Genomic DNA, 1,153,433 nt, shown 5'->3' with positions numbered 1-1,153,433 from the left:
GATTTGGGAGTATGTTTTATTTGAAATATCTATGTTTGTGGCTAATATCAGCCCTGCATTAGCAGCATCTGTGCATGGAAATAAATAGAAATGCAATTCTCTAAGTATCCCTGCACTTTCCTGATGAAAATAGTCCATGGAAACAGAGAATTCAATTAACACGAGGCAAATATTAAATGGCAAAATTAGCTTTGAAGGACCCGGTTGAGTGGAGTTTATACCACGGACTGTTTGTTATGATCTTAGGCCTCCAAACAGATAGGAAATGGGAAAAAGCAACCAAACATGGTGATTTCCCCAGCTCTGATAGATACTGCATTGCCCTGGGATGGCGTAAATGTTCCAAGGAAGCATCATCACCTTCTTATCATTCTGTAGTCCTACTGGGAGCGAGCCATTAGGGTCTCCTCAGTCACTCATGGTGCTGTGGTCTCCATTCAACTGCAGAAGAGCAGTCAGGCAGTGTGCCCATCCCTTCCTCCTTGTCCCTTGCCCTTATTTCCTCACCTCCTTCATCTATTTCCTCTTCCTCCCTCGATTCCTCCTTTCCTTTCTTTTCTTCTCTCTTTCCAAGTAGGAAACAAATCTTAGTGTTCCGGTCTCCCAGAGGAGACCGAATCTCAATAGTGGCAAAGAATTGTACTCGCTCGCTCTCTTTCTTTCTCTCTCCTTCATTTATCAGCATTCTGAGGGAATCCATATCTCCTTCAATAAATCAATCTATTCACAGAATGAATGTGGGGGTTATGTGCTGGATAGGGTTGGTATGAGTATATGAGTCTGTGTGGATCTGTGTGTGTGTGTGTGTGTATATATATATATATATATATATATATATATATATATATATATGAGTTTGTATATATATATGTATATATATGTGTGTGATTATATATGGATGTATATATATGTGTGTGTGAGTAGGAATGCACATTTGCAGGTAGATATTAGTATGTCTGAGTGTATACATTGTATGTAGATAGATGGTCCATGTGTGTGTTTGTGGAAGGGGTGGAAGAATTGTGTGCATATGCATATGGTTGGTTTGAGTATATGTGTAAGAGGGTATGTGTGTGTGATTTGTAGGTGTGGATCTGAGCATATGATAAATTGGGTGTGATGTGTGGGTGGATATGGGTGTGAGTTTGCATGTGTATACGTGTGTGCTTGTGTGAATTCTTTGGCCAGTTGGGTAGAGGGGATGTAGAAGGTTGGCTGAGGAACAGGAAAGGCTAGGAGTGAGTTTTCTTAGGCCCCTGTAAGACTTCACAGTTGTCACCATCCCCCCTTGATAGAGAGAGGTCAAGTATTACAGTCCTGAGTGGCAAGAACAGAGCAACCCATTTCTGGGCATCAGCAGTCAGTCCTGATACTCTGTTATCTGTCAAAAGAGACGTAGTTTCACAGTAGAGACAGAGCTAGACTGCCTAGACTTCTTTTTTGGCACCATTTTAAAAGCATCCTCAGTTGTGTTCCATTATTCCCTTTGGAAAGCATTCCATACCAAGGCCCCAAGAATGCTGAATTTCCCCCACCCCCATGAGACAAGAGTTGGTTGGTAGACAACTTCAGGGTTGGCACTTGTCAAACGTCTCCTCTACCAGGATAATGATCAGATTTCAGGGGCTGCAGCTGTTCATAACCCACCCTACCTGCCCATGGCATCAACAAGCATGGGGCAGACCCAGAGCCCTAAGTATGTGCCAGTCACTATTCAGATATTTCTAAAGCACTTACTATGAGTTGAATAATCTATAGTCTTAGAAATTGAGCCAATAAGACATGACCAAGTGGGAAGACAAGATTGTAAATAAGGAAAGTGTCCTACAGTGAGTCCAGGGTTCAGTTTGCTCTCAACATCTAAAGGAGTAGGTAGGGAACAGATAGATAGTTAAAGTGCATCTCTTGCATGCAATTGGTCCTAGTTCAATCTCCAGGTGGTCTTCTAAGCATTGCAGAGCATAGCCTGAATAAGAGTCTTGGAGGGGGTCCTCTGGAGTGCCTGAGCACCATTTGTGGTGCCCCCTGCACACACATACAAACACACACACAAATGGGTATAATAACACCAAAACCAGTCTGTGCTCTGCCACACCTGAGCAAAATCACAGAATTCTAGAAACTCTTACCTAAACCCCAGATATGACAAATGATTCCACTTCAGAATAAGTCCTGCTCAGAGGCACATGGTTAAGTCTAGAATGTAGGGAGGAATATGACTTCCATAACTACACACCACATTCACTTTCCCTTTGTGTCACAGTGATTCCCACCAAGAAAAGTCCAAGGACCAAATTCAGGCTTCATCTCCTGCCTCTGGGCTCCCCTAGCCCCTGGTCCACATAGCATGGTCACTACCAAGTTTCCTGTGTCTACTATGTATCTGTTTAACATCTCATACCCACAGGCTCCTCACCTCCAAACCTTGCTATGACATTGGAAACAGCATTTTAATGGTCCTCCTTTCCTCCCTTTCCTGTCTGAGATGTTTCTTGACCATGTGGGGTGCTCACACATCAGAGAGAAGGGCTTCATTGATAGAGATGTATAATCAGAGGAACATTTTAGCTGTGATAATGTGAGGGACCTAATATTCTCTGTTCTTAGGATGAAGATATTACTCTTTAATTCCATTACCTATGTACATGGAACTAGATGGGACATTTAGGGCAATGCTATCTGCATTTTGAAGCAATCATTTAAAAAAGGTATTTATTGAGTGCTGATAAAATACCTAAAAACATGACATGAATCACTGCATTTCATCTCAGTCCTCCAATCAATGCTTTTGTTTGCTGTGTTTCATCCTTATATTACAGAGGATTTCTGAGGTCCAGAGAGGTTCAGTGATTTATATAAAGTTACCCACCTTGCAAGCAATGGAGCCCAGAATACAAACACAGCAGTGTGCCTCCCACATACCTATTCCATTCACTGTTGTTATTGTCTTTATTCCCATTAGCGCACTTTGTTCACTTAACATTAGATATTGTCCAATAATGGTGTCATTTGTAGCAGCTGATCTCAGAGCTCTGTCTGCTGGCCCCAGACTCATGGCTCTGTTTACACTATTACCAAGTCCAACTGGCCATCCATTATCCACAGTGTTGCTTATAATTGAAATGGTGCCTGATCCATGCAAACAGCCAGCCCAATGGGTGAGGGTGGATTGGATGTTGCCACCACTCCCTTGAAACTAATACATCCAACTTCCTCTTTTCCTTGATAGGAGGCAAAGATACCATCCTGTTCAGTGACCCCACTCTTCCCACTCTACAAAGATCCAGATCCCCACTCCTGAAGTTTGCTGAGCTGTCCACTGAAAAGAAAGCAAATCTCAAGGATGGTAAGGTCAACTGGATTTCTCCATCTTTGTTGGGCCCAGAGCAATGAAAACAGGCTGTTTCTTTTCCACCAGCTTCCTACACCTTTGGATCATTACTTATGTTTCCTTGTGTACTTACCTCAGATCATCTTTTTCCAAGTTTCCAATAGAGAAACTCACCACCACTTCCCAATTGCACAACATTCTGCTTGGTGGCATAGAGGTTAAAGTTGAGGGCTCAGAGTTGATATATTTGAGTTCATAGTCTAGTTGCAGGTCAAACCGATGGCAAGAACTTGGTTCAGCAATCTCAGTATTTTTTTTACCTGTTAATGGTATGAAATGATGATGCCAATTTTAGGGGAATTGTGTTTTAATGCTTGCCTTGTGATAAATAGTTTGGGAATTAGCTAAATGGGGGAAGGAAGCTTCCAATTCTACCAATACACTTTATGGAGACAGAATGTTTCAAGAAGATGCCAAATGGTGTAGCCATTTGATCTTTATATGGCAGTCTTATTTTTTTTGTTTGGGGGGCACCCCAGTGATGCCCAGGGTTCATCCCTGACTATGCACTCAGGAACTACTCTTGGTGATGTTTGGGGGTGATTAGTTGGAATGTTAGGGATTAAGCCAGGTTGAGTGCATGCAAGCAAATGCTATACCAACTGTACTATTTCTTTAGCCTTGTCTATCTTAATTTATTTATTTATTTTGGGGGTTTTGGGCCACACGAGATGGCACTCGGGGGTTACTCCTGGCTATCTGCTCAGAAATAGCTCCTGGCAGGCACAGGAGACCATATGGGATGCCGGGATTCAAACCAACCACCTTAGGTCCTGGGTCGGCTGCTTGCAAGGCAAATGCCACTGTGCTATCTTTCTGGTCCCATCAATCTTATTTTAATTGGTTACTTCCTCCATCTAAGATGACCTCCAATGACTATTCTCAATATTGGTGCCCTTGAGTAATCCTTCCCATATTGTAGCAATGTGTGTGACTTGCAGGAGTAAAATTTATCTTGCTGTATCTATCTTGGATTATTCTCTCTAGTGAAAGCAAGCTGCCATGTTGGGAGGATACTTTGCCTACTGTTCACAGAGTGTGGAGCAGAGACCTCTAGCCATACATCCCACAAGGAAGGCATCTCAGGAGTAGACACTCCATCCCCAGTCACTGCATCCAATGTCACTGATTTTGGTTTTCATTACGTGACAACATCATGAGAAACCATTAGCTAGAACTATATAACCAAACTCATTCCGTCTCCTAAATTTTAAGCTTTCATATATTCATTTTTCATGTTCAGGTAATTTTTATATAACAATAACAGAAAATACACCCAGCCCTCAGATGTCAAGATTTATCACCTGAACATCTACACTTTTATATATTCTCTTGCGTGGAGTCAAGTCTTCCACTATCCTCACCTTGGTGAAAATAGCCCACAATATTTTCCCCATCTATAGAACTATGGCCTGACATTTCCCAAACAACACTTTCCCACCTAGTAGTTTACATACTTCTCCAGTATAACCTCATCCACTTTTCCTACTACTGCCCTATTTGTCATCTTCTAAACCACTTGAGACTCAAACTTTGGAGTTACTATCATCTATTTTCAACTTTCCTTCCACATCTACAGTTCACCTGTGCTCCTGCCACCTCCAAATTGATTCAGGTTCTCTTCACATTTTTCCACAAAGCATCTGTTCTGGTGTTCTTGCCTCCTTACTTTAATCCTGTTTTTGGCCTACTGCTTCTAGAACTCTGCTTTCTGTTAGTGTATGCCCTTGGTCTAAGATCCCAAGTCCTTCCCCACAATCTCCACTTAAAATGTTAATGCTGAAACCTGGCTCAGCCTACTTATCTGTATATTATCTTTTATAAGAACTGTACTTTCAGCAAACTGAACTCACCAGATGTGTCCATCAGCTATTATGATGTGATAAACTACTCCCCAAATTATAGTTTAGAGCAGCAATATATATAATATACCATACGTATTTGGGTTAGACAGGCAGTTCTGCTCATCTGAATTGGGTTCAGCAAGGCTCAATCATGCATCTGAACAGCTGTGTATCAAAGCCTGTTCAAACCACTCATAGCAGTGCATAGAATGGTAAGAACAGAACCAAGACAATTCTGGCTTTCAATATAAAGATTGTTCAGGCATTTTGCAGTGAGATTCCTGGAGAGCATTCCTGGTGAGTTTTACATGGGGCCAGAGGCAAGGTTGGTCTTTCCCACCAGCAGTATGCAACTCCGTGCTAGGCTGGCCTGTAACAGATGATGGCCACTGTGTAATCTGGAAGCTAGTTTGGCTGGTCATTGTCCTGTGTGGCGTGTGGCGTCTGGTGTCCACACAGATTTTTGAAGTCCTCTGCCAGCTCTGGGCTCACTGAGACCATGGGTGAGGCAGAGCCTGCTAAGTTGTAAAAGAGCATGAGGCTGGCTTAATTTTCACAAGGGTAGCATAAGTAATGGCCTGATTCAAAATGATAGCTTCCAGAGTTCCATCATTAGCTCCCATTGTTCCAACCTCTTCCTTCGCCAGCCCGGGTGGGAACAAGGAAGCATTTATAGCGTAGCTGTCAGCGGCTGGGATGGCCTCATCACCATTGCATCTCTGATTAATTCCAATTGAAAGCAGCTCACACTCAAGAGGACAAAGCCCATCAGCGCCCCCGTTAACAAAAGAAGCCACATGTCCCTTTTGGACCTATGCTGGCTAGGGTGGGGGTAGCGTGCTCTTATTTAGGAGACCAGCGATTTTTTTTTCACCAGAGAGCTACTGTTTCTTCACCATTTAGAGGGAACATTTTTTTTTCTTTCTTTCCACACAGTTTGTCATGCATTTTTATCAGCTGATTGCCTCATCATTTTTGATATGTGTATTGTTGGTAAATTAATAGTAAGTATTAATGACGCTAATTCTGTTTGCTCAAACAGACAGAATAATTACTATTATTTGTAATGACACTTTCCAACTCTTGGCTTGTTTCGAAATCTTTTATGAAAATGGCATAGCTGTGTGACTGTTTTCAAATTCCTACAGTTGAGAGAAAATGGTCTAGGATTACAGGGTTGAAGGAAGATTTGGTTTCTATGGCAAGGAACCAGAGATCAGAGGTATAATTCAGTAGTCTAAGCATTTTCAACAACTTATATCTCCTGATAGTAAGTTGATCATACTTTTTTATATAATTTCTGAATAAACAAAAGAAAACAGTTCTATAGTTCTGTCCTATAATCCAATCTTAGAACTTGGTTCCTATATCTTTCTCATCCTGAGGTTTTGAAAACCTACCCTTTCTCAGAAAGAAATCCCTAATAAAGTCAAATAATAAAACGTCAACCTTGCCCATCCTCTTATTAAAGAGGTATCATGGCATTGGCATAATGCACTACAAAATGATTTTATCCAAGGATGTAAATAACAGTATCCTGTGTATAGTACTAGAGTGCAAAATAAAATATCATAATCAACCTCACAACATACACCCTGTACCTAGATTCTTCTAAAGATGGGGAAATTATCAAAAAAGCATATGAATGATCAGAGGTTAAAAAGGAGAAATTTTGGTTCTGGGGAGTTAAATGAGCACTTATTTGTTTTGTTTTGTTTTGTTTTTTGTTTGGGGTATGCACAGCAGCTCTCAGGGTCTACTCCTGATTCTGCAGTCAGGGATCATTTGTGGTGGTGCTCAATGAACCATAAGTACTGGGTTAGCCATGTGCAAAATATGGGCCTTATCTTTGTACTATCTCTCTCACCCTGCCGCAATTATTTTAAGAAAAGGAAACAAAGGAAAGACACTTCTTCAGGCATGGGAAGTAGGAGCCTAAGGGAGAAGATCCAATGAGAAAAATTTAATTTTTAATCAGAGAAACCCAACAAAACTGAGTAATTTATTCATGTGCCCCACCCCACCCCCAAAAAAGAAAACTAACCTTCTATACCTTAATTGCCACAAAGAACACTGGGAATGGAAAAGGACAGATAGATCAGTTGTGGAGACTACCTAGAAGATACACTGTAAGACCAAGATAGGCAGGGCTAAGCACTAGCTTCTCCATTGGAGAGATGAAACAAGTAAGCTTCCTCCCCTGAATGAGAAAAAGACTGGCCTTTATTGGAGAATTTTGCCTATAAATATCTCCTTCAGAAGCAATCCATTTTAAACCTTCAGGATACATGAAATAAGCCTTTTAACAGATAACATATTTGGGTGCAGTGGGTTTTTGTACCTCTACAATGAAGAACTTAGGTACATACTAGATTCTTCCATGTAGTTTGGAGCAAGTGTAGTCTATGGTGTCTACATAATAATGCAATCATCTAAGGACACATTTCTCTGAGTGTGGTCTGCTGTTAAGAGACCCCTCACCACAATGATGACAGCAGAGTTGGCTCCCCTCCAAGTTTAAAAGTCCTCCTTGGTAATCTCTGAGGTTTGCCATTTTAAAAATGATTCATACATTTGGACATGAGCATAATGTCATCAAAAGAAATGGCACGAGGCCAAAGTGACCAAAAGTCCCCCATGTAATTTAGACCACCCTCACTTAAATGTAAATTAAGGGAGAGAAGATTAACCTGACCTGCAGTAAAAACACCACAAATGGTTTAGGGGTTAGGTTGTTGCAGGTAAGGTTAATTAATTTTTCAGGAGGCCTAGAATATAGTATTAAGTGTCCTGGAAGAAGTAATTTCATAAGAGTAATTTCCAGATGGAGTTTATTCATCTCACGTTGGTGCAAAATTTAGCTGCAGAAAGGACTATAATTTACTCCTTCCGCACTCAGCTGAAAACGTGCTCATTTTGCCTCAGTATGTCTCGTGTCCCCTGTACAACCACTACAAAAATGTTCATTGTTAGTTTGAAAATGTGATTGCTTTTGGATGTAGCTAAACATTAGAAACCTCTTTTTCATAAATTTTGGGGGAAAGTGCCATTTTAAGAACAGTTACGGTTGCAGCCAGAAACAAATACCATAAATTCCTGGATTGCATTCATTTATTAATACAGGGTGTTTCAATAGATGTGCTAATGTATTAATTTATTCATATATTCATGTGTATATCCTTAGATTCAAATATTTAATAAGCTATTTATTGATTTCCCCCCTCTGGATCACATGGTCAAGGTTTAAAAAATTGTCCCTGTGAGGTTGAATATTTCAGGTGGTTTTTATAAGCTACTTAGGCATGAGTTACAATTTAAAGAATAAATTATAGTAAGCGCAAATTATAGTAAGCACTAAGTTTCCTTAGAGGCCCAGAGACAAGAATTTAGGTTACTAAGGAAATGAGGAAGATGGGCCTTCTGGAGAAGGTGGAGGAAGAGTGCTCTCTTGAAGCTGATTCCCTGCAAATTTAAAGGATGGTGGTCCTAGTATTAATCACCAGCTGAGTAAATCCCAGGAGGCAGGACTGGGATTCTGGGAAGGTATCCATTTATCTGGACTGAAGATACTGGAAGAGAGGAGTTAAGACATCAATAGACTGATGAGTATTGGTTTTTCTTGGAGGTCATGCATGATGGGCTCAGGACTTGAGCTTTGTTCCCAAAACAATGGCAGTCTTTAAAAGTTTATAGCTGGATACCACTCCTAGGAATATACCCTAGGAACACAAAAATACAATACAAAAACCCCTTCCTTACACCTATATTCATTGCAGCACTATTTACCATAGCAAGACTCTGGAAACAACCAAGATACCCTTCAACAGACGAATAACTAAAGAAACTGTGGTACATATACACAATGGAATATTATGCAGCCGTCAGGAGAGATGAAGTCATAAATTTTTTTTATACATGGATGTACATGAATCTATTATGCTGAGTGAAATAAGTCAGAGAGAAAGAGAAAGATGGAGAATGGTCTCACTCATCTATGGGTTTTAAGAAAAATGAAAGACATTTCTCAACAATTTTCAGAGACAAAAGAGAGGAGGGCTGGATGTTACAGCCGACCTCATGAATCTCACCACAAAGAGTGATGAATTTAGTTAGAGAAATAACCACTTTGCAAACTATCCTAACAATGAGAATATATGAGGGAAGTGGAAAGCCTGTCTAGAGTACAGGTAGGGGCCGGGAGGGGAGGAGGGATATTTGAGTCATTGGTGATGGGAATGTTGCACTGGTGATGGGGGGGGGTGTCATCTGATATGACTGAAACCCAACCACGATCATGTTTATAACCAAGGTGTTTAAATAAAAACTATTATAAAAAAAGTTTATAGCTGGAATGGGTCAATGTAGGTGCTAAGGTGCTTCTCTAATGGTCATGAGCATCTGAATCTCATTGAAATGCAAATTCTGAACTAGTAGTGGGCTAGAAAGGTATGAAGGTCCTGTAGATTGAGTAGCTCCTTGGAAATGCCCTACATGCTGATCATGGAACCCTACTTTGAACAATAAACTTATGGGCAGGTCCCATACCCAACAAGTTAGTTTAGAGCAGGAAGCAATGAGAAGCTGCAGAATGGAACTAGCATCTGTTATCCCCAGCTGAACAAACCTGAATAGTTGTTTATAAAAAGCAGGAATTATCTTACTCATTTATACATTCATGAATTTTATTGTAACCCCAGAAACAGTCTTCTTTTTCAGGGCCAGTATTTTGTGAGGTCAGTGAGCTATTAGCAAAGTAATTCATAGTTGTTCAGGACTAAATACAAGCTTTAGAAAGTATCAAGTAGACCAGGGTTCAACTCTTGTCCCTGGGCTTTTGTCTATCAGCAGCATAAAACAAAACAAAACAAAACAAAACGGCTAAGGAGAAATGAAGTACTTGTTTGAGAAAGGAGATGAGAGCTTGTAGAAGAACTAGAGGTGGGAGGTAGAGAGGGGTGTCAGGGACCCTCAGAACCCTCCCCAGGGTTGCAGTCAGTCCATGATCACACACCCAACTTCTGTCTGCAGTCATTGTTCTCTTCCTTCATTGAGCTCCTTGTTCATGTCCGTGTAGCTCTTGGTCCACTTGGTCCACTCCACCTCACTGACCATTCACCTTCCTTTTCATTGTTGCTGTTGTGACTGAGGGTCCCACACTTGATTGCATTAATCATATATTTAGTTGCAGAGTTTGACTGGGAGTTTCATACTTTGTTTTCCATTCCCGTATAATTCTTTTTATATAAAGATATAAAAGTGTGTTCACATAGCTTACAATAATGCTAGTTTTTATACTTTAGGCATACAACTGACTGCATCACCAAAGAGCTTCTATACCTCCCCCACTGTCTCTGCATCTCTTTTCCACTCTCTCTCCCCTTCCGACCTTCATTGCCACCCTTTGCTTAGTAAGCTCAGCACTGTTATTAGAGTCTTCTCAGACTCTAACTGCTTCCGTTACCTTTTGTCTTTTTGCTTGCTTTATTTCTTACATTCCACGTGTAAGTGGGTTCTTCCCATATTTGTCTTTTCCCTGCTGGCTTATTTCACTTAACATGACCCTTCTCATACTCTATGTTATATCAAAATGCAATAATTCAGTTTCATCAGAGCTGAGTAGTATCCCACTGTGTATGGATAAAGATAATTTCTTTACCTACTTATCTTTGGTTATCTGGGTCGCTTCCATATCTTGGAACATAACATACATAACATAACATATATAACACTACAATGATCATGTGTTCAATGTATATACAATATTGTATATTGTATTGTATATTGTATGTGTTCATAGATTAGTGGGATTGTTTTGTGTGTGTGTGTATGTGTGTGTTCTTGGGATAAATACCAAAAAAGAAGATAGCTGAGGCATATGCTAGTTCTAATTTCAATTATTTTAGGACTCTCCATATGGTTTTCCATAGTGTAACTCTAATGACAGTTCCACTGACTGTGAGTGGGAACTCCTTTGCCCCTGTATTCCCACCAGCACTTATTATTTTTAGACCTTTATTATGTGCTATTCTTAACTGTGTGATTTTATTTACCATTGTTAGACTGTGCATTTCCTAGATAATTCATGATGATAAACACTTTTTTCTATGCCCATTAGCCACCTGTTTGTCTTCTTTAAAGAAGTATCTCTTGAGCTCTTCCCATTTTGAGCTTGGGTTGTCTGTTTTTCTGTTTGTATTTCATTTTGTGAGTGCTTTATAAATCTTAAATATGAGTCCTTTTATCAGATGCATATTGCATAAATATTTTCTCCCATTTAGTAGAGTTTCACCCTCAAGGATTGAAGTTAGGAGTTGTTCTGTGCTGTCATGCTTGCATGCTCTTTGGTTATGGTATGTTGGCATTTACACACATCATGGTGGCTCTGGGAGATCCAAACAGAAAAAGTCCTAGGATTGCACTCAGTAATGTGGAGTAGATGTGGAGTGGCATCAGGAATTAAATGAAGGTCTTTCCATGCTTGCAAGGTGACATTCTGCCACTGCCTACCCCTCAGCCCAAAATATGAATGGGTTCCAGTACCAGGAATTTCATTGTGATATATTCTAATATTCTGAGCAAGAACACTAGCACATAGCACACTGTGGTCATATGGACATATGTTGTCATATCTACAATTAGAGTTATTGGGCTGGCTGGGACCCCGTTTCATGAGACAGCACAAAGCTGCTCATCACTAACCCCAAAAGAAATCACAATTCAAAATTTTAAGTACAGTTTCAAGTACTGAATGAATATTGCTTTCATGCTGCCATAAAACCAATTAATCACCAAGTCAAACCAGAGTAAGTCTGGGGCCATCTACAGTTTCATTTCCATTTTATGGTCCAACTGATCTCTAATTTAATCTCTACACTAATATTTCATTTCTCCTGCAGTTTCTCGGAGTGATTACCAGGACTAAGACACTTTTCTGTTGCTTCAAATTATAAAAAAAAAACTCGATTCACTAAATGAATACTCAAGAGCAGAGATATTTAGATAGATGCTCATTTCATATACTATTCTTTTTCCCCCTTTCCTCACATACTATTATTAATAAATTTGTTCATACCTTGTATTAAAATTTTAGTGACTCACATATTATTACACTTGTTGAAATTCTAGACTGCTATTAATATTATATCTTCTTATATTTAAGTTTATATATCCTTAGATATGTATATATATGCTTCCAGATATATAGTATCTTTAAAGTATATAAATAACCCTTTCAAATTAATAGTTTTATTGCTAATAGCTCATTAGTACAGTTGCTAATTGGACTAATGATCTAATTGTTATGGTTACCTTGCACCACTCTCATGTGCTAGGTTTATGTGGTAGTTTGTACTAACTCCTTGAATGCTTACCTGCTATTGGCTCAGTTCATGGCATGAAAGTCACAATCAGCTTCAAGGAGAAATGTCTAAAGTGTGTCCAGAGAGGGCCTCAGAAACCCAGGCCATGGTTGACAAGAGTCTGCATTTTGAAAGGAGAAGAATGGAAAAAGGCAAGAGAAATCTCTGTATATCTTAGCTTCGCTACAGTAAATTTAAATGCCATAGATTTGGTAACTTAAACAACATAAAACTTTTCATCACTATTCTAGAGATTGAGAAAGCCAAAAACCAAGAGCTGGTAGATTGAGTGTTAGGGAAAAGCCCTTTCCTAATTGAGGTCACCATCTTACACAGAAGGGAGAGAATACTCATGTCCCTTCCTCTAAGAAGACCAATTAATTCTGCTGTGGAGACCCCCCAATCCTCATCACTTCACTGAGCCTCATTACGTTCCTTAGGCTTTGCCTTCAAGTGCAACCATATTATGGATTAGAACTTCAACATAGGAATGGGGAAAATAACAATTCAGTCTATAGCACTGTATGTCCATTGTACCTAGAGATTGATACAAATAAAATATACCAATATGGCTTCAAGTTCTGTGGCTCATGCTATCAGAAGTAGCATACAAATGGCCAACAGGAGGTCTTTGCAGCACAGCTAAGGTTCTACTACCTTGGATGGAGGAGATTATCTTCAGAGGAAATGCCAGGCCATCCAAGAAGAGGTGTGTGCGGTGGGGGAGAATGAAATCCATGTGGTAACTGGGAACCTGGTCTATATCTGACAAAAGAGGTTGGGTCATAAATATAGATTTGGGGTTCGGTACTCATGCCATAAAATTAGCTGAAACCACAGATTACTTTTCCTCACAGTTCTAGAAGCTGAAAAATCCAAGATTCAAGTGCTGTTAGATTCAGTGTTAGGAGGAAAGGAAGATCATCATATAACTAAGTGAGAAGCACAGGTGATGCCAATTCAGAGAGGCCAGAAGATTTTTTCAAACAGCTGCATAGTGTTCCACTGTGTAGATGTACCAGTTTCTTTTTTCACTCATTCGTTCTTGGGCACTTGTATTAATTCTGGCTTTTGTGAATAGTGCTGCAATGAACATAGGCTGGCAGAGGGCTTTTCTGCGTAGTATTTCTGAAACCCTAGGGTATATCCTCAGGGCATTTTTCTGTAGATATTTCTGTCTCCGAGGTCCTTGATTGTGGCTGGACAGGGATTGGGGGTCAGGAGGAAAAGGGATATGGGGCTGACTTGGAACCACAGCTGTGACACTGTCTTCTTTGTTTTTAGGGGAGCTTCCCAACCAAGAAGGAGATGAAGGCCTAGCAGTCTCCGAGGCATTGGCAGTGCTGGAGGATGCTGAGAGGTCGGCTGGACTCTCCCCAAGAGATCTGAACCCTGGGACCCAAGGACAGCTACCTTCTGAGACAGAAGCAGCAAGAAGGCCCACTGGGGAAGTTGTGAAATTGGCTGAGGACCAGGCAAGGGCAGATTCAGAAGATGTGAGAAGCGAGAATCCCATAGAGGGTCTGGGGACCGAGATGGAATCACCACCCCCAGGTCCGGTGCCCAAAGGGGAGCTTCCTGAATCTGGATAAGGTATCTTGGAGTTCAGCCAATCCGCATTGGAAGCTTTACCCCTCCCCACGTGGGGAGATGGGAAGGAGACTCCAGAAGATGGAGGGGCTCTTCGAGCACTTAATGGGGAGGAAGAAGTGGCCAAAACTCCAAAGAATTCGACTCTAAACAGCTCACCAACATCGCCTTCTCCTCCCACACCTCCTCCCACAATCAGCAAGTAAGAAATACATGCATCGTATTGCAGACTGTGACTATTGTGACCATGCCAGCATTGCCTAGCTGAGGAAACCAGGGTCCCGGGGCTTCTCCATGTCATCTTGTTCTGCAGAAGACTAGTCTGTGTACAGGATCAGGCATGGAATTTTTGGCACCAGATGGCTGAGTTTTGGCATCAGCTTCTCTGACAGCATTTGTTTTATTCCTGATCAGATGTTTTTTAGAGGTACTGAATGTTAGTGATGAAAATTACGAGACAAGCTCAAAATGGGGGATGAGGGAATCTTAAGACCTATCCTTGCTTTGTCATAGTTTGTCAGCCAGTGTGCAAGGTGTCATGAAACAAAAAGGATCTCAGGGTCCCACCGCTTACCGTCATTATATCAGAGCCCCCAGAACTGTTCAGTGGGAAGTGACTGGCACAGCAGAGACCGGCAAGCTGAGAGTGGCTGAGCCAATTTATAAGGTGGGGTTCAGGCTCAGTCCACAGCCCCTCAAACCTCCCGGGAGTCGAGTTTTGTATCCTGTGACTCTGGATCTGGGATCTGGAGTGAAAATACGAGTGGAGGGGCAGGATTCCAGTGCTGTGGATGAGTTTCATCTGAGATGAGAGCGGGTCCTGGGAAAGCCAGCCCTGCCTGGTCTCAGTCTGGGCTGTCTCTAGTAAATCTGCACTTGGAGGATGTAGTTGCCTGAAACCTCCTAAAACACACACACACACACACACACACACACACACACAGACACACACACATATACACACATGCACACACACATGCACACACACACGCACACACACATGCGTGCACGTGTGTGTACCCTTTTGTCCTCCACTGGCTCTCTGCTTCCAGAACCCAGACATGGACTCAAGGGCCTGGGGTGGAAAGAGAGAGTGAGGAAAGTGGTAAGAACAAGGGCTTGGGGTGAGAAAAGAAAAGAAAACTGATGAACCAGCCTGTGTTGGGGGAACTAAATAGAGAGTAGAGGAGAGGGACAGCCAGCCCTAACTACCTGTGAGATAGATGAGCTTTTTCAAAGCAGCATCTGGTACTGCAGAAAATTGAGGGCCCTTGGGGCTGGAGCAGTGGTGCAAGCAATAGAGCGTTTGCCTTGCATGCGCTAACCTAGGATGGACTACGGTTCAATCCCCCGGCGTCCCATATGGTCCACCAAGCTAGGAGAGAGCGCATAGCCAGGAGTAACCCTTGAGCGTCACTGTATGTGGCCAAAAATAAAAAGAAAATCCAGGGTCCATCCAGCATTCAACCTAAGAGCTGTGCTCAGTTCCTCTATCTAGAAAAGCATAAAACCAGTCCCCAAAGCCCCCAGAAACCTCTCAGATCCAGGGCTGCTCTTGAGAGAGATGTTCCCACCAGAAATAGAGAGTCACATCTGAGGTGGTAGGGGCAGAAGTCTACCAGCCCTGTAGGCCAGCCCTGCATACAGGGGCGCCCTGCCCTGAAGTTTCCTACTGGGGTCCACCTCCAATCCCAGGCTTTGTGCCATCTCTCTTTGAAAAAAAGGCCACCCGACCCCCAGGAGGCCCAATTCTTTCCCAGATGCATACCCCAAGTGCACCCCAGCTGCGAATGGAGGGCCACACCCAGTCAGGGCACATGGCACCTGGGATCTGCTCATATCCCTCAACCCCTTTCCTCCAGACTCCAGTGCCTCGTTTATGCTTCACTTCTTCCAACCTCTCTCTTCGCGAGCACCCCCTCCCCATCCCGCACCTACCCACCCCACTTCCACAGCTGCAGGCCTTCTCTGGCCAGCAGCTCCAGAAATAAATTTCCTGTTGCACGAGGCCTTAACTGTCTGCAAATGTTCAGCCCCATTGCATAGGCTGCCGCCGCCACCACAGGAAAACGCAGCCAGATTTAATACAATCATAATAAAAAGGAAAGTCTCTCCCGGCAGAAGCTCCGGGTTTGACACACAGCTTGGCCAGGTGCACATCTTTAGGGCCATTCATCTCTCTCTCTCTGGAACGCAGGGCTTCTACTCAACTTCAGCACATTCCATCACGGGCAGAAAGCTGCCAAGAATGGCCAAGAATTTGGGCTCCAGAGCTTGGGGATGGGTGTCCCAGGGGGACCACACTGTGTGTGCTGTCAGCCAGAGCAGAGTCAGATTAGATAGAATGGGCGCAATGAGCTGATCCTATTTATTACATGTGTGGACTTGATGGTAACCTCCAAATATGTCTGGGACACTGTCCCAGTCCCATGTGGCACTGTTCTGCAGCCATTAAAGAGAATTTGGACAATGCTTGTGGTTGTCTTTTGTCACTGGCAGAGTCACTGTGAATGACTGCAGTATTCCTATGCCTCCACCACCAGGCAGCCCTGCCCCAATAACAGTTCTCTCAGTGACAATTCAAGATACCTGGTAGGGAGGTTAATGGTGTTGTATCTGAAGAACTCCAGAATTAGAGCATTCCAAATGAACCAGCATTTCTGGTTTGTTCAAGAAAGTTAGCAAGGGTGAGCTCAGTGTCTAGCCTTCTTGTTGTCAGTCCCACCTACTTTATGTCAACTCCTCACTCATGCTAACAAGATGGATGCAGTGGCTCCAGATATCACCTGTCCACCTCGTGTTTAAAGGCAGAAAGACATTACTCTCTGTGAATGAGAGTATGTGTGGGCACATTGCAAGAATGGCAAACCATGTCAATTCCCTGCCACATGCCTATGTGATCATGTTATAAACCTCTGTTCAACCAGTCCCTGGCATGGCAAGTGGTTTAGGGTCATCATACTTACCTTCTGATGAGGGTCCCTGGATGTAAACCCACTAGTAGTTTTCAACTTTTTAGTACCTAAAGATCAGTAGTTAATAACTACCAATAGTTAATGACCATAGTGCAGATCTGTAGTTTTCAGCATATCCAAAGCTGAGGACCAGCACTTTTCCACAGATCAGTGCTTTCAAACCACCAGTGTAGCTGCTATGTGGCTGGGGCCATATTCTTGGTGGACAACCAGGGAACTTCTGTGGACCAACATATAGGCAGAAGGACAGAGATTGAGGAGGATAGATCTCAAGACTAAGTTATGCCTGGGAAGTGTTAAAGACTTGGGAGGAGATATGGCCTCTGAATTCCACTCGTCTGTTAAATTTTTCATTGTTTTCCCCTAAAGCACTAAAATGTGATGTCACTGAAAAGATAGCTGCTAGGTAGAGGGACCGTGGTGATCTTTGTCAAGAAAAATGCCATCTTAGGTTTGAAGAGATAATACAGTAGGGTGCTTGCTTGCCTTGCACATGGCTAACCTGGGGCTCAGTCCCTAGCATTCTATATGGTCTCGCCAGCCCCACTAGGAGTAATTCCTGAGTGCAGAACCAGAAGTAACCATTGAGTGCTGCTGGGTATGGCCTAAAATGGGAGGGAGGGAGGGAAGGAAGGAAGGAAGGAAGGAAGGAAGGAAGGAAGGAAGGAAGGAAGGAAGGAAGGAAGGAAGGAAGGAAGGAAGGAAGGGAGGGAGGGAGGGAGGGAGGGAGGGAGGGAGGGAGGGAGGGAGGGAGAGAGGGAGGGAGGGAGGGAGGGAGGGAGAGAGGGAGGGAGGGAGTGAGGGAGGGAGAGAGAGAGGGAGGGAAGGAGAGGGAGGGAGAATTCTCTCCTCGTCCCTGGATCCTATCTCAGTCCTATTTCCCACCTTTGTTTACCTCCTCAAGTGTGCCTGTGCATTTTTCCAGCTTGTTTTCCAGCAAAATGCAGAAGAGTCTGGATGAATGAAATCGAGCTGACAGGTCTCTTAATGAAAGCTTGTTTGCACACTCTGCATTTCTGGGGAGCACCGGGTAACTGAGAGCCTTTGGAAGTGTGCTTTTACATATGAGTGTTTGTCTTGCTTTTAATTAAGGCCTGGGGAAATAGATTGGGTTTTGTCAACCAGGCATTTCTCATCCCTAACTCCTTCTCTCACCTTGCCTTCTCCACCTCCAGCATCCCTCTCTTCCCCGCTTTCCCTTCTCCCCTTCCCTTGGCACAGTCACTTAGGAAGCTTCTGGAGCTGCAGCTCAGAGACCTGTGATGGCATTTGGTTAATCCCCTGCTGGAACTTCTCCACCTTGGCATTCTTCAGCAAGCTCAATGAGTTCCCCCCTCTTTGTTCCTCTTCTGTGCCCTCCCTCCCCAGCACCCTGCCACCACCACTACTGTGAAGGGAGGTTCTAGCACTAAGGAACATGCTCTGCTATCAGAAACTCACCCATTGGACAGCATTTTTCGACCTGGGGTTTGACTGTAGCAGTTGAGCCTCTGTAATATAAAAGTTCCATCTTGGGGGGCCAGAGCAATAGCACAGTGGCAAGGCATTTGCCTTGCATGCAGCCAACACAGGACAAACCCCCGCTGAAATCTCAGCATCCCGTATGGTCCCCCAAGTCTGCCAGGAGCAACTTCTGAGCACAAAGCCATGAGTAAGCCCTGAGCAATGCCGGGTGTGGCACCCCCCCCCAAAAAAAAAGTTCCATCTTGGGGCCAGAGGGATAGTGCAGTGGTAGGGCATTTAGTGGTTGTCCCCGATGTCCTATATGGTCCCGCAAGCTAGGAGCGATTTCTGAGTGCATAGCCAGGAGTAACCCCTGAGTGTCACTGAGTGTGGCCCAAAAAAACAAAAATAAATAAATAAATAAATAAATTTTTATCTCCTCTTTAAGAATTTTTAGACCAATGAACTACTCACTTGTAGTACTTTTCACTATTTAAAAAGATAGTAGTGTATGGGGCCAGAGCGGTGGCGCAAGTGGTAGGGCATTTGCCTTGCACACGACTAACCTAGGACAGACCTCGGGTTCAATTCCCTGGCATCCCATATGGTTCCTCAAACCAAGAGCGATTTCTGAGCACATATCCAGGAGTAACCCCTGAGCATCACTGAGTGTGGCCCAAAAACAAAAACAAAAACAAAACAAGACAGTTGTGTGCCTCTAGCTTTGTGGTTTCTCTGTCTGGATCTTAGGAATTAAAAAAAAATAAACAGGGTTATTTTTTTGGTTCCATCTCTCCCTGCAGTCCTAGGGGTTGTTTAATATCGTACTTCTCTTTGAAAAGGATCTCCATTTGAGCACCTTCTTTCTCCCGCCCTCTTCCTTCATTTGCAAAGCTTCCTTTTGGAATAATTTTCCTTCTTGATAATATTGAGGATGCCTTCACATTGCTCTGTGGAGATTTCAAAAAGACAAAGGATTGGGGCCAAAGTGATAGCACAGTGGTAGGGTGTTTGCCTTGCACATGGCTGACTCAGGACATACCTGGGTTCAATCCCTGGCTTCCCATATGGTCCCCCAAGCCAGGAGCGATTTCTGAAATCATAGCCAGAAGTAACCCCTTAGTGTCAGCAGGTTTAGTCCAAAAACAAGCAAAAACAGGGGCCAGAGAGATAGCATGGAAGTAAGGTGTTTGCCTTTCATGCAGAAGATCATTGGTTCAAATCCTAGCATCCCATATGGTACCCCCTGCCTGCCAGGAGCGATTTCTGAGTGTGGAGCCAGGAGTAACCCCTGAGCACTGCCAGGTGTGACCCAAAAACCAACAAATAAACCGGGCGGTGGCGCTGGAGGTAAGGTGCCTGCCTTACCTGCGCTAGCCTAGGAGACGGACCGCGGTTCGATCCCATATGGTCCCCCAAGCCAGGAGCGACTTCTGAGCGCATAGCCAGGAGTAACCCCTGAGCGTCACCGGGTGTGGCCCAAAAACCAAAAAAATAAATAAATAAATAAATATATAGATTAAAAAAAAACAAGCAAAAACAAACAAATAAGGACAAAGGATTTCCCTCAACTCACTACTTTAATGTATTTCTTTTATTTCTTTTTTTATTTTTATTTACTTTTTCCCCAGCTATCTTTCTGAAAAGAGAAAAATTTGAATATCAAAAATGATGGAGTCCACCTAATTAGAAATGAGAAGCAGACAAAATAAGGGCCCTTTTGATATTATAGGTGCTTGTGAAAGCCAAGCCAAGCATGCTGTTATGGCATGAAGATGATTTAAAATGATGCCAGAAGCTAGCACATTTGGATAGCAAATAGGGTGCTTGCCTTGCAAGTGACAAACCCATATTCAATCCCTAGAGCCCCAAATGTTCCCTCAAGGACAGCCAAATGTGACCCCAAGAAGCAAAAACAAAAATTAAGTTAAATTAAAATGTTGACACCAGTGCTACCTAAACCACATTCAAGTGTGAGCCACTGGTGGTACATGCCAGCATCTGTGTGTTCAAATGAAAGCTTTCAGGCTGCGGATGGTTCAAAACAATTGTAGAGCAACAGTCTTGCATTTGTGATGTTCATTTGAGGCATCATTTATTGATACTGCACACACCAAAAAATAATAATATAATAAAATAAAAGCAAAGTAAAACTACAGATATACTGACTCCAAGGAAAATTGGCATAATATTGGCAAGTGTGAGTTTCAGGAATCTATGTGAGCTCAAGAATAAAGGGTTGAAAATTTTACCTGGGGTCGATGATAATAGCCTTGTAAATAAAAAAAAAAAACAATTGTCTTAAAAAAAATCAAAGGTACACCAGCTGCTATTTTTTAGTTAACAAAAAGGGGGGAGTGACTTGTATTCATTTGCAGACGTTGCTTTATTGCATTCTATAGTCACCCTGTAACTTTATCTTTTTTGTTACCTGAAATTAAAATGCAGTAATTTTCCTGATAGGGATGATTAATTATCTTTATTACTTGCGTCATTTTCCCTCCTCTCTCCGCCCTCACTACAGGCTAAGCTCGGGCTGAGCAAAGCTTAGAGCAGCTTATCAATTGCAATCTGTCATTTCCAAGTATTAGATCATACAGTAGTCATGAAAAATATGAAGAATGTAAAGATTGGATATATCCTGTCAACAAAGAAGCCAGATCTAAAATCAGTTGGTTTACTTCCTCCAGTCTTCAAGTTGACCCCAGCCCTTGCTGATTTGCTCTATTTTCTTACATTTTTAGTATATGTGTGTGTGTGCTGCCTAGAAAAAAAATACACTGCACTTCTGAGAAAAAGCTTATCCTAAACATCTAAAGATAGCATTTCTAATTATTGTCTACATTGTGTTTAAACTGTGCAAACTTGAGCATTATTCTCACTTTACCAGCTGTGTCTAGGTAAAGTCATTATATCAGATGCTTCTAATCTTCCAAAAAGAAATCCAAACAAGTGTGTGTGTAAGTCTGGTGACAAATGCGAACCCTGTGAGTCAAAGAGGCAAACTGATTAGCAAGCTGTCTGAGAAGTCAAAACAGCACGTAGAAGAAGATGAACAACACAAATCTGTAAGATGAGGGACACTAAAATAGAATTCGGGGCTAAGTGAGGGTCAATAGATAGGTTTGGTGGCTCATGGGAAGTCATGTGCCAAGAGCCAGATGCTCAACTGTCTACCCACGATCCTTCGTTTTAGAGACTCTCCCCAAAAAGAACTGGCCTCACAGCTATCATCTCATCTCATCTCAATGGATGCAGAAAAAGGAACAAAATCTTTTTTGAACTGAAATCCTCTCATAACATTACACTAACTACTGACACTAGTCTGATGCAATCCACCACTATTTTTCTATGATTGGCCATGATTCTCTTTTTAACTTGACTGATTGATTGATTGGTTTCTGGGCCACACCCAGCGGTGCTCAGGGGTCACTCCTGGCTCTGAATTCAGAAATCTCCTCAAGCAGGCTGGGGGACCATATGGGATGCTGGGAATCAAACTGGATCCCTCCCTGGTCAGCCACATGCAAGGCAAATGCCCCACTGCTGTGCTATCTCTCCGGTTCCTGGCCATGATTCTTAAGTAGATGCTGATGTGATCTAGGTGGGTTCTGTGTTAAAGTGGAATTGTGTACTACAACCTTCCCCACCGTCCCAGGGAAGCATCTTATTTGACAAGTGAGATAAGGGGTAATCACATAGCTTCCAACTGTGGCAGAGTTGAGGTTCCCGCCTTCCCCCATTGCACTGGAGCAATTCTTGCCCATACAGTGACCAGAAGGGCCAGAGTTCTTCAATGCAGTCCTCTTCAACCTTATTGACTGCAGCTACACAGATCACAGGCCTCCATAGACACATGTGAAAAAAGATGGAAAATATTGATCTGTGAACCTGTATGCAAGACAGTGGCCAGACTGTGGTGGAAAGTGTTGAAAAGCACTGTTTTAGAGTTTCCTCTCTGAGCTTCTGGTCTGGATGACATAGAATATGAATCTTCCCATTTCATTCTAGTGAAAGCTTGGAGAAGAAATAGAGTGCAATTTCTAGGAGCATCCCCTTTAGTTTAGGGGCAGAGAAATGTTAAGCATGGAAGGTACTGCAGTCTCTAAATGTATACCCCCACAAAATTTATACGTTGAAATCCTCACCCCAAGGGTGGTCTGGAGAGGTGAAGTCTAGGGCAGCTAGTGAAGTCTTCAGAAATGAGATTGGGACCGTTTTCCATGTGAGATCATGGCAAATCGGCAGGCTGGTGTCCCCCAAGAACGCATTTACCTGACCGTAAAGATCCCTCTGGAAGGTTGAGAAACTTGCATCATCAATATTTTAGCCAGTGTGTGGTATGCTGTGATTCCAACCTGTCAGAGGTAAGACAGTTCCATCCCTGACATCCCAAGCTCTCCCCGCTCCTAACACCACTGGATGTGGTTTTGAAAGGGCCTTCCAGCCCTATAGGGGTAGTCCTGGGGGGGGGGGGGGTGTTAGCACCATATCTTCATGTCTTCACATTCAACCAGAGCCAGGATGGCTATAAATTTCAGGAATTGACCTCATAGCCCTCTAAATAATACTTATAAGGACTTTCCCTTTCTCTATCCCTGGGACTCTTGAGAAAACAAGAGATTAAAAAATAACTGGACTCCTTAAAAATAAGCCTCCACTGGGCCCAGTAGGCAGGGCACTTGCCTCATATGCAATCAATCCAGGTTTGATCCCCAGCACCACGGATCTTTCCCCCAAACTCCACCAGGAATTATCACTGAACACAGACAGAAGTAATCCCTGATCACACCCAGCTGTGGCCTCTGCCTCCTATAAGGCCCCGGTTAAACCTCTGATCTGGGCAGCAGAAGCTGAGATTGGGCATCTGGCATTTCATTCTTCCCCATCTTATGTCTCTTCCACTGGAGCCTCATTTTCACTACTTTTAATTTCAGGAAGAGGCAGGAACATTTGAGAGTGGGCTATTTAAGGACTCCAATTGCTCATTTGCTCGGCACTGACCCACACAGTTCAAGTTCAAGTTAATATTTCAAACCAGTTGGTGGAGCAAAGTCACCAGGCACTCGCCTTTCTTTCCAGTTGTCACTTGGGTTCAAGGAAGAATTTTAAAATAAGAAGTTAGTCCCTGGGAGTGGCAAAAATAACCATTGGGAAGGGTTTCTGGCTGAGGTTCAGGCTGACTCACCTCCTTAGAGTCTGCAAAGCAGGGAAGCTGGAGCCTGAATAACCATGAACCTCTGTCTCCTCTGGGAGGTGAATCTCCATCTCCTCCAGAGGGCCCAAGGGTACTGGAAGTGCTTTGACTCAGAACTGAAGGTAAAGACTCAAGACGGGGGTTGTCTCAGTGTAGGTCACGATTTTCCAGAAAGACTGAACACACTCCCAACATTCCAACTAATTTCCTTTTTTTGATGCTGCTAGGAATTGAACACAGTAACTCAGACCTACTGAGAGCACCACATCCTACCTAGGTCCCCTTAAGCCATGATCAAATCAGCCTGTCTTTGGAGCCTACATCAACAGCTCCTGTGTCCAGAAGTCAGGCTGAAGGGCCTTTTCTGAGTTGGGGAGGAGACCAGGAAACTCAAATCCCAGTGCCCTGTCTTGCTGCCCTGGATGATGAGTACAGGTGAGAAAACTCAGGGGTATTGGCCCATCCACCAGCAAGTGGCTTAGCATGGCACTGATGGGCAGCTCTGCCAATCCACTCCTTTCTTCCTCATTGGATTTGCACAGATATGCCAGAAGTGTATCACTTTATTTCCTCTTGACTAGGGACCACAGCTTTGAGACCACACTTGGCATTGTTCAGGGCTTTTTCCTGTCTCTATGTTCAAGGAGAACTATTTTAGGGGGTGGGTCATAATCAGTGATGCTCAGGAATTATTCCTGACTCTGGGCTCAGAAATCACTCCTGGCGGGCTCTGGGGAACATATGAGATGCCGGAGATCAAATCTGGGTTGGCTGTGTGCAAGGCAGATGCCCTACCTGCTGTGATATTGCTCTGTATGTTTTTTTCTTTTCTTTTTTCTTTTTTAGGTTTTGGGAACACACATGGCAATGTTTCCAATTATGTTGGCTTTGAAATCAATCACTCCAGTGCTATTAATCAGCTCCCATCTCACTCAGTACATGTGCCTTGTTACTCATTGGTCAGAAATATCTTTGGATGTAGTACCTTGGATTGATGTTTAGACCACCTAATCCACCTCTGGGTGTGGCCTGTTCCTTTCTAATAAATTCTTTGGATATCAGGAAAATGGTCCCTTGTGTGTCCAGACTTCCCACTGAGCTTCCTGCTTCTTAGGAGCTGAAGCAAATTCCTGAACTCATTTCTCCCTCGTGTATGTGTGTGTGTGTGTGTGTGTGTGTGTGTGTGTGTGTGTGTGTGTTATTTTCTACATCGATGTTTGCTTCCAGGCCCACGTCTCTCCAGTGTCCTGACTTTGAAAGCTGAGGCCTAATTCTAGCACAATTCTAAAGGGCTCAAGAGTACATGTGGGATGCTGAGGATTGAACCTGGGTCAGCTGTGTGCTAAGCCCCGATAGGGGCTGTACTAGTTCTCCAGCCCAATCAGAAATCACTCTTGACAGAATTCAGGGGACCATTCACAGTGCAGGGAACTAAACCCTGACCAGCTGTGTGCAAGGCGAGTGTCCTACCCACTGTTCTCTCTCCTGTTCCCCAGAAAAGCTGAATAATTCCCGTTGGAACACAGAGGCCAGCAGAGTTGGGGAGAGGGAGAGGAGCGGGGAATTCCATGCTACCAGGATTCCAGAAACATCTCTTCATTTCCAAAACCTTCCTAAGCATGACAACGAACAAAAAACGTCACCGAGACCTGGGTGTGGTACTGACTCATGATGGATTTAATGTGCCAAATAATCTCACACCCCCCACTCCAAGTGTGGGGAGAAGAGCAAGAAACCACTGGTGGTCGGAGTGGTGGTGGTGGCGTTTAAGGGGGACAGAGGACAGGGGGGGCATGGGTCTGCACTGGGGCTCTTAGTTGTTGTCAAGGTGTTGAAGGGAGCCCTGGACCCAGCCATGGGGGTGCCAGAGAGGTTCCAAGGCTCAGAGAGAGAAGGCAGGCCATTGAGAGGCTCCCTAAGGGAATGGGCCATAAAGGGTAGGGGGAGAGGATGGTCTGAGCATAGAGGGAAGGAGGCGCTGCCCCCATCTCCCCTACCTGCCCGCTGGCTCAGGGGCTCTTACATTGGCTCCTTTGCGCCTTGGACCGCTGGCGCTCTGCATGTTCCTGGGCCCGACGTGCCCAGAGCTCACGGCCGCACACGGTGATGGTGCAACAGGCCAGCCGGCGCCCCGCATTGCCATGCTTGAGGCTGCCCTCGTTGCCACCCCGGCCTAGGTCATCTTCGCCTTCGTGGACCACCATGGAGCGGCCCAGGATGGAGTGCGGCCCGGAGAGCTGTGCGGGGAGCCGGGGGCGGTGCACAGAGAGGCGGCCGTTGCGCACGACGAAGTTGCCAAAGTCCCCAGGGTGTCGGGGATGCGGCACGGCCAGCGGGTTGTAGTGGCCCTGGGCGGCCTCGCAACCCTTGCTCACGTCCCCAAGCTGGTGCACATGGATAGCGCGGGTGGAGCTGTTGGGGGGCACAGGGAAGCCCTCCAGGTCGAAGAAGGCCTCCAGGTGGCCACCGGGCCAGGGCAAGCTCTGTCGCAGCAACACAAGCCCGGAGACGCGCGGCTGCGAGGTGTCCAGCGTGGCCGACGGCTGCACCGCGCAGCAGGCGTACAGAGGTGGCTCAGCGTCCTGGCTCCACTCCCCGCAGCACTGCCTCATCTCCCGGCGCATCTCCATCACCTGGGCGTGCACATCACGGAGCAGCTCCAAGGTGCTGTTGGTTTCCAGCCCCGCTGCCATCTTGGCATGCAGTATCAGGTAGCCCCCCAGCAGCAGCAGCCACAGCGGCAGCATAGTCGGCTGCAGATGATCACCTGAGGGCAACCGGGGTCAGCAAAAAAGTTTAGTCTCTCCACCCACCTGACAATCTGGGGACCCCCCCCGACATTCGTGTACACCTACCCTGGCCACCAGCTTGTCCCCCCACTCCAGGCGTTCTTTCCCTGGGCTCCTGCTTCTATGAACCATAGCTGGGTTCTGAGCTCATAATCAGGATTCTTCTGCGCCCGGAATCTCAGCAAAGTTTAGTCACTCTATCCACCAATCTGGGGACCCCCTGACATTCGTGCATACCTACCCTGGCCACCAGCTTGTCCCCCCACTCCAGGTGTTCTTTTCTTGGGCTCTTGCTCTTATGAATCATAGCTGGGCTCTGATCTCATAATCAGAATTCTTCTGCGCCCTCAATCTATCTTTAGGCTTTTGTTTTACGAGAGCCTGGATGGAGCTAGTTGGGAATTCTAGACTCGAACCCTCTCCTGGTCTCTCTATCCCCCTTATCCTGCGCCTTCTTTTCCTGAAGTCATCCTCATCCTCATCATCAGCATTGCTGGGAAGAGGTGAGGGATCTCTCTTGGAGGCCCACTTTTCTGTCTATGCTTTTCAGGTTGGAAGACAGAAGCTGGGTTTTTTGTTTGTTTGTTTGTTCGTTTGGTTTTTGTTTGGGAGGCCACGCCCAGTGATGCTATGTGCTCAGAAATCTCTCCTGGCTTGGGGGGGGGCATATGGGACCCTGGGGGATCCAACTGTGGTCAGTCCTAGGCTGGCACAGGCAAGGCAGATGCCTTACAGCTTGCACCACCATTCAGGCCCCAGAAGCTTGAGCTTCTGGATCGGTGTTACCAGCACCCAGGCCACACCTGGGCCTGTACCTGGTAATAGTCAACGACGTTTAAGGTGTGATTGTGGAATTAGGCACTTTCTGGGAGACAGACCTGTCAGCAAATCCTCCTGAGTTATGGAGTGATAAAGGATGGAGCTAGTATTAGCTCCCTCAGGGAACTCCGGGAAGGCATCCCGAAAGAAATGGCTTTTCTTGTGCACAAGAAAGAGAATTAGCCCAGACAAAGGTGATCCGAACTCCAAGCAGAACGAATTCAGGGTGCTTGTGTCTATCAGGGTTCCTTCTTGCCGATATCATTCTGATGCCCAGAAAGGGGAAGCCACTGAACTCTGCTGGAACTCAGATGCCAGCACCCCTATCTGCCTGTCTTCTGTGCTGTGTTCCATTTTCACCTGATTTCATCCTGTGTGTGGCTCATCTGCGGACGGCTTGCCTTCCCTGGAGCCTTCATTGGAGGTGAGCTTACAAGCCCAGAAAGGGTGGCCAGAGGAGCATGGCTGCTCCACTTCGATTCTCGCCGTGCACAGCATTTAGCCAATAAATATAACCACAACACATAGAAAAACCCACAATACAAGTGTGACAATGGGGAAACAACACAGGCCAGCGCCAGACATAGAGAATGAATATGGCAACTCTGATGACATGAACATGACCAACCAGCTAGTCTCTCAGATAAGGATTTTAGAGTCGCAATATGGAAAATGTTCAAAGAACTCAAAGAAAGTATAGAAGAGAACACTAATAAGACTCAAGAGAATATGAGGATAGAAATCAGAAAACTCCAAACTGAAATTTCAGGTCAAATAACAGGTCTGAAAAACTCAGTAAATGAATTGAAGAAAAACATGGTTGAGCTTTCCCATGGGTTAACAGCAGATGAGGATAGAATTAGTACACTGGAAGATGAGATGAATAACAACTCCATACAGCAGAAGAAATTGGAAAAAAGCCTTAAAGCAAATGATCAAACAATGGAAAAGTTACTCAAACAATGGGAACAGATGAAAATAGAAGTCTATGATAAGCTAAACAGAAACAACTCAAGAATCATTGGAGCCCCAGAGACTCAGGAAGAAAATTTCCAGGAAGAATCAACAGTCAAGAACATCATTAAAGAGAAACTACCAGAGCTAAAGAATACATGCGATCAAATCCTGCATGCCTGAAGAGTAACAACTAAAAGAGACCCCCCCCCAAAAAAAAACCCAAGACACATCCTAGTCACAATGATGAATCCCACAGATAGAGACAGAATTCTGAAAACAGCAAGATCGAAAAGAGAAATTACATTCAAGGGAACATCCTTGAGATTTACTGCAGACCTGTCACTGGAAACACTCAAGGCCAGAAGGCAGTGGTGGGACATAATGACAAAACTCAATAAAATAAATGCTTTGCCTAGAATACTGCACCCAGCAAAACTCACTTTCAGGTTTGAAGGAACAATACATGGTTTCACAGACAAACAGCAGCTCAGAAACTTTACAGACTCAAAATCATTCTTAAACGGAAAACTGAATGGCCTACTTTAAGACAAGACTGACTAACAGACACACCAAACTTCAATATAAAGATGGCACTAACTCACAGGACAATTCTTTCTCTCAATGTCAATGGACTAAATGCACCAGTTAAGAGACACAGAGTGGCTAAATGGATCAAAAAACTCAATCCAACCTTCTGTTGCCTACAAGAAATGCACCTGAATAGTCAGAACAAACATAGACTAAAAATAAAAGGCTGGAGGAAAATCATCCAAGCAAACAACACCCATAAAAAAAGCTAGAGTGGCCATATTAATATCAGATGATGCCAACTTTATACCCAGGAGAGTTATAAGAGACAAAGATGGACATTTTGTATTAATCAAGGGATATGTACAGCAGGAAGAAATCACTCTCCAAAACATATATACACCGAATGAGGGTCCAGCAAAATATTTAATACAATTGTTGACAAATCTGAAAAATAATATCAATAACAACACAATAATTGTGGGAGACCTCAACACGGCATTGTCAACACTTGACAGGTCAACCAGACTGAAACCCAACAAGAATATACTAGACCTGAAAAGAGAAATGGAAGAAAGAGGCCTAGTCGATATATACAGGACACTCCACCCCCAGAAGCCTCGATACACATTCTTCTCTAATGTATATGGGGCATTCTCCAGGACAGACTACATGCTAGCACATAAAACATACCTCCATAATATCAAGAGGATAGAAATTTTGCAGGCTACCTTCACTGATCACAAGGCTCTGAAATTATATGTGAACTACAAAGGGACACAGAAGAAAAACTTTAATACCTGGAAGTTAAACAGCCTCATACTGAATAACCAGTGGGTCCAAGATGAAATCAAAGAGGAAATCAAAACCTTCCTAGAAACAAATGACAATGGAGACACAAACTATCAGAACCTATGGGACACATCAAAAGCAGTTCTAAGAGAAAAATTTATAGCTTTGCAAACACACATCAGGAAAGAAGAAGGGGCAGACCTGAATAGCTTAATGACGCAGCTCATAGAATTAGAAAGTACTCAACAAAAGGACCCAAAAATAGGGAGACAGAAGGAAATAACAAAGCTGAGAGCAGAAATTAATGAAGTGGAAACCCCCAAAAAAACAATCCAAAAGATAAACGAAAGCATAAGTTAGTTCTTTGAAAAAAATAAAAAGATTGATAGACCACTGGCAAAACTAACAAAGAGAGAGAAAAACTTGATAAGTTGTATTAGGAATGAAAAAGGAGAGATCACTACTGATATGATAGAGATCCAAAAGGTAATCAGAAACTACTTTGAGAAACTCTATGCCACTAAAAATGAAAACCTGGAAGAAATGGATAAATTTTGGACTCTTATAATCTTCCACGGTTGAATGAAGAGGATGTAGCATATCTAAACACACCCATCACTATTGAGGAAATTAAGACAGTAATCAAATGTCTGCCCGAAAAACAAAAGTCCAGGCCCAGATGGATTTACTAATGAATTCTTTCAAACCTTTCAAGAGGAACTTTTACCAATCCTGGCAAGACTCTCATGAAATTGTAAAAACAGGAACACTTCCAAATAGCTTTTATGAAGCCAACATCACCTTGATACCTAAACCAGACAGAGATGCTATGAAAAAAGAAAATTACAGACCAATATCGCTGATGAATACTGATGCAAAGATCCTCAACAAAATCCTGGCAAATAGGATTCTATGCCTCATTAAGAAGATCATCCACTATGATCAAGTAGGTTTCATCCCAGGAATGCAAGGGTGGTTTAACATCCATAAATCTATCAACATAATACACAACATCAATAACAAGAAAAATAAAAATCACATGATCATATCAATAGACGCAGAGAAAGCATTTGATAAAGTCCAACACCCATTCTTGATCAAAACTCTCAGCAAGATGGGAATGGAAGGAAACTTTCTCAATATAGTGAAGGCCATCTACCACAAGCCAGAGGCAAATATTGTCCTCAATGGAGAAAAAGTGAAAGCCTTTCCTCTAAATTCTGGCACAAGACAAGGCTGTCCTCTCTCACCACTCCTAGTCAACATAGCATTGGAAGTACTCGCTATAGCGATTAGGCAAGAAAAGGATATCAAGGGAATCCAAATAGGAAAGGAAGAAGTCAAACTCTCGCTGTTTGCAGATGACATGATACTCTACCTAGAAAACCCTAAAGTCTCTATGAAAAAGCTTCTAGAAACAATAGACTCATATAGCAAGGTGGCAGGTTACAAAATTAACACACAAAAATCAATGGCCTTTCTATACAAAAATAGCAATAAGGAAGAAATGGACATTAAGAAAACAATCCCATTCACAATAGTGCCACACAAACTCAAATATCTTGGAATCAACTTTACTAAAAATGTGAAGGACCTACACAAAGAAAGCTATAAAACTCTGCTACAAGAAATAAGAGAGGACACACAGAAATGGAAGCACATACCCTGCTCATGGATTGGCAGGATTAACATCATTAAAATGGCAATACTCCTCAAAGCATTGTACAGATTTAATGCGATCTCTCTAAAGATACCCATGACATTCTTCAAAGAAGTGGATCAGGCACTTTTGAAATTCATTTGGAACAATAAACACCCTAGAATAGCTAAAGCAATCATTGGGAAAAAGAATATGGGAGGAATTACTTTCCCCAACTTTAAACTGTACTACAAAGCAATAGTTATCAAAACAGCATGGTATTGGAATAAGGACAGGCCCTCAGATCAGTGGAATAGGCTTGAATACTCAGAGAATGTTCCCCAGACATACAATCACCTAATTTTTGATAAAGGAGCAAGAAATCCTAAATGGAGCAAAGAAAGCCTCTTCAACAAGTGGTGTTGGCACAACTGGCTAGCCACTTGCAAAAAATTGAACTTAGACCCCCAGCTAACATCATGTACGAAGGTTAAATCCAAATGGATGAAAGACCTCGATATCAGACCCGAAACCATAAGATATATAGAACAACACGTAGGTAAAACACTCCAGGGCATTGAGACTAAAGGCATCTTCAAGGAGGAAAGTGCACTCTCCAAGCAAGTGAAAGCAGAGATTAACAGATGGGAATATAGTAATCTGAGAAGCTTCTGCACCTCAAAAGGAATAGTGCCCCGGATACAAGAGCCCCCCACTGAGTTGGAGAAACTATTCACCCAATACCCATCAGATAAGGGGCTAATTTCCAAATTATACAAGACATTGACAGAACTTTACAAGAAAAAAAATCTAATTCCATCAAAAAATGGGGAGAAGAAATGGATAGACACTTTGAGAAAGAAGAAATACAAATGGCCAAAAGACACATGAAAAAATGCTCCACATCACTAATCATCAGGGAGATGCAAATCAAAACTACTATGATGTACCACTCACACCCAGAGATTGGCACACATCACAAAGAATGAGAACAAGCAGTGTTGGCGGGGATGTGGAGAGAAAGAAACTCTTATCCACTGCTGGTGGGAACGCCATCTAGTTCAACCTTTATGGAAAGCAATATGGAGATTCCTCCAAAAACTGGAAATCGAGCTCCCATACGACCCAGCTATACCACTCCTAGGAATATACCCTAGGAACACAAAAATACAATACAAAAATCTCTTCCTTACACCTATATTCATTGCAGCACTATTTACCATAGCAAGACTCTGGAAACAGCCAAGATACCCTTCAACAGATGAATGGCTAAAGAAACTGTGGTACATATAGACAATGGAATATTATGCAGCCGTCAGGAGAGATGAAGTCATGAAATTTTCCTGTAGTGGATGTACATGGAATCTATTATGCTGAGTGAAATATGTCAGAGAGAGAGAAAGAGGCAGAATGGTCTCACTCATCTATGGGTTTTAATAAAAATGAAAGGCATTCTTGCAATAATAACTTTCAGACACAAAAGAGAAAAGAGCTGGAAGTTACAGCTCACCTCATGAAGCTCATCGCAAACAGGGATGAGTTTAGTTAGAGAAATAACTACATTTTGAACTATCCTAATAATGAGAATGTACGAGGAAAATAGAAAGCCTGTCTGGAGTACAGGCAGGGGTTGGGTGGGGAGGAGGGAGATTTGGAACATTGGTGATGGGAATGTTGCACTGGTGATGGGTAGTGTTCTTTATATGACTGAAACCCAAACACAATCATTGTTTAAATAAAAAATTAAAAAAATTAAAAATAAAAAAATAAAATAAATAAAGAAAGAGAATTTGGAGTTCTACAGACAAAGTGAGAAAATCTGTTTCATTGTAATGGTTTTGTATTTATTTTCATTTGGGGGCTCTACCCAGCAGTGCTCAGGATTACTCCTTTCTCTGTGTTCAGAGATCAGTCTGTGTGGTGCTTAGGGTAGTCTGTATGGTGCAAGAGAGTGAACCCGTGTTAGCCACAATCAAAGCAAGCATCTTAACCATGTGCTGTCTCTTTGGTCCTGGAAGGCCCATTTCATCTGGGAGGCCCAATGCAATGTAAATGCAGGAGATGGAAGATTATTGTCTGTCTGGGGAAAGGGGAGATTTTGGTGTGCCTGATTCTTGTCTGTGTCACCAAGAAGGAAGTAGAGTCTCAAGAGGAAACATTGGTCCAGGAAGAAAGGAGTGGGATGGCCCTACTAAGGAATATAGATATTCTATGTGAGGGTGAGGAATGTTACTAGTGCCAGTGATGATATACAGGCAGAGAACCGAACAGTGAGAAGGTTGTAGTGCATTAAATCTGGCTGGAGAAAGGACATGGATTGGAATTTAGGGATGAAGAAGGGGTAGAAAACAGGAATAAACTAAGGGGAGATTAAGACATAAAAGCAGAAACATGTGAAGGAGGGACTCAGGGCAGAAATCTAATCCAGAAATTGGAAAGCTTGGACCCTGGCAGCAGCAGCCAATATGGTGGGCTCGCGGGCCATCTTGGACTAGCCTGGCTGCAGGGAGAAGAAGCAGTTGAAAATGGCTGAGGTCTCAGCTGAAGAAAAAAAATGGCTGAAACTAGTGATGGGTCCTGAGAGAAGGGATGGTAAGTTTAGCAGAGCTCTCAGGGCAAGAAGCAAGGATATTGCACGCCTGGCGAGTGGGGTGTGTGTGTGTGTGTGTCTACAGTGGCACTGGGAAGAAGCAAAGCGACTAAAAGTGACTAAAAGGGGCCTTCCTGTGGGCTGCACATAAGAGTCTTGCTCTCAACACTTAGATTCCCAGAGGACAAACAATAGCAAAGTGGGTAGGGCATTTACCTATATACTGCTGACCTGGGTTCAATCATCAGCATATGGTGCTTTGAAACTGTCAGGAGTAATTTCTGAGCACAGAGCCAGGAGTAAACTCAAATGTAGACCAAAAGCCAACAACAACAACAACAACAACCAAAAAATAAATAAATAAACCCTCAGTTTCCCAGAAGGTACCCATCCACTGGGCATAAATAGGCCGATTCATTGAGTCTACCCATGTGTTTGTTACTTTAAGGGGATTTGGGACCACAAACAGCTGTGCTCAAGCCTTATTCCTGGCTCTGTGCTCAGAAATAACTCCTAGAAAACTTGGAAAATAGTGTGGGATGCTGGGGATCGAACCCAGGTGGTTGAGTGCAAGGTAAACACCCTACCCACTGTGCTATCTCTCCGGCCCCTAGTTTTGTTACTTTTATTTGGTAATGGGAGGTACACCAGCAGTGCTCAGGTGTGTGTTCTGACTCTGATCTCAGGGATCACTCCTGGTGGGTCCAGGGGGTGTTGTTGTAAGGAGTTCTGGGAATCAAGCCTGTGTTGGCAAAGTGCAAGACAGACTCCCTACCCTCTATACAATTTCTCCAGCCACAAAGTTTGTTGATTTTAAACTCTTTCAAGATTCTGGGACTAAGCCAGGAATCTGAGTCAGACTAAAATTCCAGTCCCAATTTCAACTGTCACATCATGGAGAATTACTACCTCTCTGTTGATCCCTTTTAAAATAAGGACCTAGGAGCCTCAGAGATAGTATACTATATAGAGTGTATGCCTTAAACATCATAGGCTCAGGTTTATTTCCCAGCATCCCATATGGACCCCAAAACCTGAGGTGATTACTGAGTGCAAAGACAGGTGTAACCCCTGAGTACCACTAAGTATGGCCTAAAAACCAAATAAGTAAATAAAATAAAATAAAATAAAATAAGGGCCTGGAATACGTCTCAGGGTTGCAATGAAAGTTAAATAAGATCTTGTGCATCAAGCAAGTCCCGCCTTTATTAGTCTGCCCAAAGGAACTGTGACAGGTTTTAAGTGGGGGTCATGGATTGGAGGTTTGTCCAGGACACTTTCCAAGGCCTTTGCCTTGGAAACTTCCAATGTGGGGTCATATTATGACTCTTAGGTTGAGTTAGTCTGTTTCCCTGAAGTATAACAGGAAGTCAATAGAGATTAGGGATTGAAGGATGGGCTATGAAGCTCATCCCTGCCATGAGGCTTCATTACAGGCCTGCTCTGCCTGAAGCTTTTGGAGCAAAACAATAGAATCAATCGGGAGCCCAAAAATGAGCCAGCTCCAGCTTCCTTCTGCTCCCCAGCATTCCCAATTCCCAAGAGGGGTAACCATTCTCACCTTTGATGCTTAGAGTGAGGTTGGCGACCATCATCAAATAGTTAATATTTATGGGCTATGTGTGCCAGGCAAGTGATCAATCCTTGATATGGTTTAATTCTCATCTCAAGAACTTTACAGGGTACTATGATTATCCCCATTCTAAAGCCAGGAAACTGGGACACAGAGAGGCAATGTCTCCTGAGGTCATGCCTGCAGATTCAGTTAAAGACAAGATTTGATTTTGAATTGCATGATTGGCTACAGGCTCAAAGTTTAGGCACCACACAGGAGTGTCTAGGATAGAATGTATATGTGTGTGTGTGTGTGTGTGAGAGAGAGAGAGAGAGAGAGAGAGAGAGAGAGAGAGAGAGAGATGGGGAGGATCCCCCCAAAAAATGGCATTGATGTGGCATAGCATTTCTACATTGCAACTCCTAAAGTGATGACCTCAAAAACCGGCTCCACACTTCCCTCCAGGCACTCTTGTCCAATCCATCTGTAGATGGGAAAACTCCTCCCAGAAAATGCAGCCAATCAGCCTGGGAGTGAACCAGGTCGCCTTTAAATTGTGTGGGTGATAATTCACATCTAAGGGATGTTTTTCTCTTAAAAGAAGACTATTCTAAATGTGTGTGTGTGTGTGTGTGAGAGAGAGAGAGAGAGAGAGAGAGAGAGAGTGTGTGTGAGTGAGTGAGTAAGAGTGAGAGTGAGAGAGAGAAAGAGAGAGAGAGAGACAGAGAGAGAGAGAGACAGAGAGAGAGAGAGAGAACACTCAGAGTTGAGTGCAAGCTTTGCATGCAGAAGACCTGAGTGGATCCTGGCTCATGACACCACATGGTCCCAGAGAATTGCCTAAAATCTGAGCTAGAAGTAGCCCCAAGCATCGCTATGTTGCATCCACTCACCCCCCCCCACCCCAGAACAAAATTCTTCCTCCACCCAGCCCAGCAGACCTCTTCGTCCAAAATCTTCCCCCTTCTCTTTCTAGAAGCCAACCTGGACACAGCTCTTCTCATTGGAGCAGGAATCACCAAGACAGTTTTGGAGGACAGTTATTAAAAGAGGCAAATGATCTGGTGCACCTGGGTCTTCTTAGACCATCCAGGGAACATCTTGACTCGCTTCTAGAGTTCCTATCTGTGAGCTTGAGCCAACTAGGCTCTCCCCTTTCTGCAGTCCCAAGCAGGTGGCATTTCCTGAGCTCATCCAGCTTCGCCCATCTTTGCAGCACCCAACAAACAAAAAAGAAAACAATTTTCTCCCAATCCTCTCCCCTCATGCCCACCCTCACCCTGTTAGAGCAACCAGACTATCAGAAAGTTGAGTTTTATCTTTAGATCGCCAGATCAGTTCCCAGAAAGTGGTCTTAGGGGTCCCCTCCTGCTTTCAAGTGAAGTTCAGCTTAGCACTCACCTTTACAGCCCTGTTGTGAAGTGAAATGGGGAGTCACACCCAGTGGATCTCAGGCACTGGGGTGGACTCCCAGAGAAACTGGACTATTTAAACCATCAGGGGGTGTGGTCAGTGGGCCAGGCTGTCTCTTCTCAAATTGCCTCATATCATCCAGCTTGGCCCCCCTCCTTTGCCCTCCCAGCTTCCAGCTTTTCGGGCCAAATATTTCATTTCATGACCTCAACGGTCCCTGCAGACGTAGCCCATGACCTTCTGCGCGCAGCAGGGGAGTGAAAAGTCGCCAGAAAATTGCCTCCTTGGACAGGCACACAATGGCCTCTTTCTTGAGAGGCCTTCAGCTCACCCCGATTTCCTCAGACATTGAACTGACTTTGGCCGGTCCTGTCTGTGATGGAAATGGGCCTTGTGTGCAGTCACTAGTTTCCTCAGACATGCCTTTGGGAGGTGACAGACAGATGAGGAAAGGGCTGCAGAGTCCCCCTCAATGACAAGCTTCCATTTCCCTCCTTTCCTTGCTCATCTGTAAAATGGATTCATAGTGCCAACCCAGATCATGGCTCCAAGTGGCCCTCATAGAGTTTCCAGGCATGACTGTTGTCACTTTGTTATGAAAGGTTCAAACAAGTCTTTGAAGCTTTAACTTTGGCAGTACCATAAATCTCCCAGCACCCCTCCCCAATGTCCTCACCTTTGACACAATCTTTTCTGGGTCCCAAAAGTGCTTTCCCAAAATGGCAGCTTTACTTTCCCACATGGGAAGCAGCCACTTGCTTGCCAACTCTCCTGGCCCTGGTCTACCTTTAACTGTTGTTCAGTAGGGTGCCCAGAAATACAGAACCCCCTGCCTTCTGCAGGGTCCTTCAGCTCTGGAGGGAGTGTCAGCAGGCCTCTGGAATGCAAAATGGAGTGTGTTGCTGAGGAGAGAGGGACCAGTCCAAGAAGCCCTGAACACACATTTTCGGGGCAGGAAAATATCTGAACCTAGACCCCTGAGACCTGTGGGTGAGGTGTGAGGTTCAGAGCCCAATTCCAGGCTGACCCCACACACTGAGTGTGGCAGAGCTGCTGCCTTTGCTGGCCCTGGTGGCATGACTAGGTTTGGTCCCTACATGCCGCAGATAACAGGGGAAACCCTAGGAGATGTCACAACTGAGTATATGAGCAACCCAATCACTGCAGAAATAATACAGTAGAGAAAGAAAAAAATAAATAGAAAAATATTATCTTAATTGGTCATTGCACTAGAGAGAGAGCTCAGTGGTCCTTCTACTTACTTTGCACATAGGAAACTCCAAATTCAATTCCTGGCACCATATGGACCACCAAACACTTCAAGGAGTGACCCCCAAGCACTAGCACTGCTGGTGTAGTCCTTAAACAAGACAGTCCAGAAACCTGGTTATTCCAGAAAGCTTGTGTGTGTGTGTGGGGGGGGGGGGAATTACTTTTGTCAGGAAAACATGCAATTTAAGTTTTGTTCAGGAGTTGAGGGCCAGAAGGACTGGCTCAAGATATGAGGCTCACCACAAAGAGTGGTGAGTACAGTTAGAGAAATAACTGCACTGAGAAATATAATAATGTTAGTGAGTGAGGGATGTAGAAAGCCTGTCTTGAATACAGGCAGGGGGTGGGAGGGAAGAGAAGGGGTAATTCATGATGGGAAGGTTGCATAGGTGAAGGGAGGTGTTCTTGTTATGATTGAAAACCAACTACAATTATGTTTGCAATCACGGTGTTTAAATAAAGAAATTATTTTAAAAAAAAAAGTTTTGTGGAACTCTGATGCCAGCACCTCTATCTGACTGTCTCCTGTGCTGTGCTGCATTCTCGGCCTGATTTCATCCTGTGTATGGCTTCATCTGCAGACAGCTAGCCTTACCTGGATGTGAGTTGATACGCCCAGAAAAGGAGGAGCCAGACGCACATCATTTAGCCAATGAATACAACCACAACACATAGAAAAACCCACAATACAAGTGTGACAACGGGGAAACAACGCAGGCCAGCACCAGACATAGAGAATGAAGATGGCAACTCTGATGACTGGAACATGGCCAACCAACTAGTCAGTCTCTCAGATAAGGAGTTTAGAGTCGCAATATGGAAGATGTTCAAAGAACTCAAAGAGTATAGAAGAGAACACTAATAATAATCAAGAGAATATGAAGATAGAAATCAGAAAACTCCAAACTGAAATTTCAGGTCAAATAACAGGTCTGAAAAACTCAATAGATGAATTGAAGAAAAAAATGGATGAGCTTTACCACAGGTTAACAGCAGCTTAGGAAAGAATTAGTACACTGGAAGATGAGATGAATAACAACTCCATACAGCAGAAGAAATTGGGAAAAAATCCTTAAAGCAAATGAACAAACAATGGAAAAATTACTCAAACAATGGGAACAGATGAAAATAGAAGTCTATGATAAGCACAACAGAAACAACTTAAGAATCATTGGAGTCCCAGAGACCGAGGAAGAAAATTTCCAGGAAGAATCAACGGTCAATAACATCATTAAAAGGAAACTACCAGAGCTAAAGAATACATGCGATCAAATCCTGCATGCCCGAAGAGTACCAACTAAAAGAGACCCCAGAAAAAAAAAACACCAAAATACATCCTAGTCACTGTGACAAATCCCACAGATAGAGACAGAATAATGAAAGCAGCAAGATCGAAAAGAGAAATTACATTCAAGGGACATTCTTGAGATTTACCGCAGACCTGTCACCAGAAATACTCAAGGCCAGAAGGCAATGGTGGAACATAGTGACAAAACTCAATGAAATAAATGCTTCGCCTAGAATACTGCACCCAGCAAGATTCCCTTTCAGGTGTGAAGGAGGTATACATGGTTTCACAGACAAACAAAACAGCTCAGAAACTTTACAGACTCAAAACCAGTCTTAAAAGAAAAACTGAACAGCCTACTTTAAGACAAGATTGAAAAACAGACTCACTAAACTTCAATAGAAAGATGGCACTAAATCCCAGGACAATTCATTCTCTCAATGTCAATGGACTAAATGCATGAGTTAAGAGACACAGAGTGGCTAAATGGATCAAAAAACTCAATCCAACCTTCTGCTGCCTATAAGAAACGCACCTGAAGAGTCAGAACAAACATAGACTCAAAATAAAAGGCTGGAGGAAAATCATCCAAGCAAACAACACCCATAAAAAAGCTGGAGTGGCCATACTAATATCAGATGATGCAAACTATACTCAGAAAAGTTATAAGGGACAAAGATGGATGTTTTGTATTAATCAAGAGATATGTACAACAGGAAGATTACTCCCCTAAACATATATGCACCAAATGAGGGGCCAGCAAAATATTTAATACAATTGTTGACAAATCTGAAAAATAATATCAATAACAACACAATAATTGTGGGAGACCTCAACATGGCATTGTCAACAATTGATAGGTCAACCAGACTGAAACCCAACATGAATATACTTGACCTCAAAAGTGAAATGGAATAAAGAAGCCTAGTAGATATATATAAAACACTCCACCCCCAGAAACCTGGATACACATTCTTCTCTAATGTACATGGGACATTCTCCAGGATAGACTATATACTAGCACATAAAACATACCTCCATATCAAGAGGATAGAAATTATGCAGGTTACCTTCACTGACCACAAGGCCATGAAATTATATGTGAACTACAAAGGGACACAGAAGAAAAACTTTAATACCTGGAAGTTAAACAGCCTAATACTGAATAATCATTGGGTCCAAGATGAAATCAAAGAGGAAATTAAAATCTTCCTGGAAACAAATGACAATAGAGACACAAACTATCAGAACCTATGGGACACAACAAAAGCTGTACTGAGAGGAAAATTTATAGCTTTGCAAGCACACATCAGGAAAGAAAAAGGGGCATACCTGAATAGCTTAATGACGCAGCTCATAGAATTAGAAAGTACTCAACTAAAGGAACCAAAAATAGGGAGACAGAAATCAATGAAGTGGAAACCTGAAAAACAATCCAAAAAATCAACGAAAGCAGAAGTTGGTTCTTTGAAAAGATAAACAAGAGTGATAGACCACTTGCAAAACTAAAATAGAAAGAGAGAGAGAGAAACTTGTTAACTCGTATTAGGAATGAAAAGGGAGAGATTCATAGGGTAATCAGAAACTACTTTGAGAAACTCTATGCCACTAAAAATGAGAACCTGGAAGAAATGGATAAATTCTGGACTCATAATCTTCCACGGTTGAATGAAGAGGATGTAGCATATCTAATCACCCCCATCACTATTGAGGAAATTAAGACAGTAATCAAATGTCTGCTCAAAAACAAAAGCCCAGGCCCAAGTGGATTCACTAATGAATTCTTTCAAACCTTTTCAGAGGAACTACTACCATTCCTGGCAAGACTCTTTCATGAAATTGAAAAAACAAGAACACTTCCAAATAGCTTTTATGAAGCCAACATCACCTTAATACCTAAACCGGACAGAGATGCTACAAAAAAAGAAAATTACAGACCAATATTACTGATGAACACAGATGCAAAGATCCTCAACATAGGATTCAATGCCTCATTAAGAAGATCTTCCGGCCCGGGGAGATAGCACAGTGGCGTTTGCCTTGCAAGCAGCCGATCCAAGACCAAAGGTGGTTGGTTCGAATCCCGGTGTCCCATATGGTCCCCCATGCCTGCCAGGAGCTATTTCTGAGCAGACAGCCAGGAATAACCCCTGAGCACCGCCGGGTGTGCCCCCCCCCCCAAAAAAAAGAAGATCTTCCACTACGATCAAGTAGGTTTCATCACAGGAATGAAAGGATGGTTTAACATTCGTAAATCTATCAACATAATACACAACATCAACAACAAGAAAAATAAAAATCACATGATCATATCAATAGATGCAGAGAAAACATTTGATAAGGTCTAACACCCATTCTTGATCAAAACTCTCAGCAAGATGGGAATGGATGGAACCTTTCTCAATATAGTTAAGGCCATATACCACAAGCCAGTGGCAAATATTATCCTCAATGGAGAAAAACTAAGAGCTTTCTCTCTAAATTCTGGCACAAGACAAGGCTGTCCTGTCTCACCACTCCTATTCAACATAGCACTGGAAGTACTTGCTATAGTGATTAGGCAAGAAAAAGATATCAAGGGAATCCAAATAGGAAAGAAAGAAGTCAAGCTCTCGCTGTTTGCAGATGACATGATACTCTACTTAGAAAACCCTAAAGTCTCTACCAAAAAGCTTCTAGAAACAATAAACTCATATAGCAAGGTGGCAAAATTAACACACAAAAATCAATGGCCTTTCTATACACTAATAGTAATAAGGAAGAAATGGACATTAAGAAAATAACCCCACTCACAATAGTGCCACACAAACTCAAATATCTTGGAATCAACTTGAAGGACCTACACAAAGAAAACTATAAAACTCTGCTACAAGAAATAAGAGAGGACATGCAGAAATGGAAACACATACCCTGTTCATGAATTTACTGGATTGACATCATCAAAATGGCAATAATCCCCAAAGCATTGTACAGATTTAATGTGATCCCTCTAGATACCCATGACATTCTTCAAAGAGGTAGATCATGCACTTTTGAAATTCATTTGGAACAATAAACACCCTAGAATAGCTAAAGCAATCATTGGGAAAAAGTATACAGGAGGAATTACTTTCCCCAACTTTAATCTTTACTACAAAGCAATAGCTATCAAAACAGCATGGTATTGGAATAAAGGCAGGCCCTCAGATCAGTGGAATAGGCTTGAATACTCAGAAAATGTTCCCCAGACATACAATCACCTAATTTTTGATAAAGGAGCAGGAAATCCTAAATGGAGCAGGGAAAGCCTCTTCAACAAGTGGTGTTGGCACAACTGGCTAGCCACTTGCAAAAAAATTGAACTTAGACCCCCCAGCTAACATCATGTATGAAGGTAAAATCCAAATGGATGAAAGACCTCGATATGAGACCCGAAACCATAATATATATAGAACAACACGTAGGCAAAACACTCCAGGACATTGAGACTAAAGGCATCTTCAAGGAGGAAACTGCACTCTCCAAGTAAGTGAAAGCAGAGATTAACAGATAGAAATATATTAAGCTGAGCATCTTCTGCACCTCAAAGGAAATAGTGCCCAAGATACAAGAGCCCCCCACTGAGTGGGAGAAACTATTCACCCAATACCCATCAGATAAGGGGATAATCTCCAAAATATACAAGGCACTGACAGAACTTTACAAGAATAAAACATCTAATCCCATCAAAAACTGGGGAGAAGATATGGACAGACACTTTAACAAAGAAGAAATACAAATGGCCTAAAGGCACATGAAAAAATGCTCCAATCACTAATCATCAGGGAGATGCAAATCAAAACAACTATGAGGTACCACCTCACACCCCAGAGATTGATACACATCACAAAGAATGAGAACAAGCAGTGTTGGCGGGGATGTGGAGAGAAAGGAACTCTTATCCACTGCTGGTGGGAATGCCGTCTAGTTCAACCTTTATGGAAAGCGATGTGGAGATTCCTCCAAAAACTGGAAATCAAGCATCCATACGATCCTGCTATACCACTCCTAGGAATATACCCTAGGAACACAAAAATACAATACAAAAATCCCTTCCTTACACCTATATTCATTGCAGCACTATTTACCATAGCAAGACTCTGGAAACAACCAAGATACCCTTCAACAGACGAATGGTTAAAGAAACAGTGGTATATATAGACAATGGAATATTATGCAGCTGTCAGGAGAGATGACGTCATGAAATTTTCCTATACATGGATGTACACAGAATCTATTATGCTGAGTGAAATAAGTCAGAGAGAGAGAGAAAAACGCAGAATGGTCTCACTCATCTATGGGTTTTAAGAAAAATGAAAGACATTCCTGAAATAATAATTTTCATACAGAAAAGAGAATAGAGCTGGAAGTTACAGCTCACCTCATGAAGCTCACCACAAACAGGGATGACTTTAGTTAGAGAAATAACTACATTTTGAACTATTTTAATAATGCAAATGTATGAGGGAAATAGAAAGCCTGTCTAGAGTACAGGCGGGGTTTGGGTGGGGAGGAGGGAGATTTGGGACATTGGTGATGGGAATCTTGCACTGGTGATGGGTGGTGTTCTTTACATGACTGAAACCCAAACACAATCATGTATGTAATCAAGGTGTTTAAATAAAAAATATATAATATATAAATATATATATTTTTCCAAAACAGTCATTCTGGGGGGCTAGACTAATAGTATAGTGGGTAGGGCACATATCTTGCACACACCCAATCTGGGTTTTGGGGTTTTATTTTTGGTTTTTTTAAGGTTTTTTTTTGGGGGGGGGTCACACCCGGCAGCACTCAGGGGCTACTCCTGGCTCTATGCTCAGAAATCACCCCTGGCAGGCACAGGGGACCATATGGGATGCTGGGAGTCGAACCACTGTTCTGCATGAAAGGCAAACGCCTTACCTCCATGCTATCTCTCCGACCCCCCTGGGTTTGTTTTTTAGCATGGCATTTCTTGCATCCCATATGGTCCCCTGATCCTTATCAGGCATGAATTCTGAGCTCAGTGCCAGGAGTAACCTCTGAGGACTGCCAGTTGTGCCCCCAAACAAACAAAAAATAAAAAACAAACTGGATAATCATTCTAGAAGCTAGAATGTGCTGGGCACAGTCCCCAGCCTGCCTTAGACTCAGAGAATTCAGGTAGTGTGGGTGCTACCCTGGCCCCACCACCTACACTCTGCATTCTGTCCTGTGGTTTAGTTAGTCTGAGATAAATGACCTTACAGAGGTTAGGTATCCCCACTGCCTTCTTCCAGTCCCCCATGCTCTATTTTTTCATTGTGGAGCCTTTCTCCAGTTTCAAAAATTAGTGTGTTCGCTCAGTTCTCTCTAGAAGCATGGGAGTTGGGTCACACCCAGAAGCACTCAGGGGTTACACCTGGCAGACTCAGGAGACCATATGGGATTGCCAGAGATCAAACCCAAGTCAATCACATGCAAGGCAAAAGACCTACCTACTGTATGATCACGCTGGCCCCAAACTCAGTTCCTGCAACAGTAAGTCTGTACATTCATAACTACTGTATCAGTGGAATCATCTTGGCTTTCCCTAATTTTCTTTCTTTGCTTTGTTTTGTTTGGGGGGCTATGCCAATAGTGCTTAGGGGTTACTCCTGGCTCTCTGTTCAGAAATTACTCCTGACAGATTGGGGTGTGTGTGTGGCCACAAAGAATGCCAGAGATCCAACCCAGGTGGGCCACGTGCAAGGCAAAAGCCCTACCCACTATACTATAGCTCTGGCCTCTCTGATTTTCTCCATTTTAAAGCCTCTGAAGTTCTAGATCAGGACCTGATCTTTTTTCCAAATGTAAACATGAGTGATTCCAGATTTTGTGGTGCAGTTGCTTTTGAATAAATATTGGAGTTCTACTTAATACCAGAAGCTTTTTTCTGCACCAGCATTTTTGTAACTCCCACAATGATATGATCCTGTATGGGGATGCAATGCACATTTAAGAGTCAAGGGGGAGTGTTCTTTTTATGACTGAAACCCAACTACTAACATGTTTGTAATCATGGTGCTTAAATAAATATATTATTTCAAAAAAAATGTCAAGGTCTGAGTTAGTGTTTATCATCTGCAATTACTTCCATTCCCATGGAATACTAGGGAAAATTTGCTCTGTCACATCCTGATATTGGCAATGTCCATTCATCTTTCCTGTGTTAAGAGCACCCCAATTTCCAGCTTAGAAACAAAAGCAGTTTCAGTGCATACAAATGGTATTGAATGCATACACCCTAAAGTAGGGGAAGACTTGTGGCAATGCATTTGTTCAAAGGATGCTCTGTTCTGTGCCAGTGAATAAGAAGCAATGGCACTTTTTCTCAATCTCAGAGGATGTACCTATGAAAAGAAAGGTATATTCTCTCCTCCTCCACTGGACTTGAAACAAGAGGAGGAAGATTGAAATTACTGTAGATACTTGGCCTCCACTATGAGAGAACCTATTTAAGAATATATTCAAGGTATAGGGGAGTCAAATAAAAGTGGAGTCAAATATGGACTTCCTGATATTTTTTCGATTCCCTGAATCTAGCCATACTAAAGCTCTATCTTCGTGACGTGAGTCAATACTTTCTCATTTACTTAATTTTTTTAGGATGGGCTTTCTGGACTTTAAATTAAACATTTTGTAAAACATATCACTATATAGTATTTTACTTAATGCTTTGCAATACGTTGTGAGATGGATATTAATTTGCCACTCTGTATATAAGGAAATGAGGTTTTCAGAAACAATAATGGACCCAAAAATGAAATGCTGGCAAATAACAGAGTCTAGGTTTAAACTCAAGATTCACTGAGTCCATCACTGGGCCCCTTAATCAAAACATTTCTTGTCTCTCAACCAAAAAGAGAGATCAAAGAAATATCAAAAACATTATCACGAGTACCTAAGTATTGCATTTATCTCTGTAACATCAGTTACTTTTCTCAAGCATGTCCTGGGTCATTATTTTTCTCATTCTTTTACAATATTTTTTTCTCTTTGGAAAAATATTAATAAATTAATAATTAATAAAATCTTCCTATTTATGCTATGTAAGGAAAGATTAGCATTTAGAAATCTACTTGTAACATAAAATAACCAGTTTGTGGGGCCAGAAAACACAGTAGCAAGATGTTGGCCTTGCATGCGGCTAGGAGGGACCCAGTTCGATTCCTGGCATCCCATATGGTCCCCCAGCCTTCCAGGGGCTATATCTGAGTGCAGAGCCAGGAGTAACCCCTGAGCACTGCTGGGTGTGGCCCAGCAACCAATCAATCAATTAATCAATAACTAAAGTTTAAAAAAAATGAATAACCAGTTTGTGAGCCTGGGACCTGTATAGACTAAAAAAAAAAAAAAAAAAGAAACTATTCTTTTTTGGTGGAGAGGGTCATACTCAGTAAACTATGCTAAAGCTTACTCCTTCCTCTGTGCTCAAGGATCATTCCTCGAAGTATTAAGAAGACCATAGAGATTGAAACCAGATCAACTAACAGCAAGACAGGAACCTTGCCTGCTATATTATCTCTCTGCAAATATACCCCTTCTTTAAGTATTTCTGGACCATAACTGGTGTTCATAGATCACTTGGTTCTCAGGGAATCCTTCTGAGGTTCTGGGATCAAACTGATTCTGAACACATGTTCACAGATGTTGATATAAAATACATTTGGGGGTTTTGTGGTCACCCTAGCAGTGCTCAGAGCTTCTCCTATCTTTGTGCCCAGAATTCTTTTCTAGTAAGGCTCAAGGGACTTTATGGGATCCCATGGATAGAACCCAGGTCATGTGAGTGCAAGGCAAACACCCTATTCATTGCACTATCTCTCTGACCTTAATAAATATTTCTTTAAAAAAAAAAAAAAAACAAGCAGGGACCAGAGAAAGAGCATAGTGGTTGGGTGTTTGCCTTGCATGCAGATGACCCAGGACAGACCCAGGTTCAGTTCCCAGCATTCCAAATGGTCCTTCTGAGCCTGCCAGAAGCAATTTCTGAACTCAGCACCAGGAGTAACTCCTGAGCACCGCTTCTGCCACCACCACCGGGCATGGCCCAAAACCAAACCAAAACAAACAACAATAATCAAGCAAGTGCTATAAAGAAATAGCACTTGATGCTTTTAAATGTGCCCCATCTGTGTAACAAAGAACAGAGACATTTGTGCTTTTGAAGAGCAAGAATACTCATTCTAAAAACCCCTTTATTTTTATTGTATTCAGAACGCCAATAAAATTAAATTTCACCAAGAAATAATGTGGTTATCAGAAAGCAAAACATTTTTAAAAGCATCTTACCTGAAAGTCTTAACTTCAGGTTACATCCCTAAAAATCTAGCTTCTTTGTGGCAACAGTTTATCCAAAGTATTTTTAAAAAACACCTGAGAAAATTCAAGTGTGACTTATCCACCCGGAATCTTCCAGAAAGTCCCTGGAAAGTGGAGCTTTGAAGCCAAACATGTTTCGCTACTCCAAACATGCCTAGTTAATACGTAGTAAATCTACTGGCCGGTAGATAGAGGAAAAGAAGCATTACTCTTTATTGCTGGTAATAAAATGATAATGCCTAACATTGATTAAGGATTTTGGTGTGTCAGGCAATTGTTAAGTAATTTCTGTGTTCCTTGCCATTCGTATTAGAAGTGCTGTTTATGGAGAGATAGCACAGCGGCGTTTGCCTTGCAAGCAGCCGATACAGGACCAAAGGTGGTTGGTTCGAATCCCGGTGTCCCATAGGGTCCCCCGTGCCTGCCAGGAGCTATTTCTGAGCAGATAGCCAGGAGTAACCCCTGAGTGTGGCCAGGTGTGGCCCAAACCCCCCCCCCAAAAAAAAAAAAAAGATGAAGTGCTGTTCTTTAGAAAAGAAGAGAGATTGCACTCTGTGTCCATAACCCATTGGGAGAGTTTATTTTTCATTATTATGTGCCACTCTTCCATCCAACATTGGCACAATGTGGGTGAAGCAGACAGCCATGAAAACCATTCAGTTCAGTAGGAACTTCTCACTAGACTTGCTAGATTTTCTGCTGTGTTTCAATGTCTCTAGGCTTGGCTACCAATAGAAAATAAAATATGACAATACTCTTGTTTGCTACAATGTAGATCACTAGAAGGCTCATAAATTATGATGACAATCTAATACCTTTATAGCCATATTGCAAAAGGTGTTTATAAGTTTCTTCTAAAATTAAATATATGTGTAAAATATAATAATCACATTCCTAGTCTTTACTTGGATACAATGACAATTCATTCCTATGCATATACTTAAAACTCTTTGTAATAAAGTATTATTCAAGAAGTTTTATTGAAAATACCGTAAAAGCAGGAGGAAATAAGGGAGCTACCAAGACCAAACAGTTGTAAGACCACTAAGTAGCAAGTTAGACACAGAGGAGACCACGTGTTCTTGCAGCCCCGGGGGTGAGAGAGGAAGATATGGGAGGTAGGATGGGAACAGAGGTGTAGGGAGAACAATTCGGTGATGGGAATCCCCCTGATATTAAGTTAACATGTACCTAAAATATTATTGTCAACAATGTGTAAGCCACTATGCTCAAAATAAAAATTATATTATTAAATAAAAAAAAGAAGTGTAACATGCAGCATTTCCCAATAACTCTTTGTAGAATATCTATCAGTTGTCTTTCTCTTGTCTTAATGACATTTAGATAATAAATGCAAAAAAGATAAATAAACAATTCCTACAATGTTTCATGTAAAAAAAAAAGAAATACCATAAAAGTCCATTGGCAAATAAGTAAATCATGTGGATCATACTCCCACATGCGAGAACTATTCAAAATATGGAGGAATAAACTAATGGTATATGTGACATTTTGGATAAACCTCAATAATATTTTTCTGAATTCTGAGTGTAAGAAGTCACTCATACAATAGTACCTGGTGTATGCTTTTACTTACATGAAGTTCTAGAACAAATGAGTTGATCTGTAGAAATCAGAACAGTGGCTCCTAGGGACCAAGGTGCAATATTAGGTGTGGCTTAGCATTAGTCGCAAAGGGGCGTAAGAATTCTTTCTTGGATCCTGGGTTCTATGTCTTATCTGTGGGATGCTGACACAGGGTTTACATTTGTCACAGATCATGCTTTTTATTGCATGTACGTTGTACCTCAATCGATTTCAAAAGTGGAGACATTTGTAAATATTAGCAGAGTAATAAGGGAGAGAGTCATTGGGCTGACATTACTGAGGATAAGCTCAAGTTCAAATTATTTTACTAGGCAAGATTATCCCAATATTATTTTGTGTGATAGGTCACTGCTGATCATTAATATTCAGTCTTGAGACAGAGATAATATAGGAGATAAAACATTTGTCTCGCATGCAACTGAGTTTGATTCAGTCCCAGATACCCCAAGTGGTACCTGAAGCCAAGCCAGGAGTAAAGCCTTGAGCACAGCCAAACCATAAACCACACCTCTGGAGAAAAAATTAGTCTTACTGGAGCCATTGGATGTGGCTCAGTGATAGAGGGCCTGATTATTTGTGTAAGACCACATGTTTGAACTCTGGGTCTGCCAGAGCTATCCTCAATGCCACAAGTGAGGGTATGACACCTGGCACAATTAAATTAAGTATAACCCTTATGTACTTCATCAATAAATTGAAAGGAAAAAGAAATGAATTAACTAAGAAATGTCAATCTTGCAGAGTTTAAGGTCATGAGAATGAGAGCTTTCTAGGTAACAGATAAAGCATTCTCACTCCTAGTTGGGTAACTCTCTTGAAAAGTCAAACAAGCTGGGAGAATCTGCCACACACTCTCTCCACTGGGGTCTGTGTAAGCAAGGTGGCCACACTATTCTGGACCTTGGGCTCACCAATCAGCACACTTCTCACAGTGTTTGCCCAAAATGAGCCTTGGATCAATGATGGTATCAAGATTCAACTGCATAGGCCTCAAAACAAACAAACAAAACCAACAAGGCTCTTGGCAGATGGTAACAGTAGCAAGCACATTCCCATGTTGTTATCTGTTTCCTAAGGATGATTTATGTTAGAAATTGGGCTACACTGGGGCCGGAGAGATAGCATGGAGGTAAGGCGATTGCCTTGCATGCAGAAGGACAGTGGTTCAAATTCCCGCATCCCATATGGTCTCTGAGCCTGTCAGGAGTAATTTCTGAGCATAGAGCCAGGAGGAACCCCTGGGCACTGCCGGGTGTGACACCAAAAAACAAAAAACAAAAAAAGAAATTGGGCTACACATAACGTTACACATAACACTATCAAGATAAAAATGAGATGGCAGTGAGTAGATAATAAATTTGTTTTTCTTTTACCAGTGATTGTTTCTTCTTATTTTATATTGTTTTCTTTTATTGGTTTGGGGTCACATATGAAAGTGCTAAGGACTTACTCTCAGCTCTGTTTAGAAGTTACTCCTAGCAGGACTTGGGGGCCCATATGTGGTGCTATGGATCAAATCTGTGTCAAATGCATGCAAGGCAAGCCCCCTACCTGCTCTGGCCCTATATATCCTCTTTATAGCTCAAGAGACTGGTACATTTTGATTCTATAGTAAGTTGCAAGTACAATACTACCCAAGCTTTAGCCAAAAAAAAATTGAGAATATTGTTGGTTCATATAGCTGAAAATTCAAATATCTATTCTATTTCAATAGCTTCACAACCCCTAGTAATTTCAACAGAAATCCCAGTCTTCTAGGACCTATTTAGATCACATTTTCTTATCTAAAGAAGATATTGCATTGAGAGGGTTGGAACACAATATAGTCATGAGTAAACTATCATAGCCAGGAGTGGGGGCAGTGTCACTGGACCATCATGGGGAGAAGAAGGAAGACAGCACCCCGAAGAAAAATGCAGATGACACTCTATCTTGTCCTAGTTCTCTACAGCACTACAAATTCTTCTGCCTTCTGTGTGCATGTAGAAGCTACAATGGATCATGCACAAGTAGATTAGTGTTATGAGAGAAATAAACACTGGTGAAGCTGCCTACACATCATGTGAGTATCTGTCATTCAGTCTTTGCATCTATTCCCTATTGAAGTACTAGTTCTTAAAATGCCTAAGAACATTAGCTCCACAACAAAAAGAAATAAAAGGACTATTTTTAATAAGCATCCATGACTTCATCTTATTATTAAATAGACTATGTAAACTTCATTTAAGCAGAATTTGGGTTTACTTTAGTGTAATATTTTGAACAAAGAAGGTAGCTTCTTTAGGAGGAATAATTTTTATTGTCAATTATTCCATTTTGATGGACAGGTTATTTGGTTCCTTGGACCACTTTAATTATTTTCTGTTATAAGACTGGTCAAATAAAATGAATGAATTGGGCCATTTACTTAGAAGTTATAAATGAACATAGCAGAATGGACAAGAAAACAAACCCTCCTTTTTCTAAACAGTAGCCAGAAAGGGTTCAAACAAATGTTAGCATTAGGCTGATAAAACAAATACATCATTTCGTACTTGGGGGATTTCCACCTTCTGCAAAGATCTTCTGTAAATTGTGTGTTATGAACTCCTTTTCTCTGGTTTCCTCAGATTTATGACCCCTGATTTAATTTCCAACATGTGTGCTGTTTGTTCCAATATGAAGCTGAACCTAATAAGACTTAAGGTACTATAAAAAGTTCTGACTAATCTAGTCGAACTAGCACATGAATTCTCTAAGATGTTGAAGCAGAGAGATAGAGTAATTTAGTTCAGGAGGCTGTGAGGGCCTTTCTTATCATATGCTTCCAACTCTATTATCTGTTATTTAAGTTAAGAGTTTCTTTTCGGGGCCAGAGAGATAGAATGGAGATAGAAGGTTTGCCTTGCATACAAAAGGATGGTGGTTCGAATCCCAGAATCCCATATGGTCCCCCGAGCCTGCCAGGAGCAATTTCTGAGTATAGAGCCAGGAGTAACCCCTGAGTGCTGTCAGTTGTGATTCCCCCCCCCCACCAAAAAAGAGGTTTTTTTTTTTCAATAATATGGTAATAATATCCAGAGACAATAGAGATGCTGGCCAGGAGGATCAATCCATGATGGGAACTTCACCAGAAAGAGTAGTGAAATCAATTAAGATAGAGAAGAGTCCACTATGACAAAGATACTTGGAACTGATCACTCTGGACAAAAAACTGGGTGCTTAAAGATATAAAGTAATATTTATGGTACCCTTAATTAACAATAGTGCAAATCACACTGTCAAAATGGAAAAGTAAAAGTGAGAGCAAGAGAGAGGAGTAAAATGCCTGCCCAAAGACAGGGTGTCTGTATGTGGGAGGGGAACTGGGGACAGTGGTGGCAGAAATGTGCACTGGTAAAGGGTGTTATACATACTATGAATAAAATTCAATTATGAACAATTTTGTATCCATAGTGCTTAAATAAAGTAATTACAAAATAGTTTTTCACCTTGATATCAGACCTGAAATTATAAGGTAGATAGAAGAAAATGTAGGCAAACGCCCCATGATATTGAGACTAAAGGTATTTTTAAGGGGGAAACACTACTGTTCAAACAAGTGGAAGCAGAGATAAACAAATAGAACTACATTAAACTGAGAAGCTCCTGCACCTCAAAGGAAACAGTGACTAGATACAAAGACCACCCACAGAATGGGAGAAACTATTCACCCAAAACCCATCATATAAGGGGCTAATATCTAAGATATACAAGGTACTGACAGAACTTAACAAGAAATAAACATCTAACCCCATAAAAATGAGAAGAATAAACAGACATTTCCTCAAAGATGAAATACAGATAGCCAAAAGGCACATGAAAAAATTGCCCACATCATTAATCATCAGGGAGATGCAAATCAAAACTACAGTGAGGTACCCACACCACAGAGATTGGCACACAATCACAAAGAACAAGAACAATCAATGTTGGTGAGAATGTGGAAAGAAAGGAACTCTCATTCACTGCTGGTGGAAATGCTGTCTTGTTCAGCCTGTATGAAAAAAAAATGAATATTTCTCAAAAAAAAAAAAACCCTAGAAATTGAGCACCCATATGATCCAGCAATACCACTTCTAGGGATATATCTTAGGACCACAAAACACAATACAGCTATGCCCTCCACATTCCTATGTTTGTAGCAACACTTTTTACAATAGACAACCCATAAGACAGACAACAGATGAATGGCTAAAGAAATTGTGGTATGGGGCCGGAGAGATAGCATGGAGATAAGGCATTTGCCTTGCAGACAGAAGGTTGGTGGTTTGAATCCTGGCATCCCATATGATCCCCTGAGCCTGTCAGGAGCAATTTCTGAGCATAGAGCCAGGAATAATCCCTGAGTGCTGCCAGGTGTGACCCCCCCCCATGAAAAACCAAAAACCAAAAACCAAAAAACAAACAAAAAAAACCAAAACTGTGGTATATCTACATAATAGAATACTACACAGCTGGTAGAAAAATGAAATCACAAAATTTGTCAATACATAGATGGATATGGAGACTTATGTTAAGTAAAATAAGTCAGATGGGAAAAGATAAGCACAGAATAGTCTCACTCATCTGTGGGATTTAAAATAAGTAAAAGACAGTATAGTAATAATACCCAGAGACAAAGATGAGGGCCGAAGGACCAACCCAAGATATGAAGCTATCCACAAAGAATGGTAAATGCAATTAGAGAAATAACTACACTAACAACTACCAAGACAATGATAGAGAGAGAATTACAATGTCTCTCTCGAAGACAGGCAAGGAATGGGGAGGAGGAAAATGGGGGACATTAGTGGCAGGAAAGTTGCACTGGTGAAAGGGGGATGTACATTTTATGGCTGATACCCAGTTATGAACATGTTTGTAACCATGGTGCTTAAATAAATTATTTTTTTCAAAAATAGTTTCTTTTCTCACATTTGTACTCTAAACTTAAAAGATTACCATAGTTTTTGAGGAAATGCCTATGATTTAAACCATGTCTCACTAAGAATGTTTTCTCCTTTGCTTTCCTTGTACCAAAACTCAGACTGCAATTTCCAGTGGGATCAAAGATAACTTCCCAGTAATGCAATTCTTTGGCCAAGAATAACAGAAAACATTGTTTTTGAAAAAACTGCTTAAACACTTAGGCATTCCCTAGAATAAAATGTTCAAAGCTAGGAGCTGGAGATACAGTACAGCAGGTAGGACATTTGCCTTGCAAGTGGCTGGCCCAAGTTCAATCCCCAACACCTCATATGATCCCTTGAGCCCTGCCAGGAGTGATTCCTGAGTACAAGTGTAATCCCTCAGCACTAAAGGGTGTAGGTCCACTAAAAAAAATTAATAAAATATCCAGAACTCACAGAGTGTCTCCATTGTACCTGCCATCAGGGCGATTACCCCCATCTTTCCATCCATCATCAGCAGCATCACCTCCCAGTACATGTGTGTTACCTTTAACACCTCCTTCAGATGTGGCACCTCATTTCAGGCAGGAAGAAGGTGATGGAAGTAACAACACCCTATTTCCCAGATGACTTCACTTTACATTTCATGACCACAGATATATTACAGGGTAACCCTAGATTCATGGGAAACTGACAGAGTCAGTGTTCTTAACTGAATATATTGCTACCCTAACAAAATGGAATTTTCTTTTTTAAAAAGGAAGGGGAAATGTTTATTAGGTAGGCAATGAGCAATATCAGCCATAGTAGCTCAGATATTTATCTTTAATTCTTTAAGGAACTAGGGGGAGTTCTTTAATTTGGAATTGATAAAAGACAGCAAGAAGATTAACTGAGAAATACCGGGCTCATTTTTTGGAGTTAACTGCTTACTGTCAACATAAGCATGAATAAAGAGATAGCAAACTACAAACTACAAACAACTATAATAACGGCTTGTATATTCCTTATCAGTAAGGGGCGATTTAAATCTTAACCTGAAGCAGCTAAGGAAAATGTTCTTCCAGATCTTTTTTATTTCTCATCAAACTAGTTCTGCTCTATTTAAAGATCTTTGGGTCCTACAATAATATGTATTTATTTTCTTCAAGCAGAACTGGCAGATAAATTCTGCACAGTGCCTGTTCTAGACACACATCCACCCATCCATTAATTTACCCATCAGTCATCCATCCATCCATCCATTCATCCAATCATCACTCTGTTCCATACCCATCCATTCATCCAATCATCACTCTGTTCCATACCCATCCATTCATCCAATCATCACTCTGTTCCATACCCATCCATTCATCCAATCATCACTCTGTTCCATACCCATCCATTCATCCAATCATCACTCTGTTCCATACCCATCCATTCATCCAATCATCACTCTGTTCCATACCCATCCATTCATCCAATCATCACTTTGTTCCATACCCATCCATTCACCTATCCAATCATCCATACATCCCTCATTTGTACATACACCCATAATTCATCTATCCATCTCTCATCTATCTATCTCCTCATCGTTTTATCCAAATTTTCTAAATTCAACATAGATTTTAAAAAAATCTTGTTGACAATACTTCCAAAAGTTTTGCTTTGTTACTGCTAAGGCTACTACACAAGTCTGTGTAAATATTATTTTCAAATGTGCTCTCAAGATGTTTTTCTTTTTAAACTTCACTCCAGCAGAGTTACATGGCTATTTTCTGCCTCTCTCTTTTCTGAGCAAGTTCCAATTTTCACTGTAGAATTGGAAGCAGGTTTTTTTTTGTCTGCCCTCACTTTTGACAGGAACAAAAAAACTTACAAGTTGAGAATCACTTGAAAAAAATCTCTTTAGAGAGCTCTTATGGACTCTGAAACTTAGAGCTTCCCAGAATAACATCATTAAGCAACAAGTCTCACCTCTCACCCCATCATCACTCCCTGGGGTTTAGGTTATTAATCCCATGAGAGTAGACAAGTGTTTTTGTTTAACACAAGAAGTAGTAAATAAGAGAAAGAAACTTAATTTTATCTCTCCCTTTGACAAGAAATATGCAGTCTCATCTTTAAAATCTTAGCAAATATAATTATTTTGCCAAGTCATGAAATGTTGACTTAAAAACAGACAGCAACAGAATAAAGTGTCAATTCCAGAACAGGATCTGTGTTGTAGGTCCAAGGTGTGTTGTTTCAGGACAGAATAAATGGGAGTTTTATTCCATTTTTTCTTCCATTCCTACTTAGGTATAATAATTTACAATACTCTTAATAATATAGTCTCAGGCATACACTGTTCCAACACGAGATCTCATTCTAGAGTGTCAGTATCCTCAACCAATGCTACAGGTTTCAACTCACACCCACCCAACCTTCTTGTTATTTTGCAAGACAACTTTTAGGGTCTGTTACCAATAACAAATGGTTATTTCTTTACTATAGTTCTTTTTATTCCAGGCCATTCTTTATCTGTCTGTCTCCTTTGGACTTCAGTTAGCATAATGCCCTCTAGTTCCATGCTGCATCAAGTTGCATGATTCTATCTTTTCTTTTAACTATTAGTATTCCATTGTGCATAAACAGGAGTTTTTAAAGGATTATGAAAGTGACTAGGGGGCTGGAGCGGTGGCACAAGCGATAAGGCATTTTCTTTGTACATGCTAACCTAGGACAGACTATGGGTAGATTCCCTGGCATCCTGTATGGTCTTCCAAGCCAGGAGCAATTTCTGAGTGCATAGCCAAGAGTAACCCCTGAACTGTGCCTCCCCCCAAAAAAGAAAATGAATAGGACCAAGCAACAGTATAGCAGCTAGGGAGTTTGTCTTGCAATTGTCTACCCATCATCAATCCATGAATCTGCCAGGAGTAATTCTTCTTCTTCTTCTTTTTTTTTTTTTTTTTTTTTTTTGGTTTTTGGGCCACACCCGGCAGTGCTCAGGGGTTACTCCTGGCTGTCTGCTCAGAAACAGCTCCTGGCAGGCACGGGGGACCATATGGGACACCGGGATTTGAACCAACCACCTTTGGTCCTGGATCGGCTGCTTGCAAGGCAAATGCCGCTGTGCTATCTCTCCGGGCCCAGGAGTAATTCTTGAGTACAAAGCCAGGAATAACCCTTGAGCAACACTGGGTATACGAATTTAAAAAAAGAAAGGAAAGAAAGGAAAGGAAAGAAAGAAAGAAAGAAAGAAAGAAAGAAAGAAAGAAAAAGAAAGAAAGAAAGAAAGAAAGAAAGAAAGAAAGAAGAAAGAAAGAAAGAAAGAAAGAAGAAAAAAAAAAGAAAGAAAGAAAGAAAGAAAGAAGAAAGAAAGAAAAAGAAAGAAGAAAGAAAGAAAGAAAGAAAGAAAGAAAGAAAGAAAAGAAAGAAGAAAGAAAGAAAGAAAGAAAGAAAGAAAAAGAAAGAGAAAGAAGAAAAGAAAGAGAAAGAAAGAAAGAAAGAAAGAAAGAAAGAAAGAAAGAAAGAAAGAAAAGTGAAAGAACGAAGAAAGAAAAGAGAAAGAAAAAGAAGGAAGAAAAGGAGGGAAGAAAAGGAGGGAGGAGGAAAAGAGGTAGGAAGGGAGTGAGGCAGGGAAGAGGGAGAAAGAGAGAATATGGAAGTAAGGAAGGAAGGAGGGAGGAAAGGGAGGAAGGAAGAAGGGAGTGAGGGAGGAAAGGGAGGGAGGAAGGAGGGAAGGAGGGAGGAAGGAAGGAAAGAGATGAGGGAGGGAAGAAGGGAGGGAGGGAGGGAAGGAGGGAGGAAAAAGGGAAAGAAGAAAAAACACGTGTTCCAGGTGTGATTTCTGAGTGAGGAAGGAAGGAAGGAAGGAAGGAAGGAAGGAAGGAAGGAAGGAAGGAAGGAAGGAAGGAAGGAAGGAAGGAAGGAAGGAAGGAAGGAAGGAAGGAAGGAGGAAAGGAAGGAAGGAAGGAAGGAAGGAAGGAAGGAAGGAAGGAAGGAAGGAAGGAAGGAAGGAAGGAAGGAAGGAAGGAAGGAAGGAAGATCCAACTAAATTCAGGTAATTTGAAAATTTTGGAATAGTTGTCAGGAGGCTTTGATCAGTTGCAAAGAAGGTCATTTTCTAACAATTGGCAAAATGCTCTTCTCATATCTTTCCTAAATATAAATGGGAAAGAATAGTGTTGTCATTCTTTGGTATCATCAATAAGTAGAAATCAGCAAGTAGATAGTCTTTTGTATGTGAGTCAGGCTGATGTGTAGAATCTTATTATTCTAGATAAAGCTAAGATGGGTTCTCACTCAAAATAGATCCCAATGAGGAGATAGCTTCCATGATATTCCATGAATATATGTAAATGCATGTATTTTTTTTTCAAAGCCAGAGGAGTAATCTTCCAAGTGTAGATTTGGTCTACCAGGGGTAGATAGTACATCACAAGGAAGAAGCAGAGAGGTGGTGTTTGGATTATTTATTACCTTTTGTAATCTGTGGATTGATAGATTGGCATTAACTGAGGTTGGACTGGCAGTTCCTCACTGGCTTTGTTTATGCTTTTACCTTTATTGCAGTTAGTTGAACTGACACTGGGGCATCTAAGACTCACTGTGCTCTTTTGCATGATGACATTCTATGTGAAGACTCATTCTGAAAGTCCCTTTAAAGTGGTCTCATTCTACAGCAGAGACTCTGGGACTTCTTACCTGTTGGGTCAGGATCTGGCAAAAGGCCTTGACATCTGGATTCAGAAGTCCCCAAACATCTCCTCCAAATCCCATTGCTTAAAGCAACTGTAGGCCAAACCCAGACGACCTAACTGAGGATAGTTAGGGATTTTATCACCTAGTATGGCACAAAGAGGCACTGTGTCATAAAGAAGGCATCAAACAAAACTCTTTCTAGTTGATCTCAAGCCAGCACCATTATTCTCCCAACAGATTCACATGTAGGAGTCAACCCTGGAATATGAAATAGCATTGAGTAGGAACTTGGAGTCAGACTCAAAGACATTCAAGAAAACATTCATTTCCACTGGATAAGTTCCACAGATGTTTTTTAGCAATCCTTTCCACAAAATGAAAATAATCCTGTTTTATAGAATCTGAAAGAAAAAAAAAAAAAACATAGGGAAATGGCCTCATTTTTGCTATGGCCAAAGAGTCCTCCTGACACCTGTAAGATTGCCTTATTTAAGCAAAATGTGTTGATTATTTTTAGCATAACTTAAGCCCCAGGAGACTAATGAGGTGTTAACAGTGTGTGTTAATTATGTGATTTTTTGTTGTCTTCATTAAAGTTAAGATTTTCAATCCTATTTGCCACCCAAATCCCTGAGGACCCCCATTACTCTTCTGACCCTGACATCTTTGAGTTCCCTGCCGTTCACACAATCATGTAAACATATTTTGTTTCCCCTGCAGAGAATCAGATGAGTATACCATACACATTCAGAAGACCTTGGATACCCTCCTTCCCATTTTGATTCATTTTTAATCTCCATTATTTTGTGGTTAGATCTGACTGTAAGCTCCCTCAGCACAGGAAGCTAGCGACATTAACTCATTTTTTATCAATTCAAGCTGACTGTCCTTCAACTCCACAAAAACTGCCAGAAAAGCTGAAAACCAGGAAGAAGGAGAAACTTAAAAAATCAGCTTTCATTGCTTTTCGCAGCATTTTAATTAACCAAGGAATTGTGTTGCATATACACGACTCTGATTATTTTAAACTTCTGCAATATATGCTATACCTCTGTCCCGAATGACAATACATCCCATCCAGAATAACCTTTTCTCAGGAAGAGATAATCACCTATCCCAGACTCATTTGAAGCAGCAATCAACATCCCTTTCATGACTTTGTCTGCATCGCTGATGTTCTGAAGAAACTTTATTTGGCAACGGTGTTTGTGAGAGGCCTTATTGCAAGTCCAGGGGGTAATGGAGTTCAGGGTTTCAGCTGAGGGTGTCTTAATGATGGCCTCATCAGGGTGTATGAAGTTGTAATGAAAATAGCAGGTGAATCTGACTGGCAAATAGCACATTACGAGTCTTCCTAGTAATTAGAGTTGTCTAAAAATGGAATGGCTGTCACATGAGGTGGGCAGCTCCCTGTCAAAGAATCAGGAATGTTGAAGCAAGGGTTGCTTGTAAGGTGGATTTAGACTCAATAATCCTTTGGGCCTCATAACTTTTGTCAATATTCTATGGCTGTTCCAACCTCATACATGAGTCTTGAATTGTGCCAGCTGCGGTTGGCAGTCAACTCCAGGACCGAGTATGATATAGTAGAAAGTCAGCAGTCCTGGGTCCCAATTCCTGCTCTGATTCTTACTAGAACTATGTGACTTGGAGCAAGTGATTAAATTCTCTGAGCTCTGTAAAGTTAGGATTGTGATATGTTGCTTCTAGGGCTGTTATAAGAGGTAGAAATAATACTTTTAAAATATGAGGCTCAAGGTAAGCACTCAATAAATCACAGCTCTAGTTACCCTTAGGAGTATAATTCTCTTTCTTTTTTCCAGTTTTTATTGCGGCACCGGGACACACAATAGTGTTAGTGAGTGTTTCATGCATATAATATCCCAAAGTCTTCTCCACCAGCAGAGTGCACCCTTCCCTATGCCAATGTCCTATGGCCCTATTCTGTCCATTCCCTTCCTCCAAGGAATGCTCAGATCTTTAGACTAGCTCTCAGGTTCTGTTGCCTTTGGTCATTTTTTACTCCCTTACTCTGTGTCCCTGATTTTCTGCCTGTCTCCATGCAGCACAAACAAATTAACTTCAGATTGCTTGTTATAACACAAGGCAAATAGAATTATCAAAATGTAGATCAACAAGGGTCTACTTGAAATGATTGTTATATCTCTCTATGGTGTTACTAAAGTCAGTGTCTAAGGATTTACTGGGCTGTGGTTGGTGCTAGTTGAGTATTCTGCTTTAATGTTTAGACTCACCCAGCTGGGTAGCTTTTATTATATAACTTTCCTACTAGATTTCCTGTGATATTACTGGGCCGATGCCACTATAAAAATTTGAGGAGTTGCACAGCTGCTTGTGGCCACGTGGTCCAGGATTTATAGATCTGAAACAAATTTGGTGGCTTGGCAGTTTGATAAGGTTAGGTCTTGGAGCTGGGCCATTTTTGTTGGAGGGTTTAAGGCATAGCATTAGGCTGCTGTGATTCATGCAGAAAGAAGAATTTATCCCCAACTATTATGAGAATTCCACAGAGATATCAGTCCAAACCAAACTACTTGTGAAGTATTGGCAGCCATTACATTCTTTTGGAGCTTAGTAGAAGAGCTGGACCATTTTGCTGTAAGGAAATGGCAGGTATACACCATAGTTTCTTTATCCACTCATCTGTTCTTGGACACTTGTGTTGTTTCCAGATCTTGGCTATTGTGAATAGTGCTGCAATGTTCCTATTTTTTTTTCTTCAAGATAATGGTTTGGAGACCTTGCCAAGAAAAAAAAAAAAAGGAATTACTGAGTTGTGTTAAAGCTCAATTCTTAGTTTGGTAAAATATGTTTTCTTTTCTTTTTTTTTTTGAGAGAGAGAGAGAGAGGAAAAAGGGAGAGAGGGAGAGGGGAAAGCAGAGAGAAGGAAGAGGAAGAGGGAGGGAGAGAGCAGGAGAGAGGGAAGGAGAAAAGAGGAGAGGAAGAGGGAGGGAGAGAGAAAAAGAAGCTGAAATGTGTTTTCTTTTCTTTTCTTTTCTTTTTTTCTTTTTTTTTTTTTTTTTTTTTGGTTTTTGGGCCACACCCGGCGTTGCTCAGGGGTTACTCCTGGCTGTCTGCTCAGAAATAGCTCCTGGCAGGCACGGGGGACCGTATGGGACACCGGAATTCGAACCAACCACCTTTGGTCCTGGATCGGCTGCTTGCAAGGCAAACACCGCTGTGCTATCTCTCCGGGCCCCGAAATGTGTTTTCTTAACAACAACAAATAGCAAATATACCCATCGGAAAAAATGGACAGCCATTTTCTTAAATAAGACATAAAAATGGCCAATAAGTATTTGGAAAATTGCTCCTCGTAACTTATAATCAGAAAATTGTTAATCTAAGCCACAATGAGATATTATCTTACCCTAATTAGATAAGCATACATTTTTTTTTGTTTCTTTTTGTGTCACTTCTGGCTGTACTCCGAAGTCATTTCTGGCTTTGTGCTCAGAAGTCACTCCTGGCAGGCTCAGGGGACCATATGGGATGCTGAGAACTGGGGTCTGTTGTGTGTTGGCTGCATGCAAGGCAAAATGCCTTACCACTGTGCTATCGCTCAAGATAGGCATACATTTTTTTTTAAAGTACAAACATACGACTGCCACCACAGAATGAACAAGGCTACTGTCAACACCTTTAACCAGGAGGGAATTTATTTTTCAGAGAAGGTTTTTTTAAAAAGTGAATTCATGGTGTGGGTGCACCATGCACAGAACTGCGTCCTGATTACCACAGCATCATTGCCTCTTCCCAGAGCATTTCACCCAAGACCCCACAGCAGGAGCTGCAGTAGCCACTGTCAAATCCACTCAGACATGAGGTCATCACCACTGAGAACCTGCCAGCGAATCTGCAAAGTGATGAATAGAAAGGAATTATCTGACCCACATCCACAGCTACAGCAGGGAAACCACAGCCTACCTTCACAGCTTCGCAAGGAAGAGATGCAAGCCAAGCCGCTAAAACTCAAGGGTACACTAATCTACAGGATGAAAACTCCAGATCACTCTGGAGAGGGGAGTGAACTGAGTCCCTGTCTTAACAAAGCTCTGGCAGCCACATTCCCAATCCTTAGTTTCAACCAGACCAACCATGCAAATGGCCCAACTTCATTGCTTCACAACTAATCTCTTCAGAGACATTCAACCAACAAAACTTCCAGGCACTTGGATTTCCCAGATGAAAATACTAAAATCTTCTCAGAGTGAGGGGCTGAAAATCTCTTCCCCAACCCTCAGAAGCTCCACAGTCACACCCACATCCCACACTCACATCATTATAAGCAACAACTCAACTTTAGAGCTTCGCCATTAATATTGGAAGAGATGAAAGCCAAGGCAAGCTGCTAAAACTCATTCTACAGTAAAACTACAGTATAGCCACACTACACCTCCAAATTCCACAATACCAACAGTCCAGTAAGAGCACACCAAACTAGATGGGAAGGTAGCATAGAAGCCAATTGATTTTCATTAATAACAAAAATAATAATAGAAAGCTCAATTAGCAGCAATTAGGTTAGTAACCCCAGACAATGACTTTAATGACCCCATTCTGAAATATAATAATTTTCACAAATTTTATTTTACTGAAGTATTTTTGACAATTTCATTAACCATTTTATTGTAAGAGGCAATATAAAATAAATTATTTTGTGCTTGCTAAAGGGGCATACTTGGGGAAGGAATTGAAGACAATGGTGGAGGAAAAGTCAAACTGGGATTGGTATTGGAATATTGAATGCCTGACACAATTATTTTAGGAACAACTTTGTACAACACAGTGTTTAAATAAAGGGGAAGAAATCTGCAAACAACTATCTGTTATAGATTGGGAGAAAAAAGAACTTTCCTCTATTGTTGGTGGGAAAGTCAACTGACTCAGCCACTTCAGAGAACAATAGTCTAATTCACTTATTTTCCATAAATTTTTTTATTTTAATTATTTAAGCATAAGAGTTGGTTACAAACATGCTCGTTATTGTATTTCAGCCATAAAATGCACAGCCCCTTCACCAGTGCAACTTTCCCACCACCAATAAAAGTTTTTATTAAAATAAATTTAGAGAAGCATAAGAGAAGAGAGAAATACATGTTAAGAAGAAAACAATGATTTTTTTTCAGAGTGGAAAAAGGAGAGAAGAGAGAGTGAAAGTAAAAAAGAGTTAAAGGAGTTAAAAGTAAGGGATCCCTTATTTTTATTTTAATGTACTCTTCAATGAAATAATAGAATCTTGATGCATAAAAAACCAGAAGGGCTTATAAAATACTAGGAAAAGATAATAGTTGGCTGAATTCACTGCAAAAAAATGATACATTTTCATGTTTAGCCACCAGTAAAAGGTTATGAGGAGTCCATAGCACTGTCCCCTATGTGGGAAATACATTAACACTGACCAATAGAGCATTGAACACACCCTATATTATCTTATTTCTTGATTTCTTTGTCATATCAACTGAAAAGCTAGATCTTGCTTCCCAAAGTTCTATTTTTTGATTTGTATTTGTTTATTTTGTTTTTTTGAGACTCACTTGATGGTGTTCAGGGCCTACTCCTGGCTTTTCTCAGTTATCACTCCTTGCCATGCTCTATGGACCAGATAAGGGTATCAGAGATTGAATCTGGGTTGGCCATGTGCAAGGCAGATACCCTAATTGCTATACTATCATCTTCTTTTACAAGGAGAAAACTGAGGTTCAAAGAGGTGATGGAAATAACCCAAAGACATGTAGCCATCCCTAAACAGCCTCACTCACTCTGCCAAATATACTGCTGCAGCTTCCAATCACAGAAAAGATAAATCCAGCCAATCAGCTGCCTCTGGAACAGACTTCCAGAGGCTATGGGTAATGGAGCCTAGTGAGGTCAATCTAGTCACTGGAAAGCTAGTATTTGAAAAGTGAACCAGAACCTGTCTCTCTAGCTTCTAAATTGTGATATGCCACCAATTCATTCATGAGCTTTATATAGGTGATGATTGTATCAGTAAGACCTTCATTGTTCAATTGGTTCAAAAATTGGAATCACATAAAGATATAAATGGAAAGAGACCCTTGATCTTAGTCAAGCAAATACCAAGTTCTCCTCCTGGACCATGAGTTTAACTGTTTCACAATTTTTATTTTATGTTTTAATTGAGGTGAAATGTCTATATAGCCATCTTTGTGGGTTTTTTGTTTGTTGGTTGGTTTGTTTTGAGAGGCCATACTTGGAAGTTTTCAAGTGTTTACTCCTGGCTCAGGGATCACTCTTGATGATGCTCAGGGGAATATATGTAGTGCTGACTATTGAACAGGGATCAGCCATTTGCAAGGCAAGCACTTAAACCCCTGTACTATCCCTCTGGTCCTCCTATAGGCATTTAGTGTAATCATATGCAATCACTGCCTTTCTCTGGTTTCAAATTTTTTTCATTGCTTTAGAAAACAAATTTACTAATGAAATAATCCCACATCTGCTTTCCAACTCTATACATGTTCCTATTCTGAATGTGTCATAAAAGTAAATTCACTCTTTAATCTTTTTCTCTTTCACTATGTGAATGTTTAAAAAGTTTATTCAATGATAGTACCAGTCTTGCATTATGTTTTTATGACCAAATAACATCCCAGCATACATATATTACCACAATTTGTGGATTTATTTGTTGATTGGGACTTGATATATATTCGCTTTTGTGAAAAATACTGCTATAAACATTTATGTACACACTTTTGTGCATAGACATAGGTTTCTATTCCATTTTCCTAGTATTGTAATTAGTGGGTCAGATAGTGATTCCATGTTTAAATAGTAGGACATTTTTATATCCCAAATATTGAGAAATCAAAAATATTTTAAACATGTATTTTCCTATTTTCACACTTGTGAATGCATGCTAGCTTCTGACTCATTGTATTATACCATGCCATATTAGCCTGACAATGGATTCTGGATATCTTTCCAGTGATAGGATAGTTGGTGTATGTTTGACAATCATCTCTTGTGGGGAGGGAGTGCCCTGGCTGGTAGCATTTATTCACTACTAAGCATAACTTCCACCTGAACAATTTCAAGAACTATGAGAACACTATAGAGTTTGAAGAGATAATAATAAAACCGGCCCTACTGAATTTAACTAAGGCATCTTCAGTAAATCTTCAGTAAATGTGGACTGGGTCAGTCCACATCAGAGTATGAAGAGTGGCTCATTCTGTTCTATGAATGTCATATCATCTTAAGATTAATAATAATTTTTAACCAGTTATTCTTGGTTGACACTTAGGGTTTTATCCAGCCTTTACCTCCACCAAAAAGGTTGAATGGATAAATTTGTGTGCACAGCCCTTTACTCATGTGTGAATATAGAAGATGCATGGTTCCATCACTTACTATGACTCATGATGGGACAATTTTTTTTCAAGGATAAATATATTCCTTCATTGGAAAGTTACAGTTGTTAGGAAGAATTCTTTGCAGAGGAATGATCTGTTTCTGTCCCAGTTTCCTGCAAGTAAAATGGATGCAAATTAACTAGTCACTTGCAGACATCAAAGGATTCATATAAAACTTTGAAATAAAATGGAAAAACATGTGTTTCGTCTTAGAGATAGGAATTAGTGTAGCCATCAATGGTTCACAGGGGTGACCCTAACAAGCTGCCACAAGAAGATAGGTGCGAAAAACATCCATTCTTGGGACACGGTGAGTCATTGTGTCTCATAAAGATGAGATTGGCTAAAAAGAAAACCAATGTATGCACCAGGAAATAGGATAGTTGAAATGGTGGAATCTAGTTTTTACATAGTTTTGGAACAAGAAACTTTTATACAATGTTTCCTAAGTATGATTATACTTTAGAATCATCTGGGAAATGCTGAAAGAAAGACTCCATATCAAGCCACAGCCCAGACTAGTAAGATTCAACTATAGTTAAAGTCTACTAGTAATTCCACTGTTCAAGGTTAAAAAGAGAATATATGAAGGGAAGAAAATTAGTATAAGATGGGAATAATTTTTTATTAGGCAGGAATGTCAAAAGACAATGAACTAGTGAGATGTGTGTATGTGTAAAGAGACTTATTTTAAAGAATTGGCACATGTGGTTATAGAGGTGAAAGTTCCAATATCTACAGAATGGGTTTAATTCTGAGAGAGTCATTCAGTTGGATTCTAATGGCATCACCTACAGAATTCCCTTTTGTTTAAAGGAAGCCAATCGTTAGTCAAGCCTTTGACTGATGAGGCCTACTCAGACTAGTCAGGTCAATCTGTTTAAGTCAAAGTCCATATATTTAACTGCACATCTAGCTTGAAGATTCTTTTTTTTTAAATTAATTAATTTAAAGAAAATGTATTACATAGTTGGCATAATTGATTATAATACATTTGTTTCAGAATGACAGAAAACAAAGTTTTGTTGTTGGTTTTTTTGTTTGTTTTGGGGTTTGTTTTTGTTTGGTTTTTGTTTGGTTTGGTTTTGGGGCCACATCCGGTGATACTCAGGGGTTACTCCTGGTTATGTGCTCAGAAATCGCTCTTGGCTTGGGGGACCATATGGGATGCCGGGGGATCAAACTTCAGTCCTTCCTAGGTTCATGCATGCAAGGCAAATGCCCTACTGCTTGTGCCATTGCTCCTGTCCCCAGAAAACGAAGTTATTAAAAAAATAGAAAGAAAATACAAAAACTAAAAAGAAAAATAAAATAAAAGAAAGAAAAGTTCATTAGCAAGTATTTTCATGAACGTTATTATATCTCCAATAAAGCCATTTTTATAATAGCAGAGGGCTTAATAAGCTCTTTTTTTTTAAGCTAGGGGATACAAATAACTTGAAGACTCTTATAGAAACATCTCAAATAATGTTGGACCATATATCTGAGCTCTCTAGTCAATCAAGTTTACAGATCAAATTAGCCATCACTGAAGAGTGGTAACTTTTTATATAACTGAAACCCAACTACAAACATGTTTATAATCATGGTGCTTAAATAAAGATATTAATTAAAAAATAAAATCTTGGGATAATAAAAACAAATTAGCTATCACAACTGATGATTCTCAAAAACTTCATCTTTGGGCATTAAATGCAGTAATTTAATGGTAAATTGAAGTTGTATTTCTCTTCTTTGCTTTTAAACAGATCCGTAAATGCCTTAGCTGCTCCCCCAAAAGAAAACATTTACTGATGACTTGTAAGCCCTACTCTTAGAGTCCATGTATTACAATTAAGAGTTAATAAATAGTATTTTGTTTTATCACCTTAGAACTGTATATCTTTATTTGAAGATTACTCTCAATTGTGTTTGTCAAAAGGAATTAGAGTTAGCTCTGCAAGAAAATTTGGCTTTAAAAGGTAGATTGTAAGCTATGAATATATTCCTTTAAGAATGTCTGGTTTTTCTTTCTGCTCTTGAAAGTACCGCAGTATCAAATATAGTATTAAGAAAGATTAGTGTGGAGAGTTCAATTGGTCTCAACAGAAATGAATCATGTTTTACTGAGAAAGTCAGAGACAACCTAATTATCCCCTCTCTCCTTTATAAAAAGGATGTAGAGCCTGGATGTGGCACCAACAATGAGGGTTCCTTCCTTCCATAACTTATTGGGAGTTTAGCTTAAAATTCCATTTTTCTAAGCAACTGTCCTTTGGGTTATCTAAATTTCCCAGTGTTTGAATTCAAGAAGTAGATGAGAAATTGAAAGCTTTGATCCTATGTTCTCCCCTCCACCCTTACTCCTGATACACACGTTCTCCACATTCAAGTTCCCTCCCATTTCAGTGTGTAAAGTTAAGTCCAGTCAGATGATCCAGGCCTTGGAGTCAGTACAGGGAAGATAAGGACTCATTCTGAGCCTCTCACAGCAGCTATATGAGATGCTCTGATTCCCACAAACCTTGGATTTTGCCTGGAGCCACTTTTAACCCATGGAACCAGTTGACTGGTAAAGCCAGAATGACTGTGAGTCATCAGGAAATTGAGTCAGCCTCGTTGATTTAGAGTAGAAAGGTGTGGGCTGACTTTGTGGGGACCCTGAATGGGTTCCTGTGGTCATAAAAATAGTCTCATTTTTCCAGATAAATTTAACTAGTATTTATGTAGGCCTAGAAACTGAAAAGCTCAAATTAAAAATAAGCCAAAAAAAAAAGTTTGATTTTGTAGCAACCAAGTTCACAAAGCTTATAAATCTGCAAGGGCGTGGATTGGGTTATCACTGCAGATATTAAGCTTATAACCACTACACAAACCATATTCCTTGTGGGGAACTGGAATATTTTTAAAAATCTTTTAATTATTGGCATATTTCAAAATGAATCAGGGCTATGATGCTCATAAGTTAAGCTTAAGACCTGTATTGAGTTTCCTATGAAGCCCAGGCTAAAAATAAGAAGTTTCAAGGAGAATATTTTGGCAGGATGCTTTTCTTCACTAATTATCAGGTGAAGTCTGAAGAGGCATCCTTGGCCACAGCACTGGTGTTCTCAAGTTCTTTAGTTTCCTTGTTCCTGCTATCATCGTTCTCACACAATTATTTAACATAAGCAAACACAGTGCAATGTTCACTAACAGCTTCAAGTTTTCATGTAACCTTCATTTGCCTCATTCTCTAGTCTCTTTTCTAATAGTCTTTCAGTTGTGGAACTTTATTTGCATGGATCTGGTTTTCTCTTCTGATCTTTTCAAGTCACTTTCCTCAGTGGTACATCTTTCTGCCTTCTATCCTTGAAATCTATCATTTGAGTGAGAAAATGAGTCCTGATTTACTAGCCAGTATGATGAAGTGAGCCATTTAAACAACAGTATGAGAAAAAAGTATTCTTGTATATTTTATGGAATCTCTTTAGCAGCCCATGTAAAGTAGACTCTTTCCTTAAATTATAAATTCTTGAGGACAGGGATCAGATCTGTAGCAACCCTTCTTTCAACTCTTTGCCTTACGTCTTATTGCAGACACATTAGAATTTTGCAGAATTGGTTTATAACTTTAAAGTGTTCCCTCAAAACATAATTTTCATTTTGTACTTGGTTCATCCCAATGGGATAAACTTTCCTTTTTCCTTACCATCCAAGTTTACCCCATTGCAACACTATACCATTTCCATTTTCACATGTGATAAGAAGTGAGCCAGTTTCATCCTCAAAATAGTACCCATCTTCCATCTTAAAGAATTTAAATAAAATTTTATTTTGAATATATACCTCAGGAAAAATTACTAATGTCTTTCAAACATTCTTTCTGAGTCTTCACAGATGGCAATTTCATATTATGAATGGGGCTTGGATGAATTCAATATTATATATAAACAAGTTAACAGAATTAAGACATTTTATGGGAACATTGTGCTACCCACCTAAAACATAAAAATAATTAAACAACCAAGAACATTTATTGCTAGAAGTAAAGATTTACTCCATAAATTATGGTCTATATGTCAGAAGAACTCTAGTTGACAGCTTTAAGATGTGAAGGACCTATACAAAGAAAACTATAAAGCCCTGCTCCAAGAAATAAGAGAGGACACACAGAAATGGAAACACATACCCTGCTCATGGATTGCCAGGATTAACATCATTAAAATGGCAATACTCCCCAAAGCATTATACAGATTTAATGTGATCCCCTTAAAAATATCCATGACATTTTTCAAAGAAGTAGATCAAACACTTATGAAGTTCATCTGGAACAATAAACACCCTCGAATAGCTAAAGCACTCCTAGGGAAAAGGAAAATGGGAGGCATTATTTTCCCCAACTTTAAACTGTACTACAAAGCAATAGTTATCAAAACAGCATGGTATTGGAATAAAGACAGACCTTCCGATCAGTGGAATAGGCTTGAGTTCTCAGACATTGTCACCCAGACATACAATTACCTAATTTTTGACAAAGGAGCAAGAAATCCTAAGTGGAGCAGGGAAAACCTCTTGAATAAGTGGTGCTGGCAGAACTGGTTAGCCACTTGCAAAAAAGCAAACATAGACCCCCATTTAACATTATGTATGAAGGTAAAATCTAAATAGATTAAAGACCTTGATATCAGACCTGATACCATAAGATATATAGAACAACACGTCGGTAAAACATTCCATGACATTGAGACTAAAGGCATCTTCAAGGAGGAAACTGCACTTTCCAAACAAGTGGAAGCAGAGATCAACAGATGGGAATACATTAAACTGAGAAGCTTCTGAACCTCAAAAGAAATAGTGCCCAGGATACAAGAGTCACCCACAAAGTGGGAGAAACTATTCACCCAACACCCATCATATAAGGGGCTAATATCCAAAATATACAGGGCACTGACAGAACTTTACAAGAAAAAAACATCTGATCCCATCAAAAAATGGGAAGAAGAAATGAACAGACTCTTTGATAAAAAAGAAATACAAATGGCCAAAAGGCACATGAAAAAATGCTCCTTGTCACTAATCAGGGAGATGCAAATCAAAACAACGATGAGATACCACCTCACACCACAGAGATTGGCACACATCACAAAAAATGAGAACAATCAATGCTGGCGGGGATGTGGAGAGAAAGGAACTCTTATCCACTGCTGGTGGGAATGCCATCTAGTCCAACCTCTATAGAAAGCGATATGGAGATTCCTTCAAAATCTGGAAATTGAGCTCCCATTCGACCCAGCTATTCCACTTCTAGGGATATACCCTAAGAACACAAGAACACAATACAAAAACCCCTTCCTCACACCTATATTTATTGTAGCACTATTCACAATAGCCAGGCTCTGGAAACAACCAAGATGCCCTTCAACAGATGAATGGCTAAAGAAACTGTGGTACATATACACAATGGAATATTATGCAGCTGTCAGGAGAGATAAAGTCATGAAATTTTCCTATACATGGATGTACATGGAATCTATTATGCTGAGTGAAATAAGTCAGAGGGAGAGAGAGAAGCAGAATAGTCTCACTCATCTATGGGTTTTAAGAAAAATAGAAGTCATTTTTGCAACAATCCTCAGAGACAATGAGAGGAGGGCTAGAACTTTCAGCTCACTTTATGAAGCTCACCACAAAGAGTGGTGAGTGCAGTTATAGAAATAACTACACAGAGAACTACCATAATTATGTGAATGAATGAGGGAACTAGAAAGCCTGTCTAGAGTACAGGTGGGAGTGGGATGGGATGGAGGGAGATTTGGGACATTGGTGGTGGGAATGTTGTGCTGATGAAGGGGGTGTTCTTTACATGACTGAAACCTAATCTCAATCATATATATAATCAAGATGTTTAAATGAAGAAAAAATAGTTTCAAAAAAAAGTTCTTCTATTGGTCCATTTTTACTACCATAATCCTTTGAACAGAATTCAAGAACATTCTGCTTGGACAGGCTTGTACCATTTTTTAACTTAATAATTTGATACATTCCTCCTAATATTTAATGATCAGTCAAAATTTGTTTTAATAGAGTGTATGAAACTTCTTTGAGAGGCCTTGTTCTTCCTACTAAGAAGTCAACACCTTTGAGAGCTTCTCTTCCCAGTTCTAAATTATAGCTAAATGTCACTTAATAATATGAAAACATTACAAGAAATGTCATTGGATGATTCATTGTGTGAACATCATAGAGATAAATTATGCAAACTAAAATTATGTAAACTCACCCATATGCCTTATCTCCAACCCCAGGTGAACGAGTTTGAATCAGGGTCACACATGAAATCATCCAGACTAGGTTCAGGATGAAACACATGTTGTCTGACAGTCTTTTACCTCATATATCCAGCAAGCTTCCAGCCAGAACTGTTTTTATTGAGTACAGAGCTCAGCCCCAGGTGGGGCAGTAAGGGCACACACAGTAAGACTCAGTAATAGCTCAAATTATTCTGAGCTTGTTCCACCCAGGTTTACATATAAAACAATCTTTGTTGTTTACAAAGTTGTAAACAAATAGATACAAAGAAACTAGGAACACTCTTTGTTTTAGGTAAAATAAGGTATAATCTAACAAGTTAATATAGCCTACCATGCCCCTAGGTTAGATGTTGTAGCCTATTGGTACCTCCCTCATATACATGGTCTTATATAGGCTAAACATTAAGCCATGCATTACTATAGAGAGTTCTAGAAATATAATTTAAAAAGCCCATAAATCGCTGAAGTCAGTATACCTCCTTCATACACCACACACACACATGCACACACACGCACACGCACACACACACACACACACACACACACACACACACACACACACACACACACACCCCAAGCTGCCTCCAGCCAGACTTCTTAAAATTTCTCTACACTCCCAAATCCAGGTTAACACAAAATCTTGGCTACTTGAGGTGTAAAGTATTTGACAATACAAAACCGAGCTTAGAAAACAAAAACATAAAATCACTTCAAATTATGCTGCATGTGCTTTTTTCTTATCTTTTCACCTTTCCTTACTACTATAAGAGAAAAGTTATGTTTTCCATCTGTCCATTCCTTGTATACATGCAAGCCTAAATTCTGCCTTTGGTACTTAGTCTTAAAGAATGTAATGTGTTATATGGCAGTTTTTAAAAATAACTTCAAATTCTTTGTCATTCAACTCTTTGAGAGGCAGTACCTAAATCCCCTTGCCCAGATCTGGAAATGACTGAGTAACCAGGTTGTTGCCAACTTTATACAGCAGAAGCGATTCTGTGGCAACATTCAAAACTGGGTCAAAAAAGGGCTATGTGGTATTTGCCAGGTTCTTGGGGGATGTTAGCTCTCGGGGAACCTAGCACCTTGAAATCAGGCCAAGTGTCCTGAGTCTGACATGCTGAAAGGCCTGCAGGTAGGCATTGATGGACAGCACAGCTGAGCTCACAGCTGACAGTCAGACAGTCAGCATCAACTTCACTGTACGACCGAGCCATCTTGGATCTCCAGCCCTGTCATCAGATGTTTGCAGTCCCAGCTGACATCCTACTGCAACTGCATGAATAACCACAAATGAGAACTGCTCAAATGGGCCCTTTTTAAATTTCTGATGGACAAAATTATGAACAAAATAAAATGGTTGGTTAAAGCCACTGTTTTGAGGCAATTTTCCACACAGCAATAGTAACCAAAAATAAATGTTGAGTGCCTAGAAGTGAGAGATTACTATGATGAAAAACTAAATTTGGTGGCATTGACTTTGACAGTGGGCAATGAAAAAGAGATAGAAGGACCTTGCTGAGCAAGTTAACAAGAGCTTAAAAAATGTAAAGAAGGAACCAGAGCAAAAGCACAGCAAGTAGAATGTTTGCCTTGCGCTCTGCTGACCTGGATTCAATCCATGACATAGCATATGGTCCCCTGAGCCTGCTAGGAATAATTTCTGAGTGCAGAGCCAGAAGTGACCCCTGAGCACTGCTGGGTGTGGTCCCAAAACAAAAAACATGAGGAAAATGTTATGAGAAGCTGAAGGAAAGAAGAAGATTGTTAAACAATGGTGGAAAGTATAATAAAACCATCTGCTGTGGTGAGGAGGAAAGTAGAAAATGCATTCATTGAACTCTGATCTAAGAAAACTTAGAGGCTGAGTGCTTAAGATGCACCTGGCTTCTTCAAGCCATTATTAAATAAGAACAGACAGATAAACAGAGATAAACTGAAAACCCATCTACTCAGTGATCAAATGGAATTTGGAAGAACTACAAAGGGATAAAGAGAATATTTTTTCACCCAGCAAAGGGTTTTAAAGTATGAAAAAGACCATGGGGAAAAGATTTTCAGGAGAATGTGGTCATAGAATAAAAATGAAGCCAGAGAGATGACTAAAAAACACTTCTTAAAATATTTCAGAAAATTCAAAGTTTTATTTCATAGGCACTGCCAGCCTGATTAAAAAAAAAACACTTAAAGATCTTAAGGTTGGGGCCGGCGCTGTGGCGCTAGAGGTAAGGTGTCTGCCTTGCCAGCGCTAGCCTAGGACGGACCGCAGTTTGATTCCCCCGGCGTCCCATATGGTCCCCAAGCCAGGAGCGACTTCTAAGCACATAGCCAGGAGTAACCCCTGAGAGTTACTGGGTGTGGCTCAAAAAAAAAAAAAAAAAAGATCTTAAGGACATGATTAATCACGAATCCTACCTCTTAAGTATCTAGAATCCTAAAAAGATTGCCTTAGTCTTTTAGGAAGTCTAAGATGGAAGAAAGGACCTGTCTCAAAGATTCCTGGTGAGTTCTGTCTAATAAAAATAATCTACAATAAGATTAATAAAAAAAAAAACCTACAAAACTTCATGAGAATTATGTTGGCAGAAGCAATATCATATTGAATTAAAAAGGAGAGAAGAATGAACTGAAAGAAGATCTTTGGATCCCCCAATTTTGGTGAGAAATAACAAAGAATGAGTTACTTAGCTTTAATTACAAGCTATTTATTATGGATGAGGAAGGATAACTCAGAGGGAAGAACCAAGAACCCAGTCATGGAATTTAAGATCAAGGGAGAGCAATTCTTAAGAAACCACCTGAAACCCTAATCGAGAACTACTGTCTAGCTCAGTTTTCTAAGATCTAATAACTACCCATAATTTCCTAGCCTTCTCTTTTGAAACTAAGGTCTTTATTGTGGATCTTCTATCCCTTACCTTCTTCAGTTTACAACTAGATCTGAATGAGATAAATTGCCTTATCCTGAAATAGATGACATTTTGGAAGGGTTTTTTTTAAGTGTTTTGGGAGATAAAAAAGAAGTGTGTTATCTTTTCTTTACCACAGACCATTTGGGTATTTATAACATTATTTACTGGCAGTGCAATACAGGTAGATGAGCTGTGATGAAAGCCTATGTGTCTGTGCCATCATGTATCAGAACCAGAGCACATGACTTCAGAGGTCTCATATGAAAAAAGGCTGAACATTTTCTACTCGAATTAGAGTAAGAAGACAGATAATTTTTAAATAAAATATATTATTGATACTACAGAATATAAAAAAATTATGCAACAACTGTGAATAATCATAGGCTAAAAAAACAGATATTCAAGAAAACATGGATAAATTTCTGCTTGCCAAGACAAACATGAAGAACTATAAAATATTAACAAATCCGTAAGTAAAGAAGTTGAGAACATAATTTCAAAAAAATTTTCCCAACTTGGGGCTAGAGAGATAGCACAGCATGTAGGCATGTATTTTGGATATTTTGCATGCAACCAATATAGTTTTCATCCCCAGCATGGTCCTCCACACACAGCCAGGAATGACCCCTGAGGGCAGACCAAAAGTAACCCCTGAGTACTACCAAGTGTGGTCCAAAACAACAACAAGAACAAAAATCTGCAAACAAAGAAAAGCTTAGGCCGTAATAATTTTACTGGTAGATTCTGCTATACACATTAAATAAGAAGTAATGCTAATCTTTCACAACTCTTCTGAAATTTTAAAGAGGAAAAGTACTTGAGCATTTGAAGTTCTGGAACTGATTTTTAAAGGGGGTGTTTATATGGAGGCTTCTCCATGCTAACAAGCAATCTTCAGAAACCAGCAGCATCTTCTTGAATTCAGCTTAATTCTAACATTATCTACCCAAAAATATCATCAAATTTCCTATCTCAAAGTCTCCAAATTGCTTTCCACTTTACAAACTGGCCATAAGTCCAAATTGCTCATAGGCCTCTATTTAAGCATCTATGGAAATACCTGCAACCCCCTTCTTAGACTTCAGGTTCTTATTGCAAGTGCAGATTGTCACCTGTGTTTCTGACCCCTAGTTATATATCTGAAGTTTCTAGGACAGCATCCTCACACTTGATTTATTTGCTAGAACCTTGTATAGAAGTAATTTATAAAACCCCTTTCCAGGCTGCCTGAGTAGCCTTTATTAGGATAAACAAAGACCACCCCCAAGGGGAGGGGAAAAAGCCAAATGAGGAGGCAATGGGGAAACATATTTTTAACAGGAAAACCAAAGGAGTCATTTGAGGAATATCTAAATAGAAGGCAATATAAGGACCAATCCAAAGGCCTCTACCAACCCTCATTGAATAATCAGTGCATAAAGGACACTACAGGATGCATAAAAGATATGAATCAAACATCAGGTTAAAGGGACATATAGGATAAAATGTGGGAAAAATACAGAGCTTTCATACCCTCTATAGATAAGATCTTCCAAAATATCCAAGGGTTTGCCAGTCTAGAAACCTTTTACAATGCCCTCCTCTTAATTTTTTTTTTTTGCTTTGAGTGGGGTGGTGAGGATATCTTCTAAATAATGCTCAGGAGACCATCTAACAATTTTTATCCAACCAGACTATTGGTTCAATATGAGGGTCCAAGGATGCAGTGCTATTTAGGCCCTGCAGCATATGTGGCCTTTCAATACCTCCAAATTTCATAGTTATAGCCCAGTAGGAATACAGCAATTTGATGGGAAGTTTATGTAAAAGACTACCAGCTAAATGAGAGAAAATAACACAGAAGATTCAAATAACTATTTCAGCAAATACTCCATGACTTTAATAACATTGTAACATATAACAATGATCATAAGTTAATTTTATTGATCTATTTTTCTGATAATTCCTTGTGGCAGCAACTAATACAAAGTAAATTATTGTTTGTGCCTGCTAAGGGGACAGGTTTGGAGGATAGGTCTGAAAAGCCACCAAAATAATGAGCTTTGCAGCCAAGTGTGTTGACACCACAGCTAATGTGTGCAACAAGCTCAGAGATGCATGTACCATCTTATTATTTTCAGAAATAATCTTCACTACAAAGGGAATTATTAGTGCAAGGGTAATTTAATGTTTTATTGTATGTTGTAATAAGAAACATAAACTATTGTTTGCCTGCTACTGGGACTGCTACTGCTATTCGTGGATCAATGGGAAACTGTGGACATCGTTGGAAGAAAGACCACAGTGGAGATAGAATTGTTGTTGGAACCCTGAATGTCTGAACCAACTTATTATGAACAACTTTGCAAATGAGGGTGTTTAAATAAAGCTTCACAAAACAAGTTTTCAAAGAAGAATAACTAGGTAAAAATATAAGTGCTTTCATTACTTCAAATTCTGTGGAATTACCTTCCTAAAATATATCAATTTACCAGATTTATGAGTCTAGCAGTTTTATTACAACTTCACCAACCTGGTACTAGTATTGTAACTTTAAAATGCATTTTAAAACATCACAACTTCAAAACCTATACTTGTATATCTATTGAAAAGTCTTATTATCCTGATCCCAAAACTCCATAGTAGTGACTGTAGAACCCTTCCCACTGGGTTTAATTCCATCTTATCTGTCTGATGCTTTCTTTTTTTTTACATGACACAGTTCTTCTCTTGTACTCCAGTCATTCTAAGAAATTACCCAAGGAGAATATTAGCAACCTGGATTAAATCTTTATTACGTTATTGCTTCTATGTCTCTCAAAAGTAGCCTGATTATATGGAATTCTGTTATACCTATAGATTGATACAATTAACATTGAAAGTTTACAATATTTATGTTATTTTACTTCCTCTCAACGACCTTAAAAATAGATATTAGTTGGGGCCGGAGAAATAGCATGAAGGAAGTGCGTTTGCCTTGTATGCAGAAGGACGGTGGTTCAAATCCCGGCATCCCATATGGTCCCCCGAGGTTGCCAGGAGCAATTTCTGAGCATAAAGCCAGGAGTAACCCCTGAGTGCTGCCGGGTGTGACCCAAAACAAAACAAAAAAAATAGATATTAGTCTTCATTTTCAGATGTGGATACTAGATATCAGAGACATTAAGACCCAAGCTATATAACATATAAATGATAGGGACAAGATTCAAATCCATAATTAGGGAAATTTCACTAGGCAACCTCATCTCTACTGCATATGTATTGTGTGTTTCCCTTCTTTTCAATCTAGATTGATTAGAAATAAACTGAAAAATAGTGGAAAATTCCCAATCAACTTTTTCAAATATTGATTACTCTTTTCCAACTATGTCTTGGTTCATATATTTAAGCAATCTCAATGTATGAGTCAATTTCTAAGATATAAACACAACTAGATCTTTTTATTTCAGTGGCACTAGCATACATTTTGATATGTTCATTAAAAATTAATTCCAGAAAATAAAAGTACATATAATTATATAAGTATATAAACATCTTTTCTGAAAAATTTATCCACTGCTTTAAGAAAGGTTACTGAACCCCAGCTAAAGAGTGGTCTCTGGACCGGTTTCAACATTCTGAGGATCTGTTTGAACACCTATATAGTCAAAAACTCTGGGTCAGAAAGAGAACCACATGATAGTATGTTTGAAGCTGGGGGTGTCAGAACATAGAAACACATCACAGCAAAACTATCGATTCCATGGGTACAGTTATTCCCTGAACAAACACACTAAGCAAAGGGTGTGAGAAAATTAAAGTCTAGTCCATGTTCTACTCTCTACATAGTTCACCTATAGGGCTACACATGCCCAGCATGAAGTATTTTTCTAATGTGCCCAAAGGTGTTGGATAAATTGACTATATTCCTGTTTTTTCCTCCTGTAATTTTCAGATAAACTTTGTTACAGAAGTAACATTTAATTGTATTATGAAGTCCCAGGTGTGCATCATTGAAACCCACTGTATATGTGGGTACTATAGTAAATTAAATTCACTGTGAGGAATGAGTAAATCTGGAAAAAAAACGAGACAACTGTATAGAGAACTGGACTTTACATGCTTTTAAATGGTTAAATAGAGTGGGTTGCTACATCCAGTTTCAATGTAGTCCACACAGTTCTCACAACGTCTTCTATGTGTTCCCATTTGCCTTGATTTACAGCTCATGGGTTATTTTTCATTCCATCTAACTGACAGTTGCAGAGCCCTTTCTCTTCAAATTCCCACCCTTTCCTCCAGGTTCAATGTTAGCTTTTCACATGTCAACAGTTTGATCTCTTTTCTAAGGTTTGATTAGTTTATCTTCTAGTTTTCTGAACTTTGGCACATTGTTTCACAGATTTTCTTTAAACACTCTTAAACAGCACTAAGCAAGTAAATGCTCATGACAAGCATATTTTGTTTATACATATAATATATGTGCTGTGTGAAGTTCAATAGAGGAAGTTAATACTTACTATTACTACTACTGCAACTGATGCTAAAGTTGCTAGGTTTTAAAATATAAGCAAATAAAATATTTAATAAACACCTGGGACAAGTCACAATCATCAGCACCAACCTGCCACTCATCAAGTCTTTATAGCTTTACATGAATATCATTGGAATTCACGATGAGACAGTCTTTTGCAGGAATTATGAGTTGAAAAGTCATTTTCAGATTGTCTTTGGGAAAATAGATTTAATTGTCTCATATAGAATTAAAATGTCTCTATTGGATATATTTTATAGAATAAAAAGTTGAATGTAGCTTTAGTCCATTGATCTTATATCTGTCACTGAAGAGAGAATACATTTAAGCATCTTTCATAGGTCAGTCCTGTATGTTTCTTTGTTTTGTGTTGGGACTTCAGCTGGATGTTCTTATGATTTACTCCTTGCTCTGCACTCAGGAATTACTCATTGTTAGGTTCAGAGAACCATAAAGGGTACCAGAAATCAAACCCAGGTTGGCTATAAGCAAGGCAAGTGTCCTACTCTCGATACAATTTCTCCATTCCAATTCTGCATGAAAAAAAAATGAGTATCATACCTTCCCTTCTCTATTTATACCTCCTTCCCACACCCATACAAAAATGCTCACTATTTCTTCACACTGGTAGTTAAAGTCAGTGTGCCATTTTAATCATTCTCCTTGGAATGTGTTCTTTTTAGTCTATCATGCAAAATGCTTGATACTAATCTAAAGAGATAACCTTGAGAGCTCTAAGAAGCATAAGATAGTAGACTATTGCTCCCTGTTCATCATGATATGTCTCTATTATTACTCTTAATAACATAGATTGCTTACTTAGCACCCTCAGCCTTATTCTCACTCCCAATCAATCAAAACTCCAAATTTTCATGCATGTTGATAATAAGTATTGACAAACTTTTGGTTTTCAGTAGACTTTTTACTACAATGGGGCTTTCTCCCACCATGCTGCTCCTGCAAAAATGACTAATGGTAGCCAAGTTTCTCTTTGTCACATTATTGGGCTCAGTCCCAATCCTGTGTCATATATCCCCAAACAGCCTTAATAACTACTGCTGCCTGTTTATTTTTTTAACCAAAAAAAAAAAAAACTTGAAAATTTGATTTTTAACAAAAGCAACAGAAAAAAACTACTATCTATGAAGAAATCTGGTGACAATGATTTCTTATTATTACTACGACTCCCATCCCAGATGGTTCTCCAGATGAAATGAATAAAAATTAGATCTTTTTTGTAGCTGGTGACAGGTGCATACTTGGCCTCTCCAGTGGGATCTCATCAGGCACACAACACACCATCCTGCTCAGGAGCATCCTACAGGCACAAGTGTATTGTAGCAATCCCGAAAACTGTTAAATGAACAATTGATCTCTTATCTAGAGTCTTTAGAGATTCCCTTCTGCACATCCTTTAAAAAACTAGATCAGTCAGATATATATATATATATATATATATATATATATATATATATATATATATATATTTGCAAGCAACTGAAATAGACTCTGGCTAACTTAAGCAAGAAAACCATATTTTGGTTCAACATAGGGTCTTTCCAGAATTGGTGAAAGGCTAAATTAGAACCAGGTTCTACACACGATAGTTTCAAGGAGAGGAAATAAGTAAAGAGTCCACATGATGGGAATATCATGTGGTTAAGTTGAATAAAGTACACTTTTATTTTCTGTTTTTATTTTAATCATTCCCATCAACTTTAAAAATTGAATAAAGAAATTGATAACTGTGTATCTACTGGATAAAACATGATGGGACCAAACTGGAGAGATAGAGTAGGGGGAAAAACTTTGCTTGAGACTAACTTGTGTTCAATTCATGTCACTACAGGATAGTCCTCTGAGAAGCTCAAGGAGTGATCCCTGAACACAGAGCAGAAGTAGAGATGAATTAGCCCCAGATATGGTACAAACACACATGGAAAATAGCTTGACCTCTGACCAACAGTAGAAGTAAAGCAGTTCTCAATGGAGAGGTAATAGCATACAATTATATGGAAGAGGAAAAAATTTCAGAATGGCAGAGAGAGGAGCTCAGCAAATTGTCCCCCTCCCAATCCTCAACCAAAAAGAGAAAAAGATCTACAAAACTGGCCAATATATTTTTAATAAACAAAAGCTTTGAGACACTGGGACCTGATCAAAACCATGCAAAGAGAGAAGAGAGAGCAAGTGAGAGAGGGAGTGAAAGAAGTATTCATTCAAGAACACCATGGTGAAGACAGATGGGCTCCTAGAAAGGCTTAGCCAGAGGCAGTCCCCAACCTCCTTGAATTCCTTGAATTCAGTAAATCAATCAGTGCAAACTTTCTTTCTTTCAGAAAAGGCTGACTTGTTTTGGACTGAAGCATGGAAAAAGTCCCATGTCCCAGATATAATGGGATTGAGTAGTGATTGCATCTGTAAACAAATGGAGAAGATCAATGTCACGGTTAATCTGACGTTATAGTATTGGTTAGGACAAGCATAGGTTGGAAGCATAGCCCGAGATTTGACAGGGATATCTAGGGAGCTAAAGATGTAACTGGCCCTGGAGAAGCTCCAATATATCCCTAGATATATGGCAACTCAAGGTTGCACACATGCTAAAAGCTGGGCTGAAAAAGCTAGAGAAGATTCTAAGTCCTTTACATATTCCTGAATGAATGAATGAATGTGAGACCTGTGTCTCTGGAAGAAAAAAACACACACAAATAGAAGGTAAGAGCAGAGGCCAGTTTGTAAACTATCTGCACTTTAAATGTATTCCGATCCACACAGAGACCCATCTGCAAAGAGTAGTAACATTACTGACTTTGTGTGTTTGAGCGCAACCTCTGATCAATTAGTAAGCTATTTCCATAACTTGAATCCAGGAGAAAGGGTAAAAAGTCGAGCTTAGAAATAAAAGCAAGAACAAAAGAGAAAACTTTGTAAAGACATTCAGTATGTGACATTAGCTGTCACATACTGAAGTAAAGTGATAGTTTACAGAATAAGACCAGGCAAGTCAATAAGAAAAAGCAATGAAAATAATTCCAGAGACGAAAAGAAAATTCAATGTTGTTATAATATGTTACAGAAAATTTAGGTTCCAATAAAATATGACAAAACATTTAAGAAGCAAGAAAATAGAAAAAACCCAGAGTAAAATTAATTAATATAAACTAATATAATGTAATATAATTATGACAATAATAATATAATATGATATAATAGAACTCTCTAGGCTGAGAAATGTAACCAAAAAAACTGAAAGCAGCTAATAAAAATATGCTCTAAAACTAAGAGAAAATTAAAATTTAAAAAAGGTATGATCGACAGAGCCTTATCAAATTGAACTTATCAATAAGCCTATAAATGATGCTTTCTAAAGAAATAAAGTGGAAAACAGAATTGACAGGAAAAAAAGGCAAGATGAAATTTTTTTCAATAGTAGCATAGTTCACTGGTAGGTTTAACATCATATTTGAGAAAGCATAATAATGAAGCAGTGAAGTTAATAGAAATTAATCATCTAAAGTCTACAAAGAGAAGAAGGCTAATGACTTCACTGAAGGCAAGAGAATTTCAAAATAGAGAAGTGCAGGTAAGGAAGAAGTACAGAAATACTTGGAGAAATGATGGTCAGACATTTTTCAAATTTGATGATAGATGTTAATCACAGATTCAAAAAGTTCTATGACTTCAATGGATTACAAATATAATTAGATCTATACCTAAATACATCAAATATAAGCAGTTAAAACATACTGGCAAGTTTGATAGCAGCAAGAGAAGAATAAAATTAAAATGCTGTAAGAACTAATTCTAGGTCTAAAGAAGTAATTCAACAGGTTTGTATAGATTTTATACCTCTTGGTGTCCGCCCCCATGCCCCACCCCAAGCAGAGCAGGAGCAACCTCTAGTACCAATAAGCACCATTAAGTGAGAAAAAAAATCAAATAAGCAAAAGAGTTAAGTCCTTCTGAGAAGTGATGGTCACCAGAAGCCTGAAAGAATATTAAATGTGTTAGGAGGAAAGATTAATCCAATCCCAAACAACTAAATTAGGATCAGCAACAGAAATAAAATAGGAAAATTCTCTGCCATTTGCAAATTAAATATTATTCTTTAAATTAACCAAGCTTTTTTGAATGAGTAAAACTGGAAAAAGAAATATATCAAAATGTATGGGATTGATCTAAGGGAAAAGGTACAGATTCAAATGCCTTATTTTAGAGCCAGAGTGATAGTACAGCAGGTAGGATTCTTGTCTTATATGTGGCTAACCCAGGTTCAATCTCAGAACCTCATATAGTTCCTTGTAAATGAAAAGGAAGGAAGGAAGGAAGGAAGGAAGGAAGGAAGGAAGGAAGGAAGGAAGGAAGGAAGGAAGGAAGGAAGGAAGGAAGGAAGGAAGGAAGGAAGGAAGGAAGGAAGGAAGGAAGGAGAAAGGGAGTGAGTTAAGGAGAAAGGGAGTGAGGGAGGGAGAGAGTAGTAAAGAGCAATCAAAGCCCAAAACAAAAAATAGAAAGTAATAAAAATAATAATGGGTGATAATAAAAGAGAAAATAAAATAACTAAAAAATCAATGGCATAAAGTATTTTCCCTGAAAAGATTAATAAAATTAAGTTTTCAGCTAGAGAGAGCAAGAAAAAAGGGAAAATATAATGATAAAAAATAAGTTCTAGAATAATTTAAGAAATAATTATAAAATTATAAAAGGTTGGTATGAACAATATTATGGCAAAATTAAGTAGTTTAAATAAAATTTAAATTCTTAGAATATAAATTATTAAAATTAACTCAAGAATAATAAAATATTAATAATCTATTAAAATAGATTTAGCAATTAAAAGTATTTACACCAATAAACTCTTTCACACTTAGGTGCCTTTATTAATGATTTATATCAAATATTTTTAATAAATGACTAAGTCATTCAGAAATATAAGGATTTCTAAATCTTTCTATAAAGCCAGCATAATCTTGATGCCCAAGTCAGACAAAGCTACTGCAATAAAATAACATGACAAACTAATATCCCATGCATATAGAAGCAAAATCCTCCAAAAAAATTAGCCAAACAAGTCAAGAACTAGAAAGATAATTATGGAACATTTAGGATTTATCTCTTAGTACGAGGTATACTTAACATCTTTACACTAATTAATGTATAGACCTAGGCTAATATAATAAAGAACAAAGACCACATGACTATCCAACAGATACAGAAAAGTGCTTTAAAAATTCAACAAGCATTCACCAAAAAAAAAATTATTTTAAACACTATAAATAGAGGGGCCAGAGCAGTGGCACAAGTGGTAGGGTATTTGCCGTGCACGCGCTAACCTAGGACTGATTATGGTTTAATCCCCTGCATCCTATATGGTCCTCCAAGCCAGGAGCTATTCATGAGTGCATACTAGGAGCTACCCCTGAGTGTCATAAAATGTGGCCCAAAAAGAAAAACTATAAAAATCAAAGGAACTTACCGAGGTCATTAAAGAAATCTATAAAAAATATTTCCACCTAATGAAGCAAGGAAAGCCTCTTCAACAAGTGATGTTGACACAACTGGTTAGCCACTTGCAAACAATTGAACTTAGACCCCCAGCTAATATAATGTACGAAGGTAAAATTCAAATGGATTAAAGACCTTGATATCAGATCTGATACCAGAAGGTATATAGAGCAACATGTAGGTAAAACACTCCATGACATTGAGACTAAAGGTATCTTTAAGGAGGAAACTGCACTCTTCAAACAAGTGAAAGCAGAAATTAACAGATGGGAATATATTAAGCTGAGAAGCTTCTGCACCTCAAAGGAAATAGTTCCCAGGATACAAGAGCTGCCCACTGAGTGGGAGAAACTATTCACCCAATATCCATCAGATAAGGGGATAATATCCAAAATATACAAGGCACTGACAGAACTTTACAGGAAAAAAACATCTAATCCCATCAGAAAATGGGGAGAAGAAATGAACAGACAATTTGACAAAAAAAAAAAATGCAAATTGCCAAAAGACACATGAAAAAATGTTCCACATCACTAATCATCAGGGAGATGCAAATCAAAACAACTATGAGGTACCATCTCATACCACAGAGATTGGCATACATCACAAAGAATGAGAACAAGCAGTGCTGGCAGGGATGTGGAGAGGAAGGAATTTTTTTTTTTTGCTTTGCCACACCATTTTTATTTCCCATAAGTTAGTGAAAAAATTGTTATCTGTATAAAAAGATAGCTGACAAGGTAAATATTGTAGTTATACCTTGACAATTTTTTAAGTTTAATATTCTTTTTTTAAATTTCTTTATTTAAACAAATTTATTACATACATGATTGTGTTTGGGTTTCAGTCATGTAAAGAACAACACCCATCACCAGTGCAACATTCCCATCACCAATGTCCCAAATCTCCCTCCTCCCCACCCAAACCCCGCCTGTACTCTAGACAGGCTTTCTATTTCCCTCGTACATTCTCATTATTAGGATAGTTCAAAATGTAGTTATTTCTCTAACTAAACTCATCCCTGCTTGTGGTGAGCTTCATGAGGTGAGCTGTTACTTCCAGCTCTTTTCCTTTCGTGTCTGAAAGTTGTTATTGCAAGAATGTCTTCCATTTTCTTAAAACCCATAGATGAGTGGGACCATTCTGCTGACTTATTTCACTCAGCATAATAGATTCCATGTACATCCATGTATAGGAAAAGTTCATGACTTCATCTCTCCTGACAGCTGCATAATATTCCATTGTGTATATGTACCACAGTTTCTTTAGCCATTCATACCCTGTTGAAGGGTATCTTGGCTGTTTCCAGAGTCTTGCTATGGTAAATAGTGCTGCAATGAATTTAGGTGTAAGGAAGGGATTTTTGTATTGTATTTTTGTGTTCCTAGGGTATATCCCTAGTAGTGGTATAGCTGGGTCGTATGGGAGCTCGATTTCCAGTTTTTGGAGGAATCTCCATATTGCTTTCCATAAAGGTTGAACTAGACGGCATTCCCACCAGCAGTGGATAAGAGTTCCTGAGAAAGGAACTAGGGATATACCCTAGGAACACAAAAATACAATACAAAAATCCCTTCCTTACACCTATATTCATTGCAGCACTATTTACCATAGCAAGACTCTGGAAACAACCAAGATGCTCTTCAACAGAAAAAGAAGAGAGGAAATGCTTTCAAGTGAAGAAGAGAGAGATTTCAGTGTTTCCTTCTGTGAGACTGTTGGCCTGAGAAATTGGAGATAGAGTAACAAAGCAGAAACTCAAAGACAGAAGTCAAGTACATATAGAAATTTTATCAAGAGAGATGAAGTCATGAAATTTTCCTATACATGGATATACATGAAATCTATTATGCTGAGTGAAATAAGTCAGAGAGAGAGAGAAGGACACAGAATAGTCTCACTCATCTATGGGTTTTAAGAAAAATAAAAGATATTCTTGCAATAATTTTCAGAGACAAGAAAAGGAGGGCTGGAAGTTCCAACTCACTTCAGGAAGCCCACCACAAAGAGTGATGAGTGCAGTTAGAGAAATAACTACATTGAGAGTAATCATAACAATGTGAATAAATGAGGGAAGTAGACGGCCTGTCTAGAGTACAGGCAGGGGTTGGGTGGGGAGGAGGGAGATTTGGGACATTGGGGATAGGAATGTTGCACTGGTGAAGGGGGATGTTCTGAAATCCAACTATAATCATGTTAATAAAGATATTAACTTAAAAAAAGAAAAAAAAATTCCACCTAAGTATCATACTAAATGATGAAAGATCTAATGTTCTCTCTCTAGATCAATAACAAAGAAATCATACTATCAACTCACTTTCTACTTAAAATTGTCAAAAATATAAAAAAATTTAATATGAAGCATAAGCAATCCAAAATATAAACTATCTAAACCATAGGGGGAAAGTAAAATACTCTTTATTTGAAGACTGCTTGATTCCACATGATGAAAAATCCTAAGGAGTCCCTGTAATAACTTTTTTAAAACTGCCAACATTAAATAGAGTTCATTAATGTCACAGGAGAACAGCATCAATATATACATATCAATTGTAAATCTATGCAGTAGTTAACTAACTATTCATGAAATAAAATGAAGAAGACAATTTTACTTACAATGGCATCCAAAAAGGTAAAATATTTAGAAGTAGTTTGCCAATGTCGTGCAAGACCTGTGCACGTCAAATATCAAATACATTACTGAAACAAAGTATGTGAAAGACCTTAACAGGTGACTTAACACATTCCAATCTACAGATATTGATAAATCAACTAGTTCGATTTTAATCTGTTAGTTCAAAAATAATCTCTTGAAAATCCACAGCCCTCTGCCAAAAATTGATAGGCCAACCCTAGAATATGTAAAGATCAAAACTCTTAGAGCAGGGCCTGAGAATAGGCAGGGAATAAGGCACTTGTCTTGTCCAAAGCCAATTCTAATTGAATTCTACCATCTTATTTGGCTCCCTGGCTACCACCAGCACAGAGCCAGGAGTAAACCACGAGCACATTCAAATCTGTGCTCCAAAACTTCCACCCTAAGAATAAAAATAAAATGATTTAAAGAAAAGATCATTAAAAGTGATGAACTAATAAAATGATTTAAAAGTCAGGAACACCCAAAATGATGTAGACAAAAAAAAAATGCAAGGTAACTTTTACTTTAAAACTAAATTATTAAGACAATGAGAACATAGCACATATATTTAAATTAAATGGAATCAAGTCTAGATATAAACACATATTTGTGGTCAATTGATTTTTGAGGAAGATGCCAACACAGTTCAAGGGGGAAAGAATCGTCTTTTCAATAAATGGACTGGGGAAATTGAATATCCATATGCAAAAGAAATTAATTTAGACCCTTTCTTCATATTAAGCTACCAAAAAAATGGATGAGGATGTAAATTTAAAATTTCTATAATGAAGTATAAGAATAAATCCCTATGACTATGGACTTGACGTAGTTCTTAGATATAAAATGCATGATTCATAAAAAAATTAATAAATTGGACTTCATCAAAATTAACAATTCAATGCTTCAAAAGACATCAATCAGAAATAAAGAAGCAAAAAAATAGACTAGGAAAAAATATTCGCAAATTTCACAGCTGATAAAAGTCTTGTCCAGAATAAATAGCAGAAGAAAGGAGATGACGGCTCATTTTAAAAACAAGCGAAGAATTTGAACAGATATATCACCAAAGGAGATACACGAATCACTGAGAAGCACATGAAAAATGTTCAGCATCATGTGCCCTCAGTCTTAACGCATTAACCATAAGCTTTAAGGCAAATTAACAGCCACAATAAGACTTCACACTGATTAGAATAGCTATACTCAAAAAGAGATGCAAAACTAACAAAGACTATGTGGAGGAATGAAACCTTTCACATATTACTGGCAGGAACAGAAAACAATTACAGCTAATCCGGAACCCAGTTTCTGGAACCCATTTTCACAGTGCCTTTCTAAATTGCTTCATCACTACCCCCACTTTCTTTATTATATTGTTATGCTGACCAGGGCTTGCACACTTGATGCTTGCACACTTAGTTGCAAGGTACAGAGATTGCATGCATTCTGTTGGAACTGGTGGCAGAAACCTCACAGCAAGTCCCACTGGGACCTTGCTAGCATGTGGAGCAATGGTAAAGTTCTAATTCTCAGCATCAGGCCTGCAAAGCTCTGCTACTGAGTTACATCCCATGGACTACTGTAGCAGTTTCTTAGAAAGGTAATTTAAAATTCTTATACACTTTAAGGTGCTATTCCCAACAATCTACCCAAATAAACTACATCCAAACAAAAAGTCTGTGTGAATGTTCATAACAGTATTATTCATATTAGACAAATATTGGAAACACCTAGAAAGTTCTTCCACTATCAACACTGAGTGTTGATAAATACATTGTCCTGCAAATATAATGGAATACTTTTCTGCATAAAGAAAAAAAAAAAAACAAAAGAAATGAGTTATTGATGTAAGCTTGATATATAAATAAAGCTCTGTGTTTGAGCACCCAGGTTGTTTTTCTCTGCAGATTTAAGACTTATTCTCAGAATAGTCTTATGAAAACTCAAAATAAAACACATATGATTGTTTTTGAATATTTGAAATGGAGCTGTAGAGAGAGTACAAGGGGCAAGGTTCTTGCCTTGCATCTGTTCAACCTGGATTTGATGCCTGGTACCCCATATAGTCCCCTGAATCTGCCAGGAATAAGTAATAAGTGTAAGTACTGCTGGGTGTGGCAGGAAAAAAGAAAAAGAAAGAAGAAAGGATGAAAGGAAGAAGAAAGGAAGAAAGAAAGAAAGAAAGAAAGAAAGAAAGAAAGAAAGAAAGAAGAAAAGAAAGAAAGAAAGAAAGAAAGAAAGAAAGAAAGAAAAGAAAGAAAGAAAGAAAGAAAGAAAAGAAAAGAAGAGAGAGAGAGAGAAGAGAGAAGAGAGAGAGAAAGAAAGAAAGAAGAAAGAAAGAAAGAAAAGAAAGAAGAAAGAAAGAAAAGAAAGAAAGAAAAAAAAGAAAAGAAAGAAAGAAAGAAAGAAAGAAAGAAAGAGAGAAGAGAGAGAGAAAGAAAGAAAGAAAGAAAGAAAGAAAGAAAAGAAAGAAAGAAAGAAAGAAAGAAAGAAAGAAAGAGAGAGAGAGAGAGAGAGAGAAAGAAAGAAAGAAAGAAAGAAAGAAAGAAAGAAAGAAAGAAAGAAGAAAAGAAAGAGAAAGAAAAGAAAGAAAAGAAAGAAAGAAAGAAGAAAGAAAAGAAAGAAAGAAGAAAGAGAAAGAAGAAAGAAAGAAAAAGAGAAAGAAAGAAAGAAAGAGAAAAAAGAAAGAAAGAAAGAAAGAAAAAGAAAAAGAAAGAAGAAAGAAAGAAAGAAAGAAAGAAAGAAAAAGAAAGAAAGAAAGAAAGAAAGAAAGAAAGGAAAAGAAAAGAAAAAAAGAAAACAGTTGCAGTAGCAGACTATTTCGGCCACTTCAACTTCCTGCTTTACATTCCCACTAAACCTTATCTGCAAGCAGTAGATAAAATAAGGCCTGGCTCAAAAAGACCACAAGCTGCAGCTGTCTTTCCGTGCTCTTTAACCTAGAGACCTGCTTGCTTTGCTATTGAATATTGAGACAAAAGCTACCTCTTTCTTCTCACTCCATCTCAGAAGACCCCTAGCTCTCCTCCTCTTCTAATTGGTGTTGCTACATGATATTCTGAACACAACTCCCTTTTCACTGCCATCCATCCTCAACAACAACCCCTCAAAGCTTGAAGTGAGTGACCACTATTCTTTTCCTTGATCAGCCCTGAAAGCTTTTGAACCCCCAATAGCACCTCAATATGAATGAAGCTTGAAAACTTTATGCAAAAGTGAAAGAAGGCAGCCATAAAAGATGATCTCTCCTGTGGTTTTATTTGTGTAAAATGTTCCGAAAAGGTCAATGTATAGAGACAGAATTAGATATTTGCCGGAGGTGGGCTTGTGGGGAGATTGAGTTCAAATAATATGACATGACAGAAATGTGAGATTGTGGTGATGGTTGCAAATCTAAATTTACTAAGCATCATTAAATTGTCCATTTGCAACAGATGAAATTCGTCATCTCTAAATTAGGTTTCATTAGGTTGGTTTCAACTTATCTGTATTTGAGTGCAGATTCCATAAGAAAGGAAAATTTGTATTAGGTATCAAAACAGCAAAGTCCAGAGCTCCTTGCTTTCCTGACTGTTGCTGACTTCCGTGTAGAGTAGAGAAGAATGATTGAGAACAACTGTGTTAATCATTCTTATTGTTCAGCCAAGTTCTCTTGTTTTCTAGGCACCTGTCCTCATTGTACTTCTGGCCAGACACTTGTGAGTAGAAGTGAGGTAGGCTCACTTGTAGGCTGAGGATTTGCCAGTGGAAGGACATATGAAAATTTCCCTTTTCTCTCCTGATAACTGGTCATGTTCCACAGGACTGAAATCAGCAGCTCCCTGTGATCCTATAACTAACACGAAGGCTCAGCTCAAACCTTCCTATGTTATAACCTGAGATTTGGGGCTGGTTTATCCCCACAGCATAATTTAGCCTCTCCTGACTCAGACGAAGCCAAACTGAAACCCAGTATTTTTCCATTTGAATCTCCGTGGTATCAATGGACCCTAATGATGATTGCACCATTTTATTTAATCAACTACTAGGTGTCATATGGTATGCAAGGAGCTTGATATATTTTGAATTCTCAAAGCATCACTTCCAAACAGAAATTACTTTTCTCATTTGACCTGCGAAAAATAATAATAAAAAAAAAAACACCAAACCGCTGCCAGTTGCAGCAATGTGAATGAGGTGATATAAGCCTATCACTTGCTAATATGAAACTCATTTCCTCACTTATTCAACAAATATTTGCTGTTGTCTATTGCCTGCTGATCATAAATGCTGAGCACCAGGATTCAAAAGAGTGAGAAGGACAAACAGATTGCCTTGTCCTGGGATGCTTATGTTCCAAAATCACCTCTATGCCTCTATCCTATACTAGAGAGATTGATTCAGATTATGTAGAAAGGAATCAGTATTCCTTAAAAATCTCTCAGGTGATACACTTACGGTGTGAATCACTACTTCGGATTCTAGAAGATCCATACACACCTTTACTATCCAGTCTCAGCATGTGACTTTTCTTCTGTCCAATTAGACAGAATTGGACTTTTCTTCTGTCTTACTGGATCAAAGCCATTATCCTGGGTGCCAACGATCTTCTCACTTTCTATAACAAGAATGCCATAATCATCAGTTTCTTCAACCACCTAACCTCCCCCCACTTTTTTATCTGGCAGGGAGTCTGTATTATCATAGAATATTTGTGTTAAACAAGCCTTTAAATAAAACTTTCTAACAAAGCTATCTTTGTCCTCCTTGAATCTCATGCCCGAGTCATATCTTTGAAACTCTTAGACTCTAAAGAACCTGGTTTGAAAAGTACAGGTACGACTCTACATCTTTATTTCATAGGCAGAGCAACAGATGATCCAAGGAAAAAAAAAAGTAATTTTCCCAAAGTCCCACATTTTCCTGGAAGCAGAAATGGAAGCAGGAACCTACATTTCCCACATTCTGTCTATTGCTCTTGTAGTCACAACATGGGACCTCTAAGGTTATCTCAATGATAAGGCTAGTAGCAATATGCAAAATAGATTTTTAGAATAGCCAAAAAAAAGGTCTTATGTTCTTCAGCTAATCAACGAATATCAGAAATGTGTCCTACAGAAAGAAGTGGTAACATTGAGGTCTGATGAATGAGCTAACAATAAGATGGTCAAGAGAATTGGGCAGCATTTCACTTGAAAGATGCAACATATCAAAGTTCCTGAGGCATAAGAGTGAGTGATCACTTGGCAGAGTTGAATCTGATCAGAGGACAAAGGATATAAAATGCTGTTCAGTGCTTCTCCTCCCAGAGAAATTGTGTTCTCTCTTTAATACCTATTTTGTAATCTCCCCTCTCAAACCTCTCTAAGTAAATTTTTTCAAATAAAAACTGTTGCTTTACAAAAATAGAAAAATAGAAAGAGGGAGGTGAGGTTAAAATGACAGCCGGAGGGGCCGGGCGGTGGCGCTGGAGGTAAGGTGCCTGCCTTACCTGCACTAGCCTAGGACGGACCGCGGTTCGATCCCCCGGCATCCCATATGGTCCCCCAAGCCAGGAGCGACTTCTGAGCGCATAGCCAGGAGTAACCCCTGAGCGTCACCGGGTGTGGCCCATAAAACAAGAAAAAAAAAAAAGAAAAAAATGACAGCCGGAGGTCCAATCGTGTATGAATGGCAAGGAATGTCAGCTTGCACTTTGTCCTAATGGCCACAAAAATGAGCTGGGAGAATTATACATGTAGAACATCATTCAGAATGTTATAAGAACAGTTTTCAATAGACATGATACTGAAATATGTGATGCTGATGTGATAAGCTATTGTGGTAACACACAAGAGGAAGAACATCCAGGAAGTAGTAATTGTTAGGTAAACTGGAAGTCCATTAGGAGGCCATTATTAAAGATTGGTTAATGATAGTGTTGGTTTGAGAAGAAAAGAAATACAAAGGATAGCAACTGAGTTTCTCCCTTGGGTGGAAGTGATTTCATTTACTAAAAAATAAATAAATAAATAACAATAAGAAGCGTGGCGGAAGGAACTGTTTGAGCAGGGAAGACATGAGCTCAATCTATTTCTCAGATGTCCTTGTCAGCATGTATCAGAAAACTCCATTCCAAATAGTTGAAACACTAAGGAAACATGTCTATCTCATACCACACAAATTTTGGAATAAGGAAAATTCTTGAGCATGCTGATTGAGAAACTCACCAAACTCATGAAAACCCCAGATTTTTTCCAACTCTGCACTCTTGGTCTTACTTGGCCTGGGAACGCCCCAGTAGTAAGATTGCACAGCAGGCACTATCGTGCTTTCAAGAAATAGGCTTAGAGCTTGGGGATTGCTGTAACTAAGTGATCATTAAATCAATGAGTGATTTAAGACAATAGAAGTTTATTATCTCAGTTCTGCAATGTTGAGTTCAAAGCCAAGGTGAAGGTTTCCAAGAGTTTTGATAATTTGCTCCTTGCCTTTTGATTAGTTTCTGATGTTGCAAAATCTTTAGTAGGCCTTAGTTTTCAGTAGAGGCATTCCAATCTCTTCCTATACAATTACTTGGTCTTCTCTTTGTATCTGTGTTTTTCTCATTATACCAGTCCTATTGATTAAGGAAAAAAAAATCTTACTATGGTTTGCCAACATCTTAATTACTTATGTTTACATAAACCCATTCCTAAATAAAATAGAATCCTGAGATACCATTGTTTTGACCCTTCAACTAAAGACTTAAAATTTAAGTAAAAGTAAAAGAATTATTCTGCATAACTGCTTCAGATTGAAAAATGAACATTTTTTTCCTTACCTTCAGACATCAGTTCTTCATGAATCTTGAACCTGTTGATCTTCATACTAGAACTTACACCATTTGTTCTTCTGGTTTCTAAGTTTATTAGACTTATCTGGATCATCAGCTTGTCAAATCACTGTGCAAAGTTTAGCAACATGCCAGCCTTCATAATTAAAATGTCAATACCCTATCATAAATCTCTTTACACATTTTACACAGTTGTTTACTATACAACAATGTTTGTTCATTAATATATAATACATCTATGTACATAATTCCATCCATATATAATAACTTTTGCCTATTTGTCCTTCCATCTTATTGGTTCTCTGGAGAATACCAATACAAGCCACAGTACTTCTTTCTTCTTTTTTGAAGTTAAAAAGCCTTATTTGGAAGCTCTATTCCCATTGGCTAAATTGGGAGGATGAAATTGTCATGATTAACTGAGACCAATCTGAATTTGTCTCATTGGCTTAGAGAGCTGTAGAGACTGGAACAAAATTTAAATTCTTTCTATATGATAGAAGGATAAAGGTTCACCAGTGTTATATATTGCAGCAAGAGTTACAGCTAGAAACATTTTGGTTAGCCCCAGGCAGACAATTGCTGGTGCGCTGGAGTTCACTAGAAACTGGGGGCCCTAGGTCAAGACTCTAGAGAAGAAAAATTTCTGGTTCAAGAAAATTGCCTTGTATTGGGTCTAGAATGTATCCTAGCAAATGGGCCTCTAGACTCTTCAAGTGACAACTGGCAGGGAATATTCTTGCTTGGAAATAGAAAGGTGCTAACTAAAGGAATAGCTTACCATCTAATCTTTTTTTTTTTTTTTTTTTTTTTTTTTTTTTTTGGTTTTTGGGCCACACCCTGTGAGGCTCAGGGGTTACTCCTGGCTATGCGCTCAGAAGTTGCTCCTGGCTTCTTGGGGGAGCGTATGGGACGCCAGGGGATCGAACCGCGGTCCGTCCTAGGTTAGCGCAGGCAAGGCAGGCACCTTACCTCCAGCGCCACCGCCCGGCCCCACCATCTAATCTTAAGAGGAATTTATTTCCTCTGCTGTGGCAATGGAGATATTTCTAAATATTGCCCACTGGAGTCATTCCTACAACTCATTGTTATTGTTAAGGAAGAAAATGGCAGTCCCCAAGTGGAGAGAGCCTGTGCTAAGCTAAGCCCACTAAGATTTAATACCTAACCTGATTTTGCTTTCAACATCCTCCAGGAATATGTTCTAAATTAGTCTGTATGGAATTTTCTGGCCAGCACCAAGGAAGTAAGATTATATTCTTCAAAGGAAGATGACTTCATCTTGTCAAATCTTTTGTTGCTCCCTATACGTAGATTATCTAAGGCTGATAGTATTTCCTCTTCCCTTAGTTTACCCTCTTCTGCCTATAAAATCCTTTTATTTTCTGTACAGATTTTCAAAGCTCTCTTCTATTTGCAAGATGAGATGATGCCAATTCAAGATTCTTGAGTTGTTAAATCAAAATGATTAGATCTTTCAAATCAATTTGATAGAATTTTTGTGGTGTCTCATCTTCCAATGAAGCCAGCAATGTAGAGGGAGGCTGTGCACATCTGTTAGCATGGAAAAAAGAGTCCATCTCTTCAGATTTGGTGCAGTGAAGGAACAGAAACCACTAATTCTGTCCCTCAAGCTGTTTTCTCTCTACTTTGGCACCCAAATATAAGGCCTTAATTAATATTTCTCTCATGTAAAAAGAGTATCCTACATACTTTCTGAACAGAATATCTAATACATATCTGAACCTTTACTTTTCTCCGCAACATATTAAGACATATTTTTCTTCCTATTTTAGAGGAGGAGATGGAAGCTTATAGATATACCCTAAACTTATTCAAGTTTAGATGAAGAGACCAGAGCAAAGGATAGAGCAGGGGTTAAGGTACTAGCCTGGCATTCAATCCCCAACACTACTTATGGTCCCCTGAACCCCAAGTAAGCCTTGAAGATGACCAGTTATCTCCCCCCCCCATAAAAAGATGTATGACAGCAGTGAGACTTTTGCTTGTTTTTATCTAACACCAAAACCTGGGTTCTTTACCATAACACATGAGCCAAATAACACCTAATGGAGTATAAAAGAAAGAAATGTTTGTGGGTGGGCAAGCTATAAAGAGCAAAGGTTTCCTGAAAGGAGAACAGTTTAAGGAAGTTCACCTTGAATGATGAATAGATTATTATTATTATTATAGGCCTTCTTTCTTTTTTTCTTTCTTTCTTTTTTTCCAAGCCAGACAATGATACACACAGCAGGAGACAATGAATCTCCCAAGGTCAGGCTACAAGTCATTAGCCAAGCTTGATCTGTCACTCAATGTTCTGAATTCTCACCTCACTGAATTTAGCAGTTGAAGTGGAGCTGAGGAAGTCAGCTTCCTTCACTGAGGAAGTCTGGAATAAAACTCCTACCTGCAATATTTCGGATATCCTCCTTTCTCCCCAACATCTGCCCCACCCTCTCTCTCTCTCCTCTCTTCTCTCTTTTCTCTCTCTTCTCTCCTTCTCCTCTCTCTTCTCTCTCTCTCCCTCTTCTCTCTCTCCCTCTGTCTCTGTCTCTGTGTCTCTGTCTCTGTGTCTCTGTCTCTGTCTCTCTCTGTCTCTGTCTCTCTCTGTCTGTCTGTCTCTCTCTCTCTCTTTTTTTCCACCACAACCCTCCCGAATTCATTCCGCTGATCCATAAACCATCCCAGGAAATGCCAGGATGTGAACACCATATTGGCCATGAGGGACTCAGTCAACTTCTTTGCCTTCTGGCTGTTCTAAACAAACAAAGGGCAGTGCACACGTTATTAGTAAATACCAAGGCTTAGTTTATTGTATAAAACTTCAATCCAACAAATAAATGAGCCATCAAGTTTGAATTTATGTAGCATTCAAAATACATTAAAGCCATTTGACCATGACAAAGGCCTTTCCTGCTTTGAATGATGAAGGCAGCGCTGCAAATACCCTTGGATGAGACATTAAGCAAGGCCCTTTCACTTTGTCTCTAAGGGGAGGAAGGCAGGGGGGTTGGGGGGCCGCTGTCAAGGTGGAAGGCAAAGGGTCTGGCATTCTTTTCAAGAATTCTCAGGAGGGAAATCCCATTCATTGTCTAAGAAGGTTTATGAACACTAAACAGTCACTGCACCAGGGGTCTTCCAGCTGACATCTCCAACTTCTTACTCCCTCTGACATTGTTCCAAGGAGACATCCAAAAACATGTGAGATCTCTTGAAGAATTACAGAAGCCCATTGCCTGAGTTTCCAGCTCCTGAGCGGGACTGTGTCAGAGTCCTTTCCCCGCTGATGAAGGAATGGTAATAATCCATGGAAAGAAAATGATGAAAAAACGAGTAGCACCAGACAGAATGCCTGGTTTTCTCTGCTCCATAAAAGGCATACAAATTTCCATTGAAGGTTAGTAGTTCCGCCCTACCTTCTCATTATTTTTTTCTGCTTTTTCTACTGGCAAAGAGAAGGTTCTTCTCTCTGTGGGCATTTCTGCTTTTGTGCAGAGCTCTTGGGGTCTGCAACTGTTGGAGAAATGATTGGGCTTGACTCATTGGAATGAATTCCATCTGCTTGAGGAGTCAGCCTTCACAGAAATAGTTTAGACACCTAGAGAGGCTAGGGAAAACTATTTGCTGTGGTCTTCTTCCCAATGTACCCTAGTTGTCCCATAAATGAAACTAATCAGACAACCTTAAATAAGCAGATCTTTCTCCTTCTGAAGATAGGGCTTTCTCAATTCTGGGAGGATAATGGGTCCATCTTCCCTTCTAACAACAGCATGCAAAGAAACCTTCAAAAAAACATTCAAAAAATTAAAAAGGTAGAGGTTAATAGGACTGAGTGGGGAGGGGAGAAAGGACACATTTATTAAGCAAAATGATTGGACAGCCACCATGATTGGTCTAGTGTTGGTTGCTGAGTTACAATGATGCGTGAGATACAGCCCTGCTCTCTAGGGCACATAAATGGGCATGCCCAGTAATATATTTGCTCTAGCTAGAAGCTGTGACCAACTAACTAACTGTGCTTTGCACAGTCCAGTTCCACTTCCTTTGTTTCAGGGCCTTTGGGGTTAGAACTGATTGGTGGGAATAAGAGTTCCAGGGTCATTTTTAGTGTCTCTTTCTTTCACCTGCAGAGCTCTGGGTCATTACCTCCTCCATTTTAGCTTGAGGTGATTGATCTCAGAGGCTAGACCATCAGGTACAATCCCATACAATTTCTCCTCGACAAGGAGTATTAGCGAGCCAAAAAAAAAAATAGCTGAGGATTTGAAGAGGACAAAGAAGACAAGTAGACCAAAAAGAATAAATCTGGTTTTTGGTCTTCAGATGTCTGAACTTTTGTGTAAGAGCTAGATTAATTCCTAACGAGTTCTAAATTACTGTGCTAAACTCTGAATTTCATTTAACCATCTCAACCACCCTGAGAAACTTCACTTCCCCATGAAGGAAAAAATTCACTTTCCTTGCTCTCTTGCTCAAGAAGTAAAAGCTCTGAGCAAAATGTTCATCACTGGGAAAGCAACTTGGGTTAAACTCATATGAAACTCACTTCTCACCACACTCTCAAATGGTCCAGTGCTACTGAATCCTAACTCTTTTTACTTTGAACTTCACATGAAGTTATGATCTTTTGAGAAATAGTCTTCAGGATTAAAGTCTGAATGAGATCGTGTCTATAAAACAGATAGTACAATATCTGGGACCTAATAGATATAAAACTTTTGATACTACTTCTTCTGTCTTGGCAGGAGTTCAGTTCAAAGAACAAAATTTAGCTCTGTCAGAGGCATCAGAGGGAAACCAGTCAGAAAGCTAACCTCTCCACTAAGCAACAGATATCTAGATTGTATGTCCAACCGTCCATCCATCCAACCAGCCAGCCAGTCAACCAGAGAAATATCTAAACAGATCCCTGGAACTAAGGAAAATTAATGAGCTAAACACATAAAATCCTGATCTTTTGAAACTCATAGATAGAGGTATAGAACAAACTCAACACCAAAATAAGTAAATATACCTTGACAAGTTGAGAGAAGCATCATAGATATGTCATAAATTTGGTGGGCTACAAAAACAGTTGAGGAGAAACTCTATCAAGAAAGACCTCTTGGGGCTGGAGAGATAGCACCACAGTAGGGCATTTGCCTTGCATGTAGCCACCTAAGAAGGATCTGGTTTGATTCCCGCCATCCCATATGCTACACCAGCCTGCCAGGGGCAATTTTTGAGTGCAGAGCCAGGAGTAATTCCTGAGAGCCACTGGGTGCGACCCAAAAACTAATAAATCAATCAATAAAGTTAAAAAAGTTTAAAAGAAAGATGCAGCTGTCAGGAGAGGTGAAGTCATGAAATTTTCCTACACATGGATGTACATGGAATCTATTATGCTGAGTGAAATAAGTCAGAGAGAGAGAGAAAAACGCAGAATGGTCTCACTCATCTATGGGTCTTAAGAAAAATGAAAGACATTCTTGCAGTAATAATTTTCAGACACAAAAGAGAGAAGGGCTGGAAGTTACAGCTCACCTCATGAAGCTCACCACAAACAGGAATGAGTTTAGTTAGAGAAATAACTACATTTTGAACTATCCTAATAATGAGAATGTACGAGGGAAATAGAAAGCCTGTCTAGAGTACAGGCGGGGGTTGGGTGGGGAGGAGGGAGATTTGGGACATGGGTGATGGGAATGTTGCACTGGTGATGGGTGTTGTTCTTTACATGACTGAAACCCAAACACAATCATGTATGTAATCAAGATGTTTAAATAAAATATATAAAAAATACAAAAATTAAAAGAAAAATCTCTCTAGAAAGGTAAGCTTTAAAATCACTTTGAAGGACTGGAAGAGATGGGTGGTACCAACAGATGTCCCCTTAGGATTGCCTTGTAAATCTTGTTGGCACAATGTTTAACTACAGGCCCTCCCCAACATGAGAGTGAATGTTGTTAAATGGTTCTTCCTGTAATGATGCAAACACTGGTCATAACACAGATCCCAGGATAAGGATTGAAGACTAGAAATTTACAAACCAAAATTACCATTGTAAGGACTGATGAGTTATACAAATTTTTTCATGAGTTGCTTTGAATAGAGGAATTGGTTGTGGATCAGGAGAAGCTTGTCGACAAAGGCCACCCAGTCAACTTCAGAAACACTGTTTTCCAAAGTCCCCAAAAGAAGCACTATTGCTATTTACATTTTAATGTAAATCAAGTTGCCTTCAACCAACAAGGCTGTGTAAACTGTGTTTAATGTCAGGTTTATATTAATATTTGCATTAACAAGATTGATCGTTTACATAACAATGCATACGTAAAGTCTGGGCTAGATTTGGGTTTACACACATTTGCATAATGTTTACAGATTGATTGATTATACAAACTGTGCATAAATCCAAGTAAACTGCTAGTTGTTTGTTTGGTTTTTTCTATTGGGGCTTGGTAGCCTATATCTTAATAAATGGTCTGAGCTGAACCTAAGTCCTCTATTTTAACCTTCACAGAAGATTTAATAGTTCTGAAAAGTAATTTTCGCCAAAAAAAGGAGTGAGATGAAATCATTGGGGCTATTTTTTCCTTTAATCTCTCGCACTGAGTGGGAAGAAGGAGGACACGGGCTTTAAACTATGCTCTAATAGAGATAAAATCAGGCCGTAGGCAGCAAGCCTAGATCTAAGGCTCTTTCTGCCTGAGCCCTTGCTGAGGGTTTTCCTAGGTTTGGCAGTGGCCTTGGCAGCTCCGCTGAAGCTCTGCATATCCAGAGAAGCCAGGTGGAGAGCTCTGACACTTTTAGAGCCTTCATTGGACTGAAGAATGATCTGGATTCTTAGCCTCCAAGGTCAAGCAGAACAATAAAGCATTGAAAGGAGCAGAAGTAGGGCCAGAGAGATTGCAGAAAAGTCATTTGTGTGAGTTGCATCTTTGGGACCTGAGTCCCTCTACCTCAGTATGGAAGGTGATAGCCCTGAGTGTGTGATCTGGGAATCACCCATTGGGGTCTATCATTAAACTATCAGGTTCGGGGCCAGAGAGATAGCATGGAGGTAGGCGTTTACTTTGCATTCAGAAGGACAATGATTCGAATCCCAGCATCTCATATAGACCCCCAAGCCTGCCAAGGAGCAATTTCTAAGCATAGAGCCAGGAGTGACCCCTGAGCGCTGTTGGGTGTGACTCAAAACAAACACACACACACACACACACACACACAAATCTATCAGGTTCAATTAGCTGAATCAATATGATTGCCCTCAGGCTCCCTGAGTATACATCTCTGACCACACCAGACACCACACACACACACACACACACACACACACACACACAGCAGAAGAACAGTGCAATACAGAAATGAAAAGTATCCATAATTTTTTAGGGTTCTTTTCTTTTTTAAAAAAATTTTATTGATTGATTGATTGATCGGTTTCTGGGCCACACCCAGCTGTGCGCAGGGGTTATTCCTGGCTCTGCACTCAGAAATCGTCCTCAGAAGGCTGGGGGGGTCATATAGGATGCCGGGATTTGAACTGGGTTCCTCCAGGGTCAGCAGTATGAAAGGCAAATACCCTACCACTGTGCTATCTCTCCGGCCCAGGTTTTTTTTCTTTCATGGTCATCTGGGAGTTTTGGTCTACATGTGTTTGCCCACAGACCACAGGGTCATCTGGACACAGTCTACACAGATCCCTGTACAACTTTTCTCTCCATTCCCATTGATTTTCGTCTTACAGAGGGACTCCTCCATAGTGCCAAGCAAGTCTCTGAAAATGATGAACTCATTGAAGACCCACCAAATGAAAATGAGCCAGATAGAGGAAGAGATACACCATCCCCACTGGCCTGGGGACAGAAAAAGAAGAGAGGGAATGCTTTCGAGTGAAGAAGAGAGAGATTTCAGTGTTTGCTTCTGTGAGACTGTTGGCCTGAGAAATTGGAGATAGAGTAACAAAGCAGAAACTCAAAGACAGAAGTCAAGTACATATAGAAATTTTATCATAATAAAGTTGACACAAAAAACAGTGGAAAAGAGAAGTATTTCTCTGCAAATAATACTGACATATGATGTGAGGTAGGAATTTGATTTGAACTATATAGAAAGAGGTACTTTTCAGATAAAGACCTAAATGTGAAAGGTAACAGAGGGTTTTTAACATAGACTTCTTGGTTATCTGAGTAAACCTATAGGTTCCTTAGAACAAAATTTTGAGTAAACCTATAGGTTCCTTAGAACAAAATTTTGAACTGTACAAATTAAGCTAGGTAGTATTACCAAGGAAATCATATCCATTAAAAAAAGTACATACTAAAATGAAGTAATGTGTTTATTAGCATCAATATTAATTAATTTTATCTAAAAGCTAGTAGAAAATCTAATAGCTAGCAATTTTGAAATAGTAACAAATATAGTCATTTTGCTATCTGTAACAAATGAAAGTAAGTTAAAATATTCTTTGAAAAAATTGGAGGGGTAGATTTGGAGCTATATTCAGCAGTGCTCAAAGCTTATCCTGGCAGAACTTGGGGATCATATTCAGGGCCAATAATAGAACTTTGTTCTATTATTCTATGTGTATCTATGTGGCCCTTCTTTGAATAATTTGAATATTTATTTTGATGACAGAATCAGAAGTCTTTTAACAGTCCTATGATTTGTTTCACATATTTATAATAGAAAGAAAAACTAATTATTCATGAAGGTTAGTAAAAAAATACATATATATATATATACATATATGAATATTTTTCTCTTAGTTCTCTAAACCTCTTGAATTCTAGGGGTTAATAATCTCTAATTTAAACACTCCTCCTACAAACCTGATAGAAATGAAAGAAATTATTTTTACATGCTTAAGACCAGAAAGATCCTCTAAAAGAGTGGTCCCAACACACAAATAATTTGTTAATTTGGCTACATTAATATTCAGACATTTTGTTCAGTGAAGCTCACTAGACTATTACAAAGGAACAGAGTCAGCAAAATGTTCTGCAATCTCCAAAATCAACAAAGGAGTTGACATCCAAAGCAATCAAATTTCCGTACATGGATAAAGAAAAAAGATCCAGTTAAAGGTGGATGAAGCTAAAGAGACAGTTCACAGAAGGTAGATAAAAGTATACATGTACTTTTTTTCTGGTATGTCAGGGTCGCTGGTCAGACAGCGGGCCACAGATCCTCAGGACTGAACACTGGGTCCAGGAAACTGGGACCTCCCGCGCCAGGCGGGTCTTCATGGCTGGCCCTGGCAACCCGGGCCCTGGGGGGCAGGCAGAGGAGGGAAACCCCTCCCCTATGTATATTAAACCCCCTGTTTTGTTTGCTAGTAATATTATTTTTCAAAACCGCGTGGGCGCATATACTTTTTAAAGCATTATCCAAAAACGTTCCTGATCCTAGACTGTTCCTAGGAATAGAATCAGGATGCCCAAGATTTTGATAAAACACTCAAATTGACCTTTATTGTCTAGTCTTTTATGTATTGCCTCTCCTCTCACCCCTGTGTCTCTCCTTCCTCCTCATACCCAAACCCTGAACCATTATCTTCCCCTTATTCAACCCTCCTTATCCTCAGTTCCTAATTGGGTAGACACCAAGACTGACCTTCTGCTCCAACACCACCATCCAGCTCCTCATTGAAAGACACACTCTCGGTCCCCAGCTCATGCCTCTACAAATAACTACAACCAACATGCCTGTTGACCCATGCTTGGTGGCCCCTCATGCCCCCATCAAACTATGGACTGTTGCATGATACCGGAATCAGCTTCAGCAAAACCCCTAGTTCAAGGACAATATAGAGTTCTGTAATGGCCAAAACATGTCTCAAACTCAACTATCACCTGTTGTCTTCAAATACCCTTGTTTTCTTTCTTTTTTTTTCTTTTTAAAACATAAAAGGGTCACATGTATCTCTTTTGTATATCTCAGATGTATTCCCTTAACATCTATAACTCTTTTCGAATATTCTCATAGAGTGACAATTTTGCCCACTAGTTTAGTTATTTGATTGTTTGATTTTCCCCCTGTGAGTTCTGTTTTATAAGCAATACTGGTATAAGAGTATCTCTGTATAGATTTCACATTTATACCAAGTTACGGGAAATGTTGGACTTAATTCTTCGGCCCCCAGATGCACCAACAATATCTTGTGGCATATCTTCTCTTTTGCATAGGGACATTAAAATGGGAAAATAATACATATGCAAACAAGTTCTTATCTAATAGAGATGGGAACACAAATTTGGTAATGTAATTAGGCCTTTTACCCTGAACATTGGCATAATGATTTGGCTCAGGCCTCAGAAGAATGGGCATCGCCCACACACACCTGAACAATGGATACCATCTATGGAAACAACCACAATTGTCTTTGACATTACCAGGATCCAAGCCTCTACCAGAGAAGACCTACCACTGCTTTGGCATTGACTTACTCCAAAGAGTGCTCCCAACACCCAGGCAACTCAGCAACAGTCTGCATGCAGGGCAGATCGCTCCGCATTTAATGATATGCTGAAACTAGAGGATGCTCCACATCAGCCTGACATCGATGAAAGAAATGCACAGAATCCAGAGTCTTTAAATATGAGTCTGATACCAACAATAGCTAAAGTGTGAAAAAGTTTCACCGGGACCTTGAGAATGACTGGAGTTGGATAAACTGGTATGCCTGGAACCCAGAGTCTGTCTTATGCCAATAAACTTCTGGGGTGAGGCCTTTTTGTTTGTTTTTTTTTTTGTTTTTGTTTTTTTTGTTTTTTTTGTTTTTTTTTTTTTGGTTTTTCGGGCCACACCCGTTAGATGCTCAGGGGTTACTCCTGGCTACGCGCTCAGAAATTGCCCCTGGCTTGGGGGGACCATATGGGACGCCGGGGGATCGAACCGTGGTCCTTTCCTTGGCTAGCGCTTGCAAGGCAGACACCTTACCTCTAGCACCACCTCGCCGGCCCCAGAGGCCTTTTTGTAATCAGGTCAAGGATTTTTTTTTCCATTTTCTCCATTTTTCTGGACCTATGCAAACACCTTTACTATATTTTTTTACTCTTATCCTTTAAGGAAAAAAATACAACTTACTGAACTTAAAAACAAATTACTGTAGTAGAATGCCTGTCTCGAATACAGGCAGGGGATGGGAAGGGGGAAGGGGGTAATGTTGCACTGGTGAAGGGGGGTGTACTGGTTATGACTGTAACCCAAATAGGATCATGTTACTTAAATAAAAAAATATATTTAAAATAAAAAGTATACATGTATATACATATAAATATATATTTACCTATAAACTTGAGTATATCATAAGTTTATGAGGGACACTGACTTTCACTAGTAATAATCAGAAAAATGTAAAAAAAAAAAAGAAAATGTAAAACATCAATGATATGATTTTGATCAGCCCTCTTCCCATAAATAGAAATCTTGTTACTCCTTGTCAAAAATATGATAAATAGAAACCAGCCTGTACTGTTGATAGAACATAGAATTTTAGAATCATTATGAGAATATCTAGTGGTGCTAAAATCAAGGAGCATACATATTTTATAACTCAGTCCTACCATCCTAAATCTATAAACAGTACTCTGGTATTATGTTCCTTAAAAGTTCACACCTGAGCATCTTCTATCTCAGCATTGTTAGTGGTGGTATATTGTGGAGGTAGCTTGATATATAAAAGTTGATGATGCATGTTAATGAATGTGCATCTGGACGCATCTACTACCATAAGGTGTGAAAAACAATGCATAAAATATAATCCAGGGGCTGGAGATATAATACAGCAGATAGGTAGTGCATGTTCTGCATGTGACCAACCCTGGTTCAATCCCAGTACTGATGACACAGCACAAAGCCAGGAGCACCAGAAGTGTGGCCCAGAAACCAACAGAAAAAAAAAAAAGTCTGGTTTGATGTGATCCATAGTCCAGTGCTTACTAACCCCTATAATATTTATAATATCTCACTTTTAATATATATAGCAACCCATCAAAAATTATTACATTAGATTAAAAAAAGCATCTAATGTGTTGAGCAAGGCACCATTTATGTTTATTTGTTAGCCAAGCATGATTTGAAAAAAATGATTTAATGATCTATGTTATAATAAGAGATGCTATACTAGGTTATAAATCAGAAAGTACCAATATAGTCAGTGGTAGAAAAATTATTAAGCAAATTGTATAAATTCAAATAACAGATTATGACCACTTAAATATTATGGACGTCCTTAATAACATAAAAATATTTATGATATAGTTCACTTGAAAATCGGGATACAAGTATAGAATATAAGATATTAACCCTGATTTTTACAAGCAAATAGATAAGACAGAAAGAAAGAAATCTAAATAGAAAGCTTTGGGTAGATGAAATTATGATGATCTTTAGTTTCTTCTAAATATTTGACTTTTCCATAAACCCTATAGCAGATCTACATTGTTTAACATAAAAATATTTTTTCTAAGGAATTTTAAGAGATGGCATCCCCAAGACAACCTGAATACTATTTTTTTGTGTGTGTCAAGGAGTAATAACTGAAAAGATGAACAACTGAAAAGATTTTTTTTAAGCAACATCCTTCTGATTTAAATGGGTAACAACACCAGTAACTTTAACCTTTCTGTTGAACAAAACAAGTACTTAATAATAGACAATGTCTCACAAAATATTGAATTAGCCTTGGGAACTATTATTGTTCCCATGATGTTCTAGAGATTATATCAGTTAATCTTTCCCATAGCTTCAAAGATAAGCGCCGTTAACATCATCATTTTTATTCCTATTTTATGTATAAGGGAACAGACGTTAATCTGTTGAACACTTTGTTCAAACTCAATATCTGGAGAGCAGTGGCTGCCATATTTTGCCATGTTTTGAGGAAATCAAGTCCTTTCAACCAATTTACTCTTAAAAGTAACTTCTGGAAGCCTGGTGTTTCCTTTAGTTGCACTGTTGGTTTCAAGCAGTACTTAACTATTACTCTGGTATTATGTTCCTTGAACATTCACACTTCAGCATCTTCTATTTCAGCATTGTTAGTGGTGGTAAGTAGTGGAGGTAGCTTGATATAAATGTGGACATACAATATAGTCCAGGGGACTGGAGATATAGTACAGCAGATAGAAAATGCAAGTTCTGCACGTGACAGGCAGTTCCCTGCAGCATCTCTATTTATTACTTGAAACTTTAGAAACTCTCTTTAGTTAGTTCCCATTTAATTCTGATCTCTGGAGTCCTCCAGTTTCTTAAAAGAGCTTCCAAATGGCCCAGTGATAGCTCTTCTGGGAATAATGCCTCAGAGTCCCAAAAATACAATGCTACAAAGGCATCTGTTCATTGGAAATAACCAGAATCTGAAGGAAAAAAAACACAAGTGGTCAATAACAGATGAGTGAATAAAGAAACAATGGTACATCTACACAATGGAATACTATGTAGCCATTAGGAAACATGAAGTCATGAAACTTGTTTATAAGCATGGAGATCATCATGTGAGTGGAGAGGGACAGATATAAAATGATTATAGTCATTTGTAGGATTAAAAAAATAACATAGTGTGAAAACAATACTTACAGGTAATAAAAATGGAGACCAGGATGACCAATCCACAGTAGAAAGCTTGTCACAATTGGAATAAGGGAGAGTGTAAAATTAGGACAGAGCAGGGACCATATTTCCAAAGAACTGGTGCTGAAAGAGGTAAAGATATGTTTGATACCCTTTTAGTAATAGTATTGCTAACCAATTCTGTGCCTATAAGAGGAGAAGGAGAGAGAGAGAGAGAGAGAGAGAGAGAGAGAGAGAGAGAGAGAGAGAGAGAGAGAGAGAGAGAGAAGAAAGTATTTGCCATAGAGGCAGACTTGGGGGGGCGCTAAGGGAAAGTGGGGACATTAGTGAACACTGGTGAAGGGATGTTGTTGATACATTGTATGACTAAAACTCAACCATTAACAACTTTCTAATTGCATGTCTCATGCTAATTCAATTGTTAAACATTATTTTTAGGGACTGGAGAGATAGCATAGCGAATAAGGAGCTTGTCTTGCATGCAGCCAACCTGGGTTCAATTCTCAGCATCCCGTATGATCCACCAAGCTGCCAGGAGTGATTCCTGAGCTCAGAGTCAGGTGTAAACTCTTAGCCCTCCCAGCTGTGGCCCTCCCAGAAAAATATTTTTTAAATAATTTCGACCTTTTGACTCAGAATTCTGCACCTTCTATTTTTTCCTGTGATGTTCAAGGAGTTGTAGAGGGACTTTTTTGACTCTCAAGAACTCTGTGAGAGGGGCTGGAGCAGTAGCGCAAGCGGTAGGGCGTTTGCCTTGCATGTGCTAACCTAGGACGGACCTCTGTTCGATCCCTGACATCCCATATGATCCTCCAAGCCAGGAGCGATCTCTGAGCTCATAGCCAAGAGTAGCCCCTGAGAGTCACCGGGTATGGCTGAAAAACAAAAACAACAACAATAACAACAAAAAGAACTCTGAGGATTTCCACATTCCTTCAGATACCAGCACACTGATAATTTTGTTGATCCAAAATGCCCAGTTTGCTCTTACCTTGAAGCAGTCATGCCTGCTATCTCCTCAACCTGTAAAGACTATGCCCCCAGCAAATCTCCACTGATTGATTCCTCATCATTCATGTCTTGGCTCTGATGGTATCACCCTCTAAAAATTCTCCATGATATCCTGATTTAATATATTCCCCGCAACTCCCTGGCCCAGCATGTGCCATTTCTCTCCTGTGGCTTGATTAATTTTTTTCTTCATAGTGCTTCACACCATCCATAACCATCTCATTAATTTTTAAATGCATGTTGTTTATGTTTCCCTTTAGAAACTTAGTTTTATATGGACAAAAACGCTGTTTGGCTCCTCATTCTAGGTACCTGTTCCTGGCACCTAGGAAGTCCTCATAAAGATTTGTTGAGCAAATTATCCCACTTAATCTTCCCAACAACCCAGAAAACAGGTCTTGCACTGCAGTGAAGGGAGTTCGGGCTCCTAGAAGCTAAACAATGTATTTATCACATCAACTAAAACCAGGAGTAGTGCAGAGCTGGGGGTTTATCTAAACCCTATTGTTTAATTTCTTCCTACTCATCCTATTGATGAGGAGGGATTCTCTCCCCAGGAAAGTGAGTACATAATACTTGAAGCTGGAAAATGGGTACTATTTTATTAGTTAAAAAGACTCACAAATCTGAAAGGACACTATGCCTTGCAGGATCACAAGGAGGCTGTACCTGGAAATAGAATAAACCACTAGGGACTCTGGGAGGCAGGTTTTATAGTATCTTCTGTTGTTATAATACTTCTGTAGGCTAGTCAAGAATCGAAAGGTTGAGGGATAAGCAAGTAGTCCTGCTGTAGTTCATAAAGAGGGTTATTTGACTAGAAGACCATAAAGTAGTGATTAGCCCATGTAAGGCTTTGTCAATTTTGCTATATATTTAACAGTTTATGTTATAGGATCTTAATTTTAGGTCTTACTTCTTATTAAAAATTGTCACAGTAGGACACTATTTAAGAGATGAAATCTTTTAGGATAGTACAGAGAGATCCTACAGAAGGTCAGGAACCTGCCTTGCATGTAGTTGACCCTTGCATGTAGCCAGCCCTAGTTTAATCCCCAGCATCATACATGTTCTAATAACCACAAAAATTTCTTCTAAGCATGGAGTCAAGAATATCCCCTAAGCACCAATGGGAGTGCTCCCCACCCCTCCTCACAAAAATGAAATCCTGCCATTGCAATAAGGTAGATGGACTTATAGGATATTATGCTTGGTGAAATAAGTCAAGAATGACAAGGTCCCTACAATTTTTCACTCAATAATAGTTAGAGAAAACAAACGGGCATGTATGAAATAATAAGCTTTCAGGCTGTAAGACTAATTTCAGGCTGTAGAAGAGGTGAGCAAATCAGATAAAAAAAAAATCTCTCATATTGGGGCCAGGACAGTGGTGGGGTATTTGCCTTGCATGCAGCCGATCCAGGGCAGACCATAGTTTGATCCCTAGCATCCCATATGGTCCTTGAGCCAGGAGCAATTTCTAATCACATAGCCAGGAGTAACCTGAGTGTCACAGGGTGTGGCCCAAAAAAGCAAAAGAAAATCTATATTAAAATATCTTTTATATTTGGAATATAAAGACACTGTATAGGTATAAAAAATGCCTGAATGTAAAATCACCCTATATGCCATATTTCCAACCCCGGGGGTGAATGAGTATGAATCAGGGTCACAAATGAAATAATCCAAATCAGGCTGAGGATGAAACACATGTAGTCTGGCAATCTTCAATCTCGTATGGAGCCTTAGCTCCATACCTGCCAGAATTATCATTTTTATTAAGTATAAGTACCATTCTCAAGTGGGTCAGTAAGGACAGAGTAAGGGCAGGTAGTTCAGGCTATCCTGAGTCAGTCCCACCCAGGTTTACATGTAAAACAATCTCTGTGTGGAGGTAAGACCAAGTTATAAAAAAAAGAAATAGATACAAAGGAACCAGGGATGATCTTTGTTTTATATGAAACAAAGTTGTAAACAGATACAAAGAAATCAGGGATGATCTTTGTTTTGGGTAAAATATTATGTAACATAACACCCAAAGGCACCAGAAATGGAGAAGCTATCTTCAGTAGGAAGTTAATTACTGGGAAGAATTGTGGGAAAGTGGAGGACACTGGGACAATGGCAGAGGGAACTGACGCTCCATAGGAGCATGAGGGAACTGAGGCTCCGTAGGAGCATGTAGTGATAGATTATGTAATGTGTAAAATCCTACCACCAGCAGTATTATAAAACAGGTTGTATAAACTAAAAAACCAAGTCTATGATATAATAAAGGCTAACATAAAACTTTTATTATTTTTTAATATATTTACTTAAGCACTATGATTACAAACATGTTTGTAGTTGGATTTTAGTTCTAAAATAAACACTCCCCTTCACCAGTAGGAACATGGAACTTTCAGAGTGAACTTAATGCAGCCTAAAAATATACTGTTTTAATGATTAAACTCAAAACTTAGATATTGTTATATGCATAATTATATCAATCGTAAAAATTAAAAAATTTAAACCCTGTTGCTGATTGAAGAGAAAACAAAAGGATTGGCTGATAACAAGGAGATGAAGTGGAAGTTGCCATTGAATAAGGTAATCTAAAATTAAAGTGGTTCTACCAACCCTGGAGGGAAATGCTAGTCCTTTCCAAAGCACTTCACAGTCTTCAGAAAGTCCTTTCTTATTTCAAGAGTAATGAAAATTTGGCAAGGCTGGTCTTTCTTGGAAGAACCTCAAGGGCAATATTATAGAGCATCTAAGCTCAGAAGATGATGGACATTGGCAAGCTTGAGTTCTGGAGCCTGTTCAACATTTAACCATAATACCAATGGGCCTTGGTACTGTGATTTTTAAACTCCCATAAAAATCAAACTTTATGGATGGGCTAAACATGATATCATCTTGAAGGTGGGCTTTATTTTGTGCAAAGAGCATAGATACAATGTTCCAACTATAGGCAGCTGACCCAGGAGTTCTCTGGAGCTGTTATGGCCTCAAACATAAACTTATTGAAAAGAACAGAAAGCATGTCATTGACTAAGTCATAGAACTTTTGTTGACATTTCAGATGTTCAGTTGGGTCAAAAATCAAGATTATTTTCAATAAGTGGGATGAAGAAGTGTTGGCAGGTTGTTGTTTTTTTTTATGTGTAGGTGTGTTGTCATTGTCTCTTATTTTTTGCCTTTGGTTTTTTGAGGTTGAATTATTTGTGTACTTTTATAAGCACACAAAGGAAAAGGAGGTAGGAGTCAAGGTTGACTTAACTCGGGCTTTTTTCTTACATGAATCACTTGCTCAAATGTCTCTTATATGCTTTCCCTGATCTTGCCATTGTGCTTATATATGTGTATCTTTCCTCTACATTTGGTAGTTTGTTCTCTATCCTTCCCCCTCCTTTATCATCCATCCACTTTACAGCTGATCCTAGTTATCCTGCTGATGTCACTTCCTCAGAGAAATGTGTACTTGATTCAATTCTGCATTTCCTTTCTGTAATCTGCAAACCCCTGTGTTCAGAGATTGCTCCCAGGGCTGAAAACAGTGGCCTCCCTACCCTGATAAGACCGGACAGGAGCAAGACTTTGACAGTGGCTAAAGGATCAGACCTATCAACTCCTCGTTCTCTCTCAGGATTGTTCTCTCCATCCATCTTGCTATAATACCAGCCTAAATTACTCCCATTCACTCTGGCCCCATTCTGCACTCACTCCTTAGAGGCTCCAGCTCAAGTCTCCCCACACCCACTAAGTGTGTCCCGAAGAAGAAAGGCCGCATCATCAGATCAGGGATGTTCTACCAAAACCATTCCTCCACCCTACTCTTTCTCCACAGACTATTTCACATTTAATTCTAGGCTGTGATCCACATGCCCAGGATCCTGTGTTTCTAATATTCCATCCATGAGTCCATTTCAAGCCTGCATAGGACACTTTCCAGCTTATTCTTTGAAGACAGAGCCATGGCCAGTATAGACATCATTAGATCTCAAGTAAGGTTATGAAGCAGCTGATTGGGTATCAGTTATGGAAGAAGCTCTAGACTGGAGAAGTAAATCTACCAGATGTGGTAGAAATAGACAATAAGAGGTAAAGAATTTTTAGCAAGCTGGGCTTGTTAGGGGCTCTTCCTGCATTGAACCTTCATGGACTCCTTACTACCTTCAGAAAAACTATTCAAACTCTTGAGCATGAGACACAGTTGTGTCCCAATAAAATTTTATTTACAAAAACAAATAGGGGCCATATTTTGCCTGTTTGTCAAACCCTAATATCACTGATTATTAGTAGGCAAATTCTTATCAGAGGGACTAAGGGGATGACTCAAAGGACTCAAGTATATACTTTTCTCTTCATATACCTATTGAATGTTTTTATGCTGACAAACTGCCTTAATATTTTTGTCAACTTAAAGAATCTGGGGCCCGGAGAGATAGCACAGCGGCGTTTGCCTTGCAAGCAGCCGATCCAGGACCAAAGGTGGTTGGTTCGAATCCTGGTGTCCCATATGGTCCCCCATGCCTGCCAGGAGCTATTTCTGAGCAGACAGCCAGGAGTAACCCCTGAGTGTGGCCAGGTGTGGCCCAAAAACCAAAAAAAAAAAAAAAAGAATCTGGGAAGTCAGGCTGGGAGAAGCAATGTTATATTGAATAAATGAACAGCCTCTGAGCTCACTAATGGTAGCAAAGTCTACCTTAAACCTTGGAAAATTCTGGTGTCTGTCTCCGTATATGTTTGACTTATTCTCCATGACATATCACCGCTGAACAGATGGAAATTGCCAACCACTGAGACAGGGTATGGGGGCAAATGTGTAACAATGTTTTTCTTCCTGAGATCAGAAGGTCAGTTAGGGTGCATGACCCTGGGTCTTCCAAGTGTCACCAATGCAACTCTAAAGGCTTCTGAGAAAAGAGGTGATCCAATACTCCCCAGCTGAGCAGAATCCTGCATGCTAGGGTCCTGGAATTGAACCACTATCCAGACTGGCTGAGAATGACCAATAGGACACCTAGGCTGTCTGAGTACCTCTTAAAAGCATATCTCCTCCCCCGCCCCCAAAATATATAGTCTTTGTTTTGATTTGGTGTTGAGGGGTGCCAAACTTGACAGTGATCCAAGGTAACTTCTGGCTCTGCATTCAGGAATCATTACTGGCTAGTTTGGGGGATCATATGGGATGCTGGAATCTAACTATGTTGGCTGCATGCAAGTTAAGTGTGTTTATGTTGTACTATCACTCTAGACTCCAAAATAGTCTTTTATCTACACCCTTCACGATTGCTTTATTTTCATTTTTCTAATACTAGGGCATATAATCAAAGAGAAGATTGAAAAATATATAGGGGGATTATAGTATAGAAAATGAAGATATGCCACAGGAAATTATTTTGAAAATAATATAAAGCACAAGTGCACATTAGCCATCATAGTGCCAGTCACGTGAACAAGCTAAAACCCCTTAATAAATTGTGGGTATTAGGCAACTGGTGTATTCCAGAATTACATGTATGGCTTCTTGATCTTTGCAAAAATCTTGCAGAAAAGGAACTAGACACTCTTCCACTTACTGATGAGGAAGAAATGAGATCTAGGGGGTTAATTGAAAGGTTACCCACCTGATCTAAGGCAGAATGAATAGCAATCAGTAGAACCTAAACAGATAAAAGAAAAGAAAGAAAAATTAGGAAAGAAAAGAAAGAAGAAAGGAAGAGAAAGAAAGAAAGAAAGAAAGAAGAAAAGAAAGAAAGAAAGAAAGAGAGAGAGAGAGAGAAGAAAAGAAGAAAGAAAAGAAAGAAAGAGAAGAAAGAAAGAAAGAAGAAAGAAAGAAAGAAGAAAGAAAGAAAGAAAGAAAGAAAGAAAGAAGAAAGAGAAAGAAAGAAAGAAAGAAGAAAGAAAGAAAGAAAGAAAGAAAGAAAGAAAGAAAGAAAAGAAAGAAAGAAAGAAGAAGAAAGAAAGAAAGAAAGAAGAAAGAAAGAAAGAAAGAAAGAAAGAAGAAGAAAGAAAGAAAGAAAGAAAGAAAGAGAAAGAAAAAGAAAAAGAAAAAGAAAGAAAGAAAGAAAGAAAAGAAGAAAGAAAGAAAGAAAGAAAGAAAAGAAAGAAGAAGAAAGAAAGAAAGAAAGAAAGAAAGAAAGAAAGAAAGAAAGAAAGAAAGAAGAAAGAAAGAAAGAAGAAGAAAGAAAGAAAGAAACAAAGAAAGAAAGAAAGAAAGAAAGAAGAAAGAAAAAGAAAGAAAGAAAGAAAAAAAAGAAAGAAAAGAAAAAGAAAAAAAGAAGAAAGAAAGAAGAAGAAGAAGAGGAAGAAAAAAGAAGAAAGAAGAAGAAGAAAAAGAAGAGAAGAAAAGAAAGAAAGAAAGAAGAAAGAAAGAAAGAAAGAAAAGAAAGAAAAGAAAGAAAGAAAGAAAGAAAGGAAGGAAAAGAGAAAGAAAAGGAAAGAAAGTAAGAGAGAGAAAAAGAAAGAAAGAAAGACAGAGAATGAAAGAAAGACAAAAAGAAAAGAGAGAAAGAAAGATAGAAAAGGAAGAAAGAAAGAAAGAAAAGAAAGAAGAAAAAGAAAGAAAGAAAGAAAGAAAGAAAGAAAGAAAAAAGCTAGAGAAAGAGAAAGAAAAAGAACAGGAAAGGGGTAGAGGGAGGAAGGGGAAGGAAGGAGGAAGGAAGGGAGGGAGGAAGGAAGGGAGGGAGGAAGGAAAGAAGAAGCCTACACTGTGTGAAAGGTGTAAATAATGGGCGGATGATGTAAATAATAAATGGATGGATGGATAACTGCTGCAAGCAGATGGGCCCCTGGTTGGTCATGACAGGAGGGCAGGACCGAGGCCCAGGGCCCCGGTTCCCCTGCGGCTGCCCCGTGCAGGTGAGCATCTGGAGCCAGAGCATCTTCTCCGGAGGAGCCCGCCTTCCCCCGGGCAGGCGCCCAGCTTTCACTCAGAAACCAGGCACACTTACTCACGGGGCCCTCTGCCAGCGGTGGAGGGCTGGCCCACTGCGCACAGGATTTCCTGAGTCACACGGCAGCCCTCCAGAACTTTCTGGGCCTAGGGGAGGTGCGAGCAGCCGGTGCCACTTGAACACCGAGTCCCCTGCGTGGAGGAGGCCAGATTTAGCAATCTGTCACACACAGCCCGCCTCGTGGTGACACCGGGCTCCGAGAGGCAGGCAGAAAAGCATCTGTCGGCCTGCCGTGCAGACAGGGATTAGAGAGGATGGGGGAGGATAATTATGGCATTTGCTCTCCTCTAAAGTGCGTGTCAGGAGGAAAGGATTAAGCTAATTGAAGAAATCTCCAGCACTTACGTCAAAGGTGGCTGCAGAGCGATTGCTTTATCTTGCATCTCACCTGCTTTGGAGAGCCCACTCGAGGAGGCCTACCCACACCCGACTTTGTCCCCAGCAACTCTTTTCAGAAATAGTTTGAGTTGGCGTTAGCCACTCTGCAAAGGATGGAAGGCGGGGGAGCTAAAAATAAGAGCATGTGAAGGAGGCCTTCTCCCCGCCCCCCCCCCCTAGTTCTTTTAACTTCCAAAGCTCCCATCAAAATGCCCCAGGGAAAGTTGGCGTGTGTGTGTGTGTGTGTGTGTGTGTGTGTGTGTGTGTGTGTGTGTGTGTGTGTGTGTGTGTGTGTGTGTGTGTGTGTGTGTGTGTGTGTTGAGAATCACAGCAGAGCCTGTGTGTACTGCCACGAGCAGGATGCAGCTCACTCTCTTTCACTCTTCCAACACTGGTTGACATCTCAAAAGCCAGGCTGCCCGCAAAGACAAGTCCAGCTTTCAGGATCCTTGCTCTGCCCATGTACCTTAAGTGCCAACCACTTCCCAGTCCAGAACAAGTATGAAAGGGAGCGAGTGGTGGTGCCCTGTCACACAAAGGGCATTGGGTTTTCACAGGATAGGACCAGGTGACAGATTGGAGGGTCTTTTCGGTGATGACTTTGGAAAAGCACCAAACAGAAAGGTTTCCTTTGATTTGAGAAATTACACATAGGGACACATAAATAGCATAGAACAAATAGACTATTGTTTCCCAACAAATAAAATAGAGCCAGTTGTCTAATTTTGTGTGAAGTATTTAAAAATCTCTCTCTTACATATATATGAGAGAGGGAGGGAGGGAGGAAGAGAGAGAGGAAAGAGAGAGAGAGAAGAAGAAGAAGAGGAGGAGGAGGAGAAAGGGGAGGGGGAGGAGGAGGAAGAGATGGAGGAGAAAATGGGTTATAAGGAATTGTTGAAGCAGTTGTGGGGGTTGGCAAAACCCAAATTCAGGGCTGGCTGTGAGACAGGAGACTCCAGCTGGATTGAACATTGTAGGCTTGAGACTGCAGGCAATCCAGAGACAGAATTCCTTCATCTCTGGGTCTCAGCCTTTCCTCTTTAGACTTTAATGATGGGTTGTCTGATATCCAGCGCCATTCTGGAGGTTTTCTGGCCTTACTCTGAGTCCACAAGCTTAAATGTCCATGCCATCCTAAACATCTCTTCACAAGCAATATCTGGCAGTGGACAGAGCAAGTGCAGGGGTCTTTTAGATCAGAGACCAGCACTTCAACGTAGGTGCTTGGCACCTGGAATCTCTTAAAGAGGTAGAACTAAATCCTTGAAATCCCTTCTATTGCAAACTCATGAAAATCAATGATAAAGGGGAATCAAATATTAAAATTTAAATATACCATCATGTAGCTATAGTTTCTCTTGCTTCAGGGAAACCTCACCTAAGCAAATAAAAACATAATTTTATAGGGATGGACAAATAGAAAAGGGGCTAAAGAACTTGCTTGGCAAATGGATGACTCTGATTCAGTCCCCAACACTGCATATGGTCCCCAGAGTTGCACGAGGAATGATCCCTGAATGCTTAGCCAATAGTAAATCCTGAGCACTACCCAGTATTGTCCCCAGGCTAAAAAAAATGTAATTATAAAATTTAAAGATAAATAAAAAAATTAAAAGCATAGAGTTGGAGGGGCATTTATCTTGCATGTGGCCAACCCTGAATGGACTCCAGTTTGATTCCTAGCATCCCATATGGTCCCCTGAGCCTGCCCGGAGCGATCTCTGAGCACAGAGCCAGGTGTGTGACTCAGTGCCACTGGGTGTGACACAAAAACCAAAATAAAAAATAAAGCATAGTGTTGGGGAGATAACTTGAGGGGAGGACCTGAGCACATGCTTGGCACCTGGGAAATTTGAACTCTATACCTAGCACTGAATGGTCCACTGAGCACCACTAAAAGTGATACCCCCAGAACCCAGCCCCTGAGCACCACCAGGTATGGCCCCAAAACAAAGACATCAACCAAAGCCAAACAGAAGACACAATATTAACAAAAACCTGCAATTAAAATTACCTCCCATCCTGAAGCCTCCCCAGGACCACTAAGACACAGGTGTGCTGGGTCTCCCCACATTCAGCAACTGTTCTAGGTTTTAGAGCATTGGCCCCTCTATGAGTCTGACAGTTGGTGTTTCACAACTTCCTTAGCTGCAACCCATAATAAACTTATTTGTCTTACCCACTGCACACAGGAGCAGTGAATGTCCAGGGAAGCAAGTGCTAAGAAGGGCTTTTCAAGAGAGCTGCTTATTCTGGACAAAAATTAGGTGCTGAAAGGAGATAAATAATATATATATGATACTTCTTTTTTTTTTTTTTTTTTTTTAAGATTATTTTTTTTTCTCTTTATTTGGATATTTTGATTACATAAATGATTGTGATAAGGTTTCAGTCCTATAAAGATCACCCCTCTTCACCAGTGCAACATTCCCGCCACCAAAGTCCCAAATCTCCCTCCATCCCACCCCACCCCCACCTGTACTCCAGACAGGCTTTCCAGTTCCCTCATTCATTCACTTGATTATGGTAGTTCTCAGTGTAGTTATTTCTATAACTGTGCTCATCACTCTTGTGGTGAGCTTCATGGATAATAACATTGCAAATCACAGTGTATGAAAGGAAAAAACTGAAGGGAGAGAGAGAGAGAGAGAGAGAGAGAGAGAGAGAGAGAGAGAGAGAGAGAGAGAAGAAAAATGTCTGCCATAGAGGCAGGCAGGGGAAAGGGTGGGAGGGAAACTGGGGACATTGGTGGCAGAAAATGTGTACTGCTGAAGAGTGACATACATTGTAGGACTGAAACTCAATCATGAACAACTTTGTGACTGAATAAAAGAAGTCTGACCCTGGGGTCGGAGAGAAAGCATGGAGGTAAGGCATTTGCCTTGCATGCAGAAGGACGGAGGTCAAATCCAGGCATTCCATATGGTCCCCTGAGCCTGCCAGGAGCAATTTCTGAGCATAGAGCCAGGAGTAACTCCTGAACGCTGCCAGGTGTGACCCAAAAACAAACAAACAAAAAAAAAAAAAAAAAAAAAAAGGTACCACCTCACACCACAGAGATTGGCACACATCACAAAGAATGAGAACAAACAGTGTTGGCGGGGATGTGGAGAGAAAGGAACTCTTATCCACTGCTGATGGGAATGCCGTCTAGTTCAACCTTTATGGAAAGTGATATGGAGATTCCTCCAAAAACTGGAAATCGAGCACCCATACGATCCTGCTATACCACTCCTAGGAATAAACCCTAGGAACACAAAAATACAATACAAAATTCCCTTCCTTACACCTATATTCATTGCAATACTATTTACCATAGCAAGACTGGAAACAATCAAGATGCTCTTCAACAGACGAATGGCTAAAGAAACTGTGGTACATATACACAATGGAATATTATGCAGCTGTCAGGAGAGATGAAGTCATGAAATTTTTCTACACACGATGTACATGGAATCTATTATGCTGAGTTAAATAAGTCAGAGAGAGAGAGAGAAACACAAAATGGTCTCACTCATCTACGGGTTTTAAGAAAAATGAAAGACATTCTTGCAATAATAATTTTCAGACACAAAAGAGAAAAGAGCTGGAAGTTACAGCTCACCTCATGAAGCTCACTACAAACAGGGATGAGTTCAGAGAAATAACTACAATTTGAACTATCCTAATAATGAGAATGTACGAGGGAAATAGAAAGCCTGTCTAGAGTACAGGCGGGGTTTGGGTGGGGAGGAGGGAGATTTGGGACATTGGTGATGGGAATGTTGCACTGGTGATGGGTGGTGTTCTTTACATGACTGAAACCCAAACACAATCATGTATGTAATCAAGGTGTTTAAATAAAATAAAAAAAAATAAAAGAAGTCTGACCAACTGAAGCTCCAAGTGTGATGGTGATGGGAATGTTGCACTGGTGATGGGTGGTGTTCTTTACATGACTGAAACCCAAACACAATCATGTATGTAATCAAGGTGTTTAAATAAAATAAAAAAAAATAAAAGAAGTCTGACCAACTGAAGCTCCAACTTGTCATTGGCTTCAAGATAGCAGATGAAATGAAGAAAGATAAGGTATCGTTAATGGCTCATAAGATAAAGAAAGAAAGAAAGAAAGAAAGAAAGAAAGAAAGAAAGAAACGAAGGAACGAAGCCAGGAAGGAAGGACGGAAGGAAGGAAGGAAGGAAGGAAGGAAGGAAGGAAGGAAGGAAGGAAGGAAGGAAGGAAGGAAGGAAGGAAGGAAGGAAGGAAGGAAGGAAGGAAGGAAGGAAGGAAGGAAGGAAGGAAGGAAGGAAGGAAGGAAGATAGCTGCTTAGTGTGCTAAGACCTGAGCATAAGGAATGCTGTATTCTGGTCTGTAAATGTCCAGTTACCTGTACAAAAGCAATAAAAGACAAGGCTTCTTGGTCACAAGTTTGACCTCCTTCTAACATCTTCACTGACATAATCATTAATGTTTTCCATTAAAATTAATATCTTTGCCTTTGGGGGATTTAGAATGACTTTTTAGATGTGATTTTTGTGAGCAAGTGGTTGAAACATTAACCTTTTTGTCTCTCTCTTATACAATAAATGCTTGCTGCAATTGGGCCCAAAGCAGTTTAGTACCTTTATGAAGGATTCCAAGCACCAGTAAGAAATTCTGGCTTTGTATCAGTCATGCCTTAGACAGACATTTCTGGGTCTTTCTCATGTGTCAGGCATTGTATGAGCCCAGAGTTGGCACGGGTTATGTGTATGCTAAACACTGGCTATGCGTTATTTGTTCCTTTCCTGAAATAATGACACTTGAGAAAAAAGAAAGAGAAGATCGGCACTTAAAAAATAGAGATAGGACTGAGCCCACATTCCTTCAAACCTCTGTGGACTCTGCAGAGGTCTCTGGCCTGCAGTTCAACATTAGTTCAATATCCCAGTGATGTCCGGGCACCAGCAGCTCAGATGGGATGAGGAAATCATTCTTTGGAAAACTTCATTCATCATCAAAGGAAATTGTCCTGTGTTGCCTTTCAGAACACTTCACACTTCACTGGGAAGCTATAAAAACAATTACCAGCTCATTAGTAAAGGTTATTATTTTTTTTTAATAAAAAGCTTCTCTTCCAGAATGACCTTCTAGGTGGAAAGAGTGAGCACTTTAGATTTAAAAGAAAATCCCATCTGAGGTGTTCTGCCTCTTCCAAGCCTCATTTTCCTTAATCCTATTCTGAACCCAGGACTCACTGCCCACTACCCCCACCCTACTGGCACTTGGTAAATATTGAGTCAATACAATTTCTTCCTCTTCCTGGCTCTTATGTTTGTAGGCAAAGGCATAAATGGATGAGGCACAAAGGATCCAAATGGACCCTGGATGCATGCGACTAGATCAGCATGTGCTGCAGTAACCACCACAGCAAGTTCATTTCTCATTCACATCCCCATGGTTTAACCAATGGCGCAATTACCCATAGCCACTCAGAAATCTGACCAACAGAAGTTCCATCTTGTCTCTGGCTCCAAAATGGCAGATGGAATGAAGAAACATAAGGTACCATATGATGGCTCATAAAAATTTTTGTCTGGAATTGATTCCACTTACATTTCTTTGACTAAAGCAAATTATGTGCCACACCTGAGATCAGCAGGATGTGAATATGGAAACTGCCAGGTAATAAGGACAGAAAATATAGAAAGACCAAGCACAAAATCTTGGACCAACCCAAGTTCCAAACATCTTTAAAAGTAGAGGGGGAGAGGCCAGAGCTATATATAGCATAGCAGGTAAAGTGTTTGCCTTGCTCACAGCTGACCTGGGTTCAATCCCCATCATCCTATATGGTCCCCAAGCCTGCCAGGAGTAATTTCTTTTTTATCCTCATTTTTTAATTTGTTTATCTTTATTTATGTACCATGGTTACAAGCATGATTGTAGTTGGGTTTTATTTATAAACAGAACACCACCCTTCACCAGTACAACATTCCCATTACCAATGCCTTCACTCCCTCCTTCCCACCCCCTGCCTGTATTTGAAACACACATTCTACTTCTCTCACTCATTAACATTTTCATAATAGTTGTTAGTGTAGTTATTTCCCTAACTGCATTCACCACTCTTTGTGGTGAGCTTCATATTGTGAACCGGTCCTTACAGCCCTCATCTCCAAAAGAAATTTCTGAGTGAAGAACCAGGAGTAACTCCTGAATGCTAGTTGGTTTGACCCAAACCAAATAAACAAAAAAGTGTTTAAAAATTGGGTGGCACAAATGTCATCACCATGTTTGCATTTGGTCAGCTCCGTAGACTCACTCTACTCTCAAAAAAGACATGAATGAAGTCATGAAAAATCATGGATACACCAGTTTCATGGCGCAGAAGAGGATGAGCCAAGACTTTGCCAGACCAAAGCCTTGCCAACCACACCTACCACCCACAACTGCCCCTTTGCCAATGCCCCAGGTTCATCCTGTAATCACTGATCTCTGCAAAGAAGCCTCACTAACCAGTATTCCAAGTATGTCAGTAGTGTGGCTGATATGATTAGGACTTTGTCAGAGGGAGTGAGCACCTTCCCGCACCCCATCCTGCCTTCTCAGACTTCCAAAAGGCCTGGTAGCCTCAAAATCATGTCCCACAAATGCTGAAATATAAGTTATAGAGCTTGTAGTTCCTAGACAACTCCCAATTTTCCCATACAAATTTTTCATCTACCTAATGTTCAGAAGCAAAACAAAAAAATTGTGAAAGATCAATTCACACCAAATAGTTTTGTAAACCTTCTGACAATAATTTAATGTCCTCGTTGAAAGATACAATAATGTTCAAATATTTCTTCTTTGCTGTATTATAAAAAATATTTTTTATCACTTACCTCTAAACAGGCAATATAAAATACATTATTTTGTACCTGCAAAGGGACAGGTTGGGAATGAATGGAATTTGGAAACAATGGTGGAGGGAATTTTACATTGGTTATGGGATTAGTGTTGTAACAAGGAATGTTGAAAACAAATGTACAATGAGAAAATATGTAAAATTTAGTCTTTAAGTAAAGTAATTTATAATTGATAAAAGCTTGGGCAGGAATCTGGCAAAAGTTTAGATTTTCAATGTAAATTGCACTGTCACTCAAACTTAAATCATATTTTCTAGCCAATACGTTCCTTTAAACACTCAATAATTTAGTTACTATCTTCAATAGGCCAGGCATTATAGGCCAGGTGCCAGAGCTCAAACTCAAATTGGGCACATTCAAAGCAAGTATCTATTGTACTATTTCTCCAACCTCTAAATCAGTTTTGTAGTGGCAAGGATAACAATATTCATAAATACAATAGCTAACACATTTCTCCCATTTCACTTCTCCTAAACTAACACTGCTTCTTCTGGCTGGAGCTCAGACCCTAAGAAGTGCCCCCAGACTGTTGATGTTGCAGAGACTTACAGGGCACAAAGTGGGTAAGAATAGCTTTCACCAGTCCCTCAATCTGGTAAGGTCTCAGCCTTCCTGTGCATTTCCACTTATCTAGAACATTCTATTTATTCTGTTATCCCACTATATAGATATCTCAGCCATGATTAGTAGCAAATCTTATTAGAATAAGTTAATGGAAATGTGGGGAGGGTAGATAACTTTCAGTTACTGAGTGTCCCCACTGGGTATGCCACTTACACTCCTCCTATCACTAACATTCATAGAGGGCTCGTGAAGTAGATACCTCCATTTTATAGAAAAGAAAACAAACTTATGGGGCAGGAGAGATAGCATGGAAGTAAGGCATTTGCCTTGCATGCAGAAGGTCAGTGGTTCGAATCCCGGCATTCCATAGGGTCCCCTCAGCCTGCCAGGAGCAATTTCTGAGTGTAGAGCCAGGAGTAACCCTTGAGTGCTGCCTGGTGTGATCCAAAAACAAACAAACAAACAAAAAACAAACTTAGAGGTGGAGATAATTAGCTCTAAGTTACATTGTCAGTGTCTACCTTTAGGCTAGTTTTTTTTTATCGGTAATCTAGAATGTCCACAAATATTATGTTATCTGTGCTAAATTGCACCTAGTGGACCAAGCATACACTTTCTTCCTGTCTTGTCTTAGGGGCATTCATTGGCATCAAAAGTTTGATCCAGGGTCTAGAGAGAACTTACATAGGTAATATGGTCTCCTTCCAGGAGTGATTCCTGAGTAAAGAGCCAGGAGTAACACCTGAACCTTACTTGTTGTGATCTAAAAGAAAAAAATGTGATCCTACATATGGATCTCACAATATATAAGGTCATTGGTTACTTACTGAGCTCAGATTTAATTTCAGAAATATGCTCACACTTTTGCATACATTATGCATCATGATATCATTTTGTATTCAATACATTATGCACATATCATGTAATATCTATGAGGTGGATCATTCTGATCCCCATTTTTTGCATTAGAAAACAGAGGCTTTGTTTTCATTTACATTTTCATCCATTGTCTCAATTCACCTTCATTAACCCCCATTTATTTATTTTCCAATAAGCCTACAGGCTACCTTTCCTCTCTCCCACACTCACCAAATAAATTTTACACAGGGAACTTTTCTTTTTCCATTTCAGAACCCTTTTGATGACTGAAGAAAAATTATATAAAAGAAAAATTATAGAATCTCTTCCCAATAAAATGTATGTGGTCATCAAAACATATGATCATCAAATTATAAAATGGAAAAAAATGTATGCAATAATCTTGTCACATTAGAAATGTAATTATATATCTATGCTCAGTCATTTAAAAATACTCATGTCTTGTGGGATATAAAAAAAACAAGAAATATTATGGTAATAATACCAACAAACAATAGAGACCAAAGTCAGCCCAGGGTAGAAAGCTTGCTACAAAGAGCAGTGAGTGTAGCTAGAGTAGAAAAGTGCCTACTAGGATAATGATAATTGGAACTGATCACCCTGAACAAGAAGTAGACACTGAAAGTGGAGAACCTTACAGGCAAGACACCCCACCATTAACAATAGTGGAAACCACAGTGTCTAAAAGGGGAGTGTGTGTGTGTGTGTGTGTGAGAGAGAGAGAGAGAGAAAGAGAGATAGAGAGAGAGAGAGAGAGAGAGAGAGAGAAGCAATTTTCCTGCCCTAGAGCAAGCCAAGGGTGGGAGTGAGGGAGAGAAACAGAAGATATCATGACAGGAAGGTTGCACTGGTAAAGAGTAGTGTACATTGTATGACTGAACCCCAACAATGAACAATTTTGTGACCACAGAGCTTAAATAATGCAATAAAAAATACTCATGTCTTACTTTTATTCAATATTCAAGAAACTAATTTCAAGAATAAAAAAAATGTTCTATAAAATAAAAATCAGAGGTCAGGGCCATAGTGCAGAAGAAGGTAGGACACTTGCTTTGAACATGGCCATCCCAGGTTTGATCTCCAGCACAAAACCAGGGGTAATAATCTCTAAGTACTGCCAGATGTGCCCTTCAAATAAGTTAATCTTAAATATGCTCATAAGTAAAGTTCCTTATGCCAAGGAGCACCAGTGTTCTCCAAAACAAAAATAAAAATTCTTATTTTTGTAGGGTAAGTAATAAAATAATTAAAGTAGATTAAATTCTAAGAAAGTCCTCCAGGAAATCTAAAGGTAGATTTACCAATTTCCCAGTGTCAGACTATTGAGTCCACAATTCAGTGAACCTTCCTCCTTGTGGTCATCTGAAAATTTCCTGAGTTCTAAATGACACACAACAGAACAACCTGCATTTATAAATTCAGCCTAAAGTTTTTTTCTGGGGAGAGAAGGGACTATTATGACAATGATAGTTGGAAATGATCTCTCTGGACAAGAACTGGGTACTGAAAGACAGCAAAGTGATATGCATAATGCCCTTTGAGTAACAATATTGCAAACCACAATGTTTATAAGGAAAAAAATGAAAGAGAGAGAGAAAGAGAGGTATGTCTGCCCTAGGAGCAGATAGGATGGGAGGGGGAGAATGGAAGAGAAAATGGGAACATTGGTGATGGGAAATGTGCACTGGTGAAGGTATGGATGCTGGAATTGTATGACTGAAACAATCATGAACAACTTCGTAATTGTGTACTTCACAATAATTCAATCAAAAATTATTAATTAAAAATTAACAATAACCCAAAATGATAACTAAAACTAGCTCTTTTTCTAGTTCTAAAGCCAAACTAGCATCTGGGTAATGACAAAAATTAATATTCAAAATGTTCAAATAAGTCACATAATACAATAAAATATGTTTTATATGTATGTATCATATGTATGCATGTATCATATTATATTTTTTGTATGTGCAAAACCATAGTTTGATTTCTGGCGCCACAGAGCCACCCAAGCAGCAAGCCAGGAACTCTGTCAGGGGGACCCAAAAATCAAAAATAATAATAGACTACTCCAAATACAAACACATGAAAAAAAGTTTAATATGACTTAGAGGGGAAATTTCCATAAAACTACCATGGGAGGGGGCTTGAGTGATAGCACAGTGAGTAAGACACTAATTGCCTTGTGCATGGCTGACCTGGATTTGATCCCCAGCATCCCATATGATTCCTGAATCCACCAGGAGTAATTTCTAAGTGCAACTCCAGGAGTAATCACAGAGCACCACAGAGCATGCCCCCAAACAGATCAAAAACTAAACAAAAAAACTACCATAAGATGTCATCTTACACCAGTAAAAGTAGTCTATCTCAAAGTGAGTGGAAACAAGAACTATTATCATAACTAAGGAAATAAAGGAAGGTCTGATGGTTGAGGGTTAAAGATTGGTATATCCACTATGGAAAATATTGTTTTCCCTTTAAAAAATGGAATCCTGAAAAGCTTATGAAGGGACTAGAGATACATTAGGTTTGTGCTTGCCTTGCATATGGCTAACCTGGGTTCAACTCTCCATCACTGCATATGTCTAGAGTGCTATGAAAAGTGATCCTCCCCCCCACCAAAAAAAAGAAAAGTGATCCCCAAGTTCAGAGCCAGGACTCAACCCTGATCATCTCTGGGTGTGCCTCCCAATTGTAAATGGAAATTTCATATGATCCAGCAATATCTCTCTTAGCTATTTCTCTAAAGAATATAAAACCCTCAATCAAAAAGACATTTGTGCCCTTGTTTATAGTAGCATTATTCACAATAGCCAAAGCATGAAATCAACCTAATTCCTAGCAATTGATTAGTAGATATCCTTTGGGACAAAATGAATGAATCTTAAGGTGATTAAGAGAGTGAAATAGGAAGTAAAATGACAATAATTGGATAGCTCATGCATGTGTAGAATATGAATAAAGCCCAAAGCCTGGTTTTAAAAAAAAAGCAAGTCTAACTGAATGAAAACTATGGTGGTTTAGGGCATAAACTAAGTAGTTAGATAACAGGGTAAAAAAGAGGGTAGGAGTTAGGAGCAAAGAAGTCTTTGATGGTAGGAAGGTATTGAAAGTTTTATGATGGGGTGAAAACAATTGCACAGAGATAGAGAATGAAGTTAAACCCCTGAAATTCCAAAATATCGTGACCCAATATAAAATGGATAAAAACAATAAAAATTTTAAATCCTGGTTTTACTATTTTCTCCCTCTTTAAAATCCTGATTTTGCTATTTTCTGTCTCTAAGACCTTTATTGAATTGATTATTCTCTCCAAACATCAATAGTCCTACCTGAAAAAATTGAGTGCAATCTTTACCTCCAATTTGACTGAGCACTGGAAAATGATTAAAGCGGATATTGTGTTTAGAGGTGACCAGAGAATGTCTGAAGATATAAGAGTAGTTTGAATCACAAGATCAAACTTGTTTCTGCCCCCAGGATCAGGAAGTGCCTCTTTTTTGTTTGTTTTTTGTTTTTTTGGGGGGGGGCCACACCCGGCGGTTCTCAGGGGTTACTCCTGGCTGTCTGTCTGCTCAGAAATAGCTCCTGACAGGCACAGAGGACCATATAGGATACCGGGATTCAAACCAACCACCTTTGGTCCTGGATCAGCTGCTTGCAAGGCAAACACCGCTGTGCTATCTCTCCGGGCCCAGGAAGTGCCTCCTTTTCCCAAGAAATGAACTTAACGGGATGGTGGGTGATGTACACAACTAGTTTGTTTAGTCTACCATCCTGCTTTTTCATAGTATCTGTTTCCTACCTGAAAAAAATCTGTTTCCTTCTGGAGTGGGCAAGCACTAGGGGTCACCCTAGTAAAAGTAGAAACAAGAATAATTCAGAGTCTAAAGCCAATTGGATTGGCACTTCCAACCTCTTTGCAGTAGAGAAAATCAGTCATGGAGTATGAGAAAAACCTATAAGGAGCCAAAACACAAGGACTTTCCATACTTTAGGGTCGCCTGTGCAGCCATCAGTGATCTCATAGCTGGCTATTGATTCAATACAATATCACTCTGCTTCCTGGCTTCCAACTGAGTCATTGTTTAAGTGACAGGGGCATGAAGAATAGTGAGCACGCCAATATTCAGTAGGTCCATGAAGAGCAGGGGCTGGGATATATTACATGGCCCACTGAAGTATAGTGCACCCTCGAAGTATAGTGCCAAGTGGCAATTTCCTATTTTATTTTTTCCTAGCTTACCCTCTACATCTAAAAAAAAAAAAAAAAACCTAGTCTGTTTTAATTTTATTCTTTCCTTGGCCTATTTTTGCTTGCCCTGTAATCTATTCTGTTCTTTCCTGGTTACATTTTTGATTGTACAGATTATATTTTAAAAGACCTAAACTATCTTGCCCAGGGAACTATCCCAACATTTCTCACAGTTGAGTGCACTAGCCCATCCTGGACCTATCTATCCCTCTTTAGGTGCAGCAAAGTTCAGGAGAGCTGCGAAGGACCCCAAAAGCAAGCATTGCAACTACCCAAAAAAAAAGTGTGCCACCCTCTAGCAAGCTCCCCAATCCAGGTAGGTACGACCCCCATCATTGGTCATTGCACCATCTACAGTAGCAGCAAAGGGAAGAAGGAGAGGGAGAAGGAAGGGAACCATTTTGATTTAATTAAATTTCCATTGCCTCTTGTGTTTCTGAAAGGATGAATGAGAACTGGTTTGCCAGAGCAATTTTGGATAGGGCACAAAGACCAAGGGAAAAGATCTTGAATTATAAAGTGGCTGGGTTTAGAGATGCCCTATGGAGTTGCCATGGAAAAAAACAGTCCCGCCTGACTTTCCACTGTTATCCACTTCCCCTCAATTCACTCTTCTGATAAGCAGCATCTAGATGTCGGTGCTTCCCAGTTATAATTGCTTGTTGCTGATTCTCCAAGCAGCCACGACAGAGATATTTTTCAAAAATCTGGCTACTTTGATATCAGCGGTGACTTGGGCCCAGCGGAGAAGGTTGCTTCCGATTGCCAAATTGCACAAATGCCCTCTTGAGCTTCCAAAAATACCTCTTTGCTGAAGAGTTCTTTGCCTCAGAGAGGAAGGTGATGGGTCGAAACAGCCACTGAGTAGAAGGCAGCAGGCATTAGTCACACAAGGGAGACATTGCAGATACAGTTTAAGAGCCACTGCAAGAATGGGACTCTGTGCTGTCTGGGGGCATTTTTGTGCTTGCAGACATATCTTGGGATCTTTAAAGGAACGGGTGCACTGCCAGCTCGTCAATTAATCAACACTCTCAAGGTCACTGGGGATGTTATGGAGTGGGTTGGGCATCGGGGGCCTGGAGGAACTGGCTTTAATTAAAGGATTTGTGCAGTAATGGAGTCCTCAAATCCTTTGAGCAATGTTGCATGAACTGGGCCTTTCAATCCCTGCATGCATTTCCCATGGCTGCAAACGCGCGACAAATATCCTGACCAAGCATTCTGGGGGAGGGTGTTGTTGGCCCAGTAAACAACCCCAGTGAAGGACACACAGATGAGAAACAGGCCCAGTCCAGGAAAATGTGCTCTACAAGAGTATTCAGCATCCAGAGTCGTGCAAAAGTATAGTACAGTGCGTAGTGCACTTGGCCTTACACACAGTCAAACCCGTGGGATCACTGACATCCCATATGATTTCCTGTGCGCCATCAGGAGTAATTCCTAAATGAAGAGCCAGGAGTAACCCCTGATTCATAGGTGTGGCCCCAAACCAGAAAGAGATGAGAGAGGGGAGAGGGGGGGGGAGGGAGAGGGAGGGAGGGAGGGAGGGAGGAAGGGAGAGGGAGGGAGAGAGGAAGGAAGGGAGGGAGGGGAGAGAGAGAGAGAGAGAGAGAGAGAGAGAGAGAGAGAGAGAGAGAGAGAGAGAGAGAGAGAGAGAGAGAATTCATCCCCCAAACTCTCATCCTGAAGTTTGGGTGAAATCATTTCTATTTCAAACACGTGTTTTGTGGATGTGGATGGATGGGGTTTGGCATTACCTGCACTGACTCACTCAACATCTCTGATGTCTGAATTTTTAGTAAGGATTTGGCTGGGTTCATAGACATCAGAGAGACTTCTGATTTGTGTGTCCCCCTACAAAGGCAACTGCTGGATGAATTTTTGCCCTTAAATGTATTTCATGTGCAGAATATTCTGTGACTTATTTGGTTTGGTTTGCAGGTCTCATAAATAGTGTCCAGGACTTATTCCTGGCTCTGTACTCTGGGATCACTCCCAGCAGTGCTCAGCTCAGGGAACATATGTGTTATCTGGGATAAAATCTGGGTGATCTACATGCAAGCAAGTGCCCTACCCACTGCACTATCTCTCCTGTTCATGTGCAGAATATTTTTATATGATGTCTAGGCTTATGAAAAAATCAGTTCTGTTTGGGTGCTCTCCATGAGCACTCCAAACATACTTCATCTATTTGGTTCTTGAAGGTTTGGGATTTATTCTCTCGGGGTTTTTTTCCCCCTTTTTTTCTAAAAATGTCTCATCCTTCTCTCATTTGTTACATGTGACATTTGCACATGCAAACCTACCATATTTGACTACGTGTTTCTGTTTTCAGGTACTAAACCAAAAAATCAACTGGAAGTCCTGCCAATTTCTGGACAGAATGAAGAGTTCCACAGTGATCTCCAGTTTAGCAGCTGATCAAGTCTCTCTGCCAGAAAACTCAAAACCCAATAAATCAGGTCACCAAATAATGTTACTTGATTCAGCATCATCTCCTAATCAGGTTGAGAAAAAATCATTCACTACTGAGACCAATATCTGTGAGACATTTGCCTGCTCTCACCATGACTGCATAGGCTTTCTCTGACCTCTCTACATTCCGAAGTATGCACATGTTCAATAGACCGACATGCCTCAATTGTCCCTACCAGAATGAGTGTGTGTATGTGTGTGAAAATGCATGCATGAGCAAGTATGTGTGTGCATGACAATGCAGGGGTATGAGAGAGCCTATGTGAGTACGCCAGTGTGTGTAGATGTGTGTAAGTGCATTTTGTACCTATATGCATGAATCTGTGAGTATGTGTCTGTATCTATGAGTATGTGTGTATGATTGTGTCTGTGTGCGCATGACTGCATGTGTGTGAGTATGCAAGTCTGAGTATGATTTCTTGTGCAAGAGTCTGAGTGTACATATGTGTATAGCCTGTATACTATCTTACTATCTAGGTTTGGTGTCTTCTTTTTTTTATTAATATCTTTAATTAAGCACCATGATTACAAACATGTCTGCAGTTGGGTTTCAGTTACAAAAAAGAACACCCTCCTTCACCAGTGCAACATTCCCACCACCAATGCCCCTCATCTCCCTTCTCCCCCACCCCTACCTGTATTTGAGATAGGCTCTCTACTTCTCTCACTCACTATGATTGTCATGATAGTTGTTAGTGTATTGTCTTCTTTTGACTGAGCTGTCAGCATACCCTTTCAGGCACCCATAAAACAGAACTGAAAACAGCAAATTCAAAAATGAATAAATGAAAGAATGTAACTCGTGATTGTTTGGTATTAGATGTGTTGAAGAGGGGCCAAAGCGGTGTTGCAAGCAGTAAGGCATCTGCCTTGCCTGCACTAGCCTAGGACGGACCGCAGTTCAATACCCCGGATCCCCATATGGTCCCCCAAGCCAGGAACAATTTCTGAGCTCATAGCCAGGAGTAACCCCCGAGCATCACTGGGTGTGGCCCAAAAATAATTTTTAAAAAAGTGTTAGAGAGTCTTTAAGAATTTTTTTCTGGGGGCCCGGAGAGATAGCACAGCGGCGTTTGCCTTGCAAGCAGCCGATCCAGGACCAAAGGTGGTTGGTTCGAATCCCGGTGTCCCATATGGTCCCCCGTGCCTGCCAGGAGCTATTTCTGAGCAGACAGCCAGGAGTAACCCCTGAGCACCGCCAGGTGTGGCCCAAAAACCAAAAAAAAAAAAAAAAAAGAAAAAGAAAAGAATTTCTTTCTGGGGCCAGAGAGATAGCATGGAGGTAAGGCATTTGCCTTTCATGCAGAAGGACGGTGGTTTGAATCCCGGCATCCCATATGGTCCCCCGTGCCTGCCAGGGGCGATTTCTGAGCATAGAGCCAGGCATAACCCCTGAGCAATGCTAGGTGTGACCCAAAAACCAAAAAAAAATTTTTTTTATTTTTGTTTTGGGACCAGATATATCTTATAGGAATTAACACTTGTTTAAGCATAAAATTGGGGGGGGGGATTATATGTCATTTAGCTTAAAATCAAGGTTTCCAAGAACTGACTCATGACATCACAAGGCCTTACACTATTATCATCTGGCTTTCAAAATTACTTCCAAGAAACTAACCTTTAGTCATCAGTTTAGAGCTAAAATATTTCTCAGTTCTGAAATCTCAGTTCTGAAAGCCTAAGATCTGGACTCAGAACAGTTGTGTTCTGGTGCAAGAAAATTTTTCTGGCTAAAGTCTCTTTTCTCTCATACAACATAAGGACACTAACACTACATACAGAAGCTGACCCATGACCAATTTTAACCTTGACTACTTTTCTCTCCACATACAGTCAAACTGGGCTTCAACATATGAGGTGGGGAAGGGTGGAGGAAGATTAAATAGTTCATAGCAATATATGCCCAATTTTTTTTCACTTTTCATTCTTGTTGCTGGAAACACTATCATACAGATTGGAATTTTATTTCATTTATATATTATTTATTTATTTGGTTTGTTCTTGAGAGGATAATCAGAGATTATTCCTGGATCTGCATTCATAAATCACTTCTAGCATGCTCAGGAGTTGATATGGGATGTCGGGGACCAAACCCAGATCTGCCATATGCAATGCAATCATTCTACCTACAATACTATCATTCTGGCTTTTCATTCATTTTCTTAACATATATTTTTAAAATAATTTTTATTGAGACCAATGTGAGTTACAAGTCTTTCACAGTATGTTTAAGGTACATAGTGACAGTGAGTTGGGGAAGTTCCCACCACCAGTGTTAACCTCCCTTCAACATAGTTCGAGGCATGTCTCCCATATCTCCACCCAGAGCCCCCGGAATGCTGTAACAGATTCCTTTTGTGTATAGCTTATTGAAGTTTGGGTCCCTTGATTCTATTGTCATTGACTTAGGGTTGGATATTTAGGTCTGATCATTTTAGTTCATGAGACTGCTTGCCGCTGATACCATTCATCTTTTTCTCTATTTATGAGGCTCAATATTATGATTCAAGTTCTATGATTCTGTTTAAAAGAAAAAAAATAATACATTGGGAGGGGCCGAGAGATAGCGTGGAGGTCCAGCGTTTGCCTTACATACAGAAGGATAGTGGTTCAAACCCCGGCATCCCATATGGTCCCCCGAGCCTGCCAGGAGTGATTTCTTTTTTTTTTTTTTTTTTTTTTTTTTTGGTTTTTGGGCCACACCCGGTAACACTCAGGGGTTACTCCTGGCTATGCGCTCAGAAGTCGCTCCTGGCTTGGGGGACCATATGGGACGCCGGGGGATCGAACCGCTGTCCGTCCTAGGCTAGCGCAGGCAAGGCAGGCACCTTACCTCTAGCGCCACCGCCCGGCCCAGGAGTGATTTCTGAGCATAGAGCCAGGAGTAACCCCTGAGCGCTGCCGGATGTGACCCAAAAACCAAAAAAAAAAAAAAAAATACATTGGGAGGAGCAAGAATTATAGCTAGAAGCTATAATTATAAATTTAAAAGAAGGAAAGAAAAAGTAAAAACAAAAAAAATGAAGGGGGGATTGGTGTGGCAAGTTTTTTGTTTTAGTTTGCTTGTTTTGATTTTATTTTGCATAGGCACAGCAAGTATTGGGGAAATTAGAAAGAAAATTTTCTTGGTCTAAGATACAGGGTTTCTCCCTTGAAGCATACTGTCATCTAATGGGATCTACTATAGGCTCTGGCCATAACATATATTTTTATTTAACAAATTTTTGGTACTTCCCTTTCCTCATGACTCAGCTCATGTTCTCTTTTAGCTCTAGTTCTTTCATTCTTCTAAGGATGTGGAGTTTTATTTTGTTTATTTTGAGTGATTTGGCACCTCAGGGCCCAAGCAGAAAATCATTTGGGGGCCCTTGTAGTAGCCAGCAGTCAAGTTGAACAAGAATTTCTATCAGAGGCCCTGAGCCTCCTTGACACTATTTGGAAGCCCCCTTACACACACACACACACACACACACACACACACACACACACACACACACAATAAACTACATAAGTAAAGATTAGTGTAATGAAGATGGAAACAGTTCAATGAGCTGAAGCACAAGCTTTGCATGTTGGAGGGTCAGTGTCAAGCCCTCACACCACATGGCCCCTTGAACATTGCCAGGGGTGACTCCAGAGGCCCAAGTTAAGAATTGCACCTCTAGAAACCTGATAGTACAGCAATAGCGTTTGCCTTGCATGCTGTTGATCTGGGAGACACTGGGTTTGATCCCGGCATCTGACATGATCCCCAGCCTGCCAGGGGTGATTTCTGAGTGCAGAGCCAGGAATAACCCCTGAGCACCACTGGGTGTGGCCCAAAACCAATCAATCGATCAATAAATAAATAAAGTTAAAAATTTTTAATAGAATATTACTACTAGGTGTAGCCCCTAAACAAACGGATTGGTGATATATCAAGGAAAATATTATTAGATATATTTGCTTGTTAGTTTTGGGTTTATTTATTTAGCTGGTGTTAGAGGCATTTGACTTGACAAACCCTATAAAACTAAAGTCAGCCTGATACTAAATAGTTGGTAATGAAAGAGAGAGAGTGAGAGAGAGAGGCTTTTATAATTTATTTTTAAAAGAAAATTTACTCCAAGAAAATGTACTAAGAACTACTAATTAGATTTTTAATCAATCATTAATCCAATAACTGGTCATTTTACTTATATATTTGACTAGTAACTATATTCTTCTGTCTTATGCGTGTTTACATGAAATCTTTTATCAGCTTTGTTGATTTTGCCTCAATATCCCCTTTATTTTTATTTTCTTCATCTTTCTTCCTCTTCTTAGATGAAATCATCACCTGCTTTTTCAAAACACACTGTTTAGATCAACTCTATAGGGATCTGAGCAATAGTACAGCAGGTAGGGCATTTGCCTGGCAAATTGCTGACCTGTATTTGATCCCTGGTATCCTATATGGTCGGTCCCCTGAGCAATGCCAGGATTAATTCCTGAGTGCAAAGCCAGAAGGAAGCCCTGAGCACTTCCGGGTTTGGCACAAAAACAAAAATAAATCAGCTCTGTAGAGGTTATGGAGGCCAAGAAATAGAACATTTTTCAAGTATAGAAGGAAAATAAATGTCAGCTTAGAATTCTATATACAATGAAAATAGCCTTCAGGAATAAAAAAGAAATTAAGGCATCCCCAGATGAAATAGGAATTGCTACTTGTGGGTATACCCAAGAAAAGGGTGACTAAAGGAAGTTCTCTGAATAGAAAGGAAATGATAAAAGGAGCACACACAAAACATCAAAAGGAAGTAAGAACACAGTAAGAACAAAATTATGGGTAAGTGCAATAGAAAACCTTTCCTTAAATTGATTTAAGGTTTTTATGCAAAAATAATGATAAAAAAATCTAAAGTGGATCTCAATGCTTGTAGAGAAAAGATTGAAGGCAATCATTTTAATATTAGAGAATGGGATATAGAGTAGTAAAGAAAATGAAGAACTTGCTTTGCAGGTAGCTGTATTGGTTGCAATCCTTTCTTGAATCCCCAGGATGGCATATGATACCACCACTGATTCCGTAAGACCATTAAGAGTCATTCCTGAGCACAGAGCCAGGACTAGTCTTTAGCACTGCTGATTGTGACCTCAAAACCCCCAAATAATAATAATAATAATAATAATAATAATAATAGAGAATGGTAGAACTACATTAATTAATGCTAAATTTCTCTATGCTTCATTCAAATGATTAAAAGCTGCCACTAGTGAATTTGGTAAACTATATGTATATAAGCAAATGTGTATGTGTGTATTTATGTATGTATACATAATGTAACACCTTAAAACAACTGCTAATAAGCTACATAAAATGACACACTCAAAATATAGATAGGATGGGGCCAGAGAGATAGCATGGAGGTAAGGCATTTGCCTTGCATGCAGAAGGTCAGTGGTGTGATTCCTAGCGTCCCATATGGTCCCCCGAGCCTGCCAGGAGTGATTTCTGAGAGTAGAACCAGGAGTAACCCTGAGCACTGACTGCCTGGTGTGACCCAAAAACCATATATATATATATATATATATATATATATATATATATATTATATATATATATATATATATATATATATATATATATATATATATAGGTAGGTAGGTAGGTAGGAACTGTAGAGGTATTCAACAGTGGTGAGGCATTACCTTTGCACTCAGCCAACCCCAGTTTGATCCTGGTAACCCAATATAATCCTGAGCATTTCTAGGAGTGATTCCTCAGCACAGAACCAGAATTAAACCCTAAAAGCAGCTTGGTGTGACCTAGAAGCCATATGTATTTGTACATGTAGTTCAGCTCCTATGTAAAACAGTATAAAAAATTTCCAGAAATGTAAGAACTGAGTTACCATATTGCCCAGCAATCTTACTTCTGTGTATCTACTCTCAAGGGGAAAACACTCATTCAAAAGGACAGTGTACACCATAATTCGTTGCAGAACTTAGCACAATAGTTAGGCTATGGAATCACCTGAGTGTACCATGACAAATAAGTAGTTCTAAACATATGGTACATATGCATAATGTAATACTATGTAGTTGCATGAGACAATAGAATTGTGCAATTCACTGCAATTTAGATGGAACTGACATAATATTAAATGAAGTCAGAAAAAAGAGGACAAACACAAGATGATCTCACTTATCTGTGGTATATAGAATAGTAAGAGGAGGGAATGTAAGGTAGTAAAGGGGACCACCCTTGAATCAGATCACCCTTATTTAAATATAAGAAGGAGAAGAGTGGGAAAAGAAAGAAATCAGAGAGAAGATGAGTCAGTAGGAAAACAACAGGAGCAAGAGCAAAGGAATCAGGTGCATCTTTGGGATAGAGGTGATATTTATCTACATAACCAAACCATAGATCCAACAAAACTTAAAACAGAAGATCCAAACTACAACCATCAAACTAAAAATGTGTCTGAGAAAAATAGCCTAGCTCCACAACTAAAGTCAAATAACATGAACAGCTAAATCCTCAAGGCAAGATTGGACTACAGGATTAAAAACTCTGGAACTTTTTTTTCAGAAGAGATTGGATCAAAACCCTGAGTACCAGGGGCCGGAGAGATAGCATGGAGGCAGGGTGTTTGCCTTGCATGCAGAAGGACGGTGGCTTGAATCCCTGCATTCCATATGGTCTCCCGAGACTGCCAGGAATGATTTCTGAGCAGAAAGCCAGAAGTAACCCCTGAGCACTACTGGGTGTGACCCAAAAACAAACAAACAAACAAACAAAACAGCCCTGAGTGCCACTGGGCATGGCACCCCCAAAAAAATGCTGAACAATCTGACATTCAGCTGCATACAAAAAACACATCTAAATAGTCAGTACAAACATAGACGCAAAATCAAAGGTTGGAGGGCAATCATCCAAGCAAACAGCTCCCTTAAAGATAGCTGGAATGCACATATTAATATCATATAACACAAACTTTAGGCTAAGAAAAGTTATAAGTAAAAAAGATGGACATTTCATAATAATCAAAAGGTATATACAAAAGGAAGAAATCACACTCCTAAACATATATGCACCCAATGAGGTTCTGGCAAAATATTTTTTAAAAATTATTGACAAATTAAAAGAAGACATCAATAACAACACAACAATAATGGGAGACCTCAACACCACTCTGTCACCCCTTGATAAGTTAACCAGATGAAACTTAACAATAATATAATAGCTCTAAATGAAGAAGTGGAAAAAAATAGACTAGTAGATATATAGGGTACTCCATCCACAGAAAACTGGATATACATTTTTCTCCAATGCATATGGTTCATTCTCCAGGATAGACCACGTGCTGGTCCATAAAACATACCTATATAAAATCAAGAGGAAAAAATAAAATAAAATAAAATAAAATAAAGAGGATAGAAATTGTTCGGCCTACTTTCTCAAATCACAATGCATTGAAATTTTGAGGTGAACTAAAAAGGGATGCAGAAGAAAAACTTTAAAAACTTGAAATTAAACAGCTCAATACTGAACAACCAGTGGTTAGAGATAAAATCAAAGAGGAAATCAAAAGATTCCTAGAAACAAATGCAAATAAAAATACAAATTATCAGAATTTGTGGGACACTGCAAAAGTGGTATTAAGAGGAAAACTTATACTTTTGCAAGCAAACATCAGGAAGGAAGAAAGCACCTATATAAATAACTTAACACTGCTTATAAAATTAGAAAATGATCAACAAAAGGAACCAAAAATAGGTAGTCAGAAGAAAAAAACAAAGATTAGAGCAGAAATCAATGAAGTGAAAATCCAAAAAACAAACCAAAAGATCGACGAAAGCAAAAGTTGCTTCTTTGAAAAAAAAAAAAAAACAAGATTGATAAACCACCAGAAAAACTCACAAAGAAACAGAGAGAGAAACTTAATAAACCAGAAATGAAAAGGGAAGTTCACTACAGATAATACAGAGATTCAATGGGTAATCAGAAACTACTCTGAGAAACTGTGCCACAAAACATGAGAACCTGGAAGAAATGGATAAATTCTTGGACTCTAAGCTCCCATGATTAAACCAGGATGTTCTACCATGTATAAGCAGACCCATCACTATTGGGGAAATTTAAATGGTAATTAAAAGTCTTCCCAAAAACAAAAGCCCATGCCCAGCTGGATTTACTAATGAATTCTTTCAAACCTTTCAAGAGAAACTACTACCAATTCTTTTCAGGCTCTTTCAGAAAATTGAAGAAACAGAAACACTCCCAAATAATTTTTATGAAGCAAACATCACCCTGATACCAAAACCAGAGATGCTGAAGAAAAAAAAAACTACTATTTTAAAGAGAAAGGAAGGAAGGAAGGAAGGAAGGAAGGAAGGAAGGAAGGAAGGAAGGAAGGAAGGAAGGAAGGAAGGAAGGAAGGAAGGAAGGAAGGAAGGAAGGAAGGAAGAAGAAGAAAGGAAGAAGGAAAGAAAGAAAGAAAGAAAGAAAAAAGAAAGAAAGAAAGAAAGAAAGAAAGAAAGAAGAAAGAGAAAGAAAGAAGAAAGAAAGAAAGAAAAAGAAAGAAAGAAAGAAAGAAAAAAGAAAGAAAGAAAGAAAGAAAGAAAGAAGGAACCTTGAATGTGTTGATGAGTATTAATTAATATTTAAGTGGTGGGTTGATGAAGTAACACTACAAGTATAATGAAATGGATATTGTGGTAAACCAGTTTATCTCATTAAAAAAATAACTGGAAGGAAAACCTTACCAGGGACTTTGGGGAGAGGACCCAAAAGGACAAAGTCCATGCTTTGAACCTCTGGTCTCACATGTTCCTTGAGCACCATTGGGTGAAGTCCCCAAACACCCCATATCCATAAAAAAAAATGGCCTGGAGTCAGAGTGATGGCACAGTGGGTAAGGTGCTTGCACAATGCCAACCAGATCTTGATCTCTGGCACCATATATGACCCCTCAAGCCTACCTGGAGTGATTTGACTGCAGAGCCAGGAGTAAAACCTGAGTACTGTGTGCTGTGGGGCCCCTCAAAAAATATTTTTAAGAAAAAAAGAAGCCTGTTTTTATAATATGCAGGAAAGAAGACTGAGTGATCTATATTGATGCCAACTCGAGAAACTGAATAACAAAAAGACTAAGAATTGCCATTAGGATGTAAAAGCAAAGAAGTATTTAGTGACCTTCACAAGACCATCATCAGTACAGTCGAAGCTGTCTCCTTCTTTACCTCTTTCCTCACACGGCATCCTTTTCAAAACATTAAATCAAAACTCCTGAATGGCTTCTTATTTTTCTTGGCAGGAAAGTCAAGCCCTTAAAAAGATTTACAAGTTGAAACTTAAAATGGGCCTGTTATATTGGCAGGCTGGGGGAGGGGGTAGGTGATGGTATGGGTTTACTTGGGGAACATGAGTGGAGGGAGGTAGATACTGGTAGTGAGATTGGCCCTGATACATTGGAATTCTGAAACCCAACTATGAAGGACTTCGTAAATAACAATTCAATAATGTTAAAATAAAATAAATTTACAAGTCTTCATGAGCAGACTTTCTTACTTCTGTCCTTAGCCATTTTACTCCTGTTCCCTTTCTTCTCTCAGCTCCAAACCCACTGCCCTTTTCCTCTTCATCCCCCACACTTACTTCTTCCTATTTTGACACTGGGACCAGTACCTGTCTTATTCTCTACCTGGGACAATATTCTCCCACGTGTCATGGCTCATTTTAGCCCTTCCTTCCACTCCTTGCATTAAATGTCATGTACTCTGTGCATAGTGCCTTGAATACTTCAACCAGGAACTTCTGGTTCTTGCTACTAAAACAATGCTTGACACAGAGCATGCTCTGATTAGCATTTGCTCAAGGAATAAACGCATAGATAAATGAAGGGAGAAAATTCTAGTTTGCTTTATACTGAAAAGTAAGTAATGGTAGCAGTAATAATAGTACTGTTGACTTCTGTGAAGACCTTGTCATAAGCATTGAAGTCATTAAATCATGAAACATTTTTGGCAATACTATAAAATATATTCTGTTAGCATCACCACTTAATAGATGAAGGTTCAGAAGTTTTAAGTAACTTGTTAACACGCAGCTAAAAAGTAGTAGTGTACACTTATGGCAAGAAAGCTATTTCAATAGACTGAGCTTATGCTTTGCATGTAGAAGACCCAGGTTTAATCTCAGGCACTTTAATCTCCTGAGCACTGCCAGGAGAACCCCTTAATGCAGATTCGGGAGTATACCATACACACTGCCAAAAATAGTAGTGGATTAATACTTGCACCTAGACAAAGTTTAGAACTCAGATTCTTGCTCACATTTTTATCTAAAGGAAAGTGTTGTGTTGAATTTATTATCTAAAAAAAAATGGTTTGTGTTGAATTTATTCTAAAAAAAAGAAGAAATAGTACCCCAAATCATATATATATATATATATAGCACAGTTAAATGTTATGAAATGTATTTCAAACTCTAGAAAAGGTCATTGCACAAATCTAAGATGACTATATACTATATATAACTTATATATAACTTAGTAAATTCAAAATACAAAAAAAAGTTCTTTTTCTTTTTTGCTTTGTTTTGTGGTCACACCTGGTGGTTTGACTTTCTCCTTGCTCTGCAAATCAGGGATAACTCCTGGAAGGGTTTAGAGGACCATACAGGGTCTGGGGATAAAATCTAGATTAACTATATATAAGGCAAGTGCTCTATTTAAAGTACTATAGATCTGCTCCAAGCAGAATTTTTTTAATGAGACATAAGTTAGGAATTTAACTTGTGAAAACAACATAAAACCACAATTTGTAAAGTTTAACATGAAGCTAGATTATTATTAAAAAACTATATATCAATGAATATTACAGCCAAACACCAAGGTGCAATTATCCTGTGTGTTTGATCTTAGTTTTTATTCTGAGTTTTATGACTTCTTTTCTAATTCATTGTGCCAACACATGTAAATTTTCCACTGTAAAAGCAACTGCCAATTTGGACTCAAAAAATTACTGATAAACCAAAATTGAAATAAAATTTTTTTCAAGCAGCCATGGAAAGGCAAGAGAAATAAAATAAAGGAACAATAAATAGTACATAATCAGATCAAAATTAAAACAACCGATCAAGACTTAAGATATTAACAATTAAATAAATATAATTGTCCTAAAAAGAGTGATTCAAAGTGCCATGGATTAGGTGGTAAAATATATATTTATTTATATATTTTATATATTTATTTTTATATTTTATATATTTATTTTTATATTTTATAAATAAATTTTATAAAATTTATAAAAGACATAAAAGACAGAAGCTAATTCTCTCAGAATTCTGAATGTGTCAGATGGTCTCTTTTGAGACATCTCTCCTTGGCCTAACCTCTTTGTGTCATTTCTTTCTGGGTTTTGTTGTTTTGTTTTGCTTTGTTTTTTGGGGGGGCCACCTCTGGCTGCACTCAGGGGTTACTTCTGACTCTGAGCTTAGAAATAGCTCCTGGGGTCGGGGCTGGGCGGTGGCGCTAGAGGTAGGGTGCCTGCCTTGCTTGCGCTAGCCTACGACGGACCGCGGTTCGATCCCCGGGCATCCCATATGGTCCCCCAAGCCAGGAGTGACTTCTGAGCGCATAGTCAGGAGTAAACCCCTGAGCGTCACCGGGTGTGGCCCAAAAACCAAAAAAAAAAAAAAAGAAAGAAAGAAAGAAAGAAATAGCTCCTGGCAGTCTTCGGAACCACATGGGATGCTGGGAATCGAACCCAGGTCTGTCCCTACTGCTGTGTGCTATTGCTCAGCCCCTCTTTGCACCATTTTACATGATCCTTCCTCAACAGGAAATTGCGCTAACCTCCTTCCTGAATCGGGAAACCAGTCAGACTGGATTAGGGCCCACTTTAATGACTTTATTTTACTTTTATTATCACATCAAAGAACCTGCCTTCAAATATAATTACATTTTGAGGTACTAAGTGAATTCTGTGAGAATTCAATATGTGAATTCTGGAGAGGCACAAGCACAACAACTGGGAAACCAAACAAACATGTTTCTAAAAACTCCATGTGATCAAGGAAGCCTCAAAAAGAATTTTTTAAAAATACATTGAATGCACAAAAATGAAAACACATCAAAATCTAAGGTACAGATCTAAAATATTTCTAAGAGGAAAATTAATAGAACTAAATGTTTAACTTAGAGCAGAGAAAGAAATCTCCAGTGAATCAAGACCTTATGCTTCTACTTCAAGAAATTAAAAAAAAAAAAAAGAAAAGAAAGAAAACAGTTGGGGCTAGAACATTTATATATAAAACTCAACTATCCATAATTTTATAAATCACAGTTCTTTAAGAGAAAAGATACAACTGCAGAATCAAAAAATTAATTAATATATCATAGAAGTCAATAAAATAAAAATAATAAAATAGAAAAAATCAGTCTAAAGTAAAAGCTTTTTTGTGTAAAAGGAGTCAATAAAGTAATAGATCTCTAAGCATAATTGAACAAAAATTGAAATGAAGATATAAATAAATATAAAATGAAATATTGGTATAGCTACTATAAAAACCTATATAGCACAAAAGACACAAGGAGACTATTAGAATACATGTTCTGTACACAAAAGTTTAATATTTTTAGAAAAGTGCAGAAAGAAATTCAATAAAAACAGTCTGAAGTCTTTTCAAAGCGCAAAGGGTGCTATCATCAATTAGGTATCTTCTAGTCTAAAGAATACAAAATTTTTGGCTTGAATATTATATCTTATTCAAAAATTAGTTCAAAATGGATCATAGACATTATTAAAGTGTAGTAATATGAAACTTTTAACAGATCATATGATAGCATTTTGGAACCTAAGATTAGTAGTAGAGATTCTTAATTTTGATACCCAAAGCATAATCCATAAAAAAAAAAGTGATGCTAAATAGCACTTTATCTCCATAAAAGTTAAGAGGATTAAATAGCAAGCTACTGAGAAGAAAAAATTGTATTCCACATATTTGACTGGTATCTTATTTCTAGAATTTCAAAAGAGCAATTGAAAGACAACATTTTGAAAACATAGAATTTGATTTAAAAATGGTAGGAAGAATTACTTAAACACACATTTTACTATGAGCCTCTATGAATAATAATAAGTAATGCAGAAGGTATTCAATAGCATTAGCTATTAATGAAATCTAAGTTAATAGAACAATGAGAAGCTATTATATACCTGTTAGGAAAACTAATATAATAAGTGACAATATCAAATGCTAGGGATGATGCAGAGAAGCAAACTCTCATGCATTGTGATAGACATGGAAATGGTGCTTCTGCTCTGAAAAAATAACTTGATGTTTTCTTTTAAAAATCTTAACACATATTTTTATAATCCAACAATTCTACTTTTAAACAGTTACTACAGAAATATAAAAACTTATTTCTGCTTCAAGCTTATTTTTGATTGTTTACAATACTGCTGCTTATAAAAGCCCCAAAATGAAGACTATAAAAAATAATGATCAATATATGAATGGTTAAAACTCTATTTTATGTACATGTATATATATATATATATACCATAAAATACTATCCATCAGTGAAAAAAAACAAAGCATTATTACTATTTGCAACAACAAAGATGGATCACAAGAACATTGTGCCTAATGAAAATAAACTGTTTAAAAAGAACACATTGCCTAACTCTCCAAAGCATTATACAGATTTAATGCAAACCCTCTAGTCTAAGGATACCCAGGACATTGTTTAAAGAAGTGGATCAAACACTCTTGAAATTCATTTGGAACAATAAATGCCCATGAACAGCTAAAGCAACTCTTAGTGAGGAAAATGATGGGAGGCATCATTTCCCCAATTTTAAATTGTAATGCAAAGCAATAGTCATTAAAACAGCATAGTATTGGAATAAAGACAGACCCACCAGTCACTGGAATATACTTGAATCCTTAAAGAATGATCCCCAGACATACAACCAATTAATCTTTGATAAAAGGGCAAGAAATGCAAAAAATGGAGCAAGGAAAGCCTCTTCAGCAAGTGGTGTTGGGACAACTGGTCTGCCACATGCAAAAAAAAGTAAACTCAGACCTCTAACACCATGCACAAAGATCAAATCAAAATGGATTGAATGCCTTGATATCAGACCTAAAACTAAAATGTATATAGAAGAAAATGTAGGCAAAATACTCCATGACATTGAAACTAAAAGCATCAAGGAAGAAACACCACTGTCCAAACAAGTGGAAGCAGAGATAATCAAATGCAACTACATTAAACTGAGAAGTTTCTGTACTTCAAAGGAAACAATGACCAGGGTACAAAGGCCACCCACCACATAATGGGAGAAACTATGCACCCAATGTGCATCAGATAAAGGGCTAATATCTAAGAACACATTGCCTGGTACTATTTATTTAAATATTCTCAACATGACAAAATAATAGAAATGAAAAAGTTTAGTCATTGCTCAGGGCTGGGTATTGCAGGATGGGTGGGCAATGGGGAAAATTATTGGATGAGTTTGGTATTTTGGGTTTGGTGATGGCTACATGACTCAAAACATGTAAAAGACCTAGATCTTTAACAGCACAATTACCCATGTAAAATTTTTATTTTCACTATGATTCTTTAAAATGTTCCAATTATATAACTGACACAACTACAAACATGTTTGTAATCACAGTGCTTAAATAAAGATATTATTTTTTAAATAAATAAATAAAATAAAATGTTCCGATTATAGAAAGTTTGGTGACAATGTCTCTATAGTATCTTGCAACATTCTCTCTAGGTATGAAATGAATTAAATAGAAAGTTTCAACTTTTTTTTTCATAGATGACCATTTCACAAATGCAAATGGTATATTAGAGAGTGAGTTTGAAAACATGATTCCCCAAGTCACAGATTGGATCAGAAGAGAAATTGGCAGCCACCAACATGAACCCTTAAATAGTTTGCATCCATCTTGGACAGCGGAGGGTTGGAGAACAAAGGAATGTGGGAAGAGATGGAGAGAAGAAAATCGGAAAAAAGAAAAAATAAACATTTTCTTGTGGAGCACTCTGATTGTCACTTTAAAGATATATGTCTGTGGTCCAGTTGAAAAGGAGGCTGGAAAGCCACTTCAGGGTTATTTTTAGCTGCTTTGGCAAAAAGGCAGTCTTTGTACTACATCTTTCAACACTTACAAATTCTCCAATTCAATAGAAAAATGTGTCCAGATGCTGAGAAGCAAACACATGGCCCTTGTTCATCCCAAACCTGAATAAAACCATTTGGCTGGATCTACCCTAAGCCCCTCCACTACTGCATCTTCCATCCTCCACATGGAATCTTTAGTTTACCTCTCTCTCTCTCTCTCTCTCTTCTTCTCTCTCTTCTCTCTCTCTCCTCTCTCTCTCTCTCTTCTCCTCTTCTCTCTCTCTCTCTCTCTCTCTCTCTCTCCTCCCCACCCCAAATCCAAAATCCAAAGCAAGGATTGTTCCTTAACTGAGCACATGGACTATTTGATTTGGTTCCTGTTGGCTATGCCACACCCTCTTCACTCTTTTCATTGTCATACACCTTCTGCACTCTGGCTACCTGCCCTGTTCTGGCCTGGCCTTTCATTTACCAGTACTGCCCAATCACCACTAGGGTGGTCCAGGATATCCCTGGCATGGCAGAGTTCAAGAAGTATCCTTGGTTCCTTGCATGGATTCTCCAACTCAATTGGTCATCCATCACCAAGAGGGCCTGCTTGGGCTCTGGATCACCACTTGGGAGTTCAGTCTCACAAAAGATGGTGATGTAGAATAATATCCCTCTTCAAAGCTTCCCACATTTCTTTTCTTGGCTTAATTTTTTTCTTCTGTCTGAGAAATCCTCTGCCTCTGTGCTACATCCCTGCCTCTCCAATCTGTGGGAAATTGCCTCCCTCCCTAAAAGTAACCCCAAATTTGAGCTAGCCCCCTAGGCAAAACAGTTCTGGTCTTTTATAGTATAATACTGGGAAAGAAAAATTATCCCAGGGAAGAAGAGAATAAAATAGTTTAGGGTCTTTTAGGCATAGAGGCCAACCTGAGCAAGAATAGAAGAAAAAGTCATCATGACTTTATATTTGAGAGGTGACTGTTGATTGTATAAAATAGCCCAGATACCACTCTTCATGTACCCATTGAATGTTGATGTGCTCACTAAAGGTCCAGAATATCTTTGTCGCTAAACTATGGCTCATTTATTGGGAGCCAGGTGAAGTTGTCATGATATATTGACTAAATAGCCAAGTTGTGAATTCATTCATTGCTATCCAGGAGACCTGAAAGCTGGTCCTCAAACTTTTTAAACAGGGGCCAGTTTACTGTCATTCAGATCGTTGGCGGGCCGGACTATAGTAAAAACAAAAACTATGAACAAATTCCTCTGCACACTGCATCTATCTTATTTTGAAGTGAAGAAACAAAACAGGAACAAATAAAATATGTGACCCGCGGGCCATAGTTTGAAGACCCCTGTGACAGTCCTTGTAGGCTTGTCTCATTCTCTGTGACATACCTCTGCAGTAGCATAGTTGAAGGTGCTGATGTGATTGGCTTTTGACACCAAGCTGCTCCTTGATACATGTATCGTATTTTCCAGCATATAAGATTATTGGGCGTAATAAGATGACTCCTACTTTTTCTGTAAAAATATAGGGTTTGGGGAGGAAAGGGAGAACTGGGAGGAGCCGGCCAGATAAACTGGCTTTGGTTCTCTCTGATCTGGGAGATCAGCTTTTCTCAGGTATGGGGTTAGGGGACACCCCATGCCAGAGGCCTTCTCCCTATCTTGGGGGTGTGCTGGGAGGCCTGGCAGGCCCCAAGCTATCCCCCTATTTCTCCCCTGGACTCCAGGCCTTCCCTGGGTGCCGGCTCAGGTGGACTCTATAGTGGTCCTCAGGCTTTCCCCTTTGCTTTCCCTCCTCTAAGGGGAGGAGGGTGGGTCGATGCAGAACTGGTGTATGTTGGGACATTCACTGGTAATTTTTTTCCTTATTGGTCTCCATTTTAAAAACTGCGCAGGGGCTAGAGCCACTGCGCATACCTTATATATTGAAAAGAAAAATGAGACTATAGACTCTCAGGCTGGGAAGAGACCATACTCTTTTCCTACTTGTTTACTCTCAGCGGCCTCTTGGCCTCTTCCTTCCTTCATTGTGTAACAGTGGTTGCTACCATACTAGGTTTCTGATTATTCCTCACTCATTATTCCCTACATGGAACTGTGGGGAGTCATTTTACAGACTCCAGAAGGCTACAGGGGTGTCCAGGATTTAGCACCCTTCTTCCAACCATTTCTAATGACATAAAAGGGACATGCATATCTCCTTTGAATATTGTAGATATATTCCCTCAACTGCTATAGCTATTATTGAATATCCCCTTAAATGGTGTTAATTGTCTCCACTGTCTTGTCAGATCTTTTTTTTTTCCCCCACTTTTTATCTTTTCTTCTCTTTGTGAACTGTTCAATAAGAAATTTTAGTGAAAGAGTCCCTGTTTAATGTTTATGTTTGAACCAAGTCACGGGGATTGTTGGACTTGTTCTTGCGGCCCACATATGCGCTGATAACGCCACATGGCATTATTCCTTGTTTGCATAGGCACATTAAAATGTAAAATACTGTACATACAAATAAGTTTTCATCTAATAGAGATAGGAACACACAAATCATGTAGTGCAATGGGACCTTACACCCTAAAACATTGACATAATGACCTGGCACAGGCCTCAGAAGAATGGGCGGTCTCCATTCACCCCAGAACCAGGAAAGCCATCTATGAAACATCCAAAGTTGTCTATAACATCACCTGGAAGCAACCCTCTACCAGGGAAGACCCTACTGCTGCTCTGACATCGATCTACTCAAAAGAGTCTTCCCTTAACACTGAGAAGACTTAACAACAACAATGACCTGCTTACTGAACAGGGCTTTCTTCATTGCCCTTTAATTGTGAGTGGTAATTAGAGGACGCTCCACATCATCCTGACTTCAATGTAGGATATACAGATTCCAGGATCTTCAATACAGAACCATTATACCAACAACAGAGACTGTGTGAAAAATAAAACTAGTGGCACTACAGACAATGACCTGGATTGGACAAACTAGTTTGCCTGGAGCCTAGAGTTGGTCTTATGCCAGGAAACTTCAGGGGTAGGGTCTCCTTGTATTTAGGCCAAGGCTTTTCTTTCCCATGTCCCCCATATATTGGTGAGCCTATGCAAACGATAATTGCCACTCTAACACCGTTTTTACTATGCTCCTTTGACTCTAAACCAAAAAAAAACCTACTTAAACTTTTGAGGTTAACTTAAACTAATATGCATGTGCATGGAAATGTAAAAAACTACTATGCCTTCAAGTTTAAGGGGTTACATAAATTTTATGGCTTTAGAGTGCTTGGTGTACAGCTAAGAAATTTCATAATGTACTACAATCTGGGGACTTGAGGGACAAAGTAATTGTGCATGGGTTCGGTTTTATTTTTCTTAATGTTCTTTGACTCTAAGTTCAAAATTAAGGTGTCAGCAGGAGGATTTCTTCTGAGAACTCTGTTTTTGGGTGATTGTCCTTTCACTGTAACTTTACCTTGTCCTCTTTCTTTGCTTCATTGTTCACATAATTAAAAATAAATTAAAAAAATTTAAAACAATACAATACCTGGAAGTAAGAGCTAATAAAATTTCTCCAGAAAAATAAAAAATACATATAGGGTTTGGGCTATATTCTCCATATAAGACTACCTCTCTTTTAATGCACACCAAATGGAAATTAAAAAACGTAAGAAAAAGAGTAGAACCCTCAAAGGTTAACAGTATATGTTTAATAAAGCTAGACCTCGGAGTGCTACAATCATTTTACATTTGTCGTTTGTAATGAGTGACTGTGATTTTTTTAAATTGTGATCTACATTGAGAGCAGGGAAAGGGGGCTCCTCCAAGAGCAGCTGGCTGGGGTACAGTGATTAATAGAAAAGCTAGAGGGAGGGGCCGGGCAGTGGCGCAAGAGGTAAGGTGCCTGCCTTGCCTGCGCTAGCCTTGGACGACCACAGTTCGATCCCCCCGGCGTCCCATATGGTCCCCCAACGCCAGGAGCAACTTCTGAGCGCATAGCCAGGAGTAACCCCTGAGCGTTACCGGGTGTGGCCCAAAAACCAAAAAAAAAAAAAAAAAAAAGAATAGCTAGAGGGAGACCAACCACCTCCTCTGTGTCCCATAAAAGCTGAGCAGAGGACTGAGCACCGGAAAGCCGCATACCATTGATGACACCTGGCAGCTGAACGGGATGCAACGCTCAGTAACTCGGCTCCTCTGTGTGCCCTGAAAGATGAATCAGGACAAGCAGAGGACTGAATGGTGATGCCTGGCAGCTGGATGTCGGTAAGAGGGGAGTGGATCACTGGTCTCATAAAGCTGGAATAAGTTTCAGCATGTCTTATACCAGCATATAAGATGACTCCCGACTTTTAAGAAGTTTTCCAAGGGTTAAAAAAGTCTTATACACCAGAAAATATGGTATATTTCATTTAGAACTATTGGCCCTGAGAACTTGAGAGGGCCAACCAGTGACCATTCAGTTCCACTGCAGCCAGTTCCAAAGAGAAGCCTGAGACAAAAGGAGGTGCTCAGCTAGGAGCTGCTGCAGGAATGAGCCTCCAAAATGCATTCACCCTCTCTCCAGCGTCTCCTGATGAGATCTAGAGCAAAGCAGACAGCTCGACTGGATGAGTTGACCCTGTTCTCACCTCCTTACTCAAGTCCATTGCACAGAAGAGAGGAAAAGTGAGGGCAAACACAGAACTGCCTTTCCCAGCAGAAGAGCCTGGCAGGAGATTGTGGCTGTGCTCCGTGAACTCGGCAGCACCCACTGCTGCAGAGACTGCTGGAGAATGCTCTTTCCATGACCTGCAATCTTGAACTTCATGCCTGTGTCCAAAACAGCCCCTGCTGCCTGCCAGAATTCAAAAACAATTGTTTTTGTTTGGTTGTTTTTTTCCACCCTCCATCATTTTAAGTTGGTCACATGAGAAATGTGCCTTGCATTGGCTGGTTTTTTTAAGTGGGCAGAATATGCTTCCTGAGACTGCTGCTTGGCTTATCTGAGCAAATGTGATCAAATTACCCTCCCCTGGAAATTGCAGCCTAAATAGGAAATGCTGACAACTTCTAACCTGAGCCCTGCAAAAGGCATTAATAAAATATCTAAAATAAAAGAAATACAGTAAAATAAAAAAAAGGAGAGAGAGAGAGAGAGAGAGAGAGAGAGAGAGAAGAGAGAGAGAGAGAGAGAGAGAGAGAGAGAGAGAAGGGCTGAGGTGTGGATTTCCTTTGCCCAACAGTCCCAAATAGCTCTCTGGCTTTCTGTGACCAGCAGGAAGGAAAGGCTGAGAAGACAATGGGAAAGCCTTACTGACCTTGGCATAGCATTGTATTTAGCCTGCATTGTTCTAGGCAGCAATACTGGCTCTCAATTGAGATCTGGTCATGAGAGAGGTGCCAGGGAGTCCCCATCATCACCTGGGGTATTGGTGGGAACTAGTCACATATGTCTGTGTCTCTCAGGTTAGGAGACAGAGGATTTATCATAGTACTGACTTATTGCATGTATAAAGTGGTGTTTCTTCTTTGATATTTTATTTTATTTATTAATAAATAAATTCTTTAATTGAATCACCATGAGACACAAAGTTTTAAATTTCGGTGATACAAAGTCCAACACCCTTAACCAATGCACGTTTCCTACCACCAATGTCCCCAGTTTCCCTGCTGCCATTCCCGCTGCACTCTCTTCTGCCTGCTTCTGTGACAATTATTTTTCACATTGAAATGTATTTTTGAAAGAGGCCTGCCAGGTGTTTAATAGGCAAGGAAACCAACACAAGCACATATGAGTCATTCATATCTAGAGTTCCAACTTTCCGATTCTTAATGTGATACTCATGCTACCAAAATCATGTTTGAGAGTTGAAATAATAATGATCATAAGAGTAATGATGACTGACATTTGAGCACTCATCCTGTAACAGGTGCTCCTGTAGGTATTTAAATGCACATTATCCCATCCTATGAGGTAATTACTGTCATGATCTCCACCAGCATCCTCCAACTGATTTCCACCTGCAGACCAGTGTCTATCCATGGACTGGCAATTACCATCGAGGTAATAGACCAGTAGTTTTCAACCTTTCTACATTTACAGACTGGTATTGATCCAAGAAGAATGTTGATCTACATAACATAGGTGAAGAAACTAAAAACCAGAGAAGTCAAGTATCTTGCCCAGCTATCAAGGAGCAGAACTTGCAATCCCTGATTCAAATCTTACCAAGTTCAACATTAAGAGAAAGAAGGTCAACTGATAGTTCAATGGTTAGATACTTGCCTTACATGCAGCCAAGGGTTAAGTCTGGCTTAATCCTCAGTATTGCACATGATCCCCCAAGTACTGCCAAAGATGAACCCTAATTACAAAGCCAGGAGTAAGTCTGAGTACCATCAGGTGTGGCCCATAAATGAGAAAGAACTGATTTTTTTTGTTTTTGAATTATTCATTTCCTTAGTTTAAAAGTGACCTAAGGAGCTTCGTTAGCACAGTAGGGAGTGTGTGAGTCTCATCAGAGTGATATAATTACATGATTTAAAAAATTAAGGGATATTCAATCAAAACACTCTACCAGCAAAAATTTGAAAAGATACACAAAAACATAGTACGGAGTAGATGATAAACATTTATAAATGCAAAGATACAAAGCGAGGAGTGCACTAGCATCAGAACTATGGAAAAGCAGCGTTGGACAGTCAAAAAACTAGAAGGAGACACACAAAAACAATGTCAGTTGTGTTGGGTGTGGAGGAGTGTATTTTTTGTGTTCTCTTTCTCTAAACTTTGGGTTGTTTTTTTTTTCAATTGAAAGAAATCTGAAACACTTCCCCCCAAACATAGCTTGACTTATTGCTTTGAATCTGTGGCATTTGGGGAAGCGCAGAGGAAAAATGGTGCTATAAATAGCAAGAAAGGTAGAAGCAGCTCATGTTTTTCATTTTTATTGCATCAAAACTTCAAGGAATTTGTCTTGATTATACTAGTGAAAACTTGTCCCCACTGCCTCCCCAAAAGAGAGAGAGAGAGAAACATAAAAGTAAGACATGGAAGGGAAAGGAGGGAGAGAGAGAGAGCAGAGATAGAGAGACAGACAGAGAGACAGACAGAGCAAAAGACAGAGAGACATGGAGAGAGTGAGGAGGTGAGATGCACTTTGTTGCCCAACAGAATCATAAATTTTATTGCTTTGTTTGGGAACTACTTAACAAATCCACAAACACTGATCTTGCTGGGTAATTAAAACAGTGTAAATGTCACTATTCTAATCTTTGACATTTGGTTTGGGTCCTGGCAGGGCACAATGAATTATAGACAAAGAATATCCCTGTTGCCAAGCACATGTGTTAATAATCCTGGCACAAAGCTTTAATATTCCTCTAGACATTTTGGGGGGGGGGAGCCCTGCAGAGCTAGATCTATGCTGTTCCTTCGGCACTTCATCACACACTGCCTTAGATACCTCTCCAATTCTTGCTTGGTATTGTCAACGTATTTCTCTGGAATCGTTTAAATGTCTTTGCATGGGAATTTGAATTGTCTAGAGATATTGTTCTCAAAGGCACTAGTTGAATTCCACTTCTTTGTTGAACAACAACTACAGCAGAAAATAGCAGATTTTAATAATAATAATAATAAGTTAAATGCTATCATTTATTGATCATTTACTATGAACTAAGCATTGTGTTGTTTTGTGCTTACCCAGCACTGAATCATTAAATGAGAAGCAGAAGCAGAGGGACTACCAGCTCAACCCCAAAATTCCAGCCTGAATCCCTACCCACTAGTTACTACTCATATATCATTGACAAGTGCTCTAAGACTCATTCTTAGAAGAATGATGGGGGGGGGGGGTCAGAGAAATAATATCTTCCCTCTTAGAGTCATTACACCATCAAATAATGATATACCGAGTGCTTGCACATAGTAGGGTCTCCATTGAGTTCATTTCATCATTATTATTAGTCAATTTTTATTATTTTTATGAATCAACCCCTTTTATACAGCTTCTCTCTTTCAACACTGGGATCACCTCTCTCTTCCCTGATTGCCAAGTTCCCTGAGTTTTCTCTTTTCTCCCACCTTCACATTCAATCATCCATCTTGCCAACTCTACTTCCAGATGAACAATCTTTTCACTGGATTTCATCTGGATTGGGTCAGGAACTGGCCTCCACCATCTGTGATGTACTCAGCAATGAGCAAAGTCATGGAGCCCTCATCTGGAATAACAGTGAAATCTACATTAGAGAGTGGGGTGAGAAGAAAATCAAATAATTCATAGAAAGTCCTTTAAACAATAACTAGATGTAGGAAACTCCAGCCATGCTATTGATTAATGGTATTTATATTTTTTGTTATAACTACAGACCCCATGGGACAAGCTACATCTATTTTGATATCCAAAATGACACTGAATGTTGTAAGTGAGTTTCTCTGCCTTATCTCTTCCCTTTCAATCTCTTCCACACACAACAACCAAGATAACTCAAGAGGCTCTTATGAACATATAAATAAGACTATAGTCCCTGCTATGGCGCTTCCAATGACTTCCTATTACCATTAGATAAAAATTCAAACTCTCATCTATGACCCTGCTTTCACTGACCCGCAATGCGGACAGGTCCCTGTTTACTGTAACTCAGGGACATCAGTCGGTGTTTGACTCTCCTAAATGAGCCAAACGTTCAGCCTGTCCCCAGGTCCTTGGCACTGCTGTTCCTGGAAACTCCAATCTATTTTTTGGGGGGTCACACCCAGCAGCGCTCAGGGAATTACTCCTGGCTCTCATGCTCAGAAAATCACCCCTGACAGGCAAAGGGGACCATATGGGATGCTGGATTTCGAACCACCATCCTTCTGCATGAAATGCAAATGGCCTTACTTCCATGTTATCTCTACCAGCCCCTGGAAACACTCCTTTCTATTTGCTTGCTTCCACTTGAGAAATGTACTCTCTTCTTCCCTGATTTCCTTATTCTACCTAGAGTTGTTCTTCTTCCTGGTTAATTTTTTCATTCTTTCTCTCTCTTTCCTTTCCCATTCTTTCTCTTTTTCTTACTTTCTTCTCTTCCTTTCATTCTTTCTCTTCCTTTATTCCTCTCTCTTTCTCCCTGTCCCCTCCTCAGACCTCTCCCTCTTCCCCTTATCTGTCCTCTGTCCTCCATAGCCATGACTGATAACCTATTTGTTTGCTGGCATGTCTATTTAGCAATTTAGTTCTCTTGCAGAAGATCCAGATAAGGACACAGGATAAAGCACTTTGGCTTCACCTGGAAGAGTCCAACCCTGGAAGCCAGACCAGTTGGGTTGTTTGGGGGATTTTTATTCATGTGGTTATTTGTGGGAGCTGTAATGATGAAGCTGGATTTCTTTTATGCCAACACAGATTCCAAGGTTTATGTCCTAAGAGAGAGGGCCAGGAGTTTTTGGAAGTGCTCTTTTCCTTTATAAGACATTGCCTTGAATATTCAAAATTCTCACTTGTACCATTGTCAGAGGCTTGTCCTGATTCATGGGTCTTAGAGGTATAGACTTCTCCCACAGGAGTTCCCATGTCATAATATAAAAGAAGGAGGAAGATATATGTGCATATGTAAATGACATGCACATATATACACACACATTGGAGTATTATTTATTCTTTTTAAAGAAAGAAACTTTGCCATTGCAGCAATAGGATGGATATTATATTTTGGTGAAACAATCTAGATGCATAAATACAAATACTATATGATCTCATAGGTGAAATCTTACAAAGTGAAACTCAAAAAAGAGAAGTAAACAAGCTTCAGGAAGGGAGAGAGGAAGGAATATTAAGGTAGCTCATAGAGGGTCCAGAATTTCAAATTCAGCATGAAGAATAAGTTCTGGGCATCTACTATACAGCATATTACCTATTGCTAGAAATTCCATGCCATCTTTTAACACTTTGCAAAGAAGCTAGGTCTTAAGTTAAACAGTATCAACACATACACACTACAGAAAAAGAAGATCACAGAAGGACATGAGTATGATTCTAAAGTTTGTGATTTCACGGATGTACACTTATCCTTAAATTCACCAAGTTTTCTACATAAAACAATTTTCAAAACTGTATGCCTGGGGACAGAAATATAGTAGAGTGGGTAAGGCTCTTTTTTACCTTTCTTGTTATTAACTTGTGTTCAGTCTCCAGTTCTTTATATGGTTCTCCAATTTCTGCCAGAAGCAATCCCTTAGCACAGAGCCAGGAGTAAGCTCCGAGCACTCCAGATGTGACCAAAAGCCAAAATCAAAATAAACAAATAAAAAAACTATTCATAGCATTGCCTGTTTGTACTGTTTGCAGTATTGTTTAACATGAAATAAAATGTAAATTAAAACTTTCACAAGAAGAAGAACCAGGCAGAGACAGTTCAAGGAGCTGAGTATAAGCTTTGCAGGCAGGGGGACTTGGTTCCTTCCACCTAAGGCACCCCCAAGGTATCATAGCACTGCAAAGATCAATCCCTAAAAGCCAAGCCAAAAGCAAACTAGAACACCACCAAGTTCCCTGAAAACAGCAGCCTAGCCATGGTCCCACTAGCCCAGAGTTGAGTCCCATACAACTTGAGAAGACTCATTTCTTAAATCAAGGAGGGAAATGCTCTCTAGAAGGCACTTCTAGATATTTCCCCCATTTTACATATGAGAAAACAGACACTGGGATAAGTAAAAAACTAGTCCTGATACAAATAGCTGTTAGTACACTTTTAAGGGTGTGGGAATCCTACATAGTGCTGCAGGACAGTGGAAGAGGCCATAAGGCACGGGGGGGGGGGGTGGGTGTGTGTGTGGAGGAAATCAGGGCCTCCCACATGTGCTCTCTCCTTCAGCTCTCTCCCTCATCCTTCCAACATTTCATACTCTATTGTCTCCCTACCATTGAACACTAAATAAATGAAGGAAAAATTAAAGACCTCATTGTTATTGAACAGTTCCTACCTAGGGAAATTATCCCTCTCATCCCTGATCCTTGATTACTATTCATATTCTATCTACTCTTCCATTTTTTTATTCACGGGTTTTTCATTGCTTGAGATTTTAGGGCTGATGGTGAACACGGCTTTGTACTGAACACTATTTTTCAAAGGGGCCCAATGTATGGTTCTCAGATACCTAAGACTTCATTCCACCTGCAGGTGAAAAGCCCTGGCATGGTTAGACACCGCTCTCAATGGACTACCCATCACGGACTGTCTTATGAAGCAGACTTCACAGGAGGAAAGTATCTAAGGACTTTCTGTATTGTCTTTGCATAAAGGCAGTTCTTTCCCTGGGGGCCAGCTTCTCTGGTCTTAGCTAAGGAGGGAGGAGTGTCCGGGTCATGGTTCAGAGGAAGAGCGCCACCTGCCGATGACCTGCTCCATCTCCAACATCACTGACACTGGCCTCCTTCATTTTTCAAAGGCTGGGCGAAAATCTTCCCAAGCAGAACAGGTCACTTGGTTTTAACCTCTAGCTCTCCTATTGGAAAACCACAGATCTGATACAGATCAGAGCATCCTAAATATAGAGCAGGCTAGTGTGGGTCTGTGAAGTAAACTGGTAACTCAGGTGGGAAAAGATTCTTTGCAAAAAAAAAAAAAAAACCTAGCTGGCCTTTTTTCTGCCAAGCCTCAATGCTGAATGTTACTTTCTTACAGGGAATGCTCCTATATAACGTAATTAACATCACTTCAGCCAAACATTAAGGAGTTTATTATTTCCTGTAAGTACCTTCGCTTCTATTTTCATGTGTTGCTGAGAAATTCTAATTTATAACAGAAGGCAAAAAAGATCGACCTCAAATAGTTTGTTTCCACTAGACTTATAGCTACAGAAAGCCATGGCAACTTGACTAAATAGTTCATATGGTGTAAGTACATTTATATAAAGTTCTAGAATAGGCAATTTTAATATAGTCATCAAAATTAGAACAGAGTCATCTGAGGTGAGGGGTAGGAAGGGGTTAGGTATAAAGAGACACAAAGGACGTTCTGTGGTATTAAAAATTGCTGTGCCTTGATAAAATTTGTGTTACTCAATTATACTTCTTTGTTAAATCTATTGGACGGAGCAGATAAATTTATGCATTTTCAAGAAAACAAAATAAAATTTGCTTTGCGTGCAGCCTATCTGGGGACAGACCTGGGTTCCATTCCCCCGCACTCCATATGGTTCCCTAAACTTGCCAGGAGCAATTTCAGAGCACAGAGCCAGGAGTAAACCCCCGAGTGCCACCAGGTGTGGCCCCAAAACCAAACCAAATAAAAAAATCAATAAATTTGTGCATGTTGAGGGCTAGAGCAATAGTGTAATATATTGAGTGCTTGCATTGCATGCAGCCAACCTAGGTTCAATCCTGGCATCCCAAATGGTTTCCAAGCACCACTAGGGAACCACTGAGCAGTGCTGCGTGTGGCACAAAAACAAAACAAAAATAAAATTGTGTATTTCAGATGACAGGAGCACTCAATGAGCTTGTAAAAATTTTTTTGCGTGTAGTAGGCCAGTTTTAATCCTCAGGATTATTCATAGCCCAGTATTACTAGGAGTGATCCCTAAACACCACCAAAATACAAATATTACACACATACACACACACACACACACACACACACACCAAATAAGGGATTGTGTATTTTTCTTATGTAAATTTTACCTGGAAAAGAAAAAATGTTAATGAATACAGAACATTAATTAAAAAAAAAGGTGCATGCTGAAATAGATTTTAAGAAATTAGATATTGAATTTGCTGATTGGTTACTTTGAAATGATCTAACATGGAATGATGGGTGCCTAGACACTAGATTGACATGTGATAGAGAAAATGAGGAAGAATGCCAATAATAGTAGGATGAAGGTGCTAGATAAGAGTTCACCCTATAATTTTTTTACCTTCCTAGACATTTGAAATTTTCCATAATTTATAAAAAGGAAACTGCAAAAGGAATGAGAACCATCGTAGACATAGCATATGTAGCCACTTTCCAGTACAAATTACAAGAAAGCATCCAGGTAGGATTGAGAGACACTAACTCAGCAATCTCCTCTTAGTAAGGTGAACATGATGTAGAATTAGATAGCAACTAATTTTTTACATGAAAAAATAGGTGAAACTCTCAGATGTCTCTACACATCCTTGAAAGGGTGGTTTTTTTGTTTTTGGTTTTAACCCAAATTAAAGCCAGTGGAACCAACAAAGAGCCTTTCTGCAAATTTCTGAGTAGCAAAAATATTTTGAAGGGGGTTTGGGTCACACCCACTAAGAAATCACTCCTGGCAGGCTCAGGGAACCATATGGAATTCTGGGGATTGAACCTAGATCCACTGCTTGCAAGGCAAATGCCCTACCAGCTATGCTATAGCTCCAGTCCCCAACAAAAATATTTTTGAGCAATGCATGGGACCCTGCCCTTCCACAAACCCAACACTGTTCTAATTTTTCTCTTGTTTTTTCCCTGACACCTCCCCCGACCCCATTTTAGTTTGTGTCTCTAGAAAGTAGCAGCACCAAAAGAAAAAAGCTCATTTAGGAGCATCAATGATGCTTTTTGAGCCCCTCCAATGAATTAAGTGAAGATGAGCCAGAAGTCTATGAATTAAATTTCCCCTCAAGTGCTGTTGGAATTCAATAAATAAATTAAATGCTTGTGGATTTAAAAACGAAAGGCCAAGCATGCTGGAGGCAAGTTGTATTTGACATTCGCAGTAACAGATTCTGAAGAGGAAGCATATGCAACATGCGTACTTACAGGGTATCATGAGGCCCTAGGTCACTGCTCTGCCTGACTCTGTGTGTGTGTGGGGGGTGGGGTGGGGAGTTGTAACATCTTGATGATGCAGAAAAATTCAATGAAACTTTCCAGGTTCTTCTTAAGAGTCATGACTGTTAGCTTCAGCTCAGTCCTCAACCCAGAAAGCTGTGTTTGCTGTGAATCTAGTTTTTCCCAGAGCTACCATCTACCTCTTGGAAAAGTTGGTCTACAGATCTAGAGCTCACCTGTGGAAGGGTCTGGCAATAGGTCCCACGAAGCTGAGGGATTCATGGTGTTTTTTTCCTTCTGATGTAAGTGCTCTCCCACTGGATATATAAATGTAAGTGTAGCACCGCTAAATGTTCTACAGTATAGTTATGCCATAGTTTTCTTAACTTTTTCCCTAAGGGTCTTTAACCTCTTCTCAACTTTTATTCATCTTTTCTTATGACCAGAAATCCCAGATTGTGGAATATAGCCTAAACAAAGAATTCTGATATGTGGCCAAAGTTGTGTTTATGAGGTTGCTCCCTATGATGTTAATCAAGATAGTCAAAAATCTCAGGTAATATGTATCCAGTAATAGGGAACTGCCCAAGTAACTGCTGCAGAGAAAGTATGAGTTAGACACACGGCTTAGACATTCAAGAACTTTAGCATCTTGAGCTAAAATATGGATGACTGAGTCAGTTTCCTCAGCTATGAGATAAACATTATTGTATTACTTTATGCTTCTGGTTGAAATGAAACAATAATGGTAAAGCCTTTCTGAAGAGTTTGATCTCTGTAAGTACTTAACTACTAGCATCAAAATTATGATTATACACACGTATATTTACACATATGTATTTAGGTCGATTATACATACAGAACAATTATGCATTTATTAAAATTACGTTGCTGTAAGAATGTTTAATAGTATGGAAAATGCTCAAAGAAGCAAAAGAACTAGTATCAAACTGAACATAAAAGATAATTCAATTTCAATAAACAAACATTTTGTACTTCTTAAAAAGTGAAAGATCCCATCAAATAGTATTGATGGTTACATTATTCCTTTTAGATAACATTTATTTATTTTAATAGAGATAGAGATGAATATAAAGAGCAAAAAGAGTCCCATTATTTTATTGCTCAGAAAATTCTATTGACATTTGACAAAGAGTAACATATAAATAAGGAAAGAAATTTGAAGACATAAAAAAAAGTACAAAATTATTAGTGGAACTTCCATCTGTTTATACCCCCATTCATTTCCCTGTAATGAGAAATGCTGTGAAGAGTTTCCTTTAATAGGAAAAAAGAAAGTAGTATCTCATGGGTCTATATTGTTCTTTAAATGTCTACTCAATTGTGTCTACATTCTGTTCTAGAAAGACTATTAATTTTAAATTGCTTTAACAGAGTTGAAGAGAGTATAGAGTTGACAGGCTTTGCTCATGGCCAAGACAGGATACAATACCCTACACCACATATCATAACACCAAGAATGATTCTTAAGCACAAAACAAAAGCCTTGAGCTTTCTGGGGTGGAGGGAAATGGGGAAATACTGATGGTGGAGAAAAATTATACTGGTGAAGAGTGGTGTTCATTTGATGACTGAAAGCCACTACAAACATTTTGCAGCCACAGTGTTTAAATAAAGAAATTATTATTTTAAATACAAATAAACAAATAAATTGTTTTACATATGATATTATTTATTCATTATGTGATTTTCTTAGTTGTCATAAAGTTTGAGTTACTTCATAATAAATATAATAATTCTTAAGACTCCACTAAGCACTTTTGCTTACAAATTGAAAATTGCTGTTATTGATGGCTCATACCAAGTTATTCCTACATCTGTCACTATGCTAAATGTTACATGCTTTCTATATGCTATTTGATTCTCATGACAGTTTTAAAAAATAGATACTTATAATATCTCCATCTTATAAATGAGGAATCAGATAGTAAGTGGCAGTCAGGAGTTAGACACATATTTCTTTTTTTTTTGTTTGTTTGTTTTGGGTTTTTCGGCCACACCCATTTGATGCTCAGAGATTACTCCTGGCTAAGTGCTCAGAAATTGCCCCTGGCTTGGGGGGAACCATATGGGATGCCGGAGGATCGAACCGCTGTTCTTCCTTGGCTAGCACTTGCAAGGCAGACACCTTACCTCTAGTGCCACCTCACCAGCCCCTAGACACATATTTCTTATTTTAAATGTACATTCATTCTATTTTGCTGTTGTTGCAAATGTTTTCTTTGTTTTTTTTTTGTTTTTTTTTATGTTTTAATAATTACTTTATTTAAGCACTGTGGTTACAAAGTTGTTTATGATTGAATTTCTATCATCTAATGTACACTACCCTTCACCAGTGCACTTTCCCCTCACCAGTGCCTCAGTTTCTCTCCCACCCACCCACTCCCACCTGCCTCTGTTGCAGGCATTTTACTTCTTTCCCTCTCCCATTCTCACTTTTCTCATTTGGACACTGTGGTTTGCACTATCATTAATGAAGGGGTACCATGCAAGTCACTTTATCCCCTTTCAGCACCCAGTTATTGTTCAGGGTTCACAAACTACTTTTTCTTCCTTCAAAATTAGCCCTGTACAGAGAACAAAACAAGAACAAAGAATACTTATGGCTAGACATATTGGAGACCTTGCCTGGGTTAAAGAATCATTATTGAATAAACCAGAATAACCAATCTGAACCATTCCACTGCCACAGAATGCAGAGAAAGAAAACATAAAAATAAAATGAAAGAAATTAAAGGATGGATAGGGAGCACTGGAGAAAAAGTATTGTAAGAACAGTCTAAATACCTATTCCTTTACTGATTCCCTTCTCTTTAAGAATAATGATGAAGTAATGGTGAAGGAATGAATGATTCAGCATTTTTACTGCTGTTCCAAAAAATTGTACAAATAACAAACTTAGCCAGCATGCTGAAATATTAGATAAGGACAGAATATTCAACTAGTTTAAGTAGTACTGCAGGAGAAGCAAAAGAAAATGTTATTCACAAAGAAACAAAATCTAATAAATAATAGAAATCAAGCTCCAATGAAATGTGAAAGATCGTTATAAGGAAAATATCACAAGGAAAAATAGAATATCTGTAGTGCATTTGTTTTGTAAGCAGCCAACCTGGGTATGGTCCGGGTACCACATATGGTACCGTGAGCCCTACCAGGAGTGATCCCTAAACTCACGGCCAGTATTAAACCCTGAGCATCATTGACTGTGGCTCAAAACTGAAAACTATTATAGAAATAAAGATACCATTTAGCTCCAGACACAATCTAACCCTGAAAGCCTCATTTAGCAAACTTCACCCCCTGTCCATGATTAAGTGCCTAGAAATCGGAAAACCTTCCCACTCTGAGGCGCCAGGCCATTTTTTAAACATATTTTTTCTTTCCTTTTCTTATTTTTTTTTAATTTTTTTTTATTTAAACACCTTGATTACATACATGATTGTGTTTGGGTTTCAGTCATAAAAGGAACACCACCCATCACCAGTGCAACATTCCCATCACCCAAGTCCCAAATCTCCCCTCCTCCCCACCCAACCCCTGCCTGTACCCTAAACAGGCTCTACATTTCCCTCATACATTCTCAATATTAGGACAGTTCAAAATGTAGTTATTTCTCTAACTAAACTCATCACTCTTTGTGGTGAGCTTCCTGAGGTGAGCTGAAACTTCCAGCTCTTTTCTCTTTTGTGTCTGAAAATTATTATTACAAGGGTGTCTTTCATTTTTCTTAAAACCCATAGATGAGTGAGACCATTCTGCGTTTTTCTCTCTCTCTCTGACTTATTTCACTCAGCATAATAGATTCCATGTTTTCTTTGTTTTTTAAATCTTTATTTAAGCACCATGATTACAAGCCTGTTTGTAGTTGGGTTTCAGTCATAAACAAAATACCAATGCAACATTCCCATCACCAATGTCCCCCTTTTCCCTCACCCCTGTCTGTATTTGCGATAGGCATTCTACTTCTCTCACTCTTTAACATTGTCATGCTAGTTGTTAGTGTAGTTATTTCCCTAACAGCATTCACCACTCTTTATGGTGAACTTCAAATTGTGAACTGGTCCTTCTGGCCCTTCCAGCCCTATTGTCTCTGGGCCTTATTACAATAATGTCTTAAATTTTTCTTAAAACCCATAGATGAGTGAGACTATTCTGTGTCTATATCTCTCCCTCTGACTTATTTCACTCAACGTAATAGATTTCATGTACATCCATTTATAGAAAAATTTCATGATTTCATCTCTCCAGAAGGCTGCATAATATTCCATTGTGTATATGTACCACAGTTTCTTTAGTCATTCATCTGCTGAAGGGCATCTTGGTTGTTTACAGAATCTGGCTATTGTAAATGGCACTGCCATGAATATAGGTGTGAGGAAAGGATTTTTGTATTGTATTTTGTGTTCCTAGGGTATATCCTTAGGAGTGGTATAGCTGGATCATATGGGAGCTCAATTTTCAGATTTTTAGGAAACTCCATATTGTTTTCCACATAGGCTGGACTAGACTGAATTCCCACCAGCAGTGCATAAGAGTTTCTTCCTCGCCACATCCCCACCAGCACTGATTGTTCTTGTTCTTTGTGATGTGTGCCAGTCTTTGTGGTGTGAGATGGTACCTCATTGTAGTTTTGATTTGCATCTCTCTGATGATTAATGATTTGGAGCATTTTTTCATGTATCTTTTGGCCATTTGTATTTCTTCTTTTGTTTTTGTTTGTTTGTTTTTGGTTTTTTGGGCCACACCCGGTGGTGCTCAGGGTTACTCCTGGCTATCTGCTCAGAAATAGCTCCTGGCAGGCACGGGGGACCATATAGGACGCCGGGATTCGAACCAACCACCTTAGGTCCTGGATCGGCTGTTTGCAGGCAAATGCAGCTGTGCTATCTTTCCGGCCCCTGTATTTCTTATTTGAGAAAGTGTCTGTTCATTTCTTCTCCCCATTTTTTAATAGGACTATATGTTTTTTTTTCTTATTAAGTTCTGTCAGTATATTTTTTATATTTTTATATTAGTCCCTTGTCTGATGGGTATTGGATGAATAGTTTCTCCCATTCTGTGGGTGGTTTTTGTATCTTAGGCACTATTTCCTTTGAGGTGCAAAAGCTTCTCAGTTTAATGTAGTCCTGTTTGTTTATCTCTGTTCCACTTCTTTGGAGAATGCTGTTTCCTCCTTGAAGATGCCTTTGTCTCAATGTCATATAGTGTTTTACCCACGTGTTGTTCTATATATCTTATGGTTTCAGGCCTAATATCAAGGTTTTTAATCCATTTGGATTTGATCTCTGTGCATGGTGTTAGATGGGGGTCTGAGTTCACTTCTTTGCAAGTGGCTAACCAGTGTGCCAACACCACTTGTTGAAGAGGCTTTCCTTGCTCCATTTTGGATTTCTTGCCCCTTTATCAAAGATTAGTTAAATAAATTGTTTTAACCATCACTTCCAATCTATGCCAACCCTGAACATACTCACTAGTTTGGTACTTTTTTTCTTCTTGAACCCCATCCAAAGCCTCATAATACTGCATCCTCAGACATACACATGGCAACTTCCCTTTTGATATAAGTGCTCTCCCACTAGACATGCAAATTAACTGTAGAACAATATTCTATAGTGTGACTTTCTTAAATATTTCCCCTAAGGATACTTAACCTCATTTCTATTTTATTTATCATATTTATTGCAAGAATAAAACATTGATTTCAAATGCCCTTTTCAAAGAAGCTTATATACATATATGTTTATACGATTCTATATAAGTATAATTGGAGAGGGTATTTTGGACATACTGATGATGCTCAGAGGCTATTTCTGGCTCTGCAATTGATGTTCAGATACACATTTAGATGTCAGGGATCTGTCTGGGGTCAGTTGAAAGCAAGGCAATGTGATGTTGAAAACAAAAAACTCAAAATTCAAAATAACTTTTTTTAGATATCAAATGAATGACTTTTCTTGGTGGTTTGTAATGTTTATCCCATTCTGGCCCTTTTGATTGAATCTGGACCTTGTAATATCACCCACTGAAATTTAAAAAAATGTGGGATGTCATAGAAACTGCTCCAAGTTACCTTAGTTTCAACTATTTACCATGATGTGTCTTTTCTCTACACACATTTCTTCTCCCTGGTCTTCTCTGAGGCCATAACGCAGTTTCTTCTCCTTCAAGCTAGGAAATAAGCAACCCTGCTTTGACTTATTGAAACCAAAGTTGTTTAGCCTAATCCTCAAATGTGTGGCACCAGTTTCATGGTTTGCCTTGCAAATCATCACAGGTCTTTTGTCACTGCACAAGTCTCTACAGTCTTCAATCAGTTTCCTGGCTGCCTACCACCTAACTAATAGGAATGAGTGACAAGTGGCAAGAAAAATGATCTTAACCACTCTGAAAATGAAAATTGTGTTATGCGGCAGCAAATCACTGGAAAGCAAAAAATTTAATTCCATATGAGCATTTTTGTTTAGAAAAGAACTCCAGGGGGCTGGAGACATAGTAGTGGGGTTAAAAAGAATGTCTCACAGGCAATAGGCCTGGCTCCATTCATTACCAAATAGTCCCCTAAAGAAGGGAGCCCTGGAGGGCCACAAATTACCACTATGATGGCCTGGCTAATCACTGGCATTGCCACATCTAAGATACTCCACCACCAGCAGCCTGATTGGCCAAGACATGCAGGAAGACCCCAGAAAAAGAATTCCAGGCATAATTACTGCTCATGGAGCCAACTAGAAATGCAGAAACCTGCTCAGATTTTAAGAAGGTCATATTTCCCAAGTATCCATAAGGTGAGGTTTTGTGTAAGTTTTAAGTTTTAAGCCATTAGTTCTAAACTGGTAGGGTGCGGATTTTCCTCCCTCTATGCACATTGGCAATGATACAAGGAGACATTGGAATGACACTAGCCAGGCAGAGATACTTGGTCTCTGCTGGGAGAAGCCAGGAATCTGCAGCATAGAAGAGGCAGCCCTAGTAAGGAATTGTTTAGCCTCAGCACCAAATCACATCACAGACCACCAGGAAAAAATAGAGAAAGGAGTCTTACAAGAGAGTTTAATAATCCAATCTAATCAACAAAGTCAATGACTGCCTGGCAAAATTATGCAATTGCCTGATGAACAACCATAGACCTCCTATTCTACCTTTTCCTGGCTGATAGTCTGCATGCCTCATTTTGTCCCTGATCCATCATGGCATATGGGTACATGAATATGGTGACATGTGATGTGTCCTTAGTTCAGAGTGAACTTGACATATTATATAAGGAATGCCTGGAGATGGAACTACGACTCTGAGGCTCGGTACAGTAGCTAGGCTGAGTTTAGGGTTCTCTTCCTGAAGAAGGAGGACCAATGTGTTCCTGCACAGAAGAAATAGTGTGGGGCTTATTTGGTGGCTAGAAAGCAGTAGAGATAGCAAAATCTAGACTGGATAAGGTTTTTAGTGTCCGTTCCAGGTGTTTGTGCCTTCAGGCTGCCTGACCATTAATAAAATGGAAAAGGATGTTAAGCTTAGCACTTACTAGCCACTTGGCCAGCCCTCCTTTCCACTCCCATCTTCCCCAGAAGGTTGCAAAGGAAACTTGGAAACCAGGGGTGAAGAGATCAAAGCCACACTGGGAAGATAGCTGTATCCCCAAAACCTTACCCTGTGCAGAGCTGCATGCTGATGGGAACCATTGATAGTGCTTCCTGAGCAAGAAATAGTCTTCTCTATACTCATTGCTGATGACTACTTGTTACAGCAGCTAGCATGACTTGAACAGTGCAGAAGGTAACCTAGTCTTGCTAAGCCTGATACACAGCCCTATTACCTTAGGATAGCCCATCTCATATGTGTCCATCAACACTGTGTAATCAACATGCAAGGGAACCTGGGGCACCCTAATAATGGCACCCTGGTCCATTGTCTTTCACTTTCAGTAAACTTTCTTCTCCCCACCACCATGTCTCTGTTCACTGCTGGAATCCCCCAAACCGCACTTGCCTGAGTCTATTCTTAGCTAAATAATTATCAGAAGAAAAAATAGACTTAAAACCTTGAATAGCAACAAATAGCATCTAATAGTCAATATATTAGCCTCCAAAATATTTTAGTGATCTGTTGCAAATGTCTCTGTATTATAGATGCAACCTGATCCTAAAGCTCAGACTAACATATTCACATGTGAGTTAGGTCTGAACATAAGGAAATTTCTAAAGCCATGTTTACACAAATGTAATCATTGATAAACTAGTGTTTGTTGACTGTGATTTTTTTTTTTGATTTTTGGGTCACACCCAGCAGTGCTCAGGGGTTAATTCTGGCTCTATGCTCAGAAATTGCTCCTGGCAGGCTCAGGGGACTATATAGAATGCTGGGATTTGAACCACCATCCTTCTGCGTGCAAGGCAAACACTCTACCTCCATGCTATCTCTCCGGCCCCTGGACTGTGATTTTTCAAAGTTATCATTATGGACTAATATTTATCTAAAGTAAATTCTTTATCAATTCTATGAAACAAATGAAAATCATTTTCCTTAACTTTATTAGCACTATATTCCTTAAACAAAAATGAGAGAAAGAAAGACAGTACAGGGGTTAAGATTATTTACTTTATGACTGCAAATCCTAGTTTGATTCCTGGCACCAGTTGGTTCTCAAAGCACTTTCAGGGTGTCCAACACCCCACTTCTAATAGAAATAAAAGAAAAAGAAAAATGATGGTACTAATTATATCAGCACTAAGAAATTAGCAAAAGTCAAATGATCATTTTACATCAGAAGATAGAAAGCAAAATAACAGTTGTAGAACATTTTAGTGCTACTACATGCTTTCACATGATGATCATCTAAATTAAACAATTAGTTCCTGTTCTCAGATCTTTTGGAAGATCCTACATCACTCATAACAGCAATAGGGGGCATGAATAGTGTGTTTTGTAGGCACTGTTTTTATCAACCTGTGTGAATTATTTCGTTTATTCAATATCTAAAAATATTTGTTTAGAACCAAAATATGTCTTGGACATTTTTTTTAATTTAAAGAAAATGCATCACGTAGTTGACATAGGTGATTAGAATACATTTGTTTCCAGATAAATACAAGCAAAGTTATTCAATAATAAATGGGAATAATAAAATAAATAAAATGAAAGAAAAGAGGAAATTTTTTTTAAAAAAGTACAATAGTAAGCTCACTTGTGAAGGTTTTTGTATCACCAATGAAGTCACTAATAAATGGCAGAAGCTCTTGTTATTATATCTCCAGTCTGTTCAATTGGGCTGTTCCTTTAGGAATAACAGCATCAAACAAATTAAGTTGTCCAGAAATTCATGATACTACAAATTTTAGGGTCATATTCTTAGCTGCAGGCCTCCTGGAAGAAGGCCCAATTCGAATATGGTGACTGCATTTGTGAGAGTGTTTATAACTGCCAGGATTTCCCAGAAAAAGAAAGATTCAAGGGAGGGGTGCCTGCACTTGTTCTAAAAAAAAGCCCTGGTGATGTCAGTCCAACAACTGTTGCCTCGGAGTGTGGTAAGATCATCATCCCCAAAGGGGACCGTAGAGGGTCAGTGATGAGACAGCCACCGGGGAAATGGTGATTCTGGGTGATGTAGTTAGCAAGCATGGCTTCCACAGAGTGGGGGCCTGGACCACCCTCTCCTCATGAGATGGCCAGCTTTGTGCTACATGGGCCAGTGTAGCCATAATCTTTCACAGCTCCATTTATATCTTGTTTGAAAAAAGAGTGACTCTATAAAGGTGGCCCGATCCAAACATGGCAACTGTGTTTTGACCTGGACTTCTTGTATAAATGAAAATCCTCTACCCTCCAGAGTTTTCTATTCTGGGGATCTAGATATTTGGATTTTACTTTTCTTTAAACCCTTTAGAAAGCTAAGTATATTCTCTGAGGATTCCCAGTGGATAAAGGGGAACATGTTACTATAGGACCCAAATATTTATGGCACAAATCACTGGCAGACAACACTGATGCCTCACCTAGGCACATTTATCACCAAGGAGCCAGACTGTCACCTTCACCTTATTACAGGGAATCTTTTTTTTTTGGGGGGGGGGCCCACACCTGGCGGTGCTCAGGGGTTACTCCTGGCTGTCTGCTCAGAAATAGCTCCTATTACAGGGAATCTTGTGTGCTCACAGATCTTCTGTCCTCTCCTTTGTGGAGAAAATATAGCCACAATCCACAAGTTGAAGTGATTACCTGGAAGATGAGGAGGCAGGGAGGATTTTGCAAAGGTTGAAACCTGTTCAATGTGTGTATAAAATTGATCTTGAAGACATACCCAATGAACATATTCAAAACTGAATTGTGATATTAATTAATCATAAGCGTGGCCTTGAGAACAGGTTCTGGGCTGAATATCTATGACCTTCCGAACTCCAAAACCTGAATATTCTAACCTTTGAATAAAAATGATAGTAGCTGGGGGCCCAGAGTGATAGCACAGAGGTAGGGCATTTGCCTTGAATACAGCTGACCCAGGACGGACCTCAGTTTGATCCCCAGAGTCCCATATGTTCCCCCTAGCCAGGAGAGATTTCTGAGCGCATAGCCAGGAGTAACCCCTGAGCATCATCGGATGTGACCCAAAAACCAAAAAAAAGAAAAAAAAAAAGATAGTAGCTAGGAACTGTGGGTAAAGGTTTACTGGCTTAGTGGCTTTCCCCATGGCAAGGCTGTAGAAGGCTGGAGAAAGAAGGTGGCTGGTCAGGGAAGACGAGTATATCACCTTCCAGGGTCCAGAGAATCCTTTGTGGCAAAGGTGATTTTCTGTCCCCAGAGAATATTTGATTTGGGTAGAATCACAGAGGCCTATAACCAACCTAACAGCTCCAACAGCTCATTCATTTTTGAAGGGCTCAGAGGAGTTGAAGCTGTAAGACACCACAGACTTAGAAGATGAAACTTTGAGAACAAAAACGAATAGGGAATAGGAACTGGAGTCATAGTACAGTGGGGAGTCATAGTACAGATTCAATCTATATGGAACCCTCGGGCACATATGGCTCCCTGATATGGACCCCTGAACCTTATCAGGAGTTAATTCCTAAGCACAGAGGCCAGGAGTAAGACCTGAGCACCATTCGGAGGACCCGGTCCTCAAAAAACAAAAACAAAAACAAACCAGAAAATAACTCAAATATGTTACCACTTGAGAAAAGAAAGATTTGTCTTTTTTGTAAAATTTCTCAAGGCCTTTTCAAACCTCGAGTGAACTTTTTGTGCAGGCATTTGCTGCTTTTGCCTGTATCCTCCATGCACCAAGCTCCTGTCTGTGCAGTGAGAACTCAATATGCTTGTGGGATTGGATCAAATGGTCCTAAATGGATGCTTAAAGAGAAGGAGGTTTGGGAGCAGGGTGGTTTCTAAAAAGCAGATTTTTTTCATTATTAGGATAATGATAACTTTCAGGCTAACCTCCATCATCTGCTGCAATAAACAGTTGTTTTGATTACAATAAAATGCTTTTTTGTAACATTTTCTAATTTTACTCCTCTCTTTTAGGGAGGAGGTAGTCTTTGGGCAATATCTTCAGTATTGACAGGAGACGGTAAGGATGTCTTCTCTTTCTGCCTAACTAATAAGTTGTCAAAACAAAGGGACCGGTATTTGCAAAGGCATCTTGTAAACTGTAAAGCCCTGGATAAGCAGTCTACTCCTACTTTGATTTCCCTTCTTTCTAGCATTCATTAAACATGATTTTCTATGGAAAATGCCCTTAGAACTTTACCTCCACCATCTCATTTGGCTTCATGAAAATCCTCCTCTTAACTGTAACTTGAAAATAATGAAACCCAGGCTTAGGCAGGTGCTGGGGCAGGCCAAGAACACCCCAGCAGGGAACAACAAAAGTAGGATTGAATCTAAAGCTTGATTGATTCCCAAGCTTCTCTTCTCTCTTCTCCTCTTCCTTGTTTTTCTCCTCCCCATTCTATTTTCCTCTATTCTCCTATTTTTAGAGGGATGGGAGTTTGGGAACTCCCACCTTGCAGTACTTGAGGTTATACCCCACTCTCTACTGGAGGATTGTTCCCAGCAACTGTGCTGTGGAATTTATCAAAGTTATCCACATGCACACAAACACCTTAACCCCTGTACTGTCTCTCCAGCCTCCAGTTATACTTTTCTTTCTCTTCCTTCTCTTTCCTATCACAAGTTGGGGGTGGGGAACGCAAAAAGAAGAAAGCAGAGGAAGACATTGTTTATATTCTTCTAACTAGTCTCCCACATCATTGCATTTAGAACCCTAATTTTGCTAAGATATGAGACAACCTGACCCTCAGAGGAAGATAAGTTTCCTTGCCAACTCCATTTAGTTGAATTAACTCTAACCCAATTATAGTAATTTCATGTCCTATCCAATTTTTTTTTAACTTAAACCATTGTCATTTACAAAGTCCTTCATAGTTGGGTTTCAGGCATACAATGGGCATATGACATAATTATAGCCAATATGACTTTGGAAGGTGAGGCTTATTAAAAAACATATGGATAGGGGCCAGAGAGATAGCACAGAGGCATTTGCCTTGCAAGCAGCCGTCCCAGGACCAAAGGTGGTTGGATCAAATCCCGGCCTGGTCCCCATGCCTGCCAGGAGCTATTTCTCAGCAGATAGCCAGGAGTAACCCCTGAGAACTGCCAGGTGTGGCCCAAAAACCATATATGTGTGTGTATACATATATATATACATATATATACATATATATGCATAGTCATTGGGACATAAAGATATGATGCCTAGAACTAGGACAGCCAGTCTGTTGTGACGAGGAGAATTGGCCTGAACCATGGCAGTCATGGTGCTGTGATGAGGAGAATTGATCTGATAGAAAGTGTAGGAAGAAAAGAGCTGATGACTTAACCATAGGCTGCAAGAATAACTCTAGGTTTCTCCTCAGGCATTTCATCAGTCCTTTAATATTTAAAGTGGTTTAAAGTCGTTTTTCTTTCTGTTGTGCATCTAATTCACATCCTCTCTGTTTCTTCCTTCATGCACTATTGCTCTTTAAAGTGTTGAGAAATGCTATCAAGAAACCTAATTACATAAGTGTGACTCTTTCCACTTTTGAAACTGCACAAAGTGACAACATAGAAACCAAGAGCTGGAGACTGTTCAGGGCTTGAATGGGACATGAAGATGCCCCAAAGCCTATTTTAGACTAGGCCCATACCTTATATTGCACCAATCTTCTCTGTGACAGAGTAGGTGGGAGCTGAGAGATAACTCAGTATAAGAGCACATGCCTAACATAGGCAAAGCCCTGAGCTTGATCCCCAGAAACCTCACAACACCCTTAGAACTGCTAAGTGGTCCCTTACTGCCACTGCCTTATCCCTATTCCTTGTATACACCCCCAAAAGTTGCTACTTGAATAAGTGCCTTGAGGTGTTGATTCTCTTCCTCATGATGAATCAGAAATCGAGAAGATGGTTGGTTTTAAGGAAGACCTCAGACATCTGTTATACAGAGAAGGCCATGAGGCTGGGAAAAGGAAATACTTGTTCACAATTCCATGAGTCAGTAGCAGGAGTCTGTATGTCCAGTTTTGGGGTTCCAAATTGAGGGTTTCTGTGTGATTCAAAGATGCCATGGCCATTTGAGATTCTTGATCCCAGATTGCTAAGCATTTCCCATATTGTCCCTAAATAAGATATTCAGAATATCTAATTGGGATAAGATTCAATTTAAGAAATGGTCGAGGAGGGGCTAGAGAGTTAGTACAGTGGGTAGGACACTTGCTTTGCTCATGGCTGACCCAGATTCAATACCCAGCACCCTGTAAGGTTCTGTGAGACAACCTGGAGTGGTCCCCAAGCAAAGAAGCAGAAGTAAGCCCTGAGCACTGCTGGGTGTACCTTCTCCCCCCAAAAAAGTAGTGTAATGGAAATCAAGGATGAGGCAAGGGAAAGTGAATGTGAGAGGAAAAAAAGAAGAAAGGAAAAAGAAAGAAAGAAGAAAGAAAGAAAGAAAGAAAGAAAGAAAAGAAAGAAAGAAAGAAGAAAGGAAGAGGAAGAGGAAGGAAGGAAGGAAGGAAGGAAGGAAGGAAGGAAGGAAGGAAGGAAGGAAGGAAGGAAGGAAGGAAGGAAGGAAGGAAGGAAGGAAGGAAGGAAGGAAGGAAGGAAGGAAGGAAGGAAGGAAGGAAGGAAGGAAGGAAGGAAGGAAGGAAGGAAGGAAGGAAGGAAGGAAGGAAGGAAGGAAGGAAGGAAGGAAGGAAGGAAGGAAGGAAGGAAGAAAAAGAGGAATCACTGTCCTACTGACTTTCTGATTTCCTACTACTGGACTTGCTGGTCACACCAGCTGTGTTTCCCAAAGCTCATCACCCACCCGGCCTGCCACCGACAAATTGCATTGATTTACAAAACAGACAAGTCTGCAATTGCCTGAGTACATTTAATCTTTTCAAATTAAGCCAACTTCACATTCGGCATACCATATGGAATTCTTCAGGGTGTTTATAAACACAGTTACACTTAAGCCCTCGTCCACTCTGCTCAAACAGTAGCAGAAGTAGTACAGGGAGCCAAAAACATACGAATGGAAGGGACAATCTGCCACCAGGCCAAATCATTTCAGAGGTGGAAAAGACTTCAGACATCATCCTGGCTAAAGGCTGGGCCCACAAAGCCCCTGGGCTGAATCAGCACACAGAAGTGCTGAATTTGGCTGGCTTTGTGTTTCTGAACATATCCATGCCAACATTTAAGAATTGGGAGATTTCACATCAAAATACAGACTTTCTACATCATTTTTTTTAATCAAAATATGGCCACACTTAGTCTTCCATAGGCAAGAATTGGGACCCAGAGTGATATAACAGCAGCTAGAGTGTTTACCTTGTTTGCAGCTGACCTGGGCTTAGTCCATTATACCCCATATGGTCCTCTGAGCCCTCCAGGAGTAATCCCTGAGATGGAGCCAGGCGTAAACCCTGAGCACTGTGGCCTAAAAACAAAACCAAACAAAAAGGAGTAACTACTTCCTACTAAGATTAACCTTTCCCATGAGCCACAATTCTCATTACGTTCTATTATCCTTTTACCTGCATCTTTCATTATCAATACTCGACCTCTGTAGACTTTTGCATTTTCTCTCCTTATCCAAGTTCAAATCTGAGTCTCAGAACCCAACACAATATGAGTGATGCAGCTAGAATCTGAAAGCAGGTGAGGTAACTCATGATGGAAGGGTTTGGGAAATATTAGGAGGCTTAGATAGGTCATGATTATGTAGGGTCATGATCCCCAAACCTGAAAATTTCCAAGTATTTAGCTTTGAACTTCTTCATTCCATAAAGTTGAAAAGCGGTGTGAAAAGAGGAACTCAAACCAATTTTATGTATATTTTTGAGAGCCTGGGAGACCACGGGTGAATTTAGGATTAAATAAGAAGATATTTGATCTGTGGCCCTTTGGCCTCTTGCAAACTTCATTAATCCATGTAACAAACATTACTGATCTTTAATGAGTAAATATTTTTGTTGTTGTTTTGGTTTGGTTTTTGGTTTTTGGATCACTGCCATGAAGGGTTACTCCTGGTTCTACACTCAGAAATTACTCCTGGAAGAGGGTCATATGAGATTCTGGGGATAGAACTCAGGCAGGCTGCATGCAAGGCAAATGCCCTACCCACTGTGCTATCTCTCCAACCCCAAAAATGGTAAACCTTGATCCTAATTTTAGGGAAGCAACTAGACCAGCATGGGGGGGGGGGGGGAATGACTCTAATTTCATGACTTCACATAGCTCTCTCATCTCCATTTCTTCTGGATAGATCTGTAAAAGTTTGTTCATCATATGGTTAAATAGCAATAGAAATATTGATCTCTGGTTTCTGATAGACTTTTGATACTGGAGTAATTTTCTAAGTGATAAGAGCTCTAGAAATCTTCTGGTGTTTGGGGTAAGTCTAATAGTTTAACTTTGATCTCCATTTCTAGCAAAGGGCCTCTGAAAACCTTGTTCATTTCTTTTTTTTGGAGGGGTGGGGGGACACACCTGGTGACGCCCAGAGGTTAATCTTGGCTATGAGTTCAGAAATCGCTCCTGGCTTGGGGGACCATATGGGACCTGGGGATCAAACCGAGATCCTTCTTGGTCCAGTCGCGTACAAGGCAAATGGTCTACTGCTGTGCCATCACTCCAGCCTTAACCTTGTTCATTACTAAATATAGAAAATTGTTTTGTTCTGATGAAGCAATTGTGGGTCTGAAGAAAGGCTGGTCACTGGGAAGACCAAGTCCTAACCAGAAACTTGGGATCTTCAGACCCATTTTTTTAAAAAGGAAATTCGTGATCCGTTGGGTCTAGAAAGTTTATGAAAATGTTAGTAATCTGAGGTTTGGAGAGCTTTCTAGTGAACAGGTAGAAATGCCAAAAGAGGCATGGGGGGGGGGGACGAGTACTTCACACCCTTTTCACACTTCTCTTCCATCTGAATTTCCTCTGCATCTTTTCTTTTCTCTTTTAACATTAAATTAGTAAAAGTAAGTATATAGGTTTTTTTCTGTGCTCTAGGAGTCACTGTAGTGAGTAAAAGAAATTAAAAGAGAGAAAGAAATGAGATGATCCAATATATTGCCAGGCAAAAACATGGGTAGCAGGGGGATCTACTACTTGAGGTTGGTATCTCAAAGGAAACAATACCGTGTACCATGTACAGTAGCATGGAAGGAGCATTTAATCTCTGCAGTCTGATGCTGTCTCCACATAGACAAGAGTCAGACATGAGCTAAATTGTGGTATACAGTTGGTGTCAACTAATTGCTAGGTGCTTCAGATGTTACAGAAGCAAAGTGCTCCATGAAAGGAGACAGACACACAGAAGACAGAACTAGGGCTTCCTTTATTATATATACACATATATATTTATATATATATATATTTTTACACATTCAGATAATGAAGTAGACTTACAATCTTGAGTCTGACCCTGTCATTTCTCTGCCTGAACAACGTGTTTCCCATCTAAACTTTAATCTTCACAATCATTGAAAGTGATTAAATTCCCAGAAAAAAAGATCTTATCTACATAATGCTGAAAATGTTCCTTGAAAGGTCCAGCTCATGACATGAATCTCACCACAAAGAGTGGTGAATGCAGTTAGAGAAATAACTACACTGAGAACTATCATAACAATGTGAATGAATGAGGGAAGTAGAAAGCCTGTCTAGAGTACAGGCCGGTGTTGGGTGGGGAGGAGGGAGATTTGGGACATTGGTGATGGGAATGTTGCACTGGTGAAGGGGAATGTTCTTTACATGACTGAAACCCAACTACAACCATATTTGTTTTTGTTTTTTGGTTTTTTTATTGTTAAATTATCTTTATTTAAACACCGTGATTACAAATATGATTGTAGTTGTATGATTACAGTCATGTAAAGAACACCCCCCCTTCACCACTGCAAGATTCCCACCACCAATTTCCCAGATCTCCCTCCTCCCCACCCCACCCACACCTGTACTCAAGACAGGCTTTCTACTTCCCTCTACAACCATATTTGTAATCAAGGTGTTAAAATAAAGACATTAATTTAAAAAAAAAAAAGAAAAGAAAAGAAACACCCCCACAAACCAAAAAAGAAAAAAAAGAAAATGCTCCTTGAACAAAGTATTTAATCATTAGTGAATTTATTAGTTTCTTTTTTTTTCTTTTCTTTTTGGTTTTTGGGCTATTCCTAGGAATGCTCAGAGATTACTCTTGGCTCTGCATTCAGGAATCACTCATGGAGTAATTCAGAGGACTATGTATGATGAGATGCCAGGGATCAAACCTAAGTCAGCCATGTATAAGGCAAGTGTCCTATCCACCAAACTATTGCTCTGGTCCCAGTTCTTCTTTTACAATGTTTCCCCCCCCCCCCTTTTCTGTAACTCATTTCCTTCCCCTTGTTCTCTAGCATTCCATTTCTCTCTTTTTAGTTTGGTGCAGACATTCTTTTATATTTTGAGATCTCCAAATATTTTCTGGCAGCATGTCACTGCTGATGGGCAGCCCTCATAATAAAAAGTGCCCATAATAAAGAGCCCTTATAATAAAAAGTGTCGTTCAAATAAACCCTTGTGGCCTTGGCTCTCATAAGCAGTGAATTGTTTATGCTACTTCTTTGAAGGACAGAAAATTACTAAGGAGTGAATCCTTAATTATCAGTCTCTTATTTGCAAGGAGTATCTTGGTTGATAGTTGTACTCTGAGGACACACACACACACACACACACACACACACACACACACACATTTCTTCTGGGCCCTGAGCATTCCCAATTCCAGAGTAAAACAAAGGACTATGAGCCAGAAAAATCTCAGCTTTTAATCCCAGGACAGATGCTTGTTCCCCTGTTGGCCATAGGCAAATTACCTCCCCCTCACTTTCCCCACTAGCAATGCAGAAATCAATTATTTCCTTGCCTCACTTGAGGGCTGAGAGACTTAATTAAGCTTTTGGAAGATGGTTGTTAGTTACCCTAATTCTCTCTGTAAACTAACAATCCTTTGCCTTCCTATTCATGCCACCCCACCTTTTCATAACCGAGTCCCCTTTTCCTAAAGTCAGAATGTAAGATGTCTCTTCTTTCTCACTGATTGACTTCTATAAAGGGTTCTTAACGATATTATTAACACTTTCTCAGAAAAGTGCAGTCTGGGGAAATCCTGACAGTGATACACATCTGGAGCTATTTTAAGTCTCCAGGGAGACCAGTTCCTTGCAGGCGGAAGTGTAATCTTTGTCTTTGAAAAGAAGAGAAAGGTCTTGGTTCCTCTGGTCTTAGAAGTGCTCTCCAGAGATTTGTGAATTAGTTTTATGGTGGTTTGAAGGAAGAGTTCTTTCTTGGGTCTGGATCAACAATAGACAGGTGGTAGTGTGCTTGCCTTGCATGCAGCAGATCTGGATTAGATCCATGGCATCACATATATTTCCCCTTCAGGGGTGATCCCCAAGAACAGAAGCAGGAGAAAACTCTGAGCATCCCTAAGTATACCCCAAAAACAAAACAAAAAATGAATGGTCACTCTAGACAAGAACTGAGTAGTGAAAAGTGATAAAGTTGTAGGCAAGATACTCCTTCAGTAACAATATTGCAATCCACAGTGTCTAAAAGGAAAAAGAGTGAGTGAGAGAGACAGAGAGACAGAGAGAGAGTGAGAGAAAGAGAGACAGAGACAGAGACAGAGAGAAAGAGAGGGGGGCCATTGGTGATGGTAAATGTGTACAGGTAAAGTGATGGGTGTTGGCCATTATATAAAACTCAATAATAAACAAATTTTGGTGATTCAATCAAAGTTTTTTTGGGATTTTTGGGCCACATCTGGTGGCACTCAGGGGTTACTCCTGATTCTGCACTCAGAAATCACACCTGGTTCAGGGGACCATATGGGATGCTGGAGATCAAACCCACATCCGTCCTAAGTCAGCCTTGTGTGATGCAAATGCCCTACCACTATGATTTTTTTTTAAATAAGGGGCATTTGCCTTGCATGTGGCTGACCTAAATATGATTCCCAGTACCTCATATAGTTCTCCCAGGCCTGTCAGGAATGATTCCTGAGTGCAGAGCCAGGAGTAAGCCCTGTTCATTGTTGAGTATGTCCCAAAAGCAAACAAAAAGAAAGAAAAAAAAATGAGTTCTTCTTTACAAAGCCAAGAATCCTCAGACATGGGTTCAAATTCTAGCTCCCACACTATCCAACTAATGCACCTTAAACATTTGCTTAAATTGACATGGTCTCTTTTCTGTGAAACAGCAATAAGAAAGTCTCTTTCACAGTTTGTCATAAAAGGAAGTGCAGTTCGATGAGTTTTTTGTCTTCCTATTCCCTGTTAGAGATATGCACATCTGGTCAATTTCCACACCTAGATTATTCTAAGCCTCTTGAGGGCAGGGATTGCTCAAGTGTATCCAGCCCTTCTCAAGAAGGGTTCCACAAGAGATTTACACTCCATGGAAAATTCTAGTAGCAACTATTATCCCAATTCTCCCAAGGATGATATATAACTAGTACCATTTTAGATTCAAAAGCGAAAAGTTAATTCATTACCTACAATGGATGCCTTAGGACCTTAGGGTTTAATTCTTTCCTACAACCTGTTTCACACAAGCCAGTTACTCTGATCATCATAAAAGATAAACTGCAAACTTCCAGTGATTTCAGATAATAGAAGTTTATGTCTGATGGGTATTTCAATTTGGCAAGAGTGAAATAATTTAGTGATTCCAAGTTCTCTGTGCATATTTGCAAAAAGGGAAAAAGAGAGAAGGAGAGAAGCTTTGGGCACATTTTATTAGCCAGAATATGGTGCCCAGTCACTCCAACCACCAAAGAGATAGGGAAATGCAGTCAGGGAAAAGAAAAAAATGGTTATGGGGTCTCTGCAACAGGCAAATAAAAACTCCCTGGTGTTTAGGCTCCTATGTAGCTTCATACTCCATTCAACAAATGTCGATTCTATGAATGCATGAGTCATTAATGTATAAATCTAGCAATGTTCACACCCTGATTTTTCCTGTTGCCCTGTGATCCATTTTCCCTAAACCCTTTCTTCCAGCCAGTTACTACAGTAAAGCTCTGATAAATTGATCTGCAGGATTGAACAGGGTTTGGAAAAACAATTTGGCCTTACATCCCTAAGCCTTGGATTTGAATCTCAATGGAATTAGTTACCAGCTGTATGACTGGGGGCCAGTCATATTTATCATTACAGATAGATATTACATACTTTTTATTGATCATAAAAACTGGTTTTGGCAAAAATATTGCATGTTCATTGTTTATGGTAGAAGCCATTGTTTTGGGCATAAGTATAAACTATAGGCTTTCTTGCTTATAGTGTAAACAGTAATTTGGGGCCCATAGCATAGATTTTTAGAAGATGACAGGACTTAATAAAAATTATTTGACTTTGGAAAGCACCATTCATAGGTCAACACTGTTGATAGTCAACCTTGCTAAGTTATTACCTGGACTCCAGGCATTTCTTCTCAACAAGCTTTTAAAATATTATAACACATTCTCAAAGACTTACAGTGATGAAATGGCAATCATTTCCTCACTTTCTGTGTTTCGGCATCCTCGAAATTCCATTTGGGACCAGAAATAGTACAATGGGTAAGACATTTGCTTTATCCCACATATAGTACCCAAGCCCTTCTAGGAGTGATCCCTGACCATCATTGCACATAGTCCCACACTAAAAAAAATTGGGTGATCAATTATTTCCAAAAAGTCTATTGATGGAGAACCTGAGTACAGGGAAACTGTATAAATTTGTACTGTTGGGGGCCTCTTGGATAATGAGGATCTGTAAACTTTAGCTGGTAAGTCAGCCAGACTAAATCAATCAAGAGCCAAGAAAGGAAGAAAAGAGAGAGATGCAGGGAGGGAGAAAGACAGGGAGGGAGAAAGCTGTCAGGCCTCCCCCACATCTGTTATGTAGGCCTCTGGCAAACATAAGTGAACATTTACTCACACCCAAAAGGATCATTTCCTCCCAAAGGAAGGACTCTGGTGAATTGGAAAAATACACTAAAGAAAGAAGTAATTCAAAGTTTGCAAACTGTTCCAAAGGACAAAAAGAAAAAGCCTTTTTTATTTGCACAGTTACTAATCTAACTATTCCCCCCTCCTTAGAGCAGCATTTGAAGGACAAGCTGCTGTCATCACTTTACCTCTGAGGAAGGGAGAGGAAGTGATAGTACAGGAGGAAAAAAAGCTGACTTAGAGGTCAATAGAACTAACTGGCTGTGGCTTCTGCTCTGCCATTTAGTTTGAGTAAAAGCTCTCTCTGAGTTTAGGTAGATAATAATATCTAGGTCAGACTTGTTGCAGAAACTGGCCGTAATAATAGGAACACAGCCTACCTCCCACACAGGAACCATTCCAAGAGTGAAAGTGCTGTGATTCCAACCAAGGCAGCTCTCTCCCTTACTGATGGTTCTGTCTGAGTGATCTCCCCTAGGGTGACACAAATATTCTTCTGGACAACTAAGAAACTTCCAAAGAGCCTTGAATAGATACAAACAAATATTCAAAGATTGGCAAAGATCCAAACAATCTTGAATATCACCTGAAATGGGATGCAGAGAATAGGGGAAAGAGAGTCTTTCCAGACTATCTCACCTAGAATAAACCCTCTTGGTGACATTATAATTGGATAAGGTCATGTGTGTTAGGTTGCACCTTATTTTACCCAAAACAAAGATTATCCCTGATTTCTTTGTATCTATTTGTTTACAACTTGGATGCACTCAAAACAAAGATTGTCTTATATGTAAACCTGGGTAGGACAGGCTGAGCTATCTGCCCATACTATGTCCTCACTATGTTCTCACTGCCCCACCTGGAGGTGGTCTCTGTACTCATTAAAAACAGTTCTGGCAGAAAACTTTCAGGAAATATAAGGTAGAAAACTGCCAGACTATATGTGTTTCACCTTCAGCCTGGTTTGGATTATTTCATGTGAGACCCTAACTCAGACTTGTTCACATGGGGTTAGAGATACAGCACATGAGGTGATTTTACACATATGTATGTAGATTTTTTTTTTTAATCAAAACCTATACACCAAGATGCTAGGATGCAACTCCATAGGAGGCTCCCATCTTGCAGGCAAGTTTGATCCCTAGCAGACCCTAGAGTGATGGCTGACTCCACAAATATACCACTTCTGATCAACCAAGTGGGTGCTTTACTGCCCTTGCAGACAGACAGCCCTAAAACTAAGTGTCCTAAAACCGAGCGGTGAAATCAACTATTGACATCTTCTCTTTCTGTCTCTCTCTGTCTCTATTTCTCTCTGATTCTCTCTGTGTGTCTCTGTCTCTTTCACACACACACACACACACACACACACACACACACACACACACACACACACACACACACACGCCAGACAACAAAAGCACCAATAAAGGGAAAAGAGGAGAGGAAATACTAATCTAATAAACAGACAGACAAATTCATCCACTGGTTTAGAGTAACTGTGACACTTGCCCATGGGGCTTCCACATAAACCACTACCCATAATAGTCCTGGGGCTCAAGAAAGGGTTATTGGGAGGCAGGATGGAAAGGAAGCAAGGTGGGAGGCCTAGATGAGACTTCAGTTTCCCAGGATCCCTTTAGCATTTCACAGAGAGAGCCTCATCCTGGCATGAAGTGAATCTGAACCCTGCCATTCCATCTGGGGAGAGACACAGAGACATGGGCGGAAAGGAGGAGCAGGGACAGAGATGGTGCTACTGTCAGTGGAGCACCTGAATCCTGGTATACTTGTGGTTTAATGGCAAATCCTCCCGCCCCTGCCTGCCCATGAAGAAGCTATTTGCAGGCTGGCATCACGCCCTAGGAGCCCCATCCATCTTGCTTTCATCAAGGGTTGCGAGGCGAAGGCGGGAAATACCTCTCAAGACCAGGCATGAATCTTGCCGTAAACAAGCTTTGCTCTGCCCTGGTGTGTAGGTTTTAACCTTTCATCATACCCCAGGGTGGCCAGGAATGCTGAAGCCACGCGCTGTAAACCTTCCATGCAAGGCTGGGGGAATCCAGCCAAGGAAAATAAACACATAAAGAACCCCCAAAAGCCTTTCTGAGTCTTCACTCCTAAAAAAGAATAAAAGGAAGCCAAATATATATATTCTGAAATTGGGAATCCCTCTTTCCCTGCTCTCCTTTCTTTTCACCACCGCCCCTTTCTCTCAGCAAGATCAAATTACAAACTTAGGGGTGGAGTGAAGCCAGTTATTTTTAAGGACCTACTGTGTGCCAGACATGCAGAATGGGAGCATGTATTTTCATGTCCTAGTATCTAGTTTTCTAAACTATAGGCTGCATGCCCATATGAGATTGCATGGCTGAATGTGAACAAGAAAAAAAAAAAAGCAATCGTTAAAAGGTTTTCTATTTTGGGCCACATTTACACCCGTCTCTGTGCTCAGAAATCACTCCTGGCAGTGCAAGTATGTTTGGGTTTTTTTTTTTTGTTTTTGTTTTTTGTTTTTGTTTGTTTTGGGGTTACACCCGGCAGCGCTCAGGGGTTACTCCTGGCTCTACACTCTGAATCCTAGTCAGTGGTGTGTAAGACTAGTGTCTTACCTGCTCTGCTATCTTTCAGGCCCCACTGAAAGATTTATGAAAACAGAGCAACCAAAACTGAATTCAAACTCGATGTTGTAGTGAATCCAAGCTGTTTCTGGAGGAACTGTTGCCGGGTAAAGGGTGAAAAACAGTAGAAGAAGCTCTGGATTATTTCACTGGACTATCCTTGACAGGCCACTTAGCAGTCAGCTGTTCCCTCACTGTCCTACTTCGCCAGACATGCTACTTATGACTTTGAATTTCTTTTAAACGGTGGGATGTTTTCTATATCTGCACATGCTCTTGTCCCCCTTAATATCAAAAGAAATGATCAGAGGTGTCCACAAGGACACAACAATGAAACTGATGGCTGCAGCATTGTTGGTGATGACCCCCCCTCAAATTATAACTGAAATGTTCAGGACAGGGAGTTGGTCTGAAAAAATGATAGACTACCCATGCGGTGAAATGCACATAGATATGGTTATTATTTCTCGATTGCTATGGAAACATGTTGCTGTTTATTATTAAGAGGAAGAAAATGGCTTTCAATCAGTATGTAAAATACTATTTTGCCAAATAAAAACACTGGCAGATATAGACATATAAAAAAAAAAAACCCAGAGGAATGCAAGAAAAAATTTTAAGGTTTATCTTGGAACAGTGGCTTTGTAGGAAATTTTTATCTTCTTTAGCTTCTCTGTACTTTTAAGTATTTTTCGACAATGAACTTGAATCTCAAGCAATTTGTTTTAATGTTTTTCTTTTTTAGGAGTTATTTTCAGAATGAATAGAAAGCTTTTTTCTAAAACATTTCGCTGGAAGGCCCATAATTTGGAAACTTCTCTTTTCCTTTTTAACCACTATTGAAAGGAGAAATAAAAATCCTAGCCAAATACTGACATTTGGCCAATATTGTTTCTTTTTATAATTACATTGTCAATTGCTGATTAAAATGTAAGCTCCTAAAAACAGAAAACATGTCCTTTTTCCCTCTTTAATCCATGTCCCTTTGTGGTGTGCAATGAATATTCATGGTTATTTTATTTTTTTCCCTTTATTCCTTTGGCATTTTGGTTTGTTTTTCCTATTTTACACCAGAAGCATATTTATTTGGAGCTTTATAAATTCTACTTTGTAAAAAAAGAAAAAAGGTTTAGACAGGACCTAACTTTTTTTTTCCTATAAGAGTAGGGTTTATTGAGTGAAATATTGGTGTAAGCAAATAAGACGGGAAGGGTATTTTGAATCTACTTCAGAAAATACTTTGAACTTTTTACAGCATCCTTTTGTGCCCAGTTAATTAATGGACTGATTATAAATGATTATAATCCATTGAGTTGATTTGGCAGAATTTCTTTCTGGCAGTCCTGTTCTCCATTAGTTTGTGTTATTTGTCAGTATAAAAAAAAATCACACATCTGCTTTGCCTTATGAATAGCACAGATATTTACTTATTCAGATCCTGTTTGATAATCTGGGCAGATTCTTCTACATTTCTAATTTTTTGGAACACTATATCCAAAACATTCCTCTCTAATGTAAAACTATGCTCTTCAAAAGGTGTGATTCTTAGCAACATGCACGTCAAGATGACAATGGAATGTAATCTCACATTAGTGTGAATGACATTGATCAAACATGAATGTAAACAATCAGTTTGGGCAGAGATCTGACATGATTGGATCCTTCATTTACCAGTGGTGGGACTGACTTCTTGTTCAGCCTCTACAGAGAACAATATGGAGATTTCCCTCAAAGAGTAAGAATAGGGCTTCTTTATAACTCAATGACTCCACTGGCATTTACCCTTATAACACAAAGCATTACTTTGAAGAGATATATGCACACTTACATTCATTTTTCTTTTATTCTTTTTTTTTTTTTTTTGAGGGCACATCCAGTAGCACTCAGGGTTTATTTCTGGCTCTGTGCTCAGAAATCACTCCTGGCAGGCTCAGGGGATTGTATGGGATGCTGGGGATTGAACCCAGGTCAGCTTCATGCAGGGCAAATGTCGTACCCTCTGTACTATCACTCCAGTCCACACTTACATTTTTTGCAGCACTGAGTATAATAGTCAGGGTATAGAAGCAGCCCAAATGTTTAACAAGAGATGAGTTGATAAAGACATTGTATTATAGATACACCATGGGATATGATGCAGCCATAAGAAGTTGAAACGATAGTTCGCTGCAAATTAGACAAAACTAGAGAGTAGCCTGTAATGTAAAAATAAGTCAGAAAGAGATAGACAAATATTAGATGATCTCACTAATCTGCAGTATATAGACAAGGGTGTCAAAGATGTCAAATAAATGTTGGCTTACAATTGGCCTGGGTTACAGAACTGAAAAGAGTGAGTGAAGTTGGAAGGTGATAGAATCTGAATTTAACATAAGGACATTGTTCTAGAATTTTGGGTATTTTGGTGGTAATGATGTGAGGTAACTATTCAAAACCATAAGCATTAACATTTTTGTAAGCATGGAACACAAATATCAGATTTTATTTAATTACTTTGCCAAGAAGGTTGGATAGGGGGTTGGAAGAGACACTGAAGTAGACACTGATGATGGGCATGGAATGGAACAATATTTCAATATTGGAATACTGGAATATACAAAACTTCCTGACACTTTACTATGAACAGTATTGTCACAGTTCCTAAATAAAATTGGAAATTAAAAAAATTTTAAAAGGGTCTCCTTGGTTAACTTAATCAAGCTTAGAACACAGGGTGTGAATTAAAGTGTAATTCCTGTTTGTTGAACACAATATAATGTAAATGTCATGAAATCATCTAAAATGAAATCTCAGAGTCAAGAAACAATGCAATAGGCTGAAATACATGCTGTGTTGATTCAATCCTCAACCCTGCATGGTCCCGCAAGAACTGCCAGGAACAATACATGAGCACTGCAGAGAGTAGTTCAGAAACCAGCAAACAAGTAAATAAAACTCCTTGTCCCAAGTCTCCTGGCCCAGGGACCCTCTCATTGTTTCTGTTTGGATCTAAATCCTGATTTTGTCTCTAATAAGACAGCCTCAGTTTCTGTGGCCACTTGGTATTAAAATACTAATGTGGTAAGAGTCATTCACTTTGCCCGTTTTGCAAAACAAGCGGTTGGACTTGTCTTGTTTGTTTTGTTTATTTGCTATGTCCTAATTTGTTTGCCAAGAACAAATGCTTTCACAGTCACCAAGTTGGCAGCATGCCCACCAGGTAATTGTTTCCTTCACTAAATCAAACAGGTATGAAGGGTAGAAGGAATTTACCTTATGGGGTCAGAGTGATAGTACAACAGGGAAAGCACTTGCTTTGCATGCATCTGACCAGGGCTCAATTCCTGGCACCCTCTATGGTTCCCCCACCCCCACCCCAAGCCCTGCCAGAAGTGATTCCTGAATACAAAACCAAAAGTAAGCCATGAGCACCTCTGGGTATACCCCAAAAAATGACAGAAAACAAACACACAAACAAAAATATACAAGAATTGACCTTTAGAATATATGGAATGAAAAACAATCCCTGGAAAGTTCAATAAAGTAACTAGGAATGTACTTAAAGTTAAAAGGCCAGAGGTTCTTAAATAACATTCACTGTTGTTTTATTAGAATATTGGGGGGGGAAATAATCTCAACTGACTTTGAGGGAAAAAATAATCTCAACTGACTTTGAGTGAAATCAAAGACCTGCTTTCAATATTTTTTAATCTTTATTTTTTCACCATGTTTGTAATTGGGTTTTAGTAATTTAAAAAAAGAGCACACCCCCCCTTCACCAGTACAACATTCCACCACCAATGCCCTCCATCTCCTTCCTCCCCCACCCCTTGCCTGTATTTGAGACAGGCATTCTCTTTCTCTCACTCACTAACATTGTCATGATAGTTGTCAGTGTAGTTATTTCTCTAACTGAACTCACTACTCTTTGTGGTAAGCTTCATATTGTGGGTCAGATCTTCCAGACCTCATATCTATCGTCTCTGTGTATTATTACAATAATGTCTTTATTTTTTTAAAACTCATAGATGAGTGAGACTATTCTGTGTCTATATCTGTCCCTTTGACTTTTTCACTCAGCATACTAGTTTCTATATCCATCCAGGCATATAAAAATTTCATGATTTCATTTTTCTGATGGCTGCATAGTATTCCATTGTGTATATGTACCACAGTTTCTTTAGCCACTCATCTGTTGTTGGGCATGACAATAATCCCCAAAGCTTTGTACAGATTTAATGCAATTTCTCTAAGGATACCCATGACATTCTTCAAAGAAGTGGATCAAACACTCCTGAAATTCATTTGGAACAATAAATACCCATGAATAGCTAAAGCAACCCTTAGGAAAAAGAAGATTGAAGGCATCACTTTCCCCAACTTGAAACTGTATTTCAAAGCAATAGTCATTAATACTTGCTTTTATTTTACTTAAAGTTGTCAATTAAAAAAAAAACTGACTTAAAAAAATGAGCCGTGTTAAATGAAGGCTTACTGTAATCATAAGTAAATAAAATTAGGGCCATAGACACAGTACAGCAGGTTGGTACATGCTTTGCATGCTACTAAATTGGGTTTGATACCCTAGTACCTTCATTAGATCCCCTGAATCTGCCAGGAGTAATCATCTCTCTGTAGAGAGCCAGGTGAAGCCCTGAGCACCAGCCAGGTGTGGTCCAAAAACAAAAACAAGAAAAATAAGTAAAATTAATTTCTGGTTTGTCAATCTCTCTGGCCATATCTTAAGTGCTTGATAACCAAGTTTGGGTAGTGGTGACCACACTAGAGAGTACAGGTGGACATTTTCATTACTGCAGAAACTTCTTTGATAAGTCCAATAGAGTCTTCTAGAGTCTAATAGACCAAAATTGCAAAATCATCTATTTGAGGACTTTGAGACACTATCTTTACAATATAGAGCTAGGTGCAAAAAACTATAGTTCAAACAACATAGCACCAACTATTCTGGTTACCATTATTGTGGAACAAGTTACCACAGAACTTTCTTAGTTCTTTGAGAGCAGCAGTAAAAAGCATCTTATCAGCTCCCCTGTTCTGGGGGCTGAACTAAGAGAGGTAGTTTAGTGCTGGGCCTGCTGAAGTTGTTAATGGTGTCTGTTGATATCACTGTTGACTCGGACCCCAGCGGAGGCCTGTCCCAGCAGGGAATAGCTCTTTGGAAGTAATACCTCTATGGTAGTTCAAACCTCTATAGCCTGGAAATTGACTTATGGTACTTGGAAGACCTTACTTTCCCATTCCAGAGAGAAAACCCATCCCAGAGAGTCCTTCCCCCCCCACCCCAACATTTCTCTCCCTTTGGCAAGAAGTAAAAGTCTCTGGCTTCCAAGTGTCTAAAATAAAAGCATGATTTCAAAGGAAACCTGATCCAAGAAAAACAGCACAATAGTTAAATAATAATTGAGTCATGTCTAGCAAGCACTCGCTGCAGGTTTACGATGTTCTGTAATCTCCCAGTTATGATGAACTTAAGTGATATTTTGAGAAGTCTGCAACAAGTGTAGGTGCTATGAAAAGAACCTGTGATTTCAGCTGATGATAAATTGAACTATAAAAACTACTGTGGTTTAGTTACCTACGTTCATATTTAAAAGGCATGTTAAATTTTGGGGGAAGTCTACTAAAAATCAAGGGGGAGTATTTTTCTCTCTAGAAATGGTGGATCCCCCTCCTTGTACTTTCTTGGGGAGCTCCAGCAATAATGGTTTGAAGGCCTGATCTAGAAGTTGGAGGTTCTGAATTTAGGAAGTGCCAGGGGAAGAGACAAGCTGTCTACAAGGTGGACACAAGTAGGCAGAGGGCAGGGAGGGGAAAACAGGTTTAACTTTACAGGTCAAGAAAGTGGAAAGAAAGGAGTCAGTTCTGGAAGGACAGGAAACTGAAGGAAAAAAAAGATCACAGGCAGAGATGTAAGTTAAAACATTCCCCACCATGCATATCCCTTCTAGCTAGCAGAGCCCAGAGAATTTTTGGTCCCCCTCCCCTGCCTTGCAGTTCTGTCTCCTTAGTTTTTGCCTCTACAGCTCCAGCCAATATAAGGAAATGATTTATTGCTGCCAGTCTGGGAGGTACTTCTATTTGTCTGCCACTCTCGACTTCTTCCCAGAGCAGACAAGTTGAGTCGTTGCCACAGCACTTCCCTGCTTTCCTTGAATTGATGGATCCAGCCTGGGGGGGCTGGAGTGAACTAATTAACGATAGCCCTGTCCTTAGGGCCTACATTCTAAATCCAGTGGAGAGCAAAAACAAGGACATTCTATAGTAGTATCTCTCGTATTGCTTCCAAATCTGGGGTAAAGGGAACGGCTTAGCTGTGACCTTCCTCCTTCTCTCTGCCTCCACCCACATCCACATCCCACTTGGCTGAAGCTGCAAGACTGAATGTAAAGAACAGACACATTTATTCATTGTTGCTGCCTGGCACTAAACTAGAGGAGGCAGATGGATGGAAAAGGAGAGCTGGAGATCAGGCCAAAACACAGACATATAAACACATCCAGAGGCACACAAACATAAACACACCCATGATGTGCATACACTCAAAGACACATGGGCACACATTTGCAGATACTCATGCAAACTCACTTAAACAATGAGAAAGACAGCACACACACAAATAAATAACCACAAACACATCCAGTTACACATAAACACAGACACACAAAACGAAAGCACACAGTTGCATGCATACATAAGAACATGCATGCACAAACACACACAGATGCATGGATACACATACAAATATATAAACACTGAGAAATGCCACACAGATACAAACACACACACAGACATGCAAAGACAAGTATAAACATAAACATACATACCTGTGTACAGGCTCATATGCAAGTGCACATAAACACTGAAAAATACTACACAGGGACACCATAAAGCACGCATACTCCAAGCAGATACAAAAGCACATATACCATTTGTGTTCATCAGTTCGTTCCCTCCCATGGAGAAGCATGACCCAACACTGTCCCTCAACAACCAGGAAGGTGCTGCCACTCCAAGGGCAAGGCTGAGGCCTGTGCCACAGGAGGTACCAGAAAAAAAAGTTCTAATGGAATTGAAGATTGGAGAAGGGCCCCCCCTGCAAATTCACTTTTGAACCAGTCCTACCCAGGGTAATTGGTAACAATTATCATTTTTTATGCAGTTACCATTCTTAAAAAAGAAGTGAAGGATGCAGAAGGTCCTTTCCCTGACAAAGACTAGATGAAAGCTTTCATGTAAAATCTTTTTGTTTGTCTGTTTGCTTTGTTTTGTTTTGGAGTCAGGATTACTCCTGGCTCTGCACTCAGAAACCTCTCCTGGCAGGATCAGGGGACCTTATATGATGCCGGGTATCAAACCCAGGTCTGTCTCAGGTCAGCTGCATGCAAGGTAAACACTCTACTACTGTGCTACCACTCCAGGCTCTAAAATCCTACTTAATCCTCATAACAACCTATGTTGGAAGAGGTAGCTTCTAAAATGATTTTTTGTTTGTTGTTGTTGTTGTTGTTTGACTGATAGTCCATTCAAAGGGTTGGAGCAATAACAGAGCAGGGAAGGCATCTGCTTTGCAGTTGATTGATTCAGTGTCCAGCACAGTCTATGATCCTTGAGTCTTGTCAGGAGTGTGATCCATGAACACATAGCCAGTGAGTAAGCTCTGAGCACAGCCAGGTATAGCCCCCAAAGAAAACCTAGAAACAAAACCAAAACAACAATGCAGTCTTTTGAGAACATTTAACCTAATAATTGCCTTCTTCTCAGAGAAGGTCCCTTGAGATTTACAGAAGTCTGGGCTTTAGAAATTCGCCCAGACACAGAGCTGACAAGGGAAGCATATGGAACTTAACTTGGGTTCAACTCAGAACCCATTGCCTGGAAATGATCCTGCACAATCAATTGGGGTGTCCTGTTAAGAGCCTAGAGGATTTTGGGACTCTTGATATGGTATAGCAACAATCCACATCTTTCTTTCAGGTCTGTGTCAGAAATCTTGGTAAGTACCTACCTGATGACTGTGGTATTAAAATTGTTGTATGTAACAAGAAGCCATTATTAATACTCTAGTAAGCATAGCACCTCAATAAAGATCAAATTATTTTTAAAGAAAAATTCAAGACTCAGAACCAAAATTAAAAAAAAAAGCTGGATGTTGAAATTTGTAAAGGAAAAATCACTAAAGCTTTGGCTGGAAATATTTATTTATGCCATTAGTGGAAAACCAATGCTTTTAAAAGCTGTAGTTAATGTACAAATTCAATCCAGAAAATGAAGGTGCATTCATTATAGGCTCATAAAACTAGTTCTTTTTAAAGAATGTTTTAAAGACTCATTGTGCTATACAATTTGTTGGGTGAGAAAAGAAAATTCCCAGAGTGAAACAGCCAATCAAGACCCTGGAAAAACCTTGCCAAATTCATCCATGAGGCCTTGACGTCATAAAATAAAAGTAGATGTCCATGAGACATAATTCCCAAACTGTTGGAGACAGTATCCTGTCAGTAGGATCAATTTTTCTGTCTTCTGTCTTTTATGCAGCCTTTACCTAAGGCTGCCCATCTGCTGATTTTGCTGTAAGCTGTTTGGACTAACAGGAAAGGTATTTCACAGCTGTAAGGAGATTTTTTCTTTGAAGCCAAAGAGAAAGTGAACACCCCCAATGCTAACTCCCAGATCTAGTACCACTCCCTTAGCTTCTTTCCGGAGTTAATAGCTACCTTCAAAAACCTGCCCCCTTCACAAACTGATGTTAGCCCAGAGTAAGCGGCTGCAGATCCCACTTTGGGAGACATAAGGTCTCCATCCCTTCTGAATATTTTACTGCCCTTTGTTCTAAAAACCTTCCCACCAAAAGGTATGATTGACATGTCCTTTTTCCTGCCCATTTCTCCTCCTCTATTATAAGAGTTGCTGAGACCCAATAAAGGTGCTCTGGACCATGAACTCTTCGCCTGGGGTCTTCTTTACTAACCTCTCTCAAGATTTTTTACAGGTGTGGTTGTTCTTTTAACTCAGCAAAATAAGAGTGCGGAAGTCCAAGAGCCTCCAAGCCGTTTCCCCGCTGGCCGGGCCCCTCCGGGGGACTCTAGGACCCCGCACCAAACCTCTGATGGTCATGATAAAAAAAATGAATGCAAGAGCTCAGATATTGACATGTTAATATAACTCTTAAAGCACATAAATTAAAGTAGCAAATTAAAATGTTAAGTCAATGGGGCCGGAGAGATAGCATGGAGGTAAGGCATTTGCCTTTCATGCAGAAGGACGGTGGTTCAAGTCCTGGCATCCCATATGGTCCCCTGTGCCTGCCAAGGGCAATTTCTGAGCATAGAGCCAGGAGTAACCCCTGAGCACTGCCGGGTGTGATCCAGAAACCAAAAAAAGAAAAAAAGAGAAAATGTTAAGTCAAAAGGACTAAAATACTAGAATCTGGCAAAGGACACAGCAAAAGGGGCTGCCTAGTTTGGAGATGAATATGCAAGTTTGAAGATCAAAAGACCCATGCGTAGAGCACCCAGCTGCAAATAAAAGATGAGCTGAAATTTAGCTCTAAGTTTTGTAGTCTCATAAGGGAAAAAGGAAGTATCACTAACAAAATTCAACATGGTAATATAAAGTGGTGTCTTAGAACCATACACTATAGTAGTATCCTGATTCAGAGATGCCACCAAATCAAAGAGCACAGGATATTTTGGATGCAATTTGAGCTTAGCTGGAGTGCACAGATCTTTTTCTAGGGAAGGGCATGAAGGTGATGGCCATTTCATCCCTCAAAGGTCTGTCCCAAGACTTTGAAGAATTCTTCCACTCAACAAACAAGTGGTTTACTCTGTAGTAGAAAGCTACTAGTAAGGGGCCCCATAAAGGCTTCTCCTTTAGCAACTGTGAATACTGCCTACATGCACCCCTAGGCTGTCAGCTCACCTTAGGAACCACCAAGGAGAGAGGAGCAACCTAAAAGTCTGAGCAGTATAGGGAATATCTAAATTTGGAGAAATTCTGAAAGGAACTTGGTCCCAAATGCCCTTTCTGGGTTTGGGGAGATAGTTCAGTAGAACGGGCTGGAGCACATCCTACTCATGTTCAGTCCTAGACACCATATGGTCCCCTGAGCACTCTGTCAAAGGTAGCTCCTGATCCAGAAACAAAGCAAACCAAAAAAAAAACAAAAAAACACCAAGTGCCCCCATAGAGTTGTCTGGGGCCTCCTTGGAGGGTACATTATCCATCTGTGTATCCTTCTGTTCCATCTTACTTCCTCCTTTGTAGCAAGTCAGCCCCTGAAGAGGTTGACTGATGGAGGGATGGAGGATGAGGTCTTTCTCTTCCAGCTCGGAGCACGCGTCTGCCACCCTGTCTAGCCGACGATTCTGAGGTGAAACGGCGGGTAAACAGCTCGCAGACAGTCAGCTCGTGGAAATATTTGCTTTATTCGGTGGACAAGACTGAAGTCCAAAGACTCAGCTTCAATTCCAGCCAAAAAGCCCTGGCCTTCCACAGACCCTTGTTTTTATTCCCCAGAATCAGGTACCACCCAATGGTGGGATCAGATACCAACCAATGGTGGAAGCAGAATCAGGTACAACCCTAGGGTGGGGGCAGAATGCCAGGTCACACCCTAGGGTAGGGCACAATCACCATTCAGTTTAGGGTGAGTAACATAGTAATCCCCTAAAATATTTACATACACAACACTCCTTTTTCATTTCACAGGAATTTCATGCAAGAGCCCTATACCTATTGAACTCAACTAGATTACCTTCATCTCAGAGCAAACTTAATAAGGCAAAAAAAAAAAAAATGGATAAAGGTCTTCCAGCTATACAGGATACTGAGTGGGAGAGGCAAGGGAAAGATGCTCTGGTATCCTAGTGTTCAACCAGGAGCCTCCACTATCTGTATGATTCTTATTCTTCTTCCTGCTGTGAGTCTAGATTCTTGGATTCTTGTCTGTTTGCCTGTCTCTGTGTCTCTGTGCCTGTCTCTCTCCTTCTCTCCAAAAATTAATTTTTGACTAATTTTCTCCCATTTAAAATGAGACATAGACTAACTGGTTAGTGAGCTCTACAATTATGATGCTTTGAACATCTTCACACATAGTCGTGTTCTTTTAAATCTCCCAACTGATTTCAGAGAGTGCCAATTTATGCAAATGCAAACCAAAGGACATTGCAATATACGATTTATTTTTTTTCAATGCACTATATTTTAGTAAATACATTGACGTCACCATCATTGAGGAACATTCAATGAGAGCCTGCCAGATGCATCGCATCGCACTGGAAAAATCAGCAATTGTTGAGATGTTGACATGTTTAAATTTGGCTCATCTTACATGAAGCAAATGAGAGTGCATAACTCAGATTGGGAATTACATTCATGCAACATGGCTGTTGTTTCTTCTTCCTTCTCTTCATTCAAGCTGCCAGGTGGTGTGGATCCAATTATTCCAGAATGCAGGCAGCCTGTGTTTCTGCAGATGAATATAACACTGGGTGCAGACTTTTGCTTCCATTAGTGCCACTAACAGTGGTGTAATCTACTCCCACAATAACCCCCTAACCATCCGTGCTCAGCCAGGAGGGTGCCTCCTGCAACATTCTCAAGCACGCTTCAAGAGTTTCTTGCATAAACTATTATTAATACCTCTCACTTCTTTTCTTAAAATCTTAGAAATGTGCATTTTACTTTAAGTTTAAAATTAAAATGAATTGGGTCAGAGAGATAATACAAGGATTTAGGTACTTGCCTTGCACACAGATGATCCCAGTTTGATCCCTGGTACAACAACTTGTTCCCTGAGCATGACCACAAGTGATACCTAAGAACCAGGAGTAAGACCTGAGCATCATATGGGTCATCCCTCTCCCAACTCCATATAAAGATAAAAATAAAATGTGAACTCTATAAAATAAAACAATAGTAAGAATAATTACCAGGAAACTAGAAAACAGTGATTGAACTTTCTGTTTGAAGAGTCCCTGAGATGGTGATAATATTTTATTGAACATGTTCTGCTAACATATCTAATCCTCACAACAGTGTTTCCATTTTCAGAGACAATAAAACTGAGCCCCGGAGAGAAAAGTACCTTGCCAAAGGGTACCCAACAGTAACAGGAGATATGAGGTTCTACCTGGGAAGTTAGAGTTACAAAAACCGAGCTTCTAACTGAAATCTCACTACAAACATGTTTGTAATCATGGTGCATAAATAAAGATATTAATTAAAAAGGAAAAAATGCTTTCATTATAGAATTAACTTATTGTTAAGAACATCCAGTAAATCTTTCCATGACTGGGCTCAAGAGATAGTACAGCAGTAGGGCGTTTGCCTTGCACGAGGCTGACCCAGGACCGACCTGGGTTCAATTCCTGGCATCCCAGATGGTCCCCTGAGCCTGCCAGGAGCAATTTCTGAGCAGAGAGCCAGGAGGAACCCCTGAGCACTACCAGGTGTGGCCCAAATTTCAAAAATCTTTACATGACTGCTCACAAAAAAAAAAAGCAGTTCTTTGTTTATTTTGAAACAGAATTTAGCCCAAATAACAAGCCAAGAAACATGAAATATCTATATTTTTATTCACTCTTGTTAAATATCCCATACAGTATTATTTGGTCTGATATTTGTTCTTTCACTAGTATATATAATATATATATAATATTATGTATTATGTATATCTAATTCTAGAGGTGTATGAAGACTAGAGAGTAAATTTGATATGTTAAAAAGAAAAAACCCAAGCTTCCCTCTTTGGACATAGTCAAGTCATTATCTTGGTTGACTTAACATCCACATTTTAAAAACAGGGATTAAGAACATATCTTTATCATAGGGTGATATTGAAATGACAAGAACAAATGTCAGAGACATTTTATATCTTCGCCAGGCTCATAGTAGATGCTCGGGTACCACTAGTGAGATTCTCCCAAGGAAATAAATGCATCTTCTCAATTTCTCACCATGAGAACTGATTTGGGAGCCTAGCTTCTGACAAGCACAGAACTTCAGTCCTACTTATCCAACCAGTATTCTATCTAATTCTGAAAGAACAGTGACTGCTGTCCAGCTCTGAGCACACATTTCAAGGGCTCTACTTGTGTGGCTTCTAGTGCATTTATTCACCAGGAAGTTATGCTGATGCCTACTTTCAAGGTACAGAAGAGAAAAATGTTTTGAGCAGAAGCCCAAATATAGTTCCTTTCAATGCTGTGTTTCTGTCCTTATATTTTGCTGGTGAGAATGGGAAAAAATAGAATATATGTATGTATATGTGGAGAACAATTTGGTAATTTCTATCAAAATTGTAATCATGTACCCCTTGACCCAGTGGTTCTTCTAAAAGAAGTTATGCAAGTGCTTGAGAGTCACTTCAGCAATATTTAACTAAACATGGAAAATAGAAAAGTATCCAGATGTCCATACATTATAGCTATATCTATACAAGAAAAATCAATGCTGCCAATAAAAGAACAAAAGCACTCTCTATGCTGATGAAGGACAATCAATAAGATATATAACCAAGTATAAAATCAATATGCAGAATAGTTACCATTCATGTGAAAAATGAACATATATACATATACATATTATTCCTTCAGATTGGTCTAACAAAAATTATCATAGACTGGGTGGCTCATAAACAGAAATTTATTTCTCACAGGGCTGAAAGCTGAGAGGTCCATAATCTTACAACAGATTTAGCATCTGGTGAGAGTCCTATTCCTGGCCCACACCTATCATTTTGCTGGAAAGATAAAAGGGTTCTACAGGGTCACTTTTGTCGGAGGTCATCAAACCAGCAGTGCTTGGGGGTTATTCCTGGCTCAGTATTCAAGAGTGACCCCTGGAAATGTTCAAGGGAATATCTGTGCTACTGGGGATTGGGCCAGGATTGGCTGTAAGCAAGGCAAGTATCTACCTCTTATATTACATCTGGGGTCACTATCATATAATGGTGCTAATATCATTCATGACTACTTGCAAATGAAGTCACCTCCTCCAAATACTGTCCCCTTAGGATCTTAGTTTGATTCAAATTGGAGGGATATAAACATTCAATGGGTATATGTCACATGTAATTTATAATATGTATATACAATAGGTAATTTGTGTGCCATCACATATCACTAATATGTGTGATAATAGGGTCATATAAATATTGCATAGTATTCTATTTATTGCCTGTCTGTAGATATTATATTCATGAGTATAATTTTTCTCCCAGAATCAAGTTGTGGTGGGTTGTTTTGTTTTGTTTTTGTTTGGGATCACCCAGCAGCACTCGGGGGTTACTCCTGGCTCTACAGCCAGAAATCACTCTTAGCAGGCTAGAGGACTATAGGGGCTGCTGGGAATTGATCACAAGTTTGTCCTGGGTTGGCCACATGCAAGGCAAATTCCCTTCCACTGTGCTATATCTCCAGCCCCAAGAATCAAGAAAATATAATAGAAGGTGAAATAAGGAAGAAAAGGCAAGAGAGAGGTCTTCAATAAGGGGCAGTAATGAACAACTATAGTAAAAAGGATGTGGGGCATTCTGGAAATCAGGGAAGACATGAGCTCAAAGTTAGGTCATCTGAGTTTGAGAAGACAGAGTAGCTGGCCACCTCCTTTCCATTGGCTTTGGATGTGGACTAATTCCAGAAAATTTTGTTCTAGAACCTTTCTGGCATGCCAACAGTGCTCCCAAAGCCAGGAGAGAAGACTGGGTGTTGAGTGTGTGCAGCTGAGGCAGTGGGTGGCATAGCAGAACATAAATGGGGTCTGCTCATACATGTACAGACATGGTCTTGACCTTCTCTTCTCCCCCTCCAGTTAATTAGTTCCTAAGAGTGTACCTCACTTTCTGCAAAAGTGACAGTTATTTTACTTTTTGGTTTTTGAGTCTCTAACCTAGTAATGCTCAGCAGTTACTGCTGGCTCTGCACTCAAGAATTAGTCCTGACAGTGCTCAGGGGACCACATAGGATGCTGGGGATTGAATCTTGGTGGGCTATGTGTAAGGCAAGTGACATACCTGTTGTGCTATAGCTCCAGTTCTGGATTTTATTAGTTTGTTATCTATCTACCCCTGATAAACAGGTTCCATGAGAGCAATGTGCTGTCCTCAGTGTTTTCCCAACATAGAGTATCAGTAAGTGTCTGTCACTTAAAAAGATGGATGACTCGGGGCTAAAGTGGTGGCGCAAGTGGTAAGGTGTCTGCCTTGCACGTGCTAACCTAGGATGGGCCACGGTTCGATCCCCAAGCATTCCATATAGTCTCCCAAACCAGAAGTGATTTCTGATCACATAGCCAGGAGTAATCCATGAGCGTCACTGGGTGTGGCCCAAAAAAAAATGGAAAAAAAAAAAAAAGGATGACCCAATGAATAAATGTTTTAAAGGGTGGGAAAAGGAAGAGAGGAAACAACCCAAATTATGGTAAGAGGGAAAAGAGAAAAGATGAGGCAGGGATCAAGGTTGAGGAACATGAGAGGAGGGATAATAGGCACTGAGAATAGCTTTGACTGGTCAGAGCTGAAATGTCACAATAATTCTTCTCCCCAAAGGAGCTGGTACATATTCCCATTTACCCCATCACCTTCTGCTAGCCACCTCCCAAAATCTGCAGTAGTACCACAATTTTCAGGTTGAACGTGGCAGCACTAAACTCAACACGTTTGAGATGAGAATAGAAAATAGACTTTGGGTCCCATATTACCCAATGTCTGCATTATTCACTGTTTTTGCAAACATGCCAAGGAGAGGTGCAAGAAAGAAGTGTTGGTTTCATCACAATAAAGTCAATTTTGGGGGGGCCAGAAGCATGGCTGCCTTTATTCACATTTCAGCAATGTAATACCCATTCTCTCCAACCTAGGAGCCTCAAATTGTTCTTTGCTCAATATATGTTGAGCTCAATTTCTCAACTAAGGAATGCCCCCACCCTTCAAAAGAATGGTCAGAGCGAAACAAGAAGTCTTAATTCTCTAGTACATTCTGCTTAGCCCCAAGGCAGCTGAATACCCAAAGGCCATTGGCCTTTCTCCTGGGTCCCAGGATGAACACTTCAATTCATCTCCAGTCTGGAACCAATCCCACAGGATTCACAAGCCTAATGCAGAATTCCTAAGGGAATCTAGTTTAGATGTCAAAACTCCAGTCAAGCTACAGACCTGAACAAAGCAAAAGAATCAAATTTGGTTTATCACTGAGTTGGGCATTATTGGTTAAGTCCCATCATCATGATAATGAGTGATTGATTCCACAGTAATTAGCAACTTTTATGCAAAACTAGGCATGAGTTTTCATAATGACTCTTCGCCTGCTAGAACTATGGATCTGAGCAAGTTAGCCTTTGCGCCTCAATATCCTCGTTTACAAAACAAAGGCAATGTAGAATTAACCTTAATCTTGTAGTGTGGATTGAGTAAGATTTATAGAGTGTTTAGGATCATACCTGGCTTAGAGGAAACATTCTACAAATCAAAGGTCACAATTGCACATACTGAAACTGAGGCATCCCATATGTCAGTCAAGCACCATCAGGAATAATTCCCAAGAGCAGAGCCCTGAGCATCACTGAATGTGGATTCACCTATCCACCAAAAAAATGTTTTACATATTCTTTTTTATATATATTTTATATATAAAATCTTTATTTAAGCACCATGATTACAAGCATGATTGTAGTTGGGTTTCAGACATAAACAGAACACCCTTCTTGACCAGTGTAACATTCCCACCACCAATGCCCCTCCTTCCTCCTTCCCAGCCCTTGCCTGTATTTGAGACAGGCATTCTATTTCTCTCACTCATTAAGATTGCCATGATGAGTTTAGTTAGGGAAATAACTACATTTTGAACTGTCCTAATAACGAGAATGTATGAGGAAAATGGAGAGCCTGTCTAGAGTACAGGCGGGGGTCGGGTGGGGAGAAGGGAGACTTGGGACATTGGTGATGGGAATGTTGCACTGGTGATGGGTGGTGTTCTTTACATGACTGAAACCCAAACACAATCATGTATGTAATTAAGGTGTTTAAATAAATAAAAAAAAAAGATTGCCATGATAGTTAATTTTATATATTTTTTTTTTTTTTTTTTTTTTGGTTTTTGGTTTTTGGGCCACACTCGGCGGTGCTCAGAGGTTACTCCTGGCTCTCTGCTCAGAAATAGGTCCTGGCAGGCACGGGGGACCATATGGGACACCACCTTTGGTCCTGGATTGGCTGCTTGCAAGGCAAACGCCGCTGTGCTATCTCTCCGGGCCCAATTTTATATATTCTTAATGCAATTATTTCTATTGCGAATAATTCCCAGGTGCTAAATAGGGGATTCCATTTTGAAAAAAATAATTTCACTTACATCTTTTCTTTAAAACCATATGTACTTACTGATTGTAGGCCAATGGATAGAACTAGAGAGTAGTGCATCACAGCATATGTAATAGAAAAGCTAACTCCCACTGGTCCATAGTTAGTGGGAGAAGGGGATTGGAAGGGAAGAGTATTTTGATCCATGGGAGAGGGGAGGGGTATACTGTTGATGAGTGGTGGTGTTGGAATTATGTAAATGGAAAATCACAGAACTAAAATCAATTAAAAGTAATTTTTAAAGAAAAGCTGATTCCCAGGGGTTAAATCAGAAGGGGGGGGGGCGGAGAGATAGCATGGAGGTAAGGCGTTTGCCTTTCATGCAGTCATCGGTTCGAATCCCAGCATCCCATATGGTCCCCCGAGCCTGCCAGGAGTGATTCTCAGCATAGAGTCAGGAGTAACCCCTGAGTGCTGCTGGGTGTGACCCAAAACCCCCCCAAAAAAAACCAGAATGGATTTCATTGTTCTCATGCCAGTAGATGTCTGAATGCCACCAGGAATTCATGGGTGTCTCTAATACTTGGTGGTTGGTCCGCATAATTTTAAAATAACTGCTATACATCCAGTTATAGCATTTGTGTTCCAGGAAAAAAAAAGGGGGGGTGGCATAGAGATAGAGTACAGAAAGCAGGGCACTTGTCCTGCATGTGCCCTTGCATGACTGGATTTTATTCCAGGCACCCATCTAGTTCCCCAAACCCAAATAAGAGTGATACTGGGTGGAGGGTTAGAAGCAAGCTCTGAGCAGTGTCACGTGGAAAAAAGTGGAAAAATAAAGAGGTAAACAAAAATCTCTCCTGGCAAGACTTTATGTGGAAAAGGTCTAGTTTAGCTTAAAGGTCAATTTTTCTTAACCACACCTTGCTCTAAGTTTAGTTAGGAAATTGAGCCTTTTGTTAAGGCTCAGTTGGAAGGGATTAAATATACCAACCCCTTTGAAGCTAGAGTACCTCAGTATAACACAGACTCTTCCAGACAACCCTTCCAGCTTCCCTCCCTGCAGTAGTTTGTGATTGCAATTGCTGCCACTTGTGGTGCCTGCTTCTGTTGTTACTCCAAGCTGAGTTGGGAGCCATAATTTTGAAATAGGTTCTTTTTTTTTTTTAATAAAAAGCACGTGTTTATATTTTAAAATACACATTTTCTATCATATCTCATTACATCAAAAAGTGTAGATCAAAGTTTTTTCACTCATTTAAAATGCAGTAAAATATCTCCATACAGATTCATCACAATTGTTCATGTATCTATAATTCTTTGTCAATACATTTAGTATAGTTCAAATTATACTTAAAATCTTATATAACACATATTACATATACATCATACAATACCATAACAGGCAAAACAAATAAAAGCTAGGATAGACTCATTAGAATAATTAATAAATGTGATTTTTTCAATTGAAATAGGTTCTTAAATTCATCCCTTTTGCTCACCATCTTTCTCAAACCTTGGCAGAACTAATTTCTTTATGCCCCACCCTCTTCAGAGATTTTTTTTCTCATTCTCTTATTTTTTGATTGTTATCATTATAGTTTAGATTATTTAGATTACATGTTTACAATGGTATTTATGTTTATGGTTTTTCTTTTTTTTGTTTTGTTTTTTTTGTTTGTTTGTTTTTGGGCCACACTCGGCGGTGCTCAGGGGTTACTCCTGGCTGTCTACTCAGAAATAGCTCCTGGCAGGCACGGGGGACCATATGGGACACCGGGATTCGAACCAACCACCTTTGGTCCTGGATCGGCTGCTTGCAAGGCAAACGCCACTGTGCTATCTCTCCGGGCCTGTTTATGGTTTTTCTTAGAGAGAGAGAGCTACTGCCATCCACCACCATCCAAGAGCGTCAGGCCTGCCATAACTATCCTTAAATCACCTCTTTTCACCTCTCTTCCCTTGCATTATTTCAATCTATAACCTCCACTGCTGGTAATTTGAGTTTTGTACTCCAAGACCAAGCATTTGATACTCTCTATTTCCTTGTTTTGTTTCTCTACATACCACAGGTGAGTGAAATTATCTGGTATTTGTCCTTCCTCTGACTAATTTTGCCTACCATGATGTCCTCCTCTTCATCAAAGTGACGTAAACTCAAGGTTTCATCTATTCTCTATAGCTGCATAGTATTTCACTAGGTAGATACACCACCATCTGACTTCTTTATCCACTCATCTGACACTGTACATTTTACTTGTTTTCATTTTCTGGTTAATGTACTAATGACAATATTATTGTATGAATTTATCTTTTTAATTAATCTTATCTTTTTATTAATAAATTTGTTGATTTGCATTTATTCATTATCTTTTTATTAATGCATTTATGGGAGAATGTTGCAAGTCAGCCCCTGAAGAGGTTGACTGATGAAGGGATGGAGGATGAGGTCTTTCCCCTTTAGCTCGAAGCACGCATCTGCTACCCTGTCTAGCCGACGGTTCTGAGGTGAAACGGCGGGTAAACAGCTCGCAGACAGTCAGGCTTGGGGAAATATTAACTTTATTCGGTGGACAAGACTGAAGTCCAAAGCCTCAGCATCAGTTCCTACCAAATAGCCTCTCGCCTTCCACAGACCCTTGCTTATATACCCCAGAATCAGGTACCACCCAAGGATGGGATCAGATACCACCCAATGGTGGAAGCAGAATCAGGTACCACCCTAGGGTGGGGGCAGAATGCCAGGTCACACCCTAGGGAAGGGCACAATCACCTATCAGGGTATGGTCAGTAACATAATAATCCCCTAAAATATTTACATACACAACAATTCCCCCATTTGTTTTTAGTAAACAAACAATATTGTCTACAATTATTAAAGGAAAAACTAGTCAATAATAAAAGAGTGGCTGTTTGCATACGTGCATCACAGGAAAATGTAAAGAAAAACTTCTAACCTAAACACAGGGTGTCTAAAACCAGAAACATGTATCAAGGAATCAACTACAAGCTCCTGAGAAGATAAATCTAAGACGTACATAGATCCTTCGAAGAGATGCCAGAAAGGTTGTGTAGCAGGCAATAAGAAGCACCTTTTCTTTATTTGTTGTTGTTGTTGTTGGTTTTTGGGTCACACCTGGCAGTGCTCAGGAGTTATTCCTGGCTCCACGCTCAGAAATTGCTCCTGGCAGATACCGGCATTAGAACCAATGACCTTCTGCATGAAAGGCAAACCTCCATGCTATCTCTCCGGCCCCATTTTCATTCAAGTCCAGGTAGACCAGAAAGCCCATCTTTGAGGTCATTGAATTAGGCCCTTATTTTGGAGGAAGAAGCATATCTCCCCTGCACAGTGGGGGACACTGCAATGATGATCAATAGGCTTCTGAACTTATGTTGCAAGTCAGCCTCTGAAGAGGTTGACTGATGGAGGGATGGAGGATGAAGATGCCCAGAAATGGAGTCATATGGAAGCTCTGTTCTTTTCTGAACAGAAAAGAGGATCCTCTAGGAAAATAAGATTCTCATCTTGGGCAGAGCAATATACATTAGGGTCAAACTTAATATACTTAATATACTTCATGCTGCAAAGTTTCTGATCGACCTCTTAAATTGTTTTAAAATTAATTTTTTTAACTTGTTGGGGCAGAGGTGGCTAGTGTGTTTGCCTTACACACAACCAACCTGGGTTTGTTCTGTAGCGTCCCACATTGTCCCCTGAACCACACCAGGAGTAATTACTAACTGCAGAGCTAGGAATAAGCCCTGAGTACTTCCAGGTGTCGCCAAATAAATATATTTTAATTGGTTAATCCATCTTTTAACTTGATTGATTGATTGATTGATTTGGGGGCCACACCCAGCGGTGCTCATGGGTCACTTCTGGCTCTGTACTCAGAAAAGCCCCTGGCAGACGGGGCTTTCCACATGGAATGCTGGGAATCAAACCGCGTCCCTCCTGGGTTGACAGCATGCAAGGCAAACACCTTACCACTGTGCTATCTCTCCAGCCCCTTGTTAATCCTTTTATGCAATGCTCAGGAGGCTCAGAACTGCTCCTGGAAATTCTTGGTCAACCTGGCTGATGTTTTCTATGCAAGGGATTGATGATGTACCCGGTCTGGGCCCTGCAGTGCCAGGGACCACCAGGACCACACCCCGTGATGCTCAGGTGCCTCTAGGGACCTACCTAGTGATGCTCAGGGTCTGGGCTGCATCATAGAAGTAGCTCTGACTGTGCCCGTCATGTCCTAGTGTGGCCTTGGATAATGCTGGGAAATATCCTTTTCCCCTTACTCCATTTGTCCTATTTTTCCTTTTGATGGACCTTGATAGTTTCATACCATTTTTCAAGGCCAGCTATTGAAGTTCCAGGAGGTGACCTCTATTTACTACAATAAAATTAGTGATTTATAGAAAGTCAGAATTCTGCAATCCCCCAAACTCCCCTTTTATCCCTAACTACTGTGTCAACAAAGCACCCAGCATCCAGTATGGTTCAAAGGTTTGAATTGTGCAGCAAAATAAATCATTTTTAAAATCCCAATAGTAATGTATGGTGTGAACATTCTTAACTTGAATTGAGCAAGGAGGAAGAGAGCAGTGCAGCCAACCTTGGCTTTAGTATATTACTCAAGTTGATGTGGGGCAGAGAAGATTGGATATTTAATGTCAATGATAGCGTGCAAGGGGGTGAAAAATTCCAAGTTCCACTAGAAAATAAGAAGGTAAAATTTAGGTCCCATAAGCCCTAGCCTATTTTTTCCCTCCACCCCTACCCTCAATGACATTCTTCCTGTTTTCTTATCATCCATGTATCTCTCTCTGTCTCTCTCTCTCCTCCCTCCTACCTACTAATCTATTTTTGCATCCACTAACAAGGACCTAAAAATTTTTAGGAGGACCCTAATTGAGGTTCAGGTTTGGCATTCTAATATATGCAGAATGCTGGCCCCAAGCTTGCTTTATTCAAGCACATTTGAACATCATCTCATTTAAGCCTAAATCTCTACAGTATGTGGAGCTGCCCATGCAAATATTTTTGCCCATGAAGCAAAATGCAAGGTTTGCTTCCTTTGGGTATATGTACACATATAAGACAGTGTGCATCACCAGAATAATCTGAAGTCATGAAGGGAATTTGTCTGTCCATTAGCTAGAGGCAGAGTTTTGAGGGTATGTATATCTTCCCACTTGCAGCCAACTTAATTTGTTTTGAACTAGGCTACACAAACATGCAGGGAAGGGTATTGAGGTGCCAAACTTTATTTTTTATTTTATTTAATTTTATTTATTTATTTATTTATTTTTGGTTTTTGGGTCACACCAGGCAGCGCTCAGGAGTTACTCCTGGCTCTATGCTGAGAAATCACTCCTGGCAGGCTCAGGGGACCATATGGGATGCCGGGATTCAAACCACCAACCTTCTGCATGCAAGGCAAGTGCCTTACATCCATGCTATTTTTCCAGCCCTACAAAACTGGTGCCAAACTTTTAAAGACATTCTGGCTTCAACATACCCATCATACAGAAAAGAGAACTATTGCTAATATCAATAATTAACTTTTCTAGAAAAGTTAACAATTTACCTTTTCTCTTTTTTTTATTTCCTGGTTTGGGGGCCACACAAGGTCATGCTCAGAATTTACTCCTATATCTGTGCTTAGGGATCATTTTTTGCAGGGCTTAAAAGACCCTGTGGGTTGCCAGGAATTAAACCCAGGTCAGCCTTAATCAAGGCAAGCTCCCTACCCACTCTACTGTCAATCCATCCCCAGAAATTTATCCCATCTCAAATTCAATTTGCACCAGGTCCCTGCCCCCTCACCCTCTATCTTTAGTTCTTGTGAAAAGTTGAGGAAGCATCTGTGAGATTTGTGAGGAACCCAACAGTTGCTTATTCAAAAGCACTTAAGGGCCAGAACGATAGCACAGTGGTAAGGCATTTGCCTTGTATGCCACTAATTTAAGACAGACAGACCTAGGTTCAATCCCTGACATCCTGTATGGTCCCCTGCGTCTGCTAGGAGCAATTTTTGAGTATAGAGCCAGGAGTAGCCTCTAAGTGTAGCCAGATGTGGCCAAAAACAAACGAAAAAAAGAACTTGAACATCACCGTGTTCAGACTTAAATCTCTATAATGTGTGGAGCTGTGCATACAGCTTTTCTAGCATGAAGCAAAAGTCAAGGTTTGGAAATTATGAATATCTACGGTCACACTTTTTTTGTTTTGTTTTGCTTTGTTTTTGGACCACACCTGGTGACGCTCAGGGGTTACTCCTGGCTATGCACTCAGAAATTGCTCCTGGCTTGAGGGACCATCTGAGATGCTGGGGGATCAAACCACCATCTGTCCTAGGTTAGTACTTGCAAAGCAAATGCCCTACCACTTGTGCCACCACTCCGGCCTCACACTTCTTTTTCCTTTTTTCTTTTTCTTTTCTTTTTTTTCTTTATTTTTATTTTTTCTTTATTTATTTATTTATTTTTTGCTTTTTGGGCCACACCTAGTGATGCTCAGTGATTTCTCCTGGCTCTGCACTCAGAAATCGCTCCTAGCTTGGAGGATAATATGAGATGCCAGGGGATCAAACCAGTCTGTCCAATCTGTCGTAGGTTATCGCGTGCAAGGCAAACATTCTACCGCTTGGCCACTGCTTCAGCTCCATACAGTCACACTTTTAAGCAGAAGAATATAGGGTTGAGACCAACTGTGCAGAAGTTGCCTAGATGGTTGCTGAATAAGAAAAGCCTTGGAGAGCCATTAGAAGATGCTCCTTCTGCATCCTAAAAATCTGTGACTTCCAAGCAGGATGTAGAAAATACAGAGAAAACAAAAGAGTTTTTCTGGGATCTGCCCAACCCACCATGATCACTGTTACTGTTTTACAACAAGCCAAAGAAACACTTTTTATCTGTGAACTAAGCAATGGACAGTCTCAGGAGGCAAACATATTTAAAGGAAGTGGCAAAACTTTGTTGAGGGTGAAGTGCGAACCAAACAGTCGTATGAACATTGAGTAGAAATAAAAAATGATCAGACTTAAACACCAAATCCAAAGCCAATGACAATAGAATCGATATCCAATCTACAACAAGCTAGACACAGAGGGGACCACTTATACTAACAGCCAGGGGAGAGGGGGCAAAGGAAGGGCGATATGGGATGCATGCTGGGAACAGGGGTGGAAGGAGAACCAAAGTGGTAGTGAGAATGCCCCTGATTCAATGTCACTATATATCTAAAGTATTACTGTGAAAGATTTGTAATTCACTTTGGTCAAAATAAAAATTATTTTAAAAAATTACTTAAAAAAAAAAAAGAATAGGTACACTGGTGTTATTCTCAGGACCGCCCTCATATATGTCTATCTTCTCTATTTACCTTCGAAGAAGTATTTTTCTAGTGCAAGCACTTTAGTTAAGTTTCCATGCCCAGAAGATGCTGGAGAAAGGTGCTTATAATCTGGAGAAGAGAATATGAAGTTTGTACATTGGGTTTTTTTTTGGGGGGGTTGTTGGGGGACCACACCCTGGAGAGCTCAGAGGTTACTCCTGGCTCTGTGCTCAGAAATCGCTCCTGGTAGGCTCAGGGAACCATATGGATGCCAGGGATAAAACCCTTGTCTACACAGGTTGGGCATGTGCAAGGCAAAAGCCCTACCACTGTGCTATCGCTCCTCCCCTATACATTGCTTTTGACTTGTTCAAACCAGAAGCCAATGTAAAGACTTATTTTATAGTTGTAAATTTCTATTAAAATATTTTCAGGGCCAAACTATACCACAGTGGGTAGGGTGCTTGTTTTGTATGTCGCTGACCAGGGTCTTTATCCCCAGCCTCCCACATGGTCCCCTTAGCTCACCAAGAGTGATTCCTGAGTGCAGAGCCAGGAGTATTTGATCACCACCAAATGTGGCCCCAAATCAAAAAATATATATTTGTTTTCTTTCTCCTCTCTTATAAAGGAAAGTAGTGGGAACACACTGTGTGTAAAACCATTAGGAAGAAGAGCAATAAGCTTCCAGGCCTTGGAACTCCAAAAGTGAATTGTGGTAGCAGCAGTTTTTGTCAATAGCTAATGCTGCAGAACAAAGAAGAACTTCTCAGCAATGTGCCTGCAGGTCTTTGATGGGGTTCTGGGGAACTGAGCAGGCTCACGCATGTAACGGAGGTCATCCAGTTGTCAGAAGATCTAGGCTCCTCTTGACTGGCCAACTGGGGCAACTAGACATTGCAGCAGGTTTTTCCAGGCATGCTCATGGCAGTTGAGAAGGGTGTGAGAATGCCAGCAGAGACTTCGGAGTTCTTGAGTTCAAGCTCTTGCCTGTGCAATGTCTGTTAAAATCCCAGCTGTCAAATACAGTCCCACGTTAGGTCAGAATCAGAGTGTGAGGGCATGTGACATGACCCAGCAGCATGCATAAAGGGAAAGAGGAAAACCAGGGCAAGAAGTGCAATGCAGCTGCACAGCTGTCCCATGTAACCAAGCATCCCTTTACAGTTCATAGTTAAGCTGATCCAAGCAACATCTTTGCATACAGCAAACATCTCCTTTTCTCTGCCCTGGGAAAGACAGAACAGCTGCAGAAAGTCCAGCAAAAACAAAGACTTCTGAGAGGAGGGAGAACAACCCAGTATTTACTGACAATGCTCTATTCATAATCCACATTTAATTCAGAACTCAAAAGAATGTATTTACAATCTGCCAGGTTTTAATATCCCACCCTAAAGTAGCATCTCTGCAGCAGTAGAAATATCGAGCATGCTGCCTCTTTCCAAAGCAGGGTTCTGGGCGTGCAAGGTAAACAAAAGGTAATGAAATAGCAAATGGTGAAGTGTCAAGTTGTTGGAAGGTGTGCAGTAGGATGCTACGGGGACACGGTTTCACTCTGGGCTCATTTAACATCTTCATTAATGATCTGAAAGAGGGAATAAACAGCACATTCATTATCATCACAAGTGGAGCTAAATTGGGATTTGTGCCTACACCCAAGGAAGGGACTCTGAACGAATCAGGCAAAAATGTCAACCATGTTGAGAGAAGCCAACAGAAGAGCAGAAAAGTACCTCGCTCATAATAGGTACTTGTAATATGTGCAAGTGAAGACGCCAACAAAGAAGCTATCTGTAACAATATAAGGTGTCCACAAATGTGCCAAGGGAAGAGGGGGAGTTTTGCATCAAGAACACACAGAGAAAGAAAGAAAGAAAGAAAGAAAGAAAAGAGAAGAAAGAAAGAAGAAAAGAAAGAAAAAGAAAGAAAGAAAGAAAGAAAGAAGAAAGAAAGAAAGAAAGAAAGAAGAAAGAAAGAAAGAAAAAGAAAGAAAGAAAGAAAGAAAGAAGAAAGAAAGAAAGAAAGAAAGAAAGAAAGAAAGAAAGAAAGAAAGAAAGAAGAAGAAAGAAAGTAAGAAAGAAAGAAAGAAAGAAAGAAAGAAAGAAAAAAGAAGAAAGAAAGAAAGAAAGAAAGAAAGAAAAGAAAGAAAGAAGAAAGAAAGAAAGAAAGAAAGAAAGAAAGAAAGAAAGAGAAAGAAAGAAAAAAAGAAAGAAAGAAAGAAAGAAAGAAAGAAGAAAGAGAGAAAGGAAGAAGGAAAATAAAGAAGGGAAAGGAAGAAGGAAAAAAAGAAAGAAAAAACCAATACAATCAAATGGGGCAGTTGAGTTTGCCCCATCTTCCCCTCTGGGACCCATATGCCATGGGATACAGGAGGCCAAAGACCATACAACCTTTTCTCCATTTAGATTTTATGGCCTATGTCCTACGTACTCATGTATTTTTGGTACAACATGCTCCTTCATTCTAAACTGGGTACTTTTTTTAGTGTTCAGTTGAAGAAGCCATCTATAGGCTTTATTTTCTAGGTAAGTAAAAAGTTTGGAGATTTATATTTGGATATGTGCTCATTGTTCTTCCAAACATTGTTTTCTGTACATGATTCATTATTTTCTGCACATTACTGTATACCTCTGTCATTTGCCCTTATTGAGACTTGAGGGCATTAAACCACATAGTCTGTGTTTCATAGGTGATTTAAGGGACTTCCAAAGGTAATTATTTCAGGAATGTGTTTTGTCCTATACCATGACTTTGAAACAAAACTCCATTGTATTGGGTTTCTCCTCTAAAATCACTCTATGTTTCAGACCATTTCTGTACATGTTCTAATTATTAAATAATTGTATTTGTTTTGCCTAATGCTTATTATGTGAATACTGAAGGTCATGACTTTGACTTTTGCAATTGCAAGCATCTATAGAGGCAACACAAGGTCAAATTGAAGCTAAGATAAATAGAGAAACTTGGTAGGTTAAAAACCAGTCCTAGTCCCAAAGGTATCCAGAGGTGTTCTGGTTAATGATGCTTGACTTCTTCTAATATTTTCTTCCTGAAATTATTTTATTTGTGCTTAGTCAAATGAAACTTGTTTCTTTACAATCAAACAATTCCTTAATAATGCAATAAACTTAAGAATCCATCCCATTTTAAACAGTCTATACATTGATTCTCGATTCTAATGCTAATATTGATGGTGGGAATCAATCTTATCAATGCTATTAAGGACATAAAAAAACATTATTTTAAGTAATCCTCCTCTTGGACTCATCTAGCGATTACTAAAAATTGACTCTAACTTTGATGACTAAGTTGTGAAAACATGGCTTCAGAGAGAATTTTTTCGGCTAATCTAAGGTGACATTAAAAGTTTTCTCATAATACAGATGAAAATAAAAAGGTAATTTAAAAGAATGTTGATGTTAGTATAGCAGATAGAACACTTGCCTGGCATGCAGTCAACCCAGAATCAATCTCTAATTCTTCATATGGTCCACTGAGCCCTTTCTTATTATTTTGTTTTTGTTTTTGTTTTGGGGTCACACCCGGCAGCGCTCAGGGGTTACTCCTGGCTCTGCTCTCAGAAATTGCTCCTGGCAGGCTTGGGGGATCATATGGGATGCTGGGATTCAAACCATCATTCTTCCTGAATCGGCTGCATGCAAGGTAAATGCCCTACCACTGTGCTATCTCTCCGGCCCTACTGAGTCCTTTCATGTGTGATTCCTGAGCACGGAGCCAGGAGTAAGCCCAGATCATACTAGTATGAAAAGAAAAAAGAAAGAGGATATTTTTGTTGTTTTTCTTCCATTTTTATAAATAAATTCTTTAATTAAATCACCATGAGATAGATGGTTACAAGTTGTTTCTGTTTGAGTTTCAGTATACAATGTCCAAGACCCTTCACCTCATTGTTGTTTTGATTCACATCTCCCTAATGATTAATGATGTGGAGATTTTTCATGTGCCTTTTGACCATCTTGTATTTCTTCTGTGAGGAAATATCTGTTCATCTCTTTACCCATTTTTGAGTGGGGTTAGAAGTTTTTCTTTTCTTTTTAATCCCTGCCAGTGCTTTATATATCTTATTCTTATCAAATAGATATGGGGTAAATAGTTTCTTCCATTCCATGGGCAATCTTTCTATCCTAGTTATTGTTTCCTTTGAGGTCCAGAAGCTTTTTAGTTTAATGTAGTCCCCAAAATGGATTTTGTAATCCACAAAGTTTGAATGTCTACACACAAAAATTCCTTCCTTGAGAATCATAATATTCATTCCTTTCAACCTGAGTTTTAGAGAAATGCATTAAAAGTTACCTAAATCAGCATTTTGCAAACTGATTTAATTATTGAACCTTTATTTTATTTTTTGGTTTTTGGGCCACACCAAGCAGTGCTCAGGAGTTACTCCTGGCTCTACACTCTGAAATCATTCCTGGCAGGCTCAGGGACCATATGGGATGCTGAGATTTGAACCATCGACCTTCTGCATGCAAGGCAAATGCCTTACCTCCATGATATCTCTCCAGCCCCTGAACCTTTATTTTCATTGACCCAACCAAACCTGAAACTCAGTATTCCATAAAAAAAATTTTTAGAAGTAAACATTAAATGTCTTATTAAGAAATATGTATGTCAAGGCACTGACAGAACTTTAGAAGAAAAAAAATCTAAGCCCATCAAAAAATGGGAGAAGAAATGGACAGACACTTTGACAAAGAGAAATACAAATGGCCAAAAGACACATGAAAAGGGGCCAGAGAGATAGCATGGGGTAAGGCGTTTGCCTTTCATGCAGGAGGTCATCGGTTCAAATCCGGTGCCCATATGGTCCCCCGTGCCTGCCAGGAGCAATTCTTTTTTTTTTTTTTTTTTTTTCAGGAGCAATTTCTGAGTCTGGAGCCAGGAATAACCCTGAGCACTGCGGGTGTGACCACAAAAAAAAAAAAAAAAAGACACATGAAAAAATGCTCCACATCACTAATCACCAGGGAGATGCAAATCAAAACAACTATGAGGTACCACCTCACACCACAGAGATTGGCACACATCACAAAGAATGAGAACAAACAGTGTTGGCGGGGATGTGGAAAGAAAGGATCTTTATCCACTGCTGGTGGGAATGCCATCTAGTTCAACCTTTATGGAAAGCGATATGGAGATTCCTCCAAAAACTGGAAATCGAGCTCCCATACGATCCAGCTATACCACTCCTAGAAATATACCCTAGGAAACAAAAATACAATACAAAAATCCTTTCTTACACTATATTCATTTGCAGCACTATTTACCATAGCAAGACTCTGGAAATAAGCCAAGATGCCCTTCAACAGACGAATGGCTAAAGAAACTGGGTACATATACACAGTGAAATATTATGCAGCTGTCAGGAGAGATGAAGTCATGAAATTTTCCTATACATGGATGTACAGGGAATCTATTATGCTGAGTGAAATAAGCAGAGAGAGAGAGAGAGATGAGAGAGAGAGAGAGAGAAACGCAGAATGGACTCACTCATCTATGGGTTTTAAGAAAAATGAAAGACATTCTTGCAATAATAATTTTTAGACACAAAAGAGAGAAGGGCTGGAAGTTACAACTCACCTCATGAAACTACCACAAACAGGAATGATTTTTGTTAGAGAAATAACTACATTTTGAACTATCCTAATAATGAGAATGTATGAAGGAATAGAAAGCATGTCTAGAGAAACAGGTGGGGGTCGGGGTGGGGAGGAGGGAGACTTGGGACATTGGGTGATGGGAATGTTGCACTAGTGATGGGTGGTGTTCTTTACATGAAACCCAAACAACACAATCATGTATGTAATCAAGGTTTTAAGTATAAAGATATATTTTAAAAAAGAAAGATGTATGTATTACATATTACAGATATACATAATATGCTACTTGCATGAATGGCCTTGTCCAGGAGATCTGAAAAGCAAAAGCATCTTCCCTCCAAGTTCCCATATTGCCTGAAAGTTCTATCATTTCCCCTCCTTTAAGGAGTTTGGGTTTTTTGTTTTTTGTTTTTTGTTTTTGTTTTTTTTTTTTGTGGACAAAGTGAATTACAAACCTTTCACAGTAATATTTAAGGCTCATAGTAGTAATGAATGAGGGGTATTCCCACCACCAGTGTTGTCCTCCCGCCACTCCTGTTCCCAGAATGCTCCCCTCTTCCCCCTTCTCTACCCCCATAATGCTTGTGCAGCTTCCCCCCTTGAACAGCTTGATGTAGATTGGGTATCATTTCTGTTGTCATTGACTTTGGATTTGTGTTCAAGTCTGATCATTTTTTATTTCCACCAAAATGACATATGACTGTCTGGTCTTGGTGTACCATCCATTTTTTATGGATATGGATATGGAATTGGGGGTTAGGCATTACCATATTAGTCATCTGGATAAAATATTTCATTAGCTAGCTAAACATTAGTGATAATTTGCTTATCTGAATAGCTACTTATCACCATATTTTTTATTGTTTTTTTTTGTTTTGTTTTGGGTCACACCCGGCGGTGCTCAGGGGTTACTCCTGGCTGTCTGCTCAGAAATAGCTCCTGGCAGGCACGGGGGACCATATGGGACACCGGGATTCGAACCAACCACCTTTGGTCCTGGATTGGCTGCTTGCAAGGCAAACACTGCTGTGCTATCTCTCCGGGCCCCATCACCATATATTTTGAGTAGAGATTGGTTCCAGAGGAATGATCTTTGTAGGAGAATGAGGAGAGGTAACTACAGTCTGGGACATTGGTCTGGTTTGCACAACATTTTCATGGATATGGTTCTCAGTCTTTGTTCCACCAAAGATCTTTAACTGCTCCTCCATGTGTGTAATTTATTAAGTTGTTTCTTTATTGTTTGCTTGCAATATTATATAATTTCAATTTTTTGCTTTAGACCTGAATTCATACATTAACTCATACATGAATATTATGTATATTCACTTTCACACACAACACCAAAATTCTAGCACCTTTCAGCCACTAAAGCATCCATCTGTTCTTCATTTTTGCCACCTAGTCTATCTTCAATTTGGGGGTGGGCCACACCTGGTGATTCTCAGGAGTTACTCCTGGCTACACGCTCAGAAATTGTTCCTGGCTCAGGGGGCCATATGGATGCCAGGGATACAACCAAGGTTCATCCTGGGTCAGCCATATGCAAGGCAAACATCTAACCACTGTGCTATCTCTCTGGCCCCTATATTCATATTTTTAAATGATGCTATCTCTTAATAAACCACCTCTATAATGGCAGTTGTAGCTTTATTGTCATCAATATTTTTTACCTACCCCTTATATTTTTCTTCTGAGAATATGTCTTACTTCAACTATGAGATTCTAGAAATGGTTTTCCTGGTCTTCAAAAGCCCACCTTTCTGGACCTAGAGTTACCGTATTTTTCATAACATAAGATGTACTATTTCTCCCCCCAAATATGGGGGAAAATGTTTGTGCATCTTATGGAGGGAATGCTACCTGGAGCTGAAGTCTGAATGCAGGGGAAGAGAGCAGATACTAACCACTTGACATCTGCAGTGTGACACTCCCTTTATTGTGCAGACATACCACATAGTACAAGCAATCAGGTTAACACATTTTCATCATCACATATAGAGCTTTTGTTTAAGACTAATTGATCACTGCTGCGACTTTTTTTTATATTAACAAAAAAGTATTTTAAAATATGATTTTAGTTTCTGATGTAAAAAATAGTTAGGAAAATGTGTTTAACCAGCTGTGGACCAGCATATTATAAATATACTTTGTCCTCACAGACTGGTTGTTCCCAGCTGCTGTCTCCTGACAGCGTCTTGAGTTGCACCATTTGCTTTAGTTTTGTTTTGGTTTTAGTTCTTGTTTTTCTCATCTAAAAACTATGTGTGTCTTATGGTCAGGTGCATCTTATAGAGCAAAAAATACAGTAAATCTAAATGGGCACCTGGGCCAGACTGGGAGATAACCTTCCTGGGATTTTTGAGATTTATATCAGAATTATCCAGTCTCAATTCCCTTCAGCAAGATTCAAGGACAACAGTGGGACATATATTAAAAGAAAGGAAAGTAGGTTGTGGGGTTGGAAGCAACCATATTTCCAGCCACATGGAGGAATCTGGCTTTTGATTTGGGACAATATAATTTTTTTTATTGGGTGGGTGTTGGGAGGAGGTTATTCTGTGCATTGCAAGAGGTTCAGTAGACTCCTTGGTTGCTAACATTAGATACCACTAGCAGATGTCCCCAGTTAATTCCAAATGTGAAGGAAGGGGCTTGTCACTCTCCCATTCTCCAATCCCAATCTGACAACAGCCTGGTGATAAGGTTCCAGTTCCTGCTACTGACCCTATCCCCTAGGCTCAGTACACCTCAGATATCCTGTGGATTCATTCCATGAACCCATTTCATCCCTCGTCCTCTTCGCCCCCAAGCAGGCTGAAGTGTAATTCCTCTAGCTGCACAGAAGGATACTGTCCTCATCTATAATTTCTATTTGGATTTTTGACAAACTGAAAATAACTTACTTCCTTGATCTCCCCCTTCCCCTCTTCTCTCCCCTAAATGCATTATTACCTCCAAAGGCCCCTATGATTCAGCATTCCTTACCTTGTACTAGAGTGCAAGGTTTCAACATGAATGAAGACAGGGAGTGAAAATGATGCCACAGAAACTGAATAGACAGACCACAGGTATGGCTCCCTCTGCTCTCCAGCAAGCTGCCAGAGTAGGTTTATTAAAAGGTAATTTTTTTTCAGAGAGATATAAGAGATTTGCAGAAAGAATAGAGTTTGTTTTCTTCTATGGTGAGCTTAAGCTAAGCAAAAATTAAAATGTAGAAAAGATGAAGAGCTGATAATTTCATGTCCAAGAAAGACTCTCTACAGGGAATCTCTTGGAATCACTGAAGCCATGGCCAGTGCCTATTGTGGTTCAGCAGTCATCCTTCCAGTCCTACCAGCTCAGAGGTATCACCCACACTTCACCTTCTTGAATCACAAGCCCTCAACTTCTTCAGTATGAACACCACATCTGGCCTGGGATTGAACTCGTTTACCCAGCTGTGTCCTTACCCTAGTGCACTCTTAAGATTATTATAGATAGAGCTTTCATGGAACCTTAAAGATCTTTGAATAATAAAGCTAAGGGCCTGGAAAGAGGCGAGTAGGACAGAAAGCACCAGGATTGGTCAAGGTACTAGTAGATTATAAAAACAGTGGCCGGAAAGTTAGCCCAGTGATAGGACGTTTGCCTTTCCCTTGCACGTGGCCAACCCAGGAAACAGTGGTTTGATTCCCAGCATACTACATAGTCCCCCGAGCCTGACAGGAGAGATTTCTTTTTTTCTTTTTTAATATAAAAATCTTTATTTAAGCACCATAATTACAAACATGATTGTATTTCAAACATGATTGTAGTTGATTTTCAGTCATAAACAGAAGACTGTCCTTCACTGTTACCTCATTCCCCATTCTTCCTGTAACCTTACTTGCTAATAAGACCTGCCCATTTCTGGGAGGGGCCTTTGGTAAGTAACAAAAGGTTTGGCCCGAAGAGGAGGAAAAAATTTGGAGAGAGGATTGGGGAGGAGACAGCTAGGGAGAAGCAGCAGGAGGAGAGATGGCTGAAATACAAGGTATAATGCAGGGCTGATGAGATACAGCGTAAAAGGTTATGAGAGAAGCCACACGTTGGCCAGGCCATGAATAAAAATGCTATCTCCTGAAACCTGTCTGTGGATGATTTCCTCGATGGTATCCTGAACCTGCAGACCCGACAGCTGGAGGGAGTTGGAGACACGTGGTCCTGGACTGGAGGAGAAAGACCTCTCATCCCTCCATCACCATCCACCACCATCCAGCCCATCCAAGGGCTGTTATGCAACACTTCACCAGTGCATCATTCCCATCACTAGTGCCCCTCCTTCATCCTTCCCAACCCCTGCTGTATTTGAGAAGGAGATTCTTTTTATTTTATTATTATTATATTATTATTATTATTATTATATTATTATTAATTTTTCTTTCCAGCCCCAAGAAGAGAGATTTCTTTTTTTAATAATAATTTTTATTGTGACCAAAGAGTGAATAACAAATCTTTCACAGTAATATTTTTTTTTTTTTTTGGTTTTTGGGCCACACCCTGTGACGCTCAGGGGTTACTCCTGGCTATGTGCTCAGAAGTTGCTCCTCGGCTTCTTGGGGGACCATATGGGACACCGGGGGATCGAACCGCGGGTCCGTCCTAGGCTAGCGCAGGCAAGGCAGGCACCTTACCTCCAGTGCCACCGCCCGGGGCCCCTCTTTCACAGTATTATTTAAGTTACATAGTAACAATGAATCTGGGCCATTCCCACCACCAGGGTTGCCCTCCCTCCACTCCTTTTTTCTATAATGTGTCCCATATCTCTCCTTTTGCCCCCTGAGGGAGTGCTAGTATAACTGTTTCCCTCTGTGGATAGCTTGTAGATAAGGTATCGATTCTGCTGTTGACTTTAGGTTTGATGTTTTAAGTCTGATCACTTTTTAATTCCACCTCAATGGTCATACAGCTGTTTGGTCCTGGACCATTCATTGTTATTTTCCCCCTCAATTCATGAGGTAGAATAAGATGATTCAAGTTTGTGTCTGGTTCTGCTGGAAGAACACGAAAGGGAAAAAAAACGAAAGGAAAGGAAAAGCCCAACAGTGTAAAAAAAAAAAAACATAGCAGCTACCAAAAATATAAAAAGCACCCAGCAGCAAAATAATCACCAATAATAACCACAAGAGTGAAAAAGAAAGAAAAAACAAAGTAAAAAATGAAAAAGAAGAAAAAAAAGAAGTGCTGGTGTGACAAGGTTTGTGCTCCCCCACCCCACCACCCTTTTTTCTACATAGGCACAGTAAGTATTGGGGGAAGTAAAAAAAGGGAATTCCCTTAGCCTAAGAGATTCAGGGTTTCTCCACCTTTGAAGCACACTGCAATGGGAAATAACTACTGGCTCCATACATGGTTCATTACCACACCCTAAAGTCTTTTTTGTGGGTGCCAGAAAACTTTCTGCTCAGTTGTGGATTGATAAAATCAAGCCTCTCGGGGCCGGAGAGTTAGCATGGAGGTAAGGCGTTTGCCTTTCAATGCAGGAGGTCATCAGTTCGAATCCCGGGCGCCCCAATATGGTCCTCTGTGCCTGCCATGAGCAATTTCTGAGCGTGGAGCCAGAAACAACCCCTGAGCACTGCCGGGTTGTGACCCAAAAAAACCACAAAAAAAAAAAAAAAAAAAAATCAAGCCTCTCGGGGCCGGAGAGAGTAGCATGGAGGTAAGGCATTTGCCTTTCAGGCAGGAGGTCATTGGGCTTCGAATCCCGGCGCCACCATATGGTCCCTCGTGCCTGCCAGGAGCAATTTCTGAGCCTGGAGCCAGGAATAACCCCTGAGCACTGCCGGGTGTGACCCCCAAAAAAATAAATAAATAAAATAAAATCAAAATAAAATAAAATCAAGCCTCTGTAGCTAAAGATCTTGGTATTTTGCACAGGGTCATAGGACAAGGTCTAGGATAAAGCAGAACTTATCCTGAGACCAATAAAAAAAAAAAAAAAAAAAAAAAACCATACCCTAGAACTTGTACAAAAATCAGATCTCTAATTACAGAGGTTCAACTTTGACAACAGAGACTGAGCAGAAACTTTTGGAAACGTAATAAAGACTCTATCCTAGGCTTTGGTCTAGGATCTGAACAAAAACCAAGACCACTTATTACAGAAGACTGATTACAACATTGATGGTGGAACAGAACTTCTAGAACCATACAGAGAGGAAAGATTTCTGAATGAAGAGCCAGGAGTAACCCCTGAGTGCCACCGGGTGTGACCCAAAAAGAGGAAAACACACACACACACACACACACACACACACACACAGTAGAACAATTCCAAACAGTTGGATGACTTAATGCTATCCTGAACTCCTGGGTATGTTGTTGGCAATACACTTAGAACCTGATTCTTCAGGAATTCCGGGGATGCTGCTTAGCAATTGGCTTGCATCGGAGCAAAAGCTGAGCTGAGCTGAGCTGAGGCGTTCCTGCTTTTGGGCCGATAGGAGCTTTTTGCCGCTTTTTTCCTCCGGACAGCACTTAGCAAGCCAGTTTTCGGCCACAGCTTTTTTGCAGAGGGATTTTGGATGTTCAAAGTTCAAAGTTATTTAAACTAAAGTTAAATAAATAACGATGGGGCTGGATGGCGATGGATTTCTTTTTGCCATCCCAGGCCACGTGGCTCAGCAACCCCATGCAGCCAGCGAGTTCCAGGCCCAGGTGAAACGCGAAATCACTCACTCACAGGCAGGCTTCAAAAAGAATCATCTTTATTTAGGCCCTAGCCACCACATGTGTGTGGCCTACTCATAACCTTTCAAGCATACAGCCATCCTAGGCTTGCCCTGCGTCTTATCCTCTTTCAGCCATCTCCCTCAGAGAGCCCAGCAGGGCCAAAAGGCAAAAGCCCCCTAATCCCCTGGCTTCCCGGGTTTATCTACTATTCCAAGACCCCTCCCAGGAATGGGCCGGGTCTTGCAATTAAAGTCACACCTATTATCCGGTTCCCAAGAACCCCACCCAGAAATGGGTGGGTCTCAAATAAGTACCCTACACCAGGGACCTGTTTCTGGACAAAGCTGTTTCCAGTTAGACTAGTAGCTCTGGGTCCTGACTGGTTGCTGCATGTTGCAGCTAATATCCCTGAAATCTGGAAGAAAGAAAGAGGAAGCTGTCACTGATTTTCCAATTGCACTTTGGATTGATCCTGCAGTGTTACTTATACTTGATGGATGAATTTATTCTCGAAGCATTTTTTGTCTTGCTCTGGAGATAAGATGAAGGCAGCCTTATTTCCTGCCAATGCTCTCCCCGTCCTAGCAGAAGAGAAGATGTGCATGCATGACAGGTCTCAGAGCAAATACTGATGGTGATGGTTCTCTTCCTGGGGGCTGCCAGGGGCCTGTTGATGAGATACCTTCCTTTACCTCTGGAGGACCTTGTGGGTCCTGTATTTTCCCTGAAGCCGGAATGCATTGACATGAGCACTGGAGCTCTCTGATTTCAGTCCTCCCTGTGCTGCACAGAGGCTGGTAGCTATTCAACTTTCCTTCTACTATGCAAGAAGCAAATCTATCACCTTAAATACCTATAGGCTTTACTAAGACCCACAGGGCCACCAATCGCATATGTATCACAGGGTCATCGCAGATCAAACAAAGCTTTTTGACTAAATGAGAAGATTTGGCGTTCCTTAGATTAGTTTTTTGTGTGTTTTAAGAGCCACACCCATGAGTCACTCCTGGCTCTACACTCAAGAATCATTTCTGGCAGGCTCAGGGGAGGACTCTATAGGAGCCAGGGAATTGAACCCATGTTGGCCAATGTGCAAAGCAAATGCCCTAACTGCTGTACTATCATTCAACTCCTTTTGAATTAGTTTTCTTTCTTTTTATTTTTTTTTTCCATTTAGGCACACAGGGTAGAGAAGTTCTAGTATTTCTCTGAAATTCAACTCATGTCAGATCAAAGAGAAACAAAACCAATCTTTTGAAGCTGCTTTCTTGGAGATGGCAAAGAATAGGGCTATGTATGGTTAATGGTGGGCTGTGGTGACTTGGTTAAAATATAAGAACTCTAGCCGGTGAGGGTGGCACTAGAGGTAAGGTGTGTCTGCCTTGCAAGCGTTAGCCAAGGAAGGACTGCGGTTCGATCCCCTGGCATCCCATATGGTCCCCCCAAGCCAGGGGCAATTTCTGAGTGCTTAGCCAGGAGTAACCCCTGAGCAGCAAATGGTGGTGTGGCCCAAAACAAAACAAAACAAAACAAAAAAAAAATATATATATATGAACTCCAAAATGACTCTCATCAATAATTTCTCCTCTTTCATCTCTATTTATCCTCCTATAGAACATTTTGTCCCCTCTGCCATTAAAAGCTGACCATTAAGCAGGGATCCCATGCTCAAGCAACAGTCAACTATTAACTGCTAAGGGCTTAACAGCTCCCAGTAGGTATTTTGCATTTTAATAGCAAATTATTGAAGACAAAAACCTTTTTAGAATACAACGAACAAAAGTCCAGAGTTAGAAGGTCTCGAGGTAGATACTGGGGTGGGGTGTGTGTGTGTGTGGTGTGTGTGTGTGTGTGTGTGTGTGTGTGTGTGTGTGTGTGTAATTGGTCCAGATTTTAACTGGCTTATTTTGTCCTCTTCACCAAGTGACACCAATTGTTCTTCAATCGTGGGTGGTTGTCCTCTTTCACCTCTTTTACAAAACACATTAGCTTTCGGTTTTGTGTGGGAGATCCTCAGAGAGAAGTCTGTCCTTTATTTTATGAAAATTTTCATGAGCTAGCCTTCTTATAGAAATCTAACCCTAGAAAATGGGGTGGCTGAGTTGGAGGCAGTAGTCAGGGAGACAATTGCTTAAGTTAAATGCCACAAAGGGATAATGGCTGGTTAGAACAGGCAAGAGTTGGGGTGATCTCTGCTAAAATGAAAATATTTAAAAAAATAGGAAAAACAAATGGGGAATTTGGGATTAGCTTGTGATTGTATTTTTATGTAAACCTGGTGATAAGTTCTAGGGACACAAAAGATCAAAGAAAGGACATAGGGTTTGTAGATGCCTTGGATTTGATCCCCAGTATCACAAGCACACACACACACATCACACACACACACACACACATACACACATACACACATACACAAAAGGCAATGGACTTTTTGAATAAGAATGTCTAATGTGGGACCGGAGAGATAGCATGAGGGTAAAGCATTTGCCTTGCATGCAGAAGGACAGTGGTGTGAATCCCGGCATCTCATATGATCCCCCGAGTCTGCCAAGAAGCAATTTCTGAGCATAGAGCCAGGAATAACCCCCTGAGCGCCACTGGGTGTGACCCAACAAAGAAACAACAAAAAAAAAAGAATATCAAATGTTTAATTTAATTTTTTTTACCCAATGCCCTCCCCAACCCCCGCCAGCCCCTAATGTTTTAATTTTAGATTGGAGTGTATAAGTATGCAAGCGTGTGCATAATTATGCTATATTGAGTTGAAAGGAACATCTCATATCTTTAAAATTTTTGATGAAAGTGTGTTATGCTTGTGGACACATGGAATCTTAGGGAAATTTATGTGTTTGAGTGAAATAAACACTGCAGGTCAACCTGAAACAGATCCTCCTGTGAAGTGTATTGTTTACTCAGGTCACTGCACAATGGGCAACCATTTTGTGATTGTGGTTTGTGAGGCACACAGCCTCTGAAGCCAAAGCCTACATGATGACAAGAATGAAAATGAGGGGCCCGGGCGGTGGCGCTAAAGGTAAGGTGCCTGCCTTGCTGCGGCAAGCCTTGGACGGACCGCGGTTCAATCCCCAGGTGTCCCATATGTGGTCCCGCAAGCCAGGAGCAACTTCTGAGCACATAGCCAGGAGTAACCCCTGAGCGTTACCGGGTGTGGCCCAAAAAAACAAAAAAACCAAACAAAAAAAAAAAAGAATGAAATTGATGGGATGAATGGGGCCTGGGAAGGGTGGCACTAGAGGTAAGGTGTCTGCCTTGCAAGCGCTAGCCAAGGAAAGGACCACAGTTCGATCCCCCCGGTGTCCCATATGGTCCCCCCAAGCCATGGGCGATTTCTGAGCACATAGCCAGGAGTAACCCCTGAGCGTCAAACGGGTGTGGCCCAAAAACCAAAAAGAAAAAAAAAAAGAATGAAAATGAGGGGGCTATGTAAATTCTAGATCTATTAAAGATAGAACAGTGTGGGGACAGAGAGATAGCATGAAGGTAGGGCATTTGCCTTGCATACAGAAGGACAGTGGTTCGAATTCCGGCATCCCATATGGTCCCCCGAGCCTGCCAGGAGCGATTTTCTGAGCATAGAGCCAGAAGTGACCCCTGATGCTGCCGGGTGTGACCCAAAAACCAAAAAGAAAAAAAAAAAAAGATAGAACAGTGTGTAAAGCATTTATTTGCCTTGCATGTTATCAACTGGGTTCAATCCTTGACACCCCGTCTGGTCTCCCTGAGAACTCCAGGAATGATCCCTGAGCACAGAGCCAGGAATAAACCTAAGTATTGCTGAGTGTGGTCTTAAAAAAATACAAAAAGAATAAAACTGAAGACTGGAGATAGCTCATAAGATTGAGTGCATGCTTCATATGCAGGAGCCCCTAGTGGTTATCCCCCTAAACCACAACTCCCGCTCCCAAAAAGCACCAGCAGGAGAAATCTTCATGCGGTAATGCCAGGACCTCATACCCCAGCACTGCCAGGTATGTCCCCCAAAACCAAAAAAACAACAGTATCACCAATGAAATTGAGGGGTCCAGGATGTCATGTGTGACTCAAATGTACAACACATACAGCACACACCTGGCAGGTGTGAGGTCTGGTTTCTATCCCTGATCACACACACACACACACACACACATACACACACACACACACACAAACCACAACACACACACTATGGAAAGAAGCAACAAATTCCAAAAAAAGACCATTATATTTGCACGGAGATGAAGAATCAAATGGAAGCTCAAATTAGAAGCCAGAGGTGGGACCAGAGTGATGGTACAGTGGTAGGGTGTTTGCCTTGCACGTGGCAGACTCAGAATGGACCCGGGTTCGATTCCCAGCATCCCATATGGTCTCCCAATTCTGCCAGGAGCAATTTCTGAATGCAAAGTCCCAATTCTGCCAGGAGCAATTTCTGAATGTAGAGCCACAAAATAGCTCCGGAGTGCAGTGGGGTGTGGCCCTCCCCACCCCAAAAATGCCAGAGGTGAGGTGACTAGAAGAACTTTAAAGTCACATAGTTAGGGAAGAGTTGGCCAGCAAAAATAAGACAGGAACTTTGTTTCTTTCTTTATCTCCTAAAGGACATAATGACACAGACAATAAGAAACTGATGCAGTCATTTGTGGTTAGGACAATTACCTAACCCTTCTCCAATCTAGCTTTCCTCCTCAATCCTACTGTGTGTGTTCCACATATTCTGGATACCCTAATGCATATGTGGAAAGCACAAGTTTCTTTTCCAGGAAAATGGAATGCCAGATCCCATCACTCTGATCTTGGATAGAAGACACAAAAAAAAAATACACTAGAGCCATTGGGCATAGAGGACTCCCAGCAGTATCCCTAGAGAGATAGTGTTGGGGGCTAGTTTCAGTAAGAGGAGCAAGGATATGCATATTTGTCTAAGGAAACTTCTGCATTCAGACAAAGTCATAGTAAAAGGGAATTTTTTTCTCCAAAGAGGGCAAAACCACTACTCATAAGATCATAAGTGCTGTTTGGAAGCATCAGCCAGACCAGAGAGAAGGGGAAAAGTGCATAAATAATGCTCCCAAAAAATGCAGCCATAATACAAACATTGATCTAGATTCTATACAGAACTCCGAAAAAATCTGCAATGCCACAGAAAACATAGCTGACCAGGTCAGCCTCAGTTGTACATTTTCAGTTGCTCACCACCAATCTTATTGTAATTTAATGAATGTAAGGTCTATGAGGTCATGTACTTTTCTGCATGTGTGATTCTTAATTTTGAAATAATTTCAAACATAAAAATTGTAACTATAAAGGAGAGTGCATGAGAAACCATTATTAACTGTACTATAAACCACAAAATATCAATCAGTTAAAAAGAAAAAGGTAGGATTTTAAATACTTAAAAGAAGCCAGTGGGCCCGGAGAGATGGCACAGCGGCGTTTGCCTTACAAGCAGCCGATCCAGGACCAAAGGTGGTTGGTTCGAATCCCGGTGTCCTATATGGTCCCCCGTGCCTGCTAGGAGCTATTTCTGAGCAGACAGTCAGGAGTAACCCCTGAGCACCTCAGGGTGTGACCCCCCCCCAAAAAAAGAAGCCAGAGAGATGGTGCAGCACATACAGTGCTTGCTTTGCATGCAACCAACCTAGGATCTATCCCCAGAGACCCCCAAGTACTGCCAGAAGAAATTCCTGAATGAAAAGCCAGAAAAAAACCCTAAATATTGCCAGGTAGGGCCCCAAAACAACAAAACAAAAACCAAAAATCTTAAAACCACATAATAGAGAAAGTAGCTTGCTACCTTCTCACTAAAATGATCTATAATTGGAATTTTACCCATGTATTTTAATGTACACCTTTCCCCTCATATATAAGATGTCATTAATTGTTACAAATCACTTAGTCATACTTTACAATATATGGCACTTTTTCTGAATCTGAATCTTCTACATCTAATATAAATCTTCTAGTAATTTCACTGTGTATTTCCTAAAAATTGAATACTCTCCTAAATAAATACAGCACAGTTATTATTCTCAGTGACGTCCATTCGTGCTGCTCTCCCCTTAGTCTACCTATTATTACCATTGACTTATCAATTTTATACATTTTATTCAGTTCATAACACCACCATTGCCCCTTAATTAGCCTGTTTTCCCCAGATTCTATTGATGAGAACATTTCCAATCAGATTCTTGGTTTCCTAATGATATGCTTTCATAGTTTTGGTTTCTTTTGTTTAATGGGCCACACCCTGGTTCACAAGGCTTATGCCTGGTAGTGCTTTGGAGACTATTTAGTGGCCAGGGTGCAACCAGATCTGGCATATGCAAATCAACTGTCTTAATTCCAGTACTATCTTTTTGGTGCCTGAATTTGTGGGATTTTGAACATTTTCTTGTTCCCTAGCATTTTTTTTGAAAATGTCCCAACTTCTTTCACTTACCCTCAGAAGAGCTATTTGTATATTTTTCTCATTGTTGTATTTATGAATCATGCCTAATGTATAATCAGTTTCTCAATAAATAAATACACGTTGATTATGTGAGTATGATTCATAATCTAAATCTCTTCAAAAACTAAGATATCTCTGCTGAGCAAATCTTCAATATTAAAAGTTCCCATGACCAAAGTCTGAAAATATTTAAACCCTACAACTTATGTTATTTTTATTTCAGAAATCAATCTTAAAGAAAAGAATTTGAGATCAATATAAAATTGTATTATATAAAGATGTAAATATAGTATGGTGATTTTTGTGGGAGATGATTGTATAAAATATAGTATATTTCAGATGATAAAGTAGCCATAAATACCTAGATTTCCAAAGAGTTGTTAATAATAATATAAAACATTTTTGCTCTGATAGTAAGGGGAAGCAACAAGATTGTAAAAGGAAATATATAGCCTATATAAAATACACAAAAATGTGCAAACAGGAAACCAAAACTAGAGATTGAAAAAATTTAATAAGAAGTTACCTTTATGTGTAGGTATCAGACAGAACTATACACAAAAATTATGTACTTTTCTATTGCTTTTACACTATCTTCTGTTTGTTTTGGGGGCCTCACTTGGTGTTGCTCAGGGATTTATTCTGGATTCACACTGGGATCAATCACTCTTGGCAGGATTCAGGGGACCACATGAGATGCTGGACATAGAACCCAAATTCTCTCCATGCAAGGCAAGTGGCCCTTACTCATTGTACTTTCACCCTGGAACCCATCTTTTACTGTCTTTATGAATCCAATTTTTTTCTATAAAAGACTATAATAGTCCTGCATTTATTTTGCAACTTAAGAAAATAATTTATTTTCAACCTGTTTCTTCTCCCTCCATTCTGCTCTCCTGCTCTCCGCTGCCTCTCCTTCTCCTCATAACCCCTTCCCCCCGCCCTCACCTATGACCTAAAAAAAAAAATAATAATTTATTCATTATCTTATTTGGGGCTATACTTGGTGCTCAGAGATTATTCCTGACTATGTGCTCAGATGCCAGGAATTGAGGCAAGGGTCAGCCAAGTGCAAAGCAGGAGTCCTTACTGCTCTGGACTACTGCTGGACACACACAAAAAATTATTTTAATTTTTTATTGAGATCTTTGTGAATTACAAGTCTTTCATAGTTGTATTTCAGGTATATAGTAACAATGAATTAGGGGCCATTTCTACCACCAGTGTTGACCTCACCTTCATCAGAATTCCCCACATGCATTTCATACCTCCACCCTTAGCTGCCTGGTCTACTATTGTAACAGGTCCATTTTGGTGTTTAGTTCATTATAGTTTGGGTCTCTCAATTCTACTGTCATTGACTTTGGCTTGGATATTTAGATCTGACCATTATTATTATTATTGTTTTCACCTCAATGCTCCTGAGACCACTTGGCCCCTGGGTTCCATTCATTTTAAATAATTTTTAAAGAAAAAAAATGGCAGGGGCCAGAGTGATAACACAGTAGCAAGGCATTTTCCTTGCATGCAGCTGACCCGGGACAGACCTGGGTTCAATTCCCGGCATCCCATATGGTCCCCCGGACCTACAAGGAGTGATTTCTTAGTGCAGAGACAGAGTAACCCCTGAGTGCCACCAGGTGTAGGCCCAAAAAAAAAAACAAAAACAAAAAACAAAAAAAAAAAAAGAAAAGAAAAAGAAGAAGAAGAAGAAGAAGAAGAAGAAGAAGAAGAAGAAGAAGAAGAAGAAGAAGAAAAGAAAAGAAAAGAAAAGAAAGAAGAGAGAAACAAAGTTAGTGTGCATGATATCAATAACTCTGTTCCTATTTACTTTCTGGCTAGCTGGTACAGAACCTGTCCCAGCAGTGAGAAAAGACTGAAATAGATTAAACTCTTAGAATAATTTTTATTTAAGCCAGATTCTATACATCAAACAGTACCTGAGCCTCTGTCAATGCCCTGCCTATCTTCCAGGAGGGTATCTTATTTTGTTTTCTTACCAAAAGAAGACTTTGAGAGTACTTCAGTGCAGGTATCTTCATTGACAAAGAAAAACTAAACAAAGATGTGTGCTCACAAGGAGGTAGAGAGTAATCTGGGGCTTAGTTCCTGGAAGAAGCCTCAGAGGAGTTTTTATAAAATGTGCCAGGGATTTCTTTCATGGTAGAATTGGGGCCACTGAGCAAGGATTTGATCAGTCAACTGCCATTCAACCTTTGGTTGAGGGGTGCCCTTGGGGTCTTAACACAGACACTCACAGGCTGCAAAACACAAGCTGTCTGCAAGTTGGGGAGCAAGACCTTGATAGCACTAGAGAAAACTTCCAGTAAAAGGGTAGAGAGTATGCAAGGGTGAGAAATTGGCAGAATATGAGAAATGCCCTTTATAGCAGGAGTATACCACCTACAATTCCCAGTATGAAGCAAGTCTGGGCATCAAATCACAGAGGGCAGTATAGTATCTGCTTCCACTTCACTCCACATGAGAAAGTTGTCCACATCTTGATTAAAATCTGGGGCCGGAGAGATAGCATGAAGGTAAGGCGTTTGCCTTGCATGCAGAGGGATGGAGGTTCGAATCCCAGAATCCCATATGGTCTCCCAAGCCTGCCAGGAGCGATTTCTGAGCATAGAGCCAGGAGGAACCCCTGAGTGCTGCCTGGTGTGACCCAAAAACCAAACAATAAAATAATAAAATAAAATAAAATAAAATAAAATAAAATAAAATAAAATAAAATCAGGATTCTAAGGAGCCAAAAGAAGCTCAATATTGTGAAGTACATGATGTGTTATGCCAGAGCCCTGGGTTCAAATTGTGGCACTCCACTGAGTCAGAAGTAGCCCTTAAAGACCACTAGGTATGGTTCAAAAGAAAAATAAAAAAAATCTTGTCTTTACTTAATACTTCTATTACTGTCTTAATTATACTCTAATTTATATTAAGGAAGCTTAAGTAATTCTTTATGCCTCTGTTTCTTCATTCTTAAAATGGGAACAGTAATAGTCCCTGAAGTAGATTGCAAAACTAGCTCTAGGGACTAAAGAGACAGTACAGCAGATAAGGTGCTTGCCTTGCCTGCAGCCTTCCTGGGAATAATCCAAGGCACTCCTGAGCAACCAGAAGTGATCACTGAGTATAGAGCCAGGAGTAATCCCTGACCACTACAGGATGGAAGGAGGAGGATGAGGAAGAGAAGAAGAAGATGGAGAGGAAAGTGAAGGAGGAGGAGGCAGAGAAGAAAGAAAAGGAAAAATAATAAAGAAGAGGAAAAGGAACAGGAAGAAGATAAAAGAAAGAAGAAAGAGGAAAAGAAGAATGAGGAAGAAGATGATGATGAAGGAGGAGGAGTGGGGAGGAGGAAAAGAGAAAGGAGAAAGAAGCAGAAGAAAAGCAGTGGAAGAAGAAGAGGGAAAATGAAGAAGAGGAGGCAGAATATAAGGAGGAGGAGGAGGGGCCCAGATGGATAGCACAGCGGCGTTTGCCTTGCAAGCAGCCGATCCAGGACCAAAGGTGGAGGTTCAAATCCCGGTGTCCCCATATGGTCCCCCCGTGGCCTGCCAGGAGCTATTTCTAAGCAGACAGCCAGGAGTAACTCCTGAGCTCCGCAGGGTGTGGCCCAAAAACCAAAACCAAAACAAACCAAAAAAAGGAGGAGGAGAAGTAGAAGAAGAAGAAGAAGAAGAAGAAGAAGAAGAAGGAAGAGGAGGAGGAGCAGGATTGGGAGAAGGAGGAGGGGGAGGAGGAGGAACAGGAGGGGGAGGAGAGGGGGAGGGAAGGAGAGAGGGGATGGAGGGAGGGAGGAAGGAAGGAAGGAAGTGAAGGAAGGAAGGAAGGAAGGAAGGAAGGAAGGAAGGAAGAAGGAAGGAAGGAAGGAAGGAAGGAAGGAAGGAAGGGAAGGAAGGGGAAGGAAGGAAGGAAGGAAGGAAGGAAGGAAGGAAGGAAGGAAGGAATAGGAAGGAAGGAAGGAAGGAAGGAAGGAAGGAAGGAAGGGGAAAACTTTGGCTACAATTCTTATATCCCTTTCTAGTATTAGGACTCTTTCCATTTAACTTGCAGGCTCCTCTCATCAAGAACGAAGTCTGTTCTCCAGTCCCCTGAATCTAGGTTACTCTTGTAAAGTTGTTTTGACCAAGTGGCAACTGCAACAAAATTGACCAAGTGCCAGTTTCTGATCTCAGCCTCTGGAGGTTGGTATATTTTTCACAGGCTCTTCTTGGAATCCTGCCTCTGTCATAAGTAGTAAGCTGAGCTCTCCTGCTGGAAAGAGAGACCTAGAGAAATGGATATCAATTGTTTCACAGGAACCCTTTAGAACCAGAAGCTTCCAGCCACCCAGAAATACTGAAGAAGCCAGAGAAGGTGTCTCTGTCAATAGGCAGCCACCCCCCAAGCCCAAGCTCCTGGTAGTCCATGCACAGACGTGTTAGAGAAAAGAACATTGTCTGATGCCATTTCTTTTATTGATTCTTACTCAGCATTATTGTGGGTACTAGCTCACCAATTATGAGCTATTTCACAGAGGAGTGAAATAACAGAGAAATACCTGCAGATTTCATCACAGTAGGCCAGGACATGGCACCTTCTCTAGACGCAAGTTAACTGTGATTGTCTTAGAACCCATTACAATTTCATTGTGTGCATCTTTTCACATCATGTATAAAAATATCAGATTCATCTACACAACTCAGAGATCCTATTCCACACCAATGACATATTTTCCTATAATCAGGAAGTGGTCCCTCAAGAAACTGACAAATTAGTAGGAGGAATCAATGGTAGGCACTAGACAGAGCAAACATCCAAAAGAACTAGACCCAGAACTGTGTATAAAGCAGGAGGCCCAAAAACCATAAAAACAAGTAAAATCCAGCATTAGTCCCAGGGTCATGTTTTGTGGATCACAGGATAGATCCAGGCTGGGCTGGTCATCCTATCTAGCCAGGGACAGCCCAGGGAATGACAGGCTGATTTGGCAGTTTGATGGCCGGGCCTCTGTGCGCATGCTTGCAAATACTCTCCGCCTCCAGAGACAATTGTCACGTGCAGCAAAACTAATTAGAGCAATCCGGTGCTCTGGCCTCGGTGGCCTATTAAGATGTTGGAATCCACTGAAGCCAAAAAGATAAAAATAAGGACAAATTAGAGCCTCTAACAAATGTTTATTTTGTTTTATGACCAAGTTTTCCTAGGGGGACTTTTTGTTTGAGAAAAAGGCCAGGTAAAAAAATGAGAATAGTTCTACCACACCTGGTGCAGAACCGGGAGCCTACTGAAGATTCTTTCAGGGAACAGCAGGCTGCAGAAGCAAACTCCAACGGCGACCCAGCGACTGAGCCTGGACAGCGGCTTAGCATAGGACTCTGACAAATTTCATCTTAATTCCGTGGCTTCGACAGCCTCTCAACTTAGGTCAAGTCCCAGGCAAAACCAGTGTATTTTTATTAGAGGCGGGGAGAGGCGATAGGAGAGCTTCGTGCCTTTTGGCTTGGGTTCTTTTTGCAACTTCATCTGCCCGTCACCAATGGGACCTTGACCTTGTTATTTAATTTTTCTGCATCTCAATTCACTCACCTGTAAATTAAAGAAAACATGAAGTCACCTTGCTGAGGCCGATCTGTAGACTCCAGAAAAGATGTGTAATAACTAGCTTTGACTGGCAGGCATGCAGGGGCAGGGATTAGCCTAGTGCCAAGACATTGTGCCCAAGAGCAATCGAGATGCCCTGAGTTCACATTCCAAATCTGCCATGTGCTGGCAATCCTGTGGCTCTGTACTCCTGATGGTTCTTGGGAGACTTAGGGTGTAGGGATTCGACCCCAAGGCAAGAGGTTGAACCCGCTGATGCTCTGGCCCCATCAGTCCTGACTTCTCTGTGCCTGCAGAGGCGAGAAAGTTACGACCAGCTCATAAGGGAGCCATGAGGGATGAAATGAGTTTGTAATTGTAAAGCACAGTGGCTGGTACATAGCAGGCTTCTCCGTCAGCGCATAGCTTTATTGTTATTCAAAGTGAATTATTAGCAAGAAAATCTCTGGTGGCCAGAGACCTCCTAATCATCTCACTTTGGTCCAGATATCAGCTGCAGTACATTAGCTCCTACGGCGCAAAAATGGCCAGCGTGGATGAAGCACATCATCATTCCGGCGAGTCCCCATTCTGGTTTCTAAGCAGAGAAGCACAATTCAATTTTATCGGCAGCTGGGCTGCTAATTAAGAAGAAGCCCTTAATTACAACACCTGACATCCAAGTCCTGTCCCTTGCTCGCTCCGCCTTGTATTTCCCTGCTCTCACTCTCTCTAGCGGCCGTTTCTCTGCTTTTTATTTATTTTCACTGGAGAGGATGCGTCAGCTGTTAGAGACCCAAAGCCTGAAACTGGTCCCAAGTCCTAGAGTCGCATCTCTCTGCCTAAAGATAGAACAGGGCTCAATTCTCTATGCAGATGGGGGGTTTGAAAGGGAAGGACAAATAGATATGGGGAAGCCAGGGAAAATCTGGGGAAATCAAGGAAATGGATTGGAAGAAAGTATCAAGCAAGTGGAAACTTATAAATGTTTTTTACATATATGAAATTGTCATATGCTTGTACATAGGCTAAAGAGATAGGGACAGGAGGCAAGGCAAATTTGCCTTGTATGTAGCCAAGCCTGGCTTGAAAACCCAGCACACCACATATGGTCAGGCTCCACACCCCCAAGCATGGCCAAGAGTGACCCTGGACACAGAGCAGGAGTAAGCCCTGGGCACTGCTGGACGTAGCTTCTCAAAACAACAAAATAAATTAATACATGTACACAGCTATTTCTAATGGCTTTATTCACCATGACCCAATCCTGGAAACAACCCAAATGTCTTTCAGCTAGTGATGGACAAACTGTGGTCAGTGCCTACAATGGAATACTGTTCTGGAAAAATCGAAAACAAACCAGGCCATCCAAGTGCAATATGAAAACATCACAAATACCTTTGCTGTGTGAAGGAAGCCAGCCTCAAAGCACAGATATTTAGTTATAATTTCATTCATAGCAACTCTCAGGAAGGGGGTAAAAAAATAGGATTATAGAAAGAATATTGGTGATTGACAGGACCTGGGAATTGAAAGAGGAAAGGGGGATGGTTATCAAGAACCCTAAGGAATTTGGGGGAAAATTAAAATATTCTATACCCTGGCTTTAGTGGTAATTGTACAACACATGAAATTTGTTCAAATTCCTAGACCCACACCCAGAAAAAAGGAAGCTTTCTGCATGTCAGTGATACCATCAGTAAAACCTAGCAAAATATAGTAGCATTGACATAATAAAATATTTCTTTTTTCCAAGTCAAATTGATCTTCTGGGAAGAATCACATAGGAATTCCATGTGATTAAACATGGAAACCCACATTTGCCATGTGAGATGATACCTAGGAGGAGATATGTGTGTTTCAGAGTCTCAAGGATGCTGGGGCTAGAGAAATAAGACAGTGGGTAGGGTGTTTACCTTGCCTACAGCTGACCCAGGTTACACCCCCAGTACCCCATGTGGTCTCCCAAGTCCACCACTAGTGATTCCTGAGCAAAGATCCAAACACATCAGGTGTGTCCCAAAAACAAAAACGAAACCAACGAAGAAACATAGTCTGGAGAACTGGAGACAGATTTGTTTTATCCAGTTGGTTCACATCTGGCCTCAATGCATAATGATGTCCAACACACAGAAGCCAGTTCTGTGAAATCAGGGCAGAACTGAGCATAAGTAAATGTCAGGTGGACTTCCCAGAAGAATAGTTTTGTCTGAGTTAAAATATAAAAAGCTCTTGGCAAAAATATTTAGCTTTTCTCCTGTAAGAATAGTAAAACCTTCATCCTGAATGGGCTAAATATCTGGTGGCATATTTAGAAAACCATGATTCCTTAGCTTAGGCAAAACTGAGGGACCATGGTTGGGGAAAAACAGCAAAACCTTGAAATAGGATCTCTGGGAATGGAACTCAAGGACAATAGCATGTCTTAGAACACTGGGATATTTGACTGAGGACTTGTAGGGAAAAAAGTCCATAACATTGAGCCAGTTTTGCCTTATTTGTTTGTTTGTTTGTTTGTTTGTTGGGGGGACACCTGTTAATGGTCAGGTCTTACTCCTGGCTCTCCCCTCAGGAGACTTTCAAGAGACTATATGATATGGCATGCTGGGGATCAAACTCAGTCACATGCAAGGCAAGAGCCTTACCCATTGGACTATCTCTCCAGCCTCCAGCTTTGTTTTGCTTTTGTAAGAAGAGATTCTGAGAGGAGCTAGAGTAATAATATAGCTGGTAGAGCACTTACCTTGCACACAATCTAACTGGGTTCAGTTTCAATCCCCAGCATTCCCTGAGCACTTCCAGGAGTGATTCTGAATGTAGAGCCAGAAGTAAACCCTGAGCATCATCAGGTGTAGGCCTCCTTCAATAAAGAGGGGCCCCTGAGAGAGAAGAACTGGGACTAGGAATCACTGAGTAAGCAAGCAAGTGGGACACACTTAGGTAAAGAGACTTCTCACACAGCTGCTGTCCCTGGCCACAGAAATTAGTCTTAGAGCCTAGGAGGATCAGAGGAGGCTGCTGTTGCCCCCAAGACTGGAGGGGAGAGAGAGAGAGAGAGAGAGAGAGAGAGAGAGAGAGAGAGAGAGAGAGAGAGAGAGAGAGAGAGAGAGAGAGAGCACTCAGAGCAAAGCAGGGAGCAGCATCTAAGCAACTGAACTTCAGTTCAGTACAGCCCAGTCAGTACTGCTAGAGAAATGTTTACTGGCAGTGGCTGGCAGGAAGGTGAGCTCCAAATGCAGAGAATGCCAGCACTTTCAGTTAAGGACACTGCTTCCCAAACCACCCAGGCTACCCCCCCTCCCATCCTGAGGTTGCCATGAGGTTGTCTGAAGTTGCCATGAGTAAACAGTCAGTGTCCCCCCATTTGGTTGTGTCAACTTAGAGACTTAGACTTTTTTTTTATGGTGCCAGGTCTATCTTTTGTTTGTTTGTTTGTTTGTTTGTTTGTTTTTGGGTCACACCCAGCAGTGCTCAGGGGTTACTCTTAGCTCCACACTCAGAAATCTCCCCTGGCAGGCACGGAGGAGGACCATATGGAATGCCGGGATTTGAACCACCATCCTTCTGCATGTATATCAAACAATTTACCTCCATGCTATCTCTCTGGCCCCAAGACTTAGACTTTTTGAAGGACACCCCCTTCCCCTCCATAGAAGCAGATCAAAGCACAAGAATAACTGGGCCATTAGGAGAACAGTGGGCGCTGGTGAAGGGATGGGTGATGGAACATTGTACGCCTGAAATTCAATCATGAATAATTTGGTTGCAGCAATAGCCTAGCGGGTAGGGTGCTTGCCTTGCACTCGGCTGACCCAGATTCTATCCCCAGCATTCCATATGGTCCCCTGAGCCTACCAGGAGTAATTCCTGAGCACAGAGTCAGAAGTAACTCCTGAGCACCGCCAGGTGTGGCCCAAAAATAAAAATAAAAAAAAAAGAAAGAAAGAAATAAAAGAAAAGAAAAGATATAAAAGAAACATGGTACAGAACAGAAGCCAGATATGACACTCCTCCTGAACTCTCCCAGAACTCTCCACCAGCAGCAGGAGCCCTAGAGTTGGCAGAGAAACAACAGGATTTGGTATCTGCCGAAGCATCTACCTTCAATCTATCCATTCTCTAACCACCCAGGACCTAGAATGCTAGGCAGAGATTTGGTATGTGAATACATGACTAACAAAACCTGGACAGAGCAGAACCTGCAGAATGATGCCAGCCAAAAGAGGTAGGCAGCCTGTTCTACACCTACTAGGACCCACAAGAAAAATGTGGGCCCGGAGAGATAGCACAGCGGCGTTTGCCTTGCAAGCAGCCGATCCAGGACCAAAGGTGGTTGGTTCGAATCCCGGTGTCCCAGATGGTCCCCCGTGCCTGCCAGGAGCTATTTCTGAGCAGACAGCCAGGAGTAACCCCTGAGCACCGCCGGGTGTGGCCCAAAAACCAAAAAAAAAAAAAAAAGGGCCGGGCGGTGGCGCTGGAGGTAAGGTGCCTGCCTTGCCTGCGCTAGCCTAGGACGGACCACGGTTCGATCCCCCGGCATCCCATATGGTCCCCCAAGAAGCCAGGAGCAACTTCTGAGCGCATAGCCAGAAGTAACCCCTGAGCGTCACAGGGTGTGGCCCAAAAACCAAAAAAAAAAAAAAAAAAGAAAGAAAGAAAAAAGAAAAATGTAATAGAAGCTTCATAGACTAAATAACAAAAAAAAAAAAACTTAGAGATTAAGTAGAGCCACTAGCTCTTACCCACTTTATTGTCTCAAATGGGAATAGTCTGAGGTAAGTGGAAGTGGTGATTTCCAAATTTAGTTCAGACAGAGGTGGTGGATGCAGAACAGAGCAGATAAAACAATGATGAGGCAAACTAATAAGGGATTAGCAAATGGCTCAAGTTAGGGAGGCTAGTTTCTAGCCTCTCTACTTGGATTCTACTGAAACTGTCCCTGCAAAGTCAACAGGTTGGCAAACTTCAGGCAATTTATTGAATTATTTGAATCTTTTTTTAAATTTTTTATTTTGATACCATACACAACAGTGCTCAAAGGTTACTAATTTTGGCTCAATGCCTGAGGAATCATGAAGTGCTGAAATCAAGTTTGGGCCTCCAGCATGTAAAGCATTTGCTCTAGCATTTTTACTCTCTGGCCCAAATTTAAGAAATGCCTGTATTGGAGTACAACAGGGAGGGCATTGTGCCTTGCATGCACCCTACATAGTTTCAATACCCAATACCAAATAAGGTCCTCCCACATCCAGTCAGGAATAAGCTCTGAGAACATAAGCACCAAGTCAGGAGTAAACCCTGAGCATCGGCAGGGTATAGTCCCCCAAAAAAGTACCTCTTAGTGGGGCTGAGATTTAACTCATGTCTTGAATCTGAGTAAACAGACTTAGATCACCTGCTGGTGAGTAGAAGGCTGAGTTCCGTCCCCAGGCACAGACCTTCTGTGTTCCAAATGTTATAATCCCAAAACAAAAACAAATAGAGCAACCTATTAAAATATATTCTATGGGCCAGAGTGACAGTACAGCAGGTATGGCATTTGCCTTGTATGCAGCTGACCCAGGTTCTATCCATGGCAACCACTAAGGTCCTCCAAGTCCACTAGGAATAATCCCTGAGTGCAGAACCAGGATTAACCATTGAGTATCATCAGAATAACAACAACAACAACAACAACAACAAACCATGTTCTATATACTGAAAACTATAAAATGCTGATTTTAAAAAGTCAAATGAAAATCTAAATAAATTGAGGGCATGGAGTGATAGCACAGCAGCAGGACTTTTGCTTTGCATGCAGCCAAGCCAGAACAGACTTGAGTTCTCTTCCTGGAATCCCATATGGTCCCTTGAGCCTGCCAGGTGCGATTTCTGAGTGCAGAGCCAGGAGTAACCCTTGAGTGCCACTGGGTGTGGCCCCAAAACAAACAAAAACAACCGAAATAAATTGAGAAAATTTTTCCTTCTAAATGAATTAAAGATATCCTTTCCAAACTGATATATAGCTTTATTTATTGTAAGTCCTGTCAAAAATCATGGTAAGACTTTTGGTAAGTATAAACCAGATAATTGCAAAAGTTATATAGAAAGGCAAGGTAAAAAGAAAAAAAGAAGAAAGAAAGAAAGAAAGAAAGAAAGAAAGAAAGAAAGAAAGAAAGAAAGAAAGAAAGAAAGAAAGAAAGAAAGAAAGAAAGAAAGAAAGAAAGAAAGAAAGGAAGGAAGGAAGGAAGGAAGAAAGAAAAAAGAAAGAAAGAAAGAAAGAAAGAAAGAAAGAAAGAAAGAAAAGAAAGAAAGAAAGAAAGAAAGAAAGAAAGAAAGAAAGAAAGAAAGAAGAAAGAAGGAAGGAAGAAGGAAGGAAGGAAGAAGGAAGGAAGGAAGGAAGGAAGGAAGGAAGGAAGGAAGGACGGAAGGAAGGAAGGAAGGAAGGAAGGAAGGAAGGAAGAAGGAAGGAAGAAAGAAAGAAAGAAAGAAAGAAAGAAAGAAAGAAAGAAAGAAAGAAAGAAAGAAAGAAAGAAAGAAAGAAAGAAAGAAAGAAAGAAAGAAAGAAAGAAAGAAAGAAAGAAAGAAAGAAAGAAAGAAAGAAAGAAAGAAAGGTAAGGTAAAGTACACAATCTCAAAGAGAATGAAATGCTAAAAATTGATCCTCTCAAGTTCAAGACTTCTTATAAACTTACGATAATCAGGAGTGAGGGGTATTGACAGAAAGATAAAATCATAACACAGTGGAACTACCTGAGTACAAAACTTATTTTTTATAAAGGTCAAATATAATTCAATAGAAGAAAAATAGTCTTTGCAATAAATGGAGCTAAAGCAATTGGTTACCCACAGGAGGGGGAAGAGTGAAAGGTAACTTAATCTTACACCTTATGTAAAAACTAACTCAAAATGGAAACAGAAATAAATGCAAATGTTAAACGTTTAAAGGACAATCAAAGAACTGCTGCCCCACCAATGGCCCACTTCTCCACTCATCTCTATAGAGTCCCCAAGCCACCAAACACTCCAGGATGCTGGTTTTGTCGCTGACATCAAAAGGGACCGTTTGGACCCAGACTAGGCAGCTTCCTCCTATCTCTGGACTTCCAGAGGTCCCTGGCAACAACATCCATGAAACGAAGCTTTGCACAATGCAGCCAGCACCATAGACTCATCTAGCTTTTGAAAGAGAGGCAGGAAATACTCACAAACAACTGCTGTCATTATGAGCTCATAGGCCCAGCTCCACAGATCTTCAAAATCCTGGTCCACACCGCTACTTATGTGGCCATGCAATAGCTCCATAATTTTAATGTAACTTCCCAATAGGAATCCACTAAATTAGATGTGAAATTACCATAGAAGCCACATAAGCTCAATAAATAAAACCAACAACAGAATATTTAACTAGCAATAAATAGCTTAGTAAAGCTTCAAAAAAAAATAATAAAGACAATATATATAAAAAAAAAATCCCCAGGACCTAGTGAAGAGTTCTTATAAAACCAAATAAATATAAAAAAGAAAAAAATGCGTAAATCAGACGTCATCAATTAGAAGCTTTGCACTGTTAAAAAGATAAAAATGCAGTTAACATTGGAGAAAATAAAAAGGTTTTGTTTGCAAAGTATCTAAAAAAAGTCAATATTATGAAAACAAATGATTCAAGAAGGAAATGTGCAAAAAACATAAAGAGGCATTTTAACAAGAGGATATACAAGTAGCAAGTAAGCACATGATTAGATATTCAGCATCACTAGTCATTGGGGAAATGCAAATTAATAGTACAATGAGATAGTATTACACTCTTGTCACAACAGCTAAATGAGTAATAATACTGTATTCATTACCTAGAACTGCTGTAAGAAATACCACAATCTGGTTGACTAAATCTTAAGCTTATATTTCATTTTGGAGGCTAGAAGCCTAAGAGCAAGGTGTTCATGGGACTGGCATTATTTTTGACTCTTCTCCTTGGCTAATAAATGGTTCAGTTCTCTGGGCATATTTTTCCCTGGATGTGTCTATGTCTTAAACTCCTATTCTTTTTATTTCTTTTCCTTTCTTTTTTTGTTTTTTTTTTGTTTGTTTGTTTGTTTGTTTTGTTTTGTTTTGTTTTGGGGCTATACTGAGCAGCACTCAGAGGTTACTCCTAGCACTTCTCTCAGAAATCATTCTTGGCAGGCTCTGAGGATCATTATGGGATACTGGAGATTGAACTCGGTATTGGCTGCCTACAAGGTAAAACCCTTACCTGTTGTGCTATCACTCCAGTCCTAAACTCTTATTCTTACAACGACACCAGCCATACCAATTTATGAACCATTCCAATAAGCCCCTTTAACTTTAATTAGTTCTTTAACGACCCTACCTTCATCATGCAATGTGCAACATGCATGGATGTTGCATGTTAAGTGGCATGATACAGCAAGTTAGAAACAAAGGCGCAAAGGTAATATAATGAGATAACTGATCCACACAACTGAATTTGAGGGGAAGATGGTGAGAGGGAGGGTTATTGGGGTCCTTCAGAGAGGGAGAAAAGTACTGCTGATGAGTGTGGGGTTGGAACTATGTGCATGAGAAACCATTATTATGGAATTGTAAATCAGAAAAAATCTCAATAAAATAATAATGAATCAAAATAAATAAGAAATAGGGCCCAGAGAGAGAGAGCACAGTGGCGTTTGCCTTGCAAGCAGCCAATCCAGGACCAAAGGTGGTTGGTTCGAATCCCCGTGTCCCATATGTCCCCCCCCCCCCACACCCCCCCCCGTGCCTGCCAGGAGCTATTTCTGAGCAGACAGCCAGGAGTAAACCCCTGAGCAACGCCTGGTGTGGCCCAAAAAACAAAAAACAAAAAATAAATAAATAAATAAGAAATAAAATAAAGACCATGTCTCCAAACACTGTTATAAGCTTATTTACAAGGATTAAGGCTCTGAGATATGAGTTTGGGGAAGGGGTACACAGCTAAACCAGTAACAAATCTCAATTGCTAATCAAAATCAAAGATTATAGGTAATATTGTAGGTGGGAAAACAAAATGGCATGGTCACTTAGTCACTAACAAAACTAGTTTGGTAGTTTTGTAAGAACTGAAAACACACTTCTTTGTTTTATTTTACATGTTTTTTTTTGGAGGGAGCATCTCAAGCCGTACTCAGAGAACCTTCAACCTCTTCCCTGTGATTCTTAGCCAACTGACAAAACAGTTCAATAAGGGGACCTGAGGATGCAGTGCTGCTGGCAGCCTATGATGTGAGATTACCCAGGCAACTATATTGGGTGCCCTCCAGGATGGCATCCAGTGATATTCAGAGGACCATGTGATGCCAGGTATTGAACCTAGAACTCTTGAATGCAAAGCCTGCTTCATTACTTCAGCCCATTAGTTATCTTGCCAATCCCCCCCCAGATGTTTTTAATATTAATCATGAAAGTACTTTTATGATTAAAAGTAAAAGAGAGTAAAAATTAAATATTGAATCTCATACTTTTCTCCTCTCAATCCCATTTCTGGAAATAACTGTAGCAAGTCAGCCCCTGAAGAGGTTGACTGATGGTGGGATGGAGGATGAGGCCTTTTTCTTCCAGCTCGAAGCACGCGTCTGCCACCCTGTCTAGCCCACGGTTCTGAGGTGAAACGTCGGGTAAACAGCTCGCAGACAGTCAGGCTCATGGAAATATTCGCTTTATTCGGAGGACAAAACTGAAGTCCAAAGACTCAGCTTCCGTTCCAGCCAAAAAGCCCTGGCCTTCCACAGACAGACTCTTGTTTTTATCCACCAGAATCAGGTACCACCCAATGGTGGGATCAGATACCAACCAATGGTGGAAGCACAATCAGGTACTACCCTAGGGTGGGGGCAGAATGCCAGATCACACCCTAGGGTAGGGCACAATCACCAATCAGTTTAGGGTGAGTAACATAGTAATCCCCTAAAATATTTACATACACAACAATAACCATGCCAAAAAAATTGAGTGCCTTTCTACTTATTTTTACATAAACATATGCTATATATATACTTAAAAAGAACAAATGAAATCATATTTATTTTTACTAATCTTTTCAATGAACGGTATAAGAGACATCCTCAGATTCTTAGAGGTTTCCAGCTAAACTTCATAGAGATCCATTGTATAATTTTATCACAATCTAATCTATTTCCTATTGAAAGACATTTAAATTGTATCTAGCATTTGTTTCAAGCAATAACATAACAATAAAAATCCCTAAACAAATTTTTCTATTAAATTATTCTAATTTAAAAATTTTATTAATGTTGTCAAACTGCCTTCCCAATTATTGTATGTAGTTTTCACTTTCGCCTATTATTTGGGAATATCCATTTTTTATTCTGTGGCTAGCCCTCTTTGTCATCAATTTTCTGAAAAACAATTGCCAATTTGATAGGTGAAAAATAGAATCTCGTTGAGTTATTTTGCTACTTTTATTATCTTTTTATAGATGTATAAGCCATTAACTGCTCTCCTATGAATTGTTATGCCCGTCTTTGCCTATTTTTCTATTGTATCATTAACCTTTTCCATGTGAATTACTATAAGCTCCTTACATATTAAAGAGATTAGTCAGCCGTGTATCATTGTAAGATAATTTGGGGGTTATGTTCGGTATTTTGATTTTGTCTGTGGATGGCTTTTGTTTATAGTTTATTTTTGTGCTGGTTGGAAGTTGCAGGATTAAAAAAAAAATACTTAAGGAGGGACCAAGGATGTATCTCAGCAGTAGAGGATACGTGAAGGCCTGTGTTCCATTCTGAACACACAACAACAAAATTGCTTGATCAAATGTTGCCTCTTTTGCTGTTGTTATGACAGAGTATCACACATTTGGTTGTGGTGCAGCGTACTACCTTCAAAATCACACTTGGCAAAACAACACTACCAGGAATGTTTGTGTGTGTGTGTGTGTGTGTGTGTGTGTGTGTGTGTGTGTGGTTTTTGGGTCACACCAGAAGTTATTCCTGGCTCCACGCGCAGAAATTGCTCCTGGCAGGCACGGGGGACCATATGGGACACCAGGATTTGAACTGATGACCTCCAGCATGAAAGGCAAACGCCTTACCTCCATGCTATCTCTCCGGCCCCACTACCAGGAATTTCTTAATCTCCTGTCCTGCTCAGATAGATCTTTCCTATTCAGCAGTCCATATTTTCTCCCCAGTTTGACTTTTTTTGGTTATTGCTATGACATTTCTTTGAGACATAAGCCTCATGAATTTTCCTCTGGTAAAACAAGTGATAGAGAGATTCTAATGAATCTTGTTAAATAAATTTCTGTTTTGTATAACACACTTTATTGACTAGGGCAGCATTCCATCACTTTTTTTTGAGGATCTAACTTTCTCAGATTAGAATATTCCAAAATTTATTTCTAAATGTCCCACTCTACTCATGTAATGTAATCTTTTTGTTTTCACATTAGGCTTAGCATGCTCATTACTATAGATTAATAAAACTTTTAACCAGTGAATTGAACTGTTTTTCCTATACTATTTCTTTTCTTTTTTTTTTTTTTTTTTTGGTTTTTGGGCCACACCCAGCGATGCTCAGGGGTTACTCCTGGCTGTCTGCTCAGAAATAGCTCCTGGCAGGCACGGAGGACCATATGGAACACCGGGATTCAAACCAACCACCTTTGGTCCTGGATCGGCTGCTTGCAAGGCAAACGCCGCTGTGCTATCTCTCCGGGCCCAGCTGTACTATTTCTTAAACTGAAATTTTTTATGGTTTATCTCTTTCATTTGGTTTTCTAGATTTACTTTTAAATAATTTGGTTTTTTTTTTTGTTTGTTTGTTTGTTTGTTTGGTTGGTTGGTTTTTGGTTTTTGGGTTACACCCAGTGGCCCTCATGGTTACGCCTGGCTCTATGCTCAGAAATCGCTCCTGGCAGGCTCGGGGGACCATAGGGATGCTGGGATTCAACCATTGACCTTCTGCATGAAAGGCAAATGCCTTACCTCCATGCTATCTCTCCGGCCCCTAATTTGTTAATTTTTAGAGATCACATCCAGCTGTACTTAAGACTTACTCCTAGCTATGGACTCAGGGATCATTCCTGAAGGGCCTTGGGGGATCATATAGAGACTGAACCCAGGTGAGCAAGGCAAGTGCCCTGCTTGTTGTGCTATTTCTCTAGCCCCTGATTTAGCTTTATAGTCTACATAGCATTATGCTGAATCTAGAAATCAGTTTCAGGAAAATGGGTATTTTTATTGTTTATGTAATGACACATCATTTTAAATTATAGAGAATAAGAACAGAATTCCACCAATATGTTATCTTATTGAACAACAGTTTTTGTTTTAAGTTACATATCTTTAGACCTTGAGAATGGAGTTTTTTATTATAACTCTACAATTATTATTTATAAGTTACATATCTTTAGACCTTGAGAATGGAGTTTTTTATTATAACTCTACAATTATTATTTATGTGGACTAATTCATTTTTGTTTTGTTTTGGGGCCACACCTAGAGATACTTAGGAGCCATGCCAGGCTTATGTTTCCCTCATGCAAATCATTTGTTCCAGCTCTTTCTGCTGTCTCTCCAGTCTCAAACAAATTCATTTTAATGTGAACTGACCCACCACATGCACCATACAACATATTAGACAACAAAAAGGTAAACAAGCAAAATCATAGTCCTTACTCTGGCATTTTATCAGGCAATCATTTCTGGTAGGAAGGACAAGCATAAACATAATTGAAAAATATTATACTAACTATAAAGCCAAGGGTATTAAAAATATTATACACTATAAGATCTTTAAGGAAGAGTTTACATTATTTCAGAATCATTGGGGAGCTTCTAAGACATAATATGTCAACAAGATTTTGAGGAAAGGAGGTCTTAACAAATATAAGTATTGACAATTCATGTAACTGCTAGAATGCAATGTTACTCAAAAATATTTTGGGACCCAGGGCCAGAGCAATAGCACAGTGGTAAGGCATTTGCCTTGAATGCAGTCAATCCAGGATGGACCTTGGTTCGATCCCCAGGGTCTCATATGGTCCTTCAAGCCAGGAGTGATTTCTGAGAGCATATCCAGGAGTAATCCCTGAGCATCAAAGGGTGTACCCCCAAAAGCAAAAAAAAAGAAAAAAAATGGTGGGGGGGGGGCAGATAGCTCAAAAGTTTGGAGTCTACGATTTGCATATAGAAGACCTGGCTTCCATCCCCAATACCACATGGTCTCCCACATACCACCAAGATTGACCCCCAAACACTGAGCTGGGAGCTCTTCCTCACTACCATCAAGTGTAGCCCCAAAACTATATGTTTAATATAAAGCAATCAAAATTTAAAAAAAAAAGCCAAATGAAATGAAAATTAGTGAATGAAAACAAATATAGAAATATACATTCAGGGGCCGGAGAGGTAGCACAGCGGTAGAACATTTGCCTTGCATGTGGCTGACTTAGGACTGACCCGAGTTTGATTCCCAGTATCCCAAGTCTCCGAAGCCTGCCAGGAGCAATTTTTGAGCACAGAGCCAGGAGGAACCCTAAGAGAGCCATTGGGTGTGCCACACACACACCCAAATAGAAACCAGAAATAAACATTAAAAGCAAATATCATATTTGGTAGTAAATTCTTTTTATCTTTTCATTTTCTTTTCTTTTCTTTCCTTTTTTTTTGGCTTTTGGACTACACCTGGTGATGCTCAGGGGTTAGCTCTGTGCTCAGGAATCTTGGCAGGCTCAAGAGATAATTTGGGATGCCGGGGATCAAACTTGGGTCAGCTATGTGCAAGGCAAATGCCCTACCCACTGTGCTATTGCTCTGGCCCCGGGAGTAAATTTTTTAAACACTTGGACATGAAATTTTATTGTGTGTGGATACAAATACTTTGTCTGTCAGCTTTATTAATTTTTATAGAAGTTCAAAATGACAGTGAAATCTGTCATTTCCTGTTTAATTTCTCCTATTGTTTCAATCTTTCCGAAACTACTCCTCTCTACAAAAATCTGGTAAATGGGGTCCCATTTTGGTCATCACATTGCAATAATCACATGGAATTGTCGAACAACATCTAGAAATGATGAGAAAGGAAAAATGGGTTTCCATTTTTTTCATAAGTAAAAATTAAAATAGAACAGTTCAAAAACAGAGCATGTGCATTGTCTCCAAGAATAATACAGAGGATGATGAGCCGTGATGTTCCATGTCCAGTAATTTTCATTAAGAGAAAGTGAGTTTACAGCAAGCAAAAAAGTTTGGGGCAAGCACAAAGGGAAACTTATTTACTATCAGAGTGATGAATAATGGAAAGGATTGTAGAATAAAAGGCAAGTCTTTATTCCCATGGGTTTTCCCAGTATTAGAAACCATTCATTCCAATGGTTCACAATCTGGAGCTCTTATCTGATATGTGGGGGAAGCTCAGGGAAAGAGATAGGACTGTTAGGAATAAGACAAGGCCTAGGGTCTGTAGGTTACCATAAAGATAAGGAAGAACTGGTTAATCCAGTTGACAGATGGGGTGCGGATAAGTAGAGTGCTGGCTCAGATGATATCTCAAGATCTCCTTAGTATTGGCTAATAGTACTATTTAGAGGGCAAATGGGTAAATCACTTTCTTAAAAAATAATAATTTTGTTCACAGCTTAGTGATTTTGTGATCTATATTATGCGTTCTTGTCTGGCCTTGAACGAATGGTTTCACAAGTAAACACTTTTTTTCTCTTCAAATACAACAGAGTCAGAAAATTTCATCAAAAGAGGCTCAAAAGCATCAAGAAAATTTTAAAAAAATTATTTAAGGAGGGGGAATAAAGCATGTTTTTCTGTTGTTGGGAAATGCTATGCTTGTCAAAAAGTTAGATAAAAATAGTTTAGCACATTCTGAAACTCCGAAATTAACCAAATTTATTTTCATAGGGCAGGCATATTTAGTATATATAAATCTAGGATCAAAATCTGGTCTTCAGTGGCTTTGAAAACAGACATAAAAATGCCTATTTTACATTTTTAAATGTCTTTAATTGACTAGCAGAATCATGATAAAGGGAGTTAACCATTTTTTCAGCTGCATAAGATTTTCAATGAGTTTCCTAAGGATGTGGGTGGATATCTTTAAGACTGAGCCGATTAGTTTGAAGGAAATGTGGTGTCAAGCATTAGAGCTCATTTTTTTTTATTATCAGTTTTTGTACAATTCATTTCCTCTCTGAATTTCATGGCAAATGTATAAAATATCTTGGTCAATGCCTGTTCTATTCAAGGGCTGGAGCTAGAGATATAAGAGAAAGGCCAGCTGTTAGCCAAGCCCCACCTCACAGAAATAGACTGTATTGATGAACTAACTAGTTTCAAAGACCAGTTGTAAGTGAGCAAACAGTAGAAACACCATCAATTTCTCTTTTACTCTCCTTGGCTTTAGTTCTGACAATCCTCAAAAAGGATATAATCCTCATGTATTATATGTTTAACGTTTAATGTATTTTATGTTTAATGTTTAACATTGTTGCAGTTGAAGAACTGGCTTCCACCCCAAAAGAATGTAGGGACTCTAGATGGTCTATGTAAAGTGGAAGAAGAGAGCTGGTAGCCTCGAAAAGGGATTTTATTACTTCTCTCTCAACTCATTTTCTTGAACCCAGGAAATGTCTGGGAAATTTAGCACTGATACAAGTCTGCTATGAGCATTTAAATTGAATGGTACAGACTTCATATCTCACCAACCCAACCATAAAGTTGTCAAACTACCCTGGGTCCCACTTGCTTTGTCTAAATGGAAAATAATCCCAATTTCTCTGGGATCTATGGAAACCAGGTTATTGCAAGGAATTACACTTTTACAGGAGAGTCAGTCCTAAATCTTACCTTCCCTTACAGGAAAGAATTTCAGGAGAATAGTGAAATAAAATTAGTTTACTGTGTGTGTGTGTGTGTGTGTGTGTGTGTGTGTGTGTGTGTGTGTGTGTGTGTGTAAAGAGATAGTACAGTAGGTAGGGTGCTTGCTTACCTACCTGGATGAAGCTGACTTGCGTTCGATTCCTGGTACCTCATAAGGCCAAGAGCAGGCATAAGCCTTGAACACTCCATATTGTTCCTTGAGTTTTCCAAGAATGCAGAACCAGGAGTAAACCCTGAAAAACACCAAGTATGCACTCCTGCTCTGCAAAAAAAAAAAAAATAGAGGGCTGGAGTGATAGCACAGCAGGTAGGGCATTTGTCTTGCATATGGCCAATCCAGGTTTGAAAGAAAGAAAGAAAGAAAGAAAGAAAGAAAGAAAGAAAGAAAGAAAGAAAGAAAGAAAGAAAGAAAGAAAGAAAGAAAGAAAGAAAGAAAGAAAGAAAGAAAGAAAGAAAGAAAGGAAGGAAGGAAGGAAGGAAGGAAGGAAGGAAGGAAGGAAGGAAGGAAGGAAGGAAGGAAGGAAGGAAGGAAGGAAGGAAGGAAGGAAGGAAGGAAGGAAGGAAGGAAGGAAGGAAGGAAGGAAGGAAGGAAGGAAGGAAGGAAGGAAGGAAGGAAGGAAGGAAGGAAGGAAGGAAGGAGGAATAGAGCAATAGCACAGTGGAAAGTAGGGTGCTTGCCTTGAACGGGGCTGACGGGGATTTGATCCCAGACATCTCATACAGTTCCCCAAGCACTGTCAGGAATGACGCCTGAATTCTGAACCAGGAGTAACCCTGAACTTCACTGGATGTGGCCCAAAATCCAAGAAGAAAAAAGGAAAGAAGAAAAGATACTCAAGTGATCACAGGCTTCTCCAGAGTGGAAAAGCTCACAGTGGCTTTTGGGGTAAGGCTATCTATCATCTATCCTCTAGATATCAATGTACCTATCCTCTATCTATCTATCATCTATCTATCTATCTATCTATCTATCTATCTATCTATCTATCTATCTATCTCATCTATCATCTATCTATTCATTCTCATAATTATATATATTCTCATTATATATGTATATATATATATTCTCATAACTCCTTTATGTGTCTTAAATTTTTTGTTTGTTTGTTTTTTGGTCACACCCGGCAGTGCTCAGGGATTACTCCTGGCTCTATGCTCAGAAATCGCTCCTTGCAGGCTCAAGAGATCATATGGGATGCAGGGATTCAAACCACCGTCCTTCTGCATGCAAGGCAAACACTTCACCTTCATCTATCTCTCCGCTATCTCTCCAGCCCCGTGTCCTGAATTCTTTGAACAAGCAGGAGTTAATAAAATTTCTCTGCCCCCCCAAACACACACACACACACACACACACACACACACACACACACACACACACCTGTGGCCGGCAGGGAAGCATTGACCTTCTTGAGTTACTACTGCATTCTTTGTTCCTGCATTTCTGGTGCCTTGCCTCTAGCTTCTAGACCTGGAATTCTGCATCACAAAAGTTTTCCAGTCTCCCGAAGTGGATCTTTTTGTCTAAAAGACTTTCATGCATTTGGGGGTAATTTAGTTTCCAGACTGTTGTTTTTTTTCCAAGTATATCATAACCTACCTCACCTCCCAATTTTTTTGCTTGCAACAATACTAAAATCAGTTGGTGGAGAAGAAAGAACACCAGGTCCTCAGGAAAGATTCCTCTACCCCTGGAAATAAATGTTATTTGATCAGTTTACTTTCAAATTTTACAAAAAATTTACAGTGAAGTCACAGAAATTCTTTCATTTATTTTATTAGTAGTTTGATATAATTTATAGTTTGGTTTAGTTTAGTTTATAGTGGCCATATCCGGCAGCACTCAGTCAGTGCTCAGAACTGGTTCTGTGCTCAGAAATCGTTCCTGGCAGGCTGGGATACTTTATGGGATGGTGGGAATCGAACCCAGGTCCAACCTGTTGGCCACATGCTAGGTGGCCCTACTACAGGGCTATCTCTCTGGCCCGGAATTCACGGAAATTCTTTAAACTACTGACACCAATCACTTCCCGACTGGATTCTTTTTGTTTGTTTTGGGTCACACCTGGAGCACTCAGGGATTACCCTGACACTGTGCTCAGGCAGGGGCTGGAGAGATAGCATAGAGGTAGGGTGTTTGCCTTGCATTCAGGACTGTGGTTCAAATCCCAGCAACCCACGTGGTCTCCCAAGCCTGCCAGGAGCAATTTCTGAGCGTAGAGCCAGGAGTAACCCCTGAGCACTGCTGGATATGACCACCCCCCCAAAAAAAAAGCAAAAACAAGGGACCAGAGAGATAGCATGGAGGTAAGGCATTTGCCTTTCATGCAGAAGGACGGTGGTTCGAATTCCAGCATCCCATATGGCCCCCTGTGCCTGCCAGGGGCGATTTCTGAGCCTAGAGCCAGGAGTAACCCCTGAGCACTGTCAAGTGTGACCCAAAAACCAAAATCAAAACCAAAAACAAACAAAAAATAATCACTCCAGGCAGACTTAGGGGAACTGGTTGCAAATGGCTTAGGGGGGCTGTGCTATATTGCTCAGGCCCCTAGATTCTTCACTCCTTCTGAACCATTACACATTTTTATTCTCATGTATTTTCCCAATTTGTCTTTTTTTTTTTTTTTGGTTTTTGGGCCACACCCAGCGGTGCTCAGGGGTTACTCCTGGCTGTCTGCTCAGAAATAGCTCCTGGCAGGCACAGAGGGCCATATGGGACACTGGGATTCAAACCAACCACCTTTGGTCCTGGATCAGCTGCTTGCAAGGCAAACGCCGCTGTGCTATCTCTCCGGGCCCGGGAGTGAGATTTTTTGAGAGAACAAGTCCACCATCTTCTCAGAGTACTAGTACTTGAATAAACTCAATTTGTTGTTGTTGTTGTTGTTGTTATTCTTGTTCCTCCACATACTAAGCTTCATCTTTCTATTGGCTCTGATTGGAGAATATCAGAATTTGGGTTCCATAACTCAAGTCGGCAGATTCTCTTAGATTCAGAGAGATGGAATTACACCAAGAAATTTCTAGTTCTCTGAAATCAAGGAGAAACAAACCAAAAACAGAGGTGCCAAGAGGTTCCAGGGTGAAAGTCATGTGTCTTTCATGTTCTATGGAAACCAGAATGACTGGAGGGAAAGGCGAACAGGAGATGAAACCAAGAGTTTTCAGGGAGTGGAACTGTGTAGTCCTTGGGCTTTAATAGAAATAAAATGGAGGGGCCAGAGCAGTGCCATATGGGATGGCAGGGATCAAATCTGGCTTGTCTGTGTGCAAGAAAAGTGCTGTACAGGCTCTATTATTGCTTTGGCCTTTAAGGCCTTGAAACAGTATTGAGAATAGATGATTAGTAAAGATGCAAGGAAAGATGCAGAGAGTCTAGTTATCTTAGATGATAAAGGATGGTGGGTCCAGGCCAAACAAAGCAGTGGAAATGAGGACTGGTCAGTTTTGAATATCTTCTGAAAGTAGAATGAACAGGATAGAGTCTGAGAGAAAAGAGAAAACTCAAAGGTGACCCACACATCGTCTTGCTTGAGAAACTGGTTAGATGAGATTGTCTCTACCAGAGATGGAGAAAGCTGCAGACAGGGTAGATTGGGAGGAATTGGGGAGGAGAGCGAGTCATACATCCATTCTGGAGATTATAGGTTTGAGTTTCCAATTAAACATTCAAGAGATGTTAATAACTAGAGTTGGCAGTATATAATAGGGGGTTTTGGTATGTATGCCATATTTATAGGTTAGATAAAGATTACAACAACAGGGGACCGGTTTGTTAGCACAGCGAGAGAGCATTTGCCTTGCATGTGGCCAACCCAGGTTCTATCCCCTGGCATCCCATATGGTACCCAGAGCCTGCCAGGACTTATTTCTGATCGCACAGCCAGGAGTCACCACTGAGTACTGCAGGACATGATGGGAAAAAAAGGAGATTAAGCCACAATTTAAAAAAATAAAGTTTACAACATGGGAGAAAGAAAAAAGGGGAGGAAAAGGGGCCGGATCGGTGGCGCAAGGGGTAAGGTATCTGCCTTGCCCGCGCTAGCCTAGGACAGACCTTGGTTCAATCTCCCCAGCGTCCTATATGGTCCCCCAAGCCAGGAGCGATTTCTGAGCCCATAGCCATGAGTAACCCCTGAGCATCATCAGGTGTGGCCCAGAAACCAAAAAAAGGGGAGTATTGTATCAATTGATAAAAGTGGAAAGCCAAGTGATCAATTCAAATTATGCCTCAAAGGATTCCATAAACTTTAAATTCTTGTTTATATAAACATATCTAACAAAAGAATTCTTAGCAGATTAGAAATATAAAATATATATATATATATATGCTTAAGGGAAAAAAGAAAACTTCAAGACATCATGAAAGATTTGTTCTGTAGATGGAAGATGCAATATATGTATTTTCCTTTGTTTGCTCTGCTTAATATTCCTCAAATTACAAAGCAATACAGCCTTATTATGACAAGTGAAATAGCACACTGACGCGTAAAGGAAAGTTAATTATTATTTCATCCCCATCTCAATCCCCTTTGAGGTAACAAATGTTAACAACGTGACATTAATCCCTTCACATTGCTTTCATGGCTCATTCAGTATTACAAGCATTTATGCAGCTTAGTCATAACAGTTTGTTTGTGGAGACTTTGTTTTGACAAAAATCAAGCCATATCTTCAGCATTATTAGCTTTTTAAAATTTAACAACAAATCATGTACATCCTGCAAACATTAGAATCCACTCTAGTGCTTTTTATATGTAAATATGTTATGTGTATACATATGCAATATATAGTATAACTAACTATACATTATATATTCTAGTATTTTATATAGTTAGAATGAAAGTAAAAGTGCTTCAGTTAATCAGAAAGAAGGAATAGTTGGCTTAAAAGATCACCACTGTTCAGGTCTTATCAAATAAATAGATATAACAAAACAAAAAAAAAAAGGGTCTGGAGAGATAGCACAGCAGCGTTTGCCTTGCAAGCAGCTGATCCAGGATCAAAGGTGGTTGGTTCGAATCCCGGTGTCCCATATGGTCCCCCATGCCTGCCAGGAGCTATTTCTGAGCAGACAGCAGACAGCTAGGAGTAACCCCTGAGCACCGCAGGGTGTGGCCCAAAAACAAAAACAAAAACAAAACAAAAACAAAAAACAACAACAAAAAAAAAACAGCAAAAATCACACAAATAGGGCCAGAGAGATAGCACAGAGGTATGGCATTTGCCTTACACACAACCAACCTGGGAAGGACCAGGGTTTGATTTTCACATCCCGTATGGTCCCCGAGCCTGCCAGAAGCAATTTCTGAGCACAGAGCTAGGAGTAACCCCTGAACACCACCAGGTGTACCCCCCCCCAAAAAAAGCCCCCACAATAGATTTTCTATGTCACTTTTTAAAAAGAATATTTGACAAGAAATTGAATATAAACCTGAGTAAAAGTAAATGTCATTATTATATGTCATATATGTGTGTTCTTACATAGTGCCACATGGGCTTGGAAATGGTCAGGGGTTACTCCTTGCTCTGCACTCAGAAATTACTACTGGCTGGCTTGGGAGCCAGATGGGATGCCAGGGATTGAACACATGTCAGCTGAGAACAAAACAAATATTCTACCCATTGTACTATAGCTCAAGCCGCTGTTTATTTTATTTTTATTACGTATATCCCTAAGTGTACAGTAACTGGATGGGAGAATGTGTGGATTCTTTATTTTAATAGATGCTGCTAACCATGTTTTCCTCTAAGAAGGCAATAAAGCTATTTATATTTTCCATAAGCAACACATGATATTACAATAGATAGCACTCTTTTTAATTTTTGCCAACCTGATGAATGGAGAGAATCATCTCATTATTATTTTAATTTGCAGCTCCCTAGCTACTGGTAAGTTTTTGTACCTTTTAATATGTTTATTAGTCAGTTTGATTTGCTATTCTGTGAATTGCCTGTTTATACCTTTTGCCCTTTTTGAAATGTTAAGGGTTATCTTTTTCTCCTTAGAAAGGAATTTGCAAGAATTATGTCAATAATTTGTTGTTTCTAAGAAACATAAACCATTTATCTGTTATCTACATTTCACATATTTTCTCAGTGAATCGGTGACTCTTGATTTTGTTTGTGGTGCCTCTCACCATATAAATATTTTCAATTTCTATATAATCTAAATATCTTTAACACTTTCAAGACTTGGGTTTTTTTGCTTAAAAGTGTTCTCTCATGTCTGCATTTGCATGTAGTCACCAAAAAATTCAAAGATTTATTGTTATATTTAAGCTTTTAATCCACTTGGAATTCACTTTTGGATTTGTTGTGAAATTGAGATACAAGTTCATTTTGTTCTAGATGGATAGCCAGTTATGCCAGCACTATTTATTTAGTAAACCATTCTTTCCCACAAAATTGAAATACTACCTGTGTCACACATTAAATTATGATATATACTAGATCTATTTTTGGATCTGCTTTTCTGTTTCACTGATTTGTTTACTCTTTTGTCTATACTGTGTTGGTTGTATTACAGTGATTTTACTACAATGTCTTTTCATCAAAGGCAAGTCATTCATTATTTATCTTCTTCATAGTTTTCTTTGTTACTCAGGCATTATGTATTTCCATATGGATTTTAAAATAAGTTTATCCAACTCCCTCTATCATCCTCTCCATAAACAAAATTGTTGGAATATTAAAAATGAAATTGTGGTATATTTATTTAATGGGATAACTTATATTTTAATCTGAAACATTTCAACATTTCTTTTGGTTATAATGAAAGAAATATCACATCTTAAAAAATGACAATGTCTCAGCCATCATTAACATATTATAAATCACAAAATCAATAAATCATTTCTTTAAATTTTTACCTACTTATTTTTGTTTTAGGGTCATACCTGAAGATGCTCAGGGGTTACTCCTGGCACTGCACTCAGGAATCATTCCTGGCAGGACTGGGGGAAAGCATATGGAATGTCAGGGTCTGGGTTGGTCACATGTAAGCAAGTGCCCTACTCACTGAGCTATCATTCAAGCCTCTTAATCAATAAAAATTTAATTTGACAATGTCTATATGTTATATGTTACCCATTTTTAATTTTTAATTCTGTTCTTTGTTTTGGGGCCACATCTGATAATGCTAAGTAATTACTCCTGGCAAACTCAGGGGACAATATGGGTGCCAAGATTTGAACTTGGGTCAGCTTTGCAAAGTCGTGTCCTATCCGCTATACTATTGCACTAGCTCTTTACCATTTTTTTTATAATAATTTATGTCATTTGTTAAACTTCTGAGCAAAATTAGACCATCAGTTATAGTTGGTGATATAGTTCTCTTCTTCCTTTTTTAAAAATTAAAAAATAATATTTTGTTGTTTTTTGGGGAGCCACACTCAGACATGCTTGGGGATTATGGATGACTATTCAGAGATATCATTCCGGGTGGACTTAGGTAATACACGGGATCAAATCTCAGTCTCATGGAAGACATATGTCCTATGTTTTGTACCATTGCTTTGAAGCCTCAAATAGTCCTCTTAATGTCCCCATTGAGTCTTGTTTTGCTTTGTTTCTCAGAGAGTTTAAAGACCGCTCTCAGTGATAAGTAGTCAACTGGGACTGTGATTCAGATCTAGGGGCTGAGCATGAAGTACTGCTTGCACCCTACTATGCTGCTGAAGCTCTGCAATAATAGAGATCCTCAGAGCCACCCAGCATGTGCCTTCCCCTCTGTACTGTCTCCCTGGTTCCTGAGTTTCATTTTGTTTGGTTGCAAATCATTGATTTGGACATAACAGCTGGTCTGTGCTGGTCTGCAGGTCTAAAATGATTTAGGATCTCTGCCTTTATCCATTTGATTTGCATCTGGGACTCTAGGTTCCATCTTCTTTGCTTTTTTTTTGTTTTGTTTTGTTTTTTTGGCCACACCGGGCGTTGCTCAGGGGTTTACTCCTGGCTGTCTGCTCAGAAATAGCTCCTGGCAGGCACAGGGGACCATATGGGACACGGGGATTCAAAGCAACCACCTTTGGTCCTGGATTGACTGCTTGCAAGGCAACACCACTGTTCTATTTCTCCAGGTCCTTTTTTTGCTTTTTTTTTTTTTTTAGGTTCCATCTTCTTCAATTTAAATAGGTTCTCTGTGTCACTGTATCACTAATCTGATTCTGTTTCTTTTCTAACATGATTTTGTTTGTTTGTTTGTTTGTGGGCCACACCCAGTGGTGCTCAAAGGTTACTTATGGCTTTGCACTCATAAATCACTCCTGGTGCCCAAAGAGGATGCTGGGAATCAAACCCTGGTCAGCTGCTTGCAAGGCAAATGCCCTCCCTACCTGTTGTGCTCATTGCTCCAGGCCCTCTTTTCTAACATGATTTTTAAAGACATTTTAGTAAACTGGTTTTTATTATTCACATGAGAGAAAAAGGAAGTCAAATAGGCAGGAAAATGTTAAAATAAAAAGAGAAATGCAGGGCCAGAGCTATAGCATAGTGGGTTGGGCATCTGCCTTTCAAGCCATTGACCTGAATTTGATCCCTGGCAACCCTATATGGTCCTTCAAGCCCAGCAGGAGTCATTTCTGAGCGCCTAGCCAGTAATAACACAGAGCACTGCTAAGTGTGGTACCATAACTAAAGCAAAACTAAAAACAAGAAGAGAAATACAGGTTGACTTTCTCTACAGGATCTTGAAGTATAAAGAATCTCTACCATAGATATGACTTGATATGTCAAAACAACAGAACTTATATTGGAAATGTATTTTTGGTAGGGGGATATATTTTTAGGTCAAAATTACTAGAAAAAATTTTATGCAACAGTTTTCAGGAAATGGACCATGGGGACACAGAGAAGCAGGATGGCCAGGCTAGTGGCCTGGAGAGTTTCAGTAGCTCCACCAGAAAGGAGAATCCACAAGGTGGTTCCAATGGCCTGAGGCTCTTTCAGGAGGTGAAGACTACAGTTTGTGGTGCTGATCTGAGAGAAGAGACAGAAGAGTGCTCTTAAGAGTGGGGTATTCTGGAGAGTTCAGCTCAGTATTCATAAGTACTTGGTTGGTTTAACTTGCACTGCTGCAACAGAATGTCATAGTCTGGCTATCTTAACAAATAAAGTTTTATTTGTTTGTTCTCACAATTCACAGCCTGGAAGTCTAATATCAAGGGTGTCAGATCTGGTTCTAGGCTATACCTTCTTATTTTGGTTGTTTTGGGTCACACCCTGTGGCGCTCAGTGATTACTCCTGGCTCTGTACTCAGAAATCGCTCCTGGCAGGCTCGGGGGATCATCTGGGATGTTGGGGATTAAACTGGGTTCCTCCAGGGTAGGCTGCATGCAAGGCAAATGCCCTACCGCCTTGCTATCACTCGGACCCCTGGCTATAACCTCTTTTGTCATTCCTTGATGTCTAGATCTCTGTTGGTGGGATAGGAGGTGGAAGGATAGAGTGAGAGGGAGGAGGAGGGAAAGAAAGGAGGCTTAGGTGGTGGTGAGGAAAAGGAAAGAAAACACCTCTTCCTCTTTTTGGGGAGTTTCAAGGGAGTTTTGAGCCACTCATAGTGGTAATACTCAGGATCACTCCTGGCTTGACTACATGCAAAGCATCTGCTTTAAAAAAAAATAAAAGTGGGCCCGGAGAGATAGCACAGCAGCGTTTGCCTTGCAAGCAGCCGATCCAGGACCAAAGGTGGTTGGTTCGAATCCCGGTGTCCCATATGGTCCCCCGTGCCTGCCAGGAGCTATTTCTGAGCAGACAGCCAGGAGTAACCCCTGAGCACCACCGGGTGTGACCAAAAAGAAAAAATATAAAAAATAAAAAAATAAAAGTGTTCTGGGCTGGAGAGATTGCACAGCGGTAGGGCATTTGCCTTGCAACAGCTGATTCAAACAGAAGGTGGTTTGAATCCTGGCATCCCATAATGTCCCTCGAGCCTGCCAGAAGCGACTTATGAGAGCACAGAGCCAGAAGTAACCTCTGAGCCCAGCCAGGTGTGACCCCAAAACAAACAAAAAAAAAGTGTTCTAACTCTTTGGCTCCCCCCCATCCATAGTATAAGGACATAGTTTATTATTCTGAACAATTCCATCATGAGGACAACATCCTAAAAACTTCAAGTAACCCCATTACCTCTCAAAGGCCTCATTTTCAAATCCTATCCCAGTGGGTGTTAAGGTTTCACTGTGTGAATTAGAGGTGGGGAAGTGGACTGAGTTGGTTCTTAATGATGTGTCTAAGAAAACTAATGAAGTGAAAGAAAAGCATCTGAGTGATTCGAGCAGAACAATCCCCACATCTAGCCCTAGGCTAAAGACTGTTCTGGACTCAACTAACAAAGCTTAAAGACAAGCTTTGAATGGATCAAATTGCTCCCAGTAACTAAATTATGTTTTAGAACAAAGCTTAAAAATATTTAAAGGAACAAAGAACTGTACAAGACACAATTCAAAGTATTTACTGTACACTAAAAATTTATCAGGCACTCAGAGAAATAAAATAACTCACAATGATGAGCAAACGCAGTTGACAAAACAGAGTCAGAAATAACAAAGAAGATAAAATTATTAGATGATGGCATCAAAAAAAATACAATCTTACTCATGATGGTAGAGGAAAGCATGAGCATATCATAGAGAGGCAGTAAAAAACCTGACCTAGGCCCAGGTTTGATCCTCAGCACACATGGGATTCTGAGCACCACTGTATGTAACCTAGAATCACATACCTAATAAGTTCTATGCCATGAGCTGTGCCAAGAATAGACTTGAGGGGCCGGAGGGGTGCAGCTACAGGTTAGGCATCTGCCTTGCAAGCGCTAGCCTAGGAGGGTCCGCGGTTTGATCCCCTAGCGTCCCATATGGTCCCCCCCAAGCCAGGAGCCATTTCTGAGCGCATAGCCAGGAGTAACCTCTGAGCATCAAAAGGGTGTGGCCCAAAACAAACAAACAAACAAACAAAAAACCAAAAGAATAGACTTGAGTAGAATGTGACCATTGTAACTACATGTCTCTTCATTCAGTGGGCTTTATGTTTCCATTATATCTGCTTTGCAGGTGTCCATTCTGCAATCTCATATAGTTCAGTGTTGTCTGGAACTAGAAACATGGTGCTACCCTTAGCTTTATTATTGTTGTGATTATTTTTTTGTTTGTTTTGGTTTTTGGGCCACACCTGTTGACGCTCAGGGGTTACTCCTGGCTATGCGCTCAGAAGTTGCTCCTGGCTTGGGGGACCATATGGGACACCGGGGGATCGAACCGCGGTCCGTCCAAGGCTAGCGCAGGCAAGGCAGGCACCTTACCTCTTGCGCCACCGCCCGGCCCCATTGTTGTGATTATTATTGGATCTCTTCAATAAGTGTTCTCGAACCGCCTGGCAGAAAGATCCCCCATAGAGCAACTCATTGGGGGGTCCCTGTGACATAACTAGAGATTCTCCTTTTTTTCCCAAAGCTTCAGAGACATCACTACAGAGATAGGGAAGGATGAAATGAAGAGGGGCATAGTCCCCATAATCAATGGTTACTCTCAGGCTTGACTCTGGGCCTTTCCTCCCTCAAAAGACCTTTAGTTTAGGGAGATTATTTTATCTATCAACTTAAGAACACCTTTAATTTGCCTACCTGGTCTCCTGAGCAACACTATATGTTAGCCTTGGTGCCCCTGGAAATCACTGCTTAAGATTCTCTGCCCCACACAAGTCCCCCAATAAATGAGAGCTAGAAAAGTCCTACATAAAAGTTCTTTTTTTTATGTTAAACATCTTGATTACAAACTATGATTGTGATTAGGTTTCAGTCATGTAAAGAACACCCCCCTTTACCACTGCAACATTCCCACCACCAATGTCCCAAATCTCCCTCCATCCCACCCCCACCCCCACCTGTACTCTAAACAGGCTTTCCAGTTCCCACATTTCATTCACATGGTTATGGTAGTTCACAGTGTAGTATATTTCTATAACTGCACTCGACACTCTTTTGTGTGAGCTTCATGAAGTGAGTTGAAAGTTCTAGCCCTCCTCTCATTGTCCTCAGAATTTTTGCAAAAATGACTTTTATTTTTCTTTAAAATAAATGAGTGAGACTATTCTGCGTCTCTTTCTCCCTCTGACTTGTTTCACTCAGCATGATAGATTCCATGTACATCCATGTATAGGAAAATTCCATGACTTCATCTCTCCTGACAGCTGCATAATATTCCGTTGTGTATATGTACCACAGTTTCTTTAGCCATTCGTCTGTTGAAGGGCATCTTGGTTGTTTCCAGAGCTTGGCTATTGTGAATAGTGCTGCCATAAATATAGGTGTGTGGAAGGGATTTTTGTATTGTATTCTTAAGGGCATCTTGGTTGTTTCCAGAGCTTGGCTATTGTGAATAGTGCTGCAATAAATATAGGTGTGAGGAAGGGATTTTTGTATTGTATTCTTGTGTTCCTAGGGTATATCCCTAGGAGTGGAATAGCTGGGTCAAATGGGAGCTCAATTTTCAGTTTTTGGAGGAATCTCCATATCGCTTTCCATAGAGGTTGGACTAGACGGCATTCCCACCAGCAGTGGATAAGAGTTCCTTTCTCTCCACATCCCCACCAGCACTGATTGTTCTCATTCTTTGTGATGTGTGCCAATCTCTGTGGTGTGAGATGGTATCTCATCATTGTTTTGATTTGCATCTCCCTGATGATTAGTGATGTGGAGCATTTTTTCATGTGTCTTTTGGTCATTTGTATTTCTTCTTTGTCAGTTCTTCTTTGTCTGTTCATTTCTTCTCCCCATTTTTTGATGGGATTAGATGTCTTTTCTTGTAAAGTTCTGTCAGTGCCCTGTATATTTTGGAAATTAGCCCCTTATCTGATGGGTATTGGGTGAATAGTTTCTCCCACTCAGTGGGTGGCTCTTGTATTCTGGGCAATATTTCTTTAGAGGTGCAGAAGCTTCTCAGCTTAATGTATTCCCATCTGTTTACCTCTGCTTCCACTTGTTTGGAAAATGCAGTTTCTTCCTTGAAGATGCCTTTATTCTCAATGTCATGGAGTGTTTTACTTACGTGTTGTTCTATATACCTTATGGTATCAGGTCTGATATCAAGGTCTTTAATCCATTTGGATTTTACCTTCGTACATGGTGTTAACTGGGGGTCTATGTTCATTTTATTGCAAGTGGCTAACCAGTTCTGCCAGCACCACTTGTTCAAGAGGTTTTTCCCTGCTCTACTTAGGATTTCTTGCTCCTTTTACAATTAGATAATTGTATGTCTGGGGGACAATGTCTGAGAACTCAAGCCTATTCCACTGATCTAAAGGTCTGTCTTTATTCCAATACCATGCTGTTTTGATAATTATTGCTTTGTAGTACAGTTTAAGGTTGGGGAAAGTAATGCCTCCCATTTTCCTTTTTCCTAGGAGTGCTTTAGCTATTCGAGGGTGTTTATTGTTCCAGATGAACTTCATAATTGTTTGATCCACTTCTTTGCAGAATGTCATGGGTATTTTTAAGGGGATCGCATTAAATCTGTATAAAGCTTTGGGGAGTACTGCCATTTTAATGATGTTAATCCTGCCAATCCATGATCAGGGTATGTGTTTCTATTTCCGTGTGTCCTCTCTTATTTCCTGGAGCAGGGCTTTATAGTTTTCTTTGTATAGGTCCTTCACATCTTTGGTCAAGTTGACTCCAAGATATTTGAGTTTGTGTGGCACTAATGTGAATGGTATTGCCTTCTTGACTTTCTTTTTCTTCCCTATCATTATTGGTGTATAAAAAGGCCATTGATTTCTGTGTTAATTTTGTAGCCTGCCACCTTGCTATATGAGTCTATTGTTTCTAGAAGCTTTTTGGTAGAGTCTTTAGGGTTTTCTAAGTAGAGTATCATATCATCTGCAAACAATGAGAGCTTGACTAACTTCTAACCCCACCCAAAAATGGGTAGAAGAGATTAACAGATATTTCCTCACAGAAGAAATACAGATGATCAAAAGCCACATGAAAAAATCTCCACATCATTAATCTTTAGGGAGATGTGAATCAAAACAATCTGAAAGATCAACGAAAGCAGAAGTTGGTTCTTTGAAAAAATAAACAAGATTGATAGACCATTGGTAAAATTCACAAAGAAAGAGAGAGAGAGAGAGAGAAACCTGATAACCCGTATTAGAAATGAAAAGGGGGGAAGCTGGAGAGATAGCACAGTGGCGTTTGCCTTGCAAACAGCCGATCCAGGATCTAAGGTGGTTGGTTCGAATCCCAGTGTCCCATATGTTCCCCCGATGCCTGCCAGGAGCTATTTCTGAGCAGCCAGCCAGGAGTAACCCCTGAGCACCCACCGGGTTGTGACCCAAAAACCAAAAAAAAAAAAAAAAAAGAAAAAAAGAAATGAAAAGGGGAAGATCACGACAGATATTTCAGAGATCCAAAGGGTAATCAGAGTCTATTTTGAGAAACTTTATGCTACTAAACATGAGAACCTAGAAGAAATGGATAAATTCCTAGACACTTATAACCTTCCCGCATTTAAGTAAGGAGGATGTAGCATATCTAAACACCCCCCATCACTATGGAGGAAATTTAAACTGTAATCAAACATCTGCCTAAAAAGAAAAGCCCAGGCCCAGATGGATTTACTAATGAATTCTTTCAAACCTTTCAAGAGGAGTTACTACCAATTCTAGCCAGGCTCTTCCATGAAATTGAAAAAAATGGGAACTCTCCCAAACAGCTTTTATGAAGCCAACATTACCTTGATACCAAAACCAGACAGAGATGCTGCCAAAAAAGAAAATTGCATACCAATATCCCTGATGAATGCAGATGCAAAGATCTTCAACAAAATCCTGGCAAATAGGATTCAATGCGTCATCAAGAAGATCATACACACACACACACATACACACACACAAAAGAAGATCATACACTATGACCAAGTAGGTTTCATCCCAGGAATGCAAGGATAGTTTAACATCTGTAAATTTATCAACATAATACAAAACATCAATAACAACAACATCAACAACATGAAAAATAAAACTCACATGACAATAGACGCAGAGAAAGCATTTGATAAGGTCCAACACCCATTCTTGATCAAAACTCTCAGTAAGATGGGAATGAAAGGAATCTTTCTCAATCTAGTTGAAGCCATCTACCACAAGCCAATGGCAAATATTATCCTCAATGGAGAAAGACTAAAAGCCTTTCCTCTAAATTCTGGTACAAGACAAGGCTGTTCGCTCTCACCACTCCTCTTCAACATAGTACTGGAAGTGCTTGCTATAGCGATCAGGCAAGAAAAAGATATCAAGGGAATCCACATAGGACAGGAAGAAGTTAAGCTCTCACTGTTTGCAGATGACATGATACTCTACTTAGAAAACCCTAAAGACTCCACCAAAAAGCTTCTAGAAACAATAGATGCATATAGTAAGGTGGCAGGCTACAAAATTAATACACAGAAATCAGTGGCCTTTTTATACACCAATAATGATAGGGAAGAGATGGACGTTAAGAAGGCAATCCCTACATAAAACTTCTAATTATTTGGGTTTCAAATGTTGTTCCTGAGACATTCCTAAACCCCATTGTTTATGTTTATCTTTTCCCTGGTAGCGTTCTTCCATCTGGCTATCCTTCTTCTATGTCTCTGGTTCTGCCCCCCTGCATGTATCCCCGTGCCTCTTGTCCTATACAAGCATTGTTGAAATGGAGTAAAGTGTCTTTGGTCATCAGCCTGGGACCCATTCTTTCCCAGTCATCAGCTGGGGGTTATATACTCAATCTCAAACACACCAGAAGGACAGAAATTGACCCTTGCTTGCTGACTAGGTTGACTCTATTATAATGCAAGCTTAGTGGGTGGAGGGAATCAACACATTACTGGAACCTAAACAGAACCTCTATCAAGCCCACGGAGCAGAGATTCTTTTGTTTTGGGTTTTTGAGAGGTAAAACCCAGTGGTGCTCAGTAGTTATTTCTGACTTTGCATTCAAGGATTGCTCCTGACGGTGCTTGGGGAACCATATGGAGTGCCAGGGATCAAACACCCTATCTGCTGTACTATTTCTCCAGCCCCAAGAAAGCAAGAATTCTTGCAGTAGGTCCTAATCTTTATTAAGAATCCACTTAAAAAGGTGTCTAAAAGATCAAGAAAGTGTGACTGCTGGAAGTCCCTGCCTTTTAGGAGTCTGTACCAGTATTGCCCCAACTCAACTGGGGTCTCTACAAGGAAAGGGGAGAGAAAGTGGGTATGCCCAAAGCCAGAGCATCTATTTGATTCATTTTTATCCTTGTTACAGTATCTACCAGTATCAGCAGTAGACCTGTGTGGTCATCAGAGAATGCCTGACTATTGCATATAAACAAACCAGACTACGCACAGGGAAAAGCCAGTACTCTATTACTCACCAGCTTAACCCTTTTTCACCGGGGTTAGACAGTATATAAGAACACAATTTTGCATTGTTTCTTTATCTCATTTTATAATTCACACTAAGTGATGCTTAGGGATTACTTATTCCTGACTCTGTGCTCAGGGAATCACTCCTGGCAGGCTCAGGGGATCATATAGAGAGTGCCAGGGATTGAACTGGGGTTATCTGAATGCAAGGCAAGCACCTTACCCGCTATACTATCTTGTTGGCCCCCCGAGTTCAGTTCATCTTTCACTTTGTATAATGTCTCTGCTCCCCTGGAAAGGCTTGTTCATCACTCAACCCCATTCCCACGAGTTTTTTCCACTCCTACTGCTCTTCTGAGACAGCTCCCATCAGGATCACTTAGGCTTTTAGCATCCCTAAGCCAACAGCCTCTATCTTTCCCATCACTTCTGTAGGAGTTTTCTGTTGCTGTAGTAACAAATTACTGCACACTTAGAACCTTAAAGCAATAAGAATCTATTCTTTTATAGTCCTGGATGACAGGGACAAGTGAAATTGTCAGCAGGACTCTATTCCTTCCTTCGGAGTCTAGGGGAGACTCTGTTTCCTTAGCTTATTCAAGTTATTTACAACATTCTGTTTTTTTGTAGACTGTTTCATTGCTTACACTTAGCTAAGGGTCATTTCCAGTTTCTGGAGGACACACTTATTCCTTTGCTTGTGACCCTTTCTTCTTCCATTTTCAAGCCAGCAAAAAGCAGGCTAAATCCCTATCTTGTTTTAATCTCTTCTGACTCCTCTCCCATGGCATCAATCTATTTTGTGTTATCGCTTCCATTTTTAGTTTCTGTGCTGCCAAAGTGAGCGCTATCACTTTCATTTCTAAAGACCTCTGGGATCACATGGGGCCTGTCAGCATAATCCAAAATAATCTTCCTGTCTTAAAGTCTGTAAACTCAATTCCATTTGCAAACTATCTATTGTCGCATAATGTGACATATCCAGGTGAAATACCAGGAGACAAAGCTCATTGAGTCAAAAATGTTGTCTACAATATAGGATTTGTTAGAAACATGACACGGTTTCTTCTTTTTTAAAAACAAAATTTTTATTGAGACCATTGTGAATTACAAGACCTTTGTAGTTGGATTTCAAACATAGTGACAGTGAATTAGGGCCATTCCCACCACCAATGTTGACCTCCTTTACCAAAGTTTCTAGAATGCATCTCGTACCTCCACTCAGCCTCCTACCTGCCAGTGTAACAGGTTCATTTTAAGTTTAGATTGTTATAGTTTGGGTCTCTTGATTATATTATTGTTGTCTTTGGCTTGGGTATTTAGTTCTGACTTTTTTTTTCTCTCCACCAATGCACCTGAGACCACTTGGCCCCTAGCCCCATCATCTCTCTCTATATTCTTTATTTTCCTTCAATTTGTAGAAAAATGCATAAGTATGAGGTCTCAAGGTTCTATGAAAAAGGTAGGAGCCCCTATCTAGAAGATACAAATAGAATTTAATAAAAGCAGGGTGGCATTTTTTTTTTTTTTTGCATAGGTGCAGAAAATGTTGGGAAAGTTATAAATGAAGTACCCTTGGCCTAAAAACAAAACAAAACATAACGAAACAGGGTGTCTTTATCCATGAAGTATCTTGTCATAAGACTGACTACAGTTCTCTGGGCCTACTAATTGTCTAACCCCAGTTCTCACGTTTCCTTCTTAATCCATTTACTTTTCTTGATTTTAAGGATCTGTTTTGGGGTGTTGTTGTTGTTGTTGTTTTGGTTTTGGGCCACATCTTGTGGCACTCAAGGATTACTCCTGGCTCTGTGATCAGAAATCACTTCTGGAAGGCTGTGGGGAGCAAATGGGTTGCCAGGTATCAAACCCAGGTCCGTTCCAGATTGGCTGGGTGCAAGATACTGCTGTGCTATCTCTCTGGCCCCAACAACTTGGTTTTGATGGCTGATTCTTTTGTTTGCTTTGGTTTGGTTTTAAAGCCACACCCAGTGGTGCGCAAAGATTACTTTCTACTATTTGCTCACAGAATCACTCTTGACAGGTTCAGGAGGCCAGGGATAAACCTCTGGTCAGTTGCATGCAAGGCAAGCATCTGAACTGCTGTACTATCACTCTGGCCCCAGTGATGGCTGGCTCTTCCGTTATCTGTGTTGGATGGTGGTGGATGATTTTTGCTTCTGTCATCTGTGTTGGTGATGGTGGTTGCTTTTGTTTTTTACTGCATTTACAGTCAAGTGAAAGAACACAAGGACACCTGAGTCTAGCTCTTTTTATAATTAATATTCTATGTTTTATTAAACATTTTATATACATAGAGTTATATTACAATATTTTGTTTATTAATGAAGATATCTAGTATCTATAATATATTTTTAAATATTCTCTTTTTTTGTTGTTGTTGGTTTGGGTCACACCCAACAGAGCTCAGGAGTTACTCCTGGCTCTAACCTCAGAAATGGCTTCTGGCAGGCTCTGGGGACCATTTGAGATGCTGGGATTCAAACCACCATTTTTCTGCACACAAGACATAAGCCTTACCTCCATGCTATCTCTCCGGCCCCCCAAATATACTCTTTCTTTGGATAAAATTTATTTGTAGTTTATAGCCCTCTTTAGATTTTTCCATTACTTTTTCTAATTTTAATTTGTGTGTGTGTGTGTGTGTGTGTGTGTGTGTGTGTGTGTGTGTGTTTGGCCCACACCCGATGGTGCTCAGGGTTTACTCCTGGCTGGCTGACCAGAAATAGCTCCTGGCAGGCATGGCGGACCATATGGGACACCAGGATTCGAATCAACCACCTTTGGTCCTGGATCAGCTGCTTGCAAGGCAAACGCCGTTGTGCTATCTCTCCGGGCCCTAATTTTAATTTTTTTTATCTAAACACCAGGGTTGCTCAATATGTTTAACAAGGTTGTTCGTACTACAGTTCTTTTCTTTCCACAGATAAAATTGTTCATAATTGAACAATAGTCATGCAATGTATAAAAACCTTCATCAGTATGTATTTCCTTCTACCAAAGTCAAGTTTCCCCCTCACCCTCCCTGAAGCCCTCTATCCTCCCACCCTGCCCTCCCCCACTCCAGGCATTTAATGTCACTCTTATCTCTCTTTTTTTCTTTGACATTGTGGTTTGTACCACTGCTAATGAAGGGGTGTCATGAATGTCCCTTATTCATATTAGACCCTTCTTTACTCTTAACTGTACTCTCTGCTCTTTGTGGCAAGCTTCCTACCATAAACTGGTCCTCCTAATCCTTATCTCTTTTGTCCCTAGATATTATCCCCCACAAAGTTTAGTTCTTACTCTACTTCTCTGTAAGGATGAAGAGATCTCACCCAGTTCCTTGCTTATAAATAACATCTCTAAGTCCCAATGAATGTCTCCCAAATTAAGTACTAGTCACATGTTCATTTACATTTTTGATAGCTCTCATTTGGATATTTTTTTAAAAAAGCATTTCAAATTTAGTATGACAAAAATTAGAACTTTCTATTTATTTCACCCAATCCACTCAGCACAATCCTCCCGTAAAATCAAAGATCCAACAATTTACCCATTTGGCCAGAAATCTCATATTCTTTGCCCTTCTTTCTGCTCTCAAGACCTCTGCTGAGACAATTCATTAGCATGTCTTTTAGACTTTTGTCTATTTGTTATCAACATTTCCTACATTTGTCTTGTTCCTTTGGTTCATCTAGCATGATGTCATTGATTTACTGAACCTTGTGATGCCCTGCAGGATGTCCAGCTGGTCCATGTCTCTTCAGATTATGTTATGATAAAGGACCGAAGAGTTCACATAGCTCAGGCAATGGCCATTGGCTATTCCAAAAGAATGTGAATTGTTTCTGATCGTCCTTTTGATAAGAGTAGAAAAAGAGTCGATTTGCTGTTTCGTTGGTCACATACTCCATACCTAAATTCACATTAATCTGCTCTAACCAAGATAACACCTGTACTGCAGCTACAATTGAAGATCCTATTTGGATAGATGGATAGTTCTCTCTTAAGGCTTTGTCTGGAAGTTTAGAAGTCAGTTGGGTGAAATAAACAGAGGTCTGAGACAGGACCCCCCTTTGACAGATATTACAGGGGGTCGGGTACCCTAGACAGTAGGTAGGGCCTGGTCCAAATCCCACTTTTGTATACCGGTGTCTGTGCTAAAATGTTTACCTTGCTAAATGAAAACTTTAAGGAACCTCTACACTGATCATTATATCTGTATTATATCTATAAAAGATATCATTATATCTTTTATCATTTAGGTCCTTCAGAAAGTCAACCATTTGTACTTGGTTGGGGATGGGGAGGGCAGGGGTGGACTAGACCATACCCAACAGTGCTCAGGGCTTAATCCTGACTCTGTGTTCAAGGATCACTCCTGATAGGGCTTGGGGCACCATATGTGGTGCTAGGGATCAAACTGGGTTGGTCACTTGTAAGGTTTATTCACTATACTACTTCTCCAGCCCCTATACATTTTTTCTTTTTATCTGTTTTGTTCTTGCTTGCTTTCTTGTATATATTGGAGCCATATGCAGCTGTGTTCAGGGCTTACTCCTGACACTGTACTCTACTGGGCTTGCAGGGGGTCTATATGGGGTGCTGGGGAATAAATCTGGGTTGTACACGTGTAAGTCAAGTGCCTTACCCACTGTACTATATCCTCAACTCCTGCATTTTCTTCTCCCTCCCTCCCTCCCTCCCTCCCTCCTTTCCTCCCTTCTTCCCTCCTTCCTTCCTTCCTTCCTTCCTTCCTTCCTTCCTTCCTTCCTTCCTTCCTTCCTTCCTTCCTTCCTTCCTTCCTTCCTTCCTTCCTTCCTTCCTTCCTTCCTTCCTTCTTTCTTCCTTTCATATTACTTATTAATTATTAAGTCCTAGTGGTGTGGATGGTGGTGAGGCCTTTCTCAGCTCGGCCTGGCTGGCACCTGCAGCCCCTTCAACCAGTGGTCTGTAGGTGACAGCGAAAAAATGATCCACAGGCAGTCAGATAAAGTTTCAGGAGACATTCAGTTTTATTACAAGGCCCTACTCTAAGCTAAGTCGCTTCTTTCTTCCTCCTCTGCCTCCATCCTGTGTCCCATCTCTCTCCTTGCTGCGTCACCTCTCCCATCCCCCCAGGCAACCCCTTAATTACCAACCACAAACCCCCCAAGCTGTGGGAGGGTCTCACCATCCAGGTGAGATAGGCAGGAGGTTGGAGGGAGGGGTAACATTTTCTTTCTCTCTTTCACTTTCTCTTTTTTTTTTTTTTTTTTTTTTGAGGGGGGTCACATCCAGCAGCGCTCAGGGATTACTCCTGGCTCTGTGCTCAGAAATCGCTCCTGGCAGGCACGGGGGACCATATGGGATGCAAGAATTTGAACAACAGTCCTTTTGCATGTAAGGCAAACACCTTACCTCCATGCTATGTCTCCGGCTCTTTCTCTCTCTCTCTCTCTCACTCTCTCTCTCTCTCTCTCTCTCACTCTCTCTCTCTCTCTTTTCTTTCTTTCTCTCTCTTTCTCTCTCTTTCTCTCTTCTTTCTTCTTTCTTCTTTCTTTCTTTCTTTCTTTTTCTTTCTTTCTTTCTTTTTCTTTCTTTCTTTTTCTTTCTTTCTTTCTTTTTCTTTCTTTCTTTCTCTTTCTTTCTTTCTTTCTTTCTTTCTTTCTTTCTTTCTTTCTTTCTTTCTTTCTTTCTTTCTTTCTTTCTTTCTTTCTTTCTTTCTTTCTTTCTTTCTTTCTTTCTTTCTTTCTTTCTTTCTTTCTTTCTTTCTTTCTTTCTTTCTTTCTTTCTTTCTTTCTTTCTTTCTTTCTTTCTTTCTTTCTTTCTTCTTTCTTTCTTTCTCAATGCATAAGTCCTAGACTCAGGCACCATATGCTCTCCCAAGAACCCCCAGGAATCATCATTTGCACAAAGCTGGGAATAGCCTCTGACCACTGACAAGTGTAGTCTGGAAATAAAACAAACAAAATAAGTGCATACATACAAATATATAATACAATGTAGCCATTTTAGAGTTGACCACTTCATCATTTTAAATACATTTATTTTATTGTGTTAACTATCTATTAACATCCATTTCTAAAATGTTATCTTTTTTTCCAGACCAAAATTGTGTACCATTACACAATAAATACCCTCCCTTGCCCCAAACCATCCCCTGGGGACCAACATTCTATTTCTGATCTCTATGAAGATAACCACTCCAGATGCTTCATCATCTAAGTGGACTCATATGGTATTATCTTTTATGTCTGGTTGTCACTCAGCATTGCTCTTTTTTTTTTTTTAAATATATGGAACGCTTCACGAATTTGCGTGTCATCCTTGCGCAAGGGCCATGATAATCTTCTCTGTATCGTTCCAATTTTAGTATATGTGCTGCGAAGCGAGCACGCATTGCTCAATTTTTATAAAAGTCAAATAATACTTCATTACATATGTATATGTATATATCATTTTTTTTTAAAAAACACATTCATCAGTCAATAGGTATGTAGTTTATTCTGTCTTTTGCTTGTTTGTTTTCTATTTCTGGGCCACAGCCAGCTGTCCTCAGGGATCACTTCTGGCAGGGCTCAGGGAATGAAAATGGTGCCAAGGAATTAAACCCAGGTTGGCTGCATGAAAGACAAACACACTACCCACTATACTAATTCTGTTTCCACTTATGAACTCTTGTTGAATAAAGCTCTTACGACCATGAGTATACAGATGTGTGCCCAAGTCACTGCTTTTAGTTCTTTTGAGTGTATACACAGTAGTGAAATTGCTTAATTAAACAGTAACTCTAAGTTTATGGGGCCGGAAAGATAGAACAGTGAGTAGAGAGTTTGCCTTGCACTCGGCCAACCAGGCTTCAATCCTCAGTATCCCAATATGGTACCCGAGTCTGGCAGGAGTGATTTCTGACCACAGAGCCAGGAGTAATCCCTGAGCACCATGGTCCAAAACAAACAAACAAAAAAAGTCTCTAATTTTACTTTTATGAAGTCACCATACGTTATCCTATAATGATGGCACTGTTTTACATTCTCAGCAGCAATATAAAAGGCTCCAATTTCTTTACATCCTTGCTGGCATATGCTTTATTCTGTTTGATACTGTTTTGGGCCCTACTCAGCAGTACTCAGGTACTACTTCTAATAATTCTGGGGGTATCCTGAGATGCTGGAAATCCAGAGTGGGGACCCAGTAAGTCTTTTGAGCCATGTGCCTGGCCCTGTAGCTGTCTTCATAATAGCCATATTAAAGAGCATAGTAATAGTTTCATATTATGATTTTGATCAGCTTTTTCCTGATCATTAGAAATGTCAAGTATTGCTTCATGTGCATATTGGGCATCTACTTATCTTTGAAGAAATATCTATTTATATCCTTCATCCATATCTTAACAGTTTGTTGTTTGTTGCTTTTTTTTCTCATTTCCCTAAGTTGATGTTGTAATTATTCTCTCTGTTATTTTCATTTTGTTTTCAATCTCTTTTTTTTTGCCTTCTCTATGTCATTGAGTATTTCTTATGATTCTATTTTATCTCTTAAAATATTTATTTCCCCTCCAAAAAAATCATAGTGTTCTTGGGGTTTTGAATGCACATTTTTCTCTTAGCTAAGTCTTCCAGGAACAAGGTAGAGGTGATAGTTAAGTCCTACCTTGACTAACAGGACCTGACGTCAACAGCAGGCTCAGGGATCTTAGCTGATCTAGCTAGAAGTGGGGCTCTGTTTAATGTTTACTGAAGCTGCAGGCACTGGAGATTTTAGATCCCACTGGTATTCTGGTTTGGTCTTCCTTGTTGACTATGGGCTTCCCTAGAGACTCACTCCCGTTTAGACTTTACATCTTGCAAAATTTTTTTCCTTGTAATTTCTCTTCTTAGATAGTAACTTTATTGGTGAGTGGTAAAGAATGGGAAAGGGGAAAATTTATAATCTTTTTATTTTATTTTATTTTTTTTTTTTTGGATTTTTGGGCCTCACCCAGCGGTGCTTAGGGGTTACTCCTGGCTGTCTGCTCAGAAATAGCTCCTGGCAGGCATGGGGGACCATATGGGACACCAGGATTCGAACCAACCATCTTAGGTCCTGGATCGGCTGCTTGCAAGGCAAACACCGCTGTGCTATCTCTCCAGGCCTGAAAATTTATAATCTTATACTGTAGCTCAGTCCTTTAATGGACCCATGTTCCTGAACTGTAACCTTCAGAAGTGTTTCTTAGCTTTAAAACAAAAAATTTTATGGACCAGAGTGAGATAGTACAGCAGGTAGAGAGTTTTTGTCTGCATGTGGTGGCTGACCAGGGTTCAATTCTTGGTACTTCATTTGGTCCCCTGAACCTGTCAGGAGTGAGCTTTGAGTGTAGAACCAGGAGTAAATTCTGAGCACTGCCAGGTATGGCCCCAAACAAACCAAAACAAAAATGGTGGTGGTGGTGGGATAGTACAGTAGATAAGGCACTTGTTTTGCACACTCCCTACCTGGCTTTTATTCCCAGAATCCCATTATGGTCCCTAGTAGTGATTTCATGATTCCTGAGTATAGAGCTAGGAGTAACTCCTAAGCATAACCAGATATGCCTCCCCACCCAATAAAATATTTTGGGGGGGGGCTTTCGAGCCACATCCGTTTGATGCTCAGGTGTTATTCCTGGCTAAGCGCTCAGAAATTGCCCCTGGCTTGGGGGGACCATATGGGACGCCGGGGGATCGAACCGCTGTCCTTCCTTGGCTAGCGCTTACAAGGCAGACACCTTACCTCTAGCTTCACCTTGCAGGCCCCCCAATAAAAAAAATTTTTTGGGCCACACCCTGTGGTGCTCAGGGGTTATTCCTGGCTGTCTGCTCAGAAATAGCTCCTGGCAAGCACGGGGGACCATATGGGACACCGGGATTCGAACCAACCACCTTTGGTCCTGGATCGGCTGCTTGCAAGGCAAACGCCACTATGCTATCTCTCCGGGCTCCCCAATAAAATATTTTTAAAGAATTCTTTTAAGACTAGCAAGGAGGGTAGGATGGGTTTGGTGTGGGAGAAATGCCTCTCCCCTTGTAGGACAAAGCTCTAGTCAAATAATGGAGACATTAATATATTAAAGGCTTTAGAAGGAGGATTGGACACACTCAGTGGTGCTCAGAGTTTACTCCTGGCTCTATGATCAGGGATCACTCCTGATGGGCTTAAAAGACTATATGTAGTGCTGAGAATTGAATTCCTGTTGGCTGCATGAAAGGGAAGTGACCTACCTATAGAGTACTATCGATCTGGCCCTATTATATTACCCTTTATATAATATTATTAGAGAATTTTCTGGACAAATTCCATAATGATTCTTCTACACTTGTTTTTGCTGGATCTACAAAAGAATCTTTCTTGGCTCTTTCTTGTAAAAATTCAGCAGAATTCCTGGAGGTGAAACCACAAAATCGTAGGCTGTCCCTGAAAGATGAAAACCCACAGGAATCACTCCAGAGTCCACACTCAGTCTATTGCAATTTATTAGAAATAGTTCTATAAGGATTCTTGGGGGCTGAAGAGCTAGCACAGTGGTAGGGCATTGCCCTTGCATGCAGAAGGATGGTGGTTCTAATCTCGGCATCCCATATGGTCCTCCTAGCCTACCAGGGGAGATTTCTAAGCAGAGAGCCAGGAGGAACTCCTGAGAGATGCCGGGTGTGGCCCAAAACAAAACAAAACAAAACAAAAAAATTGTTAATAAAGGACTGGAGAGTTAGCATGGAAGTAGAGCGTTTGCCTTGCATGCAGAAAGACGGTGGTTCGAATCCTGGCATCCCATATGGTCCCCCCAAGCCTGCCAGAAGCGATTTCTGAGTGCAGAGAGCCAGGAGTAACCCCTGATTGTTGGCAGGTGTGACGCAAAAAAACAAAAATGAAAAAATAAAAAAAATAATAATTCTTTAACCATTTCTAGCTCCATGGGCTTTTTTCCCGGCATCAGATCTGTGCTGTGGTCTTTGTCCATCTCTTTGATTTATTTCACAGTCTCAATCTTCTAATGGTTCAAAAGAAAGCAGTGGTGTTCAGTGTATACAACAGTTTCCCTTAAGAATAGAGTGATAACATCTATGCTCTTTCAAAGACAACATGGAAATACTCCCAGGGTGTCTTTTATTTAGTATCTTGGCTGGGACTGCAGGTGGTACATAAGCTTCAACTTAATAAAGCAAGAATTCTACATGGTTAATCACACAGTCTACCAAAGGTAGCAAGAGTCTTTCTTTTAGTGGTGTAGAGACATGACAGGGGAGTAGGATAACTGAGAATAGTAAAACTGGGGACACCTTAAAAATGCAATGTTGGGCCGGAGAGATAGCATGGAGGTAAGGCGTTTGCCTTTCATGCAAAAGGTCATCAGTTCGAATCCCGGCGTCCCATATGGTCCCCCTTGCTTGCCAGGAGCAATTTCTGAGCATGGAGCCAGGAGTAACCCCTGAGCATTGCCGGGTGAGACCCAAAAACCAAAAAAAAAAAAAAAAAAAAAAATGCAATGAGCAGGGCCTAAGCCAATCCTCCACCAAAGCCTTTTTTTCTATTCCATCTCTATTATGGGGCCTGTGGTGACAATCTCAACTTCTTATCAGTTCCAGTCCAGACTCTGTATTCAGTTGTCCTCAAAGTGTTGAGCTATTCACTTGTCCCTAGCACATGGCTAAGTAAATGTTACATATCACTCTTGGTAGGACTTGGGAGATCATTATTGTGTATATTTTCTTTGATGGTACAGGGGAGAGATTCTGCCTTCACCAGTGTCTTCCACATCCATACACAGGCTCAAGTTCTGAAATTGTACAAGGGTTTGTGACTTTTCACTGGGAGAACTTTTCAACCTCTGTATCATCTTATTTTAGATTACTGGCTTAGACTGGTCAGATGGTGGAGGAAACACTTCACTGGAAGCCCACCCAGTTTGCCCTTGGTACTTCCTTTGTTCTATTCATAGTTCCTAGAACCTCTAGGTCAAGTGACTCAGTTACCTTTCACTTCCACTCTTACCTTATAAGAGGAGGTTGGTCTCCACTTGGTTTCTGATGTTTCTTCTCTACTGTGTCACTTCTAGGTAAGTGAATCCTACCATTTCCACTGACCTCAGTGCATTTCTGAAATGTCATTTTTTTCCCTTTTGGCCTTGGACTATCCAGAGACCCTTCACTGAGTTTCTGAGTGATGCCGATGCCTTGCTCACAAGAAAATTTCTTATTGATTTGGTAAATGATGTATCCTCCAAACTCTCCAGGGACATATATTCATCTGTTGGGCTTTCCAACATTTAAGAGACATCTTCTCTCCAGCAGATCTACTTTTAGGAGTCATTTAATGCCCTGTCACATTGCTAAGCACAGCAGTTCTGGCATTTCTGCCTAAGTTTGTATACTGTTGCACCATCACTTTTCTATGCAGTTAGATGATAGTCTGAATGTGCTCAGGATATAGCCTAGAGTTCATTTCTTCCTTTTTTCCTCTTTTTCCTCCTCCTCCTTCTCTTCCTTCTTCTCCTCCTCCTCCTCCTTCTCCTCCTCCTCCTCCTCACTTCCTCCTCCTTCTCCTCCTCCTCCTCCTCCTCCTCCTTCTTCTTCTTCTTCTGTTGTTGTTTTTGGATAGGGCCACATTAGGTGGTGTGCTCAGGCTTACTCCTATTTTTTTCTTTGTTGGGGGAGGCACACCCAGTGGCACTCAGGGGTTTCTCCTGGTTCTGCACTCAGAAATCACTCCTGGCAGGTTCAGGAACCATATGCTATGCCAGGAATTGAACCAGGGTCTGTCCTGTGCTGGCCACATGCAAGGCAAATTTCCTATCACGTTGGCACAGGCTTACTCCTGTCTCTGAACTCAGGAATCATTTCTAGTGCACTCAGGAGACTATATGTGCTACCAGGAAGTGAATTTGCGTTAACCAAGTGCAAAGTAAGAGTCCTACCCACTATACAATGACTCTGGCCTCATAGCCTGTGGTTCTTATTTGAAGGCTAAATCCTGTGTAAAGGGTAATTCCAAATTGACAAATTATCCCATATATAACTTTATTTTATTTTATTTTATTTTATTTTTGGCAGGTTTCTGGGCCAACGATGCTCAGGGTTTATTCTCAGCACTGTGCTCAGGAGTCACACTCAGTGGTGCTCAGGGATCAAACTAAACTTCACTAGACAGATGCTCTAACTCCTGTACTCTCTGGCCCATCTAACTACATTGTGCTGAGAATATGAGATAGCACAGTGGTAGGGCCTTAGCCTTGCATGTTGCCGACCCAGGTTTAATCCCCAATGTTTTAAATGGTCCCCTGAGCCTGCCAGGATTGATTTCTGAGTACAGAGCCAAGAGTATCCCCTGAGCACCACTGGGTGTAGCCCAAAACACCCCCCCCCAAAAAAAAAAACAGAATTGGGGCCAGAGAGAGAGCACAGTGTTAGAGAGTTTGCCTTGCATGTAGCTGAGCCACGACGAACAGGGGTTCAAATCCCGGCATCCCACATATGTTCCCCTGAGCATTCCAGGGACTATTTCTGAGTGCAGAGCCAGGAGCAACCCCTAGTCATTGCCAGGTGTGACTCAAAAAACAACAACAACAACAAAAATAATTGAGCCAGCACCATTCTTCTGGTTCTTGATGGTACCAAGAGGCTAGGGCCTATAGCTTCTTTGGAGTAGGGTTGCTTTCTTTATATTATCAAGCCTCACCTTACTTTGGACTATCACTGGTCAGCAGTGATCCTCAGGGAAGTGGGAGGATACCTTGAAGGAAGTAACTTCTATGGTAGAGGATCCCAGTTCATTTGTTAAATCACTCAATGTCTCTTGGAAATCTACCCTCTTTAAGAGAACAAAAAGAACCCCTCTCAATTGCACCTGAAGTTACTTTTGACCCCTGAATCATATAGCAGTTTATCTCCACATTCACCTGGGCAAGAGTCTGTGTGTGTGTGTGTGTGTGTGTGTGTGTGTGTGTGTGTGTGTGTGTGTGTGTGTGTGTGTGTGTGTGTGTATGTGTGTGGTGGTGGTGGTGGTGGTGGTGGTGGTGCTTTCTAAACCTGAGTAAGAACCATTCATTGTACAGTAGGTGGGGGCTTGCTTTGAAGGCAGCCAAACCAGGTATGTCTCAAGTACCACAATGTGGTCCCCTGGTCCCCTGAACCTGTCAGGAGTGATCCTTGAGGACAGAGTCAGGAGTAAGTCCTGAGCACAAGTAGGTGTGGCCTTTCAAAATAACAAAACAAACAAGAAAATAAATTACCCCCCCCCAAAAAAAACAAACAAACCAGGCCAGAACCATAGCAGGTAAGGCATTTGCTTTAAATGGCCAACCTGGTTTTGATCCTAGGTATCCCAGATGGTCTCCAGAGTTTTTCAGGAGTAATTTCTGAGCACAGAGCTAGGAATAAAGCCTGAGTGCCATTGGATGTGGCCCGAAATTCAAACAAGAACAACAAACTCCCCCAAACTAAAAAGTCCAACCTGATTTAAACCCTGTGCATGTTTCAAATGATATAAATAGCTTTGGTTTCTGTTTGTTTGGATTTGGGGCCACACCCACCTCAGTGCTTGGGTGTTGTTGCTATAGAGATCAGGAGATAACTGGATTGGACCTGATCCCTACATGCCAAGCTCAGCCTGTAGTGTTATTTCCCACTCTCGCCTGGTTGATGTTGATGACATGATTTATGATGGGGGCTGGTTAAGCCAGAAAGGCCAACTGGATTAAAAGGATGAAACTTTGAACCATAGGATCTCAGTCCAACCTCCTGACCTCTAGGGAGCAAGCCGACCTGAAGACTAAACTAAGACTAAATTCAGTCATCAAGCTGAAGACTCAATTAAGACTAAATTCAGTCATGGAGGTCAAGGATTCAATTGACTACTGATGCGTAATGAAACCTTGTGAGAACTTAGGATACTGTGGCTCAGTGGTGCTTGCTGATTTGTGAATAACGGGTAGTGTGTTCTAATTCTAGAAGGAGTGGCACAGAAGTTCTGTGTTGAGGATATTCACAGATCTCACCTCATGTGTGAGATCATGAGATTGGCCCTGGTTGGCACCTTTTGGAATAAACTTACTCTTAAGGATAAGTTTCCTGAGTTCTATGGATCATGTTGGTAGATTTTTGAATCTGAGGGGCTTATAGGAAAGCTTGTGTTCATAGCCAGTTGGTTAGAGGTGCAGATGGCTGGAGGAATCCCCTGAATATGTGGATTGCACCTGGAAAGAGTGGCTTTTTGGGGGGCTCTGCCTTTACTTTGTGGGGTCTGAGTGATTCTGGGAATGACTAGTTGCCAAATCACATGATAATACAGAAATGCCATCTTAAGACCATCAGCTCATTCTATATAGGGCGATCAGAACTTCTGAAGCTCACCATTGTCCCAAGTGAGGGAGTGGGACCAAGTAGTTATACCCCTACAAGATATTTCTGCTGCTTTTGTGCAGCTCTCCCCAGCCACATGAATTTTGAAGAGAGCTGCGTGTTGCTGGCTGCATTTCCCTGGTAAGTCATAGAGCCCCCTGCACTTGGCAAGTATTTTTGTTACTGAGAGAGGGAACCTGGTGATTAAAAGCAATACTAAAGATGCTTTCAAATTTGTAAGCATTTTTCAATAAAAAAGAATTCAAAGAGGGAGATGAGTGTGTTGATATGGCAAATCCTCATGAGTGATGGTATCATTTTCCTATTTAAAGCTTTTTGATGTCTTCGTATTGCTCTTGGGAAGGATGGAGTGTTAACATTCTCAGCAGAACTCTGCTGGCTCTGCCTCAGAAGGCTCCTCCTGAAAGTGTTGGATCATATCTCATGTGTGCATTCATGTTTTCTCTGAGTACAAATTGCACCAGACTTTTTTTTATTTGAAGCACTTTATTGTAAAGCACTCTGATTTACAATACTGTTAATGATAGGGTTTCATGCATACATTCTTACACTATATGCCCTCTGCCAGAGTACCCATACACCTAATTTTTTTGATGTCATGGGGACTTTGCACAGCCTGTTTCCTCTGGCTGCTGTGCTTTCTTCTCTCTGTGTTTAACTGTTCTGGGTTTTGTTTATGTATTGTTAAAAGGCCCCTTTCTAATAGAAGTCTTCTTTATCCAACTTTCTTCATCAATGCCATTTGCTGTGTGTTCTTACAGTATCTTCCCTCTTAATAAGGCTTTTTTGCACTTGTCACAACTGTAAAAACATTTAGCTGTGTGTGTAAGATAATGGAGAACATATGCAATGATAGACTTTATACATAGCCTAGATATGGAGGAGGCTATACCACTAAGGTTTGAGTACTTAAACACTATGATATTTGCATGAGAAGAAATAGCCCCAGGATGCCTTTCCTAGAATGTATTTCATCCTTAAGAAACACAAACTGATAGCAATTTCTGTGTGTAGATGTTTGATGCCAGTCCCTCTCCCTGTAGTAAATCTCACCAAGGCAAGAAACAGGGCTATTTTGTTCTTTCTTCTTTATACCATTCCTGCCCCATACTTGACATGATGGGCAGGTAGGCAGAAACTTTAAGTATTGTCTGAGTTAATAGGAAATGAAGTTGCAGGGATGGAAAATAATGATATTGTGTAGTGGTTAATTCAAATCCTCCAAATACTGACATGTCTCAAGTATTGTGGAAGTAAATTTTTTCTTCATAGACAATAAAGAAATTTTATTTTATTGATTAATATTGAATTGTTCAGTCTAAGGGACCTTCTTGTCAATATTCAAACTCCTAGACAAATAATGGAGAATAAGAATATCTATTTATCAGCAACAACAGAGCAGGCATGGAAGCAAAGAGTATGATAAATCCTAGCATTGTCATTCTGGCCACAATACTTTTTGTGTCAGTATTCTTGCCAGAAAATCAAACCTAACTCCTATCACTAGACCCAAATAGTTTAAAATGTATGCAGGAGTGTCTGGAATCCAGTAAGTGCTTTATCTGTGTTTGCATTATCATTATTATTTACTTATTCTGGGTGGGAGACATCTTGACTTGACATCTGGCGCTGGTTAGCTGCATAAGACATTCCCTTGAAGTGAATAAATTCACATCCTCCAAAGAACAGGCTGCAGGGTTGTCTTGTAGACAGAGAATCAGAGTGAAGGAAATATTGTGGCAACATTTCTAGGAAGCAGTCTGAGGCCTGATAAATGGCTCTTTTTTTTTTTTTTTCCCTATGAACTGTTCAGTCAGAAAATCTCGAAGAGGGGCCAGAGAGAGGAGCACAGCAGTAGAGCATTTGCCTTGCATGCGGCAAACCCGGGAGGGACCTGGTTCGATTCTCGGCATCTCATATGGCTCCCCAACCTGCCAGGGGTAATTTCTGAGTGCAGAGCCAGGAGTGGCCCCTGAGCACCACTGGATGTGGCCCAAGAACCAACTAGTCTATAAATAAATAAAGTTTAAAAAAATCTCAAAGATATCATGACCCAGAACTCTGCCTCTTCTCCCAGGAAGTGTAGATCTCTTGGGTTATTTGGCCTTTGTTTCCCTGACTGTAGATTCTAGAGATCCGTATCCTACAGGAAATTATACTTTTCTTCAGTCATTCATAGTGTAACACAGTTTATTAAGCTACAATTTTCTTATATACATATGTCCAGAAAAAAAGTTGCATAGCCTAGATTTCAGTTTCCTCCATTACCAAGTCTCATTGACATGGATGAGAGTGAGATCCTCTGAGTATGGAACACTTACATGGAACTCTACACTTCCCTCATAATTACTCCAAAAGCTTAGAATACTTAATGCATAGTAGTCTTCAGCTGGAAACCTGTGAGCCTGGGACTGAATTAGTCAGACTGAAATCTGGGTTTTGTTCCTGACTTTGACTTGAAATGGATTTAGTGTAAATCAGGCGATAATTGCAGAGCTCTAGTTTCCTCACAGAAGAGAAAATTGGCTAGAAACTTTTCTCCTGGTTTATAACCCAATTATTATGCATTATATAACTGGAAAAAGTTAATTATTTTGCACCTTTTTGGCTGAAAGTTGGACTGAACAACTTTTGTTCTTGTTTTATTTTCATTTGGAGCCATACCCGGGCAGTGCTCAAAGGGACCATATGGGATGATGGGTATCAAACTCAGGTAGACCTGTGCAAGGCAAAGCATCTTACCCACTGTACTATCTCCCAGGCCCCTGGACTGAGTATCTTACATGTAAACATACTTACTTTCCTAAATATGTACTTTAAGTATAACATTAATTGTTCTTGTTCTTTGTCATGTGTGCCAGCCTCTGTGGCATGAAATGGTACCACATTGTTCTTTTGATTTGCACCTCCCTGATGAAGAAAGATATGGAGCATGTACCTTTTGGTCATCAGTATTTCTTCATTGAGGAAGTATCTGGTCATGATGTCTGGCACACAAAGAACAAGAACTACCAGTGCTGGCAGGGATGAGCAGTTCTGGAAAACAATATGGAGATTCCTCAAAAAGCAAGAAGTTGAGCTCCCATATGATCCAGCGATGCCACTTCTAAGAATATACTCTAGGAACACAAAAACACAATACAAAAATGTCCTCTACACGCCTATGTTCATTGCTGCTCTATTTATAATAGTAAAAATCTGGAAACAACTCAAATGTTTGAGAGCAGATGAGTGGCTAAAGAAACTGTGGCACATATACACAATGCAATACTATGCAACCGTCAGAAAAAATGAAGTCATGAAATTTTATTATCCATGGAAGGACATGGAAACTATTATGTGAGTAAAATGAGTCAGAGGGAGAGAGATTGACACAGAATAGTCTCACTCATCTGTGGGATTTAAGAAAAATAAGAGACAGTATGATAATAATACCCAGAGACAATAGAGATGAGGACTGGGAGGACTGACCCACTGACTTACCACAAAGATTGGTGAGTGGTGTTAGAGAAATAACTACACAAACAACTAGCATGACAATGGTAGTGAGTGAGAGAAATAGAATGCCCATCTGGAAAACAGGCAGGGGTTGGAGAAGAGAGAGATGGGAACATTAATGGTGGGAAGGTTGCACTGGTGAAGGGGGGTGTTCACACCTGGCAGCGCTCAGGGGTTACTCCTGGCTTGATGCTCAGAAATCGCCCCTGGCATGAACAGGGGACCATATGGGATGCCGGGATTCGAACCACCATCCTTCTGCATGAAAGGCAAATGCCTTACCTCCATGCTATCTCTCCGGCCCCTGGTGTTCTTTTTTTTTTTCTTTCCTTTTTTTTAATGACTGAAACCCAACTACAAACATGTTTGTAACGACGGTGCTTAAATAAAGATATGAAAAAGAAATATGTGGCTCCCCATGAGGGATCCATTGGGAAATGTCACGATGTTCGGAGCACTCGATGTCCTGCAGATGAAGGAGGAGGATGTCTTCAAATTCCTTACTGGGGCACTCACTTAGGTGACACTAACCTGGACTTCCAGATGAAACAGGACATCTACAAAAGAAAAAGTGATTTATATCATACATTTGAAGAGAATTTGGGAGAAGCTTCTGCTGGCAGCTCATGCCATTGTTGCCACTGAAAACATAGCTGATGTCAGTGTGATCTCATCAGGAATCCTGGCCAGGGAGCTGTGCTGAAGTTTGCTGCTGCCACTGGAGCCACTCTGATCGCTGGCTGGTTCATGTCTGGAACTTTCATTAAACAAAACCAGGCAGCTTTCCGGAAGCCAAGATTTTTGGTGGTTATTGATCCCAGGGCCAACCACAGCCCCTCACAGAGGCATCTTGTGTTAATTTGCCTACAATTGCTCTGTGTAACACAAACTTTCCTCTGTGCTATATGGACATTGCCATCCCTTGCATTGGAGCTCGATGGATCTTAAGGGAGTTCACTCTGTGGGTCTCAGGTGGTAGATGCTGGCCCAGGAAGTTCCGCAAATATGAGGCACCATCTCATGAGAATATCCATGGAAGGTCATGCCTGATCTCTACTTCTACAGAGATCCTGAGGAGATTGAAAAGGAAGAGCAAGCTGCTGCAGAGAAGGCTATGACCAAGGAGAAATTTCAGGGCAAATGGACTGCTCCAGCCTCTGAATTTGATGCTACTCAGCCTGAGGTTGCAGACAGGTCTGAAGGGTGCAGTGCCCTACTTTAGTAGTTTCCTACTGAAGATTGGGGTGTGAGCTCAGCCTGCCACAGGAGACTAGTCTGCAGCTCCCACTGCACAGGTCACTGAATGGGAAGGAACTACCACTGTATGGTCTTAAGCTATTCTTTCTAGGCTAAAATGGGAATGGAAATCAGGTTGATAAAGGAGTTTCTAAAAGTAAAAAAGAAAGAAAGAAACATGTGGACAAAATAAAAACATGTTGTAAGTTTGGCAGAAACTTACAGAAAAATAATAAGTACTATATTAAAACTGTATTAACTTAAACAATAACATTTTTTGGTGTGTATTTGTTTTTGGCCACACCCAGTGGTACTGGCTGTGCACTCAGGAGTCACTCCTGGAAGGGCTTGGGGACCATATGGGATGCCAGGGATCAGACCCAGGTCAGCCATGTGCAAGGCAAGCACTCTACTTCTTTTGTACAATGGTTCTGCCTTCTTGAATTCCTCTTATTTATTTTCCTTTTTGGGCCACACCCGGTGACACTCAGGTGACACTCTGGCTATGCGCTCAGAAATTGCTCCTGGCTTGGGGGACCATATGAGATGCCTGGGGATTGAACCGTGATCTGTCCTAGGTTAGCATGTGCAAGGCAGACACCCTACCACTTGCGCCACTGCACTGGTCCCTTAATTTATTGTATAAAGACACCATAATTGACAGTAGTTCAAGGTTGATTTTCAGGCATACAATGTCCCAACTCCAATCCTCTCACCAGTGTTAAGTCCCTCCACCAGAGTCCCAAGGTTCTTTCCTACTATCCAGCAATTGAATTTCTGAGTATTTGATTAGATCTTAAGTATGGTTTTCTAGAGCATCCATACAGTCATTTCATAAACTAGACATAATTTGGCTTGGATTGATGCATTTATTTTTCTCTTGTGTATTTCCTCTGGGAATAAATACAATGGAGCAAGCAGACTGTTTTCATGGGGGAAAAAAGACACTAGAGTTATCTTATTTCATCACTTTGCTGCAGGCTGAAGGCTGTGCTCTCAACTTCCATCTTTTAAAAAAAAAAACTAATATCTTTATTTAAGCACCATGATTACAAACATGTTTGTATGTATTTCATGTATGAATTTCAGTCATAAAAAAGTACATACCCTCCCTTCACCACTGCAGTCTTCCCAATGCCTCCATCTTCCTCATCACCCCCTTCCCTTGCCTGTATTCTAGACAGACGTTCAATTTTTCTCACTCACTATCATTGTCATGATGGTTGTTGGTGTAGTTATTTCTCTAACTGCACTCACCACTCTTTGTGGTAAGCTTCATATCATGGGCCAGTCTTTCCAGCCCTCATCTCTATTGTCTCTGGGTATTATTACCATACTGTCTTTTATTTTTCTTAAATCCCACAGATCAGTGAGACTATTCAGTGTCTATGTCTCTCCCTCTTATTTCACTCAGCATAGTAATTTCCATGTCCATCCATGGAACCTCCATTACTTTTGGAGTCCACACTATGGCACCTACTGTGCAGGATCAGTGTAATAATGATGGGAGAAGTTATGGTGGGAGGAGTTAGTGTAATGATTAGGGTAGTTTGTTGTGCACCTGCCTGACCTGATTTTGAAGCCCAGCACTGCATAGTGTCCTAGGAAAATCTCCAGGGGTGATTCCTGAGCACAGGGCCAAGAGTAAGCTGTGAGCACTTCTTGGTAATGCCCCGTACAAGACCAAAAAGGTAGAGTTAGTGTTGTAGAAGTACATAATGAAGTACATCACAAGGCTACATGCTTCCCACATTATCAGAAAGTAAAAATATTTGAGAGGCTGGAGCAATAGCACAGCAGGTAGGGCATTTGCCTTGCATGAGACCATGCTGTTTAAAATCCCCAGCATCACAGCTAGAGGGCATTTGCCTTGCACACAGCCTTCCCATGTTTTTAAGACTCAGGTTTTTATTTTTAGGAAATTGATGAAGCTTGTAAGAGAATAAAGCATGAGGTTGATTTGAGCCCTGAGGTTGGTGACATTAAAATCATTCCATTGTACTCTACACTTTCACCTCAGCAGCAACAACAGTTTTTTGAGTCACCACCTCCAAAGAAACAGAATGGAGCAATTGGAAGAAAGATAGCATCAAAATGTTCTTAAACATTTTATTAATGATGAAAGAATTGTCTATGCTCTCTCAAACATGTGAATTATACAGTGCCTTGTTAGAAAAGATTTTAAAAATAGACTAAAAAATGCATAGTTCGATGGAGTTACTCTTCTGACTTAAACTTTGCATACTGCTTTCCACTCCCCTAAGAATCTCTCCTCAGAGAGATAGGTAGGTTTGGTGATAGTAGAAGCCGAACTGAACTACCAAGACTGGGCTCAGGAAAGGAGGGACTATGACAGGGGTGATAGATGCAAGTGGGCACTAGTGGAGATGTGGTTTTGTAAGGTTATGTGCATGGAAGCCTAGCATTAACAGTATTTTAGTGACCAGAGCAATAGCACAGCGGTAGGTTGTTTGCCTTGCACGCAGCTGAGCTGGGTTCGATTCCCAGCATCCCATATGGTTGGTTTCCTGAGCCTACCAGCAGTGATTTTTGAGCGCAGAGCCTCGAGCCTTGAGCTTGCCGGGTGTGGCCCAAAAACCAAAAATAAAATAAAATAAAATAGAAAGAGAATAGAGAATTAAAAAATAAAGTGGGGAAAAAAGAAGGGGAGAGGGGGCCAGAGAGATAGCATAGAGGTAAGGCATTTGTCTTGCATGCAGAAGGTCGGTGGTTTGAATCCTGGCACCCCATATGGTCCCCTGAGCCTACCAGGAGCGATTACTGAGCATAGAGCCAGCAGTAGAGCCAGTAGTAACTACTGAGTGCTGCTGGGTGTGACCCCAATACAAACAAACAAAAGAAGGGGAGAGAGTTCATTAGCAGTTAGTTCTATTTGTGAAAATTGTTGTATCAGCATTAAAGTCGTTAATACAATAAAAAAATAGAAAGAGAATAGGGAATTAAAAAATAAAGTGGCAAAAAGGAGAGTTCATTAGCAGTTAGTTCTATTTGTAAAAATCGTTGTATCACCAATAAAATCGTTGATACAATAAAAAATAGAGAATTAAAAAATAAAGGGGAGAGATCATTAGTAGTTCGCTCATTTGTGAAAATTATTGCACCCCCAATAAATAAATAAATAAATAAATAAATAAAAAAAGAAAAGAAAAATAATAGTGGGGCCAGAGAAATAGCACAGCGGCGTTGCCTTGCAAGCAGCCGATCTAGCACCTAAGGTGGTTGGTTCGAATCCCAGCGTCCCATATGGGCCCCCCCCTCCCCCCGCCACCCGTGCGTGCCGGGAGCTATTTCTGAGCATAGAGCCAGGAGTAACCCCTGAACGCCGCCGGGTGTGGCCCAACCCCCCCCCAAAAGAATAATAATACTAAAAAAAGAATAAAAAATATTAAAAAAATAAATAAAGGGGCCGGGCGGTGGCGCTAAAGGTAAGGTGCCTGCCTTGCCTGCGCTAGCCTCGGACGGACCACGGTTCGATCCCCCGGCGTCCCATATGGTCCCCCAAGCCAGGAGCGACTTCTGAGCGCATAGCCAGGAGTAACCCCTGAGCGTCACCGGGTGTGGCCCAAAAAAACCAAAACAAAAAAAAAAAAAATAAAAAAAAAAAATAAAAAGTAAGAAATAAAATAAAAAAGAAATAAAAGTAAATAATAATAGAATAATAAATAAAAACGAATAAAATAAAAAATAAATCAAAAGAAAAAATAATAGAATAAAAAAATAAATAAGAATAAATAAAATAAAAATAAATAAAAAGGGGCCCGTAGAGATAGCACAGCGGCGTTTGCCTTGCAAGCAGCCAATCCAGGACCAAAGGTGGTTGGTTCGAATCCCGGTATCCCATATGGTCCCCCGTGCCTGCCAGGAGCTATTTCTGAGCAGACAGCCAGGAGTAACCCCTGAGCACCGCCGAGTGTGGCCCAAAAACCAATAAATAAATAAATAAATAAATAAATAAATAAATGAATGAAAAGAAAATAATAGAATAAATAAAAATAATAATAAATAAAATAAAAATAAATGAAAAGAAAATAATAATAGAAGAATAAAAAATAAGTAAGAATAAATAAAATAAAAATAAATAAAAAGAAAATAGAATAAAAATAAATAAGAATAAATAAAATAGGGGCCGGGCGGTGGCGCTTGAGGTAAGGTGCCTGCCTTGCCTGCGCTAGCCTAGGACGGACCGCGGTTCAATCCCCCGGTGTCCCATATGGTCCCCTAAGAAGCCAGGAGCAACTTCTGAGCGCATAGCCAGGAGTAACCCCTGAGCGTCACCGGGTGTGGCCCAAAAACCAAAAAAAAAAAAAAAAAAAAAAAAAAGAATAAATAAAATAGAAATAAAAAAAAAGAAAAAAAAAATAATAGAAGAATAAATACAAATAAATAAAAAGTAAGAATAAATAAAAAAATAAAGAAAAATAAAATAAAGAAAGAAAGAGAAAAGAAAAAGAAAAAAAAAAGAAAGAGCAGGCCCAGGAGCAGCAGCAGCAACAGGAGAAAGTAGGTGGAGGCAGAAAGGGGGCGTGGCCAGGGGGAGCGGCGGTGGGCGTGGCCTCACCTTCCCGCCCGCCGCGGCCTGCGTGCGTGCGTGCGTACGCGCGTGCGCGCGCAACCGGACGTCGGCACGCCGCGGCAGGAAGCGCGCGCAGGCCCAGGGCCTCTTCGCGCCGCCATTTTAGCTCCGCGCCGCGCCGCGTCCGGAGAGAGAGAGCGAGCGAGCGAGCGAGGGAGAGAGGGAGGCTGAAGCGGTGGCGGGCGGGAGCTGATCGGCCGGCTCCTCCTCCGCTCGTGGTCCTTGGGCTTCTCCCTGCAGCGCCGCGCGTCCCGAGCGAGAGCCAGAGCGAGCGAGCGAGCGCCCGAAGATGTCGAAGCGGCACCGGCTGGACCTGGGGGAGGACTACCCGTCGGGCAAGAAGCGCGCGGGGGCCGAGGGGTGAGCGAGCGGCGGGCGGGCGGGCGGGCGGGCGCGGCTGCTTTTGTTCGCGCGCCGGGCCGGGCCGGGCCGGAATGAACCGGAATGAACCGGCCCGAGGCGCCCGGCACCGACCGCCCGCCCGCCCGACCGCGTGGCCCGGCGAGGCCTAGCCCGGAGCGGCGGCGGGGACGGGCCAGGCGCCTCCAAGGGCACCGGCCTAGGCGTGCACGGGGAGCGCGTGGCTCCCCGCGTGCTGCGGCGGGGCGGGGCGGGGCGCGGGGCGGCCCGGCCCGGCCTGGTGAATTTCGGGGTGCAGCCGCCGAGGCCTACTCCAAACCACACAAACACAAACACACACACACACACACTCTTGAGAGCAACTTCCTTCCGCCCTCCCGCCATCGCATGCATGTTGGATGCATGGGTTTGGGGGGTACATCCCCCCCCTCCCAGCTCGACTTCGGGCACCTCTCTCTCTCTTTCTCGGCCTATTCAGAAATTCAGAGCAACTTCCTTCTGCTCTCCCGCCAGCGCCTGGATATGGATTGGATGCATTTTGGGGAGACACCCCTCCTCCACCCCCCCCCCCCCGCCCAGCTCGACTTTGGGCCCCTCTCTCGATCTTGGGGGGACCCCAGCTCGACTTCGGGCACCTTGCTCTCTCCTCTCTTGGCTTTGGGGAACTCCCAGCTCGGCTTTGGGCACCTATCTCTGGATTTTGGGGGACCCCCCCAGCTCGACTTTGGACACCCCCACTCTCTCTCCCCCCCTCTCCCCAGAGAGAGTGAGGAAGTCGAGCTTGGCCCCCCAGGTGGCCCCTGAACTCTCTTTTCTTTTCTTTTTTTTCTTGTTTTTGGAATTTTGGGGTCACACCAAAAATCACCAGGAGGAGGTTCCTCCTGGCTCTGCACTCAGAAATTACCCCTGGCAGGCACAAGGAAGGAACTCTATGGGATGCCTGGATTTGAACCACCACTAGCTAGCTAGCTAGTTAGCTCTCTCTCTGGCACTTGAACTTTCTTTTCATTTATTTAGTTAGTTACTTCTTTAGCCCCACCCCCATCCTTTCTTGGCCTTCTTGGGTTCTAACTTTTGGGGATGGACTAGAAGTCCGCACTTTGATTTTTTTTTTTTTAAATTTTCATGGGGGGGGTTGGTTGATGATGCAAGAACAACACAGTCCAGCCCCAGGGGAAATGAGCTGGTTTTTGAGATGCTTGGCCGCCTTGGGTTCTACCTTTTGCGAGGGACCGCCAAAAAGACCCCTGCTTTCAACTTTTTTTGAATTTCCATGGGGAGGTTGGTTGATGATCCAATAACAACATCACAGTCGAGCCCCAGATTCTTGAGTTGCTTTTGGACCAGGCTCTCGATTGTTTGCAGATGCTTTTCCAGGCGGAGGGATGCCATGGCACAGATGGTCTCTGGTCTAGCCATGCCACCACCCAGGTGCTTTTCTAGTTCTGCTTCTTTCTTAAAGCCTTCCTGCCGGAGACTTTGATATTTTAGGCAGGCACTAGAAGCCCGCCAAGTCCCAACACTTTGCAGGAGTCGCTATCACTTGGCGTGCCACGTGTGTGTGCCTGCCCCCGCGCCCAGAAGCTAGCTGCTCCCCCTTTCTTTGTGCTTCGAGTTTTGTTCCCGCAAAACTCCTTTGTTTGGCTTCCCTCTCATGAGGATTACTGTGGAGTGTCTGTCTGCGGGATAGTGGAAGGGAGGGAGGCTATAGCTGAAGAGAATATCGAATATGGGCAAGTAATAGGTGCTGTTTAGTCTCGAAGCTATTTGTGTTTATATCACTAGGTAGTGGGTTTATTTTTTTTTCCCTCTGAGGCTCTCCTGTAAACCCGCTTGTACCCAGCAAAACAGTTTTTTGCATGTTTTGAGTTGCTGGCCACAAATTTCCTTAGAGCTGGAAGTGACTTAAAAAAATATGATCAGCACCACTTGGAGGGTGAGAAATGGAGATTTAGAGACTTGTCAGTCTTAAATACTTCTACTGGCTCTAGATCCTGAGCAAGCGTTTAATTTTTCAGTTTTCGGCTCCTTTTACTTTTTTTTTTTTTTTTTTTTACAGCACACAGACTGTAGGATTTTTTGGATATGTTTATTTTTATTTTTAGCTACTCTCAGCTGTGCTCATGGCTTACTATTGGCTCTATGCTGAGGGATCCCTTCCGGCCAAATAGGGGGCATTTGGGGTGTGGAGGATCAACTCAAGTTGGCCCTGTGCGAGGCAAGCGCCGTATTGGCAGTACTATCATTCAGTCCTTGACTGGCATACTGTAGTTTTAAGAGTCGCTTCATGTTGGACCCCAGTTTTATCCTTGCATCCCGTTTGGTCTTCTAGGAGTAACCCCTGAAAAACAAGTGCAACACACACACTGTGTCACTACACAGTCAGTTACTTTGTTTTAACATCGTTTATCATGAATTGGTAAAATAGTAACACAAAGTTCTTGATTCCTGTGAAGTAAAAGTAAGTGTGTTGTTATCCGGGCTAAGATGGGAGGGAGTCTCTCACAATAGTTGAGTAGCACTGTATGCCCGTTTGTGCAGTATGTGCAGTATGTAAACACTTTTCTTGGGGTTAAGTGGCTCAGTGAGATAAAAATATCATTAAGAAAAATGTGGCTTCCAAAATATATGGTGATCACGTTGGGCATTAAGTGACATGTGCCTGTAGGTAGACTCTGGAATAAAATACAAATTTTTATAGTTGGGAGGAGAGTTTTTCTCTACTCATTTCTTCTAGCTTACTTGATTGTCATTTTATTTAGAGTTAATTTTTTAGTACTGTTTTTTAATGCCTTTTTTTCCCTATTTGATCATCTCAAAACACTTGTTGACTGACTGCATTGTAATCTGTAGTTAAAAGTTCTTTTTATGGGACCAGAGAAATACATCTGAAAAGCCACTGTCCTGAGTTTCTTTCCTGCACACTCTGTATGGACTGGGGTGTGGCCCAAAAGCCAAAGTTCGTTTTTTATTAAAAACTTACTTTTGGGGGCCCAGACTGATAGCACAGCTTGTAGAACATTTGTCTTGCATGTAACTGACTTTGGTTTGATCCCCAGCGATTTATATGGTCCCCAACCCTGTCAGAAGTAGTACTTTCTTTCTTTCTTTTTTTTTTTTTTTGTTTGTTTGTTTTGTTTTTGTTTTTGCTTTTGGGCCACACCCAGTAACGCTCAGGGGTTACTCCTGGCTATGTGCTCAGAAGTTGCTCCTGGCTTGGGGGACCATATGGGACACCTGGGGATCGAACCGCGGTCCGTCCAAGGCCAGTGCAGGCAAGGCAGGCACCTTACCTTTAGCGCCACCGCCCGGCCCCAGAAGTAGTACTTTCTGAGTGAAAGCCAGGACTAGTGCCTGAGCGCTGCTTAGTGTGGCCCAAAAAATGGGGTGGGGGGCACCCTACTTTTGGGTACTTTTTATCTACAAGGTTAGACTTGTCAGTACTGTATACTTTACTGTCATAGAACGCTTTTTAATTTTAAGTGGGAAGAAAATGAAATGGGAAATTTTACTTAGTTTACCAACCTTGCACTACTCCAGGCCTACTTTAATTTGGAGGTCCGTTGAGAAATTGGTCAATACTGGATTCCGTTCCAGTCCCTTTCCCCTCATTGCGCAGCATTCTCTTTGTGCAAGGACTACATGATAACATTTTGAAGTCCGGGGAACATTTTTGATCATAAAGGTGTTTTCTACTTTGATAGTTCCAATAAACTTTCTGATAAGAGCTTTTTCTGTTACCTGAGAAAGTGAAAACAGTGGATCAGTAATGCAGTAACAAGTAGAGTGGTGGTTTTCAACCTTTTTATACTATGGAATGATGAAAAAATACTTAGCATAGAGAAGGCTATATTTATAGTATCACCACTTGATTTAGGTATATACATTAGTGACAGCTTTTTACACATTGGTAGTAAGAAGTCATAGATAAAAAGTACACGGTGTGTGGAAGGTATCCTAGGTGTGTTTTGCATATGCACAACATGTTTTCACTGGTTTTGTGATGTCAGTATGAGAGGTTATTTGCTCTTGGGGACTCAATCTTAAACCAAGCTATAAAGAAGTAGAAAAGAGGGCCAGAGAGAAAGCATGGTGGTAAGGCATTTGCCTTGCATGCAGTTCAAATGCATGGTGGTTCAAATCCCGGCATCCCATATGGTCCCCTGAGCATTGCCAGGTGTGACCCAAAAAAACAAAACAAAAAAACCCAAAAACAAACAAACAAAAAAAGAAGTAGAAAAGAATTCCTGAAATCTTAACCCCACTTTAATTTGTTTTGGGGGTTTGGGGTCACACCCAGCTATATTCCTGGTCCTGCACTTAGGAATCATTCCTGACAGTGCTGGGGGGACCATATGGGATGGCCAGAATCAAACCTGGGTCAGCTGTGTGCAAGCAAGGCAAAGCATCCTGCCATCCCTCCACCTCATTTGTTGAACCATTCTTGATGACATTTCCCAGATCTGTCATATTTACTACCAGTATATAGCTAAACACGTTGAGCACATAACCTGTTTAAACACAACACACACCCTGTTTTCATTAATACCCTAGACCCTGAAACAGCACACCCTGTTTTAATCCCCTAAACACACAGAGCTCACACCTTACTACTTCTTTTTTTTTTTTTTTTTTTGGTTTTTGGGCCACACCCAGCGTTGCTCAGGGGTTACTCCTGGCTGTCTGCTCAGAAATAGCTCCTGGCAGGCACGGGGAACCTTATGGGACACCGATTTGAACCAACCACCTTTGGTCCTGGATCAGCTGCTTGCAAGGCAAACGCCACTGTGCTATCTCTCCGGGCCCACCTTACTTCTTCTAACCATTTCCTTCTAAAATAAAGAAATTTACCCTCCAAGTTGCTTGTGAATGGTTTTTAGTAAGTTCTCTACTTGGAATCCGACTAAGTAGCAACAGCTACATCATGGGCTCTGTTATTATTATTATTATTATTATTATTATTATTATTATTATTATTATTATTATTATTATTATTTGGATTTTGGGCCACACCGGTGATGCTCAGGGGCTACTCCTGGCTATGTGCTCAGAAATCCCCTTGGCGTGGGGGATGGAACCATGGTCCGTCCTAGGTTAGTGTTTGCAAGGCAGACGCCCTACCGCTTGCACCACTGTTCCAGCCCCTGTGTTATGTTTTTTTTACTTAGTTCTTATTTACGTCTGAGAAATGGTGTTCTAAATTACAGAATAGAGGAGCTGGAGAAATATTCAAGAGCTGGAGTGCCATGCATGTGTTGCATATTTTAGGCCTAGAGTTGGAGCCCAGGTGTCATAATCCCCTTCATGATCAGTCTGCATAGCTTTTGTTTGCAAAGAATGGTTCCCAGACCTCTGAGCACTATTGGGGAAGGGCTCCCCCAAATTAGAGAATAGATTCAGATTATTTTATATTTTATTGGCAGCATAGTGTTTAACTTACGAAAGGTAGTCATAACAGTCAACTTTCTGTTTTTCAGTCTTTGTTATTTTTAAATTAAAAGTGTGAATTAGCTTCTTTTTTTTTTTTTTTTTTTTGGTTTTTGGTTTTTGGGTCACACCCGGCAGCGCCCAGGGGTTACTCCTGGCTTCATGCTCAGAAATCGCTCCTGGCAGGCTCGGGGGACCATATGGGACGCTGGGATTCGAACCGATGACTGCATGAAAGGCAAACGCCTTACCCTCCATGCTATCTCTCCGGCCCCGTGAATTAGCATCTTTATGTGTACAGGTTTCCATATATGTTCTTATACATATCCTGGTGGAATTACCAGGTTAAATCAATAAAGTAGTCCATATTTAAAATATTCTTCTGATTTGGGGCCAGAGAGGTAGCACAGTGATGGGGCGTTTGCCTTAGATGCAGAAGGATAGTGGTTCGAATCCTGGTATCCCATATGGTCCCCCCAGCCTACCAGGAGCAATTTCAGAGCATAGGGCCAGGAGTAACCCCTGAGTGCTACCGGATGTGACCCAAGAAAACAAAAATAAAATAAAATATTCTGATTTGATGGTCAGTTGACACCTTTATATTTTAATTAAATAATTTTTTATTTTAGCTTTTGGGCCACACGTGGCAGTGCTCAAGTGTAGCTTCTGGCTCTGCTCAGTCACTTCTGGCAGGCTCAGGGAACATATGGGATGCCAGGGATGGAATCCAGGTTCATTCTGGTCAGCCCTATGCAAGGCAAACGCCCTCTCACTCTGGCTCCAAATTATTTAATTAAATTGCCGAGAGATCCAGTTAAAAAATTGGTTGTTTTCAGTCAGGCAGTGTTCCAGCACCCATCCCTTTGACAGTGCACAGTGCACATCCCTCCCTATTTGTCTTCCCCCATTTCACTCCTTCCCTCCCTCCCTGTTTCCTCTCCTGCATTGTAGTTTGCAGCGTTTACTAAATGGACATCATGCATATCGCTACCTTCTTTCAGCATCTTGTTCTTGTCTAGAGTGATCATTTCCAAATATTGTTTGAGTGTTCCTTTCTCTGCCCTAACTGTATTCCCCACCTCTTTGTGGTAAGCTTCCTTCCTATCATCGACTAGTCCTCCTTTCCCTCATCTGTTTTTGGGTATTGTTAACATACAATTGGTTTTAATAGTAAGAATGTTTATTGGGCATTTACTATAGTCCAGACAGGTACTAATACTAACTCACATAATTGTAAGTAATTGCAATACATACTTAATTTACAAAATCTTAGTGTCCACAAGCCTTGAGGAAAGAAAGAACTGAAATTACATAGTTAGCTTAATATCTTTTTAATTCCCCTGTTGTTTTTTGTTTGTTTGTTTTGCTGGGTTTACACCCAGAAATGCTCAGGAATTACTCCGGGTGGGACTGGGGTGGGGACATGCAGGATGCTGAAGATTGATCCTGGGTGGGCTAGGCTGAAAGCAGGGTAGTGTTCTACCTGCTGTACCATCTCTCTGGTCCCTGATTTCTTAAAATCTCTATGCTAGATCTTAGCTTTTAAGTTTTTTTTGTTTTTTTTTTTGGTTTTTGGGCCACACCCGGTAATGCTCAGGGGTTACTCCTGGCTATGTGCTCAGAAGTTGCTCCTGGCTTGGGGGACCATATGGGACACCGGGGGATCGAACCGCGGTCCGTCCAAGGCTAGCGCAGGCAAGGCAGGCACCTTACCTTTAGCGCCACCGCCCGGCCCCGTGCTTTTAAGTTTTAATGGTTCTTCAGAAGTAGAACATTGGCATGGGAAAAGGGAAAAATCACATTGTGTGTGAAAAGTGATTAAAAAAAGTGTCAGTATAACGTGTTATGTATGACCTCCTTAACTAAATTTTCTATTAATAGATTATATTTCATCTTGTCCTTAATCTATCCAGCTGACCATTTCTGTTACTCAGAAGCCAGCTGATAGACTCTTTGTTGCTGATAATTGAAGATGGAAATGTGCTGGGTATTCGTGAATGGATCAGAAAAAATAATTGTCCTTTGTCATAGTTCCATTTTGCTTCACTATTCCTTTTGAAGTAAAGTAGTTTTATTTAGAGAAATAGGAAGGAAAGAGAAGGGCGGGGGAAGATCTCAAGTTGAGATGCTGACAAATCCTGAATGCATCATAAAGTAAAAGAAAGGACTACATCTCAGATGCAGGTATATCTCCAAGCCTACTTCATTCACTATTTCAGTCTGGGTTCATAAGCCTGTGACAGGTTTAAAGTAAACTGGATTAGTAAAATGAACATGCATGGATTATTTGAATCATTTTATTAAGGGTTTCCTTTAATATAACTGGAAGTAGATAGTAGAATTGACCTAAACAATGTAGGCATTTGCATAATTTTGCCTTTTTTTTTTTTTAAGAAAAAATGTGTATATTAGTTAAATATTTTAATTAGTGGGGTTTTTGTTTTTTGTGCCATACCTGGAGGTGTGCTCACAGGTCCATACAGTGTGCTAGAGATTAAACCCAGCTTGACCTCATGCAGGGCAAACTACTTACCTTTTGTATATACTCTAGATTTCTTTTCTTTTAAGAGCATTTTTTTTTGGAGGACCAGAATGGGATGCCCTGAAATCAAACCCGTGTTGGCTGCATACGAGACAAATGTCCTACCCGCAGTGCTATCACTCTAGTCCTATTCAGGGCTATTTTAAACAACAAAAGCCAAAACAGGTTTTAATTTTTCTGATAAAGTAATACAGTAGATTTATTGAATACATTGTGAACATGCTGGCAGGAAGCATGACAAGCTCACCTGCAGGTTTTATTTTCTTTTTCTGCCAGTGCAGGCAAGTGAGGGGAATCCCATACCACATGGTGTTCAGGGGACCTTGCGTGCCATTGAATCCAGGCCTCCAACATGAAAGGCTGTGTACACTAGCTAATCCTTTGACTTATCACCTCCAGTTCTGTTTGCTGTAAAATGAGGTGAAATTTTGTCAGTAAAGTACTGAGTTTTTGGACATGATTTCAGTGTAGAAAAATACCTTTATGTAAAACATGGGGATTTAGGGGAAAGATTGATTCCTTTCGTTCCCTTGATTTAGCCATATCCTTAATTTTAACTTTTTGAGTTAGAAGGGGATTTTAGTTGCAGAACACATGAGTTGGGTTAATCTCAGCTGTTGGCTAACAAATTGCAAGAGGCAGTATGCAGAATCGAAAGCATTAAGGGAGGGAAACTGCTTATGTGAGATGTGGAGAACCTTGATTATACTCTTATTCTCTGAACCATAACTCATTTGAGGTTGGGGGGGTGTTATTTGGTGACGCTCAGGGGTTACTCCTGCTATGCACTCAGAAATCACTCCTGGCCTGGGGGACCATATGGGACTCCGGGGATCAAACCGTGAACCATCCTAGGCTAGCACATGCAAGGCAGATAGATGACTTACGGCTTGCGCCACCGCTCCGGCCTTCATTTGTGTTTTTATATCAGTGTATGTGGTTATGACTCTAATGTTGCCGTGAAACCTTTTGCTTGCAATTCAGAATTTTGAATTCTAAATTTTTGTTTTTAGGAAGGATCGAGATCGTGACCGGGATCGTGAAGATCGATCTAAAGATCGAGACCGAGAGCGGGATAGAGGAGATAGAGAGCGGGAAAGGGAGAAAGAAAAAGAGAAGGAATTGAGAGCCTCTACTAATGCTATGCTTATCAGTGCTGGATTACCACCTTTAAAGGCTTCCCATTCAGCTCATTCTGCCCACTCAGCGCATTCAGCACATTCGGCACATTCTGCTCATCCTGGACATGCCGGACATGCTGGACACACATCACTTCCACAGTGCATTAATCCATTCACCAACTTGCCCCATACGCCTCGATATTACGATATTCTAAAGAAAAGGCTTCAACTTCCGGTTTGGGAATACAAGGATAGGTTTACAGATATCCTGGTTAGACATCAGTCGTTTGTACTGGTTGGTGAGACTGGGTCCGGTAAAACAACACAGGTGAGTTACTATATGTCATAGTATGTAATTTATGAAAGCCCAATTTTGTATATTTGGTCCTAATGTTCACCATTGTCTTTCTGGTACATCTTTTGAATAGCCCTTTTGATGTTTATTTGTACGTTTTGGTGACTTGGGAATACTGGTGGAAGTACTTATTTTCCCTGAATTCATAGGGGTAAATAGTGCTGTTTATTAAGTTTGACCGAGTGATGCTTGTTTTATCCACTAGCATTTGGGGTGGTAAATATGGATTTAGGGGTACAAGATAGAGAGAACTTGAACCATTGGTGAGGTCTTGCTTTTGACTTTTTTATATGGAATGGGAATACTGGGCTGTAGTGCATGCTCTTTTTTTTTTTTTTTTTTTTTGGTTTTGTTTTGGTTTTTGGGTCACACCTGCCAGCGCTCAGGGTTTACTTCTGGCTCTGTGCTCAGAAATCGCTCCTGGCAGGCTCAGGGACAATATGGGATGCTGGGATTAGAACCACCGACCTTTTGCGTGCAAGGCAAACACCTTACCTCCATGCTATCTCTCCGGCCCCTGGAGTGCATGCTTTGTGTGCTAGAGGCCCTGTTAAATCTCTGGCACCACTGAACTAGGAGTAGCCCCTGGTTGCAACAAAGTGTGACTCAAAGTCCAAAACTTAGGGGAGGGGAAATGGGATACTAAAAGTACAATAAAGTAAAATCTTGACCCACTCCTCCCACACTAGATAACACTTTTTCCTAGCGAAACATCATTGTTCCTTGTTACTAATGTTTGTTAGTAGGCTCACCAGAATATTTTTCAAATACAGATGGGCATATTTACTGGATCCAGTGATCCAGTGCGGTGGCACTTAGAGCCATGTAACTCTTTGTGGGAAATATAGAACTTTACTTCCACAAGTATGCTCAATGAGCTTAACTGGAGAAACTTCTAGAGTTAATGCAGATAGTAAAATCTAAAAATTGGTGGGTAATAGGTTTTTTTTTTTAAATTTAAATTTACATTTTCTTGCTATAAATTAGGTTGACTATATTACCAGTCTTGAGCTTGAGCCTAGAGACTTAAAATACCAGAGCGATGTTATGTCTGAGGATAAAGTTCTAAGCACTGAAGTGCATATTTTGCATGCTGGAGCCCCAAATTCCATAATAAGCTCCACAGCCCTGGAGTGGCCCAGGACCCCCTACCTACTACCTCCAGATGATAGAAGTGGCAGATCCTGGTTATTGTAGAATCTTTAGAAAAAGTGGGGAAGTATTGACTGATGACTCAGAATAAATAATATTTCATACTGGCCTATTTAAGCTGATTTGTTTGTGATACATACTCAGTAACCTATATAAGCTACATATTATAGTTTATTTTCTGAAATTAAATATAAGCCATAGCTATCCCTTTGAGAATTTCAGGATACATTTTGAAGGCTACAGTAGCAACCAGAGTAGCAAGCTTGTTTTAATGTCAACCACCTTTTACTGAGAGGAAGGCTTACTGTTGATGTTAGTAACTGAAATGCTTGCTTTATTAATGTCAATAGTTTTTTTAAATATTTCAGTTGATTTGTCCAGTTGCCAAAAGTATTAACAGTGTCCATCTAATTAACAATTGGGTAAATGTCAGGCACTTACATTTTATTACTGCTTTGTAAGGAAATTAGTTTATTTCATAGTTGAGCAAAATGAAGCTTATGTTTAGTGATTATCCTGGGTTATATATCTTAAATGAATCGAGGTGAACTCAGTATTTAAAACATTGGAGTCATAGGTAAATTTGTTTGATACTACTATTCTAAGGCCTTACATCCACTTCATTTCAGTATTAATTTAGTGTTGAGCTTGTATTTTGAGTCAGTTGAAGAGCTGTCTTGTTTTTTAATCCTTTGTTTGTTTGTTTGTTTATTTTTGTTTTTGGGCCACACCCGGTGTTGCTCAGGAGTTACTCCTGGCTGTCTGCTCAGAAATAGCTCCTGGCAGGCACGGGGGACCATATGGGACACCGGGATTCGAACCAACCACCTTTGGTCCTGGATTGGCTGCTTGCAAGGCAAACGCCGCTGTGCTATCTCTCCGGGCCCTTATTTATTTATTTATTTTTTAAAGATGCGTAAGATTTGGATACATATAGGATTCTTTGGTCATTGAGAGCGTTTTGGAGGGGAACCTAAAGAGTTAATAGTGAATAGTTTCCAGTTGCTCTTTTTCTTCTGGTAGAGTCAGATTAAACTTTGACTCCAGATCATTAATAATTAGCCATTATTTGCCTATATTTTTGTCTCATTAGGAATACAATTCTAGTCCCATAATGTAGAAACTTGAGCTATTGTTCAAGATTCGATAAAGACATTTTACGCGGCAATTTGTTATGTTTAATATGTTATATATATGTGTGTGTGTGTGTGTGTGTATATATATATATATATATATATATATATATATATATATAAAAGAAACTGAAGCTAATTTTATCAAAAAATGAAATGAGAAACACCAGTTTTAGAGAAAAAGCATTGCCTGATCTAGACAGTATTGGGTATTGGTGCATGTCACCTGAGATTGAGCTGGATGGGCTTAAATATGTTTTAATAATTGAGGAGTGATCTGGACTTTATTGAAGGAAAGGAGGGGCAAACTCAGAGCTTGCTATAGGCGTAGTTCTGCCTCTGCACTCAGGGATGAGTCCTATTGGGGTTTAGGGGACCATCCATATTAAATATCTGGAATCTTGAGACACCCATACGAAAAGGGAAACCCAGGTTGTTATATATTCTATTGCTCTGGTTCCTTTTACGCAAAGTCCTCTCTAGTGAGAATATTGATGACAAGTTGGGTGTTAGTAAACTATTCATTATTCAGGTGATCCACTTAGGAATGACATTAGCGTATTTTAGATAGAAGTCAGGAGAATTAAAACAACATTTGAAGTGTTAGGAAATTGTTTTCAAATAGTGGAAGAGAAGCAGCTGAAAGAAAGAAGTTCCTTTAGGGCCAAAGAGTTAAGTAGGATGTTTGCCTTGAAAGCGGCCGACTCAGGACCAATGGTGGTTCGAATTCCGCCATCTCATATGGTTCCCATGCCTGCCAGGAGTAACCCCGAGTGTCGCCGGGTGTGGCCCAAAAACAACAAAAAAAAGAAAAGTTACTTTAGAATGATAGTAATAAGCCAGTGCATCATATCTCAGGACCTATTTTTATTAAAGCTTTTCTTAAAAATGAATAGATGAATTGACTGGATTTTTTTCTCCAAAATTTTGGGAGCTCTTGAATTCCCTGATGTCAAAGATTCTGAGATATTCTTGATATACAACAACCAAAACAAAAATACTGATATACTTGGCGCTAAGAGAACACAGCTTTTCTCTGAAGGATTAGAGGTGTTTTTTCCCCCTCAGTTGGGCAACAAGATTGGTGCTGGGGATCAAAGGACTCCTGCATGCAGAGCATATTTTTCGAGCTATTGTTCTAGCTGCAAGATACAGTTTTTACTTACAGAAATAATGTATTAATGTAATGGGTTTAAGTTTTTAACTATTAGAGTCTATTAGTTTGGCATTTTGGTTGTTGTAAGTATAAAGAGAACTGAATTCAAGTAAAACTGAATTGAATTTGCACAAAATGTAAATTTTTTTATTAGTGTATTGGAGTATTTCGTTGGCATGAGTTTAAAAAGTGAAACAATTCTTTCATTGAGAATTTTGATTTTTATTGACTGCCACTGTTTTGGTTTCCATACCAGCAGTATCCTGAGGGCTATTTCTAGTGGTATTGGGGACCAGCTTGACCATATCTGATGGCCCTTGAGGGATTCTGCCATTCCACAGATGAATTGTGGGCCCTTGCTCACATATTTAGGAAGCTTGGGGCATAAAACTAAGACTTTGAGTTTTATTATTATTTTTATTTTGGTTTAGATTTTGAGTTATAATTGATTGGTACATTTTAAAATTATTTATTTGCTCTTTTGAAGTACTTTTTTTGTCTGAGAGTGGCTAAAATGAAGACATTTATATAAAGTTTTCTTAAACTCACTTTGCCTTTTTGGATTTGTTTGGTTACATCTAGCCTTTTGAGTTCTCTTTTGGCTCTGTGTCTGGGATTACTCCTCAGGCCCAGATACGGTGTGAACAGAACCAAGGTTGGGTATATACAAGTCTTACCTGCTCGAGAAGGCCACTTAAACTTTGGTTTATGGAACCTTTTTCAATTTTATTCTCTTTCTTTTTATAAAAATCCTATTATATTCCTGAAACGGCACAAAACTTGATCTCTTGAGATATTTTTCACTGACAATGCTTATCCCCAAAGTATTGAAAAATAAAAAAATAGTTGTAACAGTCAGTGCTCTTTATTAGCTATTGTTGTACACAGCCTGTGTCCAAAACAAAAAGCATATATTTATATACTATATGTAAACTATATAGCCGTAGGAAAATGCTTAGTGATGAGATAGTTTATGTTGTACAAGGTTTTCAGGGCAACCCCAGTGAACTGAATGGACTAAGGAATATTATATATGATATACCAGTATTATGTGGCCCTTAATGGCTAGGAGAGTTCACATTGTTTTTTGAATTAGAGGGGTGGTTGAGTGGTATGCATGCACATGTATATGCATTTTATTTCATTTTATTGGAATGAGATTTTAAAAACTTGTTGATGCAAACAGAATAGAATTGATTTAGATATGAAATTATTTGCTAGATTCCCCAGTGGTGTGTGGAGTACATGCGATCATTACCAGGACCCAAGAGAGGAGTTGCCTGTACCCAACCCAGGAGAGTGGCTGCAATGAGTGTGGCTCAGAGAGTTGCTGATGAAATGGATGTTATGTTGGGCCAGGAAGTTGGTTACTCCATTCGATTTGAAGACTGCAGCAGTGCGAAAACCATTCTAAAGTAAGTACTACCTTTGAAAATGAGAACTTCTTGTTGCTGCTTTGCAAGGAGGGCTTTGCCATGGACCTTCCGATCATCCATTATTAGACTAGTCCTAAGTGGTAGAACCTAGAATAGAAAGGATGGCATGACCCTCTTTTCTCTGGGTCATGTTCTGAGTGGGGTTTCTTCACTCTGGCAATGTTCAGGGGACTGTACATTATGGATCAATTCTACTTTGTGTCTGTTGCCTGCACACAAAACATGCACTGCGCCTATTGAGTACTCTCTCTCTGGCACTTGATTTTTCCTCTTTCTGTGCAGGTAATTGATCCTAGGGCAAACACATAAGAGGCATGAGCTCTACACTGAGCCACATTTCACGTCTGCCAAAGATCACTTAAGTAATAATATTTATATAACATAAAGATGACAGTTCATGGTATAAGATGTATTGGTCTGAGAGGGTTTTTAATGTTACACAATTATACTATGCATATACTGTGAGCTGTAGATGACTTGAAGTATATAATAATTTTGAGTATCCTCAAAGTTCTCCTTTCCATAATAGCAGTGGTACACAGTGACTTCGCTTAAGTCATGAAAAATGGTTTTTGCCTGATGGCATTTTCCTGGAAAATTAACAGCTTTTGTTGCATCTCTTTTATTTTGTACGAATGTGGCCTTTTGGGTCAAATTTTAGCGATTGCTGGGTGAGGGGAGTTTTCTGGAAAGTGCTTTGAGGACCATGTATGTAGTACCAGGGATGGAGGAACAGGGACAGCTGTATGCAAGCCATATTTTATTTCCAGTATTGTCTGGTCCATATTTACAAATTTCTTTGTGACAATGACAGATTTAGAACCAAATATTAGATTAAAGATATGACCTTTGATGGCAGAGACAAACTGTTAGGAGGGAATTCCACTTCAGATTATTTTGGGCAAGTACTCAGGGCTTCCTCCTGGCTCGAGCTCAAGGATCATTCCTGACTTGGCTAAAGAAATCATTTGGTGGGGTGGAAGTTGAACCCAGTGTGACTGACTGCCTGCAAGGCAGGCTTCCTACCCACTGAACTATTCCTCTAGTCTCCTTCAAACGTGTATGCAGGGGTCTCAAACTCGTGGGCTGTTTGCGGCCCTCCGTACAACATTTTGTGGCCCTGCCCTAGAGGAATCTTTTTGTTTTGTTTTAGTTGTTTGGGTCATGCCCCCCAATGTTCAAGGCTTACTACTGACTCTGCACTCAAGGATCACCCCAACTTTGTCTCCTGCGGCCCCCAGGTAAATTGAGTTTGAGACCCCTGGATAGACAAGGCGGATATTAAGGGCTATTATACAGCTATGGTTAGTTTTGTTTGAGCCATAAGCTGGTCTTTTCTGTGCACGTAGAATTTGAACAGGTTCTTCAGATACTGTGATCTGTAAATATGTAAAAATGTATTTTCTCAACTATAAGGTTTCTGAACTTACAATTTTTGAGGTGAGTTTGTTTTTTGGGCCACACCGAGTGGCACTCAGGTTACTCCTGGCTCAGCTCAGAAATCATTCCTGCCATGCTCCAGAGACCATAGGGGATGCCATGATTGAGCTAGGGAGACCAGAATTTGGAGATTTAAGATTTAAGATTTGTAAGTTACTATGCAGAAAAGATTAAAGTGTAAGTAATATGAAATGGTAGGCTTTCAAATATTTTTTTGTGAAAGATTTTGGTTCGGTAAATAGGGAGAGGCAAACTTTCAAATCTAGAGACCATTCTGTACACCAGAATCATACATGTTTATGCCATTAGATAGTTATTTTAAAATAACTTTGCATTGTGATATGTGGTGTGGATTCAACTGAACTTTAAGAAGTATTACAGATCGGTTTTTTAAAAATATTTTATTGATTGATTGATTCATTCATTAATTGGTTTTTGGGCCAAACCCAGCGGTTCTCGGGTTAGTCCTGGCTTCCCCTGGAAGGCTGGGGAATCATATGGGATGCCAGGAATCAAACGGGTGGGTCCGTATTCAAGGCAAACGCCTTATTACTGTGCTGTCTTGCTATTTCTCCCACCCCTACAGATAGGGGTTTTTTTTTTTAGACTTGGAATATACCTTAAGTCAAAAATTTTTTGGCGGGGTTGGGGGGAACATCCAGTGATGCTCAGGGGTTACTCCCAGCTATGTGCTCAGAAATAGCTCCTGACTTGGGGGACCATATGGGACACTGGGGGATCGAACCGCAGTTCCTCCTAGGTCAGCATATGCAAGGCAAATGCCCTACTGTTTGAGTCATCGCTCCAGCCCTTCTTAAGTCAAATTAAATAGTGCAGGTCCATTGGTAATTTTGACTAGTAGGACTATTTGCAGTTACTATATATAATTTACCTGATCATCTGTATCACCTCAGAACTTGAAACAAGAATCCATCTATTAAAAACAGTTAAACATAATGAGGACCAGTCACATCACAGCTAGTTGTATAAGAAGGTGAAGAATATATCAGAGAAGCACACTCCTTTTAAAAGAGGAGCGTGTCTTTATATTCATTGTGTATCCAGATGCCATCTTTAATTTTTACCAGAGACATAGTAAAGAAACTTGATTTCTGGAGATTGGGCCAGACAGACAAAATTTAACCATGTCTTTCAAAGACTCTTGGCTCACTGTTGACCTTAAGTTTTTTTGTTGATAAATAAGATTGTTGCAGAGCTTTAACTGAAGTACCTTTAATTTATGTAGATCCAAAGATTATTTTTCAGTGTTTGGGATATAGATCCTAGCTGAATTCTAGGTCTAATATTAAACAATTTTCAGAGGCTTCCATTGAAGTATAATTATTACACACTTGGCTAGACAGACTATAAATAGACTAGGTCCAGGAGAGGTTAGTTGTATAAACTGCTGCAAAATGATGGTATGGCTTTTTGTTTTGTGTTTTGATTTGCATGAGGTGTTTCTTCCCCCTCTTTTAAGTATTTAATTTGCAATATGCTTGTTCCTTTTGCTATCTTGGAATAGAAGGAAAAAAGGAGTGAAGAAAGTAAAGTAAGAAAATTAAGGTAAAAAAGTAAAGATGAAATAAGAAAAAAAGGAATAAAGAAATTATGAAAGCTTGTCAGTTTCTGAGGAGTCTGAAATATTTTAAATTCATTTTAATGTAATGAAGAGGTTAGATTCTGCAGTGGATTTTAAGAAACACTTTAGAATTAGAATATTTTGAATTCCCATGGGAGTTTCTAATCATTTTTTGAAATAAGAGTTTGGTAGTCTTGTATTTGGGGAAAACAATATTCGAAGTTGCTTTCAATTTGCTAGCAGATTTCATGCTTCCTCAATTATTCTTTGATCTGCAAAATGGGATTTAGGGTGGCAAATAAGTTATGCTTCACCATCCTTTTTACTAGTACATGAGTACCTGTGTCTGGCAGGACCAGTTATAGTAGCAAAAAGTAAATCTGGTTTCTGTTCCCATAAACAAATAAAAGCCAGCAATGTAAAAATCTTACTGTGATTAGGCTTTTGAAAGCGATGAGAGGAATTTATATCAAAGTATGATTAGAATATTTAGTTTAGATTAGAGCAGAGTGGATGGACTCAGCCAAGGTCTGGTTTGCTTGAGTAAGGGTTGGGATACAGAAGTAGTTTTTTTACTGGGTCACTGGGACAGCATTTTAAAAAAGAAATGCATTGGGGCCTGAGAGATAGCATGGAGGCAAGGCGTTTGCCTTTCATGTAGGACTGTGGTTTGAATCCCTGCATCCCAGATGGTCCCCAATGACCGTGTTTGCCAGGAGCGATTTCTGAGCGTAGAGCCAGGAGTGACCCCTGTGGGTTGTGCCTCAAAAACCAAAGGAAAAAAAAAAAGAAATGCATTCTGGAAAATAGTCATTTGAGAAGCACTCTAGGCTGAATATTATTGTTTTTAATTTCTCTTCATGTAAGGGACACATCTAGCATTGCTCATGGTTAATTCTGGTGGAGCTCAGGGTACCATTATAGACAATGGGGGTGTGGTGGACCCAGATTGGCTGTGTGCAAGGCCAAGTGTCTTATTGCTGTACTCAGCTTTCAGCTCCTGTGTATTGTCTTGAAGTATTCAGCTGACTTGTGTATGTTGACATTTTTGTGATACGTCACTTTTGAAATATTACAGGCCTCTTTAAGACAGTATAGATAATTATGGAGTGGGATTGGATCTGGGCTGGCTTCCTGCTGTACTATATCTTCAGCTCCTGAATCTTCATATATTGAAAAGGGAATTTTTTTTATAGAATGGTCTCTTCTGGATTTGATAAAGTGTCTCTTGTTGGAGAAGGAATAGTAACAGTAATTTATTTATTTATTTATTTTAATCAGAGTCCTTTGCTTTTGGGTATCTGACCCATTTAATTTTGAAATCTGTAATAAGAATAAAGATTCACCCTGGGGTCATTCTTTGAAACACAGTGTTGTAGCTCTTAATGACCACTGATGTGTTTGTTCTAGAAGATTGTTCTGTCCTGAAATGTTACGTTAGTTTAGGACAAGCCTGCTAGATAATTGGAAAAGTTGGACATAGGGTGTAGTTGAAATCTATAATTGAGTAGCAGTGAGAAATGAAGAGCTTTTGGATTCAGGAATAGCTGCAGGTAGGTAGTTTGCCTTGTATTGTATATTGTCAGCCCAGGTTTGATTCCTGAGCACCATTGCTGTGATGATCCCCGTGCCTCCTCCCTCCAAAAAAGAACTTTGGGTTTTAAAGCATGTTAAAGCCCATGAAGGAAAATTTTGAACTAGTCAAAGGTCAGTGACAGTCTTCCAAAGGTAGTATACTAGTACAGAGGATGAAAGTGAACTCAGCATGCATGCAATGCTACAGAAAGGGGCTGTGGTAGAAAACTTGAGAAGAGAGTCAAAAGTCAAAAGGAAATAGATATAGAGCCACAGAGACAGTAGGATCTTGGTGTTTGTATTGTGTCCTTGATTAACTACTTCCTCGTTGTTATTTTAACTGTAACTCCTCCCAGTGTCGATTTTTTTTTTGGTGATGGCACTGCTAACAGCTACTCATAGTTCTGAGATCAATTGCTTTATAATTTGTATATATATCTCACAGACTAATTCATAATTCCTATCTACTTTTTTTTTTGGTTTTTGGGCCACACCCTGTGACGCTCAGGGGTTACTCCTGGCTATGCGCTCAGAAGTTGCTTCTGGCTTCTTGGGGGACCATATGGGACGCCGGGGATCGAACCGCGGTCCGTCCTAGGCTAGCGCAGGCAAGGCAGGCACCTTACCTCCAGCGCCACCGCCCGGCCCCTCCTATCTACTCTTGCCACTACCGACAATGTTGGTATATTTACCCTTTAAGAAAATACAGACTTTTGGGGCCCGAGAGATAGCACAGCGATAGGGCGTTTGCCTTGCATGCAGCTAACCCAGGAGGGACCCATTTCAATTACCAGGCTTCCCATATGGTGACCCCTGTGCACCTCTGTGTGTGGCCCAAAACCCAATCAATAAATAAAGTTAAAGAAAACACTGACTTTTATTACTAATTAAGTCAGTTTATTTTTCTTATATTTTTGGTTTTGGGACCATACCTGACAGTGCTCTGGTAGGCTCTGGGACCATACAGGATGTTGTGGATTGATTGAACCCAACTTAGCTTCATGCAAGGCAAGTGCACTGAAACTATTCTTTTAAAGTTAAGTTTGAGCAGGAACAAAAAGTGGTAGGTAGGACATTTTCCTTATATACATCTGACCTGAGTTATATCCCTGGCATCTACTTATGGTCCCCTGAGCACTGCTTAGTATGACCCCCTCTCCCAAATGTTCTTTTTTTTTTTTTGTACATAGAAATTACTGTTATTAACCTAAACTTAGAATTCTTCTGGCTATTGTTAATTCATGGAAAACTAATTTTCTAAATATCTGCATATTTGATAACATTTTTGTATTTGTACCAAGAAATTCTAAGGTATTAGAAGATTCCATTTGATTGTGCATTTTAGTGTCCCATAAATTCTGTTGTGAGGATAGTAGGCACAGCAGCATAGTTGGCTGTCTCTTTCAGAACTTGTGAAGAACAGTACATTGTGAAAAAGTGTAGCTGCCCCCTTTATCTTTGCTAATTTCTTAGGTTTGGGAATTATTTTTGTTTCTACTTTGCTTGATGGTTTAGTTAGTTCTGATGGTGTTCATCGTTTATTTCTGGCTCTGTGCTTAAGGGTCACTCCTGGAGGGCTCATCACTGGGTTGCGATCTATTTGTAAGGTAAATGCCCTCCTTGCTGTACTATTACTCCAACCCCATTCTTTTTTTTGTTTTGTTTTGTTTTGTTTTGGGGCCACACCCAGGGGTTACTCCTGGCTGTCTGCTCAGAAATAGCTCCTGACAGGCACCGGGGATTCGAACTAACCACCTTTGGTCCTGGATTGGCTGCTTGCAAGGCAAACGCTGCTGTGCTATCTCTCCGGGGCGGGGGGGGGGGGTTAGAATATTAGTTAGTCCCCTGGGTTAGCTGCATGCAAGGCAAACGCCCTATCGCTGTGCTATTTCTCGGGCCCCAAAAGTCTGTATTTTCTTAAAGGGTAAATATACCAACATTGTCGGTAGTGGCAAGAGTAGATAGGATGGGCCGGGTGGTGGCGCTGGAGGTAAGGTGCCTGCCTTGCCTGCGCTAGCCTAGGACGGACCGCGGTTCGATCCCCCAGCATCCCATATGGTCCCCCAATTAGGGGGTTAGAATCTTAGAATAGATTCATCCTTATTAAAAAGAGGCAAATAATAGTTCTGTTCATCTAATTTACAATATGATCTTCCCTGTGCAGCATGTTTTCCTTTCCCAGAAAAATTTGTAAAAGGATGCTTATTTATACTAGCTTTTTGCCCTTTTCGGGGGCGGCACACTTTTGGTGCTCAGGTTACTCCTTGGCTTTGCATTCAGGAATCAATCTCAAATCAAACCCTAGTTGGCCACTTAATACTATTGAGATGTTGAAAGCTTGAAGAAAACAAACAAACAAAGAAAAGACCAAAATGATGTTGGATTTTTAAAATGAATTTTAAAGATATTTTCAAATTAGTCTCAGACTCATCAATTTCCTGGTCTTTTTCCTATTTTAATTACCTGAAATAGGGATGAGTTCTAAAAGTCAGTGAAGGTCTTAATATATAGGCTTGTGGTACTTCGGTGCTTATATTGCCTGGGAAGGTTTGAGTTTGATCATGTAGTACATACTGTCATTTTAAATAAAGTATGTGCTTTGTTGGAACTATATGTGATACATTTGCCATTTAAAATGGTTTCAAAAAGCTGTGTTGAATCGACTGCTTGAACACCTAGCCAGCAGGGTGTAAACTTGATAGAATGTAAGCAGATAGTAATGCTTGTTGGTAGAGTGAAGCGATTTTTGTCCTTACAAAGCAACAGAAGAACTTTGTTGAATCTAATAAGGAAGTTAACCTGTAAGTAGAGAAATATATTGTTGTTTTACTGAGATATTATGTGCCTATCATATCAGCAATACTATCTGAAGGCAGGAGACATTACCAAATGTCTTCAAATAAATTAAAAAATGTTTCAGTGTAGCTGATTTATGCACTGTTAAGGCACTGAGTCATAGTTTAATTGGTACTTTTTTTCATGTTCCTAAGGATATTATCGTATAGGTAATATCTGTTCTAGAAATGTGATTGTGTCTACTGAAAAAGTAATAAATAAGCAAAAATACATAAAGATGAATTTGCCCAAAGTCTTGCTAAATTTAGACTTAAGATCAGAAAGATGATACTTTTCTGTTGTACACTTATTTGTACTTAAGTTAACCGAATTGCTCTAACAGATGACAGTATAAAAATGGCACGTTGGTTCTTCAAAAAAAAAATACAGTCAAAAAAGTGATGTGAAATTATGACTTTAAATTTTATGTGGCTCTTTATATCTATAAATGCAATGTTCATATTTAACTGAATGAGCATTGTCTGCATTTGCAGGCCAACCTCTGTTTTTGTTCAGGTGCCATATCTCCATAGTTTATATCAGTGACAGTAGCACTCAGTGTTGCACAGATGGCGGGCCTATGCATCCATTTTGCAAATTTGATCGCATGTATTCCATATTAGGTGTCTTTTCTTTGTTTTGGGGCCACACCCAGCAATGCTCTGGTTGAGCCTGGCTCTGCACTTGGAACTATCTGGCAGTGCTTGAGAGAATCACATATAATGCCAGGGATTGAGTCCTGTTTGATCACATTGGCTCCAACTATCTTCCCTAGTAAATCTTTTTTTGGGGGAGGGGTCAAACCTAGCAGCGCTGGCGGGGGTGGGGGGGGGTGGGGGTAGGGTTTTACTCTTGGCTCTCTACTCAGAAGTAGCTCCTGGCAGGCTTGGGGGACTGTATGGGATGCTGGGACTCTAACCACTGCCCTATTGCACGCAAGACAAATGCCCTACCTCCAGGCTATCTCTCCGGCCCTTTTCTAGTTTAATCTTACTTGGTTTTATTCTCATTTGAGTGTACTGATAAACAAATCCTTTACTGTCATTTACCTTTTCTCCTTGTCATATATAAGCATTTCTTAGAGTGCTAAATGTATCCCTCACTTCCGAAATTATAATTCGTTGTACCACACCAGGTAGTTCTCAAATTTTGTTCTTGGCACAGTGGTTTCCCAGCCCTAATTGGGAGTCACACACCAAGCATGCAATCCTTTGAGATATCCTTTGAGATCCTTTTGATGTCTTTTGAGATATCTTCTACCCCATGTATACTTATTGTGCTTCTTATAGCCCTACGTTAAGTGGGGAGAATTATTAAGACCATGAATCAGATGTTTTCAGGCTTACTTGGCTTCATGCTCCCACTTCCAGAAAAATAACCTAGCACTTTCCCTTAACTCGACTTTCTTCGGTTAGGGTATGCTGCTTTAAAGAAATGTACAATTGCCTGTGGAACATAATGATATGAGACAGCTTTAAGTGGTTTCTTCTAGTTTTGCAGATCGAATGAATAATTGAATGAATACTTGTATTTTGTAAATTTCCTTTAAAAAAGTTGTGAGGGGGGCCGGCACAGTGGTAGGGCATTTGCCTTGCACACAGCTGACCCAGGACAGATCTCATTCGATCCCCTAGCGTCCTATATGGTCCCTCAAGCCAGGAGCGATTTCTGAGTAACACCTGAGCATCACTGGGTGTGTCCCAAAAACAAAAAGTCGTGAGTACTTGTCCATAGCGGACTTATTTCACTTTCCTTAGTATCTTACTATTGACTCATACTAGCAAGACTTAATGCTGTATAGCTTGTTTGCTACATATTCAGTTTTTCTTAATGCTAATTTTGCAGTTGATTATGAAACAATACAGTACATTTGGTTTATTCAAATTTAATTTTGACTTAAGTGATGTCACTGAGTTTCATTTTTATGTTATGAAGTTCTGTTTTACCTGCTCTAAATAAACATTCACCAGCATGTACTTTGTAAATACAGATATATGACTGATGGGATGTTACTTCGTGAAGCTATGAATGATCCACTCCTGGAGCGTTATGGTGTAATAATTCTTGATGAGGCTCATGAAAGAACTTTGGCTACAGATATTCTCATGGGTGTCTTGAAGGAAGTTGTAAGGCAGAGATCAGATCTAAAGGTGAAGTAATTTTTTCTTTATTTATAGTACCTAAGATGTCTGATGTGTATATATATATATACATATTATTAAAAATGGCAATTCTGATTAATTTTTGCCAACTGTTTAAAACAAAGATAAAGGAGCCAACCAATAAATATGTAGTGGTTTCTCTTTTTTTTTCTTACATACTGTTGTGTCTTGATCTTGGGACTTTTAAGTATATTGAATAAAGTACTTTAAACCAAAATATTTTCCTACATTCTTTAGATTTTGGGTTACACCTTGTTGTGCTCAGAGGTTCCCCCTGGCTCTGCACTCAGGAATCACTACGGGCAGGCTAAGGGGTTCCATATGAGATACCTGGGATGGAACCCAGGTTGGCCTTATGCAAAAGCAAATGGTCCATTGTGTCATCCCTCTGGTTCCATCTTTTTTTTGTTTGTTTTTGGGCCACACCTGGCGGTGTTCAGGTGTTACTCCTGGCTGTCTGCTCAGAAATAGCTCCTGGCAGGCACGGAGGGGGGGCGGGGAACGGGAAGGGACGGGATGGGACCATATGGGACACCAGGATTCGAACCAACCACCTTTAGTCCTGGATCGGCTACTTGCAAGACAAACACCGCTGTGCTATCTCTCCGGGCCCCTCCATCTTTTTTTTTTTAAAAAAAAGCTTTTGTCTTTTTTTGTCTTTCTGGCTCTGTGCTCAGGGAATGTTTTCCTGTTGGAAAGTGCCTTACTTCAGTAACTGCATTCTCTCCAGCCTCCTCTAGTTCATCTAGTTTTTTTTCATGGTGTTTTTGTAACTATGAAAGGAATTCTTAATTTTTGGTGCTGGAAATGGAAAAATATAAACCCAGGACAAACCTCTCTCTAGAAGTGTATTTTATTACCTAGTATGTTCATTTTATTTTTATTTTTATTTTTACAGTAATATTGTGATAAGGACAAAACTGACTGGTTTTGTTGTATTTGTTTTGATGGTGATGGTTTTGTATTTTGGGTCCACACCTAGTGATGCTCAGGGTTTAATCCTAACTGTACTCAGAATTGCTCCTGGAGGAGCTCAGGGGACCATATGGGACTGGGAGTCAAGCATGATTTGCCTGTTTACAAGGCAAACGCCCCATAATACAATCACTGTGCTATGTCTACGGCCCCTAACTGGATACTTTCTGAAATTTTGTGGAGTCTCCCTTTTTGCATTGTTTATTGTCCATCAGAATTCACATTAAATTCTTAATTTGATATTTGTGTTTTAAAGGGAGTATATGCAGGTCTTGTATGGTTTTGCTTGAAAAATAATTGTTTTTAAGTTATATTTGAAGAACTTCTGAAATATTGAGTGCTTGAAATTTGTGTACTTTTTTTGTTTGTTTTTGGTTTTTGGGCCACACCCGGCGTTGCTCAGGGGTTATTCCTGGCTATCTACTCAGAAATGGCTCCTGGCAGGCACGGGGGACCCTATGGGACGCCGGGATTCGAACCAACCACCTTAGGTCCTGGATCGGCTGCTTGCAAGGCAAACGCCGCTGTGCTATCTCTCCGGCCCCGAAATTTGTGTACTTTTGAAATACTTTTGAAGTATTGTAAAATTTGAATTACTGGGATTTAGTTTATTTAGGGGCGCACAAAGCATTACTTCTGTCTGGTTCGGGTATTATATGGAATACCAGAGATTGAACCTGCATTGCCCTTATACAAGGAAAAATTGTCCTGCCTGCTGGATTATCATTCCAGCCCATTTTTTAAATTTACGATTTGTACGAAGAGTTTTAGGCAGCTTTATCTCACACACATATTATACATAATAGTAAACATTGTACTTGTATTTAAGAGTACATATGAACTCATGATGACAGTCAATAATGTAATGCTTTCTCTTTAGGTTATAGTTATGAGTGCTACTCTGGATGCAGGAAAATTTCAGATTTACTTCGATAATTGTCCTCTGTTAACTATTCCTGGACGTACACATCCTGTTGAGATCTTTTATACTCCTGAACCAGAGAGAGATTATCTTGAAGCAGCAATTCGAACAGTGATCCAGATCCACATGTGTGAAGAGGAGGAGGGTGATCTACTTCTCTTCTTAACTGGTCAAGAGGTATTGTATTACTATTTGCTTGCTTTGTCTAGTTTTAAGTTATGGAATTTGGTGTAAGGTACCACTCTTACTCCAGTGTTTTTTAAAAAGGGTTTCAGATCATATTTGTTTATGACATTTTTAGTGCTTTTTTTTTTAATAATCCTGAGAGCCTTTTTATGTTATTACAGTTTGTGTTCTAGTTATCTTAATTAAAATAAGACTTTTATGGTCTTCTGATTATAGTCTCATCTTTGAAGAGCTGGCATGTTGGTATGCAGTTTTTTTTTTTTTTGGTTTTGGGGCCACACCCGGCGATGCTCTGGGGTTACTCCTGGCTGTCTGCTCAGAAATAGCTCCTGGCAGGCACGGGGGACCATATGGGACACCGGGATTTGAACCAACCACCTTTGGTCCTGCATTGGCTGCTTGCAAGGCAAAAGCCGCTGTGCTATCTCTCCGGGTCCGGTATGCAGTTTTTTTGATGCATAAAATTAATTATTTGTTTGTTTTTGTTTTTGAGTCACACCCAGCAGCACTCGGGCTTCTCCTGGGTCTATGCTCAGAAATCACCCCTGGCAGGCTCGGGGAATCATATGGGATGCCTGGATTCGAACCACCATCCTTCTGCATGCAAGGCAAACAGCTTACCGCTGTGCTATCTCTCCGACCAGATGCATACATTGAAATTGCAGTTGCTATATAACCTGGTCATCAAGAGTCTTGGGTGTTTGAGTGAGCTGAGGTAATTTAGGTATCTACTCCCAGTCATGCTTATTTATGTTTGTACTCAGTGAAGATTGGAAGGAATCAATGATGTACCTTGATAGAAATTTTCCCTGTTTTTTGGTATGGAGCTATAATACAGCAAGTAGGAAGGTTGCTGTGCTTGCAGCCAACTTGAGTTTGATCCCCAGTTGCTAGGTATGGCCATAATCAAAACAAAAATTGTCCAGATACACAGTAGGTGAAAACATCCAAATTACCAGTAGATGATGAGATTTTTTTAGATGTGCTTTGAAATTGATATGTTAGTGGCAAAGGAAGTATAAGAAGTTACCTAACAAGTAGTTTTGGGTATGTCCCTCTCATTAAGGAGCTCTCAACATCATTAGGGTACCAGTGCTTTACACAAAAACATTTTAAAGAAGACAAACATAGAAGAGCAACATAAAAGTTTCTTGAGGACCAGAAAGACTAAGACCCAAAAAAAGGGATTACTGAGCACAAAATACTTAATCATCTTAACATACTCTTTTTTTTTTTTTTTTTTTTTTTTTTTTTGGTTTTTGGGTCACACCCGGCTGTGCTCAGGGGTTACTCCTGGCTATCTGCTCAGAAATAGCTCCTGGCAGGCATGGGGGACCATATGGGACACCGGGATTCGAACCAATCACCTTATTAGGTCCTGGATCGCCTGCTTGCAAGGCAAACGCCGCTGAGCTATCTCTCTGGGCCCTTAACATACTCTTAATACCCTTTGTAGTAACGTGTGGAGAGCATATGATGTATCCATAGTAATAGTGTAATAGTTTTAGGAAGCATTTTACTAACCAAAAGGAAGTCTGAAGCTCTGGACCAAGTCTCCATCATAGTTCCAATACCAGAATTGTCAGCTTGATGATACGGTGGTAGTATCAACAGTATATCCTTACTCTATTAGAAATGCGACTAATGAAAGATAGTACTAAAAGTACACTTAGCATAATTTCTGTTAAAGACTATTCTTGGGATCGGGAGAGAGAGAGTGGTAGGGCGTTTGCCTTTCATGTGGCCGACCCAGAACAGACTTGGGTTCGATTCCTGGCATCCTCTGTAGTTCCCCGAGCCTGGCAGGCGTGATTTCTGAGTGTAGAGCCAGGAGTAACCCCAGAGAGCCGTCATTGTGCCTCTCCCATTGCTATTCTTGCCATTTTTACATAAAACATGCATCATGTAGAGATGCTATATAAATGCAAACCCTAAAATTATTTGTGTGTGTTTACCATAAAATACCTGACTTTTGCTCCAGAACACTTTTGGTTAAAGGTTGGGCTATGTATTGCTTGCCAACGGGAGGATGATCTGTGAAAGCAGGCACTTGGCCCTGTTTTACACTTCCTGAAGCAGGTGAAGTTTCAAAATAAAATATAGAAATCTGTGTTTAGAACAGACTTAAGACAGGTTTTTATGTTCTCTTCTAAGAGTTTGTTGCTCCAGAGATGTTTAGCCAATATAATGTCCATAGCACATCAGTAAAAACAAACCCTAAGCAGCGTTGTGGAAATTAGCCTACTATGCTAATATCAAAATGAAACCTACAGTGTACCTACCAGCCTGAACTAGCCACAAGGAACAAACTAGATTCTTTGTGATTGACCTCTTTTTATTTGGTGACCTCAGCCTGCTGGCTGTGTGCTCAACTCACTTCTGGCAGGCTCTGGGAATCATATGGGACAATGAAAATAAGACTCAGGCCAGTTAGCTGCTGTATTATCTCTCTGGCCTGAATAATTTTTCCTAATCTTTCTGCTTTGCTAATGTTTTATTGTTGTCCTCCATTGACCTTATTTTCTTTTTTGTTAAGTTAGATTTTTTTAAAACATTATAGGCTGACGAATGCCTTGCTTTAATTATACTGTGGCATTTTAGAATGTTTATTAGCATTTTTGATCTGTACCCATTAAAGTAAAAATCTCCCATAGATGTGAAAACCAAAAGGAAAGAAAACGCTTGCATATTTTTTTAGCTGTAGCTTGGTGTGGTTTGGAGTCAGGAGTTAACGGGATTTTGCTTTATTTATTGGTTCCTGAAATTGAACCCAGAGCTTCACCATACAGGGAGCTTTAACCCTGGTCAGAATCATGCTTGGGAATGTGAGAAGGACTTGTATTCAGTTTTATAAATTTAATACCACTGGGAAAATTTTAAGAATGCCAAGTGGGGGCTGGAGAGATAGCATGGTGGTAAGGCAATTTGCCTTGCGTGCAGAAGGACAGTGGTTCAAATCCCAGCATCCTATATGGTCCCCCGAACCTGCCAGGAGTAACCCCCTGAGCGCTGCCATAAAAAAACAAACAAAAAAGAATACCAAATGCTTTTTAAATTGCATATAAATAGTAAAACAACTACTGTTGAGTGATGATGATGCCATTGATAGTTTTGGCCATTTTATATCTAATTTCACTTTAAAGTGCATAGTGTTTTTAGTCTTTGTTTATTTGGGTTGGTGGTCTGTTTGGAGCATGTGCTCTACCCCTGTGTGCAATTTCCCAATCTTCTTAGTATGTCTTCTTGAGTGATTTTTAAATAACCATAGCACTAAAAATACCAAGTATATTAGAATTATATCAGAAATAGCAGAAGGCCTTTTGTGCACCTTACAGGCTTTTATATGTATTAACTTGTTTTGCTTAGGGACCACACCTAGCGATGCTCTGGTTACTTCCTGAATATTCACTCTGGGATTGCTCCTCACTATGGGGGACCATATAGGATGCCGGGGATCAAGCCTCTGTCTCCCAATTGCAAGGCAAATGCCTTATCTCCACTGTACTATAGGGTTTTTTGTTGTTGTTGTTGTTGTTGTTGTTTTTTGTTTTTGAGTCACACCCAGCAGCGCTCAGGGGCTCCTCCTGGCTCTACGATCAGAAATCAATCCTGGCAGGCTCGGGGGACCATATGGGATGCCAGGATTCGAACCACTATCCTTCTGCATGCAAGGCATACACCTTACCTCCATGTTCTCTCCAGCCCCCTGTACTATCATTTTTGTCCCTATCTTAGTTAATGGTGCAGTTGATATTTTAGCAGCTTTATCCTATAGCTGAGGGCAAAAATAGTTTACACCCACATAATTTTTTAGTGCAATGAATATGTGCAATGCTTATAATATGCAATGATTGTATTCAAGACACAATTTACTTTTAGTACTGTATTTTAGAAAAGAGGCTGTTGTACAAATCATGCTTTTACTTGACTTAGAATTAGCAAGAAATTAGCCAGAGAGAAGTTGAGGGAATGCTGACTTTCTCTGATAACACTGTAAATTTTTTTTTTTTTTTTTGCTCTTTAGTATTATTGTTTGCCATACATTCAGTTTTGATCTTTATTTTTCCAAGATGACAAAACAAAGTTATTATTAAAAACAGGTAGAAAATAGGAAGAAAAGTCTACGGCCATACCATCCTGAATGCACCTGATCTCGGAAGCTAAGCAGGGTTGGGCCTGATTAGTACTTGGATGAGAGACCGCCTGGGAATACCGGGTGCTGTAGGCTTTTTTAAAAAAAAAAAAAGAAAAGAAAAGAAAGAAAATAGGAAGAAAAACAAAAAATGGAAGAGAAAGGAAAGAAAACATTCAGTAGCAAGTATATTTGTGAAAATTATTGCATCACCAATGAGCTCATTAAAGCAAAAACAGAAGGTTTAGTAAGCTCTTAAGAAATACAGTAAAATAAAGGGGTGAGAGTGGTAATTGTTGCTGTTTGCGTAGGCCCAGCAAAATATGGGGAAAATAGAAAGCCTTGGCCTAAATACAAAGAGACCTTACTCCTAAAGTATTCTCGCATAAGACCAACGCTGTGGGCCGGGCGGTGGCGCTAAAGGTAAGGTGCCTGTCTTGCCTGCGCTAGCCTTGGACGGACCGCGGTTCGATCCCCTGGCGTCCCATATGGTCCCCCAAGCCAGGAGCAACTTCTGAGCACATAGCCAGGAGTAACCCCTGAGCGTTACCGGGTGTGGCCCAACCCCCCCCCCCAAAAAAAAAAAAAAGACCAACTCTGGACTCCAGGCATACTCGATTGTCCTACCCCTGAGTCATTCTCTGTGATCCCTGTAGAATTTTTTTTTTTCCTGCACAAACACTTGTTGGTGTCAGGTTTCTATAGTTAAGAGATCGTGGTTTCTGTGCATATCCTACTTGGAAGTCAGGATGATGTTACAGCCACATAATTTTTAAGTATATACTAGATAGAGCTACTATCATCATTCATCTCTATATAACTAAGTGTGAGAGTTGGGGACAGTTTTTTCCAGGGAGAAAGAAGTACAAAGTTCTACTAGTTACACTAGTTCTTTTTTTTTTTTTTTTTTTAATTGTTTTTGAGCCATACCCCGTGACACTCAGGGATAACTCCTGGCTATGCGCTCAGAAATCACTTCTGGCTTGGGAGGACTATATGGGATGCTGGAGATCGAACCCAGCTTCGTCCTAGGTCAGCAGTGTATAAGGCAAATACCCTACCTGTGCTATCACGCTACTCTACATATACTACTACACTAGCTCTACATATACATAGGGACTACATTTTACAATAGTTCTAATGGTTCCTTCTGAACCATAACCCTGATCACAGAGTACCCTAACCACCACTTGGTGTGGCTCCGAAACCAAAGGAAAGAAAATTTGTGACACTAAAGTCTTAAAGCAATACTAGTGTTGCTGATAATATCTTTGAAACACTCAATAAGTTTAGCTCTTTTTTTTTTTTTTTTTTTTTTTTTTTTTGGGTCACACCTGCAGGCCTTAGGGTGACTCTGGCTCTACATGCAGAAATTGCTTCTGGCAGGCTAGGGGGACCATATGGGATGCTGGGACTTGAACCATCGTCCTTCTGCATGCAAGGCAGACAGATGTCTTATCTCCATGCTACCTCTCCGGCCCCTAGCCTCCTATTTTTAAGTGGGTTTCAAACCAATTTACTTAAATATATTTATGTCAACTTACAGACCTGAAGCACCTGAAAATGTTATCTCCTTTTCTATTGATAATTATTTTTACAGGGTGGTGTAATGCTGAAGAATAGCAGTTTTGTAGTCTTTCAACTGACTGTATAACGTGTATAACGTATGTTTGATAAAGTTTGGGGAAAATTGTGAATTTTCAAATGGACTATTTTAGGGGCTGAAGCAGTAGCTTTGCATGCTTTGCATGCTCCTCACCCTCATCCCCAGCATTCTATATGGTCCTCCAGCCATCAGGTGTGATTCCTGAACACAGAGCCAGGAGTAACCATTGAGTGTCACTGGGTGTGATCCCCAAAATTAGAATTTTGAACCTTATTTGTATGAAAAAGTAATGATTTATTTTTTCATTCTTTAAAGTTTTTTTTTTTTGTTTGTTTGTTTCCTAGCAAATTGGCTACCCTAGTCCCTAGCACAGCTGCGAATCATGGTTTCTAGCATCCTTTTGCTGGCCATGACGTGGACCATACCGGCAGCGTTTAGGGGTTACTCCTTGCAGGCTCTGGAGACCATATAGAATGCTGGGGATCGGACTTTGGTTGGCTGTGTGCAAAGCAAATACCTAACCTCTGCTATAGATCTAACCCCAAGATCTACTTCTTTAAATATCTGAAATCTTGGTATTTGGTTATTTCTGAAGCTTTACTTTCGGGTAACTCAAATAAAAGTAAAAAAAAAAAAAACCCAGTATACTGTGTATTGGCATGAATTTTATTTATTTATTTATTTATTTATTTATTTATTTATTTATTTATTGGCCACACCCGGCGGTGCTCAGGGGTTACTCCTGGCTGTCTGCTCAGAAATAGCTCCTGGCAGGCACGGGGGACCATATGGGACACTGGGATTCGAACCAACCACCTTAGGTCCTGGATCGGCTGCTTGCAAGGCAAACGCCACTGTGCTATCTCTCTGGGCCCATGAATTTTATTTTTAAAACATTTAGACGCTATTTTAATTTTGTATTTGCATACCAGCAGGGGGCGTTGTAATGTAGTTACAGGCCTGATTCTCTCCCCCTCAAAGCATTTATTTCTTTTGTTCTATTTTTCCAATCAATATGATTCTTTTATTTCTTGTAAAAATTGTGCATCAAAGGGAATTGTTAATACATGGGGTTCTTGCCAGTAATTTTCTTAGTGAAAAGTTTCAGTAATATGCTAGTATGTTTGAAATAGATGGTAAGAAATTTAACTTTGTATTGTGTGGTGTGAAAACATGCAGGTTGAAATAATTTCAAGAAAAATGATTTCATCTGTTAAAAGTTACAGAATTAATAAACCTTTGATAAAGAATAACGAGAAAGGATCTTCATTAAGTACTTTGGGGGCCGTACCCAGTGATGCTCAGGTGTTACTCCTGGCTGGCTATGTGCTCAGAAATTGCTTCTGACTTGGGAACCATATGGGAGTTGGGGATTGAACCGCGGTCTGTCCTATGTCAGCTGAATACAAAGCATACTGCCCTTCCTCTGCACCTATTGTATTTGTTTTTATGTGTAGGGACTGAAGCATTCAAGAGATGCTTGACCACTGAGCTATATCCTTTTCTCCTAGAATTGTTTCTTGCTTTTTGTAATTAGACCAGCTTCCAAGTTATTTATTTTGTATACTTTCAAAATTTGACTGAAATAAATTGAAGTGTTCTTTTACCTCTCCTTAGGGCCTCCATCTACCTGTCATGCATACACTCTCAGTCTTCATTATGTACTTTCTCCCTTTCCCAATTGAATTAAATTCATTGTAATAGTTTGTTAGGGAAATTTCTGAGGATTCTCTTCATAATTTGCTAGCCTATTTCTTACTTTCTGTGTTGATACTATAAAGGTGTTTGTTCTCATTATGCCTAATGAAGCAAATCTTCCATATAATTTCATTAGTGATATGTGACACTAAATTCTTAATTGGCTTGTTTAACATATCTAGCATATCAACTTTTTTTTAGGTTGTGGAAATTCTGAGTGTGGTTAAATTTCAGTTTTAGTATAATTTGTTGAGGACTAATTAGGACACCAAGTTCTAAGAAAAGGAGCATGGGATGCAAATAAGAAAATTAGGTGTTTACTTGAGAAAATACTTTATTTTTTTTAAATTTTTAAATTGTTGGGGCTGGAAAAAATGATTGTACAGTGGGTAATGCAGATGGCCAACCTAGATTTGACCCCAAGACTCATAGGCTCCTTGATCATTGCCAGGTATGGTTCCAAATTGAATTGAAAAGAAAAGACACGGAACTAGAATTTTGAAGAAATACTTTGTAATGCTCTATTGTGTATTTTTTATTTTTTAGGAAATTGATGAAGCCTGTAAGAGAATAAAGCGCGAGGTTGATGATTTGGGCCCTGAAGTTGGTGACATTAAAATCATTCCATTGTACTCTACACTTCCACCTCAGCAGCAACAACGAATTTTTGAGCCACCACCTCCAAAAAAACAGAATGGAGCAATCGGAAGAAAGGTAGCATCTAAATGTTCTTAAACATTTTAATAATGCTGAAAGAATTGTCTATGGTTCCTCAAACATGTGAATTATATATAAGGTACTTAGTTAGAGATTTTAAAAGTAAAGTAAAAAATGCATAGCTCGATGGAGTTTACTCTGACTTGAAATTTTGCATTTGCGTTCCCCTATGAATTTCTCCTGATCAAGGAGGTAGGTTTGGTGATTCTAGAAGATGAACTGAACTTCTATCAAGACTGGGCTCATGAAAGGAGGGACTATGACAGTGGTGATAGGTCAAAGTGGGCCCAAGTGGAGGATGTAGTTTTGAAACGTTAATGTGCATAAAAGCCTATTAACCATATTGTAGGGGCCGAAGTGATGGCCAGTGGTAGAGCGTTTGCCTTGCCACGCACATAGCTGCGTTCTATTTCCTGAATCCCATATGGTTTCCCAAGCCTGCCAGGAGTGATTTCTGAGTTCAGTGTTAGGAGTAACCTTAACCGCTGGGTGGCCCAATCCCCCACCCCCCAATATCCTGTATTGTAAATCACAGTGCCTAAATAAAATAAATTTAAATTAATTTAAATTTTTTTTTATCACACCTGGTGGCGCTCAGGGTTTACTCCTGCTTCTGTGCTCAGTAGTCACTCTTGGCAGCTCAGGGGACCATATGGGATGCTGGGTTTCGAACCGGGGTTAGTCCTGTATTGGTTGTGTACAAGGCAAACGCCCTATCGCTGTGCTATTGCTCCGGCCCCAAATTTAATTTTTTTTGTTTTTTTTTTTGGGGGGGTCACACTTGGCCAGCACTCAGGAGTTACTCTTGGCACTACGCTTAGAAATCACTCCTGGTAGGCACAGGGGACCATATGGGATGCCAGGATTCGAACCACCATTCTTTTACATGCAAGGCCTTGCCTCCATGCTGTCTCTCTGCCCTAATTTTTTTTTAAACATGATGCCTAAGTGCTGGTGTCCGTCATTAATCACCTGCCAGTACTTGAATTCTTAGGCTTTACTAAACTATTTTTTAATATACCTAATCAAATGTCTTATTTAGAGGTGTGAAATGATTATACACAGACCTCTTCCCAACAAACAATAGTAGAATTATGCTGTCTGAGTGTGTGGCTTTTCGAGGACCAGTACTAGATTCTTTTGGGGCCAATGAATTTGTTTGCTAGCCCAGGGAGAGAGATGAGAGGTTTTCCAACCCTGTTTGTAGATACTGTTGAGATTTAGAGACTTTAAACTTTAGTTTGAAATAGCTTTGCGCACCCCCCCCCCCCCTTTTTTTAAGAGATAGGGAAGTCTAATGGAATTTTCGAAAACAATGTTATTTGAAAATGACTGCAATAGTGGAGTCAGATGAACTTTTTTGTGCATTAGCCATTTCTTGTGACTAGAGATGCTATAAAAATTCTTAATCTCAGTATTAATGGTTTTCATTTTAAATATAGTCCTAAATAAAAAAATTATCATCATGGGAGTGAAAGAGGATTTTCATGGAATAAGCTTGGTGTATACAAGGTATTAACAAGTCTAAATCAAACTAGGCTTCATCAAAGCTGTTATAGATTTATTTCTGTAGGTAAAATGTTACCCAAAATTTACTCGTTTACCTTAAATACCATGGTTACAATGTTGCTCATAATTTAGTTTTTATTAACGGGTAGAAAGTTCATGATTGAGTTTGAATCATACAATGTCTAACACCTATCACCAGAGCATATTTCCCACCACCAATGTTCTCAGGTTTTCCCCTGCTTTCTCTGCTTTTTCCTGCTGCCTGCTTCTTTCTCTTAATCGCTCTCTTCTTTCCTCTCCCTCCATTATTTCTAAGTTACTGGTTTGGAATATTGTTAATGAGGTAATAATAATGATCTCCTTTCAGCATCCAATTCTTTTTTTTTTTTTTTTTTTTTTTTTTTTTTTTTGGCTTTGGGTCACACCCAGCGGTGCTCAGGGGTTACTCCTGGCTGTCTGCTCAGAAATAGCTCCTGGCAGGAACTGGGGACCATATGGGACATATGGGATTCGAACCAACCACCTTAGTTAGGTTCTGGATCAGCTGCTTGCAAGGCAAACACCGCTGTGCTATCTCTCTGGACCCAGCATCCAATTCTTGTCCAGAGTAATGATTTCCAATTATCATTGTCATAGTGATCCCTTCTGTACCTTAACTGCACTCACCATTCTTTGTGGGAAACTTCCTATCATGGATGATCCTCCTGGCCTTCATCTCTCTTGTCTCTGGATACTGTGCTATACTTTTTATGTTTAATCCCACAAATGATACACTCCTTAAAAAAAAAATTTGGGATCTATTGCTTTTTAATGAAAGGCCAACAAGTCTTAAAGCTTTTGGAGGGACTGTACTTTTGTTAATGAAAACAATTTATAAGGATTTTTAAGCATAATGTGGTTAATTATTTCTGTATGTGCTGTGTACAAAGTTAAAAGAACCAGTCATTTATCAAATTTGAAGTCCTTACTGAATGGGGCTTGCAGCAGTAGCCTAGTGTATAAAATTGATAGAAATACCAGCTTTTTGAGTTTTTCTTGGAGTAGTAAGTATGATTTAAAAGCTGGGGCTGGAGTGGTGACGCAAGCAGTAGGACGTTTGCCTTGCATGCAGCTAACCCTAGAAAGGACCTTGATTCGATCCCCGGCATCCCATATGGTCCCCCAAAACAGGAGTAACCCTTGAGTGTCACTGGGTGTGGCCCAAAAACTAAAGCAAAAAAAGTTTGACTTTTGCTTCATTATTTTGAACTTGAGAGTAGGGCACTAGATTGATACTTGATTATTTGGATTATTATTATGTGTAATAGCTATGTTTTGTACGCTTTGTAGTTTTTAAGCTTGATTAGGTTTTACTGTAGCAATATAAAGTGGCACTTTAAACATTGATATATTACTATTTCATCCTCCAGAGGAATTTTCTCATGGGCCCTTTTACTTTACATATGTTTATTAATTTTAATTTACTGTTGAGTCCAATTGACATAGAATAAGACATCCATGTTTGACTTGATATTTTTTTTACTCATTTGGAAAAGAATGGATTCATCAAAATGATCATTTCACTTTTGAGTTCTTTTCTTTGCTCTGTTAAAAATAATAGGTGCTCGGGGCCGGGCGGTGGCGCTAAAGGTAAGGTGCCTGCCTTGCCTGCGCTAGCCTTGGACAGACCGCGGTTCGATCCCCCGGTGTCCCATATGGTCCCCCAAGCCAGGGGCAACTTCTGAGCGCATAGCCAGGAATAACCCCTGAGCATTACCGGGTGTGGCCCAAAAGCCAAAAAAAAAAAAAAAAAACAAAAAAACAAAAAATAATAGGTGCTAGAAATTTCTTTAGTTTTCCCATCGCCACCCCCACTTTCAGGCGCGATTTGGGTGCTCACCATTCCTGGTGGTACTTGCAGGACTCATCTGGTGCCTTGGCTTGAACCCTGGTTAGCTGTGGATAGGCAAGCACCTTACTCACTTACATAACTCTTTGGTCCCTGGGAATTTTTTTTATGGCCTGTTGCCTATTGTGTTCTTAAATTTAAGTACATAGAGGTTATTGTCTTTCTAGAAAGAGCCACTCCACAACAATTGGATATTTGTAGGATGATGAAACATTGAAGTCCTGTGGCATATATTAAGCTTGGGATCTCCTGGGTTTTAAAATTCAGCATCAAAATACCATATCTTTATTCATTGGTGTTGCTGAGAGTACACTTTTAGCTCCTGCCATGATTTTTCTTCATGTGAGAGGTTGAGAAAAGCACGGCTGTAGCCACCCTTATGTTTTGTGTATGTTTCCATTTCCTCCTGTCCTCTTTTAATATATTAGTATTTAATCCTCCAGAGCAGGGGTCCTCAAACTTTTTAAACAGGGGGCCAGTTCACTGTCCCTCAGACCATTGGAGGGTCTGACTATAGTAAAAACAAAACTTAGGAACGAATTCTTATGCACACTGCATATATCTTATTTTGCAATGAAGAAACTAAACAGATATAAATACAATAGGTGGCCCACGGGCCATAGTTTGAGGACCACTGCTCCAGAGAAATTTCTCATGGGCCCTTGTACTTTATATATGTTTATTAATTTTAATTTACTGTTGAGTACAATTGACATAGAATAAGGCATCCATGTTTGACTTTTTTTTAAACTCATTTGAAAAAGAATGGATTAATCAAGAATGGATTTCTTTATTTTACTTTATTTAATTTTGGTTATTGGGCCATACCTGGTGACACTCAGTGATTACTCCTGGCTATGTGCTTAGAAATCGCTCCAGGCTTGGGGGTCCATATGGGATGCGCCTGGGAATAGAAATGAGGTTCATCCTAGACTAGCATGCTCAAGGCCTTACTGCTTGCACTACCACTCTGGCCCCTTTGTTCCTTCATTTATTCGGCTTTTGGTCACACCTGGCAGCGCCCAGGGGTTACTCCTGGCTCTACGCTCAGAAATCATTCCTGGCAGGCTCGGGGACCTTATGGGATGCCGGATTTGAACCACTGCTAGGCAAACGCCCTACCTCCACACTATCTCTCCGGCCCATGTTTATTTTAAAATTATATATATATATATATATATATTTTTTTTTTTTTTTTTTTTTTTGGTTTTTGGTTTTTGGGTCACACCCAGCGGTGCTCAGGGGTTACTCCTGGCTGTCTGCTCAGAAAGAGCTCCTGGCAGGCACGGGGGACCATAAGGGACACCGGGATTCGAACCAACCACCTTAGGTCCTGGATCGGCTGCTTGCAAGACAAACACCGCTGTACTATCTCTCCGGGCCCTTAAAATAATATTTTTAAGCACCATAATTGCAAACATTTTGTGGCTGGGTTTCAGTCATAAATAAAGAACATCCCCTCCTTTACCAGTGCAACCTTCCCACCACAATGACCCCCATCTCTTACACTCCCTGCCTATATTAAGACAGGCGTTCTATTTTTCTGACTGCACTCACCACTCTTTGTGGTAAGGCATATCTTGGCCTGTCTTTTCAGCCCTATTTTCTATTGTCTCTGGATATTATTTCAATAATGTCCTTTCTTTCTTTCTTTCTTTCTTTCTTTCTTTCTTTCTTTCTTTCTTTCTTTCTTTCTTTCTTTCTTTCTTTCTTTCTTTCTTTCTTTCTTTCTTTCTTTCTTTCTTTCTTTCTTTCTTTCTTTCTTTCTTTCTTTCTTTCTTTCTTTCTTTCTTCTCTCTCTCTCTCTCTTTCTCTCTCTCTCTTTCTTTCTTTCTTTCTTTCTTTCTTTCTTTCTTTCTTTCTTTCTTTCTTTCTTTCTTTCTTTCTTTCTTTCTTTCTTTCTTTCTTTCTTTCTTTCTTTCTTTCTTTCTTTCTTTCTTTCTTTCTTCTTTCTTTTTCTTTCTTCCTTTCTTTTTCTTTCTTTCTCTCTCTTTCTTTCCTTTCTTTCATTCTTTCTTTCATTCTTTCTCTCTTTCTTTCCCTCCCTCCCTCCCTCCCTCCCTTCCTTCCTTTTTTTGTTTTTTGGGTCACACCCAGCGGTGCTCAGGGGTTACTCCTGGCTGTCTGCTCAGAAAGAGCTCCTGGCAGGCACGGGGGACCATAAGGGACACCGGGATTCGAACCAGCCACCTTAGGTCCTGGATCGGCTGCTTGCAAGACAAACACCGCTGTACTATCTCTCCGGGCCCTTAAAATAATATTTTTAAGCACCATAATTGCAAACATTTTGTGGCTGGGTTTCAGTCATAAATAAAGAACATCCCCTCCTTTACCAGTGCAACCTTCCCACCACAATGACCCCCATCTCTTACACTCCCTGCCTATATTAAGACAGGCGTTCTATTTTTCTGACTGCACTCACCACTCTTTGTGGTAAGGCATATCTTGGCCTGTCTTTTCAGCCCTATTTTCTATTGTCTCTGGATATTATTTCAATAATGTCCTTTCTTTCTTTCTTTCTTTCTTTCTTTCTTTCTTTCTTTCTTTCTTTCTTTCTTTCTTTCTTTCTTTCTTTCTTTCTTTCTTTCTTTCTTTCTTTCTTTCTTTCTTTCTTTCTTTCTTTCTTTCTCTCTTTCTTTCTCTCTCTCTCTCTCTTTCTTTCTTTCTTTCTTTTTCTTTCTTCCTCTTTCTTTCTTTTTCTTTCTTTCTCTCTCTTTCTTTCCTTTCTTTCATTCTTTCATTCTTTCTCTCTTTCTTTCCCTCCCTCCCTCCCTCCCTTCCTTCCTTTTTTTGTTTTTTGGGCCACACCCAGCGGTGCTCAGGGGTTACTCCTGGCTGTCTGCTCAGAAATAGCTCCTGGCAGGCACGGGGGACCATATGGGACACCGGGATTCGAACCAACCACCTTTGGTCCTGGATCGGCTGCTTGCAAGGCAAATGCCGCTGTGCTATCTCTCCGGACCCATCCTTTTTTCTTAAGATAAATATGACCACCATTAGATGAACTGAGAGATTGGCCAGACTTCATTGTCATTGGTTCATCCTCATTAAGAGTGAAAAATCTTGGTAAGCCAGCATTCTTAGGGAAACAATAACTTGTACAGAAGGAGTGGACTCTTTGTGGCAAAAACAATTCTTGTTGAATTTGTTATTTATTTTGAACCACAACCAGTGGTTCTCAGGAACCACATCTACCCCTGTACTCTGCTGCAGGCAGGTCTTGGGACCTCATGTGCTATCAGGAATCGAAGGAGGGCCACTTTCATGCAAGGCAAGTGCTCTTGCTCACTGAACTATTGCTTTTCTTCCAGTCATGAACTAATTTTTAGTGTGGCATAAGAATAGTTCCTGGAAAGAGGTATTAGTATTCATTGAAAACAGTGAGGTAGCAGGACCAGAGCAATAAATAAAGCACTTCATGTCGGGTGTTTATTTTAAAATAATGGACTAGAGACCAAAGGGTGGTCTTAAGTCATAAGTCGTTATCAGTAGGAATTGTATGATATTCTAAGAGTTTATGATTTAATTGTGGCAGAGCTTTCAAAATAGCCTTTTGGCTTTTAAGTGCAAACTTGATTTACAATGTTTTATGGGGCCAGAGCAATTATTTGTAGAACACTTATCTTGACCTGGGTTGACCTGGGTTCCATTCCCAGAATACCCTATGGTCCCCCTAGTCCCATCAGGAGTGATCACTGAATACAGCAGGGTATGCCTCCCCCCCTTCCCCAAGTATTATGGGCATTCCTTTTACAAATAGTTCTGGGTTCCTTTATTGTGACTTTTTTGTTTTGATTTTGGGGCCATGCCCCAATTGTGCTCAGGAGCTACTCCTGTCCGAGCGCAGAAATCACTCCTGGCAGGCTCAGGGGACCTTACTGAATGCAGTTTGTCCCAGGTCAGGTCAGCCCTTTGCAAGAAAAATGCCTCCAGTTGTGCTAACTCTCTGGCCCCTATTGTGAACTTTTTGTTTTGTTTAGTTTTGTTTTTGGGCCACACCTGGCAGTGCTCAGGGGTTACTCCTGGCTGTCTGCTCAGAAATAGCTCCTCAAAGCTATGATAGCTTTGTATATGTGTAAAAACTTATCAATCCCTTCTATGATTCTTTTGACTGATAATTGATGTTTTATAGACTGATGGTATTAAAATTCTATTAACTTTCTTTCATTTTTTTTTAATATGGAACACTTCATGAATTTGCGTGTCATCCTTGCGAAGGGGCCATGCTAATCTTCTCTGTATCGTTCCAATTTTAGTATATGTGCTGCCGAAGCGAGCACAACTTTCTTTCATTTTGTTCATACAACTAGCTTGACATCCTGTAACTTTTATAGTTTGTTAATTAAAATGGCCTTTAGAGTATACATTGCTCAATAAAGAGAAATGATCCTTGTGGAGTTGGTTCTATCAGTGGTCCTCAAACTTTTAAACAGGGGGCCAGTTCACTGTCCCTCAGACCGTTGAAGGACCGGACTATAGTGAAAATAAAAACTATGAACAAATTCCTATGCACACTGCATATCTTATTTTGAAGTGAAGAAACAAAATGGGAACAAATACAATATGTGGCCCGCGGGCCGTAGGTTGAAGACCCCTGGTAGATAGAGACTTTATGATCCACTATTGAAGATAGCTTACTTAGTGTGATATAGCCAGGCCATTTAAAGAAGTAAGTTTAAGGAATTAAGACCTTACTGAATTGGAGGCCCCCAAAGTGTCCTCTGGTGGCTAAAGATTGTCAAACTAGTTTAACTTAGATACTATTGTATTCAAATAGGATTTAGTAGTGTCTTAAGAACTCTGGATTTTGCTTTGAAGGAGAATTATCCAGGTAAATGAGTGATTGAATTCTGTTAGGCATCTTGAAAAAGGAGATTGTTTTGCTTGTTTTCTGATTTTGAGTCACACCCAGCTATGTTTTGGGATCTTCAAGCCTGGGCTTGCTCCCTACCTGATGTTCTGTTGCTCCACCTCAGTGGAGGAAATGCTTACCTAATACTATTTGTTTTTTTGTTTTGTTTTTGGGCTACACCCGGCGGTGCTCAGGGGTTACTCCTGGCTGTCTGCTCAGAAATAGCTCCAGGCAGGCACGGGGGACCATATGGGACACCAGGATTCGAACCAACCACCTTAGGTCCTGGATTGGCTGCTTGCAAGGCAAACACCGCTGTGCTATCTCTCTGGGTCCCTAATACTATTTTTGAAAGTATATACAAAAGTGGGCCAGAGTAGTGGTGCTAGCAGTAAGGCTCCTCTGCCTTGCAAACGCTAACCTAGGACTGACCTGGTTCGACAGTGGTTTGGTCTCCCAGCTTCCCGTATGGTCCCCCAAACCAGGAGGGTTTTCTGAGCGTCACCGGGTGTGGCCCAAAACCCCCCCCAAAAAAAAACAACTCCAAAATAAAAAATTTATTTGCCAGAGAGATAGTACAACTGTAGGGTGTTTGCCTTGCATTGTACCCAGGACCAATGGTGATTCGAATCCCTGCATCCCATGTGGCCCCCCATGCCTGCCAGGAGCGATTTTTGAGCAGTGCCGGGTTTGGCCCAAAGACCAAAAAGTAAAGTAAATACAAAATCGAGACTGACATCATGGTTTTTTTTTTTTTTTTTTTTTTTTTTTTTTTTTTTTTTTTACCATAGGGTGTTTAGTTTATATTTTTATGATTGTTCCTTAACTAGCGAGGTTTGAATCTTTCTAAGGCATCTTCCATTTTCCCCCGAACATTAACGTTAAGAACAGTACCTTTCGTTTACTTTTGTCGTGTATTTGACAGAATTGGAGATAGTTTGCATTCTGATCTTTTTGAATAAGATTCTGTTCTGCTTACACCTAGGATACTAGCTGACTCAATGGCTGAGGTCCCAAGCCAAGTACAAAGTGTTTTAGCATTTTATTTATTTATTTATCCTTTTACCCTGCATGATGAATGGTGTTTTATTTAACTTTACCTGGTGGTATTCTGGTTCAACTTTGTACGTATGTATTTTTTCCCTTATGTTCCAAGCTTACCTTTTAATATCCAGGACACCATTTTTTCTTAGGGTCATAGGCTCTTAAGTAATGCTGATTCCATTTGTTAAGTAGATATTGCTGAAAAATAATGTCACTTGGAAGGTTTTTAGAGGGTAGGAAGCATTTTGTGTCAAAGTAGAAACCTCAACTCCCACATGCAAAGCATATGCTCCTTGGAATTCTCCTCCCAGCCTTACCTGAGTCTTTGTTAGCGAGCTTACTGTTTAGTATTTGAAAAAGCCTTAGAACCATGATTCTCTTTATTTTTTAAAAACAAACCAAAAAAAAAAAAAAAAGAAACAAAACAACTGGTGGCTGGAGTGGTGGTGCAAGCCAAAAGGTGTTTGCCTTGCACTCACTGACCTAGGACAGACTCAGTTCCGTCCCCAGGTGTCCCATATGATCCCCCCAAGCTAGGAGCGATTTCCCGTGTGTCACTGGGTGTGGCCCAACCCCCCCCCAAAAAAAAAAACCCCAAACCTGATGTTATATTGTCAATTTCATGTATTCCTTTTAATGTCAACAGTTACTGAAAACTAGATTCAGTAAAAAAAAAAAGAAAGAAACCTTGCTTGTTTACCTCTCCCTGCTCCATATCAAACCCAGGGCTTCATTTCTCTATTTGAGCTATCTTGTTGCTTTGAACATAAAGTCAAGTAATACTTGTTTCTTTGTTTTTATACCATACCCAGAAATGCCAGGATTTACTCTTGCCTCTGCACTTAGGATCACTCTTGTAGGCCCAAAGAACCTATGGGGTGTTGGGGATCAATTCCATGTTAGTCATGTGCAAGGCAAGCACCCCTACCTGCTGAACTATGGTGCCAGAATTGCTATTATTTTAGCTTTAAGTAGTACAGAGCATTCATATGTAAATACTCTAACATAGTATTTCCCAAAGTAGGTGACAACTACTATCACAGATAAATTTTGGGGAGAGAAATGGGGGTGGTGGCTTCTGTTACAATTTGGCAATGCTTCCAGTTTGTGGCTTTAAAGAAGGTAGATTTCTGTAATTCGTAACCTTATCTCCCAAGTCACTACAAAGAGGTAGCCATATAGATTCGGGAATCTGTACCTAAACATTACAGTCAAAATTTGATTAATCCTTAATAACTGCTTTTTGTCCAGCTGCCTAGTAATGGGTAATCTGTGTCCGTGAGATTGAGGGCCTGGATTTGAGATTGCATACTTGATAAAATATGTCACAGTTTGAGACACATTCCTTCTACCTTCCATTTGTTTAAAGCGATCTATTTGACAGTAGTTACCTGCAGTACTGCATGGGTTTGGATTTATGGCATTGCCGTCCCCCTGGGCCTCTCGTGTCCCATGCCATAGCAAGCTGTGGGCCTGAACCATTGCCTGGCTCTAGCTAGTGGGCTGTGTGCACTGAAGCGGGTCACACAGTGCAAAAAAGAAAGGCTTTCTTTAGCAATAGTGTCTGATGTAGGAAAATAGGCATGTCTAATGTTTAGAGGTGTGGGTATTAACCATTTCAGGGAGCCATTCTATAAAGAACCTTTTAGCACTTTAACCACCGTTTTATTTTATGGTATCCTATTTGAGTAATCAAAATTAGTATGATTCAGGGATGTCTTATAGAAATGATTTAAGTAAATTGCTGTGATGAGCTAAGGGAAATTTTGAATTCTTAAATATCTTTAAACTATTGGCCATTGAAAGAATGATTAGTTTTGAAATTAGTGAAGTGGTGAATGGCTGATAGTTTTAATTTTGTGACTTAATTTGCATACTGTTATTTATTAACAGGTGGTGGTGTCAACTAATATTGCAGAAACTTCTTTGACAATTGATGGTGTGGTATTTGTGATTGATCCTGGATTTGCAAAGCAAAAGGTATCTTTCAGTATACTGTTTGAATGGAACTACTGTCTATTTAATGATTGAAATTTACTTGTTAGAATTACTTTTGTTTATTCCCAAACTTTTGCACTAGATAATGAATCTTTATGTTTCAGTTGCCTCATATCTACATACTGGTTTACTCGTAGGGTTTTTGAGTGGGGCTTAAGATGAGAAGTGTATGGGGTCGGGAAGGTGGCGCTAGAGGTAAGGTGCCTGCCTTGCAAGCGCTAGCATAGGATGGAACGCGGTTCGATCCCCCGGTGTCCCATATGGTCCTGCCAAGCCAGGGGCGATTTCTGAGCGCATAGCCAGGAGTAACCCCTGAGCATCAAACAGGTGTGGCCCCCCCCCAAAAAAAAACAAAAAAAAATTAAAAAGATGAGAAGTGTTTTTTTTTAATATATATTTCAATTTTACACAAAGAGTACCCACACTCCTCCCTACCCTCTCCCCTCACATTAATGTGGGGGATTCATTCCCCTAAGAGAAGTGTTCTGTGTTCCTATGTAGTGATGATTGATGCATGTGATTATTTGTATGTTCATTGAAGCCATATTTAGCCAAGTATAGCTAATCCCAATAGATCTGTCCTCTTAGCAACCGACTTAAGAACTTTAAAATTATGTTTCATGCATATTTGGGGGGGTCACACTGGGTGTTGCTCAGGGGCCACTCTTGGCTCTGTTCAGAAATCATTACTGGTAGGCTTAGGAGTCCATCTGAGATGGCAGGAATCGAACTGGGGTTCGTCCTGGATTGGATGCGTGCAAGGCAAATACCTTACCCCTGTGCTATCATAGTGTTGTATTAAATATTATAATCCTTTCAGTGCATTGATGGGTGGATGGAGGATGATAGTGAGGCCTTTCTCTGCCTATTCCTGCAGCCCCTTCGGCCTGGCAGGTCTGTAGGTATCAGGGTAACGGCAAAGAAATGACCCACAGTAGTCAGATGAAGTTTTAGGAGACATCCTGTTTTATTACAAGGCCCTAACCACCATGTGCATATCTCTCACATGAGCTTTAAATTAAACAGCCTCTCCGCACCCAACCTGTGTCTCTTCTTTACCTGTTGTGTCTCCCTTGCTGAAGCTTTCCTTTCCCTTTCCCCCAGGCCACTCTAATTACCAACCATGGACCCCTCCCAGCGATGGGGGGAGGGTCTAACTTTACAGGTGAGATAGGCAGGAAGTTGGGTGAAGAGTAAAGCATGTTGATTGAAGAACTTGTCCGTATTTAGCGGCAGTGCTAAATACCAATTAACTTGTACCTAAAGTAGTGAATGCTTAACAATTTGGGTTTTGTTTTGAGCAAATTTTTGTTCTTTTGGGATTATAGCTCCTGCATTGTGTTCAGGAGGCCAAGAGTCTCACTGTTGATTCTTAGCTAATAGCCTATACTTCAAGCAAGGCAGGGGCTCAAGGATATGATGCTGCCTAAACTCTGGTTTCTGGGGATTCTTGATCCAGGCCACCCGAGAGGTACTGGGGGCCTCTAAGGTCAAATCAATCAGTGCTCAGTGTCGAGAAGTCAGACTTAGGCTGGATACATGCTAGGCATGTGCCTTCACCATCCTATTTTCCAGTTCCTTAGATAGTTTTGTGTTGATATCGCCTGGCTTCTAATTTAGTTCTTTCTCTGTTGTTCCCCCTCTCCCTATCTTTTGATTTATTTATTTATTTATTGGGTGGGAGTCATACCCAGCCAGTACTCAGGGGGTTACTACTGGCTCTGCACTCAGAAGTTGCTCCTGGCAGGCTCAGGGGACCATATGGAATGCTGGGAATCAACTAAGGTCTTTCCCGGGTTGGCATCATGCAAGGCAAACGCCCTGCTGCTGTGCTATCTCTCAGAGCCCCCCCCCCCCCCCCCCGACTTTGAAGTTATTGGAGTGTCAAAGAGACTCTTTCAGTGCAAGAGCTAAAGCTAATATGTCCAGAACTCTTGAAATCAAGGCAGGGTTATACACATGCACTACCGACCCTCTAGCACTGCGGCCTCCTACCACTGACAGGTTCTTTGGTACTCCACACTGCTGTACCAAGAAATGTTGGAAGAACTCTCATTTGTCAGAAAGATTTAGAGAATTCTTTATGCGTGGCAGTCAAACTGGAAGTGCTTAACTTCTGAACTGTGTTAAAAATATTTTTCTTAGGGCTGGAGATACGGTTTAGCAGGTAGCTAGCTTAATTGCATTCGTGCCTGATCCAGGTTTGATCTCCACTATCCCTAAAGTTCCCAAGCCTTGCCAAGAGATAACCCTTGAACAAAGAACCAGAAGAAGGTCTGAGCACCACCGGTTGTGACCCCAAAATAACAAAGACATTTTTGGGGAGCCCTACATCCAGTGATACTTGGGCTACTCCTGATTCTTCACTCTGGAATTAGTTCTAGTGATGCTTGCAGAACCATCTGGAATTCCAAAGATTACCCACCAGGTTGGCCTGATGCAAGGCAAACATAATTGCCTGCTGTATTGTTGCTCTTGTCCCCGGAAATACATTTCTGAATGTCAACATTAAACATCAGGTGTTGAAATTGATTTGTTCTTTTCAAGCAAGGGCCCTCAGCACAGCATCCAATACATAAGCTATAATAGAGTTTATAGAACTTAGATTCTTAGAGGAGTAAAGGTGATGTGAGCTTTCTCTGTTAAATAAGGGCTTGAGGTTTTTTCCCCCTTCTTTACAATGATGGAGTCTGAAATACCTTAAATGTTAAAAGCATGAGGAGCTCTTTGTGGCAGAATTGATCAATAGTGCTGATCAGTGCTACTTTATCTGGCTATCAGCCATGAGTTTGGGTATGTCTTTTAGGTCGTACTTTGGGCTTGTAGCTCAAGAATGAATCATTTGTTGTTTCTATTCCGATAGGTTTACAATCCTCGAATCAGAGTTGAATCTCTTTTGGTGACAGCAATTAGTAAAGCTTCAGCTCAGCAAAGGGCGGGTCGAGCTGGACGTACCAGACCTGGAAAATGCTTTCGGCTTTACACAGAGAAAGCTTACAAAACAGAAATGCAGGTATGGGGTTTTATGATATCTTTTCCTGATTTGAGAAGTAGCTGGTAAATAGTACTGAGTAAATGGTTCATTTATTTCATCTTTTGCTATCAGAAAGGCTCCTTAGTTTTTTCCTAAAAAAAGTTTTAACATATATTGACCTAAATACCTTTGTTACAATACCACAGGTCATTGTGGACACCAGCAGTAAGATAGTTTTATCTTTATGAAATAATTACCCCAGAAGTGTCTTTAATAAGATTTTGAGCATTTTTCTCTCCCACATTCATGGAAGTAATACCAGAGTCTGAATAGTTTAGGAGGGGAGAATTGGCATGCTTTGTTTACTGGCATCAAGAGGATTAAGGAATGTTTAACAAAATAATTCTTTGTGTGTTTTTTTTTGTTTTTTTGTTTTGTTTTGTTTTGTTTTGTTTTTTTTTGCTAGGATAACACCTATCCTGAGATTCTGCGTTCTAATTTAGGATCAGTTGTGTTACAGTTGAAGAAACTTGGTATTGATGATTTGGTGCATTTTGATTTTATGGATCCACCAGGTATGGCTTTTCTAGGAATTCTCTGAGTAAACCCTTTAAGCAAAATTTGCTTTTGTGTATTACACATTGTACCTTTACCTTCCAAATGTATTATGTCAAGACAAGTTTTTATGGGGCCGGGAAGGTGGCGCTAGAGGTAAGGTGTCTGCCTTACAAGCGCTAGCGTAGGACTGACCGCGGTTCGATCCCCCGGCGTCCCATATGGTCTCCCCAAGCCAGGGGCGATTTCTGAGCTCATAGCCAGGAGTAACCCCTGAGCGTCAAACGGGTGTGGCCCCCCCCCCCAAAAAAAGACACGTTTTTATGTTAGTATTAAAATTAAGGGGTGGCAGTTAAGTGAGCAAAAAAAAAAATAAACAAATTATTCTGGAAATTTTTATACTGGCATAAAAATACAGATTTCTTTTGGGGGAGAGCTTATCTGGCAGTGTACAGGTTTTGCTCCTGGCTCTTTGTTCAGAGATCACTTCTGGTGGGACTTGGGGGACCACATGAGGTGTCAGGGATCAAAGTCAGGTCAACCAGTGCAAGGCAAGCACCCCATTCACTGTTAAAAATTTTTTGTTTTAGAGTGAGAATGACCTGTGAGGGGCTAAAAAGGCTTCATGCTTTGCCAGGAATGACTCCTGAACACTGTGTGGCCTACACTTGTATTTATCTTCCTCCTCCAGAAGTAGTTTATATGCACATGTTAAGTTTCTTAATTTACTTAGGAAGACAGTTTTAAATAGTGTATAGGAAAAAATGCCATTTTATGGTTCATTATTTGCTAGGTCATTGTAATTGAATTTGATGACAGCTTGGTCCTCTTTAGAATGAAAAATGAAATTGTTTGTAACAGTTCGTGTCTTACCACATTTTTGCTTGCTGAAGGCAGTTTGTCTAAAAGATTTTGCCTTTTCTCTTAGCTCCTGAAACTTTGATGAGAGCTCTAGAACTTTTGAATTACCTGGCTGCTTTAAATGATGATGGAGATCTGACGGAATTGGGATCCATGATGGCAGAGTTTCCTCTCGATCCACAGCTCGCTAAAATGGTTATTGCAAGTTGTGACTACAACTGTTCTAATGAGGTCCTATCTATTACTGCTATGTTGTCAGGTAATAGAGGGAAAGAAATGAAGAAAAGCCCAGCTTTTCAAAGTTTGGGTGGACATCACTTTTGGTTTTGCTTTGTAATGGTAGTTAGTATGATAATGGGTTTTATAGATAGATTTCAGGAACTCTTGTACATAGTTCATCATAATGCTGTAGCAGTTACTTAAAATATAGTAGTAACATTGGCTCTCTTGAGTGCAAATAAAATTTATGAGAATATGTCTGAACATGGTGGTAACTGAATTCTTTGGTAGGTTTTTCAGTTATGCTAAAGTAAGGGAAGAACTTGGTTTTAGTACTACTAAGCACTCTTAAGTGAGCCCATGACAAATCAAAATTCACTTAAAGTGAGCCTTATAACATGTATTTCAATGCAAACATGAATATTAAATTTAGTATTAAGTAAATAGAGTGGTAATGTGCAACTTTAAGCTTCAAGTCTAATCTGAATCATTTCTTAACTTACAATGGCAGAAAAATGATAGAATAACTAAAATTGCTAATCTTTGGATTTTAGAACTTTAAATTGACTAAATAGTGCTATTATTAGTAGCATCAAAAACAATCCACTACTTGGAAATTAGGCTTCAGAAGAGGAAATATTAACACATAAATGTAAATGATAGAAGATCATGAGATTTTATTGACAAAATACAATACTGGGAAGAGCTGATTTTCAGTTGCAGAGCGGTTTTGTTGATGTTTAAATTTTGTGCCTCATATTCTAAATTTTAAATAGAATTACGGGATACTTAAAATACAAAAAAATTGGCTTAGTTTAGATGTATAGCTTATTTTAATGGTGTGATTTTTTTTTTTTATTTAAGAACTAGTTAAAATGCTTTTTTGCAGAGTTATGACTGATCAGACTCAGAGCAGATGGGCAGGGCAGTATTGAATCATTTAATTAAATTGTAGTCTCTCTTGCGGAGGTGGTGGTAGGTTGTTGTCTGCCTTCTATGCTGTTTTTGCTAGATTCTCCCAGTTCTAGCTATTCAAAGACTTAAAGTATTTAGAGAATGTTTGGAGCAAGAATCATCAGCTTGTATATTATTTGCCCAGTTTTGGTTTCTCCAGATTCTCTTTTTCAAGGATACTATGTAGTTATTCTTTGAATTTAGGATATTCTGTTAATTTTGGTGCAGTTGAAATCTTCAGACTACATTGCTTCTAATGGGTGTTGTACAAAACATAGGTTTAACTCTTAGTTGTTATAGTCCATCAGGCAAAGAATATGTGGGGAATAATTTTAAAATAAAAGATGAGAAAGAAGTCATGGAGTAATGGATCTTGCTGAGCATCTGAGAAACAGGTTTTTTTGTTTTTTCACTTAAGTAGTTTCTGAAGATTACAGGTCCTGATATAGTGTGAAATCAGGGACCTTGTTGAGGGCTACTTCTTTTCAGTGTAAACACTTGGTAGTTCACCTTAACTTAAGGTTAACTCACACATTTCTGCACATTTATGAATTACCTTGCTTCAGTTATTTAAGCAAGACTTCTCATACTGTGATCGTGTTTTACTGTCTCTAGTTTCTTTGGCAATTTTAATGGGTAATTGTATGGGAAAATAATGATACTGTATTTGATCTTATTGTCAATTCCCATTTTTTCAAGTTATAATTTCTATTTTTTAATGACAAAGTTTTAAGAGCTTGAATGATGTGTTGACAAAAGTCCCAACCTGTTAAGTATTTATTTTCATACTGCTTTTTTATGACTATGGAATTGGTAAAGTGAATTAAGGAAAGTTGTATTTCAAAAACTGGAGTACACGCTTTGTAACTACTAAGTTTATGTGACTTGAGGCTCTAATAGCAAACACTGTAGATACCAATTTGATGACCCATGAAATGACTGTTTCAGACTAATTGTCAACCTTTTAACGTGTGGGACTTCTATATATTAATGATTTCATTAAAGTACTGGAAAACTAGGTTGGGTGTTCCCAGCCTTTTTGAATTTTCTTAATTCAAAGGCGCTTTAACCTTCCACCACTGCTGCCTCAGCAAAACCCAAGATTTCATGATACTATGTTTACATCTGTTTCTGCTCACCGGTGCTAATAGTGATACCCACCAGTTGGTGATAGCCACAGCACTAGGGAAACAATTGTCGTAAAAAGGCATCAGTAAGATGGGTTTGAATGTTGTTTTTTAGCCCTACGCTAGACAAATAATAGCTTAAGTGCGTAGCCATTCACAATTTAGTGGATGATCTTTTGAAAAATCCCATTACCTAAAAAGCTGTTGACACCATAATTCTGGTTATTGGTAGAGCTATCAGCACTGGTTTTGGAACTTAAGTTGAGCTTTCTAGTGTCTTGATGGCCTCAGAAGAGCTGTTTTTGATGCCTACTTTTTAGATCTAGTTAAAATAATCAGGTGCTCTGTAGCTTTGAAACCCTCTTGTCTTACAGATGTGGTTAGGTGTTGATGTACCAAATCAAGGTAGTAAACAGTCCAAGATGCAGTTGGAGGCCATCCTGCCCTGCCCTATGCTCTGTGAACTGACCTAGCTAGGCCTTGTTCCTCTATCTGTGAATGCGTGACTCATCGATATGGGCGTTTGTGTTGGGCCCATACCAACCTTGTTTAGTCCCACAGTGTTTTGTTCGCCCCACGGAGGCCAAGAAAGCTGCAGATGAGGCCAAGATGAGATTTGCCCACATAGATGGAGATCATCTGACACTGCTGAATGTGTACCACGCTTTTAAACAAAGTAAGTGTAACTTAGATTGAAGGCACTCTTTTGTCTAGGTGTCACTTGCAGCATATAAGATGTTTCTTCTTCTCACTTTCATTTATTATCTGTGACAACTTCACATTAGAAACCCAGAGGTACTTTAGATAAAACTCCTGACTAGCATTTAAAATAGAAATTGCCTATCTTGTTCAGAGTTGTTCGCTTTTTAAAAAGGAAAGAGCACCTGTTCTAGAAACCTAGAAAATGACAGCAGCATTACAAAGTGAAATAGTTGTATGCAATCTTATAGCATAGTTTATACAGTTATTACAAACTAGTTGCATGCCCCCTTTCTATTTATTTGTTTGTTTGTTTTTGGATCACACCCGGTGCCGCTCAGGGTTACTCTGGCTCTGTGCTCAGAAATTGCTCCTGCCAGGCACGGGGGACCAAACTTGAAGCCTGTTAGAGTACAGCAGATAGGGCACTGCCTTGCACTATCCTGGGTTTGATCCCGTCATCTCATGGTCCCCCGAGCACTGCCAAGAGTATAGCTGAATAACAGAGCCACAAAGTACTGAAATCCAGGCTTTTCTGAGTTTGAACCTTTCACTGAATCATCCTCCACGTCACTGAGTTTCCTGATCTCTCACCCCAAAATAAATAAATAAATAAATAAATAAATAAATAAATAAATAAAACAGGTAATACTAAAAATGTGAAGTAAATAATCTGTAAACTTGTAGTTCAAAAGCTGCTTTGTTGGGAGAGATGCTATTTCTCACCTATAAAATTGGCAAATACCTAAGAAAGATATTCTTGGCTATCTAGGGGATTTAATGGAATCTGTTATATTAGAGGTAGAAATATAATAGAGTGGTTTTTATGTTGTCAGAAAACAATAGAAAAATATGAGAAAAAAAACCAGCCTCCTCTAGACTGTTCATTAATCTGTGTATGCTAGATTCATAGGATAGAATAACATTCTTATAATCATGTTCTTAGGATATTTCGTGGTGCGAGAGTGTTTCATATATTTGTAAATGAGGAAGCCTGGCAATAATGAAGTTACTGTCAAATGCTCTTGGAATGCAACATTTTTAGAGTTAAATGAGAAGAAATGTTGATGAGAGCCAAAAAAAAATAGAAACATTTGAGTTCCTACTACTTGGTAGTTTAACTTGTTGCAGGATAGGTAATCAAAGGCTCATAGCTCCACATTATTATTCTTTACCAAAAATAGGGGCTTGAGTCTGGTTTCTGCCAATAAATTATTTTCTAACTTAGAATGCTGATACTTAAATCCAGCCTGTCTTTGTGTGTGTGTGTGTGTGTGTGTGTGTTTTTTTTTTTTTTTGGTTTTTGGTTTTTGGGCCACACCCGGTAATGCTCAGGGGTTACTCCTGGCTGTGTGCTCAGAAGTTGCTCCTGGCTTGGGGGACCATATGAGACACCGGGGGATCGAACCATGGTCCATCCAAGGCTAGCGCAGGCAAGGCAGGCACCTTATCTTTAGCGCCACCGCCCAGCCCTGTCTTTGTGTTTTTAACCATTTTTATATTGCATTTGAAAAAATAGCATTTTTAGGATATTAATAAGTAACTTTCTTAGAGATAGGTTGATATATAGTAAAGCTAATTTTTTGGGGGGGGGGCCACACCTGCCGTTGCTCAAGGGTTACTCCTGGCTGCTCAGAAATAAGTAAAGCTAAAATTTAATGTTTGCATAAGTGATTGATCTATATAGCACCCTTAATTTTTCTCAGTATATAACTTAGTAATCTTTTTTTGTTTAGTTTGTTTTTGGTTTTGGTTTTTGGGTCACACCAGGCAGTGCTCAGGGGTTACTCCTGGCTCTATGCTCAGAAATCGCTCCTGGCAGGCTTGGGGACCATATGGGATGCCGGGATTCGAACCACTGACCTTCTGCATGAAAGGCAAACGCCTTACCTCCATGCTATCTCTCCAGCCCCAATTTAGTAATCTTAAGAGTAGTTTACTTTGTTGTGAGTAATACAGTGTTGTTTTATTTCAGCTTCATACCTTTCCCATTTATCAAATTATTTGTCACTAATTTTGTAAGTAAGGTGATAGATTTATCTTGACAATGTAAAATTGCTATTGTTTTGATGACACCATTTCTCATATAGTTAATGGATATTTTGACATTTTGCATATTCTGTTGTTTAAAACTGAATATAATGATGTACTTTACAATTGGTAGAATCCTTGAAGCAAGGGAAAATGCATGGAAAATTGTTGGTCATAGTATCAATTTGACTATTAAGAATTTTAGATATCTGGGGCTGGAAAGATAGCACAGCATGGTTTTGCCTTGAAAGCAGCCAATCTAGGACGGTATCCTGGCATCTCATACGGGGCTCCTGAGCATGCCAGGAGCAATTTCTGAGCACAGAGCCAGGAGTAACCCCTGAGTACCTTTGGGTGTGACCCAAAAACAAAAAAACAAATTTTTTTTTAGATGTCTTTACCTTCGTTTCAGTTACTTGGGCTTTTATTGAAGGATTTTTGGAGCTAATAAACAGTTTTTCTATTATGACTATCATGAAATTGTTTTATGTAAAGTTTTGCTATAGTTTTGAGTTCTTTATTAAAAGAACATTATTTGGAAACATGTCAGGAATCCATCAGTGTGCAGATTTCTTTAATAATGTGTAGAATAAAATTGTTTAAAGTGCTTAGTCATAGTAGGGGTTCCACAAACTCTTAAACTATAGTTAATACTTTAGACTTTTTTGACCATGACTTACAGAAGTGAGTCATAATAACTTTTTTGGGGGTGCTTTAGCTAGGTAAAATGAAAGAGAAAGTATGTAATAATTGATCCTTTTTTCTGTGTGCATTATTTTATTAGCTTATTACATGCCATTAATGTAAAACTTTGTTTTTTATGATTTTGAAACTATACTTGATAATCCTAATGGAAAACCTTTTTCTTTGAAAATAATAAAATTGTGTCCTTTTATCAAATGTTTTTAGTCTACTCTTGTTGATTGATTGTTGGAAATAGGGTAGATGTCATGGATAAAGTGTAATCTATTATATTGAAAATTAGTTTATTCAAGATCATTTTATTTAATAACAAAAATACCTAGTGCTGTTTCTGAATTGCACTGTGAACTTCTTGAAAGCTCAATACATTTTGATCAATTTAAAGAATGTTTTTAGGTAAATATTCCTTTTGATTACTTTTTAAAATAATTTTTCTTTTTAATTTGATAGTATGTTTATTTGGAGACTCACATCTTTCTCCCCTCCTAATTTTGTAGATCATGAATCCGTTCAGTGGTGTTATGACAACTTCATTAATTACCGATCCCTGATGTCTGCAGACAATGTACGCCAGCAGCTATCTCGAATTATGGATAGATTTAATTTGCCTCGTCGAAGTACTGATTTTACAAGCAGGGACTATTACATTAATATAAGAAAAGCTTTGGTTACTGGTTATTTTATGCAGGTATGTGGGTGTTATGTATTGCGCTGCATAATTAAATGTTTATCTGAGATAGTTTGTAATCCAGAGTTTTGAATCCACTTAGAGCTAAAACTGATCAAGAATGCTTGTTGTGGGACCAGAGAGAAAGCACAGTGTAGGGCGTTTGCCTTGTATGCATCAAACACAGGACAGACCCTGGTTCAATTCCCATCATCTCTTATGGTTTCCTGAGCCTGCCAGGTTCGATTTCTGAGCACAGAGCCAGGAGTAACCCCATAGCGCCTCCGGGTGTTATACAAAAGCAAACAAGAATGTTGAAAATTTTGGTCTTAAATGATGACATCCATATTCTAAATACTACACTTGATCTTAGCCAAAAGGCCGAGAAGCGATGCCATATTCTAAATAAAGTGATATATATTGAGAAATTTTACTTCTTGGGTATAGGATGTAGTTCAAATGGCTAGAGTGCATAAAAGCTCTAAATTGTATCCTGAGTTATCACATAGTCCTGTGATTAAGTAATGCCAAAGGACTCAAAATTTTTTTAATGGGCCAGAACCATAACACAGCAGGTAGGGTGCTCCTTGCTTGTGGCCAACCTGGGTTTGTTCCCTGAATTCCTATATGGTCCCCTCAGCACCACTGGATACGGCCTTAAAAAATTGTTTCTAATACGTAATTTACTATCAGCAAACTTAGCAATCTATTTGTAGAAATCAGGTTTTTTTTTTTTTTTAATTACTTTATACCAAATGTTTTTGTTTGTATGTCCTTTTTTTTGGTCCCAGTTTCTTGTGTGGTGTAATTCTGCCAGGCTCTTATTTTCCCATAATATTTATTTACGGTTTCTGGGTTGTATGTACTCTGCTTTTGACATGTTTACAGATTTGCAGAGATTGACAAAATATTTTGTAATTTTGACTGTCTTAATTTAAGGGGTTTCTTTATAACATTTCTGAAAGAGTGCTGCTGGGTTTATGCAATGTACAGATCATGTTCAAATTTAAGATGGAAATTTCAAAATTCATTATATAAATGACTATATGTCATGTGCAGTCCTGGGGAATGATTATGACATTCATAATAAAAAACTTTCAGCTACAAAAACATCTACTAGTATTAAGTATCACTGTAGGATAAACTTACTAAAGTAAAGCTTGCTAGGTTGCTATAGAATACATTAACTTTAGGAAATTTAAAGTAGAAAAATTAATGACATTTCACACCTTTTCATTTGCTTTAGTATGTTAGTAATAGATGGGTGTCACCAATTGATTGACTAGATAAAAGTTAGTATTTGTGGGCACCTTTTGTTTTTAGGTTTTGTTTGTGTTGGGGCCACACCGGCGATGCTCAGTGGTTACTCCTGGCTCTGTCTTCAAACTCTCTCCTGGCAGGCTCAGGGGACCAGATCATATGTGATGCCGGGAATCAGACCCAGGTTCATTCTGGGTCGCCGCATGCAAGGCAAACACCCTATTGCTAGGCTCTCTTCAGCCCTTTTGGGGTTAACTTTTGCTTCTCATTGTAGCTTGCTCTACTTTTATAAAATAAACTTTTCTACTAAATTGTTCATCATCTACATTGTGATGTCCAGTGCTGAAGAATCCACCCTAGATAGCTTAAGCCATGAAGAACCAGCCTAGACTATTAGACTGTGGTGGCATAATAGTTTCTATTTAAATTAATCTGCCTTCCTTTTATAGTATGACTGCAACCATACACCAGTGAGACTTGTCTTTGTTCTAATAAGACTTTATTTGTAGAGCCCAAAATTCTAATTTCATCATCAAATGGTCTCCTGTTTCAGCCAAGATGTACAAACCATTCTTGGCAACAGAGCTTACAAAACAGGCAGCAAGTTGGGTTTGATCTGCATTAGTTTATTTTTGTCGCAAGGTATAGTTTTGTATAAAATAAATTTTTTTTTTTTTTTGTGGTTTTTGGGTCACACCCGGCAGCGCTCAGGGGCTATTCCTGGCTCCATGCTCAGAAATCGCTCCTGGCAGGCACGGGGGACCATATGGGACGCCGGGATTCGAACCGATGACCTTCTGCATGAAAGGCAAACGCCTTACCTCCATGCTATCTCTCCGGCCCCGTATAAAATAATTTTTAAGTTGAGGCCTGCCTCTGATGATAAATTACCTATGTAACTTTATTTAACACTTTTGTAATTGTTGCCTCAAACATTGCTTTCATAAACTAATGGATTTGGTTTCAGGTGGCACATCTAGAACGAACGGGGCATTATTTAACTGTGAAGGATAACCAGGTGGTTCAGTTGCATCCCTCTACCGTTCTTGATCATAAGCCTGAATGGGTGCTTTATAATGAGTTTGTTCTTACAACAAAGAATTACATACGGACATGTACAGATATCAAGCCGGAGTGGTAAGTAACACTCTTTCTTTGGGTATTTTGTTTGTTTGTTTGTTTTTTGGCTAGCATTTTGATCCAAAGGGAATCTGACCTGATAAGTGATCAATCATTTGTATATGTTAGTATAATAAACAGGGTTTGGTGGTAAATGTAAAGTTGCGGTTGTGATTGGGTTGGAGCAGTAGGGTGTTTGTTTCGTATGCAGCCAACCGGGTTTGATCCCCAACATCTCAAGCCTGCCAGGAGTAACTTTTGAGAACAGAGCACCATGTAAACCCTGAGCACTGCCTGGTATGGCCCAAAAACCAAACCAAAATAAATAGTTATTAATTAAATAACATCAAGTTTTGTTGGTGCTGTTTCCTTACTCCTAGTGCCAGAAGCCAGTTTTCCTTTATATTTTATCTGTAGCATTCAAGTTAGCCTCAAATATTATTTGTATATTTGTCCTTTATAAGTAAGCGTAACTGTCTTTATGTATCTTGGTATATTAGCTCTACAAAATGTTACAGGAATTGTTTTTCAAGCGGTATTCTCTGTGGGGGTAGGGAGTATAATTTAGTCTATAACTGATAAGAGACGACACATGAGCAAAGACTGGGGGGGAGTAAAAGCACTTTTTAAAATTGATGTCACATTTTATATTGTGAGGCTTCTTTTCTAAACTGATAAGATTTTTGACACTTAAATGGTATATAAGTCATTACCATTTTATCATCAGTGCTCTTGAGGAAAAATGTGTGACTAAATGTTAAAAAAGATAACAGTCAAGTGTATTTTTTTGAGGTACAGAATTCTATTTCTAGTTGTTAAAACTTTGAAAATGAGAATAACTGATCATGAATACTAAGATGCTTCTTACATTGACTTCTTATGTATGCTTCTTACATTAACTTACCTTCAAGTGCTTGGTCAAAATAGTACCCTAGAGTGAAGAATTAATAATCTTACTGACATTTATCGCATTGATAACTTTTATGGTTAATAATTTTAAAATAATTTGAAATAATATTGCCTATTCTCTGCAGTTTCAGTATTTGAAATGTTAATTTCTTAATTTTTTACCATCTCCCCCACTTCCTGGACAGGTTGGTGAAAATTGCCCCACAATATTATGACATGAGCAATTTCCCACAGTGTGAAGCAAAGAGACAATTGGACCGCATCATTGCCAAACTTCAATCCAAGGAATATTCACAGTACTGAGTTCAATGCTTAGATCTGAAGTTATTCAGAGGACAGCTTTAAAAGATGAATGAACTCAAAAGTTCAAGTTGTGCTCTTCACATTGGTTCAATAATGGCCTTTATTTGAAAGCTTTTTAATTTTTCTTTACAGTAAATATTCCATTCTGATTTCATAAATTAAACATTTATGCCTCCCTTTTGTGTTGACACTGTAGCTTATACTGGAAAAGTCGATCAATGTTTTGCAGTTTATTGAAAGTAGTTCTATATATAACAATGTTATAAGCATTTCTTTAGAAATGGTTGAAAATGCTTCTAAAATGTGATTATCGACCATGGTATGCATGATCGTTGTAATTGTTGACATTCCTTTTAGAAGTTGTGAAATGTTACAACTTGTGCTTATGTAGACACAATCTTCTGTCTCAGTACAGAGGCACTGACTTCAATAAAGTCTATTTATACTAATTTCGGCCAAAGCACTTTGATATCTTTCTTCTATTATCTCTAAGTATGACTTCTTCTCTTCCCGTGTGGGCTTTTAAAAAATTGTAATTATGCTATGATTACATATTTAACATCTTTCCACAAGGACTACTCCATAGATAAAGTAGTCATTAAAGCAATACTTTAAACAGCCTAGCTTAGCACTTTGTTAGGTTAATCAGGATGTAATCTGATGGGATAAAGTGTGTAGCCTTTATTTGAAGTTGGGTCCCAAAAGACCTAATACTGAAAGGATAGCATTCTTTTTCATCTTTTAAGTTCATTTCATAAGGCTGTTAATTTATTATATTCTTAGCATTTTTGGGGGGCAATCTTGTTATAAAAATGTTCTTTGCACTCTAGCCTTTGAAACATTTGTTTGTATTAAATAGGGTTAGGGATGTTGGCAATCTCAGCCAGTTTTGCTAACTTCTTGGTATGGGATGCTTTATACAAAGCTTACAAATTATATTATAGTGTGGCGTGTTAAGATTGAAGTTGGCTTTCCATTTTCTGTAATTGACAAGTTAAAATCATTTTAAGCACACATAAAATGTTTGGTATGGCCCATCAGACTAATAAATGCATTCCTTTCACTTGAAGACTAAATACTCATTAATGTCTGACTTCTATTTCTTTCTTTAAAAGTATTTCAATGTTAAAGATAATAGTTTGAATTTAAATACACTTCAAAACGTGTTTCTCCAATATGATTTATTTGAGTTAATTAGGAATATATGTGATATGTAGGCATTTCTTGTTATTAAATAACTTTCAAGAGTTAATGTTTTTACTAATTGCCTGATTTTGTTTCCATCAGCTAATTTACAAGCTGAAAAATTTTAGGTTACTTGGAAATTGTTTGAAAACTTATCCGAGGGGCCAGAGCAATAGCACAGCAGTAGGTCATTTGCTTTGCATGTGGCCTATCTAGGGCAGACCTTGGTTCGATCCCAGGCATCCCATATGATCTCCAGAGCCAGGAGCGATTTCTGAGTACATAGCCAGGAGTAACCCCCAAGCTTCAGAGGGTGTGTCCCAAAAAGGGGAAAAAACTTTACAATAACTATTTGCAACATCTAGATTTTTTTAAAGGTTATGTTAAATAAGCTAGTAGTTATAACATGCTTTCTGCTAAAAAGGCAACTATTGCATAAGGTATTAATTATCTTGCCTCTTGTAATTGTTGCAACTGTTGGGAGTGACTGGTTTTCATTTTATTTGGGATAATTTGCTTGTGCCTTTTTTTTCCTTCATTCTTGGACTGGAAGTACCTCTGGATTGGTCCCTATTCTCCACCCTTAATGGTGGTCTTTTTCTTCCCAATAAAGACCTTCTCAAGAAGAAGCTGCTGTGGTTTCTTTTTCTACAACTAGTCTATCTGCCTGCTGGTATCTTTAACTGTTGTGTGGAAAACTTGTGGTGGAAGTTTTCTGAACCTGTTTTTGTTTTCAATCTTGTGGATTATTTCCCGGGTCGCCTTTTGCTTCCAGATCTGCGTTCAGGATTGGGACATGAGTCTTTCACTTCACAAGTATTGCAAATCACTTGTGTGTCTTTATGATCTGGACATTTTACCTTCAAGTAGATTTCAAATTGCTCAAACTTTTAGCTTATTGAAATCTTAAGATCGGGCATGTTTTTCGTCAAGGTCAAGTTAAGGATAATATAGAGGATAAAATGGCACTTGGGTACTTCTAGGAATAGTGAGTGTATTCTTTGTATTTGACATTTGAATACAAAAGTGGCTAGTTTCCCTGGTTCACATCGTTCCTACTATTGGATGAATCCTGTATTTCAGTTTCAACAAGAAAATTTAGTACCTTTATATAAATGGACTAAATAAACCTACAGAAAACTGGGTGTCTGCCTTGTACAAAGAAGCACCCTCTCGACCCGGAACTAAGTCTTCTGCCCCGGGTCACCGGCAGTGCTCAGGAATTACTTCTGGCTCTATGCTCAGAAATCGCTCCTGGCAGGCTCAGGGGATCATATGGGTTGCTGGGATTCGAACCACTGTCCTTCTGCATGCAAGGCAACCACCTTACCTCCATGCTATCTCTCTGGCCCCTCGTTTTTTTTTTTTGTTTGTTTTATTTAATGCAAGAAAAGTTTTATGCTCAAGTATTTAATAGAGCTTCAGGTTATAGGGTTGCTACAGACACTTGAGATTCTGTTCAAAATAATTATATGGCCATCTCTTGAGACTTGAAAGGAAATTCATTGCTTTTGAAAGCATCTTTTTTATCTGTTAGAGTGGAAATCTTTCTGTGTAACAAACTTCTCTAACGCTCCCTTATAAGTCAAGTAGGCTGTCAGTTCAGTTGTATAATATCAGATATTTGAGAGGTCACTCACTGTTACTCTCTTCCAGTTGAATTGTCTGACAACGGCTCTTGTTCAACAGTTTAGAAATAGGCAGAACATTCCTGATACTTTCACATGTTATCTGTATTGCAATTCATTCTAAGGTAGTTTCCAGGGAACTAGACATATCATCACAAGTGTTAATAGTTTCAGCCTTTCATTCAACATGTCTTGCTATAAGTTTGAATAATCTGTGGATGGGTGAGTTAGCATAGTGTGTACTTGTATTACACGCAGTTAATACCAAGTTCCATCCCCATCACCTCGTGTTCCTGTGGACCCACTCCTAGGGATCTCTGAGCATCACCAAATGTGGTTTAACCCCCTACTCTTTAAGTAAATGTGAAACATCAAATTGTTACTTGGTGTGTGTTGGGTATGACTAAAGAAGAAAAACCCACCATAGACCTTGTGCTCTGGTAATCTCTGGAGACCTTCCCACATGTTGAGATGTTCATTTGGTGACATGTTTTTAAATTAGTGTATGAAATCTGATTCTTAATAATTCCTAATGGGATACTTACCAGAATTCATATAGTAAGAAACATACATGTTATTCCCCCCCCCCCCCCGCACCCCACACATTACTTTCAAATGCATTTGTAATCAATATTGAATTTGAAAGTACTGAAATTCATCAAGTTGGCATGTTTTGAGATATGACGAGGCAGGTTGATTTAGGTTTTCTAGTTTAAGTGGGATGGATATCTACGTAGTTTCAGTCATTGTCAATAGTTTCCTTATTACTATTCCCGAATATAAGTGATACAGTAGCATTAATGGAAGTATCTTCCTGTTGTAGACACAACTGTTTATTGAGATCTTGTTGCAGTAACTTTAATTGCTTTTAATGGTATAGGTTAGCTAGATAATGGGATTTCTGTTGTTTTTCTCAATGTTTTCATTTTCATGGTGTTTGATCTTAACTGAAAAGACTTTCTCTAGATTTAGTCCAGACTTTGGGTTAAACATACTTGGATAACTTTTTTTTAAGTGGGAATTTTTTTTTTTTAATAATAAAGTTTTTTTTTCAATTCCTTGATTGGGCTCATGGGAGGGGGGGCTATTTGGAGTGTTGAACTCAAGCTGACGGCATGCAAGGCAAGCACCTTACTGCTGTACTCCCCTGCCCCAATTGTGCATTTCATTGTTTCATTAAGTACCACCCACTCTTAAATATATTGTGTGAAGCTATAAAGAGATTTTAAATCTAAAATGTTTTGTAAGTATTGAAGGAAAGTCTGAGTTGGGAGTGACTGAGAAGGATAATTGAATGAGGTATGGACTGAGGTAAACTTTCCTGGACTCTAGCCAATTGTTGCCCTCCCAAAATTCCTTCAAATAAAAATGGAAATTTAAAATTCCTTAAGATTAAGGTGTTTACATTTTCCCCCTTGGTTCTTAAAGATTCTAGGTAGCCATTTGCAATGTTAAGCTATTGGATGATTATTGACAGTATAATTCAACCTCAGCTGTACATTAAGATTTTAACGAGCACTATAGATATTAACATTTCAGGCCAAATATCTTGTGTTAGAGAAGGTTTTCCTTTAATTATGGTGAGTAGTATACAATAATTTTCACTTTCTAAGATTTGCAGTTTGATTAAATTGTATAAGTATGTTATGTAATCCCCAGCTATTGCTGCTCTGGTTCTCCATTGTTTCTTAATCCCACTCTAAGTGTTTAATGATGTCCTTTTGGCTTTACCTTTTCCAGAACATTGCAAATGAAATACTTTTGTGTAGTGTGCTGTGTCTGGTTCTTCTCATTGGTTCTAATGAACCATAATGGTCATATTGTCGGGGTGGAGGGATTTAGAGCAATTAACCTTGCATGTGGCCAATGTCTCTTCAATCTCTGCCACCCCTTCTACATCCCTGAACACCACTGGGTATAGCCCCAAGCAAAAGATTTATTGCTGTTACTTTACAGCAAATTGTTTATAATAGCATAAATGAAATATCTGTAAGTATGAATGAAAGTGATTATGGTGCCATTCTTGTTTGAAGCATTCACCTGTTGCTAGATTATCAGCTTCTGGCTGATAAGAGTAAAGCTATTTGCGTACAGGTCTCTGTGTGGGTGAAGATTCTTTTTGGGTAAATCACTAGCAAGCAGATTTTGAGGTTGTGTAAGGACACATGTGAGAAATAGTTTTTTTTCCTAGAGCTTTGCTATTTTTTAACTTACACTCCAGCGTTGCTTCAACCAATAGAATTTTCTTCATCAATTTTTACTTTTGCCATTTTGTTGTCTGGTTTTTACCTTATTTATTCACATTATCGCCAGCAGCTTATCTTTATTTGTGTTGAACATAGTATTTGCCTGTTTGTCATTCTTAGGGATAGAAGTGACTTCATACTTTGTAATTAGTTGTACTGTTGAGTTTTAAGATCTCTTTGGGATGGTGATTTTAAGTGGAGGTGGGCATCAAATACAGGACTTTAGAGCCACATTCTCCACTTGAATTTGAGATTACTCTTTACTCATTTTGACCTTAGAGAGGTTTAAGTAAATGTCTTCCGAGTCTATTTTGACTGGGAGGGCTGTTCAGAAAGCAGAAATGTTAAATATTAGTAACGTAATTTAGTGATTTGTGTTTATGTTTGTGACCAGATTTGATGGTGTGTTGAGGGGGGAAAGCAAGGTGTCCAGATTGGACCAAACATAATATCTATTCTTGTAGGGGAAAAGAATATGAATTTAAAATATCAACTAAAGCATATGAGAATTAGGTATGAGCTGTGAAGAACTTTGAATGCTAGGTTAGTTTGAGTAACTGTTGGGAAATAGTTATAACGATGAGGGCACATGCTTGGCGTGTACTGGCTTTGATTTAATTCAGGGCTTAAGCACTTAACGACATCTTGGTTGGTTTAAGAATTACTGCTGGCACCTGCTTCTAAATACTATCTCAGTTCAGTCAGAGGCTACTAAATTTTAATGGATGGGATGACATTTTTATTTACAAAGTTGTTTACAGTAGGATTTCCCTTCCAGTCTCCCAGGTTTCCTCCCACCCACTAATTATCTGAATACTTAAATTTTTTTAATTAAAAATTGTAATTTGGGCCCCATGCTTTCAGTAGTGTTGGGTCTGGTGGCTTTTAGGTGTGTGTGTGTGTGTATACACACATGCCTCATTTACACTGCAAATGATTTCCATGGTCCCTATAGTAATTTCAGACGTTTTGAAGATTTTCTTTGTCCAGAAGTGACCACCATCTTGAAATATTTGTAAGCAACACTAGAGGGTTGGATAGTACAGCAGGTGCTTGCTTTGGGTGTTGCTAAATCAAGTTCGATGCTTGGTATTCTGTATGGTCTCAAAACAAAATCAGTTTGAAGTGGTAGGACAGTGACTAGAGCGCTGCCTTGCACTTGGCACACCCAGGTTCGATTCCCAGCAATCCCATATGGTCTCCCAAGAATTGTTAGAAGTAACTTTAGAATTCAGAGCCAGGAGCAACCCCCGAGCACAGCCAGGTGTGGCCCCAAAATGATAAATCAGTGTGCTATGTAGACTTGGATACAGGTAAAACTAGAAGAGGGGTAATGCACCTGAAAAGGCCTCTTCTGAGATGAGAAGGATGTCTTCTTATTGATATGTGTTGTGAGGTGGAACAACTTCAGGCTTAGAAAGGGGAATAATGTATGAAAGATTTGGCAAGTGGTGTAGATCATGCATGGGGTGGGATGATGGTACCTTCATACATCATGAATATGTTTTAGATCCTATTAGGAATTTGATTGTTGGTTCAGTCTCCTGGATTAACCTGTGATCACAAACCTAGAACTGAAAAACAGAAGAGGAAAACTGACCGAGGTTGAATATGGTTCTAGGAGTCATGGAGAAAAGTGATAATTTCTTTAAGCTCCTGCCATTTAAAAAATCCGTTAGGCAAAGCAGATGTTCTCTTTATATCGAAAGTTAAATGCATCCTTGTATTTAGATTTGGATGGCAACTTAATGCCCATAAATTTATTTTGTATCAGTGAGTATTCCTATGCTTGGCACTTCTGGTTTTGGTTAGTTGACTTACTGGACACATTTTGAGCTCAAATGTGATAATGTCTTTCCTGAGAGGCTTCATTTCAGTTCATAGATCTGTTCATGTGAAAAATGGTTGCTTAGTTGAAAGAAATGTTGATTTAAGCCCAATCTAAGACATCATCAAAGTGAAATGAAGCGTGCTATTAATTGTGACTTACTTAATGCGATTAATAAATGTAGATGTGTTTTAATGCTTACAGAGATGTATGTGGTTTAGATTATATAATGACAGAATTGCAAAGAATTTAGTATTCAAAGCACAGGATCACTTGAGCAGTGCTAAATCATAAAGATTTCCATTTATCTTATTTTCTTTATTAAAGGAATTACAAGTGCTCAGCTTCATATCGGTATGTCTTTTTTCTTTTTCCCATCTTTCTTCCAAAGTTTCAGTGCCCACTACTACCCAAAAGACCCTCTATTATTTTTCCTCTTGTTTCCCTCCTAGAACCACCATAGATTTTAAAGCCAGTTTGTTTTACTTATATTTGACATGAGTGGAATCATCTGGTAGTGTCTCTTGTGTCCTTATTTTCTTTAACATAATTATCTCAAAAATTTTTTCATTTTGTTAAGAGGGAAACATTTAATTTTTTCAGGAGTTATAAACTTGTGCCTTAAATTGTAAAAGAACTGGTATATTTTTTTTTTTTTTTTGGTTTTTGGGTTACACCCGGCGTTGCTCAGGGGTTACTCCTGGCTGTCTGCTCAGAAATAGCTCCTGGCAGGCACGGGGGACCATATGAGACACCGGGATTTGAACCAACCACCTTTGGTCCTGGATCGGCTGCTTGCAAGGCAAACGCCGCTGTGCTATCTCTCCGGGCCCAGAATTGGTAGAATTTAATTACTGTCTACAGTGGTGAGTTTGACGTTGCTTTAGGGTGTTTGTATTTTACTATCCTGCGATTACAGAAATATACTAAAGGTTTGTAAAGTATTAAAAATTCTTAAAGCTCTATGACTCTTGTGCGATCATTATTTCCTAAGGTTAATTAATGGTTTTACAGTTTAAAGTATACTTTACATTACATTTTATTTTGTTATTGTGTACCTTTTTTTTTACATGGGGGACTGAACTATTGAGTTTAAAAGTTTTTTTTTAAGCTGTGAATGTCTGAATCTGTTCTTTCCTCCCCCATACTTAATTACCTCTGAACCAAAAATTTCTACAGAAGGTGCTAACTGCTTTAAAGTTATCTCCATAAAGTATTACAATGTATTTTTGTTTGTCAGGGGGTAAATGGAGTCTTTGAAGCCCACATTTCTCCCTGGTTTTGTTTTATTACCACAGAGAAATGTAATACTGGATATCTTCATATCTAAAGGGCTTTTCAATGATGCAGTATATAGCTCTTGGACAATTTGTCAGGTTTCTACCCAAGATCTAGATAATCCAGACCAAAGGCAATGCATGTGATCAGGCATGGTAAAGGAAAGAAGGCAGCTAACTTGTAAAGCACCTTACAGGATGCCTTCAGAGTGACCGGGATTAGAATGGAATCTCAGAACTCTACGGTAAATGCATTATATCTTGCACACCCCACCTCCTCCACCCTGAAGTAAGGTCCAAAGTCATGCAGCTCTTGGTCAGCAAAAGAATTTTCACCACGCTCTCTCGTTAAGATCTCCTTGGGCTACTTTACTAATCTCTCCAAGCTGGTTTTTGTTTTGGCCATTCTGATCATGATAAAGTTTCTTTCAAATCTTTCCCTTCATTGAATGGTTTTGAAATTCAGAACACAATTCACTTTAGCATGCCACTTGTGTGAGCATGGTAGGCACTGTTTCTTTTTCTGATTTCATGCTCCCAATAAAGTTTTGGAAAGGAGAGTGAGCTGATCTCCCTCTCCTCCCACCCAATGACTCTTTATAAATACAATCTTTGTCTTGTTTGTTTTTAGGATTATGCTCAGCTATTCTCAAGGTCTGTTCCAGGGACTGCTTCTGGCACTGTTCATTAGGGCCATATATGGTGCCCAGGGATCTAGCTTCTTCCCCCTGACTTGGTGCCACTATGTGCCTCTTATTTTCTCCTTAGAATCTGAGCAAGGATGTTTGCCTCTTTAAGGGCAAGCTCTCAGGACACCTATCACTATTCTTAGTTCCTGGCTTTAGGCTTGGTGTAGGAGCTTTTCAGCTGGGCTTCCTTCTTTCCTACCCTCTTCCCCAGCTCCAGGTTTATTTGTGGCCTTAGAAGTCTCTTTTGTAACTTAACTGGTCTGGAAATCAGATCTGTGAGCAGACAGAAATACAATGGTATGAGCTTTCTAGAAATACACTGGGTTTTAAATCCCAGTTCTGTTCTTCCCATGCTGAGAGTCGATCTGCCTAACTGACTTCTTTTACTTGTAGTTGCTTATACTTTGGCCAAAAGTTGGCACAAGGTTCACTGATCTCTGGTCAGGGATAGCTTTACCTATTCTGTCTTTCCAACAGGGGTCCATAATAGTGACAGTTTGTACTTGAACACAACTATATTATTTCATTTGAAGTCTTTGAATCCCTACATATTCTCAAGACTTGTCAGATCACCTGGAAGGAGATCTCCCTATGTAATTGTCTACCTAGCTATGATTATTATTGAGATGGAAGCCACTAAATGCTTTTCTTTCACAATAAGTTGCTAGGTTTTGCTTGTAGGAAAGGACCCAGGAAAATGTATTTAAGAGTCATTTTCCTGAGTAATCAACCGTCTGCTATGGATTGACTGGAGTATGTGTGACAGTTTTTGTTCATGTGTTGTGATCCGCTTTATAAGTAGCTACATGCACTAAAAGGCTTCAGTTTATTTCCAGGGAAAGTCCATCTTTTTGTCTTACTTTAGGGGTTTTTTTGGGGGGTGGGGGGTGGGGGGCACATGTGGCATCACTCCAGGGCTACTTCTGTCTGCTCAGAAGTCACTTATGGCAGGCTTGGGGAACCCTATGAGATGCCAGGAATCAAACCCAGGTCTGTGCATGCAAAGCAAACACCCTTCCTGCTGTTACACTGCTCCTGACCTGGCTTACTTTTTATAAGGAGGCAGGGTAAATCAGGAGCCACTGTTAAGAATTAGAGTTTTGCAAATTCTGACTTAGTGGTTTGTTTTCCTCTGTATCCTTGCCCCTCACCACCCGAGAAGGTAGTCTAGAAAACATTTTTATTATTAATGCTGAGTGGAAAGTACATTTCCACTCTGATATTTGTTGCTATTATGACTGAATATTTCCATGGTTTGCTGGTAGTGGTCTTTAGGTTACAGAGAATTTTTGTACTGGTACTTTTTTGGTAAATTGTATAAAGTTGGGTTTTTTTGTTTGTTTGGTTTTTGAGTCACACCTGGAGGCACTCGGGTTACTCCTGGCAGGCATAGGGGGTGCTGGAGATCGAACCCTGGTCTCCTGCATGCAAGACAACTTCACTGTGCTATCACTGTCCCCCAAGTTGGGGTTTCTTTTTGAAAAATACAACTTCGAAAAAGGTGACTAAGTAGCAGGCTAAGCCTTCCCACCAAATACCCACAACCTACTCTTCTGAGTCATTTAGTTTTCAAATACGGTGTCACAGATATGACTTTATTGTTAAACGGTTTTGTATTAACGCATTTGAGATAAGTCCTTAGTCCTGAGGAAATGCTGAGTTCCGGTGCCAGGGGTTAAAAGGAGCAGAGTGGCAGATAGTGAAATAGTGCCAATTTTTCAGTGGCTGATGGAGTAGTTGCCCTTTGACAACTTTCCGAGAGAAGTCGTTTTAATTACGTTGCCTCATTTAGATGAGCTTTTGGGATCCACAGTCAAATGTGTGGGTGTTGTGGCTAAAGTATTTCAATTGTATTAGGCCCAAAATTTCTTGGGCAGTCTCTCCTTGTGTGTGTACATGCAGAATAGTAAAGCATTTGTGACTTCACTATAACAAATTGGAAATTTGCAGGTACATTATTGATGGTGATGACTACCTTGTGTCACTCACTACTGCCAACCCTTACCCCCACAAAGAAGTCACTTGAAAACGATTCTGATTTGTAATTTTTCAGTCATGTTATTTAGAAGACACCTTTCCTGTTGTATGAAGGCTCTAGTTAGTATCCGGGCTATAACATTCATGCTTCTAGTCTCATTCCTTTTTGCGGCATAAACAATAAACATTTAGATCGCTAAGCATTTACCAGGACACTCAGAAAAAGACTGCAGCTATTTGAGCTAATTTTTGCATGCTTTGTCAATTCAAATTTTCTACTAGGTTGAAAATCTACTTTGGTTTGCAGTGGTGATGGGTTTTATCCTCTGATGATTCAACCTTTTCGGTTTTTCAAAGAGGAGTTTTAACCTTAGCAGTCAGACAGCACTTTAAAATTCGAAGCAAGAATTTGACTCTTTGGCTCTTAAAATGATACTGTGTGTTTTGTTTCTGTGGAATGGGAGGGCCAAATGGATAGTTAGTTTCTATTGCAATTGGAACAGCTGTCATAAAATCAGAGAAAGTGCTGGAAGAGACCTCAGAAGTCTTGTATTCGAAGCCATCATTTTCGAAGAAAAGCAAGACCCTGAGAAAACCAGATTCTCTTCAAGGTCATCATTCCCTTTAGTTTGTTTCCTTCCAGGCAGGCCTTTGTCGACCCATGCTGTTACTTGTCCAGTGACTTTCGGTTAAAATTCTCATTTATTGCTTGTTCTAAGTAAACAGGAACTATACCAGTAGCATTAAAAGAACTTGATGTGTAGTAAACCAAAACTTGACGTTCTTGGAGCTAGAGTGATAGTGCAGCAGGTAGGGAGGGTATTTGGATTGCATGAGACCACCTGGATTTGATCCCAGTAGTCCATAGGATCCCACATGCATTAATCCAGGAATGATTTCTGAGTGCAGACTGGGAGAAACCCCAGGTGTGCTCACCCCTCAAAAACAAAGAAAAAAAAAACAAAATTTAGAGTTGTTTTTTTTTTCCTTAACGATTTCACTGGAGCAAATTTTAGCCAAACGCAGCCTAGTTCCTCCTAGTGATTTGATTAGTATCTCATAAGATGAACCTCAAGATGTAGTTTTTGAGTTTTCATTAAATTTGCAGATAATGCAAATGATGCCTTGATGAAGGCAAATATTAAACGGAAAAAAAGCATATTTCCTATTTAGACTTGGCAATTTTTTTTGGTGGGGGGGCATTAATATGCACAAAATCAAGCCTTTGCAACCACTTTGCCAAGGAAAGTGATGTGCTCTAGGGTTATATAAGCTTCCTGAGGTCAGGATAGTGGAAAAGCTGAGGATGGCTGAGAATGTTGGGGAGGAGACCTGACACCCATTAAACTCTCCAGCAGTTACATATTGGAAACTCATTTTGACACTCTCTAACCCGGGCAGACCTACAAACATAACTGTCAGACACTGCCACTTCATGCACTTTTTTTGAAGGTTCAGACTTCACCCCCTCCTAAGCCTCCTGTTACTGTCTTGATGTCTTTGTTAAGGCATACCAGGTCACATCCTTACTTGAATGGAACTTCTGCTCTAATATATACTGCTCTTCATTTAAAACAAAAAGCTTCCTATGAGATGGATTGGTAGTATGAGTAGGGCTCTTGTGCATGCAGCCGTCCCAGATTAGCATCCTAGACTCAATTTATATGGTACCCCCCCCCCCCCCAGCACAGCTTGGAGTAGCCCCCAATTTTTTCGTTTTGTTTTTTTTGATTTTTGATTTGGAGTAATAGGTTATTAATTAATCCTGACTCTTTGCTCAGGATTTACTCCTGTCTATGTTGGGGGACCAGGAATTTAACCAGGGTTGAATGTGTGCAAGGCAAATACCCTATCCACTGTACTATCTAATCGTAAAATAAATATTTTTTGTTTGGGGGCCAAATATAGCAGTGCTCCTGGCTTTGTAAACTCAGGTATCACTCCTAGTGTTGCTCGGGGGACCATATAAGATGCCCAGGATTGAACTGGGTCAGCCACATGTAAGGCAATTTCCCTACTTCTGTGTTTATTGCTCCGGCCTTCAAGACAGGAATGTTTTGTTTGTTTTGATTTGGGACCACATCCAGCAGCGTTCTGGTTAGTTGTGGCTCTGCACTCAGAAATCACTCCTGGTAGGCATGGGAGGACCATATTCAATGCTGGGGGATCAAATCTGGTCCCGAGATGGCTGCATGCAAAGCAAATGCCATACTGCTGTGCTATTGCTCCGACCCAAGATAGCAATTTTTAAAACTTCTTGTCATATTTGTGTTTTCAGGTGTTTCATTTACCATGAACTAACTTTGCAGTCACAATCCCCAGGTATAGACGTTGACCATGTAATCTTTAAATCATGAGAAAGGATTGCGGTCACATCACTGCCATCCAATGAATTATTTGTCTAGATGGAGAAAGGATAAATATTTATTGATGTCATCAGATAAGTGAGCGTTTAGTGAGCTCCCCCCAGCACACACATATTGACATACTTGGGCCATACTTTAGCAATTCTCACGAGTTCTGATGGCATAATTAGGTGGGGTTCATAAACCATCTCTGTTTATTTTCTGTCCCCTGAAGCCAGCAGTCAGGCCTGGAAATCTAAACACTTGCTCCCAGGATTCTCAACTTGCCGCTTCCCTTTTACTGTCCAAGACCTATATCTCTTCAGTTACATCTTCCCTATTTTTCCTCACAGTCCTGTTCATACCTTTCCACATCCCTGCAGCCTGTTTTCGTGTGTGTGTGTGTGTGTGTGTGTGTGTGTGTGTGTGTGTGTAAAACAGGTAAAGCCACTTGTCAGTTCTGTTAATCAGTTTTGAGGAGGGAAGAAAGGCCTGTCACTGCCAGGAGGCCCTGAATACCAGGTGGGTAAAGACAGTCTGTACTGTAGATTTATAATCCAATAAACAAGGTTTTGAATCTACTACCTAATAGATAGCCATTCTTTGTTCAATGATTAAAGTGTCCCCAATTGAATTGAGCTTTTGAAATCTTTCTGTTAGAGAAATGTTAATTGCAGTTGAGGAAAAAAATAATTTAAATAGGGTTCAGGGCCAGAGAAAGAGTACCGGTAGTAAGGTGTCTAACCCCATTTCATTTCCCAGCACTGTAAATCGTTCCGTGAGCCACAGACTTGAGGAGTAATCACTGAGCACAGAGAGAAGGTAGCCCCTGAGCACTGCTGGGTCTGGTTCCAAGACAGAATGAAACAAAATCAAATCATGATTTGTTAAGTTGAATTGGGAATACCACTATTTCATGAAGAGCCATAGCTTCGGTAAAGCTGTATCCAGCACTTGAACAAGGGCATTAGATTTCAGCCCCTGTTTCCCCAGCCCTTGCCTCTGCATATTCTCTATGTTGGCTTTGTTTTGTATTTTGGGTTATCTTGTCACACCCAGGAGAGCTCAGGTTACTCATGGCAGTGCTCAGGGGATCTCTGTGTTGGCCTTGTATTCAAACCCCAACAGTGTTGGTGACGGCAACAATGATTTCAACTTGGTTGCCTTCTGTCTCAGCTGCAAGGACATGGAAGGCTCTTCCTGGGAACCCTGGCCACTGCATCATCTAGGATGTGCACCCACCTCTGAGTCAAACCCAGTGACCAAGTGGATGGCAATCCATGGGCTATCAGATCTGGTCCTCCCCTTCATTGGATATAGGGTGGGGTGGTGAACCCAACATGACTCATGTGGTCTCTGCGAGTGGAAGAGAGGAGCTTTTGGGGGAAATAAAGGATACTGCCACCTCAAAGCTGCAGTTAGTCTGTAAGCTGGCAGTTGGGGCCCACAGCACCTTTTTATGTGTCTATAAAATGAAGACAACAGTTATAACACCTAGTATAAAGCAATATATTGATGACTCAGAAAACAGTGCCACCAGGAGCACTGCAGCCTCCAAAGAGCACCACTACATAAACACCAATATTCCACCACCTTACTGAAGATGTTTGGTGGTGGTGTAGAAGCTCACCAGTGCACCCCTTCTTCAGATTCCTCATTTGCCTTACCAGATTACCACCTGGATATATGGGTCTGTTGATTTGCAGTTTAATTTTCTGCACATGCCATGATCTGAAATATGCCATCATTTACCTTTCTGTTCAGTTTAACAGTCAGAAGAACCTGAGGATGCTTGCAGAGCAGAATCCTAAGAGAACCATCTCACTTATGGGTGGTGGTAAACTGACTCATACCAAAGCCAAGAGCCATTTTCTTTGTATTGACTTATGATTGAATTTTAGGCATTCAATGTTGAAGCATCCACCCCTTCACCAATGTCCACTTTTTCCCCCCCACTAATGTTCCCTTCCTCACCCCATCCTGCCTCTCTGGCAGGCACTTTTTCCTCTCCACCATTTCCTAATTTATTTTTCTAACTTATACCTCCTCACCTTGACCCCAGCCGCAGGCTTCCTACTGAAGACTAATTCTCCTTAGTTTCTATTGCCTTTGGGCATTTGATATTCTGAATATATCAAATATATCTGGCGAACCTATGGCACCCGTGCAAGCGGTGGCATGCGAAGGCCTTGCAGCTGGCATGCGGGAAGGTCTGCAATTAAGATATATGGCGCATACCGCTTAGTTTTTAGATACTAAAATCTCATTATTGAGGCTTAATTGACTTGCTGGCACTTTTGAGGAAATTCTTTGGTTTTGTGCGGCAGTTTGGGCACTCGGGCTCAAAAAGGTTAGCCATCACTGCCCTATGACATCTTTCTATTTCACATCTGAGAGATCATTGAGTCTATTCCTCTCCCACTGACTGATTTCACTCAGTATGATACTCAACATATTCATCCTTATGGCTGCATATTGCATGACTTCTTTCTTTTCTCCACAACAGAGTAGTTTTTCATGTGTAGATGTACCAGTTTATCGAGTTCTCTGTCCTTGGGCACCCGGGTTGTTTCCAGATTTGGGCTATTGTGAATAGTGCTACAGTGAACATGGGAGTACTGATTGTCTTCTGCATTGTGCTTTTGGCCCCTCGGCAGCGCTCGGGGTTACTCATGGCTCTGTGCTCAGAAATTGCTCCTGGCAGGCATGGGGGAACATATGGGGACCCTGGGATTCGAACCACTTTCCTTCCTAGATTGGCTGCATGCAAAACAAACACCATACTGCTGTTCTATCTCTCCGGCCTCCCTTGGGGTATATTTCCAGGAGTGGAATTGCTGGGTTATATAGAACAATTTCTATTTTCTAGAATAATGTCCATGCTGTCTTCCCCCATAACCCCCTAAAAAAAAAGTCATTTTCTTTTGGCAACTACATGTACTCAGTCAGCTAAGGCATTGAGGAAAACAGGAACTATTTCCTGCTTGTTCTTCATAGTCTTGATAATGTTGATTATGACGCGGAGTCTAAAAATACAGCACAAATATATATGCCCTGAGGTGGGTCCTCTTGGTGTCCTTTGCCAGAGCATAGTGCATGGACAAGCTGATGTTAATGGGTCTGGGGGGAAAAGATGGCTCTGGACAGGAATAAATGGCTTGGAGCATTTCCTAGGCCCTGGGCCCTGTCAGCAAACTTGATGGAGGGAGAGTAGGAGTGGGTTGTCAATAATCCTACCACCACATTATTTGTGAATATTACGATTGGGGGCCAGAAATACTACTGGTTTCTCCTGGCCATGAGGTAGCCAAGGACCTCCGGATGGGGTGGGGAGCAAAGGAGCAAATGGGTTCATCTTTACAGTGGTAAAGTAGTTCCCAAAGCCTGAGCAAATGCAGCCTTCATATCTGTGGCTTCCTGTTTGCTTAAGAAAGTGTAGAAGTGGGGCCAGCAAGATGGCGCTAGAGGTAAGATGTCTGCCTTGCAAGCGCTAGCCAAGGAAGGACTGCGGTATGGTCCCCCAAGCCAGGGGCAATTTATGAGCACTTAGCCAGGAGTAACCCGAGTGTCAAACGAGTGTGGCCCGAAATTCTCCCCCCCCCCAAAAAAAAAGTGTAGAAGTGGCCCTTGGTGGAGTAAGTGGACACTGGTGAAGGGATGGGTGCTCGAAAGTCGTATAATAGAAACTCAACCATGACCAACTTTATAGCTTTGTATCTCATGGTGATTCAATAAATTAAAAATAAAGTAAAAACTTGGTTGGTCCTTCCAAAATATTAGAGTGATAGTATAGGCAGCAAGGTACTTGCCTTACATGTGGCCAAGTGGGATTAGATACCTAATTACACATATGGTCCCTCAAGCCGACGAGGAGTAAACCTCAAGACAAAATAAAAATTAGTATAGAAAGCAAAACCCGAGAGCATTCGGTGATATGGAAGAAATGTTGATTTTTAAATCCAGAGAGATAGCACAGTAGAGAGGCTACTTGCCTTGCACACAGCCAACTTAGGTTCCATTCCAGGCATCCATATGGTTCCCTGAGCCTGCCAGGAGTGATTTCTGAGTGCAGAGCCAGGATTAACTCCTGAGCACTACCAAGGCTGGCCCACAACAAAACTACAACAACAACTAAGGAATGTTGACTTTAAACTGAGTTCCTGCAGAGAATATAGTTGTGTTTCCTTAACATACATCCAATAGCAGGCAACAAGTTGTTCAGTCAAGTCTGTGGAAGAAAAGTAATTCTCAACAAGTCCTCTTTAAGAGCAATGTGGCTAGGAAAATGTAGGTCTGTGAAATGGTTGTGTGTGCATGTGAGCACATACATGTTCTAACAGGAAAAAATCAACATGTTTCTATATACACAAAGAACATTTAAATACATGTGTGCAATGTGGGATGGTTGTTAAGAGCCAGAACACACACCAGGGATATGGCTCCGTGGCAGGGCACTTGTGTGTGAATGTGTGAGGCCCTGGGTTTGATTCTTGGCACAACCAAAGACAGATAACACATGGCATCTCTGAGGGCTATGGGAGAACTCTGCACCCTTCCCACCCTTTTGTCTTCTTGCTGCTCTGATGACCAGAACCATAAACACACCAGGACATTGTGCTTGCACATTATTTTTTGGGGCTTTGGGGTCATACCCAGTGGTACTCAGAGCTTTGTGCTTAGGGATCACTTCTGGTGGGGACTGGCGAGACCAAATGTGGTGCCAGGGAGAGCCTCATACAAGCCAAATGCCCTACCTGCTGTACTGTCACTTTGTCAATATTTTTATTTTATTGGTTACCTAATTGGCAGTGGGAATTACTGGATCAGGTGGAAGATGGGAGTCACATCTTGCTTTCCAAACTGGCTGTACCATCATACATTCTGAATAACAGGGCAGAGGGGTTCTTTTTCTCTACACCATTGACAACACTTGTTTGTTTTTATGTGAGTCATTCAGAGATGTAAGGTGGTACCTTGCCTTGTGATAGGATTATACATTGCACCAATGGATTTCCTCTGCCTGCTGGGATACTAGGAATTGAACTACAGTTGGCTGTCTGCAGAGCAAATGCTCTACCTACTGTGCTATCGGGCTCCCCTTTTCTGTTTTGATTGGCATTGCCCTGGTGGTTCATGGTGTCAAGCGCTTTTTAATGCATATATTGACCATTTTCATTGTCTACTTTGAGAAAATGTCCTGCCACATCCTTTGCCTATTTCTAAATTGGATATTTTGGCTATTGGGGCCTGGGGAGGTTAGACTTTTTTTTTTTCTGTTTAATTCTAGGTTATTTATAGTTAGATGATTAACCCATGTGGTTTATGAGTATTTTCTCCTATTTCAGTGGAACAGAATAGAGTCCAGAATAAACCCACTCCTATAGAGTCAATTGATTTTTGAGAAAGGTGCCAAGAAGACAAAATGGGCAAGGACAGCTTTCTAAAGATGTAGATATCTGCGAAACCAGATATCTACATTCAGAAGAAGGAAAATGTATCTCCATCTGACACCACTCACAAAAATAACTCGAAATGGATCAAAGCTTTAAATATAAGACCTGAAACCATTATACTCCTAGAAGAAAACACAGGGGAAAGTATCCTTGACATCGGTCGTGGCAATGAGTTCTTGAACAAGACACCAAAAGCACAAACAAAAACTAAAATAAACATGTGGGACTACATTAAACTAAAGAGTTTCTGCACAGCAAAGGAAACAATCAATACATTGAAAAGATAGCCTGTGCTTTTAAACAAAAGAAGATGCTGCTTGAAAAACACCGAGAAACTGTTTAAAAATCAAAGTGACATTTTCTTCCCAGTAAATCACAGCAGGATTCTCTCCCTGGTGCTTCCTGGATGTTCCTTGCAGAGTGGGATTTGCTAGACAATTGATCCACCCAAAGAGGAATGACAGTCTCTAGACTGAACAACCTAGAAGTCATAGGAAGAAGTGACACTACTTTGACATTTGACAGTAGGCACACATGGAAATAGATATATGTGTATGCAGTCATCGACTGACCAAACAGTTGATTATGTATGTAAAGATATTTATATAGGGGCTGAAGCAATAATAGCACAGCAGTAGGGTGTTTGCCTTGCATGCGGCCAATCCAGGACCTACTCAGGTTTGATTCCTGGCATCCCATATGGTCCCCAGAGTCTGCCAGGAGGGATTTCTGAATGCAGAGCCAGGGGTAACCCCTGGGCACCACCAGGTGTGCCCCCCCCCCAAAAAAAAGATATTTATATGCTTATGTTTGGTTTTGGACCACACACGGTAATGCTCAGAGGTCACTCCTCCCTCTGTACATATAAATCACTTCAGTGCTGGGGGATCTTATGGGATGTCGGGATCAAACTCAGGTCAACCGTACCAAGGCAAATATCCTACCCACTGTCCTACCTTTCTAGTTTCTGTTGATTATGTTTGTAGCCAATATTAACAGTGTACTACCTTCTACCTTCTAGAAGAACAGGAGACTCTTAATAGAAGCCCATTCCTTGCATGATCATGTTGCACAAAATAATCAGCCAGGCTGTAGGTAATATTAAGCCTGCAGTACTATCTAGAGAAGATGATGGAATTCTATCTATTACAACAATATATTCAAAATGGCAGAACTCATTGGCTCAGACCCTTCAATAATTTCAATTCTTTGTTCTTGGGCCACACCCAGTGGACTTACTCCTGGCTCTTCATTCAGAAATCACTCCTGGTAGGCTCAGGGTACCACATGGGATGCCACAGGAATAGAACCAAGGTCCTTCCTGAGTCAGTCGCATGCAAGGCAAATGCCCTACCACTGCGTTATCACTTTGGTCCCCAATGGTCTCAATTCCTGCTGCTTCTCAGAGGACATTCCACTAGCAGCCCCGTGACACCTGAGCACAAACTCATGCTACAAGTTAATTATTTGCAATAAGAATATCCATCTCAGGGCCCGGAGAGATAGCACAGCAGCGTTTGCCTTGCAAGCAGCCGATCCAGGACCTAAGGTGGTTGGTTCGAATCCCGGTGTCCCATATGATCCCCCATGCCTGCCAGGAGCTATTTCTGAGCAGACAGCCAGGAGTAACCCCTGAGCACCGCCGGGTGTGACCCAAAAACCCAAACCTCCCCTCCTCAAAAAAAAGAATATCCATCTCTTTAGCTCAATTTCTTCTTGGTCAACTTTCCACATTCTGTCCATAGAACTTATTGAGCTTAATTTTCTCCCTTTCAAGCTAAACCCTCCCCCTTTTCCTTTACTTTTCCTTCTAGATATAAAATAAGTAGGCACCACAAAATCATTGTAGCCAAAATTATGTGTATGAAACCATAGTAAAAGGATTCAAAAGTGGCTGGATAGTGAGCAAACATAGTCTCTGAACCCTCTTATTACCTCCACTGGACTAAACCCAGTGAAGAGACAGTTACCCTTCACTTATTTTGAACAATGTGCAGAAGAGTTTGGGTACAACGCTTTGATTGAGACTTGAGAAAATTAGGGTTCAATGTCTCCCTCTACCTCTTAGGAGCTTTGTGATCTCGGACTAACTAACTTGATGTCTAAGTCTGTTTTCTCACCTGTAAACTGTGGAATAAAAGTATAGGATAAGATACTGCTGAGTTTGATATAGGATACTTAGCTCTATACTTTGCACATGAACTTTGGTTATTCTTTTTTATTTGTTTTCTTTTGGGGCCACACTGGATAGCACCCAATGATTATTCCTGGCAGGTTCAGGGAAACGTGAGATACTGAGGATTGAACCTGGGTTGGCAAACACCCTATAATTGTGCTGTCACTCTGGTCCCCAGAACTATGGCTATTCTTTTGGTGATGTTACCTAATCGTCTCCACATGATGGTTATAGTAAGATTCCTCCAAGGCTAGAGCATTTGGACTTTCTCCCAACACTGCATGGCTCTCTGAACATCATTAGAACCGACAACTAAGGATAGCATTGGATTAGCTTCTGAATATCACCGAATATGGCCCAGAAATGATTAAAAGGGGAAAAAAAAAAAAAAAAGACTGGAGGGCCAGAAAGAGTACAGTTGGTAAGGTCCTTGCCTTGTACGCAACTGATTCTGGTTCGATCCCCATAAGCCAGGGAATCCATAAGGGATCCCTGAGGACTGCCAGGAGTGACTCCTGAGTACAGAACCAGGAGTAACCCTTGAGCATTACTGGGTGTGGACTCAAAACAAAAACAGAATCAGGGTTGGAGCAACAGTGAGTAGGGCGCTCGCATGTGGCCAACCCAATTTCGATTCTTGGATTCCCAGAATGTCCCCAGAGCTCAGAGCCTACCAGGAATGTGTCCTGAGCACACTGCCAGGTGCCTCCCCCAAACAAACCAACAAAACAAAATAAGATTGACTGGTTAATCACTGCCATGACCTCACCCCCCAACCATCAACTTCTCTTTTCCAAGTAAATGTGTGTCGGTTAGGATCTGATCTCTTGGTCTGCATCTTCCCCCCATAACTAATTCCATCCCCTGTGCAACTCCACTCTGGCACAAAACTGGGCTCCCCAAACCCTCTGAATGTCCTCACAAATCTGTCTACTCTTTGCCAATCTCATTTTCCTTTCCCTTCTCCCAGCCTTCCTCTCACCCCAGGCAGCTGAAATCCTGACTTACGCCTCTCTAGCCTGCCTTGTGAGTGTTTGCACCAGCTCTGAATGTTAAAAAACCCAGGGCATTGTGTTGTCTTTTCTGATTTCCTCCCTAAATAAGCTTAGAAATGTGAGAGCTAGATAATATTCTAAATGCATCTCTTTTAATGAATACTATTTAAAAATCATTGGGGAAAGGGGAAGTGGTTTGGGCCACATCCAGTGGTATCTGGGGGCTATTCCTAACTCCACTGGCTATCCAGTGCATTTAGGGGCTATTAAGGGCTATTCCTAACTTGGTGCTGGGTATTGAGTCACAGATCCAACCAAGGATGGCAACATGCGAGACCAGCATCTTAATTTCTGACTTCCCTCTCCTCAATTCCTTAATGTGTTGACTGGTCCCCTGCTTTCTTCCTCATCTTCCAGCTCTTCATCCTCCTTTGCTCCCTCTCAGCACCCCCACCTATAGTAGTTTTTTTATCCTTAAGATTTAGGGGATGGGGCCAGAGAGGGCACAGTGGTAGGGCGTTTACCTTACATGCGGCCAACCCAGGAGGGACCATTTTGATTCTTGGCATCTCATATGGTCCCCCAGCCTGCTGGGGACGATTTCTGAGTGCAGAGCCAGGAGTAACCCCTGAGCACCGCTGAATGTGGCCCCCAAGCCAACCAATCAAATCAATAAATAAAATTTATAAAAAGTTAGGGGCTAGTGGGCCCGTAGAGATAGCACAGCAGCGTTTGCCTTGCAAGCAGCCGATCCAGGACCAAAGGTGGTTGGTTCAAATCCCGGTGTCCCATATGGTCCCCCGTGCCTGCCAGGAGCTATTTCTGAGCAGACAGTCAGGAGTAACCCCTGAGCACTGCCGGGTGTGGCCCAAAAACCAAAAAAAAAAAAAAAAGTTAGGGGCTGGAGAGATAGCATAGCGGTAGGGCGTTTTCCTTGCACGCAGCCGATCTGGGACCAATAGTGGTTCCATTCCTGACATCCCATATGGTCCCCTAAGCCTGCCAGGGGCGATTTCTGAGAACATAGCTAGGACTCACCTCTGAACATTGCTGGGTGTGATCCAACATCCCCCCCCCCCAATAAAAACCCAAATAAAAAACAAGAGTTACGAAAAACCTTTTCTATGCATTCTCATTTAGTCCTCAGTAACTTAATGGGACCTAATTTTCTCATAGAAGGTTAACTAACTACATGGCTCCCAATTACAGAGCCAGGAAGGTACCAAGTGTGGGTGATTCCATAGGTCTTACCCCCTCTTAGCCACCTATTGAGACATCTAGTCCATCTGCACATCCCCGCCTCATCCATCATCTACCCATCATCCATCCATAATTCCCACTGGCAGCACTTGTGATTCGGCCTGAAGCTCTGCACTTAGATCCTTGGTATGCAAGAGAAGCCAAGACTCCTTAAGGGAACAAATAAAACAATATTGCAATACAACCTGTTAACTAAGAAAGCAAAGGGAACTCAGCAACCCAGTGCAGAGGGGGGAAACAAGGAAGGGTCGTATTTCTCAATTGCATCGGTAGTGCCTGATAAATATTAATTATTCGTTGATTAATTTGGTTCTGTTTGCTCCCCAGGAAAAGCATCTGCTGTCAGAATGAAATAAGCATGTGGGGAAATAAAGTTGGTAAACTCGCCTGCACTTACAAATGTCAGGGAATGTGCTTGTGGTTACCGACAGGTGAAACACCTGAAGCAAAGCCCTGTGTGTGGTAGGGGCTGGAGCCACCAGGGCCCACGCATGCTGTTATTAAGGACAAAGACAAGGGTATAGTTGGTATGCGAGCATGGCCAATTTAAAGGGGAAAACAAGGACTAATTTTGAGGTTTCCCCTCCCTTTATGAAGCCTTAGCAGCCCTATGACTGAAACCAAAGGGAGAGAATATTTTCATGCAAATTACTTATTGCTGAGTTTCTCTTTTAGGCCAGAATCAAGGCTGTGTTCTCTCCCACCCAAACACTTTTTGTTTGTTTTGGGGCCTCACCCGGTGACACTCAGGTTACTCCTGGCTATTCTCTCAGAAATAGCTCCTGGCTTGGGGAACCAGATGGGATGCTGGGGGAACAAACCCCAGTCCATCCTAGGTCAGCCGTTGCCACCGCTTCGGCTCCCTACCCACACACTCTTGCCATTCATCCTAACCTTCGTCCCACTTGTTTCCTTTACACATTCCTGTGGATTCTTCCCCTGGGTGTTCTACTCATGAAAGATATCGGAGACAGATGAAACTGAGTTTCTGTGTGATTGGGAGTGGGAGAGTGTTTTAATTTGCCCAAGACCCAATCTTAATGCTCCCATCTGTATAGTTAAATATTGACCTTACAGAGAAAGACTCTTGGGAAGCAGAAGCAAAAGAATACAAAAGCATCTACTTGTGTTTTGTGCAAGTTTTAGAGTAGTGGGTCAATATAATTGTAGACCAGAGAGGTAGCACTGAACTTGCAGGTGGCTGGTTTCAGTTCGACTTCCCAGCATCATATATTGTTCTCACAGCACTATAAGAGGTGACTTCTGAGTCCAGAGCCAAGAATAATGGCTTAAGTACCACTGGGTGTGGCCCCAAAAACCTAAAAATTAAATTGTGTTTTAGTTAGCATTGACTTCTTTTGTTTGTTTTGGGGCCACATCTGGCTGCACTCAGGGGATTACTTATGGCTCTTTGCTCAGAAATCACTCTTGGCAGGCTCAAGAGACCATATGGGATGTTGGGGATTGAACCCAGATCCCTCCTGGGTCAGCAGCATGCAAGGCCAATGCCCTACCATTGTGCTATCTCTCTGGCCCAGCATTGACTTTTTAAGACACTTATGTCCTCATACCACCCGTGACACTCACTACATGTGTGTGAAGTTCAGTCGAAACATGGTGCAGGAAGTACCAACAGCAGTGGCACAATGGGAATAGGATTTCTGGGAGAACATATCTGGATGGATCTTGGGTGCTCCCTGGTCAGCTGACATGGGCCCCTAGAACTGGAGGACCACATGACTGCCAAGATGCGGGCAATGCAGGGAGATAATGCAACTAAGGTTCTTGTCCTACCTGCTAGACACCACCAGGTTTTAGCCCTGATATCCCATTTGGTTCCAGGAGCTGCACCAGAACTGAACCCTGAGCACAGAGCCAAGAGTAAGCCCTGAGCAGTGTTGATGTAAATTAACACAAAAGAAATGATAGCACAGTGGTAGGGCATTTGCCTTGCACAAGGCCAACCTGGGACGAACAGTGTTTCAAATCCTGGCATCCCATATGGTACCCCAAGCCTGGCAGGAGTGATTTCTGAGCACAGAGTCAGGAGTAACCCCTCAGCACTGCCAGATGTGCCTTCCCCCAAAATGGTAAGGTTCCAAGAATGTTCCAGAACAATCTTTCGTGACAAGAGCTGGTCTACGTCTTAAGATCAGGCCCCCCACCAATTTTACTGTCCAGGGGAAGGCCACACAGGGCTCCCTAATAGCAGGAGGCGTCTCGGAGGACTTACATCTATCTTTAACCCACCGGTAAGAATTAAGTTTTGTGCTTTCTCTGATGTGCTGCCTGAAGCATGAAGTCAGTGCAAGCTGCCAGGCTCCAAGACTGCTGACCGCGGGGCCCCCCCAAGGTCAGTCCTGCAAGCTGGTCCAGCTGCAGCGCGGCAGCTGGTTCTGTCCTTGTCTCCACCGGCCTCTCACTGAACTGGAGAGCACAGACTTCACATCCAGGCCTCGCCATCTGTCCCCGTGACTCTGCTGTTCCAAGCCAGCCTAGCATGCTGGTGAGCTGGGCAGCTTGATGCAGGGTGCGTGTTAGGATTTTTGTCCTCCCTGGGCTGTGTGACAGTGTTTGGTGGCCATCTTTTCTCCTGTAGATTTGAACGGCATTTGTTCGGATTGCGGGCTGCCTTTGCAATTTCTGAGCACTTTGGCTTATATATATATATATATATATATATGTATATATGTATATATATATGTATGTATATATGTATATATATGTATGTATATATGTATGTATATACATACATATATACATATATATATATATTTTCCCCTAATGCAAACTTTCTGTAAGAATCTTGTTGGGAGGCTGGAGAGATAGCATGGAGGTAAGGCGTTTGCCTTGCATGCAGAAGGACGGTGGTTCGAATCCTGGCATTCTATATGGTCCCCCGAGCCTGCCAGGAGTGATTTCTGAGCACTGCCGGGGTGTGACCCAAAAACCAAAATATATATATGCTGGGACACTTCCCTTTCTATTTTTTCTGCCCCTGCCATATCTGCGTTGACTCCACTCCAGTGTGTAAAGTCCCAGGAGTTCTTTTTATTTTTTTAACTTTATTTATTTGGGGGGGTGGGGTCACACCTGGGAGCACTCAGAGGCCACTTCAGGTTCTGCACTCAGAAATTGCTCCTGACAGGCTGGGGCCCATATGGGATACCGGGTCCCTCCTGGGTCGGCTGCATGCAGGGCAAAAGCCCTACTGATGTGCTATCTTTCCACCCACCCCACCCATCCCTGTAGTTCTTTACTCTCTTTATAGCCCTTATTTGCCTCAAGCCTGCATTTCTCAAAGTGAACATAAATAAGTGTTCTCTGCAGAAAGGGGCACTCCTGGCTGTGCTTTGGGGAGTCTGGTGGTGCTAGGGAGTAAGCCCAGGTCCCCCACAAGAGAAGTATGCACTCCAGTTCTGCCAACAGGCTTCCTTCCTGCTGAACTTCTCAGAACCTTTAAAAATAAAATAGGCATATTCTGTATTTTAGAGAGAGCAGTTTCTCATGTCATAGTTTTGGGGGACTTAGACCCTTTTGTTTTGGAAAGCAGCTTTCTGGATTGAGGGTTTGGGGGCTAACCTTGAACTAAACTGTTCCTCAACAGGAGGACAGGGGAGATGCAGGCTGCCCACCATGTGGGTTGTGTCCCATCTCTGCTGTCTGCACACTATCCAGTCCAGTTTAGAGTTGTCTCCTGGGATCCCAGCAACAGCCCAGGACAGACAGTTTCTCCTCTGGGCTTTGTGATTCGGGCCAGGTTTGTCTCGGAGGTAACACAGCCTCTGAGCTGTGGTGAGAGGCAGGGAGGTGCAGGCAGACATGGACTGGAGTGGAGAGCCAGGGGTCCTGCACGCAGCTCTAGGCCAACCACCTCCCCAAACAATGAATGAGCACACTCGCCCCCTAGTGGCCTTTCTGGGTTTGCCACCTGAGTGGACTTAATGGCGTCTCTGAATAGTTGACTCCATTCCAACTCTTCCCAGACTATTCTGGGCAATTCGTGTGAGGTCAATGAGTCACGGATTTAGAGATTGGAGAACGGGGCCTGTGGTTCTTTCCTCGGAAAGAGATGAAGGTGCCATGTGACTGACACTTGCTGCTTTGAGATGGAGACAAGGGATGGGGACCCCTCCCACCTGACCCTTGTGTGGGTAGAGGATGAGGAGCCAAGATCTTTTTATCCCCTCGATCACCTGCACTTCCTTTTTGGGGTTTTTATATCTTTTTATATTTATATGCTCCAGATGTTCTTTGGAAGTCTGGATCACTCTTATACAATCGGTGATTGAAGATAATCTTTATTTTTTTATTTGTTTTTATGGAGGGTGCACACCTGGTAATGCTCAAGGATTACTCCTGGCTCTCTGCTCAGAAATCACTTCTGGCAGGCTCAGGGGACATATGGGATGGCGGGGATTGACCCGGGGGTTGATCAGGTGGAAGGCAAATGCTTTACCCACTATACTATCTCTCTGCCCCAATTCAAGATAATCTGGAATATCTAAAAGCCTTGGTAGATAGTGACAACAGAAGCACGGGGGACCAGGTGGGTGCCAGGGAACCAAACTCAGGTTGCCTACATGCAAGGCAAAGAGCCCTACTCACTGTACTATTGCTCTGATCCCTGGTTTTGACTTCTTAATAAATGATAAAATCTGGGGCTGAAGAGATAGTACAGCAGCCAAGGCATTTGCCTCGCATGTGGCCAACCCAGGTTCAATTCCTGGCATCCTATGTGCTCCCCCCCCCCCCCAGACATCACTACATCACTAGGAGTGATTCCTGAACAAAGAGCCAAGAGTAACCCCTGACCATTGCCAGGTGTGATCCAAACACACACACACACACACACACACACACACACACACACACACAGTCCCCAAGGTGGGGGGAGAGAAAGGATGAAATTTAAAAGAGCAAGTTTTTCAAAGAAGGAAGAAACTTGGTTACTAGCAGTCTGAAGGGCAGACATGTTGAGGAAAAACAAGCAAACAAAAAATCCACCATCCAGCGCGGTGAAAATCAACACTGTATTCGTGACACATGTGACGGGCCTGCCTGTGAGCCGGGAAATGTGAGAGGGAGCTTGCCCATCTTCCAGAGTAAATGAAGCATAGAAGTTCATTAGGACTATAAAGAAGTGTTAAAAGAGGAAGCCGGGCCCGAAGAGCATCAATGGGTTGTAACATCCACAATGCCAGGCAGGTGCAAATTGGAAGCCGAGGATGTGAAGGCACATCTGAGGAATACATTTACAAAAATATCAGATAAATAATAAATTATTAAATATGTTAAAAGCTAAAAGGATCTTTGTGTCTGCGAGGCTCTTAAATTCAAGAGGAGGAGAAAAAAAATAAAATAAAGGCCGGATTGGTCTGGTCGAAGGGGGTGAAGGAAAAGGAATGGAGCCACACTGGCTGGCTTAGATTTTTCTTGCAAAGACACAGGCCAACACCCCAGACAGTGCTTTCACCGGAGATCATTAAGGCCCAAGCCACACACCTGAGTCCTGGGGGAAATGAGAGAACAAGCTCAAAACAGCAGGATGTTGGAGAGCTGGGCGTGTCCTATTCTATACCCAGAAGATGCAGGCCCGGTTGGGGACCACACCCCCCCCAAGCCTGTACCTGGAGGTCTGTGCCCACCTAGGCTGCCCTGTACCTCCCAGGGGCACCTCCAGCCCCTCTGAACTATCTGCAAACTGCAGGTTTGTGAAGACATATCAGTCTCCCTTGCAATGAATGCAAGTTTCTGCAGCGCCTCTGCCTTCTCTCCAGTCTGGCTTTTTATCCCCCTTCACAGTTCCTAGCTAGAAAAGTGTGTATGAGCACAGGTTTCAGGGCCCGTCTCAGCTCAGGGGGTGTCTGGAGCAGCCACTCAACTGCCTATTAGCAAAGTACAATTTTGGAGGTGGGGCCACACCTGGTGACGCTCAGGGGTTAGTTACTCCTGGCAATGCACTCAGAAATCGATCCTGGCTTGGGGGACCATATGGGACGCCAGAGATTGAACCACCGAGGTTCGTCCTAGGTCAACCGTGTGCGAGGCAAATGCCCTACCACTGCACCACCGCTCTGGCCCTAGAAAAGTAGAATTTGCAATGGTAGAACTGGCAGAATCGCCTGGTACCTGTGGTTGAAGCCTGGTCTGCCCTGGTGGAAGGGACCATGGCAGGGGCCACTCAGCTTGCCCTGTGTGGTGTGCCCCCAAGCATGTGCACATCATTTGTTTACTTCATCCCTTGTGCTGTCCTAAGAGACTGTTTTCACGGCACTCTCAGGCTGGGTGATTCATGTTGGCCAAAGTGGCACTCACTCCAGTCCCTGTGCCTGATATGCAAGCTGTGGTCCGTTCTCTGACTTGATGCTGCAACCACACTGAGAGTGGCTGTGGCTATAACAGGTGTCATGGGAGAGAATTGCAGAGCACATGAGCACTGGATATGGGGAAAAAGTGCCTTCCCTGGGAAGAGTGAACCAGGGGAAAAATAGAAGGGGGATGGTACTCACAACAGGCACAGCAAAAGGAGAGGTACCGAGCTTGCTGCCTACCTGGCTCGCGACCTTGACCTGGCTTCTCAACTGCTCAGAACCTCAATCTGTTCAGCTGCTGAGTGCAGAGAGCAGGAGGCAGGAGAATGAAGGTGCAGGACAGATCTCATCACTGTTCTGTGCAGATCCTACTCAGTGTCTGGTGTGCACAAAGGTTTTTTTCTAGCCTTTAGATTGTCTTGGATACAGCTGCATGAGGAAGAGCTCCCCCAAGAGCCGCTCCCTCCACAGTGACATCCTGAACTGGCCAGGGGTGGTCTGGGCTGGGGTGGCCCCTCTCACAGTTCATCATAGTAAACACATTCCAGGACTAGCCAAACGTGGAGTCTCAGAAGTTTGGCCTGGTGGGAAGAAAATCATTGAGTGATATGCTAAGTATTACCCAATTCTTCAATTTGTTTCCTTCTTTTTTGGGGGTGGGGGCCACACCTGGTGTCACTCCGGAGTTACTCCTGGCTATGTGCTCAGAAATCATTCATGGCTTGGGGGATCAGATGGGGTGCTTGGGATCGAACCCACATTCATCCTGGGTCAACTGCGTGCAAGGCAAACGCCCTACTAATGTGCTATTGCTTCAGCCCTTTTCTTTTTAATTAGTGGGGATTGAGAAAGGGGGTTGATCACACATAGCAAGGCCCTGACATCCTCCAAGGGCTAGGTCCCCTACCTGGTGTTTCTATTTTATCAACTCAGCAGTCCAGCCCCAGCATGTCACAAACCCATGTGGCAAACAAAGTGCCTGAGATTCAGAAGAAAGCACCGTGAGGACAGAGCCATCCTGGCCTCGCCCAGCCTCTTTTTCTTGCTTCGAATTCTCCTTGCTCTTCTCATGCCATGTACCATTTCTTGCTCCATTTTAATGAAACTCATACAGGCCAATGACACTGATCAACCCTCGTGTCCTGGCTTCTCAGGAAGCTTTTGCTCCACAAAAAGAAGAGCTTTCTTTAAACATTGTCTCCTCCTAGTCAATGGGACCTTGCTTCCATTCTTTTTTTTGGGGGGGCGGGGGGGGGGTTGGGCCACACCTGGTGGCACTCAGGGATTACTCCTGGCTCTGCACTCAGAAATCGCGCCTGGCAGGCTCAGAGAACCATATAGGATGCCAGAAATCAAACTAGGGTTCGTCCCAAGGTTGGCCACATGCAAGGCTTTGCAACCATGCTATTGCTCCAGCCCTCTTGCCTCCAGTCTTACCTCTCCAATAGTTTTCCTTAACTGATCACTGCATGTTAGGCATCCCCTTACAGGACACCATCAGCTCAAACCTCAGATTCTCCTGTACCCAAGCTGCCTTGCCTGTACTGTTGCATGACCCAGAAAAGAAAAAGCTCCCTGCAGTCATGTTGGTCTTCGTTCTGCACTGAGGCCAGCACACATCCTGCTTGTGGGGGTGTCCAGGGCTGTGTGCCTTGGCGAGTGGCTGGGAGCACAGAGATGAGGCTGCCAGGAGGCTCCTAGAAAATCCCCTAGTGTCTGCCGGTCTTTTGGGAACCCAAGTTTCACTTTCCTCATTTGTGAAATGGACTAACTCAACCCAATAGTGACTGGCATGGATATGGTGTGTAGAGGTGAGCAATAATGTGTCTTTAAGTGAAGGAAGAAGGATGCAGGCTCTAGATTGCAGTTGTGTTTATGAGGTGGAGGTGCCAGGTCTTGAGTCTAGACCCTCCTAGGTATACAGCATATCTTTAGTGAGCTTCCAGCCACCTTGGGCACAGAATTCAGAAGCAAAAGATCCCTCTGATCAGACTCCCTAACAGCTGGGAACTTGGGCCAGTGACATGTTCTGAGCTTTAGTGGCCTCATCAGTGCCTGGGCAAGATGGCAGACAGTTGATGTGTGTATTTGTGTGTGTGTGTGTGTGTGTGTGTGTGTGTGTGTGTGAGGGGGTGGGGGTGCCTGACACCTGGAAAAAGCCTCATAAAGACTGAGTTTGGGAGATTGTTCCCGTAACAAAAGCCCCATGGTTGGGATAGTCTCTTAGGCACAACATTTTAGGTCTTTTTAGAATATAATCTGGGAAAGCAAATAATAGAGCCAGAAAAAGAATAGAATAAGTTTAGGATATTTTATTTATTTATTTATTTATTTATTTATTTATTTATTTATTTATATATTTGCTTTTGGGGCTACACCCACCAATGCTCAGGGGTTACTCCTGGCTCTGCTTTCAGAAATAACTCCTGGCAGGCTCTGGGGACCTTATGTGATGCAGGCAATTGAACCTGGACTGGCCACTTGCAAAGCCCTATCCACTGTGCTATCTATCACTCCAGCTTCTAGGATCTTTTAGATGTAGAGGGCAAGAATAGAATAGGAAACTGTCACTTTACACTTGAAAGGTGCCAGCTGATTGGCTGTGTGAAACCCCCCACCTCCTCTCTTCATGCACCCACTGGATGCTGACCTGCTCATTAGTGGTCCTTAATGCCGCTGTCCATTTAAACAGTGACTCATATTGGGAGCCAGGGTGAGGGAGCGATACTGTATTGAGTGAATGGCCACTGTGAGCTCACGAAGGTCTGCCCAGGTGACCCAAAGCTTGGACAGCCCCTGTGTGTTTGTTTGTCTCATTTTGCTCTACTGGCTTGGAGGTCGAAGGTGCCATCCAATTGGCTTTAGACAGCTAAGCTTTTGTTATTACTGATGTGACTATGGTTTGCAGTGCTAAGGTCTTTGTAGCAAGTAGAAGGAACTAAAAGATTGCAGGGTGGAGTGAGTGATGATTCCATTATTTAGAAATATATGTCTAATATAAATGAAAATAAATAGGCCAAAATGTCATGGCATCTGTCTGGTAGATATGTTTGTTTCTTATTTTATTTTGCCTTTTCTTAAGGTTGGAGATACAATATGTGGGGGTGCTTAAGGGGAAGAATGGAGGTTAACATATTTGCCTTACATGTGGCTGTCCCTGCTGGATTCCTGCCACTACATGTGGTTCCCCATGTACTACCAGGCGTGATTCCTTGAGTGTGAAGTCGGGAGTGAGCCCTGAGCACTGCCCCATGTGGCCCAACTCCCTCAATGTATCTCTCTTTGTCTCTTGTTTTTTCCTTCTGCTCCACTTCCTTCTTTCCCTATTTGCATTTTTTTTTTTTGAGAAAAGGGATCGTACCTGTCTATACTTAGGGGTTACAGCTGACTCTGCACTCAGGAATTACACCTGTGGTGCTTGGAAGATCATATGGGATGCCGTGGATCAAAACTGGATTGGCTGCATACAAGGCAAGCACCCTACCCAAAGTATTATCTCTCCGGGCCCCTTTTATTTTCATTTTTATTATTATTTATTTTTTTAATATGGAACGCTTCACGGATTTGCATGTCATCCTTGCGCAGGGGCCGTGTTAATCTTCTCTGTATTGTTCCAATTTTAGTATATGTGCTGCCGAAGCGAGCACCCCTTTTATTTTTAATATAATTTTTATAATACTGTCATTTACTAAGTTGTTCATAATACAGTTATTTCAGACATTAAATATTCAAATACTGGGGCCGGAGAGATAGCATGGAGGTAAGGCGTTTGCCTTTAATGCAGAAGGTCATCGGTTCGAATCCCGGCGTCCCATATGGTCCCCCGTGCCTGCCGGGAGCAATTTCTGAGCATGGAGCCAGGAGTGGCCCCTGAGCACTGCCGGGTGTGACCCAAAAACCACAAAAAAAAAAAAAAAAATTCAAATACTAATTCCACTACAAGTGTGACCTGCCCTTTACCAGTGTCCCTAATCTCCCACCCACCACCCATTCCTGTCCAATTTCAGGTACAAATTTATTTCATATTGTTTGTTTCAACACAAAGGCAAGTGGAATTATCAAAACTTTGATCACCAAGAGTCCATTTGAAATGATTGTTCTATGTCTTCATGATGTTACTAAAGTCAGTGTGTAAGGATTACTGAGCTGTGATTGGTGATAGTTGTGCCTTCTGTGTAGATTTCTATGTAACTTTCTCATCATATTTCCTATGTTACTACTGGCCTGACACTACTATAAAATATTGAGGTGTTGTGTGGTTCAGGATGTAAAGATCTGAACAAAATTTGGTAGCTTGAAAATTTTATAAATTTAAGTCTCGGAGCTGGGTCGAGGGTGGTGGGTGTAGGGGGTGGCATTGGGCTACTGTAGTGCATGCAAAAAGGGAAATCTGCCCACCTCTCCTCTGAAAAATGCCACAGAAGTATCGGCTAGAACTAGACTACCTGGGAAATCTCAGAGGTCATTCTTTTCTTTTCTCTCTTTCCTTTTTATAATAAAAAAATATCACATTATATTGAAACTATGAAAATGGACCATGGCTACAGTCCTGAAAAGCCTTTATAACGTATCAGCCATTACACTTGGTCCCTGGGAAGCTTTGCCCAATTTACTCCACTTGGCCAACCTACACTTCAGGTGCTACAGGTCACAGAGAAGGAATCCAGATAGGTCATGGTACATGGCCAAGAGGGCCTAGTGCCAAGGAGCCAGGCTAGTGCAACTCTGACCTCTGACGTCTTCAGTGAGACTCCAAACTTAGCTCTCCAGTGACAGCTCTGAGAGAGAGGTTTGAAGAAAAACAGACGCTTGTTGGGATCCACGGACATGATGCAGGGGCTTATCAGTGGAGTATCGGCAGCTCTACCCTATATCCCTTTTCAAATAGCAGACTGTAAATAGGATATTTTTGTTATTTGAAGAAAAACAAATACTGCAGGCTTCATAACCACAGGCCCTTTAGATTTGCTTAAATGTGGCTCAGGGCGGCCTGATTTAAGGGACTTTCACTAGAACTGCAAAGGTAAATTTTCCTGGCCTGTGGGTGTTTATATATGATGATGGAATGCAAACAAGCGTTGTTTGGCCCAGAAAGCAGAACCGGAGAAAACTTCATCGAGGTATTTAATTATACAGGGCAGAGTGGAAATGGTCTCTCTGTTTCCTTGCAGGCCCATGGTTAGGAGCCCACATTAAATCAAAAGGCACTCCAGCGTGTAGGAAGGAACCAGAACATAGCATTTAGCAGAAGTTTTCTGCATTTCAGGTTGTGTTTTTCACTGCAAAAGGCTGTTTGCATGCTGTAATTCATGGGTGTAACAATATATGGGGTTGAATAAAATGACTGGGGTGCCTGAATGTATATACACACACAGACAAAACACACATGTGCATTCTTCAAGGTTTGTGTAAGAAAAGTGATCTATTATGGTAATTTGGCATTTAATTTTGTGCAAGTGGAAGGATGGGAAGGGAACAATTTCCCCAAAATCTGTTTATAGATTTGTTGCACTATCACATAAGCTCAAGGTATTGGGCTGGAGTTCTTTGCTTCTGTCATTTATTTTTTATTTTTATGAAATATCAAGGATTTTTTTTTTTTTTACCAGTGTTAGAGCCAAGGCAGGGAACTAGAAAGATAAATGATTTAATTCAGGCTGTCAGGTTCTGTTTGTTTGGAAGCAAGGATTCACGAGGAGAAAAGCACATTAATTGAGGTCTCAAGGTGGTAGTAGAACACACTTTCTTTATTACTGTTTTCTGTATAGGGGGACTGCTTCCCCCTCCTTTTTTTCCCTCTAAGTTTATTTGGTCTTGTTCAGTCCACTTCTATTGAGTGGGTCCTGTGCTACGTGGGAGAAGATCAAAGTGATGAGGGCTGGCTCATGGGAAATGAGCCATAGGAAGAGACGTCAGCAGGAGATTCCTGGGTTTATTACAAAGGGCTCTTTCCTCAAAGGTCAGACCTTGACAGGCTTTGAAAAGACTTTAATGGAAGACCATCTCTCTAACCAAAATTCAACCCTAAAGTTGGGTCAATCCAATGGGCAACGCAACACAGCAGTCATGCACCCAAGGAAGAAGAGAGCAAACTAGCTGAGGGGTCATCTCAATAGAGTTAAAAATAGAATAAGAAACTGTCAAGGCTTCGCTCTATACTTTAAGGGTGCCTGCGATGGACTATATGAACTATCCCAATCCTCTACTTTTCCTGTACCCATCTGAATTTTGATGCACTCACCAATTTCTGTCAACTGAAAGAACACTCACGTATTGAGAACCAGGGTGAGGGGCCATAATATATTGAATAGATACATTCAGAAAATGAATGGAATAAGTAGTCTTTGCTAGGTTGAAAGGATGGGAAAAGCTTGCCAGGTACATGACAGCAATAGAAGTCAAATTGTTCCAAACTATGTGTGTGTGGGGTGTATAGAACTGAGGGAAACAGCAGGGGGCAAGGTATGTGAAGTGAGCCTGGAGGGATATATGGTAGAAATATAACCAGGAGGCTTTGGGAGCTTTTTGTTTTGTTTTGTTTTGTTTTGAGGGGTACACCCTGTGGTGCTCAGGGCTTACTCTTGTGTTCAAGGATGTCTCCTGTGGTGTTTGAGAAATATATGTGATATGGGGAATCAAACTAGTGGTAACTATATGCAAGGCAGCACTTTAACCATTGTGCTAACTCTCTGTTCCCTGAGGCTTTTTGACCACATGGGTGGGGACAGTGAATTGGGGGAATTATAAGGGGCACTTAAAGAATTTGTTTTTTGTTAGTTTGTTTTTCGGGCCACATCTAGCAGCACTGAGGGGTTACTCCTGGCTTTGCACTCAGAAATCACTCCTGGTGGGCTCAGGGATTGAACCCAGTCAGCCACAAGCAAGGCAAATGCTCTACCCACTGTGCTATGGCTCCCGACCATGAATTTCGATTTTTATCTAAATCACAGGAAAAGCCAGGAAATCTATGCTGTGGAAAGAGTATTCTTTTGAGGGTCAAGAAGGGTAGGCAGAAACCTAGAATGGATGCAGAAAGATCTGCGAGCAGAGAAGCAAGAAAGCAGAGAGGGAGAGGAAGAGGAAAGAAATGAAAGTATGTTGGGCGAGCTTCCTTGGAGATGGGGGCTTATGGGAAGGAGATGTCAGAATGTTTCTGTCTACAGAACAATGCAAACTTTCACCTCCGTGCCTTCTGCAAACAAGCAGATAATGTATTAGCATCTACCCTTAGCAGTTATCTGGCATTTCCATCAGCCATGGTTTGAGGGTACCAGGCTTCACTGGTCATCTCGACTTTGAGATTCTCTGTGGTAGCCCATGCCAGAGCCCAATCATACTAACCAGTGTGATAGGTGATCATATTTGGAGTCCAGCATTCACTCTTCTTGAATAGTTAGTTGGAAGCTGCTCTGTGGCACATATTGGAGCGTGGCTGCTCGTATCCTTTGCCACACCTTTTTTTGGGGGGAGGGGGTTTGGACCACACCCAGTGATGCTCATGGGTTACTTCTAGCTATGCGCTCAGAAATCGCTCCTGGCTTAGGGGACTATATGGGACGCCAGGGGATTGAACCACAGTCTGTCCTGGGTCACTCGGGTGCAAGGCAAATGCCCTACAGCTGCGCCATCGCTCTGGCCCCTTTGCAACACCTTCTAATGAACTCTGTGGTACTCATAGGCCAGAAAGTTAGAGAATACATTTCCCAGACTTTTTTGCAGGCCAAGTTGTGCATATGGGCCAAGAACTCTTCTATGGCCAATCTTGTTAGACTGACATGCAGAGCGAGTGATGTTTAGAGGTGCTAAAGGCAGGAGAGCAAATGTTCAAACCAAGGAAATGGTGCAGATTTTGGGGTCTAGTTTTAACGTTGGACAGTTTCTAGTTTAACGTTGGCTGCTTTGTTCCTGTTTGTATATTCAAATCCAATGTCCTCGCCTCCTTTGGTGCATATAAGCAAGACCCTCTAATTACCTTATTATTAATAATATTATTACTATTAGTCTTTATTATTCTACATTTATTGTTTTGTTTTTTGTTTTTGTTTTTGTTTTTGGGCCACACCTGGTAACACTCAGGGGTTACTCCTGGCTATGCGCTCAGAAGTTGCTCCTGGCTTGGGGGACCATATGGGACACGGGGGATCGAACCTCGGTCCATCCAAGGCTAACGCAGGCAAGGCAGGCACCTTACCTCTAGAGCCACCGCCCAGCCTTATTGTTATTTCTTTTTTCATTTTCCTTCTTTTCTCCCTTCCACCTGTCCTCCCTCCTTTCTTCTCTCTTTCCCTCCTTCATTCCTCTTTCTTTCTTTCTTTCTTTCTTTCTTTCTTTCTTTCTTTCTTTCTTTCTTTCTTTCTTTCTTTCTTTCTTTCTTTCTTTCTTTCTTTCTTTCTTTCTTTCTTTCTTTCTTTCTCTCTCTCTCTCTTTCTTTCTTTTTTTCTTTCTTCCCTCCCCCTACTTCTTTCCCCCTCCCTCCATTCTTTCCTTCTTTCCTTCCTCCTCCTCCCCTCTTTTTCTCCCTCCCTCCAGGAAGTGGTGAGTGCTATTTTTGTCACTTGCATCCATGTGTTTTAACTATAATTGGGAGTGTCCATTAATAGCTCTTTACTGGCTTATTTTTAAAAGGCAATAACCAAAGGTCTCAAAACCTTATCATTTTTTTTCACTTTCTGTCACTTCCACTCGTGTATTTTTTCAAAGTAACCATTATTATGGGGCTCTCTTTATGATTTGATAGAAGAGATAATTCAGATAAAGCAAGGATACATTCGGTCTATTGTTCCCTCCAACACATTGGGGACTCTCTCTAGATAGAATGAGACTCCAAGTGGGGTATGAGCAAAGAGGAGACTTGAGACTTGGAGCTTGCTCAAGGGTATGTGCTGAGTAAATCTGCACAGAGGAACCTGGGCTGCAGTACCCTGTGGAACAATGGTGACTGGGATTTCAGTGCAGCCTCCACAGTCGTTAGATGTGTCACTTTAGCTTGGCCACATTATCTCCCTTCTGTTAATTAGACTCAAGTGGACAAATAATTAAAAAGTTGTTTGTTGGGTGTGCTCTTAGAAAGTTCAAGGTGGTGTCTTGCTTCAGGTTGGGCTGGATCCAGTAGCTCAACAGATCCCAGTCCGGAACACTGTGGAGCTTCCTTTCCAGCTGCCTTTCTGCTGGATAAGGGTCGCTCTCAGCAGTTGGACTCCTTGTCTTGGGAGTAACATACCCTGGGAGGGTTTCAGGCTTATACCTTTCAGCTCTGCTCTCCTGGCAGAGAAGGGAAACATTTTGCCCTACGCTTCAGAGGAAGATCTGATGTTGTGCTTTTAGCGGGTCATTGTGGCTCATCTGTGCAGCCCATGGAGTAAGCAAGTCAGACAAATGAGATGTGGGGGTGGAGCTGGTGCGCTCAGGGGTTGTTTCTAGAAGCAGAAACCAAGACAAACAACAGATGTCACATCTTACTTTCCTAGGCCATGTTCTCTGGGGGAAAAGCTGGACACTTTCTCACTTTGGGGAAATAAGATGAGTAGCACTAAGGTAGTAGATAATCTTGGTGCCTCATGCATTGCCCCACAACTATTACCACTTCCACATCCTGCACCCCAGAGGCCAGCATCAACCTCCATGTTCCTTTGCCTGAGGACTTACTCTGGCTGTCAGATACCTCATCTCTTGCTCCATATTTGTCACAAGGTGCATGTGCTAGGGGTTAACAAGCCCCTTAGCAGCCTTTAGCGGAGGAGTTGGAGGGCCCAAAACATCCGACTCACTTGTCTCTGGAATATGTGAAGTTGAAAGACACATTCACCTACTCCTCCCAGATTAATATGAAGAAGTGCTCTGTCATGCTCTCTCTGCATCTTTTTCTCACATCTCTGTCTACCTTCCTTGCAAATAAACAACTAGGACTCTAATTCTTGTTTCAGAGAAGCCCAAAATGAGAGAGAAAGACTGCCATAGGCCTATAAAACCCATAGGTTTTATCTCATGTCTTCTGGCAGATTCCAAGCATCCGATGCATGTTTGCTGTTATAGCCCTAGGATTTGGAACTTCATTTTCTGCCTTCGATTCTTTTTGCATCAACTGCTCCACCCTTCTGCTTGCCTTTGTCTTAACTGTGCTTTTCCCAGGCTACCATCTTCTTTCATCTTGCCATTTCTTCTGTCCTCTCAACTCTTAATTGTCTCACTTCTTAATTTTAATATTTCCCTAGGGTCATTATAAGTTTGATAAGCGGATGTTAACTTTCAAACCATTACAAAGAAAAATTTGCCACAGGAAAAAAAAGAAAAGAAACAGACTGAACAGCCCTGGAAGACTGCAACCTTCTTGAAGGCAGGAATAATAATGGTTTTTACTTTGCCTAGAATGAACACATATGCTTGTGAATTCAGAGGGCTTTAAAAAAAAAAGACAAATTAGCAGGCTTCCTTTTAATAAAAGAAGGGGACTAAATGAAATCTTCTTCCCCTGTACATTACATCTGCTTCCCATCTGCAGTTTTAGCTAAAATGATCATTTAAAAAAGAAACCCACATCCACAACAATTTGGCCTCTGGCATCTGCAGAGTGAAGCAGCCATTCGCTAAATGATACCCTAGTGGTATGAGAGTGTTAATGCACCTCGTTTATAAACAAGGAAAACACCCTGGCATCATCTGGACTATTAACCAATTTCCAATATGAGATTAATGCAAACTTATTTCTTGGGGGAAAGTGTTTATAAATAAATATGGATCCTCTCATTAGTTGAAAGATAGCAATTCAACAAATCACACATTTTCAATATGGCAAATCATGACTTAGCAGTAACAGGAATGTATGCATGCATATATGTATACATACATACTTATACATATGTGTATATACAGACACATATACTTATATGTGTGTACATGTTTATATGTGTATGTATGCATATGTTGTATACATACATATGTGTAAATATACATAGAGAGAGAAGAAGGTTTGTTTTATCTTGAAAAGAGCAACCATGATAAATTTGTAAATCAAAAGCTTTCTGTCTAGGGGCTTTAGTTTTCAGACTTCTGAAGACCACACAGAAAGGAACTGGCAAGGTGGCTGTGGTGATCTTTTCTCAATGAGCTTGAGACACTCAAAGCTTCCCCAGGGGCCTGTCTCCATCTGTTCTGGGCCCCAGGGGGGCGGAGTGTGGTGGTTTGTTTTTATGTTGTTGGGAACTAGCAAACAAGCCTCCATGTTACTGTGCTAATGCCAGATGAGAAAACCTCCCAAGGAATAATTCTTTCAGGGGTAAGAACTGCCACAGAAGAGGGGAAAGCTGGGCAAAGTGGGAGACATTTTGTCAGATCTCTATCCAGGTGGCCCTCTTTGGACCTTCACTGTCTAAAAAGGAATGAGCTGGGGATTTGAGGGGAGCCGACTGTGGCGGGAGGCCAGACTTCATTTAGACAAATGCTCCCCTGTTGGTTGTTCAAAGGAGAATTTTTCCACCTGTTCTTGCTTCTCACTCCCTGGATGCCTTTGCAGGCTCTGGACCCCAAGCACCCATTTTCCTTTAGTGTTTGGAAGCAGGAAAGATTAGCTGTTGTGGGCCAGAGGCCCAGCTCTGCTACTCATGAACTCTGGGTGGAATGATGAATCTGGAGTTTTCCCAAGCCTCAGTTTCCTTATCTATAAAGCCCAAATGTGTATTAGCTTTCTAATCGGATCCCTGTGCCCAATGGAAGAGTCAATGAACACACAAGCAGCATTAATGAGCATAGGTACAAATATATTTACCATCAATCTGACTATTTGGAAAGCAAGATCATTCACTGTTCTGTGGGGAATATGAAACTTCTGGGAGAATTGAGGTTGGACAAAAATATGGAAGAACCAACTTGTCAGGGTTAAAAGGTTTGGGTTCAATTCTTTTTTGTTGTTGTGCTGGGAGGGTGGGGAGCAGCAGGTTGGGCTACATTCTGTGAAACTCAGGGGCTATTCTTGATTCTGTGCTGGCATTGACCTCTGGTGGTGCTTAGGGGACCATAGATGGTGACAGGGATTTGAATCAGAATGTGCAGTAGGTCAATGTCTTCCATCACTATTTCTTGATTCAGTTCTTATGACTTTATAGCTGGGTTGGATAAGTTATTGAACATCTCTGAGCCTCTTTCCATGTCTCTGAAAGTGGTATTAAGTCCTGACTCTTCAAAGATTGTCATGGGGAATAAACTCATTCAGCAAAGAGGGAAGGGGATAGAAGGCACAAAAGTCACCGCCTTTGGTCTAGAAGAGAAACCTGAGATGAGATTTGGATGCCATGGCCCTGGCAGGTACAGAATGCCAACTAGAGTTACAATAAACATGAAAAGTACCATGCAAAGTCAATTTCTACAGTATGTTACATTCATATTGCTCAAGACAAGCAACCTTAGAAACTCCAGCTGTTGCGCCTAATTTTACGTCTGCCAATCCCTTTGCATTGAATGTTCTAGGGCAGTGGTCGGCAACCTTTTTTTTCAACTGAGCCAAATCTCACCAAAACCACGATTGAAATTTATTTTGAGAGCCACACAGAGCGCGCACTGACAGAGGCTAGGAGCAGAGTCCTGGCTTCTGGAGCTGCTGCCCGGCACACAGAAGAGCCAAATTAAAAGTGTAAAGAGCCACATGTGGCTCGCGAGCCTCAGGTTGCCGACCACTGTTCTAGGGGGTTCTGTAGGGGAATTCTAAAGGGGATACCATGAAGGATGTTTGCCTCTTTTCCTAGATTGGAGATCCAAGGAACAATGAAGGGAATGATGGAGAGGCCCCTCTCTTCAATGTTGGCTAGATCAGCACCAGTTTTGATGACTGAATAGAATTTCTGTGGGTCTAATCCTTTTATCTATCTATCATCTATCTACCTACCTACCTGCCTACCTACCTACCTACCTACCTACCTATCTATCTATCTATCTATCTATCTATCTATCTATCTATCTATCTATCTATCTATCTATCTATATCTATCTATCTATCTATCTATCTATCTATCTATCTATCTATCTATCTATCATCTATCATCTATCTATCTATCGTCCATCCATCCATCTATTATATATGTTTATTTTGGGGGCCAAACTCAGCAGTGCTCAGGGATTACTCCTGGCTCTTCACTCAGACATCACTTCTGACAAGGTCAGCAGACCATATGGGACGTAGGGATCAAATCCGAGTTGGCTATGTGCAAGGCAAGTGCCCTACCTGCTATAGTATTACCTTGGTTCCCCAAACTATTATATATTTGTAACCTAATTATTCAGCATGATTTGCGTCTGAAATTAATGTATTAAATTTCATCTCTCAATTTTTTCTGACTTCTTATCCTTAAAGAAAAAAATTCCCTCTCCATTTTTTATTAAAATCCATAGTGGCTAATATGGCTAGGGACCACTGTTTTGAAGTACCATTTTTCACAAACAGAGCAAAGAGGAGGGTGACCTATTTTTTGAAAAGATGATTTGACATATCTTTGAAAAATAAGTCAATCTCTGAGAAAGAAAACAGGTATTTAGCCAGCAATCTAATATATTTCCTTAGTCTCTCTTCGGGAGCCGAGCTATTTGCAAGAAAACAGAAGCTGGGGTTCTGGAGAGATCCTTTTCTCTTGCTTATTTCCCCTCTGAAACGATGAGTCGATGTTTGTGACATCACTGGGTTGCTGTGGAAATGTTTATTTCACAGAGGATTTCGACCTCAAGTGGGGAATTTACCAGAGGAAGTGTGAACTCTTGGAAAAACACAATTGGTCTAAACAAAAAAAGGGGCAGCATTTGGAAAAATAGTCAGGGAGAAAACAATATCAGTTGCCTATAACAGGTTGTTTCGAGTTTTCCTGTGAGAACTCACATGCTTGTCAGTGCATCTTACAGAGAGGTTGATATTTTTTTAAAATCTCAATTTTACTTACTATAAATATCTGTCTAAAGCATTGAGGGGGGGGAGGAAGAGAGAAAAGGGGGAAGAGCTAACATGCTTTTTTTTTTCAGAAATAAACTTTGAGCTACTCAATTATTAAGAATGAGAGAGGTTTAGAGCTAAAATGTCACATAAAATGTTTACCTTTTTATAACGTGCCATGGATATAAGAGAATGACTATGGAAACAACTGTGACTCCAAAGGCCTGAGTTTTGGTGCCGAAGCTACAAAATCCTTAAACACAACAACAAACAACAAAACAACAACAAACCAGTTAAATCAGCCTAGCAAAGGAGAGGCGAGGTGCTCGCTCTTCCTGCTGGGGCAGTGTTGTCCCCCCAAATCCACTTTTCAGTGCGCCCAGCCTCTCCTAGTGGGATGTGGCGTCGACTTAGCTTAACTCTGGCCAGTGGGTTTGCATCTGGGATGGAAAGAGGCGGCGGAGGGCGTGTGTTTGTGCGCGCGCGTGTGCATGTTCGTGTGTGTGTGTGTGTGTGTGTGTGTGTGTGTGTGTGTGTGTGTGTCTGCGCGCGCTCACGGGGTTGGCTAGGCTTGGCTTGGGAAGGATTTGGGGGGTCAGAGTGTGTGTGTGTGTGTGTGTGTGTGTGTGTGTCTGTGTGTGTGTGTGTGTCTGTGTGTGTGTGTGGTGGGGGAGACACCGGCAAAGAAAGAAAACCCGAGCAAAAGCAACTGGATGAAAATACTCTTTCCCCACAGCTGCAAGACGGGGGGTGGTGGTCTTGGCATGGAAAAAGCAATTTTAGGAATTGAAAAAAAAAAATAAAATAAAATTCCTCCAAGAGGGGAAGGAGGGAAGAAGAAAGCTGGCCAGGAGGAGGGTGCGGGCGTTGCGAGGGGGGTGAAGGGTATCCCGGTGTGTGTCCCCACGGGCATCTCTTTCCACTTGGCCGCCTCGGGGGCTGCCCATTCACTCCGGCGGGGCGGGCACTCCCAGACCCCGCTGCATCCGCGCCCCCTTGGCATCCCGGGCCAGGGCATCCCGGGCACCGGTGCGGTGCGGGGACGCGTGCGGGTGGCCTCCCCCGGGGCCGAGGCCGTGGCAAAGGTCTGGCGACGGCTTGATTTAGTGGCCGGGGCTGTAGTACAAGCTGTCCCCGGCTGGCAGCCGGAGGAGCCGGCGGAGTCAGCGCGCCCACGTGATGGCCGGCTTGGGTAAGCTCTCCAAACAGACGCGCACGCACATACATACGCGCATGCACACACACACACACACACACACACACACACACACACACAGGCTCGTGCACGCCTCCCACGCGCGCACACACACACACGCACGCACGCATCCTTGGCGCGCGCCCGCCTCTCTCTCTCCCTCTCCATCTCTGCGCCTCCCCTGCGCGCTCGCTCGCTCTTTGCGCGCTCTCCCTGCGGTGTCGCCCGCGCGCTCTCCACCGCACGCGCGCGCACACACACACACACACACACGCACACACACACACGCGCAGCCGGCACAGGCGGCACAGGCGGCGCAGGCGGCGGCTGCCCAAGTCAGAAGGAGCATCTTCCAGGTACCGGCGGCGTTGGCACAGGCGGCGGCGGCGGCGGCGGCCCCAGCTAGCAGCACCCCCTTGCCCTACCCAAGAAGCCCCGGAGGACCCGGAGCAGCGCCCAGAGTTGCCCATTCCCTTAGCCATTCCCTCTCTCCTCCCCCAAAACCTCCCCTTTTTAATTTAATTTAATTTAATTCAATTATATTTTTTTTAATCCTTCGCCTTCCAGTGGGTCGTGCATTTTGGTTAACAGAATTTGCGGAGCTCGCTCCCCGGTGTGCGTGCTTTTATTTTATTTTATTTTATTTCTTTTTTTTTTTTTTTTTTTCTTCTTTCTCCCTCCCTCTCTCCCTCTTGCCTCCCCGATTTTATTTGCATCCAGAGCATGGCGGGCTGCGGGCTGTCGGAAGACACCTTCTCTTCCTTCTTTTACAACTACGGCTCTTCCTCGTGGGAAACCCCTTCCAGCCAGGTAAGGAAGGAAGGGAGGAAGGAAAGGGGTGCTATGCTCGCGGAGGCCCCCCGTGGGGGTGACCCCCCGCCGCGTGCTTACTTGGAGAGAGAGAGAGAGAGAGAGAGAGAGAGAGAGAGAGAGAGAGAGAGAGAGAGAGAGAGAGAGAGAGAGAGAGAGAGAGAGAGAGAGAGAGAATAGGGGGGAGATGGGGTGGGGGGTGGGAATGCCAAGTGGGTGGCAAGTGGGTCTGGGGTCGTCCTGGCTGGGTCGGTGCCAAAGGAGGAGAGGAGAGGGAGAAGCCACCCATCTCCCTTCCAGCCCCTTATCCCAGCGCCAGCTCTCCAGCTAGGATCCAGGGTCTCTGGCGTCCCCTTTGCGCGCGATCTGTCATCCACACCTTTCCCCCTCCACCTCCCCAGCTCGGCGGGAGCCTGAGAAACGAGGTAGGAGCCCCGGAACGTCCCCCCCAACAACTCCCGGCCAAAGCTTGGGAACTCGAGCGCAACCTTCTCCAAGTCGCGGCGGGCGCCGCGCCCCTGGGCACCGCGAGCCCCGCGCCTGGGGCTGCGGAGCTGCCAGTCAGTCCCCCCAGCCAACGCTTTGGTCGCCCCCCGTCTCTCTATTCCTCCTCGGGGAGTACCCCCCCCCAAGCTACCTCTTTCCCTAAAATGGCTGCAAATCCCCGGAGGAAGCGGTCCCTGACCCCGAGAGACTGGGGGGAGAGTGGGTGTGCAGAGTGGAGGCTGGGGTCCCCCTGACCCCAAGCGCCCTCCGAACACACGTTTGTTTAACTTTGATGACTATGCAATGCAGTCCCGGCTGCATCGAGCGGGGCCCCCCACCCCACCCCAACCCACCCCACCCCACCCCGCCGGCCTCTTTCTTAGGTGTGCACGTCGGTGTGACTGTGATTGGGGGTGATGGGAGAACTGGGGGTGCTGGAGGAGCTGACGCCGGAAGAAAAAGGGGGGCGTGGAAGGCGGATGGATGGGTGTTAGTGGGACCACTGGCGACCTGGCGTGTGTTCAAGCAGGGTCTAAGGGTGGAAATAAAAAAAAAGCTATTCTGGGAGCCGGAGCGAGAAATGAGAGAAAAATGTTGCCTTTTAATTAAATAACGGTGTAGTCTGCTGCCCCCACTGCTTGTTGGGTGAAAAAGTCTGTCTACAGGCTTCTGTCGCCTCCAAAACTACACTGGCAAGTGGAAAAAAAAAACCCCAAAAACTGGAGTCCAGGGAGGAGGCGTGAATGTGTGTGTGTGTGTGTGTGTGTGTGTGTGTGCGCGTGCTTGGGCATGCATGTGTGTGTGTGTGTGTGTGTGTGTCTGTGTGTCCACACTGGGCAAAGTTGGGGGGTCCCGAGGCGAGGAGAAGGAGCACACGGTTGACAGGCTGCACGACTCGACTCAGTCGGTGGGCGGTCCGGGGCGTGCGGGATTCCCAAACCCGGCCGCGCGCTCTCGGCGGCGCGGGGAGCGGCCGGCGGGGTTTGGGGTGTCGAGGAAAACGCACCTCGTCGGCTCGGTCGCCCGGCGGGGTTGCCAGCTGCCAATTCGCCGGCCCTGGCACGCTTCCTCCCGGACCCCGAGCGCTGCGCTCGCTCCGGTCCGACTTGCCGGGCACCCACCACTTTCCAACGTGCCCCCGGTGGTACCCCTTCTCTACCCGGGTTCGAGCAACAAAAATGGCCCAAATAGTAGTAGCCGGGGCGGGCTGGCCAGGACTCACCCCGGCGGTGCCATCCAGGCGGCCGGGAGAGGCGCTGCCCGCGCTGCAGCCGCAAGCAGCGGGAGATGCCAGGCGGCGAGCTCCGGCCACCGGACCGGCCGCCCAGGCGGATGGGTGGGTGGCTGGGGGTTATAGGGTTCGGAAGCGCTTCGCCGCGGTTCTGGCTGGAGCTAGGGGGTGGTCGAGGTGCGTGAAGGGGATACGTGGCTCGAGGCGAAAGGGGAGGCACCCCCCGCCCCGCTGTGAGCAGAAACTTGGGCAGGTAGGCAGGCGCGGGAGTTGGGGAGCTCTGCGCTCCGGTTGGCTCTTGGAGGCGCTTTCTCCAAGCTGGCCTGCCTGGGCTGGAGGGTCCCCGGGTGTGTGTGGGGGTCCCGCAGGGCTCCTCGACTCCCGCTGGGGTTTGCAGAGCGTAAGGGGGGAGTTCAGGCTCGGTGATTGGGGGGGGGGGAACTCTGGCTCTCCAGGAGCGGGCGTTCGCGCGCCTCTGTGTGTGTGTGTGTGTGTGTGTGTGTGTGTGTGTGTGTGCGTGCGCGCGCGCGTGCATGCGTGAATATGTGATTGCTCAGGAGGACTCCACATACCAACCCAGCTCGCCTCTGACGACCAAGACCGGCTGGAAAAGGCTGGCAACTATCCACCTAGCTAGCCACAGGGCAGAGCGCACGCAGGGCCAACCTAGCCGGGATGGGATTCTGTCTCCCTCTGCAGCCACGCCGCCCCCAAGGCCCCACCCCAGCCACCCCATGAGTCCACGGCGTCCAGATTTAAGTTTCCAAGCGCCTAGGTCCTAGATGTACCCCGGGACCACGCAACTAGGAGGCACACTTGCATCTCCGGCAACGGGGAGTGCGAGAAAGAGGTGCCCGAGCTGGAAGCCACACAGCGGCACAGCGACGCGCGGGGTTGGCGGCTCCCTCCTTAGCTTCAGAGGCAGGAAACAAGTCGTGGGAGAGCCCGGCCAAGACGAAGGAGTCCATTCTGCAAGATAGTGAAGCACTGGGGTGCCCAGTCCCCGGGGAAAAGCCGAGGCGGCGGGTGGGTGCTAAGGTGCAGCTCGGGAGTCAAGTCACTGGCCTGAGAAGCCAGCTTGTGTGTGTGCGTGGGGAGTGGGGGCTTGGGGTGGGCGCGTGGCATCGCATCCCCGGGTAAAGTTGTTCAAGTTGAGCTGGAAAGGCAGAGGCAGGGAGCATTCTCATAGCAAGGGGGAGCCGTGCGACCAGCCGAGGACCGGTTTGTGCATCTGTGGGTACAGCAAGCAGCCGGGCGATGCGCGCCAGAGGATGGATAGGAGGAGGATGCTTAGCTCGCAGGCCGGGATTGGTGGCGCGCCACCCTGGGCGCCGGGGAATGGTAGGGTGGGGGCCAAGGGAGATGCTTAGAAATATTGATTTTCTTCTTCCAGTGGTGCGGTCTGAACTTTAAGATAAAGTAGGGAAACCAATGAGAGCGGTACATCATTAGAGGATGCCCTCAGGATAGCCCAGCATCTCAGTGGCAGAGGCGATGTTGTGTGTGTGTGTGTGTGTGTGTGTGTGTGTGTGTGTGTGTGTGTGTGTGTGTGTGTGTCCCAGCGCAGCCTTGTTTGTCTTCCCTGGTTCAAAGAAGAAGAATATAGAATATATGCAGGTGAACCTCGTTTTCTTACCGAGATCCAGTTTGCATCCTCAGCCCACGGAGTAGGGGGCAGATGACTGAGAAAAACGCGCTCCTAAATGTTCTCACGTTTAGGATAGTCATGTCCATAGGCGATAGACTTTCAATGTCTTCTTGGACGCTAGGGCAGGGTTTGCTGGGGGAAAGGGGGGCGAGCCAAATTGGAAAGAGTGCGACTTATTCATGATTTTTGTTTTGACCTGAATTGCTGCCAAACCAGCAGACAAATCCTCTGTTCTCTAAAAATAGCAACTGCTCTTCAAATATAATTTGTTTACTCTACCTCAATTAAAAATAAAACCCTCTTCCTAGTGTTATAAAGTGCTTATGAAGGGAAGGGTTGATAGTACTATAAAAAATCAAGCTTTTTATTTCTAGATCAATATGATGTGCTTTCAACATCTAATACCATGTAAAAGGAGCCTTTTTACAACATCAATAGCAGGTAGGCATGTCTCCCTGAGAAACTCTTTTCCTGGAATCACAGGCATTTTGATTACTTTCATTTTCACAAGAAACATGATTATGACACCTCTGGTTATAAACAAGCAAGTGAAAGAAATAATGAAGATTGGGGGGGTTCTTTCTACATAGATCTAGAAATTTGGAACAATCGGGGCACTTATTCATGACTGAACTGAAAAAAAAAACAAAGAGCGCAGCTACTATCCATCATGGACTGGGAGATTTTTAATTATTTTGGGGGGGCATTTAATTCTTCAAGTTGAGGTGGGAGGGTGTCACAGGGGATGGGGTTCATTTGGGGGTCAGGATGAGTGTGAGAACCCAGTGCATTGTTACAACCCAAATTGCATATGTTAACATTTGGACATCAGCAAAAATTTTCATGTTCTGTCTAGTAGATTTGGGAGATATTTTACACCCGTTTGTCAAACATGCAAAATATACCATAGTGAGAATGGGTGTGTGTGTGTGTGTGTGTGTGTGTGTGTGTGTGTGTGTGTGTGTGTGTGTGCAGAAGCAAATGCTTAGGCTGAATTTATTTCTTCATAAGAATGAAAACCCCAATTAAAGCGTATATGTGAAATGCCTCTGATTTGGCTGAGTGCAGTTGCCAACAGACCATTTTTTAATTTACAGTTTCACGCCTAGGGATGGCAGTAGGCATCAGCGTCCCAAACCCAGCTGTAGCTCGGAATATTGTGCTTTTTCAACCTGCAAGGTTAGAAGGCACTCCCAGAGTTGCTTCTGTTTCCCCGGCTCCATCACGCTGCAGACCAGGCAGTGGTCATGGCCGCAGGCAGCCTGGAGCAGGGTCACCTTAATAGTTGTCACTTTGTTGCCCCAAATAGAAGCAGGCCAGGTCTGTATGATATTGAATCAATCAACTGAAAGTGAAAAATGGGGCCAATTAGCTGAACTCCTTGGTTGTCCATGAGGCTAGATATCTCACTTTATTTACCCGATTGACCAGATCTGGATGGTTTCAGCCTGTATTTGTTTAAAAGACCTTTCCACTTGAAGGGATTAGGCCTTTCTCCACCCCCTTTGATTTTCCACATTGCCTCCCCCTTACATTTGCCAGACTAGAAATATAAAATGGCATTCCTTGCTGAGGATCCACACAGTCTCTTCTCAGAATAGACCAGGGCTGTTTTGAATTCAGCCCCGGACTAACCAAAGTCTAGGGCTGAATTCAAAACAGCCCTGGCCTATTCTGGTTTAATTCTTTCTACTCTATCTTTTCAAGCAGGGTAGTGATTCCAATGCAGTACCATTAATGGATGTGGGTAAGTTGAAAGCTTGAGCTGGCCGCCTTTGAAATATATATGTGTATATATATATATTTTTTTTATATATTATTTTTTGGAACTTAGCTTTTCTTCTATGAATATAGATAGCCATAGCAGAAAACAGACCACAAAGAAATAGTTCTTTTTCATCCAATCTAAGTACTATAAAAAAATTATAAGGGACAAAGTAATAGTACAGTAAGTAAGCTGCTTGCTTTGCACACTGCCACACTGCCAACCCTGGTTCAGTCCCCAGCATCCCCCCATATGGTCTCCCCAGCACTGCTTCACACACACACACACACACACACACACACACACACACACACACACACACACACACACACACAAAGAATTCTGAATCTTTCCTCTCTTTTCTGAGTGGTTTACAATTCTGATAGTGGTGATACACTTTGAATCTATGTCGATGAGCCAAGATTTGGGAATGTATTCTACTTGGAAAAGTTGTCAGAAAACCAATATCTTAAACTCTGAAAATATAAACTGTGCTTCTATACATTTTAAACATTTTTATTTTTTGAGGATGTAGGTATAAAGTACAAAAATAGTTTTTAGCTGTATTTCAGTATACTTAACCTTCAATATGTTTCAGAAACCTATCTATAAATCCATTTTGCCTTACCCTCAATTTTCCAACACTGGGTTTCTCCTAGGTAGCTAGAAAAGTGGAAAAGGCTTATAAGGGCCAGAGAGATTGTATAGTGGTTAAGGTTTTTACCTTGTATGCAGCCAACCTGGGTTTGATTCTTGGTAACCCATATGATCCTAAGCACCACCAGGAGTGATTCCTGAGTTCAGAGCCAGTACACACCCTGAGCTCTGTCAGGTATGGCCCTAGTCCCTCCCCTCCCCAAATTTATAACTACTTGGTTTTATTGTGGGTCTTCCAGTAAGGCTAGATTTTTTAAGGAATAACTTGGAAATATTGTTTGCTTTTATTTGGACGGGGTGGGCCACATATAGGTTACCCCTAACTCTGCTTTCAGGAATCACTCCTGGCAGGCTTGGGGTACCATATGAGATGCCAGGGATCGAACCTTTGTCAGCTGCATGCAAGGCAAACATCCTACTGCTGTGTCATTACTCCAGCTCCTGTTTCCTTTTCTAATTTCTATATTCTATATTCTAATTTCTATATCTTTATTTAAGCACATTGATTAGAGACATAATTGTAGTTGGGTTTCAGTCATATAAAGAACACATTCCTTCACTCATGCCTTTTTGTTTTACTTGATAAAGCTTTTATCAAATTTTTATAAAGCAGCACTCAGGGGTTACTCCTGGCTCTACGCTCAGAAATAGCTCCTGAGAGGCTCGGGGGACCATATGGGATGCTGGGATTCGAACCAGCATCCTTCTGCATGCAAGGCAGATGCCCTACCTCCATGCTATCTCTCTGGACCCTTTATAAAGCTTTTATCAAAATTTTCCAATTTTAAAAGTCTAAAATTTGGAATCAAGGAACAGTGAAATAGCAATCAATTGATTTATGCTGTTCCAAACCCTTCAAGTATGTCTGAGGTAGGTACTTTTATTGTTCTTTTCATTTTTAAAGATGAGGAAAATAAGGCATTGAGAGTTAACTGCCCAAAGACCTAAGTATTAGTTAGGAACAAATGAGGCTAACCAGAAGAGCAGAGCCCAGGATGCCAGCTAACACTCCCTCTCCCCTCCTCAATGTTTCTGCACAATGGAGACATATCAGGCACAGAGATGCACATTTGTAGCAAGTTTGTGATGGTGTCATTCATTTGTCAACTTCATGACATAGCAGGATCTTCTTGGCCCATTTATCTTTCTACTTTTTTAAAGAAAGATGACAGATATGGTTCTCTTTGGAAAAAATATTGGTGGGAAGAGTTCAATTTGAGGCAAATCAACTATACAACTGTAACTACCTAATGTTTTAATTTTCCTTCTGCCTAATGTGAGTTTGCCATTCTCTTGGGTTAGACCAGTGGATCTCGTCTGAGAGATAGTAGACAGAGTATTTAGATTGCCAGTTTCTTGATCCAACAATTGTCATATTGAGAAGATGACATTGCAAACGTGTATGTCAGGATCAGTATTAAAATGCTTTATGAGAGTAGTAGAATTTCAAGATACATGAATGCAATAATTTTTTAAATGTCCAGTGCATTAGAACCCTATCATATACATACCTATGCATACATACTATGAATTATATCATAACTTTGTTGCCTTTGGTAGCATTTTGATGCATCTGAGTGAACAAAGTGGCATTTGGTAGGTTAATCAAAGTTAAACAAGTTACTAGAAGTCTCTTCCATTCCTTTCTACCTTGGAGCCCACATAGATTGTTTTATGATGCTTGAACTCACTCATTTTATCAGTGAATCCATATCCTCTTGAGTTTGTATCATAGATGTTTGCAGTTTCCTTTGAAATATCCCCGTTTCAACCCGACTGTGTTATAACAGGTGTCTCCTGTACCAAAGCACGCCCCTAACATTTATGTCCATCACGAACTAATGCCTTTTAGTGTTGCTGCCCTGGTATTGTGCTCTCCCAAAATATAGTTGTGAGAAGGGGAGGGAAAACATTAAATGTCAGTAGTTTCAGCAAGACAGTGTCTAGGAAGAGGGCAACGCTGTCTCTCATGGTTTCCACGTTCCTGCGGCCCTGGCGAAAATGTAAAAGTGCAGGCTTTGCAGCAGAATGAGAATGGGGTCATCTCCCCTTTGTAGTCATCATCAAGGAAGCAGAACTTCCTTCCAGAGAGACCATAGGAAATCAATGATCACACTTTGCCAGTGAAGAGGTAAATGTGGACAGCAGACTGCATGAAATAAAAGGGCAGCAGAAAAGTGATTTACTCTCGAAGGCAGTGTGACTTTTTTTGGACTCCTTTCAAAGAATTCACAATTTTGGATAGCCTGATTATATTTAAATGTTTCTTGGAGGTTGCATTTTACCCCTCCCCCTTTTTATTTGTATAAAATAGATAACAAAAATGGCGAAGATGCTTCTAGCTCTTAGGACCTTTTTTTTTCTTTTCTTTTTTTTTTCTTTAAGGGAGCTATTTTGTTCCCCAGCTGAGTGTCTGGAGTGTGGTCTTGGGCTCCCCTCCCCCTACCTTTTAAAATAAAAAATGAACGTGATTGATGAAAAATGACTGGCTTTCTGTTTGTTTATTGCATAGATGCCCTGATGCAGAGGGGGGAAGCTGGCACTGGGGTGGGGTGGTGGGAGATGGCTTGCTTAGCCTCATGCTGCTGAGGGAAGCCAAAGTGGAGGGAGGTTGGTGGGGAGAGAAGCTGACTCCCCCTGTAAAGGGAAATGTAGGCGGGGAAGCTTAATGAAATGTGGAAAGCAGGTGTGCTGTTCTAATCGTCTCCCCCTCTTTAGCATGTACTTCTGATTGCTTTGTGAGCACATCTTCTTGTAGCTTTGCAATAGAGAACCATGGGAATAGCCAAGGGGCAGAGTGAAAGTCTTGCTTCTATCTGGCAGGTGAAGCACCCCCCAGAATCTCTTGCCTGCCAGACCGTTAGAAAGTGGGTCTGTAGTTTAACCCCAGAATCGAAGAAGTCAAAGAGACACAAAGGAAAAGACAGAAAACTTGAACCAACCATCCTTTAACCATCCTTGGCTCCCAATTTATTATTTCCAGTAGCAATTGAGTCCCTAATGTTAACAATGAGTGATCAGGATTCTGTAGTTTCATTTACGGCATAAATTAGCATGTTGTTTTCGGTTACAGCTTTTGAATGAGGAATTATAATGTATAATTTGCTGAAAATAGATGTTATCATCTCTTAGGATGAGAACAACCACATAAACTTGAACAAATGATAAAAATGGAATCAATTACATTTCAAATGGAAGTAGTTTACAAACCTCCAAATACAAAGTGGCAGTAGTAGCTGGTTATTGTAACAAATAATTAGTTTTTTTAAACAACATTTATTGAATTCCATTGACAATTTGGTAATTGTTCACAGGCGACTCTAGCCCTCCCTCTTGGAGAACAAAATGTGGCTTGGGAGGCCGGCATTTTTATAAACTGCAGTTGGCCTCATGATTTAGCTTTGCAACCAGAATGTATATTTATTTGAGTCTGTAACCCATTCTGATTATTACAAAACGTCACACTTTGTTCACAAAGTGATGCCACCAAGCCTTGTTGGTGGCATAAGGAAAGAACCAAGTGCTGATGATTCACAATGTTTTAAGGTTTCAAAGAAAGAAAAAAAGCAGGGCCGGAGCAGTAGCATAACACAGCGGGCAGTGCATTTTCTTTGCACACAGCCAACCTAGGTTCAAATCTTGGCATTCCACATGGTCCCTCAAGCCTGTCAGGATTGATTTCTGAGTGCAGAGCCTGGGTAACTTCTGAGCGCTGCCGGTGTGGCCCCCAAACAAACAAACAAACAAAAGAAAAAGAAAAGAAGCAAATAGTCAAAATGGCTGAATACATGTTTTGGGGGAGCATTTGAAATGATTGGTTAAATAGGAATTAGAGCTTTCCTTTGGCAAGAATGAATTTTTCCCTACTACCTTCCTCCTTTGACTTCCCATAGGCTTCTGATTTTTTATTATTTATTTTTAATTAAAAAATTTTGGAGCATAGGTTGGGCCACACCCTAGAGGTGTGCAAGTCTTACTCCTGGCTTTGTGCTCAGGGATCCCATCTGGTGGTGCTCAGAGGACCATATGCAATGTCAGGATCTGACAAGGATTGGCTGTATATAAGGCATATTCCTTAACCCCTTCTCTCTTAACTTTACTCTCCAGACCAATTCTTTTTTGTTTGTTTGGTTGGTTTTGTTTTGTTTTGGGTCACACCGGGCAGCGCTCAGGAGTTACTCTTGGCTCTACACTCAGAAATTGCTCCTGGCAGGCTCAGGGGGCCATATGGGATGTTGAGTTTCAAACCACTGTCCTCTTGCATGCAAGGCAAACACCCTACCTCCATGCTATCTCTCTGGCCCCTCCAACCCAATTCTTGTTTCTATACATGTCATTCTGGCTCTATTTAAGAAGTTTTTTTTTTTTTTTTTTTTGTTTTGTTTTGTTTGTTTTGTTTTTGTGGGAGCTAACTAGGGAAAGAGCGTTAGATAAATGGCTAAATTTTCATAGAACACCATTATATGTGTCAAGTTATTTATTGTTCTTTGTACCATTTCTCAGGATGGTGAGGACAATTCTGCAGTGTCAGTTTTGAAAATGGGAATTTGGAGGATAAATGAATCCTGCATTCATTTACGCCTCGGTTGGCTTACCATTAGGTTGACTAGACCCCTTAATTTTTAAAAGGAAAAATTGTGAATTATATGCTTAATAAATTCAGAGAGGATAAAGAAGGAAAAGTGGGAATCTGAGGCCTTTTACTTTTAATTTTATTTATTTTGGGGGACTCTACTCCATGCTGAGTAGATCATTTATTTTTGATTATTTCTCAAAGATTAATCTATTTCTTTAAAGTTAATATGCAAAGAAATATGTTCCACATCACTTTATTTTTAGATCCCACGATTTTGTCTGAAACAAATCAGTGGTGCATTATAAACACACAAGAATGGATCTAATGACAGGAGTCAGGCTGCACAGATGCTAAAAAAGATGCTTCATGTGAAGTCGAGGGAGCTGCAGGAGGGAACGGAAAAAAAATCTCTAGAAGTTGGAGGGCTTGTGAGGTGAACACTACAGGGACTTTTCACCCATTGGATTTGTGCCTGCATGGTTTGGAGCAGAAGGGACCCCATTTGCTCCTCTGAAAGTAGGACAGATGGAGAGCCACGACCAAGGACAGTGGGTAGGACTAAACAAAGCAGACCATAGGCCTGGAGACACCTTTGGTATTGACTAAAAAAGGACCAATTGAATCTTACAAGTCAATCATCCAAAATTTACAGAGCAGGCCTCTGCTGCTATGACCATTAAACAAAGTCCCTGGCACATAATAGATTCTTAGTCATTTATAAGGTGTCAGTAATAATAGATGCATGTATTAGAACATTCTCAAGACCTAGTCTCCTAAAATGTTTTATCTGAATGATCCAACTGGACATGAAAGAACTCTCTGATGGGCACTGTCAATAGAAGTCCTATTTTATTTCTCACAAGTAAGGGAATGTAGATTCAGAGGGGTAAAGTGACTTCCCAAGATCATGGAGCTGGTAAATGATAACAACTAGAATTGGTATCAAATGGATCTGGCTTCTAAGCCCATGTTTCTAACCACCATACTAGGCTTCCTTCACAGGAATTAACCAATCATGGTTGATAGACGTGTCAAAAAATAATAGAACATGCTGCCTTTTAGCTAGGATGTGGGTTAGATGTGGGGGTTCAACTTTGGCAGACAGAGAATGTAAGAAAATGTTTTATCTCCTCAGGAAATGGACCTATCAGGGTGCTATAGTCCTATGGATAAATGTGGGGGTTTGTGCATGCACATAAACCCACATACACAAAGCGAATGTTCCTTTTGGCTGGAAGAGCACTATAAGATTTTGCAAAGCCTTTGACCTGGGTTTTGAAAGGTAGGAGGATTTGGACAGGTGAAAGGGAAGGAGGAAATGGAGTAAAAGGAGACACATAGAGGAATTTGTGAAGAAGTTGAAAAGCATGTTCTTGCCTTCAAGAAGCTTTTAGTAAGAGAGATAAAAATTATACATAGATCCTAGTATATACATCCCTTTGTATCAATGGCCATATAAATACATATACTGTCCATAGATATTATTAGTGTTCTTCATTTGTAGTTCCTTCTGCCTTTGGGAAGATTATGTCTCCTATCTCTATATATTTATCATCTATCATCTATCAGTCTGTCTGTCTGTCTGTCTGTCTGTCTGTCTGTCTAGGTTGAACCACACCTGGCAATTTTTAGTAGTTATTCTGGTTCTACACTCAGGAATTACTTCTGGTGATGTGGGGGATGTGCCCTACCCTCTGTCCCATCTCTCCAACTCTTCTCCCTTTTTTCCCTTGTCTTTTTTTTTTTTTTTTTTTGGTGGGTTGGGTCAAAACCAGTAGTGCTCAGTGACTGTTACCACTCTGTGCTGAACGGTGCTCAGGGAGCCATAAATGGCATCAGGAATCAAACAAGTTCATTTCATGTGAAGCAAGTGCCATAAACACTGAACTACCAGACATATCCTTCTTTTCCATTTGTTTTCTTTCCCCACCTTTCTTCCCTTTTCTCTTTCGTCTTCAACTTCATTACCAGACATCTCCTTTCTCTTAATCCTCTTCATTTTCCTTTTTCTTTCTCTTCCTCTTTTTAAATGGTGTGAAGTGCTAATAAAGAAATTAAGAGAAAGAATATATAGAGAAGAGCAGGGGAGAAGGTTCAGGATCTGCCTTATTCCTTATTTAAAATCTAGAAATGGATAAAAATGACAGAATTCAAAGGCTGAGTGACAGATCTCAGATTCTAACCAACAACCACCTCCCTCACTTTTTGTTTTTTGTATTTGGGCCACATCTGGCAGTGCTCAGGGATTAATCCTAGCTCTGCACTCAAGAATCACTTCTTTTTTTTTTTTTTTGGTTTTTGGTTTTTGGTTTTTGGGCCACACCCAGCGGTGCTCAGGGGTTACTCCTTTCTGTCTGCTCAGAAATAGCTCCTGGCAGGCACGGGGGACCATATGGGACACCAGGATTCGAACCAACCACCTTTGGCCCTGAATCGGCTGCTTGCAAGGCAAACGCCGCTGTGCTATCTCTCCAGGCCCAAGAATCACTTCTGATGTGCCTGGGCAACCACATTAGATGCTGGGGATTGAACCTGGACTGGCTGCATGCAAGGCAAGCGCCCCACTCATTGTTCTATTGCTCTGCCCTCTCCCTCTCTTTTAAAGAAAGAGAAGTCAGCAGAGTTGGGATCATCTGAGTCACTAATCTGAGCTGTAAGAAATTGCTTTTCACCCTGCTGTTATTTCACAAACCAGGGAAAAACATTCAAACTCAGTTGAAAGTGAGATTTTTGCAGTATTTAAAATGTTCTCTATTGACAGTGGTAAGAGAATTGTTTAGTAAATCAAAGTTTTATTTTGGGTTTTATTGCACTTCAATATTTGGATTTTATTGCACTACTAATGTTTCTCCGGTTTAAAATGGGTCACCCAAGCTAGAGACTGGTATCATATCTGAAGTAGGAAGCAGAGAGGGACACAATAAGGTCCATGCCATGAAACTAATGAATCCCTTTTTTTAGTGTGTGAAATTCAATAGAAAGCTCTTCTTTCTCTTTTCTTTCTTTCTTTCTTTCTTTCTTTCTTTCTTTCTTTCTTTCTTTCTTTCTTTCTTTCTTTCTTTCTTTCTTTCTTTCTTTCTTTCTTTCTTTCTTTCTTTCTTCTTTCTTTCTTTTCTTTTCCTTTCTTTCTTTCTCTTTTCTTTCTTTTTCTTTCCTTTCTTTCTTCTTTCCTTCTTTCCTTTCTTTTCTTTCTTCTTTCCTTTCCTTTCCTTTCTTTCCTTCTCCTTCCTTCTTCTTTCCTTTCCTTTCCTTCCTTTCCTTTCCTTTTTTCCTTTCCTTTCCTTTCCTTTCCTTTCCTTTCCTTTCCTTTCCTTTCCTTTCCTTTCCTTTCCTTTCCTTTCCTTTCCTTTCCTTTCCTTTTCTTTCCCTTCCTCTTCCCCTTCCCCTTCCCCTTCCCTTCCTTTCCTTCCCTTTTTCCTTCTCTTCCTTCCCTTCCCCTTCCTTCCTTTCCCCTTTCCCTTCCTTACTCTTTCCTTTCCTTTCCCTTTCATCTCTTCCTTTCCTTTCCTTTCCTTTCCTTATCCTTTCTTTCCTTTCCTTTCCTTTCCTTTTTCCGTTTCCTTTTCCTTTTCCTTTCGGTTTTTTGGGTACACCCGGCAGCGCTCAGGGGTTACTTCTGGCTCCTATGTTCAGAAATCGCTCCGGGCCAGGCTCAGGGACGATATGGGACGCTGGGATTCGAACCACCACCTTCTGCATGCAAGGCAAATGCCTTACCTTCATGCTATCTCTCCAGGCCCCTGCCAGGAGTAATTTCTGAGTGTAGAGCTGGGAATAACCCCTGAGCACTGCGTATGTGGCCCAAAAACAAACAAAAATTTTCCTCCAATTAAACTGATCTTCAGACCGTGCTAGCAATCAATGCATTGATTGATTCCCTTGGGTCCATGGATTAAATTAGATACTGGGTCAATTTGGAAAAAAATTGCTCCTGATCAGCTCTTTTACTGTAACTATGTCTAATCAAATGTGATGCCATTTTGGGGCGAGCGTGTAAACTGTAAAATGCTCTTAGTCATGATTACTGTGGTAGAAGGGGAAAGTGTGTCTTCTGAAAATAAGAAACTTATTTGTATTATAATAGCATTGAGTTTAGACCAGAAATAAAGTAAATGTGAAATATAATGTGCAGTTGACTCAGCTGATTATTTTTAAAATGCTTGTTTACAGTGAATATTAAGCACTTGGATTGTGAGGCCGAGCTCAGAACAAGAACTCGATCTCGATGAGAATCTCTGCGTCTTCTGTAGCTGATTCTATCAAGTGACCTGTCAGAACAGCCCAGATAAGCCTTGACTGAGGTCACGCTAGGCTAATGAGTCTTTCCCCAAGCAAGCCTTAGTAGTTTAAATTAAGTAATTAGAGAGTGTTCTGTGACAGAAGAGTCCTTAAAAATACCTGGATATTCCTCTTTTTAGGAGTATTTGGGAAAAGTCCTCATCCTACATTTGAGCACCTATAGAATTGAAGACTTTTGATGATGTTTTTCCTGAATGCTAGTTACTGTCATTCTTCTCTAAGTCTTTATTTTATTTTATTTTATTTTGGTGGGGGGGAGCTCATATCCTGCGGTGCTCAGGAGTTACTCCTGACTCTGCATTCAGAAATTCCTCCTGGCAGGCTCAGAGGAATTCGAATCTGCCAGGATTCGAATCGGGTTCATCCTGTGTTGACTGCATGGTTGGCAAATGCCTTACCACTTTGCTATTGCTCCGGCCTCTCTTCTGTAACTCTTGTATTTAGAAAACCCATTAGCTGTGGTTTTCTTGAAGCTCATTTGTAAATGTTTTTGCACAACATTAAACAGGGTAGGTCATGGAATAGGTATTAATAAAGAAAATCTTTATTGATAATTTGTAAAGAGAAAGTAATAACCTTTCAATTAATCTGTGAATTAAAAAATAAGATCTCCCAGAGAGATAGCACAGTGGCATTTGCCTTGCAAGCAGCTGATCCAGGACCAAAGGTGGTTGGTTCGAGTCCCGGTGTCCCATATGGTCCCCCATGCCTGCCAGGAGCTATTTCTGAGCAGACAGCCAGGAGTAACCCCTAAGCACCGCTGGGTGTGGCCCCCCCCAAAAAAAAAAAGATCAGTCCTGGTTTCAAAAAGTGTCTGAGCATGGAAGACAGATGTTCATTTCCCAATGGGTATGTATTAGAGATTCTCTCCTCAAAATTAGAACCGCTGCCTCCTTGTCCTACATTTTCAAGTACAGAGTGCATTTTCTTTCTTCGTTATTATTTTTAGGGGATGGGGGGCAGGCCTGGTAGTGCTCAAGGTCTACTCCTGGCTTTGTGCTCAGGGAATTGTATGTAATACTGAGGCCCAAAGCTGGGCTCCACTGTGCAAAACATGTGGTCAGCTCATTGCACCATTTCTCTTAATACATTTTTCCTTTCCATTTATTTTGCTACTTAAGATAAACATAGTCTAAATTTTAATTTTTCTAAAGGACTCTTTTATCATACAACAGAAAACTTGATAAAAGCATATAGTTGATTTTTCTTATGAATGTGATAGATTTAAAAGTGTTTTTAATTGATTTAGTTCTGTAATTTATAGTATTGTTTTTTGGGCCACTCCCAGTAAAGCTCAGGGGTTACTCTTGGCTATGCGCTCAGAAATCGCTCCTGGCTTGGGGAATCATATAAGACACTGGGAATTGAACCCAGGTCTGTCCTGGGTCAGCCATATGTAGGACAAATGCCCTACCTCTGTGCTATCACTCTGGCCCCTGATTTATAGTGTTGTTAATGATGGTCAGCCATACACATAATTCCAGAATATGGAACAGTTTAATTTGAAATATTTTTCTTAGGGAAGTCCAGAAAAAAATGCACATAATGTAAGCATCTAAGAATAATAATAGGCATTATTATTATTGTTATATCATATATCATATTATAATTTTATTGTTATATTAATGATATCATATAATATATTATTATTATTATTAGTGTTTTTTTGAGCCACTGTGGCAATACTCAGAGCTTACTCTTGGCTCTGAGCTCAGAGATCACTCCTGGCAGTGCTCAGAGGAGTCATCTGTGATGTTGGGACAGAACCAGGGTCCGCCACATGCAAGACAAACACCTTACTTACTGTATCATTTCTTTGTTGCAACAGGTACTATTTTAATATCCATCTTTCCAGTCTTTGTGAAAGACCTATTTGTTTTATTTAAAAGTTGGTTTTACATCTATAAATTTTTCAACCTGGTTTAACCTAATTAACATTTCTGATAAACAATTTGTAACCATTCCTATCTTGATGCCTTCTAGTGCCTTTGTATTATTGCTCCATTCAGTGGTTGTAGAGCCACCTACTTAGGCATAATTTCAAAATATTGGATATTTTCATTGTAGCAATTATTCCTAGGCCAATTGCATACTATGATTATATGTTAAAAGTAAAACTCAATAGTAGAATTTCTGGGTTGAAGAGCACACAAATGTTAAGACTTTTGAGCTGTTCATCTCTCAGTAAAGGTGCACCAATGTATATACTCTTGGTTTTACATGTCAGGGTACCAATGGAGGCTCTTGTGGATTGAATCTTCACTGTACTTTCCTTGCTCATCGGAGAACTTCCAAAATAAACCTTTTAAATGATCCTCTCAGTTAAAAGATCATGATTGCAACAATGATGACCTTTTTCATCTTTAGTTGTTGCACATTTTTTTGGACCCAAAGTGTGGGTTGGATGGTCTAAGCAAAGAGTTTATATATATCAAGAGTTTAACTTTGCTTATTTGATACATGATTATTTCTCTTCTCAGGACCTGTCTCTATAAATTTCTATCTGTTTACATCTATTGAGGTCTACAGAGAGAGAGAGAAAAAAAAATCTTATTTCACTCGGTGAACTACTTAAACTTTAAAACAAGGAATCAGCCTCGAATTTAAGCGTTATCTCTTGACATTCCTGAGATAATTCCAGGGGAAGAGGAACACTAGCTAATACTCATGCATCATTGCTGTTGGTTTGGTCAGAACCCAGACATTATCAATCTTAGAACTATCTGTGAAAATAAAACCTCTTTACAAAAGTAATAGTGATTAAATCCCACAATACAGGACGTTTGTTCTTTTTTTCTCTCTGCCTGGCCCCATCTCCTTTCTCACTTAACATCCTTCGAGCCCTTTCAGCAGTGCCTGTGGATCCTTTAACAACAAAGTAATTTCCCCAGGTCTTAAAACTGCTTCTTCCCCAAGAAAAATGCATTGATGGAGGGATCAGTACCTAGTTAGTAATCCATGTTCCTTAGGTCCAGAGGAACTGTGATCATGTTGTTTTCAATATATTACTTTTCCCACTATCATGATAATGATCCCGGTAACCCTGGGTGAAAGGCCCCTAACTCCCCTTGATCCTTCTCTCTCGACCTTAGCATCACCTGTACTTCCTCTTGTCCCTTGAGGGCTCTAATACCTGCTCACATCATCCTTTTTATCCCAACTGCTACCTCCATGGTGATCATTAGAGTCTGTGCCGAGAAAAATGACATACCCCAGTGGCTTAGCTTTAGAGTTGCAGAACAACTGTGCTCCACCTCAGTAGCCCAATTTATTACCCAGACCCAGCCAGGATGATTATAGCCTCATAACCTTTTTGTTCCCTCATTCATTAACTTCCAAGAGCTCTGTTCCCTGTATTGCTTGTACCTTTTCCTTTTTTCAACACTCAAGCTCTTTTAACCTTCCTTCCTTCCTTCCTTCTTCCTTCCTTCTCCTTCCTTCCTTCCTTTCTTCTCCTTCCTTCCTTCTTCATTTTTTTCCTTCTTTCTTTTTCTTCTCCTTCCTTCTTCCTTTCTTCCTTCTCCTTCCTTCCTTCCTTCCTTCTTCCTTCCTTCCTTCTTCTTCTCCTTCCTTCTTCTTCTCCTTCCTTCCTTCTTCTCCTTCCTTCCTTCTCCTTCCTTTCTTCCTTCTCCTCCTCCTTCTCCTCCTTCTCCTTCTCCTCCTCCTCCTCCTTCTCCTCCTCCTCCTCTTCCTCCTTCTCCTCCTCCTTCTTCTCCTCCTCCTCCTCCTCCTCCTCCTCCTCCTCCTCCTCCTCCTCCTCCTCCTCCTCCTCCTCCTTCTTCTTCTTCTTCTTCTTCTTCTTCTTCTTCTTCTTCTTCTTCTTCTTCTTCTTCTTCTTCTTCTTCTTCTTCTTCTTCTTCTTCTTCTTCCTTCTTCCATTCTTCCTTCTTCTTCCTTTCATACTTTCTGCTTTCACCCTTCCTCCCTCTTTTCTTTTTTCCTCTATATCAGAATCCAAATCACAGGCCCTTAATCTCTTGCATTTTTATCTGTTCACAAAATTACCCTTTTGGGTTTGTCAAACCAGCTGCCCTCTGCTCCCCCATGCACCTTTTTAACTTGTTGTTGGAGAACACAGTCATGCCAAGAACTCAGCCACTATTAATTTTCTGTCCGTGAACTCAGTGCTATTCAGCAAACCATTAAGCTCATTGACTGATCATATTTGCAACTGTAAATACATCTTGTTATCCTCATTCCATTGCCCACCACTGGGCCCTTTCCAGGTAGGATTCATAGTGGGCCAATGTGAATTCCCTCAACTTCTTGTCTCACATGTAAAAGTCTCTGTCTTCCTATGTCCAGATGTTCTTACTCCTTTGCGATATGTTCTATCTTCTCTCATCCTTCCCTTTGATCCACAACTTAAGGATTTTACAGTTCCATAAATTCAGAACTATTGAACCTATCCCATCTTAAAAAAATTCCTATAAGTATCTTTTACCTCTATTTAAATGGATATATTTTGAAGGGGGGGTTGGGTCACACCCAATAACACTGCTCAGGAGTTACTCCTGGCTCTGTGCTCAGAAATTACTCCTGGCAGGCTTGGGGAACCATATAGAATGCAGGGGATTGAATCAGGTTGACCGAATGCAAGGTAGTGCTCTACTCCCTGTACTATCACTCGGGCCTCTTAAGTGGATATATTTAAAGACTGTGATTTCATCTTTTACTGCTCCTTAGAGGATGCCTCTTTCCCCTTTTGTAGAATGGGATGAGAGGCCAAGAGGATGCTGGGAACTAAATACATAAAGGCGCAAAAGCCACTTCACTATGAGATGGTTTCCATACCTCAACAGATTCCTGGAGCACAGAGGAGATCATATAGGCCTAGCTGCCAAGTTCAGCAAGGAATTAGAGACACTCATTATTTCCACGCCCTCTCCTCCCATTCACTTTGAATGTTCTTTAATAAAATTTCACCACTTTGCTAAAACTATTCTGGCAATGACTTCATAATTCATAAATGCTGGGAACTCATTTAAATTTTTTAAAGATATTTCTATGACTTTGAATCTGTTAGGAAATTCCTTTGGCTTCTGTGACATTATATTTTTTCTTCTCCTTGATGGACTCCCTGGTCTTGCCTGATCTTAAATATGATGTTTCTAGGGCCTCAATTTGAATTACCTATTTTATCACTATTTTTTGTTTTTCCTGTTATTTTTTTCTGGGCCACACCCAGAGATGTTTAGGTATTATACCTGAGTCTGCTCTCAAGGATTACTTCTAGTGGTGCTCGAGGGAAAATATGGTATACTGGGATCCGACCCAGGTCAGCCTCATGTAAGGCAAGAACAGTACCTGCTGTGTTATCTCTCCAGCCCTTGATCACTATTCGTGATCTCTAGTAGTAAGCTACTCAGGCATGAAAATCAGCTTCATGATTGTCTTTTGGATTTCTATTTCCAGATAAATTTCTCTCCTGAGCTTCAGAACTAATTAACCAACTGGGTACTTGACAAGCTCTATTGATATTTCAAGTCCAATATATCCAAGAATTCTTCATCCTGATCTGTTGCTCTTGAATTTCTTATCTGGGCTAAAGATAACAATATTCACCTTCCATGCCAGTTAACTCTTGCAGCATATCAAACTGTCCACAAGCTTCATATCAATATCCACTTATAGAAGTATATAATTATATGGGTCAAGAATATGGCCATATATTAACTGGGTTATCTCTTCTGCTGAATTTAACTGAGTTCTCTTAAATGTCCGAAGTAACTAATGATTCACTTTACTTTTATATTTATCTGTCAGGTGACTTTGGACGTGGGTTTCACTGATCAATATATTCATCACCCAGCAGGTTATCTCTGGGTCCTTCATACAGTAATGATCACAACATTATCAATCAGGGTAAGGAAGTACCAAGATCTCTTGAGGTCTAAACATGGAATTCCTAAAATAGCACTTCTTTTTCATTCTATCACAAAAGCAAGTTGCAATGCTAGACCAGATTTAGGGAGAAAAGGCATCTATTCTATCTCACTATGGGATATGCTTCTAGGCCATATCACAAGATATGCATATATGTGGCAAAGGTGGGATTTGGTGATAGTGTGTAGCTGGGAAGTAACTATATTTTATAATTCATAATATCCACAACTCTAATAAAATTTGTTTTTCTCCCTTCTATAGGTCATCAAAAGAAGTTGAGATTTTCTGTATGACAACATTCATTTTTGTTAATTTGTTTGTTTTGGGGCCACACCAGGTAGCGCTCAGGGGTTATTCTTAGATTTGCACTTAGAAATCACTCCTGGCCAGCTCTGGGGACCATATGGGATGCTGGGGATTGAACCCTGGTTTGCCCCAAATTGGCTGCATACAAGGCAAATATTCTACCACTGTGCTATAGCCCCGGCCATAATATAATAACATTCTTCTATGTTCTTATCTTCAATCACTGGTCTCCATCAATCTTAATAAGCTTAAGCTCTGAAATAGTTTGCTAGAGTCACAGAGTAAACAATAGAAATCTATTTAATTATAGCTATAGAAGTTCAAGATATCATTGGGATTAATTGGTTTATTATTAATTTTTTGTTACATAATTGGCTGTGCTCAGGGTTATCTTGGCTCTGGGCTCAGGGATAATTCCTGATAAAGACTCAGGTGATCATATATGGTGTGGGGGTTAAAAGTGGGTCTATTTCTTACAAGGCAGATGACTCATGCACTGTACTATCTCTCTAGCACAAGTTGTTGAGAGTTAAAAGAGAAGATTTTATTCTAAACATCTCTTCTTGGCTTGTAGATGATATCTTAGTCATTTTATATAATATCTAAGTGCATTTAATTTTTCTATTTATATTCTAAGACCTATTATACTATCCTTATGTTATCTCAGTTACTTCATCTAAGATTGACTCCAAATGCAGTTATATTCTGTTATACTAATTTTAGGATTTCAATGTAAATGTTTTGTTGTGTGTGTATAGGATACAACTTAACAACATCCACTCATGATATTTTACCTTATGAAAAGTTATTACTATAGATTATAATATAAATTAGTGTATATAATGTAATACAGGATTACTCTATATATTCCAAGGTATTATTATAGTGGCAAGGTTGAAATTTCAGACCTTTTACTAGGGATTGTAATGCCAAGAGATACTTTTTTTTTCAAGAGATACTTTTTGTTTGTTTGTTTTGGGCCACACCTACCATGCTCAGGCCTTACTCCTGGGTCTATACCCAGGGATCATTCCTGGTGGTGCTTAAAATACCAGGTAGGGTGCTGGGAGTCATATCTGGTTTGGACACATGTAAAGCAAGCCCATTATTCTCTGTACTATTGTTCTTATCCCAAGATATATATATATATATATATATATATATATATATATATATATTTCCATCACCTAAGTGACTACATGACTAGACTATAAGTTTTACATGTTGTCTTTGCATCGCCAGCACACTAAGTAGTAAATCCCTAGAAAATAGTGGTTTATTGGAATTAATGACTTGTTTTTTGTAGACAAAAAAGTAAGCAGAGTTAACTCTAAGGAGATTGTTTTCAGGGACACAATGCTTTCAAGATATATAATTTAGAAAAGAGTGGTGAATGTAATGGACTAGTGCCTTTTGATGATCAAGAAACAACATGAGAATATTCTTGCTCTTTCCTCTTCCACATCAATTTACAACTAGTGCACAAGAATGAGAGGAATATGTTTGATTGACTAGAGCTCTTATTTTTTCTGTTTTGGGCCACACCTGATGGTGCTCAGGGGTTACTCCCGGCTTTATATTTGGGAATTAACTCCCGGAGGTGCTCAGGGGATCAAATGGGTGCTGGGGATTGAATCGGGGTAGGCTGCATGCAAGCCAAATGCTTTGCCCACTGTACTATCACTTTGGCCCAGACTAGAACTTATTTTTTTTTTAATATTTTTTATTTAAACACCTTGGTTACAAACATGATTGTGGTTGGGTTTCAGTCATATAAGATGACACCCCGATTAGAACTTCTTAAACTCACCTATGTAATCAATATGTTTGACTTAAATGACTGCAATGTTAGATATTTCTGAAATGATCTGTACTAGGGATTTTCATAGAATCAGAAAAAAATAGGATGTGCTTATAAATAGAGAGAAGGTGAGAAGAGAGTTTTAAGTCACTGGTACATGCAATTGTAGAGACCTGCCAGGTAAGTCCCACCCATCCAAACATTCATGGTAGGTTGGCAGGCTGGAGATATAGGAAGAAATTGCCTTCCAAGTCCTAAGACATTTCTGCTGGCAGGATTATCGCTCAGAGTGGGGTGGGGGATATGATAGTCAGTGTATGTTCTATTGAGGCTTTTGACCATTCAGTGAGGTCCACCCACATTATGGAATGTAATCTGCTTTAGTCAAAGCCACCAATTTAAATGTCACTCTCATCCCCCAAACTCTTTCACAGAAATATCGAGAATAATATTTCATCAAATATCTGGGTCATCATGTCCCAGCCAAGCAGACACCTAAAATTAACCATTACACAGTCCAACCTTCTGGCCCTGCGAGGCATTAAGTGATAGAATGCAATGACCATAAGTAAGCATAAACATTAGGCTAAAATAAATAAGGAACAAATCTATAAATATGGAGAAAGATGTTTGTTAAAAAGTTTAAAGTCTTGCCTGATTTAGACATTTTCCAGCATTAAAATAAACTCGTTTGGGGCTGGTATGATAGTATAACATGTAGGACTCTTGCCTTGCATGTGTCTGGCCCAAGTTTGATACCTGCCACTTCATTATGATCCCCCGAGCCACCAAGAGAGATTCCTGAGTGCAGAGTTCAGGAGTAAACTCTGAGTGTCACTGGATATGACCCCCAAACAGCAATCCGAATTTCAGTTATAATAATTATGTTATTTTTCAGTATGACTTTTTATGCGAGGATAGCAACTATGGCCAGCTTTGAGTGTTTTAGAAAACTTAAAAAACTTGTAGTTAATGGTGAACTTATTTCCAGACAGTACCACAAATATAGATGTAGCATTCATTTTTATGCAAATATGAAATCAAAGTTTATGGTCTATGCCAGGGAGAGCTATAACAGATTAAACAAAATAATGAAAATCAAAGAGTGGTTTGATTGGGAACTAAGCTGGAGTGTTGATTATCAAAACTTAGTCTTTTTTTTTTTTCCGATGACTCTTAGATCTATTTGGGATTCTAATCAAATACCCTGCAGTTTCTTGTCTTAGAGCAAACACAACAGTGTTATGAAAAGAAATAATTGTTTTCTTAGACGGTTTTAGGATTCTGAGAAAGTCTTCATAACAGAAGAGGCCTTTGTAACTGGCCTTTTGAAGAGCAAAAACTGACATGAAACCACATATCTATTAAACCCCCAAACATTAATAAGGACATGAAATTTGAAGGAAGCTCTTTTTATTCCCTCCTTCAAATCTCCAAACAATCTAACGATGAAATACTGTCTTCAAAAATGTCTGTAGGCATCTGGCCCAGACTTCATAAGCAATGTTTATAAAATCAAGAAAGAAAAGTTACTTGTAATGATGAATTCAACACAGTGGTTATTAATATTGTCATGGTTTATACTAGTGAGTATACTCCAGGCTTTAGTTTTATCTGCTGTTGCATGGCAGGGACACATCTGACCATCTTAATATTTTTCTTTCTGGGTAGGTTTGAATAAGACTTTTATTAAGGTTTTAAAGTTTTGACCTCTTTACTGCTTCCCCCGGTTTTCAAATGTTTGTTTGTGGGCGGATGGTGCCTCTGACTTCTCCTTTTAAGCCAGACTTCTTTCTTTGGTTCCAGAGGACTAAATGTGGGGGCATTGTCATTTTTTATGTCCCACTTTGTCCTGTTCCTCTCTCTGCATTCCCTAAATCAGCAATTGGCACACCTTCTCTCCAGTCACCTGTGCAGAGTCCTTTTTATGCACCTGCCTTGCCAGGTTGAGGGGAGCTTGGGAGACAAGAGAAGGTCAGTATCCTGTCGACAGTGAGTGGAGAAGGCCTTGGCCCTGTCTGTCTTGTTTCTCCCAGGCCTGGCGTAGAGCCAGTTAGACATAAAAATGAATATATGCTGAAAGAAAAAACAAAGTTTGGACTCGTCCAAATTGCAATCTAGCTCTAGAGAAATTCTAGAAGGAAATCCAAGCGTTGTGTGGAAGTGACAGTCTGGTATTTTACAACTCACTCTAAAAGTCACTATGAACCAGCAGGTTTTTGCCCTGCAAAATGGGCATTATGACAAATACCTTAGGAGCACAACTATTTGAAAATGAAAAGAGAAATCCATGTGGAAAGTTTAGGGTGATGTGTGGCAGGTAGGAAGCCATCAACAGTAATGAAGTTTGGAAAGAAACAAAAGGAGTATATGGGGCCGGAGAGATAGCATGGAGGTAAGGCGTTTGCCTTTAATGCAGTTCAAATCCCGCCATTCCATATGGTCCCCCGTGCCTGCCAGGAGCAATTTCTGAGCATGGAGCCAGGAATAACCCCTGAGCACTGCCGGGTGTGACCCAAAAACCACACACACACACACACACACACACACACACACACACACACACACACACTCAAAGGAGTATATGAATAGATGCTTTGTAAGAAATAGTTTTGGGGTAACCTGTTCACCCCATTTTTCTCTGTCCCTTATGGATTAGTTTCCATAGTCAATTTTATTGATGTGGTAGATTTCGATACAATATTTTCTAAGGAGAAAAGTATGTCTTCCCTTCTTGGGAATCAAAACCAGTTAGGTCTAGAACTGGGGTCCTCAAACTTTTTAAACAGGGGCCAGTTCACTGTCCCTCAGACCATTGGAGGGTCTGACTAAAGTAAAAACAAAACTTACGAACGAATTCTTATGCACACTGCATATATCTTATTTTGCAATGAAGAAACAAAACAGATACAAATACAATATGTGGCCCGTGGGCCACAGTTTGAGGACCACTGGTCTAGAAGGTCTGTTGTCTATTTGAGATTTTTTTTTCTTTTGTTTTTGGGTCCCACCCGGCGGTGCTCAGGGGTCACTCCTGGCTGTCTGCTCAGAAATAGCTCCTGGCAGGCACGGGGGACCATGTGGGACACCAGGATTCGAACCAACCACCTTTGGTCCTGGATCGGCTGCTTGCAAGGCAAATGCCGTTGTGCTATCTCTCCGGGCCCATCTATTTGAGATTTTAATAGACCCCCCCCCTTCCTAGATTTGCAAACAAAATGAGAAAAAATGGCTCATTTATTTCCAGGGAATAAAAACAGGTAATACCAAAATAAAATGAGAAGGTAAAAATTCTGGAATAACTTGATTCTTCAAAAAATACAATCCAATTATAGGAAACAGGTAATATCCAGTTCATTTTTGGTTGACCTATAATAAATGCAGATTGCCTCAGTATTTAACATAGAGTGGTATTTCCAAACCAAATGGTGACTATTATTTCTACTATCAGTGGGAAAAAGTAATGCTAAATAGAAATTAGTACTTTGGACTTACAAATCAGAAAAAAAATCTTTTGAGGAAAGCTACCAGAAAAATGGTAAGTTCAGTCAACAGTGTTTCTGGGAATGTGATCATGCTCTAGGCACTATTTTAGAGCCTGGATATGTAGCAGTGAGCAAGCAAGAAAGAGTCTAGCTTTGGTAGAATTTATGATCTAGGAGGTGGAGACAGAACAGAAACAACGAAATTAATTCTAGGCACAGGATAATATCTGAAGGTGATAAATGGGTGATGTTAAAGAGGATTATGTGATGTAATGAATAATGACAGTGTGTGTATGTGTGTGTGTGTGTTTTGGAGTAATCTAAGGCATTGTACTGGGGAGTCATGTTGTAATATGTAGGGGGCAGTTTCTGGTTGATGGGCAGAATATTCTCATCTGAATGAGGGGAGGTGGCTGGACAGATAGCTAAGAAACAAGCACTCAGATCTATGAGATTGCAGGTGTTATGAAGAATTGAGTTACACAGGAATTTACTGGAGGTTTTTAAGCAAGGTAGGGACATGGCCCAAGTTATGTTTTCAAAAGAACTCTGACCATTTTGATGAGATTAGTAGTGAACAGAAATGTAGATGAGGGGAAGGATTAAACATTGGAGGCTCTTGCATAAAACAGACTGCTATGGTTAAAAACTACAGATGGAGTTACTGAAAAGTTGCCTCTGCTAGTCGGCATTGTAAAGACATCTGGGTGTTGAGAGGTGAAAGTACAAAGCTGAAGTGGACTCCTCCAATGTTAGATAGAACCTGAACCCTCCTAGACCAACATACAGCCTTCTAGTGAGATATTTGCAAAATGTTGATTTGATCCACTCAGCTATACAGAAAAAGAACTTTGCCTGCATTGAAGGAAAAAAAAATAAAGACAAATCAGCATGATAAAAGTTAAGTAGCAGGTTAGGGCAGTTGTCCATAGGCTTTATAATGGGAGGGAATTTAATGGTAAAAGGAATAGTAAAACTATACTGGAGGACACACTCTTTGACCCCTCTGGCAATTTTAGAAAGAAGGTCTTAAACTCTTAAATGAGCAGACCTCAATTTTGTGGCTACTGTAAAGAATGATCACTCGGCTTGAATAATGGCTTGATGCTGGGGGCATAAGACATTGCTTTAGCTGTTGGGGGACAGAGCATCTTGTAGAGGGGTCCTGCCAGTGTTTGCTTCTTTGCTTTGTAAGGAACACAACCTTCTACACACACACACACACACACACACACACACACACACACACACGCAGAGTTCATATCTTGCTTCTCAACCCTCTACACACATACACACACACACACATACACACACACACACACACAGTTCATATCTTGCCTCTCCTCTCCACTGCACACAGAGCAGAACTGAGGAAGAAACCAAAGAAAGACACATCCACAAGACATTTGTTGGGTAGCAGCTGTATGTTGCAGATTCATGCATCATGGTCTTCAAGGTTGAAAGCCAGGCCATGAGTCAGATGAAACAGATCTTGTAGCTTCTTTGTGAGGACAAAGGCTAGCTTCCTGGTCAGTCCTGAGTGTCCTTTCTCCGTGACTCATTTGACCAATGTGGGCTGTGGGTCCAAATAAGGTTGTGGGTCCTGACTGCATCAACCCTTCTCAGCCACAGTGTGTATCTCTCAGCTCCTAGCTCCTCACACCCTCCAAAGCTCCCAGAGCTCCTGACTTCAGTCAGGAAGGCTTCAGTGTTCAAGAACCAAATTTTGCCCTAGATTCACCTCCCTTGTTCTGGATTCTAAAGTTGGCTTGGGATCATTTGATTCCTTCTTGCCCCTCTTGGGGTAATGGGCTGCACATGGATGGACGCATCCAATGTAGCTATTTTGTGAAGAACCCCTGGCTATTTTCTCTACAATGCAGAGATGAGAATGTTTTCCAGTCATGCTGTGAAGAAGGCCCGGTCAAGCTGGGTGTCCTGTCTGTGGAAAACTGGGGTTGTCTCATGGAAGAGTTGGGGGTTGGGATGGAATGTCAGTGGTCAAATAAAAGATACTTCTAGCCTTGAGGAATTGCTTTCAAAGGGTGTTTTCCATGTAGTGGTCAGATCTTCACTTACAAAGTTAGACTAAATTGGGAAATTCTCTATAGTAAATTCCAGGTGTTCCAGCTGTCTTAGTGACCATGAAGGCCAGAACAGAGAACCATGTGTAGGACACTTATAAACAAGACAGTTTTCTTTCATAATTCTGGGTGTCTCAGATTAGTGTTGGGCTATGGTGAGAGCCCTCTTCTGAGTTAAAGATTTCTCATTGTACTCTCAGAAGCCTGAAAATGAATTCTCTCTCTCTCTCTCTCTCTCTCTCTCTCTCTCTCTCTCTCTCTCTTTCTCTCTCTCTCTCTCTCCCTCCCTCCTTTCCTCCCTCCCTCCTCCACCTTTAGAAGTGAGACCATTGATTTAAACATGGAGGCTGTGCCTAACCACACTCTGTCTCCTCTCTTGATGTCATCACATAGGGGATTACATTTCCACTAAGAATGTGAGTTTACATAAACAGTCGATCCATAACATCATCTTGACTATTCTGAGAGCATCATGCCCTCCATGCTGGCAATTCAGGGCTTTTCCTAAACCCTTCTCTGTATTTTTATTTTGTTAAAAGTGTTTTTGTCTCTTTGGTCTCCTTGAGGGAATTAAAACCTATAGAAAACTCATAACTCAAAAGGGAAGAACTCATAACTAGATTTTAAAAAGGGACTAAAGAATGGGAGAGATATTTCTCCAAGGAAAACATGCAAATGGCCAACGGGCCTAGGAAAGAAAGATGGAATCACTATTCATCAGGGGAATGCAAATGAGAAGTACAATGAGAGATCACCTCACTCTTGGGCTATTCTAAAAAAGAAAGAGAAAAATAACAACAAGACAGCCAGGGTTGTTAGGGGTGTGGAGAAATTGAGATGTACTTTTCCTGGTTTTGGGATATATCAGGCTGGGTGATGGGATCACTATAGATAGAACACTATCTATATAGATATATCTATCTATCTATCTATAGCTAATAGGTCACTTTTTGACCATTGTCTCCATCTGCTCTCTGAATATTGTATTAGAACACTGTAGCCTGAGAGACTCCAATGCAGTCATTAATTTCTCAATTATAGAGATCTGGGGTGTGTGCAGATAAAAGCACCTACCTGCTGATTTTGGGTTTGATGAGAGCCACTTATTGCTTCCTGGATGTCCATCATGTTTGTGAGTCCTACATGGTCAAGTGGTGTGAAGTGATGTGATGTGAGGTTCAGGGGCCTCAGTCTAAGGTCTCCAAGCCTATTCATTACTATAGTGATGCAGTCACTTCTAAAAGCCAATCTCCTCGTTTGTCACATTGTGGATCAGGATCACAACATTGGGGGTTTTTCATTTTTAATCTTGAAGGGATGAATCATAAACATTCATAACAATATGGACTGAGTCATTGCGATGATGTTAAACAAATACCTTTTTGTTGGTCATGCTCTTTGGATTTACAGAATATTTTTTTTTTTTTTGTTTTTCGGGCTACACCCGTTAGATGCTCAGGGGTTACTCCTGGCTACGTGCTCAGAAATTGCCCCTGGCTTGGGGGGACCATATGGGACGCCGGGGGATTGAACCGTGGTCCTTTCCTTGGCTAGCGCTTGTAAGGCAGACACCTTACCTCTAGCGCCACCTCGCCGGCCCCTGGATTTACAGAATATTTTTACCCAAGATGGGCAAACCTTTATTGCAGTATAAACCCAGAATGTATATGGGTAAGATATTACAATAGATTTTATTCCACCCCTTCATGACACCCTACTAGTTTTGATGACTTTAGAAGAAATAAAGATTTATTCCTTAGGTAACCTCTGAAAAGTTTGAAGTTCAAGGCTTCACCAGTTATGAGTATATGTCTTGAGAGCTGAGGAAAAATGAAATCTTAGGTAGGTAAGTAATTATAATTTCATAATAATAAAGCTCACCACTAATGGAGCAGCATTCTCCAATTCTAGGGAACACTTAAGTCCAGTCTCAGTCTCAAACTCTTTTTCTATTTTTTTTTTGTTTTGGGGCCACACCTAATGATACTTAGGAGTTACTCCTGACTCTACTCAGAAATCACTCCTGGAAGCTCAGGGGAAAATACCGGATGCCATGGATTGAACCTGGGCTGTCTACGTGTAAGGCAAACTCCTTACCTGTTCTGCTATTCCTCTGTCCCCATGGGGCCAACCTCTTGACTGTGCTATCAGAATAAGCAAAAAAGGAACTGTGAAAATACTACTTTAGAGCAGCACAGACCTACTGACACATGGTGAAAGAGTGAACAGTCAGAGAAAGAGGATTATATGAGTGAATCTTTACGACATAATGATGATCTTCCTTAAGATCTTACTTAAGGGGTCGAAATGGTGGCACAAGCAGTAGGGTGTTTGCCTTGCATGCACTAACCTAGGAGGGACTGTGGCTCGATTCCCTGGTGTCCCATATGGTCTCCCAAGCCAGGAGCAATTTCTGAGCTCGTAGCCAGGAGTAACCCCTGAGCATTACCCGGTGTGCCCCCCACCAAAAAAAAAAAAAAGATCTTATTTAAGACAAATTTGACAGCAGAGGATTTGGTCCTATGAGACTTGAGAAGAGGGCTTTACCTTTGAGGTTAGTTTGGTTAGAGGGGACACCCTCACAGGGCCTATCAGTTGAGGATGATCTGAGGGAACTATTTTCATGGGAAGCCCTGTTCTGTAGCAGCAAGTTGTCTATTGGTTGCCTATTGAAGTTGACTTTCTCTTTCTACCACAGGCTCAGTTTCCTGCTGCCACTGCAGATATGTGGGGGTCACTGTCAGCTGAGTAATTTTTCCCCAACAAGTTAGGGCAGTGATTTCTTTTTTTTTTTGTTTGTTTTTGTTTTTGTTTTTGGGCCACACCCGGCAGTGCTCAGGGGTTACTCCTGGCTGTCTGCTCAGAAATAGCTCCTGGCAGGCACGGGGGACCATATGGGACACCGGGATTCGAACCAACCACCTGGATTTGAACCAACCAAGTCCTGGATTGGCTGCTTGCAAGGCAAATGCCACTGTGCTATCTCTCCGGGCCCAGGGGCAGTGATTTCTAAGTAAACTGATTGACATCTAGTTCACTTTCCACTTTCCCCACAGAGCTAAGCAACTGAAATGAACATTTTTGTCCTGTTCTGTGTTTTGTATGAGATGCCCATTTCATTTTCCAGTTTCTATAGTTTTATATTTTATATTTATTCAACACTATAGGAAGTCTTACTGGAGACTAAAAATGACTCTCAAAATGGATTTACCTCTTTGCCACAGCTTTTGTTTACCCATTTTTCTCTCTTTCTCTCTTTTTAAAAAATAAAACTATTGGGGCCGGAGCTATAGTGCAGCAGTAGGGCATTTGCCTTGCATGCGGCTGACCCAGGACAGACCTGGGTTCAATCTCCAGCATCCCATATGGTCCCCGAGCTAGGAGCTAGCCAAGAGTAACCCCTGAGCGCTGCAGGATGTGACCTCCCCCAAACGAAACAAAACAAAGTGAAACTATTTAAATACTGTAGTTTACATGGTTGTTCATAATACAATTTTTTCACAGTTACAAAGTTGTTTATGATTTTCGGTTATACAATGTACAACACCCCTTATCAGTACACATTTCCCACCATTAATGTCTCCAATTTCTCTCCTGCTGGCCTCTTGACAGACATTTCTCTCTCTCTCTCTCTCTCTCTCTCTCTCTCTCTCTCTCTCTCTCTCTCTCTCTCTCTCTCTCTCTCTCTTCCCTCCCTTTTTAGACACTGTGGGTTGCAATATTGTTCCTGAAGGGTTATCATGCATGTCACTTAATCTCTTTTCAGCACCAAGTTCTTGTCCAGTGTTCATCCTTTCATCCCTTTTCTGCTTGGATAAATGTGGTAGATTCTTCACAGAGTCACCTGACAGCAAAGTTTGTCAAGTGTAAATCGGACTTATTGTCAGCCTTGTCGAGCAATCGTTTGTGAGCAATCCTTTGTCCCATTGCTTTTGGTAATTTCACCCATCTTGGTACAGCCCTTTGCAACCAGTGTGGTGTTGCTGGTACATCTGGGTTCATCTCTTTCTCACCCTTCTCCCAGTGCAGAGCTATTCCTAGGAACTCAATTCAGTATCATCTGTTATCCCCTAGCTTTAGCTCTTACTCGTCACCTACCTAGCCCTTCCTTTCCAACTCTTAAGGATTCTATAATTTGTAGCCCATTATGAAAAAACAATGTACATTTTTTGAGACTGAAATAATGACTCTAACGCTGAAGGAAGAGAGGTAAAGAATGTACGTAATAATGAACATTATTTGACCAACCAGACAAATATATAATTTGTGGAGGTTAAAAAAAGCATATTAATAACTTCATGAGGTTAACCAATTTAGGACTCAATTAGAAATGTGATCCCAGGAACTACATACAAATTATTATAATTATGGTGACAGGAAATGGCACTCGTAGGAAATGGTAAGAGGCAGAAATTTAAAAAGGGGGGATATATTATTTAAGAGTCAGGCAGCTTGTCTTTGAGGCCCTAAGAGTTGAATTGGGAAAATTAAAGATCTTGGATCATAAAACTACCGGCAGAATGGAGTACTAAGATAATCCGTTCCGAAGAAAGCCGTTCACCATCATAATTGGAAATACAGGCTTGTGGTTACTTAATAGAAGTGAACATTTAATCATGTGAAGGCCACTGAGTGCCATAGATTTAACATACCATCTCTAGCATATTTTGTAACTTGGACAATTAATTCCACACCTGTACTGTCCCATATCCAGCTTTATAAAACATGTCCTCCCCATAAAAATAAATGCATGTGGCAAACAGCCCTCTCTCTTGTTTGCCAAAAAAACAGATTACTATCATGAAAAATGAGTTATCACCTGCTGTCAACAAGCGGATCACCCAAGTTAAGATTATTATCCTTTGCTGTCATTATCACCCATAGGAAAGCGGTTCTGTAGGAACACAGAAATGAAATGGATGATCTTGAATTTATCTGGGGTTCCTATTAGACCTCCTTGAACTGCGATTTGTATCTTGTAAAATTATGAATTAAACAATGCATGCAGTTCCACTTATTATTTTTTTTTTAAAGAAAACCGCCTCTTTAAATGAAGTTTTTTTTTCCTGTACTCCTAAAGGTTTTTGATTAACTCTGCATCCCATGAACCTTTTCATGTTGTCGCCTACTGACATTTTTTTTCTGAATTTTTAGAACTATAATACAAGATAAAAACACACTCGAAGGTGAAACAGTGAGAAACAGATCACGCAAATATTTAGTTTACTCTCCTGTCTTTATTTTCCCCTTTTTGCTTATGTAATTGATGTTTCCTTTTTGTTTTGTTTTTTTAAATCCTCTAAAGTCTGTCTCAGTTAACTTTGATTTCCACGATTCTCTTTTATTTAATTAAACTTTTTGAGGATTTTTTTCCACTTCATTGAAATGAAACACGACGAAGGAGAGAGCGAATATAAACATCTTTGCATAACCGATACGTTGAAAAATGCATGACCACTTAAATGTCACAACTCGGCGAAGCATTTCTTTTTCATTCTAGTGCAACTGCATTTTAAGGACAAGCCGAATTTTGCATTCATAGCTTGGCTGCAATCAGGTAGCTCGGGACTAAGGAATCTCTCCCTTATTAGCCTGCTGTTGAGATCTCCAAGAACGTTCTCTCTCCTTCCTTCCCTCCTTCCTTTCTTTGGCAAGTGGCCAAGGCCCAGGGAATGACAGATGAGAGGTCAGCCTTGGGCTGAGGCAGCAAAGTCCACAGTCAGGGTGACCGTCCCTCCTCCTACTTCCTGTGCCTCCAGGGTCTGTTTCTAGTGAGGCTCCCCATCTGGCAGGTCCAGCAATCCTCAGGAATTAATTTCCTTCAGGGTGGTGGACCTCTTTCCTGACCAGACTGCTCATTTACTTGCAGCCAGGCTGCAGTACCTTCGTCTCCCAAGAATGAGGTAAGGTCTGATTCAAATGTTCTACCAAGCTCCCACGGGCAGAAAGGGGCCGAGGAATACAAATCTCGAAGGGAAACGAAAGGACATGGCAACAATTAGGTTATTACAAGACCAACTAAATCAGAGGTAGGAGAGGATTGTAAGGACAGGGGAAGAAGTGGGTCACTAAATGTTTTCTGAAGTGCCCAGTAACAGTCGAGACACACATATCTGATAACAGGAAACAGGCAAAGCAGAGGAACCAAGTACATAGGAACTATGACATCCTTGCCAGTTTGCTGCAGGCCCCACCATCCCATAATGCCTCTCCAACGAGTGAGGACTGGTTCTAAGGAACAATGCATTATGGATCATTTTAATCTTAATATGGATTTCAATTAGGTTTAGCTCAGTGCCCCCAAAGTCACTTGTCTGGGTGTCTAGGGAATGGGGGCACTGCATTATAGATGCCAATGCCTCTCTGAAAGATGTGATTACTTTTTAGCCCCTTCCCATTGATGACATATAGAAAAGCATGTAGTGTGCTGAGTTATGATTTTTCATCAGAAGCAGAAGTGAGCGTGCATGTTGTGTGTAAGTCACAGAGTTTTAAATGTTTTTTTTTTAACTTTTTGCTTATATTTATTTTTGATTAATTAATTAATTAATTGATTATTGGGCCGCACCCAGCAGTGCCCAGAAGTTACTCTGGGATCTGCACTCAGAAACCACCCCTGGCATGCTGGGGGACCATATGAGTACTGGGAATCGAACTGGGTCCCTCTCGGGTCTGCCGCATGCAAGGCAAACACTCTACCGCTGTGCTATCTCTCTGGCCCAGAGTTTTAAATGTTGACAGTCAAATGCAAACTTTAAATTCATGAACACCATCAAATAAACATACCCATTAGAGGGAGAGAGAGAGAGAGGAAGATAATTGGGACTAGTGGTCTGTGAACTCTGGCCTGTGCACTCCATGATCTAGCTGGTTTTCACTTCAACTCAACCCTCCCAGATGGCTTTTACTTTTCTGTTTCACAGGAAGTAAAGGAAACTGACAAGAACTTGGAAGAAAATTGAATTCAGCAAATCTCTCCTGGTACCTCTTAGGTGCCAAATGCTCTATTGTTCCCTGCTGGGAAGACGTAAGAGTTCCTGGTCTGACGAGGCTTCTGGTCTTACTCAGGGTACTGGAAGAATGTATGCTAGTCAAGCACTACTGCAATATCTAGATAACAGACCATAGCAGCATCCCAGGTCTCCTATGATGGATTAATTATCAAAGGAATTGCCTAGATAATCATTGTTCTAAGAATGCCTAGGAGGAAGAGAAACCTCACTTGGGGTTCCTAGAGTGAGAAACTCAAGTAGGAATGAGAAGATCAGTACTATTTTTTCAAAACAGGTTGATGAGGAGGAAAGAAGGTTGGAGTATGAAACTGAGGATCTACTGCTTTTGGGGAAGGATTTGAGGGGAAAAGTTTCCTTGGAGACTGGCAAGTGTGGGCTTTGACCCAGTGGGTTAGATTTGTTACCTGCCCATAATTGGATAGTAAATTTATGGCTGATCCACACCTATTGTCTTGAAGTCTAGTTTTCTGAGCGAGCCATTTAATTGAGTTCTAACCTGAATCTTTATGGCTTAGAAGTTTGTAGCAGGAGCCTCTGCAGAGGGACGAAGAATTCTAGTCTGCTGGTTAGGAGCTAGTTAATGTTGCAGAATTGCCCCCATTTTCTTTTGGAAATCAGTGATCGCATTGAATGGTGACTATATTCCCTAGGTAGGAGGGCTTGCCCAATTTCAGTTCCATACTTATAAAAACTCTTTGGGGCCTGTCTGAATGTTGTCTAGTCTTGAACCTGGAAGAAGTCATGAAGAGAATAGGAAGTAATTACAGCAAATGCAGAGAATGAAAGAGAACATACACAGTATATGCAATTGCAAAAGGCTTGCAGTAAGAGCCTTAGCTACTCTGGTGAGTGGAGATTTCCACGCTTGATTTTGCCTTGTTCTATTGAACTCACTCAAATATCATTCTTCATTTAGAACAGACGAAGATGGTTCTGCCATGCCCTTTGCATCTAAGTCCTGTCTTAGTTTATTGAGCTTAGCTCTAGGTATTGAACATTCCATAACTGAATCTGTTCTGTCAAGGGACAAGAAGAATGGATAAGACCAAGAGTTTGGGGGAGGGATTGGAGATGTGGGAAGACAGTGTTCTAAGCCAGTTGTTTGCAAAGTTTGGAGCATTTACTAGGTTGCCAAAAGCACTGGACAATGGGAAAGAAGATAGTAAAATATCTATGCCTTTTTATTTTGATTTTTTTTGGTTCCTCTTCTTTTAAATTTTGGGCCACACCCAGTGATGCTCAGGGGTAAATCCTGACTGTGTACTCATGAATTACTCAGGGTGATGCTTGGGGGGACCATTAGGATGTCAGGGATCTTATCTGAATCAGTCACATGCAAGGCATGCAAGTGCCCTATCTCTGTACTTTCTCTCCAGTTCCATATACCTTTTAATTTTATACCTCAGTCTTCGAGTTCTGTTTTAGCTAACATGTTATTTATATAATTTATTTTGGGTTGGAGAGATGGTATATAGGTGGTCAGGCCCTTGCCTCTTGGGTCCAATCTAAGAACTGTATTTGATCCTTTGACCACTACCAGGGTCTCTTGAGCACAGAGCGAGGAATAGTCCCTGAGGTTCACTGGGTCCTTCCCCCCTCAAAGAAATCATTTCTTCATTAGAAGTAATTGATGATTAAGTTATATGCTGTTAGATTGTAAGTAAAAAGAAAACATTCTGAGGGTATTTGTTACTTTGTTTTTTCATTTTACTCATGAACTGAAGGCATTAAAAAAGTTGAAGAGCACTGTTGTGGACAGTTAGTCTCAACCCTGAGCATTTTTGTATTTCACAGAAAAGACCTCAACTTGCCATGTTAGACACAAGCAGCCTTGCTTTCCCAAGAAGAGGTTCTAACCACTCACAGATGATCTGATGATCTGAAATGTGTCATTTATGACAGATCTTGAAGCCATAAACATCGCCGAGGTATTTTTGACAGGACATTTTTATCATTATAGCTTCAAAACACACCACAAACAGAAACAATAATTTCATTAGTAGCTAAAAATTGTAACAATGGTGTTGAATATAAATTTCACTGCCTTGGTGATTCTAAAACATGGATGATGAATAACAAATTGCAGCAGTATCATTGGGAATAAATTTTATTGCCATGAGTAACACACAAGTGGGAGGATTGATGGAGACTAAAATTTGGGGTGATTGTTTTCAGGCATTGTTGGTGGGAGAAGCTGTCCCTCTCTGTCCAGTGTTGTATCTTCAACATTTATGTCAGGAAGAAAATCACTACTCCACAAGGATGGGATAATCCTTCACTCACTCCAGCCCTGACTCATCCATTCCTTACTCATTCTTTCATTCTATCTTGGTGCTTAACACACTGACATTGGCACTGTAATTTGTGTTAACTCAACCACCTTCAAGTGTGAGCCACTGATGGTACATGTGGCATCCATGTTAAACCAAAAGCATAATCCTTTCATTTCTTTTGTCCCTATATCAAACCCATTCTCCATTGTTCTTGCTTCTACCCGTGAATCAATTCCTTCCTGTCCATCTTCTCTGTGTCCTGACAATTCAAATCCTGGAACACAGGATCCTCTGATGAGATCTGCCACCCTTGTGCTCCTTCTAACCAGTTTATTACCCATATCAGAGTGAGCATTGGGTGGGGGGGGGGTGTCAAAGAAGTAACACTGCATGCAGAAACCCAGGTATGAACCCTGGCACTCTGTGGTCCCCAAAGCACTGTTGGGATGTTAACAGCACAGATGTGGTCTCTTTTTTTTTTTTTTTTTTTTTTTTGGTTTTTTGGTTTTGGTTTTTGGGCCACACCCTGTGACGCTCCTGGCTATGCGCTCAGAAGTTGCTCCTGGCTTCTTGGGGGACCATATGGGACGCCGGGGGATCGAACCGCGGTCCGTCCTAGGCTAGCGCAGGCAAGGCAGGCACCTTACCTCCAGCGCCACCGCCCGGCCCCCAGATGTGGTCTCTTGATCAATAAAGCAGCAAACTTTGCCATCCAGTACTCAGATCATCCACTCTGGGTAAGACCCTCCTGTGGCTTTCCTTTTGCTTAGATCCCCTGCATCCCATATGGTCCCCCAAGCCAGGAGCGATTTCTGAGCACAAAGTCAGGAGTAACCCTTGAGCATCATCGGGTATGGCCTCCAAAACAAAAAACCAACAAAAACATGTGTTTCTTTTACTTATTTAAACTAAACTCTTTCCTATGGTTTTCATAATTGTATAGGGCAGCCAACTTGATTTCCTGCTGTTCTCGCTCTAGGTTAGTATGAGTCTCATGATTTTCTTTTGGGATGTGGGGGTTTGGGGCCACATTTGTTGGCACTTGGGGGCTACACTATTTGACTCTGTAATTGAGGGTTTCTTGTGGGAATCTCAGGGTCCATATTTGATCTTGAGATCAATACTATATGCAGAGCTTTAAGGCCTTCCGTATGCCTCTTAAGAGTAGGTACTCAGGCCTTTAAGCAATATCTCCAGACGGCCCCCTTCTAAGTCTTACATGCTGCTAAGGACTAAGTTGTAAGCCCTGAATTTCCATATTGAAGTCCTGAATCCACAATGTGATGGCATTTGAAGGTGGAGGTCTTGGGGAGAGGTAATTGTGCTTCGATGGGGCCATGATGCTTAGTTCCTCATGATGGAATTTTCATCTTATAAGAAGATATACCATAAAGGTTAGGGACATGGCTCCGTGACAGAGCATTCACCTTTTACACTTAAAGTCCTGGGTTTGAGCTCTAGCATTGGAAAAAAAAAAAAGAAAACCAAAAACCAACTACAACAATAATAATAATAAAAAAAAAAAACTAACAGAAACCCTCCGCCCAACAAATCAGAAAACAAACCAAAAATAAAAGAAAAAAGGGCAAAGTCTGCGTCTCTCTTTGCCCCCCCCCCCTCTCTCTCTCTCTCTCTCTCTCTCTCTCACACACACACACACACACACACACACACCCATAAGACACATACAGCAACAGCTTCTTATAGCCACAAAGAGAACTCTCACCAGGAATGAATTGCTCAGTGCCTTTGATCTTGAACTTCTTAGCCCCCAGAAATAAATACCTGTTGCTTAAACAACCCATTCAGTGGCATTTTGTTATGCATGCCTGAGTTAAGACTAGAGATCCAACGCTTGCCAGCCCTGGGGCAAACCTGTTCCTTCAGCTCTGACCTTGCTCAAGTCTAACTTTGAGCTTTAAATTCCTTCCTCCCTCAATCCTCCAGGCCCCTCTAGCTAAAAGCAGCCACTCAAACCCCTTGTCTATGGTCCTTCTCCACAGATCTGTGGCCTCCACTGCTCCAGGAAAAGCAGTCCACACAGACACAAGATTCATGTGATGGCCCTGTATTGTCTCCTTTCACAGACCTTATTCCAGCATGACATTATAATTTCTCATGTTTATTATCTGTTGCTTGCCTAAACACAAGCCCAGCATATGAAGAAAAGGAGAATCTTGTGACTTGCTGGCCAGCAGTTCTACAGCCAAGCAGGGAAGACTAAATAATCCCATCATGGTGAATACAGAACCCATGTACTGCCATTGCTCTGCTGTGCTCTCCACAAAGTAAACCAGACAGATCTTTCTCCCTGGGCTGACTCTGAGGTGGCAAATAGGTGTCAACGTGTCTGCCACCTCTGCTCACCTGTGAGGATTGCACAAAGCTATGCAGAACCACAGCTGAGTCTGAGATGAGGGGAAAATCATCATACATCCGTCTCTGTGGAGAACGTTGCCATTTTGCTCACCATCAACTTACTTTCTGTTAACTTTGGAGCATGCCTTAAAATATTGTCTGGATGACTAGATTTTGGTGCCCTTTCAAGTGCCTGGACCTCATAACCTGAATCATGGCCCTGGGAGGAACATGTTATTGATCCAGAATTGAGATATAAACCCTAAATAATGAATCAGAGGACTCATTTTGGCACCGTGGAAAAGATGAGTGATTCATAACGTGGGCATTGGGTACATGCAAGCTAGTTGCCTCTCCTAGTGAACTGACAGGCAAGAAGAGTAGAAGTGGGCAGCTGGGACATTTTATCCAGTTGCTTTTTAACTATTTAGCTTTGTGTGAGGCCTGGGAAGAAACACTAACCAAATGGTGAAAAGAGCAGGGCCTGAGAGTCTTATGGCCTTGGATTCAAATCCTGATTTTTTTTTACCAACTTATTAGCTTTGTGGTTTGGGACAAGTGATTTATCTTCTTTGAGATTCAGTATTCTCAATTAGTAAAATGGAGATTTAAAAAAGCATCTCTTGTGGCTGGAGAGATAGGATGGGAGGTTAAGAAAGAATATAAAGCATTTGCCTGGCCAATTATCAACATTGGTCTATTCCCAGCACCTCATATGGTGCTCTGAGCATGAGTAACCCTTGAGTATAGAGCCAAGAGTAGCCCCTAAGCAAGCACTGCAGGGCATGCCTCCTACCAGTTTATTTATTGGGTGGTTGTGAACATTAAATACGATTATTGATTCATTCCACATGTATTGCTGAAGCACCCACAATGTGTCAGCTATGTGCTTGGCACTGAAGTGAGAGGCGAGGAAAAGAAGCCAGGATTTACCTTGACGCCTTGCAGTGAGTAGTCTGGAGTGGGGGAGGTGGACATTAATCTTAGTAGAGTCCTTATCCATAGTTTCACATTCCATGGGCTAAGTTACCTTCAATCACTGATCTGCAGCTATTACGTGTAATAAGATACTTTGAAAGAGAGAGAGAGAGAATGAAAACATATAACTTTTATTGTAGTCGATTGTTATAATCGTTCTCTTTTATTGTTATGGTTACATTTTTACTGAGCTTAATTCATCATACTTATATTTATAAAGTTATTGTTTTTTATCAAAGGTGTGTATGTAATGAAAACAAAACCCAGTAGATACAGGAATACCCCAGAGACATGAAGGATTTGGCAGATGTTCGCAAGTAAGGAGAGGACTGCAAATAACTTGAATTCTTTTGTTTTTTTTTGTTTTTTTTTTTTTTTTTTGGTGCATAGAAAAATCAGTTTGTACTATAGTCATAAGTGTGTGATAGTGTTAGATCTCCAGAACTTTTCATACCATAATTAAAGAAAACATCACTGCTAAAAAACAATTGTCAGTGTCTGAGTTGCTGGAAGAATGACACTGATAGATTTGCTTAGTGTAGGGTTGCCTTAAACCTTTATGTTGTGATCCAGAAGTATGGTTTGTGAAGTCCAAAAAAGCAGAGCACAACAAAACAAGATATGACTGTGTAGGGTTTGTTCTATCTGTGCCTTTAGGCCTCCACTCTTGGAATACAGCCTCTGTGCTAGTGGATAATCATTGTACTTAAGCTAAAATAGGTTAGTTGCATGTATCAGAGAGAATAAGGCTGGGCAACAGTAATGATCTAGGCAATCATTGAAGAACAAAAAGGCATCCATGTATAGCAAGTAGAAAGAGGTGCAAGAGGAGGAAAGAGCTTATATAAAGATCCAGTGTGGAGGTGACTGGCCTGACACGAAAGTGCCAGTTAGAGGCTATAGAGCAGCACACTGATTAGTCCATTTGATGTTGTCACTGGTACCATTTTCAGCCACTGTTCTGGGTCCTGGGTCATACAAGAAGGCTGGATCTGGAAGACTCTCTGACCTACTTATGCCAAAACAGTTCTGTCTGTTCTTTCTGCATCTAGATGTGACAACGTGTTCTCAGAGAAGCTTCTAGTAGGAGCAAACTGAATAAAGAAAGAGAAGAGCTAACCCCCAAAGAGTCAATCTGAGAATGGATAGTGAATAAACAAGAAAGGGAAGTCCTGTGTCACCTACTATCTTTCTTTGGGGGGAAAAGAGATGATTTTCTTTTCTTTTTTTTTTTTTTTTAACATAACTGTCTGTGGAGGAAGTCCAGGTGGCTCTCATGCATTCACTTGGTCCATCTTACCCTAGAGTACTGAGTTGAGGAAGGGAAACAGTGCTTTTTAGCTGATCAGATGCTGGGCTGTCAGGAGAAGGGCATCATTTAGGTGAGAACACCCACTAACCACAGCGATGAGTGTGACAAGTCGCTTGAAAAATCACAAGATAGGGAAATGTGTGTCTCTGTGTCACTGCACATTGTGAGGTAGGCAAAGTGCCTTCCCCCATAAGTTACTAAACAGGTTGAATCTACCCCCCCCCCCCCCAGTCTTGTGCTTTATTAAGTCACAATTTGACTCAGGGAGTAAGTTTGCAGGCTCTTCCTTGAGATAAATTTGTCACCCATGTGCCATTTGTGGCATATGATCGGGCATGGAAACTTCCCTGGGGTCCAGCAGCAAGATAAAGATTTTCAAGGCCTTTTGCTCTCGAACCAGTGACCCAGAGGTGAGAAATTCTATATTCCATTATGACTCCCTCAACCCTCCTGGGCACCCTGAGATAGAGCTTTCACCGAATCCTGCACGCAACAATGATCTGCATTAGCGATCTTGGGCTGAAAGAGAATCCTCCACGCAAACCCAGCAAACACGCGATGCCAGTTTAGCAATTAACAGCTCTGCCTTTCCTGAGGGGGACTGTCTAAAGCTTTAGCATTGCCACAACAGCTCAAAATCCCCTAAGAAGTGTGGGGAGTTCAAAGCACCCCTTCACTCATCATCTGTTGTTTATGCCTCTCAGTAGCTTGAATTTTTATTTTTTTGTACTTTTTGGGAGCGGTGGGGGTGGCAGGAGGGAAGAGGGAGCCGTTCCCTTCGTGCTCTGCTAGAGATCAGAGGGATCCAAAGACATTCCAGGCGATTTGGAGGTTGGACAATATTTTGATAGAGGGGGTGATGGGAAAAGCAATCAACAGGTTTTCCTTCTCATCCAGGGTCTTCTGTGGGTGGGAAAAGGCAGTCATTATGAAGGCAAGTGAGGCTTGGTGTCATTTTGTTAATAAAGGCTTTATAAGAACCAGGAGAACACCATCTGGTCCTGGGGCTCTGCCAGGTTGAGGAGACTTTAATAGCTTCTTGAGTTTCAGCAGTAAAAATTGGGCTATCCAGGGAGCAGAACATGTGCTCAGGAATGGTGAGGAGTGAGAGCTTATTGAAAATGTGTTGATGGTCTAAGATAACCCTGTGCAGTGGCAAGGGGGGAGAGGTAGCCTGGGTGATTGGAACGGTGGCTTAGAAAGGAATTATCTAGGGCTGAAACTTTGCAGTTCAGTTACTCCTTTGTTGGTCATCTGGGAATCAACAAGAGCCTGTCCAATCACTTTATAGGCAAGAAATACCCATAGAAAGGTGCATTTATTTATTTATTTACTTATTTATTTATGCTCTGGTACTGTTCCTGGCTCTTTGTTTCTGGGGTGGTTATTGTGATGCTGGGGATCATGTGGGGCCAGTTGCATGCCAGGCAAACACTTTAAACCCTGTATGGTTACTCTCGAAGCCCCAAAGGAGTGATATTAAGGTAAGGCTATATATGTCTTTTAAAATTTTGATTTTATTTAATTTTGTTATTTTTATACATGTCTCTTTTACAGATAATGGTAATTGGTTAAAGGACATGTGGAATTTCTGAAGTCTGTGAAACTTGTAGCCCAACTAAAGCCCAGTGACTTATTTCATGAAGTGAACTGTCAAGGAGTTGACAGTCGCCCTCCAGAGAATCACTGTCCCCTGCCCCTCATGGAGCAGAGGAAGATATTTATTCATGGTATTGAAACTTTTTAAATTAAGCTATCCAGAAGCAACCTCCTGAGAAGGAAACGAACATGTACAGGGCTCCTGGTTAAAAATGTAGCCATAGATGAAGACAATTAGTATTGAGGAAAAAGTCAGATTAGCAAGGTAAGAAACTGAAATATTTATATAAAAAAGGTAAAAATATGTCATTAGCCGTGACCCCCAATGGATAGATCTCCATGTAATTATGAAGTCAGCTAGAAAAGGCAAATTTCTCCTTGGTGCTATCTCTGAGGCATTTTTGGCAGAAGCATTTTTCCCCTATGGGGGAGTAATTTAAATAGAAGCTGAAGGAAGTAAATTGTTCTTACTCTGTAGGTTAAAAAAAAGTAACTCCCACTAGGTAAGGAGACTAGTTGGACAGAGAACACTGCCTAAAATTTAGTTCAGTAGGATTCTTCTGGAAGAAGATTGACTTGTGGAGGCAGCATGGTGGAGGACTCTAGGAATAGTCTCTTAGGCAGGTTGTCCTATTTGAACCCTACCAGGAGCTATTGAGATCAGAGTGATCTTATAATGCAATCTTGAAGCCAGAAACTCATAGAGGTATAATGATATACTCAGGATGAGAACCTGGATGGAAGAGCAGGATTAAAATGGGAAGTAAAATTATTCCTATTGATGACAAGAACAGCGTTCTTCTTAGCCAGTGTTCAGTAGATCACACTGGACCTGTAAGGTGAGTCTATTCTATGCTAATCTACTTTTTTTTTTTTTTTTTTTACCTAATATCATCTGTCCTTTAAGAAGATGGCTAAAAGGAATCTTATGACTGTGTGATGGATACCAGTGTGAAGTTAGGGTTCCCAGCTTTGGTTCAGTTTTTTGTGTTTTTTGAAATCTCTGTTTTCTACTAGATAATTGCCTTTATCATTTGACACGAGCTGGTTCTCATCAAATGGGGCATATGCAGAGTCTTGCCATATTTTTCAAAAGTTAAAAAAATTCTATCACGTGGATCTTGCATAATTCTGAAACTTCAGCCCATATCTCTCCTTTTTTTCTAACACAAAGTGCTTCTTGAATTAAGCTTCTTCTACAATTTCAATGGTGTCCTCTCTAAACGTATATGTAGAAATCCTAAGAAAACCCCACCGTGTTCTGTCACCCTTTCAATAATGTGGGGACATGGCTAAAATGTGCTATATATGAATTGGAAACAGCTGTTGCCAAACACTAAAGTTGATGATAACTTTACTTTAAACTTTCCAAATTTCAGGACTGTAAGAAATTAATTTTTTGTTGTTTATAAACACCCCAGCATATAATATTCTATTATAAAACCCCCGGTAGGGGCTGGCGAGGTGGCGCTAGAGGTAAGGTGTCTGCCTTGCAAGCGCTAGCCAAGGAAGGACCGTGGTTCGATCCCCCAGCGTCCCATATGGTCCCCCCAAGCCAGGGGCAATTTCTGAGTGCTTAGCCAGGAGTGACCCCTGAGCATCAAATGGGTGTGGCCCAAAAAACCAAAAAAAAAATAACAAAAAAACAAAACAAAACAAAAAAACCCTGGTAGACTGAAATAGCCTCTCTGCTTGTACACTGGATTCCTAAATTCCTTCCCCTTTTCTGCTATCTTTTCCTCTTGTTGTTTTTTCTTTTTCTTTAATTTTTTTATTTTATTTCTCTAAGTCTACTTGTGATATCTGAATGCTTGCATCTTTTTTTTCTCCCAAATTAACCTCTTGTCATTTCTTTTGTTCTCTTACCCTTACCTCCATTTTCTTTGAAGTCGTAATAATTTAGATTTTTATCTCTCAATACTTGATTGAAATGACTCTTGCTAAGGTTACCAATGATCTAATATTTAAAACAAATGACATCTTTTCAGCCTTTCTTCTTGATTATGTTAAGTAATTAATATTGACAACTCCCATATTTGGAAATACTTTTACTTCCTTGGCTTGTATTCTTTTACTTATTTTCTTACATTGATTGAGTCTTGCTATGTGCGATGGATATTATTCTAGTTTCTGGACATAGGACATTGTGTCATATTCTAATGGAGGAGGCATGAGATAACTAAATATGCAATTACTGCATTGTAATATGTCAGGTGTGATGAGCCCATAAAGCATCTTTACTAATGGTCACTTCTCTCTTCTGATGCTTTTGATAGTGACTCAGGTTCATGCCTACTGCAACTTGATGTTCCCAGGGCACCTGGCTGTTTTCTTTAATTTCTTATAATAATAAGTTAGGGGTCTCACCCATCCCAGCCTTTAAGAATCATGCCTCCAATAATTAACTCTTTAACTGAATTTTTTTTACCTAGATTATGTCTTCTAAAATTTGGGTGCCTCTCCCCAGCCATTTATAGAAAATTTCCATTAGGACTGTCCTCTAATGACTTCAGGTTTATCGACCATCTATCACCTAAATCAGTTTTACTTTCTATGTCCTCTATCTCAGGCAATATTGACTTTATCTCATCAGTTCTCCATCTAGAAACTTTCTCTCCTCTCCACCAAATTAAGTCAAAAAGAATATGTGTTTCTATTGCTTAAAGGCTCCAGAACATTGTCCTATTTTCATTGTCAGCTTCATTACTTGAGTCCAGACTCATGCCATGTTTTTTGTAGATTCTAAACTTCTGGCTGGATTCCCTACCTCCAGGGCTTTCAACTCTGTTCATCTCTCATCTGGTTGCTGAAGCAATAATATTAATTATACCTGATTTTATTTTAAACTTAAAAGTCAAATATAAATAGAGCAACATGACGAGAGAGAGAGAGAGAGAGAGAGAGAGAGCAACATGGGCACAACCTTTGGCTCTAGATTATGGAGATGAAAAAGGTCAGGGAAGGAGAGAAATGAAGGGGGAGTAAAATGAGGTGAGTAGGAGGTTAAAGAGAACAAGGGTCAGGGCACTGGCTGTGCTGAAATGTTGTACATGTATATATCTGAACCATAGAGCTGACGCTACTATATAATGACCCAAACTACAGTAATAAAATTGTAGTGTGCCCATCCAGGAGGCTGACTTGAGGATGTTAGGGTACTTGGGGGGCACTGGTGGGAGGGAAGTTGATACTGGTGGTGGGATTACTGGTGTTGAAACATTGATTGTCTGAAACACTGTTATAGACATTTTTGTAAATCATGGTGCCCCAGTAAAAACAAACCACACTCTCTTGACTACTAGTGGCCTATTACAGGGTTATAAAAGTTGTAGGATACAATTGATTCATGTCTCATGAAATTATTTTAGGGTATTCGCATCACTCAAAACTACAAACTAGAAAAACAAACTAGACTTTCCTGTAGAAAGAGCTGTTTTTTTACATGTTTGTTCCTATTGTAAATAGGTGTGTGGAAACACTAGCCATCATGAAGATGTATGTCTTATAGCAGGAGCACTAGAAAAGTTGAAAAAAGAAAGTCCTTGCTTCTACAAGATAATCTAAATCTTTTTTCATTGTTAATGAGATGAGATCTCAGTTTTCTTCCTTCATAGTTTCTCTCCACCACCTTTATTCCCTTTTTTGGGGCATATCCATTGGTACTTAGGAGATATTCCAGTTTGGTGCTTGGGGATCTTTCAGTGCTGGAGATTGAGCTCAGGACTTCTGCATGTACAGTATGTGCTCCAGCTTCTGAACTATCTCCTCATTAAGTTCTGAAAAAGGCTCCTTCTAGCAATGGTCTTCAAACTACGGCCCTCGGGCCACATATTGTATTTATTCCCATTTTGTTTCTTCACTTCTAAATAAGATATATGCAGTGTGCATAGAAATTAGTTCATAATTTTTGTTTTTACTATAATCTGGCTCTCCAACAGTCTGAAGGACAGTGAACTGGCCCCCTGTTTAAAAAGTTTGAGGACCCCTGTAATCTAAGGAAACTCTCTTTAAGTCAAAAGTAGGAAGAAATATCACTGTCACTAGGCAGTGTGGACTCTCCATGCCATGTCTTTGTTTAGACCAGTGTTTCTCAAAGTGGGGGAATCTCATCCTTCAAGGGAAGATTAGAATTATCCTGAGGGGTTTAGCAGCATCAGGTACAATTGAGGCATACTCTTCACTTGTTCACTTAAAGAAAATTAGTTTTCAGGGGGTACATGTGTGATACTTTTCTGAAATGAAGGTGATAGACCAAATAAATTTGGAGGCCTCAGGTTAAACCAATTTCTGAGAGAAAAAGAGCATGTCTTCCCATTTTCCTTATCTCCGTTTTAATTTCACTTCTCTAGGAGGGATGCTTAGTCTTTTCCTCTATGGGAGACCCCAAAACTTCCTGTTCTTCTTGGCTTCTTTAGATGTGATTTAGCTGTAATATGCCTTAATTCTCTCAATTGGTCATAATTCATCTTTGTATCTGGATTTTAACAAGGACTCTAGTATGTGAAAGAACCTAGGATATGTGGGAAATGTGTGTGTTGTGTGTGTGTTTGTGTGTGTGTGTGATTGTATACCTGTGGTGTGCATTTAACTTTTTGGGTGATTATACATATGTGTGTGTGTATACACACACACACACACACACACACACACACACACAATTCACTTCTAAATCACCCAACTACTTTAGTTTATCACTTAGGCCCATGACTTTCAGGCCAGGCATTGATGTAGGCTGTACTCTGCCACTATTCTAGGTTCTGAAGATGGGAATTTACAGTGCAATTCCATGTTTATTTTGTCACATGTCAGTGTGTGTCCTTGGGTTGGGTCTCTCATGACTTTCTGAAGTCAATGGCTGCTGGTTTTGATTCTAATGTCAGTTATGCTCAGACCTCATAGAGCAGGGCATATCCATTTGCAAAAAGTCCTAAAACAAGTCATTTTTAGAACAAAGGAAAAGTAAGATATCACCATGCAGACCTGACTTTGGCTTGCACTCACTATAAGTGAGTGTGTGTGGGGGGGTATTTTTGTGACTTTTTTGTTTGTTTTTGGGCAACACCCAACAGTACTCAGGAGTTACTCCTAGATGCGACTCAGTAATTACTGTTGGTAGGCTTGGGTGACCATGCTGGGGATCAACCCCGGGTTGATCATGTGCAAAGTAAGCTTTCTACCCACTGTGTTCTGCTCCAGGTCTGTTTCCATGAAATTTACTCTACTCCCTCTTATGTCATTTTTTTTTTTTTTTTTGGTTTTTGGGTCACACCCGGCAGTGCTCAGGGGTTATTCCTGGCTCCAGGCTCAGAAATTGCTCCTGGCAGGCACGGGGGACCATATGGGGCGCCGGGATTTGAACCGATGACCTCCTGCATGAAAGGCAAATGCCTTACCTCCATGCTATCTCTCCGGCCCCTCTTATGTCATTTTTACTCCTCAACTACATGTGAATATTTTTGAGTTGACTGTAAAATGCAGGTCTGCCAGTTCCATGGAACAAGGCCAAATAATGTTCCCACAGTGTCTGTCACCAGAACCCTTGGCCCTGGGACTGGACAAACACATGGTCTCACCTTTGCAATCACCTGGTAGTCTTGGATAAAGTCAGTTTAATTCCATTCTGTGATAGTTCCCCCTAATTGTGTTGATTGAAAGGTTGGCTAAGCTTTTTTGGAAACTGTGACACACTCTCCAGAGGCAGCATTCTAAGACCAAGAAAAAGTGAGTAGAATAAGAGAGAAGGAATGCACATGGGAAAGAAAGGGAAAGAAAATGGGAGGAGATGGGTCATAATGGGAAGGGAGCATTGGGTGTTTTCTGGTTCTTCTGTATAGTATATTCATCTTCCTCCCCCAGGATAAGGGATAGCTTTCTGTAAGATGAATTCCATAGAGGTACTAGAGGCACACCTATCCTACACAGTTAGTTGTTTATTGATAACATAATTGATTATCAATAGTGGAATATTCAAGAAATTAATATTGACATCCAATCCCAGATATTAATAGTGCCATATCAACCTTGGCACTATTTATATTTGAATTGGATACTTTTTTGTTTTTTTTTTGTGTGTGGGAGGACTTCCTGTTCCCATTCCTACCTTTATTCGTATTCAATAATTACTTTCTTTTATTATTCCAAAGTTATGGAAATATAAGAGATACTCCCAGGGTGTGTGTGTGTGTGTGTGTGTGTGTGTGTGTGTGTGTGTGTGTGTGTGTGTAAACCACCTTCAGTAAGAGCCACTGCTCTAGGCAGGCATTGTTCATACTTCTTTGGCTTTTTTAGCTGATGCAACTCCCAAGGTATGTGGCAAATCTTCACTGGCATTGTGAACCTTGAATTTTGGCACTCAGCAAAACTATCTCAAATCTTTAAAAGATAGCTGACTTTGGGGGCCAAGTTTGTAGGTCAAGTAGTAGAGCACATACCTGATGTGAGTTTGATCCCCAGTGCTTCAAGGCTTCTGAACATTCTGGGAATAGCATTTATTTAAGATGAAAAGAAAAAACAAAAACAGAAACAAAAACCTTACTGACTTTAACCTTCTTCAGAAAAGATTCGGCTAAAGACCAGATTAGTGATATTATGTTCCAAATAGACTGAGAGAGAAGGAGAGAGCTCAACCTAAGCAAAGTTGAGAAAAGAGAGTCTTGCATTTATTTATTGAGTTTATTTTCAGCTTGTGATCACGGGGTGAGTATGTGACCCAAAGAAACCAGAGAGGTATGTTGAACTAGATCTAGCTTAACTAGATCGTTGGAGTCGATGAAGATGTGAGTGGTTCTCCATGTTTTCTGACTTTTGTTTTTAAACATCTGAACAAAAATCTCTTTCTTTAGCTGGTATTGCTTCATCTGTTTTCTAGGAAAAGCCCATTTTTGTTTTTGTTTTTGGACCACTCCTTGTGATGCTCAGGAGTTACTCCTAGCTCTACACTCAGGAATTACTCTTGGTGGTATTCAGGGGGATCATATGGGATATCAGGGATTGAATCAGGGTCAGCTGCATGCAAGGAAAATACCTTACTAACTGTATTAACTATTTGGCCCCTGTACCTATTTTCTGTGCTCTTCTCACAACATAACTGTCTTCCCAGGACTACTTTGAAGTAGTCTAGCTCTCTGGGCTACTTTGAAGACTGATTTTTTTTTTTTTTGCATGGCATGCCCAGCCATGCTCAGAGGTTACTCTTGGCTCGGCAGGCTTAGGGGACCATATGGGATGCTGAGGATCGAACCTGGGTTAATCACAAGCAAGACAAACACTGCTTATTGTGTGTGGTTGCTCCAGTTCATAGAACTAATAATTCCTTAAAAATGATCAAGGCACTGTGGTTTATAAACTGTTACTAGCAGATTTTTATACATAAATTATTCCCTTCATCCAAGTTTCTGCTTCCATGCATCACTGTCCTGGTATTCTTACTCATTCACCCTCCTTGTGATAAGCTTCCTATTGGAGACAAATTCTCAGTTTCTGTTGCTTTTGGACATATGCTATTCCACTGTTCTGCTTCTGACATCTCACATATGAGAGAAGCCATTCTGTGTCTGTCCTCTGCTTCTGACTGAATTCACTTAGTATGATATTCTCCAGCTCCATCCATGTGGCAGAAAATGGCATAGCTTTATTTTTCCTTATAGCCATATAGTATTCCAGTGTGTATATGAACCATAGTTTCTTGATTCAGTTATCTGTTGTTGGGTTGTTTTCAGAAAAAATACTTATCTTCTACCGGTGAGAATGGCACTCATCCAAAATTAAAACCAACATAAACCAAAACTAGAACAATCTGTTATAGTTTGGTGGGGATATGGTGAAAAAAGAACTCTCATTCACTGCTGGTGAAATGCTATCTGGTAAAAATCAATATGGAGCTTTCTCAAAAAGTAATCGTTGAGCTATCAGCCAACCCAGTGATCCCACTTCTGGGTATCTACCCCCAGGATACAAATATTCATTCAAAAGATTATGTGGCACTACTCATAATAGTTGATTCTTAGTAAAGCAGTGAAAGTCTTTTTGCAAGCCATGAGATCAAATCTCTGAGGTTTTTGATGTAGTATCACTTATAGATAGTACAGTTTCTTCCACATTGCCCAGAGACTCATAATCAAAGATCATCTTATATGAAATAACTGAATGAAATAGAAAAATGATAAAGAAGAAAACATTTAAAAAATTGAGGGTGGGTGGTGATACCCTAGTGGTACTCATCAAGCTTGGGACCAGTTCTGGCGATAGATGGCCAACAAGACCAATGGTTTAGTCCTAAGGCCTGAGGATATGATGCTATCAGAGGCCTGTACCGCTGGGAATTACCAAGGTATCCCTGGAAGAAAAAGAAATTACGTTACTAAGCATGAGATGTGTCAGCTTTTCATCATTATACATGAACATTTGAATGTACCACATTAAGTTCAACTTTGAAAATCCAAGTCTATCTGTCACTGTAAATTCACCCCTTTTATCTGATTTGCCTAACCTTTCCCTTCTGGTAGCCACTAATTTTCTTTATAGTACAGAAGTCATTATTTTATTTAGTATTTAGTTTATACATTTGCATTTTGTTTCACAGTCTATGACCTGTCAGTGAAATCTCCTGCTATCTGATCTTCATGTCCATGCATATTATTGCAAATGGCAGTCAAGATTTATTTTTTTTTTCTTAGGTTTTTGAGGAGAGAGGATTTGGGGCTACACTTGGTGGTGCTCATCAAGGCTTTACTCCTAGTTCTGTTCACAAGAAACACTTTTTGCAAGGAACACTTCAGACCACATATGGTGCCAGGACCCAACCAGACAAGTTCCCCTTTGCAATATAATTCCCTGTACTGTCTCTCTAACCTCTAGGGTTTTATTTTAACTTTTTGTTTTGTTTTGTTTTTGGGCTACATCTGGCAGTGCTCAGGGATTACTCCTGACTCTGTGCTAAAAAATCACTCCTGGCAGGCTTGGGGGACCATATGGGATGCTGGAATTTGAACCATCGTTGGTCCTGGGTTGGCTGCTTGCAAGGCAAACGCCCTTCCACTGTGCTATCTCTCCAGCCCCGTAGTTTAACATTTTATATACTTAATTTATTTTGAGGTGTTTGGGACATGCCTGGAATAGTCAGGCTCTATTCTATCCCTGGTGCTGCTGGAGAGACCTTGTGGGGTTCTGGAGATTGATTTGGGGTTGGCAAATGCCTTAATACTCAATATCTCTCCAGCTCTTTATTTTATTGTATTAATGTAAATATGCATTTTATATTTAATCTTTTGGTCATGGTGGGCATTTGGGTCATACCTGATTCTGTTTAGGGATCATTCTGTGCTCAGGAATTACTTCTGATGGTGCTTAGGGGATCATAGCAGTTCTGAGAATTGAATGGGAGTCAGCTGTGTGTAAGGCACACACCTCTAGACCATCTCCCTAGCTTCTCGTTTTATAGTAGACAGTAAAAACGCATAAATAGGTTTGTAATAATAATTGAAACTTGAGAAACATTTCCTTTATGCTAGAGAGTAGGCCTGTCCAGCAAAGCTCATCACTGTCGCCTTGTTTTCTTTTTCTTTGAATTATTCAGTTCCTTCTGCATCACTCGTTTGACCCATAAAATGGGTCTATCACCATATCTAATAGAAGGGCTATTAATAGAAGGGCTATTAAGATCCTTTCACGTTTTCTGACTGAGTCTGAGAACTGGACAAAACGCCTCCCTTCTGCACTATCTCACTGTGATGGAAACATTCAATGGCTTCACAGTCACCTACTTTTGTTTTCCATAGCATCAGTCAGGGTATTTATCTTTTCAGTATGGCACCATTACCCAAAAGTACGTATTTCTTCAGATCATTATAAAATTCCTGGTGTGATAACACTGGAGAGGAAAAAAATTCATGCATGCAAGCCAGCCTGGAACCGTTTGGGCATTTATGGCATCATTGCATTGCTTATTTCTCAGCTACGCATCTGCAATGCGCCGTAGACCATACTTAAAACCATAATGTATGGTTTTAAGGTCACTGCCGGTTATTATCTGACCGGTAATGACCACAGAAGTATACATTATGACTATTAGAGGCTATTTTTGTACTATTTTCAGTTTTCCTTTTTATTGAGTAGCTGTAACACCCTCACAGTTTTACAGAGTTGGATTACAGTAGCTGAAATTCTCAGTAATTTCACCGGGTTTTTTTTTTTTGGGGGGGGGGCAAGTTTTCAGTGAGCTGCTGCTTTGGCCCAGAGGCTGTCATGGGGAGTGATGTTTATTTGAAATTTTTTTTTATTGTGAAATAGCACTTGGGACTTCCCACCCGTAGAGTCACATTTTTTTTTTCTCCTTCTTTTAAATTAAGGATTTAAATAAGGTCTGAGGAGGAGTTGCATTTGTTTGTTTTCTTTACCCTTTCTGTACAATTCATTATTATGTCTTAGGAATAAGCCCAATGTCCATATATATAGTCTGAAATCATAGAGCATTCTGTTATGGCTGTGCCTCTTTTATAAGAAGGAATAGGAATAGAATCCAAAGTTATCGGATGGTGCCTCTCCAGAGTTGTCATTTTAAATCATACTTATGATTGCATAACTGATCTGACTGAGAAAATAGTAGTGTTGGAGTCTGAATTAGTAAGATCTTTATTTTTCTATTGTATGCATTTCCTTTCTGATGTATTTACTGTTAGAGAAATTACCACAGGGCTGAACTTTTTTTTTTTTTTTTTGGCATGTAAAAGTTCATTATTGTGTTGTTAGCTTAAGTCAACTTTCATTTTCTATGGCTATTCAAATAATTATTCAGAAAGTAATACAAGGGGAAGGCCCTGGAAACTCGGTACCGTGACAATTTGATCTCTCCCTGGAAGCACACAAGTGATATGAAAGATTTTATTCAGCTGAACAGTTGGATATAAAGGTCTTAATAATGAAACCTCATTTTGACAGCCTTTACAGTTGGACAGCAAGCTTCATTATATTTGCTATGTTGATTTATTCTTGTTACTTCTTTTTTTTTTTTTACATATGTATGCATGCAATGTAACAATTTCATCTGCATCTCTTTTTCCTGTCATGATGTCGCTTTATGAAGGGAAATATTAACATTTTTAATGGGAATTTCTATGTGGGGATGAGAAACAATGGACTAACATTAATTATTATATTTGTCTACAGTAGAGACGAATCTCTACTATATATCCTTGTCTATTTATGTAACTGTCTAATGGTGGATAAATTATACCCTCATTGCCGCAGTAAATTAAATAATAATAATAATAATCCAAGCTAGAGAAGCAATTTTATAAATCTATAGTTCTACCAAAATATTTCAGGAGGTGATGAAGTTTTCCCAGGACTTTGTTATCATGTCATACATAAAACCTGTGTTAATAAGTATGATTGTAGTTCAGTTACTGAGATAATAATTATGAACTGTGATATTTTAAGGTAGATTTTACAGCTGATTCTTATAGCTTTGTCTTCTCTAAGATATATCAGATAGGTAGGATGATATGCTCCCTGGTATGATTCTTTGCAGAACTGGAACATTTTTGTTTGTTGCCTTTTGGAGGCTGCCAAAACAATGTCTTTTCTACTCTTAGATATGTAATCCCAAGAAGCTTTGAATCAGTGTGTTAATTGGAAAGTGATACTGTAATTATATGCACAATCAGGGAAATTTTGAATCCAGATTATTTACTTGCTCTCAGGAAATTAATCTGTAGAGGTCAGATATTAGATTGCTGGTTTATTAAGTGGAACCCCCCGTTGTTACAAAGTGCAGCCTGGTTCTGCCCTGCACTGAGCATTCTCCTAGATGTTTCCAGCAGGTGTCAACGCCTGAGCCTCCAGTACTTATTGATCCAGATTCAAGCAGTTCATTAATCTAAGCACACATTATATAGATTTTTCAATGTAATTTTGAAAGGGTTGAAAAACTATATTGAATGATGAGAGATGATACTCAAATGATGCTTTTTATAGCACATCTCCCTTGAGATTGTGCTTTCTAACTGGGGTAGATACTGGAACACGGGGGGATATGGCTGCTTCTGGATTTAACATTTTCTTCCAGACCCTAATTACCAGGTAGTTACTTCAACATTCTGCCAATGTAGGTCCTTTAGAGTTTGTCTGGTTGTTTTTTATCCCTCTATTTCTAATTTTTGTAATCATAGAGAATCTCTCTCTCTCTCTCTCTCTCTCTCTCTCTCTCTCTCTCTCTCTCTCTCTCTCTCTCTCTCTCTCTCTCTCCAGATGCCCAAATAAAAATAATTCAGTTATAGAGGTAGGAAGATTTTAAAATAAGAACTCACACAAGAAACAGAACAGTTTTGGTGGGTTTTGTCTTTGTTATGGTTATAGTCAATTTTTCTTTCTTGAAGATTTTTATTTTCCCTGAAGAGGTTATACCAGTATCAGGTTGTTTCAAATAATATGTTATTATGCTTTATACTATACAAAGTGACTTTAAGTTCTGGAAGGAGGTGAGGAATCATAATTGCATGACTTTTAACCCCCACCATAATTGCTCCCACTTTGTAATCTCTAGTGGAGCCCGAATACTGTTTTGTCCAGACAGGCTTGCTTATAAGCAGAGCTAGGTTGCAGTTGAATCTTCCTTGGCAGGATATACAGGTCAGTTTCTCTCTTTTGAAAAATGTCTTTCCAGCCTTTATTAAAACTGGTTGAGGTAGCTATCTTAGCCACACTCAAACTCATATACAAATGACTGACCCAGGTTTATTGCTTAAGTGAAAATGGAGCAACTTGGCACTAACAATTCACAGAAAGAGAAGACATAAAAAAGTGAAAAGAGCCATGGATTCTCACTTCCTATCTCCACAATGTGTCTCATACTTCTTGATCTGTATAACCTATCAACCCAACTGAGAGAGTTTTCTTGGAACAGAAGTATTAGCTTGGTTTTATTCTGCCAGTATAAAAGAAACTTGTGTTTTTGCTGGAACTTATAGTCTCCTTGGATCTCATTTGGAGCAACTGGCAGTTTCAGCCTTTCTTTTAGCTAAGACCTTCAAGTACTTCCAGTGGTGAGTACTGGAAAGAAGGACAACATATGCCAGGATATGGAGGCAGCCAGGTCAGCAGCTTGTCATTAGAGACATGAGACCAGAATCTAGAAGTGTCTAGAAAGAGAGGCCAGACATTTAGTCTGGACTGGGGGTGGACAGCTTTATCATGGACCTGATAATAAAATTGAATTTATTATACATATATAACTATACAAACACATTTATGATAGACAGAGAGATTATACTATTTTCAGGCCTGCTGCTTAAAAAACGTCTAGAAAGGTTCAATAGGATAGGAACATAATAGAGGCTGTATTTAAAAAAATTAAAAAAAAAACAAAAAACACCAAGGTGTCTATATCTTCTCATCTGAGTGAATTGCTTTGAGATGCTACAATTCTGCTGACCTGTTGGATTAAAATGCTATCATGCTTAAGGATGCTTAACTAGTGGGGTGCAATTATGCTTACTCAGACTTTTGCAGCTGATTAAAGTTTTATTTCCAGAGCCTACCCATTGTTTCAGAAGTAATTTGTGCATGATTATGGAAGTTACTGTGTTACCTATTTATGCTAACTTGAACATATTCTGTACTAAAGTATTGAGTTGAGTTATTAAAATGCATTTGCCTTATAAATCCACATTCTCTATAAGAGCAGATGTTTTTTTTTTTCCCCTTTTATTTTGGAGAACATGATCAAATGCAAACTGGTGCATTTCACTCACCAATACCTCGTTTGGGTGTAGGTGGGTCTGAATTAATAAGGGAAGACTTACTGGAAGAAGCCGATCTTATTCCAGATCTTAGGCATGAGAACAAAGAATGAAAAGTCTCAGCAGCTCCAGGCATGAAAAGAGGTTAATAAAAAAAATCTGAAATTGGAGGACCTTGCCAGCTTTAGGCTTTATTGTACCATATATTCATTTTGTCCAGAAATATCTCTGTCATGGGGACTTTAAAAATTCTATCTTTTTCCTTTCACTGTGCTAGATGAGTGATACTTTAGGTCAGAGATCAACTAACTTCTTTTCATTTCTGTTTGTGACAGACCAAAGAGTAAATATTGTTGCTTTGTGAGCCATCTGATCTCTAACTCCTTAACTCTCTTGCAGCTGCAGGAAAGTGGCCATAGGCAGTCCATAAATGTGTAGTTGTGATCACATCCCAATAAAACTTTATTTATAAAAAAAGACAGTGGATTAGGTTTGGCTTTTGGGCCACAGCTTGTTGTTTTCTGAGATAGGTCATTATTTCTTGAACCTCAGTCCTTTCCATAGACTGTCCTGATATTGCTTAATTCGATTAGCATCTACACCATTGTTTACTTACGAACTTTCCCTTCTATTGATTTACCTTAAAAACCACTAAATTGAATTGAAAAGAAATTCTATATCACTACCATAAATGGGAAAGTAATATTATGTGTTATTAAAAACAAATCTTCAAAAATAAATAAAATGAAAACAGAGCAGGTTTAGAGAGACAACACAAAGGGTTGAATGTGGGCTATGCATGCCAGCACCTTGTGATATTGCATGGTCCCCTGAGCCATGTCAGGAGTGATCCCTTAACATAAAACTAGAAGGGATCCCTGAGTACCAACAGGTTATGGTTCAAACTCATGCATCCCACTAAAAAGGAAGAGAAAGCATGGCAATACAATCCTATAATATTAGATGATGTGTGCTATGTTTTGGAAACCACTGGCCTAGGTTGTCAGTGTAGCAAACAATAAACTTAGAATTGACAACACAGATTGGATAGGTTTTTACTTAGATGCTTTTAAAAGATTGTAGACAGGTAGAGGTCATGTTGGAGGTGGTATGAGAAACCCCAAAGAAGAGAGACTATTGTATAGAACTCAGGTCATATCTTAAGAGATTTTGAGCTGGGGTAGCTGGATCAAATACAATAAATTTTAAAAATATATGAATTTCATGAAATAATACATTTTTTTAGGATAAGTTTGTCCAGATATTGTCAGACAATATCTGAAATCTATTATTCAGCTGAAATTTAACATTGACTGAAAGTCTTAGTTTTTTCCCCCCAAATTTGACAATCCTACCTTGATCTCAAAGAAATGGGTCATTGTAAGAACAAGCAAGTGATGGGGTAGTAGGGGGTCCTTAGGGGTGTGGAAAATAGCAAGAAAACAGCCACTAAACCTACTTAAAATGCAGACCGTGATAGGTCTCACCAGGGCACAGGAAGTTGGCCTGACCAGGAAGTCTGCATCAGAAATTAAGGCAAGTTCTTATGACTTGGAGTCTCAGCCAGGAATTTGTCCACGACCCATTTCTGCACCAGAAAACTGCTGGTGGGTTATAAAGAAAGGCATGTGTGATAGGATAGAAAATCATCTTTCAAAGACCTTTCCCATTAGCCTATTTATGTAGCCATAGCGTGCTTTCAATGCACTGGAAAAATAATCAAAGGAGAATTTAGAACTGTTCTCGGATTGTCAGTTTTTCATCTAAAAATGTTAATGTACATTAAACTTTTAATTAAAAAAAGCATATTCCATCACAAACTATTTTTAATATGGAATATTTAGCAGCGGTGCACACATTCTGTTCAGAACTCCAGCATGCTATTAACCAGAATAATTTGGGTTTAAAATGCACTGAATGAGGTTGCGTTTCCCCAGGTTCAGACCCAAACAAATAGCATGATTTTAAACTGCTATTCCTTCCATGGACAGGTATGTTTTTTGGTGTTCTGTATGGTATAAAGTTGCAGTTCAGTTGTGAGTTTCTGATGGCATTAATGGAAAGGGGCTTTGTGCAAAAGAGAAAAGGGTAATAATCTCATTGGGAATCCTTCACACCTGTTTCTTCGTTTCTTTTCTTTTTGTCTATTAAAAGAATTTTATCTCTTTCATTGCAGGCTTGGAAACTTTAAAGGCCACAACATGGTCTGGATTTAGGCCAAATATTTGGGCAAGTTGGTGATTTTGTATGAGGATGCATTTGGACATGAAAATCTAATGCTGGCAGGCATTTTCTATTTTCTTGTCTCTTCCCGGTGATTTGGATGTGATTATAATCAGGAAAGAGTTCGAATATGATAGGACCCTGGTGGTTCCTAATTTTAAGCCATCATACGCGGCAGCCACTTTTGTTTCTCTCTTGAAAGGCTCTAAGCGACTGCGGCTAGAAATGGCTTTTTTTCTCAACGACGGGAGAGGAGGGCACGACTAGCTCACCTGGCCACTAGGTGGCGCTGCAGCCACAAGGAAATGTGGTTCCAGTTACATAGTTTGGCTGTGGCTTTAAGGAAGGCTGGAATGGGAGAGGCTGGCCTTGATATCTCTTCTGGCCCTTCTGGCTTGAAGATCCCTTTGGATTCTATTGCAGACATTGTGTGTCTTGGGATGCTGTTGAAAAGGGAAGATGATGGATATTTTCTGTGTTTGCCTCACACACACACAAACACACACACAGATGAAGATTTGTTGGGGGATTGGTGTTGGCTGTAGAGTAGGAAGTGAAAGCTGTCAAAAACACATCCTTGGTGTATGAGTCAGCTGGTAGGTTCTAACTAACCAACATGGCCTTTGTGGGGGGGGGACTTCATGTCCTTCGCTTCCGTTTCTCCACTGGTTGGGGCCATAGGGGTGTCTTTCAGTAGAGACGAGCAATTTTCTGGTTGACAAGAAGCCTTGCTGCTTCTCTCTTCAGGCAGGTCTTCTTTTTCCATTGTTTTCTTTGTATCTAGCCAAGAGGAAAAAAGTATCCTTGTTCCAAAGAATATTTTTGCCTTTCTCCTTTCAATATGAATCTATGTCTTCAAAACTCACATACCCCCTATGGTCACCCCAAAGAAGAAAAGATACCGAGTAAGAATCTAGTAGGCATGCCAAAGAGTGAAAACGGAGTGAGAGTCAACCCACATCACTCTTGAAACAAAAGAACTCCGGTATATTTCCTAAGTAGTGAAAGATGTGGTGCTTATCCAAACTGAAGTTGGCCTAATGAAATAAAAGGTGTGATCAGATGCTTCTCATGGCAATTCCATGTCCTGCCCCAGTGCCAAACTGCAAAAGCCCAAGGCTGTCATGGTTGCAGGCTGCAGAGACCCTATGCTGCCATGGCTTGGTGCTGCAAGGCTCTAAGGGGCCAATGGGGCCCAGCAGCTAGGTGGAGCTTTATGCCCACCCTGGGATGCCAACACGTAGCGACTGCCCATCCGGAACTGAGAGAGAGAAGAGAGAAAGAGAAACCAAATATACTTTTTATTCCTCCTGGAGTTTGAGGCCTGCTGCCACCACATGAGTTGACTAGAGAGGCCCTGGTACAAGAAAGAAAGAGAAAGGGATAGATACAAAGAAAGCAGCATCTTACCAACGTTTTATCTCTGACCACCATCCCCCAGGGCTCTGCTCTGGTCACTATCCTGCCCCCCACACATAGGTCCACATTTTTCCTATTATACCTGGCCTGATAAGGTTGATGTCCAGGGACATGTCCAGATTCAACTGTCATTACAGTGGGGGTATCCAAGGGGCATATTTAGGTCCAATTGCCATTACATCAACACCAAACCTGGAATAAAACTTCAATAAACTTTTGTTCAACTAGTAGATATGTTCCATAGGATGGAAAACATTCCATGGTGTTGAGAAAAAAATATAGTCATCTTTTGGTTGAATGTAAGAAGAGCATTATATTTGGACGATCCTTTACAGATTGTAAAGTATCTGTGTGTAGTTTATTCAGTCAACTTTAGTCCTGGGCCTGTGTGGATGGCGTGATTCATTGAGCTTCATAAAATGAGGAGGCTGGAGCTTAGACCCTTTTACTCTGTACCAAATACAGCATATATGGGCTACATCCAATGATGTTTAGGTGATAACTTTTGACTGAGCTCAGGAATTATTCTTCTATTTCTTTTTTATTTTTGGCTATACCTGTCATTATTCCTGGCTCTGTGCTCAGAAATCACTCCTGGAAGGCTTGAGGGACAACTTGGGATGCCATGGATCAAACACAGGTCCATCCCAAGTCAGCCATGTGCAAGGCAAACGTCCTACCACTGTGTTATTGCTCTGTCCCCGAACCCTGAAATTACTCTTGGTGATGTTCAATGGACCCTATGGAGATCAAACTGAGGATCAAACTCAAATTGGCCATGTGCAAGGTAAGTACCTAACTTTCTGTACTCTTTCCAACCCTGATTTTTATAAATTAAACTTCTGTATAACAAATGCTTATTATTATTATTACCATGTATATATGATAAATGTTTCTCCAGAAAGTCTTAAATAGGTAGCCTAAAGGAGGAGGCTCAAGTCAGAGCCATGTTGGGGCCATTTTATTCAAAAAATACATGTGCTAGAAAAATTTTACCTAAAAAGAAAATTTGAACTAGATATATAGAAAAACATTTATGTCACCTATATATCTGTGCATATATGTTTGAAAAAGGAGAGTTCATGTATGCTTTTAAAAACTATTCAATTCAATTAAGAACTCTCCTTTCTATCCTTTTATTGCTATTGTTACTGCAGGGGTTGCAGAGATTTGGTTGTTGCAAACTCTGCAATGGTTCTGGGGTCACTAAAGACTGGGTCACATTTGACTTGGGGTGATGCTGGCAATTGACCTCTTGGCCCCCTGACTGGGCTCAATCACTGAGTCACATTCCTGGGAGCAGATTCTTGCAATTAGTTCGTGAAAGTTGTACACATTGTTATATGTCCATAAATTCTTTATGATTTTTAATGGCTGCAAAGTGATCTGCTATACGAACATGCTGTAATTTATTTAACGGATCCTTTCTTGTTGGGCATTTGGGTGTTTTCCAAAATTTTACCATAATCAAGCAATAGTCTGAGGAATTTGCTTGAATAGAGACTTTTGTGCAATGAGTCCCAACCTGTCATTTTATACACGAGTCTACTGAGACCTTGGAGCTTCTGAAAAGTATCTGAGAGCAAAATGTGGACCAGACTTGAGGTCTCCAAGGCTGACTAGCTCTTTCCTGGTACCATGGTGACTGGTCGCTCCCTGGGGTCAAGGAAGAGGTTCACAAACTCTGCTTTTGCCATTCAGCAGCAGAGCTAAATAGAAAGAATAGACAAGTGAACAAAGAGAAGGTGATTTCAACTGCTTTGAAACAGAGCTATGCCTCGAAACCCTTCTCTCCTTGTAATTTGTATCCTTAGTTTCCTTTCTAATTCTCTGACCCGTCCTTCCCTCTTTCTCCCAGCTATCATTTGTCAATAGAACTCTAATTTCTATCTTCAAATATTTGGTCTCCTCATTCCCTAGCTTATGGCTTCACCTTCATTTATAGACAAATCACATCCTAGTCTGAAAGTCCACTTTCAGTTGTTTCTTTATTGAGCTGTTCTATCCATCCATCCTACCAACTCTTAGAATACTGTATTCCTGGAATCAGAATTTTGAATAAAGCTGATCATCCCTTTACATGAGGACCCTAAAGAATCTTGACTATCTTTCACCCCTACCTTGCCCACCCCACTTTACCTTTGTCTAATCCTCTTATTGTGCCCCATCCTAACTGTTCTCCTTCTGGCTCATTACCTCTCTCCGCCTTCCCTCTACCTCTGCCTTAATTCTGACGCACATTACCTCTGGCCTAGACCATTGCAGTGGCCTCTCACACGGTCCTGCTGTTTCTCTCCCTTGCCAATTCATCTTGCCCAGGGCTTGGCAAATGCATTCTTTGAGGTCATTGCTCTGATCCACATTGTCTACTGAATAGGTTCCAAAACTGTTAGCCTGGCTTTCAGGATGCTCCCTGAATTACCTTTCTAGCCTAGTTAATGAATCCTCTTTCTCAAGTGTAGGCATTGTACTTCAGTCAAATTATTACACAGCTGATCATTTGTTCTGAGTCTCAATCAGCCCTGTACCTGGACCTTAGTTGCTAGCTCTGTGAGCCTTTGAGATCTTGGGAACAAGAATGCCTCCTCTCCTGGGGATGGAGAGATAAGTACAGTGAAAAAGGACCTTGCCTTGCATGGCCCAACCCGGGTGTTCTGTCTGGGTTTTATACCTTTCTCAAACCTCTGCAGCTTGTTCTTTCTCCCTCATGCCAGAGTCTCAGAAGATCAGTGTTGAGTAAACAAATTTAAATAATTCGGGATTTAAGAAATTTTTACCTGCATTTATCAGAAATACAACCACAGTGTGAGAGTTGATTTTCAGGACTCAGTGTCTTTAGAGTAAAGCAAGCTTTATATGTATTCATAATAACTGCTACTGATCAAGCTGCCTCCTTGCTCAATGTTCTGGCAACACGTATGAATGAGATTCAAAAATAGCTGGTTAGGAGGCCAGAGCAATAGTAGAGCATGTAGGGCATTTGCCTTGCTTTTAGCTGAATCTAGTTCAATTCCTGACAATTCAGATGGTCCCCTAAGCACTGCCAAGAGTGATCCCTGAGTCTAGAACCAGGAATATGCCCTGAGCACGTCTGAGTGTGGGTTGTTCATTTCTCCCCCAAAAAGAAAACCCAACACACTAAACCAAATACAGGAAATAACTGGTCAGAAGGTCAGTGACGATGTATGAAAAGGTCTACTTTGTGAGACTACTTCTCTGTCCTTAAAATATACTCTGCCCCATTACCTCTAGCAGAAAGGTCATAGGACTGAAGCCAGACATTTAGCTTCTGTTTCTTATAAACTGTGTAATCCTGAGGAACTTTTCTCATTTGTAACATAGAGGTGTCTAATAGATTACTTAAAAATTGAATTTGGTTATCAGTAACAGACATTTTGATAGTGAGTTGAAAAAATGACTTTTTTTTTTCTTTCATAAATTGAAGTGTATAGAAATTCCACAACTGTACTGTCATCAAGTTTTCCTTTTGGTGTATTGGCTTCTTCTGCAAGATAGTCCAATTCACCAAGATGGCTGCTGGTGTGTCAGCCAACAATTGCATATTCTCAATGAGGAGAAAGGGTCTAGGTCTAACCCCATCTAGATGCATATGTTCCTTTAAACAATTTTAGGGGCCAAAGAGATAGCACAGCGGTAGGGTGTTTGCCTTGCTCTCAGCCAAATTAGGATGGATGGCAGTTTGATTCCCAGCATCCCATATGGTCCCCCAAGCCTGCCAGGAATGATTTATGAGCACAGAGCCAAGAGTAAACCCTGTGTGCCATTGGGTGTGACCCGCTCAAAAACAAACAAACAAACAAAAGCCTCCCAAAAAGCTACAAAACAGTTTTAAAGATTTACCCTCAACAACTTTGGATCTAGTGTAATGTTTGATGATGCCACCTACATGGATCAAAATTCACAAAGATTCTAAAAAAGTACCTGTGTTTGGTGCTTTGTATGCAGGAAACCTGGACTCAATGTCTAGTATTGCATGATATCCTGAATACTGCAAGGAATGACCCCTATGTAACATGCTGGGAGGAGATACCTTTGGGTATATCTACTCCCCCCACTGCCTCTCCCAAAGTACCTATGCTTGCATTTCACTTCAGTCAAATCGGAATCTCTTATTGGGACTCAATATTTGTAAATGATTCCAAGGAATCTAATTGCACAGCTAAAGTTGAGGGTCACTGAGCTAGGCTGACCAAAGATGTGATAACCAAGATGGAACTCTCAATGGGAGATTGTTGCCTTTAGGCATGTCTCGGGCAAATGCACAGGTATAATAACCCAAAGTATAGCTCATCACTTATCTTTTATTTATTATTATTATTATTATTATTATTTTTGGTTTTTTGGGTCACACCCGGCGGTGTTCAGGGGTTACTCCTGGCTGTCTGCTCAGAAATAGCTCCTGGCAGGCACGGGGGACCTTATGGGACACCGGGATTCGAACCAACCAACTTTGGTCCTGGATCAGCTGCTTGCAAGGCAAACGCCACTGTGTTATCTCTCCGGGCCCTCATTACTTATTTTTAAGGTGACTAAACTGCACATATCGTTATGTGCCACTGCTACTGGCTAGGAGAAAAAGGTTAATTGTTTAAGTTTATAAGTTTCCTTCCATTCTTAATTAAACTTTTGGGCTGGATGAGATGAGATAAATGTACCTGAAATCACCTTATAAATTGTATTTTTTTTTTTTTTGGGTCACATCCAGTGGTGCTCGGGGTTACTCCTGGCTCTGTGCTCAGAATTGCTCCTGGCAGGCATGGGGACCATATGGGATGCTGGGATTCAAACCACCATCTGTCCTGGTTCGGCTGTGTGCAAGGCAAACGCCCTACCACTGTGCTATCTCTCTGGCCTCCCTAAATTGTAATGTTTTTCTTTTATTTTTTGGGGGGAATTTTTGGTCATATCTGGCAGCACTCAGGGGTTACTCCTGGCTCTACGCTCAGAAATCTCCCCTGGCAGGCACAGGAGACCATATGGGATGCCGAGATTCGAACCACCATCTTTCTGCATGCAAGGCAAACACCCTACCTCCATGCTATTCCTCCGGCTCCTTATATTGTAATGTTCTGAAAATAATCTGATAATCATCCACCAATGATGAGGAGCCTAGTTTGGTTTTTACTTAGCCCATGCTGGATTAGTTTATTACCTCTAGGTTGTTTTCTTAAAAAATGCTATTTGGGTGACTGGTGTGTTATGATAATTTCAGTGTGAGCTATGATCTCTGTTGTTGTTGGGTTTGGGCCATACCCGAGGTGCTCTGGATTTACTCCTGGCTCTGTGCTCAGGGACTGATCATTCCTGGCACACCTGGGGGGAAATTTATGGGATGCTGGGAATCAACCTGGGTTGACTGTGAGCAAGACCAATGTCTTATCTACTGTCCTATAGCTCCAGCACCCTGAACTCTGATACCATCCTCCTGGCTTCCAGGTCTAGCTCCTTTTAGCCTGGTCATTTGACTTTGCTAAATCTCTCCAGAGTTTTGCTTCTATTATTTATCTTTAAAAAGGTTGTTACAGGGGCAGGAGAGATAGCACAGTGGTAAGGCGTTTGCCTTGCAAGTAGCTGATTCAGACTGTGGTTCAAATCCCGGCATCCTATATGGTCCCCCATGCCTGGCAGGAGCGACTTCTGAGCACAGAGCCAGGAGTAACCCCTGAGTGCCACCAGGTGTGATTCAAAAACAAAAACAAAAACAAAACAAAACAAAACAAAAGGTTGTTACAAGGATTAAAGAAATTAAGGCCTGGAAAGGATTTAATCTGGGGACTAGTTTATAGGACTGGTTCAGTAATTGGCCATTTATACTATTCATAAAATACTTTTGGGGGTGCTAGAAGAAGTTGGTCTTTTCTACTTTCCTAGAATCTAAATGTCAGGTGTCTCCTTTTCCTACCCAGCCTCCCAGTAGCTCTAGAAAGATGAAATTGGAGAGTCAAAATGTCCTTCCATATCCAAATGGCGTTGGTCCCAGTTGACTCTCAGCAGGGGTTTGGGCTAAAGTACTAGTAGGGATCTCAGTTAGCTGAAGAAACTAATGGCCAGAATGAAATTCACTATTTCAGTGATTTGATCCACAGGCTTGATGGGAGTTTGTGCATTTAAAATAATCTTTGCCTGTGGCGATCTTGACTCAGATTCTTCCTTCTGGCCACTGCACTCTTGGAATAATCTCCCTTTCCAGTCCCTTAGTTACTCACTTGTAAACTCTCTTCCTGGGGCTGCTCTTCTAATCTTACCTTCCCTACGTTTTGCAAGAGTCTTGTCTTCCTTTATTCATTCTGCATTGCTTTTTATCTTCTTACCTTTCCTCCTGCTGAGTGTAAACAAACCTCAAGGAAGGAGGGAGAAAAAAAAAAAAAGGCAGCCAGGCAGGATGTTGCTTGAAGGCAGGAGAGGGGAACCTGCCTAAATTTCAGAGACAGGACCTGAGAGTGGGCAGTAAAAAAGGCAACTCTTTCCAGCAGGTGCATTGCCGCCTAGATCACTTTAAGATTATCTCGACAAAGTGGAGTGAGTTCCCTGGGGATGAGACTGCAAAAGGAAATGGACATTCGGATATAAGTTTGTGGCTAGAGAACCCGTGCAAAGTCTAAGTTGTCTTCATGGACGCCATACTTTAAATTGCTTTTTTGATTCTTGTGGAAATTGGCAAATTTCTTTCACACAGGCCAGAAAACACAAGGGTGCAGGTTGTATAATATCCCTGTGGGAACTATTCAGCTCTGTCAATAGACTTTGTTGTTTTAAGACTCTGTGCTTTAAACTTGGTTTAAATCAAACCAAGTTTTGGTTTAAGGACTTTAAAATCTCTTGGGAATCTAAATGTGATTGATTTAGAATCACATTTGAGAATATATTTCATGTCCTAATATTCTTTGTTTTATGTTTTTGAGTCATACCTGGCAATGCTTAGGGGTTAATCCTGGCTTTGCACTCAGAAATCACTTATAGTGGTGCTCAGGGGACCATATGGGACATGTGGATTGAACTTAGGTCAGCTATGTGCCAGGTGAGCACACTACCTGCTGTACTATCACTCTCATCCCAATATTTATTTTTTTTTTGCTTTTACCATCCTTTAAAAGATGTTAAAACCATTCATAGCTCACAGATTATAGGACAAACAGATAGCAGGTGAGATTTGGTTCCTGGAGTTAATATTTTGGAGTCTTAGATTATGAGAAATGGACAGTTAGGTAGAAGGCTTTGGCTCCATGCTCTTCCTTCAGAGTCTAGACTCAGTTTCCTTATTTAAAAATATCAGGTCAGTTGAGATCGCAGCTCAGTGATCGAGCACTTGTTTTATAGGCACGATATCCTGGGTTCAAGTCCTGTAATACAAAAGAAATTCAAGGATTAGAGAAATAATATAAATATGTAGGGTGATTCAGGTTTGATCCCTGATACCCTATATGGTCCTCTGAGTCCCATCAGGAGTGATGTAAATGTAAAGACGGAGAAAGCCCTGAGCATTACTGAATGTAACCCCAATACCAAAAACAAGCAAACAAAAAAAAAGGAAAGAAAAAATGAGGTTAAATAATAACGAAGTTTAAGAGAGGAGAAGGTATGACACTATAGGAACTCTTTTTCATTATTGATGAGAATGTAAAATGTCAGTGCTCTTTGATGAGCAAGTTCAGTGTGGTTTCTTATAAACCTCAACTAGTCTTAGCATGATCCAACATGATCCTTGGGTGGATTTGTGTTTTCACATAAGCTTATATAGAGATACTTATAACAACTTTCATTATAATTGCCTCCAAACTTGATTGACAATCAGAATGCCACTCAGCAAGTAAATGGGTAAATAAACTATGGGCTATCAAGATCAGACAATGGAGTATAATTTAGTCCAAAAAATAATAACCATCAACAATATGAGCATTTCAGACAAAATAAAAAGACATGGAGAAATCTTCACTGCATAAGAGTAGGCACTAAGGTAAAAGTTGCAATATGAAATGTTGCATGTTCTATATGCTTCTCACTGTATGTACAGAAAACACAGAGTTTTATGCTTTGAGAACAGCATAGAGATATGTGGTTAAAATGGGAGGGAGAGATATTGGCTCACTAAGGATTTTAGGGCAGAGAAATTATTTTGTACGATACAATGATGATAGATACATGAATATACATTAACCCAACTTCATGGAATGTACAACAGCAAGAGTGACCCCTAATGAAACTATGGATTTTTAATTTAATGTATTTGTGACATTAATGACTTGTTAGCCTCTTTGGCACTGGATGGGAGAGTAATAAGCTATCTGCTGTAGACGCATTTTCATTGGGCCCTCTAGGAGCTGTAGATAGAACTGTCCTAAACAAGAAGCAAAGTGGTTAACCTTTTATTGAAAACATGCATGGTTATCTGGTTCAAACCTCATTTCTGATGTTTCAGGTGATGAGTGCATATCTCTTTAAGATTCCCCCATCTCCCCAACCTTATAAACCATAAGTAGTTTCATGTCCTATATTTGAGCCAGGCCATTTCCAGTGCACCCTTCAGAGAGCAGAAGTTCTGCACAGTCCTTGAATATGATGAGCTAAAATTACAGAAATCTAAAGGTCCTTCTTCAGGGAAGCAGATGGTCAATAGTGATATAATATAGACAGGGCCTTGAGATTAAGTGATATCTTTTTTTTTTTTGAGCTCACAACAATAATAGCTATACTTCTACAGCTCTTATTTGTGTGCAATGCCCCTTTAACTATTGAAAAATTGAACAAGCTTGTCAGGAAGAAAACCTTTTGCACCCAAGACAGTGCAGATCAGAGATGTGGAAGAGTAGAGTCAAAGACTCCCAGCTGGAGGGAGGTGGAGCTAGGACTTAAATTTGAGCCTTGATTCTAGGTTTCAACTTGATTAGCTTTTTCACAGAGAAAGACATCCTGGGGCTGAGCAGGTAATAATGAACTTATCTATACTGCACATTTAAAGCTTATCTGGGAGGCCAATGACATAGAATAACCTAACATCCAATATGTTTTTCCTTGAGGTCTTAAAAGTTTTTCTTGATAAATCTAGAGCTCTTAAAAAGACTTTTGAAAACAGTTTGGAAATATTGAAGAGTAGAGAGAAGAGCATAATGACTCCCAGTGATCCAGTTTCTCAGTTTTAAACAATTAGCAACACATGGGCAAGCTTGTTTCAACTGTACCCCCTGCCTCAACTGGATTAATTTGAAAATCCCACATACCATATCATGTCTTCTGTAAATACTTAAAGATATGCCTCCCAGAGATAAAGTTGTCTGATTAACTTTTTTTTTTCCTCTCACAACAAACCACTTCCAAACTGTGGTTTCAAAAAATAGTTTCTTGTTCTTTCCTATGGTCTGTCTAAGAACTGCTGGGCGGTTTCATTGTGTGTGTGTGGGTGTCTCACAGGCAATCAGACTGAAGTTGGGGTTCTAGTCATCTAGAGAAAGGAGTCGGCTAGTTGGTTATGCAGCGTGTGCATTCAGAACACTTAAGGGCAACTCTGAAGTAGCCATTGACACTTCAGTTCCTAGAGATCTTCTGTCCATGTGGCCTATGGTTCTTCCGGCACCGCCATTAAATTCCAAGAGAGAATGTCTCAAGAGCAGGTGTTCTGAAACACTGAGACAGAAGCTGGAAAGCTCCTTTTGAACCAGTCTCAGAGCTTACAACCCCTTCTATCACAATCTGTAGGAGAAGGGCAAAATAGGACCATCTCACTGAAGGGAAATTAGATGAAATCATGCAGTGGTCAACTAAGCAGCTAATTGAGACCAATTCCTAAATGTCAGAAATATCCAGTTAAATGGTTTCAGTTTTAAATATAAACTTTTTCATTAGGGTTCTTCAAGGGAGGATCACAGTGAGGCCAATATTTATTTATACTTTGAATCTAAGATTTCTGTCTCTGATATTTGAACTTTATAGAAGCAGGTGATTGGGCCTATTGGTTTCTTGTTGACTTTTGTCTAGATCTCACTGCTTGCATCCCTGACATTTCTCTACTCTTCATTTCTCTCCTGTAAACTCTTAGAGCCAGACACTTGATTAGTGCCATGATGTGGTAGTCACATTTCATAGATGGTGATGTGCAGTTCTTTTTGCTCTCCATCAAGAGGCGCACACTCTGTCCCTCCTCAGTGATGTTAAAATTGACTTGTGGCTCAGAGCTCCTTACTCCAATCGAGTCTTTGTAGAAAATATGTTTCAATAGTTGCCTCCAATTTCTGTGTTCAGAAAGTGGATGATTCTATATTTATACATCTGGGTCTGCATTTATTGTGGGCTAACCATGTGCCAACCATCTTCTTAGACATGTTGCAAGAATAAAAAGATTTATTTCCCATAACAACATTGAAGAAGAGGTCTGATCATTTTTTCAAGGAAACAAAGAAATACCACCCCTGTACTTCTAGACAACCTGGTTTATTTGATTCTCTTTTACAAAAGGGGTTCATTATAATTTGCAGGATTCCTTGGGGGCAGGAAACCAATTTAGGCTCACAAAAAAGGAAACTAGTTAACTGGTAGACAAAATATTGCTTATAAAAATGCCATCAGGTTCTAGGAACAGATGATTGGATCAAGAAACTATGGTACACCTACACAATGGAATACTACACAGCCATTAAGAAAAATGAAGTCATGAAATTTGCTTATACATGGATAGATATGGAGAGTATTTTGTAGAGTGAAATGAGTCAAGGGAGAAGGATAAACATAGAATGATCACACTCATTTTTGAGATATAAAAAAAGATAATATGGTAACAATATCCAGAGACAACCGAGATAAGGGCCAGGTGGACCATTGCATGGTAGGAAGCTTGTCACAAATAGTTGGGGAGTACAGTTAGGCAGAGAAGGTACCATTATGACAATAATAGTTGGAACTGATCAATCTGGATAAGAACGAGGTGCTGAAAGGAGGTAAAGTGATATGTATTATACCCCTTCAGTAACTATATTGAAAACTAAAGTGTCTAAAAGGAAAAAAGAAAGAGAAAAGAAACTCTATCATAGAGGCAAGCATGGGGGGAAGTCAGGAGAGCAACTGGGACTATTTGTGGCAGTAAATGTGCACTGGTGAAAGATGTTGTACATCGTGTGACTGAAACTCAATCATGAACAACTTTGTAACTATAACAAAACCCAACTGTTTATGGGAAAAAATAGCTATCGGGGCTAGAGAGATAGTAACAGGGGCGAGGCACTGGCATTGTATCTGGCTATATTTGGTTGAGCACATAGTTGGGAGTAGTCTTCGAGCTATCCGTGGTGTGGTTCTTCCCTTAACAAATAAACGAAAAAAAGAAAGAAAAAGGAAAATGCAGAGTCATCAGGGAGAATCCAGAAGTATGAGGCAAATTTTGCCCCAGTTTCCCAAATATGCTGACTGATTTCACCATGACCCTTTCTGTGGGTTGGACTTTGCATCGTTTGTCATGTGATGAGGTCAGGGGGCGTGGCCTGGCATCTCTGCCAAGCAGGCAGAACTCATGTCCTCTTCTCACATTTGTGCAGCTTCCTTTACCCAGACACCGGGTGCCGGCAGGAGGCTCAGAAATGACAATTTTATTTTTAAGAAAATATTTTCAAATGCAATTTGCAGTTTATACATGAAGAGTAATGAGCAAAACGGATGCAGCTGTCTTTTAAATTAACCCTGCCGTGCCACCCTGGTTTGCTTTCCCACCGAAGTGATAATGTAGGCAGCTTTTCATCAGAACTTTGAAGCCCTCCAGAGCTTTCCAGAGAAAGAGAGAATAGAGTTGGACTCCAAAGTCTTGCATGCCTAGTGGGACCTGGTAGCCACAGCTGCCATAGTCGAAGGGGGGAAAAAGGCTGGAAAGAAAGGAAATACAGGAAGAGCACAGCAAGATGATTTCTCCTCGGAAATACAAAGCCAGGGCCAGAGAGCAGATACTTGGGGTGCTGTTTGGTAGTAAGGATGCTTGTGTTTCTCTGGGGGACAAGTCCTGGCATCTCTTGAGCTAGGAAGTGCTAGTTAGGTGACATGTAGTCAGTGCATGATGGCAGGAGTTGATTCAGTGCTCCCTTGGACTATTAAAGTGCTTTTCTGCCTTCTCCAGGCAGCTGCTTCTGCTTAGATGGAAGCTGGCAGGAGACAGCTCTGTTCAACCTGCAGGTCTTTGGAGACCCTGAACCATTACCTGTGGTCATGTGTGTACCAACCATAATGGTCTCTGGACTTTCAGACATTCCATGTAGACAAAGCCAATTGGTTAATAGCACTGGAAAGGGAGAGACCAGTTCTGATCTTCAGGAAGCAATATCTTAGCATTCCTAGGATTTTTTGTTTCGTTATTTGGAAGACAGCAAGTCATTAATTTGATTTCTATTTTATTTTGTTTTTTGTCCTTGGGCCACACCCAGTTGTGCTCAGTGGTTACTCCTGGCTCTGCACTCAGGAATCACTCGTAGGAGGCTCAGGAGACCATATGCAATGCCAGGGATTGAACCTGAGTTGGCTGCATACAAGGCAAGTAACCTATCTATTGTACTATCTCTCTGGCTCTGGACACCAAATTATTTACGTCAGATATTTTTCTCCCCCAACACATAAACACACACACATAAACACAGTAGCATGGGCATACACAAACACACGATCCATCACTCTGAACATGTGCATTGTTGCTGTTTCTGGCTCAAGGAAGGAGGCTACCTCTAGCTGTAACTCCAGGACAGAGAGCTCCAAGGAATCTCCAGGCTCTGATAGAGGATCCCTCAGGGTTCTGGAATGACTCTGATTAGCTGTTGTCTTCTTTGGGCAGGATAGTTGTAGCTGTCATATGGGACATCCATGTAAACTGGAACATATTTGCCAGTCAAAATGAGGGTCTTTTATACTGACCAAGTAGTTGCCTCATTGGTATTGTGATGACATTTTGTATTGAAGCCTTGGGATAGTTGCTTATTTCCAAAAACATTGTTTTGTAGCTGCCATCTTTCCTGCAAAGGGCCCTTCAGCAGCATTTCCTTGCCTATGTCTTATGACTTAGGAATAGTGCTCTATGCTCTCTATGGGATCAGCAGAGAGGAACATGGAGGAAGAAGAAAAGTGGGTAAAGAAGGTAGAAAGGGAAGTGGTGAGGAAGAACATGGAAGAAAAAAAGAAGGTGAAAAGGCAGGGAGTGATTTCAGGAAGAAGGAAGGAAGGAAGAAAGGAAGGATAAGAGAAAGGAAGGAAAGAGGAAAATGAGGGAGAGGAGGGAAAAGAAAAGACGTGGAGAAGTCCTCTCATAACCCTCAGTTGATGGGGCAGTTGATTCAAGCTGAGCTGAACTTATCAGTGTTGCAAGGTTTGCTTTTCCTCTTAGGCTTCTTAAGTTCGGGGACTTGGCTTCTTTGATTGATGGGAGGCCTCCATTTCCATCGCTGGCCGGTGGTGTAAAGTGCCAGGTGGGGCAGAATTCCCAGTCATGATGTAATGAGAGCCTCTACCTCACTCTTGTATGTCATTTGTACAAGTGGAATATCATGGGAGCTGGGCTAGATTGATGTCCCATCCCAGAATAGCACTGATTATAGAACAGATTTGCCATATACAGAGCCATTTTTAATTCACAGCCTACCACAGCTGCCAGCCTGCAGAGATAATTCCTGCTAGCAGAATAGCTCTAGATTATTATAGGGAAATCAACTTTGCATAAAATCAGTCTCTTCTCTCTTTCTTCTCTCCCTCACCCTCCCTCCATTTTCCCTCTTTCTCCCCCTCTCGTTCTCTTTTGACCTTTCTCCCTTTTTTTCCTCTTTCCTCTAAGTTACTATACAGATACTGTGGACTCCTTTTGTTGTATGAATTTTGGAATTTGGAAGTAAAAATACATTTAGGTTTTTTTGTGACAAATGCTATGGAACATTTTTTTTTAGACAAATGGAAAGATCCTGAGAATTAATAGTCAGTTTGGTGCTTCACATTCCGTTTTTTTTGTTTGTTTTCGGGTCACGCCTAGCAATGGCTAGAGTTTACTCCTGACTTTGTGCTCAAGGTTTACTCCTGGAAGACTCAGGGGACCATAAGGGATGCTGGGAATCAAACCTAGATTGGTCATGTGCATTGCACATGTAATCTGCTAGACTATCTCTCTAGTCCCAATTCTTTGTTTTTGATGAGCTATTTAGTCCAAAACTTTTTTCCTTTTGCCATAATTGGTGGCCCTCAGGGGATATTCCTGGTTCTGCACTCAGGAATCAATCCTGGCTGGCTCAGGGGACCATATGGGATGCTGGGGATTGAACCTGGGTCAGTCGCTTGCAAGGCAAACCCTCTCCCCACTGTGCTATCACTCTGTTTCCAAGTCCAAACATTTTTGATTTTTCTTAATTCTGCTTTGCTTCAGCCAATCTTTATGATGAATGCAGATTCTGTACTCTTGAAAGCTTATTTTGCTGGATTTATAAAAAAAAATCACAAATGAAATAAGGCAGACATCACTTGAGCCATTTTATAGATGAGGAAACAGGTCCCAAGACCTTCGAATGACATTTGCAGGTTCACATCACAAGTAAGCAAGGTATTGAGAGCCGGAACTCTGGTGTTCAGAGATGTGTGCAGTACTGGGCTGTCATCCAGGAGAGAAAAGTTAGCTGATCGATGACAGGTATTTGTCTGGCCAAACCTTTTAAATGACGTGGAAAAACCTGAAGGTTTTAGTCACTCTACTTAAGCTTTCCAAAGGAGGGACTTTTGGCTTCTGAAAAAAAAATAGCCCAAATCTGGCAATGCCAAGCCTGTATTCAACCAAAATGATGTGCTCCAAGCAGATGTGGGCAGGGAGCACTCCTATACTCAAAGCCGGTCATCTGAATGAGCAGCTTTTGAGAGGAGACAAAGAGAAGAGAGAGAGAGAGAGAGGAGGGAGGAGAGAAGAGAGGAGAGAAAAAAGAGAGTGAGAGCTGCAGTATTGGAACTACAGTCTCAACTAGTTTTAAAAATAATGTTTTCCATCACATCTTTTTTTTTGAGGGGGGGCACACCTGGTGACGCTCAGGGGTTACTCCTGGCTATGCGCTCAGAAATCGCACCTGGCTTGGGGGACTATATGGGACACCGGGGGATCAAACCCCACGGTCCATCCTAGGTTAGCACGTGCAAGGCAAACGCCCTATTGCTAGTGCCACGGCTCCAGCCCTTCACCTCACTTTTTCAGCTTTAAAAAAGAAAAATATTGTCCTCTGCAGGCCCCTGGTCCTGATGATTCAGGATTTGGAAACGCGAGAGATGTTTTACTTTGCAAGCCACTCTAGGCTAATTATCTTTCTTATGTTCTTCAAGAAGGCATTGGTGGCTAATATCTTATTTAATTGCTATCTGTTTTCGGATCTGGAAGTTACAAGCTAGATGGATCGCCCAGGAATCAGCAAACAGCACTAGAAACAAGCAGCCTGGGAGGTACCTGGCTGAAGAGCGGCAGCAACTTCTCCAGCCCCCTCTAGCACAGCTCTTTCCTGCCAGTAGCTTTTCAATCCAGCAGGGTAGGTAGAGGTGACAATCTGGTGAGTTTTGCCTGGGGTGAAAGGTCTCTTTGTCTTTGGTGGGTGCTGGGGGCTCCCAGAGGCAGAGCTGTTTCCATTGGGGGTGGCACTCAGGGACGTGAGAAGGATGTGCAGGGCTTGGGGCCTCCCCACCGGCTTCCACTCCTTGCTCCCAGGACCCCTCCTTCGAACTCCCCAATCCCCCAATCCTTTCGGGCAAGGTAGGGACGGCCCCAGAGTCTCAGCCTTGGCTCTGAGGCTGGCATGGGGGGGGGGGGGTGTCCAGACAGTTCCATTCCTCTAGGCCTTCTCAGGCCTCCCTGCTCTCCTTTCCCGTCCCTGCCTGTTGTCAGGGTCCGCGTGCCCTCCAAGAAGCACAAAAGAGGGGCCCAAGATTCCTGGCAGGGGCTGGGACAGGAACCCCGATCTGGTCCGGAGAGGCCCAGTGCCTGCCCATCAGAACACTGCGCCCGCCTCACCCTGCCAGCCCTGGCCGCCCGCACTCTCCTTGCCATTGGGATTAAAGCCTATTTGCACCTGCAAAAAAGAAAGAAAGAAAGAAAAAGAAAGAAAGAAAGAAAGAAAGAAAGAAAGAAAGAAAGAAAGAAAGAAGGAAGGAAGGAAGGAAAGAAGGAAGGAAGGAAGGAAGGAAGGAGAAAGGAAGAAAGGAAGAAAGAAAGAAAGAAAGAAAGAAGAAGGAAGGAAGGAAGGAAGGAAGGAAAGGAAGGAAGGAGGAAGGAAGGAAGGAAGAAAGAAAGAAAGAAAGAAAAAGAAAGAAAGAAAGAAAGAAAAAGAAAGAAAGATGAAAGAAAGAAAGAAAGAAAGAGAGAAAGAAAGAAAGAAAGAAAGAAAGAAAGAAAGAGAGAGAGAGAGGAAGGAAGGAATGAAGGAAGGAAGGAAAGAAAGAAAGAAAGAAAGAAAGAAGAAAGAAAGAAAGAAAGAAAGAAAGAAAGAAAGAAAGAAAGAAAGAAAGAAAGAAAGAAAGAAGAAAGAAAGAAAAGAAAGAAAAGAAAGAAAGGTCGCTTTGTAGAATCTCCTTTGCCTAATGATGATCCTGTGCCTGCCAGTCTGGGGACTTTTTTTTTTTAAGATGGGGCTGGGAAGAGGATGACAAGGGCACTGTATGGTTTGTTGAATTGGAGCAGGAGCCTGCAGGCCTTCAGATTGTCCTATTTCTTCTCTGTGCTTGAAGTTTCCCTTAAGGACTGCTGTTTGGGGTAAGATGTCAATTCTGGATTAAAACTAGCCATCAGCCTTTCTCAGTGCAGAGTTTGCAAAAAAAAAAAAATCACTCAGACACCTTCTCTCATTCCATCTTAGCCCTGTGAGGTTGGAGAGCAGTACTAACTCTTTTTGAAGAGAAAAGCGAAAGAGTCTGCACCCAAGAGCTAGGCACAGCCGCATTTGAGTCCACTGCAGTGCAGTAGGCAGAGGATAACAACTTCTTTAAATTTTCTTTTTTCTCCCCCCGCATCAAGAGGAGTGAAAGTTTACAGAGTAGTTGTAATTAGAAAACTTATTTTCTGGCTGGAGTGATGGCACAGTGGTAGGGCGCTTGCCTTGCATGCAGCGGATCCAGGACGGACTGCAATTTGATCCCCCGGCATCCCATATGGCCCACCAAGCCAGGAGCGATTTCTGAGTGCATAGCCAGGAGTAACCCCTGAGTGTCACTGGGTGTGGCCTAAAAGTAAAATTAAAGGAAAAAATAAAAAGAAAACTTATTTTCATTTCTTCATCCATCACCCCAAATGCTACAAATATTTATTCAACCCCATCTGGAGACTCATACAATATGTTAAGTTCTGGAGGACTACATCAGTATCCCCAGTTCCAGTCCTCATTGCACTTTCAACCCAGCACTGAGTATAGTTTGGAAAACATAGTCTTTAATATGTGGTTGTTGCTCCACAAGGTTGGTATAATGTGGTGTAGTGGGTACAGAAGAAGAGAGGAGCTCAGATTTGTGGATTCTCTGGCACACAAGATGTTGATTAGTGAATTCTCTCCACTATAGGGCCTCAAAATTATAAACCTGGATCATGGCCACCTGAGCCATCATATCTCAATCATCCTCTCTGTTCTTTACTGTTGTAGAAGAGCTTAGTCAGGTGATATAATATTAGTCAACTGGTGGCATAATTCCCTTGATAAGAGCACTATTCCCATTCACAAGTGCCATACCCCCATGACCTAATCACTCCCCAAAGCCCTTGCTTTTTTAAACATTTTTTTAACATTGGTGCTGGGGATTCAGTACAAGGCCTTTCCACATGCATGGCAAGTGCTCTACCACTGAGTAACATCCTGATTCTCAGTAATAGCTTAAATATAATTTAGCATTTCAATGTATTAATTTTCCCTATCTTTATGTACCAACCCCCATAAGAAAGCTTCTATTTTTCCTATTTTTAAACCTGGGGATTGGGGCATTAAGAAATGATCTGGTCCTTGCTGGAATTCTGACCCAGGTAGACAGACAACAGAGATCTAACCTATGCTTTTAACCATTCCGCCATCTTCTTCCTTCACATGGTGGGATAACGGGATCAGTGTTGGAAGGTCTATTGGGAGAGGTAGGAAGAGCAATTGGTATCAATAAAATTATAATCAGCCTGATAAAATTACATTTTAAAATGAAGCATTTTAATTTTTTTAAATATGTTTTTAGATACTTTACAGGTTTTATTAATTAAGCTTCAAAGGCATGCTCAGGAAGTTTGGGGGGCAACTCCCAGTGATCTTCAGCCTAGGGCCTGATATTGGGGCCCAAATGGTTCTGGATAGGCCACTAGTACTTCATTTTAGGGCTAAATAATTTTCAGTGAGAGGAAAAGCAATAGTTCAGTGAAGTTACTTATATATGTATATTTTCAGCCCAAATTTCCAATTATGGCAATATGGCAGGTAGACCAGGATACTCTGATTAATTTTCCTACTCAAATAAGTGGACATGCAAGTTAAAATATAACGGTTATTTTTGAATGATTATCTCCAAGAAAGTGAGTATAGTTTCCAGGAATGAAAATAAAGAGGATGTAGGCAGGCATTCCATGTGGTTAAGCATAAGTTGAGGGTATGCCTTGCAATGATTCCTGAGAGTAGAAACTTAGTGTTTGGTGTTTTGATTGCTCTCCTGGGAACCAGAAACTGGGGTTGGAAAGTTGAAACTAGGACCCTAAAGTAAAACCATGACTTTAAAGGGACTATTATCTTCATGAAAAAAGCATCTGGAAAAAAATGACCCTCTTTTTGGTCAAAAGAGGAATCTTTGTCTTAGTATTTAATGGTGTGTGTGTGTGTGTGTGTGTGTGTGTGTGTGTGTGTGTGTGTGTATGATCTCCTTCAGATTCAGTGTGGGAAGGGATTATATATGGGGAGGCATTCTGGGAGATACTGCTTATTGGGAATCTAGTTATCATATGAAGAGTAATTTTGAGAATAGGTGCCTCGACACTTCTCTGGGATCTGTGCTCAGAGGTTACTCTTGGAGGTGTCTGGGGACCACATGCAGCAGTGCCAGGAAGTATAGTATGGTTAATCATATGGAAGGCAAGGGCCCTATTATTTTTATTGTTTTAGCATTTAAAAATTTTTATGTAAGACAATTATTTTGTTACAAGTTCATCCACATGATTTTCTATGTGTGTAATTCTGCTATTATGGCTTGCTAACTTTTTTTTAGTTCTCTTAGTTCCATTTGCATGAATTCTCTCATCTTTTTGTTTTCTTTACTTCTGGCTCTGCACTCAGAAATTATTCCTGGGGGTCGGTGAGGTGGCGCTAGAGGTAAAGTGTCTGCCTTGCAAGCGCTAGCCAAGCAAGGACCACCATTCGATCCCCCGGCGTCCCATTTGGTCCTCCCAAGCCAGGGGCAATTTCTGAGCGCTTAGCCAGGAGTAACCCCTAAGCATCAAACGGTGTGGCCCGAAAAACCAAAAAAAAAAAAAGTAATCATTCCTGGCAGTTTTGTGGATGCTGGGGATAGAAGCAGGATCCATCCTGGGTTGGCCGTGTACAAGACAAATGCCCCACCACTATGCTATCACTCCGGCCCTATGTTCTTTTATTTTTTGAGTATACTCAGATGCCTCTTAGTCACTCTCATCAGCATTATAATGAATTTTACAATACTCTTAGTTAGTTAAGATTATATCATATATATATATATATATATATTTTTTTTTTTTTTTTAGTTTTTGGGTAACACCCGGTGGTGCTCGGGGGTTACTCCTGGCTGTCTGCTCAGAAATAGCTCCTGGCAGGCACGGGGGACTATATGGGACACCGGGATTTGAACCAACCACCTTTGGTCCTGGATTGGCTGCTTGCAAGGCAAACGCCGCTGTGCTATCTCTCCGGGCCCAGATTATATCATATTTTAATTTACTTTTCTTTGGTTACTAATGTGGATTGACATTTTATTCCATTGTTTGTTAGCTATTTCTTTATATCTTTTCTGAACTTTTTATCCAATTCCCACATACATGGAATAATCATTTGTTTTTCTTAACTGTTTACTAATAACTTTATATTAGGTTATTGACCCTTTATCATGTGAATTGACTAAGCACAAATAATGCTTTGAGAATCTTGGGATAGATGATATGAGTGGCATTTTCATCAATGTAGTAAAGAACTTTCTTCATATGTCAAGGGGCCAAAGATCTGTACAAATCCCATTTTCAATGAACTGACTTCTGCAGTGTTTCAGTTGCAAATAGAGTATCTCCTATGATGGTATTAGAAAAATTATGGGAAAGAATATCCTGGAAAGACTTACATTGAGTTTGTTTTAAAAATGAGCTATGGGAATCAAGGCAAGTTCTTTTAGGTCACTAGACTATTGCTAGAGTTTTCAAATCTTATTGTCAAATCTCAGAAGAAAAATAAAAGATACATTAGGATAGGAATTCTCTCAATATAGAACAGGGTTATAATACCACCTGTCTGCTCTAGATGCTTTGTTACCACTTGTAAGCAATAACAATTTTACACCTTTACACTACGTATGTTGCCACAATCCACCACTGCCCAAGTACTTATTATCATCTCAATACTATCCCATTGGCCCCCTCAATCTTTTCAACACCACCCATCCACTCTGGCAACCTAAAATTCTGTGACCAGACTCTCCTCATTCTTTTCAGTAGATATTATTTCTTTCTTTCTTTGATTCCTTTTTTTTTCCGGGTGGGTGGGGGCACACCTGGCAGTGCTCAGCCATTACTCCTGGCTCTATACTCAGAAAGCACTCCTGGTGAACTTGGGGGACCATCTAGGGTGCTGGAGATAGAACCCAGGTCAGACACAAGGAAGGCAAACACCCTACCCACTGTGCTATCGCTCTGGCCCCTCTTTGATTCTTGATACATCTTTTAAGAGTTTACCAAAAGGCATGACTTCATCTTTTCATAGAGCTGCATAATAATCTATTATGTATAAGTTCCATGTTAAAAATTTTAATTTATACAATGTAATTTAAAATGTTGTTTATAATAGGGTTTCAGGCACACTCCAGTAACCCCAATATGTGTCCTCATTTTTCCACTAATGACCTCAAGTTACCTTACGGTTATTATATAATATCATATATATGTATGTAAATAATATAATTTATAACATAATATATAAAACACAATATATAACATATAACATAATATTTATGTATAACATAAATGTGTGCTGTGCCTGAAGACCACTTGTTCTGCACCATTTGGGGGAAAATTCTTTGGGGAGCCCTGGACTCTAGCTGGAACAAAGAATTTTTGATTTTAGGAAATGACAGTCAGTCCTATATATTGTCCAGGCTTTCCCAGTCCTCTGCCTTTTCTTCACAGCAAAGAATTTTAGAAGGACACGAATCGTAAAGTTTACTGGGGAAACAGGGTGGGTAGGAGAGAGGTAGACTTAGCTATGTGTCCAAAAGTGAATCTGAGTTTCTCCAAAATGGAGAGTGCTAGTACACACCCCAAGTTCCCAGAAGGGGCAGATGGGCATCCAGGGGTAAAAGTACTTAGGAGGAAATGTGGGTGGCATGTGTACCTGAAAGTATGCAAGTATGCATTTCAAGAGATGCTCCATTTATAGGAAATATTAAAAAAATAGTATGGTAATAATATCTAGAGAGAATAGAGATGAGGGCAAGGAGGACCAGTCCATGGTAAGAAGCTTGCCAAAAATAGTGGAGCAGTTCAGTTAGGACAGAGGAAGGACCACTATGACAATGAGAGTTGGAAATGATCACTCTGGACAAGAACTGGGTGGTGGAAGGGGGTTAAGTCACAGGCGTGATCCCCGTTCAGTAACAATATTGCAAACCATAGTGTCTAAAAGGAAAAAAGAAAGAGAAAAGAAAAATTTCTGTCCAAATGGCTGGTAAGAGAGAGTACGGGGGAAGCCAGGAGGGAAACTGGGGACATACGGTGGAGGGAGCTATGCCCTGGTGAAGGGTGTTGTTCATTGTGTGACTGAAACTCAATCATGAACAACTTTATAACTAAAACAAAACAAAAAACAATGAAACAACTGTATTATGAACAATCTTGTAACCATGGTGTTTAAATAAAGCAATCAAACAAACAAAAATAAAAAGGGAGGGAATGCTCGTGGTGTGTGAGCACTTCTTCCTTTGAGAAGTTAGTTTATTTACAGTTGATATAGTATTTTCAAAAAAAGCCCTACTCCTGCAGTCTGTTGCTAGGGTGCTTGCTAAAGAGGAGAATGTGTAGCAACTAGTGGTCTTCTTCCAATATTCTTCACAAGGCCTTTGTTCTAGTGGGAAGTGCTCACATGCCACAAGCATCCCCTCTTTTTATTTATTTTTTGTTTGTTTAATTGCAGAATGGTTATTTTGGAAATGTTGATTCTTCCAATCCCTGATCATGGAATATTTTCCTATTTTTTAAGATCTTACTCTTGGGCCTGGAGAGATAGCACAGCGGTGTTTGCTTTGCAAGCAGCCAATCCAGGACCAAAGGTGGTTGGTTGGAATCCCGGTGTCCCATATGGTCCCCCGTGCCTGCCAGGAGCTATTTCTGAGCAGAAAGCCAGGAGTAACCCCTGAGTACCGCCGGGTGTGGCCCAAAAACAAAAAAAAAAAAAAAAGAAAGAAAGAAAGAAAGAAAGAAAAAAGATCTTACTCTTTCTTTCTTAGTGACTTGAAGTTCTCCAGGTGGAGGATTCTCAGGTCTTTTGTTAGGTTGATTTCTAAATACATGATGTGTTTTGGGACACTGTTTTGAATGCCATCATCTTTTTTTTTTTTAATCATTCTCATCTTGTCCATTATTTGCATATAGAAATGCAATAGATTTTTAGATATTGATTTTGTAGCCTGCTACTTTGCAGTACTAGTTTGCTATTTCAAAAGTTTTCTTATAAAATAAAACCCTTAGAGTCCTCTATGTATATTATTGTGCAAATTCACATTTTTGGGCTATTTTGGGCTCTACCTAGTTGTATTTAAGGTTTACTCCTGAGGTTTGGGGATCACTCCTGGCTGTGGCTGGAGAATTGTATGTGATGCCAGGGATTGAATCAGGAATGGTTGCCTGAAAGTCAAGCACTTTATCTCCTTTACTATCTCTCTGGCCCCAGATCCCACATTTTTACACACTAGTATTTTAGTTTGGTACATTGTTCTCACATCTTGGCTATTGTAGCCAGCATTGCAATAAACATTGCATACAAGTTTATTTTTATACTTTTAAAACATTTTAAATTTCCTTCCTTTTCCTTCCTTCCTTCCTTCCCTTCTTCCCTTCCTCCCTCCTTCCTTCCTTCCCTCCTTCCTTCCTTCCCTCCTTCCCTCCCTCCCTCCCTCCCTCCCTCCTTCCTTCCTTGCTTGTTTGCTTCCTTCCTTCCTTCCTTCCTTCCTTCCTTCCTTCCTTCCTTCCTTCCTTCCTTCCTTCCTTCCTTCCTTCCTTCCTTCCTTCTTCCTTCCTTCCTTCCTTCCTTCCCTCCTTCCTTCCTTCCTTCCTTGCTTCCTTCCTTCCTTCCTTCCTTCCTTCCTTCCTTCCTTCCTTCCCTCCTTCCCTCCCTCCTTCCTTCCTTCCTTCCTTCCTTCCTTCCTTCCTTCCTTCCTTCCTTCCTTCCTTCCTTCCTTCCTTCCCTTCCTTCTTTTTTCCTCCCTCCCTCCCTCCCTCCTTCCTTCCTTCCTTCCTTCCTTCCTTCCTTCCTTCCTTCCTTTCCTTCTTTCTTCCTCCCTCCCTCCCTCCTTCCTTCCTTCCTTCCTTCCTTCCTTCCTTCCTTCCTTCCTTCTCCTTCCTTTCTTCCTTCCTTCCTTCCTTCCTTCCTTCCTTCCTTCCTTCCTTCCTTCTTCCCTCCTTCCTTCCTTCTTCCTTCCTTCCTTCTCCTTCCTTCCTTCCTTCTCCTTCCTTTCTTTCTTCCTTCCTTCCTTCCTTCCTTCCTTCCTTCCTTCCTTCCTTCCTTCCTTCCTTCCTTCCTTCCTTCCTTCCTTCTTCCTTCCTTCCTTCTCCTTCCTTCCTTCTCCTTCCTTCCTTCCTTCCTTCCTTCCTTCCTTTCTTCCTTCCTTTCTTCCTTCCTTCCTTCTCCTTCCTTCCTTCTCCTTCCTTCCTTCCTTCCTTCCTTCCCTTCCTTCTTCCTTCCTTCCTTCCTTCCTTCCTTCCTTCCTTCCTTCCTTCCTTCCTTCCTTCCTTCTCCTTCCTTTCTTCCTTCCTTCCCTTCCTTCCTTCCTTCCCTTCCTTCCTTCCCTCCTTCCTTCTTCCTTCCCTCCTTCCTTCCTTCCTTCTCCTTCCTTCCTTCCTTCCTTCCTTCCTTCCTTCCTTCCTTCCTTCCTTCCTTCCTTCCTTCCTTCCTTCCTTCCTTCCTTCCTTCCTTCCTTCCTTCCTTCCTTCCTTCCTTCCTTCCTTCCTTCCTTCCTTCCTTCCTTCCACAGGAATTGAACAAGTGAAACACTGTTTTATTTAATCTGCTCAGTTACTCTACCCATGATAGGCATAATCACAAAGCATTTTAGCACCAGATATAAAAGTTGGAAGTCAACTTCTCTTATAAGAGGGGTCTGCTTTTAGAAATGACTAGATCGAATCCCTCTTCTAAAAGGGAAGCAACTTGCTCAACATTCTCTAGCTTGCTAGCCACAGGGACTCTTGCCTTAAACACATGAAGTACCTCATTTTGTATGCCTGGTTGCCTCGCTGCCATTACTCTCATACTATACGGGCCTGAAGGGTTTGTATGGCAGTTTGCCCTGGAGGGATCACCTGGGAATTTGGGGATGGCCGCGTTCCAAGTCACCCTGCCCCCTTGTGACTCTCCCAGAGTACAGCACTGTCCTGCACCCTCTTGGCCAAGGACCTAGGTTGTGTTCCAGAAAGATCTGCAAGGATGACATATTTAGTCTTACACAATCTTGTTGCAGGCCAAGAATACTGAGAAGAGGTGAGTGAGAGATTGAGAGCTGGTGCAATGGCTTGGTGGACCGATAAAATCCTCGAGCCACAAATGAGATGGTCGAATGTTAATATGTAAATGATGTGCCGAATGGTGTCTTTTTTGCGGTGGTTGTTGTTTATGGGCTTCACTTGGCAGTGCTCAAATTTTGCTCCTGGCTCTGCACTTAAAAATTACTACTGGCAGGTTCAAGGAAACCATAGAGGGTGCTGGAAATTAAACCTGGGTAGGACATGTGCAAGGCAACTGCTCTACCCACTGTACTATTTGCTCTATCCCGTATAATTATTTTCTTAAGTGTTTTCTGATGTGGAAGAAGGAGTGGGTTGGAGGAGTTCTACATTTGGGAGAGATTTGAGTTTTCTTCCAGACCCCATCACTTATGGTGAACCCCTAGACTCATTCCAATCTGATTTATCTGAATCTAAGTTTTCTTTTCCTTTGGTTGCAACAGCAACACCTGGCCTTGGTCTGAGGCACACGTTGTGTCATAGCTTTGCAAGTCCAAGGACAAAGCAACCCACGAATTCAAGAGATGGGAAGCAGTTTCTTCCCAGGAGTTGTACTCAGTAGATAATTTCCTCGATTCCTTTTCAGGACTTTCCCAGGAGTGGTATCAGAACAGGAAATCAGTAAGAGATAAAATCTGGGTTGGGGGCGTGACCAAACAATTGCACTACTTGTGACCTAGTTCTTTGAGACTTGTCTAGTCTTTGTGCCCCTTATGGGCATCAATGAAACCTGCGATGATAATTTAAAATTAGTCAGTACAGAGGCTTGGTGGGTCTAATAAATGAAAGAGGAAAACTAAAGTACTAACTATCTGATCACAAATGATTAGTGTTTGTTGAAAATTGGTTCTGCCAAATCCAAACTAGTAAATGCTCAGGGGTTCTTTCAAGTTTTCCATTGGGGACGTGTATGTGTGTGTTTGATTATTGAAAAATACGAATGAACACATTAAAGCTTTCCAAATTTGTTACTCATTTAATATGCCACATCTAGTTAGCTGTGGAAATAGGACCTGAACCAGGATCTGCTCTGAATCAATGTTCTATATTGTCTTGTCTCTAAAGAATGACAATTTACCATTCTAGTTCCATTAAGCCAGACATTGTACCAGATATGGTTTTTCATTGTTTTCTGAAAAACAATTAACTCCAAAGCTCTATATTATTTGCTTTTGAAGCAATAGTGATTAATAGCATGTCTAACTGATTTCAAGACAAGAACCCCCCCCCTCATTTTAACATTTCTAAAATTGGATGTGTCTTGCAAGTGATGGTGCCTCATTGTTTAATTGGCAGCATTTTTCTTTCTTAGTGGCATATTAAATAATGGTTCATCTCACAATTGATAGTATCTTAGATTTGAAGAACTGAAATACTAATGACTTGGTTTCTATAAAAGATAGAGCTGTTTGGAGAAATAAACAAATGACCATGGATCACTCTGGGGCATGCGTGCCATTGGGGAACTGAGTCACCTATTTTTCCTCTCTTTTATTATTAAAGTCCTTCTCTCACTAAGCAGACAGATCATCTTTTCTTCTCTTTTGTATTCACAAATAGAATGTTTTCTTTTATTATTTTTGGGGGGAGGTTGCTCCTAGCACCACTCCTGGAATCACTCCTGGTGGGCTTGAGGGAACATATGGGGTGCTGGGGATTGAACATGTGCAAGGCAAGTGCTCTACCAGCTTTACTATCTCTCTAGCCCCAAGAGAGTATTTTATTTTAAAAAAATTGTTTTTGAACCAAACCCAATGGTACTATGGGCATACTTTTGGCTCTGCACTCAGGGTTTATTCCTGGTAGATTTGGGTAACTATATGAGGTGCTGTGAATCTAATCTGGGTTGACAGAAAACAAGACGAGCACCCTACCTGTAGTATCACCACCCCCCTCAGAATATTTTCTTAGGGAACTACTTCCCATTTTGATTTCTTAGAATCTCCTTGGAAGATGAGTCATGAAGTTCAAGATCCACCAGAGTCCTAAGTTTGCTCTCCACTTTTCCTCTTTTTTTTCCTCATTGCATCCTTCTCTTAGCCAGTTCCTGAGGGTCTCTGATGTATTTTTTGGTGTTTTCCATAGTGTAGGATGATGATTCAAAATAACTTTAGTCTGTCCACTTACATGGCATTGAGTAACACTGAGTGATAACAAGTGATTTTTATAGCTTAGAATAAGTTCAATCCTTCAGAAAAACTGAAAAGAAAAAAGTTTTAGTTGCATGCTAGGAAAATTTGAGAATCTCACTGAAATAGCTTTCCTTTGAAACAGAGGACAGACTTAGACAACAACATTTACTATAATTTAATTGTTTCATCTTCATTTACTTGTATTTGCTTATTTATAGTTTCTGTACTCTTGGGGTAGTAGCATTTTTCTTATACTTGGGGCAAGGGACTTTAGATTTTCATTGAAAAGGATGATGCAGCATTTTACTTTAAAAGATAAATGTATTTCAACAAAAAAGTCAATTATAAAGAATATTGGGCCAGGAAGATAATACAGGGCTTAAATCTCTTGCTTTGCATCCTGCCAAAGCTGATTTGGGCACAGGTAGGGTCACTCGTGAATACAGAGTGGAAATAGCCTCTGAGCATAGCTCAGTGTGTTCACCAATTCTACAAGAAAGGATGTTAAGCAAACAACATATACCTAACATGTAGACATGGCAAGAATTATGAAAATAATACTCATGTTACCAAAATGTGGGCAGCACACTGGGGATGTAGCTCCGGTATTAAACCCTTTTGTGTATCATATTCTGGCTTGGTTTCCTGGTATGCATGGCTTCTCTGCCCTGGGTTCCCTACCCTCTTATTCATACTTAAACAACACCAGATATGGCAATAACAATACAACAAATGCAAGGAATCCAAAATGTGGACAGCAGTTCTCTGTTCTGAGGACTCCAAATCTCTGTGTATTTGTCCAGACCATTCCTGAATCTGAGGCACTTTTCCATCTACTCTAATAATGGAGCTTTTCACTTTTCTCTCCCTTGAAGCCTCCCTAGATTTTTCAATTAATTATGCATGTCTGAGATAATCATATATGCCCATGGGATCTGGCTAACAACCTGATGCAGAACCTTGGGTTAATTCTAGTCTTATGATTGCTATTGGCTTGCATAACACAGTTGTTGTGATGGTAAACTTTTGTTGGTAGGGACAATTTATCTCCTTGATTTTTCTTTCTTTTTGAGGGATAACACAGTTCCCTCACAGTTGTGGGTGCACTCTCAACTGGTGGTGCTTAGGGGTAATGTGCAGAGGATAAACTCATTGTCACATGCTAGGTTTGAGCTCCGGCTCTTTGGTTTATTCCTCCAGCCCTCCATTGTCTCTTCAAATGACTTAGATGTGGCTTTAAAGAAGGAAGTGATAGTTGGGTTGAAATGTATTGAACACTGTTTTGAGCTTAATTTTAGGGTGTTCATTTGTGGGTCTTACATTATTATCTTTGGTGTAAGTAGTTCTTGGCATGTGTTGCACCGGCCTTGTTCTTCAACATAAATATTTTGTAAGGAAGATCATAGAATCATCTGAAGCTATTCATGAGGAAGTTAACCCTCACATAATGCTCAAGAAAGGCCAGAAGTAGGTGTGTGTGTGTGTGTGTGTGTGTGTGTGTGTGTGTGTGTGTGTGTGTTTGTACACGCTCATTGATGGAGCAGTAATCCATTTGGACTTAGAGCTGAACCTTCTGGTTGACTTCTCTCTTCATTTGAAGCCTGAAAGACAAAATTCAGTGACCAAAGATAATGGTAATCTAAGCAGAAAGAAAGAGAGATAAATAAAATACTTGCAGTTTTTATACTTGAGCAGTCCTGTTATCCTTCTCAGAGACTTAGATAAGGAGCTTTGCTTCGCCTGCTTGTGCAGAGGCAATGCACAAGTGTACAGAATTTCAAAGATAGGTGCTGTTTGGGGGGAAGAAGCCTGTTGTGCCTACCCGTGTCTCCTTGGGAGAGAAAGCAGAGCAAGGCCTGGCATTGCTCGTCCATCAATCGGATGGAATTAACAGTGTTTTAGAGAACTCCTAATAAAGCCCACTGGTTGGTTACTACCCTTATCTCGGCTCAGGAGGAATGATGTTCCACTGCTACTGAGGAAGGGGAGGTGATAAAAATGGGAGGCAGCTTTATGGCAATGCACCTTTTATCTTCTTTCAAGCGTATCTAGCTGCTTTCTATAAGGAAACAACTATGCCCAGGTTATCATATATTTTATTTTTTTAATTGTATATTCTTTTTTAATTGTATTAATGACTTTATTGGAGATACAATAATTTTCACAAATATACTTCTACTGAACTTTTTCTTCTTTCTTTTTTCTTCTCTTCCATTTTATTTTTTTAGTTTCTTTCTAATTATTATTATTATTGTTATTATTTTGGGTTTTGGGTCACACTAGCAGCACTCAGGGGTTACTCCCGGCTCTACGCTCAGAAATCGCTCCTGGCAGGCTCGGGGACCCTATGGGATGCCAGGATTCGAACCACCATACTTCTGAATGCAAGGCAAAGGCCTTACTTCCATGCTATCTCTCTGGCCTCCCTCTCTATTTTTTTATATAACTGCTTCTGTCATCTTGAAACAAAGGTATTATGATTAGTTATGTCAACTATGTGATGTATTTTCTTTAAATAAAAATTAATAAAAATTAAAAAAACAAGTGCTCAGTGGTAGGGCATTTGCCTTGCATATGGCTGACCCAGGACGAACCTGGGTTTGATCCCTGGTGTCCCACATGGTCCCCCCAAGCCAGGAGCGATTTCTGAGCATAGACAGAGCCAGGAGTAACCCCCGAGAGTCACTGCTTATGGTACAAAACCCAAGAAAAATTAAAAAAATAAAAGAGTAGTGGTGCAGTTAGGGGAATAACTATACTAACAACTATCATGACAATCTTAATGATTGAGAGAAGTAGAATGCCTGTCTTTAATACAGGCAAGAGTTGGGAAGGAGAGGGGAGGGAATGTTGCACTGGTGAAGGGGGTTGTTCTGTATATGACTGAAACCCAACTACAATCATGTTTGTAATCATGGTGCTTAAATAAAGATTTTATATAAAATATTAATTTATATGAAACAAGAAAAAGAAATGATTTTGAATCTTGAAAAATTAAATTATACCGTTAGCATCTAAAGTTTAGATTAATGTGAGCATGTAGTAATAGAAATAGAAACAATTCTGTAAGGGATAAGTGATATGCAGAAATATAAAGTATAATATCATTATTGTAGAAAGAATGGGATATTCTTTATTTTTTTAAATAATTTTTATTTTTTATTTATTTTTAAACATAATTTTTATTTTAATCATAGTGGCTTACATATCATTCACAGTAATATTTTAGGTACATATTAACATTGAATCAGGGGAATTCCCATCACCGAATTGTCCTCTCTCCACCTCTGTTCCCATCCTGCCTCCCATATCCTCCACCCTCACCCCAGGGGCTGTTATGAGTGGTCCCCTCTGTGTCTAGTTTACTACTTAGTGATCTTATAACTGTTTGATCTTGGTACCTCTATTACTTCTCCCTCTAATTGGGAGGCGGGAATAGATAGTTCAAGTTACTGGATATTCTTAAAGTGTCTGATGAGAGGGTAAGTGGCTTGAGGACTCAACGGTTCACCATCTGGTTTTTCTTTTCTGCCATTTAAGATTCCGCTGCATTGAGGTGCAATCAACACTACAGTTTAATTGTACTCCAAGGAATGTTCTAGTACAATCAAGACTAACGCATGATGGTCTGTGGAGTGAGAATATTAAAAAGAACTCTCCCCCTCATTGTCAGTCATTTACAAAAAAAAGCATCCAGTTTTAATGATCGATGGCAATTGAACACATCAAACTTCTTGGGTGAATGTTCTCTTGATTTTTAGTTAATCTAGAGAAGAAGAGAATGGTGATCAAACTCTAAGTAACAGCAGGTTTTTTTTTTTTGATCTTTCTAGTGCGCTGGAGTAATAAATCAGTCAGATTTACATGAAAAAATTTCTACTTGTATCTTCCCTATTTTTTGTCAGGGTGCAACCTTGTGGTGTGTTGATCTTTTAAGAGAATGAATAGTAGATCTGTTTTGGATTTCACTGGATGCAATTTACTGTTCACACACTAATATAAAGGGACAGTTGGTCTTTCTGAAGCAATACGATTAGTTCAGTAAAGAATGTTCAATGATAAAAATAAAAGAATAGTTTCAATACTCATAATTTACTGCTCTGAAGTGCTGGGCAGCTGTTTTCTGCCTCTATCTGTATTCTAATAAGTCTTTTAAATGAAGAAATTTATGAGATTCTTTTAATTTTGATGTCTTTTTAATGTGTCATGCATTTTAAATACAATCTTTTAAATAGTATTTTGAGATTGAAGAGTTTAATTTTGTTTTATATGGCAGAAATAAATGTATTCTCAGGAGATCACACCATTATTGTAGATCTTGAAAATTAAAAAAAAATTAATTTTCAAATTACCTACCTACAGCTCAATTGCTAACCTGACTGGGTACTCTTTCTTTCTTTAGTGAAGAGTCAGAAAGTTTGAATAAAAGATGTTCGTCATTGTGCTAATAAAATTATTGTTATAGTGATGATGATGATGATGCTAGGGGAGTTATTATTTAGGTGTTATTTATCTCCAGTGAGGAAAATATTTTTTGGGAGGGGCACACTATGTAATACTCAGGGGTTACTCCTGGCTCTGAGCTCAGAATTAATTCCTCGTAGGCTAGATATCTACCCAAGGTCAGCTGCATGCAAAGTAAGAATCCTATTTCAATATGCCATCTCTCTGGCCTCAGGGAAAAGATTCTTAATAAAGATGGCTGAGATGCCTTTGGATGAGAATTCAGAAATACATGTGGATTGAATGTATATGTAATACATCACTTGTGAATGAAGTATGACCAACTCAAATACAATTTTAAAGAAAATAGTTTTTTTGCCTGTATATGTGAGTTTATAGACAATATTGACCCAGAAGTGTTTTTAGAAAAGTTGTAGTTATCTTAAAATAAATGACGATTCTTACTTTGAAACAATTAGTTTTTAAAAAGACATTGAAGAAGTCATAGAGATACACTGAGTTTTTCTGCTTGTAAAAGACTTCCAATAACACCAGATAAACTTCAAAATATTATTTTAATTGTACCTTTACTTTTGAAGAAGAGAAAACCAGAAATTTAAGGAAATTTATTACAGCCAAAATATTTTTGGGGAGCAAGTGGGACTGGCCATATCACGTAGTACCCAGGGACTTTTCCTGTCTCATTTTTTGTGCTCAGCAGTGACTCCTGGCTTTGCTTAGGTTACTCTATGTGGTGCCCAGGATTCAAACACAGGACAGGATTATTATAGTTGCAGGCAAGTGTCATACCTCTTATACTATCTCTCTTTGAGCCTTTGGCCAAAAGATGTTTTTATAAATTACTTTATTTAAAGATCATGCATTGCACAATATATCATAATACATTTGTTCCAATTCCACCACCCAATATATAATTCTTTACACCATTGTCTCCCACACAAGCCCACCCTTTTGGCAGACACAACAAAATGTGTTTTATATTGATGGTTTACAGGAATGTGGTGATAAAATTATTTTTAAAAGTAACACAATAAGAAAATTTGTGAGGGCCAGAGAGGTAGCCCAGCAGTAGGGTCCTTGCCTTGCACACAGCTGACCCAGAATGGACCTCAGTTCGATCCTCGGTGTCCTATATGGTCCCCCAAGCCAGGATCAATTTCTGAACGCATAGCCAGGAGTAACTCCTGAGTGTCACAGGGTGTGGCCCAAAAACCAAAGAACTAAAAAAAAAAAAAAAAGAAAATTTGTGAAAATTAATGTATTTTGCAATGAGGTCATTAAATCATTTCAGAAAATTTGCTAAATGATTTGTTGCTAGCTGATTTTCTATTATTTTTTTTTCTGAATATTAGGTGGCTTTGAATTTATGTTGACATATAGATTAGTGTGTTCCTATTGGGGTTGTACTGAAAACAATTGGAGTATTGCCTGGCTACAAATGTGGCTATAGGGGTCCAGGAATTACAAACTCTGGCTAATATTGCTATTTTTGTGGGGCATGGTTTTGGCTTCCAGGGCTTCCGGAAGTATAAGAAAGTAGGGGGAGGGTTTCCACACTCATTACAAAAAAGTTCTGGTGATGTCAGCTCAAGTACCAGCATTCCTGGAGTTTTGGTTTGTTTGGCAACTCTGCAGAGCTCTGTGGTTGAGTGAGTTTAGCAAAAATATTTTAAGTACTCAAAAACAGATTCATTAAAATGCAGACACAAAGAATTAACTCTAACTCAAGTCTTTCACCTGATATTTTAGGCAAAATTAATTTCATTTCTAAATTGCTTTACACAACTCTACAACTTTACATGTTAATGGAGTTCTCAGAGGGTCATGAAACTTAAATTTTTGTATTTTGTAAGAAATATTTGAAGTGCAGAAAATTCTTGTATTTGCAATTTTAAAAGGGTAAGATGTCCAACCCCAAAATATCAGTAAAAAATATTGTTTAAAAATGTTTGATAGCTTGGGAAAAACTCTAATTATTTAATGAAAAGCAAGAAAGATAAAATTGCATGGATTGTTTCCCAATAATGAGAAGAATCAGTTTTCACATATACAAAACAGTGTTATAAGATAAGATACAAGAATTTGGAAATCAAATTCTTTTTTTTCTTGGATTTCTTCTCTTTATTTTTAATTTTATTGGAGGGGACTTGGGGGTACACTCGGCAGTGCTCAGGGGTTACTCCTGACTGCATCAGAAATCGTGCTTGGCAGGCTCACGGGATCTTAGAGGATGCTGGGGATTGAACCCAGGTCCATCCAGGGTTTTCCGCGTGCAAGGCAAGTGCCCTATTGCTGTGTTATCACTCCAGGCCCCTAGAAATAAAATTCTATACAGGGGGTATAAATAAATAGATGTATACTTATGCATATCATACACATGCAAAGTATTAAAGCATTAAGAGCATTGGTTTCAGAGTAGAGGAATCTGAGATGATTTTTCACCTTTTTCATAATTTTCCATAACATCTGCTTTTTTATGGTTTCCAAAACTAAAAAAAATATATATTGGATGCATAAAGTAATTCATAGAGATTTAAAATTTATATATTTTTCTAAAAATTCTGATTTTCTGCAAGCGTAAGTGTTTTGAAATGGTGTCCTCTAAATTTGTATTTGAGAGGGAAGTATTACCTTCTTGTCTCTAATTGGATTTTCTTTTGTTTTTATTTTTGTTTTGGGTCATACCCAGCTGTTCTCCTTCCTTACTCCTGGTTCTCTGTATTCAGGGATTGGTCATGGCAGTGTTCAGGGGATCATTTGGGGTGCCAGGAATTGAACATGAGTTGACTTTGTGCAAAGCAATTACCCCTACCCTCTGTACTATCTTTGGTCTCTAATTGATTTTTAATGATTCCATAGGAACTTTATTATTAATTTATTTTTATTGAACCACTAGATGATACAGAATTAAAAAGTTGTTGATAGCCGAGTTTCAGACATACAGTGTTCTACCACCCATCTCTTCACCAGTGTATATTTTCTGTCACCAATGACCCCAGTTTCTCTTCCTTTCTTCCCCTACTCCTATTTCACCATCCTCTCAGTCTGCCCCTGTGGCAGATGTGTTTTTTATTTTTAAGTAATATCTTTATTTGGGCACCATGATTATAAACATGTTTGTAGTTGGGTTTCAGTCATAAAGAAGAACACTCCCTTTAATCAGTGCAACCTTCTCACCACCAATGCCCTTCATCTCACTCGTCTCCCACCCCCTGCCTATCTTTGAGACAGCATTCTATTTCTCTCACTCACTATCATTGTCATGGTAGTTTTTAGTGTAAGTATTTCTCTAACTGTACCTATGACTCTTTCTGGTAAGCTTCATATGGGTTGATCTTTCCAGCCCTCATCTCTATTGTCTCTGGGTATTATTACCACACTGTCTTTATTTTTCTTAAATCCCACAGATGAATGAGACTATGTTGTGTCTGTTTCATTCCCTCTGACTTATTTCACTCAGCATAACAGTTTCCATGTCCATCCATGTATAGGAAAATTACATGACTTCATTTTTCCTGACAGCTGCATAATATTCCATTGTGTTTATGAATCACAGTTTCTTTAGTATGGCAGATACTTTTATTTTCCTTTCCTCCTTTATATATATATTGGTTTTTGGGTCACACCTGGCAGCGTTCAGGGGTTACTCCTGGCTCTATGCTCAGAAATTGCTCCTGGCAAGCCCGGGGGACCATATGGGATGCAGGGATTCAAACCACTGTCCTTCTGCATCTAAGGCAAACGCCTTACTGCTGTGCTATCTCTCCGGCCCCCTCCTCCTCTTTCCTTTAGGCACTGTGATTTGCAATACTGACATGGAAAAGGTATTCCCTCAAATTAATTTTGAAACAGGAAACATGTTGTCTGTGGAGTAATCATGTTCCACGAACTGTCTTTTAGGGAAGTGTCTGGACCAGTGATGCTCAAACTTGGTAGTAGGTTTGTGCTCAGGGATTACTTCTAGTGGTAGTTATAGAACAGTTATGGTGCCAAGTATTAAACTGGGATTAGCTGCTTTCAAGGCAAATGCCTTAACCTTAACTATCTCTCAGGCCCATGAACTTTTAGGCTATTACTGCTAAAATAGTTTTTATAAAGATACTTTATGGAACTTTCAGTCATTTTTCTTTTTGGGGGGGAATTGGGGACACACCCAGCTGTGGGTTTCTTCTGTACTCAGGGATCATTCTGGAGACTGACCACATGGGGTGCTGCGGATTGAATTTAGGCTAACTGCATACAGTGCAGGTGCCTTACCAACTGTACTATCTCTTTGTCTACTTGCAATAAATTTTTTTTGTTTGTTTTTGGGTCACACCCGGCAGCCTCAGGGGCTACTCCTGGCTCAACACTCAGAAATCACTCCTGGCAGGCTCGGGGACCATATGGGATGCTGGGATTTGAACCACCGTTCTTCTGTATGCAAGGCAAATGCTTTACCTCCATGCTATCTCTTGCAATAATTTTTAAAAGAAAAGTTTCTTGCAATTCCTGCTCTGACACATTATTGATTATGTTTGGCTCTCCCATTTAAAATACCAAACCTCTTAAAGTTACTTAGTCCACAAGAAGGAGAATGGTTGAGTTTTAACTCTTTTCTCCGCCCTCCTGACTGATATTGGTACTTGATGCTTATACTCTTTCCTCTAATCTGCAACCCTTAACTCATCCCTATTTTGTGAGCAGTTCCTTTCAATTGTGTTGCCATCTCAAATCTCAGTCTCCTGAGCGATATGATGGGCCTAAGACTTATCTCACAAACTTGCAGTAGAATCAAAAGAGTTAATATTGGGAAATGATGGCATGCATGCTAAAGGCATAATAATACTCACCATTATCCTTATTTATGTCACCATTATTAATCGTAATAAATGCAGGTTCCCTCAAGGCCAGAGATCTGATGCTTTGTGTATCTTTGCAACCTCTAATACCAATAATAATGGCTAGCATTATCTGTGTGCTTTTATGTTCCAAGCACATCTCTACGTACTCTACCCTACATTAATCTCACTTAATATTCACAGGACCTCATGAGATAGATGCCACTGTCATCCCCATTTTGCAAATGAGGAGTTGCTAGCACAGAGATTTCCAGGAAACTCACAGAGGGTCTCCAAGCTAATAATGTTGGAGCTCTGATTCCAACCCCTTCGACTCTGGAGCACATTCTTCTAACTTTTATAGAGCTTTGAAATAATAATAAAAAAATCATGATTACATGAAGCATTGTTGTAAGTGGCAAGAAGGTTTGTGCTTGTGTAAACACTGGGAAATAACATTTGATAGTATAAATAATGTAATGGAGAAGCAAGTTCTCTTAACAATTCGTGGACCCAATTCTGCCAACTCAAGTATTGTTATGAAGCATATTCAAGATTTTAGTGAAAGTGGTTTTAAAATTAATTTTGTTGTAATTTGTATTCAATTAAGTGCAGGGAGAACTTGGTAACTTTAGTACTTATTTGGCAGTCTGCCACCGTTTCTTTGTTTTCAGTAAAAATGTTTAAAAACTATTTTTTTTAATATCTTCACTAGAGAGAATGGTACCTCTTGACAAGCTTTAAAGGAGCCATAGTTGCAAATGACCATTTAACTTTGAACTTTTTGTCAGTTCTAGACATGCCTCTGGGTCTAGAAAAATGTCACAATCTACAGAGTTCACAAACATATTAAAATGCAATTTAAAATTCTTTTTTTTCTTCCTTAGAACTGTTAGACTATTTTCTTTCTTCTTTTTTTCTTTGTATTTGGGTCACACTCAGCATTTTACAGGGTTTACTCCTCGCTCTGCATTCAGGAACTCTATAGCATGCTGGGGATCAAACTTGGGTCACTACGTGCAAGGCAGACATTTTACCAACTGTATAATTGTTCTGACCCCAGTTTTCTTCCATTTTTGATTTCCACTTTTCTCTTCCTTTTTTTTCTTTTATCCATCTTTTCTTTCCTCCATCCTCTGTCCAATGCTAAAAAAGTTTTTACAAGAATATTTTAAAAAAGAAATTTTTATTCCTGCAAGGCAATTTCTTTTCTTTTTTTATGTTTTGTGCATTTACCTTACTTTTATAAGTTTTCTGATTTGCACACACATAATTTATTATCATGTTATTGCAGCCAAAGTGAACATTTATATTCAGCTATGTTTTATGACTATATCTTTCAATGACTATATTATTTCATTAAGTGGATGTCTGTAATTTATGTATTTTCTTTCCATTCCTGAATATTTAGATTGTTTCCATGTTTTTGTTCTTCTAGCAAACACCCTCGTGAATACATCTGTGCCTGTAGCATTTTTCTCCTATTACAGATAAGACAAATTCCTAAAGTAGAGCTACTAAGTTAGACATAATGAATCTTTTTTTTTTTTTTTTTTGGTGTGTGAGTATTTGATATTTCTAGGTGAGTTTAGGGAAATAAATGACCTTTGACCCTAACATGGAATAATGTGCAACAAAATGAAGTTTCTATGCAAATTTCTTTAATTAGTTTATACTGCACAAATAGATTTTTATCTAATCAACCTCAAGTCTACATCATGTTGAAAGTTATTTAGTTAATTTAAAACATTTTGGCCATCCAGCAGATAATTTTCCCAGAATTAATTCATTCCTAGTTCAAAATTATCTATAGCTATCAATATTAGCCAACTCTTTCAGTTACCTGTGGAGCATAAAAAATTAAGGTGAAACTTAGGAAAAGGATTATTGAGTTTTTCTTCACTAACAAAAGACCTTAAAAGTGTGCAGTTTAACTGAATAATGGTGTTCTAAGTTTTTGGACATGTGTTGGCACATAATTGTTTATTGCCATATGATTATTATTTCTTTAGATGAAAAAGGTGACTATTTCTTTGGTAATTATTACTACAGTCATAGTTGACCATCCTATTAACAATCATTTGCACCCTCTTTTCTAGTATTGTATTTATCTCTCATTTTGATGCTTTATGTTTCATAACTAAATTTGTGGATATACTTGTGGATATAATTACACTCACCTTTATAAAAATGAATTATTTTTAAATTTGATGTAAAATGCTCTAACAATGGTCAAATGAGAATTTATTTTGGTTTTGGGGTCACACTTAGTGGTGATCAGGGGTTACTCCTGGCTCTGTGCTCAGTAATCGCCCTTGGCAGGCACAGGGGACCATATGGGATACTGGGATTTGAACCACCGACCTTCTACATGCAAGGCAAACACCTTATCTCCATGCTATCTCTCCGGCCCCTCAAATAAGTATTCTTATTGATAAACCTAAATGATGAATCTTGGCCTTATATGTTTGCTTTATCTCTGCTACTTGGTACCTCAGAGCCTTCTGCTGAACTAATGAACCTAGTGGTCTGAGAATCACTGGCTGGACTCCTGGAACTCCTGAATCCAAGAGTAATAGTAAGATGGTCCTTCAACACCTCAAATTCTCATGTTGTAAACAATTTCCCTTATATTTAAAAATTATTCAAAACCACAATTTAATAATGACACAATTTGATAACATGTCAGTTATGCTATAATATATTTAAATATTGTCATTTGTTCAGCAATCATTAACTATAACCATTAGACAAGGTTTTTATTTTTCTTTTCTTTTCTTTTTTTTTATAGATTTTGGGTCACACTCGGTAGTATTCAAGGGTAGTCCTGGTTCTGCAGTCAGGAATTACTCTTGGGGGTCCTCAGGGGATCAGATGCGGTGCCAGAAATTGAACCCTAGTTGGTCTTGTGCAAGGTGAATGCTCTACCTATTGTACTATTACTCCAGCCTGAGGCATGTTTGATTTTTATCAATTTATATATGATAAAAGTCTTCTGACTCCTCCTTTTTGATATTTCACTATTCATTGGAAAAAATTAATGAAATGGAGATCTATAAAGTCTAATTACTTCTAAATTTTTATAAATTGACTTAAAGGAAGATTAACATTTATTAAAAAAATTTTGGGCATCTGTTTTGCACTAATATTAGTGGTAGGATTTTATGCATAACACGATCCCTCACCTTCCCCTTCCCTAGAATGTCCACTCCACCCTGCTACTGGCCCAACGTTGTCTCCCAACCCCAACTCCACCCCCCTACCCTGTGATAAATTTCCTGCCCAAGACTACTAGTCAGGCTTTGTTGTCTTTGAGCATTTGTTAATCCCCTGCTATGTTTAATTTTTTAAATCCTATATATGAGAGAGATCATTCTGGATCTGTTTCTCTCTTTCTGACTAACTTCACTCAGCATGATACTCTCTAGATTTAAAGGGAGATTTTTATTAGTTGTAACAATTGAAGGTATATTAAAAGCTCGATTAACCCTTTGGAAGTCTTGTGAACAATATTGACATTAAACAGGCTTTAAAAAATGACTCTTTGTTGTAGTGTAAGATCTAGAATGTGTGAGACTGACTTGCTGAGAGAACTTCAGCTTTCCCATTTTCTGATTTTGCAGTAACATCGCTTTTTATGTAACTAGTTCATATTTGTGAAGTGCTTTGAAGATGAAAGCTATTATGTAAGGGCAAAAAAAATCACTTCATAAAAATGTTACATATAAAATACGAAAATCCATAGACAGGCGTAAGGATTTTCAAAGTCACATCAACTCTTTCATGTAATCATTTATAACCACCATATTTAGGCTAGTAATTTAGGATTCATTTCTAGATTATTCTTGGAGTCTTTTAGTGTTATCTGTTATAGCGAAATTGTTTTTATAGGCAGAGGTAGTGGTTAGGAATGATGCTGTCCTTTTAAAACATGGTTATTGAAGTTGTAGCACAATTTATAAATGGGCGAGGATAAATAAAAATGGGCCCTACGTATAAATATTTCTTTCTGCCACACCCCCACATTATCACCACACCGACTGGTATTTTAAATAAAAAAGAATTCATCATGGGTGGTTTGGATTTTAAGCTTGCAGCAATCGTAAAGTCCTGGTCCTCTTATTTCTGTAGCATATGTAAAGAAAGCTTGTACTGACTGTACGTAATGGATCTGGGGTCTGAGACACATCTTCAAACCAGATGTTCCCTTTGTACAGTTCTGAACGTATACTTTCCAGTTGTGCCTAAGCTAATGGCATACAGGCATTAATAGTTGACCTGCTTATTCATATGGTGGTATTTATTTTAGAAATTTCTTTGGGTCCTTCCCTTCCTTCCCAGACACAACTATTACTAAAATAAAGCATGACTCTTGGTCCTGAAACTGAAGCTACATATTTTCAGTGTTTCTGCTGGGATGGATGTAGATTTGTGCACTTTGAATTCAGCATTGGAAATTGAAAGCCTATGAGATACTTTTTCTTTTCTTTTTACTCAGTTTATTTCTTCTTAGTTTTAGGGCATCATACCTGGATGACTGAAGAGTTGCTCTTAGTTCTGTGTTAGGGATCAGTCTTGGCAATGCTCATATTAGGGGGGATCATATTAGGTGCTGAAGACCAAACCTGGGTTGGCTGAGTGTAAGGCAAATGCCCTATTTACTGTACAATTGCTCTGACCTCTATTTCTACCTATCTTGAACTGCACCTTCTTGATATTTTTTCCTATATTTCCATCTCAGAATCTTGACTGGTCGATCTCCAGGGTTATTTAAGCCTTGACATACATGAAAGTCTGAGAAAATTAATGTTGTTCCAGAAATATTATTTTGACTTCTGACCTTTTTGTGCACTTTAAATTGCATTTAATATTTCATTACCACAAGTCTTTCCATTTAATTTCTTAAAAATTTCACTTGAAAAAAAAACCTACAAATTTGGTTTTGCAGTACAAAATTATGAGGTTTAATAATTCTTCAACCTATGACAGTTCAGTAGCTGGTGCCCTCCAGCATTTTTATTGCACACAATTTTATTGCTAAAAGGTTAGGCCATTTGATCATTTTTTAAAAAAGACTTATCCATCAAACATTTCTCTGAGAGAACTAAAATCATGTACAATTAAAAATGTAACCAGCAGTTAGTCATTTCTTTGAAAGGGGTATCCTTAAATTCACAAGAAGATACCATTCCTAACTTAGTTAAAAGATGGGCATGTGAACGTGGAAAAGTGTGCTGGAATGTTGCAGAGGTATGTAGGTATGCCTAGTACTTCATGCTGCTAACCATGTAATAGGAAAGCAATGAATATTTCCCTAATAGTCTTCCCCTTTTAGTCTCCCATAAATATTTCCAGAACATTGACCTTTAGTCAAATGGTGAATTCTTTCTTCCTGTCTTGACAAGGGAAGATCAGTGAGCTAATTTGGAAAACTCTCTTACAATTCATTTTATGTCCTAGATAGCTTACAAGTGATCAAAAGAACTTTCCAATGGGAATTTGATAAAATTCGCAACTTTTCTGGTGACTGGGACATAGAAGGTTGCTTCGACAGTCAGGCACGCCTGGCCAGTCTGAGGCTTGATTTTCAACCACGGGACCTATTGACTCTTGAGTGTGACAAGCTTTCATGGAACACTGACCATTTTGCAATCCCTTTGCTTCACCCCCTACAGGCCTGAAGTGCCAGAGTGCCATTTACTCCATAGGACATGCAGTAAATAGCTGATTGCTTTGGAGTTAAGGGATTTGATGGAGGGCTCTTACATGGTTTATGGTGGGAAGTTTATATGCTTATGTATCTCTCTTCAAAGTTCCATAGTGAGGCTGATGATAATATTTAATACTCATAATTCAGAGGAGAGTAAATTGTATGAGTGGTTAGGTATTATTAATGTGTGAATGGCAAGCTCTTCAAAATGAACAAAGACAAAATGTGCGCTTTTCTTTCAGGGAAAATGCCTCCCATTTTGTACAATCTACACAGATCATTCCTGACACAGTTGCCTTTAATATCAACAAAAATGCATTGGTTTTGCAAATCATTGGAGGCTTTTGTTGTTGTTGCTGTTGTTGTTTTTGGGCCACACCTGGCAGCACTTAGTGGCTACTCCTGGCTCTGTGCTAGAAATTGCTCCTGGCAGACTTGAGGGACCATATGGGATGCTGGAGACTGAGCCTGGGTGGGTCTCATGCAAGGCAAATGCCCTTCTCACTGTGCTGTAGCTCCAGCCCCACAAATCATCAGTTTTATTGTCTCTTCTCATTGGTGGGTGTCCTGTCTGTCCATGACTTTGACTTGTCCCACTTAGAACCTATGAGTTTGAGCTTTGCATGACTGGTTCCAGCCCATTCTTCCATATCAATATATTATGCCCCTTTGGAAACGACTTATCTGTAACCCTTCTCAAATAAAACTTCTTTATTTTTTCCATTGTCATGACTTCCTTTTTTATTCTCATGATGATTCTTTGATTATCTCTTTAATATCATATAGGCTTTAAGGACAAAAAATTGGGGGATAGAAAGATGGTAGGGTTTTTGCCTTGCATGTGACTGATCCAAGTTTCATACCCAGCATCCTCTTTGTCCCTCCAAAACTACTAGGAGTAATTCCAGAGTGCAGAGCTTGAGCATTGTGAGGATGTGGTTCTCTGCCAAAACACCCCAACAACAACAACAACTAAAAAGAAAAAAAACTTGGCCTTCTGATCTGCATGTTATTAGTTTTTCATATAGAATTTGAAAGTAGAATAAACAAATGACCAGCTGCTCAATATAAACTGTCAGTTTATGCATGAATCCTGTTTTCACTAGACCAGTGTTTCTCAATCTTTTTAAACATGGCCCCCTTTTAACATGGTTTCTTTCCTGTGGCCCTTCTGTCCTACTGGTTGGTCCCCTAGTTATATGTTGTAATTCTCATTTGTGTAATATTTTTTTTAGCTATATCCCCTTGAAATATTATGGGTGTCCATAAAGTTCAGAAACTCGAGTTGACCTGCCATTTTCCTATTTAACTGTCTTTTGTTCTATCCGACGTTCAACTCTTACAGAAACTGATTTTGATAAAACTTGGTACAAGGCTCAGTGTAAGTCTCATCTTGAATTGGATTTATAACTCAGTCTGTCATCTTGAATCCAAACGGTGGCAGATAAAACTTGACAAATGGAACTCAGAGCAGATTTCAGTACAATTTGGTACATGGGTCAATGTACCATTTAATCAAAATGTGTGGAGTCTGAATTTCACAAACCCTTAATCCTAACCTTAACCTACCCTAAATCTATTTTCCTTTTTAATGGTACTGCTTTCTTCCAAACCTAACACTTGCAGCTAGGTTAAAAGTATCTTGGGAGGTGAAAATCCACAAGGAGTATTTATGGTGGATATTTAGTTGTTTTCTTTGAACAGGCTGATGATAGACACATGGTCTATCATAGCTTCTGGCAGCCAGGCCATACAGGATGGTCTCTAAAGATAGAATAACAGGGAGAGATTGTTTTCAAGCTTTTAAGATCCAGGTAAAAGAAAAGAAAAACTCACCTTGGTTTCGACAAGAATGAAGCCTTCCCACATGGAGAATATATCCCACCTCATGAATGTTAAACCTCATAATTTTGCCATAGGAAGCATTTTAAACTCTGCAGGACAATTTGAACCCTGACATCTATATGTTGTCAGAAACCCATGACATCCTATGGGAGGTTGCAAGCTCTTTTAGATTAGAAATCACTAACAGGTGATGCTTCACAGATACAGGCACCTCTTAGGTGTGGTCGTGGTCTCCATGGCCCATGCTTTGTGAGAGCTTCTTTTGCTAGACAATTTGCATCAGCATTCCTCAAGTGATTTTTCTGTGTTTGCACTCACATAGCAATTCCCAGGTTCCAAAACATTGGAAAAACCATTGTCAACATTGCAAGCAAAAAAAGGTTAAAATATGGACTACAGACATATTTGCTATTTGCAGTAGCAAATTCTGACCCTAGTCACCTAGAAAATATGGTCTCCTGAATGATTGACTCACCAAAGTTTTATTTGAGCTGTTCTTAAAAACACAGCTTCTGTTTTTATATTGTCATCTCTGTCCTAACCTACTTTTACATCTTTATTTTTCCATCCTCTTCATCCATTTACACAAACTTATAGGATACATTTTATCGCTTGGGTTTTCTGATAATAAAAGATTATTATTTTTATGCATTATGGATTTGCAGACTGCAAACACATATAGATCTCCTCTGTGTTTTTAAAGTTGACATTACGGGGGCTGGTGTGATAGTACAGTACATAAGGCACTTGCTTTACCAGTGGCTGACTTGGGTCTAATCCCCAGCATTCCATATGGCCCCTGAGCTCTGCCAGGAGTGATCCCTGAATTCAGAGCTGGGAAAAAGCCTTGCGTTTCGCTGGGTGTGGCCCTCCCTCGAATGGTGACATTATGCTACTTCTTGAATTTTAATTACTTTGCAATCTCTCACATAGTGCTGAAGGGGCTCAAGCACTCTCCTGGTGAAATGGAACTGAGACTTTTCTGGTTAGTAGTGGGAAACTTCCAGCATACTCTGGGGACAAAGTGGTGCTGGAATTTGAACTGGGTTCCCTGCAAATGCTTGGCATAAGTTTCTGACCTGAGCTATCTCCCTGGCCTCTTACATGAAATACGTATAGGAGTAACTGATTTTGCTAATGAAAAGAAATCCAAAGAGCATTTCACTTTGATGACCAAGGGTGAAAAAGTCTGACCTGCGTTTGGAACTGGGGTTGTCTCAATGTTTCTGGAGGCAGGGCTCAGCCTAGCCACAGCAGTGTCCCTGACAAGCCCTTTTCTGGGCACTGTTGTCTCTAGGCTCCCTGGCCCAGAGGTAGCACCATAGCATTCTTGCTTTCTATGCTGTGGATGCCATTTTTAGTGTTATGTATTATTTTGTATGATTGCAATAGATTGTTATTTTGGGGGATTTGAGATTGCTTAGGCATCAGGGGCCAGAGTGGTGGCACAGCAGTAGGGTGTTTGCCTTGCATGAGGCTGACCCAGGATGGACCTCGGTTCGATCCCAGGCATCCCATATGATCTCCCAAGCCAGGATCGATTTTTGAATGCAAAGCTAAGAGTAACCCCTGAGCATCACCGGGTGTGGTCCCCCAAAACCCCTAACAAACAGAAAAAGAAATTAATGAAAATTATTTCTTCCATTTATAACATTTGAGCTTAGGAAACTTTTTTTCAAATTTCTACTTTCACCTAGTGAGGGAAACCTGAAAAGATCTGCCACTTTGCTTTTTTGGAAGACTATCATTTCATACTTTAGCAGACATTTTCTTCACCCTACCCATGCATATATATATATATATATATATATATATATATATATATATATATATATATATATATATATATATATATATATATATATATGTATATATATATATATATACATACATACATGCATATATGTATGCACACACACACACACACACACACACACACACACACACACACATATATATATATATAGTAAAGTTAATTGTTCAGTGATTGGAGTTACAGCCAAGTATTCAGGTATTTCTTGCTGCCCTTGCTCAGTGGTTTGAGAAATTCATGCCATGGCCCTTGCAAAGCTGAAAAGGGCAAATATCTTTGATTCCTCTCATCTTTCCCTCTGCCGTCTACAGCAGGCGGCTCTGTGCTCCAGTCTCACTGGACTCCACTGTTTCCTCATTAGGTCCCTTTGACCGTGCGTCTACCTCTTCCTGCTCTTTTGGCTGCAGGAGTCCAGGGTTGGCCTACTTATCTCAGGCAAGTTCTGTTAGTTCATACTTGTATCTTCAACCTTCCCCGGGCAGAAAACTGGATTGTATTTCTGCATCTTTGCAGTGGACCTGGAGGGAGGAAGCTCCTGCTTGTCAAGGGGGAGGCAGAGCTTTGAAGTTCTATGTGTGTCTCACACTGGTGGGGGCTGTTCAGGCAATTCTCTGCTCCTGGAATGCCATAAGCTCAGACTGGCCTTCCTGCAGCTATTTTCCACTGTGAGCGCAGAAACCTTGCCACCTCCACACTCTAGAAAGGGAGAGAGTGATAACTAAGATTTATCCAGCTTTTACATTCAGCGCTATTTGCAAGCAAGTGCTCCTCAGAATGACCCAGGCACTAGGTGCGAAATAGGGGTGAAAAACGGAGATTTTGAGATATGCAGAAGCTGGCTTCAAACCATAGACTGGAATTTAACACTTGTCATCTATATAGTGACAAGGCCTGTGTTTCTTGAAGATCAGCTTTCCATGTTTAGAGATAGCTTATCTGTGCAATAGCCTTAGACTGGCAAAGATAACAAAGGCAAATATGTTTAGGAGTAAACACTGGGAAGAGCAAATGGAAATAGAAAGGTCTCCAGCCCCTCAGAGAGGCTCAGAAGTTCCAAGAAGGTGAGAACTGACAGGATCTTGGAAACCAGCAAGTCTTAAACTTGGCCACATATTAGAGCCACCATGATGTTTTAAAACAAGCAAGAATCTGGAGTGATAGTACAGAAGGTGGGTTGCTTGCTTTGTATGAAACCAGCCCAGTTTTGATCCTTTGTATTACATATAGTCCCCCAAGTCCTCCAGGAGTGATCCCTGAGTGCAGAACACAATGTGAACCCTGGGCACTACTTGGTATGGCTCAAAAACAAACCAAATGACAAATGTCTGGTCTATGTGAGTTTATTCAATAATTTCTAGAGGAGGGCTAGGCCAAGTATGTTTTGAAAGCTCTTTAGGGTTGGGGACTTGGCTTTGCATAATTTGCATTGTAGTGAACAACCCATAGCTACCATAGCTTGTAAATTAAGTGACTTGCCCACAGTCACAAAGTTGGGTAAGAAGAGAAGAGGATATAAAATGCAGCTTGTCATCCTCATGTAACTTCTGGGGGTGAGTGAAATGAGCTTGGGGCTCTGTATGAAAACTTAGTGTTGAAGGAGCTCACTCTTCCCAGACCCTGGAGTAGATGAGAGAGACATGACCTTCTGAGATGTCCCTTCTGTAAGTAGCACACCAACTTTTTCTTTTGTTAGTTTGTTTTTGTTTTTTTGGGTCACACCCGGCAGCATTCAGGGGTCACTCCTGGCTCTCTGCTCAAAAATCAGTGCTGGCAGGTTCGGAGGACCATATGGGATGCCGTCCTTGTCCTTCTGTATGCAAGGCAAACGTCTTACCTCCATGCTATCTCTCCTCTGGCCCCGACCAGCTTGTTTTTTAAGGAAAGGTGTAAACATGACCACATTCAATCAACTAGTTCTGTGTACAGGCTCATGAATACTCTTCTCTCCTTAGCCTCCTCCTTTTCCTCATAGGCCTTTTTTGTTTTGTTTTGTTTTCTCTGGAGATGTTCAGTTTTCTCTCCTTTGGAGAAGATAATGGATGGAACTGCAGACAGTGCAGTGAAGGGTGATATAGCATGAATCAAAGCCCTTTTCAGGCCACTCGGCAAACCTCATTATTTTGGAAGAAGTGTGTTAGGGAAGGAAGGTGTATAGGCTTTGAGGCCGGGGGAAATGCCTTCTGATGGAATAACAACAGCTTGCACAGTTCATGTGTGATATTGATTGATACCGGAGATGAGTGGAGAAAGGAGAATGATGATGGGGAGAGAGAGCGAGAGTGAGAGATTGTGTGTGTGTGTGTGTGTGTGTGTGTGTGTGTGTGTGTGTGTGTGTCCAGGAGTTTGGCTTTTGTCCAGTTGATCTATGTACATCATGTCCTTTGGAGCTGGACTGTTGCCATGCTAAGGGCCAGTCTACTGTGAAATCAGAATGCCTTCTCCTTATTTGAGAGTTGAATTATCATGGTTTATAGATCTTATTTTTGAACAGTGAGATCCTAACTTACTATTACTACAATGGTCCTAATCAAACTTCTTAAACTGAAGCCATTTATATGTTGTCACTTTTTTTGTGTGAATTAAAGGGTTTATTCTTTTTTAATATATATTTTATTTAAACACCTTGATTACATACATGATTGTGTTTGGGTTTCAGTCATGTAAAGAACACCTCCCATCACCAGTGCAACATTCCCATCACCAATGTCCCAAATCTCCCTCCTCCCCTATACTCTAGACAGGCTTTCTATTTACCTCATACATTCTCATTATTAGGATAGTTCAAAATGTAGTTATTTCTCTAACTGAACTCATCCCTGTTTGTGGTGAGCTTTATGAGGTGAGCTGTAACTTCCAGCTCTTTTCTCTTTTGTGTCTGAAAGTTATTATTGAAGAATGTCTTTCATTTTTCTTAAAACCCATAGATGAGTGAGACTATTCTGCATTTTCTCTCTCTTTCTGATTTATTTCAGTCAGCATAATAGAGTCCATGTACATCCATGTATAGGAAAATTTCATGACTTTATCTCTCCTGACAGCTGCATAATATTCCATTTGTATATGTACCACTTTATTTATTTATTTTTTTTTGGTTTGTTTTTGGACCATACCTGGTGGTGCTCTGGATTTAATTCTGACTCTGTGCTAAGAGATCACTTCTTCAGTGGGGGAAAGGACTCAGGGCATCATACATGGCGACAGGGATAGAACTCAGGTTGTCCACATGCAAATCATGTACCCTAGTTACTGTACTAACACTCTTGCATCTAGATTATCATGTTGTTACATATTTATATAACATATATATGTCTCTCTAGTATCTATTTCTTTTACTGAGGGCCTATGATGTACAATACTGTTAATGATGATTATATGATTAACATATATTACACTTATATTGCCTTATATATAATATATATATAATATATATATTACATATATATTACATATATAATATATGTTATGATTAACATATATTATAATGTAATAATGTAATAAGTGTAATATATATATTGGGATATTGAGATATATTGGGCCAAATCTCACAAAAGTGCCATTTTGGCCCCCCCCCCATGATGCTCAGGGATTAATCCTAGCTATGCACTCAGAAATTGCTCCTGGCTTGGGGGACCATATGGGACACTGGGGTATTGAACCGAGGTTCTTCCTAGGTCAGCCTCGTGCAAGGCAAACACCCTACTGCTGTGCTATTGCTCCAGCCCCATAAAAATCAGTTGTTTCTTATAGTCCAGCCTTACATATTTATGCTTCTAATTTTTTAAATGCCCAAAAACATATTCGTAAATGAAATCTTGTGGTGGTACCATTTTTCAATGAAAAATCATTAAACCTTTATCACTAGAAGAAATCCTTTTAAAAAGAACTCAAAGCACTAATGTTTTTAACTGGACACTATTGCTTGTGGGATGCTATGAATCTGAAACACGTTTTTCTTTTATTAAAAAGGGTCTGAACAAGTCTTCAAATTGGGAAAGGAAGTAGCAAAGGCTTATTATTACCTTCAGCCAAGACTTCCTCTTGCATGGAAGCACCAGGATTGAGAACAGGATGGAAACAGAGGTGGCATGTTGGGTAGTGTTGGACCTGGGCATCTAATGTCATTACCTTCTGTTGGTGACACCATCTCATAGTGACATTTACTGCCAAGTCACACGACATGACGGGGTATGTGGTACCCTCTGATAATTTAGTGGGTGGGAGTCACGAAAGTCTTGGCCGCCTCTCTTCACTGTGATGAAGTCAAATGTGTTGATGGGGGCACTTGTGCCTTCTTGAATAATTATGCAACAACAAAGATGCCAAGATTTTTCTTGCTGCATTTATAGCTACAGCTCTGCAGGGTGTTAAACAAGCATGGCCTGCTACCAGTTATGATGTTTTTAAAAAAGTGAATCAGTTAGACGTTTTCTATTTCTTTCTCTGTGTGACCCTGAACTCATTTTTTCTTCCCCCCTCTGAGCTTCAGTTTTCTCCTGTATGAATTGGGAGATTGTACTGTTTCTCTTGCCTACCAGATAGGATAAGAATGTGGAGAAATGAGATTATGATTAGAAGGTGCATTCGGGATAGAAAATATCGCTCTGATTTGAATGTAAGTGAATAATTCACTTTTAACTTCCAATTGGAATATTCTTGTAATATACTCAGTTGAGATGATGGCTCTCATTCCTTGCCCATACCAATGAATTTGAACTGTGAGAGGGAAAATATTTACTTTATTCCTGATCTTAGAATTGAACATAAGGTAGGACAGTATGAGATGTGTATTCATTTCTTTTTTAATCACTTTGATGACTAAATCACTAATCACTTTGAGTATTAAAATGATATATGCATGTTGTTGTTGTTTTTATTTTTTTGAGTGGGGGGGTCACACCCGGCAGCGCTCAGGGCTACTCCTTGCTCTATGCTTAGAAATCGCTCCTGGCAGGCTCAGGGGACCATATGGGATGCTGGGATTCGAACTGCCATCTTTCTGCATGCAAGGCAAACACCTTACTTCCATGCTATCTCTTTGGCCCCTTTGTATCCATGTTTAATTAAAACAATGATGGGGGCTAGATAGATAGTACAGTGGGTAGAGTGCTTGCCTTGCCGGCGTTTGACCAGGTTTAGTTCCTGGCACTCCATAAGGTCCCTTGTGACCTACCAGGAGTAATTCCTGAGTGCAAAGCCAGGAGTAAGTCCTGAGGTTAGCTGGGTGTGACCTCAACCACCTTCCCATATTTATAAGAATAATAAGATATGGGCCCGGAGAGATAGCACAACGGCGTTTGCCTTGCAAGCAGCCGATCCAGGACCAAAGGTGGTTGGTTCGAATCCCGGTGTCCCATATGGTCCCCCGTACCTGCCAGGAGCTATTTCTGAGCAGACAGCCAGGAGGAACCCCTGAGCATTGCTGGGTGTGGCCCAAAAACAAAAACAAAAAAAAGAATTATAAGATATACAAAAAAATCATAAATGCTCTTCCATTTATTATCTCCATTAATAAGAGATTGAGAGCCATTGATATTTGAATCCGGTGTCCTTTGAAAGAGATGATAAGCTTCCCAGACCACAGTCTCCAAAAGTGGTCTGAGCCAGCTGGGGTGCCAGCAGGGGGTGGCAGGGCAGAGTGAGGGCCTGGGATATTAGCCTATCTCCGTTCCTTTGGCAGGGCATTGCTTTCTCATTTTAACAGTGAGAATGAAACTCTGCAAGAAACTGAGTTAACTAACAGGTCACAAGAAAATTGGTATCTACTGACCATTTCTTCCCTGTTTCCTGTGTGTCTCCTGCAGGATAGGCCTTATGCTAGTTGTTGTTCTGGAGAAGTTTTGCCTTTCATGCATGTTAGGTTTTAACAACCTCTCTTTAGCACAGTGCTTAAGAAATTAATTAAAATCGGAATCAGTTTATTGCACAGACTCTTGGGAACAGGAGACAAAGCTGTTGTAGATTTCGGGTGGTATAGATGATGTAATACAAATGTCATTTACAGATACCTTAAATATCCCAGTTCAGGGGAAATTCCTTAAATATACTTAGTTCATCTGTTAGATGGACTCCCCCTTTCTAATTAGATTCCATTATTATTGGAATTGAAGCTACCTAGCTTCTGATACGTGTTCAGGAAAAATAAAGAAAAGTCATACTGTAACAAAGGGGAGCAAAGATTCAAAGTATGAGTTTATTTATCTATTTTTCAATTTGTGTACCGATTACTGACTACCAAATATCTAACACTTATTGAAACTATATCTGTTAATATTTTGGGCCTAGCCCATTCACCGATGTATTTCAGGAATTTTCTCCTCAAATTGCACAGTACTTGCAACTTGCCCCTTGACAAGAGAGATCCCTTAGTCCGAATTGGAATGGTCCAGTTTTTATGCAGATAGATCTCAGAGCTAACTCCTCACTGCAGTCTCTGCTTCCCATTGGGCCCAGCTGGTTAAGATGCTGTGTGCCTGACATCTTAACTGAAGTTTCTGTGACTTGAAAGTGAATTAGAAGTATCTCAGTTATTTTGGCAAGTTGTGCTGAGGTATTTTTAGAAACTGTTGCTTATATAATTTGGATGTCTTTTCCCTTCTTCCTTCTTCACGTCAAAACCATTGGTGAAGTCCAAAAGGGACTTTGGGAAGGTGGAGATAACTATGTCCCTTGAATAACAGGGCTGAGGTGCCTGGTGGAGGCTAGAGTCTGACCACAGTGATCGCCCCAGTTTTTTGGGACATTATCTATCTATCTATCTATCTATCTATCTATCTATCTATCTATCTATCTATCTATCTATCTATCTATCTATCTATCTATCTATCTATCATCTATCTATCTATCTATCTATCTATCTATCTATCTATCTATCTATCTATCTATCTATCTCTCTCTCTCTCTCTCTCTATCTATCTATCTATCTATCTATCTATCTATCTATCTATCTATCTATCTATCTATCTATCTATCTATCTATCTTTTTCTTTTGGCCACACCTGGTGCTCAGGGATATTCCAGGCTCTGTCCTCAGGAATCATTTCTGATGATGCTTGGGGGACCATATGGAAGCCTGGGGATCGAACCTGAGTTAGCTGCATGCAAGGCAAATGCCCTACCTTACTGTATTATCAGTCTGGTCCTGTTGGGATATTTTACAATTTCTTTCTTTTTTTTTTTTTTTTTTTTGGGCCACACCCAGTAACGCTCAGGGGTTACTCCTGGCTATGTGCTCAGAAGTTGCTCCTGGCTTGGGGGACCATATGGGACACCGGGGGATCGAACCCGCGGTCCGTCCAAGGTTAGCGCAGGCAAGGCAGGCACCTTACCTTTAGCGCCACCGCCCGGCCCGGGATATTTTACAATTTCTGCTCAGAGTGGTTGATTACAAAGCACCAACTACCTCTTCAAACATAAAAGGAGCCTGAAAATGGCCCAAATTGTTCCCTTACCCCCTTCACCTTAGCAGTAAGAAATAACAAGCACTTGGGCATTAAGACATGATTTCTCAGTAAGGATTTTTAGAGAAATCAATTTTTATGTTAAAGCCAGCACGAAGAAAAAAGATACTTAAAGATGTTTCTAACATCTAACTAGTCCTTCTAAATTTCTTATTACTTGTCTTATCCTATTTGTATGTTGTTTTCCCCACTTCCTAATCAAAGGCCCTGGAGTTAAAGTCTCATGATAACTTTGCCACCGGATTCTAAATATATTTTCTAAATATATTTTCTCACTGCAAAAGCCCATTTTATTTGGAACTGTATAATAGGTGAACCTATTAGACTTATTTTAATTTTATTATTTACTTTATTAAAAAAAAAACTTGAGGGGTCACATCCAGCTGTGCTGGAAGCCTGCTTTAATGGTGCTGGAAGGCAAAAGGAGCAGAGAGGAGGACTCAGCCTGATCTCCCGTAGGGAAAGCCAATGCACTTGCCTTGCGAGCTCTCTTTCCAGCCCTATACTTCAGTTTTTGGATAAGTGCTTATTAAGTCAAGATGGATGTTGAAGACTAGAACTTTCTGTGTCTGCTCTTTCAAACTTTATTTCAAACAGAATAATTTGATTCTTGTGACTAATTTGACCCAATTATGGTACTTAGTGATAGGGACAAAGTGGAATAGACAGGATGAGACAGGGAGTATGCCTTCTGCAAGACACGACTGCTACAGAGTGTCCCAAGGATGTGGAGGATAACCTAAATAACCCAGGTGAATGGACACTAAACAGTAAATCATCCTGATCTCTCCTTGTTCTGTTTTTGGGCTATATGTGGCAGTGCTCAGTGCTTACTTCTGGCTCTCTACTCAGCGATCACTTTTTGGCAGCCTCTAGGGTTGCCAGTATCTCTCTAGCCCTCATTTCAACATCTTCACCCCTACTTATCTGGTCTACTTGATATAAACTCAATGCAAAGTGCTCATCCTTCTCTTACAAAACGTATAAAAGAAGATATAAGAGGAGAAAGGTTTCTGCTTTTTCTCTGGAAAAGCTGAAGAAGCCCCACCTACAATCAGGAAGCTTCTGTGCCTTCTTCTTTTCTTCTCTTAAAGACAATCTTTCCTAAATTCTGTCACTTTTAAGTCCCTTGCTTTCCATTTTGATGACTTGAGGACCACAACCCGAAAGTCTGCTTCTGCTAAATTATTAGTGTTTGTTTCCCCAGTGACAGACCTTCTGTCAAGAGGGTGCTCTTACCTTGTGATTTTTTTGAGATCCTCCCCACTTACTCCCCTCTCCCCTTTCCTTATTGGGTGTCCACTTTTCCTTTCAAGGTGTGTTTACTAATCCTTAGGCTCCTACTGGTGATAATCAACTATTCACACAAATGGCTCTGTTGACAGCAATTGCTTTCTAAAAGGACAAAAGTCACATTTCAGCAATTTTATCCATTACGTCCTATTTTGAAGGCACACACCAGAAGAGATCAGGAATCTCAAAACATAAGGCCCTATGGCTTCTCCATAAGTGCGTACATCAAATAATGATTCCTCAGGCATTTATTTCTCCCCTCCTAAAATGTTCCTGGATGGAATCCCAGTGTAGTTGTCATCATGTGAACATGATCAGAGCTGGAAGGTAGCAGAAAAGGGAAGAAAATGCTTATTTTTGTTGCAGAGAACAAAAAGTCCTACCCATGGTCAGGATCTGTGGAATTCTGTCAGTGACTTCAAAAGAAGGGCTTGTCCTGGTTAGATCTTGCTGGATCTTAACTCATCATGGTGGGATGGGACTGAAAATAGCACAAGAGTTGAGATTTGGGAGGGCAGAGTAGCCTGCCTTGAACAAGGGCCAAACCTTTGAATAACATCTGTTTGAGTAGATCTGGCCTTTGACACTTTCCAGATTAAAGAATGCTGCTGATTAATTGGTTTAAGTTTGGTGTTTCTCAGTTTCCATCAAATTGTAGCAAAATATTTGCCTTCAGTATGGTGTGAGGAGAACTTAAAACAGAAGCTAAAGACAAGTAAAAATTAAAAAAAAACACCCAGGACAACCCCAAATGCACATTTTTCCCCTTTGCTAATAATTGGGTCAAATATTATAAAAGAGAGTAATAAATCAATCTTTTCTTGAAGGAAAAGGCGTCAGGTAAATATCAGCTCTCCCATAAATTGTGCAGAGTCAATAAAAAGTGGCCTAATCATTTCAATAAACATGATGTGATTTTGTTTCTCATTAAAGATTTAAGGACTAAGGCTACATAAACTATAATACTCTTCAGTGAATGAAATGAAATAAAATATGTGAAAAGAATATTTTGTCTGGCTCTAGAAAGAAGAGACTGGAGTTTTGGTATAAGTGCTAAAGAATCATACTTTGGACTTAATATTTTGATGGTAGAAAAACCTTTTGCTTAGGTAATTCCTGACCGATGACTCTTTCCGATTGCTTCATGTCTGGTGGGTTTTATCCTAGAGATCAGAAAGTGAGAAAATGCTGAGGTCCCCTTTCCCTCCCTTCACCCTTTCCCAAGTTGATGATGATGAGATAAGCCAAAATTGGAAAAGTGTAGCATGCTAAGTGAGCTGGCTGTTCTGAATTTTTCATTGTATATTCTCTAATTTTGAACCTGTCAAGTATTATCTGTCAATCATCTGCATATAGCTTGTTAAGATTATAGAGTCGTGAATGTGCATAGGAGATGGACTAAATTCTGTGATTAGCAACAACATTTATGAGGAAAAAAAAGTGAAGCATATGTTCCCAAAACAGTAAAACTATTGCTAATAAAAACCTTGATGTTTACTTATGAAAAATAGAAAATGAGTGATCAGGGAGAAAAAGATATTTTGAAGAATGCCGCACAACTAGAATTTATCTGATGTACATTTAATAATCGAATAACAATACAGCTGCACCCATAATATTTAAGAACAAGAGAGATTATTAGATTTGTGCATGGAAGGTAAAATTACTATAAAGAATTGCTTTGGGGAATATACAAGGTACAGGAAATGAAAGGGAATAAAATAAATACAGGGCAGAGGATGGTTTTTTGTGTATTTCTGGACAAATTTAATTAATTGTTAATATAGCAGTGAGCCATGAATTACTCAATCATTGCTATTGTTTCAATTTTGGAATTTTCCTCTTAAGTACAGATTCATTAGAGAAAAAGAAAATATCACTGGGCAAGGCATCCGTTTATGATTTAGAATGTTAACTTTTCACTAAGCTATAAAATATTGAGACATCTTGTGAAGCTATTTTAAAATAATTTGAAAGTTTTTCCCCCTTCATTTTGGTGGGAGTTTCTTTTTAATTTTAGAAGCGCAATTTTGAGATCCAAAACAAATCAGTTAGTTTCTTGATAATCCCATGTCATCTCTTTAGTTTATTCATATAGTTAGTTGAGAATCAGCAGGACGTAGTGAAAAGGTTTTAGGATGAGAAAACTTGTTCCCATCCTGTTTTCAGTGTTGGTCAGAAGGCTGAGTCTGGGCGAGCCTGAGACTTCTTGTTAGGGCTGGGCACATGTAAAGGTTAGTAGTCATTCCTCCATGTATAAGTATTGAGTACCTACAGTTATACTGTAGGTACTAAAGGCTTTGAATGTATTAGAATGATTGTAATTGTAGCTAATATTTAATTGACTAAGATTTTAAGTGATGCTAATCTGAAAAAATAGAGGGAAAATAGTAGGAACATAACATCACGATGGCCTTCAACTTTCAATGAATTGTAAGCTGGGCCCAGGGTCATTTTCCCTAAAAGACACATGGCAGCACTAGATGATGACAGCTTTCCATGTGACACTTTGCATCTGGACATCACTTCTGCTAAGAAGGTTGCTGTTTGTAGTGTCACACAACCCAAATTTTGCCATAGATTCATTTCTCAAATGGTCTAATTACCCACAGGAAATCCCTTTAAAGCCTTTGGACATCTTTATTACAAATCATCCTCAAACACCCTCACTGGAAACACACTTTATATTCATCTGAATGGCTTGCTCTCTTTCCATTTCTAAAAGTGAGGGATGATGGATCATCTGCTATTGATATTTGCTCTGTACCTCTGCAGGACTGATTGGTGCTTAAAGTGGTGGATTTACTCGGTCATCTTGGGCATGTAAGGCTCAATCTCATAGGAAACATACTTTAGCCAAGTCAGGTTTTTAATTGCCGTGTTAGTCATCTTACTGATTACATAAGGAACACTGTCAGAGCAGTTCAAATGCCATCAGCTCTTGACAGCAGAATGCCAATGAGGATGAAGTATTAAAAGCTAGGTGCCCATGAAGGCAGACATGGAGAGACAGCCTTGAATTCCCTGTCCCCAAATATGCTTCGGCATTAATTCTACTCCTTTATAAGAAAACTCACTGGAAGAAAAGCATAATTTGAATTAATTATTTGCACATATGGTGTGTTCCTGATGTCAGCTAATGCCACATTCAGGATAGACATGCTGGGCACCCATTAAATAATCAAGTAAATATTTGTATTGTTTATGATCAACCGAATCCTTCTGTGGATATTTTCAGTGTCTTTGTAAACATTCCTTTAGTAGGCTGACTTTGTTTGTTGGGGCTTCATACCAGGCTTAAATCTGACAAAGAGGGCTGTTTAAATTCCACATCCGACAAAGAAACCTCACACCCACTGTGTTTTTTGGAACTAAGTGAATATTTAGTAACACTTTAATATAATAGCCAGATCATTATGGTATATTACTGAAACTGAATGCTATGTTAATAACATTAATCACACGCACTCATTCTTGTCCTAGCCTGAATGTTATAAGTGCTTCTATATGATTTCCACTATAATTCAATAGTAATTAGTGATACAATTACTTCAAACTGCCACCAAATGTTTATATTGAACCAACATGAATGCTTGTCTCCACATATAAGTGAGCCCAAACTCTGAATTAAAAAAAAATGGGGCCTAGTGTTGTCAACCCAAATTTTCTTTGGTGGAATGTATTCTCTAACTGGAGCGTACATGAGGTGTGTAAGTGCTCTCAGTGTATGATGGAGGCTGACTTCCGCTGTTTCTTGAAGGTCACATTATCTTAAGGAAACAGGTAAATGAAGCATCGCTGAATAATTTTTCTGAAAAGAACCCAGTGTTTGAGAAAGCTGGAAGTGAGTTTGGAAGCAAGACATCAAATTGAAGAGGTGCCTTAGGATCTGTGCTTGGAAGTTACTGAATGTAAATTCCTAATGAATAGAGGGCCCTTTGGAATAAGGGCTTTATAATGATTCTTTCTCAATGAGCTTTAGAACTGTTGTTTTTTGTTTTGCTGTTTTGCACAATTGATATTTCAATGGGACCTCCGAATGTTTTTTCTCTGTCTCAAAAAGGAAGGTTATTGCATTCCTGAGATCATTTCACTTAAACCCAAGTGTAGAAGTCAATGGCAGGGTTTAAACCAGGATTCTTGGGAACAAGTTGTGCCTGACTGTGTCAGCTAATGGAGATTAGTGTAACTGGATGAACAGACTTGCAAACAACCTCTAGACATTTCTTGGAAAGTTAAAAGCAAGAATCTCATTCCTTTTCTGAAAGTGAGGAGAACAGACCAATAAATACTTCTATTTGCTTTAAGGCAATGCGACTTGTAATTGGCTACTGCTTGGCTGTGGAATTTAATTTGTGGAAGGAGAAAACCCAATCATTCTCTCTCCCCCTGCTCCTTGCTTTTCAAAAACATCTCCAAGTACATTTACTTCTTCTTTTAAGCCCAAGGGTAGATCTCTGATCTTTTAATAAAGGCACTCATTCATTCATACATACATGCATCCATCTATTAATTAATTAATTCACTCACTCATATATTCAAGAAACTTTTATTGATTGTTTCCCACGTCTCAGGAGTTGTGCTTGATATAGGAATTAGCCCAGGCATCTGAAAGTTTCATTTGGGTGCAACAAAAGAAAGCAGGAGATCTATATTTTAAAAAAATAAAAAGAGAACGAGAGAGAGAGAGAGGAGAGAGATCACAGTCAGTATCTGAAGTGGGTGAGCTTCTGACAAACCAGGCACTGGGGAATGGAGACCTTTGACTGGAGTCTCTTCAGAATAGGACTCCAGGGACAGGAATGTGAACAATATTGTGGATAAATTACCACATAAAAGAATCTGAGCTTTGCATGGGACTCGCTCTTGTGATCCTTAAAGTTTTATTATGCCAGAACAGCTCCAGAATGTGTCAGGATTGGACTGAAGTCTAGTTTATTTCTCTGTCTCCCCCCCCCCTCCCATGTGGAACACCCTTGCAGATGGCATATTGTGAAGACACTGTTAGGGTTCAGCCAAGGCACATGCTTTATATGTTCCTGCCTGCCCCTGCCCCTTTCTCTCTGCTGCCTCCTTGAACTTTCTAGATATCAGAATGCCTGGCTATCATAATCTTTGTTGGTTCACCTACAGAATGCATACATTGTCATGTGGCCTATGGATGCCCATACTTCATTGTCTCAGAGCCCTGGGTATAAATTGGTGTAGTCTTCATCCGATCATCCCACACTTAAAACATCACCAGGTTTCTCTCTTGTGTGTCTCTCTCTTTTCCTCCACTTTCTCTCTCTTTCTCTCACAGTTCTGCTCAGTGAGCACTTGTGATGGAGCTCGGGGGACCGCCTGAATGGCAGGGAAACAAACCCGGGTTTTCTGTGTACAAAGCAAGCACCCTACACACTGTACTATTGTTCTGGATCCTTTCTATTTTTTTTTTTTTAAGTTCAAAAGCTAAAATAAGAGTAGGAGTGATAGGACTGCAGGTAGGACTCTCTTCTTGCATGTGACTGACCTGTGTTCTGTTTGTGGCAATGCATATTGTCCCCCTAAGCCTGCCAGGAGTGATCCTCAAACTTAGTGCCTAGAGTAAGCCTTCAGCACAGCTGGTTGTAGCCAGAAAACAAACAAACAAAAAAGCTAAAATGGAGGTATTCCAACAGTAGACGGTCAAATTTGGAGTGTTACATATAAGAGCTATTTATATAAAAAAATCCAAATGTATATTCATAGTTAATTTCTATGACACATAATGTAATGGAAATATGATTTAAAGGATGCTTATAGTTTATGCTATATACAAATACTGATTTATCCCAGGATACAGATATTATTCGCCTTTTATAAATTCATTTAAGTTTATTTTGGGGGGGGGATGATTTGGGCTAAATCTGGTCGTGCTCAGGGCTATTTGTGACTCACTCCTCAGGAGTCACTCCTGGCAATGCTTGGGGGACCAGATGCAGTGCTGGGAGCTGCACCAAGGTCAGCAGTGTGCAAGGCAAATGCCTTACCATACCATCTCTGCAGCCTCTACTATTCCACTTTTAAAGATGGGAAGAGAAACTGAGCTCTGAGGCTGAATAAAGCACTGCCCCGTCATCATCACAACGGCTCTGTACATGCTTGCTTCGGCGTTCCTAAATCCAACAAACCCTTGGAAGGCTTTGGATGACTAGAATAAGAATGTTATGCTCTGCTTATCAAAAGTTCTCATCTGACCACTTAGCTTTTACAAAAAAACAACATAAATTCCTGTTTTGGCTAATTGAAAGAAATCCAAAGCAGATTTTTTTTGACAAAAGATGGAGAAAGAAAATGGAATCCTGAATTTGTCTTGTGACTCTGATCTTGCTAGAGGGTATATGCACCCCAAACTTGAGGAGTGGCACCTATCATAATCACTGCTATGACTTGTTAGTGTTTTTGTGGACATGAGGTTTTTGTTTTTGTTTTTTTTTTATGTCTGAGAGTGCTCAAACATCATCTTATGTTGGGCCACAATAATAAGGCAGGTAGGGTGCTTGCCTTGCATGTAGCATATCTGGGTTCAATCTCTAGCATCCCATATGGTTCCCTGAGCCCTTTCAGGAGTGTGGTCCCCAAACAATAACAAAATCTTATACATAGAAATAGTAATTGTCTCTTTGCTTTATGCCATTTTAGCTCCCTGTGAATGTTCTACTTTTAGATACTGCAGAAAGCTAGGCTATCAGTGAAGCTGACACTCTCCTGTCCTCGTGGAGTCCTATTCCTGGGAGGGGACAGTCCTCAGGTGCAGGCAATGTTGGTGGTAAATCCAAGGAGGACAAATAAACAGGGCGAGTGACAGAGCATGAGGAGGATCTTTTGGAGAACCTCTAATCAGACAGATATTATGACTGGACTGAGAAAGGGAATGAAGTGAGGGAAGAGTTTAGGAAAAATGGAGGACTTATGAAGGACTTGTATTTGATTCTGAAGTTGGGATGCTTGGGCAAAGTCTTGAATAATCTAATCTGTTAAAAAAAAAAGAAGTAGAGAATTGACTTCTTCAACGGGGAGAATGGATTTACTGTCTATGCAGATGGAAGGTATGGGGTTGCAGATGTGTTAATTTCCTAAGACTTCTGTGACAAATGACACAAACTTGGATGGTTTAATACCAAAAAAATAGTATTGTCTTACAGATCTGGAAGCTTCAAGTTCACAATCAAGGCCATGCTTGCTCTGAAATTTCTAATGGGAGAATAAACCTGTTCCATTTCTTGCTTTCTCCCAGTGGTAATGGTCCTTGCGTTCTTTATTTGTAGGTTCTCACATCAATCTCTGCTTTTCTTTTATGTGACATTAGTCCTGTGTCTATGTCTAATTTCCTTCTTTTTGTTGACACTTGGAATGCAGTCTATTCAAATCTAACAGGACCTCTTCTGAGCTTGATTTTATTATTATTATTATTATTATTAGTAGTAGTAGTAGTAGTAGTAGTAGTAGTAGTATTAGTTTTTGGGTCACACCTGGTGACTCTCAGGGGTTACATCTGGTTATGCGCTCAGAAATCTCTCCTGGCTTGGGGGACCATATGGGATGCTGGGGGATCAAACTGCGGTCCGTTCTAGGTGAATGCGAGCATATTATTGTTAAAAACTACTGAGGGTTGTGACTTTTAGGGCCACAACAGCGAGGACCAAGAATGTGATATGTTTAGGCAAGTAAGTTTAAGATGCTATTAAACACCCCAGGAGAGATAGCATGTGAGCAGTTGGATCTAGAATTGTGGGGTCAGGGCAGTCTGGGCTACAGATACCAAAAAGGGGCATTTCACAGAGACACAATCAGGACTAGATGGACCACTAAAGAAGTTCACAGACTGAGTCTCAGTGGTTAGAGGTTATAAGAGAAAAAGAAGGAGGATCTGGATGAGGTGATTTAGTTTTGTGTCTGTTCTACTAGCTTTTCCCTCTACCAGGAGCAATTTTCATATTTCTTTTTTTTTCTTTTTAAATTTGTATTATTTGGGTCACAGCTGGCACTGCTCAGGGGTAACTCCTGGCTCTGCACTCAGAAATCGCTCCTGCCAGAATCGGGGGACCATATGGGATGCCGGGAATCAAACCGGGTCCATCCTGGATTGGCTGCATGCAAGACAAACACCTTTCCACAGGGCTATTGCTCTGGCCCCTGTTATATTTCTTGATTCCAGCATGAAAATGAACAAAGACCTCCAAGATGTATGTGAAGGGAGTAGACAGAGAAATATCTCCACAGCATTAAACTTTGAATAAGTATTCAGATTCAGTGGTGAGACAGTGCCAACAGAGATGGGCTGTTTGTAGCACAACAGTGTGTTTCAGCAGTCCCCATCATCTCCCTAGGCTGGAGGGGCATAGCTATCAACTAAGGGTGGTGGGGCAGTAGTGGGAGGCCTGTCAAGGTTTCTCTTCTGTGTTGAGCTTCTCCTTGGAACCCAAATTGTCAAAAACCAGCCAAGTCACTCTCGGTGCTCACTAACCCATCATCTATTAAATCCAGGCTAAGCAACCAGCTTCTTGCTGTGTAGTGGTCCAGCCAAACCCGGAAGACTTGGTTCTGAGACGTTGGCAACCGAGTCGGAGTTTCCAAAGGTCCCATATGATGCAGCAAAGCATTTCAAAGTCAGCCATTGTCTAAGGGCGACTACATAGAAAAAGGATTATCATCTTGGCTATTCTTTGAATATTAATTGATTTATCAAGTAGAAAGGGATGAGACTGGTTTTGTGCGCTGGAAGGTGAAACTAAGAACAATGGGCAGAAGTGATGCTGACGACATTTAAAAGTAGAAAAAGAATTTGTATTAATATCCAGTACCAGGGTTATGATAATTAACACAAGGTATTGTTGAAGAGCCGGGATTAGACGTCAGAGTGATTGGGTTTGAATCTGGACACTCTGCTATTTACTGGGTGACCTTGGCAAGTTACTAAAGTGCTTTGTGCCTCAGTTATCACGTTCTTTTTTTCTTCTCTGGTTATCACATTCTTAAAATGAAGATGGCAGTACCTATTTTATAGAATTAATTTAAAGACTAAAAGTAAGTTAGTATTTAGGGAGCTCAGAATAGGACCTGGCACATGTATGCAGAATTTGCTATATAAAAAGAGCCTGGACTCTGGATTGGAGAGATATGGTTTGTGATTCTTGGTCACATGTTAATTGCATGACTTGTGCTGGATGCTGATCTCAATTACCCTTTTTGTTTTGTTTTGTTTTGGGGCACACCTGCTGGCCCTCAGGGGTTACTCCTGGCTCTGCACTCAGAAATTGCTTTGGTAAGCTTGGGGGACCATAGAGGATGTCAGGAACCAAACTGAGGCCTGTCCTGGAATGGCTGTGTGCAAGTCAAACAACCTACCACTGTGCTATCTCTCCGGCCCAGTTTACGCTTTTTGTAAAATACAGATAATATTTTACCAATAGGTTTTTGTTAGCATTAGAGAGATAATATGAATGCTCTCCCTGGAACAATTGATATATCATTGAACACTTGTGAATTTTAATACTTTACTAAAAGGGAGGACTCAGTCATTCTAAAAGAAGGCTCAAACAATGAATAAGTTGGCTGTGTGGCAAAAAGACAGCAATGAAATAGTTAAATGAGAAGGTCACAGTTAATATTTTTACAATCTTGAACTCTTACTATTTTAGCATATAGAATTACTAGAAGCAACATGGGTTGACAAAATGGAAATGGAACAAAACTATGAAAATTTGTCTTTTCAATTCATCACCTGATTTCATGTAGGGGTGGTGAATGTCTGTTGAGGAAGTTCATATCGAAGAGTCCATATGATATGAAAGTAAAAGTATTGACTTTACCATAGGTTTGGTTTCGGATGTGCCACTTGGTTTTCAGATGGCAAGTATTGCAGATTGGGATCTCCTAGAAGTTTAAGCCAACATTTAGACCTTTGTGGTTATTGATTTCAGGGCAAATTTTTTGGAATGCTACCAGGTCAGATGTCGAGAAAATAATCATACAAGATGTGTGAATGAGCTGATTGTGTGCAGCTGTTGGATTCTTTTCAGTAAATTGTAGACTTTCTTTAGTCTTGACCCATTCAAAGAAGTGTGGCTATGAGGGTCAATCAGTTCTTTATTTGATGCTTTCTCTCACTTTTTTTTTTAACTTTATTTATTTATTTATTGGTTGTTGGGCCACACCCAGCAGTGCTCAGAGGCTTCTTCTGAATCTGCACTCAGAAATCTCTACTGGCAGACTGGGGGACCATATGGGATGCCAGGAATCGAATCAGGTCTCTCTCTGGTTGGCTGCATGCAAGGCCAACGCCCTACTGCTGTGCTCTCCAGCCCCTGATGCTTTCTCTTAATACAGCTCTTTGGCCTGAGTCTGGGTGCCTCCAAGAGCACCAACACCTCAGGCAGAGTTTTAGTTTAGATGATGAAATCAAGTGTGCTCATTCATAAGGGTGTAGGGTCTCTTAGCTGGTTTGGGATGAAATAACAGAGTAACAGAGATGGTTTTTTTTTTTTTTTTTTTTTTTTTTTTTTTAAATAAACGTTTATTTCTCATGGTTCTGAAACTTGGAATTTCAGGATGCCCATGTGGTTGGTGTGTGTTTGGGCCCTCTTCCAAAATTTTGGCCTATTCTTGACTCATCCTGTGGGTTGGGAAGATGGTGAGTCAGTTTTCTGAATCCTCCTGTAGTTTAATTTTTTTTCTTGTTTTTGCCACACCTGATGGTGCTTAGTGGCTGCTCCTAGCTCTTGCTCAAGTGTGACCCAAGGTGGTCCTGATTGCAGTAACTGGGATGGAACTGGGGTTATTTTCTTGCAAGTACCTTAACCTCTCTCCAATCTCTGGAAGTCCCTTTTTATGGGATCATTCTTAAGGACCACCTCATCATTATGGCTTCATCACCTCCTACAGGCGATAGGTGATAAACACACACATATTTGGTTTATTGTAGAGAGGTAATGAATTGGTGCCGACAGTATCTGTTAAAACATGTCATTCTCTAAACCTCCTCTCTAAAATCGGAAGATTAATACAGATAACTCATAGATCTTTGGTGGGGGGGATCAAGAGAGATAATAGACCAGGTAGTGTTTAAGCTTCTAGTGCTTGACATATGGGAAGCCAGCTAGAATAGCTATTATTGTTATAAAAGAGAACTGTATGAGGAAGGAGACAGTGTCTTTCAAAGAGTAGCGACCATAAATGCTACTCAGGAAATAAATTATTAGAGGGAGTTGTGTCCATTTAATTTGCTTGGAGAAATGCCCATAATAGAGTCTTATATACTTGGTCACTGAAAAGAATTATGTGTGGCTGAGACATTGAAGTCACATTTATCCACTTGGACAGAAGGTTCATCCTGAGTATAGAGCCTGTAATTTACTTACAGGTGTATATGGTGGGATAACTCAGGTTAATGTCCGTGAACAGAGACCAACAATTAGCAAGTTAATTAGGGTCCTGGTTTTTAGTAGCGAAGGGTAATCATTTATTAGCTTAGGTCAGACCTGGGGTTTCCCTGTGAAGTGACTTTCTATGAAAATGTTGACTGAGAGACACTTCCTATAGCTTCCCCTGAATGATTCATACCTGCTTGAGAAATTCACTATCTCTTACAGAGATAGTGGTGAGGATAGCCCAAAGTTGAAGAGAACTGACTTTAGGCAGCCTGTTTTATTAAGTGGGTGTCTGAAAGCGAAGTAGGATTCTAATGTCCTTCTCAGTGCTCCCCAAAACTCCTCCTCCAGTGTAACTTCACTGGTTTATATCTACACATACACATTTCTAGCCAAAAATCTCAGATTCATTAATATTATCATTTCATTTAAGGCATGGGATGAGAAAAAACCAAACATATCATCCAGGGTACTAGTGCTTTGGCGGTAAAAAGCTTTTTAGGAAGTGGTAAGCATTTATTTTTTTTTTTCCTTTACTTTTCACAGTGATAGCCATTGACCTGTATCTGGCATTCTATCTAAGGGACTGGAGATTATAAATCCAATTTAGTGCCGGGGTGAGGGCAGGGATTGAAGGGGCATCTTGCAATGGATGAAGACATGAGTGGCAGCTCCTCCTTTTGGCAATAAAGGGCTTGGGGTTCATCGTGTCAGAGTTTGTCTTCTCACTCCAGTCCCTCTTGCCTTTTTTCTTTTAAAAGTTAAATAAAATTTTTTGGACATCAGCTTCTGCTTAGCTCTGTTGGAATGTTACTTAGCATATCTCTTGGCTAATCAGGTAAAGTTTTGGTCATGCCTCAGAAGTATAGGAAGGATGATGGGCAAGGCTTTTAAAATCTGCTTGACTCTGGTTTCTCATACCATCAGTCATGAAGGGTAAGAGTGAGTTTTTTTTTTGTTTTTTGCAAAACAGGACTGGCGATGAGTTCGTGACAAATGTACCTTTGGCAAGTTACTCCAGCTTTTCTGATGGAAGCTGATCCAGGGTTACAAAAATCTTGTCTAACTTTGACGACTTGAACATGCCTCATGTTTTGGTTAAAACAAATTCTGCAAAATAAGTGCCTCCTAGGACAATTCACAGATGACACAAAAGGGGGAATGGTTTTCAAAGATAGACCACCATTATTTTTTCTCAACATAAACTCAATTTTAATAACATTAAAGAAAACTAAATGAGGGAAAAAGCCTACAAGCAAATTTCTGGGTGCCAGCTTTACTGTGGTAAATTGCTCTTATGAATGAATTCTTATAAATTATTATTGTTCAACAAGTATTCTTAGGTAGCAGGAAGAATCATGCCTTTACCACTCTAAAATACCTCTGCCCTGATCCCCCCCACCACAACTTACTTCATGGTACCAAATGGAACAGCTGTCACTTTGCAGATATGTTTCAGGTGCCAAAAATTCCTGAGAAAAGGAAGATCTTTTGGATGACTCAGTGGACCCAGCTCAATCGCTAGCATCCTTAAATTGGAAGAGCTTCCTGGTAGGGTTAAAGGGAGAGAAAAGACAGAAGAGGATTTGCTATCTCATTGCTGGTTTTGCCATAGAGGGGACTGTGTGCAAGACATTCTGTTCTGGCTGCAACCTCATGCAGTTTTCTCCAGTTTTCTCCTGAAGCTCCCAGACAGAAAGTCAGAGTAGCAGAGCCTTGAGTTTAGCCCAATGAAGTCCTTAATGGAATTCAGACCAAGGGAATGCCAAGATAAGACATTTGTGTTGCTTTTATCCACAGATTCTGAGTAGCAGAAATGGCCAGCCAATCCATCTCAGTGTCTCTGGCCTAGAATTTTAGAAACAATAAAGTGGTTTCTGAACCCAGTGTATCCCAACAATCCAGAAAGGCTGAATTATTTCCTCTCAAAAGCAAAAGCTCTGGCTCCAGTGTTTCAAAGGATACAACCTGATGTCCTGGACTGAAGATAGTGAGAAATATTGAGCAATGAAGAATCAAGAGGAAGGATTAATGGAGTATCCCTCTGCTCTGAGGGATAAGAGCAACTATGTTATTTAGCCCTATGATAATTATCACATTTTATTTTGGAGGCTCTGTTTCTGAGGGGTTAGCTGACTACCCCAATCTTACAGAAGTAATAATAAATATAGTTAGCTTTGAAACCTTCAAAGAATGTCTTATTTTTGGGGGGGTGGTGGTGTCTAAATCCTTGTTCTTCGATCCTTCTTAACAAACCTTTATAGTCAGGACATCAAAAGTTTAGTGACAATCTGCTGTGAAGAATAAGAACCTGGACTCACCGGTCTCTCCTAAATGTTTCTTCAGTTGATAAAACTGATACAGTTAGAGGACGTGGGCCTTGCCTTCTTATTGTCATCCCCCCCACTTTTGACCCCAAACCAATGGTGGGACCTGGCCAGATAGGCTCAAGCTCTTAGTCTCCATTAAAGTTTCCTTCTATGTTTGGCTTCCGTGATTACTAATCAGCGGTGCTTTGTAGCTTGCAGAATAAGCACCTAGTTTGTTAGCAAAGAAATCAGGTTGGTATTTAAGATGAAGGAGGATTTGAAAAAGTGATTGATTCTTTTAAAGGGTCACTTGGGACTGACTTCGCAGATCCTGCTGCATTAAGTCACATTTTGGTTCGATGGCTGGCAATGCCGATTGGATTAGAGATGAGCAAAAAGCTCCCTAACATACCAGGATCCTCTGCTAGCCATTAAACAGTCCTCTGTGTCGTCAGAGTGAACAGCTCTCAACTAATGAACCCCAGGCCCCTGTGAGGAACCGCGCTACTTTAAATTCAGCTGTAATGCTGCCCGAGACCTCCAGATAGGATTTGTTTAATGGGTGGGTTTAAAGCACTTTCTCCGCAGACTGAGTTTCAGGAGAGCATGCCAAGTGCTATGTGCTTCTGAGGGAGCAACTGGTCCAGAGGAAGTGAGAAGGTTGTTTCCAAAGAGGAACAGGTTGAGAGAAACAAATGGTCCTGTGCTCTGCCAGCAAGAAAGAAGCTCGAAGGTCACCTGGGCACATGCTCTGGTTGGGAGCAGGTTGTTGGATATTAGCTGCTTGGATTTGCTAATGACTGGGTGGCCTTGGATGTCTAAAGCAGTCCCCATACCCTTGTTGCTTGACTATCAGTTATTTTGACCCAGGCCAGGTCTTGATGGCCTGTTTCTTAGAGAGACTCTTCCCATGAGATCTGGCAGGTCAACTCAGCTCTCTGGATAATGCCAACCACAGAACTTTGAATGTTAGCCAGCCTTTGTAGAATTCCCTGCTCTTGAGCTCAGTCATATTTCTAGAACTTTCTTGACAAGTAGTTAGAGTTCTGTTCTCTTGTCATACCATCCCATCCTATCTAATTGGTTCTCATCTAGCTTCAAGCTGGGCCCAGGACCTAAAGCCCAAAGGAACTTCCTTTGTGTTGGATTGATGGCTTTGAACAACTTTGCTCAAAAGACTTAATCACTCACACCTCTCTCTTTTTCTACTTCTGGGCCAGTTTCCGTCTCCTATCTCTCTGTAGGCCTCTCATATCCCATGGATCTCCTGGTTTCTTGCCCCACTCTCTGGAGTCTCTCTATTGACAAAGTCCCAGCTGTCAAACTCAAGAGTGAAATAGTAACAGAATGAAGCTCAAATTCAATTTTATGGATCTTTCTTGGTTTACACCTATCAGGTTTATAAGGTTTATAAGTCCCTTCTGAGGCTTCAGCAGTGACCCTGGAACCCAAAGAACATAGTACTCTGCTCTTCAGCTTTCCACAGACATGACCATGAGGTTGAATAAAAACCTTACTGAAATAAAAGTGAAACCTTTTTCTTTGTTGACTATAGGAGGCCTTTTTATAGAAGACCACACTTGAGAGAAAAAAAAAAAAAACCAGCTATGATATTTTTGGTTAGAAAATAGACCCAGAGTATACTATGCCCCAAGTCAGAATGCTGTATGTTTTCTGTACCAGGATATTTCCTGTTCTCAGTTTAACTTTTTTAAGTAATTAAAAATACCTAATACCTAATACCTGAATTCCTTCACAAACTGGAAATTGAGCTTCCATACGATCCAGCCATACCACTCCTAGGAATATACCCGAGGAGCACAAAAATACAATACAAAAATCCCTTCCTTACACCTATATTCATTGCGGCACTATTTACAATAGCCAGACTCTGGAAACAACCAAGATGCCCTTCAACAGATGAGTGGTTAAAGAAACTGTGGTACATATACACAATGGAATACTATGCAGCTGTCAGGGGAGATGAAGTCATGAAATTTTCCTATACATGGATGTACATGGAATCTATTATGCTGAGTGAAGTAAGTCAGAGGGAGAGAGAAAGACACAGAATGTTTTCACTCATCTATGGGCTTTAAGAAAAATGAAAGACATTTTTAACAGTATCTCAGAGACAAGAGAGATGAGGGCTGGTAGGGCCAGCTCATGACATGAAGCTCATCACATAGAGTGATGAATGCAGTTGGAGAGATGACTACACTGAAAACTATCATAACAATGTGAATGAATGAGGGAAGTAGAAAGCCTGTCTCGAGTACAGGTATGGGGGCAGTGGGGAGGAGGGAGATCTGGGAAATTGGTGGTGGGAATGTTGCACTGGTGAAGGGGGGTGTTCTTTACATGACTGTAATCATACAACTATAATCATATTTGTAATCACGGTGTTTAAATAAAGATAATTATAAAAAATACCTAAGACTTACCATTTCTGTTTTATTTTTATTTTTTAAATTTTGTGTTTTTGGACCACAACCAGTAGTGCTTAAAGGCTATTTCTGCCTTTGTGCTCAGGAGTGACCCAACAGTGCTTGGGGGAACCATATGGTATAATCAGGTTACAAATGGGCTCAGCTATTTGCAAGGCAAGTGTCTTAACTCCCATATTATCTCTGTCTTAATCCCCATATTATCTTTTTGTCTAACCATTTTGGAGTGTTCATATCTGGTGGCGCTCAGGAGTTACTCATAGCTCTGCATTCAGAAATTGCCCCTATCATGCTCTGGGGACCATATAGGGATGCCGGGAATCAAACCCAGGTCCGTTCCAGATGGGTCACATGCAAGGCAACACCCTCCTGTTGTACTATCTCTCGGACCCCATGTCTGATCTTTTTTTTTTTTTTTAACATTGGGTGGCTATTCACTTTTGGGGTTGTAATTGGTTTGATTTTTGAAACTAAATTTTAATATTGAACTAATGTAGTTAATTAAAAATAGGATTTAAAAAATAGGATTTTAGGGCCCGGAGAGATAGCACAGTGGTGTTTGCCTTGCAAGCAGCCGATCCAGGACCAAAGGTGGTTGGTTCGAATCCCGGTGTCCCATATGGTCCCCCGTGCCTGCCAGGAGCTATTTCTGAGCAGATAGCCAGGAGTAACCCCTGAGCACCGCCGGGTATGGCCCAAAAACCAAAAAAAAAAAAAAAAAAATAGGATTTTAATTGTAAGCATCATGGGTGTGGTATTGAGTTCCTGCTGGCCGTGGAGCACAGAGATTGGGCATTCAGTGCAATGCTTGCACACTTGGTGGCATTGAGAACAAGTCAGACCATAGGTATGTGCAAGGCAGGTGCTTTATCACTGAGCAAGCATTCCTAACTTTAGTTTGAAATTTTTATTGATGTTTGTTTTCAACTCTAGATATATTTTAGAAGTATATCCTCATTCATCTTGAAGGGCATGTCACCACACTATTTACCTACAACTCAAGTATCAATATTCATTCCTCTTCGCTGTGATTCCCCCCAACCTTCCTCCACCTCTGATAACCTCTATTCTGCATTCAGAAGCCAAGGGTTTGTTTTGTTTTGATTCTGTCTGTTCCTTTGCTTTGTTCCTTTATAATATTGAATTCTTTAATGTGTTCTGTAATGGTTTTTTATGAGCACCCCACTTCAAGCAAAAACATCTGTAGTCAAAACAATCTGTCGTAAACACTGTTTTCAGCATATCACAACTCTGTTCAGACAATTTGGGTTGCTGCCTAATCTTTTTTTCTTCCGACCCAAATGTGAGCATCTGACTTCAGGTCTGCCAGTCCCTCACCCTGCCTGACCCTTTATAGTCCAACATAAGGTTTTGGTTGTCCTTCCTCAGAATGACTGAGTAATAGTCATAATAAAAGTGTTATTGTTTCTCTAAAAGACCTTGATGTCAACCTTCCTGAGTCCAGGTCGTTTACATGAGCTGTGTGGCTCAGGGAAATTGCACAGCTTGTCTGTTTCCTTTTTCATAGCTATAAAACTAAATAATAATGTGGCCTATCTCAGTCTTAAGGACTAGGACTAGATATGTTTGTATGAAAGCAGGCTTTCTAGTGCACAGTAAGTGTCCAGTATGTGTGAGACTTCTCATGAAGGGATTATGATTTGTGCAAAGGAAATATTCTTTCATCCCTTCCTCATACCTCAGTGTAGCTATCCAATACTAGATTTGACCTGGAATTTCATTGTGATGTGGCCCCATCCTCCCATTCTTCCTGTGTAACCTGATCTCACCTGCAAGAGCCCGCCCATTTCGGGGAGGGGACTTGGAAAGAGTAGGTAAGGCTTTCACCGGAGAGGATTAAGGCTTTTGGGTCTTTGCCAGCATGGAGGTCAGAGGGAAGATGGCTGAAAGGAGTTAAGACGCAGGGCAAGCTAAGAATGGCATGCATAATTGGTTAGCAGCCACATCTGTTGGCCAGGGCAATACAGCTGTTATCTCTCATGAAGCCTGCCTGTGAGTGAGTTCAATACCCACCACGACCACCTAAAGATGATGACCTGACGATTAATGGAGGATGGAGCCACGTGGTTCTGAGCCTAAGGACAAAGACCTCCATCCACCATCCAAGTCCATCCTATGGGCTTAATGCAACACACTACCATTTGGAACATTTAGTTTTTTCTCTCCAGATACAGGGCAGATTTCAGGGCAGCCCTACTGGTTTAGAATGTAGCAAGAAAAGACTTTTCCTAAAAGTAAGAAAATCTTTACACATACAAAATCTTTACGCTCTACCTTCACCATTTTTATGTGCATACATGGCATAAGTGTTAATCCAGAAAGTCAAATGAAGTTTCGATTTGGATCACTTTTCTTGTATTAATTGCCATATCACTGAGATTAGCTTGTGAGGTATGGGGACAGGGTAATTTATGTGTGAATAAGGAATTGATTTGATTCAGGGGACTGTGGAAGCAGAGAGTTTTAATGGTGGTTTTGCTATTTTGAAATGTTCTATTTTGGTTTTCCTGTCCCCTCCCTTCAAATAGATCCCACAAGTCAAATGACCTTCAGAGCTTAGTTTAAAGCTCATTTAGAACATCAGAAAAGGAGAATGCTATACTGGCTCATATGTGGAGTCCAGTTTTTCAGTCCAGTTCTTGAGTCCAGTTTTCCGTATACAATGTGAAATTGTGTGTATATGTTTATGTGTGTGTTTGTGTGTGTGTGTGTGTGTGTTGGTATAAAAACAAGTCAAGAATGATCTTTAAAGCACTCTGGGTTCACTGGTTAGAGGGAGGTTGACACTGGTGGTGAGAATGACCCTGACTCACTGTATATCTAAAGTTCAGCTATAAAGGACTTGATAGATCACAAGACTTTCAATAAAATAAAATATCTTTAAAAGTCTGTAACTGGCTGTGTCAGCTCGTCAAGTAAGGTATCCAAATAGGCCAAATTTTGGGGTGACAGTTCATGTTACAATTTAAAGGAAAAATAAGAGAATCAAATTTCATTTATAAAGTGTTTGAATTGTCCCTAAATATAGTTTAATTAAAAGAAAATTTTGTTTCTGATCATTTTACTCATTTATTATTATTTTTTTCTTTGCTATACCTGGGATACTCAGGAAGCATTCTTGGGCATGCTAGATAGCTTTTGTTTGCAGGGTTACATGGAGTGCTGGGAATTGAATTGGGGCTGGCTGAAAGCAAGGCAAGTGCCTTAACCTCTGTACTATCTCTTCACCCCACTCATTTATTCTTTTATTTTTTAGATTTTTGGGGCCACACCCAGCAATGCATAGGACTTACTACTGGCTATACATTCAGAGATAATTTCTAGTGGGCTTAGGGAACCATTTAAGGAAACAGGAATTGAACCTGGATTGGCGACATGCAAGGCAAATGTCCTACCCCATGTACTCCAGCTCCACTTATTTATTCTTTAAAAATATTAATCATTTTATTGTTCTATACCTTAAAGAAGAAAATACAATCTTTATCATTATCTTCCATTTTAAATATAAAGAAAAGACATATACCCTCTGGCAACCATTAAATGTATTTTATCTCTGAGAGGTAAATCAATGGGGTTCTTATCTGTAAAGATAAGTTGAGAAGCAGCACTGTGTAATAGATAAGAGAATAGATTCTAGGGATAAAAAATTTGATAATTGTCAGCAATATGATCACGAGGAAGTTCTTAACTTCCTTATGCCTTACTTTTTATTTGTTAAGAAAAACAAATATAAAATTATATACATTCTCTCTCAAAGATACACACATCATTTTTCCTTCCTTCCTTCCTTCCTTCCTTCCTTCCTTCCTTCCTTCCTTCCTTCCTTCCTTCCTTCCTTCCTTCCTTCCTTCCTTCCTTCCTTCCTTCCTTCCTTCCTTCCTTCCTTCCTTCCTTCCTTCCTTCCTTCCTTCCTTCCTTTCTTCCAGATCTAGTGTTGCTCAGTGCTTACTCCTGGCTCTGTACTCATAGATCAAACAGAGGGCTCTGGGGACCATATGGGATACTGAGGATCAAACCTCAGCTCAGCTGCATGCAAGGCAAGCACCAACCCCAGTGAGATTTCATTTCAGTGTCTCCTTGCAGTTTTTTTTGGGGGGGGGGGCACACCCGGTGGTGCTCAGGAGTGACTCCTGGCTGTCTGCTCAGAAATAGCTCCTGGCAGGCCCGGGGGACCATATGGGACACCGGGATTCGAACCAACCACCTTTGGTCCTGGATCGGCTGCTTGCTAGGCAAACACTGCTGTGCTATCTCTCCGGGCCTGCAGGTTTTTTTTTTTTTTAACTTGAATGAATTATGTAAAGTGCTTAGGACACTGCCTGGTCCTTACAAAGATCAAAGTGAATGAAAGTGTAGACAATAAATACTCAGCAATATTTTCTCTGCATTTGAAAGGCGCAGGTGCCATAAAAAATTGGGCAAGAAAAGGAAAAGACCTCTGCCTTTAAGATTCTTGCAATGACAATGCAATAAATAGGAATTCTGTGGGCTTAGTCATTGACTACTGTGAGTTTATAGATAGTTGTGGTAACTATTTTTTAAGATGTTACTATTTCTAAGATGGTGGCAGGGGCCTCCATAATGCAGCTTCTGCTCCTGTGAGCATCTTCATATTAGGTTGTTCTCCACTTTAGTCACTCAATTTCAGCTCTGTTGATTACAAAACACTCCCTCAACAACCATTTAGAATTTTAGTCAGCCCTTTACAGGAGCAAAAGATGGTGAGCAAATGTACAGATCAGAATCCTATTTCTTAAGGCATGGTCTCCTATGCTGCATGTTTAGGTTGTTGTCACAGACTTACTATCTGCTATCTTACCTCAGGACCTTTAATCATGCGTTCTTTCTACTTAGAATGGTTTTATTTGAGAGCTTCTTCACACTAACTTGCACATACCACTTACGTTCTAACTGGTGCATTCTCAGACATTTTGGATGATAAAGTCTAAACTCAAATTTTATTTTAAAATTTTATTTTAAAATGCTTAGGCCAAGTTATTTGTATCAAATTGTTTAATGCATCCCACATGAGGTGAATGGTATTGTAGAATCCGTGTTGTCATAATCTTTGATTTTACTTATTAATTGATTATTTTGTTTGTTGTTTGGTTTGGGGCCAGACTGAGCTCTGCTCAGGGCTTATTCCTGGCTCTGTACTCTGGGAACACTCCTAATGGAGCTTAGTGGACTTATCATATGGGATGCTGGAGATTGAACTAGGGTCAACTACATGCAAGACAAGTGCCCTACTTGCTGTACATTGCTTTTGTCTCCATAATAGATACATAAAATGTGCTTGAAGGTTGATCTAGTATTAAAATATATTGTTCTACTCTTTTTTTGGCGGGGGGCACACCCGGCCTTGCTCAAGGGTTAATTACTCCTGGCTGTCTGCTTAGAAATAGCTCCTGGCAGGCACGGGGGACCATATGGGACACCGGGATTCGAACCAACCACCTTTGGTCCTGGATCAGCTGCTTGCAAGGCAAACACCGCTGTGCTATCTCTCCAGGCCTAAAATATATTGTTAATTTACAAGATCTTATGAAAATTTTGTAGTTTTCAGATGATAAAACAATTATATTGATGATTAATTTGTACTTGGCTATGACTGTATGTGTATATATTTATCTGTGTAATTTTATAATAACTAAATTATGATTCTGGGAAAGTATTCGTTTTTGGAAAGGCATTCTGATCATTTTCTTTCCCTCAACACAAGACTAGCTTTGAGAATAAATTCTTCTTGGGGTTTTGTCATGTTCTTTAATCTTTATAATAGCACAGGGCCACTCAGTATGAAAGTCCTTGGCAGTTTCAGAACCTCATTCTTCAGAGGAAAAGTATACTTCTGCTCCCTTGTTTGTATGCTATCAGGGGAAACCCCAATCTCTGGAGAGAATGTGTACAAACAATGGCTAATGCACCCAACATGTGAGTCCCATTGGTTGCCTGCTAGGGAGGGTAGTGGATGAGTAAAGATCATTAACCTTAAATAATTTTTTAGTTGATATTAGCTTGAAGCATTGCCCAAACAGAAACCTCTTACTCAGGTAAATTGATTAAGTTCTTCCAATTTGTTCCCATATCTTTGAAAAGAGTTAACCCAAGTTTTAATTTCATTAGAGAAAAAATCTGCTATCATGGCAAATGATTACTGTTGAATGTGGACAGAAATCCCATAAAATTGTATGGGTGATATTAATTTAGTCACCTAGGGCTTAATAGTCATTTTATGGATATTTTAAAAAAAGTTTGTAGCAATAATGTTTTATCTATTTTTATGGCCTCTTATGCTGTGTTTAATCAGGGTAATTATGGGAGAAGATAATTAAATATAGTACTATACAGTTCTTAAGATTTTAATGCAGTTATTACTAATTTAACTACAAAAAGGATCTATAAAATCTAAGCCATTGCAAATCTTAAAGAGAAATATTGAGTTCCAGTTCCCAGTAAGCAATTATAATAAAAGAGGAGCATTTTGTTTTAATTTTTGGAGGTCACTTTATTTATGTTACTTAACATGGGCTTAATTTATAATGGTAAATAAAAATAAGAAGAAAGAATATTTGTACTATTCTTTGAACAAGAGTGATCTCTGTCTTTAGTTCTGGATGGTTACTTTAGAAATGGCCACATGCCCTAAAGGCTCTGCTTGGCTACATTTTAAAACTGAGATTATACATGCCATATATTTTACTATATCTGTGTTCTCCATACACATGAGCCCGTATTGTTATTTTTTCCTGGAAATAAATTAAAGCCACTTCTATTTTGAAAAATTTAATGAAACAGAGATTGCCATAAAATTGAAAGATATATTCAGAAACAACTCTCCTGCTTTAGGAATGGAGGCACTTGAACTTCTATTTGCTGCTATGAAAGCAGCTAGTTTTACTACTGGTCTGACTATTACTAAAGAGAGAATTCAACAGAGACTGCTTTCCAGATTTCTCTTCCTGCACATGTGGGTCTCTGTGATGAACAGGCTTGAATGGAGCTCACAGAAACACTCGGATTTAGATTAGAGAGAGCTGGAGGGGAGAGTGTGTTGAGATGAGAATCCACAAGAGCAAAGGTGAGGAGGTTTGAAATCCTCAGGGGGAAAAGTCAGGAAACTCCTGACTAATCTATATGGCATAGAGAGCTGTAGGAGGGGAAATAAATTAGGTGCAGGAAGAAAAATTTGACAAGATTTTTTTCTTTCAAAGGAGGCTTCAAGAGTAATGGAAAAAGTATTGGACTGAATGCATTGGAATATTTTTTTCAATCTTAAGAGAAAAGAAATCATGACTCATGCATGACATGGGTAAACCTTGAGGATTTTCAAGTAAATGAGCTAAGTCACAGAGAAGGGCAACTATTGTATGGTTCCACTTATGTGAGAGTTAGAACTGTCAAGTGCAAAATGATAGGAAGCTGACAGGGACTGGAAGGAGTGACAAGGAGTAACTTTTAAGTGAGTGTAGGATAATGGTGATGATTGTATAGTGTTATGAATATACTCAAATTCATTAAACTGTACACTTAAAGTTGGTGAAAAGTGGTGAAATTTCATTATACATGTTTTACCAATTAAAAATAATTATTTAGGTACTCTGATTTGCAGTAATATAAATCTTAGTGCTTCTGGAATGTTATATGTATTATGTTATGTTATCCCAATATAAAAAATTATAAGCGTGGGACTGATGTCTGTAAACAGTAAAAGGGTATTGAAAGATATTACAGGAGGGAAGGTATAAATCCAAGCAAAATCTTTGGAATTAAGCTTTTTGGTGTTTCCATCCCTCTTTTTTTTTTGTTTGTTTGTATTTTTGCCGACCAGCTGGTATTTATTTCTAACATAGACAAATTTATTTCTTTTATTTTATTCTTCCTTTATTTCTAACATAGACAAATATGAATTTGAGAAACTACAGAAACCAACAGAATAAGGAACACATACTAAGGAGTGAAATTTTGTTAGCTCAAAGTGACTCTAATTCATACTGGAACAATGTGTTAGCTGTCAATGCCAAAGGGATTATGTTTGCCCATGTGCTTTTAGAAAATATGTACTGGGAGAAATACAGAGACCTAATGTTGAAAGTTACCAGTCTAGAATTCATAAAAAATGTGCAATGAAATACTTAGGTTTTTAGATGGGTTTTGTGCATTAAGTTGAAGCTGTGCTCCTTTTCATTCACTGACAAATAGATTTTCATAGTGGAGTGCAGAACCGATTTAAAAGACATCATTAAAGTACTCCTGTCTTTTTCTCTTCATTGGAAAAGGCTATAGTGTGTCTGCCTCCTCCCACCCCCTTTTGAACCAAATTCTTGCTTGTGCATTCAAATAGCATCTCTAAATGCTCATGGCGTGGCTTGAATTTTTTTTTTTTTTACACCTTGAAACTTGCAAAAGGAGTCACACATCATTATTTCTGATCTTCTGGCTTTAGTGTTAGATGTTGGTTTTCTCATTGTTCCTTTCAGAATTTCATCAATTTTCTGGCAGTGAGAACATATTTATGCCTGAATGGCAAGACGAGGCAAAAGGATGCATGTCATCCTCCAGAGAAAAGACAAGTTCACACAGGGTGATGAGCTCAGGAATGAAGCCACCATTGCCCCTTGCAGACAAACCATGAAAGATTGCTTGGGAAGAAGTGGGCTGCATAGATAGGGGCCTCGTGGGAGTTTCATTTGTGCCCATGAGAAGAGACTTTATAATAGGCCTGAAATAAATTTTGAAGCTATTTTGGGGCCACAGTCGACTTCTTCCTTTATTAGATATGTGGTCTTGGAGAAGGTACTTCTTTCTTTCTCAAAACGCTCTTCTTTTTCATTTGTGAAGCTTCTTAATGGAGCTTTTATGTAGATAAACAAGGCTACACTTAGTGTGGAGTGAATTCTCAGGAAGAGTAAAATTGTGTTGATGGGGGAATGGTCAGGAATAATTTCTGTTGAGAGGTCTTTCTGACTCCACTCTTTCTTTCTTTTCTCTCTTTTTTCCTCCCTCCCTTCATACCCTGACTGAGGCTCTTTTAGCTGCATTTGAAGCACACAGATATATATCTACAGGAAACTCTGGGTCTCATCGGGGATGTCTTTTACTTGGATATCTATCTGTCTGCTCATAACTAGGGTACCTATAAATTAAAGATATTGGTTCAGCTCTGCCCCTCACACACACAGGATCTGGGAAATGTCCTTTAATAACTCTAACTACTGATAGGATGAATGACTATTTGACATGTTTTGTGGAGAAAAGCAACGAAACTTAGAGGGACAAGTACATTGTGAGCTAAGATAGGAGAGTTGGAGTAAAAGTAGATCTCAGTTAAGTGGACATATGTATAGATGACAAACCAGAAGTTAACTATCTGCTTTGTAAAGATTTTTGTTAATTAAGTGATGTGGAGAGGTTGCCATCTTTTTGGAACTCAGTTTAATAATACAAGGGATCTTAACTAGTGTTAATAACTTATGCTTCAATAATTTTTTTACTTTTGGAAAAACTAAAGGATTTTGATGTTGAATCACTGTATTTTGGTATGATTACTTGTTGAATAAGGTGTCATGATCAAAATGGATCAATAAGAATGCTAATACCAAGGATAATCTATGTATATATGTAAAATTACTGATTCAGGTAAATGTATGATATATGTTAAAATAAGATAAAATATATACATATTTACTCGAAAACATCTCTATATTGTAATAAAGAGGGATGATTAATTTATTAATTTTTTTGTTTTTTGTTTGTTTTGGGGTTACACAAGTGGTACTCAGATATTATTCTAGCTCTATATTTAGTGATCACTCCTGGCAGGCTATGGGAGAGCATATGGAATAAAAGGCATCAAAACCACATTGGCTCTAATCAAGGCAATGGTCTACCTATTGTCCTATTACCCTGGACCCAAAACATGCTTTTGGCTTTGATTTTGTATTTTTGGGCCAAACGTGACTATACTCAGGTTTACTCCTAATACTATGCTCAGGAATTACTCCTGGCAGGGCTAGAAGACTATATGGAGTGCCAGGAATCGAACCTGATAAGTTATATGTAAGGCAAGCACCTTACCCACTGTACTATTTTTATGACATTATTTAGAACTTATTTTATACTTTGATATTAATTTTGTAATCAGAAAATGCCAATATTCCAGACTTCATTTATACAACCCTCAATGTGCTTTTCAGTAGGAAGTTTCTGTATTTTCCAGGCCTTCTCCTAGAAGCAAAAAGGGTGATAGAACAATATGTCCAAAGTGACACAGTGACACAAAACTCTAGCCAATTGCATGTGGCGACACCTCACTGGCATGTGCTTTTGAATAAGGTGCTGGGTTTGAGTGTAGAAGACGAGTTCTGGAGAAGAGGACAAACAGAATTGAGAGGAATGATGTGGAAACTCCCACCGCCCCACCCCCAAAAAATAGGAGGGCAGAGATGGGAAAAATCTTTATAGAAGAGAAAGACATTGGAGTTTGGGAGGGAAAGTAAAGAAAGTCCTTAATTAGTTTCTTCTATTGCTTTGGCTTTTTTTTTTATTATATTCTGATAAAAGAATACATCAATGTCCATGCTTTACCTTCATTTATTTAGTGATTGCTACGTAGGTGTGCTAGTATAAGGCAATAAATGAATGGGCATATCCACTGAACTTGTCTCCAGGAAGCATTTGTAATTCAAATGGGAAGCAAGAAGCAATTTCTCCTTCCAAGTATCTCTGTCACCTGGAACATCTGGTCCCCACTGTGCTGTGACTCTGGGTCCTGGGTGATGGACTGTCATGGGACTATTGTCTACACAAACACTTTGTTTTCCTAAATAAAGATCCCCTCAAGTGTGCCCTTGTGCTTATAATTGAGGACTGAGGGATTGGATTCAGAAACAAGTTCCATGTATTTTTTCACTAGTGGCTTTGAGGAACAGCTTGTTGATCCATAAAATGGGAACACCTACCTCACATTTGTCATTAACTGGCACTTCTGAAGACTTCTGGTGTCTGTAAGAAGGACTTTATAGAGGATGGAGGACAAACATGGCAGCAAGGAAGGAAATAGCATAGTGGAAAGAAATGGCTCTTGAAATTGTGCACTGGTGAGCTGGCGTCTTCATTCACCTGGTAAACATCACTTAACTTTTATGAGTCTCAGTTTCCTCATCAATAAATGAAGAGATCATACCTAATTCAGGCTTACTATGAAGACTGACATCATGTGTACAGGCAATAACACATACTAGATGGTCATTTACACAATCCCTGTTCCATTTCTTCACTGTCTACCTTATGCCAAGAATTATGCTAAGCGATTTCCAGGGCCCCTGTCTGGTAATTTAGACAGACAACTCCCATTATTTTCACCGAATGCAATAAAGTTGTTTTGAGTATATCCTGATAAGTAATTGCTTCCCTTAATGATACTCCAGTGGAATACAATATGGAAACCTCTGAAGGTTCTTATTCTTGAAACTAATTTTTAAGTACAAGTGCTTACAATTAGTCTTGCCTGGGTGTGATTTGCAGCATACCAAAAAGCCCTGGTTTCTAAATGCAAAAATCAAAATATCTCGAATATTCTGAAAGCCAAATCAGAAAATCTTCAACAAAAGGAGGATATGCCACACTATTTTCTAATATAACTCCATGGCACATCATAGTGTATACTATCTATTTAGTTAATAAATATGTAATAAATGAAAGTGTTTGATTTACTAATAACTCGTCTTTCAGCCACCTCCCTGATATTGGTTATACAGTGTCAGGGAATTTCCTTTTTTTTTAAATATATAATTTCTTTATTTAAGCACCATGGTTACAAACATGTCTGTAATTGAGTTTTAACCATAAAATGCAGTGCAACCTCAGCAGTTGCACTATCCCCCATTTTCTTCCTCCCCATCCCCTGTTTGTATTGGAGACAGGCATTGCATTTCTCTCTATTATTGTCATGGTAGTTGATAGTGTAGTATTTTCTCTAACTGTACTTACCTCTCTTTGTGATAAGCTTTTATCATGGCTGGTCCTTCCAGTCCTCATCTGGTTCCAGGATATATCCCTAGGAGTAATATTGCTGGATCATATGGGAGCTCAATGTCCAGTTTTTAAAGGAATTTCCATATTGTTTTCCAGAAAGGACTAGACACCATTCTCACCAGTAGTAAACGAGAGTTCCTTTTTCTTCTCATCCATTCCAGCACTGGTTGTTCTTGTTGTATGTGATTTGTGTCAGTCTCTGTGGTATGAGATAATATCTCATTGTTATTTTGATTTGTATCTCCCTGATGAGTAGTGATGCGGAACATTTTTTTATGTGCCTTTTTTGGTCATCTGTATTTCTTCTTTGAGAAAGTGTCTGTTCATTTCTTCTCCTCATTGTTTGATGGGGGTTAGATTTTTTTTTCTTGTTAAGTTCTGTCAGTAGTTGTACATCTTAGATATTAGCGCTTTAAGGGAATTTCTGAGAAGAACAAACCTAGCAATTAACTCCCATCCCAAGAAAAGTAAATGGTAATGCTTAGGTGATGAGATGCTTTGCCAGTCTGATTAAAAATTTCCCCTACAAATATAAAAATGGCAAAAATGCAAGCAGGTGCTAAATGAGATCCCTGGAATTCTGCCTTAGTTACTTATTACCCAGCTATCCATTCCATGATAGATGCAATTTCAGAGGCTGTAGCTACTTTTGACTTTGTTAAGCATTTCTTAGACACCATTTCCTTTCAATCCTCCTCAGATTTCTTTTTTTTTTTTTTTTTTTTGGTTTTTGGGCCACACCCGTTTGACGCTCAGGGGTTACTCCTGGCTATGTGCTCAGAAATCGCCCCTGGCTTGGGGGGACCATATGGGACGCCGGGGGATCGAACCACGGTCCGTTCCTTGGCTAGCGCTTGTAAGGCAGACACCTTAGCTCTAGCGCCACCTTCCCGGCCCCTCCTCCTCAGATTTCTAACAGTATTATTCAGTTCTTAAGAAAAAATAGGTCGCAGACTACTTACTGGTCTTCTGAAAGTTTCACTGGTTTGGTTAAATACCACCATGAAGTGAGAACCGAGATTATCTTTGGACTTTTGTTTCCACTTCTATAAAATAGTATTAATAGTGTATCCCTCACAAGGCTGTTGGGAACCATCAAAAGGGGTAAATGTTTGAGAAGGGATTGCTTGGTTTGCAAAATATGGTTTTTGGAAGATAGTATCAGTAATACTCAGAAATTTGTTAAGAATGCAAATTCCTATTCCAGAACTTCTAAATTAAAAGTTCTGGGGTAGGGGCAAGATTCTGTTTATTATTATTATTGTTGTTGTTGTTATATTGTAATTCATTTTGGGGCCATGCCCAGTGATGCACAGGGGTTACTCTTGGTTATGTACTCAAGCATTAGTCCTGTGGGATCCTGGGGATCAAAAACTGGTTTGCCTCATGCAAGGCAAACACCCTCCCCACCCAACTATTGCTCTGGCCCCAACACTCTTTGTTTTCAAACAAGTTTTCCACGTGGGATTAATGCCTCTTTTTTCCCTTCAAATTTGAGGCTCACTAAGCTAGATGTTCTGCACCAATTTCCTACCAGTGACTAATTTGTATACCTATTGGGTTTTGATTCTCTCTTATAAAGACTAGATGTTTAGAACTTTTTAAATTTTTGTTTTGCTATTCTAACTTATCCTTTGCTAAGAATGAGACACTCTCTCTGCCACAAGATCTTTGATGAAAAATGAAGAGAACAGAATCAAATTATTGATGGAGAATTATACAAGGGTTAGGAAAAGTCTTGCAGATTAAACAGCTGGAATGTAAATATACCAGTCATTTATGAGCACATCATAAAACTTTGAAAAATAATAGACTATATAGAGATTTAATATTCTAATTGATTTTGAAGACTTTGAAATGTCAGAAAGATAGGAAAGCAAAATTCTGAATTACCAATTTGTTCTTTTCCTACCACACTTATTTTGGTTGCTCATGGTAGAGCAATGAGCACTTATCTTATTTAAGACTCGTGAATATTTCAGATTTATTAAGGGCAGAAGATTGTTTCTGTATACAGATGAGGAAACTAAGGCTCAGTGAAGCTGAGTAAATTTTTAAAGTTTACACTAGAGAAAATTAATATTTATGTAGTAATACTTATTAACTCCTTTTGTATCCCCCTAGTCTATGGCCTTTTAGCTCTATCAACCTTGTATAGATATTGGGGAACATTTCCATTTCATTCTGCCAATTACTTGTTTCTACCATTCTTTGCCTAATCTTTATCAGTGATTTCATGTATACACAGTAGGAGATGTGCCCTGGTTTCTTGTCCATGTTGAAATGATGTATTGAAGTGGTACAATGTGTGTGATGAGACACGTTCATTCATTCTTCCAGCAAATGTTTAGTGGTGGTTTACTGTCAGCCAGATATTGGGCTGAACCTCTGTTTTCACAGGAGTGAGCACAACTTTCTTCTGTAGATTTAATATTGTCATCTCATCATCTCCAGCTATGTGGCCTTTATTAATGCATGAGTTGTTGTGAAATAGGCTTGCTCAGCCTCCTGTTCTCCTTGGACTCACCCTTGAGGCATCTCTAAGGACTAGTTTAAAATCACTGATCTCCAGAGCACCTTGATCATAAAGAATAGTCTGTGGTCATTTGACAACAACCAACATGTGGGCTACTACTTCTAGTCACACTGGCTTAAGCCTGGAATTTACTGTAGGGAGATGTGGAGGTTTTAGTTTTTCAGTGAAAATGGAGGATTATGTACTACAATAAGTGTACAACTGACATTTAGGAGTAAACTTTAAATACCTTAGGAAACCTGCTCTGTGGCCGAATTTTGTATCACAGGAGGATACAACAAAGAAATGTTTATTAGTTTATTTTGTATCACAGGAGGATACAACAAAGAAATGTTTATTAGTTTATTCAGCAAGTAGGGATTTTTTTATCATGTGATTCAAAGTGTTGTTGTTGTTGTTGTTATATTGGAGAAGCTAGTATAGATCAGACTATATTAAGTCTAGGACTGGATCATTGGGCAAGGTAGATGAGCTATTCATTTAGCTTGTTTCCAAATGGAACACTAAAAACTAAATACTGAGATAATATAATGCCAAGAGAGGAGGTATGAGTGAACAGGAGTGGGAAAAGGAGGCATGGTTTGAGATTAGAACTTTGTGAAGGTACATTCCAGACTGATTCCTAAGAAGAGTTTTCCAAGAAAAGAAAGGCATAATAAATTCAGAGTCTCTAAGAAGAGGAAAGCCTCAGCTAGTTTGATTGATAAATATACCTATTGAGGCTGTAGTTTTAAGTTGGGTCATATAGGATGGATTAGATTCTGATGAGAGATGGGCAAAAACCAAATTATCTAGTCTTGATTTTCAAGAAGATTGTATATAGTGGTCATCTAGCAAAAAACAAAAACAATGCATGGAGATAATACAAAAAGAACAACTGAAGATGAGTCTACATAACTAGCTTTAAATGCAGTCAGGAATTTGAAGAAAGGAGATATCAGTGGCTAGTTCAGAAAGGAGATTATAATGCAGGTAGGAGATTAAATAGGTGGGCAGAAGAGTAAATATATCCAATAGTCTCATGAAGATGTGACTTCTATAGGGGGCAACTGATTGAATATGTTTAGGAGTCACATGTAGTTGGACTGGAAGATGAGAGGTGGGGTTCTGAAGACTGCTGACAGATCCACATCTTATCAACTCTGTGGTCCGGGCTTTCTGTTATGTCTCAATGTCCTCATTTGTGAAGCAAGGGTATAACTGTACCCTAATGTTCTTATCGATTGCTGGATTACAACCTTCTTCAAAACTTAATAGCTTAAAGAACCGGTTCATTATTTATGATTAGAATTTTATAACTGGAATTGGCTGAGTGTTCTCTATGGGACTCTCATGCAGTTGCAATAGTCAGATATGAATGGTACTGGAATCAACTGAGGCCTTCACTGGGCTGGACGTGCATTGTGGGGTCTTTTCTTTCATGCTTGGCATCTGAGCTGAGTTGGATGTTTCCAGTGGACCAGACACTCTTTCCTTGAATTCTTTCCCTATGGCTTGGCTTTCATCCTTACATGGCATTTTGAGGAGTAGTCAACTCTCTTAGAGATTGCAGGCTTCCCCCTTGGTGAGCAGTTGGAGATAGGAAATGGAAGCATACCTGGGGTCATTTTTGGTATACTTAATCAAGCAAAATTGTCACTTGATAGCTCAGATGTCCTGGGAAGGGGTGGAGGCTTCTTATCTCACTGGAAGGAATGCTGACAAGTTTATGCCTCTTTGGCCATCTTTTATTGAAAGTACTATTTAATGGATTATCGAGAGGAATGAATAATTGGTCAGTAGAGAGCACCTAGCAATGCACACAGCACACTGAACACAGTTCATAATGATGATGACATTAATGATTAGGAGGATCTTGGGAAGTCAGTCAGAAGATTGAGAAGGGTAATAGGGATTTGACAGGCCTGATGGGATGAAATACTTGTGTTGAAATGGTGGCAGAGGAGGAGTTGGAGGGAAAAAAAGAACTCATTCTTCGTGATCATTTCAAATAAAGATTTGTTCTATTGAGATGCTTTATTAGGTTCTCTCATAGGTGACTAATATTTTTTATTCACCTACTGCATGCCTTTATTTAATTCTTAGCAGTGACCATTGGCTGACTAAGAGACATGGTCTCTTGCCATGGGAGGACAATTTTATTAATAAATTAAATTAATTTTATTAACTAACTTTTGGGGTTTGGTTCATCTTCATTGAGTGTCAGGGACTGCCTTTGTGCTCAGGAGTCACTTGGAGGAATGATTTTTGCAATACAGGCCTTCTGCATACAAAGCATGACATCAGCCCTTTGAACTCTCACTCTGCCCACATTTAGAGCAAAAGTCATCCACAATTAATTTTTTTGGTGATTGTATTAAGGAGTGTAAATAATGAACACATAACCTCAAAAGATCATGACAATGAACCTAGCAAGTGTCTGCGATCACACCCAACTCAGAACTGCAGGAGAAGAAGGATTTGCCAGGTAGAGCCTAGGAGGAAGACTGGGAACAAGCAAAGCCTGGAGGGGACCAGGGGCTCAGGGAATTAAGAAACCCGAATGATGTCTGATAGGACTGAGAACAGTTGGTGGCAGGACCAGACAAAAGCTGGAGCTGGCAAGACAAATGGAACACCATCATGTCAACCCCTAACCTCATTTAAAAAAGAGCAGATTTGATCTTGAGGGAAAGGGTGTTTACTGGAATGGTGGTATTTGAAGAGTTCCTAAAACTCTGAAGTCTTTTTGTCCAAAGATGAAGAAGAAGAAGAAGAAAAAAAATCTTAGAAAGGTGGGAGATGGTGTTGAGGGATGAACTTGGCTGGTTTCACTTGCACAAATAAATCACCGGTTGCCATTTATCCCCAATCAGCAATAATCCCAGCATCTTCACCCTCGGGTCATCTGGGACAAAAGCTGCCCATTCTGCTCCTTTCCACATTTGTCAGCCTGTAATAGCATCCTTATCTTCGGAAATCTCTAGATTGCTCCCCAACATAAACTGTTTGCTGGGCTGCCAAGGTCAATGGTGCCTGGCTAAGCTTGCATACTGACCCTGGTGGCCTGTTTGAACTGCCGAGGGTGATTCGGAATTGAAGCAGCCAAGTCGAAACAGTGGTGTTTACTGATACAAGTTTGGGTCTGGGACTGTCATTTCATCGTTAAAATTATCAGCGATCTCCCATGCCTGGGCCATAGCCCCAAAGGACATTCTTTCTTCCCACAGCACTCAGAGAAATGGATGCATTCAAGCACACACTATATTCAAGCCAAGGCGCAAGTAAGGAATGGCTAGACTGAGGTAGGTGGTGTGGGGAGAAAACCCCATTCCAATTCCCAAAGGAAACCAAACAGACTACTTAGGATCTTTGTTCCTTTTGATGCCCACAGGAAAACAGAAAGAGAAAGATCATCTCTCTTAAACTCCATGGCAGGGAGGTGATTTGGATAGAAAATTTCTGTTAGTGTCTGCTGAATAATCTGCTTATTTTAAGTATGTTTTAAATATTTTCAATGAGAAATTTGGGCTGAAAAAAAAAAGACTCTTTGCCCAAAGGGATTACAAATGTGGAACATGTTTTTTAGTGCCTCTTTTCTTTTGTTAATGGGAACTGACATTCCCTACAATCAAATGGGACTGAGTCTAATCATATTCTCCATGACAGAAGAAATTAAGGTCTGTGGGAGAAGACATTATAATCTTGACAGAATTTCCATGCTCTCCCAAAGCCCAAAATTACTCTGTTTACTCAAATCACATGTTGGTTGGTGAATCTTTGTTTTAACACTCTGATTTGGGGGCCTGCTAATTTCCCTTTTATGAGGAAGAGGTGGCCTTCAGCATTTTCATAGCCTCCCATTATTTATCTTGAGATGTGTTTGAGCAGATAAGTGACTTCATCTTGCAATCCTTTGAGTAGAAAAGCTCCCCATGCTGTATGACTTCAGGATTTGGGCTGGCCAAGGGCTGCAGTGAGAACTGAGTCACTTTGTTTTTCTCCAAGGCCCAGCATGGTTTCTTCCTTTCCAAATCATCTGTTTGGTATCTACCAGCAGTTGATCTGTTAGTTGATACATACATCCAGAATGTATTCAGCAGAGTACCTGAGATTTAAATCGATGTTCTCTTCCTATAGAGATTTCTGATGGTAGAAGATAAGATAACATGATATTTTTTCTATCATAACATCCAAACAAAATTTGGATATCGCACTATATTGTTAGCTTACCCATTTAGAAGGATGATGGAAGTAACATCAAAGTGGACTGTCAGTTTGGATGCCTATGTAAACAACTGATTATAGTAGTAGCCAAGAGGGTTTGGAGCTGGTTGGGGTGTTGTTGAGGGGTTCATGCTTAACAGCTCTCTCCCCCTCAGTATGCACATTCTCCAAAACCCAGAACCAAACCATAAAGTCCTGACTCCTGGTGCATGCCTATCTCTGGTGCAAATACTCAAATAAAGGTCAGTTTCAAGCCACCAATGTGATGTAAATGGGCTTGCCAACTTTCTGCCCATTTAACAATAGGCCTTTTCAAAACAAACAAAAAGCCAAACAGTATCAACCAGCTCTAGCACACCACTGTCTGTGGAAGGTATCCATCAGTTGCATAGCATTGTACACATAGATATACATTCACGCAAGAGCTACTTTTCATCTTCCCCAAAAAAGTGAAGTTAAAATGACATGTAGGAACAACTCAGCTGCGAATAAAGCATCTAAAGTGTTACCAAATGAGCCATCGTGGTTGTCGAGGGAAAAGCTACAGTTTGAGTATTTTCTGCTTCTCCATTGTAGGAAGCTAAACTCAGGCTTCATTTTCCAAATGCATTTCTCTCTGTGTGTGTATGTGTGTGTATGTATGTGTGTATTTGTGTATGTGTGTATATGTGTGTGTTAATACACTTCAACTGAGAGGAGAAAATAATTTTGTACCCCAGCTACCAGCAAAGCTAGTTCTAAAGTCACCTATGTTAAAAAATTTTTTTTTCAGATTTGGTATGTGGACAAAATAAGTAGAGGGTATAATCAGGAAATTTTGCATAAGAGCAAATGGATCTGAGCTGATTTCAACTTGGTGGGTAACGAATTCTACAGCATAGTTGTTGGAATAATTCTTTGCAAGGCATCTTGGGACCGTTATGTTCTAAAATTGGTTGATGCTTCTATTAGGTCACTGTCTCCATTAATCCATGATCTATTTTAAAAGGAAAAACAATCCGAGCAGCCGGTGAGGTTTTTGATTTGAGCACCTTGGTCGGAGGCTGATTATTTCTCTTTTACGGACAAGTCCAGAGTCGTTTCTCCAAGTACAGCCCTTCCCAAGAATTCTAATAAGCGTCTTGCTGGGTGTTGTCTGTTCTTAAGTCTCTTTTCATTTGAATCGGAAAGAAATAGCAGTGGAAACAGTGGTCTCCTTTGCCGTGGCCTTTGTAGAGCTAAACAATATACACCAATGTCCATCATCATACATTACGACTAAATCATTTCAGTCAAGTTGCATGAAGCAGGAGACAGTGAATTATGCATTGTACAGCATCTGACAAATATTTCCCTATCCACCCATAAACATCTCTATCAGCGCCTCTTTGGTCCTGAAAAAGTGATTCCAACAGGGTGCTGGAAAGAAATTAAAGTCAGAAAAATACTCCCATTGTCTTTTCTTGCCTTGATTTCTTTCCATATTGAGATTAATTTCTGATTCCCAGTGAGGAGAAAAGAATACTGTAGCTCCTAGTGGAAAACCTGTGTTCAGTTATATTTAGCAGGGAAATGAGTCAAACTAGTGAGGGACTGCCAGCTTCATCATTATAGGATTATGCATTTTAATGGGACACAAGTTCGAAGGCCTTTGGATTTGATTGCTGCATCATACACACATTTTATTTTTCGAAGCATTCAGAAGCCTGGATGCTACCAAGTTTTTCAGAGCCAGGTGTTAAATGACCTCTGTTTCTTTTTTGCTTCATTTTAATCACTTGATCCTTCTTACACGGTATCGTTTAGGATGAGGGAATCCACACCAGCACATTTAATTCTAAGGGCACCTCTACATGACGACTTAGCAGAGAAATGAATTTCCTCTTCTTTGGAGCTTCTGTGGGTAATTCAGACTTGCACAAAGACAGAGTCAGACCTCATGTCTGGTCACTTTGTTAGTACAGCTGGGACTGGGGAAAAAATAAAAAGAGGGGTGCTTGCTGCCTTTGTGCCCTGGATAAGACTGATTTCTGGGTACTGCAGAAAAAACTTCATAATTTTGGGGGACTGACTGTTAAGGTCAGCTTTCTGGAAATTATTTTCTGGCTAAAGATCTTATTTGCACAAGTGCACTTTTGGTCAAAACAACAAACAGGTATTTCAAAGTTTATAACCTAGCTTATAGTTTCTGTGTGTTTCTCTTGGCTGAAATCTGCCAATCTGGAAGGCGTCCATAGCATTGCAAGATGTTCTTATATAAAGCTTTTATATATTCCCTGGAGTTTCTTGGAGACTTTTTTATTTTTAATTGCAAGGGAGACACCTGTTTACTAGTGTAGGTCTATAAATCAATTCTGCTTTTATAGGCTATACCTATTGTTTTCAAAAGACAGTTATTATCTAGTAAATACTTTATTAGGATGTAATAAGTTTTTAATTTATTTGCGTTTTTGACGTGATTTACAAAGTTTATTGATAGATGAGTATTAGGCATAAAATATGCCAACACCATTTCCACTACCAGTGTCAACTTCCCTCCACCAGTGTGTCCATACTGACCCCCCCTGGCCTCACCCTCACCTGCCATCCTCTGTTTGCCATCTTGACAGGCCATTTCAAAGTTTAGGAAGTTTAGAGTTTAGAGCTCATGTTTTCAATGTTGTTGAGTCTGTGCTTTGGATAAATATATACTTACATATTTATATATATTTATTAAATATATATATATATATATATACTTTTCTACATGACCCATCTACCTGAGGTTTCTAGCCCCTCTTCTCCACTATTTCTCTTTTTCATCTTCATTTCCCCCCTTGATTTCTTTCTTTTTTTTGTCCTTCTCTTTCCTGTTTTCTGGGGTCAAGGGTGAGCTAGACATTTACTTTACTTCATTATATTTCCTCATTCTGAAAAAATAGTTTCTATTTCTCAATACCTAACTATCCCTCGCCAGTCTAAAGGAGCAAAAACCAAGCCTTCCTTTGAAATTAATGGATTACTGGTGAAAAGAAAGGGAATGAGTGAATAAATGTCTTGATGAGGACCAATATCAAATGTTCGTTTATTTTCCTTTGGTCCTGGCCATGTATATATAACTCTAGTAGAATGAATTCTACGGGGGACATGACTATATTAGGTTTATTTTCAGTGAAGAAGCCATATTATTTCTTCTAAAATTAAGTAAAAATGTAACACTATTTTTCTTCTTCTTTTCTTATGATGTGTAACAGAAGATAAGAGATAATTTTAGAAAACATCACTTCAGCCTGCAGGAAACAAAATGCCTCAGGAAGGTTTATGAAGCAGTTGTGGTAGAGGTTCACAGCAAGTAAAACATTTCTATGGAAACTCACTTTTTAGTCAGGTTTACTAAAATTTTAGTTGACCAAATAAATGAAAAGAACTTGGCTCTAGTGTTTCTCTCACTGACACCCTTTCTTGTCATTTTCCAATATCACTTGAGTTCTTCTCATTGTTGTCAGTTGGTGTTTGGGGAAGGTCTTGTCTTTCATAGCATGAGATACATCTGGAGCCATAGTGAATCTGCAGGAACAATGATCTCTCTTTGTGATGAGCCAGCTTTTTTTGGGCAAGAAACACAAAGAAGTAACCAAAAAAATATAAAAGAATTACTCTGAAATCAGGCGCTCCTGTTGAATGGAAACAGGTACTTGAGAGAAAAAGTACATATTCTTCACAGTTGGCTTCAACTCATTCTACAGCAATTTAATGGGAGAAAAAGGTTTCTTCTCGGCCCCTTGTCTGTCTTGAGTTATGAGTATCAATAACATTAGCCATAATTACAGGTAGAACTGTTACTGGTATGAACTTATAATTCTATTAAAAATAATGTTCACTAAGCTACTTGGGAAAATCATATTTATAGCACAGTCCCCAAAACTAATTGTGTTATAAAAGCACATCCTCTACCTGTGTTTTTTTTTTTTAATCCCCCTCTCTACTTTTTAATTTAATGGGATGTTTTCTTGGTCTTCTATAATGGTTTAAGGTAACTGGGTCTCCATCGGGCATGTTTGTTATCCCTCAGTTACTTTTTTACTTCATTTTGTACTTTGCATTTTATTTTTACAACATGTTTATGTTTTCACATTGAAGTAACGCAGCTCAAGACAAATGCTTTCTTGAAATGACTTCATCCCTAGTCTCTTCCGATTTATTTCTCTGCTCCCAATTGAGCTTTTAAATTAATTTATTCTTTTTAATCTAGAATGATTTACCTATCCATCATCCTCCATGAAAACACCATTTACCCTTGAAGACAATGTCCATGTTCCTTTTTTAAATTTTGGGCCGCATCTGTTCTTTTTTGGGGGGGGGAGGGGGAGCCACACCCATTTGATGCTCAGGGGTTACTCCTGGCTAAGCGCTCAGAAATCGCCCCTGGCTTGGGGGGATCATATGGGATGCCAGGGGATTGAACCGTTGTCCTTCCTTGGCTAGCGCTTGCAAGGCAGACACCTTACCTCTAGTGCCACCTCGCCGGCCCCCCCAAATTTTTTTCTTTCTCTTTCTTTCTTTCTTTCTCTTTCTTTCTTTCTTTCTTTCTTTCTTTCTTTCTTTCTTTCTTTCTTTCTTTCTTTCTTTCTTTCTTTCTTTCTTTCTTTCTTTCTTTCTTTCTTTCTTTCTTTCTTTCTTTCTTTCTTTCTTTCTTTCTTTCTTTCTTTCTTTCTTTCTTTCTTTCTTTCCTTTCTTTCCTCCCTCCCTCCCTCCCTCCCTCCCTCCTTTCCTTCCTTCCTTCCTTCCTTCCTTCCTTCCTTCCTTCCTTCCTTCCTTCCTTCCTTCCTTCCTTCCTTCCTTCCTTCCTTCCTTCCTTCCTTCCTTCCTTCCTTCCTTCCTTCCTTCCTTCCTTCCTTCCTTCCTTTTTTTTTCACATCTGTTAATGCTCATCAGGTCTTACTCCAGGCTCTCTGTTCTCAGGGATCAATCCTGCAGGCTTGGGGGGACATGTGGGATGAAACTTGGGTTAGCTTCCTGCAAGGCAACTGACTTCTCTATCATATACTCTCTCTTCAACCCTGGCAATTTCATATTTTGCCTGGTCTGGGAACTTCTTCAGACATTATTGGCTGGGTAGATATTAATGTAGCTAAGCCAACAGTACTTAGGTACCTTTGCTATGTCTGTAAATTCACCTAGTAGATTGCAAATTTTCAAGAGCTGGGATTCAGGAACTCCCCAAATGATATAACCCTAACTTAATCAGTTGGTTGTTTGATTTAGGAGAGACTATTCAGACAATAGCAGGACAAAGACAGGACATAAGGGTTTGTCTGCAGCCTAATAATACTTCCCTATGTATTTTTCAGTGCTTTAAAAAATTGCTGCATACGGTTTATTGGCACTTTTGATGATGCTGCCTAAGAATAGACTTCCTCATGAAGCTGTCCACTGGGATACTTATAGCTTTCTCTGAAGAAGTTGCATCTTATTCTGAGCCAATCAACACACACACACAAATAATGTGGCAGAAATATGTCTTTAGCCTTTTCTGATGTTCCTTTTGATCGGAAAGGGAATAACTTTGTTTGATTAATTCTTTCTATCCCTTCTGAGTAACTATTTTCCCAGAAAGGTTCAGTGCCCTGAGACCATCTCTGGTGTCCTTCCATTATTTCCCAGATACAGAAATTGAGGCCGAGAGAAATGTACTCACGTAACCAGCCTGTGTCAGGCTCCTTGTGCTCTGCTGGCTCAATGCTTTCTCTACTCAACTCTGCCTCTCCCGTCATTAGGTCGCTGCATGTTTCTATTTACTGTACTTCATTTGACAAATCATTAAAAATAGATAGCCCAACATCAGCCTTAGGACTGATCTTTGAGTGGGCCCCTTTATTTTTAGCTTCCCATGTGGAGAATTGGCTATTTATTTCTGTGCTTTGTTTCCTCTCCGTTAAGAAGCCTTTAATCACGACAGAACTTTACCTTTCACCCTGTAGTTACTGGCTTTCCTGCCTGGCCTTAATAGCCTCCTATGAGAGACCTTCTCAATAGCCTTTAGAAAGTCTAAATAAATTATGCCCACAGATCCCTTTTTATCTGCTGTTTTTAGCACACAATTTCCCCAAACCCAGAACCAGGCCAGAGCGCACGTTTATCTTGGTAGGTGCTGTGAACTCTTCCCCCCCCCCCTTTTTTTTTTTGTGAAATTGGTTCTTGTGTGTATGCCAAAAACAGATGCTTATCTTGTTCAAGACTGAGTATGGAGTATGGCAGCCAGTTTGGAAGGAAAACATTCAGCCAAACATCTGGTTTTTCCTTCTTAGAAGATGCCATGGGTCCATTTGGCTACAGAACTTTTGGTATCATACCTCTTCTATTTGAGGTTTCCTAAAATGGCTTTCCTTCACCTTCCTGTGTTAAGTATGGAGTTGAGTGTCTTCCTGTGCTCTGAAGCTTTGTGACAGTTCTGCTTCTTTTCTTTATTTTGGCTTTTGAGTCACACCCGGCAGCACGCAGGAGTTACTCCTGGATCTATGCTCAGAAATCTATGCTCAGAAATCCTGGCAGGCTCGGGGGACCATATGGGATCTGGGATTTGAACCAATGACCTTCTTCATGAAAGACAAATGCACTACCTCCATGCTATCTCTTTGGCCCCTCTGCTTTTTTTTTTTTTTCCAATCCCTTTCCCCTACTCCACTCCAAATCAAGGAGTTCTCCTATTGTGCAGTTCTGGGTTTCTTTTACAAGCTTCTTTCCTAGAGCTTGAGTACTTTGAGCCTCTCTTTAGTTCCCAGTCAACTTCCTAACACCAGACTGGTTGTTCTTTTCTGTCTTTCACTAAAGTCAAGACCAGTGTTTCACATGCAGTGAGGGCTTACTCAACATCTCCAAAGAGACTTCTGTATTCTTAGTGTTTTGCACAAAGTTAGCCTGCATCTAATATTTAGCAACTGCTTGTTAAATCAGTAGATGGGTGATCAGGTGAATGGATGGGATGGTAGTGATATGCTCTTGGGGCTGATGAGATAGTACAGTGAGTAGGGCTCTTGACTTGCACATTGTCAATCTCCAGGTTTGATCTCTGGAACCCCATATTGTACCCTGAGCCCACTCAGAGTAATTCCCAGTGCAGACCAGGAGTATAGGAATAAACCCTGAGCACCGTAGGTCCACACTCCCAAAGTGACATGCTCCTTAATTAGCTGTGTGACTATTACCTAACTACCTAAGTATTTAAATGGGGGTTGGAGAGATGGCACAGCAGTAGGGCATTTGCCTTGCATGTGGCCAATCTGCGAGGAACCTGGTTCAATTCCCGGCATCCCATATGGTCCCCCAACTTGCCAGGGGTGATTTCTGAGTGCATAGACAGGAGTAAACCATGAGCATTGCTGAGTGTGGCCCCCAAACCAATCAATCAATCAATAAAATTAAAAAAAAGTATTTAACTGGATGTGGTAAACTACTTATCTAACCTTTGTAAGACTCGTTTTCCTTACTTTAATAGTTGGATAATTTTATTGTTCAGTTCACTTTTTAGGAGGATAATGAGGACACATCAATAAGGTAAGTTCAGAATAGGCCTCAGCTACACTTTGATATCATCATTAATATTCTTCTTCCTTTCTTAATTTTGTTTTCGCACCATCTCTAGCAGTGCATGGTCTCAACTTTGTGTATGGTCCAACTTTGTTAGCCATACCCAAACCTGGGTTATCTGTGTATAGAGCAAACACCCTACCTGCTCTATTGTTGCTTTGACTTTTTATTTATTTATTTATTTATTTATTTATTTATTTATTTATTTATTTATTTATTTTTGTTTTTTTGGCCACACCCGGCGGTGCTCAGGGGTTACTCCTGGCTGTCTGCTCAGAAATAGCTTCTGGCAGGCACGGGGGACCATATGGGACACCGGGATTCGAACCAACCACCTTTGGTCCTGGATCGGCTGCTTGCAAGGCAAACACTGTTGTGCTATCTCTCCGGGCCCGACTTTTTATTTTTATTTTCCCCAGAACATGTATGCCCAACAGAAATGAATGTGATCTTTGTGGTTATGGAAATGGTGGGGACACTTGGAGTCTTGAAAGTGCTGAATTAGACCATGCTTCATTAACTGAATTATTTAAAGACTATTAAAATGAATTTTAATTTTCAGAGATCTCAGCAATACGTCAGAAAAGTTACATGTGATCTCACTTCATCCTTAAAAGGTAGATGCTATGATTCCCATTTTGTAGATGATGAAGCAAGCTCAGGGAAGTTTAAGGCAAAAGATTTTGGCTGAATAAATTGAGAGCTAAGTGTGGAGTTAAAGGTCTCATCTTTTTCGATCCTGCAACCCATTTGCCTGATTTGAAAAAAAAAAACTATTACGAAAACTGGCACAAAATATTTTTGTTTGTTTTGGGGCCACATCAGGCAGTGCTCAGGGATTTCAGGCTTTGTCCTTAGTGATCACTCTTAATGGAATTTGGGGGAACATTTGGGGGTGCTGGGGATAGAACTTGGATTGGGCACATGCAAAGCACGTACCCTATCTGCTGTACTATTTTCCAGCTCTGGCACAAAAGGTTTTAAAAATATCTAAAAAAATATTAGGCACTGTTCAAGGAACAAATTCATTTATAGCTAAGCCCTCAGAGCAAAAGCATCTTGCCTTTTATTTTTGCCTCAAGTAGGCAACACGGCTTCAGGTTATTGACTAGCAGCCCATTAATAACTATTGAAGGGGAGGGTTTAGACTTAGTGCTAACCAGTTTGGAGTCTTTGACATGTATCTCATACTGACTCAGCAGCTCCCGAGATGTAGCTGGTTCATTAGGTTGAACTATCTATCTATCTCCTTTTGGCCCTGGTATTCCTGTCTCTGCCCATCCAAGACAGAACCTGCTACGGCAGACCCTTTGTCTTGATGAATGCAACATCACTTTGCATTGGGGGAATTTGTGCTTTTTCGGCTAGATGAAGACAGATGAGTACACACTGAAATCCAAGAGAAGAGATAAATGACATCAGTCAAAATGAAAGTGCTGAGTTCAGAAGCTGTCCTTTTGGCCTTGCCTCTGTCGAGACTGGGTTCATGGTAGCCTGTGGCTCTGCATGAAGGTCCAAGTACTTGGATAGAAACTGTCTTTACTGAAGAGCAGACCCAGAATGGATCCTTGTACTTTGTTCCTCACGGTGCAGTTTGATGTGTAGTTGAATGCCTAGTAAAAGCGAGGCAGCATAGCGTTCACTTTAGATAAATTTCTTAAATGCTTCTTTCTTCCTCCCTCCCTCCCTCCCTCCTTTTCTCCCTTTCTCCCTCCCTCCCTCCTTACCTCTGTCCTTCCTTCTCCCCACCCTCCCTCCCTCCTTCTTTCCTTCCTTCCTTCCCCTCCCTTTCTTCCTCTCTCTCCCTCTCTCCCTTCCTCCCTCTCCCTTCCTTCCTTCCTTCCTCTCCCTTTCTTCCCTCCCTCTCTCCCTCCCCCTTCCTTCTTTCCTTTCTTCCTTCTTCCTTCCTTCCTCCCTCCCTCCTTCCCTTCCTTCGTTCCTTCTTTCCTCCCTCCCTCCCTCCTTCCTTTCCTTCCTCTCCCTCTCTCTCCCTTCCTCTTTCTCCCTCCCTTTTCTCCTTCTTTCCCTCCTTTCTTCCTTCCTCCTTCCTCACTCCCTCCTTTCTTTCTTTCTTTCTTTCTTTCTTTCTTTCTTTCTTTCTTTCTTTCTTTCTTTCTTTCTTTCTTTTCTTTCTTTCTTTCTTTCTTTCTTTCTTTCTTTCTTTCTTTCTCTCTTTCTCTCTTTCTCTCTCTTTCTCTCTCTCTTTCTTTATTTCTTTCTTTCTTTCTTACTTTATTTCTTTCATTCTTTCTTTCTTTCTTTCTTTCTTTCTTTCTTTCTTTCTTTCTTTCTTTCTTTCTTTCTTTCTTTCTTTCTTTCTTTCTCTTTCTTTCTTTCTTTCTCTCTTTCTCTCTTTCTCTCTCTTTCTCTCTTTCTCTCTTTCTCTCTTTCTCTTTCTTTCTTTTCTTTCTTTCTTTCTTTCTTTCTTTCTTTCTTTCTTTCTTTCTTTCTTTCTTTCTTTCTTTCTTTCTTTCTTTCTTTCTTTCTTTCTTTCTTTCTTTCTTTCTTTCTTTCTCTTTCTTCTTTTTTGGAATTTTCTTTAAAGGGTTAAACCTGGAAGAACAAATACATGTTTTATTTCTCATTTTTCCCACTGAGCCTCTCTCTTCACACTTCTAAATATTGGGCAGTCCTCTGAATTGATTTCATTGGCTCAAGTCTAAAGAAATCAGTTATGTGGGACTAAGAAACATGAAAGCAATTCCAAGAACTGCTTGATTAGAGTTATGAAGGGTTCTTGATATGTCAAACCCTGATTGTTACTTTGTTTTCATTTCATTTAAGATCTTACTTGTTCTATAAAATAAAGGCAAACTTTACTATCAAAATATGCAATATCATGAGAATATTTGTGCATTTTTATATGGTAGAAAGCAGTTAGCTTTATGGACCAAGGCCATGCCTACTGGACATAATCATGATTGATTGAGATAGAATAAGAGAATCTTTCTTTTGTTTGTGTGTGTAAATTTTTTTTTGCCATACCCAGGGGTGCTCAGGGCTTACTCTTGCTCCCAGGGGCTACTCTTGGCAGTGTTCAGGTGTCCATAAGTGATGTCAGAGATTAAACTGCTTACCTACTGTACTATCTCTTCAGCTCCAGGAGAGAATATTTGTTACCATTGTTGATTTCCAAGGTAAATTTTGAATTGGGAAGAATAATATCTCTTGGTATATTCAATTGGAATTGATTAATATTATTATGAGCTATTTTTAGAAATTGAATCACCATGAGATATACAGTTACAAAATTGTTTACGGTTGAATTTCAGTCATGTGCATTGTTCCAGCACTTTTCCCTTTACAAGTGTACAATTCCCACCAAAAATATCCCTTATTCTCTCCTGCTCCCTTCCCCCAATCTACCTCTATGGCAGATATTTCTCTCTCTCTCTTTCACCTCCTTTTTTTTTTTTGTTTTAGACATAGTGATTTGCAATATAATTTGTTAAATTGTAGTACATTTAATAGGGTTAAGTTTTGTCTCCAATGATGAATAGAAATATTTTAGAATTACTTTAGCTTTTTTCCTCTTTTAATAATATCTTTGGGGCTATGTCCAATGGTGCTCAGGGGTGATTCCAGAGTCTGCATAGGCAGTGCTCAAGACCATATGAAATAAGGGAATTGAACACAGGTCAGCCATGTGAAGGAAAATGCTCTACTTGCTATACTATTGCTCTGGCATTAATTTTTTTTTTTTTTAAGAAAATGAAGTAGTGAACTATGGATGTTGCTCCGTGGAAAAAAACTTTCTCATATGTGTAAGGCCCTGGCTTGGGGTTAGTCTCAGGTATCACATGGTCCTTTGAGCTTTGCCAGGAATGATTTCCTTCAAGCACTGAGCCAGGACAACTTCTGAACACTACTGGGTATCATGACCCCCAAAAGCAATACTATTACATAATATTTATTGCTACCACTTATAATGCTAACATTGCCATATTTATGTTGAAACTTTTTGTTAAAGAAATACAGTCGTGAGGGAGGGAAGGAGGGGGAGAAAAATAAAAGAAATACAGTGGCATATTTACTGCATCCCTAATTCCATGACCTTCTCAATTGTTTAGAAATATACTATATTATGAAATTGTTTATATATCACCACATAATTTATTCTTATTTATAAATACACGCATTTATGAAAATCTATTCCTTAGGTGTTCTTTAAAATTTTAGATACATTTTACATGATAGTTGTCTTCTACCAACTTACTTTTTATTATTTGTTTCTTTGGGTAACACCTGGCAGTGCTCAGGGCTAACTTCTGGCTCTGCACTCAGGAATCACTTGCGTGCTTGGGGGACCAGATTGTGTGTCAGGGATTGAATCCAGGTGGACCATGCGCAAGGCAAGCACCTTCTCTGCTGGATTATCATTTGCTTTCTTCACTCCATATTATAACTTTAAAGCCTATAGAAGGTAATGCATACAGATATATTAATTTGGTGCCAAAACCTTTCTTTTTGTATTTAATTATATTGAGTGTATTCTATTTTCCATTCTTCCATTGTGCTATCAATTTTTAACCTCTACCAAAAATCTTGCAATGATCAGTCTTGTAATTTCTCTGATAGATTTTTTTTTTTAAGCAGACAATCCTAGTAGTGATGTTAGTGGTTTACTTTTTATAGACACATTTTGTGCTTTGCTAGATATTACAAATGTTCTCTAAGGCAATTGGTGTAAAGTTTATACTCCCAGTAGCCATATGTGAGAATTTCCATTTTCATTTCTATACATTCTCAGATGGGATGGATTAGAGCTGCCTTCACTTGCTTGATTTTATTATTATTTTCTTTTTTACTTCATTTTTTGTAATGAGCATATCCTCAGTGCTACATATTTTTGTTTGGTACAATTAAAATAATGTTTATGTTCAAGACATTAAGAATATTTTAATAAAGTAAACCTTATATTTAGAAATTTTTTATTTAAAGCACTGTGATTTACAAAATTATTCATAGTTTTTAGACATATAATGTTCTAGCACCAGTCCCACCATCAGTGTCAACCTCTTTTCATCAATGTTTTCAGAGTCCATCTCATACCACCCCTTGCCCCAGTTGGCCATCATAACAGGTACCTTTGTAGTTTGGTTGTTACAGTTTGGGCCTCATTATTTGACTTTTTGATCAACCAGCCAGTTGAACTCTGTTCTACTGACTGACTGTTTTACAGTAGGGAAAGCATTTTACCAGAGAAATCAAGGAAATTTCCCAAGCATGGTTGAATGTACTTTACCTTCTAGTTCTCCCCCAGTAAGATGCCTTTGAAATGGCAAATGATAGGCTATCAGGAGCCAGAGATTACAGTTATTCTGTGCCTCTGGACTCTGGTGAATGCCTCCTGCTTTGGTTGGCACATGGAAATCCTATTTCACAGGCACATGGTTTCCTTTGACGTCTCCATCTGAGCTGGACCTCTCTTTCAAATAATAAGTTTTTTCCTTCCCTTTTCTCTATTGCTTTATTCTCCAGTGTGAAAACTGATGCAAATACATTATTTAGTTTCCCTGCAATCTGCAATCTCCTTATCCTTTTGAATATCTCCTTTGTGCACTGCTTGTCTGGCTGATTCACTGATCCCTTTGCAGCAGTCTTATTTCTGATGTACTTAAAGACTTTAATATTATTTGTTGTGTTATCATTGGCTGTTTGTTTTCCGACACCATTTTTAATCCTCTTTAATCTGTACTTTACATCTCACCTGCTAAAGTTTATTCTTATGTAAACCTTACACAGGGATGGATTTTAATTTTTTGAAAGATGGTTTTTCTTTGGTCTCAAAAAGCTTCCAAACCTGCTGGCTTTTTGTTTTCTGTACCACCCCCTGTTCCTCATTCACCTACACACACTTTTTAATCAGTAAAAATTTTGTTGGAATTTGGATTAAATTTTGGAAAATTTTAAGGAAATTTGTTTAATGATAGACTTCTTGGAAAAATGCTATGCACAGTTTTATTGTGGGCTGAAACAGTAAACAAACTAAAAGAGCCATAAAAAATAAGTATATTTATGTTTTAATAAATCAATTCACTTCTTTTTTTTTTTTTTTTGTGGTTTTTTGGGTCACACCTGGCAGTGCTCAGGGGTTTTTCCTGGCTCCGTGCTCAGAAATTGCTCCTGGCATGCACAGGGGACCATATGGGACGCCGGGATTCGAACCGATGACCTTCTGCATGAAAGGTAAATGCCTTACCTCCATGCTATCTCTCCGGCCCCATCAATTCACTTCTTACTGCTGGTTAAGACTGAGAAATGGAGAAACAGCAGAAGTTTTAATTGTGAATTAATAAGTCACAACTTATTTTTTGTTTTCTTTTAGTAGAGGAAAATACTCCATCAATATTTTTTTCAGTGAATGGGTTTGTAGAAATAAGGCAAAGAGAAAGTGAAAGCATCAAAATCTTACTTTCTAATAAAGAACTTGAATTCGTTTCCCATTTCACTTGTTAACTCTTTTTTTCAGTAAAATCCTTCAATACTGTGTTTCAAACTAGTTCCTGGGTCCCTCCCTTTATCTATCAATTTAGATGATTTTATCTGACATAGTTACTTATACATATCCATCTTTTGGTGTTCTCCACAGGTCATTAAAATTTTTGTTTATTTTTCAGTCTTTTTACTTTGATAACTAGTTTGTATAGAACCTGTTTATCTATTGTCAAGCTTATAGATTCATTCTTCTATCATTTCTATTCTGTGGTTAAGTATCCAATGTTTGTTTTTTAAACAATATTTTCAAAAATTATTTCAGTTATTTTCTTTAGTTTTATAAATTCCAGTGGGTTCTTTTTATTACAGTATGTACTTTTTTCCTTGCAAAATATCCCATCTTCTCATTCACTACAAGCATATTTTCTTTGGCTTCATTGAGCCAAGCTCTAATAGTTGCTCTAAAATTCATAGTCTGTTTATTCTAATTCTCGACTCTCTTGTGGTTGATTTCTATTGATTTTTTTCCTCGAAAAGTTTTTTTTTTTTTTTTTTTTTTTTACTGTTTTCTATGGTGAGTAATTCTATTATAGTTCACACAGAGAGTTGCCTTTTTTTGTTTGTTTTACTATGTGATTAACTTGGTTGAACTTAGCTAGAAAATTCTATTTCTTGGGTGGCAGCAACTGACATCTCCATTTAGGAATTTTATCTTTAACTGAGATGCTTTCAGTCATTCCCATGCAATTGTAGTTCAGGGTCACAGAGATTTGCTGTCATCTGATTCTTTAGTATAGAAAGACATTTTTATTTTCCTAAGTAGGTTAAAAATAGTTAGGACGCTTCTTTTTCAAGTATAAATGCTCCTTGCGAATCTACATTTTAAAAAAGAATTTCTTCCCAGAGCTTGTATTTAGTTGTTTGTGTTTTGTTCAGAATACATAATTTTTATCTGTAGGATGATTGGTCTGATAGAAGCATTTTCAACTACATTGAAAATGTTTCCCCTAAGTCCATATATAAAATAACATGTTATACTTACAAATACTACATTCTAACTGCAGCCCTGGGTACTCTCTTGAATGCCAAGTGTATATTAGTATACTTTGTATATATATTTATATATACATGCACATATCCATCTCCATTTGAATATCTAATAGTCATCTCAAATCAAAATACCTAAAATGATTTTATTTCTCTATGCAAAATAACTCCCCTCACATTCTCAATAAATTGAATGCCATTTAGCTGATGTTCTGTTAGAAGTCACTCCTCTCCCCTCCCCTTTCCTCTCTTCTCTTCTCCTCTCCTATCCTCCCCTCCTCTTTCTTTCCTCCCCTTTCCTCTCATCCCCTTCTGTCTCCTCTCCTTCCCTCCCCTTCCCTCTTTTACACTTTTCTCCTCTCCCCTTTTCTCCCTTCCTTTTCTCTCCTCCTTTTTCTCTTTTTTACTTTGTTTTTTTGGTCTTACCCAGTGGTTCTCAGGGCTTACTCTCCTCTCCTTTCCTCCATTCCCTTCCCCTTTCTTTTCTCCTCTCTTCTCTCCTCCCCTCCTGTCTCTCCCTTTCCCTCCCCTCTCTCTTCTACTCTTTTCTCCCTTCCCTTTTTCTCCCCTCCTCTCCTCTCCCTTTCTTCCTTTTTTTTTTTATTTTTTTCCTTTCTTTGTTTTGGGGCCTTACCCAGTGGTTCTCAGGGTTTACTCCTGGTAGTGCTCAGAGGGTCATATGTAGTGCTGAGGATTGAACCTGAGTTGGATATATGCAAGGCAAATTTTTTCCCACCGCACTATCTCTTATCCCCAATTGCACTATCTCTCATCCCCAATCTCTTTTCTTGATCAACAAATTGACACTTGTTTTTTGCATGTGCCATGGGGTAACACACTTGAATGTGGCTTAATTAACACAAATTGCAGTACTGACATCAGTGTGTTAATGCACTAGATTTTGAATCTCTTATATAGAGTCGTTTTTCTTATCTATATTATTTCTCTCTCAAACTACTCATCTCATGCTGGCTAAAGCAAAAAAAAAAAGTCAGATTAATCAGTTTATAATTTGTCTATACACTGAGTGGTTAAGTTTTGGTTCTTAACATAAAAGTTTATGGTGCACTTGGCCCCAGTTTGATATGGTTTCCAAGCATTTCTCCAATCTTATCTTTTTACTCTCTCCAGTAAGCTCCAGCTATACTAGCTCCTCTTCTATTTCTTAAATAAGTTCTGATCTTTCTTACTTCTGGGATTTTGTGCTTAGAGTGCTCTCTCTCTCTCTCTCTTTTAATATAAGTAATGCTCTGACTCCTTTTGCAGTTCTGGCTTCGTCTTGTTGCTTAAATTCAAATACCATTGCCTTAAAAATGACCTTTTGTAACAAATATGTAGAATCACTGTCTTATTTCCATAATCATTTCCTTCATTGTATTACTCCTTCTTTAGTTATTTGGTTTATGTAGTCATTTAGAATATTATTTTTTTTCCTCACTAAAGTATGAACTACTTGATACAAAATCATTTTCTATCTTGATTACTGCTCTTACTGAATTCTTGGTACAACTACTGGTTATTTGGAGGCACATCATATTTGTTGAGGGAATGCATGAAACCAGGAATATTGAGCTTTTTTCCTCTTTAATATGCTAACTCTTTTACAAATCTAAATCTTGGTCCTGAGATACAGTACAGTAGGTAGAGCATTTGTCTTACATGTGGCTGATATGGATTCAATCTCCTGAATCCCGTATAACTGCCACCAGGAGTTATCTCAGAGCTCAGAGCCAGGGCTAAACTCTGAGTACTGCTTGTTATGCCCCTCAAAATAACAAACAACAAATACAAACAAAAAGCCAGCAAAACAGAAATAAAACAAACAAGCAGAAAACCCACAACTCACAAACAATACACCAAATAAAAAGTTTTTTATTCTCTCTCTACGTCTATGGGTTCATTTGGGGATGCTCAGGACTTACTACTGACTTTGTGCTCAGGAATCACTTCTAAAAGAGCTTGGGTTATTGGGATCAAACTTGGCATGCACCTTATCCTCAGTACTGTCATATCTCTTTCTTTCTCTTTAGGTTTTTGGGCTATACCTGACAGTGCTTAAGCTTACCAATGGCTTTGCATTCAGTGATCACTCCTAGGAAATCCAGGAGGGGGTGCCATATGGGTTGCCAGGGATCAAATTCGGGTTGGCTGCATACAAGACAAGTACCCTTCCTACTGTACTATCATCCCTGTTCTGAGTATCAACCTCTAAAAATTTTAAAGCAACAGAAATCTTCCTTTCTTTTATTTCCGATGAAGTCTTATGCAAGACCTCAAATGCCTCATTTCAGGTAAGTTGGGAGACCCATCGTTCTTTCTCTTGCTATTATACAGGACCCCTGAGACACATCTGTGGAATCCAAAGTCTCTAGTATGCAAACAATAAAACTGTCCATTCAACTCATTTATACTCTATGATATGATCATTTTTGGGGAGAGAATGCTAGGTTGATATACTCCATAATTCTGTACATGTTCATAAAAATTGTGCTCGTTTAAAAAGGTCAAGAAAACATGACTCACCAGTCTAGCAAAATAAATATAAATTAAGCTGATTTAAATGTACCTCAGAAAATAGCTCCTTTCAAACATGCTTTCCACTTGAGGGAACAGTTATATTTGCTGGTAGGTGGGAAAGGAAAGGGATTTAGACAGTAGGAGCCAGGCACAAGGGTCTGTATTCCTACCTACTCTCTTAAAAATTGGGTTGTAAACATCACTATATAATCCTGTACTAGGTATTCATTAAAACTGACAGGGAGGGCCAGTGGAAAGATCCAAGCCTGGAGATGAGAATGTAAAGATGAGTCATTTGGGATTCTGGTCACTGTTTGTTAATAGGTTCAACAACTTGTTTTCTGAAGGCACAAATGCTGGTGCCAACCCCAGACTTTCATTTCTTCTTCTATCACTACTCCTCAATGGTCAATCTACCTTGATAAGCTTACAATATTTTTTTTTAAATCTTTCATGATCACTCTTGACTTTCCTGATTCTTTTGAACCATGTCCAGAAACAAAAAATAATTGCTTTGGGATTATTTCTTGTTTTCCTTATTTAGGATAAAAGGATACATTTCTTGTCATCAAGTGGCAATTTTTGGGATTGCCCCAATTGTACATTAGTGCCTAGCAAAATGCCAGGCATATTGCATGTGCCTTTGACATTGTTCAGTTCGAATAAATGTTTAGGAAACAATTTTTTTTATTTATTTGTTTGTTTATTTATTTATTACACACAGAGCCACACGAAGTGATGCTCATGGGTTACTCCTGGCTTTGTGCTCAGAAATTACTCCTGGCTCGGGGGACCATATGGGACACTGGGGATTGAACTGAGGTCCATCCTGGATCGGCCGCTTACAAGGCAAATGTCCTACTGCTTGCTATTGCTCCGGCCTGCAGATTTTCCTCTTGATAAAAATAGTATATGCTTATCAATAATATTTAATATAGAAGAAAAGTATAGAAGAAAAATGCATATTCAAATGCCATCCTAGCCTCTAGTTGGATTGAGTGAAGTTGCATTGCACAATTTATGGAAGCTTATGTCTTTTTGTTGCTGCATATTTCAGACCATGGCAATGCCTTATAGGAGGTACCTTCCTACTTTGGATAACATAGACCTGTAATTGAACCCCTTGTTCCTTAACTCATTTTTCTCTTCCAGTTCAACAAACAAATTTACATTCTTGCATATATGCATGCAAAATGGAAGAAGCTTAAATGAGAGCAAACAAATAACTTCAAATTAAATATTAGGAATGCATGCTTTTTTCCTCTGTTATTTAAACACCATGATTACCAAGGTCATGATTGACTTTCAGTCTTACAATGTACACCACCTTTCACCCATGAACATTTCTCACCACCAATGTCTCTGGTTTTCTTCCCACCCACCCCCCTATCTGTCCCCCTCAGGGACAGACATCTTACTCCTTTTTCTCTTCTTTTTCTTTTCTTTTTTGGCACTGTAGTTTGCATAATTATTAGTGAATGGGTACTGTATATATCACTTTATCTCCTTTCAACACCCAGTTATTGTCCAGAGTAACCGGTTCCTACTATCACTGTCATCCTGGTCCCTTCTTTGCCTAGCTGCACTGCACTATTTGTGGCATGCTTCCTTCCATGGACTGACCCTCCTGGCCCTTCTTTCTATTATTTCTAGATATTATTACCATTTATCTTTTTTTTCTAATATCCCATAAATAAGCGATATTATTCTATGTCTGTCCCTCTCCCTCTGACTCAGCTGCATGGTATTCCACTGTAGCATCGTTTCTTTAGCCATTCATTTACACTAGGGTACTTGGATTGTTTCCAGTTTCTGGCTATTGTAAATAGTGCTGCGATGAATATTGGAAGGCAGAAGGCTTTATTTTGTATTATGTTTTTGTTTTCCTAGGATATGTATATCTAGGGAGGTATTGTTGGATCATATAGGAGCTCAATTTCTAGTTTTTCAAGCAATATCCATGTTTTCCAAGAAGGTTGGACTAGCCATCAAGAAATGATTGTTCTTAAGAATTGGACCTTCCTGCCACATTGTTTGACCATTCTCTTTCAATTTTTCTGCTCAATATTCTGTTTCCTTTTCCTTATTACCTATGCACAAAATCAATTGTTCTTTTTTAACATAATACACATTTAACTAGTCATTTTGAGTATTTCTGACATGTCTCTTTTCAACGAAGAAACTTACCAAAACATAAAAGCACTTTATTTAATGGGAATACTAAAATATCTTTTCCTGCCTTGCTATAGAAGAAAGTAAAAACCCTATAGAATAATTGTATTAGAACAAATATTGTCAATATTTTGTGTGAAAATATTTCTGTTTATGTATGTACGTATGTATGTACGTATGTATGTATGTATGTATGTATGTATGTATGTATACTAAATATTTTTTGGTGCTTTGGATTGAACCCCAGTCCTTACACATATAGGACATGTTCTCTACTGTTGAACCACATCAAAGGCTATGTGTTTTAAAAAAAAACCAGAAAAGTAACAAGCATTTTAAGCACCTGTCAGTGTAAATAATTGAGGTGTTTGTCTTACAATATAGAAAGGTGACCAAAGTATTGTTGCTCAGCATCTTTTCATTCAATAAAGCACATAATTAAGTAGAAATACTGATGAGGTAAATCTGACAGCCACTCAACAGATGTTATTTTATTAGTGTCCCTTGGCTTCTATACACATCACTATAAACTTTATAGTGAAGAGCTATACATTTTTTACCTTAGAGTCGTGGTCCTAAGTCTAAATGAATGTCAAAGGTCTAAATTAAAATCAAGATGCTGACAAGACTGTTTAAATTAGACACTCCACTGAAGAATCTATTCTCTTGCTCCTTCAAGTTTTTAGAGGCTATATTCATGCCTCAACTTGTGGCCCTCTCCATCTTCCAATCCAGCAATATCAACATTTTAGGTCTCATGGTACTCTGCTGTAAATTCCCACTGCATGTGATCAGTATTAGGCATTCCTTGGATTATTCATTAAGGATGCTTACCTTATTTTATTTTTATTTATTATTGTTATTTTTGGACCACATCCAGTGATTCTCAGGGGCTACTCCAGGCTCTGAATTTAGAGATTACTCCTAGGGGAAAAATAAATTACTTTTTTGGGGTGCTTGGAAAGTCACATGGGACACTGGGTATTGATCCTGTGTTGGCCTTGTGCTTGGCAAGTGCTTGACCTCTTGCCCTCTCGTTTGAAAATTAATTGCTTTATAACCTTAGTTACAACCACAACCATAACATCTTTTTCTTTATTTTTATTTATTTAAAGAAAATGCATCACAGAGTTGACATAGTTGATCATAATACATTTGTTTCCAGATAAGCAAAGTTATTGGGGAAAAAAATGGAAGGGAAGCAAGAAAAAGAAAGAAAAAAAGTACAGTAACAAGCACATTTGTGAACATTATTGTACCTCCAATGAAGTAGTCTCTTGTTGTTAGCTATCCATTCTGTTAAATTGGGGTGCTTCTTTAAGGTTGACAGCATCAAATCAATGATGTTATCTAGAAATACAAAGCACTATTATTGATATTCTAACTTTGAGGGACATGTTCTCAACTGCCAGACCTTCTGGAAGGAGTATATGGGGGACGGTGCCTGTACTTGCTCCCAAAAGCCCTGGTGATATCAGCCCCTAAACTAATATACCTGAAGTGTGGTCAGAACAGTGTACCTGAAGGGAATAATTAGGGTCACAGAGGAGGCAGGGAAATCAGGGAAATGGTGATTCTGGGTGAAGGATGCAGCCTATGGCTTTGACAGGGTGGGGGCTTGGCACACCCTCTTCTCCCAAGATGGTCAGCTCTGTGCTGTGTAGGCCAGTGTTTTATAATCTTTCATGGCTTGGTTCCAAGAAAAGAAGTGAAAGGTGAAAAGTATACACTGTGTGAAGGGGTGGCATCCATTCGATTACTAAAATCCAACAATGAACATTTTTTTTTAAATATTTTTAATTGTAATCAATGTGATTTACAAGCCTTCACAGTTATATTTAAGGGTACAGAGTGACAGTGAATTAGGGGCCATTCCCACCACCAGTGTTGTCCTCCCTCCACCCCTGTTCCCCGCATGTATCCCATCCCTCCCCTCTTTGCCCCCCTGGACTGCTATTGTAACAGGTCCCCTTTGTGTATAGCTTTACAATGACCATTTCTATAACCATGGTGTTTAAGTAAAGAAATTATTATTAAAGTTAAAAAATAACAAAAGAAAAGAGTGAGTCTATGGAGGTGGCCTGGTTTAAAGATGACTGCATTTGTTGGCATGGTTATGTGGCCAGACCTCCCAGAAGAATATAATTTATCTTTTTTATTAAAACATGATATATTATGTATACTAGGTAGGCATCCTACCTATTTTTTTTTGAGATGGTGGTTCCTGCTATTAAGAAAATTCTTACAGACCTAAGTTGGATGCTAAAATCACTAGAAGACACTGAATACAATTGAGTTACGAGTTGGGTGATGAGGAAGTTATTACAAGGAAAAGCAAGAGAATCTGTACTCTGGGCCAACATCATGATTAAGGATGATGAAAGGATAGATTTATTACTAGGAGCAGATATTGGAGAAAGAGGAAGCCATGTCCTGTCATTTCCATTCATTTATTTTTTTTCATCAAAGGCAAAGCAATGGCCTTCAAATTGAAAAATGGTTATTCAGTGATGTTCACATTGGCTGGATTGTAGAGATGACTAAACCCTTACAAAACTCTCCAGTCTTGCAAGGCTTGGTTTGTGTTGCAGGGCCCACTCCTGCTGGTTTGTAGGCATAACCCATGGAATGGAACCAGGCCAGAATAGCTGGACATTTACAGATGACTTAATTTTTTTTTTATTTTATAAAAAGAATTAAAGTAGAGTTTGGAAATCCGACAAACTAGCAGCTCTTCCATCAATCTTTAGAAAAATTCTAGCAAAACTTAGAAGCATTAAATGGCTAGTTATTGAATGCAGAGGAAAAAGAATGATCACTAAAGTCAATGAGAAGGAATCCAAACTAACCTCATTTATCTTCTGGTGAACTCTTAGACTGATAAAACAGGACATGCTGTAAATAGTGTGAATATTGATTTCATCAGTGTGTTTGTCCAAGACTCTTTTGGTTAGGAGGTTGTTGTTTAGGTAAAGAATAGGAAGGTGTTTATTGCTGTCTAAACAAAAATTGTCCAAATTTGATATGTCAGACTTAACATTGCCCAGAAGCTATCACCTTATAAGCCTATCTGTTAAATATCATTAATGTCTTTCCAAATGCTCACCTTTAAAACAAGAGAGGTATCTTCATTGTTAATTTCCTCCTTACTGTCTATTCTGATTTAAAATGCTTGACTCTCCTTTTCTTTTTTTTTTTTTTTTTTTTTTTTTGACTCTCCTTTTCAACAGCACTGCCACTACCTTGGTCTTGGTCCCTTCTAGATTATTAGTCTCCTTATGTTTAGGCTTGCTTCTTCTACCTAAGATTAGTCTTTGCTTACTCTTGATTTGTTAATATCATACTCGGCTCAAAACCATTAATAATTCCCACTCTATAGACTTTGGCACATACATTTTTGTTACTGGTTCTAAGTCTTATTAATTTTTCTTCTTTCTTTCTCTTCTTCATTTCTCTGTCAATAACCTAGAAATATCAATCATCCCTCAAAACTATACTACTAGGAGCTACAACTTTGCTTTATTATTTATTCACATACTCACCCATGGATTACTTCATTAATTCAGTAAATTTTATTGAGCACTGAAGTTGGAGAGATAATGATGATTAGACATAGTCCTAGTTTTTAGAGATCTCTATAGCCAGGTCTTATATTTATTGTCTGTGACTACATTTTGGCTACCATGACAGATTTGAGTCATTGAAACAGAACAAGTAGAAACTGAGAGCATGTAGAAACTGAGATGTCATAACTATTTACCATCAGGTTCATTTTAGAAGACATTTCCATTCTTCTGGCCTAGGTTATAACTCTGAAATTGCAGATAAAAATTAGTATCTGGGTATTTACTTATATTGACCAAACACTTGGCAGTAAATCTAGGACCCAATCCAAAGACAAATGAGCATATTGACTTTCTCTCTTCCTTAGACATTTGCTCCAGTGGACTTTGTTTTCTTAACTTATGGACATTATTTATTAACTCTTCAATTTTTAGTGTCACCCAAATTTCTTACATAGGATGAGAATATATTTCTTACTTGGGGGGGGGGCTTATTCTTTAGACCACCTTTAAATGATGTACAAATCGAGAAAGCTAAAGATACTTTAACTGCTATATATTTGCTGGATTCTGGATTACTCCAGTTTGAAGGATTAAACAATTCCAACAATGGGAAAATTTGCACTAGGCATATTTAATGTATTTTCTGAAATTGTGATTACTTCTTTTCAATGAAGATGTTGTTTATATTTTTCAATTAAGAAATGGGGATACATAATTAATATCTTAAAAGTAGTAGAATAGAGATACTACTTGGTAAACTTTAAGGTAGACTCTAGGTCTATTTTGCCCTCAAATTTACTTTCTTTCACAACCCCCTGCTTCTAAGAGATAGTTTGATGCCCATGTATTCAATGATGGAGTGCTCTCAAGCTATAATTCTTGTGGCTATTATCTCATTTTATGACATTAGACCTCACAATAACCTACTACAGAGTAAGCAGCAGGAAAGTAAGAGTCATGTCTGATTTATTCCAAGTTATAAATTGAGCCCTTACAATATTGGACATAGCTAGGTATTTAATAATATTTTCTTGAAAGAGTTATCTGTTCTTTACCTTTATTCCTTGTGATGTTTGACTTTAGCTTATATCTTCCATATTCCTCAAACTGTTTATATGAGTAGATCTTATTTATAAACTATGGAGTAGGACAAGAGAGAGGAGTATATATATACACCTATTTGCCAAACAGTGCCAATTTTTCTCCTAATTTTTTCATAATTAATAGATCAACTTTGCTCTTCAAAGTTTCATGATTTTGGTCACTGGCTCAATGACTCTGTCTACAGAGAGCACATAAAACATTGTTGAAGGTGGAAGGGTTGAATTCAGAGCAATGCATGTAAATACAGACTCAGAAATCAAACAGTCTATGTTTAAACCTCAACTCAGCCAGATAGTTGCTGTGCAACTTTGACACATAAGTTAATCTCTCTGATGGGCCATTCATTTGTAGAAAGCAGACTAAGGCCTACCTCAGAGAGTTGCTGGCGAGGATTACACAGCATAATCACACAGAATGCTTACAATGTCTGGAACTCTGATGACTATCTATAGCTATTGTATAGAGTGAGGAATTCACTTCAAGCTCTCATAGGCATCCTTACATTTGTCAGCTTGTTCTCTGGTTGACAAAACATTCCCAAGAAACTTGGCTTTCCAGAATAGACTTAAATTTTAAGGGAGCTGGGATGGGATCAACTTGTGAAAGGATGTCCTATTTGTAGGGTTCTTGTGTCCTATGTACATTGCCAATTAGGACCAAGCTCACAGTAGGGGTTCTCCTGTATATTCTCTCCCCTCTTAGATACTGAAGTGTTTGAACAACACAGACTTCAAACAACACAGACTTCAGTTAAGCTGGACATGAAGAGAATGGTTTAAAAGACACCGGATATGTAACAAGTACACTTTCTGCCCTACTCGTCCCCCTCCTTCTCTACAATGCTGTTTATTAGACCAGATGATGTACTCGACTCCAAAACATTCATATGAAAAAAATTTTGAAGAATTGTGATTAAAATTGATTTTTTCCCTTTGGGAAGTTGGAATCAAAAATGGTTACCTGCTCATTTATGAAACAGATTTATTCTGTTGACATGGAGGCTTGATTGAAATGTAATTGAATTTCTGTTACCTAATGGAAAGTGACAGTTAACAGTATTTATTTTCCATTTGTGTCTCAGCAGATAACATAACACAATTTTGATTTGTAGTTAGCTTCGGAATCTGAGATTGTTCTATCTCTGTAATTGAAAAGATGGGAGTCGTGATGGCCCCAATACAATCCTTTTTGTTTTTATACAACCAGTAAAGGTAGTTTTGAATACAGTAAATAGTCTTTCTTCCATGCTGCTAATGGTTATATTCAGATGTACTGCATTCAGCATGTCTTTCTTATTAGGATCTAACACATCTTTCTGTCTTGATAATCTCTCCATTTTGAGTCACATTTATTTTTTTCTCTCTGCAATTAATTTCTGTAAATAACCTCTTCTCTCCTCTCTATTCCTCCTCCCTTTTGGGAAAAAATAACTTCTATCTTGGAAATAAAATAAACATCCTCCACAAAGATTTCAACTATTCCCATTTACCTGACACAGATCTTGATTGGGGTGTCACTGAATAAAGGGGCCCAGGGTTTCATGTCAAGGGAAGGAAATGCTATTTTTTCAATGGATGTCTCTTTTTCTTCATCTGGAATCTAGATTGGGTGGTACAGTAACATAATGAGTTTTAAGTAGATTGGAAATGGGAAAGCATGCCCATTAAGATGGTTTTCTTCTTCATTTAGAAAAGTTTGGAATCAGATTTGTAGGCCTATTTCCCAGCCAGAGATTCATTTGTCTTCCCAGAGGATTATTCATTGGGCCCTAATGTTTTCTCAGAAGCTCCTTTGGAATGGATAATTCTGAACTGCCATTTGAGAAACACTGAATGTAAGTGACAAATGGCAGAAATGGAGTTTTCATGGTCATTGGACTTGATTATGGAATGCCCTGCCTGGCCCTTGGCTGACTCAATGACATGGGAAGTGACCTGCCACAAGTAAGGGCTGCAAAGACCTTCTAGCAATGGTTGCATGAAAGGTCGGCAGCAAAGCTTCAGCATTTGGATGCAATAAAACTGGCCCTTTGCCTCATGGGGCCACCTCCATCCAAACACTTGTCAAAGTGCCCAAGTTTAAGACAAGTAGTCAGGATGGCCTAGAGGGCAGGGGCAAAGAAGAGATTGGCCAGATGCTCATCATTCATAACAACAGTTTTGCAAGGAGATAGCAGACATTTTGCTCTTACTAATTTGAAAGTTGTCTATCAGTCTCTTGTGGGCAGTTCAGGTTCCTTTTAGAAATACAGAAACCCATCAAGGGCACTACTCAGGACTTTATTTTTTGGCTGGGCAATGCTTTGTAAACAGTTATGCAGCCATGAAATCAAACCTTTTATATAACATCAGATATCATAACCATCAATTATTATTCTGTCATCAAACCATTTCCTTGTTCATGCTGAAAAAATGAATCAAGAAGGAAGATGGATTTTTGAAGGTGGCTTGAATCCAGAGTGGCCAGGGACTCACAAGTATGTAGAAGCATTTGAGTGGGTGGGTGTGGGGCGTGGATGAAGAATATAGGAAGTGACCTGCTCTATGGAGGACTAACATTGCTTGAGAGTGAAACCACAGTTTGGAAGTATTATTTATGCTCCATGGGGATAGTTTTAGAAAATGAAACACCATCAAGAAATATTGGACACCTAATACTGTGCTAAGCTTTGTGCTAGGTGAAAAACACAAAAGATGAGAAAGACCTCAAAACAGGAGGAATGAAGAAACAAACGTAGGCTGCTTGCTTTAAGGCAAAATGCACACAGTGACTTTTCAATGTGTGTTGATTTTGATAGTCGAGGGGAGGTGCCCCTCAAAAATGCTGACCCCCCCAAAAATCCTCTTTGACAGTCTTTGAAGCTCACTGTTCTCCTCCCTTCTCACTAGATACTGCTATTTGCTAAATAGACCCTAGGCGATTTAATGACTCTGATGACTCAGTTTCTCTGTCAATAAAATTATGCCAGTAATTTTACCTACCCCATAGGGCTCTTTGCAATTTACTACAAATTTTAAGGATGAAAGGCTCTAAATCACTACTGGTGTTATTATTTACTTAACAGCTAGAGTTCAATTCTCATCAACATAAACCTCATTAACCCTCATCTTGGATACTTGTGCCAGATAAAAATCCTTCCAAAGTATGAGGTCTGAAAGAGCATGTAATTTTTTTTTTTTAGAAAAAAAGACAAATATGGAAAAAAATATCAAATTTTATTAGGTCGATCTGTATTTATTCATTTACCATGTATGGCATCACTGTATATCTTGACTGTTAATACTGTATTTTTGTATATGCTGAATTTGATAGTGAACAAACAAATTAGGAACTGGTTCTTTTGAGGAATGCAGGCTAAACTAATATACTTTTACACTGATATGGTGATTCCAAAAATTGATGAGAGATTTCAGGGTCTTTACTGTTTTTCTGTTGTTTCATATTATTGTACTATACAGCTTTCATCTTCAGGATGAAAGGCAATTGTTGAATCGGAAGCTAGTATTTTCATGTTTTGGACAGGAGAGGAAAAGCAAAGGGTACTATAGGGCTGAGTTACATTTCTTTTAAAATTTTGAGGAGTTTTTTGAGTATCCCAGTCAATGGCTTCACTTTCATTTTATTGGCCAGTACTTCCTTCTCCACTCAAAACTGCAAAGGAAACTGAAATTTTAGATCAATAAGGCACATGAGCGCTCCAAATGAAACTGGGGATTTATTTTTAGGAAGAATGGGAGGATGAATATTAGGTAACCTATTTAATAGATAATGGACAAACTGACTCTGTGGTTTGAATGCATCAATTTATAAGAGGGTGGATCAATCTGATAGCAACTTTATATGCAGCTGACTGCCAGATAATAAAGGTAAATAAGTTTATCTGAAATTTATGCTATGCATTTGTAGCTATGTGTATCTATATGCATAATTATAGTATTTTGATTTTTTTAATTTTGGTTTTTGTGTCACATTTGGCGAGGCTTAAGGGTTAATCCTCGCTCTGTTCTCCGAAGTCATGCATGGCAATCTCTGGGGATCATACGGTGTGCTGGGATTTGAACTGGGGTCTATCCTGTGTTGGCTGTTTGCAAGGCAAACGCCTTACTGCTGTGCTATCGCTAGGCCCCATTTTGATGTCTTTTGATATTGATTTGTTTGTTACATGTATATGTACCAATATCCCTTTATTATTATTATTTTTGATTTTTGGGCCACACTTGGTGACTCTTAGGGGCTACTCCTGGCTATGTGCTCAGAAATCGCTCCTGGCTTGGAGGGCCATATGGGATGCTGAGGGATTGAACTGCTGTTCCTCCTGGGTCAGCCTCATGCAAGGCAAACGCCCTACTGCTGCTCCATCACTCCAGCCCTTGTTTTATTTTTTTTATTATATCTTTATCACTTTCAATATGTTTCTAACATGCAAAATATGTTTCAAGTGAAAAAAACACTGTAATGTTAGGGGTAAAATACCCAAAATCACTAGTAAGGAGGTTTTTGCCTTATTTAAATTTTCTTTTTATTTTTCGGTCATATACCATGATGCTCTTACTCCTGGCACTGTGCTCAGAAATCACTTCTAGATGGGCTCAGAGGACCACATGTGGTTCTGGGGATGGCCCAGGTTAGCCATGTATCAAATGTCCTGCCTTCCGCAATGTTGCTCTGGCCATAGGAGATTTTGCCTGTTTCTACACAATAAGGTCCTATATACCACTGTATACTAATTCAAACAATAGCATGAAATATGAAGTAGACCCAGATAACTGATACAAATTATTTTTGTAAAGGTATTGAGAGGAGAAATGAAAGGCAGGAGTGCCAGAACCCTCACATTTATTTGACGTTACTCCTGCCTAATCAGACCTGACTTTTAAAAGGCCTCCTTGGGTGGGACCCTCATCTGATTGGAAATGATAAATTAAGTAGAAGTTTAAATTGCAAATATGGAAATGTTTGATTTGCGCATCACAAATAAAAATCCACATGAGTTTTGATGTAGACTACGATTTCAACACACTGCTCTAATAGATGAGGTCTGCTTAATATACAATTAATATACAAAGATTTGTATTTTACTCCTCATAGAGGAAGCTTTCTTTTGACTGGAATGTTTGGCCTGGATCTTGGCTTTCATGATGCCATTTACATGATAGGATAAAATGGACTTCCCCAAGGATTCCAAAATGCCTGGCTTAGTGCTTTCTCTGTGCTAGTTGTGAAGTATGAAAAAAAATTTATGGATTCAGGGTAGGGTGTCCTGAGTTTGTCATACTCTGTCATATAGAGACTTGACTGTAGACCAATCCTTGTTCACACAATCATTTCAAACAGTCATCTACTTATTTTGAGAAGGGCCCATATTCCAGACTACAACAGCTCTTGCACACTACTAAGGACTGAGCAAAATGGCTAATTAACCTTTTCACCAGATTCTTTCTCGCCACTCCTCACCTATGAGGCTTTATAAAATAAATGATCACTTCCGGGCCCATTGAAATCCTAAATAGCCTTAATACTAACTTCTGTATATCCCAATACCCTAGATAGAACTCAGTTCCTTATGTCACAACTGCTGAGGCAATAATGGTCACGCTCAAGGCACGGGCCTGAAACATTGTGACAGCAATGTGTTTTTTATTATACTGGAAACCAAGGCTTTTGTGAATAATTTTTAATAGCAAAAGTCCCATCTCATCAAACTAGTGGACTTTAGCAATCTCTGCTGAAATACGAGGAAATCAAGTGACTGAATTAAAGTCGGGGCCGCATAGAAGTTGTATAATAAAGAACATAAAAAATTCACTGCAGCTGTTCTTTGTGTTCAATCTGTGTATTTGGCTGTGACTTCTGGCTGCACATTTGTGCTTTGGTTTTGGTATAGAATATTTATCCCCTTCTTGGTAATGAGACCTATGGATTTAGCAGACTCAATTCTGTACTTCTTTTTTTACCACTCAGTTCACCAGTGGCCTATTAGCTATTATATACTGTAGCAAAAGGAGCTGTTTAGGCTCTTATCATTAAACATTTAGTAAGCACATTTATTAAACACATATGTAGTATAAATTGCTTTTTCACAGAAGGGATGTTTACATTTTAAAAAGGGTAAATTTGTATGACAGTTACCAGTAAACCTCAAGAATTTTTATAGGTAATTATACCTCTTGGACATCTGTTTGTAGACCTTGTTTTTGGTGTGGAATTGAGCATAGTGAAAGCCATTTTTGTTGGCACTCATATATTTCCTATCATATTTTGAGTTCAGAAAGTACTGTTTTTTTGAGGTTGGAGCAATAATACAGTAGTTAGGGTGTTCGCCTTGCATTCAGCTGACCTAGCTTGATTCCTGGCAGTCCCATATTGCCTCTCAGTGCACCACTTGGGGGGTGATTCCTGAGCACAGAGCCAGGAGCAACCCCTGCATGGCCCCCAAAGAAACCAAAAGAGGTAACTTTCTTTATGCCTAATCCCCAAATCAAGTTTAGGTAAGAATTTAGAATGTATTGGTTAAGATAAACGAAATGGATGCAAAAATAAAAGTCACGTAGAAGAATGCAATTTGTTTTGCATTCACAATCTACAAATCATATGTTTGTTATGTCCATGATCAATGAAGATCATGTATAACAATGACAGGAATGATAAACATTACTTAGAGCATAGATACAACATAGTAGATGTTATTGTTAATAGTTTACGTAGGTAATCTCTTTTAATCTTCACAGAATTATTGTATACTTTCAACCCCATTTTATAGACCAGGAAACAGAAGAATGGTCAACAACAATGTAGCCAAGATGACAGAGTTAATAAATCTTAAGAATCAAGATTTCTCGGGTTTTGAAAGTCTATTTGCAGAGTCCCAAGCTCTCACCACTACACAATATTTTTTAAATTACTTGTGTATATATTTTTGATAATATTTTTGAAATATTTGTGACCATTTGATGATTTTGTCTATCAAAAATCTTTTCCTTCTTCACTCTCTGCCTTTATTTTGGCTAATAACACTTGAATTTTGCTTTTGTCCTAATTGTTAGCATTATGATTAAGTATCAACCAATCAGGGTGTGCCTCCCAGGAGCTGTAATATAAACTATAACTAGAGCTATAATAGGTCTCCATGGAGGTGGGTGGTAAGAAAGCAAGTTCTTGTTATTTAGATCCCAAGTTCTATAGGTCCTTGTTTCTGAATTCTGACTCATAATCTTTCTTGGCACCAGGGGCTACCACATGGCCTCTCATCTTTGTAAAAATTAGTAGACCAAAGTTATCTTATGTAAAGCATTAGAGTTTAGCTGTTCAGATTTGGCTGTGTGTGTGTGTGTGTGTGTGTGTGTGTGTGTGTGTTAGAATGTGGTTTAAGTCTCTTCGTTCTGCTGCTTTGCACCTGGGGGAAAGCTTTGTAACTTCAGAAATACATTTTCTTTTCTACTAGTAGTATTGTGTTCCTTGTGCCTGGAATCTAGTAGATTTTTTTGGGGGGGGGGCCACACCCGGCGGTGCTCAGGGGTTACTCCTGGCTGTCTGCTCAGAAATAGCTCCTGGCAGGCACGGGGGACCATATGGGACACCGGGATTCGATTTGGTCCTGGATCGGCTGCTTGCAAGGCAAATGCCACTGTGCTATCTCTCCGGGCCCTAGTAGATTTTTATTAAACTATTCTCATTATTAGTAATATTGACTGGTGCCTAGGTCCCTTTCTAGTTTCAAGTGTGAATCATTTCTTCACTGTCTTATTTATTGTGCTTCAGTGCATTTATCTTTTCTTCTTACTAATTCTTCCATCATCAACCTGAATGGGTACATAGAATCAAAGACAATTTTTTTATGCATTGTGTACTTATACTTGAAAGAAATGACATTTTTTTTGCTTGTTTCTTTTCTTTCTTTTTTGGGGGGGATCATACTAGGACATATTCCTGACTCTGTACTCAGGAATCACTCCTTGCAGGGCTCTGGGTGCCATATAGAATGGACTGTTGGTGATTGAGCTTAGGTTAACCAAATGTCAGTCAAGTGCACTACCCTCTGCATTATTTCTTCACTCCCAGGGTAACAGCTCCTGCTATACATATTATTACATTTCAGCTGTGCAACCCTGGACAAACTTCTATGAATCACTAAGTGATAAGACCACAGAATTATGAGGGTTATATGAATCAGTGTTAAAAGACCCTAGCAAGAAGCTGAGCACCAAAATAACGTGTCTTTTTTTTTTTAACTTTTTCATCATACATTTAATTTAGCTTTTTCTTTTTTTTCTTTATTTAAACATCTTGATTACATATATGATTGTTATTAGGTTTCAGTCATGTAAAGAACAATCCCTTCACCAGTGCAACATTCCCACCATCAATGTCCCAAATCTCCCTCCATCCCACCCCACCCCCACCAGTACTCCAGACAGGCTTTCCAGTTCCCTCATTCATTCACATGGTTATGGTAGTTCTCAGTGTAGTTATTTCTATAACTGCACTCACCACTCTTTGTGGTGAGCTTCATGAAATGAGCTGGAAGTTCCAGCCTTCCTCTCATTGTCTCTGAGGATTGTTGCAAAAATGACTTTTATTTTTCTTAAAATCCATATATGAGTGAGACTATTCTGCATCTCTCTCTCTCCCTCTGACTTATTTCACTCAACATGATAGATTCCATGTACATCCATGTATAGGAAAATTTCATGACTTCATCTCTCCTAATGGCTGCATAATATTCCATTGTGCATATGTACCACAGTTTCTTTAGCCATTCATCTGTTGAAGGGCATCTTGGTTGTTTTCAGAGCCTGGCTATTGTAAATAGTGCTGCAATAAACATAGGTGTGAGGAAGGGGTTTTTGTATTGTATTCTTGTGTTCTTAGGGTATATCCCTAGGAGTGGAATAGCTGGGTCGAATGGGTGCTCAATTTCCAGATTTTGGAGGAATCTCCATATCGCTTTCCATAGAGGTTGAACTAGGCGGCATTCCCACTAGCAGTGGATAAGAGTTCCTTTCTCTCCACATCCCTGCCAGCACTGATTGTTCTCATTTTTTGTGATGTATGCCAATCTCTGTGGTGTGAGATGGTATCTCATCAATGTTTTGATTTGAATCTCCCTGATGATCAGTGATGAGGAGCATTTTTTCATGTGCCTTTTGGCCATTTGTATTTCTATTTTACCAAAGCGTCTGTTCATTTCTTCTCCCCATTTTTTGATGGGATTAGATGTCTTTTTCTTGTAAACTTCTGTCAGTGCCCTGTATATTTTGGATACTAGCCCCTTATCTGATGGGTGTTGGGTGAATAGTTTCTCTCACTCGGTGGGTGGCTCTTAAATAACATGTCTTTAATAATAAAAAGCTTCTGTTCAAATTGTGATGAGTCACCACTTAAAAATATACAGTTATATGCATCTCAGGAACATTATAGGGGTGAAAATTTTGAAAAATTATGCCCATCAACCAAGTTGCCAGGGAAACTATCTCCTCATTTTGTTTACAATTCAAGCAAGTTCTCCATCAACCTATCTGTTGTAGTTAAAGAAACTAGACTTGGAGTAGTTTATCCAAAAATTTTAATTCTTTGTTTTCTCAGTATACACCAAAATTCTTTGGGGTGGTATTGACAGATATAATACAGAATGACTGGCTAAGTTCCAGGTAAACAATAAGTCATTTTTTTTTGTTTTGTTTTGTTTTTGGGTTATACTTGGTGGCATTCAGGAGTTACTCCTGGCTCTTCACTCAGTTTATGTAGTTGCTGGTTTGGTTTTTTTGACTGTTTTTTTGTTTGTTGCTTGTTTGTTTTTCATAGTTGCTGGTTTTGGTTTTTGTTTGTTCTTTTTTAGACTTTTGTTGTAGTTATTTTTTGTTTTGTTTTGCTACCTTTTTCTTTTATTTCCTTTTTTTCTTCTAAATTGATATTTATAACACCTAGATGGACTCTTCCCAGTTTTTTTCTTTTCCCTTTTTATCTCCAACAGAACCACATAACTTGAATGATCTTATTCAGTCTTACAAATTGAGGGGGAAATGGATGGTACTAGAAACAGACAGTTGTATGAATATTTAGTGGAAATAAAAAATGATCAGACTTGAACACCAAACCCAAAGTCAACAAAAACAGAATCGATACCCAATCTACAACAAGTGGGGGGACAGTTACATTAGCATTCTGGGGGGTTAAGGATGGAGATATGAGATGCATGCTGGGAACAGGGGTGGAGGGACAACACTGGTGGTGGGACTGCCCCTCATTGTTACTATGTACTTTAAATATCACTGTGAAAGATTTATAATTCATTTTGGCCACAATCAAATTAAATTAAATCAAATCAAATTAAAAAAAAATTTGCTCCTGGCAGGCTCAGGGGACCATATGGGATGCCGGGGATTGAACTTGGGTCTGTCTTGAATCAGCTATATGCAAGGCAAACATCCTACCACAGTGCTATTTCTCCAGCCCAACAATAAGTAATTTTAATACTGGTATGTCCTTTGAAATATTTGACAAATATCAAAATCTATGTAAAATTTACTTGGCATTCAGATACAACCTGTACTGTTATTTTCTAGTCTGACAACACTTTATTTGACCACATAACAAGTTCTTCCATTGATAATGCACATTAAATTAGGCATTTCAAGATAAACTAGTTTCTTTCTCTGCAGACTTGTGCTCCAGTACTCGACATATAATTCTCTGATGCTTTTCCCACAAATTCCAATAGACCCTGGTTTTACCTTAATTTTATATTAATCTATCTTATTTTATCAGATGAGCAACATCAACTCATAGTTATTCATATAGAATCTATTTATAAACACTGAAAACAAACAGTTGCAAATATACCCTCTATTTGCAAAATAATTTTTACGTGTGCTTGGCACATGTCAGGAAAAGTTTGGCTTTAGTAAACTTCTCGAAAAGTTATGCTGGAGGAAATGAGATTATTATTTCCTCTTCCCTTTTAGGTGAACTCAAAAAATGAAAACAAACATACCTAATCATATTCCTATCGTGATAAGGAATAGGAAAAAGTTCTGCTTTTGCCCTCTTAGGCTCTTCTTTGAGACTTCTTCTGTGTCCCAATTCTCAGGGCACTCACTAAACAACTTTGCATTAATTGAAGAAGCAGCTGTGTTGCAAGCACAATTGATGCCTCTGATTGACCACAGCATGGCCAGTCACCCATGAAACTGCCTTCTCAGAAACCTTCCCAAGGGTTTGCTATGGCGGGGGCATGAGAGGCAAAGGGCATGTCATTGCAAAGCTGTGGCCTGGAGCTGCCACTCTTCAAGAAGCCAGATGTGCATTGTCCCACACAGACCTAATTGGTTACCGACCTAATTGGTACCAAAAATATGGGAGTATATATATATATATATATTTATATATATATATTTAAACCCTGTAATCATCTCTTTGTGGGATTATGAGGAAAAGAAGAAAAGGAAATCCTTTTCTTGGTTTCTTATCTTGCAAATAGGGAAGTTAAAATTGGTGCATAGTGATTCGGTATCCATGGCTGCGGGGATCTCTGTGAATGAGAACTCGGTGGAAATCTCCGAAGGCCAAGGCTTCTTTACCCACAGAAAGCTGTTCAGTGGGCAGGGGGTTGAATGGAAGCCTCACTGGGCTTTCTTAGTGGCAACTCAGCTGGTTTATGCTTATTTTCAATTATTCTTTAATTTATGACCTAACTATGCTTCTGAATTGCTTCCTATTTATGTTAGAAAAGAGAAAATTTGTAGCAATAGATATGCAATATTTACTCCCAGAGTGGGATTTTAGAAATGAAAGCTCATAAAGATTAAGCCTTCCATGGAGAAGCTATAATATGCCTTTTAGGGACATTACCTGAGTATTAATGGACACCGAAGCATCATTCAACTCATATATTCTGAGAATCAACTATGTATCAGACAAGGCTCTGTAGCTATTAAAATAATGATACTAATAGCAAGCACATATATAGGTTTTATACCTGTTAAATCCTGTTCTAAAGGATTTATGCATTTAAATATTGATCTGTTTTCTTATTTACATCCTAACAACATCTCTGACCTAAGTTTTCTCTGAAAATAGTTTAACAAAGAAATAGAGAAAATAAAATTTTTTATGCTCAATACATGCATGTTTTGTTTGTTTTTTTTTGGGGTTACAACTGGCATATTCTGTGGTTATTCTGGCTTTACACTCAGGAATTATACCTGGTGGAGCTTGGACAATCATGGAATGCCAGGGATTGAATCCAAGGCCGACTAAATGCAAGGCAAGCACTCTCATCCACTTTACTATCTCTATAGCCTTTTTAAGACTTGTGTTTGTCTAATAAGATAGTCGTTGTATCTTTAACAACTAGAAAACCTTTTAGCATCACTGTTAATACTAAAAAATAGAATAATGTGAAGACACCAAGAGAATAAAATCATTCTATGAAATGTGGAGAAAAAAATAAATCTCTGATCTGGAGAGGAAATTGAACTTCCAAGTCCCTTTAAGAATGACAAGCACCAAGAAACCTGGGATGGAATGGCAGAGTGATGATACCTTGGTTAGGAAGCAAGGCAGGCACTACTGGATAACATTTGAAAGCTTCTGTGAAGAAAGAGAATGCCTGGGAGATGGAACAGCAGTCCTTGGATACTTGCCATTTGTAATGGGAGCTATAGAATGATGGAGAACAGTTTGAATTTAGATCTTCTCACAGCCCCACCTTTCTCAAAGTGACCAGAGTCAACACCACCAGACACAAGCATAAAACGTTCTTCCTTGAATTCTGGAAGTTTCTGGGGAGCAGCAATTTTTTATCTTGCAGTTTAAAGTCTAGGAAGGGGTATACTTAGGGACCACATCCGTAGAGAGGTCAGTTCTGGAGAAGTATTTGCTCTGATGAGCCACTCCAGTCATCTCAATCTGCTCTTTGGGTTGTTCCCTGGCCTCTCTTTCCCCTTCTTTTCCCACCATCTTTCCATCTCCGAGGAAGATATCTCACTAGTTTGGTATGGTCGCTGCTGCCCACATACAAATGATAATCCTTTTTGTTTTGCGTCCACTGGAGTACTACTTATTTTCTTCCAGCTGCTCTAGCCATTTTCTCCCCAATTTCACTTATGTCTTCATTTCTCAGATTCCCCAATGAATTCTCACTCCAACTCTTCTACTCTTCACTGATTTCATACCAGATGTTTCTCTCTGATTTATTGCCTTTTTTTTGTCCTCCTTTTTCCCTTTAATTAATTATTCTTCAGATCTGCTCATTTCTATCCCAGATACTTTGCCCCTTGATTTCAGCTTAAACACTCATACTGGTCAAGTCTGTAGGATTAGTTAGGTTTGGGATAGAAGCCAATTCTATTGCTTTAGCAACTGTGTGTTTGGTGATCAAATTTTAGCAATCTGGGTCTCAGTAGTCTCCTACTTATAAACAAAACTCCCACTTCTTAGGGCTTTGGTGAAAATTAAAATGATGCATCAGGAATGAGAGATATAGCACAGCAGGTAGGGTGCTCACCTTACACAGAGCTGACCTATATTTGACCTCTGGCATCCCATATGGTTCCTGAGCCTGCCAAGAGTAATTCCTAAGTGCAGAGCCAGGAGTAAGCTCTCAACACCACTGGTTGTGGAACCCTCCCCCAATATGATGCATCAGATTTTTATTTTCACGCTTGGGAAGGAGTAGGAGCCCAAGGAATAGTAAAGCAACAAGGCCACGATTTACTGTTTGATGCCATTATAGTTCTACTTCATGAACTTCTAAACATTCATATAATGTATGAACTGGCAGAGAATGGTTGATCTGTTGTTGTTTAATACAGACTAAAGATGGGGGATGGGGTGGGAGAAGTTAATTTGCTATTCATTTAATGATCTATATCTCTATAGAGGGAATTTTACCGAGCAAGTTTTATCAGGCATTTTGTCATTTTGGACTTGTTACAAAAAGCAAAGGGGACTATTTTCTTAAGAAAAAGAGAGATACTAGGCAATAATTTCTAGAGGATTTATCTGGAAATTCTGTGGAATACTTCATGGACAGAGGGGAGGATATAAACTGCTTAGGGAGCCACAAAAAGAAAGCAAACATTGGATAAGGGCCCAGATTAAAGTGGTTACATAGAGGAAGAATGAACATAGGATAGGGAGAGGGGCATATCGAAGAGACTTAAGGTGGAGAGAACATAAAGTCAAAGAAGATTTTTGTCTGAAGGATAGTGTCCAATGAAGACAGGGAGCTGGAGAAATAGCTCAATTGACTGAGTGCATTCTTTGCATGCAGGAGGCCTGTATTCAATCCCTTGCACCATGTGGTCCCTGGGAAGACTTAACTCATGAATAGAATCCTGGGTTCTGCTGGGTATTGCATCCCACTTCTCCAAAACAAACAAATAAAAACAGAAAAAAAAATCCAGATTTTCAAAGAGGAATCAGTAAAAAATAAAAATGAAGTCTCAGGCTGGCAATAGTGACTCATATATTAAATGGAGCTCAAAATAAAAATTAAACTTGATATAAAGGTCTGTGTTTTGTAATCACCAGCTCTGGATTATTCATTGAAATGTTCTTTCACTCCATTTGTTTAACATGTAGTAAAAAAAATTCTACCATGTGCAGGACTGATTTCTATGAAATCAGACTATAAGAGTGAAGAAAAGTTTTTTCTGGAGCAAGTATGAGACTGGAGCCAACATCTCAGGGAGAGTGGTCATGTCACATGGACTTTGGAATGAAGTCATGCTCAGGACTTTACTTGAATTACTTATTTCTTCAGACAATTCAATGAAATAAATACTATTCTAATCGCCACTTTGTACATGAGGATATGAAGGCTTAGAGAGGCTAATGGAGAAGACTTCCAGCTGTGGATAATGACCAATACAGATAAGAGAAAATAAGAGGAAGTAATGAACAATGCAAGAAGGAACATGAGTTAGAGAAAAGGGGGAGAAATCAGAAATGATTGATATCAGTGAACAATACAGAGTTAAGGGGAATAGGAAATGGAGAAGATCTCAGGATTTAGCCAGAAAGATTAGTACGAATAACTTCATAGTGGCCAGTTTCCCTAAGTAGATTTATTTTTTTTAATATAAAATCTTTATTTAAGCACCATGATTACAAGCATGATTGTAGTTGAGTTTCAGTCAAACAGAACACCCCCCTTCACTAGAGCAACCTTCCCACCACCAATGCTCCCCCCTCCCAACCCCTGCCTGTATTTGAGGCAGGCATTTTACTTTTCTCTCTCATTAAGATAGTCATGATAGTTGTTAGTGTAGTTATTTCCCTAACTGCATTCACTACTCTTTGTGGTGAGCTTCATATTGTGAGCTGGCCCTCATCTCTGTTGTCTCTGAGCATGATTACAATAATGTCCTAAATTTTTCTTAAGACCCATAGATGTGTCTATCTTCTCTTCTGTGTCTCTTCTGTGTCTATCTCTCTCCCTCTGACTTAAGAAGTGCCAGATCTCAGATTCGTCTCTAAACTGAGGGAAGTGTGGTGAGCAAATTTATGCAAATCACTCATCCCAGGAGTTCAAGAACCAATGAAACAAAATAGCAGTCAAGAAACACAATCACGTGGTTATTTTCTACCTGAAGAGAAGTGTCTTTGAAAGAAAATGCACATGAGAGAATCAAAAAGTAGACAAGTTGGAGAGAGAAGGAATTAACTGGAAGAGAAGGGATTGAACTCAGTAGTGGGGCTCCAGCCTTGGGTGAGAGGGCTCAGCTTCAGGATAGTACAGGAAAAGATGAGAGAAGATATAATAAGTAAGGCATGAGCTGCTGAAACGAACCAATGCTCTGGATAAATAAAACTGTTTTTTTTTTTCAAACAACTGATTTCTTTCCTCACAACCTTCAATCCCCAACCCCCAGACAATAAGATTTTATGTAAGTCTTTCTTAGCACAAAGACTTAGCAGAAATACTTACATGAAGACTTAGCAGAAAGAATTGCAAACTAAAACTAGGGAAGAATATTTTCAGTATTCTGGGAGAGTCATCAAATGGAGCTTGCTCTTCAGCTGTTGTATTGGTGATGTCTACCACTGTTTATTTATTTATTTTGGATTTTTTAAAATAGCTGTTCCTCTTATCCTGTTGGTGCATGTCTTGTTCTTGTAGAAAAATGCTGGTGATATTAAAAGGAAATTTGTATTTGCACTTTCGTTAGTCTTTCACATCCTCTTCCTGTCAACTTTATTAGTGTGAAATGCCATTAATCATTACAGTGTCATAAAACACATTTTACAATAATGTTATTTCCCCCCAAGGTTTATTTCTACCATTCTAAGAGATATTTGTGTTGGAAGTAGCTTTCATTTTGAGACTTTCATCTTGAACTCTATAGTTATTCCTGGGACTACCGCCCCTTAGTTGATAATTGGTTTTGGATGCTTGTTATAGACTTACTAGTCTCTTTGGGGAGTTCTGTAAAGGAAAGGGATAGGCCAATAAAAAGATCCTTAGGTTTTGAACAAAAATCGCCACATGGTTTGTCGCTAATGCCAGGTGTTTAAAGCTAAGGGTTTTGTGGAATCCAGGCAGGGTCATGTAAGTTAGAAAGGTGCTCTTGGTCCCTAATAGATTGAAGGAATAGTTAGCTCTTAAAGGGTCTGTAGAATGAAAATCAGCAGAGTTGGTACATTGAAAAAACACATAATTCAGGCTTTGGGTTTGAAAATAAGGTGAACCAGACAACTGAGGAGTTGCTGTAAATACTTAAAGAGTATTTAACTTGGATGTAGAAAAGAAGGAAAGGAGAGCAATACATATGCATAAATGCAAAAGAAGGAACTGTAGGATGATCTGCTTATAATTCTCCTGTTACATGTTAGACTCTTAAATCTTCTGAATGCAGAGAACTCATCTCCATTTCAATTTTTATAGCTGGGGGGTGTCAAGAGTAGTCTTTAGCTGAACATGGGATATTTACTAAACGAGTAAAGATTTTCCAGTCATATATCATTGTCCTTTCTTCTGCTGAATAAGTAGTAATACTGTCTTTCATATTTTGAGTTTTATGTCTTCCTCATATAATGAAGATGTGCAAGATGGTGGCAGTCTTTCCTTAGAACCAGTGTGTGCATGTGTGTATGTGTGTGTGTGTCTGTGTGTGTGGTGTAGTGTGCATGAAATTGAGGATGGATAGAGTGCATAAAATTTAGTAGATGGTTTTTGATGTCTTAACTGAGAACTATTGATCTTTCTCAGGACCCCAGTGCTGAGTCACTTCATAGTGCATTGCTTTAAAACATTTTTATTAAGGAATTACAATTTACTAAGTTATTTATAGTGAGTTTCAGGCATAAATTTTTTCAACACCAATTTAACCACCCATCTCTACTGATATTCCCATTTACCCTCCCATTACCTACGTGGCTTCCTTGACAGGCACATTTTAAAGTTTGATTGTTCTAGTTTGGATCTTGTGCTTTTGGTATTGCTGGTTCTGTGGTTCAGATACATAGATAAACCTAAGATGAAAAAAAGTAGGAGCCAAAGCTTTAGTACAGTGGATAGAAAGTTTAATTTGCATGTGATCTACCAGATACAATTCCCAGAGCTCCATATGGTCCCTTGAGCCTGCCAAGAGTGATCCCTAAAAAGAGTTGGAGTAAGACCTTAATACCACTTGTGTGGACCCCAAACAAAATGTAACAGTATTAATAATAGAAAAATAAATGGCTGGTCCCTAGTTTGTGGCTTCAAATAATCAAGTAATCAACTTTCAGTGATGAAACATTAGGAGGTTATTAGTTTAATAAAACAAAGTCTGACATGAATGCTCCAAAATGGGTCCAAAAGATTCCTGCTACTTGGCATTCATACCCTTATATTCTATTTCTCCTTGATTTTATTACAAATGTGGTTTTCATCTGTGACTGTTCCCAAAGGGAAATTTATCAAAGTCTGATGACTTCTTTTTGGTTACAACTGTGAGTAGTTGTAGTAATATTGGCATCTGGTGGGTTGTAACCATGGATGTTGCTAAACATCCTACTATATACCATCAAACAGATATAGGAAAGAATTATCCAGCACAGAATGTCAGTGGCTCCAATTTTGAAGCATCATTGTTAAAAGAGCCAAGCTGGGACTTGCAGGACATCATTTTTGATACCAGATTATAAAAGTTTAACTTGTATGTTGATTGTTTTCCTTTTGTATAACTGGCTTTGGGGGCGACCAAGCTGCCATGTTGTATGAGTCAGCCCTGTGGGATGGCCTGTATGAGCTGGAAAGTGGATTCTATGAAGTCTGCCAACTGACTGAGTTTTGAAGAAGATCCTTAGAAGGCCCTGCCTGACTCAGATAGTTTCCAAGCCTGTCTTAGATGTCAGACCAAAATGTTGAAGTTACGAAATCATGTTGATTATTTTAAGTTGGTAAACTTTTTCTTTTTCCTTTGGGTCTCTCTTGTAGTACTCAGGGAGTCCAGTGGTACCTCTCAGCAATTCTTGGCCAGACTGAGTCCAATGTGAGGGCCCTAAGATGTGATGCTGTGAGGGTACTGCAGTGCAAGGGATTATGCTAGCAATACCAGTACTGCTCAGAGTCCCCAAGACCATATCCAGAAATGTCTGATGGCTTTCAGGAGAGCGTGTGGGGACCATGTGCTTCTGGGTGTTGAATCAGGTTCATCCATGTGCTAGGCATGCACCTTTGCTCCTGTGCTGTACTGGCTTTTTAGCCCTAAGGTTCTAGCCTTGAGGATAACTTACTACGTTGCACTCTAAGACTAATGCAAAAGTAGCCTGGGAATAAAAGGTGGTTCTGGAGTTGCAGTAGAGACTCAGCAATGCCATCTGCTTCCTGTTTTCTTTTAATTTTGGCTTAGACATCTTCTGCTCATTAGGTAAAATTTGAGGAGTTTTGTTTGTTTTTGGGCAGTGCTCAGGGTCTACTCTTGGCACAGGAATCACTCCATGTGGTCCTCAGGTGAGCAAATGAGTTTCCAGAACTACACTAGGGTCAGTCACAGACAAGATAAATGCCATAACTACTGTGCTAACTTTCTGACTCTTTGGGGCTTTTTATGATTAAGAGAAATGCTCAGGGCAGCCTATACTCAAATATAAAGGTGGGAAGGAGAACTTCTTTTTTTTTTTTTTATTAGGGTAAAACATCTTGTGAGCTACTGATAGGACTTTAGCATCTTGAGGTCACAGTTAAGACATATTCTAATAGCCTTGTTGCAAGAAAACCTGGGAAAGTAAATACAAGTTTTTCCTTTTATCTTAAAGCTGAACATTTCTGTGAGTCCTTCCCTGAACCCAGATAGTATAAAGCAAATAAACCATTTTACTTTTAACTTTTATTAAAGTAAAAAAATCATTAGAGTAAAAAATCCTTTTCATTTCTTGGGGAGGTAGGGAAACAGGTTATTTTGTAGATATTTTTTATTTTTTATCACAAAGAAAGATATCACACACATTTTTAAAAGGTGTCTTGGACACTTTTTTCAGTATGAACAATGGTTCGTCTCTATCAGCAAGAAAGAAAAGCAGGATTGATAAAGAAATAATCCTATTCCTTTTCCTCTATAGCTCTGGGTAATATTTTTGGGATGGCAATTGCTATAACTTGAGTCTAGGACTGTGTTTAGGGCTTTGGGCACTGACTGGCTGGCAACTTTGTGTTCCATTAATCTCTTTTCCTTTTATAGCAAGTATTTTCCCATTGAGGTGTGTTTGCATGCAGAGAATTGGTAAGGAGGGAGAGAAGGCATGGATTGGTTCAGGTCTCTTGCTCTTCGTTGCTGGTTGAATCTCTGGGGACTGTTGCTATAATAGGAAGCATTGTTTCCTCTGAAAGTTTGGGCAGAGTCGTTGCAATGGGATGGACTCTGATTTAATCGTTTTGCTTTTCTTTTTGCTTCCATACAACCTCTGCTGCTTCAAACCAGGATCACCATCTGCTGGAAAAGAAATCATGGAGAGATGCAGAATCATATATTTTATTCTTGTGGCTGCATTAAAAATGGTGGGCACAGGAAGAAGACAGAAAGGGAGGATGTTTGTAAATACAATGCCTGCCCAGGAATAGTGTGCATAATTTCTGCTGTAGAAATAGAAACCCATGGCATTATATGAATTGCAAGAGCAGGTTGTTTAGTACAAAGTGGTGGGAAACACAGAAGATGCAAATGTATCTTACTCTGATCCTTATTTGCTGTGCAAGTCACTTCACTCCTCCAAGATTCAAAATCACAATCTGTAGTATATAAAAGCAGCTAACATAGTATGTACCATATTTTATTAGGACAGCTCAATGTCAAGATAGGGATGGAGGAAAAAGTATTCTTCTACATCGTCAGAGGACCAGCTGGTAAGGGATTTCCCCCAAATACTAGACAGAGACAACCACATTGACTATCTCCTCAGTTCTTTCCAGAGAGTGAAGTCTGTTCCTGACTTCATGGAAGTGGGTTGTGACAAAAACAGTTTTGTCCCTGCAAATAAAAAAAAAGCAACAGATCATCCTTTGAGGTAATGACAGGGTAATCCAATGTTGTATGCAGCCCTTCTACTTTGACAGGCACATTGAAAGTCAGCCTAGAAAAAGGAGGGAGGGTAGATGCCTAGCCAGGATGATTTCAGATGTCATAGACCAATGCAGCTCCTCCCAACATCTTTGTCGACTAAACTACTCATATTTGGCTCTCTGGTTTTGAGATTTCAAATTTAGTTTATAACTATCCAGGCTTCTGGGTTAAAAAATACAAATAGGTTCTATAGTGATAGCTACTAAGTAGAATGCTGCTGACCTGGCTTTGATCTCCAGCACCCCATATGACCCTCATGCTCTTCTGGAAGGGATTCTTGAGTACATAACCAGGAGTAAGTCTTGAGCACAGTCGTGTGTGACCTTAAAAAAAAAAAACAAAACAAAAACCCTCCTAGAACCTTTCAAAACAAAACCCAGAAGTGAATATATCTGATATAGGAAAAAATTAAATGACTATCCCTGGTGATGCCTACATGCTTGAGCTTTATTTTCTCATGGTAAGATACACAAATACAAAAGTACCTTGGAGAAGTATGAGCAATGGATAAGGACAAGAGGTGTGGGGGAAAGAAAGCAAAAGGCAAATTGTAAGATCCCTTAAATGTCCCCTCAAAAAAAATTTTAGCCCTTAAAATGCCCATCTTTGGTTGGTTTCAAAAGGGTTGGGAGCACAAGGGATTTAGCTGAACTGACAGCTAAAAACAGATTCCAGGAAGAGAACAGAACTGTTAGGAATCAGGGTTTTGAAGCTGTACTGATCTGGTTCAGAACTATATGCTTCCACTCTGATCATTGAGAACAACAACTTAATTCATCTCCCAAAAGCTCAGTTTTCTCACCAGAAACGCTGGGTTGTAATAGTAATAATACAGAATGCTTACCTGAGCATCTGTCATGTGCCTGGGACCGCTCTAACACCTTATATGATTTGCCTCATTTAATTCCTACAGCAGACTTAAGAGCTATGTTTCATGATCACCAATCTGTGTGAAGAGCAGAGGTAGAGCAAAGTTAAAGAGTTGCCCAAGGTCATACATAGCAACAGCAGAAGAACCAGATTTCAGCCTGAGAGATATGGAGTTAGTTTCTCTCTTTGGTGTCATGATTTTATAGGAAACATTTGAGAAGTCATTGAGATGATATGGGCAAAGTGATACAATAATTCCTTTGTTGTTATTATTTTCAACTTACTGGATTACTTTACAAAAATGTCTGATATATATTCTTAAACATTTATTGTAGGTATGGTGACTTAAAATTTTAATAATGGTGGGATATAGTGCACAAAACATCCAATACCACACCTTCCACCAGAATGTCAGCTTCCTTCCAGTTGAGTCCCATCACCTCCCTATTGTTATATGTTTCCTATTAAAGACCAACATTTTGTTTCTTTTACCTTTAAGTATTAGTTATTTATTTACTGTTACTTTATATATGGCATTAAGGTAGATAATTTTATATTTGTCCCTCTATTTCTGACTAACTTCACTCAGTATGGTACTATCAAGATGCATTTTTGTAGCTGAAAATGGTTTGATTTCATCTATTCTTATAGTTGAGGACTATTGAATTATGTAGATGTACCATAGTTTCTTTATCCAGTTCTTTGTAGTTGGAAAAGTGCATTATTTACAGACATTGGATATTGTTAATAGTGTTAAAATGACCGTAGGAGTGCAAATATCTTTTCAAAAGAAAGTTTTTGGACTCTTGGGGTAAATGTCAAAAAGTGGAATAACTGCATCAAATGGGAGATCAATTTCTAGTTTTTGAGATATTCATAATGTTTTTTAAAATGTCTGCATCAGTCAACATCTATTCTAGCAGAAGATGAGAGCTCCTTTTTCCCCACATCCCTACCTATAATGGTTGTTTTTAATCTTTGTTATGTGTGCCAGTCTGACTTGTGTGAGAATATATCTTATTGTTATTTTGATTTGCTTTTTCCTGGTGATGAGTGATGCAGAGCATTTTTTCATATGCCATTTGGCCATCTGCATTCCTGTTTGAGGAAGTTTCTGTTAACCAAAGAGAATCTTATGTTTTAAATATAGGCACATCTTATTTTATTGTATGCTAGTATATTGTACTTTGTAGAAAGTGGCTTTTGCAAGACTTTCTACCAAGAAAGTGATTATCAGTCATTGAAGGCTCAGGTGAAGCTGATCTTTTTAAGATCTTTTTTTTTTATCATTTAACATCTTTATTTAAACACATTAATTACAAGTACGATTGTAGTTGGGTTTCAGTCATGTAAAGAACACCCTCCTTCACCAGTACAACATTCTCATCACCAATGTCCCAATTCTCCCTCCTCCCCACCCCACCCCCGCCTATACTCTAGAGAGGCTTTCTACTTCCCTCATTCATTCACATTGTTAAGATAGTTTTCAATGTAGCTATTTCTCTAACTGCACTCCTTAAGATCTTTTAAAGAAATAATTTCTTTGCTTTTTCTTTTGGTTTCATCCAGCTACTCGCAGGGCTTACTTCTGAGTTTGTGCTAAGGGGTCACTCCTGGTGGGGCTAATGGGACCTTAGAAAGTGCCAGGGATCAAACCAGTGTCAGCTGCATGCAAGGCAAGAGTCTGAATCTCATAATATCTCTTCGATTCTCTAGCAGTGAAGTATTTTATGCTAAAGAATATGCATTGGTTTTTTTATTTTTCAAAAGACTGTTATTGCACACTGAGTAGACATACAGAGAGTAAGCAGAACTTACAGCTATTACATGAAACAACCAAAGAGTAAACATAATTTTTATAGGTACAGAGAAACTTCTTGAGACCCATGTTTTAGTCATGCTTTCTTAGTTTTGGTTGTCTGGAACCAAACTTAAATATCTGCATTGTGCACATATTTGAAGGTGAATGGGGAAATTTTATGACTCTTACTTTAAATAAAAAAGGAGAAGTAGTGATGGATCGAGGGGCCAGTCCAGTGAGTGGTGCTGAGGAACTAACAAACCCTATTAAGAAGCTCACTTGGGCATGGTAGGAAATCCCATGGTGGAGAGCAATGTCTGATTACTTCGGATCAAATACCCAAATCATGTCTTCCTTACTACAAAGCAAGCATCACAAGAGGGTGTCTTGTGTTGAAGTCTTGGTCTTAAAATTGTTGCAGAGGAGAAGTGAAGGCCAGCAAAAGAGTTGGTTTGAAAAGACCATGGGAAGTAACAGCCGTATTATTGAAGCTGACCTTCTGCTTAAACCTGTAGCCATTTCATCAATCACCCACCGGTTGGGTCTCATGAAGGTCAGTCAAATGATTCCGTTAATCGCCTGCTCATTCTCAGGTTCTCGCTTCAGGAGTAATAAATTTTTAAAACTTTTTAAAAAATGAAAAGTTGGGTGACAGGTGTGTATGGAAGAAAAATAATCAGATGGAAGAACAGTCATTTAGGAGCAAGTGGCTAGAGCCCAGGCTGAAAACAGAGAAAGTTGCCACAGCCAAGACCTTATGCAGACTTTCAGAACTGTGTCTGGATGGTAGTGGGGATTGTTACCCCTGTAAGTATTCCTTGATCTCAAGTATTTCTGACACTGAGTCATGTCCATAGACTAACACACAGACATCTGTTACACAGTGAACCACAAGAGAAGCTCCTTGCCCTCTGCCAGCTCTCTTGGACAGGTTTCCTTGAAGCTGGAGAACTGCCTGATCCACATCTAAAAGTCTTTTTTTTAAACTCATATACCCTATTGACAGTGGGGACCAAAAACAAAAATCTATAAAGAGATATACCTTCTCTAATGTTAATACGTTTCTTTGTTGGGGAAAGTAGATGCTTTCATTGTTAAGTGGGAAGAAATGGGTTGGTGGAGAGGAAAGACTAAGGAATGGGTGGCTTGGTAATATGGCTAATAAAGATGGCAGTGGTTTGATCATCATGGTCCTTAGTGGAAAGATCAAAGCCAAGTCCTCATTCTGTACAACTAGCTGAGCTCTCTAATATCAGTTTCCTAAATCATAAATAAGGATAGTCATCCTTTTTGTTTGCTATGGTTTTTGTAGTTTTTACAGGAGAGCCTTCATTTACTCAAAGTATCCCAAGACTAGGCAAATTAAAAGCATAAAAATGGAAACAGTATCTAAGTTTGATTTCTTATTTCCTTTGCCTTGGACAAGTAATGGAAGACTTTTTCAGATGCTCTTTATAAACTCTAATGAAAAATGAGGATTATTCAAGTATCTAACTTATTGGATTATTAGGTCATTTCAGAATCTAGCATTTGGGTAGTACAATAAGTACAATGCAAGAATTTGTAACTAATTATATGATAAGGATAATATCAGAGCAAAATAAAACACAGTGGAGACACTTCTGCATGGTTGCTTGAGGGAAGACCCAATACATAAATTGCTATTGCATAGAGCTTGATATTTATGTATTCAATAGGTAGCTACCTTACCATCATTGTTTCTGAAGTTACTTGACCCGAGCTACAGAAGGCAGAATCTGAAAGGCAAGGATGAACTGTGAGTCATGTCTAGAGCCATACGTTATACATACACTTACTTGTAGTTCCTCATCTTGTATGTGGGATCAATGTATCCTTTGAGATTGGCAGGGAAATAGAGGTGGCTGCCTGACAGCCTGCTTCTAACATTTATTTTTACCTATATGAAAATGTTGGGGTTCTCCATCTTTGGATGGCTGACTCAGCTGTACATCACCTGTACCCAAGAGAGTGAAGAGTGTAACATGCCAGAGTATTTTGAGTCATTGACACCCTATCCTTCAGCAAGCAAGCAGTTGTGCAACATGACTGGTGAGAACAAAGGACCAGAAGCAATAAAAAAGAACCACCCCCTGATGTTTTCATAGATGGATAATATGTACTTGTAGAAAATCAAGTGATAGGAAACTTGTTTTTCATTAACTGGCATTGCACACTTAACATTAAGTTTGTTAATAATTGATGTCAGAAACTCTCATTTCTTTATAAAAGTAAGTTATAAGCAAAATAATACTATTTTTTTCCTGGTCAACATTAATTGGGGCTAATAAGAAAGGTTTTTCCTTCATTTCTTCCCTCCCATCCCTTCTCTCTCCTTCCCTCCTTCCCTTCTTTCCTCCCATCTTTCTTCCTTTCCTTCTCTCTTCCTTCTTTCTCTCCCATTTCCTTCTTTCTTCTCTTTTCCTTCTTTTCATCCCTTCCTTCTTCCTTCTTTCTTCTTTCTCTCCCTTTCTTCTCTTCCCTCCCTCCTTCCTTTACTTCCCTCCCTCCTTCCCTCCTTATTTCTTCCTATCTCTATCCTTTATTTCTTCCTTTCCTCTTTCCCCTTTCTTCCTTCTTTCCTTTTCTTTCTTCCTTCCCACTTCTTCTCCTTTTCTCCTTAATTTTTCATTACCTGTTTTTCTCCCTTTCTCCTTCTTTACCACCCTCCCCCCTCCCCCTTCCCTCCCTCCCTCCCTCCCTCCCTCCCTCCCTCCCTCCCTCCCTCCCTCCCTTCCTTCCTTCCTTCCTTCCTTCCTTCCTTCCTTCCTTCCTTCCTTCCTTCCTTCCTTCCTTCCTTCCTTCCTTCCTTCCTTCCTACCATCCCTCCCTCTCTCCATCCCTCCCTCCCTTCGTCCCTTCCTTCCTTTCTTTCTTCTCATCCTCTCCTCCCTCCCTCCCTCCCTCCCTCCCTCCCTCCCTCCCTCCCTCCCTCCCTCCCTCCCTCCCTCCCTCCCTCCCTCCCTTCCTCCCTCCCTCCCTCCTTCCTTCCAGACGTAAAAGAGCATTCCAAATCACAGAAGAACAGAGGCACACCTAGGCTGCCAGGAAGCTGCTCTGAAGCAGGTCACAGCATATTTCTGAGAACAAAAACTGTGATCTCCTGCCCTTTCCACTTCCTGGGAACTTGGTTTCTTTATTTGGCATTTGTTTAGCATTTATTTACAAAGTTTAGGCAGCAGCTGTGACTTCAGCAGGTACACAGAGAGAAGAGCTAGCAGGTTGCCAAATTCCACGAGTACAAATCGAATGTAATGCCGCGTTCCGTGTTCCGTGAGTTCTTGATATTATGTGAAATAAAATGTTGGACCATCAGGTTGCTGCTTCCACTGAACTCTGCAAGCCAGTGGTCACCATTAAAGAGGAGATGTGTGTCTGGCTGGGAGGCATCAGGGAAGACCCATTTGAAAGGGGGCGGGTTGTGTGAGGCATTGTTGCAGGGAAAGAGAGGATGAGCTAGATATTGGCTTTCTGGTTGAATTGGGCTGGGCCTCTCTAATAATAGCCCTTGGAGGGAAAGGCCAATTTGCTCTCCTGCTGTTTTCTAGAATGCTTGAATCCCTTTTTCTCAGTGGCCTAGTTATATACCTTAAGCATACGGAACTCCAGCAACTATCTGTCCCAAATCACACATCCTGAGCACTGTTTTAACAATATGCCATTTTGCTGGGGAGCAGAGAGAAGGAGAAGTGGAGTGTGTGTGTGTGTGTGTGTGTGTGTGTGTGTGTGTGTGTGTGTGTGTGTGTGTGTGTGCTGCTATCCTCCTTACAGACGGGCTATAGAGGAAGTCTCAGTGCCTGAGGCCGCTTCTTCCATCCCTGGAGCTTTGCCACCATCTGTGTAGGAAGTGGGGAGTGAGGAGACCATGTGTGAATCAAGGCTGGAGAGTCTGCCTGGTTCTGGCTGGTGAATTCTTTGTTTGATTTTTCTTTTTTCAGGATAGAGCTAGACACAACGATAACAAACGCTTGGCCTAACAAAGCAGAAATCAAGATAAAATGCCTTCTCTCTCTGTCACCTTGAACACACCCTGGAGCTTTCTCTGGCTCAAACTTCCCCTCTGTGACCCACAAATTGGGTTGTACCAGGACCACTCATTGGAGTTCTATTTATTCTTTCTTTTCTTTTATAAATTAAAAAGAATTTCTTAAGCACCCATGCATTACAAAATTGTTTTTGGTAAAATTTCATCCATAAAAATTCCAATGTTGGGGCTAGAGCAAAAATACAGTAAGTAGGGTATTTGATTTGCATGAGGCTGAACTGGGTTTGATCCTTCGCATCCCATATGTTCTCTCAAGCATGGCCAGGACTGATTCCCGAGTATGGAGCCTAGGTAACCCCTGAACATAGCAGAATGCTCCCCCCCAAATATTTAAGTAACACATATCACCAGAATGTTTATTTCCCTGTATCGTTGTTCCAGAATCCCCCCTCTCGTTTCCCACCAAGCCCATCCTTCAAGGTAAGATTCTTTCTGAAGACTAGTTCTTGTTTTCTGTTGCCTTTGGATGTTTTCCTACTATGTCTCTTTATATTCTGCATATGAAAGATATCATTCTACATCTGTGGTTCTTCTGACTAACTTCTCTTAAACATTATACATTCTAGATCCAGCCACATAGCAGAAGTTGCATGATCTCATCTTAAAGCTACGTAGTATTCCATTCTGTATATATACCTATATCCCTCTTTGTTTCTCTATCTAGTCATCTATTGTTGAAACAATTTGGGTTATTTCCAGGTTTTCACTATTGTGAATAGTGCAAATGTCTTTTCTGCATAGAGTTTGGCACCATTTATAGATGTCACCAAAGAGAAAGTTCTGGGCTACAAAAAACAAGTTCCAGAGCAGGAGTGATAGCGCAGCAGTAGAGCCTTTGCCTTGCATGTGACTGATCCAGGACAGACCTCAGTATGACCCCCAGTGTCCCATATAGTCCTCTGCTCCTGGCAGACTTGGAGGACCATATGGGATGTGGGGATTCAAACCACTGTCAGTACTGGATTGGCTGTGTGCAAGGCAAATGCCCTACCACTGTGCTATCTGTTTGGCTTCGTCCCTCTTCTATTTTTTTGATGGGTTGATTTTATATTTTGCTTAAGAGGTTTATTCTATCTTAGCAACCCATTGGACCAATCACTACATCATGCTTTGCTCTTTTAGCCTAACATTTAATGCATTCTAAGGTTCTCGTTCAACTGTACCATGCATTCATAGGGAAAACTGTGAAACAAACACTATGCTGGTTCACTCAAGCATAGACCATTTCATTGTTTAAGCTCATGGGAAGAAGAGTGGAAGGTCAGTTTTGCCATGTGGTTTGATTGTAGAAGCATAGAGCTGGAAGTTCAAAAGATCAGAAGGGGTGCACCAGGGCAAATTTTCTGGCCAGTTGAAATGAAAATGCTATTGCCAACATTCTTCTCAGCCTTGCAAGCTTTCCTTTTTTGTTCAAAAACAATCCATTTCTATTTGCATTTTTTTCCTGTGGGAAAATATATATCTCAGCTGCTTAGGCTCAGGGACCCAGGAACCTTCTTTCTGGTCACTTGGAGTGATCTAAGGATGTATGTCTCTGGTGAGCTTTTGTGTGAGGAGCAGACGCTCAGAGGCACAGGTTGATGATTCTGTGTAGATACTCTTCTGGGGAGGGAAGGAAGAAACATAATTAATGGGACTTTGCCTTAGTTGTTACAAAGCTCACTGTGATGGGCCCTGCCGATTTGTTCAATCAAAATTGCAACACAATGTGGAAAGTCAAGAGATTGTGCCCCAGCTTGGAGTGTCAACAGAACTCAGGAGAGGTCCCTGAAGGCTTCAGTGAGAAAAGACATATTATATCTGTCAAAGATCCTGAATGGACAGACTCAGAGGTCTGTATCTGTGTGCTGTAGAGGAATTTTTGCCCAAAAAACATATTATTCATCCACCTCCTATTTTACTTAGCATGTTACCTTAAGTATTGGCTTTGCTGGAACTGGAGCAATAGTACAGAGGGTAGGTCCCTTTCCATTTACACAGCTGACTCAAGTTCAATCCCCCGCATCCCATATAGTTTTCCAAGCACAGCCAGGAGTAATTCCTTAATACAGAGTTGAGATTAATCCCCAAGCATCTCCAAATATTCCCCTTATTCAAAGAAAGCATTAGCCATATGGCTTTTTTTTTTTTTTGAGTGGAAAAAGCAAGGACTTCACAAACAATTTTGAAAAAGTTCAGTGATTTTTGGTGCTCATTGGTGAATTTTATGCTCAAATTACTCGGGTCACCAAGGTGGTGTTCATGGATCTCCAGTTGCACTTGTTAATGTTGGGAGAAAACATGATATAGGGATTGAACCAAGATCAGCTGCATATAAGACATGTGCTTTAACCCTTAAATAATCTCTTTTGTCCCATCCTATAGACTTTTGAAGTTAGAGATAAAGTCCTGATAAAGTCCCAGAATTGAAGATCAGGATTGACTCATAGTTTGTTCTTAGCAAATGCCAGTTGAGTAATTAAAGAAAATAACAACTATGGGTCATTACATGGACTTGTGAGGGAGAGAAAGTGTGGGTTTCTTTTTGTGTGTGTGAAATAGCTAATACTTTTAATTCTTTTTCTAATTATTAGAATAGTTTTGCAGGTAGAGATGTGTTGCATATAACAGCTATCTTTTTTGCATTCCAAATGGATGCAGGGTACAATCTAGTACATCAAATTCAATCTCACAGCAGTTGGGAAAGAGATCTTCTTCCTTTTTGTTTGTTTGTTTGTTTGTTTGTTTTTGTTTTTGGGTCACACCTGGCCGTGCTCAGGGGTTACTCCAGGCTCTATGCTCAGAAGTCGCTCCTGGCAGGCTCAGAGGAACATATGGGATGCCAGGATTCGAACCACCGACCTTCTGCATGCAAGGCAAATGCTTTATCTCCATGCTATCTCTCCGGCCCCCATCTTCTCCCTTTTTTAGAGATGTGCTTCAGAGAGCAGAAGTTACCTATGAAGACACAGTGCTAATGAATGGGCAATGTTTGTTGTCAAACTCACTCCCTAGCCCATGACAGACTGAGCCCATCTCCCTTGCCAGCCTGTGTTAAAACTCATAGCTGATTGGAAAGTCAGTCTTTTAAACAAGGAAATAAATGAAATGAGGGAATTTTATTTCCCATCAGATTTCATCTCCCTCAGAGAGATTTATGTTCCTGGATTGTATTTCATGGGAGCTTTTTACGAGGACCTAGATTTATAGGTAATAATCAATAGAATGCTGAGCTGGGTTTCTATTGCATATGTATACCTTTTCCAAAGAGCAAGTAAAAGGGTAGTTCCCAAATAGTATAACCGAGTTGACATTAGTGGAAAAGTGAGGGAAGGAGGTAGAAACTACCCTAGGCAGAAAATCCTACCCAGGAAATTGTAGTCATTCAGTTCTGTATTTGGAAGAACATGACACTACCAGTGAGGTTCTATCTGTCAGGAGAGAGTATAAGTTTTACATAAGAGTCTCCATTTACCTGTTTTGAAAATGGGCACTCATAGGGTGTGTCTGTTTGGTGTCTGAAACATGTTGGGGATCTGAGTGTGAATTCTTGTAACTATCAGACTGTTCAGCAGAGCTAGATGACTCTGGCAAGTCTGACCCTGGATAACTTTGCATTTGCTTAGGAGCTATATATGGTCATGTGTGGGCTATATATAGCCCATGTGTGCAAAACTGGATTTCTTCCCATGTCTTTGATACTTTCCTTTTTTGGGTCATTTAAATAGGGAGATGCCTTCTTTAAGTTCGGAAGGGCTTTGGTAGCTAACAAGACATCATCCAGTAAGACGGCTTAAATTATTTCTTTTCCTAGGTATATTTGAGTTTAATTTCAGTACCCTTGGAGACCAGAAAACATTTAAAAGCAAAAGAATGAATTGCTAATTATAGGATTTCAGGGTATTGAGAGAGCAGTGTTATAATAATTTTCAGGGCAGAGGATCCTTCCCAAATGCCTTTTTCATATGATCACAGAGTCCGTTGGTGCCTAAATTTGGAAGCACAACAGAATAAATGGGGGACCTAATTAGAAATTCAGGAGTAGGACTTGTCAACCTGACATGTAGCTTTACACTAGGATTGAAAAACTCTCAACATTAGCAACCTGGTGATACAGTCAACTGATGATCACAATGATTGGAAGTCCCCATTGTGAGATTGTACTCCATGTGGACTACTGGATCTATGGCCATCATGCCTTTTGCTGCCAGCTAAGGTATCACCATGGCTTCCAGCTCAAGAGAAAGCAAGAAATAGGCATTTACTGTATCATGGAAAGAATTTCAGTGCCACTGCCCTTTCTCTGAGTCTTTCAGGCTCTATTGTAAATGTGCTGTCTAGTCCCACTAAACTTTCTTTAAATCATGTCTTGCTTCTTGGAGGGCAAGGAGCCTATAATGGGAGGCTATACTTGTCACCTAGCCATTATTTATTAAAATTATATAACTTTTCTTATTCAAATACCTAGTAATTTTCTTAACTTTTTGTCTGGTTTTCACCTCCTTATTTTTTTCCTTCCCTCTCTTGTTTCCTTGTTCCATCTGGCTCTCCCTGTATCTTTTCCCTTTTCTTCCCTTCCTTCATTTAATCTCAAGACAGGGAAATCAGCATGAAACTTAATATGCTGAGATGCACCACTATCGTTCTTTCCATTAGCCTGTATATGCTATATGTATGCATATGGCTTGTGCATTTGTATTGGCAATGCACGCTTAATAAAAGCTGCCATAAACTCAGTTCTTCAATCCAGGATGGGAATAGAGTTGTTAAAGACAGCTGATGAGGTGGCATCTGTTGGCCAACAGCTTTATGCTGCAGTAGCTCTGAGCAGATAACATTAATAGGAATCACATTTTAAAGTTGTAAATTTGATGCAAAATACTAAATTTGACAATAATTGCATTATAAAGCAAAAATTCTATTTATTAAAGGGCTCCCATCTCTCTTTGGCATGAAGGGCTCAGAAATTCTTGCTCATACCTGCCCCTAGCAATTATCATGCCTTCTCTAAAATTCTGTTTTATTTTTCCATTTTCATAACAACTACATTATGATGTGACATATTTTTTTCAGATATTTTGCTTGAATAAATAAATAGGATATTAAATTCAACTGGGGTATTAGATTATAAATTAGTTCTGTAATAGGCGTCATAATGTTATTTAGATTTTCAGTTTACACAGACCTTGTAGCAACTCCCCAGAGCTATGCTACAGAATTAGAAGTAGATAGAAGTTGATGTAAGAAAATTGGTTTTTGTAATATGCTGATGCTGGCAGAGTTGTGCTGTGTGTAAAGGTATTTAAATGGAGCGTTCTGTTCCTACTTACTTCATTGTACAGACAAAAGATGGAAAATGATTTCGATGACAGATTTGTTGGTGCTGATATTAGCTGTATGTAAACTACAGTATTGTTAAAATTAAAGCAACATTTACATAGGGAAACTAAGCATCCATCTAGAGGATATAAATCTACTACCTCGTGAGTGATTCTTTTTCTTTCATTTGGTTGCTATAATAATAACTTAAGCTCACAACTGTTTCTTAGACATGAGGTTAGGACTTCCTTTTATTTGTAGTTCCCATAGAGGGAGATACCTCATCCAGCCCACCTAGGAACTAGGTGATTATCAGAATCTCTAGTAAGCAGTGTAAAATCAATTGCATGCAGATAGAAAAATGGGCAGTTTGGGGCTGAAGTGGTGGTGCAAGTGGTAGGGTATTTGCCTTTCACATGCTAACCCATGACGGACTGCAGTTAGATGCCCCAGTGTCCCATGTGGTCCCCCAAGCCAGGAGCAATTTCTGAGCGCATAGCCAAGAGTAACCCCTGAGCATCACCGGGTGTGACCCCAAAAGAAAAATAAAAGAAAAATGGATATATTTTTTAGTAGAAAAGTCTATTAGCTAAGAAATGACAACTTAGAAAGAGATAATCTAGAGATAATCTGGAGAGAGGGCAACTTTTCTTCCTAGTTGCTTCTTTCATAACCCTAAATTAGAGGTTGGCAAATTATGGCCAATGTAGGCTGCTGACTAGAGATTCTTCAACAGTTCATGAGCCAAGAATGGGTTTTTCATGATAAATTGGTTGAATAAAAATCAAAGGAATAATGGGTTTATGACATATGAAAGTTATATGACAATGGATTTCAGTGGAGACAAATGAAGTTGTATCCAACCATAGCCAAACTTCGTTTACTGGCTCTAGGCCTACTTTTACTCTATACCTGCAGACTTGAATCCTTTTGGCAAAGACTAAATGGCCTGTGGAGCCAAAGAGTCACTATCAGTTCTCTTATAGAAAAAGTTTCCTGATCCTCAGATATCAGTGTTCTGTTCCTGTTTGATCACTCCATACCAGGAAAAGATGGAATAGGGACTGAATAACACCAGTCAGACCAAGGCTGCTAAGGCTGCAGGGCTGCAGAAAGAGAGAAAGAGAGACAGAGACAGAGAGACAAAGAGAGAGACAAAGAGAGACAGAGACAGAGAGAGACAGAGACAGAGAGACAGAGACAGAGAGAGACAGAGAGACAGAGAGAGACCTGGAAATTTACTGGCTAGAGGTGGCTAGGGAAGGTCTGGGTACAAAGAAGAAAGAAAAGAGAATAGATGAAAAGCAGGCAGCATTACTCTGATGCTTTATCAACAATGATTCTTGACCCAAAAGGGAGAAAACTGAGTTAACTGAGAGATTGTATTTTTGAGTCTTGTTCAAAGAAATGGCAAATGTAGGAGAAGAGAGAGCTCAAGTGATAGAGCATATGTGAGAAATGGATGTGTAAGGTACTGATTTTTATCCCTGGCACTACATGTATCTCTCCTGCCTCATCAGGGCTGGATGTAAGCATTCATGTACCCTGCGCAGCATATTGTCCAGATCTGAGCACTGAACAATCAAAGTCACAGCAGTAAGAGTGGCCCTGACACACCCAAGTACCACAGTGTAGCTCCTATGTTATAAAAAGAATTTAATCTAAAATCAATTCAACTCACTTTTATAGCATGACTAAAATGTCTTTCTGGTAAGTTGACTTAAGTTTCATTGAACTATTTTTTCACCTTTTAACTTTTGGAGTCTCAGGAGGTCCAGAGACTCCACACTAGTGATTTTTGGTCAGCTATGTGAGCAATTCAGTGCAAGGACTTGAAAATGTTACATGTACAGGTCCTACAGTTTTGAAGCTACTGGGGCAAACTTGGCAGTGTTGAAGGCCTTCAAGGCTATACCCAGTGTTACACAGAATTTACTTGGGCATACTCGGGGGGCATGTTGTGTTGGGAATAGAACAAGGGTATAGTAACTATCCTAACTGTTGTTCTTCTCCTGGCCTCACCAACTTCTAGACACAGATAGTACTCCAGAGGACTTATTGAGGAACCTCCACAGGGAAATGCCTATTTTGGAGCCTTGTCAACCCTTTGGCCCTAGTGGAAGACAGCCTGAGGATGGCCAAGCCTGACCTAATCCTAGTTATTTCTGCCTATTAGCCATTTGACACTTTGATGGTCTTGGATCTCTCCCTAGCCTCAATCTCTTCATTGGTACACTGATGTGGCTCAAATCAATGACTTTAGAACCCATTTGGCTCTGGGACGATGCAGTACACAGGAGACTAGCCTCAGAATGAGAAGGTCCCAGTTCTCTCTCTGAGGAAAAGAGGCCTCTTTTTTTCTGGCATTTTTATAGCTTCCTCTTGCCTCTAAAATGTTGCATTTCATTAAAGGTTCACAAGTCTTGACATGTTTGTAAAGAAAGACATGGTAGGAATTCATATGCCTTGCCTTATAACAAACATGTTGTGAATAACCTATCTTTGGAATACAATTTGTCATAGGGGATGCAGGCAGAGTTTTAAATTTGAGTCCGCTTCTGAAATGCAATGTTTTATTCTTCTCCTGCAGATCCCTGAGCTCTTTCACTTTCCACCTTGAAGGGAGTCTTTCTCTGAGAAACTGCTCTCCATCTCTGCAGAATGGGAACATTTGCATTAAACGATGCAAGAGATGCCATTGTAATTTCATGAGAATTACCCTTTCCAATGAATGTTAGATTAAGAACCCAGTTATAAAAAAAAAAATCCCTTGAAAGTGGCTGGAAGATAAATTAGAGTTGAGCTGCAGTTAGGTAGAACTAAATTTTATTCCTTCCCTTTAAAATGGTTTTTAATTGATTTGGCATACTTTTTAAGTTAATAATGAATACTGTACCTGAGTCTGCATGATCACGCCTGTGAATTAGATCTATTGCACTGGAAACAGCTTTCCCATACAGAGGACAGTGATTTTAATGAAGAGTCTTGCTTATTGCACTGATGGAAATGTGGCTCATGGTTGTTTCAGACAGTGCCCTAATTAGCAGTCCAGTCTGTTCTCCTGCATATTTTACCTGAAAGGGTATGGAAATGGAGAACGGAAGGTGCTTTATTATAATGCTGGGAGTTCTTCCTCACTTTGCAGGAATCCACGCAAATGCATGGAGATCATGGAGTTGAGAGGCCTGCTAAGATAGGGCAAGGCCCAGAGAGCTTTGAAAGTGGCGAAAACAAGCAACTCTGAATGAACAAATAATTTAGACACGAGAAGGATATATTTCACACAGTAGAGAGAGTTACACTAAGTTCCTTCATTAGGGTCCAGTGATGAGATTTTAGGTATGACCAGCTTTAAAGAGGGTTGGTGAGTCTCCGGCCTCTATGGGCTATTAGTTTTAATTTGTGTGTTTTAATTTGTGGAGCCAGGGCTGCATACTGGAGCGATGCTTAAGGGCATGGTGAAAGTTAGCATAGATGCAAGGGAGAAGAGGTAGAGGCATATATGATTCAAACCCAAGCACCGCGGAGAGATGACAATATAAAGAACAGGTCTTTCCATGGACTTGCCATGATCAAAAAGAAATGGAGAAAACATGGAAATAAAGAAGAAAGTGCTAAGACTGACTAGATCTGAAAGCTACAGCATTTTAAGAGAGGCTACCATGAAGCACATTTCTATTTTATATACTTAGGTAATTTGTTTTTTTGTTTTTTTGTTTTTGGGTCACACCCAGCAGTGCTCAGGGGTTACTCCTGGCTCTATGCTCAGAAATCACCCCTGGCAGGCACAGGGGACCATATGGGATGCCGGGATTCAAACCACGGTCCTTCTGCATGAAAGGCAAATGCCTTACCTTCATGATATCTCTCCAGCCTCAATTTGGTCTTTTTGTAGGGTGGGGAAGTCAATACCTGGTGGTGCGCAGGGCTTACTCCTGGTTCTACATTCAAGGATCACTCACAATGGAACTGTCAGGGGGCATATAGGATGCTAGAGATTTAACCAAGGCTGGCCATTTGAAAGGCAAGTGCTCTATCTGCTGGACTGTCTTTTCAGCCTATTCAGTTATTTTTATGAAAACAATTGCCTTAAAAGTTTAGGAAAATGCTTAGTATGAGTTAATAAAATAGTAACTACTAAGATATATTAAAGATTTACTATGTTACAGGTCTTACACCACACATTACATACAGAATGGTCTAACACAGAGGTCCTCAAACTTTTTAACAGGGGTCCAGTTCTCTATTCCTCAGACTATTGGAAGGCCAGACTATAGTTTAAAAAAAAAAACCTATGAATAATTCTTATGGAGACTGCACATATCTTATGTGAAAGTAAAAAACAAAATGGAAACCAATACAATATTTAAAAAGAAGAATAAGCAAAATTAAATCAATAAACTTACTAGTATTTTAATGGGAACTACGAGCCTGCTTTTGGCAAGCTGTAGTTTGAGGATGACTGATTGAGATGAAGGACAGAGAGAAGGAGGGAAGTTAGAGAGTGTATGCACACTTTGACCCTGGACTAGTCAGCTACTAAGCAGGAAGGTAGCAGCAGCAAAAACACCTGGTTAGATAAATATTCTCAGTGGGCCACATATGACCCAAGGGCTGTAGTTTGAGGACCCTGATGGGTTTTTTTTTATCATCCCAATGATGGAGGTATTTTACATTTTGTAAATGAGAAAGCCATGAAAGATGAGAAGATAACTAAAAATCAACCTTACTTAAAGTACACATGGCTAGAAAGTGGTAGAGTCAGAATTTAAGCTGAGAACAATGACCCCAAACCTTGAGATGTAGATTCTAAAGAGGGAACCCTTAAAATTCTGGGCATACATTTTTAGGAGGGGGAAAAAGTCATGTATTTCCAGTACTCAAATGTAAGGAGTCAGAGTTAAGACTGAAAAGCCGCCATCTCTTAGAATTCACTTAGAGTCAAAGACCGAGGCATATTCTCTTGCTACCGATTGTAATTAAAATTATCATACAGCATAATGATTTCTAATACATTTCAGAACAAATCACCATCTTATATTTGACATGTTGTTAATGTTTACTACCATAATCACTAATTTGAAATATAAGGCAGCAATTTTTATTAGTGTTTGGTTATGTATAATTATGTCAAACTGCAATTTAGATTGAACTGTATTAGCTGTGATCCTACAAAATGATTAGACTGTATATTTGACACTCTGGATACGTTTATGTTTTTATAGATTTTTTTCCAAACACAAAGATTTATTTAAAGACTATCCAAAGGTTAGTTATAATTGTTTTCACTTAAAGAGCTTTCAAGCATGAGAATATACATACTAAAAATGAAATATATAGAGTTGTGGCTTAGTAGAATAGAATAGAGGCTAAATAATGTAAAATTCAATTATTCTTCTGTGATTCTGATGGGGTCACACCTTACCCTTGGTGCTTTACACATCTGAGTTTTTAAATTTTTAGTTTGGATCCATATTTCTTTTTTTCGGGGAAGGGCACACACAGTGATGCTCAGGGGTTACTCCTGCCTCCGTGCTCAGAAATCACCTCAGCTTTGGGGGACCATATTGGACAATGGGGATGAACCAAGGTTCATCCTAGGACAGCTGCGTGCAAGGCAAAAGCTCTGATGCTGTGCTATCACTCCAACCCCGTTGGATCCATATTTAATGATGTTTGGGAGTTTCTCTAGCTCTGTGCTTGGAGGTTGCTTGCATCAGTACTTTGGAGACCATGCAGGGCCTTGAGAACCAGTCTTTGAGATAGCTCTCTAACTTTGCACATCTAATTTCTTTATTATTTTTTCTTTTTCATTCCTTTCTTTTCCCCCTACCTTCCTTTCTTCCATTCCCTTCCTTTCTTCCCTTCCCTCCCCTTTTTTTCTTTCCTTTTCTCTTTCCTTCCTTTTCCTTTCTTAGTTTTTGGACCTTATTGGATGGCGCTCAGAGATTACTCCTGGCTCTCAGGGATTACTTCTGGCTGGGCTCAGGGGACCATATAGGGTGCTGGAACTAAACCTAGGTTGGCTACATGCAAAAAAGAAAAAGTGCCCTCTCCACTTTACATTCATTTTAGCCCCTATAATCTAATTAAAAATTATTTAAAAGATTGTTATTTACAAAGTTATTCAAAATTGAGTTTCAATGTTTCAACTGCAATCCCACCATCAGTGTCAACCTCCCTTCACCAGAGTCCATTCCATACCTCCATTCCCTGGACAATTTTAAAAAGTTTAGTTGTCAGAGTTTGGTCTCATGATTTCAATGGTGTTGACTCCATAATTTGCATCATTAGTTCATTCCTTCCTGACACCACCAATGTACCTGAATTCACTTATCTCTTGTCCCCAGTTATTTCACATCTGTCTTTTTCTCCTTCACTGTATTTCTTTTCTTCTCACTGTTCTCTGGGATCAAGAGTATTCTTGACAATCTCCATTTAAACTATTGCATTTCCTTATGCAGTTATTCTAAACACGACTTATAAATAATATCATCTGTTTTTATTCTTCTTTTCCTGGCTTACTTCATTTAACATGCTATCTTTCAGTTCCATCCCTGTACATCTAATTTTAGCCCTCATACTAAGTAGATTACTTCTTTGGCCAAGTAGTCTAGGACCAAAGAATTTAGAAGATGTGTTCCATCTAGTGAGTGGTTGAGCTGAAATTCAATTTTCTGATTTTTTTTTTGAAAGTTTGTGTCCTAGAGAATATACAAAGAAGATACTTTATGGTTTGCTCTGGTTAGAATGAACAGTCCTGTAGAAGTAAATGTCTGTATTTAGAAGGAAACAGGTGAATGTTTTGATATACATTGCTTCATAAATATTTTCTATTTGTGATCCATTTTAAGCTGGGAAAACTGAAATTAAGTTGAAAGCTTTTCCCATAAATTAGCATGAGAAGATATCAGAATGAAAAGTAGAGCTTCTGCATGAAACTCTAGTAATTTCTAGGTAAAAAATTGTCATCAGTTTACTTTGTATCTAAAACTATGGTGTTCTAGAGTTAACCTTTATCACAAGAGACCTTAAGTTTTTATTTTATGAAATAATGAAGACAAGGAGAATGTAATGGGATGACAGACTACACTAAGGTATCTATAGTTCTCAGACTCACTTAATTTTAGTGATATGCCTACCTTTTAGATTAGGAAACAGATATGGAAAGGTTCTTACAACATGGAATAGAGCCATGATTTGAATACAGAACTTCTCTGAATCAAGTTTAATTTATGTAATTGAGAGTGGCTTGGCATTTTGAGAAGTACTTATTGCATTAAATGAGCTAGATTCCTTTTATTCCTTTTTTATTTTTGTTTCCTTTTTCTTCATGGGGTGGGGAGGGTCACAACAGATGATGCTCAGGCATTCACTCCTTTCTCTACATCCAACAATACTTAGGGGTTATTCTTGGCTCTACACTCAAGAATTATACCTGCTGGTGCTCAGGGGATCATATTGGATTCTGGGAATCCAATCAAAGTTAATCATAAGCAAAGCAAACACTATCTATCTGGCTCCTGATCTTATTCAGGATTCTTTATTCTTTACCATAATGACTCATTTTCTATCTTGGAATAAGGTTTATACATAAACTTCCATTTTATTAACATAGTTCAAAATTCAATGACCAGAAGTTTGTTGATTATCAATATATTTTTATTTTAATTTTATTGAAACCATTGTGACTTACAAAATTAATATTTCAATGACTAGAGAACAAAGGACATACAAACAAAATGTACATACAAAACTTCAACTTCAGAAATATTACTTCCTGGTTCCTATGCCTACCAAATTATTAAAAAGAAGTAAATATATTAGATTCTAAAAAACAGAGAGAAAGATCTTAACTGAATCAGTAATATGATTGGGTGGATTTCCATTCAGCTACTCATTCACATAAACTATTGTCGAAGACAATGATCTCCAGGAAGGCAGACCTATGCTTATTTGTTTACTGTGCCAGCACTTAATATATCTGGTTGGAATTGAAGAACACGAACAAATGAAAGAACTAGTAAAGTCTAAAAGTTACTTAGCCTTTGATTTTTCTATTTTGTGGGTTAGTATTATTTTAAATCTTGCTTAAAATTAAGTTCACAAAAGGATTTATTATTTTTGGAGAAATTTGCATTATAAGCAGGAGTAAGATTTTTTTATCTTTGATTGGTTCATACTGTACCTTGCTTATTTTGGAATATCTCAAAACTGAAGTAACATGCTTTTGTAAAACAAAAGCCAGTTCTCTCTTAGGTCCAATTCTGTACCATAGAAACCCTTTAAACAAATTTCTACCTGAAGTCACATTTTGTCATTCATTTGTGAAGACTATGCCCCACAAAAAGGTGTCTACTAAGTATAAAATACTTAAGTATAAAATACATACCCACTATTGAGCCAGTAACTTGCACTAACAAAATCCAACATTTAAGAACTGGACATATTAGGGTTTGGACTAATGTCATAACTGAGTGATATTGTTGGATTCTGATTAAACATTAGCAATGACCTTGAGGAAATAGAGATTATACAAGTCATAGGGCACCAGATCAGATACCATGGAGAATTATCCTAATTTTTCATCCCAATGACGCAATTAAATATTTTTCTATGAATGTTCAAATGTTTTCTAGAACTATTGTACTCCATTAAAACATATATGGAAACATAACTGAACGTGTCTTCCAGAAACATAATGAAAGACTTTATCCCAGGCTCCATCCTAGAAGCAACATAATGACCAAGACCACCAACTACAGAAGATGGATTAAAATGACACTGAAGAAGCAGAACTGCTAGAACCACAAAGAAAGACTTCATCATAAGCTCCATTCCTTGAGCTGCACAGTCACCAAGATCTCTAGATACAGAGGTCTGATTTTACCATCCATGACGAAGCAGAAGTCTTCCATACACCACGAAAACACTGAGGGGAGAGTAAATGATCATGCAAGGAGTCTATAGTTAATCCCATGACAGTACACTTCAGCGGGGGAGAAACTTTGTATTTCCTAGGCCAAGGGAATTCCCTCTATTATATCCCCAATAGTTACTGTGCCTATGCAGGGGGAAAAGAAAAAAAAAAGCACAAAACAATCATTTTTCCACATATTTATCGATTGATCGATTTTTTTTTTTTTTTTTTTTTTTTTTTTGGTTTTTTGGGCCACACCCGTTTGACGCTCAGGGGTTACTCCTGGCTATGTGCTCAGAAATCGCCCCTGGCTTGGGGGGACCATATGGGACGCCGGGGGATCGAACCGCGGTCCTTCCTTGGCTAGCGCTTGCAAGGCAGACACCTTACCTCCAGCGCCACCTACCCGGCCCCTGATCGATTTTTTTGACGTCTTTATATTAGTGTAGAAATTCAAGTTGATGTCTCCAATATTATTTTATTTTATCTTATCTTTTTCTTTCTTTTTGCACTCTGGCATGAGTTGATTTCAGAACCGAGACTGTTGTGTGGTGCTTGTCTTTATTGCTGTGGTGCTCACTGGATATTTAATTAGTTATTTCTTTTTGTATTGTGGTGTTTCAATAGCCTTTTTTCACATCCTCTCTCAAACTGAGGTTGAAATCCTCTGGAAGGACTCCACTTATTTTCAGCATATTTGACTTCTTTTTTTTTCTCTTATTTTGTACCCCAATCTATTGCTTTTCTTTCCTTCAAACAAAGCCACATAAATCGATTTATCTAGCTCCACTTCTTAAATAGAGGGGGAGACAGGGGAGGGTACCAGGACCAAACAGATATATGATCACTAGGATAAAGAGGGGACCATCTACTCTAGCAGTCCGGGAAGGGGGGTATATGGGTTGAAGAAGGGGAACTGGGATGGGGGGAGGACAAATTTGATGATGGGTATTCCCCTGATTCAATGTTGATATGTACCTAAAATACTACTGTGAAAGATATGTAAGCCATTATGATCAAAATAAAAATTAAAAAAACATATATGGAAACATGAAGAACCTTACATATTAATAAGTCAAAATTATACTTTTTTGGTTGTAAATATTTCAAACATCACAGAGATATTTGAGTAACGCCTTTAAGGTTTATCATGTAAAAAGAGACTACAAATCCTTGAACCCAATTCTAAAATTGATCCCCTAAGTAAAGTTAAATATCATTGATGTTTGTAGATTGCTAGATCACCACAAAGATAATTCTTTTACAAATATAGACGGTACTCTTATGGAAATTACATGACAGTAAGTAGATGCCAATAGAAAGAAATGACATGTTGATTAGCTAATAAAATTGTATTCAGTAGAAGGATGCTTCTTTGTCTAATTTATAGCTATTTTGAACTTGTGATGGCCTATTTTTATTTTGGCTTTTAATAAATGTTCCTTTTAAAACTTTAAAAATGGAAAGCAACATGAATTTGATTGTCTTGAGCATAAAATGCTAATCATTGATTAATAGTGAATCAAGGCTATAAAAATTCCACCTTCTCACCCCTTCTCACCTCAAGCCATTCTTATGAATTGATGAAGCCAAATCAATTGCTCGCAGGTTAAAAACACAGCAAATTGAAAACAGAGACTGACAGGCATAAAAAAATGGGCCAATGGGTTTATTATTGGCAAATTATTGATATAAAAATCAATACTCAAAAGTTTTGGCAGATACGAGGGATTAATAATAGGCACCTATATTTACTCTGTGTGTGTGTGTATGTGTGTGTGTGTGTGTGATATGAGAGAAGCAATTACACATCTGGGTCATTGCTGGTACTTTGTAAAAAAACGTTTTAAATCTATCTGAGTTGTATTGAAATAACTAACTCCCACTCCCCCACCTTTTGCTACTATGAATTCTAGAACAGTGCAGAAGGGAATGATGAATACTATTCTGGTATTGGGTCCTGGAAGGATATTTGCATAACTGCATCCCATTTCTCACTTTCCCTCCTCTGTTTGTTGGTGGGTGGAATCTTGAGAAATGTTGCCCAACCTTTGCAGAAGGGCACGTGGATAATCCCGTAATCAGTGTAATGTATTCTGTTATGGGTATAATCAAGTCATTCAGCTTTGAAGTAAGATCCAATTTTTAAAAAGTGGCTGATGAATGCAGTTTCAGGTCTTTAAAGGTGGATGATGTACCTGGACTATTTGGGTCTCTGGTTGAATGGAGAGGTGCGGGGTGATGGAGGGAGTACTCGAGGAAACTGAAGTGGACTGTTCTAAAAATATCTATGTTTCAGCATATATTTTCCCAGCAGGCATAGCAAGCAATTTAAGATTTTAAAATTAAACATGTCTGTGTGCTTTTGAATTGAATATTGCCCAAAGTGTAGTTGGTTACTGCGGAGACGTGGTGTGATGGCAGTCTAGAGACTGAGGGAGGAGGGATGGCTGCTTTCTATTCTAGACTTTTCTTTTCTCAGATCTTATGGGCTGGGATCCTCTTTGTTCATAGTATCTTAGTTTGAAAACTGCATCAACAGAAGTGCCTTCCCTGAACCCATTTTCCCCGCCCTAGTACAATGGACTTTTCTTCTTTCCTCTTTATTGTTGTTATTATTATTATTTATTATTATTATTATTATTATTATTATTGTGTTTAGGACATACTGAGTATGCTTAGGGCTTACTTCTGGCTCTGTGCTTAGGGAACACTGCTAAAGGGGTGTAGGGACCATAGGGGGTTCTCAGAATAAATTCTGGGTGAACCTTATGCAAATGAAGTATCCTCCCTACTATATTATCTCTCTGGTTCATCAAATTTCCTTGACAGTGGTGAGATTTCTTCTTTCTTCTTTATCTTCGTGGTTCTTGTAACAATTCTTTTTTTATAACATCTTCATCTTTTCTTATGTTCATTCTTCTTCTTTTGAGAAAGGGGCCCACCCTGTGGTGCTCAGAGCTTACTTCTGGCTCTGTTCTCAAGAACTACTCCTGGTTGAGTTTGAGGGAATCATATGGTAGGCAAGGGATCAAACCTAAGTCAGCCTTATACAAGGCAGGTGTACTGCTGTACTGTCTCTCCAGCCCCATAATTTTTCTTATTTTTTTTTATACATTAATTATCTCCCTTTCCATCTCTTTGTTACTGTTGTTACTGTTGGACCTGGTGGTCAGATACATCACTGAGGCTACATTCTATGTCTAGTGCTTTTGCACTTTCCTGGCACTGTTCACTGGGGGTCATACTCAGTCCTGGTCATCAGGAAATTTCAGCCTTACCAAACTTCTGCTGTCAGGTGGTTGCTTTGCCAGGGAGCTATCCCTGAGTTCCAAATCATACTGTCTTTATTGTTTACTTTCCACTAGGGCCTAGGGGATTGCAAGCTTCTAGATAACAGAGTTTTTATAAGGTATCTCATGGTGGTAGTCATGAGATGGTATGCAGGGGTCTCAAACTCGCAGCCCACAGGCCCGCAAACGGCCCTCCATTCAACAATTTGTGGCCCTGCCCTAGAGGAATCTTTTTTTGTTTTGTTTTGTTTTAGTTGTTTGGGTCACACCCCCCAATGTTCAAGGCTTACTACTGACTTTGCACTCAAGGATCACCCCGACTTTGCCTCCTGCGGCCCCCAGGTAAATTGAGTTTGAGACCCCTGCGACTAGGTAATTTGGAGATTTATTTTTGGTTTTAGATTGAGAGGGAGAGAACAAGTGTTGTTGTTGTTGTTTGGTTTTTGGGCCACACCTAGTGATTCTCGTGGTTATACCTGGTTATACGCTCAGAAATCACCCCTGGCTTGAGGGACCATATGGGATGCCAGGGGATTAAACCGCGTTTCGTCATAGGCTAGCATGTTCTTTTTTTTTTTTTTTTTTTGGTTTTTGGGTCACACCCGGAAGTGCTCAGGGGTTACTCCTGGCTCTACGCTCAGAAATCATCCCGGGCAGGCACGGGAGACCATATGGGATGCTGGGATTCGAACCACCATCCTTCTGCATGAAAGGCAAATGCCTTACCTCCATGCTATCTCTCCAGTCCCTAAGTGTTTGTTCTTAAACCAGTCTATCAACGTCTCAGTTGGGCAACCTGGTGATGAGTGTGGTAGTATGGAATTATGTGCCTAGTCAAGTCACCAATAACTAAGTTGTAAATTACAGAACTTCAATAAAAATAATTTATAAAACTAACTCCTCAAGATTCTGGGTGTCTGAAAGTCTATTTGTAGTGCACCCTTATATTGCTAAGTGATTCAATGGAGCAGCTTCATTCTTCCTGCACCAACTACATATACTTTCTCTAGGTGACTTACTGAAGAGTCACAGCTTACGGGAAGGTGAGGGGAGACCTGCCCTGTGGCTAATGCTGGTGCTACTGGGCAGCTCTGTTCCCAGCCAGGCTACAGGGAGTAGTCAAGAATACACTGCCGGTGTTCCTGTTGGTTAAGCTTCATATTATTTAAGACATCTCTTTCAAAAATAACTTCAGGACCTTTGGTCATACTCTAGTCTTGATTCATCAGCCTAGGAGCCCAACTTCCATTAATGGCAGAGTGTTAGTAAACAGCCTTTTATATTGACTTGAGTTAAATTAACCAGTGGGCTTATGCTCTCTCCATCCACTTTAGGATTCTCCAGTGAGCTTTTGTTCCCTCTTCACACTTTTTCTTTTATTTTCCCTTCCTTTCCCTTCCCATCCGTTCCCTTCCTTTCATTTCCTCCCACTCCCCTCCTTTCTCCTCTCTTTCTCTCTTAAAATTTTATTTCCTTTCTTCCTTCAACTCTCCCTCTCTTCCTCCCTCCTTCCTTCCATTCTCCCTCCCTCCCACCCACCTTCTTTTTCTTTCTTTCCTCCCTCCCACTCTCCTTCCCTCCTTTCTTCCTCCCGCCCTCCTTCCTGTTCCCCCTCCTTCTTTCCTCCTTATCCCTCCTTCCTTTTCCCCTCCCTCTCCCTGCCTCCTTCCTTCCTCCCTTCTCTCTTCTTCCCTTTTCTTCCTCCTTCCATTCCCTTCGTCCTTTCTCTCCCTCCCTTCCTCCCTTCTCTCCCTTCCTTCTCCCTTCCTTTCATCCCTTCTCTCTTCTTCCCTTTTCTTCCTCCCTCCCTTCCCTTCATCCTTTCTCTCCCTCCCTTCCTCCCTTCTCTCCCTTCCTTCTCATCCCTTTCTCCCTTCCCTCTTTCTTCTCTTCCTCCCTTCCTTTCCTCCTTCTTTCCTTCCCCTCTTTACTTCCCCTCCCTTCCGTACCTCTCTCTTCTCTCCCTCCCTCCCTTTTCTCCTTCCCTTTCCTCTCTTCTTCCTTCCCTCCCTCCCTTCCTCCTTCCCTCCATTCCCTTCCTTTCTCCTTCCCTCCCTCCCTCCCTTCCTTCCTTCCTTCCTTCCTTCCTTCCTTCCTTCCTTCCTTCCTTCCTTCCTTCCTTCCTTCCTTCCTTTATTCCTCCTTTTCTCCCTTTCTTCTTTTTTCTATTCCTATTCCTATTCCTCATTTTCCTCCTCTCCTTTCCTTTGCTATAGAAAAGGTGGATAAGTCATGTATATTTTCTTTTTCCATCACTGAATTTTATGCACCTGAGAAATAGTATGCACCTTAGTTTGTCTTGTATACCTATTCCACTTCAGTTTTAAAAAAATATTATTATATCAAGATTCTAATTAAAAGGTCAAGTTCATATGGTCATTTTGGGAAAAATGTATTGGAACATCAATACACCCTTAAAGTTTCCTTTCTTTCTGTCCCTACCCTCAAGATAATTTTTTTTGAGAGGAGCCCATACCTGTGATACTCAGGGGTTACTCCTGACTTTGTGCTAAAGAATTACTCCTGGCAAGGGGCCGGCAAGGTGGCGCTAGAGGTAAGGTGTCTGCCTTGCAAGCACTAGCCAAGCAAGGACCACCGTTTGATCCCCTGGTGTCCCATATGGTCCCCCCAAGCCAGGGGCAATTTATGAGTGCTTAGACAGGAGTAACCCCCGAGCATCAAATGAGTGTGGCCCGAAAAACCAAAAAACAAACAAACAAACAAAAAAAAAACGGAATTACTCCCGGCAGTGCTTGAGAATGTTGGGCAGTGAACCTCGATTGGCTATGGGCAAAGCAGGTGTCCTGTGTCCTATCCACTGTACTATTGCTCTGGTCCTTCCAATTGACTTTCTGTTATAGAAGTAGTGTAAGAGGCTTGGAGTGGTAAGGTGTCTGCCTTTCTGGCATGAGCCTAAGACAGACTGAGGTTCATTCCCCTGGCGTCCCATATGGTCCCCCAAGCCAGAAGTGATTTCTGAGCGTATAGCCAGGAGTAATCCCTGAGTGTCACCAAGTGTGGCCCAAAAGAAACAGAATTAAAAAAAAAAAGAAGTAGTGTAAGATTTCAGGAAATATTCAGGTAATAAAGAAAACCCAATGTAACTTTAAGCAGTAAGTTTTCCCAATGTAGCCAGAAAAAGGATTTGGTTTACATTATTCAATGAACAAAAGTTATTTGAAGAGACCACTTATTGCATAAACTGGTGAATTACCTATCCAAGGGAGTGAAAATTTTTAGATACTGCTGAGAATTCCTCCTAATGCCAGTGGTTTCAGAATAATGATTTCTTCGATAGTAAAAGGAAATAAAGTAGTCGTTGTCTGGTAGGTGAAGATCACTACTGTTGGACTTCCTTAGCTTTCAGTAAATATCCTCAAATCTGTCTTGTCAGTAAAAGCCAGAAAAGATGATATCAAAACCCAATATGATATAAGCTCCTTTTCTCTCAGTTTATGTGTTCTTTAAGAAAACTCACATCTTCCCTAATTTTGTTCCACAGAACAACTGTCACATATAATGTTCTACACAAAGGATCCTAGAGTCATTTAAATTTGAAAACACACATTTCAGCATTCACATCCCTTATGTATTAAGTGTGAAGATGAAGTATTTTGAATATTAGGAAAGCTTTATTTCATTTGGGATCATATCATTTGTTAATATTTTGTTTTGTTTTTGGACCATATCCGTGATGCTCAGGGGTTACACCTGACTCTGCACTCAGAAATTGCTCCTGGCTTGGGGGACCATATGGGATGCCAGGGGATCGAACTGAGATCCCTCCTGGGTTAGCCTTCTGCAAGGCAAATGCACTACCACTGTGCCATCACTCTGACCTCATTTGTTATTGCTAAAACTTCTTTGACTTTAAAAAAAAGTGACACTTCCAATAATCCCTGTAACTCAATGTCCTGATGAACAAATGAGCAAAACCAACTCTGTGTATTGTCCTTGATATTCCTGAATTTCTCTTGTTCTTTCCCTGTAGGTAAGAAATCTATCAAATCCTTAGAGCTAGGTACTGAGCTGGCCACTTGTCCTGCATTACTGCCTTTGAAATTGTGAACTTCTTTTTAGTAGAAAAGGGTCCTATAGCTCAAAAACCCTGATAAATCTTGCTTACAAGCTCTTCAGTAGGATGAATTCAGGAGTCCGATATGGATCCTAGTTACTGGTCCTATGTTAAGGGTCTTGATGCTTTAAATGTTCATGCCCTTTAGCAAAACAGACATAGTCCCTACCCCACTCTTCCCAATTTGGTGATTCCTATGAGACAATCAAGTGTGTTTCTCAAAGGAAATATCAATATCTATCAGCAGCATAGTATCTCTCATAGGTCCTCTGGATAAAGACTGCATATATGTCACATGAAATTAAAAGGAAATTAAGCATATATATCCATACCGATATTTCTGTCTGTATTTTATACCTATATCTACTCACCCATATCCATCATTTCTTAACATATATCCACATATACTTATACATATATTCACACAACCTATACAATGCCTACCCATCTACACATTTGTGTACATATATATGCATATAGTCATCCACTTGCATATATGTACACATTTACACACACCCATCTATACTTCTTCAGAATCCATTCTAGAGCTTGAAACATAGTAGGATCTTGGTGGCAAATATTTATAGACATGGAATGGGGAAATAAACACCGTGAGTATGAGATCATATCTTTAGACTCCCTCATGTCCCCTTCCTTGTTTTTCTTCATAGCACTGTGATCGCCGAACCTGTTCTTACTGGATTATTTGCTTAGAGTTGTCTCCCCATATTTGGATATGAGCTCCTTGGGGGGAAGTTCTTAAGGTCATTATTTTCTACTGTAGCCCCAGAGTAGGTGTTCAGTAAATACAATTTGGTGAAAGAGTAAATGGTGGAATACAAGTTTTTACCATTCCATCTACTTTCCCAGGACTCCTCAAATTGCTTTCTTTATTTGCCTACTTCTCTCTCAGGAGTAGTTAAAATCTACTTAGGACTGTAAATAAAAGGAATTCTACATTCTTAGCTATGCCAGCGTGGCAAATAGTGAAGGGCTCTGGTTTAATGGACAACAGCAAGGTGTATGTATGTGTGGGGGGTGAATTTTGGGGGGTGGACTGTTTCCAAGGCAGAAACCGCTAGATTCTAGTGTAGGGGAGGTATCTGGTGACAGGGACAGTGTGCTGAGACTCTCCTCTACATTCTGCTGTCTGTCACTGTTAGGCACAGGGCAGCTCCACAGAATCCAAGTTGAAATGAAAACCCAGAAAACAGTTCTACTTCCCATCCCCTCAGACCATATCCTGCTGAGCTTCTGAACCCAGGAGAGGAAAATATTTTTCATAAAACTCATTCCTTTGTCATCTTTATTTTTTGGTGGGTGATGGCTCCCAAGACTTGCATAAATGGTATCACTCTGGGTGATTGGCAACACCAGCAAATCAGACTGGTGGTTCAGTGCTAGGGTTGAAGGACATGCTGCTGTTTGGGCCTTGCAGTGACAGAAGACTGGAACCACCTGCACTGGGTTAGAGTGGCCACTTTTGAAGCATGCATCTTAGTCCCTCGATCATCTCTCCTCCCCATCCAGTGTAATCTTTAAAAATGATTCTGCTAAGAACTGATTCGTAGGTTTCATTGCACAGTCAAAAGATCTAAAGAGGATAAGACTCCCCCTCCTCCATCAAAGCCTTGACTTACAGCAACGGGGGGGGGGGCGGGGGGGGAGACGGGACTTTAGATAGTGCCTAGTTTGGAAAGCAAAGAGTTGAAGAGTGGGGTTTGTTTTTTATTCATCTTTGCATTTCTTTTTAATGAAATCTATATGTTTGTTTAGTACTTGCACCTGCTCTTCTCCTTTTCTTCTTGTAGGGGGAAGATGAAAACACACACACACACACACACACACACACACACACACACACACACACACACGCTATGTCTGAGTGGGCCTATTATCCCCTAAAACAGGAAGGCAGATAACCCCTGCTCCCCAAGCAGGGTGGCCTGTGGCCCCCTTTTGTGGAGTCACAGTGGTGAGGAGCTTCTCATGCCCTTTATCAGCTCAGAATACAAGGTGTGGTTGCAAGGCATTTTGCCAAGATGCTTTTCAACCAACTCCACTGAATTGTTGAGACTGAAGTACACCCAGCGCTGTTTGGATCACTGCAGGCCAGACACACTTTAATCTTCCTGACTACTCCTGGGGCCCAGGAGGGAGCCTTGGGTGGAGAGGTGCTGACTGAGAGGTGAGAGTCCATGGCAGCTCTTGGAGCCTTCTCCCTGGAGGCTGAGAATAATAAACTGCTTGTACTGAGGTAAAGGAAGGGATTCTTAAGGATGGATCTGTTGCCTACTTTCCTCTAATGTGAATGCTGTTGTATAAAATCTTGGTCAAAGCAGGCTCTTAGCAGACCCAGGCTAGTAGCAGATTGTGTATCAATGGCTGATTGTGTTCAGGGAGTAAACCAAAGATTTAAATAGGCTGCACTTGATAATGGGTGTGTGTTAGAAATGGGGAGGGAAAAAGGGGGGGCACCTAGACTGTTGAAAGAAAAGATTGAAATGGCAAAATAGAAGGGAAAAGGAATGGAATAAAAGCATGCATGAAATAGAGTCACCAGAAGATTAGTATCATCAAAAAAGAATGGTGTTTATCCAATTCAATACTCATCCAAAGTTAAAGTGGTGGGAAAAATAGAAAAAGCCCGCCTTGGGGAAAATTTATTTTTCTAAGCCATGCAGAACGAAGCAAATAATAATAGGCTGTGATCAATGACATACAGAACAGAAACTAGAAAAAAATAAACTCCTAGTCTTTTCTTACACGGGCTGAGAGTTTATTCATTAATCAGAGAAGGTGTTTTGCGATTAGAGGGCAGTGTCTTGGTCCTGAGAGCAATGACTGATGCGAGTGTTGGAAGGGAAGCTGTGAATCTGAGCAGGGAAGGCCTTGAAGGTCAGGCCATTTGCACTTTGGTTTGCAAGAAGAGAGTCTGGGATAGCTTCTGGGATGTGGGCCCAGGGGAGCGAAAGAGAGCTCTGCCCAGCATTGGTATTTTAGTGGACTGTGGTGAAGAGAGTAGGTGGTAGGAAAATGGAAGGTAGGAAGAGTGACAATAGAAACAGTCTTATTCCCCGGAGATGTTTCCAGGGGTTTGGGAAATGTGGTGGTTTCTGGAGGGATATTTATGAGAACAGGTCTGAAAAACTGACAAGGAGGCTGGCACAGAGCATGTTGAAATAGGAGCATGTATGTCTTTCTGTGAATGAAGGATGCAAGAATCTAGGAGCAAGCAAGTAAGTGGCAAAAGTTATGGAGATACGTCAAGGTGGAAAGTTGTAGCTATTATTTTTGTGGCCTCTAGCTACAAGAGCTAACAGGTGAAGATAGTCTAGAGACCCAAAGTGGGAAAAATGTCATTTTAACATTTTTGTCAGGTAGGCAATTTAAAAATAAACTTGAATTCAATATATACTACTAATGCTAGAGGTTGTGTTATAATGATGTAAAAATGCCTTCTTTCCCATTGCAGTTTTTTTTTTCTTTTTAAAAGTATATTGTAGAGAGTTGGAACCATATATAGAAGAGAACTATATGACTGTGATGTTAGCCCCACAAGGTGATTGAAAGCATACCACGAATCCACTGTCCAGAATGAAGGTGAAATAACCTATGTCAGAGACTTACTAATATCCCAAAATCTACTTTTGAATTCTGTCCATTCCCATTAGTAATTCCCTTGTTGATTGCTATGTTACTCATGAAAGTTAATTGCTTCTAAATCTCTTTGGATGTTCAGATACTTTGGGGGGGAAATTTGACTGGTGAAAGTGTGAGTTTTATTAATGTGCAAGTAAATAAGAAATCTGTTTAGAGACCTCAATGCAGAATCTGTGACTTGACATGTCAGAAATAGGTGACATGGTTGCCTTCTTTGTGTGTTTGTTATATGTGGAGGGTGTGATCAGTGGAAGTTGGTGCCTGTGGTTTTTCCAGAATTGACATGCTGTGTAGTTAAGAGTTAGGTAATTATGGGGCTCAAGAGATAGCATGGAGGTAAAGCATTTGCCTTGCATGCAGAAGGATGGTGGTTTGAATCCCGGCATCCCATATGGTCCCCCAAGCCTGCCAGGAGCGATTTCTGAGAGTAGAGTCAAGAGTAACCCCTGAGGGATGCCGGGTATGACTCCCCCAAACCGCCCCAAAAAAGAGGTAATTTGTGCTTCCCTCTGGGATCCCTACTTGCTTAGTGTGAAGTGACCTTGCTACCTTTGAGATTATCTTAAATATTTTTTATTTTTTTTAATTTTATTTAAAATAATATGTCTATTTAATCACCATGATTATAAACATGTTTATAATTGGGTTTCAGTTATAAAAAAGAACACCCCCTTTTATCAGTGCAACCTTCCCATCACCAATGTCCCCATCCTTCCCCACCTCCTGCCTGTCAGGCATTCTATTTCTCTCACTCACTACCATTGTCATGATAGTTGTTAGTGTGGTTATTTTTCTAACTGTGCTCACCACTCTTTGTGGTAAGCTTCAAATGATGGCTCAGTCCTTCCAGCCCTCATCTCTATTGTCTCTGGGTATTATTACCACACTGTCTTATTATTTTTCTTAAATACCACAGATAAGTGAAACTATTCTGTGTCTATATCTCTCCCTCCAACTTATTTCACTCAGCTATTAGTTTCCATGTGAGGAAAATTTCATGACTTCATTTTTTCTGATAGCTGCATAGTATTCCATTGCGTATATGTGCCACAGTTTCTTTAGCCACTCATTTATAGTTGGGCATCTGGGTTGTTTCCAGATACTAGAAAAAATTGTTAAGTTGAAAAATATAAAAAGGGCCCGGAGAGATAGCACAGTGGTGTTTGCCTTGCAAGCAGCTGATCCAGGACCAAAGGTGGTTGGTTCGAATCCCGGTGTCCCATATGGTCCCCTGTGCCTGCCAGGAGCTGTTTCTGAGCAGACAGTCAGGAGTAACCCCTGAGCACCTCCGGGTGTGGCCCAAAAACCAAAAAACAAAAAAAAAAAAAAAGAAAGAAAAAAATATAAAAGAGTATTCTTTAGCCCACTTACTTATATCTTGTTCACTGTAGTTTCTGAACCAGAAGTAAGCTTTAGCTTACTGTTTTGAAACAAAGGCCTAGGAGGCACAAGGCCTTCAAAGCCATAGAACTGCTCATAGTAGGACCAGACAAAGAGCAAGGTGGCAAGGTCATCAACTTTTGAACGTGTGTCTAGGCCCTCAAGAGAATGGAAAAGGGCAATTTTTATTCCAAGAAGCATTTGTAGAGTTTTCATCCATTTAGGTGAAAAAAAGTGCATTGTAACTCAGTATTAGTATTTAATAAGTGTTCATTGATAACAGTATTCCAATGAGAGTTGCAATACTATTCTCATATAGGAGATATAGGAAATGAGCAAAGCATCCAGTTCAGTATTCATTTACTCAGCCATTACTAGTGGCACCCCTTGGTGCTGAAATTTAGTAAGGAACTAAGAAATCCCTTATAGACAGAGCTTAGTTACTTAGTGGAGAGACCGAAAAATAAGTAAAGAGATGATCTTGGACTCTGAGTTGGTTTGAACCATATGAAAAAAGAGGAAAACAGCAGTGGTACAGAGAGGGATGACTTGAAGCTATTTTTTAATCAAATTTTTAATTAAAAATTAAGTTTCAGGAATATAGCATGATAATTTTACAACCTTTTATACTACATCATGAACACTTCTAGCATTTCCCACTTACCACTGTCCAATTGATCCCTTCCCCAATTTAGCTATCCTCATTTCTCTTACCCCTCTAGATATTCAGTCCTCCATTTTTATAATTTGAGATTGCTTTAGTTTTTAGTCTACACATGAGTGAAGCCATATGTTATTTTTCTTCCTATTTTCCTTTCTTTTTTCACTTAGCTTGATACTCTATACATTTAGCCATGTTGTTGTGAATGGGACAAATTTTACATATATAGGTGTAGATATATTTGATTAATTACTCTATTTAAACATCATTGTTACAAGGTTGTTCATACACAGTTGTCTTTTTTTATAGATTCAAAGTTGTTCATGAATGAGTTTCAATTATACAATGTACAACACCTTTCACCAGCATACATTTCCCACCACCAATATCCCCAGTATTTTAATAGCTGAGTAATATTTTATTTTGTTTATTTGTCTTCATTAATCACTTCTCTGTATTGGGCATCGAGGTATTTCCCTAATACTGACTATTGAAAATAATCCTGCAAGAACATAGGAGTGTGCACATATCTCTTTAGTTTTTTCATATTCTTTTGGTATATTTACTTTGAGCAGAATAACCATTTTATGATATTTAAATTCCTATTTTTTGAAGGTGAGGGAATTTTCATCTTATTTTTCCCAGTTTACTTTACCACAAACTACACACTAGATTTTCTTTACCTCCGCAACCACACCAACTCTTTTTCTTATCTTTTTTGATACAAATGGCTCTCACTCATATTGGATAATAGCTCATTGTGGTTTGATTTAGACTATGGTCATTTTTGAGACTATTTTCAGAAGGGAATATTTATCCTTATAAGATTAATATTTGTTGAATTAAATATTAAAGAAGGCCCTTTGGATGGAGCTGGATGGAGGTGGATGGTGATGGAGGCCTTTCTCCTCCAGCCCAGGACCATGTGGTTCCAACTCCCTCCAGCCAGCAGGTCAGCAGGTTCAGGTAGAGGCAAGGAAATCATCCACAAACAGGTTCCAAGAAATATCAGCTTTATTCATGCCCTAGCCACTACATGTGTGGCCTACCATAACCATTTACGCTGGATTTCTATTCAGCCCTGCATTGTACCTAGTTCCTCAGCCATCTCCTCTCTCCTCCTACTTCTCCATCCAGGCAAATCCCTTTTTGCCTCCGAGGCCAAACCTTTTGTAACCTCCCCAAGACCCCTCCCAGAAATAGAAGGGTCTTTCTTGTAGGTAAGGTAACAGGAAAAATGGGGTGTGTGGTAACAAATATCTATCACTTATCAATGATACCCCAAATTCATAAGATCATTCCAGGTGGCTTTAGATATGAGAGTCATCATCACTGAACTATAATTATTGATTCATAAAATGATGTCCTTGGTGACAGGATCTGTCTAATATGCCTCTTTTGTGCTCTCAAAAAAAAAACTCACCTACAGGCAGTGGTGAGTTTATATGTAAAGAGAAAAACTAAATAAATATTGATTACTTGGTCAATGCATGAATAAATTGGCTTGAAACTGGTTGAAGGAATTGGGTATACTCCAATGGTTGTTTAATACACACTCTATAGGCTTTTAGCACATACTTAATGCAGTATGTATCTGTGTTAATTATCAGTGACACACACCTGCAACTAATATAATGTTATAATTTAACGTTATTTCAGTAAAAAATAAAAGAAATAAAATATACCCTTCTAAAAAATGTTGTTAGTGAGATGACTTCACAAGCATTCTGATTTCCTTAGAAAAAATTTAAAAGACAAGTCCATATGTTGACATGTGAACATAAGAATATAACAAACTGAACAGTAGTAACATTATTTCCAAGCCAAATTTTAGTTGGATGGTTGTATTTTGTCAATCTAGTTTTTCATCCTTGTTCAAAAGCACTCTACACAATATGGCAGGCTTTTTTTTTTGTATTAAAGGAATATTGGTACTGGTTCTAGGGGTTACCTGAAGTACTGTTTTACTCTGGGTAAAATGTGTTCAATATGTTGACAATTGGGTGGATTACCTGGAAATTATTTGTCCCAAGGGATATGTGGGTGATTAAGTTGCATTGTGATGGGAAGATAAAAATTATAATTTTTGTTCAATTTTTGAATTTTCTTACTATAATGAACCAGTAGTTTATATTTTGATTGCATTTCAATATCCCCAACTACAAAGTGGGGGTAACACAAACTTACCCTCTGCCTTTCAGGTTTTTTGCGAAAATCAGTGAACTTATATTGGTAAAATTGGAGCCCCATGGATGAAGGGTACTTTGTAAGTATAACTCGTTATCTTTATGTTATATTCTATTACTCCAACGTGCAAATACCAGATGTCTGTTCTTGGTGAAATTCATGACTGCAAGTTTTACATCTAAATGGTAAACTGTGGAGGAATCTAATCTTCCTAATTTTTGTTTTCTCAATATTTCAGATATAGAAGATACTAACCCACTTCCACAAATATTCAGACATTTGTCACTAACTAGACAATCTGGAAGAATGAATGTTTGCACATTGTGTAAAGATGTTGATATAAACTCTAGATTTGAATGTAAGATATATTACTTCCCATCTTTCGTCCTTTCTTTCTCCTCACCCTTTCATTTCTAATTGTTTATAACAGTGTGTTTTGAGCCATCAGTTTGCATTTCAGAGATGTGGTTGGTTTCAGGGAGAACAGACTGATTCACTGAGGTGAGCAATGTTTTATTGACAAGGACTCAAAATGGACACCCTTGAGAAAGGTTGCTAAGTTTTGTTTTGAGACTTGGGGCTAGAGGAGACACTAGAAATGTGAGCTCAATGAGTGACATTCACCCTGGACTGGTGGGTGTGGGGTATGGTCTCTTATCTGGGGAAAAAATGGGATAAAAAAGGGATAAAAAGGGGGATAGAAAAGCCAAGTCTAAGGGCTAACAGAAACTGTGTCCAATTCTAAAGAAATAGAGTTAATGACCCCTTCACCCCTCAATTAAACAACTTTTTACTTTGATGGCCAACCAATGGTATAGCACTGTCTGAAGAGCTATAAACTGGTTATTAATAATAACTTGCTAATAATCCCTTTGGTTGCTAATAATCCCTTTGCCCAGTCTGATGAACCTAAAATCTAACATAACATAGAAACATTTATAAATGGTTGTAGCTATTTACTGAAGCCCTTTGAGTAAGTACTCTTGAGCATGTGGGCTGTAGGATTGTTCATATTATTCAGAAGCCTGGAAAGGTCCTTAATGTTTGTCCTATAGTCCTATTTCTTGGTCAGTTCTAAGAAGTTTGTCTCATGGATGTCCAACAACTTCTTGAAGCAGAAGATCTTTGAGGTTACTATTTTTCAGTGCTTTTTTGGGTTGAAACCAAATTCAACCTCTATGGATCTTCCTTTTTTGAGTTCTAATTCCACTATTCTTATCCATGAAAAATACTTCTCCCATCTCCAGTATTTGGATGCTAACCCTAACTCTATTATCCATTCCCATCAGTTCAGTTTCTTTGTCAGTATGACTCCCTCAACAACTAGAACTCACAGGCATGACTTCCAAACTCGGTACCTCTGTAGACAAGCTTTATATCTTTATATTTTTCTTAACAAGCAACACCAAGAATCTGCCTTCTCCGAGCTAGCCCATTCTGCATTTCAGAATCAAGAGATCTAATCATGGAAATGGAAGAGAATGACCTGGAAGAAATCACCTGGAATCCCATGCACCCCTGATTTTGGTGTGAATAACGAGACAGCCAAGCCCACATCTTTCTGTGCAGTGCAGATGATTGACAGGGAGAAAGTTGTTTTGGTTAATAATACAATCTGCTTTCCTCCTGGAGACACAGCAGTAGCCTGCTAATTTGTTAGAAGTGAATTAAGGTTGTTTACCGATGTTTTAAAGTAACTGTCAGAGTGGTAAAAAAAAATTCGTACTAAATGAGACCACTCACCTACTTCGGAGTTGCTGTTTATTTTAAGCTGAGTGCATAAATAATATATTGAGATAGGAAGGGTGATTTCAAGCATTAGAACACGAAGCCTCCTGTTTACTAACTGTCATTGGGCTGAAGAGAATTTAAGCAGCTCTGAACCTTTTTGTCTGTGAATGCAAGGCATGAAATTAACTTTCATTTTGTAGTTAGCAGAAATCATCATTAAGGCAGTCCTGATGTGTCTTCTGCTGATCTGGGTTTCTTTTACTATGCAAGACAAGCCTTGGCAGCAGATGGTTTCTGGTGTCTCTTTGAAACAAGCACCCCTCACCTCTTCTGCCCTCCCTCATCATAAATGAACAAACAAACAAGCCAACATACAGCAGGAATGTGTCTGGGTCAGTGATTCAATCTCATTTTACCTATGAAGAGAAATGGTGGAACAATAAAATAAAACCTCTAAATTCCAGAATTTTTATGCTGGCCACCTCTCCAGTCTCAATTTCTTTACCTGCAGAATGGGAATAACAGCAGCTAGCATTTCACTAGGTTACTACCTATCTTCAGTTAAGGGCATTGTGAAATGTCACTTTTCAGGCAGGGCAAGGTAAACAGCAGCTATTCCTGCTAAAACTGTGTTCTAAAAGACTTTACATGGATTCACTCATTTCATTATCCACAAAACCCTGTGGAATAGGTTCTATTCTCATCCCAGATTTCCCACTTTAGAAACTGAAACCCAAGAATGCGTTATCATTTCACAGCAGACTGAGATTCAAGTATTAGGCAGTGGTGGACCAGGGCTGGTTTTCTTCAGTCTTATTCTGAAGAGGAAAGTTTTTCTGCATGCCTGTGACTTTATTCATGACCCAGAATGAGAACATCAGTCCCGATAGCTTGGGGGCAAATTAAGCTTGAGAAATGCAGGTACGACTCCTCTATGAGTGATTAGCAGTAAAGAGGGTTCCCTTTTGATAGGGAAGTAGCAGACTGTATGGATTAATTATCCTGTGTAAAGAGCCTGGTAATTCTTCGATGAAAAGCCTTAAGTGAAAAGACCTATTATTTATAATGCTTTTAGAAACAAGAAATTTGATTGACTCTCCGTTCTTCTACGCTTAAATTGTGGGAACTTGTCATGGAGTATAGGTCGAGTGCTGAGTAGTGAATAGAGCATGTATGGAATATTTAATGCTGCATGATTACACTTCAGATTTTCCTAGGAACCTTACACACACATGAGTGCATAATAATGTCATAATATCCTATTTGGGATGTTTTGATGAAATATACTGGAGTTTACAACCTGATACATGAATCCGTTGGGAGAAGTCCTTTATTAAGTAAGTGAAAAAGACTGTGTTTGTGTTGAATCATTGAAAATATGTCATTTGGGTAACTGCTTTTAAAATTTATATTTACATGATATTTATTTACATTTCAAATGAGGAGAGAGCCAACAGTGAATAAGGTCAATAAGAATGTAAATTTGCAACCATTTTTTTCTTTGAAATAGAAGTATGTAGATAGTGGAGAGAGGTCATATTTAAAAGCCGGCATGGCAAGAGTTAGGGGCCTGATTTGCTTTGGATTTCTGAATGAAATGATTCAAAAATAGGATCATTTTAATAATCCCACCAGAATGGACAGATTCCTGTGAAGTAATCAGCAAAAGGAAAGACTACATTCTGCATGTTAGCATTGCCGAAATCTTCTCAATTGCTGCTCTGCCCTAGCAGTTGTTAATACAATGAGATAATTGCATAATTAAATACACGATGGAATTTCAATAATTGGAAACTTTGTTTTCTCCTCACAATATGTAACTTGCTGATGTCGAAAAGCCTCGTGGCATTCAGATAAGCCAGGAACATTCCTGCACCTCATGTCCTCTGCGGTTCTGAGACACTTCCCTTTCAGGTTATTTTTAGTTGGTTATATTTAGACAAGGTGAAATTAAGCAGGAAGTCCCCCAAAGTCTGACTTGTCTGCTCAGGGCACCGGAGTTGAGGATCATTTTGCTAAAAGCATCCTTGCTGCCCTCAAATCTTTCTAGGTATTAATGGGTAAAAGGCAAGTTGCAGAGAAGCTTGTTTGGGGTGAGGAAGCTTCTCTTAGGAAAGTATTTGTGTGTGTGTGTGTGTGTGTGTGTGTGTGTGTGTGTGTGTGTGACAGAGTTTATTGGAATTATCTATACAGCAGCCTCCTTCCTACATTTGATACAAAATTTAATTGAGTTATAAGGAAAGAGTTCAGGACATACCTGACAAGTTTTAAAATTTCTATTTATTTTGGAGTTGATGCTCAGGGATTGCTCCTGACTCTGTGCTCAGGAATCACTCCTGGTGGTCTCAGGGGACCATATGGGAATCCAGAAATTGAAATTGGGTTGGCTATGGGCAAGGCAAGTACCCTACCTGCTGTACTATTGCTCTGGCCACTACACCTGGCCAGTTTGAAACTGTCAGTAATAGTTTAGCTAGTGGTATTTTTGCAGTTCAAAAGAAATCTTTTTATTTATCAGAATTACGAACTTTTTGACACTGAACTAATATGTCGATGTGTGGCTTTATTCATTCAAGAAATATTAATTGAACACTATACCATCCTGAATGTAGGAGAAAAACCCACAAAGGAACCCCAACATGAGTAGTGATATTTTATTTTTAGCTCTGGAGTAATTCAATCAAATGGATAAAAGGAACAAGAGACATGTAAATAGATGATGAATAATAAAATGATAGTTTTAAAGCAGCATCTGGTATCTGCTGATAAGTCACCTTAGCAAAGATAGGTGTCATATCATAGTGTTCCCATGTGAATTAATGAATAATCCAGAAATCATTTAAGAACCTTTATTTGAGGGCCAAAGAGATAGTGCAGGAGTTAAGGCCTTGCATTCAGCTGCTCCCTGTTCATCCCTAGGGTCATATAGTCACCCCAGCATTTTTGGGTGCAGTCCTAAAGGTGCTCTGGGCACTGCAAGAGTGGGTGCTCTGCATAGAGTTTAGTCACAAGCAGCAACACACTTGAATCTTTACATTGAGCCACCAACCCCATTGGTAGAGCATGGTTAGCAGTGGCTTTTAGGATCTCCTTTCCCCACGTCAATAAATATGCTTTTGTCTGAGGGTTTAAATGGTTTTGCATCGAATGAATTCCTGACGGAGAAGGCTCAGTGTTTGAGAGATACATTGAGGAATGCCTGCATGGAAGGCACTGAGTGCAAGTGTCTCTTAGCATTACTCCAATCTCTGTAAGAAGCAGGTGAATGTGCTATGCTAGTGCTGAGAGTCATCCTGGTTAAGGCTGGATCCCTGATGTGTAGACATAAAGGATGTTCTGCCTTATAGGTGACACCTTTATTCCTTTTGTGTCTCAATTTGGTCCTTTTAAATTAAGAATATTAGTTTTACATCAATAACTGTCCTCTGTTTATATTTTTGGGCCTTTCTTAATTTCCAAAAATGTCAGAGTTACAAACAAATAGAAAGAGATGTAATATCGACTTGGCACATCTACCCCTATTCAGTAATTGCCAAAATTTGACCTCCTTGACTATATTTCTCTGTATAGACATGCCTTTTTGCTTTGTCTCAGCACGTCAGAGAAGTCATCTCTTTCATACACTATACTTCCTCTCAATTTCTAGTGCATGTGTTGCATTAACTTTCTGAATTGTGCATTTGAAAATTACAAATTTTGGAAGAAAAGGGCAAAAAGGACATTAACAGAAGTTTGCTTAAACCTTTTTATTTTTTCAGTTTAAGAACTGTTGCTGGAACCTAAAACTATTAATATCCTAACATATTTAGAATGTGTCCAATAGAGATGCATAAAATTTTAAAGGTTAGAAAGTTTTTCTGGATGCACTGACATTCTATTTCACAAAGAAGAGGTTTTTTTTTTTTATTTGAAGAGGCAAATTCTCTTGGCCATTATTTTTCTGAGAGATTTTTTTTTTAAAGTGGTTGGTAGTTTAGTTCCTAATAACAATGAAGTCATCATTTTCCACGTAAAGAATATTAACTTAAGAAGTGACTTTGCAAATATAATCCAGAAGCTATTTATACATTTGATGATATGCTCTCAAATAAAAAGGAATGCACACTTGACTTTGGGTTGGCAAAGTTACCCAGAAGATTTTTTTCCCCTGATCATTGTTAATGTATAATAGAAAGTCAAGGATGTAACTATAAAATTTTGGCCAATGCTACAAGAAGGTTGCATCAGTTCAGAGGTTTTGGAAATGTTCTTTATGGAATTTGGGAGACTCATAATCTGGAAAATATGAGGAAGGAAAGGAGTTTAAGGCCACTCTGTTTAGTGGTAATGGAATACCCAGGTGAGGGAGGGAGACCATCATGGTCCATCTAACTGGAATGTTAGATGCTTTGTCTTGGCCTCTGCCTGCCCTTTGGTCTTCAGGAAAGTGTTTAAAAGAGTTTGGAAATCTCAGCATTGATGGATAGGAGATGAAATAGGAAATAGCAGTGTTGGTTGCAGTGGGAAATGATAGCTGCCAATTCACAGGGTAAAAGAGGTCAGGAAAACCATAAAAAGCAGATGTAAGAACTAAAACACACTTAGAGTCTGGGCATTCTCAGCAGGGGCAAAGCCCACACAGAGTCAGAGACATCGATACCAAAATTTGAGTTACTCCCAATCCTGAATCCAGAGGTTCTGACTCAGTAGACTAGGGAAGGAGCTAAGTAGTTTGGTTTCTAACAGTCATCCCATGACACACAGAGAAAAACTACCCTTAGGTCATATTGATACCATAAAGTATAACAGTATTTAGCATTGATCACTAAGTCTAGAGTTGTAAAGAAAATGAGAAATTCAATTGAGAATATTGTAACATCTCTCCCCCCAATCCATTTTAGAACAATTGCCTTCTAAAATGTTGAAAATAGAAAAGATTATCCTGAATGATAGAAGAGAAAAGATAGCTAAGTAGTTTTATTCTAAAGTGGAATTTACAAATCAATGGAAGAAGAAAGATCTAACTTCTGGGTGAGCATTGAATTGGGGTGTTGTTGGCAAAGGACTTTGTAGATGAACTGACTGACTTTATGACTTTATATGGCCCTGCATTCAACTTGAATATGAATCCTTACACTCTCACTTCCTAGTTGTAAGGGCTTCTTTACACAATAAGAAGGCAGATTAAATTGGGTGAAGTAGGCAAAGTATTGAGCACTGTCCCTAGTAAATAAAAGATGCTCAAAAATGGGATAGTGTCCCTTCCATCCCTTGTAATGAAACTAAAATGAATATATGGTTATATATAGCTTATATAAGTATATATATAGAAGGGTAGAATGAGAACAGTAAAGTGTTGTCGATAGGCCAGGGAGAAGAACCTTATAGTGTCCCAAAGAACAGCATAAAGGAAACCTGAGGTAAAGGATGATGCTCCTCTTCTCTATGAGCATGTACTTAATGAATCATATTGTGGTTTTACTACCATAATATGCATTCACATGGTCAGAGTGGGGAGGTACTTGCCTTGCATGTGGCTGACTGGGTTCGAACCTAGGCATACCATATGGTCTCCTAAGCATGCCAGAAATAATTCCTGAGTGTAGAGCTAGGAGTAACCCCTGAACATAGCCAGGGTGGCCAAAACCCATAAATAATTAGTTTGTGGTATTTATTTAACACATAACTATCATTTGTTACTGATGAAGGGCAATGAGTCAGTATTTTTGGTTTCAGCTTAGACTTTAACAAAAATGCACTGAGGGCTAGAGAATTAATACAAGTGCTTGACATGCATACAATTTACCTGAGTTCTATTGCTGCATCCCATATGGTCAAACCCAAACCCTTCCAGGAGTGATCTCCGAGCACAAAGTCAGGAGTAAGTCTGAGCACAACTGGATGTGGACCCATAATAAAAATTTGAAATAAAAAACGTATTGAATAATTACTATGTCATAAGCATTGTGCTAGGAAATGACATTCAAAAACTCCTTCACTTATTAACAATTTGGAAATCGGACTGGAGTAATAACATAGTGGGTAGAGTGTTTGCCTTGCACATTGCCTATCTGGATTTGATTCCTGCCATCCCATATAGTCCCCTGAGCCTTCCAGGAGTGATTTCTGAGTGCAGAGCCAGAAGAAATCCCTAAGCATTACTGGATGTGGCCCAGAAAACAAAAGAAGATAAAACAAAAACACATTTGGAAATCAAGACCGAGAAGAGGCATTGCTTTGACCAAGTCCAAACAATATTGCCTCTATTCAATTTGGATCTAGATATTTTAATTCTTCAGTCAAAGTTTTCTGAATTATTTTTTTGAGGGGAGGAAGGACACCCATATAGTACTTAGAAGGCACAGAAGCTACTTCCAGTGATACTTAGTCAACCAGGTTGAGAGTTCAAAGCAAAAGCTCTAGGATGTATTGCTCTTAGTGTCCTACAGTGCTGGGAGAGACTCAGCTCCACCTGATGGTGGTTGGGATATTTCAGAGCCACAATTGGTGATGCTTAGGACTCTATTGGTCTACACATAACAAGGCTCAGGACACATTGTGCTGGGTATCATAGGTTCAGTGTCTTTATCATGCACTGCCCCCTGAACTAGTACCCTGATTTATTGATTTTTTTCCCCCTTATGTTGCTACTCTCCAGGGCTTTGTAAATTTTAGTGGTTTTCTGCTCCCACCCTTTAAACTGACTTTCATCCATTCCTCAGGATCTCAATTATCCATCTATTCCTACATAGAAGAATGAGTTCTCCTCTGAGCAAAGAATCTGTCTTCACATCTTGAGTCCCTGAGTGGTGGCAAATGCTGCTGCCCATTGCAAATTCAGAAAAGGAAATTCTAGTGTTTCCACCAGGGGCTGCCATGAATATACCACTTCTCTGGCCTCCCTAGTGTCCCCCAAACCTACTTCCTTGATGGAAATACTTGTCAGAGGGACTAGAAAATTGAATAAGTTGAACCTTCTGTTTTTAGATGGGTTTTGGAGAGTGGGGAACTCTATGGTTATTACTTGTCACAGGCTCAAAGGGATGGGAGAAAAAAAGCATGAGTGACACTTTATAGCTATTTTCCTTTCCTATATGTTCCTAGTAGTTATTTATATCTGGGAAGTTTCCATTGGGATTTAGTTCAGGATATAGATTTGGCAGGGTGGCTTTTGTAACTTGTAGGTGACATTTGACAGACTGCAGGCAGAGCAGGATGGATTTCTCATATCGATGGATGGATTTGGGGGCCAAGTGTTGAGATTGCACTGTATTATAAAACAGATTCATTGATCTGGATCTAGTAATGTCCCATTGCTTGTCAATATCAGAATTGTGTCAATACATTTGATAAATTAGGGCCCCTGCCCTGACCCTTTGCTTTACTTGCTTTATTAACTCCACTTGGCAATAACAATAAAAAGACTCCAGGTGGTAGAACTGTGAATCGCTGATTGCACTTGTCATGTGCACTGCTGACCTTAGGGCTCAGCTCTGTCATCCTGAATGTGTTATAACCATCCGGAACTGCCGTGCCTGACTTCTTCACCCCAAGTAGACATTCCCTGCAAGGTTGCATTTCAATAGCAGCCTCCTGCATTAACCTTGAGATGCTGTGCCCAGGCCGTAGGCAGCATCTTCATTTTCCAGATGAAGAAATTAAGGCAGTGTGAGGTTAAATGAGCTGCCCAAGGCCACATGGTAAATCTCGAGTGCAGCTGGGATCTAAGCAGAGGTATCATGGATCTTGGATGAGGATAGGGCATTTTCCTTCTCTGTAGTTACAGAGTAAGAGGATTTGAATTTGCAAAAAAATGTTTCCCAAGAATGCACTTTCTCTCCAGGTGTAGAAGAGCAGCTTCCTGTCCCTCTGTGAAAGGTAGATGGCTCAAACATGCTTTATTTGGTCTTTGTAGTCACAGACTGAGGTCAATAGTCCAATGGGTGCCAGGTTTTATGGGATCATTGTGAGTATCTATAGATATCTTTTGGAAGATTGAATATTCCCAATTAGATGTGAGGTCAAATCTGTTATATCTAGACATCTATGTGCCTCTATAGCAATATGGAAGCCATTGTCCTTCTCTCCAGAGTGCTTACATTTCCCTTGTGAGCATGGTTGACAGCTACAATTCTGGCCCTCATCTGAGGACTAGTAGAAATCTCTGGTCAGTGAAATAAGCAAGCCCTGTGATTCTATTTGTGAGATCACAGCAAAAGCACAGTATTAATGAATGACTGCATGAAGCTAAATAAACACACTGGAAACACTTACTCAGCCAATTCTGGCACCTGCCTACAGCAGGGCTAACAAGGGTGTCTGGAGTTGGCAATCTCTTTAAGTGCATGAGTTTAAGTATTATTCTGAGTACAGAGTTCATCACTTTGGTGCAAATTATGTTATTTTACTTTTAAGACTCCTCTGGAACTTTGAATTAAAGTCACTTTGGTCTGTCATCACAATGGTAAAAGACAAAGAATTAATTATTTGGTGAAATATTATAAAACCTTTATTAGCTAAACTGTTTGGAAGGTAAATGGAGTTTTTCCAAGGAAAACCTTTAAAAAAATAACCTCCTTGGTTGGAAATGCATTTCAAAGTACATCTAGAAACAGGTTTCAATGTCTGCTTTTGTGGACATGATATAACTAAAGTTTGCTTTTTTTCTGAAGACCAAAGTCAGTTATTTTCTTTCTTTTTTTACTTTTTAACTTTTTGTCTTTTTTGGGGTAGTTTGAGAGGATATGGAGGAGAGTAGTCAACTGATGGCTTTTAGCAAGAAAGTTCTGACTCTAGTTTATTTCAAAGGTTAGTTAATGGCCACATTTTCCACAATCTTATTTGGATCCAGGGAAGATAGCATAATAGTTTGATTTTGCTCTTGCTTCTACCCCTTCAATATATGTTTCTCAAGACTCAAAGAAGGCAACCATTTTAACCTGAACATATTATTAGAAGAGTGGATTCCCCTAGAGGGTCAGGTATAATTGGTAGAAATGGCTTCTAAGAATTTCCACTTCTAATAAGCCTTTTATAATAAGCAACCTAACAAGCTTATTAGAATCTCTTTTTCCAATAAGCTGGTGTGTCGGGTGCCCACAGTTTGAGAAAGACTGTTGGTCCAGCCTAATAAAACAGGGGTGATTGTGTCAAGGGAAGTTTTCCTTATCTCAGACATTGGTTTCATAGGCAATTTTCTGACAACTTTTAGTCACCCATTTTGTAGAACATCCAACCCAAGTATCGTCTCACCCTAAATTCAAGTTTATGAACATTTATTGAAGATTCTTATTTGGAATTTACAGGACCTGAATGACAAGTAATATAATAACATGATCACTGGAGAAAAGACTGTGGTATGGGAACAAACATATTTTTAAATAGTAGGGATATTTATTTGATGTGAAGGCTATATTAGTTGATTAATCTTATCTTGGAGTCTATGAGAAAAGAACCAATAACATCAGATAAAATATCACATGAGAAGTATCCTCCCAGCCACTTGGATACAGGGTGAAAAAGTGTTCTTTAAAAGCTAGTGCTATTCTGTCAAATAGAAAAATTATTCACAGTTCTTTCATTGCTTTTAAAGCAACAACACTAATAAGAGCATGAAAGAGAATGTGTGTGTGTGTGTGTGTGTGTGTGCGCGCTTGCGCACGCGCGTATGTGTGTTTGTGTGTAAGTGCACACATGGCTGGTGGGTGGATATCAGCAAACAAACCATGAACTAATAATAAAACAACAAATTAGCCACAATTTAATTAAGCATAATTTATGTCAAAGTATCTGAATAGGGATATGATTACATAATTATATGTAAAAACTTGAGGAAAAGAATAGACATTTTCCTTTTCCTTTTATTCAGTCCCACATTCTGCCATTGTCCAACAGCTGTATTTGAAGCTGCCCAGCTGGGTCATGACTTGGGCCAAAGCTCTCCCGGGAGAATGGCGTGTCTGAGCGGGTCTGTTGTCAAGCTGCATGTGGTCCTCGCCCCAGCAAATGAGTAAATCAGAGCTCTAAGTTGCAAATGGGTCTCAAATTAACTTCTGTGAGTAGGGAATGAGCCTGGCACAAAGTCTGGCTCAGGGACAGCCTCTTTTTTCAGTAGATGAATCCAGGAAACGATGACATGGTAGGTCCTGGAGTTTCATAGGGCTTGAATTCCTCTGTAGGAAATGTCACGTTCTGAAAGGTTCCGGAGTCAATCAGCTCAGCGCCTATTGTAGTGCTTGTGGCTTCATTCACATGACATAAAATCTCTGGTTCTCTGGCCAGGCCTAAAATAAGACGCTCTGATGATTTATTTATGAGCACCAGGCTTCCCAGGCCAGGGACATAAGTAACCTTGGGGTATACTGCATTGGATCACTTCAGCTCCCATTAACTACCTGTTTCTAAATGGGGAAAAGCAATTCCCCAGCCCACTGCCTTATTCATGAATACACAATTCAGCCTGTTGCATTGTCATTGGGGCTGATTCCCATGTCATGTGATCCAGATGTTGACTGTGACAAGGCAGGGCTCTAATATTAGTTCTCGCTCTCATTTTCTTTCTTCTCATCTCCCCCAACTGATTATTAAAAAGAGCCTTGCCTGATACAGACATTATTCAGCACATAACTGAGTATCAACAAGAAATAAGCAATGGGCAGTGGCTGTTTTTAACATAGGTCACAACTGGGTGGCACAGAGCCCATGTTCCAAAATGAGAGGAGATCCAGGGTAAGAGTAATAGTACAATGAGTAGGGCATTTTCCTTTCATGTAGCCAGCCTATGTTCTATCATCAGCACCACATATGGTCATTTGAGTTCTACCAGGACTAATCCCTGAACATAGAGCCAGGAATTAGCCCTGAGCACAGCAGGTGTCGCCCCCAAAATAAATATGAGACAACCTAGTATAGAATTTCTCAACTTTGGCACTCTTCTTATCTTCAATACTTATATTCAATAGCACCCAACTATTCTATTAATATTATTGCTAGAGGGACCAGAATGATATCACAGTGGATAGGGCATTTGCCTTGTACATGGCCAACCTAGGTTCGATATCCAGCATGCCAGATGGTCACTGAGTCAGCCTGGAGTAATCTCTGAGCTCAGAGCCAGGAGTAACCCCTGAATATCACTGAGTGTGGCCCCCAAACAAGTAAACCGTTATTTCTAGATATTCCTGAATGTCTTCTTAGAAGCAAAATTATCATCTTTAGTTGATGTGGTAGGAAAACTCACTGGGTATTGATTTGAAAATTCTCATCCACTCTGCTGTTGCAGAGATGTGTTTATTAAATCAAGACATGGAGGCATAAAACTTGGGTTTGAATCCTGATTCCAATCCAAATTCATACCTAATTAGCCTGACTGGGGGAAAAATATTTACTTAGCTGATCTACATTTTTAATTCTCCACCTATTAAATAAGGATAATAAATAACTTTTAAGGTTATAAAAAATTAGTGAACTAAGAATGTATAAAGAGAGTGAGGCATGCTCCAAAATTAATGAGCGTCTCTATGAAAGATGATTGTCAGTTTAGACAAAAGAAATAAAAAGCAGGTCCTGTGGGTCCTTTGAATCAGGTATTGCTCAATACTGTTTTTTTTTCTTCCATCTCCAATTGTTTTTCCATTCCAGAAACTGACTAATTATGCCCATCAAAATGCAACTGAAAGAACAGAAAGAGAATGGCAAGGGGGACAGAAGAGAACAGTTTCCTGGTGGGATCATTCTATTAGGAAGCCCCGTGAAGAGGCGTGGGTAATTCACTTAGCTTCTTGAATGTGAAAGTACAGAAGACTGTAAAAGCAAAGCCTCAACAAGCCATTAATCTGAGCCTCACTCTGCACTCAACAAATGCCAAATCCACCTTGTGGTTTTTGCTTCAGGAGAAAGTGAAATCGCTTTCCTTATTTTGGAATGAGGGTGACAAATGTTAAATTTGTTTTCTTAGGAAGCAGCTGAGAAAACAGTCAGAATGATTCCATGTGACTAGCACAATTTTCTGCCTGGGTCTTCAAAGTCTGAGTCCCTTTTGAGTTTCTATCTACATCTAAAAATAAGGAGCAGGCTAAGAATGAAGGAGTAGATATGAGACAGTGAGTTAAGACTCTAATCTTTGACATCTCTTTCAGCTACCACTTGCAGACTGCACAGAGCTTCTCAAGGCTGCCACTTGGCAACAATTAAGAGAACGTCAGTACAAAAACAAAACAAAAACACATCTACTTTCCTCATTTGTTCTGCACGATTTCTTCTGGGGATATTATAGTTCCATGCTTATTTTCACATTCTCTCTTCCTTAAGTTTGCCCTTTCTCTGGTCTACTTGCAAAGATTATGAGCATTAATCAGATCTAGGGATGGTATTAATTCTAGGTCATACCTGGAAAGGTTCATTTTTCCTCTCTTTGAGTAGTTCTAGAGATGGGATCCTCCCTGTTTTATGAAAGAGGATCTTCAACGCTTTAGTCCCACAAATGGTTAGAAATGTAGGAATGTGAACTAGACCTCTCTCCTCTGGACACATTGTTTCTTCAACAAGGTCAGTCTATGAACCAGCTATATGTCAGGGCCTGCATGTGAACAAAATATTCTTCTGTCTTCAAGGACTGAATTGTGATTATAGATTTTAAAAATTCATTGATGTAGTCAACGAACATCTACCAGCTTTGATGAACCAAGTAGCTTTTAAGGATTTGGAAACACAGTAGAGCAAGAGTACCAATTTCACTTTCAATAGAACTTAGTCTAATTGAAAAGTAAAACATTAATCAAAAGTTCACCAGAAGGGCCATAACACAGGAGTTAAGGTTCTTGACTTGCTTGCAGAAAACCCTGCTTTCATCCAAATCCTGGCACCTCAGATGTTGCGCTGAGCACTGACAGGGGTCATTCCTAAACACAGGCTCAGAGTAAACTTTCACTACTGCTAGGTATGGACCCACCTGCCTCCTTTTCCAAAGTTCCACTTAATAAACAAGGAACATTGCAAACACTTTGCAAGGAGAGAAAGGAGGATAATTCTATGTAAATATGACTATGAAAACTGACTAAAATTGGATGGAAAGGAGGAACCGAAAAATGTTTTCTCACCAAGCAGACTGTTTACTCTGGGCTGTGAATGATGCATGGCAATTAATAAGATTGGGAGGTTAGCAGAGGAAGGGAGGCCTAGCACCCTGACTGGAGATAGGGGGCATGTTCCCAAAGAGAGAATATGGGAGAGAGTGTAATGCAGGCCAGCAGGATTGTCATTCAGAAATCAGAGGTGGGGAGTCAGCAGGGCTTCCTGAGCTGTAGTTTTAGTCTTTAGCATAAGATTAAGATCATTAGGGAGGTTTGAAGAGATACCAAGGTGACAAAATGGGCAGGCTTGTCATGGGTACATATAGGCTCATGGTCAGATCAGTGGCTGAAAAAGACCCACCTAGATAAATATTATGAAAGAGCAGAAGATAGAGTGAGCCCATAGTCCCATAGGCCACTTTGGTAACATCTGAATCCTTGTGGAACTTGATGGACAGCTTGCACTGATGCAGGGATGGAAACTACTTCACAGAGAGCAGACCTAGAGTTTTAAAGGATTCATCAGAACACAGTGATTCATCCTGCTCCATAGGCAGGAGCCCAGGGCCCTAGTGGCTGGTGAGTGCTGTTGGCATTTAAGATTGCTCAGTGAGGTCGTTGGTTGGCCAAGAGTCAAGTTGGTGGGGCTGAATTTTGGGCTTCATTCTGAAGAGGAATTTTTGCGGGGAGCTCTGAGCAGGAGTTTGAGATGCCCAGCTGCAGTGTTAGATGAGTCACTTGGCTGCTGTGCAGAGGTGGAGGCTGGTAGTCAGAACATTGATGTGGGCTGTATAGTCAGGATGAAGAATAAAGAGATCCCGCCTCCAATTTCTAGCACAGCACAGTGGGCTGATTCTGGAAGGGAAAGAGAATCAACAGGAGTTATTGCTGGGGCTCACAGACACCCTGACATAGCTGGGGCCATGTTGAGGTGTTAAGATCCACTTTTTTTTCCCCCAGTGGTATCCTGGGAGAAAAATTGCACAGTGCAATTAGATTGACAGGAATAAATAATTCAGAGGCATGGAGAAGCCAATGAGTCTTTACCATTTCATCTGCTCTCTTGGCTGGCTCAGGCACCTGTTCATTATCTTGGTTAAAAGAAGAATATTATTTATAAAAGCCTGTTTTCCCCCAAAAAACATCTGGCTGTTTGGAGTTGCGTGGTGAGAACATCTGGATCATGGCCTGAAGTTTTGCCTCTTCTTCCAGATGTTTGGAATCCCATCAGCAACGCCTGCGAGTCTTTATGAAAAGTCATCTTCTAAAGCTGGGTGCTACATCAGGCTTGAGCCTGTGAGTGAATTTCAAGGGGGCAAAACAGTAAAAAAAATAGAATAAAAAACAAAAAACCAACACCCTCCAACAAGGGTACAATGAAATAAACAAATCAAAAAACGGTGATGGCCTTTTTCTGGTTGGCTAAAGAGATAGGAGCTAATCTATTGGGATTTATTTTATTTATTTATTTTTAGGAAAACCTAGTGCTATGTGACTCTGCTTTGAAGGATGTGTGTGTGTGTGTGTGTGTGTGTGAGAGAGAGAGAGAGAGAGAGAGAGAGAGAGAGAGAGAGAGAGAGAGAGAGAGAGAGAGAGAGGCACACACACACAGTTAAGAGGAGGTTAGCAAGTGACTTTTATGGAGGGGTTCTCCTGCTGACTGACTCTAGCAGTGAACTTTGCAGAGCATCAGAAAGCTGGAAAACTGGAAGCTTGAGTTATGCTTTCATTGCACTTTTTTGGGTTTGGTTTTGTAGCTGAAGTGTTTTCTAGGCTTTCTGATTAACCATTGTCTTTTGTAAAGTAGGAAACCACTAAGAATTGGAGCAGTGATTGAAATAGAAGAATTCAGCATGCAGTAGAGGCCCAGGTCCATTATTAGATCCTGGGGTAGAAGAGATAGGCATGAGGAAACATGCAGACCGTGTTGGTAGTGGTGAGGCCACTGTTTTGGCTGATTCAGGAACTTGGGATAAAATAGTCTTTATTTTTTTTTTTTTTTTGGCTGCACATGGTAATCATGCTCAGGGATTACTCCTTGCTCTGTGCTCAGAAATTGCTCCTGGCAGGCCCAGGGGATCATATAGGATACTGGGGATTGAACCTGGATTTGCAGCATTGGTAAGGCAAAAACTTATCCACTGTGCTATTGTTTCAGTCCCAAGAATAGTCTATTTTTCTGCTGCCTCTTGCTACCTCTCAGCAACCTTATTTATTTTGCAAACCCACTAATGACTTATATTATCTTCTGGACAAGGAGGAGAATAAGAGTGTGACCTCAGACTCAGATGAGGAAACATTGGAGGTCAGGAATTGCATTTTTAGAGAAGTGGCTCAGTCTCTTCCCTTTGACCAAGCAATGGAACCCTGTGCATTAAAGGAGGACCATTCCCTACATGCACCACCTCCATGGGAGCGACTATTGAGGCAGAATGGCTTTATTTTCCAATTTTGATGATATTAGCAAATACTTGTAATGGGAAATAAAATTAATCAGTTTGTGCTGGTGAGATTGCCTCCTGTTTACCTCCGCCTTGTAGCGATTTTTCCCCCTCCTATAGGGGTTATTTTAATTAACAGCGTGAATTTTTGGTAGTTTAATTTATTTTATGATTGTGTAAAAATACTCCTTTGTAAGGGTTTATATATAACTAGCCAGCTAATTAGCAGTAATATTTTCACAACAGCTGTAGAAGCAGGGAGTCCCCTGAAACATGGCTTCTCCCTTCAGACGGCCAAGATATTTATTGGTGCCTTTCCTTATCAGCCTTAGCTGAAGGCAATAGAGGAGGTTGGTGCTCACAGCAGATAATTAAAAGAGAAGTAAGCATTCCAATCCTCCTCTCACCTGCTACATGGGACTTTTGCAAAACTTCAGTATCTTCTAGCCTAGTTCTGCCAGAGTCTAGCTTTTTATTCCTGGTTGACCTCCCCGTCAGCCATACCATCTGAAGAAATTATGAGGGATCTTTTTTGGCATGAACTTGAGCTAATAACAGCCTCTGGCACTTTCACTACACTTTCCTTGCACAAACATTTTCACCTAGGTCTAGTGACCGTCATTCATGTACTTATGGCATAGTGGGGGTTAGAGGAAGAGAGAGAGGGGAATGTTGTGGTGATCAAGGGGTGGGGACATGTTGCTGATAAAAAAGCATGGAGAGTCAGAGAGAGAGAGAGAGCAAATCAGAGGACCCCCTCCCACTTTAGTCAGCATAAGCTCATAACCTATGCTCCCTAAGTTCCTCTTCTGCTGCTATGAGTTTGGGTTCAAGATCAGAGCAGGAGAGCAGTGAGATCATTCCTGGAAGGAGGGTGCAAATGGAGATCTGGTGAGTGATGCCTCACCTATTGTATCTGTTTCCGTGTGTATACCTTAGTCTCCACTCTGAACATGTGTGATTTCAGCTTCCAAAAGGAAGTGCTTTGTTTTTGCAGACCACATTTGCTTTCTCAAAAGCAATCCAACCACTTACGTTGGAGCTTTGCGTGAGTTCTACTTATTCCCAATCTTATCTCTTTTGTGTGTTTGTAGGAGGGTACACCCAACTGTGCTCAAGATTCACTCCTGATGGGACTTGCGGAACTATAGGTACTGGGATGCAACCAGTAGGCCATATTTAGATTCTAGTTCTTGATTCTCTGAACTGTGTGAGAATGTGCGTTTTTAACCTTGCTTGAGAAACAGGAACATGCAGGGCAAGAAGCATCACCTGACTTGTCCAAGAAAGACCATGAAGAAGTTTGGTGATAGAGCAGCCCCTAGAACTTGCTCCCAGGTTTTGGATGTCAACAGTCTGTTTTCTTAGAGAATTCTTGGCAGCTTCTTTCCATATTTTTCTAGAGAAATCGAACTATTCTTTTTCTCTGTGCACACATAGTAACTACCCTCAATGATAACAATAAACCATATTTTCTTGGCATGATTCATTTATGCATTTATTTACTTTTGTGAGATCAGAATCTTCTGTACCCAGCTTGTAACCTGACCCATAGTAGAGGCATAATAAATAATTATTATTTGGATAAAACTCTTCATAGAAAGTGACTTTTCAAAGAAAACTTTAATAAGGAGACTACATTTCTGATTAAGTGCTTCCTTACATGAGTAGATGAGTCTTTTAATATTTTTGTAAAAAAAATAATTTTGTTTGTTTTTGAGCCACATTTGGCTGTGCTCAGGGGTTACTCCTGACTCTGTGCTCAGAAATAGCCCCTGGCAGGGACCATACGGGATGCCGGGAATCGAACTCTGTTTGGCTGCATGCAAGGCAAATACCCTACCACTGTGTGTATCCCTTCAACTCCAAGTCTTTTAGTATTTTTAATACTGCTCATGTCATGGCTGTACAGAGAATAAAATACACTTAGAGCTCAAGTATTAATGTTATTTCATCAGGTTAGAAAGTATATCCAGGGAGTGGGAAGATACGACAGGGGCTAAGGTTCTTGCCTTGCATGCAGCTAACCCTGGTTAAGACTTTGGCACTTCATGCCAGAATAGTATGTAGTGCTACTTAACAGGCTAACCCTGGTTAAAACTCTGGCACTACATGCAGGTGACCCCGTAGCACAAAACCAGGAGTCAACCCCGAACATCTCCAAGGGTGGCCCATAAACAAGCAAACAAAAGACCTTCAGAAAACAAAAAGGGAAAGTACAATGTAAAAATATTTCAGTGTCTAAATCAGTGGAAAATAGCAATTACATACACATGTGTACACATATGCACATAACCTTGGTTTGTTCGGATTTACTTTAGAGATTTTCTTATAGTTAAGTAACCAGTGAGGGATTAGTAGAAGTTTCCTAAGAATAGGAATAGGGTTAGAGAGATAGCACAGTGGTAGGGCATTCGCCTTGCACGCAGCCAATCCAGGACAGATGGTGGTTCGAATCCCAGCATTCCATATGGTGCCCCTGAGCCTGCCAGGATTGATTTCTGAGCTCAGAGCCAGGAGTAACCCCTGAGCACCTTTGGGTGTAACCCAAAAAGAAGTTAAAAAAAAACACCAAAAAACAAAAATAAGAAATGGAAATCGTCCTGTACTATGTAATCATTCAATCACTCATTTAAATGACTACTATTAGTAAAGAATTTTACATTTTATAGACGTGAACTATGCAGTATATTTGATATTAAGGACTTGTTTTGCATGTTTTGCATTTTCAATACCTTTGCAGTACCTTGAGATAGTAGGTATTTAGTATTTATATGATGGCTGAATGATTGCATTTGACTTCACCAAAACCCTTCAAGGTGGGTAATATTACTCAGATTTCACCAATGAGGCATCTTTAGAGAGGTTAATGATATTGGGGAAAGTTCCTTAGCTAGTCATTGGCAGGACTAGAATCTAACCCTATTAATCTTTTTACTGGAAAATTTTTGTTTTATTTTTTATAAAGTAGCATGACTAATGATGCATGTACTTATATAGAAAGATAATAGCTATTAGGTATTACATGTTAGTTATTATCTTAGTAATACTAAATCGGTGAAGATTGTCCAATATATTGCCTAAAGAAAACACCATCATTACTCAAACACAAATCTAAGTTTTGCTGCATGTGATTTGTGTGTCTTTAGGCAAGTTACCCAACCTCTCTGTACATAGTTTCCTCATCTTTTAAACAGAAGTGATACTTGTGCTAAAATATTGAGATTATCCTGAGAATTATGGGTGATTTTATTGACTGAAAGTTGGGCACAGAGATCCAGTTCAATGGCAAATACCTAAGAAACAGGTGCCAGGTTTTGCTTTCTCTCCCTATCTGAATTGTGGTCTTCCTGGATCCAATGATTCTCACTGAGAAAATGATAAGTTGGATGACATGATGCAAGGTTCTTTAAGATTCTAAAGTCAGTGAGCCTGGCTTAATTCTTGTGTGGTCTCATAGCTAGCCTGATTCCTCTCAGTGTTTTTAAATCGTTTTTATTCTCTGATGAAGAGAGAAAATAATACCATAAAGTGGAAAGAGAAATAAAGAGGGATCATAAGAGCATTGGTAAGCGATGGATAAAGGAGAAGGTATCAGATGACAAGTAGCTAAATTGACCATTATGGGTATTGAACTCCATTTGGTGTGTAATAGTAGGTGAGCACTTGGCCATATGAAACTTATATCTGTGCATCAACTTTCCTCAAATACCTTCCCAATTAATGAGTGTTGAATGAGGAGTGGAGGTTTGGCTGGGCAGAAAAAACAGTAGAACATATGAGAAATAGAAGCATAATATTGTAATCAAAGGAAGCTTATGTGACAGCAGGCCTTTAGCTCATGGTCTTTTTCTTTCTGTCTCTATTAAGCAGCTCAAAGCAAGAACTATTATGAAAATAGACAGAGGAAGTTGCATTTCTTTTAAAAAGTCTTAAAAAATTTCAAACCTGGGATTTCTTTTGATAGGGAAACAATAAAGCGTTAGATAATTCTGAGATTCTCACTGCAAGAAAACTATAATTGTATTTTGTATTTTATTATAATAATAGGTTCCTGGCTAAATGCACAAATCTAATAAAACTATAATACCAAGCTACAATGAGCTTCATGAATTGGAAATAGAGTGAATTTAAATGTTTTTGGCACCTGCCACCCAGTTTCCCAATAATAAGATCTATAATTTCCTGATAAGGATATCATGCAAAACTCCTGCAAATTTCACTTGACGGAAGGACCAAAGACTGTTCAGTGTTTACCTACATTTACTATTGGTCTTAACAGAACAATTTCTTAATCTTCTCTAACCCTTTAGTGGTTCATTTACTTATCTTTTACTTTAAAAAAATTTTTTACTGGGGGCTTCTTATTTACTTTCTTTTGACATTATAGAGCAATAGAGAGTACTAAGATAGATTTTGTGACTTTTAAAGGAAATTCTGAACATACAATTAGTTGTACAAGACTAGAAAATGGTGAGTCATCCTTGCTTATTTAAGAGTGTTTCCAAAGCCCTGGGTGTCACTTATACACATTTAAAGAACACTGGGAGTTTGCAAATGAAGCAGGAAATGTTAATATCTGTTGGGGAGGCTTAGAGTTCAGTGGAATTAGCTGCAGCTGCCTTGATTCGAGTATCTGTTATGAGTTTGCTGCATTTTTCTTCCAGTGCAGTTTCTAAGGTATAACAGGAGTTCGGTTTTGATGTATGTGCTGAGTGGAATCGTAGAGAGAGGAAAACTCCTATCTGTGCTCAGATTTATCAGTTCAAAATAATTATCCTGTGGGGGTCTCCCATATTGTTTATATCTATAACTATGGGTGTTGCATAGGGTATTTTCATTCACCCAAAAAAAAATAGTGTCATATGGGTGGGGCAAAAGTATATTGTTTTCTTCATGATAAACTCCCAGGGAATGCATGAAAAAGTCACTAGGATTGTCTTATTCCTTTAGATAGGGATTTCTTTTTTTTTTAATTAATATAGTTATTCTTATTGAGTGATATTAAAAAACTGAGTTTCCCAAATATAAAAGACATGATTCTGAATTTCTGACCACTTTGAAAAATTTTTTAATATAATTTTTATTTTAATCATAGTGGCTTACATATCATTCACAGTAATATTCCAGGTACATATTAACATTGAATCAGGGGAATTTCCATCACCGAATTGTCCTCCCTTCACCTCCATTCCCATCCTGCCTCTAGATAAGGATTTCTAGATTATTCCACTCAGACCCACTGCCATTGGATGTGGGATGGCTGAGGCTATCTATGAGCCTAATGTGAGAACTGTCATCTAACCACCACATTTCTGATTTTTTATATATAATTTTATAATACATTTTCAAGGGTTTCAAAACTTGACTCATCACTAGAAATGAATAGGACTTGTTTTCCCCTGGCATTTTAGCTAACATGCTACTTCATGGTCAAGATTTTGCCCATCCTAAGCATTGGATGGTGATGGCAACTCAATTGATAGCGGTGAAAATTTGATACATTAAATGCAGATGGTATGGAAAAAATCTCCTCTGAAAGGCTCTCAGTTTTTTCTGTGCCCCCTGTCAAACACTCTCCTTTTCTGCCTAGGACACAGGAATTCAGTTCAATTGAGCTGAGTCACCTGCCTTTGATCACTTCCTTATCAGTGGTGGATGTGTCTTACCTTGCTTTTGCCCCCAGTCTCATTTAATTAGATATAAGCTTACCTCAAAGTCAATTCATTCTGTTTCTTAACATTGACCGCAGTTTCTCTTTTGGCGAACTCCTTTGCCTTTCGCTGTGATTGAAGCAGTGGAGGTTGATAATTCATTTTGTTCCGCCATTATTGATTTGGTGGCTCTGATCCAAAATTTGAAAATTTCTCTCCAGGTTGTTCTTGCCCTTGCTTTTTACAAAGACATTGCATAAAATGAAGGTGTAGGTCAGAAATAGCAGCCTCAGTGCTACTTTAGGGTATGAGGGTCCACTTTCAATTGGGAAAGAGGCTTATTGTTAATTACAGAGATTTCCAAGGGCATCACATACTTCTCATGCGGTGGCTGGGGAAAAAAAATCCTCCTTACAAATGCTTTTGAAACTGAGAATGGATTTGAAAGACCATTGTCTGCTCTGGCTCAGAAATTATTCCCCTCATAAAGGACTTGTGTAAAGGTTTTCAAGATACCTTTATGTGAAAGATAAACTATATTAAGGACCCAAGAGCTTCTGCTCATCACATTTTTACTGAAGGTCTCCTTTCTTGATTCTTATAAATGTCAGTTTCACCAAGATGTTGCTTAAAGTTTTCTCCTCCCTGGGAGGAAAGATTTGGAACATGAAAGTGCATGTTTCTCTGACATTCTTTCTTTTTTATTCTCCAGTCCTTGGTGAGTGTTAAGTGACCAGGGGAGCTTTTTCTGATGTGTCATAAAGAGATCATTGGTGAAATCTTACACTGCATTAAAATATTCATTGGTAGTGAAAATGTTGCACTGGTGAAGGGGGTTATTTTGTTTATGACTGAAACCCAACTACAAACATGCTTGTAATCATGGTGCTTAAGTAAAAATAAATAAATAAATAAATAAAACCTTTGCTGAATGAAGCCTTAGGTTAAAGTCTGGAGCCCAAGTTTGGCATGTGGGAGGCTTGGGTTTGAGCCCTGGAATTGAATGCTCTCCAAAGTATGACAGCAGAGACTCCCAAGCACAAAACTAAGAATAACCTCAGCTCACTTTTAGGTGTGTCCCCTAAACCAACAAAAACAATCTTTCTGCAACAAGCAGTACAGAAACAGAAGGAAATAAGAATGGATAACCTGGACTCTAGGTCCATAACCCTTTCTCCTTTATTTATTAGTATCTGATGTTGCATTTTTGTCTGGAAAATAGTTGCAGTAACTAAGATCTATTCTTAAAATAAAGTTGGGGGGCCCTTGAATTTTCTTTATTTCATTTTCCCCCAATTAGCATAGCTTGCTGAGTCAGTGAAACCTATGGTCTTTTGAATGAACTGTGAAAGAATGATGGAAATGAACAGAATGTGCTATTCTCCTCAGATTCCCTAACTTTCCTATGAAGATGCATTCTTTGAATTAGCATAGAAAGTGTGTTGCTTCTTCCTCTTCTCTGATAAAAGGTAAAGACAGAACACATGATGGTGTTTTCTATCTTTAGAAAGTGAGTAGTAGATGCTGTCCAGAGAGACTTCTTCGAACTGAAGCCACATTCTCTCTCCCTGCTTCCCATCTCATTTGATATCCCGGGTTTCTATAAATAAAACACGTCTGTAACGGCAGCTTCTCATTGGCCTCATCCTCAACTCAGCCTTGACCTCATGCCTGTCATGAACTTCATTTCCTCTGATCCGATGGTGATATCCTACTGCAAAGAAGTCCTTTCCCAAAGTGGAGACAGAAAACCCAAAGACGAAACCAGCATAAAAAATAGTTCCCACCTGTCAGTCAGGGCTGTTATAAAACAGGTAGGGTACACATGTTTATGAGTCTTGCGGGCTGTCAGGTGACTGAACTATCTAGCCAAAATCAGGGAAAACTCTGACTGTGTTAAGTATTCTGGCTCAATGCAGAAAATCCAAATCTGTTCATTGCGCTTGCCTTTCAATGGGCCCTCTAGATTCTTAATTACAACACGGGCTAATTATGCAGTCAAAGTTCCCCACAGCACTAGATTTGCACAGCACGTCTCCTTTCCCTCGCCTGCTCTCTGGCATTATTGTATTGGTTTTCCCGACCCTGTCAGACTGAGATTTAAATCCTTAACCTGACATTCATTGTGTTCTGTGTATCAGCCTTTCCTGCCTTTCTGAATTACGTGCCCAATAAAGTTCTCATTTTTGTCATAGGTCAGGACTTGGTCTTTTATAAATTCTGAGGCTGGGACCATTTAAATTCTGTTTTTGATTTTTATCCTGCCTCGTCACATTATTTGCCTTGTAAGCGCTTTAACTTTTTGGTCTTTAGCCCAGCTTCTTAGGCTATTATTATTGTGTGTGTGTTTTTTTTTTAATCTGCATGACCATTGAAGCAAATTTATAGAAAATCTCATTGACAATGAGATAGCTTCATTCTGGAGGGAGTAGAGGAATGTTTGGAAGGTCTTCAAATGAGAATGTTTGCCAAACTGTGTGTGTGTGTGTGTGTGTGTGTGTGTGTGTGTGTGTGTGTGTGTGTGTGTCCTCAGAACAGGTTATGGGGAATCTCCAACTATAGATGCCCCTTGAGTTTGGCACAGGCAGGAAATTCTCCCTACAGGCACTTCCTATCTTCCAACTATTTCTTTACATATTTGCATTCAGTTTCATTGGGGGTGATGTCTAAGTTTCTTCTGAAGCCAGAAAGAGAGAGAAGCAGGAAAGAAAAGAGAGATGGTGAGAAGAGGAAGAGAGAAAGAGTAAGGAGAGAAGGAAAGGAATACTCTTTTAGCACAATGTGCAATTATGATATATGAACAGGTCAACACATCTTATCATTTTTGTTTGGTTATTGGATGACTTGTCAGACTCTTGTTTATTTAGTATTGGAGAGGAAACTCTTCAATCGTATTTGATTTGATTATGATTCTGAGTTAGACTTTTGGGATTGTGTCTATAGATGGTTGTTTTCAGGCTGTTGTAAAGAAAAGTCGTTTTTTCTCAAGACGGTATGAAAAAAATCAGGTGAGATTCCTCTGGATCACAGGCACCCCCTCATGAAAGCTTGTGTGGCTCTGTCCAGCCAATCCTGGACATTCCTGGTTTACTTCTGGCTGACCTAGATCCCCCTTTATCCATCTCCTCATCACAGTCCCTGTCTTTAACCTCTGTCCTTGAGGATTTGTTTTCTGCCAGCTAAATCAATAAGCATACCCATGCAAATATATTAGCCTCTACTAATTACCCAATATGTTATCCCTCGTAGATAAAATTATTTGCATTTTAGCAAAATCATTTTAGAGACAATGCCCTAAGTAAAAAAATATGGCATTCATGGTAGGAATTTCATTTGATCCAGTGGGTATTCCCCAGGCTGAAAGCCAGCACCTCAGTATAAGTATAAGAACCAAACGAATTATACTCAGCAGAAAGTCTCTGTGAAGCAGTTTTTAAAAGTGTATTTATGCATTACATGGATCCATATCATCTTGTGTGGATATATGTATTTTTTTCTGGGTGGACAGCTTATTGATCCCAACAACTATTGAATTTTTATATGCCATTTATGATTGTTCCCGTGATATAGTGAAATATTCAAGGCAAATTTGTTCAGTGATTCTTAAAAAGGTCAAGTACTTCTTATAACGTCAGTCAGAAGATATTCCAAGATGTTCCCTGCCAGTCCAGGGGGAGTTGGACAGGTATGTGGAACTAATGGAGTCAGAATGTGGAGGCTGGCAGAGTGGTGACAGAGGAATTTAAGTAAACTTGGTTCAGCATCAATAGTTATGCTGACCTCAGATCTTCTGAGTAAGGGAAAGAGAGAGCGATGTCATTCCACCTGGTGACTTCACTTGTACAAATAATCAGGTATGATTCTGTACCAGGACGATTCTATTTTTTCCCCCAGTGATTTTCATCCTTTCTTCTGCCCCTTTCCACTCCTCGGAAGTAAAGAATGGAGTATGATAATGATAGCATTTGGTCAGCTACAGCCTAATTCAGTCAAGTCACATGCTGAACTGTCTGGTAATTTCATTGTCACACTGAAAGACAGATTGAGACATATTTCAAAAAAGTGTTTCATAGTGACCTGAAAGGTTATATATTTGAAGACAGCCACAGAAAAACAGACAGTGTGTACCATTTTGTGTGAATTTGAAAAGTTTTTCTCTTAAATTGAGGGGAAAACAAGGAAAAAAACGACCAAATGCAGGGCTATTTTCTTTGCTAGAATAGTTGTTACTTTTTTTCCCCTCTGAAAAATAAATAGGTTACTATCTAGGTCTTTGTGTTTCTCTTCCTCAACTTTATTGTATGTCCTGTCAGTTTCACTCTGGCAGGATTATATTTGACAAGAAAAGGACTGGATTTTGAGTTGGCAAAAAAAAAACAAACAAAAAAACCCTCCAAAAATAAAAAGTAGAAAGTGAATGCCCCAAATACCCAAATAATGCTTACTGATACCCTCATTCTCTGTGTTCCTTTATGGATATATTATTTTTCCTAAGTGGAAATTTCTGGAAATAGGTATTTGACCTCCTCGGACAAATTGCCAATTGACAGCTCATTTGGAGAGGATTAAAGTTGTCTCTCAAGAGATCTTTGTAGCCTGATTAAAGTTCTCCAGATTTCTGGGACTTTGGACCCTTTAGAACAAGTCACTTTGTGGGACATAGAGCATCTTCAGTCCTCAGAGTCCTAAGGGAAACAGAGCAAACTGTAGAGTGCCCGAGAGATACTGGCAACTTCAGGGCTTGGAATGATCCAACAGTTTTAGTGAAAACTACTGGAACTTCTTGGTTAAGATCTCAAGGAAATGATAAATAGGAAAGGAAAACTGACCTTTTTGGGACCTCGAAGTGATGAAGGGACCAGTTTCAGCTCAGAGGCTCTTGTTTCAGACCCTCTAATGCTTCAACCTCATTTGTTCTCAGTGGCCAACAAAGTTTTTGGTTGTGATGTTTCAGTAATCGTATGAGATGCACAGGGCTTAGCTTGAAATAGATTTAGGATTCAACATTTGGAATCTGGATTTTCTCTCGAAAGCCCTGAACACTCCCCCTTTCTTTTCTATAACTGCTCACCTACATGTTTCTGTTGGTCACTAACTACTTTTCCTCACCCACATCTGTTGAGTTTCCAAGTGGCATCGTTGTTATCATTCATACAGGTTTATCTTCTTTCCTCTCAATTTAATAACCTGAGTTTGAGTTGCAATCAAGATATATCCTTGATCAACATTCATCGCCCCATTTCTGTGTCAGATTTTGTCGTTCATACTGAACCAATTAGGGTGATATGTCCAGTGGACCATCATCTGCCAAGCCTATTTGTAACTGTTTCAAGAGAGCATAATGTAAGATGCTCTCTTTGTTTCCTTTCACTTTCATATTTTCCTAACTGCTACCTGAGTCCCCTACTTCTACTCCCATTGCCTAGAATCATTCTACTTTGGAACCTAACCTCCAGCCCCTATATTTCTGCCTTTTTCTGGTGTAGTTCAGGTTAAAGACCAAATCTTGGAACAGAAGAAAGCAGTTGTTAGTTCTATAGAGGTAGGCTCAAGACACCCAGATAGGGTTTCAAGAAATGTGCTATTCACAGAGACAGAGACAAAGACAGAGAAAGAGAACAGAGAAATATCTGCCATAGACATAGGCAGGGAGTGAGAGAATGGGAGAAAGGAAACTGGGGACATGGGTGGGGAAGAAATGTGTACTGGTCAAGGGATGGGTGTTGGACATTGGAAGACTGAAACTCAATCACAAACTGTGTATCTATGGCTATTCAATAACAAATTTTATAAAAACAAAATCAGATTAAATTAAGAACAAAAAATATGCTAGATCCGCCAGATAACGACTTGGGAAAATTAATCATTCATTTTAAAATTAAGATCTCCACATGAGACAGGAGGTCATCCCAGTAAAGCTAAGGCTCAGATCTTTGTCTTATTCACACTCTTATCCAGTTGGACAATCTAGAGGGCTAGGAAAAGAATACATGAAGTTTGTGTGTGTGTGTGTGTGTGTGTGTGTATGCGTGCATGTGTAAGAGAGAAGATAGGGGTTATAGTATTCATTTCACAAGTAAACCAGAGATTTGTGAGAAGCTGATCCTTCTCACCCTCACACACCCCCAACATGTGTACTGGTTTAAACACCAAGGCTTGTTTATACATATGGAGTCATGCAAGAGTGACTAAGGATGATAAAAATGGAATGTGTTGCTAAGAGCAGCTTTGCAATCAATAGGATTGCAATGGTAATAACACCAATACATCTAGTTAAAGAGATGTAAATTACACCTCATTTGAAAACCACAATGGAGCAAGGTAGGAAGAGGAACTGGGCTGCTCTCGATGTAAACTTCACTCTGATGAGGGGCAGAGACTTGGGACTCCTGGATCTGCATTTCCAAAAATGCCTTGAAGCTATTCCAGACAGGTCTTTTCTGCCACCACCAGTAACAAATACTTGAAAAATTTCTTGAGGAGATAAGCCAGGGGAGTTGATCAGGTTATACATTAAAATTACCCAGAGAGCTTTAAGAAGTCTAGCTAGCTAGACTTCATACCTAATTAATTAAATCTGAATTTCTAGAAGCAGGACCTGAATAATCAGCATCAAAACCAATTCCCTCCCCCAGTTATTTCAACATACAACCCAGATTGAAGATCACTAGTTGAAGATTTGGCTTCTCCAGTGTGGGAATTTCATAGAGGCACATGTTAAAAAAAATGGTTCCTGACTCTGTAACCAGACTCCGGAGGGGGTCTGCATTTTAAACGAATTTCCCAGGTGATTATGACAACCAACAGAGCTGCAAAATAAATCCTTTGACAAACTGAAAGATGAACTTGGAATAGATAGTTCACTGTAGAGCTAATGGTATGAGCAATTGCAGCCTTAATTAGTTGAAATTCTTATTCATTGTGATGGGTGAAGCTAACACCCATCACAATGAATTCACTCTAACTCTAGAATTGATCCCCACTGCAATTTCTGAGGGATCTTACCCTTATCCTTTGCTTGGGTTTTGAACGTTGAGATAGAAAGACATTAAAATGGAGGCTATACCTTATCTTTATTTCTCCTAATCCTGTTGCAACCAACGCTTGATCAAGAGAGGCAAATGCACCGTGCTGAAGGGCCTCTAGTCCTTGCAAGATTTTCTGCAATCATCAGGAATACCAGGTTCCCGAGCATAGTTCACACCAAAGATGAAAGAATAGAGCTGAGTTGAGCTGAACTTGCTTAGTTTGTTCTCCCCAATGTCCAACAATCATTCTGTTGCCCCACTGTAATGAGATGGAAATGGCAGATCGAAGGAAATCTTTCTTGCATGGGAAACTAGAAAAACAGATAAATTTTTCTCGATCTTCAGGCAACCTAATGTCCATTTTGCCTTTTGATCCCATTTTGTGCTCAGTTTTCTCCTTTCTGGATTCTACCCTGGAGAATTTTCTCTTCATGCTGTTCTTTTCCAGGCACCGAAATGGTGGAAGATTAGGCTGGGGGTGGGCATGTGGAGCCTGAACTAAGATTCAGATTGAGGGTCTTCTGGGTGTTTGTCACCATGGTAACCATCCCTCAGAATGAAATAGCCCCTGTTTAAATATCTAGAGTGATCACTGTTGTGAGTGGACTGTGAATGACGGAGTTGGTATTCCACATTTAATTTCTTTGTTCATTTTTTGGGGCTATACTTGGTGGTACTTGTGGAGATCCTCCCAGCTCTTTGCCCAGAGGTCACTCCTGGAGGGGCTTAGGGGCACCATGCAGTGCCTGGGGGAATGAGAGTAGGAATGTCTGCATGCAAGGACAGCATCTTAACCCCTGTGCCATCTCTCCAGTCCACATTTATCATCTTATTTACGCTTCCCAGCCTTCTGAATTTTTCTGTGCTTTTCTCTATCCATTTTTACAGAGCTGTCTATGGAGACATAAGAAGATTAAGTCATTTGTCTAAAGTTGTATTTCGAGAGACATCGAAACTAAGAATTCAAACCCAGTCTGGCAGAAGGCAAAAAATATGGGTTTCCTAGCTACCTACTAAACACAGAATAAAGAGCCTAAAAAGAAGGTTATTTTTCTGGTTTCACATCCCAGAAGTTGTTCCATCCCAAGGTGGTGTGGGAGGGTGAGTAAACACATTTGTTGGCATCTCACCTCTGGCTTTAAACTCCTGCCCTGTGCATTTCACACCTTATCAGCATCTCTACAGTTGGAATCTGGGCTTGGAAGAACCTGAATCCCTTCACCTGGACCAGCATTCTGCTTTCTAGCAGGCTGCATCTCATTATCTTTAGGTTTCCAAATGAGAGTGCAGGTCTTGGAGCAGTCTGCTATGCCCAAGATGACACAGTGAGTGACAGAACAGATTCAGACCCCAGTATTCTGGGGGTGACTTCCAACATTCTTCAAAGCAGAGCCAAAGAAGTCACCCTACCCCAGCCCCCAAGGAAAAGGCCATGTGCCAGTGGTCCCAGAAACCTTCCAGAACTGTACATGACTTTCTACTAAATACTGAGTGGAAAAGCTGGGAACGCTGCTGACCTGGGCAATACCTGGCCTCACTCTCCCTTTGCCTTGTCTTCTCATCCTTCTTCCTAAACCAGGAGTGCAGAGGAGGGCTAAGAGCAATTCTTGTTTTCCCGGCAAGCAGTTAATGAGGAGATTCAGACTGAGTTGACAGCATGAGATCCAACAGGCGGTACCTCTGCCCTGTGACCAGATTTCCAATTTCCAACAGTTCTGAGGCCTGGCTGCAATGAGCACACTTTAGACAAGCGTGTGGGAAATCACCTTGTCACTGGTATTTACAGGTCAGGCACTGACTTGGAGCTGAGCAGGAGTGGAGAGAGAGGCTCAGAGAGAGAGAGCTCAGTCCTGCCAGCTGCAGTTACTTGAGACAGGGCTTCTTCTCTTGTCTTGGTTTTGTAGGCAGGTTCCTTCTTTTGGTGGTCTTCCTACTCCTTTGGTTTATTCTTAGTCCCTGTTGGTTTTATTTATTTTTTAGCAGAGAGAGTGCACAACCAGTGGTGCTTTGAGCTTTGGCTTTGTTCTCAGGCATGAGTACTCAGTACCCTGATGGACTCTGGGGACCATATGGGGTGCTGGTGATCCAACCTAGGTTGACCACATGAGACAAGAGCCCTACCCACTGTACTATCACTCTATTTTTTAAAATATATTTTTATTTTTATCTATTTTGAATCTTTTTATTGTCTTACTATCAAATTTCATTTCCGTCTACTATTTTTTGCCTCTTTCTTTAGATATTCACCCACCCTTGACTTCTATTGGCCAACTTTGTTTGAGCATCTTAGGGTTTTGGCAACTTATATTCCAAAAAAAAAATATCTTGAATTTTTCTACATAAATCTCCCCCCTGTTCCAAAACCCTTCACTTCTCAGCATACCTAAACTCTAATCAATTATTTAGGTCAGTGAGTTTTGGGTTACTTTTGTCCCTCTCTCTGTTGCACACCATGGCCAATTTATTTGCAAATCCCACTTTCAGCATATACCACCAATCTATGATCATTTTTGTATCCTCACTGGTCACTTTATTCTTGAGCACATTTCAATGGCTACTTTAGCCAAATTGGCTTCACATTGAACTTCCTGCTGCTCTCCTTTTCTCTATGGGCTGTACACAATGCAGCTGCAAATCCTGTTATATTACTCAGATCATGTATTTTCTGTTCTAGACTCTTCTTCCCTGACTCCCCATTTCACTTAGAAAAATAGCTTTTAGTGTTACAATGGTTTTGGAGCCTCTGGATTCACTCTTCTCTCTGCCCACTCACAGAGAATATCTTGTTAATCTTTGAGTTTGTTTCGCAACCTCTTGCCTCAAGGCATTTGCATATTCTACTAACCCCCATCCACTGTATTTAGTTTTAGATTTCCTTTAAGTACTTTCTCCTTTGTGACCTGGAGAAAGGTCTTTCCTGAGTGCTCTTATTAAAGCTGCAAACTTTCATACTCCAAAGCATTTCAAACAAGCTCTTGCATTTCTTCCACAGAAAACTTCACATCTCATATTTCTCATACTTTATTTACTGGTTTACTAGAGTCCTTTCTTTCCACAAACTCTCTCCTTGGCCCCATTCTTACCAGAATTGTAAGTCTCTTGAGGACAGGAGTTGGGATGTGTGTGTTGTTCAAAGCCTCTACCCCATTAGACTATTGCCTACCTACCCCTTTCTTTAGCAGTATAGATGCTTAGTATAGATTTATTGAAAGAATGAGTGAGACTGTGATGGAATGAATTATTGAGCACCTACAATGGACCAGGAGTAATGTTTGCATTGAAGCATCCTTAAGTCACTTCTTTATTTCTCGTATTTTATTTCTCTTTATTTCTTTATTTATGTGTTGAAGGCCTCGTGTGTCTTGGAAAACTTCCTGCTATATTTTGTGTCATTTCTCAACTTGATTTTCTTTTTATTTTTTTTTTAATTTTCTTTTTATTTTTTTGGCCACACCCAGTGATGCTCAGGGGTTACTCCTGGCTATGGGCTCAGAAATTGCTCCTGGCTTGGGGGACCATATGGGATGTCGGTGGATCAAACCAAGGTCTGTCCTAAGCTAGAGACTGCAGGCAGACAGACGCCTCACCGCTTGTGCCACTGCTCTGGCCCCTTGATTTTTCTTTTTGAAAGAATCTTCTTTTCCCAATTTCATGTCAGTCTAATGTTATCATCCTTATGTGATCCTGCCCAGTTGCTTCCACTGCTATCATTCTCTTCCTTTGCTGCTCAACTCTCTCTGGTCTCGATATGACAAGTAGGTAGTTTGAACAGGTCGCCAAGTATGTCCCGGTGCTGATTTCATTTTAGGTTTTTCCTGTGCAGCTGGAAGGGTGGTAGCAGATACACTCAGTAATCACAGTCCTCTTTTCTTTCCTTTTCCTACTCCACCCAACCCATAGTGCACTGTCAGGAGAAGGATAGAAATTCTCAAGCTTCTGTTTTTGCAAGGAAAGGGCGATTAAGTGGCTTTTCATTTAATCAGGCCATCTTGTTCATAAAATTTCTGGCCAAGGTTTCATGAGACGTAAATCACAGAAAAGTTTACTTTTTTTTTTGCTTATTTGTTTTTGGACTACACATGGTTGTGCTCAGGGCTTACTCTTGGCTTTGTGCTAAGGGATCAATTCTGGCAGTGCTTGGGGGACCATGTAGAGTTTTGGGGATTGACTGAACCCTAGGCTGAATGTGTGAAGGCAAATGCCTAACCCACTGTACTATCACTCAGCCCAGAGAAAGTTTCCTGCTATTTACCAAAAAAGGGGAAAAAAATCAGGGTCAGAGACAAATTCAAAGGGTTGTGTCATATAATTTCCAGATCTGCCTGAGTCCTCAAGTATAGCAGGAATTACCTGGAAGTGCTCAAACAATGTTGGATGTGTCCTCGTTGCCTCTCAGTCCCTTTCCCCAGCAGCACTAGGATCCAACATTGTTTCACCAGATCCCCCCTTTGAACTGTTCTGCTTGACTGGGTTTTGCTGGATCTAATGTTCCAACCGTTTTCTAACATCCTAAACCTTGCCAGAGAGGTTTTACCTAAAATAAATTAAAAACCATATTAACATATGTATAATATATACTAATACTAATGGTACTCTAAATAAAAAGGAAGAAAAATATGTTTAAATCGGACTCTTTGTTGACAGTTTCTTTCTACTCTAGCCCCTAATCATCTAAAATATAATACTGCTGTTTGCTCTGTTTTCATGTTTTTCCATAACCTCTATAGTTACCATTCTAATGAATGCATACTGCTGTGTTTTCTTGGTCATATGATGCTCCTGATTTGGAGATGCACCATTGCTTTCATAATAGCTTTTCAAAAGAGAAAAGAAATATTACATTGAAGGCAAGATGATTTCTAATTTCAGAAATGCTGAAAACTTACCCCAAAATGCTATCTTAAAACGAAGAGAAAGAAAAAATAATAGTTCATAGCATGCATTTTTGTGTAACATTTACATTAAATTTATTTATATTTACACAACGTAGTTTACTACAATAGTCCTGCTGTGAACATCTTCATGCCTATAGCTTTTATTGTTAGATTGCTTCCTGGGTATAAATTTACAGAGATCCAAACAATTTTTTTTCATGATGTAGACGCTTAATGCCATGTTTTCCAAAAGGACTAAAATGTTTTTGTCTGTTACTCAAATTGTATGCTAAAATATTTGTGCTAATTGCAATTCTGCCAGCATTATTTTCTTTTTGATCGGGATATTAATTTTACATATATGTATATAGAGACACTAAATTTGAGGTACTTTGATTATTTTGGAAGTGGTATGCATTAGTAGGGTGATTTAGTGATGTGTTTACACTGCTTGTAGAAAGTATTTATGGACAAGTTTCTATAAGGTGATCTTACTTAGGGGGCATGCTGGGATTTGTTCTTCAAATGTTGGCCTTTGGCTGGGGTAGAGGAGAAGATTCAATTAATAGAATTATTGAAAAAGAAAATCAATTTTTATTTCTGAGAACAAATCTAATTGGACTTTTGCCATTTCACAAGGACCTTTAAGAGAAGGTACTTCAGTGTAACCTTGGAATTTTTAAGAATTCTGTGGGGAACTTGGAAACTGCTTACTTCTACTACATAGGGTGGGATTCGGTTGAATCACTTTGAATACAGAGAAAAAACAACTATGAACATTTTAGCACTTATTATTCGCTGGACCAAGTTCCAATTACTTGTATATGTACAATAATCATGATAACCCCATGCCACGGGTATTATTATGATTACATCCCCATTGGTGGCAGAGAAAATTGAGACCCAGAGACATTCATGTGTCTAGTAAGGTAAAATGCTGGCATAGAAAACCATGTAGTCAGAGATCATGTTAATGATCTCAAGTTATTTCCTTCTGTGAAAATAACACACATCGGCATAAATAGGAGGTTAGAGAGGTTGATGAAGCTAGAGGACTTTCCATTCTGTGCTAACAAGCTCACTTTTCATGTCCAAGATAAAAAGTATATTCTTTTGCCTCCCCAGAGCACATTTTTCCAGCAGACTTTGCCCTTTCACTCAAACCCCCTCACAGTTTTTTTTTTGTTGTTGTTGCCCCTGAAAAAAATCCCTGAATTATACCCTATTCTTATGCTTTTACCTTACCCACTGTGTTATCAATAGGTGTCTCTCATGGAGCACTGAGATCACTTTGATTCACTGGCGTTGGCACCAATTAATGCAAACCTTTCAAAGGCAAGGCATCTATCTGGAATGCTCAGAGAACATTTTCCTTTTACTTCTTTACTAAACAGAATGATAAACTTTGAAGAAAGGTCTTTGTGTTATTGGAACAAACAAATTGCCAATCTTCCATTGCTCTTAAAAATGTATCGTTTTATGCATTTCCATTGCGCTTTTATGTCACAGGCAAACAATTCCTCTGTGTTTAGTTGTCAAAAATTAGCACGTGTTTCTTTCCTAAGAAGTTTCATCCTTGTGTGGAAGATAATTTAGCCGCCTGATTGAGAACAGAGGTTTTGAAGTCAGAGAGACCTAGATAAAATTCATATGCTGCCATCTTTCTGTGACCTCTGACAAGTTGTTCAATTTTCTTAGGTAGAAGAAGAAAATTCCCTCTTGGTTTACAGTAAAGATAAAATAATATTAATGAGTGAATGCTTTTAAAATGCAGACAGCACATGGAACACACCACATGTCTAACAAACCAGCTAATAATAAATCTATGTGTAATACAATTTTAATGAAATGTAATAAACTTTGAGTTAAAGTCAAAACTCAAATTTCTTTGTAGGAAAGAATTTCATATTGGCCTCTTTCTCTCTCTTAACCAGTAACTCTCAGCTTCTGTACATATTTTCTTTAAAAGGATAAGGTCAAGACTTATTTTGTGGCTGGAAAAATTTAAAAATCTTACAATTTTTTGTTTATTTGTTCATTTTATTTTATTGGATAAATAACCTCATTTTACCACCTCTCTATCTGAGGTTAGGATATGCTATTTTTTGGGGGGGGGGCACACCTGGTGATGCTCAGGGGTTACTCCTGGCTATACACTCAGAAATCTGTACTGGCTAGGGGGATCATATGGAACGCTGGGGATCGAACCAGGTACGTCCTGGATCTGCTGCATGCAAGGCAAATGTCTTACCACTGTGTTATTGCTCCAACTCCAGCAATGTTACTTTTTGAAGTGCTTTCTGAAATCTTTCCAAGAAAATTTCTAAGGGACAAAATTCCCAATGAGTAAAAAATTAGGTTAAAACTCGGTTTGGAAAGACATCTCTTTTTTTTTTCCTTTTTTTTCAAGGCTTTATTAGGTAAACAATAGAAAATTATGGAAGGATTTTATCAGAGAAGGGATCTAGTTCAATATGCACTCTGGAGCCTGGATAGACCCTGATTACAGTTGATTTTTTTTATTTTTATTTTTTTTATTGTAAGAATTTATTCAACAGACAAAATTGATTAACATAATGAGGTAAACTAACATAACATAATATAGTAACATAACATAGCATATAATATAATTAATATAATAATACATGTAAGTCAAAGAAAGTTTCTGATTAAAACACAATTTTTTTTTCATAATGGCTTACATATCTTTCGCAGTAGCATTTTAGGTACATATTAACATTGAATCAGGGGAATATCCATCACTAAATATGTCCTCCCACCATCCCAGTTCCCTTTCTATAACCCCAAAACCCCACCATCACCCCCAGGCTGCTAGAGTAGGTAGACCCCTCTTTACCTGGCTTACTATTAGTGATCACATAACTGTTTGGTCCTGGAACCCTTCCTTGTTTCCCCCTCTACTTAAGAGGCAGAGCTAGATTAATCGAGGTATGTGGTTTTGTTTGAAGGAAAGAAAAGCAATAGATTGGGGTACAAAATAAGAGAAAAAAAAAAGAAGTCAAATATACTGAAAATGGGCGGAGTCCCTCTACAGGCTTCCAACCTCAGTTTGAGAGAAGATGTGAAAAAGGTAATTGAAACACCACAACAATACAGAAAGAAATATCGAATTAAATAACCAGTGAGCACTACAGCAATAAAGACAGGCACCACACAATATGGAAAGACATCTCTTCTTAAGGATTGGGCCTCTTATAGACATTGTTATAATTATTATTCGATAATTATTATTATTATTATTTTGATTTTGGGCCACACCCAGCAGTGCTCATTGCATACTCTTGGCTCTGTGCTCAGAGATCACTCCTGAGACAGGTAGTACCAGGAATCAAACCCAGTGCCCTAACCACTGTACCTTAGCTTGGACTCCCCCCCTTCCTTTACTGGCTATCATAAACTGGAAGGCTGTCCTCTCAATAGTAGCCTTTCAACAGGAGACAAAGCTGATGAAAACGGGAGCCTGAGGAGAGTAATAATGGACTTGGTATTGACTCATGGCAGAATGGCTTCCAGTGCTGGGTCTGCTCTACTTTCCCCAGAATATCAAATACAATAATGCCATCCTTGCCCCTACAACTTTTGTCTCCAAAGTGTCTGAATTTATCTAGTGCTTGATCAACATTTTAATATCTTTTGGGAAAAGTAACAAGTCATCGATTTGCTTGGGAGATCCACATGACACAGTCTCACCCTTCATCTTGGATGTACCCATAGCAGCATCACCCTTGGAACCACTATTCAGCCAACTGCCAACTGCTCTGTTCCCTGCACCATGTGAAAACACCTGCATGCTGGCTGTGTCCAGGGTTTTCAGAACTCAGTGTGGGCTGTACTTGACATCATTACTACTTAGTATTTTATGTGCCAGGCTTGCTTAGAGCATAGCCAGGTAGTTTTTTCTGTTTCTCCTTAATTCTCAGGTCAGAAAGTGTTACAATTTATTTATTCTTTTTTTTAATTTATATTTTGATCATAATGGCATACATATCTTTCACAGTAGTATTTTAGGTACATATTAACATTGAATCAGGGGAATACCCATCATGCAATTTTAGTGAACACTTTTTATGCCATTTATGTTGTAAGCTCTCTTGTCTTAACATTTTAGTCTCAATAGTTTTCTGCATAAATTCAGCACCATCTCCTATTCATTATCCAGAAAACTTGATTTTTAAAGTTTGGATGAAAAACACTAGAATTCACTCTAGGCATTCAAGAATCAAGCATCAGAGAAATCACCAATGCCTTTCTATTTTGAATTTGTTTTATATACATATGTATATATGCTACGCATTTCTTTTGAAACAGAACACTGAGGAAAGGAGTGAGCATGAAGGAACCTTGGGGCAATAGAAGAGGTATATTGGCACATGGTTTGTTTCAGTGATTGAAAATTTTATTATCCTTTTTGAAAATTCCGAGGAGCTTATTTTGAGTAAGTCAGTGATGCTATTCCATCTTCTAAAAAGGTAGCTGCTAAAAGGAATGGCATGGTGGTGTGAGGTGGGTCCATAGAGTGGGATAGTATTGGTGAAATGGTAAACAATACTTGTCTCAGAGGTTACACAGACTTTAACAGGAGCTGGAACCAAGCTGAGTGAATTGCACCATCTCCAAGCAATAAGTCTAAGACATTTGTTTATTTCTTCTTTTTTAGTCTGGGATAGACCTCAGGAAGAAATAAAATATAGGCTCTTCCTTTATCAACGGAAAACACATGACGATCCATCTGCTTACAATTGGAGTCTCTGAATGTTCCTCATGTTAAGTCAGTGTGGCTACTTGCACATCACTGTGGCCATTTGGATCTTTCCCCTCTGTTCCTACAGGAAGAACAGTAGGTGTTCCGATGGTGTTATTTTGCTTTTTTTCTCCCTCCCCTCCCCTGCCTAATCTTTCTAAATTTGTTTGAAAATATTTTCACTGAGGGTGCCTTTTTCTTCCACAATAAATTCAGCATTGTTGTTTAAGATTGCATATAAGCACCTTTAAGGAGAGATCAAACCCAAGTAAACCCGAGCGCAGGGAGTTCAGAAAGGAGTCATTAACCAGTGCTAGATTTATCACCAGCATCCTGGAATTCCAAACACTTTTCTCTTCTTCGAGGAGGACACTAGTAAATTCTTCTAAGGATAATTTTTTTTTTTTTTTTTAAATATAATTTTTATTTTGATCATAGTGGCTTACATATTGTTGACAATAATATTTTAGGTACATATTTACATAAAATCAGGGGGGCTTCCCATCCCCAAATTGTCCTCCCTAACCCTCCGTTTTTGTCCTACCTCCCATTTCCTCTTCCCTCACCCTCAGGGCGGTTAGAATATATGGTCCCCTCTGTATCTAACCTACTACTTAGTAGTCTTGCATCAGTTTGGTCTTGCTGCCTCCCTTATTTCCCCCTGTAAGTGGGGGCAGGGCTAGCTAGTTCAAGTTACGTGGTTTTGCCTGAAAAAGAGAAAGTAAATAATCTGGAGTAAGGGTCTAATACCCCGAAAATGGGTAGAATCCTTCTAGAGGTTCTCATCATCAATTTGGGAAGTGAATGAGAACAAGAAGGTGAAACACTCCACCAGTACCAAAGGAAGTGTCAAATATCCAGTGAGGACTCCGGTTATATCGATAGGCACCACAAAAAACAGATAAAAAAATATTAAAAAAAAATAAGAAACAAACAAACAAAAAAGAAACAACAACAACAACAACAACAACAACAAAAAAAAACACGCCGTGGTCTTGAAATAAGAAACATGGCGTAGCACAAAACGAAAGAAGAGAAAGGAAGAGAGAAAAAAAAATAAGACTAATTGGGGACAACAATTTCAATAATCACATCCAAACAGAGAAATCGACCAAAATAGCTAGGTAAATAAAAATAATAATAACGATAATAAATGAAGGTAAGATATATATATATATATATATATATATATATATATATATATATATATATATGTCCAAGGTTTTGTGTTTTTTTGTATTTTTGTTTTTTTTTCCCTCCTGCCCTGGCACAGTAAATATTGGGGTTATTCGAAAAGGAATTCACTTGCCCTATGCGATATGGGGTTTCTCCGTCCTTGGAGTATAGTGTCATGGGATCAGCTCTTTGCTCAGGATCATTACTCTCCCGGTGGTGTTTTTTTTTTTTTTGGTGTGTGGAAGACTTCTGCTCTGTCCAGGGTGATACAGTCAGAGCTCTGTGTTTAGAGGTCTCAGTATCTGTACAGATCCTGAGGTAGGACTTATGGTGAAGTCAGTCTTTGTGAATCTAGAGGTTCCGTTACCTCAGTGCCATTTTAATCCATATTCTGTGGTTGGTGGTCTTGGTCTTTGCACTGAACCTAGGATGGCATCTAGAATAGCGTCTTTCTTTGTGCTTCCAGAATCCCCTTTCCGTTACAATTGTCTCTGCCGGACCTTTGGAACTGGGGATCATGCTTATTGTGCAGGTCTTAGCTCAAGCCCTAGCCTAGGGCTTTTTTATTGGTCCCAAGATGTATACAGTCTGGTCGTGGTTCTAGCAGCCAGTCATCTGTAAATCACGATCTTGGCTTTTTGGACCTACCAAAGGGTGCCACGTCTTCTGGTTTTGTCTTGTCGTTAGCTGGTAAGGTAGGCTAAACTGCTCTAAGGTCAAGTTGTTCACATTTTCCTCCTTGTCAGGATATCATGTTAGAGCTGGCCCTTGTTGTTGACCCTGCAGTATTAAGGCTGTCCCAGATGGAGTTTGTTTCTTGCAGCTATTGTGAAGAGCTGTGCCGTTTCTATGTCTGGGATCCAGGGTTCAAGGCTGGATGAATGGTATCTAATCACCTGAGGTCTAAGTTGATTCCACATGACATATTTTCAAGGTAGGAGATATCCCTGTATTATAAACAACTATGAGTTCCTATCTCTAGTAGATAAGAGCTCTTTTTTTTTTTTTTGTATGTAAGATTTCCCCTTTATTTAGTGTGCCTTTGCATGGGGAAGTGGTGCTCCATTATATTGTCGGTGTATTTGGGGTGGACAGAGTGGGTAACAGCAATAGATTGCATACCCAAAAACGATAAAAAAAAAAAGAAAGAAAAGTATATGTGCCCACAAACGTATATGTAGGACAAACATTTAAAAAAATTAATTAGTTAAATAAATTACAAAAAAAAATAATAAGATAAAATGAGTTAGCGAAGTTTTTAAAGGACCAAAGTGGTGCAACAGACTACTTTACAATTGGTGGAGAACAGGTAAAGAGGTAGTGTATTACAGGTCTTATTCCTATGTTGGAAGTACAGTTTTTCCCGTTGTCTTTTGGATTTTTCTTGTGGTGTGTGGGTTTGTAGGCATCTTCCAATCACACCCCCCTGACCTTCAGATTGGTAAAAATTTTGCGGCAGGGAGGTCTTGGAAGAGTTCTTGCATTGGGGATACTATTGGACCTAAGTCCGGTTTCAAGAAACAGTCCACAGTTAGGGGGAGATGGTAGGAAGGGTCTCGCAGCATGAGTCCACAGGGGAGTTGGCTGTCTTTTCTTGCAGGAGACGAGGTGCGGGTTTGGCTGGGTGTCCCCTCGCCTGGGAGCTGGGTACTGGTTCGTTGGGTGGGAGGTCGATCTTGATGCCTAAAAGATTAAGGGCTGAGGGTGGAGAGTTTTAATATGGTGGGAGACCTGGATGGGATTGAGGGGTGAAGGGATAGTTGGATTTCCGGGGGGGAGAAAGGGGAAGGTATATGGGAGGGGTATGAAGGAAGAGAAAAGAGAAAATATCGAAGAAAGAAAGGGAGAAGAGAAAGGGAAAAAAGTAAAGAGAAGAATAGAAGAGCAAAAAAGAAGAAAAAAAAAAGTAGTGAGAAGAACGAAGAGAATTGCAAGGGAATGCTGGTTTGGTTGAATGTGTTCGATGACTAGAACCAGTAGTTTAGGTCTGTACATCGCAGGTACTGCTTTGGTGGACTGACTGGTCACGTGCTTCAATTCCTAAATGAAGGTTTAACCTAGAGATAAAGTGTATGTTAAAGAGTTTTCGCGTGGCCATCTCGTAGTGCAGGCAAGGTATGGTATCTCGTGTGGTATCCCGAGTTGCCATCTTAGTTTGTCCGCCCTTTGTATCTAAGGGCGCCTGTGAACAGAAAAGCTGAGAGGTTATTTAAAATATATTAAGGTAAAGGGATTAAAACGTAGTGTTATGGTATGTTGCCCTTGCAGTCCGTGAATTCCCGTGGTGTTCTATACTTGTGTTCCTGTTAACGATCCCTAAGGGATTATTGTGGGCCTTTGTTGTAGGAGTCTGATTACATACCTGTTCTCTCTATGTTGCTGTTTCTGTTTTCTTTGTGGTATAATGTGCTGTCAAGAGTTTGCGTTGTTCGTTTTTCATGTATTTTGGACACTGCTTCCACGTATATGTTGACTATTACAGTGTTCGGAGTTTCTACCCTGTTGAACCCTGTTATATGATTGTTAGGTATTAGTTGTGTGTAAAATGTATGTTCTAGGTATTTCAGAATAGTGCTACCATTCTGTGTTTATCTTTTGTCTTCTGACTTACTTCGTTTAACATAACATGATCTAGGTCCATCCATGTTGCTGCAAAGTCTGTGATTGTATCATTTCTAACTGCCATGTAGTATTCCATTGTGTATATGTACCACATCTTAATGATCCATTCATCCGTTGTTGGACATCTAGGTTGGTTCCAAGATTTGGCTATTATACTGAGTGCTGCGATAAATAGTGGGGTGCACATGTATTTTGGAATGAATGTCCTTCCATCTTGTGGGTATATGCCTAGGAGAGCAATTGCAGGGTCAAATGGCAGCTCAATTCTGAGTTCTTTGAGCACTCTCCAGACTTTCCTCCATATGTGTTGGACTAGGGGGCATTCCCACCAGCAGTGGATGAGAGTTCCTTTCATACCGCATCCCCGCCAGCAAAGGTTGTTTCCATTATTTTTGATGTGAGCCATCCTCACTGGTGTAAGGTGGTATCTCATTGTTGTCTTGATTTGGATCTCCCTGATGATGAATGAAGGTGAGCATGTTTTCATGTGTTTGTTGGCCATCCTTCTGTCTTCCTCAGAGAAATGTCTATTCATTTCATCTCCCCATTTTTTTATAGCTTTGTTTGGTTTTGGGGGGCTCAGCTTTCTGAGTGCTTTGTATGTTCTAGATATCAGCCCTTTATCTGATATGTCGAGTGAAAAGATTTTTTCCCATTCTGTTAGCTGTCTTCTTGCATTAAGTAGGGTTTCTTTTGCCATGCAGAAGCTTTTTAGTTTGATGTAGTCCCATTTGTTTATGTTTGATGCTAACGTTCTTGCCATTGGTGCTCCATTCTCAAAGACCTTTTTGATATATAGGTCTTCTAGTGTTCTGCCTATTTTATTCTCGATAAACTTTATGGATTCTGGTCTGATTTCAAGGTCTTTGATCCATTTTGAGTTGATTTTTGTATATGGAGTAAGGTATGGGTTGATTTTCACTTTCGTACATGTGGTTTTCCAGTTGTACCAACACCATTTGTTGAATAGGCTTTCTTTGTTCCATTTCAGATTCTTGCCTCTTTTATCAAATATTAGTTGGCTATATACCTGGGGGTTTATGTCTGGGAATTCTGTTCTGACCCACTGGTCTGAGGTTCTGTCTCTGTTCCAGTACCATGCTGTTTTGATTACTATGGCTTTATAGTATAGTTTCAAGTTAGGTAAGGAGATGCCTCCCAGCTTCTTGTTTTTCAGTATTTGTTTGGCTATCCTGGGTCTTTTGTGGTTCCAGATGAATTTTGTGAATGATTGTTCTAATTCTTTAAAGAATTGTGTCTGGATTTGGATAGGGATTGCATTAAATCTATATAGGAGTTTGGGTAGGATGGTCATTTTGATTATGTTAATTCTACCTATCCATGAGCATGGGATGTTCTTCCATTTCTTTAGATCGTCTTCAATTTCTTTCTGAAGTGTTTTGAAGTTTCCCTGGTATAGGTCTCTCACTTCTCTTGTAAGGTTGATTCCTAGATACTTGATATTTTTTGAAACTATCTTAAATGGAATTGTATTTTTAATCTCTCTCTCCTCAACTTCATTGTTTGTATATAGAAACGCTACTGTTTTTTGTGTATTGACTTTGTAACCAGCCACTTTGCTGTATTGGTTAATTGTTTCTAGGAGTTTTACTGTGGACTCTTTAGGGTTCTCGATGTATATCATCATATCATCGGCAAATAGAGATAGCTTGTGTTCCTCTTTCCCTATTTGAATTCCTTTGATTCCCTTCTCTTGTCGAATTGCTATTGCTAGAACTTCTAAGGTTATATTGAATAAGAGTGGGGAGAGTGGACAGCCTTGCCTAGTTCCTGATCTTAGTGGGAATGCTTCTAGTTTCTCACCATTGAGTATAATGTTGGCTGTGGGCTTATCATATATAGCTGTAACTATCTTGAGGAAGGTTCCTTCTAACCCTATTTTGCTGAGTGTCTTTAACATGAAAGGATGTTGGATTTTGTCGAACGCCTTCTCTGCATCGATTGATATGATCATGTGGTTTTTGTCTTTCATGTTGTTTATGTGGTGTATAATGTTGATTGATTTGCGTATGTTGAACCAACCTTGCATTCCTGGGATGAATCCCACTTGATCGTGATGTATGATCTTTTTGATGAAGTGCTGGATTCGGTTTGCTAAGATTTTGTTAAGTATCTTTGCATCTATGTTCATTAGTGAGATTGGTCTGTAGTTTTCTTTTTTGGTAGTGTCTTTGCCTTCTTTGGGAATGAGTGTGATATTAGCCTCATAAAAGGAGTTGGGGAGGATTCCTGTTTTTCTATGGTTTGGAAGAGCCTATGGAAAAGTGGTAGTAAGTCTTCTTGAAATGTTTGATAGAATTCACCTGTAAATCCATCTGGGCCTGGGCTTTTGTTCTTAGGGAGTTTTTTAATTACATCTTCAATTTCCTCTGAGGTGATTGGTCTGTTTAGGATTTCTAGATCTTCCTTTTCCAGTCTTGGAAGAGGGTGTTTGTCCAAGAATCTGTCGATTTCTACGGGGTTCTCTAGCCTAGTTGAGTATAGTTGTTCATAATATGATCTCATGATATGTTGTATTTCTTGGGGTTCCGTTGTAATCTCGCCCCTTTCATTTGTGATCCTACTGATTAGGGTGTTTTCCCTCTTTTTTTTGGTGAGTTTTGCCAATGGTTTGTCTATCTTGTTTATTTTTTCGAAAAACCAACTCCTGGTCTCATTGATTTTTTGTATTGTTTTCTTAGTTTCGATGTTGTTTATTTCTGCTCTGGTTTTTATTATTTCTTGCCTTCTGGTTGTGGTTGGATTTCTCTGTTGCTGTTGTTCCAATTCTTTGAGGTGATCTTTTAAACTGTTGGTTTTGTTATTTTCCTGTTTCTTGACATAGGCCTGTATTGCAATGAGTTTCCCCCTAATTATTGCTTTTGCTGTGTCCCATAAGTTTTGACATGTTGTCTCTTCATTGTCATTTGTCTCAAGGAATCTTTTTATTTCTTCCTTGAGTTGTTCTTTGATCCAGCTGTTGTTGAGCAGCATGTTGTTTAATCTCCAGGTATTAGTTTTTCTCCATTGCTTCTTCTTGATTTCAATTTTGACCTCTGTTGCATAGTGATCTGAGAGGGTACTTCTAATGATCCTTACCTTTGTGGTCTTATATAGGTTGGCTTTGTATCCTAAGACATGGTCTATTCTGGAGAAGGTTCCATGTGGGCTTGAGAAGAATGTGTATTCTGCTTTCTGGGGATGGAGGGCTCTATATAAGTCTATTAGCCCTAAATCTTCTAGTTTTTCATTCAGAGCTCTTATTTCTTTGCTATTTTTCTGTTTGGTGGATCTGTCCAGTGGTGATAGTGGAGTATTGAGGTCCCCTACTATTATCACATTTCCCTTCATGTGTTTCTCCAGTTTTGCCAGTAGTTGCCTCACATATTTTGCTGACTCTACATTAGGTGCATAGATATTGACCAGGGTTAATGTTTCTTGATCTAATGTTCCCCTGATCAGTAAGTAGTGACCCTCTTTGTCTCTGATCACTTTCTTGAGGTTGAATGCAATTTGGTCTGATATAAGAATGGCTGTCCCTGCTCTTTTTTGTTCTCCATTGGCCTGAATAATTACTTTCCATCCTTTTATTCTAAGCCTGTGCTTATCCTGTAACTGTAGGTGAGTTTCTTGCATACAGCAGAAGTCCGGTTTATTTTTCCTAACCCAGTTCTCTACTATGTGTCTTTTAATTGGGGAGTTTAGTCCGTTCACATTTAGGGAAATTATTGATAGAGAGGACTGTTGTGCAGTTGTATTGTGTGGCATGGTTGTTGTTACAATCGGGGGTTTGGATTGTGTAATTCGTCTCTGAGTAGGTCGCTTAGGATCGGCTTAGTTTGCACAAATAGTTCAAGTTCGTTCATATTTGAGAATGTTTTTAGTCTGCCCTCCCATATGAATGATAGTTTTGCTGGGTATTGGACCCTAGGTTGGAAATTTCTTTCATTCAATCGTTTAAATATGTCATTCCACTGTCTTCTTGCTTGAATTATTTCAAATGGGAGATCTGGTTTGATTCTTATGTCCTTTCCTTTGTACTTGAGGTTTTTTTTCTCCCTTATTGCTTTCAGGAGTTCCTCTTTCTCTTTGTTTTTTGCCATTTGGATTATTATGTGTCTTGGTGTTGGCTTATTAGGGTCTATTTTATTAGGGACTCTCTTGACTTCCTGGATTTGTCCTGAAGTGCCTTTCCAGAGGGTGGGGAAGTTCTCAGTTATTATCTCCCTAACTACCTGTTCTTCCCCTTTCCCTATTTCCTCCCCTTCTGGTATACCCACAATTCTTAGATTGTTTCTTTTGTCCTTGTTCATTAGGTATTGGATTTTTCCTTCCAGTGCTTTGCCTTTTATTTCTTTGTTGGTTTCTTGATCATTTTTTGATTGTAGTTTTCCTTCGAGTTCTTCGATGTGCTTCTCCAACTCTGTGTTTCTGCTCATAAGGCTTGTTATTTTGTCTTTTAGGTCCTTCACTTCTTTTTGAATGGAATCTCTCATGTTCTTTGACATTTCTTCTTTAATTTGGCTGATTCGTTCATCCATGGCTTTCTTATACTCGGTTGTTAGGGTTTCTTTCAATTCTTGCATTTCCTTCCTCATGACCGTTTTTAGGTCTTCTTCCCATGGATCTGTGCGTTTTGGTGGACTTGGAAACTTGATAGGATTTGTCATGTTGTCTCCAGTTATTAGGGATTTCCTTGATTTACGCATAATTCTTTGTATTTAATGGTGTGTTTTGGAGTGCTGTGGTTTCTAATTTTGGCCTGCTTTGGTTTCCTTCCTGAAGGTGTTTCTAGAGGGTGCTGTTGGGTGAGCTTGTTGAACCTAGCTCTTTCTCCTCCCCTTTGCTACCTAGAGTTCAGTCTTCCTGTAATAGGTATTGTTGCTTTTTCTATTCCTTATTTCTGTCAGCGGTGCAGTTCCTCTCCTGGCCACAATGGTTGCTGGTGCTGTTGAGCCTAGTTCTCAGTCCCCCCTCCTTTCCCTGGGAGTCAGTGGAGCTCCGCCCCCTCCAAGCCTCTTGAAGGGGTTCCCTCAAACCGGCCCTTATGGCTCTGCCCTCACCCTTGGGGAGTCCCTGGTCCGCTCCAGGGCCCAAGGGGGTGGACTGCTCTAGGTCACCTGAGGGTCCAGATGGCTGGCCCTATCTCCCTGGTCTATTCGGGTCACTCAACTTACCTTTCCAGGCGTCCACCTGGGGGGAGGGTCTCACCCGAGTCTCTCTTGGCGGTGCGCAGGGGTCCTGTTGCCGGGCAAAGAGAGAGACTCCCTCGAGTCTCTCTTAATGGTGCTGGGGTGCTGTTGCCGGGCAAAGAGAGAGACTCATTTGAGTCTCTCTTAACGGCGCTGGGGTCCTGTCGCCGTGCAAAGAGAGAGACTCACTCGAGTCTCTCGCTGGGGTCCTGCTGCCGGGCAAAGAGGGAGACTCACTCGAGTCTCTCGCTGGGGTCCTGCTGCCGGGCAAAGAGGAAGACTGACCCGAGTCTCTTGCTGGGGTCCTGCTGCCGGGCAAAGAGGGAGACTGACCCGAGTCTCTTGCTGGGGTCCTGCTGCCGGGCAAAGAGGGAGACTCACTCGAGTCTCTCCTGGGGTCCTGCTGCCGGGCAAAGAGGGAGACTGACCCGAGTCTCTTGCTGGGGTCCTGCTGCCGGGCAAAGAGGGAGACTCACTCGAGTCTCTCACTGTGGTCCTGCTGCCGGGCAAAGAGGGAGACTGCTGCCGGGCAAAGAGGGAGACTGACTCGAGTCTTCTAAGGATAATTTAATGAGGTCAACCACCCATTGCTTCAATAACATTCAGTTCAAGTCTTTATAAGCTAATCCCATGCAAGCATTTTCCCTGTGTTGTCCAAGAGTGCTTAATAGCTAGCTCATCTCTGCACATAATTTTTTGCCGCAGGATTTATGAATGGGAGATGCATTCACCCAAATGCAGTTGAAATCACAGGAGTATCTAGAGCTATTTATCTGGGTAGAGCCATCCTGTCCCTGAGTTGGTACTCCCGGGGAGGACAATACTCTCTGTAGTGGTTATTAAGATTCTTTTTTACTACTGCTAGACCTTTGGGGCAAAGGAGCAGATTTGAGGAACAAACCCATAGTTATTTAGTCATTCTGTTGGTTTTAAAGAACAAAAGGCTGAATACTGGGAACTGGAGAGATAATACAGTGGGTAAGGCACTTGACTTGCACTCGACCAACCTGTGAGGACTGTCAAGAATCATTGCTGAGTGCAGAATCTGAGCATCATAAGCTGTGGCCCCCAAATGAACAAAATAGGACTGCATGCTTGTGGATCTATAATAAATACTCTGTGCTCTGCTGTGTGAAGTCTACATGTTTGGTACTTTGCTTATTTATCTCTTGGCTCTCAGGGAATGCTTTGCTTTTCTGCTTTCAGAGCTGTACTTTACCTTTTTTTTTTTTTTTTTTGAGTGTTTCAATTAAAGCAGGAGAATGAAAGATTAGCATTCTAGTGCTTTTTCTCTCTTTAGCACTCCAGCTTCTTTCTCCCAAGGCAGACAGAAATGGCCTCTCCTGGAGGGGCCACCCACATTCTGCAGACAGCCAGAAAGTTTGCAAGGCAACAAGGAGGAGGTATAATGGTCAAAAGAAGAATGACAGAAGAATCTGGAAGTCATTGTCTTTTGTCATTATAATTGTTAGTAGGTGCCCATCTACCTTTCTCTTCAATCTGGTTTGCTCAATGGTAATCGCATTCATCTTTCCATCTTTTCTACTCTTCTCCTTCCTATTGCTCAAATCCTCCAAAGACCTCTTCGGAAAACCCAATTCTGTAGCTCCTTGCCCATTCAATTCTAGACACACGGCATAGTTTTTAAGGCATGAGGCATGTGCAAAACCCCTCCACTCTCTTCAGTTTTCCTAAATTCTTAGGAAAATAATGTGAAATAATGCTGTTGTTTTCGGGGAAGTATGTCATTTGTTTTACCGGTCTGTAGTTGATTAATTTGCAAATGATATTCCCAATAAAGTGCTTAGAAGTAGATAATTACAACTATATTAACAGTTCCCGGGGAAGCAGATGGTATTCCAAGGAGCTGCCATGTAGCATTAGTGCTGATGCTTCACTGTAATGTACCATCTACCCCAGAAAACCACAAATAACAAGCGCAAATCCTGCTGATATTCCAGATTGGGAGGAAATTGTGCTTTTGCCTCACATTCCATTCTTATCAGAATTTTTATGTGTGTTTTCTACATTGCTACAGTGCTCAGTGAACTGGTACATTTTATGGTAAGTCCCATAACTCGCCAACTCGATGACTTTGAATATAGCCCCTTTAAAGAGGCTTTTAAACTCTTAACTCAGTGCTCTTTCTCCCATGCCAGATATTTTTTGTGCCTTTGTTTTTTTGGGAACACACCCAGTGGTGTTCAGGGGTTACTCCTGGCTCTGAACTCAGAAATCACCCCTAGCAGGCTTGGGGGACCATATGAGATTGAACCTGGCTTGGTCATGTGTAAGGCAAACACTCTACCCTCAGTGCTTTCACTCCAGACCCCTCACGACAGATATTTTTAAGAATAGATAATTTCTGTGCAAACATAATTTTAATTTCCTAAATTAGCTGAGCCAAATGCTATATGAGATCATCAAGAATTTGGGGAGGCAGAGAATCATTTTCCTGTTTTTTCTCTGTGTATGCCAGATGTACATTTACACGCATGCTCATGAGTGCATACATGAATTTTGGTGTCATGTTTAGCATTATATTTTATTACATTACCAAGTCAATGGGAAAATATTTTCAGGGTTCAGCTTTCAGGAGAAAGACTACATTATCATGCATGCCATCTGTATATCCATACATCAGGAAATGTCCCTCTGAAGTAGACAGGAGTTATAGAAGAGTTAACACATCACTAGACATGGATTTTTGTGCCAACTATTTCTTTGTGTTTTGGTCAGCTGTAGATTATTGATTATTAGCTCTGGAGAAAAGTCCTTGGTACAGTAAGAGCATAATAATGCAGATGTGACCTGAAGGTTCTTTGGTGGTCATTGGTAGGTAATTGCTCTGGGTCAGGTTGGCAACGGGCTGCTAATGAAGGCAGCCTTGTTGTCATCAGGCATCTTCTTTGAGAAGCTGTAGAGGCTACACACAGGCCATTGCACAATTCTCTTTCTTGCCCAAGTCCCCAGTTATTGCTGTTCAGAAAGCAGAAAAGAGTGCTCACCATTGTCTCTGCTTTTTTCTGGGATGAGAATAGGCAAGGAGATATGTAGAGTATGCAGAGTCTTCTGTGCTCCTTTAAAGCTGTCTTGGAGCATATGCTCCCTGACATTTCCAGAAGCAAGCCTTGTGGTGCTTGCTGGGGCCTTTCACATTAGGGATCTTAGATATGCAGGTTGGCTCCAGGATTCCCAACAAGTTGCCCAATTACTACAATAAGCCTTTTTACTGTTGATGTATGGAAGAATCTCTTCATTTTAGCTACCACTTAAGAAGCAAGAGGTACTTGCAATGGGAACTCTGCAAGAATTATTTCAAATGCATCACTCTGTTTAATTCTTATAGTATTCCGTGAAAAAGGCAATAAATGCTTTTCACTAAAGAAATAAATTCAGAGAGGTTAAATTACTCGAGCAAGGTCACAGAGCTAATAAGTGTCACAGGACTGAAAGTTCTGTCTGCCGCCAAAGCCAAGTCTATTAACCATGATGTTTTTCAGAATTAGTTTTTTTTTTTAAAGAAAGTCAATTTGATCAATTTTAAAAATATCACTGAGACATAATAATTTTGTACAGGCTACAAAGGAAGGTATATGGATACGCAAACATGGAGATTTTTGATTTGACATAGACTGTACCCAAAGAACAAGGGAGAGAATTTTGAGATGTAATGTAAGCAGGAGGTTGAAATAAGATTGGGGAAAAAATCCTCTGGTCATTTGAAAGTGTAGGAGGGCCCATGGATGTTCAGAAATGTGCAGTATATTATTTAGAAAAAGGGGAGTTTTATAAAGGGTTTTAAAAGACAATGTTTTTAAAGAAGATGGTAAAGTTGCCACATCACCTAGGTAAGAAGTTTTTGGAAAAGTCCAGATGAATAATGCTAGTACTATCTAGAAAAGGACTGAAACAGTGGGAAATAGGGTCACAGAGATAGAATATGCCAGTACAAACATAACAATAGCCACTGTTAGTTATCCTATAGCCCAGGATAATTTTAAGTGTTTGAAAAGTACATCAGCTAATTGAGTCCTTTAAACAGTCTTATGAAGCAAGAGGTAATAATCTCCCTCATTTGACAGGAGAGACAGAAAGGACTCAAAGTGACTGACATTGTTCACACCTGCCTATTGAGGATAAAGGCCTCTTCAGTGCTAGAGGAAGAGGTTGGTGTTAGTGAATTGGATGATTCTGTCAGGGCCTCTTATATGCCTGACAGATCCTCTATGCTTGTAATCAGAGGGCTGACATTGAGATTTCTTTCTGTTTACTTCAGAGGTACAAACAACCCTCTCTCTCTCAGAGATTTGGATAAAATACAGACACCAAAACTTTGATTTAAGATGGTCTTTGAGAGGGCTGGAGCAATTGCCCAGTGAGTTAAGACACTTGCCTTGCCTGAGTTTGATCTCCAGCAGCCATGCCCTGCCAGGAGTGACTCCTGAGCTCAGAACCAGAAGTTATTCCCTGAGTTCTGCCAGTGGAAAAACAAACAACAAACAAACAACAAAAACAAACCAAAGACTGTCTCTGAAATCTAAATCAGTTTATTTGGTTGTGCTGGTGGGGACATGGCTAAATTTTCTAAATTATGGCCCCTTCATGATTCAAGTAAGGCTAAATTATTGGTTCATCCCATCATGTTTTCAATAATTGGCTATTGGAACTTGGGTAGGAGCTGTATATGCAGGGGAAGCTGAGAGGATGCCAAGACAAAAGAAATCACAGATCTTTTTCTCAAGGAGTTCAGAGACTCATGGCTATTCATTTACTATTCAGTAAAATATAGATATACTAATAATATAAAATAATAATAAATTAAAAGAGCAGTCTGAGAGATTCTCAGAATTAAGATCATATTTACTACAGTTTTGAAATATCTAAAGTGCTTTAAAATGGTGTGCTATTATTGTTATTAACTCTATCAGAGAGAGTGAGAGGAGAAAGTCAGAAAATGCCAGAGAAATCTAGGTTGGGGTTGAGTAGCCTCTATCTCCAACCTCCCACTGGGAGAGATTCCAAAAGTGCAGGCCCCTCTGCTGAGGGTGCATTTACTCTCGTCTGCATTTGACCTTTGTGGAGAGTGCTTGCCTGAACACTCCTCATTTTCAAAAGTTGAAGAAGACGCACTTGGAATTGTCGATGATCTAGCACGAATCCCTGGCCATACGTGTGCGGAGGAATTGTGCTGAGCTAGAGAGCTGATTTGACGTCAGCGGCGTCCGAGAGGAGCAAGGCGTCTGTGTCCCTCTGCGTGGTCAGTCTGTGATGCAAGATGTTTCCACAGCCTGTGAATCAATTCCCTCTAGGAAAAGAAAAAATACACCGTGCTGATGAACTGGATCCACCCCTGTTGAAATTCCTGATTTTGCAATATTTAAGCCCTTTCTCAGCTAACACAGTGAACTAGGGTAAGCAGAAAATGCAAAAGCCACATGTATTTATTGGAATCGAGCCCTTTTCTTTTTGAATGTTGACCTTTGAGTTTCTAAATTGGGCGAAGGATTAATTATCGGAATATTTAGACAAATGGTTGTCTGACCACAGTTTAGGAAGACAACTTTATGAATCCTTGTCTTTTGGTAGCAATTCAATATCCCTGATCTCATTTGATCATGTATATCACCATGTGAAATCAGTAGAACATTCCTGAAGACATTCAGGAAGGAGTTGGTGGCATGTTTGAGGCCCTAGGACACCTAGAACAAGGGAGACAAGAATTAGGGTAAAGGAGACAAATATGTATTGAGCTTGTATTATGCACAAGGTATTAATACAAAATTAATTTGTTGTACAATTCTGGAGAGAGGTAAGAAGTATTTTTATTCCAATTTTACAGATGGTTAAACTAAGGTTATACAATTAATAATTAAAAGCTGAGTTAGAGATTGATTCCCAGATCTGCATTCGTAGTCTCTTTTACTCATACATATTAAATCCCAACAATCACTAATGATATGCTTTTGTCAGCAAAATGTTCTGAGTATTCATAGAGTTTATTTGTTTATATGCCTGCATTATTTTTTTACCACTGTATTAGGAATATAATAAAATATATGTGGGAAATAAAAACATAAACATGAATAAAAGAGAAATTTTTTTTAGAGTACTGTTGTTGATATTTGAATGCTGCTCCTTAGACTCTATTTGTTTCTTGGCAAGTTCGTATCATGAAGTTCATTCCTATGAATCTCAGAAAAACCCACTGAACAGCATAGGAGTGTCTAAGAAAGAAATTTTTGACAGTGGCACTATTGGCACTATAGGCCAGGTCAGCTTTTTATTGTGAGAGGCTATTTTTTATTCTGTAAGGTATTTAGAAGATTTCCTGACCTACAAGTTTTCAGTAGGACTGAATGCGATATTGCCAAGTGTCTGTCTGGGGCAGGGAAGCAAAACCACCTATGTTTTTAGGGTAATCATTAAAAATGCTCTTTTTCTTGCTAATGCCCAGAGAAGAAGGCACAAGCACCTGTCTGGAAGATATTTTTTTCTTGCTCATTGAAATTCATTCAAAGGACCCTTGGGCTCAGTTCCAGCCTCTAGCCAGCAGCTCCTGAGGTTGGCCAGCCAGAACAGAGGTCCAGCTGTTCTGTGATAAATATCAGCCGTTGGATGGAGCCTGTCCCCATGTATATCACATCTAATTTTTAACGGCTTGTGTTTCATTGTCAATAGACTTTGACAGGTCTGGTGTGGAAGTTCATGGTGGTCCAACATGGATTTGGTATGGTGTGGTGGTTAGAGCTCTGGATACAGGTAGCAATGCCTTCAAATATGTGTTCTGTTGTTTTTATCCATGACTTTGAATAATTCCCTCAACCCCTGGAAGCTACTCGTTTTTTGTCAAACACATAATGGAGAACAGTTGTAGCATAGAGTGCCAGTATTGAACAAAATAATGATTTCTAACTCTTTTTTTTTTTTTTTTGGTATTTGGGACACACCCGGCAGCGCTCAGGATAACTCCTGGCTCTATCCTCAGAAATGGCTCCTGGAAAGCTCGGGGGACCATATGGGATGCCGGGATTCGAACCACCATCCTTCTGCATGCAAGGCAAATGCCCTACCTCCATGCTATCTCTCCAGCCCTGATTTCTAACTCTTAATAGGGAATGGCAACTCTTTTTTTTTTTATTATGATGATTACACAAAACAGCCTTTATGGGATATATAGTAAACATTCAACACATGGTACATAGCATCCCAGGTACATCATGCTCATGTATGTGTTCTGGAGTTGGGTGTTTGATTATTGATTTCATGAAAAGGGGCTGGGTGTGACTTGTCCCTTGACCTTTATTTGCTTAATTCAGTTTTGCTTGTAGTAGATGGTCATTTATTATTTGTTTTGGATCCATGAACACATACTTTTTTTCTATGCAGACCTTCAAAATGTGCAGACACTCTCCTTTGGGTTGGAATTAGGTAACTGATAAAGGCCTTAGTTGGTATGCTATCAGAAGCTCTCCTCCCTGCTGTGAAGCTTAATGTGGTTGCATATATTCAGTATACCATGGAAGAATGTGGGGGAGAGAATAAGAGAGAAAGAGAGAAAGTTAGAGAAAGAGGGAGAGAGAGACAGAGACACAGAGGAGAGAGAGAAGCTCAAACTTAACTCAGGAGAAGGGAATTCTTCACGATTTTATCAGTCAATAGAAATGCAGAAACTCAATCATTGGAGTTGTCTAATTATTTCCTTGGATTTGACAGTGATTCTCTCTGTCACGATATTTTCCTGAATTCTATTTCATAATGCAAGGTACCTTATCTGGTTTCAGGCTTTTTGATTTATCCTTTGTTTCCTCTAGCCAGTTTTAGAAAAATTAGAACTCTTTTGTGGCTTTATGAGGAAAAAAGATAACTTATGAGGTCGAGGGAAATTTTTTTTATTGAAAACACATCAAAAATCATCAATAAATCAGGCATAACAATGGCTGATAAATTTAAGAGAAAATTGATTGCAGCAGCAATAGCTGATTTAAACTAATGCCCGGTTGCGTCATTACTCAAACAAACACAGGAACTACATCAGTTTTAATTTCTGTCTTGTTTAAAAATGAGCAAGTTACGGGGCCGGGCGGTGGCGCTGGAGGTAAGGTGCCTGCCTTGCCTGCGCTAGCCTAGGACGGACCGCGGTTCGATCCCCCGGTGTCCCATATGGTCCCCCAAGAAGCCAGGAGCAACTTCTGAGTGCATAGCCAGGAGTAACCCCTGAGCGTCACAGGGTGTGGCCCAAAAACCAAAAAAAAAAAAAAAAAATGAGCAAGTTTCTTTTCAGCAAATGACTGCTGATGATCTGTAGCTTTACATTAAAAAGAGGGAAAATTTTCACCACTTCCTAACTTGATGTTGTATGTTTTATTCAAAATTTCAGCTTGACAAATCTATAATTTTCAGGGTGTCTTATAAAATTGAAATTAACAGTATGGGCATTTGTGTTTGTATGGACATTAGGAGTATGTTAGAGAGGTGTTTACGTCAGTTTGCATGTGGTTTTTGTCGTTTAATTTAAATGAGTTATGAAATTGAAATGTTTCTTTTGTTCAAAGAGCATGTATTCAGAAAAAAAAAAACACATCTTGCCTCTCAACTTTATTGAGTAACCCCTTTAGGTATAAATGGAATGACTGAATAGAAGCTTCCATTTTGCCTTGTCTAGTATCACTCAAGGCTGATTTTTATCTCAAATTATATATAATTGCCTAGCCACATCAAAATATAAAAAAAAAAAGTCCAGCAAGAGTAGCCAGATCTATTATTCCTACTGTGTCAGAAAGGATGTTGATATTCAAAGGGAATTAACCACCGAGAGATGAAGTGTTTCCAGTTTCATTCCCCCCTCTAATTATGGAAATATGTGAAAAAAACTTAAATCTAAAGAATATATAGTTAAAAATTGTATTATGCTTGGCCAGTTAGTTGCAACCACTGTTCATTTTTTAATATGGTCTCACTTTTTCTAGAGACAAGTGCAAGTAAGAGTTGAGTTAATATTACACATAATTTTGTATCCTGGTTTTTCTATAGTCATGTGTTGGTGTTTGTGTATTTGTAGATTTATGAGCATATTAATATCCTCATCAGTGAGTAAATACTAATTGGCACAGCAGTTTCTCTATTACTCATGTTTGCATTATTTTTATTGCATTATATTGGGGGCTTCTTAGTTAAATGAGAATTTTCTGACCTATCTATTAATTTTCCTTTTTTGTACTTTTGTGATTAACTTGCCCTTCCTTTTCTAGACTCTCTCTATAACTTGGATTTTTCTTTTTTAGAATAGTCATTGACCTTTATTCTTTTTGAGAGAAACAATGCCATCTATATTCATTGTAAGTCCTTCATGAACCCAAATTAGACATTTCTTATCTTCACAAGTACTTCCCTGCATGTAAAATCTTGACCTATTGTTGGAATGAGTTATTATTCCAGGTGAGTTATTAATTTATTTATTTCCCATAATTTGAGCTTTCAACTAAGTCAAATGGCTTGGTCACTCTCTATCTTCCCTTCTAGATGAGAATGTCTCCTTTGTTACCAGGCGGGGTTGTTACTAGGACTGCACAAACATGTCAAGGAACCAGATGATTTACTGCAATTCTCTTCTGAGTCTTGACCCTGATCTGGAAACATTATTGCCTGGGATCCAAAGAATGGAGATAAAGTTGCCGTCAGCCCAGAGACAATCTTGGCTGGAGTTGGTCTTCCCTTTTAAAGCAGAGTTTTAATAATTTAAGGTTGCTTTCCAATCACCTCTCTGAAATCTCAATTTGTTGGAGGTTTCTTATGTTTAGCTAGAGAGTGCTCTTTCTTATTGATGCGGGCTACTTTATGCAAAAAATATGGATTTTTACCTATAGGAATGGATTTCCCCTATGGATCTGAAGAGGAAAGTCCCTTCAGTATCCTAACTAATGTGCCTTTTTTCCCCCATGAGCATCGTTTTCAGAATGAAATCCACAACATATATTGATGATGTTTCTGTGAGAAGAACCGTGCTTGCTCTTACCCATGTTAGAAATCTAGACTCAGGACGCACCTGTGAATTCAATGATTGTGTAATGTGGCCAATAGGTAACAACTGTTATGTTACCTACAGGAGTGAACAACTACTCCAAGTTACATCTTTCTACTAATTTCACTTTCCAATTTTTTATGACAGATATCTTGATTTGTCTCTGTGTTATGTTAAGTCTCACCACAAATCTTCCCTTGACTTACTGTTGCTAGTATTGCATGGCCTCACTGCTCATGTTTTCTTGTTGACTCTCTCAATCACCCTGGTCATTGACCATTGTTCATCTGACCAGAAAGGGAACATTCATTCATTTCAAAAGTACAGGTAAACTCTTGGCTGTGTTTTGAGGAACTACAAACTTGGAAAAGGATTCAGTATTGACCGAGGGCATTTTAGTTGTACTGGATCAATATCACTATATGTACATGAGGCAAACTTCTAAAGAAAAAAGTAAAATATTGTCAGTCAGTTTTCTGCTGTGAATAATAAGTCTTGAACTTGAGACCCTTGTCTTTGTCTCTGAAAGGCCCTCTAGATCTATGTCCAGGGCAAGATTAATACTGGTGAATGGTTAATATATATTAACATTATATATGTGTTAAGATATATAATACAGTACAGAATGGTGGTAAATGCCGGAGCACAGATGTAAACTCAATGTAGTAGCATTGCCAAAGAATGGTAAAGAATTTGACATTCATATCCTAGAATGTACAATTCTGCCAATTCTGATTTTCTGCTCTTATCTTTCAGAATTGAGGTAGAAGGGTAGATGGAAATGGGGAGGAATAATTTCCAGGCAATTGTCTTAGGAAGATTATACACTGAGGCATCCACCCTCCCTATCTTTTTACCTTGAGTCCTTCTTCCTCTCCTCTCCTCAATCTTCCTTCCCTCTCATGCTCACTAAATTTATTCAACAAATATTTATTAAGCAGATACTGTCTACTAGGATGGAGATATACTGATGGTGAATACAGAGAAGGTTCTTTCCTGCAAAGAACTTATGAATATTCCATAAATATTGGCAGTGATTAAAGGAGCAGACCACAGTACTTGGTACATAAATGTCTCTAGAGTCATCAAACTATGTCTTAGTAAAATTTCTTCTCTTGACCTGTAAGATCTTTAACTCTTTGCTGCTCTAGTGTGAGTTTTATTAGCATTAGCATCATGCTGTGCTTGTGGTAAACCCTTTTTATATAGGTACTTGTTGATCAATACTAGGCCGACTTTGCAAATTTCCAAAAAAGATTTTCTAGTTTTCCTTTACAATTTAGTTCTCTACCTCTGGCTCATCTCATTTTTAGGCAGTCTCCTCTCCATAGGAATTGGCGCAATGATAGCTTAAGTTCTGCCCTGTAATAAGCAAATCCCTTAAACATTTACTTTTAGAGGTTATGCTCTTCTCTAGCAACTTAATTTCACTGTAACAACGAACAATACATTTTCCAATGAGTACTTCAAAGCACCCACAGGCAGAGTCAAGTTCATTGCAGTCAAGTAATACAGAATTGAAACCACTCTAAGGAAGTTCTTTGGCACATTCCCTTCTTTCAAAAGAGCTCAGAGCTACTTCCTCGCTTTATCTCCTTGATCCTCCTGTTATCCATCAGGGCGTTCACCACAGGGGTTTCATCATTGCCTCACCCTCTGTGAGTCTGCAGGCAAAAGAACAGATATTTTTTTTATTCAAAGATATTTTATGCTTTTCTATCTTAAAGCTGAATTTACAGACACATCTTTATTCTTTCTCTATTTTCTCTTTCTCTCATCTACATGCATGCAATTGGGTTTTTTTTTTTTTTTCTTCTTCTTCCTGACTTCACTTTTTTGGATCATTTGTTATTTCTATATGGAATGAATGAGTCTCCAGTATTGCTCATTCTTAGTGAAAAACAGCCAGGGGAGGGATTTTTGTGTTCCAGGGGGCTGGTGATCCATTACCTCCCCATCAGGAAGCCTTCCTGTGTGGTGGACCTGGATTTTAAAAGCCAGACCTTGTTAAATTGACAATAGTTCATTTTCCGAGCTGCTTCTGTGGTTATGGATCCCCAGTCTCTCTTGTAAGCCCTTTCCAGGAACCACAAATCTCTTTTGCAGAGAGACCCCCCTTCCTGGTGAAGGGTCAGACACCCCACCTTCATGGCCTCGGGCCTTGTTGATTGGATGCCTTGACCCTCCTAAAGGGCACCCGTATGGACTCTTAAAGCCTGTTTATCTGGGAAAAGACTTTAGAAAGAGATTGAATCCCTGCTGTCAAGCCTCTTCTCTGAAATAGGGCCAGGTAGATAAGGCAAGTTTCATGTTACCAGGTTAATGACCTATGTCTAGACTACTGCAGAGAGAAGCCCTGCAGGCATCATTGTTTGGAGGGTCTGGCAGAATGATGAATGACTTGACTCTGCTTTAGGGGATACAGGGCTGAATTCTCTTTTACCACCCCAAAGAAGGAAGAGAGATTCTACCCCCAAAGAAGAAGACAGCTGACGGCACAGAGACTTTCTGGCACAAGTGGTTTCATTTACTTGAGTTGTTGCGGAAGTCATTTAGCACTTACTAAAATCCACTATATACCAGTTATTAGTTTAACGACTTTCATCACTGCACACTTTACTCATCAAAGTATTAGACACAGTGGGGGTGGCAGAGGCCACAAATATGCTCAATGTGTGAGCATCTTCTGAGTACTTTTGCGTGCTTAATGTGGTGTTGAGTTTGGTTGGATCTAGTTCATACAGATCTAACACTATGGGACTAGCTGATTCCCAACTGTCGTAATCAAAATGGGACACAAGGCTGAGATAGAGGGAGAGCAGTTAGAAATTAGTCTTGGACATGCAGACTGAGCTTCATGAGGAAATTAATTACAACAATAAAATGTCTGCTGAAAATTGCCCGCAGAATTAGAAATACCGCCGATGTCTGTCACAATAGGAATGTTGAAGAACAATGCTATCCCCAAACTGTAGAATATTCTGCTTCTGTTAAAAAGAATGATAGAAATAGAACTATAGGCAATGACATTGAAAGATTGCCAAGACTATTGTTACTTGAAAAGAGTCTCCTTTTGCTATGTTTTTTTCTGCTAAAAATACATAATATAGATAGAGCTTTGAAGAAATTTTTCACAATTTTCATCTGTGTGCTTTTGTTTTTTTGTTGATTAAGGGTATATTTATATATGCCTTACATAACGCAAAAAGTTAAACAGAAGATGAGTGCCAGATTGTATGAGATCAGAACAATGAAGGGACAGTGTCTTGACTTAAGATGTTGACCAGCTATCTTATTTGACGCACAAGAACAGAGGCCTGACTGGGGTTTACTTCTCAGTGTCGACCTGGGGAGCTGCGATAATCAATATGACTTAAAAAATTGGCTGACCTCTGCTGGAGAGGCAACACCCAGGTGGAGAGATCCGCCATTTGTCTTCAATTTACTCCTTCCAGCCAATGTGGTTTGTGTTAATGGGGGTGAGGTTGGCAATGTAACTTTTTGTTCCTGTCCTCAAGAAAGTCAGAACTTGAGTGTGAATATGAAAAAAGCTGATATTATATTTATAGTTTCAAGTTTTGGTTTTACACTGATGTCAGGCTACACAGATAGACACACACGCATAAATAGGGTACAATTTGATGATATAGAGTTTTAGGGCACAGAATACAGAATACTCTGTATTCTTAGTACATAAGAGCTTGGGACCTATTTGAATTTATCTGTCATTTATCCTGTTTCTCTTGATAAATAAGGTACTCATCGAAGTAGTTGATTTTTCTCTTTTTCAGCTTGTAAATATTCACCATAGTTATTTAGAATCCTGTTTTTTTTTATCATAATGCTACTGAATAAATGCTTGATAAAAATAGTTGAACAAATGAATGAAATGCTTTCTGTCTAAATCAGATTAAACTAAATATAATTTACATGTAATTCCCTTAGTCACATGAATGGAAAACTCTCAAAAATAAGTCTGTTTTGTTAAGTGAAATGCCATTGGCCATTTATAAAATATGAAATATTTTTCAAAGAAAACCACAACAACTAATTAAGAAATGGCTAAAAAAAAACCCCAGATTTCTAAGAGTCATATTTTAACAACTACTAACAGTTTGTCATGTTTGCATCATATTTTTTTGCTTAAGAAATAAAACATGTCAGCTACATTAAGCTATTTATTTTTCTTTTCAGCTCCATTCGCTTTATTCACCTACAGAGCTACAATTCCTGTATAGGAAAACTATAGCATAGCTGCTCTTATGCTTTCTATTTATTTATTTTTATTTTTTGAATTAAAGGTGAGTTTCCCAACAAAATACTAAGGTTTTGTAAATTTTAAAACTGATATAATAGTATTAGATTTATATGCTTCTCCTGTGATTTTATTTTCTCAGTATTACAATAAGAAATATCTCCCTGTTGATGATGTAGTTCTAGTTCAATTGTTTTAACTCCTACAAGGAAACTCCAAGCATTTATTTGATTAATAAATATTGATATCTATCTAACTCCTATTGAGGAAGAACTGTATCCCTGTGCCCAGTTTTCACAATTATTAATAGTGCTGTTAACCTCATCCTTAGGGACATATCCTTTTCTCAGGAGAATGTAGCTCTTTTTCATGTACCAAGAAGTTGAAATGGTTTGACTGTGGGGGGAATTATATTTTCAGCTTTTCTAGATATCAATAAATTGCCCTCCATAAAGGTTGCCCCTGACATTCTCACCAGCAGTGTAAGAGAATGCCTGCTTCTATAACATTTTCACTAACACATTGCTATCAGAGCCTTTCACTTTGAATTTTTTTTTAAATGGGAATTTATTTCTGGCCGATGAAGCCTGTGTTACAAAGTTCTACTCCTGCCAGTGTGCTCCACGGGGCCAGGTTTGTGTATGTTACACGAGTTATCTGAACATTGCAAAAGTCCTTCGCAGGATTGCATTTACCACCTTAGCGTGGCAAACTCTTGCTCATTCTCGAAGTTCCAGATAAAATATTCCTACCTGCTGTTACCCTTATTTTTGATCCTCCTCATATCACCCTTTCAGTCATTTGTTATTCCTTCTCTTGTTCCTTTAGCAGTTGCAGTAAGACCTCACTTGTTGCACAGATAAGGCTAAATTATTGTTACTCTCAGAGGCTGTATCTATCATTGGACTAGAATCATGGCTAGAGTCAAGAGCATTTGCATAGGTTAAATCTGTGAGAGTCTTAAGTATCTTTCATGTGTGTAGCTCTGTGTGAGGTTTAGTAGAATCACACACTATATACTCTCCCCACATATGTATACTATATATATAAATGTGACAAACTCTGTTTCCTGAGTGTCATAGTATCTCTAGGGCAGAACTATAGGAAGCAACTAGAAAATAGCGCCTGACCATGCATAATTGAGTTTCTGTTACCTCTGATGCCCTAGACCTAGCCCAAGTACATATAGTCTGAGTTTGTTACATGAGCAAATAAATCCATTTATCCAACCCCAAAACTATGCCAAGCACTTTCCTAGGACTTGGAGATGGAAGCAACCTGTTAGTTTTGAATTCTCTTTAAATGCTTGTACATGGGTTTTAATAGGTTGGGAATGGGGAAAGGGAGGTATAGTCAGTGAATGACTAACATATTAGCACATACAGTTTCAGGGAATAAAACCTGTAGAAATAAAGTTAAGTAAAGTGACAGAGAAGTTGTAGATGCTGAGGGTAGTTGGGATCACATCCCTTTAACCCACCTCTGACAAGACATTTTTACCTTATGACCGTTTCCTACTTCTAGCACTGAGGTGTTATAATGATCATGGAAGAGCACCTCTAAGTGCATTTCCTTCTGACAGAATTGACCAATCACCCCCAAGGGAACCACAGTTTCCACTTCCTCTTTTACTTATTCCTCTAGGTAGAATCACTTCTCAGACAAACATTTACCACACAAGTCTTTGCCTCAGGCTAGAGGGAACCAAAGAAAGAAGGGTTGCTAAAGGATTGTTAATTAATAAAAAGTAGCTAGCAAAAGACTCTTTGATTGAGGGACTTGAAAAGATACCTGTAGGAGATATACCTCAGAAAGAAAGAACAGCAAGATTATCATCATTTATAACACTGAGGTGGGCTGGTGCCTGCAATTTCAAGGAATATGCCTAGGAGAAAAAGCTGGAGTACAGAACTGAGCAAGAGAGGGAGCAGGAGATGCTATGGCATAGGAGTGGCAATCCTGTAATCCAAGGTAAAAAATTATATTATTCAAAATAAATATTGGATGAAGACAGAGAGACAGAGAGAGACAGATTTAAATGAATGGATGAAGTTATTTGCTGTCAAATTTTGCTATGCTTTGGTTAGCTGGTGAATAAGGATGAGATAGAGAGGGGAGTGCTCTAGGAAGTGGAGACCAGTTGATGTTTTCCCAGATGAAGATATTGTCAATGATGTTTGAGATTCTAAAAAGGGCCACAGACCACTTGTTACTTCCATGGGTAGATGTAAAGTGGAACATACACTGCTTAGTAATATTTTGCAGCAGGGAGGCTGTTAGGAGAGGTAAGTGTTCTCCAGTAAGAAAACCCCATAGCTCAAGAAGGAAGCTTAGTAAGTTTTGTAAGAAACAACTAACCTTTAGTGCTTCCTTAGCAAAGCTTGGCAGAATGGGTGGGTTCCAACAAAGCTCTTCTTTTCTAAGAGGTCCTTCTCTACTTTATCTCTGGGACTTTTGCTTTCTATACTCTGTTTTTAAGCCACACCTGGCGGTAACTCCTGACTCTGCACTTAGGGATCACTCATTGGTTGTGCTCGGCCAACTATATGGAGAGCTGGGAATCAAACTTTGGTCAGCTGCATGCAAAGCAAGCTCCCTACTAGCTGTACTATCTCTCCAGTCCTATTACTAAGAGTTAGTTTGGGAAGAGGTGCTTTTGGTACTTATTTAATCTCTTTATTAACAAATGAGCTCCCTGCTAGAATCACAGAATGAGATGCCTCAGAGAAATAAATAGGCAGTGAACACCTGGAGGGAGTGTGAGCATAGATGTGTCCCTTGCTTATGTAGAAACTGAGGAAGGAATTGTTCTAGACTAACCTGACTTTCTGGGTCACCCCAATTTCTGGTTTTGCATTCATTAAAATTTTTCTCAGTGGTGTAGATAGAAAATGGAGATCAAATTTCATTTTGGAACTATGGTGTGATAAAAATGACCTGCAAAAGGTTGTTATTCTATACTCTGGAAAATAGCAAAGAGCAGATTAAGCCTCCCTATGTTTTGCCTTTCTAGTTTTTTCTTTCCCCTCTTGGATGGCTGCTACTAATTTCTTTACTAATGCATTGTTAATGCATATCATTATATATATACATATATATGTATATATATTAAGGATGGTCAGGATTTGAAACCCAAATGATTCATTGCTTATGGGCAATTTCAATCAGGACAGGTTGATGAGGCCCCTTTTCTCTGTGGGAGTTTCTTTACGCAACCCCTGACAAGTCATAAAAATATCCAGATCACAAGTGTGACATTCAAACACACTCTACTGCTTATAGTTCATTGACTCTAAGAAGTCATCTATTTATAGTAACTAATGATTTCTAAGCAATTAGATCCCCCTGTTTCAACAACTATCATGTTGGAGGAGAAATCCTTCCTTATAGAAATGCTCATGGCAGACACTTTCTGATAGGAGAATGGAGGCCAGTACAGTAATGAAGTAGGCAGGGCAAATCATCTTTTCCTTGAACACTTGAGGTGAGCAGAACTCAGATCCAATAAAGACTAGCCAAGAATGTTGCTACAGCCATATATTTTTTTTTAAACTGAGAGGTTTTTAAAACCTCTATCTGGTCTGGCTTCCAATGGCAAGAGTAAGAGAGAGCACGTGCCTGTCACTTTTCCAAGGGACAGTCTGACTACTGTCTTCTCCATTGCAGTCTCCTGGCATTGCAGTCTTCTCCACTGGAGGTCCTTCCTGAGTCAGTACACTTATGCTTTGCTTTGCTTTGCAAAAGATCATTGCGAGGGCTTATCTTGGGTAATTGTTATTACTACCATCTGCATTACGGTATAATTACCTTTCCCAAAAACACTAGATCTCTTTAGCTGATGTTTAAAGATAAGTAATAGCCAAATAATTGCAAAGCCTTTGGATACAGAGCAGGCACTCTGCAATAAAAGGTAGGCTGTGTTTACAGCATGTGTTTCTCTCTCCTATTTTTATTTTCCTTCCTTCCCTGGGAGTGGAAAAGGGATGACTGATTCTCCTCCCTCGTTCTCCCTTTGTTTTTACACAGATTGATGACTAAGTCAATGTTGTAGAATTTATCCTTATCCCAATCTGATATCCATCCTACACAACCAGTGGGATGTGGATTGTGGCATTCAATTAAGTTAACTTTCGTTAATCAGAAGTCATGGCAGGTAGATTCTCTTTTCTTGAGGACAGGCAGGGCAAAGTAGATGAGAGAGATTAGAGAGAAGTTTCACACCCCCATCTGGACTAGGTAGTTGGAGTTAGAGCTTTCTCTTTGTGATTTCTCAGCTTTTAAATAAGCTGGAACTTTCAAATATTTGGCACTTCATTCTTTTTTAGAACATTTATTTAACTTAGAAGCCACACCTGATTGTTCTCAGGGCTTATTCCTGTGCTTGCCTGGTGGACTATAAGTGGTAATGTGGAAAGGTCTCAGTGGACTTGAAGTAAGACAAGATTCTTACGCCCTTTGCTACCTCTCCAGCCCTGAACCTCATTCTTTTTGACCCTTAATGCTATGTGATTGAGGTTACAATTTGGTGCTTAAAACTTGAATATATTTCCCACCACATCGGTGGTGGGAATGCCCCTGATTCAATGTCACTATGTACCTGAAATACTACTGTGAATAATTTGTAAACCACTTTGGTCAAAATAAAAATTAATATAAAAAAGTTGAATATATTTATGTATACGATTAATCATCAGAAACTTTGCTGTACGTGAACCTGATATTCTTGCTATACATTGAATAGTATCAAAGAAACAAAAATTCTAAATGATGAGACATAAAAATGAAAAGAATGGGAACATGAAGAAAAGAGGGAGAGGAGCACCAATCAATTGAACTAAATGGAAAAAAACATGACAATCTCATCTGAGCTTACGAAAGGAACAACATTGAATTTATGGTTTTTAAAATTGTTATTTTAAATTCTGATTGCTGTTTGACATTCTCATTTTCTGGAAATTCATTTGATTAAGCAAATCTGGCCCAAATATTTACCTCCTTAAATTTTTAAACAAGTAAGGCAGATGAATTACTTTGAGCCATGTGGACTAAAGAAGTAGGCGCCATATGCCCACAAAATTTAGGGTAAGTACTAGCTTATAAAACACCATTAGTCCCCAAACACATCTTTGTAGTGAAAACTTATGGTAGGCATAACGATTATTCTTATGAAGATACTTAAAAATTGCAACCTTTTAAAGTGTCGCTTTGTGCCACTACCTACACTAAGATTTTATTAACATTTCCTCATTTAAGATGCACAATATCTCTGAGTCAAATTATCCATTCAATTTTATCTATGAAGAAACTAAACTATAGTGGGCTTAAATAACTTGTAGCAAATCATAGGAACCAGCAGAGCTGGAATTTGAGCCCACTCAACCTAACTCGGTCTGAGTCTTACTGTTAATTGCTTCCATATAAAGTCCCTCTATTTATGTAGTATATTGGATGAAAATTTATATTGCTAGTTATAGCTGTTATGGAATCTAAAGATGTAGATATCTATAGGTATATTTTCCTGTTATGTTATTTTTTAATCACATATGTATGTATCTTTAACAGTGATCATGAAAGCTGATGATGGAATTTACTAGCTATTACAAGCCAGAATTTATGTTAGAAAAACAAAAGGGTATTATATTACTTTTATTTTGTTTATGGATTATATTCAGTTGTACCTAGGACTTATTTCTGACACTGAGCTCAGGAATAACTCTTGGACTGCTCTGGGAACATGTCTGGTGCCAGTGATTAAATCCTGGTAGATTGCATGTCAGGCAAATCCTTAAGTGTTCTACTATCTCTTGGGCCCTCACTCTTTTTACAGGCTCTGCAAAAATGTATCTATTCAGTTGGTAGGATGGCCATTTTGATAATATTGATTCCTTCCATTCATAAACATAAAACACTTCAAAATACTCAAAAAGTATTTAAAATAATATGATTTCACTGCCAAAGAAAACAGAAGCAACCTTAAAATAGGAATACATAAAATTAAAGCAACACGGGCTAAAAACAAAAGACATTGAGCTAAATGGGAGAATATATTTGCACTCACCATATTAGATAAAGGTGTAATAGCCAAGATATATAAATAACTCATGGAGATGAACAGAAACTCAAAATACATATCAAATTGGGGAGAACAGACATTACTCTGAAGAAGACAGACAAATGGCAAGTAGGTAAATGAAAAACTGCTAATCATCATTTATCAGGAAAATTCAAAGCAAGACAACAATTAGATATCACCTTAAACCAGTGCATATAAAAAAAATAAAAACAGGGAATGCAAGGTGGAGTGGGAGGAAGAAAGAGAAAGAAGAGGTGTGGAGGAGTGTGGAGAGATAGAGTGAAAGAATGAGTTTAATCTACGGAGTCCAGAGAGTTAGCTCAAAGGGTTAGGTTACATTTATAAGTTAATTATCATTTGGGCTCTATGCTTTTGGTTTTTTTGGATCTAATGGTGAGATGTATCTAGATACTGTGCCCACTACTTCACAGAGGGAGTAGAACATTGAGGTTCTATCCTTTGCCACTTTGATACTTGGAGACCCCCTCCTCTTCTTGCTTTTTTTTTCTACTTTCTTCCATTCTCTTGAGGGGGTTGCTGCTTTGAAGGAGTGAACATGCTTCCTAAAGATTGTAGAGAGAAAAATCACAGTTTCTGCCCTTAATGAAGACCCCAGTTAAAGTGGACATCAAAAATTGCCCTCATTTCATAAAGCTCAAACATGGATTTACTTGGACTAGACTTGGTGGGACAGATTTGATCAAGAGTGAACTTGAACTCTGGGTCTTGAAATAGAAAAGTATCCTTAAGTGTGTATAAGAGACAGAGTGTGAGAGCTTCTTCGGAAATAATCCTTCGGGAGTGAATGAATAAAAGCTCCTAGGGCATCCAATTAGTGCGGGTAAAACACATTAGCTGGCCACATGCATTCCCCAGTAAGAGAAGACAGGTAAACTGCTTTCGGTAGGAATCTTGTACCCCTCCCATTTGCTTTCCTTTGAAGTCTCTGGAATTGTTGCACAGAGAACCCTCCTCAGTTTTCTTAGTAGCTAAAAATTGGCATCACCTTGTGTGTATATTTCCCCCCTCACCTACTGATGCTAGCTAGCCTTACCTCGAAGGCTGGGAAATTGTGCAGATAAATGAATGGATTTTTTAAAATTAATATCTTTATTTAAACACCTTGATTACAAATATGATTGTATTTGGGTTTCAGTCACGTAAAGAACACCCCCCTTCACCGGTGCAACATTCCGACTACCAATGTCCCAAATCTCCCTCCCCACCCACCCCTGCCTGCATTCTAGAAAGGCTTTCCATTTTCCTCAGATGAATGGATTTCTAACAATGATCGAGAGGGCCTTTAAAAACTGGAAAACAAAATTATTTTGTGTTTTAAAGAAAAGTTGCGAAACACTTAAAATCTGCATTACAGCATAAGCTTTTTCATTTATGGATTCAATACTAGATCTAGATATTGCCTCTTGCCTTCTCCTTTCTGATGTTCTGGGGCTGAGAAAAACAGCATTTCTAATTTACATGTCCAAATTAGTTTCAACTTACTTATATTGAATGATAATAGATTTCTTTTTCTTATAATTAATGTTGTCTGAAAACATAATACAGATTTAACTTATCATTGTAAAGATCTTAAGATTTTAATATTTTTGCCGAGGCATAAATACAGTGTAGCTATAATTATTTCATTATGTATGTATAAAAATAGGATACGGCAAAAAGTACATGCTTTCCTTCACTGATTACTCTTAATGTCTCCCAAATTTCCTGATTTACAATATTCTCTAAGGATGTAGATTTTCTAATTGAAGTACAGTAATTTGCATATTTTTAGACCTTGTTGACACAGTTAATTGATATGTCATTACTTATATCATGCTGAATATAATTTACACTCTTTATTCATGGCAGACTTACAATGCTGTCCTTTTGGGGAAGAATTCACAAAGTAGTATGCTTTGTCTTGTTATATCTCTTCTGTTAAGCCAGCCTTTGCCCAAGAAAGCCAACAAGAATAATGGTCAGGGTTTTGGCAGGGTTTTTAGCTTAGCTAAATATTAACCATCAACACAACAGTTTAATACATTTTAGCATTGGTGGCAAATATCAATTTTTCAAGCCACTTGCAATTTCAAAAGGTCTTTCACCTATTCTTCTCTCCATTATTGCTCATGGAAACAATAGGGTTGGTTACATTTCCTTTCCTGATGAGAGGGTGGGGGCTAAGAGAAACTTAAAATCTGGTCCAAGATCATTCAACTAAAAGACTGCAGAGTTGGGACAGTACAACCCTTTTGCCTTTTGGACAGAGTTTTTCCCACTTCACAGCATATTCCTCTAAGAGGTAAGAAAGTAGAGCTGAAAGCAGGAAAGAAAACTGAAGAAAAAAACAGCAAATATAAAGAAGGAATACTCTCATTGGGTCATGGATCAAATGTGCAAGATAGAGACAACAAAAGGGTGGGGTTCAGCTAGATGTGCCTGAAAATTTAATGTTCTTCTGTTCAGTTGTACATTTGTCTCTCTCGAAGATCTCTGTATGGAAGTGTTGTATACTTTCTGCTGTTGGGACCGAGCTGTTTACTCCTTTGTCACCCCCACAGTGCTTTGCTGTGTTCAAATAAAGCACTCAGAAATAATTGTTGAATGAATGAATGGCTTTCTTTAGAAGTTGGACTTATGATCTCATTGTTCTCTTGGTGGGCTGTGATTATATCTGTGCCGACTTTGGCCACCCACATCCATCTAATTCACACAGGCCTCCTCTGTGAGGTGGAATTACTTTCTGCCTTTCTCCTTTTTATTTCCTTTCTTTCTTACTTTTTTTTTTTTTTTGAAAGCCCCATTACTCAGGCTGGAGAGTTCTCTTGTTAAAAAGATGGTTGGAATTTGGCCGGGTGTTTACATAGCTTGCTAAAGATGTAAGATCTGCTTTTGGTGGATTTCCAAGTGTGCAATCCATCCATGCCGCTGAAAATCACAACAAATGGAGTTCAGAAAGCATGCAAAGTCGAGACATTATCGTATAATGGAAAAAGCATAGGCTTGAATGTGAGCCAGACCCAGGCATAAATCCAGAATTTGCTACTAGCCATCTAATCCCTTGCAAGTCACTTTCTTGAGCCTCAGTTTACTTTTTTTGGTAAAAGATCATACTTCCCTTTCATGGAAGGTCAGAGATAAGGTATAAGAAATGTCTAGCTTGACGTTACTTTTAATGTTTAAGCTATGATATAAATGATAATTTCTTCTCAGATAAAGGCATCTCAATTTTTCATGCATAGTTATGGGATCATGTGGTTTTTCAATGTGTTGATATTGTCATAGCTTAGTGTTGTGAACTGCTCTCTGTTCACTATGAGCATGAGTCAAAGGACAGTTATTCTTTCATCCTGAGGTTTTCTGTTAGAGGAGATAAAATTTGGGAACCACATGTAGGGTCTTCCTCCTCTTTGTATTGGGTTGCTCTTCACTAATTATTTTCCATTTGAAAGTGCACCAGCTCTGGACAACTTGCCACTAGCAGAAGGGAACAGACTGAACTTGAGAAAAGAATTAGGATGGGTCACAGGCTGTAGTTTTATTTTAGGGGAATGAGTTATGAGTGTAGAAAGAGACCAGACTAGGAAGAACTATAGTTGAATCTTGCCTTTGGATTTTAACTGTCTAAAAGCAAGTTGATTCATCTCTTTGAGACGAATGTTCATGCTTTTAAAGTGAGATGAATAAAACCTAATGTGTAATAAATAGGTCTTGCAAAGAAGTAGAAATGGAGAGTTTTTAAGGGTTAAGGGAATAATGAGGTAAATGCCTTTTATTGCTTTCATTAGATAACTTACGAGGCATTTGTTTTCATAACTGCTGCTTGGTATACACATTGTAATTTTTTTTGGCTTTTGTTTTTGTTTTTAAATTATTTTATTGAGACCACTGTGAATTACACGGTTTTTCAGTTGTATTTCAGGTATATAGTGACATTCCCACCACCAGTGTTGACCTCTATCCACCAGTTCCCAGCATGCATCCCATACCTCCACTCTTAGCCCCCTGGTATACCAGTGTAACAGGTCCATATTGTGTTTAGCTTGTTATGGTTTGGGTCTCTTGATTCTATTGTCATTGACTTTGGCTTGTATATTTAGTTCTGACATATTTTCCCACTCAATGCAACTGAGACCACTTGGCCCCTGAATAATATTTTAATAAATACTGGTCTATAGAAGATGATCCAGATGTTCATGACTCATACATCTCCTAAAATTTGGGTCATTTTTATTGGGTTACAGTATGGAACTACTCAAGAAAGACCTTCCTTAGCAAGCTACCAGGTTAGTGAGGATTTGTTTATTGAATCAACTCATTCCTGTCCCCTCTAACCTAGCAGGAAGTGGATGTTTCTTGCAGAAACAAAATACAGAGTATGTGTTTTTGAGAGAGGACTCTTGATAATGGTGTAAAGGATCATGCTGCCTGGTGAAATACCTTGATGACAAAGTCAGGGCATTGGTAGGGGACTACATGGAGTCATCATTGGCAGAACAAGAGTTAGGTCTGCCTCTGGTTAAACCCATTGAACTAAATATATAAAAACTAAGAATTGTCTGTGTTTGGCCACAAATGCAAGTATATTTTATGAAAAAGCACACCAAGATCTTATACAAATAAATGCTTAGAGCTGAATAGGCAGTAGCAGCTCCGGTGGTCACAGCAGGTACTCAGGTTTTCACTGCAATTAGTTGCTGCCTTTCCTTGGCAGATCTGCCAAGGTTCTGATGAGGTGTGGCCCTGATCAGGTGAAAAAGAGCAATTTGCTCCCACTTAAAGGAGTGCATGCTCTCACTAACTCGAATGGGCTGTCATCCTCTTTGCAACCTACCTCAGAGACTGTAATGTGGTTCTGAGGTGTGAAGAACAGGGAGGTTTATTGAGCCCTTTTACCCTGTAACCTTTATCTGTGTTTACACACATTTATCCAGCACATAAATCCTGCTTGGTAGGTGCCTTTTATAGTCAACCAAGGTCCTTCATACACACCTGACCCATGCAGGTGGCTAACTGGGAATCTGAACCCAGGTGGTCAGACACAGAAGTGTCCCTGATTGTAATAACTGGGCGATCAGGCTGCATGTGGCACAGCTGAGGCAGGTGACAGGCAGAATTATTCTTAGTCCAGATACTTATGCTGAGGTGGCAGGATACTAACTTAATGGTTTTTAGAAGGGCCCTCTCTGCATTCTGAAACTTTGGCTCTGCACATGCTTCTGTGTCTTTCTGTGCTTCTCTCTCATCTCCACGGCTCTATTTCTCTCCTTTGTCTTTTCTTTCCCCCTCTCTGTCTCATTTAGGAATCAAACCTCCAATCTGCACACAGTTTAATTATCGACATGTTCGGCAGAGGCATCAACGTGCCATGAATTCATGAACGTTTAAATTGAATTTCCTGGACATGAGGAACCAGAGATTAGTCTAAGGTTGTCTTTCCTTTCCCCCAAATATCTGGAAATAGAATCTGGTCCAGAGTTGATTCTTCATGCACTTAATGTATTTATAATGTTAAAAGAGAAAAGAGGTGAAAACACCAAAAGTCCATGGAAAGGTCATAGTCTCACTTTAAGCAATTCAGTTTTCTTCAACTCTAAACATGTGATAAATCACCCCTCTGAAAAGCCAGACCTGGCTATGCACTCAAGGGATCACCCCCAGAGGAGCTTGGGACACCATGTGGATTCTGGGACTTGAACCTGGGTCACCAGTGTAAGGCAAAAGCCCTCCCTGCTGTACTATCTCATTCAGCCTGAGAGATCCTACTCTCTGGAAGCGGGTTGTGCTCTATCTTGCCTCATGGATTGAGCAGTTGGAGAAACAGCTGTAGTGTGACCACTGAGTAGAGAGAGTCCAGGGCTGCATTTTGGTGGAATGACATCAGAAAGAAAACCGCCAATTCAGAGATAAACTGTTCTGAGCATTTTATGGCTATGCTTCACTCTTGAGGAACTCCAAGATGTGGTTTGCTTTGTAAATTTAAGTTGGATTCAGTCTTCACTTTTAAGATGAGCTAATTATCCACCACTTGGTTTCCTCAGGTACATGACTGAAGAATTTGAATGATTTTGGTATTACATTGTGACAGCCTGAATGTTTTTTCTTTCTGTCTTTCTTTCTTCTTCTTTTTCTTTTGAGGGTGGTGAAGGACATAATTACCCAAGTTAAAGGAAATATCTGGTATTTCAGGAGGGAAAATGTCAACATTTGGTACATCTGATGATTTCATTTTATATGTGTGAAAACAGAGGCAAATGTCTGTATTTGAGGAGAGTAATTGTATAGATCAGTGTCTGTACTTTTCTTGAACACTCTGTTAAAATAATAATTAAGCCTCCACACCTGTTAGGCTGTGAACAGGCTTCTCTCAGAACACAATGCCCTGGGATCAGCTTCTAGTCTCACCGAGACAGGGCAGGCGTCCTTTTTGCTCTCTCCCCATGGATTCATTTTTTCCCTGCTTCTGTTTGTTTTTTCTGTTCTTTTTCCATCTCTTTCATTCCTTCTCTTCCTCCTCTCTCTTCTCGTCTGGGGAAACTTATTCCATGATTTCAGAAACTGATTAAAATTATTACAACTAAAGTTGTAATAATCTCTAAACTAGACCAAGATAAAGCACTTATTTATTTTTATTGCATCAAATGAGTTTTAGGTGGTGGGAATGTTGCACTGGTGAAGGGGGTGTTCTTTTTAGGACCGAAACCTAACTACAACATGTTTGTAATCATGGTGCTTAAATAAAGATATTTTAAAAAAGTGGGTTCTGAAGGACAGAAAAAAAGCAAATAGGAGATGGTGATGGAGGCAAGGAACTCAGGTGGTACAGTTCCTTTCATCTATCCCAGCAGGGGGGATGGCATGAATCAACCAGCAGGAATTCACTGAGACTCTATCTGGTTTGGGGCACTCAGCTAGGCCCTAGAGAAGTTCCCTTTCTGCCCTTGTTGACTGGAGGGGTTTAGTTGTTGCAAAACAAGGACGCCTCCTACAACACCAGGTCTGGATTCATCAGTCTAGTAAGGACTGGTTGATCAGATGCCTCTTTGGTGTTTATTTTAGTGCTCATAAGAGACCCATGGAGATAAGAAAGAAAAATAGAATTCAGGGATTGGGAGATTGCTCAAAGGATTGAGAATATGCCTTGTAAACATGAGCCTCGGATTCCCTTACAAGCACATCAGGGTCCTCCCCAGCATTATTGGTTTCTTCCCCACTTCCCAAATTAAACAAAGAAAAGAAAAATGTAATCCAACACTTACCATTGGGCCATCTGTTGTCTCTTCAGAAAACAGAATTTTTTTAGTATATTTGCATACTCTCCTGAAGAAATTAATTTCTTAATTCTCAAATTTGGGATTAAATAAAAAAAGACAAGACTGTAAGTGAGATACTTAGAACAGTACCAAACCATTGCTAGCTAATATTATTGTTGCTGGTATTCGTTTTATATGTTCCCTTATTCTTCTAGATTTTAATCTCATCAATTCGAGTTAGTTTAACATTAGGCTTCTATATTGCCTTTCACCCAGTTTTTGCAAAGGGTGGAAATCTAACTGAGAAAGTTGGACACAAGATATCAAAAAGTACTATCTTAGAAACAGAGGAAAGACGATTCAGCAGGTAGTTATGTTTTTTGGTCAGCAAGTATCTTCACGCCAAGCTTTGTATGCATGGAGTTTGATATAATTTCTTCAACTTTCAACTGGTTATTTTCTAAGAAACTTGACTGCTGTAGCATTTCATTAAAACACATTTCTGCCAAGTGAGACTCCAAGTTTCTTCTTGCATTTTTTCTTTTTATTGCAAGCAGATCCTTTTCAAGATCAGATGTTCCTGATATAGATAACAAGGTCATCAAGGTGAATGTTAGTACTTGAAGACATTGTAGTGAAGAATTAGGTTAAGAAACCAAGGAGCCTAGCCCAGAATCTGGGTCTTATTAGCATGTAACTAATGTGATGGTAGGCAAAGTACTGTGTACCCTATGCTTCAGTATCTTCATGTGTCAAATGGTATAAGGATTCCTGACAGTGGACTTAATAGGTAGATGAAAAGTGCCTACATTGGTACCTGGCACTCAGTAGCTGTTAAGAAAAAAAAACATTTGTGTGGTTGGTATTATTACTAGTGAGAAAGTCTATTTCTTCATGCAAGCCAATTTGACAATAGCTTTGCATGTAACATATCATTTTATTCTCATTTCCATTTGGCCCTTTCTGCATTACTTCCACTTGGAGGCATTACTATAGAAAGGTATCACATAAGACATTTTATTGTCCTCTTAGCACTTCTCTAGGCTGAAGTCACATATGCTGTTTCTTTGAGTCTGTACTTTTTATTGTTTTGTTTTGTTTTGTTTGTGGGTCACATTCAGTGATGGCTCTACCCTCAGAAATCACCCCTGGCAGGCTTGAGAGACCATATGGGATGTCGGGGATTGAACCCAGGTCAGCTGTATGTGTGCAAGGCAAACTCCCTACCTCTGAGTTAACATTCTGGTCCCTGAGTCTATGCTTTTTATGTTACTCCTGCCCCACTGAAAATCAGACAGTGTCTGTCTTGTTTCCTATATGATTCCTAGCATATAGTAGATCTGTGTTCCTCTTGATTGTTAGATTGATTTGATTGTCATCTCTTAACAAGATTGGGAATAACAGCAACGCAGTTAGGCATTTTTTATTGGTTTCTATAGCTTCTTTCACCCATTATTTATCTCATTAAATGTTGTACCAACTTGTTGAAAGCCAATCAGATGAACACATTTGATCTCTCTTTAGCAGGGGTCAATTTCAGAGCATGAGACAGAGAGAGATACAGATGTAAACAAACACACAAGGGACATTCAAGTTGTAGGGTCACCAATCATTGGGTTGGGCTATCATTGGGTTGGGCTCACAGGGCCATTTATTCCATAGCATATCGTTCCTCCACCCTGTTTCCCTACCTGTGAACCCTTATGTAAGTTGACAGAGACTTGAAGGTCAGTTAGTGTCAGTCAGTGCCATGAATCTATCAGCATTCAATAAATACATGAAGAGTAGAGGGTGTTTCATAGTTTATTGTTCTATTCTTGCTTATGTTGTTTTTTGAAATAATTTCAAAGACCTAAACTGTTTTGTACTGTTCTGTTCAGGGAGCAGAACTGTTTTGCTCGTTCTGTTATCTAGTCTTTTTTATTCCTGGGTGCAGTTTTGTTTGCCTGGTTCATTCTAAAGGACCTAAACTAATTTGCCCAGGGGACTCTCCTGTCCTTATAGTTTTGGTTAGGATATTATTTCTCACATTAACTGGATGCTTTATTCCTATGTGGAATATGAATAAAACACACATGGAGATAGTTTTGCTATTGGGTTGAGAATCATGGCTACAGTAGGAAAGTACATGCCTTCCATGTGTTTTGTAAACCCTGTTTTGATCCTTTGAAGGTCTGTGCTACTTCTTCCCCCATCTCCAGTACCACTGGGCATTGCTCCTACAAAATAGTTTTAATTTGTGTATGAAATTTACTTGATATAATTGGGGGGGAAATAATTAAAGAGGCAAATAAAAATTCCACAATCTGATAGATTGTGAACTACATAGTATCTATCTATTTAAAAGAGGCAAACTTCTTTGTCCCAGAGAGATGTTTATTTTCTAAATAGCAGTCTCCATTTTATAAGTGACACAGCAACTATGGTTTTAAATGCTTCTTCTTGAAGGCTTATGCTAAGGATAAAAAGTATTCAAAAATAGTGTGGGGCCTAGGGGATAATTGAACACTTTTACACATCTATCTTCTACTCTACATGGATGGAAATGAATAGTTTCACAGGTTCAAGGCCATTGAGGGCCTGCTGATGTTTGCCAGCCTTATTTCAATTGCTTATTTAGATCAGGAAGGCTAAAAAGAGTCAGAAACTCAATAGGGGCAATGAAATGATGTCTATTTGTTGGGCCCAGGGCTAGAAGTTTTCATCTATTTTTTTTTTTTTAGCTGCCAGAGCATTTCTCAAGTAAATGACCAATAGACTTGCTGGTTCCATCATTCTTTCCTTTGGCCTCTTAAAGGCATGGAAGCCGCCCTTTTCTTTGAGATGATACTCAAAGGTAAAAAATTTGTAATTTGGGTACTTTAATGTTTCTCAGGTGATAGGAGATGATTTTTCAGTGTTACCTAGAAAAATATATATGTTCTTTATCATATTGTTTGTAAATATAATTAATTTTTAAAAAAGTCTTCTCAAGGTTATCACTTAGCATTAGTTAATGTCAAAATATGAGTTTGTTTGGATTTCATGTAAAGAAAAATATTCAGCAATTAACAATACTGGTAGTTTGCGGAAAGGTAAAGATGACACTGTTAAATAAAATGTAATGATATATATGTAAATGCATATTTATGTAAAAGCTTTTTTCATGCTCATTATATTTTCAGAGCTCAATTTAGGGAGAGTCACAGTAAATTCATTCCTTCATTACACAATGGAGGAACTATAGATAGAGGAGAAAGACAATAGTCATTCCTAGATAAATATCACTCCTTGCTGGAATACTGGGTAGAATCTGGTAATGAATTACAAGAATAATTAACGCCAACTCATAGTTTAAGTCAAATGATTTCATGCTTTTCTTTTTTTAGTATATCTTTAAACTTTCTTAAGCTACACTTTCAATTTTTAAATTAGAAAGCAATTCTGATTTTCTGTAGCAAATAACAGCAATAGAGAGCCTTGAATATTTGAGCTTTACTTTTATAGATGCCACTCTAGCAGTCAGCACTTGCTATAGAGGATAAAATTATAATTATTTGTGGCACATCTTAATGTGGACTGGTCTTTCTGGCCATCATCTCTATTGTCTTTTATTAATTAAATAATTGTCTTTTACATTACGACCATACTATCTTTTTTTTTAATATCCCACAAATGAGTACATGTCTTTTTTTTTGGGGGGGGGGCACACCCGGCGGTGCTCAGGGGTTACTCCTGGCTGTCTGCTCAGAAATTGCTCCTGACAGGCACGGGGGACCATATGGGACACCGGAATTCGAACCAACCACCTTTGGTCCTGGATCGGCTGCTTGCAAGGCAAACACCGCTGTGCTATCTCTCCGGGCCCATGAGTACATGTCTATCCCTCTCTTTTTGACTCATTTTGCTCAGCATAATACTTGCCACGAAAAGTGAGGGAGTGCAGTCAGGACACAGAAGTGGTCACTATAACAGTAGTAGTCGGAAATGATAACTCTTGACAAGAACTGGGTGCTGAAAGAAGATAAAGTAATATGTACAATACCTCTTTGGTAATAGCATTCCAAACCACAGTTCCTCAAAGGAAAAAAGGATGAAAGAGAGAGAGAGAGGGGGAGAGACAGATATATATATAGAGAAAGATAGAAAGAGGAGAAAAATATCAGTTATAAAGGCAGGCAGGGGGAAGGGCAAGAGGGAAAATGGGGACATTGGTGGCAGGAAATGTGCATTGGTGAAGGATGTTGGACGTGATTACGATTGAAACTCAATCATGAATAACTTTGTCATTGTGTATCTCATAATGATTCTGTGAAAGATTATTTATAAAATTAATAATTTTTGTTTTAACTATCAATTTTGTGTTTCTGCAACTTGGCTCTATCCTACTTGCATTCATGCTTCTATTTTCAAGGAGCTGATGTTTAGATAGGTAGGCTTTTGAGATTTTGGAGGGGAGAGGAGGTTGTTTGAATAACTGGTACCTCATTAGCTATTAGGCTTTGATGGACTTGGTCTCTTGGCATGGCAAAGTTCTTATTTAAAAAGGAAAAAAAAAGTGCAAGATATCGTGTACCTCAGAATTGGTGCTTTACTACATCTGCTATACTGGACTGTTTAGTGCCATTCTCAAGGCCAGTTTAGATTCAGGATAAAAAGACCCTATATCCTGGTTAGAAGTGTGGTTATGTTGCAAAGGAAAGGCATCATGAGAAAGAAATCAGTGGCCATTTTTTGCTTTTGCAATAGATTACAACTAGTTGGCAAATAGGTTACCTTGGACAGGTCCCCACACTTCTGTAGGTTATGACATGTTTGGTGTATAAAAGTAGTAATATGCCAACCCCTCAGTTCAGAGTGTGCCAAGAAGCCATGTAAAACACTTTGAAAGCAACATATATTTTTAAAGGGGTATGGTTAAAAAGAAGAAGAAGGAAAGGGGGAAGGAGAGAGGAAAAAAGAAGGAGGAGGAGGAGAAGGAGGAAGAGAAGAAACAACCCCTTTTGAAAAAGTTGCTGGTCTGGTTTTTTGTTTGTTTGTTTGTTTTGTTTTGTTTTTTTCATAGCTGATGGTTTTGGTTTTTGGTTAATTCTTTTTGTACTTTTGTTGTTACTCCCTTATTTTTGTCTTATTTTGTTTTGTTACCCTTTTCTTCTTTATTTTCTTTCTTCTTCTAAACGGATAAATGTACTCCTAGTTTTTTTCTCTTTTTTCTCTTTTCTTCTTCCATATTATTCTTATATCTCCACTACAACCAAATTACTGGAATCACCTTGATCAGTCTCATAATTGGAGGGGGATAAATGGATGGTACCAAGGCCAGACAGTTGTGTGTTCATTTGGTGGAAATAAAAATGATCAGACTTGAATACCAAATCCAAAGTCAACGACAAAAGAATCAATACCCAATCTACAGCAAGTTGCACAAGGGTGGGGAAAATAGTTGCACACCATTATAGGGTAAAGAGGGAGATGTAGGATGCATGATTGGAACAGGGGTGGAGGGAGGACAACACTGGTGGTGGGAATGCCCCTCATTCATTGTCACTATGTGCCTTAAATATTACTGTGAAAGATTTATAATTCACTTTGACCACAATAAAAATAAAAAAAAAGCTCAAAAAAAGGGGGGAATAGTTTGTGTTGCCTCTGCAATTCCTCTAGAATAGGAAATCTTTTTTTTTTATTAATATGCTCTTTATAGTTGTAGTTCAGGCATAAAGTGACAGTGAATTAGGGTCATTCCCACAACCAGTGTTGACCTCCCTCCACCAAGGATCCTTCTATATCCTCCCTTAGCCACCTGGTCTACCAGTGTAACAGGTCCATTTTGTGTTTAGATTGTAGTTTGGGTCTCTTGATACTTAGAATAGGAAATCTTAACAGAACTTGTCTCCTAAGGAGGATAAAGCACCAGCAGGAATATGGCTGTAAACTGTTAAGTCCAGTTCTAGCACAAAGAAGGAATATATAAATGAGAGTGGTTCTTTTTAGTATTAATTGAAAAAATTGGAAATAAGCCTTAGGTGAAGAATACTGAGTAGGTTATGATTAAAAAAAAGAAACAAACCAAAAGACAAAACAAACCTATTGTAGTGAAATATGAGCTTACCCCCAAATCTCTAACTACTTCTCTATAAAATGTATTTGTTCATCACCAGTTGATGGCTTTTGAAATCATTTATTTTTATTGTCTAACAAAGGGCACTTTGTTGAGTGCTTCATTATCTGTTGAAATGCTTTAGCATTTGCACCAAAAAACCTGTGCTCGAATGCTGGCACTGGCAATACCTCTTAGTGATAATTTTCGAGTTAAGTATTATGCATCAGGTAAATGATTGTGCATATAAATGGTCATTTTTAGATTGCACATTAGCAGGTAGAAATGAACAATTTTTCCCAAGAAATATTCAAATGTCCTTCCCACTTGGGTTAACTGCTGAAGTAAGTTTATAGAATATGCTGCAATGTTCTATAATGTCAGAGTAAGAATAATAATAATAATAAAAGACCATTCTTTTTTTTTTTTTTTTTTTTTTTTTTTTTTTGGTTTTTGGGCCACACCCAGCGGTGCTCTGGGGTTACTCCTGGCTGTCTGCTCAGAAATAGCTCCTGGCAGGCACGGGGGATCATATGGGACACCGGGATTCGAACCAACCACCTTTGGTCCTGGATCAGCTGCTTGCAAGGCAAACGCCGCTATGCTATCTCTCCGGGCCCAAGACTTCATTCTTACAGGAGATTGAGTTTGCTGTTTGCTTTGTCTTTGCTGTACCATCTCATGTTTATTATGCTAATTGAATAATGATATTTAAAAAACTCATAACAGAATACCATTTAGAACTTGTGACTCTTACTCCTTACAGGTATTGTTTCCAATAAGTATAGCTATCATAATAGCAAGCATTCCCGCTCATAAAAATACTTATAATTTTTCTGTTTCTGGAATTAGACTGTATGACTCTGGAAGATATGGTCTGAATTTTAGTTAAATATCAATGCGTGGCAAACAACAAATTCTAGATAAATAAATGTTAAAACAAATATGAATGAATGACATGAATTAATGAAGGACTGTATATTTTGAAGAATAGTTGTGTCTCATCTATGTAATATTCATCAAAGTTACCTTTTAAACTTAAAGTATTGAAGTACTGTGATTTACAATATTGTTAATGATAAGTTTTCATTTACATAATGTTCCAATACAATACCAACACTCAAAAAGAGTGTCAACTTTCTTCCACCATAGTGGGTCCTTTCCCAATCACCCATGTCTTTTGTAAGCCCAGTTCTATAAATCATTTCTCTGGTTCTATTGTATTGAAAGTCTTCACATCTCACATAATTAATTAAAGACACAGGAAAACATTCCTCTAAGGATGTTTGCAGTCGTGATATTTTCCCCCATGCTGTTTGTAAGAGTATACTTCTATAAAATTATCTGTATGTCATATAAAGATAAGTAAATTCCCTTACAGTGTAACCTTCAAAATTGCAGATTATTTCCTGGATATAGAATCTGAATTATCACATTTAAGTGGCAATTCACTCATTACCTACTTCTAGCATAAGACATCCGAGATATAATTAAAAATGGCCTGTTTTCCCATTGGTCCTCTTCTTTAGACAGTAAACTCCTTAAAGATAGAATAGCTGGGTTTTGTCACTTGTACGCCTGTCACCTCTGAGAATGTCTGGAATCTTACCAGGCACTGAGTAAAAAGTAGAGGAATAGTTTGATAACCTGATGATACCCTTGAAATCAGTCTTTATAGGCCCTTCCATCTGGCATGGATGCATCAGAGAATTAAAAACCTTAAGTTTCAAGATTCACTATAAAAAATCATGAGGAGTTTAAATTGACTTCAGGAGAGAATGGAGAAAGATGAGAACATCTTACCAATAGACTGAGGTGTTTACTTTGGCTATAATCCCTCGTTTCATTTGTAACTCTACAATGTATTTTTCTAAATTAATACTAAAATTGTAAATTTTTATTATTATTTTATTTATCTGAGATATGTCTGTACTATTTTCTGAGAAGGACTGTGCATTCTTAGCTAAAATGTGGTAGTTTTCCCCATGACATTTAGAAGCTTTTCCAACACAAAATTTTGGACATAGGTTGAATATATGGAAATATAAATTTTGAGGGCCACATCTTGAAGTATTCCTAACTCTGGTTCAGGAATTATTATTATTATTATTAGAACTTGGATAACATTTGGTATTGGGGTTTGAACCTAGAACTCCTGCCTGGTAAGTCTGTGCTCCAGATATTTGAGCTACTTTCCTTGTTTCAAGAAATAGATTTTAAAGTGTCTAAATAGATTCTGTCTTGTAATCTTTAGGTTTTCTAGCACCAAGTTACTTTCTGTTTCTCTATGTTGTACTTCTTAAGATTCACTTACATTTTGGACCTCATCTCATTTCTCTCCTTTATTCAACTCTGCATTCCATGATGATTCTGGTTTTATGCTCTGTACCCCATCATTTTACTTTTTTAGTAATGTCTCAAGACCTTATAAGCTCAAGAAGTAAAGGTCATGCAATAATGTGGTTTAGGCACGTAGAAAACAGGAAAAAGAATCGTTCACTGAAAATATCATTCTATTCTATATTAGTCCTATTCTAGAGGTGAGTCAAAGTAGTGAATAATAGTGACGGGCTTTGAGGATGTGAGGGTGGGAAGAAGGGAAGCATCTTAGGCAATGCAAGCTTATTTCATTTCTCTGGAATTTAGGGAGAGTGGCAGAGCCATCGCCCAGTTTACTTCCCAGCTTTTTGGGAAGTAGGGAATGTTCTACCAGTGGTCCTCAAACTATGGCCCGCGGGCCACATATTGTATTTGTATCTGTTTTGTTTCTTCATTACAAAATAAGATATATGCAGTGTGCATAAGAATTCGTTCATAAGTTTTGTTTTTACTATAGTCAGACCCTCCAATGGTCTAAGGGACAGAGAACTGGCCCCCTGTTTAAAATGTTTGAGGACCCCTGTTAGACCTTGAATCCTTAAGATCTGATATGGCCAGAGTAAAAACTAAGTTCATATTACTAATTTCATGTGTGTTTCTAGATGGAATACAAAGCCCGGTTGCATTTGAGTATGGGTCAGTTTAGCCTTAGATTTGCTATAATCTGAGACTTCAAGATGTGAGGACTCGGGGCCGGGTAGGTGGCGCTGGAGGTAAGGTGTCTGCCTTGCAAGCGCTAGCCAAGGAAGGACCGCGGTTCGATCCCTCGGCGTCCCATATGGTCCCCCCAAGCCAGGGGCGATTTCTGAGCGCATAGCCAGGAGTAACCCCTGAGCGTCAAACGGGTGTGGCCCAAAAAAAAAAAAGATGTGAGGACTCCATACGCTACCTGTTTAAGTGGTCATTAGTGAAGTGATGAAATAAATGAAACCCAAGTGTAATTTTAGACTCTCTACTGCTAAGTAAAGCTATAAATCAGATTAAAATAAAATTGGGGCATATTATTATTTATGTTTGACCTGAAGGCATTAACTATATATAAAATATAAGAAAAGCAACAAAGGGATTTTTTTTTAAGTCCCAGAAATAAAAGTAAAGGCAATGGTTGTTATCACCAAATGGGATCATCTCTTTATCACGGAGAGCAGGGATGGACCTTCATGCCTCCCAGGGTGGTATTCCATTTTCTCCAGTAAATAATACAGGGTTTCCCCTATAATTACCTGATAGACTGGAATAGCTCCTTGGGATCCATTTCAGTCTATTGGGTAAATGATATGTTTTCTAATGGCATTTTTACCCAACAGTGCAACTCGTGAACTAATGATATATATAGTGAAGCCTCTGTAGGGAACTGTGTGGAGGCAGTAGTTACTTTTCTAAAGTTGTACATAGGCCCTGAGCTACAAGATTCCAGGGAGACAATATTTGTATTTAGTATTACCAGATAAAATAAACACTTTGCAAGAGCATTCTTAGGGCATTTTCACAGGATGTCTAAAGAGGCCATGCATTGGGCAGGGTGCCATTTCTCCGGCCAATGACATCCCATTTGAAATGCAGCTGCTCTCTGCTGTTATGAAAGATATGTCACAATGAGTCTGGGAAGATCCTCTGACTAGTCCCATATGTCTTCTTGGATCATCCATCTCAAAGCTGTTGATAGAGGAGTGATTTAGATATGGAGGCAAACATGAGATCATAGAAAAAGGTCATGTACAGCAGAGAGGTAGGTTAGAGACCCCAGTTCTGACATTTATGGAGCAAGTCCATTATTTTCTGGGATTTTGTATTTTTATGATGGGAAGGACTATTACTTAATCACACAAAAGTTGGGGGAATTAAGACTATACCTATTTAGAGAATTATTTTTTGACATATGCCAGTCCTCACAACTGCTTCTTAAGAAACTAAGCCCTGTTGAATACCATGAAGCTATGCAATCATAAATCTCAGTAAGACTGGGGAACATAAAGAAACCCAATCAACAATAAATAGTTAGGCACAAACTTCTTTGAAGTTGTTTGCTTTCATTATTGAACTGGAATGTTTTCTAAAATAAATTCCGTAAAATTTGACTCAAGTTGCTAACAAATTGTTTAGAAGAGAATCCTGGGATCATATTTTTAATAGACAACACAAATGACATTTATGAGGAAACTTGGCTGAAAACAGAAGTGAAGATAAAAAAGCTTCAGAAGAGTTATTTGAGGGCCAGAGAGATAGTGCAGTGGTAGGGCATTTGCCTTGCAAGTGACCAACCCAGGACCAATGGTGGTTCGAATCCCAGCATCCCATATGGGTCCTGTGTCTGAGCAGGGAGCCAGGAGTAAACACTGAGCCCCGCTGCCAGATGTGACCCAAAACCAAAAAAAAAAAAAAGAAGTGTTATTTGATGAGATATTTTTTTAATGGGGTGTTGGTGGAGATATAATCTAGAAAGTTGAATCAAATACATGATTTTGTTATTAGTCCATTCAATTCATGTAGCTCTTGATTTCCATGGTCAGCAATATAATTTCTCATCATGGCTAGTTATGTGCTGATTCAGGTGTGTGAAAATGTGACTTCTCACTGCATCCGGGCTGATGAAATTTCTTTGGAGGAATAATTTTTTTCTCTTTGCATAATTCCAAATTGCACGGCACACAGATAAACTTCAAATGAAAATCAATCCTGGATCAAGATTCCCCAAAGAGAGAGAAATCAAAGTGACAGATCTGCCTAGCCCTCTTCGAGCTGACACAGCCCTTCTGTGCACTTTCAGTGTTGGTTGTATGATGCTTGGGAATGATGATGAAATGAGTCTTCGAAGGGTCTCCTCTTCCTGCATCATCTCAGGTACATAAGAAAAACCCAAGGAGTAGGATCTTGCCAGGCTAGTAATTTTTTTTTGGGGGGGGGGCGGTTTGGGCCACACCTGGTAATGCTCAGGGGTTACTCCTGGCTATGGGCTCAGAAGTCGCTCCTGGCTTGAGGGACCATATGGGACGCCGGGGGATCGAACCGCAGTCCGTCCTAGGCTAACGCTGGCAAGGCAGACACCTTACCTCTAGCGCCACCATGCTGGCCCCGAGGCTGGTAATTTTTGTATGGGATTGTACCCCTCAAGTCTTATTGTGGAATACCTGGTCATTCCTTAGCATGTTGACTGTAAAAAATTAAGAAATGTTATTAATATAGTTATTTATATAACGAGGTATATATAACTAATGCATAGTTATTAGTGAAAGTAGTTGTTCTATTTAATTTAGTGGGTCCTAGTTCTTACTGTTGGAAAGTTTATAAATATAATAGGAACCACACATTTTAAGCTTTATTTATTTACTTATTTATTTATGTATTAGTTTTGGGGCCATACCCAGTGGTACTCAGGGGCTACTCCTGGCTGTGCACTCAGAAATCACTCAGCCCTGGCAGGCTGGGGGACCATCTGGGATGCCAGGAATTGAACCGGGTCCCTCCCAGTTGGGCTGCATGCAAGGCCTTACTGCTGTGCTATCTCTTTGGTCCCCCATAGGAGTCACAATTTTGGAAAAACTTCATATGTATCAGAGATGGCCCTAATTTTCACATGGAATCTTCTAGAATCTTCATGAAAACTCTTTGAAATGCTACTTCCACTTTTTTTTTTGGTTTGGTTGTGTTGTGAGTAACCTCACACAGATTTTCCTCTACTGCTAAGATCTGCATCCTGAGAATTATTCCCCCATTTTACAATGTGGAGGCTGATATTTTGAAAAAGGTTGTATAACATAGCAAAGAGAGCAGCAAAATGGAAGCTCAAACTTTCAACCTTTGTTCTCTGCCAGTCTCCTTACAACCCAACCTAATGTTTCAAGCTTTTCGTTTGGCTATGTGAACCCTCATCAATATTTGCATACTTAGGGTCTATTTCTGCCAGTCCACTTTGTCTAATCTTTGACAACTTACCTCCTTCTCACTGTTATGAAAATTTCTGTGATGAGACTGCCTTGTCTAGCCCAATACTAGCCACTGCATTTTTTGCTTTATAATATCTTATAGGTCCATCACCTGCATTTTGAATATAACAGAATCTCAGAATTAGAAGTGGCTTTAAAGGTCATTTTAGACAACTCCAGAATAATGTCAGAATTCTCACATTCTATTTCCTGACACAGCATAAACCCTCTGACTGAATGCCTCCAAAGATGGAGAATTTGTCACCACAGCAGCTACAACACAACCACCAGATAATATTCACATCATCTAGTCTCTTCCATTGGATTGATAGGACAGCTTGAAGGTACTAAGGTACCATGCACAGGAAATTGTGGGTGACTGAAAAGACACAGGGTCCCTGGACTTGTGAAGACTCACCTTCCTTGAGTAAACGACAAAAAAAACCTTTTTATTCAGCACATAGGAAATTAAGATGGTATCAACACAGAAGATTTTAAGTCACCAAGAAGGATACTATAGAAAAACGCTGCAGTGTTTTCAGGATTGAAGGAAGAGTCTAAACCAGCAAGGGCAAAGTGCCATCTTTGCATTTTATTGATTTCCTACTTATTGATTTCAATAGATGAACTGTCTGCCTAGAAGGAAGAGACTGACAGTGAAGCACAAACTCAGATGGTCTGAGCCTTTCAAGGGAGGCAGGAAATGACATACAAAACACCCCACTTGCACTCTTCTTTTATGTTTAACCCATAAGCACATTCCTGAGGAGAGAAAGATGTGTGTACTTACCTGAGTCTCCTTTGGCGTAGTTCTCAGAAAATCTTGCTTATAGGGAGAGAGGTCTTGGGCTTTTCTTTTTGATCTCACTGAGGTTTGAGCGACAGCATCTGAAGTTTTGGGGGTTTGTTTCAGAGAATGCTGTGTGTCCCTGACATCTAGCAAATGATTGAACCAAATAGATTCTCAGTAAGGTTTTGAAGATTGAACAAATGCTGGCTGAATCACTTCCTTTTCTTTGGGGCTTCAGCTTTTAAAAACTCCATAGAAGGGAATTAATCTATTTTATTTTTTTTCCAATTGGGAACCACCCAGAAAATCAGGGGCTACTTTGAAACTCCATGTTTCAGTGCTCTCCAGTGTTACTGTAGTATAGCTTAAGGAGAGGCCTGAGTTCAGTGCCAATATTTTTTCCCTTTGATAATATTGGAGGTAGTCTATGCCCTTGTAGATAGAGGACTATTATTGGAACATTAATTCCCTCGATTTTATTTTGATTCAGAATTTGTACTCAGGTAAGCTAGTTCTTGGGTGCTTCTTGAATACTTTGTTTTGTTTGTTTATTTTTGGGTCACACCCAGTGACACTCAAGGGTTACTTCTGACTCTGCACTTAGAAATCAGTCCTGGCAGGCTCAGGGGACCATATGAGATGCCAGGGATTGAACCCTGGTCTGTCCTGGGTCTTCTGCATATAAGGAAAATGCCCTACTGCTGTACTATCACTTCAGTCCCAACACATTTTTTCACTTAAAGAACTGTATGGTAGGCTTCCTACTGAAAACCAATTCTTTGTTTATTTTGTCTTTGGGTATTATCTTTGTTCTTGTCCTCAGGCCAGGCAATTATTCATTTATTTAAGGTCTTTGTAAATTTATCTTTTTATACTTTTTAGTAAGGAAACATGTACTTTTTCCCTTTTGCTTCTTTCATCTGACATAATATTTTGATCAATTTTAATTGAGGAATAATTTTCCATCATATGAATTTTCTATGGGTATTTTTCATTTTATATTATCTTGTTTTGGGAGACAATATAAGCCTGTGATTTGGAGGCTCTGCATTCAGGGATCACTCATGACAGGCTTAAAGGACCATATGAGATGCTGGGGATGGAACTTAGGTTGGCTGCATGCAAGGCAAGAAATTATCTGCTGTCTTTCCAGCCCCTCTGTATTCTACTTTTTGATTCTGATACTGCTATGACTTTTTGTATATAGATCTTTGTGTGGACTTTTAGTGAAATCAGTGAGTAAAGCTCTGTGTAGAAGAAAGGAGTACAGAGATAAATGACAAACTTCACTTATGCTTATGAATGTCCATAAAACACACAAAAATAATCCACATCCTTATCAACACTTTTAATATGTAAAGTGATGTTTTCAATACCAAGAGTCAGTCTTAAAAAGACATGTTGGTAAAAATTTACAATACCACAAGTGTCATATATACACATACACATACACACTCATATCATGACTTATCTTTTTTATAGGGGTGGTGTCTAAGGTTTCCATAAACATGACCTGCTCATCAAATTGAACATTTTATTTGAGTGTTAGGAAGGCATTCATTCATGAATTTATATGAGTTTGGGGACATGTGTCAACCAAAGTTATGAGTACCAGGGCATAACAATGAATAATATAGAATCCTAACCTCATAGAGCCTACACCCTTGAGAGGAGAGACAAGGACAATAAAACATTAATTGGGAAAATATATAGTACATTTGATGGTGACACATACTATAGAGTAAAAAATTAAGTGCTGAAAGAGGATAGTGTTGCAGATGGAAAGGGAATAGCATAAAATAAAATATCCAATGAAAACTTCACTAATAAGGAGATGAAACAAGTCATTTGAATAGAGAGCAGAAGGGAATTCCAAAGAGAGGTGAAAGTGTATGGCAAGATCTTGGGGGCAGGAATGTTGGAGTGACAAACAATTATAAGAGAAGTGGTTCTAACTGAAGGAGTAAGATGATGTCTGAGAAATGGAATTCAACCAGGACAATGATGACCTTTGGGTTTGCCATGGAAAGTGATGAGGTTGTCCCAAAGAGAGGCCAAAGAACACATGGCAGGGATCCTATCTAGGTGATGAATTAGGTGCAAATGATCGTTTGCTACATTAGAATTTCAGGGCCCAATTAAAACCAAGATAGCACCATGACTCTCCGGAGGAGAAATATGGCTGTTTTGTACCAAATAGGACCTATATCAAGCCAGAGGACCTCCACTTTGTCAGTGAGCTGATGAGAGACTGCTCTGGCATTTGCCAGTGGGCATCTACTAAGTGGACTGCATCTCAGAAGCGAAAATCACAACATCTCAATCTTCGAATTGAGTTATACTTGGGCCCCCTTCCATGCCCAATGCCATTGCAATTGAGCCTCAATTTTAAAATCAGTAATTCTTCCCTGCTCCTGCCCCTTCATAGATTATATCCACCTCTGGGTATCTAGGCGGAGGGGAAAATAATTTTGTTATGTGACGAGGCCTCTAAATAAGGTTACTTTACTAGTATATTAATGCTCACTTATTACCCACATGGATTGCTCACCCATACCCAAGGCATTTAAAAGTTGTTGCAGTTCTAGGATCTCTTTCACACTGGGTAGAGAACACACTCATGCAGAAGTTGTTACCTCTTACTTTCCCCAACTGTGAGTAAACTGATTTTTCACCCTTCAACACCACTCCCATAGCGGATTGTTGGGGCTGGATTACAGAGAGCAACAGGTGGTACCACCCTGCCCACACATTTTTCTTTTTTCTAAAGCTTTTTTTAAATGTTTAATTTTTTTCCTTTTAAAAACCGCAGCTGTTGCCTCTGGTCTTTTAACTAGCTTGCTCTAGTGGTGTGGAATGATGGCCCACAGATTATGTATGATCTTATAATTTTTAAATACTCACTGTAAAAAAATGTAGATGGTAAAAGAATCTGGGTTTGCCGACAGGGCCCAATATATAGGAATCCACAGCTCAGTTCCCTTGTTTACCCAAAACGAAACCTGCCCTTTGTTCATACTAAAATGTGTTATGGGTTCTGTGTATAGTTTCCTGTCTGAGAGTGCCCTTTCTTTTTTAGTCATTTAATTTTAGATCAGTTTCAGATTTACAGGAAAAATTTTGCCAAGGAAGCAACAGAATTCTCATATATCTTCCACCGCATTCCCTTGCATTCACAGGTTAAGATGCACGTTTGTTATAACTAAATGAAGCAATCTTAATAATTTACTATTAATTACAAACTTTATTAAGGTTTTCTATGGACTTTTGTCTCATGTCCCCTTTCTGTTCTAGAATTATGCCCAGAGTACAACACCATATTATGATAGCTTCCTTGTCTAATAGGTTCTTTTTTGCCTGTTACAGTTTCAAGGGTTTCCTCTTTCTTTTGGACGGGGGCACACTTAGTAGATCATTCTTGATGGTATTTGGGGTGCCGTATGTAGTTTTGAGAATCATACTCTGGCTCAGTGCTTGCAAGGCAGAGGATCAAATCGGGTCAGCCTGCATGCAGACCTGATCTACTGTACTGGCATCATGATTCAGCCATATTAATGCTGAATTTAATTTTCTGGCTGGAGTGATATTTGCCAGTTTTTCCTATTGCACCGTTATTTTTTATCTTTTCCTTTTTTTTTTTATTGACTGTACAACACTTTGGGAGGAAACTCACAACTCAGTCATCCTGAATACGTGGAATGACAAGCTGCCCTTTTTGAGTATATGGAGAGAAATTATTTGGAAATTGGCTGTGGGGAGACATGTTCTCTCCATTATTTATTTATTCAAATCATGTAGGTTTACATGCATAAACTCAAGATTTATTCTTTACTCATCTTTTGCTACTATGTTACCTGAGGTTTGGCAATTAGGACATCTTTCAGCTAGTTTCAGTGTTCCTTTGAAACATTCCCATAATCGTGTATGTTTTCAAGCATTTTCGTTCATTTTGTATTGCAAGATACCTCTAGGGGCATTTTGTGTCTTTCTTTTTCCTCCCTCCTTCCTGCCCCTCCCTCCCTCTTCCCTATCCTCCCTTACTTCCCTTCCCTCCCTTCTTTCTCTCCTTCCTCCCTCCCTCCACTCCTTTCCCCCCTCCCTCCCTCCCTCCCTCCCTCCCCTCCCTACCTCCCTCCATCCCCTCGACCATCCATCCTCCCTCCCTCCCTCCCCTTTCAAGAAGTATCTCACTGACAGGCTCAGGGGATCCTTTGATGCTGGGATCAAACCCAGCTCAATTCCCAAGTTGGTCCTGGGGTAGGCCATATGTAACACAGATGTCCCATCCTCACTGGTGCTATCACTCTGGTCCCTTTATTGTGTATTTCTTATCCCAGTTTAAGAAACAGATATTTCTGTAAGGATTTTTTTTTTGATTGATATTAGAAACTGAAAGTAGGTTCAAGGAATATTCATTATTTGGAGGCTATTATTGCCTTTGGTTGTCCTGAGAAATTTCCCTTGGTCTGATTATTTTTGAAAAGAAAAATTTATGATATGGTTAGAATGGGCTATGAATATGAAATTGCTATTTGAGGCACTAACCTGCTCTTCACTGGGTAATTTCTGTGTATTATTTGAGCAAGTCACTTCACCTATGAGCCTGTTTACTCTGGATAGTAAACGCAGATTGGTATCCTGTTTACCTTATGAATCGAAAAGTCCATATAAAGACTCATTTTCTTTTATAATATCCCTAATATTTTAGAGTGCCTTGTCCTTGTTTAATTTTTGTTTTGAACACATTTTTATGCATTTCAAGACAGTAGTTCTTAAAAAAGCATCTTGGTCATTTCTTAAAAATGAAAAATATGAGTTATTTTTTAACGTTAGAATTTATTTTATGTCGATTAGAACTTTCTATATTAAAAAAAGCACTTGTAATATTTTGCTTTGTTTTCCTTGCCATCTAAAGTTTATTTGTTTTAAGCATTTTTCAGAAGGATAACTGTATGTGGGCTCCTATTCATGAGACAATTAGTCTACTCCTCGTAGTTGAGTCAGAGCAAGTTGGAGGGATTTTGAGCCCTTTCCTTCAGCAGGCTCCCCTCCCACACTCAAGGAATGTGTTAACTTGCTATGTGGAAATGGTTCCCTTTGAGCTGTTCTCAACGCTCATCCCCCAATCTGCTAGCCACCCTTCCTTCTTTATAGAAATACTGGGATTTCCAAATGAGTATAGCCAGAAGGTTTATTTACCATTCAACTTGTGCACCAGGAAACAAACAAAGCATAAATCATACTTTCCCCATGTTCTGCTAACTGCAAGCTCTGAGGCTATGCAATATGTGTTATGTGGTAGAGCGCTCAGAGATTCTATAACAGATTCTCCAAGGCAACTGGTTTGAAAGGGTACAATAGGATCCAATAACCAAACCCTTTAGTGTGATGTCCTTGGGTAAACTCAACTAGGTGGTATGTCACTTGCATGTGTGTGTTTGTGTGTTTGTCTGTGTGTGTGTATGTGAGAGAGAGAGAGGACAGAGCAGAGAGAGAGACAGAGAGAGACAGAGAGAGACAGAGAGCGAGAGATGAATGAGAGATGAGAGAGACGAGAGATGAGAGAGAGAGAGATGAGGGAGATGAGAGAGAGAGAGAGAGAGAGAGGACACCCTGAGGATACAAAGTTTGGAGGACAGAAGACTCAACTAAAATATATCAGTTTCTGGACTGCTTCCCTGGCCTGGCAACCCAATGGAATCACCCCCAACTGTGGGCTATTAAACTGATATAGAAGAGGCGGCGAACCATACTCAGCATGAAGGGAGACACATTTGGCGGGTGCTGCTGTGCTTTTTATTGGAATTATAAAATGTAACCTCACCCAGAGAAAGGGTCCCCCCCATGCCTCTAACCTCATGAACCACCCACCCCGCCACTGCAATAGCTCTCAGCGCCAACTCTGTCACTGCCTGTCTCCAGTGCATGGAGCTTTGCTCACTGCCTCACCTGTTTAACTCAGCGGATTTGTCTTTCCTTTTAATTAAAAGCTAAGGTTAGAGAGAGGGGGAGAGGAATAAACAGGCAAAGAAGAGAAGTTGGCCTGTTGTACTAGGCACACAAGGACGAGAGAGTCCTTTTGAAAATGAGAATGATTTTGTTCAAGCAGATTTCATTTTGTTGGAGCAAACCAGTCTAAGGCTACAATGACCAAGGGGAGGCAAGGCAGAGATGTGGCCAAGCCAGCCGGCCTGAAAACTATGTTATTTAAATGAATAGACATGGAATTTCGATGGGGGAGGAGGCCTTCTCATTGGTCTGGGAAAAGCTCCATGGGCTGTTCATCTTAAACACAGCCTAACAGAGTGCTAACTTAATGAGAGCCAGGCGGAGCTCAAAATCAAATTTGTTTCTAAATGGCTAAAGCACGTATTACTGCTTTGTGCTAGAAGTTGGAATCAGGGACATGATCTGGCTATCTGCTTGACTTCCAGTTGACCCTAATGAGAACTTATGAATATCAGTTTTACTACAGCAGCTTCATGTATTCGCTGGCATTTTTTTTTTAGGCAGTGGGTAAATTGTCATCTATTCATCAAAGAGCCTTGCTTTCATAAGGCCATGATAATTATCTCTGCTTTTCCTTTGGTGAGTATGGGACAACCTGCTCTTAATTTTTGAGTGAAGGTCAGCATATTTTTTTTAAAATTGATGCTTAGTTTGACCCCATCTAGTGTCAGTCAAGTGTTGTTAATAGACCTCTATTAGAACACAAAAGTGCTGATATCTTGAACGGAATTGGTGAACCCCAACAGGGCTTCAGACTGAGGGCTGCTCCACAAAGGTCGCATTAGTCATGCAGCCCTGGTGCCGAAGACTTTATGTTGTTAAATTCATTTCAGCCATTGAAACTTGACAACTAATTTTGGAGTAGAATGATTGGAATTGATAAACTCTCTTATTTTTGGAAGTGGCTGTTTTTCAAACAAATACTTTTATCTCATGTGGCACATAATTTAGTAGAAACACATACAAATCGGCATTGTTGTTGATCATTGGGGAGAAGGAAGCATTCAAATCATTAAATCCTTTATTTTTCAAAGGAGAAATAAACAGTTACGCAAAGGATCTGAGACTCATCCCACAAAACACAAATATGGCACATGTTTGGAACATATTATTTTTCAGGGACCAGGGAAATGGTACAGTGAGTAGGGCACTTGCTTTGCATGCTGCAGACATGGGTTCAATCCTTAACAGCATATACAGTCCCCTGAGTTCCACAAGAAGTGAAGAGCCAGAAGTAAGCTTTGAGCAGTTCTGGGGGTGGTACCAAACCAAACAAGTATATTACATATTTAGGGAGGGAGATGGTAAACAACAAAACTTGCTCTTTTTTTTCCTCCACAATATCATTACAGTTAGAAAAAAAAAAACAAAAATAGTAGAAAAAACTTTAATAAAACACTAAGTCCCTATTCCATTAGTGCCTGCTCCAATTGAAAATGATCTTTCTATCTGCATCACACTTAATTTTTGCAAGAACTCTCTGAGCTAGCTAAGATTCCACCTCATTTTAAAGGGAAAGGGAACAGCTTTGGTGAGTTTGAATCACTTTCCCATAGACCAAAGTGAGGCTGAGGTGGGTTTCATACACAGGAGCCTGACTTCAAAGACTCATTTCTTTTCATTAAAATGAAGCTGCATGAGTGGGTCAGATTCCTTTTGCTCACCTTTTGTCTCCAAACGTCCAATGTAGTGGTGGGCATTTCGTGAATGAACTGCTGCCTGCCCAAACCATCACTTCCTGTGACACTGAGTTTGCCATCCCTGAACCTTCACAAAATACCTCACCCCCCTACATATCCCCTCATATTTTATCCCTAACTAAATAAAAGCTCCCGTGTTGTGCTGACTTATAATTTGCTGCTTGATAGGCACCCATTTTTCTCTCTAATAATCCTTTTATGGTATCTCACTAAATCCTCTGGATTGAATAGATGTGGTCAAGCATCATTCCTCCAGGGTTGAAAATGGAGGCTCAGGGGTAAGTGGTGAGGCACACATCTCTTATGGGGTAAGCCCAGATTGATCTCCAACGCACCCTTCCTTCAAGGCTGGGACCCCCTGTTGTTTAGATCTGAGCTAGGAAGTCATGATGGGACTAAAGTTGTGTTGTGGGACATTCTTAGTGATGGACTGGCTAGAGTTAAGAAGGCCCTGAGAAACTCATAAATGTTACGTCAGTGAATGGTCCTTTTTGTAAAGGTAACGACGAAGAACCTGGTGCTTTAGATTCTCTCAGAAAAGGTGACTGGGCTATTTCATCATATTTGTTCTTCTGTTCTTAACACTACAGTCCCCACATCCTGCACTACCCATAGTTAGTTACTAGTTAAACTTTGCAATCAACTGGCTAGATAGTTGGAGAACTCATACCCTTGCCTTTCCTGTTACTGCTTTTCCTCCTAACCAAATAAGAATATCTGGGTCCATTTCACATTAGTTGGGGATGTTGCAAAGTCTGGTGTGGTGCCTCCAATTAAAAATGTCCTCCCTTGGACCTGCAAGATAACCCAGTGAGTTAGGTGCTTGACTTGCAAAACAACTGACCTGGATTTGATCTCACAGCTACCTATATGGTCCCCAGAGCCCCACTAGGAGTGATCCCTTGAGCACAGAGCCCAGGAGTCTAAGCCCTGAGAACCATAGAGTATCGCTCTCCTAAACTCACAAATAAAAACTCAAAATAAACAAAAAAATGTCCCTTCCTGTTTTCTACCAAGGCCTTCCTTAGCGACCTTCACAGTGAACACCTGGTTCTTTTGGCATTAGGAGGAAAACATTTGACAGAGCCAGAGATTCTCAAAAGCCCCTTCCTGATGAAATGGCTTTGCTTTTTCTCCTCTCCTGCTGTTGTTTAAGTTTCAGGTTTCTGTCTAGGGAATCTCTTGAAGTTAAGAAATTAGACCACAAACAGTGTCACCGCTGAGCTCCCGTGACAAAGTGGTAGAATATGAAAGCCCAGCAATATCAAGCTTGTCAAATGTTTATTTTAGATCATGCAACAAAGGAAAAATTCTTAGCTGTGCAGGTATTGCATGGCAATAGTGGAGGGAGGTAGGAGAGTTTAAATTTTCCCGAATGTGTTTCTCTTACAAAAGGCTTTCGGTACTGACTGTTTTTGTCAGGCTAAAGGTTAGCCCCCATCTCTGTGGTCATCCCAACATCATGATGCTATTCTTGGCTTAACAGCCCGATGGCTGCTTAGGTCTCAGGAAATGAGAGAAAAAAGGCTGGCAATAAGATAGTTAGTTCTATCATTTCCTTCTCTCGTATAAGCCCATGGCAGTACCTTGAAAAATACAGTAGAAGGCACTACTACTAGCTGACCTTCTCCTCCTCCCCCCTTCCATTTCACAAAAGTAGCTTAGGAGCTCAACTTTTTCTAGTTCTAGGGATTCAGGGACCAAACTGAATACATAGGAGTGTCTTGCCATTTATAAACCTTTCTATTTTCTCCTCTAGTTGAGCTGAATGTGTGTGTGTGTGTGTGTGTGTGTGTAGGGGTCGTGTGTGTGTGTGTGTGTGTGTGGTGTGTGTGTGCTGGGGGGGCAGAGTGGGGTGATGGCAAAGATACTGGTTTCATATTTCAATATTGTTTCCTTTATACTACAAAAGCCCATGCTTTTCTACTTTTCTGAGCAATCAGATAGCTTTGTGGACTTCTCCTGCCCTTTCATTCAATCAGCTCCAAAATTAGTATCCTGGGAAGTTTGTTTGGCTCAGTAGAGTTGGAGAATTGGGTACATTCTTTGATTTACATCATTTATAAATATATTAAAGGAGGTCAATAGCTGTGGCCTCTGGAGTTCTTTCTTGTTGCATCGTATTGTATCCTATGTTATTTTAAGCCAATTTACCTGACATCAGTTAGGTATGTAACATGTTCAATACATTTCTTGTTTTTTTTTTTTTTTTAATCCCCTTTTCCTTGTCAGTCCAGTTCTCACAATCCTAAAACAATATAGTTTGAATGAACCCTGGATTTGAAATGCCACCAGAATTACATACTCTATGAAGTAATTTCTCCTAGATTCCATGCGTGCCTTCTTGGCTGATGTGTTCTCCAATAGGCCTACATTCTTCCTCAATCCTGGTTCCTATTCTTTCATTGATTTTGTTGTCTTTAGTGTCCTTTGATCAGAAATAATTGACTTTATGAGTTTTCATGTCTCCCCATGAAGTAGAATGACTTGTCATCCTAAGATCTGGGAGAAAATTACCTGTATTTCATTGGCTGCTGGTGGCAAACATTTTGAGTTTTTGACTTGGGAAATTCCCAAGTTTAGCTTTGAAGTCAAAGCATTTGTATAAAGTGTGGTTCTTTGCACCTCCCCTGCCAACAATATAAGGTACTTCCTTATTTATGTTTGTTTCTACAAAAAATGTACCAGGGGTCTATTTAGGTTATAAAGACAAGAACTAGGGAAAAGACAATAAATTAAAAAAAACTTTATAAAGATAAGTTCAAAATTATGGTGATGTCAAGCCAAACACAAATAATCATGGTAAGATGATAGGACCTATACAGGGTGGGAGACAGGCAGGGAAGATGAAACTAGATTCTAGAGCATCTTCTCTCTTTTCTGTTTTTGTTTTGGGACCACATCTATCTATGCTTAGGGATTAATCCTAGCCCTGCTCTCAGGAATCCTGGAGTGCTCAAGGATTCTGGGTATTGAACATGGTTCAGCTGTGTAAAGGCAAATGCCCTACCTGCTGTACTATAGCTCCAACCCTGGGCATCTTCTCTTTGAGAGGTGTTTTAGGGCTGCATATGGCATTAAGAGAAGACAGACACATGCTAATTTTAAGAAAGGATGTTTTTGGGAGAAAAAAAAAACAGGTATAGGGCACTGTCTAAAGTGGAGACACTTTGGTCCTTTTTATTTTTCTTGTGCAAATTTCAACTAGGTACCAGTTTCAATAATAATGATAATAATAATAATTATAATATCTGATGTGATTAATTATTGATAGTTTTAATAATAGTGTTATGCATCACCAAGTAATAGATTAGCAACTCCACTTCCATCAGTACTAGTTGTTAAAATGTAAAACAAAAGAAGTTGAGGATATTTATTTTCCTCTCCTCACTCTCCCCTTTCCACACAGAATATACTCAGTACATCTTTGTGTGCTAAACACATTCTTATCACACCCCTGAAGTGGAAGTAACACCCCTTATTTAGAGATTAGATGACTGAGATTCAGGAGATTAAAATGGTAAATTGGGATTTGAGTCTGACAGTTGATGCATTTCCTACAATGCTCTACCCGCCATGCTGGGTCTAGTATAATCAACCCACATGCTTCTGAAGTTTAATATTGTTAGTGTTACTCTGAGTCAAGACTGAGGCATGGAGTTAATTTGGCTTTTCACTTGGGTTAACTTCCCCTATTCACCAGGGAGTGGTCCTTCTGCAGGCAGATCATTATATGGTCCCACTTATTTCTGAGCTAACTTGCTGCCTTTGATATGGACTCAGATTTTTTTAAAAAGCCAGACCTCAGACTCTGACTGCCAAAGCTTGCCCTCTAAGAGGTTTTACATAAATCATAGAATCCAAGTATGGTTTATACTTTTACATTCGGGCATATATAAAGGAAGATAGAAGAAGGGCAAACGTGAATTGAATACCTGCTATGTGTTTTGTTTGTGATGTGAATTTAATTAGATAATTAATAATTATATAAGAGAACAATTATAAGAATATTTTAGGCTCCTATAGATTTAAAGAGCCTAGATTAAACTCATGTATCTCTATTGAGTCTAGATTAAACTCTAGGCTTTTGCATTTAGATACTGTATGACATAGAAAAATTATTCTCCCTGTTCTTTATATTCTTAGTTATAAATACATCTAATGTTACCTATCTATAGGCTTATTGTGAGAGTTAATAAAATAACATTTATAATGCTTTCCTAAAGCCAGCATTTAATGAATATGATTCATAATAAATTGCTATACTTTATTGAATCTAAGGTGCCATATATTAAGTACTATTATTTTATATACCATTTAGAAAATATATCAGCTATCTATCATGCACTCTGAGCTGAAAGATATATTCTTATACCAGAGATTGTGGGAAATGGTAAAATATATATTTTAGAATGGATTAAATATTGTGTAGAGTATGTCATAACTCATTAATAATGAATATAAACAAGTTGCTGAAGCATCTGAGGCAAATTATTGGCTATTGTTGCCAAGTGCTCTAGGTTTCAAGTGAAGGCACCTTCTTTTTATTGCCTCTCTTAATTATTTATGATTTTCAAAATCAAAAATATTTTCCTTACATCAAGTCAAGCTGTCCCACAACAATTGTAGGCAGCTAGAATTGGCTTATAATAATAAACAAGTGGCCAGTCTCCTCAGAACACTCATTTATCTGCTTATTAACTTAAGCTACCATTTCAATGCCTCTTTTCAGACAAATTAGCATATCATTATTTAGGCCTTTTTTCACCAAGATAATGTGGATGATTTCAGGGAATAAGGAGATTTTCATACGTCTGCTATTCATTCATTCATCCACTTTCCAGCCAATATTTATGAAAATCATAACATGTATCTTAATGCTGGGAATAGAATGGTGAACCAGATAAGGTCCCTGCACGTATTGAATTTGTAGGATGAAAAATAATAGATGACAAACTAAGTAAATAATAATTTAGGGACTGGAGACATACAGATTGGGTAGGATGTTTGCCTTTTATGCACTTATCCTAGGTTTCACCTTGGGCATGCATATGGTCCCTTGATAATACACTAAGCCCTGAGCACTGCCAGGTGTGGTCCCCCAAAACAAACTAAAGAAAATGTTGACACCTCTGATTTAGAGCAGAATTAGGAGAATGAGATGCTGAGGCTATTTTAGGCAGGCGATTTTTTAGGGGAATTATTATTGAACAATGAAGGAATATATTCTTTTTTTTTTTTTGGTTTTTGGGCCACACCCGGTGACGCTCAGGGGTTACTCCTGGCTATGCGCTCAGAAGTCGCTCCTGGCTTGGGGGACCATATGGGACTCCGGGGAATCGAACCGCGGTCCGTCTCCTAGGCTAGCGCAGGTAAGGCAGGCACCTTACCTCGAGCGCCACCGCCCGGCCCCGGAATATATTCTGATATCATTCATATAATAAATATAAAGGAAAATATTCTGGTCTAAAAGTTAAAAATGGGTCTGGACTATTAAAGAAACAAAGAAATGAAGAATGTAATAAATGTAAGCAGGGTGGAGGGGAAGGAAAGTAAAGAGCTAGGCAAGGCCTAGATCATGATGAACATTGACAAAATCAAATCAAAAGTAAAGAATTTATTTTACAGATAAGGGAAACAAGTAGTGGAAGGCAGATAATTGGAAATTGATAAGTAATACACTGTTGTGGACTCCTGCCTCCCAATCTCCTGTCAGTTTCTCTTAGAAAATAGAGATCCTTATTATTGTTATTATTATTTTTATTTACCTATCTATTTTGGTCGATTTCTCTGTTTGGGAGTGAGTATTGAAATTGTCCCCAATCATACTTATATTTTCTCTTCCTTTCTTTTCTTTCGTTATGTGCTATGCCATGTTTCTCATTTCAAGACCATGGCGTGTTTTTTGTTTGTTTGTTTTTGTTTGTTTTTTGTTTGTTTTGCTTTTTTTGTTTGTTTGTTTGCCTGTTTTTTTTTTTTTTGTGGTGCTTATCGATATAGCTCGAGCCCTCACTGGATATTTGACACTTCTTTTGGTACTGGTGGAGTGTTTCACCTTCTTTTTCTCCATCTCTCAAATCGATGATGAGAGCCTCTAGAAGGATTCCGCCCAGTTTCGGTGTATTAGACCCTTACCCCAGTTTATTACTTTTCTCTTTTTCAAACAAAACCACGCAACTTGAACTAGCTAGTCCTGCCTCCAGTTAGAGGGGGAAGTAAGGGAGGCATCAAGACCAAACAGGTGCAAGACTACTAAGTTGTGGGTTAGATACAGAGGGGACGACATATTCTAGCCGACCTGGGGTGAGGGAAGAGGAAATGGGAGGTAGGACAGAAACGGAGGTGTAGGGAGGACAATTTGGTGATGGGAATCCCCCCTGATTTTATGTAAATATGTACCTAAAATATTATTGTCAACACTATGTAAACCACTATGATCAAAATAAAAATTAAAAAAAAAATAGAGATCCATGTAGAGTAAAGAATGGGGGACAAAAATTGAAGAAGGAACAGAGCTGGGACAATAGTACAGTGAGTAGGCCTCTTGCATTTACATGTGGCCAACCCTGGTTTTATCCTGAGTATCCCATATGATCCCTCCAGCACCACTAGGAGTGATTCCTGAGTGCAGAGCCACCCCTAAGCACCAGTGGATGTGGTCAAACCCCCTCCCCAAAATCCAAGAAGGGAGACTGGATAGAGTGTGTCAGAAATTAACACCAAATCTAACATGGTAGGGACAAAAATGGAGAGATATGATAAGACTAGGGCAGATTTTGGGATTTCATTCATGGGATATAATTTCAAGGTGTGAAGAAAGTGAAAATTAAAGCTGATTTGAGGACTTTAGGATCAAACCCAAAAATCAAGGTCAGAGCATGTACGTAATCAATTAATTAATTTAGAGGGGGCGGAACTCCCAAACAGCTCTTCGGGAGCCAGGGGTCACCAGTAATATCTGTTCACCTGAACCAGGAGAAGTGGTGCCACATGAATCTAGAAATGCTAGGGACTATTCCCAGGGCCAACATTGGTGGTGCTGAGGGGACCATACAGTGTCAGGGATTGAACTCAGATCCTTGAGGATAAACCCCTAACGTCTAAGTTACCTCTTGAGCTCCATCCTGCCATTTATTGAGGATCCCATTCACGCATTTGGAGTCACACTCTACAGCTTGATTGATGTCTATTAATCATTCAAAGTAGAGGGGACAGTATGCGGCTAGATGAACCAGGAATTCAGAGGAAAAGCCAATGTTGAAAGACTATACTTTTGAGATTTTTATTTAAAGATCCAGAGAGATTTTCTAGGAGAGAAAGGCCATAGTGCAGCAATGTTTGGAGGATAAGAAGAAGGAGGCCCGACAGGAATTCCAAAAGGCGACCCTTGGAAGGGTGATGAGAAGGTGTTAAAGTTTGACACTCAGTGAAAAGGAGAAAAATTTGCAAATGATTAAAGACATTGAAAAGTGGGTCTTAAGCATAAACTGTGGCACCATTGTGAAATGTCAGCTATTTTCCTGGGAACAATATAGATAATAAGAGATTGCTACCTTTCTGAAATTTAGAAAGGCCAAGTGACTTGACCAAGGGGCAGAGCTAAGAAGAGAGAGTTGGAATTTAAACTCAGGATTGGGGTTTAAACCCACCATGTTATTATCGATATTATGGGGTTTTCCTGAAGACAGAATGAGGGGCCATCAAAAGAGAATGTTTTTATATCACTTTAGCAACCAGATGGACACTAAGGAGAATTGAGTTAGTAAAAAGTGTTTTTATCAGCTGTACCCCATTTTGAAAGCAAACAGAACCAGTTATAATGAAAATAAATATTATTTGGAATAGGAAGAACAGGATGAGCTTGTTAATTTTTTTCTTTGTGTATTTTTTTGTTGTTGTTGTTGGCCACAGTCAGTGGTGCTCAGAGCTCTCTGTTGGATTAGCACTCAGAAATTATTCCTGGTGGTGCTTATAGGACCAAATGGGATGCCAAGGATGGAACACATATTGGCCATGTGCAAGTCATTAAAATGTCCTACCCACTGTACTATTGCTCAATCTCCAGAGCATGGGTTTATTTTGTCCCTTCCTCTTTCCGTTAGTTCTGAGCAATAAGGGCCACCAACCACTATTCAGATCTGATTAAACAAAAGTTAGAAAAAAAATCAGTGCACAGAAAGGACTGCAAGAGCAAGTGGCAAGCTTAATCTTTGGTATTTAGAATGATGAAGAGAAGCAATATGTGAAATCCACTTAAAATATGATTTTATGTTCTAATATACATTTTGAATTTATGGGGAACTGACTTCTGCCATTTATTCAGGGAGTAAAAAAAATGCATATGCTATGCAGCTGAACTTATCATTCCATAATGGGACACCTCACATTTTTCAAAAGTGATTGATCTCCCCCCTCCCTGAACAGTCCTTTCCTAACTGTTACAGAAAATGAAATACATTTCAAGTTTCTCTTGAGTGGAACTGAGCAGAAAGCCAAAGCAGTCAGAGATGCTTTCCAGCTTTAGTAAAGGAAAAGCAAAGAGTAGGGTTGGGAGAAGTGGCATCTTCGCTTTTACAAAAATAAGGAGACGATTTCAAGTGGGAGAAACACCCCAGGGGTAGATATGTTAATTGGAATATTCCCCACTAAGGTTAAATAGAACTTAGGCACTGTTTGAAGTCTATGTTTTATATCCCAAAATACATGCTGAACCAGGAGGTAAAGAAACTGGGTTTGATTTCCAGCTGTGCCGTTGATTTGAACAAGTTGTTTAACCTGTCTATGGAGCTCAGTTTATCCATCTTCAAAATGAGAAAAACAGCGTTTGCCTATACCCAACAGAACCTGAAAGCTGTGATTCCTATTCAAAGTTCAGGCTTTTGTTTAAATTTGAGTTTTGAAGTGAGTAAATCTTCTTTCAAAAGAAAATGTTCAGAATCCCAAGACTAGGCAGAGAAATAGGTGGGTGTTAGTGGCTCAAATATAATTTTTTTACTCAGAGCTCCCTTTAGTTATACAGAGGCTAGTAGTATCAGTTCAGTCATTTTCCTGGAGTTCTTGGAACAGAGGAAACCTCTATTCCTCTTCAAAAGTGGCCCATTCCTTGTAGTTTGCTTGGAATTTTTCCTGATTTTAGAGCAGATACTCCCAGATTCTGGGAGCTAGTTCAGTTTCAAGCAAACCTAGATAATAGTTTATCCTAATTTCCACTGAGTTCACACTTGTTAGGTGTTTTGTTTGTTTGTTTGTTTTTTATTTGGGGGCCACACCTGGCAATGCTTAGTGGTTACTTCTGATACTGCTCTGAAATTAGTCCTCTTGGTGCTTGGGGAATCACAGGGGATACTGGGGATCAAATCTGGGTCAACCACATATAAGCCACTCAGACTGCTTACTGTAGTATCTCTCCATTCCATCAGCTTTAGAGGGACATAAAAAGTGAACTGTATTGATTGATGTTTATTCTCTTCTTATTTTATCAGGAATTGTTGCAGTTCATAGTTTACTTGCTTGATATACTTCCTTAATATATTGTGTTGTTTTTTTTTTTTTAATGTACCCTAGGATCTTTCTTTAGGCTCAGCCATATGCAAAACATTTGGCCAGGCAATTCTAAACACATTAGCCCATGTAACCTAAATGCCTATTGAGATGAGCAGTGGCTTTCCTTCTTGTAGACAATGATTCATATAAGACTGTCCATCTTGGAAGGAGCTGACCTAGGACCAGAACTGAGATCAAACTTACACGACTGCCTCTTACGAATTCTTGTTTTCCAAGCCTTCACTGTCCTGGCCTCATCAGATGCATGGATATTTGCTTCATTACTCAGTTGCTTCTTGGTTCTTCCCCCAACAGTCCTTAGAATCTTTCTTATAAATTTAAATCGGATTTTTAGAATCTCTCAACTGATATTAGCCATAAAATACATGTTACTTGTACTGATTGTGTGTACTTGTACATCCATGTGATATCCCAGTGTTATTTTCCATTATGTATTTTAAAACTAATTATTTTAGATAATCATATAAAACATTGTTTTATATATGCTACCCTATGTCTACTACCATAGTGCTTGTTCTTTCCATCATTATCTCCTGTTTCTCCTCCATGTACCCACCAGCTTTGCCAGTACATTAGATGGCTATTCTATCCACTCTGCCTCAAGGTAAATCAACATGGTATTTTTGTTATAGTGGAGCTGGTTCCTGTGATCACACATTCAGGCCATGTGTTCCATCAAAAGAGCCACATCCCCAGTCCAACATTATTCTTTTTTCCCCAACTTAGTCTTATCTTACCTTTAAAATTATTATTTTTTTATATTTGTATCTTATTTTATGCTCTGAGCACTTTTGTACTTCTTGAGGCAGAGATAAAAACTCATTCTACTTGAAATTCCTATCTCTCACCACTCTGTGTCTTCAGCCATTCAGTTATTCCTTCAAGGTTGCCAGACAACCACTACTATCATGAAGGCTAAAGGACGTGCACTTCATTGAATTTGGAATTGTTAGGAAGTTTTGATAATAGAAAGTGAAGAGGAAGACTTTCTAAGCAGGTTAGCTGACCACACATATTTATTTTATTATTTATTAAATTTTCCAGATTCAGTGAAATTCAGGGCTTACATCTGGCTTTGTACTCAGGGATCACTTCTAGTGGACTCAGAGGACTCTATGAAGTACTAGGGATTGAATCCAGGTAAGTGAATGCAAGGCAAGCACCCTGCCCTCAGTACTATCTCTCTAGTTCCTGGCTGCACATTTTGAATGGGATTTAAGAACTGACCACCAAGACTTGAAAGAAAAGATTCTTCCTGTAGCATTTCCCATTAGATATTTTGTTGTTTTAACTTTAAATTCTCTGTCAGACCATGCAAATGCCCAGATTCTATGACTATTAGAAGAAAGTCATTTGCTGATTTAATTGTTTTGACAGACTACTTTTTTTTTTTAAGTTTTGGTGCATCTGCTGCTGTGTGGCTGTGTATGAGATGACACGTACCAGTCCTGGGGGGCAGGATTGGAAGAATATGAAGTTGCAGCAACTCACAGTCTGGACTGGAGAGCCAGGACAGACACATTCATCATCCAGGTCCTAGGCAGCTGTGAGTTCACAGGATGTGGGGAAGCATATCATGCAGGTGATGACCCTGGACAACTTCCTGTAGGAAACAGGATTCCAATCAGGCCTTCAACTGTGAAGAAAATTGAAAATAACAGCAATGATCAAATTTAAGTCTTTTTTCATTTAAAACATTTTTCTTTTAGTTTTTGGGTCATACCCTGTGATACTCAGGGGCTATTCCTGCCTCTACATTCAGGAATTACTCCAGTTGGTGCTTGAGGGAACCATATGGGATGCCAACCTGAGTTGGCTTTATGCAAAGCATCACCCTATGCTGCGTTGTCATCCCAGCCCTCAATTTAAAATGTCTTATGGGAAAGTTGGCTTCTGAATTTGTGTTTTCATATCTGCTCCATGAACTCTATTTTATTTTAATTTGGTATGAAAATTTGGCTTTTCTGATATAATATTTCCTGAGCTCTTATAAAAACCAACATTCTTCTCAGGGGCTTATGGCATAGTTTGGTTCACTTGAATCCTTCTCCCCATCTTCTTCCCTGACTTGTAGTGATAGAGAGCATAGACTAGCCCAAAACAGGACATCGCAAGATTCTTGTTCATCAACATTTATCTTCAACATGATGGTAACCATCAACAGTTACCATGAACATGGCACAGTGTATAATACCATTAGGTTTTTATGTAAATGAGAAGCTTGGGGAGATGGCTACAACATTTTATGAAATTTTTATGGGCTCAGAAGTGATTGGCATATTCATAGACTGCAGTAAAGTATTTTGGTTGGTTTTCTAGTTATCCTTGTACTTCCTACTGGAAACCTTTTGTCAATGGGCATATGTCTTCCATGCCCAGTATATACATGCCTACTGATAATTGTGATTTATACTTCATTTATAAAAGTACCCCCAAGGAACATTGGAAAACTTGGCCTCACCCAGCAGTTTCATTTTGGTTGAGATCTAATCTTCCCATTGGGGAAAGGAGAGGAGTGACTTCTGATTGATACCTTTTTCAAAGAGTGCTACTATTGAAGGACATGATCTAACCTATTTTAATTTCTGAAGCAGGAGGTCTTGCAAAAATCAGTGCATTTAAGTGTTTGGTGAAATTTTGACAACTTATTGTCTGGGTTCTTCTTTTCTTCTTCTTCAATATTATTATTACTATGGTTTTTGGGCCACACTGGTGTACTAAGGGGTTACTATTGCTCTCCACTCAGAAATTACTCCTGGAAGGCCCTGGGAATCATATGGAATACTCAGGATTGAACCTGCATTCAAGGCAAATGCCCTACCCACTATGCTTTCACTTCAAGCCCCATGACTAGGTTACTTTTGGTTTATCCATTCCTAAGACCATTCTTAGTCCTCTTCTGTAGGATTGAATGAATAGAGTCGCCATAGAATCAGTGTTATGCTCCTTTTTATTGCCTTCTTTATATCAGCTCCTTTTTGTCTTCTGTTTCCCACACTTTGCTCTCAAATCAAAGCCAGTGCTATTATTACTGATACTAACAATAGCTCCTGTCCACAGCAGGGAAGAACAATTAACAAATTCATGAACTGTGTTTGTTTACATATCTGAGCTCAAGGCTAATTATTTAATTAATGTCTTCTGTCTTGAACAGAAGTGTTACCACATGGAAGTGTTGCCTAATGGCAAACAAGGTGAGATTTTAAACATTCTAACGTATTAGACATTTATTCATTCAAGATCCAGAGTTGGGGTTGCAGTGTTTTAAAATCCACAAATACCTTGCTAGTCACTGGAGGTAAACTACTCCAGAACTCATCATCATCTTCATCATTGTCATCATTGTAAATAGCAGACTCTAAAAATATTTTTAACAAAGGCTCCATCCTATTTTATCTGCTATAGGGCAGAAGTCGCTACTGATTGTTCACAATTTCATAAATCCACCTTACTTTATGCTTCTGCTTTGTGCTTCTAAGATTCTTGAGTTTTCAGATGGTAAAAGACTTCATATCAGTTGAAAAACTACCTTCCCTCTCAATCAGTGTTGACTTACAATTCGGGTCCCACAATCACTCCCAGTGTTTCACACATTTCAAATGCCCCACCAATGTTAGCATGACTGGAGATCTTTATAAAATGGAAGTATAGATGAAAAATAAGACAGTCACCATGTCTTTGTAGTGAAATAGATTCTTTCAAAATTACTTTTTGTTTTGGGTAGAAGTGACTTAAAAAGAAAAAAAAAAGAAAACTTCTTGAAAGGTCTAGCATTTCCCTCCCTGGAAAAGCAATGCTCTCTTTCTTTGGTTCCTTGAAAGTCCTATTCAAACTCTAGGCCTTCCATTTGCTCTGTGTCTTATAGTTTTAACAAGTGAGATAGATTCTTTGTGAGACTGTAGACCCTGAGTCTCACTGATTTCTCTCTTTACAACCACTGAGCAATTATTTGTTCTTGACTTTAACTGAAGTGTTTTTCAGAACCAGGGAAATAGAGGATGAAACTAATATTGAGAGTATGACCTCTCAAGTCATGAGACCTATAATTAGTGTCCTAACATGTTTCTCACAGCTCAGTGCTTCTGTGTTCCCCAACTGTAGGGCAGGGTTGTAATGGTAATAGAAAGTAATTCTACTTCCTCACTGGCCTCGTATAGTGAGTACATGAATTGGTATGTCTATTAAATTGATAGAATTTGGCACAAAAACTTGTGGACTCAAATATTAGCTAGATGTTATAGGACAAACGATGGTGTAATTTTAAAGTGTATATGGTAAAGACCTAAAGTCTAATGTGATGGCATTGGAGGCAAGATCTTTTGGAGGATTTAGACATAATTGACATCATGAGGGTAAGACTTTCATACTGGAAGTCATGTCCAGTTAGACATGGAAGTCAAGTCCCCATCATGTGAGAATCTAAGAAGGCCTCTGCAAGCTAGGAAGAAAGCCCATACCAAGAACTGAGTATGCTTGCAGCCTGCCTGATCATGAAGTTCCATTTTCCCACCCTCAGAACTGTAATACATAAATTTATTGTTGCTTAGGCCTCCAATTGTAGTATTTTATTATAGCATTCTGAGACACTAGGCACATGAAGCAGCAGTATAATCTTGGGAATAATCTAAGAAAAGGAGCAAGGTAGAAAAATATTCTGATAGTGATTATATGGCATTTGAAAAATCTCATTGGCAGCTCTGAGAAGCAATAGGAATTTAGGGTAATGATGCTAAAGACGTGGTAGATTTTGAAAGGGGAAGGAGTCCCAGAACTAGGAAGTGCACATAGATCACTGTGCAAGTGGCAAAACACAAGACAGGTTTGTAGCCTTAAGGAGAAATGTGAGAAGAGGGAGGATAGGGTGAGTTCAAAATTAGAATGAGCAAATTTGGATAGAAGTACCCATTTACAGTATGCTGCATAAAGGGAAGGAATTTAGAATCAAATGACATCTGAGTCCCAAATTTGCCTTTTTAGTTATCCTATTGAGTCATTACACCTTTCTGTGGTTTAGTGCCCTCATCTATAATATGAGCACATTGAGTCATAATGCTGAAAAAACTCAGTTATATGACTACATTCACTAGTTTTCTCTGGTTCAGTGTATTGAGGTTTATTTTTAATTTATTTTACTTTGAGGAGTGTCATACTCAAGGATTCCTCTGTCTCTGCACTCAGGAATCATTCTGGCAAACTTGTGTGGTTGTTTGAGGTACTGGGGATCAAAACTTGCTTGCCCATATGCAAGGCAATTGACCTACCCACTGTGTTATTATTCTGGTTCCACAGTTTTGAAAATGAGGTGTTACCCCCAACATGGAATTTTTTTATAGTTAACTTGCACAAGAAAAAAAGGACCTGCTGGCTATAAATTTCAAAGGAGTTGGATTAATAGGGTGGGTCAAGTCCTCTAGTTTTAATGTGCAGGATTTCATCTACATTGATAGGTTTTCTTCTGAATATTATTTAATCAAAAGCTAAAGCAAGAGGTTTCATTTTGTACCCCAAAGAACAAAGGCTTCAAAGTCACCAAAAACACTTGCTCAGGGAAGTTGGTAGAAGAATAATACATTAATTGACATTTGTGTAGAGTGCCCTTTTACGTTCCACCCACTTGTCCTTTCTGCATTGCAAATCCCACAGTGAGTTGGTCTCCACTGACCTTCTTTCTCAATAGTGTGCAAGCATACCATCCTGGGAGCAATTTTTAACCTCAAAACACTGCCTGATGTATCTCTTCAATTCGTGACTGAGGATGAAATAAGATTCTCTCATCTTGTTTGCACTGTTGATTTGTGAGCTCTCTATTGATCAAAGATCACAATGCCCAATTTGTTTTTCATCTTAACTAAGGATATTCTGTAACTGTCATGGTGTCTATGAGTTATTGATTTACCATGATCTGTAAGAACTCTTTTGTCCCTAAAGTTGGGAGCATTCCACCTTCCTGAAGGGTTTTAGAAGGATAGTCATCCATCCTCTTCCAAATCAATGCATTTCAATTTCTCTTCTGAGGTTTGCTCTAACTTAAGGAAAAATTAGATTTAGATTTAGTTGAAAATAGCCAAGGCTAGGAAGGCCTCTCTTAATTTCTATTATTTCATAGCTGGCTTATTGTAGGAGGATCTATAAATATATATTTAACTGCTGAACAAAGATTTCACAGTACTCAGTGTTTTGTCCCACTTTATCAAGATTGTTGGGTATCTTGGCATTTCCATTCTATTTGAAAATGCATTTTAAGAATATGGGCATCTATTGGACCATTAGAAGGCAGCTTGTTTGGACTCTTTACAAACTTCAGAGCACATTCACATCAGGAAGTATGTGTAAATTGTAAAATATATGAAACCTAAGCCTTTAATGGCAGCAAATTGATTCCCTAAATGAACAAAGCAAATTAGTAATAAAAATGGTAACCCAACAGGCTTTTTTTAAATTTAGGCCTCATTCTGTCTTTTCACTGCCAGCTTATTTTTTTTTTATTAGCAGATTTTCATAAAAAAGGATCCTAGACATTAAATTCTTTTTTAAAGCTTTAAAATCCAACACTGATTAATACTGCTTATCAGGGTTTTATCTTTTAAAAATATTGGCTGTGGGAGCAAATACTGAATTATGAAAGTATTTACAGGTGGCACCTGTTAATTATTCTTGATTTACCATGCACAATAGAAAGAACTAATAACAATGGTACTCCTATAGAAATTCTTGATCAGAACTATTTTATCCTTTAATTCCTTGCAGATTGAGCAATGTCTCTATTTTTCCAATTTAATTTTTGTCATTCATTGAAGTGTGCTTTTGCCCCCATTTAAAGATAAGTGCAGTAATAATTTTAATGGGCATAGTGAAAGCCCAACCAGAGATTAATATTTGGACACAGCATGATTTGAATGCAGTCTTTGATGCTGTGCACTTGTTTGAGGTTTGAGTGATAAATCCAGCACATATGTTTAAATTGCATTTAGAGAGGCATTTAGTCTTCTGTCACTCATAGGTTGTATCAGCTGTTGTTTGAGAATGTACTTAATTGTGAAAAGGAAATAATTTTCATTTGCCTTTACAAACATTCATTATGTCCATGTCTACATAACAAAAACATTTCTAAGATCATATCCTAAAGATACTTTCAGATTTTTTGTTTAAATGATCATTTTAAGTAAATGTTGAGTCCCTCAAATTCAAAATTCTTTTTTAAATTAATATATTTATTTAAGCACCATGATTACAACATATTTGTAGTTGGGTTTCAGTCATATAAGAGTACACCTCCTTTACCAGTGCAACCTTCCCACCACCAATGCCCCCATCTCCCTCACACCGTGCCTATGTCTTTGAAACAGGCATTTTATTTCTCTCACTCACTACCATTATCATGCTAGTTGTTGGTGTACTTATTTCTCTAACTGCACTCACCAATATCTGTGGTAAGCTTCATATCATGGGCTGGTCCTTTCAGCCCTCATCTCTATTGTCTCTGGATATTATTATCATACTGTCTTTTATTTTTCTTAAATCTACAGATGTATGAGACCATTCTGTGTCTATCTCTCCCCCTCTGATTTATTTCACTTAGCATAATAGTTTCCATGTACATCCATGTATAGGAAAATTTCATTACTTCATTTCTCCTGAAAGTTGCATAGTACCCTATTGTGTATATGTACCATAGTTTCTTTAGCCATTCATCTCTTGTTGGGCATCTGAGTTGTCTCCAGATTCTGGCTATTATAAATAGAGCTACAATGAACATAGGCGTTTAGAGGGCATTTTGTATTGTGCTTTTTTGTTTTAGGGTATATCTCTAGGAGTGGTATAGCTGGATAATATGGGAGTTCAATTTCCAGTTTTTTGAGGAATCTCCATATGGTTTTCCATCAAGGCTGGCCTAGATCGCATTCTCACCAGCAGTGAATGAGAGTTTCTCTCTCCCCACATATCATCCAGCACTGATTGTTCTTAAGTGAGCCAGTCTCTGTGGTATGAGATGGTACCTCATTGTTGTTTTGATTTGCATCTCCCTTATGATTAGTGATGCGGAACATTTTTATGTGCCTTTTTGCCATCTATATTTCATCTTTGAAGAAGTGTCTGTTCATTTCTTCTCCCTATTTTTGATGGGTAGATTTTTTTTCTTGTTAAGTTCTATCAGTAAATATATCTATATCTTAGGTGTTAGCCCTTTATCTGATAGTGAATAGTTCCTCCTATTCTGTGAAGCATAAAATTATTTATTGAGACAGTTCATAAGTTCTGATCCTACATCAACACAAAATTTTAGTACTCAAGTCCATTTATTGCTATCTTTAGATTTGAAGGCTCTGTACAGAAATGCATGTTTCTTTTTTTTTTAAATGACTTCATTACATACATGATTGTGTTTAGGTTTCAATCATGTAAAGAACACCACCCATCACCAGTGCAACATTCCCATCACCAATGTCCCAAATCTCCCTCCTCCCCACCTAACCCCCGCCTGTACTCTAGACAGGCTTTCTATTTCCCTCGTACATTCTCTTTATTAGGATAGTTCAAAACATAGTTATTTCTCTAACTAAACTCATCCCTGTTTGTGGTGAGCTTCAAGAGGTGAGCTGTAACTTTCAGCTCTTTTTCTTTTGTGTCTGAAAGTTATTATTGCAAGAATGTCTTTCATTTTTCTTAAAACTCATAGATGAGTGAGACCATTCTGTATCTTTCTCTCTCTCTCTGACTTATTTCACTCAGCATAATACATCCATGTATAGGAAAATTTCATGACTTCATCTCTCCTGACATCTTTATATCGAAATTTGGTGTGTCTTTTGGTTAGTCTTGTCTTAAATTAGGTCTTTCAGTTTTTCTCGTAAGACTGGTTTTGAGTTTGTAAAGTTTCTGAGCTGTTTTTTGTCTGTGCAACCATGTATTCTTCCATCAAACTGGAAAGTGAGCTTTGCTGGGTACAGTATTCTAGGTGAAGCATTAATTTTATTCAGTCTTGTCACAATATCCCACCACTGCTTTTTGGCCTTGAGTGTTTCTGGTGACAGGTCTGCTGTAAATCTCAAGGATGCTTGCTTGAATGTAATTTCCCCTTTTGATCTGTGATAGAGAATTCTGTCTCTATCTGTGGGATTTGTCATTGTGACTAGGATGTGTCTTGGGGTATTTTTTCTGGGATCTCTTGATTGGTACTCTTCGAGCATGCAGGATTTGATCACATATATTCTTTAATTCTGGAAATTTCTCTTTGATGATGTTCTTGACTGTTGATTCTTCCTGGAAATTTTCTTCCTGGGTCTCTGGGACTCCAATGATTCTTAAGTTGTTTCTGTTGAGCTTATCATAGACTTCTATTTTTATCTGTTCCCATTCTTTGACTATTTTTCCATTGTCTGTTTATTTGCTTTAAGTTTTTTTCCAATCTCTCCCACTGTATGGAATTGTTATTTATCTCATCTTCCACAGCACCAATTCTATTCTCAGCTTCTGTTACCCTGTCCCAGAGCTTATCCATTTTATCATTCACTTCAATTACTGAGTTTTTCAGGCCTGTTAGTTGACATGTTATTTCAGTTTGGAGTTTTGTGATTTCTGTCTTCATATTTTCTTGGTTCTTGTTTGTGTTCTGTTCAACTCAATCCATGGTTTCTTTGAGTTCTTTGAGCATCTTCCATATTGCTTGTCTAAAGTCCTTATCTGAGAGGTTGATTGGTTGGTCATTATCTGGTCATCAGAATTGTCATCTTCATTCGCTATGTCTGATGCTGGCCTGCATTGTTTCCCCATTGTCACACTTGTATTGTGGGTTTTTCTACGTGTTGTGGTGGTATTCATTGGCTAAATGATGTAGGCAGCCACACTCCTCTGGCTCCTCCCTTTCTGGGTGGGTCGACTTGCCTCCAAGGGAGGGGAGTCCTCCGTGGATGAAGCCTCTCACAGGATCAAATCTTAGGCCTGAGCACGCAGCAGAGAGGACAGTCCGGAGATAAGTGCTAGGCTTCAGTGATCCAGCATAGTTCTTAGTGTGATTTTTTCTTCTTGTTGCGATGGTGTTCTTTCCTTAGAAAGAGCCCATGGCCGAGTAGCGAAGCGAAGCTAAGTGCTCTTCTGGAGCCTCTTTTCGGCCCACTCCCTAGAGTTTCATGTGACAGGACAGGAGACAGACACACACAGGCAGCACTCACAATTTTTCACAGTTGGGCCCCACTGGGCAGGCGTAGTTTCGTAGATTTTCCCAGCATGACATCACAAACAGGGGACCTGGCTTCTGCAAAGTACTGCTTATAGCCGGTTTTCACTTTATGGAGCAGTTCCTTGGTGTTCCCGCCCTAGAATGAGCTTCTGGGAGAGCGAGTTTTCTGGTGCCTCTTTTTGGCCCACTCCCAAGATTTTCACACAACAGGACAGGAGACAGAGACACACAGGCAGCATTCACAATTTTTCGAAATGTATGTTTCTGTGCTAATTTCTTTTCATTGTATTAGGAGCTTCTCTAGGTTAAAGACTGAGGTTATTGTTTTTAAATCTTTGCATATGTAGAACCTGGCAGTGTAGAGTAGATGCTTAATAAGTAAGAGAAAGCAATTTAGGAAGTGTCATGCCATGTGCAATTCGAAATCACCACTGAGTTTATAAAATAGAACTATTTCTGTTGGAGTCCAAAGAAGACTTTAAGGAGCAGATAGGCTCAGAAACGGGGCCATGAATAGAGTATAAAAAACAGAATTTATCTAAATAGCTTTGAGAATAGAGACAAAGGGACAAATGGCAAAATGTGAATGCCTGTGCATTTTAGACCCCACAATCAGTCTTCAAGCCAGGATTATATCTAATTGTGATGGGAAAAAAAACCCACACAGACTAATTGATATTAAAGAGGTATATGTGAAAATGGGAGACCTACATGTGGAAATGAAACTGGGTATGTGTCAGTTGAATAGGATTTAGAGATTTTCAGGAATTAAAGAACATCCCTGGTTATATCTCAGAATACAAGTACTGGTTTTTATGATTTTCTGACTGCAGCTCCCCTTCTCTTTTTTTTTAATTTGGTTTTTTTGTTTTGTTTTGGCCACACCGGCGATGCTCAGGGGCTATTCCTGGCTGTCTGCTCAGAAATAGCTCCTGGCAGGCACGGGGGACCATATGGGACACTGGGATTTGAACCAACCACCTTTGGTTTTGGATCGGCTGCTTGCAAGGCAAACGCCGCTGTGCTATCTCTCCGGGCCCTCCCCTTCTCTTTCTTTCAAATGCCTTCATAAAGTGATTGCTTTCCTTGTGTTTTCCCACAGAACCATTGGGTTGTACACCCTGATATGTGAAGAGCTCACAGTTCTTTAGTTTGTAATCAACTGGTGATGCTCACTGTGGCCCAATTTATCTTCTCTTGGAAGAAATTTGAGCTGATATCTGCCCAGTCAGTCAGTGTTTGACATGGTGGTTACTTTGTCCAACTAGCAAAGATTAGGTAAGGGGGCAGACCAACCCTACTAGGGTCAGTGAGGTATTTGGGATTTTAGGAAATTCAAAGTAGCTAATACTTTATTACAGTGCAGTTGAGTTTTTCTCCAGTGCAGGAGATTAAGAAAAATTATGGGAAGAGAACAGTTCCCTCAAGTGTTGAAAGGCTTGGGTGGGCTCCTTTGTGATCAGACATGTGCCAAAAATACATGGCATTGTTTATACTACTGTAAGAAGAGAGGAAGTACTTCCTTTTTCATGGTACTTGCTGCTGTTGACCGCCTTATTGAAGAGCCTGAGCTCTTTATAGAGTAGGGACTCAAGGACATGTGTGACCATACACTTCTCTACAAACTCTCCATTCTGGTCTTCCTTTCCTTTTACTTCTGCCGTGTCTTAAGCCATGACTAATAGAAAGGTATGGAACACTGTCAATATGTCAAGGTAGGACAGGAGAACCAAAATAAACCCTCCTTCCCCATTCAGGGCATTTGATCACCTGAATCAAATTCTTTCTCTCTCTCTATTCCTCTCTCTCATTTTCTCTTTCCCACTCTCTCTCTGTTTTTGGCCACACCTGATGGTAATCAAGCACTGCTACTGGCTGTGAACTCAGAAATCAGGCACTACTACTGGCTGTGAGCTCAGAAATCAGGCACTACTACTGACTGTGAACTCAGAAATCATTCCTGGCAGACTTGGGGAACCATGTGGTTGCTGGGGATAGAATCTAAGTTGGTTGGGCTAAAGCGATAGCACAGCAGTGAGCATTTGCTTTGCATGCAGCTGCCCAGGATGGACCTGGGTTTGATCCCCAGCATCCCATATGATCCCCAGAGACAACAGCAATTTCTGAGTGCATAGCCAGGAGTAACCCCTGAACATCACTGGGTGTGGCCGAAAAAAAAAACCACCTAAGTTGGACACTTGCAAGGCAAATTATCTACTGAAGTGCTATTACTTCAGCCCTAAGAATCAAAGTCTTTTAAGAGAAAACCATTCACGTATATAGTTAGTGTTTATCAAATATTGATTGAATGGTTGTCATGTGGTAATTGTTGTTCTATGAATGGGGGCTGTGGTGATAGTTATGACCTTTATATCTTTAACAGCATAAAACTTTCATACAAGTTCGAGGGAGACAGGTAGTAAGAAATATTAGAAAACAAATGCCATTAAAAAAGAAATAGCAAAATGGACTAGGAGTGCTTATTCAATGAGATGGTTAGGTCAGACCTCACTGGGAAGGGTACAGGTTCCAAAGGAGCTAAGGTTATTGTACAAGGATGCTCCTGTGTCCTGTGGCAATGAGTCCAATTCTGAACTGTGATGAAGGTTGGTCACTGTCTTACTTTTAAACTTTCAGATTTTAGGATGGACTGAGTTTGTCTGCTAGTCACAGTTTAATTAGGGGAAATGATGATGCTTATTAGGATCCTTAATATTTACCTACTTTTATGGTGAACAAGGCTATATTTTCCTAGCCAGTGAATGCAGGTGCTGTTAGTCTTTGTGTACAGATTTTTGGTACTGCATGAAATATCCAGTTGAGATAAATGGATAGATAGATAGGTGATTGATAGATATATAGATATTGCTCCTGAGAGTTATAGGCTTCTATGTCAAAGCTTTGATCCTTACTGGTTCAGTTCTTTCCAGGGAAGACTATCTCTGTTGAAATGTGTATTCTCAGTAGCATGTAAATCCTCACAAATCATATGCATGAAGACAGACATATTATGAGGCCCAGGCATGTACAAAGCTGAGCAATGAACCAATGCGTTCTGTTCTGGTCTGCTTACACTTTGTGATAAATTAAAAACATATTTTTGGGTAACTCTTCTTTGATTTAATATCCATTACATGGGCATTTTAATGGGCTAATGATGAGAGAGGTTTCCTTTCACTCAGTCCTAAACTTGTTTGGTCACAGAGTTGCTTTCTGAGGCATGATATCAAATAGTTGTTCTAGGGGTACAAATGAGAATATTCATTGGGCCTACTTCTCCCAACATGGAAATGTACAGCTCGGAGAAAGCCACGCATCCTTGTGGAAGTTTCAAGCACATTATCACTCACTTACAGGCACTAATGACTCCGATAATGTAGTGAAGTTTAGCATAAATAGGCTCATCATTAAAGTTGATGGCAGAAGTATAAACAAGGCCCACACTATTAAATTTGCTATTTGTTCGTTATGCATCTGGAATGATCTGGAATTATATTCCTGTCTCTAGCTGTCTCATACTGGGTGTTTTAAACTGAAGTAGAATATGGTAGTATTTTGGTTTTCTGTGTGTGAGTTGATTTTCTTAAAGCATTTCCCTTTCTGCAGATAATTCTGCAAATAGAATTTTCTAAGCTGGGAAGGACAGTTTTGGCTTTTCCAAGAAGGTCTTTGCCATTTTGGTCACACTCTGATGTAGAACTTTGTGATTTATTTTACAGGGAATTACTTGGTGTTAGATTTAAGATGTACAGCTAAGTATAGGAGAAGTGAACTTAGCAAGATAATTGATATATTTTTGTGACCCTAGAGATGTTAGTAAAGGTGGAAAAGCAACATTGTCTATGCTAGAGAGGTCATAGGCACCTAATTCTTGTACGCATGGGACAAATTTGCAGACTGGCGAGGTATGCTTTGCTGTTACTGGTCAAGTGACTTTGGGCCTGAAATGTTAATCTTTGTTCCTCTAGAAAGTACATCCCATAGTAGGGGTCTTTTTAGATTTAAATATGTTAATTCTTATAAATGCTTGTGCCTGGCATATACCAATATACTCAACTGATACTAACTTTCATGGACAACAGGTGGACTTTGCAAAGGTGAAGTTGTATGAAGTTGCACAAAGAATAATTATTCCTAATTCCCCAGGATCCAAGAGTAAATGTAAAACAGAAAACTAGGTTTATCACTCTCACAGAACATGCAAGTGGCAACACACAAGCCCCTGACTGAGATGCCAAATACTAAATCAGTTATTTTGCCAAAAGCCAATTTCAGAGGTAGGCTAACATTTCTTCGAACAATGTAGGGAATGCTGGCTTTGTTCTCATAGATGAGCCAACAGTGTAGCTTCAAGGGACATGTAAAAACATGTGAAAATAGAAGGAAAAAAGATGAAGGCAGCAGGGGTGATCGTGGGGATGAAAAAAACTCTCATTTTGCCTATCTCTCTACCTAGAGTAAACGGTAATTTTCCTTCCACGTAGTTTTCTAAAAGCAAAAAGCAGGTTTCTCATGGTTTATAGTCAAACTAGCAGGAACTTGAAGAAGGAGCTGGTGTGGCTGAAAGCATCAGTTTGCAAACCTCTATAGGGAAACCCTAAGCCACCATTTATCTCCTACTTTCCTTAAAAACTAATTTCCAGCTTTCCTTCCCTGGGGAAGATATACTGGAAGCTCCCTAGCAGACATTTCCCTACTTTTTAATCACGGACCTGTGTAGATCTTCATTAGAAAGCCCTCAGGTCACTGTAGACCCTAAATATAATATGCACCTTTCTGAAATCAACATCATCAATCATACATGCTGGCACTGGCATGGACATTGAACGTTTTTGACTTTAAAGTAATCAAAAGAGTTTACATCTGTCCACCCTATTTGCTAAAATACATGTTAAACATCGCCTGACTAATTTATGCAGACACTTTCTTGTGTTGCTCTAAATACTGTAATTTTTTTTTTTTTGGCCTGTCTAACTCATCAAATTGACTGCAAGTTTAACTTGGGAAACTTTCTTTCATTTTGGTACCTTTCCCTTTTAGAAGTGCTTCAATGGGGCCAGAGAAATAGTCTGGGGACAGGTGGGGTGTTTTCCTTGCACACAATTGACCTGGGTTTGATCTCTGACATTCCATATGGTCCTTTAAGCCTGCCAGAAGTAATTCCTGAGTGCAGAGCCAGGAATGATCCCTGAGCACCATTGGATTTGGCCCCCAAACAAACAAACAACAAACAAGAACTGCTTCAGCCTAGAACACATGACGAATAGGGGCTGCTTGAGTACAAATATGAACATGAGTAAGTGAAAAGCACATAGACTCATTGTTCAGTTAGAAGCACACACTTCAGAAAAACCAGTTTAGCTGCTATTTTTGCTGGAAGCTTGTGGCAAACTCGGAGTGAGACTGCCAGTTTCCTGAAATTCATCTCTGGCTCTTCCCCAAGTTGCAGCAAAGCCAAGTGGGAGTTCTGAGATCCTGCTTCTTGCCTCTGATTTGACTTAAGCCTTCCTGAGAGCAGGAACCATGACTGTTATTTACAACCTTATTCCCAATACAGTTGTTTGCATTTGATGAATGTTCAACAATGCTTGTTGGATAAATGAGTGATCATAGGACTTGGCATGGTTACATAATCATGTAACACACACACATGCACAGAGATACATGGATATTCAAGAATTTTGTAATGTCATTTTGGTCAGTGTTGCACTACATGTGTAGCTATGGTCCCAATATATGATCTGGGTGTGTAAGAAGCTATACTATCTAAAATTTGTGTAACTATTATTCCAGAGAAGTCATATAATGTGAATCTTGCCTAATGATTCCTTTCTTTCTCAGAGTTTATTCCTCATCGTGAAACAATGCATGATTGTTTGCTGTTTTATTTCTTAAAAATCTATTTCCTATTCTGTATACTGTCCCTCTTCCCTATTGGAAAGTCAACTTCAGATGTTTGCTCTCTCTCTCTCTTTCTCTCTCTCTCTCTCTCTCTCTCTCTCTCTCTCTCTGTGTGTGTGTGTGTGTGTGTGTGTGTGTGTGTGTGTGTGTGTGTGTGCACTTGCTATTGTTTCCAGTGCCTGGTACATGGCAAACTTGCAGATTTTTAAAAATAAATTATTTAAGCACTGTGGTTATAAAACTGTTCATACTTAAGTTTCAGTCTTTGAATATATGCTTCCTTCACCAGTCTTGCCACTAATATCCCTGATTCCCCTCCAATCTACCCCTCACTGTGTCTGGGGGAGGCATTTTGCTTCTCTCTCTCTTTCTCTCATTGACATAGTGATTGCACTATCTTTATTTAAAGGGTACCAGAGATATTACTTTATCCCCATAGACATCTGTTAAATAAATGATTGAAGCAATTCAAAAAGCAAAGATTAAAAAGTCACCCTCAATTGTTGTATACCTTTTCCTGTGAAACAGTCACTGTTAACATCTTTGGTATCTACCTACAATTTTGTTTGAAAACTTTTAAAATTATTATTAATTGATTTATTTAAACTATGGTTACAAAATAATTGATCATTGTTGGGTTCCAGTCATAGAATGTACACCACTCTTCATCAATGAACCATTCCTGCCACCTATGTTTCCTCCTTTCCTTCCCACCCCACCTGTCACTAGGTCAGGCAATGTTCCTCTCTCTCTCTCTCTCTCTCTCTCTCTCACCTCTCACCTTTTTGACACTGTAGTTTGCACTGTTGTCAGTGGAAAGGTGCCTTGCATGTCATTTTCTCTCCTTTCAGCATTGTGTTCTTGTCTATCTACATTTTTAAATGAATGTTGTTTTACCCTCTGCTGACAGTTTCTTACTCATCCTTTTCCCAATAGATGCCAGCACTGAATATTAATTTCCATCTTCCCTCTATTTTCATGTTATTTGTTACTTAGTAGGCTACCCCTTTTTATCATCTCAATGATTTCTTTCCTGTTACTTGACTCTTCTATGCCTAGTCCAGTCTCAGAACCTTTACATATCTACCCCATCTGTCTGAAAGTGCTTCCTTTGAGAAACCACAGAACCACTTCCTCAATTGTCTTCTGATTTGCTTCCATAGCCTCCTCTTTAGATGATCTTCCCCACCAACATTTTCCTTCTTGATCCTAGTACTTTTAGCTTTTTCTTTCTTGCGTTATTCTTATCAACCCTCTTCTTGCCCTAGCACTTATTTGTCTAATGCAATACATGTTTTATTTATTTACTTGTGTTTCATTTCTGTACCTTTTAACACATGTGTTCCATGGATGCAGGGCATTTTGCCTGTTTTCTTCTCTGCAACCCCAGCGTCTGTACCAGAGCCTGAACATGTGTTAATGAAATACAACATAGTCTAGCACCAGTATTTTAGGTAGTTGGATTACCTAGGCTAGAGCAGGCTTCATTTGTAGAGTGCAAATTATACTAGATGCCGATTGTTTTAGGATAGAATGACATTATGGAAGCTAAACATTTCTCTGAGCACCTCAGGAAGGCCATCTATTAGTTTGATGGGTAATCACAGTTAGCCCGATGCCTTGGTTTTGGAGCCACTAATTGGTAGCAGACTGTGTGCCCTAATCTTAGTCTTCTTTCCTGAGAATTGGTTCTAGAACCCATGAGCCCATGGGGTCTTATTTTCATGAGAGGAAATGGAGTATTTCTTTCTTTGCTTCAGATGGTCACATCTTGAGCTTCTCAAGCAAATGATGCAGTTCATTCTCTCAGGAGTCCAAATGCAGCAACAGATTTTGCCTCTAAGCAAGTTAGAAATGCTAAAAATCCCAGACACTTTCCTTCACCAACCTGTCACTCTTTTGAAGGTTGGCTGCTTTGGTGGTCATTTTGAGATGAGAGCTAGTTGTAAGAAAGCCTCAGTCTTTGCACAGCAGGAGGGGAATACATACATTTTCCCTCAGGACTTCTTACCAGTGCTTAATAAAATAGTTCCTAATAATTCTATGTTCTCTACCACTTACCTTTTGCCATTTTGTTTGAGATCCCCTCTTCTTCCCAGTTGGAAACTCCTCCAGGGAAATGTAAAATATGGCAGAACCAGTTAGGAAAACACAGATCTGAGGTCACAGTGAATCACACCTGTGATTCTTGAGCACAGGCCATTGGTAAAGGTCCTGAAGGAACTGTATCACTACAGGCTGGAACAACTGGAATAGCTTCGAGAAATGCACCCCTCCCTCTCTGAAATGTGGGCAGAGAGTGATGATATGTGAACTCCAAAACTAGCTGAGCACCCTCTCACTGGGTGTCTTTAATGAAATGGGGTCAGAATGTTGGTGATGCTCTGAATGGCTTTTTGTCTCCATTCCATTTCCTCTGGTCTCTTTCGAATTCATTGCTCTGAGGATCCTGGCCCCACATCCTTGGGTGCCTTGAATGCTTGTTTGCAATCTGCATGTGGGGTTAGTTCTCACTCAAGTGCTCTCAGCTCCTATGAGTCCTTTTTGTTATCTGGAGAATTAATTCAGTTTATAAGATGAAAAAGAGCACAGTCGGCCTTGTCATAACATCTTTGGTTGTTTTTGGAGGAGACTCTCATTCCTTATCATGCTTTCATTTGTTGGGGAGGGGGTGGTTTCCTAGTGAAAAGTAGGGATTCTCATCTAAAAAGGTAAGCATCTTTTGGTGGCTTCTGAGGAGAAATGCCAGCACTGTGTTCATCAGGGTCACAGTACTGGAAAGGGCCTTCTAAATCCTGCACCTCTTCAGTCTGTGAGCACAAAGGCAGAAACTCATCCTTGCATTTCTCTCTTCATCAGCAGAATCCTATATTTAGGCCATTGGCATATAATTCAGCTCCCCTGACCACAGAGCCTGGCATTCCTTTGAGGAATTTCTGGAGCCATGTATGCTGTGACTCAGTTGAGGGGTGAGTGTGTTATCTTTGTCCTCTTGGAGTGATACCGAGGTCTGAAGAGAGCTATTTTCAGAAAATTTCCATCGAAGCAGTGTCCTGTGATCAGGCCACAAAATCACCAATCCTCCATCTTGTGGTGAACAAAAGCAAACCCTTGTTCCTGTCTCAGAGGTGTTGTGATTGCAGGGACTGCTGTGATCAGATAGGTGACCCAAGATGGATGCTTCCTGAAGGTGACTCAGGTTTATCTGTACCTGTCCCTGTCTTTATCTCTAAATGCTGTTCTCTCCTCTGCCTGGGGAATTTATTTGCAGGCCTGTCCTCCACAACCTGTGTTTACCCTTGGTGCTTGCAGAGGACCAAAGCCTTCCTCGAATCCGCCATCATGCCTTGGTGGTTAAGAGGCTCACAGGGCCAGGTGGCTGCCAGACAAAGTGGGCAGTGAGAGATCCTGACTTAGTGATGTTCTCCAAGTGACCTCCAAAGGAATGGGACAGATGACATCTGTCTCTGCTGTGTACTTGAAATGCCACAGAATGTCCCTATTCTTCAGTAGGAAGGAGCAAGCTTAATTTTGGTTGGTGGATGGGTTTGCTTAAGGGGATCACACCCACTTGGGTTCCCTGATAAACTTGTTTTAGAGATGTTTTGGTTCTATTGTAGGGCCCTCACGAATATAGTTTTTTAAATCTTCTCTTCCATATACTTAGCAATAGCATTGCAGCTCCCCCAGAGAGAATTCCCCTCATGAGCCGTGGAGGGTTTCCTCTATCCAATGCTTGTGCTTAGGCAATTATTAATAATGTGGGGAGGAAGGAGATGAATCTTCCCATGGTGCCCAGGCAGGATCTCATCATACATTGCCAAGGATCCTTGACTATTTTCAGGGCCTTAAGAATGGAAACAATAATGTTCATGTTGGGATTTTGTTCTTTTCTTACTCAATGGGATCTTTTGGGATGATGATTGCATCAATTAATAGCCAGAGCCTGTTTCTTCTCTCCTTTATTATTCTACAAAAAAGTGATGTTTACTCAAGCAATCTGTGTATTTCACACATTGAGTCATTAATGTCAGTTGGAATATTTTTAAAATAACCATTTAGCAAAAAATTTACTAGAAAACATATGTAATTAAAAGTTTCCAAGGCTAGAGAAATGTGACTTAGTCCTTTACTTCTTTGAAAATAGCTCACCCACTTTGCCTCCACTATTAATTCAGGGGAAGAAAAGCTGCATTGGAGAACTCTGTGGAGTTTACAAGGTGGTCTTGCTAATGGAAGCTAGCTTCCCTCTGCACATCACAATATATGGTCTAAAACACAGAAGTTAAAAGAGGTGCTGGAGAGAGGCCACAGAGTGTCTTGTAGGTTAAAGGAGCAAGTCTCAAAATCAATACTTTTGCTTAATAGACAGCCCCTGTCTTATTTCCAGGCAGGGCAAAATGAATTCACATGCACACACTAGGCTCTTTGCCTCTGCATGGTTTTTGGATGTTTCCCTTGAATGCTGTCTGTAGGCTGCAGAGAGAGCTGAGGAGACTTATGGCCAAAAGGCTTTGCCATTGTGAGAAGAAAGATAATTTTACTCTTTCCCCTTTGAACAGGAACAAGCAAGAGTGAAATCCTATTAACACTGTAAGAATTTAGTGATTTGCAAAAGAGACTGTATTTCATGTTATTCCTAGGCACATACCTTGGGATTTCACCAGTAACATGCAGGAGTCCCAAAACAAATAGCCCTAAAGGATTTGTGAACAGGAAGCTCTTCTTCCCTTGTTGACCTTAACTTATATGTTGAGTAAACACGTCCCTATTCTTTATGCCCTGGTGTATCTCAAGCAGCTTCTAATTTCACTGCAGTTGGACTGCATCCAATTGTCCCTTTGGTTCTGGTTTTCAAACTGCCAAGATTTGGAGTTTGAGAGAGACCTGACTTAACTAGAGAAACTGAATTGGAACAGGCTAGGAGTGGAAACCCACGTTCCTCAGGCTGTGGGTGAGTTCACTGACCTTCAGGGGGGGATTAGGTGGGGCACACATGACTTGGTGGCCCTGTGTGACTGCAGTTTAACTTTGAACCTGGCAGTGTTTTTGTTGTTCTAACTTTTAGATGTCTCATAGCTGGTTTAATCTGGTGAGCACACAGTTCAGGGGTGTGGGCAGTTTGACTCAGATTCTCAGGCTCCACACCTCCTTGTGTCTCTTTGGCCCGATGTTCTTTTGGCATAAACATCATCATATGCTAGTACAAAAATCTGATTGCCACTGATAAGGGTTTTCACTGTTAGAATGCCCTTTTGGTAGTGAGAGGTTTGTAATGGGTTAGTGGATTGGTGTTATTCAGAATTGTTAGGTAGTTTTATCTTTGAGTGAGGGTGATAAAAAGTGGATTCTATTGCTTCCTTGATTGGATATCACTTCAGAGAAGAGAATGTTTTGGAAAGAGCTAAGAAAGTTTAGAATATACCTAGCAGTGCTTAAGGGCTACTCCTGTCTCTGTGCTCAGGGAGTAGTTTGGCATTCTCAGGGAATTATGTGTGGTACCAGGGACTGAACTGGGTACTGGTCACATAAAAGGCCAATGAATAAAAACGGATTTGGAAATAGGGAATATGTTCTCCACCCAGGGATTCTTAGGGTTTCTACTCTGAGATCACTCTTGATAGGACTTGGGAAACTATTTGAATCTATGTTGGCAGTGTGCAAGGCTGTACTATTTTTCTGGCATGAGAAAAGTGATTATTTTGAAAAAGTTGTTTGCTTGTATACAACAATCTTCAGTGACTCCTTATTTTGTGATTTAGAAATATAAAAATAATACTGCAGTATGAATGTATCTGACTTTGGTCAGAAGTCAGGAATATAATCTAGGTAGTTTTTTTTTTTTTAAGATGATGTGATTCCTTATACCAAATTTTCTTCTTTTTCATTTTTCTTTTGATGTAAAGAGTCTGGCTTAGTAGATCTAGGATTCTGGGAGTTTTGGGGTAGGAGTTGAAGTATTTTGAAAGGCTTCCTTCTTTTTTAGTGATTTAATTGCTTTTCTGTAGTTCCTTTTGATGGACCTGCTGTTTTCGTGTCTATGTAGCATGGGGTAGATTGTAGTGGAGAAGGAACTAACATTCCCTAAAGACTGAAACTTTGCTGAGCATTCTCTAATGTGCCATCCCACTGGTGAATTAGAATAGCCATGAAGACTCTAACCTCTAAGGTTGCTGTAACTAAATAGGCCTATCCATCTGTGCTCATTTTGCTTTAATAACTTTTTAAAAAGGCTTTATCTTCAAATACAGCAGCATTCCAAAGTCCTGGAGTTGAAGAATTTAATGCATCTAACGAGAGAGCATGGTGGTGGACTCAATATAACAACTGATTTTGTTTGTTTGTCTGAACTCAGGGATCACCTCTTATGGGGCTCAGGAAAAATGGGGTGCTGGGAATTGAACCTGAATGATTTGTGTGCAAGACAAGTACCTTACTAACCCTTGGTACTATCTCTCGACTTTCTACTCTAACAACTATTAGGTTAAAAAAAAAGAGAGTCTGGCAAAGGTTAGTTGGCCTTGCAGAGAGAAGCAAAGCAAGATTTGAATTCCTCTCTGATTTCACATGCTACATTTTGTTCCTGTGTGTCTACTGAAGCAGATATTACTTTGGGGGAAAGTTGGTGTGATGGCTGTACAAGGGTAGTGAAGCCATAGATCTGTTCTTGAAATTAATTTATCACCTCTGGTTCTGACTTTCCATAGAGAATTGTGTGTCACCTGTCTTATATCCAAACCATGGTACATTATTGTTATTACCTGGCCTCTTGTGTACAGGATTGCTCCCTAATGCAAGGCCTTCCCAAGTTCCTGAAGAAATTCAACTTTAGAAATGTGAATTCCAGAATGTAAAAAAGATCCTTCTTTGTAGAAATTGCAAATGGACTTGCAGTCCATTACCTTTGAACAACCTCTGCTGGAGTTCCCAGAATAGGCAATCACTGAACTGGTTGACTTTACCTTTCATAATCTTAAAACAGTTCAATTAAGTGGCTGTACAGTGGCTCCATATGTTGGCTGAATGCAAGGTGCCAATATTTCGACATGGCTTTCTCATTAAAATGATCAGGGCACATGCCTGGAAGATTCCAGTGTGTGCCTCACCTGGGACCTCCCCAAGGGAAATGTGCCTGCCAAGCAAACCAGAAATAGTGTCAGAGAGGAAATGCACCCCCTCTGTTAGTTCCCCTCCTGGATGGAGTCATTAATGAGCACTTTTTACCCTCGGCAAGACCAGGTAAGTTTGTGAAGCATACCTCCTGTGGTGTTTAAATGCATTCCAGTTACTCCCCTGATAGTGGTGCATGAAGAATCAACATATTGACCCCCCCAGAGTATATATTAAATTCTGAAGGATTAATCAAAACTGCACCATGTTGTGTGCAATTAAACCCTTGAAAGGCAAAATAAATTTGCAGCTCTCATACCACTTCTAGCTGGAATGAGGCCTTTTTCAGTTCTTTAACAGATGAGTTTGTGCTCGGGTGCATTTTTTTCAGGAGATAGGATAGGCTTGAAGGAGGCATTTGTAAACCATTGTATGGATGGAAAAGGAACAGGGGGTCAAGATATTATAGTTGTTACCTTTTAGAAATGGGTGAATAGAGGCCAAAATTCTTCTCTGAGAAAAAGGTATTGGACTATGTCTTTTTTCATTAGAAGAAAAACGCCAAAAAAGTTGCCTAGGGAAAGCATAGAATATGCTGTATTCTGGGTCCTTGTGTGATGGTGGACTTGCTTTGCAGGAAGGAATCAGGGGAAGGATGACTCTTTCACTTAGCAATGTTCTACGTTAATGTAGGCAATACCCTGCTATGCATGTTCAATTCAGGTGAGTTGAGACCTGGAAAGAAAATGGAGGGAGGAGGGGGAAAATACCTAAAACGAGTCCCAGAAAAATATAAGATATCTCTGAACTCTGATCTTACATCACTGCAGTGCTAATAGTACACCAAATGGCCATTTGGTCTATTGTATTCAAGAATCAAGAGTCAGTAGTGAAGAGAGGCTGATATTCATGGTATGTATGGAGTGGTCACACTGTATTGCTGAAACATTTCTAGAATCAGTATTGAAAATCATGGTGCCTAAAGAACAGTCATAATGAGTCTATTAGAAATAGTTGCAAATAGGTGAGAAGTGGATATGAGGTGGCCAAAGCGCCATTGAAGTAGAACTTCTGAGCTAGTCTCCTGAACCAAAGGAGAAGCAGAGCAATTGCGTGAGGGGGAATGTAGAAACAAACACATCTTTTGTTTTGTTTTATTTTGTTGTTTTTGTTTATGTTTTGTTTTGGGGCCACACCTGGTGATGCTCAGGGGTTACTCCTGGCTATGCGCTCAGAAATAGCTCCTGGCTTGGGGTCCAGATGGGATACCAGGGTATTGAACTGTGTTCTGTCCTAGGTCAGCCACGTGCAAGGCTAATACCCTATCAATTATGCCACTGCTCTGGCCCCAGAAACAAATACATCTTACGGCATGAGCAAAATCAGAATTACATTTATTCTTGTCCACTTTTGACGATAAATTTCCTATGTTAGCTGAGTGCCAAGGCTCGAGAGAGATCCTCAGGAGGGAGAGTGGAGCATGCTGCTAATAGCACAAATTTGTCTCCATGTCTCCTGTTCCACAGGAAAAAAAATTAGTGAATCAAAATGCCCAAGTTGCTCCTATAAATAACCCAAAATTGTATTCGTTGCAAGAAAAATTATGTAGAATAATATGAAATCCTAACAAATAATACATTCCAAAGTCCTTGCGGTGTTAAATGTGGCAATTAGAAAAATAAGGGCATTGTACTTAATTTATACAAAGTACATTTTTTTCGGTTGTTGTTTTCAAAGTTTGAAAATAAATTTTATTGGGAGATGCATTGCAAACTCTTATGACATCTGGAATATGGAGATCTAATTGCTGATTCAATGGCATTGCGAACACGCAAACATATTTCCTTGGTGAAATGTCAAAAAGGCAGCAATCAAAAATGAAGCGTTTAAGCATTAAAATGAAGAAATGATGACGGGGTTGATTTGTAAGCATTTATTTCCAAACTTTATGAAAAAGAAGGAACAAGTTTAGGAACACTGTGGAAATTGGCACATTCTTAGTTCTGGGATTGACAGAAAATGGGATTTTCATCCCATATTTGGTGATTCTATCCAAATTGCATTTTCCTACATTCTAATAATGCTACTTTTTTTTAGGTTAGAAAAGGGAGGACTTAGTTTTATTCCTACCTTCTTTATTCTATGTGATTCTAAAAAAGAACATTTCTCCTTCTTCTAAGTAATTCTTCATTTTAGTTTGTATCTTTGGACCTTATGTAATGCTCAGGATTTACTCCTGCCTCTGTGCTCAGGGATAAGTTCTGGCAGTTTGGAGGAAATATGGGATGTCAGGGTTCAAACTTGGATCTACCGTGTTCAGGATAAGCACCCTACCTGCTCTACTATTGCTCTGCATACCCAACTAACCACTCCTTAATGTGTTTGGGGGGTCATTTACTTATGGGTGATGCTATTTACTTTCACTCATCTTATTGAATGTGTTAGGTGAGGTATCCCCATGTTAACATCTTCATATTTTGGCTTGTTCATGCAGCAACCTGTGGCTACTTTAGAGAGCTGATGGTTTTAAGGTCCAACCTTCCTTTCCTCAGCTTGCTGAAGAAACAGTGATGATTTTAACACTTCAGGCATGCCGTCTTCCTGGTAGAGAAAGCACCTAGCAGCTGTTAACTGGGGCATTAACTATGAAACCAAGATGTGTTAAGCCACCTGACAGAGAAGGCAAATATACTTGTTGCTGGCCTAGAGTCCCTTTGTCCTTATACAAATTTTTTTCTCCTGGAGAAGCTGTCCTGGTATAAGTTTCCAAAGATGGCATCAGGGTTGGATTGGAAAAAAATGGTCAAAGCCACAAAATCCCCCATCATGAGGGATTCACAGTATTTTACTCCTAAAAAAATCTTCTCAAAGTGCATGTATTTTTAGGATTCCTGGTTGCACCCATCAGGTACAATGAAAACCCTCTTGTCTGAGAAAGCAGCAAAAATCTGGGTGCGGATGCGTCACCCAGAGGTAGTGCATTTGTCAGGATTTTGCTGTATTGTGCTTGCAAATAACATTTATTTCTGTAGTGTAAATATGCAAGAGTTCATTTTAATAAAAAGTAAGTCCTAAAATAAGATAAAACCCATGACTAGACTTGCATTTGAAGATTTAGAGTGTATTCATCTGCTGGTTTTCAGTATAAATATTCATCGGTTTTGAGCTCTCAGGTGTTGGAACTTTTAATCTGCATTCAGATGGAGGTACTTTAATCAGAGAGTTCATAAAAGTCTGCAAACAACCCCCCCATCACCACCAAAGGGGGAAAAAAACACCCGGAGTAGCAGATAAAATAGAGGGTGCTCCGAAATTTAACACCCCCTTCAATACACACATAAACACATACACACATATACACACACATTGGACTGCATTGGTTGTGGTGCTGGAAAGGGGGAATATATTTCCCATACCATTTAATGCCACAATATCAATATTCTATTAAAATAAATTTCTTACTGTTAGACCAGAAACTCTCAAAAACCTGTCACTCGACTGCAGTCTTGAGAGATGACTGATAATGGGTAAAAAAAATCCCATAGCATCTGTTTACCATGTACTCACACAAACTGTTAGGAATGTTTTTAAATGTCAGCAGTAATGTATGCGTGGGTATTAGCTATTACAGAGTAGCTTTGCCACCAAACCATCACCAGGGACTACTCTATATAAGGTAGGCCAAGTGAAGAAGGTACCAGAGGAGCCCTTTGAAAGGCTGTTGTTGTTTGTCAGGGGGTGGGGTGGGGCGGAACGAGTCTGAACTGTGACTGTTACTGAAAAAGGTGAATACTTGAGCCAGTTCCTCCACTGGCTTCTGAATTTGCCTTTCTGTCCTGGGCATCTCCATCCAGTCACCATAGCGAAGGTCAATTCGGGAAGAGCAGAGGGTAGAGGGAAACGTTTTGTCTGAGATGAATTTTGCATTAACAGACTCTCAGATTTCTCTTGGTAACCTAAGCACATATCAAGAGAAGACAGTCACTGAGGTACAATCGCTGACTAAACACTGTAATGGTGACAGCGTTGTTAGCAGCTGCTGTATTACTCCAGGATTCTGCACAATTTAACTACTTAGTGGGGAAACACTGCATATTGTCCCAGCAAAGTCATCAGGACTCCAGGCAGTCATTGGCATAAGCTTTACAGCAGTTTGTGATTCCTTTCCAAACCCCAAAATAGGCTTGATAATGATTTTGATCGTAGATTTCGATCTCTTTGACATGGTAAGAGCTTCTATGAAGTATAATATATGAATCAGAAAGAGTCGAGAATGCAATGCAAGGGGTTCCACCACTGGCAAAAACATTGCCCATGTATCATGTTTCTTGTCTCTGCCTCAGTGTCTTCTATTTCATCTTGATAATAATGGGGATCCTTGAAAGAATTCAATAAGATAATGCATGCCAATTATTATTCTCAGCACTCAACTAACTATTCTAGACCAATGTGTGATGATCAGTATGAATTATTGGAAAGCCTAACTCTGCCCCATATTTTAACATAAATCTGGGTTTGTAATTTTGAAATGTGGCTGAGATTTAGGCCACATTTTACACTGTCTAGAGAATTATAGTATACATTATCAACTGCTGGCAGCTACTTCATTCTTGGGAGGTGTGTTCAGATATAATGTTGTTTCTTCTCAAGTGTTGGAAGGCTTGGCTTACTTTCTGATCTTGTTTTCAATATGCATTGGCTTATTAAACCCATTTTAAAATAACAGAACCTAGGTCACTTTTATTTTTGTTTTTGTTTTTGGGTCACACCCGACAACATTCAGGGGTTACTCTTGGCTCTATGCTCAGAAATTGCTTCTAGCAAGCTCAAATGGGATGCCAGGATTAAAACCACCGACCTTCTGCAGGCAAGGAAAATGCCTTACCTCCATACTATCTCTCTGACCTCCTACGTCACTTTTTAAATACCTCACATTTAGTTTATTTTTTTTTGAAATATAGACTTTTAATGATGGTGACTTTGTTTTATTTGGTTAATTAGACACATTGAAAAAGAGAAAACATATAGAATCAAGGGAAGTGAATGCTTTCCCATTTGTCGAATTGAATTAGTTGTAGAAATATTCAGAGGGATGTTTAACCTCTTTTTTGTGGTCCAGTATAAACTATCTCTTTCATCAGCTAGCATATAATCTTTATCAAGGTAGGGACCATGTCTTATTTATTGGTGCAGTATATCCTCAGAGTATGTCCTCAAAACAATTCTTTCCACCTCCTAGATATTCAATTATCCTTGACTGACTGATTATAGTTGCAAGAGTAGAGTGGGAACAGAAGTAGTCCTCAGTTCTTTCTGCTTTTAGCATATTCAAATGCTGGATGTAACTTTGGGAACTCAGATGAAATCCATTTTCACTTCTTTCTTGGACTACAAGTTAGACTCTTCCTATTCAGCAATAGTTTCTCCACATCCTGTGTGCCTGGTAAGAGTCTAGATCTTAGAGAAGGACCTGGCCCCTGGGTACATAGATGAGTCAAAACAGCTCAGTGAAGTGGAAGTGGTCAATAAGAGACTGAGACTAGAAAGTGATCCCTTCTATGTAAAAGGGACAAGAAACATTTCCTGTAGGAAGTGTGTATGGAAATTTTTTTTGTTTTTGTTTTTTTTGGGTCACACCCGGCATTGCTCAGGGGTTACTCCTGGCTGTCTGCTCAGAAATAGCTCCCGGCAGGCACGAGGGACCATATAGGACACCGGGATTTGAACCAACCACCTTTGGTCCTGGATTGGCCGTTTGCAAGGCAAACGCCGCTGTGCTATCTCTCCGGGCCCATGTGTATGGAAATTTTAAGAGGTTTCTCTATTAAATGATCATAGGGGTAGAGAGTTGTAAAATGATGGAACAAAGCTCATGTGCCTGTGCTTGGATATAGGAATGAGAATGTTGGGGAGATGACTTGTAGAGATGAGTTCTTTCCTGAGGATGGGTTTTATCTTGTACATAGTGAGTGGCTACTGATGGATCTTGAGTAGGTTGTGGCATGAGATTATTTCCTTTATAGATGCACCCACAGTTTGAGCTGAAGGTCTATTTTACAGATGAAGAAATTTAAATTTGGACTCATTAAATAATTGGAAGGGGATTGCACACAGCTGGAAGATGGAGAGATGGAGAGACAGATTGCAGCCCAAAGTAGATCCTACCATCTTCTTAATCATATTTCATGGACCAAGCAATTTTTATAAACCCAAACTTTTCTGTCTTTCAAATGGCGAGAGTAATTTTACCTGCCTCATAGATGGGTATACAGGTATATTGTGGGGTATAGAAAAAGTGATGTTTTAGAGAAATGTGAATGTCATTTGTTAAAGACCCAGTGTGTAACTTCAGGCTGACTGGATTTAAAACCTGGCACCTTTTACTTTTTAACTGGACAAAGCAGAAATAAATTATAGATGGAGATTATAGTACTGATTGTAATGGCGATTGTGTGCATTAATGGCAGTGCATGTGAAACAAAGTCCTGTACGTTACAAAGCACTGAAAATCAACAATCAAATTTTATTATTTTAAGGATTATTAATCAAATATCCATTTGAATATGCCCTGCTGATTCTCTTTGACCCTTTTTCAGATAGCTTTAAAACCATAGATTTGAATCAGATGTGCATTCTTATAAGATACACTAATGCTGAGATATTAGGTAGGGTATGGTGTGTGTGTGTGTGTGTGTGTGTATATATATATATATATATATATATACAGTCCTAGTCACATAGAACTTGGGACACCATAAATAAATCTTTTCCCAATTGTTCATTGAGGCTTTCACTAGAGAAATTTCTAAAGTTATCCTTATCACCTAAAGCACTTAGGTCTAGGTACCCTTAGGTGATAACCTTGAGTTACAATGGTTGTATGAAGTAGAAAAATTTACTTGGCATTCCATTACATTTTGTTAAGTGCAGTTTTGTTACTATTGATATCTTGAATGGAAGTTCCCAATAAGTTTGCTTTTAACCGTAATAGAAATTATAGACATCCTTAACTTGTGAAGCCACATTTAATAACAGACTTCAGATCTTTTTCTCAAGTTTTGGATAAGGTGTAGAGTCTTAGTTAGGGGATATAAAATCATCTAGATATTCATCTGACAAACAAAAGTGGAATTAAGAGGGGATAAGAGTCTATTTCTTTATTTTTTTTGTAATTGTTGGAAATCTCACCTATCTGTATTAAAGAAAGTTTAAAAATAAATGTATGTCACATATAATTATATTTGCTTGTTTTTCCTTATTTCCATCCTATTACTGGATATAGATAAATACAAGTGCAAAAGTACATTTGCATACTCATTAATAGAATGAGGTGGACTTGAATGTTGACTTTGACTCAGGGAACTGAGAGCAACTTTGATTCTTTCTATAAGTTCTCAGGGCTTGATTCAGTATTTCAAACAAACCATAATAATAATGGTTTCTTTTATATAGTGCTTGGGCTTTATATGTCACAATATTGAGGGCTCTATACATATACAGATTTTATTTTTCTTACTCTGATTACTAAAATCAAGTCACAAAGAAATAAAATTCGAGCAACAGGGAAGTGAATTCATTGGCTTGGAGGCAATAATTAGTAATTCCAGGATGTGAATCCCACATCTGGTTGCTGGTGCCATAGATATGAGAGAGCCCCATAATAAGAAACACGGCTCTAAGTTCTCTACCTGCCCGTAGCACCCACTTTCTACAGATATGTATGGAGGACATGAGGGCCCCCCATCCCCCTGAGTTGGACACCCATTGATTTATGTAAAAGGAAGTTCAGGGATGAAACCTACTTGATCGTAGTGGATGATCTTCTTAATGAGGCATTGAATCCTATTTGCCAGGATTTTGTTGAGGATCTTTGCATCTGCATTCATTAGCGATATTGGTCTGTAATTTTCTTTTTTGGTAGCATCTCTGTCTGGTTTAAGTATCAAGGTGATGTTGGATTCATAAAAGCTATTTGGAAGTGTTCCTGTTTTTTCGATTTCATGAAAGAGTCTTGCCAGGATTGGAAATCCATCTGGGCCTGAGCTTTTGTTTTTGGGCAGACATTTGATTACTGTCTTAATTTCCTCAATAGTGATGGGTGTGTTTAGATATGCTACATCCTCTTCCTTCAACCGTGGAAGATTTTAAGAGTCCAAGAATTCATCCATTTCTTCCAGGTTTTCATTTTTAGTGGCATAGAGTTTCTCAAAGTAGTTTATGATTACCCTTTGAATCTCTACCATATCAGTAGTGATCTCTCCTTTTTTCATTCCTAATATGAGTTATCAAGTTTCTCTCTCTCTTTCTTTGTTAGTTTTGCCAGTGGTCTATCAATCTTGTTTATTTTTTTTCAAAGAACCAACTTCTGCTTTCGTTAATCTTTTGGATTGTTTTTCGAGTTTCCACTTCATTGATTTCTGCTCTCATCTTTGTTATTTCCTTCTGCCTCCCTATTTTTGGGTCCTTTTGTTGAGCACTTTCTAATTCTATGAGCTGCATCATTAAGCTATTCAGGTATGCCCCTTCTTCTTTCCTGATGTGTGCTTGCAAAGCTATACATTTTCCTCTCAGTACTGCTTTTGCTGTGTCCCATAGGTTCTGATAGTTTGTGTCTCCATTGTCTTTTGTTTTCAGGAAGGTTTTCATTTCCTCTTTGATTTCATCTTGGACCCACTGGTTATTCAGTATTAGGCTGTTTAACTTCCAGGTATTAAAGTTTTTCTTCTGTGTCCTTTGTAGTTCACATATAATTTCAGGGCCTTGTGGTCAGCGAAGGTAGCCTGAAAAATTTCTATCCTCTTGATATTATGGAGGTGCCAATTGACTCTACATGGTGCCAGAGAGAGAACCAGGGTCAGCTACATGAAGGCAAATTCCTCAACCCATGTAATAACTCTCCTACTCCAATTTAGAGGCAGGATGTAGACTATACCACACCTATGGTGTTCAGGGGCTACTCCTGGCACTTTTCTCAAAAGCAATCCATGGCAAGGCTCAGGGAACCATATTGGATGCTGGAAATTTGAAACAGGGTCACAGATGATGCGGCCACCTGCAAGGCAAGCATCTTATCTCCTGTTGTGAGATAATCACTGTTATCCCCACTTTACAGATACCAAAACCAAAATTAAAGAGTAGAGAGATTAAGGACCAAGTCCAGTTTATTGGAAGTGAAAATCTCAAACTCTAACCCAGAAATGTAAGCTCTACTACCTGGGGTAGAGGCCAATAGTGCCTCTTCAGACAAGGACTGACTTTTGTCTTGGTATTAACATTCATTTTTTTCTTTATTCCTCTTTTTTCCAGTGCAACCATTTCACCACCGTTGTCCCTCCCATTTCCTCCTCCCCCACCCCCTGTCTGTCTTCAAGACAGGCGTTCTATTTCTCTCACTCACTATCATTATCATGATAGTTGTTGGTGTAGTTATTTCTCTAATTGTGTTCACCACTCTGTGTAACCCCCTTTGCAGTCCAAAATTAGGTAAGGAACAAAGTCATTTATATAAGTGCCTTACAGAAAAAAAAAGGTTTACAAGATGGTCCATAGTTTAAACTGGGGATTATGATTAAGAGGACGGAGTAAAAGTCTGGTCAAAACAAGGCAAAAATCACAACTTTCCTTAGTCATCCTAGGTCAAGTGAGTTTCAGAGTGAAGGATGCAAGAATGAGCTGGGTTTCTTTTCAGAAATCTCAGAAGTTGCCTGCCATGATGGAAGAAGGTCCCTAAAAGGCATCTTGTGTACTCAATAAATCAGCCAAGGTGGCGAATAGGTGGAAGACCCATGCACAGATGCTAATGACAATCTCCCAAGTGTTGCAGTCCTATGACATTACGTTTACCTTCCTATTCTGGAGCTCTCTTTCTCTCTCCACTCAAGTGAATGAGCCATCACAAAAGTTGGCTGGGCAGCCAATTCCTCACTCACAATTACATTTTTTATGATGGGGTTCAAGGAATGTCAGGGCATCAGGAGGACTTCTCAGCACCATATATAAGATGCAGAGTCCTGCTTCTAGCTTCATCTGTAAAAAGAGGAGGTACCCTGAGTGGCCCCTTTTCCATCCCTGAACCAAACCAGGGGTCAATAGCCACCATGCCTCCCTCTCCCACTGCAGGTGACCTCCCAAAGTCCTGGATCATGGCTGACTAAATGAACTGGATAATTAAAGAGGGGATGAAGCATGCCTGGAGATTTTGTCTGCCTCATCAAAAACACTGTGCCCTTTTTATCAATCTGCTTGGGAGTTTTGTTTGGTTTTGTTTTTATCCACCCTTCCTTTGAGAAATGATTGGCCTTGAGAAACTTCCTAGCTATGGCACCAATCAGCATTAGCTGTCATGGGCAGAGTATTTGAAAAGTTTGAAATGTGCTCCTGCCCTTGGAAACTTCAAGTATTAAAAATTGGGGTGGGGCAGGAGAAGCAAGAGTCGTTTTATAGCATAATCCAAACCCTCATAATCTTACTTTTACATATGATGTTTTCCACCACATCAGTCTTTGTTTAGAAACAATTTTATCTGAAAGGCATAAGTATGGTAATGGAGTGGATCATCTGTTAGCTATTAGAATTCTTGTACAACAATTCTCCAGAAACTATCAATCTATGAAATAGATACAAGATTGATTAGAACTGGGGGAATGGCACAGTGTTTGCATACATGCTTGTGGACATGTATGTATATATAAGCATAGCTTTATATAAATAACAATAGTAGTCACTTCCTTAAAATCTTAACCTCTGGGGTTTCATTTATCACTAAAAAGTTTCCGGGGCCAGAGAGATAGCACAGCAGTAAGGCATGTGTCTTGCATGTGGCCAACCTAGGATTGACCCGGTTCAATTCTGGTCATCCCATAAGGTCTCCTGAGCCCACCAGGAGCGATTTCTGAGCATAGAGCCAGGATTAGCCCCTGGGCGCCATTGGGTATGACCCCCTAAAAGAAACAATACAAATAAATAAATAAATTTCCATAATCAAGGATGCTACATTCAACTGAAATATTGTTCAGAAATAAAAACTTAAACTAAGTATAAAAGGATTGATGATCATCACCAAATCATATATACATATATGTACATATGCATATGTGTATATATACATATATACAAACACATGATGTGTGGACATGCAAAAAATCCAGTCCTTAAGTTTCAATAAGAATGCTGTCTAGTTCAACCTTTATGGAAAGCGATATGGAGATTCCTCCAAAAACTGGAAATCGAGCTCCCATACGATCCAGCTATACCACTCCTAGGAATATACCCTAGGAACACAAAAATACAATACAAAAACCCCTTCCTTACACCTATATTCATTGCAGCTCTATTTACCATAGCAAGACTCTGGAAACAACCAAGATGCCCTTCAACAGACGAATGGCTAAAGAAACTGTGGTACATATACACAATGGAATATTATGCAGCTGTCAGGAGAGATGAAGTCATGAAATTTTCCTATACATGGATGTACATGGAATCTATTATGCTGAGTGAAATAAGTCAGAGAGAGAGAGAAAAACGCAGAATGGTCTCACTCATCTATGGGTTTTAAGAAAAATGAAAGACACCCTTGTAATAATAATTTTCAGACACAAAAGAGAAAAGAGCTGGAAGTTCCAGCTCACCTCAGGAAGCTCACCACAAAGAGTGATGAGTTTAGTTAGAGAAATAACTACATTTTGAACTGTCCTAATATTGAGAATGTATGAGGGAAATGTAGAGCCTGTTTAGGGTACAGGCGGGGGTTGGGTGGGGAGGAGGGAGATTTGGGACTTGGGTGATGGGAATGTTGCACTGGTGATGGGTGGTGTTCCTTTTATGACTGAAACCCAAACACAATCATGTATGTAATCAAGGTGTTTAAATAAAAAAAATTATGCATAAAAAAAAAAGAATGCCTAAAGGCCCCAATTAGTCCCACAAATAGAATGAAATAAAGACAAATTTTCAAGCAATTTGCATCTGATGCAAAGAATATTAGACCAAACACAAATCTTATTTTTTATTTTGTGGCCATACCTGGTAGTGCTCAGAAGTTATTCCTGACAGGCTCAGGAGAACATATGGAATTCTGACTCCTTGTGCTCAGAGCAAGGAGTAAGACCTAAGAACTATCAGGTGTAGCCTAAAATCAGAAACAAAAATAACACTTTGAAATCATCCTACTCTTTTTTGGGTTTCCATTTCATGGAATATAAAATGTTTGCTGATTTTTAGCTCTAGGAATTGAGTGGATTGAATGAATATAAGAGCACAACCATTCACTTCACTTCTAGGAATCAAGTACATAGTTGTCTGATTGCAGATTAGAACCTCATTTAATATTTCAGCATTTGTGGTGTGAACGCACTTTCTCTCTCTTTTATCTCCACATGACTTTACAGTATCCTACAAAACTCATTGGAAACATTTCCAGATTTAGGTGCCAATATTTATTAGGCTATACCTTATTTTACCCAAAACAAAGATCATCCCTGGTTTCTTTGTATCTGCTTGTTTACAACTTGATTTTACCCAAAACAAAGATTGTTTTATATGTACACCTGATCAGGACAGGCTCAGAATAAACTGAGCTATCTACTCTTACTATGTCCTTACTGCCTCACTTGGGGATGGTCCCTGTACTCAATAAAAACATTTCTGGCAGGTAGCTTGGTAGTTGAAGATGGCCAGACTACACATGTTTCACCCTCAGCCTGGTTTGGTTTATTTCACGCATGATCCTGATTCAGAATTGTTCACCTGGGGTTGGAGATACTGGGTGTGGGGTAAGTTTTTACAAATATTTATAAGTTTCTGGTGACTCCTATAGATGATGATTACAGATAGTGAGGAACAGGTAGAAAAGAGAAAGGAGAAACACTTCTGGTAGAAGAGTGATGCACAGACATTTATATCAAAAAGTTATTTTGGATGCTGTGGGGGGATGTTGGGCTTTCTCAGAAGACTCAGAAGCTAACACTCCACAGCTTCATGTCGCAGCCCCTGCCACGTAAAGGATACTTGTGCCAGGAGATAGTACATTAGGAAGCTGGTGCCTCACCAAGGTTTGATTCTAAGCACCACAAGGTGAGCATTATCAGGTGCAATGGTGGGGACTCCCACACTTAGGATGGTATGAGTATACTCAACCCTATGACCTAAGCTTCATCATATCCCCAGACCCTTGCTATGAACTTCCAACAGAATTGATCAGTTATTGACAATGGGAACCCAATTTACTGAGCAGTACATGGAGGATTCAAACCCCAAAAATAAATGAGTAAAGCTATTTTGTTAACAGAGCGTTGCTTTCCAGTGGTAGACGCCAATATAAAGCCTAGGTGTGCAATATGCTATGTCATGTGTGTCTGATGCTTGCATGATGGGGACATGTATATCTCAGAATGAATTCCCAGTAGTCTTTTGTTGTGATATATGATCAGAAAGGGGAGTATTTGCAGGGCAAAAGGGAAAGCAACGAGCCTTTCTCTGAGCTTCGGGATTTAAATGAATTTGTAGGCATTCTGTGGCACTTTAATGGCGGGAAGACCTGGCAAGTTTCTCAAGAGCCCAGAATAATAATGATAAGTGGGAGTTAATTATGTGATCCCCATCACGATTCATTTAAGATGTCGAAAATATCATTGTTGGATTCGCTGTTGCAGGGCACCATTATTCTGCATGCAGTGTGTGTTGGTCATAAAACATATTTGGAGCTTTTTGTACAGAGCTGCCTGAAGCCACTATTTTCTATGAGGCTTTTGATTCGTAACTGTGATTTTCAAGCATTTTCTGTACTGACTTCTCATCTCTTGTTTTCTTTTATTCAAGAAGCGAGGGTAAAGTATTTACTTTAAGAAATTGCAAAGCCCAGGGAGGATTTCTGAAATTCTTGTGTTCTCTTGTGTTTACCATAAATCTGAGGCAGTGATAGAATCTGCAAGTATATTTATGTCTGAACACAGAACGCACATTCAGATTTTTGGACTGGACAGTCCCTCTTTCTAACATCTTCCATCATTGGGGGAATATGATTCTTACATCCATGGGGAACAGTCTACCCAATCTCTGCTATTGATTAGTAATTTCTTTGACAGTAAAGTGTTCTTTGAGCTAACATTTGCATCTCTTTCTTGAAAAAATAAAAAAAAAATCTCTCTTTACAACTCCCTATCCAATGTCACTTGAAGTTGGTATCCGGCCAGGAAGAAAGAAAACAAGCCACTTCCGGTATAGACTCATAGCTCAGGAGTTCTTAGCTACTCTGAACTGACATTCATTTAAGATTACAGGTCAGGCCATGGACTGTCAATGCATGGTGTCTCAATAGGATGACGCTTCAGGAAGCAATAATTTCAGAAATGTATGATGAGTACCACTGAATTAAGACAGATGGGCTGATTTGTGTTATTCCTAAAATAACAGGCAAGTAGGTGTTTATCTCATTTTACAACAGGACAAAATTGCTTTTGGAGTGATTCATTTATGATCCCAGCTAAGCTGTACTATTAATTTGCTTCACTTCTGACTGGTATAGTTGCCTCAGTATTTATTGTGTTTCTCATCAGTATTGTCAAACCATGGTGCTGCTATGACACCTCAGCATTTGCATTTAGATTATGAGGTTATGGGTTAGCATTGTAAGGCAGTGTTTCCAGCTCTGGTGTGGTTATTAGTGATGCATTCAAAGTCATTTCTGACACTTTTGCTTGGGTTCTGTGTGTCGAACCTTAACAATTATTGTAACCCCCTTAAAAGCTTCTCTTGCCTCCAATCTGTTCCCATTCTTATTGCCCACCTGCTCTGGCATTCTGAATACACAGTTACTTTTTAAAAATTGTTTTATTTTTTTTTACATGTAATTTAATTACTTTCCAGCATTCCACCATTTTTTCTCTTTATAATCCTCCTTTTAGGGCCCTGTAAGGATCAAGTTAACCAAAGGCATTAAGAAAACAGAGCTTTTGGTTCTGGGAAGACCATCTCCATTTCCTGAAAAATCATACTGACAACCTGGCTAAAGGGAAGGTCTGTCAAACTTTTGAAGAAAATTTATGGGATCCAAATTTCTGCAAAATAGCTTGATTTCAACAAATCTGCATATTCCGAATCAATTTTCTGTGTACCATCTTAATCCAGAGTTCTGGATTTAGTCATCTGTCAAAGTTTTAAGCATGAAACATGCAACTCGTAATAGTTATAATCAGGCTTTGATTCCATTCTTATCTTCCTTGCCTACCATTTTCTCTAGGCCCTCTGCTATTCACTTGGAGCCTGCAGGAGTAAAACCTTCCTGCAATGAGTGGATTTCCTAAATTCAGAAGTTTGTACAGTGAGGGAAAGGGTAGAGGCATAATCTGTGAGGTGTATGAAATGCTTGGGCAGAGCCTATGTTGCTAGGTAGGCATCAGGTTGCAAAGATCTTGTCACTAGATGCAAATTCTCCCCAGTCTCACCTGTAGCTTGGTACCACCTGGTGGCAGAGAAGCCTCCAGGAGTAGCTGCTGATAAGCTACATTCTGATTGGTCTGAACTTTCAGAGGAACAGCAGTGATTTCAACAATCTCTAATTATTTATTATCTGTTTTGTTTGCTTCTCTGGTACAATTACAAGGGGAACTGAGACCCAGGGTCAGTAGGCTTTGTGTGAATATTAACAGGCTTATGCGTTCCCTCTCAACCCCACCTCTAGGCAAATACACACAGCAAAGCTGTCCCCATTAGAAAACTAGAACTGGAGACAACGCGGGAGCCAATTCTTAATTATGTCCAAATTCTCATTATTGGACAACATGCTACCCTGGGGTTTCCCTCTACCTATAGTTTTTCAAATCCAGTACTTGCTGTGTTTAGCCTCTGGGCCTTTGTAAAGGCTGTTCTCTCTGGTGGCATTACTCTGGTTAACTCTCTTTTAATCTTTGAGGATTCCATTTCTATTTAACCACCTCCTTGAAGACTTTGCTGAGCCCCGGAAGGAGTACAATATTACTTCTTCAGAATTATTGAAACCCCTGAACCTCATTTTTCTGGTTCTTTTAACTGTGTTTCCCAGCCATACTAGGCCTGTGTAAACTTATCTTCCTCCTATATCTTTTTTCTTTTCCCAGTTCCTTATGTTTCTCAGCAAGTAACTATGCAGTGTTTGGTGAATGCATAGAAGAATGGAAATAAAATGTAATCAAATGGCTGCAGAAATTTTCTATTTGTTTGTTTAGGAGCTTCAACCCATGGTGCTCAGGGGCTTACTTCTAGTTCTGAGATCAGGGATCACACTTGGCAGAGTTCCGGGAACCAAAAGAGGTGTTGGGAATCGAACCGGGATCAGTTGCTGGCAAGGCATACACCCTGCCCACACTGTACTTTTTCTTTCTCTCGCTCAAATTTTCCAAGAATGAAATGTTTTGAAAAGTATATATATATATGTATATATATAATATGCACTGCATTATAAGATAAAATATGATGTGCGATCATAGATTTTGCAGTATTGAGTCATCTCTCCTGATATATCATCTCAGTCTACGTCTATTTTGTGTATTTGTATATATTCTGGTAGCTAATACACTGGGAAATGTGTTTGAACTCTTCCAGAGGAGTTGGGAAGTTGGAGTACCTTTCTCTTGATCCCATTTGCTAGTCACATGATTCTGCATTTTAGTTTTCCTCCAAACTTTCTGGCCCAGAACAAAGGTCTTCATGAGTGGGGCCTTTCTTACTGCTTCCTGGCTTGGCCTAGAGTCAAAGGCAGGAGAAAGGAACCTCACAAATAGGTCTGCTTGGGCTGGGTCGCCAGCCAAATTGGGAACACTTGATCCGCTTCGCTCATTGAAGTTCTAAGCACACTGCCACCCGGAACCCGCACACTGTCCCCCCCAACCCCCCTAAGTGCCCCAGGTTCCTGCTCTACCACTCACTTCCTTCCTCCTCAACTTTTCCACTGCTTTGAAGTCAGCATCAGTGACGTGCACTCTTCCCAGCTACTCGAGTCTTAAGTCTTGCTAAAAACGGGGTTCTCAGGAACAAAGGGAACTCAAGTTCAGGGTTAAGATGCTAAAATCAGATTGTTCTTCCCTGGCAGTAAATTGGTATGCCACTCTCACCACTGCCGCAGATAAAATTAACCATGCGTTGAAATCATTGCAATAGGCAATGTCATCAAAGCTTATTTGTAATGAAAATATGATGTTTCCAACCTAAACTCAGGAGTATAATGAATGTAGGACCATATGTTCCTCTCCCACGTAAGGCTGCAGAGAGGAGATGCTATTTCAAATATATAGCTGTGGATGGGGCTTCTGGTTTCTCTTCATTCCTCTCCCAAACTTTCCACTAAGGTGGGGTACAGTTCACTTCATGCAAAAAGGAACCCTAGACTAACCCATGGTGGGGTCTGCTGAACTGGGTGCTCAGGGGCTTTTAGATTTGATTGACTTTTCTCATTCAGTGGCAGGTGTCTCAGACCTGGTGATGTGTGCTCGATTCTTGCCCAAGTGCTTATTAGGTGACTGCCTTAATGAGAAGGAGCAGGAGAAGGACCTGAGGAGATACTCTTTGGTGGGTGATCTGTCTTAGAATTCCTTTTGGATAACTAGTTAATGTACCAACTTGCTCAGACACAGACCTTTAGGAGAAAGGCTTCTGCCTAAGAGCTGAAAGCCTTCATTCTCTTTCTCCAGCCTGTCCTGGCCCAAGTCAAGGCTGACCGCTCTCAGGTTACTGGTAGCTTGGATCACCCATGTGCTTGGGCTTCTGATGTGGCCTTCTGATGTGGAAGTGTCTGATGTGTCCCCATTCTACCTTCTGGTTCAGCTTAGGAACCACTCTTATCTCTCCCCATTTTTTTAACTGAGGAAACTTGCTTGCTCAAATGATGGATGGCAGTTTAGGGGGTCTCAGCTCTGGAGGCTCCTCTTTCTGTTGGATAGAGTAAAGCTAATAGATCTATGGAACCTACTTGCAATCTGGCGTGGCCATTCTTAAACTGCCAGACCTCAGGTAACTTACTTATTCTGAGTCTTGATTTTCCCATCTCTAGAATGGAGCATTGTTTATGACAGAGCAAGAGAAGGACTGAGAGGTCATGCAGTGGGTAGGGATTATCACCTAGTACATGCTCTGGAAGGCTTGGTTGAGAAGATCCTGCTGAGTTTCTGCCAGAGTTCACTCAATGATCTTCTGCCTTCTGTCTCGGAAACTTCTCTACCCACCTCCCTGACAGCAAGCTGGAGCCGGAGCAGATGGTGGTGTTAAATGTCTACTTTAAAGGGGGTTTTCTTTTCCTTGCAAAGATTAAGTGATGGTATTTGTTATGTTTCAGCATGGCATGGAATACATGGCAAGTATTCTATATCTGTGAGAGTTTTTTCCACTCTCCTTTCCTGGACTGCTTTTAGCAGACTGTGATCAGTTCTTGGGTCCTCAACAGGGCCACCATCCCAGGTTATTTTTTAATCTATTAAGGGTTTTTGTGAGGAACTATAAAGCACCTCATTCAAGGGGTATGCGTGTGTAATTTTAGATTCTTTTTTACAAGTATAACAAGATGACATTGGTAGAGTTGAAGAAGGTTTTAAGAAAACATTGTCTTGTCTTTCTTGATCTTGATTTTTGTAGCAGTAAACACTAAGATTGATATGTAAAAAGTTGTGGTTTTAAAAGGGGGTGGTTAGCAATGCAGTAGTCCTGCAGGTAAGGCATTTGCATTGCATGTGGCTGACCAATTTGATCCTTGCTGTCCCATTGTTTCCTGAGTACCAGGAGTAATTGCTGAGCACAGAGTCAGGAGTAACCCTTGAGCACTTCCAGGTGTAGCCTGGGCCCCCACATTAAAAAAACAAAAATGAAAAACAAGCAACCAATCCCAAAAAGAAGAGGGTTTTTTTTTTTGGGGGGGGGGGAGTGTGGAGCAGAAGATGGTTCCTGGGATCGGCCACAATCCCACAAGTCATCAGATAAAAGTTTGCTTTCTTTGCTTTTCTTTCTGCATTAGGACATTCACCAGATGAAATTCAATGAAAAGCCCCATCCAGTTGCTCTTAGACACTTTTATCCTTTCCTGCCAAGTGTGTACCTCATGTTGTTGTCAAGTTGGGCAGGCTTCAGCTTCTCAGTTAGGCTTGTTACCATAACAAAGTGCAAATGGAGAGGTGACCATCCTGGGACTTTCCTCCATCCTCCCCAGATCAGGCAGCAATTGCTCCTTGGCTGCAGGAAAGCCTTCCTGTTTTCCGTCCTTTTAGTTCTGACAACAGAAAACTTGGCAGGGTACATTCCTGTCTTGCAAGCCCAGGGCTTTTGCAGGTGAAACAGACATTTGTGGGGATGCATCTGATGCTTCTGGGGAAGTGGTGGTTTTGAGTGCCCAGAGCAGTTAGACTTTGGACTTGACTCTGAGCTTGGAGACGGAGAGGTTTTGTTATTCCGTGGTGCTGGGGACTGCAGTCAGGGGTGGGAGAAGGAGGAAATGTCTGGGTCTTGTCATCTTGGTTTTGATCAAAAGCCTTTTAGAAAGGTTTCCTAACAAAAGAACCTCCCTCGTGCTGGCAGGGAGAGCCGGCTTGGCATTGCATTTTATGTTGAGACAATGCAAAATAGAATTCCTCCCCAATGACTGGCTGATAAAGGAATAAATTGACTGTACAAGGTGATGTGTTTGGTAGGTCATTCTTGACGAGGCTCTAGAAACACCTTCTATTAAGAACAAAATGAGGACAAATTTGTTATGCACCTTTTGTTATTTTTAGATTGCATTGACATTTTTTTTAGGTTGAAGCCTATTATTCCAAACTTCCTAATAAACAGGAGTGACTTAGAAAACGTTTCATTGTGTTGACCTTTATTTAATCTTCTGGGCAAGCAAAGAAAAACTATTTCCGAGGCCCCATCAGCACTTTAAATATCCCATGTGTGTATGTTCTGCTTATAAATAGATGTCGGCACAACTTTTGGAGTATATTTTTATCTGCCTGGGTAAGGGTAAAGGGCTTATTTAAATAAATATATACATATGTCTATATTTATCTGTTTCTCAGAATGGGATAAAAATGGTTCATTTAGGAGCATTGTGGTGCTGAAGATCACATGACTGCTAAAATGTTAAAACTGGATAGTGTTCTAAAAATACTTTCATTCCCCTGTGCCAGGCCTTCGGTGAGGGCTGGGTGTAGGGCAATTAGACACAAATGATATTCCGTGGTGCTGTTCTCGTGTTGAACAGAAGGCAGAGCTAGAGACACCCCACAAAGCGCAGGCCCCTATAGGCCACGCAGCACCTTTGAATGTGTGTATGTACGGGAGGGGGGGTGGATTCTTCTTTTTATTTTCTTCAAACATTCACACGGTGGGAGGGGTGGGTGCTGCAGCTGTTTCTTTTGTGGCTTCTCTTTGGCAGGCCGACAAGAAAATCAGAGAGCTGCTGGAGTCCCGGAGTTGGCCCATAAATAGAGGCCAAGTGCTCCGTTTGGAAATGCCTGTGTAGCTCGTTGCAGTGGTGGGATGCTAATGGGTGATGTGGCCCACAGGTGACAGGAAGATTTCTGCAGGCAGGGCTTTGTTGTAAATCCAGTCTTCCCCGCAGCCTCCTACCGTCAGAGGTGCTTTCCAAGTGATCATGGGCTTTTTGAATTATGGCCAGGGGCGCACCGATGAAGGATAGGCTGGCCTAACACAGCTGTTGCTCCTGTCACTGCGTCTGCAAAAGAGACAGAGCTAGCCGAGGACATCACGGCATTAGAAAGGTGGCTCCATTGGTAGAATGATGTGGGGTCTTTTGGGGGGATACTCTGTAAAGATTTCAGGTGCTGGTTCCATAATTGTTGTGAAGCAGAGGCTGATCCCCTCCAATGGATCTTCCTTATCTGTTCCTATTTATTATCAATCGCTCTTGTGACTTCTTCCTCCTGAGAGGGAATTGAGTTCCTCAGGGCCCTTGTATCTGTCATCTCATTTTATCCTCTAACCAAGTGGTGGATATTTATAGAGGGGATGGCAGTCTTTTCCAGAGAGCCAGGAAGGCTCCGTGTGATATGCTAGTGTGTGTGTCAGGTGGGGGTGAACATTAATGAATTGACACAAGCCTCTGCCTACTTGGCACTTCGAGCAAAAGGAGACAGGGCCACTGCACATGCTCAGCATGCACTCACAACCCCTTTGCAAGGAAAGGAAAAGAAGGGGTGAAGTTTTGTTTTGTCTTGATGAACTCGATCCTAGAGAAGTAACCTCAAGCAATGGCAACAACAGATAGTGATGTTAGTATGCGCTTGAGCCTGTCCTAACTGGCACTTTGCGTGAGATCCCTATTTCACCATCACAGGTCTGGGAAAACAGGGATCTTATGTTGGCTCCGTGTTAGCCAAGAAGACTTGAATGTAGGATGAGCCCAAGGCAACGCAGGTGGTGAAGACTATTGGCAGAGCATGAATCCAGGTCATTTGGTCTTTCTGGGATAGCGTCAAGAGCAGTATTTATGGGGATAGTGGTACTTGAAGTTGAGGGAGTTCCATAAATTCCTGTCTGGGTCTTAGTTTCCTCTTATTATAACTTAGTTGTAACATGGGCTCAAGACAGCTGCCTTTGCTGAATGTGTCCCATCCTAGGTCAAATTGGGGTGATTGTCCATTGCTTTATGTTCTCTCTGAGCCTTTGCATTTGGCGTTGCTTATACTGAGAGCACCCTTCCCAAATGCTGGCAATTGACTGGTCATGTTTAGCCCACAAGTCATCATTCAGAAAAGTCATTTTGTAATGGATCACAGCCTATGTTCTTGAGCTGCTACTGCATTCTGTCCACAGTTTTCTTCTGCTTCACCTCTATTGTGTGTTGATATTGCTTTCAGAAACTATCTTTTAGTTTTATTTCTAGTTTGCAATCTGTACTGCAAATACACCAAAGGATTAGTTCCTAAAATCTGGGAACATGACCATCATTAATTATATGATTAGTAGTGCCTAGCATGGTGGTATATGAAATAGAGGGCAGTAAATACTGTTTAAAAGAATGAGTAAGGATAGGGCCAGAATGATAGTCCAATGTGTAGGACGTTTGCCTTGCACTCCGCCAACCTGGGTTTGGGGTACATCCATCCCTAGGCCCACCAGGAGTGATTTCTGAGCACCCCGAGGTGTGACCCAAATACAAAATCAAAAAAGAAGAGTGAGGGACTTAATGCATATATAGTTGGGAGGTTGTTCCAGATAAAGTGAATAAAATAATATATATGTGCATATAACTTGTTATAAATATAAAGCACAAATACAATGGAAACAAGGGACCAGAACTAAATGAGAATATTTAAATGTAGCCAAGTGTTATATCAAAAACTCTGTCATTAGCTTTAGTAGCTGTGTAAAAAATTTTATGTCAACTGCTGACGTCAGTTCCATGAACAGGAATTCAAGGTGATATCTAACTTAAACTTTAAAATTCTTCCCCCAACCACCCTCATCATAATGCTGTGACTGAGTAAGTGATTTCTTGGATTATGTTCTTGGCTGAAATTGAATAAAAATCAATGTAAGTGAAGCCCGAAGTCTTCTTTTAGATTATCCTTTAGACAAAGTTCCACTTCTCTGATCTTATCTGGGAGGACAATCAAAGGGAGGATGTGTTGGGTCAGTCTTTGGATAAAAGGAAACTCAAGAGTAGCCATTAATGATTTTCAAATACTTGGTCAGCATGAAAGCACCACATTATCAGTCTAGGAGAACGATTGCATTTCGGGTAGCCATATAAGGTTTTTGCCTCAAAGAAGTTTGGGTGCACTGCCGCTTTGCATTCTGTTTGAAATGTAATCTATGACTCCTGTTTGGCTATGTTCAGTCTTCAAAAAGCCTGTAAATATGGATTCCCTTTCAAAAGCGATTGAAATGGTGATGTTTTTCTCCCATGCACCACATGGGCAGAGTGATCTACACTAAGACACTCAGCTTTTTTGCAAGCCACTGGCTTTTCCTCAGCATGTATGACTGTCTTTGCTACAGACCCTTTACCAGAAAAATGTTTATTTAAATATTGTACCATCCCCACAAGCACTTTTATTATTTACCGATTTAAAAAGAATGACATCATTACTTTTCTTCTGAATTTTTTAAAGCGACAATTGTGCAATTAAATTACTGAATTCATTTATATTTAATTGTGCTTTTGGTTTTAATGTGCTATTGGACGACATTTCTTTCTGAGGCTGTTAGTTTTCCATGCAACACAGAGGATCTAAGGCTATATCAAGGAAATATATTACATGGGCAAGACAAAGTCTCATTAGTGTTATTTATAGCATGCTGAAACCTCATTAGGGGAAGGTATGCTGGATTCAAAAATGCATTACCGGGAACACTTTATTTATTTTTTTTTTTGTACTGGAGAAATTGCTTTTATTGTGTTTCTTTGTCACAAGCATAGTGGCTACTGGACATTTCGGTTTCTTAAAGTATGAAATAAATTAAGTTAGAAGAAAAGAGTAATTAATCCGCTAGCAAGTATAGCCTCATCATATTAGCAGAATGGCCTCCGCATGGTTCTAAGGAATTTCTATTTACCCATACACCTTACCCCTCAACCAACCATTAATTTATAACTTGTTTCACCTCAGGTAAAAAGCAATATTTTTCAGGGCAGTACTTTGCATCTTAAACAGTAATAATGTGCTTTTAGTGCATTTCAGATCAGGGATGAGTGAAACTTGAGGTGCAAAGTCACAAATTGCCCAATTTAGGAAGTTCTGTTTGTTCTAATGTGAGCCATCTATTCAGCTCTGCGTAAATATTGTCCAGGAGGTGGCATCCTGGAGGACTGTGATGGGAGGCAAATGGGAACAACAGAATGAGGGCTGAGTTGCCAGTCTGAGGAAGGAAACTCATTTGGAGTGTGTGGTTGCCTGATGAAGTGGAGCCAGGGGATGCTGAACCATTGAATTCAAATTCTGCTTTCTTGAAGACTTGGCCTTTGTTGCAGGGTAGGACAGTGGAAGAAACTCAGGTCCAGCCACTCATTTTTCTGTCCCGTTCTCATCCTTGTTATAGCTGTTCATTGTCATCTAGTTCTGAGTGAAAGGCAATATTGCTTCACAATCATTTATCTTCTGAGATTGGAAAAGTCCAACTAAGAATTGTTTATGATATATGTACATTTATTAGCTACCAAGAGATAGAGATGAGCCTAGATTTTTTTTTTACTAGCTCAGCAGTGTCCTTAAGAATGCTTCTTTTTCTCTATTGTTCTCAGGTGTTTTCTTTTTTTTTTTATTTTTAACTCTCATGATTATTGTTACATGGGCTCAAGATTGCTGCTCTTGCTCAATGCATTTCATCCTCACACTGTGTTGCGAACATAAATGAAGCAAAAATCTTAGAAGTTTGAATTTTGCTATCTTTCTGTACAAAGGAAACTCATTCAGAAAAATTTTAGAAATTTTTTAAGTTTCATTGACTTAAGGAAATAAAAATAAATTTGATTGGTTGATGTTCTCTTAAGCCAATAAAATTACCAAAAGAACAAGAAAATCATTAGTGTTGTCAAGAGTGTGGATAAAAGATATTTCAGTTTCCAAATATCAAGGGATCCCACTGTAAAGAGAAAGTGGTCTATGAGTAATAGATACCCAATCTTCATTATCTCCTCACCCCCACTTCCAATTGGTCACACAGAAATTTCTGCAATGACTTTTTATAATAAATATTCACATTTCTGTATCAAGATGAAAAAGATATTGCCGTATGTTTTTCTTCTTGTCTTCCCTTCACTTAATCATCTATCTGTCCACCTACTCATCTATTCATTAACCCACTTACCTATATAGCAAACCTTTGAAAAATTATAACTATTTACTAAGTTCATATTCATTTCTCTGTGGACTGGATAAAAATTAAATATAGTTTCTGTTCTAACAGGACTCCTGATATTTTTGAAATTGGCCACATATACAAGTAATCATAATTCAAATTAGAAAGTATGAATTTATCTGAGAGCTTGGAGGTAGAAAAATTAAGGACTCTTTCTGAAATAAGATGGTATTTGAACATCTTATACTTAGTACTCTTTTTAAATGTGCTGGCTTTTTCTGCAAACATTCTCACTGGAAAACATTTCCATGCTACTTTTAGAGTTATTATTTATTTATTTATTATATTTATCTTAAGTATTATTTATTATTTTGGATCATACCTTAAAATGCTCAGGGATACTCCTGGCTCTGCACTCAGGAATTACTTCTGGCAGTAGTACTTCAGGGGACCATACAAGATGCCAGGGAAGAAAACCATGTCAGCTGTGTGTAAGGCAAATGCCCTACCCATACTTAGTATTGCTCAGGCCCATCTTGGTAGTATTTTTGACACTTCCTTCTACTCTAACTCCTGTGGCTTCCAGTGATGCATCTGAGACAGAGGGATCTATGGTTAAGCAGAGTGGTGAGAGGAGTGGAGATAGGTCCTGATGCTTCACTTCATAATGAGTACATTTGAATTTGTGGATGAATTGGGTGGCTGGTTTTGATGAGATTGCTATTGGAATTATGTCACCAGTGACTCCCAGTGATGCATTCAGGGCAAGATCACTACAGCAAAAACAGGGAGAAGAAGTAGAAATCATCAGCCATATTAGCAGTGATGAATGATCCTGGCATCGATGTGGTCTTTTTTCCCATTTTTTTTTCCTCGCTATTGGAATCAGACAACCCTGTACCTGGCTTCATTTCCAGAACATAGTGACATAAATAGCTTCTAGATACATCTACAAATGACCTACCTGCCAACTTAGAGCAAGTCAGAAACTATTCTGAGTCAAGGGGCAAAGGAGAGGCAGGTGAGTCATATTATCTTGTATATATGTGGTGTTTTAATATTATACAAAGAAAATTATTAAATAAGATATGAGATTTCTCTTTAAAAATAGGAAGATATAGGAATTATCGGTTCATAGTGGCACACAGCAGTGATGGTCAACATTGAAGACTCCATGTGCTCTACAAAGCCATGCACTGTGAGATCGGCCAACATATGTTGCCTGCAATTCTCAGGAATCTTTTTTTTTTAATTTCTGTTTTCTTTAGAGAATTCCAGAAATGTTGTAGTTAACATGCAGGATTTCAAAGGTTTTCTTCATATTTAAGTGAAGCACAACAAATAGAATCCATCCATGTAGAAATGATTCTATTTTATAAAAAAAATTATTTTGTATTTTTATTTTTTTAATATAAAATCTTTACTTAAGCACCATGATTACAAAAATGATTGTAATTGGCTTTCAGTCATAAATAAAAAAATTTAGTTCTCAGAGGAATCTACTATCTCTAAAGGTCTTATTGTTTTTATTTTCTAAAGTCATGAATAACTTCATATTTGAATTGCTAATAGCCCTTTTTTAATAATGTGTTGACATTTCAGTTTATTTAAGTGGAGTAAAACTATTTGGGCAGAGTTAATTTAGTAATGTGTCAATTAATAGGCTTTTTTAGTCTTGGTTTCTAGATGCATCACATATTGTCATATAGTTGTGGTATAGACCAACTATCTCCATGCTTTCAATTGAATAATAATTATCCAAATGATGTCATATTTTTTATTTTTGTAATTTGGTTTTTGGCCTACACCTGGTGATACTCAGGGGTTATTCCTGGCTCTTCATGTAAGACTCACTCCTGGAAGACGCAGGAGACCATATGGTATGCCAGGGATTAAACTCAGGTCAACTTTATGCAATGCTGAAGAACCCACTCTACTGTCTCTTGACCCTCATAAGTCACTTTTCAAACACTCAATTCACTTCTTTTGGCCTGGCAAATTGCAATTCCAAAAACTTTGGCTGAGTTATTGAGGTTGTTACTATTGGCAGTTAAATAATAGTATTAATGGATTTATGCACTGGCTTGACACCACAGAACTAAAAACAATTACACATAAATATCAATTTAAATTAATGTAGAATTATGTTTTGTCTTTTGTAGCTGATTGCCATCCTTTAGAAGTCATTTCCACCATAATTTTTTTTATTAATGGTATAGTAGCAAGTTAGCTGTTTGAAAATTTCTTGCATGAAGTATCATGCAGTGTAAATTTATGCATGTCAAAAATAGCTTTTAGAATATATTTGCTAGATGATGTGTATGTAATATCTAATCTACTGAGGATGAGAAACATGTATGGAGTGAACATATCTTTATATCAAAAATGTCTTGAGTATGTTCATGAGAAGAAGATGAAGGCTTTAAATCATGAAGTCAATAAGCAAAACAATGAACAAAGACAGCTGGACTTCCCATTTTTTTTGCTCAAATAGGAAGCCCTATTAACAATCAAAAGTATTCAATAAATACCCCGTGATCAAACAGTATTGTGATAAATAATGTTTGTGTTGATATCCTAGAGCAATGTGTAATGTTTGAGTAAAACAAAAGAAGATCTAATACCTTAAATGCTTTCTCTCTTAAGCCCTCAATGTCAGAGATAACAAAAACAGCCAGTCAATGGGACATAGAGTGGAATTTCAGTTGTTGATATATAATGTGTTTCACAACAAGCAGACCCCATTTTTAGAGCTGATTCTTTTACTTTTGATTATCTTGGTATTTTAATTTATTAATTAATTCTTGTAGTGCTAGTGATTTAGCCCAGGGCTCACCCACACAATTTGTGCTCTACCTCTGTGTCACCTCTCAGGCCCACTTCCACTTTTTAACTATGATTTAAGCACTTTATTCGACATTTATAAGACTTTTGTTTTCAATTTTCCCTTTTCAGTGAAGATAAATTCTACAGCCATCAGGAGTCTTGAGAAGCTGCAGATAGTATCTGTGCAGATTGTACATTGTGCCGGGTACATTGGACATGTTTAGTATGTTGGCTGAGTTCCTTTTTCATTCCAAATAACCAAATATATTTTTGCCACACCCAGATGTGCTCGGAGTTTAGTCTTAGCTCTATGCACAGGAGTCACTCCTTGTCTACTTGGGGGATCATATGGGATGCCAAAGATTGAAATTCAGTCACTTGATTGCAAGGCGAAAGCACTTATCATACTATTCGTCTGGCCTCAACCCATTTTTTTTTCTCCCTGACTTGTTAGGAATTTTCTAGAAATGTCGAATATTATTGTCGCAAGATCACAAACCTATTTCTGGCTTTTATTTAGGGAGGTTTACATTTATAGTTTTGCCATACTAGGGATCAAGCCCAGGGCTTCACACATGCAAAGCATATACTCTACTACTGAACAACATCACTATAGTAATTGTTGATGTTCTTAAAATATACCTACCTGGACCCATACCTGACCCATCTTCTCTGTTGATGTATTTCTTGATGATTTAGTGATGCTTGTTGCTTATCTGGAGGGTAAATATATGCTAAGCTAAGATTTTTAAGTCCCATAAAATCAAATTCCATGACTTTTCGTAGTTATCACAAGCATGTTAGGCCACATAATGGTGAATTAAGACCTCTGATTCTACTCTTAGGTCAGCTGCATTGCAAAAGCCACAGGGTTGAGAAATTTAGCAAAAAAGTTTGGCTTATTTCTCTGAGTTTTAAATCTGGGGTGGTTTTCCCCACATCTCTGGGTCATCCCCACACTCAATGTGATCCTTTGGTTTTCTCATTTATGGCGAAGAGATATGCTCAAGATGGAAGGACAGGCCAGATGGCCTAGGCGAGGGTCCCAGCATCCAGGTCTTAGGATCCAGACTTGCTAGAGTAGAGAGCAAAGAGCAGGGGAAGCAGTGGAATGATGCGGAAGTAATTGCAGTCTAGTCTCCACCTGTGCAAAGGAAGGAATGCTCAGAGCGCAGAGCTGGAGGCACCTGCTGGGAGCTGGTTGCTGGCAAACTCTCCTCTCCTCATGGCTCACCTCCTCTGGAGCTCCTGGGAGCCTCTTCCATCCCCTCCTTCTCAGTGGGGAGGCTGAACTTTTCTGTAGCAGCTGGGAGGGAGGATCTTTGGCTCTGTGCCAGCCTAGTGAGAAAGCCAAAGGTAGATCACAAATTGAGTTTGAACAATAGGATTTCCATGTTTTTTGCTTCCCATCCCTCTTCACTTCTCCTACATCCTTCACTTGCCCATATAGCCCACCTGGTGGCTCACATTGGCTCACATCTGTGATGAAGTCCCGGGAAGTGAAAGAGGTGTGGATTCTCTTTTGTAATGCTCTACAGAATCTATTTTCAAGGTCGATGGTGAGGATCAATAATTGAACAGTGAGTTTTAAATATGAAGTGCCATATAAATGCTAAATAGACTTGTAATTGATGGGAACTTGAGCGTTTCAGATGTCAGAGGTGGGATGGGGATGAATAGATAGAAATGCTATTCCATAAATATCATGAGCAAATAACATTCATTTGTTCAACAAATATTTATTGAGTGCTCAAGAGCCTCTTAGAAACCAGGCATTATAGACAGTTGCTAGAGATATAAAGGAAACAACAACTCAGAATCCTCAATAAACCTCCTTGCTATCTTTGCCTAGGACACTAATTTCTGATGGAGAGATAGGTGATGGTGGTTTGCAAATGAATGGGTAAAATACAGAATGTAGGACATGAAGTTCAGTGTTCTGAGAAAATAATTAAGCAGAAAAGTGATGAAGATGGTAAGAAGTACCATTACAAAAGGAGTGGGCTAGGAAAGACTTTTCACAGACTATATTTTAATAATTAGGATTTACCAGACTTTGGATTCCTCAAATTAAAATTTGTTTCAAGCAATGGTAAAGAATGCCTATTCTGTTATGCAAATATTCTCTCTAGACATGAAGTTTACAGGAGCAAGTTTATGTGTTTATAAGTGTGTATATATCTCCAGAAATAGGATTTTCACCAATAGTTCTAGGCTCTACAATTTGACCAATCCTTAATTTTCTCTTCAAATACTTTCAGTTCTTTCCCCCATGCTTTCCATAAATTTCTCTCACAATATCTACTTTGTTCCTTTCATTTAATAGTATGTTTCTGGCCAAAACGAGTCCTTTAGATGCTCCTGGAAATCTAATTTTAGAGACCCTCAAGAACTCCTGGAACAATCTTTTTCTTCCCTTAGAGTGCACAGTGACAATGCATGATGTGACTCACTCACTAGTCAAGAGCCCAGCCCTAGAATGAGCACTGAGTTCCCAGGCAAATTATTTAATCTTTGTGCTTCAATGCTGCATCTATTGAATGAAGATAAGGTTGCCTTCTTCAGAGAATGGCGAGATTAATTAAAAGAGCAGATCCAAGGAAAGTGTGCAGCATATTGCCTGACCTATCACATACATGCTCAAGAGATGTTAGATTATTATTCAACCTCTGATTTTCTCCTCATTTTAAGTTTTAGAAGATAAGTAAAACAGTTTTTTTCCTTAAACCTAAAACAGATCCTTGGGATAAAAAAAATACCTTCAGTGGATTTAAGTTTGCGATTGGTTTTTAAACCAACAGAAGAAATACTACTTTATATAAATATATAATATATAAAATGAATCCCCAGTACATAAGGAAGATAGATGAGATTAAACTTGTCGAAGTGAGAATTTGGAGTATAGATCCCATCTACTCACTGGTGCTTCCAAAGACCTCATGCTCTCACTCTTTAACAGCCTGGGAGGCATTTCAGAGAAGCACTAGGTTTCTTGGATACTTTTGACAAGGCAAAGCAATTTATCAGCAAAACCAATTCATTTCTCTCCAACATTCCACAACTACAAATTCTCTTTGTAGACAGTCAAATTTCCCTCTTCCTTAGAAGTATTTGGGAATTGCACTTTGAATGTGCCACCCAGCTATCCCTCCATTTACCTTTTGTACTTTATTGAACTTATCCTTTCCAAGGAAAAGGTAGTCTTGCCAGAAACTATTACCATGGCATTTTCAAAGGATTTTTCATCATATTTTACCTCCATGAAATATCTGCATTCATCACCTCACTCTTTTTGAAGCTATGTACTTTAAGGCTCCCATAACTCTACAGTAAAGACCTAAAACTTTTCAAATGATGGCTCCCAAATGTTAAATTTGGTTATGTCACTTCCTATCTAGAAACCTTCCCTGAGTCCCACATTTTTTGTAGATTCGACTACCAAGTATTGATTAATATTGGAGACTTTAATGCTCTGTTTGATAAATCCTTACTCTTTTTTGGATTTGACGACATGAATCATTAACAGAACCTCACCTTACTTACCCATATTGTATTTTTAAAGATGAGAAAGTTTATTTATGGCTGGGTACAGCAAAAATATGGGTGGGATGGGGAAGATCTGAAGAATGAAAGAACCTTTTATCAGTACCTGGACAGTTGGACAGATTTGAAAAGGTAGAGATAGAAGTAAGATTATTTTCTGAAATATCTTAAGAATACATGGAAGTTATTTGAAACCAGAGACTATGAGTTATTTATCTTTAGAATGACCAGTTTCCAATTCACAACTCTATCATAATCTTCAACAAATTAATAAAAAAAGAAGGAAAAATTAATTAAATCTCAATTTCAGAGAATTTTAAGAAAATCTATGAACGTTTTTATATGTATATAAAGTCTGATCAACCCACTCAAAATGAATATAAACATGTGCTCTCAACTATATAATTCTCTATTTTTAATAAATTTATCAATTATAGAAATGTTTATAAATTAGGCAATTGTTATCACACTGCTTTGGCTTTATAAATTTTTGAGTAAAGTCAGTGTCTTGGAAATATTTTTAGGTCTGAATTTTTAGAAATATACTTCAAAAGAAGATTTATAGTCATTACTCTATTATTAAATCACAATTTACATCAAAACAGTGACTTAAAACAACTACTGTTCATTAATAATGAGTCTAATGGTTAAGATTCTGCATTTCTGTTAGTTTAAACCAGAACTGGGTGATCTCATCAAGGTTCAATCTCTAACCAGCTAGAGGACCATCTGAGGCTTAGCAGATTGAGAATAAATTGATTCTTCTTAAGTGGTTTTAAGATAGCCTACTTTCTTCTCTTGGTGAAGACATAAAAGTTGAAAAAGAAGACAAATAATATCATATGCAGTCACACAATCACATCTATGTTATTATTTTTCAATTTTTAAAAATTAAAGCATTTTGATTTACAAAATTATTCTTAGTTTAGTTTTAGACACACAATGTTTCAGCACCAATCCCATCACTACTGTCAGCCTCCCTTCACCAATGTTCCATCTTCCTTCCCAAACCTCCCACACCCAGCCTTCCATCTTCTAGATATTGGTTGTTAAAGTTTGAGTCTCATGATTTCTAATGTTGTTGACTCATTAGTTTTTATAGTTAGCTTCATCTTTCCTTAACACCATCAGTATACCTACATTTCCTTGTCCCTGGTTCCATTATTTCACGTGTTTTTTCCCTCCACTCTCTTTATTTTCTTCTCATCACAATACTTTAGTGCCAAGTTATTCTAAATACCACATATAAGTGATATGATCCTATATTTATCCTTCCTTTTCTGACTTACTTAATTTAGCATGTTATCTTCTAGTTTCATCCATGTTGCAATGAATTGTATGATTACATTATTATTTATTGTAGTATTAATTGTATATAGGTACCACATCTTCATAATCCACTCACCTATTGTTGGGTATTAAATATAAATAGTAGTTTGCATTTAAACGAATGTTTTTCTGTCCCTAAATTGGAATAGTTTGTTTGTATTATAGCTCAGTTCTGAGTTTACTGAGAACTCTCCATACTGTTTTCTATAGGGGTTGAACAAGAAAACATTCCCAACAGTAGTGAATGAGAGTTTCTTTTCATCAAATTCCCATCAACACAGATTGCTTCTGATATTTTTGATATGTGCCATTTTCACTAGTGTAAGATAACATCTCATTATTGTCTTACTTTGTATTTCCCTAACGATAAGTGATGATGAGCCTTTTTTTTTTTTTATGTGCCTATTGGCCATCTGTTGGTTTTCCTCAGACAAATGTCTGTTCATTTCCCTCTTCATTTTTTATGGAATTTTTCGATTTTGGGAGGTTAATATTTAGGAGCACTTTATACATCCTGGATAGCAACACTTTTATTTGTTGAGTGCAAATATTTTCTCCCACTAAGTTAGCTGTCTTTCAGTTTGAACCCATTTTTCTTCTGCCATACAGAAAATTTTTAGTTTGTTGAAGTCCCATTTGTTTAGTTTGGATTCTGTAGCCTTTGCCATTGGCATCAAATCATTGAGGACTCCTTTGAGGAATAGATCTTGGAGAGTTCTGCTAATGTTTTTCTCAGTGTACTTTATAGATTCAGGTTTGATCTCAAGGTCTTTGATCCACTTTGAGTTGACTTTTGTGTAAGGAATGAAATATGGGTTTAGCTTTAGTTTTTTTTTTTTCCTTTTCATTTTTATTTGAACCATACCCAGAAATGCTTAGGGATTACTACTGGTTCTGTGCTCAGGAGTCACCCTTCACATACTCAGAGGACCATATGGGTTGCCACTATTCACATCCAGATTGGCTGCATGCAAGAGAAATGCTGTTACCACTGTACTATCACTCGAGCTTTAATTTCTTACACTTGGTTATCCAATTCTCCCAATAGCTATTTTATTCTATCGGAAAAGTGAAGAGACAAACCAGCCAAGATTCAAGAAATGAGAAAATAGATTCTGGAGTCACATGAAAAAGAGCATGGATACAGGGAAGGGGTGGAGAACTAGCATATTCATTTTGGCAATCAGTTTTCTATAGGAGGTTTACATGCTTCCTAATTTTTAATCTTTCTGGCTATTAAGAGGCAAGTGCTCATAAAAATATATTCATGGCACTAGATTGAAAGAACATAAGCTTCCTTTTTACCTCATTGATACTCAAACAGCTACTTGAAGATGCTCAGAGTGTTACTATTCAGTTCATCCCTGGAGCTGATCTAATTCTTTAAAGGTTAATTCTATAATCTGTCCTTTCCATGCCCTCTTGGTTTCTTATCTCCTAACACAGGAAATCATAGATCAGTTGATTTGTTGCCTTTGTGCTGTAATGAGTACAGAAAATAAAAGATTGGGAAGTTCATCAGAAGCTCTTGTGTTTTCTGCTTTCTGGACTTGTTAGTTAAAGGCAAAAAAAATTTTTAAAAAAACCCTCTAGAAGAAAGTAAAATCTCAGGGGTTATTTGGGGAAAGTTGGAGAAAGGTCTAACTAGTTGTGTGAAGGCATCTTTAGGAAGAGGGAGGTAAATGCAAGTGCTGATCTAGAATATTGGAAGGCATGAGAAAGAAGGGCCTGATCAATAGCTATTTTTCAAGTGCAGAGCATAATTTGTGTCAGACTGCTGAAATGAGTTAGTGCTTTATAGTTAATCGCCATGTGCACATTTCTTTACAGTAGCACTCTCCAAAATGTTTGCCATCAACGATCTATAAGGTTCATGGCCCACACGAGGAATGAACTGAAGCTTCATGAGTGGAAAAATCCTCATGGACAATATATCTACATGTCTGATTTGACTGCCCCTCAGACCACTCAGTGCTCTTGCCATCTTGTCTGGTCTTGTTTGGTTATTGCTCGTTTCCTTCTATTGCAGAGCTCTTAGTACTCAACTCAGTCCTTTCCTATGCTCTATGGAAGTACAAATCTTTTGTTATTCAGGAAGGTCTCTGAAACTTTGGCATAGATCCTGAGGAGGGGTTTACAAGGTTCAGAGGTCTAAGACTAACAAGATGAACAAGATCTGAGTTAACATTTAAACTGATCCCTAGGATTTTGTGATCTCACACTAATGTTTAAGAAACATGGCACTGTCTTATCATCATCAATTTCCCCCTTTTTGTTTCTATTACCTTATATTCTTTCTTTCCCTCTAGGTCCTTTGCATCTTCCCCTTTGACTGCCCTCAACTTTATCAACTAGCCTCTTTTTGAATGATTCTAAAGTATGATGAGCTACTTGACATAAAAGGAAAGAAACCCCCCTGAAATTTTTTCTTATTGTTTTCATTTTAATAACGTTGCCTTGGTGATTGAATTCTGGTGGTTACTGTGGGATCTTCTTACACTCTCAAGTTGTATGAGTCACAAAGGAAGCTGAAAATTGGTTATATGTAAAAGCAAATGGCTCACTGTCTCACCCTTGCTGTCTTCTAATATTAATCAAGTCTTTGACAGCATAGTGTACAATTGTCTACATTGTGTGTAGGGGGGGGGTTCTATTAGAAACATGATTCCATTTCAATTGATCCAATTTGTGTGCATCAGATTGATTCATTGAATATTTTAGATGATCCGGGAGCAGCACATGGGACCACACATTCTGTGTTTGTGTAATGATTTAATCAACACATCAATCTAGTGTGAACCACTCCCAATTTCTAGATGAAGTTGAGTTTCAGAGAGGGGATGTAAATTACCTAAAGTCACAAAAGTCTGGGACATTGCAGCTTTGGAAAGAGGTTGCATTCTGTGGTATAGAAACTTTATTTTAGGCATTATGATTTACATGTTGTTAATTGTGAGATTTCAGGCATAAGAAGTTTCAGCAATATACCCTCTCTACTGAATGTGTTTGCTTCTCTCCACATTGTCCCAGTATTTTCCACTCCCCCATTTGCTGCCCAGTCTATGCCCCTTGTCTCCCTTCCATGATAGGCTTCCTACCCAAATACCAAAGAAAACCAATTCTTACTTTCTTTTTTTAAAATTAATATCTTTATTTAAACACCTTGATTACAAACTGATTGTGGTTGGATTTCAGTCATGTAAAGAACACCCCCCTTCACCAGTGCAACATTCCCATCACCAATGTCCCAAATCTCCCTCCTCCCCACCCCACCCTTGCCTGTACTCTAGGCAGCTTCTGCACCTCAAAGGAAACAGTGCCCAGGATACAAGAGCCACCCACTGAGTGGGAGAAACTATTCACCCAATACCCATCAGATAAGGGGCTAATATCCAAAATATACAAGGCATTGACATAACTATAAAAGAAAAAAAAACCATCTGATCCCATCAAAAAATGGGGAGAAGAAATGAACAATTTGACAAAAAAGAAATACAAATGGCCAATTCTTACTTTCTTGAGGCTGCCTTCTTTAGCAAATCATGATCTGTCCAAGTGGAAATTCCTTTAATTCTAAAAGACTTTTTCCTCTGGATTTCCCATGCATATGTTTTATGGAAGAGGCACTGCACTGAACAAATTCCTGCCCCTCTTCTGCACCTGGGCACATGTTGATCCCCCCCCCCACTTCCTGTCCATATATGTTGTGAATGTCATCTCCAATGTCATCTCCATTCTGATGCTTTCCAACAAGATGTCTATTCTCTCTCTTTTTTTTAATTATGTTGTCTGAGGTCCTTAGGAAGTTTTTGCTTACTTGTGGAACAACCAGTCTGTCCTCTCTTTGATAAGAATATTCCTTTCTTTGCTTATTGCTGCACCCTTTGACCTGCTGGGCAATATGCCTGGCACATCAAAAATAATCCATAATTGTTCTGTGAATTGGATCTGAGAGGATGTCTATGCTAGGAACCTTGTGAATTTTAGATTCCACATGGAGAAAAGGTTGCTAATAGAGAATTTTCTCTATAGAGATTATTACATACTTTTTGCCAAGGGCTAGCCCAGATTTTCTCACCCAGGCCACAAACTCAGAAACTGAAGAGGTGATGAGTAGGAGACAGAAATTTATAAAACCTCAGGAGGCCACCCTGTCCTGGCCACCTAGAAAGATGGGGAGCTTCCTGGATTGCTTTTGCTTGCCCCCAAATCTCAACTACAAAGAAAGCAGAAAATGCTTAAAACTTCCTCTTGGAAAGCTTTGCTGCCTTTGATTTTTTTTTTTTCAGAAAGTCTTCAAGTGATTTGGGTCTATTTTTAATACCCGTGAGACATGATGTTGCAAGAAAAGCTAAATTTAGGGGCCACGGCCCCCTTTCTCTTATTCATTGGCCTGAATCTTGCTCAGAGGAAAAGAAAATGCATGCAGCATTTTACCACGAAGCTGTGACGTTTGCTATGATGGGTCCCGCTGGTGAAAGGAAATTCATAACTACTGTGTGGGAAATAAAGATAATGAATGGATTCTTTGGGGAGAATATCCTTAGGTGGGAGTTTATTTATGTTCACCCTTCCCTGTCTGCTGAAGACTGCAGGATAGTTTCTCTTGTTTTCCTTGGGGTCTTTTGGGGATACCAGTCAGCCTGTGTTACTAGAGCAAGCTTCAGCACCCTACCAATGGAATCTGGGGAGCAGGATATGCTGCCAAAAATAACACATGCAGCAGAGCCCTGGCTCTAACTGGTTCATTATATACTCAAGAGGATGTGGGTTTTTTCCCCATCCCCTATTCATTTTTGAAAGGAGGCATTAAGCACATGTTAAAAGCAAACAACTTGGTGAATACCCATTGGACCAGAGGAAAGAGAAGAGCTAATTTTGTGGCAGCCTTAAGCCCCCAAGATCTGTTTTGGGGGCCCCATGTGCAATCTTATATGTTCTTCCAAGCATTTTCAAGTGTTTTCTATACTCCTGCAGGATCCATTCCTTCTATTTGTCTTGAGTGGATCTCTATATGATCAGCATCAGGGAAGTGGCTTGGAAAAGACCCTGGGGTGCATGTTCAATCTGGTGCCGGATGTCATCTGTTGCTGCGGAGGCTGTTGAAGAAGGGAAAGCAGGAGGGAATGTGGTTAACAGAATGGACTCAAAAATCGCCCACATGGTCCAGGTGCTACTCCTTTAAAGCTAGGAGAAATTGGGAGAGTTAGCTTTGCAATACTTCCCGTTTTCTCATCTGGGAAAGAAAGGTAGAGAGAATACTTTATAGAATGGTTTTAAAGATTGAAGCACAATGCAGGCAGTTAACACTCAATATCCTGCTTTCAAGATTGTCATTATAAAGAATGGTGAGCCCAGAGAATCTTTGAGAGCAGTAAGACCATTCAAACCTGCTAGACATATGGACTATGTTGTAACAATCATTCCTAACCTGATCTTGGCTTTCTATATCTATGCAGAGACCTTATTCCTAATATTGTTTTAAGAGAGTGGTAGAATTAGAGGAGAAGATGCCTTTCTGTGTTTCATGTTGGTTCTAGATGGGCAACTCCTAAGGGATGTGGTATCTTTCTCCTTTACCTCCTTTAAGTAAGAACAGCCCACAACCCGTGCCTGAGAGCTGAAGCTGTAATTGGAAATATGAGTAACTTGTTTTCAATGAGGTGGAAACCAAAAGGTTATATATAAAACTCTTTATTTTCAAGAAATTTAATTTTCTCCCATTCCTTAAATTTAACTAAAGAGGCAACCAATCTCCGGTTGGCCAACCTCTATAGAGCAACTTTAAGAATCAGAGTCTTGGGGCTAGAAAGTTAAGACTCTTGTCTCCAGATTTCGCTCTCTTGTCAGGAATTGACTGGAATTTAAGCGGAGAGTTGGTTTGTTGTAAACATTAGTACCTTCAATGTCTGTGTATATTTGGATTTGAAAACTTGTCTTTGGAGAAAAAGGAACCCTTGGGGTTTGGGGTTATATTGTTCTTGGTATTGTGGTATGCACTGCTATGGAAATATTTCAGAAAACTTAAGTCTAGGTTTTATTCTGAACACTGGGGCTGGCTTATCAAGATACTATTCTCAGATAATATTTCAGCATGACAGAACTGGAATTGAGTTAAGCTGGCGAGAGGGCTGTGGTGGATGGATTCCTGGGTTTCATGCAGGGTATAGCACATGTTCTCCATAGCTCAGCACTGACTTTTGGCTGATATGATCTACTGTTCCCAAATGCTCCTTCTCAGGATGTCTGGATATGGTTGTATTACTTTACTCTCCAAATCTTTACTAACTTAGTGCCAATCCCGGCACACAGTGGGCATCTTATTTATATTTTAGTATCTAAGAGCAATAAACTATCAAAATATAATTTTGAATACATATGTATGAAAAAAGGCATTTGCTTTAATTTTTGTTATAGTACTGAGTTTTTTTTATGCTTTCCTGTTTAGGATTCAGAAAAAGGTTCTTCGAGTTCTGACATACATTTTGATGGATCTAGAAATTTATGGTTTATATGTACTGTTAATATCTTGAATCAAGTAAATTAAACACATAATCAAATTTGACTTCTCATTTCTACCCTTACCTCATGCAAATGTGAAAACAAAATGTGTTTATGTGTGTGGTTGCTAGCTTAAATACATTTTCTGCTTCTGCAAATTGTATTTTATTTAATATATAGCTTAAAAAATTATGGCATTCAGACAGAAGTTAGAAAGAATGAGTTTAGCTCTTCTTGTGCAGTTCCTTGTCATAATGCTTTCCTAGAAAAAGAAATGAACAGTCGTGTTTGCATATGAGTGGTCTTGTTTCTAAATTTGTGTGTGTGTGTGTGTGTGTCTGTGTGTGGTTTCAAGGCAGATCCTTGATGTTACTTTAACTTGGTTTTCATGGTTTAATTTATTTGAATTGGTAAAGATTATTCATCACTCATTTAATTCCAAGGTTATCTATCGATTCTTTTCTCTTCATTTGGTATTTTCTGACATTTTGTGGCACTAAATATTGATTGATACAGAATCAGTCATCTGAATGTCCAGAGGAGGCGTCGCTCACTTGTCATCAGCTGTTTTTCTAAACTAATAAGTGGGATCATCGTGTATGTCGAGGCTGTTGGGTTATGTAAGGGTGGGCGTCCTGCCCTTCACACCCACTGGGGATTGCTTATAAAAATCTTTATATAATGTTAAAAGTGAGATCATGGAGAGATAGCACCAACAGTTTCTGGGTGGGAGGCTAAACTCTTTCCTCTAACATTTATCTGTCATTCTGTTCCAGAGTCACTCTCAATCTACGCTCTCAGATTTGAAAAAATACCATGATAAAGCTTGCTACACAAACAGGCCTTCAAGAGAAACTTCAGTATTTTATTATTTCTTTTTTCTATATTTTTATTTAAACAACTTTATTATATACATGATTGTGTTGTTTGGGTTTCAGTCATGTAAAGAACACCACCCATCACCAGTGCAACATTCCCATCACCAATGTCCCAAGTCTTCCTGCTCCCCACCCTACCCCCACCTGTACTCTAGACAGGCTTTCTATTTCCTTCGTACATTCTCATTATTAGGATAGTTCTAAATGTAGTTATTTCTCTAACAAAACTCATCCCTGTTTGTGGTGAGCTTCATGAGGTGAACTGTAACTTCTAGCCCTTCTCTCTTTTGTGTCTGAAAATTATTATTGCAAGAATGTCTTTCATTTTTCTTAAAACCCATAGATGAGTGAGACCATTCTGCGTCTTTCTCTCTCTCTCTCTCTGACTTATTTCACTCAGCATAATAGATTCCATGTACATCCATGTATAGGAAAATTTCACGACTTCATCTCTCCTGACAGCTGCGTAGTATTCCATTGTGTATATGTACCACAGTTTCTTTAGCCATTCATCTGTTGAAGGGTATCTTGGTTGTTTCCGGAGTCTTGATAGGGTAAATAGTGCTGCAATGAATATAAATGTAAGGAAGGGATTTTTGTATTGTATTTTTGTGTTCCTAGGGTATATTCTTAGGAGTGGTATAGCTGGGTCATATGGGAGCTCAATTTCCAGTTTTTGATTTTTTTAGATTTGAGTCAGCTTTTTTAAAATGAGGATGCAATTCTGTGTATTTGGAGTGGGGTTCTATATTTTGAGCAATAATGCTCAGTGGTTATTCCTGTCTCTGCACTCAGTAATTACTCCTGACAGTCCTTGGGGGACCATATGGGGTGCCGAGAACTGAATCAGGGTTAGTTACATGCAGGCAAGTGCTTTACCTATTGTACTATCTCTTTGATTCCAGGGGCTCTACATTTCTAATATACGTCTAGTAAATGATGATTAATCAGATTGAGTAACATGCTCATAGTCTGCAAACAAATGAATTCACATTCTAATTATATATTGTTTTGAAATTCTCCAGCTTCATTTCAGGTCCACTTTTGTTGAGAATAAAATACTAGGGGGTAGAGAGTACATGCATGTAACTTACTGTGGTTTGATCCCAGTCTCCACATGGTTTCCCAAGCATTTCTAAGTATAGACTTGAAGGCCACTGGCACTATCAGATCATTTGAAACCCCCAAGATCCCCTGGAAAGTTTAGTAATATTTGGCACTGCAGAACCTGAGCATTACTATATCCTTGAGCTATCATATTGAACCACCAAGTACCACATCTCCCTAAAATATACTAGTATGCAAGAATGTCAAGAGGCAAGGAATGTTATCAATCCCACTACAATGTAATTTTTTTTTTATTTTTTGCTTTTGAGTCAGACCTGCCAATACTTAGGGGTTACTCCTGGAACTGAGCTCATTAATTACTCCTGGCAGGCTTGGGAGACCAGATGAGATGCCAGAAATCAAACCTGAATTGACTGCATGCAAGGCCAACGCCCTTCCTGCTGTACTATTGCTCTGGCCCTCTAACTTGCATTTTAATGCATGAGATGCACTATATATTACAAGTACTTAGAGCAATTGGATTAGTAATACTAAAACCAGATTATAAGTACTTAGACCAATTATCACTCTGATGACAGTTGGATAGTTTTTAATAATCTCCAAACAAGTGAACTGGTACTTTACCAAGTCAATTTTCATGAGTCTTTGAGTTCATATTCCCTATGTTTGTTGGGCCTGAAGGGACTTTGTTTCACCTCAAAGACTTTATGAATCTCCCTTTGTGCCCATCAGATTCCTTGCCTGGGCACTAAGACTCTCACTCTCTAAGCCAAACTGAAAATTGGCCTTCAACAGGGCATTATTGGGAGATAAAGCTCTAGGTTCCCTCTCCTTTAGGGAGTATCTTAATAGAAAGTGACAGAAAAGAGTTTTTGAAATCCATGTTGAGACTGGTGGTTATTTCAGACCTGTGACAGTTTACTGAATTGTGTAGGGGAAGAGGAAATAATATTCTTACTTTTACCACATAACCTATCTCTCGCAATCCTATTCTATTTGTTACTTTATTCATTATGATTTCTGAGAGCTTATGATTTAAGATGTTCTCTTTGTGTGTATGTTGTTCATTAAAAATTGCTGGAGCCGGGAAGGTGGCGCTAGAGGTAAGGTGTTTGCCTTGCAAGAGCTAGGGTAGGACAGACCGCGGTTCTATCTCCCAGCGTCCCATATGGTCCCCCCAAGCCAGGGGCGATTTCTGAGCACATAGCCAGGAGTAACCTCTGAGCGTCAAATGAGTGTGGCCCCAAAACAACAACAACAAAAATTTGCTTAAATCACTATGATTTACAAAGTTATTTATAGTTGGGTTTTAGACACTCAATGTTTTAGGACCAATCCTACAACCAGTGTCAACTTTCCACCACCAATATTCCCATAGTTTATCCCATGCCATTACTCCTGCCTCAGCCTGCCATCATAACTGGATCATTTTTCACTTTGGTTGTTAAAATTTGGGCCTCATAATTTCATTGTTGTTGACTCTGTGTTTTCAATATTTAGTTCTGTCCTTTCTTAACCAAAACAATGCTCCTGAGTCACCTTGGCCCTGTCCCCCATTATTTCACACTTGTCTTTCTTCTTCCCTACTCAGTTTCTTTCCTTTTCCTCACTATACTCTGGGTGATCTTTAAGGCCAACTATATTAAGAAAGTATTTATGCAGTTCATCTCTGTTGTGCCTCACATTAGTTAAGGCACTTCTCCTTGTCTCTGGGCCCTCTTGATACCCAGAATATCACAGTCAGGAACAGTATATAAACATACTAGACAGGAGAATATTATTTTTATATTGAATTGGGGAAGATGATAGATGGAATGTCTTCACCTGGTTGGACTTAGATTTGATTCTTCTCAAATCAGCGACAGATTCATATGTAGAGAAAAATCGAGGTTCTCATCTGTATGTTGTTTTTATTACATTATTTTGCTTCAGGCTCAAGCATATCAAAGTAATTCAGACATAGTGGATGAAATCATCTGATTTTCATCAATAAATGTCTACTAAATCCTTCTGATTATAGGCAGTTGGTATTATTACGTAGTTATATGAAGACAAGGTAATGCCAGGCAGTAATTAATTGGAGTCTCTGTGGCTTAAGTTTATATAATGTTTAATGTTCATGGTTACAGTCAGACGGTTTCTCACTTACATGATAAAAGTAGGCTTAGGAATTGTAATGGATTCTGTTTCTTGGTTTTAATATTTCACTTCCTATATTTTTGTTCATTATATGTAGGTTAAGAAAAATTACTTTTGGAAAGAAAAGTTATTTTCTTTTCATAGAATCGTTCTTATTGCATGCAATAAAACATGGTAGTTATGTAAGTATAAACATGGTAATTGACTAATGAACTAAGTATTGTTTTGTTTGTGTTTCGGCCAAGACTTACACCTGGCTCTGTACTCCAGAATTACTTATGATGTTTAAGGGGCCATATGGGATGCTGGGGATGAAACCTGGCTTGACCATATGCAATGTCAATGCTAAACTACTGGGCTATCTCTATGGTGCCTGAAGTATAAACATTGATCAAGTTGGAGAATTGTAAATAATGTACTTATTCTAAAATGTTTTCATTTAAAATTCATAAATTTCCTTTAATTTTTTGATTGCAGTTCTAAGGCATTTTTTTTTATCTAAGTAGAGTTATTAATGATCACTTCTGGTGCACATTGGATGTAAGCTGCATCCCTAAAGCAAAATTTTCAAATTCAGCACAAATTTCTGTAAATTAAATTAAGAATTTTTGAAACAATGAGGAGCAACTAGGGAGACCATCTTTGTAAATCTTTATGATATCCCCTACCTCCAATAATAAGAATAGTTTTAAAAAACAGATTTCTTTATCAAATTCTTGATTAGTCTTATGAAAGTAACAGCCACCTTTTGATGTAAACTCCCTTGTTTATAGATATACTAGCTCATTATAAATTCTGTAAGTATTTTAGTGGGTACTATTTAGCACAAATTGGGTAGCCATCACTGCCGCTCTGGTTATCTGTGTTACAGAGGGAACAGTAAGCTTTCCTTATTTCATTGAAACAGTGAACTGAAAACTAATCCTTTCTAGACTAGAATTTGGTGTCAGAGTTCAACTTCTTTAGATGTTTCCCTCTGATGACAGAAATATTTTGTTTGCTTGATTTTGTTTTGGTTAATACATCAATGATTGATATTGTGGGTATGATTATGCTAGTAGGTATTTTGGTATGATTATGTTAGTATAGATTTTTTGTGAAGCTAACATTTTGTTACTGTTTTGGGGCCATACCTAACAGAAATTAAGGCTTAATCCCGGCTTTTTGCTCAGGATTCACCTCTGGTGGGCTCGTACTACAGATCGAAATCAGGTAAATTATGTGCAAGGTAAGCTCACAGCCTGTGGTAGCTGTAGCAAAAAATTTAAGCATCTTATTATTAGGATATAATTTTTATTTTCATTTATCATTATTATTATTATTATTATTATTATTATTATGGTTTTTGGGCTACACCTGACAGTGCTCAGGGATTACTCCTGGCACTTCACTCAGAAATCACTCTTGGCAGGCTCAAGGGACCATATGGGATGTCGGGATTTGAATCACTATTCTTCTGCATGAGAGGCAAACACCTTACCTCCATGCTGCCTCTCCGGCCCCTAAATTCTTGCAATGAAGGTTTACCTATTTTTTTGAAAGGAATTCTTTCCTAAAATCAAGGAGGACTGATCCATTTTGTATAGATTTTCCTTTATAATTTATATGTATAAATTTTCCATAAGGAAAACATTATAAATTCAAAAACTCTTCCTGTTTATCATTAGTCAGCACATTTTAAAAATGCCACTTATCTTGAGGGAAAAATAGTAATTTTTCTCTGGCAGTCTTTGGCATTCCTAAGTTTGTACATGTGTCATCTTGATCTCTACTTTCATCTTTTTAAGGCATTTCTCTTGGGTACGCATGTAGCTGTGTGCCCACATGTTCATCATTTTATAGAACACCAATCATATTAGGGTTAAGCCCAATTCTAGTGACTGTTTTACCCTGATCAACTTTGTAAAGAGAAATAAAATTATAAATAAAAACATCAAAGAAAATCATATGCTGTAGTAGTAAGAGTAAATACTTTAGTTTTTCTAGTTAGAAAGATGCAAATCAACCCATAGCTGAGGGTGGAATTATGTTTTAGAAGTTGAAAAATATATTTTAAAAATAACCCCACATCTATCTCAGAGCAGATCAAAGATTTGATCTTGAAATATCAGTGTTATGATCCGGCCAGCTTTTTACTCATGATTTACTTACACTATTTTTATAGCTGGAACATCCTTTAATGAAGGCATTTAATAAGGATAGAAAGAAAACTAATTCTGTTTTGATTGCTTGGTTTAAGAATAGTGAATAAAGGCTGTGCTAGTTAATAAGCTCCTGTATTCACATATGTTTTCATTATGTTTCCATTTTGGAGACATGTATTTTATCAGTAGCAAATTCATACAGAGCTACGTTTATTATTTGATGCTTCATTTTGCTTTCATTAATTTCCTTGCTAAATGGCAAGTAGCATTAAAGTCGTGCTATTCTGAGTTTGCATTCTGAGATAGACTGACACTGCATTATTGAACACTTTTACCCCTTCTTTTTAAAATTTATATTTCTACATCATCATCTATGGAAATTACCGTGCTTAATACTTCTGAGCAAGAAAAACCCAGGCTGCAATAGGAGAAAATTGTGAATTATCAGAGACACAGGTAGAACTGACTGAATTGTAATAACACCTATTAAAAATAATATTGCTGAATTGATGCTAGTGATAAATGCTCTAGCAAGAATATTTCACTTTATCCTGATAATAACTATAATAAAGATAATGCCTTGATTGTAGTAGGTTAGGTTATAGTATAGGAGTAAACAATTATGAATGTTTTTTTCTTTCTTACATTCCTATTGTTGGTTCAAGTGACTCTCTGAGGCTTCTGATCACTACTAACTGGCTCATCCTTCTGGTTCCTTTTGTTTAAAACAAATAGATATACATGTTTCCATAGACCCTGATTTGTTAGTAAGTCATGTACTAGTGACTAAAGATTTCTCCCAGGAGGGAACAGCTATAAACCTTGCATTCTAGTTGTCAAAGTTAATCATATTATCATAACTAACCTCAAGGGGCTTAAGAAAATGAAATCTTGCTATGAGCCTGGAACAAAGGGGAACCAAATCTGGGGAAATGATCATATAGATAAATGAGTCTATTTCATTTCCCTTGAAGAGGTATAAACTAGGGTTCAGGGACCGAAATGCTAGTACAGTGGATAGGTAATTGCCTTGCATATGGATGATCAGGTTCAATACCTAGCACCCTATATGGTTCACCAGGAGTGATCTCTGAGCACAGATTAGTATGACCCAAAAACAAACAAGTAAAAAAGAAACTAGGGTTCAGACAGATTAGGTAAAATCTCTTGGGATGTAGAGGTAAAATATAATGGAGTTGCTAATCTGTCTGAGTTTAAAGAATATGTTCAATTACTTTGTGTATTATCTTCCATAAGAGCTAGTTCAACTGCCTTGCAATTGGGGTGATTTATATGAAGTAACAAATTGCTCCTGATTTTTCTCACAGAATCTATTGATAGGTATTTGGAGAAGATTGGAAAAGGCCAGATGAGTCATGATCTCCACTGACTCTAGCGTCAGAGAAATTTTCTAGACCCTTTCTTCTGGACATTATTCTAATATTAAGGGTAACCTCTGAAGAAGCATTATAAATAAAGAGGGGGAATCAAGTAGGTAGGAAGATTATTTTTTGTTATAGAGGTGAGGTGGAAGGTATACAATTATTGTTAGAAGGAGAATAATGACAAATTAGGTTTACATGGCAAGTTAGAGCCTACAAGACATGTTCATATGTCATTTGAAGGAAGGATCAAATCCAAGTTTACTAATTGAATATGATGTCATATTAGTGAGATTGTGATGGTAAAAGACTCATTGCAGGGGTGTATGTAGGATGGGGAAATTACCTAAAACTCATCATATATGACTTTCTGAGGGAAATACAATTTGGAAAAGAAATAATTCAAGGGGCCGGGCGGTGGCGCTAAAGGTAAGGTGCCTGCCTTGCCTGCACTAGCCTTGGACGGACCGCGGTTCGATCCCCCGGTGTCCCATATGGTCCCCCAAGCCAGGAGCAACTTCTGAGCACATAGCCAGGAGTAACCCCTGAGCGTTACCGGGTGTGGCCCCCCCCCCAAAAAAAAAGAAATAATTCAACAGACTTGTGGTCACACTTTGGCTGTGCTATCTTTGGTTCTCTTAAGATTTATCCTATAGTCTTGATGCCGGTATTAGTTAGTCCTTATGACATTTAGAGATCATATAGCTATGAAAGTTGTAGGAGGTGAGAATAACAAATCATTCTAGTAGAAAATCATTAATCATGAAATTGGACTGTCTTTGAAGGTAATCATATGACTGCCATTGATATGACAAGCATGAACATTGGCATGTCTGGAGATTTTTAACATAGTGATATCCAAACAATAATATTTGGCTTTAAGTTTTATTATTCTAATCATGGCTACACAATAGACTCATCTTGCAATAGGAAACAAACATCCAACTCGAGCCGGAGTGGTAGCACAGTGGTAGGGCGTTTGTCTTGCATGCAGCCCAGCCATGTTGGACCCGGATTCGATTCCCAGCATTCCATATATTCCCCCGAGCCAGGGGCAATTTCTGAGCACAGAGTCAGGAGTAATCCCTTAGTGCCACCAAATGTGACCCAAAAACCAAAAACAAAATGACAGAAACAAACCAAGAAAGAAAATAAATATCTAAGAACCTACAAAACTTTGTATTTTTTATGTTTACTATATTTTTTTATTTAAACAACTTTATTACATACATGATTGTGTTTGGGTTTCAGTCATGTAAAGAATACCACCCATCACCAGTGCAACATTCCCATCACCAATGTCCCAAATCTCCCTCCTCCCCACCCAACCCCCGCCTGTACTCTAGACAGGCTTTCTATTTCCCTCGTACATTCTCATTATTAGGATAGTTAAAACGTAGTTATTTCTCTAACTAAACTCATCCCTGTTTGTGGTGAGCTTCATGAGGTGAGCTGTTACTTCCAGCTCTTTTCCTTTTATGTCTGAAAGTTGTTATTGCAAGAATGTCTTTCATTTTTCTTAAAAGACATAGATGAGTGAGACCATTCTGTGTCTTTATCTCTCTCTCTCTCTCTCTCTGACTTATTTCACTCAGCATAATAGATTCCATGTACATCCATGTATAGGAAAATTTCTTGACTTCATCTCTCCTGACAGCTGCATAATATTCCATTGTGTATATGTACCACAGTTTCTTTAGCCATTCATCTGTTGAAGAGTATCTTGGCTGTTTCCAGAGTCTTGCTATAGTAAATAGTGCTGCAATGAATATAGGTGTAAGGAAGAGATTTTTGTATTGTATTTTTGTGTTCCTAGGGTATATTCCTAGGAGTGGTATAGCTGGGTCTATGGGAGCTCGATTTCCAATGTTTGGAGAAATCTCCAAAAACTTTGTACCTCACCTTAGACCAATTAATTAGAGCAGAATTCTGGGGATGCTTAGCAAATTTAAATATCAGAGATTCCCAGTTGGGTCTATTGTGCAATCAAATTGGATAACCATTGTTGTAAGAGAAAAAAATAGGTGGCTTTTGATAGCAGTTCAAACTATAGGTAATTAATTCTGAACAGCAGGAGAGCATCATTGGTATGAGAAACAGTAAAGAAGCAGGGCAGAATTGAGTTAGGTTTCTTTATGTTCATTCCCAAAATCTGAGGAACCCATCTATACCAAAACCTCTGATCATTTGGGATAATAGTTTGCAGAAGAATTTTGAGATTCATAGCCAGAAAGACATCTACTGCAGGACATCCTTTAGGGAGAAAACAGGGATTCTAGAAGCTCAGGCTTCATCTATATATAATGTTGTATTTTCACCAAAGAGATTTTGCTATTATCCATGTTTACTGACTGCTGGGTGATTCATAGAATTTTGGGGGAAGATGTTCAAATGAAATGTGCTGATCTGGAGCCCGCGCGGTGGCACTAGAGGTAAGGTGTCTGCCTTGCCAGCGCTAGCCTAGGACGGACCGAGGTTCGATTCCCGGGCTTCCCATAGGGTCCCCCAAGCCGGGAGCGACTTCTGAGCGCATAGCCAGGAGTAACCCCTGAGCGTCATCGGGTGTGGCCTAAAAACAAAAAAAACAAACAAACAAAAAAAAAACAACAAAAGAAAAAGAAAAAGAAATGTGTTGATCTATGTAAAGTAGCTTATTTTTTTCTAAGTATTCTAGCCCACTGATGCAATACTGCAGGACAAAGCAAATTCTGATGTATGTGTATATGTGTGTTGACACGCACGGCACACATGTGCCTGTCTCTTTATGCATGTGTAGGGAAGAGCCGATGGCAGTACAGATAGGCATGCCTATTTCTCAGGCAGGAAGCATGCTTTCCAGCTTTTCTCTTCTGACTTTTATGCCAAAAGCATAAAAATGACCCATTGTCCACTGACCCTGGAGCTGGGTTGTAGCTAATCTCTGGATGATCAATGGCAGAGCTTGGCCTCCAGTCGGGCTAGTTGGCAGCTGTCAGGGGAGCCCCATGTATCCCAGATTTGTTCTCTTGTGGCCTCTTCCCACCCAATCCCTCATCCTCTGGCATGGCATTTTCTCCATGACAGTCTGTCCCTGAACTGCCCTCGCTGCTGCTTTGGTAGAGGCTTGCAACGAAAGAGAGTAACAGCCACTGGCGAATCCAGTCTGGGTAAGCAGCATCAGCAATGGATGAAACCTCCTCAAGACTGGAAGAAGACTGGAAAAAAGGACTTCAGCGAGAAGTGAGCTGGCAGGTAAGTAAGTGATGTCCTCAGCTCTAGACAGACAGTCCCAAGTCTCTCTCTCTCTCTCTCTCTCTCTCTCTCTCCCTCTCTCCCTCTCGCTCTCCTCTCTCTCTCTCTTTCTCTCTCAACTTTTTTAGTCAAACATAGGCAATTCACATCAGTCTATTTGAAGAACTCATAAGAGCAGACACCCATCTGGGAACAGTCATCATTAGTTTTTCAATTCTTTGCAAGCCATGCAAATAAGACTGAGTGAATTTACTCTAGATTTTTGAGCAAGTCAATAGGATTCTACGAGTCTATAGATGTTGCTAAATTTATACTTTTTAAATAAAGGCTCTTGAATTAATAAGTTGCAGGTGTATATCAAAGGGAACATGCAGATTTGGTTTGTATGAGTACGAGTTCATTGCAATATAAAATTTTCATACATCTGTCGTCAGACTTAGTTTGTGGTGTGATGGTCATTTGGTCTAAGGGGCTTGGTTTGAGCCTATTTAAATGAGGTGACCATTCTTTGAAAGCAGTTTGCAGATCTTTCTTATGTGTGCTGAACTCCTAAGAGGTAGATGCTCTGTGGTTTGCAAAGTGTTCAAACTAAAGGCTTCATTTTGGTAGAGAGGCAGTTTTCATTAAAATATGCAAAGCAGTAATGTTGATATGTTACAATACCTATTTCAAATTAGCAAAATTATATGCTCCTGTCTCGTAAGCTGCCAACTGAAATCCCTTCCTAAATCCCGTTGAATGGCTTTGATTACTCTTCTTCACATTTACACATTACACACCTCTAATGCATATTTTTACGCATCCACTCCATTGCCATTTAATTAGACAACAATATTGAGAGCGATGCCAGCGCACTTCTCATTCCCCACCCCCTGCTGCCTTTTTAAAAATGCTACTGCTTTATGGAAAAAAGAACACTTTCTTGCATGAAGCATTTCTTAGGGGTGGTGTTGGATAAAGTGCAACTAAGATTTCTATTTTGTTTCGAGCAGAAAGTTTCATATTAAAATGGTGATTCAGAGTAGTTGGTTTTTAACATTTTTAATGCTTTCCCCCTTTTTATTACAAGAGGAAAACTGTTAAGGAAATTCTATTTAGCAGTAGAAATTTTGGTGAAATATATAGTACTGATATTGGTCGTTATGTTTCATGTTAAGCAATATGATGTTAAGGAAGGAGCTTCAGAAACAAACAAACAAACAAACAGATAGACGAGCATCCTTAGCTTCTCATAGAATTAGTCCTTCCATTTTGAGTGGGGACATTATTTTGGGAGGAGGAAAGGATACAAAATAAATTTCTGCATGCTTCTTGGAATATACCACGAGTTGGGTCCTTAGATATCCTAAACAAAAATTCAGATATTTTATAGTTTGCTGATGTGATTTTGAAGTTTTTGTCTTTTGTTTATAAGTTGTCCTTTTGACACTGGCTTCTTATACACAGCCTTTATTTTATAGGAGGAGGGGAGAAGAATATGTGAAAATGTGCCTCAGATCTCTGTGGACAAATAGTTAATCTAGGAACATAAAAATCCAAATGTTTCTGTTAAAAAGCATGGGTCTTATTAATGTTAGTATTGTCCTGAGCCTTTAGCTTAAGCATTTCCCAAAAAAACCTGAGAGAATGAAAATATTCTCTATGCTACTTGCCTCCCAAGATGCGATCCTGTACAGCTGGTTGACCACTGTCATTTCCACTGTGATAACTAAGAAAGGGCATCCTAATCTTTTATCTAGTCTCCCTAACTGTTGGTAATACAGACCATTGTGGGAAAGAACATCACATCACAGTCTGTCAGCTCTTGCTTTCCTTACTTCTAGTTCTCTATTCCTCAGTGAAGCATGTGTGCTGATCCCATGCTTTAGTCATTGGATTGCCATATTGGGTTCCAATATATGTAATGTCTTAGGGATACTCAGGCTATCCCTACCTGCAAATTAAATTAAATAATATTGGAAATACAATGTATCTCATGACAGAGACTTTTTTTGGGTCATCCACAGTACTGATGGAGTTATGGAAATAAAATGAAGATGCAGCTTTATTTTAGTCAAATACTGCGTTTCTTTTAGGGCTAGGGAAAGAATGTCCCAAACAAATGCTCAGGGAGTCTGTGTGATTTTTCAGCCATGGTCTTAGGCAAGCAGAAATTTACAGTTCTGGGATTACCTTAGTCACAACCAGCAGTGCTCAGGGTTTTACAGAAACATATTTGACAATGTTTGGGGGCCATGTGGTGCTAGGGGCTGTTGAACTAGGATCAACAATAGGCAAAGCATATACCTTCACCTATATACTTTCTCTCTGACCTGTAACTACTTCATTTCTAATTGAAGTTGATGCAGTATTTCACTATCTACTTATAATTTGCCACTACCAAGGATTGGTGGTGGTGGTGGTGGTGGTGGGGTGTGTGTGTGTTTGTGTGTGTGAGATTAAAACGGTTCCTTCCGATTTAAAATAAAGAAATTAAGATTCTGTGAGGTTACATAACCTGTAAAGCCATCTGATATTCAAGTTCAGACTGTTTGACTTAAATGCCTATGCTCTTCTCACTTTGTTGCTATGCTATCTGCACTGAATTTTATCTCATCATTTTTTTTATCTCATGGAATTGTAGCTTACAAGCAGCTGTGATGTGGGCAGGCAGGAAGCAAGAGAAAGAAGGGGAAAAGCATGATGATTATCTAATAGAATAATCAATCTCTGAATCATTAAGACTTTAATCAAATATTTTAATGGTTTATTTTTTAACCCTTACTTCACACCATGAATTAAGTTATTTTTCTAAATCACACACATATTCTGCTAGGTAATTTTTTCATATCGTGCAAGTGTCGAAACTGAGGCTCAAGAGTATTAGGGGAATGTGGCCAAGGTCACACCACTACCAAGATACTAAAATAGGATGTAGATTTTCAAAGAGCCCCTGAAGTCTTTGCATGAACACAAAGCTGCGTCTTCGTGTTTACTTCCAAATTTTATTATGATCGTGCATATTTTATTGATATTATCTATTTATCACATCACAGTAATGGAATAGGATGTAATCTTTGAGAAATATACTGGTATTATTTTTTTAAGTAAGTTAAGTTGGGCTTAAATGACTTGCTTTCTCACTTCTTCAGAATGTATTTTAATTGGATGCTGTTTGCCTTAAATGAACCAGCCTACCCATGGAGTTGAAAATGAGCTAGATGCAATTTCTAGAATCAACTGTAAATCTGAAAATCCATTTCAGCATAGAACCCATACTGGAAAGCCAACAGCATCTGTGTCAAGTTAATGCTGCTATCTCACGTAGCCCACTTCAACTCTGGGAGAAACTCAGGAATGGAATGACAGTGGTTTTTAACATCAGGAAACCATCTGATCTCTGACAAAATTACTTGAGGCGTTGGCTTTCCGTATTGTAAATGGAGGTGATTATGTATGAGAGAGGAAAATGGGAGTAAACTTTCTTCCCAATAAAGTTTCTTCATTGTCTTGGCAATTAAAGTCAGTTAAGAGATTTTGTAAAGAGACAAACAACTCTCTCTCTCTCTCTCTCACTCTCTCCCTTTTTTAATAAGTCTTTTTGGGGATGATTCACATAAAAGTGGTGGATGTAATTACAGTGTTTGATCATTTTGAACTCTCCTGTTCTCTTGTGTCTTGTCTGTCATTGCTTGTCTTCTCATGAGGACATGGATTCCTCCAGGGCAAGTGTGTATGTTGTTTGCTTCTGTACACATAACCCTGAATCTGGTGTACAGTCCATCTTGATATGTTTGCCAATCTAAATGGAATGCCACATTTGATTTAGAAGAAAAATTGCATTGCATTTTTGTTTGTTTGTATTGGGGGCTGCTACTGGTAGTACTCAGAGTTTACTCCTAGCTTTGCATTCAGGAATCAATCCTGCTAGGCTAAGGGAGACCATAGGGGTTGACCTGTAGGGATTGGCCAGCAGCATACAAAGCAAGCACCAATGTGCTATTACTTTGGTGCCCCCCAAAGAGTCTATTTGATCACCCAAATAAATTATGGTCCCTGCTTTTATACTGGAAGAATTAGAGCTAAGGAGGTAAAGTGATCTGCCAAGTTTCTCACAACTTGGTTAGTTAGTATAGGAAATATTTTGTGCAGATTAAACTTTCTTTCTTTTCTAATACTACTTCTTATAAACTTTGCATACCTCAGTTTTCTCGTCTGTGAAATGGGAACTAGATCTTATTATTTGATTCTGTCTCAAAAGTCTTATTTATTTTAGCACATATATCTGAACATGTGCTACAGTTTAAAGGTCAAAAACATGAGGCCTCAAGTTAGAATTCTTTTTTAAATACTGTGTACAAAGCACACCCTCACTCAAAGGATAAGAAAGTAATCAGAAGCATTTGCCCTTGAACTTTGGATCTTAATAGGGAGTGCACAGCAGGTCATAACTATAAGAAGGAATCCAAATATTTTAAGCACTGGGGAGCTCTCCAGAGCAATCCTAGTTTGTCCAAGGGATTGGCAAGAGGTGGTGATCTTGACACAACTTCTCAAATGAAAATAAGTTAGACCAGACAAAACTCTGGGAGACTATCTAAGTCGAGAGATAAAATATGCCTGTCAGATTCAAAAGTATGTATTGAACAGCCAATTCTATGGGTGGGTGAAAGTGGGAAAAAGACTAAGTGGAAAAGGAGAAAGTTCTATATGGCTAGACTGGACATAATAGTATAGGAACACTGATGGAATTTAGCACAGGTCTGGCATAAGCAGATTGTCCTCTTAGAAATATTATTTTAGCTTCAATGCAGAGAATAGTTTTGGATGTGATAAGGCTAGAGATCAGAAACTCAATGGAAAATCTGCTTTGTTCCTGTAAATAAGACTGACTGGACCTTGGAAACAAGATGGAAATGAGAGATTGATGTAAAAATATTTGGTGACCAATTAATACAAAGTCTGAGGATGTGGGAAGAAGTAACTGACCTCAGGATTTCTCTTTAGGGTAGGTAGGTAGATACATAAGATAGCATATAACAGACATTAGAAGAAAAGATGGTTCTAGGGCTCATTAAGGGTAGATAACAATGAAAAAAAGAGTTATAATACATAAGAGTAATATAACTTTTTATACTAAGAGGATAAACAAATCCCAGGAGGACTCAAAGAACTTAGAAGAGAAAATTATATTACCAACAGTTAATTCACCAAGAGCTTGCTGTGTGCCAAGAGCTGTTTGAAGCTCTGCCTTATATTGACTTGGAATCCTCATTATTGCAAATTAGAAGAATGCTAGTAGTAGCCTCATTTTGTAGATGAGGCAGTTTCAGAGAAGTCAAGAACACTTCACTACTCTATAGGACTTACCTCCAGATCTTGTCAGCATCAGAGGATTGCATTCTCTCAAGGCTGACTTTGTAGAGAAGATAGCATTTGAAGCAAAGTTGAAGCAAGGTAGAAGCAGAATTTAAGGAAGAGTAGAATTGCAGGCAGTTATAACCTGAGTGAGAAGTCAGCTCTTGTACTTCATTTAGGTGAGACTACACCGAGGAAGATCCAGTGTCTGTTACATGTCTCTCAGCTCATGGGAAGATTGTCTGAGACTTTGGAACTACATAAGTTTTTATAAGGACAATGTTCAGGGACTGGAGTGATAGCACAGCAGTAGGGTGTTTGCCTTGCACAATGCCAACCCAGGACAGACCTGAGTTCAATCTCCTATATCCTGTATGATCCCCTGAGCCTGCCAGGAGTGATTTCTGAGCACAGAGCCAGGAGTAACCACTGAGCACCTCCGGGTGTGGCCTATAAACCAGAAAAGGGGGGGGGGGTCAGTGTTGAATCTGGCAATGGTTAGAGATTACTCCTGTCTCTCTGCTCAAGATCACTCTGTAGTTCTTGAAGAGCCATGTGTGTTGGTGGGTATGGAATCATCTTTCTTTCTTTCTTTCTTTCTTTCTTTCTTTCTTTCTTTCTTTCTTTCTTTCTTTCTTTCTTTCTTTCTTTCTTTCTTTCTTTCTTTCTTTCTTTCTTTCTTTCTTTCTTCCTTCCTTCCTTCCTTCCTTCCTTCCTTCCTTCCTTCCTTCCTTCCTTCCTTCCTTCCTTCCTTCTTCTTTCTTTCTTTCTTTCTTTCTTTCTTTCTTTCTTTCTTTCTTTCTTTCTTTCTTTCTTTCTTTCTTTCTTTCTTTCTTTCTTTCTTTCTTTCTTTCTTTCTTCCTTCCTTCCTTCCTTCCTTCCTTCCTTCCTTCCTTCCTTCCTTCCTTCCTTCCTTCCTTCCTTCCTTCCTTCTTTCTTTCTTTCTTTCTTTCTTTCTTTCTTTCTTTCTTTCTTTCTTTCTTTCTTTCTTTCTTTCTTTCTTTCTTTGTCTTTCCTTTTTCCTTTTTCTTTCCTTTCATTCACTTTCTTCACTTTCTCTTTTCCCCTTTCCCCTTTTCCACTCCTCTCCTCCCCTCTTTTCCTCCTCTTTCCTCCCTTCTCCTTTCTTTTCTCCTCTCCACCCTTCCTCTCTCCTTTCCTCCCCTCTTTCCTCCTCCCCCATGCTTCCTTCCCCTTCCCCCCTTTGCTTCCCCCATCCTTCCTTTTCTTCCCATTCCCTCCTCTCCTCTCTTCTATCTTGCATTACTTGGGATCCAATTCACAGTACCATGCATGCAAAGCATGTAATCAAGTCCTGGTAATACTCGAGTTTCTTCCATTACTAAAGTGATGTAAACCATGTTTAGTTCTCAGTAGAGGGTAGTCTGCTGCTTTAAAGATGAGTTAAGATGAGTTAGGTACTCAGCAAATGTGTTCCCAGTAAGTCATTGGTGATTGGCAATGGAGATGTGAAAACTAGAGTATTCCCAGGAATCATCTATGTGGCTTTAATGTGTATACTCAGTCAGATAAGCTTCTCTGAGCTGTCTCTTCCTCCGTGAGATGAGAAGTAAATATACACTTCCTAGGCAACTAATCAGAAGAATGGTGTGTATTTGAAAAATCTCTGGTTGATATAAAGCATACTCTAAGGCCAAATTTTGTTTCTGGGAACTGAAAACAAAGAAGGATTGTATCTCTGACATAATACCAAATGATAGTTGTTTCTAGTTTTATCTACTGTCTTTTTTCCCAGGCCATTATTGTATGGGTTTCAGTTCCCATGCAGGAAAGGAAATAAATTGGACAAGTAGAAGTGATGTGGCCTGAGTTCAGAAGAGGATTTGAATATTCATGTTTAAATCACCTTATATTGAAGATAGACAAAATAGTAGTTCATGAGTTTTCTTAGTTTATAATTCTTTGAAATGATAATTCAAGGGTTTAGTTTCACACTTCTTAATGGGTAAAAGATATTGTAATTACAAGCAAAGTTCCAGTGCCATCCAATCACCTAAAGCACTCCTTATTCCTTTCACCAGTACCCTCTGTCTTCCCAGTAAACACTCTAGTTATAGCCTAGTCGTGAGTTTTTGATTTTGCCAGTTTGTTTGCTTTGGTTATTCATATGCTACATAGGAGTGAAATCATGTGACATTGTATTTTATTTCCTTGGTTTATTGCACTTAACAGTGATACATATTTTAATTTATATCATACTTAAGGAACCAATGCCATCCATTAAGTGAGTAGATGCTTACCTGAAAGAACAGACTGATCAGAGTCAACTTTAAATCTAAGAGGATAATGACCCCACCATTTTATAGATGTGGTTTGACTGCAGGTTTAAGAAGTCAGGTTTATCAGAAAACAAGTGGAAATGGTCACATTACTGACACAAGGGTTTGTTTGAGTACACATATCTTGCTGCTTGTAATATTTTATTGTTACTTTTTAAGTGATGTGGGGCATTCATTTATTCATGCAAGAGAGATGAAGTGTTTGATCTATGTCTTAGATTCAAATATCATAGATTCATAAGGCTAGGAGAGACCTTGGAATGACATCTCATTGTTTGTTTTCACCCTACATGCTCCTCATTCTGAGCAGAAGCAAATCCAGAACGCTGAAGACAGATGACCTTATATAGCTTCTTCCCATAACTCATTCTTAGGTTTAACAAATGATTCTTAGGCTAAGAAAATTCTTCCTTGTGGCACATTTAAACCTCACCCATTGCAGCTGAAGATCTGTTCCTTCATCTTCCCTGGAGGTGGAGAAAAACAGTTCCGTCATTGTCCTCAGAAATCAGCCTTCCTGGCCTTGAAGATCATTATGAAAGCAGTCTTTAGCTTTTGCTTCTCAAGGCTAAGCAACCTAAATCCTTTGGTATAATTCTTTATTTTCATCTTCTAAAATTTTCTCTGAACCTTATCCAAGTCTCCTCATTTTTCTTCAGTTCTATACTCTAGGACTTTTCAAGAGTATTTAACTAGGGCTAATAGTGATCACTTGCTCAGTCATTGAGTCAGTGAATTTATTGAGCTTCACATTTTAAATAACAGACCTTCAGAATAGGTCTAGAGAGTATCCAGATAAGTGAAAGCAGCACAAAATAGCCACTGAGGAGCCCATGTCAAATTATGGATCACTACTTACTCACTGTAGGACCTGTTTTATGCACTAAATTTCTATGTCTAAGTTTTCTCAGGGGCAAAATGGGATCATAAAAGTTTCTAACTCAAAGGGATGTGTTGAGGCTGAAATGGATAAACACATATCAGCACCATTTGGAATATCATTGAATGTATTGTGACAGTGAAGATGCTAATATTATATATATATATATATATATATATATATATATATATATATATATATATATATATATATAGATCTTGCTCTTGTATTGTGGCTACTCTACTTGAAAGGATAAGTTAGTAAAGAACAAATAATTTCCTTACAGGAAAGTACTTCCAGCAGTATAAAAGCTGCCATATAAAAATGGAAGGTCTTGAGAGTTAAGAAAAATTACACCTCAAGTCATCTGAAATGGAAATTGAACCATCTAGTATGTTTCTTAAATGCATGAATCAATGACTTGTAAGATCAGGAGAGACCTTGGAATGACATCTTATCTCATTGTTTCTTCTCTTATTGATGACTGGGGCAAATCTAAGGAGAAGATTAAGGGTTTTCTAGATGGCAAATTGGGTGAAAATGTATTATCAATGATAATGTATTTTGTGATTGGAGATTTAGACAAATAAATGAAAAGCACATTGTTGTAAACAGTGAGTGGCTAGCTGTGACATGAGAGTGCAATGGCTAGTGAGGCTGTGAAAAGTTTCTTGCAGCTGGGTGGTGTCAGAATGTTCATGGAACAGACCTGGATGAGCCATTTGCCTTCTTAGTCTAGTTTATATTTATAGGCCTTTATTTTACAATGGTATAGCTCATTTGTAGAGCTGCCATAGAATTTCATGCTTCTCATCTGGAAATTGTCTTAAAGTTATGTGTCAATCCCTGAAGATTGGAATATGAATCTTATTCATTTTCCAAGGGTCCTCTTCTCTCAGTACCATGAAGTAAGAAGTCATGTATGTTGAGATCAATATTGCCCTCATTTGTGTGTTCTAGAACCTGTGCTTGAATGAAATGTGCAAGAATTATAAGTAAATGAATGAAATAGAGGTACATACCTAAATCTGGGGATCTTATTGTTTTCAAATTTGATATAATTTCAAACCCCTTTAGGGAGGGAATAGTTTTATGTAAAACACCCAAATTGAATTTAAGAAGCAAAATTTTCCTTCGTTATTTTTGTCTTTTACACTCAGTTGCTTATACTGCTGAATGCCACATTCATAGCTAATTGAAACTGGGTGAGCCTTAAGTAAATTTAAGATGCTCACTTTTTTTTTTTCTGGAACCTTCCTTGAATAGAAACTTTCATAGACCACAATGAAAGCCACTGATGGTTCAAGAACATTTTACCTGTGAAGGACAGATTTCTAAGAAGGTTGAGAGGAAACAGTCCTTGAGTCGCTAAAGAGAAAAATATGTTTCACATCAAGTTCCCCTCGAAAAAAGAGCTCCAAAACAGTGAGAAATACTCAAGTTGGAGCAGCGATTCTTTCACTTAGGGCGCAAAAGCCGCAATTTTCTATTTAATTCACTACTCCATCATTCCTTGGCCCCTGTCTCAAGCTCAATTTAAGCTTACTTCTCAGTACACAGCCATTGTATAGTGTTTAAAGAAATGCCTGGTTGAAGGGGAAGAAAGAGTGACGTGGTGACCCAAAGCTTGTATTACCTAGTTTTGTGGTATTCTTCTTCCTCACTTCTCTCATCCAGTTCTTGTGCAATATTCTTTCTCTTGTCACCTTTCAATGGTGATTATCACAACATAAAAAAAAAATAATGAGTGGGCACCGCCTGATGCCTCTGTTCACATGCTCCCCACCTGTACTAGGGGAAACAGATAGATTTACCGGAGACTCAGGGGGCAGTGCTTGGATTGAAAGTTGGCTGCCTCCAGGGCTTTGAATTGAAATGGAAACAGGCTGGCTCTCTGCAGAACACCACGGAACTGTTGATGACTGTTTGTCTTTTTCAGAAGAGTTCGGGTGAGCAATATATATGACTGCTCTTTAGGGAAAGCGTCCTGAAAACTGTTGGATCTTTTCTTACACATGTCAAGTGTATTTCAGTTTTCAAAAAGCACTTTTCCATTTATGCTTCTTTTTCAATCTCAGAGAAATGGCAGCAATGTTATTATTACCAGTCATCAAAGGAATAAGCTGAGAGCTGACAGGTTAAGAGCCTTGCTCAGCAGGACCAAATCTAGAACCAGGGTCTGAAATGCAATACTGTGCTTGTCCATTCAGATGTAGCTTCCTCTCTGTTCATGGGTAAAGGGTAAGTTTTAGGAACAGGGCTTGTAAAAGATTGGGCTTTGATAGAAATCCCTAAGAGACTCAAATCATTATTGCCATCATAAAATGTTTAGCGTTTAAAGCTAAAAATGTTTATGGCAACTTTTTTGAGGAAGATCTCCTCCAAAGCCAACAATGAGATTAATGTACAGGCAAGATGCTCGTGTTATCTGTGCTGAGCATAAGGTTTCAGACACAGACTTTTGTACATGTGGGAGTCCAGGAGAACTATTACACAGTCAGTAACACAGGGACATGTGGCAGAAATGCAGAATTTTGCATACACTCTAAAGGACTTTATTTTCAGTGTTACAGAATTATTCCCCCCATCACTGGAAAAGGTGGTAATCATTTAAAACACAGCTCCTTGTCAAGGTCTGACTTAGCACGAATCACCCCCTCTCTATATTGTGGATGAACTAGGATTAGTGAACTCAAGGCCCAAACTAATGAGACTACAAGGTTTTGTAGAAAAATGTTTAGAAACTGGCATGGTCAAGAGGTTTCATGATGCTGTATTATTAGATGTGTGGGAATAAGAACCGTCTCCTAGATGCATTAGTCATTGAAATATATTATTTTACCTTAGTTATATTGTGGTACTTACTCATAACTTGAGAAACTATGAAGAGGCATTTTCTATTTTAGCTTTCTGGGATAGCATCAATATATTCTTTATGTTTCTTTCGCTTGTCTAGAATCAACCTAAAGTTATATCTTCAATCTTGTTTCTTAACCAAAATAATCACAAACTATATCATCGTCATTTCTTAAAAAAATTATTTGCCTACTTAAATGAAATAAAATATCTTTTGTGTTAATGGTAGCTATGTGCTCTGAGATGATGTGATGTGTTTTATTCTTGATTTGCTAAAGATTAGCTATATATGTATATATGCTTATGTTTATGTGATAAACTGTTTCATTACCTTCAAAATGGGGGATCAGTAATAACCTTATTCTAAGATAATTATGAAATTTCAGTTAATAATACATGCCAATCCTTAGATGAAGTTACTAATATACAAAAAGCACTGAGCAGAAATTGTATTTATTGGTGATGGGAATGTTGCACTAGTGAAGGGGGGGGTGTTCTTTATAGGACTGAAACCCAACAACAATTATGTTTGCAATAAAATTGTATAAGTAAAGACATTAATAAAAAAAGGAAATAAAAAAATTTAATTTGAGGCCAGAGAGATAGCACAGCAGTAGGGTGTTTGCCTAGCATGTGGCCAACCTAGGATGGATCCGGTTCAATTCTTGGTATCCCATATGGTCCCCCAGCATGCCAGGGGCAATTTCTGAGTATAGAGCCAGGAATAGCCTCTGAGCACCACTGAATATGGCCCCCAAACCAATCAATCAATAGTTTATTTATTTATTTTTTTTTGTTTTTGGGCCACACATAGACTCTCAGGGGTTACTCCTGGCTATGCTCTCAGGAATCACTCCTGGCTTTAGGGTCCATATGGGACATTGGGGGATCACACTGAGGTTGTTCCTAGGCTAGCGCTTGCAAGGCAGACATCTTACCTCTAGTGCCAAGGCTCCCGCCCTCAGTCAATAAAGTTTAAAAAAATTTAAACCTATTATTGTAATCATAGTTACATAAATAATTAAAATTATCAATATATTTTTATTGAATTGTTATTTCATTTATGTGTCCATATTATTTATTCCAACATAATATATCATTTCATTATTCATGTGCATTTATGTGCATATATGTATTCAACACATGTGTATGATATTATTTATCGCAACCTAATATAATGTTTGTCTCCTAGAGGAGTCAAATTTATAGAAATGAGTCAAAATTACAGAATATTCCAAACAAAATTTTTATCTACATTGGAAAGCAAAACTATATAAAAAAAAAAACCTAAAAGATTTTCAGAAAAATTGAGAGTTGAGTAAGCGGATTTAATGTAAAATAAGCATATGAAAATGAATAATTTTTGATATATGAGGGATAACCATTTAGAAAGCATGAAAATAAAAAGCATTTTAAAATTGTACTAATATAAATAACACATAAAGCTATCTAGGGGTTAGCTTATTAAGTAATAAAGTCGACTCTATGTTAAGAAAATTTTAAAAATGTAGACAAGACATAAATGAAGTCTTGGATAAACTGAAAATAGTTGTCATTTTCCTGGAAAGGAAGAATGAATACCATCAACACTTTAATTCTTCTCAATTGAATGCACAAATTTAATGTAATTCTAACTGAAATGATTTTACCACTGTTATTTTCTGGAAACTGGACTAACGGTTCTAAAGTTCATCTTAAATGATGAATAGGATGAAAGCTAAAAATTTAAAAGAGGAAGAATTGAAATAGGTTATTTTTTTCCTAGCAGAAATTGTAGTATAAAGCTGTGGTAATTAAAGGAGGGTATTCTAGAGTAAGAATCAATAAATAAAGGGATCTAAAAAGGTTAAAAATGATGCAAATGAAAACAAGAATTTTGGATGTGGATATGGTCAAAGCTAGATTATATATTTTACTGGATAAACTAGCAACTTTGCTGTTGATTAGTCACATTAAATAAGCAGAAGGAAACACTGTAAATGAAATTCAAAAGAAAATAGTAAGTGAAAAGAATTTAAAATATAAATAAACTATGAAATACATTGTATAATTGACCTTATCTTGAAGATGAGAAGTTTTCTAAGCAGAAAGAATGAGAATTTTGTTTGTGTAAAAATTTTAAAAATTGTGGTCGGAGAGATAGTTCAGCAGGTAAGGTACCTTCTTTAATTGCAGTTGGGCAGGACTCATCCCCAATGCCTTATTTTTTGTCCAGCCCTGCCAGGAGTGATTTATAGACATAGAACCAGGAGTAAGCTCTAAGCACTGGCAGATGTGAACCCAAACCATAAAACAAATGAAAACATTGAACTTCTCATATGTAATAAACAAAATTGAAAGAAATAATTATGTAGAAATATTATATATAAATATGCTCTTAAAGCTTGATATTTTAAACAAATTATAATTTATGAACCAATATTACTAATTCACTAGAAAAATAGGCTGATTACAGCGAGTAGGAGAAGGTGCAGATTACCCCCCAAACATGGCAAAAATGTACTTATGTTTATTCATAGAAAAACCCTAATTAATAGTGACATACAGATGGTAAAATTTTTTGAAAAGTACTGGAATGATAGTACATTGGGCACTTGAGCAAGTCAACCCAAGTTCAATTCCTGGCACCACATATGCCCCCCTGAGCTCTGCTAGGAGTGACTTTGAGCACAGAGTCAGGAGTAAGTCATAAGCTCTGCTGGGCATGTCCCACTCAAACAACAATAATATCATCAACAAAAGATTTTTGAGAAGCAATCTTGTTTGTAATGGTCTTGGAGATGATCAGATGAATCCCATTGAATTAAACACTTGCTCTAACTATAGTTCTGTGAATCTATGCAAATTACTTATGTTTTTATAAAAGTTAATAGTTATCAATAGATTAATACTTTTAAAATTATTTTAGTTATTTTACAAGTTATAAGAAGTCATCGAGGGGCCCGGAGAGATAGCACAGCGGTTTTGCCTTGCAAGCAGCCTCTCCAGGACCAAAGGTGGTTGGTTCGAATCCGGATGTCCCATATGGTCCCCCGTGCCTACCAGGAGCTATTTCTGAGCAGACAGCCAGGAGTATCCCCTGAGCATCGCCAGGTATGACCCCCCAAAAAAAAACCAAAAAAAAAAAAAAAGAAGTCATCGAACATGAAAATAAGCAAGTCTATTTTGTTGTCTGCAAGAATGAGAACTTGACTTACATAAATTTTTATTCATATGTAAGTGGTTAGACATACTATGACATACCATTCAAAATATTGTCTTCAATTAATATAGAAAAGAGTGATTTTGATGCTAATTATGTAAAAGGAAAAATACACTTTTGATTAAATGTCGCACTTTAAACCCAAGAGAAGCAAAGTAGAAGTAATGTTTAAACTCCAAAGAACAGAGAGAATGAGAGAGAGAAAGATATTGGTGGAAGAATGTCAACTACATTTTGATCATTCATAAGAGAATGAATAAATGATAATGGACTTGGCACAACATTAAACAATAGTGAAATTTAAGCTTTCAGTGGGAGAAACAGCAAAAACATTGTTTTGTGCTGCCAAATTCTGGAAATGTTCAAGAATTTGATGTACCCAGCAAGTTTCTTCGTTGACAGAGGATAGAGTGCAAAATAAGTGAAGATATACAGACAGAGGAACGAGATGATATTTCTTCTTTCAGAAGACCAAAATAGAAAACAATTTGCATTCTAAGGAAGTGAAACAAGAAAGTATCTGTATTTAATGGCACTTAAATATCATGATCCAACAGGTATTATGCAGCAGAAACAAAAAAATAATTGGAGCAAATTGAGACAATAAAGGAAAAGGAAAAATATTTTTAATTCTTTATTTTCAAAGGTAATAGGATAATTACATTTACATTTCAAGATTGCATATAGAAGGAACTATTGGAAGGAGTGTTCAGGGAAACAGGATGTACTCTTAGAAATTAATAATATGTGTGCAGAAATTAACTTTAATAGAGTGATTATAAAACAAAATTCATAAAGAAATTAGGTCCAAAAAAGGTTTGTAAAGGAGCAGAAATAAAAAGACAAAAATTTATGGAGATATTCAGAAAGTCCAACATCCAAATAATAATAGTATAAAAAGATAACAGACCAAAATGGAAGAAACATAATGATATAATATATGACAATTTTCTTGGTACTATTGAAACTCAGACACAAGTTTGCAGATATACTGGCCCAGCCATTTAATGATAGCATTATAAATGAAACATGGACATCATACACACAAGTATCTACAAACAATATTAAAAAATTGTTATAAATAAAACAGTGATTATAGAAAAAAAACATGTCATGATATTCTTTTCATATAAAGAAAGAAATAATCATCAAATTAGGGAGAGACAAACTAAGTGGTTAGGTTAATAAGAGGATGGAGTCCATATATGAAGGTTTATATTTTATTCTCAGTGATCTCTCAGGAAGCTAGTTAAGTTTACATGCTGATAATTTTAGATTTTACTACTTCATCAACTACTGCCATGGGTTAGAATTCAGTGCTACCTCTAGTGGTGACACGGAACAGTTGAAGCAGAGGTGGGAATAGTAATTTATTATAGTGTTTGCTATTTTACTCAGTTATCTATGGAACAGAGAACATCTCTGAGAATAAAAGTAGATATGAACATTATTTGAAAAAAAACTGGTCAAAAATTCAAAGAAATTGCTTGGTCTTAACATCTTCCTGTGTGTGTGTGTGTGTGTGTGTGTGTGTGTGTGTGTGTGTGTGTGTGTGTGTGTGTGTGTGTGTGTACCATCACACATAGCAGAAAATGGATAGTCTTAACAATCTGAAGGTTTCTGGAAAAATAAAACACAGTTCCTTAATGTTCCTAGAAAAACAACACATTTTCACCAATCCTACATTGAAGCTTGACTATTGTGATTTGTAGAGAACAGAGGGTGCTCCGAGCTCCCCTAAATGCCTGTGAGAAGAAAATATGGAATCAGTGAGAGGAATCAATCAAGATCTTTTTTCCTGTCTGTCAATAGAGATGGTGGAAGCTTCTGCTACATGGTATCATGCATGTGATTAAAAAATAAAAACCAAAACTAAAAAGACTAAACAAATTAAACCTCTAAAAACAACAACCCACCATGTTCTTGTTCAGAGATAAAAGGAAATACTTGATCATGCAGATGCTTATAAGGATCATAATGTTCACTTACTTGTATTTCATTGCACAGGGCAAATTTCAGTTATGAAAGTTAACAACATGAAAACTCTTTTTTTCCAAATTTCAGAGAAATCTGTGAAAACATGAAAGTGTAAGGATGATCTCATAACATATATGGTTAGGGATCATGTGTAAAAATATTTTTCATGGAAGCAGTCAAAGAGGAAGTTCAGCAGTAGGCTGCTTGAAAGTGATACTCTGGGTTTAAGCCCCGTCACCAGAAACATTACCACCACAACAAGCAAGTGTACATACATACATACATGCACACATATGTTTATGTGTGCTCACAAAATTCTTTCATAAAGAATTTACAAGAGGAATCATATATATATATATAATACATAAAGAGAATTAGTAAAGGGGAAATTTAGTAATGAATAAGGAAGCTATGGATGTCTGAGGTGGTGATTTACTTTTAATTCTCATGGCAAACCTATGGATGTGATTTAAAAATATTTCCACTTATAGATTGGAAACTGAGTGATAAATTTGTTGGTTCTTTATAAGGAGCCCAACCTCATAACAAATGTAGAAGATTGATTATTTGGTATTACTGACCTAAAAGACTATTATTTTGCCCATTCAAAAGAAGTTATTGATCCCAAGCAACCCATCCCATATGATCCCCCTAGGCCTGCCAGCTTGGATCCCTGAATTTAGATGTAGGAGTAAAGAGCCAGGTATGGCCCAAGAGCTGAAAAAAAATTTAGTTCAATACATTTTAAGGTATTTTATAGTTATTAGAAAATCTCTTTGTTGGGACTCATCTGTTCCAAGTGTTTATTGGGCTAACCCATGTACTAGTAACAATTCACTTGTTTTATTCTAGTAAGAAGTGGGGTCTTGTATTCCAGGTGCTGTGGTGTGTCCATGTCTATTTTGGGATATGTATTGGACAGCCACCTGAAACACTGAAACAAGCCACCCAGCTACTCTACCCTCTTACTTCCACCCTCATGCCTTACATTCCACATGTCTAACAGCTCACAAGTCATCATAAATGTCTGTAAAGAGGAAAGAGAAGTTTAGTGGTTGTCAATTGTATTAAGTCACATTAAGTTACAGGTCCGGTCTCTGGGCTCAAACTGTAAGAAACTTAGAGAACTCAACAATGTACTCTTAGTCCTAACAAAGGACATTTATATCCTTATCCTCATTATCAATCACCACCTCTGCCCGCCCAGAGAGCCTACACATAGTAGGTAGTCATAGGATATTAGTGTTTGTCCCTTGAAGTTGCATTCAACTCTGGGAAGTTAGGTTTTGTAGAAATAAAAGTGGATTAAGCGAGAAGTGTTGATTCAAAAGAGAAAATCATAAGTAAGAATAATGTTCACGCGCATATGTTGCCTGCTATGTTTGATACCTCTCTTGAATCCTACAAACATTCCATCTACCTATCTCCTTTTACACACACACACACACACACACACACACACACACACACACACACACACACACACACACACTTTATTCCTGGGGGGGAGGGATATGTGGGACATTGGTAATGGAAATGTTGCACTGGTGATGGATAGTGTCCTCTTACATGACTGAAACCCAACCACAATCATGTTTGTAATCAAGGTGTTTAAATAAAATGTTATTAAAAAATAAAATAAAGGGGCCAGAGAGGTGGCGCCTTGCAAGCGCTAGCCAAGGAAAGATCGCGACAGCAGTTTGATCCCCCGGTGTCCCATATGGTCCCCCCAAGCCAGGGGCAATTTCTGAGTGCTTAGCCAGGAGTAACCCCTGAGCATCAAACGGGTGTGACCCCCCCCCAAAATAAAATAAAAATAAAATAACAATGAAAATACAAAAAAAAAGAATGCAATTGAACATTTACTAAAGTACTCTGGAATTTGTTTATCAGAAACCCTACAAATTTTCTGGTTTATGTTTCTGTATTGAATGAGCCAAATTCTCAAACAGCATTTTGGGGTTTGGGGCCACACCCGGTGATGCTCAGGGGTTACTCCTGGTCCTGTGCTCAGAAATCGCTCCTGGCTTGGGGGACCATATGGGATGCTGGCGTTCAAACTAAGGTCTGTCCTGGATCAGCCACCTGCAAGGCAAATGCCCTCCTGCTTTTCTATTGCTCTGGCTCCTCAAGGAGCATTTTGAAAGACATTTGGACCTCCACACTATCTTTGGAACTATTGTTTTAATATTTTTAGTGTAATTTTTGCTGGACTGAAATCTCCAACAAAATGCAAAGTAGTCATTGTGAACCAGAGCACTTAAAGAAATTCCATTTCATAATTTAAAAGTCTTACTTAGCTAGAAATGCCTAGTGCTTCCTGCCAATGTTTCTATTTGGTTTTGTCCCTTGGTACCAATGGACTCTTCCATAGTTCCAGAATTGTGCCAGTACTTCTGAACGAGACAGAGTCACTCAATCATTTTTCAATAGCAGCATTTTCAGTTTTTGATTTTTTTCTTTTGATAGTTATAATTCAAAATGATAAGGTTGCCTGGATAAGTTTGTATGTATTTTTCAGAATGGGTCATTTAGCAATCTTGTATCTTTGGTTACAAAGGTACTGTATGTAGGTGGCCATAGGAAAGATAATACTGTAGTAGAGATGATGGCTAAGTCATTAAGAATCAACTTTCTCTTTGCCTGTGTGTTTGAATTGCTAATTTTCAGATTTATAAGAGCAAGTAATTATATCACCAATTAAATGAATGAAAAACCTATAAAACTAAAGAAATGCTATTCTTGTTGAATAATATATGTACATAAAATTAGAGCAATTCACAAATGAAGAATTCTAATGTTACATTATATGGTTACAACCAAAAAGCCTGCATTCATATTTCCATTACAGCTCTGTTTTCTTTCAGTTTGAAGAAATGTTTCTCTTAACAAAAAAAAAAAAAAACAAAAACGCTAATGCTTTATTTCCGCCTAAAGGGATAAATCTCATAAGATCTGCTTTCAATGATTTTGTTGAGGTTTAGAGGAAATAAAATATTTGGTTTCAGTCCCATCCATTTTTCTGTTGTTGTTGTTGTTCAGGCCAGATTCAAACATGAATGAACTTTTAGATCTGAAACTTTCCACCTGTCCAGTTCCCAATAAGTAAATTGCTTATGTTCTGAGATTTGTCCAGAGGAAAAAATGAGAGAATTGAGAGGAGAAAGAGTTGTGGAAACTGGCATTGTATGGGGAGTTGAGGCCATTTACTCCTACTTGGTCCTTTTCATGACCCTTGGGAAATGTTTGTGAAATCTATATACATGCTCACAATTCAAAGTGTAATAGGCCTCATCTATCAAGATGTAAATTGGAAGTGATCTACAGTAGCTTCTAATATCTGCTAAAATTCAAGTAATAGGTGCTTTCTAATGTTAATATTAAGCTCTAGTACAGATATTCCTACTTTTCAAAAGTCACATATACCAATTCATTTTTATGAATGGCCTACATCCATATCTATTTTCACCAACCAAAAGAAATACAGAGGGATTGGTGCTTTCAGGATAAACATTGAAGAGCAAAAGCAGCTTTCAGAGTTTCTTTGGCAGCTTCCCTTTTTCAGACATACCCCAAACAACAAAAATGTAATTCCTTGTTTCCCCCCTTAGCTCTATGCTTCTTCCCTTGAAACTGCTTTAAACTTAAGACTGTGTATTCATCACATGCCTACATTTTTTTTTCTGTGTTTGTTTCAGGTTTATGTAGCACTCACTTGCTGTGATTTGCTGAGTAAATTTTGGGGTCTGAAAACACTCAAAGGCTTTTCCATACAAATGAATGATAATTGCTTCTTTATTCTATTATGGTTGTTAAAAGGTTTCTTGGGAATCTCTACTTTCAGACTGTGTGGCACCCTGCCATATTTTTCTGTCCTTTCTGGCTCCTTCAGTTTGCCATTAAGTTAGCAAACAGAGTATATGGATGACTCAAGGGTTGTGAAAGACCATAGACTTACAAGATAGAGGAGATTCTAAAAGTCTATATAATAAGGGATGGAATCCACAATATGGAGTAGGGGATGCGTGTGCAGGCTACATATAACACACATGAAGGTGGCAATGGAAAATTAGAGGCAAAACTGAAGAGTGTTATAGAGTCCCAGGAATAATTTTTTAACAGAAAATGACACATTTAAAATCTAAGCTAAGGTCAGAAACAGTTTGATCACGTAGTAGCTGGGCCAGGTAGACCAGATTTACAAACAGAACGAAAACACAATTTTCCCAGATAAGGGGTTAGCAAAAGTATTTGATAAAGTTCCTGAGAGTAACTGAGATTTTTGTTAACCAGAATTTGCTCAGTTATGCTATTATAGTATGAAGGAAAAGTGGTGCTGTATCTTTGAGTCTTTTCTTTATGGTCACAGGCATTTGAAAGTAATGCCACAAAATATTTTTCTTCTTTAATATTATATTCAACCACTTAAAAGAAAAATAATTTGTTTCACGAATTTGTTTCATATTAGCTAGATTTGTTTCATGGTTTATAGGTGGCTGGCCAGTTGACTAGAGTCACAAAGAGTTGGGATTCACAATCTAGGTAATGATTCTACCATCTCAACAAACAGGTTGGGATAAGCTGCCACATTTCTTTCTCCTTAATTTTGTGGCTTCCGGAATTTAAGGACTCTGTGTTTTGTTTTGTTTTCTGTAGACCAGCAGTCTTGAAAGAAGACACAATGAGGTCTGTGTGTGATCTTTTCATGCTAATACCCCATTTCCTGATCCACAAAGTACTCTTGTGGATAAAACAAAGAGGGTTCTTTACTGCATTGGCCAGAGCATTGGCTGAATATGTTTGCCATCATGACTAAGGTAGAGGCATTTCCATTTGTTGTTATTCTGAAGTACATTTTGCACCTCAATCCAGTTCTGTATTGGGTGTGTAGCAGTTAGAAAACCTTTCCCTATGATCTTGGCATGCTAAATCCTTCCACATATCAGGTAGCACAGCTTTGCTAACAACCTCCAGAAATGCATTTGGTCAAGAGTTCCAGATCACACTCCCTTATTGACATCCCTTCTGTCTTCTAATATTTTAATTCACATTTAAATGGCTACATTTTTAATTGATTCTTGGCCTTATTACAACAGGGATGCCATATCTTAGCAGCATGTTTTGCAGAGGTGGTAATTTTCCCCAATTTACCAACTCTTGATACACACAGCAATCAGACACTTGGGGAAGCTCTCATAGAATGAGGTAGAAATAAAGTTCAAAGACAAATTGTTTCCCATATATGTTGTTTCTTTGCTCAGTTACACTGCCTCATCTCTAGTTGACAGTGCTGGGTAGATAAAGACAATGAGAAACTTTGTTTTGATGAGGTCAATTATTGTTAAAGTTTATTGCAGTCTAGAGCAGTTATGCATTTATTAATGTATTTGCTTCCTCATAAGCAAAACATCATTGACTTGCATGTAGGCAGGCATTTGATACTTTTGAGAGTAAAATATGAACACCCATAAGCACTTAGCCTCTTTAATTCTCTTGACCTGGAGATTATTTTCTCTGTACAATATACATATATATATATGTATATATATTTTACAGAAAAAAGGAGAGTTTAACTATAAGATGAAGATGAAACTAAAAATTAAAGTCCTTAGGATCTATAGAATGAGTGGACATATTTCTCTATTCTTAACATAGTGTTTTTTCCATACCAACTATTTTCTGTAATCAATCTCTGTATTATATTTTTTATCTTGTCACCACACTTATCCATCTTTAGGATGGGTTGCATCTTTCTGCAATTCTCTCTTTAGTGCATCTGGTTAAACACTGTGCCTTGGTGGGGAGAAATAGAGCTTGTCTCCTGTTGTCCCACATTCTCCCTATGCCTGGCAGATCCTTTGATTCCCAGGAGGGCACAAGACCTGCATGGAAATCCTAGGGGACATGCACACAAGTGGTCCCCAGATCTTTTGGGAGCTCTTATATCCTAGACTTTCTGGTATTGTGCATCACCAAGGTAAGTACCAAGTGACTCAGGACAGTGGCAGATGTCTCTCTCCTCCCTTCCTGGCAGCAGGGGAAGCCTGGCTCAGCCTCCACAGTTACTCTGGCAGTTGGAATTTAGAGAAATCAGCAGCTGACAGCAAAGAGATGTGCGTGAGCCGGAAGTGCGTGATCAGCCTGGGGACTTTTAATGAGTGTTCTCCAGAGCAGTCCCTAATAAACCATCCTGGACTCCCTTGATCAGTTTAATTGGCGGACAGACGGTCTTAAACAGTTTAAAAAGCTGACAGAAGGATCTAATTCCCAAGACTTCCCTTCTAGCAAAACCTGTGTGTCCCAATCTCACTTTCTTGGACATGCGCATTGCTTGCTGGTTGACCTCAGCTGGATTCTAGGTTGCCAGACTCAACTCTGTTGTCACGTGTGATCTTAATTTTGTCATTTGGAGCACATGCAACTCTCAGTGAATTTATGTAGCGTATTGCTGGATATATACTTGATACCAGTACGCCTGTGGGGGCTACCTGGCTGCTGGTGCAGGTCAGCTCTGGATTTATCTATTCTTATCAAACATACTGAGAGTGAATGCTGTCTCCTTTATGCCTGGACTATATAGGGATCACCATAGAATTTTCTAGTAATTGAGATGTTTCTTTGCATCAAATGGGTTTTGTTTTCCTTAGCAAATTAGAATACTTGGAAAATTGGATTTTGCATTAATAATATGTATTATCGGAGCTGATAAATGTGAGATTAATGGTTAAAAAGAGACATTTCAGATGATCATTTGGATTTTTTTTATCATTTATTAATCACAGAAAGTAAACCTCCTGTATAAGTAATTTTAGTTTTATCAAGAAGATAAATTGTTCTGGCTAATGAATGTATAGATATTCTATGCCAAAGGCATTTGGAGTAATCTGTTAATCATTTTACTGTGTCAGGGCATATGCTCTGTCTTCATAAAGCAATTAAAAGACATAACTTTCTCACTGAAATGTGTGTTGGCCTTCACTGCCTAAAGCAAATTAAAATGGCATTTGTCTTAGACTAGGTTTCCTTGGCATGATAGCTACAGGCAAGAAAACATGGGAGGCTATTGGTGTCACCACAAAGAAGGACTAGTTCAATCTCTCATTTTTGTGGGGTGAGGCCGCAAATCACTCCCGAGTGGAGCTGTGCTAATGAGGAAGGACTTTCTGGCTCCCAAATACCTCTCTGTGCTGATGGGCTCTTGGCAGAAACTCTCAGGGGACCTTTTCCCCTACCAGTGCCTGGGGATTTACATCTGTAGCTCCCATTAGCAGTAATGGGAGCTCCCCACTTACAAATTGTCCTCTTACTGATGGAGAAACAGACCCCAGAATAGTATTCTTGCTCTATTTATCTGGAGTTTGGAGACAGACAGAGGGCTGCATTAACATGGCCTTGATGGGGTTGCATGCCATTATGCTAATATAGATTTGTGTCAGCTCTTTTGTGGAGGGTTGTCATTTTACTTTTAAAACTCTTTTTTGGCTGAGATATATTTAAATATTATTATTACCATTATCATTATTAATGAACAATCAACACACACCCAAACCGAAAAAGCACATGGTGATTTTGACTCACTTGGCAAGGCTATGTCGAAAGGGGTTGCCACATAGCTGTCTTCCTCAGCTTCTGTGATGCCTCCTGTGTAGTCCTGGACTTCCATCAAATTTCCCTGTCAGTTCTGTCATGAAGGTCTCTGGGAGGTCCTCAGAGGTACAGGGTAGCTTCAGTTGGCACTTGAAGGCACAGGAAGTGAACATTACCTTGAGATTCTCTGGATTTGGAAATTGGTCTTTTCTTCCTGGCAGGCATGGAGATCTGAAAGGTCCAACAGGAGAGGTTGCCTGAGCTTCTGAGAAGGAAGGAAGGGCCTTCCTGTCTCTCTGGACCTTGTCATCCTGCAGATACATCTTGGTACCTCAAATCTTAGGAAATGTGAGATAAATCCACAGACATGGGAACAGATCCAAGTTTAGGCTGATTTGAGTCCTTTTCCCCCTCTTTTATGGACTTTTCAAGTTCAATCTCCTCACTTGTAACTGAGGGAAGGCCACTCAATCTGACCATCTGGGGCCATGGAATCAAGGAGTGAGACCAAATGCAGGTTTGAGCTCAAGGCTTCACCCAGACTGATCCCTTACTAGGTATTTCTAGTGGCTCACCTTTATTCTGGGACATTCTGTCTGCAGACTTCTCCACAGGGACAATCGGTGGCACTCACTTGACATCACACCTCTGGTCTTGGGCATCTTCTGTGAATTGAATCCTTCTAGCTTCTGTGAATTGGTCAGGGTCATCACTCCTTTCTTCCTGAAATCACATCACCTTTTACATCTTCCTCCTTTCTTGAAATCTCTTTTCTCACAGTCCACCAGAAACCAGAAATGGACTCTCCTGAAGGGCTCCTTATTCTTTGACATGCTAAGCACACTGGAGCAGATTATTCTGGGCTGCAGTGAAGTGACTGGGAATTCTTTCTACACTGGAGTGCAGACGAATGGAATGCTTGTTATTAAGATTGGATTCATTGATCCTGAATTTTGTCCACCTGTGTCCTTGATGCCTTTTTTCCGAAGACCTAGATATGTCCAAAATGAGCCTTTCTGGACTTCTTAGAGACAAGAATATCCATGTCTACCAGTTCCCTTCTCTTCCTGTATCATTGCCCCAGTCTTATTTCCCCATTTTTTTTCCCTCCTGATTGGATTTCTCTTCTAAGTTTTTTTTTTTAATGCCCAAACAAAATTAATTCTTTTCTGATCTCAGAGGTCTGTGCACAGCAGTCATCGCTCCCTTTTTGGTGCCCAGGGGCCTAGAAAAACTTCTGCTGGGAGGCGCAAGAGGGAGGGGAGGTGCCGCTTGGGCAGTTCTGATGTGGGCATTGGGCCAGCTCCGGAGGGCTGGCCCACTCCAGAGTCTCGAACACAGATTCCCTGCTGAGTAGCATGTTGATGCCAGCAGACTGCCAGGCGGGCCCCCTGATGTTTGTAATACACAGATCCATATCAGCGTTATGAAGTTCCATATTAATATGATGCTAAATAGGATTCCAATCCTGGCAAGAGGGGGGTGGGGAATCACTGAGTGTGGTCCCCAGTAAAAATGAAAACCCCGGGATCTGGAATAACAGCAGACTTGCAGGTGACTGTGGAGATGCATTAGCAGGCGGGGGAAGCTCAAACAGCATCTGCCTGCATTATTCTTGGTTCCAGCCCAGTACCCCCTCTCTCCTCTTTCTCATTGAATTTGATGCTTTATAGAAGCTGCAACGTCATAAAAATAACAGTCTGCTGCATCCTTCACCCCAGGATCTCAAAGCCCTCTATGGACATTAATATTTATCGCTAGGAACCTGTTATGTCGGCGGAGAAATATTATCCCAATTTTACAGATGAGGAACTTGAGATTGGGTGGTTAAGTGACTTGGCAGAAGTCACTCTGTACCTACAGAGCGGTAGGGCCATGCTCTGGGCCAGATCCCAGAAAAGAATTTGGAGCCCTTGGCAGAGGGGAGAATGCCCTTTGCTTAAACAGAAGAGAAGAGTGTGTGGCCTGCACACGAGGAAGGAAACTGAAATAAAGGTCTCATCTGCTCTCCCTGTCTTTTCTGCCCCCCTTTGTCAGGCTTGAGGAGTCGATTCTCTTAGCCTGGTTAGATTTCCTCTTCTCTGCCAACTTTGCCAATTAAATCGACCAGTGCAGAATCCCTGGCTAGACCCCAGTGGACAGTTTCAATTACAAAACTTTCAGGAAGTATGGAAGGGTCCACTTGTAAAAAGGACATTTAGAAGAAGAAAAATCTTCCTCAGGCCACAAAAAAAAAAAAAACAAAAAAAAAAAAAACAAAACTCCTGAAGCTGCATGAGGAGAGTGTTTCAGCCAAAGGAGGGAGTTTCAAGGATTTTCAGAGAGGGTGAATCAGCAGCTAACTATATGCTTCAGAATTCTAAAACTAGGGCCATCGTTTCCTCTTGATCATGAAGCTACTCAGGAAGATTAAAGGATAGCTGTATATTTTTCTCCATATATTAGAACTTCTATATTAGAAAATTTATATGAATTACATATATGCGATATTTGATACCATGGTCCTCAGAGCACCATAAGAAGTAACTCCTGAGCACAGAGCCGGGAGTAAACTCTAAATACTCTTGGATGTGGCCTAATCCCCTTACCTCTAAGTGTTTTAAAGTCATTGATTGATGAGGCATCTGCGAGAAAACTACTTATCTGAGTATTTGGATTGATACCAGGAGATAAGGCTGCAGTTTTGTTTCCCAGGACTTAGTATCTGGCTCCAGAAGAAACCTGGAATAGTGGGTGGCATAGTGCTTTCACTTTGACGGCTGTGTGTAAAAATAAACTATGTCTCCAGGGATGTAAAGTTGTATAGAATGAAAACTCTGACCTGCCCACGGGAGCCCCTCAGATTAGTTAAGGAAGAAACCATGCAAATGAATGGTTATGGAGTTTTGACTTGAGCTGCCAGAGATTGCTACACTGTGCTATGGGAGGTGACTCATGTCAGAGAAATTCTACTTGCAAATCATCTGTTTCCAAAACTGGCTTAATGTGCTGGCCATTTAACCTATTATGGATCATTTGGTGACCACCTGGTCCATTTGGAGAGGGGGTGAATAAAAACGGTTTTGAAACACTTGACATTCTTGAATGTGACTCATGTTTGGTGAGATTTGAAAAGGGGTCAGGAATCTCCTATAGATAGCATAACTTGATCATTGTCATTTGCACCACATCCTAAAAGCTGCCTGGAAATTTAGATTGTTTTCTGAGGGTCATGCCATAGTAAGTCCTTGCTTTTAAATATGTTATCAATAATGTCAGAACAATATCCTACTTCTGTGTTTGCAAAGGGTTTGGCTAGTGCTAAGTGGACAATAAATAGTGCAGTTTTAGGGCTCACTGTTCATGTGCTGTAGCTTTGAGTCTTGCAGAAGCCTTAAGCACAACTTCCCGTCAGGTTTTTGAAGCTGCTAATGTGCATGACAAGGTGAATTAGACAATATTGAATGAATAACAGAGACTATCAGAGATTGTCTCTGGCCCAAGTATAGTCAGCTGGTTTGGCTAAGAGAAGATAATTGAGAATTCTTCCAATTCTACTAGGGATACCTAGTAGCCTCTTTTTTTTTTTTTCTGGTTTCTATTTCCATTCTAAGCCTGTTTTGGATGTCATAGGTAAGCATCCATGGAGAGCTGCATGACCAACCTCAAAAACCCAGAGAGGCAACAACCTGGATCCAAAGGGGCCACAACAAGGTGACTTGCTATATTAAAGTCTCTTCTTCAATTATTATAATACTCAAAGCATGCCCTAGAATACCATGGCCCAGTGCATGTTGCAGCTTCTCATTCTGACTTGTATTCGAAGGAGAAGTCAGAGCATTCATCTACTAATATAAATTTTGTTGAAGGAAGCAGTTGACACTTGGGAGAATGACACATATTCCTTTGGTGGCAGTTATGAATCTTTAGAAATAAGAAATAGGGCAGCACCATAACATGTTTGATATGTCTAAGACCAGCATTTCTGTGGTTAACTTATGTGTTCAATGATGCCTCTTTCAAGGTATCTCAATTCATCAGGCTGACTTTGGGTCTAACGTAGTTGCTCTTTAGCATTGTGAACCCAAGAACTGTCACATGTTTAAGGCTGAAAGATACAAAACTGGGTCAATATGAATAGAACGTTGATTAGCAGTACAGTGACATACTAGCTAAGAGTGTGGGTTCTATAAAGAGTCACTGTACATTGAATTCCTGACATACATTTTGACACACACTATAAGTCATTGATCCCCTGTCTCTACATTAGAACAAATAAAAGTTAAGTCATGACGATGGTAACAGGAGTTGTGAGGTTTAAAGTAATAATGTATGTAGACTACTTTATATGTGATTGATGGGCACATACCGTCATGTCCATCTGTAAAATGAAATTAAATATTATATAGCTCTCCTGAGGTTTGCACTAATATTTCATGGGTTTACTCTAGGATAGAACTAAATAAATTTATATAAATCTCACGCTTTTTAGTGAACACTTAGTAAGTTGCATTTGAATGATTTTTACCCATTGCTATTTGTCTTATACGTTTGTACAAAGATTTCTGGGAAAGGTGTCAGAAAACGCTGCCTTTACTTTCTTTTCTTTCAAAGAAATTTCATTGGAAAACCTCATATTCTGAGGACCTTGTAACCAATAGACAACCTGAAAACATTTCCTTAAAAATCGCTTTATAAAAAACACCTTTCTCCAGCTTTCGAGAGGTTTAAGTATTAAAATGCAGTGCTTGAGTGCTTTTGTTTTTGTAGTGACTTTTTGTTTTTGTTGTTTCATGAAAGTACTTTTAAAAGTAGCACAACTCAGTATTAGACAAATGTTTATCCGATTATATAGACACATCAAGCAAGAGAACATAATAAGGTAGAGTTACTAGAAATTCTAAACGTGAAAAACAGGCATATTAAAGTGAATGAAAAATTATAGGTATTACTGCAGTAAGCTGCTTGTAATATTCTTCAACGGCATCTATTTCCTGAAATTGTGTTCTGTAGTGGTTTGCTCGCAAGATGAAAGAAAGCCAGTTCCCAGGGTCTGCTTGTGTGGCAGCATGCATCACCAGCTAATATATTCCTCCACTTTGGCGTTGATTTGCTTGTTTTTCAACTTTCTGGGCTCTAGTCCAATGAAATTTGTGCTTCATTTGGATCTTCAATGTTGATAGCCATACAAGGCAGGTAAGCTGAAGAGTTTGGGATAAAGGGCTTTGAAAGAGCCTGTCTATTACACAGATATTGAGTGATCCCTACAATAGAAGTGTGTTGGAGTGTGCAGTGGTACAATTGGTGAAGAATGACACCTCCCAGAGACATGAGAGCAGAGACCAGACCCTGAAGTAGCTTTGGAATGGCTATGGCTTCAAAGGGAATGAGTTTAGGCCTAGGTATTGGCCTAGAAGGTGTTGGCAGTGGCTTGGAAGACAAGAGAAGGTGGATCCTTGTTACAGGGGTTGAAGAGAGCTGGAGGAGGAAAATGCTCCTAGAGGAATCCAAATCCTCTTGTGTATGTAGTTGGGAAACTAGCCCACTTGGAGATGACTTTGGAAGAGGTTTTTGCAAGGAAGTGACACTTGTTCAGAGTCTGTGACAGCTCCAGGTGTAGCCATGATGGGGAACTGTGAAGGGGGGGAGCACCTGGATAGTCACGTATAGTCAGCACCTGGGAAGGACGTACACGGCAGCATCATTCACGTTCTATCTCCCACCCCAAAGAGCATTCCATGAGAGACTCAGGATGCTTGTCACTAAGATGAATGGCCAAGTTTGATTTGGCAAACTGCCGGCTGTTTCGACTCATGTTAGGAATTAGTTGACTGGGCTTTGTCAGGGGAATAAGGCATTGAATGGGCCACTTGGGTGAGCCTCAAATCTCCACCATTGCAATTCCCACCTAAATAAATGATACTTTGGGTGGATTTGCATCAATGCGTTGGATAAATGCTGAGAAAAGTCCTGTAATCCATGAGTCTGGTGAGGCCAGCTGCTGCTCTCTTGAAAAGGTCAGGATAGCATTGCATTAACAGGCACATTTGGATGTTTTGTTCCTGGCAACTTCTTCTGCATATTTATTCATATTTACCCCCACTCTGAGAGCCAAGAGTATTGACTTGTTCTTTTTGGTTCAATTGAAAGAGCTTGATTGAAATCCACACGGAAGTAAGCTTAGAAAGTACTTGGGTTGTTGTGTTTTGTTTTGTTTTGGATGGTGTTTATTGGTAAAACACACTTCCAAAAAATATTTGGAACTCACCACACTCCCTGCCTTAACACACACACACACACACACACACACACACACACAGACAGACATACAGACCATAATTTTTCCTTCTCTCTAGTCAAAAGGATCCTAGAAATTTAGAGTCTTTAGGAATATTTCCAGTTTGTGGTTTTATCTGCCTTTCCTATACTGTAATTTTCTCTCTCATTCTTCTGAATTCATCCCTTTTGTTTTCGCGGCACTATTTAGCTTCTAAATGGGACACAGGGCAGAAATGACCAGGTGTTGGCTTGGATGTGTGATGGGCAGAGGAGGCTTGATTCAGACTTACTCATGGGGTGAAGGCAGCTGAAGTCAATCAACTTGGAGATGTAAAGAGAGCCCATTATCAGTGACTTCTGCCAGGGATCAAGCAGAGTGCCAATGACAATTGATTTCTTAATAAAATTGAAGTCAGCCTTCCCCCACATAACAGAAAACAGAAATGACAGAGAACGATGGAGAACTAGCTAATTTAGAGAATTCTCTTCTCTGCAGTCAGAGTTGTTAACAGGTGGAGGTTTTCTAGTGTCCTGAGTTTTGGACTGGGAAATGTTCTTCTCCCAGTCTTCAGAGACATCACAAAATAGGCAGAATCAATGGAGTGCATGAAGGAGCAATATGTTGGCCCTCCTCTTGGGGTCTTTTTGGGGTTACACCATGGACAAGTCACTGGTCCCTATGATGAATCATTCAGAAGCTTGCTCTCCCTGTTGTACCTTTCATACTCAGAGTCTAATGGATTTGTTGTGGTAGGTTGTTTCTCTCCTCTCAAATCTCTCTCTCTTGCCCTTTTTTAAAAACCATCTTTATTTAAGCACCATGATTACAAAACACATTTGTAGTTGGGTTTTAGTTACAAAAAAAGAACACCCCCTCTTCACCAGTGCAACATTCCCAACATCAATGCCCCCCAAAACCCTACTCCTCCACACTCCCCCTTGCCTGTATTCGAAACAAGCATTCTATTTTTTTCACTCACTATCATTGTCATGGTAGCTGTCAGTATAGTTATTTCTCTAACGACTCACCACTCTTTGTGGTAAGCTTCATATTGTGGGCCAGACCTTCCAGCCCTCATCTCTATTGTCTCTGGGTATTATTACAATAATGCCTTTTGATTTCTTAAACCCATAGATGAGTGAGATTATTCTGTATCTATCTCTCTCCTTCTGACTTATTTCACTCAACATAATACTTTCCATGTCCATTCATGTATAGGAAGATTTCATGACATCATTTTTCCTGATGGCTGCATAGTATTCCATTGTGTATATATACCACAGTTTCTTTAGCCACTCATTTGTTGTTGAGCATCTGGGTTGCATCCAGATTCTGGCTATTGCAAATAGTGCTGCAATGAATATAACACTATTTTTATCATGTGCATGTATGTGTATTCATATGCATGTACATGTATGCATACATGCTCTCTCCTCCCTCCTTTCACTTAGAGTCCATTGCTTTGTGAATCACCACCTAAGCTGATAGAACATGTTTTTCTGGAAACGTACAAGCCTCCGAATGCAATGCCTTGTTATTGCCGAAGAGGCTCTTGTGCAAAAGACTCGAATCCAGCCATTTACTGTGGCTTTGCATTCTGAGGCTCAAAGCCAGCATCTTTAATACAGAATGTAAATATTTTCTAAAAGGGAGCAGTGCTCTTCTACTACCTGAATACCTGAGTTTTCTTTCGGTCAAAAGAGCTCTCTCAGTATATGTAGCCACCTCTACCCAGTCTGAACCTCCTCTTTATGCTGACTCCCCCACCCACCTCCACCAGTGGTTTAATATTCATCCAACGGTCATGATGAGCCAGCACTATGTTAAATGCTTTTTTATTTTGCCATTTCAGACATTGTGATTTATATATCACTTGCTTCCCTTAGCCCAAACTAGTTGTCACTGTGACTTTTTAAAAATGATCATAACCCTATTAAAGTGTATTAAGTAGCAATAAGTGCATTTTTTTTTGCTCTGCAGCTGCCACCATAATCTTTTCATCTTGCACTGCTAAAACGTAAAACTCATGAATGCCTCTCCATTGTCCCTTCCCCCAAGTCCCACCCACCATTCAGGGTTTGTCTTTAAAAATTTGACTTCTTTAGAGACCTCAGAGAAATGGAGTCGTAGAATGCTTTTTTTTTTTAATCTCTGATTGATTTATTTTATTTAGCATGGTGTCCTCAGAGCATATTCATGGTGTGGCAATTGTCAGAATTTCCTTCCTTTTTTTGATCCATAGATGGATACGTGAGTCCATGGAAGACAGGCACAGCGCCACCATGAACAAGAGAGTAAAGTGAAAGTCTTACTTTGAATACTTTGGTGATCTATACTCAGTAGAATTGCTGAATCATCTAACCCTACTTTTAGTTTATAGGAGATTCTATATTGTTTTCCACAGTTCACATTTCCCTCAAGAGTGCACAGAATTTCCAAACCTTCACATTCTGGCCAACATCAGTTATTTGTTGCCTTTTTGAATAGTTAATTGCATGGTATCATGTCAATGTTTTGTGTGCCTCAACAATCTAATGCAGAAAGTAATTCTACTTATCTTTTATTTTATTTTTTGTTTTTGTTTTTTTGTTGGGGGGGTCACACCTGGCAGCTCTCAGGGGTTATTTCTAGCTCTACACTCATAAATCGCTCCTGGCAGGCTTGAGGAACCATATGGGATGCTGGGATTCGAACCACCGTCCTTCTGCATGCAAAATAAATGCTCTACCTCCATGCTATCTCTCTGGCTCCCTTACCTTTTATTTTAAGGTCAGGAAATTATACACTTAGATATTTTTAAAGAAGGAAGGTAATATGTGAGGTCCTGGATATAAATATTCTCTTAGAGGATACTTTATCAAAATATACCTTTAAAAAAACATCATATTCTATACTTTAAATAGTTTATATCTTTATCTACAGTATATCTCAATGCTGGGGGGGAATCAGGATGTTGAATCTCAGGAATGGCAAATAAATTGCTGAGGGCAATACAAATGGGACTTATTTAGCTGACTCTAGATCATTCTATGAAAACTAAGATTCCTGTTCATTAAGACTATGCTGGCTATGTTAATAGAACTTCTCTCTCTCTCTCTGTAGCTCCCTCCCTCTCTCTCTTCTTCTCTCTGTCTCTCTCTCATGCACACACACACCCAAATTATCATATAATTTCTCAGGGAAACAGACTTGCCCATTATATAAGAGCACAAAGAAGACATTCTTTATTTATTGTTCTAAGAAAGGCAGGGAAACCCTAAACTAAACAATAATTTTAATTTATTCTCTATGTCATAATAACTTTCCTAATTGAATAGGTAAGAATTGACCAAGGTACTCATTCTAGAGTGAAAGGAGAATTTTTTTCTAGCAGTCTGAGCACAATATACATTTAAAAAGAATTGGTAACCTAGAGAAGAATATCTTAAATACAAAGTGAACAGCAAAACATACTTAAAATCATCCATTCATTGCTGCCCATAAAAAATTGTTTTAGCCATCTTAAAACTGATTCTTAAAAAAATCTAAGGGTTTTTATTATTGACCTTTTTGAACTTCAGTTTTGTCATCCAGAAAATGGGAATATATTGATTTCTATCCCACATTTTTGTCACCTCTTAACCCCAAAATATTGAGAACAGACAAAGTGTCTTATAAATATTTGGAAGTTAGGCTTAGTACCACACCCATGGCCTTGGATTGAGTTGGATGGGACCTGGTTCAAATTCAGATGATGAATTTATTGCTAATCCACTCAGGATGTGATTTGGTGCTAGTCACCATTGGGGAAGCAGGAGAGTAGAACAAAAAAGCTCTTTCTGAAATAAATGCAGACACAGAACATGGCAACTAATATGCTGATTTTTCCTTATAAGTCAACCTAGTTGACCTAATGTTAGCTAGTTTTTTGTCTTTTGATCATTTTGTGGCTCTTTTTTCTGATCTATGCATTCAGTCAAAGGAGTTATCATATATAAATTGCCTATTACTTTTCTTGGCATATAGTAGCTGTTCAATAAGAATCTTCTCTTTCTTGCCTCCCTCCATCTTTTAGTCTATCCTTCCATATAGTCTCTGGAAATGAACAAGAATTTAATGAAGTATTAAATTGCATTTCTGGGTCACTCATCCTATTTTCTGCCACTATTTAGTTCTAAGTAATTCAGAAGTAATTTATAGTTACTTTTTGAATAAAAACAGCTGGTCATATATTACAAACACATAAACTGGTCTCTTAGGATAAGATATTCTCAAAGGAATTTGGTGTCTTCAAAAAAGGAACTAAAATCTCAGAATCCAAAGACATAGTCTGGAATCCCAGATTCATGCACTAGAATTCAAACATCTCCTGTGCATATATCTCATGTATATAAGGTAATGTTTCATAATATCAAGTCTTACTTTCAGTTTAAATTCAAAATCTATTTAATAGCTATGTGATATGGGACAATAGTGGGATATCAACAATAATAGTTGTCTATCAACTTCCTCATCTGTAAAAAGGAAAAATCATATAACTTTTACAGAGGGCCAATTAATCTTGTAATGAGAAATAAATTTGAAAACAACACATTTAGAAGAATACTTGATATGATTTAATAATATTGAGAATACGACTATTACAACAGTTACTGGAACTTCTGTTGTTATTACGGGTCCTACAATGGAGTCATTTGCCTCCTAAAACACATTACTCCTATTTACCCCTTGGATTCAGATATATCTCATGAAATATACATTAAATCACAATTGCTGGAAGTTATTTACTGACTTCAAGTTCTAAAGGGATTACATTTCTTTATTTAAATAGGATTTCTCATACTATTAATAAAGTGTGTTAATAGTAACTTGTTTGCCAGTTGAATGAGATTATGTTTTTACCCTGAGAGTTAAATATGTATGTAAAATGTAAATTATGTAATTTTTTCACTCAGTTGAGAAGATATGTTCAAGCAGCCACTACAGTACAACGTAACTTTTTCCATACATGTAAATCGAGTGGCAGGAAGAAGAGAGTAGCATTTAAAAATGCTAAGTAAATAAACGGCGAGACTAAAGTTGAAAACTCAAATGAAATGGAAAAATTAAAAAAGTCTCCTCATTTATAAGCATTGATATAAAGCTGTTTTCTCTGCTGGATTCTGACTAACAAATGTTGCATGTTTTAAGAGCTCATATTATATGTGTGTGTGTGTGTGTGTGTGTGTGTGTGTGTGTGTCTGTGTTGAAGATTAAGAAGGGAAGAAATAACCTGTTCTCAGTAGCAAATAAAACTGTGCTTAATTAATGAGAATTTCTTTTCTTAGGATATTTGTTTTTAGAATTTCATTCATATCCATGTTGGGCCGGAGACATAGAGCATGGGGGTAAGGCTTTTGCCTTGAATGCAGAAGGTTGGTAGTTCGAATTCCAGTGATTTCTGAGCGTAGAGCCAGAGTAACCCCTGAGTGCTGCCGGGTGTGACCCAAAAACCAAAAACAATTTTTTTATTCACATCCATGTTAAATTCAATGCCTAAAGGTTCTGTTCTCAAACCCTCTTTCCAAGATAGGGATTCAGCACTGCTCTGAGCAACACAATTTGGTTGCTTATTCAAATCTCCTTTCCCTAGAACCAGTGAATAAGTATATTTTTCTATTTCATTTACCATATATATATTCTTGGTCTTATCATGACTTGTTATGGTGTTCTGCTGATTGAAGAAATATTACATCCAGAGATAGAAAGTGTGGGTTGATGCTGTTGGTATAAGTGATTACAAGAACAAGAATTAGATTCCTTGACAACAGTTGAGTTATTTAAAATTTTACCCTACTGGGCTTAGTACTGATACTTTTCTCAATAAATTGAGTAAATTGAGTTAACAAACAATTTATCATGCTCCTATCAATTGCTAAGTGTTTGGAGCCACTCCATGCCTGAGAGGTAGTACAGCTGGTCAGTGTTTGCCTTACACCTACTCAGTAGACCTGAGTTCAATCCCTGGCATCCAATAGGAACTTCCTTTTTTTTAAATATATAAACTCTTTATTTAAGCACCATGATTACAAGCATGATTGTAGTTGGGTTTCAGTCATAAACAGAACACCCCCCTTCACCAGTGCAACATTCCTACCACCAATGCCTCTCCCTCCTACACCCTGCTTGTATTGCAAGCATTCTACTTCTCTCACTCATTGATATAGTCATGATAGCTGTTAGTGTATTTATTTCCCTAACTGCAATAACCACTCTTTATGGTGATCTTCAATAGGAACTTCTAAATCCTGCTAAGAGTAGGCCCTGTGCACTGCTGGGTGTGACCCAAAACAGCAATGACAAAAAAATATAAGACTGGGGATATTAATTTAATTCTCCCAAGTAACCTGACCCTTTACCTTCACATTACAATCAGGAAACTGAGGCACACACACAAACCATGTAGGAGCCCATTACTCATAATAATAAAAGTGGTTGAAAATTAAACCCAGAAATTTTAGACTTCAAAATATAAATTCTTATGTAGTAAAAAATAGAGTGTTTTTGACAGATGGATTCATCGAAAACTGTATTTTTAATGGGCTTAGAGGTTTGGGATTGATAGGCCCGGCTACATCTCAATGCTCCTCCTGGCTACCCCTCATCTTTTTATCTTTTATTTAGACAACTCCTAAGGCACAGTGATGGTGGTCGTTAAAAGTGGTGCTTAGCTTTTATGTATATGCCTTTTCACCCACCTTAAATCGATGCTGCAAGGCTCACAAGGGCCACCAAGAGACACCAACAGGTAGCAACCATCTTTCTGGAACAGAGAGAGAAAGAGGGGGAGAGAAACCAACTGTCTTTTTTATTCCTCCTAGAGTTTCAGGCCTGCCCCAGCCACCTGGTATTATGGAGGGGGAGGGGGATTTACCAGCCAGAGGTGGTGGCCTGGGAGGGCCTGGGTTCAAAAAACAAAGAGAAAGGAATAGATACAAAGCAGGCAGCATCTCTCTGATGCTTTATCTCTGGCCTCCCGTGGACCAGCAGGTGTTGCTCTGATCACTATCCTAATCACAAACCCCTGCAAAGGCCCGAGGGTTTTTTTTTTTTTTATACTGGCATGATAAGGGGTCATGTCCAAGAGGCATGTCTAGGGGGTGTGTCCAAGGGGTTATTCAAGGGGCATGTCAAAGTCTAACTGTTGTACATCAACAGCTGCCCCTCATCATTTTATCTTTTATTTAGACTACTTCCAAGCCACAGTGAAGGTGGTCAGTCTTTTATATATATAACTTTTTCACCCACCTTATTTTATTTCCTTCTCTATTTTGCCCTTTTCTCATGTGCCTTATGTCCAATATTTAGTATAGTACCTGGTTTTAAGTAAAATGTTTGAATGAATTGGTAGAGTTCCACAAATAGACCAGGTTCTAAATAAGATGTTCATTGAATTTAGTAGCAAGGCTGATGGAATTGCTCTTGAAAAAAAAACTAGTTAATGAGTATTTAAGGATCAGATTTGCCTTGGACAATTTGCATTTTGCAGAAATAGATTCCACATTGCCAAAAAGAAAAAAAGAAAAAAACACCCACAAACAAGATATCTCTCCCAAGTAATAGGATTAGAAAGTGAAAAAGAGAAAGGGACCAGACAGACCACTTCATGAGAAGAGGAACGTGAGACTACTAGAGAATTCTGATGTGAGGGAATTAATTAGTAATTACTTTTCCTGCCCCTTTAACTAACTTACAGAGAGGAGAAGATTAGAGAAGCCAGCATTGAGATTTTTTTTTTTTTTTTGGTGGAAGAGTTAGAAACTGTATAGAAACCAAATAAAGGAATATTCTAGTCCTCGGGGAGATGATATTACCTCTTGCAAAGTTTCTCAAAGATCTAACAAGGCAGTAATTCATGAAAAATGTCTTCAGGAAAAAAAAAATCACAGAATGACTATGAGAAATCATGAAAATGTGTAATTGTGCACAGTGAGCCGTTGATTAAGTATGCTAATGAACTAGAATTCAAATAAATCAAATTTGTGGATAGTCCTCATGCTATTGGTTTCAAGTGTTTCTGTGCTTGTCCCCTTCTCAGTAGGTCAGAAGGGCTGTTCTTGATTGGTAAAGTGAAATCAACCATGGCTTCACTTTAGAATCTACATCTAAACTTTAGACAAACCTCTCATGAGACAGTCTTGTTCTCACTGTGTACATTTATGCATATATTTATGTGTGTATATGTAACATAGTGTGACTCAGAGCTCATAGGGAGAGCATGTACTTATATTCAAATGTTTCTTGGGTGTGGAAGTATTTAAAGAGTTTGAAAAAGGGTCCGGAGAGATAGCACAGCGGCGTTTGCCTTGCAAGCAGCCGATCCAGGACCAAAGGTGGTTGGTTTGAATCCCGGTGTCCCATATGGTCCCCCGTGCCTGCCAGGAGCTATTTCTGAGCAGACAGCCAGGAGTAACCCCAGAGCACCGCTGGGTGTGGCCCAAAAAACAAAACAAAAAAAAGAGTTTGAAAAAAAAATTAGTTCGTGTATCTAATTGGGCATTTCTCACCTAATAAATGCATAACAGAGAATATTATATCCATACAATAGCTGGAAATTTAACAATGCCATATGTTGATTAGAGGTTAGAATAATTTAACTTAGTTATATTGGTTTGAATTTCATTGTCAAATCGGTGGACTGAATGTTAGAACACAGTGTCTGCATTTGGAGTGTGCATATTGGACTGGGAAAAAAGCAGGTCTACGGACAGCTTCGGGGGACATTACCAAATAGCATGTGAATAGCTATGGGCACTTTTATCTCTCCTTTCTAGGCTTAGGTTGGGTGTAAACAGTGCTCTCACAGGCACCATTTGGGTTGTGATACATTTTCATCAATATAGGACAGGCTTGAACTGTGTCTGAACCCTTGTTTCCACAGGATGCTATAAGAATCCCGTAGTATGTACTTATATCTACCAGTCTTTAACATTCTTAAGTTGAAAAAGAACCACAAAGTGTGCTTACTCATGCATGGAATAACAGGTCAAAGTTTCTCTTATAACTACTAGAAATAATTGGGAAAAATGAGAAAGAGAAATCCAAGTCAAGGAGACAATTGTTCTGTAAAAAGCAGATAGGAAAAAGGAGAGAGGAGAGAGAAGAGTTTACATTATGTCAAGTGAAAGATGCTGATGAAAAGATGTCTTAAAATGCCTGAGATTGTAGAGTGTATGCCTTTGTGTATATGTGTATTTTTTACAGTATCATTTTGCTCTTAAACAACATCAAAAAGAAATACTGCAAGCAAGGATGAAGAGAATGATAAATGGATTAGAGGGCATGACTTACTGTAGGAAGAGAGATTGAAGTAATATAGCATAGATAGCCTAGAGAAAAAAAATAGCAAAGGAAAAGGGAAATTGCTAATACTTCTAAGCACCTGAGAGGTTATAACACGAGTGACATTCATTTTGGAACTTGAGAACATCAAAAGACATGCTTTGTATAGTCTCAAGATATATATTTGCCCATTTACTCACCGAGTTCAATGGCAATGAACTGGAAAAGGAGGGAAGTGAAGTGTAAAGTCCGAAGAGTTAAAAAGAAAACATTTTAGTATGTGTGTTACCTTCATGGAATGATATTATTAACTTTTTGCTCTGTAAGATTAAGAGTGACATTTAGCATAGGATATGGCATAGCATCTTACTGTGTGGTCTTCATGAATAGAATTTCTGGACAAAATATGAGCCTTTCAAATGACCTAGGATAGGCCTTAAGGTGACTAGATACTGATTAATTTGTTGTCTGAAAAGGAATTCCTGCAAAGCACTTTGCTGTTCTTGATGGAGTTTACCTCTCACAGCCTGGATTTTGGTCCTTTTTTTCTTTTGACACCTACTTGGTGTCATTTTAATGTTAACCCTAATGCATTCAAGATCATAGTGACATCTGATGCAAGGAGATGATTTGTCAGAAAGGGCTGGCCTAGCTTTATTAGGCATTTAAATCAAACAATAATGTTAAACTATTGCACTACTACAATTTTGAAATTTTTAATTTATGCTCTTAGTCTCTGAAGCACATTATTCTCACAATAGAGAAGCAGCAATGGCTTGACCAAGTAACAGTTGCTTGGCCCAGTTCTCATAACTAGTGAGTGGTATCGAGGTCCTCTGGTTTTATTCCTGGAACTAGGGTGATCCCTTCCATGCAAGAATTTGGGTGTGGACTCTTGCTGAGTCATCAAGTACCATCCAGGGAAATTAGGAAGCAGTGACCCCACAGACTGTGGGTAGTTCCCCCAAGGACTTTTGTGTTCAGTAGGGTTTAAAATACTTGCCAAGGTGGAAGCACTCATCTTTTCCTCTCCATGAGCACCACTCAGAAATGCAAGAGATGAGTACAGATTAAGAGTGGTTTGGGATTGTCATGGGAGCTGTGTTCAGAAGTTTTGCAACTCATATTCACTTAAAATATTTTCCTGAGATTGTCCAAGTGGCTTTCCAGCTGCAAGGGCAAAGTGTGTCTTTCTGGTGACCAGTTTAACTGGATGCCCTGTGTGCATGTGGAACTCTGTGTCACAGTACATCATTCTGAGGTGTAGTGTAATTTATAGCATACAGGCAAGCTAAAAGTTCCGAGTGCCTAAAATGCACCAGAACTGTTGAACATGCCTCATTCCGGATTTTCCACTCCATCTTCAACATTAAAGGTAATCTTTTGACAAGATGAAACGTCTAATGCTTGGTATATAGTTAAGAGGTGTGCTTTCCTTAGAAAACAAAAGCTTCTCTTCCACCAATCTACAAAAGGTTTCTGTGAGACTGCCATGATTTTGACAAATGAGATGGTATTTCCTAATACTTTTGACTGTGCTGCAGGCATCAAAAATGGTTCTTTTAAGATACTCATCACAGTACAAGTCAGATTAGAATCTGTCTCTCAAGGTTGTGGGTTTTTTTTCCTGGCTATTATTGTTTTTTGCTTGTTTTAAAATACTTTGTTAGAAGTCACAGACTAAGAGGATAAGTGCTTCTGGTGTAAGTGTCTATAAGAAAGCAGGAGGAAAGGATAAGTCCTACACAAAGCTTGAATCAGTTTCTTGGATAAAGTCCACAGGATTTTTGTTATACAAGACCACTATCTTACTTGGTACAAGCTGCAGTCTAGGCCTTGGAGTTAAGAACTCTTAGAATTTGGTTGCTTATAATGCAGTGACTCAACTTTACATTTATTTATTTGTTTTTGCTTTTTGGTAGGTGGGGCACACCTAGTGACACTCAGGGATTACTCCTGGCTCTGCCCTCAGAAATCGCTCCTGGCTTGGGGGATTATATGGGATATCAGGGGATCTAATCATGGTCTATTCTAGGTCAGCTGCATGCAAGCAAATGCCCTACTGCTGTACCACTGCTCCCCAACTTTACATTTATTTTTAATTGAGAGCTAGAATATACTTAAGGCATTTACAAGCCAACTAATTCTAACTTGATGCAATACTCAAAATCTGAAATTGTTGAGTGTTTGTTATTTTTATTCTAAATTTGAGCTTATATGTTTTTAAAACTTTCATGTGCCTACACTCTCTCAAAATTATTAAAAGGTACTGCTATAGTAGATATAAAAGCAAAAAGTACCACTCATTTTTTTTTCATTTTTGGGCTATACCTAGATGAGCTCAGGGATTACTCCTGGCTCTAGGTCATGGGTCATAAATAGTAGGGCCTAGGGGACTATATCGGGTGCTAGGAATTGAATTTGGTTTGGCAGGAGGCAAAAACATGTGTCTTACCATCTATATATTCTCTGACCTTACCCAATTCAATTTTTTATGTTCTTTATGTGTATAAGGGGAAGGGATTGTTAGTTGGGCAATACCCAGTGGTATTCATAAGCTTACTACTATCTCTGTGTTTAGAGAACCCTCATGGCAGGGTTCAAGAGTACCATATGCAGTGCCAAAGATCAAAACCAAGTTAGTTGTGTGCCATACCTGTTACACTATCACTCCAGTCTAATATTTCATATATTTAATTTTAAAATTTACTTACCATTTCAGTCCATATTATGAAGAGGTAAACTGTTAGTTTACAGATAGAAAAACTATCACCAAGGAAGTTCCAGAGATTGAGCTGTTTAGTTGTGGGCAAGAGGTAGGGAAAAAATGTTATGCCTTGTTATAGATGAAGTAGCATTTGAATAGCCTTAGAAAAGACATTCTATGTTGATGGAGGGGGAAAATGAGTTAGGTAAGGTCATAAAGTACATTGTAGTATTACATAATGGCAATTCAATTCATTTACAATACACAGTAACATCAAACTGGAGAATGGAATTCAGAATCAAGTCAGTTCTAGATTAGTAAGGGTTTTGTTGCCCATATTGTAGATTTGAAAGGATTTTGCTTTTCAGTAGAACAAAAAGAATTTTGAAAGTGTTTGCAACAGAATGAGTTGGGAGGTAGAAGATGATCATATTTAGAATTTTAGGAAGATTAATTTGAAAGCTGTGTTGATGGAGTTGGGGAGTAGTGGCCTTCAGTGAGTTGAGAGACCACAAGAGGAGAAGTCCCCTTTGGACTTTAGAATTGAGTTATATGTTTATTCTCTCTAATGAAACATGAATCATCTCTCAATTTTGTAGGAAAGGCTGGCATGGGGGAAAAAAGAAATGGTCAACTTCACAGCTAGCTTACCCTAGACAGTTGCCCTTCAAGACTGGTAACTTCACAGGAGATCAGGAATTCATGAGGCACAGAAACAACATTGGTCCACGCTTCTCATTCTGTGGATAACTGGTGAGAAAGATAGTCCCCCATGAAGCCAAGGAGATCTTTATTAATAAAGAAAATAATGGGGGGTATAAAGAAAGTTGTGCCACAATGAATACACTGTGAATTATGGAGTTTATTTATCCAGGTAGTCTTTCAGAATATAGACACCAAAGGTATCCTTTATGCTAATCTTATTTGAGGACTAAAAAAAGAATTATTTATATGCCCAGAGGATGCATTCAAGTTTATATACACTGTATCATGATATTTAAACAAGTTTATTTTTAAAAAGTGACTTTTAAATGCAGGTCATTAAGATGACTGACATTGGAAGGAAAACATCAACTAAGCTTTTATTTTTTTTTATTTTCCCACATGGTTTTCAGTTGACATTTATATAGTCTTGTGTCTGTGTCTATTGCTTTGGTTCCTTTGTTTCCCTATGAACCACACAGAATAACTTAAGGTGCCAGTAGCTTAAGAAATATAAGAAGAATATATATTTGGAGTCAAGGATGATGCAGCTTACTTTAAATTTTAATAGCCACTGATAGAGACCTTAAGATATTCAAGTTCTCTGCGAGCAACTTCAGTTTGTTTTTTTTTTTCTATAGAAATATGTGAATCCTGGGTCATTGGAAAGCATATCTGCAAGGAGATTGGGTGTAACTATTGGAATTTATTTTTTATCATCACACATGCATAATTTCTAATGGAGTAACTTGGTGGCTACATTTTCATGGTTATGAAGTCACCTCTGTTAATTTTTTTTTAAAAAGCAGATGAATGCATATTGGCATCTTTGGAGATTAGGATACTGAATCCTGTGTGGGTTTGGTAAACTTCTATCTGTCAGAGAATTCTAGAACTCAGATATCTCTAAAATATATAGAAATATCAAAATATCTAGAAATTTCAGATATTGTCAAAACATCTATTCATCACTACTCCAGATGGCACTTGAAGTGATGAATAATAAACTTTAAAAACAAGTGGGTAAAATCAAGGCCAGTGGAAAAACATTCTAAATCTTTATTTGATTAAAAAAAAAAGCCTTTCATGGGGCCAAAGCAGTGGTGAAAGCGGTAGGAACTTTGCCTTGTAACGCACTGACCTAGGACAGACCCCGTTCTATCCCCTGGCATCCCATATGGTCCCCCAAGCCAGGAGTGATTTTTGAGCACATAGCCTGAGCATCACTGGGTGTGGCCCAAAAAGCAAAAAAAAAAAACAAAAAAACAAAAAACCAACAACAACAAAAAGAAAAACCAACAACCTTTCATGATATGAAATGCAAGGTAAGAAGTAAAATTAAAGGAGCAATATGAATAATAGCTTTTTTGTAATCTCATATTCCACAATATATACACAAAGCAGGACGCTTTACGAATGACAAGATGTCATTGTTATTTTTTTCTGTTGTTAAAAATACTTTGCCACAATAGAGATAAACTCTCAGGAATATGGATATGCTTCAAGATGTCTGTTAATTCATTAAAATTGTATAGAAGCTTTGATATACATCTACATTTTGATAAAGATGTCACTAATATTTTTTAATTTAGGCTATTAAAAGTTTTTTTTTAAACTTTTAATAAAAAAACTACTGAGTTTGTGATAGGTGAATTTCACTATGAGGATTCTAGCAGGAAACAAACACAAACAAATGGGATTATGATTTTAAGAAAAAGATTTTATTATTTTTATATTAGGCCACATCGGGCAGTGCTCAAGGCTAATTCTGTTTTAAGAGATCACTCCTGACAGGACTTGAAACCAGAGTTTCCAGGCATCAATGGCATACAAGACAAGAGCTGTACTTGCTGTATGATCTCTCTGGCTCCTGAGTTTATTTTCAAAGGTATGGGAGTAGTTAAAAAGAAATGTGCAGGGACCCAAGCAATGGCGCAATGGTAGGGCACTGTGGATGACCCAGGACTGATGGCAGTTAAATCTCCCTGCGTCCCATATGGTCCCCCAAGTCAGGAGCAATTTCTGAGTGCAGAGCCAGGAGTAACCCTTGAGCATCACCAGGTGTGGCCCCAAATCCAAAAAATAAAATAAAATAAAAATAAAGAAATATGCAAAGATGAGTGGCTAAAGAAAATGTGGTACATCTGTACAATGGAATACTATAAAGCTGTTAGGAAAAATGAAGTCATGAAATTTGCTTATACATGAACGTGTATGAAATTATTATGCTGAGTGAAATGAGTCAGAGGGAGAATAAGAGATATAGAATAATCTCATTCAATTGTGATATACAAGAAAAGAAGAATAGAGGGCCGGGCGGTGGCGTTAGAGGTAAGGTGCCTGCCTTGCCTGCGCTAGCCTTGGACGGACCGCGGTTCGATCCCCCGGCGTCCCATATGGTCCCCCAAGCCAGGAGCGACTTCCGAGCGCATAGCCAGGAGTAACCCCTGAGTGTTACCGGGTGTGGCCCAAAAACCAAAAAAAAAAAAAAAGAAAAGAAGAATAGTATGTTAATAATGCCCAGATATGATAGAGGTATCAGGAGGACAAGCCCATGGTAGAAAGCTTGCCACAATGAGTGGTGAATGCATTTAGGGTAGTGAATGGTCCATAGTGACACTGATGGTTAGAACTGATCAATCTGGACAAGAACTAGATACTGAAAAATGATAAAGTGATATATGCATGGTGACCCTTTATTTAACAATATTGCAAACCACAGTGTTAAAAAAAGGAGAGGGGGGCCAAGAAGGGTGAATAGGAGGAAAACTTGGAACATTGGTGGCAGGAAATGTACACTACTGCAAAACAAAGTGCCTAAAAAGAAAAAAAGGAAGAGATAGAAAGATTGAAAATAAATGTAGAAAAAAATGTATGCCTCAGAGACAGGAAGTGGAGAGGCCATCAGGGAGGGTGAGAGGAAGATGGGGGGGGGCATTAGTGGTGGGAAATGTTTTACATTGTATGACTATAACTCAACCATAAACAACTTTATATGCGGTAATAAAACCAACTGTATTATGAACAACCTTGTAACAACTGTAAATAAGTTTAAAACTTGTTCAAGTGCTAGCAAGAGTGGGAAGCAGGACCATCCTTAGTACTGTACATGTCAAGGGTTCTGTACATGTCTGGTCCTTGTATGCAGATAGATACAGGGATAGCTAGAGAATTGGTGCGTCGAAGACATGCGGAAACCCATACTTTACCTTGGTGTAGAAGTGCCAACATGTACCAACAGGTTGGAGGAAAATTTCTCCACATAATTTTTTCTCCTGAACTTGTAGCTATATTAAAGACTCAACATATCCACCTAATCAGAAATGGAAAGTTAGTCTTCTAAGATCAAATTCTGTGGGCTTAGGGAATGAGAGGAGTGAAACAAAGATCTGGAGAAACAAATGTAGAATGTCCAGTCCAATAAAATTTAGCTAGTATGCTTTATCATAATTCTAATATCTATTCTTCTGCATCCATTGTAAACTGAAACTAAGTTCTACTCTTTAATTTCCCCAAATTTAGCAACATCCATAACCTACACGATAGTTTTATTTCTGGATTTGCTTTTGTGTCTTCTACATCTTCACAGTGGATCCTAATTGAATTGAGCCATACAGATACTAGAGGCTTAGGTCTGCTAAGATTAGTACTGTAAATATTGATAAAATTTGAAGACAGGTAGACCACATGTGAGCATATTTTGCTAAAATATAAAGAACTAAGAAGGCCTGATCACTTATTTAATCACAGAGAAATAGACTCTGGTTGTACTGTATTCAACAGAATTTGTACTTTGTTTTTATTTCAGGGAGAGACTCAGATCTTTTAGTTTCTGTATTGCATTAACTCATTGTATGGAGTTCATTATTGTAATTAGACTGCTTTTTAAGATTATCAGTGGACTCACTAATGTACTCTTAAAAAGCTTTATTTGGAAGCAAGTCAATATCCAAAGCCAATAGAACCGACGGGCTTATGCCACAACGCTCTGTTGCTGAAAATCATGTTATCAATTTTCATGTGACTCTTAATCAATTAGAGTGACAGAGAGATGATTTGAAGTCAATTTTCTGTTTATTGCTAAATTAGCATTGGATCACATGTGCTTATTTTGGATTTCAAAGAAGCTATGGTTTCCTTTGTCCAGGAGACAGAATGGAAGTTAGTGACAGAAACAATTATTTCTGAGTTTTAAAATATGTATGTATGAAAATGAAGAATCTATAACTTGTTTGTCACAGGGTTGAAAGAGTAGCTCCGTGTATGTGCTTGTATCATAGTAGCAGCACATGATGGTTGATGTAATGAAGTAGCATACCTGATACAGACATTACCTCATGGGTCTCTAACCTAGGAAATGAACCAAGCCTTATATAGTGGGTGGAAGCATATTATCCTCAAAATGAACAGGCTTTCATTTGCTTTTCAAAATTATCAAAAATTTTTGCAGTACACTGAAGCACTTCAGTATACCGCCTGCTGTACTTTTGGACAGAGTGTAACAGTATTCTGGTATTGAAGAGAAATATCCAGGCCTATTTGTGGAAAACTGTTGATTAGAAATTAAAAGGATTTGAGTAAAAGATTATCATATGATTCAGTGACTTGTGCTAGACATGGTAATGGTGATGGCTGTCGCGGCTATTTTTGCTGCATTTCTACCATGTCCTGAACATTATTCAAGTGTTTTAGAGAACATCGTTGTATCAGCATTCTGGGAGTTCTCTATTTGTCGCTAGTTGATTTTAGAGTTATCTTCTCTACTTAACAGAGAAAGAAACCAAGGCACTTCACTTAATGAGAAAGCAGTCTTTATCTAATTGCTCTAGGAATTACCATCTTGAAGAAGAAAAAAAGACATAGAAAGTTTAAGTGGCTTGTAGATCAGTGAGGTTGAATTTTGTCCAGTTCAAGATACTGTGAATTTGGCTCTCAAGCTATGCTTTTTAAATCAGAGCCAGAAGGCTTCCCTTTCAGCTCTCCCTTTGCATTTGATGAACTGGCTGTTCTTTGGGTCTCTTTTTCCCTCCTGTATGAAACAAAGAGTTAAGCAAGAGAAACTCTAAAGATGTTTGCATCCATCACTAAGCATTCTGACTTTTGAGCTATCTGGAAGGAAGCAGTTTCTCTCAAATGGAGAATATTATGCCAATATTCCAATTATAAATCAAATACTAGGGAATCTGGATGCAGACGTTGGAATTCTCATAAGAATCTCAACTCCTTGTAATTGCGTATTTTCAATTACTCAGTAGTGTAATTGAATCACTAGAGTATAGCTCCTTAATTTATGCTGGCTAGCAGGTAGATAAGTTTACTATCAGAAGTGTTGCACATTTTGACTTTTCTTCCTTTAAGATATGCTTTGAATTGGAAGGCAGAATAAATTACTAAGGATTTGTCAATGATTCATCGTTATAGAGGGAACATTAAAGCTTTGGGATGACAGGATGTATTTTGTCCATATATTTAGACAAGTGAAGTTAGTTTAAATTACTTATGATAATATTTAATGGTGGGCCAGTAAATGCACTGTTGTCTATTTCGTGAGTGTAATTAAATTTTGTAAGACAAGACCTCACTGTGCTCTTAGCTATTAAATCTTGGTGGTGATGTGAGGTGAGGTTGTCAGTGTTCTGTGGGGAATTAGCAAGCCTGAGGAGTTAAGAGGGAGGATGTGTTAGCTACTGCCATATATCACTCGCCCTATTTGAAGTCTGGAATGGCCATTGCAATGCAGTGTCTGGGGTGCACTTATAGGTTTAAATAAATAGAAATTAAGCTGGGTATGGTTCTATTGCTGAATAGACTGTTTGCTTTCATAAACATATCTAGTGTGAAAAGAAAAAAAAAGACACAAATGAAAGGAAAAATCCAAGCTAGGAGCCAGCATTGAACAACTCTTCTTCTACCTTGAAAATCTCAGAGGGAATATTACTCTCAGAGCGAGGCTGGAAGAGTACCAGGGTCTTGATTTGGATTTTAATGCCTTTGGTCTGGATTCAATGGGGCAGAGAATTAGAAGAGGTCCAAATAACCTTGAAGGGTCATAATCAGGAGAGGCAATTACTCTGATACCAGGTCCCTGAATTTTAAATATCACTTATAGACTTTTAGTCCAATCTTAAACTAATTGCATTGCCTCAGTAGGTACCCTCTTATGGAGGATGTGTCTAAGAATTCTCTTATTAAGAGAAGGTTTGGGCAACCTCTACTGCACCAAGGTTCTCCGGACACTCTTAGAGTTATAACAATTTCATCCCCATGTAATTAAAAAGATATCCAGATTAAGTTTTACAGAGGAAATTGCAGGTAATGCTGAATGAGAGAATTACAACAGTGAGGCCATAGGCATTTTTATGTGGGTTTCCTCTATAGGTCTTACTGATCTGATGGTCACCTACTTATGTTTGGGCAGGTTGTTTACTGCACACGGAGATTTGATTTGAGAGGGCAAGGGGGGAGCTAAAATCCAGTCCATTTTCAGTTTGCTCAACTGTGTATCCTGGGGAGGGACAGCTTGTTCTGGAAGAAAGGGCTGACTTTGATGTTTTAAAAGCTGTCATTTAGGCTAGCAGCAGCCTGTAGCATTCTAGACATGTAGGTCAACACAAAATTGTTGAGTGTCTGCTTTGTACCAGGCATCCCTCCAAGCTCTGATGGGTAGGAGATGAGCAATCCATGGCTTCTACTGTTTAGCAGTTTGTGATCTGGTGGGGCTAGCAGTCTGGTAAATGGATAAAGATACTAGTGAACAGCATATGCAGTGATAAAAGTACATACACACAGCATGTCAGAGATACAAAGAGGAGGCTTAGGTGGTTCGGCAAGGCTGAGAAAGTGACACCAATATTTTTAATAGTTGCATATGCAATTCTTACTCCTGTAGAAAACTCCAATGATTTATTTCTTTTCCATTAGGTCATTATAAAAATATGTCAGTAATCAAGAGACAATGAAAACAATGCAAAGCGAGGCACCCCTGTTTTCTCTGCTAGTAAGAGATAATAGAACAGAGCTAATCATGATTAACCGCCATATTGACAAATTTCCACACATATCTGTGAGTAAATTGTAGTTATGCACGCAGGTAATCAAAGATCATGTAACTTTACTTGGGTGATGTCTACATATACATTCTGAAACAATTCAGAGGAAGGCGAATCTGAGACGAGAGTGTACTCAACTGTCATGAATGGATACCTCTAAAATATTGACAGTCTTTCTGTGAAATTATAAGAATGAATCAATATAATAGTCATGGTAATTGCTGACTTTTTATTAGCATCTTACAAAAGCTGTATGAAGCAGGTTCTATTATCAGCTGACTATGAAAGATAAACAGAAATGTCAGGATATTAAATAACATTTCCAGGACTTGTAAGTACTAGAACCAAGAATCTCAGGCAGATTTTCTGATTTCAGAGATAGTATTGTTAATTTTTAATCCCTGATGATACTTCCACTGTGTGGCTGGAACTGGTTAGTACTCCAAAAAGTTTTCCACTCCTTAGGATAGAGACTATGTTTGTAAATGTTTTACAGTCATAGACACTTAGGCTCCTCCCAAGAAATGTTTATAGACTCTGAGATAGATGGATGCCTAAAAAGTAAAAGTAAATTATGATAGGAAATACTCCTAGAGTACTTACTATGTACCTGGCATCGGGTTAGCACATTTCCTTTAAGGTCATTTTTTTATCTGTGTATAAGAAATACAATGAAGTGTGTACCATAAATTAATCTTCAGTGTATAGCTCAATGGCTCTTTATATGTTTGTAGTATTTCTAACATTCCTCAAAGATTCTTTTTAAGTCCACATTCTGCCTGAGGTTACCATTGTGAGATGATTTCTATCAGTTATGTCTATTCTTGACCTCAATAGAATTTCCCAGGAAATATTCCTCTGTGTCTATCTTCTTTTGATAAACAAATTGTATATGTGCTGCCGAAGCGAGCATGTGATAAACAAATTGTAAGAGTCAACCCTATTGTTACATGTGTTAGTGATTATTTTATTCTTGTGTAGTACATAATTGTACCTCACCACAATTATTTAATCATTCACCAGATGATGAGCAGCTTGAATTGTTCCCAATTTGAGACTTATATCCTTAAAATGTTAGAAGCAGCTTTATTTCTGATTGACATTATATATATTTCACTTAGATACAAACCTAAGAGAAGTTTTAGGACCATAGAATAGATATGTTATTTATATTTGGTCCTATTGAAAATTGAGTTTTCAAAGGGGTGGAAATTAAAAGTTACACTTTTAACTTTACCCATTCTTCTGTATCTAAAATTGTATCTCATGTTTTTCTGAATGTATGATAGTCACAGCACAGAGAAGCTAAGTAACATGTTTATAACTGCACAGTTACTTTGCTAGTAACAAAGCCAGTATTGGAATACAGACCATCCCCTTCCAAAGTTCACACTGTGAAATACTTTGCTGCACAATGAGGCTCTTAGATAAACAAATCACTGTTCTTTGGGTTCTGCCACTTAACCTATGTATATAGCATCTTTAAATATTTTGGTTATGACTCATTCCCAATTGTACATACATTTACTTTATTTCTTTTTTTGGGGGGGGTTGGTTTTTTTTTGTATTTTGGGTCACTCCCAGCAGCCCTCAGGGGTTACTTCTGGCATGCTCAGGGGATCATCTGGGATGCTGGGATTTGAACCAATGACCTTCTGCATGAAAGGCAAATGCCTTACTTCCATGCTATCTCTCCGGCCCCTATTTACTTTCATTTTTGATTGTCTTGGGCCACATCTGTCAGTATTCAATGATTACTCCTGACTATGAACTCAGGAATCACTCCTGAAAGGATGTGGGAGACTATTTGGGATGCCAGAGATTGAACCAAGGGCATGCATTGTGCAAGGCAAGCAACCTACTCTCTGTATGTACTTTTACTCTGGACCCAGTAATTCTATTAAAAGTAAAAATCATTATAACTATTTCCTAAATTGTTAAGTCCACAGTTATGCCAATTCCTTTCATTTTAATAAATATATAACCAGATCTAAAATTATACTAAATATAAGATGTATATTTATTATAGTATGTATATTTGTCATATACAACATATGAAACTGCTTTTAAAACAGAAAATATATGGCATATATGCCCAGTGCTATCTTGTATATATACTCTATAATATGGAAATTAATATTTCACTTCTACAGCAAGTAGTTTGTGTATCAGATCAAATCAACTTGTATAGCAGAATTGCATGAAGGTCTTTATCCTTTGGGAACACTGTCTTAATCTATATGATAATATGCCTGCCCAAATCACACACTTCCCAGTTCTAAAAGTATTTGCCACTATATATAATGATAGGAAAATCACTATTCAGTCCACTTTATTGACCCTACAGATAAAAAATATTGTGTTTATATCTTTTAGCCTGCATTTCTCATACTTTTAGGACATCCTGGATATCATGCGATGCTTTCTAGGAGAAAGCACCACAATCTTGATACGGCCCAAGTGGGTATCTGCTCCTGCTGATTACAATGGGATACAGGAGATGGAGGAAGAATTAATTCCAACCTCAAGTCAAAGTACTAAAAGGAATTCAGAGTACGCCAAGTCTTCAGACCAGCTCAGAGATCCCCATGTCCTAATTTTTTAAATAGCACTGAACAAAAGAAAGAAAACTTATTTCAGTATTTTTAATGTATTTGAGGCACCATGATTTATAATACTGTTCATGATATGGCTTCATGCAGCAACAATATATCTTGCCTTCTACCAGTGTCCATTTAGCTTCCCTCCTGTTCTCCCAGATTCCCCTACCAGCCCCTGGAAAGCTCAGTTCTGTCAGTCATTCTGTTTTCATTCTCAACCACTTACTTTTTTATTAAAGGCATGTGCTCTCATTCTCAATAAATTTAATTTTATTTCACTTTCTATTATTAAACCTATAAAATGAGAGACCAAAAGGTATAGTAGTAAAATGAACTTCTGTTTATGTTTCCACGTCCAACAATGAGCTATTCATGGCCAGTTTTGTTTCCTTAATACTTATTTCTACTTTGGTCTAACATAATTTTGAGATCAGAGAAATAACACAGCAAAAAAGATGCTAGCTTGGGTTTGATTTTGAGCACTGCATAGGGTTTCTGGAGCAGCACCACGAGTGATCCTGAGCATAGAACCAGAGTGACCAATCCTATCCCATCTAAAAGTTTCCAAATTATGTTAAAATAAGTCTAAATTTTTTTTTGTCCCCCAATTCACAATACATACCCGGCAAGGGTCCTGTGTTGAGGTGTATATGGGGTGCCTTTACTGTACCTCCTCTTTCTATACAGCCAGTGTAAAGAACACAGCCTGTGGTAAGAATTGGGAGGCCTTATTTTATCTTTTATTTATTTTATTATTTTTTTTTCTTCAGGGCAAATTCAGGTAAGAATTCATTTAAAGGACAAAATTGATTAACATAATGAGGTAAACTAACATAACATAATATAGTGACATAACATAACATATAATATAATTTATATAATAATAATACATGTAAGTCAAAGAAAGTTTCTGATTAAAAACACAAATTTTTTTTCCATAATGGCTTACATATCTTTCACTGTAGTATTTTGGGTACATATTCACATTGAATCAGGGGAATACCCATCACCTAATATGTCCTCTTCTCAATCAAAAATCAAATATACTGAAAATAGGCAGAGTCCTGTCTAGAGGCTTCCAACCTCAGTTTGAGAGAGGATGTGAAAAAAGTAATTAAAATACCACAACAATACACACACACACACACAAAAAAATATCGAATTAAATAACCGATAAGCACCACAACAATAAAGACAGGCACCACACAATAATCTCGGTTCTGAAATCAAATCATACTCAAGTGCAAAAAGAAAGAGAAAGACAAAACAAAATAAAATAAAATAATATAGGAGACATCAACCGTAATCTCCACACCAAAATAAAGACGTTAAAAAAATAGATCATTTATTCTCCTCTTGCTGCTTTCGTGGTATGTGGAAGACTTCTACTTTATCTTGGATGGTAAAATCAGACCTGTTTCTAGAGGTCTTAGTGGCTGTGCAGATCAGGGAATGGAGTTTATGAAGTCTTTCTTTGTGGTTCTAGCAGTGATGCTTCTTCAATGTCCTTTTTTTGTTTTTTATGTGTTCTAGGTGTTTCAGAATAGTGCTACCATTCTGTGTTTTTCTTTTGTCTTCTGACTTACTTCGTTTAACATAATATGATCTAGGTCCATCCACGTTGCTGCAAAGTCTGTGATTGTATCATTTCTAACTGCCATGTAATATTCCATTGTATATATGTACCACATCTTAATGATCCATTCATCTGTTGTTGGACATCGAGGTTGGTTCCAAGATTTGGCTATTATACTGAGTGCTTCAATAAATAGTGGGGTGCATACGTATTTTGGAATGAATGTCCTTCCATCTTGGGGATATATGCCTAGGAGAGCAATTGCTGGGTCAAATGGCAGCTCAATTCTGAGTTCTTTGAGCACTCTCCAGACTTTTCTCCATAGATGTTGGACCAAGGGACATTCCCACCAGCAATGAATGAGAGTTCCTTTCATACCACATCCTCTCCAACAAAGGTTGTTCCCATTATTTTTGATGTGAGCCAACCTCACTGGTGTGAGGTGGTATCTCATTGTTGTCTTGATTTGGATCTCCCTGATGATGAGTGAAGGTGAGCATGTTTTCATGTGTTTGTTGGCCATCCTTCTCTCTTCCTCAGAGAAATGTCTATTCATTTCATCTCCCCATTTTTTTATGGCTTCGTTTGGTTTTGAAGGACTCAGGTTTCTGAGCGCTTTGTATGTTCTAGATATCAGCCCTTTATCTGATATATCAAGTGAAAAGATTTTTTCCCATTCTGTTAGCTGTCTTCTTGCATTAAGTAGGGTTTCTTTTGCCATGCAGAAGCTTTTTATTAAAAAGCTTTTATTATTAAAATAAGTCTAAATTTTTATTTCTCCTGGATATATTTAATTTTTTATGTATAAAGAAAAACATATTACATCATAAATCACACTCATTTAAAAAATCCAAAGTAATAGCTTTATTATCAAATAGAGTTAAAACTATTTTGGAAAGTTCATATTCTATAAAGTTTATTTTAATAAGGACCCAACTTGGACCACATATTGATATGATTAATATATATTTTATTTAATTTTATGATATCTTTATTTAAGCACCATGATTACACACATATTTGTAGTTGGGTCTCAGTTCTCAAAAAGAACATCCCCCTTAAGTACCATTTAGAGGTCCTCTTTGCCCATCTGATTTGGCTTTACAGAGTAACTTACTGAAATCTGTTTACTTTCAAATTTTGAGTTTTAGAATCAAGTGGAATATAGAGTCTGTGGTCTCTTTTTCAGCCTTTTTTTTTTTAAATTCAAAATTATAGGGCCGGAGAGATAGCATGGAGGTAAGGCGTTTGCCTTTCATGCAAAAGGTCAGTAGATTGAATCTCGGTATCCCACATGGTCTCCTGAGCCTACCAGAGGCGATTTCTGAGCGTAGAGCCAAAAGTAATCCCTGAGCTGCCGGGTATGACCCAAAAACCAAAAAAAAAAAAAAAAAAAAAAAATCAAAATTACAAAGATGTTTCCAATTGGGCCTCAGTCATAAAAAGAGCAACCCCCCTTCACCAGTGCAACATTTCCAGTACCAGTACCCAGTACCCCCCATCTTCCTTCTCCCACCCCCCCCCCCGCCTGTATTCAAGACAGGTAATGTACTTCTCTCACTCATTACTATTGTCAAGATAGTTGTTAGTGTAGTTATTTCTTTAACTACACTCAGCATGCTTTGTGGTAAGCTTCATATCATGAGCTGGTCCTTTCAGCCCTCATCTCTATTGTCTCCAGGTATTATTACAATAATGTCTTTTATTTTTCTTAAAACCCTAAATGAATGAGACTATTCTATGTCTATCTCTCTCCCTTTGACTAATTTCACTCAGCATTTTAGCTTCTTAAAAAGGTGGAAAAAACCCTAAAGTCTTCTGGGGTAAGTAATGAGTCTTTTTTATTAGAAAGAAATATTTGTGGCAGGCCCAGCAGATATTCACCTACTTATTTATTTATGATGTGCTGGCACTAGGGCAGCTCTTCAGAACTCTGCTTACCCTCTTGGTCAGGGAGATGAAGATGAGATGGTTCACTCAGCATCCTGAAGCTGCAGAGATCAGAACTTTCTGATTTTGATATGAATGGTATTTTTGAGGGAAAATCGACTTGAAAGTAGCTCAAATGTAGCAGTAAATGACTATGAGTCGAAGTTAAGCATCCTGTCAGACATTACCAGCCAGCCTCCTCTCCTTTTCTGCCATCTGAAGCCATTTTTGCAGGACTCTGCCTAGTCAGTTTCACATAGGGTAGCAGCAAGATTCGGGAATAATGGCTTTTGTGTGTCAGCATGTTCTTTCCCCCCTCTAACACTTTGGAATAGTGTTGGTTGTTTTTATAAAAAAAAAAAAAAACAGCATATAGAGCTAAATTGAATTCAATGTTTGTAAAAAAGGGTAGCTCATGTTAGAGACAAGGATGAGCTCTTTTAACTCTAAAAAAATGGGACAAAAAACATAAGTGTTAGAGGTGAGGCAAGAAAAGATTGGTTCCCTCTGTAACTATTTTTCTCTGTATGACCTGGACTCCTTTTTGCTCTGTTCCCTAATTGGCATTGGTGTGCGTTCACACTTGTGCGTAAATGCGCATGTAGATCTTTTTATTCCTTCTGTCATCTTTTTATGAACATATTATTATGTCATATTAGCTATTTTGTCCAGGCAATATTTAAAGCACTGTATATTTTAACCCATTTGTTCCTTACAAGAATTCTTGAAGGTTCACATTTTACGAATGAAGAAACCAAGTCAGAAAAAATATATTGGTGCTACCCCATGCAGAGTTATAAACACGGGAAATCTGGCTCTCAAGTCTGTTTTTAACCAAAGCTTTGATCAAACTCTTACAAGTTTCACACACACACACACACACACACACACACATATATATATATATATATATACATATATATTATATACATATTATATAAATATTCAGTTGGGGTATACATACTTGCTCTGTGACCTGATTGTAACCCCTTAAAAATCTCTGTTCCAAAGCCTTTACCTTAAAAAAAAAAGCCTATACCTTTAAAATGCATATATATGTATATATATCATACATAGTTTTTGTGAGATCAAACATGGTTATATAAAATTGTCGGAAACAAAGATAAGGTTAGATTCAATGTAATGAAGAGAATCAAGGACACCTTTGAGAGTAGAACTTGATAAAACTTTGGCATAAATGTCCATATGGGAGCTGGAAATGGTGTACCATCTAGTTTGCTATGGAAGAGTAACTCAGAGTGGCTCAAGTTCTCATGGGAATCCATTTGTACCATTAATTCACTATCTGGAGGGCACTTGCTACAGTTAAAGCTTTGTGCTTTTGCAGGGACTATGGTAAAGAAACAAAAATAAAGCTTGTCTCTGCTCTTGAATTTCTGGAGACTTCTCATTTCATCTCCCTGGAAAGTCCTACTAATTGCATTAAAAGCCCAATTTACAGAATTTTTTTTCCTTACTGAACTTACTGAGGGTAAGTTAGATACCTCCTCCCTTTTCCTATGAAGCTCTCTCTGTACTGACTGTCTTGGGTCATCTGTTTATCTGCTTCCCTACAGCCATCAGATATGACTTTGTTCTGTGCCCTCTTCTGTATTCTAACATCTTGGCTCAGGCCTGGCATTGAGCAAGCATTCGAAGACTGTTGAACAAATGAGAGAGCAAATGACTGAATTAATAAGAGAAGGCGACAAAAAGCCCATCTTCATGAACCTTTTAAGATTTCTTTTCACACTCTATCTCAGTTTACTCAATGTATTCCAGATTGGACAAAGAGAGGAGAGTGGTGAATAGGGCAGTTGTAGCTAACATCTCTCCAGGGGACTGGAGGGAATTATCACTCAGAGAAAGGGAGGCTAATTGGATCTGAGGGCCATGCTGACAAAGGCTAGTGTAGTAGATGAGCTTGTGATATGAGTCAGGAGTTTGAAGGTGCTCAGCAGAAATAATGGGATGGGTAACTAACTGCTCTATTATGGAAAAGTATTTAATGCTCTCCATAAATATGGTATATAGCTTAAAAGGTATTATTTTTAGTAGGTGTCTTTGAGTTGTATGAATTAATAAGGAGCAATTTGGGGAGTGGAACTCATTAACTTCTCAAATCTAACTTACTTACATTGAATATAAACCTTTCTTGGACTGTTGGCATCAGCCATTATAAATGATGTTACTAGTGTGTAGCATATTTTTATTTTAGGGCAGGAGGTGGGGAAGGATATTTTTTGAAGCATTAGGTGATTAGGTGTTTTAATTATTTATTTTTTTAAATAGTGACTTCATATTTTCTTACCTGAACCCCTCACTGAAACCAAACCTTCTGATCTGCTGCTGCAACGACATTTGAAACCAAATCAAATAGTGAGTTTGTTAATCACTGTTGTGCAGCCATGAATTCACTAATTTTGAACTCATTCAAGGTGGTCAATTGTCTTCATCAGTGGGTTATTAGTGCTAATATGCAAGACAAACCTTCCAATTTTCCAATGAGGCGGTTTGATTACGTAGTGTTAATTGTGTTTTAGGAAACCCTTTTCTTCTTTTTCTTTCTTAGAGCCTCTTTTGTAGATCCATATGCATCCCTATACATTGAGTCTTGACAATAATCACTTAATTCAGATGTTTCAGATTTTCAGTTGAACATCTTTTTCACTGAGAATACTTTCTGATTTCAGTAAGAAAGTATGCATCAGAAAATATCCTTCCCCACTGAATGCATCAGAAAATATTCTCCCCTATCTCCTACCCTAAAATAAAAAATATGTCTTTCATATTATTTTCAGTATAGAGTAAGAGACATTTTGGAATCTTCACTTTAAATAAGAAGTAAAGTGACTGTGAAAGCAGTTGTCAGACCATCAACTTCTCTTTCTCACCCATTACTAACTGTATTCCTATTTTACAATGGAGAATGGAGAAGGGACTTAGGTCTTTGGATGTTCTCTTTTTTTAAAATTTTAATCAGTGTCTCTTGACACTTCATCTATAGTCACCCCATTTATTCAAATGGGGATATTGAACCCTCAGGACAACAGGAGCTAGACTGACAATCACAGTCAGTGAATAAAGAATTGAGATTCATCTTTCCCTGAAAACTGAGGTTCATCTTTGCCCTAAAAACCCATTACATTGGTAATTTCAAATACTACCTCTCAGGGTAGGAAAAGGACCAGGGAAAGGAAAAGACATAAAGTTTATAACTGAACCTGGGTAGGACCTAGAATCCAGGGAGCATATGAGTGATTGGATTATTTTTTACCATTTCTAGGAACAATGAAATTGGAAGTTCAATTATCTGATCCAGCAAAACCTTTAGAACTTTCTCCTAGCTTCTCCTCATAGATCATCAACTACAGTCTCGAAAGAAACAAACTCTGCTCAATAAAATTACCAACATTCTATGTCTCTAATTTATCTTATTGATGCTGTTTAGATACGTTTGCTATGAGCAGAGGGAAATAAGACAAATAGTCATATTTTTAAAAAGAATATATTTTTAAGCACCATTATTTTTTTTTCAGAAGAAGTCTAGAAAATAATTTATTTTTGGCATATCAACAAATGTTAGTAAAAAGATTACTCTAAACTACTTTTAGTTTTATTATTCTTTTTAAATAATTTCCCTTAATTCCCTTAAGAAAGCAAATACAAGTTATAATAATTCTATTATATTTTAAATATAATAATGTTTTATGTCTAAGTTATAAGTTCTAAATATAACAATGTCATATATTCTACCATCATATGTTAAATGTTCTAAGATAAAATAACATTTCAGTTATTGAATGAAAGGCTATGCAATAATTTATTCAAGTGAATTGGAAATATCAATATAGCGAGAATTTTTAAAAGCAAAACACTAAAGAAATTCTCAGTAAACTTTAGCTACTGATTATTACAGGAATCATAAAATAAAGAATTTTTAAAAGCATCTAGCACAGGAATGACTTGGCAAGAAGTCAGTTTGGGCTCATTTGTACCCACTTATTTCTAGAGTGTAGTTTTAGTGGTATTGTCCCTCAAAAGGAATTGAAGTTCTTTAAAAATATATCTACTTTGAGGAGAGAGAAAAAGTAGAGAGAGTAAGACACTTGCTTTGCACACAGCTGACTAATATTTGATCGTCAGCACCACATAGTGTCTTCCGAGACTTATCTAGAATGATCCTTAAGCACAGTGTGCCCCACTGCATTCTCTCAAAAAATATATATGCTTTCTTGTTTGAGCAGAAAAGGCAAAAAAAGGTAAACAAAATATCTTTCATGAATTAAAGACTCTAACAAGTAGTTGGAGTAAATGAGACAATGTGAATATCCAAAAGAAAACTTTTGTTTGTTTGGTTTTTGGGGCCACATCCTGTGATGCTCAGGGGTTACTTCTGGCTCGATGCTCAGAAATCACTCCTGGCTCAGGAGACCATGTGGGATGCTCGGAAAAGAACTGACTGGGTCAGTTGCATGCAAGGCAAACGCCCTACCACTGTGCTACCCCTCCGGCCCCAAAAGAATATTTTTGAGGCTAGAGTGGTAGTAATAGGGTACTTGCTTTACTTGTGACCAACCTGGGTTAGAGTTCAGCACCTTATTTGGTCCTCAAAGGCTGCCAGAAGTGATCTATGAGTACAGATCCAGGAGTAAGACCTGAAAACTGTTGGTTGTGGCTCAAAAACTATAAAGAAAAAAAAAAACTCCTTGTAATTGACACTGAAAGTACAAGAGTATGTGAAACTATAACAATTCTCAAAGAGAATGTAAAAAAAGAATCTATTCCGAAAAGCTACTATTTAAGGATTAAAACGGGCCAATTTTGATAATTGGTCAAATAAAAGAAAAAATATTTATCTTATCCTTCCAAGATAAATTCCATCTCAGGCTTACAAACTAGTGTCCATTTGATAAGACAAAGGTCTATCAATTGGATATATATAATTAATATATTCAAAATAAAGGTTTAGATAATTGTCACTGCACAATCACAAGTGAAGTATTAGATTTAGTTTGATCAATAATTACAATTGCTAAGGATAGGTTTTGGCCTATTTTCTGTTTTGTTTCTAAAATCTGGAGTTTAAAATGATCAAGTCGTTAGTTGAATAATAGGACGTTAGTTTGATGCCAAACAAAAATAAATTCCACACAGCTCAAAGATGAAAATGTGGGAATGGAAGAATCCCACCATTGACTAATATTTAGTCAAACATCACCAAAATAGGACAATTCATTTTTAATGCAATACAAAATAACTATGGAATATATTGTCTGTTAAATTTAACTAAAACCTACAAAACAATCTCTTCCTCTGGGTTCGATACATAAGAGACAGAGAGAAAAACAAAACAGCATTTTTAGAAAGTGGTCAGACAGATAATAAAAATTTGATGTCTGGATAGAAGGAAGCAAAGATGAAATGAAGACTTCATCTTCATAATCACAAAGTTCATTACTTATCAAATATGGACTAGGAAATCACATACTTTAAAAATATTAATTGTATAGTATATTGTGTTATTAAGTATAGAATAGCTAAATAAAAGTTACTCTATTGCTACTCTGCTATCTGTGGAAGAGAGTTGCTCATTGTTGAGAATGTATATTTCTACCTTTCTAGGTTTTTTAATGTTTTTTTAAATTTTTTTATTATTTTTTAATTTTTAATTATGAGAACAAAGATGCAAAGAAAGAGGACAAGGTAAAGTTACAGTGGAAGGACAATCACCCATAAACAGAATTCTCAGTATTCCCATTGCTGATATCTTAACTTTGAACTTTCAGCCAAAGAACATTAAGAAAAATAAAACAGAACCCAGATTGTAGTACATAATATTTCTTTGCAGCACACAAAGCAATCTAAAGCTAAAGAACTTATGTAATTCCTTAAACATTGAAGGCAAAGTACTTTTTTACATTTCCATGCCCATGCATATTAGTTTAAAAGGTTAAGTGGGTTGTTTTTCTTAAGGATTAGAGTCAAAGGAGCACAGTAAAAACGGTGTTAAGAGTGGCAATTATTGTTTGCATAGGCCCACCAAAATATGAGGGACATGGAAAGGAAAAGCCTTGGCCAAAATACAAGGAGACCCTACCCCCTGAAATTTCCTGGCATAAGACCAACTCTAGGCTCCAGGCAAACTAGTTTGTCCAATCCAGGTCATTGTCTGTAGTGCCAATTAAGCACCATTATTACAAGCATGTTTATAGTTGAGTTTCAGATATAACAAAAACATTCCCACCACCAATGTTCCCAACTCCTTCCTCCCCCACTCCTGCCTGTATTGGAGACATTCTACTTCTCTCATTCATTATCATGACATGATAGTTGTTAGTGTAGTTATTTCTCTAACTGCACTCACCACTTGTAGTGAGCTTCATATCCTGAGACCAACCTTCCAGCCCTCATCTCTATTGTCTTTGAGAATTATCACAATAATGTCTTTTATTTTTCTTAAAATTCATAGATGAGTGACACTATTCTGTGTGTGTCTCTCTCCCTCTTATTTCACTCAGCACAATAGTTTCCATGTGCATTTATATATAGGAAAATTCTATGACTTCATCTATCCTGAAGGCTGCATAATATCCCATTGTGTATATGTACCAACAAATAGTCATATTAATAATAACATTCATTGAACACATTCAATAGGAAACATCTTTACTCAATTTTACTCAATTATTTTATTGAGGAGGTCCTGGCTCTACACCTTTACTTTTTTTTAATTGTATTCAGAGGATGATTTCCTGTGAAATATGAAAAAATAATAGAAAACTGAATTGAAATAATTGAATAAAACTTTAACCTCCCCTTTTTTTAAATTTTTATTATGACCAAAGTGCATTACAAATCTTTCACTGCATCAGTTATGGTATATAGTGACAATGAATGAAGGGCATTCCCACCACCAGTGCTGTCCTCCCTCTGCCCCTGTTCTCAGTATGCATCCCATATCTCCCTCCTCTACCCTCCAGTATGATAGTGCAACTGGTCTCCACTTTACAGCTTGTTGTAGATTGAACATCCATTCCACCGTCATTGGAGATAAAAAGGATAAGAAAAATTTTGGTGACAACTACCAAAAAAAGAAAGAAGAGAGAAAGAAAAAAAAAGAAAGAAAAATAGAAGAAAAAAGAAAAAAAATGGACCCGGCAAATAAAAATAAAAATAAATCTCTAAATAATAACCACAAGTGTGAAAAAGAAAGAGAAAAGTGGAAGAAAAAAGAGAAGGAAAATAAAGTACAAAACTAACAAATCAAAATAAAACAAGAAAAAGTATGGGTACTGGAGTGGTAGGGTTTGGCATTCCCCCCTTTTATCATAATTATTAGAATCCATGAGCAAATACTTTACTCTCAAATGAATAATTAACTGATCATGGTGGGCATACAGGAAGCAGATCAGCATAGATAAAAGATCACATTTTGAGTAATTTTTGTCTAAGAAACTTTCATGAAGGCATTTTGAGGAGGCTTATTTTCCCCATTTCACAGGAGGAAGACTGTGACCTGGATTAACTTCCCAAATTTATAGAGCTAGTGAGACCAGGAGCAGTTATTGGAAGGCAGATAACTGGTTCCAGAACCTTCCCCCTTAACTTTGCTACTTTCTTCTTTGGCTTTTAGTGCAACTAAGCTTGACTTTCAAAAGGAATGAACTACAGGCAAATCCTGACTTGATCACTTAGCACCTGGATGACATTAAGATAAAATGGCACCTCAAAGGCTCACAGGCCCCTGGCATAATGTAGGTGCTCAACAAATAGAAGCCATTTATTTTCAAAAGGACAAAACTCTAAGTGGCACTTTGATAATGATTTGGGGTGGATTATTTTATTTTGTGCAGTTAATATTCCACATGCCAATGTGTCTCAGCTGTCATGTTCATCCGAAAAGTGTTTCTTTTTTTTTTTTTACTACCTGAGAGACATTAAGTTGAACTTTATCAATTTTATATCTTTGTCCATTTATTTCTATACTCTGTTGTACAAATGGCAGTTACAAATTTTATGATAGAAATGGATTTTATTTCTTCACAGAGCCAATAAAGCAACTAACTGTGCATCTGATGCCTGCATTTAAATCCCACCTTTTTCAGTGATTAGCCTGCTGTCTTTGACTAAATTGTTTTGCCTCAGTGTCCTCATCTGTAAAATGCAGATGATAACAATATGTCCTGTCGTTGTGTAGCTGTAGGAACCCAATGAATCAACATGTGCAATGCATGAAAACGAATCTGGTAAATAATAAATACTTGGCAACTGTGAGCCATTCTTATCACCGCAGATTAGTGGGGAAAAGGTAAAATTCTAAGATGCACTTCATTGTGCTTAAACTTTAATAAAAAATTATGACAATGAATGATGATATTGATGGCAAATTATTAGAACAAGTTCTCTTTTGAACATTCAGTTATACATCTAAATTAATCATTTTTATGTTCATTGTTTATGTACTTCATTCAGAATATTGGCCAGTAAATAGATCTCAAGGTGGTCAAATTACATGCTCCCTGGCCCATAGTGAATGTGTATGGACATTTCCCATTCCCCACAACCTGGATTTACCAAGCAGCATTCCACACCTTTTTTTAATGTAATTTGTCCTAGAGGCAAAATTAACAGTAAATAAAGAGTTAGTGCTTAGTTAGTTCTTAGGTATCAAACCATATTTATGTACTTTCTATAAAATATTCCATTTTTCTCTTACAGAATCTGTTAATGTGTGTCTTTGGGAATGGGGGAAGCAGATCCAGAAATAAGGGAATAAGGACCTTACTATGGGAAGGTGCAAGCTTTGGATGTAAGCACACTGTGCAATAAATAGGGTCAAAATACACACACACATGCACACACACACACACACACACACACACCCCACACACATTCAGTCTCACACACTCAGACTCACAAACTCCAGCACATGCACACCATCCTGGAGGTAGAAGTGTATTATTCTCTTTCTTAGGTTCAATATTTTTCCTTTCTCTGACTCCTGGTTTCCTTTTCTATAAAATGAGAGATCTGCATCCATGCCTTCAAGTCCTTCCTGCTACTAAAAGTCTATGATTCTCCATTTAGGTACAATAGACCTTTTCCTACTATGTCTCTGCCACTTTACCCACCCGTGAGAAAATGGCCATCGTGTGAAAGGCTTAATCCATGCTAGAACCCTATTTATATGATTTTGAAGAAAGGCATCAGGTTGGAATCCCAACAGAGCAATTTAAAGCTTGTTATTAGCTTCTAACTCGGGATTTAGTCCCAAAGTGCTGGTTCTCTTCCTAAACACATACAACTGCGTTCGGTTGTATTTCTTACCCTGAAAATCTCCTAGGCACGTTGCTCTTTAGAGAAACTGCAGATGATTGCAGTTGTACAAAATGGACACTCAGTGGTCCAAGTGGAGGGTAGATAGAGGCCTGTGCCTAATTATTTGTCAAGCTTCCCCATTGAGCTCTTGAATGTGTTGTCAGTAGCAGCTCCTTTGTTGACCTGCTGAATTTAAAAATAAATATTTTTGAAACTCTCAGCTTTCTAAATAGATCTTGAGAATTTATTTGAAAAGAAGGATTTACACCCTGATGACTTGGGAGCAGCAAACACTTGCTTTCAGGGCAGGTTTCCTTGCCTGGCCACCAAACAGTGAGATGAAACCAGAAGATGCTCAATGACACCCTGACTTCAACATCGGATCTGTTGCAAAACCAACATTACTAATTACAGAAGTCTGACAATGACAACTGTGATTGAGAATTTTTCCTGGAGTCATAAAGAAAGACTTTGGGGTTAGACAACTTAGTATGTCTGTATTTGGTCTTATGGCAGGATGTTTCTTGGTTAGGGACACCCTATTCAGGCCAAAGGTTTTTCCTTTCTATTTTCCCCATCTTTTTCTGCACCTATGAAAAAATAAATGCCACCACTCCCTTTTTCTTTTATCTTTTAGACAGGGGCTTCTGCCTTTTTTTTTTTATAGAACCTTGGGATTGTATTTCTTTGTTTTACCTCATATTTCTGCATTTTTTCTGTAAAATTAAGATGGAAAAAAATAAAAAGCTGTGACCAGAGGCCAAGTGGTCTCAGGTGCATTGGTTGAGGAAAAGAAGGACAGAACTAAATATCTAAGCCAAAGTAAACAACAATAGAATCAAGAGACCTAAATCTTAATGATCTAAACTTAAATGAGCCTGTTATACTAGCAGAACTGGGAGCAAAGGGTGGTGATATAGGATGCACTCTTGGGAACATTGGTGGAAGGAGGTCTATACTGGTGGTGAGTATATATATAAATCCAACTATAAGGCCTTTGTAAATCACAACTGTTTCAATAAAATAAAAGAAAAAGCAAAAAAGGTTTTTGCAATTCAGTTAAACTCGATGATCAAAAGCAATCTAAAAGAGGGCCATACTATTTTTTTGATCCACATACAAGGAGATGAAACAGAGAGGTAACTAGGTATCTCTTAGCAAACTTTAGATAATGAATGTGCTATAGCATTTGGTTGAATGTAAAGCAGTGCTGGACTACATTTGTAAAGACATGTTGAAAACAACAGATGTCTACCAAGCTTTCATTCACTTTAGATTAACTCTGAGTTTTACATATATGGACAGTTCTCAGAAGAAAACTATGGACAAGACTCAGATACATAAATCATGCAGGTGAGTACAGTCAGGTGATGAGCAATGAAACTAATGTGTAATGAGACCAAATAAATATGTATCTTAGACCCCCTTGAAAGAAAAAAGATGCTACTTGCATCGAGCTTATTTTTACCACTGTGTACTGCTGAACCAGTACCACCATACTGTTTAGCTCATCATAAAGAACATAATTTCTGGACTTTACTTAAAATATTTCTGCTTTAAAAGTTGTCAAGTCATTTAAAGTTTTTATTTTTTAAGGAAGAGTGTAGGCAAAGAAAACATGCTGGTAGAGAAATAAATTCTGGCACACACCCTTTTGATGTATAACTCTCATCAGGAACTGTCAAGGGACCAAGATCTAGAAAACACTGAAATACCAAAATTAGTACTAATACATACGACTCTGGGGCACACATTTATTCCTGCATCTTTTTGCATTAAATGATAGGGTCTTTGCTTGTTTTTGAGTCACAGCTATCTGTACTCAGAGATTACTCCTAGCTCTGTACTCAGATCACTCTTGGCAGTGATGGAGGGGCTATATAGGGTTCTGGGGATCAAACACAGGTTGATCTGGTGCAAGACAAATGCCCTAGCTGCTGTACTCTCAGACAACCTTGATGGGATATTTTTTTGATTGCTTAAATCTAGACTAGTATTCAGTTGTCCAGACCGTTCCTTTACCGAACATACTGTTGTCCCTTCTTCCTACTTCCTGTGTCTGTGATACGTGTGATCTTATAGACTCTGTACCAGTTCTATTATTACTTTCTGGGCTTCCAATTTTTGAGGAGGCTAAAGACATGGATGGGGGTGATCGGTACTAAAATCCTGTCAAACTCAGTTAAGAAATGAGGGGGAGAGTCCTTAAATAGATATGTGATTGCTGGAGAGAGAAGAGAGAGTGTTCCTTTAAGAAAGGGAGGACCAAATGTGAGTTTGGAGAAGATGGAGGTTTTTTGTTTTTTGCTTTTTCAATGACAGAAGATCAATCTCAGTTGCAATCTCCAAATCCAGAATCTTAGCTATGGCATAAAGATAATGATGTGTAGTCAAGTGCATTGATCCTCCTACCATTATTTATTTAAAATTCACCACATGTAAATTTTATTGCTGCATCTCTCTTTTTCTTTTTTGCCTTTAGCTCCTCCTCTCCTTGATAGTTTATTCCACTGAGCACCTAAGGAATTAACAACCCTTTCAGAAATGACGTTTATTCTGTCTCTAGGGAAACAAGACTGAAGAATGCCCAGGAACCATCCGTTTCAGGGATCATTTTCATCCTTCAGGCAGGAACTCCTGAATGTAGGGGTAGAGACATTTTATGTAACAGGCTAGATTTTCAGCTCAACTGTCAGAAAGACTTTATCAGTCTAAAGGTACTAAGTAACTTGTCATTACTTCTGTAACTGTGGGAGATAATTAAATCCTACATGCTTTAAGAACTCTAGTGAGGGTCAGAGCTGTTTTGCATATAGCGTGCACAGCTTAGGTGAAAGCGGCATGTTGAAACTGTCGCTTGATATTATATTACCATAGTTCTAAGACAAATAGTATGAAACTATGAGGGTACAGAAGCTGTCTTGAAGGGTCTCCCATCCTTGCCTTGTGCTTTGGAGCCATCCTGTACTCCCCAAATCCACTTGTTCGTGGATACCTTGATAGATTGAACAGGGAGAGAGTTAGATCAATGGTGAGTATTTTTAAGATGATGCTACATATTATGATACTTGGTGACTTTTATTTTCAGACAATTTTTTGACATGGGTCTCAGAGAAGGACCTAGTTAGGAAGAAGTGGGTCTAAATCGCTGCACTTCAGAATAGGGGGAACTGTCACAATGGATTGTGAGTAGCAATGTGACAAGGTTGCTGAGAACAGCCATACACCGAAATGAAATTCAGTATGAGGACATGAGAAGACAGTGAAGTAGTCACTTATTTCTTTGAATGAAGCTGGGTCAAAGCTGGCCTCTGATGAAGTGATACCATTTTCACACAGGGAGTCCATCATTGGCACAATATACCTTAAACTCTGAGTCTCAGTTTCTTTGTCTCTTCGCTAGGCATCGGAGCAAAACATCTAGGTCAGGGCTTGGCACATTGAAACACGGCACATATAGAATGGGTTTTCCACAAGCTGACATTGGCAGAATCAGGAGGTGCCCATTCATGAGTGAATTTTGAACTCTATTTCAAATACAGAGAGATGTCTGATTTGTTTTGTTTTGTTTTGTTGTATTTTATTGGATGTTAGTGTGTTTGCTAGTTGTGGGCAGCTTGAGGCCACAGGCATTGATGACCTCGAGGGGGAAGTCTCCAGCAGTCTGTTGATCACAGAGTAAATAGCCCTGGGTGGCACATTTTTTCTAAATGGTAGACTAAGGTGGCTGAGCTTTTGAAAGACCTCCTAAGAGAAACACATTCCGTCTTGGAAGGTTTATGACCCAGCAACCTCAGTTGACTCGTGTCAGGAATGCTACCAATCACTCCTCATGCTTTCTTTTTACTTTACTTATGCCTCTGAGTATTTCTCCATTAGATCACAGTATTTGAGATATGACCTCTTCTAGATCAAAGGATATGATCCAGTTTTTATGTATTCAAAGTTTCCAGTACAGGGCCAGACAAATAGTGCAGCTGATTAAGAAATAATAATAATAATAATAATAATAGTAGTAGTAGTAGTAGTAGTAGTAGTAGTAGTACAGTTATTTTGCATGCCACTAATAGTGTTCTAATCCTTGGCACTGGATATGGTCCTCTGAGCATTGACAATAGTGTCTCCTGAGCACAGATTCAACAATAGCCCCTGAGCACTATTGGATTGGTACCATACTACTAAAAACAAAACAAAAAAAAAATTAGTTTTTAGTAAATATCTGAGATTGTAAAAGGTTCTAAACAAATGTTTCTTAAATCAACACATAATTTTCTCAAATGTAGAAGGGTGATTTTATAAATGCGTTGTTTCCTGAGCAGAGATTTTATCATTTCAACTTTGGTCATGGGAAGTGACTTAAATCAACAGTCTAAAAGTTGTTTATTCCTAAAACATCACTCTCCATATCCTTAAGGTATTTTGACTAGAACATTCTGGAATCTAGAATAGACAGTTCCCTGAACAGTAGAGTAGAAAGGCCTACTCATATTCTTCTCTTTTCTCACTCAGGGTCTCAGATCAACCAAGTGTTCCATCAAATCTATTTGCTTTGGGAACTGGAGCAATAGTGTAGCAGTGCATGTGACTGACCTGAGTCTGATTGCTAGCACCTCATATGGTCCCCAGAGCTCCATAGGATGTGATCCCAGAGCACAGAGGCAGGAGAAAGCCCTGAGGACCTCCAAGTGTGACCCAACCACTACTACCACCACCAGTTCTAAACTATTGCTTTTTTAACATAGATATCAGATACTACAGAAAAGGAAACATTGGAAAGAACAGCAGCATAATGGAGAGATTTATTGAGCTGTGACCCACCCTGTCTCTCTCCAGGGCCCCAAGTATATCATCTGCTTTTCAATCTAAGACTATTGCTATGGTCAACATGGAAGCAGATGTTGGAGTCTGTCAGCAGGAGTAATGGTTTTCCCTTCCTGGTCATGTCATCTTCACCACCTTAACAGCCAGTCTTGCTGCTGAGTGCCTCTTGTCTACTAAATACCTTTTGAAGCACTTAGATAATGAGCCAAGAGCTAGACAGTCTCAGCTCCATAGCTCTTATGTTTACAGGACAAGGCAGGGCATGAGAAATACTAGAAGTAAATGGCATATATTTTGGAGAGCAGAAAGGGCTATGAAAAAGAGAGAGGGATGAATGGCCACAAAGAGAGACATATAGACCCAGATAGAGAGAGGCTGGGAGGAATACACATTACCTTTGGGTAAGGATAGCCAGGAACAAGATAGAATGCAGAATAAAACTAGATGGAATAATAAGGAGATGGAAAGAAAGTAAGACACTGGCAGACAGACACAATATAGAGTGAGCTAGACTTGCTGGAAAATGATGCTTCCCACATCCATGTGAGTGTGGTTTCTGCTTCTTGCATCTCTGATTCCCTTCTTGGTGTCACTTGGTATCTCAAGAGCTTTTTCTCTACTCTCTAGTGTCTGTATCAACTCTCACCTCAACAAGTCACCATTAAAATCCTGCCTGAAAGTAATGGTCCTGTTCCCTACCTGGATCATTCACCCTTAGTGCCATCCCCTTCCTACATCCTGGTCTTCTCAACTTTGTCAGAGATCAAGATGCTGGTCATGTGACATGAAGTGGCTCTAGAATTCATGAAAGAGAGATAAAGAAATAAAAAAAAAGAATGAATTGAGGGGCCGGGCGGTGGCGCAAGAGGTAAGGTGCCTGCCTTGCCTGCGCTAGCCTTGGACGGACCGCGGTTCGATCCCCCGGTGTCCCATATGGTCCCCCAAGCCAGGAGCGACTTCTGAGCACATAGCCAGGAGTAACCCCTGAGCGTTACCGGGTGTGGCCCAAAAACCAAAAAAAAAAAAAAAAAAGAATGAATTGAGAAGCAAAGAGAAATAGAAAGGAGAAAAAGAGATGGAGACAGAAAGGGAAGCAAGATGGAGCAAGAATTAAAAAGAAAGGCAAGAAAAAGAGGGAAAGGCATGAATGAAGAAGGTGTGGAAGGGTGTGGAAGGAAGGGAGTGAGGGAGAGAAGAAAGTGAAGCCTCAAACCTTTTGTCATCCTGTGAGGACTCACATTTAAGTACAATCTTTAGGATAACATGAAGACCAAGATTTCTGGAATCAGACTAAGCTGAATATTTGCTCTGTTGCCTGGATAAGTCATGAGACCTTTTTAGACTCTTTCCTTCATATGCAAAATGGGCATAGAAATTGAGCATTCTTACAGAAGTCCTATAAGTATTCTCTAGAGTGATGCAAATAAACCATGAAGCCTCATACCTTATGTGAAGATACTTCAGTAGTTGCAATTCCATTGCACTGCAGGGAAACCTTTCCCCCTCTCAGTACTGGAACATCTGAAACTTTACTGTAAGAAAAGCTGATTCTGGAGGTGAAATCAGGTGACCCACACACATTCCTGCTCTCTTGGAATTGGGATGCTCTGAGCCAGAAGATATTCATGCTAATGGCAGTAACTAAACAAGAGTTTTTTTCGGGAGTGTGGGCTGTGTTCCAAGCATGTTCCCAATAGCTAATTGGTGCCTTTTCACACTTCAAGCTTGGGACTATAGGCTGGTCATTCCATTTAGAGTTTGTCACATGCGACAAAGAAAAATTTAGAAACATTAATCCAAGGCAACCAGCTTGTAAGGAACAAAGTGTGAGGTTTTTCTAACCTGAAAAATGTATATACTTTCCAATTATTTTCTTAGCAAAGATTTCCCATCACTGCTGTGACTTTTATAAGCTCCCACCTCCCCACCTCTAGATTCAATTGTTTATTGACTCTCACGCCATAAACTACCTGATAGCACAGCAGGTATTGTCATAGCATAGCAAAGCACCTTGGAGACTCTGCTTCAAGCCTATCATTGAGACTGGAAGGAATGCATCGTGATTAGATCCTTCATCTAGGGGATATTGATGGTTTCAGCACATACAGCTTCCTAGCTGCACCTTTGGAAGACCTCAATAACCCTTGTCCAGATGGGTCTATAAGAGAGAGCACAGGGGCACTGCCAGATCTTTGAGTGACCTTTGCAAATGGGTGATCCATGGACCTTGGAGGCAGCTGCTCTTCTAGAAGTTTCCATTTCTTCTGTGCTTGAAAAGGGAAGAAGGTCAGAAAAAGAAAGAAGGTGTAACAACTCTGGGCTGACAAATTGGTCTCCACACCAACATTTTGAGGTAACATTTCAAAGTTCAGAAGGGAATTAGATGCCAGAAGACCAATGAAGTCTAAATCCAAGAAGCCTAGAAGAATCTCATGTTTGCAGAACAAGAGCAATCATATCTACTGCTCAAGACAGGAATAACGACCAGTTCACACTCACCAGAGGACAGAAATTTGGGCAGTGTTTGAGTTTTTGTTAGCAATTTTGGCATTATTTTCATAGGAATTCTTGGAAGAAGAACAAGTGTCTGAAAGATAGAAAGAAAGAATGGAGCTTTATCTAGGATAGTGACTTTCCCTATGGGGACAAAAATCTTGTCTATGTGAACATGTACTTTATGGATGCCTTCAAGAGATGTGGAGGATGAGTCTGGGTTCTAAGATGGCTAGAAGAAAGGAAGAAACAGATACCCCTCAACTGGACCCCTTTTCCTTCCCTAGCTATCCTCCTAATCCCGAGTAATACACCTTGTAGAGTGGTAGAACTACCAAACCTCAGTCTTTTATTTCCTCCATCCATGTTCTTCTAGAAAGATCTAGAGAACTCATCTCTGTTCTTACAGGCATCCAAGAGACTTTCTCAAGTTAGCCACTTGCCTTCAACCTGTGAAGGATTGTCTTGTGGGGGTAGAGATAATTGAATCCAGGATGAAAACATAAAATAAATAAGAGCTTCCAAGACAGTGCGTATTGATATTATACTTATAAAACCTAAAAGCCCCTGCTGACTGTGGAAAATTAATGATAGGTACAGTCGATATTAATTGTCCCTACAAAAAGCAAGGAGGGGGGAAAACCTCCAATACGAGGATCAATATAATCCCCCTGCCAGTATGGTATTGAGCCTTTCTTTCAAAAATAAGTATATATTTTTTCAAGCCATTGACAGGATTATTTAGGAAAGCATTTACTTAGTCTTGCTAATGGAAAACCATGATAATGATCTTGGAACAATAGGTTTTAGAAACATTAGCACAGGGGTGGTAGAAAGGCTTTTCTCCTAGTCAAGACTGCTAGGGTTTTGGTTGTTGTTGCTGGTTTTATTTATTTATTTATTTATTTATTTATTTATTTATTTATTTATTTATTTAAAAAAAGGGAGCAGTCAGATAGGTCTTAGGGCTAGAGGGTGTGTGGATCCTCTTTTTCTCCAATAGATCTTATTTATTTGTTTTCAACTCCCATAAATTTTAAATGCAAATCTAGCAAGGCAATGGAGGAAAAAGCAACCAATTTCCCTTTGCGTTTGCTGATTAGCCCTTTGCTTAGTTCTCGGTGGATTTTATATGTTTCTAGTTTCTATATATGTCTGTAGAAATGGAGCATGATCCAGACTGCATCTCCAGTGAATGATTTTTCAATTAGCCTGTAGTTCCTTTGCGGTATTCCCTTTGCAGTCCTATGTGGGTGATGTAGAGCAAAGGTTTAAGAGGTTTGGGACAATTTATGTGATTTGGAGAGGCGGTTTGTCAAGAAACAATATCTGAAACAACTTTTATGTTCAATTTGAGTCCCAGGTCTTTTGCTTATTTTTATAGCACCGTTTTCTAGTGTTAAAGCTAACTTAAAGAAAGTTTGATAGTGTCGGGAAGGTGTTTCTGGAGGATTGGGGTAGGAGATATTTCCCTCACCAAAAAAAAAAAAAATGGGCCTTGGATAGAGTAGATTGCTATGTGCCCCCACTTCACAAAGTACTTTGAAATGAGAATATTGTTTGAGTGAAAAAACTTCACTTTAAGATGTGGAGTAGTGTGGGTGGATAAGAAATGGATTTTGGATTTAACCAAATCTCTGATAATGCAAGTTACCAAGAGAAGTCCTTTATCTTTATCCCAAAGTACTTATCTTTATCCTGTATCTTTGCCTGTAAAATTGGGATTGGGACAAAGATTAAAGGTGATAATGCAGGGATGACAAGTCAGAGTCTGGCAAGAAAAGAAAGTCTTCAATAAACTTTATTGCTATTATTGTTAGAGAACTAGTCTAAGATAAATACAAAGGTGGGTGCATGTACAAGGAGTTCCTCAGGTGGTTTAAAATAGAGAAAAATCTATTTAAGAAATTAATTATAGCTAATATATGCAAGATTATTTTATTTTTTGTTTTTATTTTGTTTTTGTTTTTAATTGTTTCTTAAAACATTTGGTTGATGTTTATTAATAGAATAATATTCACAATAATTTAAATGAAGCATTAAATTATAAACACTATTATGCTTGAACTGGAGGAGAATACTGGGATTAAGCTGTCTTATTTACAACCAAGTCTGATTTGATCCTTAGAGCCACATATGACCTCATCCAAACATTTGAGAAGAGATACCTGAGCAGAGTAGGGTGTGGTACAACCCTTTCCAAAATGTGACATCCTGTTGTCTAACACACTATCAATAAATCAATACCATAAAATTCAATATTATTGTAGCCAAATTCAGTGGAGTGAGACCAGCAACAGTACAGTGAGCAGTGGCCAGAATTTGGATTAATCTCCGGGTAAGGGTATGTGAGCCAGACTCAGGTGCCTCATAGGTTATGGGCAGAGTTTGGGGGGGCAAATCTCTAGTTTGAGTTCAGCAGACTGTGAAACCAGCAAAAGTGCAGCCACTCCTCTTCGCTTTGTGACTGCACATTTCTTTCAGTCAAAGATCTGTACAACAACACTTAGTAAGAGAACCATACATCGAAGTTTACAATGGAAAATTTTTGTAGAACCACACCACAACTTGTGACTAAAGAAGGTAGTTCTGAAGACCAAACCAGTAAATAACACCTGCATAATATATCTGATCAGGACTTTAGAAAGGAAATGTTATGAACATTCAATGAACGTAGAAAAACGATGTAACAAAGAGCCCAGAGGACTCAAAAGGATATGAGAGAAGAAATGAGAAAATTTCAAACAGAAATATCAAGGCTAAAAAGCATGAAAGATGAAATGAAAATCTCACTGAAAGCCTGACCAATAGAGTAACAACCACTGTGGACAGAATCAGTGATATAAAAGATGAGGTACATAACACCTCCATACAACAGAAGAGGCTAGAAAAAAAAATCCTCAAAGAAAGAGAACGGATGACAATATAACTCTGGGATAAACTCAGTATAAAATACAACATATGAATCATTGGGGACCCAGAGGCCTAGAAAGAATGCCCTGGTTTAAGTATCCACAGTCAACGACATCATTACTGAAAAATTCCCAGAACTAAAGAGTGCATGCAACCATATTCTAGATGTCTGAGGAGTACCAGCTAAAAGATAGATTGAAAAGCACCCCACATCATATAATAGTTACAATGATAAAAACCACAGATAGGGATAGAATACTGAAATCATCATGATAAAAAGGGAAAGAAATTATATACAAAGAGGCATATTTATCACAAGAAACCCTCAAGGCCTGAAAGCAGTGGTGGTATATAATACCAAGACTCAATGAAATGAATGCTTTGGTGAGGATATTTCACCGAGCCAGTCTTTCATTCATGTTAGAAGGAAGGATACACATCTTTCAGGCAAACAATTGCTCAGAAATTTTACAAACTCAAAACCAATCTTAAAATAAGAGCTGAAGGGTCTACTCTAAGTCAAAGCAGATCCAATAAACACAACAAACTTCTACAATAAAATGATACTTAATCCTATGACTAAATTAAATGGACTAAATTAACTAATTAAATGATACTTAATCTCATGACTAAATTAAATGGACTAAATTAACCAATTAAGAGACAGAGTGACAAAATGAATCAAAATATTGAATCCAACATTCTGCTGCCTACACTCCCAAATAGATTTTATGAACCTAACATCACCTGATACCAAAAGCAGACAGAGATGTCACAAAAAAAGAACTACAGACCAATATCCTTAATAAATACAGATGTAAAAATTCTCAACAAAATTCTAGAAAAATAGGATCATAAGCTGATCAAGAAGGCCATGCATCATGACCAAGTAGGTTTCATTCCATAAATGCAGGGTTTAACATAAGCAAGTCAATCAACATAATACATAATACCAACAAAAGTAAATAAAAACCTTATAATCACATAAACAGGGGCCCGGAGAGATAGCACAGTGGCGTTTGCCTTGCAAGCAGCCAATCCAGGACCATAGGTGGTTGGTTCGAATCCCGGTGTCCCATATGGTCCCCCGTGCCTGCCAGGAGCTATTTCTGAGCAGACAGCCAGGAGTAACCCCTGAGCAACACCAGGTGTGGCCCAAAAACCAACAACAACAACAACAACAAAATGAACTGCTGAGAGTAATCCCTGAACATGATGGGTATGACCCATAAACAGATGCAGAGGAAGCATTTGACAAGTTCCAACATTCACTAATGATAAAAACTTTTAGCAAGATCAGAATCGAAGGGATTTTTTCAATATAGTCAATGCCACAGCAAATATCATACACGGGGAAAAATTAAAAGCCTTTCTTCCAAAATCTGGCTCAAAACAAGGTTGGCCTCTCTCTCCACTTCTATTCAACATAGCACTGTAATACTTTCCATAGCAATTAGGCAAGAAAAAGATATAAAGAGCATCCAGATAGAAAAGGAAGAATTCAAGCTCTCACTGTTTGCAGATGACATGATATTATATTTAGAAAATCCTAAAGACTAAAACAAAAAGCTTCTAGATTTTATAGTAAAGTGGCAGGCTACAAAGTTAATACTCAAAATTTGATGGTGTTTTTATATACAAATAATTGAAGAGAAGTAATTCACAATTGTGTCTCAGAAAATCAAGTACCTCGAAGTCAACTTAACTAAAGAGATGGAAGACCTATAGAAAGAAAACTATAAAACAAATAAGAGAGGACACAAGGAAATGGAAACATATACACTACACATGTATTGGGAGGATTAATATAACAATGCTTCCCAAAGCAATATACAGATTTAATGCAAGGATACCCATGACATTTTTTAAAGATGTGAATCAAGCATTCCTGAAATTAACTTGGAACGTGAAAAGCAAAAGCAGTCTTTGGGAGAAAGTAGATAGGAGGCATAATTCTTCTCAGCTTTAAATTGTACTATAAAGCAATAGTAATTAAAACAGCATGGTATTCGAATAAAGACAGACCCCTCAGTTAATATTAGACTCGAGTATTCTAAGACTGACCCATATGTATACATGTTAATCTTTGAAAAAGGGGTAACAAATACAATATCAAGAAAGGAAAGCTTCTTCAACAAGAGCTATTGGGAAAACTGGCCACTCATATGCCAAAAGGTGAACTCTCTTTATACCATGCACAAAGATTAAATCAACTTGGATTAAATATTTTGATATCAGATCTGAAACCATAAAGTACATAGTGGAAAACATAGGCAAAGCACTCCATGACATTGAGGCTAAATGCATCTTCAAGGAGGAAGCACCACTGCCCAAGCACAAAAAAGCAGAAATAAACAAATGGAATTACATTAACCTTCGAAGCTTCTGCACTTCAGACATAACAGTAACTAGGATAATCCCATGGAATGGGAGAAACTATCTACCCAATATAAATCTGATAAATGGCTAATATCTAAGATATATAAGGTATTGACAGAACTGAACAAGAAAAAAGTATCTAATCCCATCAAAAAAAGGGGTGAAGAAATGAATGAACATTTTCTCAAAGAAAAAATACAGATAACCAAAAGGCACATGAAAAAATACTTCAAATCACTAATCATCAGGGAGATGCAAATCTAAACAACAGTGATGTATCATCTCACACTACAGAGATTGCCACACATCACAAAGAATAAGAACAATCAGTGCAGATATGGATGTGGGGAAGAAGAGATTCCCATTTACTGTTGGTGGGAATGCCGTCTAGTCCAACCTTTCTGAAAAACAATATAGATATTCCTTAAAAAATACTAGAAATTGAGTTCCCTTATGATCCAGCAATACCACTCTTATGCATATACATTAGGAACACAAAGACACAATACAAAATGCACTCCTATGCTCATTGCAGAAATAGTTTCAGTAGCCAGAATCTGGAAGCAAGCCAGCTGCTCGACAAGAGATAAGTGGCTAACAAAATTTTGGTATATCTAAACAATGGGATACTATGCAACCATTAGAAAAAATAGTCATGAATTTTGCTTATACTAGGATGGACATGCAGAATATTATGTTAAGTGAAATGAGTAAGAAGGATAAGGATAAATATAGAATAATCTCACTCACCATTGCTATAAAAGGCAAATAAAAGACTGTGGGATGATATCCAGAGACAATAGAGATGAAAATCGGGAGGACCATTCCATGGTAGATAGCTTGCCACAAAGAATAGAGAGTCTAGTTAGAATAGAGAAGTTCTTATGTGAGAAGGACATTCAGGGCATTAGTGCAGACCACAATGTTACAAAGAAAAGGGTGTGGAGAAAGTTAGAGAGAGAGAGAGAAAGAGAAAGAGAGAGAGAGGAGAGAAAAGTAAAAATAACTGCCCCAGAGGCAGGTGGGAAAGGATGGGTGGCGAGAGAGAGAGAGAGAGAGAGAGAGAGAGAGAGAGAGAGAGAGAGAGAGAGAGAAGAGAGAAAAGTAAAAATAACTGCCCCAGAGGCAGGTGGGAAAGGATGGGTGGCTGGAAATGTGCACTGGTGAAGGCCGTTATACATTGTATGACTGTAACTCAATCATGAACAACCTTATCTGTGAATTAAAATCTGCATTATGAACAACTGTGTAACCATGGTGTCTAAAAATATATTAAAATATTATTGTGACCATATTACCTCAACTGCACCCCCAAATGCAAAAGTATATGCATGGAACTCCAAACTGTATTTAGTTTTATCCATTGTGATAAAATTCAAATTTTTATATTTTGAGTTTCGTTAGTTTGCTTATCTGAAGTCTTTAAAATCTCTGCATGTTATTCTTGATTCAATTCAATTTTGATTGGAAACAAGAAAGTTTTAAAATAGTGTGGGACTCCACGATTTGGGGGGAGGACTTGTCTCTTTGAGTATTTGAAAAGGTCTCAGTATGACTTTCTTAGAGACCTCAGAGTGTCAACCTGGGCTTGCTGGAGGCTGTGTCGCTCCAACAGAGGAATGTAAAGCCAAGGAGGAAAGATCAGGAACGTTTGAAAATGAGATCATGAGGAATACAAACTATGGAGTCATTTGGCCCCATATTTTTTTTAGTAGACGACTTACTGACATTTGAAAAATTGAGACCTGTGCACACACTGGAGGGTGATTGGCATTGATGTGTGGTATAAAGCATGGTTTGACCCTTCCACCTCTCACCACTGCAAGCTCCTCACCCACCCATCCAGCTTCTGAACTAAATTGGATAAACTATAAAACTTTAAAAAATTGCTACATGCAGAAAGACTAGTTATAATTTTCAAAATATGATTTAACTTGCTAGAAATATGGGCAAAGTAATTAATAAAATTTTAATACTTTTATTGATTCTTGTTAAACATCAAAAAATAAAAATATGGTTTTAAAGATAGACAAGTATGATGCTTTGTTTCAATTCCTGGTATCACTCCTGGAAGGGTTCTCCGATTCTGTCTAGAAGTAATCCCTGAGCACAAAGTTAGGAGTAGTCCCTGAAAACCTCCAAGCCCTCCTCTCAGCCAAAAAAAAAAAAAAGGATTAGTAAAGAAAAAATAGTCATACCTAATCAAGAAGAAAAATAAAATGAACCAAGAATAATTTTATATCAAATCTTTATTGAAATGATTGAATCTAAATCCCAATAGATTTTTTAAAAATTGAAATAATATTTGGAAGGAAGATATGATTACTCTAAATAATTATTTATATTCATATCTCAAAAGTGGGCTGGATTCCTTAATTTTCTTTATAAGTAAATATTTATTTTCATAAACTCAGAATTATATGATACTATAATTTGACCCTTAGAGTTCTAGAATTTTCAGGGCCTTTCAGCTCAATATTATTTTAGAAAAAAAGATTTGTGTTCCTGTGTTAGATTTATCTGAATGCCTGGGAAGCCTCTTTCTCCAAAGAGTTAAAAAATATTTATGACTTTTGTCTTTTCACTCTGTATTTTTGCGTGAGAATGATTATTTTTGTCTCAAAACCATCATACTCTAAAATATGTCCACAGATATTTATTTCTACCTGTTATGTATTTAATTCCAGGAATAACACATTTTTTGAGGTCAGACAAATCTTTGATACCATACAAAAACTATTCTTTAAAACATAACATGCTGAATGTTATTAAAATTATGATTATTATACCTGGTAAAATTTTTTTTCTAAAGGCTCTTTTGCTAACAAAAACATAAGTGAAAATGTAGAGGAATGAAACTTACTTTCTTATGTTCCTATTTCTGTCTTCCCCCTTTTCTATATCTGTGGTCCCTCCTTTCCTCCTTCCCTTCCTCCCTCTTCTATCTCTCTCTCTTTCTTTCTCTCTCTCTCTCTCTCTCTCTCAATCTCAATCTCTCTCTGTGGTGGCTCGCTTCTCTGATTTGCCTCATCTATCTTGTTGTTTGTCTTTCCTAGTGTACTCTGTTTTCACGTATATAGCCCTCCCTTCTCTCTGATTTCAATTTCCTCTCTTGATATGGACATCTTCGCTTTCCCAGTGAAATGTTCCCTCATCATTCATTTGCTAAGAGTCCATTGACTAATCAAGAATATATTTATTAGAGTATTCAGAGTATTAGGAGATGAAAATATTGTATTATATGTCTTAGTACAAGAGTAATAATTGGCCATGTGGTGTTACTTTTGGTCCAAATGCAATAAACCTTATACAATTGGTTGCTAGAGATTTTTGGTGATACATAAACATTAGGATATTACAGAGATTAAATATTATGGAGATTGGACCAATAATAAGAGAAAGTACTTTTACTTACTCCTTAACCAGAAATTAGATTCTCATGGCATTTCAGGTTAACGTTACTGAGTCTAATGGTATAATTATCTTCTGTTATTTTCCAAAAGTTCATATATGTATATATTTAAGATTTGGAGCCATACTATGGACATCATTATATTTTATCACAAGTCAAACAGTGACAAAAATAGAAAGAACTTAAACATTTAAATGGCACAGTAATATATATATATATATTCAGGGGCCAGAGAGATAGTATAGAAGGCAGTGCACTTGTCTTGCATGTAAACAATTGGGTTCAATTCATGGTAACCCATATAGTTAAAATATTGTTAGAAGTGATCCCTGAGGAAAGTCAAAGTTAAGCCCTCAACACCAACTGGGTATAGCCCAAATAAAAAAGTAAAAAAAAAATTCAAATGGTACTTGCCCAACTTTCATGAACACATCTATATTAATGATTTTTTGCAATTTGAAAGGGACTATTCATGGAGTCTTATCTGAGAGTCCTTTTATCCCATAAGTGTTTGTTAACTTTTTCTGGTGTTGTCACTCTGACTATATTGATCTTCAAAACAACAGAACTCCAGATTTCGGTCTATGCTTAGCATTCAATAGATGTTTGTTAAGTGAATTAACATTTTTATATGTTTGTGCAACCGAGCAGAGAGAGGAGAAATAACTTGCCTTTGGTCATACATGAAGTCACTGAAAAACCTGGGGTTATATTTGGCTGTTCAGTTCAAACATTTGTTTAAGTAAGAAGATTTTGCTGTCTTCTTCCTATTTCCTCCCAATCCCTATCATAATATGCTCTAATCCAACTTTTCAATAAATGTTCAGGTTTTCAGTTTTTAAAGAGCCCTTGAGGTAGCCATATGGATTGCTGATTCTGACTCTAATTCAAGTTTCCAACAAAATAACACTCAAGTGATGATTTTTAGTTTTTGGACAATGCTTAACTATTTCTTGCTTTGTAGATGTGTGGGCATCTGATATTTTGGGTCCATAATGCTCTGCTAAATTAAAGACATTGCAACCATTGATACTACTCTATCAGTTGTTTTATCAAAAAAAAAGTACAATTAGTCATGCATTTTATTTTTGCCTGTCTTATCAAGTGGCAAACTCTTCCCTTTGTGTTGTCCACAGAAGTCAGTTTCACCTCTTTTAGCAAATGTTGGCATTGAACCAGTGTGTTTACTCTAATTCCATATGGGATATTTTTGAAGTTTCCTTATGGTACAGAAGGAATATTTCTCAGTTTGGTTTGCTTTGTTGTCGTGCTTTGGGCTAGGCATTCTCTGTGCAGCTTTGTGTGAGCTGTATAAAGTACCTTTTAGACCTGACTTTATTCATCTGTCATAAATGACAAGTAGTTCAGAGGCATTTTTCTTTCTGTCTCCCAATTGTAGGTAGGCATGAGCACTTCACACACACACACACACACAGACACACACACACAGACACACACACACACACACACACACACACACACACACACACACACACCGAGGCACACTTATCCCACAAATGGCTAAGAACCCTTCAAGATTTAGGAAGACATGAAGAAAACTTAGCCTAAGAAAACCTAATCTGGAATGAATGTTTCTTGTTTCTCTTCTTCGAAATACCATTGTTGCTGCAAAAATGAAGGTGGAAGTCAAAAGGGCAATTTAGAATAGAGAATAAATAACAGCAAATAAACCCATAAAATTCACTGAAATCTCAGTTAAAATGCACACAAGTCAAACCGAAAAGATTATTCATGAAGGCTCTAAACAGATCTGTTTGGAAGACCTCAGCTTATGTAATAAAATAGATTTTTCTCTATTTTACCACCTCTCCCTTTATATATATATTTATATTTATGTGTGTATATATCTAGAGGTACAGGTGAGAATATAGCGTAAGTAAGATATTATGTTGGAACCTTGTGAGAGTCAGAGTAAAGGACCATCTGAAATAGAAAGAGCCTGATGTCTGTCCTGGCTTCACTAAGGCTTTGCACTCCTATTTATTTTACTCTGTTGCTGTAACAGGGAGAGTCTTCAGGACTGAAAAGAACTCAGCTAGCTTGACTGGAAATATCAGACACTAGATGCTAAAAATGATATCTTAGAGCAGATAAATCATTTTATGAGGAAACAATGTATGGGCTGCCATAATACAATTAACACTCCCATACTCTTTTAAAGTATCCTTTCCTATTTAAGCTTTTGTGTTTTCTCTTCTTCCTTCCCTTTGTTTGGTGGTATTTGACTTGAATGTTGATGAGAGAAACTTGGTCCCACCCCAAGAACTTATTTGGGGGTAATTAATTCTTGGCACCATAGCAGTGCTTCACAACTGTGACTTTCTTAGGTACGAATTGACTGACTAAATGTCCAGGCATGAGACCTGTACAATTATTGCATTTCCTTTTGCCAAGAATTAATTGTGTATTGAGCATGCTTTGGTGGGGATGAAAATGATGATGGTGCCTAGGTGGGAAGCCAGGACCACATTCATATGAGCATAGTGGGAGAATCCTTGAGAACATGGACTCCGGTCTCTCAAGTCATTTTCTTCACAGTTTTATGCTCTGGAACTCAGGAATATGACCTTTCTATGAAGCTGAACCATATTTCAGGGACATTACTCTTTAGTAGGACTAACAATCATGCAAAAATCACTATTTGTGAACTTCTGATAGACAGTGTAGCTACACAGTATAAAGAGGTGAAGGAGGGGAGAGAAAGGGGCTACACAATGTGGAGATGTACATAAAAACATAAGTGTTCACATATTTGGACAAGGAAATTTTTCCAACTGAGGGAGCATATAGTGATATTAAATTTAATCATTTTAAAGCTCATGTTGAACTTAGATTTGAAAGTAGGTATGCTTTCAAGGGGGAACAGTTTGCACTTTTTCCATGTAACCAATATATGGCCCAATTTAAAAAATAGCTAAGACTATGGTAATTAAGTATTTTTTGAGAATTTGAAGTATATATTCTCTGTCTGGCTGCAGTTTGTCTCCTACTTATTTTTGGTCACATCTGAACTGCCTTATAACACACTATAGTGAGTGCTCAAATGCTACTGGGACCCAAAGAATTAAATCTCCCTGCTGAGAAACCTGATAAAAGGGTTAATTCTATTAAGATTAATTAATAGTATTATTGCATCTATAAAAACAGAAAGGGGGAAAGGAAATGACTGATCAATCTCCAAATATTGTTTTCTATTCATTAAAGCAGGAATCCCAAGGAGGGCTACAAATGAATTCATTGGTAACTCTGTGGATTTCCTTTGAATGTATAACTATTTTTCCCTTTTCAAAATAGTGTCTCATTCATTACTCCTTCCTAGCACTCTGACCTTCTGAATTAGTGAAGATTTTATGATATACTTTGTTCTCCTTTTGACATCTTCTGCAGCGTAGGGACAGTAATGATCTGTGGAGACTATGTAGTCAACAAACTTGAATTAAGGAGCCAGGGGCTTTATTTAAAACTTTTTAAATCAATGGCTCATCACTGGTTTGTGGCATCAGCAATTCAAAAACCACTATTACACACTGTTGTTCAAATCTAGATAGTAGAACTTCTGGGCAGATAAAAGTTTGCAGGTAGGCCATAAAGAACCTGGACAGAAGGGAGAGAGCTGTCTAGATAGGCAGGAAATGGCCATGAAATATTCAAGGGTAAAAATAAGAAGGAAAGCAGGACTAAAGAGCAGAATTATCTGTCCACATTTGTGTACCGGGTCATAAGAAATTAGGGCAACTATTAAGAGTTGAACTTTCTCCTTGATAATGGATTTATTAATATTACTATTCTCATTGAGAATTTATTTCTCTATGGTTGCCTGATAAAGCCTACTCAAAATATTTTTACTTCTCCAAAGCTCACCTCTGTGTACAAGGCATTCTAAGTCTTACATACACTATTTCCTGCTTTTGAACACTCACTGGGTACATGATGACAGCTCCATTTTGTGAAGAGTCATTCTTTCACAATTGATCGGTGAATGTTGTAAGTGATATGAAGAGGGGAACAGCACTGTGCAAGGTATAAGGTAAAAAGCCAGATTTCTATTTTAGAGAGCAAGAGGTTATGTGGACAAAAGGTCTCTCATTGGATTGTACGTTAGATAACTCATTAACTTAAAAACAGAATTCAAGTGTAAATTATAGCCCTTGTTATTACACATAACTGCAGTTCAGATGATAAGCTGGCAGTTTTCCCATACCTTCATAAACCAGTAACCTCCAGAATAAATTATACATTGCTTCTAATGCAAATTGTCCTTAAAGGGATAATGCTTGCTCTCAAATGTGCAGGCTGCCATAAGTTTCTGTGGTCTGTCCTCTTTCCATCATTTCCCTATAGACTCTGAGCTGTCTCTGCATTCAGATCTGGAGTGTGAAAGAGCTTGAGTTATTACCTTTGGTTATTGTGACGTTGGGTCATAGAAGGTCAATGAGAAGGAAAATCCAGATCTTGTGAAGACAGGAGAGTAGTCTCCAGGCAGCCTTGTGATGGTACCAAAAAAAAAAAACCAAAAAAAACCTCACTTGAGCTTGCAAACTAGAAAGTCAAGATATTTCAGCACATTCCTCTTGGCCTCAAACTGATATATTCCCTGAGCACAAGAGTGATCTTAAAGTTTACATATAGGAATGCATATGTATATGCATGTATGAATGAGCCCATGAGTGTATAACTGGTGGTGTCTTATTTCCATCTAGATTAAAAATGTGAGAAACAAATATTCTGATGCTAAAAATAACTGATTGTAAGATGTAAACATGGATTCTTTACTCAAGAGCTCCAGAGAAAGGTTTTAAATTTTCAACCAAAAGGAGATGACCCTATATGAAAGGCAATGATATAGCAGTCCACAGGAAGAAGATGTGGGAAGCCTGGCTCTTCTTGAGAGCTGAAGATAATGGAGGCTGCTTCCATTTTGTCCATTGAGAAAGTAGGGTCTTGCTTCTGCTGCTTATTTATTATTAATCCAGCAAAATTCTCAAGGAACCCCAGTACCCCTCATTATTAGATTTGGACAGATGGTTCTGAGACATTTTCTGGATTTCTTCATGATGCCAAGTAGAAAATGAGCACTCATGGGACTCTGTTATTCTAAACCCTAAACCTTAATTTTGATCTTATTTGGAGATCTTTTCTCAATGTGTCAGTAATCACAGTTTGTATCATTCTATGGTCAAGTCAATTTAAGTTGATCATAGTGGTGTCATCTGATTTGAGGAGTCTATGTGAAACTTTCTATTTTACGTTTTTTTTATATTTTAGAGACATTTATAAAAGTTACTCTAAAATCAAAGAACATTATAAAAATTTAATGATTTGTGGCAGAGTTATCAGTAAATATAAATTAAGTAAATGAATGAATAATCATTTTGCATCATCACTTTTGGACATGTAACAGATTATTTTTATGTGTTTTAATTCGTTTGTTCCCATTAAAGTATTAGAATACAGAGGCAAAATATCTTATTTTGCTCAGTGCAAATTTCTCAGAACAGGAATCTGGTTAAACACTTAGTAAATATTTGTAAAGTGATTGGATTAACCATGGGGAGTGAGCTAGTGAACTAAAGTGATGGGAATGTTATATTATATATTAAATTAATTTCTGGATTATTCTTTCCTTATAGTACTTCAGTTTGAATAAAGGTGGTATGGGCATTGATATTTATCATGTGGCAGTTTATTCCTTAGACTTTTTGACATGAGTCTCTCATTTACAATTCTATGAGTACAGATTATTACTGTATCCATTTTGTAAAAGGAGAAACTATAGTTTACAGTGGTTAAAGACTTTCCCAAGAATGCAAGACTAAAAAAGTTTAGTCGTTATGATTTGACTCTGGGTCAAAGATCCAGAAACAGTCCTTGATACAATTAAATTATTAGAGTATATTTTTGTTATTTTTCTATTTGGTTCAACCAACAATCTGCTCTAGTTGAAGACTTTCTATGGTTGACACCATGAGGGTAATTTTTAACAAAATAAGGAGGAGAGACAGGCCAAGGCATGAGAAAGGTGGTATAGGTGGACCATGAGCAGCAGTGAATGAGCTCCATTTTTCAGCCAACTTATTTTATGGATCTTTCTGATGAAGGAGGGATGGGCAGCAAGTGGCCCACCCTTCCTCAATTAGGCTTGGATGGACATCTGTTGGGAAAAAGTTATTAGCACTTCCAATGCTGACAGACATCTTCAGTTCGCAAATTCAGATCTTGTCAATTTCTCCCAGTTTTCCCTTAAACCCAGAGCTGTCCCTTAAATTGAGTGATTCACTGTTTTTAACCACTTCACTCTCAAAATGAAAGAGTGCTTGCCAGTTTCCAGAAGAAGAGTGAGAAGGAAGCTAACAATATACTTCAGCTCTGAAGTGTGGAGCTGTTTCATGGCTTGTCACCCTAATGGGCTGATCGACTCTTCAAAACTGTATTAGTTTTCGTTTAGGGCTATATTATTTTAAAGTCACTCACAGGACTTCCGAAGCCACATGGCTTAGTCAAAAGACTCCCTTGGCCAGAGAAAACTCCAGACTGTTCTCAGTGAGGGCAGAGAAACTGGACCACTGCTGTTTCTTTTCCCCTTGCAGGCACTATTTCAAAGTGTTTATATTAGATTCTTAATGTGAGGCCGTATACCAATGGCTCTGTTTTCTAATCAAAATCTCAATCAATTATGTAAAATTCATATAAAAGAGTGAATAATCATCAGAAGTGTTTGCCTTCGCCTTTTTCCCCTTTCAGTATTTTTTTTTAATAGACTGCGGGCACATTGCAGCAAATATTTCACACGGGAGTTGGTGCCACCATAATAATTAATACCAGAAAGTTATGTGAAGGTCTTCCTGTATTAAGTAAACTAGCCCTTGCTGAGAATGGAAAGATAAACGGTGGGAGAATTGAGATGAAAGCTGCTGTAAAAATGACCTCAGATTTAAGATATATAAACTGCGGGAAAAGAGCCCACATATTTTTATCCTTGCCAAGAAAGGTTACTATTTTTCTAAGACAGTAACAGAATAATAACATCTTTAGTTAGCAAATAATTACACAACTGTGTGATCAGATGCTTATAGATGTTGCAAGGGAAAACTCTCTGTGATGGCCAACTTTTTTTTCTATTCGATTCTGTCAGTCAAATACTTGTTTTTATATACTAAAAGCCATTAGTATTTAGATCTTCAATATTTCTGAAGGGCAACCAAACTTAAATGCAGTGGAAATAGCAGTTACACTATGCTTAATATTATCATGGGGTTGAATTATGGGTATTGGCATTTAGATTTGTAAACTGTGCTTACCTAGGGATTTTAATAAACCACAAATTGAAGTTTTATGTTTTCCCTTCCTAAGATCATATAGCATTTTTATACTGAGACTTTATTAGTCCTACATATAGTTTCATCAAATTGCAATTCATAGTGTAGATGTACAAGGATGGGAAATACATATATTCTAACCAGTGGGAAAAAATCTGTTTATAAGTCAATATCTGCCAAGAGACAGGAAAAAAAGCTGGCAAGATTCTTTTGTGTTCCCTTTAAATAAAGACCTCTTTTTCTTTAGGCTTCAAGTAAACTTTTATCTTTCCCAAGTTGGCTGTGAGGTCTGCAGTTTATCTAATAAAGGCCAACTTGGAGACTCTATAAGTTGGCTCAATATTGAAAAGTATATGGTGTGTCAGGGGGAGGGAGAAGGTTCCTCCATAACATTATAGCTGGGAGAGACCAAGGAGACTTTTAGGGGGCTGTATATTCTGTATGCCCTTCCTTTTCTTCTATATACTCTGTAGGTGCTATGTTCATCATTCTTTCTGATCTCCAGCAGGTACCTTTATGAATACTTGGCCCCATTCTCTGAGTATTGCTAACAGGAATCACTGCATGGTCTGTGTATAAAAAGGAGGCATTAGTAGAGGACTATACTACAGGCAGTCAGGTTTGACTAAACCAGAGAGCAGCCCCCAAATCTGTCTTTATTCATCAGTTCCCGCATCTGAATCACTAGCATGGGTATCTGTGTGTGTGTGTGTGTGTGTGGTGTGTGTGTGTTGGTTTTGGGTTCACACCAAGCAGTGCTCAGGGGTTACTCCTGCTCCATGCTCAGAAATTGCTCCTGGCAGGCACGGGGGACCATATGGACGCTGGAAGTTGAACCGATGACCATCTGCATGAAAGGCAAACGCCTTACCTCCGATGCTCTCTCTCTGGCCCCCAGCATGGTATCTTAGCTAGTCTAGAATACTGTTTATTTTGGTCTGAGTATCTTGTTTTTCCATTCGTCTTGCTTTTTCTTGCCAATGCCTTCAAATTTTTTTGAAAAAAAAAAAAAAAAGACATAACACCTTTCATAGTCTTGACTCATTTTTAACTCCACATCCATGCCCTTTCCTATGTTCTCTGGATTCTGGTGACAACTTATACAATACTTTACCTCTCTCTGTCATAAGACCATTTAATATAAAATTCTTTCTGCACAAAATCTCTCCTTATCTGTCACTTCTACTCAAGCATGCTATCTCAACCCATTTCTCATTCAAGAAGTTTTTAGAACTAGATCATTACTTTGACCTATATTTCCTCATCGTATCTTGTACCTTTCCTTTCAAGCACTTTAGACTTAACTTGTAGCTTTACTTTTTTGGTCAATACCTTTTTTCCTAAGTAGATGATAAGTTCCTGAAGGTAGATGCCATTTATCCTTTGATTGGATCTTTCAACTTAGAGAATAATGGCATGTCTCAGGAAAAGAATTTCTGATAAGTTAAAAATTATGAGAATGGGTGAGTGTGATAGATCATATGCACACTCATAAGAGAAAAAAGTGTGAGAGGACAATGAGAGTGAGAGGCAGAAGATATTCATTATAGTTTATGAAAGATAGTGATAAAATGACACTTCATTTTTGCTTTTATTACTGAATTTCTCTGGGCTTAAGGTACCATAATTATTCAATACACAATTACTTTTTATATCACAAAAAAGAAAAATACATTGCCAACTAAACTATGACATCTATTGATTATAAAATTCCTTCCAATTGTACACATCAAATTTTAGAGGGCAAAATGAAAACTGTCCTAGATTTTATGCACTTTAGAATCTCATTGCAACTCTAAGTAAAATGAACCAAATAAATAACTAAGCAAATGTGGGTTTAAGAATAATGACCATGAGAGTTGATTCTTACACAAGATTTTTGACAGCCAAGATGCCACTGCTGCCTCTACAGTACTTGTTTATTTTATTTTATAGTAATGAATCATAGGTTATACATGTTATCATAAAGTTGTGCCTCAATCATCTTATGACATGTGGCATTTGGATTTCAGGAGTTTGGAATCATGAGGAGGTCTAGAATATGTCAGGAGAAAGACATGAAAGACATATCAGTGGCACATTCTAACCAACAGACTGTAAGGTACAAACAGTACAGAATTATTGAAGCACATAATCTTTCACAGCACCTACAGAGGAGTAAATTTATGAATCTCTGAAATTCTTTTGCTGTTATCCCTCTCTCAAAATTAATAATGGTTAGGAGCCAGAGTGATAGCACAGGAGTAGGGCATTTGCCTTGCACACAGCTGATCCAGGACAGATGGTGGTTCAAAATCCCGGCGTCCTGTATGGTCTCCCAAGCCAGGATCGATTTCTGAGTGCATAGCCAGGAGTAAAAACTGAGCATCACAGGGTGTGACCCAAACCGCCCCCCCCCCAAAAAAAAAGAATAGTAATGGTTGGACAATGTTTAAAACCAATGTTTAGGGGGGGAAATCTAAGTTGTTACGCCACTTCTCTTGCTTCTCTGAAATGGACATTTAAAACTTGCTTACATACATGAAGTTTGTATGTTGAACTTACATGAATTTCCAGTGTAAAAAAAGGTAATTGGCAAATTAGTTAAAACTGTTGCTTCTGGTCCTAATTTATATGTATGTGAACAACTGAACACTAAGTGAGCAGCTGAAGAATGGTAGGTTGTGTCACCTGTGTTTAACTTAATGACACTACATAGCCAATGTTTTATTTAAATTATCAAATATTATTGCTAAACTTGATAGAATTTAGGTTTTTTTAATTAATAATTTTTATTTTGGTCAAAGTGGATTACAGTTATTTCACAGTAATATTTTAGGTACATAGTGACATTGAATCAGGGGCATTCCCACCACCAATGTTGTCCTCCTTCCAACCCTGTTCCCAGCATGCATCCCATATTGCCCCTCCTTTGCCCCCCTGGGCTGTTAGTATAAGTGGCCCCTTCTGTGTCTAGCTTGTTGTTTTATAATTCTCATTCTTAAGTTCCATTTGTTATATGACAATGAAATTACAAAATTTCTCCACTAGGATTAGGTCTTAACTATCTTTCCTTTACCTCCCCCATTGAGTCTTCTTCAGATTTTCATTAACCAACAACCCACAACATATATCCAATATATTCACATATGTATGTATATATGTATATAAATATATAAAGAGATGTATTTCAGAATAACAAGTCACTTGTGTACAAATAAAATGGAGTGAATATCTAAAGACTTAGTGCCCAATCTTTCTCCTTATGAAGCTTGGTGTTATTCTAAAATCTATCTTCTCAGATACAAGAACCTGTATTTTTAAAAATGTGTGACTAGCATGTTTCTTGAGCTGTTGATTTAATTATTAACCTTCTACTGAACAACAGTTATACAATCAATGATTTCTCTAAAGAGATTTATAAACTGTCCCTTTCATTTTCTGTCTTATCTGAACATCCCTGGGTATTTATCTTCAACAGGCAGCTCTTTGGAGGTGAAATCTACCTTGGGTTAATAGTGCATAGTCACTACTGAAATGAAAAGGAAAGTGACAGAATGGAATTCATTGTTTTGTGTTTCATAGTATTGTAGATCTTTATTATTACTTGGTTACAGGAAATCACCAGTTGTGTTTGAATCATCCCAAATGATTGGTCTTTGATCCTTCACATCCTGATGTGTGGCCTCTCTGGACACAGACTGAAATCCTGTCCTGAAGGTTATTTTTGCCTCTGCTTATAGTGAAAGCATCTTTGGATTCTAGTAAAAAAGATCTCATTTCCCCTCCATTCAACATGGATATCTTAAGTGGCAGAATTCTTAAATAGTCACAACTTTGAGCACAGCAAACTTCTAGTGTCAGAGTTGGCATTTTCTCACTTGGCCACACAGATGGCTTAATTTTCAGTGACAACTTGATCCAGTGATGTCCGACCTCAGTTTCATACTGTTTCTGTTTGAAATATCTGTGACTGGGCCTTCAGGACATGGAATAATCATTTACTTTTGGCTAGTGCAAAGGTTTTAGACATTCTCTGGAAAATATCAGTGCTGATTATTTTTGCAGAGTGTGATGCAGTTTGCTCAAAGGTAACTAGGTTTTCCATTTAGATTTTGTCTGAACATTTTTTCAAAAGAACTTTCATGTGTGTTATCTAAATTCTACAATCCATTCTTCACACTGCAGTCAAAGTAATCTTTAAAACAACAACAACAACAATAAAAAAAAAAACATCAATCCGATCCTATCACATTCTTACTTAAAATCCTCCATTCACTTCCCGTTGCTTTAAAACAAATGCCAATTTCTTTCTGTGGTTTAAAAGTTCCTGCAGGGCCTAATGCCTACCTATGTCTGGACTGTATCTCCTACATCCTCAATTGTTACTACTTTTGTCTTTTTCCTGTTCCTGTAATAGATTTTTATTTCAGGGTCTTTGTATTTGCTATTCTCTCTGACTAAACTGATTTTTTTTGGATGATGTCTGTATGGATAGCTCCTTGTCATCTGAATTAGGTGTCAACTAGATTAATCCTTGTGGCAGCATTTTCTAACATTAGACTGTACACTTTACCATTTTCCACATGCAAATATTCTTCTCCTTTTTCATTTTTTTCCTATTCTAATTCCATACTTTCATCAATTGGACATCTGTTTTAGCCTTTAGTTAAAAATACACTCAACTAAGTTCCCAGAGGCTGAAGTATCTTACTGTATATTTCTTCGTGATTTCCTGCTCCAGTGCTGATCATTTGTAGATTTGAGCTTGGACAGTTTAGGAGAAAGAATATTGGACCCTGATTTAGGGGATATGTTCTGGGTTGGCCTATTTGCTAACCAGCTGGATAGATATAATTAGTTATCCATCTCTGGGTCTTTTTGGTTTTATCCTTTACAAACTGAGATGCCTTCAATTTCATGAGCTTCTTCATGGACAGTTTTCAAACATGACCAGAACACCCTGTGTGATTAATAAAAGTAGATTTCTTTACTTTTTTTGAACCCAAACTATGAGTTAATCATGTAGAATGATGATACTTTGAGTTGCATTTGCGGTTCTTTATTTTGAGGAATTCCATGGAACGCTTGCCAAATTGATATCGTGTCTAGTTCTTTTTATTGGTGATTTTGTGGAAAACAAAGCTACGGAAATATTATGATTGTTAAAAAACAAGCATCATGCACTTTTGAGAACCATAATTAACGCTGGAATTATGCCAGGATTTCTTGCTTGATTGTTGTAAAACCCTTTCCACTGTCTCAATGACAAATTGCCAGGGTTTCAGTGACTTCTGCTTGCTGAATATGATGAATCAGGTCAAACTCTTTTTCAAAGCATAGAAGAAACTTTCAGATATCTAGACATTTCCAGAAATGTTTACCTCTAAGTTTTCTTTTTTATTTGTCTATAAGTTATTTCACATGAGTCCAAAGAATAAAATGACAACCTCATTAAATGACTTTTCTTGTTGGCTATGGCAGTTGGCTGGTTGTATACCCTTTATTTCATTTTTTTATTTCTTGTATGTATAGTAATTGATGCATGGTTTGACTGATTCTATTTCTTATGTCTTCAGCCAACAGATTCATTCTATCATTTTGAATATTTGAAGAGTGTCTCGTTCAGGCCCCTCTTTAATTAAAGGCTGATAGCCAGATGGCAGGAGTCTGTGATTCTGTTAACGAAGTTTCCTGTGTTGCCACATGGAGTTAGCTTTCTCTGAGACAGGCTAGATCTACCAGTAGTAAAAGCTCTTCAAGGTTACCTTAATTACCAATCATCATTGTTGACTTGCCTCTCTATCCAATCTTCTGCCTTCTGCCCTTATAAAAACAGGCTGTCGGAAGGGGAAAAACATAGTACCAACTTTCTAATGATGCTGATCTGCTTACCCAACCTCAAATCTGGTGCAAACTTTAAAATATTCCCTAGGGTCTATGATGCTCTGAGGTATTACTAGGATGTTGGCACTACATTGGTGCTGTCATCTTGCACAATGACTTGAATTGTATAACCGGGGGTGGTAGCTGGTTTCTTTGAAATAGTACCAATTTTCTCACTTACCAAGAAGGCTGCTGGGGGAAAAATAATTTGATTCTATCTTCTCCCTTTTACTACTTAATTACAAGGGAAATCATATTGTTCACAATCACGAATCAACAACAACTACGTGTGTCGTTGCTTCATATATTAAAAACACTCAAGTACTGCAAAAATTCAACACGTAAAAATAAGGTACATCTTGGGGAGATGAATCATTCCCCCTATAATTAATAAATGTATTATAACAATGGAAATCATTAAAATGTGGAGGTATTTTTCACAGTCACATCTATCACCCATGGTAAAGTAATCCTGGTTTCTATAGTTTCTGTGTATTTTTAACATGATGTATGGATTTTCCATTTCTATGTGTTCACATGTAAAAATGGTTTGAAAAGAAAAACATGGCGTTGATTGCCTTTGCTTTAAGTATGGAAGGAATAAAAGGACAGTGTAATAAGAGCAGTTATATTTTTTATGTAAGAAATAACCTTTCCATGTTCTCTTTAGATAAAACTGAGTATTGGAAAAGAAAAAGGAAAGATAAGTAGTACCCCTTATATTCCATCTTAGTCCAAAAAGTCTATTTTACTCACTGCTGGTCGTTGGCATTGTGTGATGATGTGACATAGTACCAAAAGATCAGATTATCAGAAAAAGAAGGAGATACCAAATTATATGAGTTACTCAAACCAGAATTTCCCCTTATCTTACACATCACAGTAAAAATATAGTAGTTTTTAAATTTCAAATCTGCAGTCGTTTCGAATTTATCATCAAATTGTGGATGCACTTAGCTGCCTAGCGTCAGGGAATCCAATAAGCTCCTGTCACATAAGAAGGAAAAGAAAAAATCCCATTGGATAATGGGCCACATTCTCCCCCACAGTGATTTATTTCTGTCACAAGACTTAATTTTATCATGAGGCAGATGCTCTGTCTGTATTGGTATATTCATTTCTGCATTAATCTGCTTCATTAAAAAAAAAAACGCACCTGCAACATTTGGGGCAGGGGTGTATTTGGCATCCTTTGTAAATGCCCTGATGACCTGGTTTTGTGCCATTTAGTCACATCTTTAATTTCTGCTTGTCCATGATGTGAGCCTGATGTGCAGAGGTGCCATGGCAAATGCAATTGCATGGGGGAGCAGGCACAGCAACAGAAGGTGTTAACATCTGAGCTCTCTCGTACCAAGTCTTTGAGATTTGTGTCAGAGAGAATAAGCAGAGCTTACTGGGGTTAGCAGGTGATTCCTGGGATGAAATAGTGACAGCCTCTGTTATGAATTCATTTTCTTGGTCTGCATGGTAAAGACATTGTTGCTTTTCACAAAGTCTGGAAGACTGACTTATAAATAATATATATATATGAAAAAGAAGGGAGAAAAGAGACAAGAAATGAATAAAAAGAAGAGAAAGGAGAAAGGGCGAAAAGAAGAAAGAAGGGGAAATAAGATAAAAGAAAGGGTGGAAAGAAAGAAAGGAGAAAGAAGGGAGAAAGAAATGAAAGGAGAGAAAGGAGGAAAGGAAGAGAGAAAAGGGAAGGGAAAAAAGAGGAAAAGGAGCAAGGGAGGAAGGAAAACGGAAGAAACTTAAAAATTGCTTTATTTCTGTTTGGTCTGAGACACTACACCTCAATACAAAACAACTTAATGGTATACTCGTGTCTCATCAACTTGTCCCTCCCTCCAATCTGCCACTTAATATAGATTCAGAATAATCATCCTTGTTCTTGGGGCAGCTGAGGGTCTACAGGTTGGAATCCTTTGCTAACTGTCACCATTCCCGAGAAGCAGTCATATCTGCCTCTACACATTGTTCCTTTCTGCAGTCTTTCTCCTTCACCAGGGCCATTTACTCCAGCACCCAGAGGTTCCAGGGAGAGGGATGGGCAGAGAGCTCAACGGCTCAATCCGCTTATGGACTTGTAGATGCAGTTCCCCTTTGGACATTCTGCACTGTTCTGTGGTCAGCTCCCAAAGACAAGTGATAAGACACAAGTGTGACTTCTAGAAATTTTCCCCAATTCCTTTATTTTCTTTGGAAGTTTTCTCCTCATTCTATTGCTGCTCCCAAATTTGATTTCCCTGGAAGGACAACCAGAAGCAACAAATAATTCTAGACCATTCCAGCCTTCCTTCCTTCCTTCCTCCTTCCTTCCTCCCTTCCTCCTCCCCTCCTCCCTTCCTCCTTCCTTCCTTCCTTCCTTCCTTCTCCTTCCTATTTCTTCATTCAATTTTTTCTATTTTCCTTTCTCTCTCCTTTCATTCTTCCCTTCCCTTCTTCCTTCCTCCTTTCCCTCTTTCCATCCCTCCTTCCCCTCCTACCTTCCCCTCCTTCCTTCCCTTCCCACCTTCCTTCCCGTCTCATCCCCTCCTACCCTCCTTCCCTCCTTCCTTCTACCTTCCTTTCCTTTCTCCCTCCCTCCTTCCTCCTTTCCTCCTTCCTTCCTTCCTTCCTTTCCTTGCCTCCTTCCTTCCTTCACCTCTTCCTTGCCTCCTTCCTTCCTTCCTTCCTTCCTTCCTTCCCTTCCTTCCTTCCTTCCTTCCTTCCACTTCCTTCCTTCCTTCCTTCCTTCCTCCTTCCTTCCCTTCCTTCCTTCATCCTTCCTTCCTCCTTCCTTCCTTCCTTCCTTCCAAGAGGGCACTGGGGTTAAGGTAGATGGGGAGGCTGGATTTTCCAGATTTGCATTTTAGTGGGATCGCTGACAAGAAAGCTAATAGACAGGAAAGGAGACCAAGTTATTGACAATTCTCTAAAACAGCTGTTGTACAATTCAGCTTCACTACTTCAGTTAATTAATCAGCACCTTGCTGGCAAACTCTGGGGGAGAGACTCGTTAGATAGTGGTAGCAAACAGGACAATGCTTTTCATATCGAATATGTTCAACAACATCTAATCCAGCGATAGCTTCCACAGAAGCGGGTAGGGAATACTATGGTTTATAAAGGCACTTTGGAAGAGGCCCTTGGTATTCTTTTAGATATACACTTGCTAGAAATGCTACATATGCTGTTTTCTTTGTTGTCTGCAACCAGCCCAAATAATATATAGGCAAAAGAATCTCCAGGGTTCTCTGTTATCATCCCTGTCTCCTTTTATTGTGGTAAATAAATATGTATTTTGGGGTTGATCGGAATGTTCATACTACATAATAAATCAAGCATCTTCATTTCTGATTTTGGGCACAGGATCCCATTTGGAATTTTAATCACTGAAATAGTCCTCAAACTTGACAACAACTAAGGGAGATCAAAACATTCAAATATAGGCCACTCACCCATCTACCACAGCATTTAGTATGAGAGCTATTGACTCAAGCTTTTCCCTATCTCTTTATATTCTAAAGGGAAGCAACCTCTTGTACTCTCCCTAGGAAGTCAATAAAACATACATATTTTATGAATGATAATGCACAGAAATCCTAAACAGACAAATTTTTATCTATATCTGGCCAATGTACTCTGCATTTTCTTACTCTTTCAAAAGCATCATTAGTAAAGTCAGTATGAGTTTAGTGTAAAAGTTGTATTATTCTAAGATTTGCTTGACACATGGACTTCCAATTTATTACAAAGACACCATTTTGCACAAATTTTTTTTCTTTTTTCTTTTATATCTCTAAATTGCTGGTACAGAGAGAGGAAGTTGTAGCAACATGTAGATTTGGGGAGAAAAAGAAAGGAAGATTTTTCATCAAACAATATATACTATTTTATTTGCATGCAATGGGAACAGATAGCATTTCTTGCTCCTGATAAAATGAAAAAGGAACTGCTAATAACAACAGAGAAGTACATTATTATGCCTTAAATTTTAGACATATATATGTATGTTATTTAATTCACTCAGATTCTTTATTGGGAATAATTTTAGGAAGTAGAAAATGTGTGTGTAAAGATGATGGTGCATTGGACATTTCCTTTAATTCTGTTCTCTCATATTATCCCCAAAATAAAATTCAGTTTTATGCTCCTGTTCACCTGAGAGGGATCAGATAGGGAACCTCATACAAGGAATTGAGGTTGTATTAAACAATTCATTTGTACAATTTATCCAGCCGGCCTGAATGTACTGATGTAGATAATTATAGTTTCAGTTCTGTAATGAATTGTACATTACAAAGAAGAGGATCATGGAGACTATAATACTACAGGGAACTATGAGGAGAAATCTCCCCTCTAAATTGGCTTTATTGCACTGAAGTCTTATGTATTTATTTCCAAGCTCAATATTAACTCGAAGTATAATTATTGAACTCTGTTGCTCACAGCATCACCACCTGTAGAAAGAGTTTGCTTGGCAGTTACTTATGGTGAATGTTTTCTTTTAAGAATTCTCTCCTTGGCATCCTATAGGTTCCTCAAGCCTGCAGGAGCTTTTGTTTTTGTTTTTGTTTTTTGTTTTTGCATCACACCTGGCAGCACTCAGGGGCTACTCCTGGCTCTATGCTCAGAAATCACCCCCTGGCAGGGTCGGGGACCATATGGGATGCTGGGATTCAGACCACTGTCCTAATGCATGCAAGGCAAATGACCTACCACTGTGCTATCTCTCTGACCCCAGGAGCAATTTCTGAGCATAGAGTCAGGAGTAACCCCTGTGTGCTCCTGGGTGTGGCCCCAAAACAAAACAAACAAAAAAGAATTATGACCTGCCACAGTAGCATTTTCTTTCTTTCCTTTCTTTTCTTTCTTTCCTTTCTTTCTTTCTTTCTTTCTTTCTTTCTTTCTTTCTTTTCTTTCTTTCTTTCTTTCTTTCTTTCTTTCTTTCTCCTTTCTTTCTTTCTTTCTTTTTCTTTCTTTCTTTCTTTCTTTCTTTCTTTCTTTCTTTCTTTCTTTCTTTCCTTTCTTTCATTTCTTTCTTTCTTTCTTTCTTTCATTCTTTCTTTCCTTCCCTTCCTTCCTTCTTCTTTCTTTCTTTCTTTCTTTCTTTCTCTTTCCTTTCTTTTCTTTCTTTCTTTCTTCTTTCTTTTCTTTCTTTCTTTCTTTCTTTCCTTTCTCTCTCTCTCTTTCTTTTTCTTTCTCTCTCTTTCTTTCACTTGTTTCTCTTTCTTTCTTTCTTTCTTTCTTTCTTTCTTTCTTTCTTTCTTTCTTTCTTTCTTTCTTTCTTTCTTTCTTTCTTTCTTTCTTTCTTTCTTCTTTCCTTTTATTTTCTTTTCTTTTCTTTTCTTTTATTTCTTTTCTCCTTTTTTGTTTTTTTTTTTGGTCACATCCGGCAGTGCTCAAGGGTTATTCCTGGCTCTATGCTCAGAAATCACTCCTGGCAGGCTCAGGGGACCATGTGCAATGCCAGGATTTGAGCCACCCACCTTCTGCATGCAAGGCAAATGCCTTTTCCTCCATGCTATCTCTCTGGCCCCCACAGTAGCATTTTCTACAGACAATGTGAGATGCTGGATTAATCCCAGGGAATCTGAAGTACAAACCTTAGATTAAGGAAAAATAACTTTTTCTTAATCTGACTTTTCTTAGTATGATTTACTTTGAAATTTAGTTTAGAGATACACTTTAGGACATTCTTCTTTATCTGCATAAGAGGTTTCTGACTTGTGACTCATTTTGAAGAAGAATAACATGGAATTTAATCTAGATAGAAATTAGCTGAGTGGTGGCTTGTGTTTGCTCACTTTTGGGAGGTTGAAGACCATGCATGGTTTTTTGGTGGCTTCTTGACAATTTCTTTGATTTCTCAAAGTTTCACTAAAGAAGTTAAGCTAGTTAAAGAGTACTTGCTCCCATGACATTTCTGAAGCCTAAAACTCACATCAGTAATGGATTGTAGTGCTTTTCTTACTGAGTCCATAGAAGCTTTCAAGTCTGTAAACTCCAACCTCCAAGAAGCCAACAACTTACTCATTGATCAAAGCTGGCAGCTGAAATAAAATTTATTTATTGCCTTTGACCTAGACCAGCGGTTGGTGAACTATAACTCATGGGCCAAATCTGCTTGGCCACCTATTTTGAAAAATAAAGTTTGGAAGGCAGCCAGCCATATCCATTCTCTTCTATTCTCTGTGGCCTATTGTCTTTCATACTACTATGGTAGAGTGGAATAGTTGGGACTGAGGCTGTATCATTCTCTAGGCAGAAATATACTGTCTTTAGCCCTGGGCAGTATAAAGAAATTGTTAAGCTCTGACCAGGTCTTAATTGTTTACTATGTAGATTTTCTTGTTTTATCAGAAATAAAACATACTCTGAAGTTTGGGGAAGAAAAATAGCTTGGGAGAGATGGTAGGTGAAACAAATTAGATGGAGGGAAGAATGGAATAAATGCCTATTCTCAACCAAACTTTGTGAGCTGAACTTTTAGGTTTCTATCAAGAGTTTTTGTGCCAACTCTCCCCCCACCCCAAGAATGGGAAGCAGGGCCTTTGCTTTCTGGGAAATTCTGTTCAGCAGTTTTGACTGGGAAATACTTTTGAAGGATCAAAGGGTAAAAGGACTTTTCTCATCAGTAGAAAAGAACTTCAATATCCCTTATCATCACACCTGAGTTGTAAGCATGAGAACTGTTTCCATGGCTTTCCATAATAAATAAATCTACCTCTTCAGATGCTTAGTTTTGTAATATGGAAAGTCACAGTAAGCAGGGAAGAGCTTCATAATTATTGGTATTTATTCTCTCTATTTTATCAAATCAGGACATGTCAGAATAGTTATGAGGGTTCACGTCTGTGTAGAAATGAATAGTCTTCCTGATGGTGACATGCAGACACCGGTTTTGCTAATGATCAAAAAATGATGTACTTTCTTCTTGGCATTGCTAAAATTTTCTAGACCAATATCTGTCTTGCCTTTGAGGATCTTCTGGATTTGGCTCAAAGACAGACTTCCTTTGGAAGGCAGACTCGAAGCTACCTTTCCTTTGAAAGAGTCTATATTGCTAAAAGGGATTTGTCACTGTTTTATTTCGTCAATCAATGGAGATTTAAAACCAAATACAACGCACTTCCTCCCCCCATAAGCAACTAGAGTCTATGATAAGCAAGTTAATGTCAACTCACTTCCTTCCCAACATCTACTGGAATACAATATGTAAGTTAATGAATTTATGATGAGGAAAAAACGCAGGGAGGGCTGATATGAAAAAGAGTTTTATGGGTTTTAGGACATTGACTGCTTTCTTGAGAATTCACTGGCTTTCCCTTTGAAGAGAATGTTCAGTCAAATCTTGGGAAATAGAATAAATATGGCAAAATGAGAATTTGAGCCTTATTATAGTTAAGAGGTGTTAAAAAATGAAAATAAAAATAAAGTATGTCTTATTGGAGATCACTGGCTGAATATTGGAAGGAGAATGCCACAAATATTTTTATGTACAAATTTAAGGGGATTTGAATTCTCTTTGCCTTTCCACAGAAGACTTCTAAGGATATTAAGCAGAATAGTGACATGATAGAATTAGGAGGAAGTCTTTAAAAAAGGAACATTTTATTGATTTTTAGATTGGGTTTTAGGCCACATCTGATGATGTTCAGGAGTTACTCCTGGATCTATACTGAGGAATTACTCCTGGCAATCCTCAGATGTCTATACGGGGTGCTGGGCTTCAAACTCATGTCTATTACGTGCCAGGCAAGCACCCTGTCCTCTGCATTGTTCTTCTTCCCCTAGAAAAGAACAGTTTAGAAAGGAGAAACATATAAACCCATAAAACTATAAATTGGAGAACAAAACTTAGCCCTGGAAAGATGAAATAGTTCAAGTGTGCAAGTATTTGTGTGTAGAGTAGACATATATATTCATGTATATATTTCTCCATTCAAGGAAGTCAGTCTGATTAACTGTCTGATGTGTAGTTCAAGATATGAATAGGATAAATACGAGCTTTGTTTCTTGTTTGAGTATTATACTATTCCACAGACTTGACCCAGAACCGAGCTGTTTTGTATAATTGATAGCTCAGGGGATTTCTACCTAGAATGTCACAAAGAGAGATTGATGATAAAACAATGATTTAGACCCACACTAATTTATATTAAACTGATAACTTAGGTAAAGTATGATCAATTTCAAATATGTGATTGTAAATAGGAGTTCCTTTTAAGGACTAATCTTTCACAGAGGGAATTAATAATCCTTCATAGAGGGAACTGACAAACAACTGCATTCTGGGCTGGAATTATTCTTACTCTGTTGTTTATTGCTTCTATTGGTCATCTTGATAGATGTGGCAATGACTAAATCCATTTCTTCATAGTGTCTGTCACTGTCATTTCTGACTAGATTTTAGTTATGACTGCCTTTCTTGCAAAGCCCATTCAACTCAGCTCTCTTTCTTACTTTCTAAGTTTCTTTCGAGTGTTGTGTGTGTATGTGTGTGTGTGTGTGTGTGTGTGTCTGTGTCTGTGTCTGTGTGTTGCTCAAGACTTTTATTCCTGATTCTATCCTCAGAGATCACACCTGGTCAGGCTCGGAGACAATATGGGGTGCTAGTAATTCAACCTGGGTTGGATACCTGCAAGACATGTGCCCTACCTGCTATGTTATTAATCTGATCCCTAAATTTACATTTCATTAATGATATTTTTTGCAATTGTAATGCACAGTCCTGACTTTTGCATTCATCTTTCTGATAACTCCTTCAGCTATGGGTCTTAAGCATAGGGTCAGGCTGGAAGGGAGTGGATATATACATCTAATACACTTCATGGGGGGAAACTCTGATGTGCACGAAGAATATTTACGACCTTGCAAGAGGTTTGCCAAAAATCTCTCAATTTTCTTTCCTTCATCTGTAAAATGGAATTGACTAGCATCTTCCTCTTAGATCTTTGTCAAGATTAAATTATACATGAGGAATGTGCTGGCTCCAAATCTCTTGCCTAGAAAGTGATGGCTAAAGGGTTTAGTATGAACTGTGTATTAATTCCTCCCCTTCTCTTCTCAGACTATGGAATGTTTATTTCTACCAGAAAGCCTGTGGCATTAGCTAGAAGCCTGACTTCCCTACAGATCACTTCTTTCCTCATTCTCCTAGAAGAATTTCTCTCCGGGAAACAGAACAGATCTATTCTCTGGTACTTTCCAACTAGAATACTTTAAAGTCTTTCTGCTGATTTTTCCAGGGAGGATCAAAAGAATGTGGGTTCCTAGAGTTTCAGAATTTTGAAATTAGCCTTTAATTGGTGCCTGCCTACATATAGGGATTACATAGACAGGGTCATTGGGTTTAAGTTGAGGAAGAGGAAAATATCAGTGCAGAGAATGTTTGCCTGGAAATGAGATGACCAGTTCTAGCTTATTTCTAACTCTTGGTTTAGTCATTTGAACAAACAGTCCTATTTTACCTCCAATTCACAATAACTAGAATGTTGCATGATTTTGTTCCCTTTTAATCTCGGGAGAATTTGTAAAATACAAATAGCAATCTTTGTGGTTTTTTTTTTTTTAATTTAATGTTGAAGTTTCTCTAGAAAGAAAAAGGTGTCCTCCAATGTATCCAATATATTGTTTCCAACCCCTAGGATTCCACTGAATAAGTATTGTGTGTGTGTGTGTGTGTGTGTGTGTGTGTGTGTGTGTGTGTGTATGTGTTGGGCAACACCTAGCAGTGCTCAGGGATGACTCCTGGTTTATATTCAGGGATGACTCGTGGGTGGACTCAGGGGACCATATTAGATGAAGGAAATTTAACCTGAATTAACTGCATGCAAGACAAGCACCCTACCCACTGTACTATTGCTTCAGCACCTGAACAAATAATTCTTGAGGGCATTGAGTGATATCCTACTTGTTCAAGAATTATTATGCATTTGTTATGCAGTTTTTAAAAATCCATTTCTTTCCTTCTAGCCTCTAAATGCTTGCTGACTTTTCAGTAGTTCTATCGCCACATAGGAAAATTAGAAGCTGACATAAAACTTTTTTTAGTTTAGTCATCAAAACCTTTGATTTAGGATGCAGTTCTAATCTTGTCTCTAGGCCTGATGAACTGTGTGAACTTAGCAAGTGATTTGGTCTTTTGAAGTCTCAGTTTTAACTTCTATAAAATAGGGCAATAGCCATGGTGCCTGAGATCCAGGGGTGAAACTATGAAAAGTCACTCTAAAAAATTTAAATATGCAGAGTACATTTAATCATCCTCCTTTATTTTTTTTGGGGGGGACACACACACAGTGATGCTCAGGGGTTAATCCTGGCTATGCATTCAAAAGTTGCTCCTGGCTTTGGGGGATCATATGGGACACAGGGGAATCAAACCATGGTCTGTCCTAGTCTTCTCTTCATTTTTTATTTTTACTCAGGGCTTACTTCTGGATTTGCAATCAGGGATAACTGCTGGCAGGCTTGGGGGGGCCACTGGGGTGCTTGTGGATCAAATTTAGATCAGCCACATGCAAGACAAGAACCATAACCACTGTACTATCACTCTGACCCCTTCATCCCTTCTTCATGGGGGAAGACAACTAAGAATTTCCTGGCTAACAAACTATAAATTCAAGTATTTTACTCCTGCTTTATTGAAAGAATGAATGAACTTTCTCCCGTCCCCATTTGTTTTCTTCTTTGGACAGTTTTGAGGGCAAATCTACTCTTGGCTGTCAGTATCTGATATGATACCATGTTAATGGAAGAAATAAACTGTGGAAGGCATTTGGGGGTTACCTGGAACATAAAAATGTTTAGTAATTGTTAAAATCGTGGCATCATTCTAATTAGCAGCTATAATGCCAGTATATAAAGCATAGAGTTTCCTTAATCATTTTTTATGACTAGCCTCACAAAGTTTGCCTTTTGGTTTTGCTTTGTTTGTTTGTGTAGTGGCCTTTGTTTAAGGGAGAAAAGAATAAAACAAATTTCCCTCATTAGAGAGGATTAGGGGATGCGTCTAAGCTGATCATTTAAAAGAGACACGATTAAATTTAAGCAATAATCAAGGTACTAAGAGAATCTGAGTAAAAGCACCTTAGGCTCTTTGAATTTTTCAGAAAATTCTGTGGATTAAATTTATTAATTGAACATAGGAGGACTGTTTTCATTGACTTACCCAATGTTGAATGATTTGGCTAGCAGTCTATAGATTTCATTTTCATATGAGTAGACAGAGGGCAAGCACAGCCAAAGGAAAGGGAAGAGTTTAAATGGAAGCAGAAAAGCTGCAGAGAGAATTGCAGGGATTTTGATACAAGTGGGTATAAAATTAATGGGCTAGAGCAGGCTTTTCAATCACTCTTTTAAAATGGGAACATGCAGCTTGTCAAAAGGTACGATTAACAGTTACAAAGCCGAGCATCTTTTATTTTATTGTGGTTTAGAAGAGGGGTCTTGATGTCAGACAAACTTGTGTTCAAATTACAGCTCTGCTGTTTTTGGAAGGCAAATTTAGTAAGTACATCATATAGTCTCATAGGCTCTTTTTCCTGAATTTTCTGACTAGATACGTCTTGACCTATTTTTATTTTAGTATTGGGATGTGGATTCAGTAAAAAGCATGCAACACTTAGAGCAATACCTGCTACATCATAAGATAGTGTATAAAGGTGATGATATTACCTGATGACCATTATAATATTAATAGTTATATAACCAGGTATATTCCTGTCCTCTGCACCAACACAGTGGCATAAATGGAACTCTTAAGAGAATTCTAGTTTCCATGTCACAGACACAAGGAAACATGATTGAAACATAGCGTCTCAAGGACTTGAAACAAATCACCAAGCAGTAGTTGATGCAAGAATCATTTATTATATCGTTCAATTCATGTTATAAAAAGAATACTCTGGTACATTCTTTCTTAAGTGCAGTGCTTTTAAAATGGTTGAGTCTATTGAACTGAGATCTTGTCTCACATGAGACAGAACTTGCTTGATTTGAGCTAGTTCAGTGGCAGATATTTTTTTTCCAACGTTCTGGAATTACTTGGCTAAAACTTTTAATTTGTTGTTTATTTCTCTTTTTTGTAGCCCTTGACTTATGAACTTTGTTATGAATGATAAAGGATTAAAACCTCTGTGCTCCTATTTCTGCCATGCAGTTTTTTAGTGGGACTTTTTTTTTTTTTTACTTTGTTTTGTTTGAGGCCTAGACCTGGCAGTTTTCAGGAATTACTTCTGACTTTTCACTCAGGAAATTATTATTTTTTTCTGATTTTTTTTAAAGTTTATTTTTTTTATAAAATTTTTATTTAAGTACCATTATTACAAGCATGATTGTAGTTGGGTTTCAGTCATAACAGAACACCCCCTTAACCAGTGCAACCTTCCCACCACCAGTGCTCCTCTCTTTGCCCCCACCCCTGCCTGTATTTGAGACAGGCATTCTACTTCTCTCATTCATTAACATTGTCATGCTAGTTGTTAGTGTTGTTATTTCCCTGTTGTTCTTGTTTTATTTTTTACAGGCATGCCTTTTTATTCTTTGTTTATTTTTAAAGCCCCCTATTGTTTTTCTTTTTTTTAAATAATATTTTTATTTAAGAACCATGATTTTAGTTTGTAGTTGGAATCTATGTTTGTAGTTGGATTTCAGTTATATAAAAGTACACCCCCCACTTTTCCTAGTGCAACATTCCCACCACTGATGCCCTCATTTCCCTTCTCCACCATCCCCTGACTGTATTAGAGACAGGCATTCTATTTCTTTCACTCACTACTATTTTCATGATAGTTGTCAGTGTAGTTATTTCTCTAACTGAACTCACCACTCTTTGTGGTAAGCTCATCTTGTTTTAGTTTGAGAAGGAAGGTCTGAAGCCACATCTATCACTAGGTGAGGAGACAATATTTCAATTTCTTTTTTTTTGGGGGGGGTGGGCTACACCCATTTGATGCTCAGGGGTTACTCCTGGCTAAGCACTCAGAAAATTGCCCCTGACTTGGGGAGACCATATGGGATGCTGGGGGATTGAACCATGGTCCTTCTTTGGCTGTCACTTGCAAAGCAGACACCTTACCTCTAGCGCCACCTCACAGACCCCAATATTTCAATTTCTGTGCTCAGTAGTGACCTCTGGTAGTGCTTGGAGAACCATATGTGATACCAGGGATTGAATCAGATCAACCAAACCAGCAATATGCAAGGCAAGTTCATTACTTCTATACTTCCTTCTTTTCAATTCTTAATAATTCATAATTAATCAAATGTTTGATTCTTCAACAGAGTGAGCAACATTGTAATTGGCAAAAAGGAGATAGTTTCTAATTTTGTAGAAGTTTTATTACAGTCTTATATCCCTTACATGACTTACATGACCTCAAATCTGTCACACCATTTGCCTTTTATCATTGTTATTTAGCCTCTGGAGGAATGGCGGCTCAATTCTAGAAAGTGATAAGACCTATAGTCTGTGTTTTGGAAGATCCATTCTTTCAGGTCAACAGGATAATTCTGGAGAGCTCTTCATTTTCTCATTTCAAATGGTTCTATGAACTCTAGATTTAAACAACTTTCCTCCGTATAGGGATCTGCTGATTGAAGCAGCCAACTTCTTACAGGATGAGATGTTTAGCACATTCATTTCATGTTAGAATTTGGGGAGAATTTTTTAGCAAAAGAAGTCAATACTCTACTAGAGGTTGATGCCTCTTTCCTTCTATTTTGACTTCATTTTTGCCTTTCTGAATAGCCATCACTAAAGAGATTGTTGAGAAACTACCTGAGTTTTGGGTGCCCTTGACTTTCTGTTGACTGTGCATTGGTGTTGCCTACAGAAGTTCTATATGTGTGGCTGATTTCACCTCCTTGTTGGCTCAGAGCACAGTAACTCAATTCTCCAGTGGTCAGGAAGTACCAAATGTGTTTCTCAGCAAGAACTTACTCTTGAGGAAGAAAACAGACTTCTGACTGTGTGAAACTGGAGATACATGCTGTTGTCTATTTCTTGAAAGCATATGATAGTTTACTTATGGTTAAAATACTGTCCTATTATGATCTATTCTCTTGTGTATTACTTCTAATTACTATAATTTAAGACATCCTACTCATAGAAAAGAGACAAAATATCTGCTATATTCATATATATGTGTAGTATATTGAATATAATATTTATGCCACATAGTTTACAATTGTTATTTTGTGCACTCAGGCTACCTGCTAAATTATTGACATGCAATTAAAATTAGTATTATCTATGAAATATATACATGTACACATATTAAAAGCAAGTATTCTTATAGGAATACACTTTTTAAGGGAACAAATTATAATACTCCAATATAAATTTTCCTTGGAATGGGAGTAAAAACATTTCTGTTTTGACTAGATGTAATTATTTTCCCCTGTAAATTAAAAATTTCTTCTATTAGAGACTTTATGAGTATAAGTTAGGAAATTAGAGTTGAGTTCTCCCTTTTATAGAAAACTTGAGCATTCAAATATTCATCGACTCATTTATTACTTAACTAACTAAATATAAAATGATTAATTATGACAAAGATTTAAAAAATCAGTTAGTCCCATATTCCCCAGGGGATACTTAGGTAAATTACACAACTTTTCTAAAATGTGGTTTCTACAATTCTATAAAATATATAGAATCTCATTTCCTACTTGGCTTATCTGTCCCTCTTCTCATTTCAAAATTTTTGCAGGATGATCCTGCCTATAAAATGGGATGGTAAATAAATGGAGGTCACAGGTTGCAAATGTAAAGCCTAAATATGTCAGCCACACATCCCCATTTTCTTACATACTCACACTTAGTTATGAAGACAAATCATACATTTTTAAAAAAAATCTGTCAAGGAAGTGATATGCTGTTGAACTGTTAGAAAAACAACTAATTATTGACATGACCTCTTGTTAACTAAGGATTGGAATGTGCATTATTAAAAGAAATCTCCACCCTGAATTCTAAAGCCATTAATCTGAAAGTTTAGAAGGTAATAGATCTTGTAATGATGAGGACATTAGGAACACTTTGATAAATATATACTTGCAGGCAACCTTTCCAACCTTGCTTTTCTCTGTAACTGTGTCTGTATCGGAAATAGATGTAAGCTTTGTTCTTTGGAACTCAAGAAAATAGTGTATATTATTTTGTGCATAAATACACAGACATTTAAAATTGTTTCAGCTTATTTTTATGTTTAAAACTCTTTCTGTGTTATACATTAGTTTATGTAGAATCTGTAGGTGTCTAAAGATTTATTTAGATATGCTATGTAAATTACTTTATAAACTGCAATGAACCATAGAGAGGTAGAATATCTATTAATACAGGACATAAATATATTCGAAACACAGAGCAAGAGCTATTCCTTTTTGTATACTATATTTCTAACAAATTTGTCCTTGAGAATTGGTTTTTTGCAAAGGATTTTTGCATGTGGATATTTTCAACAACATCGAACACCAGATTTATTGATTCTCATTCATTTAACAAACATCTATTGGTAATTCACAATTCACTGAGCTAAGTTTGAAACTGGTTACCACTGTCATGGAGCTTATAGTTGAAAGGGGAGACTTCTTAGAGGTAAGTATCCTAAACCATGAAAGTGGTAAAATGTTCTGTAGACACCCACAGTAGACCTTTCTCCATGGCCATGATAGTGATTAAGAAAGTTATAAGATGGTTTCTAGAGAGAAGACATACATAGATTTCTAAAGGAAAAGAGAGAGGCAGGTGGTAACAGGGGTACATGGCTGAGATATCTGGCTGACGATAGCATTATTGTTAAAGCTTAAGGGCAAGTATACTATGATGGAAGCATAAGTCATTCTTAAAGCCCTTTTAAGACATCAAGAACTAAATACTTCAAAAGGTTGCAATGTATTTGGGAGGGCGAAACAGTGATAAAAGAGTGTTAATATGAGTACTAGTTGACAGGATAAGGATGGAGTTTCTAGTAAAAGAAGTCCCACCAGCTTAAACTCAATTTTGGTAGCTCTTTACATTTGGAAATTCTTTTGCATCCATGGTCAATAACTTCTGCACATATTTCCTTAAAGAAGATGGCTGTGACCACACACAACATTTCTTTGTTTGTTTTTTGGGGGGGCCACACCCAGTGACGCTCAGGGTTTACTCCTGGCTCAGAAATCGCTTCTGGCTTGGAAGACCATATGGAACGCTAGGGGATCGAACAGAAGTTCATCCAAGGTCAGCCGCGTGCAAGGCAAACTCCCTACTGCTGCACCACAGCTCTGGCCCTCACACACAACATTTTTAATATTGCTTTCAAAATGTGACTTCATAAACTTTTAGAATGATATTTCTACTACATAGCTTATCATAGGGAAGACTGTAACATTTCTCATATATTGACAAAAACCAGCATTCGAAGTGTTGTAGGCTTAATGGTTGAAAGTGGATTCAGATACATTAGTAAATTCATCTTACAACTTTTATATTGTTGGTACTAGAATGATTACTTTTGTCAAATCTCTAATTTTTTATTTAAAAAGTTACATAGGAGAACTAGAAGTTATTTGAAAAAAGAGAAATCTAACTTGTTTTCAGTCTCAGTGTCAACTTCTTAAAATGTAGATGGAAGTGCTCCCTATTACTGTGAGATTAAAATAATAGAATGAGGGCCAGAGAGATAGCACAGTAGTGGGGCGTTTGCCTTGCATATGGCCAACCTGGGAGTTCAATTCTTGGCAGTTCGATTCCTGGCAGCCCATATGGTCCCCAGCCTGCCAGGAGCGATTTCTGAGTACAGAGCCAGGAGTAACCCCTAAGTGCTGTTGGGTGTGGCCCAAAAACCAATAAATAAATAAAGTTTAAAAAAACAAATAAAAAATAATAAAATGAGATCATGGTACTGAAAATTTGAGTGAATTCTCTCTAGGGTTTTTTAGTTTTTTTTCTATAGAAATTGCTCCTATGTCCTGAAGAAAATTCCGTTGTTCTATGCCTGTGAGATGCTCTGCAGAGCTGTATTTTTTTCTAAATAAATACTGCTCATTATCCTTGTACACGGAGCTGTATTAACAATTACTTTTAACTGAATTTTACCTGGAGTCATATACAAATCATTTTAATTTGAGAACTTGAGTCAAAATGTCATTACATTTAAGTTTAATTGATGAAGAATGCTGTGAACCTAAGGTAAACTCTTTTCTTTTTCCTTTGCTAATCTCTATTAAGTATATGTAAATATTTTAGACTTTTTTCCTCCTCCTTGCCTTAAGGCATTTCAATTAATACTGTGATGCGTCCCAGTGAGCACTTTACTTTCTAAATGTTTACTGGAATTTCTCTACGTTTTCAGGTTTACACAAAGCAAGCTTTCAACACATTGCTTACCTGCAATAGTTCTTCAGACACTTAAAATCAGATTTAAATCTATTTAGAAAAGGAAAATATTCTGCGCACATCTTCATTTTTAGGACAGGAGACTGAGGTGTAAAAAACTGAAAAAATATTTTTTCAAAGTCACTTGGATCAGCTCTTCTGTGTATCATTTCCTACCATCATATTTTCTCCTAAATGTTTCTAGTGTTACACTTCGATATAGTTGATTTTCATGAAAAATGGATAAAATAAATTTTTCTGGTATATAAGGCTGTTTATTTTGTTGTTGCTATGAGCTTGAAGATGTATGTATGAATTTTATTTTGCTTTCACCTATTTTCCCTTGAAAACTGTGATCTGTGTAAAATTCTGTTAGTGTATTTTTATTGTTCTTAATCATTATCAAACTTATAAATACCCCCCCCTTACACAAGTGATCAACATCATTATAGCTCCTTAACATACATTTTACTTTGCCTTTTTTTTTTAAATCTATTTTGGCAAAAAAAGATTTTTGCGTGGCCAAATCTGGTGGTACTTTTGGCTTACTCTTGTCTCTGCTTAAGGGTTCAGGGAACCATATGGATGCCAGCGATTGAACTCTGGGTTTAACTCCATGCAAGGCAAGCTCTCTATCCACTATGCTTAAAAAGAGAGACAAATAAAATAACAAGCAAAGTCATAATTAAATTCTTCAGTTAAAATCAAGTTTAACAGGAGTATGGGCAGGTTGATTCATCTGATTTCCTGATCTTCTCCACTTTGTGTGAACAACTTCCTTTAAAGAATCAGATGATATTGTTCAGCAGGAATCAGCCTCTTGGCTTTTCCATTGACTTTCCATCATAACAGATATTGTTAGTGAATACGGTCACACGCTTAGGTGCACTTCGTCTTCACAGAGCAAGTTACCATACAGAGAGTGCATTCTATAATCTGACAGTCATTTTGCTCACTTAATCTTCTATGCAGTTTAGGGCAAGTATGCCATGATTTCTTGCCATTTTCCATGCATTGCATAAGTCTATTGAATGAACAAACAGCTGACTCCCTATGCATCATATAAAAATGTACTGATAAGCTCAAAGGCAGCTAGCAACTCATCTCTTGGTTTTTGTCTCCAAACATTCCTGTAGCTCATGATCTTTCTCAGTTTTAATTCACAAGGTTTTAATTATTTCCATTTCTGTCTCCTTGCCACTTTAAAAATGTTTCTTTGAACTTGCATATGGTGGAGTCTCTGGCAGTTCTATATCATGTCTTCCTAGTAGAATTAAAATAAAAACTTTCTACTACCTGGGTTTGCTCTCCATATTCAGCCTAATAGTAGGCAGTGTACGTTGACTGGGTGTTGAAAGAGCTTGATCTACTTATTGTTCTACTAACTATGTAGGGAGCAATCATTACAACTCTAAATTTTAGTAATTTTCCTGTACAATGGAAGTAAAATAAATATCCACATCTACTTTAAAAAGTGTTAAGAGAATCAGATATGACTACTGATTTTTTAAACAAAGGGGTTTTAAAAAATGAAGATAAAGCTGGGAAGTGAGATGTGATCATTTAGCTCGTTTTGTCTTATCAGTGACCTTCTTAATAAGACATTTCTTATTTTATAAATTTATTCTAAGTTTTCTGAAGCACTTATGTCATTTACAGACTCATTTTCTATATTTATTTAATCAGTACTTAGTATGATCTACAATGTGACAAAGCACGGATGATAAGGACACCCTGGTAAGCGAAACAGACACGATCTCTACTCTCATAAGAAGATAAAATAGACACTTGAAGAAATATTAGAATTGGCGATGGGGTGGGGTTGGCAGGAAGATAGGAAGTCATTAATTGAATAATTATTAATGAATATGTAGTTTAAGTCATCCTAAAAAGCAGGCAGGAGAAGAAAAAAGTTATACGAGTAGAGAGGAGAAGAATGTTATGATAAAGCTGAGTCACTTTCAAGGTAAGACTGAAGTAAAATGAATACAGAGAAAATCTCAGGCATATGCGTGTAGAAGAGAAACTCAGATATGTGCTTTGAGGGGAGACAATAGGAAAATATTAAAACTCTTTTTATAACAACTTTCCCCTTTTAGTTTTAAATTTCTTTGGTATTTTTTTTTTGGTAACACACATATGCAATATGTGGTGCATTTGTAAATGACTAAATATTCATGATTTGAGTGGACTCTAAACCTTTTTCTGTAGTTTTGGGTTGCTATCCAATGGTGAGTAAGGCTCATTTCTTGCTCTGTACCCCAGGTTCAGGGATCAAGCATGGGGTTCAAATATGGCAGAATGTATGAAAGTCAATGACCTTACCCTCACTAGACTCATTACAGTGGCTTCTCAACATTTTTATGAGGTAAAAAAATGAGAATGTCATTAAATCTGGTTCCAGAAGAATGCTGTCTTAGATATGTAGAAGAAGGTCTACAAATTATAAGATAAAGGATAGTGGACTCCAGAAACTCTTTTAGGAAACTTCAAGAAAAATTTTATAAATTTTTATAGAAACTCATAGAGTTCTCATAACTCTCATAGAAGTTATGAGAGTGACTTCTGATGTTGGGGTGATGAGCCGTGGCAGAGTCTGAGCCAATTCAGAAGCTTCATTATTATAAGAACATTGGGAGAACACAAAAGATCTCTCACCATGTTCCTCATTTATCCTTTCCCTTCTTCATTCTCTCTTCTTTTGACTTTTTTTATTTAAAAATGTATTTCTTAGAGCAAAGAATGGTTCCATCTTCTTCTACATTTCTAAAAACTTATTCTGCATTTCTAAAAATTTGTGGATTTTGCATCTTCCCATTTAAAGCTTTAATTGTTTTGGCCAATTTATATAAATACTTCTCCATTGTGCATAGATATTTTGCTTTATAATTATCAAATTAGTTTTATAAATTTTTCATTGAGTCACCATTAGGATACACAATTAAAAACTTGTTCATGATTGAGTTTTAGTAACACAATGTCCAACACCCATCTTTTTACCAGTGTACATTTCCCACACTAATGTTCCCAATTTTCCTCCCACTCTTCATGCCCCAACTGCCTCTATGGTAGAGGCCTTTATTCTTCTTTCTCCTTCTCTCTTTCTTCCTTCCTCTTATTCTCTCTTTCTTCTTCTTTTCTTGACTGTATTTCAGATAATCATTAGAAAGGTACACTGCTAACCCTGGTCTAATGAAATATTGTGATTCCAAGTGGTTGTGTGGAAATGTTTCAAGGACATTGGATATGAATTTCATATGTGAGCACATAAGCATTAGAACTTTGGTTTTGTCTCAGGATATTTTGCAGACACGCAGCAGTGAGTGTTCTGGTAGAACTTATTGTAACCATACATCAAAGAAAATTAAAGACTTAAAGTAATAATGTGTTACTTATGTGTTTGGCACTGTTAGATGCTTTGCCTAATTTTTTCTTTAATTTTTTACATCAGTGCTATAAATGTGGATACATATATGTACTTGGCATTGAATAAACAGAACAAAAGTGACTCAGAAAGAAATAGTTTTGCTTGAAAACTATTTCCCTAAAAGAATCAGAAAGTAAATATTTTGAACTTCACATGTTATATAGTTTTTGTCTCCAATATCTGACTTTATCAGCACAGTGCAAAATCGGCTGAGTACAAATGCAAAGGTAGTTGACTGGATTCCAATAAAATTTAAGTAAATGTATGTTCAGAGGTCTTTTGATTTTGGCCTGGATATTTCTGAACCTTGTTGAAAATAATCGCAATAAAATATTGATTACTCATTGATTCACTGCCAATTATATGGTCTAAGGATTTTACAATCTATATTTTAGGTACTTTTCAGAATGATTCTGTTGGATCAATATATTAATTATCACTTTATAGTAAAGGACACTGAGTTTTAGCAAGGATAATTAACTGGTTAAAGGCAAAGCTCTTTGTTAGTGACAGTGCTAGGATTTTTTTAATATCAGGTGTTTGTCTTATCTAAAATTTCTGGCAATATTGCTGTTTTTCTATCCATATATATCATCTCTATTTTACTTTATTTAGTACAGCATCTCGGCTTATTTTCTGGCCAGCTACAGATCATGTCTTTATTATTGTGGGTCATTGCAATGTGACGGTTCTAGTCAATGAAATGTGAGTGAGCATGTTTTGAACATCTAGATCCAACCCACAAAAGGAAGGAGAATGCCTCTTACAGGGTCAGTTCTTCCAGCCTGCTAGTAAGCTTCCATGATGACTGAGTAGAATAAACCTCCTGAGAACAAAAGTTGGAAGTGGTGAATTGAGAAGATTTAATGCTTAGCATTCAAGCTGCAAACCCGATGGACTAAATATATCAGTCAAGAATGCATGCCATTTCAGAAGTTATGTGAAACAAATCTTTGTTTTGCTGTAAACACTGTTATTTTGAGAATCTTTGTTATACAGGGAGTGGATTCTTTGTGAATAATTTAGAAATTCAAAGCAGGGTCAGAGAGCAGAGAAGATTCTCAGAAATGTCTTCTGCTTTTTCAAAAAATGCATGCTGTCATTTCTGAGGTAAAAATTGTACGAATAGGTATCACTTCATGCAGCCAGTTCAAAATGTGTTGCTCTTTAGTTAATTCTGGACTTCTACCTTGATATCTTTTTTTTTTTAATTTTTCAGTCACAACTGGTGATGCTCATGGGTTACTCCTGACTATGTGCTCAGAAATCGCTCCTGGCTTGGGAGACCATATGGGATGCTGGGGGATAGAACTGCAGTTTGTCCTAGGCTACATGCATTTAGGTAGTGTGGGACTAGTTGACAAGAGCCTTGGATGAGAAGTAAGAAAAAAAGCCTATAAAGGTATATGAGAAGACCTAGAACATCCCTGAATGTAAGTTGGGAGAAAAGTGAAGAGCAAGCTACTTTGTTCCTCATTTCTGCTGGTTGGCCATTTAAATTTAAGTCACAGAAAGTGATGGTGGCTACATTAATAAGAACAGAGAGGAATTGTTACAGGGTGAATATAAAGACATCCTAAAAAAACTAGGTTGCCACTAAGTGGAGCTAGAGAAAGACCGGAGGTGCTAGATTTTAGGAACTACAAAGCAGTGTTTTCAGTGGGTCGATATTTGCGCTTACCCAATGGCTGGGGATAGTCCTGTACTTTAGGAAGATGAGAGAGAGAGAGAGAGAGAGAGAGAGAGAGAGAGAGAGAGAGAGAGAGAGAGAGAGAAGGAGAGAGATATTAATGGATGGATGGATGGATGTTCTCTGCAAGTAAGCACAATGAGCAGATTAAAGGGATGTGAGAGAGAGAGAGAGAGAGAGAGAGAGAGAGAGAGAGAGATTAATGGATGGATGGATGGATGTTCTCTGCAAGTAAGCACAATGAGCAGATTAAAGGGATGTGTGTGATGCCGGTCCATGGCAGGAGCCCTAAATACACTGGATACAAGGAGTGATGAAGTTCATAGAACAAGCAAGTTCTTTTGGGGAGAGGTGAAACAAAACCATCAAAGCAGTTGTTTTCCTTCTCTGTATAGCCAGGACTCATAGCAATGTCCCTCAATAGGTTTACAGCAGCTTCTTATCCCCCCTGCAGGGTTGTGAATTGGGATCATTAAGTTTTAAGTTGTTCTGCAGCTTCCGTGAGCCTGTGTGTAAGTGATCATGTAAATATCAGGATGCTGGATGGGGGAAACAAGTGATGGCATGACTCTCAAGAAAATTTCTGGATTATTGCTTATTAACTTGTATCCAGAAAAACCTAAAGAATAACACCCCATCCCCCCAGTCATAAGGCAAGTATGCTTTATGAGCATGGCATGAGAAAGGCAAAGCTAATAATTGTAATCATGTAGATGCAGAAACCATTAATGTTTCTCATGCCCTGTGGTAGGAAGAAATATATTAAAAATTGATTTTTGGTTCCTGCCTTTGTCTGTGTAACATTTATAATAAAGGATATAGGAGCCAAGTATCCTTGAAAATTGATATTTTAAAGCATTTTGGGCTTGTTGGTGTTAAAATAAATTTTTATTAATGGTTTCATATTGCATAGTAAAGGTCAGCATCTGAATATGACAATTTTATCTTCTTTAAAAAAAGATGACGCTAGCATTCTTAAGTAATTACATGTAAGGCATGATGTTTTTTTGTATTATTGGGTTAAACCATTTTTCAACATGAAATAATCTCTTGATTTAACAGGTACTAAGTATAGAAAAAATGTGCAGCTTTTATATTTTTCTGTCCTTGTTTACATTCACTTTCCCTTTTTCTCTCTACATAAGGTAAGGTGTAACAGTCTCTACGCTACACATACAGACACATACATACATATATACGGTAAGCAGTGAGCCATGTTTTTTCCATTACTTCCTTGTCTTTGAGATTCTATTATCAGTTTCACAGTTATAATTAAAGTAGCACTTGTTCATCTGCAAAACTCATTTTATTGTATTTTGTTTCTGTTTCGGTTTCTTTTAGGATATGACAGGCAATACAGTATCTGGCCAATATTTTAAAAATATTTTCCCCCAGACACTTTAAATAAAATATACTTCTAAAAAGCCTTCCCAAATTGTTCTGAATATTTTAGAATGGATCTTAGCTGTGATTCCCTATAAATGAAATGGCATGGCATACTTACTGATGGGTTTTCATTAAGCTGCTATAGTTTTGCTGCTGATTTGAGATTATCAAATAGGATTTATAACCTTATAGAAATAACACTGTCAAATGCTTTATCACATATTTTTAACATATAGTTTGCAATTCTATGGATAAAGTGGGCAAGATGGATCCATATCACAAAACAGCCGTTGATCCAGAAGAACTGTAAAGACTTGATGCAATTGCTAAACTACGTAAAGTGTATAAAGAATGACATTTTATGCTACCTCATTTATCATATGCTTAGAAAGACTTTGTGATGAATTAATAAAACATAGAAAATCTTCTATGCAAAACAAATGTTTGTAATAAATGGAGCAGAATCTAACAGTTCTGCTATAAAATGAATTAAAGTAGTCTCTAGCCAGTAAATTTAAACAGAATAAACTAGCGTGGTTAGGTGACCTCAACAGAAAAGCATTTTACTATTGAATATGTAATTGCCTTTCAAGTGGTCTTTCCTTATAGGAGTGGGTTCAAAGTCATGCTGGAGTAATTCTTTAGCCAGGAAGCAAACATGATGAGATGGAAATTTGATGTTGAGTGACTGGGGTATTTCTAACTATGGTACTCATACCTGAAAGAAGTTCTTCCATAAATGCTAACTGAAATGGTGTCATTGTGATCAGTATTCTGTTGTCAATGTCCTCATAGATTAGTGATTCAGTTTGGTACACAGAATATGTGTGAATACAGGTTAATCTAAATTTGGATGAAAACTAACCTGGAGTCTCATAAGGTATCTCAAAATGCATTTACTTTCTTGCTTACTGTTGACAAACACGTATTAAGCAAAGAAAATGAAGTGGGATTGTTGAAGTTGAATGGAAGTTTAAAACTGTTACTTTTTTCAGTTCTGTCATCTTCTCGTAGCTATACTATAGTTTTCCATTCTTTGCAGTTATGTAGAGTGTGGGAAACTTCTCTGAAGATTGGGCTTTTCATTAATAAAATAAGAAATGATGTTTAAAGCTTTAGTCTGCTCATTAGAGTAGAGGTGATTTGATTAGCAATCCCATGTTGTTTGGGGTTCAATTCTGGGATGAGCTCCTGATGAAAAGTCCTCACAGTTTTCAAAAGATACAAGATCTACAAAGCACTTCTCCTGTGGTTCAACACTGTAGGGACGTCAGTTTCATCTTCAGTGGAGAATCATGGGAATATCTTTCTGCAATGATAGGATGATGGTGTGTCATGGTCTATATATCCTACTCTGTGATTTCTTTTTCTTTCTCCCCCCCCCCATAACTCTTCCTTCTCTCTCTTTTATTCCCAACAGTCAGGCAGAGGATGACTACACATTCTTATAGATAATTTATTGATTTATAGGGTCACTAGAACACAATGCCACAGACTAGAGGAGGATTGTACATAGCAGGAATTATTTTCAGTTCTGGAGTTTGACAACCAAATTCAATAAGTTCACAGAGTGCATTTTCTTTTTTTTTATTTTTTATTTTTTGGTTTTTGGGTCACACCCGGCATTGCTCTGGGGTTACTCCTGGCTGTCTGCTCAGAAATAGCTCCTGGCAGGCACGGGGGACCATATGGGACACCGGGATTCGAACCAACCACCTTTGGTCCTGGATCGGCCGTTTGCAAGGCAAACACCTCTGTGCTATCTCTCCGGGCCCACAGAGTGCATTTTCCCTAAGGCCTCTTTCCTTTTCTTGCTACCTAGCAGTCTTCTTGTTGGGTCCTGAGTTTTGCTCTGGGTATTTCCACCTTTCTACTTTTTCTTCCCCTTTCAATTGAGGTCCTCAATCCTTACAGATTAAAGCACCATGTGAACTCATGTAGTCTGAACGACCTTTCTAATGACATACTATAAATGTAGTCACACTGGGGATTAGGTCATCAACACATCAATTTTAATAAGACACTATGCATTCCATGGCAGCTTTCTACAGGTGGGCTGTTTAAGTGATCTTTCAGGACTCTTATTTGAAAGAATATTTTATATTTTTTGAAGGAGTGTACGTTGTGTAATTTCACCCCAAGAGACAGAGATATCTGTATGTATGGTTAATACTCTTATCCTTACCTCATACTCACATCCGTATCCCACTTCTGTTTCAGAGCCTCTCTCTTTTCTTTTTTGTTTTGTTTTGGGGGCCACACCTGAGGGTGCTCAGAGCTGAATCCTAGTGTGCTTAGTACAGCTCTCTTTTTAAACATAGATATCTATGTTACTTTCTACTTCATAGATAGTAGGGGCAGTTTCGGAGCAACCATTATATTTTAGGAATTTAATTTTATTTCATAGCGATAGAAAAGCTACTGGTTCTTTTTTATTCCTCCACATCAAAAGGTACACTCAAGCTCATTCCTTCCAAAATTCTACACCTTTCTAAACATCCTAAACCTGCTTAGCTAAACTGAACTTCCTTGAATGTTGAGAATGTTAAATTGTAAATGCTGTCAGAAAGAGAACCATATTTATCCATGTCAGTGCCATTTTCATTGTCATTGTTAAAATGTTTCTTGAGCTGCCTTTGCTCCTTTACTTTAAGTATATTGACTACTTGACCCTCACAACTATTTCAACCATAATGATTATTATTAATATATCATGAATAATTATTATGCTATGATTTGCATATTAAAATGGTTTCTAAAATTCACAATCCTAAATAAAACAAGCACAGTAAGTCCTGGCTAGAACTGGGCACAATTACTATCTGTGTAGTTTCCTTATCTCTCCCAAGGCTCCCTGAGACTCTTGCAAAAGAGGAATAACTACAGTAATCTCTACAAGGTCATGTTTACTAATCTGATATTTATTTATTTATCACCTTTGTATGTGACAAGAGACAGTGTTTCAACTTCAGAGGTTACTCTGAGGGTTAAATAATACATGTGAACAAAAATATGATACAGTCTTATAATAAGTACTTGACACATGTTATAAGGTGGTATTCTTATTATTGTTACAGTCATATAATTTGGGGTCCCTGTTGGACGTCTGTTCTGCTTACAGGTAAATAATATGTGAAAAATACACTTTATCCTTCTAATTTTCCACATGGACACACAAATACATTCCTAAGTCAATGCTAATATTTTTCCACGTTACCATTATTAGCTCCTTGATGCAACTAATTTAATCTCTCAATCTATCTAATTCTTGGTCCTATGCTCTAGAGTGGTATAGTCATTCTTTCCTCTTTTTCTCTTTCTAAGTCATTTGAAGTCCCTCTTTTTGATTGATCTTCAGTAGCTTCCTAAGAAACTGGAAAAATGTTTTGCCTCACAAACCACTCTTTCTTCTTCTACCTCTGCATGTGGTCAGTTCCTTCTGTAACTTGGTGGAACAGTGCACCAAAGATTACCAATTCACCCCACATCTACAAATATGTTTTGTTTTATATATAGTAAAGTCCTCTACCAGTTCTCTGCTTTTCCCTGAGCTTTTGATTTTATTTCAGAAGTTCCATATATTCAATTAGGAACACTTAAAAAACTTTTTTTTCCTCCAAGTTTATAGTCCCATCTGGAGGAAGGGAGTTACTCTGCAGAATAAATTGAGTGTGAAATTTGGCAATGCAAGAAGAATTTACTTCCGTTAAGGCAACACGAAGAGATGCATAAAATTCAAATCATACATAGAATAAATGCTTTATCTTTAAGAAACATATAAATAGACATCAAACACTATAGCAACAGAGAGGGTTTCCTCTGTCTCAGTCTTTGTCTCTTTGTAGAAATAAATTGGCATGCAATTCCGCAGCCAAAACTTTGCAAGGCAAGATTATGCATGTCCAATGCTGATAAGACTGCCCAAATATAAATCTTACGATGCATTTCCTTTAGCATTGCATCTTTCTACCAGCACAGTCAAAGAAAGGAAAATAAAGTTTGAAAACCTTTGGAGAGCCAAGCACAGGTAGCCTCGGCAAAAATTAGGGAAGAATTGAGAACCTGATATCGTAGCTCATTTGTAACCTTTTTTGCTAAGGCTGCTCTCTTTAAAGAAGGCACTTGCTCTACATTTTCTATCCTTTTGCACCCACAGGATGTCCTTCCTGCTAACATTTGCCGGTGATAAAAATGCAGGTAGGAAGTGAGGGAGGGAAACAATTAGGAAAGCTTGCAAGCCAGCATCTTGGGTCTAGAAAGACCAGAGTAGAAGAGCTTATCTGATGCTGCAGAGAATGGACAGCACATAGAATCCTTGTGACCAAATAATAATGCAATTAATCTTCCCTTAACCTGCTGTTTATAGACCACCATCATTGTTATAGACAGAAAGTCAGCAGTAGAACCCTGAGGGGGTCCTGCTTGAAGATCTGCAGGAATATTTGTTTTCTCGATCTCCTAGAAACATAACAAAACTGTAAATTTGCTAATGTAACTCCTCAAATTGGGACAGTAAAAATGATTTCTGTGCATGGGGAAATTTGAAGCATATTAATGAAAATAAGTCGGGTAGGAAATTGATTTATTTGTTTTGGTTTGGGGGCTATTCTCTGTAGGTTTGGGCTTACTCCTAGCTTTGTGCTTAGCTCAGCTCAGGAGAGCAGAGCAGATGATACCAGGGATTGAACTAGAGCTGGTCTTGTGCGAGATCAACACCTTAACCTTAATTCTATCACCTGCTTTTGATTGTTTTTCTTTTATTTCTTTTTTTATGTACTAAGTACCTTAGAACCTTCAATTCTTGGGAGTTCACTGAAAGTGTCACTGATTTTTTTATTTTACCAAATACCTTCATCAGAATATCATTGCTCTGAGAGGGAGTATGTACATATGGGCTCCATTTAATAACATTCTAGTCAAGCCGAGGCCTTGCAATTCCTCAGCTCTGATTCTATAACGTAACAAAAAAAGCCATACTTGGACCATCACTACTGAAGACCCTTTGAAACTTTCTGCCTTGCACATCTGTGCTGTCTATTTTTGGAAACTTATGTTTATTTGCAGGAAATATTGAACTCATCTTCCTAGACTAGGTTTACTTTACGGGAGAGAGATTTCAGATTTTCATTTTTATCATTATCTCTTTAAGCCTGATTGTATTTAACTTCTTATGGTTTCATTATTCCTAAGCACCACCTCTGACATTTTATATTTCAAATTTTAATTTTTCTTTAAATGTCTGTGTCTTTATTCCTCTGTCAGAGAAGAGGCTACATTTTATCTTTTCTGGCCTGTATAACTAACATCAACTAACATTGGAGAGAAGCAACTCAGCAACCATACCATGTTACTTACTACAGCTCGGTGATGATCTGGATGAGAGTTCTTTTTATTAAGTTAATGTGTTGTTTTCTGCTAAAAGTATAAACCGGAGAAAAACTGATGCCTAATATAAGGGCTAAAAAGCAGATCCCAAGTATCTTCTCCATATGCTTTTCTATGGAAGTGGGGTGGGTCATATCTACCAATGCTCAGAGTATGCTTCTCAGTCTCTGGCTGAGAAATTATTTCTGGTAGTGATAAAGGAATGATAAGGGATGCCAGGGATTGTGACAGGTAGGCCATGTGCAAGACAAATGCTCTACTGTCACTCCAGCCCCCTTCTCCATATTCTTTGAAAGGAGCAGAAAAGAGGCTTTAATGCTTACAGTGTCCCTGCAGAAGTGGATCTACCTTCAGGACAAGGCAAAATGGGTCATTATGAGCACTTGAAGTCACAAGGTACAGATCACATGAGCTGTTTATCTTATGAAATTATTACATGATACTATGAACTATATTTCCCTTTACATTCATAGGAAACCTTACCTTCAAAAGTATTTTTATTTATTATTCTTTATGCGTAGGTATTATATTTGAAATATGTAATTGTGAATACAATAACCCAGGCAATATTCAATCAGAATGAAGGCTGGCCAAGAGCTCTCTAGTGAGACAGTAGAGTCTTCCTTATTATTGTTTAATCCTAGTGAAAGCCATTAGATTATGGAGTGACAGAAATATCCAGGAAACCAGCAGAAAACTACCAGTGCAATACTATGTTTGATGGTCAGATCTTTTATAAAAATATTAAGGAGATACATTTGTTTTGATTTTAGTCAACAAAGGAAAATGAATATCTGAGGAATAAAGGTAATTCATTTTAACCCAAATTATAATGACCTTTAACACTAAGACTAGATAACCACTGAGAATTCTTCCCACTGAGGTAGAAAGGATGCAGATGAGTGACCCGATGTTTTGCACCTTCAGGTTATACATTTTTGAGAAACTCACAGAAATAAGTTAATCAAGACAAAGAACAGTACACAGGACTCCCTGATTTATAATCACTGAGTTCTGAGGGCCAAATGAAAGCTTGTTCATAAGGAAAAATATCTCCAGAGTACTTCCCTATGTTTATCTTCTTACTTCTATAGCTACACCTTCTTTTTAAATTTTCTTTATTTAAGCACCATGATTACAAATATGATTGTAGTTGTATGATTTTAGTCATATAAAGAGCACCCCCCTTCACCAGTGCAACATTCCCACCACCAATGTCCCAAATCTTCCTCCTCCCCACCCCACTCACACCTGCACTTGAGACAGGCTTTCTACTGCCCTTATTCATTCACATTGTTAGGATAGTTCTCAATGTAGTTATTTCTCTAACTTCACTCATCACTCTTTGTGTTGAGCTTCATGCCATGAGCTTTACCTTCTAGCCCTCATCTCTTTTGTCTCTGAGAATTATTGCAGAAATGTCTTTCATTTTTCTTAAAACCCATAAATGATGAGACTATTCTGTGACTATCTCTCTCCCTCTGACTTATTTCACTCGGCATAATAGATTCCATGTGCATCCATGTATAGGAAAATTTCATGACTTTATCTCTTCTGACGGCTGCATAGTATTCCATTCTGTATATGTACCACAGTTTCTTTAGCCACTCATCTGTTGAAGGGCATCTTAGTTGTTTCCAGAGTCTGGCTATTGTAAATAATGTTGCAATGAATATAGGTTGCTCCACCTTCTAATGATGATACAAGACATTAGCTGTATGTAGGCCATGATTTGAAAAATTGGTGGGACTAGATTAGGACATGTGGTTTACAGCTTATTTTCTGTTATATTGCAAAATTTAAAGCTGTGCTCAGATGTACAAAGTTCCTCTGACTTCAGAAAAGACATTAACTCCTTTGATGTCATCTTTAGTAGCTAAGCCCAAGGAGGTTGCAAAGACTCAATCATATGTAGTAGTGAGAAAAGGGGTGATGTGTATCATTTGGTTTCTGTCTTAGCTGGTGGTTGGTTACTACTTTAGAAAGTTGTAATTTATTGTTTTTCAGTCTTGCAGACACAGAAATTCTGATGCAGGTATAGTCAAGAGATCTAGTCAAATAAGAAGTCTTTCTTAATAAGTTTGATTTGTTTTTAGTTAATGAGAAGGAGTAATTACATTCTAAACTATCTCATGGAATACCCATGATGATTAGTGTGTATTTGTATCTTTCTAATTTTTGTTTGGTGACATTTGAACATGTTGATTATTGTTTTCTCAAGTCTTTGGAACAATAAAAAAAGGGGGAGTAAAATGCTTCCCAATCATAAAGAAAAGTCTTAGGGATAAAATTATATATTGTGATTTGGTGATATTGAGGTTGTTTCCTTTTAAGAGTAGTTTATACTCTACTAGGGGTCCTTATGTGGTGGGGACCCATACATAAGTCAATGTAGAAAGAAAAGATCAGAATGTTCATATGTGGAGGGCTGGGCCTATATATTGAAGAGATTTGGAAAACTGACTCATGGACAATTTATGGACAGTGCTCAACATGGAAATTTTGAAAGAAAACAATAAAACTTTTCATATTTCCCAGATTCTTACCCTTGCCCTAAGAGTAAATTTTACAAATGGTAAATAGTAATACTTATTGATTCCATCCAATAGTCTCCACACTCTCTCTTGAACTGAAATATTTCCAATATTGAGAAATTGTCTTCTAGGAATTAGTACACACATGTGGTCCAGATTGGCTAAATGTGGAGCTGATGTAATTCACTGAGTAAGTCACTATAGGCAAGTGTTTTAAATTCTCTGTGACTTGTTTTATTTTCTTTGCCCTAAAGAAACAGAAAGGTAGTTCCTGTCACACAAGATTTTTGTGAGATTAATTTACTTATGGCGTTAAAACAAAAACAGAAACTCTATAGAATCCAGTAGTACAACTCCTAGCCATTTATCTGAAGAATAACTAAATGTCATAGTTGTTTTCCAACTAATCTGAAGGAAAGCATTAATTCAAAAGGATACTGTATCCTGTATCAATTGCAGCATTGGTCACAAAAGACAAACATAGAATCAAATGCAGTTCACATCATAAAAACTGGATAAATAAGCATGGTATTAATATATACATACATATCACATCTTCCTTATCTAGTATATATAATAATTTTCTCTAATAGCTATACAGATGCATATACTCAATGCAAATGCTACATGAAGGAAATAAATGTTAACTGTTGGGTGGTTTTACTTCTGTGTAGGGTGTGAGATATAAGTAAATAAAGCAGTATTGACAAGAAACAGAAAACCAACCCCACCACTTAGTGGAAACTCAGGTGGCTAGCAGAGGGGAAGGAACAGGGTGAGAAGAATGAGGTGGATTTTTTTGATGGTAGGATGTCATTAGGACAGTGCCTAGAGACACAAAGAGAGGGGACAGCTCTTTATCTGAAACTTTATGGCATTGCAAACCAATGACAAATCATTAGAAGAAAAGAGAGAATAAATGAAGTCCAGATAACAGCTACTTGAGAGAAACACAATATATATCGGTCAATTAAAGAGTGAAAATCTGTTGAACTAAATGGTACACTCATGTGACTTCAGACAAGTCAGTTAGCTGCTATGCTTCTCTGAGTCAGAGATCTCACCCTAGGAAAACGAGAGAGAACACCTGCCCTCCTGGCAGAATGGGTTATTTCATAGAGCGCTAATGTTCAGGCTATAGGCAAGTGGAATGTCTCAGCAATCATTGCCTTAATGAGGCATTTGCTATGAGAAATAAGCTGTCCTGATCAAGTTGCAGAAATTCAATGTAGGTCATTGTTCATCTGAGAATATGACTCAAGGATGGGTGGGAAAGAAGATGTCTTCTAGGGGAAGGTCTCCTGCAGAGTGAAAAGGGGTCAGCATGGGTACCCAGAGAAGGGGAAGCTGAAGGAGGAGAGCCAGGTCCATTCAATGAGAGAATCGTTCTCAAGGTTGGTAAGAAAAAAACCATCATATGTGTATTCTACTGTGACACAGTTCTTTATTTCTCATAAAAATATTCTCATGATCCCATTTTGTTTATGTGGAAAATGAGACCTGGAAAGGGAAATCATTTAATTAAAGACATGATGCTATGAAGTCTGTAGTGGATTGGATTGTGGCTCTCCCATCTGTCTGATTTATGCTAGGAATCTTTTAATGACATGGAATCTGATGGTTGTACCTAAGAGGAAGGGAACTCAAACCTACATCCTCTCTCTGGGGAAGAGGTACAGGCAAGGCCTATTGCGTTCATCCTCAATAGTGCAAAGGACCTTCTTATGGAACCGTGATTCTGTTTTGTTTTACTTGCTGCCTGCAACATTCTCTCCCTTCTTCATTGAAATCTACTGCCTCTGCTTTAATTGACTTTTTTTCTGGGAAGGCTTCTTTGATATTCTTCCTCCCTATCTCTGAACTTGGGCTTCCTGTATGCTGCCCTAACATAACCCTTGGCACACTGCTGTGCTCTACACTGTTTCTGTGTTTGTAGCATCCAGCTGACTGTGAGCTCTGTGGGTATAAGGTAGGCTTCATTCATTATGGCATTCCCTGTGCAAGAAAGGAAACAGGATGGTGGAAAAGAAAGAAAGAAGAAGGGAAAGAAAGTTTATATATTTCTAAAATAAAATAAAATAAACCAGGTAAGTGGCTTTGGGGGTTCTGATTGTGAGACTCTGTTTGGAAGTAAAATTCTTATATCTTATCGCCACTGTAACCTCATTCACATATTTGAGAAATATATTATTTTCACCTTGAGTGTGGAGCACTGAGAAGCCAATCAGAGGCTCAGTTTCCAAGTAAACCTGCTTTCCTATAGGAACTGCTGCCTGTGTTTTCTGCATCTGCTTTGCATACCCAACTGACATGCGGATCCCATTGCTCAGAGCCACTGCAGCCAATTTGGTCGATAATCTGAAAATTAAAAATTCAATAAGTAGTTCCTAGAATCATTTTCAAGAGCTGGGCCTAGAAATTAACATGTTAATAATCAGTGCACGGTGGGGTGGATTTTCTGCTGTGGGTTGTAGTTGCTTTAATTTGGTATTACAAAAAAGCCATCAAGTGCATTCCTTTCATTTTTCTGCAGAGAGTAGGGCTTTAGGAGTGTTATGGAAGTATTTATGTAGGCAATGATACTGAACATGGATTTTGTGGCATTTTAGGCAGGAAATAGAGTGCTATAGAATTTATTAGAGCATCCTTTAATAATAAGGCCCTATATCTGTCCAGTATTTGTCCTCTTTAGTGCATCATGGATCTATCATGCCAAGAAGGCTCTGAGGCAGGCAGGTCTGGTATTTCTTTCTGGTATATACACATATGGAAAAATGTATCTGGAAGAGTGTGGCCTCACACTAACAGCCAGAGGGCAGTCAGGCATGAGGAGAGACAAGTACTCTCTGTTCCTCAATTGAAAGCTTTGTTGAATTCAAGATTGAATTTCTACAGTGCTCAAAACTCCCTCAAAGGTTGTCCAAAAGAGTCAGTACAATAGCCTCAAGCCAGGATGCCTAGTTTACAAACCACACTTTGAGCAACAAACCTTTGACAGACATAGCTGAGTTTAAATCCTAGCTCCATCAGATTAGTTGAGAGACTTATGTCTTGCCACTTAAATTCTTCCCTTTAGATGCCTCATTGAAATGGTAGAGACAATGACAATTACTCTATAAAAAAGAATGTAGAAATATGCAGGGGATACTGAAAGTGATTGTTGGCATTTGAACTTGAGTTTCTGTAGGAAAAGTTATCTGAAATGCAACAAATACACCAATCTTGACTGTGTTGTCCAGGTAGTAGCTTTTAATTATTTCTATTTCTATTGATCATATATTCAAATCAAAATTAAATTGTACTTCCTTGTTCTCAGTTGTGTGTGGCCATTTGGGGCAACTGTCTATTTTATTGAGAAGCAGAGAATAAGAAAATTTACATCCCTTAGACCTCACTCCCTTAGAAGGCTACTTTGACCAGAAATGGGATGCCTGTAAAGATGCTGTACAACTCAAGACAATGTTGTCCCGAGGAGGAGGCCAGAAGGACCAGGGGGACCAGTGGGTGCTTACTTCCTGTTGTCTCCAATGTTTACACGGTGGCTGTGCAAATAGTGTGTGCAGAATAGAGCACAGTGCATAGACGAGGCCAGCTCCAGAGCATCCTGCTGATAATTGTGTGGCGTGCTGCAAATGGCGGGTAATTTCCTCTCAGGTGCCTGCTCTCCACGCCTGTTTGGCATGCTTTATTGCTGCTGGATTTACACTCTGCGTTGGCCATAAAAACTGTTTCCAAAAGAAACAAGAAGCATGGCAAGATAAAAAGCGATATAAAAAGGGTATTTTGTGATTTATTTATGTCAAATTTATGGAAGATGACAGGCAACATTACAGACCCAAAATTAGTTGTCACAGCCAGGCTATAATTTCTGCAGGACAGGAATGGAAGGAGTAGTTTGGGAACTGGGACCCTAGGATTTGGGGGGTCCATGGGAAAGTCCAAACAAGGTATGGGATTTTTGACACCTCTATTATGGGGCTTGGCTAGCCTCAAGATGAGCTGCACTTCATAACTAATGAGTATTGCATACTTGTTATGTTTTATGCACTCTATCTAATATCATTTAACGTCTGATGGATCTATTTTTATTCAACTTAAAGATATGAAAACTTGGCGATGTACCCCAGCGGCAGAGGTTCAGCAAATAAAGGGTAAAGACAAAATAAAGATGCAGGCTGAATCTGAGAGATTTTGTTTCACTTTCTCTAAAGATTTGTATTCATTCATGGTCCATAGGTATTTGTTTTATTATTTTTGGGGGAGAGAGGCAGGCAATTGTTTCAGTTCAGCCTGCTGTTTCTAACTTATTTTTATTTTATTGAAGATTGGATAATAATAATATTTTTATAGGTTGCAGGTATAAATCATAATTTACATATATAAATAATTTACTTATATAAATTCATATAAATAAATACATGTATACATAATTCAATATTTGTCTATCCCATTAAATTTGTTGATAAAAGTCCAGTTCCATCCTTCATCACATCACTGGCTTCTTTTACTATGCTTCATATGAGAAAAAATATGGCATTGTTTTTGTCTGATTAATTTCCATAGGCATAATCTATCCTTTATTTACCCCATTGTTCTAAGTGGAAGGATTTTGTCTTTACTTTTATAGTTTCGTAGTATTCCATCATATACATATTGCACTATTTATCCATTCTTCTATTACTGAACACTTGTTTTTAATTCCTGGTTGCTATGACTAGTGCTGCTTTGAGGAATGGTATAAATTTTTGAGTTAGTGTTTTAATGTTCTTTACATAAATGCTCAGTAGTGGAAAAATAAATAATATGATATTTCTATTTATTGAGGAATATTTATACTGTTTTTCTCATTAACTGCACCAATTTACATCCCTGGTCTGCAAGAGTTCCAGTCTCTCTACATAATCAGCATTTATTGTTGGTCACATAGTGTATTTATTTGTATACCATTATGCACCAGACATAACTCTGAGTACTAGTGGAAAAGAAGATGGGCATTATTTAGGAAGGAAGTTTTTAGCCAAGTAACTCTTTAAACTGATATATAAACAAATATGATATGAATCTTATGAGTAAAATGCTGTATTCATATATACATATATGTGGAATTCTCTATTCCACATGGAAAGACGGTTTTAACCAGATTTCATTTTGGAGGGTTTCATGCAGGAGAGCTGCCTTTGAGATAGAAACTAAATGAATCCTTAACAGAGAGGGAAGAATAAGCTTAGAGCTCATTTTGATCAGATCTCTCATGAGTTCATGATGTAAGTCCTATTTTTTCCAAAATATAATAATACATCGCTACTGGTTTTAAAATTTCTTGTAGTTTGTTGGGGAGTGATATCTAAAAATAGTGAAGGAAGGGGCTGGAGTGATAGCCCAGTGGTAGGGTCTTTGCCTTGCATGTGGCTGATCCAGGACTAACCTTGGTTCGAATCCCCAGTGTCCCATATGGTCCCCTGAGCCAGGAGTACTTTCTGAATGCATAGCTAGGAGTAAACCTTGGGCATCACAGAGTGTGGCCCAAAAAGAAAAAAAAACACAAAACACAAAAAACATACAAAACAAACAGACACACACCCGGTGACATTCAGGGGCCACTCCTGGCTATGCGTTCAGAAATGGCTCCTGACTTGGGGGACCATATGGGACGCCGGAGATCAAACCGTGGTCCGTCCTAGGCTAGCGCTGGCAAGGCAGATGCCTTACAGCTCTGCACCATCATTCAGGCCCCAAAATATTTTTCCTAATTAAAAAAAATATGGTTAAAATCAGAACAGGATGGTTGAGGCTCTCACCAAGCACATTTTGCCATTAGCCAGTTCTTCATAAATCATCCATTTACACAACCCAGATGACCAACAACAGATGAGTGGCTAAAGAAACTATGGTACATAAACACTATGGAATACTATACAGCCATCAGGAAAAATGAAATCATGAAATTTTCCTATGCATGGATGGACATTAGAGACTCTTATGCTGAGTGAAATGAGTCAGAGGGAGAGAGATAGACACAAAATAGTCTCACTCATCTGTGAGATTTAAGAAAAATTAAAGATAGTATGGTAATAAACACAGGGACAATAGATATGAGGATTGAAAGGACCAGTCCAATGCTATGAAGCTTACCACAAAAATTGGTGAGCGCAGTTAGAGAAATAACTACACCAACAACTATCATGATAATGGTAGTGAGTGAGAGAAATGGAATGTCTGTCTTGAAGACATTGGTGGGGATGGGAGTTGGGGAGGAGGGAGAGAGTGGACATTGGTAGTGGGAAGGTTCCACTGGTGAAGGGGGTATGTATGTTTTTTTGAATGGAACCAAACTATAAACATGTTTGTAATTATAGTGCTTAAATAAAGATAATAATAAAAAAGATTTAAAAAAATCTGTCAATAAGCTTTTCTCAGCAGTTAAGTGTTGGAGCCCCACCACTTCCCCCAAAGTTATTCTTTCATCTTTATTCTTTCACACTCTATGCTTATGTGTTAATGCTTCTACTCATATGACTTCATTTCAAGGTACTTTATGATGATTTGAAATCTACACTACTGCCTAATTTATTACTAAGCCCTACAGTCATGTTTGACATATTTTTGTGCACATAGTCCACAAAAATATATTAAGAGATCTCACTTAGTTATTAATTATTAAGAGATAGAACTCACTTAATATACTACAACATACTTCTCTTTTTCACCACTATGAGGGAAATCATAGGCCACCACTAAGTCCAATCTTTATTAACTCTTCTTGGTTATACCTTTTCTTATCACCACTACCTACATCCTATCATATCTTATATATGTCTCTACACCTAATTTTTAGCCTTTGTAATCAATATTAGTTGCAATTATTATAGGAGTAATAAAATATTCTGAAGGGAAGAGTATATGGATTTGAATCCATAATCCAACTCTATCAATTAAAGGACTATTTTCCTTTGAACTTTTGTTATTTTCATATATGCAATGAAGACAAACTAAATTTCTACTATTTGTTTGATGCAGCAACTTTAAAATTATAAAATTGACTGATATATATATGCTGTTTATAATTGGATATAACTATACTAAATATTGTACTAAGTATATTTACATTTATTTTATAGAATTTCTTATTGGATCCCTAATTAGTACTAAAATCCTAATTAGTTTTACAGATAAGGAAACTGAGTCTTCAAGAAGAGCCTTATATTGTCATTATCAAAAAGACTATCAGCAGGCTGAGCGATAGTACAGCATATAGGGTATTTTTCTTGCAGACAATCTGGTCAGGTTTGATCAGTAAAAATTTATCTCTAGTGGTTTTAAAATATGCCCAGGTTTGATCTCAAGCATGTAACCAAAGCACAGAGACAGGTATAACCCTGAGCATGGCCAGGCATAAACAACAAAAAAAGAGTGTTGGCAAACGTATGAAGCCTGGATAGAAATTAATGCAATTCCCATGGATAATAGTATAGAAATTTCTCCAAAGAATCATAGAACCATCATCTATTTCAGCAATATATTTTTGAATAAGATTGAAACTCAAAAAATATGTTCTGTTAAGTTTACTCTAGCATTACTTATAATATCTAGGATAGGGAGATAAACAGTGACTTGTAGATGGTTAAAGAAATTGTGACATGTATATAAACATGCACATATATAGTACATATACAATGAAATATTTGTCATCCATAAATATAAGAAAGCTTTTCCATTTATAGCAACATGCCTGGATCTTAAGGACATTATGGCAATAAAATAAGTCTTTTAGAGATAAGTCTAATGCTATATGATCTTGCTTACATGTGAAATTGTAAATAAACATTAAACAGTAGCCAAACTCCTAAAAATGAGAAGAAATTGATATTTTCCAGAGTGGGATGGGTGAAATGAGAAAAGGTGTTCAAAGGGTATACGCATCTTGCTATAAAACAAATATTGTGACGATGTATCATGCCACATGGTGCCGATAGAGAATAATAGTGTTGGCATAATTTAAAATTGCTAAGAGAACAGATACTAGAAGATCTTATTGCAAGAAAAAAATTGTAGCTATGGTGATGGATGTTAATTAGATACATTGTGGGATTATTATACAATATCTACAAGTATCTCATTATTATATTGTCCCCCTAGAAAGAATGTTGCATGCCAATTATACCCAGATAACTATTTTAAAAAGATGAGGTTTGAAGAGCTTTCTTCTTGGTGAACCAGGGTACACTGAAGTACTATGCTTCCTGGTTCTGTCTTACACATGAAAAAAATTTTTTTTAGATGGGAGAGAGGGAAGGAGAGTGGGGAAAAGAAAGAAAGAGGGAAGGGAGGGAAGGAGAGAAGGAAGGAGGAAGGAAGAAATGAAGGGAGAGAGGGAGTGAAGGAAGGAGGAAGGAAGAAAGGAAGGGAGAGAGGGAGTGAAGGAAGGAAGGAAAGAAGGAAGGAAGGAGGAAGGAAGGAAGGAAGGAAGGAGGAAGGAAGGAAGGAAGGAAGGAAGGAAGGAAGGAAGGAAGGAAGGAAGGAAGGAAGGAAGGAACCACATGAAGAAATTTTTATAAAATTTCAGATTTCAACCTATGGCTGTTGATTTGCATTCTCTAATATCCTCACAATAAAATAGACCCCATTCTGCATGAGTATTAAATCCAAAGTTCTAACCTCTCATGGTCAGAATTCCAAATCTTCTTCACCACTTCACTTTCAGGATTCACCGTGTGACTTTCCTGATCTATTCCCTGGCTTCCTGTTATGGCTCTTATATATGGCATGCTTGACAGTGCCACAAAGTACACTTGTTTAAGACACTGAAGTTATAAACACTTTAGCTCTTCTTCCTTGATTGGCCTTTTCATATTCTAATCTGACTTAAACACTTCATTTTCTATCTCTTTGGCCACTTTTCTAAGAATACCCTCAAGAGATTATAAGACTTCCAGGGGTCAGTTATGTTTGTTCATAGGAACTTAATATTATGGTCACACATTTGTAGGTAGTTCAGCTCTATGGAGGTCATAGGGAAATGGATTGACCTTCCACTTGAATCGAGACTCTTCTTCCTATGGACCTTGCATCTTGAAGTATTTTTGCAGTCATCAATACAAATGGAAGCCACCTACAATTTCAAATAGACTCTAGACTTAACTAATGATTATGAAGGGTTTACAGGTGCTAGAAGACAAAGATATTACTTTAATGTACGTACAATATAAATCACATGTAGCTAAAAAAAAGACAAGTAAATTAAATCAACCAAAGGTCACTCATTTACTCAGCTGGGCACTCTAAAAGTTCATCTAGGGCTGTTTCTTGCCAGAAATGAAAGGAATTGAAAATAAAGATTTTTCAATGGTATTTTGCTCACAAAAGATTCCTGCAGTAGGTAAAGAATGATATTGCTCATGGTAATAGCAATAAGAAGGGCTAGTGAAGGGGAATAATTGGAAAAAATGAATGTCTCTTGCTATTTTCCTTTGACTAACAATCATAAAAGATCCTCTAGGTTTAATGCTAGGGCCTGGTTTCTTGAGCCCATGTTTTAGAAACTGATTGTTTATGGTTTTGCACTGGGTTTCCACCATATTCAGAAGACAAAATGTCACTTGGAAGTTAGATGGCTCCCACCTGAAAGTCACAGAGAGATACCAATTGCAATTCAAAAAAAATCTCAGTTTTCAAATATACCTTACAGCTTATCCCTGGTGAGAAACACCCCCACCCCCTCATGGGCATGCTAAGTGTCATGCTGAGAAAAAAGGTGGAGTATGTGCTTTTGAATGAAAGGAAATTTGCAGCTAGGAGCTCAAGTCCCTGGAATTTAAGAGCCTCCCTTCTTTGAGTGCTTCCTGCTGTACAGCTTTTCTGTGGACCTAGGTAAGTAAGGAATATTTGAAATGGAAGAAGTATAAAGGTATAGACTAATAGCTATTGCAGTGATCAGTTCATTTTCCTAAAGAGTCAAGGAAATGATCAATATGTGTGGCTGCCCAGTACATGATATGTTCTTAATGTACTACTAGTAAGCCTTTGGCAGACACCTTAGCATTTGGGATCATTCAGATTCATATAAGCAGCTTCTCGGGCAGGAATAACGAACCCCATATTCTCACACCCACTTTGGATTTGAGAAGTGGAGAGTTTTGATTCCTTTAGACTATCCAAGTGTCTTGAGCAGCATTGATATTAGAGATAACAGGCTCCAGGGAGATCTTAGCTATGCATTCAGAACAGTGGAGCCAAGATGGAAGGAAGATATTCCTACTAGAGAATTCTTTGAGTGAGTCATTCACCTATTAGTATTCTGCTCTTGAAAATGTTGGACCTGATAACCTCATGGTTCTTACCAACTATATGTAATGACAAACATCTGGTTAAGTCCCATTTAGTGATGCCAGAGAACAGAATTTGATGGTGGTTTCTGGCTGGCTACTCAAAATTCTCTATCGCACTACACCTGCAAGAAAAACTAGGCCCTTGCTACTTTGGCTTTCTTCTTGGTGGTATTAAAATCAAAATGTGAGACATAGGGTTATAGAAAATGAACCCATTTAGCCTGGCTAGCTGATTTAGTGTTTAATTTTTCAACCTTGTCTTAATGGCTCTAAGGGTTTGATTTAGTTGGAAATGGCACCTAACAGTGAAAATGCTCATTATCTTTATTGATCATGATGATCCTGGCACCTGTGACTTTGTCCAAACCTCTCAAACAGCCTATTAGTTGAAGTATGCACAGGGCTGGTGTCAATGTTTGGGAAAAGGATGGTTTCACAAGGGTCCTTTGTAATGAACATCTCATCTCAGCTTAACAAGCATAGGGACCCCTGAGATAGAGAATGTAGATACTTAATGTCTGTCCCAATTGCCATAGGAAAAAAGGCCAGGTCTTGCACCAGTGGTTATAATGCCATTAAAGGTGACAGAGGAGAGTAGGAGAGAGTTTTTCCTTGTCATTCAACCTAGTTGTCATGTGTGACTATAGGGAGAATAACATAGGGGTCAGCAATGGGGGGAATGCAGAACTCTCCAGGAAGTCCTGATATCACTACTAAACATGCTAAGAACTTTCTGATCACACGTGGTTTTTAGAGAAGCATAAGGATAAATAATATCATACACTTTAGGAGTGTCCTTCAAATCTTCCAGAAGTGGGACCACCATGCCCTGGGCCTTGAGCTAGGAGATACTGACCTTCTTTCAAGTTTGATGAAATTTTGATCAGACAGAAATTAAATTTAAATTACTATTCTGTCATCTGATCCTCTGCAATGGTGGCAGATCTTTTATGGGGAGAGAATATTGTTATGAGAGGAAAACAGTAAAATTGTAGAACTTCCCCCTTTCCTGACTTGATAATTAGTTGTCTAGACCTATAATATGTTTAGAGCATTGCCCATAAAACACAAACACATATCCACATTTTTTACCATCATTTTTCTTTTTCTGTTAACAGGTAGACTTAAGTAAATTAAAACCCAGGAACATAATTAAGGCAAGTATTCATAGATTATTTCTGTGGTCCCACCAACTAAATGAGGGTACTTACTTATGAGAGGGATTAATCTAACTGCCTGCTGTTGTTTCCCCATGTGCTTATTATAAGCCACTTGTCCATCAGGTTCCAGAGATGCTGCAAAGACTGACTTTCATGATGTTTAATGCTATGATGAATTTGGGCAGATTAAGGAGAGCTGGATGCTTCAGCACTGTAACAATGGGGTGACTTTCACCGTAGGTGGAGGTAATAGAGCTAATTGAGCATGCTCGTTAAATCGGACCCATCTGCGGGACACTTTGCACAATTCAACACGATGGGGCTTTCTGCCAGAAATAATGAGGATTTTACTCCTTTTTCCTTTTCGTGATTTTCACAGGACAAATACATTAGATATAAGGAGATTTACATGGCAAAGGGTGCACAGTGGAAAGCAAGTAGGCGTGTAAATTCTGTTCACTTCGATCCTTCAAGTTAGGAATAAAAGGTGGTCTTTAATGACTCACTAGTTGTGCTGTATTAACTTTTGTTTGCTAAGCTTTTAGTCTTTCTAGTCTCATTTCATACTCTCCATATTTATTTCATCTTTTTCTTAAAATATTTGGGGTTTTCTTTTGGGGGGCAGGGGATCATACCCAGCAATGCTCTCTGCCTCTGCACTCAGAGATCATTTTCTGTGCTGCTCAGGAACCATATGAGGTATAGAGATCAAATTGAGGCAGCGGCTTGATGCAAGGCAAACACACTAACCACTGTACTTTTTAAGCAATTTTCACTGTTGCTATATCATGGGGTACCACAGGGGATCATATGCTGAGAGATGCTTCCCTAGAGCTTAGCTTCTTAAACTGTCAGCTGTGACCCCATGTGGTAACCTTGAAAAAAATTTGCTTACCAGATTTTTTTCTTTATGATATTGTCAATACTTGATTTGTGGATCTAATTCTTATATCAGGTTCATGTAAAATTTCTCTGGTCTAAAAGGTGAAAATGTAAATGAAAGTTTAATAAGTATGCTTAGAGAAGGGGTGCTTGTTTTCTCATATGATTGGCACTGAGGGCCAGATTATTCTTTTTGATTCAGGTTGGAGAGTGCTATTCTGCACATTGTGGGGGTATAGCACCAGCCCTAACCTCTACCTATTAATAGCATTCTCTTCCCCACACTCCCAACCCCATTTAATTTCAAATATAAACTTCTGTTCCACATTGCTGTGTGTCTCTTGGGGACAGAATCACATGAGATATTTTTGACACAAAAGGATGAGCACAGAAGTCCTCTCTGTAAAATGGAGCATGACTTTAACAGTCCATCATATGGGGAGATCTCACATCTGTTTTTAAAGCATAGTTGAGGTTGCCAACTGATTTTACTCAGTGGGAAAAAAAATCCCAACATGTTGCATGTGAAGTGACTAAAATTTATTAGTTCATTAGCCTGGCCCCATAAGCACCATTTTGAGCTCCTTTTCAGATTCAACCAGCTTTGAAGCTGAGTTGCTTTTCCATAAACTCAAGGTTTGTTTCTGACTATTGGTCACTCATATTAAGACTTTGCTGAGCTTGCCATGGCTGGATGCACTTTTTGATAAGCAGCTCTTTCTGATTCATCCAAAGATGCTAAATCTTCTGATGCCTTCACCTTGCCAGCTGATAGTTCTGCTCTATGAGTGAGAAGGACAAGGAAGGGCTGATCTGAGAGCTACAGCAGAGACATAGACTTTTGTCCTTACCTTCTCAGGACAGTGCAATACTTCACAGGCCTTCACTGCTTTAAAAGGCATTAGGAGTTACTGTTACTCTGGGCATTATTACAGATGGCCAGGATAAAGGCCAGGAAAGGATTTTTCTCCAGACTCACAGTGCACAATTATACTCCCAGGAAATAAGGAGGAATCTCATAGATGCCTATGTTTTTCTTATCTTAGCATCACCATCTTTGGCGTTAAATACCATATGAGCCAATTAATGCACCACTTTCCATTGCTGGGCATATCATACACGTTCTAATATCATTCTAATTACTGAAATATGTGAGAGGTACATTTCATTGTCTCTTTGACTTGATGCCTGTGGATAATTTGGAGACTGGGCAGACAATGTAAATATCCTGATGGATTTTTATCTGACCAGGTGTTCACTTTGTTCCCTGCTTAGTTCTTTGTCAGCAATGAGTCCTTCATTGTGTTGACCCCACTGAGGCAGGCCATATGGTGGGCAATGCCTCCTCTCAATCAAGAGAGTCACATTTGCATTCATTCTCTGATGAGGCAGGGAAGGGGGCACTCCTCACCTATGCAGAAACCTTGTGTTTGGATGCTTTTAAATTAATTATTTATTGGTAAATGAATCAAGGGTATTGGGTAAAGTCATTGATTTGCATAGTGACATTACAAGGTCCAGATTCTGCATCTTTTGTCTGTGGGAATAAATCCTTTGGGGATAGACCATAGATATAAAAGTGCTCCTTAAGAAGTTAAGAAAACAAAGATCCTATTTGGGTATTCATATCTTTCCTGGATCGAAAGAACATATTTATCTATTTATACTTTATGTCTTGGTCTACACTGAACACAATTATGTTTAGACATTGATTTAAACACAGTCAAGAAGTAATTACAATAAACATCATAAACATAGAAACTTATTTTTCTATTATTTCCATTAGCTTTTATTTGAGTTATCTGTGAAAAAATATTATTCATTTTTCTATATCTCTGTTTTAATGTGGAAAGTATATAGTTTTATCTACATTATCTACATTATCTACATTGAGACCACATGTTTGGAAATGGCTTTGCATTTAGTCAAAATCGGTATTATTAGGAACAAGTGAATTATCCGTGTAGTTTATACTTGATACAGGTCTATTAGTTAAAGTACAATTAAATACAAGTTAAGAAAAATTCTGAGCTAGAAACTATGTTTTGGCCCTTGGGTTCTTATGTATATTTTCCATAAATTTGTGGTTGTTTGGAAATTAAATGATCCACTGTATTTAATCTAAATTTAACAGCCTACCAGTTTATCTTATTAGTTTATGAATATTTTATAAGGATTTCAGTCCATATATATTCTTCAATTGGCATGTTTATATTTCTATTGCCACTATATTTCTACCTATAGTAAAAGCAAACAGTAATTAAAATGAATGGTAAGTGAAATAAATAAGCAAAATTATGATTATTGTTAGAATAATACAGTACTTGGAAGTTAATTGAACTTAAACCAAATGAAATTAAATCATTTGCATTTTTCACATATAATTAAATAAATGTGACTTTTCATTTCTACAAAAGATAATAAACTTAATGTTTTTTGTGTTGAATTGTTTTCACATTTATGTTTAGTGTCCCTATTTAAATGTCGTGTCAACTAAATGAGCCATCAACTAATACATTTCTAGGCCTCCAATGGACCTACAGTCAGTTGAAATTCAGATTTTTTTCTAAAAAATAAAAACATTATTTATTCTTACTATATGACAATTAATCTCTCAAGATCAGTAGGAACTGCTATTTTACTTGCAAACTAGAATTCATAAAAACTTAAAAATAAAAGTATAAAATCTTTTGATAACTATATTTTGATTTTAGTCAGATGTCCATTAAATTTTTGTTTTGGTTTGGTTTGGTTTGGTTTGATTTGATTTGGGATTATACCTAGAAGTCTTTCCATGGCTACTCCTGGCTTTGCGGGCTGCATATTGCGTCTGAGGCAAGCACCTTACACCTCTCAACCCCAATTCTGTCCATTTTTATTTTCTGTCTTATATTTATTACCGTTTTTGCTTTCTCTTCCATTAGATAGCAAAAGGCACAAGACTGGCATTTTGCTTTTTTGATATTGTGTGATCAGAAACTAGAGTTGTGCATGACGCACTAAAGATATATAGGAGTGAATGCATGGATATCTACATGGATGAATGAAAGAATGGATATATGATGGATCTTGATGAAACAAATCAGAATGGTCTGGACTCAACTTCTTTCACAGATATGGAAATTAAATATGATTTGGTTAAGTTGACTTTCTAGCTATTCATCTTATTACTCAATCCTTTTATTTACTGATCAAATAGTTCTTGAACACCTACTATTTACTAAGCTTAATGTTAAGTGATGTCAGTACCAGCAAAATATAATAAACCAGAGATCCTGTGTTAAAGGAGGAAAACATTAGTGATTATGGAGAAGCTGCCAACTGCACAGACTTGGACACAAGAAATGACATGGCCTACTTAAGAACAATGATTCACATTGAAAGGGATTTCTCTTTAATGGCTAGATTATTGCCTCTGGAGTGAGATCTTATTGATTAAAATCCTGACTCTCCTTTAAGAACTCTGTATAGTCCCACAACTTAAACTCTTAGTGTTGTTGTTTCCTTATACGAAAAATAGAAATAATAGAATCTACCTCATTTAGTAGTATAAGATCAAAGGTTAAAACAATAGGTCTCTTTTCCTTATGCATAAGAGCTTGACCAAAGTTGGAACAATTCTGGTCTTATTATAATTAAGAAGTGGTCAAGGACAACATTTGCAAGGTTGGTTAGGTGAAGTGGTGAAGTTTTTCACCTTTGAATTTCCTTCTGTGTGCACTGAGCCACAGTGAGTATAGGAGATTATTTGAATTTTATCAGACAGAAAAACATTTTAGGCACCCAAGAAGAAAAAGATTCCTGAGAGGAGGCACTGGATATTAAGTACTTGTTAGAAGTATCAAGGAGTAGATGAGAAGAAGTAAGTTCTGAAGTAACTAAGTTTTGAAGTGGTCATTAATTTCTGTCTAAAAACAATTCACATATTTATAGATGGCTTAGGGGAGTGATTAAATTGCAGTTCTGTTTTTTAGTGTGTGGTTTATGTTCAGACTATAGACATTTCCAGAAGTTTGTTAAGTGAGAAGTTGAACATTTTCAGGACTGGGATGATAGTACAGTAGGTAAGGTACATGCATTATACATACCTGACTTGGATTCGAACCCAGATTGGTCTCCCATCACCAGGGCGTGATGATCTTTGAGCACTGAGCTAGGAGTTAGCCTTGAACACAAGCTAGGTGTGACATCCAAACAAAACAAACAAATTCATAATTTCCAGACACCACCCATACATCCTGAATGAAAATCTGCATTTTAATTGGTAAACCCTCAGTTTATGTATATATGCATTAATCTAAATTAGAAAAGTACTAGCCCAGAGCAATCTAAAGCTCCATCAAAATGACTCTGTTTTGTTTTTGTTTTTCTTTGCTTTTTGTTTGCTTTGTTTTTAGTGGGTGAGCTAAGAATGACCTTTATCTTTACAAATGGCTGAACAATAATCAGAAAGAAAAGAATATTTCAAGATGTAAAAATTACATGGAGTTCAAATTTCACTGTCTTTAAAACAGCTTTATTGCAACATGGCTACAATAATGACTATACTGTCAATGGCCCCTTTTGCCCTTTAATGGCTGAGTTGACATAAAGTATAAGGAAGAAAGCACAGGGGTTAAAATGACTGCATTATATGTGACTTGACCCCTAGTTGGCACCTAGTTGACCTTGGCACCTTTGAGAGTTACCTCCAAATAGAGAGACCAGAGTAGCCCTGAGTACTGCTGGTTGTAACCAAAACTTCCACTCTCACTACCCTCCTACAAGGTGTGTGTGTGTGTGTGTGTGTGTGTGTGTGTGTGTGTGAGTGAGAGACAGAGAGAGAGAGAGAGAAAGAGAGAGAGAGAGAGAGAGAGAGAGAGAGAGAGAGAGAGAGAGAGAGAGAGAGAAATCTGGCTTTTCACAGAAAATTTTCTCAACTCTGAGGTAGAGAAAATAATTTAGGAGTTGGGAATACCTTGATTGTAATCCTAGTTTTGACTTTTATCAATATGGCAATACCTGATGTCTTTGTGCCTTGAATTTTTCCACTTGGAGAATGATGGTATCCTGCCCAGCCTTCAGTGTTCTAAGACTAACTAGAAATAATTAATTGATTGTACTTATCCCAAAGACTAACACGTTCACTGCCTATTAGCTGTTATTCTGCCTTTTTCATAGAAAATATTTATAAATGACTGAGATATGGCCCAAGACTTTTTCTCTAACCCTGCATGTTTCCTGTGATGTTGATTTCATTCCTGTCACATCTAATATTACTGTCTTCCTGCAATTGGCGGATGTTTGCAATTTGCTCTAAGTTACCTTGATTTCTGCCCTTGTTCAACTAACCAATTTTAGAGTAATAAAGAAAATTGCTCCTTTACATCAGTAGTTAGGCCTGACAGGAATAATGATATTAATAACTAATAATAAACATTGTGGCTTAGATACTAGGGACTAATTTATTTTGATATTTTTATGCCAGCATAATGAATTTGTTTGTTATTCATTGTAACTCTACTTTCAAGGCATAAATCAATGTTATTTTGTATTCTAGGCAGATACTGTGTGTATTTCCAGAAGTTTTCTAGGGTAAAGAATTAACATTTATTAATAGTAACACAAGCAAAGGGTATTTAAACACATTTTAAAGGCATCTATAACGAAAATTACTGTCATGGTTATTTGAGGGAATGCTGCAAATAACCCTGCTGGTATTTAATACGTGGACCTTGATTTGAACTTAAATTGGATATAGATAAACACTGGTTATCTCTTCAATTGAAGTATAACTTTTCCTCAAAGAAAGATACTATTTCAAGAAAAATGGAATGTTCCTGCCTTTTTACCTCTGCCTTTTCTTATTAGCAACACTATGATATCTCTTCTAGCAAACACTGAGATCCAGGGAAGCTTAGTGCAAAGAGCAAGACAACAGCAAAGCCCAGAATTTATGTGCTGCTATTTCCTGGTTGTGAATATAATATTGGGACTGTGGTATTAAGTAGGAGATAATTTCTTTATGTTTTCAATGATTGTAAATATCTTCACTTTGTACAGATTCTAAGAGTCAAGCACTAAACAGACCTAGATTTCTAACAAGTGATAACTATTTGAAACAGGAGAGAACAGAATTTCCTTTTATTATGAAATAGTCAGATTAATGATCATATTAAAAATTCTAACTATAAGACATTGTATGAAACTACAGTTTATAGAGACATATATTTTCCCATTTATATTTTTATTATCTATCTTAATTTATTTTGTTAATAAGCAAATATGTTGCTAACTGGCACTACTAGAAGTACAATAAAATTATGTCATGGCATTTTAAAAAATATTTCAGATTTGAAATTAAGCATTTAAATCTGAGCTCTTTCCAGAAGACCTTAGGTTGTAAAACAGTGAAAGTATTCTCTAGAGTTCTTTTCACTATAAAAGAATATATATATATGTATATATATCACATTTAAAATATAAATAGTACAACATTATGCAAAGAGCCTTTAACATGACCAATGCTTGAAACAAATAAATATTTAATATTAAATATAGACTGGGACCAGTCTATTAGTAAATTTCTAATATTTAAGAATTGTGAATATCCTCATGCTTAACTTCATTAAATTTTAGAGTGAAAGAGCCAAAACCAAACAAACTTAAGCATTCTTCTTTTATGTGCCTCATTTAATATGGTGACTTTGTTATGAAGATCTTTTCCTCCTATATGCCTTTCCATCCTAGTAATATTAATATCATAAAAATGGATTATTGAAATTTTACTTGGGTTGACAAATATAGTGAGTGTTCATAAGTAATTTAATATTGTAACTCCAAATTGCTATGACCAGTTTTTTTGTTTGTTTGTATGCTTGCTTTTTTCTTTTTGGTTTTTGGGTCACACCCGGCGGCAGTGCTCAAGGGTTACTCCTAGCTCTGTGCTCAGAAATCATTTCTGGTAGGGGACCATATGGGACGCCAGGATTTGAACCACTGTCTGTCTTAGATTGGCAAGGCAAATGCCCTACCACTGTGATAACTCTCCAGCCCCCGCCAGTTTAAAATGTTTTTTAAAAATCACCTGACTATAATGAATTATGTGGCTAAATGATGATATGGAGAAAAATATTTAAATGAAATGTAACTGAAGACTTCTTACTGGACATTGTAGTTTTATAGGAAAATAGTAGTAACAATGAATGTGCTGTTTTAACTTGACACACTTAATTAGATGAGGTGCCTGAAATCTTATTATAGATTTTCACATGTAACAATGTAGGCTTCTATATTTTTATTGGCATATAACTTGGTAAACTTCTAATTTTGGAAAATGACTGTTGTTTGATTACATGAATCAACTATGTATTGAAAATTATTTATTTTTTACTAAAAATTCTACCTGTAGATCTTAGTAATGGTCAAGCATTAAAAAAAAGAAATAGATCATATAAGATACAATATAAATGGCAGAATTAATATTAGTGAGTTTTGAATGTTCAAGAGGTCATCCTGGCTACTCCTTTGGGCTATCATACTATCATTTAATGATAAAAGAATCTATAATTCATACATTGCATAGTGCAGTAAAACCAAGGAGCTATTCATTGAAATATTTTCAAAATATATCTTCAGAATTAGGCACTCTACATAGTTAGAGCCAAAACAACCTGATCTCACAACAAAGTTCACCTGATAACTTAATAACGCATCAGAGATTTATTCAAAAACAGCAGCAGAAAGTGACTTTGAAGTACTTGATAACTGCATTCAGTTATCACTACTGCAAATCATCATGGATGAAACACATATTTTGAAAGGGATCCTATTGCTCTTATGTCTTGAATGAATATATACCAAATTCATTTACTTTCTGACTTCCTTGGAAAAATTCATAAGACAGTACATAATTTCTTTCCAGTTTTAATGAATATTTTTGTTACTTGCTGCTTCTAAAAATTCAGAAGTTATATTGAATTATAAATAATTTGAAAATACTCTAAGTTAAAGTGTAGTAGGGAAAGAAAACCAATGGTTAGATTACATCTGCACATCATATTGTAGAATAGGTGTAAGGGCAAGGATTTCCATGGGATTCATAAGCTACACAGATTGTTTAAGAAGGGACCTAGTGGCTTATAAAGGTGTGACCCCTTAGAGTGAACAAATGGGCATATGGGTCCCTTACAAAACTTATGTAACTGGAAAGCTTCACAAGAATGGATTTTCCATGAAGCTTATTAAGTTGAAATATCATAGTTCATTCTATATGATACTTCAAGTAATTTCTTTTCTTGATCCTCTTCTACATTTTTCTAACATTTATAAATGGAATTATTATATTGTGATATATGCACAATATGAGCATATTGGTTTTTTTAACTTTCCCAGGGACAAAGGACCAGGAAAGGTTTATGTGCTACCTTAACTTATGTAGTGACATGGGGAAGGTATGGAGGAGGTGCAGAACTCCATAGCAGCTGTAGAGAAACAGAGGATTTCAGGAGAAAAGTTCAAAAGCAGGGAGAAAATGGGAAAGAAATATTTTGATTCCTCTCCCACCCGATTTTCTGGTTCCCTGATAATCCTTTCTGTATAGAAAAACCATACCCAACAGGAGGCTAATTTAGCAGGATTCTGGCAAGGATGCATGTGGGCATATTATGAGGTAGAATGGAAGGGAAAAGGATGGATGATGGCTTTGGGAGAAAAAAAGGTATTCATAATATAGTGAAAGAAGAAAGTATGAGACAACATTAAAACTTGGCTTCAAATTCTGAAAACTTTTAACATACAATTACAATTTGGACCTTCTACAGACAGACACCTGTAAAATGGTGAATTGGAATTTTGAAAATAGTAGATTCTAAGAATAATAAAAATCCAATTATGTTTTCAAAATTTAGGCTGGCTTGGGTTTGTACAACAGCCTCACTCAGAACAAGTAACAGACCCATAGACCTACCATAGACCAGCATTTTCCATGTGGTAAATTGTGATGGGGAAGTGGAAGGAAGTGATCATGAGTTATAAACAGATTTATTCAATCTAGAGACACTTTCCAGATAAACAACTGCCTTCAGCCTGAACTTTCATTAATAACTGTTCAAATATTTACACTTATCCCTGGTGAATGAATGTGAATGTTAGGCTTCTGAAATGTCTTGAAGATGCAGATAATGGCTTTTCTGGTAGGGTGGGGGGGGGGACTTTTTCTTTTTCTTTTTTTTTTTTTTCACAAATGAGTTGTAGATTGAGAACTGGAAAATGACTTAAAGTCAGTACATTGGCAGCGAGGATAGAGGACTAGAGTTAGAAAATTTTGATCTCCAGGCTTTTATTTTTAAACTCTCAGGATCTTTTTATTTGACACTGGCAGACAAAAAAGAAACAGCTTTTTGCTTTTCCATCATTAAATATATCCTACTGTTCCTTATTGGTATAATAGATGCTTTCTCTAGTATCTATTTTAATCCTGATTTACAGACTAGGATGCACCGTACTCATATGTTTGCACCTTATCACTGATAAACAATTCTTTGAGAATGCCTGGTACTATTTCTGCTATTCTTCGACCATCTCTTTATCTTCTTCTCTGATCTCATCCTCCAGAACTTTCTCCTTCATGTTTAATTTCTTGTGAAAAAGCATATGGGTAGAGTTTGTGCTCCTACTTCTAGTCTCTCATCATTTACTCACCTTGACTCAGACCTAGCATTTCTTATAGAAAATCATTTCCACTTCTCTAGGATCCTCTGTCTTCTAATTCATATGTCATATATTCCATCAGATCTGTGTGTGGGTATGACTCTGTATCCTAAACCAAAGGACTTTTGAGTCAGGACAAGGATTTTATTTCTGCTTATATCCAAGCATGCAGGATTTGGCATGAAAGAGGTCATCAATAAATATTTGTTGAGCTGAACAGTTGCATAATTGTCAAACTATCCTTCTCCCCAATGAAGAAACACTGTATAATCCTCAAGGTACCTCTAGTGTCCTAGTTAAAACTTAGTCCAATGTGTAAAATTTAATTATCTCTCTCTGATTAATTGGCTCTTGAGATGACTTTTGGATTTTCCCTATGCTTGGTATAAAATTAGTCCAGGGTCTGCTTCATCATACCATGCTATCTGAAAGAATAAGTTGTACTTTTTGTTAAAACTCATGGCAGTTCAGGTAATATCTTTAATATGAAGCAGGAGAAAAGGGAAATAATTTTGATTGTTACTATCATGCCAAGTCCACAGTGAGTAAGGTGAAAGAGATAATATCTATTATCATGCTGGATACTCCTTTCCACTCAGTCATGTGGAGATAATAGAAATCTTATTGTCATTTTTTTAGCCAGGAGAGATCAAGTAATTTTGCCAAGGTCACCATTCTGGAGGAAGTAAGATTTGAAACTTGATCTTTCTGAAACAGGTATAATGGTTCCTAGTCATTTTTCCAAGATATATTTCACCCTATCAGGCTTTACTTTTACTTATATGAGATAATCTTATATAACTTTATAAGGTTTTGGGATCTTAATAAGGGCTACATTGTAAAAATAGTTTTGTTCATTTCTGTTTAGGAGCCATGTTTGGAATGGGAAGTATTCCAATTCACTTCTCAGAAGTTGCTCCAGTGATGCTGGGGAACTATGTGAAGCCTGGGATTGAACTTCAGGCTCCTAAACATAGAGCTGTTTAACTCAAACCTACTATTTTTTTATCCCCATCCCAGAACTTGCATATTTTGAATATAATGTACTTTCTATTCTTTCCACTAAAACTTGTTTTGGAGAGAGTGAGGAACTGAGTTAGAGAGGAAAACAGTCTATAGAAGAGGTAAATAAAAGAAACTGGTTATATGTTGAGTATACATAATTTTTCTTAGGACACAGACTCTTTTGATGATAATTATTTGGAAAAAAGTTATATAAATATTCTTAAAGATGTGTGAAATATATGCACTTCTAAGAAGTGGATTTGAAATCTCTTTTAGGTCGATACCTGTGATGAGACAATTTGATGATGAGGTATTTTGGGTTTGGACTATTTTCCTACCTACTTTTGTAAGAATTCAAGTATTTTTATCTTACTAGGCACCATTCATTTCAGGGAATAATACTTTTTAAATGGTTCTCAATATAAATTTAGGCATATTTTTAGTGCATGTTAAAATTCATTGGAATAATGGGCTTTGTTTTCTTTGTGCCCTTAGCAGCATTGTGAACATACAAAAAAAAAAAAACAAAAACAAAAAAAAAAAAAACAAAGATTTGAGTGTAGCTCTAAAGTGAAAAACTATGCATTTGGATGAGTGATGGCATGTAGTGGGTTTTTGGTGTGTGTGTGTGTGTGTGTGTGTGTGTGTGTGTGTGTGTGTGTGTGTTTTCACCAGCTCTTGTGGATAGATCCCAAGGACTTCTAGATGCTGCAGGTGAGAGGGTCCTGTTCTTGAATTTTTATCACAACACCATGGCACTTCATAATATTGATTCTTGGGGGGAAAACATGTCGAGATTTGCAAAATCAAAAGAGGCCTGACAAAATGGAAGCCATTTGCTTAAAATGGTAGGGAGTTTATTTACTGGATTAAGTGTGAAGTGTATTGATAACAGATGGAACAAGTGATCACATGACATATTTAAATAGTCTAAGGATAACCTCGATGTCCTGGTCAATGTTCCTTCTCTCGATTAATGCCAGTGCTAATTAACTGGCACAAGTGTTCCTAGCCATATGGGGGATGTTGCTGAAAGCCGGCTGGCAGCCTATATCCAGCCACTACCTGTACGTCATTTAGAGCTTTGCTTGGTGCTTTGGGACTGCCGTAATGGAGCAGCCCAGCACAGTGAAAGCTGATGACCATGAGCATCCGATGCTTTCTTTGTTACTATTGTGAGCATTCTTCCAAATGTGGGTAGCAGACTAAAAAAAAAATGGCATTGACTTTGTGAGGTAAAGGAAGCTGAATTTCCTTCATATCTGTGTAGGCCACTTGGGTTTCTGAGTGGCCTGTTATCTGATCTTTATTCTGATTTCCTAGTAATGGGAAGCTAATTCAGCAATGATCGTCATTGTACAAGTGCTGTGCCATTCAGCAATATATTTGCCTCAGGATTTAAAATAGGAAGGGACATAACTAGTTTGGGTCAACAGAGAGTGATGCAGTTTATGAATTGGATTTTAAGTTCATTTCCATCTTATGACTCTTCTCAAATGAATGCTGGGTGTGGAGTCTGATCATTTGGGAAAGAATCTTATTTATGCCAGTATTTATTCATGTCTTTGTTTCCTCTGGGGACTAGGCCCTGTGCTGCTCAGGGACTATTTCTGGCTATGTGTGCAGGAGTGCTCAGAGGACCATATGTGGTATTGGGGATCGAAGTCAAATAAAATGCATTACCCCCTGTATTATCTTCCTGACACAAGTCACACATATTTTATTCCTGTATTTGTTCAGGTCAAGTTTGGAAAACAAAAGCAGACACTGTAGCCAATATTTACTTTCATTTATTTTTCAAAACCAACTGAGGGTAATATTGAAGAATATTTAGGATAACCATATAAATGTGACTCTCAAATGGGGCTATTTATAGTGGAAAAAATAATTCCCAATATTACTCAGGGACTATAGGCATGTCTAATGTACGGGTCCCTGAGTTAGAGTAGCATTGTTTTTCTGCAAAGGTACCAAGACAAGCCCCATATAGCTCAGAAGGGCCTCCCACAGAGAAACTCTGAAGCCTCCATTGTGTGGGGGAAGATGCTTTTGAACCACTGTGATCTTCAGTTAGTTAAAGTGAAGCAAGTATAGTACCTGCCTCTCAGAACAGCAGAGAAGATTAAATGAGATTTGTACAAATCATCAATAAGGGCCTTCACAAAGGAGTATCTCCTTAGTATATTCCTCCTTCTGTCTCACCTCATATTGTCACAGATACAATTGTACTATCAAAAAAAATTAACGTGTTCATTTATATAAAATTGGTGTCAGAAATTAAACTAAAGGTCACACACAGAAAAGGTCTCACAGGTCCTCTGCTCCTTCTGCATGCAAGGCAAACGCCTTACCTCCATGCTATCTCTCCGGCCCTAAATGCTGAAACTTTTGAAATTGGCAGCAGTAGCTGTAGTCATCATGTGATCTGATCATATGGTGCCTGGGACCCAGTAGGTACTTGGTAAACATTTTTTGAATAGATAGGGAAATTAAGATGGAAAGCAGAGCCATTGCTCCATAGCATAGGTGGTTAGGACAGAGAAAAACATGGCTGCAGTCTTGGTTGGTAGGAATTCAGGAAGTGCTCTTTTCCCAATGGAAACCTAAACTGAATAATGCAATAAGAAGGCTTTTCACAAGGGTTTGTCAGAATGACAGAAGAACTGGCCCTTCTGTCCCCATTTGGATTGCAAGATGAAGAGGAAGCAGATCTGAAGCCCAGCGCAGCAGGGAGGAAGAAACACATGTAATTTCCCTCGTGCCCTTTCTCTTCCTCCCACACCAGCAATTAGGGGACTCCTCTCTACTAGATTGAGCTAACAGGCCACCACATGCCTGGGGTGCCCTGGACAGGCCCAGGATCCAGAGGGTGCCAGCTCTTCTTGTGGACCTGAGAGGGAACTGGTCTCCCATGCACTATCTCCATTTTGAGGCTTTTCTTTGCTGGAGTGGGTAGAAGCAAGCTTTGTGGCAAAGGGCATCCACAGATTCCTTTGAAGAGGCTCTGATTTGAGCAGGAGAACAGAATGCAGGCTCACGCCGTCCACATTCAGATCCCAGCTAGACTAATTAATAGTTTTGTGACTTTCCCTAGACTGCTCATATTTGTTGTCTCCATTTTCCCATTGATTGAACAGGCATAATAATTATATGATCTATTGGATCATTTTGAGAACAAAATGAAATCATCCACAGAAAGCCTTTGAGACATTTTGGCAGATAGTAGGCATCTTATGAGCTGTCATTTTTAAAATCAGGCCAGGAGGGTACTCACCCCAAGTTTCATTCTGGACAGTTTCTGAACCCAAATTCGCACAATAAGGTGATTGCTCCCAGTTAACGAACACTGGGGAGACTGTGGGGGAGAAGATATTCTAAGACAGGGAATTGTCACATCAAGTATATTACATGCTTCAATAGCCAGGGACTGATTAGTACAAATCGAATTTTGCACTAACCTGCCAGAGGCAGACAGAGAGTACAAGATCAGACTCCATGGGTTCAGTTTGACAGTTGCAAAGAAATACATAAGCTACAGGTGTCCTGTGTGCTCAAAACTAGGTCTTTGTAGCAGTTAATAATAGAGAGAAAAGCAGACAGACATTATGTTCTCCCTGCCCCATGTAGAAAAGTTAGCAACTGACATGAACTCATTCTCAGATATGATCATGCCTTATAGACAAGATGCTGTCTTGAAAGGAACCAAAGAGATTCCCCCCACACCATCAGTACCAAGAAAAAAAAAATTCCCCTCAACTCTAGAAGTAGGCTTTATTCCTTGCCTCTTTTCATTCTTTCTGTCTGGGCTGCACTAGACTTTAGCTGCTCTTCTAACTAATATTATTCTACCTGACAAGTTCCTGGCACAGCAGAGCAGGAAAACACTCTTCTTTGTGCTTGAGCCGGGCACTGGGAAATTCGCCCTCTCTGGATTTGTAGCAGGCTCAGACCATTCTTCAAGCTGAAGGCTCTGCCTCCACGCACAATATTTTGGCAACTGTTCCGGGCAGCCCTGCTTTGCCTTGTGAGTGAGGGCTCGGCCTGAGTAAGGTGCAAAGCAAATCTCTCCTTTGTGCCTACGTTGGGGCTCTTTCCCGTTGCAAACAAAATCTGCTTTTAGCTCACCGGGCCCCACCAAAAGATATCTCCCAGACTGCAAGTCAGCATTTGCCTATACTATTGTTTGGCAAAATCTATTTTTAAAAGTCTGTAAGTTCTACTGGTAGATGAAACGGGGGTGGGGTGGGAGTGAATATCTACACCCCATGAGGTGTTGCCTTGTAAGGAATTGAGTGTGATACTGTACTTGACCCAGCTTTCTGGAACATACTATCTTAAAGATACCCAGGCCCCATTCTGCTCTGGAGCAGTATGTTCTGCTGGGGATCAGGGGGTTCCCAGCTTCAGGCCTGTCAGTTTGACCATCTCCAGCTGTTCTGGGCTCTGCCAGTTCTGCATCTATAGCAGTTTGTGATTCACATCTGCAGGTCACATGAGGCTGACCAGCGTGACATAGACGTCACTGGCATTGGAAATATAAACTCAGAAATCAGGTTAGGTTTCTTTTGGCCTTTTGTTCCTCTTTCTATGCAATAGCAGCAGATTAGGAAGCTTGATGAGGGCTGTATTAATCAGAAGTTGTTGACAAATTAAACTCTGGGACTTGGGACAATGAAATGGTCCAGATTGATGTGATGATGATGTAGCCTTGTACCACTCTCATCAGCCTGCTAGACTTTTCCCAACTCAGGACTTAACTCACTCTGTCCCCACTTTGATGATCAGCTCCCTATTCGATCCCAGCAGTCATTCAGTTCATTCTCTCTTGTCCCTCAAATTATGTCTGAATCTTCTTAATGTGCCTGTTTCAAGCATCAACTCTCTGACTTTACTGAACAGCTCTTCAAACTTTTCAGCAGCTTTTTATCCTTTGTCTCTTCAGCTGGACAGACTGTACATTCCTTGATAGACAGACAGTATATTTATTATATAATATTGGTGTATTTGCACCATGCTTATTTATTTTTCTTTTTATTAAGATTTTAATAAATCTATTTTATTATTTAAAAATCATAAAGAGAGATACCCCACATGAATTTTAAATAATTAAGATTACAATAAATATATTTTATTTAAAAATCATGAGTTACCACATATGAATTTCAAATAAAGAAAAATATACATCTTAAGATAAAAATTGATTTTATATACTCTTTATTATATATGATAGATTATATACACATATATTTCTTCAATTCATGATGAAAGACAAACTATGCATGTAGGAAGAAATGAACATATATTATATGTTAACCCTGAATTCTTGGAACAAACGTATGGGTCCATGCAGCTATTACCTTCATTTTTAAAGATGAAGACCCTGGGTTCTGAGATGTGAAGCAAATCAGGAGTTATTTGCAAAAATAAAGCTAGTAACCTGGAGATAATGAAAAACCCAAGTTGATATATAGTTATTAACAGGAAGTTAAAGTCAGGGCTCTCTTCTTATCCTACTCTGATATAAAGGTGGGATTTTTATCTATCAGCACATTAACCATTATATTCCTTAATAATGGTTTTTTTTTTTTTTTTTTTGGTTTTTGGGCCACACCCGGTAATGCTCAGGGGTTACTCCTGGCTATGTGCTCAGAAGTTGCTCCTGGCTTGGGGGACCATATGGGACACTGGGGGATCAAACTGCAGTCCGTCCAAGGCTAGCGCAGGCAAGGCAGGCACCTTACCTTTAGCGCCACCGCCCGGCCCCTAATAATGTTTTTGACCACGTCATTTCTCCTGTTAGAACCTCCCTATGTGAGGGAACACGCTATTTCTTGGCTTCTAAGTAGTGTACCCCACTTGACAATATGGTAAGTCTTTTTTTTTTTTTTTGGTTTTTGGCCCCCTCCTGGAGATGCTCAGGGCTTACTCCTGGCTATGTGCTCAGAAATCGCTCCTGGCTTGGGGGACCATATGGGAAGCTGGGGGATCAAATTGCAGTCTGTTCTAGGTTAGCAAAAATCGCTCCTGGCTTGGGGGACCATATGGGAAGCTGGGGAATCAAATTGCGGTCTGTCCTAGGTTAGCAATGTCAAGGCAAATGCCCTACCACTTGTGCCACTACTCCGGCCCCAGCCATTTGTTTATTAAATGCCTCATATGTGTCATGCATAAAGCTAAGAAATTAGCATCAGCTTTCATAAATTGGGAAGGAGAATTGGAAACTAAAATAAATATGATCTGTGTTCAGTGATAGGAGAAATCTAGAGTAATTGTACATGACTATACATTTTCTAATCTGGAAGTTACAGATGCATTTATTTATCATTGTTCTTCTTGACTGGATTATTTCAAATGAACTCTTCTTTTTAGAATCATTTTGGATTTGTGGAAAAGTTAGAAAGATATTACAAAGAATTCTCAAATACCTTGTACCCAGTTTCACCCAATTAAATATATCACATTATCACGGCCTGCTTGTCACAACTAATGAACCAATGTTGATGCATTACTATTAACCAAACTTAGTAGTTTAATCATATTTCATTTGTTTCTCCTATTCTCCTTTTTCTGCTCCAAGATCTCATCTGGGATACCACAATATATGCAGTCATATATTCTTAGGCTTTTTGGGGTATGACAGTTTCTCAGACTTCTCTCTCTCTTTTTGTATTTTGGATTTTTTTTGATGACTATTATTATTTTGAGGAATACTAGTCAAAGGTTTTGTAAAATGTGCTGCCATCAGGATCACCTTCTAATCCTGTTCTCTTGGTTAAATGTTGAACTGAAGTTTTGTGCTTGGGCATGAAAGCCAGGTGATGCCGTTCTCTACACAACGTGTCAAGAGGACATGCCACCAGCTAGATTTATGATGATGTAAACCTTGATCACTGGCTTATGTCTGTGTGTCAGATTTCTTCACTGTTAAGTTACTCTCTACCCTGCCTCAGATATTGTCCTGATTTAGCAACAAGTCACTAAGTATAGCTCATATTTAGGGAAAGGTATGTCCCACTTCCTAGAGCAGGGAGCATGAATGCATTTTTACATTGCCTGGATCTTCCCCAGCTGATTTCTCTAACCTACCAATGATAGATATGGAGGCTTTCTCCCTATTAGTCTGTATGAAAGTAATACCAAATAAATATGTAAAGATTCACTTTATTTTATTTAGAGCAGAATTCTATGGAAATGGGTGAATAGTTAGACATTTTTAAAAGACCTTTCCTTTATGTTGGTAAATTAGTTTCTAAGAAGATAATAGCAACTTACATGAGTGAGTGATAGCTCTGTAAAACCTTTGCAATGTTGCATAGTGTTTTATTTAATCATGGATATTTGGTAAGCAGAGAATTCAAACATGTCGTGTGATGCAATTCAAAGAAAAACCATACAGCCAAAGTCCTATTTTGACTTAGAAATCATGATTATTTTCTTAGTTCACAAATGATCAAACTCAGCTTGATTAAAGAGTTAATTCGATGGATCTTTTTTTGGACCACATTCTTAGTAGATAAATAGTTTCAGTTCAGAGATAAAAGAAAAAGCTTAAACTATCATGGATTCTTGAATAAAATCTGTAAATCAAAATGTACTATATTTAATAAAATTCATATGATATCTTTTTGGACAATCTACCTTTTTAAGCCTCCAAATAGTGATGATTGCTTGAAGTATTTCTGTAGTATGGAAATTTATTTAACATGAAATTTAGAGAGCAACACAGATGGAAATGTTATTGGTACATGAAGGATTCTATATTCTAAACAGAAGCTTTATGTAAATATTGGACCCTGAAAAGGTCTTCAGTGAGGAAATCTTCCTTTATGAGGTCCTAGATGCCAATGGGAGGTGATTATGAAAGAATGATGAATTCCAAGATGTAGTATTACATGCACCTAAGTTTAGATTCCCAAAGGGACCAATTTACTAAGTGTGTGAGCACTAAATGGGATAAAGTGAAAACAGATCTGTGCCGAGTCAATAAATGTGGAAGTGAATTTTAAATAAATAACAGTACTGTGAGTGTTTCAAATGATTGAGGCTACTGTCCTAAACTAGAGATTTTTTTGGGGGGAATGATCTTAATATATCTTGATTGACTACCAGAGAAAAACAGAAAAAAAAAACCCTGAGATTATTAATAGTAAAAATATCCTACTTTTGTTAAAGATGGCTATGTAGAATTGATAAAAATAATAAATGTAGGGGACTCTTTTATATACAATCAAAATCTAAATATTGACACACATTCCATTCCCAAAGGGTTGTTTTTCGCTGCTCTTCAGCAAATTCAGTTAATTCTTTTCACTACTCATAAATTCCTTATTTATTCCAAAAAGTGCACTGTGGAGAGGACTGATTTAGAATACTTTCAGGTTAACACGATAACAATTACATTTTAAATCAATTTAATTAAAATAAAATAAAAAGTGTATAAGATTTTACTGTCTTATTCTCCATCTTCTTCATCCTCTTCCTCTCATGCGTCCTCCCTTGTCCAGCATCTCTTTTTTCCTTTCTTTTTTTTTTTGGTGGGAGGAAAGCATAAAATACCTCGCCATATGCAGTGAAAAATGTTATCTGCTCATATTATTATTTTCTCAGGTTGTTTAATTTAAGAGTAAAAGTCTTTGCCCAGTTTAAAGTAAGGAGGATAAAGAGTTTTGACCTTTCTGTCACTAACACTGGTCATTTTTCAGTCTCCAAATACAATTAAAATCATTATTAGTGGTCCAGGTATATAGGAATAGAAGATATACTATATTCCTTCTTCATAATGTAATTGTAGTGGTAACCAGTGCAGTAACTTGGGACCATGCAGTGATTTTCTTTAGTAGTGATGCCCAACATGTGTCCAGGGAAATAATACCCTCAAGAATGGATGAATATGAAAGTCACTTAGTGTTGATACTATGACCTGGGACTGAACATGGCTCCCGTAAAGTTAGAACAGTCTCACATCAGAATTCCTGCTCCAAAAAGTAACATTGGCTGCCCTCTGACACGAAAATATTTCAGCAGAGCCATTCTCCTTTCTAAAATGATTATGTGTGAAATGGAATATTTACCCCATCTGTGGAGTTTATAAGTCCCTTCATGGAAGAGGTTAAAGGTGGTCATTATTTCCATTTGAGAAGGTAATCCTGAGCTTCTTTGTTTGGATATAAACAGTCATAGTTAGCCTGTAAAATCACTGATATGTGACCTATCTAATCCAGGTTGAGGGTCTGGACTCAGACTACTCTGTAAATTAGGCTTTTCTTTTCTCTTTTACAACCAGTGCTGATTGTATAATTCAGTTTAGGTAGAAGGCCTTATTTTTTTCTGTGATATGGAGGAAAAAACAATTTTGCTCAGGTCTATGTTTAGCAAACTTTAATTTTATGAGACATTCTAGCTGAAACAGAGTTTAACCAACTTTACATCTGGGTTTTTTTTTTTTTTTACTACATCTATTTCACACTGAGCTAAATTTTGTTCTAGAGTATGAAGAGAAATAATTTTATGCTAAGACTTTTAAATGCCAAATAACCAAGTAGAACCCAGCAAACAAGAAAAGGTTTGTGCTGGCTAACTCTGAGAAGTGACTCCAGTATAAGAGAAAATATACAAAATAAAATGATTCAGATGGAGATTGACTATAGGAAATGCAAAATAATTCAAAAAGAAAAGATAATAGCACATACAGATACATACACAAGATAAAAGTAACTTATGGATTAATTGAAACTTTACCTTTTACCCTTGTCAATGAAATATCTGGTTTTTAGCAATGATCTACGATAGACAAATTAAGAAATTTTAGCTCATCTTCTGAGACTTAGATTAATGTCCCCTTCTTATATTAACTGAAAATAATGACAATGTTAGAACCTTTTTGCCAATTTCCATGAGTATCCTCTTGAATAAAAATTATTATTACGTTCATCATTTGTCTCCCGAGTTCTTCACAGTAGGATTTATGTAAATCTCTATGTATATACAAAGATGTTCTTAAAATGACATATGACATATTTAGTGCAAGTATGATAAGTCATTTACTGAACAGAAATACACAAAATTTTTTTAGATTTTAGTAAATAAATCACTGATTACATTTAAACACTTGGGGGGAAATGAAAGAAAGTTTAAGAACAGAAATTATACAGAAGTCTTTGTTTTGTTTTGTTTTGGGGCCACACCCCAGTGATGCCTAGGAAGGAGTTACTCCTGGCTATGTGTTCAGAAATCACTCCTGACTTGAGGGACTATATGGGACACTGGGAGATCAAATGGAGGTCCATCCTGGGTCAGCGGCATGAAGGCAAATACCCTGCCACTGCTCCATTGTTCCGGCTCCTATACAGAAGTCTTAAAACAAAGATATGTGATTTACATCCACATAGCTATTACATGCATATTCTGATCACTTTCAAATGAAAAAATATAGCTCAAACTAATAAAAGTAATTTTTTTCTATTATTGCTAAGTGTTTGTTGGATTTGAAAAAAGATTGTACTTTGAAAATTCTTATTCTGTCCTTTCTTACTCTTTTTATGCCTTTGAGCTTCAGTGTTCAAATTATAATCTCAAGTTGTAGAGTTGTTCTGAGAGGCAAATCTCAATATAGTATATAGTTTCCCAAACATTAGTATCTGTACATTTTTGGTCAACTGACAGCCATTTTTAGTACTGAGCTGACAGTGACAGCTATATGACACTTGCTCATAAGTTACCTCTAACATTTTCCCCATCTAAGTTTTTCAAACAGGTAGAAATTAATGTACAGAGAACTTCATATGATGAGAAAAGGCAGCAAAAGTTCTGAGAATTTTACCAACTTAAGATTGCTAAAGTCATGATCATGTTTGAATTGTGCTTTGACTTTCTTTGCGAGTGAATTTAAATGAGAAATATTTGTTGTATTTTTTTTGTTTTGGGGCCACACCCATTTGACGCTCATGGGTTACTCCTGGCTATGCACTCAGAAATCGCCCCTGACTTGGGGGGGACCATATGGGACACCAGGGGATCGAACCATGGTCCGTCCGCTTGCAAGGCAGACACCTTACCTCTAGCGCCACCTTCCCAGCCCCTATTTGTTGTATTTTTAATTTTTCCCTGACTTAAAGGATAATAAGGTGAGGCCTTCCATTTTCCAGGATACTCATTGCATTGATACATGATTTGTGCCCATTTGTCAATGAGTTAGTCTTTGACGTGGGCTAAGTAATTTTGGTGTTTCAAAACAAACAAACAAACATATTTTGCAACAGGTCAAAACAAAATGGCATTATAGGTTTTAATCTGTTTACTAGGTCTTATTGGGGGTATTTTGATTTGCAAAATTTTAATGGAAGTACAGCAGATATTGCTCCATTTATGTGAGTACTAAAAATAAGATATAGTCATGTTCTCCTTCCCCAGCCCCTGCCTTATTTGAGTAATTACATGCTTCAGAACTCAATGACAGGGAAAACGAATGCTACAAAACAACTGCCCTGGTCAGGCCATCATCACCATGGACCCTGTCCAGCCCAAAATAGCCATGATGAGCTTCTACACAAGAGCAGCTGGGGAGGATTCTCCCCCCTCCTTCATGGGAGCACCTGCCTAGGGAATCACAGCAGTTCCTTTTAACCACCAAAGGCCAACCTTTGCCCGTCAGCAGACACAGCGACTCCTTGCAAGTTTTAATTCTCACGAAAAGAAATTAATGTCCTCAAGGACTAGAAGAAAACCTTTCCTTTCCTTAGATTGTTTCTCACCACTGCTCTAACCTTTGCTTCTAACCTGCTCAAACCCCATTTTGCTTTTGCTAGTAAGAAGCCCTGCCTAATGAAAGGGGTCAAAATCTTCCCCTGCCAGAAGTGTCCTTCTCTGACATTTCTTTTGCTTCAGGTACTTGCCTTCCTTGTTCATGATGCCTTAGAAACTGATCTTCAGAGAGGCCTTCCTTGTCAGCTTGAGAGTTAGTCATTTTCTCTTCTCCGCTCCCTTAGCATTGTATGTCTTAATCAGTCTTCCCAGAGTCCATTTTTCTAACTCTACTGCAGGCATCTCGAAGGTATGCCTTATTTGTCATCGTACCCTCCAGTGATTACCTAGCATAACATATGACATCTACTAAGTGTGCAATAATTTAATGAAAGAATGAATAAATGAATGACCTAGAGAGCTGCTGGACCAGGGGAAAAACTGTGATTTTTTTTCCCACTTTTTAAATGAAGAGGTGTCACTTGATTCCTCTGCCTGCTGAGAAGGGACTTTTTTATGATCCCTCAAACTATCTTACTTCGGATACTAAAAAGCTGATAGAATTAAACTCAAGGTAAGACCCCAAAACATATATTTAGTAGACTCCACCTTTATTTGGGGAGCTAGTTTTTCAATCTTCACAACTTTTCTACTTCCTTGGTTTACTTTTTTTTTTGTAACTGCTTTGGAGTCTTAACTTGGGAGCTCATGGGACCTATTTTGGCCATGATGACTCTCCCAGCATTAGTTAAGTTGCTTTTAGATCTATCTCTTAACCCAATTGTGCTCATGCATATTATTCTGACTTTGAAAAGTTCTATTTAGATGAATGGGATATTTGTCAGGGCTCTTTCTTCTTGGGAACTCTGTGAAAAGGACTGATCCTAAATAATGAGAAAGTTGTATAATTGAATGAACTGTGATGATAAGGCAGAAAATATTACCACACAACAATTCTACTCTCTCTGTTGGGAAAAGAGACAGAGACAATGCATGTCCCTTGTAGAGATCTATGACTCCTTTAAGACTTGTAAGTTAGAGAATGGAGAAATAAATGGCCACCAAGTGGATGATTGGATCCGATGTTCAATGATTGAACACTCAGGAGTTTCCCATTCTCTCTGGACAAAATCAACCTGTTGAGAGAGATAGAATTCAGCTTATTTAATAGCAAAAATGTTAAAAAGAGTCAAAAGACTTATGTTTGGATTACTTTTCTGATGAAAAGAATAGAGAGGTATGTGTTGGGAATTGGGATTCTTGCTTGCATAAAACCTTCAGTTCTACCTCTGACTTAGTGCTAGGTTTTCATTTAGGCAAAAACAGAACACAATTTGTAAGTTTGGAATGTTCTCAATAGCATTTCTGAATGCATCATCATATATTGTGTTGGGTATTTCGAGGTTTAATAGTTGCCTATGTTGGTGGGGAAAGATATTTAATAAAAGATGAGTTTCACTTGTAAAACTAAGAGGCAGCAAAAGTAGGATAAACAAGTGGAAACTAATAGGGACCTTGGGTTTATTTTAGTCTTATGATGTCTCCAGTTCCTGTCTTCTGTTCTCTTCTTATTCTCTCTTTTTCTAGGGAATGCAGTTGAAAGCATTGCATCATTTTGTGGCTCCTGAAGCTTGTGGTTTGTCTCTGTGGAGACCTTCATGGTACTTCCTGGTCTCTGGTGTGAGAGACTATATGACAGCACCCCCCATTCTTGAACTTAGAAGTCTCTGCTTGTTAACTAAATTTCTTCTAGTTTGAACTATGAGGAAGTTGGTGCTTCTGTTTATTCTAGGATCCTTTTTCTTTATTGCTTTTGTATAAATACTCTTCTTAACTCCCTTTGTTACTTTCCAAGTACCACTGATCATTTCTCTAGATCAGTGTTTCGCAAAGAGGGCACTATTCCCCGACCCCATCATGCTAAAATAATGGGATGGGGGCCACTATAGCCTTAGATGCAATTGCGAGGCTCTTTTTTCTTTTTTGTTTGCTTATAGAATACACATTTCCTTGGAGCTGCTGAGTGCTTTTTCTTCCTTCTTTCAGTAAAGGGGGCTAATAGGCCAAATATCTTTAAAAAATATTCTAGAAATTTGAGTCAATGGTCTGCCAAGTTCTCCTTTCTGTTTTTAATATATTTACGTAGAACAGAGTAATTTTAGAAATTACCTTCTTAGGATGTTTGGGGAATGAGGCTTGTTAGTATGCGAAAATGACTGATAACTTTAAATAATAAATAAAAGTTAATCAATTCACTATAGTTTTTGCTATCATATCTGGAAATCATTTTGGTAGGTCAGTTGTATCTAAAGGCTTAGTAGTAATATTGGATTATTGCTTAAAGTTAAGTGGAATCAAAATTATTTTCTAGATGTGGGCACAAGTTAACATGTGGTAATGTCATGGAGTCAGAGTGCTTGTACAGGAGGTAAGAGCTTTGTCTGCCTCTGATCAACCTAGTTTCAATTTCTATAATAACTCCTAAGGTTTCCCAAGCACCACCAAAAGTCACTTGTGAGTATGACATTAGAAATAGCCTCTGGACACCACTGTGTGTGACCGAACTACCACCCATTTCCTCAAATTATAATAATGTCAATATTTAAATTCAGTAATTAAACAGATATAACAAAATGTCTTACATATAAAAAGCACAAAAATCAAATTGATTTGCTTTCTATCTTCTTAAAAATAGAACTAAAGAGGCTGAAAAGATAGTGCAGTGGATAGGACACTTGCATACTGCCCACCAGGGTTCCATATCTGATCCCATATGGTCCCTTCCTAAATTACTGCCAAGTAAATTCTGAGTGCAGAGCCAGTAACCACAGAGCATCAATGTCTCTGACCTCAAAAAAAATAACAACAACAACAACAACAACAATAATAATAGTAATAGTAATAAATAGTATGTAGTTTTATTTAAATCAACTAAGGATTTATTTGAATATAGGAGTATAACTTTGATTTGGGGCTGTAGAGATAATAGAATGGGTAATGCAAGTGCCTTCTATACAGCTGACTTGAATTCTATCCCTATCTTCTATAGTATTATCAGTACCACCAGGACTGATTTCTGGTGCAGAGCCTGGAATAACTAACCCCTGAGCACTCCCAGCACAAAACAAAGAAAAAAAGAAAAAAAAAAAAAGACTGATCCTAAATAATGTTTTCATTCTTCCTAAATAACTTTTTTATGAGGACATGAATTAGTATAGTAAAGCAGATAATAGCATGAATTTTGGACTCAGCACTAGGTTCAAATTCTACTTTTGTAGCTTAATAGCTATGTGACCAAAAGTCATTTAGTTTGTCAGTGCTCACTGACATGCTTGTGAAACAAATTCTAATGCCTAGAACATGGTTTCTCTTTATGATACAATGAGATAGTGCATGTAAATCATGTTGTCTCTGGCATAAGAAAAATATTATAGAAATAATCATATTGCAAGCCTTTGGGAATGTGCTATTAACATTGTATTATATGTCAATTTAACCCCTTGGATTCTTGCTCTAGATAGCCCCTATATAAAAAATAAAACAAACCTGATACTACCAATGTTATCATAAAGATGGCATACAGAGCCAGGAAATGTATAATTGTGAGCCAGAAATATACAATCATTTGCCTTTTTCTGCTAAATTGCACAAAGCAATCCAAAATTGGCATATTAAATATGAGTGACGTTCTTTCTCTTTAATTTTTCCAATTCATATTGTAGAAATTTTCTGAATATATGCTATATTTATCAACGGCCAAGTGTGGTACTCTTATGAAACTTAATAGGGAAAAGGGCAGGCAACATTTTTTCTTGTTCAGTGTCTTAATTGCCAGGACTTGATTCTGCTAAGCCCAACTCCCAGGCACATGAGGTATTGTAGACAGCTCTTGGAGAAGGTGGTACCAGGACACCAATAGTATTTTGCAAGAAGGATCCTTGGCTTTGCCTGTGGAGCAGAGAATGTGATCCCCAGCTGGGAGCCAAACCACAAGCATGTGAGCTGAACCTCGAGGCTGGTGTCTACCCAAGTACAAGGAGGGGAGTGGAAAAGACAGGGAACCTTTGTGAAAAATGATGCTGCCTCACATGCAGAGATAGTTCCACAATGTCCAGTGGGATGGGCCACCTTTATCCCAAAGGAGACCAATGTTCTCTTGTTTATTGATACACATCTCTACTAGAAAGGGAAGATTATCATCAAACTTTTAGAGCTGGGGTCTTAGGCAAGCCATTCAGTCTAAATGAACTTCCGTTTCCTCATCATTCATTCATAAATGAGCCTCCCTTCCCATAAATTAGGACTGTTATCTTCTCTGCCTATATCATCGTGTATGGATTAGATATAGTGGCTCTTCAATCAGTATGTTTTGTTAGTGTGGTCAGTGTGATTGACCCCATCAGCATGGCTCACACAGTGAGTTATGCCTCTATTATTCTTAATCAACAGAGTGCCAATATTAGCAGGGAGCTGAAATTGCCATCCTGAAATCTCTACATCATACTTCAACTCATAATCCTCCTTTTTTTCTAGATAATTCTGAGTTTACTAAGTCCAGAGCATCCAATCTATATATTTCCTCATTTTTTTTTCTTTTTTGGTTTCTGGGTCACACCTGGCAGCGCGCAGGGGTTACTCTTGGCTCTACACTCAGAAATCGCCCCTGGTAGGCTCGGGGGACCATATGGGATGCCAGATTTGAAACGTCCTTCTGCATGCAAGGCAAACACCTTACCTCCATGCTATCTCTTTGGCATCATATTTCCTCATTTTTAATGTAGTAGCATAGACTGATGACATTTTTGTTTCATGAATATAAACTCTCATTAAATACTTTCATACCATATTACATTTATCACAAAAAGAATACTCCTCAGTCATCACCATATATTTGATCCCTTTTATTCCATTTACCATTCCGAAACCCCTTACTTTTCTGGTAACCATTTGAAAAGGATTTTATTTTGTTCATTCATTTTAAAGTTTTTGGCATATGAGTGAAGTAAATAGCATTTGTGTTTCTCTACTGGACTTATATTATTAAGATTAATACTTCCCGTGTCTATTCATGTTATTGCCAATGGAAATATTTCTCTTTTGATGGCTAAATAGTATTTCATTCTGTTTATATAGCACATCTACTTTATCTATTCATTTATCACTGAGCACTTGGATTGTTTTCTGCTATTAACTGTTGTTAAAAATTCTGCACCAAGGGGATTGTATGATTGGTGATGGTACAAATATCCCAATGAATTAGTGCTTATTTCAGTAGAAAACTCAGTCAGTGGAAGTGGATGTCCAAAGTGTCTATGTTACCACATTATTTGATTATATATCCTCAGAGACATAGTACTTCCATCTGACCTTAGTATATTATTACTAGAAGTACTAAGTATGTGTCTCAACCACATGGAGCATGCATATTACTCATGTGAGATCCACCAATTTATTCTGGTTCCTCTCTAGAAACGTAATTGTGCTTGTCTCATTCTAATCAAGATTACAATGACTATTCATTTGAACATTCAATGAGACTTTCACAGTTTTATTTTCAGGGGTCTTTTGGTCTCTAGAACAATTAGATTACTTTTTTTATACCCCTATTGGGAGATGTCTTTGTTAGAACACACATTTTACACTCTGTCTGTCCTAGAATGAATTGGTAGCAGTGGGCCTCATCTTTGAATAATTAAATAAAGACTTGCCTTGCCCAGCAAATGAGTGATTGGCATTTTCCTAAACTGTGTATCACATAAATGATTAAGCAATGCTTGTGAAAATATTTTCTAAACCAAAACTTTCTACCTGGAAGTTGGTATTATCATGATTGTGGAATAGGCACAGGTGATTTGCACAGATGACATAATGAAGGCTAATACTGTTGAATCTCAGGTGATATATAAGAAGCTGTCAGAAGTAGAAATGCTTTCTAGTTATTTGGAGCATGCTGCAGATTAATTTTCTTAATATTAGATTAATTATATTAATCTGCAGATTAACTTTCTTAATATTAAATCATGTTTCTTCTGTTCCTCTCATTCTCTATTTTCCTCTCTCATCTGTCTTCTGTCCAACCCTATTATTTTCTTATATCTAAGTTTCATCAGATACCTGAAGAAGGGAGAGCTAGTCTCTACCCTTCATGCTCGTACAAGGTGATGAAGTTGCCAATAAAGTTTTCTGGAAACAAAAGGAAAATCCCTTTCATAAATTACCAGGTTCCAGCTCCATCTTTGCTCTCTATCTCATTTACTCCTTTAAAAGACCCAGAGGAATTTCTTTCAATATGTTTATGTAAAGAAAAAAGAGGTGGTGATACGGGGACATAAAGTTTTTGAGTGGCCCCAGAAAGAGAGACAGCTCCTCCCCTGACTGTTTTCTGTTCTAGCACACGGCCTGGCATCTGCTGAGGGAATGACTCTCCCTTATTAAACTTTCACAGACATTTTGGCACCAAAATAATTGGAAAGAAATTCTAGGCAATGGCCCCAATTTCTTGTTGCTGGGCTTCCCCTTTGCTTTGTGATTTTTCTAAGTTTTATCCGCAGAACAAGTGCTTGTAAGGGAGTTGTGTCCCCTCCTGATCTATGCAGAGATCTTTTTTCCCTGGAAGCATCTGCCTTTTATAAACAAGCTAGAACCAGCAAAGGCTGGGACCATTAGCCTCCTTGTTTTTTTGCTTTGCAGAGTAAGTTGCCAGGGCCCATTTTCAGGGAAACCTTAGAACGTGCAGTCCCCTGAATAATGAGATTTAAGTACAATTGCAAGAAAGTTCTAACTTTTCTCTTTTCCACTGGAAGCTTGCTCATTTCAGGTTTTCCCTGAAATTGTAGTTTCCTTCATTTCTCTCCAATAAGGTACCCAATCTCCATTTTTTCTTTCTCATTTTAACATTTGCTTTGTGTCAAAATTCTGTGTGTTTACTCCATCCAAGACATTCCCTTGTCTTCTACTTACCGCCTTCTCCATTGTAAACAGGAATTTTTGTTTAATAGCACGGTTGACTTTAATTTAGTTGCTAATGTTTCTATAAATGAAATTTATAGGACTTATTTTTACAACATAATACCTGTTTTTTCTCACACAAATATATTGAGTGCACAATTAGTTGCATTTATGTTACTTATTAGCCTCTTGATCCTAGGAAAGATCTTATAAATCTCTAAAATTCAAGCTTTAAAATGGGAAGAATAGCATTTGCTCTCCAAAAAAGAAAATGATTGACTAGGTCATTCCTAACTAGAAGAAGGATAATTCATTCTCATCAGGACATATTCTGGTGTTTTATTCCCTAGTATATTTGTGTGGCTTTCCTTGCTTCACTTATACCTTTAAGAATAATTCCCTATGTGTTGGTGTAGTGATCTACTTCATTTTATTGGTTGAAATAAATGGCTTCATCTTCTTTCAACTTTTCTTTGATCATCTTACCATCACCACCATCATGATCAGTGTTATTAACTATTAAGTAACCATAGAGTTCCTGACTTGGTGCTGAGTGCCAAATTTTACCTCTTTGGTTCCTTCAATAATGGTGAGCATTGGGCATTATCCCCATTTTGTAGGTAAGAAGACTAAGGCTCATCCAGGTCAAATAACCTGCTCAAAATCATATCCTCCCAAGGAGTAGAGTTCAAAATTTGGAAACGAATAGTTCTGACATCAAAGATCATCCTGGTTTCTCCTATGACTTTGCAGGACAGATTTATCAGCACCTACCACATTTCAGTCACTTAGGATAAATCACCTCTTTCTATGCTTAGAGCAAGATTGTAAATTAGTTATTATTCCATTTTACTGCTAAGGATAATAAAGCTTACAGGGAGACTTTAGTTAAGTTTGCCTAAGGCACACAGCCAATAAATGTTCTCAAATCCAAAGTCAGATGACCCTTCTCCTTCCCTTCTGCTTCTTTGTGAATGAATCTGTGAGTGAATGGGTCACCTTCCTTCCTTCTTCTTTTCCAATATGTGTTTCTTTTTTCCCCTGGAAAGGGGGAGAAAGAGAGAGAGAGAGAGAGAGAGAGAGAGAGAGAGAGAGAGAGAGAGAGAGAGAGAGAGAGAGAGAGAGAGAGAAATGCCTTTTCGAATGAAAAGGCTTAAAACATATTGGAGGCTAATGGAAGTGTGGAGAGGTGCACCAGAAAAGAAGAACAACTAAAACAGGGCCAGTCTATAATAACCTTCCACCCAGAGGTTGCCAACCTCTCTCCAGCACCTCCCCACACCCCACTACCCACTCACCCCCTCCTGCCCTTGCCTTTGAGCCCTCTTAGCCAAAAGTCACATTCCTTCTCCACCTCCTCCAGCACAAATTCCCTTCGGGGGTCCGAGTTTCCCTGCGGTGGCACTTGGCATAACGTGCAACACACACATTTGCAAAACTAATCAAGTGTGGAGGGGACAGGGAGTCCCAGCACAAACTCAGAAAGGCAGTGACTGCTGCAGCTGGGCCAATTCCCTTGACCAGGGCCCCAGAGGTGCCGGCTGGGCAGGCGACTCCCTGTAATCGAGCCCCAGCTGCCCCTCACAGGGACTATGAAGCAAGAAAGGCCTTAGCAACGGAAAATGCCACCGGACACTGCAGCCTGCCGCTGCTACATGTGCTGAGCAGCCACGGGAGGCTTTCCTTCTAAGCCAAAGTTCAGCTGAAGGGCAGTCGCCACGCCAGAAAGTCATGTGGCTCTCATGTTGGTTAGTGTGTCACTTTGAACAGCTCTTATCTGATATTATTATGACTAACTCAGTGCTGACAGCATGGGACAGATTATTGGGCCATGTGACGATTATTTAAAACTTCATGGAGGGCACCCACAGGGTGTCTTATTTTAACCCCTTTTTACCCAGGATTATTTCCTTACAGCATTCATTCCCTTGAGAATCTGGGAGGAGAGAGAGGGAGACAGAGACAGAGAGACAGACAGAGTGACAGAGTGAGAGAAAGAGAGAGACAAAGACAGAGAGACAGAGAGGGACAGAGTGACAGAGAAAGAGACAGAGAGAGAAAGAAAGAGAAAGAGACAGAGAAAGAAAAGAAGAGAGAGAGGAGAGAGGGATGCTTGGTAGAAGTTCGGTCCAGGACATCTCCAAGGTTTCCCATAAACAGCAATTTATTTCTGTCCCCAGAGTTTGAGAGAGAAATACACTCTTTGGACTTTAAAAAAAAATCAATGATGAGGGTTGTTCATATTTCAAAACCTTTCTTTTCTTACACCTTGTACTGATAAAATTCTATGCCTTTGTTGTTGTCGTTGTTAAGGTTGATCTTTAAGATATTAGAGAACGGCATTGAAGTCCTGGCTGGAGAAATAATCCTTCAGTCTTGTATCTAAATGTCAACAGAGAGAAGGCGTTCCTCCCCACGAAATGATTGACGTCTTCGAGGGTGGAAAGCCAACCTTAGAAATGCTATTATTTATTATTTATCCACAGCCCTGAGTGAACACGGGACAACACAATGGGAATCAGCTGCATGAGGGCTGCCATACCAAAAAAAAATCACATTCAGAGCCACTCACGTGATGGGGATGGATTGTATGTCATGCTCCAAGTCAGGGGAAGTGGCACTGGTGATCTTTATGTTTGTATGAAAAGAAATTTCAATTTTCGTTGGGACCTGACAAGCCATCAGAACAGTGTTGGGATGAAAATTCAGGCAAACAGAATCTAAAAGCTGCTCAAGGTGCAAATATATAAAGAGCAGTGTGATGACTTGGATGACACACAGTGGGAGATTGGAAAATAGACATGTATGGAGGGTGTCCTGGGAGAGTGCATGCCCTGGTAAGAGTTAGTGGGGAAATATAATAGCAGTGTCTTCCTCACAGGGCTATTTAAACTATTTAATAAGGATATATTGAGAAAGTTTGAACCTAGGCACACACAATATGGGCCCTAGGAAAAGTAGATGTGATTTGTGCTGTTATTACTGGTATTCTCAGCAATAACGAAAGCAAAAGGCACAACATTTTGGGTGGGCTGGAGGCTTAAAATATTGACTTTTGATGATGAAATGATGTTTTCATTTCAAAAGTTGTGGTCTCTTGAATATTTTTCTACTGAGGAGGAAGTCAATCCCTATCCCTCTAAATGCCATACTTTTTCCTCACAGTTAAGTGTCTGATGTAGCTTTTGTCTCTGGCATTCAAGTGGTCAAATACTCTACTGCAGAGGTACCCAGACTACTACTCTGTGATCCATGTAATTTGATTGTGGGAGTTTAGAGGCATTATGTCTAGAGGCATATTACCTAAAGTCTATCTCATTATGCTCTAAACAATTCAGCTCTGGCCCAAACTTTGCATGTTACACGCAGCCATATACAAGTTCTATGATCAACTGAGGTTGCACTCTTAAAGGGTAACTTAAGGAAGACATATTATCATAAGAGACTATCCCTGGGCTTTTCATTTTTGCATCTCAATCTACTCCTCAAAATTTTTCTTCTACCACGTATATCCCAGTTTTTACAATTATATGTTAATCTTCCTGTTTAGATAAATGCCATATGTTTCTTTCAGTTGACCCAACCTGTACTCTGTATGTGGTGAGCTCCATATTCATATTTATTTATTTATTTATGGATAGTAATCAAGTGGCAATTTTGTGCCACGTACTCTCTTGAATTGGAAGATGCAAAAGAATGAAAGATCATTAGAAGCTCAGAATAATTTTTTCTTCTATTTTTCCACCAGAAAATATGAAATTGACCTCTAGGGAAATTCTGCTCTGTGGAAAGTATATACAAAGTCAATGACCCTTGGGATAATAAAACAGCAAACTCAGATAACTGACTAGAAACTTTCCCTGATATTTTTCATTTGATAAATTAGATCAAGTTTAATAGTTGATATAGCTGTTATCAGTTGTCAAATATTAGCATGCTAGTGTTGTCTAAAATCTGTGAGTGTTACTACCCATCTCTCAGTTTTGGTTACTATGGTCTCTGCTTTTGAATCCAATAATGGCAAGGGTTTGAGAATTTCAGAATTCAAGAGCCAAAGGATTGTCATAGTAGAGCCTCTGGGATAGTCTCAAACAGGGTTCATTCACCTCTATGTATTGTCATGTTTATTTTGTAATCAATCATCTCTGTGGTATAGATGTCATTCATCAAGAGCTGACTTTTAGGGGACCAGAGCAATAGCAAAGGGGGTAGAGCTTCTTCCTTGCATGAGGCCAACCCAGGTTCAGTCCCTGGCATCCCATATGGTCCCTTAGGAGCTATTTCTGAGCACAGAGCCAGGAGTAACTCCCTTGAACTCTGCTAGGTACAGCTCAAAAACAAGAAAAAAACTGAATTTTTATTTTTGGACATGCTGAACAGCCTTGGGTGCTTATGCCATATCTAGATCCTATCTTTGCTGACTTGAATGGCTTTGAACAAATAACACTTCATATTTTTATCCCTCTTTGTATGATGGGAACATGAAACCTAATATCCAGGCCTCAGGCTGCCTAGTGTTACATCAATTAATTGGGATACAACAATTCAGATATTTAATGTAATTAACACAGTCTTTCAATTTAGTGAATTTCAGGCAAAGATTAACTGTTTCTATGACCATTAGAATGTTGGGTAAAACTCAAGCTCAAATTTGCTTTATTTTAAGAAAAGGTGAAAGAGTTTTGATGATTCTCCCCTAACTTCAAAACAGACAAATAAGAAAGAAGCTATAAACCTTGATGGATGTGAAGAGATAAACATATATGAAGTTTCATCACTAGTGTGACAAAATTATAGTACCTATTTGAAGGATATATGTCTTTGAATGTGTTTATGAGGAAGAACATGCATTCAATAGTTTTTATATGAATGGAAGATAGAAGGATGAATGACAGGGGGTTTCCTTTTCCTGTGCTATTGGGGGAAGTTGATATATAGCTCCTGGGGAAATCTGGTGGAGAGGCCAATATTTGTAACACATTTCAGTAGTAATCTAGATGATTTCCAGGTGATATCAGAGCCCTGAATTCAAAGGCCATACATATCCTCATGGAATTTTCAAAAGCTCCTGAAAGAGGAAACCACTTAGTGCATACACACACAGTCACACACACACATATATATTTCTGAGCACATATATGTTCCCCCTTATTTTCTGGAAATTAAAAGCAGAGCTAGAAGCTAGGCTGGTATCAGTCAGAAATGTCCTACCTCTCCCTTCCATGTGAAAATGCTACCTCCAGGTCATTGTGGAAACCTGAAATGAACTGTGGCCAGACTTTTGTCCCAGATATATCTCTGAAGTGAGGGTGAGGAGGGTCTGAATTAAGCCATCTAGAATGGAGTAGGAAAGGAGTGGGTTTCATAGTGATGAAAAGTGAAAAGGGCCAATGATGTTTTGAGTGTGTGTGTGGTTCTCTAATCTCTAGAGCTGGCACCAAGAACACAGACAGACAGAACATCTGTGACTGGGGATGATGTTTTGTCCATATTTGGGAGGTACACTTTGAGTTTCTTTGGACTCAGTAGGACACCAGAGATGACTCAAAATTGGAAATGGGAGAAATATTTACAGGGATCTTATTCCAGAGCTGGTAGTTAAGATCTTGTGATGCAATGGCATCAATCATAGAAAAGTAAGAAGAGCAACAGAATGGACTGGAAACAAGATTTGGACACCAACACAGAAGCGATAAATACTGAGAGATGGCATTTAGAAAGACAGAAACCCCACAAAATAGATATGAAGAAAGGAAAATTCAAGAGAATTGGTGAAACATATAATTGATAATAATGTCTCATATTTCTTTGGAAACACTTTAGTTTCAAAAATTTCTAGGAGTTGCTTTGACTCTTTAGCCTAGAGATGTCCTATATGTATTATTATTTTATTTTTTAGTGTTTTGCTAAGTATTAAGCACTAAATTTATTTTCTTTTTGCTTGTAGATGAAAACCAAAGTAGAAAGTAGGACATAAAACATTTTCTTCTATTTCCTCCCACCTCCTTCCAACCTAGTGGTAGCTAGACTAATAAAAAGCTTTCATTTGCGTTCTGGACCGAGTTTAGGTCCATTCTTCTTTTTAACTGAAGCCATTTTATTTTCTCTCATCATCTTTTAAATATGTATCCTTCAATGTTTCTTCCATCCTTTCAGGAAATGTTTGTCTTAAATCTCTTTTATTTTGAGTGGCACTTATAAACTAGACTCTACCACAGAGCAGATGTATTCATTTAATAGTTTGCTTTGATGGCTCCTTTAAGAGGCTTTATAATCTTTATATTTTACCATTGGGTTTGGAATTTTATGCTCCTTTAACAGGTGTATTACCTTCATCAGATGTTTTCATTTTAAGCTGTTGACTTATAAACACATGGCCTGCGGGGATTGGTGTGCAGAAAATTTATTTGCTTTCAGATTTATTCTCATATATTTTCTTATTTAGTGCAGGGATATTTGGAGAACCTTGCATTGATTGTTAATGTCAGTTGATTGGTAAAAATTATTATTGTGATCATCTAAATAATTGTTTCTTCCAGTTGGCAATGAGTCAGAAAAGGTCACTCATATTGGAAGGAGTTTTAGAAAAGTTAATTAAAAGCAGAATGTTTTCATGCCCATCTTCCACTCTGGGGTTTCCATTTTAGAAGAAAATTATACTTGAAAATCTCTTCTGAGGACTTTTGAAGATTTTTCCTATAAATAATATTTTTGTTCAAGTTGTGGACACTTTTCAAAACATGTGTTTTTTTTTTAGAAATTGATGTGTTCAACTCTCATGTTCATAAACAAATTACATTGCTTCAAAAGAGCAATTGGGGAAGGCCACTGACAACCTTATGTTTAGAAAAAAAATAAGGAAGATACAGAGAAAGAGTATCAGGTTTAAAAATGAGTAAAGGATCATGATACACAGATATCCCAATGTCTGGTAACCATTGATGTGACTAAGAGAAGGAGTCAATGAATGACGGTGAGGAAGTTGTCCCACTTGAGCTCAGTGAAGCACATTCGTGTTTGCAGAAGCTAAACTATGTCACAGCTTTGTGATGTCAGTTCTGTCTAAGAAAAACATAGACAGTTCTTCCTGTGCTTTGTGTTTTAGAAAGTTATACATCTACTGTGGATATTAATTGAACAACCCTTCCTTTATCTAGTTCTGACAGCAACTACAAATGGAATAAGGGTTCTTATGATAGTGCTAGGGCAGAACAATTCCATGTAGCATCAACTCTATTTCTGCAGTTTTATGACATGAAATTTGTGGTCAAATAAATCTCCTGTGACAGAATAAGACAGTCTTCATCGTGAAATACTGCGGTTTAAAAGAGTTGAACCCATCATTGATAGCTTTGTATTATTTCTTCCTGAGTCCCCGAGAGGCTGGGGATGAACTGATTCTTTAATTGTATTACTCTCCTTTCCCTACTGAGAAATACCATGACCTCATGTAAGGAGTGAGAGTGTTTAGGACAATGTTACATAATCTCTTTCTGCACTCTGAGTTGTGATCTTCTCAAGGAAACTTCTAGGTTCTTTACCCTAAAGTAAAGCTATACAAATGTGACTTCAGTGGTGAAGGTTGGAGTAGTGTTAAGGAAAAGGAAGTAGACCCAATCATTCAAAAGTGAATTCTTATTACAATAATTTATCCCAAGTGAAAGGTCTGGGATATGGTCCTTCTCCCCTATCACAAGAGGTCAAGTTAAAAATTAACTTCTACAAATTGTAGTGTTTGGTGAATATATTTATAAATATATGCAGATCAGATTGGACTTTCTTTTCATTCTGACTACTTTTGGATCATCTTCTTTATTAACAATCACTTCCTTTTTTGGGGGGCCCCACACCCAGTGATGCTCAGAGTTTACTTTTGGCTATGTTCTCAGAAATCACTCCTGGCTTGGGGGACCAGATGGGATGCCAGGAATCAAACCATGGTCCATCTTAGGTCAGACATCCTAGGTCCTAAGCACATCCTAAAGCTGTGCCACCACTCCCCACTCTTTTTTTTGTCTTTTACTGCACCAAAATCTTTGTTGATCTGCATTTTCCTAACAGCACTATGAGGGTCTTCAGAAAAGCAACTACATTTCAATTGCCCTTCTATTATACTCATCACTGGTGTTCAATCATTACACAGAATACCTGTTATATTATTCACTCTATTTATGCATTCACTCACTTATTAAAGGACAGAATGTATGAATAAATGAGCAATTGAGTTATTAAAAAAGTTATGATACAAATAGATCCTGGAGTAAAATTGTTTATATGAAGGTGATTTTAATAGGCATTTGTATTTCTCATGTTGCCTCCATTAACCAACCTCTGAATGATTGAAGGTTCTGGACTTAAGTCCATACCTCAGTCTGCCCATTGTTCCAGTGTTTTCAGAAACACCTCTCTAAAGAAACCACAACAATAAACAAACGACAAAAAGAATCCCCCTTGATTTGAGACTCTGTTATTTGCAGCAAAATAACCTTATACAGCACCAGAGGAGTTAACCACGGCCAACAAAATGAAAACCCAAAGCTCTTGGGGAAAAGTCAAGAAGTAGAAAACGCAATAGTTAGCTGATAAAATGTCTGCTTCAGTTTCAGCCAACTTCCTTGAACCTTGCCCCATTGCAGTGCCCCCCAGTTGAAGTGGCAAAGAGGTGTCAGTGATAAATCACCCTGCCATGAAACAGCACAAACTTTAGTAAATTGTACGTGGATGCCAGAGTGTGTGCAATAATGGTGGTGCCTGGGCCAGCCAGCAGGCTCCAGCGGGGCTGAATATGTATCCCTTCTGAGCCACGGGATGCCTTCTGTTCATTCATAGATGGAAAATGAGTGGGGCGTTTTTCATGGAAGCATTCCATTGTATCTGTCAGGAGTAAACCAAACAAATACACAGAGAGCTAAAAGGCTAGCAGAAGCTTCCATCGCAGACCCAGAAAATGAGCGCCTTTCCCTTGATGGTGGAAGTCAATGCATTGGCTCTCATTTTGTTTTCAACATTGAAGGAAAAAAAATAATCAAAGTATAGTGAAATAGCAGAACTAAAAATATAATCCTTCTAAAAAAGGACCGTGTTCAAATAAATGAAGCCTTGCTATTGCATGGACACTTTTACTTCTCTGCTATTTCTAGGGGGATGGGGTTGTTCAATTCCCTAATAGCTATAGTCAGCCCACACATGGATGTGTACCTGCATATCTTGGTAAAGAAATGGGATTGTCTTTCGAGATGCTACTTGCTTGAAGTGATGGGATGTGGAGGGTTCCCCAACTTCTGCTGGATTCCAAGCTAAGCAATATACTTTGCCCCAGCTGGAATCAATTTATCTTCAAGTGTAAACACCAGTCCAGTTTAGGTCAGTTTCTCACTCATCTGATATTTCTCCCTTGCAAGAAAGATTTCTTGGTGTTTTATCCGTCATTTTACCGATTAGACTGCAAATTCCATGAAGTCAAAATCCTGATTTGATGATCTACATATTCTTGCCTGCTTTGGCATAGTTAAAACATTTGTTTGGCATTGTGGATATTTAGTACTTGGAGAGTGAACGGATGATGATTTTTCCAATCAAGGCGTGATGAGCAAGGCCCAAAGCTATACCAAGCACGCTCTAATATTTCTAGCACATGGTCCAATTGCAGGCTCAGCAGAGGCATTTTCTTGCAGTGAATGCCTTCTTTTCTTTGAAGCTACCTTCTTTTTATATTCCTTTCAGAACTGATCTTCCTGCTGAAAGTTGAGTCCAAACAACTTCTCCCCATGAATGTAGAAAATATGCACCATAAAAAAACATTGCTTATGTTCAAGAGGTTCTGTGTGCCTTTAACAATAAAGTCCAGAAGACCTCCCCCTACCCCCAAAGTAGCCTGAGCTTGTTATGCTCCTCCCTTCCTACCTGCTGTTAATTGGTGGCAACTGAGCATTTTCAATACAGTTCAATCATTGCCCTGAAAATGTCGGAGAAAATTGTGCTGTTGTGCTGGGGGCTGTCCATGAGGAGGTCTTGCCAGGCACCCTGGAGCCTGTGTGGAGCGCAGTGCATGTGCTCACGAAGGGCAGCCAAGTCAAATCCCAAGGCTGGCCTGGCTCAGGCTTAGAACTGGAGACGCCCGCTGGAGAAACAGTTTTAAATTACAAGGTGTTTCGCTCACATGAGCTTCCTTCTGCAGATTTTCCCACTGGTGTCTTCTCCTTCAATTCAGTTCTTTATACCCTCCTTTAACTCTCTCCCTCCCTCCCTCCCTCCCTCCCTCCCTCTCTCCCTCCCTCCCTCCCTCCGTCTCTCTCTCTCTCTCTCTCTCTCTCTCTCTCTCTCTCTCTCTCTCTCTCTCTCTCTCTCACACACACACACACACACAGCTGGTTATCTGAGGACAAGTCTTGGGCTGTTTACTGTTTTATTGCAGAGTGCAAAGTCTTAAAGACTTTAACTGTGAATGCAATATGAAGAATCAAAGTCAGGCCCTTTCCTTGGAAGAATGTGACCAGTGGGAGAAAGGAATTAATAAGCTTGGGCACGGTGCTCCAAGCAGGGTATCCTACTCCTTTCTATTCAACATGGTTGGTAGGAGGGAGGTGGGTGGGTCAATTGTCCCTTTCATAGAAGAGTCCCTCATCCTCTGGATAGGGGCCTTCTTCTGGCCTGTCTTTACTTGGTGTGCAAAAGCTGGCTGGGCAGTGTGACTGAGACTAAGTCCTACTGGGAGCAGGATCTCCTAACCGGAACTGGTTTAAAGAATGGAACCCCTGTTTGTTTCAACTAGGAAGCTGAGTCTGGCCTGGCTTGGATCATTTCAATAATAGGGTGAGCAGAAAGGAGGATCCTAGAAGATAGGTGAGAAGATGGGGTCCCACATAACAAAATTCCAGCAAAGTTTGCCCCAATTATAATCTTTTCAGGTGGGGAGGAAGTGTAAATATTAGAGAAAGGGGAGGAATAAAATTGACTTAAGAATGAGTGGGCAATGTTAAAGGTTTTGAAAAATTTGAGCTCTGGTTTGTCCAAAAGGACTTTTATATATGAATTAGTCATTGGGAATATATATAATATATATATGCATATATATATATTATATATATATATTTACTTGCTCATGGGTTCTTTACCCACAATGCATTGCAAAACTTCTGGCCATACAACTTTTTCCACACTTAGAAGTTGAATGTTAAAGTTTGGTGCATTGAAGACTTGGTTGATATATACAAATTATAGTACACTGATACAACAGCTACTACTACTATGATTACTACTACCACCACCACCACTGCTACTACTACAACTACTACTACTACCACTAAGAATAGTACTCCCCCCATTTGGCACTATAACTTTCCATGTTTTCAGTTACCTCTATTTAACTGCAAAAGCTATCATGGACTTTAAGATATTTTGAGAGATGCAAGAGGAAGGGAGAGCACATCAGCATATCATTTTATGACTGTGTCTTTGTATATTGCCATCATTGTTCTATTTTATGCTTAGTTGTTGTTAATTTTGACTCTGCATGATATATAAATCACACTTTATCATTCGTGCATTTGAATAGAAGAAAAATGCAGTCATTTTGGGGAGCGCTTGTGTTGTTTACCTTTCTAGATATTCACTGGAAGGCTGGGATTCTATGGAATCATATAGATATCAGTCTGAGTTCATTTTGTCTCTTTAAAATGTAGATGGATCTAACTACTAGTGGCTTTTTTCTAGGTAGGAGACTTAGTAGACCAGTCAGTTAGCTTGTCATCTACCCCTCAAAAGTCCACCCCCCCCCAGTACGAACACTCCTCCATGCTTGATCTTAACACTCACTCTTCTGTTTATGATGCTCCTTTGAACATCTGATGTTTTATCTTGTAAAATCAATAGACACTTTTCAACAGATTGTGATGGGATTTCTTTTTTGCTCACCACTCTGCTTGCTGGGTTAAAAATTAGAGTTTCTGAAATGATTTCATTTACATTTGATCCTGTGGACTTCAAGGGTCAAAAGGAATCTTTCACTCTTTTCTTAGCCTCTCGCCCACCACTGCTGATGCTGATTGTCAGTTTCTGTTGTCTTGTTGAAGAAGTTGGCTTCTGTTTTATCCTCCTAATAGGGTTATTATTATTATTATCATTATTATTATTGCTATTATTATTATAAAAAGCCTTGCACTGCTGACTCCATTCTTCTCACCTAACCCAAGTTGCAGCTACTTATTCTTTGTTCTCAAGTCACTGTGTGTGTGTGTGTGTGTGTGTGTGTGTTGCTAAGCTTCATACTTTCAGTGTATGAAAAAGGCAGAACTTTCTGTCAATAACAATATTTTATCTGGAACTCCTGACCAATTAGTGTAAGAGCCATCACTCAAATTCTAGTTTCTATTAGTAAAAGGATAGAGTTATTTTTAAAAAAGCAAAAGGAGAGAATCACTGTTCATTTATGAGAGTTTAGAATAGAGTGAGTGAAAGCTCAGTTGCCCCTCAAGAGGATTCACAATTCACTTCTTTTCAAAGGAAAAAAAAAACACCATGTTTTATTTGATGAAAAGAGATATTTCAGACTGCAAAAGTCACCCTTGAAGTAAAATACCCACAAAGATATGCAAAAATCGCTTCTTGCAAGGGTCATTTGACACCTTGGAGATTTTCCGATTTAGAGATGGGTAAACTGAGACCCCCCAAAAATTGTATTAAACTCTACAAAACTGTACTTGTACTCAGCAGAGAGCTAGTATATGAATCCAGGCTTTGCAGGAAGGGGAGAGTGATTCTTGCCTCATGCATCCAGATGTAAAATATTTGTTGAGTACTTATGTAGCTTAGCAGTATGCTTAATACTGCAGAAGGCTAAGAAGAAAGAGGATAAAGGTTGCTTCCCTGAAGGAGCTTTGTGATTTCATTCTTCAAAATAAGATATCCAATTGAAGATACTACAGATATGCCAGTGAATAAAAATATCCAGATGGAAAAACTGCAGAAGGGGAAGCCTGACACATAATTGAGTGTTAGAGGCACCGTGTGGAAGGGTGCAGCACCCCATTGTCGTGGTTTATAAAGTGGATGAGTCTTCTAGTCATCAGGAAATAATAGTGATAGTGACTTTTTTTTAGAGACACATAGAGGGCAATGGAGCAGGGTCAGAATGATAGAATGGAATCGGAATAAAAAAAATACTTAACACGTAGACCACTTGCTACACTCTTTATTTAAGGTAGACATCACTCATTGATTATAGTACTATCCCCAGAGTTCATACTTGAACTCTTTTTTCTTTTAAACAATGATCTCCTACTAGCTATTGTGAAAGAGTGAATGGTCAGGAGACAATAAATCCTACATACTAACCTCCATTTTAAAATCAAAAGTTCTTTCTGAATATAGTACTGTGCCTGTATTTTACTCTTATGAGTTAAAATATTATATAAATACTACCTATAATGGAGATGACTATTGGGTCCACTGACCCATTATTAAGAAATCAAAAATATTTATGGAAAATTAATTTAAATGGTTATATTTTTTATGTTTTACCTTTCTTCATATAGCATTTACTTCAGTTCTTGGTATGCAGCAAAGTATAGGTTTTATGCATGCAGCAAAATTTATTGAATGAATTAAACTCATAGAAAAATTAATTATAACCTTGAGAGGTGAAAGGTCACAGTTTTATAAGCAGTATCCATCTTACTCATGCTGGGATATAAGCCAGGAAATTGTCTATCAATAGTGTGTCTCAAAGCACAAATCTCCTTCTTCTGTAATATATGGATCAGCAAGGCCCTGTATTCCTTACTATGAATAGTTGCTCTGAGAAAATTTATTGTAGGAAAAAATTACTTGTTTTTAGGTTCTTGGATGTCCTATTCAATTCTTTCCTACCACCAATAATAATGGGAGTTTTTATTGTTAAAGATTATGTTGAAACTTTGCATTTTATCTATTCAAATGAGATAATTACAATATATGCTTGGAGTTTCAACTGTTCATCCACAAGTCAATAGCCCATTTGGGAATCTATAGTTTTGTGGCAATTTGTGAGGCAAAGAGAGGCTATAGAGGAACTTAGATCATGGATTCTAGTCTCAAAAAAACTAAAATATAAGGAGGGGCAAAATCACTATAGCTGTAAAATCTGCCACTTATAATATATATACCTTACATGCCAGCTACTCAGTAAATACTCTCAGACATAACTTTTGTTTTATATTCTCAACATGGGGTTAGCCACTACATTTCAACTATCCTGCCTGTTCCAATTGCTACATAATGAAGTTCATTGACAAAAGAAATTTTTGGGCTATGGGAAGATTCTGGAAAGGGCAGAAAGCAGTGAGTAATGTCAGTCTATGAGCAAAGAGAATAAGTAAATTGATAAGTGACAGGAGAAAGGACAGTCTTGGCACTGAGAAATAAGCTCTTGGGAATACTCTTCCACACCTTTCCCTACTACTGATTTAGTAGTTCATATGTTTTCCCTGCTTCAGATGTGGGAATCCCTAAATGACATGTTTCTTTAATAATGGTGTGAATGCAATCAAATTGAAACATCATTTCCAGGGTTAAAGAAACAGTGAAAGAAGACCTTTTAAAAGCTTAGTGGTGGTGACTAAATATTTATTTTAAAAATAATGATGATGATCGGTAACATTTGTGTATTACTTTGTAGTTTGGAGAGCACTTTCACAAATTGGAAACAACATAACTGACTGTGAAGGGAGTATTGGCAAAATAAATCAGGGTACTTTCATACAGTGGAATACTAGGCAGCTATTATATAGAATGATGTAAATCTTTATTTGCTGATATGCAATAACACCCCTGATGGCTTTTTTGGAAAGCACATCTTGGGGCTGTCTTGTGTATCTAACTCTTTAAAAATTTTTTAAGCAAACATATCTATTTGGCATCGAAACAAATATGAAATGTGATACAATAAAATGCTAATAATTGTGATCGTCCTTGTTTAGTAGGCTTTAAAAGATTTGTACTTCCTTTTGTCTTTTTGTGTTCTCTGAATAGAAATGATGATGAACATCATTTATCCATAAAAATAAAATATGTGTCAGTCAATTTTAACATCTAAGCCAAAGATACATACGGAGATCACATGATCTTTTTAATGCTATCCAGTACTACACAAAGTAATATCTGTGCAATACAAATGAGGAAGAACATGAGTTCAAGTGAACTGTCCCATAGCTAGTTTTACAATGTGCCAGAAAATCCTCAGATTAATTTACATCTCTCTATTAGCTCATGGAATTCTCGTGGAATTTTTTTCTAACATTATGTTAATTTTACATATATAAAAGTAAGGCACAGAGAAGTCAAGTAAATCTTCAAAGGTCACACAGCCAGAATTTAAAAGTTTTCTTGACTACAGAGTTCAATTACTTAACAACTATGCCAAGCTCGCCTGCCATGCTAGAAGACATAGCATGGGAGAAGTAAGGCTTTATGTGGAGCTGGACTTGCTTGGTTTTATTCTCTTGTTTTTATTCAATTTTATTTATTTGTTTTTTATTTAATTATTTTTGTACAACTTTGCATGCACCTCTGATTGAATGTTACCATGGGTTGTCAGGATATTAATTGCTCAGATATTCGTGACAAATTTCTTTTTGAAATTTAATATTAAAAATAAATCATTCTTGGGGTCAGAGAGATAGCATGGAGGTAAGGTGTTTGCCTTTTATGCAGAAGGTCATCGGTTTGAATCCCGGTTTCCCATATAGTCCCCCGTGCCTGCTAGGAGCAGTTTCTGAGCATGGAGCCAGGAATAACCCCTGAGCACTGCCGGGTGTGACCCAAAAACCACACACACACAAAAAAAGAATAATAAAAATAAATCTTTCTTGATTACAAGACTTTTTATATATATACACAAGCCATGTACATGCCAAATTCATTTTGCATATGTTACATATACTTCTCTGTGTACCACATACCGACTGGTATCTAGAAGCTTGAAATAAAATGGTGAACAAAAAATAAATAAACCAAGGACTTCTGGCCACATTATTCTTATATTTTACATTATATTGTATTATATTATATTGTATTATATTATATGATATGAAACAAAAGTTAGTATAGAATTTAAAAGACAAATAAGTATAATGAGAAAAAAAGAGAGAAGAGACTGTGATACTAATGGTTGGGGAATAGGTTTGTTACAATCAAACTGAAGAAATCCAGGGAAACCTTATTTTCTTTTGTTAGATAAAATTTTCATTTGTTTGTTTGTTTTGTTTTATTGTCACACTATGCTCAGATTACTCCTGGTTCTGTGCTCAGGAATCTCCTGGTGGTACTCAGTGGTACCTGGTGGTGGGAATCCAGTGGGATCCTGGGTATCAAACCCCTGTCAGACATATGTAAAACAAGCACCTTACCCCTTGTACTATTGCTCTGACTCAATGAATAATGATTTAAATACAACACATTTATTCTTTCTGCCCAACAGTCCAGAACCTATGAGCTAAATTTAGAGCTTAGTTACAATAAAAGTAGTTATTCTAAGTTATTCTAGTGTTTGCTTCATTGCTCCTTTTAACCTGGTTTTATGTGATTTTTATTTTATTGTATTATTTCATGTGCCCAACTTTGTATATAATCTAGAATCCTATATTTTGGAAATAGGATATAAATTTTTTAGACACTTTTTTTTTTTTTGCTTTTTTGGGCCGCACCCGTTTGATGCTCAGGGGTTACTCCTGGCTAAGCGCTCAGAAATTGCCCCTGGCTTAGGGGGACCATATGGGACACGAGGCATCGAACCTTGGTCCTTCCTTGACTAGCGCTTACAAGGCAAACACCTTACCTCTATCACCACCTCACTGGCCCCAGGATAAAAATTTTAAACATCAAGTTAAACAAAACATCAGCATCAATAGAAGTTAACAAAAGAAGTGAAACAGGGCTGGAGAGATAGCACAGCGGGTAGGGCGTTTGCCTTGCATGCGGCTGATCCAGGAGGAATGGTGGTTCGAATCCCAACATTCCCTATGGTTCCCCAAGCCTGCCAGGAACTCAGATTCTGAGTGCCATAGGGTATGACCCAAAAATACAACAACACCAAAAAAAAAATAATAATAATAAAAGAAGAAGTGAAACAACTCGTTCTTTAGGTCAAAGGAAACTTTCTTCTTTGCATCCATATTGACTGATGAGTAATTTCATCTCTAATTTGATTACTGATGTTTCCTTTTCCTTCATAATTGTCTTATAATACATGTTCCATCCTCCTCTCCCTCTCTTCTCTCCACCTCACCTCTCTTCTCCTCTCATTCTTCCACCTGTCCTCACCTATCTTTTCCTCATGCCTCCTCCCCCCTTCCAATTGCTTCATTCCTCTCCTTCCCTCTCTAATTTTCCTTTTCAAGAAAACCTAAATTTTTATTTCCTGAATAAACTTGACTTTTTTATTCTTATTTTTCAGTTGCAAAAAATATTTATTCTTGTTACTCAACATCTTTTCTAACACTATGGAATATTCTTAGACTATACATAGGATCAGAAATGTTGGTCAACATTGCATATATCTCAATAAAGCTTGGTGTTGATGAGCCATATTTAAAATTCTTGCCATATGTAATTGCTTTAATTTGATGACAAATGTAAACTAGGTATTAATAGTATAACATATTTACCCAGCATATTATGTTGCTGCGTTCACACTTTCTGTAATAATATCTTTTGAGGAGCAATGCTTTATGGAAGTTTTAGTGCCTTAAAGTCATTGGAAACATAAGAGTTTAATGACTACCAGGATTGCTGTTCTAGGGTCAGTCTATGCTGATTTTATATATACTTTTGAAGATCTAGTGTGTATGTCAATAATTTCTCCAGTTATTATTCATGTAGTAGGAATGGGAAAATATTTCATGATGATTATGTTTTTAAAATTTCAATCTCAATTTTTGGTCAAGTTTCAGAGCTTCCATAATTATGCTATGACAAAGCCTTTGCAATATTGTGGGACTCATACAGGCAGAAATTGTAGTTTAGGATGATGATTGTCTCTTCTGCAAGATAATGTGCTAATTGAAAATATGCCTAAAGTAATGAGCATATTAGATAATAAGTGGTCAATAATACTTTGAAGCAAAACCAATATGTTTGCCTGCCTGATGGGAAAGATTATGGAAAATATATATCAGATTCCCTAGTGTTAAAAGAGAATTTGTAAATAAATGTTAAGACTTTAGCAGTGTCTGAACTATAGTATGACAGTATATTCCTAAGCATACCAGAGTATAAAGTAATGCTTTGCAGGGAATTCATCTAGATAAATGAATATACACTTTTATGAATGAATGATGCTTTTCTAGAAGAATGTTGGTGTCAATTCTTTGAGCTTTTCATCACATCTTGGATCACTTCATAGGCACTCCTAGTACAAATATTGCTTATTCTTCTCTAATTTAATATATTGTGGTACTTCATAGTGAAGACTTTTGTCATCTTTAGCTCCACTGTGCTAATGCGATAGATGCCTCATGTCTGTGTAATGAATGGAAAATGTAGAGATGGATGAATGAACACATGTTCATCATTGTTTGCTTTGCAAGCTCAGAGGTAAAAATATTCAGGTTAAGACCAAGGACTAGAAAAGAGTTTCCTACCCTTTTTTATATAGCCATAGAGTTGTATCATCCACCTAGTTGTAACATGTTATTAAGTTTTACATGCATACTGGACCTATAGACATATTTGTTAACAAAATATCTTTGTCATCATAGAGATTATACTCGATATTTGAACCACATTTGCATTTGTCTCTTCAAGAGTCAACCCTAATTTTATGTTTGAAATCATATTAAACGTATAATTCTGGACATTTTAGACTTTAATAAGTTTTTGACTACTAATTAAAAACTAATATTTTATATGTAAGTTTTTTTATATGGGGAAGGATGTATAAACATAGAGAATTTGAAAAGTAAAGTTCTTAAAGGGGGACAGAGCGGTACCTGGGTTTTATCCCCAGAATACCTAAGCAATAAATTGGAAATAGCCTCTCAGCACAGCAGGGGTTGGTCCCCAAATTAAAAACAAAACAAAACACGTAAAATGAAGTGCTAAAAATGCTAGAAGTACTTCTAGCACATAGAAAACATTCAGTCTGTTGGAAGATGTTATAGAGTTTTCTAGAAAGGAGAGACATACAGGCAGGCAGGCAGACTGAATGACTGACGGAGACACAGAGACACCAAAAAAAAGAGAGGAGAAAAGAGGAGCTAAGAAGAGAAAATAAAAGATAAGAAAGGAAGGTTGGGGAAGAGAGTATTTAAATAAATGACTGGATGTCATAGCCTAGACAAATTGACACACGAACAACAATCAGATCTATATTCTCTTGCAGTCCTTAAAACATCCATGTAGGATTCTACAATTGCTCCAGTAAATGAAATAGCTATCATCAAGTAATCAAATTACAAAAGAAGTGCTTTTTAGAAGGTATAAACATGTATTGTGTAAGTCTACTGACACAATTTATATTTATGAATCTCAATTTCTCTGTTACATGGTGGGCACTATTAACACTTTATTCAATTAGAAAGTTATTGGTTAGTTATAGTTTAACATAGTTTCTTAGCTAAATTTATGGTCATTTATCTTGCTTTATTGAAAGTGAACAGTCGATACTGTTCATTTGGTGACCTGTTTTGAAGGTTAACAGAATAGTTGGTGGTGGAATCATATCCAGACTTCAATTATATATCAACCTAACATTTCAGTTTATAAATAAGACCATATATATTTATATTAAAATAGGTTGAATCATGTTTCTGTCTCCTCAATATCCCAAACTCCTTGCAAGCATTGATAGTGTTTGATATACTTGTCGGTTAATACTCACCATTAAATGGAAGGCTCCGTGAGACGAGAAATGATGTCTTCAACTGTGTCACTTCAAGTGTTTTAATTAATGAAGATAAAAACTTTATCAAATGTCAGAGAGACTCTGTGTAGTGGATACATGAAGGTCATGTACTCTTGAACCAGGCTGCCCAAATTCAAGTCCAGCTTTGCCACATAGTAGAAATGTAGTTTGTCCAAGTGCCTTAGTAATCTGAGTCCTTTTCTGCATCTGGAAATCAGAGATAACCATTATTTCCTTCTCATATAATTAAATGGAAAAAGGAGCTGGTATTGTAGGGAGGATATGATGAGCATCAAAAATTAAACTTTTACTTATCTATTTCTGTTTTCAATTACTCTTGATTTTTATATCTCTGGTCTTCTAATGACTTCCTAGTGTTTTGTGGGTTAGACACCAATTTTCAAGAAGATCACATAAACAGCTGTTTCCTATAACTTGGTTGAGAGCCAATACTCTGTTCTCTACCTTTCATAATTCTTCATATTTCCCAGAGCAGCTAACAATGTACCTTTCATGATTTATCATTTGTCACAAGGATTTTTATTTTCTCATCCCCTTAGTATTGGGGAGAACTAACATTTACCAGATATTCAGCAGGTGCCAAGCTCAGAGTATGATCCTTTGTATTCCCAGAGAACAGTGGTATCACAGCTTTCATAGAGGCCAGAAATATTAAATACCTTGATTATTTCAAAGTACTAGAAGGCATCAAAACACTTGTACCCCCTGGTCAATTATAATTCAAAGGGAATTTTATCTCCTGCATTATCCTGCCTTCTGCCTCTTAACCTGCTGGACTCTCTACATGTACCTATCACTTCCCTAAACAATAATTTTTTTCAATATATCCACATGATCTTTGGAGGCAAATATGCTTCCTGCATCGTGTTGTTCTGGATACCAAAATATTCATTGGTGAACCTATGAATGGGTGCAAGGTCCTAGCATGCCAAGGTACCAACACTGAAAAGAACCAACATTTTTATTTTCCTGGAAAGATTAATCTATTCACTAATTTAAAGTAATTATTTAAGCAAGCATCTATTGAAACAAAGATTAAGGTCCAATTGGAGATTTCTTTACATACGATGTTTATATATGAGTCTAGTTTTATTCTGATGGTATTTGTGGCAAAGACCCCTAAACATCTTCATCAAGCTGCCTGACATTCTCTTTCTAAACTAAAATATAAATTGAATTAATTCTTTTCAGCTTCTTCACTGATCCTCATCTCTTGTCTCTCAATGTTAACATTGTGTATGCATGTGGACATTTTGGTTGTAAGTCTGACCTTTTTTCATTCAAACTTAAATTATGTGAGCTTTCATGAAAGAAAGTTACAATATCATACACAAATTAAGCCTGTGACATGTTACTGGATCATAATTCTGAGAGTAGTAGATTCCTTTTTATTTATTAATTCATAACAGTTGAATTTTTTGTATTTTAAAATGATACATTTTGAGAAATATACATCTCAGAAATATGACAATGTCTAGGAAGATTCACTATATCAGGACCTCATGGAGATAAATTAATTCCCTGGCCCTTCAAGGAATCAAAAACACCTAAAATAGGAGGGAATTTTAGTTATAATTTTAATTTGGAGAATCAACTTTACCTTTTCAAGGTAATAACACTGAAAGGTTAGTCTCTAAGAGGCAGAATTCATGCAGAGGAGAAGGAAGTCCATTCTACACCATTTCATAAGTCTAAAGTTACTGTCTGAGACTATAAATAACAACTGTAGACATGAATTGAAGAGCTGGAATCTTGGTGGATAATTTTCTAAGCAGTATGGTGTTTTCTTTCTTGTCCCTTATTCCTTTTTCAAGTGGTGATAATTCTTGAAAATATTTAGAAGATATCATGTGCTTTGAGAATCTATTCCTTCTCCCTTATGGTGGCAGTTTAATTTATTTTATTTATTTAAACTCTGGGCATTTCTAGAACAGTTTTATAATGACTGTATTCCCAGTAAGATTCAGTGCAAATAAATAACTTAACGTTCAGGTTTAATTTTTTTAGTCCCAATTACTGAATTTCACCTATTTTTGAGCTTTAAAATTTGTATTTATAATAATTTGTCCGTGATAAATTGGCCTTTCTAACTCTAAAGAGAAGTCTTCAGTTATAATATGTAGACATGGCCTCTTAATTATTTTATTTTACTTATTTATTTATTGGTTTTTGGGTCACACCCGGCAGCACTCAGGGGCTACTCCTGGCTCTATGCTCAGAAGTTGCCCCTGGCAGGCAGGGGGACCATATGGGATGCAGGGATTTTTAACCACTGTCCTTCTGCATGAAAGGCAAATGCTTTAGCTCTATACTATCTCTCTGGCCCAATTATTTTAAAGTAAGGTACATTTGATGGTGATTTACTCTGTCTCTTTTCTCATAGATTTGCTCAATTTTGCAATGACTAAGCACTGGCAGGAAATGCAGATATCTTTTATTTTCACTTTCAAGTTTTCTCGAATTCTTTATTCTTTCTTTTATTTGGGGGGGGGGGAAACACCCAGTGGCACATTAACTCCTGGCTCTGCACTCAGAAATCACTCCTGGCAAGCTCGGAGAACCATATGGGATGCCGGGAATCGAACCGGTGTCAGCCACATGTAAGGCAAACACCTTCCCCACTGTGCTATTGCTCTGGTTCTTGATAGTGCTTTAATGTAAATCTTGCTTGCCCATATTACATATAGAATACTACATACATATACCATGTTACATATAATAATATATATAAATTGTGTGATATGAAAGAGTCTCTCCAAGCAGTATCTTTGGGTGGGGGATGGTCACACATGGCAGCACTCAGGGGATGCTCTTGGCTCTACACTCAGAAATTGCTCCTGGAAGGCTCGGGGGACTATATGGGATGCCGGGATTCGAACCACTGTCCTTCTGCATGCAAGGCAAATGCCTTATCTCCATACTATCTCTCCAACCCCCCAAGCAGTATCTTATTCTTCCTTTTCCCCACTGCATTTGAGAGTGGTGCTTACAGTGAGGTAAGCTTGAACCCTGTTTCTCAGACAATACACATTTCTCTAGACAGAATGATGATATGCACTTAGGAAAGGAGAGAGTAAAGGCTGGGAGGGCAGATAAACAGTTGGTGTTAAAATACATATTCAAAAAAGGAGATGAACTTTATTGGGGATTATCTAAAGCATTCAGAATACTCTGTCAGCCTCACATACTCCCTGTCAGTTTATCCTGCCCCAACTGTGACCAGTTGGTGAATTAGTTCTTACCCACATTGTCTCAATGAAAAATGAAGACTCAGAGGTCTTGAGTATGGTCTCCTGAGAGTGTTAGAGACAGACTATATTAAAATGGCTCGACTCTTGTCCAATTTTTTCCAATACTCTGCACATTGTACAACCTTTACCTCTAGAGTAGTCTGCATTCACTGTCTGACTCTGCTTTAAAGTGCTTGCTCTTTGTGGCCCAATTCACACATTTGCACATCTAGGGAAGGAGCAGAAGATATAGCACAGTGGGTACACTTGACTTGCACATGGCAGACCTGGGTTCAAACCCCAGCGTTAGATATGTTCCCTTGAACTTTCCAAAAGTCATTCTTGAACCAGTCCTAGGAGTAAATTCTGAGTACTTTCAGGTGTTGCCAGAAAACAAAAATCTTAAAATTGATAATCATCTGCCCATTCCTTCAGGTTTCATAGACCATCCCTATCTGTCTTTAGTCTGGGGTCTATAAGGCATAAGGGGTACAAAGGAGGCAAACTCTCCTGATTTTGTATTATTGGCTCATTCTTGGGAATCCACTCCATTGCCTGTTGGTATTGCAGGTACTTTGAATCTTATTTATAACTGTATTAAGACAAATTTGCTAAATTTTAAAGAGCCTACAAAGTCCATATTCTCACCCATTCTCTGCTTATATTTCAAATGAATATACTGGCCTTTGTGTCATTTCTACTTCCTAGGTTAAAGATTAGAGCTCAATATCAGCTTCAGTTTCTGAAGATTTAAAACCTGATCAATTTTTTTTAATATAAATTCTTTACTTAAGCACCATGATTACAAACATGATTGTAGTTGGGTTTCAGTCATAAACAGAACACCTCCCCCTTTACCAGTGCAACAATCCCACCACCAACACCCCCACCTCCTTTCCATTCCCTGCCTGTAGTCAAGACAGGCATTTTACTACAACTTTATGTTACAGATGGGTCCACAGAAAAGGCTTACCACTTAAAATGAAAAAAAAAAAGGAATATCAGATCCCATTCATAGACATCTATGGCCTGGCTTCTCTTGGTATGAGACCATCTCTTATAGTACTATGATCCTGTTCTCTTCTGACTTTTCTTAATTTCTCTCGTGGTTCAACTGTGTACTTGTGTGTAGTGTTTTCAATTTCCTATGAGCATGAACCTCTGGTTTCCTTTTCATATGCTGTTGGTGAGAGCTGGAAAGGTGGGACTCCTAGAGATCTGGTTACATAACTCTTGAATGTTGCTCATGTGAGCTCACACACACATAACACAACACACACAATCGTTTTTCTGCATTGGCTACTGATAAAGAACCACATATTTAAAAATCAGCCAAGACCAGTCTCAAATTCCAAATCTTCCTCACACCAGATTTTATCTTGAGGAAAGTTACTTAACTTAGTTCGAAGTTTTTAGGTGTTTATCCCTAGAATCCACATTATAATAGCACTGGCTCTTATCATTTGTGTAAGAATTTAGTGAGATAATGCCCTTACTTTTTTTATTTGCTTGCCACAAAGCAAATATTCACCAAATGCTGTATATCACTTCTGTACTGCTATTGTTTCTACTCTCACTCAAGCCCTATGAACTATGAACCTTAGAGTGAGGGAGAAAACCCCATTCTTTGAAAGTTGAAGGTTGGAGGGGAAACAGGGGGACCTGGCTTCATTTTCCCTTGTTGGTTCTAGTTGTGTGTTGCCATGGAAACTTGGGGCTTAGGATGGAATTATTGAGTTAAACATACAATGAAATCTTCAGGAAAGAAACGATATAACCTTCTGCCATTAGTCATTTTCAAGTGATCAATCGGGTTCTTCGGGGGAGGACAAGATGTTTCAGGGAGCTTCCTGCATTCTTTACGAGAATTGTGACCCAATGCTGAAACGGTGATCATTGCTTTGAGTTTGCCCCTTTGAGGACCATTTTATAAAGTTGTGGGTAGTTACAGTCAGAATTTCAAAATGGGAAGCTGCTCTTGACGTACGTAGCCGGCAGTGTGGCTTTCCAAAATAGATTCTGAAGTCGAAAAGAACTCCGAGTGTTTTCTGAGAAGGGTTGACCTCCTTTCATGCCACTTACTGTGAATTAAAGCTGCAAGGGAGAACTAGTTTGGGCATGTGGTACAGCATTTAGAGCCACCGCTGCCAGGGAACAAGATTTGTGTTTCTAAGGAGATACAACAAAAAGGAGAATGCTTTAAGAGCCAGCGGCTGTCAGAGTGTAAAAGTATCTGTGTGCAGAAAGGGAAATAGAAGTTGAATTAAGTAATTTTATACACACATTGCAGGGTGCCTTTCTGCTAGTAATTCTTAAATGCAAAAGCAAATAGTTGTGGCCACAAATGGCTTAGCCCATCTCAGCTGATGTTGCTTCTCAGCCTCAAACTGGCTCCGATTGGTTTTGACCTGCTCTATGCTTGTGATTTTAAGATGGTCTGACTCTTGTCTGGCATTGTGTTGGGTTGTGTTAGTAACAGGGGACAAAGGGTGACAGAGTCCAGCTGAGGTTTGGACAACCATTTGACAACCTAGACCCAATAAGTGAGAAGAGGAAAACCCCAATTCTCCCAAGAGGGGCAGCAAAACAGAACCTTCTGCCATTGTCTTTCATGTCAACTTCAGCCATTTTGCAGCTGTTTAGGCAGTGAGAGAGTGGAAGAAAGCCACGATGGAGTTTGCTGGATAAAGTGTCATCACAGGATAGAAATCACAGGGAGAGTGCACCAAGGAAAAATTACAGTACAGTTATATTTACTTAGTGCCTCTGCAAACAGGTTTTATTTTCCACAGTTGGAAAGGGAACCACCTGTCTCAGATGCTGATGTCATAGAGCTCCCTCGAGACACGGGCTGTTGGAAAGCACATGATACTGTATATATTTGCTCTTATGTCCATATCTGGCTAAGATTGGGTTTCAGATCTGTTCCCTATTGTGGTGTTCATTGAGTAGTGACTCCCTCCCACGTCACCATGCCCTTGTGAATTAAAATGTAGGCTGGCTAAGCCCCCGGTGTAAGCATTCCTTCAACTTGGACTGTCAGTCCTTAGACTGCAGTAAAATGACTCACGCTCCTCTTGAGTTTATCATCTATGGATTCCATGTCGAAAGTGAGTATCAAGATGCATTATTGCTGCTGCACCTAAAAGCGAGTCATCCTGCTGGCCGTGTGCTTTGATTTTTATTTCTCACGATTGAAAGCTTTTAGGTGAAGGCTGTTTAAAGAGACAAAAATAATAAGATTATTAGCATGTATGTTCTTTTTGAAAGTTATTTTTCTCCCTCTTGGCTGGTAGCATGTTTATCAGTGTGGAAAGATTGGTATAAGGGGAATTAAGCGCCTAATGACTAATTTGGAATGGCAGTATATTAGGACCATATATTTCAAGGGACCTGTAACCTTGTTTATTTGCTTAAGGATTTCAGTAAGTTTGATAACTCATTGCTCTAGTTCTTAGCTCTTGGGGAACAGTTAGGCTTTTAAAATCTAATTTCTTATGGAACTACGAGGGTCACTGCATTGAACAACTCCAGGGGGCAGCATTTTATATCATAGCCGAGGAATTATGATTCAACTACCCCACTGACTGTGACAATCCCAGAAAACATAATGCTATCAACATTACTCAAAGATTACATAAAAATAGAATTATTCCCAACAATGCAGAAGTCTTGCTATTAGTGGAGTTATTCATTATTTTAATAGTGCTATGCAATCTGAATTTGAATGTCTTTACCAACTTGCAAATTATATGGTTGTTATCCAAAATAAGTGGAAAACAAGAGTCTCTGAAAGTGTAAATTACATTCTTGGGCCACATCAAATCACTGTCTTATTAGGGATCAGAATCAAGGTCTTAATTCCCAGCTCCCCCTGATCCACACCTGCAGTTAAATTAATATTTAAAATGATGTTAGGTATCTTTTGATTCCAGTCCTAAAAATAGAGTAAATAGGATGGTCTCAGACCCCTTGGTTCCTCTAATCTTTTCTCTAGTGTAGGATTTTCTTCTGAACCATTAAAAGTGTTATAATATATGATTGATATTAATTAGTTTTCTGTAAAGTACTGCACTCCTTAACATGAACTGAACTAGAAATAAATATATTACCATGAATTAAGATTTTATTAGTTGCAAAGAAGAATTGGATGAAGGCACCTATGTGAAATCCTAAGTACAGGCATCAAATTGAATTAATGCCAGCACTGCCTTGAGATTAATTTGAGTACTGAATAAGAAATAGTATACCATAACATAACTGTGTTTACTGAATCATTTTTTGGCATCAAAAACTAAAGCTACATTATAGATGCAACAACAGGCTTTTCTCCCTCGGAAGACAGAGGCGGGTGCATTTTGTAATTAAAGTGAATCCTACCCTCTGAAAAATGTCTCTAGTCTCCAGGAAGAAAATAATCTTCTTGAGAACATTGCCTTCTGGTATATCTCAACTTTGCCTGCTTTGTTTAGCTCTTCTTTGTCAGTCTATTACAGTTTCACTATACAACCAACTCTATTTTCTGGCCCCCCAGTTTAGAGTATGCACTTTCTAAATGTGCATCTCATTTTCTCTAGGTTTTGAAAAAAGTGTGGAGGGTATTGAAAAGATGTATGGTGTGCATAGAGGGAATTCCTGATTATAAGGTGGTGCAAACAACACCAATGGTGGTAGACCTCCAATGGTGGTTCTTCACGGATTGGGCTGTGAATGATGTCATCCGAAGTTGCATGCTAGTAGGGTCCTGCTCCATTACTTTCTTTTATTCTGAAATTGTCAAGGTCTGTAGCTCATTACTTTTATTTGCATGCATGGCACTGCTTTTAAGGGCGACAAAACTCTAAATGGTCACTGTAAAATGGAAATATTCTGTATGTCATGCAGGTAATTTAATTTTGTTATGACCAAATTTTGACAAAGGGGTGTTAATCTTAATATTCTCTTTTATTTGACTCAGTGTATCCAAAATAGTATATTAACGTGTGTGTGATCAGTATGAATGATTGAGACTGTTTCTATTTGATTTTATGCTAATCCTTTGAAATATATTTATATTTTACATTTTTTAGATATCTCAGTTTTGGCTAGTTTTATTTCAAGTGTTCAGCAACAAGATATGGGCAGTAGCCGTTTTTTCACCAGCATTTTAATACACAAGAAATTCCTCGTAAAAGAAAATTCTTAAAATATCCAAGAAAAGATAAAACATATTCTCTGTGTCATTTTATCCATTTAAAAAGGGATCATATGATTGATTGTAAATCTGTAAGTATATGAGTACTAAGACAATTTGGTTGATGGGCCTCTGGTGGCAAAATTGAGTTTCTATTGAATTGTTTTTTTCCTGTGGTTTTGTTTTTCTTTCTTCCCTCCTAGATATCATCACTTGAAAGCATGATTAGATACTATGTAGTTCTTCTCACATTTTCAAACTCAAAGAATTTTGTCAGTTTTCATACAGCATATGGTTGTTTTTCTCTTAACAAAATTCTTGAAAGACTTTTGGCTCAAATAACTTTTGTGGCCTGCATTATAACTTAATAATAACTCATCTGCACTTACTGTTTCTTGGTCTCCTTAAAGACAGAGCTAGGTTAGGACTAGCATAGGTAGTTTTTACTTTTCTATTAGTAAGCAAAGGTATCCAGTCACAAATGGGTTTTAGAAAGCACCACTAAGTAAGGTTTTAGAGTTGAAAATTTTCTTTGTTTCATAATATATATACGAAGTATGCTCTGAATATATTATTCAAAATTTATATATAGTATATAGTCATAATATAATTTATAATATTAAATATAATTAAATTTTCTATTAAGTATGAAATATTTTATACTCTATATTTATATATAAATATGTAAAATATACTATATATAAAATAATTAATAAATATAAATGTATCTATATATGTATGATATATTCATATACACAATATATACTTACAATTTTTATATATAGTACTAAGTTTTTAGAGATGAAAGTTTTCTTTTAAGTTTTGGGTGTTTGGTTTTTTTTTTGACATTTTTCTTTTCTATTTTTCTATTTATTTAGTTTTTTGGTTTTTGGGTCACAACCAGCAGCACTCAGGGGTTACTCCTGGCTTTATGCTCAGAAATTGCTCCTGGCAGGCTCAGGGGACCATATGGATGCCAAGATTCGAACTACTGTCCTGTATGTAAGACAAGCGCCCTACCTCTATGCTATCTCTCCAGCCCTGAAAGTTTTCTTTTCTTTGTCATATATATATATACATATATATATATATACTAGATATTATCAGAATATATTTATTCATCATTTTAAAATAAAGTACATATAAATATATCTTGTATATGTTTATATTTTATATAAGTATATTACTAAAGTTTTAGTAATAAAACTTCTTTGCTTCATCATATATACTAGGTATTCTCTGAATATATTTATTTATTACTATTTATTCATATATTTAATATATATCCAGAGAATACCTAAACTATTCCATCGTTTTAGGGAGAGAAAATGAATCTAAAATGTTGAAATGACTATTTCCAAGGTTAGAAAAATAAACCTATATGTCGGTGCCTTGATTTCTGCTTCACTACATCTTTGTGATTTAATTAATTCTTTAAAGAAGGTAAATTGAAACTTTAGGGTTTTTTTTCTGTAAGAGGGAGGTAGCAAGTTTTAAAACTTTACAAAAATGTCACTTTCTCTTTTATGTAGGCAATATACACAATTAATTAAAGTATAATGTGAATGAAACACAGTTAAGAATTCAGCTCTAGGAAATGTCGTGAACTCAAGATATCCATATAATGAGTAGTAAAAACAAGAAGTAAATCATTATTTACTTTCTTGCTTTCCACCGTTCCTTTAGCTCCCTGTAGTTCTAACTACCCTTAGAGCTTCTACCCTGACTTTCAGGTGCATAAATCTGGCATATCTGTTTTTGTACTTTTTAAAACAACAAAAATATGAAATCAGAAATTATAACCATTCTTGGTATATTTGACTTCTTTTGATACTAATTCTGTTTCTGAAATTTATCTGTATTTTGATTTATAGATTCTTTATTTTTCATTGCTGTGTTTGGCTATATTTTTGAAGCATGAGATCTCTATCAATGGTAATTTATTGTAAGTGAAATTAATAGGTTTATTGAACATCAATTATCCTTTAAAGTTCTTCCTTCCAGAAAATCATCTTATTTCCATCTAAACCTCAATTATGGTTTGCAGTCGCAGTGCAAGCTACATACCAACAATCCACTCATCTGTGATTCTGCACAATATTCAACCTAGGAGAGTATCATAAAGTAGACTATGACCACACCTGTTCAGATGATAGCACAGACTTTCTGTTGTCACCTAGCTTTGTATAGCTGTGCAAAAAGTTTGGTGTGGCCTACTTTTGGTTGCCCTCCTTGGGAATGCACTCATAAATGGGTTGTAGAAAGCACCACCTCTGGATTTGTTTGAGTTTTGCTTTGAAAAGAGGTAGGAGAAGAATCCATTATGGTCATCTGCTGGGGCAAAGTACAGCTCTGTTCTTGAAAGAAGCATAGAACTTTTGGCTTATTTAAGAAGGAACAACTTGTGAACCACCTCTTGGAAATTGCTTCACAGGAGCAGAAATAAAGCTTTTTTATATTAATTTTCTTGTGGTTTCTTTTCTCTGAGTTTGGAGAAAAATATGAAGTTAAGTTTGTGCAGCTTGGCAGCTAGCATTGTGTGAGAGCAGCTGGTGTTATCATAGCTTTTTCCTTACTGAAGTTTATCATTTACCTGGACTTACTTTACTTACTCCATTATCTCCAGGGCCCCTTGTCCAAATTTTCTCTGAGGAATTTTAGTGTGCTAGAGGCTTGGTATTTAGCCCTAAAGTAAAATCTCCAAGCTGAGAGGTATTCTATGGTGCGAAGGTACAAATCAAATGCCTCCTGCTAAAATGTAGTATTTGTAAGGAGAACAAATAAGCTTAAAAAGGGTATAACCCCCAGAGATACAGGCACAGTCTTGCTTATGAGATAGCCTTGCTTTAGTTTATTTACTCATTTATTTTGGGCATATGCCCTTCCTTCCTTCCTTCCTATGCTCCCTACAGTAACATCTCAAATTATTATTATTTTATTTTTATTTTTATTTTATTTTTGCTTTTTGGGCCATACCGAGTGATGCTCAGGGGTTACTCCTGGCTATGCACTCGGAAATTGTTCCTGGCTTGGGGGACCATATGGGACATGGGGGAATCAAACTGCGGTATATCCCAGGTTAGTGTACGCAAGGCAAATGCCCTACCACTTGCGCCACTACTCCAGACAAATTAAAAAAAAAGGGTCGTTTTCTTTTCTTTTCTTTTTTTTTTTTGCCAGATATTTTCAAATATTTTACTTAAGGAGATAAAAATACCATGACTTTAGGGCACAGATGGGTTACTTTTAAGTTTATAAATCCCTCAATGCTCTAGACCATAATACGATATTACAAATCCTATATTTAGGCTCTATCGTCTTCTAAATTTTGCCTCTGCAGGTAACATCTTTTCTTACCTATTATAAAACCATATCACATGTGTGTCACATTGCTTCCATATGCAGGTATAGGAAAATAACTATACATCAGCTGTGTATTTTACATACCCCGTGTCATTGAAAAGAATTCATGATAAACATGAGGCAGCCATGCTGTTTCTTAGACAGTCAACTACAATGGTATGAAAAACATGTTGATAGCTATTGACCTTCTTGCATTGGTGAAAATATTATATGTCACATGCTCTCTTATATTGTTTTTATTTATTTTTTGAAGGCCAGAAATGAAATATTTGTATTGCAAAGGAAGTTAAGAATCTTTGGAGCCAGCCTCCCTCCCTATCTATTGTCCCAATTTGCAATGCCTTAGAGGAAAGAAACATTTGAATTCACCCAGAGCAAAGAAGTCTTCTCTCATTGCCTGTCTCTGTCATGTCAGACATATTGTAAGAGTTGGCAGGGGTCTCACATTTAGTTTAATTTCACCGTGTCCTATGACAAATAAGAAACTGAGATTCAGTTTCTGTTTAAGAAATGCTTAAAGTTGAATCACAGACTGTGATATATTTTCACAAGCATCCATATATACATGTTATCCTTTTCCTCTGTTTCTGGCTGAATGATGAATAAAAAAATGAGTCTATTCATCAGGTAGTCTTGAGTCTCCTAGAATCATTTTCCTTGGTCTAACATTTTTACCCTTTATCTCATGAAAATTCTTAATGATCAGAAGTTGGAGCTGGAGCACAGTGGGTAAGCTAACTGCCTTGCATATTTCTGATCTGGGTCAGATCCCTTGTACCACAAAGGGTCTTCTCAGCCCTGTCAGGAATAATTCTTGATTACAGAGCCAGGAGTAAACCCTGAGCACTAATGGTGTGTTCCCCCCACCCCAGCCCTTAATGAGCAAAATGGAATCACACGAGTATAGGAAGAACAAAATGTAGAAAAATACCTGCATAATTTCAAGAACTTGAGTAGAGAGAACTAATGGTGTTCATTGGCTGAGAGAGCAACCCTTAGGAATAGCCTGTGTTCCAGAAGCTCACTTGGAATCCCAGATTTGAAATTTGGACAGCATTTTTTTTTTTTAGTCTGTCTGCTCCCCTCCTGCAGGAGTTTCAGCTCAAAGCTTCTGAACCTTCTTGGACTGCCTTACCCTCCACCTCAGTCCCCAAAGTCTTACTGAGAACTGGTTTTCATCTATAAGTTAAATAGAACTTGTAAATAAATAATTGAAATCTCCTTAACACTACCAAGGAAAAATTACATCTTTGAATTGAACATTTGTTCAGCTGAACGAATATATTTTTAAATAGAGAAACCCAGGGAAGATAGTAGTAGTATGTAGGGTAGTTTACCTTTGATTCAGTGCTCAGGATTTTCTTTGCCTGAATGTGAGAGGGGTGTCTCTCAGAGATTCTCTTCCAATGTGTCCTTCCATTTAATGCAAGAGCCAGAGGATTCTCATTGTGGCTTGGGCTCTGTGGTATCATGGGCCACTGAGGCCATTTCTAACATTGCTCTACTGGAGTCTTTCATGGAGCTACATACATCATTTGCTACACCCAGTGATGTTGGTGCTCAGGAGACTACATGGTACCCAGAATCATGGAAAGTTTGAAGAATTAACCTGTGTCCAAGGGATCAGGAATTTCTAACAGTTCTAATTTCTAGCTTTCCGGGGTCACTCATGAGCTCTGTTTCCCCAAAGCAGTAGCTGTTAGTCTTGGTGTGTCAGATAGAAATGATTTCCTTCTAAAGACACAATGAACTTTTGAGACATATTAAATGTCAGGAACCATTTCTTTGCTGCATTCCCTGTGTGTTAAGAAGGTAATATCTAAATTTGTACAGTTCTTTGAACATTGAATGTTAGTATTGTCCTCAAAATATGAAAGTTACACATTTCTCACAAAAATTTTAAAAGAAAAAATTCACAGAAAAGAGGATATCTTCCTACAAAGAAGATGAAAAAAGAATTTGTGCCGTTAGCCTCTAAGAATAACTCAATACTCTCCTTTTCTTCTTTTTTCTTGCTGAATGTATATATGTAAATTGGCTATGATTATAATTTTTCAAGCACAGTTTTAAATATTGGTATGTTTTGAAAATGTCCTAGTATGCTATTAAATTTTTTGCAACCGTTTTTATGATGGAATTGAAGATAGATGTGCACTGTTCTATAATTTCTGTAACTAGGCCATTAATGTTGGCCATTTACATAGTTTTCAGTAATGTAGCATTGACTATCCTTACAACAAAAATCCATCCATAAATCCTTGTGTTATTTTCTTAGGATAAATTCTAAATGTAGATTTTCTGAGAAAGCTCATTTTCAAGTTTTGATTCTTATTGTCTATTTGTCTTCCAAACAAATCTGTGTTCATTTACAATCCTACCAGTAATATTTGACAGCTTTTTAGTTTTAGGGTTTTTTTTTCTTTGAGGACACTCCCTACAGTGCTCAGGGCTTACTCCTAGCTCTGTGCTCTGGATCACCCAATATCTGTATTCTGGTACTATGCATGGTACTGGGAATCAATCTTGATTTGATCGAGTGCATGGCAAGCTCTCTACCCACTGTACTATAACTCTGGCCCCATTGACACCTATTTTTGACTGAAATGTAAATGTGGAAGTCACTCTTAAAAGTTGTGACAGATTTAGAATGTTTCTTCAAGAATTATATGCTAAACAGACTAATGCATATAAGATATATAACTTTAGAACATTTAACTTGGAACCTTAAACTCATAGTTTCTCAAGAATTTATTTTCTTTACCCAGCTCCATATTTTAGAAAATATACTAACTCTACTAGAATAAAATTCAAATATCAAGGAGCAGTAAAAAAAAAAATCTAGAGCAGAAAGAAAAGTATAATCACCAAAAGCCTTTCCAAGATTTGCCTATTGGGATTTAAAAGAAGATAAAAGGACTTTCCTTATTCATTCTTCATTTTGAGAGTAGTTGGATTCAAATTCAGTGTTCCCCTTAAAATTAAAAAGAAAAGAAACACACATTAAGTTTATGAAAACCTAAAATCTAAAACAGTGAAAGTATCAAGAACAATGTTTGAAGCCCTAATCCCTGAAAGTATTAGGAGAAAAGTTTGACTAAACAAGTATGTTTTTCAGATTAAAAAGTTGTGTGCCTCAGTCTTCTGTGACCCATCTAGTTGTCTCCTCTATAGAGATAAAAAGCTTTCTTACAATGGGAACTATTAAATTGTTGAGGCTTAATAGTACTTTGCATTTTTAAAATAGTACTAAATTTGATAATATTTGATATGATTTAAGTTTCAATAAAACATTGCCAAATAATCTCATTGTATATTTCTTATATAAACTAATCAAGAAATTCCCTGTACTATAAATGAATTGACCTGAAATAATTAAAGTAACTGAAAATATAGACACATGGATAAAGCAGAGTTAAATACCGAACAAATTAGACTGTAGCCATCCTTCTCATTTCTGTTATCAGTATACCTAAAAGGCATACATTTTGCTTTATATTTAGTCTATAAAGCTTAAGTCAGATCAATTTTCACACTGGTTTTTTTTTTGTTTTGTTTTGTTTTGTTGTGGAAAAAAATGCCAAAAGCAGATATTCTAAAAAAAGCAAAACAACAAGGACAATAACAAAACCCTTTTAAGTCTTGTCTCCAATGATTGGAATAAAGAAGCAATAAGTGAAAACCTAATGAATATTTCAAATATTCATTCTTATCTTTTGTGAGTAGGTTAAAAATACAGTTGTATAGATTCTGGTGTCCATTGTAGAACGTTGCTTGATTTAGTTACATGGAATTGATCTGCAAAAACTCTTTTATTTTAAAGATACGAAAACAGAATGAGGTTTGTCAACTACCTACGAATACTATGTTAAAAGCCAGAGAAAACACTGATAATCTAGGAGGCTTACATAACAGTGTTCTATAAAATAAAATTTAAATTTAGAATTTATAGAGCCTGGAGGTCTATGTTTCACCTAGGGTCTCATCCTGTACTCTGGCTTCCTGTACAGTCTTAGCTTCAGACATATGCCTGAAGCAACTAGTATGTGCTCAGAAACTGATGAGGGGTAAGAGAATCAATGAGCACCTTTAGGAATGGGGAAAAAAAAGCCTTCAAATGCTGGTGAACAAGGATTAACTTCAAAATTATTAGCAATTCTGGACATACCCCTCCATTTTCTGGAAGAATCGTCTAGTCAGGCAGCATTCCCAATAACGTTGGTTTCCAGATATGCCGACAATCTTTCTCCGATATCAAGTTACTCAGGGGTTTCTGCTGTGCTTTTGATTGGAAAAAATCACTTTAACTTTTCTGTATATCATTCAGTTCCTCTTAGAAGTATTTATAGAGACCCATATGCCTTGTTAAAATGTTATCCTAGCTCCCATCTTTGTCGTGTTTTATCCCATTATAAAATGGGTCAACAGATCATCTTTATGGGGAGTTTTGAGAACTAAATTGATTTAAGTATGGTATATAAAAGGCAGATCAAATTCTGCTATCAATGTTTTCTTTTTTTGTAAAAATTCAGCCTGAAATGTGTTCTTCTACAACTTGCCATAATCTTAGAAAAGCAAATGGACAAAAATACTTATGCTAGTTACTTTTCTGAAATCAGAAACTTTATAAAATAATTCCATTAAAATCAACGATGTGGGGGCCGGTGTGCAAGCGCTAGCCGAGGAAGGACCGCAAGCCAGGGGCAATTTCTGAGTGCTTGGCCAGGAGTAACCCCTGAGTATCAAACGGGTGTGGTCCCAAAAGCCAAAAAAAAAAAAAAAATCAACGATGTGTTGTTGTTTGGTCAGCTCTTTGAAATTTATAATTGTGTTTACTTTTGAAAATTGGAATTTATCTGAGATATGGAGACTGAGGAAAGCCTGTTGTTTTGGGACAGGAATAGAGAAGAAAATCCAACTATCAGGATTTTATCAAATACTTTTGTTATAAACTTGAATTAGCCTCTTATTAGTAAGTTTAAGGATAGAGTCTCTTTTCCTACCAATGTTAGCGCCTGGGGAAATGTTAACTGAACAGAGAGACATCATAGGGTGGAATCTCTGCTGTCTATAGATAGGGACATTATGGGCACTCAACAGATGTTAATAAATACCTCTTCCTATTGTTGAGACAAAATAGGGTTGATTCCGGTGTGAATTGTAATGGTTCCTGAAAGGACTTTGAACCTAAAAGGGGTGTGCTTAAAGAAAAAGAAAAAAAAAAACTCTGTGTTGAGTAAAGAGGTAACATTCTCCGGCTACTTTTTCTTTTTTTTATATATTTATGACTTTATGGATTATTATACTCCCCAAATTGAAGGTTCCTTGTGCCCACTTCCTATGTCTTTTGAGCTTCCTTCTGATACATTGTTGTGGACAATTAGGGTTTCAATAGGTTCTTAATTGAAACTAAACGTAAAAATGTTGAAGGCAGTGCAGAGGGGTCCAGGGAAAGCTGCAAGGAAAAAAAAAAGAAATGATCAAGGTAGAGGGAAGAATTCAATATAGAATCTAGTTGGGAAAGCAGAATAGTACAAAATTTGTAAGCAAATAACCATTAACATTCTTCTGAGACAAGAGAAAAGAAAATCTAGACAGAAGTGTTTTTGATCCAAAGAGATAATTAATCAAATTATGTGACTTCTAATGCAACTCTTTTTGCTTTTGAGTTATAATTTTAAGACCCAAAATGGAATGTATTCTAATATGTCTCAAGATTCTACTTAAATGTTGATTTGTGCACTAGAAATATGCACTGATAGAAATGTAAGGGGGGAAAGTTATATGTTCTAGTTTATAAATCATTTAAGTGTTTTTATCACAACTAACCTTTCTGAAGGTGTAGGGAAAAAAAGTAAATAAAATTTCACCTTTGATTTCAGTGAATGTGCTGATTTGATAAAGGCAAAGTTGATTATATAACAAAAAGATAAGAAAACACAACCTGAGCAGGTGAAAGCCTCCAAGACAATAAAACTAAATGTCTTACTATAAATGACCTATTTGATTATAATTGAATAAGTATATATTCCTAAATGGTGGCTTGCAATGAATAAACACAACAGAAAGTATTGAAGAATATCACACACACAGATCACCTAATAATAATGAATAAATGTCACTTTTTTTGGTCAAGTGACTGCTATTATTTCAGTTGACTGTGTAGAGAATAAAGCCAATGACCTTTGCCCTGGATTTTAATAATTTACTGTAGTTTTACATTAAATCAGAATATAATTGGGAAGAAAATTAGTGTTTCTTTGTGGGAGTACAGAGTAATACCACTAATTGCAGGTATAAAAGCCTTTCCGAGGTTGTATTTTCCTGTTCTTTCTTGATTTAGAAAGTAAAATAAAACTACAGTAATTTTCTGCTATTTATAAGAGGGAAAAGGGTGCCAGTGAAATGTATTCAGCTAACCTAAAATACCAATGTTTATGGCCATCTTTTTGTATCTGATAATGACAAACCTCAATTTATCACATTATTCAGGAATTTACTAGCAACTTGTTGCAGTTATCACAACAGTCAAATCTCCTATAATCTATGTGAGCTGAAAAAAACAAGAAAACCTGGCATTTTCTTTATTTTTTCCCCCCTATATTTTCTTTTTGGTATCTGAGCAAGTTTATATTTAAAGAATATGTTATGTTAGAGTAAATCACTGCATACTTCTTTTTAATGAGATGGACAACAGAGCAAACATTAAATGGACCTTTAATAGAATGGAAATTTCAATTCATTGTGTCTTAAGCATTATATTTTTTTCATCCTTTGGGAATTGTTTTGAAGCTAGGCTATAATTAAGGAAAAGAACGGAGTTGATTTTCAAAGTACATTAGGCTCAAATATATAGTCACAAGTGTGTATACACACACACACACACACACACACACACACACACGTCCATATCCCTGAGACTTGGCCACTGTTGTGGGAGGCGCTGGTAACTAGTACCTGTAGTTTGTTATGTATCCAATATGGCACGTCATCATAAAACAGTCGCACCTGTATTAGCTCTCATTGTTTTAGAATAGAAGCTGAAAAAAAATTATTTATTTATTTTTTAAGGAAACTCACAGAATGAATATCTCTAAGGAGAGCTTCCTTGGTAGTTTTCCTTCACCACATAGACATTCTTGATCTCAGACGCAAAAGGCACAATCCAGGGCAGGAGGGTTGGAATCCAGTGTTTATACAAAAAGTACCCCAAGGCAGTTAAAGAGGAAATGTTGGGGGTAGGGGGGGGAGCAGGGGAAACAGAACTGATCTGAGCCTAACTGTAGCCACTTGACTTTCGGACACTTGTTTTCTGGGAGCCTGGGAGGGAAATGGAAATAATGAGAAGGAACCTGAAAGGATGGTATTTTCTTGCTGGTTCTCCTTATATGGAGCAGAGCAAAACTGCAGTAACACTTTGAGAGCTGGTATTCCCTGCTGCCACAGGGACAGCTGATTTCTGGGTGGAGGAGTTTGTTTATACCTTAACACATCCAGGCAGTTCTGTTGATTAAACAAGACAAAAAAAAAAAAAAAAGCCAGAAAGAAAAAAATCATTCTCTGCTTTCCAACACTCCCCCAGTTAAAAAAAAGTCTAATAAAAATGCATCATGTGATAAGCTCTCCCAAACCCCAGCTCTAGAGAGAGTCTACTTGGAGATCTTAAAAAATTCCAGCAATTAGGAAAGACATATCTGAGCTCTCAAAGAAAGCCACTGGGTCCTGAAGGAGGCAGCTTGGCCCCCCTCCCCTGGCTAGTTTGGGGAAGGAAAATAAATTAAAAAAAAAGAATGCCGGGGATTTGACTTTTTTTTTTTACATGGCAGAGCTGCGTTGAGAGTCGGTGGCATTCAAAGCTGGCTTTAGTCACAGCATGATGCTGAGAGCTTGCAAAGTCCAATTGTTTCCTTTCTTTCTTTGGCTTCTTGGGGGATTTATTTCATTTTTTTTTTTTTTTTTGAACTAACGTTACTTCACTGAGGCCGAGGGCTGCCTTGGAGTGACGTCAGGAGTTGGAGCAGCTCGCTGCCCAGGAGAAGGGAGGTTGGGTGAGTGACAGCCCAGCCTACTTTTTTAATAGCTTTGTCATGTGACTGTGGACTGTAGTAAGACAGGTGCCTTCAGTTCACGCTCAGTCAGGGGCTGTTTGCCTGCATGCGAGTGTGCTCTGTGTCACTGTGGATTGGAGTTGAACAAGCTTTCACTGGCGTCATTCAGGAGCTGGATGGCGTGGGACATGTGCAGCCAGGACTCTGTATGGAGTGACATCGAGGTGAGCTCGCTCTGGGGCTGGGCTGGCCACTGCAGCCAGGACTGAAGCTTCTTCCCTCCCTCGCGATGCAATGATTCCTCTTGGGGGTGGTGGTGGCTTGGGGGAGTAGGAGGAGGGAAGTGCCGGGGTGAGGAAAGTAACCCAGCTTTTTTTTTTCTTTTGCTTTTCCAAGGGAATCTCATTCTTATCTTAACTCCCAATAAGTTTGCTATTTTAAGGTGGCTTGGAGATGCCTTGAGCAAATCAAAGCCTCGCTTTTGCTGTCATCAGTATCTGTTGCAGTTGGAAACTCTTTCCATGTGCCTTTGGCTCTGTTTCTACTCATATGCAATATTTATGCTCTAAGATATTGATATGAATCAGAAGCTGAAGGCTTTCCAGTGGTGGTTAGTGGCCTGGTTGGAAAAATGCCATTTCTATTTATAAGAAGATGAAGATAAAAATATTAAAATGGATGTGCTCTGATATAGTCAGGTTTGACTGGAGTCTAGATTTTTTTTTAATGCCCCCCCCCTTCTTCTTCTCTCTTGCTCTCTCTCCGTGCATCAGACAAGAGAAGTTACAAAATCCAAAATAATCCTCCGGGGGGCCTCTTTTGAGATGGCTTTGCCCATAGAACACAAAACAAGGAGGCGTCTTGCTTTCAAACTCTGATCTCGTTGGTTGGTTGGAAGATTTGGGTAGTGAAATATATATATATAAATATGATGCCTTCCAGGGTAAAGGCTTTGCATCGCGAGCTGGTAAACCAATAGTTAACTCTGTACCACGGAGAGCTGCCTGGAGCCTGGAAAGAGAAAGAAAAAGAGAGAGGGAGAGAGAGGAGAGAGAGGGGAGAGAGAGAGAGAGAGGGGAGAGAGAGAGAGAGAGAGAGAGAGAGAGAGAGAGAGAGAGAGAGAGAGAGAGAGAGAGAGAGGGAGAGAGAGGAGAGAGAGGGGAGAGAGAGAGAGAGAGAGAGAGAGAGAGAGAGAGAGAGAGAGAGAGAGAGAGAGAGAGAATACAGTTTATGCAGGACCGTGTGAAGCTGCCTGAATAAAAATAGACAGCAATACATCAGTTCCACAGTCTTCGCTGGCCACGGTTCCTACAGGGGGAAGAAAAACCAGCCTTTTCCTCATCATCTCAAGGAGTTTGGAGTCACTGACAGGGTGGCAGGGGACCGGGGGACACAGAAGACCTCTGCATGTTTGGATCCCGCACCATAAAATGTTCTCTGAAAGTTTGGACAACTTGGGCAAGCTGCGAAACTTTCTCTGGGCTCGGGTGAGATGGACCCAAATTGACTTGCACAGAGGATCTAAGCTGCTCAACAATGAATCTGGCAAATGAAGCTGCGAGCGCTTCCTCTGGGTGGCTGGGGGCACGTAGGGTAAGGGGGAGTCTGGAGTGCCACACGTGATTTGATTAAATAAGATGTCCATGTGGTCGGGAGATAGACATCTAAAGGGAAAATCATCTGGCCCAGGCCGCCTTGGGAATGCATTTTTCCTATCTAGTGAGGCATGCCCCGGTTTCTTTAACTCTTTGCTGGATTTGCCAGTGTGGCTTGCCTGCCTTCCAGTTTGTCTAAATCTCAGGCTCAGCTCGCTGGCTTGGCTAGGTTTGCAGATCTGAACGGTTCTTATCTCGTGGTGATTGCTCCTTCGGGTGAAGTAGATATGGAAAATGCATCTAGCCTGTGGCTATGATGAGTCAGGGTTCTAAAGTCGCTTCAAAGTCCTCCTTTTTTTCTTTTTTTAATTTTATTTCAAAGCTCTCATTTTCTTTTTCAAGGAGTTCGGATGGTTGTCTTGCTTAAGCACCCTGGGTCTCGGCTGCTGTAGTTTCTTTTTTGCGTCTCGGATTATTTCTGATGCGTTAGGAGTAGATGGAGAAACTTGATCAGAGGGAAACTGGGCAGACAGACTTTTTCTTTAATTGGTGGCATTCCTGCAGTCATGTTCAGAGACGTCTGAACCCTGAAAAGCAGTAGCCCTCCAATTGAGTTGTTGTTGTGATTTTTTCCCCCTTCCTAAAGGAGGTAGAAATTTCAGGTTGACTGTCCAGCTAGGGATTGAGTTGTCAGTGGCCTGAGAATGGCCTTTCACTTCCCTGTGGCTCGGTGGGTGGCAGGCTGCTCACAGCCCTGCATTCCTTAAACTGCAGCAGCTTTGGGGCTCACCTCGACTGTTCTAAAATATTACAAGCAGCAGGTAGCACAGACAGCTTTCATTTTTTGAGTCATTAATGTTTGCTGTCATCCTAAAACGGATTATGCCCTTTAGCACATAATGATGGGACAGCACATTGGTTAATAAAGGCCTTTCTCGTGAAAGCTAACCGAGAGCCCCCCGTATTTCACAGTTTCATGAAGGAGATGTACAATCAGGTTACTAAGATGGATGGAGACTATTTCGCATGATCGGCATACTACTAAAACGGACACTCTGCCATTTCCTATTCTGCCGCTCCAATTCTCTCACCCCGTCTTGCCTATTTTATTTTTGAGAAGCATGCCTCTCTCTCTCTCTCTCTCTCTCTCTCTCTCTCTCTCTCTCTCTCTCTCTCTCTCTCTCTCTCTTCATTAATATAATTAATGTGGCCAAGTCCACTCTTTCTTCTCTCTCTTTAAAATTTACCATCAATGGCACAAAACCTCCAAAAGGTTAATGGAGAATTATACTTAATTATAATGATTCATTATCATCAGTGCAGTTTAGCTAATTTATTGTCTGCTTCTTAACTAAGAGAAAAGTCTGTTGGGGTGAAAGAACATACAATAATTAGCCTTTTGTGTTTTGTGACTGCTTTATCCTCTTAAATCTTGTTATAAAATTAAGGCTACTGTTGTGAAATAGCTGTCATAGTTGCAAAGAGGCTGTAGAATGTGTCTCTGTAATTGCAATAGACACACCTGTTACTGATATATAGGGAAGCAGTAAATATCAGCATGTCAGATGAGGACAGTTACAGGGCTCGGACTGTTAAGTTTGGCATCATGCAAAGGCCAAATATAAGTTAATAACAGGAACCTTGACTCCTACTAATGTGTTTTAAATGATCATGATAATTCCAGGTTCAGAAGTACTGATTTTATTAGCAGCCAACATTGCCAAGAACACACATACATTTTTCAATCCTAAAAAAAAAAAAGAAAGAAAAAATACCACGAGAGAGAAGAAGAAAAGAAAAGATATGAATTATGGCCTCATAAAATACACACACCACAAAACTCACAGCCAAAAGTTAGCCTTTTCAGTGGTGTTCACAAGTTCCTTGCAAATGCAGAGTTCTGGAAGGTTAAAGGGTTTTTTTGAACGAACCAGGCCTCAAGAGGGCAGAGAGGGAGAGAAAGACAGTCAGAACTTGTCGACCAATCAGCAGCACGCTTCAGCTTTCCAAAAACTATTTCTAAATCATGCTTTTTCACAGAAGAAACTGTAGCCCCATCCAAAGATCTTGTTTTCTAGTGTGTGTGTGTGTGTGTGTGTGTGTGTGTGTGTGTTTAGCTTGTTCTGTTTTCGTGCTCAATTTTTTTTTAATAGACAAAACCACCCCTCACCTCTCCTTCCAAATCCACAATAAAATCCTAGTGGATCACATTGCACCAGGGAGAAAAGCTCTCCCCTTGGCTTTAAATTGATGGTCTTGAGGTAGATTAAGCACCTTACATCTTGTGCAGAATGGGTTAGAACAGACTCTGGCCGTGTGACCCCAATCACGAAATGTAAACATTGTACCTGAATATCTCTTCTGCCAATCTCTGCTTCTTTATAAATCTAGTCAAGTCGATCCATCTGTAACTTTGGGCTAACTCTGATCATAACAACAAAAAAACCAATCAAATGATAAGGAAAGGTCAATGCAGAGGATTGCCCCCCCTCCCTCACATACATCTAATTTTTGCGTGTGCTCATATAGGCAGTTTGGGTTCCTTTTGGTGCCAGGTGGTCTTGTAGCAGAATGGCATTGATTTCCAGGCTCCTAGCAAGCTCCCCTTACCAACTGCTGACTCCATTACCTCGTACCTACTTCTCAGTGTGGTGCTTCTGAGCATGCTGCTGCATATGACCCGTGTAATGCCGCCTGCCAGGGATGACAGGGGTGCTAGAGAAAAAAAAATCTGCATAAAACTTATTTTATTCAAAATCTAAATGTCAAGCAGAATCTTCGGCTTCATGCCCAGCTGCTGCCCGCATGTGAACCCTAGCTTCTGTCCTGACCTTGGAGAACAGGGCCATGAAGGTGCCACTTCGGAGAATTGTCTTCTGATCTATATGCCATCAGCTCGGCGGTGAATTAAAGTCCTGATGTCCCTCTAAGCCCAGAGCTCTGCAGAGGAAGTTTCTGGAAAACTCCACACAGTGGGCAGTAACCCAGTCGTCTGATAGCCAATCAGAAGTCAGGAGCTCCCTCTGTGATAAGGGCTGGCTTTTTCCAATGAGAATTTTAGGCCTTTAGGAGACCACATTTACCAGCCTAGGAGGTGACAAACTGCACTTTTAAAATAGCCCAGGGGACAAGCAGTCCAGCCATAGTCGATGAGACGTCGAACTTCTCAATAGAGTACAATTATTTAAAAACTCGGAAGAAAAGAGTCTCTTTGAATTCACTTCAAACAAGGTTTAGAAAACGAAAATATTTTTAATAAAGTGGTGTATTAAGAGAATTTTTCAAATCAGGCATAGGGCACTCTTTATATCATTCACACACACACACACACACACATACACACACACACACACACACACAATGCAAGCTAATCCATAGTGGACAGTAGAAAAATAGGTTGTTTGTCTTTCTTTGCAAGAAACTCACTTTTAACCTGTTGTGGATAAAGTCCAGAAAAAGATGAAAAGCCAAATAAGAGTAAATGATTTAAATAACAATTCAAGAGAACCAAAGTTGAGTCAAAGGGTTGCATCATTAGTTGCTAAATGAATGATGTGGATTATTATGTTCTAATGAAGCATAAAGAGAAAAAGTTTTCCTAGTAGACTTCCTCGGCTCTATTTTTCATTTAGCAACTGCTCATTTTATCTCCATTATGTGTGAGGGCAATGCCAATGTAAAATCAAACTTGTATGTGTCCCTGGAAAGAATTATACTCTGAGAGTAGAGTGAAATTTTTATAGTTAAATAAATTAAGACAGTTTGCAATTTGGTAGGTGCTAACTATCAAAAAGATCAAAAACAAATCTAGTTGATTTCTTGTGATATGATTTTGGGGATTTGGCCCACCAGGGTGATGCTCGGGGTTTACTCCTGCCTTTGCACTTAGGACTCACCCCTATTGGTGCTTGAGGAATATGGGAATGCTGGGGATTGAACCTAGATTGGCTGTGTGTAAGGCAAGCACCCTACCCAATTGGCCTCACTGCCCTCGATTAATTTCTCACTGGAAATTGAGACAAGTGTTTGTGAAAGGATGCTACTGATTATGACATTTGGGGTAAAATTTTAGTTCAAGTGGATCAGGCAATGAAAATAAAATATAAAAGGGAGCGAGAATTTATATTTTTATTTTTCCTGGTGATAAAACCCTGGAAATCAGCTTTGGTGGTGTCGTTGAATTAACCAGGCTTAATTCCTATCACATGCTATTGCAGTTTAATAAATTCCTGAAGTTAATGAAAGCTTTCCTCCTTCTGCCTCCTGCAGTGTGCTGCTCTGGTTGGTGAAGACCAGCCTCTTTGCCCAGATCTTCCTGAACTTGACCTTTCTGAACTAGACGTGAACGACTTGGATACAGACAGCTTTCTGGGTGGACTCAAGTGGTGCAGTGACCAATCAGAAATCATATCCAATCAGTACAACAATGAGCCTTCAAACATATTTGAGGTAAGGACGTTTCTTGGTGAAAATTAATTTCTCATTGAGCTGTCTTGGCACAGGCTACCATGATTATTAGTTTGAAAAATAATGAGGTCCACCTTTCCTGCCATCAAAAGACATTTTTAAGATCATATTTAGACACTTTTTGTTTTAAAAAAAAATTTGGGGCGGAACAAATATATTTTTGGTGGAAAAAAATTGAGAACGTGGACTTTTTTTTTCTTTTGAGAATTAACAGGCTTAGGACTAATAACAGAGTGCATTAAACTGTGTTGAAATACCAAAGGATTGTGAAAGAATTAGTGACTAGGAGGAACAAAAGTCTGAGCCTGTTTATTTCTTTTTATTTCCCACAGAAAATGATGCTTAGCATAAATTTTGATAAAAATGTAGGGAGATGCTTTTTAAACCACGGTTTAGGTGTCTACATTATCTGATTACAGTGCCGATGAGAAGTTTTTATTTTTGGTCCTAACTTCTGATTTCTTTGTGTATGGAAACTTCTGAGCTCAACTCTAAAATTGACTTGTGAATTAGTCAAAATTAATCAACTTTTCAGTTCTGAAAAATTATGATCTGGATTTCAGAATTTTAGAAATCGACCTTATAACAAAGAAGAATGTTAATCAACTCCTATTAAAGTGTACTTTTGAGGGAAAAAGGCTCTTTCTTCTAAAATCAGTGCTTAGTTACTTAAAAAGAAATAATTTTTTATAGGAGCTGACATGATGTGAATTAAGATGGCCAAGTTAACAAATTTACAAAATCACAACCATCAGCACCATAGTCATGGGATGTCATGGAACTGTTGCGTGCCAAGCATTATATGATACTTGAAATATATTTTTCCACCAGCAAAGATATTTCTTAAACTTTAGTGTTGTGCATTAAAGTCATAAGAAGGCCAACTTTACAATATTTATTGAGTTTTTCTAGCACCCAGCACATAAAAGATCCTGAATAAATGTTTATTGAGTCATTAAGAAAACAAATTTTACAATATTTACTAAGATTTTCCAGTATCCACTTTATAGAGACTCTTGACAAAATTTTTGTGAGATAATGATTACAGGATGCCTCAACTAATGGGAAGGCCAAGAATGGTTACCAGAGTCAACATTTTGGGACATGTATGCCTGATGGAGGTCATATCATATGTACCTCTAAACAGCCTACACTGTCAGTACTAGTGTTATCCTCCCCAGTTTGCATAGTTGGAGACTGAGTCTCAGGAAGATGAAGTGATTTTCCAAAAAATGACATAGTTGACAAATAAAGACTTAGGATTTGAACTCAGCATGCATCTGACTTCCAAGTCTCTATCAATGATAAAAATAGAATAACAGTGAATTTGGGTGACAGCCATCCTTTACAAAGACATATCAAGCTGCTCCTTTGCTCAATATATTTAAAAATAGAACAGAGAATCTTTCCTTTCAGTGTTGGTTGACATGAAAGCATGGGGAGCTGGTAAGCTGAGGTGGCTGTCGGGCTGAGGTTTTGAAGAATACTTCTAGAGCCAGGACTGGCCTTAAAAGCTTGCTCAAGGTAGTGAGTGAAGCTAGGGCAGGGCGATGGAGTTAGGTCAGGGAAACACAGAGTTTGTGGTGAGTTCCACTTTCCCAGGCTTCAGCTGGGTCTTGGAAAGTTCATGTGAGGACTTGGCTAGTTAGAACTGGTAAATTGAACATTCCTCATTCAGTACACTTGTCAGGTTACAAGCCCATTTTAAGTCATGCTGCATTAAATAAACAGTAGTTTTTTCTTTAAAAAAAAAGTGTCTCTATAAGCCTCTTATCTGAACATCAGTTTTGGCACATTGGCATTCCTTACATCTGGTAGACACTGCCTTGGGAATCGTCTTGGGAAGACAAGTGTAGGGGAGGGAGATGGCCTAGTGGCAATTCCTCCCTGGTGGGCTCATTTCTGCAAAGACAACGTTCTCTATGACCTTGTGTCCTTTGAATAGGTTGTCCTACCTGCATCAGGGACTTCCCATTTACACCCTCAGGAGGCTCATTTCGAAAAAGGCTTCATCTATATCAAGATACCACTTTTGTTTCTCTATATAACCATCTAACTGATAGAATCATTTTCAATGCTCGAAGACACAGTCTTCATTTAATTTAATCTCTCATTAGGTCATTTTAAGTCAGTGATTCTCAACAGAAAGACAACCACTTCCCCCACCCTTCACTCCCCAGAGGACATTTAGGAATGTCTGGAGCCATGTTTGATGATTGGGGATGAGGGTCAGAAGGATGCTTTTGACGTCTTGTGAATAGAGATGAAAATATTCTGTGGAAAGTCCCACAATGCACAGGACAGCACTCCACATCAGAGATAGATTTGTTCCCAAGTGAAAAGAGTGTTAATTGTACAATCGTTGAAAGATGCTCTTTTAAAAATTGCTAAATATTAAGGCACTATATGATTTACAAAGTTATCCATAATTGAGCTTCAGACATACAATGTTTGCACACCAGACTCACCACCAGAGTTAGCATCCTTCCATCAATATCCCCAGGTTCCTTTTCACCCCCTTTGATCTAATTTTATTGTTTGGCAGTGCCTGAGATTGAACCCAGGGCCTTCCAAATACAAGGCAATTGCTCTATGTCTGAGCTTTATCCCTTAACTCATGGAGCTTTATTTTAAAAAAAAAAATTAAGTCAAGCAAAGTTAACATTGTCTTTAGTAAATGTTTCTACTGGGGTTAAGGAGACAGTTCCAAGGAGTAGAGCTCCATTCATTGTTTCGGGCCTTGAGGTCCTGCAGCCAGTCCCTAATATATACTCCCCACCAATCCAGGCCATCAGCTACTAGCACTGCTGGCTATGACCCTAGTGGCTCTGTAGCACCCCTGTGTGCATGTGTAGCCTCTGATCCCTTGAGCATTGCTGGCAATATATTACTCCCCCTGTTGTTTTGTTTCCCCTTTAAATTGTGTTATTCAGAATTCTTAGAGGAAATGCAGGCTTGCCTGAATGTAGAAGAAGAAGAATCAGAAATCCTATAAAGTCAATTGGACACCCAGGGAATTATGGGTCAAGAAATTCTCTTAGTGAAAGTCAGCAAAAGTGACTATTGAGATAAGTCCCTCTGATGTCAACAAACCCATCCTTTGGCCACACAACTCAGCCTGGACCACAGCTTCCTGAGTTATTTGTGTGCAGCCAAGAGGCCTCTGTGTTTTGCCCTCTAGTGTTAAATTCAGACATCTTGTCTGACAGGAAAGGAAGGAGCTTTGTGAACATAGGTGGAATTCGAAAGTGTGTCTGTCCCTAATAACCCCTTCTTTTCCAATAGGGTTTAGAAGACTCACATTAACCCTTGTTTGGACAGGCTTTGTCTTGCTTCTGCTCAAGCAGCCTTTTCCAGAAGTCTTTTCCCAGGGCCAGTCCCTTTAAGCCTCTCACTGCTGTGGACTTTTACCCAGGCTCACTTTCTTGCTGGTCTTAAAGCCTTGCCTCATCATTTTGGATAAGGCCTTGTACTTGAGCAAGCCCAACTGTCATGGTGCCTGCCACCTCTGATCTGCCCCTAACAAACATTATCTGCTTCCGAGTCCCAGAAGAAAATAAGGTCCTGGATCCTGAAATACTTTTCCCTATTCTTGTAGTATATTGATGACATTGCTCAAAATGGATGCCGGCATTTCTGAATTTTTTTTTGGGGGGGGGGGGTCACACCTGGTAGCTCTCAGGGATTACTTTTGGCTTTACACTCAGAAATCGCTCCTGATAGGCTCGGGGGATCATACAGAATGCTGGGATTTAAACTGCCATCCTTCTGCATGCAAAGCAAATGCCCTACCTCTATGCTAACTCTCCAGGCTGAGAAAAATGGGGGCTTTGAGCTTGGTTCTCCCAAGCAAAATGTTGAAAAGATGAAATCTCCACACATGTCTTCTTTTGGCCTCTTCTCTATCCTTGAATCTCAGTGTCTTGATGGGTGTGTGTGTGTGTGTGTGTGTGTGTGTGTGTGTGTGTGTGTGTGTGTGTGTGTGTGTGTGTGTGTGAAATTGCATATCACAGTTTGGGAAAGAGCAGATTTTGGAGACGGAGCCAGATGTGCCAACAGGCAGTTGTACACATTGGTTGAGTAACTAGACACACAAACATGATCTTTGCTTGCACAATAGATGTTTGGATGTGTGAATTCAGGTGGTGAGGTAGTATTCAGAAGCCACTTAGAAAAACAGAACACAAGGCCCATAGGTGCCCCCATCAGTGAATGTAATCTGTGTGTCAGGAAAATCCGATACCATCCTTGGATGGGGCGGGAGTCAGATTTATGTTTCAGAATATTGCAACATAACTTCCTTCCCTCTGCTGCCTTTGTGCATTGTTTGAAGAAGGAGAATAAAGAGCTACTTTGACAGCATGCTGTGTGTAAAGTTGGGTGGCATGGGGTGAGTTTAAATAGTCCATGGGTCCTCCTGGGTCACTGAAGGCCACCTTGTCTCTGTTTTATTTTAACACACACTTAAAGGCCTCTGTGATGTGACTGAAGGGGTGTCTTTCATTCATTCATTCGCCGGCCACTTGGGCCGGCTGCGACTTGGGGTGCTTTAGGACATGATGAGTTAGAATGCAGCTGTCTCTTGGTCATTATTCATCGTGTGTTCGAGATCTGCCTTTGCTAATGGAGAGAGAAGGGCTCACAGCTGTAGCCAGCACTCATGTTGGGTAATTACTGGAATTCTCAGTAAGGCCTGCTACTGTGAACTTTTGGAGGAGAAGAAAGGGGAGAAGGGTCTTGTTAACTGTCTTTTAGGTCTCCTGCGATATGCCACTGGGGAACAGTGGGTGGAAACTTGCAGGAATGCATGATTACTCTGGTGGGAATAGAAATGATTTTACATTTCTTATTTTGATAGTCAGTCCTAGTCTTAATTTTTTTTCTCCTTTCAGAAATGGGCATATATTAGGTGCTTATCAGAGATTTAAATCATATCATAGCTTCTCAATAGGCTGCATTTTGGCAATGTTATTTTTTTTCTTTTGTTTTGGGGCCACACCTGGCTATGCTCAGGGCTAACTCCTGGCTCTTAGCTCAGGGATAATTCTTGGTGGGGATCAGGGTAGTGTGCTGGGGACTGAACTCAGGTCTTTTGCTATCCTATCTCCACGGTCCCAGACTCTGCATTTTGGGAGTAGGCTACCTATTGGTCTTGATCACTGAATTTCTTCTAGACATTTTCTTAGAAAACAGCAGAAAGTAAATAATCAGTATTTGCAGATGAGTTAACCATCACATCTTCCTTGATGGTGTGAATTGTGAAAGGTAATGTGAGGATTATATAGAAAGCACAAAACATCTGTTTCCTAAAGAATTTTTAAATCTAGTTTGGAAGGCTAGAGAGATAGTATAGAATTTAAGGAAGATTTCCTTGAAAATATAGCAGGCCCGAATTTCTGAATTTGATCTCTGATGCCTTTTATGGTCCTTGAGCCTCACCTGAGCACTGAGCCAGGAGTAATCCTTGAATAATGCTAGATGTATATCTCCAAAATAAAAACATACAAAGAGAAAGACTAAGAGAGTATAGCAGGTGAAGTGTCTGCCTTGCATGTAACTGACGTGGATTCAACTCCTGATACAGCATATGGTCCCTAAGCTCTTCCAGGAATGCCTGAGCATAGAATCAGGAGTAAACTCTGAGCAGAGTTGGATGTTGGCCTCCTTCAAAAGAATCTCATTTGGGAGACTAATGTAAAACAATACTCTAATAACAAAAGATTATCTATATATATATATATATATATGAATATAACATCTGAATACATATTCATCATGAATGAATATATATATATTGATTAGTGAATATATATGACTATATACATATACACATATATAAATACATTTTTATTTATATTTTAGCAATCAAAAAACAATCTAAGGGGCTGAAGCTGTGGCGCAAGCTGCCTTGTGCACGTTAGCCCAGGACGGACTATGACTCGATCTTTCGGCATCCCTATGGTTCCCCAAGCCAGTAGCGATTTTTTTGAGCACATAGTAAGGAGTAACCCTTGAGCATCACCAAATGTGTGGCCTCGCCCCAAAAGAAAACAATCTAAGCCTTATATATTTATATACCGTGTTTTCCGGCGTAAAGACAACTTTTGAAACAAAAAAAAAAAGTCAACCAAAAATCAGGGGACGTCTTATACGCCGAGTATATCCCGAAAAATGTTTCTATATGCCGCTAAACGAAAATTGTCTGAATATTGCCACAAAACGAATTTTCCAACTCGATCCTGCACCAATCACTGCCAGGCTGTTCGGACCGCCTCTCTAAGTCAGCCAATCCAAGCGGGCTTTTGATGCATGCAAATTAGACAATGTTCTGGACCCGAATCTACACTGTCAAAAGCCTGCTCAGATTGGCCAGAGTCAGAGAGGAAGTCTATTACAGTAGAACCTTTGAACCTTTGCTTGTTGTGATTGGCTCACTGTGGTACATACAGTTGCAGCACAGGAATGTTCTCTCTGATACAGTGAATATAGGCCTAAACCTATGTTTTAACTGTAAAATTGGGGGTCGTCTTATATACCCAGTCGTCTTATATGCCGGAAAATACAGTATACCTGTGCAATTATATACATACATATATGTTTATATATGCATATGTTTAGATAATTGACAGATACTGTAAGACTGTTTACATGTGAGTGGTGTGTGTGTGTGTGTGTGTGTGTGTGTGTGTGTGTGTGTGTGTGTATGTGCGTGCGCGCTAACGGGGACAAAAGAGGACAAGTAAGTTCTGTTTTGTTTTTTTTGGTTTTTGGGCCACACCCGGTAATGCTCAGGGGTTACTCCTGGCTATGTGCTCAGAAGTCGCTCCTGTTTTGGGGGACCATATGAGACGCCGGGGGATGGAACCTCGGTCAGTCCAAGGCTAACACAGGCAAGGCAGGCACCTTCCCTCTAGCGCCACCGCCGGGCCCCAGAACAAGTAAGTTTTGATCTAGGTACAAAATCATGGAAGGCTAAGAGTTTGGAGTTTATGTGGCAGCTCAGGAGCTTTTTAACAGAGTATTGTAATATGGGTGAGCAGTCCCTTTAGATAGCTGTTAGAACAATGGACAGACAGAAAGTATGGGGACTCAGGGGAAGGTACTGTTGGGTTCCAAATCCCTTCAAAACAAAGGAACAACGTGACAGCAGAAGGGGTGGTGTCGCACCTTGAAGAAAAATTCCACCAGCCCGTGTTTATGAGTTAGGTCAGAGAGGAAGATGATACGGATTCTAACTCAGACATATTCCAATGGGAGTCAGAACTTGAGGACTATCTTCCTGGTTAAATTTCTGGACACCTTTAGGAGCTAAAAAAAGTTTGAGACTTGTGTATTGTTCTACAAATGGGCCCTCCACCTCGCTGCTGCCTCAGGGCTAGAAAAGATTTAACCCAATCCACAAATGTATGAGGTGTCTGCTTTTTCTCACTGGTCTCCTCAGAGAAAATTCTGCAGCCTTCCATGGTAATGAATTCTTGCTTCTGATTGTGCCTGTGGTCAGGCAGCCTTTTCTATGAATGGCAAACCTTTTGGAATTTTAACAAAACAAACAGGTGGGAAGCAACCACCAACTGTGTGTATAAACAATCTCACCTTAATTTGATCAACTGGAGAATAAATTCTCTGTTGTTATGAGGGGGACTGAATTAATTTGCACTAATCACTTTTTCAGGATTTCTGAAATTTCCAATTTACCATCAATAAATGTTTGTCATTTAAATTAAATTTACAGCTCACCACCAGATTTTTGCCACACTTGGTAATGACACTTACAGAGAACATAGACTTCAAGTTGGAAAATAATAGCCATTTAAGTGGGAGAGATAATTGGCTGTAACATTAGAACATTGAAAAATGTTGGAACTCATGGAGACTTATGGAGTATTTTAAAAATTTATGTTGTACTTATCTTTGCATTTGTAGTCTACCACAAAATTCCAAATTCTGGGTATAAATCAGTTAGATGTTAATCCTGGAGAGTCACAAATCAGGAAGCAACCGTCTGATCTAGCCTCCGTGCTGCTCTGTTTTCCATTTTTACTGCCTTGAAGAGACAAAATAGTAGGATGTGTGTGTGTGTGTGTGTGTGTGTGTGTGTGTGTAGGCACATATTTTTTTATCTATGCACCTCAGTTAAAGATTGGTTTAGACTACTTGCCTTGATAACATCTGCCTTATCTTGGGAACATCTGGTTTATCACCCTGTTTCCTTTCTGCCATTATGCTGACCACTGGAAAAACATGGCTCAGGAGTTCTGACCCTCAGGGCTCTGTCTATTGGCAACAACCCCTGCTAATAATGAACAAGTCACAGGATACTGGCTACATAGCATCTTGTACCATTACCATCTTTCTTGGTGGCTACTTTTATTCAGCTATGAGAGATGAGATGGGGTTTTGTTTTTCAAAGAAGTCCATCTAGTTCTTAGCCATTTGAAACCTGGGCAATGAGAATCCATATGTTTCATCAGGCACCATCATTGTGGAATGTAGTCTTTTGTGCCTTGATTTTGGCTTCTCCTTTATTTGATGGGCATAGAAACCAACTATTTTATTCCAAGTATTCTGGGCACTTCAAGAAGCCGGTGAACTATTTTGATAAGCATAGTTTAGGTTTTTCACACATCCTGGTTGCTCCATTGGGCTATTGAAACAGAATCTCTTTACCGAGTTATAGGGTGTGTGTGTGTGCAAAAGAGTAAATACCTACTTGAAGAAGGAAGACTACCTGGGGAGGAATCAGGAAAAATTGGCTCATTGCCTTATTGTCAAGATTTATTGCAAAGATATTAGTCTAGGTCAGAGTAATCAAGGTTCAGGATGCAGAGCTGGACACACTGTCTATTTGTAGAGCAACTGTGTGTGCTTATGTAGGAACCTTCTACATATGCTGTGTCTATTTGTCCATGTTCCACTATCTCTGTGTAGCTTCAGAGCAACACAGCCCGGCAGATGGCTCACCTCAAAATGAGATCAACAGACAAAGCAGATAAAAAGATGAAAATTAAAGACCTTTGTGAAATGGAGAGCCAAATTGTTTGTCTACTGTTTCCTACCCTAACTTCACATCTCTAACAAGGTTAATTTGTCCCTATAATTATGTGCCTATTCTTTAGCAAAGAAAGCTTTTATTGTGGGTTTTATAAAATGAATTGCTTGCAATGTAAAACAATTTGGGGAGGACTATTTTTGCTTTTCCTTCTTCTCTTACCTCTCGGACTACTTCCAAGATTGTATACTCTGAGTAGATTTGAAAACAAAGAAGGATCCTGGGTTTGAATATGGTTTGCCAAACTTGCAGAATTTCAAGTAGGAGAATGATATGCAAAGAAAAAAGGAGAGATGCAAAATGTAGCACACACTTAAGTTCTTAACAAGGGAAACATTCCTCAGGATAAGTGACTTTTTACCCATGATGCCATTTGTCCCAAAATGATGGCAGAAGACATTTTTTTGTTCTTTCTCTATCCCAATATGAAGGACTAATTTGCATAGTTTCAGATTCTAAACACCAATATTTTGTAGGCATGTCCATCTCTATTGCTACTGCAAATTATTCATTCAAGGGTTGCAGCCTGATGGATTAATGAATGACCAGATCTTGCAGAAAATGACAGGACCTGCATTTTAAATAACTACCTTTTCCCATTTTTGGAGCCCCAGTTTGGGGTGCAATCTTGTGAGTGGTGATAACAGATTCTAGAATTAGAAGCCCTATGGAGTGTCATTTCTTCCTCCTACAGGGACTCTTTAACTATTTTTCTTCATTCTTTTCCTTGACTCCCAAACTTACATTCAGAGTTCCGGGAGTGCTGTCTGAATGGTAGGGCAGGGAAGAGGGAGGAGACTTGGGTGCTAATATTCAGTGGTCGATGCCCTTTCCTGTGCCACATCAGCAGGGCCGAAGCCCTATCTCTGTCCTGAACACAATGGAGGGGAGAGAGAATTCCATGGCATTCCTCACATGGTATGCAGAGCTGGAGCCCTGAACTTTGAAGGAAAGCCTCAGAGCTATTTGCAAAGTGCTGGTGCTTAGTGAATACTAAATTACATTTAGGAAATAGTCTACTGCTACCAGTTATACTTCATTTTTATTCTTGACACAGACACCTAAATCAGAGAACAGTAACATTTCAGAGATTATGGAGGCAGTTTGGGTATGTTCCAACACTATAATAGGATCAGAATTTTAAGGCCTTTTGTATTATTACCAATAGTCACTTAGTTTCTACTGCAGTGTACTTTGAAGGGAATTACAGCTTTTACTAAAAAGATTAAAATGCTATTATGCAAATGATTGCAGTATGTTATTATGTTTACAAATTAACATCCATGGCTCAACACACAAATTAACTAACTATTCTATCTATGTTATTAAGGATTTAATAAAGTAACTGTTAATAAAAATGGGTAGCTTGGAACACTTAATAGGAAACCGTTGTGATTTAACACAGAACTTGAACATTTTGTTTAATGTTCTAGGTGATCTAGTGGTAAAATAAAGTTGAACAAGTTACAGGGAAGAACGGGGATTGTGTGAGCAGTCAGAGCTGCTTGTCTGAACCCATGCCACGGACTAGATAGCTTCAGGCTACAATGTACAATGGGCAACATATCAATAAATCTAAGCAAAGCACACACACTGTCTTTTATTAATAAATAGAGTTCATTGAAATGATAATTTTCCTCCATTGCATGTTTGATATGTTTCATATCCACTGAAAAAATATGACATTCTTCTGAAATGGTACTCGGAGCAAATTTTGCTGTGGTGAATGGGATTTAGCTGCAGAATATCGCCATGTGATAAAAGAGGGGAAAGCCAGGTTCCGACTAAGATGGCTTTACAAACAGCCTGCAAATTGCTATTCCTGGCTGCTCATAAGAGATCATAAAAGCCAGAAGATAAGAACCGCCAAGGTTCCTGAGAAATGAATGCATGCGATTATGTTATCGTGTGGGTTGGATTTACTAGACAGACCGACAACACCTTCACTTTAGTCCAATTGCAAAAGGAAAAAGAGATGCAGATCTCCCATACCCAAGTTGGCGAGTCTGGGGAAGTTCCCCCAAATAGCATTAAGATGTTTCCCCCAAAGATTCAGGTCACTGAAAGCCTTTGCTAGATTTCAAAGTAAGAGCTAAGGCATCACCCGAATATTGAGCCAACTAACCAAAAAAGAAACAAAGGGGTTACTGGAAACCCTGGTATGATTTTATTCCTATTTAGAATCATTTATATTTTTCTTAATCATCAAACACAGTTGCCAAAGATGTCTAAGTAAACAGCAATCATCCTGGGCCTGCCTAGGCATAAATAATTATGCTCGGTAATAAATAGTTACCTTTCTGGAACAAGCCACAATGGATACCTAACTGGATCTTCTTGGCAGGGTATATCCGTGCGTACTTAGGGAATGTCTGAGCCGAAGAGCACTACATACATGAGCAAGGCTGTTGCCCTTGCACACAATGCAAGCAATTTATTTTGTTCCAAATAGCGAATAGCACCTCCGTGGTGGGGAAACTACTTATGCAAATTTTTGATATCTAGCTTGAGCAAGGCGCCTGGTTCCTTCATTTCCTTCCACATTTGGATAAATTGTGTTGTTCTTCACTCTTCCAAATTTGTCCTTGTGGAAGCGAACACTTGCAAATTGGTTGAAGCTTGCTAAGAGAAAGAAAGGTAAGGGAGGGGGAGAGAGCAGAGGAGGAAAAAACTAGACCCAAAAAACAGTTGCCGTGACAGCTTAAGATTTGATGCTTGGTGGCCTTGCTCTGTTCCCAGGCACCTGATCAAAAAGGTGGTACAATCCTGTTATGCAGGCATTCCGGAATTCCTGCCAGCATTCACCTGACATGACCAAGGTTTAAAGTACTTGATGTAACTTTGAGCAGCATAATGAAAACTCTGTGTGTGTGTGTGTGTGTGTGTGTGTGTGTGTGTGTGTGTGTGTGTGTGTGTGTGTGCATTCATAGTTTTCTTTCTCCAAGGCCCTGGGGGCCAAAGGGGAAGCCAAGTGATGCTTGCCATAGAAGGGTGGTAAAATAATTAGTCCAGTAGACAAATGTCTTGGCCCATGTTTAAACAGGGCTTTAAGGACATCTTGTTCCCAGCAGTCACATATCTAAATACAAACCAGTGTCAGCTGCCATGCAGACCAAAATGTAATAGCCTGCTTTCACATAGGTCACCGTCAATCCATTTTGGTCCCAGTGACACTGCACATCTGTTTCTGTGCGCTGCAGCTTCTTAAGGTGGCATTTGGACTTCGTAAGAACACAAACAACCCAGCTATAAATTGCCACTGCTGGAGTTATTTTGAATAAGTGTATACTGTTTCATATTTATAATGGCGAGGCTTCATAATATTCACAGTGAATATATAACACCGATCAGTTCAACAAGCATGAAATTGTATGTTGTCAACTTGTCACATAAATAGAGTCATATTCTGGCTTACAATAATGTTGAACTAACATTTTCCCCCCAGAAGAGTTGAGAGGGTCACAAAAAAAGTGGGGGAGATGGCACTTCCTTTGGGTAGACAAACAGTGTAGGCTATTGTCAAGTTGATATTCTATCGACGAGGCTATTTTCTTCTCTCGCTCCTAAGCCTTTTGCTGTTCTTGGGTGAATGCTAATTGACTAATCTCGTGGTATTTTTCTGTCATCCAATGGTATCATTTTCAGCCAGTGCTCAAAGGCTTTTGGGAGGTTGCAAGTAAATGTGTGTGTGTGTGTGTGTGTGTGTGTGTGTGTGTGTGTGTGAGTAGATTTTTGTGCTCTTTAAAGAGTTTTAAAACTCCTTTTTTGGGTGTCTTTTTTTTTTTCTTTCTCTTTTTTCTTTCTTCTATTCTTGTAGTGCAAATCAGTGCTAATTGTCATGTTTTTCTAACTATACTCTGGCAAGCTTTTTATCTTCTTTGCACCCAGTTAACTCATAATTCCTTACTAGAAAACTGGGGAATGGTGAAATCTGAAAGTCTGGGCAAAACTTATGACAGAAAGAGTTTAGGCAGATGCAGAAATGATCAAACCAGATTGCAATTTGCTGAACAGAGAACAAATGAACTGTGTCCCTCCAGAGCAGAGGAGCAGATCTGAGACCATGTTCTCTCATAGCTGATGTTTCTACACCAAATACACACACACACACACACACACACACACACACACACACACACACACACCGTATTTTCCGATGTGTAAGACGACTTTTGAAACAAAAAAAAAGTCAACGGAAAATTGGGGGTTATCTTATACCCGGAGTATATCCCGAAAAATGTTTCAATAGGCCGCTAAACGAAAACTGTCTGAATATTGCCACAAAACGAATTTTCCAACTCGATCCTGCACCAATCACTGCTAGGCTGCTCAGACCACCTCTCTAACTCAGCCAATCCAAGTAGGCTTTTTATGCATGCAAATTAAACAATATTCTGGACCGGTATCTACACTGTCAAAAGCCTGCTCAGATTGGCCAGAGTCAGAGAGGAAGTCTATTACAGTCTAACCTTTGGACCTTTGCTTGTTGTGATTGGCTCACTGTGGTACATACAGTTGCAGCATGGGAACATTCTGTCTGATACAGCGAATATAGGTCTAAACCTATGTTTTAACTGTAAAATTAGGGGTTCGTCTTATACGCCTGGTGGTCTTGTATGCCGGAAAATACAGTATATACATATATATAATATCTTACTTTTTTATTTCTGAGACACTTAGTATGTTCTGCCTGTCTTTCTGCAGATGATCTCCAGAACATAGAAATGGCAGTCTGTATTTAAACTTTATCTGCAATTACCTTGGTTTTAATTTAGGGTTAAGTTAGTAACTTAAACAAAATATTAGGACTTTCAAAATGCAAAGATTATTGAGGATCTTTTATTCCATTTTACTAATTACATTGGGGAGGGGACAGGGATGTTTGGTACTTTCCTCTCATGTGAAATGATTTGCAACCCCAAACTCTTGATTCTCAAGTTTTGCTTATTTTCATATTTCCTTGTACTTTGGTTTATATTTATTTGGATTTTGAGTCATACCCAGTGATTGTCGTAGGTTTACTCCTATACCCTCAGGAATTACTCCTGGAAGTACTCCAGTGACCATATGGGATGCTGGGGTTTGAACCTGACTTAACTGGATGGATGGCAAATACCCTATCTGCTCTTTGACCATTCCTGCCCTGCTTTTAAAATTGTTGTTATTGTTGTTGTTCTTCTTTTTCTTCATCTTTGTCTTCTTCTCTTTCTTCGCTTCTTCACTCCTCTTCCTCTTTCTCCTCCTCCTTTTTCTTCTCTTCTTTCTTGGCTATACCCAGCAATTCTCTAGACAGGCTCTCGAGACTAAGATTGAAGTCTATTGAATTCGTGTCAGCTACTTGCAAGGCAAGTGCACTAACCACTGTACTATTACTGTACTATCACCAAATCCTTCTATTCTGTCACTCATTTATTTACCCATGTATCAAAAATATAATTGTGTACTAGCATGTTGCACTCTGAACATGTGTATTGATACAGTGATTGACAGTAGCTATGACCCACGATTCTAGTCAGTCCTGGGGTTCAGAGTTATTGAGTTCCTCAACAATCACGTGATGCAATTCTCCTGGAATGAGCAAAGTAGGGAGTTTCTCTGCTTACTTGTTATCCTGGTTATCTCTTACTGATAAATTCTGCTCCTCTCTGTAGTGCTTTTCCCAACTTCAAAATGCCTTCACTTAGAAATGGAATTTTACTAGAATATTCTCTTAGCTCTGAGGGCCTTCCATTCCAAACCAAAGAACCTTGGTCAAGGGTCTCCACCAATTTGGGGCAGTGCCATAAAATCAAAAAAATGAGGAGCCTCTTGTTTTATGTCCTATCTAGTGTATTGAAAAAAAGTCATTTGCTCAGAGATAGGAATTGCTGAGGGAAGACAAGAGAAAGCCAACTCAAGGCAAGAGACAAGGCCGTCAGCGGAAAGTTCTCTGACCAGTGTGCCTGGCCGTCAGGACTAGAATGCTGTGCCCCTGGCAACGTAGGTGGGGCAAATGTTGGATGAAAATCATTTCGTACCATTTTCAGCTCGTTGACCTTTCTCTCTGAGAATGATATTTCAGTCCAGCTGGAAGGGCTGACATGCTTTATGCCTCCATGTGACATCCTGAACACGTGGCTTTTCTATCTCTTGGCACCTTTGCATTGTCTGGTGGAATGCAACCCCCCCCAAAATGAGATTGCCCCGTTTCCAGGAATGAGGTGTGGGCACAGAGATGCAGGCGGCCTTTCTTTCCTCATCTCTCAGGAGTGACCAGGCATGACCCTCTCTGTGGAGCCTCCGTCCCTCCCAATCTTCTCCCCTTGCCTGTTATGCTCAAGTTTAACTCTCATCTCCCCAGTCCTTTCTGAGACATAGGCTGTTGTTTATTTTGAGGGGTGGTGACACAGGGAATCAGCACTGTCATGCATTTTTTCCAGGGGCCCCTGAGGTTTCCTGGATGCCATTCCATTTGTGTCTGTCGAGTGGGAGCTTCTGCATTGCAGACAAGGTTTTCCTGGGTGTCCAGGGATGGGCGCCAACTCAGATTCTGTCCAGAATGTTCTCATGTCAGGATCCTCTTGAGTCTTGCCAGCCCATGCTTAGCAGGAACACCCAGCTCACTCCTGAGCTGCATCTGTCAACCTTGTTTCTCCTCTTAGGCCCCAGAGCCTGATGGGCAGACCCCCTCCAGTTCCCATTGGGGCCCAGTCTGGGCAGTTGGCCGAACCCTGGAAGGCAATAGTGCTGCACAGGATAAATGGTTTCTTTTCCCTGCTGGTACCCAATTTCAGGACGCTGTTTGCAGCAGATTTGAGAGTTACATGAGGTCACAATGCCACTTTCTAGCTCCTTTAATCCTATCATCCAGAAATCCCTGCAAGGTAGCTGAGGTCCAGTCCCGAAGGAATTTGTGTCGATTTCTCCCGGGACAAATCTAGTCTACGGGCTGCTTGGTAAAACGTGTTCCAACTGAAAATGTTGACAAAGACCTTCTGTCCACCGAGAGCCAAAGAATTTTCTGTGTTTCGATGCATTTTGGAGGTAACTGAATGTTGCCTGCTTTGGACAGATAACTGAGACTGACGATCACAGAGCTTGATCCATGACCTGTTTAAATTGTCTCTGAATGGCAAATACATTGCTTCTCTGAATCAGCAAAAGGCATTCTCACCTCCAACAGGACTGAGAGACCTCCCTGCTGCTTTGTGGGCGCAGGAAACCCGAACTTAGCTTGGAATCACTTCCCTCAGTTGCTACCTCCTTTCTACTGCATGTTTGCTAGTCACCAGGCAAAATGTCTGTTCCCCCCATGGAATATTGATATTATTCATATTCAAAGAGTTCATTTCTCTGGCTGGGATTAATGTAGTATTATTAATTGTTTGGAGTCTGGTAGAGCAACACGTCATTTGTTGTTGTTGTTGTTGTTTTTAAATCTCAATGACATCAACACTCAGGCAGAGGAAAGTTATCCTCCAAATATCCCAGACATTGTTCTCTAGGGTTTCCCAACCACGTGCTTCTTTTGGTTTTTACTTACAACTGAAGCCAATCTAGCCATCTATTTTCCAAGCACATGGGAGATTAGAAGAAATGATTGAGACAGTTAATGAGCTGCTAGAGGCAAGGAGATTATAGTGGGAAGAAGTAAAAACTGACCACAGGAGACTAAAAGCTGCAAAAAGTAGCCGGACAAAATCTAATTGTCACAAGATTCTCTTTCTTAAACTGTTCCCTACCGTTCTCATGAAGTTATCATACCGTGTTCTAAAAATTAAATCTCCTATTTTTAAAATGGGTAATATCTCAACGATGGTGATTTTTTTCCCCATTAAACATCTTTAAAAACATTGCCACTTAAATGAGGCAGCATCTTATTTATCTGCTCAAGTGCCTTCTGTGCATGAATGCCTGATGATGAGAGATCAATGAGTTATATATACAAACCTAAGAAATGTTGATGTATTATAGATGTTATGCTCTAAGTCTTTCCCGTGGAGAATTACGAAATAAGAGATTGTGATGTTGTTCTTCATCGCCTAATCAGTCAGTGTATTTTCTTCCTTCAAAAAACACAGCTCTTGGGGCTGGAGAGATTCTATAGTGGGTAAAGCATTGGTCTTGCCTGTGGCTGATTTTGGGGTCCATTCCCAGCACAACATATGATCCGCCTACTCCTGTCAGGGGTGATGCCTGATTGCAGAGCTAGGCATAAACCTTGCAGACTGCCTGGTGTGGCCCCAAACCAAATACACATACCTATTGGTGTATATATATTAAAATCATTTCTATGAGGATTCCTCTGTTTCCCTTTCTTGTCATTAATAAAACTCTTCGACTGCAACGACATTAAAAAAAAACAGATGTTTGTCAGTAGACATCATCTAAATTTCTCTAAATGACAATCCCTAAATGAATACTTCTCAACACTGCTTTTAAATGAACTAACCTATTTTTTCTACTTTCTTTGATTTTTTTTTTCATTCTTAACTTATCCCCAAAGACTCCTCTACCCCTACAATGCAGTCATATTTATAAATTCACTTGGAAAACACACTTAATGTTCAGATCAGTAGTGTGAGGAACGACTGCCAAATTCCCCTCTCATTTTTTTTTAAGAGCTTTTCATAAATAGTCACCTTCAGGGCTTACCAAACAATCTGTGCTACCTGATGTTGGAATAAGTGTTTCAAATAATGCCCGGGATTAAGTTCTTTAAATCTCACTTTTGTCTGAAAACCCAAAGACTACTTTCCCTGTGCCTTCTTTATCCCAACTCTGTCCCTGGGATCTGTCCCCTTTCACCTGCAGGGAGAGGATAGACAGCTTGGGTTTCTTTGTAAGGACCCCAAGCTATAGTTAGGTCATGGCCCCTCATTAATATTCAAACTTTGGCAATTTCAAAGAATACTGTCCACCCTGACCTCTGAAAGCTGCCCGGCTCCCATGGCTCTTTCTTATGCTTATCCTTTGTACGAAGGCATTTGTGTCTCTCTTCATGTCCCTTTCAGGAATAATTCTTCCCTTGTTCAATTTTTCCCTTTCTCTTTATGGCTGTCATAATAGCTCCTGATACAGTTAGACAGCGATGACCCTGTCCATCACTCACCTGCAAGCTATTCTTGAACCAGCCGATGGTCCCTGAGTGACCAGATTAACTGTGCCACAGGTGGGCCTTTCCACCCGACCTTTTATCCAGCATCATAAAAGCTGATTCCAGGCTCCGTGCAAGGCTGGCAGCAGCCGTGCCATCTCTGTGCTCTCTGGAGCCAAGCAGGTTAAAGGAGAGTATCAATGCAAATGAAGGGCAGAGAGGGGTAGGCCTGAAATCAGAGGTGCAGTGAGGGGTTATCAAAAATTCAATTTGTCTTCCTTTGAGTGCCAGTAGAAATAAGTCTTTTGGAGTGAGTGAGAGACTGAAGGAAGTTTTCCACCTGTAACATTTCCGTCAGCTGCGTTGTTACCAGATGCCATGTGCTGTTGCTTTGGGTCTACCTTTGCTTGGAAGCTTCGCCAGGGAAGGCTAAACTTTTAAAACTCTAAGTTTAGCACAATATTTGGGACCCTCTTGGACATCAGGAAAGTTAGTGCTGTAGCACATGTGTGCAAAGCTGCATGCTTTCTTTCATGCTAAAGTATTTAAATTGTGACTGTGGTTGTTTAGGTGATATGATAGCTTTCTGGTCCTGAAGGTTTCCTCTGAATGGTACAGGGCAAAAGAAAATAAAAGGCCTAAAACTGATGCCTCATTATTTTCTAGGTGGCCAGCACAAAGCCATGATTATATGGATAGGGCCTGATCATTGATATCTGCTTGTTAATGGAGAGACTGTTTGTGATTCTGCCATATATAGAGATAGGGAGAGAGAGAAAGATGAAAAGAGAGAATATATAGTGACCTTCCCAGCCATTCAGACCAATCATGCTAAAAATAAGACATATCAAAGATCTGAGAGCATATTCTCCAGGAGATGGTGTGTAAACAGAGCCAAGAGTGACAACAGTATGTTGTGTGCTTGCCAGAGTGCCTGTGAACCTGCCTTCCAACTTCTTCAGAGGACTAAGAAGACTTGCTCTGCAGATTAAGACATTTGGGAGGTTTTATTTTATGGACAGATGTATTAAGCCACAGTATGTGGACAAACACACACACACACACATCTCTATTGTTGGGGGCGCAAACAAAACTACTGTGTATAAAAAACATTGTCTATGCATCTCCCTCCCCCCCAAAAAATAAAATGAAATGGAAATATCCCCTACTTGCAACAAACAGCCTAAGTTTAAGTTCCCTTCCCATGGTTCCAGGGCTATAGACTATGCTTTGGCCAGAGAACCAGTTGTTACTTAGGAATTCATGAAAATACAAGGTTATGAGTTCTCACAGCACTGAGTATGATATCAGCACCAACCCCATATTTCCCTGCTATTTTTTTTTTTTTTTTTGCTCAGTCGAATCCAGACTTCAAACTTTTGCAAACAATTTTTTTTTCCCGATGGTTGTTTGTTGTTATGTTCTCATCAAAGACAGCAATAAAAAAAATTTACATTTGGTGCAGAAGTAATTGCATGGTTGCCCGAGTTTATTGTGCCATTGTTGTCTCTCAATGCCATGCTTCCTTGGAAGAATGGTGCACAGAGGCTAGAGAGAATGGGTGAATGGCAAAGAAGGGCACATTTCCCAAGGCCGTTGGGCTTTTCAGAATTTGTATATGTTTGCGGCTTGGGCTTTATTTATAGGTTATGACCATAGAAACCTAGAGGCTGAAACTATGAGGAGAGAGGATTTCCTGTAACTAATTTTTTTCTTTTCAATTTTGTGGAACAGTTAGTTGGCTACATGGGTATCTTTGTTATTGAGGAAAAGGCCTTCTGGAATTGTCCATATGAGAAGGGAACTGTGTAGGACTGGAGTTATTTCCACAATTTCTACCTGGCTCATGAACAGAATTATTCTTTCAATGGGATTGGGATATTCTACTGTTATCACTGATTCCATTGTGTCGTAAATTGACACGTTTATGAACTACTTACTTACTGTGTCCAACGAGGTGTCAAGCACAACTTTAAAATACTCATGCTACAAAGATATTTAATTTAGATATAGGACTTGATGTTTTTGTTTGTTTGTTTTAGGGTCATACTTTGTGGTATTCTAGGGTTAGTCCTGGCTCTGCACTCAGAAATGATTCCTGGCAGGCTTAGGGGACCATATGGAAAGCTGGGGATCAAACCCAGGTCAACTGTGTGCAAGACAAATGCCCTACCAGCTGTGCTATCCCTCCAGCCACAGGGCTTGATTGTTTTGTGAAAAGGATGAACCCATAGTCCTAATTATGGAATGCATTCTGTTGCAAAGTTAGAAATGAACTGTCACAGAAACACAAGTATCTGCTAAAGGGCTGTGAAGAGAGAATTGGTAATTTGTTGGTGGACTATTTGCTCCCAAGACTTTTTACCATCAGAAGCCAAATCCTTATTTATAGATGAAATACACACTGCACATCCCTTCTTAGTTGATAATTAGAAAGGAAAAAAGAACACACATAGTAGGCTCTTTGGAAAAAATGCGTAAGCAAATGGGCTTTCTAATTAATTTTGTCTATATGTGCTGTGTTAACAGCTCATTAAATTTCACAAAAGCCATGAACCAAAAAAAAAAAAAAAAAAAAAAAAACGAATTTCTCCATCCATCTATATTTGAGGGCAGTATCTCTGAGAGCAACTGTGTCAAATAGAATCAGAAATTATTTAAATAGTCAGCTATAGAAAGCCCAACTTAAAAAAAATAGCCCTGAAATCACCAAAAATGGAAACATATTACAGTTATCTGCATTCACAGTACAGAAGAGTTTGGTTGTATTTAAGATAATTCTCTAGTGCCTGCTATTTTTAGCCCAAGGGTAAGCTCCTTTAAGAGACTTTCTGTCTTGCGTCCCTTTAACCTGGCCTAACAAACTAAGCCAATAAGCTGTCTGATTTTCCCAGTCCATCCGGGAGGAAGAGAGATAGCTAAAACAAACCATTTGCGGGGAAAATGTTCAGCCTATCTTGTATTAAGAGCTTTTTTCATATAGATTTTTAAAACATACCAATATTAAGTGTTGCCTGTCAGAGACCAAAATGTCAAGCTTTGCTGTTTTGAAATTGTAGGCTCATGGTTATAAAAAGAGGATTTTATAGGCCTAGTCTAATGGAAATAAACATTACTCCATTACCTTCAGGAAAACCAAATCTTTACAGTTCAAGCTATCATTATTAATGTCTATGAGAAGAAAGAAACGTTTCCAGGGAGTTTATTTATTTATTTGTTTGTTTATTTATTTATTTAAGGCAAAAAAAAAAAAAAGACCAGCGAGCTGTACCATCGCAAATGAAAATTTTCTTAAAGCTTTCTCCTCAGTGACTTTGCAGTGTGTAATTTAAAAGCAGAAAGCAGAGAAAATGTAGTTTTAAAACACTAGGCTGGCTTTCCCTGGGATCTTTTGTACAGACGAACACATTTCTGTTTGATGGTTACTCTGCTAATTCTTGCTTGTTTGTCTCAATCTACCAACACTTTATCAGGTCTTTATCATTCACAAGCTGTGTGTGTGTGTGTGTGTGTGTGTGTGTGTGTGTGTGTGTGTGTGTGTGTGTTGGGGGATCTAGGTATGAGCTCTTTCACTCAAAGCACATAACCACACATGTGAATTGGAACAATTAAAGGCATGTTATCTTTGTCTCAGTTTGTCAAAAGTTGTGCTCCTGTGCCTCAGAGATGAACCCAGGTTAACCAGCTGACTGAAATGCACGAGATTCACTTTGCCAGCTCAATATGAGATAGATTTTTAGCCACTGATACTACCTTTCAGGTAATCAATTGTTAGCTATTTATCAAGGTCCTTGCATAGGAGAGTATAGGTTATGCCAGGTGTGTGTGTTTGTGTGGTGGTGGTGGGGGAGACTGTGCCTTTTCTAAAAGTTGGACTCCACACCTAAAGAAAATTTTCTCTCCAAGTTACAGAAATCAAGTGGCTAGGTTTGCAAAGTGTTGATTAGGGAAGTTTCTAGGACATTTACAGAAAACCTAATATGACCCAACACACACACACACACACACACACACTCACACACACACACACACTCACACACTGTGCCTAGGTTTTCTTTGTTATCGAGTGATTCTACCTCAATGATCTGCTTTTCATAAACATTTTATTGCACTCTTGCGAAGTGCTGATCACTCTTTTTCGTTATGCATGGCTTCTGTCTTCCCACAGATTAGGAATTTTCGAGTTAGTATTTAACCAGAGCACCAATTTCCTGGTTCCCACTGCCTCTCCTCTGTGTCAGGAGGATGGAATTGGCATTTTGCTCTTAGGAAGCCTAGGAAACACGAGTCAGTGGCCCAGCCATCTCCAAGGATATATTTGCTTTATTGAGATGCTCTCCACACTGTTGGAGGATCCAATGATGTCCTTTTTCAGCACAAACCTGGTGGGTTGTGGGCATTCATCGCCTGGCAATTGCAGTCTGCTGCCAAGGTGTTTGTGGCTCTGCGAGTGAGCTCTCGATCTTTAGTCCCCTTTAAGACTGGCTGTTAATCTTTAGCACAAGCTGACTCTGCAACACAGTGCACATGAGGTTGCCTAACTTGTTGTTTGTGTGCTTCCAGGGATCAGAAACCAGTTTGCTGTTTTTTCCCCAAACCACAGTCTTAGGGTCACTGCCTCTGTGTCTCTGTCCTTTTTTCTACATAGCCAGTCTGTTGTTGAAGACTCCTAATACCTGAGTGGGTGAATATTCACTGCAGTACTCCATCACTTCTCTCTCCACCCCTCATTAGCTTGTGCTTAGTTGATCCAGGCCTCCTTTTCCATCTTCTCCTTCATTCTCTTAGTGTTGTTCCTGGTTACTTGGGAGCATATCATATTCTGTTGATGCTACACTTGATTCTGAAGCCAGTTATTGTTTTACAGATTTTCTGTGTGCCTCAAAGTTGGCCAAAAATCACATATAAAAGAAGTAGGATGCTAGAACTTGTCTGCCTGCTCTTCTCTGAGGATTCCCATTTTTTTATGAGGCATATAAATTTACCCATGTGGCATAATCACACAATGGGGTGAAATGAATATTCCTACGAAAAGCCCGAGTTTAGGCACTATAAAGAACCTACCAATTAATGATCTTGCCCCAACCTTCAATGTCCATTAAAAATTAATTGTCACACAAGGGAACATGTGATCCTTGCCATGATATTAACCAACTACTCTAAGGGATTTAGAAATAGGAAGAAACCCATGAGATCTGTGGGAAGAGCTAATAAACTAAACAAGCCAAGAAAAAGGGGTGGTAAAGCCAATAGAGTGGGGGAGACAGGATTTGAAACAGAGCTTTAAGATGGAGAGATATTTCCATTGGTAGAAAGGAAAGAGGAAATTTCTCATAGTAGCTTTGATCACATTGTTTACCTAATACAAACCTCACTTATTGGGTGCTGGGATTGACACTAGATATTGGCATATCCGTTGCATAAAGGCATTGGTATCAAAGTCTTAATGGTGAGGAAAGTTCAAAGGATGATTGGGCAGGAAGAGCTAAACTATTTGGGTTTAAGAGACAGTGAATGGAATCTTGGAATTGCCATCAATGGATTTTAGGAGCGATTTCTGTCTAGCAATGGGGAAATAGAGGAAAAACATTCAGGGACTCACATAAAGACTATGTGTTAAGTCATGGCAAAAAAGCAGACTTATCATTGTGTCTGCTCATATGGAAGGAGGGTTCTGTTTGATACAGAATGCAGAGAAGGGTCTCAAGAGACTCAGGTTTCAGCTTTTAAGCTTGAGGTAATAGGGCTTGACTGAGGGGGTTATGAGGACAGTGAACAGAAAGGATGAATGTAGGAGACATTGTGAAGAAAGAATCAATAAAGATCTTAATCACAGAGAATGATAGGCTGGATACTGTGTTAACAGAATAGGGAGTTAAAAATATGACTGTGGTTTCAAGCTTTAGAAATTTGGTAAATTTAGGATTGAAGCAAATACGAGAATTAGGAGGTATAGAAAAGTGTAACCTGTAGGGAATCTGTGGTGAGAAGTCTGAGACAAAATAAAATAATTGAGCACTTTCAGAAAAAGTCAGAGAGTCTTTAAAGTGGGCATCTAATTAATATTAGTTGCCAGACACACTGGAGGTGAGGGAATGAGTAATTTGGACTTTATTAACCAATTCATCTTTGTATTAAATCAATATTTTTATCCTTTTGTTATGTGGTCCACTTGTTAAACTTTTGCTGTTAATAACTCAAATAATTCAAATTCCAGGCATTTTTGGACTAGGCATTTAAAACGTAATTTGATATAAAATTTAGTTCGGAAAAGCTTTGTTAACAAATCAAAAATTAAGGATCTCATTAGATTCTCTGAATCACCCTGATGGGGTAGAAGTCTTAACTCCTTTAGGAGATCAATGGGTTGAGAGTTGCTCAGGGCCAAGTTATAACAAATAACCAGAAGAACTCAAGCTTGTCTATACCAAAACTTTTAACCACTCTCCACCAGTGCCCTCTTACTTAATACCTCTATTGCCAGACACCAATTTTTCTCATTTTTTTCCTACTCCCAGCTTTTTTCATTTTTTTCAAATGCCCTGGAATTATTTCTGTCTTCTGTTTTTGATCCTTCTGAATCTTAAAACCACAGGAACCTCTTAAAGTCTCGTAAGTTTTCCCTGATTAATTCCACCTCTACCTAAACAGCTGGCAGAGCCAAGCTATCATGCTAATTTAGTGCAGAGATCAGCATGATTGGCATCTCACCACAGACTGGTCAACAGAGCAGAGTCCATGCCCTGCCAGGCCTGGATTTATAGATGTTTTAATTTGTAGAGAATTATACTTGAAAGCATAGATTAAGTATGTAAGATCATATACTTGGTGATAGTCTTCATTCCTGAAATATGTGCTCTATCTTAATATGTGTTGATTGGCTAACCAAGATTTTTGGCATTTGTTTGAGGAGAAGAACAATTGCAGAAATTTTATAAAACTCCTAAAACTTTGCTTGGTGTCTTTTATTGAACATTTGCTAGATTTAGTAGAATGGGCCTAAAAGTTATTTCTTCTGAAAGATATGTTTAGTTGGGCAACATGCTCTTTTAAAATGCAATATATTTGTTGCTGTGCATTTATTTTTTGAAACTGAGTGATTTTTGGGTTGTTTATTGGGTCAAGAATGAAACAATGTCATGCTCATTCTTTTTTTAATATATGCATAGCTTTGCAGATAAAAGAAACACAATGTTTACATGCTGTACCAGATTTTTTATTCCCTCAGTTATTTACAGTAGAGATAATGAGTTGTATTTCTGTACTAATAGTTCTTCAGTTCTGAGTCTAAAGTCCTGTTCACAAAAGGTAATCAGTCTTGCCAAATGAATGAATAATTAATGGCATTTCTTTTGATCTCAATCATCCTGGTTATGTTTTTTAGGGGGAGTGGGAAAATTATTACCATGTAATAGATCTGTTTGAATAGCTGCCAGGACGGGTCTGGTGACTGTATCAAAATCTTGGGTTAGGCCAATGCCTTCCTTTCAGCTTGTTCATTCTTTGTTTTGAATAATACAGGTTTTTGTGCATTGATGTTTTAAGATAAAGTGGTGCCCATTTTGCATTTCTGGTGTGATGTTTACAAACAGTGTTTTACTGCTGTCTAAACATGAGCGTGCTCACAACCCCTCCCACTGCAGCACACTGAGAAAGGACTGTTATGTGTATCGTCCTTCAGTTGAAATATGTTGTACTTTAAAGGTCATACTGTTTGGTGTGGGTAGCAAATTATTGATCAGGGTATTATGGTAACAGCTCTCCACTTATTGGAGAAAGATAAATATCCAAAAAGCAACCAGCATCACCTGACATTATTATTTTTTTCCTAGGAGCCTGGGGGTCATTGCATAAATGCTAAGAATGTACAGGAGGTAATCAGTAGTTCCAAATCTACAATTTGAATTGTTTCTTAATTCCTTTCTGCAGTCTTCCCCCCCTTCTCTGCACTTTAATTTAAATTTCTTAACATTTCTTAGAACAGTTTTTTATTGTTCTCCACTCATGTGTGTGCATAATGGGGGGGGAGAGAGAGTGAGAGAGAGAGAGAGAGAGAGAGAGAGAGAGAGATTTTTTTGGGCCAGATCTTGCTGTCCTCAGTGATTACTCCCCCAAATGGCATTCAGGAATCATGTGCTGTGCCAGGGATGGAACCCAGGTCAGCTGCTTACGAGGCATGTACCGTACTGGTTATACTATCTCTTTTATCTGCCTACTTCCATTTTTTTTTAGCTTCCTATTCACATTTTCACTCATTTTTGAAGGATTTTGAAGAATACTAACTTTCTAATATCTCCCACTTAGGATTAACGATGCATCCTTTGATATCATCAGATTGTATAATCACTGAAGACTAAAGTCTTTTAGTACTTCTATATTCTTCTGGAATTTTCTGCGCTATTTGGACATTTCTCCATTGCAGTAGTGAAGCTTTTCTCACCTTGAGGGTTCATTAAAAGTATGCTAGTTATTTTTGTTAATCATCCTTTTGGCAGTCTCCAAATATTTTTGTCCTCCTCTGACAACATTGCTATTTCCTTTCCTTTGCTAGAAAATCTTAGCTACCTTTCTCTTCGGTTTTTAGCCTGTAGGCAAATGAGAGCTAATGGATAAGATCCCCATCTGAAAGAACTCATCAATGGTTCTGTGTTGATGCTGTTGACATGTTGACAACACCTCCAGTTAAAAGCCTGGTCTTAGTCTGACTTAGGAACTAGCATTTTAAGTGATATCACTCTTTTCTAATGAACAGAGGCACTCCAAGGAAGAAAATGCTTTATGAAATGCTGCTTGAGCAGTCTCCTGGTCCAATTTTCTTCCTTGGGAAGTCCACAGAGTTCATAATTCATTTTAACAGTGTACAATAATACTGTAACATAGTTACAGCCATATTTGTATGTATTATATAAGTCCAAATTATCCATTATCTTGTTAGGTATTTATATTTATTCATATAAAATACCAATACAAAGCTATACTTTACATTTATAAAATGCATATTGATATTATTAGATACTTATAGACATTTATTATATTTATATTCCAGTTTGCTGAATCAGTTCAGACTGCTTCCATAAATTTTGCCATCTTCCCCCAAAGACTTGAAGACAAAATGTTAGTAATGTGGAAACCTCTGAAGCAGAACGTTGTGAATTCTATGATTAGCAATGGCCAAAGTGATAAATATGTGATATTAATTTCCTCTTCAATAGTGTAATATATTATATATTATATAAAAAATAATTTAGTGGGGCTGGAGCGGTGGCACAGGCGTAAGGCATCTGCCTTGTGCATGCTAGCCTAGGACAGATTGCAGTTCGATTCCCTGGCGTCCCATATGATCCCCAAGCCAGAAGTGATTTCTGAGTGCATAGCCAATAGTAACCTCTGAGCATCACCGGGTTTGTGACCCCCCCAAAAAATTTAGCTTTAATATTTTAAAAATAACGAGAGGGATTCTTAATTCCCTCTCCCAATTTTACTGTATTATTTCTTTATGGCATTTTTTCCTAACACAAAGGGACGAAAGAGATCTGGCAAAAGGCAAATGAGCTTTTCAAAAAGAGGAAACCAGGCCAAACTCGAGGGTATTGCTAATTTTTTTATGTTTCTCAACTAATAACCCATAGGCAGTGCAGGCAAGATGGTAGGAGGAGGATGGCTATCTGGAGCCAGATAGGCCCTAAGATTTTCACTCTTTACAGTGGCATCATGGATATCTGCTCTTAACTTCCCAAATACTTAGTTTCTTTTGTTACAAAAGAGTTTCCTACCATCATATGGCTATGTATTCAATAAGTACCTAGTTACTGATTATTAATTTATGTGTAAAAGTTACCTGACACTGGGGTGCAGCAGGGAGCAAAGAAAACAAAGTTCTGTCCTCCTGGAATTTGTATTCCAATAAATTTCTTTTTAAGAGGTAAATGAGTTGATGCATTGAAATTGTTTTGCACTACTTGGATATATTAAAACTTCTTTTAACGAAATGATTTTGATATCATAAATACTAAACTAGTGGCATTCACTGTTTATAGAGTGCATTTACAAGAATGGTAAATGTAGTATTAACAAAATGTTAGTTCTCTGAATATTCTGGGAATACTAATTTAGAATTAGACATACTAGTTGAGATTTGAAATTGTAAATTCCTTATTACAAACATGTATAGTTTTCTAGAAAAATTTTTTTAACAAGAAGAGTAAAATGATATCCATGCTAATAGAATTGATAAGAGAGACTTGATTTGGCCTTTGAGAACCTGGGGAATGAAACTGAAAAGTTATCCTGATAACAATCCAGATTTTCACAGGTTCCTACTGAGTTCTTTGTCAGACCTTGGCGTGAGGGTTTTGATTATGGATTCTATTGTGTTATTTTAACAGAAAATGGATCATTTTAAAAAAGGAAATTATGGTGTTATCATAAACATATTAAGCTTTCTAGAAATAGTGCATCAGGCCTAATTGATCTTAAAGGTGATCAAAGAATCTTTCTGTAGAATTGCTGTAGTACTCGCCTTGGGGCCCAGGTACCCCAGGGACAACTTCCCCAGGTACAACAATTTGTGTGACCACCCACTCAGGGGTGAGAGAGAGAGAGAGAGAGAGAGAGAGAGAGAGAGAGAGAGAGAGAGAGAGAGAGAGAGAGAGAGAGAGAGAGAGAGAGAAGAGAGAATCCTTTTTATTCCTCCTAGAGTCTGAAAACTGCCCCACTGCTGGGGGTTTTTGAGAGAGCAGTAGAGACAAATGGAAATTCAGCAGCCACCTCTGGTAGAAGGGAGTCCCAAGGAAGGAAGGAAGGAAGGAAGGAAGGAAGGAAGGGAGGGAGGGAGGGAGGGAGGAGGGAGGGAGGGAGGGAGGGAGAGAGGGAGGGAGGGAGGAAGGAAGGAGGGAGGGAGGGAGGGAGGGAGGGAGGGAGGGAGGGGGGAGGGAGGGAGGGAGGGAGGGAGGAAGGAAGGAGGAGGGAGGGAGGGAGGGAGGGAGGGAGGAAGGAAGAGAAAGAAGAAAGAAGGAAAGAAAGAAAGAAAGAAAGAAAGAAAGAAAGAAAGAAAGAAAGAAAGAAAGAAAAGAAGGAAAGAAAGAAAGAAAGAAAAAGAAAGAAAGAAAGAAAGAAAGAAGAAAGAAAGAAAAAGAAAGGAAGAAAGAAAGAGAAAGAGAAAGAATGAAAAGAAAGAAAGAAAAAGAAAGAAAAAAGAAAGAAAGAGAGAAGAAAGAAAGAGAAAAAGAAAGAGAAAGAAGAAAAAAGAAAAGAAAGAGAAAGAAAGAAAGAAAAGAAAGAAAGAAAGAAAGAAGAAAGAGAGACAGAAAGAAAAAGAAAGAAAGAAAAAGAAAGAGAGAAGAAAAAGAAAAGAAAGAAAGAGAAGAAAGAAAGAGAAAGAAAGAAAAGAAAGAAAGAGAGAAAAGAATGAAAGAAAGAAAGAAAAAGAAGAAAGAAAGAGAGAAAGAAAGAAAAGAAAGAAAGAGAAAAGAAAGAAAAAGAAAAAGAAAAAAAAAGAAAGAAAGAGAAAGAAAGAAAGAAGGAAAGAGACAGAGAAAGAAAAAGAGAGAAAGAAAAGAAAAGAAAAAGAGAAGAAAGAAGAAGAAAGAAAGAAAGAAGAAAGAAAGAAAGAAAAAGAAAGAAAGAAAGAAAGAAAGAAAGAAAAGAAAGAAGAAAGAAGAAAGAAGAAAGAAAGAAGAAAGAAAGAAGAAAGAAGAAAGAAAAAGAAGAAAGAAGAAAGAAAGAAAAAGAGAAAGAAGAAGAAGAAAGAAAGAAAGAAGAAAGAAGAAAGAAAGAAAGAAAGAAAGAAGAAAGAAAGAAAGAAAGAAAGAAAAAGAAAAGAAAGAAAGAAAGAAAAAGAAAGAAAGAAAGAAGAAGAAAGAAAGAAAGAAAGAAAGAAAGAAAGAAAAAAAAGGAATAGGTACAAAGCAGGCAGCATCTCACCAATGCTTTATCTCCGCCACCCTCTTATGCCCATTTCCACGTGAACTGGCAGGCATGGCTCTAATCACTATTCTGGGCCATTTCCCAATGGTTCAAGTTTTTCTTTTTATATCTAGCATGACAAGGGGAATGTCCGGGGCATATCCAGGCGACATGTCTAGATTCAACTGTTTAGCAGTGGGGGTATCCAAGGGGTATGTCCAAGTCCAACTGCCATTATAGCAACAGGTCTTGCCTCATAAAATATTTAGCTTTAATGTACAGAATTACAGTCTTTGACCAAAGTAAATCCTGTTCCTAGAGTATGTGCATCTCTTTGGAATTTACACTGTAGACCATTGATTTTATAGTGACACAGTATTTCTAGAAATACATGTCATGTGTCATGTCATAGAGGTAGCCTCCATGACAGGCATCTTCTTGTGACCTCAGTGGTTTCTTAGGTATGCTCCGAAAAGGTACGAGACATGAGATTATTTATATAAGTGAACATAGTTGCTACCCCTAAACAATCATTTATGTGTCTTAGCCAAGAAACATTAGTTTTCTCCTTTAAACATTTTTTTCAAGTAATGTATGTAGAAATAATGTTGTGTGCAGTGCATAGTTCAATGCTTGTACATAATTGGAGTCAATAAATGGCAATTTGTAGGAACATTCAATACTCTGAACTTCCTGGATAGCTCTGTAAAATCAAAAGTGTCCTTGGGAACAAAACTGCAAGAAAATTCTGGGCAGGATTCAAATGCTGAGGAGGGAGTGTCCAATTGCTTGCCCTGGGCTCTGAGCCAGCCCTAGGGTGATGAGCTCAAGTAAGGAGGGCTCTTGTTTTCTGCCTTCCTGGTGTTCCTCTAGTATGTACCTTTAATCCAAGGTAAATTCCACCAGGGCGGGGTCACGTCTCTATTATACACTCCTGGACCTTACACTTAGGAGGATTCCTAGCACATAATATACACCTAATAAGTAATGGCTAAAGAAACAACCTAGATGCTGCTTGCTTGGGGGTCTATCATTAGTGGGCAGTTTTCAAAAGCAGTCCTAGAATTGGTGAGAAATTTGGAAAGAAGAGGAGCAATTCCTGTGACTTCTCAGAGTTCCCTGAATTCCTGAACACAGCCTGGGCCTCCCTCTGATAGGGCTGATATCAGCCAAAACATTTGTATATTAAAGTGAACCCCATTTAGTCAATGATATTTGCAATGACTAATAAGGACTGGGTAAGTGGAAATCAGAAAGCAGGGGCCTAGACTATAGAAAATAATGTAGAATGAGACAGTATTCTCATTCACAATATTGGTTGCAAAAGTTCACTGGCATTTGATTTCTTTATGGCTGTGGAGGCATATTCTGGAAAATAGAAAGGTTTAATATATATGATGTGATCCAAATGGGGGGGACTATAGGAGATATAAATGTTTAGTTTCAACTTTTAACTATGCCATCATATTTCAAAGCATCATCTTTATTTTGGGGCATGATAGGAGAGCTTGGTGGTAGCTAAATGTCAGATGGTTTTCATAGTAGAAGCCTCATGGAATGTTTCACTTATCCAATGCTTATTTATTGAGTATCTTCTATATGTCAGGTCTCGTGACACGTGCTTTTTTTTATTGTAATTTATGTCGTTTAGATGTAGCGCATCTATTTTTATCTGTCTCTTTGCCTTGTTCCCTGTTATCATCCAGACTTCATTTTTGACATCTCTTCTAGTTTATCTCTCTGCAGTATCCTGAGACATCTAGGTGCCTTTGGTGCATGTCCTACGGCAGCTGTGCTTTCTCCCTTGATTTCTCAATCTTCTTGTTTATAATCTCTTCTGCCTCTTCCACTGGGTAAGAAGTTATTTTAAGAGTTGAGCCTGGATCTTCACTAACGTAGCCATTTAATTCAGTATCTGAAAGATAGTAAGTTTTTTATAAAGTGTCTACTAAATGAATAAGGATTTAAATAAACCTGAAGTCAGTTTTGGAAAGCAAAGCAAAATACATGAGGAGGAATTTTGAGATCTAAAAAAGTAGGTATCTTTTGTCCTCAAGCACCTACTATCTAACTCAAATGTTCTCAGCTATTTGACAAGTGTTATTCAAACTACTTCTTTGATGAAGGTCTTCATCTATTGAAAGATAGGTACTGCTTTAAAATATAGCTAACACTCAGGGTTATTTGTCTTGGCTGCTAAATGGTAGGTTCAAATGAAACAATGAGAAATGAAATTTGACATCAATGAAAAGACTACATAAAGAGGGTAGGAAAATAATTAAAACTACTTTGTTTTGAAATATGATCTTTTTGTTCTTCCCATCTCCCCTTTTGTAAATTTCAGTTACTCCCATTCATCTATTTGTTCAGTATCAGTGTTGTATTAAATAATTTATAAACTAGTAACAATAACAAATGACAGTAAAAATTTGGAACTTACACAGTTAAAGATTTTGTCAGGTGAACCTTGACTTTGAATCAAATATTTTACTATAGTGCATAATAATCATCCATATTAAAACTTAACTTTAGGGGCCGGAGAAATAGCATGGAGGTACAGCATTTGCCTTTCATGTAGGAGGTCATCGGTTCGAATCCCGGTGTCCCATATGGTCCCCCGTGCCTGCCAGGAGCAATTTCTGAGCATGAAGTCAGGAATAACCCCTGAGCACTGCTGGGTGTGACCCAAAAACCACAAGAAAAAACAAAACAAAACAAAAAAAACTTATCTTTAGAGACTGGAGAAATAGCATGGAGGTCGGGCGTTTACCTTGCATGCAGAAGGATGGTGGTTTGAATCCTCGCATCCCATATGGACCCCCAAGCCTGCCAGGAGCGATTTCTGAGCATAGAGCCACGAGTAATCCTGGGTGTGACCCCAAAATCAAAAAAAAACGAAAACAAAAACAAAAATAAAACTTTCTTTACCTATTGGCATTTAATGGTCAACTATGAGAAATAGGAATTATAGCAAAAATTGCCACTCTCAAAGTAGAATGCCTAACCCAGAGGCAGGGGAGAGAGGGTGGGTGGGAGGGAGGGTGAGAGAGAAACTGTTGATGTTGGTGGGAAATGTGCACTGGTGAAGGTTATTATACATCTTATGACTGTAACTCAATCATGAACTTTATCTGTGGGGGAAAATCTGTATTATAAACAACCTTGTAACCATGATGTTTAAATAAAGTAATACTAATAAAAAGAAAAAGATAGTATGGTAATAATACCTAGAGACATAAAGACGAGGGTCAGGAAGACTAGTCCATGGTAGGAAGCTTGCGACAAATAATGGAGCAGTTTAGTTAGAGCAGAGACGGGGCCACTATGACAGTGATCACTCTGGAAAATAACTGAGTGTTGAATGGAGACAAAAGTGATATGCATGGTGTCTCTTCATTAGCAATAGCGCAGTCCACGGTGTCTAAAGGGGGGAAAAAGTATGAGGTAGAGAAAAAGAGAGAGAGAGAGGAGTTAAATGCTTACCCCAGGCAGGTGAGGTAGGAGGGGAGGGAAACTGGGGACATTGGAAATGGAAAAAAGTGCACTGTGAAGGATGTTGTACATTGTATGACTGAAACTCAATCATGAACAACTTTGAAACTGTATCTCATGGTGATTCTATTAAAGAATTTGTTTATTAAAAAAAAAAAGCGGGATTAGAGCAGTAGTGCAAGCGGTAAGGCATCAACCTTTCCCATGCTAGACTACTTGGACCGTGGTTCCATTCCCCCTCACCCCCCTGCATCCCATATGATCCCCCAAGCCATGAGCGATTTCTGAGCGCATAGCCAGGAGTAACCCCTGAGCATCACCGGGTGTGGCAAAAAAATAAACAAACAAGCAAAGCCACTCTGCTGGTAAATAATAAAAGGTGATGTGCTTATTTGAGATTGATGGGTTTATATTCTATAGTATTATTAATATAAAGTATCTTTCATCTATTTCTGGCTTTTCATTGAAATTTTTTTATTGTTTCTCACTTGTCTACATGCCTCAGACTTTACTAATTTTATAATTGTAAAAATATTTATTATATAACATTAGTATATAACTATGTATTATAAATGTAAAAATAGCTGGACATATATGCATACTATAAAACTGTAACCTTATATTTACATAAAAAGTAAATGACTTTAAAATTAAAGTAATGGGGCAGGAGAGATAGTATGGAGGTAAGGTGTTTGCCTTTCATGCAGAAGGACGGTGGTTCGAATCCCGGCATCCCATATGGTCCCCTGTGCCTACCAGGGGTGATTTCTGAGCATAGAGCCAGGAGTAATCCCTGAGCGCTGCCGGGTGTGACCCCCAAAAAAATAAATAAATAAAATTAAAGTAATATACATATTTGTAATTTGGGTTTCTCTCATTTTAATAGAATTTTTGCATTATTTTGCATGTATTTTCCCAAGAATTCATCACAGGGCCTTCATGTGAAACATATATTCTACCCACTAAGCTCCAGTCCTAGCTCCTTGTAGACTCAACCCTGTTTTCAAGCTTAATTTCATTGTCAGGTTTATGGGATTAATGGACTAGTGGCCTGTCAGGCATAACAGAAAAATTTGGAGGGTATGAGAAACTTTTCTATGTTTTTGTTAATAGAATCTGCTCATATTCAAGTTTTGTATGAAATCTATATTTAGTCTGGATTTTAGATATACTTTCAATCTGCAGGTCAGAGGGAAACCTAGATGTCTTACCACTTCCCCAAATAGGAAAGGTCTTATGTCTGCTGAAGTGGTTTCAATGACCAAAATAATATAACCATATAACAAATTTTGTGAAGTGATAAAAAAAATAATCCCCATGCCTGAATCCTGGGCAAAAGCATTTTAAACTAAAAATTATTCTTCCTTTCAGAGCTAATAAACCATATCTGAATGACTTATTTGCACTTTTCATGGCCTCCTGGAATTAGATTTCCATTGTTGCCACCTCACTTCCTTGACTAGACTTAAATTCATCAAGCATAGAAACCACTGAAGACCTTTTTGCACCAGGTAGTATTTTAAGTATTTGGCATGAATTAATTCATTTAATCTTTTCAACAGTATTGAGGCAAATTGTTTATACTTATCTTCCTTAAAGGTGAGGAACTAAGTTCTGGGAAAATTTGGTGGTCCTGATATTACAATTTTAGCAGGGGGAAGAGATGAAATTCACACCCCCACATTCTGATTCATAATTCTTTATCCTTGTTTTTCTTTTGTCAGACTGCTCTAAATGTCCTTAACTTTCCTCCTCCATGGTGATTCATATATGAAAAGATCTCCAAAATTATTCAGTGATAGCAAATAACTCCCAAATGTTTTTATAGTTCTTCCAAGTTTTAATATATTTTTCTCCATAGGGGATATTGTTGTTAATCATTTAAATAATAAATTGAAATTACTTCAGAAACATCATAAGTATATTCTGCAGATAGCCCTCCTTACGTTGTTAGCACTGAAACAGAAAAGCCACCATTGCAGATTTATATATTAAAGTCTTTTACATTTGCAATATATCTAACATAGTCTTCCTCTGTAAGCCATATCTTATTCTATTCCTGAGACAGTATAGTCAGTATAAATTGGGAGATAATTATTTTTAACTACTCAATAAATAAGGAATCATTTGACCTTTGCAGTACCACAGTTGAAATACTGTGACTCTAATATAAATATTGCTTTTATTTCCAATTTTACTAGTCTTAATTATTTTCCTTATGCTTTATTTTGGCCATACATGGTGATACTTGAGGGATATTTCTGGCTCCATGCCTAGTTGTGACCCCTGATAATGCTCAGGTAACCATATATCATAGATGGTGTTAGGGATTTGAGCTAGAATCAATTGCATGCAAGGCAAATGCCTGAGACCTTGGACTCATTCTTTGATCCTCTCTTTGCCTCTTAGTTTTCCCATAATGAGATATTTTTGAAAGTGGCTTCCTCTAAAATTGATCCCACTTTCTATTCTTAAATATAATAAGCCCTGAAAAGTTTTTAAGTACTTAAAATTTATGTAGCTAAAAGATTATGTCTTTTTCTATAAACGAAATTCTTCTAATATAAAAAACAATATCCTAAGTATTAAATAAAGTAAAATTAATTATATAAAAAGTAAAAATTCATGAAAATAGCTCTATAACAGTTCCTGAGGAGCAACAGTAAAAAATTTCTTTATATTTAGTTTATGTATATCACCTTATTCATCTGCAAAATATAGAACGTTGCCAAGTTCCAGAAGGCAGTGATAGCCTCGCTGAGAAATGAGGTAAATTGCAACCAAATGCATATACCCATGTGGATCCAAGTAGCTTATATATAATAATTATGCAAATGATGAGGCCTAAAACAACTTTTAAAGGGAATGAAGCTATTTTGTTAAGTTATATGTCAAGGAACAAGAGAAATCAAATGGGTTCTCCAAGTCATCTTAAAGTTTTTAGAAGACAAAATAATGGAGAAGTTTTATATATTAAAAACCATCATGATAAGGAGCTGAAATCTGAGTGAATCAGAGCAGAAATTGAATCCCCAGTTGCAATAATGAGTCTACTATGGAATGAGCAAGAAAGCATACACAGAGCATAAAAATCTTGAAAGAATCTTACTATTTTTTCTTTAATTTTTTTTTATTTCTTGAGGAAAAAAAAACCCAGAAATTTTAGATGAGATTTTCAGTTTGGCAAGTATAAAATATTTCATAGATAATAAACCCTCTGCCATCCAAACAGAACTTATTTCGGGGGTAGCTCGGTCCTGAAGATCTCTAATTTGCAATGTAAGCTCTAGTTTGAGTGAAACTATAATATATAGCTCTTAACTCAAATGTAGTGCGTTTCTAGTGGGGATCCATGACTATTACACAGACATTTTGTTCTGTCGAATGGGAGCAAACACAAAGAAAAAGGTGAAATCTTTGAAAACATGCTGTTCAACTGTGTTCCAGTATCATAGATTGAAAGACCAGTATAGAAAGACCAGTATCATAGATTGGTAATTTACTCTCAAGATGGTACCCCTAGGACTCCTTTGATCAAAACCTGTCCCTGTCACCTTATGGTCAGCTTATTTGTAGTTGTGTATTTGCTTGGAAAGCATCAACTTAACATACTTAATGTGCCTGCTTTTTTGCCCCTGTAAGATAAATTCTAGTCAAGTTGGAACAAATGGCAATCTTACAGAGAAACTTTCATATTACTAGTAAAACATGGGAAAAAAAAGGAAAAAGAAAAAAGTTCACTCTTACTGAAACTTGAACAGGGCACTTAATATGGTAATGTTGGCATATTTAGTATTGCTTTCACAGTGTTAAGTTCTTCCAAAACTGTGGTGTACCAATACAAGGCTCAAAAACTTATAGAGCATTTATTTGCTAATCAGCAAATTACTTTATATAGTCAATAAGTGTTGAATCCCGGACAACTGATAAGATAGTTTGCTTTCACGTGTATTTTTTTTATATTTTTCAATATTGCGCTCAGCCTCAAGTATAAATTGAATAGAGTGACCTTTTGATACTCTCTGAAATTGACTGCATTTCCTAAGATTCTGTGGTTTCAATTACCATAAATTTTTTATATTGGGTCCACAGCCATTGCATTGGCCCCAGCATAACAATGCCTTAATGTTGGTTCTGATAATATAGTTGGCCACGGAATGGCATGTAGAGACTAATATGTCTGTGAGCACTTGCAATGTTTGTTACCCATAGGAACTTCAGGTCAAGTAGAGGAACAATTTGCAATTTACCCAAATCAAATCGCATCACTAAGTGGACTGCAAAATGTGAATGATTCGGAAGTCCAATATGGGAATTGTGTTCTAGGGTGCTAGCTGGATCTTGAATTTGTGAGATAGATAAGTCAATTAGTGGTTCCTAGGTTTATTAGCAACTTAATTGTCAGAATATAATGGAAACCTCTGAACTGCAACAACTCATTAGAAGCAACAAAACTTAGGACATTTTTTTTTCTGGAAGACTATTCAGCCAGTCATGTTCTGTGTGTGTGTGTGTGTGTGTGTGTGTGTGTGTGTGTGTGTGTGTGTGTGTGTGTGTGTGTGTGTGTCCCGATCTTAAAGGTAAAATTAACAGTTGAATTCAAATTCACACTTTTGAAGGTAGAAAGGTTTTGAATTTTTATTCTACCAAAGAATTCTTGGGAAGGGCTTAGATATTGTTGCATGTTGTCTGCATAATTAGCAGGAGAAACTTAACATCCTTCAGCCTCAATCTCCATATCTGTCAAATGGTGATAAATATTAACTCTAAGAATTGTTATGCTGAAAAAAGAAAATAGTAGCTACAAATTAAGTCACTGCACCCTAGTCTATCTAAAGAACTATCCAGAAATGCTAGTCTCTTCAATTTTTCAATCAAAATGCTTTTCTTTCCCTGGAAATATGTTCGATTGGAGAGCAACCTTGGTTGTTTCTTTTTTAACAAGTTTAAAAATGTAATCATTAAAAATTGTGTAGCCCATTTTATTTTCTATTAGAAAGCCCTATAAGTTGCGACTGTGCTTACTGTTGATAGAAATTGACAGTTCTTGCCAAAACTATAGTTTAGTTTGCAGTTTTCTGAGAAACTGTAGTTGATTATATTTGGCTTTTATGGCAATAATATGCTGATTATTATCTCAGAACTCAAAGAACAATCTTGCTTTTTCTATAATGCCTTAATATAGTTATTGTTCCTAGAAGATCTTTGCAGTATTTTAAAAATAAAGAACAATTGGAGCCGAGTGATAATACAGCAGGTAGTGCATTTGCATGAAACTGAAAAAGGTTCGATTTCTGGCAATCCCGGATGGTCCCTCAAATTGTGCCAGGAGTAATTTCCTAGTGTGGAGCTTAGATGGAAGCCTTGAGCCTCACCAGCTCTGGCCCCCAAGCCAAGATAAATAAATAAACAAATAAACAAGCAATGAAAGTTTAGAATGTTAAAACTACAATTCACATTTCAAAGTCAGGTTTTTTTTTTCTTTTTGGGCCTTACCCAGTGGTGCTCAGGGGTTACTCTTGAGTTTGTGCTCAGACATTACTCCTGTATTTGTGCTCAGAACTTACTTCTGGCAGACTTCAGGCACCATCTTGGATGCCAGGGATTAAATCCAGGTCAGCTATGTGCTAGGCAAATGCTTTACCCACTGTGCTATTGTTCCAGCTCCAGTAATTATTTTCTAAAGCTCACCACCCAAAAAGTATCATATGAAAATATTTATATTTCTGATATAAGGTAATGATACAATTATGAATTATTTTATTGTCCTGAACCTCTAACCTTTTCATTTTAATATTTTGACACTTTCTTCCTTTATTTAAACTTAAATTATTATAATCTATAACAATAAACTCCAACTCTAGCAGGTAAACTGCTAGGGGCATGAGATCAGGGAAAATGATCAACTTACCTTATCATTTTTGTTTCAGAAATATTTTATAAATCTTCAAAAAAATAAAAAGGAAAGCTAAGTAAAATATTGTTACGGACTTCAAGTAGCTTCAATACTGTTGAAGTCTTGCCTTTGAAATACTGATAAAAATTTCAGTGAAATATCTTCTGTAGCTACTGAAGATGCAATTATCAATCCAAGACAACTGTTTTTCCCCTTATCTTCAAATGCAGTAAATCCCATGTTTATTTATTTATTTATTTATTTTTGGTTCGGGGGCCACAGCCAATATTGCCCAGGGAGTTTTCTTGACTGTGAGCTCAGTGATTACTCCTTACGGGGCTCAGGAAAGCAGATATGATGCTGGAGATTGAATCCAGGTCATAGATGTGCAAGGCAAGAGCCCAATCCATTGTACTATTGCTGTAGTTCCATTTAAAATAAAATTTTATATATAGTCCTGCTTATATTTTCTATTACACAGTGTTAATTATTGGGAACATTAGGCCACACCCAGTGGTGCTCAGGGGTCACTCCTGGCTCTGCCCTAAAATTTTACCACTGGTAAGATCAAAATACTATATGGGATGACAGGGATCGAACCTGGGTTGACTGCTTGTAGGACAAAGACTATCTACTGTGTGTTCGCCCCAGCCTCCACAATGTTAAATTTTTAACAATAAACTTTTGTCATAATTCAGCTATTGGAAGCATTCCATTAAAGTTTTGTATATTTCATTTTTGTGTTTTGGTTTTTGGGTTTTATTAGTAGTGATCAGGACTTACTCCCGGCTCAGTGCTCAGGGAATCTCTCTTGCAAGCTTCCTACCAACTGTCTTATCTCTCTGATCTCATCTTTAAGGTTTAAATCAGGGGTAACTATTTTTAAATAGTTTATAATAAGTAATAAATTTATTATTACATAGAGTTTCTTAGACTTTGCTTTTAAGTTTTTATTTTCTCCTTTATTTATTATTTAGGTTTTTCTCTTTTATTGACAAGCTAACATTTTGAAAAAATTTATTTTTTAGAAAAGCATAGATGGACAAGTCAAAAATACTTCTATAATGTTATATAGTATCCTCTGTGCTCGAAGTTTTATTTAATTCTTTCTGACCACAATGTTTTAAGGCAGCTATCTGCCTTTATAGTTGAGAGTGCTTCAATGATTCAGTCCAAATGTCTCCTCGAAGGACACTGGCGAGCACATGAGAGAATTAGAACTTGAACCCCATTCTTCAAAGGCCAAATTCCGTGTGATTTTTGACTACTCAATGGAAATATTCAGCGTGGACTTGAAAGCAATAGGAACTAAGCAAAATGTAGAGACCCTGGGTTAATATTTCAGGAATATTGAACTACAGATTGCTCTCCCAGGGACAAGTTAAGCTAGGTTGACGCTCTAGTGACACTGAACTATTTTGCTATCCATTGCTAAAGCTTCATGTTTTTATATTGTGCCTGGAGGTGAAAGGATCTACTCCCGGATCACACTTAGCTTCAGATCTTGCACCCAGGGACGGATTGCAGCTGGCTGACATCATTTTAACAAACAGATCTGGAAAGTTTGTCTACAAAACTATTGATGTCAGCTAGGGTTCTGTGACCTCCATGGAGTTGGCAGGATTCCGTTTCCACCCTGCTGTGTTTTGGGCTTACTCCTGACTCAGTGTTCAGGGTTCACTCATGGATGGTACTTAGGAATCCATGTGTGGTTCTAGAGAATGAACCCAGGTTGACTACATGCAAAGTTAGTGCCTTACCCACTGTGCTATCTCCCGAGTCCCTGGAATGCAAATTTTATGCCAGAAACACAAAGCTGAGTAGATTTAGCTTCACCTTGGTTAGTTCTTTAATCATGTTTAATTATTTCCCTCTTTTTTATCGACATCATGCATACCTTTTATTTTTGTATTTTTATTTAAAAATATAAAACTACGCACAGAAATGTTGAAATGGAGGGAAAGAGCTTATCTTCAAACTCTTACTTTATTTACTCTTATAACATTGAGTCTTTCAGATATTTCACAAGATATATGCATAGATCCTGTGCTGAATAAGTGACATTTGCTAATTTTTTGACAGATTTATTAACAATTAGTGGTTATATTTCTTTTTAATTTTTATTTTACGTTGACAAAATATGGGAATTACTATTGGCTCTATGTTCAGAGATCACTCATAGCAACACTCATGGAACCATGCATATTGTTGGAGATTAAACCAGGACTGGTTGCATGAAAATCATGGGCTTTATCCCCTATACTTTCTAGCTTTGGGTACCTTCCTTCCTTCCTTTCTCCCCTTCTTTCCTTCCCTTCCTTCATCCTTTACTCTCTCCTTTCCTTCCTTCCTTCCTTTCTTCCTTCCTCCCTTCCTTTCCTTCCTTCCTTCCTTCCTTCCTTCCTTCCTTCCTTCCTTCCTTCCTTCCTTCCTTCCTTCCTTCCTTCCTTCCTTCCTTCCTTCCTTCCTTCCTTCCTTCCTTCCTTCCTTCCTTCCTTCCTTCCTTCCTTCCTTCCTTCCTTCCTTCCTTCCTTCCTTCCTTCCTTCCTTTTCTTCCTTTGTTCCTCCCTCCTTCCCTCCCTCCCTTTCTTCCTTCCTTCCTTTCTTCTTCCCTCCCTCCATTCCTTCTACCCTCCCTCCCTCCCTTCATTCCTTCTACCCTCCCTCCCTTTATCCCTCCCTCTGTCCCTCCCTCCTTCCTCCTTTCCTTTCCCTTTCTCCCTTCTTTCCTTCCTTCTTTCCTCCCTCCCTCCTTCCCTCCTTCCCTCCCTTCCTTCCTTCTTTCCTCTCTCTCCCTCCCTCCCTTTCTTCCTTCCTTCCCATTCTCCCTCCCTTCCTTCCCATCCTCCCTTCCTCTCCCCCTTTCCTCCTTCCCTTTATTTGAACTCAAACTTTTATTATTAAGTTTCCCTGTTTATGGACAAATATCACTACATTATCATGTGTGGTGATTCTTTTTTTAAATATTTTTTTATTGAATCTATTGTGATTTACAAAGTTCTTTATAGTTGGGTTTCAGACATACAATGTTTCAGGACCAATCAACCTCCCTCCACCAGTATTCCCAGAGCGTATCCTATGCCATCAACCCCTGCCTCTATACTTCCAAAATAACAGGTCATTTTTAATTTTTGTTGTTAAAGTTTGGGTCTCATGATTTCATTGTTGACATTGGTTTAGATATTAAATTCTTTCCTTTTTATTTTTATTTATTTATTTATTTATTTATTTATTTATTTATTTATTATTTATTTATTTATTTTTTGGGTCACACCCAGCAGTGTTCAGGGGTTACTCCTGGCTCCATGCTCAGAAATCACTCCTGGAAGGCTGGGGGACCATATGGGATGCCGGGATTTGAACCACCGTCCTTCTGCACCTAAGGCTATCGCTGTGCTATCTCTCCAGCCCCATTCTTTCCTTCTTAACACCTGAGACCTTGGCCCCTGCCCCACATCCTTTCATATTTGTGTTTCCTCTTCTCCACTCTTTCTTTCCTTCTCATTATTATACTCTGGGGCCTAGAGTGTTCTCAACAACCCCCATTTAAACCACTGCAGTCATTCTAAATACCATATACAAGTGATGACAGTCTGTATTTATCCTTTTTGTTTTGGCTTACATCATTTAACACAATATCTTTCAGGTCCATCCATATTGCAGAAATTGCATTATTGCATCATTCTTTTCAGCTACATAGTATTCTATTATAAATGTATTTATGATTATTTTAAAAAAAGAACAATCTGATTGTAACAGCTATCATAAAAATTAAACCATTGTTTAGGGAAAGTCCCTAGTATAGTTCCCAGAGATTGATTGGATGAACTAAGGAATGCTAGAAAAATATACAGACAGTATTCACAAAGAGGTGTAAAGAACAAAGTTAGTGTCCTTAATCCCAGTGGGCAATGCAAGCAAGAACTGAAACCAAAAGAAGATATTTTCTCTAGTTAAGTGGTCAGACAAGGTGTATGAAGACACTTACCTTTGGAGGACCTATAAGGGAGAATCAGGAAATGTGAATGGTCTGGTCTTCAATGATGGGAAATCTCTGATGCCATCCATGATAGAGTTATAGTATCTGCCTTCCTTCCAACACTCCACCATTAAAGAATTTTAGTGATAACCTCAATTGTTTTAGAATCTTGTTAGGGGAGCTTTTGAGAATCACTCGTTTTGTCTCCAAAGGCACTAACTTGAATTTCTTGAAAAGGTGTGTGTGTGTGTGTGTGTGTGTGTGTGTGTGTTCTTTTTTAATACTCATATAATTATAATATAAAACCAAAGACCCATGGTATTAGGGCATCATGAATTTTGTGTAAATAAGAACAGAAAGTTTTTCTTTGAATCAGTTTTTAAAGAAAATTTGATCCTCTCATTAGAAACTAATGCATTTCTAAAATATACTAGCATGAAGCCTTTTCTACCCTCACTTTTTTAAATGAGTCTGATTTTTATTGAATGTTGAAATTTTATTTTTATTTAGAGTTCATTGCTTTATTTATTCATTTATTTCTCATAGTTTGTTTTGCTAATCTGCACTCTCTGCTATGATACACACTATAAGGACAGAGTTTTTGTTTGTTTTGTTTATTGTATTTTGTTTATTGCTCTATCTCATAATGTTGATGCCTGGTACATAGTAAGTGCTTTATATACATTTGTTAGCATTTTTTTAAGTTTTATTTTTACATACTTTGATTCTTATTCCCAATGTACTTTTGAATTATTGAAAAGAATGATCTTGGAACTTAATTATAGTTCAGTATTTCTTCAGTGTCTGAACTGGGAACCCATCTATAATATCTTAAACAGTATTTTGGAGTAAAGAAGAAAAATTGCTGCAATCATAGGAAAAAAATTCTTGGCTATTATTTTCTTTTATTTGCTTGGGAAAGAGCATGGCAGGATTAAAAACGAATGAACAGAAAACAACTACAGAGCTCCTCGGCTCATACAAATAGTGTTAGATAATTTATTAATTGCCTTTGAAGAAAGTCTGTTTAAACCTTTGGGTCTTAGTTCTCAATTCCAAAATTGCACAGAATCATCTCTTTATGAATGTTACTACATCCTCTAAGTGGTATTTGTTCTAGACTTTATTCTGTAAGTCTCAAAAATTTATTTAGTTTTTTTTGTAATTTTTTTAAAAATAATTTCCCAGGTAGTTACAGATACATAAAGTTTTTTTTGTTGTTGTTGTGGTTTGTTTTTGGTTTTTGGTTTTTGGGTGATACCTGGCAGTGCTTACAGGTTACTCCTGGCTGTGTGCTCAGAAATCAGAAAATGCTTCTGGCAGGCTCTGGGAACCGTATGGGATGCCCAAATTCGAACTGAGGTCTATCATGTATTGGCCGCGTGCAAGGCAAAAACATTACTATTGTGCTATCGCTCCGGCCCCCAGTTACATAAAGTTTTAAAATATAAAGTTAAAACAAAGAGTCTTCTTTCCATCTGAGGGTCCCACCCACACCATATCTTCAGGCCCTGAGTACTACAGGAGAGAGCCCTCCAAGAATGAAATGTCCATTTGTTGTTACTAGTCATTTTGTCAAAGTGGATTTCATGAGCTCTGTGCATCCTCACCAGTTGTGCATAGAAATTACTAAAAATCACGAACAATCTGCATCCCAAACTAGTTTCTTGCAAAGTATTTAAAGATTCCTCAAGAGTTATGTTCACTCTGGCATTAAGACATTAAGAGAAGCTCCATTTCTGAGTCCTAGGAGAGTACAGACTTAACATGCTTCAGAAATCTGGTTCCACATTAAATTCTGAGATACCAAATCATTGTGAAGATAAACTTCTTATATTTATTATTTATTTATTTATTTGGCAAGTGTTTATTGGAAAATACTTGCATGTAGGGTTCAATCTTGGATTCTAAATGAAGCCTGTTTCTCTTGAGTGAAAGAAGGGTTAGGAATAGCAAAGAGGAACATTGAAAAGCCAACTTAATTTTTTTCACTTTAGATGTCCCCCCAAAGAGAGAAACCCTGGTCTTTTATTTTTTTAGCTTTTTTGGGGGAGCAGGGGATGGGTTGAACTATACCTGGCAATGCTCACGGCTTTCCCCAGGTTCTGTCCTCAGTTATCAGTCCTGAAAGTCTCAGGGGACAATATGTGTTAGCAGGAATCAAACTGGTAAAAAAAATTAAACTGGATCAAATTTACAAAAACGTAAGTCACATGCAATGCAAGTGCTTTAATCTGTGAATTATCCCTCCAGTCCAACAATGGCCTGCCCTAAAGACCTTTCACCATCTTGAAACAATGACAAGTTCTTCTCATTTTAATTCTACTTTTAGAATCTCACTGTCATCAGCTCCTTTGACATACCTGTGTCTTGACATCTTTGTCCTTAAAATAATATGGAGTTGGGGCCAGCGAGGTGGCGCTAGAGGTAAGGTGCCTGCCTTGCAAGCGCTAGCCAAGGAAGGACTGCGATTCGATCCCCCAGCGTCCCATATGGTCCCCCCAAGCCAGGGGCAATTTCTGAGCACTTAGCTAGGAGTAACCCCTGAGCATCGAACGGGTGTGGCCCGAAAAAAAAAAAACAAAAACAAAAACAAAATAATATGGATTTCAGGATCAGAAATATGTAGTCGCTCACTTTGGACATATATCTTGAATTGAAAAGTCTTAGAAGACTAATAACATTGATCTCTGGAATGGTATCTTCTGATCACTACTTGGGACAGAAAATAAACCAACAACATAAGTTGTGGGTTATTATGGGAATTTGTTATACATACTTTTTAAGGAGCCAATTTAAAATTATTGCCTTGGTCCAGGGTTAACTTAATCTGCTAATTTGCAGCAATAAAACTTTATTGGTATTTTCTGTTATATCTCCTTTCTAAATTGCTGGTGCTGCTGTTATGATTGATCAGTGTTACTGCATAATGTTTGCCAGATATTTTTTGTATCATTCCTTCTTATACCTGTTTCTGAACTCTTTAAAACAAAGAACCTTACTCAATGCAAATTTTCACCTTTGCACATATTCTTTTCTCTTGAATATACCTAGAACTTTTCTCTCTGAGTTAGTTGGTTCAAATGTCACCTGTCATTACATATTTATGACGTATAAGGTAAACATATGCTTATAAATATACACATTTTTCTAAAGTGTATAGGCTTTTTATATCTATCTGCTTATTATCTATCAGATATCTGCCATATGTCTATAATCTTCTACCTATTATCTATCTGAGATATCTTTATACTCATGGAAAGATATATTTTATTATCTTTTATCATCTTCATGCCAAACTTAAAAGGTAAATTTCTAAACAACAGGTGATAGTACTAAGGAGATGCATAATAAATATGTGTAATTTTCGCATATGTTTTGTAAGTGTGCATTTAAATATGATATGGTTTTTGCCTGCAATGTATATGTTGCCTATGGTTTTTTTAAACCTTGACTCATTTCAATACCATCAGGCATTTACATTAGTTATAAAAATAACTTATACAAATTGTAAGGATTACAAATTTTCTTGTATTCATTCTGAAATAACAGTTAATATATCTACATGATGTAGACCTCTATTAAGGAATTATTTTCCCCTATACTCCTTATTGATTGTATCACTTCTTTATCATAAAGTCTATTTTAAATATTGATTCAATCAAAAGATGTTTCTCCAATTATTCTATATTTTGTCTCACTAAATTTAAACTCAATCTCAGGCATGAGATAAGAATAATCAGAATTTTAATAAAATCATATATCAGTGTTCTCTTTGGACCAGGTACACTTCTATACAATTTTCATGGAGTAGCTCAAATGATTCTCAAAAAATCCTATAAGTTATACTGTTAAAAAACACTTTCTCAAGAATGAAAACTGAGACTGCATAGTTGTAAGAGATAAACTCAGGATCCAAACTCGTTAACCTATCTGCCTAGTCTATATATAACTTCACAAGACTATAAAAATCTGAAATAGCTTTTACCTTCATTTCTAAAGTTAAGCAAATTGAGGAAGTATGGAAATGTTTGAAAATCCAATGAAAATCTATAGAAGAATTATGAGCATGTAATCTATATAATACACCACAAAACCAAAACAAACTTTATAAAATGATGAGGATTGGGTGTCAAAAATGGTGGATGAGATGATTATCATTAAAAAGAGTCAAATGTATGCGATTAATTAGAATGAAATCCAGGGAGAAAATTACCAGTAGTTTGTAATCAACAAAGACAGTCTATAAAACCTCTCAGGACATTGCGTTGCATACTGAGAATAAGAATTCATGTAAAATAAGTAAAAATGTAAGTAATAACCATTAAAAGTTACTAAAAGTGTATGTCTTGGAATAAATCTAGCATACATGAAATTATAACATCTTTTTAAAATTTTTTAATTACTTTAAACACTGTGTTTATGAGGTAGTTCATAATATAGTTGTTTTATTTTATAGCTACAAAGTTATTCATAATTGAGTTTCAGTCATACAATGTACAACAGCGCTTACCAGTGTACATTTCCCTCCATCAATTTTCCCACTTTCTCTCTCAGCCTCTCCCTTGTCTGCCTATGGGGAAGACATTTTACTTTTCTCTCTTTCTCTCCCTCTCTTCTCTTTCTTTTTTAATTTTAGACACTGTGGTTTGCAATATTATTACTGAGAAGTATCAGGCCTATCACATTATCTGCTTTTAGTGCCCAATTCTTGTCCAGAGTGATCATCTCTAACTATAATTGTCCCCCACTATTTGAGACAGCCTTCCTACCATGGACATGGACATGGTCCTCCTAACTTTCATCTCTATTGTGTCTGGATATTATTACCATACTATAATTATTTTTACATCACACAAATGAGTGTGATCATTCTATGTCTGTTTCTCTTACTCTGGCTCATAAAATAACAGAATGTTATTATTTTATTGCCATTGAGTAGCATATAAATGAAGTTATAATTCCATACTACACAACTGTTAGGAAAAGTGAAGTCATGAAATTTGCTTGTATATGGATGGATATGGAGAATATCATGCTAAACTAGATGAGCCAGGTGGAGAGGGATAGAAACAGAATTGTCACACTCATTTTTGGGATGTAAAAAAATAGTATGGCAATAATATCTAGAGACAATAAAGATGAAAGCTAGGAGGACCAGCCCATGGTAGGAAGCTTCCCACAAATAGTGAGGGAGCGCAGTAGGAGGCACTAGAGTAGAGAAGGAGCCACTAATAAAAGTTAGCTAAAAGTGGATTAAAGACTGAGATGTAGATCCTATTCTATAAACTATATTCAAGAAAACAGGCAAAAAATTCATTTCTATTGGGGCTGGAGCAATAGCATAGGGGGTAGGAGACTTGCCTTTTACACAGCCAACTGGGATTGAGCCCTGGCATCCCATATGGTCCCTTGAGCCTGCCAGGAGTGACTCCTGAGCACAGAGCCAAGAGTAACACCTAAGCACCCCCAGGTGTGGCTCCAAAACAACCAAACAGACAGACAAACGCAAAGCTCCTTGCTGTTGACTCCAACAATTTGACTTCATTGGTAAGGAAAACAAAAACTAAACAAGCAATTGGTTTCATATCAAACCAAAAAGCCTCTGCACAGGGGAAAATATGGATCATGAAAACAAGCAAACAAAAAAATCCTACTGAATGAAAAAAAGTATTTGTATATCATACATAATAAAAGGCCAATATCCAGATATAGAAATTTAAAACTTTAAAGATACCAGTAAAAACTGGAATCATTTTTAAGTAAATAACACATTGAAAAGGGATCTTTGAGGTAGATATATGAAAAAGTAAAAGGGAAAACAACTATTCTAGTAGAGCAACAAATAATTCAGAATTCTAAAAAATAATTTATTTAGTAACATTGGACCAGCAACAAATAAGAGCAACTTCAAAGCAGCAGCTTCTTTCTACATGGAAGCCCAACTCTGTTCCTGAGATGTAATTCCATTTCCCCACCTTAGTTCTTATCTGTTGATAATTAACTGACATGCCTTTCTGACTCATTTACAAATATAGATTAGAATAGTACAAACTCACTCCCATTTTTGTTCTAAAAATCTGTTCCATAAAATTCCAGCACATAAGCAAAGGAAGTGAGAACAAATTTTTATCTGATATATCTTGTTTGATAACAAACTGTGAATCTCATTAGTGACATGAGTTTTGGGTTTAGTTGAAATAATGGTTATTTAAATAAAATAATAAACCGCAGCCTCATCAGAAGCACCCAATAAATGTCAGTTTCTGTTTACTACTATTTAATTAAAATAGTATTTGCTTTTATAATATGTGTAGCACTATTTACATGAACACAGAAAAGTGATGCTGGAATTTAAAATATTGGTTAGCATTTCTATCAATCTTAGCAACTGATTACTTTTACTTAGTTTTGGTCAAAGAAGACTGCAAAGTTTTGTTTTCATAGGAAAGCAGATTTTTAAATGGCTCCAGATTTCAAAATAGCCTGCACTCATTCTTCAAAATCTTCTGAAGACCAACACAAAATGATTCAACCTAACATATTAATCCAACGGTGTTCTCTACTGTAATTATTGTAAGAGAAGCAACACATTTCATTCTATATGCTGTGAAGCACACACGAGAAACAGCCCATTTGAGTGCACATTTGCCATCTGAAATTTAATTATATTGATCTATCAGCACAATTACATAAATACATACAATGTGCTCTTTAATATGTGCTTATTCTTTACATTAATAATAATATATATTCTCAGTATATAGATGAGTGTGTTTTGTCTAGTAGAATAATGAAGCTCATTGAAGTCCAGAGAGATTACACCATATTTTTTCTCCTGATTAGTGATCCTGGAGCTCCTGCATAGACAGAGAGTAAATTGTTCTGGCAGGATTTTTCTCCACAAACTATCTTGGCTCTTTTGAGATTTTGCAAATGGATTACTTGATGATGCATTCTAGTGTCCACCCTCATATCACAGTTGGGGCAATTCATCGCCACATTTACAAGTCCTGTATTGTTTCTTTCCTACGAAAGAAGGATATTGCATTGACTTATAGATTGATTTGTAGCTAATTTCAGAATTATATAGCTGTTACTCTTCATTTTTGCCTTTCTGTTCCACTAAGAATATATTGGGTGCTTTCTTGGCCCATAACTAATATATGAATAACGAATGCAGGTTAATTCTAAATCATAGCAAAAGATACATATTAAATATATAGATCTTCTGGATGGCATTGAAAAGAGGTGAAAATATCAAGACATTCAGCACCAAAAACTATAACAGGAGTATGAAAGCTTATATTGTTTTATTAAGAGTAGAGTTTTTGTCATTCTTTGAATTTTTCTTAGGCAGCTACTTATTTAATGCTCATTGTCTCAGCGATAATCAGAAAAGGCCTTAGTGCTCTGAATGCAGATAGACCATACATAAAATATATAAATAGATATTAAGTGATATGATTATATATACATATATACATATATATATTCACAATAAAATATGTCAATGGCAAAAATATCATCCAGGGATGTGTATAGAATGCGTCTGAACTAATGGGAAGGTCAACACTGAGAGGTGACATCTGAGCAAATGAAGCAATGAAAATTCATGTGGTCATCAGGAAGAAGAGCCTTCCAATATGACAAAACAGCAGGTGCAAAGGCCTGAGGTCAAATGTCTGGCATTTTTGTGGACTAGTGAGGAGGTCAGGGTAGTAGCAAAGGATTTAGAAAGATAAATGGCAATGTTGACAAGGTCAGATGATAGAGGTCTACTATAGGGCCACCAACATCTATTCCAGTTATCCAGAGATAGTCTGGGTTTACCCCCACAGTGGATATTTATTTAGAGTACTTCCTCCTGTTCTCAAAGGTGTTTGGGCTTGCTTGGTAGATTATATAGTGATCCTAGGTAAATAAGACATTCTTTGATGTTGAGCTTTTTATTTTGGAGACATGGGAAGTCATGGAGTATTTGTTGAGAAGGGAGACAAGAATTGTCTTAGTTTTTCAGGATCTCAATCTTGTTTTGAGTATAGACTATTGGGCTGGAATAAGATTTGACCAGGGTAAGTACACAGGAGTCAGTTAAGATAATCGTTTGGGATTATCACTGTAGCATGTATAGAGCCACTAGGGTTGAATTGCTCCATGTGAAACCAAGAAGGAGGTAAAGATGAATCTGGGCCCAGAATAGAGCCTTCACACCAATTTTGCATGTTCTATATTTTCCATAGAGAACTTTCTGTCTTAGTTTTAACTTGAGGAGGAGTGGCACAGTGGTAGGGCAGTTGCCTTGCATGCGGCTGACCTAGAGCAAACCTCGTTTCGATCCCCCAGCGTCCCATATGGTTCCCCAAGCCAGGAGTCATTTCTGACCCCAGAGCCAGGAGTAACCCCTAAGCATCACTGGGTGTGGCCCAAAACCCCCCAAAAATTAGACATGAAATACCTCCTTCATCCTTACCTCATTTAAAACAATACACAATAAATGTACAAATCAGGGTTTTCTTGGGTGTTTAGATTAAACCACTTTCTTTATGTAAAGATTTTTGTTATTCTTTAAAATAACCAATTTTACATGTTCAGAACTTGTTTCTTAACGCAAGTGCAGATAATAAGCTAATAAAGCAGAACCTTAAGAGAGAAGATTAACAGAGAACCTTAGCAGAGTAGCATCCATTTAATGCTTGCCTAAATAAGAATTATCAGGAATTAAGTGGACAGCAACAGATCTAAATATATCTACAATGGAATTCTTGTATTTGACTTTCACTTATTTTTATTTGATTCTTATTTTATATTTGTAGAGGTGTTTTCTGGTTTTGATCATTGCTTTCCTTGTTTAGGGTGGATAACTGGGAGAAAGAATGCAGGCGCAGAATATATACATAATACATATTACATACACATAATGAAATGTAAGAATACACTCGAGACACTCACATAGATTGTTTTAAATATGAGATGCCAACTTTGATTATGTTTGGAGGGCATGGTTTGCATTGATGTTTATAGACATATATATGCATCTACATTTGTTTTGTTTTTTGGTCACACCCGTTGATGCTCAGGGGTTACTGCTGACTCTGGGCTCAGAAATCACTCTTAGCAGGCTCTGGGACCATGTAAGGTGCTGGGTATTGAGCTTGGGTCCAGCCTGGGTCAGCAGCAAGCAAGGCAAACACCCTGCCACTGTGCCATCACTCTGGCCCCCACATCTACATTTTTAATTTTTTTATTTTATATTATTACATGTTATTTTATTGTTATTTATTCTGTTATTATTATTCTCATTATGTTAATTCTTTTTTAAGTAACATAACTATTTATAGGCATAGTAGTAAAATTAAGATCTGTGTCCTTTTCACTAATTGCCCAATCAGCAATCTTAAATTATACCAATTTTGGAATCTGATTGGGCAGTGTCACTTAATGTTTTTTTTTTTTATCACCTCTCTCAGCACTAAAAGAGGAGAAAAAGTTAATGCGTAAAAATGTAAGCAATAACCTCAAAAGAAATAATGCCCAGGATACAAGAGCCCCCCACTGAGTGGGAGAAACTATTCACCCAATACCCATCAGACAAGAGGCTAATATCCAAAATATATAAGGCACTGACAGAAATTTACAAGAAAAAAACATCTAATCCCATCAAAAAATGGGAGAAGAAATGGACAGACACTTTGACAAAGAAAAAATACAAATGGCCAAAAGACACATAAAAAAATGCTCTACATCACTAATCATCAGGGAGATGCAAATCAAAACAACTATGAGGTACCACCTCACACCCCAGAGATTGGCACACATCACAAAGAATGAGAACAAGCAGTGTTGGCAGGGATGTGGAGAGAAAGGAACTCTTATCCACTGCTGGTGGGAATGCTGTCTAGTTCAACCTTTATGGAAAGCAATATGGAGATTCCTCCAAAAACTGGAAATCGAGTTCCATACGAACCAGCTATACCACTCCTAGGAATATACCCTAGGAACACAAAAATACAATACAAAAATTCCTTCCTTACACCTATATTCATTGCAGCACTATTTACCATAGCAAGACTCTGGAAACAGCCAAGATACCCTTCAACAGCCAAGATACCCTTCAACATAACTGTGGTACATATACACAATGGAATATTATGCAGCTGTCAGGAGAGATGAAGTCATGAAATTTTCCTATACATGGATGTACATGGAATCTATTATGCTGAGTGAAATAAGTCAGAGAGAGAGAGAAAGATGCAGAATGGTCTCACTCATCTATGGGTTTTAAGAAAAATGAAAGACATTCTTGCAATAATAACTTTCAGACACAAAAGAGAAAAGAGCTAGAAGTTACAGCTCACCTCATGAAGCTCACCACAAACAGGGATGAGTTTAGTTAGAGAAATAACTACGTTTTGAACTATCCTAATAAAAAAATGTAGGCGGGAAATAGAAAGCCTGTCTAGAGTACAGGCAGGGATTGGGTGGGGAGGAGGGAGATTTGGGACATTGGTGATGGGAATGTTGCACTGGTGAATGGGTGATGTTCTTTACTTGACTGAAACCCAAACACAATCATGTATGTAATAAAGTTAAAAAAATGTAAGCAATAAACAGTTATAAGACTTTATATATATAATGTGTGATATAGTGCCTGATGGTTTTTACTGTTTTGATTATTTTCTGATCTATGTGACTGATAACAATCCATTCTATTCTGTATTTCTACCTCCAAGGAGCCATTCCTTATTCAAAGTCTTTGAGCATTAGGTTAGTGGGATATTTTATGGATTCTTCTTCAATAGGGATAGCAACTTGAGTGGGATATGAAGATTAGTGCTCTTTTGAATAAAAATGTTAGGTCATTCATGTTATTGATACTCATATTTGTGAATGATAGAAGCAAGAAAATCATAAATACAGCAGGGCACTTAAAGTAATAAAGAAAAGAAAGAGAGGGAAGTAAAGAGAATTGTTTCAGTGAGGATATTTACAATATTATATATCCCTTTCCTCAAAGGCCAAGACCAATCATAGTGTTAAGTGTTCAATAAATATCCAGTGAAGTGGTGGTAAGCAAAATGCTTTAAAGAAAGAAGCTAAGGAGCTGGATTGATAACACAGTGGTAGGGCATTTGCCTTGCATGCAGCTGACCTCGGTTTGATCCCTGGCATGCCATATGGTCTCCCAAAGCCAGGGATGATTTCTGAGCACATAACCAGGAATAACCCTTGAGCATATGAATATATCCCCCCCCCAAATTAAAAAAATTAAAAAAAATTTAAAAAAAGAAATAAAAAACTAAGCTTCAAATTTAGTTTCAATTATTAATCAATTGTTTTACTTCATATAAGAACTTTTCTCCTTTTTTCTGAATTCAGTTTGTTGACAATATATGCAGACCAAAATTTATACATGCACACTTATTTTTTGCCTTTTATTCATGAACGCAGGCTATAGAGATTTATGGTTTGGAGGTTCCTGAAAGGGATTCCTATAACCAATGATCTTTCCTGGTCAAATTCCCTTAATCTGTCCTCCATGTTTCCTTCTTATTTACTTCTACCCTTGATGTGGTCTAGTGTAACAAATAATCCCAAACAGTGGATAATCCAAAATGTCATTTATATTTGGCTTCAAAATTCATTACCAGATGTTACTCTAGCAGATTTCACTTCCTAATTAGGCCTCACTTAAAGTAAGAATTAATTTTGTCTTCATTAACTGCTTCCAAATCAGCAGGAAGGGGCAAGGAGGAAGCCCAATGCATGCTGGGTATTTGGAAGAAAGCTGGCCTAGAGCTAAAGTCAGAGGTAGATTGTATTGACTCAAATATGGTTATCAATATGATGGACATTTACATTGGAAATATTATTGAGCACCTTCATAAAGAATGTTCTGGTTTTAAATCATCCTCCCAGTTAATCACAAGTACATACAAATTCTGTAATAGAAATGGAGCAGATGTTAACTAACCTAAAATTTTGTGTATATAAAAAAATGGAGAGGCTCATGGAGGTTAAGTGACCTCTCACACAGATTGATCTCTGAGTAAACAGTACCTAAGACACTGAAAGTGATTAATACATGATAAGAGGACCCCACTGTTTCCTTCTTATTGATGATTTGAATAATGAGGAAGCTAGAATTCTCCTGGCCTAATTCACATTAACAGAGCTAAGATAATGAAGCTGTGATTAAATGGCTATTAAACTATTTTTATCAAACAGAGATCAAGCGAGTGTGAGAATCAGGGGACACAGAGTGTAATTGCAATTCTACAAGATGTGGAAAAAATTACTATCATAAGCAGGGCATGGTCCTTCCATAATAGCCTGCATTTAAAAATCCTTGGGCTACCACATGCAGTTTTCACTGTTTCTCCCTTCAGGTGTCAGCCTCTCAAGAGTCTCTCCTCTCCTTTTTAATTTGGTGGATTTATTCACTCCTTGTGTGCATTTGGTAGGTTGAGTGCCCTGGGTAACTAGTTGCAAGGTCTTTTGTGCCAGCTGTTTACAATGGAAGACACAGTTGTTTTTTTAATGGATTCCAAAATTCAGGACACTTAAGTGGATAGAATCTACCATTTTCCAGTGATGCCTCTTTGTTGTTGATTTTTGGGGCCAATCCTAGTGGTGCTCAGATTTTACCCCTGACATACACACTCAGGGATTACTCCTGGTAGACTTAGGAGACTGTATGGGTTACTCGGGATCAAATTGTCATCAGCTGCATAGAAGGCAAATGCCCTACCTACTTACTGTACTATCATTCTGGCCCACCTGGTGTGAATACAGTCAGAATAGGTCATGCAGTATAGCTGTGTCCCCTCATTCCCAAAGAGCACCCTGGATCATTCTCATGTGTTGCCTGGAATGATCATTTCTGAATGTCATAGCATTGTTTCAGAATTGTTGCAACTTTCTAAATTATGAATTGTTCATATTAGGTGGATTTAGAGAGTCTGGATCTAGGCACCTCTTTACATCCTGAGTGAATTTTTTAATGTTTCTTCTTTTTTCCTGGAGAACCCTTAGAGAGTGACCTGTAACCATCATACATGTCTTTATTTAAATTGGAAGAATAGCAGCAGATTTACATTGTGTATAGAGAAAAAGCATATACTAGCCACAGTGTCCAGTGCAATATTAGCCTATATTTTAGTATCCCCTCTCTGTTGCTCTCAGAGCTCAAACAGAGCCTGAAGTGAGAACCATAGATCACCATGAATTTTTCTCCCCTCTAAGCTTTTCTTTTTCATCTTCTGTAGGGTTAGAACAAGCAGGTTTCTTTTTTTCACAGAACTTTTGAATAGTTCAAAGAGATAGGAAGGCAGGTCTTTGGAAGGCATTCCTGCAGGGGTTTGTTCATAGGATGTCTCCCACAAACAAACATGCATTGGTTAATGTGCTTTGCAGGTGATGATTTGGATTTATTTTCTCTATAAATTGGAACTGAAGCAATATTGGGAAGTAATATTCACTTTTCACAGCCTTTTTTTTTGTCATATCCATTCTTTGGGGAACTTTGGATTGTTGAATTTACCACAATGAGAGGCAATGTTCACTCAACTTTACATGAAGAAGGATGTTGAGCTTTACAACAGGAATGTCATGAGTGAAAATCCAACTTATGTTTTAGTCTTCTGTAAGATAAGAAGATGCAGAAAAGTAAAAGCAGTATCTTTTTTCCTTAACTCAAGAACAACTATTCAAAATATATGGTCCTGGAGGATTGAGTTATTGAGTTACTCAATTTTATAAAAGATAACTAAAATATTTATTAATCATTTCTAATAGGCATTATCAATTATTATAGCTCTACTGGACTATCATGGGTTAACACCACATTGCCCTACCCTCACACCCTAACACAACATGCACATCCACAAACAATACATATCTTCTATTTTACAAATACTCAATGCCCATTGTGGTTCTATAACAGAGGAGAATTAAAATAGTTGGTGGTTTAATCAGAGTTTATAAATTAATTATGACTTTATCAAACTTCAATACTTCTGCCATTGTATTTGGTTTACATTCATCCAGGCTTATTAAAGAAATTGGAGAAAACTAGTTAATTTAAGTGTTCTTTGTCATTTTGACTTGATTGGAATTATCATGGTTTGTTTACACTAGGGATAGAACTAAGGCGCTATTGTATTATGTGATTGAAAGCAAACACAGGCTTGTAGTATTGCTGGAAAGCCAAACACAAAATTTAAATGGGGATAAACAAAATGACTCATTTATTGGTAAACAGTCTTAACTCTTTTTTTCTGGAGCTATTTTTAAACTTCAGTGAAATAACTTTCTGAAAATTAGCAAACGTTAACAATTATCCAGTTTATTAAAAGTGTGTCTATGTGTGTGTGAAAGAGTATGTGGCTGTTTGAGATCCTTTTAAAGATTTTTATTTGATAGAAAAGTTTTATGACTTAAAAGTATAATTATTTCATTTAAATATAAAATAATTTATATAAAAATATTTAATTTAATTTAAATAAAAATAATTTAAATATAAATGTTGATCAATATTTTAAAGTTGTTGTGTGAAACCCCAAACTTAAACCAAAGGTAGGTGGATAGAGAGAGAAAGTACAGAGGTATTTGTATGCAGCAGACCCAGGATCAATCCCTGGCACTGCACATGGGCCTTTGAGATCCATCAGGAGTGATCCCTGAACATAGATCCAGGAATGAGCCCTAAGCACAGCCAATGTGGCCTTAAAGCAAAATTAATTAAGTCAGAGTAGTACTAGAATCTTTGGATATGAGATCATTATCGTGGGCAGAAAACAGTTATGCTTTACTTTTCTATATTATTAAGAATGATGACTATAAACTCAATAAACCTTTATTTTTACGAAATTTAGAAATTTTTTCTTTAAAAATCTAGTCCATTTCCAGAAGGAAGTGATGTCACTTTAGAGCATACATTTGACCCTTCTGATTAGGATTTATCTTCTGCAGAAAAAATCTCAAACTCATACAGTTATTTCATCCTGGGTACTCAAACCACTTCCCCGAATATATTACACATGGGGACTTTAAGAGATACATGATGCAAATGGGCAAAAATGTCAAATAAAGACCAGGCAGAGTACAAATGGCTTTGTGGTGCGAATGCAAAAGGAAAAGAAGTTGTAGTTTTATTCCTGCATGGAGCAAAACTTATCAGTAATGAGGGAAAACAATTTCTGGGTGAAAATAGAATGTATACGTGATAAAGGCCTGCCTAATTTCTCTAGTAATACAATTTGATTTTCTGATTAGCTGTCTTTTCTGTGATTCTTGTAATTTCGTCAGGTCAATTAACTGGAGTTCAGTGCTAGAGAGAAAGGAAGTGTGGGCACTTCTAGCTTCATTAGATGTCAGCGGCTTAGATGCATTTTGTAATAGAATCTGTGTGGGATAATTTAGCTGATATTGTTAATGTCATAGCATACAGAACTTAAAAAAAAGACTTATGAAGCAGGTCACACTGAACAAACAATGTGAAGAGCTGAAAGAACAAAGAGAAAGTGATCCATGTAATATATAGTGTAGGTAATAAATGCTGATCAATGAAATACAGCAGATAAGCAATGCCTATCTGTGCGATCTCCTGGCATTGATGCGGATGGCCCAGGTTCTTAGAATGTAAATGTGTCTGTATTAGCAAAGTATGTAAAATAAAATCTCTATTTTGAAACGTGTTTGTATACATTACTGAAGCAAAGAGTCTCTGCTCATAGAACATAGCTTCTATGTACTTTTAATCCAGTGGAATGATCTTAGATGGTCTGAGATTTGTCTTGAGTTTTTTGATTGTTTGTTTTGTTTCTTCAATACCTATAGTTGGTCTTTAAAAACAATTACAAAATACATAACCAAAGTTGAGCTTTCTTAGGATATATTGGAGTAGATGAATATGAGAGATGGAAAAAGAAATAGGCCGTGTCTGCAGTAGCCCTTTTTAGAATTAATGTTGTATTAAGAGTCATGCCTCTTGGGGCCGGGCGGTGGCGCTAAAGGTAAGGTGCCTGCCTTGCCTGCACTAGCCTTGGACGGACCGCGGTTCGATCCCCCGGTGTCCCATATGGTCCCCCAAGCCAGGAGTAACTTCTGAGCACATAGCCAGGAGTAACCCCTGAGCGTTACCGGGTGTGGCCCAAAAACCAAAAAAAAAAAAAAAAAAAAAGAGTCATGCCTCTTGACACAGAAATAAATGCATGTAAGAGACTTACTAAGGCAGACTCGTTTTAGTGACTGACCAATTTGAGGTAGTTCCAAAGTTGAAGTCTGAAGCATTGCTACCCAACTCAGGAAATCAAGAGAACCAGCAGGTTTTTGTTTTTGTTTTTTGTTTGTTTTGTTTTGTTTTTGGTGGTAAAAAGTCCTAAGTTTGAATTTTGGAGATGAGGGAGCTATTATCAAGTAGAAATGTCCTGTAGGCAGCTATAGATTTATGAGTAAAGTTGGGAGAGATGTCAGGAAGCGAAATAAATGACTGTGGAGTGTTCAGTGATGAGATTGTAATTGAAACTATGAAAGTGTAGGGTTGCTTTTTGTCTGCATCCAGTTTCTGCTGATGTTCAAAGAGAGGGTTATCTAAACTTTTTGGTGGTTGTGCTATACAAGAGATTGAGATACTATATCTAAAAATAAAATAGAAGATGATTAAAATTCTCTTCAGCCCTGAGATTCTCTAAATCTTTATTAAGGAAACATGACTCAAAATTGTGAAAAACAATTGTGCACATAATACCATTTTCTACAACAGTTATAAGTACTATCCTCACAAACTATTAACCTGGGTGGCTCAACCATCAGAAGTTGGTGGAGCAGAAATATTAATTAGTTTTGTGATTCTGCTAACCAGGGAATATGGACTATCAGGAAGACGCCCTTCTTATTGTGGCTGTATTTACAATTTACTGATTTTTTAGCTAAACCTGTTAATTTTAACCTGATTCACATACCAATGTCAATTCAGTTTTATTTATTTATTTGTTTGTTTATTTATTTATTTTTAGAAGATAGATGAAGAGAATGAGGCAAACTTGCTAGCAGTTCTCACAGAGACCCTGGACAGTCTCCCTGTGGATGAAGACGGATTACCCTCATTCGATGCACTGACAGATGGAGATGTGAACACGGAGAATGAAACTAGCCCTTCCTCCATGCCTGACGGCACCCCTCCGCCTCAGGAGGCAGAAGAGCCGTCTCTAGTAAGAACCCTTCCTACTGTTTAACAGGAATTGGAGGTGCCCCTGGCTACCCGCTGCATGGGTATGATGTTGTAACAATAAGGTTTGGATTTTATTTATTTTTATTTTTATTTTTTGGTTTTGGGGCCACTCCCGGCAATGCTCAGGTGTTACTTTTGGCTCTGCTCTCAGGAACCCTTTCTGATGATGCTTGGGGAAGCATAGGAGAGCTCAGGGATCAAACTTGGGGGAGTGGTGAGCAAGGAAAGTGCCCTACCCACTGTACTATCTTTCCATCCCTAGATTTGGATTTTTAATTTAGAGGGATGCCTAAACAATGTCCAAGCTCACTCCTAGTTGCACAGTTGTGGATTCTGTATTTAAAACTGTGGAGGATGCAATCTATGCCATCTTCCATTTGTAAACAACTACCTTTTGCTATTTCTGTGCCTGCATTTTTACTTGAGGCTATTAATCATGATCACCATAGAAATATATAAAATGTGGATAACCAAAAATGGTTTATCTAAAGATTTACTATAATTTTAAATTACAGTTTCTATGAAAAATTATTTATGTTGCCTCTTGTTTTAATGTGTGCCATCAACATACCTGTGAATTTTAAATTTGTGTGTATTATTTATTGTCGCATTTTCTATTTTTATTAGTATGCATATAGGCTGTATTTTTTATTTTCTGAAGATGTAGCCATTAATAACCCATCTCTTTTTATTGGAGATTTAGTATTACTGCCTATTTTTCACTATAATAAGCTATATAATCATTGGTATACTTGTAATTTTAGTTTTCACATTTTGAGAAAAAAAAACCTGTTCTCTATTCCAAGAGGGCTGCTTATAGTTTTATTCTTAGAATCAAATGGGAGAAGGTAGACCAAGGGATTTACAAGATTTTGGATCCATAATTCTTAGGAAGATTGAAAAATAATAGCACATTTGCAACCCAAGTTGCCTAAATTTATGTTAGGCAATGAAGCACTGAATTTGTTGGAACTGAAGAGTGAATTTTCTTTTCAATGCAGCGCTTGACAAGAATTTTATTAGTTGTAAGACACAGTTTACCTTCTCATCTATGGGAGCCATTTGTCATTTTCCATAAATTTCATTTAAGAGCACACAATGTAAATTATGAAGTGTTATTCTCCAAACCTGGGTATCATGCTTCAGTGTGCCTTTTGGAGGTTGTTTCTCTCCCTTCTCCATGGTATTCAGTGCTAAAAACACGTCATGACAACCTAAGGAGATTCTATTTATGTGCCTCTGCATTTAAAGATCTCTGGTGAAGAAGAAAAGATTCCTTCAGTAACTGTTACTTATTCCCAATTTGTTCGTTGTCAGTATCCCTGATTTTATTTCTTTACTGATGGCAGGCGATTTTCATTCATTGAGTTGGTTCCACTTAGAGGGCTTGTTCCGTCAGTGAGTGAGTCAGTCAGTCAGTTCTACAGTTCTTTATGGTAGACCATAAAGTTAAGGAAGAATTGAGGTCCAGGGACCGTAGATGTGTTTGATTTTCTGATTAATTACTTAAACACTGTCTTGTAGTGACAACTGCTTTATCAAATATTCTTGGAATCAGTTCATCTTTTTTACTTGATTATGAAATACAGTTCAAAGATTCAAAGAAACTTTTCATTTGTTACCACTTGATTAATTTCGGTTATTGAGGAAGCGAATGTACTCCCTAGGTTTTCATGTAGCAAGGCAGCCTTGCTCATTGACTAGTTATTCAGAAATACTTGTAAGGAGATTCTTTTGCCCAATTTTTTGCAAAAGAAAAAAATAGGGTAGACAAAACTGAGTTTTGAACAGCCAGCGCATTTCAAGTCGGTAATACCATGCCAAACTTTTTCTTCCTTTTTAAAAATACATTTCTCTTAGCACTGTTGCGCTAAGGTGTGATCCCATTAATTTTCATGACTAAAATAGTGAATTTTAGTTTGACTTTTTTTGTGTATGCTTAAAGGTATGTAACATCTCTTGCTTTTTTCTCTCCCCCGCTATGTTTCCAGCTTAAGAAGTTATTACTGGCACCAGCCAACACTCAGCTAAGTTATAATGAATGCAGTGGTCTCAGCACACAGAACCATGCAAACCATAATCACAGGATCAGAACAAACCCTGCAGTCGTTAAGGTACAAATGTCAACTTTTTTACTTTAGGAGGGAAAGTCATAATGGATCTTAGCCAGACACTCTAAAGTCCGTGATTGGTTTATAGAAATGAATTCAACTCACATCCTATGGGTACTTGCTTGCAGAAGAGTGAGGCTGACTTTATCTTTTGGAAGAATGCAGCTCTCTAGCTATTTAAATTGCACAATAAAGTTCCTTTCCTCTTGGTCTTGGTGTAATTGCAATGGAAGCTCCCACTGTCCGTCATTCCTCACCCACTTTATAAATACATTCTGAAGTGTGGGCTCCGGTCGAATTTGCTGATCAGTCGGTATTGTCTATAGAGACTTGAAGAAGTGGGATTGCCATTTTGCCAGCTGTCAAACCTGAGAAAGACGGCTCTGGCATCCCCGCCAAAGATCTATCTCTGCCATTAATTGGATGGAATGCTGGCAATGACATAATTCGGTTAGCGGGCTGTATTAAACAATGTTTGTCTTGCCATTCACTGTGAGTGAAAACGGAGCGTTAAGGGGGTACTTAAGAGAATTGTGAATACTGGGCTTCAGTAATCAGTGGCAAATTAAGGTTTAAACCAGCTTTTTTTTTTCTCTCCCCCCTCTTTATTCACAGTAAAGGCGCTGTAGGGTCTTGTTAGTTACATGTTGCTGAATAGGAACGTTGAAATGTAGGAGAAATAAAATAAAAAGCTGCATAAATGTCATTTAGGAATTTTAAATGTAATTTTCTTTCCTTGTTCTGCAAACAATTATTCACAGCTCATAGATCCAGTACACTTAGACTGAACACTTCATTGAAAATCTCATCTCTTCAGAAAACCTATATCCATTCTGATAAGGTTCAGTTCCCTAATTTTTAGCTTTCTTTCTGCCTTTTTTTATAAGACCGAGAATTCATGGAGCAATAAAGCAAAGAGCATTTGTCAACCTCAAAAGCCACAAAGACGTCCCTGCTCAGAGCTTCTCAAGTATCTGACCACAAACGATGACCCTCCTCACAGCAAACCCACAGAGAACAGAAACAGCAGCAGAGACAAAAGCACCTTTAAAAAGAAGTCTCACACACAATCGCAGGCGCAGCATTTACAAGGTAGGTTGGAGAGTTAAGTAAATGCAGGCTGGGAAGATGGGCCCTCTGTGGCAGAACCCCTGGGTACCAGGGAGAGAAGGTCCCTACGCCATGCTGAGGCTGCAGGATTCAGCACTTTATCCTAGATGGGAGGGGAAAAAAATCTTTCTCCCACACAGGTTAGCCATATCCTATTCAGCTGATGTGAAGCCTCATTTTCAGTCACCAAAAGGCTGAAATGTTAGCCGGGCTAGGGGTAGAGGCTTTGCAACATCAGATGAGGGTCATAAGCATCTTCAAATTGCTGAGATCACTGAAGTGCTGGAAACTGGGCCAGTCAGTTCATTGATGAGAGTTTTTCAGTTTTGTTTAGTTTTTTCTTTTCCTTCCAATAATGGCAACAAGGAAAAGGGGCATTGTTGATTTGCCATGTTAATCTTAAGAAGTCATGTACACACCATCTCTCCCAGTGATTGAGTACATCTGTTATTCTTTTACTTTCTTATATTTTTACCACAGATTTTTTGAAATTACAGGAATTACAATTATATATATATATATAAAATAGTGTCTAGGAACAGGAAGATGGTACAGCAGATGATTCTTGCCTCTTACATGGCCATTAGGTTTTGGCACTGCATATGGCCGCTGAGTATCACATTCAATGTGCCTTGAGCACTGCTGAGCCTACTAGTGTGGCCCAAAATCGCCCCAAATTAAACATTTCTGTGTGTGTGTGTGTGTGTGTGTGTGTGTGTTTGAGAGAGAGAAAGAGAAAGAGAGAGTTTAAATCCTCTTATATTGTTAGAAGATCAATTCTGGGGCAGATCAGAAATGAGTTGTGAAAACCTCTTTGGCAATGATATAAACTCCTCCATTTTGATTCTATTTTCTTGATGCTTTGAAATATTGTAGACTTACAGGAATATTACAGATTTCAGCTCTATGAAACAAATGAAGTTTGTTCTAAGGGAACATCATTTTGTTGTTCTGGGCTTTGAAACACCCACATTTTTTACCTCTTATTTCCCCAATCTGTCCCACCAGTGGCAGAGGGGCCTGTAGTCCCTGATGTTTCTCTACCATGCTTATTTCCTATAAGTTTTCCTTCTCAGTATTCTGTATTTTTCTCATCCCTATTTTACCAGAACCCAGGACTTTCAGGAACCTTGCTTTAATGTTTTAACTTGACTTTCCGATTGGTTTCCCTTGGTGGAGAGCTTGCTATAATTTTGGGAACTACTTACAAAAATAAGCAAGGTGCTCACTTTACCCTGCTCAGCCTTCATCTGAAGTCATATAACCCCCACACCCCAAGATTGGAACCAATATACAATGGGGTCAATTTGTGTTAACAGATTCCCATGTGGTGAAGTCAACTTGATTTGCTCCAGCATGTTAAGCAGAGAACTCACTAAAACATTCTGGAGTAGAATTTGAGTCTCGGGTCCCAAGGAACCCTAAGGTTCACTAATTGCCCAAGAGGCACATGTTTTAAAATGTGTTTTTTTAAAGTCGATGATTTTTGAGAATTACTATTAATGGTTTAAAATATTTTATATTCATTTTTGAATTTTTTGCATATGACTGAGATCTATTCTGAGAATGAAAGATTCTTTAACTGAAACCAGCTATTTTAAGATATGTGTTAGTAACCAGGTATATAAAATTTGTCTCAGGGCCAGAGAGATAGTACAGAGGTTAAGGTGCTTGTTTTGCATGCAGATGTACCTAGGTTCAAACCAGGGCACTACAGAGCAAACAGGAACATAGCCAGGAATGATCTCTAAGCAAAAAGGCAAGAAGAATGCCCTGAGCAATCAAATGTGACCTGGGGGAAAATAATCTTGTACTAGAAAAATATCTTTTGGCAAAACCAAAGTACCCCAACCCAAAATAATAAAGACTCAATTTTAGGTATTTGTTAAGTCTTTTAAAAATGCATAGGTTGTTTATATTTTCAATAATCAGCAGGAAATATATACTCATCCCCAGGGAATATTTAAATTATTCATAATTTAAGAGTAGAACAACAAGTGAGCAATTAAAGATTGTAACCCAGAGGATCCACTGAAGTTCCTTCCTAATGGTTTACACCCCTCTCCCAGAGCTTCCCATGTGTTGTCTGTAAAATGTGCTGCCAGGAACGTTTTTGGGTGGCTGGTTTCTTAGGAAAATGGTTTGGCCTTTGATTCAGCCTGGTGTTGGTTTCTACTTTATTAGTTTTTCATTCATTTGCTAATGCAGTCATTCATCAAAAAGAGCCTAAATCTGCATGAGAAAACTATATTCCTGACCTCAAGAGTCTCTGAGTTATTACAGGAGTATGGATTAAACTCTTTGTAGACCAAATGAATACTCCTGTAAAAGCATTAGTTGGTTTTAAAATTAGTTCCTGTGTGTGTTTTGAGGCTGAACCTTTTCTATGACAATCATTTTCAGGTTGACTTTGGTCTCATAAAATATGGACGTTTTTCTTCTTGCATGGCCCATGACCTGACCTTCACCCAAGTATAAGAGATGGAGATGGGCATGCCTTCCTTTCTGTATTTCAAATAACCTTACTTACAACTTGATTACTGGAATTTTAGTGGCTATTTATTTTTCAGTAAATTCCGGTTGGGTAACAAAAGAAAGAGATAATATAGAACCTGCATACATCAACCAAAGCATGAGTTGGCCTTCATAAGATCTGGTCAAGTTCCTTCCTAAGTGTATCAGACATGTAAACCATTTTTTTAAAGCAAAGTCAGTTCATACGTATAAAACTAATCAGTAAATGTTCCCAATTTATAGAAGACAGCATGAGCTTCATATTTGTGGAAACATATTGGATAAATAATAAGCCATTCAATTGTTTAAAAATTTACAAATTAAAAATGAAAATACTATTTATCCAAGTAGAGTACCTAATTTCAGCCTCATTTGACATAAATAATATTTTCACATTTCAAAGGACCTTAATTACTGGGGCTGATTAATTTACTTTAAAATTTGTTGAATGCAGTTCTTTTTAAGAATAGGAGAAAAGAAGCTTATTCTTGCCAACTCTGCCAGTTGCTAGTTTTATGGTCCTAGAAATATCTTCTAACATCTTAAGGTCTCAGGTTTTTCATCCATAAAATAAGAAAGTCTTTTCTACAGACCTTCGTAGTTTCAAGTTTCTGATTTTCATTACATAAATGACCTTCTGAAAGTAGAAAAAAATGAAATAAACCTACATACATATAAAGATATTGCTTAGAGATAAGCATAGTTCTATACATTATATGTGGATGTTTATCCCAAGTCCGTTTCTCACCTTCTTTTCCCCTCCTTCTGTTCAAAATACAAGACTGCCAAGGAGAAGCAATTGAAATTTTGGAGTGAGAAGAAGATTCTTACTCCATTCTTCATAATTGGGAAATGCCTCCTGTAGGAGGTAAGATTTAGGAAGCATAAAAAGAAATAGATGAGCTCTCTTTGCAAGTGATATAGGTCTCTCAACTAATAAAAATGATATCTTTCTCTTAGTTGTCTGTCAGATTTAAGGATCTGAACCCTTTTTGACCATTTGTGGTCCATATCCACAATTTGTCATAATCTCTCAAATTAATTTTCAGTGAATGGGATGGTTATTGCTTGAGCTTCGGCCTCATAGAAATAGCCTATTCTCGAGGCTAGATATAAAATTATACATTTGAGGAGAAAAGTCAACTGAATATTCATAACGTTCTGTCATCTTCTAGCTACACTGCTGTTTTCTTGTCTAAACAAACCGTGTACTGTATTCCAAATTAAAACAGAAAACATTATTTCTCTCTGATGGTATGATGAAAATTTTGTATCCTTAACTGGGATGCGACATTTTGAGAATTCTGTTTTTGTCTGTGTTTTCAAATGATAGTTTGCTGATGCAAATGTTTGAATTTGTTTTAACATAAAACAAATGGACTCATGTCTGACTTTGATCCAATATGCAGGGAGTTCCTTTCATTAGTTTTTCAGATTCCAGTTTCCAACCTGACTGTAGTAGAAAAAAAAATAAATCTCAAAAACACTCAATATTTCATAATTAGTTTCCTTTTTTTCCCTTTAGCCAAACCAACAACTTTATCTCTTCCTCTGACCCCAGAGTCACCAAAGTAAGTATTAAGAAGTGTAATCATTTTCAGAAAGGGAAGGGGAATCTAATACATTTGGCTACAGCAACTCCATTTCAGTTTATTTTTATAAATGTGCCATATCTTCCAGTGACCCCAAGGGTTCCCCATTTGAAAACAAGACTATTGAACGAACCTTAAGTGTGGAACTCTCTGGAACTGCAGGTAAGCCTTTATATTTGTGTGTGCTTTATATTTTTGTGTGCTCTTGTGTGTGTGTGTGTGTGCACGAGTGTGAATTGTCGACTTTGTTCTCTACATGATTAGTTAAATTATAAAGAGGAACAAGTAATGGTGGCTACAAAGTTAACTAAAAACTACTAAATATTTTTAGTTGCTTATTTGTTTCTAAAGAGAAGGTACTTAGTGTTTCTTAGAGCTAGGCCAGACCCTGCAATGTATATAATTGATTTGGATCCTCAACTCAATTGAAGATTAAGGCAACAAAACTGGAGTAGGGGAAATTAACATTTATTGATCTTTTAATTACTAAATATGCCAGGCATTAAAGTAGTCTCGGATAATTTTACAACAACTTCATGAGGATCATAGTAGTTTTCTCATTTTTAAGAGGAGAAAATATGATTCAGAGATTTGCCCAAGATCACCGATCCAAAGAGCAAGGAACAAGGGTTCAAATATGTTTTTAATTATTCGCATTGCTTCTTGTAATATTTTCTAACTTTCTATAATACACAACACTATAATGCTCTTTTGTGTGTTACCACTTTTCATCTATTCAGAAAAGGAGGAAAAAAATACTCATCTACCAAAATAAATGTTCTTATATATTTTAAAACTAAATCAGTTTCATTCACCACTAAGACTTTTGAACTCATTTGGCTCAGCTGTATTTTATTCTGAAGTAGGGAGAAACTACGAAAGCTAAGAACCCCCTGAAAATCCATTAATCCAAAAGGTCCAAGGCAGACTTCTTAATTGCTCATATTACCTTTGCAGTCAGTACTCTGATGTGGATACTTGGACCTCACCAGGTAGTAAGTCTTAAGATGTCTGAACAAGAGGTCCCGTGGCTCTGGCCATTGCTGATAAGAGTAAAGTAGAAAGTTGAACAAGCTGCTTCAAGCAGAACTATGGTACCTACACACACCATGGTCATTGTCACTAAATTTAATTTCACACCTTGCAATTGTGAGTTACCTCTTTATTAAGGTCTATTGCATGATTGCACAGTATCTGGTCAAAGTGCAGTAAAGTGACTTTCATGGTATTTATATTATATGTACATCCTTTTTAAAATTTAAAGTATGTGAATATATGGTTGCATATATCACACAATGTATACTTTTATGAAGTCATAGCTGTGCATATTATTAACTTATAAACATATATAACCAGATAGATGGGCATATATGTTCACTTATAGGCTTAGGTACATACAATTTCTAAAATAAATAATAATTATGTATGAGTAACTTATACATTTTAAGTATATTTATACACATTTGAGTTCTGATATGATCAATGAAGATAAACATTTTATAGCTTTATCTAAAAAGTTTATTAAGGTAGATATATTTTGTATTTTAATAATACATTTCAATATACACTTAAATGTAATTTTATTGATTTATTTTTAAAATTATTATTATTATTATCTAGATTCTGATAGACGATAAAGAGTTTTATTTTGAAATGAAGGGTACATCATTGGCATCCATCCTTAGATTGACCATTAGTGTATATTAGTGTTCATCTTTTGTTCTTGCTCTTTGAAGAAAAATAATTAATGTCTGTGTATTAGACTGAATGCAGACTTCATTTTACATTTGTTTATGAATGATAATAGGTTCTAATATTTTCCTAGTATAATCTGATATAATGCACTTATAACTATGCTAGCCCTTTTTTGGTGACAAACTTTTTTTTCTTTTTTTTTGGTTTTTGGGTCACATCCGGCAGCGCTCAGGGGTTACTCCTGGCTCTATACTCAGAAATAGCCCCTGGCAGGCACAGGGGACCATATGGGATGCAGGGATTCGAACCACTGTCCATCAGCATGAAAGGCAAATGCCTTACCTCCATGCTATCTCTCTGGCCCCTTGGTGACAAACTTTTATTGAGAAAGCTTTCACTATATATTCTAGTAACAAGTTTTAAATATTTATATTAAATAATTAATTTTCACTTTGCTCTGATTAAAAATACTATTAGCTTATGGAAAAAGTCTTAGGAGTACAAATTATAAAGTATTTATAGTTATAAGACAAAAATATCAATGAATTTTCTATGATACTTATATTCATTTGTAGTAATTTTGCATAATTATAATATAATTATGTAATTAGTAATATAATATTGTCCCTTAATATCTGAAGATACTGATTCCATGATTCCCAGAGAGGTCTAAATTTGTAGCTGCTCAAAATCCTTATGCAATATAGTATAAGAGTCACATGTTATCAATGCATTTTTATCTGTATGTTTTAACTCATCACTACCTTTCTTATAATGTCCAATAGATTCCTATGTTATGCAAAAAGTTGCAATTCTGTATAAATTAGCGAATAATGACAAGAAAATATGTCTACATGTTTAGTATAGATTCCTAGACCTTATAACACTGAATTTGAGCACACAGAATCAGCAGAAACAGAGAGAAGGCAACCTCTGCATCTTGATTTTTCAATAAATATTTAATAGCAAACTTTTTTTTACTATTGTAGACTATTCCTAAGTTTTTAATGTGCCATATTAACTTCATCTTATCTTAGGTACAGCGAAGTTTAACTTGTTAAAAAATAAAATATTTGCTATTAAATTCCTATTGTTATATCCATATTTTAACCCCATAGAAATTTCTTTATAAATTTCTTAAATTTTAATTTTCATTTTTAGTTCCTATGTAGTTATTGGTACTTCCTTTGAAAATATGTATCTTGGGGGCTTCTGATATAGTTCTTAAAGGGGTTTTTAAAGGGGTATTATAATTTACAATCCAATTGGTATTATACTTGATTTATTATATCTTTGCTGGCATTTGTGCATTTTCATTTTTAAAATAAATTTCTATTTTTGGACACAAATATTTTATATAAAAGTATATTTTCAGAGGGGCAGAGCAATAATACAAGTAGTAGGACATTTGCCTTGCATGCAGCTGATCCACGTTCAATCCCTGGCATCCCTTATGGTTCTCCAAGCCTACCAGAAGTAATTCTGGAGCTCAGAGCCTGGAGTAGCCCCTGAGCATGCAACCTCCAGTTGCATTTAGTTGCAACAAAACAAAGCAATGTATTTCTTCATACGTGAGATTTTATTATTATAAAACCATTTTCTCTCTTGTGAGTTTTGAGAGTTCTTTTATGATAGATACCAAAATTTAAATAATTTAGTTATAGTTTTGATAGAATACTAGCCTACATTATTAAAAATTAATTATAGCTTTTGATAGAATATTTATAGAATAAACTTTTGTTTTGTTTTGTTTTGTTTGTGGGCCACACCTTACAGTGCTCAGCGCTGCGCTTACTCTTGGCTCTGTGCTCAGAAATTGCTCCTGGCAGGCTCAGAGGACCATATGGGATGCCAGAGATTAAAGATTGAGCCCGGATCAATCCTGGGCTGACTACATGCAAGAAAAATGGCCTACTGCTGTGCTATTGTTCTGGTCCCTAGAAAAAACTTTTAATCAAAGTTTTAATCCATAAAAAATAGTGATTAATTTTTTTCTCTTTAATTAACCAATATTTATCTAATTAAACACTTTATTTTTGATACATTGAAAGATTTGAAAGAATATTGGTATCAGATACCTTATATATTTTTTGTTTGTCTTTGTTTTGTTTTGTTTTGTTTTGTTTGGGGGACATATCTTTTAATGCTCACAGGTTATTCCTAGCTTGTGCTCAGGGATAATTTCTGGCAAACTCAGAAAACAATGTGGGATGAAGAGGATCTAAATAGTTTTGACTTTGTGCAAGGCAAGGGTAATTCTTGCTCCCAAACTTTTTAAATACCCACTCTCTGCTTGTAAGATACTAGGGAATGAATAACTAGTATAAGACATGGGAACTAATCCTTGTCATGCATGGAATATAGTTTGTGGGCCAAAGAGGTGCTAAATCAATGCTCTTGTATTTAAGTTGTGGTTTTATAGTCTGCTGGGAAGATAAGACATTTTCTAAGTATAATGAAGTGAAAATAGTATTTATTATGCATAACATTTTCCTAACTCCTAAGAAAGGTAGGCCAGAGAGTGTTTCTAGTGTTTCAGTGTTTCTAGTATGATAATATTATGAGTAAAAGTTCAAACTGAAGAATAGCCAACGCGTAATATGATGCATTGAAAATGCATAAGAGGAAGAATATATTGACATGGGATGTTGGATTGAGGATAAGGAGGACTTGAAGGAGGCTGGAAAGAAATATTGGAATCTGCCTTTAGAAGTGATGTGAAAAAGAAACTAGGACAATACAAGTTTTGTAGTTTTGTTTTACTTTGCTTTTGCATAAAACGACTATGGATTTGAAATGTTAGGCAATGTGTGAGGTTCATGAACTCAGTCAACTCAAAATCTTCAGCAAAATTTGGTGTGAAGTCATGTTTCAATGATATGGCAATCACTGAATAGGCTTCAAAATGATAGGCTGATCCCCAGAACCATCACTCTCCCTCAACACCAGTGTTATAACTCAGATAATCTTATAAACACAGACTCAAGCAGCATCACGTTTTGGGGGCCCCATTTCCTCATATCTTGGCCCCTTTTCCCTCTCTATCATTGTAACCCTGAAACCACAGGGTCCAACATACATTGGGGACTTGTTATTAAACCATTGACCTGATTAGGATTAGATGGGAAGGGTCTCTGGAACTCCATTACTCTCTCAGCCCTCCCAACCCCAACACACCCACTGGACACAGAATATTATCAACAGGAACTCAGTGATGTAGTTTCAAGTTAAGTACAATAATTCCACTGAAGATTGCAAAGTATCATAAGGACAATTTAGGACTAAAAGAATTCTTAAATTGATCAAGCATTTTGCAAGGAACATCAAAGACTTGCATGGAATGGTGTTCGTTAAACTTGTAAAAGCAAAATTAGTTTGAGACACCTTAAGTGAGCAAAATAATTCTATCAGACTTTAAGTATGCAGGTGGGTACTGGAGATCATATTGTTGAAACATAAGCAGAATATTAGGAAGTCAAAGAGCTAATTCAGCCAGAAGAAGGTAAGTAGGAAGGGTACACCTTCTCTTTTTCATCTTATAAGTGCTAAGATTCTTCTATATGCTTGATTTCCGAGACATTTTCCTTCATTTTAAAGTAATACTTATTGAATGAAGTTAAATACAAAACCTACATCTCATTAAATCACGGTGGGCAAATAAATAAATAAAGACATCTTAATTATCCAATATCAGCATATATATTCAGTTAGTGTTTGTTATTTATTTCAAATTCTCTATTAAATTTATGTGCCATCCATTGTTCTAATCTTTTCAACTTCTGGCTATAATTATTTACCAGTTCCCTTTCATTGGGTTTAATAGTATGTTTCTGGGGCACACTCATATATGAAGTTGTATATTCAATTTTGTACATGAAAGTTATCCAAATTTCCAACAAAATTTCACAATACTGTTTTTGGTGTAGATATAGGAGTTATCAAATCATAGTAAAAGAATCTTCTTGACAATCTCTTAACAGCTACGTATATTACTTCAAATTCTGGAGGTTAGATATAAATACTTTATGACTGACAAAAATAAACTATATGCTCATAGAAACTCTGTGTTGCTTCAAAGTCAAGTTTGTCTGACCGACTAGAGATTATGTCTCTTTTCTGAAATCTGAATTTTAAAGCTAGTAATTGGCATCTATTATGTTAAATAGTTTTCATTTCATTTGCCAAGTGTCATTGATTGGTATTGGCTGCCAGGAGTACTGTGTTGAGAAGGAGTCTAAGCCCAAATCTGTACTCAGTGGGAATGTCATGATCAGTTAGTGATGTCTGCCACAGGTGCAGCAGGGAGTAGAGAGGGCAGAGATGTTTTTTATGTTGTTGATTTGTTGATGCTTGGACTCCAATTTACACCCTTAATCTATTCCATAGTGTAAGAGGAAGTGTATGAAGATGCTCCCCATGCCTTTCTGGTATCTTCTCTTTCCTGATCACACTTTTACTAGCAGTTTTCAAACATTTAGGTAGAAAAGTAAAGAGTCAACAAAATTCTAAGACCTCCAGAATAATTCCTCTGTCCCATCTGCAGTGTCTTTGAGAAACAGGAGGGATGAGATGGGAAGTTTGCTTTATTAGATATCGCCAGCTGGTCTGACTTTGTGATTGTCCTAAACTAGCTCATTTTGGCTGATAAAAAAAACACTTCTCTTTTACAGGTGTAAAAACTAATTTGATTTCAAAATAGCTGTTAGTAAAGCAAGATGAGAGAAAAGAGAATGCTCTTTTGGCAGAAGGCATTTAAATCTATTGCATATGGAGATTTCCAGAGTGCTAGACTTTTTTGTTTTTAAAATGGAAAGGCAAAACAATGTCAGCTCAACCAGATGATCATTTTTCACACAAGCTATGAAGGAATTTGGTTAGGTACCAAAGCAAGCGACTGACCCTTACATGTCTGTGTAAGCCTACCTAAGTTGTTTTGGTTATTGTTAGCAACGTGATTAAAAAAAGAAAACACTAACAATGACTTGTTAGCTACTTAGAAAAAAGAGAAAAGCTAACTCATCATCTTACTACACTAAGTCTTGGTAATTCTTTCTTCTATTTATCTATTTCCTTTTTTCACAACCTGATTTTTGATTTAGTGGGTGAGTAACTTGGCACCATTTATTCTTATTTTTTTAATATAATTTTTATTTTGGTCATAGTGGTTTACATATTGTTGACGATAATATTACAGGCTCACATTTACATAAAATCAGGGGGGTTCCCATCACCAATTTGTCCTCTCTACACTCCGTGTTTGTCCTACCTCCCATATCCTCCACCCTCTCCCCCGTGGTTGCGAGAAATTGTGGGCACCATTTATTTTTTAACTGACTGTATTCTCCCTCATTTTCATCCAGTCATTCATGGTGTTCTTTAGTAAACATGCTTAAAAAAAAGCATGTATTAACCAATCACTTTTTTTATTCTCTCATGTAGTATGTTTTAATGCTTTATTTAAAGTTCCCACTTAATAGTACATCTTGCTGGACTAAGTCGTGAAAAAAGTAACATGCATTTGCTCTCCCCTTTTGAGATATACTTGTTTTTATATGGGAAATCATTGGGAAAATAAACCAAAGCAAAATATAAGCAGTGGTTGGTGATTTTAAGGAGAAAGCCAAAAATTCGTGAACTATATGATACATATGTATGTACATATAAAATCCTAAAGAATCCATTCATGGGAAGAAACTACAGTTTCTGCACTCAGGTATCTTCCCTGGAGGTGCTCAGGGAACTATATGGGATCCTGAGGATAGGATCTGGGTCAACCATATGTAAGGCAAATTCCCTGCTGACTGTACTTTTTTCTCCAGCCCCTTTCCAACAATTCTTACTCTTAGGAATTTCCAGTACTTCAATTTCTCTCTCTCTCTTTTGTTTTTGTTTTTGGGCTACTCCCAGTGATACTCAGGGGTTACTCCTGGCTATGTGCTCAGAAATCGTTCCTGGCTTGGGGGACCACATGGGACTCTGGGGGATAGAACCCTGGTCTGTCCTAGGTCAGTCACATGCAAGGCAAATGCTCTACTGCTGTGCCACAACTCCGGCCCCATTACTTCAATTTCTCTTGTAAAATTTACTCTACGAAAACTTTAAGTCTATAAGTGTAATTTTAAGTATAAACTTTTTCAATCTAATACTTCAATTTTTATTTTAAAACTTACTCTTTTAAATACTGTAAGCCTATAAGTGTAATAATTTCTTTGTTCTTGTTTTATTTTCTTAAATTTTCCATATTTTTTTTCCAAATCCAAGGTAATTTTGTCTCCCATGTTAATTTTTAAAGCTTGGTGTAGACCATTGGAAAGCCAGGTTTCTTTCTCTCCTTGGTATCTTCTCTAGCTCTATAGGAAAGTTCACAAAGACCAATAAATAATATTTTCATCTCCCCTAAATAAGAGTTGGGGGATTCAACACATAGCATTAATATGATCTGAAGCTCTTTACTAAGGGCAGCTTGTTCCTCTGTAACCAGTGGCAAAATACAAAATACTTAAAAAATAGTAGTGACAGGAACAGCCTTTTCTTTTTAAAGAACTGTTTTAATCAACGTTGATTGGACTTATGCTAACCAGAGTATAGCAGAAGACCTCTCTCTGCCACTTGTTAACATTTTGCTGCTGCCTCTTGAGGGACCCTAGCTCCAGGACAAAATGGGAGTAGGGACAGGGCAGTGAAAGAACTTTATCAACAGAATATTTTGAGAACTGGTGTAACAGTCACAGTTCATACTTAGCATCAGCCCTTCCTATCCTGTCTTATCACTCATTCCAAGTTCTTGTGACTTAAAATATGTGACTTGTACAAGCTTCCCATAACTCTCTCTCTCACTCTCACTCTCTCTCTCTCTCCTTCCTTTTTTGATGAGTCTTTAGGCAAATAAAGATATATCTGAATTGGCAAATAACAGAAGTAAAATCTCAATCTCCAATACAACTCCAAGTCAAGTTAAAGACTAAGACTGAGAGATGGTGTAAAGTTCTGATAAACTATTTTTAAAAAAATCTGCCAAAGTTATTGAGGGGATCATAGTCTATAAGCACATAATACACAAAAGGAAAGCAATTAAACTATTTTTTCTTTACTAGAACACAGAGCGGAGAAGTCATTATTTATCATTCAATTAAACAAACTCAAGAGACACTCCTCTTGGAAATACATTTCATTGCCCATAATGAACAACAAAACAAAACTTGTCTAAGACAATTTTTTTTTTCAAAGAAAGGGCTGTTTAAGAAGATCGTTGTGAAGTGTGTACCACTTCTCCCAGATTTGCTGTGCAGAAGTGTATAAGTGTGAATGATGTAGAGGTACTTGTTTATTATAGAGCACATTTCAATGCAGTAATCATAAATATTGCTAAGGTTGTGCTCTGTTGAAATATGACCTACATACTCTTGATTGTTTGTGTTACGTGATTTGTCTGACACCCATTACATTCTGGGTAATAGCGGCCATTTGTTGCTCTGCACAGCAGGCTCTTTTGACAAAAGAAAATAGGCAGCAATAAAAAAGCTATAGTCTGAATTACATTCTGCACAGTGCTGCACTGCTGAGAGTTTGTGCAAGTGTGTTAACAATGCTCTGAACTGCCTCTTGTCAGCCTTCAGCCTGTAATGGCCATCTGTCCTCACATAAATCTGTCAAAACCTGCTAAGTTCAAGAGAGAGCATGGAATATACCTTGTACTGTCAACACCAAAATGTACACATTCCTCAGAAAATCAACACACGGCCAAGAATCCGGAGGTTATGGGAAGCATTAGCGCTGTTGATTTAGGCTTGTGGGATGAAATGGAGAGGCTGCATATTAGGGAGAAGATGAGCAAAGGTGGTGGCATTAAGAAATTGAGCATTGAATATTGGCCGAACCTGTTGGAGGGCCATGGGCAGAGTCAGGTTTTGAGAAAAAGAGTTAGGGAAATTTGATTTGTTCAGGTACAGACACAGGATTCCTCGTTTCTTCAGTTGCTCCTAAAACTTTGATGCTATGTTAAAGTGTCTTTCTCTTTTTTATTGTGTTCTGTTATGTCTTAGTTTTTGGTCCCAATTCTATCAGATATAAAGGTTTTCAAGGAAGTGTGCTTGATATGAAGTCTTATGTTCCTTGGGATATACCCGTTTCATTTCTATGTAGTCTCTAGTTTAAGATGTTTCAGCTAAACAGTCAAACTGTTGTGAGATTTATCTACATTATTTACTCCTGTCCACTGACTCATTAATCCTCAATTCCTTGCACTGAATGATTATTGTTTATTAGACTGAAGAATAATTCTAAAAGAAGGGCAAGGTCTTGGTATACTCAGTCACAGGGTGTATCTTGGGGTGTTCTATGAATTGTAATTACATGCAGAATAAAATATGCTCAATTCCCATTGTAAAGAATTCCTAGCTTATTAAAAAAAAGAACCACAGTTCCTATAAATCCAAAATACCCGCATCTATATGGTTTCCAATCCATTGTAGGTGGTCAGTGCATGTTTGGTTCCTTGCCACAGGCTGCTGGCCAGCATGTAGAGAAGGTAGAAAGACTGTTTTTATTTCAAAAGAAACTACAATAAGAGAGTTGCCACTCCCAAAAGCAACTTGAGAATCAGTTATTTAAGGGATAATGAGCTTAGGTACTAGGACAAGGGTTTCAAATGTTCAAGACTAAAAAGAATGTCTATATTTAAAATCCCTAGATAGCTGGACTATTTTTAGGACCAGTCACTCTTTAATAGTGGCCTAATTTGGCGTTTCTGAAGTTTAGGCTTTCCTTTTATAAGTGTTGAATGTCAGTCAAAATACATAGACTTGAGGGCAAGGTGGCAGGCCATGGGGACAGTGTAGGGAAGTGGCTCACACCATGAGGTCTATGAACTCCCTCATTAAAAATGTTCCACCAGTTTCCCAAGTGATTCTTGACTCACTGAGCAGTGAAACACACGATTATATGAGGAACTAGAAAAACACAAATAAAGATGAGTAAAATATTTTGCCAAAATAAGCCCTAGTTTATTTTACAGTTTAATAGTCTATTTGGAGAGAGTAGATAGAATTTACATCAAAAAATAAGAATACAAAGCAATATCCAGTGAGTGATTCTGGGAGTAAATTTGTGGGGAAAATTAAAATCTCCCTTATTGGAAGGGCTGGCAGGGTCTCATTAAAAGAATGATAAAGTTAGATTTCAGAATATTAAATGCCATTTTTTCCCAATTTAAGAATATTTCAGGGGCTGGAGAGAGAGCATGGAGTTAGGGTGTTTGTCTTGCATGCAGAAGGACAGTGGTTCGAATCCCAGCATCCCATAGGGTCCCTGAGCCTGCCAGGAGCTTAGAGTAAGGAGTAAACCCTGAACACTGCTGGTGTGACCTAAAAACAGAAACAAAACAAACAAAAAATAAGAATATTTCATTGTTATTTACAGGGCAAAAGGTCATTGGCTTTCATGTGTTTTAGGAGCTTAACTTCCTGTGAGAAAACAAGCCGGTCTTTCCTTCCTGGGAAGCCACATCTCTAGTTGTGTGGAAAAGAAAAGGAAGCTGGTGTGTGGTAGAAAGAGAAGCCAGTGTGTAGGAAGAGAGTTGCATAAAAGGGCAACTGAGGTAAAAATTAAAAAAAAAATTTAAAGAGAGAAAGAAGAAATTGACCGTTTAACTCTTCTAAGTGGAGTATGAAACCAACTTTACTATGAAAGAGCAAACAAAGAAAAAGTCTTGAGTGACACAGAAGTCTCAACCTTGAGAGAGATTTCCCTGCTTTCCTTTGCTGAAGGTGATTGGAGCAGATGGAGAGTGGTGGCTGATAGAGGGAGCCAATTCCCTGGGCCAGGAAGTCAGTGTCCCCTCCTCTTCCGGTGTGTTCTCCCTTGTCTTTCTGCCATTTTTTTTTTTCTGGGCTGAATTCCAAACCTAAATTTCTTTTTAAGTGTAGTTCCTTTTTTTTTTCTTCAATGAAAGAGAATGCATTCCCTTAAAAAATGCTGATTATTTTCTGTGAGCACTTTCACTCAGGGAAGCAATCATATTCTCCATCTCTTTATGGTAAAGCAGGAGAGGGGAAGCAGAACTTTGCAGAACTTATGCCACATGTCAGGTGGTTTTCCATGACCTACTTGGTTATTTATATGTCTATATTTTTTCCAGCCAGGTAGGATTTCTCTGCCCTTCCGTGAAATTGGCAGTTGCCTTAAGTCCAGAGCTTGTTACCAGACTCAAGTACTTTTTTGCTGAATAGTGTTCACCAGTCTTCTTAAATAGAAAGTATATCACAACTAAAATGTTCCCTTGTAAGCAGAAAGTTATTTGAACTCCAGTCTGTACATTCTTCAAAGTTACGTGAACTCTGAGGCCACTGCATGAGTCTTTTCTGGCACAAAGGAATGAGGAGGACTTACTCAGGAATGGAACTTAATAAAAGCAGGGACTCTTCCCATCCTCTCCTCTCCGACTTCAAATGGGATTTTTCTGCTCTTCTGCAGAAAAGTCCTTCAGGCAGCCACTGACGGGTTCACTCCTTCTTCCTTTATTTTTTATTTACCTAATTAGTTACTGAAGCTTTTATTCATTTCAGTCCTGTAGCCTCATAACCCGCGCTGATGTTGTGCTCTAAATAAAATGGTTCAGTGCCACTAAGCTATTTAGTGTTACTGTTCACTAAGGTTTCTGTTGCAGAACCATATTTTAGACAGAATGTATTAGTTATGCTTACAAGAATGTATTATCCCTACATTAGCCATGGTTTACTAAGTTAATGAACTGTGGAGACAAAGAATCATTGCTGTCGAGTTGTAGAGTTGTCTAGTTTCATGAAATCTTTTCTTGGGTCTTACTGAACTTACTGGGAAGTTGCCTCTATTATGCCACCAAAGCCAGATTTAATGGCATCCCATCTTTTTTAAATGTGAATTGTCTATTTTTTTTTTCCCTCCATGGATAGATTCTTGAATTCAGCCAAAATCCCTGAACCACTAGCATCCTTCAAGATGTTCTTTCCAGACTAATGCTATTGAAGTTTTTCTGTGTTTCTCCCCCTGAGTCCCATTGACTTCATTTGCCCTAAGACAAATAACCTGCTAATCTTGACCAAGAGAGCTTTGCTCCTGCCTGGTGGGTGGAGGCCTCAGGAAGGTGGGTGTTGTTATTTTCTGGGTGGCATGGATAACTCAAGAACAGAATACTATACTTCTTGCTTCTGTTTGTCACCATGAATTCACCTTTTCTGGGAGCCCAGAGCCCAGTGAGAGACTGAGCAGCATTGTTTCAGAGCTTGTCATGAATGTGCTTTTGCTTCATGCAATTTTAACCATGATCTGAAAGCTTAGAAAAGTGAGGAAACATGCCCTGGCATTAAAAATATATATATACATATATATATATATATTTTCTCCTCTTTTCTTTCTCTCTCTTTTATTTTTTTATGTGTGTGTGCTCTTAGGCCTAACTCCACCCACCACTCCTCCGCATAAAGCCAACCAAGATAACCCTTTTAGGGTTTCTCCCAAGCTGAAGTCCTCCTGCAAGACTGGGGTACCACCACCATCCAAGAAGCCCCGTTACAGTGAGTCTTCAGGTACTCAAGGCAATAACTCCACCAAAAAAGGGCCCCAACAGTCTGAGTTGTATGCACAGCTCAGCAAGACCTCAGTAGTCACCAGTGGACACGAGGAGAGGAAGGCCAAGCGGCCCAGTCTGCGGCTATTCGGTGACCATGACTATTGTCAATCAGTGAATTCCAAAACGGAAATACTCATTAATATTTCACAGGAGCTCCAAGACTCCGGACAACTAGACTACAAAGATGCCTCTTCCTCCAATTGGCCGGGCCAGATTTGTTCTTCCACAGATTCAGACCAGTGCTACCTGAGAGAGACTTTGGAGGCAAGTAAGCACACCTCTCCTTGCAGCGCCCGAAAACAGCTCCAAGACCAGGAAATCCGAGCCGAGCTGAACAAGCACTTCGGTCATCCCAGTCAGGCTGTTTTTGACGACGAAGCAGACAAGACCAGTGAACTGAGGGACAGTGATTTCAGTAATGAACAATTCTCCAAACTACCTATGTTTATCAATTCAGGACTAGCTATGGATGGCCTGTTTGATGACAGCGAAGATGAAAGTGACAAACTGAGCTACCCTTGGGATGGCACGCAGTCCTATTCATTGTTTGATGTGTCACCTACTTGCTCTTCTTTGAACTCTCCGTGTAGAGACTCTGTGTCACCACCCAAATCCTTATTTTCTCAAAGACCCCAAAGGATGCGCTCTCGTTCAAGGTCCTTTTCTCGACACAGGTCGTGTTCCCGATCACCCTATTCCAGGTCAAGATCACGGTCCCCAGGAAGTAGATCGTCTTCAAGGTAAGCTTTGTCTAATCCCCTCAAAGCTTCAGCATTCCTCAAAAGGAGCCTACATAAATTCAGCCACATGTAGCAGAGCACAGCTTCTCCCCTCTCCCCTGCCTTCTAGTCTGCATGGAGCTAATGAGATGACAGTTACGCATGCACACTTCTACCAATCTTCTCTTAATTCTGTCAGGTGGGAGCACTGTGTCTTGAGACAGGGAGATCAGAAAAAGTCACTTGTAGGAAACTTGCTCATGGAAATTTTTCCATTACTTGGAAAGTTGGTCCCCTGCCAACATGGTAGAGATACTTGCCAGATAAAGATGACAGTGTAGCTGACTAGTGCAGGCATTGGCATCAATAAGGGGTGCTGGGAAAAAAAATAAAAAAAAAATTCATGTCCCCTGCCAGACCTCTGGACACACACTGCAGGATCAAAAACTGTCCCTGAGAAATCTAATTCCGAGCTGGGAAGAAAAAGACACTTCCTGCAATAGGCTATTCCAGACGTCATTTAGCCCTTGCCCCTAAGCCGGGGTTAAATGGCAGTTCACCTAAATGGCAGTTGTCAACATCCCTTTTGTTCTTTTCTTTCGTCTCAGATCTTGCTACTACTATGAGTCAAGCCACTGCAGACACCGTGCACACCGAAATTCTCCTTTGTGTGCAAGATCACGTTCAAGATCACCCTACAGCCGCAGGCCCAGGTGATGATGCATGTCCTCTTTCTGCTACTCCTCTGGCCCCTGCTGGCCATGAGATGTTATCTCAAGCGCTTCCCTTTCCCTGGTTTATTGGCCACATTGGCTAGTGCCAATGCACTTAATGATGCAGTTTTGTTTCTTAGGTATGACAGCTACGAGGAATATCAGCATGAGAGGCTGAAGAGAGAAGAATACCGCAAGGAGTATGAGAAGCGGGAATCTGAGAGGGCCAAGCAGAGGGAGAGGCAGAGACAGAAGGCAATTGTAAGTAGAAGAGAATGTCTTTTCTTTCTTTTTTAGTTTGATTGGTTTAAATATTTGGTTTGGTTTGGTTTGTTTGGTTTGGGGCTGCATTTGGCAGTGCTTAAGGCTTGTTCCTGCCTCTGCACTCAGGGATCACTGAATGAGCTTGGTGTTGCCAGAGACTGGATACAGGTCAGCTGCATGCAAGAAAAATACCTTACCTGCTATACTATTGCTCTATTTCTATTTATGTTCAGTTTAAAAGACCTCTTCTCTTCCCTATTTTCCTACTGCTTTTCTTCTTTACCTTCCTTTTCCCCTTACTTTCCTCTCCTCCTTTTCTTTCTTTTTCCCTCACTTTTTTCTTCTTTCCAATCTATTTCTTTCTTACCCCTCCCTATCTCTCTGTCTCTCTCTTCTCTCTCTCTATTATATAGATGTGTCTATATATATGTATATATATTAACAAAAGATAAACCTTTTTTAAAATATGCAGTATTCATTATTTGGACATCAAATAACATTGAATCTTCAGTCTTTCCTACTGAGTGGCCCACAAGATCTCCCCATACCCCAGGAAGACATGGCTGATCAGCAACAGTGACATTGCTCACTGCTGCCTTTATATGCTTCAGATCAGAATTGTTTCAATAAAGATTTGATGTAGTTTGTGGATTAAAGTTCAGGGAAATGATTTTTAACTGTAAAGGTTAGGTTTGTGTGCTATCTTGCATTAATCCCCTACCATTCACCAAATATTGAAAACCTTAGATAAAAAATGGTGACTTATTGGGCTAAGATTAAGCATTGAACAGTTATCAGCTAGAGGGACTGATCTGATAAATTTGTTCACCACTGGCCTTGAGGAGAAAGAAGTGAGAAGTAAATAATGCCAAGGCTAAAGGTCTATGATCTAGATTGTCCTTTGACTTTGAATCTACCTAAAACTGAATCTATGTCCTTTTGCAAATTATACTTTTCTTCATTTGTTCAAAACTTTCAAATGAGCTGTGATATTATCTAGAGAGAACCATTAGTTAACACTTAGAAAACAATTGAAAGTTAAAAATTCAATTTTTCTAAATTTGATGTAATAATAACTTATTCAATAACTGTAACTCACATTTACAAAGTGCCATAGAATTTATAAAACCTCTTAATAAGCTTTAGCTTACTATTTAATCTTTTCAAAACAGAATCCTATTAATCCAACGTGTTGGAAAGTAGTTATTTCATAGTTTGAAAATTAATATTTTATAAAATATTTTGTACTTATTCCTAAAATATGACACTAAAGAGCAAAATAAATAGTTTCATTGTACATTAGCACATTGGGCAATATGCAATGCAACTCTAACTGAAACTGCATAGTAAGTGAATATTAATTACATGCACTTAATTAATGGCTTTGGAAATTAATTCAGCAACAGATATTTATATTTAATAAAAAGGAAGTACATTTTTATGAGTTCAGGATATTTTCATATAGATTAACTAGAGTGATTATTCTATAGTTTATGGAAATCACTACCCTCAATTTAAAAGTAGAAACCATTTGCCTTTCCTTTTGGTTGTAAGTACTGACAGAGTCCTTAGTTAACCCTTTAACTAATCCATTCTTTTAAATTCTCTTTGAAAGATGGTTTATATAGTGCAAATGCCAACCCAGCTTATATTTAATCACTTAAAGTAAACTAGACATTTAGAAAATTTGTTATTTGGGTATGGTATATAAAATTGGCTTTACTAGCATAGTTACCTACAGATAGTAAAAGTTTGATATAATAACTTAGTAGTCAATGCTAAACCAACCCTCAATTGGAAAATTAGTTATTTGTTTAGCTTGGCATAAGTAAAGAATCATGCTATGTAAAAATATATTTAAGGTTTACAGGATATGAAATGAAGTAAGGCCAATTAGATACATAAGCAGGCAAACCAAGGTGACAAGTATTCCTCTCATGGGTTCATCTCTGGTACTCTATGGGCATACAAATTGAACCAAGACACAGTAAAGAAGACATCTATATGAGGGTGAGATTGATCTGTATCCTTGTCTAAGGGACAGCAAAACTTTCTCAGCACCTTTGCTGTCCAATATGGTAGCCATGAATCCTAGGACTAATTCATTCAGTCCAGAAGCAAGATGCACAGTAAGTAGACTTTGATTGTAAAGAAAATAAATAAAAAGTATAAAAGACAACATTAATATTTTATCTCAGTCACTAGTTAAGACAAAAATATTGTAAATGCATTGACATTAACTAAATACAATTCTTAATTTTGCTTGAAATATAGTCATATACATAGAAAATCTAAAATTATGTATGATGTGTTGTAACTTTATTAAGTGTTGCTATTTTAGGCAGACTTTAGTTCATAATACATGTTTGGAAAAAAACAAGTCATATTGGTAAACTGCTAGCATTTAACATTGGGGCACAGGAAGCACAAGTGTCAGGAAGTCTGTGGAAACGAGATCTTTGCAGGGACCAGTAAATCATGATAAAAATGTTGAAGTCTACCTTAAAGGCATGGTAGAACTATTTAATGAGTTTACCCACAGAAAGATTTTTCTGATTGATTTCCTTCCTCAAAATGATCTTCTTTCTTGTGCCATAATGCACTTGCAAAGTATATTTTTTATGAACTTGGGCACAGAAATACAAGCAGTCATTTTAGGCTCAGATGACTGGATTAGCTTGAAAAGTCATTTGTGAAAAAACTAAGGAAACTATGTTATTCTAAAACTGTTTGGCCTATTACTTGCTCTTCATAATTTAGTCATACCTTAAAATAATAAATAAGTAGCTAATTGCACTTGGAAGAACTTGAGAGCCATCCTGAATTATCCATTAAGTAAGGTCAACATATTATTAAAGGTTCAGTTAACTGAGATAACAAAGGAAATAAAAATTATTAAAATGATGCAATAGTTAATATCATAAATTTAAATAGTCTATATTTGTCTTATGTTCTGGTTTGATTGTATCTTTATTCAACAAGAGAGTCATGATTTAGAAGGTCTCTAAACTTTTATTGTTGTGGATCTGAAAGTCTTTATATACACCATCTATAGTAAGAGAAGTATAATTCATAATATATTGTTATACATATAATAATATATAATACATTACCCTATACCTATAATTATAACACACGTAGTAATTTATAGTAATACTTAGACTAAATACTAATATTAATAATTGCTAATGCAGCATAATATACTGTAGTTGAATATTGCCATCATTTCATTTGCTACTTTTCTGCAACGTCCATATAAATTCTTTTTTTTCTCAAAACCAAATCACCCTCTATATTTCTGAAGTTTCATAGACTAGGAATCATTTTGGTTATAGTGGAACTCTGTATAATAGAGTTTAGTGCTTAATATCTAAATTGTCACTACTCGTATTTCTTGTGGAGTTCTAAGTCCAGCTCCATTTGCAATCTGTACAGTTTCCTGCCAGAAAATATAATAATGGCATGTTAATTTAAAGGGAAACTCTAGACACTATGATAGAACTCAGAGCCTAAAACCCAAACCACATGTACTAGAGCAATGACTGTGCCATTTCATTTCTTTTCTTCATTTTTCAGACCAGAAGTCAGAAAGAGTGAAACACCATGTGTGATTATCAGCTTCTCCCAAATGAAAAAAATGTATTTCTCATTGATTTTTGGAGAAAACAAAGTAGTTTTGTATTAGATTTTCCTTACATCCTTCCTTCCTTCCTCCCTCTCTTTCTCCTTCCTTCCTTCCTCCCTCCCCACCCTCCCTCCCTCCCTTTCTTCTTCCCTTCCTTCCTACCTTCCTTCCTTCCTTCTTTCCTTCCTTCCTTGCTTCCTCCCTCCCTCCCTCTCTCATTCCTTTCCTCCCTCCCTTCCTTTCTCATTCCTTTCCTCCCTCCCTTCCTTCCCTCCCTCAATCCCTTCTTCCTCCCTCCCTCCCTTCCTTCCTTCTTCTTTTCTTCCTTCCCTCCCTCCTTCCCTCTCTCCGTCCCTCCCTCCCTTCCTTCCTTCCTTCCTTCTTTTTCTCCTTCCTTCCTTTTTTTAAAATCTACAACTAGTGGTGCTCAGGAAATAATCATGGAAGTGCACAGGGAACTATTTGGGGGTGCCAAATAATATATATCATCTCCCTGATCCTTTACAGTTGTTTGCTTTCCCTACAGGATGTGTACCTAGCTAGATATATGAAATGGAGGAATCTAAGCTTATTATTTAGAAATGATTCATTTTATTAAGTGAATAATCACTATTTATATATTTTCTTTCATAAATTCATCTATTTGCATCTTAGTACTTATTTAGATATGAGCTCTTAAAAATTTAACTCCAGCACACAAGTGTATTGCCAACACATGCCTGTGATATCTGCATGCACCTGTCACTCACAGCTCCCATCATGAGATGTGGACTTCCATACTTTCATTTTGGGATATGTATTGAGGCTCTCTCCACCAATGCAGAAGGCTTAACACATGTTCTTCCTGGGTACATGATGCTTGAACATATGTCACTCTCATCTCTCCTCTTAAGATGTGGACTTCTTAATGTTCAGAATTTCACACTGAAAAATGTACTGGGGTTCTCTCTGCCTTTGGAGAAGCCTGCATTCTCTCTCTTTTCTTTTAAATTAGTATCTTTATTTAAACATCTTGATTACAAATATGATTGTAGTTGGGTTTCAGTTATGTAAAGAACACCCCCCTTCACCAGTCCAACATTCCCATCACCAATGTCCCAAATCTCCCTCCTCCCCACCCCTTCCCTGCCTGTACTCTAGACAGGCTTTCTACTTCCTTCATTCACATTGTTACGATAGTTCTCAATGTAGTTATTTCTCTAACTGCACACATTATTCCTTGTGGTGAGATTCATATCATGAGCTGGATCTTCCAGCCCTCCTCTCTTGTCTCTGAGAATTATTGCAAGAATGTCTTTTATTTTTCTCAAAACCCATGGATGAGTGAGACTATTCTGTGTCTATCTCTGTCCTTCTGACTTATTTCACTCAGCAGAAAAGATTCCATGTACATCCATGTATAGGAAAATTTCATGACTTCATGTCTCCTGATTCCTTTGTATATATGTACCACAGTTTCTTTAGCCATTCATTTGGTGAAGGGCATCTTGGTTGTTTCCAGAGTCTGGGTATTGTAAATAGCACTGCAATGAATATAGGTGAAAGAAAGGGATTTTTTAATTGTATTTTTATGTTCCTAGGGTATATCCCTAGGAGTGATATAGCTGGATTGTATGGGAGCTCAATTTCCAGGTTTTGGAGGAATCTCCATATCACTTTCCATAAAGGTTGGATTTGATGGCATTCCCACCAGCAGTGGATAAAAGTTCCTTTCTCTCCACATCCCCACCAGCACTGCTTGTTCTGATTCTTTGTGATGTGCACCAATCTCTGTGGCGTTAGATGGTACCTCATAGTTGTTTTGTTTGAATTGCATCTCCCTGATGATTAGTGATATGGAGCCTTTTTTCATGTGCCTTTTGGCCATTTGTATTTATTCTTTGACAGTGTCTGTTCATTTCTTCTCCCCATTTCTTGATGGGCTTGGTCCTCTCTTAAGAGCATTTCTCTCTTTTATTCTCTTTTGCCCTTTTCTCAGAACCTCCAGATAAAGCCTGTTTTAAGTCAAAGAAAAAAAAAAAACAGAATTCTGGGCCAAAGAGATAGCACAGAAGTAGAGGGTTTGCCTTGCACACAGCTGACTCAGGATGGAGCTGGGTTCGATTCCTGGCATCCAGTTGGTCCCCCAAGCCTGCAAGAAGTGATTTCTGAGCATAGAGTAACCCCTGAGCGCTGCCAGGTGTGGTCCCAAAATCAAATTAATTAGTTGTAGGCTTAGTTGTAGACATTTATTGAGTACCTACTGAATTAATTAATATGAAGAACCAGAAGAAAAAGCAGACTTGTTCAAATTGTTGATATCCCTTTCTGTTGCTTTTGATGACCCCCATGTTTCTGCCATAAAGATGTTTCTGCCATAAAGATGGTTGTGGGTTTTCTGGTTCAGAGGCTTCTGGATTTTCTGATTCAGCTGCTCATATATTTGAGCAGTTGAAACTTCTCAGGTGGGACCTATGGGCTTAAAACTCTGGGATATTTTCAGAATGAGGGTGGATCAAGTCCCCCCCCACAAACTTTTCCTAACAACAAGTAAATCCAGCTGCCTCCACCCACATTGGCAGAAGAGTAACTGAGCTCTTCGACAGAGATATAATAATAATAATAATAATAATAATAATAATAATAATAATGGCCACAGGCTCTTTCCAGGTAATCCGGTCTGATAAGATACCCCTAAACCTTCTCAAACTGAAATGGAGGCAGATTTCCCTTCCAGCATGAGGTACAGCATCCCAGCACCACACCTAACACCATCCAACATAAATTGCCTTGTCCACCACTTAGTCTTATGAAACTACCAAATCACCAAATCTATATATCCTGGACAGTATGACCACCAAATGGCTGTGCAATGCCTCCAAATTTTATAGTATTGTCAGCCCGGTAATATCACAGGAAATCTGAGGTGAAAATTACTTAGAAATCTCCTAAGTCCCATGAACATAAACAGTAACACAAAAGGCTCAACTAGCAACCAACCACAACCCAATAAATCTTTAGACACTGACTTTAGTAACATTATGGAGAGACATAGTCATTATTTTAAATTGGCCTTTGTTAATCTAAATTTTGATCATTCTATTTGCCTTTGTGTTGTAGGCTTATAAATAAAAAGCACAAGTTTAGCATTTGACTTATATTAGAGTTGAATAAATGTTAATTTTCCTACTAATTTTCTTTTTTATTACTCAGCTTGTTTTTAAAAGAGTATTATATGAGAAAAAATAAATGCATGTTTTCTGTGTCTTTTTAAAATATTTTGATAATGCAGTCAGTTAATTCAGTCTATATTTATTCCTGTGTCTTCATATCAGATTTACTACCTATAAATGTAACATAAATCCTCAATTTTATGATTCACTTCATCAGTAAGGTACTTTTTGTGAAAATTGAAGCTAAAAGATATTTGACAAATATCTCCTCCTCCTCAATAGTGAAAACTGGTCTAAAAGTCATTTTTCAAGGAACTTTTTCCAAAGGTTTAGAGTTCCTCCAAGCCTTAAGATGTTGGAAATGTTATTTAGCATTTTGATTTCTTTCCCTTTCATCGCCTGTTTAGAAATTAATGTCTTGAAAAATTGGCTGCAAATGTTAAGGTTTTTTAAAGATATAGAATCTATTCATCTGTCTAATAAAATGGCAACATGTTAAAAATAATCGGTTTCTCGCTAGACATTTTGGCTAATCTTGGGAAAATTTTGTCTTTTCATTTTAGACTATTAGATATCTTTTAGTTTCATTTTTAGTACTGGGAAACCCAAGCACTCTAATCATTTTTTAAAGGAGAACTTCAACATCAAGTTAAACTCTGATGTTTGTGAGGTAGCAGAATGTAGTTTCATTTGTGTTTCATAGAAGGCAAGAGACAAATAGGTAATTTGAGTAACTGTGCACCAGCCCCATTGGCTTTCTTTCTTTGGCTTAGGTTGTGCTTCATTTTACTATAGAATGTATCAGTATTTAAAATAAAATGTCCTCTGGTTTATCTTTTCTGTGGGATCATTGTTGCATGCAACTTTGTATAAAGACGCAATTCAAAGACTGTCCCAATATGTCTGCATATGGATGTGCATATGGTTGATTTTAGCTTTATCTTTGAATTTCCTTGGATATGTAGGCTGTGTGTATTCCCATAATGGTAGTTAAGCAATTTCTTTGTGATGGTCCAATTTTTTTCTCTCTTTTCTACATTCCCCCCTCCTTATCCTCTATAAAGTAGTAATTTTTCTAAAAAGGCTCATTAAAAAAATCCATAACTTCCATGCAAGCAGGCGCCAGGAAGTTTAGATAACAGTCCCATCACACTTGGTTGTTTGGCTAGAGATGGCTGCATAAATAGAATGGAATGTGGTGTTATGATTCTCTTACTCAAGTGTACAACACAGCAGTGGAATGAACCTCACCATCTATTATATTTATTGACCTCGACTGTGCTGGGTGTTCAACCACACAATTGTATCTTCAATTGAGACATCCAGTCTATACGGAAGTGAATGAAAAAAGCCTTTTCTGGGTTCTATTTGCTCTACTTTATTGGGTCAGTTTCTAAGACTCAACAGGTTCCTGTTATCAAAGGACTTGGACTTTGTCCACTATTTCAGTAGAGCCCCACCTTTTCAGAGCTGATATTTAAGAATCAGTAAGCCCAGACTTATTACATTTAAACCTGTCATTCAAGTCATGGACAACTATTGATCAGTTTGGTAGGCCACTTGGGCAAGGACTTATATTTTTAACATCAAGCCTGGTTTTAATTTTCTGTCTTCTTAGATAGTCTCTAATTTAGAGCCACACTAACTTAAAAAGATATCTTTGACATAATAAAGGGGAAAGGTTAATTATTAAGAATGATTGATTGATGGATGACTCAATTTTCAATGAGTGGTCACTGAGATTTGTTATGTTTCAGGTACACTTAAATTATGATATGATATATAAATCAGTGATACACTGCTTTATGATACTTTATAATACTGGGGGAGATAAAGAATACATAAGACATTCAAGTAGGAGAAAGAAGTGGTGCTGAAAGGTGGTAAAATGTTATGTATGAAATCCTATTAGCAACAATACTATAAAGTACAGTGAAAAATTTTATCTTTTAAAAATGTGCTTCTTTAGAAGCAGATTAGTGAGTGGGAGGAAAATGGTGGTGTGAGGCAGATTGATGAATGGAATTAGACATTGGTGAAGGGATTGGTAAGGAAACATTGCATGGATAAAATCTAATCATGAGTAACTTGGTAATTTTACAGTGGCAATATAAAAATGAAATAAGTCTGTTGTTTCATATTACAATTAGGTGTAGAAATACAAAAGAAAACCGCAGTATTTTCTGTAAGAAAAACTAATCGGAAATCTAGTCTTATCTCATGCCTTAGGAAGAGAATGGTCATTGACTTCAGTATTATTGTAGACAGCAAATTTACCTTGAGGGTGATTTGAATAACTTTATTGGAGATGGAGGTGGAAGTGGCAGGAAAGAACATGCCTCCTAAAGAAAGGAAAGAGTGTTGTACATGTGAGAGATTGATAAAAGATCAATGTGACTGAAAAATAGAATAAGGAATTAGATGTGGGAGGAAAAGCTTCCGATAAAGACAAATTCAATATGGACCATGCAGAGTTTGATAGATTTTGTTTGGTTGACTTAGAACTTTATGATTTATGAGAAGCCATTTTAATACCTTAGATGGTAACTCGCAAGATTGGACGTATTTTCCCTTTGCAAAGGTTAATCTAACTGAAGTAAAAAAAAAAAAGTAGCCTAGAAGAGTGTTAGCATAGATCTATGTGAAGGAACTGTCATACTTGTCCAGAAAAAGTTGTTGACAGAAATAGAATAAGGAAGTTGTGAGAGAGAAATGAGAGAGATAAAGAGAGAGAGGGAGAGAGAGAGAGGAGAGATGAGAAAGTTTTGTTTTGTTATTTTGGGGCCATGCTAAGCTTTGCTCAGGGCTTACTTTTGGCTTTGATTTCAGGGATCATTCTTAGTAGGCTCAGGAGATTACATGGGAGTGTCAGATTGAACCTGAGTTGAGCATATAAGGCAAACCCTCTACTTGCTATACTATTGCTCTGGCCTCAACAGAGATTATACAATGGAATATTATGCAGCCGTCAGGAGAGATGAAGTCATGAAATTTTCCTATACACAGATGTATATGGAATCTATTATGCTGAGTGAAATAAGTCAGAAGGACAGGTATAGACGCAGAATAGTCTCACTCATCTATGGGTTTTAAGAAAAATAAAAAACATTTTTGTAATAATCCTCAGAAACAAAGAGAGGAGGGCTGGATGGTCCAGCTCACAACATGAAGCTCACCACAAAGAGTGGTGAGTGCAGTTAGAGAAACAACTACATTGAGAACGACCATAACAATGTGAATGAATGAGGGAAGTGGAAAGCCTGTCTAGAGTACAGGCAGGGTGGGGTGGGGAGGAGGGAGATTTGGGACAGTGGTGGTGAGAATATTGCACTGGTGAAGGGGGTGTTCTTTACATGACTGAAACCCAACTGCAATCATATTTGTAATCAAGGTGTTTAAATAAAGATATTAATACAAAATAAAATATTTAATTAAGAAAAGAATGTTGGGAAGAGGACAGACTAGAGAGTTGAGTTAGATAACGGTTTAATTCATGTGCCGAGGGCACGTTAAATCTGATGTTAACTAGATTTGTCTCTGTTTGAAATTCAGAGGTGTACTTTATGAAAATAGAAATATGAATGTTGCACATGGTGAAAGATGATGGAGCATGATCAGATTATTCAAGAAGTTGTGTGTTACAGTCTGTATAGGGCCATTGCATTATTTAAGCATTCATTAAATACTCATTGTCATGTGCTAGATAAGTATAGGATTTATGAAAAGGAAGGGTGCTTGTTAAAAACTATAAGACAAATCTTAGCTTTAAATTTAAAGGAGTATTTACATCATCCAAAACAATGTATTCTCAGTGGCTCTAAAGAAAACTTTGGGCAAGATAACCTTGGTTTTCTATTCTGCTGCGTTGAATTTAATGGTTATAAACTAAACTTATTTATTTCTTGTTTGTATTTTGCTGATGGATAATTTAATTAATGACCACATATTTATGATCTTAAATGAAGTCTTTTCTCAGTTTTTAGATACATAGACAACTTTGGCTTTGGCTCCTTGAAACAAAACCTTATCAAACTAACAATTTATTCTTTTTTTTTTTCTTACGGAATCTATTCCCAAGGTGTAAGATATTCCTCCCATCTTTTGTAGGCTGTAATTTGCTGATTAATTTCAGATTATGATGATGTAAAAATTATGCCACACCCTTCTAGTCTGTTCCTAAAATAAGATTCATTGGCAGAGTGGAATTTATAGCCTCTTTTATTGTATCTTATTCTTTGGAGACCCAGAGCTTAAAATAGCCTATATTTATGACTCTATTTTTCAAATCATTCTCTTTGGACCACCTGCATCAGATTCACTGACATGCACTTAATAAAATAAACACAAAATAAGCATCATTGAGCCCTACCTTTGAATATGTTTTAAAGACAGCTAAGAGTAAGCCCCAATAATTTGCAATGTTTATTAGTCCCTAGGTAATATTTATTTACACTAGATTGTTTTAAGGCATGCCAAAACTTATTATGTCTTATATAGAATTCTGCCTTCATAAGAAATTAAGCAATTTTGCAGGTAAGGTCATTTTCTTATCAAATTTGAAAGTTAATAATATTATCCTAAATATCAAAATATTTTATTGGTCTTCTTCAGTTATTCAGCAATGGGACAATATTTGAAGCATATTACTTCTCTAATGATTTTATGAGGAAGGATGAAAGAGATGGGGTAAAAGAGCAGGACTATGGCTGTAGTTGCAGATTTCAAAAGCATTCTTGCCCCTGAGAACCTCAACCCCTATTTCCATAGAAAATGAAAGAAAATAAAGAAAGAAAAGTTAGTGTTGTACAGAATACGCAAGTGACTAAAAAGTATTGCAAGTGTGAACAAAGGATATTCTGAAAAAAAATTAAAACTTGGTTCAAATGTAGAGTTTCCTTCAGACTTAGGGTCTGTTTTCTTTTAATCATTATACTCTGTAGCTTCTTATTTGGCAAGATTGTGCTTGAAAATGTTTCTAGAATTTGCCTGCTTTGCTATTTTCAGAACTAGCCTAAGTCTCTTCTTCCTTCCCTCCCACCCCTAGGAAGAACGCCGCGTGATTTATGTTGGAAAAATCAGACCTGACACAACACGGACAGAACTGAGGGACCGTTTTGAAGTTTTTGGTGAAATTGAGGAGTGCACAGTAAATCTGCGGGATGATGGGTGAGAATCTTCAAGATTATTTCTTGTTTAGAAGTTGACATATGTAAAAAATTATGGCCCCAAGATTACTAGAATGGGAATGCTTTGACAGATGACATGTTGAGTTCAGAACCTTATTTATTTTCTTTCATCCCTATTTATTAATCTTTCTAGTTGAGATTTCCTGTCTCAGAAATAAGTATTTAGCCGCTTGACAGGACAATCACCCTGATAAATGAATGCAGTGGTTCTAAGGTTGACACCGGGGAAGTTGTCCCAAGTTGAAAGGGTTATAGTTGTTTATGCTAATATCTCCTCACTAGCTCGGAACTTCTCTCTTTGTCCCTTGCAGAGACAGCTATGGTTTCATTACCTACCGTTATACCTGTGATGCTTTTGCTGCTCTTGAAAATGGATATACTTTGCGCAGGTCAAATGAAACTGACTTCGAGCTGTACTTTTGTGGACGCAAGCAATTTTTCAAGTCTAACTATGCAGACCTAGGTATGGATTTTATTTTACATGGAATGAAGAATCCATAATGGAGAGCTCAGAATGGAAGCAAATGTAAACTGTAGGCACATTGGGTTGGACCATCACTTAATTTTACTGGAGGGAATATTTGAAAATGGATTTTTACCTCACTTTTTAACTTCTTACTATATAACAAAGTTTCTGGAGAAAGGAGCAAAGGGTAGAGGTAAATTCTTTGTACTGTATGCTGACATGCTAAACTCTGCACTATTTGTTTGTCTGTGTGGATTTGTTATGTCCTATTTCATGTGTGATATTATGTGTATGCATGTGTTCATATTGTGTACACATGTGTGTATATGGGTATCATATGCTACTTTTGTTTCTACCCTGAATCTTTTAATACAGCTCATAGTCGTCATCATTGCTTTCTGCAAGATAAGAAAAAGTCTTGTTTCTTTTCCCCTTCTCATCATATACACTCTTAAAAATTATCATTTTCTATAAATTCAGCTTTGATAAGAGAAAATAAATTTTCACATGCTAAGTAATCATAATTATTAATGTCATTTCTTTGAAACCAAAGAAGGTAAAAAAAAGTTACCATTTATTAATGCTTTTACCAGTGTTTGGCACTGGGTTGGAAACTTACAGTTCTTTCTCATTCTATCATTGTAAATATTCTGGCAGTGTATATTCTTATAATCTTCTCCATCTTACAGATAAAGTAACTTAAATATTCCTCAGTATTATCATTACTTCATATCACACAGAGAGAAAGTTTATAAAGTATAAGAAAATAATTGAGATAAACACTAAAATAAACCCATCAGTTTATTATGTAACAACACCATTATTATCCAGTATGTTATTTGTAGTACTATATTTTGTCTCAGGATGTCTCATTGAATTCACATATAATACATAGCACATATAATGTAAATTTACATAAAATTTTTAAAAATTATTATTTTTCAAGTAAATATGTATATTTATTTTCAATATAAAGAAACCATTAGAATTAAATGTAATTCATTTCCAAATATATTTTAATTGTATGCAGCATGCTACTTGTAAATAGGACCTATATATTTAATCATTACATTATATCAAACATTTATTCCGTATTCATTTAGTTTTGATATTATAAATAGTGCCACAGTGGGCATCTTAATTAGCTTCCCAGTTCATTATTTTTTCCATCTCATTGTATTCCCTTTATTTTCATGATATGCCTTTCAATATTTTGGATGCAGCAAAAAGAAGGAAAACAGATCAATTTCTTTTATTCATGACTTATTATATATAGTTTTTGTGTATATAATTTTACAATCATAAAACTCAAAAATAAGTCTGTTCCTATGCTTTCATGTCTATTTATCTGAACTTGCTTTTTGGGGATAAAGAAATAAATAAGTACCATATTTAGGGATTTTTTTCTCCCTCTTCTAAAGTGATGTCTTCCTAGAGTAATTGATATAGGTGATGTGCATTGTTCAGAGGGAATATGCTATAATTCACTTCACAAGTTAAACAGATAGTATGAAGCAGAGGAGAGGCAGCTGACTGTTAGAGAGATATAAGCCTAGGGATGAAAATATAAAAGGTGGCAAGTCATTTGTTCAAATGTTGGCTGATAAAAACAGTCAAGACAGATTGAAGTCTGGAGTTGATTTGACTTATTTTCTTCGGTGATGAAGGCCTGGGTGTTTCTAGTCTCTCAAAACATCTCAAGTTTAAAATAAGCTACCTAGAGGGGCCTTTAGATCACGATTCATCACTGGTATAGGGAGGATTGGATGGTATTTCCAAATTGAACTGGAGCCTCCCTGAAATATTTTTAAGAAGAATGCTTTCTCTCTTGTTATCTCTCTGCCTAGCCAGCAGCAATGAAAACTTTGCTATCACTAAACGACCTCTGTATTTTCTGAAACTATTAGATGGGCATTGTAGGAGCATGGGTTTTTTCAATTCCCTCTAGCCCTACAATTGCATGAAAGGCAGTAGATCTGAGTGTAGGCAAAGGAGCCCTGATTTGAAACTTGCACATTAGATTTGGAAATTTAACTTAGCTTTTGACCATGAGTAAACAGGTCAATTCCTTCCACTTTAGATTTCATCACTTATAATGTTAGGAAAATTAAAAGTATGTGTGCAGAGAACACAACATAAAATCTGGAATGAAATAAGAGGCCAATAAATTATTAGCTATATTTATAGTTTAATATAATCACCAAGGGAAGAATATATGAATCTCAATTGTTGTTCCCTAAAGAATTCAGGGTAAATGCCTTTAGGCACATAACCTAAATAAATTCAACTTAAACATATATAGACTCTTAATATGTTGGAAACTATCTTATGTAGAAAAGAAGATGAAAATGTGGCAATACAGAAAAATTTAACAAAAATTACAATGACCTTTCACTTTCAATACATTTAACCCAAATTCTCTTTTGAAATTGTTTATACTGTTAGGTCACATATCCTACTACTGATGTCACTTAGCTGCTACTTGAATACTGAACATAGTCATTCCAGAGACTATTCATGAGCCAGTTTTATAAACAAGAGGCCAGATTTTAAAGAACTATCGGTATTACACTAATATAATCAGGATATGATCAGGTCCCTCTAAATCTCTAACCTAATCTAATCTGTGTAGTTTTCAATTTAATATCTTTTGAGCAAAGAGAATTACTGAACGACCACAATAGTAATTCTTGAGGGGGAGAGATACGAATTAATTAAAAAAATTATGACCACAATAGAAGGATGGTTTGGCATTAAAAACACTAACTTTAGAGTCAGAAACATAATACAAGGATTGAGGTACTGGTCTTGCATGCCACCCACACTCATTGTATTCCTGACACTTTGTCTCTGTAGCACTGCAGGAGTGATTTTTTTCCTCTTGGCCATGTACTCAAAAATTGCTCCTGGCTTGAGGGATCATATGGACACTGTAGGATCGAACCGCGATCGGTCCTAGGCTAGCGCAGGCAAGTCAGACACTTTACCACTTGCGCCAATGCTCCTGCCCCAGGAGTGATTTCTAAGTATCAAGTGGCATTTGTCCTAATCCCAACACAATAAAATAATAATTTTTTTTACCTAGAATTACTAATGAGATTAAAATTAAATGTATAAAGTAAGAGGTGGTAAGAATAAAAGAAAAATATAAGTGAAAGAATTTTATTTTACATCTAAGGAGCTAAATTAAACTATATTGAAGCTGAGAAGATAGGAATGATCTTGATGTTAGAGAGTTGGTACAACCTTTTCAACAAAATAACAATGTATTCATTACTAATATAATTTAGCAATAAACTTTTTTGCCACTCTGAGCACATCCATTTTGTAACGTATTCTGGTAAAAAATGGACATGTTCACAACTCAGAAAAGCTCTGTTTTCACTTTAAATAAAACCTTTCAAAAGAAAAATGTATTTGCAATGTATTGCGAATGTATTTTACTCTGCTTCCAACACATCCATACTCACTTGTAAGAGCTTCAAAAATGCCCTTTTTTCAAAGATATTGCGGAGATAATTCAGAAATATATGAGTTCCTTTACATCTAATATTATAAAAATAATCACATTATTTTAGTTGGACTATATTTTGGGGGGTATTTTGGACCACACCTGGTGATGATTAGGGGTTACTCCTGGCTATGAACTCAGAAATCATTCCTGGCTTGGGGGACCATATGGCACCCTGGGGATCTAACCGAGGTCTGTCCTGGGTCAGCTTCATGCAAGGCAAACACCCTACATCTGCACTATTGCTCTGGCCCCGACAATGGAATTTTTACAAAAGCCAACTTAGATCATTTAGGATTCTACAAATGATCTTGCCTTTATTTATATCATCATCTATATATTTTTCCTAATATGATTAAAGTGGTTAACTTTTCCCTACATCTTCTAATTTGGGAAGATTTTGTGACACTAATGCTGGGGTGTTTCAATGTGTGGAGTAGGAGATTGGATCATTAGCCCTTGTGATTCCAAGGGGAACAATGCCTGATGGAGAGGGCAGAACCTCAAAATCTCACACTCAACAGATATTTCTGCTCAAAAATATCAATCCTATTATCAGTTATTTCATGCTCAAAAGACATCAATTGTATTGAATGGAAAAATTTGCTCAGTAGAACCTACATACCTTTCCAGTTAACTTGTTGAGAAAATGGGTCTTTCATATTACCTGGTGAGAATAGGGGAGAAAGGCTTATTTTTCTGCTAATCTGAGTGCAAATGTTATTCAGTGTTAGATTCTGTTCCTATTACCTTCTAGGAATGTGTAAATATAAATAGTCGATATTTTAGTGAGCGTATTGAATGATCAATATATATTCTGAAAATACCAAGCAATATGTTTATATTGACCAGTTAATAAAACTGGGCTTACATGTTCAAACTATCAGCCATATATGTTGATATTGAATAAAGTCATGTTGAATCATTGAGTTAAAAGCCATCAACCATAATTGCATCTCACCTGGCTTGCATTTCTTCCAGATTCAAACACAGAAGACTTTGACCCTGCTTCCACCAAGAGCAAGTATGACTCTCTGGATTTTGACAGTTTACTGAAAGAAGCTCAGAGAAGCTTGCGCAGGTAACATGTTCCCTGGCTGAGGATGACAGAGGGACAGTGAATACCTCACAGGACAGCGCGTCCTTCCTTACCAGACTATTGCAAGTCATACTTAGGAATTCTCCTACTTTACACTCTGTACTAAACAGCAACAACACAAAACAAGAACCATACAGCAAGAACAACAATAACAACAACAACAACTAAAACAGCAACAATGGTTTACATGAACACAGCTGCTGAAGAGGCAAGAGACAGAATGGATATCCAGTAAGCACATGTCTATTCATGGGTGTCAGCTTTGCTTTCCCTGGAGTCTCCTAGAGATGGTGTGGGGTTGTGTGTGCGTGTGTGTTCATGAATGCGCGTGTATGCATGTGTGTTGGGGGGGGAAGTATGTGTGTACAGGTAGGGACTGGGGCACCTGATGAGAGTGTGCGAGAGCAAACCACTTCGAATGGCAGCAGTTCCATGAAGACACACTTCAAACCTAGAACTTCAAAATGTTCGTATTCTATTCAAAAGGAAAAAAAAAAATAACATGTTCATTCAAAAGGAAAGAAAACTAACCAACCAACCACAAACCACCCTGAAATGACAGCGCTGATGTTTGGGCATCAGCTTCCGTACTCTGTTTTCTAAGAAAGTGCAAAATCAACTCGAAGCAAGCTTTCTCTCATAACCTAATAATTATATGACAATCCCGAAGAAACCACAGATTCTGTAGGACTAATATTCTTTCTTTTTCCCCTCTCTCTCTCTCCTTTTTTCTTTTCCATCTTTCCTTTTGCCATGGAGTCTGGGTGGGAGAAGATACTGCGGGCACTGGAATGCTAAACTTTCCTAACATTTTGAAGTTTCTGTAATTTGTCTTTTATCCTGATATCTATGTCCATGTCCAAAATGTTGATCTTCCACTGCAGATTTCAGAAGCCTTGTCAATGGTCAAGCCTGCTGCTTTTTCAGTGTTTTCTTCAGAGGAGCGGGCGTGTGGTGTTACATTACTAAGGAGAGTTGTGTGGAACTCTCCGGGGTGTGTTCAGATAGTGTAACAGCTACATTCTCTGATGTAGTTAAGTATTTACAGATGTTAAATGGAGTATTTTTATTTTGTGTATATACTATACAACAATGTTCTTTTTTGTTACAGCTATGCACTGTAAATGCAGCCTTCTTTTCCAAACTGCTAAATTTTTCTTAATCAAGAATATTCAAATGTAATTATGAGGTGAAACAATTATTGTACACTAACATATTTAGAAGCTGAACTTACTGCTTATATATATTTGATTGTAAAAAAAAAAAGACAGCGTGTATATCTGTTGAGTACAACCACAACAAAATGATGCTTTATGCCCACCATCCCTTCTTAGGCAAGCTTCAATCAAAGCATCTTGTCAAAAGATATCCTAGCCCCCTCAAGGTAATAACCACTTCTGCGATATTTTTCCACATTTTCTTGTTGCTTGTTTTTCTTTGAAGTTTTATACACTGGATTTGTTAGGGGAATGAAATTTTCTCATCTAAAATTTTTCTAGACGATATCATGATTTTATGTAAAGTCTCAATGGGTAACCATTAAGAAATGTTTTTATTTTCTCTATCAACGGTAGTTTTGAAACTAGAGGTCAAAAACCTTTTTAAAATGCTGTTTTGTTTTAATTTTTTGTGATTTTAATTTGATACAAAATGCTGAGGTAATAATTACAGTATGATTTTTACAATACTCAATGTGTGTCTGAAGACTATCTTTGAAGCCAGTATCTCTTTCCCTTGGCAGAGTATGATGATGGTATTTATCTGTATTTTTTACAGTTATGCATCCTGTATAAATACTGATATTTCATTCCTTTGTTTACTAAAGAGACATATTTATCAGTTGCAGATAGCCTATTTATTATAAATTATGAGATGATGAAAATAAATAAAGCCAGTGGAAATTTTCTACCGAGGATGCATGGCAATTGTCAGGTTGGAGTTGTTTCATTTGGGAAATTCAGCTTTTGCAGAAGCAGTGTTTCTATTTGCACTAAGCATGGCCTCTGATATGACCATGATGTTGTTCTTGATGACATTGCTCCTGCTAAATTCAATAAAAACAAACTTCCGAAAAACCTCCATTCTGAGCATCAGGATTTCATCTGAGTGTGGAGCCCCTGGACTGGAAGTCAGTCATATTTGAAGTGTGTATTCAAGTTTCTAAATTGAGATCCGATTACGGTTTGGCCAGCGTGACTTTTCTGGAAGACATAATATACCTACTACGTAGTTGTTCTTTTCCTTTCTCTCACCCAACATGCTCTTATGAAATGGATTTCACCCCCAGGCCGATGCAGCTCATTTTAATAGCTGCATTCATTTATCACCAGCATATTGTGTTCTGAGTGAATCCACTATCTGTCCTGTCGGATGCTTGCTTGATTTTTTGGCTTCTTATTTCTAAGTAGATAGAAAGCAATAAAAAAATACTATGAAATAAAAGAACTTGTTCACAGGTTCTGCGTTACGACCGACCGTAACACATCTTGAATCCGCCTAATTCTTGTTGTTCTGTAGGTTAAATGCAGGTATTTTAACTGTGTGAACGCCAAACTAAAGTTTACAGTCTTTCTTTCTGAATTTTGAGTATCTTCTGTTGTAGAATAATAATAAAAAGACTATTAAGAGCAATAAATTATTTTTAAGAAATCAATATTTAGTAAATCATATTATGTGTTCAAGGACCAGATGTGTTCTCTATTTTGCCTTTAAATTTTTTGTGATCCAATTTTAAAGACATTCTCCTTTTTGCCCTGGTTGGTTGACATGAGTAAACTACATGGGTTTCTTTTCTTACTTATCAAAAAGATAGCACTGCAGATATCATGTTGAGGATTCATTTATTCTCCCCATCCTATCCCCCCAAACCCAGCCTGACAAAAATTCTTACCGTGAAGATAATTTTCCTCCATGGACTTCAAGTTGCTTTAAAATCAGAGTACAGAGAGAACCACTAAACCATCCCAACAGCTTTTGTATCTTATGCAGACACTGTAGGTAGCTCATCAAAATGTAAATCGTGTTTCCTTCATTTTTATTTTAAGTTTTTTGGAGAGGATACTTTAAATTAACACATTCATCCCATCATCACTGGAGGTAAATTTCAGCATAGACCTGTAGGAATTTTAGACGACCATGGGCCATTGCCTTCATGCTGTGGTAAGTACCACATCTACAATTTTGGTAATTGAACTGGTGCTTTAGAAGTTTGTATGTCTTCACGCATGTCTGTGCGTGCGTGCGCATGTGTCTCTGTGTGTGTGTGTGCATTTTAAAGAAAGATAGCAGAATAATGCTTCCAGTGCAACAAAAATTGATTTTTGCTAAATGACTCCAAGAACAACAGTTGGGCTGTCAACATTCAAAGCAGCGGAGAGGGAAGTTTGCATTCTCGGGGTAAGACGGTTGGGTCAATTGAAAAAAGGAAACCTTTTCATGCCTTTAGATGTGAGCTTACAGTAGGTAATGATTATGTGTCCTTTTTTGATGGCTGTATCGAGAACTTCAATCACTGTAGTCTAAGACCTGATCTATAGATGACCTAGAATAGCCATGTAATATAATGTGATGATTCTAAATTTGTACCTATGTGACAGACATTTTCAATAATGTGAACTGCTGATTTGATGAAGCTACTTTAAGATTTGTAGGTAAAAGTGTAATAACTGTTGGTTGAACTATGCTGAAGAGGGAAAGTGAGAGATTAGTTGGGCCCTTCCTGGGCCTCCCCCCCACCTGCCAATTCTACATGTATTGTTGTGGTTTTATTCATTGTATGAAATTTCCTGTGATTTTTTTTAATGTGCAGTACACATCAGCCTCACTGAGCTAATAAAGGGAAACGAATGTTTCAAATCTACTTTTGCTTTTCTTATTTACCCGAACCAAACTCCTGCCATACTTCTCAGATCAGTATGCTGCCCTATTATTGTTATTGTTATTGTTATTCCTACTACTACTACTACTATTACTATTACTACTACTACTCTATTTCCTTTCTGTATCTCCTTCACTTTCTCCCTGCCTTTCCACATTCATGGATGGATTTCAGCTCTAAGGTAACATGTGTCTTATTTTTACCTTGTCTTTTTCCAAGTTATGGAGGCGAAAAGAGTGGATTCTCTACTGAAAAGTGATGTAGCTCTTGACCTGATAAGTGAGCTGTTTCAGTCCTTCACCATGGCAAGTGAGCATTTTTAAGTTTAAGTTGTGGTCTTTAGTAAGAAGCCTACGGAATATTCAGTTTAGGAAGTAGCTATAAATAGGTCGAGGGGACTTGTAACCATACTCTGCTTCTCTCCGTGTAAGTCATCTGGTCCAATATAAGACAGATTGTTAGCTGCTGACTTGTCTTGCTAGCAGATTGTCTACTATACCTGGGAGGTGATGGTGGTCCTAATAAGAAAGAAGACAGAGAAAGCATAGCTGTTTTTCTGCCTTTCCCTTAACCCCACTTATAGTGTTGTATCCAAAATAAGGATAACATTGAGGGAAGGAGGCTAAATATAGTCAACTCTGACACTCTACTTGCTGGAGAAAAAGTACTGTTTAGAATTATTTGAAATACAATAATGTTATCAAGAATACAGTGGACTCTGCTAATACAGAAATCACTTTCCCTGTGTCTATTTCTATCGCACATCAGTGTAAGATATGACGGTTTGATTTCTCTCACCCAAATATTTTATTCATCTACAAGTTTAGGTACTAAGCACTCCAAAGCATTACATAACACTGAGAATCTGACTTGTCGCCATTGATGCTTAAATAATACAGGGAATTTAAATTTTTCTGGCTGGAACCAGCAAGGACATTAGAATAATGCAAGTCTTTCACTTAAAAAAAATTAACTGTTTCCCTTTGAAAGTATTTTGAATGTGAGGCTCAATATTTAGAAGCAAAAGTAGTATTTGGTAGTGCAGTGCAAGATCATTTCAATTAAGGATGAAAGATTTATTTCATGTTGTCCTCAAAACATAAAGTCATCCTCTCCTTGGTAATACTAATGGCAAAATAATTATTGAACCCAAAATTAGGCTGACAAAAATAAATGAATAGGGGATAGGAATAGCTTATTTAAAAGGAACTTGTCTCTATTTGAAAGTTCTCCAAACCAAATCTGTCTAAATGGTGCTCTGTAATATCTGTGCAAATTATGTTTCAGCATTGCCACTTTTCTCTTCATTATTTGCATTGTTTAGCTAATATTTAGAGATAATATAGTATTAATAGCATTATTATACTCATTTCACATTAGTTTTACTAGCCTACACAATTGTATTTCAGTATGAATTATAGAGTAATTTAACCATTGCTTACTTACTATTTACTTTATATTAATCTTTGTGTTTTTTTTAAATCCTCATTGTTATTCCTTGTTTTCCAGCACATTATACATTTGATAAATCAATCTCCATATTTTATCAAACAGAAGAGAGTAGGAGGAAGGTCATAACTCATAAAAGAGTCCCTTGGAGGTTTGTAACATCATGATTTAAAATCTCAGAAAGATTTAATCAAAAGTTGAATTAATCCCTGGGGGGGGGAAGATACTATATAGATTCTATTGATGGGCACAAAGCAGCCTGTTTCTTTCCACTGATCTCTGTTAAAATGTTGGGGGAAAGGGACATGGCTTTTCTGCAGGAGAGAACTTACAGTTTCCTTGTTGGGGACAAAAGGCAGGGAAAAACATGAATACTTGTTTCACAGTTGGATTTTCCCTTTCTTTCCACACAACCCATTTGGGCTCAAGGAATAGTAGAGCTGATACAGCATTTTTCTTGCACACTGCAGATCCAGGTTTGATCTCCAGTATTTCATAGGGTGCCCTGAGCCTGCCCAAAATGAACCCTGTGCACTGGCAGGCATGATCCCTATGAACAGTTAGTATTAAGCCCTGAGCACTGCAGATGTGGCTCCCAAATAAATAAAAATTAAAATAACCCATTTCTATTACACTTACTATATCAATACCTATGTTTCCAGCATGTAGTTAAGTTAGATGTCCTCAACTCCCTTAATCCCTCAATATATTCATGGGATTCTAGTAATTCCACAAAGTCCCAATGTCCTGCTCCACTCAGGCATGTGGCATCTGTGAGTCACAAGAGCTGGCTCCAGGTCTTCATTCAAACCAGGTAACTGCCCCAGGCCAAATTCCCAGAGCTTTGAGATATTCAAACGCAGCTTTTACTAGAACCATAGTCATCAAAAGCCCAACATTCCTCCATATGAGTGGGTTGTATGCTGAGGTCAGAAACTCCTTTTCCATCCATTACTTCTAGATTCCTTTTAGCTCAAAAACCATCAGCTGAGTTATATAAGGGGTAAAGTAGAATTAATTAATTGAAAAAAAAAGTGAGAGAACTTTTAGAGGAGAAAGCCAAATGATCCTATAATATTTTCATGATTAAATTAAATGAACATAATTATACATGCACATATGCACACCAAGGCATTATTATAATCAAGAGCCTTAAAATATTGTATTCTGTCAAATTTATGCATATAGCACTTACTGAAGGCAAGTAGCTAGTGTGATACTTGAATTTGCATATTGACCATTTTCATATATTTTCATATATTAGTTTCTAGTAGGAAGAAGCTGAATTATTAGGGAAAATCCTGGGGTGATTTAGAAAAAATATTGTGCTTTTGCTCGTTTTCAAACATCAGGGGCACTTAACAACATTATCTTTTTTTTTCACATAGTTTTCTGTGATGGATTTTCTACAAGATGACATCCAAGTGAAAGCCTAAATTAAATGGGAAGGAAAGAATGTTAAGTGGTAAAATCCTAAATAGCTTATTAGACTACTTAATTGGAGAAAATTTATTTTTGCTGCTGTTAGGAAGTCTATAGTCAAGCTTCTCTTTAACAATACTAATTGATTTTTCAAAATGGTTCCTAACTTATATATCCTCCAGAAAACCATCAAGAGGGGTTTTCACAGGTACTGTGCTTTGACTTTGGGGTTATTAAAAGTCAAGCTTTGTTTCAATCATGTTATATCTTTCTTACTTTATTTCCATTCAGATTTCTCTTTCTACCAGAACATCACATGCAGTGAACAGACTGAAAAAAAAATTAGGCCATACTCATTCCTAGTTAAACCATTTTGCAGGTTTTTGTTGTCTTCAGTGACTAATGTTTCATAGTTCTTAGAGGTACCACCCCCAAAAAATTGCCTCACTATATGCTGGCAAAATTAGGTTTACATTATCACAGTATAATTATTAGTAACTATAGAGAATGATATGTTAGTAAACTTGCTGAGTAATTTTAATGGTTTAGTTATATAGATAATCTGATATTATTCCATTTATCTGACTAAACGGAACAAAATATTATTGTACATATTTTTGTATAGTTTTTTGGGGGGGTCATACCTGGGAGTGCCAAGGGCTTACTCCAGTTTCTATGCTCTGGAATCACTCTGGACAGACTCAGGAGAATATGGAGTGTCTGGGATTAGACACAGGTCGGCCTATGCAAGCAAAGCCAGAGCCCTGCCTGCTGTGCTATCTCTGGCCCTTTTTGCACTTTTGGAGAAAAGCAAAACCTAAGAGTTCCACTCCCCAATGCTTGACCTGTGCCTGGGAATGAAAATCCCATGGTATTTTTCTAGATTTAATGGCAGGTATAGTGGCTTACTAGAAGAATGACAGTGCTTGCAATTTATGAATAAAGCAATTCATTGAATGCTCACAAGCCTTTCTTTGTCACATGGTATCAGGGTCTCTCTGGCTTAAATTTTTGCCCTGGTATTCCACAGCAGTGACTATGATGAGAAAGGTCACCTGAAGGAGAAGAAAAAAATATTAGAAGGTTTAAAAAACACATTTTAATTTCAAAGTATAAAGACAAGTTTGGACAACAATTCCCCCCTGGTTTCTTTTATTCTTTTTTGCTGATTCATTGTATAAGCTTATATAAAAGGAAGAAGCTATTGCATAGCTAAGGCAATGGAGTTGTAAAGAAGAGAATGGACTTTTCAAAGAAGTTCTGTCTAGGTGTGGTTCTGTGTCAGCTAGAAAGCCATAAGTGGGGCTTTACTGTTCTAGTATCTGCTCTGAGTTCTTGATCAATATCCAATTTCTTTATTGCTTTGGCGCCTAGATTCGGGGGCACACTCTTATGGTTTTCCACCTGACAGGTATTTGGATAGGACTTTAGAGCTTTAATTTTCAGGAATTAAAAAAAAAAAAAGGTGTTTGGTGTACATTCAATAAACACCTTTCTCTTCATATTGCAATAATGCATTGAGACAAATATCCACTTTTACTTGATTTATAATATTTATCACCCCAAAATAAATATGTGCATACTGGATTTCAGAATTTTTCGAAATTTCAGCATTTTGAAGGTGAAATATGAACCACCCTCTCGAAAATACCTGCTAGATCTCAAAAAGTGACATTTAAGTTTATAAAAATGGGATGATTATAGTTACTTTGATTTGGGGATGATTTCTTAGTCTTAGCCCACGAACACCACTAAAAAAATTGATTAACTGGGGTATTTTATTTGTTTGATCAACTCATAGTCACACATGTAGATTACTTATTGCTCAGCAATTTTATTCCTAGGTTGTTTTACTCATCTATTTTTCTCTAAAATTTTAATCTTCACATTTTTTCTGCCACATAAGAAAGCTAACATGAAATGCTACCCTCAACTAAAATCCTAGTTTCAGGATTTGATGAAAACAGTGAAAATAAGGATAATAACCAAGACATCTGGTGTGTGTTTGTTTGTGTGTGTGCGCATGTGTGTGTGTTTAAAATCTTGAAGTCACTTTGCTTATTCTTTAAGTTAATTTTATTTTAAACCCTCCAAACTAAAAGATAAAATACTTATATAACTATTGCTATTTTCAAGATGAGAAAATGGAGGTACTGAGAAGTAACTGACAATTTTTTTCATAAAAGGAAGTTGATACCCAAACTTAAATTGACTATGGAAATGTATAGATCTCTACAAATAAACATGTTTCCCTGGAATATCTTTGCATTGGGATTAATGGCGTTTGTGTTATCACTTGATGGAAGTCACATTTTGCATATACATTTCTTCATTATATATTCATCAACTCAAATACTGAACCAGAACTTACTTCAAGACATTAGGTCTTGAAGAGATGAATTAAAGAGTTTATTCTGCAATCTACTTGACAATATAAAATTAAGAAAATTAAGAATATATTTAATAATAGCAATAGTCAGGAAATCTTGTGAAGCTCATAATGTAGTAGAAGACTGTTGGAAAAATTACTGTTGGGTAATAAATATTCAAAACATTAAAGCCAGGCAGATATGGTACAGTAGTTAAGACACATACCTAATATGCACCAACCCAGGTCAATTCTTGGCACATGTTACCTAACAATTGACAGCTGTGGGCCTGGAAGTCTCAGTACCAAGAGAGTGGCTCAGATACCCCTGATACAAACCAAAATTGCATCTTTGAGCCTTCACATCGATATCCTGATTGAGAAAAGTAGTGAAAAAGTGGTGGAGAACTTGGGTTCCTGAGCTCTGCTTAGGAAGCTCACAAACCCACGGGGGGAAAAAAGCCAAAGAATCTTACTTATAATTAATGGACAAAATGACAAATGTCCATAATCTTATGGAATCTCATTTAAATTAAAATGTCTGCTAATGTACTAGAGAATTACACATATGCCAAACATATGCAAGGCCCTGAGTTTTATCCCCAAATCTAAATGTCACTACCATTTACCAATCCCAAACATGAGGTGCATAACACTGTGTCCCTAAAGCACTGCCAGGTTTGATGGTGCCCAAGTTCTGATCCTTCAGATGCACAATCAACAAAGCTTGCCAAGCATCTTCAAGAGTTACCCTGGAGCTCTGGAACTCTACTAGTGTTGCTTCCGTGACAAATAAATAAAAGGACTAATACAGTATCTTTTGACTGACATACTTTACTCTAGATTTTATTTTGTAAATCTTGGTTTACAAAACATAACAGTGAGTGTTCATGTTTAGCAAACCAGCACCACAACATCCATTTAAATGTTTACTTCCCTTCACCATTGTCCCAATGCACCCCACCCTTGCTCTTAATATGACAAACCTTTCTTCTGTATGCCAGTGCTTAGTGTCTGTAGCTCTAGGGCATTTTTTTATTCCCCTACTTTGTTTCTTTAAATACTGACATGGGATAAATTGTTCTGTTTCTACTTCTCTTTCTAACTTCACTCGACTTGATACTCTCCAGACTCACCCATAAAACAGCAGATGACATGATTTCATCTTTTATAAAGTCAACTAGTATTCCATTGTGTATATGTAACCTAGTTTCTTTATCCAGTCATCTGTTCTTGAATATTTGTGTTGTTTCCAGATTTTGACTATTGTGAAAAGTGCTGCAATGAACACAGAAATGTAAATGTCTTTTCTGAATAGAGTTTTTGAGCCCTTGGGCTAGAAAACCAATAAGGGTAAATTTTAAGTCTTTAAAAGCTCAAATTCTAGTTCTTGAGAAGTGTCCATGTAGTTTTCCAAAAGTTGTTAGACCAGTCAACATTCCCACCAGCAATAAATGTGGGTTCTCTTTTTTTTCACATTCCTGCCAACACAGGTTGTTTGATATTTTTTATGGGCCATTCTTGCTGATATGAGATGATATCTCATTGTTTTAATTCGCATATCCATGATGATAAATGATGTAGAGTATTTTTTCATATCCCTATTGATCATCTATCTTTGAAAAAATTTCTGTTCATCTCTTTTTCCAGTTTTACAATAAAGTTGTTTCTTTTGTCTTTTTTGTTCTTGTAAAGTTCTACCAGTGCTTTATATACTTTGCATACCACCCCTTTATCAGACCTAATCACCAGTCTCAACTTGATTCCACCCCTAAAGAAACCCAGCTCTTTGTGCTCCCTGCCTGCAGCTTCTGGCCTTTAGGTGATAAACAATCCTTTCAAACCATACTCTACTGTGCACATTCCAATGGATTCAGGTTATGTAAACTACTGCCACTTCAACATTTAATAAGAAATTAATATTTTTGTAGTTATGATTGCAAAAGCACTATTAAAAAGTTGCTAGCTGAAGACTGACTGGGGTGTATGAAAAATATATAATCCAGTTTTTGTCTAAATGCATCTTGCTATAGTTATTGTTGCTTTGAATATACGTTCATGATAGACTTTTTCAATGTTCCTCAGATGTATTTGTCTTGCTATCTTTTTGTAATATGAATAACTCTACAATTAGGTTTTAGGATTAATGAACAAATCCCTTATGGGCACTGCATGTCACAACTTATAGGCCAATATGCTGGGGTAATATCTATGTTACATCTAGCACCACTAATAGAGAAAATGCTATTTTCAACAATGTAATGCCAGGGCTCTTGTTTCTGAAAATCCAGGGTACAAATTCCACAAAATCAGTTAAAATTAGTTTTTCATAGTTGAACTATGGAAAAGGCTAATTAATCATGAAATCTTTTGGAATCTGTTGGTTTAAAATTCATACACCTTAAGAAATAGTTCAGATGTGTGCCTGTCTTTATTGCTGTAGTGCTCACTGGATATTTTATTTGATATTTCTTTCTGTATTGTTGCGGTGTTTCAATTACCTTTTTCCTGTCCTCTCTCAAACTGAGGTTGAAAGCCCCTTGAAGGACTCCGCCCATTTTCAGCTTATGTGATTTTTTTACCCTATTCTATTGCTTTCCTTTCCTTCAAATAAAACCACATAACTTGAACTATCTAGCTCCGCCTCTCAAATAGAGGGGGAAACAAGGGAGGGTACCAGGACCAAACAGATATATGATCACCACATAGTAAGCTAGACACAGAGGGGACCACTTATTCTAGCAGCCTGGGGGGTGAGGATGGGGGATATGGGTTGCAGGAAGTGAATGGGGGTAGAGGGAGGACAAATTTGGTGATTGAAATTCTCCTGATTCAATGTTAATATGTACCTAAAATACTACTGTGAAAGATATGTAAGCCAATATGGTCAAAATAAAAATTAATAAAAAAAAGTTCAGGGCTAGTATTCAGAGTTAGAGAAAACATATGAGAAATGATTAGCTTGACAATGGCTACTGCATGGATATTTTACAGACGCTAAAATATTTTTAGTGCAGAATCCAATAAAATGCCTTGCATTTGGCTGATCCTTGGCACCACACATTACCCCAAGCATCCTGGAGACCTCTGACTACTACCAGGTACCATACTGGCAACCCTCCATCATTATCATTGCAGGGTCATAGCCCATTGTATCCTTGGGCGCTAATATTGAATTGATGGTTATGGCAGAGAAATGCCAAGAGGGTCTTCCAGGACTCCTAAGCTTTGCTTGGATGCCCGTCCCCCATATGTTTTGAAGTGTTAATTAGAAAATATTTCAGGTGCATGAATGCATAAACATATAGAGTTCCATACTCACTGATCAGAGTTATGAAATCTGAACATTTTACTTAAAATTAGTAAGTTTCTTAAGAGCCAGAATTAAAGCCCAGAGGGTAGGGTGCTTGCCTTGCACGAAGCTGACCCAAGTTTGATCCCCATTATTCCATATGGCTCTCTGAGCCTGATTAACTCAAGAGTGATTCCTGAGTGCAGAGCCAGGAGAAACTCCTGAGCACCACCAGGTGTGCCCCAAAAGATAAAAAAAGAGATGTGTTTAAAAACAAATTACGTATCCTCATTTTGCCCCTTCCCATCTTAATAGCAACCTGTGATTGATTTGTTTATTTGAACTAGATTCCCATGTACACCAACGTCAGATGCACTGTGATTTTGTGTCTTTTGAAAATTTACACCGTGTTTTCTTTTCTTTTTTTTTTTAACTGTATGTATCTTTTTTGCAATTTGCCAGTGGTGCCTTTTAATGCAAATGCAATTAGAACAATTCAGACTTGGTAGAAGCCAGAAGGAAATCCTTCTTTCCAGGTGTTTGGAGTTGCCTCAGCAGCTGCTCCAACTGTCCCAGCTAATCATGCTTCATAGCGTTCCTGACATTCATCCTGGTTTTCTATTTATCATTTGGGCTCATGGTTAAGTGAATTTTATGCAGGATCTGTAGAACTCTTTGACCCTTCCCCATGTCCTCCTCTTGTTTAGTGAGTAGTTATAAAGTTATTCCAAGAAAACAAGAGGCGATAAAATCACTACAGAGGATGGGGACATACCTAGGTGTCAGTGGTTGTTATTAACATTTTTATAGGAAAATAGGTTCTTTGGTTTACTATTTTTGTTAAATTAGAAACCTGATACTATTCAGAAATTAGAATAACTAATTCTAATAACTTAAACTTTTTTTCAGATTCCAAATCTTTCCATTCTCACACACAAGTGATGGGTGATGCTTTCACCAGACATGACATGGAAATGTGCCCCACCAATGAAACTGGTGACTGGCTCGGGAGCATGTTTTGACACCTAAGTTTATCTGAATGTGATGCTAATTTTTTCAGTATTTCATTGCATGTCACATGCATGCAGATGAAAACTTAAAAAAAATAGTGTCATCAGTTTAAAATGTGCAAATCAGGCATAGTGTGCTGACATTTAGATCTCTGATGTAGGAGTTCTGCAGTAGTTGGCTTAAACGTCTCTGTGGGCTGCTTTATCTTCTTCTTTTGCTTAGCTCTCCTTTGAAACTCCTGAACCACTTCTTGATGTGATATTCAATAAGTGGAAGCTAGTCTGCAATCAGAAGAAACTGTCTGCATCAGAGTTTTTACACTAATTTGTCCGGAAAATAATCACTTTGTGACTCATTTCACGGGCCAAGTAAGGAGGAATTGTTGAAAAAAGGTTAAATGTAACGGGAAAATGAGGCATCTTGTTCTGAGGGAATCAGGCCAGGGTTTGTGCATCTCTTGAGTGGATGGTGCTCCCTGACACAGGATTACGTTTTAGGTCACTGAGGTCACTGTAGGCAAGGGATGTTTAAATCAAGAAGGAGGTGGTCCTAGAGCTGGAGCAATAGCACAGCAGGTAGGGCATTTGCTTAGTATGCAGTCAGTCTGAGTTCAATCCTTGGCATCCCATAAGGTCTCCCGAAATTCTAGAAGTAACCTTTGAATGCAGCCAGGTGTGCCACCCAAAAAAATCAAAAATAGGGGTGGTCCTGAGAGAAAAACAAATGGCAAAAGATACTAGTCCCCCATCTGCTATATCTTCATCAGTTTCATTAGATACAAATAATCTATTTGATTTTCCATTTCCAGAGCTTTCTGTGACTGAGACTCGCCCAACACTTTAAATCAATCAGGCTAAGTACTGAGGAGAAACGGGTTTTAGGAGAGGCTCAGGTGGACTGTGAACCTCTTTTCAGATTAACAGACCATTTTAGGAAATAAGTGACATAAAATCTGTGGTAATTCTTATAGTCCTCTAAGAGTACGCTACAATTTTCCCAAGGAAACTGAATAAAAGGTGAAACAGCAAAATTAGTTGAATTCAGGGCTCCTTTTTTGAGAAGATAAGTACAACGCAAACATTATAGAACTAATAATCACAATGAGAGTCTTAGTGGAGACAATTAAGATCAGAGACCTGAGTCCTTTGCAATAATAGGCTGCACAGGAAGGCCTGGATTAGAATATAAAGAACAGTTGTTTCTGGGCACTATACAAGGCCATATCAGAACATGAACTAGCACTATATAAACAATGGGAAATAATCATTTCTACAGGGCGGCAGAGACTGTACAGTCATATATGAATTATAAAGAGACCTTACTTTATTTTTTTGGGTTTTTGGGCCACAACCAATCACACTCAGGGGTTACTCCTGGCTATGCACTCAGAAATCGCTCCTGGATTGGGGGACCACATGAAACGCCAGGGGATCGAACCTCGGTTCGTCCTAGGTTAGCACATGCAAGGCAGACTTGCGCCACCACTCTGGCCCCAAGACCTTACTTCTTATGTATAAGACATTTGCCTCTATGGTATAAGTTGAGAAGTCCATGTCATTCCTTTATCTAAAGTTTCTTTTTTATAACTCACAAATAACACCAGAAATTAACCAGTTGATACTGTACATTTAAAAATAAAACATTTCAATTTAAAAAGTCCATTATCAGCGGTAGTCCATTATTGCTCTGATAATGTCAAGATAAGAACAAAGTTGCTAAGTTTCCATTGAAAGTAATCAAGATACCCTAACTGTTGAAGGGAAGGCAAGAAGAAAAAAAATGACACTAGGAAATCAGAAGTATGGGCATATGTGGCATTAACTTTACTGTCATGTTGATGTTGAAATATATAATATTTATATACTCAATATATAAGAACTGCCACTTATCTATTAAACCTGGATGGAACATCTACTTTGAATGCTATGCAAACTTTGACTTATACATTTTATAATTTCTACCTTTAAGAGAAAACTCCTAATCAAGTATGAAGACTTGTAATATTCAACAAAATTCAAAAAGATGCTTACTGTATCCCAGACACTGTTTAAGTCACTAACGAGGCAAAAATAAAAGTTAATGAGCGATACTGTCCTCAAGCTATTTGCAATCTAGTGGATGCATTCAATGTAATGAGCATATAACTAAGAAATGTCACAAGATTTATGGGAATAAATCCATTGCTAAAAGAGAATAAACACTGAGGATCTCAAGAGGTGCTTATTCCTGAAATCACTATGGATAGGTAGAACTGGGCAGTGGGACAAATTGTGTAAAATTTTCTCTGTCCCTACCTCATCCACAAAGTTGAAAGTATTCCAGCTTTCCTTTATCAGTCCGAGTATGAAAATATGTCATCTGTCCTTATATAAGTCTCTGTTGGCCTCTCTAAAATAACACTACTGACATATCTCTCCTCACTCTCCACCCCATCTTTATAAAATGGATCTTTTATTTCTAAGTCTTCTGCACATGTATTTCTCCCAGAAATAATAATATCATATTTAATTTACTAATTTAGCTTTGTTCTGCCCTTTGAGTTTGTGAGAATATTGGCTGATGGACTGGATGTCTGAATGAAATTTGACAGAATTTTCAACCTTAGCTAAACTAATCCTCCAATGCCCCAGCTCTGAATCATTTCTGGAATGTCATTCTTCTCAAGCGCCTATAAAAATGGCAATTTATGGTTCTTGAGATGGGAAAATGATCCCTCAAGGCTTCTCTGAAATTGGGTGCAAAGAATAGTCATGAGGTAGAATTCAAAAGGAACTGCTCCATGATACCATAAATTTGCCGTGGTAAAAAAAAAAAAAAAAAAAGAAGTCTGATTTTCTGATTTCTAAGAGAAGAGAAATAATATGCAACATGTTATTTCTGAGTAGAAATAACATGATTTCTGAAGAGAAATAACATACAGTATGTTATTTCTCACAACATGCTTACTCCACTTGATCCATGCAAAAGTTGTTCGACTTCTCCCTGCAACAACCCAACTCCAGGGAATCTGTTGGCTACATCTTCTTTCAAAACATCTTTTGCTTTTCTGAGTTCCACGATTCTGATTGGGTCCTTGAGATTCTACATTATTCAGTCGACATTTTGGATTCTTTACCCAAAGGTATTATTATTGGTCAGACAAGCAAACCACTGATGGCTGGGTTGCAGTGATTTCTCTCAAGCATTCACTATTATTTTAACCACATTGTTGGGAAACTTCTTGGGGATCTAGAGATTTCTGCTGATTTTCAAAACTGAAAATAATAAAATAAAAGCTTAAAACTTCTTGAAAAAGCCTCACCTGAGCTCAAATGGATGAAGCCAGGAGGAGGCTTGTTTCTGCTTTCCAAATATCTGTCCAAAAAGTCTCATTTCTGCTATTTCCATGGCCAAATGAATTGTCACATCCGGTCCATCCCTTACCCAGCAATCTGTTTATCAAGTGAAGAAGCCTGTTGTCTCCCCATTTCAGCTTTCCAGGTGACTGATATTAATTAGTTTGCAGCAGGCACAATTTATCTCTCGCTGAAACCAAAGCAGATGAAAATGCTGCCGTGCGGTAAGATTTCTTTTCTTGAGACGATGAATGGGATGGAGATACTTATCTGGGAGAACAGGTTTCAGGTGGAGCTTCCATCAGCAGTACTTTGAAGTGCATTGTTAGACGATGGCTGATCTGGGAGAGGAGTAAAAATAGCATGTCATATTGTGACTACATTAACTCATTTCAAACACAAGGGGCTTCTTCCCCTGCACGGTGACAGACTGGGTGCTGAAAGTAGAAAGCACTGACTTAACAAATAAATGCTGTAGCCAATTCTTCTTTATTGGCAGTTTTGGGATAATTTTAATTTTCCCAGAACTAGGGCTCTATTGTAGAGTCCATCTCAGGCCTCCAATCCAGAGATTAAAACTTTCTTTTTTTTCCTTATTTTTTGATTGTAATCCATGTTCAATAGTGATCAGGGCTTACTCCTGGTTCTGATGGTATCATTTCTGGATGGATTTATGGGACCATATGCAGTGCCAGGGATCAAATATGGGTTAGTTACATGCATAGCAAATGTTCTACCAACTTTCCTATCTTTTGTATGGTACTCCAAGAGTTAATCTTTTAAGTCAGTATGCCTTACTTATTATTAGTATCCCACCTCCACCACTTGAAATGAAAGAATTGTTCTCTCTGGCTTAGAAATAAATTGATAATCTTAGGAGAACTTGATGAACTTTCTGTCTACTAATGTGATATAATTTGGGGACAATTATTCCTTTTCAACTCTTGACCTTCTTAAAGTATGAAAAGGCTAGAGAGCTATTCTAGGGGATACGGTGCATGTATCTCATGTACTTCAGCATCCTGGTACACCCCTAGAAGTTCTAGAACACCTCCAGGGTAATCTGGATAATCTGTCACCACTCAGAGCCCAAACTCAGCACATCCTCAGGTCCTTATATGGAATTGCCAGCCTAATTGCCAGATGTTTTAAGAAATGGTCTGAACCTAGCTCTTGGAAGGCCATGAAATAAAAGAAAACAAAACATAGTAATGTGGGAAAATAAATTTTGTTAGTTTTATGTTGTATTTTCTGAACTCATCATATAAAAGAAGTCAGCAAACAATGGGCATTTTCAATTCTAAATAGCTCAACTGGCTAATTGAAATGTCTTTGAGAATTTGGAAAGTTGGTGAGAAATCTGAGTTTGAGAGAACATAGTTTTTTTTTTTTTTCTGGAAGGAACTGATTCCTTTGTTGTTTAGTTTATATATACATATATATGTATGTATATATGTATATATATGTATATGTATATATATGTATGTATGTATATATATATATATATATATATATATATATATATATATATATATATATACCCAATGGTGCTCAGGGATTACCTCTAGCTCTGAGATTCTGATAGGAATGGGGAAATTTATAGGGTAGCAGGGATTGGATACAGGTCAAGTGTGTACAAGACAAGCATCCTATTTGCTGTATGTACTATGTTCCTGGACAAGGATACAGTTTGTTTTTAACAAGTAATATTTCCAGTTCAAGTTATTGAAATTAAAGAAAATAAAAACAAAATAAACAAATGGAAAGAAGACCCTTAAGACCTGACCTTATTGGATCCCAAAACTCTGGGTTTTAGTTCTGTCTTTTTTGTAGACTAAGTGCAAAAAATTTATTATTGGACTTTACCTCTCCAGTTTCCTCTCTCACCTTTAAAGGAAAGAGAGCAAGAGCTTTCAATTCTAACATGGAAATTGAAAAAGTGTAATTAGGGTATCATCTTTTCCTTTCCACTCTGCCCAACCTATCGTAGGTTCTTTCATTCATTTCCTTTCTTGTCATTTTTCTTTCCTGACAATATTCTCCTGGATTGTTTCTTTAATCATGTTCTCTATTTTATGCATATTCTCAAGATGAGTCATTGAGAACAAAAATGTTGATTTTCTAATCATATAAAGATAAGTATTGAATGGTTTCAATTATCTGTGTTCTACATAGAAACTAAATAAGGAAGTTGAAAATTATGAACAGCAACAAACCCTTGGATTGCAGAGGTGAGATTACCAAGGAATGGGAAAAAGGTTAGGAAAATAAAGAATAAAAATAAAAAATAAAAGTGACATGAGAACAGTGGTGGAGGATCTCAGTACTTTGGTGGTGGTAGTGAAGGCACAGTAACTTTTTCTTTTACAACAAAACCAAAAATATCAATGCAATCCAACCATTTTTACCTAAACTACATAAAAAATTAAATAATTAATTTAAGGTTTGATTGCTAAAACAATGTTGACTATTAATGACTTCTAAGTCAGTATCTTCAATTCATATAGCTCTCTGAAGCTTCAAACACAGTCATAGTGACTAGATACATCTTTTTGAATGATCTGGAAACTTAGATACAACATGTCCTAAATTATTATTTTACTCCCTAAAATTCTACTTACATACTTCTTTTTGACTTGTTTATTTGGGCCCACACCTGTTGATCTCAGGGCATATTCTTGGTTATATGCTCAAAGAATATTCTTGGAAGGATTCAGGGAATCATGTGGACTGTTAAAAGTTGAAACTGAGTTCATTACATGCAAGGCAAGTACCCTATTCACTGTACTCTCTATCTCTGTTCTCTCTGTCTCTATCTCTTTTTATCTCTTACTTTTTTCCCTATCTCCCCTTTATATACCTCTTTTCTAGTCATTTTCATTAACTTCTCTAGTCAAAAGTAAGAGTCATTATTAATCCTTTCAATATCATATCTAAATAAATCATAAGATTGCCAAAGTTGGTTTGCTATTTTTATGTCAAAATGATTACATTGATCTTTTGCATCATCACTATTCCAGTTAAAACCAACTCCACTAGATCTTACACTCAGCAACTATAAAATTGATTCTAAAATTCAAATTTTATCTTACTCTGCTTTTATTTAGAATTTCTTAATGACTCTCTGGAATCAAACACAAAGTTCTTAGCATTAAGTTCAGAAGAGTAAATAATGGATTGTTTCTTCCAAAACTGTTTTTCACCAAGTTTGAGCTCTAAGGCTCTCTTACATTTTAATATCATGTATAGTTCACCTTTCTCTGGCTACTGGAATAATATTTGGTATGTTTTTTAAACTGTGAAGGAGAGATTATTTCTTCTAGGAATCTTCTCCTCTTTATCAGAAAGATCATAGATATTTTATCACTATGATTTAGAACATATATTTGAGATTGAATTCAATATCTATGAATTATAAGCTTTTTGATTTAGACTGGTTCCTAATGTTATCTAAATTTCAGTGATTCATCATTTAAAGTTTCAAGTTATTCTAAATATGATGCATTGAGTATGGTACCTCACTAGTTCCTAGGATATTCAGTAATTGGTAAATACCATTTTCCTTTACAGACAAGTTTTACTACATTCCTCTCATTCTCTAACCATCCCATTTGATGACTTGATCTGGAATTTGCTTCATGATCTTAGAAATAGGTTTATTTAGTTCAGATTTATTTCATAGTTATATCTGTTTCTGATTCAAAATAAGTCCATTATTTAAAAAAATAGATTCAAATCACATACTATTTCTTTTGTGCTGCTTTATATTCAACCTCCAACCTTCTTTCAGAACTGATTAAATATATCTCTTAAGTCAGTCATAAACTCAGTTTATAAACTACTAAAATACTTTATCTTTTCTAGACCCTTAAGTTTCTGATAGTAAAGATTGTGTCATTTAAACTTTAACATTCTCCCCCTTTTCTCAAATTATACAATAGCACTCAAATAGTGTATAAATGGCTGCTTGGCATTTGCTGGAGTAATTATATTGACACTTGGAATATTGAAATGTTCTTGCATCATATGAGATGTGGACACGTTTTCCTGTGAATGAAGTCATGATGAAAGTATTAGCTTGTGGGGTCTTTAAACTTCCTGGAAAGAAAGTATGTGGGCCTACTCCATAGAAAAACATTCTGTCTGTGATTTCCTCAGGAAATATAAATGAGAAGTAGGGAACACTGTGCATTTCTATGTTCAGGTGAGCCTGGTTGCTGGATACTCTGAAAATAGAAACAGTTCTCCACTCTGTTCTCTGAGCCATGGCTTCCAAGTCATTTTGTAGACAAAACAAAAAAAGTCTACTAACCCTGAGATGTAAGGAAATGAAAGGGTTGTGTGAAAGGGTTTGAAAGGACCTATAGGAACGGTGCCAGTTGAGTTCACCTTTGGAATTTCAACTCTGTGCCTGGTAATTGTTTGAAAGGCATCAGATATAGGAGCAAATGCCAGTAAGATACTAAAGTAAAGGATTCTAGGAATTAGTCATTCAAGAATGTCTGAGAAACCCGAGAACTCTTTTCCTTGTCACAGAAGAGGAGAATTAAAGGACTTTCAAGAAAGCTTTCATCTAAGCAGTCTGTTCATGGTTTTGGGGGAATTTGGAGGGCAGATGCTACAAGGTTATTGGAGTGCATGTCAAATGCAAGAACCAAGAAGCAGTGACATGAACTAAGAAATGACTATGCACTGGAGGTCTGGAGGAACTAACAGAGTGATCCAAATGCAAAGTAAAGCAGATATTTCTGCTTATTTGAATGTTTCTGAAGAGGTAGTAAAGGAAAAAAAAAGAAAGTATAGCAAGAAGCACGAAACACTCATCTTCCAGAATATTCCAAGATTATATGAAAATACTGTCTTGCGATTGTCACTGATCCACACTCCTCTTGTCCTTTTCTCTGGAATTTTGGTATGCAAGATTTAATGCCATTGAATGCAAGTTTTCAGCTTGATTTCAGAGTTAGGACTTCTTAAAGGAGCCCCTTTATTTGTAGCCTAGGAATCTGTTGAAAAGTTGCTCAGGGTTTTAAGGTAGAAAGCCTAGTTTGTCACTTATTGAACTAAAGTTCAGATTTAGGTAAAACCTTTTTCTTTCTCATTGTTCTCCTCCCCCCTAAATGTTTTTATATTTTTGGAAGTATGAAAATTTGATTCAAGGATATAATAAAATAAGAGAGAGAAAAGATAGAGGGGCAAAAATTCCTATTACAGGTCTTTTTCTCATGGAACATTTGTTTGTATAGGTTAAAAAATTTAGATGCTTGATAAATACTCTTATCCATGATTCTGTGTCTCTCAGTTTCCTTTCTTCCCAGTTTCTCCTTATTTTGTCAAATCAACAAGGATGTATATTGCTTTGAAGAAATTATTGGTAATGACCTAATTTACCCATTACTGAATACAATTAATATTAAGCTCTGTGATTGACATTTTCATGGTGGCAATTCTACCTTATTTCCATAGAATGGGATGAACAGCCTTACCACTTTAGATGTGAAAATTTGCAGCAAAGCCAAGTAAACCATTGTCTCTAAACTGAAAGCTGTTAGAGCTGGAAGATCAGCTAAACTTCAATGCTATGACATTTTAGGTGATTTTTTTCTCTCTTGAATTATGAAAATGAAGTTTTCTTGGGGCAAACTCATGTCCTCCTTTTGGCACTAAGCAATAGTATTCATAATAGTGAATTATAATTTGATGCCCCTGTCTTTCAAAGCTACTCTCCATTCCCCTTGCTCAAACACTTTTTAAGCATGCTACCATTTTGTTCAGGAAGTTTTGGTTTCCTTTAAAATGGTTTTTAAAATGATAGTTTAGGTGATATTATTACAATGATGTTTAAATGAAGTATGGTGTCAGTATGTAAAGCTACCCCGCACACCAGCAAAAGGTCCACCACTAACACCAAAGTGCCTCGGGCCTTCCTCCACCGTCCTTATGTCATCACTGGTAAAAATCTTCATTCCTCATATCTCTCCTTTTGTTTATATGTTATCTAATCCAAGACCAAGGGTTTAATCATTGTTTATTACTATCCATTCCCTTGTTCTCTCTCTCTGTTCTATAGATGACTAAATCCTTCTGTATTTGTTCTCCAAATTATTTTATTTAACATGATACCCTTCAGTTTTACCCATATTACAGCAAGCTGCATAATTTTATATTTCTTTTTTTAAAACTTTATTTATTGATTGATTGATTAGTTTTTGGATTATACCCAGTAGTGCTCAAGAGTTCTGCCTGGCTTTGCAGTCAGAAATCACCCCAGGCAGGCTGGGGAATCATATGGGATGCTGGAATTCAAGCTGTGTCCTTCCCAGGTTGGCCACATGCGAGGCAAATGCCCTACCACTATGCTATCTCTCAGCCCCATGATTTTATATTTCTTATGGCTGCATAATATTTTATGTATATATACCACACTTTATTATTTCCTTCATCTGTTGTTGGGCTTTGGGGCTGTTTCTATTATACTGTGCTCTGCAATGAATATGAATAAAGCCCTGTTTTGTTTTGGGCCCATACTCCACAGTGTTCAGAACTGGTTCCTTGTCTAAGCATCACTCAAGTACTTGAGGATCACATGGGATGTCCGGGATCAAATTGGGTTCAGCATGTGCAAGGCAAGTGCCTTACCTACTGTACTAGTTCTCTAACTCTTGATAACACAATTTTTATTTTCTCTTACAACTGGTCCTCAGTTGGCTCTAGAGAACAGATACCTCTTTTTTAGTACCTCAAACACTAAATTTGATAATTCAACTTCTCTTGACTAAATTCTAAACTCTGAAGTCAGTTTTCTTCGGGTACTGAATATGAAGTCAAAGATCAGAATGCTACCTGATAAAATGTTGCTAACAGAGAAAAGTTTGAAGTAGACAAGATTATTTTTTGTGCCTAGTTTAAAATATATAAATATTACTCAAATTTCACTGAGTAGCTGCTCACCTGTATATTGGCAATTCCTTATTAATAAAATACCTCTAAGTGTTGAGATTGAAGTTTCTAATTTTCGAGTCAATAAGTTCCCATCAGGAATGACATTCACTCCTTCAATACTACTTTGAGAACCTACTATGTGTAAAGTTCTGATCTAAACAGGAGATGCTATGGGAAATAAGTGAAACTCTAGAGAGATTTATTTATTTTTTTCTTTCATGAACATTTATTTATAGCCTGTTGAGCACTGAGGAAGACACCCTTGAAAAAAAAATCAAATATCAAATGGTCACGGGAGAAATATATTAAGAAAAAAAATGGATATTAGTTTTAAACCACTCATTTAGAATTACTAGTTTCAATCAATGACAATTTTAAGGTATTAAATTTATTTTGGACTAACTTGTCAAGAAAGAAAAGAAAAGGTGTCATTACTGATATTCTCCAAGGTTTATCTAATAAGATCAGGGTCAGTGATGGGAAATAAGCTGGAAGATGAATAGGATGTCAGAATGCAATTGAGTTCCAAGGAGTTACTGCAACTTCCCTAGTAAAAGCAGCTTGAGTAACTTTGTTCTGAGACGATGATTAGGGAAACCTTCAGTGAAACGGGTTCAGGGAACAGCTCCTGATTTCACACCACATTAAGTGTGTGGGCCTCTCCTTGTACTTCACCTACTGAGCGTTCTCTTCTGAGTAAAGGAAGAGAAGAGACAGTCACACAAATTCTTTATCTGATACTGTTCTCATTTTACTCAATTCCCCATCTTTTTCTTTCCTTATTATTTTTTGTTGTTATTGTTTTGGGGCCACGCTGACAGTGCTCAGAGCTTATTCTGTCTCTTGGCTCAGGGATCACTTCTGTTGGGGCATGGAGGACTATTCTTGTGCCAGTGATCATACTCAGGTCAAGAAGTTCGAATCATCCTGGCTTCATCAGTGATTTGTTTCTTTGACCAACATGTAACTCCTCTTAGTCTACTAATTCCCTATCTGTAAAGTGGAAATAGTATAACTGGTGCTAGTATCAAATATAAGTAAGTGTTACCTGTTCAAGCAGTTGTTTTGGAGACTCTTTCCTTTATTGTATTCTCAGGTCCCCCAAATTTAAGTGTTATTATATTCTTCAATAACTTATTATCAAGAATCATGTTCCAGGGGCCGGGTAGGTGGCGCTGGAGGTAAGGTGTCTGCCTTGCTAGCGCTAGCCAAGGAAGGACCGCGGTTTGATCCCCCGGCGTCCCATATGGTCCCCCCAAGCCAGGGGCGATTTCTGAGCACATAGCCAGGAGTAACCCCTGAGCGTCAAACGGGTGTGGCCCAAAAACCAAAAACCAAAAAAAAAAAAAAAAAAGAAACATGTTCCAGTTTAGTTTTTTCCAGAAAAGGATATTTTTTATTCAAGTAACTGCAAATAGGAAACCAGAAAGGGGGGGCAGGCTGGGACAAATAATGGCTACCTCCTCCCCAACAGAAGAGGGGGGAAAGAGAGCCCTCCACAATCCACGGACAACAAACACCACCGCCCTCTGCGGAGCATCCCAGGGGCAGAGCCCCACCTTCCCTGGAACTAAGGTAGTCAGCACCCCACCACCTGCCTGCCTGCTTTACCTGCCCCAAGAGCATCTGCGGCGGGGGCAGGGGCGAGACTGATTGTCTCTGGCAGCAGCAATGATGGTTTTGAAGAATGAAACAGTGAATGAACAAAAAAAAAAAAAAAAAACAACAACAACAACAACAACAACAACTAACTGTCCAGAGATTGTTTGTGAACAGAGAAAAAGATGGAACCAGAACCTAGGGGTCAGGGGAGGGAGGGGGCAAGGGGAGCTCCATGCCAGTTGAAATAGACCTTGCCTGGGTAAAAAGGGGGACATGGAAATGCACCCCCACATTCATCCTGAACCCCACACACAGCCATCTGACCTATTGCAGGAGACTAGGCCAGATTGAGAAGGAAAAGTGAGTGAGTGCCACGCTGTGGAGAAAGACGAAGAGCCACCCCTGCTGCCAGTGGGGTGAGGAGATCGGTGTGTTAGAATAATGGAGCTTGGGAACTCACCCAGGTCCCTTAGTGAGAAACCAGAGGGAAAAGTGGAAAAGATGGGGAGCAGGACTCACCCAAACCAAGAACAACATCCGACTGAGGTGGGGGTACAGAAGGTGCAGCTGAGTGACGCTAAACTGGGAATGGGGTGGTTTGAGCCAGAAAGACGCAGGGGACTGAAGGAATAGCCCCAATGGCTGGTGTGCTGTGTACTGTGTGGTGAGAGGCGGCCAGGCCGGGAGGGGATGTGCAGGCCTGGGTGAGCAGGGGTGATGGGCATTCAGAGACAACACTTAGAAAGAATCCTGTTTTTCTTTAATTTCAAAATTGCATGTGAGCATGTGATTACACATCTGCTATGAGAACCATTTATTCCAAGAAGGACTTTCAATGACACATCTAGGAAGAACTTCTCACTTGGGTACACAATTGCTATCTTCCTCTTCCAATTAGTGGTTTGAGGTCAGTAGGATAACAAGATATTAAATTTAAACAAAATACCGAGTCCATAATTATGAAATGCACTTATGTGCAATGATGATTCCATATGAAGCACAGAGAGTTGGAGAGAGGAAGGAAAAATGTGTGCCAGTGTGTGGCCATGTGTTATGAGGACCATGTCCATTCGTCTCTATATGCATGCATTTTTCCAAATGCCTTTTTCCAATTGGCATCCTTGAAACTGAAGAAAGAAATGGTGCCCTGACCTCTGACTCTGATAACTTCTCTATTTTAAGATCTGAAAATGCCAGCCAGAGCATCCCATCTTCTCAACAGAATCTCTCTATTCCAAGCTCATCCCAATGAAAATTATATTTAGAAGATGGGATGTAATATTTCTGACTCTGCTAGCCCTTCTTGTATCTTCTATTCTTCATTCTATTCTCGGTATTCACACTTGTTATGGGACTTGTGAGGAAGGAAAAATCAATTCTCTAGTTAAAGCCAGCCTGTAAAATTTGCTCATAGGTCCCCTAACCTGATAAGTCCAGCCTCATGTCTCCTGGGTTACAATACAATAATGACTCCTAATGGCTGTTAGCCTGACTTTCCCTTACACAGGCCCCTTAGCTACTAACCTTCGGTATCACTTTTAAACCTCTTCTTACAAGCAATAATTTTGTCTTTTAGTTTTTCTAGATTGGGAGGTGAAGTGGGCTGACATATGTGAAACTCAAAAGACAGACTTATGGGCTCTTAGCCACATATGGTTATTTCTTTTTAGTGTCTGTATTTGAAGATATTTGCTCCATTAGAGCAAGAAAGGGAACTTTAGATGCTCTGACTGCTAAAGACTCAAGGTATCTACTTTCTGCATTTCACCTGGTCCAGGAACTGCTGTGTCATCTTTTGAATCATCTGATCATTTATTCATTAACAAGTAAACTATGAGTAAGAAACATCTTATGAATCCCCAAAACATGTATTATAATTTGACTATTTATAAAGAAAGAATATCAGTATTGTTTACAACTTAGAAGGGAAAGAGAGAGAAATGACCTCTGGGGAAACTAGAGCAAAGATACTGAGTCAAAGCATCCACAGTTGTTTTTCATATGGCTAGTGATACATTTGTTCTCCCCAAAAGAATGAAGGTTATGAGGGGAAAAAAGGTAAAGTAAGTTTGCAGTGTACTGAACTTTAAGAATCAAGGATGAGCTAATTAGGAGAATAAACAGAAAGATTATATGCTTGAATGTAAATTAGGACTAGCCTAAAATGCTGTGTCTACCATGTCTTTGTAGTTATCTTAGATCAGGGGTCTCAAACTCAATTTACCTGGGTGCCGAAGGAGGCAAAGTCAGGGTGAGGCAGGGCCACATAGGGATTTCGCTTATCGAATATTCGCTATAAAAATTGCATTCGTAAGAAAAAAATCGCAAAAAATTGCATCAAACATTTGCATACCCTGAACAGAACTGCTCGGGGTATGAGAAAGTTTAATGCGATTTTTTTCTTACTAATGCGATATTTATTGCGATTATTCGGTAAGCAAATAATCGCAAATACTGCGATATTTGAAGGCCGGCCGCGGGTCACAAAACGTTGTTTGGAGGGCCGCAAACGGCCCAAGGGCCGTGAGTTTGAGACCCCTGCCTTAGATAAATTACCATTTCTCTCTAAATACAGTTTCCTGAATTCTAAAACAGACATAATATGTCTTGTAGGGGGTCTGTGAAAATTAATTGAACCCAGGTAATCATAAGACTCATGTCCAACACTTAAGATACCAGATGGAAAGGACTGTTTGGAAACTATATTTTTGCTATTATTATGCATAGTAAATACTTGTAATATATAATGAACTTTCAAAGACCCACTCAATAGTAGCTAAAACTCCAGTATGATCTACTGAGGAAACAAATGAATATAAGTTTGAATAATATTGAAACAGTGAAGGGTAGAGAGACTGGCTAGGTAACACCTGTGGACAATCAGACAGGAATGTAATCTATCTAAAGATAGAGATATTTTTTCTTCAAGGGAATGGGAGTTATTGGATGTTAATCCCTTTGGAAAATATTATATTGAATAAAATAGATATTTAATTATGTGGACTTTACTTTGACCCTAATTTTCAAAGTCTTGGTTGTTTTACTATAAAGCCAAGGAAAATAAAATCTTAGGCACTACTCTGCCTCTAAAGAATTCTCAGCAAATTTTCAGAGAGTAAAACACTTCCTGTGAAATTCTTAAAGATTCTCTCCGCACACTAAAATGGCCTGAATTTCAAGCAGCTATAATGTTGCTGACTCACTTTTAGTTTCATAAGGATCTGGGTTGAGTTGTCATATGCTATAAATCTCTAGTTTACAGAGTGTTTCCTAGTGCTGCAAAGTAGACATAGAAATGTGTCAAAGAAATTCAAGGTGGGCTTAAAGAAGTTGAATTTAAGAAGTGTCTGGTAATTTCATTCATTCATTTTTCAGTAAGGGGAGACCTTTAGTGTTTCTACAAAAATGAAGTATTTCATTATTCTCATAAGGAAGAAAATGTCAGCATGAGCTACTGAATTGTAAGTTTATAACTGAATTTAACAAAATTTTCTTAGGGATTTCTTTAATGTTTTCTGGAATCTTTCTACCTCATTATGGCAAAAGTATGTCAGCTCTGATAGAAGATGGGAAATGTTCTCTTTGTGGAGACTTGGTTTGACTTTGTCTATTATGAACAGAGACATTTAACAACTTTGGAAATTAAACACTGAAATTTGACTGTTAAATAGAAAAAGTGACAATACAGAAAGAAGAAAAAAGCTGGACTAAAGATGAACATGAATGACAATGGAGATAGTACAGGGTTTAAGACACATGCTTCATATATAACCAACCTTATTTTAAAATGTCACACTATATGGTAGCCTGAACACCTCCATATATTTTCTTTGAAGTCCATAAGCACCAACCATGTATGTTCCAGATAATCCCTAGCAGCACAAGACATAAACAATATGGCATTCTTGACCCTTGGTTTGAACCTTCAGCTAGGAGTGGATCCTTTGTTTTGTAGTAGTTTTTTTTTTAACTGTATGAAAGCTTTTTAAATTGGGGAAAGTTTTTGTGCCACATATTTATAAAAAGTAGTCAATGTTCAAAATATATGAATTTACATTACTCAGTGATTGCAGAAAACACAATTTAAGAAAAATAAACAAAATAAATAGGGCATGTGGCTCCATGCTAACATATTTCTTGCATGTGTGATACTTCTGATAACACAAAAGGGAAGAGAGTAGAAGATCAAAACAGAAAATTTATAAAAAAAATAAAGAAAGATGCCCACCTCCCACACAGTACAAAGGATTGGATACAACTTATTATTAGGAAAGTATAAACAAAAACCACAATTAGATTTCTCTATGCAGTGATGCATATAGGTCTTATGAATTGGAATGTTGAGAAGAATTTGGAGAAAAAGGAATTGTGGTTGGTGAGAACATAAACAGGTACAACCTGTATAGAAAATGGTATAGAGAAATGGTATTAAGAAAATAAAAGGGCATGCAGGCTAGAGCTGGATAGTACAGTGGGTAAGGCACTTGCCTTGTAAAAGACTGATGATCCTGGTTTAATACCCCAAACCGCACAAGGTTCCCTTGAGCTTCAGTTTAGACCAAAGAGTGAGTCCTGAGCACAGCCATTCGTAGCCTCCAAACAAACAAAACACAAGAGAAATAGGAAGAGAAAAAAAAGAGAAGAGAAATGAAAATGAGTAATTACATTCACAGCTAGACATTTCTGAAAAATATAAAATACTAATTGAAAAAGAAATGTGTCTATATTTATAGGAACATTGTTCACACAGTCTAAATATGGAATTGATGTAAATATACATCTACAGATGACTAGGTAAAGTGTTAGTATACATGCTCAAGAGAATCCTACTCTGTTATATGTAAAGTTAAAATTAGACTGGATAAGTAGTAGAGTGGATAGAGCAGTTGTCTTGCATTTTTCTGACCTGGAGGAGTTCAATTTCCAGTATCAAAGATGGTCATCTGAGCATATACCAGAGGACTGTGGATTGTGGGCCCTCCAAAAAACAAAAGATAAAAATAACTTCAGTTGATTATCCTAAGTAAAATGAGAAAGGAAAAGACATTTTTCTTGTGTTTTCAATCATACACAAAATATATATACAGCAAGTGAATTGATAAAGCTAGTAGTGCTTCTAGACTCTGAAAATTGGTATCAAATGGAAAAGGGATTGGGAGAAATGGGGAGAGGTGGTTTTTATTTTGGTTGTTTTTGTTTGCTAGTGGTGTGTGGCTTTGGAACTTTGGTGTTGGTACCAAATATATATATATATATATATATATATATATATATATATATATATATCCCTTGACATTCTATAGTATTGTAAATAAACAATAAAGCAATAAAATAATCAGATCTACTGAAAATATTTAGATTTAGCTTCCTATTGAGATAGAATTTATGTCTTTATATAAGCTTCATACTTTTCCTAGGATACATGGAGAGAGGAATTGCTTAGAATAGAAGCCAATGCCTTAAACCACAAATCCTTAACCCACTTAATACCAATTGTTGACCCCTTTTTTTTGGCCACACCCATTTGATGCTCAGAGATTACTCCTGGCTAAGCACTCATAAATTGCTCCTGGCTTGGGGGAACCATATGGGACGCCAGGGGATCGAATCACGGTCCTTCCTTGGTTAGCACTTGTAAGGCAGACACCTTACCTCTAGCACCACCTCACCGGCCCCGATTTTGACCCTTTAAAATGATTTCTATTCCTAAATACTTTAATCTTAATATTATTACTAAATAATTCTTTGACATTTTTCTATACACACTTCAGAGAGAGCAGTACTGAACAGATTGCCTAGTTCAACTTATATCTTGTGAACTACAAATAACAATTATACTCTTGAGGTCAGAGTAGTGCAGTGGTAGGACATTTGCCTTGCATGCAGCTGACCCAGGAAGGACTTTGGTTCTTTCTCCGGCGTCCCATATAGGTCCTCCAAGTCAGGAGTGATTTCTGAGCACATAGGCAGGAGTCACTTACCTCTGAGCATCACTGGGTGTTGCCCCCAAAGCAAAAACAAAAATAACACACATACACAAAACATTTATACTCTTTATTTTGTCTATTTTTCTGGGAGCAGAGGGGAGTAGGGAGTCATACACAACAGTCATCAAGGATTACTCCTGGTTCTGTGCTCACTCCTGTGATCACTCCTGGTGTTGCTGAGAGACTGTATATGGTACATGGAATCAAACCAGTGCTGGCATCATGTAAGGCAAGTGTCTTAATCCCTGTAAATTCTCTAGTCCCTAAATGTATTTGTACACCTTTTCTTTCCGATAGTATTAACATGCATTCTTATAAATAGGGATGCTTACTCATAAAATATTAATTTAATCTGATTTCCAAATGCACAATTTATCTCTTAAAGCAAAGTTTGTGAACATCAGATTTCAGTAATTAAGAAATTGAAAAGCACTATGTATCCTTCTGCATGATTATACAATCACTTTATCTTTTTCCTTATTGCTCTACTGTCTCCTTCCTGCTTTAGAAGCCTAAACTCCATGAGGGCAACGACTTTGAGGATTTTTCTAACTGTTGTATACCCATCTATAACAGTGACTAACACGAGTATAAACTCATAAACTTAGTTGATATTTAAGTAAATGTATGGCTAAATATAAAGTCAAAAAGCCCTCCCTCAGTTTTATATAGTTTGGATTTTTTCCACAGGAAAGATTGTTATATACAAAGAGACAACATATAGAACTTTTCAATATATTCACATTTCATCATGAGCATCTGGAATTTGTGTTTTTTTCCTAATTTTTTTTTACTGATTTCTCCTCCTCCTCCAACTCCACCTCCTCCTCCTCCACTTCCTCCTCCTCTTCCACCTCCTCCTCCTCTTCCTCCTCCTCCTCTTCTTCCTCTTCCTCCTCCTCCTCCTCTCCCTCCTCTTCCTCTTCCTCCTCTTCCTCCTCCTCCTCCTTCTCCTTCTTCTCCTCTTCTCCTTCTTCTCCTTCTCCTTCTCCTTCTCCTTCTCCTCCTTCTCCTTCTCCTTCTCCTCCTTCTCCTTCTCCTTCTCCTCCTTCTCCTTCTCCTTCTCCTCCTTCTCCTTCTCCTTCTCCTTCTCCTTCTCCTCCTCCTCCTCCTCCTCCTCCTCCTCCTCCTCCTTCTCCTCTTTCTCCTTCTCCTTCTCCTCCTCCTCCTCCTCCTCCTCCTCCTCCTCCTCCTCCTCCTCCTCTTCCTCCTCCTCCTCCTTCTTCTTCTTCTTCTTCGACACATCAGTATATGCTAGATGTTACTCCTGGCAAGGACCATATGAGATGCTAGGATTTAACCCATATTGACTACAATGCAAAGCAAGTGCTCTACTCACTATACTACCACTACAACCCTATATAATTTCATTTTAAACTTTATTTTTTATATTTATTATACTTAATTAGCTGCTTTTAGAACTTAAAATAGATAATTTATATGTATGTAAATACATAAAAATAATATAATTAATTGCAT

General features: G+C 38.9%; 4 protein-coding genes, 5 non-coding genes and 3 pseudogenes across 13 annotated transcripts in view; 6 read left to right on the top strand and 6 right to left on the bottom strand.

Moving 5' to 3' along the window:
• CCDC149 (coiled-coil domain containing 149) overlaps window positions 1-14,882 on the top strand; it is a 126,128-nt gene extending 111,246 nt beyond the window's left edge. Inside the window, exons 11-13 of one of the 2 annotated variants that reach the window (XM_049789999.1) lie at window positions 1-9; window positions 3,230-3,346; window positions 13,878-14,882. The exon at window positions 1-9 is cut by the window's left edge and continues 24 nt beyond it. In XM_049789999.1, the coding sequence (XP_049645956.1) occupies window positions 1-9; window positions 3,230-3,346; window positions 13,878-14,185 (434 nt within the window). In that variant the 3' untranslated portion in view covers window positions 14,186-14,882. The remainder of the gene's footprint in view (window positions 10-3,229; window positions 3,347-13,877) is intronic. The other variant, XM_049790000.1, reaches the window with a different exon arrangement.
• A 10,922-nt stretch (window positions 14,883-25,804) lies between these two features.
• On the bottom strand, window positions 25,805-26,565 carry SOD3 (superoxide dismutase 3). Its single transcript, XM_049790002.1, has one exon. It carries the CDS (start codon window positions 26,543-26,545, stop codon window positions 25,808-25,810), a length of 738 nt encoding a protein of 245 aa, XP_049645959.1. The 5' UTR covers window positions 26,546-26,565; the 3' UTR covers window positions 25,805-25,807.
• A 245,862-nt stretch (window positions 26,566-272,427) lies between these two features.
• LOC126032952 (U6 spliceosomal RNA) lies at window positions 272,428-272,533 on the bottom strand. Its single transcript, XR_007504110.1, has one exon. It is a non-coding gene; the product is annotated as a U6 spliceosomal RNA (small nuclear RNA).
• An 11,922-nt stretch (window positions 272,534-284,455) lies between these two features.
• Window positions 284,456-285,344, top strand: LOC126032346 (40S ribosomal protein SA-like; annotated as a pseudogene).
• Window positions 285,345-289,951: 4,607 nt separating this feature from the next.
• On the top strand, window positions 289,952-350,472 carry DHX15 (DEAH-box helicase 15). The gene is made up of 14 exons (XM_049789995.1): window positions 289,952-290,200; window positions 299,183-299,618; window positions 304,308-304,501; window positions 313,945-314,104; window positions 315,972-316,190; window positions 324,182-324,349; window positions 335,539-335,625; window positions 338,507-338,656; window positions 339,084-339,192; window positions 340,101-340,292; window positions 342,887-343,009; window positions 346,263-346,453; window positions 348,660-348,829; window positions 349,906-350,472. Exons 1-14 carry the CDS (start codon window positions 290,130-290,132, stop codon window positions 350,021-350,023), a joined length of 2,388 nt encoding a protein of 795 aa, XP_049645952.1. The 5' UTR covers window positions 289,952-290,129; the 3' UTR covers window positions 350,024-350,472.
• Window positions 320,319-320,427, top strand: LOC126032804 (uncharacterized; annotated as a pseudogene).
• LOC126032986 (U6 spliceosomal RNA) lies at window positions 331,923-332,029 on the bottom strand. Its single transcript, XR_007504143.1, has one exon. It is a non-coding gene; the product is annotated as a U6 spliceosomal RNA (small nuclear RNA).
• On the top strand, window positions 335,047-335,177 carry LOC126033262 (small nucleolar RNA SNORA42/SNORA80 family). Its single transcript, XR_007504372.1, has one exon. It is a non-coding gene; the product is annotated as a small nucleolar RNA SNORA42/SNORA80 family (small nucleolar RNA).
• LOC126032849 (uncharacterized) lies at window positions 346,651-346,825 on the bottom strand (annotated as a pseudogene).
• Window positions 350,473-382,936: 32,464 nt separating the features above from the next.
• Window positions 382,937-383,043, bottom strand: LOC126033035 (U6 spliceosomal RNA). Its single transcript, XR_007504192.1, has one exon. It is a non-coding gene; the product is annotated as a U6 spliceosomal RNA (small nuclear RNA).
• Window positions 383,044-395,172: 12,129 nt separating this feature from the next.
• PPARGC1A (PPARG coactivator 1 alpha) lies at window positions 395,173-1,124,528 on the top strand. 4 transcript variants are annotated; one of them, XM_049789992.1, is made up of 14 exons: window positions 395,173-395,307; window positions 627,028-627,092; window positions 1,020,481-1,020,660; window positions 1,081,093-1,081,287; window positions 1,083,299-1,083,421; window positions 1,084,306-1,084,510; window positions 1,088,568-1,088,613; window positions 1,088,678-1,088,796; window positions 1,101,756-1,102,674; window positions 1,103,262-1,103,366; window positions 1,103,507-1,103,627; window positions 1,115,452-1,115,573; window positions 1,115,905-1,116,056; window positions 1,120,552-1,124,528. In XM_049789992.1, the coding sequence occupies exons 2-14, from the start codon at window positions 627,075-627,077 to the stop codon at window positions 1,120,653-1,120,655; spliced, it is 2,409 nt and encodes an 802-aa protein (XP_049645949.1). In that variant the 5' UTR covers window positions 395,173-395,307; window positions 627,028-627,074; the 3' UTR covers window positions 1,120,656-1,124,528. The 4 variants fall into 4 exon arrangements, with proteins under 4 accessions (XP_049645949.1, XP_049645948.1, XP_049645950.1 ...); XM_049789991.1 differs by lacking the exons at window positions 395,173-395,307; window positions 627,028-627,092 and adding an exon at window positions 806,474-806,582 and having other exon boundaries at window positions 1,088,723-1,088,796; XM_049789993.1 differs by lacking the exons at window positions 395,173-395,307; window positions 627,028-627,092 and adding an exon at window positions 1,014,716-1,014,840 and having other exon boundaries at window positions 1,088,723-1,088,796.
• On the bottom strand, window positions 859,934-860,066 carry LOC126032704 (small nucleolar RNA SNORA51). The gene has a single exon (XR_007503926.1). It is a non-coding gene; the product is annotated as a small nucleolar RNA SNORA51 (small nucleolar RNA).
• Window positions 1,124,529-1,153,433: the final 28,905 nt, after the last annotated feature.

The sequence above is a fragment of the Suncus etruscus genome, chromosome 16 (assembly GCF_024139225.1).
Source record: "Suncus etruscus isolate mSunEtr1 chromosome 16, mSunEtr1.pri.cur, whole genome shotgun sequence".
Classification (NCBI taxonomy): Eukaryota; Metazoa; Chordata; class Mammalia; order Eulipotyphla; family Soricidae; genus Suncus; species Suncus etruscus.
This window is presented reverse-complemented; position numbering and strand designations above follow the sequence as displayed.

Coding starts and splice junctions, on each gene's coding strand:
- SOD3 (XM_049790002.1), bottom strand. CDS start 26,545: ATGCTGCCGCTGTGGCTGCTGCTGCTGGGGGGCTACCTGATACTGCAT.
- DHX15 (XM_049789995.1), top strand. CDS start 290,130: ATGTCGAAGCGGCACCGGCTGGACCTGGGGGAGGACTACCCGTCGGGC. Junction 343,010..346,262: donor GTACCACGCTTTTAAACAAA/GTAAGTGTAACT, acceptor CTAATTTTGTAG/ATCATGAATCCGTTCAGTGG. Junction 346,454..348,659: donor TTACTGGTTATTTTATGCAG/GTATGTGGGTGT, acceptor ATTTGGTTTCAG/GTGGCACATCTAGAACGAAC.
- PPARGC1A (XM_049789990.1), top strand. CDS start 1,014,793: ATGGCGTGGGACATGTGCAGCCAGGACTCTGTATGGAGTGACATCGAG. Junction 1,088,614..1,088,677: donor CTGACCCCAGAGTCACCAAA/GTAAGTATTAAG, acceptor ATTTGGCTACAG/CAACTCCATTTCAGTTTATT. Junction 1,103,367..1,103,506: donor CCCTACAGCCGCAGGCCCAG/GTGATGATGCAT, acceptor TTTGTTTCTTAG/GTATGACAGCTACGAGGAAT.